Here is an 837,795-nt window from a genome sequence, read left to right as displayed (position 1 = left end):
TCAATCTTTACTCAGCCAGTCTTAGGATCCAACAAGTCGCTTTTCTTTAAGGAGGAACCTCACAATTTAGTAAAAGTGACTTTATAATACACATCACGCGCATTATATAAAAATAAATGCATACTAGGTTTAAGGAATACTGAGTTATCTCTGATACGTTGTAAGGAAGTCCTCAACATCAACATAATATTAGAGAATTGCTGCCAACCCATTTCCTAAAACGTTATGACTAACGCAGTGCCACCCAATCCCTTTGGGAGATGAAAAGGCATCAGAGGATTTGTTTTTAATTTCCGACTTCAATTAAAAATGGAAGCAGTTATATTCCAGGCTGTGAATTCTCATCAGTCGATGCCTTTGTTCTTCTGTGATAGACATTTTTAAGGACAGCTGGTTATCCTACCATATTTTCCTTGTTGAACTCCTTATAGCAAGCCCAGGTGTTCTGTATCGTAATCGCTACCCTAAAACCTTTTCGACTCTCGCGTGTGTGTGTGTGTGTGTGTGTGTGTGTGTGTGTGTGTGTGTGTGTGTGTGTGTGTGTGTGTGTGTGTGTGTGTGTGTGTGTGTGTAAATATTAATGTCCACTGAAATGTCTTTCATATTCTGTATGAATATGAAACGTTTTAAGTGGCCGTTTAGTCAAAATGTTTTTGCATCATTTTGACCCTTTACGAATCTCGTGTATGTGTGTTCTACAACCCTTATTTTCATTTCCACAGGTTTTATGTTTAAGTGCAAAATTAAAATTAAATTAAATATTTTATTTAAGTTAAGGGATATTACATCCCACATTATTTCTCAGCCGAATAAGAAACTCCGAGTTTCATGCCGAATATAGAAACTATATAAAGTTCGGCGATTCCAAGCGTAAGCAAATACCTGGATAGTGCAACACCTGACCCATTTGGTAGTGCAAGCTGAGGCAACTCATAGCAAGGGTGGAGCAAGATCCGATCACTATTCTTGGTATTTACCCACAATGTGAACTTAGCTCCTAGGAGCTGTATTACTGTTCTACATTATGAGAGAAGGTCACTACCCAGACCGGTTTCAACCTTTATTGAGGTCTCATCAGTGAGTAGGTAGACCTAGTTAATACCAAGTTTGTAGCGAACAGAACTTGCATACCCTACTATAAGAATTGCCAAGAAGCTATGATTGCTAGAGTTGCACTACCAAATGGGTCGGGTGTTGCCCTATCCAGGTATTTGCTTACGCTTGGAATCGCCGAACTTTATATAGTTTCTATATTCGGCATGAAACTCTTTGAGTTTCTTATTCGGCTAAGAAACAATATGGGATGCAATATCCCTTAACTTAAATAAGTTCATGTCGCCGAATTGAAGCCTTTGGCTCTTCATTATAATTAGTAATATTTTATTTATTTATTTTATGTCGTTCCACCCGCGAAAGGTTATTTGCAAACCATAGTACATTTTGTACTTGGGTGGACTAAGGATTTTTTTTAATGAGGTATATATATCTGATGTATATATAACACCTTATGGTAACTTGTTCTGGTAAAATACTTATAAGCTCTGTATTACTAAAATCTTGGTATTTCTAGCCTGGCTCCCACTGATGAGACCTCAATAAAGGTCGAAACCGGTCTGGGTAGTGGCCCCTTGCCTTTAATACAAAGCATCATACACCTCCTCCAGGAGATGTGCTTTGCATTAGAGGTAAATATTAAGAATAGTGATCAGAGCTTATCCGCCTTTTACCATGAGTTGCCTTGGTCTTGCACTACGTGCAGGGTCAGCTAGATATATATATATATATATATATATATATATATATATATATATATTAATCAAGCAGCATACCTTAAACTACAAACAAGTATAATTTTATTTTTATATGCTGTTTTTTTTTTTTTTTTTAATTTCTTTCATTTCGGATACTGATTTTATTGATACTAGCTATGAAAAGAAAATAGATGGAGGTCTGCCCCACCGGCTACATGTATATGTTAGATAATTCTAATGTGTCGACTAACAAGAGTGAAGTATTGTATATATAAAATATATATGAATGTATTTTATATATATGAATATATATAAAATACATACAGTATATATGATTTTCTTATAAGGACTGGCTTGAAGGGGTGAAGCAAGAATGCTTTTTATCTTCCCCGTTATCTGTAGAGGACAGTGTAGGGATAAGGTGTGATTGAGCTATTAAAGCTCTGATCATGGCAGGAGGGTAACAGCAATAGCCGAGCCTCAGTTAGGACTTCATTGGCTACAGCATTGCCATCCATTACCCTCCAAGGGTATTAATCACCGACTACTTAAGTAAAGGTGAAATCTCAAAAAATCGGACGATCTCTAGGCCACTCCATAGTGGGCGAAAGACCGTCCATATCTCAGCGTTGGTTCCACTCAGTGACGGGCCCTCCCACCACCGAGCAGAACCGCTCAAATTCCGAAGAAAATAATTCACCGACAAAGCCCCTCAGCGGGCCGTGCCGGAGAACACTTTCCCCGGAGACTCAAATTGCTCCCTTAAGGCAAAAACCCTAAGAGAGCGAACTTAAAAACTCTCGAAACTCATCGCCCAAGGGGGGTAACACAACAGCCGAACCTCAGATAAACTTCATTGGTACAGCATTGCCATCCATTACCCTCCAAGGGTATAAAATCAATCATCACCGACTATGTAAGTAAAGGTGAAATCTCAAAAATACGGACGATCTCTAGGCCACTCCATAGTGGGCGAAAGACCGTCCTAATCTCAGCGTTGGTTCCACTCAGTGGCGGGCACCCCGGCCACTGAGCAGAACCGCTCAAATTCCGAGGAAAATAATTCACCGACAAAGCCCCTCAGCGGGCCGTGCCGGAGAACACTTTCCCAGGAGACTCAAAATGCTCCCTTAAGGCAAAAACCTTAAGAGAGCGAACTCAAAAACTCATCGCCCAAGGGGGTAACAGCAACAGCCGAACCTCAGTTAAACTTCATTGGTACAGCATTTGCATTGTTGCCATCCGTTACCCCCAAGGGCATTAATGAACCAATCAACCGCATCTCACGGTCGATTGATTCCCTCCTTTTCTCACGGTCAATTAACACCTCACACCTATGATATGATTTTCTTCAACTGAATGTTCCCTTTTCTGTAAAGTTATACTAAATAATTTTGGGTGTGCTTCATCGAGAATTGTTAATTAAAATATAAATTTCAATACAAACAAAAAATAAAATTGTTATTATAAACATGGAATGTTATTAATTAAAACGATGAAAAATATTTCTTAGAAATATTTGAAAATAATTAAAAAAAACTGAATTCATTTCGAACAGGACTGAAATGAAATTCAGTCCACAGGTTCGTGTTTACTATTGCAATGATATAAATAATGTTTTAAACAAAAGGAACTAGATAGGGACCTGAAACAGCGTATAAAAATCGAAATTCTCAGGAATATTTCCTGTAACAGCTGGAAAGGGAACATTTTGTGGTTCTCAACAGCCCATAAATTTTAAGTGTCTGCTCGTCAACTTTATGAAGCAGTAGTAATAAAAATGGTTAGTACAACTGAACTCGGCACGAAGGTTTCAGATTTCACTCTCCTGAATACTCTTAAGGTTTTAGACCCCCCCCCCCCCACACACACACTTACACAGTATTCAGCTAATTACTTCTTTTGATCATATCCAATACACTTTATAAGTCCAGACGCATTCAAATTATCTGACAGACAGCCGGTGGGGCAGACCTCCATCGATCTTCTTTTTAGAGCTAGTGACCAATGAAATCCGAAATAAAAGAAATTTAAAAAAAATTCATATAAAAATGAAATTAGGTTCGCTTGTAGTTTAGGGGATGCTGTTGATTAAACATTTTTTCCGATACACATTTGAAAAACTAGGATCCCCTAGAAAAACAAGTAGCGACAGAATAAGATCATTTCAGTTCATATCCTGATAATGCAGTCTAAAATACTTTTTAAAGTGTTAGTAAAAGTTTTTTTTTTTGCAATAAAAAAAGAAACCCTTGTTACACCATTTTTAACGATATTAATCGCAAACAACCTATAAAAACGCAATAAATTATGCAATTTAGAAAGCAGCTGATGTTTGGCAAAATTCCAATCAACATTTTGCCATACACTGAAGTATTTGTCACATTAGAAAAAAGCACTTTCAAATATTTAACTGATTAGTGAAGTACTTCGCTGTCGATGGATTTAGAGTCCGTATCAGCAGTACTTCTCACCCAATCTAAACAAGAACGACACACAAATTTACACAAAATTTGTTCCAAGGCCACTTTCAACCCACCAAACAAACATGTACAAAAATATCCAACCCTATCTCTTTAATTCTCTCTTTTAAATCTACAATTTAAATTGTTTTCAATACTTCATTGTATTGACTTGTGTTCGGTGATAAGTACTTCAGTACTCTGGGTTTGAATCCAATGAAATATCACAGCTTCATAATATTTAGAATTTATTTTGTTCTTAAATGGTGCTGCGAGTTAATAGTGTATAAAAATGGTGTGATGAATAATTGTCAACACCTACGTTTCGCTACACGACTAAAATGATACTCGAACACAAGAAGGTTGCTTTGTAATTGAAAAAAAAAGTTTAATGATCTTTATGAATCAACATTAGCTCTCTCTATATAAGGGTACTCTCATAATAGATTAAACGTTTATAATAAGTAATAAATGTATGCGATAAATTATCTACTCCTTAAACTAGTTGGCAGTTCTACGAGGGTCAGTGAGATGGGTGATAAAGACGAGTTCCGAAAACAAAAACTGATCAGCGATAGAGAGTTAGAACATACACACACACACACAAATTTGTGGAAAGGCAAAGATGGGGGGGGGGGGGAACACCTTTCTGGGATGTTACACTTCCTTAGAGTATTCTGAGTACTTTCATCGGACCCGCTAATTCTTCGGTTTCATAGCACGAGAGTTAAAGCCACTGGCACAGTGATTTTTCCATTACTAAGTTTTATGCTCATTTTTGATATCAAAAGGATGTTTTCAGAGTAAGTCATCTTATAACCTATGACATCACTTTCAACGTATTACTTGGCCACGCTCACATTCCACTTTCTGTGCTGCTATACACGAAGGATGTAAATCCCCCTCAGTAAATCCCTATAAGCGTCGCACGTAAAAAATCCTTATTGTTAGCGCACGGGGAATAAATCAACATTGTCATCTCGCGCATCCCTTCCTCATAGGCTTGTTTGAGCGTTGAGATTGCCAACTACAACAAACTTTCTCCAAAGAGCAATCTGGTGGGAGGACAGAGACGGGTTCTATTTTCTCTTCGATCAGCCAATTACTATAAGTTGTTGATTTTTTCCACCAGGGGGCTGAAACGGGGACGAATTCTAACTTCTATCATTAAGAATTATTATAGGATGATGAAGCGAGCATCGGCACAATTTTTCCAAATGACACATTTATGATATGCCGCCCTTTAATCTTCTCCGACCTTCTGTCCACTATCTCCGGCTTACCTCGACCTCGTCCGGCGTCGTCGGGAGAACATGATGAAGTTATTATCTCCCACTCTGGATTTTCCGTTTCCGGAGGTAAGCACGGAACGCTAGGTCCGAAGGTTAACCTCCCACGAGAGAGAGAGAGAGAGAGAGAGAGCAACACAAAGCTCTTTTCTTGATCATACCGGGAGATTTCTGATTATGTTATCACAGCGTTCATATTACGAAGCTGTGATGTCGCCATCCTAACAGACAAGCAGATGTCCATAAATATGGTCGTGCTATTCGACAACCCTCATTTTTTACGACGGCCTCCCCCTTCCCCGACTGACTAAGATTTAAAATTCCGAATGTCTTTGCTAATTAATCTTTCGAAATAAATGTATGTGACAAAAGTGGACTGAAGAATACGAACGCAATCCCGTTTGCAGGAGGGTCTCCCTCCCCCCCTTTCGAATTATGCGGAACAGTTAGTGGAATTCCATCTTAATTCAAAAGTATTCCACAATATTTTTAAACGATAAATTGCGTTATTGTAAAATCTTGGAGATCCGTATATTTTGTCGATGCAGAGAAAGATTTGGGGGGGGGGGGATGACAAGGTCTCTAAAGTTGTAAAGAAATCCATTCATAAGTTTTTTTGAGGGGAGTGATCAGTCACGTCGCTGCTGCTGTAATAACTTTTGGGAGGTGAAGTAGACTACCCTAACTTGGAAAACTTTTTATGTTAAAAGAAAAATGATGTTCTCATTTATTTACTCAAAAAATGGAATAAATAATTTTATTTAATACTAAATTTTTTATTTCGTATTCGAGGTTTCAATGAACTGCATGCACACATCAGGGTCATATAAAGACGAATTTTTATAGCAAAAGAGTGGATTTTAAGTGAAGCAAGTGAACGATGGTTTGAAGATTTGTTTTCCTCCTCAGCCTGCTTCGTGGGACAGTTAGTAGGGTATTCTCCTTTAGTTGCTAAGGTGTAGGTTCGAATCCTTGGACTCAATGAAATGTTATAAGTGCTTTTTCAATTGAAATGAGACAACCGATCTCTTGCGGAGGCGACAGTAATTATTTGAAGTAATTATAAAGAAAAGAGACGTCAATATATGGAAAACGACTCAAGCGGTTTAACAGCGACGGAATGCATATTTCCCCTTTTTACACAGCGGATTAAATTGAACTTGGCTTCTTCGGAATGAACCCTCTTTATCCTTTCCAAAAATCAGTAGAGATTCAGGAACTTTTTTCCAGTTAAAATTAATCTTACCCTCGCTCGCTCTCTATTGACATTCAGTCGTTTTTACCAGTTAAAATTCGGAACCTTCCTTCAGTCCTATTGACGATGCCTTGGGTTGAAAAGACCCAGGTTAGAATCCCGTTTAGGACGTGAGTCTCCTGTATGAGAGCTTTTCAACTGAAAGTAAGTTAGCCGGTCTCATACGGAGGTTTCTCGTCCAGGCAACTCAGGTTTTCCACTCGACTAAAAAGAGAGCCATAACGCAGTGGCCTTAAGTTACTTAGGCGGTGCAGTCCTAAACCAACCAAGTCTATGATTTCGCACTAAATATTTTACTTTTTTTTTTTGACATACCCGTTGCAGTGTTGATGATATCATACAACCAGATCGCTTATCATGACATTTCTCTCTTGAAAAAAAAAAAAAAAAAATAATAATAATAATGTATTCAAAAACACGAGGTCAATGTGCATCGTTTGGAAGTATTTCATTCAGACTTTCAATAATTCCCGAAATTAAGATGAAAAGCCAAACGGCTATTTTTTTTCTGGCAAGGTTGATAAGTAAAGGGGATAAAAATCCCTTATTGTTTTTCAGCCAGTATGCGAAACTCTAAGATCGAAAACTACGATCTAAACGTTTCATGCCGACGAACTGTCGGCAGATCCAAGCGTAAGTGACCACTTGGTAGTGCCACACCAAGGCAACTTTGATATCTTCTAGGTCTACCTACTCACTGATGAGACCTCAAAAAAAGTTGAAACCGGTCTGGGTAGTGACCTCTCCTCATAATGTAAAGCAGTATTACATCTCCTAGGAGCTGTGTGTTTTTACATTATGAGAAAATATCAAGGATGGTGAGGGAGCTTGCTCCACCTTTGCATCGAGTTGCCTTGGTGTGGCACTACCAAGTGTCACTCACGCTTGGATCCGCCGACAGTTCGTCGGCATGAAACGTTTAGATCGTAGTTTTCGATCTTAGTTTCGCATACTGGCTGAAAAACAATAAGGGATTTTTATCCCCTTTACTTAATTCCCGAAATGTTTTGTTATTTATTTCCTGTTGTCATTTCAGGCTATTCATTACCTCAATAAAATCAACGCCATTCCCGACTAGCACCATCAAAACAATTTTAGTTCTGAACGAAATTCCTGCATGTCAGAATACATTTCCAATGGCCGTTCCAGTTCCCATATTATTGGGAGGAGTTGTAGAGAAAAAAAAAATCGAATTAAAAAAAGGTCGTGTGCCCTTTTAAAAGTTTGAAGGAGAAAAAAAAAAAGATTTATACCATCAGTTATCCATTTATTAGACGTTGAATTCTCCCTATGATAATATTTGAGCAGAATATTCATGTCTTTAAAATTTTTTCATAACGAATTATGTGGAAATTCAAGACTGCGTTTTCCTCTGTGATCAATTCATAAGTCGTCTAAATGGTTCTGATGGAAGTTGATGTCCAGCAAAGCGACGCTTGCTAAATATCATTAGAAAATATAAGATTAGTTACGTTCAAAACTCTTTGCCGGAAGACCAAATGAAAATCATCCATTTTTATATCCCAGGAGAAAGCCAGTCAAAATTCCAATTTTCCGACTTTTGACTCATCATAAGTGGGAAAATGTATTCAATGGAGAATTTCTACTGGTCTGAAGATAGCATTCATCTATTATCTTCAGGGAAAGAACACTTCCTTTTTTAACCGTAGTGATTACCTGGAGTTTGCCTTCACTGTGAACAATGCATGAATGCCCAACGTAGTTTTCTTCGAGTTCGGATGCAAATTCTTTCCAAACAAACCAAGCAATATTCATTTCAACTATCATAGATGGATAAGAAAGCTCTTTCTGTGCACTGGTAAACAGAGGACGTGCGTTATTGTTATATGGTGGAATAAAAATAAAATTTTATTTTTATTCCACCACATTCGTCATCGCAAAAGATTTGGGGGAACAGTGGCAAGCAAATCACGTGCAGTTGCTAACCGTTACGATATCTAATTTCCTTTAGTCATTCCTTAATGTCTTCACAAAAGTTGTTGTATGACTCTTGTACGCATGATGGAGACGGAATGCCAGAATGAATCAAAACTTCATGAAAAGGAACCCTTTGACATCACGACAGTGTTGATCTCAATCAATTAATACAGTATTGAAACAGTTTAATTTTTGATTTAATTAATTCTCACTCCCGTATTGAAGTGGGCTTTTTTCATTCCACGCATAAATTGGTTGTAAGAAGTAAAAAACGGTATTTTCAGAGATCGCATTTGAGATGTGGAATGCACAGATATTTTGGCAAAATATGAAAATTGTATTTAGAAATTGATATAATAATCCATAATATTTACAGGCCCAAGACCTAATCAAATTGGTTTTCGTAACCATGAGAACACAGAGATCTTTATTACAGGAAATGATCCAGAAAACGATGAGATTGGCAGGACATGTACTGAGAGGTTCAGCAGGACAGAGGATACTAACAGTTTTAGAAGGAAAAATTATGGGAAAAGGATCAAGAGGCAAAAAACGAAGGACATGGCTTGAAGATCATGGACAGGATCACATGGCTATGCAGAAACAAAAAGGAAAGCCATCAACAGAGGACATGGTGCTGCATCCTCTCACTGAGGAAGCTACATGAAGAAGAACCATAATTTTAGTAAAAGGTGGTTAGTCTGATGATAAATATATATTCTTGTGTGTAATGTGTGTGCATTATTCTAATTGCGGCTGAAAACCCTAGTTTCCTTGGAAGGGGAACCCTCCACCTCCGTATGAGACAGGTTAACTTACCTTCAGTTGAAAAGTGATGATAAAGGTTCTTTGCGTCTTTGATTGGATTCGAACCCAGATCTTCCCAACCAAAGGGCGTGGTCGAAACCGACTGAGCTATTTAGGCTTTAATCGACAGGTAAATACCGAAATAATTCCATTTTATTTTATTAGTATTTTTTTTTTACTCTCAGATTTCTCACAGGGACACTTTCCTTAGTTATCCACTTTTATATCGTTGATCTGTGAACATCGAACTGTCTTGACTCTTTCTAGTTGAGGACACGTTAAGACTACACACACACACACTCGAAGGTTTTCTAACATAAGATCCATCCTCTCATTTAGGTTATTTTTTTGTGTATAATTAAAAATCATCTGTGGTGATATATCTTTGTTTTTGCTGTCTCCAAGACAATAAAAACCTTCGTTGCAAGAGGGTATTTATAAACAATGTCCATTAAACTCCCTAAACACTGGTAGTGAGCTCACTTTTGGGTGACTCGCCTTATTTTGTCAAGTTAATTAATAACACAAATTACCAATCAAGCATGACAGTAGTGGTACGACGATGACAGAACACTTACGGAGGAGGTTATCTCGAGGTCATTTCCTACAATTACCGCTATGTCATCGCGATGTCGCACTATTATCGCTGCGCATCTTTAGGAAGTGTTGATGGTATTGGGTCTTTAATTAACTTGACAATGGCAGGGGAGAATTTCGAAACATGTCTGCGAATGATGGTTTTATGGCGCTTTGTTCGGGGCTGTACTCGCTGGTAGCCCTTCCGATGTCTAAAATAACTGTCATTCAGCTAAAAAGTCAGCATGCGCTATGTAGACACCCAGAGGATAGTAGATTAATACTTCGATGAGGGCCGGTCCTAGTTACTACGAAATTCTGCTCTACGACATTCACCTCAGCATATTACGAAGGATGGATGGGCTGAAACAACTTGTGGCATTTCATTATACTGGATTAATAGGGGGAGAGATAAATAATACATAACGTGGGGGGGGTATGTAAGGCGAGGGAAGTACTGGGTAATTAGGACATTACCCTTAATTTTAAAAGCCGTTACTACAACTTCAGCTAAATAACCGCTTCTAAATTTCAGTCATCTTCGACTTACTTTTTTTTTTTTTTACGTATGAAATGTTTTTAGGATCTATCCCTTTTTTTTTTTTTTAATTACATAAACCACTACGGAAATAGACCAGTTGGACAATTTAGTGGCAAATTTGTTTAGGGTATTTTAATTTTTAACCGTTACTAATAATCTTCCTAGCTTTTGTTTCGATCCGCTTAAGCTTTGGGCCACAAGCAGTATAAGAACAGCTACCGTATATTCCAGATTGTTGAAACGATACGATCCCTAGTATCTGAGGTAAAAAGAAAAATGAACTCGCTTTGACTGTTTTTGTTTTCTTTTTTTTTTTTTCGCTTTCAATGCACGAATTCTTTCATCGAGCTTCAAATTTAGCAACAAGCTATGTGCCATTGCCTATCCGCTGTAGAAGAAAATAGCGGATGGCTAATAATCGAGTTAGAAATGAAGTTACGGTAGGTCGAATTCTGGTTGTAATGATTTGCGCAATAGGACTGGTCAGTGGCTCTCTAACAGTACTTCCCTTAAGAGTCACGTGACTGTCGTGATTCCTTATTCATTAGATGTTCGAGAACAAAGGTTGTCCACGCGCAGCAATAATATGTTATGGATTCTACAAAATCTTTCGTGTGGGATTGAGTTTTATGAAAATTATGAAATTCATTTTGAACGAATTGTGGTTGTTGTTGTTGTCTTTATTAGTGTAAACTCCATACCGCATTGTACGTAGATTAGGAACTAGATTTGAAAAATAGGAATATCCAAAAGAAATTCATGTGGTCATAGATTAACACTCTTTGAATTATAGCTTTTTATTATCTTAAATTCTCTCAGCGGTTTAACAGCTCCGTCCTTTTTTTTTTTTTCCACGTCTACAGTAAAATTAAATTGAAAACGTAGAACACGCTGTAGGTCAGAGTGCAAATTTTTCATTTAACAAATTATTAGAACATTTTGGACATCGAGGCGACTACAAACCGTAGCTCTTATTGAAAATAGGAACCAGTTTAAATAGGAATACTATCAAAAACAGATACTATCTTTGATTATTCCGAGCAGAATATTTACTAAATTCAGCTGAATGAAACGATAAGACAGTAACTCAGAAACTTCAGCTAAAGAAACGCATATCGATAGATGCAGTGTTTGAATTTATAAACTTTATTTATGAATAACAGAAGATACTTGCAACAGATAAGATCCAGTCGATAACAAAGCCAAATTTAAACAATAAAAACAGAGACTGTTTTTTTGTAAGTATAGCAATAATCAGTCGTAGTAGATTGCCAGATGAAAAGTGAAATAGTGAAGTCAGCAGGTGTTACTTTCACAGTTTTGTTAAATAAACTTTTAAAGTAAGTAGAACTCTCTCATTACAAATAATTTTAGAACATAAGCTCTTGTTGTTGATTTTATAAAGAACCGAAAGAACTATCAAATAACGTAGTTCTTTGTATATGCAGCAGAGAAAGTATAAACAAAGAAATTAGAATAAATACAATAAGAATATTATCGATTTGCTTTTTAGGAGCTTTTGTAAATACCGAGTTTTTGATTCTGATTAGATTAATTTAAGTTTGATTTGTTGAGTAACATGAAAACTCACAAAGTACGATTTATCATCAGACACGTAGTTTTTCTTAGGTGGACCTTATTTTTGAGTATTAAATCATTAAGTATTATTGAAAATTCTATACTTCGCCCACATATACTGCAATCTGATTGTAAGAAATTATTCTATTAACTGTTTTGCAGTAATTTTCTAGACAATCTTCTGGAACATATTTTCATCTGGTGTAACTTGAGCACATGCACGACTAATCAGTCCAACGAGTCACGTGCCAAACGAATAAAGATGCAGCTTGCAATTATTCTTGTTTGTCTGCAAACATACACAAACACTGTCGAACACATCGAGGATTTAAAGCCACATTTATCTATCTATTGGTAATTTAAAGGCTATATATATCAGTAATTTAAAGCTTGGTGAGTGTTGTTCGCCATCCATTTTATGTTGGAGTGCATTTTTTATCGGTGCGTATACCCACCAGGTGCAAAGAGATTAAATCCAACTGCTCTTCTCATCCCCGACCAATTACAGGTTGTCTGGGCGTTGGCATTCCCCGCGGTTTAGTTGATTGCTGGTGACCCTCAAGTGACATGGTACACTGTATGATTACGTCATTAGTATGCGTTGATAATTACAATGATTGGCTAATGAATACCTCGGATCTCTTTAGCTGCAAGTACTTTAAACGTTCCTCAATCCCTCAGCCGAGAATGTCGTTGGCGATAGGCCTTCATGGTTGTTATTATTGGAAGCCAAATTGGGCCTACTAATACCTAAAGTTCAATAATTACACCTGGAACGTTCTTGGACAACGCTGGCTTTTATCTCAGTTAGTCTAACGTGTTCCTTGAGGAAAGGCACACACGTATGCATTAGACAAGTAATTCTTGTAATTATCACGTTTTTCCTTTTTTTTTCTTTTTTCTTCTTTTTCTTTCTGAAGCCCCATTCCATTCAAACGTTTAACTTGGCTCGAGACACTTACTTGGAAGTGGGACAATTCTAGTCCTAATCACGCGATTTGCTGACTCTGCGTGGAGGTAATTATATCTTCCTATGACAACAGTGACCGATCTCTGCCAGACGCAGAATTATCGAACATCCCTAACGGATGAAACTAAACTAGATAAGTTCCGTACTTATAACTCTTGAATTGCTTTTGGCTGGTTAGTGTAGAAGGACTAATTTAAATTTAAAACTTATGCCAGAAATATCGTAAGAATTAGTGAATTATCGTTTATTAGTGAATAATTAGTGAAATAATTAACCATTATTTCATGAAATAATTATAATTAGTGAAATAATTAACCATTATAAAGAACCATTACATGGTTCTTTATAATGGTTAATTATTTCAGAAACAGAATAGTCATGTGATAGGAAATAAATAGGAATTATAAGAATAAGGATCGATCTGTACTTCAGCGAATACAATCCTTGGTAAGGGATTGTTTATAAATTAGGTAAAGTTTTGTTCAGATTTGTAATTTTTCTCGTCTGTCATTGCAGTCAATTTATTCATAAATGTTATGATTTTATGCGGCGCGCCTTAGAGCGCTCAAAAATATCTCGAATTTCTTTCTTACTTTCTTCTTGTTATTATTTTCAGTTCAGATGAATTGAAATTTCACTCTGTGTGTGTGTGTTGGGGGAGGATATGTTTCCAACTTTACTTCTCCGGTCACTCGTATAAACTGTTTTATATTCTGCGGTAAGTCGCATCGAACCCCGGGACATTTGAAGTAGTAGCAATCATCTTATCATTGATCAGATGGTACAGTGATTTAACAATGAAAACAGTGTTTGTAGTTGCCATGGGAACATTATGTCATATCCGATATCCTCTTGGTCAACAAAAAAGAGGCTACTTATTATCTGGAAATATGAAAATAATAATATGATAAGGTCCAGGTCTACTGTCGCCCTCTACTGATGATCGCTTGCTTCTGGCAATAAAACTTCATCAAAGTTATTTCTCCAAGCGACAAATGAAAAATGTTTAGATCAGTTGCTTCTTTTTATGCTTTCCATTTTCACAATCGTATTAATAGGACTCAGGAATGTGAAATGTAGTCTTTTTTTTTTTTTTTTGAATGGTAATCTTTTTTTCTTCAACCCTTCCCTCCCTTGGGACAAGCAACGTCCTCTGATTAGAGATCACGGCGTATTAATATAGCCGGCACGCAGTTCCTGATGCATCCCGTAAGGGCACGTATTTAAAAAAAAAAAGAGTTTCCGGAAGGGAAAACCCTCCACCTCCGTATGAGATCAGCTAACTCACCATTAAGTTGAAATGACCAGATAAAGTTCTTCACCTCATAGACAGGATTCGAATCCGGGTCCTTCCAATCAAAGAGCTCGTGTACACCAACTGAGCTACAGACACTCATAGTAGGTAATACTTCATTAAATTGTTTTTTCTTGCGAATCACGTATCCTGTAATTAGAACACAAAACGTTAATTCTTGTATCGTTAATCTTAGCTTGTGTCGTTAAGTAAAGGCTTATGTATGCCAACTGTGTGTCTGTGTTCTCTGTCTGGTTTGTCTGTTTAAGGAAAGGAAAAAAAAATCCCATCGCTATTCCAAACTAGCATAGTTCGGAATAGTCAGAATATGCTTTTCATGATTGCGTCAACTAATCACTGTTCACAATAGGATTAACTTGTTTATTGATCTCAAAAATTATCATTGAAATTTAGTCGAATATCACACGACCCGATGAGAAGGAAAGTTTGAGTAGTTTCCAATAGCGCTAAACTTTATAATAACCTAGAAGTTTAAATAGATTCTTCTGGGGAATATCGATAAGTGGTTAGTGAAACAGTGCCTTTGTATTAAGCCGTACGGTTAATACCCCCACGAACGTACAGTATAGTGACAGGCGGGATTTCAGCAAAACAAGTGGGTAGATGTTACGTTTCTTCTCTCTCCAAGGAGACAGGCCAATTTTGTCAGTCACACTAGTGTTGGCTACTTATTAACCGACACTCCTCACACAGGGATGTCATCCCGCGCACGAGACAGAAGCGTCTGTGATTGATTATATTCGGCGGTGGATCGTGTTGGGAGAGGATGTACGGAAGATCGCCTGCCAGCCAGATGTCATTGCAACTTTACCCTTGAACCTACGGCCATTCTGACGAGGACAGCCAATAAGCTCGCGGCGCTGACAAGGAAATTAAGTAAAAATACCACCTGCCCACCACGGAAATTGTTCCAAATTGAAAGGCCGCCTTTATTGGCGTGGTCCCTAATTGTTAAGCATACCACGAATTATTGAAAGGCCTCTATCACTGTCTCCGCCAGGGGTTAAAAAATGAGGAGATTATGTGAGTTAATAAGGTGGAAGGATTAGTGGAATCGTTAAAAAAAACACAGATTACACATCTATGAATATCATGATGGAGACCGTTAAGAGGGTGGTACCTGCGAGCGCGACACTTGCAATTCTTCACAGGGAGAGAAAAAAAGGATTTTTTTTTATTCCTATAAAATTAGAATCGAGTTTAGCCTTAGATAAATGGGGATAGACCAGCACTGTAGTATATATAAGAAACCACGTTGTGGGAGAGTATTCCCTGAATAAAACAACGATTAAGGGGCAACATTCCTCTTGTTGGGAGGGAATGCTCTTCCTCAATGCATTCCCTAGATTCAATACCGATTGAAGGACATCAAGAAGTTACTTTTGTTCAAATATTTCTTCAACATGAGGGAAAAAGATCGAAGTTTCTGTGCTGTTCAGTTGGCGGTGATCATTAATTCTAGAAAGTTACGCATGAGGTGAATTAGTGCATCTGTTAGTAATAATGGATAATTTTTTTTCTCCGATGGACCAAAGAAATTATCGGAAAAAGCAATACTGAATTATTAGCATTACCGAAAATCCATTCTGCATTTCCAAGTATTTCTGTAGATTCAGAAAAATTCAGTTTTTTGGTGTGAACATTTAGGAAGGATGTAGAACGAGTGAGTCATTTTGATGTCGAGCTGATATAATATTATTAGTCTAAAAAAACAACACGTTTGAAATTTGCAACTATTGGCGTGTTCATCATGAAGCACCAGATGAGATGTGAAGTATGACACTATGACGCATGCGTGACGAAAGATTTGTTTGGGATGGGACTGACATGGATTGTATGAAATTGTTAAGATTTTTTTTTTTAACTTAGAAGATCCAATTGTGTCGAATAACAGTAAACTAGTCTGTTTATATATCATGTGAAGTCGCTGATCAGATCTTTCAGAAAACAGAGAACTCTTTGGTCTTTTCCATTATGATCCGATCAACACGGAAGCTTGAAACTCGACGTGGAGAAAGATCACAGCGGCCACAGAATTCCCATATTTATAAACTGTACGAAACTTCTAGTTTCATTCATCGTTCTACAACCAGAATTAGGTTAGAACCCCACTCTGTCATGAATATTTGTGAAGAAGTTCTTAGGTAGAAGATGATTTTCAACGCCTGGTGTGAAATCTCATCCTACCGATGTGAGGTCTAAAGTGACTTGAATAAGTTCGACGCTCGGGATCTAAATTAGGGCTTCTGAATTACCCACGCATAAGAGTAACTGCATTTGTCGAGAATATTTTTCAGATCTGTTTCTAAGGTAAAGTGATGCTCATTAAATTTCAAACTCACTCTGTCATTTATTTCTAGAGAAGTTTGAGATCGACTGCAACTGATCTTCATCTTGGAATTAGGCAAATTTTTCTGAATACATTAACGAAGGATTACATATATTGTTGACATATAATCACAATTCGTGTGATTAGTTTTCCAACTACTTATAATAATTTTGTTCAAAAGCTCTTAGATTTGAATCCAGATCTTTTCAGCCATGGGATACTGTCGTTCTTCCGAATTTGTTATATAGACGCTGTTTCAGGAACCAACGTTGCAAATGAAACGATTACAAATGAACTTCTGTTTTTTTTTTTTTAAATCAAGAATAACAAAACATTCTGACAACTGGACGGAATATCCAGTGATGTCCCCTGAGAACATTAAGACATTTCGATTGATTCAATGCATGCAAACAGCTATCAATCGTGAATATTTTATCCATGTCTACTTCAGAAAGAAAATCCGAGAAAATTTCTTCGGTTAAATAATCATGCGTGGGCCTGTGAAAAACGTGTCTGGTCGATAGTGTCAAATAATTTAAGGTTCATCGAACCTGGATCTGATTTATTTCTCTTCTGAAACCGACTGCAATGCTATTACATTGCAAAAGTTTTCTCTCTCTATACTTATATTAAAAGGTTTTGTTTGGTATTATGTTTCATGGATATGAAGTCCATTCTGCGTCCGTGAACTATACAAGTCAGTCATGTTGTCAAAAATAAAATAGGCGAAAACATACTTTGATAATATAGTTGAATATTAATGTGTTGTAATCCGCATTGGAGATATTAAAATAAAGGAAAAAAACTTTACCCGTTAAATGTTAAAGATATAAATACTTTACCACTGTTCTTAATTATTATAATAATGAACTTTAAATAGCAGTTAAATCTGATATGACTCTCTCTCTCTCTCTCTCTCTCTCTCTCTCTCTCTCTCTCTCTCTCTCTCTCTCTCTCTCTCTCTCTCTCTCTCTCCATACAAATGTAACCAAACAGCAGCGTGAGAATCAGTTTATTTCTGCGGGTTTTCGACATTACCGCAGATAGGAATCTGGTTTGCCATTTTTTCTGTAATAAAAATCGATGCCAAGCTGATTATTGACAGAGGTCGGAAGAATTTCCACACAGCAAAACTTAACAGAGAGGTGTTTAATATAACGATCTACTCGGAAGTGAACTCGAGTATCTCCGTGCATCAGCTGGCATTTTCGAAAGCGAATGTCAGAATGATGGAATCGATATTCCCTTGAAGGCTTTACCGCATACTTGGAATTAAACAAGAAAAACATCTTTTCCTTTAAAAACATGCCATTCAGAACGGTCAAGAAAAGCATCTGAACTGTAATAATGCAGTTACGGTCCTTTACTGGTATAGGATGGTGTGGAGGTTAAAAGTTCCCTCAGGCAGACTACCAAATAGCGAGCACTGAACAAGCATTTGTATTGGGATATCGTTTACAAGAGATGAATTTAAATCAGGACAAAGAACTTATTGATTTTATAAAACACGCCGACAAGAAAAATCTGTTGATTCGTTTCTAATGTTTAATAATGCATCTGATACTACTTTTTCTTTCTTTCTTTTTTTAAAGTTGATTGTTTTAACATTACAAACGTTAGCGTCATTGAATAAGTAGTGGCATTTCGAAGACCGAACAATCGATGGTAGCGCCCTCTTAATTCGCAGAATGTGACAAAACCACAAAGTAGATATTTATTTAGTTTTCGGGGTTTTGAAGGGCAGTAACTCATCTGAAAAGGAATCTTTACTTTTATAACCAGCAAATGTTATTCAAACGAAATTATCCAAAAACTTTAATGTATCTAGAAATGGGGATAGGATGCTGCTTTTTTTTTTTTTTTTAAATCTATACAGAACCAAATTCTTTGCAATTTTAGTATAGACCTTTTGATTGCGTGCGCACAATCGTGAACAAGAAGGTTGGCGTGCAGTACATGCAGGTCTTGCAAAGAAACTAAATTGCTTATCATTATACAAGGCACTCTTTGCTTCGCTTTTTTAATATAAGCAATTTGTAGTTTCCTTTCCGCCTTTTAAAAAATGAATAGAACATGTGTCATTAGAGCAATAATGATAAAAATACTAAAGTAATGTACAGTTTAAACGATAATTCATACTACACCCCATTATTCAAATACATCCTATTATTTTACACGCTTTGTTATCGGTACAATATTGAAGTTGGCGTGGTTAAGGCATGCTAGAAACAAAAACACTTACCTTTGTACATTCGCCATTGATGGCTATAAAACCTGAAATGCATCAAAATGTGACAGCCAGAGTAATGTTTTTTTTTTTTTTAAAAAAAAAGAAACTTTTTTTTTAAAAAGAAACACACTTTTTTTATTAACATATATAATGAAACTTCATTAATTAAAAAGGTGTATTTTTTGAACTCTTTATTAAAAATTAAAAACATAGAATTCTTGTAAGTTTTAAGCATTTTATTTTAAAATATAATTTGTTCCAGTAGTTTATATACAATATTTACATATTAGTCATTTTGTTAGGGAAACCTTCCGTTTTGCATTGCTGTTAACCTTCAAAACAGTTTCGATGAGGTGGCCCATCCATCCGGTTTTCCAAATGTGGGTTTTTGTCTTCACAAACATTTTGTTTCAACACGTTCCGGATGCTTTCATTGGGATCGAGATCTAGTGATGCATTATCTTAACTAATCCATTAAGATCATGCCTCTGTAACCATTCCTGGATTACCTCACAGTCATGGCATAGCACGGCTTGTTTGACGTCTTCATAACATGCAAAGTAAGTTGACTTAATATTTTCGATTTATCAATCTGTATTTCGAGATGATGCTTTTTAGAAACTAGCAAAAGCATCTCTGAATATAGACACGGATTAAATCTAATCACTGAACAAACGAATTATATTCAGCTGATTACAGTTAGCTGATCTTTGTTGCTGAAAGAAAAAGAAAAAAAGAAAAAACTCTGTTTGCAAGGTTATTTTCCTTCCTGAAGAGAATCTGGTTTTTAACTCTACCACTCAGCAAAAACGATCATAGAACAAACACGAATACACAAATTTAAATACTAGTTAGGATTCGGAACATTGTCTCTTATGTAGCTCCGCAGAAATACACTCAACTTCAGCAATGATGAGAAATGGAGACCGGCTGGCCCAATTTACAAAAAAAAAAAAGGGGGGGGTGAAGCAGTACTGTTTACTCCCTCTTGCGAATGAAATGGGTTATATTTGACTAGGTTGGATGAAATCATAGCCTAAAGAACTAAACACTATGAAGGTAGTATATTATATCACTCAATTACATGTTCTCCGTGTGCCTTTGTCTGTTTTGTGGAATGAAAAAGCATTCGTATGAGAGTAGCTCACTTGCCTTTATTGAAAAAGACCGTCATAAAGTTCCTCGCATCCTAGACAGGATTTGATTTACTTCTTTTCACCTCGAGAAATTAAAAAATGAACTGAAATATATACTTCTCATATAAATCCTTATACATTTCGATTTGTTTTTATTAGAAAAACAACATTTGGGAATCAGAATTCCACATTTCATTGCGACATAATATTTATTTACCTGACAAGTTTTAAACAAATATAAAGCGTTTTCGAATCACTTAATTCACAAGAGAAAAATAAGATTTTTTTTCCCCACTTAAAAACTTTTGGTTTCTAGCAAAGAACAAAAATACAGAAGGTGTAAAAATTTTAGAATATTCAACAGGCCGTTTTATCTGCGACCAGTGAGGTAATACTTATTTATACAACAAACATAATGGTATAGAAGAAATTTAATATTTATTTAACAAACATAATCTAAAAAACTTAAAAATCTTAATTTTTATTCATTTAATTTAATTAAAATTAATTTTAATAATGAATTGTAAGGTGTACATTCTAGTATGCTTTTAATGAGACATTTAAAATAAATTTTTATTTACCCTTTGTTCTTTAATAGATGTCACGTTTCGGATTGAAGCAGAAAAAGATTTATTTCCGTGTCTTGCATTTCTAAATTCATACAAGGAGTTAGTTCACCTCAAAAGCAAGCAGAAACTTGCACCGTTGAGAAAAATCTAGATGTGTAGCTACACGGAAAGCAATATGTAACCTGGCAAAGCAGGGTTTATTACGTATGGGCGGAAGGAGCTGCATTTTGTGTGTAAGTGAGAAAAAGAGATTTCACCTTTAAACTCCTCTTTGCCTGCATTCGCATATTCTCCGTGGCACAATCGCTCACACCTCGTGCATGATCCCAGCTAGTCAACACATTCGGGGGCAATGTTTTCAAAGCCATTGATCTTCCCCCACCGCTATGTATGGCCTGTCAACTCGAGGGATGAGTTCCATTCTTGTTCTTTACTCTACCGTGTAGCGATTAGCCATTTAAAGGGGCCCCGCAAAATAGATAAAAATAAGATTTTCGGCACTTAAAAAATTAGCCCAGGAAAATAAATATATCCAGTAAGGTAGAAAAATTCGCTGCCTTCCCCGTGGAATACTAGCAGAATTAGCATTCCAAATACTCTTGTTAACAGATATGATTTATAATTCTCGACTCGACAGTCGGTATCATCAGACCGCCTCCTCTGTCTCCTTGACGACCGCATCAGGGAAGAAGGGCGATCCCGGCGGAATGGTGTGACTGCAGCAAGGCAAGCGACTCCAGCTGTAAAAACTGCCGCCTCCACTACACCAGCGGAATTCATCAAGCTTTCAAAAAATTTATTGCCCAGTGTCGCGAGCACACTTGGCTCCCTCACTCGTTTCTGCCGAATCCCGAGGACTTGCCGCTAATTAGGAAAGACGACACCACCTTAGAAGAAATGCAGCGGCCATGTTTTCTCATTTGGCTTTGTGTCAGTCTGGGCTTCCGTGACAATCTGGTCCAATTAACTGTTGATCCACAAAGACAGTCTCGTGTTACATGGCCATCCTGTCCTGTCGTGCACGTGGAAAGACAGAAGGAGCAAATTACGCCTGTATGGAAAGAAAAGTTTCTCTTAAAATCTCATGTTTTAAGTTTTTCTTTCTTTTCTTTCATTTTATTTTTCTTTTTTTCTTTCTGTGATATTGTTTACTACATTTGTTAATGTTTCGGTCTTACGTGTATTCCACACACACACACACAACCGCCCTGCTGCTTGTAGAGCATTATGGGTGTTATTAAAGGGCTGTTTTCACAGTGGTTTTCTGCACAGAATCACGCAGGCTGCATGCTGTTTATAAAAAAAAAATCTTATTCTTTATTTAGAAAGCGAAAAAAACAGGGGCTTGTAAAGTGAGCTGCCTTTTAAGCATTACTACTGCTGCTATTAATTTAGTAACCATTCGTTCAAAAAATTCCTTCAGCCGATCTAAGAGATTACAGTTGATCACATTGTAATCTGATCGTGTTGCCGAAGTTAATGATGAAGAAAATGAAACTTATTATTCACCTCAGTTTTAAGTTAAAGTCAGAGTTAAGGCGTTTATCAGATGTCGGATTTAGATTTCAAGTTTCTTCCAGTCACTGGCTAACACCACTCTTTCTGAAAGTTTCGCACTGCTGGTTTCTCTTAAAAGAATTCGGCAATTGGAAAAAGACAACGAAAGTAACGAAGCTGTTGCATTATAAATATAGAGAAAAACCATTGATTACTCATAAGGATTGCAAAGTTACAAAGAATGATATCCACCGTTTCATTATTAAGTTGGACTGAATATTTCAATAATCCATCTGTGAAGTTATTTAACTGAACTTCAGAGGCAAACACCAGCCTTCGTGGAGTTGCGGGTAAAAGCCTCGAGTAGGCTATTCGATCAAACCTACGTTAGCCAAGTTTGTGTGAAACTTTTCTCTGCTTTGCAAGTTGATTGGAGTTGCACTTAAAAAAAAAATTAAAAAAAAAAACTTTCGACAGATAGGACGAGTTCTGGCTCAGGTAATGCGCGGCCCATCCACGATACTGTAATAATTTAGGTTTTCATGGTGTCACAATGGGTGTTATACTGCTTTCGTAACCCAGTCTCTATAGACGAAGCTCTTTGGTTGTAAGGACCTGGGTTCGGATGCCGTCGGACGCCGAGAACCATTATCAGGTGAAAAGTTTTTTTTTTTTTTTTTTTACCAGAAACTCTAATTTTTCATCCGTCACACAGAAAAAACCGGCCAGAACACACACGATTTGAAGACAATGAAGATAGGGTTAAGCTCCCTATCATAAGTGCTACCGTGTTTCTAGAAACGGAGTTACATGGCCGGGACAGGACATCCATTCTAACACGCAAGGGGAAATGGTTGTTGTTATTTAAAGCGAACACCGAAATAACTAAATCCATGAGTATGTATTGTGTTTATCAGCTGCTTATGTGCACCGGTTTGTTCTTATGCTATGATGGAGAAAACTCTCCACCACCGTCTGAGACGGGTCAGCTAAACTTCAGTCGAAAAACTTCAGAATGGGTGGATGCGTAACAAGCTCTGCTCTTTCTCTAAAAGTACTTAATTATGATAGAATACAGTCGCTCTTCCTATCTGGAATTTGAACTCGTAATTTATTTTTCACCGTGTAAAATTAAAAAAACATTATCTTGTGACATCATTGCATTTTCTTGTTCTACCAGATTTATCTGTATTATATCTGTTCTTAGAACTTATGATAATTAAATAAACTATTAATTACGTTTCTCCGGTAAAGGTTTTAGACGAAATATCCTGCAAATTAATCGATTTAACGTGTAACAATCGAGATATATACGTGAACAGCAACGCATAATGCAACGATCGATGGTTAGTATTAAAGTACAGTGTCTGGAATTATCGAAAAAAGTCATGTAAAACATTCATGTATAAAGAAAGTTTGCAAGTGGAATTTTGCGAGGGTTTGCAAGGGTATCCTCCTATTGCAAATTCTCACAAACGGGTATTCATCTTTACAAATCTCCTGCCGAATATTTGCATATCATTCATTAGAATCTCCAAAAGTCACTTCTCTAGACTGCGCTTTTATGATTTTCTTTCATATGAGGGGAGAAAATTGCACTTACTTTTATTGGGAAAGTCTAGAACTTTCCATTCTGCGCTTCATTTCCATAGTTGGTTTGAAAGTAACAGAGAAAACGGGTCAGATGTGGCTTTTTGCCATAGGGTTTCAACATCATTCGCAATGATGAGGATATAAAATGTCGCAGATCATGGCAAATCTGTCTTTATCCATTACACGAGAGATCAAAAGTGTGGATAATATTCCTGAATGAAAATATTTAAGAACGCAACACGTGTGCAAGTTGTAGATCGACCAAATACCGTACTATTGTTCTTTTGTGTGTATATGGGGGGGGGGGGGTTAAAGAAACCAATTGCACATTTTAATAGGCATTCCGCAACCCAACAAATGTTCAGAATAAGAAAAAAAAATATTGAATATATTTAAAAACGTAAATTTATCCGAATTTCATAAACCCACTTGCGCTAACATTCTCACGCGTCTATCAAAAATAACGAAAGAAATCCATCCGCTAATTGGACGACATTGCAATTCTTCCCCGTCAGCTGTTGACACCTTCAAACCTCAAAGGTAAATCAAGATGCTACTAGTGACGCTTGAAGTCTTCTTCGGACTTTTCTTAAACATTATCGTTAGAAAGGGAATCACTTGAGCTTTTCATACGATGGCTTCTCACGGCATCGCTCTGTCAGATGCTTCGCTTACCTTAACGTTCTGTCATAAATTTTATATCATTTCTTTTGTGTGGGTAAAGTCTCCTCTGCTCGCTCCGTGGCAGTTGATCTTTCAGTCCTCTTATTTCATTTTCGTATATTGTTATCTCACTGCCATAATCTCCTTCCATACACACTCGGCGATCTCCTCGCATTGTCTTTATTCCCTGCTCATTATCCTCTTTTCACATTAATCCCCAGTGGCTGCTCCGTCTGCTCGATGTAGACAGCGGGGATAAAACAACAATGTGTGTGCAGTCCGACTCTTCCGTTGCGAACGAAATACATTAAAATACTTTATCAGTGTGTATGGGAGTTAAAAAAAAAAAAAAACCCAGAAAGGTTTCATTCCTACCGTCTTTTGTTACACAGCAATCTGTGTTGGATGTTTGTTCTTATGAAAATACATTACGGTTCTATTAGTGCTAACGTTTACTGTCGTTTCTCTCAAAGTTTAAAATTAATGATTTGGGCATTTAAAACGTGAATGTCGTTGCGTCGAAAAACATTACAACCTTCCATTTGTCGCTTATGATATTAAATTAAGTAACACTGACCGACCACGATGATCTTGAACCACATCAAATGATGAAATGAATATTTTAGCTTGACATCACACGGTGTAAAGTTGTTTGTTGTGGAAGTTTACATGCCGCTTATGGCGGTGTTTACAAAGAAGATTTGGACGTAGAAAGATTACAACATAAACTATAAATAAAGATCAGATAAAACAGAGAACCCACAGCCGCTCAGTCGGTTTCCATGGAGCCCTTTCGTTCGAAAGACTTAACTGAAGATGAGGGAACGAACCTGTCTCATTGAGGAGTTTTTTTTTTTCTTCTTCTCTCAGAAACTGGGGACTTTTCATCCCACAAATCGGCCGCGAGGAGAATACGCAATTTACACCTAAGGATACCTACTTAATCATAAGACTAACCATCTTTCAAAAATTATAGTTACTATGTCAATAACCTGCCAAGTCCGAGATTTAGCAGGTTATAGACCTTACAGATCTGTATGTACTGCAAATTATTATTATTATTATTATTATTATTATTATTAGATAAGAGTTTCCCAAACTCATGAGTCGCAAGTTGCTTAGAAGGGACAGAACCATTTTCTGAAAGGACTTTGTTACTCTCGCACACAAACGGTTGCAGAATCCAGTGCCTTTGGGGAGAGAGAGAGAGAGAGAGAGAGAGAGAGAAAGAGAGAGAGAGAGAAATCTATTCATTCTCTTCTTGAATAGGCTCAAATAGAGTTCGTTTAAGCTAAATATTAATTATTATTATTATTATTATTGCGTAACACCTGCAGGGAGTCCAAAGACTCATCGAGGAGGGCACCTGGTCTTCACCAACCACAACTACTTTCATCGTCTACACCAATGCCATCTACCGCCGATCGCCACCACTAGTATTTTCACAAACAATCACATAATAATGTGTGAAATAGAAGGTACATCATTATGGACATTTTTTGAACAAGAAAAGTAGAATTGCAAATCGAGTCCGAGACAATACGATGAATTATTATGTACTCAGTTTTATAAAAGGTTAGTTATGGTCGATAAAGGACGAACCTCGTTGTGATTCCAAAACCTTCACATACCAAGCTCGGATAATATCAGATCAAACAAAGTGAAATATCATCTTCATAACGCACTTTCTGAAAATAAAGAGACAACGTTTTCAACTTAAACGATCCTTTTGCAAAAAAATATCTTTTCATTAGAACCGCTTCTAGCTTCATATAAAATTATCTATTATAATACTTTTTATATTTTTTTATTTTATAAATAATTAAGATATTGGTTTTAACATTCTGCGAATTCAGGAAATGTCGTCACAGCAACATTCGGAACGTAGTACAGTAGTCAATAAAATGCTTACGGTGACGTCGTCTGTTGAGTGCACAGAATGTACACATGATCCTCGATTAGTGAATCGTTGTAAGAGAGGGATGTACCAGGTAGCATTGTCCTTCCCTGATTAATTTACCTCTTCCTTAAACCAGAGAAATGTTGCATTGGATTTGTGACGATAGAACTTGACGAAGTGCAAGCGTGTATGTTTGACCAGAATCTTCTCTTCGGGTACTTTGTGGATAAAAAGCGATCCATCATAGAATAAAAGTTCCTTGTTCTCATCTTCCAGGGCATGTGTTCAAGGTGCCCTTTTTTGTCAATTTAATATGCGCATTAAAAAAGGGACACTTTTTTTTCGTCGTCCATCGCTTAATTTCAAACTTAGCAGCTTGTTAGAGTCGATGCAAATACTGTAAATGTTCTGCAGCTAATATTGCAGCCTGCCGTGCTATCTGACAGCATACATGAAGGAGTGATTGATGTTGTCGGTGGCTCACTAAGTGATGTTGGGTTTCGATTTCGGGTAGGATTGAAAGGGCTTTAATGGTGTGCTCGAGTAAGTGTGGTTTTATTTGATATGTGTATATTTATTACTGTCTGTGAATAGAAGAAGACGTTACGGGAGTTACAGCTCGCACAAATGAATATCTGATATTCAATTTGCGAAGACTAAGGACAAGACTTCTACGGTTGCACTAAAATTGTCTTCATAAACTTTCTTATAACAGTTCTAACCATGGAAAGTTTGGGTCGGAAATATAGCCGAGGCAACTAAATGCATCTTGGCAATGTATTATGTCGTTAATTATGTGTGTTTTCCGTGAGTCTTGTCTGTTTTGCGGTATCAAAAGTCTTCGCCTCTGTATGAGCCTGTGATACTCACCCTGAATTGAAAAACCTTTATAAATATCCCTCGTGTGTTTAAAGACACTCCTACTCAACTGTTGAAGAGCAAATGTCATTATGCCCTCAATACCGACGAAAAGCTAGGAACAGCACATTCGTGCAGTCGATACTTTAAAGGTAAGATAAAATCTGAACTCTACTCGAGAGATCCAATATGGATTTTATGCACTTCAGGTCTCCCGTATGAGATGTTAATGTCTCCAAGTGACGAAATAATCTATCATGCGAATGAGAGATTACATCTAGATGCATAAAATGCAATTTTTTTTAGATGAATGATGTAATATATATATTTTTTAAATTTGTGCGCTCGATAAAGAGCCAAGAGGCTATTTTCCCGGCGGCGTAAATTAAGTTAAGGGGATAATAAATCCCTCATTATTTCAATGCCGGATACGAAACTCAGAGATCGAAATCTAAGAGTTTCATGCCGAAGAACTATCTGCGAATCCAAGTGTAAGTCAACACCTGGGTGGTACAACACTAGGGCAACTCGTGTCAAAGGTGGAGCAAGCTCCGTCACTATCCTTTATATTTTCTCATAATGTAAAACCCAGCTCCTAGGAGATGTATTACTGTTTTACATTTATGAGGAGAGGTCACTACCCAGGCCGGTTTCGACCTTTTTTGAGGTCTCATCAGTGAGTAGGCAGACCTGGAAAATACCAAGGTTTAAGTGAACAGAACTTACATATACCCAGTGGTGGGCTATAAGGGACTCGCGCGAGCCCATTATTAAATTTTTCTCAAATTTGCGAGGCCCTTGTTCTTCTTGTTTACTTTTTTATTTTTTCAAAAAAAAAAAATTTTTTTTTGAAACATATTAAGCGACAAATTCATACGGTAACCTAGCAAAAATTAGTCTATTCGGCAGTGTATACATAATTTGGAATTATTGTTTCAACTCCTCCATAACGAATGCGCCCAAGTTTGAAAATAAGCGAATGCGCTTTCTTTATCTTGTCCCTTCTGGTAGCCAATCGTATGATAAAATCAGTGGCCAATCAAATGTTTTATAAAAGATTTCATTCTTATTATATTTTGATAGTTAAAAAATGTTTTTCTTATGTAAGATAAATTAACACAATTGATTGTGCAAATGTTTCATGTTTAGATCATGAAATATTTATTTAAAAATGATAGCCGTTAGAGGTTGATTGTCCTCTCATACTTTTTGATTGGAATTTGTACACAAGCTGTATTAAAAAATGTTGTGAAATACGTTTTTTTTTTTTTTTTTTTTTTTTTTTTTTTTTGCTCGACGATGCGACCCCTTTGTTAAAATTTCCATAGCTCACTGCATAATATACTCCTACTAACGAATTGCCAGACCGATGTACCCACATATTATTATTACTACGATAAAGAGCCAAGAGGCTATTTTTCCGGCGGATTCACTTAAACCTTGGTATTTTCCAGGTCTGCCTACTCACTGATGAGACCTCAATAAAGGTCGAAACCGGTCTGGGTAGTGACCTCTCCTCATAATGTAAAACAGTAATGCATCTCCAAGGAGCTGCGTTTTACATCATGAGAAAATTATGAGGATGGTGACGGAGCTTGCGCAACTTTTGCTCCGAGTTGCACTAGTGTTGTATCACCCAGGTGTTGACTTACGCGTGGACTCGCCGATAGTTCTTCGGCATGAAACTCTTAGATTTCGATCTCCGAGTTTCGTATCCGGCTTTAAAATAATGAGGGATTTATTATCCCCTTAACTTAATGTGTGCGCTCGTTTTAGGAGATAGGTTTTTTTCCCTGTAAACTGACCGATAAATGCTAACTTAGTTAACATAACGGATTTTAATACACTTGAATTGTGGGGGTTGGATGGTTTGACGTAACTCTGAAATAGCCCTAAACAACACTCTCAAATACTGAAATATATAGTCGTTTTAAATTGCACAAACGTGTCAAAAACGAATATTTTCCATATTCTATATGCCTGCCTCATTTCCGATTTTTGATCTTCGTGATTGAAGGCCGTTAAACAAAACTTTAATTCTCCCTTCCTTCCTTCAGTCGTGAGTTGTTCTTGCACTGAAAAGTTGAATAGTTACGAGATAAAGCGCTAGTGGGATGTAAGAGAAAATCGGATTGAATATTGGCTTTAATTTTTGGGAGACAAATTATTCGATTTTATTTCTATAAAAGGTCGGTAAGCGACTTCTTAGTAATTTTGAAAAACGAGTTTAAAAATGAAATAAAATGGTAATCGTTGAATGTCTTAAGAAATTTTAAATGCGTTTTAATTGGGGGAAAAGTTTTACAAGCTGTTGAATTTTTGCAAATGCGCTTTGGTCAGTGGATGAATACGTTTATAATTTCACAAGCAGATAGTGCTACTGCCTTGATACACGAAGACACACGAAGGTAAATCTTAATAGGAAAATAAGACGCATTTCTGAAAACGAAACCCAATGAGACATTGCATTTAAATTCTCTTTTACATTTAATTATTTTCGAATTGCTAATGGGAAAGAGAAGCCAGCGTTATGTAGGTTGATTTTCGCGTATTTTATCCGAAGTAATTCTGAATAATATTTTTCATTTAGATGCTAAATACGTTCTGACACTTTCTATCTAAGAACAAGAAAAACGGAAGAAAGGAGGTTTCTTAAAATTTTTCATCTTACTTCTAAACCTCGCAAGAAAGGAGATCGGACGAATCACATGCCACAAATAAGATCGTGCTCGTAGTAAAGTATATCTTCAAATAAATAAACAACTCTCAGTTCAAGGGACAGTTTTAATGGTGGTCAAGACAGTGGATAGCTTCCGAAAGGCTCACATACACCTTGATATTTCTTCGCATCTTTCGTAGTGAGCCTCTAGCAGAAACGAAGAGAGGGTATTCAACAAGTCCCATGAAGAGACATAAACTCTGCCAACCACAAAGTCACGACAGCTGTAATCCCTTAATGCTGTCCTCATGATTCCCAGAAGGCCCCTTTGCCAACTTGAAAACATCCTGCTTTACTGCAGTTGCTCCTCCATCTCGTGGTTTTTAACCCTCCCGAGGACAATAGATGCCAGCGACTGACTGATGAGGGCTTAGGCTGCAACCACCTACTCCAACCAATGGCGATGGATCTTAAGGACACAGCGTAATATTGGTCAGTAACTATGATAACGTGGCCCGGGCTCGCTTCTGGCATTTCTGTCAGTCTGCGTCTTCCTGATTTTATGAACTTATTAAGAAGGTGCTACGGTGATTAATAGCCGAATTATAAGAAGGAAACAGAGAACCACAAGTGAGTTTATTTACTAGATAGAGATGCAATAAATATATTTGAATGAAAAACAAAAAAAAAAACTCATTTCTCTGATGTGTTGCTGATAAACGTTTCGTGGATGGATTAAATGAAGCTCGTTTAAACCAGGAAGTTAAATATGGAATAAATTAAAAACAGTTTTCTTAGCTGCATACGCTGAAAGCTATTTAATGCTATCTGTTGAAAGAAGTCTTACGTAAGTGAGGTTAACAGTTTGTTCTGGAATCCCGTGTTGCATTATTGAAAAAGGATATTCTCAACAGAAAGGCAAATGTCAAAATGAACCTTTATCCATCTTTACGCCACCGTAAAGATGATGTCGTTCATAACCCAAGCAGCAGCCGTTGCTGTTCTTCATCCGTGCTGCTCTTTTTCTAACAGATGCTGCTGCTACTTTGCGCTGCTCTGCCCGCAGTTGATGAGCCTCAGTAGCTCAGTCGGTATGGACGACCTTTGGGTTGGAATCTTGTCTAGGAAGCGAAGAACTTGTCTTTTCAGTTGAAGATAAGTTAGTCGGTCTCATATGAAGGTGGTAGAGGTAGTTTTAAGGTAGTTGAAAGGTAGTTTTTTTTTCATCGAAATGGAGTTAAGAAGAGAACATTTGCGGTCAACAGACATAATACACTAGCCTCACAATCTTAGCTGTTTCGGCTGTAATTCCAAACAACAGATGCTAAGGTTCGTAAGCATTAACTCAAGGGGAGAAAAATGTCATATACATAAAGAATGCTTCTTGGGTATAAGTAGCTCGTTAGCTAAGCTTAATGTAAAATGGAGCCACCACTAAGAGCAACTCTATTTCAGATAATGAAGTAGAAAGACACACACAAAAAAAGAAAAAAAAATCCAAACTGATTTGTATGTTTGTAAGCTTAACGTTCCCTGTCCAAATTCATATCAGAAAATCTTAAATAATAATAATTGCGCTGAATATGTATCTTTGCAAAAGGATTTTGCTTAGTAAACTTATACAGATAAAGTATTGGGCTTGCGGTGAACCACTGAACGCTGGAGAAATACGAAACAGTCCTGAGCATGAACTTGGCTACTGCTGTGTGTCAAGTGAATGAATGCCTTAATTGTTAGTTGCATACATTTCACTGACAACAAGAACGAAATTAACGAAAAGATAAATTGTATATGGGAGGAGGAGAAGGAAGGGGGAATCTTGCTCAAATAATCTTATCGGTCCATGGCCGAGAACAACACCAGAAAAAAAAAAAAAAAAGCACGTGTTCTGTCTGTGCACGCATCACGAATGAAGACAGTGCAAGTTTCGAACTGGTACCAACACACACACGAGTAACGAATCCACGCAAACGTGAGATTTCTTGTGGCTTCTTCTCACAGCAGGATGTGACAGAAAAAAACACCGTGAAGTTGTATTACACGAGCTGTGGAAAGAGGTGAGACTATGTTGTCACATGTAGCCTTGATCCATGTGGCCTCTTGTCAACCGCGAACACGTTTAAGCTGTGGAATTACCAACCAAACGACACCGTGCTTGCAATCTAAACAAGTAACGTATGACGCCACTTATACGAGGTTGAAATCATAAAAAGTCATATTATCGATGTAAAAGCTAAATTGTTTTATTTTCCCGGATTACTTAGTCAAGGTACGCAGAGCTGGAATTTCGTCTCCTCTCAAAGATAGGCCTATGGCTAATTAACTTCCTTATAACGAAATGGAACGAATGGGCCCAGATAATCAGTTAAAAAACGAATTTTAGTTCACAATTAGGTTCATTTAAGTGTCATAAAGAAAACTGTCTGAGAAAAGGCCTTTGTAACACAGATCCCTTTAAAAAGTCCTCTTTCCTTAAGGGGCGTTTTCATGACAGCAGATAATTTCTGCTATCGGTACAAAGAAACAAACACAGTCGAAGGAGTTAGAAAAAAAGAATATTTGAGTCATTGAGCAAGCTTGGAGTGACAGTTAGAATTAACTGTTGTCCACTTTCTTTCCTTACGATGACAAGAGGTCTCTAGGGTGTGTCGCGTTCATTAAGACTTCCCTGAAGCGTCCTGGGAAGTTCCTGTTTTCAATGACCAGCACGTTGGATTGCTCGCACTTCTTTTATCTGCTTTATTCCTTAGAGAGAAAGTGTTACCAACAGTTAGAATCCAGAATATGGAATTAGTTTGTGCCAAAGGCCTACTATGAAATATTCCTGACTTCGAAGAAGGACCAATTAAAAGAAATAGACCTTTCAGTCTATTTGACAATGTTGAACGCAGAAATTATAATGATGAGAAATAAACTTAAAATCTACTTTAGGAACATCCAGTTGACTTGGATGAGTGCTACGTAACTAAAAGAGAACACGTGTGTGGAGGAGTAGGAGACTTGAATCTATCGAGCTTACCCAATATCCTGATGACAACGATGAAGTTTTATAGCTGATAACCGAGAATCTCAAAGTTCAATAGACTCGTTTAGTTTACAGAAAAATAATATAAAATAAAATATTTCAAGAAACTTCATTGAAGATCTTGTTTTTCTTTTATAATAGTCCTTATAAGGACTGGCTTAAAGGGGCGAAGCAAAAATGCTTTTCATCTTTCCCGTTATCTGTAGAAGACAGTGTATGGAAAAGGTGTTATTGAGCTATTAAAGCTCTGATCATGGCAGGAGGGTAACAGCAATAGCAGAGCCGGAGTTAGAACTTCATTGGCTACAGCATTGCCATCCTTTCTTTTCGTAGTTTATTAATCTAAAATATGTGTAATATATCGGCCTCCAAATGGTGTGCAAGACTGAAGATCCGAGTCTTTTCATATTTTTGAAAAGGTTTGTCAAAAATGAATAACCTATTCCTTGTATACTTTGATACCATATTGATAAAAAAATAAAATAAATAAAAACTTTACATTTCACCTTTTATGATAATGTGAATCCACAGATCTTCAGCTTAGAAAAGTCCAACTATAAACCTCCTCCCCAAATATGAGACTCGTACAGATTGACGAAAGTCTATAAAAACAACAAACCGGACAAAATGTAATTGAGAGCAAATTCATCCTTATTGTAAACATTTGAATTTTAACAAAAAATAAGATGGAAGCAAATAAAATAATGATTTTTGCCATGTGCTCGTACTAAAAAAATAAAAAGGGGGGGGAGCCATTGCACCGTTCTCTTTAACAAAGTGAGTTGACCGCGTCGCGTGCGTATTGGATCACCTTAGATATCCTCCGCTCCTCCACCATAAAAAAAAGCTTCGATTGAACTGCGTCCTTACAGTTCAATCAACAAGTGAATAAAGTTGTAATGCTCCCCTGCCATCCTGGTGTGTCCAAATATGTTCACAAATTCACTTCTTAATGGAAAGCAAGTTACTTTCCATTAAGTATATTTACACTGGACACGCCACTCTTTCACGTGTTCTTTCATGATAAGCAAACACTCCCTTACGTGTATAAATGAACTTGATCAAGCTGAATGCTAAACTTCAACTCGTTAAGTTATACTGACCGTGGTGTCTACTAAAATCAGTTCCACTTATATCTGAACTTGCTGCTGTTCAAGAAGTTTCTGATCTTCTCGGTTTGGAAATGTTAATCGCCGACTGCTAATCATTAGCGCTCAAAGTGCAAGATCAAACCTCATTTATTCAATCCACACGCCAATAATTCGCAGCAATGAATATATTCAGTGACTTGTGGAACGTTGGACTTTAAGTGAATGGCTGAGATTTCCACCGCTCCTGAGCTCGATGAATAAACAATTTCCACGAAAGTACAGTATATATCGAAACGTTGGACACATATGAGGGGGAGGGGTGGCGGGAAAGTTCCGATAAACTCCTAGAACAAAAACGATATTAAAGAAACGGATATGACCACGAGAAAGAGCATACGAGTAGCAGAGTTATGAAGATAACTTATGTTCTTATATCCTCGTGTGTTCTTTCTTGTGGTTATATCAGTTGCTTTAATATCATTTTTGTTCTGGGTGTTTATCAGAACTTTCCAACCCCCCCCCCCATATATATATATCAACTATGTATTTTTCAGCCGATTTGTCTTGGTTGGTGTGGGATAAAATCCTGCTTTCCGGCAAAATCACTTACTCATCCGTCTAAGTCAACTTAACTCAATTTCCATTGAAAAGAAATTGAAATGCTCCTCGTGTCCTTGATGCTGAGTCGATCTTATGTCTTTTCGGTGAAAGGGAATGTGTTATTCATCGGAGAGTCTTTTCGTGAAAAGTTACTTCTGAAAAACATTATTCTTAAAAAGTTATTTCTGAAGTTGGAGCGCTTATGCAAGGTGCTCCAACTTCAGAAATAACTTTTCATTATTTTTCAACTCCTTCCATCTACCGTTTACTTAATAAAATTTCTCTTCATCAGCATCCATCAAATATTAAAAACGACATTGCAAATGAGATCTGTTGATATATTTCTTCCTTCTTCCCATTCTTTAACTTACTAGGGTTGTAATGCACTCTTAGTTCAACTTCTTATTATTCAAATCTGCTACAAAGTACCATTCAGGTATAAATAACCTTATCCAAAGTTTATCTGCTTAATAAATAAATCTGATTTATTGCTTTCGGCAAGTACCATCCACAAAGAACTCCGTGGCGTCCTATTTATTCAAATCGATCCATATTTAAAGATGTTTGCTGAAGATGTGCAAGTTTTCGGTTAGGACGATTGCCATGCATCTGTGAGTAGCTTATTTTCACTAAAATTTCAAGTAATGCGTCAGTGTCAGTGCAAAAGAAATCGGCAGGGAATAGTTTGTGGTTCGTGAGGTTTAAATCAGTTGTCCCACTTCAAAGTCATACGACATAATTTTATGTCGTATGACTTTTTGAGGGGGGACGGGGCGGATAAATATTAAAAAAAAGTACATTCAATGGCGATATTGGTGTAGTTGGAACTTCGTTTTCCCACAAATGAAATGAGTGATTTAGAGAGTTTTGTTTGCGTCTGCTAATTAGTAGACGCAATTTCATAATAAATTTAACTCAAGCATTTTTCAGTTTGCAATTATAGTGTTAAATCAAAGTAATAATGATAACTTCTTAAAATTCTGTGTTTCTCAAGTAGAAACGTTCCAGAATAAATGGAGTCACTAACCGACTGCCTAATTTTGGAAACAGAATTCAGCATTAGGCAAATAGCGAAATACAACAAGTACCAATACATTTGCGACGTAAACTAGAGATCCAGATCTGTCTTTTATACTGTAGTTAGACTTTTTGGGGGATGGGGCAGATAAAGATAAAAAAGTACATTCGATGGCGATGTTTGTGTAGTTGGAACTCCGTCTTCCCACAAATGAATGATATTGAAGATGATACAGTTACCTCATCCGCATGTTCCGTGGAGTAAGAAACATTAAATCTATTCCAGGACTCTTTCTCAACGAAGTTAGCTTTAAGTATATTGAACTTATCTTTTGTTGCTTGGCTTATAATTTGGATAAACGGAAAGGAATGATTATACCAGCAGAATGGACTGTAGTGAAGGATAGACTGAGCAGCTGGGGAGGCGGAGAAGAAATAGAAGATCGGTTGGATGTTTAATCCTTTACCCAAGTGTAGGCAAACAAAGTTTGTGCCTGAAGTATCTTCAGGACTGACGCAACTCGTAGTAAAGGTGAACCAAGCTCTCATCACTCCTTGTCTCAGTATCTCCCTTAATGCAAAGCACATCTCCTTGCGGACATGTATACTGCAATGCATTAAGGGAAGGGCTCTACCCAAACCGGTTTCGACCTGTATTGAGGTCTCGTCAGTGAGAGGCAGACCCAGAAGTGGTGATATATTCTTTCGGTCAAATTGAGAATTTCTTAGTAATATTGTAGGTGTTTATTATTTCAACATGGCCTTTCCCTTAATGCATAGCAGTATACATGTCCGCAAAGAAATGTGCTTTGCATTATGGGAGATACTGAGACAAGGAGTGATAAGAGCTTGGTCCACCTTTACTACGAGTTGCCTCAGTCCTGAAGATACTTCAGGCACAAACTTTGTTTGCTTACACTTGGGTAAAGGATTAAACTAAATTTATTATAGTCTAACGAAGTGTAAAATAAACTTCCAACATCGGTTGGATGGTTTCAAGGTAACAAAGGCTTCTTCATCGTGAAGTGAGCACAGTCCAAGAAAGACATGTTGTACATCTAAACGTATGTCGAAGTACTATTAGATCCCTATAAATATGCTATGATAAAATTACGCAGTTCTTTCAACATGGATGGCTTAAAAATAATACATTTAGCATACTATGCTCTCATTTTTAATAAGCGATCTGTTGGTTCTTTTGATGATGTATTGGTTCGCTAGCCATTCAGAAATAACAGCATGAGAAACCCCAATAGATATACTGGATGTCCAGTTTATCCGAAACGTATATCAAGTAGCAGCAGTTTTAACTTTAAACGAACTTTGCATGGCAACTGGAGGCGCTTCGTAAGAACGCACACTCACCTCCCCCTCCTGCAGCTGTCTCGGATCGGAGTATGGTGGAGTCTCTTTCTCGAACGGCTCCTTCCACTTCGTCTGCAGGATGCAATGGAACTTGCATTACTCGGCAACTTGACCGTTTTCTTGTTGTGTGTCCACAGCATCCGTAGTTGACAGGATGAACTCTGTGATTTCGCCTTCTACTACCTAAACTGAGAGCGAGTCCGTGTCTTCAAAATAACAGAAGACCACGTTGTATTGCTATTTGATCAGTTGTGGCTCATCTGTCCGGATTACGCGATGTTTGTAACCTTCCATGGATCTATCACGTCACCAAGCTGTCGCAGGTCACATCACTTCCATTGCTTAGAAGATTTTTTGTTTATTGGCACGCTCCGACTATATTGCATGTAAACTCCTTAGCAGGATGGATGTCGACATTTATTTATTATTATTACTTTTTGAATTACAGCCAAAGCAACTCGTGCTGCGAGGTCTGTATTATGTCTGTCAACTGCTTATCCTTCTGACTGGTTTGCTGTTTTCAGGATGAAAATGTTTCTCTCCTGGAAAACCCCTGTTTTCCAAGAGGGAAAACCTGCCACCTTCGTATGACAAACCGATTAAGTCATCTTCGGTTGAAAAGCCCTTATAAAGGTTCTTCTTGTCCTAAATAGGATTTAAACCGTCTGCAACTAAAGGGCGTTGTCGTTACCGACCGAGCTACGGAGGGCCCAACCAGATAGTACACCTTGTACACGCACTAGTTGCACTGGCGCATCTGTCACTAAGTACATACAATGTTTAAAATCACTTAATTGATTGTAAGTTGCACTGTTAATCCGTTATAGCTTTGAATCACACACACACACACACACACACACGATGTGCTTTAGAATATAATGCCCATCTAACAAACACTGTAACAGTCAACATGCAAGTAGTTTCAAATTTAATTTCCTTAATAACAAATCGGTTGTGTTTCCAAAATTACGTTAGATTTGCAACAAAGACATTAATACTCAATAGCTCGTGACATGAAAATTTCCATAGATTTTACCATTCGTTTTATGTTTCTTTGATTGCAATGGCAAGGAGTATTTCCAAAAAAAGAAAAAAGAAGTCCTAGTTGTAAAATAGGAGACAAACCAAGCGAATGCAGTTAGCGGGGATGGGGGGGGGGGCATTCATTATTTTGCCTACTAAATATGTGTTGTCTGCAGAGAACATCGACTTTGATATGTTTTCTGTAAGAAAACTACCTTGGAACAAAATTAAGACAGTTACATTTGAAAATTACAGCAGGGCTCTCTCGACAACCAAATTCCGACATCTTTTGTGTGTGTGTGTGTGTGTGTGTGTGTGTGCGCGCGCGCTCGCGCGCGTGCATGTAACGCTAGCTTCAAAATTTGTCAATCAATGTCATTTATTTTTATTGATTGGATTCCCTGACTATTTAATAAATATGGCTACAAAGACGGAGATTCGAAATTCGAATATTTCGTACCGAAGGGCGTTGAAAGATTCCCCTCCCCCCTAATGAAACGGACAAATTTGTCAGGGAACATTGACATATAATACTTTTTCTCATCATCTGAGGTGCTGTGCCTTTGTATACATAAAATGTTTACCTGAGACGAAATGGAAGATAGTTGAACACCCCCACACACACCGGAAATCACTGTTTTGAGATTTTAATTTAAAAAAAAAGTTGATGTGTGACTGATAATGTGAATCGGCTTACCCCAAAATCCTATGAACTGAAGGCAGCGTGGGTGCGGGAATATTAACAAAAGATTATTTTAAGTAAAAATGCTAACAGTTCCACCGAAATCATACGTAGTTTAATCAAAGCATACGTAGGTTGAGTGCTACGAACCTTATTTTGACATGATCCGAGAATTACGAATACCACTTCAGCTGAATAAATGACGGCATCGCTATAAGATGACGAGTTCAGAAACGGTGAGTGTATATGCGATGGGGGAGGTCAAAGAATCAGTATGAAAGAAAGAAATCGTCGATCAATCAATCCGACTGCTTTCTCTTGTCTCCAGGAGTTTGAAGGTTTCGTGAGTGAAATTTTCAAACGTGAGAACAGTATTACACAGCTAAGCAGAATCTGGGATTTAAAATGGGTAAGTTAGTTGTTTAAATAAAATTAACATTTGTAAATTCTAATGAATTGTACTCCTGATATGCTTATGAAAGAAATTGTGTGTGTGTGTGTGTGTGTGTGTGTGTGTGTGTGTGTGTGTGTGTGTGTGTGTGTGTGTGTGTGTGTGTGTGTGTGTGTGTTGCGGTGTTTCTAAAAAGCGTACATGTAGAATGCTACCTTCAGCAAAGCAGTCACTGAAAAAAAAAATTGCTTTGGTATACAAAAGGAAAAGCGTTTTCAAATCGGCGAAGGTTTTAGATACTTCGACACTGCCAGAGAAATTGAAGGACGAAATGTTTGCCCATCCTCACGTGTGACGAACGACGACATACCCACTTACCAAATGAATAAGGAAAAATCGTAAGACGGGAGTTCGCTCAGGACTTTGGGTCAGACTCGGTTAAATGCCTCGGAGATGTGGAAAGCAGCAAATAACTTTTGGGTTTCCCTAAACTCTTTTCAGAGACAAAAGTGAAAGAAGAGAGAAGAAAATCTCGCTGTCGAGTGTTGCCAACAGAACTCTTGATTAGACCATTTGGAGATGGCCGTTCATACCAGGGAAGGAATAAATGGGAATCGTAAAGAAAAACTTAAGATTCTACTGAATAATGATCCGCCCTCCAACGTAGAAAGAAAATCCGCCTACAAAACTCACCCACAAAGACTCTCCGGTCAAATGTTTCAAAGATGTTCTTCAAGTTCCATCTTATGGTCTTCGTGAGTGAGTTTTGTAGGCGGATTTTCTTTCTACGTTGGAGGGCGGATCATTATTCAGTAGAATCTTAAGTTTTTCTTTACGATTCCCATTTATTCCTTCCCTGGTATGAACGGCCATCTCCAAATGGTCTAATCAAGAGTTCTGTTGGCAACAACACTCGACAGCGCACTCCTTTCTTCATTTGGATGTCTCGCAATACACAAACCTTCAGTTCCTTCAATGTAAACGTCATTTCATGTCATCTTTTTCACAAAAAGAGCTTTTTTTTTTTTTAGTTTTTCTAACACAAAACAAAGCAATCTGGAATGAATTTCATATCTTTTTTACACTAGCGTTCATTTTCTCGTCATTTAAGAAACGAAGCTTTGTCTTTCATACGAGCTCTGTACTGTTTCCGAGCAATTTATAAATTCTGCACGACTTCAGAACATGGTTCAAGTAGAGATCATCAAATTCATGACTATGAGGTTGGTTATTTACATTACACAAAAACAACTGAGTCTCCGAGGAGAGTTGATTGCTTTCCTATTTGCATGTTATGTGAGATAAAGATGCTCAAACTCCGAGATTCTGGAAGAAAAACAAAAAAAAAAAAAATACGCCACCGCATGAGACTGGCTAACTCAACTTTAGCTCCAAAGCCCATAAATATTTCTCTCGTCCTACCATGCAAATCGAAGCCAGGTTTGTCGAACCTGGCTTCGATTTCAAATTCCGACGTCATTACTAAAGTCAATCAAAACAACACGTGGACATTTTTCAGGGCGTTGTTTTGTTTGGTGGAACTGTTGGAGAAAATCGACAGTAATGTCTATTATAAGGAAACCAACATCTCAATTGTATGGCTGAACGAATATTGTCTGGTGTCGAGATTAATTCCTCTGACGTCAGTGGAGTTTCTATCTCTCTGGAAGCAAATGTTAGCTCTCTCGCAGTGACCAGACGGACGCACCAGTGTTATGCATACCTCAACGCTTGTGACTACGAATAAAATGTCAAAGCACATTCTAGACCCGTGAAATTTCAGACGCGCCTTAAAAATTTACTTTTTTTTTCTTCTTCTCAAGAAAAGCGGCTTAAAGAAACTCGGAGACGTTGCATTTCTTTCCTTTTCTTTTTTTTCATCTGGCGCTATCCGTGTTCAGTTTTGTCTGGTTTCTACCATTTATTTATTTTTATTGTCAAAAGCGCACGCCCACCAAGATAAAACCCGAAGACGTTTCAAATTCAGTTATTGTCTCCGTGTGAGAGGGAACTGCAATCTTCGAGGCACGAGCGAATCTCCATCCCTCTTGCTTACTACAAACCCTGAACATCTCCGCTTCTGCACTGTATCATCAACTGTGAATAATCTGCGTATTGGACCAGATTTCGGCTTTTGTTTCCCCTCTCCATATTCGAAGTCTTATCGAGTATCATCCCTTATTTCAATGCAAAGGAAGTTATCGTCTTTATATAACACCCATTCCTGTTTTTTCCCCACCGCTTCTAGTTTTAGAATAAATAGAACTAAAACCGATTGTTGAGAATATACTATCGTGTGAACAGACGATAGTATATCGAAATACGTCCATTGTTAAGAATTTCTCAACAATCGGTTTTAGTTTACGTAGAAACTTGCATCATTAATCTAAATGATATTTATTTATTCCACTCACGTGCCATTTCGTACAGATTTCCATGTTAACAACTTCTAACCAAACGTAAACCAGAAAATTCTTTCCATATTGACCTAACTTTCAACAGTCAATATCATAAGTGAGATTAGCGTATTACTAAACCATTACTTTATTTCTACTCCTTCGTGATTTTTTTAAACAAAGCTTGTCTATTTGCACTACTAGATGGCGCTTCAATACAACCTTCTGAAGAAATTACAAAAATTGAAAGTTTGTGCTACTTACAAACTTAAAGAGTTCCTTATACTTTGTGTAGTGCGCAGACTCAGTAAGTATCTACTTTACTTTCGAGAAATACGCAAGCCATTATCTCTGATTGGTTTATTTTTATCTTTTTGACCTCTGAACAGGAGCCAAACTGTTAAAATAGTTTTGGGAAGTATACCTTAAGGAATTTTTTAATGAATGTCAAGGTTCAAGACGTCAGTTTCATCGACAAGTTCATTAGCAGACTTAAAACAACATTTCCCAGTTTAATTATATTTCGATTTACTTTTAATATGCTATTTATGTTTCCATTTTTTACGTTTAATCCAAGAATTCAAACTTTCATTTAATAAAATTGTCTGCATTTAATTCTTAATTATTATTATTATTATTATTAGTTACCAAACGCTTGCTTTAACTAATAACAGTTCGGTATGCAACTTATCAAAATTCTTTTAGTCTTTTTCACTATTCTCTCTCTCTCTCTCTCTCGCTTTCTCTCTCCTTTCTTTTAAGTCTGTGTGTACTTTTGTTTAAATTTCGAGTTTTTTTCCGCAGCTTCCGGTGCTCTTTCATATGGACATAATGAGTCTTATTTAACTTCCTGTATGATTAACTTTTGACTTTACACACATAAAAGAAAAAAATATTTTTCTGTTACGTAAATTTTTCTTAACAAGAAAACATAAACATATCTGCTAAGCCTAAGACTTTTTCCATTATATTGTAGAACGGCGTTTACTTAAAATATTAACATGCAGACGACAGTCTCATTTCACACTAGAATTATAAATTGGTGGAACTCGTTCATTGTTGCTTCACGACAATCGTTTGGATTTCTGCAATTCATTGTTGGGTTTCTGCATTGTTGTAATGTGAGCAGTTCTTTCAGTTTCCACGATTGCGTTCGGATTAGTCTGAAATAATGCAAAAACAATAAATTATCACCGATATTGACAACAGCTTGTTTTAGCATCCAGTTCGTATTGAACTATCGCATATAGTACGAAATTCTTTTATCAGTGATTCCTTCTGTTCTTCAAGATTTATTTATTTCTCATTCAGTTCATTTCAAGTAAAACAATGCGGGGAGAAGGAGTTCTAGGCGAAACTTGCATGTACCAGTTCAAAAATGTAGAATTTCTTTATATTAGTGAAAAGGCAACTCAAATTATGATGCCGCTCTGAATTTGGGGGCATTGACTAAAAATAAAAAATAAAAATAAGGAACAAATATGTAGCAACCGTTGCAATCAATTAGACTGCGTGCAGTGTGATAGGACTTCTTAATCGCCCCCTTATAACATGCTCAAGGCACGAAGAATGCATTTGTGATCGAAGTACTCAAACTCGCTTTTTACATGAGATTTGCTTTGAAAATAAACATTCAGAATCTTTTTAAAAATGGCCGGAATAGAAGTAAATATCAAGCAGTTATAAATACTTTCCTATTTTCGCGAACCTAGTCGTAAGACTTGACGTAAGAGATTCCCTTTCGGCAAATCAATGCTTATATGTCACTGTCTTCATTAGTTTCGGACTTTGTTTTCTAATAAGTGTCCTTGCATTCGTATTCTTTTCTAACTGATAAGATTATCGTTAAGGTCAGAAGGTCAAGGCTTCCATTCCCTCCCCCCGTTTTTTTCTTCTATTTATTCACATTGCATAGAATTGTTCGAGAGGCACCCTCTGCGGTTATATTTCTCTCTCTCTCTCTCTCTCTCTCTCCCCTCCCTCTTTCGACATTTGTTAGTGTGGCGATTTCGAGATAATGGCTGTAAATCTAAGAAATCATTTTTAACATCTTCATTGCCTGCAGCACCAGCCGATGTCTTGAAGAATAAACGGACATCAAACAGGCAAACTATCGCTCTTTATTACGGCTGGAAAACGTGATGTATTGCTTCACATTTCCTTCTGCAACCGTCAATAGCTCCGGAGTATGTTTTGCTCAGAAACTCGACTGAAGTGGACTGCATGGCGTGGCCTTGGATGACTGTGACGTCATTTAGAAAAGACTGAAGGACACGCCAGTAAATCGATATCATAGTTTGTTTGCTTATTTAAACAACACGAGCGGATTATTGTCATGATTGCTACGTGGTCCTCGCAAGAAACTCCACGAGTTACATCACACACACGGAAGACCCCATTTCTGGTTTCAATTACCAGATATAATTGGGTCTTGTTCCGTTGGTTCTGAAGATGTAACCACTAAGATATCAGCTCTGCCGATGATGGTAAACCTTCCATAAGGGTGCCCTTGAATTTCTAGCTCATTTATTGGAAATATTCTAAAGTCGCGACAACCATTACAATTCGGATGTGGATAAACACAAACGCAGCATTCTCCATACGTAAAACTCTCGGATCACATCGTAATAAACACCAGAGACTCTACTGTAGGGCGCATGCGTAATTTCTTGACTGATATTCAGGCACTTTAGGTATTTGAAATATTATGTATTGCTTTAAATGGCGAAACCTAATTTAATCTTTCGTTTTTTTAACATTTGACATGTAGTAGACATGCATTATTTTTAAATTTTCACGGAATATTAAAATTAAAAAATATTGGAAAGACAGCGAAATTATTCTAAATTATTTAAACGTATTTTCATTTCCTTTATTTCTTTATTTATTTAAAAATGGAAGTTTATTTTGTTTTTTATTTTACACAAGAGTGCCTCTTAAACGAGTTCGAGCGTGTCTGTGTAATAGATTAAGTTCTTTCGATTGATCTCGTGAAAAGAAGCCGTCAAAGGTTAGAAGCCAAGACTCGAAGCCTCACAATTGTGGCTTTATGCTGACCTATAAACATGCAATGCAACGAGAAATTTGCTGAAGTTGATTCTGTGACCTGCTTATGAAGTAATCCCTTCATTCGGAATAAAAAAAAAAGAAGACAATTCATTTTAATAATAAAAAAAGAATAACATAAAGTTTTATAACTTTAGAGGCTTCTTTCAAAAGTATAACTTCATCATATAACTTTAGCAAGGAGTTAAAAGTTGCAAAGATATAGTGAAACTGTACAGTTGATTGAAAAAACATCGACGACGCGTAATGCGCATGCTTAAAAAGAGACTCCTGCGAACAATAAGAGAATATTGAACAATGACATATTTGTGCAATGAATGCCTCAATTGTTTCCGTACTCATTACATCGATGTGTGGAATCACAGAAAGTGAAAAGAATGTCGAACTTTTATCACCGGATATAATCTTTGGTTTTTAATTGAAAAGAAAGAAAAATCGCATTTTTAACAACATAAAATTCTAGCATATTAGGGATTTAAACAAATGGTAAAATAGGTTGAGGTAAGAAAGAATATTCAGTCGATAAAAGGGAATTTTGTTATTAGCATAAATCGAATTTAAATGCGAAACCGCGTACGAATCAGCTATTCGATTTGTATTAGTTAGAAAAGCATAACCACTGCTATTTCATGCTCTCGAGTCCAAGTCTCTTGCGACTTCATCCAACAAGTTCACCCGAGTTCGCTGCTCAAAATATTTACACAAATCCTGTGTTTTAGCTTCGAATGTAACCTGCGATGTTTTATATTTGTATTTATTTTATTTATTTATATTTTGGCTCTCGACGATATCGAATTTTCTTGCCTTCAATACCGACTTAAACATCAGACACCAATAAAATATAAAAAAATTTAAAAAAATTAAAAAAACGTCACAGAGTGTGAGTAATCTGCAGATGGTAAGAAGAATGGAAAATAATAGATGTATCGTTTCTGACCAGAAATTTCCTTCAGATAAACCAAAATGAGCAGGAGCATTGTCATGGTGAAGAAACAAAGAAACTATTTTATGCTACTTCTTGGAATTTTTCGCTAAACATCTTAAAGACATAACAAACATCTTCTCAGAACACATTCTCAAAGATATTGCATCAGAATAGAAATACTGATTGATAGGTTTCATCCACAGGAGAGGAATTGATAAATTGCAATTCCATGAATGTGAAAAAAAAAAACCAAAAAAACGAACACACATCACTTTAATTTTGAACCTGGAATCCAACCAAATATTTGAGTTCTTTAGATGTGTGCGCTCTTTGAAGTGTGTCATTTTTCTGATGGATTCAAAATCGCAGAGGGAGAAATCAATGGCGAATGGTCAATCAGATTCTATTCTGCGTACCTCTGGCGCGCGCCGAAGTTATTATATTAGCTAAGTAGCATCATCTGCGTTTAGTCTGGAAACCTTTTGATCATTTATTCAAAACTGTGTATTACGGGAGGAAGGGGTTTGGTTTACCCAGATTTTTATTAGCGTTCATTATTGTTTGAGCAGGAGCAGTTTGGACTCGGAAGTTTGAAGTAATTATTGCAGATCTTCCATCTTTTGTAAGTGCTATTGATGGTGAGAGGTCAATTTTCTCCAAAACAGGAGTGTGGTGGAGGAAAAGCGGTCAAAATTCCATTGACGAATGAAAATATCTCTTTAATTATTTATTTGTTTTGTATTATTTTTATATAAGGCAAATACAAAATAAATGAACGCGTTTTTCTTCCCTTATCTTAACTTTAGATTAAGAAACTCAATGTTTTATTACCGTTAATTATATATATATATATATATAATTTTTTATATATATATATATAAAAAAATATATATATATATATATATATATATTTTTTTTTTGCATTGCCTTATAAGTGAAAGAGAAAAATCAATGTAATGACGAGGAAATCAGGTTAAAAAAATCTGGCAATTGACAGTTGAACTTGCGAACTAATGTTTACAATTTTGGCAGCACACTTCTGTCCCAGATCATCTAAAAGCAAAGCAGAAAAGAGATTTTTTTTTTTTTTTACTGTCTATCTCTCTAAGAGACTGATGTAACCTTCATGTTGACACTACAGAAGGCTCTTAAAGTGGCCTCTTTCGATAATGGTTCATTGACCTTACATTAACTGTACCGAACAGAACAACGCCACTGTATAATTAGTCAATTTGCGCTATTATAGCCGCAATGACGACATTGCCAGCAATTCCATTTACTGTCAGTGGCTTGGGGAAAATATCCACAGTAATCTCAGCAATTCCGCTTTGTTTTAACATCTTTATTTAGACTATTTTGACACCACTTCACGCTCGTGTTTTTTTTTGTTTTTTTTTTTATTACTTACAGCGCCCTCTTACAATTCCACTTGATGCACTCGACTAGGAGTTTGTTAAATATAAGAACTAAATCCGACCGTATTTTTCATCCCCGAATATTAATCATTCGAGACTGTGTAGCTGGCCATGATTGCGATAAAATAACTTTACCGCAGTACTAACACTGTCACACCAGCTATGGTCGTCCCCTCTCCTAAACACTGACTAATGAAACTTGGCGTGACCTCTCGCTCTACCCACATTTTTTAAGGGAAAAAAATTAAAATTCGACGTTCATTAGTTAGCTACTGTTCGTCTGGAAGTACACACAACAGACGCTATGTCCAGGCCATGTTTCTCCAGTAGATCACCATGGCAACCAGGTAAAGATGGTCAGCGCCCTCTGTAATTAAGTGGCAGGTAACTGTGCCTTATCAACCTATCAGGTCTAACGAGACTTCAACAGTAGCGCCCCGTGGTGAGTGATTTATGATTTCTTGTCATGGTGGCAAAAATGGGTCCGGTAATGAGCAAAGTTGATAAAATTGAGAATAAGTTTGTGCACGGCAACGTTATGAAGGTTCTGTTGCTTTCGATTCATTGCCACGACGCTTCAGTTCGTTGAAACCGTACGGAACAATCGCTAGGAGACGCAGACGATTTGCAAATGACAGCACAGTTTGGGTTTTTTGCGAGGTTCTAGACAGCCTATTATTTGACAACAATCGGATAATATTTTTTCGGTAATTAGGCCCGAGTTTAAGCGCTGACAGTTGTAGATGATGATTTATCAGGCTGGTGACTCTTCTGACGTAGCCGATGTTGCTTTAATATTAAAACCGTTGCTACACGTCACCCCCCTAATAGTGTGCGAAGTGCCAAGAACCGGATGCCTGTGCCATTATTCTTGCTTGCCTTGTTACAGTGTGCTGTCATATCTACAGGCTTGTAACACATCCGCGGACCGCGTACACAGGTCCTAAATCAAAAGGATAAGCGGGATGACAGCCACAGAAGCAGGTGCTTATCGATTTAACACATTGTCTTCGACAGCTCTTTAACTGATAATTTCTTATTAGCGCACGACCAATACTATGTATACATTGACATCGTTGAAGTGTCTGTTTTATCGAGCAATTACCTGGTATACATCCTGTAATATTTTATTACGTGTACAATTATACACCTAATGAGGCTCTCTGTGTTGACTCCTATCTTGCTCTGTGTCGCGTCGCATACATTATGCCAACGCTATTCATGCTGTATTCCAGGCACACTACCATAAATAACTCACTAACTTACCTATACAGCTGTCTGTAAATACGTACCATAAATATCTCTACGCCAGTAGCGCTAATTCCATTGTTATAGTCACATACACACATTCACAAAAGGATACAGTGTAGCAAAATCAATGTTACCTTAGCTGTTCATCATTAAAATACATGTTAAAATTTTAATATTGTTAACAATTAAATTGTATTTAAAATTATTCATTTAAAAGAATTCTAATATTTTAAAATGTTCTGAAATTTCTTGAATAATAAGCTATTTTTATATACACCTTAAATAGTTAAATATATTGTTTTCATAAGTTTTATATGATGAACTTTAAGCTGAGAAAAAAAAAAATGGCGGCTCGCGTGTTAGTGTTTTGTGTCGTGTGTTATTGATGGTGAATTGTGTATTTGACTGATAAGTTTTCAGAGATTTATGCTTATATTCATTAGTAATATCAGTTATTTGCTTGCCGCAATAAACAGGCATTTTACATTTTATTTCCCATACAAGGTAAGTCAACTGACTTCGCAAAGGCGATACGCTAGGCCTACTGCCATTAGTGTCGTTGTTGTATTTTAACATCTTGTTGCTAGTTGACGCGCCTATGCTTGATATTGCTGGTAGTCCTATGCGGCTGCGGGATATTTTACAAAAACTTCTGCTGGCAGGTCTTTAGACCTGCGGGATATTTTATTAACGCACATACGCAACTAAATCGATATGAGCGTGCCTGACCTGGACGTATTTGCTGATCTGCTCGAAAGAGAGCCAGCTCTTGAACTCATTGATAAACTACAAAAGAAGTTCAAGTTGACATGGCCTACTAGCATGATTGACCCCGACATTATTATTGAGTCACTCGATAAAAAGCTAGCACTCAGTTTTATTAAAAAGCTCCTCAAAAAGTTTGAACGGGATTGGCCCGGCTACTTAAATTTGTATTCCTCACCTGAAGTTGAAGTTGAGGAAAATGAAGACTCCCCACAAGTGGAGGAAAAACGCAATCTAGTTGTCTCTACCTCTAATCCTTCTGATCAAGAAGAAACTCACGCACGTAAGAAGAGAAAAATTCTTGCTGCTGAATCAACAAATGTTGTTGGTATGGAAGAGGATGTTCCCATTTCAGATCCCTCTGTTTCCCACAATGAAAAGGTGCCACCGATTATCCTAAGGGAAAAGCAGAGATGGACAACACTCAGAACCATCATGGCAAATTCACAAATTCATTACACGTCTGCTAAAAATGCAGACGAGGGAATACGAATTCAGCCCACCACGGTGGCTGACTATAGAAACCTTACAAAGGAACTGGATACTAGAGGAACCCAATATCACACATTTTCACTTGCCTCTGAAAAAAATCTGAAAGTAGTCTTACGAGGAGTCTCTGAGGATATTGACACAGATGAAATAGTTACTGACCTTAACCTACAGGAACTACCCCCCATAAAGGTCACTAGAATGTTTAGATCAAATAAGACACCTATGCCTTTAGTCTTAGTAGAAATTCATAACATCTACAAAGACATTTATAATTTAAAATCAATCTGTGGACTCAAAATCACCACAGAACCATTGAGAAAGAAATCATCTTCTGGGCAGTGCCACCGGTGCCAAAAATTTGGCCATGCCCAGAAGCTATGCAAAGCTCAGTTCAGATGCGTAAAATGTGGCGAGAATCACCCCACAAACACCTGCGCCAAGCCAAAAACCACCCCGGCTAAGTGCGCTAATTGTGGGGGTCCCCACCCTGCTAATTATAGAGGGTGTATGCATCATCCCAAAAACAGATGGAATGATCCCAGTCATCAATCTACCTCGTCATCTAATGCGAGAGTTCCTGAAGCTCAGGCTACTCAGTTCTCCAAGAGTGAGAACATGACAACTGGTGCTCGCCCATCATTAACTGAGCCCCTTAAGAAAACGAATCTTCAACATCAAGTAAGAACATATGCTGATGTGGCCCGCTCCAAACAGATAGTACAAACCCAGAACCGGAATACTCCACACTCAAATCTATCAGCTGTTATCACCTCTTCTCTTGCAAACATGCTCCAGGATTTCAGCAACTCAAATCCATCCTTAAGTGTCACAAAAAGATTCCTACAGCAAACCCAATCCATATTATCTGCACTCTCTGATGCATAGGAAAAAAATCGTCCCAAACTCTCTTAGGATTATCGGTTGGAATGCCAACGGTATAAAAAACAAACTATTAGAAATCCAGGAATTTAATAATAGATACAACCCAGATATACTGCTAATTAATGAAACTCACCTGAGGCCTGCTGACACCCTGAAAATCAGAGGGTATCAGATTTACAGAAACGACAGGCTTGGGTATAGAGGTGGAGGTACAGCCACTCTTATCAAAAGCTATATCAATCATCACTCAATAACCAACCCTACTACCACCAACCTCGAAATCACAGGAATCAATGTTCTCACAAACTCAATTGGGAACCTCAAAATTTTTTCTGCTTACAACCCTCCATTAAAGACATTATTGACCTCAGATCTGGATGCCATCCTTGGAGTAAAAGGACCGATCATCATCGCTGGAGACCTCAATGCAAAGCATCCTGCTTGGAACAGTAAATCCACTAACAAAAATGGTCGTATCCTTTCTAGCTACACAGGATTAAACCATGCTGTTGTGGCTGGACCTACCGAACCAACTCATCTCAGTACATCTGGCACTGCTGACATCTTGGATATAGCCATCCTGCAAGACATTAAACTACAGTACAGCCTTACATCACTAAACGAGCTGTCGTCGGATCACAACCCAATTCTACTGCAATTGGGAGAACAAGAATGCCTGTCTCCTCCTCATTCAGGCATATCGTGGGAGAGATTGTCTAAAGCACTTCGGGATCAAATAGGACCCGTCCCACACATATGCACACCAGAAGATGTGGATTCTGCAGTGACTAGCCTCACCCAACAGATTAAGTCCGCTATAATGGTTGCAACCTTCCAGAAACCTGTTCCCAAGCCTGATCGTTTGCCTGAGGACATTATGGACCTGATCAGAGAGAAGAACAGAGCTAGGAAGAGATTTCGTAACACTCGCGCTCCTCAGGATAAGACAGTGCTTAATAGATTGAATGGAGCAGTAAGAGATGCACTTAAAACGCATAGAAACGAAGTTTGGGATAAAAAGTTAGCCTCTATCTCACCTATTGATCACTCTATCTGGGGCCTACTGAGAAACATCAAAAACAAAAACAGATCCCTCCCCCCTATAATCTCAAACCAGGGCCTAATCCACACAGATGCAGATAAGGCAGAAGCCATACTTAAAAATCTTGAGGATCAGTGCAAACCATCTTATAACAACATTGATTTCAATCATCTGTATAAAATCCACAGACAGGTTAGACATGCACTAAACCTCCCGGATACCAGTGCTGATCATATTGCACCCGCATCACCTGTTGAATTATATGATATTATTAAAAAACTTAAGAACAATAAAGCTCCTGGACCAGACAGCATCTCAAACAGGGTGATCAAGCTGCTGCCTCGAAAAGCTATAGTGCATCTGACCAGTATAATAAATGCAATCTTAAGACTTCACTATTTTCCTTCCACCTGGAAACTGGCTGATGTGATTCCTATACATAAGCCAGGCAAAGACCCACACTTACCGCAGAATTATCGTCCAATCAGTCTCATCTCCAACCTGGGTAAGATTGCAGAGAAGGTCATCCTCTCACGACTCCAAACCTCAATAAATGACCTAAACATCCTCCCTAAAGAACAGTTTGGTTTTCGGCAACACCATAGTACTACCCAGCAAATCCATAGAATTGTGGAATATATCATCACCAGCTACAACTGGCACCAGTACACAGGAGCTGTTTTCCTAGACCTATCTAAAGCATTTGATAAAATCTGGCATTTTGGACTCCTGCACAAACTTATCTCAGCCGGCATCTCACTAAAAATGGTTCATCTAATCCGTTCATATCTTCAGAATAGATCAATGCAAGTTAAAATTAACGGTTCTATATCGTCCCAGCGCCATATCTTTGCTGGAGTGCCACAGGGATCTCTACTGGCTCCATTGCTGTTTTCTGTATACATGTCAGACATCCCTCACAATCCGATGACTTCCATTTTAGCGCTGTATGCGGACGATACGGCAATACTAACCAGATCCCTCAGACCCCACTTCGTTACTAGAAAGCTTCAAGAAAACATTCTAAAGCTGGAGGGTTGGTTCTCTAGGTGGAGATTGGAAGTCAACCCCCTGAAAAGCTCAGCGGTTCTTTTCTCAAAAAGGCCAATGTCTCCTGCAGGAGATGTGTTACTATTCAATACTAAAATTCCCTGGCAGACAGAAACAAATTACCTGGGTGTAATTCTCGACAAAAAGCTATCTTTCAACCAACATATCAAGTCTGCATGTGCAAAAGCATCTAAAGCCATAGCTCAGATTTACCCGCTAATTAATAGAAATAGCAAGCTCAGCAACAGAATCAAATTGCAACTTTACCAGATGACGATTCGTCCCATAATCACCTATGCCTCTCCAGCCTGGAGCCACACCTCTAACGCTAACATTATCAAGATTCAGCGTGTGCAGAACAAGTGCTTGAGAATGATTCTGAACGCCCCGTGGTATGTTAGAAACAGCCAGCTCCATAGAGACACAAATATTCCATATATTCTCTCTTATCTACAATCCTTAGCTTCCAAGTTTTTTCTAAAGACGTCCACACACCCCAATGATTTGATTCAACAAGCTGCAGCATATGAGCCAACGGACATATTCAAATATAGAAGACCAAAAACTATATTAGCCTCCTATAACGATGCATAATCTCCATGCCCATTCAGGGCGAGCAAACTGCTCGTAAATTTTACCCTCACTGTAACCACGACAGATAGCGGGGAATATGAAAAGCATCTTGCTTCACCCTTAAAGACATAAATGTCAATTGTCAATTGTCAATTAAGCTGAGAAGTGTCTGTTAGATTTCTCGGTATTTTATTGAAAATAATAAAGTGAAAAAAAAAGTGGTTTGTGTTGTCATTATTCCTATTTGAGTATGAATATAACAATAAAAAGGAAAAGTCTGGCACTGATAGCCTTTTTCAGAAGCCAAGCCGTGTCCCTCACGTATTTTTCGATTATTTTTACTTGAAGTAGATAACACTTTCGCAATGAAATGTTTAACAAGGTCTTAAGGCAAAAAAAGGTCTTCATCGTTGCAAGATGGTATTAAATTGTGCTTAGACATAATTCATGAAATGTCTGTGTTCAGCGATCATGTAAATTATTCTGATTAATTCCAAGACCACATAGTATTTTGAAACTCGAAACTGGCTAATAATTATTTGTATAAAGAAGCTCACAGAAATTATTATAACGAGAGCCATCGAATTACTTTACACACTTGAGTTGTAGTATTGTCCGACCACCGAAAGGCGATTCTGAGATAAGTAACCAATAACTGAACAGATGTTTTCTTTAATAATCAGTTCATATGTCCATTTTAAGGGGAAGATAATCTGAATTACATTTACAGCGCCCTCTTGAATTTCCTGTATTTGTTCAGACCAATGATTGCAACTAATATAAGATTTAAAAAAAAAAAAAAAAAACTTCCCGATTACAGAGAACTCTCTAGGGTATTCTGGAAGTATTTGTAAATGAAAACAGACTTATTAATTACGCTGTGACGTATATTATTATGTTGCCAGCGACTGCATTTCTATAAATGAACCAAACACCAAAAGGCAAAACTAAAATTATAAATTTAACGCTTTTTGTTCTCTCTTTCTTTTTTCATTTATTCATTCGCTGTCGTTAATGCGAGTGTTTCCTTGGTGACTGTCGACAAGTATGTCTCGTGGTCGTGAATGATGCTCGTGTAAGTTATCGTCTGCTAGCTTGCTTTTGGCGGGAAAGCGATGCTTTAGGCTTCAGTGACGAACGAATGCTTCTCGACGTTCATTTCGAGACGCTGCCGCGCGGCGAAAGATTTATTAGGTGCGATATCTCCGGTGTTCGAGTCAGGACACCTTCAAAAGACTGAGGGAGGGAGGGGGGACTGTGCTGAAATTGCCAAACATTTAATTTATCAGCTGTGCCACGATTATCAGTCCCTGGCCGACTGTTGCTATTTGCAAGACTGGTAACGTTTTAAACACAGCGCTCATCCAAAGGAAATTACTCTGCAACTATTTCTCTCAGTCGAGGCTCTGCTGCCTCCAGGCGGCAGCGTTCAATAACACAGGAATACCGGCCATCTAACAGGGAAACCCATTAAACAGCCTATAATTTTTCAGGGCAAAAACTTTTCTATGAACCAAGTCCTTATTGGCTAGCTGCGCTCAGGCATAGAAGACAAACGGTTACGTCTGCGCCTGGGCGCGCGTGCACCCGCGCCGCGAGCACAGCCATAACTCACTCGTCGTACACTGCTGAGGGCAGGCACGAAAAGGCTTTCTTGAGCAATCTGTTAAAGACCCCCTTAACCTCTTACTATTTCTTCTGCACTTCACACACACACATACATAAACATGTTGGCCACTTTTTCAACTTTTGACAACCCCACCGTGAACAGCACCCCTTATCACTCGAGAAGAAGGGGGGAGGGGGAATAAAAAAAATTCTTCATGGTCATGAGAGAGAAACTCGGTGACTAGATAAGTTGGTCCCCCCCCAACCCCGGCAAGGATATATAAATTTACCTGTGTATCCGTTTCATTTGCCTTTCCTCTGATTATTGTAATAATGATTTATCGCCCGCCTTTACGCCATTACTCAGATAAAATTATCCGTAATTTATACGGAACAAACGCAACGAACCATTGTACAAATGAACCGACCTCTTTGCATTCCGTAGAAATTAGAGAAACGCATCAACGTTAAGTTCTATCAAAGGGGAGGGCAAAGAAAGATCTCTAATCAGCCGTAATATGTCTCTTCTGGTAAGGTAAGTGGCTAAAGATGTGGAACGAAATGATGAAAGATAAATTCGGACACTCGTCAAGGTTATCTGCTAAACGGAGGTTCAGTATTCGCTTTGATAAAGTTCGGTAAGAAAATTACTCGTGACACAAATCTTTTCGTCCATTAGTTAGCACTAACTCGACTCTTGAAGGGTCCCTTCTCCTTTCAAGTGTTCTTTCTTAACCATTCCATCTGAAAGACACGCTCTGTATAAAATCGCATTTTTAAGGTCTCTGTTTTTAAGCATTTTTCCGTTGTTATAACATTTGTCAGTGGATACTGTTGTAATTAGTGTGCCCTATATATATAAAAGAAATTAACACTGAGCAGATGCATTTCCAGCAAACTTGATCATAAGCTGAGTATATATATATATATATATATATATATATATATATATATATATATATATATATATATATATTTCAATACTTCACAATCAACTGTGATAATTTTTATATATGTATGCATAAATCATTATGAGCAAGCAAAAATATTTTAACTTAAAAGATTATTTAAAAAAAAGGTTTTGTTATATATTTTATATCGCAGATACAAAAAGGTCTCTTCGAATAAGTTTACTTTTTTCTTTCTATTCTTTAAAAAATCTCAAGAAAGGCAAACTTTATTAGATTTATATTTTTATATGTTTTGATTCTTAAAAATATTATCTTACTCTATAAACATTTAGAGTTAGAAATATTTTCCTACAATATATAGACTTCTTCCAATCACTATCATGTTTTTAATTATTGAAATTGGTCATTTATGTAGTTACAGAAAATGTGTATTTCTTGTGATCTAGTTTTGGATGAAAATTGGTGACTTTATTGTTTATAAGCAGAACGTTTCTTTAGTGTTGCTGTAGAATTCACTTAGAGGAGCAACACAAAATCGATCCACTTTGGGTTAAGGAAAAAGTAAGATAATAATATAAATCAATCACTATGGTGGGAAGGGGGAAAAAAGAAAACAAACAGAGGCAACTCTAGAAAGGGGGAAAAAATGTTTCAATAAGATTTTCTTAATACTTCGGCAGTCCAGCATTTCTTATTAATTCTTTTCTTAGAAATAACACTAAACGGGACTGCTGTAAAAAAGCATTGGTGAGTCCGGGAAGAAAAACTTAAATTAAGACCCAAGCTTAGGTTGTAAAGAAATATTCGCTTTGCATAATTACAACAAGATAAAAACCATTGAAAGTAACGATGAAATTTCTCATAACGATGATTATTCGCAATTCAACAATTCCTTGAAAAAGTTTTAGATTCGACTTGAGTTGACTCCTTTTCAGGAGATAGTTTATAAACACTGTTTCATCTGAAGAGGAGTTTAACAAATTTCATGGCGAAGCGGAAAGGCTTCGAACACGACAGATTGTGGAGATATTATTAATTGCCTTAACTTTGCCAAAATTAGGTTTATAGATGGCAACGTACTTGCCAAAAATAAGTTATTGGGGGCCTAATTCATAAATGAAGATGGGATTTAAAAAAAAAAAAAATCAGCTAACGCCTTTTTATTCCCGTTTACGGGAGTAGGCGAGGCCATTTAGCCCTATAATAATAATAATAATAATAATAATAATAATAATAATAATAATAATAATAAAGCAATTCTAATGTATAAGTGCAGAATTACTTTCTTTCTTGAAATGACTAATTTCACAGGACTGTATTATGCAGAAAATGCGCTGCACACTTCCTTATATTTAAGCTTAGATGCCCATATAAGATAACTGCAGATTTTGTTGCTAATATTGAATTGCTAACAAAGTCATTTATTTATTCTGAGAAATGTCTAACTCTAAAAACCTAGGAATATTCTTAGCATAAATGAACTTTTTTAAATAAACATTTTTCAACTCGATTTGCTAGTTAGTTACCTTTTTTTTTTTTTACTAAATTAATATTTCAATTTACAAAACATAATCCAGATCCTCACAGTTTTTTCATTAACTCGCTGATTCGCCAGCTTTGGAATTTTTAAAGAGATCCTTGATATTCTGCAAATACAGCCGCCTAACGAACGAGTTCTGTTCTCTTTTATTCTGGGTTGAAGCAATGCATCCCCTCCGTAGAAACAACTGTCTATTCGCGCAGTATTAATCCTGAGATCATTAAATTGTGATAGAGTTTTACATGCTCATAAAAAAAAAAGAGTTTGGTTTCTAAACAAAAATTAAGTAAATTCAATCTTTCTCTCAGTGCAACGAGGCATTTGCTTCAAAATTGCAATGATATGTGCTTCACTTTTTCAATCACTCTTGCTTCACATTTTTCCATTAGCCAAAACTGTTTTCCTTGATAACATGGTTCAGCTTAGGTTTATAATATGCGAAATGGTTCTCACAATTTCATGGAGTACAGAAATAGTGACACAAGCGAACTGCGTCTATACACTGTAAACACTTGTATCAGATGGAAACCATCTCATTGCATTATATAGGGTGTTTCATAAAGTTTAACCTGAATCGATTAAAATGCTTGCTATATGTCTCTAATGCTGCTTTAGAAGTAGTAACAAATCAAACGTCATATCATTGAGGGAAGTGTCCTACCTTCGGCCACAAACCAGCGCTACATCTGCAGGTTCGTGTAATGATCAAACTCCTTATAAAGACAACACAGATTTGAAATGTTTTAGGCTGTGGATGATTTTCATAGAGCAGTATGAGACTGGGACCACTACTTAATGGAGGCCTGAAGCAGCTTGAAAAAACTTCCATGTTTGGGTTCTATTGGAAGTTTCGGATTCTCTAATCCTTGACGCATTCAAGGTATTAATACTTGTATAGATTTATAAAATTCTGCTGGTGGAAAAAACAAAGAAAAGAAAAAGACGCGTGTGTGAGAGAGAGCAAGTCTTTGACATTCTTCTAGATTTTTTTTTTCTATTTTCTTCGTTAACGAGGTTAACCCATTGTACACTTTCTTCTGAGCATAATTACAGTATAATTAATAATAATAATAATAATAATAATAATAATAATAATAATGAACTTCTCTTAGTGGTTGTGGTTTTCATGGCGAGTAATCACTCATTTTGATCACTTTATCTGTTTGTCACCTAAGAAATGGAAAGAACAGTGAAGACAGTTTGCTTTACTACGTTTGTTGGTTAGCATTACACATACTGTTTCATTTAATGTTGAAAAATTTAATATTATTAATGTACTATAATAATATTATTATTAATGCCTACAATCCTATATTTAGTTACAAGGATAAATGTTGCAAATGTATATTGTTTATATATATACAGTGTTGAGATATAAGAATGTCCTTTTACGTATATAACGACAAAAACACAAATCAAGCGGTGTAAACTGGAATAAAAATTTAACACGAATTTGTTTTCTTTCCCAGGGCATAAAATATGGTGGTCGATCGCAGTCAGAGATGATTATTACTGGAATCCTCTTGGTGACTCGATGATGTCCTTTATGCTTCGATGACTATCTCAGAAGTCCTTCACTGCGAAATTCGCAAGCAGTTACGTCTCTTAACTAGATTTTCTGAGGAATTGTTTATTCAGAACTTTTCCGAAGTAAACGGGAGTCTAAGTAGTGTTTAAAATAGCATCAGCATCAGTTGTGAATGACCACATGTACTTATTTCGTAATAAATTAATTATGCTTAAGAAAGAGTTTAATTCTTCTTCCTGTGCATGAAAAAAAAAAGCTCGCTAAAGTACAATATTAAAATAGCTAAGTACATATTTTAAGTAAACTAATGGCTCTTTTCATTTAAATAATGTAATGAATTAGTACCTGTGCACTGCCGGAGTGTGAGGCACGTGAGTAAATTCCACTATGAGCGTCGTGGTGTTTCTGAATGAAACATCACGACGTTTTCTCTTTCGCACTTGCTCTCTGGATGATAGTTCTCTTAAAAAGCGACTTCGTTGATGGTAGCCTCCCTAAAGTGGTAGCAACCTGATGAACAAACAGCCTGATGACGGAGGCACAAGTGAAGATGGAGGCTGAGGAAATTCACAGTTGTGGTAATGATAACTAACTCCAGAGAGAGAGAAACTTAACTTTTTTCTCACGTATAACATGTCACTATGGTGTCTAGCATATAAGAAGCTTTCCTAAAGAGAAGTTCTGCCATCATCAATAGAAACTTAACTTAGCTTTTTAGTTAAGGTTAGCTGTTCATAACCTTTGACATATTAAGCTGGAATAAGACAGGTTGTCGATCAGTGAATCTCCTTTCGATCAAAGGAACATTGTTCTGATGAGAGAAGACGTAGTTTTAAACTGAAACTAGCATTTAACTCCCTCTCTCTCTCTCTCTTTAAAAAAATTACCTGAAACGAGTCATTATTCTACATGACACGGATATTGCATCCTTTAAAGAAACCACTGGGTTACACTCGAGTGACAGAAGATGACCTGAAAATATAACTTATTGTAACGAAGATGAAAAGAGAGAAGGAACTAGTTTGTCACACTGCAAAGTCAACATATTTTCATAATCTTACATTTTTCTGATTAGAAACATAACATAACATTTATACACTTTAAAAAATATAAAAACATCTGAATATAAATAAAATCGAACTGTTGATTTATCTTATGATTCTAAAATATGGCCGTCATCATTACCTAAATTATCGAAGTTTCTCAAGATGGAAATCATTTTCGCTGCAAATTTTAAAGTTTTTCCTTTAAAAATTATATAATGCAATATGGCAGAGGGAATGTGTAACAGAAGGGCAAAGAGGGGTTAAATATGTTCCGAAAATAAAGGAAACATCGCTTAAGGTGACCTCTGTAAGTAACTTTGGAATAGCCAGAAAATAGACAAGAACATAACGAATATAAGAAATAACAAGCAAATCATGAAATACAATGTCAATTTAAATTTAAAAAAGAATGCAATAATAATCAAAATACTTATAAATAATAATATAAAAGATAAAATATAGCAGAAATCATTCGCATTTTGAATAGCAGATTGGCCGAAGAGGAGTTTTACATCAAGTTAATATTTCATACTATTTGTGTTCTAAATTCTGGCATTTTTAATTACAATAAGTCGTTTTACATTTGCAACTTTAAATGCTCCTTTCATTTTCAAATCTAATGCCACACGTGTTCGGATAATTAGCATTATATTGTTGTCATGATAAAGAAATACAATTGTATCTGTGACGTCAGTCGAATCATGATAATGCTGAATACGAGTTCGTGTTATTAAGGCAGAAATCACAATATAAACCAACAGACGTTACAGAAATGGATATTTGCCTGTATACAAAACCAAACTAGTGTAAATTAAATAATAATAATAATAAAAAATCCACTGTTCCTGATGTGTCATATTTGTCCATTCATTGCGTTTTCCTTTAACTTTTGCCGTATGCTGAATTTATAATACATGCATAATTCCATTTCATCGCATTACACTTTAATAAAACATTTAGAAAACCATCTAAAGGTGAGTAATTCCTCTCGTATACCCTGTTGTGAACGAGCATTTTTATTTATTTATTTATCTTTATTGTTATCGTCGTCCGAGAGGACCTGATGATCGACACCCTTCCAACATAGACTTTATCACAGGTACAATATGTCCAAATATATTTTGTAGCGGAAAAAGAGGTCCTAAACACTACTTAAAATATTTTCAATGCATAAAACAGCTTTCATTAACGAGTTTATTCAAGATTCTGTAACTTTTGATGGTTGCGGTTTAATACTGAATTTTAAACATCCTTAACTGACCAATCACAGCACTGTGTTCATGAAATCTGATTGGTTAGTGTAATTTACTCTTCATCCCATCAACAAATCAGTTTAATTGTCTACAGAATATTCAAATAGACTTAATTTTGGCAAACTTTCCAATCCTATTTCATAGTCTGAAATGAAAATAATATTTCGTATTCTCATCAAACGAAAACTCATATCAGTCGGTCTAATGAAAACGTCTTCATTAATGTCCGAATCACGTGACCTTTACCGTTCAATCTGCATATCCCGTCCTCTTTCTTCAATGAGTTCTTAAGAAAAACTGAAAACTCCTTCAACGTGACTATTAATCAACTCCCTTCCAGACCACAAAAAAACCGTTTTGCTTCTCCCACCCTACCTTAGCGCGTGGTTGGTTTCTTTCTTTTTTTTTCGTACTCGAGAATGTCCCGAAGCAAACTTGATTAATCAATCAACCAACTGTGACAGAAATCATAAAATGGCGGAGCTGAATGATCTGACAGCGTTCTCCCTCTGATGGATTTATTGGGACGTGTCGCATTTTACAGTTGCCTTTCCAATGAGCAACCAAACATCAGCAGACAATTCGTAAAAGGTAACTCTGGGTCAAAGTGAATGAAACGGCAGCCCTTTCACTACGCACTCCTTTTGGACTTCGACGGACGGTTCTCAGACAAAAGAAAGAAGCCACACACACACACACACACACACACACAGCACATGTTAAGGAAAACACCGATGTTCATACTCTCGAGCTGTATCAGGTTACGTTGCATCACAGGCTTGCATCAATCCCTCATTTCTATTAATACTTTTTTATTTCTTCAACGCGATCGTTCCGTCCGTTTCAGAAGTTTCATCTAAACTTGGATGAAACTTCCGAAAACTCCTGGAACGTCAAAACTAAGTAATTTCGGTGTTTCTGACTTTAATGGTTGTTTTCATGGCGAAGTGATATAAAAATAGAAAGCATTTGCAATTACCATACTTAAAAACGAAAGTTTTTCATCTTGATTTGGGCTAACACTTGTGGCGTGATGGTTTGGCCTTGACATGTGGCCCTTACTTCTCAATTGAGTTGATAAAACTGGCAGAATGATTATTATTTTTTTTTTTAAGTCTAGAAAGAGTTCTCAGGAGAGATCATATCCTCTTGTTTAATGTTCTGGCTAAGAATTTACTTAGTCATAGATCACCTGCTTGCGGGTGTGACATCAGTGTTAGAGATAAGTCGAATCGAGAGCGTCAACGCAGTTTCGTGCAAAAATTTATGAAAATATGAACCGGTTAAAATGTTGAGGTACAAATACAGATTGCTAGAACTACAAATCAATAACAAATTAATATATAACCAATGTAATATATGGTGAAGTACCAGAAAGAATTTTGCGTGAAATAAAGTTGAATATTACCTTAAAGTCATCTTTAGAACGAATATATTTTTATGCAAAAGAAAACGAAAGTTGTTCCCATAATAATTGGTGCTTTAGGCCCATCCCCCAAACACTGCAAAACATCCAGAAGCACTCGAGTTAGATGGAGTAAAAACCGAGCAGTTAAAAAAGTTTGTTCGAGCGTAGATATTAGGTAGCAGGCTCCTAATCCTTTGTGATATATATCTAACTAGAAATGGTGTCATAGGAAAAAAAATATAAAAAAATCTCCTTTCTATTTTTATTAATCATTTCGATATGTATTTTTTAAAAAAATTGAAGTTTTAAACACTTTTTTTTGTCCAAGAAATGAAAATGGGGATGAGACGACTGTAGAAGTGAATTGAGTGTATCAGGGCATCCTCCAGCTAGTTTGTTTTAGTTGGGTGAAAAAGTTCAGTATATATATATATATATATATATATATATATATATATGTATGAGGAAAAAATTGTTCCCTTCTCTTACATCGATGTGAGAAAGAAATCAGCTTTTGTCGAAGCTGATATATTTCGCATCTTTAACTAGATGATGTAGAGAACTAAAAAAAAAAAAAAAGTGAAATTCTTTTAATAAAAAATGGAACTTTACATTAAATTTCAACAAAGAAATTATTATACTTGTGCTTGTGTTTTTTTAATCACTACAATGTACTAAAAGTACGATAAAGCATGACTGATAATTCCTTTATCAATAAACCAATAAGAAATTGACCCCAAAAATATTAAAAATGACAACATTTTTCATACAAAATACAAACCAAAACAAAAGTCCCCAAGGATAAACGCAACAATAGATTTTTCTTAAAAATCACGTTTAGTTATTTTTCAAACAGTAATATGCACTGTCAAAACGAGTGCGAAGTATTTTAATGAGCCCTTTTGCAAGTAATGAAGCACGGTAGAGGAAGTAAGAGAACGGGATGAAGGCAACAACAGAAATGGTCCGTACGGATGATTTAGAGGAATGTGACATTTGCCACCCCATCGCATCCCACCCGTGTACAGATGCACTAAATGCAAATTTGTCTACGGATTCATAACCCCCCTTTGTTGGACATTCGCAGTGGTGACAGATCGCCCTCGTGCACACACGCGAAAGATACAAGGAGCCGGGAAAGTTTGGTGTGATGAGAGATTTGATCACTTGAAGTGCCGCCCGGCCGACTGACTAATGACGACAGAAGGAACGAAGCACTTCCAGCGAATCTTAAAGATGGGAGCGAAGCGACGATAATGGACGATGAAATGAAACTAAGATAAAAGAAGTGTGGTCAATAATCTAAATGCACGTAATGCACTCGCGAAGAATTCGCTTTCCTCGTTGAATTCTTAAATTTTTCCATTTATTACGGAAAGGTAGGAAAAATTAATGGGTCGCCAGTTGTCCACGAGTTGTGGAAAGTTTGTCAGCCTAGCAACAATTCGAGAGGACCTTGGTCACTTATCGAAGTCAGTGAAGACTCTTTGAGGTTACTTTTCTGAATTCTCCTTAGCTATAAATTAATTACTAACTTCCCTTAAGATTAATTTTAAACGTATCCATTTCCAAAGGATTTATTAATTAAAATCATCGATATTTAAAAAAACGTATTGTTAATTTTAATGAAAAAGCTGACGCAGAACTGCTGTATTTCTCATTCAATAATTTTAACTCCATTTAAACTTTGTGACGTTGGTGGTAGAATGGCTGCGACAGCAATCATACCAAGCAGGGTGAGTAATCCCTTCGTTAATTCTACAGTTCTGCATTATTGTTTACACGATTTTTTTTTTTCACTTCTGTTTACATACTATCATTTTCATCATCATCATCATCATGCATATCAAGGATTTAGGCCTAGCGTGGCCTGTTCCGGCCTTAGAAGTCATCGTTGAATCGTTTAAGAGGTTTTCCTTTTCCTAGTGGCTTGTACTTTAAGGCTTGTTTTGGTAATCTTTCTATTTTCCTTCTTTGAACGTGTTCCATTCATTTATGTTTATTTTTTAAATATTTTCTATTACTGATTCTTGGTTTAATTCTTTCATAATTTCTTCGTTTCTTTTGTGACACTTTGCAGTTTTTCTCATAAACTTCATTTCTATCAATTTTGATTAAGGAAACAAATATGTGATACTTGAACAGTAATATTAATATATATATATATGACGATTTACAATTTTGTATCATAACCGGAAAAAAAAGTTTGCTGCTTTGAAGATGATGCCGCTATTTTTTGATGGTACTTATATTTATATATAACAGGGAAGTACTTCGTTTAAAATGTGATCTTCTAAATATCATAATGTGTAGCTTTAAAATTCTAAATTTATGAAATTATGCAGCAGAAATGCTTCGATAAGCACCAAAATATATTAAAATGGAGGCTATCGTGAATTCATACATATTTTGTAGTCCAATATATAGAAAGAAACTTAACTAAGATTTTTGAAATTTACTAGAGAGCTTATGAGAATATAACTTTAGGCATCGGAGTTTCCTTGGTGTTGCATTACTTAAAAGATACGAACTCTGCACAGCAGTAAATATGGTTGCATTTTATCGTGATTAGATTAGATTTCATTGGCCTAACAATAGTTTCGAATTACATGTTATCTCATCTGTGCGCCTACCGAGAATTCAATTACTGTCACTTATGTAATATTAAACCTATTTCTGACATCGGTTTCTGCTTGTTTTCTGATGAGAACCAACTGCTCAAAACAGCTGCAGGCCAGGAAAACCTAATCAATGCACTAATGGAAAGCGAATGTATGAGTTTCGGGACGTGTCTTTTAAGTAATGCAACTGCAAGGGAACGCCAATGCAAAGGTTATATTTTCATAAGCTCTCTGGTGAATTTTGAAACCTTTAAGCTACTTTCTAAAATGGTCAAAATATCTTTTTAACGAGTTTTGCTTTTATACTACATTGTTAAGGGATGTCTTTCTCTTGGGGGCTCCGGGATTGCTATTGCCCTTAAGTGCTACAGCTAGAACAATGTTCTGCATTTGTAATATCCATTGAGTTATTTCTTCGGCAATATTATTCTGACCTTTTCGGCTATCCATTCAGAAGTTCGGCAACCATTTGTTGACCATCAAAGGTGATGGCCTTGAGTCTTCGAGTAGTGTCTATTCACAAGAGAAACGTCTTCGCACACTTTCATCAGTCAAAGTCAACGGAACACTTAGATATCTTTGTAGGCCATCTTCGTTGGTCCACAGCCCCATCCATTGTCATGCGTTTCGACGAAGTTAATTCTCCGTCTTTACCTTCAGCGAGTGTGCATTGAGAAATGGCTCGTGCATCTGAGGATGAAACAGAAAATAAATAGACAACTTCTCCACTGACGAGTCCGATTAATCTCCGAGTCCAATTAATGTCTAAGATTTTGTGCAAGCACGCAACAAGATAATAATCTTATGTAACGATGCCATTGTGTTTCTGCATGCTTCCTCTTCCTGGTCTTCTGTCACTTTCAATCTTTCGAAATCTCTTCACAATTCCATTAAATGCATCGTCGCAATGGATTCACCCAAGAGTGGATTGATTATCGTGTGGTTAAGTTATGGGTCAATTAACCCAACACGTTGGTGACTTTATTACGGACTACCCGATAGTTTGCACACATAACTGTTGACAGCATCTTCAGCATAGGCGAAAATTCTTGTTAGTATACAGTTTCAGATAGATATTGGTCATTTTGGATATGGCTGTACTTAGTTATAGCCACCACTTTATGCGAGAGGATGGATAGACCAAGCGCTAGTTTTAGTAAGAAATGAAGTAACTAGATGGCGCTGTCCAGATAATACGGAATGGTCAACAAGATGGCACCGACTTTTATATGTTTGATGCATTTCATTTCTCTACAATAACTTGTGGTTGAACAAACAGACGAATGTGACGTAATGTTTCCTGACAACAATAGGTTTCGCTTTTATTGGCTGAGTGGCAAGTTGCGCATTATCACCTTCAAATTCTAGAGTCCAACTAATCTAAATAAATAAAAATTAAAATATCTTTTGAAAAATAAATTAACAGATCATAGAGAGCTTCTATGAAATTGTTTATTTATTTATTCTTAGTTTGTGTTTAAAATATTTTGAAAAAAAAAAAAAGTGAGGATTCCAGTTTAGTTTTGCAACTCCAGCTATTCCTCAATCCTGCTGTGATGAGAGCCTTGTTCCTATATCGGAATAAATACCTTGACGAAAGTGGAGTAGTGGTTGACCAATACTCTCTCCCCTTTCCCCCCCAAACGTCTTTTAAAGTAAATAAACATTATCTTATTCTTATAAAGAAGCATAACAAAACTACTAAACCTTCAACCCAGCTTATTTGTATTTTCCTCAATGTGGTCATCGGTTCAACAATCAGACAATAGTCTCGTGCTTTTTTCTTTTTTTTTCCACTCCCACGTGTTAACAATGAATTAATGAAGACGTGCCAGATATGTAAAGTCTTATTCATTAAACAAATACTAGAATCGTAGGTATTTAGGTTGGGGATTCGTAACGATGAAAGAGGAAGTGAATGAGCGGGGAGACGGGATGGATACAAAGAAGGCACGAGGACACTAAAGACAACTCTTTTATTAACGAGTAAAATGGCAGTCCAGCACAATTAAGAAGGTGAATGTGATTTACTCGCATGTCACCTCCTTCAGACGTTAACAGCTATCGCAGTGTCCCAGTTTCTGCGTTACCAGCGACCACAGCTACGAAACGAAGCGTTATGACTGCATCCTTGTATTAAAGCACTTTGGTAGGACATGGTGCATACGTGATGAACGTGGCAGCGGATAAGAATGGACGTTTCATCCACTGCTCTCGGTAAAGGCCATCCACCAGTAGCAACTGTCTGGGCATTAAAAAAAGAAAAGAAAAAAATGTCATAAGTTCACCTTTGCTGCGTTCTTTTCTAGCTCCCTCAATATACAGTGTCGCGTCGTTTGTGCCACTAACTCCCGACCTTATACGGCCTCCGTCGCCTGCAGGGCTCCGATAAAAACGGCACAAGGTTACGGTACAGAGATTTCCGCTTATCTGGCTGCTCGTAGCGGCCCCCGAAATGGAGCTTACAACAAGGAACGAATTCGTGTCCACACATGGCAGCAGCAGATAAAGAGGCGCAGGTATAGCCTCCTCGCACTAGAGCTCGATTTGTTTTACTAGCACTTGTAACAGTAGAGCTCCGTACCAGCGGCGAAAATTCTCATTGCCGCGTGTGCCGTAGCTGCCGCCTATTGAAACCATTTCCAACCACTGATTGCGCCATTAAAACTTTATGAGCCCTAAAGCTTATAGAGCATAAAACCAGTAAACCTTGTAACATATTCTGCGGCTACACTTGCGCTGCAAGAAGAAGTTCTGGGCCCGGTGTCTTTTCGCTGTTCGATGGGTTGCAGCGCGGAAAAGGGAATCTTTTTGTTTAATTTAATGTATGAAAGGGGGAACTGTACGATTGAAAGCGTTAAGTCCTTTCCCCCCTACGGCGGATCTCTCAAAACTATCCGCTCATAAATTTTAAAAGCTCCTAACTCACCGGCCAAACCGACATCACTCAAGTTTATGACACGGTCAAACCGACGCTGACTATCAAGCCCTGTTTGTCAACCCCCTAAAAAGTAACGTTCGTCACAGTGTATGGAATCTTAGGTCACCAACGAGGTCATCGGGTGGAGGAAGGAGATACGAAGTATGTCGCTGACCATAGCGATGACGTTCTGAAGAAACCCAATCATGGTGAAAATCCACCGGTACTGCCAAACACCAAAGGAGATAACAAAACTAGCACGTATTCGACCTTTCCGGTACATCCCCTACGTCCAGAAGTCACAGAGGAGCGATGTTTTACGTGATATACGTGAGAACGAGCGATAATAAAGGAAATGAAGCTCTCCCAAGCGTCTTTGCCTTAATAGAAAATCCACACACAGCCTACGAATGGATTCGTAGTTAGTCAACGTTGGTCTTAATTCTGATTTATTCACAGCGATTCCTTCCGGAGATCAAAAATAGTTAATATTCGACTTTCATTTATAGAAAAATGACGCACGTATTGTTTTTTTTTTTTTTTTTTTTTTAAGTACAAATAAATTTATAATCGCGTTACAATAGGATTAGTGAATCAATCGCACATGAACAATGGCTTTGTGTTGTGTGAGCTCTTGTTAATTGTTAGTTTGTTCATGGAGCCGATTATTAATAACAAAACTGCGCCACTCATCAATTGGCGACTGGTAGCGTTGGCGATCCAGAGAGGATATGAAGATGAAATTAACATAAAATATGTAGTGATTGGACCTTTGTTTTTGAACTCTCCCCCCCCCCCGTCTTGTTGAGTTATATTTCAATAGGTGACTATTGAAATATAACTCAACAAGACGGGGGGAAGAAGGGGGGGGGTGAAGGCAAAGCACGTGCCTAATACATTACGTCACTCACTATCAGTTTTTTTTTTTTTTTTTCATTCAGCATCTTCGGCAAAAGGAAGGTCGAGGTGGTCAATATAAGCAGAGTTCTGCTTCTCACTCGCCATTATTTCTCCTTCCACGTGTGCTCCCTAATGAAAAGAAAGAACCTTTCCCCCCCCCCGGTCTCTCCTTATTCCACTTTCCAAAACTTCCTTATGTTCATTTTACGCCTGGCGTTCTTGTAATTAATACCACGTGAAGAATGGCGGAACACCTGACTCAACTTTCTTCGGAAAAGTTGTTGGACATCATGTTTTCAAAAGCGTGTCGAATCCAATGAAGCACGAGGATTGAACGTGAGCTAATTTGCATTTTATTAGTTAGATCCTTCCGAGTCGATGTATCAAAAGCAGCAGCAAGCTTAAGTGTGTGTGAGGGGGGGGGGGGAGTCATAAATTCTGCCATTAGGTTACATCATTCACGGTCGCAGTGGCCACGTGTTTAAGGGTTTAATAGGCCTTCATCAGACGGGTTCGTATGGCGTTGTGATAAACGGGAGAGACGCGGGCTTTCCTTATTGCTTGATTTATTTACCATCGTTTTCATGGGTAACCATCTTGTTCTTCGAACCTTAACCCCCCCCCCCTCCCTTCATCACTACTTATCTCCTCGTTTTGAGAGCCTTTTAGGAATAAATAGTATTTTTAATTTTATTTTTTTCATTTGTACGTTTTTGGAGGGTATTCTTATCCTAACATGCCATGAAATTAAAATAGTAGAACCGTAAACAGAAGAAGAAAAAAAAAATACCGACTACTGTTTTTAACCTCTTGTCTAGTAAAGGTCAACAGGTGTGCATTTAAAAGTTGATCCACGTTTGACTCTAACAGTATCCACGAGTCCCCTCCCCCCTTCTTACGCGGATAATTGTTTTTCTCCCCTTTTTCTAACATCCCTCAACGAAAGTATATTCTCAACCGTAGCAAAGAGTAGTAACTTACCTCTAATGTTTTCCCTACATTGTGTGTTGTCGCAGTGCATGCTGGGTACAAGTGCTATTGTTATAGACCGGCGCTACTGTTTTTCATTTCTGCGATTGGTTTTGCGAGATGCAAAAGTCGTAGCTGATTCAAAATGCGATGAGAACCCTTTGTTAAACTTAAAAATTAGCTTACTTAGTGTAATTAAAAGGCAGTCGAATTAAACAGTGCCGTAATGAAAGTTTAAAACACCACCAGCGAAATGAACGAATTAAACTTCATAAGGGGAAAGATTGTTGGTTTACAAGGAGGGTTTCCTCGCTTCTGCTGGATAGTCAATAATTTCAAAAGGCGCTCAGGAAGATTTTACGCTCTAGTCCATTAATTTTAGATTACAGAAAGCCTTTCTCTAGTCAAGGGATCGCAATATAGGGTAGTCATCGTTCGCCTAGCGCCTCCACACTTTGGTTGGAAAGAACTGGGTTCGCTTCCCGTCGAGGACGCCAATAACATTTTATAATGGAAATATGAGTTAGCCGGTTTCGTACGGAGATGACAGTGTTTTTCCTCCTAGAAATTCAGTTGTTGTTTTTTTTAATGGTCCCATAAAACAGTAAAAACCGGCTATATGAACACACGCAATTTACAGTCATAATACATCGACCTCAAAGCCTTATTTGCTTCAGTCATAGATTCAAATAACACCTTCGTTTGCAATACTCACAATTCTTTCGCTATGGAATACCCGAGGTTCGTTCTGCACAGTTCGGGATTCATGGCTCTTGGTTCGCTATTATTCATCTGGTTCAGAGATCTTAGAATTCCTAATTCTTCTTTCGCTACATTAATACGTCTTCACCAGTTTGAACGAATGATGAATTAAACTAAATGGTCGCTTGAAATATACGGCCTCATCTCGTTTGCATACAGCAACGAGGAAAAATTCTGAGACATAAAAATCTTCAGAATTCTAGAAAATGATTAAATAGATAACTTTTTCTGGTGAAAAAGCCAACCCCCCCCCGCTCCACAACTGACTCATTGTAACAGAAATACTCTTCAAATGAGATGAACCTCGCCCTAGAACGGGGAGAGGCTCCTTATACTGAGGAGGATCCTCAATTCCAGAGAGAAAGGAAAGGCGGGGGGGGGTCCTCATAAACGAAGTGTTGCACAGCTGAGAAGAAGCCTGTTCACAGAACATATAACGACCACTTTTATTTTTTTTTCCTATTTCGTACAACGCCATCTCAGTCAACTCGATCACATTTTTCTCAATTCTCTAAATACGAGGGTACTTTGTTAATTGGTTGACCTAAAGGGCAACCCGCAGTTTGTACGAACCACGCCCATTAGAGGCCTTGGGCAAAACAGAATACGTACTCACGAGTGAACAACCTCCAACAAGAAGACAACTTTTTTTTGTTATTTTGTTTCTAAATCCAATAAAATCAAACAGACTTGTCACAGACATACAACTTCGGTTTTTCTAACATCGATCCATTAGCGAAAACTCACCGATATGACTAAACTAGATTTATTATGATCGATAGCGTAACTGGATGTGGTTCAAGTACCAAAGTAATTCTGCAATGGGGGTGGGGGAACACAACCGGCATCAATCAGATCAGCAAACGAAGCATTTCATTCGCTCTATCAAACGAATGCTATGACTGCTCCACTCAACTACTCAAAGGTTTCAGAATTCTTACGAATAGCACAAAGTGAAAACTGTACGTGAATGATCCTGGCGGATGAAACAGCGTCGTATGCTGATTCGGAATTATGCAGGCAACATCTTCAAGACGATATAACACAGTGAATATAATTTTGTCACCTTCTGTGACTCTGCACTGTCTCTCCCTCTCTTGTCATTTTTTGACTTTGTGAATCATGTGACAGCGCCATTCGTTGCTATATCAGCAAGTGAAGATTTTTATTTATTATTTTATTTATTTATTTTTGAAGGAAACATTCTTAAATTGAATCCCTTACATGTTGCGCATGGTGATGGTTGGTCGAAGTGAATGACCAAAGAGCGTAAAAGACTTCATTCTGGCCTATTCATTTATGATGAAAAGGCTATTAAATATCTGTTTGTAGCCAGATTTCAATTGATCAGTGAGCTTATGAGAATATAATCTACGATATTGGAGTTATCTTAGCGAATATAAACTTTATATTCACTCAGAATCTGCCTTTCACATACTTTTCTACCTCAACAGATTTTCCTAGTTTGGTGTTATTTAACTTGAACGATAATTCCACCTTCACTTCTGTAAAACATTACGGAAATTTATACAAAGGATAGCCCTAGAGTCGGCATAAAATTTACCCGTTGTCATACAACCAATTTCCTCTCGTAAGTTCTATAATTAATGACCTCGAGATTTACCACGTATATAAAAATTGCGTACACTTCCGTCTATCCACATACTACGAAACAAAGGTAATATGATAAACAGAACCGCGGCGCCTCTTGGTATGCTGCAGTGCAAACTTGTTATGTTTTTCTTTATTTTTTTTTCGTAAGAATGAGAATTTTTTTACTTTTTTGCAACCAATTGATAATGTGTCCAAGGTCAACAGGTTAAGAACCCTTATAGCATTCAAACGAGCAAACATATTTCGAAATCTTTTGCCGATAATAAAAAAAAAAAAAAAAAAAAAAATCTAAATTTGAAAGGTTGGGATTGGCAAGCAGGCAACGAAGAAGCCAATGTCTGTGTTTATTATTATTTGTGGGGGAGGGAGCTCTGGCTCACAGCTCACATTAGCAGTATAGGGAATAGGCTAAATATTTTTGTTCTTTTTTTTATCGTTACTTTTTTTAATTTATTTTTTACGTAATCTGAAAACCTAGAAACTAAACGTTGAATTTTTTTTCAACGCCTCCAATAAAAGGGGAGACGGTCTCCCACCTAAAGACATTCACAGATCATCCATGTCAATGATGGGATTCAAATCCACAGCCTAATTATGTTAGAGTGGATACGTCGTCACTCTGGCAGCCAGACGAGCGTGTATTTTGCGCGTGTATCAAGAAAGGCAGACTTTTTGTCTGCCTTACTTGATGAAAATGCCAAGTTCACTTGAAAATGGACCTTGCTGGTTTCAGAACGAGATTGCAACCCCTTTCTAACCAAAGGCGCCTCCTGTTTTTGATGTGAGTGTCGAAGATAGGAAGATTAGGTTGGACAATGGTGAGAAATCTTTCACTGTGAAGGGTCGCAATAAATTCTGTTCTGGAAATGACTGCAGCAGGTCTTAATGGACCCTGTGGACCACAATTGCTTTAAATATGGATAAAAATATGACGAAGATATTGCTGCGTTTTCGACGATTGTGTGGAACAAAAATATTCAGTTGAATTTATTCAAATAACAGATTCACTAATTTTAATAGTTAAGTTTACTAAATTAATTTTTTTTTAATTTTTAATAGCAGTCCTAAATGTTATCCAGAATCGCAATTCGCGTTCATTCCTGAAATAGACAACACAGCACAATGGATCATTGCAGAATTGGGAAATAATTTCTGTCTTTTAGGATATTAATAGAGTGGGGAAGAATTTTTTTTTTTTTCACTTGAACACGTTTGATTTTTAATTAGTGAAGATAACTCCTGGATAATACTCAAGGGTTTATCTTACATGGCTGACTCAAAAAACAGCTCAGATCATCAACCGAAGTGTGTTAGGAGGTTGCTTGTTAAGATTAGACTAAGGATTATATTAAGCCAATAAAGTTAGTATATTGTGCATGTAAATTGAATGAGTTCTGTTCGATTTACATGTTTTGTGACGTAAAAAATCACAGTTTTACCGAGGGGGAAAAAACCTTCCCACCATAATAAATAATCCTCTCGAACCCAGTTCACTTCGTTTACTTAGCAATGATGCTATCGTTACAGGGGCTTCATTTGCAGGAAAATATTTGACTGGTAGTGTTCACTAAGAAGTGGATTTTTCGTCGCACCTTTCAATGACGTTATTGGGGGTAATATGACAGACATACACGTGGCCTAAGGGAGGGGAAGCAGGGGTTTCCTTCAGGCGTTTCTGTAGATTCCTTGGAACTCTTCACTTAGATACAAAGTATTTCGGGGAAGGAGTTCGAAGTCTTCAACTGCTTTTACTACGAATTTCGCAGGGTAAACCCACCAACTAACCCTAAGTATTTTGGAAGAGGGCAACTCCCTCAGTTAAAAGTACTAACTTAATAGCAGGGCCAAACTCTACCGGAATTCTTATAATCCATGATTAGTTTCTAGCCCAAGACCTTGCATCATCAGGTCTTCTCTCACCTTTTAGAAGGAGGTGACAGAACGCATAGAGATCAAGTCGCCTTAAGATACAGGTAACACTCACGCCATTTCGCCGAAGCTTTACGATTCGTTATTCTTTGGGAAAAAACTCAAACTGACCAAAAGTGGATCGAAGACCAACTGTCTTCGATCCACTTTTGGATCTAACAAGATAAGTTGCACCGAAGCGAAAGACCGAATCGTGTCTGCAGTCTACCATCGTCAACCAATATTCTGGAATAAACAGAAGGACCAAGAATGCAATTATGAACTTAAAATCCCGTTTGACGCCAACACCAAGAGGAAAGTTGTGTACAGGCTGAAGAAGAAACGCAAACTCACAGTGGCGAAAAGTGACAAGAACATTCTGCAGGCGCTTGCTAGGAAACGCAGTAGCCTGCGATAAAACATTCAGAGGAAGATTTCGTCGTCCCGACGGCTTGATTCCGCTCTATCCTTTTATTTTTACTGGTCGATTTGGGCCGAAACGACAGATTTTACTTCCAAGGTGATGAATGGTGTACTCATGCTTACTCTGTCTGTGACACTAGAGGGCGCAACGATTTATGGTTACTTGTGCCATCCGAAGAGCATTACGTTGTTAACACTAGAAATAAAACACGTCCGTGGTGTTATGTACGGAGGGTGTATTATCTCTGACCACTTAACAATAAAAATCCGGCATTTTCCGGCCAAAATGGAGCGGAGATTCTACACGAAAATACGGCAGAAGATATATAGAATAATAAAAATGTCAACCGCTACCTATATTTTTTAATTCTATGAAAAATAAGAAGAAGAAATGGATGTTGGAGTGTTCCAGTAGGTTTCAACAACTGGGAGTTTATTTTTTTTCTTCTTCTTTTATTTCGTTAGCAATTCGGAAAACAGAGTGGAAGAAATATTATCGAAGAATAGCGCTAACAGTGACCGACCCGTTCGACAACTCATCAGGAATGCTGGTAGGGAAATAAAAATCCTCTGACAGCCCTCCATCATCGAGAAACAATGTCGTTACAAAGTAGAGGCGGCTTGGAACAACCAACACATCAAAATCCATCAAACGCAACTGTTGCGAACTACGAAACCCGTAGAACGGTATTGATTTTATTTAATTAATGCGTCACCATTTGACAACGTGGTTCAGGCGTCTGTCGTGATCTCTCTCTCTCTCTCTTGCAGCACACACACACATAAAGAGGGAGTGAGGGAGGGAAGAAGAGAGAGAGAGAGAAAGAGCAGCTGGAGGAATTGATCATCAGGGCCAAGTAATTTATATTTTTGACAACTTAATTTTACACGTGGTTGCCGCGTTAACGAATGGTATAACCCGCCGAAGAAAAAAAAAAAAATTCTCCTTCCCTCCATCCATTCGACATCTTGAACACATTTCCAAGATTTTTTCTTCGGCGTTAGTCTGCCAATCTTGTTGCAGCAACACGGGACAACTGCAATGATTGTAACTGAGTGCTCCACCGCGAAGATTTATGTCCGCGTTGGCCAGAGCCTATTTAGGCCTAACGGACCACAACAGCGCCCGATGGATGGAACCAGTGACAAATGGAGCCCGACTGCAGAATTGTTTTCACCGGATATTTCCCACCGAAAAATTCCCTACGGCCAAATGTGAAAGTTCCATCATTCAGTCATCTGTCTTGTACGATGGCTTCTTCAATTTCTTCTCCCCTCAGTTCCCCACCCACTGCTTCCCCGCCCTTAGGCCACGTGTATGTCCGTCATATTACCCCCAATAACGTCATTTCGTCGTTGATCTTGCTGTCCGTCTTTTTTTTCTTTTTTTAATCATCGCTCACAGGAAGGTGAGCCCACGTCTTATCAGTATCAGACATATTCTCCATTTGTCACGTGACACTGAATGTATTATGGTTGAAATTTAACTTTGCATTATCCTCCCTCTCTTCTTCCGTGTCTGTCCTTTCACCTTCGTGACGGAACAGTCTTCGTTACATCCCCCCCCATCTTTATTTCCCATCATTCCTCTTTCATGCTACGTATTTGTTTAGCATATCTGGGAAACCCATTTCAGTAATTCTTGCCATTATAACACGTTACCCTGAGGATTTTTTTAGGGAAGAAGCTGTTTATTTTTCCTTTTACTTAACTTGGTTCAATTTAACTTTAAATGAAACATTACATAGTCAAATTCATGTAGATATTTTTTGGAAAAAAAAATCACGTGGTTAATGTTAGGTAATTTGAATCCCTTGAGTGACGTAGTTACTTTGTTTCGTTTCTATAATTCCCTATTACAAAATTAGCGAGCATATTTTGTGAATAAAGGGGAATGCTATCAAAGCCTGATTAAAAAACGAAGCAGAAGTTTAGCAGAAATATTTGCTATTGTTTCTACTTCTTACAGAAATTTTAAGAGGGCCACTGGGTTGTTGCTATCGTAACAGTGTTTGCATTCGGATTAAAACTTTCAAATTCAAATAGAAACAAAAATCGTTCATATAATTTAACACTGCTTAAAATGAGTCGTAAACTCTCAGTCGGCACCTTCTTATCAAAGGATATTTGATATACGTGGGTCATAAAAGGCGTCTAATTGACCCAGGAGTAGGAATTTGTGTGAAATATCTTTAATAAGTAGATAATATGAATATTTTGAATAAAAGAACCAGCAATAATTATTGCTATTGAAGCGCGTTCATCTTCCTGGCTTTCCTAACGCAGCGACTTTGTTTGTAGGATGCTACAAAGTTTCTGGAATAAACTGAGTTTATCCAAGCTTTATAAAGAGTCGGTAATGCAGAGTTAAGTTCTTGTGGTAAAGTGAGATAAACAGACGCGACTGAGAGCATTTCCCGACGTAATTCCACTTTAATTAAATTACTCGACATAATCCTTTGGTATTAATTTTAAACCACCTCATAAATGTCATATAATGAGCTCAATCCCGACCATTGTCTTCGTGCTTACCTGCATTTTTATAATCGAAAACAGGTGAACAAAAGAACTTCTTGTTGTTACAGCCCTAGAAAGAAACGATGCAAGAAACTACGCGAAACACACACACACACACACACACACACACACACACACACACACACACACACACACAGAGAGAAAGAGAGAGAGAAAGAGAGCCCCGTATGGCTGTTATTTGAATTTTAAGATACAAAGAATTGTATCCTTGTTGTATCTTAAAATAAATAGGCCGAAAGAAAGTTATCGCAGCCAAAAATAAAGAATTCACACTCCGTTAAGCACTTTTTTTTCACATTTTACTGGATTGTCATTCTGGTACCTCAATGGGTTTGAAGAGTGCAGTCTCTGCGTTTGGAAGTACGGATAAAATCACGCTGTCCTTTCCACCCAGAATGAATATGACGATCGCAAACTTCTATGGCCGCGATGAGATTCGAACCGACTCACATGTGGGTTGGAGAGCGGGTATCGACCAATCAGGCCAGCGGTCATAAAAGTAATTACTACATATCAAATCATATTGAATAATGTCTTTGGAAATTATTGTAATTTTATTATGGTTTTTTTCTCTTGCATTAAAAAATAGCGACAGATTTAGCGAAATTGCATATTAAGAAACAATAATTCCGATTATTCATGTTATAAAGATATATTTAAACAGAAACTGCTTACATTAGAACGAAATATGTGCCTTTTAGTTAGAATGATGAGCCCTCGCATCGTAGAGGATGCGAGGAACATTCACGTGAGAGCTTTTCAGCTGAAAGTGAATTGGCCGATCTCATACGTGGAGAATTCAAAAACTCTTTTGATGTAGGAATTCATTTGATGGAAAAAAACTTTATCAGTGGTTGTTATGTGAAAACTGATTTATTAAAACATTTTAGATAATTCAGAAGAAATTCTGAAAGTGATTGAAAGTTAAACCGCTTGCATAATCTTCGGCATGAGTGGCCTTGGTAATTTATTTTATTTATTATTATTTAATTAATTATCTTAAGTGTTTCAAAATACCTTTTAAAACACTTAATTAAGATATTTTAAGACTTTTAATCAGTGCAAGACCAAGTAACTCACGTTTCAGATCATATAAGCTGTTTAGGCGTAGATCAGTTTCGAAAGTCGTTTAGTTAGAAATTCCTTGCTATTATTCATTCGAATACTCTTAATTAGACTTAAAACCCTTGAGAGTTTTACTCAATAACTTCGATTTTTTCATTAAACTGAAACATTTTTATTTAAAGAGTTTGCAAAATCTGAAAACGCACGTTTTATTGAAGTAAATTCGTTAATAAACTGATGATTGAACAGGATTATCTTCTGCGGGAGTTTTATTTGGATTTGGGGCCGGAGCAACTAAGACTGTGAGACCCATGTATTACGTTGCCATTGTGTGGGTGTATTCTTCTAGCCAGTTGTCTGTTTTGCGGCAAGAACGAATCGGAGTTTCTGGAAGTGATATCACCACCTCCGCAAAATATCCTTTTTTAGGGAACCGAATAGGATTATCCTTACGAATAGTATCGGATCGCTGTCGTGAATTATGTGCACAAAACTTTGAGTTTGTCTTTAGTCGTAGTCCTCACATGGCTCAATGAACAAGTCCATTTAAAAATTTCCCTTCAGTGATTTCACATCACAAACTAACGGAGCGGTTTAATTGAAGATGATCTCACACTTATAAATGAATCCACTATAAGATTATACCAGAAGACAGACCCACTTAATTTCTTCTTAACCGTCTATGAATTTATGGTGAACCCTAGAACTATATAGTTAATCACATTTGAGATAATCCTTATCGACTCGTTGAAGAGAAAGGGATTTTAGAAAGAAGCATCTCAATGCAGGAAAGAAAGATGATACACTTTTTTTAGTTTTGGAACTTTAGGAGGAAGAAAAGAATCCATTCGGATTCAGTGCAAAAGAAATAAGGAAGGCTTTCAATGTGTCCGAATAGCTCTTAATGCTTCTTTTGCCCGACTCAAGAATTTCAGAAGACTGTGAAGGTTTAACCATCACAATTATGACTGCACATTGAAAAATTCTTCGATATCCGATTCCAATAGGAATGGGCTAAGAATAACAACATATAAGGAGTGTTATCGAAGAGATTATTTCAAACAATTCTGCCAAAAACTGTTTCCCCATCTTAGTTTAGGTTAAGCCAAACACTGATATGGGCAAGTAGACGTTGCTTATATAAACTTAATTTTGGCAATCGCAGGGTGATTAATCCACGTGTCCAAAGTCTGCTATGCCCATTATATGATAAAGTCAGTTTGTATGTTTTGAGAGTGAAATCCCAACCGCTCCCTCAGTCGAAAATGACTTCTAGAAGGTTTCTAGATGGGATTCGAATCAAGTTATTTCCTACCCAAGGTATTATCCATGACTCGGAAGCGTAATCCTAGCATTAGCTCTTTAAAATTAAAATTGCGAATGCTCTTAGAGGCAATGAAATCATTGAATGAAAATAATTTGCCCAATCGATAGGAAATCAATTAATTGGTAGAACTTCGGGAAGTGATCACGTGCAATTAGAAAGTCGGAATCGGTCTGAGAAAGAATGTATAGGGAGAAATGATGAAGTCATTCCTGGGGGGGGGGGGGAAGGAATCTGCGAAAGTAACTGAAGAACTCAACGAGGAGAGTAACGTAAAGAAGAATGCTATTCTTAGAGGAATATTATTCGTAAGAGGCGCTACTATTCGTATTTCTTACTAACAAAATGGGATTTTTTCTCCAAGCTGTCTGTCAGTGGTGGGTGATGGAATGTTACGCTGAGACACCATTGCAATTAACGAAGGTGTTTCAGTAGGGGGAACTAGCAGTCACACCGGAAATTGGAAGAAATCGGCTCAATGAAGATAATCTCGAACCCCCAGAACTCAATTTCCAGGCAACTTAAGGATGGAATGATGAACCGATTTTTTGTTTGTTTATTTATGCATTATGTGTTTAGACTCATCGATAACAATCTGTAATGACAAAGCGTAATATGATCGATTTATTGTCATAAAATCAGTCCTACGAAAACATTTTTCTCTGATAAAGACAGAGAACTAACATGCCTGTGTACATTGAATACCGCACAGCTGTTATAATTATATGAGCATAAGTATACAACACATTTAGCGTAATATGTATTGCGGATTTGACATATTTATTGTTCGCCATGAGTTCTGAGTGACAAATAGCTTGAAAGGATAAAAAAGAGGTTACAATAAAAATATGAAATATAATTACGATTTCCTATTCACAATAATTTTTGTGATTCCATCAAGTTAGGCCTAAGGGAATCGTATCGCTATGGGGTCCTCGTTAGAGAATTTCTTCAATCAGTTCACTACACAGAGGATTATGAATTCGACTAATTCAGAGTATATTAACATTGCTTGTAATGTTATTGACGGAAATTGTTAGAGACAACATGTAAATGGCTGATAGCTAATTTGCACACCAATGTCGATGAAATTTCGTGAGTTCATTCCATTTCTTAATACTTAATTTCACATTCTTGAAATTTTCTTCAATAATACCGAACCGTTACTTTTATATTTTCAGATTTGATATTTAGCTAAAATTCTCAAGAAGTACGTGAAGTTTTCATCTTTTTTGCAGTGTTGAGAAGTACCCAAGGAATTTACAGATGCAGTTCAATTTAACTGGATATAAAGATAACAAGCAGATAATTCAGGCTAAGATAAAAACAATCCGATGAAATAAAACTGTGGACCTTCCCCTGACTTTGTTTAGACAGGTGAAAACATGTCCAGACAGATCAGTGTACTTATTACGTCATCGGGAAATGCCATTTAGTGGAGAAACATTTCTGATTGGGCCTCGCATTCTACTATATAAACTTTTGCTTTATCTCAACTGCATTGGCGGTTTTGTGGCATAACTTGCCAACAGAATGCAGTTCACGGTGATAAGCAAATTATTTAAGTATGATTATGTTGTTTGGTCTCCTGAATGAGATCGAATCAAGAGCGACGGATTGCTCAGAATTGTCTCTGAAATGCTGTTTGTAAATAATAATAAAAAAGTGGTGCAAGGTACATTCTTGTTTCTTTTCTTTTTTTTTTAATCCCTAGTTGATAATATCAGGGTTCGGATTTCATCTTCTGAAAAGCCTTTAAAAGGGCTTTTCAATTGGTGGTGAGTTAGCCGGTCTCAAACAAAAGAGGCATACTGTTTACCTATTGAATATTCGGGATTTTCGTTACTCGAGACAGGCAAACCTGCTGGAAGGATACCCAAATAGTTACACAAGCCTCATAGGTTTAGTTGGTGTCTTCGGCTGGGATTTTTTTAAATAAAAAAAATAGTTTTCAATTTTATGGTTGATTCAATATCACACACATTGCATTGATTGAAAGTGAAACACACACACACACACACACACACACACACAACATAATTGAAAGCTGCCTGGAAAAAAGTAGACATACGGCTGTGATTATCTTTGAGGAATTACATCGATGCTGCACTGACGAGCATAGCATCGATGTGACTGCGAGAATCAACCTGCCCTAAAATAAGAGTACACGCAATAGATGGCTATGCATGGGAGCATTTATATAAGTTCACACCAAGGAAAAATAAATTAAATCCCTAATAAATGATATTTTAATTAAAAGAAGGTCAATAACAATCAGCTAACAAAAAGATCTTTCACCTTTTAATGTTTTTATGCATCTCTATAATCCGACATGCTTTCACGTGTTAATAAAATCGTGTAAATAAAATTATTTATTTATTTTTCACAATAACGTTTCAGACTTATTCAGATACATTGCATATTCCATAAAATACGATATGTGACGCTAGGTTTTAGTCTCCCAAGGCGACGAAGAGATAACACTGGTCACCTAAGGCGATAATGTGAGAAAATGGAAAAAAAAAAAAAAAAGGCATGAGATCGGTGGTTTTCAACAGGTGCTAGAAGATGGTTGCCCTTGGGTTTGCAGAGCATTTTCCACTGGGTAATTGAGCGTTCACTTGTGCTTAGCAATATCTTGGTAACTTTCTCCAACATTAAGAAGTACACAAAGTGCAATGTTTAATCAGAGATCTTTAAGGCAGGGTGGGGACGGACTATCTTACGCAAATATTCTTGCATGAATTTCTCTTTTAATCGTAGGAATTGTCTTCGGTGTGTGATTTTTCTCTTTTTACAAAGAGCAGATAAAGTAAAAGAAGCGAAAGTGGACGGAGCATCTATCCCTAAAACGAAAAAAAAAAAAATCCCTATTAAAAAAACCCGTAACGCCATCTGTGAGTCAAGCGCTAAACTATCCTATATTTTCCAAATGAAGTCTTTGAATCAGATAAGGAAACATAAATAAATAAGAATAACTAAATAAGCAAATCAAAACATGATGTCCAGTTACCAGGGGGTTGACATGCGTAAGTGCATGTCAACCCCCTGGTAAAAAGTCCTCTTTTTCCCTTTTCTGCGCCGCCACCTCTCCAACCATACACCACGTCTTTCTTCCTATGTGCATGGCCGATGAGAAGGGGTTCGAGCCCAGAAAAAAAAAAATCAGTCACCCTCAACAAGGGAGACGACGCAAGTAGTCGTCTTTCCAGGTCCAATTCCGACTAGTCGGGTCCAGGTTGATATGTAATCACCTCTCGTAGGCTTTGTCTACGTGCGGGAATTACAAACAAACAAACGCACGGAAAAATAATCCTGCACATCATTATCCAAAACCGGTTAGGTGAGTGTCGGTTGCAAAAGACAACAAAAAAAGTTCTTCCATTCGTAGTGTATACTAATCCTTGTATTTCGATACGAAGGGTGCACGTCCTTCCAACTACGCCACTATGGGAAAGCCTTGAATTAATCGGGAGGTAAGAATAAACTCGCCTTGGAAAAACTAATCTCATTAGGTGAAGTGAATGGCGTAGTGTGTATAGCAATCTTCACTTTGCCAAAGTAAAGCAGCGATTGTAAGAAATCTTCTCCGAATAATGAAAAAAACGTTTCCATCTACAACATAATTCTCTTGAATGTAATCATTACAGAAATGTATCCAATTCGCCAATGCGATTCCTTTTTGGGTTTCGGTGGAAGAGAACTGTTCGTGAACATCGATCTCTCCAGTCAGATCTAATTCAAGTAGCAGAGGTCTGATTGATTGAAACTAAGTATGGAGTTCAATTTATCTGTATTGACTCTTTTTATTTTCTTTATTTTCACGTCGTATTACAGCACATGGAAAGCTATGAAGGACTTCGTTCTTTGAATTTAAGGACGCTTAGATAAATTCGCCAAGAATTCCTTCTAATTAGATTGTGTGGGTGGGGGAGGGGGACTGTTACGCCTACAAGAAAAAAAATTAAAAGAAAATAATATACAAACGTTAAACTGAGCCAGTATGAAAGGGTTAAAAATGGGCTTATTCTGCGGTTCGCATAGGATGGAATCCTAAATTCTAAGCCACATTATTCTGGCTCTCATTAAAGTTTACTTTCGTATTTTGGGGGGAGTAATTCGTTGGAGGGAAGAAAACAAACTCATGAAATTTGATGACAACGCGACCACCGCCAACATGTCTAATTCTTCTGTGAATAAAGATTCTTCCATCCCATCTAAGGAGCTCAGAATACGAAAGATCTTTCTCTAAAATCAGATTAAGAATAAATCACTTTCTGGAATTGAAGGTTTTTTATCGAACGCCGTACGGTCACTCCCATACTTCAGAGTTTTAGGATTGAAGGCTTTGTGGGAAGAAGTGGCACAGGATTAGGACATTCACAATCATCTATGCAGAGTGGGATTCGTTGGGTGGAGAATTTTTACGCTCTCCACTCAGCCCACTAGACTGGCATTGGATTGGATTGACGACTATCAACAAACCGCAGGAAGATGCATATTTTAGTTGAAAGTATAATTTTATGACAGAGAGAAAGAGAGTCATTACACGAAGGAGAATGTAGAAAAACAAAGCAAAGAAAAAGTTTAATTCAAAGAAGGTTTTTGTCGTTCGTTAACCCAAATATTCTTCTTCAAGGCCACGAGCAGATTATTGGATTGGATTGCCGCTGTTTAAAAAAGAAATGTTGAAAAGTGCGAAATCTTAAATAAAATAATAACAATTAAAGATAAGATAATCGAATTTAAATCTATTCTATTCACGGTACTAGAGCAAACAAAAAAAAAAAGGTGCGGATGGAGGGAACTGTAAAAGAATAGCCAATAGCGTGGTTATTCACGCTCACACAAACAAAACAAAGCAGGAAGCTGAGAGAGAGAGAGAGAGAGAGAGAGAGAGAGAGAGAGGTAGCCAGAATGACAGAAAATTACATTTAATACATTGTACGATGTCCATGAATTATTTACATGGCAAAGACAGATGATATAAACAGTTTTATGGACATACAGCGAAGAAGGTCGCCTTTCATGATAAACTGAAAACAGCTTCACGAGCGGCTTGTTCATCAAACAAATCGTTTAAGCTACGTTAGACTGACAATTCGGTGGCATGCAGACATCACCCTTCGCGTTGTAGATTCTAATCTCGCGTTAGTTCCTTGTAAACCACGACATCCTTAAATATCAAATGCGGTGTTGACAACTAAATATGTCCCTCCCTTCGAAAGCGAATCTTCAATCAAAAGAATGCGAGTGCATACCTAACCTCACGTGCAAATCCCTCCCCCCCCCCGTTCTCATTCCCACAAAGCAGTAGTTGCTTCAATGATCATTTAGTCACCAAATTTCTCGGTTGTAGGATTCAAGGATCAATACCATCTATGCGTCTCCTGCGACTGTAATTATTTTCTATGGCCGACACGTGCTTCGTGTATATAGGAGCGCGCGCTACTATTCTTCCCTTTTACTACACACACGCACGATTACGTCACCACAAGAGCGAGATTAAAGGCCCCGGTCTGAAGCCTAGTTGTTTCCTCCCCGTACGGACTATCTTGTCTTCGTTAACAGGTAAATAAATAATAAATCAGGCAGTGTGCCGTTACCCGTATAGCAGCGTCCGCACACACACACACACACACGCAAACACATGCAGTGGAAAGCGTTGTCAACATCGTCATGCTCCCCTGATAACAATAATCTGCAGCAACAATCCCTTGTCGAGATTAACTCCAACATCCACTCGTCTATCACGAAATGGTCAGCAACAAATAGGAAAATGAAATTTTTAGCGGCTATCTTATCAAGATCCGGCCAGACCTCCACGCGTATCGTGTGTACGGTAGTAGCGTACAATGTATTACCTCGTTGTTTGGTCTAAGTACGTGTCTACGGCTCAAATATTCGGCGTTTTCAATGGATAACAGAAGAGGCGAAGTTTCAGTAGAATTTGTGCAACTCTGCTTCGGTATATACACACACACAGTTGCTGGGGGTTTGCCAGGTAAACATCGTGACCACGTGCGTTAGGCGATAAAACTGATGTATTACCCTTTAGTTGCGAACTTAATTCCAGATAATGATGTTTGCAAAACTATAAATTTAGGACTAAACTCTTCTGCTCTCTCTCCCCATCTCATCCTTGAGCGGCATCTGCAAGACAGGCCAAGGAAAATAAAATATTTAAAAGCGGATGGGCGATGACCTTATGAAATATGCTGCTACAAATAAGACTTTTCCACATCCCCATCATATCCTCCCGCCCCCCCCTGTTCTTTTGTCGAGCTTGAATGAAAATATACCCCGAATTCTCGTGGCACGTGCGAGCATGAAGGGCATATGAAATTGATTTTTGTTGCTTTTGTTTTTGATGTTATCAAATATAAAATAGCAATCAGAATAATAAATGCCTAATTCCAGTGTCAACCCTATTTCAAATATTGATCTGCAAGCATTTCCTAGACGTCATTTCCCCAGTTTTGAATTCTGCGCATGCGCAATTTTCGGCTGTTGTGGAGTTCCTGATGATTATTTCTGGGGGTATTTTATCATAAGTTTGGCAAATATTGGGAGCTGGTTGAGGGAGAAAATTGATTCTGAAATACTGGCAGTTCCTTTAATGAATTATTTTACAAACAGAAATGACAAATAAGCTCACACTAAATATATGCAACTGGAATTTACCTGGCGATAAATTTATATACCATCTAAACACATTCACAAACAACCATCCCCAGCGAAGGATTCTAAACTGCAGCCTGCTAGTTGAAGAACAGGTACGCTATCCGTTTGGCCAAGCAATATACATTTTTCTTCCCTACAGGAGGGGAAAAATGCATGCGTGTAACGTCAGGACAACGAGATGGACATGATATTAGTTCTTTTTCATGAAATTCTAAGGGACAGTGGGTGAGAGTTTTTCTGTTCTTCGGCCAGGAAAACGAGTATCCAGAGAGTTCTTGCATATCCTGTGAACTTATGTTTCTCAATTGACGGTCGTTTTAAATTGGTTATCCTGCATCTTAATCCATTTATCATTAGGGCAAACGAGCTTGACACGTTAGTCTAAATTCTTGTTGCCAAAAAATTAATGACTTAAATTTTGTATAACGTAAAGGTCAGCTAGTTGATCGCAAGCGGAAATGGCAGGGTTTTTCATTTGGGTACTCGAGTTTTTCACACACACACACACTGGGTCTTGACTGCTTGGGCTGTAATGCAAAACAGCCCAATTCAGAAAGTGTGTTTTCATAAAGCATACTGAGCTTTTTATTCAAGTGTCGCCACCTTGCTATCTGCTGATTAGAATGCGATGTGCACAAAAGACACATAAAACTCTGAGTAGATGAAAAATATTTGCATTTACAACAGGCATTCTTTTCATTTCATAAAAAAAAATAAAATTTAAAAAAAAATTTCTTTTTTTTTTTTTTTGAAAATTCTGTAGACAGAAATAAGGTCTGATTTTTAAGATGATAGATTTAGATGGATGTGACATAATACTTATTAAATCTACGAAGGGGATGAACTTTTCTCGCATTCTAGATCAACTGACTGACACGAGGGGGTTAAGGGTCACAGAATTCTCTTAACAAAAGTATAATTAGGAACAGGCAAACAGGCGGGAGTGTAGCGTACAAATACCCTAATATAATATAAATAAATCAAAATCAAAAACGAATTAAGAAACAATTGAACAACAAAAAAAGTCTACGGTTTGTGCTGTTTTTGTTGTGATTGTTTGTATTTATGCAAACCGGATTTGTATTTATTTTGTATTTGTATTTATAAAAATATGACAGATGTAGATGAGTTTTCCCGAGGAAAAACCCGTCTATATCTGTATGAGACCGGTCTACTCACCCTCAGATGAATAGCCAATATATAACATGTATGGCATGCTATATATATATATATATATATATATATATATATATATATATATATATATATATATATATATATATATATATATATATCGACTATTCATTTTAGGTGCATGCCTGTGACACGCATGCGCTTAAAAACGAATTATATTAAGGATTCAAGTTTATGCAGGGAGTAAAGCTTCAAAACATACTTTATTTGCTGGAAACGAATTCCCTTTTTTCGTTTCATTTTCGTGTGGTAAACACAAATCCTATTTTCAAACTAGATCTTGTAAGAACATGTACACAGAGATTTTTTACATTTATTTAAGTCATTTTTTGAAGGATGTACTTCTTCAAGAAATGACCAATCAAATGTTCTCAAACTACAGTGTGCAGCTACTGATTCATCTCAAACTTTCTTTCTGTGCATATCATGAGTTTAATTTGTTTTTCCGGGGTTCACCGAACGGATTGCTATAATTAAAAATATACGTGAATAATTCACAATAAAGAAGAGTTAAATTTCAGTTGGATTTACGTTAAGCGAGCAGTCCTTTTTCAGAACAGAATTATCATATGGCAATCAGTTGCTTAGGCGTGATTCACACCGTTACCAACCCTCGCTTAATTTCGAGCATATAATAACCCCAAGGAGTTCGTTATACTCGTAGGTCCGACAGGCACTTCTCGAATTTCGCCCGCCACTCTACCCTCGTTATCAGCAGGTTCTTTTCACGACTCTTTCTCATCCTCACAATTAATAAACGAAAAAATATATTTTTTAATAGTTCCGTATTTTTTAACCACGGGATATATCAATCTGCCAATAACAAAAAAAAATAATAAAATAAAAATAAAAAATAAAAAAAATAATAATTTAAAAAATATAGTGGCCAGGGATAGAGTTAATAAGCAAATTAGAAGTTTGGTGTCTTTCCACCTAAGCTAAAAGGGATTGCTCATTATATTTATTAAATCCTTATATTAATTAGTTTCCTTGACCCTTTAGTCCGATGTATGATCCATTTCCATTCTTCAGAATTCACTACTATACTTCTCATTAAACTTCGACCATCTTTTTCTCCTAATTTTTATATTATATTATGTTTTACTTTTTCATGTGCAGTGCACTTGAATTGCAATATTTTTCTTTATATCTGAAAACACATTTAAGTGACAACACAAAAAAACAGCTGTTTTTAGCAGTGTGAATAAAAATGATCCCAAACATAATTAATTAATTTTACATGATCGCGTACAGTTTCTTTAGAAACCAAAACAAAGTTCAATTTGATACGAATTAATACTTCCCACTTTGGTGTAACAAAAAAAAAAAAAAAAAAAAAAAAAAAAAAAAAAAAAGACACCAAAGTAAAAGATTTTAAAAAAATATCATAAAACTCTGACATACAGTTTCCACACGTAATACACATTTCATAGATTTCGCTAACAATGTAAAGGCAATATTATTAGCGCCACCTGATGTTAAACGAATTATACGTAAATTTAAATTCTTCATATTTGGTCTAAATATATTACAACTAATAACTTTATTTTAATGAGACCATAAGTTTTTTAATAAAGATTATACAAATAGCTAACTAGTTTCGCTAGCTTCTGACTAGCTTTCTCAAGACTGTAACTGTGCTCATACAAATGCAAAAAATTAAATGAATACAGAAACGTTAGTAACTGTCAAGAAGCTCCATTTGATATTTCATGGGGTATAAAAAAAAAAGACATCACTCAGCTGTTTCATCATTGTCTCAAATCCAGTTTCTTCAAAGTTAATGACATAGTATACTAACAATTAGAAGGACTAGCCATGGGCAGCGCCTTATCACCACGATGTGCGGACCTGTTTACGGAAAAATTTGAAAATGATATTTTCTCTAACATTTCTCCCAAACCCTCGATTTGGTGGAGATACGTGGATGACATCTTCATCCTTTGGAAAGATAATATGGAAAAACCTCCTGGTGTTTCTTAATAAAATCAACTCACTACACAATAAGATCAAATTGACTATGGAACACGAAAAGAACAAAGAACTACCCTTTCTGGACATACTGGCTAAGAGACACTCTAACAATTTCCAACTTTCTATCTACAAGAAACCCACAGATACAGGAAGATATCTACATTATTTGTCAAACCATCATAAGGTCACAGAAACAGAGTATAATACACATGCTACGCAACAGAGCCCAGAAGTACAGTTAGAACTGGCTCAAATCGCAAATACTCTATGCCTTAATGGTTACCCTACAAGCATTTTAAAGAAATTTCTGTTTAAAAATAACCTTCAACAACGTGAAACGGTGCCCTAACACGTGTCCACAGCAGTCATATCATATGTGAGTACAGTGTCCAAGAAATTAGCAAGAATGTTAAAGGATCATAACATCAGAGTGGTTTCGAAACCAACTACCACGATCAGACAAATCTTAAGACCATCTAAAGATAAGGTCCCATTTTTTAAATATCCAGGAGTGTATGAAATTCCATGCACGTGTGGCCTTTCTTATATTAGACAGACTTCTAGAAGTCTTGAAATAAGACAGAAAGAACACGCGGGGGATGTCAATCACAACAGAATCATTACATCAGGTTTAGCTCATCATTTTTCAACTTCCAACCACGTTATAGACTGGAAAAACAATTCTATGCCTTACATCGAAGATGAGTATAGGCACCGAACTTTCAAAGAAGCAGCAGTAGTACTACGCACAGACAATAATTTAAATAGAAATCAGGGTATTATCCTTAAAAGATATATGGAAAAACCTCTTCTCTCAGCTCAACAGAACTACAATTAGCGAATAAACATGTGACACGTAGTCATGTACTTGATACTGACTGAAGCATCCGAACGCATGCACGCTACACCCCATGAAATATCAAATGGAGATGCTTGACAGTTACCAACGTTTCTGTATTCATTTAATTTTTTGCATTTGTATTAGCACAGTTACAGCCTTGAGAAAGCTAGTCAGAAGCCAACGAAACTAGTTGGCTATTGTATGATCTTTATTAAAAAACTTATGGTCTCATTAAAATAAAGTTATTAGTTGTAATTATACGTAAAACCAAATATTAATGGTATTATTAGATTTAAAATATATAATAAAATCAAGGTTGAGATGGTTTAGTCATGTGATGAGGAGAAGAATATGTGGGAAGAAAGGTCATGCAGATGGATGTGCAGGGGAAGAGGAAGCGCGGACGGCCAAAGAAGAGATGGTGGAGGAGGACTTGAGGATGAAAAACTTGGATGTGGCTACAGCCCAAGACAGGAGGTTGTGGAGGAGACTCGCCACAAACAGCCACCCTACTTAAGTGGGAAAAGCTGCAGAAGACGAAGAAGAAGAAGAAGATTGGAATTACAAACATTTCATTTGAAAATGTATGTCAGCGTGGCAACGCATTCAAAACAATATTTCAAAGGAATCCTGATTATGATGATGATGCACTTGGATGATTGTGCCATTTATTATAAATTTTATCGATAATGTCATCAACAAATCAATATAAACCAAGTCAGATGATTTTTTTTCGCAAACAAATTCATGATTTTCAATATGCTTATGATGTTTGGTGTGGTGATAATAATTTGGAGTTTTAGGGAAATATTATTATAGATATTGCCTTTCTTTAAATACCCTCAATTCTGCGTGTCGTGTTTTGTCTTTCGTGGCTTTTATCACGATTCTTTTATTATTCTTTATTACTTTCCACAGTTCGTTCAAGTGAACGTGAAGAAAAAAAAATTAAGTTTAAAAGTGACAAAAAACTCAATGAAAAAGTTCAAAAATGGAATTGTTACCTCGTCAAAGGTGGGTAATAACAACAGCGAGTCAATAAAATGACAACATAAATCAGAACAAAAATGAAAACATGAACTCAAACAGAACGACACCATAATTCGATAAAGCGATAAAGACAGGAACATCAAAAAGTAACAAAGTTTTGCCCAAGGATTAGAGCAAGTGACAGAGGAACGAAACGAGATAAAAAAAAAAAACACGATTGATTACAGATGGCAAAAAAAAAAGTATTTGAGAAACCGAAGTACCACAGGTGACTCATCACTGATTCTACAGAAGACAACTAAGAAATTTGAAGTTTTTTTCTTCCTTAAAGATGAGATGGCAATCGTTCAACACACACACACACACACACACACACACACACACACACACACACACACACACACACACACACACACACACACACACACACACACACACACACACACACACACACACACACACCGATTTTGCCGTAAAGACGTCACTTATGCGTAGAATAGACAAATAAAAGTAAAGAGCTAACCACGCCCATTTATTATTACATCGAGCTGCCCTCTCCATCATAAATGATAAGTTCAGTCATAAAATAACAAATTAGTTTTAATTTCCTCGGTGTGTTGCGTTCTCAGCTGGATTCTTTTGTCTCACAGTACGTAACTATCGCACAGGGACTTGGCAGTGAGTAATGTTACCGATCTGTCATCTACTCCTGGACTACCATTCCTGTGACCGAACGGTAGACCTACAATAAGCTACAACATTTATTTAGGGGAAACAGATGGCCCCCGTCACCCGTGGACAGTCGTCTTCTACTCGCTGTTACACGCTGTAGCACGAGTTATCAAAGCATTACTTTAGACTTCAAATACCGTGATTTGTGACGGGGGTTGAGCCACCGAGAAACTACGGGCCTTCATTAAAAATCTTATATTTGTGTGGTTTCAGACGTGCTCATCTTGAAATAAGTTTTATACTTTGGTCGTTCAGCACTGTTTACTTATTTTAAGATGGCAGCCATTAGATTCGTTTTTCAAAGTAATGTTATTACATTAAACGTAATGTTAAAAAAAGAAACAATAAAATGCAGTTCGAATCTTCTAGTGGTAACCCATTTCGAGATGCAGGGGCGTCCTTTTAGTGTGGATCTACATAGTCCGTATCGTAAAGATATTATTTCATAATAATGACTATCCCTTCAGTGGACTAATGTGCATTTATATGGTCAATAATGGCGATAGGCTGTTGCAAAATGATCTGTTCCACTCGCGTATTTTGGTTTTTTAGTTCGTTATTCACGTGTGACATCATTTTGACCCCATATGGTCACTCCCGTACTTTATTGGTTTTTGGGAGTGAGGCCTTCTGCTAGAAGAAGTGTTAGGGTCGTAGATGCTCTTTCCCCAAAGAGTTAGCAGAGCAATCACAAACATCCATGTGCTTAACGGGATTCGAACCCGCAACCTCTTGGCTAGAAAGCGGATCGCTACCCACTCAGCCAACCAGGCCGACTATTTTGACAACATAAATTAGTTTTTTAATGTATTTCCCACCATGAAAGGTTGTAAAACTATAGTACACCATTACCATTGGAAGCTAAGGACTTTTTTCTTAATTTTTATTTATTTTTTACAGAATATGGAAACCCTGCTCTAGAAATTAAAATGGAACGATCTGTCAAGTCCCTTCCAATAACCGGGGTGGTGGAATTCATCTCACTTATATAGCTCTTTCATTTCTACATTTCACGAAAGCATATCTTCGAAACACAAATTAAACTGTTCTGTTTTTTATCCACAGATATTTTCATGCTTAAAGAAGTAGAGATCGGATTTACTTTATGATCTGTTAACTCACCTATAAAACTGATGAATCAGTACTGAAGACTGTAAACGTATGCTCTCTCTCTCTCTCTCTCTCTCTCTCTCTCTCTCTCTCTCTCTCTCTCTCTCTCTCTCTCTCTCTCTCTCTCCTGCTGTAAGACAAAACATAAAGATTCCCTTCAGCTTTGACTATAAATTTAGAGTAGGACAATGACTTGGTATTCTGGGTACAGCGACAAGGGGCCCCATCTAGAAGGTTTGTTTCATTCATCACTTCTACTGATGACTACATCGCTTATTATGAGTGGATGAGTTGAACAGTCTGATGCGTCATTCTTGACCACATTGGGGACAATGTGGTCAAATCAACGTATTTTGCTCATTGAGAAAACAGGAAAATCAACTATTTTTTGTCGAAAACGGTGTCTCGGTTTGTGCACCTAAATATGTTAGACATGTTTTAGGAATTGTATGCAGATCGCCAGTATTAAAAAATAAACAAAGAAAAAAGAGCCAAGCGAGCACATCGTGTCTGTCTGTCTGTCTGTCTCTGAACAGTTGGCTGCATTTTGCTCCATGCGCTACTTCCATGTGAAACCGCCCAACTCCTGTTCATTTGCATTCATCTTAAATGTTCCTTCCGTAATACAAGAGGGTAGCCTCCGTAGCTCATTCGGTATCGACGATACCCTTCGGTTAGAAAGACCAGGGCTCGAATCCCGTTTACAGCATTAAGAAAGGCTTTTTATTGGAAAGTGTGTTAGCTGTCTCTTACGGGGGCGGAAGAGCTTTCTCCGGTGAATTTTGGTAAATTTCATCTTCCAAAACAGACCATAACAGCAAAGCGCGATTAACAGCAGATTACATTGCATTGGTTTCGTAGCCTCAGGTGACTCATCAGTAATTCAAAATGAAAACATTAAGAATTAAACTCCTGTCTTTCCTAATGAGAATTCTTCGGATTGCATTAAGGAAGAATTCATAGCGAAAGGAAATGGGCTTGTTTGGTTGGGTGTAGTAAAAATCAGATGCAACAGTTGCATAAAGGAAAATACGTTTTCAGATACGATGTATTTCAGATATATGCAGTGTGTGTGTGTGTGTGTGTGTGTGTATGTATATATATATCCTATCTTCTCTCATAGTCCTTAATGGACCGTTGGGTCACTCATGGCTGAGCCATGAATGTCTAATGGGCGGTGAATTAAGACAGATGGCACCCACCCATCTCCTCTTCTGTCTTCGTCTTCTATATGTCCTATAGCTGCATCCTGTATGTTCACGGTTCCGGTTCGCCTGTTTGCGGGATGATATATACGCACATATGGCGCTTAGTAAATGAGACATCAAGTGTTATGGAATGAATCGGAACTATTGCTCCGTTGCTATGATACAACAAAGAGAAAAATCTGGGAGTCTTTGAAAATAACATTAAACATCTAAATATTAACCCAGGTATCAGCTTGTTTGAATACATCGTGGCCTTCGTTAGCGCAACACATGCACGTGAATGCGTAAACACGCACAATGTTCTGAACGAGGCATCGTACAATCCGAAATGTTTTAAAATAGCATCAGCTTCTTCTATAACTGGTTGTCAATTTGTTAGTCCTTACTGTTCTGTTGACACCTGAAGAAATCCCGTGCAATTAGGATGACACGTCGTGTTCTTAATTAAATAAACGTTATCATCTTATTCTGGTGATCTGGTCCTCATAAATTCTTAGTCATAATCTACAACAGATAATCTAATTTCTTCATAGCTAGATAAACATATCGGCCGCTGAATTAGAAACTTTTATTTAATATCGTGTTGAACCTCGTTTAGCCTGAATTACAGCAATTATGCGGTTCGGCATGGATTCCACAAGGTGTTGGATTGCATCAACGTCTACACCATACCAGGCCTTCACCAGACAGTGAAGGCCTCGTATGGTGTAGACGTTGTAGACGGCCTCGTGTGATGAACTTCATTGGGAGATATTCCTCGGAGGACACCAGACTTTCAGCAATATCAGGGGACCAGTTCCGCACCAAACAAACATGCTCCACATCATGACACCACCTCCAGAACCTTGAGTTTACAGTTTAGTTTGTGATTACAAAGGTTCACTGCTTCTATGGGGGAGCTCTGCCAAAATCTCTGCCTATTGTCGGTACAGTACAAAGTGTACAGTGACTCATCGGATCACGTGACTTTTTTCTAACGTCCAATCACGGTGTTTATTACATCAGTATAGACGACCTTTCGGTTTTTTGCAGAAATCAGTGGTTTCTTTATAGGCATGCGACTGTCAATATCGATCCTCTTCAATTCCCTACGCATAGTTCGGTGAGATAGGGGGTTAGGGACAGCCTTCATTAAATGCTTCGGTCAATTATGCACACGGGAAGTTCTGTTTGTCCGTACAAGTCTTCTCAGGCGACTGCGATCGCGTTCCTGACAGTGTCTTAAGACCACAGTTATGCTTTTTAGACAAGCAACGTGGATTATTTTCCCACTGATTAAACACCTGGGATATCTCGCCTTTTTGAGAAACCAATCAGCTCTGCTGTTTTCAAAATGGTGGCTCCAGCCAGACGGGCACCCGCAATAAGCCGAACTCCGGAAGATTCTTTGTTTTTCCCATTGTGATCGACACTGTTGACGATTACTGACCAGCAGCATTCCTCGTGGTTTCCTAGAATACTTGGTGTCGCACGTGACCAAGCATTTTTGCACACACGTTGCGTAAATCACGTTTACATATATCTGCATAAAGGTTTCTAATTCAGTGACCGGTGTGCGTGTGTGTGCGTCGAGTTCGAATGACTGTTCATGAAATGTCAGTCCCCTCAGCAATTCGATAAACGAAGTAGCAAAAGAGAGAGAGGGCTACTCTCATAACGAAATCATTTAAGACCCAAACATTTGATCTCCGATCGTAAATTGAATATTACAGAATTGAAATATTTATTCCACCGGATATTCACAAGAGAGCCCCCTTCGCTAAATTCGAAGCACGAAATCCAATTTACGAAAGCGCGGCAGAATTTTAGAAATGGAGAAAACCACACCCAGAGTGGTGATTTCGCTTCTTTTCTTCCTCCCGGAAACTCGGATTTTAAGATCCCCAAACAGGCAAACAGACCACAAGAATACACGCAAGTATCATATACCCCTGTCCAAAAAGAAACCGAACTTTTCGAAAATAGAAGAAACTAGTGGTGCCATTTGTTGTATCTTTTTTTTTGTCGAAAGCGGCAACCTTTCTTAGTGTTGTGTCAACTGTTTATGACATTTGTTTCATTAGAAGCCGAGTGATAGTGCCAAGAGTGACAGCCTGTTTTGACGAACGGTCGGAAAATGAGTTTCAAACAGAAACTGATTGACTTTTGTGTTAAACTTGGTAAAAGTTTTACCGAAACGCATCAAATGCTTCAAAAAGCATACGGTGATGGATGCTTATCCTGTACTCAAGTTTACGAGTGGTTTAAGCGATTTCAAAGTGATCGTGAAACGCTTGAGGACGACGAAAAGCCTGCCGTCCAAAAACTGGACTGAGTGAGTTAACAAAAAGTGCGTGATTTCATCAAAGAAAACCCGAAATCGTCCGTGAGATTGATTGAAGATGAATTGGGGATTCCAAAATCAACTGTGCACAACATTTTGGCCGAGAGTTTGGGCCTTCGTAAATTGAATTCGCGATTTCTTCCCCACAAGTTGACCGACGACCAAAAAATGTATCGAATTGAACACGGCAAGGACCTCATTAAAACCGCTTGTAAGGGGTGCTGAGTGGAGACCACCAGAAGAGGGGCATCCGAAAAAAAGTCGCTTGGAGAAGTCAAAAGTAAAGACAATGCTGATTTGTTTCTACGATTCCAATCCACAAAGATTCGTTTCGCCTGGTCAAACGGTCAATGGTGAGTTTCATCTCGAAGTTTTGAAGCGATTGATAGCGAGAATTCGTCGTGTACGACATGAATATCGTGACCACCGACCGTTCGTCAAAACACACTGTCACTCTTGGCACTATAACTCGGCTTCTAATGAAACAAATGTCATGAACAGTTGACACAACACTAATGGAGTTGCCGCTTTCGACAACAAAAAGATACAACAGGTGGCGCCACTAGTTTCTTCTATTTTCGAAAAGTTCGGTTTCTTTTTGGACATAGGGTGTATATAAAAATGCGTTCTTCTTGCCTCATTCATAGCTTTAGTTAATTCGGAGATAAATCCGAAACACCCACCCAACCAATCACCATCATTCTCCTTTTCCCCTTCCTCCGTATAAATCTCTTCAGATGTAACATCTAAGAGATTGCCACTATTATTCTTCAGCATTTCTGGGTACTTTGCCGCCTTCATTGTTTCTTCATGCAATATTTTTATGACAATTTTAGTATTGCGTCACCGGTGTGTTTAATGAAATGTCAGGTGCGTTCTTCCCGATCGCACTTATCTCACACGTTTCACATACTGTTACTGATCAACATATTTCATAATTGGGAAAATCTCTATTACATGAGACTGTGCTTGCTCTTCCTTATGTTGTATCTTGTTATGTTCTGCTACAGGGAGAAAATCACAAACTTTTTTTTTCCAGACAGGTTTCGCTAGTATAAGTTCAGTTATTTCGTTTACGTCGCGTTACATTAGATCAAATCAGAAGCAGATGCTGAAGCTACAAATCTCAAGTCTTTTAAGTTTTGCTTTTGAAATAGATGTCTGTTTTTTTTCTCTTTTTCACCGCTACTTTCACAGACTTGTCTTAGTTGTATCACAAACAATTAGGATAATGAAAACCTTTTCTCTTCTAAGAACTACTATACATTAAGCAGAAAAGAAAGTAGTTGACACATGAGATAATTTTTTTTTTTTGCGTGTTATTCGAGCTTGTACTATTTAAATGTACAAGTCTTCCTCTGTATGTGTGTGTGTCGCATTCGGATCCAATAAAAACATCGACAAGTAATAATAATGTTCGATTTTTTTTTTTTTAAAAAAAAAAAAAAACCTTTCTTCCCAGGATGAGTGTAATTAAAAATACCTTCGATATTCTCTTTTATTTATATTACTAAAAATAAATCAAACGACTTTAACGAAGAAATAACCAATCAATTACTTCGGGTAATTAAAGCATATTGAGCTGTTAGGAATTTTTTTGCGGTTTTTGAAACAGCAAGCCTGTCCACCTACTGGCAAAATTTAGAACTGCTTAGCGATAAAATCAATCGAGTTGATATGTAAACACCGGATAAATCGATTCATTGATCATTTCTTCCAACGTACTTTATTGCAAGTATGCATATTATGGCACACAACACTCATAATAAAAGGGGGAAAAGCAATTATACATATCGGCGTAGACAGCCATCTTGCCACAATCAGAAAATAATGTACTTAAATTGGATCATGCTCGAATTTATTGGGACATTTAGAAACTATTCAAGGATATCAAATGTAGAAGCGCTTATCGAGTTAAGAGGACAAGCTTGACTTCGATACGATTAAGTATGACGTCAATAAATAAATAAATAAAAAACTAAAAAACTGATAGATAAATAAATAAATGAAATTATACACGAAATTGGAAAAACGGAACTTTTCTCTATCAACGATGGATTCTTCATTCAGTACATCATAGTTTCCCATCCTTTTCGCAAACCTTGTTAAAACACCAAAAGAGAGGTGCGAATTGCTCATGTCATGGTTGTCGAACGATTTGTTTGCACCCAAACACAGTCAGAGCCCTACTTACACTTTTCCCTACGGAGGCGGAGCCCGAGGTGCTAGAGTGCTCCGGGATACCCCTCATTGTTTAGGTCCCTTAAATCGGCCCTGGGTCCCCAACTAGAGCTTCGTGCGCCTGTGCATAAGTACAGTCCTTTCTTGAGAGATGGTCTTTGGAAGCGTTTTCATGTGAAGATTGGCTTTCTCTCCATTAAGAATTACAACAGTGATTTGTCTGCAATAAATCTGGCATCATTCAAGGATATCTCAAATCATAACATGCTAAAGAAGTTCAGTACTTGGTTTCATTGGAATTGCAATGGAAGCAACTAAGTCTGTAAGGTCTGTTAATCGCGCGTTCTTCTTATGGCTAGTCTATCTATTTTTAAAACACCCAGATTTCGAAAGAAAAAAATCTACTGCTGTCTGAGAACGGCTAAGTCACTTTCAATTGAAAAACTCTTATAATATAAAGGTTTTGCGCATCCTAGGGATTAGAACCCAGATCTTTCCAACCAAAGGTGAAATATGATGTTGTCCTTGCGAGGAGTATCAAACGAAAATAAGAGGAGCTTCGTTACACGAATTCATTTGTTTGAGAGTTCGGGGAACGCCTTGGCTGCGTATTGTATATAACTGAATCCTCTAGGATGCACATCATCAAGATGTTAGAGGAGTCTTTGAGTCATCTTTTTTCTGAATCTATTAAAAAGTTGTATTTGGTAGTTTGAGACAGAACTAATGTCATGCACACTTTATTTAAAATATTGATTTTGGAGACTCATCACGGTGAAATTCCTGTCTTTAAGGAATAGCAGTTTTTTTTTTTTTTTCAATGCTCGTTTCAGTTTATTATTGTCGAGATGTATCAGCTGAGGACGTCAGCAAGAGGTGGAATCATCCAAATGACATCTGCAAGTCATTTCATGTTTAATTGAGGTCATCCGAAATCTCCCGGTGTGATCCGATTTGATTTCGCTTCTTCGCAAGTGGATTCCTGGAAACCCTAACATTCTCGCTCGTATTGATTGCACAGAGGGGAGAAATAAAGACCGGTTCGTGGAGAGGAACGTGTCTGTTCCACTGAGGCCGTCTTCCTTCTTGCATGTCTCTTTATTACCACTGCTCACCTCCCCAAGTAGTAGCAGGAACACTTTGATACAAGCTCCAGGGACGGAGAACTCTACTTAAGTAAAACTCTCTCTCTTTCCCCTGTAATGAAGTTGGTGCAACAAGTTCACCGTCAGTATAAAAACAGTTTTAAGTGATTAGTTTAGTGAGAAGAAGAAGCATCTCATCGGCAAATCACTGCCTGCTTTTCTTCCAAATACCTTTCATGAAAGTTGGCAAAATCGCCTCCGAGATCCAAGTGGAACATCACGTTAACACTGCATGCACATTGGCATATTTCGTTAGCCACAGCAAGATCATTTCAGTTTATTTATTTATTTATTTATTTTTGAGTTTCTAATTCATATTTTGGTGACTAAGCCAGAGATACTAGGAGAAAGATGACATACGATATTTATATTGAATGGACATGGGTTTATAGTGCTGACGCTTGCAAATATTCACACACCTACAAAACAGCGTAATTACACAATTCTCGATTCCGACACAGAAGCTAATTTCGTATCGCGCACTGCCTTCATCACAATAAAGAAAGGAAAAAAGTGCGTGGAATGACCTAGTAGCCATCATGACGAAGGTTATAAAGTGACAGAAACGATAAGAGTCTTCTGGTGCATGAAAGACTTAATAAAACTTCAAATGAATGCGTGCAGGTGTCGAGCAGTTTTATATCACACGAAACAAGCGCATCATGCTGGCTGCTCAGTGGGTCAAAGCTAAGTAATTAAAGCAATCTTTGAACTGTGGTTTTGGGGACGTATCACAATGAGGGTGAAACCGCGCGGTTAGCCTAGTGGCTTTGCGCTTCGCAACCATATGCCTGGGGAAGGAGTGTCCCAGGTTCGATTCCCGTTGTAGACGTGAGGAATTTGAGGATCTTCCTCAGACATAGCCAAGTTAGTCGGTCTTGGGCGCGGTCAGTAGGGTTTTTCCGCCAGTTTATCTGGCGTTTTTCATCCCGCAAACAGGCAAACCGGCCCAGTGAACATACGCCTCTACAGTCAAAAATATATCCCCACCAGCGGCAGACCAGGAGACGGGTCGGTTGGGAGTAGTACTAACAAGAAGTCGCATCTAAATGTAACACGCGGACCCTGCATAGGAAGCAGGAATAACGCGTAGAAGAAGAAGATCATAATGAGGGTGAAAAGAATAGCGATGGATCAAGCTTATGAAAATCTTCAAGCAAAATAGATGTAAAAAAAGGGAGGAGGAAGAGATGCTGAGATTGACGATATGAATCTAACTAACTGGACATTACCAGAGATGATTATGTTGAAAAGCAATTCAATGTCCAAAACACGCAAGAGAATTGAAGTTACGAAAAATTGAAGCTCATTCGATGAGTCCATTCAGACTTCATTGAATCCATCCAGCTCTCCCGTCTTGGATGCTCTGTGGGATTTTATGGATTGTAGTTAATGCTACTATAGTTGAAAACAATTAATAAGAAAAAAAGAGACAGTCATGTTGCTCAAACTCTTTTTTTTTTATAAACCATCTAAACTTGATTACTTCGAAAGAATTTAAAAAAAAAAACAGTATCCTGATGAGGTTTCATATGCCGAAACATTTTAATGGTGTTCACATGATTTTAGGTTAACTGCAGTACTACAAACAGGTATTTTGCGCAAAGGGGGAAAAAAAATGTTAATTCTTCATCCAACCGACAAAAGCACGATTCATGCGCCCTCAAGTGAAGAATATTTCCTTATTTGTATTTTTTATTTAGAGATTATTTCTTCAAAAATAGTACATTAATAACCATCATTATGAAATATTAAAAAATATTTATTTATTACTTAATTTTTTACCGTATTTTTTATATAAATTGTACTTTGAACTTGGCTGTGTTCGGGGATGGGTAAATTTTGCCTGTTTATGGAAGAATGAGTAGGCGAAGTCATTGATAGGTTTTATCGTTACATTTCCGAATAATAGTGTTGTAAATACAACTAACTGTGCTAATCGTTTTAGACCTTCCCCCCCGTCCCCCTCAAATTGAACACAATCTTACATTCTGAATTTTTCCGAATACAGAAATAATTTGTCGATTTTGTTTGCTTAGTTGGATGATGTCCGCGCGGTTAGCCGAGTGGGTGTGCGCTTTGCAACCATGTGCCTGGGGAAGGAGTGTCCTAGGTTCGATTGCCGTCGACGACGTGAGGAGCTTAAGGATCTTCCTCAGCCATAGCCAAGTTAGCCGGTCTTGGGCGTGGGCAGCAGAGTTTTTCATCCCGCGAGCAGGCAAACCGGCCCCGTGAACACACAGGCTGCAGTCATAGGACACCTCCAGGAATAAGGAGTAACCAACCTATAGGATTTTGGTTCCGAATGCCCACACGGTGAAAAGTGTAGGTCTACACGTGAGCGTAAATTAGGAGTTGGATGACACTTAACGGGTATTTCTGACAATGACTTCTTATTCTAATGACGCATTCAACGAAAACACAGCAAACGTATGAAGAAGAAAAAGAAACAGAGAAATTAAAGATCATATCGAAAGATTGATCGGTCTTAAGCGTTTTTCTATAAGTGGTAGAATGAAATTCATTTGTTGGAGGGGTGAGAAAAAAAAACTACCATTTCTATGTGGTACCGGTAACTCAGGCTTATTACAATCAATAGCATGGTTTTTGGAATATCATCTCCAATTTGCAAGAAAAAAAAGCGAGATTTCTACCAGTGATAAAATATTTAATAAGAGCCTTTTTGTTGCTATTAACAAATATTAAAAGTTTTAAAAATATCCGATAGGAGGAGCGGGGAAAATAAGTTTTTCTATAGATGACCAAGTCACTATTTTTAAAATTACTGAGACTTATGAAAGAGTTGGAATTTTTACGTCTGTTATAGCAAATTTCAAAACATATCGACTTTCACTGGTATTGCTTAATATAGTTCTCTGTCTTATTTTGCTATCGATCCATTTTGAGCTTCGCATTAACTTTCTGATGCAGGCGATTATTTGAAATTTTGGTAAGTACACATCACTGATTCAAAAAAAAAAATTAAAAGTGTGCATTTTTGTGAATAGCCAAGTAACGTAATCCCAATAAGTGAAGAGTAATCCGACAGTAAGAGGAAGGCCTGGACTCTGTTTAAATCCCATAGACGTTTTTTTTTTTTTTTCAAAAGCATTAAAGAGGAGATAATACTAGAACAAAATAATTATATTCTACGCAAAGTCATGAGTAAGAGTAACTTAGTTGCTAGTTTTTGCTATCGTCTTTTCTTTATCTTAATAATTTTGTCAGTGTTGGCAATAGGGTTCTTTCTAATACGCCTTCTAAACATTTATCACTGCAATTTTATGCAACGATTAGAATTACCTCGGACATTATGAACGTGAACAACAGAACGTGGCATCATCCAGCATTATTTAAACTTAGCACTGATTTGAATCTGCATTCTGATTTTTTAATTTTATAAACAGTCAGATGACTACAACTGTATAGTATGAACTATCGATCTCTCTTTTGTTGTTTTAACTTTCAGTTATCTTTAACCCCTGAAGATGTAAGTCAAGATATAAGACTTACGAAACTTGTCGGATTTTATTTCTTTATTGTGCTTTTAGCTTAATAAAAAAAAAGTGGTCCAATTACCGGAATATGAACTTTTAAACCACAGAAACTTCCACTTACGACGATTAGAATATTTAATATTGTTTTCAGACACTCGGTTCACCATCTGTAGTCATGAAAGGCAACTTATCAAGAGTTAAATACAATTTTATAAAGGTGGAATGCATCTGACCACATCACCAAGAGACGAACAGTGAATCCATTTACATGCGAGATTTTAATTTGTATCAGATCCATTTGTTGGCAACCAAATTCCCCACTTAAATCCTGTTGTTTTGTTCTCCAGCTTCATACAAGTGTGTGCCTCTCTAGTGCACTTGTAACACAGGCTTATACATGCAACATTCGGCACCACACTGGTTAGGGGAAAGTGTGTGTGTGTGGGGGGGTATGCCTTTTTTCCAGTCCCCTGCACACCTGCACGCAGACTTGAGCTCCTCCCCTTCTCTTCTGACCCTTGCCCTGCGCAGGTAAGTTCACAAATGCTCCAGCCTCATAATTACTGCAGGCTTAACCAATCCGAAGCACGCTTGATAAGTGGGGGGCAGAACTGGACCCTCAGTTAGTTAGGTGGCAAATGCACGTCTCTGCGGGGGGCCTCGTGGGCCGGACGGTGTCGTCAACCTGTGGCGGAGACGTACGGAGTCGAAAAGGGCGCAGACGACGACTCCCATAGCAACAGCCTTAGCAACAGAGGCAAACAATGCAGTGGAACTACAAGTGCTTTAAACCAAGGTCAAGACTAACCGACTCCCTCTCGAAAAGTTCATTTTGTACTGTGAGAAGGGAAGACTACAAAGCTCTTGGAAACAGAAAAGCTTGCACGTGACCGCCTGAAGTGAAACGAAGAGCAGAGCCAGATTTTTTTTTTTAAAATAGAATTTCACTCATAGACTGATCCCAAAGCAATAGACTAAGCTAGGTCTGGTGTAAGAGCTGGTAACAGTGAATTCTCACATATTGGTATGAGTTGCTAAACGGATAAAAATACTCTAATGTACCGTATTATGTAAATACCTTTGTACATTCCAGAGATAAACAACAATAGATCAAATCACAAACGAAATTAACGTAAATTACATCTTTCGTTAATTTAAATATTTCGGGATTTTCACGGCGCTTTTAATTATCTGTTTCCTTGCTTGCCACTCTAAATTTTATTTTCACGATGCTTTGGTTGTCTGTTCTTAAAACACCGACAACTATGCCCCACTAGTAAGTAATAATCGGAAATTAAATTTAAAAACTACAATGTTTTAAATATGTAATAACAGTTTATTTAGCTAAATGAATTAAAATCGCAAGAGAGAGATCATAAACCACCCCCCTTTATACGAGACAATATAAATATAAATAATGCAAAAATCACACTCCGATATAGTTTTGAATGAGATCAAATCATCAGAATCCAAGTTATCTTGAGGAGGACACCAAATGCTTTATTTTTTTTTCTCAACCTGTGTTTTATTTATTTTTGAGTGGATTTTTTCGTTTTTCGTTGAGAAAGAAAGTGTGATTGCCTAAGGAATCTAATGTCTACGTTTAGTTTGGTTTAAATATATTTGTTTTACGTTTGTACAGTATTAGTAGCAAATTTTAAAACATTTAATCTACTGAGATCCCCCTCAAGTTCACAATTAAGTGACCGAAAGTCAAATTTTTTGACGGCATTTTTTAATTTTTATTTCTTAGCAACATATAATTGCTAATAAGTCAGCAATCAATTATTAAATGTAAGAGTTACATTACCTTCAGGGAGATCAATATTTTAGCAAAATAGAAGTCAACTCGGAAAAAAAAAGTATACGAAAAAAAGTATACGAATGAATATAATTAGAATATGCCAAAACATCTACGTTGTTTATACTCTTATATAGCAAATCTTATTAAATCCATTCTAACCATTGCAGGTTTTTTTTTACTATTACATCGACTGTTTTTTCAATAAAAATGAAATGATTGAAACTAAATTGAATCGATGGAACAAATGATTATCGTTAAATTTCATCGAACTAGTGCACAGTTAATTCCGAATTTCGTCTTTGCAAATGGATCGGATTAAAAAAAAAAAAAAAGAGAGCAGTTTTGACAAGAATTTGTAGGAATTACAAACACTGAATTTCAGTAAAATCAGTCAAACCGAAGTTGAAGAATAACTTATATATGGCACACGTGTATATATATTATATTTTAAAACAAAGTTGTATAATGATTACTGGGATTTATTTCTGGGTGCTTTTAAACACAAACAGTAGCAGTTCAGGTAGTTCAGTGCTAAATATTGAAGCGATATTGCAAAACAATGCAGCGCAGAATGTTCTGTTGTTATACATAAAAAAACACTGAAGTTAAATGGCTGCGCGTCACTCTATTGTACAAGGAATCATTGAACTGCTCTGCGACGTATCAGCTACTCGTAAACGATACTCGAAGACCAAACCGAAATTATAGGAAACTTTTCTGGTTTTAAAATAATTGAAGTATCCAATCACTTTAGAACTATGTGGATATTCAGTCTCTTGGGACACAAAATAATCGTAACTTTCCTTAGCTTTCTTAAACTTGAATGTTTTCACTACCTACGAAGGAGTCGATTTCAACTTATTTTTTTCCCCAACCAAAAGGTACGGTCGTTCTTCCGACTTAGGTAAGCGAATCATTTGGCTCAAAGTCCTTCGTTGTATGTCTCCAATGGTTGAATAGTTCAATAGTAGAAAATAGTTGAATCTCGCATTGTAGTATCTGTTCACGACAAAATAAATAAAACAAAAGATGAATATATATGTGGCAGACAAAAAACAGAATGACTCACACGGTTGCGATATACGGAAGCAGGATAACACCAACCGTACGAAAACACTCCGTTGGTCAACGTATGGTCATGCATGACTGGATCGGTACCACATATAATGAGTCCTGCAAATTGAAATACTACAGGCCGAAAACATCGTAAATTATTAAGTTGAACAACAGAGGTGCAGTGAGCACAAAAACGACAGCTATGAAGGATGGGAATTTACTCCAGTGAAGCAGATACGAAGAGAATTATATCAAGACTTGGAGTACTCATTATCAGTCTCAGCTTAAGCAGTAAACAAATCGGATGTTGGGCTAGAAACGCTTGCTTGTGTGTGTTTGAGTTTGAAAGATTTGAAGTTATATTCACTAGTGTGTAAAAGATGAAAATGTTTGAACGATAGCGCGAATAATCTCTTGATGTTTAATGGAGCGTGATTACAAACATCCTCTCCCCCCCTTCCCCATTGCTTATTTGTTGTCTGAACTGGCATTCAAAAAAAAAAAAAAAAAAAAAGGGAACTGCAAGGACTTAAATAGCTCACACTCTCACTTAATGCTATATTTTACTTCTATTGCAGAAATTGTTTTCAGAATCTGCTACAGAGGGCGCCTCTATCTCCACAACGCTGTTTAGCAGGAGCATTTCAAATATTGACACCCCAGCAACGAATGGCACTAGATCACCAGGGGATACGGTTCACACAATATCGGAACAACTGACCAATTCGTACGCACTTTTAATGTACCGGAAGTGCATTGGATGAGTGGAACTTCGTTTCCCGTAATGTATCCTTGCCTTTGTGTTTTTCATTGATAGCGAACAGTGTGTTGTAGGTTATCTATGCCACTGATTTTGTGTCGGAAGGGAGGGAGGGAAAGAGGAGGAGCTATCCTGTATATTACAGTATATAGATACTGTAAAATACAAGTTATTTGTAAACTGTTTTTTTTAGAAAAAAAAAAAAAAAAACACTTTTTTTTTTAGATTAAGGACACTGCACTTTGGTTTATGATTCCCATTGGTCTAAACCGAGAAATAGACATGCTTCAGGACTTTTGTAAGGTCACCATAGCAACGCAATGTGTCAATTACATTTCTTTCAGCTCTTTCTGTTGGCAGAGTTCAACTGTACAATGGAATTTATGTTATGGAGTGGGATCGCCATCAGACCATTACAGGAGTGTCTGTAGAAGGGTGGGGCAAAGCAATTTTCTGAGGTAGGAGGGTCAAATAAACAAACAAGCAGCACCAGTGACATCTTGGAAAGTCTATGCTTGCATATTTTTGCCCTCTCCCATGCGGAAGTCGACGTTTGATTATGTATCCTGAAGAGCTGAGTGTTCACGCTTCAATTTATAGGAAGGAGTTTCTGGTGAAAGGAAAAAAAAAAAAATCAACCGTGAGAAAAGTCAACTGCAAGAGAAGAGAAACACGCCGCAGAATAAAGCATATTGGACGGTAGAACCATTTTGAAGTTGATATCAATAACCTGGCTACAGTACTTCTGAACTGTCTGCCTTGAACTTAGCAAATGAATCAATTTTAATTTTCCACATTCCCCATGCGACGAAACTGCATTTTCATTGAACAAAACTCAACCTCATTCACTATTAGATCGTTTCACCTACCGTTCGGATCAGCGCAACCCAAATAAAATCTCAATGGAAATTTAATCTACGAATCAAAAACATTCCACACACAGTTGCTAGACAAAGCTATCGACTCTAAGTGAGGGATCGCTTAGCGATTGATTTTAATCAATACAATTTTACTTTGTATCCTTATGCAGTCCCTCTTCGAGTGGACTGCTCAGATCCTTAGCCAATGGAGCAGTTCGAGAATTCAATAGTGAATTCTTTCTACCCAACTTGCATTTACTCCAACATCCCATTCAACCGAACTCTACTTGTATAGTTGTACGAGAGTATGTCAACCTGAAGACATTCAAGGTTCCTTTACAAAGCTTTACATAGTGAGATGGAATATGAGGTAGTAGGTGGCACGAGCTCCTGGACCATTATAAACCGCATTTATAAAATCCGTATATTAAGTGGGAAAAACAGTGTATGATGGTCATTAAAAAAAATAATTGAAGATCTTTATTTAATGGACCTTTATGTTGTTCGTGTTGCGTGCGCATGCGTCAGAAGCCTACTAAAACATCGTGCCAATAGGCAAAATTGGTTCTTTGTCACGCATTCCTATCACATAACTGTAATATTCGCATATTTCATTAAATTTTTTTTAAAGCTTATTATATTATTAATCTTCCACCATTGCACTGAATCCCCTAAGAGTGGCAATGGCATGACCTGCATGAATCAACCAATTCTCCTTGCCTTTTTTTTTTTTTTAATTACAGCAATTCACACGCTGTACTGCTGAACGCTATTTCAAATGGACATTAAATATAAACGATGCTGTCTGTTTATATAAATATTATTATTCAGTCCTGTCAGTACAATTCGGGACTTTATTTTAGTTGGAGCCCCTAATTGAAGATCGGGAATATATGCTATCAAACAATATTTAAAATTAAATAATTATATTTATTGATTATCCTTTTATAAACAAAAGAAACTAATAATAAAGAATTTTTTTTTTAGAAAAATCTTTCAAAATGGAGTGCACTGTGGAATGATTGCACCCAGTCAATCGAACCCAGTGGGTGCAATCATTCCACAGAAAAACTATTAATTCTTCGGAAGGGTTATTCAATGTTTTTTCTCTTAGATTCAAGCGTAATTTGGTGTTATACAAATGTACAGGTAGAATTGTTTTTACAATAATAACCGGTTTTCATAAAGATTTTGGAATACCGGATTCGAGAGTTCAATGCATTAGAAGCTATTTTATGTAACAGTAGCATCGACGTTGGACGATTATTTTTTTCCCAACGTACGTAAACTTAAATACCTTCGGGCAAATCTTGTGTCGGGTCACACTCCACACAAAATTTTTATTTTCATTTCTATCTTTTTTTCGTGGTTCCGTGTGCTATGATAAAATCTCTTTTGTAAAAGGACTTCCGAAACAACTTTTTAATAATTAATACACAAGATAGCAGACTACCCAAAGGCACTTGAACACCATTAACCCCTAACTTAATATGCAGTTTGAGTACCCCTCGAATCACGATGCCATGCGAGGGGTACATGTTTGGTATGTAGTAGAACTGACGTGTGCCTAACAAAACAACTTAGAAATAATGTGGCTTTTTCTGAAAGAGGATGAGAAGGGGGAGGATGAATGTGTGTGTGCGTGATTTGCTATGTTTTTGTGAACTGACATTTCAACTGATAGCAAAACTCAAACTAATTGCGGTCCTTTTGAAATGATCTGTAAACGTATATTGAAATTAATTATTACTGACGTAAGAATGATTTTTCTCTTCATTTAAAGCCAGTTCATGTCTAGGGGAATCTGCATAAAATAACCCAACGAGGGAAAAAAAAAAAAAAAAAAAAAAAAAAAAATCGCCGATTGAAGTTTTAGTTAATTTTAACAGCACCACGCCCTATTAATATCAATTAGTAAGGGGCTAAATTCTTACAATACACAATGAATTTGATATATTTCTTCAACCATGAACGATGACCGAAGATAAATCATCGGCATTATTGTATGTATCAGATTTTATTTGTCCATTAACTTAGATTCGGCGGTTCTCCCAGGAGACAATTATCTCCTGGAGTTTGTGATTAATGCAGTGATGAAACTTGTTCGGTGTATACGCACGCATTTGGAAATCTTAAAAACGAAGTAAAATAAAATATGAACTTCGCAAAAGAAACGTTTATGTAATCTCACAGTCAATGTTGTCATGGAAACGGGTTAATGAAGAGCGTGGAGTGCTAACTCAAATTCTCTCGGAGCTTGAAATGCAAATGCCAGATGATTCGATGCTTCAGATTGATCGCGATTGACTATTTTTCCGAATGGCTGCATTTAGTCGGCTCGATAGGTTCATTCCAAAAGAATAGAAGTTAATTTACTAAAAGATTGTCTTTAATATGCGCATTAAGATAATTTAGGAAGGATTTAAAAAGGCCTCAAGAACAAGAGCTGAGATGGAATCGAGTTACGCCCATTTATTTCAGTATGAGGTTATTTTAGCAAATCTGCGTATTAAGAAGCCAAGGTCAAGGACTTCATTTCCTTAATGTGTTATGAACATAATCTTATAATTTTTCAAGGAAAAGCTTAATGTAATAAAGACTTATACTGAATCACTTAAAAAACAATCTTCTCAGAAATTCAAGTTAATCCGCTTCACTTTTTGTGAAACCGTTTTCAGAGACCACGGTGACTTCTACGACGTACTTGACAACTTGTTAGAAGCTAAGTAAACAAGTATCACCGGATTTTTGAATGATTCTTATTGGTTATAATAATCTTATAACGTTCGTTGAATCAAAATCACATGGATTTTAATTCCGAGTAGCAAAATGTAATTCTTCTTCTTCTAATAACTTTATCAAGTCATTGAGACATAAAACCGAGTGAACAAACAGGATAAAAGAAACTTTAAAACCCGACCTCTAAGTATTCTTAATTCTTTTTGCACACATAACATATTATGAAATTCAAATGATGGCCTTGTCGATGAAGTGGTGTTCAAATTTACGTCACTGTTACGGTTTACTGATAGCATTAATTGAATCTGGCCATGGTATTTTATAAAATGTGTTCCAATGTTTCAACTTAATGAGGGATCACTGATCAGTGAACCGATTTTAACTTCTGCGATTGGAAAAAAAAACATAAATAAGATGGTCACCTTCGGCAAGCAGAGAACGGAGCAGTTATGAGGAATGCGCTACCATCAGATATCGATTACAGAATTTTTCCCAACGATGCAATGAATACGTATTTGTGAGAAAGTAAAAAAAAAAAATACTTAAATGTATTTCAATGTCTATTTTTAATTTTATGAATGTGCAGTAAATAAATGAACACGAAAAACGCATGAAAAGACAAACTATTTATTGTGCTGCTGGCTCACACAATCCTCCACTACTTCCAGAACCAGAGCTATCGTTGCGACAGCAGCGACATCTAGTCTACAGAGAGTGGCAACAACAGAGAACAAGACACACAAGAAACGGTCTGTACAAAGGCTCCGAGGGTAAGCCCCCCCTGAGAGCAAGAGTACCATCCAGTGACTCCTATCAAACCAGTAATTTACAAATTAAAACCGCTTCTGCAGTGGGCGTTTGTAACAAGACCCGATGGCGAACTCGAATTCTAATCCTAACTTTCTCCAGGTTTTTTTATTTGTACATTTTTTTCAATTATGATTCGCATTTATACACAAGGCATCAAAACCCATCTTAAATCTATATTTATCAGAAGCTCTTCAATAGTAAAACTACCTACATTATCAATAACTTTTACTACAGTGTAAATCCCTGTGTTGTTGTTCCTAAAAACATTAATGTACAAAACGTAATAAAGACATTTGTAAATACATTAATATGAGAACTCAATCCTATAACTTAAACAAATACAAAGAAGTATAAACAACAGCTTTACTGTAAAATTATTTTAATCTTCATTACGTAGTTCACTTTATTAAACGGCTCAAAGTTGTCCGTAGAGAAAGCCCATGTTTAAGTTACTTTGCATATTTACATTTACCTAAAACTACATAAATTGAGAAGTTACTCTTGATTCGTGCCTCTTCAAAGGACATATTTTTGAGGCTAAATATTGAAGGTCAACTTTTTTTTTCTTTCTTTTAAAAAAAAAATAACATTACAAAAAGGTTGGTGATCATTTCGAATTGCATATTGGGAACTCCAAGAGTAACAACCACAAGTACATCCTCGACTCTGGTTCACCAAATGGTCAACATAACAAACGCCATGGTCACTCGCAGAAACTACGCACCATACTACAACAGGTGTACATATATCACAACGCCACCTATTTCACCACCACCCGAGTGCTACCACACGTCATTCACCCAAATTTCATCCATCTGATAAGGTTTCCTGTTGTGTATTCTGTACAAGAGGTGTGTGCTAAAAGAAGTAATTTAAATATGGACTAGGTTTCTTTCTTTTTTTTTTTTTTTTGGAAAAATGAAAGATATAATACACGTTTCGAGTTAACCCATGATCTTTTTAAATGGCAGTAAGCAAAACGGATGTATACGTACTCCATTGGCAGTTTTTTGTTATTTTTATAACGGTGAAAAATATAGCCTCGGGCGAAGAAAAAAAAGTCTAATTTTTAAACCAAGAATGATATTCTTTTTTTTTTTTTCTCCCTAAAAATGAACACTAGTCGTTTCCTCCAATCGTAAATGAAAGTTTACTAGGAGGTTAATACGTACCCGCTCTAGTTTGATTGAATATACTGTCACAAAACGAACTCTGGGTATCGATTAGTTTTTTCCAGATTTTGTATCTACCATTGGTTACAGCGGACTAGGTATGGTGCTCAAAACAAACTCTGGCTATCATCTGTTTCGTATGAATGAACACTGACAAAAATAGTAATAATAAAAATAATAATAATAAACTATTCATTCTCGTTGAGCAATATCTGATAGTGTAGTGCCCTATCCCATCCCACCATCACTCACACATACACACTTTATCCTCGGGTGGTATCATAAACAGGTAGCGCCGTATCTTCCTGCCAGGAAGATAAAAAAAAAAAAAGAAGACCGTTTGCCTGCTTTGTTAATAGAATATCTTTTGAAAGAACCAAGAGCAAATACTTGGTTATAATAACACTATACATAGTCCATGATGGTTTCCTGATGTCCCCGGATGAAGATGCCCGGATGAAAATGTCCCTTTGCTGGAAAAACAAAAAATAAAAAACAAACAAACAAACAAAAAAAAAAACAGAAGAACCATTCGGACGAGAATATGGAGATCTTTTATAAGTGGACACTGGTGTCAAGAGTTTAATTCTTCCATCACAGCAAGGTCTTTGTCTCACCCCTCCCAAAAGGGCGATGTGTGAATACACTGGCCACCACCATGTTCTGGAGAAAGCAAAAAAGTCCGTTGTCGGTTTGCATCCAAGAGGCAGCAAGGGTGCAATGTATATGTGGGAGGAGACTGCTGATTTTTTTTTTTTTTTTTTTTTTTTTTTTGTGGGAGACAGGCGGGATCGGTCTCGTCTTCTAGTCCCACAAGTAATAGGTCAACCGGTATCCGTACCGAGAAGATCGGCTGCAGGCACAACCTGAAAAATGGTAACGACTGGTGACTCTTCCGACTTCTGTCGAAATTAATGGTCTGGGGGGGCCCGATACACGTGGCGCCGCCTGGTAACCACTAAACACTGTAACCCTGATGTTGTGCAAGAACAATGGTGGAAAATGAAATAAAAGTGCTCTTGAAGGTCGGAAAGGTTATGAGTGAAGTTCCATAGTTCAGTCCTGATTGGATGTTGAATCTTTCTCTGAATTCTTCTTACTGGCTGGCTTGTCAGCAATACTAGGGATGGAGTTCTGTAGGCTGTAGAGGAATAATAAAAAGAAAAAAGAACAACGTCAATTCAATTTGAAGTTATAACAATTCATTCGCAAAAACATTTTTAATGAGAATAATAATATTATCCAATAACTGCAAGGTAACAATAAAACACACGATGTATATAAAAAAAAAGAGCTAAATTTAAAGGGAACTGTTTGTTTTATTAAGCAATGAACTATGTCAGATAAAGGATAAAATTAATAAATGGAAAAAAAATACTAAAAGAAAGGATTATAAACAGATATCATTATTTTATGCTATCTAAGGAAAGATGATCAAAGGCTTACTTATATGCTCTTGACACTTTTTGCAGTCTCAAAGGTCAAACATTTTTGTCTATATTTATAATCCTTTCCTTTAATAATTTCAATTCCAAAGTTGTAACTTTTAAGCTCTTTTCTTCATTCATTAAAAAAAAAAAAAAGAAACTGTTCGCGAAGATTACTAATAAACAGTTGAAAACCATTATCATCGCATTGCTATCAGATTTTGAAGTCCATCATCTTCCGAAATGTGTTCGTTTGGATGTAAAGCACAAACCATTCTTAGATAATTTTATAGTTTTCCATCAGAAAACTTATTTTATAGTTAGATGCGATGCTCGCTCTTCTAAGTATGTGTGTCTCTTGCCTGTAGGTGTCTCTGGTGTACATACACTGCGGCCAGTTGGCTGCACGCTCTGTATCACTGTAACAAGAAAAGAGAGATTGATTTACGTTCAGGCGTCAGCATTCCTGTGCTCTCCTTTCATCACTGTAGACGAAAGCCAAACATAATAGGCGACATAAATCGTGACGACTTTAGTTTTCTTTCTACAGAGAACCCGAAGTAATTCTCAATGGCGAAAAATTACTGTAATTACTGACCATTATCGTAAAAGAGTTCAATTAATCCCAAGTAATTTAACAGTATAAATGTTATTTATATTTAGCAAGCCACTGCCTGGGGAAAAATAATACTCTAAAATTAAACTTATATGCATGACTATGGGGACGCATTCGCTGACGAGGCTTGTGTCACAGAAATGAACTGTTTCTCCACAAATACACGTAGCTACCATGGATACTTTATAAGACACTGCTGAAAGAATTTCTACGTATACATGGTCCACCTTTCCCTCTCAGAAACGTGCAACTACTAAGGGGGTGGTGAGGGAGGACATACGCCGAAGACAAGAGGGATATTTCGTACTGCGATCGAGGAGCAGATACGACACTTGTGTTCAATAAATTATACGAGAGAAATGAAGGGAAAGTTAAGAAATGGCAAAGCGTGCAGGGGTCACAGTCCCCGGAAACGGGTTTATTTCAGCGTTTCCCCTTTCGGTTATTTTCAGGGATTCGATAATTCCCCAGGAAATGGTGATTCATTTCGTTCAATGTAAAATAATTTTATACACGTCAATCAATGCGATCAGAAGAAAGCTGGTCTCCTCTCGTTTCCAACTTCTTCCACTAAGCCAGAAATGTTCAACAGCAGCGATATTAACTGCAGCAAGAATACAAAAGTATACTAAGGAATACCTGCAAGTATAATAATGTGTTTGCATTATTTTAACCACCTCCCCTCTCCTGATCCCTTCCTTCATTCGACATTACTTCCTTCTCGTGCGTTAACAGGTGAGAGGCCTGAAAAGCATCTCACGTGATAAGTAAACAGGAAAAATAAGAAATCTTATTCTGGTCAAGGGACAGACTTCAAAGCTCTTGTGAATATGATTGGATTCTTCAAAATGATAACCTATAAATGCCATAAAGTTTTGATTTTTGCCATTTTAAAATAAGAGTGAAAACTGCCCACTTCCGGTTTCACAAAAAAAAAAAAAAGCGACCAATTTTAAAAGATATTAAAGTTCGGAAATTGTACGAAATTACTCCAGGAAATGGCGATTCATTTCAGTTCAATGTAAAATAATTTTATACACATTAATTATTCTATAAACTACTACTGACTGGTTACTGTAAGGTACAAAGTTCGCGTTCAGAATTATATGCTCCTATTTTTGAAAAGAATAAATTTTCAGGACAAGTTTTTCGTTCTATCATTCTCCCATCAGCAAAATAACAAGTTCTTATGCAAATCGGCATAACACCGCTATTTCCGTGATGACTTGTTTACGAACTGTTATGTATAAATCTATCGAACATCAGTCTCCGTAAGTGGGCTAAGGATCGTGCAATTCACAACCCTGTTCCATGAAACCAAAACACGGCTTTATTCAAGCCACATCGAGCGTCAATAAGCAGGGGACCGTCTCAGACTGTGCGATGAAGACCACATTAGCCACAGAATGGGAATGGATGACCGTGCTGCTTAGTTTCGAAAATATCCTACAAGTAGGATGGATTTAGCAAAACATTCCTTCTTCTTGCTTTCACGGGATTTTCTGAACTACGAATACATCTCAGAATACCTTTGGCGTAACAGCATTTTATTCCCGAGCTCCTCCTATTATGTATTCTACACGCTAGGCAGGCATACGCAACTTCTTCAAAGTGGAAAATCAAATAATTAACCTAAAGGTATATTTGGGGATTAGGATAACAACATTTAAAGGAATCTGCACAAACTATTCGTTGCAAATACTAAATAAATTATTGCATATTCCTTAGGGGGGGGGGTTACTAGTATAAAGAATGGTATTAGAAATAGTGGTAGACTTTATATTAATTTTTGAAACGTAATGTTAAGAAGATTTTTTTTTTAATGCTGATCTGTTAACAGTCAACATTTTTGTTACATGGCGTGTATGGGAAGATTAACAATATCGATAATGTCGAAAACAATCGCTGAATCCACAGCAAACAATGATTATTTTTCCAAACTTAGTTGTCATGGTAAAGAAACCGAACAACAACTAGCTGTCCTGCGTACATTGAAGTGTTTTGTGAGAACCTCTCAGAACGTGTTACCATCTATCATTTAGTAGCAACGTATTCGATGAGCAGCAAACACTACAAACACATGGGAATATATTTCTTACCTGGTGCATGGGGTCGTACATCCCCGCTGATGACTGCGGCGGGAGTCCATCAGAATAACCTGCAGTCTGTGCGATGACGTGCCTCAAAGCACTGGCCTACAAGAAAAAAAAAAAAAAAATCAACATCTTAAATGTACGATAAACAGATTATAATCTTAATTAAAATGAAAAATATAATATTTCCAGTTTTTTCAACAGAAAATATATGGCGTAAAATTGGAAACAGGGGAGTACACAACGACTGTCCTGCCAAAAAAGTCTTCTTCACAGTACGACTAAATTATCTCAATTCTTGACTTTATTATTACAAATATCTCATGGATCCACCATCTGCACACTCATGGGATCACCCGGCAATTCTTTCTCATTAACTTGCCGTCTTCATCTACGCTTCACGCACTTACTCATAACCCATATATACAGTTTACAGAGATGGCTTCTTGTTCGAATCTCTTTCCTCCTTCAACCCTTTTGAAAAAATATCCCGGTATCCGCATGTGTAAGCTCCTCTTATCAATTATATGTCTCAATCATATCATTCTCCCTCCCCCCCCCCTACGAGTTTGCGTAGCGACCAAATGTGTCCGCAACAGATGTGATCTAAAGTAATAAAAGATCTAAAGTATATCGCATTGGTGGAACCGTACTCCGGGAGATTGATGAGGCCAGGGATTTGGGAGTGTTGGTGGATAGGGAATTGAAGTTTAGGGGGCACATTGCAAAAGTGACTAAAACAGCTCACCAAATCACTTGGCTTCTGAAAAATACTTGAACATGCAGAGACAAACAAGTTGTTGTTCCTCTGTATCGAGCCTTGATAAGACCCCATCTGGATTACTGTGCCCAGTTATGGGCACCAGGGTTTCTTCGTGATGGGGAGGAAGTGGAGAGGATCCAGAGACGAGTGGCCAAGATGATAGCAGGTCTGTGGAATGAACCTTATGAGAACAGGTTGAAGATTTGTGGGTTGCAGAAATTGGTCGATAGGCGAAGGAGGGGTGATATGATTGAGACATTCAAATTACTGAAGGGTTTCTATAAGATTGATCCAGAAAATATTTTTGAAAATATGACTGGTGGTGGGAGGACTAGGGGCCATGAATGGAAGCTGGGCAAGAGCATGGTTGACAAGGGTGTTAGAGCTAGGTTTTTTACTTGGAGAGTAGTGAATGAGTGGAATAAGCTTCCAGAGTCTGTTGTGGGTGCTACGACCGTGAATGAGTTCAAGGCAAGGTATGATAGATACTGTGTCAATGTCGAATAGTTGTTCTTGACATGATGTTGGGGGCCTCCCTCGATGAGTCTGTCGACTCCTTGGAGTTGCCCGGAACAATAATAATAAAGTCCTATGTGAGTGGAGTAATCACTTATATTTTTAATGTTCTTCTCACTGTTAAGGCGTTCTTTGTACTGCCATGGGCAAGATGTCCATCCCGGAAATTCAACTCCCTATTCAACACGCCAAGATTTCTAGATTTTTTTTTTTGTTTTTTGTTTTCTTCATCATATTTCAACAAAAACACTAATGGAACTGAGGATAATGTCAATTGCAGAAAGCCCTCATGCAATGAACAGAGCCACTCCGGCATTTGTTTTACTCACCATAGAGGCATTATTTTAAACTTCATCTATCACAACTAGTTTGGATTTGGACACATGAGGATATTGTCACATACTAGCAAAGCAAAGAGAAAACGAAGGGGGGAGGCTGAAATGAGAATAACAAGAAAGGAAGTATTTACGAATGTCATCAGAAGAAACTGACATTGGTAGGAGACACGACAAAAGGCATCGATACAGCTTGTTAAAGTCTGGGTCATCGTGTGATGCTACCAATAAACAGTGTTAATCTGGAAAGACTAAGTCTCTAAATGAAGACGACAAAGCTAGTCTCTATCAGCCTCTTTACTTCCGCTAGTTCTCCACCCACGACAAAAAGAGTAAGACAAGTTAGGTCTTGAGCCCTAACAACACTAATTCAATGACCAAACTCACACTGCAAGAAAAACTGGCAATTTTCTGCCCATTCAGCTGGTCAGTTGTGTTCCTAGGAAGGACGATTGGCACTGGCGACACGCTTCGAAAATCGGATTAAGTTCCGCTAATGAGGGCAGAGCCAGCCACTTAAGGTGCAGTAGAGGTGCTTGAACAAAAAAGCCCCGGATAAGGGGGACGCATGCGCACAATGTGTTCAAACAGAAAGAAATCATTTAGTGAGAAAAAAAATGGGGGTAGGAAAGTTCTTTTTTTTTATCATCTTCCCCCACGAAAAATATCACAAATAATTCTACTCAGAATTTGATTAAGAAAGATTAGATTAGATTAAGATTAACGTACTAAATAATAAATTTGGGAATAATCATACAAGTTTTAAACAGAAGGAAGCTTCTTTTAAAAAGTAGCATTTGCCATTCCACAGGAAAGACTCCAATTTCAATTTCATGCGCGGACAGTTTGATCAAGCGCTATCACAACAGAAACTATGGCAAGATAATTAAAGTCATCGCACTTGAAACCCGCAGTGGACGAAATACAAGTGCTCCAAGCTCAATGAAAGCTGTCAAGGATTTCACCGATAGAGTTAATACTAAAGTATTAACTCCATCACTGGTTGAGCACCAAGATTTCAACTCACCAGAGATAAATTGTCCCTGTGGGCGGTATTCAAGCAGTGCCAAACGAAAACTCTTCCTAAATGTCTGAAACCTCACGTGGGAAAGTATTCTGCACGTAAGTGACGTTTAGTATATCTGCATAAAGGTTTCTAATTCGGTATGTGTAATACTTGGTCATGTGCGTCACCACGTGATCTAGGCAACTATTTAAGAACGCTGGTGGTCAGTAATCGCCAATAGCGTTGATCACAATGAGAAAATCAAAGGATCTTTCGGAGTTTGATAAGGGGCTTAATGGTTAATGTAGGTGCCCGTCTGGCTGGAGCCACGATTTTGAAAACAGCAGAGCTCACTGGTTTCTCAAAAGGTGAGATATCCTGGGTGTTTAATCAGTGGATAAATAACCAACATTCCTTCTAAGAGGCGTAACTGTGGTAAAAAAAAAAACTGTGAGGAACGAGATCGCCGTCTCGTGAGAAGGCTTTTACTGACAAAGAGAACTTCCTGTGTGTGTGTGTGTGCAGCAATTGACCGAAGCATTTAATGAGGCAGACCGATATTTGGAACTATGAGCAGGTAATTGAAGAGGGTCGGTGTTGGCAGTAGCACGCCTACACGGAAACCACTGATTTCTGCGAAGTTTCTAATATAGTGGCCAGTATGTGTATATAAGCATACGCACATCTAAAGAAGGCAGGATTTCGCCATGATTTGGATATATCCTATCTGATAATTGCATGCTTCAGGCTGTTCTGTGTTTCGAAGAAGGGAACTCAGTTACTTGGAAGAAAAACCCAAACACGCGCACTTGAATAGCCCTTATGAATATATAAGAAGAAAACCCGATGTCTGGGCTTAATGAGCTTTGTACGTTGATACAAAGTTAACATAATAAATCATTTATTATTCCAACACATCAATGCCAGTAACGTGGTATTAAAAGATGACAATTTTACATATAACGCTCGACCTTCAGAGCCTGGACAATTATTTTTTTAGAATGGTTTAATATTTGTCTCTGTAAAGACCAGAAAGAATACTTTGCAAGATAAAAATTATCCTTCGAAATTCTTCTTATGAATACAGTCTCCAAATGCTGTTGATCTTAAGAATATTAACAATTAGTTACGTTTAAAATATTTTCTACGGAGAAATTGTATTCGATTTATTGTCAATCTTTAAGCATCTATTACTTTAACTGTACGTGGAAAAATATCGAAATAACAATTCAAACGTGTTCATGCGATCTGACTGGTTATTTGCGAGTTGCGGCAACGATAAAATTATCTTTTCGACCATCATAATCGAGCAAATTGTTCGTATAAATCATCAGCCACAGTTGCATTAAATCGTCTAATTAAACGTGTGCGTTTTCCAATAAATACAATAAATAACCAAATTAGAATCAGAGCATTTTCCCATGGAAGGCAGAAGAGCCAGCAATCCTTTAATGAAACAATCATAAAAGAATCATATCCTGCACATCGCAGGTTATAGTGGTAGAAGTGGGTGATCTCCGGCAAGCAACATGTCGGAGACCTCTATATAACGCAGAAGATAGCCATCAACATAAACAAATTAATTCGACACAGAATTTTTTTTTTTTAATTTATACACTTGAATACACGCAGATTTTTTGTTGTTGTTAAGCTTTTAGTGAATCTCACCCACGAAAAGCTGAGGGTGGATAAACCCGAAATTGTGCTCACTCCAGAAGACCCTGGTCAGACAACCAGGCCACAATCCTACTTGAACTGTATGTAAGGAAATACGCTTAACATTACATCAATCTTAGGTTTGTAACTTGTGAATTCAGGAAGGCGCTATGTCTTAGACCTTTAAGAATTAAAAATAAATAAATAAAATAAAATAAAAAAACTAAAGAAGCACTTAAAGAACTATAATAGCTCTGAAGAAGAAGAAAGTACACAAGGAAGCTTTGTTTTTATTTTCTTTTGTAGAATTCGAAGATGCAATACAAAGCCAATATATTAATACAAATTTATCACAATGACAATTTGTAAACGTTTATTTGTTTTGTTTTTTTGTCATAAGTTCTTCAAATTTCAGTTCCTCACTCTCTTGGGATCCCAATTTACAGAGGGCTCTCCCTCTCTTAATATCATTGGTTATTGAGCAGGTAGGGTACTGAAACACATTCTTATTTTATCGGCTAAAGTGTTTCTTAATATATTTTGTACGGTTTATAAAAGCACAAAAATTGAAGTCATAAAAAATATAATTCGTGTAATTTCTCTTCGCTTTATTCCATCATAATCGATGGTGTGGGATTTTCTTTTTAAGCTAATCCACAATGTACTATTTTTAATAAATTTAGTTTAATCCTTTATCCAAGTATAAGCAAACAAAGTTTGCACCTGAAGTATCTTCAGGACTGAGGCAACTCGTGGTAAAGGTGGACCAAGCTCTCATCACTCCTTGTCTTAGTATCTCCCATAATGCAAAGCACATCTCCTTGTGGGCATGTATAATGCTATGCATTAAGGGAAGGGTCATAGTGCATAATGCATAGCATTATACATGTCCACAAGGAGATGTGCTTTGCATCATCGAAGATATTAAGACAAGGAGTGATGAAAGCTTGGTCCACCTTTACCACGAGTTGCCTCAGTCCTGAAGATACTTCAGGTGCAAACTTTGTTTGCTACACTTAGATAAAGGATTAAACTAAATTTATTATAGTCTAACCAAGTGGAAAAAACTTCCAGTACTATTTTTAAGGCATCTTACATTCTTCAATATTCGGGTACATCTTGCTAAGATACGGGGAGGAAAAGAAGGATAATAGAATCCTGAAGGAAATCAGCATGCCTGTCCTTTAAGAGAATAAAGATTTTGTTCTTCACGCTTTAACTAGTTGTCCTGCTTTCTCTTTCTGCCTCTCTTAATGTAGCATTCGTACAATTCAAATTATTCAAACTTAGTACAAGAAACCGATTTGCAAATCAGGACAACTATTGTTCCGATAATTATTATTATTTGCTTTGATTTATAATCAAACCGTGATGAAATCCGACGAACATCTTGTTTCGAGTAATTGTAAATCACCGACGCCTTCACATCAAGCGTCTGAGAGATTTAATAATTACCAAATTACATATGTGCGAGGAAAGGGGGGGGGGGTCCGAAACTTACGCTACACATAATGAACGAGTAGTTTCGTTGGCCCACCGTTGCCTTCTTTCAATTTGACACTTTCCCATGATGGAGAGGAGGTTTGCATGTTTACTCACATCTCCACCTTCCATGTTCTTACTGAGTGCGGTACGTTTTCTCCCCTCCTTGCTTTGCGAATGTACAGAAATATCACGAGACTCGGTATTCGAAACATCTGCGTCTGCCAATCGCTTTAACATTACAGTACTTCAGTAGGTAAAATGCAGGCCCACTTTCCTGCTGTCAATCATCGTCAAGTGCTGCGCTCTGATAAGAATTTCTCCTAATGGCACAGAGAATATTAAATCTATAGGTGTTTATGGAATGGAGACGAAAACCAATTCTTTACCTCAGGGTTAAAAGGCGTCAACCAGGTAGATTAACCGTAGAATTAGATTTACTTTTCACTTCAGATAACGATTTTGAATTTCTCAGAATAAACTTAATATTCGGGATAGTTTATATGCATACGGCAAAACTTTTGAAGCACCGAACTTTGCTTTAAAAATAAAGTCTCATAAAAAAACGTTTTATCTTCAGATATATAAACAGTCGGCAGTTTGAGTGGCTTACATTTCGTAGGAAGCTAATTCTGTTTGCAGACCGCTGCGAGTGTGTAGAAGTTGCTTAAATTAAAAACGGACATTTTGATCCACTCATCCAGGGGTTACAATTCGATGCATGCAGATTCAGAAAAAAAAATTAAATGAACTCTTTATATAATTCATTATTCATGGGTTTTTTTAATTAATTAATTTTTTTTTTTTAGGTGGGGAATAACTACTATAGATCGTCAGATGAATTTGAACTAATCAACTCTTGTCTTGTGTTTCGAAAAAAAAAAAAAGATGCTGGTTGCATCTTTTTTTTTTCCCCTTCACAATTTTTTTCTCTCTAGCCAAACAAATGTGAACTATCAAGTAGTTCACATAAAGTCAAGGGATCCGGTTTGCTTGAATTTTCTTTGTTTCATAAAGTTTATCAATATATATATATATATATATATATATGGCAAGCCAAAGTAAACACAAAATATGAAGGGATAAAATTACCTGCGATTGTACGTTAGCTCCCATCGAAGACACTGGCTGATAGGTGTCGCCACCATTTATGGCCATGCTGTACATGCCATCCTGAGGTGGTGCAGCGCCAGGTGGAGGGGGCGGACTGATCATCTGACCAGGGGGTTGACTCTGTGATGTTGGCACCATGTTGTACGGAGACGACCCCGCAGCTGCTGGAGGTGAATAGCAGTCAGTGACGTAATCTGACGTAATGAAAGAAATAATCAATTAAAGAAAAACGTGCAGTAAAGAAATACAAATATAAGAACTAAAAAAAGGCATTTGCATATTGATTAGAAAGACTACAGGCAGTCAAAAAAAAAGCAGCAAAACAGCAACCTCTTTCTGGATAAATTAAAAAAACAGCAAAGAAAAATAATAAAACACAGAAGCGGGGGTAAGAATGCGAAAAAAGAGGGGTATTAATGTCGCCACGCTAAAAGAAAGTCGGTCACATAAAAATCTAAGAACATCTCATTAAACCAGCTACACAAATGTGTCAAGTGTAATGACAGGCATTTTCTCTTTTCAAAGTCAATAAGCGTCCCCTTAGAAGTCCTCAAATATTAACTTGGCATAATAAAAAGCATTTCAGACAGATTACAGAACAATTTGCAGAGAGCAGCACTTATGTGGGGAGGCGGCCGTGGGTAGCAAACACGTCACTGCAGGTGGTGTACATCTAAACAAACTCACTGCTTAATGACAGGAATTTCTCCTCCGCTTTAAAGGTTGCTTACTCAGTGGAGAAGTGGTCATTTTTTAGTTGTTAGTAAGAAGAGGCCCTAATTGTGAAAAAACCTCGTTTCTTTCAATGACAAGTATTTCAATGACGGGTAATTGACATTAGCAATGTTAATAGGAACTGAATGACAAGTGTGCGCATACCAATGTAACAAACCGCTTCTTACAAGAAACTCATGAAGGGGAAATTATGATAATACGCTCGCAAAGATGAGTGAATTGTTTCTTTTTCAGGGAGTTGACATTTTCCATTAAAATTAGTACAACTCTTTATAAAAATTACAAAAATTTGGGTTATTACGTCATAAAATTAGATAATCTGCTCATTAATACTTCCATTACTGCATATGTCATTTTACGGGGAATTTTATGGCGAGGAGAAGCAAAAATTGCAACTTAATAATTCCGAAACATTGTTTTCGTATGAAGGAATGAAACAGATTCATTGATTTCTTCATTCATTTCTTTTAAGAAATGAACGGTACAAAAAGTACAACTCATAAAGCCAATATTTATGTGCGTTTTTTTAATGCGATTCCTACGCACAAAATGTTTAAAGCTATATAGTACATTAGCGGGTAAGCTAAGGATTCTTTTCCTTGGAATATTTTTACAGAAATCCTACTCTAAAGACCAAGCGAGGCACTTCTTCAAGGTATTTCAGACCTCTAAGAAGTGGCCCCAATGGGGTGATGAAATTCATCTCCCACCTAAAAACAATCACTGTGGGATTCGAACACGTAGCTTGCTGGCTGAAGAGAGGATGCGGTAACCAATTGGACAAAAAGTCATTTCTTATTTTATATTAAAAGTTTGGTTCATACTTCATACGATCATGTTACATCTTCGGGTAGAAATCATTGTCAATGACGCAATTGCATTAGCGAGTACTTTAATTCGGACGCTTCTTTCCGACATGGTTCTCGTTCGAGATATTTTACTTCATAAATTAATTAGATTCAAATCACAGAAGTGAACACTACATCCGGGACTATATTGTCAACAGTATTACTTCAAATCACCTCTAAAAAACAAGTAGAAAGATGTGGAGTATTATTAAAAAATAAGTCTTTTTTTTGTGGACAAAACGCGACCAGGTGGTATCCTTTGAAGAGCATCGTGGTGCCATCTGCATCAGCTATCCCCCAATAATGTGAAAACGATCTTAGGAAACTTTCATAATCGACATAATACAGGGTGTTTCAAAAAGAATGACCCGGTTTCAAAGAATTATATTTATTTATCGTGGGGTCCCGTGCGTCCAATCCACCGCTACGGCAATGTTTCGCTTAGAAACCGACGAACTTGGAGGTTCCAATGTGGCGGTGCTCCGTCTTGCTAAAAAATGTAATCTTCAGATTCTTCACTCAGCTGTGGAAGTGGCCAGTCCTGTAGCATCGGGACATTCTTTTTGACTACAATCACAGTCGTCTTCAGGTTTTACGACAGTGTTTAGGCCTTCAATAAGCAGACTGACTGTCACACCTACGAAATTCACCTCTTCCCTAAAGGCATTCATAAACATTGTGCCCATGGTAGGATTTAAATCCGCAACCTATTGCGAAGAGAAAATTGGATAGCCAAGGTAGCGAATTGTTGATTCTTCTCCTTTTAAAATTTCTAAGAGGACTGGAAAATACAATCATCACTCGTTCCAATATTCAGTTAGCTAAAAGATATTTTGCTTCCATCCTAATGCATATAAATTCCATCCTAAAGTCTTCCTGATTTTCATGCATTTGTTGAATAAAGCATTTCTCTCATTAACGTCACAATCTAGCCACTTATATAAAGGTGCGGTTTGTCCAACTTTAAGTGGGGAATGAAAACAGTAACTTTGTTATCAATGCCTATAGTAAACTGATTTTATGTAAGCGTGAGCATCATAGAAGAGGTTCTCTCCTCCCCACATCTAATCCGAAATCAACCTACTCATACTGCTTCGTACAAAGTAATTATTTGCAATGTCTGGCATTGCAATAATTTGCAATGTCCACAGCAAAACCAACAGCCTGTTTTTGTTCTATCGCTAGTACTGCAACACTTTACTTCCTCGTTTATAAATTCCCAACCGACTCTTAGGATCCCCTCGGAGCGTGTGCAAACACAAATATGTAATAGACGAAATCCTGTCTCAAGGACTTCTCCGTTCGTCCTTGTACATGCTACGCAGCTATACTCACGTGCTATTAGCATGTGTCGTTTCGCAGGACGCTCCTAAAACTTGTCATCAATTATCCCGTGTAATTTCCGAAGCACATTTCGATAGCCATGATGATAATTAAAATTGTGACGGTGATAACAAACCAATACAGCGCACTTCTCCCTTTGTATCCGTAATGTTGGGGTGCCCTTTGAAGACATGAAATAATTGCAACTTTATCATTCATCATCGAATGCGATTAAAGAAAAAAAAAAAAAAACGCATGCACCCCATTCATTCACATTCGGACACGTGTAACGAGTTGTAAACGCACTGTGCCCACCCCCATCCTGCCCCACCTCCTTGCACCTCAAGTTTCCTTAAATTTCACGACTCGTTCTCTCCTTACATATCAGCCCTAAAGAGGAACGAGAGCACAGTTCAGGCATGAGATCAAGGAAGTTGGGGGGGGGGGGGGGAGAGAAGGGTGGAAAAAATAAAACTGAGTAGTCAGAATGGGGCAGAAATCTTCCAAGTTCCCAAAACTTCTTAAGGCAAAGCTTGTTTGAAACCCAAACAAATGTCATTGTCTTTTCAATCACACAGATTGTTCCTCCACTCGTCCACCAATGACGGTACATCCATCACCCCGAACGGAGAAAACAAGGAAGGGATAGAAACGGGGGAAAGAAGGGGGCAAGGACATCTTCGGGCATCTAAGAGAGCTTTGCACCAAATCCAATCATGGAGTAGAGCGGGTTGCTAGCCGACAGGGACAAAAAACAAGAACGAGGGGTCGAGAAGAAAACAGGGGGACATTCAATAAGTAATAGTGATCGCTACAAAGAGACCGGCAAGATAGAGAAACAGTTGAAACACCAATTACGAACTAAAGAAACAGACGACTTAAAAAAAAGAGCAAAAAAGAAAAAAAAATACAGCCGTGCTCAGCATAACAACATGCGAAACGATCAAATTTCCAGCTGCCCTTTGGCTTCTTAGGATAAATTCGTAATTGGAGACGTTCGCAAAAATATTAGTAATCTCCCATGCATGAATTTATTTTTTTGAAGATAACAACAAAATGCGTTTAACTGTTTTGAAAATAAGGATAAGAATCTATAGACTGGGTAATTAAACTGATGAAATAACAAATTCAAAGAATTTGTTATCTCATTAATGCCAACCCTTGTATTAATATGACAGAATAAAGTATCTACTCGGAACGTAATACTAACAGATTAGATTCCCTCTCATTTACTGACGTAGCTCAGATCAAAGCTTCATCCGGGCATTTGGGTTTTCATAGCAACCATTTAAACACACGATTTATTAATACAAGTTGGTCAAAATTGTCAAAATACAATGCTAAGAAAAATAACTCAGAATATGTAACTAAAAAAAACGAAAAAGCAGTTAGGCAAATAAGAATTCGAACAAAAGAAAAAAAAATGAAATGAAGTAAAAAAAAAAACTTTTTTTGAAACGCGAATTAATTTCGAAACATGAAGCACGCTATTCAAATCGAAATCAGATGAAACTATCAACTGTTTCTTGATCAGAGAAAGCAGCTTTATCACTTACTAGCTATAGTAATATGCGTAGGAAATATATTCGCGGAAGACAAATAAAATACATTTGCTAAAGAAACTGCTTAAAAATCGATTACGAAACTCTTTTTGAAATTCGTAACAACTATCGAGTAATTCGGCAGTTGGAAAACTTCAAGGTAACAACCGTTTTTATTTGCAATTTCCATTTGAATGATTTAAAGAAGGGAGAAAGTAGAATAAGAAAATAACGTATTTTGGTCAGTTACTAATTTATTTTCGAATAAAATATCTAAATTTAGTAGCAGTAATATTCCGCGTAAAGTGACAGGGGCAGCTTATGTTCCTCGCAATATATGTGGTAATTTGAATAGTACTTCCTAACTGCTACAGTGTGTTACGTATCACTGGCAATAATGGATCTTCTCTCCTCGAGCCTCATTCGCACGTGGATGTAAAAATGTCATTTCACACTGTCTAAAATTGTAATGCGGCGAATGCTTAATGCACACTTTGACAGAAGAGCAATTTCGCACGAAATAAAATGCTCATAATTCGCGAACAATTTCCGCGCAATCTATCTGTACTTGCGGTTCTGGTTTCTACGAATAAGCATAAAAAATAACGGCAATAGTTACTTAGGTGGAGTAAAACAGAAGATAATGAAAGAATGCAACGAATTCCAGCCGTTGGTATGTGCCATTACGTGTGATTAGAGCAATTAAAGGAGACTAACAAAGAACGTACAGTTAAGAAGAGTCGGGGAGAGAGAGAGAGACGTAGTCAGCGACACCAGCACCAAACACGTCCGTGGAATGCCATATAGAAAGAGAGAAAGTGTTGTAGCTGTTGAAGTGTACAATCTCTTCAGAAGCCAATAAAACGTGGAATGCCACTTCTTGCCCGGGCCTTCGACTGCCACCCACCTAACCAGCTACGAATATTAAATTCCTCGCATGCCACCGCCTGGTCTCAGCTGTACCGCTGTGTTCCCGACGATGTGTGCGTGTGTATGTATGTGCAGCCAATTTTCCGAAGGCAAAAATGGTCCGGTGTCGCGTTAACTCACGAGCCTCGCCGTTGCCATGACAATGGTTGTTATGGTAACAAGAGTATTTCCGGCCCTAACGAAAAGGACAGATGACCTTTGGGCGAATGCGTACGTCCTCGGGTACAGAGGGGAGTGACCACGTCTGACCGTGGCAGGCAGCGCCTTGCTAGGCGTGCACGCGGCGAGCAACTCGACTGAAACAGATTCGAGAAAGCGGAACTTTTCTATAAATGGAAAGATTCAGAGAGGGAAAAACCTATTTTCGTAGCAACTTCTGGAGTAACGGATACGCCTCTTCCCACTGAAGGGCCGTACGCACAGACTAGCTCAAGGACTGCACTCGATATTAATCAGCGGACATTCCTAGAACGATAAAAAGCAGTAATCGAAATAGGAAACACAATCCGCATGAGAAATATCAACAGAAAGTTGAATTGATGCAATGAGTGAATTAAAAGCAATTCATTTGCTCATAATATTTATTGCTTATAAGCAATGTATATATCCCTCCCACCTACAAGAAAATACACGTTTCAAAAATATGTGGATTCGAATTCTGAGCAAGATGTAAGGTTTTCTATGAACAAATCGCTTTGTGAGTTAAAGGAATGTCTTTCAAAGATAAAAATAATAAAATAAAATAAAAAACCGGGAATCTTAAGTCGAATGAAAACGTGTGTGTATGTGTGTGTGTTTCTGAGAGAGAGAGATTCGTAAATCTGTAATACCGCACTCCAAAATCACTCCTTTCGTGTCCCAATTATATACAATCTTTGATTTGCGTTTTAATGTTGCAACTTTTCCAAATACGAAATCCTGTACTCGACTCTAAATACTGGTTTTTAACTGAACTTATTCCGGATTTTATAATTTAAATTCGAATGAGGTTTCTGAAGACATGAATATAGCAAATAATTATAAAAAACTCAGTACAGACTAACTGGGTCAGGTATCTGAAGTGATGCTGCTATCGAGAGAAAGAGAGAGAGAGAATAAATTCCTTTAGACAATCGGTGCTTCAACTGTTAGTATATTAATCGATGACAGGAAAATGTTGCAGGATGATGTTCATAAAGCAATGTGTGCACCAGAAAGAATTGCGTATTAAAAAAACAAAGTACTGATTTTTTTTTTTTTTTTTTTTTTTTAATTTCAGTATTGGATTTTGAATTTTTTTTATTCTAAGAATTTGGAAGCAGCACAAATGAAGTTTCTAAGACCTCTCCTGGGACCCACTAGATTAGATAAAAAAAAAAAAAAGAAAGAAGAGAACGATTAGATACAAAGAACATCGTACAAGAAATAGAAGAATATCAGCAAAATTGGCTACACCACATAGAAAGGATGAAGAACAGTAGAATTCCTCAACTAGCATAAACCTACAGGAAGGAGAGACCGCGGACGTCCAAGACCAAGATGGAAAAACCAACTTCATCTACAGAGCAGAACAGGACATAAAAAGCCTACACCTGAACAGCTCAGACGACGACAAAGAATTCGTTTCTGTTATAACCCTTTATGAATCTTGCCATTTTGTTTTTTAAATGTGAATCCCGCCTCAAGAAAGGTCGTAAATATAAGGTGTGTTTAGTACCGTAAGACCAAACATGGGACTTTTTTCATGCCACTTTAAGACATCAATAAACAGAGATCGTGCATTGAGCAATTTATCTCCCATCTATAAAAGATATTCGAATCCCACGGTGGGATTTGGAACCACAGCCAGCTGACTGGAGAGTGGACAAGGTGAGCACTCAGTCAGCAACTGTTAAATGTACACTCGATTTTATTCTTTGTTGTTTAACGTTGCATTATTCAAAAAATATTATAGATATTCAAAAAATTTCTCGCTCTAGTTAGGAGCTCACGTCATAATTATAAAATTACGATATTGGAAAATGTGGAAAGTTATCCTCTCTGTTTTGAGAACTTTACGAAACATTTTAAACTATTTAAAATGTTGGTTATAAGCAGGTATAAATTATTATCATTACAGAGATATAAACGATGTTGGTAACTCGTACATCACAACCGTCTGTCAAATGAAAATGAGTATTTATCCTTTGCTTAAATACGCAATCAAATTTCTCCGCATAACATCTGAACGGTTGTCTTCATATTAAAATAACAGTAAACCATTTGTATAACCATTATTGTTATCCAGTAATACACACTTTGTCGGTCGCACTAATTATACAATATAATTATTAACATTTCGAACACTGCAATGTTATGATATAGAAATCTGAACTTGTTGGACGTAAGTAGATGAAGAAGGAAGATCATGTCTGACAGCATAAAACAGTAATAGCGGCACGATTTATTGTGTGAATATTGAAAATATGCATCAAAACTAATAACAGAAAAACCAATTTTGTAAAGTAATTACTATTATGCAAACTAAAAGAAAACGATTGATATATGAGACAAAAAAAGCAAGATTATTTAAACAAAAATGCTTCACAATTTCTGTGAATCATTTTTGACTGCTTGTGCAAACCTTCCTAATTCTTGTTACAACAGGATTTTTACTGCACTAGCGAATGGTACTGAATTGGAAAATGGTCTAGCACTCCGATCATTATTAAAAACGAAGTATTGTATTTGTGATATCAGATATTAATAAATACACTGGTGAAGTGAATTTAGGTTTCTGCTTCTATTTTTTGTAAAAACTCTAAAACAGACTCAAAAGGGGTTACTTTTAATGTCTAATGAAAAAGTCATATCAAATGCCAATAATGAAACACTTGGGATTGTAAAAATTTGTTTACTTGGGGGAAAAAAATATGGATGCCCAATTTACAAGAGGATATGGCGGTACATTAAGTTGACAAGAACTTACCGCATTCTTTTATAATATGAGCAGGTTGAATTGCTTGGCAAATGCATGTGAAGCAAGATCGTTCCGAAGAAGCGGAAAAAGGAAGATAAATAAAAACGATGGAACGGTAGTTGGATAAAATACAAATTCTAACAGATTTTGAAGAAAGTAGGAGAATTGCAGATACCAATTCGATGAATAGTCCATAAGGGTATCTAAAGGAAACGCACACAGTCGAACACAGCATGCAGTCTGATAAAGGAAAAATGATAATTAGCGACAAAAGACATTCCTTGGTTAATCAGAGTTGTTCCTACAAAGAAAATACAACACGCTTTATGTTTCCAGTTAAAAACAGTTACAGAAAAGTCTTTAAACAGTTAAAGAAATTAAATGTTTGAATGATTGTACATTTGTGTAAATTTGAAATTTCACAATTCTATAGGAGATTTGTAATTCTGCTTAACTGTTTTTAAAACTGAAAAGAAATGGTCTCTGAAAGGAACTTGCGCCCCTTCAATAACCAAAATTTTGAGCATAATACAATAAATTTTTAGTCTGGAACATTTATAAGCCATCAGCTACGCATCTGATGTATGGTCGAAATAACGTAACACATATAGCAAGAGAATTCAGGTCTATAAAAAAAAAAAAAAGTTTATTTATTTCCTTTACGTCTTTTCTTTTTTTACAATCGATGAAGAAATTTTACCATAAAGAAAAACTACAAACGAGGGAAAGGCATTAAAGGCCACCATGGAGCAACAACAATTTGAAGAAGTAAACATTTTCGAATGAAGTGGAATTACGTTGTTCCTACAACTTACTAATAATCGAGTGGTCTCCTCGTGAAGGACGAAGAAAAAGAAATTGTCTTCTAAAGACAATCTTGTCTACAGCACACATACTTACGGCGAGTTTAATAAGTAAAGATATAGAGCAGTCGTAATTTCACTGTTCAGGGTAGCAATTTTGAGACGAGATTGGGATTGGTACGATGAGGGGATGGCAGAGAGGGGGGAAAGTAAAGGAACAAGCATCATTATTCCCATTCAAAACACATACTGACCGCCAGAGGGAGAGCTATCTTCGAAGTAATAACACGAACTTGAGAGCCAATCACATCGATATGATCTCGTTAGGTACGTAATTTCAAGCGAGAGTACGAAGAAAGAAACGAAGAAGAAAGCAATCACTATCAACTACTTTACGGAGAAGCAATGTCACACCACCCCGGGGGTCTATCATTAAACCCCTCACTACATCCAGATCTACATGAGGGCTACGCCTGCTAGTCAAAGATGGGCTGCTGCAGTCAATCAGTCCCACATAGGAAGGATGGGGGGGGGGGGGAATTCTGTATCGCTGTCACCCTCTCCTATCGAGCCGACCCATTACCATGATGAAGGACTTGGTGCAGGGTGGAGTAGGGAGAGTCAGCAACGGACGATGTCAGCTTGTCATGAATACATTTATTTTCAACGATTAGCTACAGGGAGGCTCTCTTGAAGCACGTGCCGTTATGGCACACTGTGACCATTCCTACAGAACATTTTGATAACGGCATTTACGACACAGAAATTTCGAAATGTTCTTTTCGTTGTGTGTGTGTCCGCAGATTACGAGACACTGCTTGGCTCTCTTTTTTTTTGGTGACATACGCAGCTCGTCAAATGGCACCGAACACAAAGCGAACTTTTTTGAATTGTAATTTACTGCGATTCCCCCCCCCCCCCATTATGTATACAGGAGACACTCCAAGGTAGTTAAGAACACTACGCGGGTGTAGTTATTAGTACGGGCACGAACCCATCTGATGTGCAAGTTCTAATTAAGGATTCAATCGACGTATTCTACTTCGTTTAGAAACGGGTTACGGCAAAAGTGAATGAAAACCTTGACGGGTCTTTTTTTTTTTTTAATCTTTAATTTTTCCTAAACTCATCCCAGTGAACAGCCAGCAAACTGCTAAAAAAAGTATTGCTACACCCACTAATTAGGCAGTTTCTTCCTTCACGCAGTGATGTTTTGCAATAACTCATTCTTAATGTGAACTGTGTGTGTATCAGAGCTAGCATTTTTCAATTCAACTATTAGTTCTAAACAAAAATTTTAAATACTGAGCTAAACTAGGGATGATGGCATTCTTAAAATGGAATTTATTTATGAGGAGTTCCAGGATGATCGCCATTGACTTATCATGGTACGAAGTTGATCCTGTGCACATATCATACCACTTGAGTACAACAATTTAGAAACTATGTTAAAGAATCATAATGAAAAAGCTGCATCTTGGGATACCTTTAACGAAACAAACTCGCATTGTAGATAAATCATCCGAAAGTACCAAGTGATCAGATCTAAGACTGAATTCACAATACTGTCATAGTGGGACGTATAGCAGCGACTCTCACGTTGATTGGCCACCTGCTGGAAGTATGTAATCGCTTTCTTATTATGTGACAATCATCGTGTAACACGCTACTATACGCAACACTATGTAGCATCATGTGAATCCGGCATAATAGACGGTAGCCAAAGCAACCGTCAAAGCGACGGCAATGGAATGCCCTGACGTTCACGTATTTAAATAGCAAATAAAAATGAGACATTTCCTACGTTTATCCCCCACAGAAAATTCGTCACTGGAAACCAAACCACACTCACAAGTGCATGTTAACTTCATCTTTGGGAATAAATATGTGGTATTGATGTGCATAATAAATCCATTGATACTCACGAATTGTCTATTATGCCACCATAACATTCGGTTCGAAGGGGAACGAAAAAACTATTTTGACTCATCATAGTATGAGGTTAATTCTGTGTACTCTATTGTTATCAGATTTTTTTAAAAAAAATCTTAAAAACACGAAGTAGCCACCTAAACGTTAATTCTTCAAGTCAGGCTGGTCATCCATTCCGTTAACGAGCTTTCTGATTTATCGAAAAACAGATGAAATACTTTTGCCATATGAGGAAGACATTTCCTATCTCTGCTCTGCTGTGGTAGCAAATTTGCAGACGTCTCATTTCCAAAGCCATTGCCGCTACGAATTCTGTGTGGTGTATGTGTGTGTGCGCGCGCTTGAAAATTTCAGACAAACAAGAGAGAGAGAGAGAGAGAGAGAGAGAGAGAGAGAGAGAGAATGCATACGCAATAAACCAAAAAAAAGTACGACACAAACTCACCGGCTTTTTTAGCAGCATACAGATTCGCTTCTTCTTGTGCCTTTCCAATGTTTTTCTTGTACCTAATTCTTTTGTTTCCAAACCAATTGGAAACCTATAAAGAGAAATAAACAACATAATGCATTTTCTTCTAATTATTTCATATCAATATGTTAATAACCAAATTAGTTTAATTATGTTATATTGAATATCGTATGATAGAAGGAGCGTTACTGTCATAATACTACCTATCATACCGCCACAATACATGACCAGAGTCACGTGATCCTTTTATGTGATGAAAGCGAACGATAATAGTTCAAATGACAGAGAAAAACTAATATAATATGATTTGTTTCTTGGATTCATTTCCTTCTCTTATTTCTTTAGATCTATTTATATCTTTACGATGAGATAATCAATGACTTCTAGATATAAATCCAATACTTTTAAGGGAAAGTCCCGTTCAATAGATATGACCGCCATTAATTACATCGACAAACATGATAGTAAAAAGAAGGTTGGTAGTTACCTTCAACAGTAACTACAAACAAGATGAGTCCTATCATTGTTGAGGAGGTTCAACTTCATATCTTCGTAGATCTTTGAGAAGATTTATTGGCCAACATGGAATTCGGAGAATAATTCTGTCCTTGAGGAGGATATTTTGTCGTTATGGACTTCGATATCGCACTCCAGGAGGACTGGCCTTGTTAATATTGCATGAAACAACGAACACACCCTCGGCCGTTTCAACCTCGTCTCAAATAAGCAGTCTGATCAGCTGAATGAAACTGAAGTTACATCTTTATATCAAAGGAAAGAATGATAGAGGAATTTAGACGTGCTATAATATATTCAGTTACTTTATTCCACTTTGTTTACTGCGCAGAAACAATTACTATTAAGAAAAGATGTGCGACTGTTTTCGGTACTTTATTCAACAGTTAAAAAAGTATGGAAATAAACGATAAGCTGTATGATTGCTTTAAGGAAATTAGTAATCAGAATTCAATTATCAACCACTGATAATTACAACGATGATAAAGTAAATACACGGAAAACAATTCATACCAATATTAAGCAGATAAAGATCAAGCACAAACTACGTGATTCAACCAGTAAATATGCAACTACATATAAGGAAAAATCGTGTGAAAGAAGAAGTCACTTTCTTTCTGTAATGCAAAGAATTCCCACAATGACAAACGTTACATACGAATGCCAACTTTTGTGTTAAAGTTTGATAAATAACGATGAAATGTTACCAAATGATTAAAACAGCACAAAGAGATGTCACTCCACCAAATATGGTTAGTTGTAACGATGATACTTCTTCAAGAATGAAGAACTAACCAGGAGTGGGACGGACACAGTATACATATAAAGACGAAAGGTCTAAGAAATGCTATCCGATAGAATGTCCTGCACTGTGAACATTGGCAATTCTCTCGAGTATTGGTGATGATTTCTATTTACTGAATAAATATACAATAGAATGGTTAATTCTATCTTCAGCCACTCGACTTTGTCGATCAACCGCAAAGGTTCTCTATCGGCTCTATTTGTTTTACAGGGTTGAATCCCAATTCCTGAAAAAAAAAAAAAAAGAAAGAAAAAAAAACCCTTCCGAATGAAAGACTAAGTCCAATTAAGATGAATTAGCTGTCGCATTCGACATTGAATCCTCTAGGAGATGCCAAAAACCTGTAGGGAAGTTCTTCGCGTCTCCCAGAAGATTCGAAACTGGGTCTTTCCAACTAAATACGAGGGACATGCGATTTACTTGTATCTGGCCAAGTAAGGTTGAACCCTATACCAGGTTCTTACCGTAGGTGGACTCAGGATTAAATAATCCAGAAATCCTACTCTACAAACCACTAAACACGGGGCTATTTTATTTTCAATTCGCTTCAGACCTGAAATAAGCAGGGTGTCAGGCTTGCCAGTTGACATTTCTTAGGACTGGAAAAGCCAGTTCCGAATACTGGTACTTCTGGACAATGTATAATAGTAGCATTCGAATGGAAAGACGCGCTTCAGATTCCAAATTGAAATTTAAAACAGCAGGCAGAAAAGGAGAACAACAGACAGGAACAGAGACAAGTTTTATTGTCTTAATCTGATCTGAAATTAGAAGGCAATTTGATGCGCATTTGGAATCATACGAATAAGACTTCCGATATCTCCCTCTCAAAAATCTACTATAATGAAATTCGATCTTTTAATAAAGGTTGAAGACTCGTGCAGATAAAAGGCCTAAGAAATTTCGCTGAGAAGAAAAAGCGATAAAAAAAAGAAAGAAAAGAAAAAGAAATAGACGCATTCATATGTTCAAATGAAGACCAAAATTATGTACTGATGGTTGACATCAACCAAACACTCTAAGGGAAAGGTCACTTAAACAGAATAGGGGATGAAAAAATGTTACTTGAACAAATCAGTGATCGACAAATCAAAGACCAATTTGGATGAAGAGTGTTCACAGAAAACTGCTCATTAAACATTAAGTTTGATGAACTCTCATATTTGCTAGAACCTTTCTGGGTACACACCAGAAAAATGATGATGGAAAGCATTTGCGATCTGCAGGGTTCAAAATTTTCATAACGGAAGAAATAAGCCATGGAAAATTTAATAATCACATCCCAAGATAAGATACATTTAAAAAAACAAATTTTGCTTTTCGTTTGACTAAATTATCAGAAACAATAATATAAAACCACATAACAGCACACTGCCGTCAACATCAAAGAGGGAGAAAAAAAAAGTTGGCCGACACACCCGCAAATGAACAGCACTCTCTAAGAATAATCAACATTTTCACACAACGCCTCACTTCAGCTGAAAATAACAAATGAAAATCTGCTCAGCTGTACAGACCAGAAGAAAAGGAAGCCAGTGCAAAGTGCAAGTCTTGAAATAATAGTCTCCCTTGGTAAATAATTACCGTAAATCCTTGCGTTGTGGAAGAGCTGCATTGATTAATTGAGGGATTTTAATCCCTTTTTGCAAATGCGAATAATGACGAGAGAAACTGAAAAGAACGAAATGAGCCAGGTGCTGTGGCAAATATTGTAAGCTATTGTTTACTTAACTATAAAAGTCATAATTTACGATTCACTGATTATATTATAATAACGATCGCACTTTCATAGTGCAAAAACCACACTTTTACTCGCAGAAGAAATTTAGGATTATCAGGTTTTAATTAGGGAACAGTTAGTATTTCCATTCGCAAGCTGATTAGGGTGGGCATTAAGCTGATTAAAATATTTTGAATATTTTAAACAGTACAAATATATTTTGATCTGTCAATTCAATTATTCTTTCAAGCACTGCCTTCGTTTTCGGCATGAAAGAAATTAAAATAACAGACGTATGCATCAAATGCGCAATTACCCAAGTAAGTGAGAACTCAGAAAGGATTTGGAATTTTAACTGCTTGTTCTAAGATACTAGTAATTGATAAAGTTATTTTTGTTTTTATTAAGAATTTCCATAACAAGATTTTTTTTTTTAAATGTATATTATTTTATATATGAGAGACTGTAACACCTACAGCACAAAATGGTCAAATACAGAGAAGGGCCTTTACCGATGCTTTTCTTGAACTGTAGATTGTAGTCTTAGGAGAGCGCTAAAGACAGAGGCAGTGAGAGAGGTCTGAAGATGAGCGCTGACCAGCCGCTGCACGTATTTTTATATGTTTGAAGAATAATTGTTGAGGTATAATGGAAGTCAGTTCAATAGAACAACGTCCATAGAAACATTCACAAAGGCTGCAAGGCAGACGCAGAATGTTTTCAAATCAAATAACCAGACAGTTCTCTTCTGGATAACGTCAAGAATTTTTAGAGCAGTTTTTGGTACACCATCATATGAGAAGCATATTGTATGGTTGAGCGTAATTCGGATTTGTATAGAGTTAGAAGGTAAGACGTAATGTGTTTTGAAAGCAATGTATTTGTGTCAGGTAAGGAGGACACCAATATACGCCAGACTAAGAAAAGAAATCCGATTTTGTCTAAAAAAGATGTAAACTTTCTGGGTCAAGTTTACATCTTTAATTATCATCAACGAAATTATAGATAGAATTTCAGTTTTTTTTTTTATTGTTCCCATACACGAGAAATAAAAGTACATATAATACATTAGTTCCCTGTGTGGGATACAGGTGAGGATTGGGAAAGAAGTGTACTGACATGTTTAAGTTAAGGGATATCGTTTCTTATCCGAATAAGAAACTCAAAGAGTTTCATGCCGAATATAGTAGAAACTATATAAAGTTCGGCGATTCCAAGCGTAAGCAAATACCTGGATACTGTAGCAACTGACCCTAAAGGTAGTGCAAGCTGAGGCAACTCGTGTCAAAGGTGGAGCAAGTTCCGATCACTATTCTTGGTATTTACCAATAATGTGAACTTAGCTCCTAGGAGCTGTATTTCTGTTCTACATTATGAGAGAAGGTCACTACCCAGACCGGTTTCAAACTTTATTGAGGTCTCATCAGTGAATAGGTAGACCTAGTTAATATTAAGTTTGTAGCGAACAGAACTTCTCTCATAATGTAGAACAGTAATACAGCTCCTAGGAGCTAAGTTCACATTATGGGTAAATATCAAGAATAGTGATCGGAGCTTGCTCCACCTTAGACATGAGTTGCCTCAGCTTGCACTCCCTAAAGGGTCAGTTGTAACACTATCCAGGTATTTGCTTACGCTTGGAATCGCCGAACTTTCTATAGTTTCTACTATATTCGGCATGAAACTCTTTGAGTTTCTTATTCGGCTAAGAAACGATATGGGATGTAATATCCCTTAACTTAAACATGTCATATGTCGCCGAATAAGTGTATTGAGTGTATTGACTAATAAGTGTATTGACTTTTTTTGAATAGTTGCAGTTTGTAGGTGTTTGAGAATACTTCATGAGGAAAGCTGCATAATTTCCCCCACCATGTGACAAAGACTAAGCCAGTCGTCTAACATGGATGAAAGTGAAATCTCAAGTTTTGTTAGTTTTTCTTTTACTAATAAAGCAATGCATTTACTCAAGCTGGATCATACGAAATATTAATAACACTGCCCACGTGTCAAGTAAGATGCCAACTGAATGTAAGATATATAAGATTTAACCAATTTCTAATCTATTATATCAACCACTGAATTAACAAACTAGAAAAGTGGGATTTGCTTTTAATATTAAAAACAAGAAAAAAAAATTACTGCTTGACTTGGAAGTCACCTACTTGCGATACTGTGATTCCACATTTTCTGGCCAACTCTTCTTTCGCCTCTTCACTGGGATAAGGGTTGGACAGGTGTGAGTAAAAATATTCATTCAGGATTTCGGTCGCCTGTTTACTGAAGTTACGCCTTTTCCTCCTAAGAAACGCAAATCAAAAACTGTTACAAACAAAACATGGCGAGAGGTTACACTGCATACACATAATATATTGTCTTTTGAGAGTAAAAGACAAGAGTAAAAGAGTCTACGTGGCAAGTGTGTGTCGAAGTGGACATCCCCACTATATTTCCATAACTCTACTTTTCATTCTACAGGATATTAATGTCAATCGTTTGTTTGGAAAGTCATGAGATTTAATAAAGATATTAGAAAAAGTTGTAGGATCGTAAATACCAAAATGCGGCTTAATGATAATCCGATTTTGATAATCAGTTGATAAGAGATATAGGACTTTTATCTAAGTTTAAAAGCAATAACTTTTCTTTCTAAGCGAAGAAAAACGAGCCGCCAAAGTTACTGCGCAGATATCTGTAATGATACTTGGAATCTGTTTCTTTCCTTGTTCGTTTCAGCAGCATTCTTTGTCATTAAATCACTTTTTTGATACCTCCAAGTAACAGCTTTATTTCGATGTAGTACTAAGTTGTTTACAGCACTGCTCGTGACCTCAGGTGTGACAATTAACTAGACATAACACCGTGTACTTCGCATTGGTTTTTATGTGTTGTGGTACTAAACAGCCGATATGTACTACCATCGAACATAGGAGATTTTTATGACGTCATAAAATGCAAGTTTGGGATGTGATGTTAGGTGACAGATGGCAATCTAAAGTCAACAGATTGTAACCACGTTATCCATAGAATAGTGATGTGGAGCTGTTCATTTTATTTTATTTTCCACCAAACTTTTCTCAATTGTTATAAGCAAAGGCCAACGACACTAAAAATGAAATAAAATAAATAAAAAAAGGCGAGCATTATTTGACAAATTAAAAGTCCAAAAGTAATATCTATTAATTAGTGTCCATCGTTGAATTTCATTTTTGCTTTCTTAATATCTGCTTAAAAGCCTACTTTTTTGGCTCAAAATGATTACAAATATACAGCGATATGTATTTACAAATCTTCATTTTATAACGGGAAACAAAGATTTGGAGATAAGTTGGAAAAACAAACAGCACAAAGTTCATGAAATAAAATTCCTGTGATCTTGAATTAACTTAATACTAAATGTAACAGAAGGCGAATCTTAAACTAAAAAAATTTGAATTTATTAATGTCTTCAAAAAAGGTGTTTTCGAATTTTCATGAAAAAATAAAATAAAATAAATAGCCTCGTAAATTCTCAACAATTTTATTACTAGACCGAACACTAACCATTCGTTTATACTATCTTAAGTGCAATCTGCGCATCCTAAGATTTTTTATCCATCAAATATTTCCTTAAGCTATGCATCTAACGTTCTCAAGATGATTTAAATGTAAGTCAAATTAATAAGCGTAGCAGAGAAATCGTTCTGGATCGAAGCTAAGTTAGTGGTCCAACAATTAAATATATATCAAATTCACTTAAATTCTCATTTCTAAATCCGAAGTTGCACACATTATATCAGCTGTTAAATGCCTTTACTTTTATTTATATCCATGTTTTCCGAAAACTGAAGAAAAACAGGATAATGGAAGATATTTCAATACCTGAACCAATGGTAACACGGATGGAAGAGTAGATTAGGTGCAGATGTTTAGATGTTTGTGTAAACATTTCTATTTTTTCATCATAACAACTCAACCCGATGCTAACGAAGAGGCGACCCAATCAACTGCTTCACTAGCCTAGTGTATTGGGATAATCAGGAGTTACACGGTGAAAATTATTTCTTCACTCGTAAATTTTGTTAGGACATATCAACGAAGCATTTTGTCTACGTAGGGCTGATTTTGCACATCGCACCGGATCAGTTTCCGATGGATCTAATTGCGAGTTCATGGTGTCTTCATCTACCGTCAAAATAATTCGTTTCGCTTCGGTTTTGTTTTTCCCTACGAGATGGTAACAACTGACATCTTTTTCCAAAGAGAAAAAAGATGTTAAATGGAAATGTTCATCTAATATTCAGACATATCACTGAAGCAGTTTATCGGTGCACCTCTATGTCAACATCTATTTACTTTCACAATTAGAATACACAAATCATTACACATTTCACGTTGCAAATACTATGACAATACCATATCACTAAAAAAAGCACAAGGTGAATCAGGGTACAAGGAGGTTGACAGTTTCGTAATAATAAATTTATGATAGAAAAAAAATCTACAAATGCAAATTTTGAAATCCATATCCTGCGGAGTATAAAATTCAAAACACGACCTTTTTTCAGAAGTCCATACTGTGAAAGAAGACAGAAATATTCTTCATCGCAATCCTTGTTCGTTTAGGCTATAAAACAAAATATCCCGCCCCTCCACCTAATCTGGTCTGAATCTAATTGTCATTTGCATATATCTACGTTAACAAATGAACAAAACCACAAAAAAGTGCTACCATATTCGATGCAAAATAAATGCAGAAATTAACCAGTGAGGTTTATGCCTCGAAACAATTCTTCTGGTATTAATAGACAGAAGATGGCAAAATATAAATACAAGAAAATGCAACTTACGGAGAGCTAAAATCAGAGGACACCCAACACATTTATCCAAGCATTTTTAAAGGGATAAATCTGTACGTTAAACTACAGATTAACGTACTCCACCGAGGTAATTCTATAGAAATATTTCCGTAGTTCCTTGATTATAGCTGTAAGAAGACCAGAAATCCTGCAGAAAATAAAGGCGTTCATTTTTCAAACTTGGCCTCGTGCAATCAATACAACCCAGCAATTACAACAGGAAAATGAAACACTTGTTTTGTGTTAATAAACAATGTGATCAAAAGGCATTTTCTCCTTATAACAAGTCCATTTTTGCACAGTACCAAGAAACGATTATCTAAAGAGATGTAATAGCTAGATCCAAGTATATTGCTTGGTTTTCTAAAGATTTGCCATTGCAATAAAGGTGCAATAGACCAATATGTTTAATATCGAAACAACTGTCATGGATATATTGAATTACTACGATTTTAAAGCGCACATTTAAAGATGCTCAAAGAAAATTGTTTTGAAATGTGTATAAATCTGCCAAATTCCATGAGATTTGCAGTCCTAGTTCAATCTTCAAAATAACTCCAGATGGTAGTCTGACATCCATCTTTAACTGCATATCAGCCAAAATATTTTATCTTCCACCCATGTTTTTTCGTAGTTTTTGCTACTCGATTTCCCCCCCCCCACACACACACTCAGTTGTGATATTATTAGACACTTAGGGAGATATAATCGCTTCCATCCACCGCTGGATGCACAAGGTAATATTTCAGGTAGTGCCAGTAATCAATACAAAGCCCGGCAGCAGAGCAAACCTCCTAGTTCCCTGTCCACCTTAACTATAACAAACAGATGATTCACAGAAAAATACAAAACATTAGAAGCCGTTTTAAAAATGCCCCCAGCTAGCCACAGAAACGGTGCCTTGGAAATAAAGAACATAAAACAATAACATAAATACAGTATATATCACATGATGCGCTCAAGTGCAAATTTTTGTTTAGAAAAAAAGGGGGTTAAAGAATCTGCGGGTCAAACGGCTTCTAATTTCTTCATTATACAGAAAAAATCACGAAGCACTCACTAAAGAGGAGCTCGTACGTGTGTAAACTTATGGCAGTGGATTTCTCTATGACTGAGCTAAATACAAACAAAAGAAATATTTTAGTCATGACATATATTCGTATGATAGACGTTGACAGATGAATGTCGCATGGCTAGTATTTGTAAGCGCAAGCAATGCACAAAAATCACTTCTTATGCTACTGCTATTGGAAGAAGTAAATGTAATGGTTAGGTTATATCAACTTACATCACGATGGAAGACTTTTGCACCTGGTTTTGCACCAGCGTGCATGCTAATCTTGTACCTTACCGTAAACGCACCTGCTTAGTTCATTTCAATAATAGTCGCAGGATAGGTTGAAATTATAGGTGTTGAAAATCTAGTACGTAAATACTGTTGATAAGATCTGCCCAATAAATTAAATTAAGAAAAAAAGTGCGAAATAATATCAAAAATACTTTGCACAAACATCTGTAGTTCCGATTATGTGAATGTTTTTCGCTGCATACATAAAGACATTGTCTATCCCGCTGTATCAATAAGTTTGAAATTATTTTCTATCTGCCACTACGTCACAAGATCAATAAGGTAGAATTTAATATGAGATAAAAAAGCAATCAAATTCAAGAAAAAGATCAAGAAAATTATTTTTTTTTATCAGATTAAAATCGTTCTTGAGAAAAGTTAACAAGTGAATGTTTCATATTTAGCTCAGCCATCAGTCTAAAGTAGATACTGGCAATTTTTCAATTCCAAGGACTTCTTAATTAATTCGGCCAACTACAGAAAAGCTCTGTTTCTTCATCCAAACTGAGGGTCTTGTTAAAACAGCTTCAAGCATGTCGCACAGTACAGGTAACAACAAAGGGCACCAATCAATGTATCTTTTTCCGCCAGATAAACAAACACAAGCAATAACTATGAAACAAATCTATTCGCTCGATGATCGTGTTTTTAAATGCATAATGCACTGTATGATGATAGCAGATGGCAGCCAGCTGCAGAGTATACATATCACTAAAGAACAAACTATAAGTACGCTCAATATGGGCATCTAGTAATGAAGGGGGGGGGGAAATATACCGGTTTTCCCTCTATTCGTTACCCCTTCTTGCGCTGACTATTGTAACTACCTATATGAAGAGTGAGGCCGTTCAGGCGTTGACCAAGTGGTGGGCAAATGTACACGAGCTCAAACACGATGCCCTCATGCACAAATCACGTATATGCAAAAAAAAAAAAAAAAAAAAAGTTTCTGAGTTGGTAATGACATGGAGGAAACACGTTTTATTTAAGAGGAATGTTATGTTGTGCCGAAATCATTAAATATGCATTCGAAACGGTCCATCATGACCCTGCTGGTTAAATTTTCATTCCATTTAAATTATTCTTGCTTACATCACCATGATTTTCTCTATCGCATTTGAACGCTAAAAAATCCTGAATTTAATTAAGATTATTATTTTTTTAATTTAAAATTTTCATTTTTTTTAATTTAAAATTTTAATTTTTTTTAATTTAAAATTTTAATTTTTTTAAATTTAAAAATTTTTAAAATCACGTTCGTAAGTTTTTGTACGCATGAATTTTGCCTGTTTTAAGCTATTATAACATATAATTTTAGCTTTTAGCTTGTTCTGATATATTCAAAGTATATTATACACCAAATAAGACCCAAGAATGTAAACAGCATCAGTTTGAAGCAAACGCCATACGGCATTGTCAGTAAATTCAGATTTATGCAAATTAGACGACCAGAAAAATGACAATGGCCAATCGTTATCTGATTTTTTAAGTATAATCCGACAGAAAAAAAAAATGAAATAAATTATGTCACCATGTCCCTAAAAGGAAATAATAAATGTATACACACGTATATCTTATCTTAGCATGCTGAACTAACTTGCGTTCTGCAGGGCTGCCAGCCGTAATAAAAAAAAATAATAATAAATAAATAAAATAAAATAAAACGATGAAGCCTATTGAAAGTAGCAATTAGTGCTGTGTTATGTAACATATGGTGACCTTCAGTGTGTTACCAGTACTGTATTCTATTAACAGGTAGGGTGGAGATATAACTTCACTCACGAGTCCTCTGTAGTGAGACACTTGATCCATAAGTTTCTGTAAACACAGCGATAAAAGCCATCAGTTGTAGGAAACATTTGTATACAAAAACAGATTTCTAACATGGAATACAGATCATAACATTAACAGATATAAAATTAGCCCGTAAATAACTTAATCAGCATTATTAATCAAAATCAGCATTAAACAATCAAAATTCAGAATTGTAAACGAATAAAGGGAAACTGCTGTTACATAAATACCTTGTGATGAAGGGGTTATTACAATCACGTTCCTCAACATGATTGTAATAACACCTTCATCACAAAAATATGTCAAATATATAACGTTTGTACACAAAAGTAACATTTATTTAAAACACATTTTAAACACATTTTTAAGGAATTCAATCTAAATTCTTATGACTTTAAAAAACAAAATTAGATCCATTCCTGGAAGTGAAGAGATGATCTTTCAGTTATATCGTTCAATTAAGTTGGGAAACTGTAAGAAAGTGTCATTAGAGAGCGAGACAGACGGACAGACAAATATTTCTTGTTCAAAAACGAGAATAATCAAATGTTGCCAATATTCTACAGTCCATGATTACATTTAAGTTGGACGACGCAAGAGCGTTACGAATAGCCCTCGACATTATTAAATATTCGCCTACGCACACTCGAATGACTCCAACAGGCCTTTTCCGCCTGTGACATTCGTCCCCCAGCAATCGCAAAAGTGAATTTCAGATATCTTTATGGATATTTGACGTAAATATGTGCAATAGAAAGAGAAAAAAAGAGGTCATTTCGAAAGAATGCTTTCAAAATAACCGATAGCGAAATATATTATCGGCTATTCAGGAAGTCGAGTTAATTGCTTATTGGATGTTCAAAGTATTAAAAATTCTTTTATAATGTAAAGTGAAGTTCTTTTTTCTTTTCTTTTTTTTTTTTAATTGCTCCTTCTTTGGATGATATTAGCGATTTACGTTTGGCAGAGAACAATCCACGAAACATTCCACAATCGAATCTGACTCTTATGTAGTCATGTGGTGTTTTATTCACCACTTTTTAACTTATCAGACCCTCCGCGCAGGAAATTTAACGTAACGAAGACAAGAAGGGATTCTATCTTCATGGACCATAGAAAAATAATTCATTTTGTTATACTCAAATGATTAATTTGGGAAAAATATCTAAATAATCGTAAATGAGGAGCTGTAACACCGAGATATATCAATCACGAGATGATCAAAAGGAGCAGTGATCGCGTTCCAGTGTGTGTGTGTGTGTGGGGGGGGTAATCCGGAGGTTCACATTCTCTGGTATCTCCCTCTCTGAAGCAACTCCCCCTCGTAAAAACGAGGGGGAGTTGCATAAGTAAAGGGAACGTTTGTATAGTGCATTCCCCAAGAAACGAAACTGGACGGCTGAGCCATTAATTCCAAGATGGCGTATGTAGTGCAATCTTATTTCGGTGTGGTAAGGATACCGCATCGGTAGACATCCATTGTAACTGAACTGCAGATGAAAACCGAGTCACAGAAACAAGTCTGGTTTGATGTTGTGTTGTTTAGAAGTATGATCGAATCAGCTCGAACGACGAGGACGATATGTTGGATTTGTCCATTGTGCGTGTTCTTCTAAATGATTTACCTGTTTTAAAGGATGAAATATGAGTTTCCAGGAAGGAAAACCAGGCCACATCCATATAAGACCAGCTAACTCTGAGCCTGGAGTAATGTTTCTGCTAATAACAAGAAGATTACGGCTGACAAGTATTCCAGTGATTATGGCAATACAGTTGGAAAGTTGTGGACCACCTCCGTACAGTCCTCATCTTGCACTCAGTGATTTCCAATTCTTTGGGTCACTGAAGAAGTACCTAACTGACAGGAGATTTGCAACCGATGGCGATGTGCAGCACACTGTGGTTTTCTGGTTAAAGATATTGAACACAGATTTCCTCCGCGAAAGACATACAAAAATACATAAAAAAGTTGTCGTGAACAAGAAACAGTTCAAGCCAACCGAGTGAGTGTACCTGCGATAGCTGTGTTATCTCAGCATATTCCGAAGATAAGCATTGAGTGACATGATATCTGAAAATTAGAGCGATATGAGAAATCTGTGCCAAAAGTCAATGCTAAGTTCACAGGAGCAGATGGAGCACTTCAGATCTCGAAGAAATGAATCTATGTCTAAATTTCTTCCTACTGTTTTTCACTAAAAACAGTAGGAAGTTCCACAGTAAAAAAAAAGCATGGAACATAACATAATCGTGGTGCAATGCTCTGTTACAAACAGCTGGGTGTTGAAATACGAGGAAAATCACTGAGTCCATGAGAAACAATTTACTGGGCTGAAAGATTAGTAACAACATCGTAAACTTACCTGATATGAAAAAAAAAAAAAAGCGTTTCACTAAAATATCCGAATCGTAAACTGTAACAGTTATATATCTCTTTATTGCATCGAAAGAGAGTTAGCAACTCTGACTTCCACGTGGGCATGGATGTCTGTGGATGCTTACCTGGAAGCCTGAGTGGCTTGAAAAAGTTGGCGCTACCGTACAATATTCAAGCATTTCACACAAATATTATGGTATAACCAAGTATTCACTTGTTACTGAATGAAAGCGATTTGAGACAGCCTCACCAAATGCATTCTATACTTTGCAGAAAACTATATTCACTATGGTTATAAAATATAACAAACGTATGCCAACTGGGCAGTCTCCGGGTTATACAAAGCTCCAGATGTTTCATCGAGAACCACGTGATGCACAGTAGAAATTTGGTTAACAGTAAATTATAGCGAATATTGTTAATGTACCAAGTGTATCAATAGCAAAGAAAGCAAGTTCTAAAAAATGGTGTTCTCCACCCACTGGACCATGAGTTCGAATCTCGCCATGGGCACAGATTTCCTATAAATGTCTTCTCTTTTGGTGGAAGATGAACTTCGTCTCCCGCTATTTATTGGTAGCTGATTTGGCTTGAAAAAAGTTTCATGTTCAGACTCCACATCAGGATTTTCGGATTATATAATCCTTAGTTCAATCATGCTCTAATAACTCTCTCTAACTTTGTTCAACCATGCTATAGACTAAAAGCCATTCGCGGATGGATTAACATAAAAAACAAGGTTATGATGCTAGTATACTCGTATTCCATCCATTCAATTTTCATCCGTCCAAGACGGATTGAATCCCCCAGTATTTTATGCCTGTAGACACTTATCCGGTTTCTGAGAGAAACAATCCTTCGCCACCGTATGAGACCGACTAGGTCACTATTTGATTGACAATACCTGTTGATCAAGTCATGGACCGGATTCGAACTCCGGTCTTTTCAACTATGGGACTCGTCTATACTGACAGCTACGGAGACTCTGTTAATATTTCGTGTCTGTTAAACTGCACGTGTCTCCTCTTAGTTTTTTTTTTTTTTTTTTTTTGTAAAATGAAAAACCAGAGTTTCCGGGAGATCCTGTTATCTCCATATGAGAACAGCTAATTCACCTTTAACTCTTATAAAGGATACTCGCTTCTTGGAAGGATTCCTATCCTGGGTTTCCTGGCGGAACGACAACTCAGCAAGAAGGATGTGTTTTCTTTTTTTCCAGCCAAAGGGGCATCCTTGTTAACGGAATTAAGATCGCCATGTAAATCTGAACAGTATAAAAATCAGCAGAAATATAATATCAAAAACAAAAGCATGTAGGGAGGTCTCCAAAATAATCTTACTCAACTATCTTTTTTAATTTGAAAAGATTTAAGACGCAAAAAGAGAAAATGAAAGTGAATACCACCAATTGAAACTACACCTAAGAGATTAAACATCAAAACAGGAAGAAATGTTAAGAGACTCTGCAAACAAATTAGCGACTCAGAAAACACACTGGTGAAGCTACCTACAAACAGACATAAAGATAAGGAAACATGATTCCCGGAAAACAAATTAGAATGTGCGCTGAAAGAATATCGAGAAAAATATAGAAAAGAAACGGGAAAGATAAGAGTAGATAAATAAAAATCACTTATTTTTACTCTTAAAATGCACGGTCATTTGACCATTTTCAAGAAGAAACCTTCTCTGGCGGTTTCCTCGTGAAAATTTAACGAAAGAAATCAACAGAATCTACGGCTGGAAGGATTGATATAAAAATTTCTGAAGACAAGCATATTCTAGATATTAGGAGTAATAATGTCTGGAAATATAGACTAAATGATGAAAACAAAGATAGTATACAGAAATTTCAGTTAGAATGCTTGCCACACTAGAGGTGGAAAAATCCATCAAAAACTGAACTACGAATCGACTTGTAATGCTTAAATATGGAGGTATAAAATTTTTACGGCTGCGATAAAATTTGGTTCACAAGGTCAAATCGTAGATGTTTAAAGCAGAGGTCTCGTTGTACCAATTCTTAAAAAGGAATAAGGAACAATTACTGAAGAATATTTTCTACTGAGTGCTCTTAAAAAAGATATCTGCAAGTATACGTGAAAAAAGTTTAACAAAAATCCTTAAAGATATTTATAGCCAAGAAAAAACTGGATGTAGGCCGAACAGATCATCAGGATTGAAATTTCATTTTCAGGCAAATAATTGACAGATCATAGGTATCTCATATATCAAAGATATTGATTACAATGTCTTGACTCTGAAAATACGAGAAAAATGATTGGAATGCCGAAATCATAAAGCAACAAACAGAAATCAAATTTCTTATTAGAAGATTCTTTAGCAATTAATGAATATTATTATTATTACATAACACCTCCAGGGAATCCAAAGACTCATCGAGGGAAGACACCCGCTCCCCAACTCTCCGTCTCCATCAATCATAACTACCTTCATCATCAACAGTAGCGCCATCCACCGCCACTATTTTCACAGACAACCACTAACATCCATGCCCATGGCGGGATTCGAACCTGCAGTCTTTTGCCTGGAGAGCGGATACGCTATCCACTCGGCCAGCCAGGCTACCAACATGATCATGATTTATATTCTTTTCATTAAAATGTATGCATCTGGTGTGCTTTATCCTAGAAAGTTAATCTGAATTTTTTTGGAATATGCACATCGCATCAGCTGCAAGTCAAAACCGATAGATATAAGGAAGATAGTTTGATGTTAAATCATGTAAAAAACAGGATTGCACATTGCTTATAACTTAACACTGAAAATGCTAAACAGCAAACTGTATTCAGTTATATTCGCAAAACTTGGGTTGGTTAATCTATCATCCCTGACAGTGTCAGGGATGATAGATTAATGTCAAGCGAAACATCAGAATGGCAGAAACATCTTCGAAGCTGCTCAAAAACTGAAACTTCTGTTTTAAATGTGGAAAATATTATTTGATTTTAGCTAGTTAATGTCGACACAGTTCTTTCCTACAAATACCATTTATATAAACAAGACGGATACGCGGAAGCTGGTAAATAGTAAGAAAATTTCAGTCATTAGCTTAGCATCAGGCGACAGCATTTTCGACTTCTGATCTACAATATTTGCAGCTTCAAAGCAGGTGATGCAGTCCGGTACTTTTGATATCTGCTTACCAGTTGAGCTAATAAGCAGTTATTTAAAATAAATAGTCAATTATTGTAAAAGACGATCCATTTGAAAAATTAACTACTAACAACGATTAATAGTTTAATGATTAAAATTAATAATGATAATTTCAAGACGATTAATAAATAAGTAAAGAAACTTTTGTCCATATACAATTGCATTTTCTGCACGTGTGAATCAGCGGTCGGGAAAGAGATGGGCTCACACCCAGTACAGGAATCGAACTATTCGTTGAGGTAATGCCACAATAGGTAAACTAGTATGCAGTCTGTGCAACGGACTTGATGTGAAAGAGACGATGTAAGGACTCGGCTGGTTGGGGCGACAATTGCAGAAACGTGTCAACTGTCTGGCAGATCTCGACCTCTGGTTTCGATGGCGTATAACGTTTGGAAAGGAAAAACATAAACATCACTGGGATAATGTACCATAGCAAAGCACCTCGCAAAGTAGAGGTTTCGCATCTCAGGGAATTTCCAGCAATGTTCTCTAAACGAAACGAAAATTCCTTCGTGTGTATGTGCACGTAATGCCTTGCCAAAACTGCCATAAATTCTCTATCGATAACGCTGATGTGCACAGGACGGGGATCCCTACTTGTTCAGACCAAAGGGTGAATCACCACTCGATAAATCAATATCTCCGTTTACAGTAGATGGGGTGGGGGAGATCTGAGCATTGGAAGGGATAAGCATTTACTCTAGAATTCGCATTTCAGTTGTCATATGTTCCTTGAAATTTCAGAGTTAATATTAAAAGGAGCGTTGGAAACTGTGTTTATTTGTTAGCGATTAAGCAAGAACCAACTAACTGATCAGATGATTTATGGCTTCCAAAGCTTCGTTTCTGATAATATTCACAGAGAAATGGAAATGGATCATATATGAATCAATGCTTCATATATATATATATATATATATATATATATATATATATATATATATATATATATATATATATATATATAAATCCCACCGGCGCGAAAGATTGTGGTATAATGGTTGCATAATCTGGAAACCCTGCTCTAGGGACCAGATATGGATTTTTTTTTCCCTCAAGTCATGGAAGGTTGAAGAAAAAAGGGATCCCAATAAGCAGGTGATTTCCGAGCAATGAAATTCATTCACCAGCCTAGACATTCAGAACTTTTATGTCCACAGGTTTCCGGAAGTTTGATTTTTCACACAAAATACTGCATAAAATATGCAACCGGCCAGAAGAGGAGGACATGCAAATTAAGGGACATAATACATCGGCTTTATAGCCTTACTTGCTTCGGTGGTAACTGAAAACAACGTTTACAGTGAGATTCGAACCTACTAGCTGCTGGTTGAAGAAAGGAATGGATCCACTCGGCTTACCAGGCCAGTGAATGTATAATAGTTTCGAAACCTGTTGGGATCATAAGAATTGCGAATATTACAAATTATTTTCTTATTTGTAATTATTTTATCTTTCTCTGTCTTATTTTTTTAATTTGATACGAATGTGATGTCATATTTTATACGTCGCATCCGCTGCACATAGCTACTGCCAAAATATCACCACCAGTCGCCTTTAAACACGAACCGCTAAAAGACTTTTAAGTCCTACAATTAATAATTTATTGGTTGTAGTCCAAACAAAATTTAATATTGCGACGTGCTTCGCAGGTCTACTTTTCAATGAGATCATTATGCATTTGGTTAAATTATATAAAAACATTTAATTTTGAAAGACTGTACTGTACTTTATGATAATCAAGATTGATTTTTTTAACTTGTTCACTTGGGTTTAGTAAAGCAATAACTTTAGTTTGAATTACAAATTTGTATGAGCTGTCGACACCACACATATTTAAATAACGAACTGTAGAAAATTCACTGAAATTACTACGAAAAAATATGAAAACGTTCATAATTTTTAAACATGTATAAACTGACGCCAATGAACATAACTCTTTCTTCATTATTACTACACAGCTACATCTTTTTTTTTTTTTTTTTTTGATGGAAAATAAGTGAAGTTATAGAAAAATGGTTTGCTGAATAAAATTCTTGATTAATTTTAAGAAATTTCAGATATAGCTTGCAAATATAATTTGAAAAACAGCTGCCTCAGCAAGTCGTTTAAGCAGGAAGATTTTTTTTTTTTCAACTAATGACACAGGGGTGTAACCCGAAATTCAATAACCGATGCAATTTGAGAAAAAATATAACAAAAAACACGTTGATTTCATTCATAAAAATAAATAAAATATTTTGTTTTAGATAAAAAATGTCCCTCGTTTTTTCGATTTGGGTTCGATTTCCATCTCGAATGCGAAGGTACTTTATAAGAGCAATTCAAATGAAGATGGGTTAGCCGATCTCATAAGGAGTTTTCCCCCCCCTCCTGGTCCTTCCTGCAAATAACTCCCCCCCCCCAGTAAACTCGAAAATAAAAGATAATAAATATTTTATTATGTTTTTATATTTTTACTTTTTATTATATTTTTATTAATAAATAAACGTTGAAGACTAGCAAGTAATCGCAAACCAATCCGGGGGGGGGGGGGAACAGGAAAACTTAATCATAACTTTAGCGAATTCTCAGGGTTGGCGTTAAGTTTTTTTTTTTTTTTTTAACCTCCTGGAGCAAACGTTTTACTGGTAAAATTTCCCATTTCCTGCTCAAGTCGGTTCGAGGTGCGTTTCAATATTGGTTCTCCATCGATACATATATTGATGTCGTCCGTGTATTACAAGTTGAATTTTTAATATTTAAGTAAGCGTTAATTATCTTGATGTTGCGTGCATTCTCGGAATAGGAAAATAAACCAAACCTGGTAGATAAATAAATAAATAGGAAAATTCACAAGACTTTTTTAGAAAAAATATTTTTGAGCCTTTCAATGAGAAAAAATTAAGTACGGCAGCTGTGGAAAAAGTGTAGCATGTCCAGTGATTTTTTTGTGGTGCGGCATATTTTTAAGGCTTTAAAAAGTGCCAATGAAAGGCAAAATACAAATATGTATTTTGATGAGTCGTCGTACGATTCGAGTAGTGTAAAACAGCGCAGTTCCATATGTTTGATGTGTATTTTCCCACATGCTATTATAACGCGGAGTAGTAATAGCGAGCAGCATACCATAAACTACGCACAGCTAGCCCATTTCGATCTTGATGACGTAACTGTCATGAAAACATGGAAGCGTTACGTCGCATCCATTTTAATTGAACAAAATACCAAGCTATGCGGAAAGACACCGGCGTTCTGTCGAGCCCACTATAATTATACTCAACTCCTCCTGAGACACCGTATCAATTGACAATTACGTTAACATTCCCCACAGCCACACTTATTAGAGATACTAAACTTATATACACATAGCTACAATTGATGTAAATTCATTCTGAAAAAAAAAAAAAAAAAAAAAAAAAAAAAAAAAAAACGCGCTCCCCAAGTAACTAATCTCACTCCTTGGATAGTTTAGTTAAACGGAATTTGGTCGTACTCCAGAGGCACATATTATTCTTTAGTTATTAGAAGTCAGTTCATAAAAGTAATTAAACTGAAGGATTACTAACAATCGTACAAAACATCGAAGGTTTAAAACATTTGCTAGTGGAACATTAAACCTACTCGGTGGATGGTGATACTCTTCAGGAGAATAAAGAATTAATAAAATATAGTTCCCCCCTCATTACTCTCGCTCTCTGAAGATTATTGAAGTAGCGAAAATAAATCCAAATATTTACATGCGTTAACTTAGCTATTATTCATATTTTTAGCATACAAGAAAAGAGATATCGCATTTTAGTGCCGTAAAAGTTCTTCGTAATAATAATACTCTCGTATGAAACATAAATCAGACAGCGGCTAATAAATTCGATGCGGAAACCACATCGCAGCCTAATCCATAGGAGTGGTAGAAAACAAAGATGCTGACCAGCGTACAATTTCCATCTGCATCGACAATAAAAGAAAAATTCAAATAAAATTTTCAGAATAAAAACGCTTACAAAAACAAAGCCGGCCAGGTTTTTTAAAACTTAATTCTTATTACAGCGAACATCTGCTGTGAATAAATCCTTAAGAGGATATAAAATTATATTTGATAATATATTTGGTTTTTAAAACATGCAAAATAAGGCTATAAAATCCACTAGAAGACCGTCTTCCCTTCTTCACCCTTTTTTAAAACCATTTTTCACCTGTTTATGTTATAAAAAATTGTTGCACAAAAGAAAAAAATCTGAATACGATGATATGAGGCGAATAAGCGTAATTCTAGAAAAATAAAATTTTCTGATCAACCGTATAAAGCAAGATGGTAATGGTAAAACCACAAAACTGCTCACATATATTCATTCGTAAGCTCCGGAATGAAAAGTACGCCCGAGACAGTAAAAAAAAAAAAAGAAGAGGAAAATCAGGTAGCAGAATTTGTGTACATAGAGAGGAACATCGTGTTCCGTTTATCTGCGCCCCCCCCCCCCTGCCACAAGATTAGAGTGCAAAGAAATACGTATTGCTCCAAAACACCTCTAAAATCACTCAAGTGTGAAACCTTGGGAAGTTTAGAAATGTGCGCAGCGCTGTTTTGTGCGAACCATAGAAATGTCATTTATAGGCTGTACCCTTATAGTGGCTGCAATATTTCCCTCCGGAGATTTCTTCTACAGCTGTACGAATAATTTTCACCACTCTAAGCATTTGTGAAATAGCACTCTTGCGAATGTAAGGCAGCGTAATTACATCGCCCGGTGTTAATACCGCCATAAAAGTTAATGGGATTAGGGTGCACAAATGTCAAAGAGAAATGTGGTCGTGAGAAGTTTTGTTTGCTTAAAGTAGTGGTCGTGAGAGTTCTTCGGCCCCGATTGCTACCCCTCCCCCACTCTATTCGTTCAGTTCGCTCTACATCCGTCGTTAGGAGCGGATTCAGCCCATCAGGTTGCTACAGTTAAAGGAACTTCTACCTGAAGCAATATCCAAGCTCGGGCTATTGAGACAGTGAGGTGTAATTACGGCCAAATGTATCAAGGCTCATTTAACCGGGCCAGCTTAGCAGTAAACCCGTTCTCTGCCTTCGCCCAGATTTGGTCCTTTCTCCTCTCCCCTCCACCAACCCCCCCTTCCTATTTCCCCCATCTCTCTCTCTCTCTCTTGATCAAATGAAAACATCAACAGACGACGAGGACTAAGAGAAGTGCTTGCGGAGGGATGCGAAGACGACGCGTACTCTACGGATCACATCCCTCCGAAGCCATTACTGACGGGCGAACGGAGCTTTAAGGGTAGCCTTAATTCGCTCGCTAGTAATGCACATCAATTAGAGCTATGTGCTCCGGGTTGTGTTTAATACGTTACGTGAATCTCCCCCCGCGTTCTCCGAGATTGCATTGAGGAACCTATGATGTATCATTCGGTAGAAAGAGTCGCGAGAGAGAGAAGGAGAGAGACTGTTTCCGGCTGCTTATTTCTTCTTGACTTCTAACTTCACTATCGGCAATAAGAATATGTGAAAGATATTCTTACTACGACGGAAACTTTCCAGTTACTTTTCTGGAGTTTGGTTTTATTTTGCTGTACCAGAAAGTGTTTCTGAAAACTTTTTAACTAAGATTATGAAATATGTGAGCGCTCTCTCTCTCTCTCTCTCCACACAGAGACGATGGAACATTAGGCTCCAGGACTAACGAATGGAACAACGCAGACAATAACTTCAAGAATTCCTGAACAGCTCAGGGAAAGAGTTGCTCACGAGATATATACAGGCACCGGTAACAGGGGGTGGGGAATAACAGGAGGGAGGGAGACAGAGTGAGAGAGGCGGGCGCGTTATTTAGGAGGAAATAGAGATGACGGCAGAACAGAAATACGAGAACCCTAAGCAACCCCGAGGCTCTTCTGTCGCCACTGTTATTACAGAGAGGCACCAAGTCAGCGGAGTGAGTGAAAGAGAGAGAGAGAGAAAACGGCGAGTGTAGCTCTGGTTGCCTCCCAGCTCTCGAAGATTGGGTGCCGAAGCAATTGCGGACATAACCATAAGTCTGTTATAAAAGGCGGTGAAATTATTTTAGCGCAGAAGATGCGCCTCGTTTGTCTCCGACGTGGCAGCTCGGGTACTGTACACTACGGGAAAGCGACAAGATTTGACGTGATTTATGCACAGCCAACATTTGAGCCACAGAACGGGCAACACTTTCGCCTCAACACCCCACCTCCTCAACTTCTAAACGCGTCTCCCCAATTTCTCACCCCCTTTCTGTCTCTCCTGCCCTCTCAGCTGTCAAAGGAAGCTGACGGAACCTGCAGACGCAATGCAGTTTCTCAAATAACTCCCTCTATTCCGATACTTCGCAAAAATAACGTACCCATAATTCCCTGTAATGAGAGGAGATGACAGTGTTTAAGAGCAATATCTAAGCACAATTCCTCTTCCTCAGTTTGGACTTCCCCTCTAGTGTAAAAACAATAGTAGTTAGCATAACAGACACGCAGACCGCAATCACATAATACTAGTGGACAAGGAATCTTTCAGGACACAAATGCTATTTGAGCTCGTGCACTTGGGCTGTACGTCAGCTATAGATAAACACTGGGGACGCTTTTACATGCTGTAATAAGAAAACCAAGAGTTCCGATAGAAATGCGGTTTACCAGAATATCAGCGCTCTGTGATTTAAATTGATTTGATTCAAGTCTAAAAATAAAAAAAATAAAATGCTCATTCTTATTTCCTTAAGAATTTTCATTTGTGATCTACTGAGAACTGAAAACCAACTATAAACACTTTATGCTCACTGGTGCCAATGTGTAGGCAGATGCATTTCCGACTGAAGTTCGAAAAGACTTCAACTAAGCCAAGAAACCGTCCATATTCCAATTTTTGTTTTTTACCATGTCATTTTCAAATTCTTCGTAAATTGATAGATCGGATTTTATTTTGTTATCAACAGGCAGAAACAAACAAAAAAAAAAAAATTCTAATACAAAATAAAAAAAAAAGGTTCATCAGATCAAAAATCCCTCTAATAGCTATGCTTATTAAGTTTATTTTATTGTAATAACATAAGCTATCACTTATTTATATCTGAATATGTATCCTAAGACCAATATTTTTGTTATTATAATTTTTTTAATACGAAAAATTGAGGAAAACGTCGTCTGCATTATTCGAGTCCAACAAGATTATTGCAAACACCAAAGCAACGACATAAGAATACTCCTAAAATCTATCTGCCACTAAAAATAATATTTAGTAGAGGAAGATAATGATTTTGATACACTTCACTAATCCCCCCCCCCCCCTCAGCCTTTAGTGATGACACCGCCATTTGATTTGGAAGGACTGGGTTTCGATTTCCACTGTAAAGGACATTTAAGACTGTTTTTCTAAAAGTCAGTTAGCCGACTTCATTCAGATGAGACAAGTTAGTTAGCCGACGGAAAACTGAGATTTTCATCTACCAAAGCATATAAAGATGCTGTGGCCATTATGACTATTTGAATCATTGCCATAACAAAAATAGAATCGCCGAAATAACAAAACGTGTTAAACAAGATTTAACAAATACTTCTAGGTTACTATTTTATATTAAAAATGATCATGTGACCTGAAAACTGAAGGTGAAATTTACAAAGAATAAATAATTTACTACTAAAAGGTATATGAGATTTATTCTTCGATACTCTTCTTTGTTTTGTATGTATTCTGTTATTCACAAGCCCAGTTTTCCCACTGCCACAGAATTTCCTTCACCATACGCGGCTCCGGGATGATGAACAAACAGGATTCCGTAGTGCACTTCCCTAAATTACATCAATGAGAAGATCTGCGTTATGTGAATATGCTCGCGGAGATCTCACTTCTAACCAGGATATACAGCTCGTAGATAAGTGCTCCATCTTGTACTACAATCTAAGTAATATATTTTCAAAACATAATCGTACACCGGTGGATCATTTATTTTTCATCTCAACGTAAATTCCTTTGGGTTAAAAAATGCCATTCCAAACTCACACCAATAAGTATGTACCATCCTACACAAAACTTCACAACCATTCAAAACGGATCGATCTTTCTTTAAGTTGAGAGAGAGAATAATTATGGCATTCATATAACAATTGTGATCTAATGTCAGTTTCAAATAGGTTCGAAAGCCATCTAGGCAAGGAACCTTTATAGACTTTTCAAGCGAAGGTGAGTTAGCGAGTCTCATAAGGCGATGGTAGGCTTTCTCTGATGGAAACGCATGAGATGCTTCCAGGGAAAAGTTGAAAACAAACGCACTGAACAGACAATAGTATGGTCTCAGGACCCTCTCAACCACAACTGTGATCAAACCAAACCAAGCCCCAGTTTCCAAATGCCCTAACTAGTACCCTTCTTCCTTACATATTCCGAACATCCCGAGCATTCCCGTCTAGGAGACGCTCAGCGAACTACATGAGATCTTAGACGAATCCGTATGGCTTTAGTCAGCGAAGACAACAGGTCATTTTGGTACAGTAAAGGAATGAAAGCGTTCATGTTATTTGATTACATTTCTTTTTATTCGGAGTGAAAAGCAGGAATGGGTACAACAAATGCGATAGTCTTTTCCCATAACATGCACTGCTATTGGAGTTTCCCACCTATTATCATCCCCATTCAATAAACAATGATTTTGGCAGAGCGATTTCGACTGACAGCATATTCTGCATTATTGCCAATTCTCGTATTTCTATTTCTGAATTCTCGGAAAACCTCTGAATTTCTGTCATAATGTGACTAAGTGAACAAACTCGAATCTATTAGATAGGCTTATTATTTTTTAAATTAAGTTTTTCTTATACTAAGATATATTTATTCAAATATAAGATGTCTTTTCTTTTTCTCTCTCTCTTTTTTTTTATTACAGACAATTCCCTTTATTTCTTTCAGCTGAAAGGAAACCAAGTAATTAATTAAACATAAAAACGACGCACTTGAAAATATTAAGGAAATGTAAAGTAATCGAATACGGAAAAAAAAAAAAGAAAAAAAAACCGGGACGTTTGCTTGGAATTCTTAGATCCAAGATGCGAATCGTAAGAAGAAAAAAAAAAAAAAAACAATATTCAAAATTCAATTCTATCGATCTAAGCCAACCAGAGAAACCAAATTATTGCATAATTCGACAGTTCTCATTTCGCGTAGCTGTGGTAGTACTTTGCATGCTCCTAGTAGCCAATAAAAACGCCCATTTCTGCAGCTCATAAAAGCGAAGTGCTCCTACATAAATGTTAACTAAGCATTTAATAACGTGAGAGGTGACAGCCACTTAAAACCTTTTTTTTTTTTTTTTACTTCCACTGCAACCATTGCGTTTGGGCGATTTGAATAATAATAATATAAAAAAAAACTTTAAAAAATCGCGCCATGTTTAAAACATTTTAGCACCCCGTTTCCCAGTTGTTACTGAAGAGGATAATGAAAAGGGAGAAGGAAGAAAAAAAAGAGTGAAAGAGAAGGGGGTCGGAAAAAAATGCATATCGATTCCATAAAAAGTGAATAATAACTTCATGAATATTTAATGACGCCTGCAAATTGAATCTTATTTTGCGTTTCTGATTCCAGCTAAGGGCCATGTATCATGATGTTTTGTGCGCTCTTCACTTTATCGCTTTTCTTTTTATCTGCGCGTTTTATTGTGGTTTATGATCAGGGATGCCTTCAACAGCGCTGGCGTTATTGAAGCTTAACTTATACATCTTTATGTGAGCCCAATTAGATTTAAAGGGAAATGACAAATCTAGTTAGTACTTGGCGATATCGAGGAAAAATTTCCACCAGAAGAAACGAGAACTTTAATGTCGATTTATTTTATATTTCTTTAATAGCTGATCTAATGTTCGCCGTGTAATGTGCATTCTCTCCCTCAGGAGTTTCTCATTTCATTGACATTCAGCTTATTTAATGAATACACTTTTCTAGGATAATTTAGTCGGTTCGAACATGTAAAGATAAAGCAGTTTCGGCGCAAGTGTTTCTTTAATAATTTTTGTCCTATTAATTAAATCGATGTGGAATGATTTAGAGCAATATTTGTAAAATAAAAATGTGTTCATCTCATTGTATATGAGTGCACATTGTCGGAAATATAATATTAACGTCTTTATCGTGTGTGAGAGACGGCTAAGATTTTGTAATGTATTTCTTTGATTGCTGTCAGGCTCCGGGGAGGTTTATCGGATGCTTAAGGTGGGAAGGAATTCCACTACGATAATTAGATGATCATCAGGTAGCATAAAAAGATTTTATGATAATCTTATGTCATCAGTCTGTTTGACTGATGAGAAAAGATTATCATAAAACGCGTTGAATGAATCGGTGTTTTTCTGAATGGCTCTCAACGATCCAATCAATTAAAGGAAGAAGCAATGATTACGTGATGCAACACATAAAACACTGCTGATGCATTTCAGGAAAATGCAAGACGTTCTTGTACAACAAGAGATTGAAGATTGGTTAATAAGTTTTTTCCTTCTTCTTTGATTTAGAATAAATGCATGCTTTCTGTAGAGAACAGAAGCAACACGTCATGGCACACTATTTTCTGCAACTTTTCCCAATCAGGATAAATATCGATGGAACAGAAATGGTGTTGATTTTTCTGAGCTACAACTATAAGAAGAGTTTGAACTTTCTTAAGAGATAGTTATTTATCCCGAAACTTTTGCTTATCGGTATTTTTCTAGAGTAAAGTAGAGGAGATTGTTTCTTTTGCTGAAAAATACAGATTTTGCTAGTAATCCCCAGTCTTACTTGCATTATCGACTGATAATGCAAGTTTTCAAAAACAACATGGCATCCAATAACTACAGTACAATAACATTATGGAAAATCAAAAAGCCTTTGGAAAAATATTTTCTATAGTTGATATGTTATAATGCTATAAATGTTTCAGAATCTACGAACAGAAGTGTACTACCATTAATTTTTTTTTTCTTCTTTTCTCCCCAAGCAGGCACAGTAATGCACAGGCAAGGTTGGCCTATCAGACATGGCGTCCTTCTTGTTCTTATGACGACAGAGGAACTACAAACATTGGGAGATTTCTGCGCTCCAGGAATGTTATTCCAACGAAATTTATCGCCAAAGGACTCATATAGATGAGGCGCGTTTGTTACGCAGCACATTGATAACCCAAACAGTTCAAACATGGACAGACATACGAGTAATCCAAAATACAGAAAGGTGGCATTCCAACAGGTTACATTTGCGTGCTCCTATCCAAAATAAGCACCCACAATTCTTGAACACTGTGCTCCGCAGGGGGCCCTTGGGCCTCCGCCATAGTTATCTCCGGCTCCGTGAGGCGATTTTAGAATATTCTTTGTTTTTCAAACTATAAAACGGCATCAGTAATTGGGATTGTCATTTCTTCAAATCTGAATAAAGGACATTTGCCAAAGAAGCAGCCAGAATATGTGACATTTTCCGTGTGTTTTATACTTCATAGATGGCGTTAGTGCATGCTAGTTACTATTTTCCGTGTGTTTTATACTTCATAGATGGCGTTAGTGCATGCTAGTTACTAGCATCCAATAACTCTATCTACGGATGGAATTAATATTGCAGAAGACATGCCGATTTGCAAACTTATGCCAACTCACACAACTGGTGAAGAAATATTTCAACTCACTGACCTATTTATGGAAGACATGAAACACAATGTAGCAACTATGGTCAAGTATTTGCACTGGTGGAGCGGTTGGAAAATTTTCAGGCGCTGTGGCACGCATAAAAGAGGAAATATTATTATAGAAAAAAATGCAAGTATTAAGTTCTAAGAGACTTCTAAAATTTAACTGTCGTAGTTGAATGTTCATAATATTACTGTGAAATTTTTATGAGGGCTCCAGCATGTATTTTCTCTGGTGCAAGGGGCTCTTTCGGTCTAAAACGTTCAGGAACCCACACACACACACACCTCCTTCCATGACAACCAGCTACACAATCAATCTGGTTCAAGAACACCTCGACTAGGATGGAAAATGTCTTTATTCGTTCTCTTTACACAGAGACCATCTAAAAATAGATGTCACTATTACACAAATCTGCAGATTGCGCAATTGCTGTTCCCTGACCACGAGTAGGGCAGAGAGGTCATGATGGAATGCTGTAACAGCCAGTTCAGAGTTGCCACCTATCGAAAAGTAAGAAAACTACTGAAAGGATAAATCTTTCATCTACATGCTAAGCAGTTCGTAGCATTAAAATATATCAAATTATATCAGCAAAGGCTTTTCGATTTACCCTAACAGGATTCCAATCAAACGTGGCGACTCGTTAGCCTCTGCCTGCTTACTGGTTATCTATCGTGATCAGGATTTTCAACAAGAAATATTTTTAAAGGCAACAGAGATATTAGAGAAAATTTATGTAATGCCTGACATCATGAGACTGCCCACTCCAAATCAGCTCTTTTCATTTTGACGTTATTATAAAATATGTTATCATAAATGTCTTCATTATTTGTATATAAATAATATTGTATTTTGTCTCTTAAATATTAAACGCGGCCGCATTCCGCTGGCTTAAAATTGAGGTTTTCTCCAGGCAAGCCAAATTGCTGTTTATGTCATGGAAAACGGGAACACGTATATGGAAAGTCGTTCATTTTAAAATCCATTGTGTGTAATAATTGCAGTACTATTTTATAAGTGACTAATTTAATCGACTAACAGGGTTCAAAAGGATACGTGGCCAAAAAAGAGGAATATTATAACAAAGCACGCGGATCTTTCCTTGAGAATCTTTTTCTGGAGGACAGTTGAATAACTAGTTTATCGCTTTCATCAACTGTGAGTGGGATTTTAACGCTTTCCCAATGAACAATAAAAAGAAACTGTGCTATGACAAATTCTCTGTTAATGAGAAGCCACTATTATTTTCCTTTCTAGTATTGTGTCAAGTTAATCAGCTTTGAAATCCAGTTTTAACACAATGTGATGGCGAATCACTCGTGAAAACATGATGTCACCAGACATGCATGAACTTGGTTTACTTAATGCGAAAAAAAAAAAAAAAAAAAAAAAAGCGGCGTTTAAGATTCAAACCGAGGTGCCTTTCCCAGAGACTTTGGTTTAAGCATTCCTAAAACAATCCCTGAAAATCAATGAAAACTGTGCGATACAAATCTGATATTAGAGTCGAGCTGAATGTTAAGCAACAGAGAACTGTATATAATAATAATAATAAAAGTATATTATAGATATGTTTGCTATGAACTTGAAAGGAATCCCAGTACCGTAAAATCTAATACTACTGAAGACAGATTTTCAGATCCATTTCATATCAAAACTTTCTGCATGATTACACAAGGAAAGGACATTCTCTTGCATCTACCAGTACGCACTTGTGCCACCCAGTGCTTATCTAGTAACAATCTAGCATCGACAGTGCATAAAGATTCCACTCGAGATTAACCTTCTTGAGAAAGGCATTAATTATCGAATAGCAATATTTTAAAATAGAAAACTAATTAATTCTTTGACAACACTATAATTGTAGGTTTAGTAGATGAGACAATAATGACAAGGCCTGAAAATATCTGTTATTTAGAGTCGTTTTCACTAACTACGCTATTAAGATTTCAAGCACACTGATTTCTGAATAAATTACATGGTCGTGCCTTGTGTCATAAGACACAGCGTATACAAAGCAGCTAAGGCATGTTGCGCTCATTTCATGTATCAAATAAGGGTTTTTGGAGGTTCTAAAAGTGCTTAGGTAGCTCCAATCTCTCTCTCTCTCATTCTCTCTCTCTCTCTCTTGATCAACAGCAAAAATCAGTAATGCATTAAATAGGTTCTAAATTTTTAATATGCATTAAATAATCTTTAAATCATATCCAGTAATATTTATTTCATCTTTTAATAGTTAATTTAGTTATATGCGAAAAGTGCCTGTGCATTGCATATCATAAAATTGAGCAACTTTTCTCAAACAGCAGATTACCTTAATAAGAAAAAAATAATAATAATAATTTTACTAGCACTGCTGAACCGTGTTCTGTAAATATACAAGTACACAGTATAGTGTATTATTTCGGCCTTACTTTTTAAAAAGAAAAAATAAAATTAACAACATATATATAACAGTGATATTTTTTGTAAGAGAATGCACGTGAAAGCTAACTGTATTTAGTAAGTACACAATCAAAATAAGATACAGTGAAATGTTGCAAATCAATACCCGAGAACCAGGGCTACCACCCACCTGGCGTCCAAAAACCTGGACCGCAGAATCATGACGGCCTCGCACGTGCTCTGCTTTAGCTGGACCTGGATGGAGTTGAACTTCTTGTGGATGATCTGGACCATCCTCTCAATCTCTTTCGGCGTGATGGGCCGCGTCCTACTCTGCTCCCTCAAGAGGTTCATCACGTGCGTCGTGAACTCATTGCACGCCTGCCAAAGAGAAAAAGGTCAAAGATCAAATTCGTGCTTTTCGGTTGGAAGAAAAATTTGTTGTATACATTGAAACAAGTAAGGAAAAGAAGAACAAAAATAACAGAAAGGAGAAGCACAGTACTTATATTCAGGCAAATGGGAACAGCGTATTACTATATTATTCAACGTTCTGCTACTTCTTTCATATAATTAGAGAAAGAAAGGCTTCCAAATACCCGGATCTTGCAAGTAGTCTTCATCACAAGCAATAAACGTGTGAAGCTTTTGACAAAGCACACTTTTTTATGCTGTTTTTAATTATTATTATCGAAAACCGTTGCACCGACGCTATCATTATGCGACAAATTGTAAAACTGGTATTATATTGAAGATAAAAAGAAAAAAAATACAATATATTTAACCTATTTAAGACTGGAAGAACAGGTAAAAAGGGCTTTTGAACTGAAGGTGAGTTAGCTGGTCTTATATGCAGAAGACAGGATTTTTACCTCCCAGAAAAAATCTGCCCAGAAAGTACTTGAATTGGCAAACATATCAGAGTTTATCTGCTCCCCCTCCAGTCATTAGAAAAAGTAGTTTTATAAGTCAAGTTACTGGGCAGTAACAGACCTAGGACAGTGTTTCTTAAACTTTTTCAGAGTGTGGTACCCTTTAAAACAATATTTCTTTTTCGGAACCCCTAAGAATATTTTCATAAAAACACCATTGGAGAGGAATCATGACATTGAGCATCTGCAAGATATTTTAATGAAGAAAACATGTTATACATACTGTAATTACAAACATGACGTCACATAACTGCTCTACTCAATTTAATAAAAATCAATATTTCCCCTCCCCAATTCAATAAATTCCAAATTAAATGAAAACCAAAACAAACAACGTCCGCGCATTGCAGAAAATATTTGTATAAAGCCTGTGTTTTAGAACTGCGATATTATTATTATTTGGAATCATGATAACGCCATAAAATCTTCTTTTTTTTTTTTTTTTTTCACCCGTTCAGTGCCGAGTTTAACTTTGGAAGAAAAAAAAATCGCAAAGTGCTAGATGTAGGACGTACAGCCACAAATTCTTTCATGGAGAAGCAGAATGAGCGGGGAAATCATCTCCAAAACATCAGAATAGAAATGTTGGTTCACAGCTTAACTGTTGGATTCACAACGCAAAATCCCATAAAGGGGAGAAAGTTTGAGGAACCAACATATAAGCACCATTCCCAGTAACGCCACCTACAACTTTGATGAGAGCCACGAATGCTAATGCGGATTCTATTGTATCAGTTAATGGTGAAGCTCATACTAAATGTATGAGTGACTTTTAGAGATCAATCCGAGAATTTCTGATTTTCCCCATATTCGATCCAAGTAATAAATAATAATAATAATAATAAAACAATTCACAATCAACCGATTTCTTCTTATCATATTTCCACTCGTCTTCATATTGGAGAACCTGTGATGACAGAAAAAGAACTACGGAATTTCGTTTAGTTTGGTATTCCCCTCTCCCCTTTATAAAGGTTGGTCCCTTATCTTTAAGCGCACCTGTATCCTGTTACTTTATCACATAACTGCATGCCCATTCTAATCTTATTCTAAACTCTTTAGTTCGTCTTATTCGGTTCATAATAACGCACACGACAGGAAAGCGGTCATAAATCAGAGGCAGCTGTTACGACACAATCAACAATGCACACGACCCTGCCCTCACTAAAACTCTCCACTCCTCCTATCCCCCCCCTCCCACATTCAGCAAGTATCACCTCCATAGGTAAACTAAAATGTGTGGAAGAAAACATAACCATAGACGGTGTGTCACAAGAGCAGAGTAGGCCCAGACATATGTAAGCACTGTCAGTGGGACTATTAAAGCTTCATAAAGGAAGGTTGAAGTCAATTTTATGCCTTTACTGCTCTCTGTAGAACAACACGATGACTGTGTGGGGCCTACTGTTCTATTTGTCAATCTCTCGAGCTTGTCGGCTATAAAAGCATCGGCTGGCAGATTTATGGACATAATGCTCAGCGTTCAGGCTGCAAGCACACAGGACTTAATAGCAAGATTTAAAGACAACCTAAGCCTAATGTTAGGCTTAGGAACACAATAAGTTAACCGCAGTCCTATCAGTTGCTGACGCCACACTTCCTGTTTTTGGGCAACATATTTATTATTCAGTTGGAGCCAGCAGCTACCATTTTCTTTGTTGATAATCTATGCCAGCGATAAACACACACACACATCATAAACGACTCTCTTTCCTCCAAGCTTTCCTCGGGGACTCATATAATCAGCTTATCAGAGCCACAGAACTGTCAACAGGTAACCTCGATTAAGATTCGTACGCGGTAATCTATTTTACCAATTGCAAACAAAGGAACAAAAGAGGAATAGTATGCACTTCAGTCAACAGACGTGTTTTGTCCTTTATATCGAGAATTCGAGGTTGCTAAATCACGGCTAGTTTCTTTCCCCTCTTAGCAAGTACGAAGAATGCCTGACAGTGTAATCTTAGAGCATGAATATTGATTTATGTGATAAAGCAAGCAGAAATATAAGCCACAAGAATTATTATTGTTCTGAGTTTGTTTTTTCAAGGTGTATGCAAGGCGATGAAGCAAATAAGTACTCGTTTTTCCTATAAAGTATTACGTTCAACAGTCTATCACAAGTAAATTAAGTGGGATGCACAAAAACCTAATTAAAATTATAACAAAGCGATTAATTTCCTATTCGTGTAATCTTCTATATCCCAACTGCATATATTTACTGGATAGTTCGTCTGTTTATGGGATGAAAAACCTCCACTCCCGTCTGAGACCGAATAACTCACCTTCAGTTGAAAAGTCCTTAGCGTCCTACACTGAACTGCTGAGTCTTGATGAGCATATATCTACCGATGCAATTACTGAAATGTCTTCAAGACACTTGCTTTAAAATTATTTTATTTCTTCAATAATCAAATTCTTTTGGAAATTCTTTGCTTTGATAAAAGTGTCAAACAAAACTAGATTTTCCCATAAAAAAGGGTAATTTTTTAAAAAGGAATGGCAATTTAGGTAATGATGAGGCAACTAAGATCACTAAACAAGTAGATTGTGTCTAACAAATCGTGTGTGTGTGCGTCCTTGCCGGTTTGTCTGATTCCGAGGGGGGGAGGAACAAACATATAAAAAACGTTTCTGGAATTTCCTTACGTCCAAGATTCCACAGAGCAGTAGCGTTCATCTGATTGCAGTACACTAATTTTTGCATATAACTACACGAAGCTGTTGTAAAATGTCCATATAAATACAATTATATTCATATTTTGAAACTGAAAGCATAAACTAATAATTCTGTTTATATTCAGTAATTTTGCAAAATGTTTTTTAATGATTTTTCTAAATGTATGTTGCTGCTCTGGGAAAAAAAAAAATTCTAGAAAATTTCTTGATGTTTTCTGATGTCACATCGTTCTAGATATATTCCTGATACATATTTCTTTTAAAAGTGTGAATCATTTATAGAGGATTCCTATTAGAAATATCAAGAGGCCATAAACACCGGTTGAAAACTTTTGACAGTTATTCGCTCCGCTACCCTCCGATGGTGATCTCTTTAGGGAGGGAAAACAAAACAACAACAACAAAAAAATAATAATAATAATAATAATAATAAACAAGGTATTAAAAGAGATGGTCGAGTTGCCAGCGCCTTAATTTTCTGTCGACAGGCCACCGGTTTGAATCCCACTCTTACACGAGAGTACTTTTCTGCTTGAAATTATTATACAAAATGTAGCTTGAATAGAGAACGAATTGTTCAGTTTCTAGAGCGACCCTTGTGGCTCTTTGATGACACTTAATAAATAGAGGCTTCCATTCTTTAAGTGAGCAAGGTAGAGATACAACTAAAGATTGTGTATATGTTTTTTTTCACTTATTTTACTTAAAATCAACATTTCCAATTGTTATCCTCATCTTAGAAATGGAGACATTGCATGAGCGACGTGTAAACTTAAATGAATCTCAAGGTCCAATGATTCGTACTTCACATTTGTTCTTCTGTAAAATATCAGCATTTTACGTCAATCTACATTGAACATAACACTAAACGAAGTTTTCAAGTTTATATCAGAGAGAAATAATAAACTGCAGTTCATCACAAGAAAAGTCCGCAAACATAACACTAAACACCCATTCTCTAGAAATGATCTGTGAGGCACATTATCAGTGAATAACGCAAGATCATGAACGCGATTTTTCGTATTTAATAATAAATACAACAGAACTTTCTAATTCTGTTCACTTCAGTTCCATCCCAAACACAAAGGAATTCATATACATTCCCCAACTTCTACTGAGATAATGTTGAGTGCTCAGAAAAAGAATCCTTGCAAATTTAGAGTACTTTACACTCCGGAAAAAAAAAAAGCTATTTTTATTCTTAATTAGTAAACCTTTCATGAGTCTTGAATGGATAAACTTGCTTTATTCAGAGAAAGAGAAGCTCATTCTACTCGACATATCTGATTTTTGCGATGACATCACCGAATGCAATAAAGAAGTGGTTGAGGACAGGCATAGTTCAGTGACTTTTATTTCAGAGTAATAAAAACTTTATTATACAGTAAAAAAAACTGTGGTGTTGTCTTTTACAAGATCATAAAATTTTGTTACATATGCCTAAATTAAAGTTCCAATTGATTTTTAAATCAAAGATGAAAGCCGTTTATCGAGTGACCCATAACTATTGACTACTGGCGGCAGTGGTGTTATTAAAGTGTCACCACCTACTTCCTGCACAAGACTAATTAACCGTTCGTAGTGATTAAAGCTTAGGGAGCTAAAGAATTTTCCTCTTCTACTGTCAGAAATCAATGGCATTTCTTTATTTCTTCTGCACGTGGCGTTCACCAGCCGTCTTCCTTTAACCTACGCTGGCAACATCTTTTCATTTAAAACCAGGTTTTTATTTTTCACCGAAACGAGTTTCTACGAATCCCGAGAGACCCAAAAAAACAAACAAAAAAAAAATATTTCTTACAAATGATATTTAATAGGTTAACCATACCTGTTTTGATTTATGAAATTATTTTAAGATAAAGGCATGATTTAAGAGGATCCTCCCTTCTAATAAGTCGGATCCTCTAAATGTTATTAATTAATAACCCGGTTATTTAATAGCAATTTATTTAAAATTAAACTATCGCTTCTAAATCCAAGTTTACGTAAAAATCAATTGATATTTCCAAAATTTGAGAATCCGGGAAGGGACTGAAGGCGTCGCCTTTATTCAGCCTCCGGCTGGTTCTACGTCTAGCACAAAGGACTACGTAGAAACTGGTTTCAAATGCAAAAGGGCGAGCGATAGACCATCCATGTCAAATGCGATTAAATGCTCTAGAATATCAAGAGCAACCGAGTTTCCAAACTTCTCCACATTATATTGCAATCCTGGGTACTTGACAGCAGTGGAATGATCGTATATGAGGCGAGAGAAACTTTTTCGAGGTAACGTGCAATGCAGTTATTCATAAATTTCTTCATTAGTGCAGGAAGCGTGTAAATAACAGCAATGGACAATCACTGGAAGGCCATATACTAAACTACACAAATCTCCTCTGCACTACAAAAGTAAATCACCAGCGACACTAAACTCAATGAAGATTCTGATTACATGCAGATTAACGTAGAGGCGATCGCACAAGACCTGAAGGTGCTTGATAAGTGAGAATTTTATTCGAGAAGAAATATATACGAGTGTGAAAAAGTCATGTATCCTAAATGAAGGGCAGATAAAGCGCGATCTAAGAGATAATCTGGCACATGAAGTTTCTATTTGGTTCAAAAAAAAAAAAGTTAAAAAAAATTTAAACATTATTTTAAATTAAAAAGCTCGTATAAAATAGTTTTAAATGCCCTTACTTTTAATTATATATTAATGAAAATATATTCGACTCTTCATTTAATAATACAATTAAATTTTAAATAAAATAAATTTTCTCTGTATTTGCAAATTCAGCAGAAAATAGTCATTAATAATGATCATCCGTTTATCCGATCGGATAATCTGTCCGATTATAAAAATAATCTTCTCGAAAAGACTCATTTTTAAAAAATGTCCGAGAGCAAAAAAAGTTTGTGCATATGCTTTATATGATGCTAACCAAAGACAATTTCGATTGACGGATATCATTATAAAATTAATTACATTTCGATTTTTACGAACCTTTTAGAGAGACAAACAGAGAGAAAGATTTACCCAACAGATGTGAACACCGAACTGGTATCGTCGCTTAGAATCTGATTTCTACTGACTTAGTACCATTATTCTAAAATATTTAAGTGATCTTTATATAATAATATTTAATATCCAGCCTTATTTATATTTAAAGTGACAAGCAAGCATCAAGATAGAAAGAGAGAGAAAAACGGAAGACTTTGAATCAGAAGTTTTGAAAAATGACAGCGATGATAAAAAGTGATTTTACAATTAAGATTAGCGAAAAATATCCAGCTGTTCGACCTTTGGTAAATATAATGTAGAGATGATTAAAACTTTGATAGAACGGCTTTTGATATTAAAATTTTATATTCAGAAATTATAGACGGTCATCATAACTGCGACAGCTTCGAGTTTCAGTTCGCGGACCATATGCAAGCCCCAGTGATTTTTTTTTTTTATGTTATATGACCATTCTTCGAGTATATATGAGGCCAAATTCCTGGCGGAATAATCTGATGTAAGTACCTCTTGCCTAGTCCTATTCTGCTTCAGTAGCGTGTGCATTTGCGCATGAGCTGGAGGTTAAGAAGTAAAACGCAAATTTATTTCATCTTTAAATAAATAAAACATCAAACTTTTCCCCTGAAACGTGAAAATATTAGGCAATGGATTATGAAAATGATTTTCTCTGTTTTTATTTCAGATGCAGATGTGCAAATATCTATGTTATACCGTTGCAGCTTGCCTTAACATAGCGGTTTCCAAACGCAATGTAGCGTTCCTCTCTCGGGCTCTAACAAGCTTTGGTAGGACTCTTAAGACCTTTTGCTGCTGTGCATTCAGCTTGCTGAGTATTATGGGATTTCTCAGTACGGTAACTAAAGCAGCTAGTCCCCTTTGTTTCTATTAAGTAATTTTCACTGATAGAATCGGTTTTTTTTTTCCCCTCCTTTCTATAAATTTTATAAATCTATGCATTTTAGGGCTAAGGTTATATTATGATGTACAAAGAAAATAAAATGTTAAAATGGACAATTAAAAGGACGCTGAAAAAGAAAAAGTCAGAAGCTTAGCTTGTATTATATAAATTAATGACATTTCTATTATATTTCCATTTTATTACATAGTTCAGAAATATGTATTGTTAAAAAAACAAAGTAAAATACAGGGGACAGAAAGAAAGTTTTTAAGAACGATTATGGAACGTACAAAATAAAATAAATTAGATTATATAAAACTGAATATATCAAAAGAAAAAAAAAAAAACAGATATGAATTGCAAGATGGAAAGATCAATGAAACCGGAAGAAGCAAATAAATGTTACTTGACGAGAAGAAGAAGAAGAATAAAGGCATTCTAATTATAAGACAAATAACACGGCGAATTTATATCAATTAAATGTACCCTCCGCAGTTTAGCATGTACCGTGTTTTCAAAATAAATGCACGAACACAGCTTCGGTATTTGTATACGTCGCGATGTACTGAACTGCAAAGTGAATCTGTTACTTGAATTTTACTTCGCGCGCTCCTCGAAGCAACATCACACAGTTTGGAAATGAACATCATAAATGGTACGATGGTGTGGAATATTCGTTTATATAAATTTATTTTCGCCTGAGACGTACGTAGGCGAATATGAAAGCCGCGAAACATTCTTCAATTTACACAGAATTGATTTTGTTCAACATAATAGCTACGAGAATTTGTCATTGCGGATAACTACGATACGACAGCATAGAAGATTGACAGTGAATCGACAAACGTCTCAGAAATATATACCATTTGTCACACTGCACACTTAATTCGATACAATATTCATTTACGGGGGAATCATTCTCCCCCAAAATTACTCTCTAAATCCGTAAACGCTACTCTATCACGTTATTGCGGTCCAGCCATGTCAACATTTCACTGAACTCTTCTTTGCGTGGCAGGCATTAACCCGAAGAATATCACACCGAAAATTTGGGGGTGGAGCCGGAGTGCAGCAACGTCAGCGATTAATTTCTCCATAACCACAGGAAACAATTAGAGCATCAAAAGGTGTGATGGGAAGTTATCTTCCAGCTGACCTGTGTCCGAAACCAGTAGGAGTGGACTGAGAGACGGAATGAGAATGACAAGTGCTGCGTCTTGTGTCGGAGGTTCCACGACCAAAGCGATAAGGGTACTCGCCGGTGTCAAAGGAGGAGTGCAAGTTCAAGTGGGGGGTGCGCAAATTATAGCTGTTGGCGTGGCGCTTCGGTTTTATTCCCGATGTCAGTAATTAATGAGTACCGCGAGAGATCGGATGCTCCCCCTCTTAACGAGGCATAGTAGACGGATGGCACGAGCTGACAGCGCCGGGATTCTAATTATTACCTCCAACCTCCGGCGCCGCTACTATCAATCACTCCCGATACAATGACAACCATTGACTTCTGGAACTCTTTCGATGACACCGCCTCCCTCCGTCACATCCAACGGAGTCTGCGAATATGCTCGGGGTGCTCTGATACACTTGTACTGTGTCCACTGGCGATAAATGAGTTTGCATGACAGATACAGGCTTAATGCGATCTGATTATTACACCGAATTATTACTTCGGGCTTGTGGGATCGGCCTTAACTGTCATCCAGAGAACGGGCAAATTAAGAAATGGTACTCGAAGATGACGGTTTAGATGGTACTGATAATCTCGAGCAGTCCGAGAAATGCCTCGAAATGTCAGGGGGAGGGAATGCTTACATATATATTATACGTGTCCGTACATCCTGGATGGAAATTTCAAATTGAGGTTCACGTAGGAAATGGGTGCTGCCAAATTTCTGCACACGTGTCACTTTCGGTTAAATAGAAATACCACTTTGATACTAATAATGTACAATAATCAAAATCAAATCAAGTATATAACAAAATGCAATAATAACATCTATATTTAAAATCACGGGAAATATTTCTTCAAAGCATATTCAGAAAAAAAAATTATCGGCAAGATTTTAAAATTTCTAATTATATTCTTTAATAAATGCGACACAATTAAAAACCTATATCAGTAATATATTAATATTTCCTATTCACCAAAAAGTTATTTGTTCATACGGGACTGATAATTTCATCATAGGGAGACTGTTTTTTTTTTTCATTTCCTGATTGGCTCAGACAGGTGTTTCATGGCGGTCGCTTAGCAAAGCATTCCCCCTGTTTAACTGCAGTGCTTTAAATTTATTTTGTTTCTTTGCTGAAAGAACTCGAGGCACTATTCGTTTCAATTGGCCGCTGTGAATTCTAAAACTACTGTTTAAGTGTATCAGCAGTTAATATCGTCGTTTATGTGATTCTTTACAGAACGAGATAACAAATAACTATCATATGGAAAATGAGAACTGTTAAAAGGCCACTAAAGTTAATTATCGTTCTACTAGCAACACACATAAAAACAGTCATTGCACGCAGTACACTCCTCGCCAACAATTACAGTGGCACGTGAACACTATAACAAGTAACTCGCGGGTTCACGCTCGTGCAGCCTCACGCGCCAAGGTATACAACGAAGCAGAAAGGACCGTCTGCAGTCACAACTGTTTCGTATAGTCATTCTGCGTCTATTAGTTGTTAGATGGCAACTCTGATTGAGGTGATTTGTAGTCCGCTGATAGATTTAAACAACTGGGTTGGAAGCGAGTCTGCCGCAAGGGGGGACCACACAATCGTAATCAACCCACAGTCGCTGCAACCTAGGTAAGATATCTTCCCTTAGATTCCATCAGTGGGGTGGAAAGACACCATTTTTCATTCCGAATTACAAAGGGGGCAAAAACACGCCTTATTTGTTTTTAATGGCACTACACAATGACACCGATCATTTTGTGTGTCAGTTGTGCTGAGTCTGCGCGGCCCGCTGCGGAACACCATTAGCCCCTGGCCTGTAGTGATTAATATGGCAAGACGCAGTGAGCTTTTTGATTTACGATCATCGAATGCGCCCACTTGGCAATGACACAGGTAATCCTCTATCATTTCGCAACTCCAACTAGAGACTCCGGTTCGGCCTTTCCTGCCCCGGCCGTGGCTTCGGGTTACTATTTACACGAAGAGCACCACTTGTAGAGTGGGAAAAATTTCATTAAACACTAAACGGTGGCGAGGAGAGCGCTTGTCCATTTATTGAGCTTATGGTGCATAGTGGAGGCCTCGTTCCCTTTGGCATAACGATGATGATGATGACATTAGGAGTTGAAAACCGTTGTCATTCTGAGAAAATTGAGGCTTTTGTTAGCTCCACTATCGCCGTGGCACCATTAAAAGAGAAGGGAAAGAAAACGGCTGTAGTACGTGGTAGCTATTAAGGCGTTTCGTGAGCTTTTCACGAGGCTTTTAGAAGAGCCAACAATGTACGTTGAAGCCCGCGTGTTTAGTGAGAGAATGAATGAATCCTATGGCCTTTTCATGTTCCTGCTGGCAGTACGGACAAAGGTTCGCCTATCCACTTAAAAAGCCCTAAACAGCCAAACATCACAGGAAAACATTACAATGAAAACCACCAGGGAAATCCAGTTGATATTATACGAAGCCTGTCGCTAATGCATCGAACAAGAACAAGAGCCGTTCTGTAAGAGATTAGAGTGTTGTAAATAAAGATCTGGATTTATCAGGGGAATACGAAGACCTCAGAGGTGTGCCGTTCTTCTGTTTTGTCGAGCGCCCCCTCAATAAACGTGCGAAAGAAATTCTGAATATTTTTTAATCTTATTACCTGGAGTTAGCATTTTGAATTAAGAGCACAACAGATTCTACAAGTACGGAAATTGCTAAGGAAAAAGAAAAGAAAAAAAAAACACGTCGAACTGGACTTCATTCATGCCATCCATTTGAAATGATCAATTAGTTGATTAGTTCAATGAACTAATTAAGTTCACTCAATCAAATGCAAAAGCAGTCATGTATAATGACGTCATTCATCTATCGCAACAATGAGCTGTTCTAACCTGTGTGTATTGTCAGTTTGTAATAGTTGGATCTCTAACATGCTTATAAGTGCGTTACAGATCATAAAACGCCTCATGCTATGATCAAACTAATGACAATTTAGCTTGATAAGAATGCATGGCCATTTTTCTAAGCAAAAGAAAACTGAAGTCGATCCGCTATTGAACCAAACGTTTTATGAACTCACTTGTTGACTTTCCCATTACTTTATTTTTTAGCTTTCCAGTACTTTTATTTCTACGATGTTCTTCTGCCAACTCACCAAATCTAAGATGAATTTACTTCTTGTACAACTTGCTTTAATATCGCACGGAACATGCGCCTGTCAACACAATATAATAAATAACTCAGAAAATGACAAAGAATTCTGAATTATACTCGAATTTCTTCTCTCATAAGTAATGGATTACTTCAGAATCACGCAATAAATACTATACAACGTGGGAAATTGCCATTTCACTATCTGTTTGTCGGATAATCCGTCATTCTCTAACTACAACCATCGCCTTTGGGTATCACTACATAATCATAAGAACTCTGTCCGTTTCTTATTAGCTAATTCTTGATATAACTATTATAATTTTGCATCTACAACAGCTTCATAATGTAACATAACATAGTGCATTTTTGTCCTTGGGACCAAGCAAATACTTGCCGACTTCATCAGCAACGTCAACAAGAAATTTCTCAATTAGTCTTACTAATAAATATCTCCTACGACCCCTAGCGAATGTTTAACTCTGGAATCTTTATTGCGATTTTAAAATTTATATGTCAAAGAAAAAGGGTGGGTGGGAATAAATTTAGGTTTCCACAAAAATGCTACGCTTAGATGAACAGATCTAATTTAAACCAATATCTTAAAGCGCGCATTTTCTCTTTAAAAAATGCTCCATAACGAAAGCAAATTTACATTAAAACACGAGCTGGTCTACTGGAAGGCGTAATGAACTGGACAAAAGAATAGCAACAATCAAAGAGGAATAAATGACAATTTAAAACTTTGTTATCGAATTTGGGAGAACTGAATAAAGATTTCTCTATGAACGTGGAAACAGACAGGCCATTTGGTAACAAGAAGGAACTGCGAAACAGTACAAAAGTAGAGAAATGTTAAGAATGAAATTCGACAACACTCGTATCAGATGAAGGAGGATATATTGCAGCTGCCTGCAACACAGCGGAGAATCCAGGCTAACCTAATGTGATCCCATAGCAACAAAATGAGAACTGAAAGCAGGCGAAAGAGCTAGCAATGCCATTGAGTGACATTTGAAAGGTTTGAATAAGGAGGCTTCGCATCAAATAGCAGTGGTCTGAACAAGTTCGACAGAATTAGCAACGAAGTAGATTTGTTTAGAACATCTACTGAACCGTTGGTAAATGCTAGCGAACAATTACAACAAGACATCCCCGAGACAGGACAGTCTTTAGATCAAATAATTAATCCCATTAAGTTTTATTTGTGAACATCTACATTAAAGAACCATTATGTATTGAACCTGACAAGGGCTGAGCGGGGGGGGGGGTGAGCTGTTAGTGGCACGTAAGTCCTGTTGAATAGTACCAGTTGATTGAATGGTTCTAATTCAGAAGATGAAATTGAAAGCTGAGTGTTTTACATACGACTTGCATTGCGGACAAATATATAGACATTTTATATAATTTTAACGGATCGATGGTTAAAAAACTCTGATCTGGTTCGAATGACCTGTCTTCGAAGTGTCTGCTTAATTCATCGCGCTGATTTTTGAAAAAAGAGCATTACGAAGCGATAAATCTCGAATGTGTGCAAGTAAAACAGACGATATTTTACAGAACTGGAAGAAATTAAATCGATATTTCTCGATTCCGATTAACGCTTCAGTGACAATGACGTAAATGACAAATAATTTGGTCTGAGTATTATGTTTGTTAATCACGTGAAAAATATCATTTATGCAATTTTCAAGATCCAACAAAATGGACCCATCTAACATTATTAAAAACCAAAAGTATATTTACAGGAAAACAGAAAAGTGCAGAGATTTTTATGTGCATTCCACCCACCAATAGCACATTAGTATCGTGAACGGGCTAGCGATTTTTTTAAAATCATTTTCGTATTTTTATTCATTATTTTATAGAGTGCGGAAACACAGCTCTAGAAACCAAACACGGCAACTTTTTTTCAAGCCACTTCGTGCCTCCGATAAGCGGGGTGGTGGTCTCACACTAGACAACAATCATATTCATTCCTCACCTAAAGATACTCACAAACATTCGTGCGGGATTTGAACCCGCACCCAGTTCGTTGTTTGGAGGGCAGGCAACTAGAACCACTCGCCGCAGACATTCCAACATACTTAACTGCAGAGTAAGTTTAATAGCGAACTTAAACATTTGTAACAGATGTTACGGTAGCGATACGATGTGTAGTGTTGATATTTTCAGGATTGAAATTATTTTCATTTCAAAATCCTTTCACCGTATTACAGTAACCCTAGTTCAATAAAGGATACCATTTTGATAAAGAAAGTCTGATTGATCGATGATTTGTCTCCGTTTGAAGATGACTGAGTGTATGTAAAAAGATTGTGTTTTTATAAATCATAAAAGAGTTTTTATAAGAATCCAGCTTGACGTATAACGAGGATGCTAACAATCAACTGCATTTCGAATCCTAGGGAATAAGTACGACGCCTCTGAATTGACAATGAATAGCATGCAGAGGAAGACTATAAAATACATCTGTGAAGATCGTTTTCTCCAGACAAGAAAATTTTGCAGCGCACGCTAGTTACGGTGAACTAATGTAACATTAGTTACAAGACTGAGATGCAATGCTAGAAATTGGCAACTTATTTCATTACTAGATATCCTGATGACAAAAAATCAAAGAGGATACATGTGAAAGGAGAGGTTATTTCTATTTCACGCTCTTTGTTTCTTCTAATTAAAATTATATTTGATAACACGCACAGCTAGTTCTTTTCTATTTCGTGATTAGTACTTTACAATGTGGTAAACACCAGAAACACAATGAAGGGATCTCCTCATCCCATTTCCCTCAGTCTTCTAAGTAACAACTAGTTCTGCCACCTCCCAAGTGTAGCGCAGGAACAAAGAGCGGTGGTGTAGTTTAGAATTTTCCCTCCCCCCTCCTATCGGCGATAACATCGCGGAGGGCTACTTAGTATGCACGAAGAGTGTTCACCATTAGAGTAGCCTGCGTTCTCCATGTTGTAGATTACATGATTATATGGTTGTGATAATGACCGGGCCAAATGGTCGCCCATTGAAGGCACATTTAGAGTACAATTACTAACAACGAATTGTCTGGTCAGAGAAGCCAAAGAAATCTGATTTAAGGGGGATGACGTTCCCCACCTGCTGTCTACTTAAAGGGAAATAATACAAGACAACGGCTGCAGGGAGAGAATGCTTTTTTAAGATGTGAAATAAGTTAGGAAAGATCAAAGATAATTGGAATTCCTTTTAAATCGGCAATTCAATTGTGATCGTCATTAACCTCAACAGAGGAAACTTCTGTACAGCAGTAAAAGGTTTCGAACAGTAAAAAGTTATTATTTATTTATTAATTTTGGTGTTCGTTTTTTTTTCTTTTCACTCAAATACAAAAACCGACTGATTACCGCACAAGACAGGTTTCTTCACCTACTATTATCCAGAAATTTAATTTGTGCCTCTCCGATTAGACTAAGAAGAATAACTATAAGTATTTGCAGCTCCCCAACAGCGGTCCTTGTGTAGCAACTGAGCTCAAAGAGGTTTGGCATTTTCACTGTAAACAGTTCATTTATGCCATGGTCGAGTACATTCTCTGCTCTCAAGAAAGGAAGACATCTTTACTATATATTGTATCAATCGGCCTTTTAAATTCTTACTCTCAGATTCCAGAAGAGACCTGGGATTGGTTTGTGAATCCTACCAAGCAAGTAAGGCCGTGTGGTAAGTATTACCTTTGTTAGTGAGAATGATATTAGAAAAACAGCGAAGTCGTAATCAATTAAGAGCAGAAATGTTGTTCCATTATAAGCCAGTTCAATGTGGAATATTTTGTGGGACAATTTCACGGAAATTGCGAAAATTAAAACAAGTTAAACAGTCATTCCCTATTTTAACTAAAGCGAGCAGAATAGTATTTTACTATTTTGTGAGATACGACAAGTTGACATCCTTCCATCGTTTAATAGGGGTTAATTACTCATTGCAGGGCCCAACACAACCCAATTACTTAATATTATGGCAACGCAGTTTACTCATCATTTTGTGATAATTTTAAGCTCTGAAACAAGTGGAAAAATGATCTTATAAAAGCAACAACTGTCCACAACTATTATTTCTTGCCAGTTTTTAAAACTTAACCATAGAGGTTAGTAATTAAGTAGTACTGAAGAACTAAGAAAGAAGAAAAAAAAACAATTACATATTTAAAATATTTAGGGGATGTAAATGATTATACGTTTCTCTCGCTCTCTCTTTACCCCCCTTTTCATTTGTTAGTTGTAGCAATTTTCCTCGACGTCTATCTGCTTGATGACTGCTGACACTCCCCCAGTGGAAAATTTATGCGCTTCAACCTAATAATTACAGAACTGTGTACAGAAGGCAATTTGACGTTTCAGGGTAACACGTAATGTTTTCGATTACATCTGATTAGTCTGAGCTGTAGATGTTGATTATATATCTGCGGACGGGTGATCATCTTTCACGAGACTTTCTCACAGTTGTGACTTTTTCTTTCATTCCGTGTAATGGCTGAGAGCCAACATTTACAAATGGGCCTCTCGTCGGGTCAACACGGGCTTTTTAATTTCCATTACACCTAATTTATGAGATGTTAAAATAAAACAAAAGGATGAATGACTGCTAACCTCCCCTAAAACGACTGACCCACATTGTCGGCAACTGAGAATCGCTCAGCTGTTCCCTAATGAAGGCTGACATTACACAGATACAAAATTCTTGAGGGTAATCATTTGCCGCTTGTGGGAAAGATAAAACACCGATAGATTAATGTTCGTATTTCCCAAGGGATTGGTCTAATTGCGAATTTCAATAGTTTTTATGGAAGAATTGCTACAAAAATAAACAACGCTCTTCTCTTCCAGTTTTTGCAAGGAAAATCTATTTCTTTGAGTGATGAAAGAACGAAAAATAATCGCATGCATTCGGCTGACAAATTTGCACAACAAAATAAAAATTTCAAATGTTTTTGGTAGTGTAGATTAAATACGTCACAACGGTCAGCTAAGTGGACAGCGTACCCACCATTCAACCGACAAGCTACGGGTTCGAATCCTGTTGTCAGCACGCATGCGATGGAAATTAAAAACCCTTGTTCACTCGAGGAGAAATACCTTTCTGCTTACTAGAAGAGCCCTTAAGTTCCCTGGTAGCCTCTAGAGCAATGGTGTCCGTTGGTTTACGAAGATCTAATCAAACTATCTGTCTATTAAAATTTTAACTCTAACGGATGACATACTTCAGGAGGCTAAAATGAGTGTGACGTTCTCCACACAAACATCGCGATGGATTTATTTTGACTTCTTAAATACTTTTCTGCATTAAATAACTACACTGAAATAAACTTAAATAACTACACTTAACCAATCTTAAATAACAATCCGCATTCAATTCGATAAATCTGATAATAAAACGTAATGTTCTAAAATTAATAAATGACGAATAGGTAGAGGACTGTGTGCTTTTGATTTACAGTCCAACTTCTGATGTATAATTTAATAATTTAATTTTAGTCATAGTTATTATTGGATTATTATTAAATATTCTGACAGGAAATTAAACGGATTTAACTGTATATAGCAGCACAAGTTATGTCAAATCCCAATCTTCCTTAGAAGAGACAGATGCTATTAGCTAAATTCAGCACTTATAAGACATACACACACACACCACACTGTATTATTCCAGCAGTAATAGGAGGCCAGGAATTCTGCCTTTAGCATCAGAAGATATTAATGATTATTCAGACCATCGTTACTATTTCTATACTTCTCTTCCAATCAAAATGCATCTTCAAGCAGACACCAAATTTTTGGAGACTATGAATGTGATGGTTTGTGCCAAGAAAGGTTTGAAAAGCAATTCAGCCCAAGATCTCTTGAATTGAATCTTGTCCAGCGATCTAGGCATTATCCGAGGTGAGAGAACATGAAAGACGATCTTTTTTTGTGAGAATAAGCCCTGTGTTTTAGTAGCTCTGAAGTTAACAAGGTTATTCTCACTCCATTACCAACTGAAATATAAATGCTTAAGGCATGGCTTATAGAAGGTCTTTCAGGTTGAAATATTTGAGCACTCTCGAGTTTATCAAACGAAAAAGAATGGAGTGGGCTGTCATCAGCAAAAACTGTGGATAGGATCTGCGATCAGTGAAGAAGTTCTTTTACATACAGGAAAACGAGTGAAACCGCAAGAACTCTATCGTAAAGCAATACTGATAGCAAATTTTAAGAGAGAGAAAACCATCCGCCATGATACTCTGGGAATAATCAGGAAGGAAGCTGCACAGGATGGAGAAAGGCTATAAGATTGTAGTTCGGAAAGTAGACCTTTATGCCAGATCCTATCAAATGTTCTAGATTACAAAAGTTTCTTTCTCCACACTCTCCCCCGATTTGATTTGTGTCCAAAGGTGCACACGTCGGTTAAGAGATCTCAAGTGAGTCAAGAGTGGTAGAATCCACATTTGTGACCACTGGTTAATTGGTGGACCTCCACACGGTGAAGAAATGGATGTTAATGAGATACTCTATTATTTTCAAGATTGATTCCGTGCCTAAATAATTCTTTTAACAGGCGGTACTTCCTGTCTATCGTTTCGAAATAAAAATCCCATTAATTACTCTAAATTTCTTTAACATACATAATAAAGTGTGTTGTAAAATACCATTCGATTTTAAAATCAGTTTAAGTAACTTTAACTTTTATGTAAGGAAGACCAAATCAAGTCGCATAATTACATTAATTGGACTGACTACTGTGAACTGAGAGTGACCGATTTAAAGTTATTTTAACTTCTTTAACGGTGTAGTAGCGACTATATTAATAATTATTAATCTTAAGAAATATTAATAATTTGAGGTATGCAGATGATACCACCTTGCTAGCAGAATGCAAAGAAGATTTGGAGGAACTTATTATGAAAGTTAAAGAAGAAAGTGCTAAATATGGTCTTAAACTTAACCCCAAAAAGACAAAAGTTATGGCAACATGTGAACTTAATGATTTTAAAGTAGATCGGGAGAAAATGGAAGCAGTTAATAATTTTGTGCTCCTAGGATCCCGAATTGATAAAGATGGTTATTGTACTGAAGGAGTTAGAAGAAGATTATTACTCGGAAAGAAAGCAATGACAAATTTAAGCAAGATCTTTAAAGATAAAGATATTAGCCTCGCAAGAAAAATCAGAATCGTGAAAGCAATGGTATTCCCTGGGGTGCTGTATGGATGTGAAAGTTGGACTCTGAGAAAGAGTGAAAGAAGGAAGATAGATGCATTTGAATTATGAGTTTGGAGACGCTTACTAAGAATACCATGGACTGCAAAGCAAACCAATAAATCAGTGATAGACAGAATTAAAGCCAGATTGCTCCCTCGAAGCTATGATCATCAAGCAAAAATTGTCATACTTCGAACATATCATGCGAGCAAATGACAGTCTGGAGAAGATGATGATGCTTGCTAAAGTTGATGGAAGAAGGAGAAGAGGAAGACCAAGTAACTGGAGTGCGCTTGGAAATTCTGAAAGATATAGCCAGGGACAGATCTGAATGGAGAATGTATGTTCATAGAATCACCAGGAGTCGAAAACGACTCGATGGAAATAACAACAACAAGTGATATATCTTTAACACGTTCATTGCCCATCACGCGATATCGCGTGTTGCGAGTTCTCACCTCGCGGCCGATCACGCGTTATCGCGTAGACGTCGCTAACTAAATAAAAAAATAAAAAAAATTTGGCCACCACACGAAATTCCAATTTTCAGCTTGGCAATGAACGTGTTAATAGTAGTTAGTCTCAGAAAGGTTAATAACGTAGAGTATTAATACCATTAATATAGGAATTCTGTTCTAGAGAAACAAATATTTTTCGTGCCACTCCAGATCACCTATAGCGATGATGTCATAGCGGCGATGAGCATTATACCACCTCAAAACTTCCAGAAGTGCAAGATCTTCAATGGCAAAGCGGTGGTTTTAATGTTGCGCACAAAATGCGTCACTAACCCAATTATTCTTGTTTGCTGTAAGTACTGATGATTTCGGTTGCATGTATATCAGTTAATCATTCACTGCAAAAGGTATCTAAGTCTTGTGAAGACAGAAGTTCCGGAATTAGATTAAATAATGATTTGATCTAACTCCCTATTAATTGAATCTAAAGACCACTGCACTTACAAGCAATATGTGTTATCCTTAAATGGGCCGTCATGCTTTAAAGCCCCCCCCCGGGGGGGGAAGACAACTCTTAAAAAATGTGATACTATGATCGCTGGGAGATTATATAGAAAGGTGTAAATGTCAGAACGCCAGTATCAGATTTTCGGTAGAATTTTCTTAGAAAACTGTTTTTTTTTTTCTCATTTCATATTTGCGACGGGATAAATATGCTTGCTGAGTTATTCCCTTCGTTGAAAGTGTGCAGTTATTACGATTACGAAAATATAAGTGTACTTATCTGAAAATTTTTAAGGCAAAAACTTATTTTTGTAATGTGACACCTTCGTGAAAATGGGGAGAACCTCACAAAAACAGTGACAGTATTTAAATATGAGTGAACCCTTTGTTAACTATTAGAAGCACTTGGTGTTTTTTGTTATATAATAAACATTTGATCTGTCTAATTATATGCATTTTCATTTTACAAAAAAACTCCACACATCCTAATTTTACGAACTACTCAACAAAGTGCAATTTATACGAGAAAGCTCTGAAACTGTCTGTCAAACAGTATTCCAATATTTCATTAATATTATTGGCAGCGTAGCAAGTATGGGCAGTGGACAAACTTGCGTTCTTGCAAAGCAAATATAATGTATACTCAGCTGGAAGGTACAGTGGACATGGTTCCTAACATAACAGAACGTATCTTTTGACTTTTGTACACTAAAACACGTTACAATCAGTACTGTTTGAAAGAGATGGCATAAAATAACACTAAAGTATACAATTTGACTGAAACGCGCTGTTTCATCAGGTGTGTTTATCTTTGGCTTTTCAAGCATATTACACGAGAGGTCGCAGTATATAGTACATCATGTTAATATAGCTGTGAGTACACTCTTTAGTCATTATTTTTCCTTATTTTCGTATATTCAAGTGATATAAGATTTTTTTTTATCGCTCTGATCCCTGATATACTGAAAAGGTGATTACACATGCTTGATGTTTTCTTCTGAACCTACACATGAATGTTTCAAAGAATATTCAAATGCCACAGGGTTACAGAAATTAACATTATACTCGATGATTAATTATAACTATAATAAAGCACCAACTGAGACTAACATTAATCTCCACAACCTCAAGATACTAGCTACAGATGCAAAACAACTCGATCGACTTTAAGAAACAGTTCGTCACACGGTTTATTATTGTGTACATCCACACAATTCCACCGAACAACAGAACACTCTTATTGCTTTAGAAATGTTGGGACATGCAAAATTTCTCTCGTTCCTGCAATAACAGAAAGAATGTCTGGAGTGAGTGCCATACAGAAGGCAAAGTACTGTTTCAAAACCTTCCCCTACCAACGTCTAAGAGCTAAATGAATCACTTGAAAATCAAATGCGAAGGATGCTGTCAGGGATGACCTGGGACCTTTGACGTTTGAGTTATTGTGTCGACAAACGGACAGAGAGATGGGCAGACATACAAGACGTTCCCAACAGCTTCGTGAGACGAGCTAAAAATCCGAGGGAATAGACGACAGACCCAGGATTAAGGAGAAATGTCAAGACCAGCTTTTTTGCTGTATCGCAGAAATTCATCACCGTGCTAAATATTTAACATTTATCATAGGAAGAGTCGAGGGGCATGGGGAAAGAACTACGTGCGACGGCGAAGGCCTAGCGGATGAAAATAAATCCACAGGACTGGAAATCGATTATTTGGGACACACATTAACAGTGCAGTTGTTATAATTGTATACGAACTTCTTGTTTAATCCCCGTGCTCTCTCTTGAAATAAAGGGTATTTTCTAGGAAGTAAATTTATTCCACTGTAACTCCACGCTTAGAAGATGAAATTAGCAGTGGCTCTTGTTTTTCATTTTGATTATAAGCTGCATTTTTTTTTCAATCTCAAGCCTGATCCTCTCTTAATTACAGAGTGTTATTTTGATAATTACCTGTAGCAGCAAGAGAGGGGGATAATTGACATTACTATTTAACGGAAGCGCAAAATTTAGAATCTTTTCTCCAAACATTAAGTCTGAAATCTGCATCCATGTTAATCCCAAAGTAAAATAAACGCATATCTGATTGCCAAAGAATCAGCTCGTGCTTCACCAACACGCTCTTTTAAGGGAAGGAGAAGTAATTATGGTAGCAATGCTGTTTCGAAGTAATTATTAGAAGCAACTGTTTTCTTAGCAAGACCACTCCCAGCAGGACCGGAAGTCACATGGCAATACGGGGAAAACATTTTTAAATCAAGTGCCACTTTATTGAAAGCGAACGATGTGTGTGCGTCTGTGGGGAGAAGAAGAATCGTCAGGTCTTGCTAATGGTATCTGCATTTGGGTTTGCAGTGCCTAAGTGTACGCGGAAGCGAGGAAGGGGATTTGGGGGGGGGGGGATTCTGAACACAAATCACCAACTAGCTCAGAGAGTACGTGTTACAACGGATGGCCGAAACACGTTTCACATGTCACCATGACAAAGCTCGTGTTCCAGTATCTACAGCGTGCGACACCCTTGTCGTTTCATGACGTCCTCCAGCAAGTCCTCTTGTGTCCTCCACCCACTGCAGACATCACACCGTCTTTAAGTGTGACTCAGGAAATTGGCAGGCTTGTAACTGTATAAAGCACGCCTGAAACATTTAGACGAGTGGGGAAGCAAAAAGAAGGGGGGGAAATTGCATAATGGAAAGTCTAATCGCACAGGATCACGACTATTTTAGATAAGTAAAAAAAGAGAAAGTTTGGCTATATGACCTTCTCGATATTATGCCTGTTAATCGTTTGTATCCTCCGACCAGTTTTCCTACAGAAAACCCTGTGTTTTCGGAAGAAAAAAAAAAAATTATGTGAGATTCAATGGTTAGTCCTTCGTGAGACAAAACAAACAGAATTTTAAAATAAACACCGCGATTATTTACTGAGATATTATTAGTGTATATTATATAGTAATAACATAAAATTGTGATCATACTTCAATAATATTGATAACTATTTTTTAACTAAATAAAAATGCATAATTTCATAGAACAAAGATGTTTTTCGAATAGCATTATTTGATTTTTTTTTTTTTTTGAAATCTATGAGAGAGGATTACTAATTTGTTACATATATTAATTTGATGAAGGAAACATAATCTTTTTTAAAAAAAAAAAAAAAAACAGAGGAGGGAACTACAAATCGGGAATCGCAGCGTTATATAATTTATGGATAATCCCTTGATCAGAATGAACAAAAAGGATTAAACTCCAGAAAGATATCTCCAAGACTTGAACGTTTCCTAGGTTAATATCCTGATAGTAAAATATTTCTGAAGTTATGCTTGGATCTTCGAGATCAAAGTCAATGAAATCCTTTTAAATCTCAATCATTTGTTGATAAAATGCTGACACAGTATCGATATCTCTGATACTATGCCTAATTATTATTTTTTGCTCTCGTACTACAATACCAAAGGTTTTGTCGGTGAAAATAAAGTGACTAAAAGATGTTAGTTTAATTTTATAGATCACACAAGTCCCGCGATTAAAATATTGCTAAATATAATGTAACAAATGTATTCTGCAACAACAAAGAATAAGAAAATCACGCAAAAATAAAGCGTTTCTCTAGAATGCTCGGGCCCTAAATGTAGACATTCTTACAGCAGTCTCGGGAAAAGTGAGCTTCTCCCTAAGAGAGTAGATTACACGGGAGTAATTGATTACCACTGCTTACCTTTCGGTCTAATCCCAATGATTCTGGCTTATAAATAGAAGAATTATTGTATGCCAGAGATCATTTCGAAAATACATCCAGGTTCTAACTGGTTGTATTTTCAAAATATGTTTTATATTATTATTTGTTGGAGCCATCGTTATTAGGAAAGTGAGACTTAAATCATTTAATCGTATTACAAATCACGATTTCTTTAGTCAAAGCTTAATTATAACGATGCTAACAAAGCAAAGCTATTTGGCAAGAATTGTGAGCAGCGCTAGAAAGTCTTCAGGGGGCATGTTAAATACTATCATTTATATAATTTATGTAGAGTCACGTGATGAGATTTGTCTAGAACCATTACTCTATAAGGGAGCGGGAATTCAAATTCAAGAAGAGAACCTTATCAACTACCATTAACAGATTTACCTCAATCGATGAAGCAACAATTTTTGTTTTTATACTAATCCTTAACACGGGGGATATGAACTTCTGTGGCGCTGAGTAGCCACAGAAGTACATATCCTCCTATAATATAATAAAGGTTGGTTTAGGTGTTTTCGTTGAGATGGATGTGAGTGAGTTTCCAAGAAATATGCAAGTAAATGACGCAGTGAGCAACGAATGCGAGCATTGTGATACTTTAGCATACTCTAGGGAGGGAAAAACTTTTTTTCCTTACAGAACATCACTGAATATTAAAGTGTTAAAAGGCTTATTACAGAGCAGTTGCAAACTCCCATTAATATAATAAACTAAAAGTGCACAACAGTTTTCAAATCAATTGAGCGATTGCACTAACAGCAATTATTCTCTTAATCCAAGGCATTCTATATTTGCCGTTCGTTCAAATAAGCTGAAGGATTTTAAAAAGAATGTTCCAGTTTATACTGAATTCTTCAACTGCGAATAATATTATGATAAACTAGAAATGTTATCTTTAATAGGTTTAGATGAGCTAGGAAGAAAAAGAAACAAAGTCCAAGACATGAATTTATACCCGGTCTAAAATCGTCAATACTTTCTGCCATATTAGCTTATCACATGATGACCTGAAGACCATAAGATCTCTCTCTCTCTCTCTCTGTATCGAGGATTTTCAAACATGATTAAGTTGATAGAGTTGTAGCAAGAGCAAAATGCAATCTGTAACCATGCCACAATTTGTTATTTAACTAGCTAGAGAGCAGGTGTTCTGAATCTGTTGAGTAATGTGTCGGAATATAGCCATCGATCATCTATACGTTGAATGCTAGCCGACAACAACGGGGCAAAAAAATGATCAAAAGGAACAATCAATGTTTCAGAAGAAGGAATGGGTCACTTCAAGATGACATGGGAATAAAAGATCCATTGTGATACGAGAGAGTGCAAGACGTAACACAATCCAACCATCAAGGACAGAGAAGGAGAAGCAAGTGGTGGAGCGTAAAATAATCTAAAAATATACACGAAAAACAAAGCTAATAATCAATAACGAATCTGTAAATGAATTCCAACTTATGTAACTTTGTTAGATGCAGAACTAATACCGAAAGACCGTTTGTCCTATGACATGCGTTAGCAAGTTTGAAGCCGACACCAAGTTGAAAGAACGTGAAATCTGTGTCGGATATCCATTTACACTTGTTCTAAACGGGCGCACGTTAACATACTTTTTGTAACACGATTTCCAGATAAATTAGCGAGAGGCACCGAAGAAATATGCCTTGTGTGGAAACTGAAGTAGCGATATAAAGATTGACTTCTGAATGCTGCATACTATTCGAGGAGAAGTAAAAGAATAGTGGGACAGCATACTCAAAGTGCAGGAACAATTTAAATCATCATAACTTTAGAAGTAAACACCGTTTTAATGTACTTTATAAAACGCGAAATGTGGATAACAAAAGCGCATTTGTATGAGTTTCTCCAATATTACTAAAAAAGAAAACAACTTTTGCCACGACGAATTTTATCTTAAAATTGAATGTTTCACGGTGAACATAACAGGTAAATGAAGAATGCTCCATTGACTTTCCTCTATTTTCCCATGGAGAATGAGGTATGGAAAATAGTGTGAAATGTTCTTTTACAATTCAGTGTGCAATTAACTGATGTGTGAGCTGTTCGGAAAGGAGCGATCGTGGCAAGAAACCTCTCGGAATCAATTATATCTACCTTTTATAGTTCCCAAAGAACAAAGAAACAGACAAATGGAAAGGGGCTTAGTTTATCACTTTGTTTCCCTGTATACTGCTTTCGAGTAAGACATGACGGGTAAATCACACGTGGGCAGGCAACGGTAATGTCTGTGTGTCTGTATGTGCACGCTCACGGCTTAATGCCGTTTGAATGGTTCCCCAAGTTCAGTGGAGTCTGCTATGAAATATTCAAACCTTTTTCCACTAAGTAGCCGCCTGCGCCTAATGACATTAAGTCAGCTTAAGATTGATGGCATCAAATAGAGAGAAAGTAGTGGAGGGGTATGATTACCTCGGCAACTCCATCTTGACATCATTTTTAATGAATTAGCCAGCCGAAGGCATAGAACGAATGATGATGTTATAAAGATGTAAAACAAGAACATGATTAGGCCTGGCGTCGCAGACTTGCTTGAGAGACGCTAGTTAGGGAAAATTACCTGAAAAGGAGGATATAGAAAGGAAAGGAGTGGGGGGGGGGGGAAAAGAGGGTGGGAAAAGCTAGCCCGAGAAGGGATAAGACAAGAAGGAATCAACTTCAACGAATGGCATTAAAGATAGGTTTGACAGCGATGACTCCCGCACGGTGTTGGAAACTATCAGTCAAGAGAAGTTACGGAGGGGGAAGATACACTAGTGGGGGGAAAAGGGATCACACACGCACGCGCACACAGCGCGACAGCAGAAATATGGGCCTCCGCTGCGGAGATGTCATCAGTTTACAAGGACTAATTGGGCACTGTGCTCGGGCGACCTATCCTTCATCACCATTAAGTCCGGCAGACAGACGTCTTGTGCACCAACTTAATGATACGGTGCCCGGCTGAACGCCTTTGTTACGGAGCGAAGGAGGGTTGAAGCGAGTGTCTGTCCGGCTGTGATATTTAAACCCCGACCTAATGTCATTTCAATAACCACACAGTAACGTTTTGAGGAATACTGTGCTGCAAAAGTTCCATAAAACAGATTTTCACTTCGCATCGTATTGACATATACTGAACGAAGGTTGCTGCAAAGAATTCGTCCAATTGCGAGGAAACCGCATCACAGCAAGAGCATTTGCGCAACAATACATTGCACTATAAATGTTTTTGCTCAAAAACGCACATCGCAATCCCTAACTAGCTGGATTATTTCGCTAACTGTTAAAAATCTGAATCGTGTTTTTTAGTGCGAACGTTTGTGGCAGTGCTCTTTTAATAATATCATCACGTTCAAACACAATCATTACGAAATTCATTCCTTAATGTCCGTTTAATGTGGCCATAGAAATGCATTACTGCTACCTCTAACACATAATAAAAAACAAAAAAAAAGTTTCCGCTTCTTTTTATAAGTACGTACTCAAACCACACCAAAAAGCGCTCTGCTGTCAAGAGGTTTCGTGAAGTCATACACATAAAGTACCTAATTAGATTGGGGCTTTTGTTTCAGAATGCAAGCTAACGCCGCTGTCCAACTCAGTATACGTATATAAAGGTGAAGTCTTATTTAATTACATAAATAAAACCTCCTTGGAATACTCTTATTCCCGCAAACAATCTAGTATGCGCATGTAACATGGACGCGGCTTATTTATTTATTATTTATTTTATTGTGACTCCCAACACATGAAAATAGCACGTTAGTGCCGCGAGTGAGCCAAGAATTTTTTCTATTTTTTTCATTAATTTTTATTTTTTGTTGGTTTTTTATTTATTTCGTACAAAATTCAGAAAAGTTGCTCTGCAGATCAAACAGGGAACTTTTTTTTCCATCCATTTCAGATCTCCGATAAGGAAGGCAAGTTCTCACACCAGACGATGATTCGGCTTATTATCTTTGTATGTTTCCAATCTGTTCTTTAACTATTTATAAAAAAAAAAAACATAACTATCCTGCAAATATTCTCTATGTGGATTAATAACGAAGTATTATTCGAATTACAAGATTAACCATCGAAGTACTAATAAAGACTGTATAATCCCACGAATTCGTTACTCATATGGCAGAAATATTTCGAAGACATTTTTAATTGAAGTTTAAAGAATATAAGCTTAACTACAAAATGCACAAAAGGCGAACCAAAAAGTACCCCCCCCCCGCCCATAGAAAATGGTTATCTTAAAAAAATCATTTACGTGGGAATCAAGCATGCTTTAGCTTCAAATAAACACTTCCTACTGTACAGCTTAAGTATTGTTTTAATTTTATAGGAGCTTCAATCATGAAAAAATTCTGGCCACGTGCCAAAGCTTTTATGACAAGTCATTGTCTTTTGATGCAAGGGGAAAAAAAAAATGAAGGACAAGTGATCACAGAGGAGTAAGAGACAGCCACGGGATTCGGGGGGGGGGGGTCACAAACTCTATCTTTTCAGATAGATTTTTTCCTCCTTTTTTGTGTCTTTGATTTGAGGTCACAGAAACTGCTTGTTATTCCAATTTTAATTGGAATTACGTGAAATAACAGGAAGCATTGAAATGCAACATCAGGAAGTTGTCATTATACAGTGACAACTTCCTGGTATTGTAATATAATCTATGAACTGCAATAACACAGCATTCGAGTCCGTTTTTCTTTTCTTTTTTTTTCATTACAAAAATAGCAATTTAGTATCGCGTAGATTAAAGCTTTGGAAGAAAGAAAAAATCGCATTAAGATTAGATGAAGATTTAATACATTACATAGTAAAACAAAAATTGAAAGAGTTATAAAATTCAAACTAAGTTATGAAAACGTAATGCAATAAATAAAATAACTACATCGTCAATAACTAAACTACCTTTTAATGTTTAAAATTAGTTATAAATTCTGAGGCCCGCACAATCTCATCTACGGCATGTTCTATTGATCTTAAAAATAACAAAATGATATCGTTTTTTTATAGAAAGCGATCTCGATGAAGGGTTGATATATACTGATCGGCATTATATTCGATGAAACGCAGAAAAAACTTGCGGTTTAGGTGAGCTGTGTTGTTGTTGTAAAAGGAATAGAAAACCAGGGGAAACTTGGCAAGAGAGAAACACCACGTTATGGACCGTTTCCAAGTTACCACATAAATACCCGTGTTTTCATGGCCAGCCTTACCAACAGAGGGGCTATGCTGGACGTTAGGAAAGTTTCGACCTGACGACCTAGGACTAATTCGATTAGACGTGGGAATGAGAGAGTTTAGATTGATGATGCAACGCGTGAGATCTGCAGTCGCTCACCTGCTGAAACGAACGAAAATGTAACATGTTTCAGGCCGCATTAGGCATCCAAGACCAGGGAGGTAAGACGTTTATATCTCAGCAGGTGAACACCCCATCCATGAGATATGTCCCGTCTTTCACTTATCATGGATGTCGCTCACGAACATGATTAAACGGCGGTGACAACCCGGGAGATGAAAAACTGCTCCGTATCATTACTTCTCTTTTTGGGCTTTCGTTTCCTCGAATAACATCTGCTGGAAGAGAAAAAATAATTCTATATCTTCATTGTCAGTGATGAGTCAGAGGTGATTTCTCTGTTCCTTCCTCTCTCCCATGACAGGACCACCAATGTCCGTCCGTCCGCTGACTACTGCTGATGGGCTAGCGTGGTAAATGGTCCAAGTGGCCAGCAGGGACGCAGGTTGAAGACGGCAATTCCAAGGCAGTTTGGGCAGCAATGAAAAATTTAAACAGATCAACGTGCCTCGTTTTAAATCTCTGCTGAACCCCCATTTACTTTCCCCCGTCCTCTCCGTATTCTCCACTAGCTACGGAGACACAGCTGGCGACGGTCGAGCGGTAGCGCCATACTAATACCGACCAGAAAATGCCCGGATCACATCCTGACAACTTGTCACACCCATCTTTATCTGCGGACCGCAAACCAGACCTCAAATATATACGGCAGCTCCGTCTCTTTATCCAATACACACTAGGGGTCTAGCGGACGCACGAGAAGAGAGTCTTGTCCGGCCTATTGTGATAAATAGACGCCAAAGCCGGCTAGATTTATTTTCCAAGCTACTGTCATTGTTATTGTTCGTTTTTTTTTTCCCCTCTCTCTCTCTCTCTCTCTCTCTCTAAGAATAGCTTCGGTCGTCTATACATAGACGTTCCTAGCAGACAATGACCAGTGGCACCAGTGTTTTAAGGCGAGCCCTCCTATTGTTCCTCAAAATAAAAGAAATACTTTTCCTTTTCTAGTTATCTTTCAACATCTCTTCTCATTTCAGTTATTTAAAAGATTATGTTAGAGAAACACTCGCATGTGCCGATGAGTAATGGTCTGGAATTAAAGATGTTAGTTCTTCGAAGAGAGGCTTACATATTAAATAATGCTTAAGCCGTAGAACACACTAACAACAGTCCTGCGTCTATCTATTTTGATGTACGCCAAAAAACAAATTATTAGCTACATTCAGAAATAACACATTTAATAACGATTTCGTACCTTGCAGGAAAAAATGGAAAAACACTTTATTAAACGTCAAGCACCAATGTACATCACACTCAGTTCTGAGTGTTTAGACTTTTTATTTGATCACAAGATGTCATAGGAGAGTTGTTATAAAGAAGTCCGAGAATAATGATACAGCGAATGGAACAAAAATGGTTCACGTTCACACATACCACTGTATCACGGACATTTGCAATAATCAGTTACCTCTTTGGAAACAATACAATTCTCTAAACTGGAAACGGATGCATTTGAAATCATAGTTTCAGTTCTGGAGTGCATCGGAGCTCGTGTGTTAATGTGCCACGGTATGCGGTAACACCTACATCATACGCAAAACGTTGCAAAGAATGACTACAGAAATCGAAGTTGAGTAAGACACGAACTTCGACGTTGAACAAGACGGCTGTAGTAGAATTAGGAAGAACAAAATACCAGGTAATACGAATTGGAGGATAAATGTCACAACTGTGACACCAGACAAGCGTCCAGTATCACAATTGTGCAGGTTAAATGAGGGTTTTATTTTATATTTTACGTAATGAATATTACTCCAGATGGTCCGAAAAATCGCTGCAACTGAACTGCATCTAACCGAATACTTGTGGTGAAATAAATTACAAAGATGTATTCATCATCACGTGCTTCTGGTAACATCATTGCAGGATTTGCAAATCATATATACTGAATAGGAAATATTCGTCAAATGTCCACCTTTCATCTTATATTTTTGTCAAGTCGTGCCACATTGAAACTGAAGGTGACCCTTCTTTCAGTAAACTCGAGTTTCGACTACGATCATATGGAATTACGGGAGGAGGATTATGAGTTAACAGGAGAATATTTTCCTTCAGAAGAAGCAAGGTTCTATTTATTTTTATTAATTAAAAAAGCACACACCTGGCGTATTTTCTTAATTCTGTTCATATTTAACAACAATGCAACTTTGTTTTCTTAATGTAAACAAAAATTTGTCTCACGGTAAGAAATACATAAAGGCTTGGTAACAGTCTGCAAACTCTTGCACAAGCTTGGCCTACAGGATGCAGATCCATGACCCAGACGATGCAGATTAAAACAAAACAAAATATTAAAATGTTTTTGTGAAGCGTGGTATTTTATAGACCATGTGACACACACACACCCTGTTGCGGATGCGTGTCCTGTTTACAGTTTCAAAAGAATCGTGTCGTATATATTTTTTGGCATTAACTTTTGATATCTTTATTACAGTTGTCTGTTTGCATGAATTCCCGTACACATGATTTACGTGAAAAATTCCAATTCCTGATACTCAGCATCTTGAACATACAATTGGAGTTTTGAAGGAAAACATCAAAATAAATGTCAATGTTTTCCCGTTCGTAGTGTGTCAAAGGTGGGTTTATTCTTTCGGATAGTTTCGACACGAAGAGGTTTGATGAAATAAGGGAAAAAGGCTGAATCGAACACACAATGAGATGAGTTAAGCATTCATGGAAAAATACGTACAGAAAACAAAAAGAAAAATTTTTGAAGAGATAAATTATCAAAACAGGTATTAATTTTCGTTTCTCAAACCAAAACCAATGCATTGAGACGAAGTCAGTTTGCTCCAGCAGGAAAGTGGGTAGAGCAAACTGACTTCGTCTCAATGCATTGGTTTTGGTTTGAGAAACGAAAATTAATACCTGTTTTGATAATTTATCTCTTCAAAAATTTTTCTTTTTGTTTTCTGTACGTATTTTTCCATGAATGCTTAACTCATCTCATTGTGTGTTCGATTCAGCCTTTTTCCCTTATTTCATAAGAGAACTGTAAGACTACAGGCAGTTATTGGCTGCATGAATTGGAAGGCTATTTTCACATTGATGGAGAACATAAAAATATAATGCACCATATAGCATATGAAAAATTATTGGCTACTACTTATCACACCAATTTTGCGGAAAATCCCTGGCAATTTAATCATAATACAAACGAGCAACTCAATCTGTTTCAGGATATTTCTGTTTTATCCAAAGATAATTTGAAATACATCGCGCAGCAAAAGCACGAGGTCAAATAAGCAGTCTTCAACAAGAGAAAATTATTAAGCTAAACTAAGAGGTAACGGAGAGTCTGGAAACAATATTAATGATCTTAGAATGATGACCCCATTAATAGTACTTAATATACCATCAGCCTAATGCCGAAACCAGACGGTCAACAGGAATCGATCATATGACAAATTCATTTGTTCCGCTTACTTCGGACAATCGTTTACTGACACGATCGGGTCAAACCCATAACCCACTATCAACAGTCTCCAAACAAACTCATCGGTACACGGAGGTCATTCAGAATTACGTAAAAAAAGACAGGCGATCCTTTGGGTTACACGACAAACGGTCGCAATGAACTGAACGTGGTCATGAAAGTCTGTGATGGATGAGTCCACCACGCTGACTGTCCTCAAGCAACGGTAGATCTTATAAAATGGGTGGGGAGCAGCCCAGGAAGAGGAAAGGTACCAGTTCGGATTGCTTACTAAACACTAAAAATTACCATAGAAATTACTTGTCTGCCCGGCTATCCCCTGGCCTAGCGTACCGTGACGAGACAGAAAAAGCTAGACAGGACAAACTGCTAATTAAGCTACGCCTAGTGGTGGTCAGCAACTCTGCTCATTACTTCAGCCGCCAATAACCGCACCGCTTGTCGCCACTGGCCCGTCACAAAGGTACAGCCGCAAGGCAGGCGAAGGAGGTAATATTAGTTCGCTGGGCCTGAAGGGTTAAGAGCTCTTCCACTCGAAGGAACAGACTTGGGTTCGGTTGTAATTGTGATTGATGGGACTCCGATTGCTTCGAGCCAACAATGGGTTTCTAACTGTTGGCGTGATAAGATTGGCGAGTTATGGGTACGACCTGAGCCTTACTATTACCTTCCTGTCCAATGACCTGATTGGTAGGAAGATATGAAAAGTTTTGTACAAGCAGAAATAGCTGCCTTCACCTATTATGCGGATCTCTTGGAAAATGCCAAGCCTGATACGCTTCAGAACGCATAGTATAGTTTAGAACTGTTAGTCTCCTACTCATTAAAACAAAATCTCGCCAAAATTTTGTTTAGCTAGTCCCTGTGTGTGTGTTGTGTGCGCGCGCCGATATATATATGCTGCAATACGGACCGAAACCAAGAATCTCCAAAACCTATTGACATTTCAGAAAGGTCTAAACATCTCACAATGTCCGACTTATCTTTTTTTTTTTTTTAAGTAAACTAGGAAAACCTGAAGTGTTTCTAAATTGTTGTCTACAATGTTTATGCCTTACTTTTAACACTGACCTGTTTATGCCTCACAGAGAATTAGGTCATCAACTCTTCCTATTTAACAATTAAACTCAAATCACGAGCGTCATATAACGACTCTTATTTTATCAGATGTTCTAACCCGACTTACTGTATAAATGAACAGATTAGCCCGCAAGGGTTAAAAGTCAAGGCACTAGTCTCAGGAATGCAGAGAACGGAAAGAAAATGAAATAGTTTACAGTGAAAACGAGAACAGATTTGTATGCTAAGCACTCTATGATACAGTGTAAAACAGATGAGGCAACTTGGACACGTTTAATATAGAAGATCGAAGTAAACTTGAATAAGTTTACAGATTGATTTCAAATGGATTGCTCGAGTAAAGTATTGCAATTTAGTATCATCATATCGATTAAATAAAACATTAGACTTCAACTTTAGTACGTGCGTTGTCACTATTAGGCCCACTCATGTGTTAGTCTGCATAACATTTAGGAACAAAACATTTTAAACGCTCTATTTAAAAGACACCCACATATTTAGAACTATATTAATCACTAAAATGAATTTTTGAAAAGAAGTATTCACATGAGTTCTATTTAAATGCTGATTTGTTTTAACAGTTGAAAGCATGCAGTTGCTCGGACTAAAACCGATAAATCACGTGACAAGCAGCATAACAATAAACCGATACCCTTTTAAATAAAAATTTTTAAATCGGTGTTTTTTCATTTTAATTTTGTGCACGTGTCAAAAGTCATAAAAGTCCCGCAAGCCTGTTAAAAGCAAGCTATCTAAATCCCAAAGTCCATTTATTAAAATGAAAACATCATTAAAAAAAACTCATTCGTTAAAAATGCGCTGCTTACTTTCAAATTCCAAAGTGTAATCAGGTGGTCATGAAAGAAACGAGAAGACACAAGAGAAAAAGGAAACACAAAGAAATGAGAGAAGCATATGATAGATACGACAAGTGGGTTGGAATAAAAGATGAGGCAGAACGCAAACATTGTGCAAAAATATTATCGTAAAGCACACACACACACTGCACAACAAGACAGACTTGCTTAGACAACAAAGTAGCGTCAACATCGCAGTTAAATGTTAATGTGTCATGTAATTAACGCAAGTGTGTAATAGTAATGGACCTAAGGTAAACGGTAAACACGCCAGAGAAGGGTGAGAAACAAGAAAACACCAGGATGTGAGAACTCTCCAGGCAACTAAAGATGTGACATTTCGAGTATCGTGGTTTTTTTTTTCCAAAAAAATTGGAATGAACAAATAAAAACTACTTAAATATTGATCGCAAACAACCACGTATACAAACTAAACAATAAGATAAGACTGCGATGATTAGATTACTGAAATTTGTTCTGGAGTTTTACATTTCTGGAATTAATTTCCGACACTTCAGTAATCTGCTTGTGACATCATGGATTGTTTTTTGTTAACCCAGAATGGTTAAAGTTAACAGTAAGAAAGTACTTCGTAAAAGACAACAAGAATTCTCTGATCAATATCGGAGGTGACAGCGACAGGCTACTTATTCTCCACTCTTTTTTTTTTTTTTTTAAACCTAATTGTACTCTGAGACTGTAGGAGTCCTACTGGTTGGCAGTGCACGCAGTCTAATAGGATCCAAAAAAAAAAAAAAAAAATAGGTGACAATCAACTTCCTGAGATAGAGAATAACAATGCCTATTGTTGGTTTAGTGGATCTTTTCCAAACAAAAAAGTTGCCGTGTTCTAAGCAAGTTAATTTATTTTGTTCTTATGGCCAGAATCCATTGAATCGAAGACGGCTACCAAACTTGCTCAGATTACTAAATGGAACTTCAGTACCTTCTTCCATACCGACTATTAATGAGGGGGGGAGGTATCCGAAGATAATCTCATGGCTGAGCTTGATCAGCATGATATATTGATTACGATATATATTCTATGATCTTTAAAAAATCTTACATGCGGGTATTGAAAAAGAAAAATGTAGTTTCTATTTTCAAGTATAGATCAATACATTTAAATACATTAACGAGTCCATGTGATTTTGTTTTCGAAATAAAATAGTGCAAAAAAAAAATTTTTTTTCACTGCCGATTTCGAATACCTTAGAATTTTTCATGTACTCAGTTTTGTGGAATGCTGGGAAATGTAACTAGTTTATGGACATGGTGCATTATCTCCCATTGCTGTTTTGATGTAAAAAAAAAAAAGAAAAAAAGTTGTTATCCTGAGCCGTTTTAATGCCAAGTAATCCATTCTAGAATGTGTTTAGACAGGATTTAACATATTCAAACACTGCCATACTTAGTTTCATTTCTCATCAGTGTTTCACCACAAAGGATTTCCTACATGTAAATTCGATGTGGAGTAGAATTACACTAAGCCTACGAGACTAGTGTGTTATTTGCGTATGTTCTCATTTCACCAGATGTAACACCATTCCTAAGACTAAGAATTTCGCTTCTTTCAATTCTTATCCGCAAATCAATTTCAGAGATGGGAGTTATCTCATTATACATGTCATCTCTACTGTCCAGTTATACCCGACTAACTCGAAATAATACCACAGTTGGTCCCTAGAACAGCTCTTCTTTTAGAGATCCATATTTCAAATACAAGTCCTTGCTTTAAACTTTGTAAAAGATAATTCTGGCGTCAACGCCCAATAGATTAGATCACGGTTCAAAGAGAAAATAAATCCTACATAGGATTCCTTTACGTCTAGCATGCCACCTGTCATCAGATTTTAAAATGAAAAGGAATAAACAACACTCTAGCGTGCTGTCACCTAAGTAACAACACCTCGGGGTATACCCATTCACAGACTTTATTACTTTAATGGGACTGTTAATGAGAAGGGAATTATTAAACCAATTTTATAGTAGAAAAGGGACAAATTTAACCTTCTCGTGCCTATTCAAAGAAATCGTATGCATATCTAGTTATTATTTTTAGCATCCTTTTCAGTGTCCAACTGCAAAAGGAAGGCAAAAATGGGTAACAAGGAGAAAAGTGCACTAAATCATACTGAAACGCGTACAGTTTTTATGTGGGGTGAAAGAATATCATGAAGTGTGGTTATACGATGGAAACCGCAAAACTAAAAGGATGCATCCGTATATCACACACCATTTGGTTCCCTTAGGAACACTGACTAATTAAGCTACAACTGGAGCTCCTCTCTTTCTATTCTATTGCGAACTCGGGTCTACAGACAACAGTCCGCGTAAACATATCTCGGTTAAATTTTAATAGAACAAGTCACCTGCGTGTGGTTGGAAGATGTAACATCAGTCACGTGTGCCACTTTATAGAGTTAAAACTACCAGATATTCGGACGACTTTTTTAGCTTGTCATAGAATTGTTAATGTAAGTTTAGTTCTGATCGTTATTAGATCGCTTCAAATAATCAAGATGGGCTCCTGAAAAAAGTTTTACAGGAGCCGCCGTGATGCCTGCTGGATGATCTTTTAACCGATTATTGTGTTATATTAAAAGTTTATTTTGAAAATATAACTAATACCGAAAATTTATTTACCGTTTCTTGAAAGTGTACCTATTAATACCAAATATACCATTTGCTGTCTATTGGTTAAATTATTACAAATTTATTTTCCCAGCAAATCATGTATAGCAAGGCTAGAATATTCTTTTTCACTCGCTGATATTGCATACCGGAAAGCTACAGTAAGGTTTGTTTGACTAGTGAGAAAACAAACATTTAAGCACATAATACGCCAAATTTTAAATATTACTAGTTATTACATTTAATTAATCGCATTGCAACTGAATTTAGTGGTAATTCTAATTAATTACTTCATTAACACTTAAGGCGAAACAACTACCTTGTATGCTATTTAAATAATAATAATATGCTCAATCATCGATATGATCTATGTTTTTAACTTAAACAAAGGATTCCAGAAATATTTATAATGAACACGTTTGTACACCGGATAGTATTCGTCTCTACAGCAAACGATTACATCATTTTCCAGATGGCAGCAACTACGTTAGTATACTGAAGGTATGGTAATATCCCACCTGCAGATCCAAACTAAGATAGACATTGCACATTTCCTGCGGAACAAATACCAGCTTTCTACCAATAATATGAACGCTATGGAGATGTCATAACTCAGAACACACAAATGAAAATAAACTTTTTTTTTTGCTGTGAATTTAGTTTACAAGATGATCATGACCTTGTAACTGCGTCATCTGCCTCGTAAAATGAAAATAAACAGGAAACTAGGTGAGTTGAGATATTTTTATACCAAAACTTTCCAGGAAAAGTTTCTCACAAATGAAAATCCCAAAAATTAAAAACAAAATCAACTTTTAAAGTTATTCATTACAAAAACAGTCCACTGTCAGCATTTGCCTGGAATTACTACAAACAAACAAAATCATCACATCGCAACGCCATCTGGCGTCACATCGGCGTCTTACGCTAGACCTTCAATAGGGATGCCTCAGTGATGCAGTCGAAAGAATAACACGTTCCTTCAATTTGATGAAAATTATAGATACCATCCGGAATGCGATCTTTTTTTCCCAGACCTTTTTTAACTGAAGCTAAGTTAACTGGTGTCAAATAGGAGGCAGGAATGATTTTGTTTCCGGTAAAATAAGCAATATCACAAAATAGGCACAATTAACAGACACAACAGGTTTGGCATTAATTTTAGACAGTCCCAATTTCCACTTGGACGTCGCCTATAAGGAAAAAGGCACCAGATATCTAGTGGGGGACTGTAGAGCAACACATCGTCTACTTCCACCACACTTCACAGATTCGATACACGCTTGAAATCATCGAATCCTTTACACCACAACCCAAGTGTGCAGGTACCTGATTTGGCCAGTAAAGATAATCACATATGGCCTGGACAGTTTTTCCTTCACCTGTGGTCACCCTACATCAAAAGACTACTAGCATCTGACCATGCGAAGGTAAGCATACTGAAATTTCCTTTTCATGATACCAGGCCATCTATTTCAAGCATACTAAACAAACTAGAGAGAAGTACCCACTCGAAACAAAGAAGCTTCGTGTGTATCTGCACGATACAAAACCTATCTACGGTAGAATATTAGCCAAACTGAACATGAAGATCAAAACAATGAGCCTCTTCGCAATTAATGAGGAATCCAAATTCGTTATATGAATAATAACAACAACAAAAAATTAAAGTTCTACACCGGTTAATGTAAACAGTTTTCATTGATTTTAAAGATTTAAGTTTGAATTTCTTTCGTTCATCTCACGCAAGCAGACAATAAATAAATAAATTTGATAGCAATCATGATTAGATTATGGTAAAAAAAAAACAATTTCCAGGCATGCATACTAGGGAACACATTCCTAGGAAATTGTATGCAGGAAATCATAGGGTTTTCTCTTTTGGAAATCTAGAATTGTTGAGATAATCATTAAGTAACAGAAGTCTTTCATGAGTAATGAATCAGTCACCTATCACGTAAGTAAACCCGTTGAAATCCCGTCTTTCATGGATTTTTTGGGATTTTGGACAAGGCACGTTATATGGTCCTAGAAGGGTTATTTTTTTCTCTCTTTTCCTCCTCTTTCACAAAAAATTCAAATCACCGTAGGTTGTCCAACGTTTTCAATGTTTTACGGTATCATCTGTCCTTCATAAGTGTTGCAAAACAGAATGAATTAAATATCATCGGAGTACTCGGTAAGAAATACCACTAAGCTAAAACCATGTCAGCAACTAGTGGTTGTCAATTCACCTCAGTTTGGGATTCATTTTATCAAAGTTTCCAATCTAATCTGACGGTCTAGTGTTAGCTGGTTATCTAATTTTATTACACATTAAAACCATCTGTCCAATTCGGGAAGGCGATGTGATTTCTTCGACAATCCAACCCTAGGTTATGACCTGTAGGTGGGGAAAAAACAGCAGCAGTAATGAAGAAAACCGCGCTAAATAAGAAAGAATAGTTGTATCTTGTGTGTGTGTGAAACACGATCGTTGCCAATTCAAAGTGCTCGGCAATTCACGATGACAAGAGGCGGGAAAAGTGATAAATTGACACCAGATGGTGATAAGAACATTTGTGTTCTCATGACAATAAGGCTACTGTTGAAATGAGGAATTAAGATTCAACGATTCACTTATCACAACAAGCCGAAGCCTCTTACTTCTCACTCGACTGAGATGGGCCTCTGCCAGTTCTCTCACACATACTCTTCGTTTTTGACATATCTGGAAGAGAATGTGACACTAGTGTGCCATTTGTATTCCCGATGACAGACATTTCTTGAAAGGTGAAGCCTGATAAGCAAGAGAAGAGTGCATCTTTAAAGCAACACAATGCATTTCATTCAAATATTATTACTTATTTGGATATAAACGGGCATCTCAAATAAGCAGATATTTTTTGCGATGCAAACATAATTCGCGATATTGGGGAGTTTTCAGTAAGTACACAAATTGTGAGATGGACGAAATTATTGTTAATAATTAAACTTCCTTGTTTACATCAGTGGTTAGAAATAATTATGGTAGCATCAAAAATGTAAGATGAAATAGGAACCAAATACGCTGAAACGTAATACCGTCAAAATAGTACGGATTTTTAAAAACCGAGAGTAATCAAGAATGCAACGCAATTTGTCTTTCTACAAATCGTTCCATGTCTTGATATTTCCCGAATGTAAATGTGGATGTCATTTTCCATTTGTAACTTTCTTTTATAAAGTAGTTCGAACAACGAATGTATCAACTCACAACATAAATTTGAAACAGAAACAAAACCTCGAAATGCAGACGATTCCAAATGAATTCTGCAATGAAGAATATTTATAACACTTGCTAAAGGCCACAATGCTTGCGTTGTGGGTTTTAGCAAGCTTTAAAAATTAGTGCGAACGAAATATCAGAGTTCTAGAAGAGGGGTCTCAAAAGATGAACTAAATTTGGATCTCTCGAAGTTGCCTAACATGCACACGCTAAGAGAGGTTCCAGACTAGTGGTTAATTATGTTCTTTACGTTCAAGTGATATGCGCTGGCAGGACCGATCACGCTGCCGATGTCGGCTTCACTACTAAAACAACCCGGATTATATAAATCTTTGTTACCTACGGCATTAAATACTAATTTACAGAAGGTTTAAAAAGTTACAATGAAATTCTGTACATAGTCTAGGCGCAAATATAAACAATTAGAATTCTGTGTGTGTGTGTATGCACGGTTAAGAATGAAATAAAGAAAAAGAAAAAAAAGAAAGATAGAAAGAGACGAACTATATATCCTTCAAAAAAATTAAAAATTAAGTAAATCAAATATAATCACGCAGATTATTTTTTTAAAAGCATTCAAACATCTAAGAAAACATTTTTCTTTCCCTAGAAGAACATTTAGGAGCGCGAGTTGTGGAATTATTTATAATTTTCAAAGTCATGAGTTAAATTTTCCTGACCAGATCGGCTATTATGCGAGAGAAAATAAATAATCATTTTAGTGAAATTCACTCCGTAACATGAGGATCATTCTTTGTTTCTACTCTGCCGTTTTAAGAGGAGTTTATAATAAAGGGCCTGCACATATGAAGCATATTAAGCAGGACTAGTGTATTTATATCGCATTATGTTCAACATCAATGATAAGATAAACGAAGTCCCTTCTATAGACCACCTAAAAATCTTTTTTTTTTTGTCAAACACCAGAACTGCTTAAAAATCACCCCAGGGTGGGCAGGTTGGGTGACTCATTTCCTTATAAACATGAGTCACCGTGTAAATTAGTCGCCTGGAGTCGCTACAGGGGATATCACAGGTTCCTGGCATGCAGTAAACCAGAATATTATAAGAAGCTTGCCAGTCCAGGTCAATTTTGGATGTCTCGTTTTTCTCATACTTAAGATTTCAGTGCTTTTTTATTTTTTACTTGCTCGAGTTTATTTCTGCCCTGTGCGTGTACATGCGTGTCCGGAAAAGCAATGCGGATAGATCTAGATTTACTCAGAAAGAGTAGTTAATTCTAAGATGAGTACACTTTTAATGGGAGCGAAATACGTTTCTCTCTCTCTCTCCCCGTCCCCATCTTTCGTGTTACTTCCTTGCCAAGGAACAGCGTGACCTGCGGCTATGCGGATAAAGGAACCGAGAATGCGCAGGAAACCAGGTAAAGAACGACCTCCCGCTATCTAAATAGGAAGAAAGTAAAAGACCACCTCGTCTGAGTTTACACCAGTTTCTCTTGGGAAACACGCCAACCGTAGCCACACTGCAGCTGGTGAGACAAACGTAATTAACTTGGCTTTATAACCACCGCTGAAACATCATGTGATTGTACAAAGTAAGTGCAAGACCGATAAGGAACTACACCACGACTTAACAGTGGAGTGCATTGGAACAGTGTCTGCAAAGAAGTTTGAGCGGAGTGTCTTACAGTGAGAAGGACACCTCTTTAAAACCGACATGTTATCGAGTCAACAACGGCAATCTATGCAATAATCCTAAGAGTCCAAAACACACACACACGCGCGCGCATACACAGGGAAAGGGGGAAGAGAAAGAAGGAAAATAATGAAAAAAAAAAAAATAGGCGTGACAGGAACTGGCAGGCGCGCGTGTTACCTGACCACACCTGCGGAGCTCTGCAGCTGACACAGCACGAAGGGAAGCGAATAAAAGAGAATGAAATAGAATTTGAATGAGCAAACAGTCATTCTGACAAACTCCAATATACTCCCATCGAACCCAAGCGACCACTACAGGTAGATGTTTTGAGTTCGTAGCTGTTGTTAAGGAAACAGACCTATGACGACAAAGAGAGAAACACGCACAAACGCAGCACGAACCAAAGTTCCACAAAGTTGCCAATGCAGTTCTACCACTCGTTGTGTAGCAAATTACACACGTGATCCAACAGGGCGGGCCTGTGGTAGTGTTTTTCCTGTGCGTGTGACTGAATGGCCGTCTACGATTCTCAGGCCGAACCACGCCCTCCATTTCTTGGTGTCTTAAAAACACTCATTTAGTTAGCAATATAACATACACAGCCACGTAGCAAATGCCTGGCACTGCACCTGAATCGCAAAAATCCACTGTTGCTTTGTATGCAGTTGTTCTTAACATACCTGCTCTTCAAGATAACAGGTATACAGCGTGATGTCTGTCTGTATGCCCAAATTACCAAACGAAATACAAATTAGGTAATTTGTAGACATCCCCCCCCCTCAAGTCTGTTTATGAGCACACGATCCCGGCTACTCAAATAATAATGCATGAATAGCAACTTCTACGAAAATGCCGAACTACGTAATGTTTTACACAGTCTAATGATAGGTTTCAGTAACGCTAATATAAACAATCGTGGCATAGATTATACATCAAAACTTCTGACAGCCTACATCGTGATAGTGTCACATGCCTTGGCCGAATGCTCCCTAACCTGAAGACCGTCTGTTCAAATCTAACTGAGCACAGAAGTCTGTGAATGGCTTAATGGTAAATGATTTTCATCATCCGGTGTGAGACCACCATCCGACTTAGTGGAGGCCTCGAAATGGTGGTAAATAAACCAGTTCTATTTTTGGTCTATAGAGCAGAATTTCCACCAGCCGTATTAATTTTAAGTATTTATCTTTTTTTTTATGTACTGATTGCATATGCAATCAATACATAAAAAAGAGATCAGGAGGGGAAAAAAATCTTGTATTAACCAGCCTGCCTTGAACTTAACAGTGATAAAGAAGGGGTGCAGAGTTAAAATGTTGATTGTCGATATTTCTGCCTGTTTTGCAAGAAGTATCACAGTATCTGTTTGGTTGAGTTGGGGAAGGGTGTTGAAATTACAGTTTAAGAAACTAATGCTTTGAGGCAAGTGCACTGTGTTCAACAGACTGTATCCTCCGGCCAATAACCGTGTTTCGCAGGATGAACAACACCACCGCCTTCCTACAAGACTGGCTAACGTATCTTCGATTTGTATACGATACACAAATATAAGTCAGTAGACAGCTTTATTCATTATCACACGACACTTCAAAGTTCGTAGGCACAAGGATATCTGAGGCCGATGTCACTTTCTGAACTAGAAAGGTGGAGAATATGTTACGGGGTGAAGAGGCAGATCACACTCCTTTTCCTCAGGGTTAGTGGTTTCAAATTAAGGATGGATAAACTCGAACATTTCGAAGAATACTAAGCCTGGAAATCTCTGAGCAATGGGCCAGTATAAGCTCGCAAAGCCACTCGGACCGGTCGGTGCACAAAGTGGATAAGCAATTCAAATTAATCCTGTATTTCCCCTCCCCCCCCCCCGTAATATTCATATTTTTTATGTTAATCAACATTTGGTTGGGAGAATCAAACGGTTTATCTAATAATAATAAAGTTGGGAGATACCTAGTGGAGCTAATATAATCAGAATACTGTCCCGTTATGGAGTAAAAAACTAATAATTTCATATTTGAATCTATTAATTACTTTCTCGGAATAACAACAAAAAATGAAAAAAATAAGTTCCGCAGGTTGTCAAAATAAGCCTTTGTATTAAAAAAAAAAAATAAAAAAAAAAAATAAATCAATTTTTAAGTTTCCGGACTCCAACATTCACATAAGATCAGTAACACGAGTACTTCGCACTGTTTTTTTTTCTTTTTCTCGTAGATGTGGCAATCAAATGAAGCAAACATAAACTTACCTGTTCGTATTTTTCTAACTCTTGATGGTATATTTGCCTGATCTGAGCTAGTTTCGCCCTATAGTCCGAATGTTCAATAGCATTTTCCGGTTGCCCTGGGCCACCGGATGCCGCTGCAGAAGCATTCGCTGCCGAAACTGCACCTCCTCCTTTCTCAGGACCTGCTACCCCCTCTGCTATGAGCATGTTGTCTAACCTCATCAACTGTGGATCTGGCGGTTCTTCTTCTTGGGTATTTCGTAAACTGAGAACTGAAAAGAAACATGATCGATTAGTCAAGCTGTCTTAAAGATCCATCAATCAATTATCTCATCATTCAATAAACTGTTTTTTCGGTCTGCAGAAAGTGTTAATAGACGATAAATCAGCGTTTAGTCTTATAATCAGTCTTAATAAAGTGAATTTTCTTACTGCGACATTTGACCATGCAAATTAAGTCCATCACGATCTGCAGTAGGGTGGATATAGCGATTAAAGTAAATTCGATTTTTGATCCTTACGGATTCATACTTTTTTATTTATTTTTCCATTTCATCCCCAAAAAACGAGCCTAGATCTATGTTTCATTTTAATTACGAAAGGAAAAAATTAATTAAATATATGAATATTATTTTAAACGATTTATTTTGTCACTGATTGCGAAAAAAAAAAAAAATTCAAGGATGAAGTCCAAAGGATTGAAGGAAGCACTGACGGTCGTATGATGAAACCTTACACTTCTTGCAATTTTCTGGCAAAGCTGAAGTATCCATTTCTAAGAGTGGATAAGCTGTCATGCAAGAAACGAACTTTGCACTCATATCTGAACCGCTGTGTACTGGTAAACAAAAGTTAATATTCAACATTTAAACTGAATACCATAAACGAACATTTATATATTTCATTTTTTTTAAGTTAAATTTACACATGAACTATAAGAAATAGAGGTATTATAAATCCGTCATTACATGGATTTATAATACCCCATGGAAATTGCATTTGAAACAAAAATAAAATTGACTAGAGAACTTCTAAGAATGAATCTTGGGCAGAAGTTGCCTTGCGTTGCGTCTATGAAACATAACTTGAAGCCTTCTCGGCTGTTTTCTTCAACTATTTACAATAAACTCTTGATAAGCAAATTTATATACGTGGAGTAAAATCTATACATTTCTTTGAGAAGGCAAGAATAAGAAGAAAAGTTAAATTAATTCATGATTAGGATCAATCCACATGCAATAACAAGAACGAAAGGGAAAAAAGGAACACACACACACACCCTCCTTTAAAAATCGCACAAAATCTAGAGATTACCGAATATTTTTGCGAGGGATTTGTGTATGAACGCAAATGAAAAGAGTTCGTACTAGGAACTCCTATACCGAATTTGAAGCAAACCGTCGATCAAAATGATTCCACGTCCGTGGTCAGTTGCAGAGTAGATACGGCAAACTATTGTTGAGATGGAATTTCTCAGGTTCACCTAAGTTGATATATTTTTATTCCTTTTGTTCAGTAAGTAAACTCTTTATGCATCTTTATGGGTTACCTTCTTTAGTGAAGATTTCTTAGAATTTCGTATAATAGCACATTAATTAATTATATTTTTTGTTACGAATTACGTTTTATTGAAACTGCAGACGATATAAGTGGGTCGTTTGTTTTACATAAAAAAAAAAAAAGAAGTTCCATATAATTTAAATGATCCACTCTTGAAATACTCTTGAACAGAAGTGGAGGAAGAGGAATGTGTTTTGGAAAATTCGAAAAAATTTTAGGCTCATTGGTCACACACTGAAAACTAATTCTATGTAAAATTTATTCTCTTCCTCCTCACACGAAAGTGCATAAACAATGATGACAAGATGTGGCTGAACTAAGTTAGTCAATCAGCCACATCTCATCATCATCAGTGTTCGCAGGTCCAATGCCCGTTGGTATCCGACGCTCTTTTCCCCATTCTTTGCCATTTCTCTCAGTCCATTGCCAGGGGTGACTCAAATCATGTAAATTCTTTCCACACCACTCTTTCACATCATCTACCCGCTCTCGTCTTCGACGTCCCCTTCCGATGATACCGTCCAGTGTACCAAACATCAATGTTTGATATTTCTACTGTTATTCATCCTGCAGGTATATCCAAAAAGCTATAGTTTCCTTCGAATTATTTTCTGCATTAGATTCTTTTGCAGTTCACTTTGCTACACAGTTCTTCAATTGTTACGTTTAGCACCCATTTAGTTTGTAAACTTTCTACAGCATGTTCTTCCGAAAGCCAATATTCGTCTCACAGTCTTTGTCCATTACTCATGTCTCACAGCCATAGAGAGCACTTGGGAATATGCATATGTCCACCCTTATCTCTTCTTCTCTTCAACTTACCTCTCTTCTTTCTAGTTCTTCATCTTCTTCAATAATAACTATCGTCTGCAACAGAAAATTATTGATTTTTTTTTAAACCCCTTGAATTGTACTTCCCCTTATATTCTCCCTTATGATATCCACGGTTCTTTCCAGAAACAAATAAACATGTCAGGGATGCAGGGTCCTCTTGTTTCGTATCTCTGGTTGTCAGGAAACAAAAAAGTTTCTACTTTTACACATTTTAATATTAAAAATATTTTCAACACTTATTTCCGTAAAGTTTTTGTTTGTTTGTTTGTATGTGTGGATGAGGGGAGGGGGTGTATCCACATGCGCGTTTTGCAAAAAAAGAGTATTTAAGTTAGGTTTGTCCGCACAATGTTGCGAGGAACAACGTTTGAAGTGATTTCGAAATTATATAAACCAATTATTCCGTTCAAATCAATGACATCGCTCAACTTAATAAAATCGAGGACTTCGGATGAAAATATCTCCACTCACTTCATATTTAATTTAATCGTTTTTAATGACAAAGGAATTCGAAATGACAGTAAAAGTTCTGTTCTGATTAGATGGAATCTACTAAAATTTTGTAGTTAGAACTGCATTACTAAATTTGTATGGTCACTTGAATTTCAGTTTCAACTGCAAAGAGACGAGTACGCCTGCGTGTGTTCTCCGGTCGGTTTTCCTGTTTTGCAGAAGTTCCTGTCTGTATGAGAGGATTGGAGATTCCTTCAGCCTCTTACCGACACGTAGTAGATGAAATTCAAACTAGGATCTTTCCAACCCAAAGAAGCAGGTTGTTCTTACTATGCTGCGAAGAGTTCGCAGATATGAAAACCACGTAATAAACTCAACCAGATGTGTTTCGTAATCTTCAGAATGTACCTGCATTTTTGTGGGAATATTAATTAAATAGAATATCTTTGAAAATATATCTGACAATATTTGCGATGAGTTTAATAAACGATCAGAAATATCTTTTTTTTTTCTTTTAATTACAATCCACCCACCACCTTTACCTTTGGAAATATAGCGTACACTAGAAACGGGCGAATGTGCTTCACGCTCAAGTAAAACCTTTAAGTCAGGAGATGAACATCATCTACTGACTTAAAGAGTCACAAATATCAATGCCATAGTGAATTCGAGTCGGAACCCAGTAGGCTGGGAAAAGAAGACGTTCTCTGCTCGTGACTGTCTAGTTTTTAGAAAGAGAGAGAGAGAGATAGAAAGAAAATAGAATGATATCGGTACACAAGATTCTGTTAATAAAACCTTTGCGGAAGGAAGCACTGAAAATAAATTAAATGGCAAAGTCTGTCAACAGGTCTATTCTCTGGGGGCATATTCAATAAACATCAGTCAAAAACAAAAACAAGAGAAGAGCACTCGTTTTTATTTTAATAAAAAAAAATGGATCTTCCGTTTTTGGATGGAATATCTTCGTCGGAAACCGAATTTCGGGTTTCATAAAGGGCAGAATTCAAACAAGGCGACCGGAATAAAAAAAAGTGCGCACCACCATATAAATATCAAATGCACACCCGTGCAACAAATGAAAAACAAGTCAAATTATCTTAGAATAATTTTTAAAAAAATCTTAAAAACAAAGATCTTAACATACGAAAGAAAACTGTATATTTTAATGGAAGGTATAAAACGTACGAAAACAGTGTTTAGTAGATTATATTAAAAAAGCAGCCCTGGCCAAGGTGTACCACGAATATTGAACTATATGGTTCGCAAAATGGAAAAACAATACACAAAGAAATCGCTAAATAATTTAAAATAAACGTCGTTTAAAATAACATTTTAAATAACAAATATCTCAATTAAAAGTATATGCAAGTATCATCTCCTGGAGCAATTATTGCAATAATCATTACGACAAACCTCCACTGACTCCAGAGCGCAGAAGTCTAACCAATTTATTTTCTAATAAAATTAACATTTCTGACTGAGACAACATGAAAAAAAAAATAATAAAATAAAATAAAAATAACAGTTAACGTCAACTTCATTAACGATAACTCCAACAGATGTATTCGGGCAGCGCTGATCGAAAAACCTTGCAAAATCTCAACGTAAATGTGTTTTGTAGTTTCAATAAACTTCTACTACGTATAAACTTTATTTTCAAAACTCTGTTTTCTGATTAACACTTACATTAGCAATTTAAGAAACGTACAGGATAAGAAACGCAAAACAAACACGATCCAATTCGGAGAAATTACATACAAAGCATCTGCTGTAAGTAAACAAATCCTAAGAGTTGTGTCTTTTATGCTGACGGCTACAAAACCACTTCACTTGATCGTCTTAGGGTGACCCTTGTGTTGGTTCCCCTCGCTCTGTTTTTCTTTCTTTCTTTTTTTAAGTTCTCTTTCAACCTTGTCCCCCTCTGCAACGCTCTCCAAAAATGTTTTGCGGAACGCAGGAAACAAGAAGTCAAATCGCATGGCAATGGGTGTTCCACCTCGCTGAATGCCATATCGGCAGCTATGTAAAGTGGAAGGTTAGAGGCCAACAATGACTCTTCCATGGTAACGGATGCTGTCTGCTATGGAAACGACGCAAATTTCGAGCGTTTTATGGGCGAGCGCGTGAGCTTAAGATTTCCGAAAGTGACTGCTTCCAGCCAGTGCACGTGCTTGGATCGCGAGGCGGTAACGATAACAATGTTCACGCACACGTGGCTGGGCAACTAAAAGGTCAGTCCGTAAAACAGGCGATCCTTTTACAGCGCAACGTCCAGCGGCGAACGTCTAAAATTACAGTAGACGATGTTGTGAACAGCGTGGAAAGAGTTGGGTAAAGCAAAAGGACACAGTGTTATCGGCGTTATAAAAAGCTGCCGTAAATAATGGCCACAGTAAGAAATGCTCTCGGGAAGCTGAATTTTAAAGCTATAGAAGCACAAAGCAGAAACGGGAGGCATGGAATGCCTCCATTCCTATGCAGTAGAAGACCATGCGATACAAGGGAAAAGAATTTGGTTTCCGTTATTGATTCCATTTTTATATATGTCATCTCATATATATATATAAGTTTCATAAATTTATATGTGCATTTGTCTTTGTTAGCTGTAATACACCCAACAACGTGCGGAGAACAACAACACACAAACTCCCAATCTCGACTAAGGCAAAACTACATTCGATTATTCGTAAACCTCATAGTGAGAAGGATCTCCGACTGCAGTGCCCTCTAGTTGTGTGTAAAAACTACCGAGTTTTATAAAAAAATAATAATAACAATAATAAAACCTTCAGTGCTATTTTCAACAATTTTCTATGGGTTTCTAATACAGCGAACGAAGCCAATCGCATACTTATATTATTCTCTCTCTCCTTGAAATTGTCCCTGTTATTAAGGCAGCTGGAAACGTTTCGGCGATACACAGAATCTATCCACGACGGGGTCAGGGGCCTGCAGTAGGTCCTAAGGTGTCATTTCTAGCTGGAACAGGAACAACCCACTAAGCAAGAACTACCCTTTGGATGACCTACCCTTCAATAATAACATGTGGTTTGCCTAAGTTTGTTGACTCTCTTCCCAAAGGCTGGAGCTTGGGGAAAACACGTGATTCCGGTTATAAATTACTGTCATTTCGGTAGGCTCAGTCTAACTGCGTCTTGGGAGAACGGGAGGTGGGTGAGAATTGCAGTTGGTAGTTCTTCAGCCGTAGGCACTCTGCTGCTCGGAGAACGCGAGCTCCAAAAACACGAACAAACTTTCTTTCTTTCTCTCTTGAAAAACAGATGGAAACAGTATACGGATTTTCTGCATGTAGCCTCGACACAGTTGTTCCTGTGGGTTCTTTTAAACACATAAAGAACGTGATCACAAAAAATAGGTCACGAAGTAGCTTGAAATAGTTTCGGAAATTTAATGTATTTCAACCTTAATTAAATGAACTTTATATTACAAACTTTCGGTTTACATGTATATAAATAATAAAAGTTCAAAGATTTAAAACTTCCAGATCAGGAAAGACGGACTGCCACTTAACCACAATTAATTCGTATTGATAATACTATAATTACTAATACTAATTTACATGATTATCCCATTACTCTTAACTAAATGAATCATTGCATGATACAATTCTTAAGGAGGATGAGCAGATGGTCGGCAATCCATTCTTGACAGCACAGGCGTTGCTCCAGTAAGTACAAGGACAGTTCAATAAACCCCACTGTTCACGTTAGGGTTATTAATTTATAGATACAAGAAAACCTCTTTCTTTCGCTTCTCCTCCGGAGACTTTCTTTTCCCCCCCATTTGCCGAAATCGTTCACCCACAAGGCCTGCAATGTGGGATAATCCTGCAGTAAATCAAACTGTTGCTGGAAGAAAAGTAACACTTGACCACGTCCCGTCGTTAGCAGCGAAAATACTGTATACAAATTTAAATATAGAGGTCCCCTAAAGTATTCGCTTGCAGACCCCCAGAGGGCCTCATTACCAAGAGAACTAAAGATAATATTTAACAATTATTTGGCGGCTCCTCTCACTCGATTTCTCGAATGCTGCGGGAAAAGGGGAGGGGGTGGTGGCGGTGACGTCATTAGCGCGTGCCCAGCGTGCGCGTACATCAAAAGCACGTGAGCTAGCAACGAGATTGAAAACGAGCGAGAGACGATGGGCAGCCATTAAGGTCAAAATTAGCATGTAATACTGAGAAACAGCAGAGATGCTTTGGCGCTCATTTGCATATAGATGCGGCTCCTCATTCTGTCCGCTGCTTGTCTTGTACATACATATTCCATAAGTCATTTTCTTCCTGTTTGCACTCCGGACCATCAGACAAAGACGTCGTGGTAGTTGTTGTCTCTCCACTCGCTTTTACAACCTTGGAAGACCTCCGTAACATAAGGGGTAGTTAATTAATGAATGCCACCATCAACTTGTTGATACGAGAGCCAGGTTTCATTTATCACGAAGCGCCACGTTTTCCCCCCTCAACCTGTGCATTCTATTATGAGTGAGTCGCAAACAAAAATCAACCACTGGTAAAGCTGAGTTTCCTATTATAAAAGTGGCACATAACGCTCATGAATCTACACCATTATCCTTTCAACACGTACAGAAATAGCAGGCTTGTTACAACACTGCTCACGAACAGATAAAGGGAAATTTAAACAGAAAAAAAAGAAAAAGAAAATTAAGAGATCTTTAAAAAATGGTTCCCTCTATATACTGTCAAGGTGTAAAAGATAAAAACTAAAACAATAAATAAACAGTTTCAACTTTTAGTTGGTTAAAATATTCTTCTACTAATATCTACTATTTAATAGTACTATTCTATGTTTTAAATGATAAATCCAAGTTATTCCAAAATCATTTCTTTTAAAATAATATTTAATAAATATACAGAAAATTGTGAATTTAAAATGAGCACGAATGAGAAGGTGGATAGAGATTTGTATAGCGTGTCATCTATCAAAAACAAATATGAGTCAGTGGAATATTTTATAAGACCAGGGATAAGACAGTCATCCACGTCAACTTTCCGATGGGTAATACTATAAATGTAGTAAAAAGGAAGATTTCGCTATGTTATCTGGTTATAATTTTTTTTCTTTTTTTTCCCCGCTTATATTTTTTCATCGGATCTCCCCCCCCCCCCCCCGAGGGAAAAAAATAGAAACGAATGGCCCTCTAATCACCAACGTACAAGTTCACAACTTCGCATCCTCAAGGTTAAACATTTCCAATTCTCGATGGATTCTTCGTCAAGGAGAGATGTTCATATATTTTACGTGGCACTTCTTCTTGGGTATTCTCTCGCCACCTTTCAACAAGGAAAACACACGGATGAATTGTCCTCGTTACCTTGACACTTCAATCAAAAATGTGAGGAGGAGGAGCAAGAAAAGGAACTTCGAAACTCGAAGAATAAATAGCTTCCTCATATGTCCACTTAACATTCTTAATTATCGAGGTGTATCTCACGCTACAATGGTAAAATAAAATAGATGACGTCAGCTGGGAAATATTTTTCGTCTCAATGGATGCGATTTATTGCGTCACAGAGATGTTTCTGCAGAAAGGATGTTCAATTTCGTTACTTTAATCAACTTTGAGATGAGAAATCTACGAAGCAACACTTTGAAGATTGAATTTTTGAAGATCACCCGGAGAAGGTTTTAGAGTATCCATGCCAGCCTGGCTGACCAAGTGGTTAGCGTATCCGCTCTCCAGCCAAAAGGCTGCGGGTTCGAATCCCGCCGTGGGCATAGATGTTTGGGATTATCTGTGGAAATACAAGTGGTCGGTGGTAGATGGCGTTTGTGTAGTTGCGGTCAGTTGGTGGATTGAGCACTGGAGGTGTCTAATAATAATTTCTAAAATATCGTATTATAACTCCACTTCATTCTAGTTTGATTGCTGCTGTTTGTCACTCATCTTTGCTGATTTAAGCGACACAATCTTAAATGCAAAATGCATTCACGCCAGGTTTTTCTGTGTTGTTGGAGGTTTTTCCCTTTCAGTCATTTCCGACAGTAGGTGACTTCGTAGGCATTGCCCACAAAGTGTTTCTGGTGAGATTTTTACAGGATAGTTCACCCCCCCCCTTCCCTACACACACACACACACACACACACACACACACACATAATTTTATCTGGGCTAGGGACTGGATATGACGGACGTATTCATGACTGTAATCCACGTGTGTTCACGGGGCCGGTTTTTCTGTTCTGGGGGACGAAAAACCACGTGGAAGAGGAAAAAAAAAAAAAAAAAACCTAACTCGGTATGAAACCGGCTAACTCACCTTTAGTCGAAAGAGATCAGATAAAGGTTCATTACGTCACTGACAGGAATCGAACGCAGGTCTTTCCGACCAAAGGGTTTCGTCTATACTGACTGAGCTCCGGAGGCTTCAGGATTGAGTACGTTTGTAAAATTTAGAAAAACACATTTCGACTGTAGAATGATTTGCACGTGCTTTACCGTACACGGGATTCCGTGCGAAAAAAAAAAAAAAAAAAAAAAAAAAAAAGGCACAACGTAACCTGTCGCATCGGCAGGTGGTGGAGGGAACCAAAAGTGTTTTGGCACAGCAAGACACTGAAAGTAGCAGGAGTTCTTGTGTAGCAAGCTGGTGATGGAATACATGAAAATTAATAGAACCGTTACATGCTTGAAAGAACGTAAACAGCTTTGTCATCACCAATGGCTGAATACGTCTTTGTTCAAAAAAATATTAGAAAGGGAAAAAGGTGTTGTGTGCACTTCATACTAGGGCCGTTATGTAAATATCTGCAAAATCGTATGCAAGGACGTACGATTTCATTTCTAAGTACGCCACGGAATCAATGGAAATAACACAAACAACTGGCAGGCATTGATCTTCTTTCGCAATGACTGAGAACAACAATTGGCTGTCAAATCGACAAGCAGTGACAAAATTTTATTTTGAGAAATACCCAAACATACGTGAGCTCCAAAATTCTTATGCTACTTCAGTTAAATTAGAACATTTCGTACGGTTTTTTTAAATCCACTTTAATCAACCTTTGAGATTTATCTGTAGTTTCCTTTTTTCGAACACGCGCATATGAGCATACCTACACGCACACACACAGAAAGAGAAAAGAAATCAAAAGACAAGCACAATCTAATTTGTAAGTTCAGGATAGAAAACGACAAGCGGTAGGAGATCTGTAGTAATTCGTTTAAAGCGGAACCAATTTTCAGTAACTGTATTAATACAAGTATTCTTTGTAGTAGTGTCACTCAGTCTTAAGTTAGCAGGCGATGTTCCTTGCCTTTTCCTTCAAGTATCTATCTGCCGTCAAATAAAAAAAAAAAAAGAGGGAAAAAAATCGGAAAACAACAACATAACAAAAAGACATTTAGACTAGAATTAGGGGGACAACAAGATGCACTAGCGGCACCGATCGACAGCATAAAGTTTTCCAAGGAAGCAAAAAACTGCTCCGTCTGTATACATGCAGTTGTTTGTGAGCTGGGCGTCGTTCTCTGTTCGACGACGACTTGCATTAAGTGATTAGTCTCGCTTCGGGAACTGGAAGGGGGATGACACAGGGGAATGAAAAGAACAGAGACCTGTCACACTTGACATCCACGGTTGAAGCTACCAATGCTGGGGAAGTATTTGTTTGATGGCGAGGAAAAGCAGGCTGTTTGTGTATTAGTGGCCGTCAATAATGAGATGAAACCAGGCCTTGCTGTGTGTGTGTTATGCTTAAGAAACGACGTAAGGAATATGTGTTTGCTTTGTTTGTCAACTGTCTGGTGTACTGTAGGATTTTGTGTAGTACTTGCGCAGTGGAGCCGGAGTGCATTTCGCTTTTTTTTTTTTTTTCCCCTCCCTCTAATACCAGCGCCATAACGAAAGCATCCATGATTTGACTTCGAGCATCCTCCTACTCTTCCCCACTTGTGTGCCCGACTTACATAATCATATGAATCATATGTACAAATTGTGTATCTTATTGTGATTACTCGGTAAATATACTGCAGTCATTTTACATAGAATGCATAAAGACATGCAACCCGCAAAGCAGAAATATGAAAAAACAACAAAAAAAAAAACCTGAACTTTCATCCAATAATATTTGGCGACTAAAACAGCGCAATGGCTGTTTGGGAAAGCATATTAAGAAATTCGCTACAAAGAGAAGCGAAATTCAACATATACAACAAAGATCAAAACTCCAACTGGCGACAAGTGGAGTAGCTTATCATTAAGTGTTGGAGGTTCATTTCTTGACGGGGAAAAATTATTATTTTTTTTTTTTAAGAGTGAAATCCAGTTTAAGTGAGAAAGGACGTGCTTCAAACAGTGTTAGAAGATGAGCTGCAACTGCTTCCAATAAATAGTAATAAATTAATAAATAATTGTAAATATATGCAGTAGGGAAGTAAAATAGATTGAATTTAGTTATGTAACAATTTGATAATTAATATCAATCCCTACTTGTAAATGTAGGTTTGAAACCATGACTATTTAAATGAGAGAGTGCTTTAGCTCGCTTTTATAACCAAAGCTAGCGTATTCACTGATCATTGAGAATGGTATGAGAAATGAATAAAACTAAGATGGAAGGGATACAAAATCCTTCTGGTCTGCACGAGAAGGCCTAAGTTGCCTTTATTGAAGCTTCCAGTTGGTATCACTATGAAAGTTAGTCACTCTTGGAAGAAGGTAACGATGTCTTAGCATCATTTTTATTTTTTGAAATTATTCCTAAGAATGAGGGGAGAATATTCCGTCTTGTATCATGATATTTCTTCATTTATATACTTATACTCCTAAATCACTCGAAGTATTTCTTTTTTTTTTAAAGTATTTTAGCCAAATTAATATGAACGCGACCGCAAAGTCTACTGAAACTTTCAAGCACAGATTTTAATCCCCGTCCTTTACTAGTAAATTATCTATAAAACGTTTCAAAATTCTAAAAGTGTGTCTCTCCCTCACACTCACACACGTTCTTACTTTTTTTTTTTTTTGAATTTTCTTGTTTGATAGTATAACAAAAGTTCTCAATGAACAAACTGTAAACTAAAACAAGAAGTCGACAAGCATAAAATAAACAAACATCGAAATCGAATCACAGAGAAATAACAACAAAAAGTGTTTCAGGGAAAAAAGTTTTGAGTAGAACAGCAAAACTGTCTCACTTGACTTTCCAAGAATAAATACCACATATGTTGTATGTATGTATGTGTGTTCGAGGGGGGAATGCATTTATCGCCTCCATGCTCATGCAAGCAAATGGATGAACATATAATCACTGGGATGAAACAAAAATGAATAATAAAACAGAAAAAGAGAATGAGAGAGTACTAATGTACCATCTCACAACGCCTCCTCGGGATTGTGTTTGTACAAGCTACAAGAAGGTACACACAGGAGGGTAAACAACTTACTTCACTCGCCTGGACTTTTCTGTTTATCTACTGTTTCTCACGAAGACCCTTTCCTCACTAAGGTCAACTTCCCTTCCAGTCCCACTCGTGGAGTAATGTTGGGTTTTGTCTGACCAGAGTTGCAACTTGATTGTTTATGAAGGGATTTTTCCCTGTCTGTTATCGTGGGGTCGGAAAGAATGCTAACATTCTCAACATTAGAATCTATTTATTCCTGTATTCTCCAAATGCAGAATGGCGAGCGACAGACTATTGTTTACTTACAGAATTATGTATGGCCTTTATGCCAAAGGTCTAAAGAACGGACCGGAACAACAGCTCAACGAATATGAAGGGTTAAATAAGAGATCTGCGTAAATGTCTACTAATATATCCACCTTATTTAGTATTTATTTCTCGCTAAGGAAACTCTACTTTTTTGATTATGGAATTTATTGACATATACAAGGGATGTTATGGTTGGTTGTCACTTGCCAGGGCGTCCAAGTAAGGAACTTGGACACTGAAACCTCATAGAAGTTGTAAGACGAAAGGAAAATATCTGCCGACCACGGGTAGTGTTATGGAAATGGTTTAGGCATCTCAGTAACGATAATCTGAATGACGTCAACAGTCCTTCCATGACGGTGATTGCATATTAATCGAAAATATTTTTTTTTTTTTACTTATACAGCTTGTATCGCAAATGGAATATGCAAAAAGTCACTTTTCGCGGTTTCTCAAATAATGCAAATCTTGTGAAAGCTAACGGATCTTTTCGTAAGAATTATTTCTCTAAAGAATCGAAAGACAAACTTGCACGTCCAGACAACTGTAGACAGTCTTTTTTTTTTTTTTTTTTTTCACCGAAACCTGTATCTCCAGTGGCGTCCAACTAAATTTTGTTCTCTTGAAAATAAACGCGTCGGAATGTAAGTTTTGTGTGTACTACGTTAGCAAGCAAGGAGACAGAGAGAGATGGGAAACAATGAGCGAACCACTTCTGAAGCTTATGAATGCATGGCGTACTTTTCTTCCGCACGAGCGCTTTCGCGCTACGACAGACCTACAGGACTGCTGCTCGCGGTACACAGAAAAAGTGGCAAAAAGGCACTCAGGCTGAAGCAAGAAACCTGTATTGTTGAGTCAGTTTTGAAAGCTTCGTTACGCAATAACGTACCGCGAGCGAATTTTCACGAGTGAATCATCCGCCAACCTGGGAGGCAGCGTGAAATGTGTAACAAAGCCCTAGTAACGAACTCGTCCGTTTCTTTGTTGGTTCACATGTAGAATGGGTCTACTTCTTCCCAGCACTCAGAACTCACGTTTTTAGCCTAATGAATAACAACTCAGATAAGCTGCTTATTAACAATTTATGGCATGAAAAAAAGATTATGTTCCTAAAATTAAAAATGAACAGATGCACACACACACTTCGATGTCGGCTAAAAATCCAAGCACAGAAGCGCGATATTGATCTCCGGTACTGCATGCTCCATTCTCAAAACATGCTTTGCATCTAAATCACTCACACGCGAAGATCGGACTTTCTTCTAAGACAATAGAGGGGGGGGGTAAGGGGAGGAAAGGAAGTAGCAAATAAGCGGAACTGCCTACAAAGATAATTCTTAGGGAATACAGTTAATAATAATAACAAAACAAAAAAGACATGCCCCCCCCCAATTCCAATATGCATTTTGATGTTACCAAAACTAGTATGTGAGGGAGTGAATGAATGCAAAAAATATAACATACGTAAATAACATATCGATATGAGTTTTATCTTAAAGTATTAGTTTTTATTTCAACCCCTTTGGTTCTGTCAGTCTTCATTTATCCACATTCGTCTCCGTATTTCACCAATGCAGACCGGATCTAGAAACAATGACCTAACGTATTCCCATGCTGCGCACAAGAATAAATGACTAACAGTTCCATTGAAACACGCCAGCGTGAAACAAATGCTATATCTACAACAGCGCGCACAATACTCGCTTCTTGCTTACAATATGCACCGATTAGCTGTTCACATACAGCTAAATTTTTATCACGTTTACATGAAAAATAAGTACGTAAAAACACACACATAACTAATCCTTATTTATTTTTTTCGATGGAATGGCAGTAGAATTATGAAGTATACATAAGTATGAACTCGCGGTATCGGAACATAACGCTAACGAAACCGTGCTACGTCTAATACGTCAGACACTTTGCATTGCTTCGCTGCCACCTCCACATTGTTGTGTCTATTTTCTAGTGGGATTAGGAATTCCATTATGCGCTATTTAAATTATTTGTGGCGTTTTGGCATAGACTAAAGAAGCATTGTGGTTAGGTGGCAAAATGTCACGTGAAGAGCTAATTTATCACGTGCAAGACAAAGACACTAAACTAGCTATGGGAATTCTCTGCGTTCCTACCCATCTCGATCTCCGTCTATTGTCAGTAAACAGGCTTATGTTGCGATGTACTAACACACACCCCACAAATATTATATGAAGAAGGCACTGACCCCTTCTTATAAATCGTTTCAATTAAAAGGGAAAAAAAACGTGGTTAAGCGCATCATTAATAAAAAAATTAAAAAAATGTAAAAATGAAGAAAGCTGCTAACAACTTTTCTATTGGGTGAGCATAATGAAAACAGATGGCCGAACCTTTCTGACCACCAACTTCCAGTAATCATTTCGGAACAAGAATAATTTGTAGCATCGATCATAATAAAAAAAGGAGATGACAAAGGAATAAAAATAAATAAACGTGTAGTTCTGAACATGGAAAAACTAAGTAGAATAATTTTCTAACAGCTAGTAACATGAAGCTGGAAATACTTATTAAACGAATCCAAACAACTAACTCTTACAAGAAACTTCAGCGGTATCGTTTTTAAAAGAAATTCTATAAGATATTTTTGCTATCACAGAATTATAACACATAATCCAATATTTGTGCTCCTGAGGAAAATTTGAACTGCAAATAGGCAAAAAAATATTTAATAAGTAGGTGTGTGTATATATATAATACACATACACACATTTTTTTGAATTCGAATATGTTTGTGCTGCAAGAGTAATAATAGACAACTAATAAACAAGTTTAATTGGATAAAATCTATTTATACAAAACGTTAAGTTATTCTTTTATTGGGAAAATGTTAAAGTAGTTTTATTTATTTTTGTCACGAATTTCTAATGATTTTTGATTGAAGTGAAATCCTTTCGATGTTCCATTCAGGTTGAGAACGTTTAACGTTCAGGAGATGCAATAAGAACCAAGAGAGAGAGAGAGAGAGAGAGAGAGAGAGAGATCAAAGTATACTCTGCTAAGAAAGATATTGATCAGTTCGACCGTCACCTTATATTTCCTTTTATTCGTTGCTACGAAGTGGATAAATATCGAATAGCTGTTTCGAACTATCCTCCGCCCTCTTCTATTTTCTTTTCTGCATTCTTTTTTTTTTAATCTCTATCTCTATTTTTTTTTTATCTTCTCTCTTTCTCTCACTCTCTTTTGGAAAGCATGCCGTGTACAGCGGAGAAGTCAATCTCGAGAATGACGTTAAAGTTCCAGCCAATCCCCGCGGAACCATCAGAGACAGAGCGTCATCAAGGGATGGGCCTGAGGCCTAGGGTAACTAGGCCTAACTGGCTGATGGAAGCGGCCCGGCACACCCTTGTACAATCTCAACTCTAATTACACTTGTGGCCCGAACACTCCTGCAGGCAGCCGGGGAGGGCCAAACGACGCCCTGGGGAATTCTAGAGGTAAATGGGACAGGAGCGTAGCCTTGTTTAGCCCCTGCCGTTATTTGGGGTGGATGAAGTAGCAGCGGCAGCCGCGTCTATCTCTGGTTTGTGGCATTTTATTTAAAAGCTAGTTTTCAACGAAGTGACTTTTCTAACTGCAAAACTCTGTAGTCGAGAGTTTTAATTAGATGCTTAACTATCTTACAGTTTAATTTGAAACTTGTCACGATTTTGTGAACAAACGAATTCGAATGAACACGCGTTATCGAATGGTGTGGCTGCAGCACGACTCGTGCATGTAAACAAGAACGCGATGGGACTGAAGTGGCATAAACACTCGAGATGTAATGCCATCTGTTATTGTTAGAAATGAAAGTCTGTTTGCGCGGCAGATAGCAAGGAAAATTTTCAACCGTAACGGATGACTTTTTTCAAGTGTCATTAGCCTTAACTTTATCGTAACAGACGCAAAGCGTACCACGAATCATCTAACAATACTTGGGAAGAGAGCGCTGACAACCGTGCTGGATAATATGGGTTTTGCTGCAATGATGGTGGGGTCGTGCAGTTCGAGACGTTGCAGATAGAAGGGAGAAATGATTTCTATTCGGAATGTTGAAGGTAAAGTCTTCGAAGGTGACGGTGAATATAGCAAAGGTTGCGTCTGATATAATCCTTTCAAGTGGCATTTTTTGCCGTGTCGAGGTGTGTGTGGCTTGTACACAGGATAAAGAATAATGGATTTATAACGACTGAACATTAATCAATATATTATTCGCTCGAGACTGGATATGAAACTATAGTTTATGCCTACGATCGTGAAACAGAAACCGCCCAAAATCAAGAAACGCATTTAGCGTTTACATTTTAAGATATCACAATGCGATAACACTTAAAAAATAAAACAAGTGGGCTCAAAACGCGTACTCTACTCGCTGATTGCTCTGTCTCTCTCGGTATGTGTGTGTGTGTGTGCACGCGTTCATGTCAGATTGGATTCTAAATGGTATCAACATTTCATTATGGAATAGATAACAAGGTTACAACGAAACCCGCATTTTAATTGAATTATCCTCCTAATATCAGGTTTTGCCAAGCATTAGCGGACAAATTCTTATGATTTATTAGGCAATCTAGAACACGATAAAGATAAATTCTCTGTGGATATATAAACACTTTAGTATGTCAACCGAAACCTGTTCTTAGCAGGAATTAAGCATTCCATTATGAGAAAACAAATCTCTCTCTCTCTCTCTCTCTCTCTCTCTCTCTCTATATATATATATATATATATATATATATATATATATATATATATATATATATCCCCTTCCAAAATGTGACTGTGAGTTTCGATTGTGTTTTACATCGCAATGAAAAATTATTCCATTTCAGGACAAAATGTCCTCCTCATTCATGCCATAATAACAAGACCTAATAGGGTATTTAGGCATGCATGTGTCTATATACAAAATAAACAAAAACGCTTCATATAAATGCTTACTGCTGCGTGGAGAAAATTAGTCAGTGACTCTATTCAAGATGTGATCGTCTTCCGACATTTGCTAAGAATTACTATGGAGGAAGTGAGAAATACTTGAGGGATTCCTCTTTCCAGATCTGTAATCAAAGCTGTTTCAACTAGATGTGACGTCATGGATACTAATTTTATAGTTTTCACGGGGTGTATCAAAGTAATTTGTTTTATTTCTCTAAGTAATGATAAGCAATTTATCGTTCATTAACAATCTATAATTTAATATTTCAAATACTTTACAGTAATAATTTATTGAAATTCTAAAAACTAGCATATATATACCGGCATGGTTGACGAGTGGAACTATGAATTTCATGGGCGTGATCCCACCATCTCAGACTGGAGGACGATATAGCTTAAACACGTATGTTCTCTAGAGTCAAGTTCACGAATTATCTAACCTTTACCCTCTCTACTGATGTGCTATAGCTTTCCGATGTTTTGTGGGTCTGACATAAAATATACATACAATTTCATATCGTGATATTATGATTATATTATGACAATGAGGAAGCCTCAAGTTTTAGTTATGAGCACCGAAAAATGTTTGTATATATATGTGTGCGCGCGCGCGTTTGGGACGACTAATGGACTGGTAATGTCCAAGGTATAGCATCTCACATATAATATTCCCGTTTATGGAAATATGCCATAAAAGGAAGGAATGCAATGATATCTGTAGGTAGTAGATGACTTTCGTCGTCCACTAAAGCATCTTGCTTGTTGCCTCGTTTGATCTCTAAACGCAGGTCCTCCGGTTTCAATCAGTCTTCTTTGTTTATTGCAGTGCTATGATAACTTACAGTGGTATGCCAAACACACCATACGGACAAAAACCACTCCCACTCGAGGAGCAGCACTTAAAGACATTGGGCAAGCTGGCCATTAGATAGCGCATGGGGACAGAATCCGAAGAGTATTCTTAATCAGCTAGCGAATAATTCTGCTGTCACTCTACGACATCATGGCAATGCCAGGTATTGTCGAGGCCATACAATGGCCAAGGGATTGAATACTTTCTGTGCGGTAGATATGTTTTTTTTTTTTTTTTTTTTTTTAAACCCTCGCGATTCATTTTCTCCCTCCAACAAGTGTCCCACGATAGTCTGAGCAAACAAATCGCAACAGCTGCTTAATAAATAAATAAATAAAAATCAGTTTCAAATGGTCAATCTCGAAACTTGCCTCTTGCTCAAATGGCAGTCCTTCCTTTTAGATTCATTGGATGCAACTTTTGCCATACATGTGCGTCCATCTCTCTCTCTCGTATCTACATAATACAAAAGATGTAACATCCTCCCATCACCAAGGTCAGACGGATCTCCTGGCATCGATCTTCTCCTCGGACACTTGCATAGATGACAAGGCATCTCGTATCCCACTCCATGCTCCTCTGGTTTTCTGATCTTGATGATGTCCAATGTTAATTCTCTCTAGAATCAATACCTATCCAACATCGTCTTCACAATCTATCGTACTTATTCGGCATTTATTATAGGCATGGAAACCACACAATGTTCATGCTAAACAATCCGATATGATTGCATATAATCTAAAAAAAAAATTTTTTTGGGGGGGGGGGTTATATCTAGTCATACCGAATATTTATTTAACATGAAAAACAACCCCTAAAGCTTGTTGTTTTAAGACTATACTTATCCCTTTTGGTCCATCATATGCCTTAACTTTCTCTCGAAAATTATCGAGAAGACAATCAATAGCCGTTGCTTCACTACCTGAAGATACACCAATCAATCAGCGACCATCCATATGGATTCCGCCAATCTCGATCCATAGCAGATCTCCTAGCTAACGTCATCCACCTCTGGACACACGCCATGGAAAGAGGTGGAGAAATTAGTGTTGTCAATGGACATCTTCAGGACACTTCGGATCAATCTTCGATGTCTACTCTTACAGGTGCCATCTTATGATCTGCTTTCTATCCTTTCAAGTGGGATCAACAGTTATATTCTTCTTCTCTTCCAGTTGTCTCACTTATGCTACGGCTGTGATAGTATTCGGATATCCAGACGAGTTCAAATTTCTCTTCTTGGACTGTCTTTTACATCTCTATCCTTTCCTAGTTCAAACACGTAACATCCCTGGTCCTCTCAGCTTCCAAAAAAAAATTAGTGTCCTTTTCCTTTAAGACTTAACCCCAAATCGTCCTACTTTAGTTTTTTTTTCTTCCATATCTGGAGTGGAGCACCACAATCTTTTCAAAAATACTTGCTATTTTCCAGATGACAGAAATCCGGCTAACTGATTTGTTAACCGGATTGATGTCATCTAGATGACGTCAGCGAGTGATTTCGTTCATATCAAACCATATAATATCATTAAGTTATTAATAGACTGAAATATAGCAGTAATAAAATGATGCTATATGCAGTATTTAGCATAGTATTAAGAATATTCATTGGATAATCGTTATCAAGGATTAAAAAAAAGAAAAAAGAACTAAACAAGAATTTCAGATGATTTAGAATATTAAAGATTAATTAAATGGATTATTATGTTCTTTCTAATATTTCACTTTGATTTTCGTATCATCGCAATGATGTTCATGTACACAAATGAACATACTCGAATGTTCTGCCGTAGTTTTGTAGGAATACATTCTGCTGCTCTGTTGCTGTAGAACGACGAAATTAAATTAAGTGATGCATTAAAATTTCAATAATGTAATTTACGATACGTTAAAAAAATCTGTAACGATACACATAACACATCTCAGAACTTTACATGGGTATTTTTAACAATTAATGAAACAACAAAAAAAATCCCTATAACTTGAACTATGGTGATCAAACCGAGATCAACTAAACCAAGAACGAATAAAGCTTTGTCCGTCAAGTGATTAAACTAAAATGTTTCTTGTAAATGCAAACTTCTATAGGAACTTTAATGGGTTGTTTTTGTCCATAGGGCCATGTAGAGAAAACTAAAATCAGTTACTCTACTAAAGATTTCATCATCTCCCAACTTTACATGCTACTAGGAGTGTCGGAACTATGGTGGAGAGCATCAGCCAAATTGAACCGTCGCAGACCCTAATCGATACTACCAGATGTCGGAGCATTGACGGTTTAGGAAACGGTTATCTATTAAAGAACATCAGCTGGTCTGATGGAGTTTTCTCATCTCCCTCCCCATATCGTCCCCCAGTTGCTGTCCCTGACTGAGAGACAGACTACTGTGCTTTTTACTGATTGTTTCACTATAACACAATCCTATTAACTGGAACTCGACAAACAAGATACACACAAAGTTGCTTCTACTTTTTTTCTCTTTAAATTTTACTTCTTTTTCTTATTGCGATAAACGACGTGACCCGGATGCTGCCTCATCTCGAAGTTATCAGTTCTGGCAACAGAGCACAACTGTATTCTGATACCTCTTCTTAAGGTGATGAGAACGACCAAAAAGAAAACAAAAGGCGAGTCCTCTACTGTATCGCACGCTTATAACCGCTTTAATTGTTGCAAAAGGGATTAAAATTCATTCATAGCAGGATGAGAAGGAGAAAATATTGTAGACGATAATACAGAAGATTTTCTACTAAAACATTAAAGATGCTTGTTCTTTCAGAATTTAAGGAGTGCCTTAAATTCTGCTGAGAATTACAGGAAACTTCTTTTTCATTAAGGCATTTCCATCAAGTCGCAGGTTACTATGGACAGTGGTCGTTTTTTCGCAAACTGCGACAAAGCAATATGAATTATGGAGAAATATTAATATGATAAGCGAAAAACAACTATATTTCTTTACCAAAATTAAACGAAGAAGCAAATACAGTTTAATCCTTAAACCAACCATTTTTTCGGTTAGGCGTTAACTAGCTCGATTTGTTTTTCGCATAAAAGATATACACTCGTAAGTCTTTTAAAAGAATGCACACATTCCATTATTCTAATATATCACGATTTTATAATTTGTCAGAAATTTAATTAATTTACATAAATTTAACTAAGATCCGTGTTAAAAATTCCACAAAAAATATAAAGCACGAAGGTCATACATTGGAAACTATAAAAACAGCAATGAAAAAAAAAAAAAAAAAAAAAACGCCTGCGAGTTTCCCATCCCTTGACCTAGAGTGTCATTAATGACTCAGCTATCTCAAGCGTGTTCCCATTTTCTATTTCAAACTCTTTCAACATCGCAACATCTTCCTACATCTTGAATGTCGTAAAAACCAGGCAAAGGTAATTCACTACACATCGCATAATTTATTAATACTTGGATGATGTACTGAGATTCTGCTTTTGCAATATTAACTAGATTATTGATCACTAAATATTATGCGGAAACAAGCTGATTTTTTCGCTATAGTTTTATTTAAAATATACAGTTATATGTATGCTTTTTCAATTGTTGGTGATTAAAATATTCTTTATTATATAAACTAAAGCAGTTTAATTGTTATATTTGAGATCTCAAACTGCGTCACTCTTTACACTTAAACAATAATAATAAATGCAAAAGTAGTATCTTCTATAAATCCTATACCACGAGTTTATATGGTTATAAGAAAAACCATCACAAATGATCATATGTTTGCGCCTCCTGCGAAATAAATTGTCCTAAATATCCTCAATGATATACCTCCACTTCATCCAACTACTCTCCCGCCTCTCACAAGACACATCAACGTTAAAACAATCCCCTCTACACGCACACACACACACACCGTCATCAGTGTGCCGGTCGGTAGCAGATCCACAATTTTAAAGAGATTGTTACTACCACGAAGTGGAGTTACTTTCAAAAGACGTTTCTCGGCAAAGACAGCAATTTCACAACAACAACAGCTTAGAATGCAAAAGAAAATTTAGATCGTTCTAACATCATGGAAACAATTTCAACAAACTGTGCTGCTATTTCTCATCGTCTCAAAAGGCGGCTTTTAACCGAGTTCATTTTAAAATACCTCCGCACAATAGGCATAGAAGAAAGCAGCAACAGTAGACGAGTTAACTTTAAATACAGTATTTAGATATTTGTTGACAGAGATCGGCTGAAATGCTCTGCAATATACGAAAAACGGTACTAAATTCATCTGTTGGCGAAAGCATATGAATATAGAATGCAAATATATATATTTTTTTCTTGTGTATGACGGGCTCGCAACTACAAAACTTACTGACGGATTTTCGATAAGTGCAAATTGGAATTCATACCCAAGCCGTATGGCAAAATGGATGACAAAAGAAGTACAAGAGATGTTCCGAATTAAAGAATCCGTAATGTTCGTTGCAGTGCGAGAAAAGGCAGTTAATCTACATTTTGACTTTGTGAAAGCCTCAAATCTGTTCGTTTCTTGCAGCGCACCATTGGGATAAAAATGAAAGTGAAATATATCGTCGCAGCAAAATCTTCGAAGAAATTATTTTAGAGTTTCACTCCGATATTTCTACTTCAGTGAACCCTGAAAAATGTGTGCATATTTTCTGAGCAGTGACGTTGAAAAAAGCCAAAGGTAAATCGCTGTCAAGACCCTGTTTCCACTCTAACAAAGCAAAAGACACTTAGTGACGCACTGTATCACATGTTTTAGCAGCACACGGTGGCGGTTCAGCTGCTTCCTCCATCACGATCGTATCTCAGTTCTCATTTTTCAGCTTCACTGTCAACATTTCCTTCCGTCTTTCTTCAAAATGTTCAGTATCAACGTGTTTATAGGCTTTCCCAGGTTTAAAAAAACGTCGACAGTTTTCTTACAGCATGTTGTACTGTCAAGTGATTATGTACACGTTTAAAAGTGCAGTCTTATAATTCGTATTTTACTACAGAATTATTGGCTTTTTTTGGGGGGGGGGGCAATATGTTCTTGTGCTTGGCTAAACTCATATACCTATAAAGGTCACAGGACATGCACGCAATATAGAATCCATCATTTTTAGCCAACAAATCTCCACTTTCTTTCAGAAATTGGAGATTTGTTGGTTAAAAATGATTGCCCACAAAGTATTCCTGGTGAGATTTTTTTTACAGGGTAGTTCACCATTCCTTTCCCCAACCCCCCAATTTTATCCGGGCTCGGGACCGGCACATGGCTGGGACGTATTCGTGACTGTAGATCCCTGTGTGTTCACGGGGTCGGTATGTCTGTTCTAGGGGACAAAAAAACCAGTGCTTCCCGGTGAAAAAACCCGCTACCTCCGTAGGAGACCAGCTAACTCACCTCTAGTCTAAAGAGACCAGATAAAGGATCTTCACGTCACTGCCGAGGATCGAACCTAGGTCTTTCCGACCAAAGGGCTTCGTCCATACTGACTGAGCTACGGAGGCTCTAGCGCTAAGTTAAACTTCATAAAAACTAAACAGTAGAGTAGTACATGACGATTAAATGTAATCTGTGTTGGGAAAAAAAAGTAATTTTTTTTAAATGTATTCATTACTTTAATATATAGAGCAGGTGAAGGAATTATATGGTTTCATAGAGAGAACACACAAGTGATAGACAATACACTAGCTTCGTGGTCTTAACTGTCTTGTCGTAATCCTAAACTCGGGATTTAATTTTGGGTCTTCTGTAATTTCTTTTCGAAACTGAAAGCTATTTTAAAAATCTAGTAAATGTATTGTTTTAATTGTTAAGTTGGGGGATAGCCCACACCAGTCTTATTTTATTGATTTTAGTACGAGTGAGAAAGTAAAATCGTCAAGATAAAGATCAATCAAAATGTTAGTGTTCCATATCTAGCGATAATACGCCGTTTTAATTTTCATGTGTTTAAATGGTTTACTTTCCTTCTACTGTAGATGTAATAAAAATAAACGCTAGCAATATAAATTAATACACTAAATAGATTGAGGTTAACAAATGAAAAGGCTTGTTGTCAACTGCAAAAAGGCATTCCAATATCTTTTTAATTAGAAACTAAACACCGCGCGCAAAGACGAATCGATAGAGGAATGAATGGCACTTTCCTCGCCATATCTCATGTTAATCCTGTGGGTTAAGTAATTACTTTTAGCATGTGAAAGCTCCTTAAAGGAGCTGAAGAAAAAAAATCTATTATACATTTAATTCCAATAATTGTAATGCACGACGCAGTCCAAGAATTCTCATATTTGCACACCACCAGGTGCTGTTTCTGGAAAAGACAAACTAGATGAAAGAATAAATTTAATTTAGATGATCAAAGGGCAATTATAAAACGTGGATCTAATTTTCTTCAGAAAAGCACCTCGATGAAGATTTTAGTACGTGCATTTCGGGTTGAGAACGAGAGGGGTGTTAATCACTCGCATATCAGTAATTAGTTCACGTACAGGTGGGAAACAAAATGTAATCTTTGCATGGAAATAAAATTGACGTAGTGAAATAAAATATTTGAAGTTTAGTGAATTACAAGAAAAAAAAATAGTTAATTTTAACTAGTTTTTTAACTAGATTACAATTATAACTAGTCGCAGTAAAGAATTTCTAAATTATAAGCGAGCAGGGCACCTTTTTTTTCTTTTTCCATATTTTGTTTCACCGGACGCAATAAACTGCATGCTGTCGTTGCCATGGAAATCAATTGGATCATAAATTGATTTATGGGAAAACGGTATTAATGCTGAATATATAAAGGACCGTCATTCTGTTGACGAGTACCAATGATGATCAAATAGATCCATGTCCAGTTGCCATCCATACTTCATAAAAATAATAATATTTCTGAACTGTTGTCGATTCTGCCATCCCATATAATGCTGCCGCTGCATCTTGTTTCTAGCTTAAAATAACCTAAGTCTATTTTCAAACCTGGTATATAAAATATACAAGTTAAATTAGAAAACAGTCCGAGCAAATAGAGATTCCCATGTGTTCGGTGAATAAACAATTTCCTTCGTCAAAGCGTCTCGATGACAGGAAAAAAATCTGATACTTTACGAAACTGCGGAGCACACTCCAACGTCCACCTAGCACTTCCGCCTCTGTGCTGATCGCGGAGGTCAAAGACGTACATCACAACCCGACAGCGGACGAAGAAACGAACAAGACCATTACGGTAAAACATAGTCCCGTTAATGCGACGTCCAAGCCCGCCGCTATTCATCGCTATACAGCAGAGAGAGGTCAGTGCAGGGCCTGATTTCCTCTTGACAAAAGACGAAAACCCATTCTGGCCGGCTCCGTCTTTTGTACCGCCAATCTGTGGCGGCTATCTCCTCTTTTGTTGTCTTACTCTCTGAACTCCGCCACGGCAGCGGTCAGTGACAGACACAGTGAGATATGTACGGCATGAAGGAGGGAGAAGGGATGGGGAATAGAGGGGGGGGGAACACGCACAGTGCAGGGAATGAGAGAGAGAGAGGAGAGAAGAATGAGATCGAAAATATATTTTTTCGCCTAGGGAAACAATCCTTGACTGATTATTCCCGGCCAAGTGTTTTGACCAAAGTTCAAAGGCTGAAATTGGAAGTTTTATTCGTGGACACTCTTTAACAACACGTGCATGGTTTTCTAAGAGCAAAGAAGTTTAAAATATAAAACCATTCGTACGATTTAATTCCACTCCATTAGCAAAATAATGCAATGATTTTGTGCGTATCCCTCAAAGTTTATATAAACAAAATTACTGAGCTCAAAAACACAGATATAATCTAGCTCTAAAAGAGAATTTTTTCTTTTAAAGAAAAACGCATTTTTCAATAAACGTGCCCTTAAACTCGCATTTAAAAATGTTACACATTCGCATTTAGGGCGCCTCTCCCAGAATATGCTTCTTGAAGGAAAACAAGAAAACTTCCCGTTCATTGGCTGGAGCCAACGTATTATGTTATTGCGTGTGTGTGTGTGTGTGTGTGTGATTATTAAAATTTGGTTTTTCAGTGGTAAAGCTAAGAAAGAGGCGATTTGAGTCGACTTCTTTCCAACCAAAAGCAACGTCGCTACCTCAGAAGTTCAGGAAAAAAATTTTGAAGCCTCATTTGTCCTTAAAATTACCAGAAATCGAATATAAAGAGCGAAACTATTGACGAAATATTTCCATCGGCAAAGGCGGCGAAAAAGACGCAATCAGTTATTTTGTCGATTTGAATAAGTGGGCGACTGATAATAAGCATTTCAGCGGTACAATATAAAAGATTCATATTCCTACTAAATCCTAAAAATATAATTTTCCTACCTAATAAATAATAAAAGTACCATCTTCCCACTCAGTAGTTTTCGCTGCATTTTTCTTTTTGCCGCTTATTTTCATTGACATTATACAGAAAAGCCAGCGAACAAGGAAAGGGAAGTGGGTTCGTTCAAATATTAATGACTGAGGCGTGAAACGGGAAAACATTTCAAAGGATATTGGTAGTAACGCTAAAAAAATTAAATTGCGGATATTGGCAGTTACCTTCACGATTAAATAGATTACATTTACGCTGTAAAATAATGCCCACATTCTTCTGATAGTAGACGTGCATTAAATGATAAATGTTTTACGTTTTCTGATTGGCTAAAGTTAACGCAAAAGGCGAATAAAGGACAGGATAGTAGATCGAAATGAGCAGACAGTACGCCTACAGCAAAATATCAGTTATTACAAAAATCAATGACGTCACAAGAATCACGTGAAATCATTCTTGTAGTAATTATGAATGGTAGATTACAGCAAGTAAAGAATTAACAGTTAACAATGAAGCGCGGTGATTATTAAAACACAGCCAATGATTTTTTTTTTTTTTTTTTTTTTTATGTGCGTCACCAGATTCCTAACCTGTTCTACCACAGTTGTGTTATACAGGATACTAAACAGTTCGTAGCATACTTAGTTTAGTTGAAAGAGTCATAACGTTTGTGCTTGACCTGCTTGGTTCTGAGAACTTTGTCCAAAATTTAAAGTCTTGTTTTCCCAACAAAGAGAAACAGAAAAAAAAAACTCGGATGCCACTAGTATTGTGTATTAAAATGGAGGTGAAATTAGAGGAAAATGCTGCTATTATCGCTAGTTTTCAGATCCGGGTTTTGGGAAGGTACCTCCTGATGTCAGTGCTGGCGTCGGGTTTGGGCTACAGAAATGATTGATCGGGATGGGGGACGGGGGTAAAACTATGCAACACACGTAATTATATACAAGTGGGCAGTAATAACACCACACAAGTTCCATCTCTTGACCCTAATATTAGAGGTATGAGAGCGAGGACGAAGAGAAGGAAAAAAGAAGTGATGAATATCCAAATTACTTTTGTATACTGCAGATAGATATGTCTGGCAGTGCAGTCCAAAGATTTCTTCAGAATATCACGAAGTCGTGGACCATCGCACTTCTCTGGAAAAAATTTAAACACACACAACTCGAATGGTATCAAACTTAACATTTAGCGTCGATTAACTTTATGTTAATACACTTAACAACTTTTTTTTTAAAAAATAATATTCCAGACATCTTTCTATGACCAATTTGTGTTCACGGCATGTGATTGTATCTGAGATAAATTCCAACGTGTTTATTTTCAAGATAAGTGATGCCTGCTAACTCCTTAGGCCAGGTAGTAGAGACCCGAACTTTTGCAGAGTCACAAGACTTTCTTGAAAAGCCATCTGGCTCATCCAGAAGATGTTTCATCTAGAAACCATTCCTCGATATATTGTATATATAAAGCCTCTTATTATATTTGAGAGTTCTATGAAGAAGACAAGGCAATGACAATAAGGATGTATTTAAGTGCTTTCTGTATCTTTTACACTCAACGAAGATAAAAATATCTCCGTGAAAGAGAACGTCTTTTGATTTTAAAAAAAAAACCGGCATGGAATAAGATTATAAAGAAATGGATTAAATTAGAAGTGATTATAACACTCATTGAATGAGTGTATGCATATTATGCAGAAAGAATGATGTGGTGTTTGCGTGCAGTGCCACCTGTTGGAAGTTCTGATAATTCGAAAATCCACTTCCAGGTAAAAGAGAATGCAATTTGTTCTGAAATACTAAGCAAAAAAAAATGAAAGAGCAAGTTGGACTGCAGAAGGAGCCAATATCGATTCTTTATACTAACACCATGTAATAAACTGCAATTTGTCGTAACGGTTCATTTAAGACGCTCGTCTTGTGGCTCCATCAGTTTCAACCGCTTATGACATGAACGAATTTCTCGAACGAGTTCGCTTTTTATCCCCCCCCCCCAACAATCTGCTGTAGCCAAAATGGGCTTGGCATGAACAGCATTTGCCTGTAACCTTACTTAGGCAGGATTTTCAACTTGAAATCCCAAGCAACGATGATATGATTTTAAATCCGTATGAAGTACTCGTTAAAAGAAAATGGATTTCTAAGAAACAGGTTACGATATTAAAACTGTCCACTTGCACGTGCACGTAGGAAGTGCGTGTGGTTAATGAGGGTGTAAACAGCTGAATATAACGTGCATAGTAATCAGATGCACAACACTAAAACAGGTTCCAGTTGGACGAGGCGCGTCTAAGTCAGACTCGAAGATCCCATATATAACAAAGCGACTGTAGTTGTCAGCAAAGACGTGACAACTTAACGGAAGCTGCGGCAGTGCCGTACCACTGCCTCACATACATTTACTTCGTTATCAAGATACTCTCAAAGTGGCACTAATGTCGGTTGACAGGCCGACGCCTCCAACCGCAGTTAGAACAAGCAAAAAGAGTGTCAACTTTACCACTCTTCCCCCACCGAAGTAGGTAATAGCACGTGGGCCACAACAGCATATTATCATTCATCGTCTAGTCACTCAGTGTTCGCTACGTGCATTTAAAAGGCAAAGAAAAATCGGCATCCAGAGCACAACTTGAGTTGTCAACGCACACCCCACCTCCCTACTTATCTTCACTGTTCCATTTCATTTATATCCCCAACCCAACCCTTCACCAGAGTTGGTTATTTATACCTGATCGGTGCTTGAAGCTGCTTCAGACGGTTTTGCCATCTTTAATTTAGAATCACCGTAAAAAGGGAAGATAACAATATTGCTGTTCTGGATATTATGCCAATAAAAGCCAACAGTTTTTAGACCAAAATTTTGTTCATTATTTTCATTATTGTTACCAGCTTTTGATAACAAAGCAGTATAGTAAGGGATTCACTGCACCGATTTTTATTATTATTATTGATAATACACAAGAAGCAATGAGAATTTATGTGAGTAATTCATCAAGACAATATTTTTCCGAGTTGTTACATCCGGGCAATAATTTCTTTGAGGTAGCTTTTTTTTTTTTGCCACATAAAAAAGATTATGTAGTGTAATTTATTCTTTGTTTTTGAGAGACTACAATGAATATGGTTTAATGCATACCAAACCACAAATAAGTAATCAGATAAACAAATAAAACTAAAACTACACCGAACTAAATGTGAGCCTGCATAATATGCAATATTGCTAATATACAGAAAGGATAAATTGATATTAGTGAAACTGCACATATATCGTATGTTTTAAATCCACTATGAGGCAGATTTAAAATATTCTTAAAAATCCCAGTCCGCGCGGTTAGCCTAGTGGCTATGCGCTTCGCAACCCTATGCCTGGGGAAGGAGTGCCCTGGGTTCGATTCCCGTCGCCGACGTGAGGAGCTTAAGGATCTTCCTCAGTCATAGCCAAGTTAGCCGGTCCTGGGCGTGGACAGCAGGTTTTTTCCTCCAATTTATCTGGGGTTTTTCATCCCGCAAGCAGGCAAACCGGTCCCGTGAACAAACGGATCTACAGCCATTAATACTTAACCCCCCCCCATGAGGGGACTCAACTCGCCCCAATAGGGACGGGGTAGAAAAGGGAGGAAACTCCATACGAATAAATAAAATAAATAAAAATCCCACACGATAACATGAGTATAATTTTTTTTTAAAGGTTTTTCTGTATTTTATTACCGATTTGTCCAACATGTTTATTTATTTATTTTATTTAAACTTTGCATATGCAGATTTAAAGAGCACACAATGCTCAATTTTATTTCTAAACTATGCTGGAAAAATATGGCTTGGAGCCATAGTAATATCATATGGTGTTAACTGCTAGTATGGCTTAGCTACATAACTGCGCCTTTACCTGAATGCATAACCTAGTCTATTTTTTTTTTCTTCCTTCTAATGTAAATCCTGTTCACGAAACCAATGTCAACCAATAATACATTAATGTCATCACCGTGGATGAGCCAAGGGTTAGATACTCTGGAAACCTTGCTGTAGAGATCAAACACATAACTTTTTTTTATCAACTTCATGCCTCCAATAAGCAGTTCGGCAGTCTCCAACCAAGCGATAAAATTTATCTCTCAGCTAAAAAAAATTACTGATTGCTTGATAATTATTCATCACTTCATTATAACCAATACTTAATATAAAATTCTTAACAGACCCAGCAATGTGCATATTTTCGGTAAAGATATCGTAGTAGGCCTAAATGGTAGAGGGATTACATTGTCATTCTCCAACTTTAGCTCAACTCCTACTGTGGACGTCGATGTTTGTGGAGGTCCTTTAGGAGCGGGATGAAGTTTTCATTCCTACTGTGAGATCACATCCATCCTGCTTTACTGGAGATCTGAAATGGCTGGAAAAAGTCACATGTTTGATCTCTGAGCAGAGTTTACGGATTAACCTACCCCCAGTACTAAGAGACTACAGACTTGCAAACTTTAGTGATGAAATGGATGCAATATTTATTATTCTATTAGCCGGCCTGGTTGACCGGCTAATTTATTGCATTAAATTAATATTTAATTGCATTAGCCGGCCTGGTTGGCCGAGTGGTTATCGTATCCGCTCTCCAGCCAAACGGCTGCGGGTTCGAATCCCGCCGTGGGCATGGATGTTTGTGGTTGTCTGTGGAAATACTAGTGGTGGTAGGCGATAGATGGCGTTGGTGTAGATGATGCAGTTGCTGGATGAGGTTGATGGAGATGGAGAGTCGTAGAATAGGTGCCCTCCCTCGACGAGTCTTGGACTCCCTGGAGGTGTCCAATAATAATAATACGAGAATATCTCAATCAAGTTCGAGCACAAGGTATATCAGACTAGTATGTAACAGAAAGGAAAATAAGCCAATTTTATTCATGCTAACAACCGATGGACTATTTTACTGAATTCAGGTCTCCTTCCGCCTCTGCTTTCCACAATGAAATCTTATAAATTCTTTGCTAGAATAAACGATTAAACAATACTTTGACATATTTATGAAACATTTAGGTAAATGTAATTATTTAGTTACCTTGCTCTTGAGAGGAATCTTATTTCAGCGAAATAGCCATGTTTAAATTACGAGGGTGTTCATTAGGGATAAAATGATTACCAAGAAGTGTGATCAGGAAAACTAACAGTCTCTCACCATGATAATCTTTATATTGCATTGGAATATTTATGCCATTTAGACCTTCAGCAACTTTCAAAACTAAATCATATTTATAAATAGTTCCGGCTATTCCCATAAATAACTTGGCAACGTTCCCACATATTTTAAAATATATTTAGTTCTCGGTGATTTCCAAGTTTGCATAACTCCCAGTTTCTCTAGTTCTAAAGGTAAGTAAGAATATTTTGCAAGGTTTGTGATAAAGTCACAGTCAACACAGAGTGACAAATGAAGTCCATCAAAATATGTAATACAGAGAAATCTGCCAAAACACACGAGAGAGAGAGAGAGAGAGAGAGGCATTTTATATAGACAGAATAAAGAAAGATAAAAAAATTCAAAGAAAAAACATTAAAGAACAAAAGTAAGAAAAATGAGAAGGAAAAAAAAACAGTCATAAAAATGAAAGAGATAGAGAGAAAAAAGGAAGCCAGTAAACAAAAGGAGAAAAAAAGAAAGCCAAGTTTAAAACCAGTAAAAACTAAGGAAAAACAGAAAGGAGAAAAAGACAAGGAAAAAAAAAACAAGACTCGAGAGAAGGAAGAAAGAGGTGCAACCTCAAACAGAAGGGTGCAGTGAAATATCTGGATATACTATCTTTCCGCTGCAAACAAACTTCCCACATGAGAATCTTTTCATTTTGCAACCGCAGTACGATAAAGTGGCAGTTAATCTATTTCGATGGTAGGCTACAGGGTGAGTGACGGCAGAAAAACAGATAAAATCTACCTCGAACAGAAGCTAAACTACAGTGATTGAAACTCGCTAGAAGTAAAGTACCAGTAGTTACTTCTACGATTATAAAACACAGGCTTCAAGCAGCACTTGCTCCTATAAAATTTAAGCTGATATCAAACTACAAGTGCCTTACTTTTAGGATAACGAATTAGAGGTTTTTAACTTGATAACAAAAATGGAGACGGGGATGGCGGTACATGAAATGTCTCGAATGAAAATGCAAATACTTAAAAAAATTTTTTTGACTCTTATCAGCGAGAGAAGGCGATTGTAAACAGAGAAATAAAAAGATATAAATATAATACTTAAAAGAAATGCATTTATTTATACAATTAAAATAAATATTTAAGTTCCCATTATATAATTCGTAATTTATTATTTAACCTAGCTATATAAATATTAGATCAGTTCGTTATTAAGGTGGCTAGACTAACTGGCTTTTGCGTACACAACAAACGACATTCCAATGCCATTTAGATAGACGTGTACTTTAATTTTTAAAAAATAAAGAAAAAATATGTTCGGTGAAAGACGTGGGATGAAATAGATTAAATAAACGGCGCATTATTTATGTATTGTTTGTTTTATTTTTGACATCTAAGTTAAATTCCAATGTGGAGAAAATGCTGCGAGGTATTGGGCGCTGTTATTTTCAGAGGAGGGGCACCAGAGCTCGAAAACATCTTAGCTATGTCGATGGGTTATCCTACTGACGACATAGCCTGAGGCGGAAGTACGATCAAAAGATCGCGAGGGCCCCAGTAGTTGGGTAAGTCTTTTCACGAACAAAAACTCATCCTTTTCATGACACACACTAGCTGGGAGGTATCGAAGTCAGACTGGCAGGTCGTGCATATATTATCATACATAATACAATGCTGCTCTTCAAAGCACGTGTTGCACATGGCTAATCCGATGGCGTCAGAAAAAAAAAAAAATCATTATATAAACAAAATTCAGATTTACAAGTATTTTTATTTTAAAGAAGCAACAGTTAAACTGGGAATATTCTGCAATGGCATTTATTTCTGTGCGTGTTTCCGAGAACATGATAAAAATAAAGAAAAAAAACGTATAAATAATAATAAATCATGTATAGTTCCAAACTATATTACAGCGCCTCCTAATAGGGGACGCTACAGTTTTTTTCATTTCGCTCCTGTATATTAAGAATATTTTCATTCCCTTCCCTGTTATTATTAAAATATTTTTCAGAAATAACTACAGTTAAAGCATTTCATTTGTCTATATTTTAATAAGTAAAAACCTATATATGCATATATATTAATTATTTAACAATATAAATAATTAAATAAAGGTATTAATTAAATCCATAAATAACTGAATCAATTGTTCTATATGAACTTTGTTTGGCATCCCTCAACATGTCTAACAGTCGAAAATGGCTCATGTTATGCATCATTTACTACAGCTATTTTTAACATATTAATTACTTGTTATTCTACATTTCGACAAATTAAGATATATTACTGTTATATAAAAAAATGATACATCATTAATTATATTATATAAGCGGTGCGCAATACTAGTCAGAACATAAAACGCGATTAGTTTTTCAATAGGTGGATAATTCTGCGTCTAGTTCAAACTATTTCTGCCACGTGTTCAGTATTTTATCCCCCCCCCTCATACTGTAGTGATTTTCTTTAGTTATTTCGGTTAGCAGTCATTTTAAGCAAACGTCAAATCCTATTCTTTGAAAGCGATATAACTGGAAAAGAAAATACCCTCCCCCTTACAATTTCGAAACCGAATTGTAAAATCAAACTAAACACAGCTGAAAATTTATCTGAGTGTTTCATCCCTGTGTCCTTATCCTTGCTTCCAGTGTTCACAGATAATCATCAAATACTTTTGAGGTCACCCATGCATCAACATTTGCCGTACATTTACGGCATTACCCGAGCGTGTTTGGAACTTAGTTATCTCGACTTTACAGAACACCTCTGAGCCGTTCCTGGCCTCTGTAATCCCCATGACAATCGTCACCAGCGATGTGTGTTTTGTCCAGCATTAAATTATAATAACCCAGTTTCAGACGAGTCAAAAATATCGCGCCCTTCATACCCACTGTCAGTAGGAGCTGAGTCAACTCCGAACGGTCAAGTTTCTGGGTTAATGAGTTTTCGCGCCTTTGTAGAAGAGTCCATCGAGTGCTGTGAGTAGGACAGAGCACTCATAGATTTTAAATTCAGGAATCTTCTTGGTGCTTAACCTATATGCAAAGTACACCTCTTCCTCGAATAATTCGAGGATTGCTCCGTTTACATCGATTGGTTAAGCCATAGGCCTGCCAAACCCGCATATTTACTAGTTAGTAACTGAATTTTTTTTTTTCCCCGATTCTCTCTCTCTCTCTCTCTCTCTCTCTCTGTGTGGTTGGGATGCAAAGAATATTAAAGTCAGTGAGAGACAGATTATCGACAAATCGTAGCCAACAATAGTAACAACATTTCCGAAATTAAATATCATATTATTAAATTCGCAAAGGAAACTATTAAACCGACAGGTTACCTTCTTTTAGGGAACTATTTTTGATTTCACAATAACGAAATATTTAAATGCATTCACGGGACCAATTTTTTTTTTTTTTTTTTTTTTTTTTTTTTTTTTACATTTGCCAACGATGTAGAATTCGATGAAAACGAACCAAATATCAGTAAATAAGAATCTTAGTTTTCACACACGTGCCAAAAAAAAAAAAAAAACTGCAATTTCTTCATTTAACAATGATATAACCTCAAGCAAAGAATGCGTTCGCACTACAATAATACAACACGCCAGTTATCCGACTCAATTCTTTCTTCAGGTTTGACAAAAGGAGCGGCGACATTATATGAGCACAAAGGTTAAGTAAAAAAAAAAATCCTTTCATTCCATCCGAAAATGAATAATAAAAGCCATTATTATATTGTTCAAACATTCGACAATTACAAACTGCCTCTGATGCAGTTTATCTTTTCAACTCGAAGACGCACGAGCAATAACGGAACTTTTTCTCCGTACCCAAAACGACCACCGATTGTAATTACCGTCGTAAAATTTTTAAGAAACCGATTTTAAAGCAAAAACCAAAGCAAAAAACCGAGCAATAAATATGAATGTCTCGGCACAATGGTAGCCATTAGAAAAGCATAAACATTGAAGAGGGAGCAGAAACGCGGGGGGGGGGAAAGGAGGGACAAGAATTGGAGTAAGGAACTAAAAACATAATCCCTTCTTTAAGTGAACCAAGAAAGCTTAGGCAGTATGATTAATGCTAAGAGCCTTGATGTCCGATATTTAGTTTGGTGCCAAAGAAAATCGTTAGCGTGTTAATGTGTTCATAACAGTCGCCAGCTGTGAGCTCGCTTATGTAATGGTCCTTCAACGTTCCTGGAGGTACGGAAGCGGGCTGCGGTAAGAGGATGCCAATAGGCCGCATAAGTATAGTAATTAGCCAATGATGTGAAAATCTGAACCCTGACCAAAGAACCCCCACTGCACATTAAAAAAAAGGTTGAATATGAAAACCCTAACACACGCATTTCTAGATGAAATAACTGATAGCGAAGCAGACAATAACAATTGTGCATGCAAAACAATACATTACCCTCTAACAAAGTCCGCTATTATTTTTTGTCCATTTTCAACGTCAAGGTTTTTCGCGACAAGATTATAGCATCGATACAATAGTAATTGGTTACTATCCTGCTTTCACGTGTATTCTACTAACGAATGCTTCCAGATCTATAACACATTCAAACAGATGTCTTGAAGGCCACCATTAAATTGGATAAGGTGGTGGTCTCACACCGGGAGACGAAGTTTATCTACAACCTAAAATTCACAATTATCCGTACCACAGAGGCAACAGCATCCACAGCCTCTTGTCCAGAGAAACTAAGACGCTATTCACTCAACGAACCAAGCTAACATCTGCAATGGTTTAACCATTAGTAAATTTACGCTCCCACTTTTGTATAATTTTCTTTGCGGCTTTTCACTAAATTGGTTTTCAAAAGTATAAAAAAACGTTCAGTTTTCTACTGCAAATTCTTTCCATTATTTGACACCGTATATTTTTGCACTTTTCTTGTATTAGATCACATATATTTACGTTTCTTTTTTTCGTAATTTGCTAATTTATCGTCGCAATTATTAGTTTGGGATTTTTTATGCAACTATTTCTTATTTGCTTCTTTTCGTTTTGAACAACTTAACTTGTTTATGTTACTCTCATTAGCGAATAGCATTTGTTGGTCTTTACCTTCACTCCATCCTACAACATTATATAAACTCGTTAGAGTCTTTGGAACAATTTCAAAATGGGAGTTTTCTAGTGCATGACGTGATTTTTTTTCCTCCTGCAAATTATCCTCTTCCTGCGATAGCAGCAATGTTAAAAACACAGTCGGAACAATTCGCAGTATTTTAAGTATCTTCTGAAATTATACTGCGTACAAAACAAAAACAGTCCGCTGTGAGATTATAAAACAGATTCTTTGTATGGTTCTAACTGAAAAAGTGTTTATGAAGAGTAAATGGCAGATGGACAAAGAAACAGCATCCGTAAACATGCGCTGTTCGTGGACATTAATGAAGAAATCGAAAAACAGAAACAATTTACGTGTGGGGAGGGGGTGGGGAAGAAATTTGCCCAGAATGGATATCTGATGAAAAAATCGCGTGAATTCAACTAGCGGAGTGCATGGAGAAAGACGGTGAAAACACCTTCGGGTAATGTTGTCTGGCAGTGGATCGCTAATAAGTCTTTGCTTTTCTTTGTTCATATTCAACTTATCAATCAAGATCGATATACCTTCTACAAGCTAGCGTGCAAGACATTTTCTTTTCCTTCTAGCACGTCATGTGATACTCAGCCTTCCGGCTACAGCACAGATTCTGATTGGGATCTTTCGTTTACTGCGAAGGTTGCCAGTCAGGACACTGATTGGAAGGAATACCCAGTGTTTCGCGCACTTCCGGTCAAATGTGGGAACTGTAAGTGGAAGTGGCGTGACTGATGCTCCTCAAACGTTTTATTAGGTCATCTTTCAAATATAAGCAGCCGACGGTACTGACAAAGAAGAAAATAAAATACAAAAAAATGCATAAAAATAAAGAAACCTTGGCGTTCTTTTTTGCTGTGTTCTGCACAAAATGTCCTGATTGTAACTATGACTCCTGGAGTAATGCTATTTAAATTCCCCCTAAAAATGAAGTAGTTACAAGCAAATGAATCATTTATTAAATTCTGTTCAATAAAGCAGTATATTTTCAGGTAGTATGTACTACTACCGGTTTGAAGAAATTATAATTATTAGTGCATTTCAAGTACCAAGTGATGAACATTTTTTTCCCTTTTCGGTTTTTAAAATGTCACGCAATAATAAACTTCGGTTACTCGCCACATATTTACAGTCAGCGGTGCATAAATATGTATTGCCGACTTGTCATTATTTCGTGTTTGTATTATAGCATTGCGCAGTTTAATGCGGTTTCTCTTACTACGCATGGCTAAGTTTGTGTTAGAACGCTGAAGGTGAGAATGTAATTGATGATTCATCTAAAATAAGAAACGTGTGCTAGTTAGTGTTACAGACAGGCACAACCTGCATCTCTAAATTTACAAGAATATTTGGGGACGAGGAGGCATAGGAAAAAAATCATCAATTGTTACAACATTCTCACAATTTTTTTTAGGATTACGTCAACAAAAAGCACGTGATATACGCATTTTTTCCTTAATATTTATTATACTTCCAATATTTTGGTACGAAGTTGGTTGTATTTTAACATGATTTTGTTGCTGCTACTAATGTTTCAATGGTATTTATTAACTAGGACTGAGCACACGAAAATATGCGCAGGATAAAAAAAAAATTCTGTTTCAACTGATAAATAATTATGTTTTATATGGTCCACGTGTGCGAATACTGAAAACAGATGCTTAGAAAACAATTCACGCTAGAAAAGACCCCGCTAGCATATTTTTGTATATAAATTGTAAACTGGCCGAAAGAAAAGAATAGTTTTTTTAAAAAAATGGTCCAAAACATATACGAAAGAAAGCAGAGAGGATATTATTCAGCTGCAGCGGTGCATTTGCGTGCATTCGTGTTTCTCGTGCATACGATGGCAGACACAGACGCTGCTAAAATAGAAACAAAAACTCCGCAAATGTGGAATTGATTATGTATCTTTATCATTACGTAGTAATAAGGCATTTTACGAGAACCCGGATGAACTACGAAATCTGCAGCTCCACTACACCATTTGCAAAACATCCCAGCGTCGATTCTCATGAATGGCCTATGTGCCGTATATTAAACATGGTTATTTGTGTAGCGGCCTTAACTTTGCATCCACTATCATCGGAAAGCGAGAAACGTTTAGAGAAATGAATAAATATTTAAGAGGTCTTTATCGCAACCCAGAAGCTGTGCAAAGTGGAAGACGGAGAAACATGCTGATTGAAAACGGTTACATACACACGGAGAGGGGGAGTTGTGCGGGAAAATAACAACAGCGTTCTGGGGAGACCAATCCAACACAGATGTTGGGACGGTTAATATTGAGAACACACATATCCAAATAAATATGCGAAGAAATACAGAGTGCGTTTATGTCTTTATATATATATATATATATATATATATGAAGGAATGGGAGAGAGCATATTCCAGTGGGAGAATATGCCATTTGCTATATAAGAAATAGCAATGATCGCCACTATGCTGTATTCTAATGCTAACTTCTTTTATTCTTTCCTTATATAAGCCTTAATGGAAACAAAATTTCGTACTAACACACACAAAAAGACTTCAATATATAAGAGCCGTTGTTAAAAATACGCATAAATAGACATACACTTTAATAATAATAAAATGGATCTGCATTTTATTATTATTAATAATAAAATGGATCTGCATTTTCACGAACTATAAAGGAGCTGTTGTTTTCCTCAAGAAAGACAAACTGTAGTGTAGTGAGTAAGCAATATTATTCGACTATAATATTCGTTCTAATTATAAGACCACTTACAAAGTCAGTATATTACACATGTATCGTATTTTCAAAGAGTCATAACCCGAAAAAAAAAAAAGTGGCAGGAATCAATGACACAATCTTCATGCATTTCATGAACAAAATAATATTGATTGAATAGGATTCTCTCTTCCATGAGGATTTAGGATAAATCCTCATGGAAGAGAGAAGCATTTTCATAGATAACTATATAAAGAATATGTACGTGCATTAAAAAAAAAACAACTGAAAATGTTAGTAAATACAATATAGTCTTAATGTGAAGTCCAAGACCCCTTAATAAATTGTACAATATGCAAGATAATCATCAGCCCACCCCCATTTTTTTAATTCCTGATTACGAAATTGGTTTTCATTCTGATTTTTAATAGCTCTTCAAACCGATCGTGATTCCATTCGTGTAAAGCCACTCGTTCCGACGAATTTCCGACACTATCTTCCCTCCGACATTATATTTTCGCATTATCATCAATTATTTCGGCCTTCTTTCTGCATCAGAAATTCCGAGGGCAGGGAGGTTCGCTTTAATAACCCTTTTCTCACTACCTGACAAATTCCTGTAAGAATACGACATTTATCCAGCAGTGTTCTCCTAATTCCATTTTGTTCGTCCAACTCCATAACTAAAGGCGTAATTACTAATCCATTTAAAATGGCCATAATCAGAAAGTCTTCCAAGCTTTTAATGCGTGGCAAAGGACTATCGGGATTACCTGTGGAAGTAATTTGCGGGCCAATTAAGTATCACCTGGCACGAATGCCCCACGGCACACCGAAAGAATGGCAGAGAGGGTTTTATGTGTCGTTTCCGGATTCTGTCAATAATAAGCTAAAAAAAGAGAGGTGGGGATCCTTTCGACCGCCCTCCAATATAATTTCCAACATTTTATCAGATATTAGAATCGCTTGCATAATCTACCCTAAGGATACAACCACCAGCTACGATGTCTGTAAATTACATTTTTCCCCATTGATACCGATTTTCTATTGGATACATGCGATCTTTTTCTTTTGTTCGTTGGTTTCTAAATTAATTACTTTGATATACGAACTCTATCGATATTTTGAACATTTACAAAAGAAACATTAAAAAAGTTAATTTAAATGAATTAAATTTAAAACGTTAATATCATCTTCTCTTCGAAAGCGTTTGAAATAAATGTAGTAACAATCTGAGGACTATTTAGGGTGCATTTTTGTAACAGGGATTAAAATAAGAGAACAATTACAATTACTAAGATTCACAAATTTGGTTTACGAATCTTAGAGAAAGACAAATGAGTGCTGATGCCGAAAGCGCATACGCGTCCATCACACACACACACACTGTGAATGAATTTATTGCAGAATGAAACCAAAGGTAGAGCGAACAGAACTCCTCGAGCGAGCACGGTTATTAATGCTCCACACTTCGACTCGAGGAGGTCTAATTCGGTCGTTCTATCCAGCAAATAGGAGAACTCAGATTTTAACCTTACAATATGTTTGAAAGTTCGAAGTTCTCGCTGGTAGAAGACGCACACAGAAAGAAGGAGGAAGAGGAGGATGGAAAGTCTGTTCTACCACCTTCGTCAGTTGTAAAACGGTCGTTTTTACAGTTTTCCGAAAGTGGCGCTCCTCTCAAGTGCTTCCGACCGTCTCTCCGACGGCGACTGAGTCTTCGTGCACAAATACCTCGGCCGTTTCGAATGATTTACTCGCCGCTCAGTGTCGACGAACGGAATAAAAGCTCTCTGTACGATCCAGTTAGGCCTAGCTAAAGAGCGAATAGATGGCGCTATTGATTTTTATTATTCCTCCCGCCACTCGCCTGCTGAATTTGCTTGCCAATAAGCTTTTCGAATTATAGCACTCTTCACCAATCTGTCTCTCGACCGGAATGATAAGCGATCCAGTTTCATACCTCTCTCTCTCTTTTTCCTTCTCTCTCTCCCTCTCTCGCTCTCCCGGCTATTAGAAAAGATTTCTCCATTTCAAACGCATGGAATACTTCCTCCTGTCGTCAGTAGATGGCACTAGGCAATATTTTTATTAACAAAATACAAATCTTCGTCGTTTTCTCGTAAGGAAATTGGTTTCTGCCTTTGAGAATGTCAAGATGAAGTACCTTTGAATACAGCATAAAGATTTATACTTCAAACAGGACAGAATAAAAAATGAAAAAAGGGGACAATAAAAAAAGCAAAGCCAGGACGAACGACTGTGAGGGGACCATGAAAATATCAGGAACGCTCACACATACACACTTCGGCTTTCTGCGAAAATCTCTTAAATTCTTTAATCGCAAATAGAATGGCAGTAAAGCAAATTCTAAGGCAGGTTATTTAATAGTAACCAAGAATGTAAGATCAAAAAGCGGCTCATTACTAAGTTAGCACAAGCGAGCTTAGAAAGAACGACTTTCGTAAAAGCTATTCTGGTCTAAATGACCAAATGTGAAAAGCTAGTGAAATGCAGTTGGAATTCAATTTAAACAAATGCTGATTTAGATGTAGCAGCATCAGTAATGCTTGTTTAAGGCGTTCTAAATTCTACATTAGACCGACCTCAAAATATTAAAAGAATTACTATCGTTAATTTGAACAATCATTCGATTCTACATTACCAGACAATTTTTCGTTACGTGAAGGTTTTGACAGCGGCTTTGAAACAAAAACGAAGCGAATATTGAAGTTCATTCCTTAAAATTATATTTGCACAGTTCTATAGGTGATAAAAAAAGAAAGAAAAGAAAAGAAAGAAGCGAGGAGAAGGACAGAACAATCACTCATACCTCTTTCCCTTCCCCCGGTATCGATTCACGACAGTAAACGCGTGCAGTTAATTCAAACCCTCTTTTTAGCCATGGAGTCAAATGCACCGTTGGATAGGAGGCCGAATAATAGACTAATCGCTATTTTCTGAGCCAAGTTAATAAAATCCAATAAAGCGGAGTTTCATATAAGTTTCTTTAGAAAGTGTTCCTCAAAGCACATTATTTCAGTTTAGAACGAACGAAGGAAGAAAGCTTTAACTGGAAGAATAAAAGAAATCAGAAAAAATGTCCCCCTAATACATCCATAAAATTGAGAAGGAAGATTTTTTTTTTTTTTTTTAGTAGAATGCCTGATAGGAAGAATGCCAATTTAAATTCATATCGTTGATTAAAATGAACACTTCACAGGTCGAAAATGAACTGGGAAACAAAGGCAAACAAGAATTCACACAAAACTTTCACAAATGATCCAAAACAGTTGTTAATTAACTAAAGCCTCAAGAGATGGTAACAACAGCAGATCATTCCTCCAATACAAAGCGTTTAAAACTAATTCCTGACACGTATTCTCAAAGGATGTACCACGAGCTACAAATTACAAGAATTAAAAAAAAAAAACGAATAGTAGACAAAATACAGTATTAGCCTATTATTTACAATAATAATTATAGCGACAAGTATTCTCATTGAACATTCGATTTAGCGATAACTAACCAAGCATTAAATTACGTGTATTTTATTTTTTATAATACTGAAATACAGAATCACTTTCAAAGATTACTTATGAAACAGCATTCGTTATTTCTAAAAAAAAAAAAAAAAAAAAATTAAATCAAATAATTAAAGCAAAAATTCACGGGGGCTTTAATAACACAATAAAGCTTTCTCGTCATGCTTGGTGTTTAACAAATTCTAAAGCTACTGAAGCAATTGATAGAATGATGAAATAAAGATGCTCTACGATTATGAGAATTCGACAAACGAGAGAGGATGCTCATGTACAGGCTCACTGAGGGGGGGGGGGGAGAGAACTATTTTCTACACCACAAAAAAGTTTTATATTAATCATTTTCATGTTTTTATAGATGTTGTTAAAATGGATAAAGAATAAGTGAATGACCAATTTACATAGCAGGTATCGAACTAAGAGGTGAACACGAAATTTTCCTGTGTTCAATGCGACTTTTTTAATCATGATGATATTCATAAATTATTCCCCTTCAGTGTCGACTTGAGTTTTGGAAAAAAGAAAAAAGAAAAAGAAAAAAGGTATCATATATGGGGGAGGGGGGGTGACGAGGATGTGGAACAATATTCTTGCTATTTTTTGCTAGAAACTAATCCTAGTGAGCTACTTCTCGAGTCGTTTTCATCGCATACTTTTGCATCGAATGTCCGTCTATTTTCATGAACAAGTTCTTCGATCCACACGTTTTACTGGACGATGGCTGTTCCCAGAATTTAGAATTATCAAGAAAATTCCACTTTAGAACTTGAAAAAAAAAAAAACAATCAAATGTTTAATATTACTGAGATATGGTCATTTATTCCTCTCCTAAAGGAAGTGTTAACATCTTGAGGACTTGACATAATCGCTTTTCCCAATACATGCTGCACATGCGCAGTCGTTTAAAGTCAGCCATCTTTTTATGAAGTAGAAATTGCACGGGGCACAACATATAGTCCCACTTTATATTCTTTCTCAATCACGAGGAGTAAATAACTCAGTGAATTCCATTCTACGTATACCTAGTAAACGAAGTTTCTTTTATTGTAGAGTGCCATCTGGATTTTCAAGTCACACACACACGACAATTCTCATTCTGTTAAATTAAATCTTCCACTGCAAAAACAATGAAATCTGCCGCCATTTCCTAAAATCTCAATCTTTCTATTATTTTTCAAACGGAAGTTGTTAATTTGATTAATTTTGATAACTGAAAGCGATTAATAAGCCCGCATCGAGTTTCACAGTTATTAAAATTTAATCCTGTCTTATTAAAAGCTATATAATTTTCGGTCGCCTCAGTTCAATAATATTTATCTTTATACAAGATTGGATTTCGCAATGGAATTACATTTCGTGGCATATAATGAACAGCCATTAATTATACATCCAAAGTTATCACAGAATACTTTTCGGGATTATATCCCTATAACATTTCTAAGCATATTAGATTCAGTTCTAAACAGTGATGAGATTACTCATCCAGCAATAATTTGTTTCAATATGCATCGTACAGATGTTTGGTTTCTGCTGCAGAGTTATTTCCATAAACATTGCCTGCTGAATAGAATACTTGCGGCCGACAGCCACCACCCATTTGCGGCTAAACGTAAATAAGAAGGAACTTTCTTTTCTTGAAATCATCTTTTATCTCAATCCTTTCCAGCAATCTACCTAGAGATGTTTTTCCAAAAGGTAGACATCAGAAATTTACATTATCAATATAAAACAATAACCTGTAGGACATTATGTTAGAACATTTAAGAACAACGCATGCTTCTGTACAGACTACATACTAAACAATCAATGCAATATAGAATGGTAAAGCTAATTTTCTCGGAACAAAGAGAGGTCCCCCCCTCCCACTTATCCGGGCTACTGCAATGACAACAAAAATACTTAAGATACAACCAATACACAATCATGTTAAAACACTTGTTCAGTTTCTAATAACCAAAACAGCATATCAGATAACAAGACGGCAGTCAACAAATTACCGCCCATATAACAATCATTATGGAAAGGTCACCTGGAACCTTTAAATATCCAACATGATCAACAAACCGGCATTTGATAAGAGAAACCTTGAGACTAACTACAGAGAAATGAAACGATACTATGCAGGTAACTATAACGACGCGAAAAATTAGAGGGAAATTACTCCAAATAAGCATAAGGACATTCCCTCAAGTACCAACAAAAAGACACAAACACGCCATGCCCAATGCTTCCACCATCCTTCATCTGCCCATAGAAGGAGGTGAAAAGATTGATACGTGCGCATGGGTGTGCATGGTATATATTCATTTTTGCATGCTAAACCATAACACACACACACACACACACACACACACACACACACACACACACACACACACACACACACACACACACACACACACACACACACACACACACAGAGTTCAACTGACATCTCACGTGTTGTAGATAACACTGAATCAAAACCACGAAGCGACCAATTCAGATACTTCTGATTTATTATTCATTAAAATTTTTAATTATAAAATAATACATTTATTCTCTTGTATCTAAAGAGCAATAAGAAACGAAGGTTGCAGAATATCCAAAAGAATACAAATTATTATAAACATTATTTGAAATTACAAAAATATTTTTATTATGTTTTTCTCGCGGATTTTGCTTTATAAGTGCAGAGTTCAAGAACTTCACAGCCGTCAACGACAATAATAACAGTAATAAAACTAATCATTTCTAGTGTTGTTTTCTCTTGCAACTAATGAAAGGAGAGAATTTAACACAACAACAAATTAGCCAGTATTTTATCATAAGTTATTATGTCATAAAATTACAGCCTTCTTGGGAACTTCATTTTGGTTGCATTCTGGGGACCGGATGTTATTTGGTGTATTTCAATCAGTTGAAATACACCAAGAATCAGTAGTTGTTCGCAAAATTAAGCATCCAAATAAAACAGAGAAGACGTGATTTTCCCAAACAGGAAGTTTGAGGTAAAATTGTGTCTAATTGGAGGATGCAGAGCATACAACACGCTAAATAAAGCTGTCAACTAGACAGGTAATTTGGGAGAGTAGAAAAATCGATTTATTTCCTGTATTTGAGCATTGTTATTTGTGCTAATCGATCTTGTCTACAAGGACAAATCCCTATATGAAATATAATGTAAGCATTGTATTGGTTTTCGCCAACCAGATATAAATCCATTTAAAGAAGTCGGTGTTGTGGGATGTCATAAAATGTATCTAAAAAATGTTAACCTAAAAAGAAAAAAAACAGTCTTGAAACTTTTCTAAAGATAATAGTGGACCTCTGCTTTTGATTATTATTACATTTTCTGCCCAAATCGTTCCTTGCGAGTGAAGAAAATCAAATAAAGAGGGCTCTTTAAAGATATACAATTTCAGGAGTTTAACAAGTCCGTCCACCACTTTCTAGTTAAGGTCCAACACCACACACACACACACACACAGCGCGCAGAGAGAGAGAGAGAGAGAGAGAGAGAGAGAGCTACACTGGAATTCCGGCTTATTCTAGATATAGGCTCTCGTTCGTTTCTTCCCTCCTTAAAAAATCTTCAATCATCGCCTTGGCCTGAAAGTTTTTCCTCGGTACAACAACCACGAACAGCGGAGAGCTATAGCCAGGAGACGTGCCGGTAGCAACGACACAATCAGGGTGGCGCTATCGCACGAGCCAGATGGATATGACAGGGTACGACTGAGTTGGGAGTAGCAAAAGGTAGGGGAAAATGCGTGGGGATGGGGGGGGGAGGGGAAGAAATATTTGAGAAGGGAAAAGACGACGAGAACTGAGGGTGTCGGTACAATGAACTGACGGCCGAAAAGAACTTGTCTAATCTTTGCTTAGATACTGTAGTCCACGAACAGAGATAGACCGCGGTTCCACCATTTCTTCTTTCTCATACGAACTGGTAAAGTTAAGAGTATCTGATAAACTTTATATGCGAACGTGAATGTATGTCAGTTAAACGAATTATATAATCTTCTACTTTTTTTTCAAGACTAATTTCTTTCTTGGGTGATTCTGAAAAAAAAAAAAAAAAATTCTTACGATAGTAACCGGATTGGCGCCCTTCTTAATATTCAGCGCAGGCTTCACTCACAAGAAACTTTATGACATGCTTTAAAAATTAAAGTAACCTCCAGCCTTTTAATAATTCTGTTAATTATTAATATCAAGGCACTACTTAATTATTTAAACCCTTACGAATGCTAGCAGTTTCCCAGTTTTTTTCATACTCTAATGATTCAACATTTTTTTTTTTTTTTTGAACTCATTCCCTTGATAGGTCACACCACCGACGATTCCAGAGAGCTGAATTAAAGTTGTTCTTCCATACTTCTGCAACCGAGAAGTACTGAATATAATTGACGGATTATTACAACTGACGAGGTCCTCGAAATCACTAGAAATAGTTTGTGCAAAGCTTTTGCTTTTTTAATGTTCCGTCTTATGATAGTGGTCATATTTAATACGACGCGTCCACAAACAAATTCCACTTCAAAGCTGAAAAAAAAAAAAAGCAAAAAAAACCTGAAATAATAAAATTACGTGGAAAAGGTTGAGCTTTTCTCAACCATATCCAGCATCCAATAAGAGATTCGGCTTTTATTATTATCATTATTATTAGACTGTACAATGAATGGTACTCGTCACACTGGATCAATGTTTTTAAAATAACACTGCATAATGCAAATATAGTCTAATAAAATCCCAACATTGAACTTAAAATGTTCTGGATATTCAAAACATTGGCAACATGGGTGCTCGGTAGAAGGAAGCCCATGCGGATCCATTGATTGTTTTCCCCAGCAAATATATAAAACTCAACTGTTGGAAGAAAGTATGTGCAATGGGCGTTGTCAGAAAATCGAAACCTTAGAGGAGTATGCGAAAACTTCATTGAAGGAAAGCTGGGACGTATTGAAGACATACTAAACGGTTATTCGTTTTGTGAGTAACGATGAAAGTATGAATGTAAATTTAAAACTAATTCTTTTTGGAATTTGCAGTTCGTGAAATATGGTAAAGTTAATAAAAAGACCAGATAACTCGCTTTTTAACCGCAAATTCCACATAAAAAATCCCCATATTTGTTTACCTGATTCCAGCTCTTTCAAAACCAACAAGGCAGTCGTGTTTTTTTTTTTTTTTCCCCGTAAATACAGAGACGCTGGTAATGAGACTACTGTTGACGATCTCAAATCAAATTCACAGGCCTTATTTAATTCTGAAATCGGTTAAAGAAGGAAAAGTTAGAAAAAACTTAAAAACTTAGAAAAGAAGGAAATGCTAGAAATTCTTCTTTACGATATGAATCTTTTCTGCTTTCATTCATAAATTATTGAAATTAAGCTGATATATAAATTGCAGTCAATTAAATGTTCAGCTAATAAATAGTTAAACGTATGGAGAAAGCATTAAAAACGTAACTATTTTGTGTAATCCCGATTTAAAAACTCAAAAGCAGCATTATCATTGGAATCTCATACAATTTTATTTCAGTGACAATGCATCAGTAAATCAACACTATTAGTTTTTAGAAAATTCACTGGAATGAACATAAAGAGACTAAAATACTAACTAATACGAATTTCTTCTCTCAGTTGTTAACATAAGTCAGTATTAGAAAATTCCCGGTTCACAACTAATGTCTCCCATCATGAAGGTTAACTTAACTCTATTGTACACTACGGCATATTAACTGCTCGTGCTTCTAACGTGGTAAACTATTTTGAAATATTTTCACATGAAATCAAATGAGTTCATTAAAAATAAATTTCAATAATTTATTTACGCTTTGTAGGAAGAAAGGGAAGTGACAGTTACAAGATCAGATAAAATGCGTTTACGAGAAAGATGGCGCTGACTAATACTGAATTCAATGAATCTGCTTTTTTAGTAATGAGTTATGAATAGGTAATATCTCGCAAAGAGACACTACAGCATTTGAGTCTTATACTTCAGGAAATTGTTCCGAAAGGTCTGAAGAACGCTTCCATTCCATTTTAACTTTTGCGTCGAAACGTCCCCCTCTTTCCCGCCTCACGCGTGCTACACCGAGCAGCCAGCTCTGGTCGCCAGGTCACGCCTCGCTAACAACCTCTGGGAGCATAGTGCCGTGTATAGGAGTCGCATCTCTTTAGCCTTTGATGCCGCGGTTACTATGGCAACGTTCTAAATGGACCATCCCTGTCGCTATCGCCGACGACAGGAATCACCATGGTTTTCGCTTGGTCATCATGCCATTTCGTCTCGACGTGAGGACACACAAAACCACACACAGACTTAAGGACAAGGGGAAAAATAAAACAAAAAAAAAGCGCACAAACTTGGTGGCAGATTACAGTGACGCTCACAGGGATCTTGAGGTAATTGCAAACATCTGTCGTGTTTGCAATTATCTGAAAATGATTAATATGTAATGAATAGACAATATGGGGAAGTTTTCTATATCAACACATACATGATGGGGAAAAAAAATACAGCATTTATGTACAACTTTGAATAAACAGCTTGTCATATTTATTGCTCAACGTTAGAAAGGGGGAAAAAAAAAAAAACCTTGAGTATTGAAAGCCTAAAATAAATACTCGTTTGGAAGAAAAAGATGTAGCACGAAATATGGAAATAATACATCACAAAGTCAGACAGTTAAAGCCATCCTACTTGAACAAAATGTAGTTCCGCTACACAAAACCCATTTTCATTTAACTGTTTATGAAGAGAAAGAAAATAATCTATTTTATTGTGGGAAACTCAGTCTACAGTGTCTTATCGAATTAACAACTCTCCCTCTTTCTCTCTCTCTCGATCACATTTATTTTTGTTGATCGACTATGCCCGCATGAAACACGAAAAACATGACGGTTACAGCAAAGTTTCCAATATATTAAATCGCATTTCTCTGCTTCATATCTTAAAATAGCTCATTCTACTTTCGTAGTATGCATAACAAGTCAAGTTTCTTGAAACAGTTTTTTTTTTTTTTTTGCACAAATCACCGTAAGTCATTTTGTATATAGAAACCGTGTTTCCAATGGATGTCATATTATTCTGAGCTCAGAAAGAGCAATATCCAATTTAACTTAATATTATATTAAATATTATGTAATTCTCGTTTCGGTAAAAATGCATATTTTTTACCCCTGTCCAAAGAAAATAAACATCAAGATCCAATTCTTATAAAAACGAGATAAAAGTCAGTGGATATACTATCGCAGATAGAGGTATGTAGAGTTAGCAGCGACCCGTAATGAGTCGTAACCCTGAGTCAAAAAAAACGTACAATATAAAATTACAAGAACTTGTGTTTATGGGATGCACAATTGCAATTTTACTGTCATTGGCTTTGCGCTATACATTCAAATAAGAGGTATAATGCAGAGAACGCAACTCTGCAGTCATCTTTTATTAGGCTTATGTTTTCAAACTGTGGATTGCGAGTGAAATCGCTTATTAGGAAAAGCGAGATGTATGAATCATATGAATACACATATATATATCATTATAGCTTTATAAGGTGTTAGTTCTAAAATGTATTCATTTATATATTAATAATATAAATGTAATAAATAAAACAATAAAGGTAGTTATTTTAAAAAAATATTTCGTGAAAATAAATGGGATTGTAATGAAACTGTTTCACCACAATCCCATTACAAATTTCAGTGAAATCATTGACAAAGGAAAAGCTAACAAGAGATTCGCATAAGAAATTGTAAGTGACGGGTTACGGATTAGATATGTGAAAGGCAAAAGTGGAACTTTTGGGAGGGATACAGATGGACATGGATTAATGCCATGGAATCGAACAAAAGAGGGAAAAAATGACGATACTTTGAGAAAGGCCATTTAAAATTTTGTAGAGCTGGGCATTTCTAAGAGAAAGAGAGAGAGAGAGAGAGAAAAAAAAAACAACGTTCGTTACTTCCGTACGGAAAGAGCAAGAAAAAGAGAGAGAGAGAGAGAGCCAAAAAATCTTTCAAATGGAACCAGGTTTCTCAAAGGTTGTATTGACTGCAGAGTCAACAATCACTTGTGATAAAAAAAAAAGTTATGTCCATCTGAAAGAAAGATGGAGAGAGAGAGAAGATCAGTAAGTCTGCGTGATGCGGTCATTGTAGCGTAACGATGGAGAAATGAAGAGAAAGTGGCCGCAGACGGGAGTCTAGCAAAGGTCGACCTTTTCCGTTACCACATCCCTGGTCTACCGCCGCCGCATTAGGCTCGACTTGACTCTCGTGTGCTGGGACTACAGCTGAAGCCTACGTCCAGGGCAAGGCTCATTAGGCACAACTCGCCACTGCCGAGTGACTGGCAGCGGCTTAGCATCAACGGACTCTGTTACTCTTGGCAACCATAGCCATGTGTCGCCATGATCCTAAGGCTGCTGATTCAGCCATGAGTTTCTTTCCACTACTCTCCCCCCCCTCCGGACCCCCATTCTCCCCACTGACTATTGTTTATCTTTGGTAATTCTGTTCTGTAGTAACTGGAGAACGGTGGGAAGGAGGTAGGAGGATTTTTTCGAGGTTAGGCTGTGAGCGTATTTATCGATGTGATCATAATTAACAGTTCTATCTGCTTAAGCAATGCCCAGCGAAATATAAAAATGAAACCGATGGTACATTCTGCTTGTGAAAAAGATGTTTTTCCCCCTATGAGCATCAACAACAGTTTGTTGTTGCTGCAGATGTTTTCACATTCCATTCTGATGTTCGATGTTAGTCCTTCTAAGAGGAATCTGTCTTCATTTTTGTAAAAGATATTAATATTTCATAAGAGGATTAAACCGCTGAAATCAAATTGAATTATAAACGTCAAGTGTTTTCGAAATAGCTGACACAAAAACGTTTTAGTGTCAGCTATTTTTATATTTCAACATAATCATCGCCATTTTCTAAAATGTAGACTCAGAAGGTGTAGAGTGTGTTTCTTTCTACCACTTTTCTTTGATTGTCACATTAATGATTTCCCTGTATTTAGTAAACCTGCAGCTGCATTTTTTTGGGAAGGATAATTTCTTCGTTATTCCACACACATTTCTTTAACAGTTTCGAAAATACCAATCATGTGAAGTCAAAATGTGCAGCGAAGTTGCAGAAATGAATAATTTCGTTACTTAGGCGTTTTATTAATTTGTTATTGTGATCACAATTGACGAATTTTACGTTTTCTTGTCCGATTTCATGTTTGGATATTTTTATATTATTAAATTTATTTTCGTTTGGTATCTGCCTGCCGCAGAAACTATTCAATTTGGTAAAAATTGAATAGTTTTATATAGAGTAAAGAACTGAGTTAAGCAACCCTTATTTTGACATCATTGTAATGCCACTTTCCTTAATAATGTCGCCTATATAGATTATAAAGAAAAGTGAAGCTAATGTGCAATCACCTATCTTATGCATAGACTAATATGGGAATGTAATTACCACATTAGGCATAGCGGAAGAGGGGCTCAGCCCTCCTGACTCAGAAGATCCGGTGCCTATCTTTCTGATAAAAGCTAATAATTCACGGGAGAAACTTACACTCAGCAACATCAACAAAATCTACAGCACTGTAACACAACAGTCGAACCAAAGAACTTTATTGGAAAATCCTCCATCATCCCACCAAACGCTATTTCAATGGGACCTACCATGTCGCACAAAAGCCACCAAACCCGACGCAGATATTCAGTGGAGAATGTGGCACAATGTATTACCCACTCCAACTATATTACGGAAATTTAACTCAGATGTCTCAGATAACTGCCTGTTCTGCTACCGATCAGGAACAGTCTGGCATATCTACTTGGAATGCCCAGTCAACACCCAATTAATCCGTTTGTCTCGGGAAACGGCAGCCTTAACCTGCGGTGGTCTTCATACAGAAGAGGAGTATTTCAATCTCGTCCATGCAGAGTCAAATAATCATTCATTCTGCAACTACCTCTTCATCACTGTGAAAGCGGTAATATACAGCTTCTACCTCAGACAATCAAGACCAGACAGCACAACAGCTTCACAGAGAGAGGCAGCTGACCAATTCCTTGCAGCCTTCAAACAAACGGTGAGAAGTCGGATCCTACACGAGCATCATCACCACAGAACACCTTAGATCTTTTCCAACAAAGACTGGGATCAACTCCTGGCAGAGCAGGGCGACTGCATCATAGTCCACACTTTCCAGCATAGAATTTATATCATTCCCCCCCAAAGAAAGAGGGATTTTTTTTAAATTTTTTTTTTAACAGTGTGAATAATGATCATCTGCTACTCTCATGTAAATAGATAATATTGTCCTACAGCAACTGTTATGTTCTTATCCAGTATCATGTCAGAATAACTGTCAATGGCATGAAAAAATGTAATCACCTTCCAACAACTGATATTCCTATGTAACATATCTCAACAAAGAATGAACATGTGAACTCTCTGTCTGACTGCAAAGAACCAAAAACGGTTAATCCTATACATAAGATTGTTATGTTATGTTATGTTTAAAATTAAAAAAAAAATAAATAATAATAATAATATGGGAATGTAAGATATTGGATATTCCCTCTGGATGATATTGATATCTGCCACAGAATACTGGATTTAAAATTTTTTTCCTGTTGATCATTAACCAATGTGTTTCAAGCAGTATCAATTCAAATCAGAATCCTTGATGTATTCCCACATTTTTTAAGTACTGTCTTTAGTGAAAATTTTTCTGGTAGTTGAAAAATGCTTATCATATTTTTATGTTTATATCATATGTTTAAATACAATTTAGATACCTAAATTGTATCTAAATCTGTATGTAACAGTAGCAACAGATTCAAAATAAACGTAAAATCAAACTCTTGGAGACTATTTCTTAGCACACTGAATAATGGAATCTACAAAGAAATGTGGAGTATGTTTCTGCGTGATGTATCAAACAAATGTAGAAGAGTACATCCACTAAAAATCTCACAAATATTGAGAGAGAGAGAGAGAGATTATCTCTATCGTGTTCAATAGCTTTGGTAACAAACGTTACCATCATTTCAAGGGCAAATCAACTGCACTGTGATGTCAACGTGATACGATGTTTCGGATATATTTATTTTTATGGTTCCGATATTACAATTCACGTTACTATTTCAAAATACAATTTTTATTGTATGCATACATAAATTTAATTAAAAGTTACGTAATGTCAGTTATGAGTCATTACTGCACGGCTCATAACTAATCTCAACTTACACTGGAGCGTTTCTTCCAATTAAGAGCAGACTTTGTTGAACCTGAGGTAAGGGATATGCACAATTGCAAAATATGAGAGTCGAGAAAAAAATTAATTTATTTTCAAATAAGGACAGCTTACATTTCTTCACTGTATCACCGGCAATCTAGCCGGGGATTTCTATCTCCAATGAACGTTTTATGTATTAATGCCTATCCAGGAGAGGTCCTTTCATATTAGCAAATAAGTCAGAACTCCTGTCAGAGAAATAGGGCATATATTCCGAAGTCATCCCGTTCTGTCAGTTTAAAATTCGTTTGACAAGTTCCAGCTTCGGACATTGTCATGTAATATAGCTGAAGGAGTGGACTTCCCCACTCAGAGGTCCGAAGGTCCTTCAAAGTCAGACAACCGGTCTACATCACCTTTACATCGCTTGGTACTCGCAGGAATTTTTCCGACTTCAAAGGCAATTATAATACATCGTGTTGTTTTAAAGAATTTGGTTCAATTTGTAGGTCAAAGTTCATATAACGTGTAATGCGATGTAAAAAAAAAATGAAACTTTTTTGTTTCATTCCACGTTTTTTAAATCTTAAGTAATGAGCAACCCCTCTCTACCTTCATCCAACCGCTCATATTAAAGATAACATTTCAAACACCTGCATGCACAAACAGTTACCCAATAAATTTATAGCGGTTATGGCATTACTTTCTTCTCAACTCTCGAAAACAAAAATCTAAATCTTGCAGTTTCTTCGATAATACTTAAATAATAATACTTAAAAGTAAAATGCTACAACATATTTTCTTACTGACAGCTCGCTCTCATCCATAGTGTACTGTTATGTATTTTATAAATGGTAAAAATTATTAGTTTGTAGTTTAAAATAAATATGGATAGATTATCTGTTGTGTATATTGCCAATTGTAAAATTAAATGATGAGAATGAGCGCGTTTATTCTTTCTCATTTTGTGGCAATTAACTTTAGAAATAAAGCGGTTGCTTTATTTTGCTTGTCCTATGACAAGCAAAATCATATTCCAAAATCTGAGTCCAACCAGAGCGCAAAATAAAGAATAAATATTTCTTATGTTGGAGTTCTGAGTAATTTTTCACATTTTTGTTGACTTAATACGGAAAATGTCTGAAACATACGAGCACTCAAGAATAATGCGCCACACGTGACTAGAGTGGGTTCAAGCAAGCAGTCAGGATCTAAATTGAAGAACTCCAACTTGCCGATATTTCCACGGCATTTTGTTCCCACATTAAAGGAAACTTCACTTTATTAGAGTGAATGTTCGTAGCTCAGTCAGTAATAGCGATGCCTTTTTGATGGAAAGACATGAATTTGAATTGGATCCCATCCAGGAAGCGAAGTGCTTGGAGACGTTCAGCAATTTTGACTGAAAATGAGGTGGTAGAATTCTTCTACCCATATGAAATTTGGTTGTCATCCTACAAAAAAGACAAACTCCCCAGAAGAACACACGCCAGTGTGTCATAGTTAACAGTCATAATACACTGGCCTAGAGCCTTAATTGCTTCAACCGAAATATTAATCATGTAATTGTGGTCGCCAATACCGAGTTATAAACAAAAAAAAAATTATTAAAAACCAATTTCTATAACCAAGAGGGTAAAGTCAACGCTTTGGCAACTACAGACAAAGGATTCAAATCCCACAATAGCATATAATGGTTGTTCATAATAAATAAATAAATAATTTTTTAAAAAAATATAAATAATCAACTGAATAGCAGATGAATTTCTCTGTCGTCATTTTGGATAAGAACATCCAGTGACATAAACATAATGCTCTAGAACAGGGATTTCGACTAACTCTTGATCTTCCTTACTCACAGTGCTGCACTATAAGTGTTTCTTTTGTGGATAGGATTAAAGTTAAAAAATAATAATTAAGGGCGAGAATTTCCCCCAATGGATGAAGTCAATTCAAAGAACATTCGCCTCAGAAGAAGCTAAAATCTGCAATGCTCGAAAGATTTTAAACATCATTTTCAAGGAGCTATTCTATCAATACTAATACTGCTAATTGATCGATACTAAGTCGATGTCGAGATATATTACTGACAATTAAAAATGTAGTAGAAAATAATATATGTGCAATTCAAGTGCTACTACTAGAAAATTGCTAGGTACCAACCTTCAGATCAATGCAGCCTATCCAAAATAACTACGAATAATATTAAATAGCATATTTCATCAAAATAGCTAGAATGAATATAATCCAATTCGTTTAACCATAAGAATATGGCCTATACTAATCTGCCTGACTATCTAAGTTGATTAAATACACACAGAAGTCATCTTCGAAAGGGAAAAATGAACTCCAATTATGATACATTAGTAAATGGCATGCAACTCTACCGTAACGTAGCTCCAGTATGAAGCAGCCCATTGCGTTTGGTTCAAATTTGTTTCAAATCGATTTGGCAAAAGTTCAACTTATACTTTTGCCAACATCTGTCCCAGATTTCCATGTATTTAAGCACATTTTCTTTTAAGGATGATTTGGTTTTGATTCCTCGTGATATAAACATATAAAACTCACAGATAAACGCACATAACTTAAAACTAATTTGTTTAATCATTCTTGTATTCTAATTTATCACGACGATACTTCTTTTATTTTTTTCCCTTTTTCCTCGAAGGAAGTGGATAGTACTTTAACTGCCACATCCGACTATGTCGCTGACCATCTAAAAGAAACCAGCGTCCGTGATTATGATCTACGAGGAGGCATCCAAAACCTGCGCACTTAATGATAGCCTTAGAGGACTCTTACGACCACAAATGTGTAAAATAGCCCATAAAGCTCTCAGAGAGGCATAAACATTACAAGGTACGTATATTAAAAATAAATAAAACTCCAGACATTTACTGGCTTATCATAACCGTATATAACTGTCATTTGAGTTAACCTTGCTATCACTTTTCTCCCTCTAAAGACTGCCATGTCAGTAAGTAGAACAGACTAGCGAATGTACGTACGCACATGAACATACACCGCAACAATATTTGAAATTAATTTTATAAGAATAACCAATAATAACTATCTGATATGCGTATATTGCATTTAGAGATTGTCCCACTCAGGAAAGGTTATAAACACATCCAAAGTTAGCACCGTGCGTGGACTAAGGATTAAATCTCCTCTAGAGATTAACCATTTTTGACTAAGGATTAAATCTCCTCTAGAGATTAGCCATGATATTTTTATTAAAGTTGATCAGTTAACAGTATTACACAGCGGGTTAAATGAATAGTGCATAAAATCCCCAAGGGTTTTATGCATAAACTGAAACTGTTCAGTTTAAGGGACTTCTCCAGAACAATCAGAATGACATAAATCTCTTGGTTAGAAAGAAGCTGGAAACCAATCCAGGCTAGGATTAAATGCAAACCTTCTTCCACTCAGGCCAGAAGGTAGAATATCGTTAGTAACGATAAGATAAGCTGTTTGCAAATCGCCTGAAACAAGAATACCTCGCTGCTATCCTTGCAGTCGGTTTGGTTGCAGATGTATTCTTAGCATCCAGCGCCAATTATACGAAGCTTGTAGTCTGGGAAAACGCGAACCATAATGTGGAACTGGTTTAATTATTCCTCCCTTCCCCCTTTAGTAAGCGAAATTTTACAATAACAAATGCAGCTAACATTAAGTGTTAACAAGCAGTGAGAAAACTATACTGAATTTTTGTTCAGAACAAAAATAAAAAATAAATTAAAATAAAATAAAATTCCAAAAACAAGTTCTTTATTAATAGGAATTCACTTCATTTAGTTTCTCTACAACTTTTTATTTAATTTTTATCTTCTCTTTATTATCTTCACTCGTTCGTTATGTTTTTTAGTGTGTTTTTTATGCAAGAGGCTTTTTTTTAAAGAAAAATGAATGGTTTGGGCAATTTATTTAATTCTTGAAGGTGATAATGTACATCCTACTTTAAAGGCGGCTCGATTCATGTGAACGATTGACAGCATAATCACCGGGCAAGCTGGCAGAAGTTTGGATCGATAACCGATAGGATCAAATTTCATCGCAGATCCTATCGGCTGTTGATCCTTTTTGGTATTTGTAATACCGAGCCTGCAGCCTGAAGCCAAGTACACGGTGATTCTTCATTGGCTTGATATGAGTGAAAAAAAAAAAGTTGGCGAGGGGAGGGAGGAATTCAATGGTTGCTGTTCTATTGATGTTATTGCCTTTTTCTGACAGAGATATGATCGATGCTGTTATTTGATAACCTGAAAGAAGCTTGTTCATTATATAAAAAAAAAATTAAGAGTTATATCTTCTTATACAAACTTCTAATATGTTTTCAATACACAGTTACAAATGTGTTCATTCAAGATCAAAAGTGTTTCTTTAGAAACACTTTTGATCTTGAATGATCTTCTTCTAGAATATCCATAACGTCTAGATATTCTTCTAGACCAAACCATAACTTCTAAGATATGGTTTGGTTTAGTATATGCCGTCTATGAAGCAATTAACAGCAGAGAAATGGCAAGCTGGCTGTATTAAATTGCCTATCCTCCCCCCTACTAATTAGGGGACTCAACCAGGCTAAGGAAGGACGAGAACTAGATGGAATACATTAAATTAATAGATAACAGAAATCTTATAAATGCCTGACGAAGTTGTCGAACCAGAAAAAGGGTACTAACCATCATATACTGTCATAATGATTATAAAATTGCTAATCCGATTATCATTCATTTTTTAACGTGTTATAAGTGAGACACTACATGATATCTATTAAGATTTTTAGTCTAGAAAGCGGTGCTAAGAAAACCTCTTAACATCTATTCAAATACTGATCAGTTATAGGTGTTTGGTATTTTAATTTAGGAGCTAAATATCAAAATCCTGATTTATATAAATATGTGCAGTAAACTGTACAAACAAAAATTTCAGGCGTTTTTCACATAACAGAATATTTATCCTGAGTTAAAAATGTCAATCAGTTGTTTAATATCCTAAATATAAATATTGTGCTCCATGAAATTAGACCAAGGTCACGATTTGCTATTAAAATATTACACTGCCATTGTCGTATGATGGGTTTTACGCTTGTAACAAAATAAATATCTTTGCACAATTATCCAGTTTTTGTTTGCTGTTCAGTACTGACCTGGTTAATGCTAACAATGATCGCAAACTGGTAAACACCTGATTATTAACTGTCCAAGTCACCACTGACTCGAACCAATTAAACATCAGTTTTATATTCTATTCGTGAATAAATCACTGTAGAATTTTTCCTTCATGGTTTATCTATAATAGATAACATAACAAAGAACTAGTAAACCCCCCCCCCCCCAGAAAAAAAGCAAAAGAAACGATCATGATTATCAAAGTGCTAACCGAGTTCATTTTTTGTGATGTAAGAAAGTGAACAGTATCTGAAGAAAAAAAACGAAATAAGAATATGTTGTTGTAAGTACACAACGGGTTCTATAGGCCAAAGTTTTCAAAAATATCTACGGAGTGATTGGTGACTGTGTTGTATAATTGAGGACAATTTAAGTATTGTCGATGTTGCTTTCTTTATCCTCTAAATATGAGTTTCAGATTTTTGGATGAATTATTCAGACGATGCAGCAACCACGAAGGACTATATGGGGATGGGGCAGGGAAAAAAGTATACTTTTAATTTAGACGTGGTGGCACACGATCAAGTTTGCATCTTTTGATGAATGCAAATCTGTATTTTTTAAGATCTAGTAGGTTCCTGTTTATTAATCTTTAGATGGGACTGCTTTTGACAATTTTTTTTATGTTATTAGATCGATCTCTCTCTCTCTCTCTAGGGTTATTATAATAATCCAACTTAATTTTATGATGGTTTACAAATTTTTAAATAAAACCTTCATAAGAATAAAAAATAAAAGACAGATAACGGACTCCTAATATCTCTTATAATTTCCACGTCTCGAGAGCATCCCTTATCAAAGCAGATCACATCACCTTAGACAGACAGCCAGACAAGGTAAATCGCTCATGCAAAGAGGGCGAGAGGGAACCTGATATCAGATTTGGACAAGCATCTGGAATAATCTCACCGAGTCCTGGAGTGCCGTGAAATAAAGACAGACCAACATTCAAGTCATACAAACAATTCTTGGAAGCACTTTAAATCTCTCAGACCTTTAAACGAAGATGATAAAATATGATCTGATATTTGATGGGGGGGGGGGGGGAAATAGTACAGTGAAGGCGCTGAAGGGAAAGAAAATATACCTAATTGTAAATAAATGTTAATCTTTGTTGTTAAATTGTCCTTATACGGATTCGGCGAATGTGTTATATTTGGAACCAAGATAACGCGAATTCAAGCCTCAAAACGATGGTGCGAAACTAAGCTGTTTAGACATTCAATTCATTTTAACATCCTGAACAATCACGTGGATATTTTCTGGATAATCCTTGATATCGCTTCTGAAATATGATACTGAATTGGAATATAACCGAATAAGGACTCCGTTGTCATTACAAAAAGAATTCTTATTTAGTGTCAGAGCTAATACTTCAGTTGATATGAATCAGCACTTGGAAGAGAAGAAAAAGATTTATATATTACCATGTACTTTTATATACTGTGACCGCGCGGAAGGGGTCAGTTGCTCGAATGTAATAAGTTTTATTTAGGCTTATATGCGGGCCATTCTTTAGCTTGCAACAGAAAGCAATGCGAATTATTCTGCTTCGAAGCTTTTTTAAGCAGTAATTTATAAGTTGAACTATCAACTTTTTTTTGTAGAAAAGACAACTGACAAGAGTGAAAAACCATACCAAGCTGAATATAGAATTATTACGTTTACTTTGTTAAAATGAAAACCAAGGAAACATCATTTCTCACTGCATTAAGTTCGTAGTATTAGGATGAAGCGCCTCATAGCTCGCTATGGACGACGACGGCCTTGGATTGGAAAGACCGCAGTTGGAATCTGTTCTAGGAAATGAGGAACACTTCTAAGAATTTTCAAGTGGAAGGTGTCAGTCTGTCTCACATGGATAGTGAAAGGTTTTTACTCCTCCAAACCATTTTTTTTTAACTTCTTGCACAAATCGGCTAAAAATCATACTTCGTTGTTATTTTTCACATCTAATACTTTTTTATGGAAATGAAAACATTCGAGGCCAAAAATTTTGAAATAACGCATATCCTGTTGGAGCCATTTTTAAACTACAGCAAAAGCTTCTCACTAACCAATGTCAAGAACGGAAGACTGGGAAGGAAACAAAAGTAGTTAGTTCTTCTAAGAAGGCGGTGGCGGTAAATTCCCCCCCCCCCTATAGTTATGGCGAAAAAAAAACATGATCGACAAGGCCTATGGTCACTCTTTAGATAATTCTTAGCTGTATCGGTAAAACAATATCCTTTATCAAGTCTTTCAGGACTAATAGAATGGTGTGAAGACAGTAAGCTCTCCAAATACTCGATTTCAAATTCCATTAGAAACACTGCGATGTTTTAAAGCGGTGAATCAAAACCAAATACTGAGGCGAACATTTTCTGTGGATAAACTATTGCTTAGAGGAAGAATATGATTCCTGTTTCAGAGTTAAAAAAAACTTGTTGAGAGGACACCACAGAATTACTGAATACGTAAGGTTTGGGATCGGCGCCATCGGTATTTATTGTTGAATCAGAGTTCGCATCTGTTTTGTTTCTTGGAGAATATGACACGAAGTGAAAAAAGTGTGGAGCGTATCAGAAAATAAGAGAGTAAGAAGCCAATCGAGGCTTGGTACAAAAGATTTCTCTGCACCGTCTACTTTACTCAATAACCAACTGATAGATATGGAGGGCAACGTATGTCAGTTAATTAAAGCAACAGAATATGTTGTGTGAGGGATCCAATGCGGTTCTTTTAACGCTGGCAACACGATGATGCCAATTGCTACTTAGGGGGAAAATTTTCTATGCAGCTCGTTTCCAGATCAGGCGAAATACACTCAGTAGACCACTAAACATAAAACGCAAGTCTAAGGCCCTCGCTGGTAGTATCGAACCTTTTTGACGAACTTAACAAGTCACCGCTGGGAAGGGGACTGAGCGAGCGATCGCCGTTTAAATTTTACACGGCGCTGCTTCCAAATTGCAGCCGGTGCCTAATGATTCCGTTCGTCGTTGTTTCTGAAAATTCCATCATACACTTCATTAATTTCTCATTCCCATGCAAATGAAGACGGGCCTTGTAATGACACTTCCCCAGCAATGAACACACGGACCGACCACACACACACACACACACACACACACACACACACACACACACACACACACACAGAGAGAGAGAGAGAGCTTTCTCGATTTCATACAACAAAATTATGTGAACATTTTCCTTTTGCAATTTCGCAAGGTATATCCATACTATCGCATCAAAAGTACTGAGAAACTTGATTCAGATTAATGAACTGAGTTGTGAAAACCTTGTTTGGCATATGGGCATGATGCTATCACCACTGAAGTTAGAACAATTTAGATGGAACAAGTTGCTTAACTTTTTTTTTTCTTTTTTTTTTTTTAAGAATGGAAATGTCACATTCGTACTTTGTCGCTTACACTATAAAATGTCGCTTACAGTGTATCATGATCTCTGTAATGAATTCATGATTTGTTAAAAGTTGTCCGTAAACAAAATGACAGCTTTATAACCAATGTACAAAACCATCTGTGAAGAGTTAAGGTTCAAAAATTTGACATTAAAACAATTTCGGTCCTATGAAAAACTATTCCACGCGAATTCTTCTTTTGCAGCAGTGCTAAGAATGTAAAGAAGTTCAGATATTTTTAGAGATGCATGCAGGATCCAACATTGATATTTATTTATTTCGTATGATGATACAACAGCCGTGAGCCCCTTTTACGGGGAGGTACGGCACCATCTCAACCCCCCCCCCCTAATTTTATCCGCGCTCGGGACCGGATAGCTGACGAATCAGGCCTATGGCTGGGTCTTGAGTATTCCTTACTGTAATCCGTGTTCACGAATGAAAATCATCCCAGTTTCCGGGTGAAAAAACTCCCCTCCCTCCATATTATTATTACTTGACACCTCCAGGGAGTCCAAGGACTCATCGAGGGAGGGCATCTACTCTACAACTCTATCTCCGCCACCCACAAATTACACCAACGCCATCTACCGCCCACCACTAGTATTTTCAAAGACAATCACAAATATCCAAGCCCACGGCCTTTCGGCTGGAGAGCGGATACGCTAACCACGCGGCCAATCAGGCCGGTTGGCCGAGTGGTTAGTTAGCCGATATGAGATCGGCTAACTCACCTTTCGTCGAAAGAGACCAGATAAAGGTTCCTCATGTCACTGACGGGAATCGAACCCACGTCTTTTCGAACAAAGGGCTTCGCCTATACCGACTGAGCTACGGAGGATCTTCCATTGATAAGAATGTTGTTTTGCTTTTCTCGGAGTGTACAAAAGCCGATTCAATGTCAATCACTACCAGTAAAGAATCCTTTCGAATTTGCTAAAACAGTTTCCGTATTTATCATAATATAACAATGTTTTATCTCCCCCCCCCAAAAAAAACTTTCTAAACAAAGTATTTTTTTTTAAAAAATCTCATCGGCCAAGAACCGTGAAAGGAGATTTTCAGGTAAAACTCCAAGTCCGACATATATCAGACTTTACTTCAGAAAGAAATGAAAAATATTACTGTATCCGTCATTCCCAATTCTAGAAAAAAAAAAAAAAATTAATGAACAAAGTACTTTAATTACAATTATAAATATCATGGGGTTTGCTGATCGTCAAAGCCCAACTTTTTTGTCAACTGTATTGGATAGTAACGGACTGGTTCTCACAAATAGAATGATCGATTTTAACAAAATGAAACGATGAAAAATGAAATAAATACACATAGCTCATACTAATTACGCTAACGCACATCTACATCAGATTATAGTACGAAAATCCAGCCTATCTGTGTTTTCTCTACTCCCATTCTCAAATTGTAATTCTCAACTTCGATAGCCTCCAGCATTTTCTCAGATTCCCTCCGGAATTCTGCGCCAACCCTCCTCAGGCTAAAGTCACATGCTCGATAAGCATTACCGTTCCACATTATCCTACTTGAAGTCAAGTAGGGTAATGTGTGGAGCAATTTTACACCTTAGGAAACCGAAATGAATACGTTCAGGAACTAATCGCATCAATGGATTAAATCAGCTGTTCCACGAGAGAAAGATATTTGCATAACAAAATGTAGGTCGTGGGGACGAAGGAGTGTTTACCCTGATTCGGTAAGCATCGCTCAGTAATAAAATCACCAACTCCAGTGCAGGGTCGAATATTTTCAAATTCTACATAAAATTTCTCGTCCACCAGGAATGTCAGTCTGCATTAAAGAATAGAGTATAGGATGGCCGCTCAACTCGTGCCGTCTGTTACAGTCATTCAACGAGCACGCCGAAACAGATGGACGCTGGCAGAGACAGGCCGATTTTTTAAAAGAGCCATATTCGGACACTAAAGTTGCAATAAAGTGAAGAGGAAACGAATTCTTGTCAATAAAACGCAACTTTAGAAGACATCGAGAGTAGAGTGTCGTGTGCAGAGACATATCAACAGAAACCGTAAACTTCGGGTAGACTGGAAAAGAGTGATTTCTGCTTTATGATTCTGTATCCTTGACACGCCTGCTTTCCCCGAAAAACTGCGTTGCTGATAACAACAAAGAAAGTTTTTTGCCAACACGGTAAAGAAATTGGTTGATAAAGATTACGATTCTGTTACGTACTGGAAGTATTGAGGAGAATGCACCAGATTAAAAGAGGAAGCGCAACCGTTGCTTACTTTAAACTGCAAAAATACTTCGTGCATTAATATAAACGCAACGTTTTGTGTATTTCGCAACTTGAAACGTTCATAAATAGTAAAGCGAGATTATAAAGGCTACAATCTAAAATTAAAAAGTTAAATCTAAAAAGAAATAAAATCCAGTGATATAAAGAATGAGTATATTTGAGTTGAAATAATTTTTTTTATCCTTGTTTTTGACTGTCTATCTGATATTTTATTTAATAATTTCGGCCTGGACTGTATAGGTAGCGCAAGCTGTGGTTCATCTGTGGTAGAAGTTATAGATGGAGAGAGAGATCGAAAGTCGTCTACCTGTTTAAGTGAGTGAAAATCAAAGTAGGATCCCGATGGAAAGGGCCTTGTCTGAATAAGACTAAGTCACGAAAAGCTCGAGTAAAACATTTTCCCTCCGAGCATCGATGAGAGTTTACAACCTAGGGTTAAATGAAATAATTTGTAATTTGTAATAAGTGTTTATCTAAAATATCAGGAACATGTATCGCTCCTGGCTTTTGAGACGTATTTCGGGTACTCCGTTTACTTATAAACCCATTGATATTACACGTGTTAAAAAATGAGTCATGAAAATATTTTAAACGCTGCACGTGTGTAAACAAGCATTGCCGATATCACAACTCAGCCTAAATGTAATGAAAATAAGCTTCAATAATTTTGGAAAGAAATTCCGGTTTTTGAATGAATCTGCTTACAGAACGGGGCAGCTCATCGAATGCAAATCGAGCTGAACTCAGCAAGCACTGCTAGTTGCCAATCAGAAATTTATGAAAGGTGTAACATAGTTAAATATATGAGTATCTAAAACAATATTTATTTCTTTAATTAATTGCAGCTAAGCTCGGGAATAATTCACGGTCTACAAGAATGCCTTTCTAACTTCGCAAAAGATTTTCAACCGTAAGGTTCAAGAAGGTAGGTAGATCCATTGTATTTTTTGGTTCTGATGATCACAAAAAAGTAGATGTTTCGAAATATTGTAGCTCTCCTGGTCTTGTGTCATGTGTATGCTCGTGCCTTTACGATAACTCGTTCTTTGGATCATTCCATTGGGAATCAAAGGGTGTTACAATTTTTGAATGCCACTTCCAAGCGATCATAATAAAATTCGAATTTAATGAAGCAGTAAATAGAAATGATACAGAACTTTTCTGACTTTGTCTGAGTTAATCCAATCTCTGAGAAACGTCTGAAAACCTTGTTGCATAATGATATGTGTAATCGCTGCTAAGACGGAATGAATTTTAAGACCACCATATACACCATAAATAACTTTTAGGATATATTTAAGCTTGCCAAAAAAACAAGAAAAGTTTTAAATACACGAACATGTTGAACTTTATCTTTCTAAAAGAATTAAGTACAATTTTTAATGAATTTTAAATCAACTACAATGAGTTGTAGTTGATTTGAAAAAGCACGAGCTACAACAAGAAATGAAACAAAACACGTTCCAATTCAATGTTTCGTTTGTTATTACTGTAAGCGACAACAGCAACAATAGATGCAACAAACAGAAGTGCTAGCAGCAGCAGTATTCAATAAAATGCATGTCGCAAACTTGCAGCTGATGTACATGCAGAATGTAGACGGTAATAACGAGAATACAGTTTTTGTTTATAAACAGGAAGCTGTCTCTGTAGTTACTTTCTGCTAGAATGCGAAAACCGCCTCACGCAATAACCTCTTTAGAGACGCAGTCATTGCCTAGAACACCCCGTAACATTCTCTGTCTTATCATTATTGTAAAGTGAAAGAAGGAAGGGAAGAGAAGGGGGAGGGGGGGATGAGACGAGCGATTCAAAGGATGCGGGTTATCACCTGACAAATTAGCATGTTGGCGGGAAGCAGCACGCGGGTTACCAAGGTAGCCAGCAACAAGACAGCCAGTGAGGTAGCTGTACTGGTGATTAGCCGCCAAACATAGTACTGCTGTCGCAACTAACGCCTGCCTCCGACAGTGATAGATGCAGTACCACCTGACCTCTGACCTACCGAGTGAAGGGCTTTTTAAGTGTCCAATTTTAACGGCAGTTCTCGGAGCAACGGCGTGGTCCTTTTTTAACGTTTGGCAGCCCTGCCGTAAATGAGTTAACAGACGCGTGAATCTGCGGCTGGGGAAACAGAGCTGCACTTGAAACATTAGGATGTCATAAGTTGGTGCAGAAACAAGTTTGGCACAAACTTTCTGGCAGTCCTGATTACTCAACGTGACGTGTTAATGGTGTCTTCACTCGCTAGCCCCGTGTTGGGGAGGAAAATTTAATAAACATGGACACGTGTAAGGGTTTGTCGTAAACTAAGATTGTCTCCAAGGAAAATCAAAACTACTATGTAAATCGATTAGTCAGCCAGGCGACTAGAGTTGCCACTGCAATTCTTCTAGAGAGAGAGAGTGCTTTACGTATTCTTGTAGGAAAATGCAGCGCATTCATCACACGATTCATGTGAATTGCTACATCTGGATGGAGAGATGGTGTTGTGCAGCTAAAGTGTCTTGAAGTGCAAATTACAGAAAGCCTAAGGGTCTAAATCTGATAAGTATCTCAGTAATTTCATTTTCAAAGAAACGTTACCAATGAGACGAAACGGTGTTAGTGAACTGTTTGGATGGATGGATGGCCTCGGGTCAGCAAAAAGGAACAAAAAAAAAAAAGAGTATAAGAACTAACGGTTTCACTGAAAATTGCAAAGAGAGAGAAAAAACAAAGAGAAATTTGCTAATGTGTATAATAACAGCTGGAACATCGTAACAAAATTTTCGGCACAAAATTAGAACCAGCTTGAACAGGAGCCAAACGAATTCATACATCCAACAGCTACTACTACAATGTAGGAACCATGGCTGACTTACTATCCGAAAATAATCACATACAGAAACCTAAATTGGAAGAGATTAAATGTAAATAATTTGATTGTCCTGTTTCATAATACTCTCTGCAAACAATTCAAAATAAAAAAACTGATCTATTTAATATAATTACAAACCGCTTAGAATTGGCAACAAAAAGCACAACAACAAATCTCAATGTAAAATTATTTGTTTCAGGGGCATCAAAACAAATGAAAGGATTTTTATAACAGACATAAGTAGGACCATTTATTTGAATGCAATTTTATTGGAAGATTTAATCCTCTAATTTTCAAAACAACAATACAAACGAAAGGAGGCATTTGCCTTGATCCAGGAATAATGCGAATCTAGAAATAATCCAGAATGTGTAAAACGTCTCGCGTTAAGAACACACACACACACACACACACACACACACACACACACACACACACACACACACACACACACACACACACACACACACACACACACACACACACACACAAAAAGTTTGTAATACACATTAATGAATTTTAGTATACTCTCGCGTTACCATTTTCGCGGTACATTCACCCGATAAATTAGAGCAATATTCTGACGAACTATTCTCGCGATACGATGTCGGATGAAATAATAATGAATCAATTAGTTTCCCCAAATGAATATTTCTCGCACGTAATCTCCAAAATCGCTATACGGGCATTTACTAATCAAAATGCTGAGGTTGGTAGCGATTTGAATGAGGCTACGAAACTCACGTGCAATATACTGCACATACCAGATGTTCAATGTATGAAAGAAGAGAGAGAGAGAGAAGAATTGTTCTGTACAGATAACAAGCCGGAGAAAATACAAGGCCAAAGAATAAAGATTATCAGTGCTTTACGCTTTTTTTTTTATCGGCTTCATTTAATTTTTACCAAACGGAAAGCTCCGAAAAGTTCCCTCAAATCGCATCATCCAACCATTTTTTTCCTTGTCTGCTTGTTTTCCCCGGAGTTCTCTCTCTCTCTCGTGAAGACAGACAAACGCACACCATGCAACGTTCCTGTATACGGCAGCGTGTTCCTACAGGATAGTTTCCGTTGCCTTAGCAACCAAAAGACTAAACACAGCTCCCGGTTCCCTAGCGACTAAAGTCCGAACGCGGGCAAAAATGAAAGCCCTGTCCTCCGAAGCGTGAAATTGGCAGGCTTCTTGGCCCTCTGCTAATTCCTCCTATTCTTCATTACCGGCCGCACACTGGGAGTGGAATCGTGGTAGTAGCGGTGTTGGCTACACTACAAGAACATTTTGGTCGCTCTCGTTTCTTTGTCTCTGACTCTGTGTGTGTGTCAGTTGATCGTGTACCGTAACTTTCCCCAATAAGGGAAAGTCCTACCATTACCAAAGTCAGAGCCTCGTGTTTTATGTAGTGTTTATTCTTATTTAACCAAGTAATCTCCTTGTGACGAAAACCTCCTGAATGAAAGAAAGAAAAAACCGTAATAAACCACGAGAAATTTATTTGGTAATCGTTACTTATGTTAGTCGAACCCTTGTCTTTGTCTGAACAGAGGCATTTAGTCAGTCGACTAGTGGAAGCAAGATTTATTTCTTTCTTGGTGTTTCGGCATTATCTCTACAAGAAACACATGATGCGAATTATTTGACGTAAGAATTAGCTCTTTCTTTTTTAAACAACCAGAGCCTCAACAATATAAGAGAAATTTATTCTTGTGTTCAACAATTTATTCCTGCGCTGATTTAGAGAACTCGTGCGTGGCAACAGAATGAACGCGAACTTTAATACAAAAACAAATAAACGAAAACGTGGTATGCGCACAGTAATATATGCATTTAAAGCTCAACCAATGTATGTATAATTTAATGCATATAAAACTGATCTGCCGATGTGTACATACACTTAAGTTGGAATACCGGTATTCAAACGGAGATCAGAGATTGTTCAAAAGAAATTAAAAAAAAAACTGATAAAAAAGCGCAATAAATTAGAAAATCATCCATTTTTATCACTCTTTCTACTTATATGTAGAAATATTTGTGCAATATGCTTTAAGACTACATGCATATCTGCATTATCTCCATGTTTTAAAAATCTACTGTCTTACTTTATATGAACAATAAGTTGAAGCCCTCTTGTTTAGGAAATTTACTCAGGATTATATCATAAAAATCGAATGCCATCGTAGTGCTTACCTGAAACGAGAGGAAGGGGAAAAAATACATAAGAATACACGTAGTTTTTATTCGAAAAATTCATTTAAATCAGTATTTATTGACATTTTCTATTACTCAATAGATAAATATCAAAATACACATTGTTATCAGTTCTTATAATTTATATTCTAGATTCCAGTTAAATAAATCCACTGTATTCTGTGCCTTAGAAGATGAATCAAGTTTTGCTAATCGGTTTTTGTTTTAGCAGCAGCATCATCTTCACATATAATAAACAAACTACGAATCAAAATAGCTAAAATAGCTCAAAACTAAATTACAGGCGACGATTCGGTTTGTAGAATTTGCGGATTTTTTGAAGTGCAATATTTAAGATGAAATCATCACGGTTATAAGAAAATTAAATCATCATCGCTCCTGCTTTAGAAGAATTAACGTTCCAGATTACAATTATTCTGAGTCATTCACTTCACGATGAAAACTGACGAAAACAAAAAGAAAAAAATTAATAAAAATATATCGTAACGATGACATCATTTCCACTGATATTTTAACATAATTAATGATAAACTAAATGTAAAGAAAACTTCACACACACACACACACACACACACACACACAGAGAGAGAGAGAGAGAGAGAGAGAGAGAGAGAATCTGTTTTTCCAATTTTAAGATGGTTTTTTAAATACACATTAACCCCTGTATAACGTACTATCCCACAGTACTTCACGATCACGCCGTAAAGCAAACTTTATCCCTTTACAATAGACAATCTTCGGGAGTATAAAAAGTGGGGCGGGAGGGAGCAAAGAAAACACAAATGAATATAACTTACGAATATAATCATGTCTCCGAGGATATTTGCTATATTGTAACGAACAGTTTAAATTAAAACATGAAGTAACAAAGAATTGTGAGTTCTCTATTACACCCTATCCTGTCTCTATAATATACACCACCTACAGTAACAAACAGAAGCAGCTTACTTTTCTTTCACAAAAATGCACTCTGAAATTATTCCAATTATTTCATTGCGAACTTCCAGTTTCGCAATGAAAACATTGGTTTAACTTTATTGGCTAATCAAATGGATCTTTTATACTTCGTTATGTTACTAAGTCATAATGATCAAGATGAAGCCAGTTATGACTCTCTCTTGAAAACAACAAAAGGGACCGGGAAAGAATGAAAAGAAATCAGTTCTCTTCAGAAGAGATTATCAACCCTGCATAATTGTTATATGACAGTCAATTATGAAAGATCGTAAACCATTGGAACAAAACATCGTGGAGGATAAAGTGTGAACTTTCTTTTATAGATAAAATCATGAACAAACTGTAAAAAGATAGTGTGCGTGTGATGAATAATCACTTACGTAAATTTATATTTCTTACAGGTTTTTCGACCAGATCATCGGTGCAAACAACTAGCCACAAATATAACAGCAGAAGCACGATAGAATATTTCCAAATAATCTACAAGAGCTAAAATTTACTTAAGTGATATCCAGTAAATACTATCAATATTTTCTAACTTATGTTTCAAATATGTTCACAAACCCAGATTGTGACATAACGAACAAAATAATGAGAACATTCGGTTAATAGTAATTTTAATATTGAGTTTTCTTAAGTTTCAGAATTGACCACAGTAGCTCTGTAGAAGAGTTACAAGAATAATGTGGAAAAGAGCAGTAATATAAAAATGAAAGACAATGTGTCTGTCAGTGGAGAAGACATTGGTCAATAGGCTCATTTTTTTTTTTTTTTTTTTTTTGTGTATTATACAGGAGTGAGTTTTGGATCTGGCGAAAGAGTGGAAGGAGAAAGAATTGATTTGAACGGTAGTGTTGGCTAAGTCCACTCAGACTTCCATGAACTTTAAGGACAATCAACAAATCAGTACTGGAAGCGATTAACTGGCATGATCGTCAGGGTCAAACTCTCCTATTTCGGTCATGTGATGGAGGTAGATCACTCAGAGAAGGTAATCATGCTATACAAAACTGGAAGGAGGGGATGACAAAAGCAATGAATAGCATAATTAAAGAGACAAAGTGGACTGATCATGCAAAAGTTGTGAGAAAGAGAAATCTCGGAAAACCTTCGTGAATAAAATCGCCAGGAGTCGGCAATGATTCGATGGAATCTAACGAACAGTATCTAGGAAACTTGAGAAGTTTCCTAGGCACAGGTTGGCTCATTTCTAGGAGAGCCTTTTTTTTTTCCCCATTAGCTGTCACCCTTTATATTGCACATGTTTTTTTTTCCCTAAATATCAAACCTGCATAAATAAACATGCATACGGAACATTGCCTTGTTCTATTTTCTTATAAAAGTTGTATTAAAGGTATTTTCAAAATTTCTCCCCTCACCCCCCACACAAATACACAGCATATATAAGCGTATGTGAATACTTTTATAATTATTCAAAATATACAGCTGAAATTTCGTTTTCAGATATTTTTTTACTGCTTAGCCACAAGCAGAAAACTAACAACACGTAATTTTATGTCTGAAGAGAGAATTTATAAACCTTCTTAATCTACAACTATGGAGACCTCATTTCAGAAGTTGTTTAAAACTTCAACACTGAAAGAGCAAGAAAGCTAATATCAGGAACTGCCACAGTTTGGAAAACCAATTTATAACTAAATCGGCTTAATTATTTTACGTTATTATTCCCAAATTAAATGTATCTTCACAATCCTTCTGATTGTTTTCAGAGGCTTCGAAACATTTTAACACTGATTTCAGAATTTAACAAATATTCGAATCAAATAAAATGAAAATTTCCAAAACGCAATTTCTCCAGTGGCGCTTTTCAAATAATTCTAAAACACTCATTTATAAATCTTATAAGCTTTAAAGATATTGACGGATAATATTCCTAAAGGAAGCTAACTGCTTACTTTGCTTTGGCTTTACTGTGCAAAGTTTTGTTTCTTAGTTGTTGCTTTTTTATGCATAAAAAATAACCAACGGACATTTTTCTATTGAGGTTAACAAACAGTATCAGATATATAAGAATGCTTTATTATTAGAAATATTCAAGAGGATGTGGTCCCTCGTTCGTGCCCCAATAATGCGTGATCATCTCATATATACAGCGATGCTTCAGGGTTGTGCTGGACTGTGAGTTTAAAAGTACAACTCCACCCACATAGTCTACCCTTTCTCCTATTAACAGAGCGAGTCTAAAGTACACGTAAGTACTTAAGATTGTGTATTCAGAACTGTATTAGCTTTACACGCGTTGCAGACTGTGGTACTTACACGCCATTCAGAAATGAAGAAAAACATTCGCTTGTACGTTGTTGACTAGCTACAGATGCCAAAGTTTTGCAAAATAAACTCAATAAGATGAACATGCGTTAAACTGCAGCAGTTTTCATTACCTGAAAAAAAAAAAAAAAAAAAAAAAAAAAAAAAACGGCATTCTTAATTCAACAGACTGGAAAATAAATACGTAAATGAACAATACGAAAATAATAAAATTCGAGCTGAGTTGGCGAAATATATTCTAAATAGGCTTCTGAAGATTACGTAAAACATGTTGAGAAAAATAAATCTTTATTGAATGAATAGATTTATGACTATAATGACTATTTCACTCTCTATACACAAACTTTCCCCCCTTAGAATTAAGTAAAATCTACAATAGATATGCCCTATCATAACCAAAAATATATTCACGATCACAGATATGAAAGTTAGGAAATTAAATTTACGTGAAAAATTAAAAAGTAGAAGGTAATTTAACAGAGAACACAACAGTTTCAAGATGCGATATTAACAAAATATTCCCATCTTGGGAAAATGGTGTGTTAGTCTTTGTTAACTTAGTTCATTGTAAATGACCCGAATGTGAAATGAGGATTTATTTATTAGGTCTTTCAATGCCGGCCTGGTTGGCCGAGTGATTAACGTATCCACTCTCCAACCAAGAGGCTGCAGGTCAAATCCCCCCAGCGGCATGGATGTTTGTGATTGTCCTAACTCTTTGTGGAAAGGGCATCTGAGACTCTACCACTTCTTCTAGTAGAAGACCAAAATTCCATGAGGTACGGGAGTGACCACACAGGTTCAAAATGACATCACATGAGAATAACTAACTATATTTCATTTTCATATCTGTGTAGTAATACGTGTTTGTTTGTGTGTGTGTGTGTGTGTGTGTGTGTGTGAGAGAGAGAAAAGGCGTGGGGGGGGGGGAGATTGCATTTTCTGCACGTAAATACACAAGGACCTAGGTGACCATGATGATCGGTCCTTTCTAATAATTTGGCCAATACTTAACATACATCAAAGTGACTTAAAAGGAAGTCAATTAATTATTGTTTACGATGAATAAACGGATAATTTTGAATTTTCTGGTGTTAAACTCAAATGTCATGCACAACACAAGCACTGTCTCTTTAGGTGACATATAAAAACAGACCAACTGTCATCCAGCTGTGTACCAGATGGATGACAGACCTATTATTTGAGACATTAAAGGGACAACTTCCTTTTCAATAGACGAAAATATATGACATGTGCTTTCGCAAATGGCGGGCTAGGTGTTGATTAACAAGACCCGTAAAAAAAATAAAAAAAGTTGTATTAATTAATTCTTTTGCTGCCACCTACCATTTCAAACTTGTCAATTTTACTTGAAAGTTTTACATTACGCTCAGGTCCATTTATATTATTCACATGTTGTGCCTCAAACGAACGAAAGGCAGTTAAAGAAGCAACAAAAAAACCAGTGAGATCTTAACTGCAGAATAATTCCATTATCCGTCCAAAGTACGCATGAGCGGCGCCCCCAACTGCCCCTTCCAAAAAGGGGCAGGGATCAGCGTTTCTGCCTATAGGAGTCTATTTCCTCTGAAGGAAGAGGTAGGCTGGTGCAAGACTATCACTCTCGACACCAGGCCAGCAGGAACAACGCTAGCAGCCACGGCGAAACCCCATAACCTTGACAGGGGGTCTATCAACGCGAGGAGAGAACTTCCGTAGTCCCAGTTTCAGATCGCTCTTATCTCGTGGCGCGTCATGCCGGTAAAGGGGGGGCTAATTAGTAACTAGTCATAAATATGCATCCGACGGAAAATTAATGAGGGAATGATACATGCGCGAGCACGGACCGTTTCCTCGGTACAGGTCCGCAGTCGGCAGGCAGGCAGCAGCAGCAAGCAAGCAACTCTGAAGCTAGAGATACCACGTTTCCGTAACCCTGTTCTACCTCAACTCCCCGGTTGGCATTAATGGTTACTATGGAGAAGAGAGCACCACAGCGATTCCTGCACCTGTAAAGGGACAGGAAGCAAAGAACACAGTTCGTTCTGTTCTAGCACCGATGAATTTCCAACTACGCTCACACATGTACACACAATGGCTGCACAACCACACTCGGGTAATTAGATCCAATATTCTGCTGAATCCCGTGCATTCTGAATAAGCGCATTTATAGACACTGAGCATTCCTAAGTTATCAGACCGCTTGTCAGAGTAATTACCTCGAAAAACAAATTCGATGATTGGATTTTTTAAAAAAAAATTATACTTATTAATTAATTAAATCTTCTAATTTATAGTCTTATCTAAGTGAAATGAGTTGAATAATTTGGTTTAATCCAATCTCCGATTGTTTCAAGAGAGAATGAGACAATATCTCATCCATCTCTCTGATGCATAAAATAACAATCAATAATATGAGAGATCATTCGACGAAATTTAAGACTATAATCTTACACCGCGATACCTATTAATGTAAAAGGAACGTCTATGTAAAAGTGTGGGTAAAGTTCTACAGACTCTTCTGGAAAGGTAGAAGTATGCAGTTAACAAGACCCTGAAGGAATTAAATTACACTCAAGGAAGCAAAGTTCGATAGTGAAAGAATAAAAACGAATATAGGAAAATTAGGGAATATAATTCCTCACGCAACTTATCGATAACTCTATCTGCAGTGCGGTAAAAGAATTAATAAAACAAGAATGACTATCGATGTTTCTAAATTAAGTTATAGTCAAGTTGGGTGTTCAAATAAAGTAAGTGAACCTACTGGTGTCAGAATTAAGAAGCAAGGTGTGGGTATTGCATTCGTTTATTACGGTGTCTAATTTTGCACGATGAAAAAGGCCGAATTTTCAAGGAAGAAATAACCTGCCACTTCCCTTACGAGATCGGTTAGCTCAACTTGAAAAGCCTTTTACAAGTTCTTCGCGTTATAGACATAATTGAACTAAACACTTTCCATAATAAAATGACGAAAAAGGTGGACGAGACAGTATCTCAAATCCACTTTTAGAAAGATCAGTGTCCGAATACAGAAAACAGGCTTAATCATGGGATGAGGACAATAAAGAACCATGTGATGCAATGCTTAGATGCAATATTTCCCATATTAATCCTTCAAATGATTTTAAATCACTTGCGCATTAAATATATTACAAAATTTTCCTTTCGAGACTGCAAAATTTCTCTGGGTGTGTGTGTGTTTTAATCACTCACATATTCTCTAAAGATCGTACACCAATTCTTTCCGGTGAATTTCTAAGAACCATCGTATGATTATCCGTGACATATGGTGCTCCACTGCAGTTAGAAGAACATCCTTTGATGATAAAAACTAGGTTTGAATTCCATCTACGATAGGAGGAACATACAGAGGCATAACTATTTTCTTTCTAGAAACTCGGGTTTTTAACCTCGAAAAACAGTATTAATATACTCACTCCATAGTATTCGCCTCAACATAATCCTAAACAATAACAACAGCAACCTGTGTTTGTTAGAGAACAGGCTATCGGGAAGGAAAACGACTAAGACTCGTTAACTAAGCCCGAAAAGCCTTCCCATCGCAGACTATGTTTCTACGAGGGGGTCTTTTACTGACGAAACGCTCAGAGTATTCGATTTGAAAATAAAATCTGAAGCCATGTAGTTTGTTTGTTCTGATAGTTATATTTAGTGCAAATTTTAATTAAGTAGTAACTTTTATGTAATCGAATTATTCGTAGTAATCAACATCAACATTGTCTACAAAGAGTTGAATACTTTGGTATCCATCACTTTCTTCCAACTGCATACGAACATCCACAGAATCATAATTAATACTGTATTAATAATTAATATGATATACAAAAAATGTTGTAATAAATATTATCCTCTATAAGAGGAGGGTGTCAAAATCATATTATTTATTTAATATATTTAATACAAGTGGGGAAAATAACAATTATAGGTTTATTAAGCATTTTTGAAATATTATAAAATTTTGTAATAGCGAGCAGAAAGATAAAAAAATAAGTACACCTTTTGGTACCTATCTCAAAAAAAAATCGCTGAGATATACATCTTTTTCAGAATAGCCATGTTCTGAAACATTTTGAAAGAACATGTCCATGTATGAGCTTCCTGTAAATTCCAATCATAAATACTCCAAAATCAAATCATAAACATTGTTCAATAATCCTTAAAGAAGGGTTTAGTAACTTTCTCCGCTCTCCAGTGCGAAGTACGGTATTTAGAATAGCTTGAAACCCATGGAAACAACAGAATGCGCCTCGCGAAGTTTCACGCACACAGAAAAACAAAAGACAAAATGGGATAGAACAGCGGCATCCTCTAAGAGGAATACGATAAAAAATATTCCCGCGATTAAATACACAGAGACATGATGTTACAATACAAATTAAAAAATCTCTTTTTTTTCATATTTTTCTTAAATATTTTTAGATATAATGATTATTGAGATAAAAAGCTAAAATTATTTTTTTGAATTTTTTAAATTGTAATTTAAAGAATATAAAATAAAATTAATCTTTTAGTTGGCCTTTGACACAGAGATCTATGTGAAAGAAATATCATGTTAGAAAACCACGAAACCCCATTAGCTATGCTGGTGTGTGATTGAATAAAAGGTATAAAATGATCATTTCTCTTTACGTAATTTATTTACGACAGAGCTATTTACCAATGACGTGCAGGTGATTTAAGTGCATACAAAGGCCAGCAATGTTGAAATCATGCTCAATGACACGCTCAGAGCAGTGTTATACAATTTCTACAAAATAGAAATTTTATAAGCGCATTTTTTAAAATTTTTTTTTGATTTAATTAACGACGTCCACGCGATAACGCGTGATCGGCCGTTTGGTGAGAGCTCTCATCGCGCGATTGGCAATGAACATGTTAAAGCACATCGGTATTTCTTGTTACGTTACAGTTTATGTTCCAAATGCATTACTTAAAGAAATTTAAAACACGTCCGTCTGTGCGGTGGATACACTTCGTATACTGCATTCTCTTTTTGAATCTTACATCCAATCGCGCTTCCCTGTCCATCACTTACAGTGATTTTGTTTCATCAGAAGCCAACTGTAAAATTCAATTACATCCATCTTTAAAACAAAGCTAATTTAGTCCTATAAACAAATACAAAAAAAGAAAAAATTCTTCGACCTTTAGAATTCCAAATGGAATAAGTGAACCATTGCAAAGAAAAATGAAAACTTCCGTCTTTTTGAACGAATTTTGATTTCATCAAAGCATTTGACGGCTTCCATTTAAGAACCTGCTAACTAAAAGGTGTCGAATGGATGGTGTTGATTATCTAGTGGGATGATTGGGAAATTGTTTCGCAGGGGAACTGCAGGAAGTGGTGTTTCGAACGGGAGTCTTCTAAGAGTCAGGGGGTTAAAAGGATAGTCCACAGCTCGATGCCGGGATTCTTGTTAATACCTCCATAAATTACTTAGGTTCGAATATTAAGAGTGTAAAAAAACAAAAGCTTTGATTTACACGCGAGAGATTTGTATTGACACTTACTAGAATCAGGTGGCTGGAAAGAACTTATCTAACAGACGAGAAGAAGTTGAAGTTTATAAATTAGGTTAGGAAGTATACGCAGTAGGATTTTGCTACTTTCTTGAATACGACTCTAACGACACAATAAAAGGTTACTGAAGAAAAGACTAAGATAAATTATATTAAGTTCATTTTTTTTAAATACTGCTATAGCACAAAAGATGTGAAATGACCCTCAGCAAAACCACAGATATGCAAAAAATTATACAGATGCTAAGACTCAGGAAAGTTTAAAATTTGATGTATAACGGTTACCTAATTTGGCACGTGATTACTCAGGATTGGTTTTTTTTTTTTTCTTCTTCTTCTTCCAGTGCTGGGTTAGCCATTTCGAATTGTGAATGTGGAACTGAAATCGGGAACTATGGTTTTCATCTCACAAACATAAATACAAGCATGTTCGATAATAATGGTTCACGTCGTATAAGTTACGTGTAAAGAAGAATTGGAAGAATTTATGGCGTTCATGTCATTGCCGTCCTAAATGAATTAATCTTGAGGGGGGGGAGGATAACGATACTTCTACTAGTAATAATAATAATAATTATGATTATTATTATAAATACATCTTTTAGGAACCAGCAATTAAGTCTCGTATGATATATATAATCTCATAAACCTCTCTCTCTTTTTCTTTTTTATATTCATAAAAGTAATTCTGAAACACAGAATATTACCAAATATAGCATTGTTTCCTCTACTTCTAATTCTGCCGATAATGGACAGACTGCATAGAATTTCGCTTGGAACACTGCGTCCTCTACGGCGTGCAGCAAAGACCAACTTCAAAACTAAAAAGATTTTTATGACTCATTTCTTCGAAGTCAAGGAAAAAAAAAATCAAAAGAAATTTTTGACACTCCTAGATGTGCAAAACAAAGACGAACAAAGACGAAGAAGCTCAACACTTGGGCATAGTTATGTTTTTAATTATCCTTTCCAAAAGCATGGAAGAACACATACAATTAAAAATACTCATTGATAAAAAAGTCCTTGTCGACAGGATTCAGACTGTCGCGCCCACAACTTCTTTTTTCGTATAATACATATCAGTAGAAATATAAATCAAGTGCAATATTCCTTAATACAGAAGCTCAATGAGGCCAGTATTTTATTTATTTATTATTTTTTGTAGAATCCGCACAAATAACTTTATAATAAAACTCGTGATTGATGTCCAGTGATACAGAATTAATGTTTTTCGAGAGTAGTGAGTGACCTTCGTTTTTTTACAAATGTATCACTACTCAATGGGATTCTTTGAATAACGTAAATATGTCGTACTGAACTGTTTTAATGGTAAAACGATCCCAAAATGATAACAATAATTCCTCACTACCTAAATGAAATTTAATAGTTGCTATTTATGAACAACATTAATACTTGTTTATTTATATAATCGAATTAGACTATTGGCGGAACCACGGGACAAAAGAAAGACGGCCATTTAGAGGCATCCACTATTTTTTCAAATGATCATCCGGTGTAGATGAGTAGGCTAATCAAAATTATAACGAAAGTCCAGCATATTTTTTTTAAAGTGCGTAGTCTAAAACCGAGTCTCTTATAAATCTTATGAATGGTAATTGGGCCACATGGCAATCACCAAATTGTAAACTTCATTTGAGGATGATAAAACAAAACAAAATTCTTTAAAAAAGTTATGACGGAAAAACCCATCATAAAATTGTATGAAAAATTAATTACAGATTAATAAAACTATCCGAAATGCCAATTAATTAAAAAACGGGGAAAAAAGAAAAACATTTCTTACCAAATTACAAGGTATGTTGATAGAAAGGAGGCACATAACCAGAAAGCAGTGAAAAGAGTCGGAAACAGCAAGCAACTTTCACCTCTTCTCAACGTCCAGAGTCTCATGATTTATGGACTACGCAGCCGAGTCAGTAGCTGCCGCTATCATGTAGTAACCTCGCCTATTATCACTCGCTTGCATGTAGACTCCCAATCTGCTCGCATGCCTGCCACTCAAACAGTAGCTTCGGAGAAGAAAGGATGCGAGGGAGGAAAGATGTGGAAGGTACAGTGGTCGTGTACAGGGGGAGAGGGGGGGGCGTTGATATCTTTAAAGAAAAACAAAAGATGCGAGACAGTAATGACGCTTCAGTGAAAGGAAAGAACTCTTCCGGACTTCCTAATTTAATTTCCTCAAAATTTTGCTTTTTTTTTCTTGCATTTTATAAACGAAAAAAATTACCGCAGCCACCGCCTTTATAATGAAGTTAAAGTGATGCAGCTTTGTTCCGTCTTGGTCTACTCTTGACCTTCCTATTCAATCATGACATTCGGAATCACAATTTACTGAAATTAGGAAAAAATAAAACACCTAGATAAATTTCTAGTTGAGGTTGCAAGACGGATCGAGAATAATCCGTAACAGATTTCCTCTGAGTCATCGTCTTCTTCTTATACGCAAATAAAAGGATCGTTAACCTTCCCAAATGGTTGCTGTTTTATCATACAAGAGAATTTTGCTTCCTCACCACTTCTCTAACGTTAGCATTAAACCTGAAGATCTTCAATAAACACTATTCTGGCCGTCCATCCAGTAAGTCTAACGTTGTTCAAGATATCGATGCCAAAGGCATTTTGTTTATTAATCATCTTGAAAAGGGTAAAACAATAACTGGGAAATATTATTCCGATCTTTTAACCAGACTAGATGAAAAAAATTCACGAGAAAAGACCCAGTTTGCAGACGGAAAAAATCACCTTTCATCGGGATAATGCACCTGCCCACACAAGTGTTTTGGCAATGGGAAAATTAAGGGATCTGCACCATGGACTCGACCTTTTACAAAAAAAAAAAAAACTTAACACTAAACTGAACTATGCAAGCTAAACGCTATTTTGTTGCGGTATGTTTAAACAAATACTATAAAAATATTGATACTAGGTAAAGAGAATTACTGCATGGCACAGTGCGGTCAGTGTATTATGTATATACGTGACCGCGTATATTCTTCTGGCCGGATTCACTGTTTTGCGGAATCAAAAATCCTACCATCTCCGTTCTGAATGATTTTTAATACCACAAATCGTCTTCTAACGATTGCAATTTAGTCATATTGTTCCCTTCAAGTGCAACATGACCTTTTACATACACGATAAATCTCGCTTTGTTAAAGGCTTTAATTTTTGTGATTGGCAGCCCGAACATTGTAAATAAATCCAAGTTAAGAGTTTCTAATGACAAAGTTTCCTGAAAGAACTGCACATTCGTATCCATAATGCTATGGGATGTGCGGTTTCCAAAACGCATATAGAATACTGTTGGAGGGTCTGATATGCACTGGTTAGAAAGAAATATAAGTCCACCTAATATTCTTCTAGTTTTTGAATTACAAAGAAAACTATCAACATTTCAGTTACACAATAGGAACCTAGCGAATGATATACCCCCAAAGTTTATCGTGAAACACAGATAAACAATATTGCTGATTTTGATTATATATTTGAAAATTGCCGCCTGGTTGGCCGAGTAGTTAGCGTATCCACTCTCCACTCAAAAGGCTGCGGGTTCGAATCCCGTCGTGGGCATGGATGTTTGTGATTGTATGTGAAAGTACTAGTGGTGGTAGTGCGGTAGATGGCGTTAGTGTTAGGTGATGAAGGTTGGTGGAGTAGTGAGACGCAGAGTTGTGGAGTGGATGCCCTCCCTCGATGAGTCTTTGGACTCCCTGGAGGTGTGATGTAATAATAATAATAATATTTCAAAACCGTTATTCTTCCTGTATTTTAATATGAACACTAGATTCATAAATTCATAAAATCTCAGAATTTTGGCCCATTTCTCAGTGTATACATGAGAGGCATTAAGTACATTTGATAGACAACAAATAAGTATTTGTATCTGCAATTTTCCATTTAGGATATTTCCTTTATTACATTTATATTCGTCACGCCAAAATAATTATAGGCATGCTCACGATTTCTTAAGAGCTACCTTGATAGCTGCCCAAGATACTAATCAGACTATGAGTTAGCGAAAGAGGAATTTGTCATTTCCTATTTTGTGTATGTGTGTGTGTGTGCGCGCGCGACAGAGAGGAGATTTATAGTTAAGGGGAAAAAAAAAAGCTAATAACGTGGATACGCTAATATTCCGTCCTATACCATATCCACACATCATTTTGGTCCTTTCCATTTCTGGTAAGTATTTTTGTAGCTCGGCTAAGCACTATAATTTCTCAATCCCACTAAAATGAAGACCACTTGAGACGTTGCAGAGATCACTCCTTTTTGAGTTAAACTAGAACACGAAGCTATCTCGCTATCCGATAGGGACTGGGGAGGGGAGAAATCCAGCACCTACAACAGCATGTAAAGCAGTTTGTAATATAACCCCACGGCTACACGTCGTTAATGACAACGATAGCGAGCCGTTTGAAAACATGAAGACGTAAAACTGGCAATCATTAGACAAGAATGCAAGGTGATTATGTTGTACCTCACGTCTGGAAACCTTAACACCACGTCAAGGACAAGCGATAAACGGTCCACCTGTTCTATAGCTACACTTTTAAGAAATATATACGACATATAAGAAACGAAAGAGATTCACTGAATATTCCGAAAAAAACAGCTCGCTTTAGTATATTCAAATAATGCTTTACTACTAGATCAATTATTAAAACTAGATGGTCATCGTCTTAACCAGATACTAAGAAATGCTTGCAGTTCTGCAGACAGTCACTTTTTCGTACAGTCAAAATGAAAGTCAACCTATAATTTAAACCAAACTGTGCTGATGGAGCTTCTTATTTCCATTGAGAAATACAGACTGGCATTCCTGCGAACGTATACCATTGTCCTCAGTTTGGTATTGTGTGTGTGTGTGTGTCTGGTAAATGAACCCCTACAACCTGTCACTGAGTCCGCATTTAAAAAGAGTAAACAGCCCATGTCACAGCCGATAATTTAAATATGATTGATGGCTTCCTCAGCAATCATCGTTTAATCAAAGGACTTAATTAACTCAAAGACGATGAAATGTAACATGGACAGATGACGAGAAGGAAGGTTAAACAATACAGCAAAACCATCATCTCCGTGTCGCACTGCAGGCATACAGAATATCTTATTGTGCTAGTACAAATAGCATTTATCTACCATTTACTTGTTAATGGCCCTATCATTTAAACAACCGATATTACGAACGCTATGGGAAGCCAAGCTTTAGGAAACATTAAGGTGAAAAAAGATAGTCGGCAAACTTATGGCCTACTAACTGTGGCTAAACTACGGGATCTGCAAAGTAAAACAAAAGAAATCGAACTTTTCTTACCTAATCAGATAGCAAGCCATTCTAATTTATTTGTTGATTTGTTTTTTAAATTAAACTGTGTTTAATCATTCTGGGAAAAATAAAAGAAACGTTGTGAAGGAAACTTCTTTTTCACGTAATAGTAATGGTAATTATAATCAAACTGGAACTTATTTTGAATGTATGTTCGAAGCTATTTCTTTTTGGTTTCATGGTGTGGCTTGTAAATAGTACAATTCATCAAGGTTTGATAACGTTACTAGAACAAAAGGCAACAGACAGTACAAGATACAAAAGTTCGAGTTGCAAAGATGAAAGAGCGATCTGCATCTTATATTGTAACACGACCCGACCTTGAATCTGGAGTACTTTGTAATACTTAAATATATCAGTGATACTGCTAATGAAAATTGTGGTATAACACAGCACATTTGCTTGTGCTCAAACAAAGGTGCACAGTATTTATATCAACCCTGATGCAAAGTTTATTCCATACTGGGCGTCAGACTGCAAACGGAACAAATCAAGAGCTGCAAGTTCTCGATGAGTACTTACGACCGTTAAATAGTGCACTAAAATAAACGGAAAGGCCGTGATGTATAATAAATATTGCATATATATTGGCGAACGATTAAAACGGTTATTAAAAATATAATGGTTACAATAAGTGTAATAAATATATGGAAGAACTCCTGCGTATTTATATCAATTCCACAAACAAGCGGTTGCAAAACGTATGAGTGCTGCGTATAGGCAGGTAGTTAAGAGAAAGATGGAAACAGCGGTTGTTGAACAAATGAAAGTTGTAGTCATCGGAGAAAAACAGTATGAGGAAGGCTGTTCCAACAGATAAAAGGAATGAAAGAGGATGAGCCTAATATGACTTTGAAGGTAAACTATGTACGGGTGTTGAAACACAGCTGCTCGCGCTTTTACGTTTAGAGGAAAGTTCGGAATTATTGTGCCACTTCAGTGGAACAGCACCACCCATGAAAATACCCAACTGAAGAGGCATAAACGAGAAACAGGATGTCTATGAGAAAGATTTGGAGTGAGTCTTTAAGAGAAAGGTCGTCTACAGTGGACTGCGGTCGTCTGGAAAGCATCAAATATTTTGATGATTTCTGATACATCAACCGATATGTGAGCAGCAAGTTTTTTGTTTTTTTTTTCGTGCTCGCGTAACTGAACTATTATAAATAATCGAAACCTTTTATACCATTTAAACGCATTCAATTAACCAGCTCATGAGTTCTCGGTGGCAGAATCCAAGAATGGCTTTTATCAATTAAGTGAATCTGGCAGATCACATGATTCTAACCGAGGCTGGTAGTGATTCCACAGAGAAATGTCCCACTGTTTCGGAATAACGACTGTCTAACGCAATTTGGGATGATGTACAAAGGATGGGTACACATACCACTCCCAGATACTAAAATTAAGTTCGGGATGAAGTGCTTAAACAGAAACGTCAGAGGATTCCAGAGATCGTAAAACAAAACACATTGTGTGCTTATAAAACGATAGCATCAATAAGCTTTGAAAGATGGATGACATGAAACAATAAACAGACAACTGCGATATGCGATCTTTGTATTCAATATTCTGAAGAGAAAGTTAAAAGCGACATTAATAAGTCTGCTTATAAATCTGCACTCCACCGCAATCCTGTTCTGCAGGTAATGAAAGATTTCCTTCATTCTAGCGTAAAGTCAACATGGGTTCTGCCAAAACTCAAGCATGTTTCTGAAGGAATAAGATTTTCAGTAACCGACTTTATAAATTATCTACGCATCTTCCAGAAGTTCCTCAGCTAGACACGAAAAAGGACTCACCTACTCATCTAGGAAAGGAAAAACTGCAACTAGAACCACCAAAAGGATTGATCAGTATTTCGTCTCTTGTAATCAGGTTTTGTGCAGTCATGGTTCACTTGAGAAAAGCGACACTCGAAAAATCTTGACCACTTTCTAATCGATAATCAGCAAAAATGGGTCTCTGACGATCCTATCACTAAAAAGATCAGTGCAGTAGTATCACAAAACATCTTAAAGGTAAATTGCAAGGAAAGTGGCCGTTATCAACGAATGGTGACGCGAAGGGCATATCGCGCAATGAAGAGACGACAAGAAGTAGTACAAATGGTCATTCATTTCCATCCAATAGACTGATTCTCTGCCCATCACGAGTTACCATAATACATCCGATTCTGCATGTAAAGCCTGCGGAGTTACCAGTAACATGCAAACAGAATACAACCGGAAGGTGATACTCGAACTACTTGCTGAGTACACGGGTATTGTACTTTTTTCTCTCTTTCTTTCTGGTTTTTTTTTTGGTTGCCCCATCTTCACCGTTAACAACACATTACCTAAATATCTCCGATAGGAGTTCCTAGATAAAAGGTCTGTACTTAAGAGTAGGAAGCCGTTATTACCCAATCATCTTAACGACTGCGGTCCACGCACTACTTCTCCCTCCCCCATACGCCCTACCCTAGTGGATTCTCAGCAACAGAGGCCTTTTTCTTCTGTTTGTCGCGCGTGGCTTTGCGGCCACACCAGTCTCTTCCCTCTATAATGTGAAATCCATTAAGGCAGCTTGTTCCTGGCAGCTCCCGTCTCCTCGTGCCACTCCGGTGACTTGAAGATGTTTTAAGTAGCGAGGCTCCGATACCTCAACCAACAAAGAGGTCATCAGGGATGATGGAGACGCCAGCCTCCGTAAGCAGACGGCCGCATCGCTTAGCCATCTCTCTCTCTCTGCTACTACTCAATGTGTGTGTGTGTGTGTGTGTGCGTGAGAGAGAGAGAGAGAGAGATGAAAAAAATACGCAGACTGATAACTTTCTAATGTTTGATCATAAAAAAATATTTGATAAATGTAATTTCGAAAAAGATCGTAATCGAATTGTCCATTTCCGTATAATTGAGCGCTTCATAATTCGACAACTGTGTTCTTACCATGAATTTCCTTCTTTTGGGGCTAATTGGTGCTGCCCTCTAGTGGTACAAAATGAATGTATTATCTATCAAGTGCAAATTGATTTAATTGGTTATACAATTATTGCTGCACCTTTAAGATTATTTTAAGGATTATTAGAATCATCTGTTAGTGTGCTCACACCACAAATACAGTTTTAATAGAACACTGCAGTTCCGTACAACTTACAAAAATCAGGAATGCGCTGTCCATAAACCTCTGTTAATGTTATATACATTACTAATTATGATTACATTCATATGTAACACAAGGAAGTGAAAGATGGAAAATAAGATGGTAAAGAATGATGGAATGATTTCTGTCAGTCTTTAATGATAAAAATGCACTGAAAGGATTATAAAATATCGAAAATTAAAAGAAAAATCGAAATGTCAGTTTTATAACTATATCTGACAATGAGTATTTTTTTTTTTTAAATTATCATTGAGTTAACCATGGCGGTGACTTAAATCTTTAATAAGTAGCTATCAATTAGTAACATAGAAAAAACTGCAGATTTTCAAACCACTGATTACTTGCAACTGATGGTACGAGTATACCAACCATCAAGCAGCAATACAAAACATATGGAAATACGTAATGCAGCGTTTCCCAAATTTTTCCTACGACGGAACCCTTCACAAATCCTGAAATTTCAACGAAACTTCCACCTTGGTTAGAGTCGAGTATCATCGGTCTCATATTCAATGTAAAGCTAAGCGCACAACTTTCGCCGAAGCAGGCTGTATAGCATCGCAAATATGCGATAGCGCACACTACAGGCATGCAACGCCTCGCATTGACCTTGCTTGTGACCGCACGCTTCCTCCGCGCTCGGAGGTGTCGACAACCGCGGGCGGCTGAGTCAAGACCAGCGCGCACTGGCCTTAATAGCACAATCCAGATGCAAAGTGAGGAGCGCCTAATTTTCAAACATGTTTGAACTTGTCGCAGCATCATATAAAACCATTCCAGGCTCATATTAATTTTGATAATTTTTCACGGAACACAGTTTGGGAAACCCTGAATTGTAATGAATGAAGTTCACAGATTTGGTATTTGATCATCGATATTTTGTCTATTAGCCAAAGGTATTCCTCCAGGTTTTTTCCACTGGAAGAAATATGTTTGTCCATTTCAGTAAAAACTAGCATTCTTACCAAGCCTTCTTAAAATGCATTTAGAATGGATCGTATACAATTTGATCAGATTGCGGCTAATGCCTATAATCAATAACATAGGACGTGAGAGGATAATTATAAGAAGATAGGTGTGAATTATTTATTAAGTTAGCAGTGGCTGTGATTTCGAAACTCCTTAGCTGTGAGGAACAAGACGAAAGCACTCCGTATCATATTACAAATTCCTTTGTCATAAGTCTACAAATTTATCAGAGAAAATGGAGCGTAATCTGCTTCTAGTGTGGACGACTTTAGAGAATGTTATCTGATTGACCCCGAAACAATTTTTCAAGCAAATAAGATCTGAACAAATTGCGTTCCGGGTCCAGGTTTTAATCCTTAAAAAACGATAACGTACTATATTTTTTTAAAAGTACAAATGACGCTATAGTCCTTTCTAATCCGATGAACTGTTAAAGGTGGCGCTTCCTTCCGTTAAGACCAGAAAAATTCTACACGTGATTAGAGAAGTTTTCCAAGAGCTCCACCATCAGATCTTGAGCGAGGTGATAAGACGCCGCCCTTCGCCCGACACTCCGAAGATCGCTACTCCGATGACCTCTCTTCTAACGATACTAATCTCTTAAGCCCCTTCCTTCACTCCTTATCGCTCCCTCGTTCTTTCTCTCTGCAGTTTGTTTATCGTAGTTGACGTCACAAGTCCAACGAACAAAATATACGGCAACAGTGACCAGAAATAATTTTTTTGGATATGCCACACCGCGGACAGTATGAGCCATATTCCCGCAGCAACATAAAAGCTAAATCCATTCTTTAGGTAATTAGCACTTTCTCGTTGAGTTTGCGAATATATATAACTATCGCATCGTTTACAACTTACGATAGCAACCAGACTATCACCATTATCAACATGCGATAGTATGGCTATCGTAACCTGATGTAAGATGCGTTGGGATATTGAATGAACTATTTATAAGCTAACTTGAAATGGTTTGTGCTTACGCAAAAATATACTGTGCAATTCTAGAATCTTGTGGTTTGACCTTGCTGGTTTAACAGCGCTGTATTTTATTTTTTGAATTATACGTAAACTTCATAAACCCATCGTTTGCGACCTTCCGATAGCAAACCCTGTGAAATAACACCATCATAAAGGTACTTGAACTTATTAGTGCAATAAACGATAGAACTTTTACTTGCACGGTGATGAAAAGCAGACTTCTGACCCTTCGATTGAGGAAGTCATAACTGACAATTTAAAGTCCATTATTTTTTTTATTTTAAATTAAGATGCCACAAAGAACCTTCTGCCACATGAACAGAATAGGATGAACCACTGAACTATCGCATCGCATCACGCAGGGACCGATTAGAATGATGGCACAAGCAATTAACAAGAGCGGTACATCCCATCTGCCAGTAAACACCCTACTACTCGTGTATGCGACTAGCTCACTTACCTTCAGCTATCCCAAGCTAAGTAAAAGGTGGTATATCGAAAGTAGGCACCCTTCTTTTATAAACTGGTACCATAACTTTTAAAAAAATAGGATATGACATGTGGACATTTTTTAATTACTGAAAACCTTTTAGCATTCAACCAAGAGGTCCTTCTTTTGAGATGGTCATCTATGTCATCATAAAAACATTATATTTGTGAAACTAAACTCGAGTATGAAAAATTCCATCCCTTATTTTGTATGAATCCAAGGATGACACGAAAACATCACGTGCTCTAAGAACAATATAATTTTGAATGCCGTTTTCTCTTTCAGAACCTGTAATATTTAAAAGTTCGTAAAACTAGGATAGCAAAAATTTTGATTTCTATTTCCCAAACATTTTCCCTAAGTTGCGATCATCAGTTTACTTAAAACACAGCAAGGAACTCATTAAAAGCTCTTGATTTTTTACGTTATATCTGTGTTACTAACATTATAACATTAGTACACTGAATAATATAAGTAGGATATCTGCCATTTTCTAAATCGCTTTCATATACAAATAACATACTTCTTTTTACAACAAATACATATTATAATTCACTATGATACAGATTACTAATCAAAAACCCAAACTCTAGTGAAAAGTAGGTGTCAGTAAGAGTTAGACTAAGATCGAGAATAAAGACTGCATGTGAAACACACGGAAGGAACAACCCAACATGTGTTTCTGCTGACTGACTGTGTACGCAGGGATTTTAAAGGATGTAGCGATGGTATGAGCCGAAGACGTATGAAGCGACATAACGTCACTAGATCCGATGTAGGGAGTAGAGGTGTTGGGGGAGGGGGGGGGGGGGAAGAGAGTCGACTGCACTTGTTAGTCTCTTGACATCAGACAGATGTGGCCCATTTCAAGGTGGCGTTCCGACATGACATGTGACAAATGACGCAGCTCTGACACCAAGACAGGATTACTAATCGAAAGGGGCACAACGGAGATCAGTGTGAACGGACCAATTGTAGACACCTCCTGGTTGTTAAGCCTACCGGTTCAGCTAGGTCAGGAGTGGCAGAAGGACTAAAGAATTACGTCACTCAGACTAAAGTCCCCTAACAAGCGGTACAGTATCTGTCACTCACGAGCTCTTCGAACATCTTCGGACCATTGGATAAATTGTGGCTCAGAAACAGGAGTTTTCTAAGACTGCCATAATAGAAATGCGTCTCAATGCAGAGTCGCAAGCGAGCTTCCTATCTTTTCCACAGCAGAAATTAATTGTAATAAACGATGAATTTCCCGCATCTGAAATTACAACAACCGCTCCCCATTCCTCACTATCTCTTCGTGAAAGGGCTCCCATGTTAGCGAGAGTATTGCGGATTTAAACCTGTGGTCCGCTAAGGAAGGAAGATATTTTGACGCTAAGTATCCATGCAGGGAGGGCGGCGGGAAAGGAGCCTTTCACAGATACGTATTGTAATGAAACTAATAGGTATGTATGGTGAATTTTTCATAATGACTCTTGCTGTCACAAAAGCAAATAAAAACATCTGTAGCAAAGTTTGTTAAGATACAGTGAAATAACACCATCAGATAAATGCAGATACCGAAATATTATGGTTATTTAAGATTCTAATATGTTAAGAGTTTAAATTAAAAATTACTTCAAAGAGAGCAATCTGAAAAGGAAAAAAAAAGTTGTTCAAAGGTCTTGTGTAAAAAAATGATTCATTCAGAAAGAGAATGAATCCACGCGGGTTGCAAAAGTCACCGGAAATATAGGGAGGGGGGGGGGGGGAGTATTTCACTAAATTCTCCTCATGAGAATCAAACTAAAGAAGAAGAAGAAGGGGTTGGAGTCTTGAACCATTCCTTCGGAAATGATACCAGAGGACAGATAAGCGTTGAGTAAACAAAGTTGTAGTCACCGTTAGATGCTTTCATAGACCTCAACAAGCAGACGTTTGAAGAACCATTTGGGTTTTCTAAATATAACTATACTACAGTGGCTCGGCAAAAGGGGGGACATATGACGGTGACTGTCACGCTCGTCTCGAGCAGACAGACAGCCTTCATATTTCATCCCTGCCACACGTCACTTGGAAACAAAACCACAGTTGTGAGTGGAATAATTAAATCCACGCTTAATTTCTGTCTTCTGGCCCAGTCATTAAAAGCTGATCTTATCATGTGATCCTTATCTGTGCGAGTGCCTTCAGTGGGTGCAATCATCCCGATCCCCTTATGTTTCCCCCTACGTCGTCTCTCCCCCCCCGTCAACACAAGAGTTCACTAACATGTCGCTGTTGTCATGGAGTCTGTAAGGAGGCGTTCTTCCTTTGCCGCTCCAAGCACGTGCCAGTAATACATCCGGGGCTGTATTTTTAGCTTTCCCAGAGATAGATGGAGCGTCTTGTCTCGGCGACATGCCAAGTCTTACGGTGTTGCTGTCACAGGTCACGCCAGTGATACGAATAACGTGCTGGGGTCAACCGGCAGCCATGTCGAAGGTTATATACGCAAGAGAGCAAAGAGGTGAAGAGCGTGCAATTCCTAGAAAGCCATGGAAAACTGAAGGAGCAAAATTACGTTCTTTGCATTTTACATTAGCACCGCCTTTTTGAACTCGATGACTAAACTGTGAAGCTCGACATGCTTGCCCATCGCTCAAAGCAGAGAAAAATCGAACGCATTGGCACACATCCCATTTTTTCGAGCCTGGTCACCGAATATACACGACGAAGAACAAGAGGTGTTACCCATGAGTTAATATATTGTATGTACAGCGAACTCGTGACCACGTCTTAAGAGTAGGATCACGGAGATCCAAACTCTCCCTAACTTTTTTTTTCCCACTTCAACATTTCTACTACTGCAGAGTTTGAGCTCACCATTTACTGTTCTTGCCGGCTTTCTTAATGCATTTGAGTAGATATGGGACTGGATCAGCGCTATACTGAAAGCGTAAATTAGAAGCAAATGCGTAGTTCTCATGCTGCACGACCAGTCGCGACTGCCAGAGATGCAACTCTCGTATAATACTCTGCACACACAGAGCGCATTCTAAACACTGACCCCGAAATGTTAATACGGAGCAACACGCAGAAATCTAAGCGGGTCAGAAGCTGGAAATAAACAGTGGCAAAATCTTAAAGCTAGGTCTTATTGAGTTGATAACAATGCGATCAGGTCAATGTTCGTAAACACTTCTACATACACCTCGCAGGAAAAAAACGAATATTCAGTTCTAAAAAACACGATTTTTTCAAAGCCCATGTGAGTACTCAAAAAAAAAAAAAAAAAAAAAAAACGTACAAGTTGATTTCGTCATAATTCGTTGACCGAATAATTAGGGTTTCTTAACGAATCTATGTAGATTAGCAGCAGGAGATGGTGCTGATAATATTCCTTTGACACCATCACCATAAGAATGAACGACTGAAATAATTACTGAAGTAAGCGTGCAAATTAATTAATTTTGCATCAGTAGTATTTAAATTAAGCATTGATTAATTTTTAGATTTTAGGTATATTTTTCAAACATCAAAAATAACAAGCTTCAATTACCACTCGAGTTAATACACTAATGAACAGCATATAAAACGGCGCATTAAATAACACGTCTGTTATCATCTAATATAAGATAATAAAGATGAAATATTATAAGATAAAATAAGATGCATAATAAATAAATGTTGCATATTTTAAAGCAACGTAGTCAATCATAATGTCTCCGAGCAGTATAAGATATGCAAATAGCCTATAAAATCCGTAGATGATTTCAGCGCAGAATACGTAAACAAGTCCCACGAAAAAATTAGGTTTTATGGTATTATAAAATCATTAATAATTCTAGTTTATAGGTGTGAGCACGGATGATAAAGAACTGGATGTGTTTCAAGGACATTACATCAATGCAGGAAATAATTTTTAAGACCACGAAATTCAGAGAGAGAGAGGACTCGAAGAGAACATAATTATGTAGGGAGGAGAGGAGAAGCTGCATGAATAAATAGGGTGTGATGGCACGTGTTTAATGTGAGAATGTGGTACTTGAGAAAGTAAAACACAAGAAGCGAATTGACGTAGAATAAAACTATATCCCAGTTGCTAAAGTAGAACATAAAATACCTAGAAAAAGAGAACACTCGAAAACAATATATTCATATTTTAAATCATAATCGCAGAGGATGGAACTGTATTTAAAGAAGAATGTGTTACATTCTTCTGTAAGGAATCCTTAAATTAAGGATTCATTACAGAAGAATGGTGATGAAAATACTAAGAAGAACTATTCCTTTAATGAATGGTAGGAAACCGCAAAATATTTACCGAAGGATGAAATTTAGCTTGAAGATGAGTGAAAAAAGATTTGTGCTCGGTCTTGGTTTGAATGGTCAGTGTGGACTCTTACACGAATGGGAGGAACGCGAATCTTAAACACAATAAAGCAGAAATGGTCGTTTCATTTATTATTATAACAAATATTTTCACTAGCCTGCGATTGCCTACAGAGTTCGAGTTCTGTCCGGGACCGAGAACACTTAAAAAAAAAAAAAAAAATTGCAAACAGACAAAGCAAGAACAGATATCTCGAGAACACAAGAAATTTAACTAAGCGTAAATACTGGGCTTGCACCCTCTATCGTCTTACCCATAATTCCAACCAATAGTTTATTGTGGAAAAAGATCCCAATGGCGTTGGACCACAGGTTTCCCAAGATCTTAAAAATGGCTCTATGAACGCAGCTTCCGAAGAATTCTGAGAATAAACCATGGCAGAAAGAAGTGGAAGTTAATGCTTGGGTTCAGCGGACCTATCGATTTGGTTTATCTGTGATAGCGTCTAAAAGGAAAGGCAGACGAAGATGAGCCAAAATAACTCAATCGAATTAGAAGTATTGGCATAAAGAATAAAACTTTTCGCCTTCGGTATAAATGGGCAGCCTGATATAACGAATGAAGTGTGCGTGTTAATTTTCTATCTAGTATTAACAAAAAAAAGCGCAGAAATAATATATTATTTTCATATCGTTACGTACATGTAATTTATGCTAGCTTTTCTTTCCATAGAATCAGTAACATATTATTAAAGGATTTCAGTGCTAAGGAAGATGTTATCCTGGAGTTTATTACAATAATTTATTTACAAAGAAACAGTAGTTTGAAAAAAAAAAAATCTGGTAATTTGTGTATATCTTTTTTTCATGCTTTAAAAAGATTGAAACATGGAAAAAGAAAAAGAAACTTGTTGTTTAAAGGATCACATCTAATGAGGGTCGCTGCTTTCTAGTGGCACTTTAACACACCCACAGGTAAAAATAAACTATTTTCAAATTAGGAACGTAGTTTAGAAATATATAGCTGAAGAAACTATTATTTTAAACGCATTAAAATAAAGGTTAAACACTTCTTAATTACACCAAACAGCCATGCAAAATAAGCATGACTGTGAATTATGCTAGCGAGTTATACGCAAGCATTATGTTAGATGTTACCAAAAATCGCAGAACTTTGTAAAAGGTGGTGGTGGCTAGATCGTGCGAGAACAATGCAAACATAAGCATGCTAAACAATGCAGGAAAGACTACTGAACGCAGGGCGGAAAAGGGGGCAGGAAGCACCCTAAAGTGGTATTCTAGTAAAGTCCATATCGCCGCGTCTACGTAGTCCTGCATTAAAACTCGAAGTTAAAAATGCCACCGCTCCAAGACTGTCAGCGGTGCTTCCTCTGTGAGAACGAGCACGTGTCTGCATGCAGCTTACGCTACCCATAAAATTCTGCTCATCGGTTACTGCTTAGATTCTATTTGGTTTTTAAATCGCGGCTATTTAATCTACTGTGGAAGTGGTTTAGGGAGAAGACAAGCCCGCCATTTCCGAGTAATGGTTTTTAAATGTGATCCAAAAGGCTGGGGAGTTAGATTTGTTTCTGGCAGCCGCGCGTGCGCGCTCCACGAACGCAAGAACACAGTAGCAATGTTTCTACTAAAATTTAAATACCCATAATGTATAAAGTAATATCAGAAAATGGCTACAAATTTGTCACATACGCATACATTTGCATAGTTCGAAACATAAAGTTTAACAGAAGAGTCGAAAAGCTGTTGTATATTACTTTAAAACAACCACACGCTGTTTCCCTCTTTCATGAATCACCAGGCAGAGAAACAACAGTTCGCAGCGAAACCCACACTCAACGAAAAGCGTCTGCAATGTACGGATATGAAAGCCTACGTTTGCTTCAGCAAACAAAGGCGTTTTCATATGCCAGCTTGTGCAATTTAGTTCAAATAAACGTAACAATAACGTTTTGTTAGGTAAATTAATTGTTAGAAACACTGTTTTACTATCTAACTAAACGAACCAGTTATACGCAACTGAGACAAAAGTGTTATAAGCAGAATTTTATAAGAATGCAGACACTAGTGCTGGGTTCTAAAATTATTTAAAAAAATACGGAATGTATGGAAAAATTAGTGACTATTAATAAAAAAACGCACACAGAAAATAATGCCGAGTAAGTTACTCTAAAGTAGATAATGTTTAATCATAATTCAGCTCTCAAATGGTCCTAATGACATCCAAGTTGTAATTCACTCATTTTCGTGTACTTCATGCTGTTTTAGTCCACCAGAAATGAGAAAAGAAAGAAACTTGATATTCCAAGAGATCAGATTACGTTGAATTTTAAACAGAAAATTTATCACTCCTTGAAATTTTTTTTTTTTTCATTTTCTTGAACAAATGAACTGAATTTAATAGGAAATAATTCGGTAGCTAAATGTACTAGTAGGAAATAATGTAGCATTTAATTTATAATTAAATGCTACATTATTTCCTACTAAAAAATTGACATGACTCTGAATTGACTGCAGCTGAAGTTCGTGACATATCAGATAAATAAAAAATAAAAGAATGAATAGTAGAAAATAAACATGTAATTTACCGAGTTTGGTTGAAGAAGCGGCATAGGAGCACACTCACGGACAAACATAGTAAATAGAAAATCGCAGAAATGACAACCCATGTTGACACACATAACTTTACGCGATTAAAATAGAATTAAAGAGAATTAAAAAAGGTCCCGATATTATATCTAAGTGAAACAAGAATACTAATTAAAATTTCCTACGCTCTTTGGCGCCCATCATCAGAAAGGAAATGTAAATTTGAAAAAAAAAAAAAAAAAAAAAAACTAGTATTAACAGATTCATACCTGCAATGCCATATACAGAACATCGTGTGTCGAGATATCAAACACTGACTCATAGTTGAGGTATGCTATGCAATGTCTATCATACCCTCGTTCACAGATTTTTTCAGCTTTTTAATGCTGAGCCAAGTTGGCTTTAAAGAGAACCTCGCATTTTGTTACACACTATTGGGCAACAATATATCAAAGATAATGGTCTTGTTACTGCCATAAAATCGTATTCTTCTTCTTCTTGTATTTAACATTATTATGTTGACATCGCGCACGCACACATACTCACAAAAGGGGAGAGCGTAAAATAGGGACTTCTTGTCATATCCAATACTCATTAACTGGACTGATCGTTGCCATCGCAACGAACATGCAATATACATACACAAATATACAGCTGAAATTATACCTCAGGTGTGTGTATGTACACCCCAACACTAACGTTAATATCTTTCGTATTACTACTTTTATGAATATGGTTTAATTTTTTTTCAAATTCTTTACTGACAGTTTCATTTCTTATTCATTTTACACACAACAAATGGAGAATTCAATATTTAACGTGAGTCAACTTATCGACTATGATGTGAAAATCGAAACCGAAACATAATGTAAATTCGAAGAGTGTAACTCGAGAATCCAGTTCGAATTTAAAATTTTAAAATGGCACTTTCCATCATCAATATTGCAAGCATTTGAATTACCGATGGAGGAAATGAGTAGCGTTTTACACTTTCATCTTAGTATCTCGGTAAGCTATTCCCAAGATAAACCTCGTCCAATGCAAAGAAGCTAAGCTTGTGACCAAGGATAAAGTGCCAGAACCTTGATTAAAACAGCTTGCAGACCCAGCGAGAGAAAACTCCTTAATGAGTCGAGCTGATAAAAGGGATACGAAAAAAAGTTACAATTGAGAATCAGCGGTTTTGGATAAAGTAGAGAGTAATTGAAGTAGCGCCCCCTGGGAGCTATTAGCTCTCAGTCTCCACTGAAGTACTATGAAAGGCAGCGATCTAAGTAAAACGTTATAAATAAAAACCTAGATCTCTCGGGGGTTGTTAATTTGGCAAATTTACCCGCGAAACAAAGCCTGACTACTGCAAGTTTTACCTCGTTTTTTTATTTTTTTTCCTGGAAATATTTTATCGCTAGAGCAAACATAATGCACAAGATCATCAGAGACTGAATAAAATAGGGGCGGGGGGGGGAGAAGCATTCACTTTTTTTTTTTGCTGTTGTTAAATGAGTACTGATAACAGTAAAAGTAGATAAGCTCAGTCCGCACCAGGCCTAGATTAACACAAGTTTTGGTCACACAAAATGCTCTATTCTACCTACAGTGTAAATGGCACGAAAACAACATTCAACATCTTCATATAAAAACACCAGAACATCTCACATTGGGAGTGTTAACCATGATTTTCGTTCGTCAGTAGCAGATTTTGTTTTTCCACGAAACAACGTAGTCCCCTGTTTCCACCCTCCTTTATTTTAGCACATAAATGTCTTAAGATTGTCTTAGATCACAGGTATCAATCTACATTCGCTAACGATTTTAATCCATGCCCGAAGCACATACAGAGAAAGCAGTTTTAAAAACATCAATTCGAATAAAGTTAAACCTTCAAAGACATGAACGTGCAGGCATTCAACCACTCACAGCCATGCACTGAATGTTTAACATTTAAACAAATAAGAAAAACTATCGTATGAAATGGAATAAAAATGTAAAAGCAAATATCACCTTCACTATTTATTGCGAAATGACACATCGTCTTTGGAATCCCATTATAGACTGCGGTGAGTAGTTAGTCTTTTAATAAAATATTTTAAGGACCCAAAGAAAAGGCTGGATTTTTTGTATTTAAGTATACACTTTGGATGACCCCCCCCCACACACACACAATTTTAGATACCGATGACACGGAGTGTCTGGGAAATTATATTATTATACTATTATTTCTGGGAAAACTCAAATTAAATCTCCCACGTTGCCTCCCCCCCCTCTCCTTTCAACACCATATAACAGCAGAAGTGTCCACACTGCAGAAAGAAGACAGGCAACAGCATCCAAGAAAAGGTAGGTGCGAATTTTCTTCTATTATGCTACATATATTTGTTCCAGACGATGACCCACACAGTCGAAACGGCTCACACCCCGTCAACCCTCTCCCCGATCCCCTTTTCTCATAAACCCCTTCCTCTAAAAAACAGTTGCTATTTTCAGCCCCCTTTTTCATCTTTTTCCCACCCTACAAAAAAGCGCTCCTTTAAAAATAATATATGTATATATTATACAAAAAAAAAAAAAAACCGGGGTTTTTCAAATTAATTCTCCCACATTGCCTAACCCCCACTCCCCTTTCAAAACCATAACAGCAGAAGTATGCACACCGCAGAAAGAAGACAGGCAACAACATCGAAGAAAAGGTATGTGCGAATTTTCTTCTATTATGCTACATATATTTGTCTCTAAAACTACATCTGCAATGCCCTAAGAATTCTTGAGTAAAAAGCCAGTGAGATTTAAACAAATCTCACTGGCAAAAAGCAGGCAAAATAACCGTAAAAATAATAGATAACTCATAATATTAAATTTGAATGGATAGAATACAAATATGTGAATTACGTTCGAAAGCAATCAATATGTAATATTTTTCGTATATTTATTATTACCACCGATCTTATAAAACAGTAACTTTTTTTTTCTTTTATTATTGCTTACACTGATTTTGTAAAATGCAAACAGCGAGATCTTCATCCGTAAAAAGTGACTTTAGCAGCAACTGTTATTTAATTATATAATTTGTCTTTCTTAATAATGGTTATCTTTATTTCGCATCAACTTTGCATCTTATCCGTATCTTTCATATTCCATATTTATTATAATTTACTTATCCCTACTACATAAGCCTTATCTAACAACATCGTCAAATTATTATGGCGACACAATTCAATTAAATCTCCTTATATTGTCTTTTCTTTCTGAAATTTCCTCTACATTCCTAGGGGTAAAAATTAAAAACCTGAAAAACGCAACAAAAAACCCTAAAACAATCGCCGTGCTAACACGAAAAGGAATTCGACGAACGTAATTGGAAGAATATTACGAGATTATCGCAATACAAACTCGAACGAGCTCAAGAGGTCTTAAGCATCAGTTTCTCGACATCAACCCTTTATCTCCTGAAGGACACACACGAAAGAAAGTCAGAAGCAAACTGTGACGTTAACGATCGATTTTGCAACCGAGGAGGTCACAGAGAACAACGGCAGTGGTGGAGATAGTTCTGTTGGTGGTAGCGGTTTCGGCGTACTTCTTGTGGCAGCAGCGTCAAGATTCTTACTGTTAGTATTATTACAGACTCGAGGTTTTCTTCCGCGTGACGCGTGGGCGAGAGAGAAAATAGAACATCTCCATCTTCTCCTTATCCACCCTTCTGATCCACAGAGATCTCCGGATCTCTAATGCAGCGTGATGCCTTCTCTCAGAAGATCTGGGAAGGCTTCGCTTCCCACCATCCCGCATAGAATTCCCTACAGGCTAACCTGTCCAGTGAGATCACCTGCGTGTGGAAAACTGTGGTAACGAGAATAGACTCTACTCTTGTCCCCCGAAATAGAGTAATCAGCCAGTGACAAATGGTTCGCCCGGCAAAGCAGACGCGGAAAATAAATGATGCGGACCACCGTGTGGCGAGTCTCTGCTGCTAGGAGGTGATGAAGAATAGGATGGGGCTACAGCAGGTGATGAAAGGTGATGAATAAAATATGAAGGCGGCGGCGATGTTCGGAGGCTGCTGGACCAGTAATGAATGATGCTAATACGTGGTCATGCTGCTCTGAGTGTTCCCTTAGCCCGGACTGTCCGCCATATTTCAGCTTTGACAAATGATTCGCGTACGATAGGGCTAGTGTCAGGGGCTTCTCGACATCACACTGGTCACACGGGGCGTGCCGGAGGGCAGATGCTGCTCCATGTGCACCCTAATCGTTGACTGCTAGGTAGACTTGGCGATTTTCTTCGTTCTCCGACTGCTCACCATATATATTAGAGAGGAGAAAGAGGCTTGCATTTTTCTTCACAAATCACTTTCGCTGCAAGTAGCGCCACAGGCAAAAAGCTGCTAAGATTTCGCAATAAATTTTCACGTGTGATTATTTACTGGTGAATGGTAAGGAAATTAAGAAAGTTATGTTGATATATAAGAACAAATTAGGAAAACAGAGATTATTCAGCTGAAAATAAAAATGCATTTTACAAAGTATTTATGCAGTTTTAGTAGACAAGCTTCACAACTTCAGGAGTGTGCATCAAGCTACTCCAGGGAAAGATTTTTTTTTTTTTAAAAAAGCCTTGCCTTAGAGGATTCGAATCTGCAACCTTTGCGATAGAAAGCAAAGCTATCGAAGCAGGATTTTTTTATTTACTTATAACACGCTTTGAATTCAACGCGGTTTCTGGAACCCCATGAATAAACCGAAATGAGAAATGCAGAGATAAAAGTGGTTGAAACCAGTAACGCAAAGTGGCTCACGTGAAGTTGATGGTTCGGTTATTCCATCATCAACTTAATTTTAGTTCTTGCAGTCTGTCATTAACGAAATTTGATACCACCTCACAAATACTAGTTTGAAGGTATTCGTTATCACCCAGTATGACACCACGTTCGTGCAAGAAAGTGAACTAATCTAGTTCATGACCAAGATCATTTTACATATTTTACAGAAACTGGATTTATATATAAAGGAAGTGAACACCTTTTTAATCGACAATATTAATATTTTTCCTAATAATAACACCAATTTTTTAGTGAAAAATATTTCTTATGAACCTGTAGTTGTTTTTCAGATGTCCTGATTTCTGAGATACCAAGATATAACTTAGATATCAGTTTAGTCTGCTTGTCCACCTTATTCTATCCAGTTGTTCAGGGAAGCAGTATTATACACAGTTCAAAACCAAAGTTAACTTTCATTATGAGCAGTATATAAATTACATAAAGAGCAATCAGTAAACAAAGAACAAAAAGCAGTAAAAGACATTCGATATGAACTTTCGCTGTAAAATATCTCTACAATACCTCATTTCTTAAAGAGGTATTTCGTTGTAAAAACCTCTTTAAGAAATGCCCAGTCCTTTATGTTAAAAATAATACTTCATGATTATGTATGCGACATAATTTGAAACAACACTGAGGTAAAACAAAAACTTTTATAACAAAATACCTGTGTAATAAATAAACATTTTGTATTTTGCAAAATAAATTTACAGCATTCTAAGACACTGTATGCAATACCTGAAAGCAGAATATAAAAGAAAAGAAATGCGAAGGCGTCTTTAATACAAACCACATAACAAACCTAAAGCTAAACATACCACCCGCCGACAAAACGCTTTAGCAACGCCTACGCCAATATGAGAAACAAGATCATTCTTTCCCACTTAGCTGCTCATGAATACGAGGACAGCCATCTCTAAATAGAGGTATCCTCCTAAACAAATGAAAGATGCCTAATCTCTTTCATCCGCCTGTATCCCGGGCTTCCTTCGTCACCATGGTAACCGTTAACAGAATAGCTCGCTCCTCTCCTTCCTTCAAATACGAGAGTTGCGTATATTGTAAGCAACGACGTTGGGCCGTGGCTGGGACAGATTGGATAAAGTAGAGATGTGTGTGCGTTTGGACAGAGATGAGTGCATCACTATCAGTTTAAGCAATATTTGGCGTTTCAGTAAGTCGCCCACTTTTTATGAATAAAAAAAAATGAAAAATAAAATCCGAAATACAATGCATATTTGTTGCTTCTTCTTCTTCATTATCGAAAGGGATATTCTTTTAGCGCTCCGGAAACAAAAGGAATGAAGGATATAAATATTCTATCAGTCATCGCTTGGATCAAATACTAAATATTTCTTCATATTTATATAAACCTTCATATATATTCTAGTTAGATAAAACATCTACACGTATTTAGGTAATCTCCAAAGGCAAATAAGGCTGAAATTAGCTGCTTTAAATATATTTTCAGAGTGAGGGAGTCGCTAATTCACTTATAACCAGCAACGCAATTTTTTCATTTATTTCATGGGATAGGCTATGGAATTTTTTTTTTTTTTTTTCATTTGTGACCTTCAACAAAAGATCGTTCCAATGTTAAGCAGTGGAATAATAATCTTTTGTTGAAGAATATTCCACTCAAATAAACCGAAGTCACAATTCTCCACATCTTTGTCTTGCTTGTTCTTCAAAAGGTTCCTCTTGATTCTCGATATGAGGAATGAACATTTATGGCATGAATCATCTTGAATGCACGACAGTACTAGTATACTAAAGGTGTGTGTGTGTGTGTGAGAGAGAGAGAGAGAGAGAGAGAGAGAGGAATGCAGCATTTCATAAGTCAGTATCAGACATGTCAGAAGGAACTGCCAAAACTGTGTCCTTATATTAATTAAAGAGGATATTTATATTTACATCAATGTAAAATAAAACTATCCTCTGTAAGGGTTGCGCAGCCCTGCAACTTCCAATAAATGCTAAGTTAACAGAGGAACGATCGTTAAGGTTCAATTTTAAGTCACCGAATGAAGAAAATTTTTCTAGACTTTTTTTTTTAAGCCGATCCTAGAGTTTGTATTTATTTTATTTACAAATCCTTTAACACCTTATCATTTTCCCCAACTGGTGTATGTAAGTAAAATGCGCTCTTTTAGCATCATTTTTATTTATTTTATTTTTGAAAGGCAACCATTCTCGGCTTTTCGTCGTAGCAACGGATGCATTTCCGCGGTAGGCTCTACGAAAAGTGATGCTCCTAATGCTAACTAGTATTTAGAATGTGTTTGTACTCTGTGCATGCATGGTAACCCCCGACTGTGCTAAGTTGCAGAGCTAAAAATTCGAATTATTTAAATTCTTCCCCGAGAAAAACTCCTATTTGTCTGCGCCGAAGGTTAACTGTATTGGAAAATCAGATTAAAAAAAAAAAAAAAACTAGAAAAAATTATTCTAGGATCGAACTTTATGGCCTTCTCCTATGGAGTTGGAATTATCCTGAAGCTCAGTAAGAACCTCATTTTTATTGTTTTTATTCATTTGATTTTAACAGTTACATATACTTCCACTGATAAGTTTACCTATCAAGATTCACATATTTCTTTCAATTGGTAACCACTCTAATAATTTTTAATAAAGTAGCAGACAAGCTCCGCATTCAAACGTCATTTAAAAGAATATTTAACATGACGTTTTTGCTTCTGAATCTTTTTAAACTCATGACTATGAGTTTAAGAAGATTCAGTTATGGAGGATTTCCAATTATTCTGGGACTCAAAACTTTTTTTATAAGTTAAGCCTTAATGAAGGAACTCTGAATTACAAACGGTTTGGTTTTTTCCGTTTCCTTGTGTATCAATTTAGAACTATTTGCTCGCTTTGAGACATCCAAGAAGACCAAAATGCTTTAATACAAAGCTCTTTGCAAATGGTTTGTACACAAGTTTTAAGCACTGCATCAATATTTTGCCGCTTTGATTTCGTAAATTGTACTAAATTTAATTACTTTACCATCCTAATTAACTTCCATTATGTATGAATATCTAATAGTAATCGGAAACTATTTTAACAGCAATGGTAAAGTATAATAATCGTTTTATTGGTAATTTATATTTCGAATTTCTGAAATACTGGCAACTCAGTCTTTAGAGGCACTTTGGATAATATAGAATATCATTTTACACGCAAAATGATATCCGTATTATCCGAAGTTCCGCTGTAGTTTCTTCAAAACCTCAAGTTAGGTAATATAGTCCAGACCTTTCAGATCGCGTCATCAATCCACTGGTTAAAACAACTATTAAACGCGCTCATTAGCATTACTTCTGATTCTATCCTATGATAACAATCGAAACCAAAGGACTAAGTAGAGTCCAACCATTTTTGACGTCGTTAAAATGACATAACGCAATTCGAAATACTGCAGGATATTACAAAGTAACGTCGAAATTATCAAATGACATCGGTAATTAAAGTTATCCAAAAAGAAGAAGATGAAACAGCAATGCAAGGTCAATTAGAGGCGTTTAGATAGAAAATTGATAGGAAGAAAAATTCTTGTAGTCACGGAATGGGGGGGGGGAGGGCACATCGTTTAAAGTGTAAAAAAAAAAAAAAATTCCAGTGTGTGGAGTGTAATTAACTATCTCCCTTTGAAGGGAATCGTACACCACATTAAAGTACCATTTGGTGACAAATGCCCACACTTATACGCATGCACACACACGCACACACATGCAAAAAGATTTCATCTGCGGAACTGGCAGCTAACTCGAAGTTGCCAAGCCAGAAAATGTAGCTTAGCGGAGAATATGCCGTGTTTTTCCAGGAAGTCTCATCAGATAAGGGTGACAAGAGATAAGAAATGATGTCAAAACGTTTGATTCTCAAGACTGATAAAGTATCCCGAGCATCAGACGCGTCGGGCGGCTCTAGATCTAAAATGGATACGAAGATAAACACAGGTGACACAGGAGAAGAGGAATTTAAGCGTAACTTCCTGGATCATGTGGCCTATACTGGGAATCAGTCCCATGGAAAGAAGGGAGCGGCAGAAGTCACATCCACACGCACACAAAAAGTGAAAATAAAAATAAAGGCACTTCCAACTTTAAGTGTGGTAATTTAAATAACTATCGCAAGAGGTATAAAAAAAAAGATAAAGAAAAAATCCTAGAGAGCAGATGAAAAACACGCTGTAATCACTTATCGCAGAAGTGCATTCGCACAATAAAACTGTTGTACCGTAATCGAATTTTCTGTATAACGTCAACGATATAAGACTGATTTCTAACTGAATCAAGTAACCAAATAAAAAACAATTATGCTAATTGACTAGCCAAAATATTATGAGAATCATATGCAACATCCCAAAGATAAATTTACGATTAAGATGGTTTTCTCTCAACGACAATTTGAGAATAAGTTGAGAACCAGCTTTTGACCGCCTAGGCTATCCCTTTGTCCTTTATGCAGTTTTTGGGTTATATCCCGAATAATGTTTGACTTATTGTCATTCAATTTTGCATGCCACTCCAGTCGACTATGGGAAGGCTATGTTTGGACCCCAAAAAATTCGCTCCCTTGAGGTGGTGTATTCTTTTTCGATCGATAAAGAATACGGAAATGTCACTTGCTATAATATATCTTTTGTGGGTTTCAAATATATATATTTTTTTTTTTTTGTTAAAGCATACTTAATATTTTAACCAAATGTAAAATGCATACTGAAATGGGCAGCTGTACGGAATTTTTAATATAAAACTCTTTTAAGATGCGTTGTTTGATACTTGAGAAATGACACGTGAAATGGAGAAATGGACTGGAATCCACAGTCTTCGATGGAAAAGTAGAGGCATTATCCACTTGGCCAGCCAGCTTATTTCAGCTCCAAATTTGGGGCTGCAACATCACCCCAAAAACATGCCCCAAGTTTTCTGCTGGTAAGCGCATTACAAGGGTGATTAGTTAAGTTGCTAGCCTGGTTGGCCAAATGGATAGCGTTACCGCTCTCCAACATCAACAGGCAGTGCATTCGAACCCCACCGAGCATGGACGGTTGTAAAAGTCTAGAGATGGCAGCTGATTTTCACTGGCGGCGTTCTACTTTCATCTCCCTTATTGGAGGATTGAAGCAGCTTGAAAAAGTTGAATGCTCGCTCTCCAAGAGTGGAGTTTCCAAAATTATTTAATCCGTAGCTTGCACGCGGCACTAAATCCAATGTAGGTTTATAACCTCTCAAGGGTGAGTGGGATTGACATAACAAAAGTAGTTTAATCGCTTCGCGGTGGCTGCCAATAATTGCTTACTTCCCTTCTGGTTGCGAATTAACATTGCAAAACGTGATTATTTCTGGGTTTTCTGACCCAGTCGTTTAGCTCACTGTACATTATAATCTGCCGTACCGATATAATCCATTACAACCATTAAGCTTTTTCGCTTACTTTTCGTTGAGCAGCAGAAAAAAAAAAAAAAAAAAAAACCGTTGAGCACAACAAAATCATATTCCTAAATTTTCGACAGTGTCGAAGATAAAAATAGTAAATCGAAAAATAAGTGTAATATCTTTCGAACAAGAGTTCGAAAAGAATTAAAACTAGTAATTTCTGTTATGTTGTTTCGTTGCTGATGTTGGTAATTGGAATTACGGCCAAAGAATAATATATTGCCCACATAGCAAATAATATAGCAATATATTATGCTTGTTGATCGAGTGTGTCGGTCTAAACGATTTGTCTGTTTTATGGAATGCAAAATCCAAGTTTCCTGTAGGAAAAACTGAGATCAGTTAAGTTTACCTACGCATGAAAAGCCCTTAGAAAGGCGTTTTGCGTTCTAGACGGAGTTCAAATCCAGTTGTTTCGCCATACATAGGTATACTTCTGGTTTATCTATTGAGGATGCACGCATGAAAATTACGATGAAGTGCTGAATCAGCGGCAATTGAAGAATAATGTAATAAGGAAGATTGCAATGCAGAGACTTAACACAGAATTCAAATACAGTCTAATTGTATTTAAATTCTTTGAGGTTCTATTTGTAAGAAGTCAACTAATAAGTAGTAGATAAAATGTCTCCGACAAAAAGTGTACAATTACTGAAATTATACGAAATAAATGAATTTAGTCCCCTTTGTCATGAGCTGCTTTTTATGCACTACTGTCTGGTTGGTATATATATTGAGGTAATACCTAACAAAGATGATTCATACTCCTACTGAAAATGTTAGTTTTTCTTTGCTCGAGTACAAATGATGAATATTTCACTCTCTCAACAGAAAACTAACGTATGCTCTAACAAATATTAGCTTTAAAGTTATAGCATTATGCTAATACACATGGAGCTTGTTCTAACATTCGCCTTAAGCGAAATCGATACGGTGCTGTTTAAAAAAATTGAATTTTTGCCATTTACTAGTGTGTGTGTGTGTGTGTGTGTGTGTGTGTGTGTGTGTGTGTGTGTGTGTGTGTGTGTGTGTGTGTGTGTGTGTTTCTCTCGTAGCTCAGTCATTCGCGACAATGCTCTTTGAATGAAACTATCTGGGTTCGAATCCCGATATCCAGACGAGAGAGCTTTTATAAGCTCTCTCGTCTAGATATCGGGATTCAAACCCAGATAAGAGAGGTTTTCGAACCCAGATAAGAGAGGTTTTCGAACCCAGATAAGCGAGCTTATAAAAGCTCTCTCGTCTAGTGATATCACACATAGACAGGATTAACCTGTCTATGTGTGTGATATCATATCATATCGCACACACACACACACAAGCAACAACCAAAATCATCATTAAAGATTTCTAGTGGAGCCAAAGTTATATAACTGTAACTCTAAACGACAATAATAATATTCCATTACATTACAACAGGTAACACTTTCTAGCATACTTTTTTATTACACCTATCACACGGATAAAAGGCCAAAGTTCATTCATTTTCACTCTATTCATTATTCAAACCTGACTCTGATGGCCTGAATTACTTAGTTTTCCTAATGGGCACTCAATGTTGATCAGTTTTAGATTTACCTAACAGCTAAAACCAGAGAGCATCAATGCTCTCCATGATCTGTTTTCTTGGAAGGAAAAAAATGAAATTCACTTTTCTGAAAAAAAAAAGAAGTAGAAAATTCTTCCCGTCGCAGACAGAATTTGAACTTTTTCTCAGAGAAGTAATTATTATTAATAATACTTATTATATAATAATTTAATTATATAAGTATTATAATAATAAATACGTATTATTAATAATAAGTAAGTATTAATAATAATAATAAGTAAAATACGGATGTTCAGCAAGAGGGGAAGTAGTTTTTCAATAATTAATCTCAAATTCGACCCAATGGATTTGTATAAATAATCAATTAAGACGTCAAAGCTTCAGTCTCTATCATGTAAGGGGAGTTGCTACCCGGTTTTGTATAGTGTTGAGTATATGTATTTTACATGACGTTATTGGATTGGGAATGAGTCCTGAACACCCGGAAATAAAACAAGATCTGCTTATAAGGAAAAAAAAAAACATGTTAACAAATACTCAACAAATGGACAAAAAAGGCTTAAGTAAATAAACATAGCGGAGGTAATGTATTATGCCACTAAAAAAACGAAACATCTGGTGCATTAGCGCAAACGTAATAGCATTTATATTGACGTCAGGTTTTTTTAAAGATAAAACTATTAAAATGACGATGGCACTAAACAAGTATACAAAATGGCTTAGCTTTCAAGTTGAATAATTAATGAATAAAAGCCTAACTGTCAGAGATATTTTTTGTCCCACATACTGCTAGAAATTGACATGAAGAAAGACTAAGAAACAGAGACAGCAAAAGAATTCGCAACTTCACTTACACGAGTCACTATTACAGGACCGAGAAATTCCAACATGCAAGATAATTCGGGGTGTTTTAGCTTTCATTCATCTGTTTCAGCATAGTTCGCCTATCTACAAAGCTCTATTCATTAATAAAACATTTCGAACAACGGACACCGGATAAAAAAGAAAACATTAGTGACGTATGAAAACCAAATGAAAGTAAATATTCTAGCTATCTCTTTTCCAGTACAACGAACCCTAAGTCATCTTGACTCTCCCCATTTCTTCCCCACTACACTTTCCCACCCACGTAAGTGCAGAAACAGACTGGAAGACACTGCAACCCGACCTTCTTCCCTTCTATTTTTAACTAACCCCCCCTCCCAACCTTACCAGCGGGTTACGATTACACCATTTGGGAAATTTCTTGGGCACCCATCCATCACCGCCGTGTAAATATTTTGATGGGCCTTTATGCTAGTCCTGAGTTTGGCGAGAATCCAGCAGCTTATAAACCCGGCCAGGCAGACTGGAGGAAGTTGTGTTGCCGAGCGATGCGTACTTTTCAGCTCTGGCCAAGAAAGTGGATGGTGAGGTTGCTAGGCGCGTAGGTTGTGCCAGTTTTGGAGAAAGAAAAATAAACACACTAATTAGAGACTAGGGGGTGAGGAGCAATGACGGGAATGTCCTGATAAATAAGTAGGCAATGACTAATGAACCTCTTATTCGACTTGCCTTCACATCGTCTTCCCGAGAAACTAAAACATTATAAGAAACAGCCAGAATTGCGATTATGCAATTGCACTAAGAACTCATTAAAACCAATTTATCTATTAGAGCAAAGTGCTCTCTGAAGTAACTTAGAAACGTTTGCACTTATTTGAAGAAGAAAACATTTATCATCGTTGTAACCATGCTGGACAAAGCCTGTCATAACAGCTGTATTACGATGCAGCCATACATTTCTATTGGAATGAATCGTAAATATGGAACACATCTCTAACTTCGCTGAAATCGATTTTTTTATAAACTGCAACATGTTCTGTTCACTAATAATTTAAGATCTTATTAGAACAATACCAAAATGATCATGCTTTTATTTAAAAAATATCTTACAGCATCATGTCGTTAAATATTTGGTATATTTTAAGATGCATGGTTCAGTGAATGCATAAGGGTTGGGATATGAATGCATACGAAAAAGGGGAATATTCTTTGTCTTGTTTGAATAATTTCCACCATGCAAGTTATAATATATTGGGTGTGATTCTGACTGCATATCATTTCTAAACAATTATATAAAAAAAAAATAATAATAATAAACAAATAATATCGAACAGAGTTTAACAATACAAACTTTGAAAAAACTGAAGTTATACCGTAGCTACTAAGAAAATGTAGGCACACCAGGATTTTTTATGTGACTTCTACCCATGAAAGATTACAAATCTATAATACATCAGTATCGTAGATGGAGATAAGGATTTTTTTGTTTTTATTAATTTTATATTTTTTGTATTTTTATTTGTTTTTTACACAATCCGAAAGTCCTGTTCTGAAGACCAAACAAGAAACTTTTCCAAACTATTCATCCAATAAGCGGGCGGCAGTCTCACACGAGGCAATGAAATTCGCCTTTCATCTCAAGACAACCGTGAACATCGGCGGGATTCGAACCCGCAGCATGTTGGCTGGAGAACGGATACGCTAACCACATGGCCAATCAAGTTGGCCAAGATTACACAGAGTCCTGAGCAAGGATGTCGGAAAATTAAATTATGGAACTCAAGCACCATACACATAAGCCTTCGAGATTTAAGTAATACATAGTTAATACACAATACAGTTCGATCAGTACGAAAATGGTGTAGTTTTGCAGCTATGCATGATATTTTATACTTCACTACGAAACAATATGAGATCTCACGTGATTAAATTACATTTGTCTCACGTGAGGTAAATAATATTCAAAACATCATATGGACAACCAAACCACTAAAATTTTTACTTTTAATTAATATCATCCAAGGTTTAAAAAAAAAAAAAAAAAAAGAATCCCCGGCAGAAAAAATAAAACTGCCTTGCTAACCAAAACGCGAAAAAGAAAAAAAAAACCTTCGTTTCTAAAAGGTTTACGTAATAATCCGAAGGGCACATCATTTGAACCATTAAAAACCATAAAATGTTATTTCACGAAAACCACAGCTTCCAGAAGTATTACGTGAAAGGCGAAGAACTGCTATTACATATATATTCAGTGCGGCAACAGTGCAAGCAGCGATGACCGGGTGGTGTCTCATCATTATGCTAATTTATGTCGTCTCGCTCTATAAAATTTCATTGAAACAATAGTAAGAACGGAGGGAGTTGCCCTCCCAAGTAAAAGCTTGCTTGATGACTACAATTACTCCCAGGGCAGGTCGAGCCCACCCTACCCCCACCCATTTCACACCGTAGATAGGAACAATTACCGATCTCTCGGCGTCGATGACGTCACAGGTTAGTACGGCCACAAAACGACAGATAATGTCTCTTTGTTTCCGTTCGGTTCATTCAAAAAAAATCTCAATTTTTAATCCATGAAATACTGTATGTGCCAAAGACTTTTTTTTTTTTTTTGAGTCACTATAAATATTTAATTTGACGGATTCAGTGTGTAAACAGCACGTTATCTAAAACTTTTATTATAAAATGAAACACCTGCGAGTATTACACATAAATAAGCACAAGTAAACTTACGCATTTATTTATTTCGTGTTTTACAAAAGAGGCAAAAATACCTAGGAAGAGTTCACGTTGGATATATGGTGAAAATTACTGATATCTTTTATCAATATTTTTATTAATTAAATTACGTAACTCTTAAAATATAAATTATTCTGACAGATAATATCAACGAGTGCTTCGCAGAAAAAAAAAAACAACTAACAAAATGAATTAAATAAAAACTAGAAGATAGCTGCATTTTGTAGCATATTTGTTCAACTCCACGTTGCATACCTGACCATCATTCTATGCACAATTAACCCTTAATCAGAATAGATGAGTGATATCAAGTAGTTGATGTACAAACTGCATAATGTTTTAGGAGGATAAGGGAACGATTATGATTCAAAAGGCAACAAGAGAAGATGGTTAAATATTTCCAAAATATACATTTATCAAGAATGAAATTAACTTTAAAAAGTAAACTTAGAAACAACTGTGTAATTAAAAGAATTTCAGTTTATTTACTGAAGGATTTGAAATTTCGAATTACGTCAGAGATAAACTGAAGTATTTTGTAAACATAAACTAATGTTTATCATGGCTACAACGAATATTAATTTTGGAGGTACGTAAAGAAACTATTATCAAATTTCAAATTCTGATTATTACCAGAATTACAGGTTTAATCCCCCCCCCCGCCAGTGGCAGCGATCCTATTCTGGAGAACGTCATGAAATTTGCGCAACTGCCTTCAGTCAGAAATGAATTTGCAATTTCCATATTTGCCACCAGCTAAGTTAACCTATTTCTGTTCGGTTACAAAGTTACTGAGTGACAACCCATCTGGGTAGATGGAATAATAAACAAAGCATTAAAAAATGTTGATGGCTTACGAAATATCTTACGAGTCTAGAAAAGTGAATTAAAACTGACCTCTCCGATTCTTGATATCAGCAACAACAACGAGGCCTTGCAAGCAATAAAAAATAGCAGTAAAATAATAACAGCGAATAAAATCAAAGCAAGAGATTATCTTTCGTCGATGTGTTTGTCATTGAAGCGAAATGACAAACACGTCATTATCACACACGTCACCAATACAACATTTTGTTCCATGAAAATGGAACTCAAAGATCAATGAATAGCAGTGGGTGGTACGCAGCACATCTTAAACATTTTAGGAAAATAGCATTCTAAACTATAACATGCATTTTACAAAAAACTCAATGTTCTCGAGGACAGTTGAAGTGCACAATCCTAAATTAAACAACCAACGTAATAATCACTGACACAGAATATTATAAACTTGTCGTTTTTATATGAAATTGTAAATTATTTATAAAAATTGAACTGAATAAATTGCTGTACTTTCCAGAATATAATGCATTCTTTCTACATCATCATCCTACTAGCGGAAGAGCATTTTGTCAATTGCTTGTGTTCGAAGGTTGGTTTATGATGGGTTTTTCCAGAATTACTGGGAGAAAAATCCTTCCACCTAGTTTCAGACATCTTTTTCCGAAAAAGTAAGTAGAAAAGATCAGCCCCCACAGACTGAATGTGAATTAGGTTTCTCGTCCAGGGAAATGATGACGGGCGAAGCCTTAAGATGGTTAAAAGCCATGTATAGTCGACAGACATGATTATTAGCATACCCTCTCTTGAGTTCGAGGGTACAGTTATAAAACGGTTATGTAGAAACAAAATAAGAAAACGGATCGAATCCCTGATATAGTTTCAGTAAGTAGAATTTATGGTATTCTAACTGTAAAGTTCCAAACAGATATAACAGCAAAATTTGCATTTTTAAAGGTTTTTGGTATTCGTGGCCTAATTTTCTTCCAAAATCTAGAGCGTAAGTTGATGCGAAATTAAAGCAAAATTCGCATGCTGTCTCGCATTTAGTTAGTATTTTTGGATATTTTGTCCCAAAATCCTAATCTAGTTCATGTCAATTAGTTCAAATATTTGGTGTATTTCGTATGGATCCGAAAGAGTAAAAGAGACTTCCACCGCCATTTGATTTGTCTGTTGAAGAAAGGTTTTAAATATATATATATATATATTTACTGAGTTACAGCCTTCTTATTTTACACTTCAAACATCCTGGGAAAATTTTTATGGTTCATAAACACTTCAAACTCGGAATACTATTTCTCTGGCAGCCGATTTGCCTTTTGAAGAAAGGCTAAGGTTACTTTAGTTACAGGTCAATGTCTTGTTCTACACTTTCAAGTATTGTCGAGTGCAGCGTCAAACCTAAACGATAGTCGTTTCACTCAAGGTAAGTGCTACAAAATTTTTAAACATTAGTCATGCTCAGCAAACAAGAAGAAACTACAGAATGAACAGTATTATAAAATGCCGAAATCATTGAAGCACAAAATGCTAATATCTCCATGTCCATATTTGGAAGAAGAAAACGTACTGCTGCCAAGTCGTATAAAAAATTATTCAAAATTTTTGAGATTGGTTACTGGCATTTGCTTAAGTAAAGTTTTTGTTGTTTTGAACTTGGCGTTCTTTTTACTCGGAGTGGGGAGATAAACTAGATAGTACACCACAACATCAATTGTGGTGTACTATCTAGTTTATTCAAGTAATAGTACCTGGGGGGGATGAAAACACACACACACATGAACTCTCCCAATTTCGTAACATAAGAAGTTCCAATTTTAACCTCAATTAAGTACACTAAAATCTTCACTCTTTTTTGCAGAATCTTATTGTCAGTTATCTCACAACTGACAGTTGAGTGTTTATGCATTTGAGAGTTTAGAATCACGGCCAAAGCAATTAAGGCTATGCGGGTAACGCATTTTGTACGTTATCTGTGTTCGTCTAGCCGATTACCTGTTTTGTGGGATGAAAAATCCAAGTTACCAGCAAGAAAAGTCCTGAAAACGCCTCATTCTGTAAGTCTTATAAAGATTCTTCATATCCACTTGCACATTGGTGCTTACATGAGTTCGAATACCGCACTGTCATAGATAGCATACTTAAAAATATATGTGTTTTTTGCCATCTTCACCTCAAATTTTTTTGTTTTATCCTGTTCAGTTCACTGTCGATTCATATTGATTCCTTGAGTGACCACAGCAGGGAATTTTTTATTCCTTTCTTCAAATCAATTTTCTGCAATCTTCCATTTCATGACTAATGTTTGAAACAACCTCCTTTTAACCAAGGTGACCAAGTGGGTGGCGATGCTAAAGCACAGACTCCCCACATCTAAATGTTGCAGGTTCAGTCCTTTTTTTGGATGCTAGTGAATTGCTAAATAAGATATACAATAGTCACAATCTCTCTCTCTCTCTCTCTCTACTGGATTATCACTTTCTGTGCTCTAACCACAGAACATGACCTAAACATATTAGTCACATTATTCTCAAGAGAATGTCCCTTACCTATTCCACTGTATAACTACATACCCTTAAATTAACCCCTGTACCTCTCTGCAGTATCACTTAAAGACAAAGTCTGATCTCCTAATTCAAACTACTGCGCCCACAATAAAGAAAAATCTTCCCTTACTATAACAACGCCAGCCATTATACTCAATGTCTTCCCTGATATTGTTCCAGAGAGAGAGATGAGAAAACTCAGAAAAATAACGCGACTAAAAACCCAGAACTACTACTGTATTATGAGCTTTCGTTTTACATCCTCCTATACCTCAGGCATTTATTTAATAGCTTCCATCTTCTCTATGGTAATTGGAGAAGTTTATCAATAAGTCATCAGTGTCCCCAGAGCGCTGTCACTAGGATGTCGCAGCATTTGTCCTTCGGTTGGGAAGATCTGGATTCGAATCATGTCTAATACGACGAACTTTTATAAGGGATTTTTAACGGATAGTTAGTTAGTCTGTCTCACGCAGAGGTAGTAGTGTTTTACTTTTGTAAAATTCGTTTTTTACCCCTCCTACGAAACAGGCAAAGTGGCCGGGGAACACACATAATTAATAGAAAACTCTGACTAGTTGCTTCAGCCGTTATTCGAAACAACCTAATTCAACAGCGATAACATAATTTTATGATAAGCAGAATTATATATAATGTATATAAAATCAGAGGGCTAATTATGCAGAAGTCAAAATTCAAATTTAATGCAAGTTACGTTTTAGATAGTCGTTTTTCTAATTTGCACTTGAGTACAATGAGTTTCTTGTTTAACATACAGCAGCACGGTACACTTGAAACGAGAAAAATTTCACTTTGCTTTAAAAAAAAAAAAAATCCACAAAACAGCTCCAAGTCTTCTTTCTTAAATGAAATAATATAATAACCCGGTATATAAATTACAGATCAATATTAAATATTAGTGCATTTATCCTAAATACGTTAACATTATATTTCATGTGTTAAATCAACTACAGTAAACAGCTCCAAAAATAAATCTGTAAATATCGGTGAAGTCCATTAGACTAACATCATTAAAAAAACAAACAAACAAACAAAAAAAAAACAGTCAATTTAAAACAAGGTCTCAAAATTCTATCACATTAAATTACTTTCTTGGAATGAATAATTACAATAATTCCGTGTGATTCTGGCCAGTGTACAGTGACAACGACAGTGTCCTAACAGAACATGAATGCATCGTATCAAAAGCAGACCAATATATAAAGATAACTTGATCTTTCTCGCCAAAGGAAGGTTTTTCACACCACAACTACTCCATCACCTAATCTCCAGATTGCATGTCATCTAAGGCCGATCACGCACACATTCCATTCAAAGGCTATTCATGCATCCTTTAAAAATGTAACACTTCTTTAAGTGAAATACACGAGAGAGACACAGAGCCCCCTTATTAACCATCTACGGAGCCCGAATATCAATTCGCCGAAAGATATTCGCATTACGGACGTAATTGTAAAGTGGTTGAATAAAAGAAGGGAGCGTTCAGATCACGAAATCATTGCAGATCGCCGCTCGTGGCTGACTAGTAAGTACAAGAATTAACGAAGACTTCCATCGATTTTTGAAAGAAGTATTCCATACGAGTATGGATTTTTTCCTCTACGGTAAATGAAAAATATTTAATGCAACATATATAATATGAAAATCTCTTTTTTTTAATCTGCGTTATCCGAGGAATATAATGAAGCAAATGTGAAGCATCGTATTAAGTGAACAAGGCAAAGATAAAATATTATCCAGCAAAAAATAAATAAAAAAATTCTTTCATGTATTCCTGCTCAAGTTTTTGCAACATGAAAAACCAAATAAGATTCTTTAATTATTCAAGACATGATACATCCAACTCGAATTCTAATATTGTTTGCTGAGTAATATCAGAATTCGAGACTACTGCTAATATCCGATGGAAATTTTTACGAATTTTGCTGTTTTTGGTAATAAATTAGTCTGTCCTGGCTCTTGATAATGAGAATTTCTCTTGAGATTTTCCAATTTTTCTCTTCACGAAGATAAGCCGGCCAGCGGTGTGTAACATTAAAACATTCTCGCTTTGCATTAGCAAAAACAATCATACTATTAATCCTTGCTAATCTCTCATTTTCTCTCACGTTAGAGCGAGCCCTTCCAAAATTTCTTATAATTTTAAATGACTGATGACTCATGTGAAAGCTTCTAAGCTGTGCGTGTGTATGTATATATATATATATATAAAACTTTATGTATTCATATACTTTAGATGTAATTCTATTGCGTTACTCATTGGAACCAAAAGCACTAATTATTAAAATAAAATAAAAAAAATCACTAAAAGCATTGCTTCCAATAGGAATCACAGCAGCACATTAAGCCTCAATGCAGTTACTGGCACCGATATCGAATGATAAAATGCCGGCCGATTTCTTATGAACCATCCCAAAGTAATCGGGATATTGAAACGGCATTTTTATCGGATCGGCGACTGTGCGAAAGACATCAGTTACATGTGAAATTTTAGTGTACCGGATACTGACACCCACCAACACCGATAATATCGGATCATGTGAAAACGATATCAGTGGTCCCAGAACGCCATCTAATTAAGTCAATAACAACCCCCTCCCTCCCCACGCCAGAAAGAGAAAGAGAGAGAGAGCGAGCGAGAGAGATGAAAAAAAAAAACAAAAAAAAAACGATGGCCTTCGGATTTATGCGAGTCTGAAATTCAATTTTAGCCATTTCGTGAAAGAAAAATTAAACAAATAAAATGAAGCTGCAACAGAAAAATCTTATTTTAGTTCATTTTTAAAATATTTGAATATATGACAAATCATTTTATAAGGCATTAGGGAGAAGCGGCTGTACAGTAATCTGAAGCAGCTTGTTTCAAAATTTAAAATTGGTCCAAACACGTAATCATTATCAGTCGATACAATTATAGTTGTGTAACAGAGCAACGCTTCCCAAACTGTGGGCCGCGGTCCCCTTCGGGGCTGCAAGTTTTGTTGAGGGGGCCGTGAAATAATGAAAACAAATTTAAAATGTTTTAAGACTAAGTAGTTCTTTTTTTATCTTAAAAGAAACGTATTCAATTTCTATTTATTTCTTTTTTGTTATTTTTTTATATTTTAATGGAAAAAAATCACACATTGGTGTTGGTTCACAAATTTTGCTTCCTGCGTATTTCGGCGCTTCATGAATATTAGTAAATATTGCTTATTCATATAAGTTTCATTTCAAGGGTATTGATAAGGAGCACAATGGGAGGCGTGCGTGAAATATTTTAATTTTTCCAAGGGGGGTCCTTTGGTTTGGGAAGTTTGGGAAGCACTGTCCTAGAGCTGTGCTTCCCAAACTTGAGGATGTCAGGGCCCCCTTTGGAAAAATTAAAATATTTCACGGCCCCCTCGAAAAAAATCGTAATATATAGACATATATTATTATATATATTTATTGTATTTATATTCAATACTAAACATACACAGCGAATATCGCAAAAATCAAATTCAAATATTACATTTTTAGCATCTTACATACGCATTTGACATGGCACATTTTCTCATATTTTTATATAGATAGATAGATTGCTATTGTACATTTGCAGTACAAGCACATGAAACGTAAAACGATTAGTAATAAATAAAGAATTAAAAACATAAAAGAAGTTTAATAACAATTTAATGTGATGGATGTGTTTCAATACTTGCTACACCAATATCAGGTGAAATATTTGAAACTGCAATTCTTAGATTTCTGCTTTGAAATGAAACTTATATGAATAAGCATATATTTACTAATATTCATTAAGTGCCGAAATACGCGGAATCAAAGCTTGTGAAACCGGCACCATTGTGTGATTTTTTTTCATTAAAATATAAAAAATAACAAAAAAGAAATAATAAACAATAAAAATTAAATACGTTTCTTTTAAGATAAAAAAATCTACTTAGTCTTAAAAGATTTTAAATTTGTTTTCATTATTTCACGGCCCCCCCTCAACAAAACCTACGGCCCACAGTTTGGTAAGAGCTGCTCTAGGAGACCAAACATCAAACTTTTTTTCAAGCATTGACCTTCGATGTAATGAATAATCGGATTCAAATTTAATCGAAGTGTTGGAAAAATCTTTTTTATTGGCAGTTCATGTTTAGTATTTATTATGTGTGATAAATAAAAGCATTTATTTATGATGTACTTAAGGCTAATTAAATGACTACGTTTACTTAATATATACAACCGACTATTTGAAAACAGTTACAAGTTTATTCTCCAGAATTTAAGAAAACGCTAGATACACACTTCACTTGTAAGCCGTTGTTTAGGCCTTACGATGCATATTGTGTTATCTGAATTAACCGACTATTTGAAAGTTAAAACATTAATAGAAGCAGCCTGAAAAGGATGAAAATGAATTTCACTAAAGATCTACTGAAATGAATTTACAGCAGCTAAAAAATAAAGTAAAATAAAAATAAGAAGTTGAAAAGTACTTAATGACCTTGGAGAAAATTACTATGTATTAATTGTCAAATAAATAGCACGAACTCTCTAAGTAATATTCGGGATCGTAATTGCTGGAAGATTGGCTAATGTTTTATGATTAAGGAAAAATCCACATGGAAGTGCATCGGGAGTAAAACTAAATGCGTATGTGAATCAAACTGCGTCTTTACTCTGACAGTAACGACCAGCAGTTATTAGCCAAGTATATAATAAAAACCCACGCAAAGCATTCATATTTTCCCACATGCAATCCGAATCCATCGCCTGCAGCATTTTTCCTGAAAAATCTTCCTGAACTGTACATCTCTACAATGAAAGGGGAAAAAAAGAAACCTTTAAATTAGGAAAACGTTTTTTCTCCACTGTAGATCCAATATTTATATTGACCATTACTACATCCCTCTGTGTCTTCCAGCCAACTCGGAGCCATGAACCGTCTATCCAATGAAGGAGAAATAAAGGAACGCTCCGTAGGGAAATGGAAATGGTACGGTTGGTTAACATCCGGGAACTTCTTCCGCGTTCCGCTGAGGGTCTTGTCGTTTACCATAACTATCGGCGGCGCCTAGCACCGGAATCAATGGTGACATATGCACAGCACTGCCCCGAAAAGCTGGGGGAGGAATATGGAAACCATGTAGCAAGCAAGCAATCATCTCTCGTTCTCTCTGAAAACAGTGATGTAGGTGTATTTTCATTAAGCAGACGGATTTTAAGTTGGTCAAACAGAAAGCTGCCAGCAGCCTTCTGATTAGCACAAGGCAATAGGATTTATTTCCTTCTAATGTTTGTGATTTCGTTGTTCAAATGACTTAAACTCGGATCAGTTTCGAAACGAGCTCAGAATATTTTAAAATATATATAGCGAGGAATGATGGTGTGTAAAATAAAGTGAAACGGATATCAGGTTGTACAAAAAATAGTGAAGAGCCGCATGCGGAGTTGATGCCTCTAGCAATTATTTAATATTTATCTATTGGTTTCACAACTTGATATAATTTACTGGCAAAGAGCACTCGTTGCACAAAACAAATCTATACTGTTGGACAATTTCATCGATTCTTTTTAAGAATACTGCTACGGATTTATATTACACCAAGCGTATTATTTACATACTTAAATCCGAATTTGAGTAACGTATCTGCATTTGTATTGAATGCTATGGGGAAAAAAGGACTGCATATTCCAAAATGGCAGAAGTGCAAAAGAGGAGAGAGAGAGAGAGAGCAAAGTAAAATATAGCTGATTACGCAACAGTGACGAGATAGAAAAGTGACGCAGATGGCGCTGCCTGTCTCCCAAGGGTTACTTTGCCCGTCAAAGAGGGAGAGACGTGACCAGATATAGGCGATCAATGATAATTATCGGTAATCGGAGCCTGCAGTGGGTCGTAATTTGATTCTTGCCGGAGCACATCTGGTGGTTCGTAATAAAGGGCAAAGACGATCTTCGCTCTATGAAGACAGAGGGTGAATTTGCGGCATCACAAATGTGCAGCGGCCCAAGAATTCCTACATATATTTACAATGTATGAATACGCTGGGATAGCATATAAACACCATCGAAGGAGAAAATTTTAGCATAAAGCTGCCACTGAAGCGAACACGTTCGCTATTCATTTAGCGGATGTCAAAAGGGCAATGGAGAATATGTTAAAGATGGTTTCATGTTATTTTATTTATTTTTCACGTAGTTATAATATGTGGCAAACATAATTCACTCGAATTAGCCACAGTTTTCTTGGGCATTAAACAGTTACAACTTAGAGAAATGAGGACAAAAAGGAAAAAAAAACACGCAAGAGAAATAGTGAGTCAGACTTCATCGCAATGCCCGACAACAGTAAAATCGCGACAGTAGAATGAACCAATATATTTTATGAACTTAAACATTCAAAAACTAAGATTGTGAATCTGATCTACCTAAGGAATTCAGCTAAAAAGAAATGAAATATTTTTTTTTTTTTTGCTGATATGTCCAACGAAAATAACTTAAGCCATTTCAAGAAGGTGATGTTCATAGTTTGAAAAGACAGTCCTAAATACATCGCGAAATACGGTGTACCTTTTATAGTCAAACACTATGTGGATACATCGATGCATGTCTCGCATTATATTCTTGAGATGAAGCAATAGGAGAGTAAAGACAACATTGAGAATACTTATCGAAAACTTGAACTATATTAATTGCAGAATTCAATCCGTCTGAGCCGAAGAACAATTAGAATTGAACTATATCTATGACGATGAAAGCAACGTAGGTCTTAAGCCAATCTCTTAGCGGCAAGTGTAATTTATAATACGTAACCACACCCATAATCCACTCTTAGAAAAGAGGTTTTAATTCTTGCATTTTCTGTACTCGGAGAAACAAGATCCATTGTATGATAATAATAATAATAATAGCTTCGTGAAAACCTGTACAAAATAAGCAATCGGATGTTTGTTGACAAACAGATCCAGTAGAGTTGTAATTCCTTCAACAAACGAAAGAAAGTAGCAGCCAATTCTCCAAAACTTTCCCTTTGCGCGGGATTTTCAGACAACATTCCTGATGAAAAATGGCAGCCTTCAGTCTGACGGATAGCTAGTGATCAGCGGTGGCAGTGTTCAGCACCGTCGCAACGCGTTCCTAACGGGCTTCCTTGTCTCGGGGCTCGTCTGTTGGCAGTCCTGCACATTTGGTTTGCTGGTCTGAGGCCCCACAAAAACCTCGGTTGACTCAGTCTTGGGGCATGCACGCGTAAAGTTTGCCTTCCGAGTCGGCTTGGTATGCGCAACGACCACGCATCTATTGGTGGCTGGAAAAAAAAAAAAAAAAAAAGAGTATTTTGTGGCAGAGACAGAGCTGGCAGCTCGACAGCCATGTCTCAGTGACAGGACGAGGCTCGCGGTCGTTAACGGACGCAGCGTTGGAAGACCAGTAAAGCAAAGGAAAGACAACAGTCGTTTTGTCTCGAAAACTTGTCCGTTACAGAGCTACGAAAATTAGAAGTTATCGGAGAACAGTTGACCTTAAAAGTAGGGTCATCAAGACTATGATTTCTCTCTCTCTCTCCAAATCACGCCCCATTAACCTCGTTTTTTTTTTTATTTGTTTATTTCAGTCTTCCTTCTCTTAGCGGTAATCTTCTACACTGTCCGCTGAACATCTGAGTTTCCTTCTGCTGCCAGTAACAGACTTAGGTAAGCTTTAATGCCAGTTAAATGTAATCATTTTGAACCGAACTCTAATTGGACACTAATTAGCCACATCAGTGTGACCTTAATGAAAACAGACGTGGAAAATGGGAAGCTACATTCAGATTTCTTTGTGCTGTGGAATGATCCAGAGGAAAAAGAGTGATTTCTAAAATTTATAGCCAGTACTACTCAGCAAAGAAAAAAAAAATAAATAAAACACAGCATCAAATATAAATGAAGAAGAAAAGAGCAATATGGCGACGATGTTGCGTTCTGTAATTAACTCGCATCAATTAATGAACATCACGTTCTTTTTGTTATTATTAGAAAAAAAAATCATGACCAGGAATTATTTTAAAAAGTAATATTTGAACAAGAGCATATAGAGTAGAAGAAAATAATTTAACAATTAGCGGACGAGTTTTAATTGAGTCAATTTATTAATTATACGAAGTTTAATGGCTGGCATCATTTAACGACTTCTGTAAAAGATTTATTTTCCGATTTTCCAAGCTGTTGTATTTTATTATAACTAAACTTTAAGGATCCTACGCAGTCCAATGCCGATGCACATTAGTTTGAATCCTGTCTAGGAGGAGAAGAACTTTATAAGGGTTTTCCAAATGAAATAATCTTATAACATACGAAGATGTGAAGATTTTTTTCTCCTGGAAAACAAATTACTATTTCTACTTCGGACTTAAAATTTTTAATCAAATATTTTCGGCAACTTTTCTTCTTCTTTTTTTTTTTTTTTTTTTGTAATATCAACTGCAATCAGAACTCCAAAACGCAATTCCCATTTTAATAAGTTCTCAATTTAATTCAGTTTAATAAAATATTTGGGTAATTGCATCTCTCTCTCGATAATAGAAAGAAGCAGCATCGAAGTCTAAATCAACAAGACGAGTGGAGGTCACACACGCGCGTAGACGAAAAGGAGTTCTCGAGGCTTGATATGTTAATTCGTGTGTTAGTACGTGGAAAGGGTAACACCTTTAAATACACAAACACCAAATAAATCTACGGAAAGTTTAGGAACCAAACAAACGAAAACGTTAAACCAAACACAGGAATCGAGGAGCAGAGGTTGGAAAGCGTACAGAGCAAACACCAGAAGCCAGATTCCATCTACATGATGTAGACACATTCTCCTCTCTCAACTTCGCTGAACGCTCGGAGACTGATGACGCACTGGTGCGAGATTACGGGGGAGATTACTGTTTTGTGCAGTGCCCCGGAGCGTGTGTAAACTGCTCGCGCAAGGTCTAACCAAGTCCGCGATCTCACGACCTTCTATCTCAGCTGTGCTCGAACATCCGGAGGGTGGGAAAGGATAAGGACAGGGGACGAAGGAGGGTAGTGGACAAGGACTAAACCGAATCGGATCTCTCGTTATCGGGCAACAGCACTTCACGGTCTCCGCGTTCCGAGTGCAACGCCGAGTGAGGGAAGGGTTGAACCCTCTCTCTCTTTCTCCTGACAACGTTTCTCTGCTGTAATTATCGAGAAGAACGGTTGGACGATTTCTGCCGATTCCGTCAACCATGGATGTGACTCGCACTGGGCTGGATGATGAATGGGTACGAGATAAAGGTACAGTTGGCAAGGGGAGGAAAGTGGGGGGTTAATCAACGCACAAGCTCTGTAACAGTGACCAGACAATTCAATTAACTTGTAAAAAAAAAGAGTCGCTACTTTAATATCTAAAAATGGATTGCTTAATGCATTTTATACACTATTCGTCTTCTGACTTCATTTTAACAGATGTACGCAAATAAAACACTCTTGCAGATCACCATGAAAAATTAGCGCCTACAAACTCGCTTGGTGTTTGCAATGTCAGGCGTGTAAATGCGGCATTTTAAGCAGTGAATTGCGCGGGATTTTCTTCTTATGATATTTTCATAAATTATTTTTTGTTTGTTTTAAAACTAAAATGTTCTTGATACGCATTAAACATAATCTAAATAAGCATTCTATGATCATACGTGCAACTATCGAATTCTGCAGAATTATTATCATATAATAAGGGGAAAAAAAGTTATTGCTGATTACGAAGGATGTAGGATAAGCCGTTTTAAAATTCACAGAAGACAACGATGAAAAATTAAATCTAAGGATATTTTTAATCCACTGCCACACGGTAATAATGACAACTCATTTCATTTTCATTCCTTGCCGGTAAATACAATAAAAGTGACCCCGTTTTTTCTCAATCTATTTAAGAATTTTGCATTGCCACAAAGTTAATTATCTTTGAAGAGTGTTTAAGTGATAGCTGTGGGACCAATCTTTTCTGTAAGTATAAATAATCTCAGCACTACTAACTATATTTATCCACCCACTTAGTTGGTCGAGGTGATTACTGTATCTACTCTCCAACCAACAGGCTGCAGGTTCGAATACCGCCAACAGCACAGATATTTGTAATTGTCTTTAGGTAGGAGGTGAATTTCAACACCTGGTGTGAGATCACAGTCTCGCTTATTGGAGACCAGAAATGACTTGATTATGTAAAATAATATAAAATTAATAAAAGTAGAAAAAAAAATCCTTAGTACATTCACATTACTAATTGTACTCAACTTAACCTTCGGAAAAGTCAGGTTTTTCCACTCAAAAAATAAGCAGACTTGAGATATATGAAAAAGGAATCTAGGAAATAGGAAAAGACCATCAAAATTCCTTAAAAAAAAAAGTAATGAGGTGGGTCTGCACGTTAAAGGTGATGTTATGAACACTCTGAACATTCATTTGGAAATCAAAATGTATCATGAAAAAAAAAACAATCTTGAAAAATGACCTTCGAAAATACATAACACACTTAATTAGAATCTCCACTGAAGTAATAAAATTCTTTGACATAAAAGCCAGGGTTACAGTTGTTACTCACCCAAATCCCGCAATTATAGGTCCTTATGGACAGATGGCACCGTGATAAAAATCAACCAGCATGCCAACATATATTTATAGACCTGCAGAGATCGTTTAAAGAAGAGCAAGGAAAATTAATAAATAATAAGACCAAAAAATAGCCAATAAAATACGTTTGATCCATTCTTCAGTAATGATAACCACTAAGATATACTAAATGAGACATTTAATGAAGTAGCCAGGATTTATTCTCTCATGAGAAAATAATATTTCTTAAACTTTTAAGATATATTAAAGTATATCTGAGTATTAAGCACGCTACTGAGTTACATGTTATTTATGTTTACATCACTGGAAGCACAATTTTACGTGTTTAGGAGATAATTTCAAATGAATTGTAATCTTTTCAAAAAACACCCTGCAATGAAACTGAATCTCTGTTTATTATGCTGTAATAATTACACGATCTTCGGAATAAAAATGTTCAGACAAAAACTGAAATAACGACTGCTTACTATGGTTCGCATGTGAACGCAGCAAATCTCCAGATTAAATGCGATCTTCTCCTAGGGAATTTCTAAAGCTTGCAGTGAAAATAAAAGAAGAACGTGGGAGTTGAAAACCACTTAATGATCAGCACCACTAGGGTGACCACCTTCTTGGAAGTGTTGATGAAGGCGCCAGACGCCCCACTAAGAACACGAAGCTTAAACTTCTCTAGCAACTCTACAGACTTCCTCTTCTCCGTTCTCTTCGCCCTTACCGAAATAACATTAGGGTTGCAGTAATGGACGCTGAACCCGTTATCACGTGCGCAATGGTCAGATTCAGTTCGCATAGAAGTGACCATTGCAGAGAACCAGCTGGAAATCCACCATTAATATCTCCCCTGCCAGGTCGTCCGTGTGCACGTAATCGCCTAAATCTCTGTCTCACACACAAGCTTGCATCTGTACCCCCACCCCCAAGAGATTAAATTTCCCATTACTTCCGTTTAATATTTAACTCGCTAATAACACCTGAAGGAGAAAAAAAAATCAGTTTAGACTACACCGAAAATACGTTTTTAATAATATCCTTAACTATAAAGTGCATTTAATTTCTAGCTCGCACTACCTTTTTACAATTAATCAGTAATTCGAAATGCTTAGTCAGTTATATGCGCATCATTCCCCTAGAATTTATAAATGGAGCGGTTCAATCTTAGACAACCATCAAAACTAGTTTTCCAATTATGAGAGCCAATCGTGGTATTGCGAGTCAAATTACTGAAACCAAATTACAGACTAGTTTATCATACTGATAATGTGCAAGAGGCGTAAATACAAAATGAGAGTTGTGTGTGGTGAGTGAGTAGGCGAGTGTGGGTATGTTTTATGAGAATCATCCGATTTCTGAGCTAGAATTTTTGTGTCTCAACATGTTTACATTTTAAAATGGTAGATGCCATCACAAAAATAAATGGCAGATGCTATATTCTTTTCGTTTTGAATAATAAAATATGATTTATTTATATTTATTTTTCATTGGTGGTTATATTTTCGATGAACCACCAGGAAAAGGAATATCTAAATAAATTATTTTTCTACAGAGTTAGCTTTACAAAGAATGGTCCCTTGCCTTTAATGCATAGCATCATAAATCTCCTCAAGGAGTGTGCTTTGCATTAAGGGTAAATACTAAGAATAGTGATCAGAGCTTATTCCACCTTTACCACGAGTTGCCTAAGACTAGCACTACGTACGGAGTCGCCCAGACTTGCACTACTTGCAGGCGCAAACTTGACTTACTTGTCTGTTTGCTTACTTGGGAAATGGAGTAAAACCAAGTTTATATTTATATACATTTTATACTTTAAAGATACAAAGCTATTTTATCTTTAAAGCTTTACAAAGATGTTTTAAGTGGAGATTTATAGCCTAATGTTGTAGTTAACAGAAGAGTTTGTTATAGAACATAAAATCGACAGGAAAATTAAAGCAGTGATCGAATAAAAACCCTGGAAATAAGAACAAAAAATTTAGCTCTTCTAAAATATTACTAAACAACAAAGTGAATTGAATATTACTTGAGTTCTTTAGTTAAATGAGGATCAATAAACAATATTCTGACAGAAATCATTGAGGAATTTAAATTAATTCATGGAAAGCAATACTCAAAATGCGTTTCAATCTGTAACCATTCGGATGAATCGATAATATTTTCTCCAAAACTAATTATCAGTACACGGTTAAATCTTTATAGATACTGGAGCACACGCATGTACAACCAGTTGAGAAGGAGGAATGATAAAAAAAAAATTAAACTGTACTAATTCACAGAAATAAGTCTCTCGCCTATTACACAAACGAAAACCACGCCCTCAACAATTCCAAAGAGAACGTAAAAGCAAAAAACGAGTCACGAGGCATATAAAGTATTTATACGCCAACGCCTTGTTAAAAATGTTGAAACAAAAACGATTATGAAGTTCCTTCATTTTCCCTTCCTCCAGCCGCCGTCACTGACATCGCTTCTAAACATCACCAACGCAGCACCGTCAGAACGGTCCCCAGTTGCCGACAATACTCACTATTAAAGTAGGGCGTTCCTCGCGCGTTGGGGCCATTATCACATGAAAGCCTTGCCAATTCCAATGCATACAAATGTATGCAGATGACGAGCAACTGTGATATCGTCCCGCGTGCAGGCACACCAACGCCGAAACCCAGGCAACGCTGGATGATAGAGCGCACTCCACCTCTGTCGAATCATTTCCAGGCGGCAAGAGCCCGCGTGCGATAAGAACATCCAATGTCTTTAGGCCCTCGATGCCAATTCAAAAGCGCGAGACTCGACGTCATTCCTGTCCCCGCAGATAGCAGCGAGTCTTTTTATCTCCTCCGACACACGGCCTCGCAGAACAACACGTCCAGAATGCACCGACTGACCTTTTCTTTTTTTTTTCTTTTTTTTCTTCTCTTCTTTTGACTGCTAGCGCCTGACGCTCGAGCAAGGAAACAATCCCAAAGAGATCGTATGTCTAGACCAAGGAAATGTAATCAACTCTCCAGACTTAATGAAAGGAGAAAGTGACGTTATCCTAGATAAAAGGGCCGATTATCATTCAAAACGTCTGGGTGAAAAACGCTGTGCATTTATTAGCCATTCAGTCATAAAAGTGCACATAAACCGTCCCCACACATACAATCAGCGAAATGATAAAGAACCTATTTAACAAAACAGGAAATAATAATACATTGAGGAGAAAGACATAATTTAGCGAGCAACAGAAGTGGTGGTAAGAAGAAGAGGAGGAGAGAGAAAAAAAATAACACTATTAGAAAAATTAACGAATTAATAATAGCAGGGAGAGAGAGAAGAACAAAACCACCACAGCTCTAATTATGGAAGGGAAGTATGCAACCTAATGAACATTTATTGAAAAACGAGGAAGCGCCAGAGAAGATGATAAAGAACATTTCCACAGAGAATGATAAACGAAAAACGAGAAAGAGAAGCAAAGAAAAAAAAAAAAAAACGGAAGATATAATGGCAAAATAAACTTTATAGAAATGATGAAAAGCCAGGTTGATTTTCACAGAGACGTCATATTATCGTAGTGACCTTGAATAAAATCACGATGGATTTCACTTCGACTAAATAAAAATATAATATCAGACTTCACTATAGTTTAAATTTAAAAGAATAACAATAAAACGGTCGCTATGTCATCAGCCTTATTTGAAGTTATGAAAGAAAAGATCGACTGCTTTAATTCTGAACTCACTTCAATAAATCAATCTCATCGTGTTCCATGTCCATCCTCGTCCAGCTAATTCTACAAGTAGTTTTGATGGCGACAATCACGCAAATGGCTAACAAATGAGAATAATTCATCAGTCTGAAGATAATTAATCAAAGAATAGCATCTATTTGTCGTTAGGATAATATCGATGTTCGACTTAGGAAAATACGTCAGATAATAAAATGTTACTTAAGAAAGGAAAAAAAATTATTTATTCAACGACATAAAAAAAAAAAAAAAAAAAAAAGTAAACCCCTTCCCCAGCTTCTCAATTTCAGAAGTGAAATGCTTCGTTGAATCACTTTGGTGGCTTGTTCAGTTCTTTTGAAGAACGTATATGTAATGCCTTTACAGCAGAGTTAATTATGCCACTATTTCTAGCGTTAGCTATCCATGCAATTACACTAAAGAAAGGAATGGTAATGTAATAAGTGACGTATTCAGACCCATTCTAAAATCATCGGGGGGAAAAACTGTCCTGCCGAAGTTAAAATATTTGGACTTGTTAAATCCTGTTATCTCAAATCAGCAGATATACTCTAGGTATCATTCAAAATGATTCAAGTCCATTTCAGCAAAAAAAAAAAAAAAGTACGTTCTTGGGGAGGGGATGATATAAAGGAGAATCCTTTCGACAATGCAAACCATGTGTATCTCATCTTATGTTTCAAAATGGTACTGAAAAGGAAGTTCACCAGCTGCTTCTGCTGTAACGTGACAAAATATAATTTTTAGTTGATTGTGAGTACACCACCTGGTCAGAAAATGAACAATTTCATATTTTTTGCATCAAAGTACTCCAGGAAAAAATTATGCAAATTAGAAATTACATGAAATAGTCACATATTACCTGTTTGTGATTGCATATATGCATAAGCAAAAAAGAAACACTCCACTTCGAGATAGGAAAATTATCATTGCTGTTGAGTGATTAAAACTATGGATGTGTCAGTTAATAAAGGCATCACAAATATATAAAAATGGATAAACGAGATATCCACTTCCAGCAGAAGTAACTGCAGTCGAAACAAAATGCCATACAATCATAAAGTTTTAAAGAAACTTCTGAAATTGGTTCGACTTTAATTACCTGAACTCAATTTAGACTACGATCAATCCAAATCGCTTAAAACCCTTCCCTACCTTCAAAGAGAAGCAAACAAAAAGTCCAATGTCAACAGCCACCTACTTAAATAAGAGTGGTAACATCAGTCCAGAGGTTTACACACTTTTGCACATAAAGTTGCTAGAACATCAGTAGAACAGTCCATACTTCCTCGTGTGGTTGTTTAACCACATGAGGAAGTGGACCGCTTTATATTTCACTTCCAATGCTACAGGAGATGAAAGATGTGCGTGAGGATGGTTTATAGAGCATGGACTAGATCCACTGATACATTCGAAAGATAAAATGCCACGATCTCTTTACATAATATTATTTCAGTTCATAGACATCCAGCATGTTACAGCTCTAACCTAAACACGATGGATGGATTTGGAGAAAATAATTCACATCGATCACAACATATGCCTGTTGTTGTTACTATTTTAATAACAGCTGAGACAGTGAAAGCAAGGCTAAAACATATTACGACTGTTCGGTGCACGTGTGTGTTCTCTAGTTAGACTGTTTCGTAGGCTCACCAATATAGATCAACTAGCTCCTCTTCGGCTGAAAAGTACTTCGAATTCAGGCCTTTCTAACCAAAGGCATTATTGTTTTTCCGAATGTTCTATAAATGCATCCAAAGGATCTGTCTGTTAGTGGGTTGCAAAGCGGGACAATAAATAAGTCTCCTTACTGGCTACCCCAATCGCTAGATCCTAAGTCACTGAGCTTTGGCAGGATATGTGTAGCTACCAAAGTGGATTAAATTATCCATTAGCGATAGGACTACTAGCATTGTCGCTCTAAGCAATGACTTCGAATTATCTAGATTCTTTACAGATAGTAGTTGAACTATGCCATGAGAAATTCGTATTATTAAAGCATGGAAAGATCGAGCTGCGTGACCAATTTTCTGGTTAGGCTGTGTTGACAATATGACCAATGTAGAAAATAACAGATATCAAGTATTATCTGGGTTATGTACATTTATCTAGTTTTAGATTTACCATGAAAATAATTGGAGAAAATACACAGCATACAGACAACATGACATTCTCTTTTGTGAATGGAAAAGAAGTGAGCTTCTGTTTCCTTCAAAACTTTTATTTCTACCATCTAGCAAAGGAGGCAATCAACTTATGAACACAATCAATTAGCAGACAAGAATGCATTTAGTGGTGGACAGAGTGATGGCCTGTGATGAGTTCTAGGATTTCATGGCAGTGCCAGGGAATAATAATAATAAACACCTAAAAAAAACACACGTTCTCAGTTGTTAGCTCAATAATGCTAACAGCTGTTGCTTTACAAAATCTAAGAAGAATTTTGATTCATCACTTCATCAAAAAAAAAAAAAAGGATGAGAGTGATGGTTCAGCTTATAGTACTTCCACCCATCAAAATCATGTAGGTGCAGGCCATCTTTATCGCCAAAGTGCAAATTGCAAATATACTGAAATGAAAGCTGATTTAAAAAAAAAAATAAATAAATAAATAAATAAAAACAAACAACTTGTTGAAGAAGTTTTATATATTTTCTCTTTCCTTAGATGAAACAAGAGGGAATAAAAAGGAATTCTCTCATAGGAAGAATAAAACTTCTTGACTCGGAAGAAAAAAACCTTGACCGTTTTACCACATTTCCTACAATTATGTTTACAAAATAAAGGAAATACAAAGAATAGCATTCCTACTCTACAAGATCAATCCATAAAAATAAACAGACGAGTACTTAGACATGTTTTATTTAAAGAATGGTTTGCTGCGAATTTTGCAAAACAGACAGCATTTGTCATTGTCGAATTAAGTTCCACTGGGGGGATCACGGAACACTAGAATATCCATACCTCTGCTCCTTCATACAAATTCGCCTTCTTGTGTTTCTTAAAACGTCCAAACATCACAGAGCCCTTTCAAAACACGCAAACCGTTTGGAACGAATTTATACCTTTAAAAGCCTACGCCTTTCTCAGAGATTTTTCCTGCTGTGGTGAAGGAGTATGTCTAATTCGGTACGACAACTTCCTCTTGGCTCTACTACCACTGCAATTTCCGTGTGGCAATATGGCTTTAAGGATAAGCACAAGGCCTAAGATTTATGGTAATTCTAACAAGATTTTGTGTTTCAAAATCAGTATTTACCAGCTATAATGACCAAGGCATATCAACCTCCAAAAACCAAAACTAGTTAAGTAACACATAAAGATAAAAGGCGCGTTAAATGACGAAACTACTTAGAGAGAAGAAAATAGCAGAAACGATGCAATCATACACATATGGTCCTAAAATTACACACATCTTTCACGCTTGGATTTTAATTTATTTTTCTTCATAAGTCATCCATCTGCAACTAAAATTGGACAAATCGGGAAAAATCTGCTAAGGCCACAGAATATTACCGGAGTTAATAACTATCTTTCATGCAGACCTTTTTAACTGCTTAATAATGAATTTTTTTCCAGGAATTATTTCATAAATTCTTGGCAATAAAATATGATAAATTTTATTACCAAGAGATATGGCAATAAAATAAGAAACTCTGAACTATCTTATGAAAGAAATGAAGAAAGACATCCCTTGACGAATACAGCATTTCTTACAGTATACTAAGTTGGTTTTCTAATTTTAAAACAATCCGAACTGCCATACAAATTCTACCAATAAATTAGCGTGGATGGCAACTCTTGAGAAAGTCCGTTTTGTATATTTTTATTATGATTTTTGAAATCCTTTCGTGTGACTACAGAGTCCGTTACAACTGTTCTAGGATAAGTTGGTCATTATACCTATCAGCGGAATTCAAGTTCAGGTTATTCTATCTGCTGATACCACTCCCCTCTTTCTCCATTTCAAACTATGTAAAATGCCATGTGTGGCTTTTTACATTTTAGCGACTGTAGTGGGCCGAGAAACGCCAACGTAACTTGACCCCTGCCGGCCGCACGTGAGCAGAAACACTCTTCAAGATGTTAAGAAGTGCGACATCTCCTGGCAGGATGATTAATGACTACGGAACCAGGTCAGATCAGGAAACGCAGAGTAGACACGACAAAGAATGAATGGAGAAAAACGCAAAAGACAGACAGAATTATCACATTCCCAACGATAATTTTAACCTTCCGAATTCCGGTATAAAAAAAGTTTAAAGGGCAGTAGCGATGCTGCGCGACGTTTCTCTTTTTTCGATTTACCAGTAGTGTCTTCAATATTCAAACGCCGTACAGAGAAGAAGACAGAAAGACTAAATACAATGAATTCCTCTTGGATTCTGAGACGCTCTGAATGGCTTTTACTAAAATCAACTATGTTTTCCTTTTTGTTTATTTATTTTTAATTTTATGATAACCCTAGCCGAGGTAAACTTACGGCACATTAGTACAATGGGTAGGCTAAAGGCTAGATAATCCAGAAATCCTTCTATTGAAACCAAACCCGGAACTTTTTCAAGTCAATTAGGCTTTCAACAAGCAGCATATATAAAGCTATATATATGCGTTATATAGCGTATATACTGTTAGTAATTGTTATATAATCTCATATATAACAATTACTAACAGTATATGCGCTATATAACGCTACAGGAAGAAATTCCTTTAGCCGATTTTTGCTAGCAGTTTTAACTTCAGCAATACAAACAACCATAAGAAGCAGTATATTAATGATGTTAAAGATCAGAAGATGTTTCTTAGGAATTTTAAGACCTTCAAGGCGAGCGACAAGTTCACAAAAGAGAAATACGTAAAACACAAAAATACGACGGGATGGTCTAGACAACAGTTGCATTAAATCCATTCCCCGTGCTTCTGTTGTATGAAAGATATTCGAGTTTTTCATTTTATATAATTCCATCAACATTTAGAAAATTGGTGTATTGCATACATACCACCTCTACTGATTCTATAAATCGCATCAAGTCTTAGAAATGACAGCCGACAACTCGTTATCCATTCAGCGCAATGATAGCATAAAATCTGTTTAGCCATGAGAGCTAGCACTACTGGTGATCACACAATTGGCCCATTTCAGAGATACACTCCAAACACCAATTACGGGACTAAAAACCCGCCAAGATCTTCCATATTGGATTTTGGTGCTGTTAGGTAGAAATGTGGCCATATGGATGATGGGAAAAAAGTTTGGAAGATACTAGAGAAGCAACGGACTCATCTCGTGTCAACTAGATAGATCCCTACAAGGATTGATACAGTTTTGAGTACATTCTATTAGTGCGAACTTTCATCTGTTGTTGTGATGACATCACTACAAACCATGACAACCTGAAAACAATGAAACACGAAAAAAATGAACAACCTGAAACCATGAACACAATAGATGAATTTCAAATAAATAACACTCTAAAACGACAAATTTCATTAATTAAAAAAAAAAAAAAGAGTGAGAGAGAGAGATTACTGAAACCGAATATCTGTCGAGGTATATCAACTAATGGTATATTTCCCTGAAGCTGTTCTTCTTAAGACTCAAGGTCATGTCACGTCCCGCCAATATTGACCTCCAGAAAACACATAGGTGGATTTTTTTTTTGAAGTTTTAGACGTTTATGTGGATATATATATATATATATATATATATATATATATATATATATATATATATATATATATATATATATATATATATATAGTCTTCAATTCATTTCAATAATTCAATGTTCCTAACCTATAACTCAATATACAAAGTGAATAGAGAAAACGAAATATGAAAGACGATGAATTAAAATCAGCGTCTACTGAAAATCTTTAAAAAAATTGTAGTCTTCAATGAGATTTTCTAGCTAGAAAATGTGTTGCTGAACACTACACGTACTCTGCATATATAGTTGAATTATAGAAGTAAATCATGTTTTCTATCAGTCTTAATCTCCGCGGAAAGCCAGAATTAATGTATTTGCTTTCTCTTTCTATCTTCTATAAATACACATACGAGAGAGAGAGAGAGAGATGCCACCATCACCGACAAAGAATAAGTTAATGCAGTCGTGCATGCCCAAAGATTGGCAAAGACAAACTGTCTGTTTTCCCGGAGCATTAGGCAAAATGTACCTCTCGGAGTTTGCATAATCGGAAAACGGGACATAGAAGAGTGTTTCGATGCGCTGCATCAGAAGAGAGGAGACTCCAGTCAGAGTTATCTGGCAGCATGACAGAGAGAGAGAGAGAGAGAGAATAAGAAAGAATAAGGAGTGCAGAGAAAATGTCCGTACGGAAACATGTCGAGACCGACGGCTGGGTTGGGCGGAAATTTCGGCTCAGTGTCGGCGATAAAAGCTCCGCAAACGATTTTAAAGGCGAATGAGAGTGGAGTGGGCGCATTATCAGTTGGAACATTAATGTCTCCAGAATGACAATATACATGCATACCATTCTGTGGCCGATCAATATAGGCAGGCTGCAGCGTTGCACCAACGACATGCTTTCATCAGATCGCCTCCAAGTGATTATGTTCGCCACTGAAGATTTTTTTGTTGTTTCTTTTTTTCAGTTCCGGAAGGCCTCCTTCGTTTAATGGCATATTGATGACGGGACCGTTAGCTGCCTTCTGCTCTGGAATATTTGCGGCATTTTTATGGCTCTTGATTGAGCGATGGTAGGATACTTAAACGGGCTTGCTCTATCAGCGGAACCCTGTCCTGGCGGATCTGTTGCCTCTCGCAAGGTTATACGGGATAAGTGGGACTTTTTAAGAAATGTGAGGTTTACAAATTAAATGGTTGACGTCGGATCATTTATTACCCCGGGGAATGATAGTTTTTGGGCAATGATTTCTTTGCGCTAACAAGAGCGGAGCACAGTCGAGGTTCTCTTCCTCCCCCACCATCCTTTTGTATTTATTTCTTCTGAAAGTTTTTATTGCTTTTTATCTCCAAAAACACACACATAGACATTGAACCCCAAACAACGCACACACGCGCATGCACGCACAGTACAATACAAACCAACAAAAACTCTAAGCAATATCTTGTTTTTAAATTTTTCCCCTTCAGCTATTCTCGTTTTATATGCATAGGGCCGACGCAAACGAAAAGAAACGTTCACCAATAAATATACTTTTTCATTGAAAAAAAAGGCCAAAGAAATTCCTTTCAAAGAATTTCCAAGTCGTTTTAGAGAGAGAGAGAGAGAGAGAGATGTGAAAACACACAATGTTTTCATGAAAGATGATAACTGATATTAAACTTATAATAATTAATAAAATTCCGGGGACACCATTTATAAGCGTTTTCACTGACATTCTTTAAAAGTTATAAACCTGATAATAGCTAATCCGTTCCATTAATATTATTTCTATAACTTACATTGTCTAATCCGCTTGTTTTCGTAATGAAATTTAGCTTAAACTGGGTTATCCAACTGCTACACAACGAAACTGCACAGGGTATCACTACCAAATTCATTGGAAAAACTGGTGCATCTCTCTAGTCATTAGACAACGGACATAAATACTGCATTAATTCTAAAAAAAAAAGAAACAGGAATACCACATGAGCATGTATGATGATTGGATAGACGAGAAAGCGACAAGAGCCGCAAGTTTCATGCAACAACCAACGAATTATCAATGTTCAGAAGCATGCTTTGCAGGCAGCCATACATATATGCGGTATATTCGTTAATACAATAATGCATTTCGCGTGATGCTCTCTCGCCTTAGTGTTTTTTTTTTGTTTGTTTTTTTCCCAAAAAGAGAATTGAAACGCTAGAATAGGATCTAAATCCTTCACAGTTTTCAAATTTCGATAGCATGATGTTTCAGTAATAAAAATCAAAATGTTATTTTTCTGGATTTACTGCCAGCAATCTGTTTTGTTATTGTTAATTCGATTTGCTTTAAATTATAGCTAAAAACGATGCTTCCTCCAACTTTGCAGTTGCGTACTAATCAGTGGTTATTCGTGTGATTCCGCTTTTCTTTTTTCTGGGTACTTAATAATACAAAGCTGCTTAGAAAGAATTCATTCCTGAAATGTTATTTCAGCACTCCTTTCCCTTCAATCTAAACCTGAAGGGAAGGAGATTTCATGCAAGTCACATTTGCCGAGTTCACGTCCGCAAATGTTATCAACAACAGAAATAGTGGACTTGATGTATTCATTTGCAAGGGCATTAATGCGAAACAAACGGCAAAGAAAAACAGCAAATGCCATTAATTTAAAACCAGACATTTTTAAAATCATTCCTCGATGAATTTAGTAGAAGCACATCGTAACATTTTCCATAGAAGATGCTACATCTTGAAGACAAGTTAATCTGTTACTACTGACTACAGAAGCAACACTGCATTTATTATAAACAGGACTTCAGATTAAATATCCCATGTTGTGACCAGCTAGGAACGTAGCAAATAAAAAACATATATATCCTTGAAAAAAAAGACCGTCTTCGATTCGGTTTACAGTCACTGGCTCTGAACTCCATCAAATGGTTTGGTCAATATGTTGAAAAGACGCGAGTAAAATAGCAGCATTTTTCCTATCATATCTCATCGAAGTCCTGCGGGAGAAGTGGACGTCACATTACCAATGTGAAAAGTCGTCCAAGAGCTGCATAAGTATTGCAGGTGAATATACTTTATGGTTCCCAGTATATAACATGATATCTTCGTGCCATTCAGATGTTTACCCCCCTGACTATATTAAGCAATGCTTCTTGCTCTACTTTTCAACGATAGTTTTTTATTTTTTTCTGAAATTTCATGGTACCTATAAGAGTCATATCGGATATTTTGGGATGCCACCCAAACCTCATCTTGAAGCAAATTCATATTCGCATTGCACAGCGAATCATTTATTTATTAAGTGAAAATACTTCATATTAGTTAACTATTCCTGTCAATTAACTTCTTCCTGAATTATCGTACGATTCAGAAAAGAACACTGCAGTAAAGAATTTAACTAAGTCTATTTCACGTTTGCCGAAAAATCAATTAACCAATCGATAAATAAATATAATAAAATAAACAGAAAAAAAAGAGATAATCTAAGTAACGAGAAATAAATCAATGATAACAGCGTTTAAAACGTTCGATTAAAAAACTTAGTTTTTTTTTTTCTTTTCCGAAACTAAACCCAACTAACAAAGAAGTCATTACCAGAAACCAAAGGGAGTTCTGAATCGCATACAATATGGAACAGCGCATATATTTTGTACTAGTATGTATTCTATGCATATCCGGGTCACTATAAACCCGAGTTCGTCAGCAAGTTATACTAGGATATGCATATAAAAAGTGAACTGATTCATCTCTCTCTCTCTCTCTACTGAAGAAAGCCATCATCATCTCAAAAAAGCAAGAGAGAGAGAGAGAGAGAAGAACTACATCTTATCACATAGAAGGCACTCGAGCCATACGCCAACAAACTGCTGTTCATCTGATGAAAAAATCATGAGCTCTCCATTGAAGTTATACTGGATTAATCTGATTTAAATCTACCAGAGTGCTTTACTACTGTTTTATTCTGATCTTATGTCTACAGAAACTGAGAAAATCCATAAAGGATGAAGGAAGGAAATATAACTCATTGGAATGAAAGGATATCCATACGTTTCAGATAAGAAAAGACATCTCAGCTCTGAATATCTGAATTTCTTTGTATATAAAAGTCAATCGATTAGTTTTATATCTGATGAGAAATAATTCACTTTCTTCTCATTGTTCCAATAATGTGTTTCCAGAAATTATTTAAAATTTCGGTACGTTTTTACTTAATATTTTTCGTTTTTTGTTGACGAATTATTTTATGCGAGTGATGTCAAGAGATCTACTTCTGTACACGTAGCCAAACTGGCACATAAAAACTCGAGTTTATCGTAACATAAGGTTAATCCAGGTTGATGTATTTGTTCATGTTCTTGTATAATCCAAGGATCGGTTGCACGCAGCATGCATGCGCACACACACACGACGAGCGGTTTCTTCCACCCCGAAATACCTCTCAATGAAATTATTACATGATTTTGCATGCTGCATCTTTTTGTATAAATTATTTTATAATTTATGAAAACATTTTGAATGATTCTTTTATAGAGACAACACACACACACACACACACACACACACACACACACACACACACACACACACACACACACACACACACACTTTGATTATGAAGGTAAAATTCTGTTTTTATGAAAATAAAGATATGAGAAGGGAGAACTGTCCAAACGTTTTTTCTTTCAAGAGTTCCTTAAAGAAATTGCAAACTCAGAAACACTTTCTACTCTTCATTTATTTATTTATTTTTGCATTAGAAAGCTATAAACACTGGTTGAAATTTCAAAGTGTATTAAATAACATATAAGAAAAAGAAATTCACAAAGTGATACGTGGATGTTTACCATTGAAACTTCCTTGTTTACAAGTTTACTTAAATGTTTACACGTAACAACTTCTATGTTTACAAGTTTACTTAGATGTTTACACGTAACAACTTCTATGTTTACAAGTTTACTTAGATGTTTACACGTAACAACTTCTATGTTTACAAGTTTACTTAGATGTTTACACGTAACATGCCATTCAGATGTTTACAAGTTTACTTAGATGTTTACACGTAACATGCCATTCAGATGTTTACATGTTACAAACAATGCTTTTGAACGTAATGCTATTTATATAGAAAACCGATGTTAAATGAAGCACAACACTTCTTACCCGTAGGATTTACGAAATTATGTGTTTACACTATCATAATCGTTGAACTAATAGTGAAAGGAAACAAAAAAATTACAAAAACACGCCAAAAGAAAGAGGAGAAAAGAAAATCTCAATTTTTCACACTAACAACCTTAAACACTTCAGTTAATGCATATAAATGAATAAAGACATATCAGTAGTTAAAAGTTTTCAAGTGCATGGAAAGCAAGCGATAAACGGCATCACAAAAACACTGGTTACGAGAGTAAATTTTAAATCAAGAACGTGTTTCCATTGTGCTGGTATTTAGATTTGGAACAACAAGTATTTTTCACACTAGACACTTCGTATTGCTATACTAGAATTGCATGAACTCTGGCTGACGCTTACGAAAATTACCCAACCCCTCTCGGCAATGCAACCCTGCTCGCTACAAACATCTCACACCGTCGAAAAAAAAAAAGCAAAGAAAAAATAAAAAAATAAAAAAGCACGGTTCTCTAACCATTTCCTCCAACTTTACCCCATGAAAGCCAATAACTACGACCATGCATGCAAATGGCAGTGCATCCCTTTTCCCGGTTAATTCTTGCGTGAGGCCAGGCGATCGAGTTTGGAGCCAAGTATTCCAATAAAAGATTGTTCCTTGCTTGGCTGGCGTGAGCGCGCGCGCCTCAATATTCCCAGCATGCACCACACGAGACCAGTGACTCGTGTATTCAAGTACAAGCGACGGCAGCGGCTGCACGAGCAGCAAGCCAGGCAGCCAAAGACGCGGGGATCCCGCGCGTGGCCGTCAAATGGTTGATTTCATTATGACGTTTGGGCACGCGCGATATACACTGTATATGAATGCCAAGAAACAGCGTCGGAATACGCCAGAGCGTTGGTATCTGATACCACAACGCTATATAGAAGACTAACCAATTCGATATTCTAAAGGTTTATGCGGTGGCTGTGACATGACGATCTCAAGGCTTCCGCATGTTCTGTCTTTTACATAAATTCTCTCCCAGGAGAATTTATTACTACTTGCTAGGCAAATGCACAGAGCGGTGTAAGAGAGGGAAAATTCTCGTATGCTTACTAACACAGGTGTCAAAGTTGTGCATAAGCGGAAATTAGAATCTTTGTTCTCAACAATTAGATTTTGTTGATTAATTACAATAAACACAATTAATCTCAAACTGTGAGCGTCAATTAATTTCATAACTCTTTCCCCAATAATATCAAACGAAAAATGCAAACTGGTGTGTATGAGTTTCAACTGCCACTAATTGTTATGGTTAGTGGGTCTTTTACATTTTCAAAATCATACGTAACTTTATACATGTTATATATTTCATATGCAAACACACGCCTATTACTGTCTTAAATACAACAGACTGGAACACAAGTCAATCAAGTTATAGCCTTTCCCAGCATTTTAGTTACTTTTGTGCAGTCAGTGAGCAAAAGATCTCAAATGGGGCCATTTAGTTGTTCTGATCTGAGCTCTTCTTATCGCCCATAAGATACTTCGATTTATATAATTTTTATACCATCAAGAAATAACTTTCTAATAGTTTAATGCGCAATTACAGAGACCTCTAAACCATTCAAAATGAATCGGAACCTGGTTTAATGAGTTGTATGCAGAGTGACTCCAATTTTTCTCACCTAAGTTCAGAAAAATTCCTTCCTTCCAAGACAGAACACGCGACACTCTCAATCCCTTTCATGGATCTGCTCTGGCCATCAAGTTTCCATCTTTTAATGAAGTCCAACAACAGTCAATCTCTAATGCGCCAAATGTGCGCAATTGCACGAAATGCACGAGCGTGATGAATGTGGCAGCCTATGAAAATACCTTGCCGAAGTCGATTCTAAACTGCTTTCCATTTCCGGTATCGTATATATAACAAACGTCATTTGTCGTGCGTCCATGCCTTTATCCATCACTGTACTACCATGTGATTGTCACTCGTACGCGGTATTCGACAAAGCAGAAGTGTGCGAATAATTTTTGCATCGTACTGCATGCGTTTTGTAATATTTATGCAAACGCATTTCTAGTTTTTCAAGTGTTCTAATATTCCATCAGTAGCGATTTTGTATACGTTTGTATATATAAAGCTTTCTTCTAAGAAGTGCTTTACATTCATTTTCAATATTTAAGGGTTCAAAGAGGGTTAATGTAGGTAGAAGATTACTACTACTTGCAGTTATCTGGAGAGCTCCCAAATATTTAGTTGCTACATGATGAACAGAAATAAGATATGCAGATAAACAGAGAGAGCGAGAGAATTTCGTATTCTTCATATTTGTCCTTACCATACTGCGTTCTTTGGGAAGAGGGACGTTCATTTAAATCTTTTTTTTCTTCTTTAAAGTTATCAGCCCCGTTCCAAAAAAAAAAACAAGCATAAGTCAAACAAACACCTATGAAGAATCTACACGCTCCCCCCCCCCTCCCACCATCAATCAACAACAAAAATTTCTAATTGTGAGAGCATAAATATTCAGGTTGTCTTTCAAAGCAACTTCGAACTTCTGAGTAATATACAGATGGTATTAATGTATGTAATTTATAGATGTATCTATTGTGTGCTCACTGAAGGTGAATTACCTGTTCCATACAGATTTTACCTTTCATGATCTCAGTTCCCTCTAGCAAAACAGACTGCAGAAGACAACTCAGTTGAAGTGACTGATAACTCGCTTGGGATTAGATGCTGTTGCATATACCGAGGGAAAAAAAAAAAAAAAAAAAAAAAGTTTTTTTTTTCCCTTTTCCTTCCAAGACCAATCATTAATTTTTCTTAAAGATGTCACTAAAAACCGATACGGGAGATTATTTACTATAAAGATAATATATATATATATATATATATATATATATATATATATATATATATATATATATATATATATATATATATATATATATGTTAAGAATACCAAGCAATTTTTACACCTGGTTTTACTCCATTTCCCAAGTAAGCAAACAGACAAATAAGTCAAGTTTGCGCCTGCAAGTGATGCAAGTCTAGCTGATCCTACACTTGCAGGCGCAAACTTGACTTATTTGTCTGTTTGCTTACTTGGGAAATGGAGTAAAACCAGGTTTAAAAATTGCTTGGTATTCTTAACTACCCAAGGTAAAATACTTTCTACATTTATATATATATATATAACACTATGCACGATTTATTCCACGAACAGAATATCCGGCTGATTATAAAAATAAAAAAAAAAATAAAAATGTACACTCATGCAATGAAAGGAAAAGTTGAGAATTTGCTATGACCCCTCTATTAGGCAATGACTATTTCCAAACTCAAATATTCTCGTGATTTCATGTAAATCGTAACTGAACGAAAGGTAAATTCTCTACTTCTGAATCCGTTGCTAGATTTACGACACGCGGTTTAATATTAAAACCGCAATAAAGGAGGTTCAAGCACTGTGTGGTTAATTCATCCAATCTCAGTCTAGTTAGTATGTTTTAGCATAAAGAACAAACAAACGGGAATATCAACGTAATCTCTGCAATGGATGACGATGTCAATAAAGACCACATTTCGTCCTATATTTACTCCACGTGGTAGTTTTACGTTTAAATTTGGTCATCATCCATACTAGGAAATAGGGGGGAAAAAACAGCCAGGTTTTTACGTTTTTCATTATTTAAGAAAAGAAAATGATATATTTTAATATTTTCCAAGGAAACCCACTAAAGATCCCCCCCCTCCCCTCCTCTCTCTTGCTCTCCAAACATTTAAATACATCCGGGCCAGTGAATTGCTCTTTAACCGATCAAACGCTTGCAACGTGAGGCAGAGGAAATAATTAATAAACGAGTAGATCTGGAGACTAAAAGTTTCTGAAACTCGTTCCGAAAAGAGCAAAATGTTTTCGAAACCACCCATTAACTGCAACTACTTCCTCTCTTTACATTTCGAAACGTTTTAATTGAACCTCCCTCGGTCCTTAAAATGGGTTTATAGAGTGGCGTGGCTCCAATGGGGCTTTTATCTTGGAACCAGCTGGCTAGCTCCCACAGATATAGGGGACTTGTTAATGTGAGAAAGATATACATGAAAAAGAGCGTTGTGTGCACTTTACGTAAGCACCACTTTAAATGTCGGGGGAAAATTCAATTAGTCTTCCTGGAATCGGAGAGAAAGAGAGAGGAAAGAAGGGAAAGAGAGAAGTTGGAATTCTGTTGCCTCTCTTTTGTTCTTTAAACCGTCCTGAAACAATGGTTGGAATGGTAATGTTTATTCAAGAGGAGGCTTTTATTCAAGAAGAGAAAGCAAATTTAAACTTTCTCGCAACATTGGAGAATAACAGAGAGGGAAAAGAGCGCGCTATGCTCAAGATTTTTTCCAGAATAATCACTTGCGAGAAAGGAAGAGCATAAGACAATCTACAAAGCGGAGGAAAACAGCGGCGTTGTGCATTTGTTATGTACATTTTATTTTCGATTCGTTTATCTAATTTAAATAACATGACGATATAAAGGCGTGCTGGTTCCGCATCCTGCCGAGAGAATCCTGTGTACATCCTTCGCAGTAACGAAAATCTTTCTACAACTACGCATGCCTGATAAATTGTATTAGAGAAAATATTAGATTGTTTGCAATTTTACTTTTCAAACGCAACGTTTTTTTTTTTATTTTATTTTCAACTTCGCGAAATTCTATTACGTCTCGTCGGAGATTCCAAATCTAGAATTTCAAAAGCAAAAAAGAAAACTTAGTGGTGTCGGTATTAATTTTGTGCAGTGATGAGAAAGTCGCGGTTTAAAAAAAAAAAAAAAACGGGAGAAAAAGCCCATCCGAGTTTGTAAATTATTCATATCAACTTTATTACCATTCACAGCGACGCAAAATGAATACGAAATTACTTGAACGGAAGCTGCCTTAATCTAATGTTTATAAGCAGTTTCACTTCAGTAAAAAAAAAGGAAAAAAAAAAGTGGGAACCTTTTCACTCCTGCAACTCTTTACCAACATCGAAAGACACCGCTCAAGTTATTAAGATTTCGTGAATCCTAATTAATCAGCACTTATTCTAGACCTTCTAAACCTTAGTTACAGAGAAAAATTATGTCCATGTTGCTAAGAAACGTACGTTGAAAATAATCACGGTTAAAACCAAGGCCTTTCGTTAAAACAAAAGGAAAACAGTTAATTGAAATGTAACCATCAGTGAATTAAATGAGATGATTCCATTATTATACGCAGGATCCACAAATCGTTATATGCGTTTAAATTTTAATCGTGGCACATTCCTCATTTAAAATGCCATCAAACTCTTGCAATCAAGGTGTGCCTAGAAAGCAATGAATTTTACTCGAATATGATAAGGGAAATGGTCTTACACCATCCAGGATCATTTCACATATCATATACGAAATGATCAACGAAGAAGGGCATTGCTTACTCCATGCAAAAGTGTTCCCGTTTAATCCTATAAGTCAGTAAACAACAAACTAGTCAAATAACATCTTGCCAACAAACGCTGCGATATCCTTGAATCCTTTTTAAAATGGTAAAAGTCTTTGAACAGAACCGAAGGTTATAAGTCATGAGAGCATCACCAAAGGGACTAAACAGTATTCTATGGAGTGGAGATAAACGCAGCCTGAAGAAAAAGAAAATATTCACTTTATCCGATGATGCTGAGGAAGATGCCGATGTAACGTGTTTATGCCAAGAAAGGCGTTATTTCAAATACAGAAATATGATCATGTTCTCGAAATCTGGAATTATCCAAATGAAGGTGCAAAATTATGCCATACGAAGACTTCAGAAATCAACCAGTTTTATCAGATGTGAGCTGTCGTAGACATTAATTCTTTCAGAAGTCGTCGGTTTTCAATTTCAATCGATAAGTCAAACAACGATATTCTAACAGGACGATATCTTTTCTGATAATATGTAGACATTTGTTAAGCTGAAACACTAAATCTATTAAAGTCATTTTGACTGTGCTATGGTCATTCATTTCAGATGTTATAATCATGCCGTAGTAACCGTTTATCAATGTCAGTTCCGCACAAGGTCACTGACATTTTAATCAACTCTCTCTCCTCTCTAGCTTTAGTTCTAATATTTATGGCGTGACATGCGTAGGGAATCCTAATAAAATCATAATATATATATATAATATCTTGGGAACAAAACTTTTGTTCCCAAGATATTAATTTTAAGGTTTTTATTTTTGGGGGAAAAAACCTCTTTCTTACAAAGAAGGAATAAGTAAATCTACATTACTGAATTTGGATTATTTTAAATGAACGTACGCGCTAAAGCTATTACTTGCATATCTGTAAACTGAGCGCATTACGGGGGTGGGGGGGGGGGTATTTTGTTGAGGAAGGAAAAAAGTAATGTTTCTTATTACCTCATCGTACAATATCATAGAAATGGTCCCTATACTCACCAAGTGTTACCGATCTAGATGGAATAAAAACCGGTACCAGCACTAGTGAATAAACATTTAAAATTTTGATGAGGGAAAAAACTATTCCAAGAAAAATAATGTGAGAAAAATAGAGTATTATTATTGAAAATAGATAATGGTGAAAATATCCAATTATCACCATACAAAAGGATTCGAACCTAAACTACAGTATACGATAATTTTATGACTTTGCGCAGTTCAATTGCCAACAGGATGTGTGCATGATGAGTGACAAAATCGCTGGGTTATTTGGATTCTTTGCAGTTAACGCGGGAACAGATTTTCCGGAGTTTTTGAAAACTGGAAATCAGTTTTCTAGTTAGACGACTTTGCAGAACAACTGTTGTCAAGCTATCGCTGCATAGTTTTTCTAGAAGGGAAAACGACGATTTTTAAGACAAAAAAAAAAAAAAAAAGAAAATGCTGTACGTGTGCTTACACAGCAAACCACAAAATATTCTCACATGTAATACGAATAATATCGTGGTTCACAGTACTTGTGCGCGCGCTATGTACACACACATACATCACAGAAGACAAAAAATGTTCTGTGTCACATATCACTAGTGAGTGTGGCAGCAGGCGGGCCACGGGTGTCTCCAACACATGCTGAATATGATTCACTTGGTGGAGACCAGTGCGAATGATAACGACTTGGAAATAAAGACAACGCAGCCACTCGTTCAAAAACCAACAGAGTTCGTACGCATGCAGAAGGCAAACGGTATTCCGAGGCTCGATTAATAAAGCTGATGGAAGAAGTCAAATGTCTGCTGTCAATCTTTAATAACAACCACGCCCTGTCTTCAGGGGAAGACGCCAGCGGAAGCCCTGGACTCTTCCTGGAACCACGCCTCGGGACGGCTAAAGACATGCAAATCGAACGCCTCATCACCTGGCAACTAGAGAGAAAGAAAGGACCGAATAGTCCAGGTAATTACAGAAAGACTAATCATTTTAGAGACGAAGATGGGAAGGAATGGCAGATGAGAAAAGAGCAATATTCAAGCAGCGGAGCGTTTTTCGCACCACTGCCTCGGAATGATAGAGTTTAAAACTTATTAGATTCACGACTTTAACCTTAGACAAATAATCGAACTTTTAAAAAAATGTCATTTGAAGATCTTTAAGTACTTAAAAAAACTTCTTTTTTTAATCATTTGGATACTGGAGAAAAAGAAATAAAAAAAAAGCAGAAAGGAAAAGGAATCAAACAAGTTGAACTATTTCAGTGTTAATTTCAAGGAATGAAAAGTACAAGAAAATGGAGACACATCCAGAAAATAAATTTCAAAGATAAACCGAATAGTTTGAAGTGTAATATTGGGAATGTATTATGCGTGCGTAGAAATAGCAGTAAATATTTTTCACAAGGAAATCCACATAACTGCCACCGACTTTTAATTGACAATTTTCTCGTCTTCCGATTAACAGCCGGGTAACTTTGGCTCTACAGAAACCGAATTAATCCTATGATAGGACAATTAATCCCATCCGCGTAGTCTGCTATGTCTATAAATTGCACATGTTCTTCTGGCGTTTACCTAATTTGTGGATTGAAAAACCCAAGTTTCTAGGCGTTAAAACCCTTCCATCTCCACATGAGATAGGCCAACTCACCTTTATGGAAAAACCCTTAGAAAAGCTCTCCACGTTGTAGAAGATTCGAAGCCAGGTCGTTCCAACCAAAGGACATCGTCGTTACCGACTGAGCTACAGAGACTTTGGTTAAAATGTTCACCTACCGAGTAAGTTACATTACTGAAGGTACCTAGCAATATAGGACATGTGACCCATCAGTGCAATCAGAATCAATAATTAGCAGCAGTACTAGGAAGTCCAATAGACCATGCATATTCATCACACAACAGCAATAATAATCAGGATGTAGGAGCAACACTGCGTGACATTCTGATTATTTCCAAGAAGAGTCAACTATAGCAGGGGTAAGATAGAAAGACAAGCAACAATATTTGGCTCTGCAGCCAAATGCTACAATTAAAACCAATACTGAAACATTTGATAAATTTCATCGATTTCAAGAACCATTAAACTCATATAACCATACATTCGAACTCATATTCCTACAGAGGGAAGAGCGTCCAAGTGTTTTGCGAAATATGCCTAAAAACCAGGGTGTTACAGCGATCCAAATACTGTAGCATCCTGGGAAAGAAAGAGAACCAGGCACAACGGCACGATTGTGGAGGCGCTCAAGATGATGCAACAGCTACATGTTTTTGTTAACAGTGCTTGTAAGTGAATACACTAAAGCAATAACGCAAACTTCGGTAGAAGAGTGACATCAACTATTCTGAATTCCATTCAGTATTAGCTGTAGCAATAGCAGAAGCCCAAACTGCCTCCAATATTTTTGCCACTGAGCAGAAGTACTAGAAGTAGTGGAGATGGATAGAAGAAGGAATAGATGTGGATGAAAACAGAAGGAATGAAGCACGTGAGAGCTGAGCAGGCTTCCTGTCATCGGCACGCGGGAGGAGAGTGATGGATTACGGGCGATCTAAGAGACGGACGGCAGCAGGAGACAGCGGCCCTGTTTAAACGCTTTAAGAGCTTCCTGGCGAACTGGTGCACTTGATATCTTTCTCCATCCTTGGTAGCCAGACGTGCCTCTGTTCGTGGTGAGAGTGGAAGCGGCCTTCTTTGTGAACTAATCTTTGCTTCCCCACCCCAGCCCACACCCCAACACACAGACACACACCACACACCGCTCTTCTTTGAATGGAAATGGAAACGTGTGAAGAGGCTATTTCTGGTGACGTTTTCATTTGAAAGCCATCATCGATCAGTCATTCAATCATCAATCAATCAAATTGAACACAAAGCATCACAACCGTCTAACGGATGCAGATTGTGTCATCAATAAGATGGCCACCACTATTTCCACACCATACCTATTTCTACAAATGGGGTCTCCATAAATGGATATTCTCTTTTAGAATCTTAAGACAAATATGGCCTCAAGACCAACGACGTACTCTCATTACTGATCGTCAAACAAATAAATCATTAATGCACTTACATATACTCAGACGAGGCCAAAAGGAGTTCAGTGATGATTACTAAAAGAAAATTATTTCACATCACAATCATTTTCAAGAATTTAAATTTTTAAAAATTTAATCTTTCAGTGATCATAGCATAATACAAATCATGATCCCGAAGTCGCATATTGACATCTCATTAAAAATGAACGCAATATATGACGAAAACTGAAGAAATCGTATGAATGGAAGAGTCATGAACAGCTATTATGGTTCACTTTGCTTAAGTAAGAAATCCACGTGAAACCAATGAACAAAGACAATTTTTTTTGTCGAACTACTCGGGAAAAAATGGGCTCGTAAGATGATGATCTGCGTAATCAAACGTATGATGAGTTTTCACTACGAAATTTGCAATAATCTTAACTTTCAATGACCTCAATTTCACAGTCGCTTTCTTATATCAAAACATAAGGAGGTACAATACTCTTTTTGAAATTGCTCAATCAAATAAGACAACCCCTAAATCCTGTTCTTGCTTCATAAATCCCAACAGGAGACCTGCTGGGTAAACACATCTATATTTTGCAATGCCACCATTCATGGAATCCGTAAGTAATGATAAAGAAACTCGGAATAAAATTGCTCGTGTTCGTATTTCTTTGTAATACTTGCTTTGACATATCTAAATGGAAACAAACAAACAAACAAATATATTTCGTTCATTCGCTAAACACAGGAACGAGAACCATCATCTACTGAAACATTATACTATTTCGTTAAATGAAAATATTTAAAAGGATCTTCTATATTATAACATTTAATCCGTCGTTATGGTTTGTTGAAGGAGAAAATTTACTCATCCGTAATTCCAACATGATAAAATTTAAAATTATCGGCGACTCTTTCGTTTCTCTCATACATTTGCAGTCTTCTCTATGGAACTCGCACAAGCACCACAAATTGATTTGGTAAATACGTCTTCCCTCACAAGAGTGCCACAATGTAACCAGTATTAATAGGACGACCGATGACGAGTAGCGCAGTAATAATTTGTAACTGGCTTTTGTCAAAAGTAATATGACCACTTTGTGTCAGTCTGGAGGCCCATATGTAGACAATGGAGTCACACTGACGGCTGGTTTGACTACACTTAGACTTCATAAACAATGACAAAAGTTTACGCTTAGTAAATTAGCTGCATTTCTCCAAAACAATACATTTAAATAAACGCTCACAAATTCACGCAATCAAAATTATTATTTGCAATGCTAAATCAAATAATGCTCGTATATTGCCACATAATACTACTGAGGAAAAAGTTCGCGTGACCATTTTAATCTTTGTGAGGAAGTCACACAAGGGATATTTTTTTTTACAGAAATATGTTTTTCAACACGCAACATTTAAAAGAAAATAATGATTTCTTTTAGCAAAGATTCGACTTTTGGGAACTTAGAAAATAAAGGTGGAAACCAGATACCAAACTATTCAAGAAGAGAATTAATCAGTTAAGGTATTAACAATAATAAAGTTACCATCGTGTTGTATATTTACAACGATACAATTATGAAATGCTTACAAATAAATGTAAATTAAAATAAGTAGATGATCACTCTAGAGTCCTTTGAACATTTTATATACTGTTAAAAATGAAGATTCAGCATGTGAGCGAGTTTAAGTCCCGTTAATATGTAGGAATTCATATTACACTTATTTTCTTACAGTCACTCTAAACAGCCAATATTAAACGGTATTCGACATCCCCCTTTGGTGGTAGAAATTGAATAGTCGTAGATGGGATGGGGGAGATGACTTAAGTAAATCTGGATGAAGAATGGATGATACAGAGCAGTACCGATGAATTTAAATTCTTCATTCTGAAGTACATAAAGGAAAAGTTACTGTTTAAAACAAAAAAAAAAAAAAAAAAAAAAAAGACATTTACAAAGCTGATGTTCCAAAGATAATGGATTCAGTCAATAAGATACCGATCTGACCATCTCTTCTTATTTCTGTTTCTGGATTTCATTATTTTACCAAAAGATTTCCTTCTAATGTATCTGAAGACTGTTGGTGCCTCTTGCCCTTAAACATAACCTTACAACACATTCTCTAAACCCTTGCTAGGATTTCCCTAGACACAATTAAGGTAGAGAATCCTACAGGACGTAGTGGGTAGCAGCTGTGGCCGACAGGCTTGCAGGTAATGGAGTCGATGCAATAAGAGAAGTAATAAAAAAATAAAAAAAAACATCCTGTTCTTTCTGGGAGCTAAGTTAGCTTAAAGAAAGAGCACTGCAATACATGCAACACTTTCTCTCAATAGCTAAGCCTAGTTCTGTAAACAACAGTGATTGTTTCTTTTATCTGTTTCAGTAAGCCGCCTAATTTAGTCCAATTATTTAACAATTTCAAATTCCGAAACTTTTAAAGCATGGTATATTTTAGTGACTCGAGCCATTTAAAACATGCATGTGTAAATAATTGTCTCAACATAAGGTTTTTACTGCTAATGAGGAATTTCTTGTGCAGAAAACTAGCTGCAGTCTATAAAAATAATGGAAAATACGAGTTAAGTAAACTGTCCCTACCAAATAAAAAGACGCCCCTCTGGAAATGGCAGAATAATAAGTCATTGACTCCTCGCTTAATCCAATAACTGGACTCGGTTTTATTGGTGCTTCATGGAGAACGCTAAATTACCAGTCTTCTGCCCGTGAAAAGGGGGAAAACAATTACATTATTAGCGGTAAGAAGCAATTACGAATTCTGTCCCATTCCACCAACACAGCACTCGCGACGTATATCAAATTTCTAAGCACAGAGCGCCACCAGTGAGGACGCCACACGGTGTTGCAAATGAGCACAGACAGCAGCTGTCAACGTCAGGGTGGTATGTGGTCTAGGAACATATATCAAACTAATAACACCTGTTGAAACGCCAAAATGACAGCCATCTTTCTCATTTTGGATGACCACACCATTCAGTGTAAGAACAAGAATATGACTTGTAGACACGACCAATCTTCAATTCAAAAAGAGACCGACCATCAATATAAGACGAGTTTAACAGACACGTGACTTTTTCCTAACGTCCAAATGTTAGGGATAATAATACTACAACAAAGTACCTGTCTATTGACATGCACTTTCTTATAGAAAGAAAGATAGATGACAAAGCTCTCGCGGCGACTTGCTAACTTAATTAATGAGTGCATGATGGAAAGAAAGAAAGACCTACTATACGTCACAAGGTTGGAAACACCAATGCCAGTAACAGGTATATTATTAAGCACATTATCCTGGAAGCACCGAGTGAATCAGAGTACTCAACACTTTCATTTTATCTCCAGGAAAATTCAACAACCGACGTATACATTAACGATAAGGTTTCAGTCGAATTGTTTTGCCTATAAACAAAACAATCAGAGTTCAATCTCGAACTAAAATTCTCATCCTTCTCGCTTCTCTAAGACTACCTCTGGGCATGAGCGATAGTGTTTGAATATCACATATTTGAATCGAAATAAAACTGGAGTGGATGGTTAATCTTAAACTACAAATAGTAGATTCCCCTACTAGAAACAATTTCAAAGACTTATGATTTTTTAAATTTAATAAAACAAATTAAAAATGAATAAATCATCTAGCATCATTGGTCGAAAAGAATGCTGTCTACTTCCTTTGCGGCATTTCTGCGGCGTGCTAACAGAAGGAAAAGGGATTTTTCTGATTTGAACAAGCATTTATTTGTGTGCAAACATTTCCTCTGGTCCGTAAGGAAAATTGAACTTATAACCATCTTCCTTCTGCAGATTTAGCATCATGGAGGTTACCATGATGTTAAGTAGGCATCGTATTATTTATAACTGCATATTTCAAAATTTCTGTGATACAGAAGTTATAGGATAAAGAAATCATACCGACAAATCCAAAATCACTTTTTTTTTTAATCCAACAGTCAAATCTAAAAGAATCGTCATTTTTAAAGTAATGTTAACAAGTCAGGAATGTTTTTTTTGGGGGGAGGGGGTAGCGAACGGAGGTATCAGCTGGTTTCTAATTTGATTAACAAAGAAAAAGTTTAGAAGAAGCCACTGAATCTGTTTGACCAAAGATAAAAGGCACATTTCGAATGCGATTCTTTTATCTAATACAGCAGAGTTGGGAGGTTTTATTTTCCACGCAACGCACTTCTTGGTCTGTCCCGAGTGGAAACAAAGGATCGATGTCTTCTAAAGCTTGATTGAAAAGGAACCTTTTAATAAGTCCATTCTCCAAATCTAGAGTCCCAAATCAGCGCAGCTACTCTATCGGATTCCACATTTCCATGTAAAAGCAGAGGACTTTGGCAAACTCCCGATAGCCTAGGCAATCTTCTTAAATGTATTCTTCGACTCAGAACGAAGATAGGAAGAACCAATGATAAGGAAGGAGAAGTGGACCTATAATAATCACTGATAAACAACGAGGACTTTTCAGAGTTCGAAGAGAAAAGAAGAGCGTTCGAATCAAAATAACCTCGAACGCGAAACGTTTAGCGAAGGGAGAGTACGGGAAGCGGAAGGGGAGGCAACGGCCTATCTACATTGAAACAATGATGAACCTCATACATATGCTCGGCGTGGTACGGCTTCTATTAACTGTTGGACTTTTATCTGCTATTTGCATTTTATCGGGTGTGGAACCGCGCACAAGAGAAGCACGTCGTCAAGGAAACACTCACAGAGGAACGATGAAAAGAGAAGGAAAAAGAGGAAGAACGATGCTACGAAAAAAAAAAAAAAATATATATATATATATATATATATATATATAACTAGACCACACCGTAGAATGCATGCATACGAAAAGATAAGAGAGAGAGAGAGAGAGAGAGAGAGAGAGAGTTATTACAGTACTTTAGTAATCTCGGAAAACAAAACGGTAACTATGCTGAAAGCAACGCGAACACGATTTTCTTCTGAGAAGCAGGTTCGGTCTTTGATCAACTTCTCTAATACAGCGTTGAAGAGACCAATATTAAGTGAAATGGTCAGCAGGTGCTACTTTCGAGGACTGCTATAAATAAAACGTCTAAAGACAGTCTTTATAATCAGAAACAACGTTAGAAAATTGTATTCTTCTTAAGTATAAAGAGCTATTAAGCTTCATTTCGGCAATGAAAACATTACTCTAACAAGAAACTCTCTGATTCCAATCTTTGAGTTTCTTATTCGGTTTTAAAACTATGTGGGATTTAATATCCCCTTAATTTAAGTATTGTATTCTTCTTGATTATATAGAGAATTAAAAGAATAATTAAATACCATGGTTCACGCAATACTTCACGTAATCATTTCGTTTACTGATAAAAGCAAAAGGGAAGGTTCGAGTAATAAGTTAGTGTAGCCCAACTTTAACGCAGATTTTCAAAAAAAAAAGACTGCTTTTTTACGGCCTGTCATGTATACATGCATGTAGTGTGTTGCATAATAAATAGGTTTTTAAATATCAGAAAAAAAAACATTTTTACTGGTATGTGATATCGTTAGGCAACGCACTACGTGTGTGTACGAATATATGAGTAAGTTCTTCAATTTTAATAAAAAAAAAAAGTTACATATTTCTGTTGTATCGTTCATAGTTTGATTTAGTCTGTCGACAACTCGGCTGTCATATTTAAAGTTTCATTCTGAAGACTGGTTATTTTATTTATTTTTTCAAGAATCGATACCGGACGGCGGATCATAGTTTAGGAAACGCTGAGTTAGACAGATTACTTAAAACAAACACGCACGAATTAAAAGAATCAAATTGAACTTCTTATTGGTATTTGTAGAATGCGAATCTGTTGTCATACAACTAGCTCCCGAAAAAGTGACTTATCACATTCAAAGTAATAATATCGCATCAACATCCAAAGTGTTCGATATCTAAGATGTCCCTTGCGCTTGTGATTATTAATATATTGCATATCTTTAAGTTATTTGTCTCATACCATGAAACTCCCTCACATTCTTTATTAACTCTGCAGATGGTAAATTCTTCTTCTTCTGAGGTGAACCTCAACAGCCGAAAGCACATCACATATTCATGTAATATTTCGCTAAATGTTTTTGAAAAGGAAAAGCCAATCAAAACAATTCCGTTTTGCACATCCTTCAATTCCTTTGCACTGCAACAAATGTTAATTTACTGAATTTTTCACATTTCAAAATTTGATTTAAAAAAAAAAAAACGTGAGTTAACTCAACGTATTACTCTTCTTTTCACTTTTGAACAGAAATTTTCTCAAGGAGGTTGGAAGATGTAAAATTAACTTGATTATAGATATGCTTTTCAATTATTTTACTTGAATCCCAGTTTCGAAAAACTGTAGTTAAGGATTCAATAATCCTTACTCCTGAAACGAAATACGAAACCTTCGCGAACTATTTCTAGCCTCCAACAAGCAGGATGGTGGTCTCCCATCAAGTGATCCAATTCATCTACCACCTAAACAAGCGGTTATCCACTCGGCCAATATTTTGTATAAACTTAAGAATACTTAATTTTCTCTGTGTATCCAGCTGGGTTCTTCATATCCTGTTCTCTGATAATTTTTCCTAACGTTTTCTTAATTTTCTCCGAAATATCACGCAAGAAACTTAACAAAAATGTTAAGTGTCTTGATTAACCATTTGTTAAGCGCAGGTATATTAGATATCCAAACAGGATGCTAATATAGCGTCCTGTATGAATATGTAAATATTAAACAAAAGCAGTTTAACGGCAAATGTAAAGTAGAAGCTGAAATCGCCATATTTTGTAAAACATCGCTGAAAGTGTACCTATGTGAATATCTTCTGGAGGCAGTGGGACAGCTAAATGCACCTTGTTCAATAAATCTTTGTTATTCTTGTTTGTTTGTTTTTTTTCGTTCATTTTTAACGCTTAACTTTCAGAACTAAACGAAGTGGAAGTGAGTGATAAAATTCGGTAAGAGACCTTTCCTACTAAGTGAACAAATTCTGTTCACGGATGATTGAAGCCTTTAATTTTGCAAATGCCTTTTATAGGAGTCTGCAACTGCACATATTTAGCAGACTTTAACAACTGGTAATAAATGTAACTTCCCGAAAGCGAAAGATCAGCGAGAGATCGAGAAGGAAAGGGGGATGAAACACCCTGCCGTTTCTGGTCCGCCTAATTTCCCATTCCTCTGGTTCCATTCCAAGGCACTAAGCTACGATGGTCTGACTCCTATGCTCGTCCACAGATAACGTGATTAATGTGCATTAAGGTGCAGTTTTAAAGAGCGATCTATTATCACGCAGAGTAAACAACTTCCCATCAACACTCTTTCAACAGACTGCATTCCACTACTAAATCTGCGGAAAGGAGAACACACACAACACTTTTCATACGCACACCGCACCGTTCGCAAAGCTAAAAGAAACAGAAACTAATCTGCGCATGAGTAAGCGACAAAGAGGTAAACGACACAGCGCTAAGGATGAGACTGAAATATCTGAAAATCATTGCATGGCGTTTGCTTAAAGTCAAATGCTTAAGATTTTTCCATTCAGTGGATTCCTTTAATAATGAAGTTTGATTTCAAATAAGCTTTTGCACGTGTTGCTGCTTTCAGGATGCATCTTGTTAGTTTTCAACTGTTTAGTCATCAGGAAGATGGAACAAGGATTCACTTGTGAATTAACGAATTCTGATGAGCGCACTTTCATTAAAATTGAAAGCCGCCGTTGATTTTAAAGTCGCACATTGCATTTAGAACGGCCGTGTTACTCGAAGATAGTTATTTTTTTTTTTATTATTTTATATGATATTGTACTTTTAATACAAACTTTATAAGTCAGCCACTACTTTAATCAAGTACGAGTCAATTCTGTTTGTTTACATTCTACAGACAGACAGACATATGCGGTCAGTAGGCTGCTTTCTAACTTGTTTTGGAACTAATAGATATGCTGAACACAACAAATACCAGTCGGTCGGTCTCAACCAGATGATGAGTACTTGGTTAATTTGGCATTTTTTAAGAAATGAATATTTACTCTCAGCAATTTTTATAATGGATATCGATAATTGAATAAAATGTTAGGGCCAAACTGACTTAAATTATTACTTATTTGAGCATTAAACTTAAAATTCTTTTGCTATAAGAAAATGTATGGGTTTGACCTGTGACTTTGGTAACAGTTATTACACAGCACGTGCATTTCGACTTATTTCACAGTATTTCAAAGTATTTCAAAGTATTTCACATTTTTCATCTTCTTTTTTTTTTAAATGTGTTACATTAACAAGTATCTAAATGCATTACTGATGTTAAATACAGGCGGAGATTTTCAAAAAAAAAAAAAAATAAATATTGCATTTTGATGAAATGTCTCTTCATATTTCAAAGCCCGTAGGTGACAACCCTTTCACCCCTAACTTTCTGGAAATCAGTAAGCAGCCAGCTACACTTATGGATAGCGAGTGGAAAATGCGTTTCCACCTGAGGGTCCTTCCTCCATCCCTCTTTATTCGTGGACTAGTGCGGAGCTAGGTGATTATTACTTATCCCCCGAGAATGTTTAAGAATCTTTTAATCCTAATGTATTTATTTGTATAAACTCGATTTTATGAGTTGTGGGACTTAAAATCCGAGAGCAAAGACTTAACTTGCATTCTCCCAAGTTCGACTTAACTCTTGAATCGGCTGAAAAACAGGTTTAGATAAAGTTGTTCTTCCTTCATCGGCGACTGCAATTGACTGCAAGTGTTTCTTTGTAGATCCAGCGTTTTGAAAGTCATAGAAGGTTATTCAGATCCCCTAGAAATTTTATATTAGCATTCTGAACCTCCACAATCAGTTATTTCTTCCATTATGAGGTTTACGTAAATGTAAATGAAAATTTGAATATGGTTTTGATTGTGATTATGTTAATTCTTCCTCTTCATTATTTTGTTTAGATTAATGTGAATTAGTTTGGATTCATTAAATCTTGGGTGCGACTTCTTCAAATCAGTTTCCGATTATTTCAGGTCACAAGTTTCATTCGATCATATTACCAACGTTACACCATCATTTTAATTTTACTTCCGGTCAGATTTTAATTTGAATAGTTTATATTAATATATTACAGAGTGGTGTCTTTTGAACTTTCGTATGCAGAAAGTGCAGCATAAAATCCCAGGCGAATCAAGAGCTTCTGCTGCAGAAAAATTTTACTCCAATACCCTCCCTTTTTCCCAAATAAAATATATCGTATATCCTCAGGGTATTTCCTCCCATCTCACTTTATTCGTGGACTAGTGCGGAGCTGGGTGATTATTACTTATCCCCTGAGGAGCAGATACCACTACACCCTCTCACTTCCTTTTTCACTCCGATGCTTAATAATCTAATCAATGAGAAATAATCTAAACGTATATCCACCAGCTACTAGTTAAAAAAAAAAATGTATACACGATAATAAGTAAAGGATAACATTTACCAGAGGATTGAATCAAAATCTAAAATTTTAATTTTAATAATTGTGCTCAATACGTCAGCATTACAAATGCAAAATATAAAACTCTATTTTAAGAACAATCTTTGACTCGAAGATTGTTAATTGAAAGAAATTTAAGTGCTAAAATTATGTTAATAAATAAATATTAATATCGAACAACATATTTCTCGTGTATAGAAATATACAAACTGCACATTTTTATTAACTGCAAGACTGAACTCAGATTACCTCCCTTTGTCCCACTTCTCAATTCATTCTTTTTTATATTTTACTTCCTACTCGAAGAGATCTTCCTCACATCCATTGACCTTTTTCTTTTTCTCTCAAGAAATGTTCTGTTAATTTTCCTTCATGACTTTTCGTTTTCCCAAACTGCTTTAGTATATACTCGTTTTTAATGTATCAATGCATATTTGGATATTCCTCCTAATAATTTTTATCTTCATCCTCTTCCTTGGTGTATGTCACTTCTCCCATGTAATCAATTCATAGGGAGAGGAATCTTATTTGAACAATGAAAAACGCTAATAAGAACTTGTATTAAGCAGCGTACTACACGCATATATGAATGATTTTTGCTTTAATCAAACATTTACAATCATGAATTTATAAAATTCGTTTCATTTTTGTCTTCTTTAGGCAAAAGGTGTGCTCGCCACGAACATGAGAGAGAGAGAGAGGGGGAATTTTAATGAACGTATGTCTCCCTTTCATTCTGTCACGAGGTATGAAGTGGCGACAAAGGAAATTGACAAACCCGGACGAGGAATTTCTTTTAATTAGTGCCTAAAACAAAGCTTATTGGTGACGGTAATTAGACAAGTCTATGGTACACGCTAATGCAACGAAGAAGCAAACAATGAGCGTAAAATTTGTCATCATCATATTTTAACCAACATCGTACAGACGCTGAAAAGGGACTTTCTTGTGTGCGTTCAGTTAGCGGACTTCCGCCACATCTTTATTTAAGAGAGGCTGTCGTCTAATTGGCGGAATCTACACGATTAATTTAAGCACGAAGCGAGGGCAAGGAGGCTGTTTCTACGAGAGAGAGAGAGATGTAGTGAAACTTTAAATCCTTCAGTCCCTTTTCCATTTTTGCGCAGCATTCAACTCGGACCCAACTATGACAATATTTCATCTTTCGCGTCGCTTGTTCTTTTCTTAACTTCTTCATACAAGTGTTTCCGGTGGGAAAGAAAGCGGGCGCGTGCGCTTTTATCAACTCTTCAGTCTCCGCAGTGTGGCCAGTCCATGAATAACTGCCCGCCTAAAGTTTGTGACAGTTGACGTTAGACTAATTGTCGGACCGAGCCTGCTGCAAGCAACCGTAAATGCAATTAACAAACAAACAAAGAAAAGTGACGCCCGTGCCGCCAGTGAGACGCAAGCCACTCGTCGACCGTAATGAGCAATGTGTACACATTCGGAAACAGAAAACCGTGGCGGCAGGAGAAACACGGTATTGTCTTTATCTAGCGCCGCTGCTTCATTAAACAATAAAACATTTTACCAGCTGCAACGGCGGACAAGAAACAAAAAAAAAAAAGTTCAGTGGAAGGGAAGAGGAGCAGTGTGACAAGGCACTGTTGCTGGAATTGCAGGGAGAAAGTCTTGTTCTATACTAATGAAATAAACAAGGGGGTGGCTATCTGGAGGTGTTGTTTGACTGCAACAGTTTACGAGGCCGCTTTAAAAGCCAATTCAATACCAGTTTTGCGTTATCAGGTGGCAGAAGTTACCTGCGTGGTGTCACACCAGACGAACTGGCAGTGATCCAAAGGTATCTTCGAGAGCAAAACTGAAAAATTTTAATATTTTCTGCTTTTCCTGCTCCGAAAGATTCGATCTCTTTTTTTTTTTTTTTTTTTGGACAAAATGTTTGAAATGAATGATATATGGCAAAAATAAGTAATTTTCAAAAAATTCCCTCCTGTACTTTTTTTTATCGTATTTTCCGCTGTCAAGTTTAGAGGAGAAAAAAAAATTGATGTTTTTCTGTTTCCTATTTCTGACTTGAAATCAAATTTAATTTTAGAGCTTAGCATATGCAAATATGCGCAGTTTATCTGATATGCGGGGAAATGTTTTTGCCATTGTGGACCCGTTAAAAACAGCAAATCCAAATTAGAAAAGGAGAAAAAAATCTAAATTATAAACAACATCGCTTTAAAATATATTTAATAACTAGTTATTAAATAAGTAATTATATATGCAGAGATTTTTCACAATCCCATGGAGAAACTTTTAACGTCACAAAACATCTATCGCCTTTCGTAAACAATCCTGTTACAGGCAAGATTTGACTGCTTTTGTGAAAATGCAGAACTTTTATCTACTCGGTGACCAAAGATGGTCGTAATTATAATACATCTAACGTCCTTTCTCATCCAATACGTACTATTTGTTTCAAGATGTTTCGGTAACTGAAAAAAAGAATGATTATCTTTAACGTATCCTTATAAATAACAACAGTGTATCGGAAATACGACCCGTTCGTTAGTTGTTCTACTGAATTATGATGTAACTGGCTCATTTTAGACACGAACTTAAAGCTGATGGAAGTATTCTGATGTTTCAAAAAAAAAAAAAAAAATTAAACTACCAATGTGGGGATGAAGAAGCATTTAAACGAATTGCAACAATTCAAACTTCGCTTGTCTGTGTAAATCTGTTTGGCAGTAAAAGTTGCTCGTGCTACCCACTCTTCTTACCAGCAGATCGGACTTAAATAGCCGAGGAAATGCGACAAGTTGAATCCATTGTAGCATTTCCTCTAGTTATTGCACATTAGACGTCCACTTTCTCCATACTCGACATTCATTTTTCAAATATCTTAATAAATAAATTAATCTGTTTTATTGAACGCGAATCCCCACCAATGAAAGGCTGTTTATTACCGTGCGTGAGCTAAGGGTTAGAAAATCCAAATATTCTGTTTAAAAATGGCTTTAAAAAAAGGTCATTTCAGGCCTTCGGTCAGTGCGCAAGTGGTCTGCTGACGTGCAAAAATAAATCCTGGCATAACAATGGGATGGCTTGATAGATGAATAAAAGCAGGCTGATAATGTTGTGGTTAATATACAAAGGCGCCAGTAATAGCTGTAATTGTAAATGTAATTACGTAGGTGATTACAATTACAACGTGCTTGTTAATTATTTTCATCAATGATATATACAGTTCACTGCTATGAGTCTAAAAATTTCTAAGAAAACTCCATCTGCCTACTTCCTTTAGTGTTGAGTTAGTAAGTTTCAGTTCAAGTTTCCTTCTCTCTCCCCACCCCAATACAAAGCAGAGAACACAAGGGCAAAGTCGCCCTTCTATCCTTTGAGGTGCCGATTGATAAGAACGGCAGGCGCGTGTGTATTCATTCCAGGAATTGGAACCGGTCTATACAGACATCGACAAACCCCTACTTTGTTCCCCCTCCCCTCCGTATTCGCCAGTTTCACGTTGGTTAGAAAAGAAGGCAGTGGATCGGTAGATTCGTGTGTACTCAAGAAAGCATGGAAAATGCCCAAGCACAAGAAAGAAACAATATCAAATGCAGTATTTGCTTTCTCGCGAGCCTCTCGCCGCACTTTGCAGTTTTACTTCCTTGTGTTAGAATACCATGTGTGAAGAACAATTCTAAACACTGCAGGAAACCATTCAAAAAACTGTCTAATCTTAATGAATTAAATACACATGTAGTCGTATTTATTTTCATGAGTGGGAATAACGTAATGTGATCGAAAAATTCCAAACACCAATGCAGTCAAGTAAATAATATTAGTTTCTTCGGTGTATTTCGAACTTATATTAAATCTGCAATATGCTAACTAAATTCGCTTATTTACTCATATTAACTAATGAGAAAAAATACAACTTCAAATATGTGATATGAGTCGGCGAGTTTTCTCTCATTAAGATGTAATTAACAAACTGAGAACGATATTCCGACAGTTTCATTGACGTAGGATCAAACCATGCAGCATTCGGACTAGTATCATTACGAGAATATTACACCATTCTCAAACGGCTTCCGTGAATTAAAGAGTAACCTCACACCCAATGCTGGCAGTCTAGCAGGTAATCGTTGCCGTACGTTTATTACAAACATAAAGATCTGCAAAGTAAGAGCGACTCCTAGACAATACGAACGCCGGAGGGAAGCTAGAAACATGAATTAAAATAAGGAAAGCCATTACAAGACGTGAGAGTGTGAAAGGAAAGGGTATCTCGACCGTTTCGGTCGCGTCTCATTAAGGGCAAGAGAGACACAGCAAGCGTTCCTAACACTGATTTCAACACCTGCAATGTTTCCTCCACGCCACTTACCTGTTCCACCCACAGGCTGCAACATTAACTCGCCCTCTTGTGGGCGTCCCACTGTGCCAAAATACTGTAGCGTTGCCATTCGCTACCAGCAATGACGTCATCAGTGACAGTGAAGAAAACATAGCCTTCCCAAGTGAACATGAAGGGGATATCAAAGGGGAGTGGGAATAGTGGGTTAACCTTCTATACCCTATCCTTCTTCCCCCTCGACGTTACTCCTTCACCTTGGGAAATGGTGGTTAGTGGTACGACCTTCACAATGTGAGCAAAAAAAACAACAAAATCGTCATATACGAAATAGATTCTTACCAGCATTCGTTAAAGAATCCTCGTAAGACTAACATGAATACAGTTTACCTCTTTTCGATTCATAAAGTACTACATCATGCGACTAATGTAACAGTTACTGTAACTGCACATGATAAACTTCCTCAGCCTTTATCAGTAATATTTTGAAGGTTGTTACTGTTCAGCTCGGGACAAACACTGGTATTAATCATACAAAAATGGCAAATATTAAAAATTAAGTAATTTATGTGCGAAAGAAATTCTCCATAAAGAAACAAGATTTATTCGTGAGTTCACAAATTGCAGTTGCTCGTGGATCAATCTGGCCTATTTGCAAAATGTATTCCAGCTCGCAAGGCCTTTAAAAAAATAAATAAAAATACTAAAAAAAATTCTTAAAATTCTCAAACCAGGAAAATATGTGTTAAATGTATATCGCTATTAATGTATAGTTTCAAAAATTTAAAAACGTAAATTTTAAATTCTCCAAATTCACAATATCTCTTAGGACTACTTTGTGTTCCAGTAATCCCAGGAATATCCTGCAATTTCTGGAACAACACTCACTGACTGACCAGTAAAAATAAATTTCCCTTTCACTCGAGTGAAAAGCTTATGGATTAAGTAGAACTAAAAAACTAGCTCTAAAATGAAATTAATAGTTTCACTGGGGTTCAGATTGTTGGGGGGGGGGGGGAACACATTTTATTCTAGATATTTTTCCAGCCATTATTAAAATCACACATTCTTGGGTCATTTAACTCAGTTTTAATTGCATAAAACAATGAAAAATAATTCATTTTTATTTATTCTTTTTGATATATAGCAGCAAGAAGGATGTAAGATTGCTAAACGATTTCCTCATAGTTCATCATCGTTATATCTTCGTTCAAGTCGGCAGGCGGAGGACAGTATGATCACTTTGAATCAAATTTATAAATTTCTGAGGAATCTTCAACCCTTGGAAATAGTAAGAGGCGGTTTCATGCTTGCAAGAGTTCCTGAGGACCGAATATAAATTTTAACATAGTGCTGTCAACGGCAATTACGTCACAACAAACTCGTGAAGAAATTTTAGTGATTGAATAGAGAATAGGCTCGAAGAACGCTGTCACTGTTCTGCCTGTTTGTCCTAATTATCTCCACGAAGTGTATTCTCAAGCTTATCAGTGTTGAGCGCTGTCGCTAAAGAGACTTCATATTCGAAAATGATCTCCAAGTTGGATGGTTTCCCCTTCTTACAGCTGCTGAGCGGTGTGCAACAGACATTGGAACAAACTGAGACAGACACCATTACAAGTATGAACTACGATGATAATAACACTTTTGGCGATGATAATCACATCAATTTTTTCAACCGCTGCATCAATAAAATTTTGATATTTTAGATTGCAGTAGTCGTAATTCGGAAATCCTAAATTTTGTTGCGAAATATCCTGGAAAGCTTTAAATAAATTTTCACTGGTTAGCGATTTCAGTAACTATTTATTTTATTGAGTAAACTGAGATAAAAAAAATAGCTAAATTAATATTTCTTAATGAGTAGTGGGCTCCTCTTATGTGGACCACACCAGTCTTTTGCCAATTTGTATGCGTGAATAGCTTACACACACACATACACACACACACACACACACACACACACACACACACACACACACACACACACACACACACACACACACACGCATTTTAAAGGAATTTGGAACATTGGGCATAAAGAAACAACATGAAAATATGGGTTCCAGTGATGATGCACAGGAGGTTCTGGTAGTGTACGGATAAATGTGACTGGACGATGCCTATTTACCTAAACGCTAAGTGGCAGAGCTCGTCGAGTTCGAACGTTGGATAAATAGATGGTTATGGAAGATCTCAGTGTTCCACAAATTCTGCAAACTCAACTTCCTATAGACGGAATATCACGTGCAAGTGACTGCAAAAAGAACAAAACACCATACTAATTTGAATCAACAACACACACACACACACACACACACACACACACACACACACACACACACACACACACACACACACACACACACACACACACACACACACAGTTCCATGAAAAAACAAACGCATCCAGAAGGTACAGGATGCATTAGAAGAAATTTCATGAATGAGTTGCGATCCAAAATCCACGAGATTATAAATGTTAAAACCTAGAAAAGGTCACGTTGGTAACTGTGAGCACAATTTGACTTTCCTCGATTTTTGGTGAAGCTGCAATGAGTGGAGCCTCAGGCTGTAATAAGATGGCTCTAGCGATGATTCTCCGGGGATTTGGTATGAAGATGGTAACATCATATCGATGGAATTTCAGGCTCGGAGACCAGTTTTAAATCCAAAACTGGACGCTTATTAACTACATAATGAAAGAAATTTTAATCAGACATTTGAGAAATAATTGATCTGCTGTTTAACCTGACCACGAAGCCAATCTTCACTGGCTCTATTAATTCAGGATCTCTGTAAGAAATAGAGAAATATTTCAAATGGTCTATTTTCATGGTCTACTTTCCACCAGTTGGTGGAAAGTAGACCATGTTATACTATATTGCGAGTCCAAGGTGGACTTACACAATTTTAAAAATATGCGTGTTGCAATTTGTATACATTTCTAACAGTTTTAGAAACGGCTTTCTAAATACACTTCCTCGCGCGCGCACGCACACACACACACACACACACACCTGTATTGTCTCTTTTTCAACTCGAAGCTAACCAAGATGTGTTTCATTACTTCACTGGGAGAAATCTATAACAAACTTGCTAAAACGATGGCGTAGCAGAAAGATATCCGTGATAAGAAAGATGAACGTTATGAAAAATGTCATCGTAGAAAAAAAAAAAAAAAGACGTAGATAAAAAAAGACATAATGTATATAAGTAAGTATCAGGGAAGGTTGATGATGTGCTTAGATAAGGAAGCAAGATTTCTTCAAAAAAAATATGGAGGAGCGTTCAACAATTATTATTTGCATGAAGTGTGTAAAATTGTAGCCCAAACAATTTTTGGTTTAAACAAACTGACGGAGGTCAAAACTTTTACAATTTTAAGGAATTGTTTACTGACAAAGAATTCTTCAGTTGTGGTCAAATCGATTGATAAGAGAATTTAATAATGATTTAATTATTAATAATACTTTAACCGTTCACTTGGACAAGTGATGAGTGATGTTCATGATACAGATTGTACGAGAAGCAAAATCGTCCCAAAGTGACTGCTTTAAAAAAAAAAAAAAAAAAAAAAAAAAAAAAACTCATTCCTTCATGTTTGAAGCAAGATGTACTTCTCGGAAATTCTCCAATAATCATTATATATGCGATCATATATTCGAACATTTTTATTAAATAAAACTGCACTTCCGGTAATATGAGGTGATGAATTTCAAGTTGAAACGAAATGGAAAAAAAAAAAAAAAAATTACGGGGTTTAACGGATGGAATACGCTAAAAGATCAGCGCATGCATGATAGAAATCAATAGAAAAAACACAAATATAATGATCATGATGAAACCAAAAAATCGAATGGTATTGAATTATAGCATCCTTTTAATTAATTTTTTTAATATATTTATTTCAAATGGCTAGTCATTTGATCTAATCAAAATCAATCGAACACATCGTTACAAGGGAGGACGGTCGACTTATACTACATAAACAAGCAGAGTACATACAGTATTCAGACTACGCGATTTACATTGAAGTATGAGGTTTCAAATACTGCTGGAGTTTTCTTATTAATTACAAGCAAAAATGAGATCACTCACAAAACTCTACTTTAGGAGTATTGAAATGTGATTTTTCAGTGCAGGTGAAAGCATCGCTGAGTAAGAAAAAGAAAGCAAATCTAAAAGCAGAAATGATGGAATCTGCATGCTTAAAAAAGGAAGACGAAAGAAGGCACAGAAGGGAAAAAAGGCAGCACCGAGTCCTAACGATCTTTTTTTTTTATTCCGTTAAGAGGGGCTCAATAACCGTAGAGACATTTTGTAGGAGAAAAGAAAGATGCTTGTCGTTGAGAGACAGAGCAATTCTTCAGTCTCGAGGGACTTTTGTTTCTCCAACTGGGGTTAATTTTCCATGCAAAGTTTGGTCGGAATGACTGTATTTGCGATTCTACGCCACACTGCGGCCCACAACCAGTAAGTGGAGCGACTTCTTCAGCGTATTCATATCTGAGGACACTTATGGGAGGGGGACAGAGAAAGACGGAGTGAGCGAGGATGGAGAAAGAGAGATTGCAGTGCGCTTGTTCATCCATCAGAAGTTTGACATAAGCAGCATTCCGGCGACATTTCTGAAAAGCCGAAGCATGTCATCACAGGCGAAAGCCTCAATTTGTTTCAATTCTCCAAAAGTCATCTGTTTTCGTCGTTGACACAGATCTCCATGTTTCCAGTGACATTAGCACGAGCTTTGATGTATGTACATCGCAACACACAAACCCTGGAGATGACGCTGACGTTTTGCGCGGCCATTGTTAGCGCGTGAGAACTCCCGCCACTACAATAAGGTCCCGGTCAACAATGGTGGAAGCCACGTGGTCGGTGCTGGTGTGAAATGTACAACAACGTAAGACGTGCAGCTCCGCCTAGTGGCCGCCTGCCCCCGCGTGCCGATACGGAAGACAATTAATCATAATGCCAGAGAACATGATGGACCCCGCTTGCTCGCTTGCATATGTTGATGTCAGTCGTCTTTTGGTGCCTCGATCACAGAATCGTCTCAAGACGGCGGAAATGAAGCTTTAAGAACATTTGAAGGAAGAGAGTAGAAAAGGATGGGGGGAAGAAAAGGGGCTTAGGGGAATGAAGCCATCAGCAGATCCAGACACTGCGTAGAACTATGACCTCAATTTGGTGCCCGCCGCCATGTGTAAAATCTGCATGTTTATCATTGCGTCCAAAGTTCAGTGCATTTACCCTTCCTTCATCCACGAGGAGAGACAGCGAGCACGGAGGACAGACCTAAATATCTTATATGCAAGTGAACGACAGTTGCAAAAACTAAAATAATTTTGCCATGGGGTGAAAGCCATAAAACAACCAAGATTTGCAATCTACACGACGGCAGTGATATGAAAAGCAGGGTTATAATCTTATAACACATTTTGTAAAAATTCTAATATTTAAGCCTTCACAACTGGAGCGTCTACCTGTACATCAACACGTATCTCGAATTCCATTTTTGGATTAGCTTTCACACGACGCTTCAAAATGTACGCAGCTCTTTGAAGCCTGGACGATGAGGCAACAGTAAAATCCCGTCCAATTTTTATCAAAATATCTTCACCCGAACATGTCCTTTCTCATTCAGAGATCAACACAGTACACGTGACATATCGTTGAAAATTTATCGAAAATAAAGAATAATTCTCCATCTATTTTCGTGAAAACGCTTTAATAATAATTAAAAAAAAAGCATAATATTCATTTCACACGACTGAGAAATACTAGTTTTGATATCATCATAATAATCATCATCTGCGTAATGTTTCTCTGGAACACGTGATGCAGAATATCATAGGACAATGTTGTTAATAGCAGCCCCATACACAAACGTTAAATGAAATATCCAGTCTATTGCAATAGAAGTTTTCATGAAACAGTCTAAATTTGTAAGGAACAATTTGTATTACATATGAATGAGTTATTTATACAAAACAAGTAACGAACCTCGTATCGAGTTTAAAAGATGGATATGGATGTTCATAAAAATCTCATAGAAGTCTATTTTATTTATAATGAAATAAAAAAGGAATGAAATCTATTTCTATTTCTTTATTCGTGTCCTTTCCCCCGCCCCTGATTTTTGGTCTTAATAACCACTACTTTTGCAATGCTTTCGGACATACCAAGCAAAGAATGGCCTATAAAGGATTTCATATAAAACTATTTTCCAATCCATTGTTTTCAATTTGCATCGCCATTAGAACAATCCACCCTACGGAAAATCATAAATAATCGCAAAAATAAACACGTTCAACGATATAATATAAAGACTTAATTGAAACAAATAAATGTAAATATACAGAAACTTTAAACTGATATACATTGACAGAGTAAAGATATTTTTAAATGTTTCTATACAGTGGCAGAGAAGTTGCCATGGCTACCTGTTAATTCCATCGGCAGGATCTATTGAACAACTTCCTGCGGCATTCCGTATTGACCTTCTAGTGGCAAATAATCCCAAGACTTACGCGCGATATTTCAGACAGTGCAGCGTTCAGAAGTGCTCACAATAATTAACCGGTAACGAGTCTGGGTTTGTCTCAGATGTCTGATCTACGACACCTAGTGGAAGTCTCTTCCAAACTTGTTTTAGTACGGTCATCATTAGGACTAACTTCAAATGCTTAAAGAATACTTAATCAGGAAAGTATTTTTTTTTTAAAAAAACTTTTGAGAAAATGAAACCCTTCATTTCAACCGACGTCAGCGTTCGAATGCATTACGAGTGTGTGTACTGTCGACTCGACATATCAGATGAGCGGCGCTATCATCAATCCTTCCATCACAAGTAAAGCAGGGGAATCTGTACTCGATTCCTTTAGTATCACTGACACTACCTTTCGCAGTGACTGTTAATTAATCTCCGAGAAGAGGGTGACGCGGCCCAGAGCGGTTCATGTAGACGGTCATTATATTCTCATCAATAACCACGTGCTACTAGTGTCATGTAAGTCATATTATTGTACCGCATTACGAGTTCACCACGCACTCACAGTTTCTTTTTCCTTCCGCCAGCTGTTTTTCTGATGATGGGAGAACGTGCACGCCCGCACGCACACACACATATGCATGTCCACATAAACACATGTGCTAATCCACGCACTAAGAAGAGGGTTGCTGTCCTAAAGAACGGACCAAGAATAGGAGGCCCTAATAAGGAGGACACAAAGAAGCAGAGTTAGAATTCCATTACTCTTATTAGAATTCGGTGGATATTCAAACGAAGTGTATGATTTCGAAACAAAATAATTTCTTCCAAAAATTCCAAGGTCATGACCTTAACAAAGACACAAATGGCTTGAAATGTACTACGCAAAATTCTCCTTTTCTGTTCCTCTTCCCCAACAGGCAGGTTTCTACGAATCACACGAAGGAATAAAAACTTCAGTTTCAGTCACGATTAAGCAGATGCCGAGGAAGAAGAATAGTTCCTGAAAGATGATATGCCAACCGCTTCTTATCGATAGTGAACAGACAGGTTTTCGCCGTTCGGAACAACGCTGTCTGAACGAGAGGCAGCGATGATTAAACAGCAATTACGAAATCGCAAATCCCGCTCGTTCTATTCAGTACTAAACAATCCTTCATAAAAGTATTTATATTAAATACTTTCCAGCAAAGTAGGCAGCTATGGCGTTGTCTCTAAAACAAGATTTCCGATACAAAAAAAGCGTACAATAACATGTTCTTGTTATAAATGCTTATGTTTAAGGAAGTATGCTGTTTGCAACATTGTTTCAGCTATCATTAAATACCAAACAAACGGAAAATGTTACACGTATTACGCGGTATTATTGTACTGTAATTTTTGGATTACTAGTTCAAGCCAAATGCAAAATTAAAAAATGCTCGACAAGGATTATCCAAAACTATTTCCAGAAATCGATAGAGATCAGTTTCTTCTAACGTAATCACAGCTTCTGATTTCTTACGTTAATTATTTCACTGTGTGGATTATTTCTGTCGGATTTAGGTGTATAATATATGCTGGTTGGATAGTGATTTTGAGTGTTAAAGCAAGATGGCGACAGCTCACCATCTTGCAAACCAACAATTCCAACAACTCGAAGATTTATATGCGAATCATATAACTTTCAGGTGTCTGTCGTCAACATAAATATAAAAATCGGTCAATATGCTGAACAACCAGTTTCTTACCAATAGCATTTCCTTAGTCCATTATAAAACATTATACAGCCTGCTATTTCAAAGTTTTTTACTCATCACTCCCCTCCTCAAACACACAAACATTTGTAGTTTTATAATTATTAATACTATTCTATTCAGTCCTAGTAATTCTTAAGATGGACATCAATAATTAGTATTCCAATTAGTGCCTCCAGGAATTTTATTTAGCGCCGACTTAACTGCTAATCAAATGCACAGCATCCATATTTTTATTAATCGAAATCATAAATTCGATTAATAAAATTCATAAATTCCCGATTCAGAAAGGTTATTCATATTAAACTATTGCTTTGTGCACAGAGAACCAACACATTTCAAATCGTATTGATTTTTTATGGCACAGTAATCTACATAACGTTTGCTCATTTTCCTCCAAAATAATTTCAACAGTAGAATCCTGTTCTTTTTTTCGAGGGAATGGGGAGGGGGTTCCCGTAATTTCTAGGAAAACTATGATAGTCTATCCTTACAGAGATACAATCATCCCCAAATCATTATTCCTATAATAAACATGCACTCGCTGTACGTCACCTGAACCTTCTCAGTAAGATCCAACCATCCAACATCCAACCAACAGTAAGAACCATCTCAGTAAGAAGAAAATAATGCATCGCCAAGCAATAACCCGAAGGAATTGAAAGGAAACTTAGGAGGGGGGTAAACTTGCATTAGTTAAACAGGCACAGTTGCATCGATAGATACTTTCAAACGGTCAGCTAAGAGCTCACTGTGCGAATAGTTTGCAACAATTATGCAGTGTGTGATACTCCTTCCCCCCCCCCTTCCCTTCAAACCGCCACACCCCTATAGCAGAGTAGCCTGACCACAAAACAGGTAACGCTACAGTTAAAACAACAAAGAAACCTGCTACAGTTCCTTCTACTCCATTCAGTCGCCTAAGTTGCGTTTTTGGCACACAGGTGGGGCACGTGGCCGTCACCACCTAGCGAGAGTTACGTGAATTATGTATGACTTCGATTCCCAGTTAGCTCCTCGTCAAAGTGCCATGACAAGAAAATGGACGCTTTCACGAGGTCCTCCCACACTATGACACTTGATGTTGTCATAGCAACGTACAGGCCCACGCCCAATCCGACCCTCGGGAGGAGAAAGAGAAAGAGGAGGTAAAAGGATTAGAAGAGGCATTAGATGTTTTTAAACATCTTCAGTAATATTGGGTATTTAATAATTTTCTTATTTTAATTTGCATCTTCGCCAACCAAAAGGACTATTAGAATTTAGTTCTGATTGTGCACTCCACACAGCTAATAATCATCGAGGAGCTACAAGTCTGATCAGAAATCGTTTATAATAGGCGATGGATGTATTCAGTGAAGATGTTAAAGATTGGTAAAAAATTTAAGACATCAAATATCCCGAATCGTATACTAGATTTTGTGACCACCTGCTGCACGATTGTCCAGGAAATCCGCAACAGTAATCCGGATTACTGTACAAGATCATAAGAGTACTCAATACTCGGAAGAAAACTAAATGTATTTGAAATTCTATTCCATGAATACTGTTCAATATTAAAGGATGAAGCGCAACTTTTAAATACTGTCTTACGATTTTACATATAGCTACTTGGTCTAAAACAAGACTGATTATTTTATCCATTTTTCAAAATGCTTTTAATATAAAACAAAGCAACAGAAAATTAATCCTTCACAATAAATAATCATTTGTTAAATAACTGGTTTTCAGCTTTATAAGAAGTACGAGCTAGTTATTATTCTATTTATTTTGCTCTCCAAGTTCCTAATGAGAAGGCAAATGTTGTCAAAATGATTAAAATATGCATTTAACTTTCTCAACTATTTTCTTAGACAAATACATTTGAATTTGGCAGGAAAAAGTGGCATACTGTGACCAGAACACGGTGACGTCTACGATATATGAATCTTCTTCCCTTAAACACACCTTTTTTATTATAAAAAAGGGTATACAAAGAAAGATAAACACACCTAGATGACAATTTATGGATTTATTACTAAGTTAAAGGTAAACTGTATCGACATACTTCGGTAAGCCACACAAACACGATTTTAAAAATGTATAATTTAATTCAAGTACACTAAAAGAAAAAAAAACGATTGAAGTAAAAATGATCGTGCACTCCTCTGCAAAACCCAGAATTCCACTTTAGGCGTACTCCAACTTACGAACATAATACGTTTCTTGAAATGTGTTCGTAAGTTGAATTTTTTTTTTTTTTCCATAAGATATATTGTTAAACTTATTAATACATTGGTGAACTTCGGGCATCGTAAAACGTTCGTAAGCGAGAGGAATCTGTATTTGTTAAATGAATTGGGGTCACAATTTATTAGCCCGTGCTATGTTCGTGAGTATAAATTGTTCGTATCTCGAAAGTTCGTAAGTAGAGGATCGCCTGCATGTAATAGTAAATCCCACAAGTGAAAACACCAATGCCGTATGTTTACAAGAAGAACGAATGAACTTATTTCCTTTATCATTAAAGGCAACTAACGAATCGTTACTATACAATATAATTAATTTTTAAAATCTTATTTTATTAAAAGCTATCATGATTCCAAGAGAAATACGGATAAATATTTCCAATAAAATTACAACGTGGCCATTTTAATGGAACTGCAGGCAAATGTGCATATTGCAACATGCAACAAATTGTTATTAATATAGAAAATATAAGTAAATTGAACACTGTTTGGTTTTCCGGTAACTGAAAATAAATCTAGCGTATCAGGTGCTCTGATTGTCATTTCAGTGTGTGTGTGTGTGTGTGTGTGTATATACTGCTACTGAAATCACACGAACAGCTGGAATTTGCAATTTTGGGGAAAACAGAGTGAATGTGTGATGAATAGTCTGTTCCAGATGAAAGACAGATAGAATGAAAGAGGAGAAGAAGAAGTTGGTTCAGTGTACTTGTGAATGGGGGATAACCAGCAGCTGCTCGTATTTTGACGGGAAGGTGGAGGAATGACGAAAGTCAGTTCAGAGAAACAACACCGTAACCTATAGGGAAAAAAAAGTCAAAAGACAAAAACAGAAATTTATGAAATGGAACTAAGTCTGTGCGTGCATAAGTGAGTGAGAGAGAGAGAGAGAGAGAGAGGATCATCTATTAAATAAAACTGATGTAATCTGATTCTAATCGAGATCTAATGATTGAAAGATTGTACTAAAATATGCTAGCAGTTAACAGCATATTGTTATCATAGAGTGTGTATCATATAATGTTTACTTCTCTGAAGTAAGGAAAGGGTCACATTTCTTAAAAAAGAGAGAGAGGGGGAAAAATTGGACCTGAATGAACACTTGCATCTTACGTAAATACTACGTACGTCACTGATATTCTACTGGCGATCGCCTCTCTCCCCTTTTTATTTCGACGGATTATATTCCGATAATATAATTCGAGAAAGTTGACTAAGGATGAGCGATGAGTTAATATATATATATCAAACTCACAAAGCATAACTAAATAGTGCGAAAGAAACAGTTTCCATTAACTGATGGTATAAAATGACTTCCACTTGTTGAACAGATCTGGTGCGCTTAAAACTGTCTTCTGCAGTATCGTAGCTTACGAAACAGTAGACGACATTCGTTAAAATAAGTAGACTGTTGATGTCACTTGGATGCAGTATAACGCAATTCATACAAGAACAGACAGAATATTTCTTATTAACGAAATTATTTCAATTACCGTTGGTCCAGCATAACTAAGGCTTTAGTAACTTATCAATAAAGATTTAGAATAATATATGCATCCCCACATACAGAAAATTAACACAGTAACATTTTCAAGTTAATGTTATCAGGTGATGCATTGATTATAATATCACGAGAATTTATATTGCATGTCCTAAAATGCATTGGTTATTTAGGTAATTTTGCGTGTGCATGTACACCACACACACAATAATAAATCGTTACGATATATATATATGACGAGAACGGATATATAGATGGTAGTGCTATTCCAAGCGGACAAATATTGTGACGACTACTGCCAAAACCTACCATCGATTAACCCCTCCTGGCTATAGAAACGGATTGGACAAAATAAAAACAACAATAAAGCAGGTTCCACCTTGGGACAGTGGTTTGCACGCAAGCATTACATTAGACCCCACTACCAGCCCTTGTTCCTTTCTTCGCTTCAATGCACCTTACTCCTATAGGCTTCATTGCAATCACGTGACTGGGAGGCTCTTACTTCCTTGCCACTGGTTATTATTGTTCCGTGCCTATTGTTCTCGACTAGCTGGAAGAGATAAAAAAAAAAAAAAAAAAAAAGGAATGGAGAAATGGGCCAATGGACGATCAAACGGAGGCTACACAGTGCTGGCGGCAACCACGCCATACCTCACCCCCCCCCCCCCCTGCAAGTAGCCAAGTCAACTTCAGCTTGGTCGGCAAATGGCGAAACCTAACAGAGTCAAAGTATGGTTCAGCGCATTCAGAAAATGAAAAACCTTACAATTAACATGTACGAAGCAATTACGAAAATTCCATACTTTTGTATCAATATTAGAAGTCGTTACTGTTCGTATTCATCATTACGATATTTGTATAATTAATTTTACTGGAAAATAAACCCAGTGAATTAGGTATTCTGATTTTTTTTTTTTTTTGTCATAAGTGGCCGACGTGAAGATACATGGTATATGACCTCTTAGGGGGAGAAAAAAGTGTAATTATTAAACATCACACACACACTACCGATTTTACACTCCCCCCCCCCCCCCGAAGAGTTCTGATCCTAACTGAAATTACGAGATTAAGAATGATTTCTAATTTTTTTTTTTTTTTAATCGGAAGGGAAGACGAGAGTGCGTCAGGGTCTCGCGACCGTAAATCCGGTTAGGTCACAACAGTGCCCCATTACACAACAGTTGTCAAAAGGTCTGGTTCAAGTGCTTTCTTAACAGGCACGGAACATCCTGTGATAGAATACCTGAAGGCATACGAGAAAGTGTTTTGTCTTCACATTTTCCAAAAAAGATTTTAGGTTTTATATTTATCTGCTTATCACGAAACGATTTCCATACTAATATAGAAATATTACAAGCATTAGAATAATTAAAAAAAAAATGTTAAAGATATTTTCATAGGCACTACTCAATCGTACTGACATTGTCGTGCTCTTCTACACGCAACCAGAGTGGCTGTAATAAGCGAGTATCATAACGGATTATAAACATTATTTTCATTTTGGGGAAAAAGAAAAAAAAAAGAAAATCCCAGACCCTCTAATCTATATTAGTCCAATCACTTTTAAGATTTATGGATCCATTCCACTGTAATATCATCAAGGGTGAAATTTTTGTGACCAATCTCATGGGGATAAAAAGACACCAGAGGGCATGGTTCTGTAACCCATTCTGCACTTATAAGTTTTAAGAGTTGAAATCGTCCGCGCGGTTAGCCTCGTGGCTGTGCGCTTCGCAACCATATGCATGGGGAAGGAGTATCCCAGGTTCGATTCTCGTCGGAGACGTGAGGAGCTGAAGGATCTTCCTCAGCCATGGCCAAGTTAGCCGGTCTTGAGCGTGGACAGCAGGATTTTTCCTCCAGTTTATGCTGGGGTTTTTCATCCCGCAAAGCAGGCAAACCGGCCTTGAGAACTCAACACTACGGACATAGGATACCCGGGGCATAGGGCTGACCACCTTATCCTGTGAACGGTTTGAGGTCCGTTGATAATAAACCCTCGACACCGAAAAGTAAAGAGGGTAAAAGGAAGATGAGAAGAGTTGAATCAGAAATCCCAAAATGTATAATTTTATTATACGTTGGAAGATATTTTTCAGTAGCAAGAAACTACTACCGTCAATAAAATACACAACGGGAATTCCATAAAGTAGCAGTCCAACCTCTCTTCCTTTTCTTTCTATCCTCACCAAAACCAACAACCTTCAGCCTTCAAAGAAACACATCAACAGACTCCTTTTTTCCTCCTTAACTTCTTGCACACACAAGGAACTAATGTGCTGTAGGTTTTGCAACCATTCGGGCGTGGGTTTGATATTAAAACGAAAAGTTGCTTATCACATACATTAGGTGTCAACGACAAAACATAATTGGTAATGCAGCATACTTAAAAATTCATACTAATAACTGTCGGCATAGTAGGCTGAGTGAATAGCGTGTGCATTCGCCATCAAAAGGGTTATGGATTTGCACCTCACCATGGGTAGATACAAAGGTCTGTGAATATCTTTAGGTTGTAGATGAATTTCACCGTCCGGTGTGTGACCACCAGAGGCCTGAGCTCGCTTGAGAAAGTTTAATCTTTAGAGTTAAGTTTCCGAATAATCTTTTTTTTTAGTCCACCTATGGTGAAAATTTGTTATAAATTTACAACCTTTAGCGGCTGAAATTCACATTGTTTGTTGTCCGTGTTCAGTGATAGCAAATAGAATTCAGCTAGCATAGAGACCTAGAGAACTGCACTTCCTAAAATCCTTTATTTATACTTTTAATAATTAAAATAAATACTTCAGAAACATATAATGTTATTTTATGTTGGGCGATTCTTTTCAGAGCAAATAGGGTCATAACGATACCAGAGGGCATGAGTTTGTTTGTAGCCGTTGTTTTTCAATAGAGACCGACTGCAGTACGGGAAGTCACTGGGACAGATTCGTATGCGACAGGAGGAATTAATTATAATCATGTTTATTTGTTACTCATGTTCTTTTGCATGTTTCATAGCGTATTCAAGAGAATAAATAGTCAGCACGCAGAGATTCTTACAATTTACAAAGCGAAACTAGTTTGTATTGAAAGAAAGCGACCATCGTCTACTTGTTAAAAAACACTCGTCAAAAATCATGGAAAACAGTCGTTTTATAAATCTAGATTTTAAAATTGTCGTTGAAAAACAATTTAATATTTCTAAATTTTAGTAAAATATTTAATGTAAATTAATAAGAAAATTGTATTTAGAGTAATACAGAAATGCACGGACAGTAAACTATGATCAGATAACCGTACATATTTGCGGAACAATGAAGAACAGTTATAAATAAATATTACAATGTCTGATTAAAAGTTAAGGTCACCAGACCTCATCCCCATTATTATTATTATGAGCTATTTAATTATCGAATTTTTAACTACGTACTACTGAATTATATCGTCTTGTATTTGATAAAATTTTACACAAGAATTATTATAGTGAGAAATAACAGAGATGATAAGCGTTTAAAAGTTTACCAATTTCACATCAGTTTAAACGACATGGTGGATGTGTCGTTTGAATTTATTTTTATTTAAAAACAAAATTTAAAAAAAATTGAAACATTTAAAAAATGTAAAAAAGTTTTCTTTGAATACTACAGGACGGAGCAAGAGTCAGAACAGTCAGGATTACTTGGAAAATCAAATAACTAAATAAACGTGAAAATAGTAACCTTTATGAAACAAAAGTTTATACGAAAAGTGAACCTTGAACTACACTTCATTTCTCCGATTAGAAATCGAAAACAACATTCTGTTATTCAGAGCTTATAGAAAATCGTGGTGCTTAACAACATCATAATCTTTCACAAACTGCGAGCGCACGTAATAAGTAACTGCTACTCAATTACTAAGTAACAGTTACTTATTAAGCAACTGTTACTTATTGAGTCGGGTTGTAGTTTCAGATCTTTCTGCTCTCTCTCTCTCTCTCTCTCTCTCTCTCTCTCTATGTTCACTGGGCATCTACAGATGCCGTATGGCCACTCCGATGCTTGGTGATGTTCCACACCAGGCCTCGCCATGTAGTTCTGTTGTGTGCTTTTCTGGAGGCTTCAACTCTCTGAAGATCAGTCACTCCACACACGCCATCCATCCATCTCATTGATGGTCTACCTCTGCCTCTTTTTCCAGATACTTTACCTTCTATTACTGTTCTGAGAAGTCATCCTTTCTATGTGTCCAAAATATTTAACTTTCTTCTGTCAATATCATTAAGAAGCCTTAAAGTTCTACTAATCTTTTCTAACACCTATTCATTTGTACGCCTTCCAGTATATAATATCATCAACAGCCTTCTGTAACACCACATCTCAAAAGCAGATATCCGTTTCTTATCTCACTTCTTTAGGTCCCAAGTCTCGCATCCATAAGTCGCTGTTGGAAAAACAACTGCATCTAAAATCCTCAACTTTGTTCCCATGGAGATAGATCCATCCTTCCATATTTTAGACAGGCCATTCCTAACCTTTTTCTGATCTTCTGAACAGCAATTCTTCACATTAATAATGGATCTCGGGTACTCAAACTTGCTGACTTCCTCAATTCTTTCTCCATTAAGGTACACTTGTTTCTCAAGAGCTTCTCTGTTTGTTTTTCCTTTGAGAACCATAATCTTTGTTTTGCTAGAATTGAGTTGAAGTCCTCTGTTATTACTGATCTTGTTAACTTTGTTAAGAATTAGTCCTAGTTCTTCCATGTCATTACAAAGGAGTACTGTATCATCAGCATACCTCAGATTACTGATCAATCTACCTCCTATCCTAATTCCTGTCCTGAGCTCATCCAATGCTTCACATATGATGTCCTCTGCATATATAAACAAGTGAGGAGAAAGTAAACATCCTTGTCTAACTCCTTTTCCAACTTGAAGCCAGTCAGTCAATCCAACACCTGTCCTTGGCTTCTTGCTCTTTATACAAGTTAGCTATCAACCTGATAGTGTGTTGAGGAAAACTCATTCTTTTCATTACTTCCCACAGTTTCACATGCTCAATACAGTCAAAAGCTTTAGAGTAGTCTAAGAAACACATTACCAGAGGGAGTCTGAATTCTTTATATTTTTCTATGATCTGTCTAAGGCAAAGGATCTGATCTCTGGTGCCCCTACCTTTCCTAAAACCTGCCTGTTCCTCGGGCATCTCTGCCTCAATCCTATTTAGCATGATCTTTAATAAAATTTTGCTTGCATGAGATATCAAACTAATAGTTCTATAATTCTTGCATGCCTTCATATCACCTTTCTTGTGTAGTGGTATGAAAACTGACTTCTTCCAGTCTCTAGGCCACGATCCTGTCTCCCATATCCTTGTAATCAATCTATGAAACACTCTTATCCCTTTCTTTCTGCAGAAAATACAATTATTAACAACATAATCTCCACAAGCTCTGGCTTGCAAAAATATTCATATAATTTTCAGAGTCTCACTAACGAAAGGCAGAGAGTGAATCAGCAATGCAAAACATTAAGCCAAACTAACATTAAATGTAAAATCAGGAATATTTCGTTTACTGGGAGAAGTGCATTCAGTTAGGATTTAACTTATTTCTAATCTAAACGAGTACTGCTTCTTTCCCAGTTGTTTAACTGGGAAAGAAGCAGTACTCGTTTGCAGGAAGTAGTAGAAGAGATAAAAAAAAGAGAAAGAAAGAATAAAAAAAAGAAAAGAAAGGTGGCAGAAATTGTAAGATGTAACCTTCGAGAGCTTTAACAGCTACCAGAACTGAATCCGACAACAAGCAGTAAATGCATCTCCGAAACAAAAATACCACGAAACTCGTTGGCAAACTCTAGCCGAAAGTAAACACTACACAAGGAAAACTACTTGCACAATAAGAGCGGCGGTTAGGCGAAGCTCAGGGAGGGTAAAAGGCAACTGGAAACAAAAATTAAGATGTTTCTAAGAACGCTTTCGAAATAAAGTGGAGTGCATGTCAAGAGAAAAGCCAATTCCAGAGCCCTCACTTGCCGCCGAAGACGACAGTTTAATGTCGGTTGATGAAAATAGGCTCTGAAAGAAATAAAAGAAAGCAAGATGTACTGAGAAAAGTCGATTATGTACGCTTCGTCATGTCATCAATATTTCTACGATCACTGCATTATTCCATAAATGCGGCATTCCCACTTATGTCGCCGAGTTTCACAACACAGAAACATTCTGAATGTCTTTATTTGGTAAAGTACTTTGTTATAAATGTTTAATGCCCAGCCGACACAGAGTTGAATTCTTGCCGAGACAGAATAGGAGAGAAAAACAGACTAAATCCAGAGCTGTCACTAGAATGGTGTCACTGTTTAAATAAGAAAAACTATGACGTTGCATCTGAGGTGAGGGTTTGCATTTAAATTGTCTACAACTTATTGTCAACGGCGTCGAAAAGCTGAGACTAAATTATCATCGGCAATTTTTTATTGATTTTTATTTTAAAGCTCGAAATTTATATATATTAGACTTTTATTAAGGCAAGTGAAAAGAAAAGACAGAAATAAACCAAAATCTGACATTCGCTTCTTTATTACTTCTCACTGACTGCTTTGAATACGCTGGAGGTTTTAGTCATTTAGAAAATTACCTTCCAGAATGTGACAAATAAACCGAATCACGGCATGTCATATTGTTTAATTTTTTCCCCAAAATGCACTCTGTCAAGTTCTTTCAATTCCCATCCTTACAGTAGTAAATGCTATTAAGTTTTACGTATTAAGTCTATATGTCAAGCTATAAAAATTTGCACCACTGTACCTAAGCTCCCTAAATTTGGAAGTCATCCTACTCGACTATAGAAAGATCCCAAGCCATGTTTAGACCAAAATGTTGACATTCCTCTACAACAGTCATCACCCTCATTCTCCGTATTATGCGATTTTTGGCATATATCTCAAGAAGTGCTGTATTCTTACTAACTTCAAGTTTTACATGCCATCCTATGTCACTAGAGAAAGACCAGAGACCAAAGTTTTGATCGTTTGGGGGTAATTCACTCCCTGTTCATGTTGTTTCTGGTTTATATCATGAGAAACTACTAGATTTATCACCATAAAATACAGCACGCACTTCCTATTTCACTGAGCGATGATGGTGGTGCGCTATATTTCAGCCAAAAATTGTGTTTCTTTTGGTGAGTGAGCAACTTCGTTTGATCCTGTTTTTGGCTTATATCAGCAATTCCCATTAAAGAAGGGAAAGCTTACACAACATCGAATAACATGAGAGCTGCAGTTTGAGAAATACGATGAAAAAAAAAAAAATTTCAGAACTATCATTGAAATCTAAGTATTCGTTAAAATAAATATGTAAAACACCTAACTGAATTCGACAACGCTGGGTCAGTTGGTAGTTGTTTAATACAGTGCAAGGGTTAAAAATTCATTGATGACGTGGAACTGAGTCGATCTCCGATATCCAAGAAGCATCTAAAACGGTTTCATAAACACCATCGAATATATGCGGAATCCTCACCAAAACAAAGTATAAAATTTTAGGCAAGAAAAAGAAAAGTAAACACTTCTTTACTGGGTGTGCTTTAGCGTGCGAGTTAAATGAAGTGGGATATAAATCGCGCCAACGATCAATATGAAATCGATGATCCTTTCTCATGCAGATTCCCGAATTCAAGAATATGCACAGATATTTATTGTATAAGGAGAAACAAAACTGAAGAAGAAAATCATCAATGTATAGTATACTGAGCGTTTTTACGTCGGTTAGTATTTTTTCTTCTTTGTCAAGAATTACACTGACCAAAAGAAAGTCTCGAGAACGCAGGTAGATAATTGTCACCATGATATTTTCTTATGACTTAGACTGATGAAAGACAGAAAGACACAGATCTGCACGAATGTCTGATCCTTGAACAAACCATTCTTCCTATCATTTTTTTTTTAATAAATGCAAGCCTTAAAGAGCTCTACATTCTACATAAGAATTTTTACAAACATCCAAGTAGGATTCGAAATCACATCCTTTATTATTATTATCTTATAAATAATGGATTTTATCAAGTGAGGCAGGCAACTCGAATAAAAGACGAGAAATTATTCTGAATCCACAATATCATGGATTCCGACTAATCTGGGAATCAAACCAACAAGCTTTGTCGGCTCTATTAATATGTGGATACATATCTGTATATATCCAGAATTTTTAGGTTATGTATAGTTGAATTACTTTATATAAATCTTATTTTCATGTGAATAACAAAAAAAGAAATATTCTTATCGTGTCCAAATATCTGCAGCTTTTGAAACAATCTTTTCCTAATTCTTATAATACCGTTTTCATAATTAAATTAGCCATCTGGGCAGCATATTAAAACATCGTCTATATAGTTCTATATTTTTAATTATATTTTTTTCTTTCTCCAACTCAAGAGGGTACTGTTCGGCGCAAGTTCTGCTCGAACACAGATGTGGAAGTAGCAACGCATATTTTACCACTGAAATACTAAAAGTGGAATCTATTGTTACCATGGAAACATTACGTCACAGTCGCCGGAGACATCAAATGAAACTTTTTTTATTATAGAGAGGACGAAATAACAACAAAGGAATTTTTATGTGGGCTTCTAAAATCTAACTGATTATGGTGTGATTTTTCCTCCTTATCACATGATAAAAATTATGTGACAAGAGTCTGTTTCGCAGAAGAGTAGATCTTCCTCTCTCCCGTTTCGCAAAACATGCATCCGGAGGAGAAGTACGTCTTTATCTAAAATATCTAGGTCTAGCTAACTAAGTAAAAAAAAAGTTAATAAAATATCTTCCGTCACACAGAAGATTTGAACTCTGGTCAGCGATGCGTCGCGAAACCACTAGACCACAGAGATGTGAATAAAAATATACAGCCATTTTCAAAAATCGCTATTTTTTCGGAAACGTCCTAGACGTTAGAAAACAGATAAAAAGCTTCAGATATTTCAAATTTAAACCGATAAATTAAATGTTTCAAATATACATATATTATAATTCAACCGATAAAAGGTACACCTTCATTCTCTAATACATTAACACAATGAGTGGGCTAAGAGTTTGATAATCCAGAAATTGCTCTACAGACCAAACATTAAAAAAATAAAAATAAATAAAAACGCTATATATACACACACACACACAATAAATTATATAATAATAAGATATATATACACACGTATATATATCTTTTCAAAAATATGGGGACGAAAAACCCAAGTTTCCGGGCGGAGAAAAACCCTACTTCCGATGAGTTCCTCACATCTTGGACGGGAATCGAACCCAGGTCTTTCCGACCAAAGAGCTTCGTCTGTACTGATTGAGCTAAGGAGGCTCATATATATATAGTCTTAATGTCTTAATGAAAGTCCGATTGTGCTATAGTTTTTTTTTTCTTTTTCAGATAAACATACTATCAGCACTATAGACGGACTTTCAGTTTTTGATGCTGTAAACAATTGATGGTTAAGTTGGTTTTCGTTTTTTTTAAATCCATTTGGCCGCGAAATGAACGCAACAACAACAACAACTTCTTGCTGACATGAAAAACAAATTCCACACGTCTTGAAAGGTGAAAACTGAATGGAAAATATAGGTTTTCTCTTATAAATGCGTGCTAGCACGCATTTATAAGAGAAAACGAGGCCCACCAATAATCTCATTTGACACCGACATAGAGGATGCATTGAGAAATAACTGAGGAAAAACCCGGAAATTGGATTCGAAAGGTAGTCTCCATAATCATAAACTTTATTATTAACCTAAAATAGAGGAAGAAACGAGAACACAGAAATGAAACGTATATCCCAAAACTAATACAGAGTACGCAATGTAAAATGCAGCCTTAAAAATTAATATATAAAAAAAAAAAAAAAAAAAAACACGAAGCCAAGTCTGAGAGTGGTAAGTTAGTTCTCTTTCCGAATTAAACAACCTCTCTCCCCTAGTTCGTGAGTGTATTCCCCTAGCCCACTGCCAAGAAGCTAAAGGGAATAGACTCGGCGGTAAATTATAAATGACATTCCCTTTAATTTTTAATTAATTTCTTTACCCCTTAACGAACGTGTTCCACTTGCAGACTAACATTAACTGTTCGCAGGCTCTAAACTTATATGGCACGTGAAATACAGTACAAGACAGAGAGGAACAAAGACAAAAAAAAAAAAAAAAAGTGTGTGTGTGTGTGGGGGGGTGCAGTCGTGTCGATTTCGCGTTCTTCCCGACATGCACAAATCATGTCGCTTGTCCTAGTGGCGTTAGAGAACAGGACACTCACTTTCCCCCACCATACTGAGAGCACCAGCACGTCGAACTGCTTACTCCAAACACCAGGCCTGTACCATTTGGTGCGGCATTGATTAAATTAGGAAGGTTCACCTCGTCTCTCTCTTCCTCACTCTACCTCCCCCCCTCTTCCCCTTCTCTCTCTCTCTCTCTTTCTCTCTCTCTCTCTGTGTGTGTGTGTGTGTGTTAGAGAGAGAGAGAGAGAGGTGCATTTCAAAGGCCACAGATCGTGTTCGGTCCATTTTATCGATGAAAGGAGGAGGTTGGAAATGCTGTGGATTGCAGTGGGAAAATAAATCAGACTTCATTCATTCAATTAGAAATCTCAACGTATGATGACGAACGCCACAAAAAGGTAGATATTCAAGTGGGGTGAATTTTTTAATGCACACAGAGATTGAGGAAAAAAAAACATTACATGCTCCATTTGTTATCTGCATAAAATACCAATTCAAACAGAAACTACGAAGTAATAGAGATATAAAAAACTTATTAATCTGTATGAAGAAAAATAAAGTAATAAATGGGAACGAATCAAGTTAAAAGTTTTACCATTAACAACAGATGGGATTCTAGAAATTTTCAGCCCGTAGAAGCCGAAGCTAAAAATAAGTTATATATATATATATATTTTTTTTTCTTTCTATTTTGGTATCTCTTGACTTCTATTCATTAAATTTATTTAATCGTGTCATATAGCTGCGTAAATCAATTGCATCGAGTAAATATAAATATAAATATATATCACTCCCTCACGGGGGACCCGCAAGGCCTATAGCATCTATTGATGTCCCGCACTGTCTTCTATTGACGTCGTGTGTGCGATAAATTTATATTTTTAATATGCAAAAAAATTTTTAAAATACAAATTAAAATATATATTAATAAAAACGATTTTTAATTTACCCTACGTACTATAAAACATCTTTACTGTAAAAGAATTCTTTAGATGTTAAGGAAGCGTTTATAATTCACTAACAAACACACGGAAAATGTCCTTAAGGTTTATTCATCGTGATATTAACATCTAACTCCACAACACATTTCAAAGCGTAAGCACGAGGACGTCAGAATTTTATAATTATTATAATATGTGCCACACTCAATGTTATGCTGCAAGGGTATGCAGGGTTGCTGGTAGAAATTTTTTAAAAAAATTCATTTTCATATATTTTCCCAAACATTTGTGCATAAATAAATAAAAACTATGTGTGTGTGTGTGTGTGTGTGTGTGTGTGTAGTTTAAAATTTGTTTTAACGTGAATCCCGTGGATGAGTTAACAATCATAAATCCAGAAGTCCTGCTTCAGAGATAAACATGCAACATCTTCAATCCACTTCAGACCTCCAATAATCAGAATAATCTCACACCTGGCGATGAAATTCATCTCCCATCTAAAAACATTCGCAGCCCTGCCTGCAACGGATTTTAAAAGACGATCTTTTGGTCGAAGAGGAGACTCTATCCATTCCGGCACCAAGGCCGACAAAGGCCATTCGATGTGCAAGCAACATTCTCTATATTAACGTTAATAAATTGACTGTAATATATGGCATGCTTCTACACTATAGTTAATTACTAATATTACCGTGAAAACGATTCGGTGCCATAACGAGCAGGTGTGGAAGTAGTCAGGTTTTGCATGCTCAAAAGAATTTTAGCTCATCAACAAGCAGCTCTTAAAACAGACCACTGCCGTTAACAACACGTAGATTGCTCTTACAAGAATGAATGAATAATAATATTAAATACTGCAGTTAGATGTCAATCTACAATTACTTAAGAACGTCTCTGAGAGTGGAAAAAATGTTAACACCACAGTGAATATTACATGTATAATGAAAACTTCAACCATGGTACTTTATCGTAGTTCAGTAAAGAACAAAATGACATCAGAAGTAAATAATGTTTACGAGAAAAGTATTTAAGAACAGCAAAATTTCTGTTTCTTATTCCAAGATGCTTTTCGTAGCGTGTCTATATCCATCCCATCCCATCCATCCTCGACTTTCATTTCCGTGAAGTTCAACCAACCCATTTCCCCCACGAGGTGTCGAACTCCCATCCGTGACAATAACACGAAGAGACAAAGAAATATATGCAAAGTAGACCGTCACAGGTTCTTCGATCAGCTAGGCGGTGTTCAGGGAGATGACGTCTTTACACTTCTAAGTATGCGAGACGTCTACACCAATTTGCAAGACACAGAAAGCCTACAGGTAAATAGCTTTCAAGAAGACGGCCATTCCCTTAACATAATAGCAACCATGCAGTTCGATGGTGGTGGTAGGCAATTATAAAAAGAGATATACAGGATGTCATTCTAAAAGTCCGTGTGATACAAAACTCGCTCGTGCTCTGCTGTCACTTTTGTCTCCTCTTCCAGCTATTTCTTGCTTCTTTCGAATGATGATAATAGAAGACGACAAGAGATGACTTGATGCGCTTAGATTTAGCCAGATAAATATGGAACTGCATTGAAGGGATATTTCTAGTAGAAGAACATAAATCTACTGTGGTTATTTCAGGAATAGAGATTATCGGATCGAAGCTGATTTCGAAATATCTATCAAAATAATTCGTATTCTTATATTTCAAGAACGTCACTTGGATAAAATTGTTAAGTTTCAAATATGATCAACGTTTTTCATATTTGTCTCTTTACAAAGCGAAAACAATAGGAAAAATCACAGCTGTTTATAAAGGCGCTGAAATGTTTTAGTTTATTTAAAAAGAAAAGTGATCAAATTTCTGAGTTGGAATGCTTTGACGGCTGAAGAGGAAAAGTGTATTGTTGAATTTAAAAAAAAAAAAAACCCATCGACATTGGACAGTAATTAACACTAAGACACAGTACTGAAATACAACAAATTAACCATTCACATGGGTGCACCAGTAAGGTGAACAACGAAGACGAAGATAAATTCCTCCGATGCTTTTCTCGGCTTCCGTCCGGAAAAGAGAGATACTGATACAACTTTTACCTTCCCAGAAAAAAGAAGAGTAGAAAGTAAAAACGGAAACGTTACTCGGGCGGATTGCCCTAGCGATTCCACACCTCTCCTAGTTTTTTCCCTTTCCTTTCCTTTTTTTTTTTCTTTTTTCTTTTTTTTTTTTTTAGTGTTTCTTCTGTCGCCCAAGTTCTCCAGATAAGAAGGTCTTGCGGCCAGCCCAGTCAGAAAGCTGGCTAGGACGGAGAGCGGGGGGGGGGGGGGGAAGGAAAGAAAGTCGCCCTTATCCTTTTCACTCGGTCCCTGATAAAGCCGCGCACAAATCTGCGAGACGCCACGACTTCGGCGTATCTCACCGCGGGGAAGATGAGGTTGCTATGGCAACAAGAGGTATCCAACTCTTGCTGGCAAGCCGGCTAACAAGATAACGGGGCCGCCACAGTAAACAAATCCGCTCATCGTCTGTATAGGTGAAGGGGGCAAGGGGATGGGGAACGAGGGCAAGATGGAAAAATTGGAAATAAAATCTTTCTCCTTCGTACTGTTCATTACACAGATTTATGTACTTTCAGCAATACGTAGCCATTTTTGTGTATTTTAATCTAAACATTACGAGTTTACTTTCAAAACTACGGATGTTAAAATTGTACGCCAGGGCCAATGTTTTGAATTAATACTGTTTAGCAAAAGAATGAATAAAAAACTTAATGCCACAAAAAAATAGTAACGAAATTACAGATACAACATCACCGACCTACAATATATTTTTTTTGTCACGTCAAATATTGATGACTTCGAAATGCATCAATACGAAACGAAAATTTCCTTAAATGCAAATGAAAACAAATTTAGATTCCGAAAAAATTCATTTAAAATATTAGAATGCCTTTGATTTGAGATTCGTATAGAAATGTGAAACAGTTCTGTTGTTTCTTCAAGATATATCTTAAGATATGTTTAAAGATATGAATACAGACTGAGTTCGTGTTTAAACACGAACTCCTCGTGTTTTCTAAACGTTCACTAAATTATACTGAGAGTAGTTTAAAATTCTTTCTTCACATTCAGCATGTTCAGAATTGATTGGGGATATTTTAAGGTTAGGACTGAAATTATCTAAATGTCAAGTTACTATAACTAGGTATTTGTTTATAACGTCGATGTTGCTTCCATTACCACGTCTTTTGCGCAGATGTTTTAGTTTCTTTTAAATTCATTTTCATCAAGAAATTCTGTGTTACAACATGAGGCAATATTTGGAATTCGTTTTCGAATACATCACACCCGACTATCATAAAATTCAAGTACAATTATGAACAAGTCCTAATTTGGAATTTCAACACAGACTTGTGACGGGAACTTTTCGTTATTCCTGTATAGATTCACTAGCGACAACGTAATAAAAATGCAAAATGCAGGAAACAGATTGGATGAAATAAGCAGCTGTGAGTTAAAGTCATAAGAAACATTTATTCTGTATAATAACTAAAGTCACCGATATATTATTAATCCCTATACGTATCACTGACCTGTGACACCAGGAAGCAGTGGTTTGCTGAGGGCACGATTACGAGGAGCTACCAACTCATATTTCAGCTACATACTATTTTTCTGGGTCAGAGGTTATTTGTTTGCAAGGAAAAACGAACAGGAAATTAACAAAATAAAAAAGTTATATGATCCAAGACGATTTATATAAACTTGAAACGCTTCATTTTAAAACAATCTTACACAAGTTTACACAAAAGAGTTACATTCGGGATGGACAGAGAGTGGGTGAAACAGCTTTGTTTTTGAACAAAAACAAAGAAGAAGAAGAAGAACATGTCTAGAAAAGAAGAGGAAGTTCTGACGTGCTCATATCCTTCAGAAGGTCCGGGTGGAGGTTGAGTGAGAAGGGGTAACGTTGTTAACCTTAACCTACGACCCTGTACCGGGTGCGTCTGACAAACAGATGGCAGCCAGATGAAAGCGTCGGAGATGACGAAATGATTGGCAGTTAGAGACAGTAAAAAAAAATATCCTTCAGGGCCGTTGTAAGCTTGGTGAATGTGTGTGTGTATACGTAATTAGTGATTCTGCCCGTCAAGGAGTGCTGTAGCTGAATCGGTGCCAGAATTCAGTTACTTCAATCTCATATTGTTGCAACGCCGTTTTCACAGTGTGGTGGGTAAGAAGCGAAGATTTATAGCTGAACACTGCAGGAATGTACAGAACAAAATGTAGTGTACACATACTGTATATTGCTACACTGTCAGACAGCATGTCGTGTGCTTAACCAGTTTCATTATGCAATCTTTTGCTATAAAGTTTCCAATATTTAATCAACATCTACATTTTCAGCACTCTGTCTTCGGAAGCTAACTTTCTAAACCTTGCAGAATTTAGAAGTACAACAGTGGTTACTGCAGCGCTGTAAAAATTAATTCGAACGAGCAAAATAACGTCCAGTTTTCGAGTGCTTGATGAAACATATCTTAAAATGAGTATTAAATATTGGAAACATTTTGTCCATTGTAACAATGGCATTCCCTATATAGGACTGCTCTATGATGGAAATACAGATGCAAACTATGCATCTGTATTTCCGCATCATAGAGCAGTCCTATTTCTTGTTAAAAAGCTTCTCTCGGTTAGAGAAGTTTTTTTTTTTTAAATTATTATTTTTTAAAAATACTAGAACTCTGTTTTCTCCCGCTTCAAGAAGATAAACCGAACAGTGATGGCTTTGGTAGAGCTCGCTGGCTTAACTTCCTCGATGATAAATCTAAGCAACGAATCAAAAGTACATAATGATGTCTCCTACAAGGTTAGATGCATGCACGTGGCCTACAGATTAGCCTTCAGTTATTAGAAAATACGTAGTTTTTCAGGCTAAATAACTGCTGAGTGAGAATTATCTCATCTACATCTATGAGATAAAATCTAACCTGGTTAACAAATTCATTATTATACATTTTTTTTTTTTTTTTGGACGAATAAGTTTCATTTTATGCAAAAACAACCATCTTCTTGGATACATGTAATCAATTATGTTTTACGGAACTAAAGTAAAGTGAAATATTCTATTTCAATTTATATTTTCACTCAATCGATGGCTGTTTGGTGCGCCAGTTGCTCTTACAACTTTCCCTTCCATCACAGTCGTCTTGGGCGTAATGATACACCTTAGGGGCACCATTACCTCCAAACCTACTTTATGTTAACATACATTTGAATACTATTAAGTAAACAGAACTTTTCGCAAACTTTCTTCACGGCTGTTACTTGCAGAATTTTCTTCCAAATACACTTCTGGGCTATGAATTTTCCAAACTATTTCTCTATAATCTAAACTCATATAGTAGGAATACGAGAGTATACGTGCTCAACTACAATGCTTTCAACTTTTTACACGAGAATAAAGTAGTTCTGGTAGTTTTACTTAGAACGCATATTTCTTGATGGTTAAGATATATCAAAAGTTAAAAAAAAACATTAAATACAAATAAATAGAAATAAGAAAACAGCGAGTAACTATCTCTTTCGAGTCTTTCGATTAGAGCATTTTGCACCTCTTTCTCTCTCTCTCTCTCTAAAAGATGAATTTCGCACGAAAAACAACAGACACTTTCTTCGACATTTGTAATCAATTTCTCGACTTTCCCCCACTTCTTTTTTAATGAAAACTACAGTTAAAGCAAAACCGGCTGTGAGGAGTATCAAACAGTGGAGAACTCATCTTCTGATGATCACATACCACCCCAGCGCCCCAGGATGTCTCCATGATGGCCGATAAATTGGTGGCGGATATCGCGACACGGCAGCTGTCGCAAGGATTCATTATGTCGGCAACGAAAGCGATATTACGAAACTGTCAGTCTCACGTGACATCGATGACTACATCACTGGTTGTCTAAGTTAGCACTAGGGTTCGCTGCCGTCTACACCTGGGACAGGTCAGCTGCTCACTCTGCATCTTGAGCGACACAGTGGTTTTTCACTTATTATTAGCTGGTCAAGTGCGGCTCTGCACTTTGACAAAGGAAAATTTTTCCAACGTATTCCCTCTTTTGAAGGACAGCTTGGATGTATGTGCCGACACCATATGTTCCGCCCTGTCAGCTGCCGTTAGATGAAATTTCAAAAAAAGAAAAAAAAAGAAAAAAATCGAGACAGACAGAAAGAGCGAGTGGACAAACATACATCTGTAGTTTTTACTACCACTTATACAAATCCAATTTATCATCTTACGATAACCGAAATAAGATAGTGAACAGATTTCCTTCAAAATATACTAATTCTAAATCACTTAGTATTATTCTACTGCATCATTTTGAATAGTTTAAATAAAACGAATAAAACGAAAAATTCTTAAAAATCAGTTGAGGGTGTTCAGTGACCTTAATCTTAAAACGACTTGAGCAAATTGTGTTTGTTTTAATCTATGGAAAAACACAAACAGTAATTGCACACAGTGTCAGTCATTTAGTCGTGTGCATTGACTCATGCATAAAACAATAGGGTATCAAACTAGTCGGTCATGCATTATGATTTCTTTTTCTTTTCCCATATTTGACCATTCCGATACACGGCAGCGCTCATTCATTCCCACAAGAATGTGCAACGATGCTCAATGGCAAAATCAGCAATAAACTAGGCTCTATTTTGAAGCTATTATTACAAATAGATTCATCATACTAGCCAGATCACTAAAGCAATGACCCCATCCATGAATATACATATTCGCATCACTAGACCAGACCTTCCTTACATCAAATGATTACCTTAAAGCACCAGTCGTAACTTCAGAAAAATATATAAATAAAAGAAAAGAAAAAGGGAAATGCTTCGTTGTATGGACATAACCGAATGTCAAAAAATACCATTGAAACATTCACGTTATCGGTATTAATTAAATGAAATTAAATATAAATTCCCACGAAATGTCGAACGTGTCATTGAGACAGTCGAATTTTGTAGACACCAACTGATATCTCTGTCATGCGTAACATTAAAAGGGTTTATCGCATCCTTAGAAAATCATCCTATTTTTGATGCCGTTTATTTCGGAAGTTCCATTCCAAAGGATCCTTATATCCTTTTGCTTGCCCTTTTTGGAACGATCTGCTACTCCATTTTAATAAGGAACGCATAAACAGTTTTCTTCAGTCACGCGCGCCATGCAGATATATGTTTTCTACTTTCTCGGTTGTGTGTGTGTGTGTGTTACATTTAAACTGCTACCATGTTGCACAAGGCTGTCCAATTTCATCTGCGAATTTAAGAGAGAACATTCAAAACGGCTTTTGTATTCATTGTAAAAGCCTCCGCCTGCCCTCTTTCTAAACTTAAACATTAATCATTCATTCTCGTTTTAATGCACCTTTAGCAGCCGTAGATCGCTGGAGGCTTCTGCTGTCAGCCATTAGGTAAGAAAACAACAGCTTCGGAGGCGAAGTGGACAATCTCATCGTTACATCTTACCGATGTGAATTCATACCGCCAGGTGGCGCATTACCCCTTTCTGCTTCGGTATAAATTAATAATAATACGACCTGCACATCGACCTGAGCGGAGCAGGAACATCAACAAGTTAACGATAAGACTAAGCCATTCGACAGGAAATTGAAGAGGGTAACCGCGTGGATATCGCAGGGGAGGAAAAACCAGCGAAGCCAAATGAACAAACCAGTTCTTACAATAGCTCGAAGTTGAACGGAAAAGTGTGGAGTTCTTTATCACACTATCGGTACCGTGAAACATACAAGCGAAACCGTGCAGTTTCGAGATATGCAGGAACGCGAAGCAGGTTTGTTATTAACTCGCGAGAAAAGCCAGAAGGAAAAAGACAGGAAAAAGACTAAACTGGGAAATCTCACTTTAGTAGGGCTAAGGAATCGAATATCCTAATGCAATAAATATAAAGGAAACAAATGCGAAAAAAACTCATCACCTGTCAGACAAGGAGAAAAGTGAATTCTTTGTAAGTTCACAAATAATAATAATTTAATTTTTTTTTTAGATTTGTATAAGCCATTTCTAATTTCTTTTTATACAAACGAAAGTTATAAATTTCCAATCGTTCTTAAAACATCTGCTGTAATAAGCACGTTAGATCAAATATCCTTTTCCTCTTAAGTGCAAAAAATGGGTTTTGTGTGCGTTATCCAATTTCCAGGGAAGCTTTCACTGAAAAAAAAAAAAAAAAAACTTGCTAAAAACGTGACCTTTCCGTCACTGATCACATGTAACTCGTCACGTGAAAGTAAACGTCATGTGTACAAAACCTGTCCATCCAAAAAGGACTTGGTTGCATTTTTCTTAGTTGAAAGATGTACTTTAAGACCAGCGCTGTGGTCTGGTGGATAAAAAAAAAAAAAAAAAGGAAAGAAACTTAGGAAAAAAAAAACTGACAGCAGCTGCATGGTCGCCTTGTCGAGACTAAGAGTAGGCAAAAATGTTATACAAGACAAGACGATCAAGTTTCTACACATAAGCTTTCTTTCTTTTTTTGCCCTTAGGATGTGGGCCAGTACATCCCCCCCCCCCCGAATGTAAGTTTTATTCTTTCCAATGGTAGACCAATGTTTAAAGTTGCTTTCTTTCTTTTTTTTTTTTTTAAATATGTTCTCCATTTGAAATACACAACAACAAGTGAAATAAAGCAATTAAAGTAATAAATCGATTCTGGGAGATCTTCTTTAATCTTGCTCTACTTTTCTTTAAATACAGATAATTTTTCACTTTGCAGCCACCTCCTCTTTCCCAGCAGACTTATCCGTATGATGCTGAGTAAAGCAAAGCAAATCTAACAACAACAAAAGCAAAAAAAAAAAAAAAAACGAACCTTTACACTGCTCATGCGTTATATTGCAAAATGGACAGACAATAACGGTGAAAATTCAGACGTATATCAACTTTGCTAAGCAAAAAGGGGCGTCACCGCACAGACACAATAGAGTTTTCGATACAGAGCACACACTAGAAATAGTCGACTGTGCATAAAAGCAGTGGATTGAAGAATGGTAACGCCAAGTATGGAGCCACTATTCTGTATCAACTAGACAATGGACTTTCTGATGAGCTATCCCCTGAAGATCGAGGTGTACCACGTGATTAATGTGATAGCTCATCAGAAAGTCCATTGTTTAAAGATAACAACCGATCGCTACGTTCATAAATACATTCATATTATTCATATAACATAGCTGGTTATTGTTCATTTCTCCATAACATCAACGAACATATAAGGGAGCTTGTAATTATATCGATGATCCTAACACCGTTTCCTCTCGAAAATTAAAACCAATATAATGTGCGATTGGTTGAGCATTAAATAAAATATTGGCCACAGGTGATGAGAAGAGAACGAGCTAGAACGGTAGCCGCAGCAGGAGCTAACGAAACTCTTGCCTCTTACGTAACGATCCGTGCTCACCTCGAGACTACACTAGCAACGAGCGATCAATGCCGGAAGTTGGATAAAAGTTCTCCTTCCGGCTCGTAGCTCTTTTGTTGTTCAACGCCAATGCACGTGTCCATACAAGAGCCGCTGTGTCTCAGTAGACGCAGTTGTGTCGCTGGTGGCGGGGAAGGTAGAACGAGGAAAAGGGACAACTTCCTAGATCACAGAGAAAAGAGAGAGAGAGAGAGAGAGAGAGAAAGAAGGGGAGAAGAAGAGGGGAAAAGAAACAGTTTGGCAACTTTCGTCTATTGGCTTTGAAGTGCGTGGAGTGTTTATATATATTTTGATTTGGTTGGCCCAGTTCCAACACTGTGGCCCTGGAACACCACCAAGATAAAGGTGGCCACTGTGAATAAAAACTGTCCTTGTGTTTAAGAGCAGACTGCGTTTATTAGCACAGCTACACTCTCGTCTCGAAATTTAAATTTTTTTTCCCTTTACCAGGAAGTCATGCTGTAGAATATAAAAGGCTTCGCAGCTGAAGTTCACAAGACTGCTGCCGTATCCATCCGTGGCGTCCCATCTCTGATTAGAATACAAATACCGTTTTACTGCATACTTATTTCATGAGTTGACTCGGGATTTCTCTCCTTCCGTCATACCCGTAGGCTGCTGTCACAATACGATCATATAAGAGGAAGCAAGCTTTCTCTCGGATAAATAACGTATTTTTGTTAATTCGATGAATACAAAAATCTCGAGCTTTTCAGAAGTTAAACAGCACTTCCCAAGAAATTTGACAAAACATTATTACCGCATTCATCCATGACGTAACCAGAATATTATCCGGTAGTCGTACTTATATGACGTGATATCAAAAAAATCGACTAAGACAGGGATACTTGAGAGAGAGAGAGGGGGAGGGGTTCCATGTTCAATTATTATCTGATTTGACGTCATCTCTTCTATCCATAAAAAGCGACAAACAAGTCTCAGTTTCGTGTCTAAAATTATATCCCTACACAGAAGTTACATAAGACAAAAAGACCTGACAAACCTCTTGGCTAAGATCCTATATGAAGGATGAAGTTGACAGAGTGAAAGAGTAGCGTAAGCAATTCATTTGTTATTTGCAAAGAAGCATTTCGCGCATGCATACTGTGTATGTGTGTGCGCGCGCCTGGGGATCAGCTAGACTCGGTACGAATTTCTGTTGTTAATGCATACCAATAAAGAAATTCTTTTACAATTAAGAATTTAATATCCCCTAATGTTTCAATCTGATTGACATACTCGGCCAAATGCACTTCTCTTCGAATGAGATACTTCAAAAAACTTCCCAATCCCAAGGAAAGCACTGTAATTAAAATCCAACATACTAATCTGAAGCACTTAATATTGTTTGACCACAAAAAAAAATTATTTTTTTTAATCGTTGATATGCAGAATTTATTTTTTATCTTGTGGTTTTATTTTGTGCAGGAAAATAATACGAACAGAAAAGAACTATGCTTATAATTTATAATTAAATTATAAACATATATGCTTATAATTTAGTGGGGTTTCATATGGGGGAATATATCTGAAGCTATCGTTTTCCGGCCTGGTTGGCCGAGTGGTTAGTGTAACCGCTCTCCAACTAACTTGCATTTCTCATTCACTTGAACGAGAAGATGAATCAATGGAAGTTCAGATATGAACTCACTTGTTCGCTATAATTATGATGTACCGTAGTATTTTATTATTAGTTAATGTTTGTAGTTTATTATGAAATAAAGCATACACAATAATAATGAATAAGATGCATTATTGATTACAGAGAATGGGAATTCGATTCGATCATCCCTTACGTGTTAGGCTCGATTAACGGTTAATCCTTGTATTATGGTGTCAATTGCGTTTTTTTTTTTTTTTTTTTTGGCCGGTTTGCCTTTTCGCAATATGGAAAACTGGGAAGAAAAGTTCGGCAACAATTGTTACAAAATTGTTCGGAACAACATCTAAGGGCAATTACTGTCTATTTCCTAGATCATAGACCCTCATATATTTTCATACAAATATGAAACAGAAAAAATAAAATATGTAACGATAAAAGGAGAAGGAAAACTATCAAAGAAAAAAATAAAATGAAACTGGGGACAGCAAAAGTCATATTTTAACAGCAATGCTTGAAACGGTTTGAGTAGTTAACATAATTATTAATGCTGTTAATATTACCAGAGTTAGAAAAAATCTCATATGATAACATTCTAGTTCCCGTATTTTTTCAAGCTAAGTTTAGATACATCCTGGTTCCGATTCAATGAAAATTCAGCCCATTAAATTCTTGTGATTATACATACTTCATGCAATGCATCTCCACTTAGTTGAGATCGGATCAATGTGCTGAGGTCAAAAGTACAATTGTAATAAGACAGAGTAACAAGCGGCAATGGCGTATGATGCACTACTGTGATAATTGAAAGGAACAAGTCGGACATTCGAATTCTGACTTCATTAAAGTCTGAAGCTATTTGGGCTAAAATAAATGGAACAAGAAAAATAGGCATTTCCTTATACTAGATTAAAGAAAAATATTTTCTCGGAATTCATTAGGCGTGACAATATTTACAGGTGTGAAAAAATACGTAATCTAGTGAAGAAGATAATTCCAACAGTAGCTGTTTATTTCATTTGCATATCAATAATAGTATCAAGAAGAAATGTCTATAATATTTTTAAACAGAATGAGGAAAAACAGTGAATCCTACTTAGAGTTCATTAATATATTCCAATCCAATAAGAAACAACTGGTATATTGCTGAAGCGCAAAACAGAGATAGAATCAAAAGAATAACTCTTTGCTATGTGACATTATTATTATCTCGTGAATAGTCCTTTAAATTAAAATTTTCGTTTCAATCTAAAGCTCTTTTGAAAATGAATTCTTGTTCTGCTAACTTACATAAAAATTTTCAAGATTACAGTAAATAAAGCATGAAAAACATTACACAGAATGCTGAAGTTGGATATTTTCTCGGCGTGAAACATATTGATAGATGACTATGTGCTTGGAATTATTGGCGATAACAGCATAGAAAATATTTATCGATCAATTTCCCATCGATGAAACTTCTCAACGCGTACATTCGCTGCACAGATTTTCACATATTCCCCTCAATAAACAAAGAATAATAATGTATAATAATAAAATGCATTACTTCCATTCTATTTGCATTTATTTACATTTATACGTACGCGAGTGTGCCCATACAAGCCTCCCTGTGGCAATAAACATTCGTTTAAAAATGCAGTTAATTTTTTTTAAAACATTTTACGAATCATGTGACAATCAAACGCTCGTGGAAAGTAATCTTCATTGTAAAGAGGCACCAAACACTGGAATAAAACGGACCGTACAGAAATGTGCGAGAAGGGGAGGTGAAAAGAAAAAAAGAATTTCTAGAAACCACAGATAACGCGCTAGTAGCGAGCAAGAACGCAGCCCAACCCTTTGCATTTCTTAAGAGCTACATCTTTATGGAGAGCCCGACATCAGCGCCTGGTTTTCGTTACATCGACTGTGTGCTTAGTAAGCGCGAGAGATATTCCGGCATGATCCGCAGGGTCTTCGGTGATCCCGGAGGCTTTTGCTTCATCTCTAGGATGCAGATCATGCTCCTCGCATCTTTGGAAGGCTTTAGGTGATGGAGCTGCCACAACCGTCATCAATTGGATAACGCACGCCGAATATGACTAGCCTCCCCATAATAAGTTTCTGACAGCTCGAAGCGATTTAAAACGCTTGCATGACAAGGAGATTGAGAGAATGAATGTATAAACCCTTTAGATTTAGCCAGCTAAGTGATTTCCATTTTTTTTTCCTCCCTCGTCTTTTCCACTTTTCCTTTTGTTATCGTGCGGTGCTATCTCCGTAATTTCATTTTAACGAACACACGGGAAAAGAAAATGGGGAACGAAAGAGTCCGCTTTTTCCTTTAAAACCACCTCATCCAAAGAGTACAGAACTACAAATAAAGACCAAATGGGCTGTTAGGATTGCAATTGTGAGTGAATTCTTGTAGAGAGGAAGACCTCCTAAATCTCTCCGGAACGCCTATCGAAGGACAGGGTAAAAATTTTATGCTCCGTAAAGACTTTATGGAAGCAAAGCCATCCGGTACTTAGGCAGTGCGCTGGTTGCTATTGTGCTGTCAACAATCAAATAAAGCGACTGCTTTATGAATGGCGGGCGTGAGATAAAGGGGATCGAAGAGAAACAAATCAAATGGTACGGAAAAGCACGTAGCAATTGACTCGTGCGTTCCTTATCTGCAGCTTACCCTTGCAGTAAATACTCTCGCCACCGAAGGCTGTTGGGTGGGCCAATCGATGGAGATCAATGATGTGAGATAAAACCATTTTATGAAACGTTTCAGACTCCTTTCAAAAGCATATGCATGTTGCTAGAGCTGATAGCCTCTTGGAATTCCGATGGGGAGAACGACTAGGGGCAGAACGACGAGCAGGCGATAAGCCCACGTTTAGCACTCACTAAGCCTGGCGCGGTATAAGTAACTGGGAGAATTGAAAACCAATAGATCTAATGTCTTGGAAGAGAATCAGACAAAAGGGATGAATTAATTTGGACGGCAAGCAGCTAGAGACAGAAGGAACGAAAGAAAAGACAGGATGAAGACAATTGGCCGCAAGGATGATAAAGGAAGCCACATAAATATCAACTTGCTACAACTTTGGGGAGGGAGGACAGATTGTAGCAGCAACCGTTGATACAGGCCCACTTTTTGTGCCCACAAAGACATCCCGGAGCCATTATACCATTTCGGCTCGCCATTACAGCCAATTAATCATACATCCTTGCTCGCTCATGAATGCCCGCGCGTGATGCAACCTGAATTGTTGCTGCAATGAATAACAACAATCGAACAGCTACTCACTTTTAAATAATTTCCGAATTTTGGTGCGAGTGTTAATACATCATACAGATAGATCACATGGCATTTATTTGGCCGTCCTTTTTCGCAGACAGCTACCAGTTGTGTTCTTCTGGTGCGAAATGAAATCGCTTCATTCCACGTCAATTTTTATTTCTTCGCATTTGAAACATCTCCAAAGTTTAGTTAGGTTACAATAAATACTGCATCGGATCGCAAAAATAACGTATATTAAAAAAAACATAACAACCATCCATATAATAGACCATAACATATTAATATATAACTCGCTTTGTAAACAACCAAAATAACAAAATATTAAACGAATATCAATGACATCAATTAATAAAATGAATTGTTACAGTGGCTTCATTTATGTAAAGTTATATGCATTAGTAAAGATCTGCAATATATTGTAAACACATAGCTATCTACAGATTCGAGTCAACTATTAACTGAACATTAGCCGCCACGAAGTCTCAAGGTAAAAAATAAATAAAAATAATGTCAAAAGTAGAAAGTATTTTCAGCTGCTAGAAGTGGTCCCGGTTAAGTTTGGCGCGATTGATTTTCGGTATCTAAAAGGGATCAATATAGTTCAAGCCTTCAAAGAATGGCAGATATTTTTTTTTTTATTTTTTTACATTACCCTGAGTAACATTGGAAACCGTTTCTGCCTGGTATCCATAGTGGCAGCTTGAATAAAGGCCCTTTCATAGTTGAGAAACTTACCTAAGAGAAAGAAGAAAATTTTAAATTAGTACTGATAACATAAAAACACACGTATTTACACTTGCAGAATAAAAAATGTATATTTAAATAAATAAAAATAAATGCACCATTTTCTAAGAAAAAAAAACACACTGACAAATCGATAAAAGGTTAAAGAAAAAAGATATACAAAAAAAGATTTCGAAGTATCTTGTTGCATTCGTATTCTTGGGTTTTGTATTCTCGTCGTAAAGAAATTCATAATACATGTATATAGAGGGCATAATATTAAGCCATATTAATAACTGAGAATTAATGTTTGATTTTGCCATTTCAGTTGTGTTCAAGCAATTCAACTTATCTTACTATGGGAGGATACATCTCGATATAAGGGGGGGGGTGCAATGAGAAACATCATAATGTGGGATTTTTTCTTACTTTTTTTTTTCTAATGAATAGAATTAAGGGTGAGATTAAAAATCCTTCAACGATAGATTCAGTCAGTTAAACTCTTAAAAGGGAAGCATACACGAAGGTAGAATTTTTGTGCCTATTGTTCTTTCAGAAACTTGAAAAAACAAAATCCTTAATACTGTACAACTGAAGTCGTATTTAAAAGTCATACTTCCAGATCAATAAATAAATTGATAAAAACTAAATATAAAAGTTCAGAATCGGTTACAAAGAAAACAGTGATTTTTTAAAGAAGCAGATATTAGTCAATGGATATCTATTTTTTTTTTAATTTCTATCCGAAATTCCCAATATCGAACAATAATCATACACTAGTCATGCAGATACTTTGTTTTCTTTCAATCAAAAAAGTTGAAAAGAACATGAAGATTGTTATTACGATATGTCTCACGTACCGTAAATTTTGATACTGTGAAATACACTTTTATACTTAAATGATTCCTGTGGGCACTTCACAGTTGGCGCATGTTCATTTGATATTTTGTTCAAGTGGAATTCTTATCATCAGTTTCCTGTTGTATCCCATGCTATCTACAGAAGGAAAAAAAGGAAAAAAAAAAAAATCCGCAAGACAGATCAACAAGAGTTATTGTCATGTATCCATCATATAGTTTTAGAAGTATGCCAGCTGCTGGAGAGAATAACTGGACAAACAGCTAAGCCAATGACTAAATGGCTACCAAATGAGAATGACACACGTGTTTCGTCGGTAGCAAGAATGCTAGCTAACCATATCACCAAACACTTCGTGACCAATACGAAGTCGGTCTTGTCTAAGGATGAAATGCCAAAAGAATCAGCATCAGCAGGAGACAACCTCACGCCAATAGCAATATGTTAGTTCGTTATCAGTTTAAAAAGGAATAATGCTAGAAAATTAATTTAAATTAATAATCATTTCAATCATTTTTATACTTCTAAAGAATATAAATAAGCAGAAATAAAAACTCGCCAGTGAATAGCGCTCCGCGACTGATCTGATAAAAAAAAAAGCAACATTTTTCAAGAAAAAAAAATCTACTTTTGATGAGTTGCCACAAAAGTAGGTCCCCCCCCCCCTCTCTACTATGGGAGGATAAATCTCGATATAGGGGGGGGGGGGAGTGCAAAGTTCTCGATGCCGCAATGCTGTAAATCAAATGTGCAGCTCTATAGCGTTCAATATGGCTGGCCAATATACGTGATCACGTGGTAAGGTGGCAAACGCGCCTCCCAAAACAGGCAAACACTTGTTGTGGCGGAAATATGAGGGCCATTCGACTGCTCGCGGAGAGAATATGGAGTGCTAAAGGGACTAGGCATTCGTCGTAAAGTTGCGGCTGGAGAGGGGGAGCCCCAGTCACGTCCATGGACACGGCGGACAACGCGCGCGCGAGTAAAGTACATGAAAGAGCTCTTAAACAATAATGGGCGCTCTAGTCCCAACTGCCAAAACATTACCAGGTGGGATTGCAGCGATCTTAGCAATGTGGTGGTTACTATAGGTAATCGGGAAAGTTTCGCTTATTCTCCCCCACCTCTCTCTCTCTCTCTCTCGCTCACTCTAAGCTGAAGACCATGTATAGCACGCTAGATGGCTTGCACAAGAGAGACTGTTGGCTCAGCGCCGAGAGTGAAGATATTAACCTCCATTAGATGGCGGCCTGTTGGTTAGGGAGCTATGGCCACTGTTCCCCTGAGGGTAGGAACCAGGCAGGAGAAGCACAAGTTTTAGTCGTCGATTGTCTCTTCTCTTCTTAATGATTTGATTACATCTTCGAATTAGTTTCTTCTCTTTCTTTTCACCTTTCTTTAGAGCGAAGCAGTGTTAAACTTTTACTACAGGTTTAGATGGTCATCAAATATCTACCAAACTGCAACGAATGACGAAACAGTGAACAGGAGAGAACGAATAGACATTCAAAAGTACTTCGGAGTCAATGATAGCAAAGTATGCCGATCAGTAAAGTTTTCAAAAAAATAAAAATAAAAATAAAATAAAATAAAATGGTACAATTTCGCTGTCCAACTTGATGTAAAATAATTCTGAAAATTTAACTTAAAATATTCGCTTAATAATTCCAATAAATGAAAGAGAAAGTTATGTCTATTGATTAATATTTTAACAGGAGAAGAGTCAATCTATTAACCACATGCAAGGCATACTTGGCACTCACTGCGATGTATTTGTGCAACCACTTAAAATTTCCTACTGTGAAAAAGTTCTCAGGATGCCGAAATAATAATAATAATAAAAAAAAATTATATCATCGAATATAAAGTGTGCGGTGCCACCACCACTGAATGAGATACCATCTGACATAGTGTTATTTTGTTAACGCTTTCACCTCTGTTTTTTCTTTCCCTCACTTCGAATACCTTCTATTTCGAAATGTATTTACATCTCTGATATCTTAACGTGGAAACTATGCTATTATAGCGATCATTCTGGGTCCATCTTTTTTTTTTTTTTTTTTGGTGGAAGTCGCATTGCATACATTATAACATATGTTATCTAGATATGTGTATCTGGAATATTATACTGATAGAAATAAGTCCTTGTAATTGATGAAAGAAAGGTAAGAAGATATATTATTATATAGTAATTACTATTTAATAATATGAATAAAATACAATAATCCGATTTAAAAACCAAATGTAAACTGATAAGTAATCGTAAAGAACGTTTTTATTACATTAAATATCACATTAGAAATACTATAATAGTTTCACTAAGTATACAATTAAATCGTGAAAATAATTTATTGGCAATTTAAGATGAAAAATATGACATCAATTGCCATCTAAATTGAAAAACTGATGTCGTGATCTATAACAATGAGTAGTTTGTTTATCTTTTCAATTACTCTCAATATATTTCGGTAGTTAATGCTAACTAAATTGAATTAGCTGTCACATTCGTGTGCTACAAAAAAAAAAGTATTACAAGGATAATACACGTATGCCTAAAGCAGCTTTTTTTTCCCAACAAGGATTCTAAAATAAGTTTTTAAATAGGCGAAAAAAATGTATTAAAATATGCGGAAGTGCATTTTCCAATTACCACTGAAAAAATTAAAACGCCTCAATGAAATGGTTCTGTTAACAAGTTGGCGACATTGTTACCTTGATAAGATTAAAGTTAGGATAATCTATTTGACTCATTTGAAATTCATTCAAAAACAAATGATTATATGAAAATCGTATTAACACGTGCTCGATCAAAGATATTAGTTTTAGAAATATAAAAACACAGGCTCTCACAAAATATTTATAGATTTTTACGAAATAAGCAGATAAAATACACAAGCCATGAATACTAAGATATCGAATAAGATTTTAGACAACCAAAAAAAAAATTTATGGTCCCATTGATCCACTCTATTGAAATCCCGTTTCTATTCATAAAGATCAAAGAATGCTCTCCTTCACCCCGCTGGCTTCAGACAGACAACACTGGGTAGTTTTCTAAATTTTCTGAAATGTCTTTCATTTCATTTTTACACGTAGTGCAAACAAATTACTTTCCTATATTACAAATCCAGAATGTTTATCTAATTTACAAAAAAAAAAAAAAAAGAAAAAAAAAGAAAAAAGAAAAAAAAATCCCAAACGTAAAAAATAATAAAAGATGAGAAAAATCAAAATACGCCAACCTCCTGGTCATATACGAAACTATCTGTGTATAAAAAAAGACTAAATTTGTCGGTGAAGGAAGAAGGAGAAGAGAAGAAAAGTGTAATAGTGTTCTTAGAACTGAAGTACACGCTCAGAAGAAGCTACAAAATCCATAATGTGTTAGTATGCTGGAAGTTCTATTGCCGAGTTGATCCGATGCTAACTCCATGATAAACAGATAGGAAGTTTGGAATGCCATTTTTTTTTTAACCTTAACACTATTGTCTTCGTGGATCATAGAGAAGCGCATAAAATATCCATCCTTACTATATACACTAAAATACATGTGCTAGCATGCGCATTTATCGTATTTGACATTGGAAGAAACCGAGCTGTAATTTGTTGACTGGCCGCTGCTTTATTTAAGTGACTTCACACATGGCCGTTGATATATTGCGTAGATAGAAAACGTCATCGAACCCAGAAGTGGATTACTCTGCTACATAAGCAGGGATTCACACCATGCGAGAAAATCATCTACAACCTGGTTGTAGTTGTATTTTATTTTACTTTTATTTTTTAAAAAAATAGTTACACTGACATATTTATATACGTTAATGTAACTGACATATACGATATGTCAGTTACATATACGATATATTTCTATAATTTAGCAATCCAAATACATCACATGCATGATAAAATGAATCACGTGCACATTTCCGGGATTATAATTCGAGTTTAAATTGTTAGTTGATGCGAAAGGACCATACCAAGGTTTTTGGCACTTCTCATAGCAGTTGCATACGTGTATAATCATAGACAGAAGCAAACCAAAAAGAAAGCGGATATTCGCTTTTATCCTTACAACAATTTACGCAAAAGATCACACGCATGACTAAAAGAGACGTGAAATGTGCGTGATAAACCCATTCTCTATGTAGCTGTTTTCACATTTGACTTAACTGTTCAAAATTCACTAGCACAATACCATATCGTAGTTTGGTCACGTCAGCAAGTTGGGATACTATCTTTGAAGTCGAACTTGTTTCGTAGATAACTATGCTAACCACGTACTCGTTACGTTACAATGTTACAGATGCCGCTATTAGCCAACAAAGAGGTAGGGAACAACTTTTTAAAAATTTGACTTTTCTTTATCAACCAGATTTTTAACGACGATTTTTTAAACGCTCATTGCTTAAAATGCGATTTGGATTCGGAACAGGAAATTTGGAAATAGCTCATTTAAAACTTGAGTGTACTGAAAGGGAGTAAAAGCATATGAAATAAACATGTCGTAAAACAAGAGGTGGGAGGAACGTCATAAAACTTGGTTTACGCTTTCGTAAGACCTAAAAGCAAAATAAGAAAAATGGTTTTTTGAACTCGTCATGACCACGAAATACCTAAAAGAAAACTTGAAGATCATGAAAGAGTCCAACAACCAAAATCCTTAAAAGTTTCGATTTCAAGAAATTCCGAGATTCCCAGTGGTATAAGATTCCCTCCCCAGCATGTGTGGTGGGAGCGGGGGGTGGGGGGTGGAGAGGAAGAGAATTCGGTATCAGAGTTGCTGCTGTTAATGGGGTTTAATCCTTTCAGGAAGCAGTAACCTTGTAGTTCTGTGATCGTCACGTGCATGTTAGCCAAATGGGAACGCGACACGCTTCATCCCTTCTCCCCCCCCCCTCCTTGTGCAACCCTCCACCACCAACAGTAATGAAGAAACAGATCTAGTAAGCAACATTAACTGATCCTCGTCCATCGTCGCTTCACTGTTCCGTTTCTCTGAGGAGAGTTTCCCTTACACCGACGAGAGGCACATCTCCGATTCCACACATCGAATAGTCTACAACCATTCCCTATCCTCAGTCTATCGGCGGAGAAAGGGCATTAAACGTAATGGTAACGCCTGGATACAATTGCAATTGCCGCTGCTATGATTTACTCCCCTGGGAGACATCAACACCTCGTAGGGACTGGCCGTCGAATACGTGACGTAAACGCTAGAGATGCCACAACGGCTTGCACAAGTTTCACACCATCTTGCACACAACGTCCAACTTCCGCCCAGATCACAGAGGTTTATCCGGCTTTGTGAAACATTATCTCTCCGACAGTTTGGCTGAATCTGCATACCTGTAACTGAACTTGAACATTTCATGGACAGTCTAGCGCAGCAGCTAATGGTAAACATAAGCGGAGAGATGTCCATTTGGCAAGATGCTGCACATATAATATCGAATAAATATCGCTAACATGATGTCACAGCACTATACAACCAGCTATTTCGAAAATATCACAAACTATTTTTCATTGTATCAGAAAAAGAAAAAAAATTATAAAAAAGAAAATAAAAGAAAAAAAAAACTATGCCATTAGATTGAGTTAATCAGCTATAACCCCTGTCTAAGACCGTCATGTAAAACGGATTTCAGCCATAAAACAGCAGATAAAACCGCACCATTGCACACTTCATTAATCACAACTTATCACAAAACGTAGTCGTACACCGACCCTTTCGAAATTTGCTACGTTGGAGTGGAGAGATTTTCCTAACTCTACGATGTTCTCCATCAGCCTACGGTTCCGCACCATAAAGTTTGCTCATATTAAAAAAATAATAATAATAAAATAAAAAAGAGGGAGTTTTGTTTCACTATTCGAATGTAGTGGAGATCTAAAATGAAATATAGTAACAGTAGAGTTATCAATATATATATATATATATATATATATATATATATATAGATAATTCTACTGCTTTTTTGATAATATCAGTACAGATATAATCACATTATTATACAAGAGGAAAATTAATAAAGTATGTCAATGTCGTCACGTGTGAAAGTCAATAGGAAAATATTTTTTTCTAATGCAGCTATTCGTCTGGAGCAATATAGGAACCGCATGACGAAACACTGTGAATGGCATCCATTTTTAAAAATTAACATGCAAAATCCTAGGCAATAATTCGATAGATTCTGAAATAAGGCGATAATCTTAACAAGGACCAATACTCATACGTTTTATTTATCTTTGATAAAATATAACGTGGCAATCATACGAAACCTTTTATAGCGTCCTCTATGTCACCCTTTCAGATATTTTATTATTATAATTTTTTTAATCCGTATACCGAATTTTAATGAATCTGAGTCTCGCTTGGAAATGGTATAAAAAACCGTCATGGTATTCAAAGATTCATAAATAGCAGTATATGGGGCTAACATAGTCATCCTTGAATTATGTAATACTTTAGTGCTTTTTTATTTAATACTTTAAGAATAATTTCGAAGACTGTCACAAATTCCAAATGTTTCTAAGAAAAATGTTCTCAATCTTCGAAATTATTTCCAGTGGATCATAAAGGGAGGAAATATGAATACTTTTTTAAGAATAACTATTGCAAAAAAATAGTAGGCACACTTTATAAGTATGAACTTGATTTATAAACCTTATTCACTTAACGTAACTACATTTTAATAGGAAAATAAACGAGCAGGCCAATTACAATTACTGAGTTTTACTTTTAATAATTTTGTCAGTGGACTGAGGATTTGTTTTCCTATAACAATTACGATAGACGCAGCTTAATTTTTTTGTTAATTATGGTTATTTTTAAAACATAGGAATAGTTTAGGACTTTTCCAAACTGAAGTCTATTTCTTGAGGGTTCTCAAACCTACAAGGTTTTCAAAGAAAATTATAATGAAAAGTCATCCAAAGGTTGCTTTAGTAAGATTACGTAAATGATAAAAAATCACTACTAAGCTATTATAAGTAAATAGTACAAAAGTTACATTAATAACAGAAGTTATAAAGCGTTTTATTATTACTGCAATAATACTGAAATAACAACAACAAAAAAAAAGTTAAAAGGATAGAATTAAGTCAACCAACTGCTTCTTTAACATCCGATCCCTTTAGAAAATCGGTGGTGGTGGTGGTGGTGGTGGTGTGTGTGTGGGGGGGGGGGAGTTACTTGAAGTGAGACGACACTTTCCTTCGGATTAGTATCCTGTTTATTTTTCATTAATCTTCATTATTTTTTTCCTATTTACATTTTTTTTTTGCGTTTACACTTCTGTTAATAGTTTTACAAGGTGCTATCCCTTGCTGGTCTAGTTGGTTGAGTGGTGAACGTCCCGGCTCTCCAACCAAGAGGCTGTAATTCGAATCCTCTTGGCCACGGATGGTTGTAAATGTTCTCAGGTGGGAGATGAATTTCTTAGTACGACCGATGTAAGATCATCGTCCTGCTTTTACTCTTGCTGTCTTGAAAAAGTACTATGTTTAGTCTTTAGAGCAGGATTTCAGGATTAGGTAAAATATTTAAATATAAAATATATATAAAAATAATAAAAAAACGTGGACGATACTAATAGGTTTACAACCTTTCATGAGTGAGAGTAACAAAAAACAATCTCTAGTCAAAGATCTCATAAAAATAAGAGGACGGACAAAGCTGTCGAATTTCATTCCACACATCCTGTTTCCTGATTTTTCTCAACGAAAATGACCAGAAAATGATGTCAGTGGGTTTTAAACATTACGACCTATACAATTTCGTCTGTATTACGATTATTACCGTTATGTCCGCGCGGTTAGCCTAGTGGCTTTGCATATGCCTGGGGAAGGAGTGTCCCAGGTTCGATTCCCGTCAACGACGTGAGGAGCTGAAGGATCTGTCATAGCCAAGTTAGCCGGTCTTGGGCGTGGACAGCAGGGTTTTTTCCGCCATTTTATCTGGTATTTTTCATCCCACAAGCAGGCAAACCGGTCTGAGGACACACGGATTACAGTCAGAAATACTGACCCCAGCCATAGGTCTGATTTGTCAGCCTATGCCGGTTCCGGAGCTCGGATAAAATGGGGGGGGGGACTAGATGGTACCGTGAACTTCGTTATAAAGGGGGGAACGCAGTATCATCACACGGAATTTATTTATTTATTACCGTTATTAAATTGTATTTCACAACGATAAATAAACAGCTCTTAGGAATTATTTTATACGTTTATCTGCTGAATGAATTTTTGAGAATTCATATTTAACTTTTATCAAATTTGTCCACTGGCCATTTCTATTTTTGTTTCAGTCAAACAAATTCTCAATACTTAAATTATGAGATGTCTGTGTGAGACATTAAGATACACTATCATTAATATTACTGAAAAACATCCTCACTATGTTGAATTTTTTCTTGACAATTATTCACATAAAATTATATAAAAAAAGTGTAATAGTCTACATTCTCACTATTTTGTAGATTTTACATTGATGATTTAGGATTCCAGTTAGCTATGCACTTTTTCATGTTCTGTCTAATGATTTCCATACGTTTATACTATTATAAGGCAAAAATAACGTATGCCAGTTCTTGTTGCTAGTATTGCAATCTGTGCACTGGAAGATTTGTCGCATCATAGTTAAAATTATTAAGAAAAGTAAGAAAGTATATAATACTGCTTTACTTCGTTATTATCATAGCGGTCTTATTGCACCGCTTGAATAATAATATCCAGAGTAATAAAAACATAACAGAGAGGTTTACATAACCATATATTAAACAGATGCATGTTCAAATGTATCGGAATAGTAATTTTAATCATTACATAATTAGGACAGGCACTGCAGTGACCACAAGCAGCATTGTGTGCCGTGTCCGCAAGAGTTCACCAGCAGCTACAGGGACCAAAAGGGGAACAATTTCAAAAATAGACAGTTAAACATTTTCAAAGTGAGCCGGTAAAATGTGCGAATCTTGGAGACGTGCTAAATGACCATATTCCAAGTATATACGTTTAGAAAAATAATTAGCTAAAATTTCTCATCGTGATTTCATGTGGCCAAAATATATGTAAAGTACAACTTTTCATTACATTAATTTAGCTTTTCAATTAAAAAAAAAATAATAGTTAAATTTGGACACAGTTTTTTTGCTTCAAAATTGCAAAAGCAAAAGTAAGACGATGTTTGTCTTCTCACGCCCGATCATCTATATATGATGTCCAATATTGCATTTGCAAATGAGAACTCTGTGATTAAAACGTTGCAGACCAGTACACATAACGAAGGATAAAACTAGTCTATCAATAGAAGTCCTAGGTAGCGTCTTATATAAGTTTAGAGGTATGCAAGAGAAAGTACATTCAAGTTTCAACATAATCACCTGCTTTACACAGCACACATACAGATGTCACTGCAGTGCCTGCAAACTTATCCTCAGATGAACTGCTTATATTGCTATTAAATTACACGTTTATAGAGACTTCCCAAAAGTAGCTGGATGCCAGATCAAATACTCCTTTACAACACCTATCCTGTAAGATTCCCCCCCCCCCTCTCTGAAGAATAAACAAATAATTTTCTTTTAATGGACAAAATCTTGGCTTGGTGCATTTTGTGAAGGATAACTTCGCGAACTTCGGCAAAAGCAAACCTCGCTGGCCATCCCTCAGCAAGATAAATAAATAAAAAAATAAATGCTTTATATTGGACGGAAGGGCATAACTTTTGATCAGGAGTCGTGGTAATTTCAACTGATGTGATTCGTTTTGCGGTTGAACTAAATGACTCCGTTCATATGAAAATGATGGCTGAATTTTTGCCGTAATCCACATTCATTCATTCTGCATTTTCAGTGTAGTTTTTTTTTTTTTTAACGCATCTCGCCAAATTCTCAGAAAACGCAACTTTTTTGGTGAAGAACTGAGACTAGGACTCTTCAAATCTGGAGTGTTCTTTTTGTTTTTTTTTTGCAAGTTCTGTTTGTAGGAAACTTAAAGATCTACTTGCAAGCCATGCATGCGTGAGAGGGCTGAGTCACCACACACACCGCACGTTCGGTGATTGCTTTTTTTTTTACCACGTGCTGACAGAAATATGATAGCAGCTCTTTGTACTCCATCGTGGACTCCGTTACTCACGAACTAAAGTAAAAATTCTATGTTTATGAAACCAGTACTACAATCTTCATCCCTTTGTCGACACGTTACATATTTGAGCAACTATTGCTAGAGTACTTTGGTGGCTGCAATTCTATATTCTGACATAAAATAATTTATATGCTACATGCTATATATATATATATCATGAGATAGAGATCCCATGCTAGAGATATTCAACAGGATAGAGATTCGGTGCGTGAGTAGGCCATCATCTGCTCATGAATGGAAACCAGAAGAAAATAAATGCTTTGAGCAGTAACGTCTGCTCATGACCATTCAACAATCTGTGCTTTGTGACACACGGGCATCTATCCTACTGGAGGTAACTGTTACCAGATGAATTAATTGTGAACATGAAATGATGCACATGGTGACCAATAACATTCAAGCAAGCTGTGGCATTTAGATATCGTTTCACCGCTACCAGAAAATCTGATGTGCGCTAAGAAACTTTCCCAATACTATCAGTAGCCCACAATTGCCACCTAGCACAGTTACTCTATCGATTCATACTGCTGTCACCAGACCCTACTATCAGCATGCAACAACGATAGCAGGGATGCATTCAGACCAGGCCATTTTTCAATCTTCAAGTATCCAATGTCGATGTTCCTGTGTCCACTATACCAGCTGCTAATAAACTTTCACTACATTTAAATGCAAACAGAAACAATGCAGAAAATTACAACGATTTTCGAAGCGTGTTCTTTAAGGTTTATGTAATTCTTAGAAACACCTAGACAAATATATTAAATCGAGAGTGTCAATATCTGCTTGAATACTAAGCAGCGTTTCTCATGTAATATATATGAGACAGATCTGATTGATATACTTTTACAGTTATTTTTAACTTGTTGATTTTTGAAGTCATTCATATTTATACAGCATTCACACGCAAATAGAGAAAGAGATAAACCATTTTCATAAATGAAGGAATGAAAACAACGTAAGTTGAAACCTAGACATGCATTCTGCATTCTCTCTCTTTTCCTCTGAAAAGCAAGGATGTAGTAAAACCCGTATGCAAGAATGGATAACTAGCACTTACTGGTAGTATTATTATTATGCAAACGGTTTCCCAAAGGAAATCGTATCGTTCACTGATATGCAAAATAAACAGAGGTGCATGCGGGTAGCTGAAAGTGTTGGTATAATCTTGACGGCGCAGAGAAAATGCTAAATAGCAAGCGATTTTCTTAAAAAGGATGTAATAGCTACGCGTGAAATAAATAAGATGGAGTAGAAATAATGTCCTGCAGTAGAAAAGCATCGGTGATTCCGTGGTATCTATGAAAATCTGATACGTATAATGAAATGCATGAAAATTCCTCGTGAAGAACAACACAACAGTTACTTCTTCAGAAAAGTGCATCGTTAAGAAAGATAAGCATACTCATTTATCTCGCACTATACCTACACAATTACACAAACGTTCGTTGTTTTTTTTAGAAAAAAAAAGGAATTATATTCTGAAGTTTTTATTAAATTTACAAATTTCGCGCATCAAATTTTTAGGTTTCATATAACCACTCATTCATTTGTTACAACAGGTGTTTGGAAAAACAAGAATAAAAACGAAGAGCTTGAGGGATATCATTTTGCTTAAATATTCACGTCTTGCGAGATTTATAGAAAGTATAATACAAATTAGCTTTACAATAAAAAAAAAGTGCCGCATTCCTTTAAAAAAAAAAGAAAGGTCATCACAAAACCTTGTTTTGGATGACTTATTCTACACAGACCCCCCCCCTTCCCCCCCACACACAAACCAAAAAAAGTGGATCCAACGTGTCAAAATTGAACGATATTGTCTGAAAAAGTGCTTATGCAGTTAACGTTTCGAAAAATAAAATATTCATACTAAAAAACCCTAAGATATTTGTAAAGAAATAAAAAGAGTTATCAGAAAAATGTATCATCAATACCTAATATTTATTTCAAAGGTTATATAGAATACTATGACAATATCCCATTAACTTTGCACTATTACTAGAGTCCTATCAACAATGTTTTCTTCCATATTAATCTGTTATTCGATACATTGCTAACATTACTAGATCTTATATTTCGGTCTTTACGGCATTTCTGCATCAGTCCACTTAGATCTTGGTCATCGTCTGAGGTTTTTTTTTTTTTTGCCATTCTGGCATCAAACACCTGTGTTTGCTAACCTTCCTGCAGCATTCTTTCTGTTTAAGTAACCATACTACCTTACACTAGCTCTGGTCACATATAATTTACACAAATGGTGTTTTTTTTTTTTTTTAGAATTCTCATATCTGTAATCTCTGGTCTTTCATTAACTTGGTGTGTGCTTGGAGGGGGTCACAAAACACCACTAATTTTACAGATAGGCAGAAAAATTTAAAACCAGTCTGTGTTTATTTTCTATAATCACATATGAGTTTTTTTTTTCGAAATCTCAACGTTGGAAGATCATGTTAATAAAAATGCGATTCTATCCGAGAACTTTCATTCAAATAAAAAAAAAAAAGGTTCTTTTAATAAGCAGAATGATAAATAATCGTAAACGTTTAATCAAACCTACGATGCATTCCCTTTTCTCACTTGATTATTGAACATTTTAATCTTTTTAATGTTTCGCTATCTCATAATATTAAACCTCATGCTAATTACAAGAAGTCATGTGATCAACAAATTAAACTAAATCTTCATTTGGATACATAAATCGAGTTATATGAAAGTAATAAAATTAGTCTAAAAGTATTACTCGGAGAAAAATGCGATATCGTCTTGAAATCCATGAAATCACAAAGATGAAGGATAAATTAAGAGATTTTTAAATAAAGCAGTCACTAGAAGAAAATCACACTTCTCTAGTTATTGAACGCATCGCTCATATTAAAAAAGAATTAAGGAAGCTGCAAAATCACGAGAATAGCGAAAAATGCAAATATCTTCAAAACATAATGTAAACAACGACGATAGGAATTGAATTCGCTTCCATTTCTAGAATTGCTGCGCGCATTTCCCTTGTTTCGATATATGAACTGCGAAGCAACAGTGGAACTGCAGATGCCCCCCCGCCGGCGTTACTCATCAGGTACTAACTATTATATCAAACAGCAAAGCGACCTCCGTATTTCAGTATCCGAATCCCATTGCAAGATTATTACACCTTCACATTTATCAGAAGAAAGTATTCTAAATATATAGAAAACTTCTAACAGAATCTGTTTTTTTCTTTTTTCCCCCTCATCAGGTGTGTGAATCAAATAAACCTACAATCCGCATTTCAATAAAAAAAAAAAAAAAAAAAAGCCTCTGCTGTGAAACAAGCAGTGGTGACAGCATCAATGGAAGAACATCTTTAAAGCAAAAATGAATTCAAAACGTATCAAAAGTATTACGACGCTAAGTTATCCACACACTCTCGCAATCTCATCAGATCGTGATTAGCACATCTTCACTAACTTACTTCTGTTCAATTTACGAAACAAGAACGGAGCAAAATCTCCCTCGTACGAGGGGAGAAAAACATGAAAACACAGCCCAGACAAGCAAATATTCATCTTTAAAGGCACTATAAATAAAACCCTTCATACGTCTATTCTTTAATCTTTAAAAGTCTGATTAAGAAGCATTTTTCAGGTATTTTTTGTTCGGGAAATGCTGAAATGACACGATATGTGAGAAAGAGAAACACAGAAAACCACTCAAGGCTTGTGGAGTAAGGGAGAATTATCGTAATGAAGCTTGATGTGGAAAGCACAGTCTGGAGAGAGTAAAGTACAGTGTCAGCATGTTCTCTACAAAGTGGCAGAGGTGTTGGCTCGGCACCATCCTCCATCGCTCAGTGTCAAGAGGGATTCTCTCATGTTCCTCCCCCACCGCTTGTCAGAAGGATGGAAGCTGTACCCGAGAGGTTGATACAGCTCCCCAAGGAGAGTCAGTCACAGTTGTGGGTAGAGAGGAGAAGAGATGAAGAGAAACGGTGACAGCGATGATTTAACCTTTCGTATTTCACTTAATAAAGGTCACTTTGGCTCTACTTCCATTCTCATCCCTACTCATTCTTCCCGCATTTGCTCCAACTATATACAAGTATAACTCTCACGAGAACTTTCCACACTTATTTAACATAAGAAATATCAGAAGTTATTGTACAAACTCCTGCTTATCATCAATGAATTATTTTTCACGTTTTACAACTGCGAAAGTTGAAAACAAAACAAGTAAATTAGTGGATGCTAATAAAGTTCCGAAAAGTTCATTTTTTTCGACAATGAAACCTGGTCATTTTTATTTATAAAAATCATCACCTAAAGAGTATGAAGAAATGCATATCCAGTAATAGAAAGATCTCATCTAGAAGGCAATATATTTAGAAAATGACGTTATAACAAAACTGAAAAGAGTAGAAGTGTCCCATCACTATAGTTCCAACGTCCTAAGAAAATAATGATAATAATAAACCCACCAGATTACTGTAATACATCGCTATTTCCTACTATTACAAACAGCAGCCATTTTTTTTAGAAACACCATAATACTGTGTATTCTTCTCTCCTAAAGCTAAGGAGAGAATCACAACGCTTCCGTCCTGTTTGCATCTCTCTCTCTCTCTCTCTCTCTCTCAAGTGCTAAAAAGTGGAAGCATGTGTCAATGCACGGATTGTTCTTTTACGCCATTCCACAAAAATGATCAAATGGAATTTGAGACGTCACCCTCAAGTAACTGGAACTACTTCCGCACAACGTGAGCCTTATTGTAGTGCGCGTTATCTTGCTAGAAATACAGAAATTATAAGACAAACAGTCAGCATAAAAGGATAATAATAACATTTACATAGAATATTTAGGTATGCACTGGTCGACTGCCACGGGGTATACCAAGTTTGTTCCAGAAAATATCTCGAATACTGGATATCCCTTGTCTACACACTCGTCTAGTATACAAGGCAAATTCATTGGATTCGAATCATACTGCAGCCTAGTATATTATGCAGATATATTATCGTTTTTTTTTGTTTTTTTTTAACGGTCTTTATGTGGTCTTTACCTTCTCGATGTTTGTACTACTAAGATAATCACATATCAATCAACATCACGGAACAGCAATAAAGATCGATGTAGGAATCTTCCTTCCTAATAAAGTAGCAACATTTTTATTGCATCCTTATACAGTACCGTTCATGGCATTGTTTTGTTTTCTTTTTTTGTAATTTCTTTGCACTTTATAACAAAGAGCGGATATATTTAAGCTATTGCCTAAGATAGCGCTTAAAAGCGCATAATTTAGTCTAACGAGTATTAGGATTGAAGAAAAAGAAATGTGTGTAATGAATGCAGATAAGTTCAACACAAACAACGTTATATTTTATATATTCATATACAATAACGGACTGGAGACAATTTCTACCAACAGTATCATTGTAAAACTATTTACAGTATTTAAATTTTTACCGAACAACAGCTTTGTGTAAGAGGAATGGAGCTTACAGTGCATAGCAAAAGTACCAACATAAGGAAGCGTCCTCACTCTGAACAATAATAGTTAGTTCGGAGCTTCCAAGTTTTTGTCAGCAACGTCATACTGTGATTAAAATAATTCTGTAATAGTTATATAAATATACTTTTCACGGTCTTATTATTTAAAATCGCCAAGAATGGATCGCTATAAAGATAGAAAACTTAAACTGTGAGCTTTTAAAAAATATCTAAATATAAAAAGTTTTGAACCATTACAACACAACTTTCAGTCTTCAAGGATCTCGAAGAGGAAAAAGGACAGCGGGGAGAAAATATATTCTAGCAATAATATCAGCGAAAAATATTCAAACGAAATACTTTTTTGCATGCAAAGGTTTTCAAGCACAGAATAAATTACATTAGTAATTAACCTTTCTTTGTGTTTATCGTGACAGTTGTAATCAAAGATCATAGTTATATAATATTTGTATGCAGTTTTACGAATAAGATGGATTCATTTTCTACAGAGCACTCATTCCATATTCTTATAGGTTATTACAGAAAATTAAAATGGCGCAATCATCGCAAATTGGTTCGAATATTGAAGACGAATAAGAAATCATACAGTTATAAGCTTTTTAACCATTAAAATATATGCAGATGTAATCTGTATGAGAATTTCGTTAAAAATAAATTAAGCTAAGCCTGAACTTCAATCAAGTTTTAGCGATTTCACTTATTGACTTCGTGGAAAAAGAAAAAAACGCATAAAAGACCGTTTCACAATTTTTACGAGTGCATAGCAAATACACCACCCAAATGTTCAAAATAAGAGCCAGAAATTCAAAATGAAGTGAAGATGGGGAGAAACTGAACTATTTTTCTCTTAATTTTATTCTTAAGAAATGCTACAAACAACTTAAGTGATTGGAAAATTTTGAAATGATGATACAATAGAAAAAAAAAAAAACTAAGGCCTTTTCAGTTACTTTAAATTAGCGATAAAAATAAGAGAAACGTTTTTGAACCCTACTGAATAGGACTTCACGGAAAAATAAGAGGTGCAATATTATGTTACTTAATGATAATCCTGTTTTTCATTACCATTTCATTGCTATACTCCTTAGAACGTTTCAAGTCTTTGCTAATCTCGCAACAAATGCAACTGACAATCTTGAGGTTTCAAACAGCAGAGCCATAAACGTTCTAAAACTTACGCCCGCACACACACACACACACACACACACGCGCACACACACACACACACACACACACACACACACACACACACACACACACACACACACACACACACAGATTAATAAATGTTGTGAATGAAAGATGAAAAGTGATTAAATTCATTTTGTAGCAACAAATCTACTTAAACAGTTACGCTTCTCGAATTTCTTTAACGTATAAAATAGGATTTATTGAAGAAGACGAAAGACATTGACAGTATAATGGATTCAACTGGGACGTAGTTAGGATAATGAACTTCGAACACAATCCAAATGGTCCGGCAAACCTTAGCACATTGGTTGCAGCTGTGCATAAGGAGTGGAAAATAACTTCAGTGAAGATGTTATGCCTCCAATTCTGCATCCAATGAAATTTATAAATAGCAAATCTGATGCCTTTACATTTCTATGAATTTTAAAGGATTTTTTATTTGTTTTATCATTACGATGCATATGGGTGTTAAATATGCATCATAAAAATACATATAAAAACAGAACACGGTGTACAGTACGAAAATAATAATCATTATACCTCATAACTCATATGCAAAGCTATCTATATACAGAAGAAACTAACGTTAGCATTGCATGTCGAAAATATATAAATGTAATCAGAAAATAATGGATAATAGATAGAAGGTTGTCTCTATAATATTTATCTAAATGCAAATAAACAAAACATTTGATAAGAGATAACAAATAGTTTTTTTTTTTTTTTTTTTACATTACAGCTTTTCTATTACTCATTCTCATATAAAGGAATTGTAAAACATAAAAGCACTTCAATCAAAATATAATAATCGAATTTCACAGTTTTCTTATGTATTGGCCTAGGTAGGTTAGGCTTATCTTTTCATTACTCTAGATGGAGCTATAATCGATTGTGAAGAGAGAGGGGGGGATAAAAAAACAATAAAAACGTAGTCCACTTCATATTTAGGAATGATATATTTCATGTGATATATGAAAAGTATTTTTCATATTCCACATTTGTTTATTCATATATATATATATATATATATATTTGTATTGCATCTGCTGGAAAAATGAAATATAGTGTTTTATGCCTTAGAATGGTCGCAGATGAAAAGAAACTAAGAATGAACGCCGAGAGAGAGACAGAGAGAAATAGAGAGAAAATAATAATTGGAATGTAACTCCAATTAAATGTGCACAGTAAGCACGCTCTAAGAGAATACCCGTATACTATGTTTTTAAACCTCACCAGCAAAATGCAGTACTAGTTATATACGATACGGTAAGCTGGTATCTAACAACAGAATATGACGCTTCTCAACTACATTAAAAATAAATCAATAAATAAATTCATGCACACGACTTTTCTCCTCCTCCTACTCTCTCTCTCCTTCTTTTTTGTGGGTGTAAGGTAATAATAATCTCTGGTCGTTTCTCCCTTGGGCTAAATGCCTGTCATAACGAAGTAATTCGGCTTTCTTAGAAACTAAATTAATGCTCTGATAGAGAAGTTAACCCTAAATACAGAGTCTACTATGCCTGTCAATTGTGTGCATTCTCTGGCCAATTTCGTCTATCTGGCGAGATAAATAAATAAATAAAAGCTCATATAAAGATTCTACTCGTCCTAGAAAGGATTTGAACTGTCTTTTCAGCCAAAGGGCATCGTCAATACCGACTGAATTACAAACAACCCGATAATAATAATAAACAATGTTCCGTGGTTTATGACAACCAACAGTAATTGCAAAATTAAACAAAAAAGGAAATCGAAAACATACTGAGAATGTGCGATTATCAAAGTACAGTTATGAAGTTTCAGGTAGAGTTAATGCATTGCTAATTTGCTCCCCGACTAATAAAATACCCAAACATCGGACATCTCCTCCCCTCCGTCCCATGTGAAGCCGTATGTTTGCAAATCACTTTTCAACCACGCCATTCTGGGGGTGCTCTCCACAGGTATCATGGCGCAATGAAGCATTGCGACTATTAAGAATTCTGAAGAGATCTTATTCAGAAATTCTGAAGTAACTTTGATTTCTTTTAATATTTGCTACATATTTTACCTCAATTTCTGCATGATGGTCTTTTTGTGGGTTAGCCTGGCCTCAATAACAGAACATGCTTTAATTATTTCATTTATTCTTTTCCTTTCTCATTCAGATTCTGTCATGTTGTCATCCACAACGACAACAGTCTTTACAATTTTTAATTCTATCACGAAATCAGAAAAAAAAAAAAAAAGAATCAAAGTAACCGGTACTAATTCATGGATGACTAAAGCTCATTAAAGACACTTGCAGACATCGGCGTTATAAGAAATAGTTTTTTAAACTTTATCTTAACCTCACTTTTTTTTAATAAAGTTCCTTTTTTTCCAGCAAAGAAAAGACATTTGTTCAGTGATGCGCCAAATCGAGTAAGAAATAAAGACAGTCGTTTTATTTTCACGAAATCAGAAATTTACTGATCGTATTTATATTTACGGCATTCATTATCCTTAACAAGAGACATGGCATGGAGATGCCAACACTTTTCCCTTCATAGAGACCCTAGAAAACCAATAACTGAATAAAAATTAAAAATGGAATTAGGTCTTTTTTTTTGCGGGAGTTCTATCGTTGAAACAGAAAATGTTCCTACAGTATATGCCGTTCCTGAAATTTAGCATAAATAACAAAAGAATTAAATAACAATATACACGTTTTAGTCATTCGCTGATGTTGAAAGACACACGAAAAATATCAATATCAACACCAAAACTCCCTGAAGGGAATTTACACGGCGCATGGCATAAAATTAGCACGTTCATTTTAATGTCACTAACCTTGCTCACGGCCGACTAACTCATCTTCAACTGGAAATCCCTGATTAAGGGTCATCGCATCCTAGACGGGAATCGAACCTAGGTTTTTCCAACCAAACGGTTTCGTCAAAACTGACTGACTGACATACAGAACCTCCTAGTGACATTCTACTAGTTTAATCAACATTAATTGCATCACAGAAATGAAAACAAAAGATCACGCAGAAGATAAACATTCATGCACTGTGTATGTTCTCAAATCTACACACCCCCTATTACTTCTGCTCAGCATAATCAAAGAAATGAAAACATTTTTCTATGATTTTTACTACTTCTTTCCTTCTTAGCAGTTGAAATACGCCACTGTTACTGGGAAATCAGGTAAAGGTATCTAAACGAAGCATTTCTTTTTTTTTTTTTTTTTTTTTGTTAACAACCTACGGACCCATCCGCCTACAGGAGGTTGGCTGGACATCTATATGATAAACAAGAAAACAATCCTTGAATACATTAGAACTAAGTGCATTTGCGTAACATTAGGAATATATATTAAGCTCCATATATTACCCTTATCTTCTTTGTCCCCTTATCTAAGTACTTGAATTAGTTTGGTCCAGAATTATAGTTCTTGGGAGATAACTGAATTTCTACTGTAAAAACTGAAAAGAACTCGTGGCAATTTGAACTTATGCAGTACGTCACAACGGGAATGCGAAACAAAATACACACCTGAAGATTCAAAATTATTATTATCGAACAGTGTTAGCTTTTCTGCATGACTCCTGCGCGAGACAGGCAGGCAAACAGACTACACTGCACATTTTGAAGAACAAGTTCGCTTTATCTCCATCCAATTTCTGAACACTAAAACCTTGGGGAAAAAAAAAAAAAAACAGTAAGTGACATCAATAGTATTCGAAGAAGAAGTGCGGACAAAGAATCCTTTCAAGTATGTCAGCTAAAAATAGCTCCCGCGGCCAAGGGATGGCTTCACGTGCATAAAATGGCGGACCAAGCAATGGATTAAAGAGACGGCCACAGGGCTTGAACAAGTACACAGCATAAAAACGAGGTCATCTGATACAAGGTTGAAATGGTAATAGTTTCTTCCCACCTGTTCTGTTCGGAATCGGTCCCTTTCTGTTTCTGTTGTCGGGTAAAAGGTAACATCATAAGTAATTACATACGCTCCTAAATAGGACCAAAAAAAAAGTAAGATTGCCGTTCAAAAATGGAAACGTTAAAACAAAGTATGGAGCAATTAATGTTAATTAGAAATAATAATAAATAAAAAAATGGAAAACTACAATTGTCTACTAAAATGACAGCATGATCTATGTAATTTACTTAACATTATAAAGTATGGAATAACCAAAATGGATAAGCAATATACATATTTATAATGATCACACAAAACATATTCATAACGAATAACATAAGCTTAATAAAAACGGGCTTAAAGACATACGCAGTTCTCGTGATAAGCTTTCTTCCGCACAACGAAAACAAACCCAACAAAATGGATTTATGGGGGCGCCACCCTAGCAAGAAAAAGTCGATGACAGTGCCTTCCTTCATAAGAGTGCAAGTACCTTTTTTAAAGTCAACCATTACAAGCCACAATAGCGCATATACCGTGCACTTATTAATAAAAGAACTTTTTCGCTTACAGCAGCTCCCACAAGTTCCAATTAACGAGTGAGCGTGTGCACGTGTTGACAACCGAATTTATTGTTTGCACTGCACTACAACCTCTAGCTATAGGAGAATTAAATTACACTGTACAGTTACCAAGAAAAAAAATATATATATACCAAAATCGTCAACGTTAACCACAGAGAAATAATGAATTCCCAATCTGCTATTATTAGAAACGTGAAAAGAAGAAGAAGAAAAAAAGTAATTTAACTCCTAAAAGGCGACGCCACTATTAGCAAATGTATAAAAAAGATGTGACAATGTCTAAGGCAAAAACTAACTGCGCAACAAACGTCTCACTCCGCTGTTATTAATAACTTGCTATCATATGTTAATAGCCCTTATTTTTATCCTGAAAGGAATATTCGTGTTAGCTGCACTTCAAGCTGACGTCATACATACCACGTGACATATACGGCTCATTAACTTCGGACTTTTTTTTTCTCTCCTCTTTTTCATTTGAGCTTTAAAGAAGGGTGGGAAAAAAAAAGCCGCGCTCATTATTAGATGCCTTTCATTCACCTTTACGGTAAAATTTAGACCGCGCTCTTAGATCTGTGATTACAACTAGGATAAACCAAGATCACTCAGCAGCTGTGCTGATTATACAGTAGTATTGCTATCTCACACGGAAAGCGCATAAATTGCCTCTACAGTTTCAGCAGAATTATTTATGAAGCAAGTGGTTGATTGACGAGAAGTGATTTTCCTTATAGCCGGGCATATAGCAAACAATATATTAATCAAACAGGTCCACGTTTAATTAATGAATTATCTTTGAGAGTCTTAACTCAGCGCTCTCGCGTGAAACTTTGTTCTGAATTTATGGAAATCGCTCTTATATCAGCATCGGTGAGTGATATAAGCTCATTTTTTTAAATAGTAGCCGTCTTTTATCAGATAAGTTCCCAAAGTATATCAATAACGCACATCCCCTCCCCCTTCTTCACAGCTTGTTATCCAATGCATGTACTAATACGTGAGCTGTAATGTTTGTACTGTATGCTGCATTGTAAGGTGTCCTAACATTCAGAATAAAAAAAAAGTGATATAATATGCAAACTTATCCATTTTCTAATTCTCAAACACAAGGTTAGGCTATTATAAGGCTCAATTGTCTTATCAGCTATTAAGCAATCGCTTTGAAAACGAAAGACATTGAACAACGCAAGTGAAGACTTTGGTCAGCGATGAGGCAGCTCTTTATGCAGCAAACCTGTCATACGAAAATGTCACATTACAACATCCAAAATCCTTTCGTGATGTCGGCAGTGTTGAAACGAAACAAAAATGAATGAACCGTGTTAATCTTTATGCTCTATTAACTACAATTTGCATGTCTCGTACTCATCGGCATGGACCAATTCGCTACATCGAGTACTGCCTTCATCGATACAACGAAGCCTGCTGAGTCCTGGAGAGGGTGCTTAATACTGCGCATTAGAACGATATAAAAACTCGATATATTAAGGAGTAAAGAGAATTATGAACTACCTGAATAGTTACGAGAAATTTAACTACATATATATGAGACTTAGATTTCTTGAGTCACGTGACTCAAAAAGCTGTGCTCCCGTTGTGCTAATGCAAAAGTGCATCAATTATAATTAGATATTGGAACGAACTTGAACTTTAAATGTAATCGCTCAGAAGTAGACAGATAAGCTAATAAAACGAATTAAATTTGACCTGTGAAATTCGAAGCCTATTTGAAAATTCAGAATGATGTTATTAGAATCAAGACCGAAATCAATAATGAAAATATCCCTAGGAAAATTTCGATGATGAATGTCGAGAGTATAATAAATTAATGTTTAGAATTAAGTTATTATACTGCCTTCTGACACCTGATAACATGACTTGACGAATTTTGCGTAGAACAGAAAAATTGGGACAATTCCATTATGCATAACATATCTCAGAACATATTCATAAACTCTTTAGAGTTTTAAAATCCAGAAGTTTTTCACATTTCTCGGGAATTAAACAAGACTGCAACCGTAACGCTAAATGCGAATATATAACAAACTTTTGGCGAAAAAGTATAAATACGGAAAAGACCTGCAGGACAAGAACTGTTATCTCTCTGACTGCATATTCTTGTTGCGTATGACACTTAATAAAATACCTAAAGTATTTAAAAAAAAAAAGAGTAATCCCTTATGTAGTCTGAGGATATTTACTAAATAATATGCGCGCGCAATCAACAACGTCTCATAATTTTTCAATAGGAAGGAAACGTTCCAAAAACATGCCATATCTTCGTAGGTCAAAAGTCACAGCAAAGAACCACTCTTAAGTGAATAGGAGCCAAAAACGGAAGCAAAGAAAATAAAGCAAAACAATGACAGTGGGTAAGGAAACCGTGAAGCTAAAATCTTCAGCTAAACACATAAATGACGTGCAGAGCGTTTTTCCCCACATTCACGGCTGAAGAGGATCCTTGTTAGAAAAGTGGGGAAGTGCGATTAAATATAGAAAACAGTTCTCCGTCGTTCAGAGAAAAACGTCATCGTACAAGAATAACTTTGTCACTTGGAAGTCCGTCCCGGTCCGACACCGTTTCGCAAATTTGTTATGGCTGTGCGTCACATCTCTGGCCACCCTCCATGTATCTTCTCAACGAAGCTGGTATTTTCACAAAAGTTGAATGTGCAGATCGCATACAGGGGATAAGTGTGTTTTTGTTCCTCCGTCTTCACCACGCACTTGATGAAGGGAAATACGCTTACGATCTCATGACCTGACATGGCGACAACGTTAAACTTCTCTCCGATTATAAGTTCAGTCTGACTTTCGTTTTCTTCAATTTTTTTCCTTCCAGAAGTGCATTTTGCCCTTTTCTTATTCCAAAGAAATATATAAATCATAATGGAGAGGATTTTATTCTTTCGGCAAATTTAAAGAATCAATAATGGTCTTGGAAGCAAGAACAGACACAGCCCCTCAGTCTCATGAGGGTGATTTCTCATCTCTTAGGAACTCTCCGGTTTCTCGTTTACAATCATACAAAATTCCTAAGGGAACAAACTTAAATTAGGCTTGTCGCTAATCGATGCTTGCGGAAGCTCAGAATCTAGAATACTTATGAAAGTACTCGCTGGTTACATCACAAGAAGCAATGGAGAGAGGAAAAGGATGCCTTGGTAAAATATTAAAGCTCTCACAATTGAACCGTTCTTGATGAACACAGCAAAAGTCTCTTGTGCATGTATGTGTGTGTGTAGTAGGAGGTAGCTAGTGTTTTATACAATTAAATATATACCGAACAGAGAAGGAAAAAAAATAATAATAAAATTTTACATTTTTCGAATGTTCTATTTGCAGGCATTGTCAAATTAGTACATTCATTTGCTAAAGAATTTAAATTCACTTATACGCAACACAAAAGTATTCGTAGACTCCCATATGGAGAGTACTTTAAATTAGATTTTAAATGTTCTGTAACCTTAAATTAGTTACATTGGTGTGATTTTTTATTGTTAAAGCTATACCATAGTATCGATTCATTTCTGCTACGCTTACTAAGTTTAATAATTCAGTGGTATTAAGATCCGTTTCCAGAGTACATATTAGGACGTTTTATCTGTCTGTCTATCTAAAAGAGTATTTAAATACCCATTCCAGCTAAGAAGACTGATGGGATTGCATTCAAGACATTTACGCAATTTATCGACAGGCATCCATTTAGGCATGAAATTCACTTTTTCTGTTTATTTTTCCAGAAATAGTTTCAGAATTGTTTAAAATTGTAACAAGAATCATTACTATAGCTTATATTTGTGTATTTCTTAGCACATAATACTAATTTAGACCAGAATTATAAGATACAGTAATGATTTACACGAATTGCAGGTATAAAGACGATGAAGGGTGCACTTTCCGAACAAGACCGGTAAGGACTGAAGTAGAAGTACCAACACTGGAATTCCAAGATATAGTAACCGGAAGTTGCCTTCTCACACGGAAGTGTACCGAACAATTACAACTCCGCGGGGTATAAAACAGTACGAGCAGGTCAGGACGGACACCAGAAGGTGAACAGTCCCTTCTTGTAAAGACAAGAGGGGAAAAAAAAATCACGGGAACATTACAGAGGGAACACTTCCAATGGTTGATTCGAACAGGAACCAGCAATGAAGCGTGCCGAGTCCGGACTAAAGCTGTAATTACCATCATACTACAACAGGGATGTTACCGACAGCTGGGAGTTGGTTGTCATTCGAATTTTTCGTGAACTAGTGATCTGAGAGGAAGATGAGATCTCGTCGACAATAGTCGACACGAAAGGGGGTTATTTGGGTGCATCAAGGTTCACCTGCCGATAAGGAGAAAAAAAATAAAGTAATTACGCAACGCATCATGAAGCGGAGAATATTTGAATGACAGACAGAAGAGAGTGCGGGAACAGACTTGGTCACATCCTTCAGAGGTCAAAGACGTAAGGAGCAGGGACAGATTCGGTAAGAACCAAGAAAACAGTGCCTGGGAAGGAGAGGTTGAATATATGCGGCAATAGGAATTACAAAAAAAAGTATTAATTATAATGAAGGGCCAAAGGCTTCAATTCGGCGACATGAACTTATTTAAGTTAAGGGATATTATATCCCATATTGTTTCTTAGCCGAATAAGAAACTCAAAGAGTTTCATGCCGAACATAGAAACTATATAAAGTTCGGCGATTCCAAGCGTAAGCAAATACCTGGATAATGCAGCACCTGACCCTTGAAGGTAGTGCAAGCTGAGTCAACTCATGTAAAAGGTGGAGCAAGCTCCGATCACTATTCTTGATATTTACCCATAATGTGAACTTAACTCCTAGGAGCTGTATTATTGTTCAACATTATCAGAGAATGTCACTACCCAGACCGGTTTCGACCTTTTTTGAGGTCTCATCAGTGAGTAGGTAGCGAACAGAACTTACATCCCTTTAATCATTAAAGGGATGTAAGTTCTGTTCGCTACAAACTTGGTATTAACATGGTCTACCTACTCACTGATGAGACCTCAAAAAAGGTCGAAACCGGTCTGGTAGTGACCTTCTCTCATAATGTTGAACAATAATACAGCTCCTAGGAGCTAAGTTCACATTATGGGTAAATATCAAGAATAGTGATCGGAGCTTGCTCCACCCTTTCTATGAGTTGCCTCAGCTTGCACTACCTTCAAGGGTCAGATGCTGCATTAGCGAGGTATTTGCTTACGCTTGAAATCCCCGAACTTTATATAGTTTCTATATTCTGCATGAAACTCTTTGAGTTTCTTATTCGGCTAAGAAACAATATGGGATGTAATATCCCTTAACTTAAACAAAAAAAAAAGTATTATGAAAAAAAAATTACTTTCACTATTTAAGTGACTTGTGAAAATAGATCGAACGTGTCTGTCTTATATATTTAAAAGCATCGAACTTTTTCATTGTCCATCTACACGTGCAATTAACTAGGCGAAACATTTTTAAGAGAGAACCTACAAAAAATATGCGAGAGAATGAGGAAATTCATGATGTCGGATATTAGTCGATCTGGCTGGAGTGAATAACGCTTGGAATCTGTAATCAATAGATCGTGGGTTCGAATCCTATCACGGAATGAACATTTCGGATCGTCTTCAGGGTAAATGAACACCTGGTGTGAGATCACCACTCTGGTTACTGGATGCCTAAAGTGGCATGGAGAAATTTAGTCTCTAGAGCAGGGTTCAGGGATTATCGAACCCTTGGTTAACCATGGTATTAAGGCAATATAGGTTTGCAACCTTTCATGGGTAGAGACAGCTTTATGACTGGCACTGTCATTATAAATATCATCTCTCGGCACTTACCACATTAAGCTCTTACTAGTTTAAGAAATTTAATTTACTAGTGTTTTTAATATTAGCACTGAGGCAAACAACGCATGGACGTCGATGTCTTCATTTATCAACTGTATGCTCTGGAGGGAGAAGGATACAGAAATAAAACTCTGTTTACCTCCAAAGCGTAGAATATCTAATATTAGTTTGGAGAGAGATGAACTGTTCATTCTTGAAAGAGCAGGTAATAATGTAGCCATGGTAAAACCTCTTACAAAGAAAGCGTAAAACCAACAATATTAAGAACGGAACACATGAGCATAATTATAAGGCAACTGTGACAAATAAGGTCCACCGAAGGGCATGGCAATTGTTGCGTTTTATAAAGGTACATATGCATGAGCATACTGATTAAAAGCATACTAACCTATAAGCATAGACACCAAATATCGAACGCTAAGTACTAACGTAGAAAAATTGGCCTTATTATCAGTGTCAAATAAGAACCACTAACTAGGTTTCCAGTTTAAGGTACTCAAAAAATTAAGTACAATCAAAACTTTTACTTTTGATTGAAGGAAATTACTACACACTCAAATCCTAAGTCTCCATGTATCCTATTGCATATTTTGCGCTATTTTATATTTCACAACATTCGATTATTAATATCGCATACCTTAGAACGTTCGTGTCGATAAACAAATCTCCAAATCCTTGTCTGTTGAACAAAAGTAAAGGAACAATGACTATACACACACAGAAACCTCATTACTTTTACTTTCCATTCCTTGGAATTCTGCATTGCAAGAATTTTACTCAAATCTGGCCTTATTTGTATCGAAAAGTGGAATCAGGGCCAACCTGAAGGGAGGTTTGAATCGGGGCGAAAAACATTTTGCTCCCCCCCCCCCAGTAAAGGTGGACGTACTACTAATAATGATACTATTGAGAAAGACAAAAACATGTGCAACATGGTCGGATCCCGGTAATTTGTACTAACTTTCCCTCCCCTCTCATAGCTCTGAGTTGGATGTCTTTCAGAGTACAGAATATGAAAAAAAAAAGAAAGAAAGAAAGAAAGAAAAAAAAAAGCATTGCTTGTTTCTGAATAATATCTGAAATAAGCAATTCTATTTTTGTCCTGACTCAAAATATAATATTTTTTAATAAATAATTAAAATATATAAATGCTTTCAATTCGAAAAGCAATTAAGAGTTTTTTCATTTTTCTTACGATTCCGAAGTATCAGACGAATGTCAGATACTTCAGATGTTGAAATTGAGAAAGATACGTATATATCGAAGATTCTACTCGCATCTTTTAAATCAGAGAAAGCGAATTTGCCATTTCTACTGAGTTGCCCAAGTGTTGAAATTTATCTGCTGTTCTAGAAGATAGTATCTTAAGTTGTACTCTCTCTTTCTCATCTCTTCAATAACGATCCACTGTGCTCTCTCTCTGTAGAAAATGGCTTATATTGATTTTTGCGATGATGCTAACTTTTTTCTGCAGTTTTGCCACCTGGACAAGCGCAATGTTGCAACATCATTGAACAGGGATCAGGCAATGATATCTTCATGGGCAAAGTAGCGGAACTTTATTTCCAATCTTGACTGAAAACATCGTTTCTCTTTTTAACTTAGGTAAATACCAGAGAGCGTTGCTTGATGTTTCATTTGCCTAGGTTGTACACTTTGAGACTTTCGGGTTACGTTCATATGAGTGAAGGATTCCTAACGGACAGGGTCCACACCGAATTCGACAAATCCTACCCCTTCCTCTCCTGCTATCTCTCGAATTTTCTTAGCAGTTTTAGTTCTCATTCGTTTTTTTTTTTTTTTTTAAAAAAACAAGTTAGTTTCAAATATGTGTTACATAATAATTAAAATGATAGAATATTTTATTTCAATGACAGAGTTTCCTGTCATTAATTTTGCTATGAACAAATCCTTGATACTCTGTAGAAACATCATATGAAATGCCGTTTCGAATAAAAAAAAAAAAGTAACCCTTTTTGGAAAAGTTATTTCCAAGCATTTTAAACTCACAGTCAGAGTTTGATGATATTCTACATTTAATAAGAAACTTGTCTAATTCATTAGATTGCCTCTAATGGTTTCTCCTCAATTAACAAGTCTAGCACCTTTTATCGTCAGTTTCAAAACGAGAATATCATATAACCCATTAGAAATATAAATAAAATATACGTTTTGTCCTTGTTTATACATATAATATTCGTATAGAAACCAAAAGGATCCAATAATAGTCCAGTAGAATTTTAAATATAATCAACGCTGATAGTGTGCACAGCTCCGAAGCATAGAACGCTACCATAAAAAATGGTATCGTTGTCTGTTCTGAATCATGGTAGTTACACACAAATCAAAAAGAGCGGTCTAATTAGCGATCCAATTTGAATACAAGAGCCACATCTTAAGCTCTCGAGGGGAACCGCTAATAGGTTCTCGTTTGGGATCGAATAAATGAATATCTCAATGATATAAGAAATCGTCTTCAGTATAGGTGAAATACAGCATTTCGGTATTAAGAACTAAATCTATCCCAAAATACATAACAGTAATCAGGGAGGATAGAATAAAAGTATAACAGAAAATAGAACGTATAGAATATAAAGCGTACCGAAGGCTGCTATTAAAACTATTTGTAGCTGAATAGTTTCCGAGTCCTTCGAACTACATAGAAGGCAGTTGTAAATCATAAAAATAAAACTTGATATCGCTGTATCTGCGTTTAGTATCGGTTTACAATGTACAGGAGAATTTTTATTGTTGCCAGGTGTTTTCATTCAGAATTAAAAACATCCTTAAATCAAGTGTGAAAAAGTTGATTAACTACACCATGTGCTCAGCAGGGCACCGTTTTAGCGGGAATAGTATTACAACTAAGTTGTATCATTGTTTCACGACGCAACGTTTGGCTTCGTAGCGTAAGGTAGCGTAGCAAATAGTAGATGCAGTTCTTAGTCTCAACGTAAGTGAAAATGAATGTGGTTCAGCTAATTATTCCTGGGAAAGAAACGTATGCTGTCATGTCTTACAAGGCGAAGTACAATAAGTTAGAATGGAGGACACTAACGAGTTTTGGCGCTCATGAGAGAAAGAGAAGGTGGGGGGGGGGAGAAAGGGTGGAACAGAATCAAGAAATGGAACAAGGAAGTGCGTAGCAAAGAGGTGTTTGTCCGCATACAACCGTAACGAACGCATCCCGTGGAAAGGATGGACTGTGAATAATTGTTATCCCTGCAGATGGACAATGGTTATTAGATGTAATAAAGTCGTTCCTTGCAGGGGAAACAATTTCGTAACGACAAGACAACACCATAAAGTCTTTACTCCCTCTATTTCTCATGCATTCTTTCATTTGCGATGAAAGGAATGAGGGGAGGGGGGAGAGGGTGTGCGTATACTCTGACAACCAGTGTAGAAATATTTTAAACTCCAATACATACTGATTCTAATATGAAATATTAGCAAAACAATCACTAAAATAATCGCAATTAATATGCGTGTGTTGATAAAAATCGAAAGGAAAAAAAGTCACATAATAGCAAACTTGGCCCATGTAAAAAGCATTTAAAGTAGTAGTTTCTCTAACAGTTCCAACCATTGTTTCATCCATTCAAGTAATTGATTCATTGTTCCAGTCATTCAATCCATTCAACTAAACCATTTATTTAGGATATTTTTCTTATACGACTTCTTATTTAATTATCCATACAATTACATAAAACACAGGCAAAGAACTAACTTGAGATAGAAAGTGAGATATTTGGAGCTAATCCTACAACTTATAACCGGGCGTACAACTATATATATAATTCCGGTATCGATAACCTTCGTGGTAACTTGGCACCATCTTTATATCTCAACAACGTGAAGTTTAATGTGTGTAGTACTCTCCCGATTATGATTGGGAAACAGAATGTGGACAATCAAGAAACACATGTATACTCAAATTAAAGATTTAATATGTAGTATATGCGGAATACAAAATGGAGTGTATTTAAACATCTGCTTCTGAAAAATCACCTGAATCGAAGTACAAGATATCTTGTTATCTTGCGCGACTGGACATAACTCTAGTGTCTATTTCAGTTTTCTAAATTATGGAAATTATTTTCTGTTTGGGTTGCATTTTTCTGGATATATATTCTAGAAACTGCAAAGCTGGATCTCTATTATTATTATTTTTCTCTTTTATGAGAACAGAAAAGAATCGAACGAAGTCAGATTTGTTGAATATGCGTGTTCTAGGATTGTGATTTTCTTTTTCTCAAAAAAAAAAAAAAAAAAAGCATTTTCTACTTTTTCTCTTTGGTGGTGTGAGCTATTAGATTTAAGTTACTTTGATATCATTTTAACAGTTAACACTTTTTTTTTTTAATAATTTTCACGAGATGTCAGATGTCTTGTTATCATTAGGATCACTATTTTGGGAGAGGAAAAAACTTCATTCCGTTCAAAACAAGGATGTGCGTCACAGTATTACTATAAGAATAATTTAGAATTGCAGTCATAATTTTTCCAACCTTCACTAAAAATCTTCCAACGATTCTTTGTTTTTATATATCTGTCAGCCATTTCTAAGACGAACACATCAAATACCTCAAGCAATAACGTTCCTCAACGTCATTAATATATATAACAGCGTAAGTTTGAAAAACTGGACTCGTAGGATTTTTACAAAAGTGTCCCCATTCTGTCGAGCTCTTTGAACACCAAAAAGTTATTGCAGATATCACAGCAGTTGACCAAAAACAACGGAACTACTAACAATTGAAAATTCAACTCTGAACAACTTCAAACTGATATGTAAAGAACGATAAAAGCCTGATAATGCGATACACATTTCGTTGTATATTGCAGTACAATATTTTCTGTCTTGAGTTGAAGATGGACAATTTTCTCTTTTTCGTTATAAGTGAGCAGGAAAAAGAAATAATTCCTTTCTGACTAGATGGTATTTAAGGAAATATTATTTTTGTTCATCAACCCAAACGTACACCACATCAATGCCGTGTGCAGAAGTGGTGTGGTTGAGAAGAAAGAAGAAACCTGGTTGGTAGGGTTTCCAAGCAGACAGAGGTTGTATTTCTTGTAAGTAAAACAGTGTGGAGAAGAATGACCCAAAGAACTGAGTCAGCGGAATGAACAGAGACAAAGAGTTGGTTGAAGCTGGATGAACATCCGTTGACCAACAGTTGCTCGTGTGCTCACAGGCTTAAGGAAAATAGAGAAATGGCGGCAGCCAGTTCAGTAGAACATCGCTCTTGAAAACACCTGCAGAGAAGTGTTAGGTGGAACAAAACGGGTTTGGGAAAGTAAGAGAGAAGTCATCAATTAACACCAGACTGTCTTATTCTGGATAGCATTAAGCACTTTTTTTTTTAGATAGGTTTTCATTGCACCACCCGAAATGTGAAAAATAAGGTTCGAAGGCAGGAAGGATTTCGGATTTCAATTTGCGTTTCAACTGGATCATTTTGAAGGCAAAATTATCTTTACAGTACAATTATTGCGATACTGAACAGTGACAATAAAAGACGCAATTACAAAACACGCCATTTAATGATTGTGTAAGATCATTTTCTTTTATTTGGAATATAGGACTGATTCTGTTATTGGAACTCTTTTATCTTGGAACTCCACAGAATAGAGATGAGTTCACCTAAACAAGAACACGCCGATGGATATTTTGCAAAATGGACCAATGAAAGTTATAACAACGTATTGCCTTTTGGGCGAAATCGGTGTGATGTATGAGTATTAGCATGGATGTTCCTAGATTACGAAGTAAGAATTTCTTGATCAAGTATAAAATGTGTCTGCAGGCAAGAAATAAAATTTCCTCAAACTCGTTCAACAACTTTCTTTTTAACTCTTGAGGAAAACTGTTTCCTCAAGAGAAAATAGTTACGAACACGCAGTGTTCATAACATTAATAACTTTAAGACTATCATGAATAACCTTAGCATTCAATAATAAAATATCTAATCACTAACGTTTCTTTTTAATCTCGATTATAACTGAAATTCTGACTAAGTACCAAGGACAGTCATCTTCTTCTTTTTACAGTATTAGGCCTAGTGGCCTCTTCGGATCTTAATACCATCTCTTTAGGGATTTCCTCTTTTTTTACCTTTTGGTTTATAAAGGCTGTTTTTTTTTTGGGGGGGTGAAGAAGAGAATCTGTCTATTCATATAATGAATCCATTTGTGTCTATAATTATATATTGTTTGTAAAGTTGGTTTGTGTTGTGACAGTTCTGGTGAAATTTCTGTTTTTTTTCCTTACCTAGATTAGTCCAACTTACTGTCCTTCAAAATTTCATTTTTGCTGCTGTTATTCTTTGTTAGTCTGCATTTTTTTAATGTCCACATTTCTTTTTCATATATATATATATAATTGAAATAATCTACCTGTATTTGGTAAATTTACGAAATCTCACGTGAGGGAGAACGGTTCAATAGAAGCATAATAATATACATCGAATTTTTTTCTTTATTCATTCTCAAAAGAAATTATATTTTTTGTAACACACAAAAAAATTATCTTCGGAACGGATGTGTCTACGAAAAGTAAATAAATACCAGTTACCGTGAAGATAACAAAAATGCGTTATTTTTGTCAGAAATCTTGTTTGTAAATTCTTATTTTAAACCGAAAAAGTGAGTTAGCTTCTTTCCCTTAAAATACTCATTTCCATATTCTAGTTCCTATCAAAATGAATAAAAATCTCGGGTCGAGTTTGGTTCACAATCAATTTTCAAGTTCAAAGGATGTCGTCAATTTCATGCATAAAATACCCCAAACTGCAATATCATCATGTCATTTCAAGTTTCCTTGGGATTCCGTAGACCTTAAGTTCAGAATGATTTGAGTAATGTTTCGAATAACACAGACACTTCATGCATTATAACGTATTTGGAATCACTAATGAAGTCTTATATTTTTTAAGAAAATGAGGAAAGCATACGGAAGATAACTAGTTATCATTTTAATGAAATATGTGTTACGACAGAAGAGTACTGACACTGATTATCAGATCACCGTCAAACATTTATTGGCTATTCTTTTCTACACATAAAAATCTAAGGCATCGTAAATTCTGTATTATCTAGTTAAAAAAAAAAAAAACTGCATGTATATCGAATCATTAAAGTCACACAACATGTATGGTGCGACAATGAGATAAAAAAAAAAAAAACCTTTTAACATTGTACATGCCGAGAGAGAGAGAGAGAGAGAGAGAGAGAGAGAGAGTCAATAAACATTAATGGCTACATTCTCTGATCATTTGATTCTCTAAAATCATTCTCGAAAATGTCATATGACTATGTTCATTATGAATTAATGATTCATTAAAAGAAATGCCATTTAAATCAATTATCGTATACAAGAGGAGAAAACCAACATTCACGATCCAACGTGAATTAACAAATATTGCGACAGAAATATTTCGACTACCAAGCTCTAATTAGAACTGACCGAATGCTGATAGTTGATAAGGGGAAGTTTGACTACCGATTGTACATAAAACTTCCGAAAAAGAACGGAACTAAGAAAGAAGCATTACCAATACTGAATATGGTTAGTATGCGAATTATAAACTAACATATCGACACTGATCATCATCGTATTTCCTGTCGAATAGTCAGTATGGACAGGAGAAAAAAAAAAAAAAAAAAAATCTTTTCTGTTTACAGCGACCGTAATATCTTTTAAACGGCCATTACAGAAAACGGTCCACTTTTTCTTTCGTTAATTCCATAATTAAGCAAGCTTAACTGACGTAGCAGCTAGAAAACAAGGCGTTAGGAAAGTGATAAAAGAAGCAGAAAACCTCCTTTTGTTATCTCACGAGGGGTGGCCAAATGAGCCAGACGGAAAAATTATTACGCACCGGACCTGCTCAGAACACGTCTACTATGTGGGGCAAAGTAACTCTACAGACTTATCATTACGCAATGAGATGACGTCACAGGTCACGTATCGTTAAGAAAAGTACGAATAAAACGAGAGACGCAGAGAAAAAGGGAAGAAACGACTCTTACCCTCCTGTTGTATTAAACACAATTATCTCGACTGCTTATAGGGATAATTAAGTGACATTAACCTCGTTTAACGAAAAATACAAAGAAAAGCGTAACACCCTTGCGTTTTCCGTTGTCTTCATTAGGTTAAAACTCGCTGACAGCCGTAGAATCAAAGTTATTTTCAGTGAAAGTAGAGCAAGGGCGGGCCACAGATAGCAGTGCAAGAAATTTGTTAACATTACTCACTTTCGCAGTCTGTCAAGAAAGTTATGTACACTGGCACAAAAACGCCATTCTTCATCAAAGATAGCGTTAACTGTATGATCCTTGAAAAAAAAATAATCGGGAACATTCTTGCTCCTACCCCATGCTAAGAAAGATTTGAAATTTCGTACTTAAATTAACAAATGTATGTATTCATAAGCACAAACCGCATTCGAAACATACTACTATAGTCAGTTATTCACATGAGACGTCATTTCAAGTTGTATGGTCACTCCCGTACCTCTTTTTTTTTTTTTTTTTGGAGTGAAACTATCTGCCAGAAGAAGTGGTAGAGTTGTAGATGACCTTTCCACAAAGAATCAGTAGGACAATCACAAACATCCATGCCCCTGGCGGGATTTGAACCAGTAGAGAGCCGGCCTGGTTGGCCAAGTGGTAAGCGTACCCGCTCTTCAACCAACAGGTCGCGGGTTCGAATCCCGCTACGGACATGGATGTGGTGTAGTCTTTGCGCCATTAAAACCATAAATCATCACCTTGGCAGGAGAGCGGATACGCTAACCAAGCGGCCAATCAGGCCGGTTTTGAAACATATCACAATGTAATCCTCCTTCTATCGCTCTCTCATCTATTTTCAGATAAAATTTATTACAAAACATACAACTATACGGACAAATACACTAATGAAAATCTAGCTCAAATCTAATACTGCTCTGCAAATATCTCAAATGTTAAAAACCACAAATAATTATTTAGAAATAGGTAAGAGAAATATTTCTGAATAACACTGCAGCTTTTGCGTTTTTCTTTTTTGCAAGAGCCGCGGTGATTGTGTAGATGGCGTCTGGTCTCCGCTTCAGGGTAGCAGTGGGGGAAATAAAAATAAAAATAATAAAAAACGTACTGACTGATTTCAGCCCAAGCTACTTGAGATTTACAAAACATTAATTCTACTTGGAATGAAACTGATAATTATTAAAACATATAACAAAATCTGCTAAAAAGTGTCAACTTCCCAAGTGACGGTTGGTGAATCTACTGGATGGATTTCTAATCACAGCACATCGATTATATAAGGCAAAGTAACTACAGATTTTCTTCATAAACCTCTCTTAGTTCTGCATAAACTTCTGCACGGCTGTTCGCACAAGAAAGCGTCTATAAAAAACTAATTCTAAAATTGGTCAATGAGAAGCATACAGAGCAATGATTTACTAATCAATTTAGTTTCTGAAATTATACAATTGAAACGTTATTCATATACCCATTCACTTGACATGAATTTATTCTGCGTATGTAATAATGTTTCTTACGAATACGTGTAGACTCGATGAAGCAGCTAAGTTGGGTTTGCATAATTTACATAAAAATAATTTGAAATTTCGCAGAGAGCAAGACTAACTTGAGCAGCATGTATTATTTTGCATAAAATCATGATAAACAAGTAATCTATTACAAACATTTGAATATATTTTCTTACGGATGATGAATACTTAAAAGGAGGCTACTGTTTTCAATATCCTGATCTCTATTACTAAAAATTCATTTTCAGTTTAGTAGTGGTTGACATAAAATTTAATCATCATCTATATTAGTAATCTGTACCCTCATCGGATGCGATGCATACTATGACTGTACTAAATAATTATGTTTAAATAATACTATGACGTCAACAATTTTTTTCTAAATTAATTTGCAATTTAATAGATAATATATTTCGATCTTGGCACTACTAATTGCATCAGTCCACCTGTATCTTGGTCTTTTTACGGCTATCAAACACCTGTTTTGCTAAGCTTTCTTCTCCCATTTTAATTGAATGCTAATAATGTCAAATTCCTTTCTGATATCTCAATTTTATGTTCTCTGCCACTAATTCCATCCGTTTATTAGTTTTTGATCAAATTTTATTCATAACTCTGCTTTCCGATCTGTAAGTTAAAAATGGTTTGATTATTATTTCGTGGCTAATTTCTCTCTTACTCCATATTTATTCACCTTGTTTCCCACTATACCAGCTTTTCTTATTCTATTATACATTTCCATATTTAATTTGCTATCTTCACTAAAAACCGTACCTAAATAGTTGAAACGATTTATGAGCATACGACTGATGTATGTTTCCCATATTTCTGCCTAATTTTCGCAGTTTTTGTAATTTTATTGATAATTTTCATGCCGAAATTGTTACAGAAGTTATCAATTTAATTAAAGAGTCCCAAACACATGCATTGGATTTATTTACGAGTATGATATCATCTGCATAAACTAAAGAACTGAGTTGAATATCTCTGATTTTGATATCAGATTTAATGCAACTATGATTCATAATATGACTCATGTAAACGATGATTTAAGTGAAAATAGTGTACACATTTGTCTTCACCTGATTTTACCGCAAAACGTACAACTTAAGTCTATATATTGCCCTGCATAATGCTTTTGAACAGCTTCTCTCTCTTAGTATCTTATTATATGCAAGATCCTTGCTGCATTCTCATAATTTCTTGACCATTTTTATTAAAGTATATATATATATATATATATATATATATATATATATATATATATATATATATATATATCCTGTAACCTTTATTTAGCTTGAATAGCTTATTCTTCACCAAGTTTTGCTTCCTCAATTTTTTCTTAGCCCTTTCTCCAAGTATGCATGCATGCATAAATCTTACTTGGAACAACAGCAGTAACTCACTGAAATTCTTACATTTTATTCCTCTTTTTTATCGATGAGCAATATTAGACCTCTATTCAACCATCCAGAATTCGAAACTTCTGACGAGGCATTTGAATAATGCTGCAGTATACCCAGTATAAGAGTTTTATAGCTTCAAATTTGAATATTCCTGGTCGAATATTATAGTAAAGTGCCATTCTACCTTCGCAGAAGAATGAAATAGAAACAACTCGGGATAATTCTAATTATGGCTATATCTATGATGTTAAAGTATACAGAATGCAGTGAAATTGCAAATCATACTTAGATTCTCCATGAACGAACCGCCTAGCTTTATAATCTGAGTGTATCAAGAGCGCTTTTGTAAACAATTATTACCAGATGGTAATCATATTACAAGAAGGCAATATATTTTCATCAGTCATCTCAACATGCCATAAAAGACTATGAGAGCTAAATTATATATGAATGAGGAGATAATATATTCCCGAATGATTTCTTCCATGATATTATATAGTGTGTTTTGGATAGAATGGAATCCAGTTGCGTACGTATATCCAGTACTAGTTTAGGATAATAATACAAATATCGATTTTGTAATTATAACACATTAAAGGTATATTTTAAAACTTTATAAACGCAAACTTTCACTATGAATTCTTTCTGATTCAACTGTTCTAATCGGATTCTGATATACAGATCCAAAATATATGCTTTTCGCTTAAAACTTATTTAGCTACTAATTATCTTCGATAGCAACTCCCTGTGTAAACATTCATTTATGCAAATCCTACATGAACACACCAATGAAGTTTTAGTCATTTCACGTGATCGATGAAACAATGTATTTCTTATTTACAATTTGGACATTTAATCTTCCAAATGATCGTGCTGTTGTGTCACAAGTTCCTGTTAGTTAAGTTTCCATAGTAGTGAAAAACTAAGCTACTGTTATTAGCAGGAACAAACGAGCATCTTGGTATGCTGTAGAAAACAGTTCAATTACCGTTTTCTCAAGGGATACGCAAGCGAATAAATTTTGTTCTCTTTGCTGTCAGAAGCAAAACCAACTCTGCCAATGATCAGAAAGCTTCATATCAGTAGCAACTTGTCGCAATGCCGCCATTACTAGTGTTCATTAACTCTCTAACGACAACGTCGAAGATTCAACAAACTTTCCCAACTGCAGGCCCAACACACAGAGCTAGCATTAATTCTCCGCTAAATACGTTAACTGACTGCACATGGCAAGTGGGGAAGAAGGAAGAGGGATCTAAAAAGTAACTATCACCCTAAACTTTATGGTTCGAGGTTAATACAGTGCTCTCTGAATAACAAGAGGCGCAACGCTGTTTATCTCACGAACTGCTTTGCAAGAGGTTACACCGATGGCCATGACAACGAACTACCGTTAACATCCTCCCAACCTTTTCCTAACCTGACGAAGATCAGAAGTCCCTGTGCGCCTAATTTCACATGCAGAGAGTCGAAGTGACGGGCGAACTCCTGACAAATGACACAGGGCGGCAGTGCGTGGTGCCAGCCAACGATACCGTGGGGTCTCATCTGGATCGGGGGCGTTATTTATTATGAATGTGCTCTTTTTCGCCCCAAAGAGCCCTCTAGAGGGGAATAATTTTGTCACCTACCAAAGAGCTACAGCGAGGTGAAAGTAGCGAAGGGCCACGTTTGCGCCTCCTACTAAATGACTCCTTCCAATTCTTCAGCCAGCCCAGTGATATCGTTTTATGAAGTGCAAGTAGACTGTTGGTTTCACAGCATCTGACTTTCCACCTGCAAAACGCCTTTTTATGTATGTAATTTTTTTCCGATTTTTTTTTCTCTTCTGCTCGTCTTTCTTTTTGATGCTGGCAAGGGGTTTCAAGGCTGACTGTGTTTTGAAGGAAGAATAACCAGTCAGACTGCGTAGTGTAAAAGAGATTTTAAAGGGAAAAAAATGCAGTTTTTGGGTAAGTGAAAATGCAATTCAGTAGAACGATATAAAGTATTCATGGTTGGCATTAAGAAGCATCACGGTTTGCATTTACTCAAATAAAGGAGTTCAAGTCACCAATTTACCAACACTGCAAATCTAGTGTTGTTGGAAAGAAAGATAAAACGGTCTGGAGGCTGTTAGAAAATAAGAGCCATATGGAATGGTACGAAGACTGCAAAGATAAACAATCTGGACTGCCGAAGGTGTAAATTTCAAAAGCGGTATGTTGAATCATGACAGTAATTATGTTATAATCTTTATTCAGCTTCCTTGAACAAATCCAATGACATCGAATACTGTAAAAGATGGAAGACGTAGACCACCATTTTATTCATATATTAGTTGTTTCGGTAACACAACATGATTCAGTCCTCTGATCGTTATCAACCAGACCGGATGTGGAAGGTTTTCTTGAATGTAAAGAAGTCTAAAAGAATTAATATAAAAAGGAAAAAAAAATTGTGGGTATAGTTGCCACAATATAATTTCGCTGTTTCCACCTAAGTTATTCTTGCTAATTAGTTACACAAGCTATATCATGCAATCAAATGAAGCCATAATTTTAATCACCGAAATAAAATATACTTTGTTCTCTAGATATTAAAGGTGTGTGTGTGTGTGTGTGTGTGTGTGTGTGTGTGTGTGTGTGTGTGTGTGTGTGTGTGTGTGTGTGTGTGTGTGTGTGTGTGTGTGTGTAAGAGAGAGAGAGAGAGCAGTAACTCCCTTTGCACACAACATAAAAATAGAAACGGCGAAACTCATAAACAAGGCTAAAAATGTTTATGTGGGCGGCTCCATAAGGCAACTCTTCCGGTTAATTATTACATCCTTTGGTACTTGTTACTGTTCTATTCTAGCCATTCAGAATTCAACAAAGTCCATGATCGAAAGTCACTTCTCGATATTTAGTGCCGGTGCTTTAAAACCGATATGTAAGAAATGGACGGTAAACCGCATAGGCTGTGAGGCACTTGTCCACCGAGACAGCTGTTTCAATAAGGTTGCTATAGCAACTCCTGACTAGAGCAACAGATGAGTCTTCATTCTTTTTCATAAAAGTTTCAGCAACAAAGGTAGTACACCTGTTCTCGATGTAAAGCTCCAGTCAGGAAACTGGAGAGGAAGAAAAACTAAAACTCATCCCTATTATTTCCTTCTTACAGCTGCTATGATTACAAGTAATGCATCGTGTGCGTACATAATATTCTTTTACTCCACAAAATATTGTTACATATCCAACGTTTAAGTAACAGGAAAGAAAATGTCTGCAAGGTAGATCAAGTGAATCTGTGATACCGCAGTGGATTTTTTTTTCTTGCATATTTTATATTAGACCGCAATGCACGTTTGGAATACGAGATCTTCAGTAAACTCGTATTCATGAATCCAAACAAGTTTTATAGTATATGCTGTAATATTTAAGGACTTTGTTTTTTAAAATTAAATAAGCAATATGATGGAACAAATGCTCGTCATGATCGAAGAGAAAATACAGTTTTATTTGAACGCAAACCAAATGTTAATTGACGAATTAAAAAACACTATGCATCGATTGAGTATAAATATAAATGGTATATAGTATAACTATAATACAGTATAACTTGATCAAAAGAGAGAAAGCGAATCAGCTTTCTTTCATTTATAAATACTAATCCACCGAACACAAGTTCTCATCTAAATATTACTCATTCTCTATCCTTTAATTTGGCGAAAACAAAATTTTATGTGGTCCGATACAATTAAATTTTAGCCAAATTAACTGTAAATGATGAAAGCAGGAAAAACTAGTTGCATGTTATTTAGCGCACCCAATACCACTTTTACGAATTTTTGCTTGAGAATGCTCAAAATAGATTATGGTGACTCTCGGTAAATCCCAATCCATTTGCATACTGTTACATAGTGCAAGACAATATTCAAACTGCTGTATAGGCAGAAAGTTTATGCCCGTTATATACGTATTATGTGGCTCCAACCTACGTAAGGTTTTTGTAACCTTATTATAGTATATGTACCGTGGGTGGGATAAGGATTTTCCTTTTTTATTAAGTTAATACATGCTTCTATATTTTTATTATATTTTTTTACCAAGTCTCGAAACCCTGCCCTATAGACCAAACATGTAATTTTTCAAACCACTTTGTCTCCAATAAGCGGGGATGTGGTCTCACACCGGGAAATGAAAATCGTTTTCCACCTAAAGACAATCTTATACCCACCGCTGGAGTCGAACCAAAAGTTTGCTGGTTGGAGAGCGGATGCGCTAACCAGTCGGTCAACCAGACCGACAACAGAAAAGTAACGGAAAAACTAAGCAACATAAAAGCTAATAATATTTGAAATAAGCATGTTGTTCCCAAATATTACCAATATGTATGTGAAAGTCCACGATTAGCTGTTTTTAAAAACAAGTTCAACTAAAAGACGTAAAACTGATCAAAATGGTTGACAATGCAGTAATCATGATGTATCACCAGCTTGGATTCATACATCTCCTCCCAAAATTGAAGTACTGTAATGTATCATCACTTTTGCGGTACTAGGTACGGACAACACTCTCTACTTTAAACTACATCGTGAAGAGTAGTTCTGATTTGGTGCAAGTAGAAAATGTTAAAAACACATGTGCAAAGACAATTATATGGCCAGGATTAAACATTTTTGGATCGGAGCTAACACATTTTTTTAAAATCAAATACTTGCATACACCTGCGAACAGCATCCAGGTTTTCATTCGTATGCAGTCTTAAAGATTTGTACCTAACACTAGAATTTTATTGAACTTCACGTCCAACCTCGCTTAAACCCATCTTACTCTCATATCTGCTGAGAAATGCTATTTTAGGATGAACCTTCACTACCCACAATAACTGATACATCCTCTTTGAATTCTCAATCAACTTTAATTATCCCAAATAAACAGTAACGGTGCAGCCTCTGTTTAGAATGAACCGAGAAGCAGCTGTAAATCCAAAAAGAGGAATATAATGTCTTTTCCCATAGGCCGATTGGTTCTGTTTTTGAGATTTTATTCATGCATCCCAATTAGCACTGAACTGATCTCGCTGCATTCATTATGCGGAGTGCAAGATGTGTAGGTTTCTTCAGTCCATCCTGATTAGTTGCGAATTAAATTCTTTCACTGGTCATCTAAACGGCATTTTTTCATAGTCTCGAGGATCAGGAATCCTCCTTTGAGCAGCATTTCTAAATCCATGAGATGGTCTAGTCAATGAAGAAGTCAAAAGCTACAGAGACTCGTGTTAAGGCATAGCATGAAAGCTTTTTTAGTTTCATCCACACAGATTTCTTTGTATTTTCGTGCACGGCCAAATAGCACAAGGCGCTAAAATTCAACAAATGTCCCCTTTTGTGAAAGTTTATGGCAGGCGGTGAAGAGAAAGCAGATAACACTGTACCAACTGTCGCACTCAGCGAAAACCGTACAGAAAAGGAATATCCTTATATTATAAGCAACCAGGTACCACCTTCACCACTGCTAGGCTAATTCAGGAATGTAGCTTTTTTTTGTTTGTTTTTTCTGTCGCAGAAAGCCTAGATTCTTCTTCGTTTTTCAGTTCTGGTTCGAAAAATCGAGTTCCTGTTTAATCCAATGCAATAATAGTAATGCATCATCTATTCTGAAACATCTGAGTAAATTCTGTGAATATCATAGCACAAATGATGTTTGCGAACCAAGCCAATGTTGATATCTACGCAACACGTGCAGCTGTCACCTATTTTTATCTTCATATTTCATCAACAGCAATAAAATGAATAAAGCTGATCGCTATTTGACATAATGGCATCCTTCAAACTATATTTGCAATATCAGTATGCCTCTATTTACAACTACATCGTAATATGCGACTTTCTTATTTTCAGAGAGCGTCTATGGAATTTCTGATAAATGTATGCATGTACATCGCTGAAACACGTATGGATGTAAATGAAAGGCCTGAAAGAATCGAAAATTTCGAAACAAATGCTCCGGCAAAGCATTATAAAGATGAGGATGGCAACTAAAAAACGACTCCCCAAAACTGCTTTAAAATTGCTTACTGCAATTATTTTGTTTCTCTTCAAAGGAAAATACATGACCAAATATCCACCAAGAGAAATCACTAATAATTCAGTTAATAATAACAATGTATGTCCCATAAATATAGCTGGGGGGGGGGGGTCAATCCCATCTATGAAACGTTGGAAACATATAACCCATTAGTGTACTGATTTCGCTTCGAATTAGATAATCCTGCCATCCAACTCTGGACGAACATGGAACTTAAGATGAAATCGTCTCCCACTTAACTTTGTCATTCATTTGGCGGTGTTCCTTATTCAAGGAACACCGCCAAAATTAGGCTTGCAAAACGAAAGCTCACTTGAATAAAAACTAAAAAATAACGACACATATGCGAGTATAAAACAGACTTTGTATTACTGACTATTACAATTATGCTCGGAAACATTTTTAGTTTAGAGTAAGCAAAAGAAGACAGCTAATTAAATTACCCCACGTTCCATGGATTCAATATACAGAATGAGTGAATGAAAAAAGACGCACTGTATAAGCCAATCTCAGGAACCCTCACAGCATTAAGACTTCTTAGTAAATTCTTTATTATATATATATTTGTATTAGCATTTAAGCAAGTACTTCACCAGACTCCCTGTTTTATATAACATATGGATTAGTGTAGTTTTGCGTTTAATACTTTTAATCTACCGGGAAGTTGGTTTCTTTCCAAAGCGTTTTGGGATAAGTTTTCTCAACTGAGTCAGGGAAATTACCATACAAATTGTTGGTGCGATAATCACTATTTTTATAATATACAACAACATAACAAAAACGGCCTTCCGATTACATATTTAAGACTATTTATTGCCCCATACGCATCATTAGAAGTTTAAATAGTGTTATTTCACGACAATTATATATTTAGAAAAATTTTAAGTGCTTGTTTATGAATAAATTACTATATATTTTTATCTTCACTGCCACCACTCATTAGCGGGATACGTTATTACCCCTCCCCCCACCTAACTTCCTGTTAGTAGAATAGTAAGTAAGACATATATAGCATCTCTTCATAAATCCGAGAACCCTCTACAGAGCAGCGGAAAGAATGAGATGTATTCTTCTGTTGGAAAACGTTGATAAGGACAATTTTAAATTAAATGAATTCAATGATTTCGCATTTCCACCAGGAAACTTAGGTTTCCCTCAAAACAAACAAACAAACAAACACTGCCCGAAGAACATACGCACACAGTCAACTGATATCCCTCGGGGTCTTAGTTGCCTCTATGTAATCCTAAGCTGAAACAACAAAACACACACACACACACACACACACACACACACACACACATTGTCACATGAATAATCCTCCGGTACGCAGTTTATGTCCGTGAATGTAAACACTTTACCATTCTGATATAAGCCTTAGATAAGAGAGATTAAATTAATAAAATGTATATGTTGAATTTAAATTATATTATTTGTTCTCTATGAAAAATCACAGCGAGAGCCAACTAAAACATGAATCAAGAGATAAATTTTTTTTAAAAAATCCACATCGTACACACTTAAATTAGCACAGTTAAAATCTTAAAGTAGGGCACAGAAAAATTTCAAGAGACGGACTTGTAATCAGTGTACACTTGAGGAGTTTCAAATAGCAATACCTGTGAATGGACGTTAACGAAAGTATGCGAGTAACTAGGAGAACATCTGATAGTTACTTCAACTACTCTTTACCACAAGACAAAATTGCTTTCTTTACCTTCCAGCATTTCCGAAATTTCTGAGCGATAAATAAAAAATAACATCTTCCGGTTTCTAACTTCAGGAACTTCTGCAAAAGGAAGTCGTTTCTTAAACTTCCCAGAACCACCCAACAACATTATTCAATCAGACTGCAATCATTTTCCTTTCTCCTCTGCAGCAGATTATAGAGCTCGAGATATGGGGCTGCTCTCTATCGATTGCCTCCACTTATCGCTAAGTTCTCTATAAAATCAATGGCAGTTTTTCAGATGGTTGTTTTATGAGGCCACTATAGGGTCACCTGTGTGTGGCATGGCACAAGCCGTCGATCATAATCGAGAACGTGAACCTTCTAAAATCTCGCTCTCTTTCTCTCGGTCTGCTTGATGATTGGAAAAAGGGAAAGTGGCAAGGTACACAAACAGAGAAAAAAAAAAAAAAGAAAGAAAGAAAAAATGAAAGAGAACTCTATACATGAAGATGTCTATTACCAAACGGCCAAATACAAAAGTATTCCTCGTTTTTTTATCTGAGAAATATAAAAAGAAATAGAAACTGTTAGGTCACCAAAAAAATATTATTATAATATTGGTACGAGTAACAATGGCAATAATAATGCATAAGATATCACGAATCTAAGATGAAGAGCTATTGGCAATTAATTTCATAGAATTAGAACTAAAGTTAGTGAATATGATAAAATCAATACTTTTAAGTCAATTGATCTCTAAGATTAGAAATTCTTTAGTGGAGACCAAACACTCCCTTTAAGTAATGTTAAAATAAAATATTAACATTTCTCTAGCCGTCATGTCTGATTATCAATTCTTTCAATTTTCTAATTCGGCCTAGCCACATAGAATTCTTTATGATAAAAATGGAACTTTTTAATTATCTTCTACGATTCGATCATAAATAACAAACAACAGCGTGCTAAAAGTGATACTTCCAGTTCTGATTAACGTAATCTACGAGGGTGATGGATGAACTGTGGAATTCTGACTAAAGACAAGTCCCAGGGTTTCTTGATTATGTACCAAAATTAACTTATCTGCCTATTACCGAAATAATCTAGCTATCGACGCGCTTTTGCATAATTTCAAAACGTCATTAATGGTCCTGAAATTATTTTACACCATTTATTTGGTTTGCACCCAATAAATTAAATCAAGCGAATTAATTGATTTCAACATGAGTCACTAAGGAAACAAACGAGTGTTTCATAATTTTCCCCACTTTAGGAACAATTCCTTATTTAGAAAGATTATTAAGATTGTTCTTGTACATCTGCACGAAGTGAATAAATGAATCGTATTTGCTGAAATTACGTGGTTTCGTTTTCGTTTTATTATTATTCATCATTAGATTTTGTTCTTGGGAAAAAAAATATATTTGGCATATCACCAGGTTTAGGAAATAACAAAAGAAACAGAAATAAAAAAAAATGAAAAAAGAAAAAGAAAATAGTATGACTAGTTTCTATTTTTATAAATTATTAGCATGGTAGATTATCCAGTTGTTCAGCTAGCCATGATCTCAAGCTTCGCACAAGTTCGAGCCTTCTCTATATTATAACGTGCGCGTTGCAAGTGATTGAATAGCGATAAACTTGGCGACTCGGACTACAAATGTTTAATCTGATAGTCAGCTGCCACCGACCGGCTGCCTATCTTCTGGTCAGTGATTCCAAATTAAGAATGGTTAAGAACACTTGAAACATATGATTTATACATTTAACCGTTTGTAAAACATCTATCGTGGTTATGCAGTTTTGAAATGCATAACCATAATAACTACTGTAACCATAGTAACTACAATGCTCATCTTTGTCGCCATTATGGAAGAAACTGCTACTGTTTCTTCCGTGCTAACTGATCTTAGGAGTCGTATGTTATCCTTCAGCATATGAAAGTTATCCAATAGCTTGTTTATTGTTGGTTGGAAGGACTGAAAGTTTGGAAGGTTTAGAAGGTCGGTGTATTGTCTGTTTAGAGCATCATTCAGCTAAAAGTAACTCAGTGTTAAGCTGATGATATTGAGAATACACAGAACCTGTGAACAGGACAATGAAGAGGATGGGGATAATTAACAAAAAAGAGAAATTCTTTGTATAGCGAATTTGAAATTTCATTAAAAAATAAAATAAGATGGCAGAATTAGATATTATGGAGGTACTACGCATAATGAACATGACTATTATTTATTTTTGGAATAAATAATAGTCATGTTCATTATATATTTTGGAATAAATAATAGTCATAGATTTTAAGAGACCATAAAGAGGACACGGAAAATTATCATGCAAATACTTTTTTTATGAACCTCCTAAACACAAATGCTTTAAGAGCTCACTTTAATACTGAGAATGAACTGAAGAAAGAAAAAAAGATTATTAACATTAGATCTGAATTTCTGAGGATCGCAATTTTCAGTGAAGGACATGATATAAAGAAATAATAATAATAATAATAATAGCATGTACTAGAAGAAAAGAATGATAGCTGACTGACGAATGTTTTCTCTCTCTCTCTCTCTCTCTCTAGATATTTCAAGAAAACGCGTGTAAAAATGTTCATCCGTGTGAAGCAAATGGCAAAGATGGGTAGTAATTCTAACAGAGAGAGAGAGGATTGCGAAGAGTTTCCGATATTCGAGAAAAAACATTTCAAATAGGAGTGAATTTGAAATTAATTGAGCAGAGGGAAAATATACTTAAGAAAGCGTGAAATACAAAGCTGTGATGTAAAGGAAGTAATAGCTGCAATAAGCATAACTAATTAACAATAAACATCACTAATATAAGTGAAAATATGAGCAGAGAAATAAAAATAATAATAAATAAAATAAAAATAAAATCAGAGAACAGTACAGAGAGAGAGAGAGAGAGCATTTAAGAACTTTTTGTGACTCTCTTTGTGATGTTTTAAACCATAAAAAGTTTAAATATGAAGTGAAGTAGCGTAAGGATATATTAAAGCTGTAGAGGGGAGAAATATCGTAATTACCATTCTCACAGATCTAGTCCTCCAATAAAAAGGATTTTTATACTTAAAAAAAATATTAAAACTTTGGATTTTGAATTCTAATCGATAAACACTAAAATTCTATTGTTTAATATATGTTTGTCAAATCCAGAGAGATTGAGAAGCTACTAGCATATTTCACAATAGCAACATTAGGATTCAGAAACAATACTTTGTTTTAAAGAATAAAGTATTGTTTCTGAATTCAAACACGGCATCTTCAAGTCATTTCAAGTTCATTTGTGGACTTGAAAGTAATAAGAGTGTCGAACTCATGTCAGGCAATGAAATTCATCTGCTCTTCAAATAGTCACCAGAATGCATCTCCATGGTGGGATTCGAATCTACAGTCTGTTACTTGGAGAACGGACACAAGTGGATAGCATTCTAAAGAAATTCATGTCCCTTCTGCACAGGATGGATTTTAGTAATTATTTCTAATAACATTTGAATTGCTACTCTAATACTACACTGACTCGCACTGACCCATAATCGATGAAAATGTGCAATTCTGAGAGGTTTCAGCATAGGTTAAAAAAAAAAATGAAATTAAGTTATTCAACTTAGCAAGAGAGAAAAAAATATCAAAGCCATTTCGTTTCCTCGGCAATAAGTTAATTATTAATCCAAAATAACTTCGACTTCCGTATCAATTATGTAATGTCGACAACAACGCAAACTATCATCAAACAACGAACCTTGAACTCCTTGATTTGTCCATCTTCGCATTTGAAATTTTGGGGTATTCTTTTCATTATTCATAATACGTTTTTGCAATAACGACAGCAAGCTATCCGAATCTAGAGTATAATGAGGCAAGCGATGGGCAGAGTGGTGTTTTGTGGACCTGTGAGGTTGTTTATATTTTTTTATATGGGATCCCTACCAAGATAGTTTGCAAACATATGATACGTTTATATAAAAATCGGGCTAAGGGTCTAATTCGGTTCCGATTTCCTTGCGCTAGACATTAAACATGATCCTGTTTCAAGCTACATCATACCTCTACCACCTAAAGGCATTTATAAATATCATACCATAATGGGATTTGAATCCAAAGCTTACTGGTATGATGTGGAAGACGCTATCTACTACCACGCCAGCTGGAATTAGGGTCAAAGCAAATTGCATGTTTATTAATTGTTTGTTTTTGTTGGTCTGGCTGATTTTCATGATGACAAACGAATTTCCATAGACAAAAACTCTCATGCGTCCGTACGAGATCTACTAACTAGCCTTCAGATGAAAAGCTCTTATAAAGGTTCCTTCATAACGGGATTCGAAATTCGAATCTACATCTTTCTTGTTAGTCGAAGCGCAAATGTTGTGATGTCCTCTCGACTACTCAGCAAACAGCAAGATTACAGTTAAAAATATAAAATAATAATAATAATAATGGCATTTAAAGATGAAAAATAAAAATAAAAAGGGTATCCTTTTGTATTCTTTTAGCTCCGGCAACTTATGCACAAGCTTCATCAGAAGACGAATTAATTTCTGTCTGAGAAATATTCGAAGTATAAATCGCCATAAATCTAAAAATATCTTCTTTATATATGATAATTAATTCGACTAATGCTTATTATATACATATATTGTTTATTTGAGGAACAACAGACAAAAAATCTTCCTGTTTAGTTAGCAGTGATAAATATTCAATCAGATCGGAATACAAAATCCGTCTACCTCTCTTTTGTTCCATTAACAAACAAAACAAATATTTAGTCAATAACATCTATTTTTATAGCCTGCGAAACATTCGTACTACCTGACACTTGGACGATTTTTTTTTCTCCACAAAAGGCTGTAAACCTACAGTACGTTAGTATCGTGGACGGGCTATGGATTTATTTTTTCTGTTTTCAATATATATATATATATATATATATATATATATATATATATATATATATATATATATATATTGTATTTTATAACACTCAGAATCGCTGCTCTGTATTTTTTTACCAATTGGAAAGTATGCCTGTGCCGGGATTCGAACCTGCGGCCTTTTGGCTCAATAGATAACTAACCACCCGATCAACAAGGTCGGCAACAACTCGTCCTATTCGCTGTATGCTCAAAACATCCGTCCTTTTATCAGAAGAATATTTTGAAGAATATATATATATATATATATATATTGTATTTTATAACACTCAGAATCGCTGCTCTGTATTTTTTTACCAATTGGAAAGTATGCCTGTGCCGGGATTCGAACCTGCGGCCTTTTGGCTCAATAGATAACTAACCACCCGATCAACAAGGTCGGCAACAACTCGTCCTATTCGCTGTATGCTCAAAACATCCGTCCTTTTATCAGAAGAATATTTTGCCTTTGCTTTATATATTTTAAAGGTTTACTGAGTTTACTGATTCCTTTCGAAGATTATTATCCTCTCATTGTAAACCAAATAAAACTCGGACGGAAGACAGAATAGCTCACTGTTTAGGAATAGGAGGTGTGTATGTGTGTGTGACCAATCAGAAATGAAAATAAGAAGGGGGGGGCTTCATAACATCCTAGCGGATATATGTTCAAATCTATAAGAAAGTGTGGTTCCAGTAACAAAACCTTTGATCTGTCTTCTTATCGTTCTTTCAAAATGTGAACATGTATCCGAATCGACTAGAGATACAGCAACAGATTCCATTTCTCGTTTATAGTAATTTACAATACGCTGTATATAGTAAATTGCATTTTGCAATTTACTATATACTAAATGCAAAATTACTGTTTTAGGCGTTAGCTACACGGCAAAATCTTTCCCGTGAGTCAGCCAGCCACAATAATGCAGGTGAAAAGTTCTACATAACACAAGTTCGAGCCAGCACTATATAACAAATAGACATGTGTCTACATATCTGTCTACTTATTAAATATTCAGTCTACAATACTCGACAGACGCCACTCACAGACATCGACGATCCATGATATAAACGTGTTGATCATTCATTGATCAAGATTCTCGAAAGCAGATCTATCTATTGCTCTTTAATTAAACTAAAGGTAAATAAATCAGTTTTCATTTTACCAAGTTTTGCTTCTTTTCAAGCAAAACACAATATTAAATCCGCGCTACAAAACAATGAACTCATGTACGAAGATATCCTGCGCTTAAATAACCAGTGTTTAATTAAATGTCATATTTTGTATTTTTCAAAGAAAACCGTTTAAGTCATTTTATTTTGTTTAGACACTAACCAACAAGCAGAGACTGGGAGCGTGGCAAGCGCTGACACCTCCTTCAACAGGTATTCTAAGATTTTAAAGATTTTTTTTTTTTAGAATGATAATATCTTTCATTAGAATATCGATTCATTTCAACATTTCAATTCATTTATCACTGACTGTTAACCTTGTGAGATGCAATCAGCGATGACCGCTGTCCCCATCAGCACATCCACATTCAGTAACCAATGGTTTGGGGGGAAATGTGAAGGTGGGCTAATGCTCGAATTTACTGCTATCTGAGAAGACCGTAACAGACAAAAATCGGTATTTTTAGCACAAACTTATCCGTAGCCTCGGGGCAGCACAGAAGGTGACGTTCGCTTTCTCAGAACCAAAGATCTTAAAAATATGTCCTTCTTTCCCTGCGACTTATAAAAGGTTTTTTTGATCTGCTACAGAATTCGAACCCTTGGGGAATTCTTTGAAAAATTTGTGGTCGTGGTAGCAGTGAGACTGCCGCCGCTGCTGATGCCGCCACTGCTAGACGCTGAATCGGATTGCAGTCCACCTACGAAACTTCATTCAAGGCACGCGAGGCGCATTTTGGATAAAAACCGAAGAGAGCTTTTTCGGCGTCTTCGGTTGCTTTTTTTTTTTCCTTTTTTTCCCTTCCCCCCCCCCCTCTCTCTCTCTCTCTGACCCATAATCTGCGGTTCCGCTTTTCGCTTTTGTTAGTTGTATAAAAGAGAGCGCGAAAAGATCGCATTCCGCGTGCGGCTTGCGACCACGGAAAACGTGCAGAAAGCGAGAAAGAGCTTTTAACGTGAAGGTTTGCCAGCAAGTTCGTGGCACGCTCGCCCATCTGGCGAACAGGGCTGGATGGAGCATTTAGGACAGCCACTTTCTAGCAGAAGGTGGGGGGGGGAGGAAAGAGATGAGCCGGGACTCGATATAAGGTGTGAAGGAATCAATTGGCCACCATTCGTGCATTCTATTGATCTGGTGCACGGCCCCAGGAATCCATAAGACGTTATTTTCTTTCACGCGCTAAAAGGGCCTCCTTTGCCAAGCGACGGACGAGATCCAATTGATAAGAGTGTGTTTATACGTAGCAGCAATAGAGTGCCTAATGTTGTTTTAGGAGGGAGAGAGAGAGAGAGAGAGAGAGAGAGAGAGAGAGAGAAAGAGAGGGAGGAAATTCCTTCATTTCTTTAATGTTATCGGTCTCGTGGTGAGGACGTGCCTGGCGATAACTAAAACTACTGTCCCCTGTGCCTTTGGTTTTAAGGTGACTACTAAAGTGAAGATAATGAGTTTAAAAAAAGTCGTTGTTATGAACTGAAACGGATATAAAACTAATTCACTTAATACAAAATAAAAGGCGTTACTGCCTTCAGCTGCATTTAGAATGCGTTTGCTGTTGCAACTGTTACGCAGTTATCTATTAAACTTGGAAGAGCTGCAGAATGAATGAATGAGTAATAATAATAATAAATCATTAATCAACCTTTGTGCAGTTTGAATTTTTAAAAAATACTATTCACTTGAACACACACACACACGGAATTATGTCTGTTCATATCGCTACTCAGTACTGCATCGTAACAAAGTGAAAGGAGACAGTTAAAAAAAAAACCTGGTCCCAGAGAAACAAAATACTTCTGCCTGAATAAAAAAAAAAAAAAAAGCTGTAAAAAAAAAGTTACAGAAGTCAGAAATCATCACTGAATTGGAAAAACAGAAACAGCGAAAACAGTGGCTTTTGTAACTGACATTCAAAAGAAGTGGGACACATTTAATTACGAAATCTAAAATGAGATTTTGTGAAGTGTTAGTCATTTGTAAGCATAAGACGTTTTCAGGAGAGAGAGAGAGAGAGAGAGAGAGAGAGAGAGAGAGAGAGAGAGAGAGAGAGAGAGAGAGAGAGAGAGAGAAATTAAAACTCACGGATATGTTTGAAACCGAACTGAACAATTCATTTTTCAGTGGACGAAATATCCGGTGAAAGAAAATCTGTGTAGAAAAACTTATAGTAAAAAAAAGAAAGAAAGAAAGAAAAGAAAAAAAAAAGAAAGAAAGAAAAGAAAAAAAAAAGAAAGAAAGAAAAGAAAAAAAAGAAAAAAAAGAAAGAAAGAAAAGAAAAGAAAAAGAAAGAAAGAAAGAAAAGAAAAAAAAAGAAAGAAAGAAAAGAAAAAAAAAGAAAGAAAGAAAGAAAAAAAAAGAAATTCAAAATAAGACTTGATAAAAGAATTCAAATCAAGAATAAGAGAAAAATAATTTAAAGTAATTCTTACTAAAAACTTGACAACCTGCAGCGACTTTTAATAAATGAAATCTGTTCATGTAAATTATAATATTTTTTTCCCTAAAAAGTTGTAAATATTTCATATAAAATACAGATAATTATCGAGACGGTCTGTACTTCAGAAGGAAAAAAAAATCAATATTTGATTTATTTATATTAACAGCAAGAAATTAAAAAGAATAAACTGGGGAAATACTTCGATTAGTCTTCTAATTTTGAAAGAAATGATGGAAATCTTTACGTAGGATTTTTTATTATTCGAGTTCATATTAAGAAATTTTGTCATTTTCTAGATTGGCCTTGAAAAGGGCTGCCGAAGAAAGAATCGCACCGAGGCAATAATAACAAAAAAGTGCTGTCTGGAATTAGAATCTTTTTATATTAAATCCTAAACAAGTGCCAACCAAGTATGATGCCATGATTGACGTTCAAAATTTCTACGCATAATCGTAAAACGAAACGATAAATAAATAAAAATTCATAAGGATTTCTGATGTGCATTGCGCAAGGAAGTTATTTATCTTAGCTTGCATTTTTTTTCTTTTTTACTTAAGGATATTATGTATCACCTAACTTTTTATATAATTGTCATAAATTTTTCTAAACATTTCTTACATAAAGTTCCTGATCCTCCCTAATACTTCCCAAAGAAAAAACTTTTGAAATGTTTATTTACAGTGTAAGTGATTATTATGTAATTCAAACTTATTTTTAGGAAGAACCTTATACACTTTAACTTTGATTTCTACAAATTAAACTGCACAGTTAAAGCGTATAACTAATTTCAACAGAAAATAAGTATCTGAAGAATATAGTAAGAAAATCTTATTATTTGCTTCATGGTTGCCAAAATAATAATAATAACAATAATAATGCGAAACGTGCTTGTTTAATGAAATCTTGTCACGGCAACAAGAACAAGGTAATTTTTTTAAAGGTTTTTTTTAAATATATTTTTGGTTTATAATGCTACTACTTCAGTTGAAAAGGAGCCTACAAAATACTAGAATTATTTTTTATCAAAAAAGTGAAATAATTTTTCCAGCTTTTTTTTTTTTTTTTACTGTATTAACGATGCTACATTCATGACGCCTTCCATTAATTCGTCTTGTTTTTGAGATTTGGCAATCTAATAAGCCTATCAACATAATACATGGGTGGGAATAGACAACTAATTAAGATTTTAGAGGTTCAAAGTCTTAAATTTGCAGAAGCATAAACAGCAGAAAGAATGGCATGCAACAAGTTGAGAGTTCTGATCCATTTTCAACATGGGTAGCAATAGATTCACTTTGTCCATTTGCACTCGTGTAAAAACTAGTTCTGGATGGACCGATATTGAAGAAATTTGGCAATTCGCAACTTTTGCAAAACAATTGTCGATCCGCTTCACTGCTTGTTCAAGACTGGACAGTTTTAAGTGACAAAAACAAAAATAAACCGAGTCTGTGTTTTCATCTCGCTTCCATCCAACCTACGAACTGTACTTTTTTCTCCAAAATTTTTACAGATCATTTCTGCAAATGTTTCAGTTCTAAATGCATTTTACTACTGATTTATACAATCATAAATTTCTTCTATAAATCTTTTTATAAGTTTCTAAAAGCACAGAATTTAAAATTAAATTTTAAACTGTCTTGGCAGTCGTGTTGTTCAATGATCAAGACAATAATACCATCAATTATAATGAATTCGAGTAAATTAATGTCTATGACAATCTCACTGCATGCACTGAAACATGAGAAGGAGTAATTTATTTATTTATTTCGTATGAGGATTTCCCCCTTCCCCCCCCCCCCCGTCCCTTAGGACGGGCTGAGCCCTCCTAATGAGGGATTAAGTATGTATTTTATGACTGGAGATGCGTGAGTGTTCACGGGCCGGTCTGCCGGTTCTGAGGGACGAAAAAACCTAAGTTTTCGGGTTAAAAAACCCTCCAACCCCGTATGAGACCGAACAACTCACCTTTAGTCGAAAGAGACCAGATAAAGGCTCCTCCCGTCTCAAACGGGAATCGAACCCAGGTCCTTTCCGAACAAAGGGCTTCGTCTATACGGACTGAGCTTTGGAGGCTCTAGAAAGAGTAATAAGCAAGTATATAAGACATGTTTCAACCCTTTCGTAGGCAGGATTCATAATGAGCAGATTTGTGGGCCTGGTTGGCCAAGTGGTTAACATAACTGCTCTCCAAACATTCCAAGTCGTAACAATCCAGCGATGGGCGTAGACGTTAGTGATTATCTTTCGGTGTGAGATCACCGTCCCCCCCCCCTCGTTTATTTAAAATCTGAAGTAGCTTGAAAACTGATATACTATAGGTTTACAAACTTTCGTAGGTGGGAGACATTAAAAAATTATACAACCTATTGAATGCTATCCCCATCACGCAAACACAAAACAGTGCAAGCAGCTATATTCTAGGAAAATGGTCTCAGTTTTTTTCGAGGTCAGTGTTAAGGGGGGGGGGGGGAGGTGTAACTTGTTGAGGTCCATAAACCTCAACAGCAGAAAATAAAAGGTCAAATTAATATTATATTTCAAAAGAATATTTCAATTTAGAATAGGGTTATATATTTGAAAAATATATAACCCTATTCTAAATTAAAGCATTGACTAATTGAGAAAAACGGTATATTTTCTAGAAATACTTTTTTTTTTTCCCTCGAAAATATGGGAGAAAATTATTACTTGGCATTTGTGGGGTCCAAGATCGACGCGCAAACATGAGAACAGGAGATCGATATATATTTCATGTGCCAAAATCGTAGAACTTTATAGAATGCAAAATTAAAATAATTACTTTATGTGCGAATGATTGCATTAAATGCAAATCATTCGTGGTCCATCAAAAATTCGTTAGTAGTTCAGACGACAGTCCGCTATTTTGTGATCCTTTCCAAGGATAAATGGGTCATCAATCCTGACAGGATATCGACTTAAAAACAGCAACACAATCTTCAATCGAAATTCGGATCTCTCCCTCTCTCCTCTCTCTCTCACCGTGAATCGTACGAAACGTTTTTTTTTTTTTTTTTTTGGTTACCACCGACGAAAGGTTACTAAATCTATAGTATATTTGTACCGTGGGTGAGATAAGGATTTCTTTTTTTCAATTTATATATACTTTTTGTATTTATTTTTACATAGTCCGGAAACCCTGGTCTAGTGACCAAAAATGGAACATTTTCAAGCCACTTCAGGCCTCCACTTAGCGAGTCATGGTCTCACACCGGACGATAAAATTCATCTTCCACCTAAAGTCGATCACAAACATCCATGCCCACGGAGGGATTCGAACCCGCGACTTGTTGGTTGGAGAGCGGATACGCTAACAGAAGCCGATTGTTACATATTTACTTACTCATTTCATCATCCAACATTCCCTGATTGGTATTATTTAACCTTCATTTCGTCATTTCCGTTTTTCTTTTCCCCTGAAGTTTTCTCCTCTCCTCGAAATACTTGCTCAAATTCTTTTAAGAAATATTATTTACAAAGCAAGTCATCATGAATTAAACTGACCAAACAGAAGAAAATAAAGAACCGCAAAAGGCAGATAATATTACTAAGGATAAAGGATTTATGCATATACATAAGAAATATAATTACTCACATCATCACATCGATAATAATCCCGATATTTTAATATTTACTCCACGGAGTATTTTAGCAGTTTACAACAAACTAGCTTGATAAGCTGATCCTGAGTTGAGGTGGTTAAAATTAGAAACGGGGCAAGTAAGGCTATACTCTCCTGAGTATATTATGTCTGTCGATTGCGTGTGTTCTGCAGTCGATTTAACTATTTTGCGAGATAAAAAAACACAGCTACATCTGTACAAGATCGGCTCATTCAGAAATGAAAAGAAGGGATTAGCGCTGAACGTGAATGCTTTCATGTTATACTTTAGTTTATAATTGTAGAACAAGAACAAAAGTCATTTCAATCAGTTTAGGGTTGAAATGACAAAAGGTCTTCCATAAGTGGACCTGATTGGCTAGCGTACTCACTCCCCGACTTTTGGGTGCAGACCGGTGTGAGAATACCACCTGCATCTTGGAGGCCTGAATGGCTTAGAAAAGTTCCATGGTTGAGCTCTAAAGTGGGGTTTCTGGATTATCTAACCCTCGTCTACTTAAGGTGGATGAGTACAGAAACCTAAGTTAGAATTATTAATATTCAAATCACAAGGAAAATTAGATTTTTAAAGAAGGATTAATGGAAGAATGTCCAGAAAGCAGTGATTTATAGAAAAAGTGCAACAAAAGAATCTGCAAGAACGATTTGAACAGATTTTAAGTTCCAGAGCAGCTTGATATTTCGGATCAATGAATGAAATATACTGAATTGCAATAAGGGCTGAAATCAAAAATACTGATTAAATGAAGTTTTCGGAGAGTTTGAATTTTTCTGTAAGTTTGTTAGCTTTGCTCAATACGAGTCTTTAAAACAAAACAGAAGAATATGAAGTAGGAAGCGATAAACTTTTGCTGAAATATGCTATACACACACCTAGAAAATAAAGCAAACTCCTCGACAGAGATCACTTACATTCTACTTTTGTGATTATCTCTCTTTCCAGGGCATGCTTTGCCAGAGTAGAAGCACAAAGATTATTTGCTAGCTAATCTGAAAGTCTCCAAAAACATTATCATTAGGTCTGACTCATTCTACTAACTAGTGTGCAGAGGTTTTTAACCTTCTCTGTACCTTTCCACCGAACCTCCATGCAAGAACCACATTCCCACATTTCCTGTTTTGTTGTCCTCCCAGGTGGAAGGCTTATGATATTTTTTTTTTTTTCACTGCTGATCGCCTCGCATTCTCCCTTTTCTTCCCAAGGGGAGGGTGTGCAGAAACCTCTGAACTAGCAACTAGTCTGATGATCTAATAGGAAAACGCATTGTATAAGGGATACCGGAAGATCTGCAAGTTTCAAGTTCGTTCCTTACCACGGCCGATATAATAATATCCCCCCCCCCGTGTTTGTGTAACGCACATTAATATCTTATAACGTATAAAATTAGACAAAATATCTCTTAACTTCGGGTTTCCTAACAGCGTGACTCTGTAATGGGTTGTAAGCATATTAAATAATATGCACCTTGTTATTAAAAGTAATGAGAGTAATATTTATGTATTCAGTTTTTTTACAAGATACTGAAGAAAAAAAAAAAAACGATGTTCTGCTCCAGGTTATGACTAACTACTCTCGTATTCACTGAACTACTAATCTAAAATTTTATACAAAAAACATAATCATTAACTTAAAATAGTAGTAAAAATTTGGGTACTCAAGTTTATTAGTGATTTAAAAACTAAAAATTGTGGGCTATTTTCTGGAAGTTGTACAAAACTTCAGTGTGTATGAAACTTCTACACGCTTTTCATTCCCATTCGAAATGGAGGAAATTCATGAATGATACTCCGCAAGGTTATGATTAATAATGTTATCGAAGAATACCATATCACTGGCCTTTCAGTTTGTGATACTGATTGCAGGAGCCACATTAGCGGAGGGGAAGTACTATCTCGGTAAAGTACAGGAAGATCCAATAGAAAAGACACAAAGGGACAAAAAGATATTCGAAAGGGTGCAAAGGAAATCTTGGTAGTCCAATGTAGAACTGACCAACCATGAGTTCAATTTAGTAGTAGTAGTAGTAGTAGTAGGACATTGACACTACATAAAGAGCTGCACAGTCTCAGTTTCTAAAGAAGGTAACACATACGCCAAATTCAACCATGGCAGATCAGCAACAATTACACTGGTGTAAAGAACATCGTGACTAGTTTGCAGAGTGCTGAAATACAGTCTGGAAAAATGTTTGGTTTCCATTTAAATCGTTTTTGAGAGCAACATACATGTTTATCTAAAATAATGAAAGCGTTAAATCCCAAATAAAATGAACTCACAAACCGAAGGAAACAAAGCCATAGAGCTACACACAATGTGGATAATTCAAAATATTTTTCATATATAAACTCAAACTGAAAAAAAATTCCTACTCTGCGAAAACCGTAATTTTCCTGTAGTCAGTATCTCACAGAACAGAGTTTACGTCGAATCGAAATTTCTTTAAAGATATGTTGAACAAATGACTAAAAGCACGATATACCAATCAAGGTGTATACTTGAAATCATCTGCTGAAGATCGTCTCAGAAAAAAAAAAAAAGTTTTTTAAGTTACGAACTGCTAATTATATTTCTAGTTATCAAACAAACATTGAGATATTCAGCCTTAATTTGGATGGTTACGTGGCCATTTTTAAGGATCCATATTGATATTCTGCCTTGTAATTTCGAGTAAATGGCATATTTCAGTATTATTTGTCTGGAAGACAATTTTATGCGGATATTTAAAATAATCGAGCATTTGAAGATAAAATTATTACAATTATGTAAGAAACCCAAATGAATTTTATGTGCAGAAATTGACATTTATTGAATAATATTAAACTTACAAAAAGGATTAAAAATCCAAAATGTGCATTTAATTTTTTTTTTTTTTTTTTTACAAAAATTACTGCATAATTAATTGTGCAGTACAAACGAAAGAAATACTTTTCTAAAAAAAAGTATTTAAGAATTTCAGTTGGTCTGAGTGTAACTGCTTTTCAACCAACGGGCTGCGGTTCAAATCCCACCCTGCTTGAAAAATACCAAGTTTCCGATTATGTTAATCCTAAGCCCATCCACAGTTGTATTATCAATGTACCCTATAGGTTTACTGCTGTTCGTTAATGGGATTAGCATAGGGGTGTAAACCTACCGTACATTAGCACAGTAGGTGTGAACAGGATGGGATAATTTCGGAATCAATATGTTCTAGAGACCACACAGACCTTTTACAAGCACTTCACCTCTTTAATTAGCAAGATGGAAATCTCACACCACACAATGAGAGGAAAGAGTAGAATTCTGCTGTTAGAAATAAACTTTATAAAATTAGTTTTTGATTTATTAGTTCACTGTATGCAACTTGAACTTTTAATAAACACGAATTTTTAAATGTTAGTCCGGCCCATGAAAGGTTATAAACCAATGTATATTAGTCCCATAGGTGGGATAAAGTTACATTATCCTGAAGTAGCCTGAAAATTTTCCATTTGAGAACAAACATGGAATCTTTTTAAGCCACTTCATGTTTACAACAAGCAGGGTGTAGTCCCAGGCTAAGTTTTCATACCGCAAAACAGACAAACAGGCCAGAAGAACACACGCAACGAACTTGCTTAGTTCAGTTGGCCTGGTTGTCTGAGTGGATACTGTAACTGCTTTTCAACCAACTATACCAACCACACACACACATATGTATGTGTGTGTGTGTGTGTGTGTGTGGTGGGTATAGTCCACCACAGTTCAAGACCGTATTTATGCATAGGCACACGAGGCTGTAGCTGGGGTTGGCCCCGAAAACTTAGGGCCTAAACAATGAGGGAGGGGACCCGAACCACTCTAGCGCCTCGGAAAAAGTGTAAATACGGTTACCTAATATATCATAGCCACGTGTTTATTTCTGGATGTGGTTAATTTATAACCTTTCTTTAACGCTACGACTAATTTTTAACTCTGTATAACTACCAGTGTTCAAGTAAATATGTTAGCCACCTATGTTTTAGCTTCTGACACTCATGTACACTTATAATATGAATTGTTTTTATGGGGAGGGGAGGCAAACAATTTCAAGTAAAAGTTGAAAACTTTCGCTATCATGAAACTCTCAATAATATAGAACCCTTTCTTCTTCACATAATAACTACATTAATACATTTCCGAACTCTGATTGGCTCCGAAACACTGTGGGATGGACAGGGCCAGTGATGTCATATAACACGATGGCAACTCAGGAAACAATGAAAAAAGTATTTAAGTCTGAATCAATATAATGAAATATTTTGGGAAAATAATAACTTCTTTCTCAACTTTCCAAGTTTTAATATCCACTATTAACGGTCAGATTCTGCATATTCCATCACTGAATAAGAAATAAGCTAATTACTGCGTATCTGTTTTAGCCTGCCGTGTAGCGATTAATCGGCTACATTGCAGTATGATTGCGTGCTCTACAAGATAAATGATGCGTGCGTACCCTATCATCTGACTGTCGTATTCCATCCCGACCAAATCAGAGACATCGACAAAACAGGTATTTGCAATGACGAGTATTCCCCAATAGATGTCATAAGTAACATGAACATTAAAATAAATAAATAAATAAATAAAAATTTTTTAAAAAAAACCAACATGAAACAGAATCTGTGTATATATATGTGTGTGTGTGTGTGTGTGTGTGCATTTCCCCCCCCCCCCCGCCTATCCATAATTCCATTTTTCCTTCAAAGCAGATGTACTGTTCTGAAAACATACTTATATTTGGATATAAATGACATTATACTTTCCTCGAAGCGTATTTAATTCGCCATATCGTGTGCATTGTATAATTGGGAACTGAACGCTCATCAGACCAACGTATTCACTGCCTGTATGTTACAGCTGAAAACATCACCAATTTGCATTTCTAATGATTTCAAATGCGGTTGAAATGAGTTCTTGTTCAATAGTAATTCCTTTATCACTGAGCATTTTTCAGCTGCAGTGACCTCGCTCTCTTACCCATCACATTAGTTCCACACACGTGGTGATTAACTGTCGGTATCAAAGGTGTTGTCCTTCAGCTTAGTGGAAAATTGCATGGCTTTTCCCCCTGATTTCTTAATCATAATCATACGAATTTACCAACATGAAAGAAAGAAAAAGAATTCAGTCGCTAACTAGATTGCATTTTTCTGATTTCTTCAATGAGTGGAATCTCAAAAATAACATCCGTCAGCAAATTCTTTCATAACAACTGACTGACTGGATCAAAATTCATGCAATTTCACTATTCCTGACGTTCTGTTCTTCATAAGTGACTAAATCGATTTCTATAGTGCAGGGTAGGATGACCAGAAATAGCAGTCCCCTTTCGGTAGATCTTTCTACACAAAGGGACTGCTTGATTCGAGTCCCATCTCAGGAACCTCTGTGAATTCTTTTAGCTGAAGGAGATTTAGCCAGTGTTAAACAGAAGTAGAATGCTTTTTCCAGACTCCCTCACCGAAAAAACATCGAACTAGCAGGAGAACATTTAGACACGCGATATACTTTATTCATGGCCTTAGATGTCATGATCATAATTCCCACCAATCATCGCAAGTTAGAAAGGTCATCTAGTACTGCCCAAAGCCTGTTTACACATCCCAAAAGAATCAAGGGAAGCCAAAACGTTTTTTAGCATCTTTCTGTAAACATCTTTTCACCGGAATTGTTCTAAGTTTGGGATTTGTGTTAGTCTGCTTTCACAAACGATCTTAAATGTTTACAATTAAAGACAGAACAATTTTGAAGATGATGTCGAAATCTTAATATCATGTTTCTTCCTGTTTCTATTTTTATCCCTTCCGGAAAAAGTCTAATGCTTCGCATTTTTTTTCAAAGCAACTTCTATAATTCCATTGTACTTTGAAAAAAATGCGAAGCATTAGACTTTTTCCGGAAGGGACAAAAATATCGTCAAAGAAAGTTATTCATTCTTTCGAAGTAGTTTTGGAAAAGGAAGCATTTTTCAGTATTTTTAGAATCATATGTTGTATAATTTTTACTGCAAGACCGATAAAAGATTCTTCTAAAATAAGGGTGTGGCATTTTTATAATACTATTTAGTACATGCCGTCAATCGGAATCAACTATCTCTGTGAGAGCATTATCAAAATCATATTAATTTGCATGTTTAGAATGTGCATTTGTCCTAAAAGGACAACCAGCGGTACAAAGGAAGAATTCCAGTCTTTTAAGTCTTCCAGTATTTTTAGTATCTCTCTCTCTTTTTATGTAACTCCTACCCACAAAAGGTTGTAAGCCCACAGTGCATTGATACTGTAGCTACTTCCTTAGTTGTGCAAAGACAGAATGTGATTTTTTTCAAGAATTTCTGGACTCCTAACAAATAATTTGCAGTCTCAGTGAAACTGAAATTCGAGGTTTTGTACTGCAAAGTGTGCAAACCCCAACTTCCCATATCTATGAAAAGCAAATGGGTCATTTTGTAGGTCGCGTATTACGAATTTATTTAGTATCACACTCCTGAAAGTTATGCTAGAGTATAGTTTTTGATACTAAAGTATTCTACGCTCTTTTTGAGGGAAAATACATTTTAAACACACACACACACATACATGCACGCACACAATATTTGTTTTTTCTCCGGTTTTTCCCGTTAACCAATATTTGCTGACGTCCTATCTTTCCCTTAAGGTCAGTTAATTACAACTCGAATTGTACTAATTTATAATTAGTGCAATACAGTTAACAGCAGTTCAAGCAGCTTTCAATGGACAATCTTGCCTTACAACGCGGAACACATTCAGGACTGGAGCTTGTGCCAAGTAATTGGATCGGTTGTCCCAAGGGAGAGAAAACAATAATATTAATAATTGTTGTTTCGAATGCAAGCTTAGCACTAGTCCGAATATGTTGCAATGCAACAAATATAAATCAATCATTTCTGCACACGATGAAATTTCTCATTCATGCGCTTACGTTACTAGAAAGAGTATGAGTGCGAAATAGTATCGAATAAATAAAATTCGTTAACAAAAAAAAAAAAAAAATCAACACACACACTTCAAGGAACCATAAAGAAAATAAACTAAAGGCACTACGAGCCTAACAAACTCCATACAGAAATAAAACACGAAATGCTATCCTTTTATTCACATTTTGAATTCAAAATAATCGTTATTTTACGATGCCATGGGCAAAGATGGTACTTCTACTTTCACTTGTAAAAACAAGGCTATATTTGCTATTAGAAGTACAACTGGAAAACATTAATCCACAACCTGTTAGCTTCCCAGTCGACAAACAGATCTCACAGTTGAAAGTTGTTCTATGCAAAAGTGCTGCTGATCACTTATATATGCATTAAATCAGAACAAATTAATTAAGCAAGCATATAGTTAATGCAATATTCCATTTTATGTGCTGCAGAGTTACTGATATTTGAAGTAATATATGTATGTCCTAAAACTGTGTTTTTCCGTATATATTCTAGAATCCAGCAACAAATATAACCTTCGTAGTAAACAGTTCCTCCATATCGCGGCCCGAATCCGCACTAGTCACGCATATAGTTCTCGTGTCTGTTATATGTCAGTTTCACTCGTCCATCTACAAAGCGCCTCTTTGATAGGCAGGTGCCATTGACTGGAAGTCTCCTTTGGACTGTAGTTCCAAATTAACAGTGGCGAAGTCTGAAGACTGGGGATCTATAAAACCACATTATGTAATCCATTGGTAGCATACAGTATCTTTCGGATATAAACAATCAATTTTTACAAGGATACAATGCAATACGGCATACTGAATTAACAATATCAAAATTCAGTCCCACAACTGCATGCTGTTAAAAGTAACAGAAAAATGACTTATAACAGAGAGAGAGAGCACGCTAGGACATAAAACTCAACATGAAAGACAGAGAACGCTTTTCTTGGGTGTGTGCGAGATTTTGTTAACAGTTAGGAAACAATATTAGACTATTTAGTTCCCGAGTTCGAAGAAAGAACTACTAGGGTTTCGACAGAAACAAACACTCATCCCCGCACCCCTGTCGCGACCAACACCCCATAGGGGATGACCTGAGAAAACAGACCGGAGGGAGAGGAAACGGGGGGGAACTAACATATAGAATACAAGTTGGGAGCAGCCAAATGGCGCAATACAAGGCTCGGAGCTACATACAATACGGAAACACGACCCGTCTCTCTGGCTATACACCACTAGTTTTGCTACAGGTCACAGGACCACGCTGAAACGTCGAGAAGTTAGGAAACGAGGCTTATGGAAAAGAAATGGTGAAGTCTTCTGCCCTCACGACTAGAATTAATGTCATGGCAATCATGACACATACAGGAAATAAATACTTGAAAACTTATAAATTCAACATCCGGTCATGATCTTATAATTAAATGACTACTAAAAAACCCAAAACATAAATTCTGATCAAGATGAAGGTAACGGTATTCGAAACCAACCGACAGTGTTTAAATTTAGTAAAAATAGAATTGCATAATTTCCAGAGACCATAAAACATCAAACTCAGTTTGATGAGTTTGATGTTTTATGGTCTCGCAGCCTATTCTGAAATCATCAACTGTGTTCTAGTTATTATTATAAGTATCTTAATCCCATATTCAAACTAAGTTGGAATAGTATTCAGACAACCTGTTTGAGAATGAAATAACTACATCATATAAGACAAATATTCATTCATGATACGGCTCCAAATCTTTATAATCTTCGCCACCAAACTTCATAGGTGAATGAGTCCCGATCATTTCAATATAGTGTACATAATACACGAGCTAAAAAAAAAAAAATTACCCAAAGTGATAAACACAAAATATCATGGAATTAATTTCGGATGCAGATAAATTGAAACGCCTAAGTTGATTGTCTGCAAAAAAAAATGCCATATATAAAACAACGAACTAACATTAAAATAAAAGTTCTGCGCCATCACACGAACCTTTCTCAACATTTCGCTCTCCAAATAAGCAAAGCGTGAGTGTCTTGTAGGGAGCAATGGCAATCATACACTACGTAAAGTGGAGTAGTTCCTAATTCAAGATGTTTTGCGTTTATACTTCTCCCTCTCTTTCTCTCATCAGTCTAAGTAATTTAGTTGTCCAGAGAGTAATTATTTTCCCCCACTTCTAGCACCTCTATAGTATACGTCTATAGGTCATCATATGAAATAATCTTACCAAAGATTTACCTGGGCTTTTCAACTAAATCAAGCCTCATACAAAGAATTAAGAGGAAATTCGAATTTCCCTTTTAACTCGTAGAAACCAGACAATTGAAGAAAAATGCAGTTGATCGACATAACCTTGTCTCGTCATAATTCATACATACTCGCAAATTTTATGATGCAGAGTAACAAAAAGATCTGTATTAACTACAATTTTAAACAGATTAACATGAAATCTGATAAATTATCTTCAGGGGATCAAAGAAAAGACTTGCCTAAATAAATACCACAATGACAGAATCTGAATATCAACACTAAAACAACCGTCCATAAAGAATTAGGCTAAAATATTAAATTAATAAAATCATTCAATTTTACTAAATGAAATCAATACATTATACAATCAGTCAAACAATTAACGTTCGACCTTTCGAGAACAGAAATCTTATATCTTGCAGAGAAGTGTTTCTCCTATTTCCACTGAGTACAAAACTATTATTCGAACAGAGCCGCATCATCCAAAGAAAGCTTCACTTTCAGTTACATTTCGAACTAAAATACACATTTTCTCTAAAAAATGACAGCTGTGTGGTACTTTAAGTTTACCTATTTAATGATATTCATTGAGTAGTGGGGCCATTAAATTTGCTTGAGTTCGCAGGATTGCTGTCTGTCCATTTTGAGAAAGAAAAAATTCGAGATTCTTATGGGAAGAAACACCCCACCTGCTGCATATGTGACAGGAACATGGGTCCTTTAGTTAGAAAGTTTCGATTCTCGTTGGTAAAGTGAGGAATAATTATTCGGAATAACAGATATATTTTTTCAGCTGTGTCTCATACGGAAGCGACAAAGTTATGTTTTCTTCCAGTTAACTGAAGTTTTTCATCCCCAAAACAGACCGTCCAGCCTGAGAATGCTAGAGCGTATAATGGGCACGCAACACAATTGCCCGAACAAGCAATGTTTGCTAGGAATAGCCGCCATCAAACATTCTTTCGGATTCCTTGAAGCAGACGACATTTTCCTACTTTCAGGAGTCCAGTATCAGTGCTCCTATCACCACTGTATCCATAGATACCTCATCCTTGAGCGATATACGATATGCTCCTTTATAGACCATTGTTGTGTTACAGGGTTACAAGAAATCGTGCGGTGAATGTGCATCATTTGTGCAAATATCAAAAAAAATAGATTTATAGACATAATACGGTTCTGCACTTAACTCTGTGCTGAAAATAATAAATGAGTAAACGGAAACACGATGCTTGCGTCAGAAAGACAAATGAATAACACAAGAAAAATATATGGAGTTAGCGCAAGTGGGAGGATCAAAAATATTTTATTCAATAATAGTCAATTATCCGTGGTAACTGGGAGACACCAGAGCCCGGATAATTGAAAAATACGTTTAATGCGTTAAATACATAAAAATCTATAAAAATATAAGATAAACATTCTTGTAGTATGTAAATACAAAACTGAACATTTTTAAATAGAAAATTTGATTTTTGTTTGCTTTCTTTGTAGCATTATTGTTTGTTTTATTTTTACATGTCTACGAATGATACAACGTCATTTAAAATACGCAGTGCTGCCTTCTGTTATTTTAGCAATCCATTTTCCTACTTTCAGGAGTCCAGTATCAGTACTCCTGATATTAAATAAAGAATTTATTTAAAAAACAATGAAATGCGTATGCACAGAGGACCACGGTTAATCCGACCCCACAGATAACCGAATAATCGGTGTTTTACTGTACTTAAAAAGAAGCAGACAAACTTTCTTCTTTATATATTATATGCAACATCATCTTTAAAACACTTTGTAGCTCTGGTTCTTAGATAAGCATCCCCCCCCCCCAGCAACTCGCGTTTGCACAGGCTTGAATTTGGTCCTAGAATTAACTCCATTCCGTGATCTGGCAGCCTCGTCATAGGCTATTCGATTAGGAAAAAGATCCAGGTTCAAATCCAATTCGGAATAAGAATAATTTATAGTTTTTTTTTTTCAATCGAGACCAAAATGATCATCAATAGAGAGAGAGAGAGAAGAATTTTTCTTTCACATAACAGGCAATAGGACACTAGACTTCATTTAAGGACAGGATCAGGCTTCATTTTACCGAATATCTTTATCTTTCGAATCAGAATCGAGCCAGTAATATAGAAATGAATAAGAAAAGTACTCATAACAGCATTTTTTTTGCGAAATAAATAAGGACTTTATATCTAACAAATACCTTTTTTTTTACATTTCCACTAAAAAAAATATATTTCACAATAAAAAAAAAAATTGTATTTCACAATAAAAACAGATTGTGAAATACTCTTTAAGCCAGAGTAGAAAACCACGCCTTTAGCAACCTGTTATATGGCCTATTTCTAACTCATTGCGACGGCTGTAGTAATGACCTGCGAAGTGCTTTTATTTCTCTGCACAAAATCGAGATATAACAGTATGCTTATTTCGAAATAAGCTACTTAACTTCAGTGGGTTATCATGCTGCGTGTGAAAATTTCGCACAGTTTAAAAATATCTAAATTATAAACAATGCACAGCAACAACATAGAAAATAATTAATATTTTAACTCAATAAAGTTTTCAACTAGTCCCTTACAATACAAATCGATTGAATTTCGTCATTCCAAGATTTTTATCTGCTTGCAATTTTTAATGAAAATACTTTCAATTATTAACTACAATTAATACTTTCATTAACTTCATTCCATAATTTTTCTCTGATATATACTTTTGAATGGGGAAAGAAATCTCTCCCTCTCTCTCTGAAATCTAAAGATGTTTGTTACAATTGCAATTTACAGACGTCTTTATTATTATTATTATTATTATTATTATTATTATTATATTCTTTAGCACGCTTTTATTCTAAAAAATAGGTATTTTTAAGTTCGTTAAAAATTCATTTCGTTTTTGTAAAGGATTTTCAATCTTTCATAACCAATTTCTTTAAAAAAAATTACGAAAACTGAAAATAAATTTACTAAAATTAATCAGTGAAAATGGTTTGCTAGAATTATTATTGTGACACTGTTTCCCTTTTACAGCTCCCTGAAAAGTTCCCTTTGCGAACCCCACCCGGCTATTCTCCTTTAACACTAGTGACAGCTGTATTTTAGTTCAGAAGGCGAACAGTACCCTAAAAAAGAGCAGGAGGCAAGCAGACGCTGCCGTAGCGTTAATGTGTGCCACCCAGACGCGTTAGAATATGAACTAATGGCAAAGACTGGGGAAGTCTTCGGTTAAAAAAAAATATTAAAAAAAAACGAGGGGAAAGAAAGGGGGAACAGTAAGAAAAAACATTGAGGGTGAAGGACTGATAAGCCAGGGGAGAATATGGGATAAGGGGGTCATCGGAAGATGAACTTGTTGAAAAGTTCAAAGCTGAAGTAACATAAGTCATCATGATGTGTCGGAGTGGAGGGTTCCCAGCTCTCCCGAATAAGAATTACCTCAGAGATAAAGGCTTCATTGGTCCGGACAAGTGTGGTGATGATAAGCACGATAGCCTAATGACGGAAGTGAAGAAGAATATAATTACCAATGACATGCGCCATGAGTCAAGGGGAAAGAAAAACAAGTCGGTTATTGATAGAGTAACTTATTAAGTGAGAAAAACGGACAGATTATTCCCGTTCGCATTTACTATACGAAGTCACATAAAAGCAAATTCAGAACAAAAGGTTATTAAAGCAGCACAAATAAGGGTTGGAAATTTTCTTAGCTAAATAAGGATTTAACAGGAAATTGTCAGCACAAGGCAAAGGCACATAACACGAAACCTCATGCGTGAATGAAAGTAAACCAAGCGATGTACAAGACCAAACTACCAGTTGGATCAAATTTCTCAAGTATGTACTTTATAAAGCATGATAAATGCTTTATAGATGCCATTTTGTCTGAATTTGCGCAAGTAAATAGATATGAACAGGTTAAAAAAAAATACACAAAAATTACGTAGTTAAAAAAAAAAAAAGAGAGAGATAGAAAAAATAAATAAAAGTGGAAGATTCCAAGGACAACTTTTTCAGAATAAAATGCTCAAAGATACAATTGTAAAAATATGGAAACAATAAAAATTAAAATCGGAACAAAAACAACGATAGCCAAATTGTTTGCGTGTGTTCAAGTAAAAAAAAGTTTTTTCTTTTCTGTTTAAAATAATAAATGAAAGCAAAATTTTCTTTTCGCTTCACATGATGCCATGCAATTATCTCCTAGTCTATGCAGCATTAAATAATTACCGTATTGCAAGTAAGTTATATATGTTTTATTACATTAACACAGCAAATCTTTCTGCTTAATCCGATAAAATACAGATCTGTACATTTTATATGATTCTTTACAAAAACTGCCGTAACTGCTTCGGCAGTTAAGACTATAAAAAGCCAGAATATAATGTCTGTTAATTGCGTGTGCTGTCCTGCCGTTCTGCGGATTAAAAAATCCTAGTTCCCCCCCCCCCCCCCTTCTAACGTTGAGTGGCCAATTTATTAGACATATCATCCTAATAGCATGGATCACCTGAGCCTTCAGAATACCTTGATTATACAGGGACGTCATTTTATCAGATTTCGGAAATATTCCATGGGTATCCTGCGGTCTGATGAGTTCCTGTAGTTCCACCAGGTTTGTTGGAGATGGCCTCTATCACAACAACCCGTTTCATTATACCCCAAGGATACTCAATGGAATTGAGTCCGGGGAAATCAATATACATTATAGCTGACAAACAAAGACGTTCAGGTAGGCAACACCATTCACGTTTTCCTACCACTTCTTTAGTCCGAACAGCAAGAGTTCCACCACCTTGAATGTTTGAATAAGCACTGTAGACCCAACAACAAAAACATTTACAAATCTGTTGGTGTCCAATGCAGATATTTCTTCGTTTACATTAGCCATAGCTGCCTATTGATCTTGTAGCGGCATAATACTCCAGATGACCGCCTATGCATTCCATTCGCGATATAGCAGCAACACATGGAGCATTTCCTGCTTGTATATTGCTACATATCTGACCGCCCAGTCAGTGTCCCCTGTTTTCAGCCACATGTCCGCGGTTCGCTTGACTCTTTTTTTTTTTTTTCATCCACTTCATTCGAGTGACATACACTCAATGGCCAAAATATTAGCTGATATTTTGGCCATTGAGTGTTGGTGGTGGTTATAGCCTTTCGGCTGTTTAGGGGAAGCTATATACACGCCACCGTCTAGAGAAATTACTATGAGTAAGGTGGTTTCCCGTTGCCTTCCTTGCGTACTATATCCTATGACTGTACCCTGTGTGTTCAAGGGGCCGGTTTGCCTGCTTGTGGGATGACAAACCCGAGATAAACTGGTGGAAAAAACCCTGCTGTGCACGCCCAAGACCGGCTAACTTGGCTATAGGTGAGGAAGATCCTTAAGCTCCTCATGTCATCGACGAGAATCGAATCTAGGACACTCCTTCCCCAGGCATATGGTTGCGAAGCCCACACGACAATTTAACGGAATGAAAACAAAAAACTGAACCACCATAAGTGGGGTTTATATAAGGAAGCAATGAGGGAGATGCAATTTAAATAAAGGAGATGGCGAAACAACATAAAAGAACATCAAACAGCTGAGTAAAACTGTTCTGGAAATAATATTTAAAAGTGTACGCTATCAAAACTAAACTCTCTGTATTCCTTTTTCAACATGGAGAACAGCATTTAGCACACATCAAGATGGAAACTCTTCTCATGTATTATGACATCATCCGCATGGAGTTTGATTAGATAAACCTCGTTACTATGTTCAAGTGATGGATGTGGCTACTGGATGAGTGCCAACAAACCTTCAATTCCGTGACGATATTGTGCTCATTAAGATTGAAATGTGATGGCTCAGATAGCGATCTGCATCCAGTTATACTAGTCAGTAACGGAATGTTCGTAGTGAAAAACTATCACATGTTAAAAAAAAAAAAATTAATATCACATGTTAATTCAGAAGTTCGAGAGATCAAACAACAAAAGCAAAGCACTCAGCCGATCACAAAAAAAAAAAAAGTTTAAAAGTAATGAAATAATATCGTTCAAGTACAAGAAGCCTCTAACCAAAACCAAGCAATCGTTCGTTTTTTTCCAGATGTGTATTATTATTATTATTATTAGTGATCACAAAATGGGTTTAATGCAGACATTTTTTTTTCTTTGAATATGGGAATAATCCTAATATGAAGCGAAACTGTGGACTTTCCATAACCTGAGCAATAAAGAAACACGTGCCGCAATGATTTCAGTATCTCCAAGCAACGTTAGTGTAACAGCTAAGAGAACAATGGGAAATTCAAATGCAGCAATAATTATAAATGTGCAAGGGCTATTTTTCAAGTGCAAGCGTATTCTTACACCACACAAGAAATCTTATCTCATGCAATTATAAATTACAATTTCCCACATTTCAGGAATTGAAAGTCTATCGCTACTGATGCAAATTCAAAGAAAGGCTTCGATACTTCGGAGCAATTTAAATGTGTTATGATAAAGGGCATTTTGTCTGGAAGAATAAATTCTGTAGATAAGTTGAAGGAACAACTCAATAAGTATGTCGATGACATTTTGGCTACTGGAAAACATAATGATCAAGATCTAAAAATATTTCTCAACTGAACCAACCTTCATTCCAAGATTAAGTTTACTTGAAAAAGACTCATAAGGAGTCTTCCTTGATGTTCGTATCTAACATGAAACTGGTGGCTTTCTATCCACTCCCGTGTAGTCTAAACATTATCCTTCCCAATAACATGGAGTGATTAAGACTGCTGACAAGAGCCCACAACATCTCCGAAGTATTCTGCAGCAAAATGTCCTTAAAGTGTCAAAAAAGAAAACAGAAAATTGCTTCTTCCCTCACCCGCCAGATCAAGATGAAACAAAATCACTATTCGTAATGTTGGGAAAGATGTCTCCGGATATGTTGCCAGAATTCTTAAAAGTTCTAACTTTATCGCCACTTTCAAAACTATTAACATTCAATTACTATTGCCATTTACAAATAAGCTTTCTTCGTTGTTTCTACTTGATAGCATCAAGTAGAAACAAGCGAAACAAGGTAAACAGCGGATTTCCAAACATCGAACGTATATTATTCGGCTTATAAAGCCACATAAATTCGGCTTGGACCAGCACTGGAATGATATTAGCTATATGAACTTAAGGAATAATCCCAAATTACTACATTAAAGCACTTTAAGTGATATGTATTCAACGAAAACTCTCTGAAGTCTTATTCCTATTGAAAGATTAGAATGCAATTAAAAAAACTGCAATTTCTATTTCCATCAAATTAGAATGCTTGGATGATTGGTCAAGTAGACAACACCTCTAACCAACAGGCGGTAGGTTCGAATCCCACTGTGGCATGGATGATTTTCATCTCCTGGTGCGAAACTCCACCTTTCTTAACAAATGCCTAAAGCGTGAAAAAGTGCCATGTGTGGTCTCCAGAGCAGGGTTCCTAAAGCCTCTAACCATAAACTCGCCCACCGTACTTAATGCACAATAGGTTTACAACCTTTCTTTGGGTGGTGTTTGCATTAGCGTTCCAACCTAAAAGGTAACCATAAGAAATTGCATTTGAATGTCTCATTGCTCTCGCATGAAACATCTGTGCTTAACAATTTTTCAGTTGTTTAAATGTTCATTTTTCACTGTGGATTGTTTTGCTCTTTCTTAGCATAGTTTAATGGACTGATTTATATTCATTAATGAATAGTTAAGGAAAGAGACTTGTTAATTAAATTATTGTCTGCGTTGACAAACATTACTTAAATACTTAAGACGAAAAATTAACTGGATTCAAATAATGTGACTTAAACATGGACTAATCTCAAACAAAAAAAAAAATGTACCAAACAGATTCACAGAGAGAAATTGTCAAAACCCCTGGCAATCAATCGAGACGAAAATAATAAAATTTAAACACAGCGTTTCATTGTGGAGGTTCATATTACAGGATTGTGTCCTCCCTCCGTCAGACTCTCTATAAACTTCTCAATACGAAGGAAGAAATATCAAAAGCTATGCCTTTGAGGGTCCACAGGTTCGGCTTTATAGGAGAGGACATGCTATACGTTTCGTGGGTTTCGATGGTGGAATTCACCGGGGAGGCCACTTGAATTTGCGTCGTGCTTGGTGCTATAAATAAGTACAAAAACATCTCGAAGTGTCATTAATAGCCAAAATTTAGTCAACGAGTACAAAGTTGCACCTTTTGCATTCATCATTATGTCACATGCTGCGGACCACCTGCGATGCTAAGTCTACCCATATGGAAGGTCAATTGATATACTGAAATACATCCTGCAGTCACGAAATTGTATGTTTTTATTTGTTATGAAATTCCTTAGTTCCATGAGAGTTCAATAAAATAAATATGAACTATATTTTAGTGGTCAAAATCCATAATAATGCGAAATTTTACATGGTGTACTATTGTAAGCCTTATACAAAGAACATCTAATGCAAGACGATAGCTGTGGCTAGAATAAACACGGGATTTCAAGGCATTCTGTTAACAGCCAACGTATGGAAGCAAATATTTCTGAAAGGTACACTGACACGATATTTTTAAAAACAGAAACTGAACAGACAAACAGCAATTGAAATTCACGACAGATCGACAATAAGAAAGCTATTTCAAAGTCTTGTCGTGTGTGCGAGAATACAGCTGTCGAGAAGATGACAGCAGAGTCTCTCCAAAATCCCCAGTAGATTTATATGCCGCCGTACACAAGCCTCCCCTCCCGTGTCGTTACGACTACATTCATTCTCAACATCGAGTGACTTCCGACTGAATTCCAGGACCATCACAAAAGTGCGCACAGTATTATATACGTAAATGCGATAATCGCTTACTTCAGAGGTGCTGTTTTGTTTTGCACACATTTATGGCTGAATCTCATTTTAAATCGGAATGCCATTCTCACCAAGACAAAAAAACGCACGTTTTTAAAGGGGGACTTTTAAAAACGCAAAAGGGAAGAAAAGCAAAGTCAGCAGGGAAGTTTCATTACATAGTCTGCGGACGCACGCTTACTGCGTTAGTTAAATTCTCTCGGGGTAGGCGTTACGTACCTGTTCAACGGCGACATTCTTAACCTGCCAAACAAGATTCAAGGACACAAGAACTACAGAGGTCACCAGGATGATAACCATCACTCCAATATTTCCCCTCCTCTCTCTCCCTCCTGCCCAGTAGGAGAATTCAAGTTAAACCATCTTCCTCCCCTCTTTTCCCCTTTCCCTCTTCGTGGTATGCATAACTACTTAGCCGAAAAAGTAACAGAAACCTGTGAGTGATGCCAATAAATACAATGAAATCAAAGTTCTAACAATTCACATTATAAGAAATTAATTTCATTATACGTAGGGACAGAATAGGCACTGGACGCTGCACTATTAGAGAAACGTGTCTGACTGCATCTCTATGTTGCACACCACTAGTCAACTTCGAATCCATAGCTAATATCAGAATCAATTTTGCTTTCCTTTGCCTATGTTTATAAACTTTAAACAATCAAAAGTTATATGTCAAAGCTCTTCATCTATGCTTTTATCGCAGACGTTGTGAATTTAGTTTCATCACAAAAACTGCTCTGGTAATGCAAGCCTGTTTTGAAGGAAGATGAGGACTTTGTAATTCAATTCTGTCATAAAGATGTATTTTCCGAATTTGGCTAACTTTTAATAATGGCCAAATTTCTTGACAAATTCACTGATCTCTACTTGGCATGACTCAACAGCTTCCCTTTCTTGGCACAAGTATATTTCTGGCTTCTGCACCATTGTTTTTTTTTTTGTTTTTTTTTTTTAAGGATAGACTTTTAGATTTATTTATTTTTGTATTCAGCGTTACTGTTTAGTATAACTACATAACCTAAGTCGTACGACATCTCAGCAAAACGAAAATTACGTCTTATTACTAGTAATCACATAGCTAAGTTGCCAAATTGTAGATGTATATTATGTGAATTCCAACCATGAAAGGTTGTAACCTAGAGTACATTAGTATCTGCATCGTAGGTAGGCTAAAATTACATAATCAGGAAGCCCTGCTTGAGATCAAACATAAAACTTTTAGGAGCCACTTAGGCCTCCAATATGGTGGTAGTCACACTGGCGATGAAATTCAACAACTACATAAAGAAATTCACAAACATCCATGTCGAAAGTGGGATTCAAACTCTGTTGATCGCAGAGCGGGTAGCTATTCACTCAGCGAACGGTCAGCAACACATAGGTAGCAAATGTTATTATTATCTGTAGATAATTCAGATTTCATCCAAAAATCATCGATGAATGAGTGAGGCATTCATTACGCTTCTCATAGGACCATACCGATTCATTCGTTATAACAGTTACAAATTGTAAATATGGAAATTATCAGGCCGTTCATTATTTATTTTCTGGGGTGGTTTATTTCATCTCTGCCGCTGCAGATATGGTAAGATATCCAGAATTACAAAATTCTTGCGCTGGTAGGACGAAGAGAGTATTACAAGAGCAGAATACCGAACTGACATCCAGTATTACCATCAGGGAAATCGAGATCTAGTTTTCTATGCAATAAATAACTATCACAGTGAACGCTTCCGTCCAACTCCATTACTCGAGACGGTTTTACTTTAATCAGGAAACAGCTAGTAATCACTAACAGGAGCACTGGTCATATAATGAAAGACATCTTCAGAACAAATGCCACCAGCGCAGTGAGCATGTAATAACGATGGACTTGCATAATCATCGTAGCGTACACCAGTGTTTTTCAAACTGTAAGGAGGGTGGGATCTCTGAAAGGATGCACAGTTGTTGTTGTTTTCATGCTGAGATAGCCTAAACACATGTTCTGAAAAAGAAAAAAAAAAATTCCTTAAAACACAAAATAGGTCTGACAGTTTAAGTTGCGGATATTGGGAAGCAAAATAAACTGAAATGGCACCTGGAACACTGGAACTGAAAATTGGTCAAGCGGAAAGATCGGTAAAAAAAACAAAAAAAAAAAACGTATTTTAGAACCAGAACCACATCCAGATTATTAAGCCTGATAAATCTGGTTTAGGTCAATATAGATTGACAACATTAGCCACGGGATTCAATGGGATAATACCAAACTTTTGCGTAACTGTACGTTTAAATCTGAACATTTATTCAAGTAAAGTGCTGAATCATTACTCCACTGTCCTAATTTAAATAGTAATGACTGCCTTTATCTATCAAACGTTTCAGAAATGTTATTCTCGATTGCATTAAATATATATTTTTTTATATACACATTTTCCAATAGTTTTATCCTGGAGTAACGTGAGTACATGCTCAGAAATATTCCGCAGTAACGCACGCACGTTTTACGATGCGTAAACATTGTAACTGAATATATTGCTCAGAGAAGTGCGCTTTCTGAGGGAAAAAAAAAACTTTTACAAACAACTGACATCGAAACCAACAAATCGCTTGGAAGGACAATATCATGAATACTTGGATTTCCAAAAGATTAATAGTATAGCTGATGTTTCTAATGAAATCGGGTATATAAGGCTCTGTGAAACGTAGAATATTATTAATTTTTTTTGTCAAAGGTATGTCTGTCACAGGTTCGCATGTAATGCGTACAGCCATGCATCATTTGAACATGCGACTTTCATTCACGATTCTAATCAAAGTGATTGAATTAACTTTTCCTTCGTATTCTCTACGTCAATTCTCTGGACATCAGGACAATGCAAAGAGAAGAATGCTGAATGTGAAGCACTTGGAATAGGACGATAAAGTTTGCTTATAAAATGGTTGCGGGGAGGTTACCCAACACCAACCATACATGCAAGTCCCACGATATCATTACATTCACGATTATAAATTCACTTTTATAAATACTCCAGTTCAGTGCCAAAACGATTTTCTTTCTCCCAGACCTTACACCCACACTATTACATTATAGGCATAATAAATAGTGTTCAGGATTTCTATAAACACCTACGGTGGAAATGGTAATTTTCTTTTCTTTTATCGGAAGCAATAAAATAATAAACGGCAATTGAAATGATATGTAAAGAAGTATTACCAGAAGCCAAGCCAAGATTTTTTAAATCACTTATCTAATTCTGTATGATATATAATCACAAGGATTAATTAATCTCTTTGTTTGGAGATTAGTAGAAGTTAATGTAAGTCATTTTGCTTGCGAACTATACGCTGCTCAAAACCCATCTTCTCTAAGATACTCAAAGTTTAAACGATTTTACAATCCTACTCAATATTTTATTGCAGGTAATAATTCTTAGTATTGGTTGAATGATTTTTTTTTTAATAAGCTGTTTGCTCTATCAATCATCATTAATTTACTTTGTGAAGTATTTCATGGTGTTCTAAGATGTCATTTTTAACCGAAATTTTGAAAGATTTGGAAGAAATAAACTGGAATTAAACACTGCTCTTATTTCCTGCTTTTTCGAATAATCAAAATAACTCAATTTAAAGATATTTTCTTTTGTGAAAACGACATTTGAAAAACCATAAAATATTATGGTTTCTCATGTAACACTCTCACTAAAAATGAAAAAAAATATATATATATTTTTGCAAGAGTAAATAATGCTGTAGATTCGGTGTTTAAGACAGTTTAAAAATTCCTTTAAAAAAAAAGAATATTTAACTTGAAATTGGAAATTGGTTAATCGCTTTCCATCGAAACGGCTGTAAGTTCGAATCTCACCGTGGTCATGAATATCTTTAGATAGAAAATTAATTTCACTACTCAGAAGAACGGCCGCAATTAAAAGGATTCGTTCGTACTTCCAAACAGTCCTTGGTGTGAGACCACCACCCTGCTTGTTAGAGACCTGAAGTGGCTTGAAAATTCTCGTGCATGCCTCGTCTCTCGTAGAGAATGCCCGAATAATCTAATCCTTGACAGCAGAAGGTGATAATGTACTATTTGCGGGCCTGGTCGACCGAATGTGTGTATACTCTAGATTTGCAAAATCTTTCGTGGGTAGGTGCAACATAAAAAAAAAAAAAGCCTTTCGTGGGTGAATTAACGTTGTGTATATATAAAATTCTACATCTTCTACCAAAATCATAATCTCATACCAGTCCAATGGATAAGATATTCATACTGAGAAGGATATGAGTATGTATTAAGCAGTATATAAAAAAAAAAATAAAAAAAAATAAAAAAATCAGTATACTAACCCAGGGACTCTTCCTCTTGCTAAAGCGCATCGCTGACTTGCACTTCGAAGTTGCAAATTTCAAAATACTTGAATGTGGAACAAACCTTACATGAACTATTCAGTATTAATTGGCACCAGCCCCCCCCCCCCCTCTCTCTCTCTCTCTCTCTCTCTCTCACACACACAAGCACATACATGAACTTTAAAAAGTTAGGAACAGTAAATGTTATGCACTCTATGCCACGAATGTAGGTTCCTGCCTTTCGCCAAGAAATCGCGGCAGTGTTCATGGTTGTTCACCCATGGAGCTTCTCATTATTCCAGCAATTCGTCTTTTCATTGTTTTACCCGAGTAAGAATGTGGGGCTCGTTACTTCATTACCTAAGCCATGGGTTCGAAGGATGTAAAATAGCGCGTTTTGTGAAATCCTAGCGGCGTGTATGAAAGTGGTGCCATTCTCCACTTTTCCAGCGTTGGCGAAGCTTTTTTGCACTGAAAAAGAAGACGGCGTCCTTTGTATAATCCAGTAGGCAAGCCAATGACGGCGACGATGTGGCCCGGAGCACTAAGCCTATTAACAACCTCGGCCATAGGATTTACCCAACTCTGATGAGTTCGGTATTGTTTTCGGACCACTGTTTATACGCCAAGACTGCTTCTTTAAAAACCAGCCCTTGTTCTCATCTCCGCTCAGTAACAAAAGATCCATCTAGCTCGCGCAGCTATAGCATACGTAGCCGTCAGTCATTGAAAGAAGACAATTAGGAGCTATTTGGGGAACGTCCATGTTGCTGAAGCATTGCTTCGGTGCAGAAGGTAATCAGATTGACTTCACGCAGCGAGATTTTTAAAATCCCCAGAGGCTAGTCAGCTCACTACACCGCGAAAATGCAGTAAAAGAGAAAATTTATGTGCTTTCACAGAAACGCGGTTTTCTCAACTTTAGAGTTTAGAATTAAGTGTAGCTTACGTCAAAAGACCAGAATGCCATGTAAGAACATAAAGAGAGAGAGAGAAAGTGCGGGTGCATGTGTGTGTGAGAGAGAGAAAGAGAGAGAGAGAGAGACCCTGCAAATATTTTAATATAAAGAAAACAAAAGTGGACCACGCATCGGGAGATAAGAGCTATGTGCAGGCGAACTTTTCGATGCCAGTGAAGTTGTGGGTTAGCTTGAATTAAAAAAAAAAAAAATACGGTATCCACTGACTCTCAAGATGCGATACTCAATACCATTTCATAATTAAACCTATTAGCATGCTATATAGCACACTAATTCTGTAATAATAGTGCAATCTGATTATAATTATAGTACACGGGAAAGACGATATTAGAAAGATAAATAATTTTAAAAAAAAGTCCTAAAATATCATGACTAATAAAATAGTAAGGATAACAAGAGCTGTGAAATGCAAGTATATATAGCGAACATAACGTGGTTGAAAGAAATGCAAATATAAGAATGTATGCCTATATTTCTCCTTATAGCACAAACGGACAGTAGGATTAATTCAAAAATCATCGCGTATTCAAAACATGATAAATAAAATACATTCAAATTTTTGTTCCTGAAGAAACCTTTGCTGTTAGTTCGTGAATTATGATGAAAAAAAAAAAAAAAAAAAGCACGGTAGAAATAACATATCCAAAGAATAATTCAATTAAAAGTGCGACTGGCTTAAATTAGAGCAACTAAATCTGGAATGATAAAAAGGTCACATCCACATTCCTCTACTGAAGAATACAGACATAATAAAGTTCGGATAAGCAGGATATTATCCAAAATACTGACCAATAGTCATTTTAAGCAAGTACAGAATGGCTGTTGTTTAGATTCACGTCAAAGCAAATAAGGATAAAAGAGGGGTATATTCTCTCTGTATTATCTGGGCGACGTGTCTGTTTTCGCGGAAAGAAAATCCTGAGGGGTTTCCAGAAGAAAACCTCTTTTTCCACCTCCATATGAGACCTGTGAACTCGCTTTCTGTTGAAAAGTTCTTGTTAATCTTCTTTGAATCTTAGACATTATTCAAATCAAGGTCTTCCTAATGAGTTTCTGAGGCATCCCACAGAATGAGAAGTGTATCAATGGAAAGAAACTTAAATTATGATGAGCATGCTTGTTTGATAATTATTCAGCAAGGAATCTTGATGCAAAAAAAGTTATGAGGTAATTTCCCTGACCAAGATTAGAATTCGACTCTTTCTAATTATTGTTAGAAAACTAATGACGTACAAATGAATGGGAAATCTAAATTATCAAAATCGAGCCTGTTTGATACTTATTAACTATGAACATCATTGAAAGACCCAAGGAGCTAAACAGCATGAAAATTATGGAACTGGCCTAAGAAGCAGCCTTAAATGATTCTTTCAAGCCAGTTCCATAATTTTCGCGCAAATCTCGCAAAATGAGATATTTAGATTGTTCCTTTTTATCGAGATGCGAATTTTTACTTATTTGATCATTTGAAAAATCTTTCACTGGGACATTTCATGCCAAGCTTGCGTAAAATAAAATCTATTTTCAGATTCAGAATTATATTTAAATTAAAATCTTTAATACATATAAAATATACAAGATTTCTTTTTAAAAAAAGTAATATAAAAACTTCAGTTGTCTCTTATGGCACAAAATTTGAGTTAGCGATTCGTATACAAAGAGAATTTATACGAATCAAACTAGTAATCGTCCTGATGATGCAGTTATGGGATACTGTTCAGGTTTGGCTTCTAGAGAAAGATCTCCGAATTATCTAACCCTTGCCTTCGGACATCAAATTAACAAAAAAAAAAAAAAAAGGCGATGGTACATTAGTTTAAAGAAATTTGGCAATGTTGAGAAACATAATTCCATAATTCTAAAGAATGGTCGAGAATTCTTCAATCAAACATTGAGTGCATGCGTGGGCTGCGTACCTATTTCTCCCCCCTCCTGATCTTATATCACTTTTATTTTCCTTTTTCTGTGTGATTACGTAATAGATAAAGCGTGAATATCAGAAGTGATTTCGCAGTAGAAATTTACGCACAAAATGAGAAACGTGAACTATGGTTAGTCCGGTATTTGATCTGATTTAGAGATTTGAGGCATGTCGAGTTACACATGGAGCTTATATTGAACCTCTTCGCTCCAAATTAAATAAATAATTAAAAACCAAAAAAACTTTACTCACATCTTTCATAATTATTGTTCGCTGTTGCATCTTAACTTTTTTTTAAAATAAATATTTGTATTTTAAATATCAACATTCTTTTGTGGAAACCATGTAATTGTATATTTATGCCTCTTCTCGGCAGCGATGATAACATTTGATTGGAAAGACCAGGTTTCGAATTACCATGACCCGAGCAATATCTATAAAGTCTTTACCACAGATGTGAGTTAGCATGTCTCAACAGGATTTCCCTTCTCGGAAGCTTGGATATTTCTTCCTATAGAACGGACAAATAGTCCCAAACACACAGACATTGGTCCAACAGATTGAGAAGATACAACAACCGTCTTACTGATATTGTCTTATAAGTTTCTAATCAGGCTTTTAGCCCAGCCCGCCTACCTGTTCGCAAAAGGTCATTGATATAAGTAATTTTAAACTCTAAATGAAAGAGCGAAATATAGAAAGTAGCTACAATCAGAACATATCATTTATGGAATAAGTGATATTTTCTGACAACAAAATTTTGTTTCCTCGTGCCACATACAGAATTCGGTATCCTCATATGGTAGAAGAATGGTCATTTCACAAATATAATTTTAATTTGGATGTATGGCATATATTATAATTATGTAACATCAGCAATTTTGCACATTGCTGGAACGAAGTTGAAATAGTCTTCTGAAATCGACTTGTAATGTCTATTAGTACACACCCACAAATCAGTTATCTAATTTGGTCATTGCATGAATATTATTTGTGGACAAAGACAGTGTTTGATGAGTGGTAGTCTTATCAACATGAAATCTAGGTTTCGGCGATAAGTAGTGACATAATCACTAATGAGTACAATCGTAAGGAGTAGACAATTGTTTCCATGAAAATAAATGGAGTTTATACTAAAAACAAGAGTTCAAAGTTCAAGGATCACTAGTTACATCCAGTGATCCTGTTTTGGGAGTACTGAATGCAAATTGCATTGTGAGTGATAACTATAAAAATAAAATGGCCCAAATTTTATTCATTTGAGAAAGGTGATCCAGGATCACCTGGATCACCTTTTTTTCTCAAATTTTTTGACCAACTACATCAAAAATTTCGGAAATATCCCAGAAAATATCCATTTTGGAAATTCGTCACCAGTTTCAGAATTGATGACGAATTTAAGTATAGTTACTGGATGTATATTTTACGATTTCTCAAATATTATCTGCAATTAATCATTTTATATTCCTAATATAGGGTTATTATGTAGCGTAAACAGGAAACATCTTTAATCAATGCAGATAAATGTGTATTAACATTACTCTGCAGCATTTTTTAAATAGTAAATAATTAAATTATTTACATCAATTCAAAAGAAGCTCCCAGAATATGTTGATATAATTGAGAAAAAAAAAAAACACAAAAATTCAAATTGCGACTATCATTTAAATGAATACTTGATTATTTTAGCGATTAAAATTGAGAAAAATACGGTATGGTTACGAACTGAGGGCTTGGTAGCCAAACAGCATTTCAATGTGATTTTCTCTCTTTGCTTTATTTTGAATCTCACAAAAAAAAAAAAGTTAACTTCTTTTGCAGTTAAAAGGCTGCTAAAATTTAAAGAAAAAAAGCCAATTTCACCTGATAATAGTGATTAAGGAGTCGCACACACATACACACATGATGGGAAACTTTTTCCAATGGACTGTGGTATGCCGTGTGCTAACTTTTTCCCTCCTCTTCCTATTTGTGATCAACACAACGGCTGTCATAAACACAATATTAATGAAGCTATAAATATTGATAGAGAGGTTCTTCATGTAGCAGCGATGTAGCCAAGATACCAGTACCTCCTATCTTCTCCAAAGATAGCTGACAAACGTTTAGATGTCGCTGAGTGGTGAACTAAACAGGGAAAAGCGTCGCTATTCATTCAGTGCAAAAACGCACGAGTAAACGAAATGTGTATCGAGTAATATTTTTATCACAAGAGTGTTTGGAAAAGAATTATGCAAGAAATTTCTGACGGGTAAAATGAAAAGTATTTTCTTTTGTATCCTTCCTTCGTCACCCCCCCCCCGTTTTTGTTTTCTTTTTCACCTTCACAGGGGAAAAAAAAAAAAGCGATTCATAGTCGATGTACCAAGTTTAATAATAAAATAATAATTGCCATCAAATGCACGTCAAACAGCTATAATGATGTTTTTGTTTTTATTTATTTATTTTTTTTTTATCACGGCTAAAGTTAGACCAAGAATCAAATGCTTTATTTTTAAAGAATGAGAAAACAATAGTTAACATCACGTCTTTTACATCATACAGTCTGAGTAGATGAAAACAACGTATTCAAAAATAATTAAAAGGCGGTTATATATTTTTATATCTAAGAAACACCCGAGTGAACTTTTAGAATGTAATTTCCAAACATACGTTTACAGTGCTATGCTAAAGAAAAACAAATGTCAGAAACTCCTCAAATTTTCTAAATCGTTTCTCGTTAATTTTTAAACGTAGACGATACTTATCTAATTAGTATGACCAAGCAAGTTTTCTCCTTCAGTTAATTTTGACGTCTGTTAAGTGCAGCGATGGCAACTTCGATTATGCGAATCAAGCTACATTCCCTTCACACACTGCCGATCAGACCAAGTTGCATACTAATAAAGGACTTTGTATTGGATGTCACCAAGAATGTTATTGTTGTAGTGCACTGATAATGATTTAGTATTAAGTCTCACAATATTTCTATCTTACTGTTCTGAATAACAAAGGAAAACTAGATATTCCACATTCATTATTTACAAGTATATATCAATATAAGATTTGAATAATAATATTTAAATAAAAGAATGTACACACACTTCAACCAAAGTATTTTTAGTCTACATAATTACATGATTATTTATCATGATTACACGATAAAAAATGATTAATATATTGATTTAATGAGTTGTAAAAAAAACCACTTAACAATATTTCTTCATGTGCAAGGTGAAAATAAGATTTTAGACGCTGATGGCAAGAAATGGCCATCTTCTTACGTGCAAATAAGTGGCATGTACAGCTCTTTAAAGTAATTAAGATGCTACTGAAGTAGTTATATAGGTGCTGTCTCATTCCAAATAAGACTGAGCACAGTTTTGTAATATTACAATAGAACAGAACCAATATTATAGAAAAATAATAAATAAAACTTAATTTATTTGTAAATCACAGTTTCTGAAAGAATTTGCTGTACTTGATTTTAAAATATAATGAAATTTCCTTAATCTTTTTAAAATTTACGACTGGGTTTCATTGGTTTTGTATTCATGACTGCTCTGAGCCAACTATAGGATATCATTTTAGTAGAATTAAAAGGCCTGTACAATTATAAAACTTATAACTGCAACAAGTAATAATATCAATATCTAGGTGCATAGCAATTACTAAGTTTGGTTCCTTTGTTGACGTACTCCGTAAGCAGTCAATACAATTGGCAATCAAGGTATAGTTTAAAACTGGAGGTAATTGTTTAAATGTTCTATTACAATATTTTGTATCAACACACACACACACACACACACACACACACACACACACACACACACACACACACACACACACACGTATTGAAAAAAAAAGTTTACAACATTTCTTGTTCGTTTCGTTTAGCAGACTTTAAGAAGAAATTAAGTTGGTAAATATAATTTTACCTTCTTTAACTGTTTTTTTTTTATTATTATTTTAGCAGTATACACATAAAGGTTCAGTTACAGGATTAGCAATGTCACTATAGTGATCTGCATTCCCATATGACTATTCCATACAAAAATTGTCCACCCATTTACCAATACTTAATTTCAACTAAAATTATGTGCAGAAGGTGCATCTTCACACAATTTAGCTCAGGTGCATTCTAGCTAAATCCATTACAAACAATGAACGTGTCTGTCTCAAAGCTCTGCTACTGATTCACGAGCTTTAAGTGTCATTTAATCCCCTTTACTTAAAGACCTTTTAAAATTTTATTGACCATTAATAACTAAAGCATGCCGTCAGTAGTTTTACCATCCACCACCAGATGTCATATACGAGAGTATTCGACCATGTTATCTTCAACAACATTCGCGAACACTGCCCTTCAAGTGTCGAGTTTTATTAGTTATATAATATTTCGGATATTTCAAACTGGTGGTATTTTAGAATTTGTGCTTCAATGCTACTTCGAGCAACAACAAATGCGTATAAACAAAACGTTCAAATATCTCGCCAAAAAAAAAAAAAAAGCAACAAGTTACTTGGGAACCACTTCTTTATTCTTCGAGATACAACGGGATCTAACTGCCGATGCCAAGCAGAGAATTTCTCTTTCACTTTATCTCTTCAGATGAGCCTTGTCACTAGCAACGAAATAAGATAATCAGAGCATCAATTTAGGGATGAACGGTTTCACCAAAAATGCTGCCTCTTCCATATTCCGGACTGCTCTTCTTTGATAGGCTATAATGGCTACACAAGGTATGGCAATTTTAAATATAAAAGCCTCAGGTGACTGCAAGTATAATGGGGTCATATTGTGAGCAGCATTGCGATAATATCTGGATCAGGAATACTGTTATAGAAAATGTACATTACTTACATACTATAATAACTACAACAATTCCCCACAATGTAAGCTCTCTTTCTGAAATAACACGAGCTCATTAGTTTAGAATGACGTTTCATTGTTGGCGAAAGATTGATGCGCAGTGTATCAAAATATCATAAGTAGTAAGTGGCCAATTAAATAACATGAAACTGACAGTATGTGCGTGCGTGAATGCATGTAGTAGTTTGCTAATAAAAGAGATTAAAGGGTCCTACGAAGTTCAACAATGAAGAAAATTACTATAAAACTATGGAGAAAGAAGGGCCGAAGCATAAGCAGCTGGAAGAAAAATCATTCACAAAGAAAAATCAGGAACAAAGGAAAAAGTGACAAATGAAAAGTTACGAGAATTAAAAATAAAGGAAAATTTAAAAACCGCCCACTTCACAGTTCGAGGATTCTATTTAGATGAATCTAAAGGCGCCTTTTCTCCCGAACAAAACCCGACCTCTGAAGAGCCCACCTAAATAAACTTAATTCAATTTCCCCGCTATAGCACGTGAAACAATGTGCCCCCCAGTCACGGAAGAAAGAAGGAGAAAAGAAACTTGATTTATGGGCCCCCAAAGACAACCCCGTACATCCTCGAAAACAAAGTAACCAAACACCGTTTAAATAAAGAACCACATTGAACTTAAATATAAAATGCTATTTTAATACTAAAGTAAATTCTAAAATTCATTTCTGGTGTCTACTAGAATGAGGCTGTATTGACACGCACCCCACTAAAAGAGAAGCAAAGGGGGAGATACGAGGTGAAGTCATTTATAACTTCCTAATACCTACTTCAAATTAAACCAATGATTCAACAAGTAGCTATCACACCAAAACATCGATCAATTGATCTACACGAGAAATGTCAGAACACTAATTTTATTTCGTACGCTTTCATGTAAGCCGTGCCTTTCAGCTGCGGTCGTCCACTTACTTGCGAGACCAGACAAACCTGAATTTTATAAGGAAACGAAATGACTGCTACCAGCAATAAAAATTATTTCCTTTTTTTTTTTTTTTTACTTTTTCCTGATTCACATACTTTGCATTTGAATCCACTCCTTCGACAAGATTAAACAAAGCTCACATGAGAGAGAGAAAGAAATATTTATCCAATCCTACCCTACCGAAATCGAGAAGTATAAAGTATTTATAAATTAGTGTAAGCTTATTATCCTGAAAGAAATGACAGGGAATTATCGCTAAAAATTTACATTCAGATCCATGAAAAAAAAAAAAACATGTGAATGTTTCCTTATCGGCAAAATCGGATTACATATATTATGTTTCCTTTATCTCAGGCTACGCTCAGAATGCCATAAGAATGTTTTTGTTGTTGTTTAAATAATAAAACGTAAGCTACTTAATTGCCTTTTATTTCAATTTATAGTTTGTTAGGTTCACAGAAGAAAAGAATCCAGTTTTTCATCTCTTTATTTTGATTAGAGTACATGTTTATCATACGCGAAATGCATGCTTGTATTTTGGTATCTTTAAGCTTCAAGTTAATCTTCCTTAACCAACTTATTTGCATGCACCATTAAAAACGACTCTTCCACTATTACAGGAGTTGGAAAGCAGGTGAAAAATTTTGGACGAATAAGACTTTCATTTTTGTTTTTTTACTTCGATGCGTAGCATTTATCTGTCGCGTTCTATCGTCATTGACACGCGCCACTCACAGCAAGTTATAGGAGGATTAGATAGTTTTGAATTCGAGAAGCAAATGCGAATTTTCTGGTTTCACTGTAGCCAAAAAGTCACGTGCAACGACAAAGCTATCATCTTTAGAAAAGAGGGGAGGGGGATAGCTCATGAGGAGCAAAAGTGACAGCTGACGTGGTTGAGCCGACTGACAGCATGAGTAGTAAGAGGGGAGGGAGACTAAAAGGGGAACTCCGTATCAGAACAGGACGTCGCGAACTAATAAGAATACTGATGACTTCAATACAGGACATGTGTGCCATTGTTCAACTACAAGGAAGGGCCCTGGGTGGCCAGCGAGGGGAAGAGGGGGTGAGGCCAGTCATAGGACGTCCTTGGATTGCAGCAGGAGGGCCGGGTTAGAACAATGAAAGCCGCTAGCTCCCGCAAGGGGTGCGTCGTGGACTCGTCCCAGAAGCTGGTCGTCATCGGAAAACGAGGAGGGGAGATTAAGGGAAGAGGTAGGATATGGGACGCTCACTGTAAAAGGAACTTACGGTCAGAGTACGACTGCTATAAAAGTGCGAAGAACGACGCCTTCATACAAGAAAGTACGGTGCATGATTTAAAAAAAAAAAAAAATGCTTTAAACAACATAACGTGAAACTGACAGAAAATATCAACATGTGATGAAGAAACATCAGATGTGTCACGAATTATCATTTTAGTTCCCATATTTAAAAATATAAAATAATCCAATAATATTGAGCAAATTAAAGCTTTAAAATTAATAACAGAACATCAAAATGATTTTATTAGGCATTTTAATTTAATGCGATTCAGGATAACATAAATTATCAAAATTTAATTTCTTATACAGTCAAAGCGAATTGATTTTATATGCCCAATTAATCATAGCACAATCAATAATTTCGAAGGCTCGAGACTGTGTAATATATGCTATAAAACAACCAAACGTTCGACATAAATAACATATACGGCAAATTAATCAACTTTTTTCACAAGTACAGAAGGATATTTAAATGCTTGCGAATTACATTAAGAGTTTCATTCCCAAACTATATGGAGATACTTTAACGAAATGACACCCCATAGCCAGAGGGCCATAAAGTAAGGATACGTCAGTCTCTCGTGTATGGATGGCCGTAGGCGAATATCAGTGGTAATCCACTTCGCAGTCCGAATCAGATGGAAGGCAAGCAGAAATCAATTGCAGTTACGACGACTGTTACCCCTACCTCTCACTTTTCATTCCACTATTCCTTTAGGCTAAGCTGTCTCACAAGCGTTCCACATCTTGACATGAATGGCTCCGGATTTCGGCAACGATCAGATTGCCTACAACATCGCCAAACATTCCCGTCGGCAAAAAGAATAGTGCAAGTGAAGGAGGGGGGGGGGGATGATTTCAATAGATATTATGTATTAGTGTTCTCAAATGTGTAGCACAGGTTTATAAGGGAGGAGGAGGATCAGCCTCCACCTTGCTGAACCTATTTGCGATTACATGCAACTGATCAAAAAAAAAGCGTCACCGCAGATTCTAAATAAAGAAAATCAAAACCTTTTTTTTGTCGGCCTGTTTTCTTTATGTAATTCCTATCCACGAAAGGTTGTAAAGCTGTAGTATATTAGTATTCGGGCGGGCTAAGGATTTTTTTTTTATCATTATTTCTAATTTCATATATCTTTTGTATTTTTACATAATCCAGAAACCTTATTCTGGAGAACAAACATGGACTCTTCCAAGAAACTTCAGGCCTCCAGTAAAGTGGTCTCAGATAAACCATGAAATTCATCTACCACTTAAGAACAATCAAAACACTTGTGCTCAAGGAAGGATTCGAACCCGCTACTGGATAGAAAGAAGTAAGTTAACCATTCGGCCAAGCAGGCTAGCGGCCTGTCAAATGGACATAAGTAATGCACCACACCCTATAAGTAATCCAACTTATAGGGCGTAGTGTATCTAATTCCATGACATGAATGATTGTGAATATCTGAAGGTGGTAGTGCATTCTCACCTCCCAATGTAAGATCGCTACTGGCTTCCTTACTGGACGCATGAAGTGGATTGGAAAAAGTTCCATATTTTGTCTCTAGAGTAGGTTGCAAGATTATGTAACTTCATTCCACCCACAATAGTAACCGATCACAGGTTCGTAAGCTTCAGTGAGCGGGAAAGTCATAAAAATAAGTAACAGCAACCAACTTTCTCAGCACAGATTCGCTGAGAAACAAATATATCAAAGTGTAACTTTAGAACTTGGATGATATGTTAAAGGTGGTTCCAACTGAACAGATGGGAATTCAGAATACACTTTCTAAGAAGCAACCTACTAAAAAATTGTCAAAATACTTTTAATAACAGTCTGTTAGTTGCTGTTGGTGAAGCAGGCAATTCAACGATAGTGTAGAACTATATGATTATGAAGTCATTTATTAGTTTTAATCGGTATGGAAGAACGCATCATTAAAAATCTGAGTATTTTTGTACACCAAAAATTTAGATTCGTCTGAATTCCCTTAGTAGACTTCAGAGACTAATCTTCGAAGCTTTTTTTTCTTCTTTTTTCATTATGGGATCAATATCAGAAAATATTCTAATCTGTTGTATTTCAGTTACTGTTAAAACGATGAACGGAATGAAATTTCAAGATAACATCCCCTCGTATTTTGTCCAAAGAGTTGTCATTCCCAACATTTGTTTCAGCTTTCCAGATTCAGAATAAATAACTGTTGAAAAGAAAATGCACACATAAAAAAAAAGAAATTTAATTTTTAAATCACGTTTTCTATATTGTAAGGAAATGGTTTAAAAGGAAGTTAACGGGATTTTATATACATATATATATTAACTGCCGCTAAATGTTTCCAATTTTATATTCTGACTTTCCTATTCAGTGATTTTATCGCTAGTTGAACATTAATAGCAAAGCTACTTCAGTACAAACTTGCTATATGTCTACATATCAAACAAATAAATAAACACTTCCCTAACAAATGATGAGATATTATCATTTTAATTTTTTCAGAAAATCAATTTTTGTGAAAAAATAATAATAATTTTATTTTATGAACCTTAATTAAAAATCAACATTTTACTGCAACATTTTCGTTATAGCATTTATATAGTTTTTCTTGATAACTTAATAAATACAAATCATAAATTCTGAGCATTAACTTGACTTTTTTTTTATTCCGTAAACGAGTGTCTTCATTATTCCTAACTATTAGTATAGAAACACGTTTTGCTGTCACTATTAAATGCATTAAAACATGATCTGTAGAGACGATTCGGTCCAAAACAAAACTTCAATAGACGTTGATATGCAATTATACAAAACAACATGACAATAACAACTGAAGTTGTTGAAATGCAGTGTCTTTTCTTAGGCAGAACGACACGTACTTGATACAAGTATAAATACCACGCCCATAAAACATTAAAAAAAAAAAAAAAAACGGAGGGAAGATTCTCAGTCTGTAGGACAAACTCTGTAATACAAAAAGAGTGAGGAATGGGCCACGAAAGGATTTAGTTAAAGAAAAAAAAAAATCGGTTGAATGCTTATACGAAATTGAAAAAAAAATAATAAACATAATAAATATGAGATTGACTCTTTTTTTAAATGCTGGTTATGGATACCTGTCCAAGGTACTAAATGCACAACCAACCTTCAGTGAGCAGAAGAGACATTAAAAAAAATAATGCAAATCCATGCAAAATTATGTAGAAGGAAACTATTCAGTTTATATCGTATTTTATCAGATGTGATATATATAATATGTATATTATGCATATTATATATATGCATAATATACATATTATATTATATCACGCGTTTCGTCAATAAGGCAGGAAGATGACTGGAAAGAAATCAAGAAATTTCGATTTCCATTTATTATTATTTTAAAAGCAAGTAGTGTATGTATTTCGAAATAATTTTGATTTCGTGTCTTTTCATACACGTCGTATAATTCAACTAACTTACCAGATTCTTTTCAGCATATACGGAACATCTAATATGCATTACAAAGTTTAATACTTTATATCTATCACAGTTTCCAAAATGACAACTATAAATGTCGTGAAATATATCTATGATAGTTTCATATTACATTATTACGAAAATCTAAATTTTGCCGCTATTAATCATTCTGCATAAGTTTTGCAAATAATCTCGCTACAGTTATCTCTAGTTCCCCACGAGAAGGGGAATCTGGCGCTCAAATCCATTGCGCTTAGTTGCATAGTTCTATGCATCGGTGAGTTGCTCCTTGGCACCATGTATGTCATCTTTCTCAATTCCGCTAGGTTTTTGCGATACATGGAGATGATGGTACAAATCTAAATACCCCAACAGCTGAGGTCATCGTCACCTAAGTGAGAGAGACCAAAAATGAAAACCTGCCTGTGTGACAAGAGATATTTCCTAGCCTGGGGCTGTTTCATACGAGGCTTAGCTAGTCAGTATTTAGATGGGAGCAGCAAGATTTTCAAAGCAATTGAGGGATGTAATTAAGCAAGAGTACCTGAAAAGCAAGGCTGAGATTTTAGATCTCTAATTTAAAACATTTCGGACTGTAACTCAATCAGAGAATGAAGTTTATGTGTGAGAAACATGGGGGAGGGGGAAATAATACACGCGTAAGTGCTGATGGATGATCGAATTTTTGGTGTCCACCCAAACATGAATTAGCTAAAATCAAATATTACATATAAAGATATTAATAGAAAAACTGAAAATTTTAATTCGTACTTTTTTTAAAAAAAAATCAGATGCTAATATTATTAGTATTTCTCGGTGGTGAATAAAACATATGGTTATTCGCTGATAACCAAAGTGCTACTTAACACAGTGAAACGCAAGGAAAAATTTATAGTCTACCATTGCATTCAGAAATCAGGAAATGCTAAAACTTTATTCCTAATACGAATTTCCCGAACGAACTAGAAAGTTTAATTTCAAATAACTTCATCGCTGTAAGTAGCGCGTAATATTGGACTCTGAGATGATATAGGAATCTACGTCTGACTTCCCACTGATCTCTAGAATATTACCACTTACCATGTGCTTCTCTATCGAAAGTCTATCAAAGTGTCGCGAGCGACATGTAATTAGACATGTCATGATGTAATTACGTCCAATGCTAATACTCCTCTAATTAAGGTTACCATTTGGAGCAGTGGTAATGCCGCTAGCAACTCAGGACTTAGAGGCAACAGACGGACAATCACTTAACACGTTGGATTAATCTCGAGAAGCAGGAATGTCTACGACGGAAACTAGCGGCATTCATTACGGCTCTCCTTTTTGATTATTTTGCCTACTAACTGCAAATATTATACCGTCATAACGTTATCATGTTATTCACGTTTCTTTTTTTTTTAATTCTCGAACAGTGGAGTGAGATCTGCAACCTGTAGAAAGCAAGCACCAATTTTATAGAAGAGGCAATATCACCCAACTGCAGTTGAAGGAAAGATTTGTTCGGTGTACGAAGGAAATATTTTATTCGATACGGTATAAACGATTAACTGAAATGGAAACATTCTCCCCCACCCGTCCTGCACAACACAAAAACATCAATTTAGATTTACAATTTTTATTTGATCCGGTAAGGACAAATAGTAGGAGGGAGGGGAATATTCGAATTTTTTTTATCCCATCTCATGAGATTAATGCATTGGACAAAAGCCACAAGTAAGTTCACTATTTCATTATAATCTCATTTATATGTTTCGCGAGTGGCATGCGAAGTTGTATATTACATTTTTTAAATTATAATGAATAACTTTTGATAATTTGTCTATGGGTAATTCTTGGTACCTAAGTCCAAAAAACTAATTTTGATGCTTTTTTTATTAACTAATTCAGCAGAGAACTTTTTCACTTACATTTTCCAAACACATTTCCACATGCATAAATAGTATGAATTACAATCGCAAATAAGCATTTCGTATGATAATGTTTGAATTTGTGTAATGGAAAACTTAATCCTAAACCAATTTTATTTTCAAACGAGCTGTTTTTTCCCCTTGATAATCCCGCCCAAGAAAAGAGTTTTAAACCTGCATGTTAAAGGTACAAAACCCAAAAAATCTGTCAGATTTTCTACATTTCCAAGCGCTTCTAATTTCTAGGACGAAATCTGATACTTCCTTCCAAGCCATTAACAAACATCAACACCACAACAGTATTCAAAACCACACGTTGGCTGGGTAGCAGCGACGCACTCAGTTCTTCCCTTATCTTCTTTCGCAGAATGAAAATATATAAATATACAATTTAAGTTATAGAAGGTTTTGTCCCCCCCCCTCTCTCTCTCTCTGTCTGTCTGTCTTTCCTCAGTACCACTACATCTCGGGCACCACAGGTCCTTTCGCTATTCTACTGATCTGTTAGTGAAAAAGGGTTGGGGGGGGGGAAGAATCTACTATATTCAGCGTGCAAAGATGTGACTTATTTAAACCAGAAAAAAACTATACGAAAATTACAAAGAACTAATCTATATATATATATATATCAAAATATTTCTTCATTCAGCGATATTTTTCAACAACGAAATGAATTTACATTTATGAAAATAATATAACAGATTATTCCGAAAGGCATAAAGCAGTTACAAGAACTACTCATTAAATCGAATGCTGCTAGCGCAACATAGACAATATTGTATCACAATGGGATCCTTTTTCTAGAGATCAAACATGGAACTTTCTCTCGAGCCACTTCACATCTCCAAGCAGAGAACACAGGACAATAAAATTCATCTCCCACCTAAAGACATTCACAAATCCCCATTCCCAATGCGAGATTCGAACCTGTAGCTGGTTGGAAAGTGAGTATGCATCCACTCAGCCAACCAGGAAGGCAATACATTAACTTGATATATGAACGAAGTAAAACGTTGTTTGTTATGGTATTTAAATATTTATGGCTACTAGTTTATAACAGCACATCATATTTACCTTAAGTTACAAGGCTACATGATCAGGAATTTTATCTTACCTCTCATAAATTAAGAAATAATGCAATGAAGGTGTAAAAAAATATTCAAATTCTGTTCAGTTCATTTAATTTAATTAACTATACAGAAGTACAAAAGAAAAAAAGAAGAAACCAACACCGAATTAATCAGTACACTGATTTCATTACTATCATAACTTTGTTAAATCAGCTTTAGCGTTTTAAAATGAAGAGCTTAATTAATCTAAGAATCAAACAACTCATTAAAACTGCAGTCAAAGAATCCTTCACATTTATTGAAGGTACAGAACTTTTTTTTTTCTTTATTCAAGTATAGGTTAGAAAATTATTCATACGTTATCTCTAAAAACAGTAGCACGTGCCCATCTTCAAATTAAGCTTTTTAATAGAAATACATTAATCACTCGAATGAAAAGAAACAAATTCCAATTTTGCAAAAAAAAAAAAAAAAAAAAAAAAACATTTAAAAATTACGACTGCAAACTGAATGCCTAATCTGTCGCAGCTTGCTAAAATAGCTATTAACAGCTAAAAAGGGAAGAAAATCATAAATTAAAATAATAACAAAAAAAATCCACTTCTTCCCGTGATCCCTCCTCACTTTCCTTCACGGGGCTGATCGGTCAGTACGTGGTCCGCCTGGCGCTTGAACGTCAGATTTCCCACATGAAGCCAGCGGCTGCTCACCTGCCCTGAACACGCTGGAGACTAGGAAGATTTAGGGTTGGGCCGCCGTGCCCCGCAGCGTCGGCCACCTGCCTAATCTGATATGGTGATCGGCTGGAGGATTTGAGCCACAGGTCTTGTGAAGTTTACGTACTAGCCTCCCATGAGAAGAACACTGACGACGACGGTGGTGGAAGAGCGACGGGAGAGGAAAACAGGCGCGCCGCATGACTCCCCGTGAAGTTAGCTCAGCCGTTTCGAAATTAGCTGGAGAGGCGATGTTAATAAAGAGAAAGCGTATTATTACGAAATGAGATAACAACAAATCCCATATTCAATCTGGGACATATTTATGCTTTAATTTAAAATCTAATCGTGTTGTGGAAGTTCTAGAAAGCATACAGGGATAAAAAAGGGAGGTCGACTAAATTTCCGTAAAACTAAAAAAAAAAAAAAAAAAAAAAAAGGAAAATAGAAAACTACTGTTCGATTTTATAAACAACACAAGTCTCGCATCCTGCATGCGGCACAATTTATAATTTTAAAAGACAACACCAATGCAAGAAACGAAGTGTGCTTCTATCTGCCGCTAAAAGAAATAGTAGGAAACGGAGAACTCTGGTATATATCAAATTACTTGACCGATTTAAAATCGTTCTTGCGCTACTAATGCAATAATATTTCGTTGGAATGTTCATATAACTGAAATCACGCAAAACTGTGGTCAGCTTTTTTAACACTAAAAGATCCTCTTGCGTCTATGCCATCGCCTCTATCTAATCCAACTGATAATATTTACTAGCACTCTCCAAGAAACATCCGGAAGCGGAAGTATGTCAATTCCCGAGTCACATTCTGCGGTTTAGACGTACATATCATCCCAACATGTCAAGTATACAGAGGAGAAAAAAAAAACCTGTCACTTTTTTTTCCCGCTGTGTCATGAAGTATGGATCTTGGCAAGTAGTGCAGTGTCTACAATATTGCCAATAAAAGATTAAATAACATTATTATAATGAGTGACGTTTTCTTTCTGAATAATATCTAACAAAATCTTAGCGTAGTGTCTGTGTACGACACTAATTTTTTTTTAACAATTTTAAAATTCTCCAGAATACAGTGCTCGTTGAGAATTGTCAAAAAACTTGAGAATACTCGACTTTTTTTTTTTTTTAAATATTGTCTTGCTGAGAATTGTAAGAAGTTCTAAATGAAACAATAAATGCTAATTGCAAGCACAAGCACATCATCCACAAATTTAATAAATTAAATATGTTATATTATTGTATTTTCTTTTATATTTCATTAATAATGAAATTATTAATGAAATATATTAATACTGTACTCAATAAAAAAAGTACTTTTTCATCACAGTGATGTCACCGCGCAGAACTGCAGGTGTCTCGAAAAAATATTTAAATTAGGAGGGTGGGAAAGAAAGAAAAAGAGAAAGGAAGGAAGAGAAAATTCACTAGAAGATAAACATGTGATAAGTCATGCCGTGAAAAAACACCATAACTAGTTCTTAAAACTGTGAGCGCAAAAAGACTGTCAAAGTGTGAGACAGCGATGCAAAACTAAAAACAATAACGAGCAGCCCAGTAATGTTTGGATAATCACAACTCTGCATGTCATCATTCAATGACTGTGCCAAGGACATGGTTGAGAAGATTAGCAAGATCCTTCGTGAACTCAACGAATACTTTTGACATCAGAATTGTACAATTGTATTACACGAAATTACTTGGCAATGCTGAAAAAATCATCCTTTCGTTGTACGAAGCTAAAGCAAGTTTGGTGTAAGAAGTAAAAGTAATAACCACTGACATTACCTGATGAAATGGAATGATAATGAATGGGATATGAGGAAACATATTTCGGCACTAAACTTGATCCTTGATACAGAATACGTTTGAATAAAAAAAAAAAAAAAAAGGCATCGGCAAAGAAGACTACTTCGCAAGTCGGATCTATTGTTTGATCATCTACAACACAAGAATAACTCATTGATGCAAGTTTAATTGCCTGTGAAAATCTGAACTATTTCTTGCAATCCGAAAAAAAAAAAAATGGCCCTTAATAACAAATCTTTATGTTATTAAGAGTAAAGACAAAATCTGTGTTACATTAGCACTAAAGGTATGACAATGGCTAGAGAAAAAATTCTTGACGTTTCTCTCAAATAACAGCAGATGGTAGTTGCTGGAAAAACCTATCGGTACTCAAATAGTCGTTGCTATACACCGCTCCTATTCTAATTGATTATTATTTTGATTTCGAACGTTCTCATTTAGCTAATTCCCAAAGCCCAAAACAGCAGGGACAAGAGACGTATCATGTCAGTGACGCATTTCTTCAAAATGCACAAGTTTCAATAAATGTATGCTGGCTGCTACTTAGTCAGTAGGGAATGTAGTTTAATGATCTTTTCGCCATCGTTTTAACACGAAAAGGAAATTGTTTTTACGCCAAATTTTACTATTATATTTTTATTTATTTTAAGATTGCTATTTGTGTTGAAAACCTTCTCCGCTTTTTTCTTTATAAATAAATAAAAAAAAAATATATATATACATATTTTTTTTTTTAGAAAATAGAACTTACTGTTTATGCTCCCATAATTGCAAAAAAAAAAAAAAAAAGGGGGAATAAAATAAATTGTTCAGCATGATTTACATAAAATTTCATTTCAGAATCATGGTAGAATTACACTAAGGAATTATTGGAGTGGCGAGGGAGGATAATTTCCTCATTCGAAATCGTAGAAACAGTTTTTATAATTGTTTAAGTAGAATATTTAAACTGCTCCGTCCAGAAGAATGAAAGAGGGATCAGTTGTAATGCTACTCTACATTAAACCACAATACTTCCATCTTGAATAAATAACAGGGAAAATGAATCATTTATATAACAATATCAACATCTGATAGATGTCTGCCTGGAATGGATGACTGTATAGGCTCAGCTTTGGAACAATGTCTGCGAATATATTCAGGCAGTAAATGATTTTCATCGTGTGGTGTGAGACTCATCCTGCTTAATGGAGAGCTGAAGTAGGTTAAAAGTGCATGCTCTTCAGAGTAAGGTTCTCGGTGCCATTACGGAAAAAAAAAAAAAAAAAAACAGTCCATTCCATTTCTGTAATCTGAGGTTCACATGGCATTCTGTTGCAATTTTCAGTTGACTCAGCGTGCGTTTTAAATATTCACAAATTTTCATTTCTTCACTGTAACATAGTTAAATTTAAAGGGAGAAAAAAGATGCAACTTTTTAAAACATATCAAGATTTTGCTGTTCTTTCGTAACAACAAAATGATATATTATTACCAAATGAACTACACTTGTGCTCTGCTGAATTAGCCACTATCATTCCTCCACTTTCCTCCAAAATCACCAGAACAAGAGTCACTACTGACAACAGCCTTTAACAGTCCATCTTGAAACTCACCGAACCAACTTCACTGCCTCCTCTTTCATTCCATCTACTTCTATTCTTTGGAACGGTCTCTCCTACTCTGCTTTCCCCAAAGAATATAACCTTCAGTTGTTCAAACAAAGTGTGAACAGATTCCTTCTTTCCCTCTTGCTCACACACGATACTCACGTGCTATAGATCTTGTGATCTTTCGTGTGTGGATGAGATAAAAATTTTATATATATATATATATATATATAAACAAACTTGATTCAGGTGTAAATATCAAGCGTGCTGCATTCATAATCGCAAAGCTAAATGAAGAAATCATTTTGGTTGCTTCTGTATGAAGCTCTACTTCATACAAAACAATGTAAAATTCATCTGAACTGGAATTCTAAAGTAACCAAATCAGGATGATTCAGAAGAAATAATAACTAAATATTTGCGCGCTTGGATTCAATGTCAGTTATTTAAAAAAAAAAAAAAATCGAGCTGTTTGAATCTTTTGTCTTTTATTTGTGCATAATTTCGCCAATTAAGGTCAATTTTTTCTACTAAACAGCCTACAATTCGTCCAAATTACGTACAGGTACGAAATGAAAACGCACATTTTTTCCCCTGTGACGAATAGTCAACATGAATTTATTGTATAGCTTAAAATTACTTTGGGGGGGGGAAGAGAAAAGAAAGAGTTGCATTATAGTCACGCCAGTTGCGTGTATAGAAATGTCTTAGTGTATAAACTGAACACAACTTAATCTCTGTGCGGTTGGGAAGTCATGTACAAAAGAATGGCACATCTGATCCTGTCTTTCAGCATCAGTACATAACACAATTATGTTCGCACATCATCTTATGTCAGTGTTCGCATTAATTTCCTTAGATTTGGAAATCACTTGCTGTATCACTTAGTGGTTAAACGGATTTAATCCTGAAAATACATGAATGACTGAGCGCTTCTGTAATGGATCAATGATATATATACATATATATCACTGATCTTTTACAAATATATACATATATATTCTACGTTAAACAGATTTCTTGTACAGATACAAGAAATACGGAAAAGGAAATAAAACTCCAGTAATGATGAATTTATTTACTTTTAATCGATCATACATATATGTCCAAAAAGCCGAGCAGTAAGGTCATAAGTGTTCGCTCTGTCATTTGCAGTCGTAAAGATCGTCTCTCCGTAGAACTGTGACAGCGATGATGCACCTTAAATGGAATGACCTGGGTTCGTATCCCGTCTAAGATACGAGTAACCGTATATGTTTAAATATATATATAAAATATTCAAATACAACCATAACATAGTGAAGGAAAAAATTATCATCCTATTATTACTAAGAATAGGTTTATAAAAAGTTAAATGACTGGTACTTAGCCTAAGCATAAATATGAGAAAGAAATTAGGATTAGGGGAAAAAAGGAGGATTTCTGTTCGATTATTTATTATGTCATTGTATTGTACGATTAAGGAGCTTGATTTGATTTTCTCAAAATTAACTTTTTTTTCCCTTTCTGCTTAATGATACACGTACTCTTTCAATTCCGTTCCCTTCCCAGAGAAGGTTTAGCAACTATGTGGGAATGTTTCACGGCTTTTAACGGTTTACCTCGTCTCATTTTAGACGAAGAAATTTAGCGACTTCAGACTAAATGGGTGTGAACCGCGCAACACACAGGAAGCAAGTGGAGAGGTAAAGCAGTTAAAGAAAGGTCCGCTATTAGTCGCTTCACTGCTGGCATACACTATAATCAGGCCAGGAGGTGGGAGTGAATGCCGTTCTGTGCATGGGTTGTCCCATCCAGCTCTTCGCACTACTCAAAGAGACTAGGCAAAGAGATGCCATAAATCATCTCCTAACTCTGGCTTCCAAACTAACTGAAGCCTCCAGGTGGCACTACTTGTAGAGGACGAATAGGTAAGGCGACTTGCCTTTTGGACACTCATTGGCTTCTTAAGCGAAATATAACCGCGGGCAGTGCCGCTTCTTTAATCACCTGTGTTCAGTCGCGGTGGTAGGAAAGCCAAGACCGCAAAGAAAATACAATTTTAAAACATTTTTCTTTATTACACTGTGAACAAGTATCCACACTAATAATTAGTAACTAGCACTACTTGATCGGATACGTTTTGCCGCTAAGACGAATAGGCCATTAATTACACCAAATGTGTCTGGAGAAAAACCGCACGAAAAACTGCAGTGCATCAGAAGAGTATAGTGACCAGTTTCTAACCGTAACTGCTTTCTTTTTACGTAGCTTTCTGCAAGCCTCATTTTACGACTTGAATACGAGGAGGATCGTTTCACATGATGTTGAATATTGCTGATAAAATTTCCGAGGCCACTGACAATGTGCAACGCACAGTAAAGCATACTATCATCGCCATTAATAATTCAAAACATCATAGTGATTCTATTACTCCGAAATGAGATCGCATCAAAGATACATGGCGTATACACAAACATGGTATTCACATAGCAGCAAACACAAAGTCAGCTGGTTGCAGTTATTCTTAACAAATTGAATGCCACATCTTTTCAATTTAAGATGTGCGATGAATATTAATAACAATTTCCCTGTCAAAGAAAACAGACTCGGAGTTGTCTATTTGGTTGTTAAGAAGGGTGGTAAAAGAAGACTAGAACTCAAAAATGTTTGAAATCAAATTATTGAGATATCAAATTACCGTACATGGGCATTTTTAAAGCACATTCTTATATTTTGCTATTTAAACAAACTACTGCTTATGTAATTATAAGTCATCTCCCACTAGTTTCTTACATCAACAATGCAGTACTTGAATCCCACCCTGCATTATATATTAGACACCTGCATCACATATCTCACAATGCTAAATAAAACTAAAATAAGCACAGTAGGAAGTAGAGAGAGAGAGAGAGAGAGAGAGAGAGAGAGATTTGGTACAATAATATAAATCTGAGAGAATGCAAAAGTGACGTCTTCACTTATAACCTTTACATCCTTTAATTATTTACTTTTGGTGATTCAGTTACATAAATCCAGGAGGAAAAAAGCACTGGACGTGAACTTGAACTTGATATATATACCAAGTTCGAACTACCCAGGTGTAAAACAGTTATGCTACACATATTAGTTAAAAATAAGAATAACCTGAAGTTAAAATGGCATTTCACAAAAGTGATCGCGTAAGTAGTCAGGTAAGTTTACACATTTGAAGTGAAGATGCAACGAAATAGCACTTGCTGTTTCCAGAGATCGACCTGTCTGGATTTAAGATAGCTGTGATATATGAATGCGTATAGTTGAAATGTGTGTTCAAACTCAGCTGCACATTAAAACACATCATATTTCCTAATAGAACCTAAAGTTCTAGTAGGAGCAGCAACAGGTGTGACTGTCAAAATCCATCCACTGGCGATAGACGAGGAGCAGTTTTTTTTAAACGTTACACTGAAGCTTCGGCACACGATAGCAACGGATGTGGGGAGGGATGCAATCAATCAATCGGCTCGATTCGAAGACGGTGTACCGAGGCAATTACCGGAGGGAAATCAAAAATCGGAAAATCAGGTCCGTAGACCTACGTTGCAAAGCTTAAAGTAATCACGTAGCGGAAAATTCCTTCAACCCACTTTAACATCTCTATAGATATAAGCGGCAGAGGAATTCGGCGATTATTTTTTCCACGCCAAGGACACCAACAGTAGTTACAATCAATGAGGGATACAACTGTCTTGCACTTTAATTGCCTCCTAAAACACTGCGACTAAATGAACTGGTCTCGAAGTTTAAAAAACAAAATCGTTCAATACTAATGTCTATGCATAAGTACTCCAAACACTCCACTAGAGTAGGTTAATAAATAAAGGAAAACAATTTCAGCAAAACAGTTAAAAATTTAATACATTCGATTCTCATCGTATGTAGATATTTCAAAATATACAGTGATCCTTAAAGAATAAATCATAAAAATAAAACAAAAATAAAATAAAATAAAAAGTTCTTTGCTGTTGAATGATGGCCAGTAGGTCATAGCTAAATGAGAACAACAGAGTGAAGTGAGAGATGTAACTTGAAATAACTACCAATAAAAACATACCGAAGTAATTCTCAATGGAAAGGTGAAAATATCACAATACAGCTTATTTCTCATACATAATAAATTAATTAAATAATAGTAATAAATCGCTGTTTCGCATATCATCTAACTCATCAACCCTTATAATAATAACTGTGATCAACTTTACGAGTTGATCACATAAAAAAAAAAAAAATCTCATGTGTGATTGTGATCTTCCGGAAATCTCTATATTTGTTTTCTAAATACCGTATATAGCTGAATTTTAAAGTAATAGGTAGTATCCCAAAACTATTTACAGACTTACTCTGCCTGAAATACCCAAGAGGTCTGATCAAAAAGTACTGAGAATGATTTTGTTATTTCAGTAAACCACGAGAGCCCGATACACGAAGCGATGTATCTGGACAAGTTCTGTTTGAATGGACAAGGTCACATCTAATTATATTACATTCATTCGTTTGCGAGTTGTTTAAGAGCAGTATGTTATTAGCATACATTAACATTTATTAATGCCTGAGAATCTAGATAAAAACGATATGACAAAGGATATACGTGTATTAATACACAGAGCATTCCGATATGAGCCATGCAAGTTTCTGAGTGGTTCCACAAACAATGACAAAATGTCAAGTATGCAACGTAACGATTGCTTTCTCCAATCACTGATATGTTGGGCATTTCGAGTATGATACGCCGTTCTTATTACCATAAGAACGGCCACAAACAAACACCAACGACATGCTTACTCAAAGTGCACCGTATTTACTAATCATCGTCTACTGCACACTCACTGATACGATTCCACGTGACTTTTTCTTTTATTTTTTCCATAGCTCAAGCGAATCTTGAAAACCAAAATATATTTGTGATGATGGTCGCAATTAAACGAAATGCAACAAGGGGAAAATACTTTCAGCATTAGTAACAGACGGATGATTTTCTGGAAAAGTGAATAAACGCAGAAAGAACCTATTATGAAGGAGATTAATCTCCGGATTCTAGAGCAGTGAATATGAGATACTAAAGATGACCTCGACAAATAGCATGTACCTCCACCAAGTGTCACTAAACAACAAGCGAAAATAGTGAACGGAATTGTAGCACCTATTAAAAAAAAATTCTTTATATGTGCAATAAAGAAATTGATGTTGCAATACAGAAATGAACCGTTTTTAAATGAGATTTTTTTTCTCTGTGATTTACTGATATTGTTATTTTGAATGACTTCGCTGATCTCTGCTCTACCAGATGTTTCGCTTCAAATCAATCAAGTAAATTCGGTTTTTACACCTTCATTCTTAATGTATTTTTTTTTTATCAGACCTCATATTATACTTTTGATAATCAAGCGATTATAAAAAGGCTACTTAAGTAAGGGGATAAGTAAAAACACTGTATTTAAATGATACACTCACCGTTAAAATATTAGAACAATTCCATCTCCTTTTAAGCGTTATTAGCGTAATATTCAAATGGCGTAGGATATTCTTCTTTTCCATTATTATAAAAATGGCCCCCTGGAAGGATGGTCACCATTTTTAGACATTGAAATAATAGCTGTGCCTTCGAAAATATATGTACTGTATATATATACGCCATACAGCAATCAGCAAATCACAAAATCAAATGAACAAAAAATATGAAAAAGTCAAAATGAACAATATGATTCTGTGTGAGTGGCTCCAATCTTATACTCTAAAATAAACTGAAAATTAATCACTGAAATGAGTTGCGAATCATTTTGTGACGGAAAGAATTACTAGAAACAAAAAAAGAGGGGGGGGGGAATGCAAAATCCCTCACCTGTAAACTCCGCCTAAGCTGGTACTTCGCCTATGTCAGGTATACCAACAGCCCGGTAGGCATAAGCGAAAGAATGCTATTGGTTAGGGAAGAGACCTGCGATGATATATTGACGATTTAATCCCCTCCTCTAGCTGACAAGTAAGTCGTGATCCAGTCATCCCTCCCCTACTATCCTCGGGGTTTAAAAAAAAAAAAAAATAGTGCGAGAGAAAGAGAGAGAGAGAGAGAGGAAAGGAAGTGCGAGGTAGAATGAATAGTTTTTGAAAAGGGGGAGTTATTATCAATAGCAAACTTCCCGTAATATCGCTTACTTTTTTAATTAATATACCTGGTATGATTGAAAGCAATTTTGCCCCCGTTATCTTCAGACTATCAGATTCCAACATCTGAAATATTATACTAAGCCTGGTAAAACACAGTGTCAAAGTGAACAGATTTACCGACGTGACATCTATAACTGGTAAATTTATTGAACAAACGAGTAACTACGTGCAACAACCATTGCATTTCCTTTCCCAATCAGTAATACCAGCATTAAAATCTACTCGTCATCTCGACCAATAATGTTTACCGACTACAACGATCATTAAAAAAGATTCACCTGGGGTGAAATATTTTTGCAACTAGCACTGCGCAGTTCGACTTATCTTTAAAGTAGAATTTTTTAACATAATTTCAGCTACATTCAATGCAGGTCGAATAACTTAAAAAAAAAAAAAACTAGTACAAATTAAGATCTTCAGATATATAACGTTTATATAATGTGTGTGTGTGTGTGTGTGTCACAAAATTCGGGCAATGAAAAAAATGAACTCAACTTGAACACAGCGCATTTATTTACAGAATATTTTATCACCAAACAGATGCAAAGATGTTAACACACACACACACACACAATGAATAATATCTCGAAACTCGGTCACTACTCTTATCATTTTCGCACTGCAAAGCTAATTGGACAACTAGATACCATTATGTAAGCGGCCTCTCTCTCTCTCTCTCACACACACACATACGGGTTCATAACTCCCTCAAGGTTTTTACCACTTATTATGTGACTAACCGGATTATGCAGTTATTGGCATTAATCACTCTTTACCCTGATGTGACGCAGCAGTAATTTCATTTCTGTTGTTGGCAAGTATAATCTAAACTGCCTGGCTCGCATCACGCTGTCAGAATAGTACATCACAAACTCAGTACCACAGTAAAAATACCACAGCAATAGTACGAATATCGTAATTAATCTCTTCATAAAGAACACGTTAATCTTTTAACTAAAACAATGAACTAGCTGCCATGCATATTGCACCATGTGATACCAACGCCTACGTAATGCATGACAGTAGTGAGGGATGATATTAGGAAGTTGAGAGAACTTTACCTCCTGGCAGGGTCCTGGTATCTCCCTGCAAAAGTGATCACAGAAGTCAGTTTTTATTATTTATTTAGCACACGGACTATTTATCACAATATAAAAACAACACACTGACATATACATAGGAACATTATTATAACGCAAGAGTGATTTTAGGATTTGGTATCTATAAATCTGGCAGATAGAGATCACATGGAAAGCATCTGAGGGAAATATTTGCAAATATTAATGTGTATTTAATTCATTATTTTATGACAATCTTGGCCATAAATTGGGTTTAAACCGGTGTTTCGGGTGTTTACTCAAGCGACTAAACATGATTATGCTCGTTCCATTTCAGGATTCACATAAACACGATGCTTTATAAATATACTATCTCACGTTGAGCGAAAAGAAAAAAAAAAAAAAAAAAAAAAAAAAAGCAAAATTCAATTTTTTTTTCCTAAATAGAATAATTAATTATCCTTCAAGCAATTTTCAAATATCGTAGCATTACCTACAAAATCCAACTGTTAATTAATTCATATATACACAGCTGAGAATATACGATTGCTGTGTAGTTGCTACAGTTCTGTAATATCAGTTTCTATTCCCGACGTCTAGTGCATATATTTTTTTATAGTGACCTGGAGCTCATGAGAGGTCATAAGACCTATAAAAACAGTGTCTTGTTTAGGGGTGGTTAAGGAGAAAGACTGTATTTGTTAATAAGTTTCTTCAAATAATTAATATACGTTAATTGTATTGTATTTTAATTGTACGTTAATTGAATGAAAACAGAAAGATTACCAAAACAAGCCTCCTTAAATTACAAACACTTGGAAAAAGAAAACCAGGACGTCTTCTTAAGAGATTCAACGATGACTTCTCTGAGGCCGGAACAGCCACTCTAGGCCTAAATCCTTGACAAGCATGATATAAAGAATGGTTCCCTTTTCTTGTCAAGCTTAATGGATTTAACTATCTTCCTGCAATACAATTTGTGCAATTACTCAACCTACCATCCTCACGGATCATGCCTTCGACCATTTTCACAAATATTTAATATTATAAAATTCCTGTGACGTTTTCAAAATCTTCTTTATGCCTTTCCTCCCCTAAAACCGTTTACCTAAGAAGATTTTCTTCCTTTATTCTCTCTTTATCATTCAGATGAGTCAGTTCCCCCCCCTCTCTCTCTAATATTCAGCTGTTCTTTAAATGCATAAAAACGAACAACTTCTATAACGGCTAATTATATTATCTGAGAAGTTTTATGAAAGAAAACAAAGCGATGTTGAAAAACAAGTAGTACTAGAAAATAGGATTCCTCTTGACAACTCAGAACAGTAATTCAGCAAGGTTCTGGCCATGAGAAACTGCCAATCATTAACTTCGGGTAGTCATTCCTTAAAGAACAGCAACATATAATAACAACAGCAATCAACTAGTCGAACCAGTTCAGTTCATATGGGAGAAACTGGCTTGTCATAGCAAATAACTGCTGCAATATAAAAATAGCAAAGATATTTAGAGATGGGAAGATAATTTAGTTATTCTGAATGTAATTTCAAAATAACTGAGCATAATCACGTATTACACTTCACAACGACTTCTAGCGTACAATATAAATTGCACAGAGTTAACATTCATTGAAAAAACGCAGCACGTGATTTCTCTAACAAAATTAAACATAACTGACAAAATATGATGAATGAAATTATTCCGAAATTAATTTACCGTCCACTTCACTGGAAGACCAAATCCTTCATTTAAATACCATGTACAAACTTTTGTTGATAATTGTAAGACCATACCCACCAGTAGCGGTGCAAGAATAATAAAAATAAAGAATTCACTCACTGCATGCCTCTCATATAAACACATATTCCGCATTCAGTAAAAACTACTGCATCAACAGCAGTGGGTACTTAGCAAGATTACAACAAAAATTTTCTATTTGTTAAACATCTATGATGCATATTAGCAGGTAACTAATCTAGGGATGGCAATTTGCATAACACGAAGGCAGTTTTTGTTAATATGCATAATATGTACATGCATGCTGCCGGTCTGGTTGGCCGAGTGAATAAAATACCGGCTCTCCAACCCACGGATCGTGGGTTTAAATCTCCCCGTGGGCATGGATGTTTTGTAAAAATCTGCTCTGGATAAGCATAAGCTTGTATACCTTCTTGAGTTTATGAGGCTTGTCTTCAAAAAAAAAAAAAAAAAAATGTACGACGTGAATTGCAGAACGTAAAGACAATATTTATAATCGAACTTACAGCACCAGTTCAGTAAATATAATTTGAAGTGTTTTTAACAGGATATGTAACAAAAACAGATCTTTAAAGAAATAAACTGCCTGTTTGTTTGGTTTTATTTATTTATCGAAATCAAGGGCTACGTAAGAAGTTCGCGAGTTGGTGGAGTGTTCCAGCTAAAATGAGACTAGGCCTAACGCATTGTTGTTTTTTCACTCGCTACTGTTCGTGTGTGTGTGATTATTCATAACAAGTAACTTCAGACTTAATATTTAACATAACGTACGCTTATCGTGTAATTAACACAAGAGAAGGAAATAAAAACTCGAAAGAAAAACATGGCAAGTAAAATTACAAATTTAACATTTCAGACATAGAAAACTGCCAATAAAATCTATTTATTCTCATCAACGCCGCCCACTTAGTATATGATTTTAACGATCCAGAATACAGACCAGCATCTCCAAAGGACTTTGTGGCAAAACATACAAAACACAAGTGTAAGCTACTGCAGCTAAAGCATATAGCCGATTTTTCCGTATACACGAAGCCTCAACGGAACAAGTGCCAGGGTAAGACATGCTCCACATCCCGTTATCAGACAAGCACCGTCGGCCAGTAGCTAAAGCATCTAACGCAGTGCGTGCACCTTCTACTAGCTGTCATCTTGCTCTAAGGAAAGATAAATATTTCTCAGCTAAGGGCCTGGCGCGGTGGTTCTGGCCAATTCAACGACACTGTGACGTAGTGGCTTTGTCATAACTATCAACCCAACACACTCTTTACCTCGGGTCAAAGCGCGAAGCCACGTGTTTGGGAATATTCTGTCATCATGTTTAATCTAAGATATTCTTTGTAGAGGTCGACAAATCTTCTATGAACAATGAGTTTAAAATATGATTCCGAAGTGATCATAAAATCACGAACAAATAATAAAATAATTTCATATTGTAATACGATCCGCACATTATTTTGAAGCAGTATGCTGAGGTGAACTGCAGTCATAGCGTAAACATAAATTCTATAGAAAAATAAATAAATAATAAATTCTAAACAAAAGTGATTCACATTTGCAGACCGCACAAGATTACAAGATATATTTCTTTAAAAAAAAAATAAAAAAAAATCTTCGGTTTGTAATTTCTATATTTCGTATGAATTTTTTTCACAATATAACACAGTGACATTTTGTCCTTGATTTTTTTTTTTTTTTTTGCTAATCACGAAACAGTGCTTACAACTGCCTTCTTATAGATCACCTACACATTACGGACGTGAGGTATCCATGCTGAAATAATTCATAGAATTACTAATGAACAAATGATATCCTATTGAGTACAAGACACTCGATACCACCTGGACACACAAGTTTGTTTAGTTTTCTGAGGAAGCTCTTTTCCTTTTACCGTCCTTGATCTTGAAACTCGGGTATAATAGAGAACAAAGTTTTCTATCTGAATCCAAACTCCAGAAAGAGCGGGCAAGTTTAACAATACATCATGATGTTGAAAAGACGTTAATAATTTTCATTATCTTGGGAAACAAAAATATCTTATCACCATGAGAAAGCATGCATGCATGTTCATCTATCTCCCTAACATTCATGTTGCAACTTGGACTGTCATCGTGGTGAACGAATGGGCCATGACTCAGAAATCAATGCACATGGCACGCACAGCTGTCAAGTCTTTTGCCGACACGCTAAACAAGTCTTACTCAAAACAGCTCTTTTCGCACTTGATACGTAGTAATCAATAGGCTCTTTTACACCATGTTTTCTGTTATTTGTTCCCTGGTAAATCACCCAAGTTCGACTGGAGTATTATTATTCATCCCGAAAAAATCAGGCTCGCAATAAAATTTTATAGTCTTAATAAATGAACTTTCGTGGAAATCCTTCTGAGAGAAGACCAGCTTGAATGGATTTGCCAGTGGCAATGCGGTTCGCATTGCCAATGGCAAAGCCACATCCGAAGAACATGATTCACTATATAATAGCTCATACGAGTGCCACTGGACATTTTTTGTACATCATATGTATCCATAGAAATGTTTCTAAATTAAAATCAATTCATCTGAGAAAACACTACGAAGAATAATAAAAAGAAAGCTTCTCATGTGAAAGTAATTCCCCATTTAAAATGGGAATTTTTCCCTTTTTTAAGAAGTACGATTATTATTTAATTATGCGACAAAGTCTAGCACTGCTATACAAATATGATGGCAATCATATAGGACACTTACAATAGAAATCTCTTCTTCGATTTTTTTTTTAATACTGTTAATCGTAGATTTTCGACAAGTCCAGTAGGTACACATCTCCCTGTGTTTTCCCCTCACCTTCTATATTCATTACATAAAGTAATTTTCGTTTCCACCCTCCCGCCTCTATATCTACTTTACCAAGTGCAATGTCCCTTAAAGATTTAATACGTGAACTGTCAGCTACTAAAAGTACTACTACTATGGTAAATAAAGCTCACCTAAAGAAAGTGCATATTGACGGATTTACAAAAAAAAAAAAAAGAAAAAAAAAAAAGAAGCAGCACTTTTATAACCTAAATGATGAACACACCTAACACTGTACCAAAAGTAGCAAAACGGGCCTTATCTTTATATAAATGCACAGTATCTATGCATTTGTACAAAACATCTGCGATCCATCTTGAAAATTAATCTTGCTGTGCACCAAACAATGAGTCAGATTCTGTAATGTGTTTTGATATCACTCAGCAGAAATATAAAATACTTAATATCAAAATATCATTATCTATAGAATGGAATATTTATTATTAGCAAAACGTTATGGTTATCTTTCCAGAAATAACAATGCTTATTAATGTTATCATGGATTTAAAGTGGAATTTTCAGTGGCCCAGATGTATGCTCTCCAGCTCGAATTAACTGATTTACTGAGTTGACAAATTAGATAGTAGATGAATTTCATCGTCCGATGTAAGGCTACCCTCTCCCTGTTAGAGAAGTCTGAAATAGTTTAAAAGGGGGGGGGGGGGAAGTATCATCGTTAGTCTACAGAGCAAGGTTTTCGGATTGTCTAACACTTGCCTCCTACAGTACTAATATAACATAGGTTCATAACCTTAAAGGAGTGGTATTCGCATTCTTCTTCTTGGCTTCCATATTAGACAATTGTTTGCCTATAACGTTTTCAAGGGTTTAAAAAGTCCTCTGCCCATCTCTTCCTCTTGATCGGTGTCCCTTTGGTTTATATTTCCAGGCAATATTGGCCATCTGTCCTCATTCATTCTTTCTATGTGGTTTTTCCAGTTCTTTCTATAGTTTGTGATGTCACCTGTTATGTTAATTATGGATAACTGTTTTTTTTTTTTTTTATTTCTTCGTTTCTTATCTTGTCTATTCTTTCATAGCCTGCGAGCGGTCTTAGGAACTTCATTTCTGCAGCTTCCACTTGTCTTTTATTTCGTTATCCCAAGTCCATGTTTCACTGCCATATTTCAGAATTGGTTTGGCTATTATTTTATATAGTTTTCTTTGGGTTGTTCTGGACATCTGTTTATTGAAGGGTCTGTTCAAAGTTCCAATAACTCTAGGAATTTTTGCTTTTTATATGCAATGTTGATTTCTCCATTGGGGGTCATGTAATTTCCTACATATTTAAATTTGTTCACTTGTTCTATTACTTTGTTGTGGATGACTAGTTTGCATCTTTTAATTTCTTTACCTTGAAATGCTATTGATTTCGTTTTATTTATTGAGATCTTCATGTCACACTGTTCTATTCAATACGTGTAGATTTTTCTGTAATTGGTCTTCATTTTCATCAAAAATAAGTTGATCGTCAGCATACAATAGTTGGTTAATTCTTTATTTCCTATTTTAATCCCTATGATTTTGTTTTTCCTCCATTCTCTTGAAATGGTTTACATATATATATTGAAGAGTATTGGTGATAATCCACTTCCTTGAATGAGACCTCTATTGGTTTTAACTTTTTCGGTTGTTTCATTATTAATTTTAATATAGCTTTTTCCCATTATATTTGCTATTGCTTATGTGGTTTGAGGTGGAGCTTTCAATTCATACAGTATATTGACTAATTTTGTTCTGCTGATTTGATCATATGCTTTCTCATAATCTAGGAAGGCCATATATGTTGGCAGGTTAAATTCTATTCTTTTTTTTCTATAATTTGTTTGAGTGTAAATGTGGGATCTGTGCAAGATCTTCCTTTCCCAAAGCCGCAGTTCTTCTCCAATAATTCCCAAAAATAAATAAATAAAAACTTGGAATGTATCAGCTCAATAAATGAAATGAAATGTTTTAGCGAATTATGTTATAGTATATAATTGCTATTTTGATCTATATATTTATGAAAAAAAAAAAAAAAACGTTTTATATCTAAGATATTTTGTGAAGGGGTGCTTCATGACTTCAGAACTCTACTCTCAAGCTAACGACTGACTTCGTCAAACTTTTGCCATAAGCATCACTGATATAATCGAAGTATCAATACTGCGAACTATGGCAATCCTAGGTTACAAGTAAGAGTGTTTTAACTTATTTTTGCTAGTTTTAATCAAACCGATAGCGTAAGGCAATGCTTCCCAAACGTCTAGATGTCAGGGCCCCCTTTGGAAAAATTAAAATATTTCACGCCCCCCCCCCCTCGAAAAAATCGTAATATAGACATTATTATAATATTTATTGTATTTATATTCAATACGAAACACACACACTAATACTGCAAAAATCAAATGCCAATATTACATTTTTAGCATCTTACATACGCATTTGACATGGCACATTATCTCATATTTTTATATAGATAGATATATTGTTATTGTACATTTGCAGTACAAGCACATGAAACGTAAAACGATTAGTAATAAAGAAAGAATTAAAAGAAGTTTAATAACAATTTATTGTGATGGATGTGTTTCAATACTTGCTGCACCAATATCAGGTGAAATATTTGAAACTGCAATTCTTAGATTTCTGCTTTGAAATGAAACTTATATGAATAAGCATATATTTACTAATATTCATTAAGTGCTGAAATACGCAGGAAGCAAAGCTTGTGAACCCGCACCAATGTGTGCTTTTTTTCCATTAAAATATAAAAAGAAATAATAAATAATAAAAATTGAATACGTTTCTTTTAAGATAAAAAATCTACTTTGTCTTAAAAGATTTTAAATTTGTTTTCATTATTTCACGGCCCCCCTCAACAAAACCTACGGCCCACAGTTTGGGAAGCGCTGGCCTAAGGGCCCTTATACCTTGCGTTTCGCAATGCAAGGTTTTCACGTTCAGTCGTTTCCGACCGTAAGTGACTTTGTAGGCATTGCCCACAAGGTGTTCCTGGTGATATTTTTAGGTAGTTCACCGTTGCGTTCCCCCCAAACCCCCCAATTTTATCCGGGCTCGGGACCGGCATATGGCTGAGACGTATTCATGACTGTAATCCATGTGTGTTCACGGGGCCGGTTTGCCTGTTCTGGGGGAAAAAAGCCCGAGTTTCTGGGTTCACCCGGAAACTCGGGCTTTTTTATAAGATTGCTTGAAATTTTATAAGATTGCTTGAAAAAAAGTCATATACAAAAGTAGATGACTTTTGTATATACTGTTGTTGATTCATTATTTTTAAAAAATAATAATAATTTGGTTTGGTAGAATTGGCTGGATTTTTGGTGAAACGACAGAATGCTGTAGGATCACATAGCTGTATGAATTCATTTCATTTCACCTGTCGCGTTTATGTACCTCAAAAATACAAGTAGTAGATCGTGCAATTTATTTTATATGAGAAATGCTTGATTCGTAACGTTCAACGTGGGCAGATCTGAAACTGACTTCAGTAGCTTTCCTGATACAAAGTGGATTCCTGTAATCCTCAATTCGTGAAAGCTGATTTCAACATCTCAAGAACTGGGATTAAAGGATTCTCATTTCAGACTGATGTTGCTAGCAAGTTTCAAACAGGATTATTTTGAAGCACACCTACCGTTTCAAGCAATCTTATAAAAATAGTCGAAAGGAATGAAGTATTTCGAATATGGTGAAAATTGCTGGTTGTAAATAACGGGAGATCGTGCTGCTCACACAGTCTCCGAACAAGTTGAATGCTCTGGATTAGCTCCAATGAAAAGATAATTAAGCATCAGTACGACAATTATCAATAACTAATGTGTATCCGTCAATTCCCCGTGTTCTCAGATTGGTTAGTCTATTTTGCAGGGATTGGAATTTCCAAAGAAAAGTTTCCGTCCGAGATTAGCTACTGGTTTATAAAGATCTAGAAAAAAAAAGTTCCTCGTGTCCGTGATGAGATTCGAACGCAGATCTTTCCCTGATAACTGCGCATCATCCTATTGAATTTGCCACACTGGTTGGCCGAGTAATGCATAATCCCTCTCCAGCCAACAGGCTGCGGGTTCGAATCCTCTATGGGGATAGATGTTTTGTGAACTTCTTCAGTTACGAGATTAATTTCATCGTCTAGTGTCACAACCACCTTGCTTAGGAGGCCTAAAATAGCTTGAATTCCATGTTTTATGTAAAAAATCATTTAAAATTATTTAAAAATATTCTTAGCCTACTTACAGTATTAATATATTAATATACTATACTTTGACAGTCTTTGGTGGATAAAACCTTTAGCTTTACACCAATTTTCAGAGAAAAAGATGTCACTGCATTATCACAGTTCGATTCAGGAAATTCTACTCTTCTAATGGATGTTACAAACGTTACTACTTCTGCAGCATAACACTCCATTATCATAGCAGACGCATGCAAGACTTGCAGCGAACTCGATCACAGATCTATCAAGCAACTTAGTCATCAGTAATATTGGGACTGCACACAAAAGCTATTGCATAATAGAATGAAGATTTATCAATTCAAATGGTATTTGAAGCATTCGAGATTAAGAATGGACTATGTCAATAAATTGCATCTCAATTACAGCGGAACATCGGAATAACACTGAAGGGTACCCCCCTCCCTCCTTTTTTTTTTTTTTTCCCTGTAAGGAGCATGTTTTCAGTTTGTAATTCCTCTGCATCCAGTCTCATTAACAAATTTCCAATGAAATGTTCGATAATTGCGGCCAGTACTTTTTTAGTTTGCTTTCCATTTAGTCAAACTCAGCACAATAAAACTAAATAATTAAATAACGAGTCTTGTGTTCTGTAAATAAATGAGGTGTTTATTTACTGATCCTGTAAATAAACGCCTCAATGTATATGTTATTTCTACAACTTAAACACAATTAAATTATGGATGTAATACTCTTAATATGGCTTGTGGAGTTATATCCATCAAACTACGTTAAACTGATGCTGTTTTACATTATTTCGGAGACAACCAACGTCAAGAGCATCGATGAATCATGTCAACCACAAATTCTCAAGACAATCTTTGTCTTTTCAGGAGTAAAAAACGAAGTCGCGAGGAAAAAAAAAAAAATTCCACCATCATCTGAGATGGGATAAGTTATTTCATCTTAGACGCAGGTGACGCAGCGGAGAAAACATTTTCCCTCACAGACGGGATTTCAACCCAGATCTCTTGTCCCGAGAAGTGGCGTGTAGCGAAGACCTTCAGCTAGGAGGGGCTGTGCTATAAGCGTAGATGACTGAAATTTGTGTACACAAGGGTTACTTTTCTGTTTGCGAAGCGAAACCCCGAGGTAAATTATCCATCCACTACAATCTCGGGTAAACATGGAAAAGACGACTAGTTTACGCAGGGCATAAGAACACAAATGTGGAGGAGGGGTATCGTTATTTTAATCGCTTTTACGTATGAAGAGAAAAATTATATTTTTTCTTCTTTTCGAAGAATCGCATTCGCACATTTGCGTAAGAAATCCGAAAATCAAAGTAATACTTCTGAATCAGATAATTAATGAAGTGTTTAAAGAAAAACGTTTTCTCAAAGCAGGAAACAACAACAGTAACACCACTTAACATGTGTGTGTGTGTGTGTGAGAGAGAGAGAGAGAGAGAGAGAGAGATTACACTTGTACTCTCTCTGTAAATGATATCTTTTTTTAAATCCTCTAATATCCCCATTATCAAATGAAAAGACAAACTTTATCAGGGGAAAAGCGATGCGGGGAGGAGAGAAGTATCTCTATTTTTTTGTTTGTTTGTTTTTAAATCAGAAGAGGATTACATTAGTAGGCTTTATTAAACTGCCATTAATAAAAGAATCCCGGACAATGAAAGTTGATTGAAATGGAAATATTACAATAATTCCTTGTGCAATACGTAAGGAATTCTCCGCCGTGTGCTAAATTATTCAAATACCAAAAGAAACATTGGAAAAAGCAACCTAAACGTGCTATCTACAAACTGAGAATTCCAGAAGAACACGGGTTTGCTCTCTCTTTCTCTTTTTCCGTAGCTAAAAAGAAACAAACTGTGTGCCTTTATATATAGGTTCCTAAAACGATTCCGAATATCCAGATTCATACTCGTCACTTAACATTATACATATTTTAAACTATAAAAACATCTAAATCTTTAAATGATACTAGATGTAATTAACGAATGAAAAATTATATAAATTTGTTCAGTAAAGACTATCTTTCTTTCTGAGACACGCGCGCGCACAGTCGAGGAATTTCCACATCAGCACCAACATTGCAATTTGAGCACATGAAAGCTTTCAGGAACAAGCCACCTTAAAACCTGTTCATTATTTTTAGCTTCGGAAAGTAGTTGACGTCATAGTTGCTCGATAGTAACTAAGGGTAACCACCTCGCGCCTCTAGTGTTACCAATTCACGTGTTCCTAAGCAGAGGTGACGAAAGATCTCAAAACATATACTATATCTAGTTTTTGCCGCTTTACGGACAAAGTCATGTTTTGGGTTTTATCAGCGACAACACAAGTTGAGAACAAATACCAAAACCCCCCGCCTACTGGACCTCGACCCTGGTGGGTAGACTACTGTCCCAATCACATCCGTGCCGATAGCAAAAATCTATAGTCGATAAGTGCAGCAAGTGTATGATCTAATCAGCGAGCTGTTAATAGGTAAAGTGTTGTGCGAACACCGCTAGATTTCATTCCCCTCCTCTCGCTCTGTCATCTACTATCTTTTCTTATTCTACTATTCTCTATATGTGAGCATGTGTCCCCCCTTCTACTTCCCTACCCTACCCCCTACACTTATCGCCTGTCGAAAGACTAAATGTCACACTGATACCATCGAGGAGTGTGAACTAGCTTGTTTATCACTAACGGGCCATAACTTGCACTAATGCAATTCAAAAGAAATTAATTTTCTGTAAACCACAGAATTCCTTATTCGGACGGAGAATGATAAGAATCAGTTCTTCTTCCAAATTAGTTACTAAACAACGTACTTTGCAACTTTGGAGAGAGTACTTACAAAAAAAAAAAAAAAAAAAAGACGTTTTTATCGAATAAATGCTACTTAAATATGTTGCTTCCATAATTCTTAAAAATACCTATCTATATACTATATATATTGTACGTAAAAAAGAGTATTATTTTACTTCCTAGGAATACCAACCAATATAAAGTCTAAATTAAAGTGGTGATACATATACAAGTGTGTGTATGTGTGTGTGTGTGTGTTAAATTCAGAAGAACTATTTATTCCTTCGATTTCTCGTTCTCTTGTGTTAGGTAAGGCTTGTTAACCAAACTTTCCCTTAGTTCTCCTTTTTTTTTTTTCCGCTAGTGGATTAGAATAGGGTGGTTAAAACAAAAAACGTATTGTGTAAGGCGTTATATCTTTTCCTTTAAATCTGGAATTTAAAATTTTCTAAAAGATATTCATTAGCCGGTTTGTTAATGCCTAGTATCTATAATACATTCACTCTTTATTATTTTAATTTATGGCTAATTATTCATAACAATAACTATGAACATCTAACATTGCGAAGATAGTTTATATCAAAAGCTGCAACTTTGTAAGAAGAACAGTAAACAGTAATTAACCAAGCTTCAATTCCTGAGTTTACAAAATAAGAATAGCATAACAATGAAAAAAAAATGTGCGCTTTTTAACACTCTTTAGTTTTTTTTTTTTTTTTTTTTTTGAATAGGTTGTTCATTTGTAACTGCAAGAAACACATTCGGTGTTTTCATCGACTGTTATTTCTTTAATTTTTGAGGGGAAAGAATGGATGCTAAAGATTAAGAAGTAAATCCTCCAAATGCAATCACCTCCCACTCCGATTGAAAGGTAACTACATTTTGACGATGTGGCTCATACGGACATTTTGTATGTGGTTCATACTAGAAATGATATTTTTATAATTGGAATTCTGTTTTCCGCAATGGCCGATAACTTTCACCTTAGTTGTGTATAGATGAAAAGAACAGTATCTGAAAAAGTGCAGAACTGTTGCAATGAAATAGTATTTCATCCATAAATGTTTTGCGAGTTGTATGTGTATAAAACTTTGATTTCCATTCACAAATAGCTTCATTTTTCTCTTTAGACCAAACGTGCAACTTCAGGTGTGATGGCAGCGACTAGGTTTTTCTATAACCCAAGAGACGTTTCCGAAGTATCGACTCCGGCCTTCCGCTACTCACAAATTTATAAATTTATTTGTAATCAAAGAAAAAATGAAGCTACCTGTAACCTAATAAAATTCAGATATTCAGATATGAGCAGCTTACACTCCACAACTAGCAGAAGATAGGTATTTGCTGCCGTGTTATGCATTTATAGAGCAGCAAATATTTACGAAAACCGATGCTGTTAAATTACAGGGTTTTTTTTTTTTTTTTCGTTTAAATGAACTCAATCAAAACAATGAAAATATAACTGATTATATATATATATATATATATATCGTCATCCATAACTTTCATTCTAGAAATGAATGTGCTAAATATGTAAAATGCCTGTAATCATATATTTGTATTGCACATTTATTTGATTTCATTAATTTTTATACTGATGTAATTATATTTATATTAGTATAAATATGATCATATAAATCTATATAGCTTTTATTGTGTTCTGACCTAATGACTGCATAATTTAGAAAAAAATAAAAAATCTCGCGCACAAAATGTTGCAGAATTATAGTATGTTCATTTATAAAAAATAAGTGAGTATCATGGGTGGGATCAGGGATTCAGAGGAGGGGTAGAGAGAAGAGGAAGAAATTATTGACATTTCGCTTAGGTAAAGGAAGAGTATTCCTACCCGAGCGTAGGTTGGGAGAAATGGAAGGAGGAAATAAGGCAGATTTGTTCACGTTGAACTGTAAATGGATGGTGAAAGTTTTTGCTGGTGATTTTTTCAAATGAACAAATTTGAAAATTTAATTCCTACTTTAATCCCCCCCCCAAAAAAAAAAACTTGTTCTAAGAGAATTTGTTAAAGAATACGTAGAAGATGCTCATTTTGTATGTGGCTCATAGCAAAGAAAAGTTATTGAAAACCTACAGTACACTAGTACCGTAAGCGGGCTCTTTTTTTTTTTTTTTTTTCCATTTTTATTAATTCTGTTTTTGCTATTTTTATTCATTTTCTACAAAGTCCCGAAATCCTGTCTAGAGACCAAACATGCATCTTTTTTCAGGCCATTTTAGGCTTCCAATAAACGGGGGGGGGGGGAGCTGATGATTTCGCACCGGGAGATAAAGTTCATTTCTCGCCTCAAGATAATCAGATGCATCAATACCCATTGAGGGATTCGAATCCGCAGCCTGTTGGTTGGAGAGCGGATACACTAACCACTCGGCCAATGAGGCCGCCAGTCCCAACCATTTTTATTGAATATGCTGAATTTGAAGCATTTTTAGTTCCATACAAGAGCAAAACCATCATCGATACTGAAATACGGCCTTTTTATTTTATTTTTGTACGTAAAGTGGATGATAGATTTAATAGTAATGAAGAAATGCTTGCTTTAAAAAAATTGATAAATCCCAATTTAATTTGATTTATACAGGAATATAAGATTCCCGTATTATTGCTTTTTCTCTACTTTTTTTTTGACTCAATAAAGCGATTCATTTTGCTTTAGTTTTTGGCAAGACTCGCAGGAGAGATATTTTATATTTATCTAGTCATGTCTTCATTTCTAAAACCAATGGGAGAGGGGGGGGGGATAAGGTACAATTAATTATTAACGGCCACAGCATAATCGCCTGATTCATTTCGCATCGATTTAAGTTAGGGAGGTTCCATTTATTAAGAGATACAAAACTATTAACTTAAAATCTATAAGTGAAAAATATCAATATAACGAATAGAAATATTCGTTATATTGCTCACCCATTCATGCACTTATGCGCTTTTAAGTAACAAACAAGAAAGAAGTATTAATTAGCTGGGTCCGGAAGAACTCAAGGGAAACCCGAGTCTAGTCCCAGTCTCAAAGCACGGGTGCGCATAAGCGAAAAGAATTGCTGTTTCAGGATCTGAACTCTCTCGCTGCAGTTATTTAAGCCTGTGAACTGTAACGAAGTTGACATTTTGGGAAGTAAGCACAGCATATTAAAAAAAATAAAAATAAAAATAAAAAATTGCAGGTAATAAGTGCAGAATGGCTTTTCTTTCTCCACTAACATTAGTTATTTGAGGATCACATGCAGGCCATGCATTAGTAGTAGTAATGGTAATATGTATAGCAAGCTGCTAGTTAGAACAAGGAGGCGAAAATTTTTCGAATCCAGTTCCCTTTTGATTTCTGCTATTCCAGCGCCTCCCCATTCCTTTTTTTTTTTTTTTTTTTTTTTTTTACATTTCCTTTTCACCCACATTAGTCAAGTTTCATCAGAAGTTAAGTGCTCACTCAGAATTAGCATATAAAATAACACAAGTGAAATGTGGGAGCTCCACACCAAATTAAATATAGGTTTTTCATTTCGGAGCTTTTAATAGAATGGTTATTCTGCATTGTAGTTGTCAGTACAATCATCCACTATACAATTTATTTCAAAAAATTCTGACTGCAGTCTAATCGATTAAATCTATACAAAGTCCTTTTCTCTGTTTAGGATAGAATAAATATTAATTTCGGTGTGTGTGTGTGTGAGTGTGGAGTTGGGGGGGGGGTTCCATTCTTCAGTATTCTTCATTTTTTTCTGACGTACAATCTATGAAGTCTAGCTGCTTAATAATAAACTAAATACGCATTTGTTGCCCTATACCATTTGGGTGAACATTTATAAAAACCTGAAACATTACCATTCATGATTATCAAAATCTGGGGAAAGAAAGAGAGATGCACATTCATTAAGTAAAGCCGCAATGAAGAATGTCAAAATACCTTGTTTTCGTAACGTAAGGGATCGTGTCAACGTGAATTCTACTTTTCTCTCAACTGTATATTTATTGAACAGGTGCTGGATGTTAGACAGAAATTCAAGTCATTTGAGTCCAATTTCAGCAATCGATAAGGAAAAACTTTCATCAGTAAACGCCGTTTTTTGTTAAGCAGCAAGATTAATTAGACAATCTCTTTATAAGAGAAATTCAAAACCAATTTTGCATACACAATTTCTACCAGCACAGAAAGGTTCAAAAATGCATTTTCCCCCAATTTTTTTTCTCTCTCATTTGAATGAATTCTTTTTTTGCAACTTTAAGGCCGAAAGCAAGATGTCATGTGCGCTGCTAACATTTTCTCTATTCATTTTTAAAAGATCACCATTCACTTTCTGTTTTTAATGTACAAACATCAAGAAATGACCCTCGAGTTTCAGTCCTGCAATATAATCAAAATTTATTTATGCAGGGCATCTTTCTCTTCGTAGTATTCCCTCGAACCCCGTTAGAATAAGAAAAGGGGGAAAAAAGCAGATGATAGTTCGTAGTGTCACAGCCAAGAGGCGAGACAGCTGACGACTGCTTTATTGCAGAAAGAATGCGCTAACTTCTCTTTGATTTCTAAAGATTTAGTGCACAAAAAGACGGATCACGTGTACTGTCTCCCTCCCCCCATAAGAGAGGTAACAGTCCCTGTTTTTAAATACTTTTACATTTTCTGCGTGAAATTTTAGATTCCTGGAAGAGATGCGTTCTCAATGTAGAACACATTCTACAGATCCCTCTGTTTGTTTAGTTTTTGTGCAGGCATTTAATGTTTATTTCATACTTTAACGGTCACCTCGCTCAAGGATAGTCGAGAAGCAAGAAAAGGGAATATGTCGAAAAGAAAGCTGCGCTTATGTCGAAATAGCTTTTGTTTTGATAATCTTTCTTCAGACTAGAAGATTCATTCGATCCGAATCCTACATTAAATCAAGCCCTATTACGATAAAATATGTATGCACATCTAACGACATAGCAACAAGAAAGAAAGAAAAAATGCAGAATATTTATATATACGAAAGACTGTTCGTGAGTTCTTAGTATCGCTATAGCAGTAACAATTGGCGAATTGAAAATTTTATTTCTCTTCCATGACATAATCAAGAAAACAGCATTTCCTAAACCAGTAGCTCAAAGGCTACTTAGTTATTCTTTGATTAATGCATAGCGAAGTCGAATTCACCGACCCATGACAAGCTACCACGAATCACTGTTACCGTGGGCTGCGCCTTTTACACGTAATCGTCAAAAGTCAAGCAGACCACGAGAACGTCCAATGGATACACGGAATCCAACCATGTGTGATGGCCAGAACAGGATTTTGTCAACCACGCTTGTAGTAAGTTCAGCAAAGCGTCCAACAAGTAGAAGAAAAGTTATCAAAGTGACGACCTTACACAGCACACAATACTGAACAAGTGTACCTCTGTTCACCTCTCACGCGACATGCTTAGATTTTCCTTGTCGCAGCTCCCTAATTGGAAGGATTACTAACCGTATCTTTATTTATGTTACAGATCTCTTTTGTCTTTATTAGATGTGCTCATTTCACAGCTGTTTATGAATAAATTTAGTGATATTCACCTCCAGCTATCAGGAACTGAAAGAGATTTTTCATTTTCCTCACTCGAATGGAATTCTAATCAGCATTTAAGCCTGTTCGAGGGTGCACACAGATAAGAAGGGTTAAATAACACATTTAGTTTCGTAAGTCAATTTGACTTGTCCAAAAACGTTTTTCACAATGTTGCAATCACATCTTATTACACAATTAGATGATGTTTAAAGAACGAAAAATAATTACGTTCGGTTCTTTTTAAAATCCACTCAAGTTGAGGATGGGGGGGGGGGGACATACAATGAAAAAGAAAAATGTAATACCCAATAAAATAAATCTAAAAGACGCTTAATATAATTATACCTTCAAATGTTCTTATTTGTTAAAATCTATAAAAGTGCTGTAATGTACTTCGTTGCTAAATATCGAATGTTTTTTATATCAAGAAAATATTTGCTGTTAATGGATTATTAATGAATTTGAAATCGAACGCATTTCAAAAGAAGTTACAAACATATTTATTAACGTCGAAATTCAAAAAATATCGTGAAACATTGCATACAGTTCTTACTTCATTTTCTGTGTAAATGCAGTTGCATTAAAAAAATAAATAAAAAAAACATCCCTGTGATGTAGATAACTCAATACTTCAAATGACAGTTATTACATACCGACAATATGTGTAACTACAGACAGATCCAACCAAAGCAGTCCCACTAATAGCATCGAATCAATAAGGTCAATAAAAAAAATCGTAAATGATGGAAACAATTTTTTCTCCAAGCCAAGGATAATATTAACAAATAATTTACACTTTCAAAAATATCATTATAGCATAACTTATGAAATTCCAATAATTCAAGTAATTTATTGAAAATCCAATCAGCTTGCATGTTGCAAACACGTACAGTATTGAAAAGAGATTGATGGCAATTCTTTATTGAGAAAAAAAAAGTACTGTTTTTATTTAAACTATGAGTTCTGCTTCTAATATACACACGCACACAATAATCTAAAAGGATAGCGCAACAGAAAAATACTCGTAAATAAGTTTGACATTATCAGGAATTAATAATAATATCGTGGATGTATCACACTGTACGCATTTTCTGAGTTAGAATTAAATATTCAGTATTTCTCCACCATTATATGTCCCACCTAAAAAATTCGTGAATGTCTCAGCGATGGTTACCTCATATGCTCATTCGACTTATTCAAATGCAACATTGCCACACTTATTTATACCTAAACTTAGGATGTGTTATTTTCTAAGATATCTTCCTGTTTTGTATACAAATATATGCCAGTCATATTTATATAGAAGACAATGCTAATTTTAAACATTTATCAAAATATACGCAAATATTTACTTTAATACGTCCCACACTTTTTCTCTTGCTTAAAAGCGACAGAAACACAAACATGTCTAGAACGGAATGACAAAGTTGTTGTGGTAAACTGTTATGTTCTCTAGACACAACAGGAAAAAGATGAGACAAGATGCATCTTCTTAGTAAGTACTAAAAATTATTGCACTGTTTAGTTAATCTGTTGTTTACCACTATTCAAAACAAGTATACTTTGGTAATTTATTATAAGGTCTCGTAAACTAGTCTTGACTCATATTCTTTGAAACATCCCTTATCAAATAAAAACAGCCACAAGTAAAAATCCAAAACATCGCCCCGCACTTCAAATAAATGTAAATAATCATCACAGTCCCTTATTTCCTAACATTACTCTTTCCAAGCGATTATTCTGCTTACTTATTGACAGCATCTTGAGACCAGCATCCGGATTAAACCACGTTATAAAAACTCGAAGCACACATGTTTGCGCGCGCGCAAACACACACACGCGGATTAAATCCAAATCTTGTTATAAGTATACACATATAACCTATTTGATACAATTAACGCAAAGATTATCCGTAAAATTATAAATCACTAGAAGTTATAATTAATACAGTGTATAGTATGGCAGAATGTTGAGATGCGCGTGTGTGCGATGTCAGAAGATAACCAACCCCACTAACAAGCAGTGATTTATCTTTATATTTTTTTACAGAATGTGATAAATTATTTTTACGCATTAAATATTCCCTAAATAACAAGACATTTTAAAAGTATTATATATATATATATAAAGCAAAAAATGAAAAGACTGCCTAGAGCAGTGCTTCCCAAACTTATGGATGTAAAGGCCCCTTTGGAAAAATTAAAATATTACAAGGCCCCATCGAGAAAAAAAATCGTAATACAGACATATATTATTATAATATTTATTGTATTTATATTCAATACAAAACATACACAGCGAATATTGCAAAAATCAAATGCAAACATTACATTTTTTAGCATCTTACATATACATTTAACATGGTCTTAAAACATTTGACTTAGTCTTAAAACATTTTAAAATTGTTTTCATTATTTCCCGGCCCTCCTCAACAAAGCTTCCCAAACTATGGGCCGCGGCTCGAAAGGTCGAAAACCTGTTACATTTCGAAAAGATCGAAATGTAACAGCTGACTGGATTGCAGACCTAACAACATATACGTTAATTTGGAAGAAAACCGTTGAAAGGAATCTACCAATAATTAAATCTTAATTGTGTTTAGCTAACAGATTTTCTGCACATTTTATTAAAGGGTCACCTTATGATATATATATACAAAATAATTATAAATTGTCAAGACTGCCTTAATTAAATATGAAATTATTTATGGATTTATTTAACAGCATAACTAAAATATGAACAGCCTCACGTTTCCCATTTTAATTCATTCCGATATTAATTTGTAATCATCAAATCTGTATATCCTCCAGTTCTAACAGTTAACTTACAACTTAAAGCATAAGCTATAAATTGCTATAATGTCACGTGGACATCATTTTAGCCTTTTGAGCAGCTTTTCCCTTGATGCCTCATCATATGCCATTTCCAAATCACTCTGATATCATATCATCTCATCTTCCCCTTAATGTATTAACTCAATTGGCTTGTCGCAGTCTAGTAAGTTTGCTTTATATAAACCTAATCAATGGTATGGTAGGGCGATTAATCCTATCTACATACTATCTTACGTATGTGCGTTGTTGGGTGTTCTCTACGAGGTTAAATGTTTTGCAGGAGGAAAAATCCGTCCCCCAACACACATACACGCTAACTCATCTCGAATTAATCCAGACAATGCCTTTTACAATAGTGCAGCCACCGTGAGCATATCTCCATATGTCAGACTTACAGTCGAATATCATCTGCTGCAGCTGCCATTCCATATTGTAAATGTCTAAGAGCCTTTTCTATCCCCAATACTGAAATGCTCACGACTACCATCTGAATATTTTCTAGCAGTATTCTGCTGCCGGTTAATAACCATTTAATTATATTTCAAAGTAATTAATTTGGATATTTAGAATATCATTCCGTTCAGTTTTCATGTTACCATTATCGCCTCTGGTTTTCTGAAAGTACCTTTTCATGCAATTCTAAACTTTTTTGATGGTCTCCGATCAGCTCCATGATAGTTTTGTTCAATGCGAGGCCCATGCAAACTCAGTCGCATCCTATAGTCGTTTCATACTGAAATTGCAGAAAATCCCAATGGCAAAGGCTCGCTTTCTATTTCATTCCATATATGCTTAATTGGACTGAGATGCAGTGAACCACTAGTATTTCAGGCAAATGAAGCATGAAAAGGCCATCCTTATATTTCTGGAATCATTCTCGATCATTGAACGATCTCCGCCTTATCGCATGGCACATTATCCTGCTAGAAGTAAAGCTGGTCAGATAGAAAAACTGTGAGCATAAAGGGATGCATCTGCTTGGCAAGAATGTTCAAGTAGGCTCTACTGGACCATGGGCTATCAACCATGCACTGGTCTGGACATCAGGGTGTAAGAATGAGAACCTGAATTCTATGAATCAAGCGATCTTTTTTTTTTTTTTTAATTTATTCCTTAAGTGTCCATTATTGGTGTCCCTCTGTCTACTCTTCACTGGTAACTGTTTAAGATGAATGGGTTGGGTTGTTTGGAGTTATGGGCAAAGCAACTAAGACTGAGACTAGTGTATTTGTTACTTAGTTGTTAATGGCGTATGTTCTGTGACACTGACTATTATAATGCGCGCAAACTCAATTAGATCGCGCTTTTCACCGATTATCACGTTGAACTACACACACGTAGTCTGTAATAGTCAAATATATCACGACATATCGGAAAGGGGGAAAAAATAGAGTTATGTGAATGACAGCACACGTTTAAGAGAGAGAGGGAAGGCAAAGATCACTAACTAGAGTAATCCCACAAGAAAAGTCTCTAAAGCAGTCAGATCGACTAAGTGTTGAGAAATGCTCCTATTACTGAGTAAGCTATGGATGCCAACCAATGCGAGATATATACATTGTATGAGCTTTATTTAAATATCGAATGTGAATTTGATTTCAAAATGTTAGTCCGATGTTCATAGGAAATGCTCATATATTTTGAATATCAAAACAACATTTCATAGCATACCCCTGCAAATCTTACGAAAGATCGATTAATAAAAAAAAATCATTGATAATTAAGAAGAATTATCTTCTTAATTATCAATAATTATCTTCAAACTTACGCTTGGATTCGCCGATAGTTCGTCGGCATGAAACGCTTAGATCGTAGTTTTCGATCTTAAGAGTTTCGCATACTGGCTGAAAAACAATAAGGGATTTTTATCCCCTTAATTTAAAAAATCATTGAATTATTCCATTTGTTTCAACAATAGCAGTAAGTGTTATTGTCTTTACTTCCTTAAAATAAAAGTGATGCATTTTTGAAAATTACGAACTTGCGAAAACGACAAATATATGGACACAGAAAATGGCGTTGGGCTCAGGTCTTTAGTGTAAGGAGATTTAGTTCGAAAATATCCAAGTATGCACGTGCTGAAAGCTCTAAGCAAAGAAGAAAAAAGTAATGGTCAGTGCAACACATACTATCATACATTTTTTTAATAAGGGAACTCAAAAAAAGAACATATAAATCTTCTACCCAAGTAAAATCAAAGATAAAGAAAAAATCAACCTTAAGATGAACAAAAAAAAAAAAAAAAAACGCGGGCAAATGAAAAGAAGAACGATGTAGCGTGGAAGAAGCGAAATTAAGCCATTTAATTATTTAACTTACACAAACTAGTGCTTAATTATGCATTTGATTATTTAAAGCAATCCTTCCAGCTATATGAGCAGACGAAGCATCAAGGAGCAGTAGCAACCAAAATGCATTTCAGTAATGTGTTTTTAAGATAATAAAAATCGGTCACACGTGGCTTTTATGGTAAGATGCTCTGTTTTTTTTTTTTTTTTTTTTTTTGTCTAATATTAATATAATGGCGCAAATCTGTCGAACTGAAGAATTACAAAAAGAAATGTCTGTTGTTTAATAGCAATTACACACTGATATAGCGGACACATACACTCAGCACCAACATGCAAATAAATAAATAAATCTCGGGAACAATAATACTGAGCAATGCGATGTTTCTTTTCTTATTTATTTTTATATATAGTGAGGTCTAAATTTGGAAGCAAGGAATTAATGACATATATCAGTACCGAATGATCCATATACGAATGAAAACACTCCATGTGAGAACATTACAAGTAAAGAACGTCAGTCAGTACTGAATAACAGTGCGCGTTTAATTTCCAATCCAGCAGTCATTCTGGCATGGCGAAAGGGCTTCCATCAGGGAATATAACAATCATCTCTACAGCCGGACTATAGAAAAGGGGATCGTGCCTAAGGGACAATGCGTTTATGTTTGAGGAAGGGTACTCCATGTTAAAATTTAGTGTGGAGAAATATGTGCGATTACCGTATACCTCTGCCGGCAGTTCCTAATAATGCACCACATTGGATGAAACAGTAATATCCATGATCCACGTGAAATGTCAGAAATCCACCCACTGACAAGCGGGGAATCCATTTGAGAGACAGAAAGTGGAGATTAGATTCTTTCTTACGGACGTTTCGTTTATCTAAGCAAATAAAATTATATGTAAACAGTGAAAATAACAAAACAAAAAAAAATAAATAAATAAACTACATTTTCAAAAAAAAAAAAGTCCTTTCACTGTTAAAAATAGTACAACCCACTGAAAACCTGGAACACTTCAGTGTAACAGATCCCTAGTTCGAAATACGTTCTGCACAGTACGGCACTGCCACGGCAGCTCTACGCGCACAAGGATGTGCGGTATGCTCAACAAAAATGAGCCTAACGCGCGGAGACAAGCCTGCTTAGCATGCTAACCTCAAAACAAACGATCCCTTAAAATCCCATCACACTTGTGGCAAGGCAGTTCCTTCTATAGAGGCAGGTTTCCTCGATAGGGGGCTATATTTCACATGAAATAGGCCTATAAACGAAGGCCGGACAGCAAACTGAGAAAACAGTCACAGTGGAGAAATCTCGTGAACCATAAAACTATAAATTAAACTAGATTGAGAGCTCCTAAAGCTGGCCGACTACCGAGGGTGCAGATCGTCAGCGGGTGATACGCGCGGGGTTACAAACTGTCAAGTCAATTAATAGGCGATTATTTTTTTTTCCCCTCTCCATTTCATAAGGGGTTTTTCTTTGTTATTTAAAATGGTATATGCTTATTATTATTTTTTTTTCAGATAATGAAAGAAAACATCAATTACAGCGTTTCTGTAATATTTCATCGCAATGAATCGCCAAACACGCCTTTCTGTCTATTATTAACGAAGTACTATTTTAATTTGTATTAATCGACAATTAAGCCGAAATATCTAATGCGGCATTAAACATGGGAAATATCTTACTGAAAGATGATAAAAGACATACGCTTATATCAGATATAAAATTATTTCTTATGGAAATAAATACTCCCTACGCACAGTAACAATTATCTCCGTAACTCAAGTAAAATACAAATACATAGTAGCGATCTACTCAAAAGGGAAAGACTAGGGACTTGACCTCTCCCGTTAAAATGGAATATACCTTTTTCTTTAACTACGAGTTTTGCTACTAATAACATGTCAATCAACTAATACAGAATTTTTAAATAAGGCGCAATAGTTATAAAGTACTAACTACAATACCTAATTATCATAATAGAAGTTGTTTGAATGATAGTAGGAAAATCATTTCAATAGGGTTTAAAGTTTCTGGGGTTTTTTTGGTTTTTTTTAAGCAGGGGATCAATATATATATATATATATATATATATATATATATATATATATATATATATATATATATATATATAATAATGCTACCAGTTCATCTGGTTCTAAAACGAATATAATATGATGATGGTTTTTTTTTTTTTTTTAATTTCATTTTTGTTGACGTTAGTACTAATATAAAGATTTTTCGATACTTTTTGTTACCTGGTTTGCACAATGTTGTTTGGAGCCTACAAAAATAAAAGCTTTATAAGCAAATTAAGAGATTGTATTAGAAACTAAAAGGAATACAAATTTGAAGATAACCAGGCCTGTATCTGTTTACAAAATGAAATACACGAGAAATTATATATTGAAACTTATAGAAAATTTACTAGAACTAAACAGGAAAAAGAAATTGTGATAAATTTCAAATTTCTTAATAATATTTAAATGTGCGTCAAATTGAATGTCACTAAAAGTTTATGTAGAACTTAAGTAACGAAGAAAAAAACAACTCAAATATTCTTTTTTTTTTCCATAAGAAAGAAAACCAATACATAATATTAATATAATTATAATGTACAAATTTAATCAACAGACTTCAGTATGCCATTCAATTCGTTTGGCATTATTTCGTTTAAAATGGCCATTTGAAAGACCTTTGCTCTATTAACGGAGAAATCTGAACATTTGATATATAAATAATTGACATTGATAACAATTATTTATTAAAAGAAACACGGTAAGGTCAATAAAAAAAATTCTATAGAAGACTAGCCCTGCCCTTTGAGGAGAACATGGCACTGAAAAAAAAAAATCATCTCTCTAATAATAGTTTAAAGAAAGCTGAAAGTATTCTGTCTTAACACAATCAAAGAATTTGCACACTGTATACAAATGTCTTCTTAAAGAATGTCCAAATAATAATAACGCTCATAAAATTCTTAATGATTTTATTTCGACAATATTATTCAGCATACACACAAAGAAGGGAAAAAAGAAGAGATTACATCTGATTTTTTTCTTTCATTACCAAACAATCTTCAAACAACACCTGCTACCATTATATACTCCATATACAATGAGTCTAAAGCAGTGTGGGGTGGAGGGGGAGGGAGAAACACACACACACACAAGAGGGGAAAAAAACTTATCTGGAAACTTTGTCAAGGTTTTTACCGCATTAATTACTACTTCTCATCTAAGAGCAAAACCCCATGACACCAAAGTGGAAGCGGAAAAGTAGAAAAATGACTCGTTTTGCATTAAACACAGATTTTTTTTTCTCTTTGCCGTCCAACTCATAACGCAGTGATAATTGCTAAACCTTGGTCTTGCACATTTAAAACACCACGCATCTTTAAAGAAAGAAAGAAAGGGGAAAAAAATCTTAAAGTGAATATATGGCTGAGAAAGCTTTTATCGACTTTTAACCTCCCATCGCATTTTTCCACATATAATGTAAAAATAAACTAAGCCACTCAAGTACCAGCTCTTTAATGCGTATAATTGATGAAGGCCCTTATTAGACTTCCTTGACAGAACAAATTTTTTTGCACTTCAAATAACAATGAGAAGCAAATGATACATGTGTTTGTTAAGATTCTTATACCAGGCATCGGTACTGATCCAGTACTTTAATTGATTCATTATTTGTTATAACGTCGAAATAAGTAACTCGAATAAAAAATACTTCATCGTATTCTGTTTCGCTAAAGGGTATAAATAAGCATTTCTCAACAAACTATGAAAGATCTGAGTCTAATATATTCCAAGAAAAAGAATAACAACGGAAAAAAATATACTTCATGCGTAACTTAAAGTGAAATTCGCCACACAGTAAAGATCTGTGCATCGTAAAAATTAAATACTCAAACAAAATTTAAATTTTGTTTATTTAAAATGTTTGTATTAAAATTAACTTTTAAGTCATCATTTTTATGGTAGCTAAATGGATCGTTTTTATATAAATAACATTTAATAATAAATCATGCTTTAAAGGTATAGTTCTAAGAATATACTTTATTAAATTAATTTAACAGTTTGTAAACGAATCCTGGGTTACTATTACGACTTACAAAAATAAATAAATAAATTCTTCCTACTGGACTTTCATCACTATGGTAGTAATATGTAAGTTTTTTTTTGGTCTTTTTTGATAGAAAACTATTCTCAAGAACTGCACTTGCTATAGTTATTCTTTAAAATGACTACGATAGCTTTCACAAAAGTAACAAAGATAATTATGCATCTATGTTGCTCTAAAAGGTTGATTTGTCAGTTTTGATGAGAAGAGAGTGGATTCTCTTGGTAATTACTTCCTTCACCTGCCACTAATTATGGTCTTACCAGGAGAAATATCCCAAAACTGAATCTCTGGTATTGGAAACGATTCCATTCCACTGGTTATCCTCCATGGTCAGTAAAAATTAAATAAATAAATGATTGGCGTAACGTTTTAACAAATTATGCAAATCCGTCGCTCCATCATCTTCCCCACTGTGATTTTTTAAAAGATCTTTTGGAAACTTTTTATATAATATGCTATAAAAGATTTTATTGTACTTTCATTCTTAATAAATGAACTTGGCAATAAATAATACCTCAGCATATAAGAATATATAGGCGATAAGAAATATAATATACGAAACCTTAGCAAAGATTATCTTTATCTTCAACTTAATGCCGCATGCTTTTAACAGGATGAAAAATATAAGGACATATAAGAAAAATAAGAATATTTAAGTGGACCATTATTTATTTAAACCTGATATACCATTTTTTTTAAAGGAAGGGGAAAAGTATTAGCATTCTTTAGTCCATAAAATAATCTGCAAAGAGCTTCCATTGACTATGTTGATATTAAAAATAATATGATTACGATAATTGCAGAAAGAAACAGACACATCTTCTTTTTAACTCCTCCCATCATGCGAAAGATTAATTAAATGGCATTACCAAATGACAGTTATCAGGTATCGGACTTGCTTTTCACTTCATTTGCTGGCGATGACTGCAGCCGGAAGGAAAACTATTTGGAAGTCAAATGTGATACGAAAACAGTTAACACAAACCATCAGCAATAAATATTACGCTTAAAGGAACGTAAAATCAAAACATAAAAATCGAGCGCATCTGTCCAAAAGGCTGTTAATTTCCCCTTCAACCTTAACAAATACATTTTAGCACCTTTTTAACACTACTGCATTGCTAAGCAATCAAAGGCAGATGAATTGTCGGAATACGCACTTTACATATAACAACCATTCCCCTAACACTTACGGCCAACTTAATATCGTAAGAAGAGAGGACCGTATTTGTTCCCTCATAATGATGGGCGAGAGGTTGGGACTGCATGCAAGTACGTAATTACACGGCCTAGGGCAGAAAACATTACATCGGCTACTGTCCAGCATCAATACAAATCTACAGAACTAAACTACTTCATGTACTTATACAGCAGGTAACTTGTATATGCGTAATAAGTATGCTGTGGAAGCGAATCGCCCGTGTAATTATTGGATCTGTGATTTGTATTGTTGTCAGTTAAAAATTAATCAAACGAACGAAGAATGAATTAATTGTTTAACTTGGGATAAGTTATTCATGATATATTGTAATTAAATTTTAACATTAGCTCAATGAGAATAATTACCGATCATATATATGCTCTATAAAATAAACGTTATTTAATAATTTAAATAGAAAAACACATAAGGGAAATACATCGACATAGTCTAGATCTATGAGAATGATTTTATTGCATGCAGCATTATTACTTTAATATTATTTTGTTTCTCGTCTCTTTTTGAAGTATATATCTTTATGAACTATCCAATAAGAATGATTCATATATCTAAAGATGTTTCAACTTCCCTTTATTAAACCTAAAAATTTTATATCAATTATAACTTTATGTCTCAATTCTGATTACTATGAGTATTGAGGCTGCTTGTTTGTCACAAGTTTTATTTGGATACGAGGGGGCTTGAAGTAGCTTGAAAAGTTCGATAATTGGTCTCTAGAGCAGGACTGCCAGATTATTCCCACCCACAGTACGATAGGTTTTACTTTTCATGGATGGGATAACCATTAAAAATAATAACAACTGCTAATATTTCATGCATTTAGTGTAACGACTAAGTCATTTATTTCCGTGTATTAAAAACAACGAATCAAATTGCTTGTGAGAATTTTAAAAAGCGACGCATTGAATTTTTTTAAAAAATTCCAGAATATATTCATTATTTTTTTAAGAAATTTACGCATTTACTATTGTTGTCTGGATGTATGAAAGACTTGCGAAGTCAATTTTAAAATTAGACAATAACATGTTCTTTGTCAAATGGCTATCTTACATGTGCCAAGTGTATTAATCATGTGACTAATGCAGGTTTAAGGGATCGAGACTGAAGTGCTTCAGCTTGAGCAGTGAAATTCACGTGTCAATAAGCATCGCGCTATCCACTCTCCTGCATTTAAGTACCCAAAGAGCGTTTCAGTCGCCTTCGCCAGCAGCAACAGAAGCAGCTCAGTTTATACCTTAGTTATAGCCATGCTTGCTTCGCTGGTCTCGACAGACCTGCCCTGTCTGCATGTGATTAGCCAGAAAACTGTGGAAGGCATATAAACTGCACAATTTCCCTGAAGACCACAATTTATGGGCGACAGCTGGTGATGAATATCAATAAGTTCCATTGAGGAAATACCTTCTTGTCTCCTTATCAGTACCTACATTCACATTTAACTGCAAGGCAGCAAAGGTGGGTCAGTTTTTTATTTTTTTTATTTTTAAAAGCAATTACCTCGTCCTAGGACACTAACCCAATTCTGTGTCTCTGAATGCTGCCATTAAAACCCTCAGCAAAATGGATCACGGGATCGGTTACTATATATAATAATTTCTGTGTATTTCTTCAATGGATATTAGTAAAATAATTAAACAGTATCTTCTGACACTCCGGTGGTGGTGGTCAATAATTACTAGGATGAATGTGAGGAGATTTACTACTGATAAAATAAAGAGAAAGAAATCAGGAATAGATTTACATATAAGTTTATTTCTAACCACACACACACAGCGACTGAAATACATGCAAGGTATAATAGAACTCTCCTGTACTTTGTTTGCATGAAAGTTTTGTTTTTATTTGAATGATCAAAAATTTTTTATCCCAGACAGAAACAAATAAGTCGTAACATTATATCACTAGATGAAATTAGAACTTTAAGATTTAAAACTTGTCGTAGCATTTCCCTCAACGCTGATATGGATTATTATTACTATTACCTAAAATGTTTCTGATATTTTACATGATGATTATTCAATGTTTTTTTTTTAATTTTAAGGGTAATAAGAATTGCTCATGTAATTAAATTTTTATATTAAAATAGAACTAATTTATCTATCGAAGTAATTTTCGAAACACTTTATCTCATTTTGGGGTGAAAAAAATTCCAAGTTTTTTTTTGTTTTATTTAAATCAGTTTATCGTCAGACCGAGGTATGCACTTTTTACTGCTCACTGTTATTTTTTCTTGTTTGTTTAATTTTGTCACTTATTTATAATTTCGGACAATTTTGTGTACTGAATGATTTTTGTGTAACAAGTTACTAAAGTTTGGCTAGTGCAACCCAGAATGTTAGACCCTAGTTTAAGGACGAAAATTGGGATTGCATTCATTACAGAACGATGAAGGAAACAATTAGATTACGTGAAAAATTTTATTATGAATATTATTCTACCATATTTTCAAATCTCCTCGCATTTTAGTATTACTTCTGTTTGGTAACTTGCTTAATCAGATGTGGCTTGATGATTCACAATGCCCGTAAAAGAGACTGTATCATACTAGAAAAGTCTCATTATTTACGATTTCTTATGTTTAGGATACTTATTCTAACTTAAGAATGATACTTCTTGGATGTTGCAAATAGATATACGATTGAAGCTCATAATAAGGGGAATGCAGAACTGATACTAAGTAGGCCAGGCATCAGCTTCACATCCACCCTAGGTAACGTATCCTGAACCTGATCCTCTACATTGTCTTTATAAAAGATATTCATGACATCTCAGAAAACACTTTTCTATACGGAAGCCAATGGAACACTGTATCCAACTTATATTCTAACTCTACAAAAATAATTCCTTAATAGGTCAATTATCCAAGTTATGAAATGTAATAATTATTAATTATAATAAGATCACTGCGTGATCTAATGACTAATTACACTTGTGTGTAATCGTAAAAGTAATCATAAAATTAAATTTTACAAATTCAGGTCAAATGCAAAAAAGTGCAACCACATTCATATTTCTACTTTTGACCTTCGTGATTCCATAATAAACTTACAAATGAAAGTTCTATAGATAGTTTAACGATTTTTCTCCAACCAGCAGAATTAATTTAATGTAAGTATAAAAGACGATCGTTTGTAATTCCCTTAATTCCCCAAGAGATTCAATCAAATTTCCCATAAGAATTAGTAAAGCGTTTACTTAATCCCAAATAGCAATTGCTTCAACTAACCTGCATTTCATTCAGTGTAAGGTACAAAATTCATTGATGATAATGCTATTTCGCCAAATTGATCAGGCAATTGACAGAGAAATAGACGCCTTATCATTGTTGCCAGATTGCGTATACAGCATCATGCAGAGAGCTAATTAATTGGCACTGATCTAGCTTAAAAAAATGCCCACAGGTCAACTGCATTTGATCTTACCTAATGCCAGGGAGAAGGGTACAAACTCTGGGAGTAGAGCCAGTGGGTTGGGGGGGAGGGGAAGTAAATGGTCAAAATAAGACAAGTTCCGGGTTCGAAATATTATCGTAAGCAATGCATACATTATGAGCCAAATCGTCCATTACTATTTCGCTACATAAGACACGGTACTAGTTCAGAATCAGCTGGATAACAAGTATTCTATCCAAATATCTCGCATACTTTCTAGAACCTTGTCAGACATCTACCATAGGTTGTTGTTGTGGGAAACGAACACAGGAAATACCATCCCAAACTGACGAACTTTCAAATATACACCCGAATGGCTACTTTCATGACAAGCCGTATTAATTAGTTTCCTAAAATTAATTACTGGGGAATGCTACGCAGAAAGAGAAGCTCCATCGATCCGCAAATCTTTGCACGGGCCAAGAAGACTGGCAAACAAACTGCATTAGTTTATTCCTAAGTTTAGAAAATGCTGCTTTTACTTTGCAAGAAAAGCAACTCGACAGTTTTCAATAAAACAAGTATTATTCTAGTAGTAAAGTTTAACAAATATAAACAGTATTTCTTGCAGTAAATCAAAGAGAGATTTTTAAAATCATTTTCATCACGCCTAGTGTAATGAAATTTAAAACTTGACCTCTTTATCCTCGAAATCTGCTAAAACACAGCGTAAGAAATTTCGAAAGCACGAGGTCAAATGTGAAAGAATGAAACTACGACTATCGATTAACCGTAGGCGATTATCCGGTTTAAAGATTAAGTGTACCGCGATCACGAGCCCACAAGGTATTCTATTTCAGCGTAACTTTAAACTTCTTTTGCCGTTTTTTCATTTTCCTTCTTTCAGTTCTTCATTTTTTACCTTCTGTTTGCAGTTTATAGTTTTTAAACAGTAATGCTCTTAGTGATAACTGGAGAATGCAACATCAAAATATATAAAGGAACTTGATTTAACAAATACTGAAACGGATCACAGTCCACTGAAACCGCATTCGCCATAAAGAAGGAAACCAACGCGATTTAAAAAAAACAGTGCTCGTTAGTAATGCTAATTATATGAGTTTATTTCGAAGCAAAACTTCTATGAAGAATAACAGGAGTGGAGGAAACGTAGAAACATCTGTGGGTAGGCGGGGCATTGTGCCGCTTCTTATCCCTGATAAAATAAAATAATTCAAATGGAAAATGCAATTGAGTTTTTGCATTTCGAAAATATAACACATATATAATGATGATTTTAATATACGATGATAGATTACATAATGCTTGCAAATTACTCCAAGATAGTGAGAAGTCGTGTGTTTGCGATACTGCCAGATACACTAAAGTAACATTTACACAGGTATCGATTTATTAGCTCCGGGGATGTCAACTGTCAAAGTTATTTTGAATATAAGGAAAGAAGGAGGAGGAGAATAAAGAAAGAAGAAGAGAGAGAGAAAAAAAAATTACGAGGGGGTCTAAAACTGTGCCTCGACAATCTTGCTTGCTAATATTAACATGTCATTTGCTTCGTTTGAATTTATATTATAAAATTTGAAAGTAGTGTTGACAGTACATTAAAAATTGCAATCAAGCTAAGAGGGTTTTGTTTCACAGACCATTTTAAATGGATAATACCACCTATAATTAAATAAAACGTGAATGTATCATCATTTTTTCCTGATTTTGAAGCAGGATCTTAAAAATCTCTGGTGACACCACTGAAATTCGACAAGCATCAAATAATGATTTTAAAATAATTATTTTAAATGGGAAAAACATGCAAGTAATTTGAAACTATATGCCTTACGCTTCGTTCTGTTTCACACCAACTGCATTTTAGGCTTTTGAGAAATGTAAGGGGCAAAAAAAAAAAAAAAAAAAAGCTAACTTTTTCACACCGTATTTTATTCATAGAATAAATTCAATTCCTTTTACAGAATAAAAGGAACTTAATTGATTTCAATTTATACTGGACGAAAGAAAGTTGAAGACAACTCAAAGACAATCCGAAACCTTTGAATATTCGGTTGTTAATTTTTCAGTAAAAATCAAAACATATTTCAAAATTACTTAAAATCTATATTGCCTGATTTCTGAAGAACGAAAAGTACCACGAATATGCTCAACACGAAATTCATCAACGAATGATAAAAAATAAATAAAAATTCCAAAAAAATAGGTCTTGCCCGTTAATCCAGATCTTTATGGAATATCAAAAGACAACTGTAAGCAATGACATTTTGCACAGCAGCATAATAGAAAAACTTTAAACAGATAACGTTTTTAAACAGGGAATGCTCTTAGTTTTTAAAATTACGCGAATAATTTCATAGAGCAGGCTACAAATTTTCCTTCCAGGCCATTTTTTGTTTCATAATCATTCCAGTTTTCATTTTCATAATTTAGTCATCAATTATTTATTTGCAAAGTATATTGTGAGAGTATTCTTAGTAAAGATGATCTCGTTATTTTATAGCTGTTTTAGCCCAAACCAATTGGAAAAACCTGGGTGTGCATCCCATCGATGTCATGAGGAAGTTTCATCAGGGCTTTTCAATTGAAGAGGAGTAATCTGAGCATCTCATACATAGACAGGAGGGACCCTTTCCCGGAAACCAGGGTTTTTCAGAATAGCCAACTTTACATGCTACAGGACCCAACAGAGAAGACTAGGCATTCGTATCCCGAACGACGACAGATGTATCAGCATGAAATGAGGATACAATAATAATCCGTTATTTTCATAGCTATCATACAACAGTTATGTACCAACTATACTATATCTTCAGTACCCCAGAGACACTGTATTATCATTCTTCCAATGTATATGTCTAGAAATTTCCTTATCATAGTTAGCAGAACCCGAGATTTGATAGTTGGGTGTTCTTGATCCGAACTACAAAAATGTCCTTTTAGATTTCTATACATTATGACTAAAACGAATAAAGATTCACGGAAAAATTTAATAGTTATAGTGAATCTAGAGCATGGAAATCGAGTAGAAATTATCTGGAAGACTCCATTTCTATTAAACAAAATCTCATCTGCATTCTGTTTCTAAATAAAAAGTTATAATAGTGGAATCCAGTAGTAGAACTAGTCTTTATCTCCAATTGTATTCCGTACATTCACGGATGACGACGTTGTAAATAGAAGTATTACATTCATACCACTTATTCAAACTTTCTCCAACTGGAAGTCGTCACATTAGCCATTTTGCTTTGGATAAATAATGAATTTCGATGTTTCCCTCTAGTTACAAAATTTTTTAACACCGCAGTCGCTGTATTCTTACTTGTCCCTCGAAACCTATCGTCATTTTCTATAGAACCAGATGGTAAATGGGTGCTAAAACACTATCAAGAGCCCAAAGACAAGATTGTGTTTTGGTAGCACTGAAGGTGACATGGTTACCCTCACTCCGCTGGAGAACAATGTCATGTTTAAGATTTTGCTCGTGGAAAAGCTTGAAGCTCGGGATGTTTGAGCTCTACAAGGTTTGTCAAATAAGGAAATAGAATGGAGTGTATTGTCATCAGCAAAACTATGGACAGTACTTCAGACCAATGGTTGTGCTTGTTTGGGATTACGACCGAAGTGGATATGGTTGAGGCCAATGTATTGTATCTGTAAATCGCCTGTTCTTCACAGCATATCGTAAAATCTCCTGACGACCTCTGTTGAGATCACATGGGAGATTACGCTGAAACAAGACCAACAGCTGGACAAAATATCATCTCAATGATATTTCATAAGATGGGATAGTGTGGCTGGGGAGCTGAGCACAAGCTCAGACTTGTCCTCAGCTCCATACAACAATTATGACATCAAAAGTGAAAGCAATGATTCTTGCAGTAGAGGAAAAGGATACGGTGAAGGAATGATAGTCGGGATATTAGGAAATACGTTCTCATTCTTCTCATCCGTAAATCTTCTGCAAGCATATACCTACAAAAGGTATCTGAAAATAATGTATTATGTGCTCACAGTGAATTTGGGATGAAATCCTATGGTACGAAGAAGTTTGACTTGGAGGGACAATTAATACATTTTAGAGAATTCCATTTTATCTGCGTTAATAATTATTTTTAAAACAAGGCCCTATTATTAGTCCTAGAACATTGTCCCCCGATTTAAAAACAGTGGGTCTGAAAACAATATGGAAAATTTTCTTAATGTGTCCAATATTTCGATTTCAAGCGCATCTAACATATCTGGGATATATGGCAAATCAAAGCCATGTAGAGATAACCATGTCCAGTTAGTGAACTAATTACTGTTTTCAGGAAGGAATAACATTAAGTTATTGCGGATAGAAAAAAAAAAAAAAACTACATAAAACAAATTGTTGGGAACATTTGTGCACTATAGTAGATGGGAAGAATGACACCTGCCATTTCCTTGGAAAGACTTCACTCCGAATCCTGTTAACGATATGAGAAATATCCAGGCCTTTTCAAACGATGCCACGCTACTGGTCTCAAACAAATTTTTTTTTTTTTTTTTTAATTTAAGAAATCGGAAGTTATCATCTCACAAAATAGATAAATTGGTCTACGAATACAAGCAATTGAGAGACATGTTCATCTCATGACCTCAGAACTTTGATGTTAATTTTAAACAGCTGAAACTCATCTTATAGTCATTTCAGTGTCTTATTGGGGTTGAGAGTTGGAAAATAATTAGTGCAACGAAATATATACAATCACTAACAAAGTACATTTAATATAACATTTATCTCTGTGTCCAATTGTGCAAATGACTGAAACAAAAATTATTACAGATCTCTTTGCCTCTAAAGCACATTTTATTTGTGTAAAACACATATATTCGTAATAATCTGCTGCGATGTTTTACACAAGGCTTGGTACTCACTTTTGAGGAGAGACTATAATGGGCCTTTTTTAAATGAATATTATAATTCTTCCTCGAAAGATGTATGTGTGTGTACGAGATGTGTATTTAAAGAGCTAACCAAAATACCATAAAAATGTACTTCGACTATACTGCTTCCTATCGCTTAAGTTGGGCAAAGCAATAAAAAGGTATTTAATGTACCAACTGCTTCCAAAAATACTTCCAAGTACTTTTTTTTTTGCCAGGTCCTAGCATCGTTGTAACAGTAAGAGTATTACAATAAGAAATTCATCTTTAAGTGGTTTTCTGTAGAACTCTTAATTTTTTTCCACTGGTTTTATTTTTGTTTCATAAAGATGAGATTTCTAAATTTCTCATCGATGCGAACCTATGTTAAGCTTGTATTAAACTGGCCAACTCATTTCTGACGTTTTTTGACTAATTTCTCATATGCACATAAACAAACATTTTCGCAAGTGTATTTTATCATAATATTAATAACAATTCTCTATGTTAACTGTATTAATATTACAATGTATAAGTCTAGCCAGATTATTATTATTTTGAAAAATGCACGATTACTATGGTGAAATCTAAAAACTACACGTGCCTTTTGATTGCAAAGACCTCAGTTCAGATCTTGTTAACAACGGCAAAAATATTTTCTAGGGCCTTTGCAGTCAAAGTTGAGTTCGTCAGTCTGAAACATCTGTCAAAGTCCTTTCTCTTCCTTTCCCACTCCATCCCCTGAAAGAAAAGAGAGAAAAAAAAAATCTACATGGTTGACGGACACATAAGCTAACACCGTTCTAGCACTTCGGCGAACTCCAAATAATCAAGTCTAAAATTACTGTTTTGAAATAATCGGCTTAGCATCTTGAAAGCAAACGCTAAGAAGCACATGAAAGTTTCCGTGCATTATATATGCACACATAGTTACCATAGAATATTTAGCTGATAACAACTGAATGACATTTTACTGTAAGCATCAATGTTTATTGAAATATAAATAAAACTTTTTTTTTTTTTTTTTTTTGACGTTAGAACAAGGTTCAGCCAAATGTTAAAGTACGCCTTAGACTACTTTAGTAGTAGCTGGATATCAGGTAATCTGTACGGCTTTTTGTAAGAATTACTTTGCTCCCATTGTAATCCATAGATGATTTTATTAAAATCAAAGCGCACTTCACATCTCACGAAATATTATTAAAAAGTTGGTCAGAAGTGAAAACATAAGTATAGCAGAGCTTTCTTCTTAAATTTATTGGAGACGTTGACGTGCATATACAAATCAGTGTGGTTGGTGGTTTATTTGAATGGCACACTATGCTATACTGTACAAACCACTGTAATTTTAATATCACTGACGATGAGAATTTTCCCATCAGCGGCAGTGCTGCTTATTATGTAGACAACTCTTCTTAGACGGAATACTCTTTCTCATATTCCATAAACTATAAATTTGAGCATTAATAATCATTGGCAGTCAAGGCGATAGTTTGCAAAAAATTTTGTCCATTCATAATTATTACATTAAATATATTAAATTAAAACAACAAAGAAACTTTTAAAAAAAAAAAAAAAGTACAGGCGGTAATAAACAGATATAATTTTTGCTTCATTTCAACTCCCACCCCCCCCTCCAATAAAAGCACGTTTTCAGAACACGGTGATGTTGATATCGAAAATCTTTAACACCCAATAAACAACAAAAGAAAAAAGGAGAAGAAAAGAAGCTCCCGAAATATGAGTAAATGAGATATCAAAAGTAACCGAGGTAATAGTTTTAATCATTACAGTAACCTGGACTTAGCCAACCCCGTGGCTCACAACATTTTCGATGACCCATGACACTTTGCATGCTGTCCGAGCTCAATTTAAAAAATAAACAAAAGTAATTATATATGCTAGAATATTGAACAATCGATACTTGTTTTCTGCTTTTCATTTGTCCACCCTAAAAAAACGACTGATCATCCCTACATCAGTCATCAAGTTTTCGCGATTTTCAAATTCGTGAGATATAAACAGACCGACTGTACGTCACATAAATGATGAGATATTGAGTCCAACGGGAGTTTAAAATTTTCGAATCTAACGAAGTGAAACTTCGATCTACATATAAAAAAAAAAATACTCTATTTATTTATGTTAGTTCTATTACGAGATGCATAATATGAAAGAAAGTAATCGAATGCACACATTCGAAGCAAAATACAGAAAGAAAAGGAATTGATGAGGAGGAAGATATTCTAATAATAATAATACTTTAATAATTAAGAAAACTTTCCTAATAATAATGCATTAATAACTATAAATATCGACACCTAAACTTGATGTTGGCATTCAAATATCAAAGCTGCAAATAACTGAATTTTACGAAAGAATGACATGTTCTTTATTATTTTAAAAGCATGTTTCATTATAATCAATGTTTTCCGTAAAGAATTTCTTTTATGCGATTATTTCTTTTTAAATAAAATCGCCTATTTCAGGAATCGTCATCTCTTAATCCACAATATATAATTTACTACAAGTAAGACCAACGCTTAAAATGATCCATATAAAATAAAATATAAAAGCAAGAAGTTTTTTTTTTCCATAACAGTTCATACATTTTTAGCAACAAATGAAAATAAGTTTAAAGAAACTTAATATACTCGTTTGTCTCAGAAAGAGATATTTCTACTTCTGCATCAAATTGATAATAGCAAAGTATAGATACTGAAAAACTAAATTTCATTAAATAAACCATGATTAGCTACATATAAAATTCTAAGAAGTTTGTTTAGGTCTCTATACCTACTAGATAAATACGATAGACTGAGGCACACATCTATACAATGCCACTATTAGCAAAGTTAATTTTTTCTGTGTACACAAAAGGAAATCATATCGCTTTTTAAATTCTAAATTAAAATTCTTCTTCCGGTCATCACTATCTCATCATCACCACTGGCTACTTAAATAAAATCAAACTATACCTCTCTTTTCAAAGAGAAGAAAGGCATTGTCGAAATATGATCTGCAACTTCTGCAATTTAAATAATTAATCATTCTGACAGCATTGGTAGTACAATCTAGTAGCACAAGATTTTTTACAGTGATACCATATCTGTATAATAATATTATCTTATTTTAAATCATCAACTCAAATATTATTTATGTTTCTGCATAGTAGTATCATGCTTCTCATAATAAACAAAGAAAATGCTACACGAAAACTGTAGCACGCGCATGGCAACCTTCTGATTACCAGTACAGAATGACAGACAAGTTAATGTATAGTTATAATGTATTCGTTGCTCGCTATATTCTTAGCTATACTTAGAATCTAAATCTGCAAAAATCCGTGAATTATATTAAAATTTAAATCACTTATTCAATTTTTTAAATTATTCTCAAATCATTCCTAAAGATCAATTAAAACAAACAGTTTAAGTGATACCAATAATAATAAAATCATTAATACTAATTCAGAATAAACGGTGTTTAACTTAAAATAATCTAATTAGAATTTATTTGAAGCTATTCAAAGTATATCATTATTATGACTATTCGGGTAGTGAGAACATTATGGCTGTGTTTCAATTCTTAAAATGCAACTTGCTATAACTGTTAAATAATACCTGAACTGCATAAAAAAAAAAAAACTATATTTTTATTTTCAAATTAAAAAAACGTAAGATTGAGGGGTTAATCTTTTCTTGGACTTTGAATTTTATATACCTCAAAAAAAAAAAAAAAATTGAACTTGATCATATTAATCCGTCTAATTTATACATACTTTCCAACTCGAACTTCGATATGATCTGAGTTTGGAAATTGTATCTTGAATAGGTAGATGCAAAGGATCCTGTGAAGAATCCAGACATGCGAAACATTAGCTACACCGCCTTAAGACAACAATTTAAGTAACTACATTACAAAATTTTGAAAATAAATGAATAACTAATAAAAACTGAAACATGCGGATAAGCATATTTATAAGCGAAACACGGCATGAAGACATTCTTAATCACTGTTATTTGACTGCACATTAAACATAGCTGCAATGTAAAATTGCGTATAAAATGAAAAAATTAAATGAATTTTCAGCATTAGATATGGAAGTTTCACATATACATTTTTAATAAATAATATTACGATATATATAACATCGCAAAGAACACTGCTGTATTTTCAGAGATATTTGAAATTTACTTCAGAATAATATAACTTCTCAATACTAATTGCACAGTTATAAAACTATGATAAGCTGTTTTGTACGCCCATACTTATAGACTCATATGACAGAAACTTTTCAACTTAAAAATTCTAAAAAGCAGGAGGGGAAAACGATCTCACAACTTGGAAGTTAATGAACAATCCAGCATAAATGAGACAATCTATACAGTAATTTAAGAGGCCACATTATTTTAGCTGTTCTTAATAAAAATATAATGAAATATAAGAATAATAAGCAAGTGGTTAGTCAAATGATTTCTAGGGAATGTAGATGAGATAAGAATATGATGCTGACAATATACATTTTCGGGGAACGATGCGTGCATTCAAGTACGTTATTTCGAATAGTACTGAGCCGGCATAATGAAAATCGAAAGCGGTTTTTTTTTTACTTTGGTTAAAGATAGCGGTATCTTAAATTCTAAGTACATCTTACATCTCATTTTTTTTAATCCATTGGCTAATCGATTTTATTCGATTAGGCGATGGATTAGACATATTTTTGCATATTTAATACATCGGTTTCATCAATAATGAAGAACATCATTATCATTGACTAAAGTTTATTAAATATGATGGAATCGCATGCAGTTTACTTCGCGCAGCCTAAATGAAGCTTGTAGCTCACTTAGAGCTGCAATCTTCGTTTAGGCTGTGCGAAATTATATAGCAGTATATCCAAAATGTGAACTACTGTCCTCTTTAGTTCGCAGTTAGTGTAGATCACAGTTTTTTTGTACAATGATCTTCGACTCCAGGAGATATTTTAAATAATAATAAGTGAATACCTTCCACGTTTCTTGGGAGGTAACCATGACAAAATAACTTACTTTGAATAAAGAGCATGACCGAACTGCGTTAATGCCCAGAGCAGATTGAAAATTCTGTGCTCTACGCCAAGAATTTATTGAACTTTTGAAAATACTGAAATATGATAGCGAATAACTCTGGTCTCTGCAATGGTCCGGAAGAGTCATGCTTAGAAAAGAAAGGGAAACAAAATTTATAAACGCAAGAAATGGAAAAACCTTTCTGTAATCCTTCAAATCCACGCACGGTTTATAAACTTAGGAAGGCTAGTCTACATCAGAAATTTAACACTTTTTTAAAGAGACGTCCTTCTCTTGACGAATACCATTTTCCTTTATTATAATAACTTCTACATTTCTACGCATAGAATTTATATTTAATCGTAAACGCTGGAAATGTACATAACCTTTTGTTATGTTTATTCATATTTAATCGAGTTATATTTAAACATAATAACTACTTATTATGTATATTCACACTTAATCGAGAGCGGGAATAAACATAACTACAAGTAGTTATTTCAAACAATAGATTAAATATGTAGTAAATGCTTGTAATTAGGTTTATTTTGATATTTAAATGTAATATATCGATATACTGTATGTTTTCCAAAAAGGCTCAATCTTATTAGATATCACGTACTCTTTAAAACAAAAAGCGGTTTTTAATTAAATAAGAAACTTACTCGTCTTTGTCCTGCACAACAATTTAAGAACCACTTAGAGTTCTTCGCTCAATTTTATGATGCGGTTTGTCAAGCCACAAGAAAGTTTCAGTCGCCTACTTATATACGCCATTTGTTCCCTAAGCAACTAAGAGAACAAAAGAGTATTGCAAATTTTTAAGCATTGGAAAAATGCAAAATAATCCAATTTATATATACATAAATGCTCTATAGGCTCATCATAGATATCTTGCCGTTCAACTTCTAGATAGTTATGCCAAAATCATTTTTCTGATAAATTTATGACAACCAATGATGAAAAGTAAGTATATTTATTATACGTAAAGATAAGTTCTAGGCTGAATTCGTTTTTGTGCTGCTTTAAAAAAGAAAAAATATATTAATTGCGTATGGCAAAAATTTCAAGTATTTGTAATCCAAGGTTTCATTAATGAATTCATATTCTTAAAACTGATCTTCCGGAGCTTGATGTCTAAATTTACGGCCATCGGTGACATGATAAAAAAAAGTCGAGCAGTCTGAAAAGCAAACTTTCGTCAATTTTTAACTGGAGATGTGCAAAAATCAAAACATACCTGCATTTTCATGCAAAGTTCTCTCCTCTGTTTCACCAACTTTGTTCATGATATTCCTATTGACAATATTCATTCATATTTATTTTTGAATTACTCTATACATATTTCTAACAGTGAACAGAAAACATATGCAAGCATCTCTTGTAATATAAAACATGTCTACATAGCAAATATACATTCTGACTTTTCGTATCGGACTCGAATAAACTCGAACTATTCTTCTCAAGATCGCCTTTTGCACGCGGCCCAGGCTGGGCTGTTAGCTAACCACAGAGAGAGCGCCAGCAGTGTCTAGGTCGAAACAGCATAGCTGTCGCTTTTTGGCGGCCATAATGTGATCAAATACTAGCACACCAAACTTGTACGTCATTGCAGTAGGTGAGGACTATGATGGATGGTAGGTCAATGGTCCGAGGCCGATGGGAGGTCCCGAACAATGAACAAGAATAAAACAACTCTGATGTGCTTCAACCTCACTTATTACGGGCTTCCAGCGTTTCAAATCGTCACTAGTGAAAGCAGAAGGCGCGATTCAACCGCATGTACATTCTTTGACCGTTTCTCTGAAAGTGACTATAATAGTGAAGCTCATGCTAAAATTAATATTATGTGTATGCTTTCAAGTTATGGACTCTATTTTTAATTTTTTTTTTTTTCAGGTTAAAACTTGGCATGCTCCGCCAAAGTGGCAAATAGTACCCAGTTTTTAATTTATGATTCATTTTCAAACAACAAAGCCCTAAATTTGAAAGAGAGGGGATGGTTTCAGTGATTTTGCCAGTTATTACAACAAACAGTTGTTCTACCAATGTTATTAATGCGCATGTCAAAGTATCAAGTATTAAAGCTTTGTAATATGAAGATGATTATTATTTTGTTATAATTATTATTATTCAGGACTGCCATGGAATTACTGAGAATCATCACAGGAGGTCTTTTAATTACAGAAATCAAATTTCAATCGTATCAGATTAACATTATTTGAATATCATAAATTACTCGTTTTAATATTAGAGTTTAATTTATACGTAAATTGTAGATTACCAACAAAACTGTATAAAGTCATACTTTGTGAATCTTTATACACACACACATACATTTTTTTTAAAAAAAGCTACTTATATAGTTTAATGGAGAAGAATAACGAATTTGCGATTATTTATCCCATATAGAAGAAAACAAATATACTAAACTTATTGTTTAGTTAGGCGCTATCTTGATAGAGAAAGAATGGAACTTTAGAACCTCACTTCAGCTAAAATATTTTATAAATTAAACATCGAAATGCATTAATTGGAGGAAGCAGGACAGAATAAGCGATGTACAGATGAATATTTATTTCGTCATTTACAAAAGCAAATCAAATAAATGTTAATAATAATAATAAGCAGAAATTAAACTATTTCTAAATAATCTACTACGAATCCGCAGATATTTGTGACATCTGTTGTAAAAATCGAGCCAAACAACTAAATTAAAATTCCAAAATCACTGATAATTTACAAACGAACATCTTTTAATATTTATTTCATAAGTTTCCATTGAGTAATAATGTATACATAGAGGTCGCTCCTGAATGAACTGTTTCTTTATTGATCAATAACTTAAAACGCTAAAATATTAAGGAAAAATTTTAAATAAGTACGTTGGATGCGAAACCGAACTAGAATGAAAGTTGGTTTCGCTCCGCAGTTTCAACTGCTAAATTATAAATTATTATTAAAACTGTTAATGCATACCAATTAATCATATCTGTCAGTTACTAAATAGGATATTTAATGGAATGAAGTATATTTTAAAATTATCTTTAAATCAGCGTATTTATTAAATGGGATTTCACAACACAAATTTCAGAACTGTTAAAACGAAAACATCGCTATTGGGTTCAATGATCCAAAATACTTTAGGAAGATAGTAAATACTTATATTATACAACCAATTGTCTTCAATTATCATCTCTTATAAGAGATCAAGGTGGGTAACATTTCAACTGTACTCTTAACGATCACGCTGAATCACTCTTAACGATACTATTAATTTTATCGTGAATTTTAACATTTCAACCTATTTGACTTTTACAAAATATATAGCTCAAACTTAATACATATTAAAAACAGCATTTTGTTTTAAAACAGAAGAAATTATATTCAAAAAAAAAATAATTAACATATCCCGAATATTTTTTGTTCCTCCAAAATTTAACCGATGCATATTTTTCAATATCCTAGCAATATTAAGGCGGAAAGGTTCACAAACTCTACTTTCTCTAATTTACTTTAGTGAACAGAGGAATCTCTAAAAATTGTCAGTTAAGGTGACAAGGAGAACGCCTCAAGCAAGGATAACTATTTACGAAGTTGAAAAAGTCCGCGTATTCTTCAAGGGCTAGATGTTGCATTACCCAGAAATAAGCCTAATTCTGTTATGTGCCTTGTGCTAATGATTTGAGATCAACAAAGGACCCTCGGAGAAGAGTCAACAACGCTAACAAGCACGTCTAACGGCTTTGTACAGACAGAGCAAACATAGACTCAATGAAGAATGCAATAAATTTTTGAAAGATGTTTCAAGTTTTACTAGTATACCCTGTCTACAAAGCTACAAAAGCAAATTCTAAAAATAAAAAAAATAAAAAAATCCTCAGAAACAGGAAAAAAAAAACAATAACTTGATTTAATTTTAGGGGGGATTATAGTATAACCCCCCTAAAATTACTAATTAGGTAAATAAAAATTATAAACTACTGACAGTAGTTTAAAAGTGCTGAATTTGAGAACATTAAGCTTGACATTTATTACAAGTTCTCCATATTATAACATATTAACGTTATTCATGTACGTTATTCATATACGAAAAATGCTATTCGTTAATATGTCTGATCGTTAACATTATCAATATATTCTTCTGAAAACTATTTTCATTTTTCATTTCAAAATAATTTTTAAAGCAAAATACTATTTCTGAAAACTAAACTAACATTTATTATAAGAATTATAAAACTTTTTTAAGCGTGAAACCCAACGCACCGTTAGTATATACTGCAACTAGAAACTTTGTTAGACCAACTTTTAAAATAATAATAATAATAAATAAAAACTGTACACTTATTTTGTATGTGTATGGATGATATACTGGTTTCATTTTTAAGCCATGCTTTCTTGGATTCCATATATATATTCATTACATTCTGCTGTGTATTCGATATAATATTGCAAAGTCATATACAATTTTTAATCGCAAATGGAATTGGTGTCAGTTTCTAACGAACGTTTTCACTTATTTTTTTTTTAGACAAGTATTTTGCAAATTATTTATGTGAAACACAATTCCTACTATTTGTATTTCTTCCCACTTTCATTGCTTAAGTTTACATTATACAATAGTACCAACATCTAAATATGCGAAATCCCATTATGACATGGTGTACGCACTCAAAAATGTGCAAACTGACAAATAAGATGTGTTTCACTAAATAAAAAAAAGAAAAATACTCTTTTTTCCCCTTTTTTTTTTAAAGAACAGCTCCAAACTGAGGGAAAAAAAAAAAAAAAACTACTCAAGCAATGAGCGTAAAAGTGAAAAATGAAAGCGCTGCTCATGCAGCAGTCAACAAAATCTCCTGAAGCTTATTTCAATACTGCTATTTTTGTGGCGGCCCCTTAAACCAATACTGTATGAAACAGCACTTGAAAGGCGCCTTTGAGAATTTTTAAAATTATCGCTGTTATGAAATTTTAAATGAAGTGATTCCGTTGTCAGTCTCCTAAACTATAGTATCTTCAATGTCATCGTGCTAAATCTGGTTACGAATCAACGTTTATTTATGGTGAGGATCAAGGTAACTAGTTCCTTTATATGAAACACCATCAAGCACCGCGACATCTGCACCTCTTCTCTATGATATGCTTTATTGTTTCTAGGAGATCCGTTGAGTTGAAAAATGAATAAATCCAAAAAAATAAATTATTTGAATTTCAGTTACACACGATAATCGGAATTTTGCCAAGATGTTCAAAGTAAACTAACTGATGGTACCACGACGAAGTGCCAAATATCTGACAACACCACAGGAAACCGACAATGTTGCACGAGGGCATTCGCAGGCTTGCTCTTGTCGGCTGCCAAAGAGTCGTCCCACAGGCTTCCCGATCGCGCGAAATGTCACTTTGAGTACGTCACTAGACCTTTCATTTATCTTGGCCTCACAGCGCGCCCTGTCAAGCTTTCACCACGAGGTCGCGGGAGAGTTCTAGCATTTCGTTCATAAATTTTTGTACAACAGGAAAAAATAAATAAATGTATAAATGCTGTTTTACAAATCCCCACAATTTGTAAGTCCCGCTGCTAGGCATAAGTTTTAAAATTGATTACGGCCAAAGCAACAAAGAGTGAAAAAAAAATCGTTATAAATAAAACTAACCTGTTTTTTCCTTGATTTCACAAAGTACGCTGAACAGTGCCGGCTTCATACGATGGCAATTCAGTGTGTGTTTCCTGGGAAAATACAAACAAGTTGAGATCAGGAGATGCACAACTGAATGTTTAAAGTTTCGTCATTTGCAACATAAGTTCTCGTTAGGGTTAGCAAGCCTACAGTTACACCTCATTCTAGCCGCTTACCTCGCTTGAGCTTCGTCCAGGCTTTGGTCGGTGATGTTCATAATCTGTTGAAGAATCTCCGAGATATCATGTTTCCGTGTCTCTTGGTCCGGTGGTGGTTGTGGATTATTAGGGTCCACGCCATGTGGCTGCTGCGGCAGGCCATACCCGTGCTGGGGCACAACATGACCCGCCATGCTGACGGAGGGATGTTGAGAAACGGGGTGCATCATTCTTTGTTGATCGTCCATGCTCCACACCACCCTCGCCTAACAGGCACAAAGGCGTGCGTCTTCGGCTAGCGAGGGCTGGATTGCTAGCCTACACTCTGTAGCCAGCCGCAACCGTCTCAGCACAGCACACCAACACAACCATCCATAAACCTGCACGTACTACACATGCTATAGTAAACCAACTGTAATTGAGTGTTTTGATTGGAATACTTTTGACGGACAGCAAGCGGCTCCAGGGTGGGTTGAACGATAATGCCAGTCAAGCCACTTCGCCATAAAAGATGAGCGTATGCCGCGACGACGACTACGTCAGGCATAAGTTCAGCCAATCAGATGCTGCCATCCGGGTCACATTTCAGTCGTGGATAGCTGTCAATCATGTCTCAAACCCAAAGAAACCAACGAGTAAAGCTCCGCCTTTCAAATGATTGATTACAACCGGATTTTCCGGTACAACTTTTGGCGCATGCTCCTCTGAAGACAAAGCGGTCTGCAAATTTCTGTAATGGCTGACAGTAGCTGTATGAGAGTAGACAAACAGCTTGTGATGAGAGCCGTGAAAGTGTATTACGTGTGTGTGTAACTGTGCACCTGAATGTTTGGTGCCTGTTGTAACCAATGTCCGGTTGTGCCGAAAGTAGTGGAAATGTCTTTAACTCCCTTCATTTGCTCTTTTTCTCAGGAAAAAAAGGGAGATGAATTTTGGACCGCATGTGCAAGTATTCTTTTATTTTCATTTGAATTTCAAAACATTTTTTTGTACTACATTTTGAAGTATTTATATTAATAAAAAAACATTTTTAGAGTTCTAGTGTAGTTTTTCACGAAGAAAGGTATTTTTGTGTTAATACTAAACAGTGTTAAATAGCCGCTTAATTCCTTCAAGGTTACTTTTTTCACCCTTCACATTCCCATTCCTTCCATCCTATCTCATGTAGTCAAAACCGAAATGCATAATCTACTTAGCAACAACTAATTGTGCGTCTAGTTTACCAACGCAACCTTCCTAGGAAGATCACCCGAGTATTTGCGTTTTGAACTGTGAATTGAAGCTCACAGTTCACATCAAGGGCATTACTATCGTTTAATGCCCTTGCACGTCTTGAGAATACTTGAAACCATACTCGCATGGATTGTGGTGTTTATTTACCTTCCATCCTTTCCATCGAATCCTTAATACTCAGTGTTATAATGGAAATCGTATCTTTCCTTCTCCTAATAAACAAATATGATTTGCAGGAATGTTGGACTCCTTGGACGTCCTCGGGTAATTCAGTCATATCCGCTCCCATTGCAATTTTTTAGGCCACTGCCTCAATAACATTGGCAACTAAGATGGCAACAATGCAATGAGATGCTAAACTTGCTATACTGTGATGGATTACTAAAATTGATTCCTGACTTCTGTAAAGCAATCAAGAATTATTCACTGATACCCAAAGAATGCATTTGAATAGTAAAACGATGCTGACAAGCAGGGAAAATGGAGTTAATAAAAAAAAAAAAAATCCTTACTTTTTTTAAAAAATTCCTCTAAGGGAGTAAGTAGCCCCAACCTTTCAAAATTGGTTAGCAATTTGTTTTCACCTTTGTCATCAACAGAAGATTAGTGCAGCCTCTAGCCAGTATATATAGCCAAAAGTGGCACAAGAATATGGCAGACCACTGCTGCCATCTTGTGTTCCTAATCCTAGCTAATATTACTGTATGTGAATGTCATGTGGGTTCGACTATTGATTTTTCTGTAGTTCCAGTTTTAAAAACTCTACTTACTTGCACCAAAGACCGACTGACTCAAGAACTGGCTTAAAGAAGTTTCTTTAGGCCAGTTCTTTAGTCAGCAGGGCCAGATTTGTGCATAAAGCTAGACAGGTTATAGCCTATGGTCTCATTACAAGGGGCGTCCCCACCTTAGTATAGATAACTTAAAATTTACTTGGCAGAAGTCCTCTAAAGTTATGGCTTAGGAGCCACAAAAACCTGAAATCTGGTCCCACTAATCAGTAATGAGATAAGTTATAAACTCTTCTACTAGTCTGGTGTCATGGTAGTACCACAAGGCTCTATAGGCACTAAATGTTATTATGTTATGTTAAATGTTATTATGAGACCTTGGCCCTCCAAAAGGGCCAAGGTCTCATTGTGGAAGGGCACACAAGCCGCCATTTTCACTACTAAATATTTACATTTTTATCATCAAATTCAACAAGTATATCACTACATGATTAAGCTTACATTGTTACTAACTTCCTGTCAATAATTTTCCTCCAGATTGTCTTATTTTGTCAGAATTTCAATGTTGTCAGATCTTATATTTCACTATTCTAACTGCATCACTCCACCTAGCAATTGGTCTTCCTTCAGGTCTTTTTTCCTACCATTCTGTTATTAATTACTTGTTTTGCCAACTTTTCCTCTCCCCTTCTGTTTAAGTGACCACCTCAGATCAATTATGTTCACATGTTCTTGAATGTTGATAATATCGATACCTTTCTAATATCTTTGTTTTTAATATGATGCTGTCATTGGTGCTATCTGTTCACTTAACTAATTTTCTCAAAACTTGCATATCTCTTGTGTCTAGTCCTTGAATAACTGTTTTATTCTAAACCCAACTGGGGCACTCTCTTTTAGTAGCTGCAAGTGTAATATTTTGGTAAATCTTTATGAAATATAAATTTATTCAGCTGGCACTCAATTGCTATTCTGTTGTCTATTTCCACAGTTAATTTGCCATCTATATTAAAATTATGCCAAAATTTCTGAAATATTTTACATATTCTATTGATTCTCCATTGAGAATGTAGTGATGCTTCCTAAGCAGCTAATTATTGTCACAATTTGTCTTTTTATTGTTGATCTTCATTCCAGACTTATTACAGCAGTTATTAAGTTTAGTTAGAATCCTGAAGACTCATAGTGGATTTATTCAGGAGTCATCTCATCATATCATCTGCCTGAAGTAAAGAACTGTGTTGAATACCTTTTAGTTTTGATATCAGATTTAATGCTACTTTTCTTCATAATGTAATCCATATTGATAATGAATAAGAGTGGAGATAGTGTGCACCACTCCTTTTTTATATAAAATAATAGGTCTGGTATGCATTCTATTGGTAGTAGAAAAAGTTGATTAAAATGACACCATAATCGTATGTCACGTGTCACTGTTAATAATGGTGCTGGCAAGCCATACCACTGTATACCGTCCATCCCCCCCCAAAAAAAAACACAACCGTGCACTCTTGTATCTCCACCTTTATATCAGTGTTCATCCACCTCCTCATTCTAACTGCTAGCTTAAAATGAATTATATATTTATACCAAAAAAAATAGTTCTAAAAAACAAACTATATACAGACGTGTAGCTAGGGTGGGGCAGTCCACCCTGAGCGGCACTTTGAACCTTTTTGAACTTCTGCAGTTAATTCTAAAATACAGTCTCAAGAACTCATTTCCAAATATTGTAATATTACTGCGAATTTTCCTCACAATTGCTGTAAGTGTTTCTAGTTGTGAGAGGAGTTTTTCTAAATAAAATTAAGAATTACCTACATTACTATGAAATAGACTTTGCCAATGTCATCAACGATTTTGCTAACAGAAAAGCAAGAAAAATAACAGTTTAGAATGCTGAAATTAAAGTTTTACTTATAAAATAAACATAATGTTTTAGTTTATTTATTTCCCTATATGTCGTCTTGACTTTTTGTAGTATTTTTGGTATGTATTGAGAGGTGCGGTAAAAGTTCTAGCTACACTACTGACTATATATATATATATATTGCTCTCTGTAATGTTCTGTTTACTCCATATAATTTTACTGTTCTGAAAACTTTTTTTTTGGCATCTTGTTATGATTTTCCAAATCAACAAGATTTAATTATAGATCTGTGTTATATCCTCCATAATTTCCCAACTATTTGTCTTAAAGTGAACACCTGATCTTATAATTACTCTTTGTCCTGATCCTAGTTGTTGTTCTTACCTGAATTTCTCTTCCAGAATTTTCTAAGGCTCTACTCAAGTACGTTTCAGTAACATTTACTTGGAACACTCATTAGGGAAATTCTTCTTTAATACGCACATTGTTTTATTTCCCTCTTTTTCAGAGATGAGTACTTTGTCAGTTTAGTGGACATCTACTGTCATATGGAATTCAGTCTTCTAACCAGGCTTGCTGCATTATGTAGTGTAGCCACTAAGTTTTATACCTCCATATTTCAACATTTCTGGTCACATATCAAATATTTCAACTGTCTTTCCACATTTCAGGTTTCGGATTTTTTTACTGCCTCAGGTATTGATATATGTATTTTCTACCACTGTTCTGTCACTATGTATCTCATTTATCATGATGTAATTACTCGACATATCCAAATATCTTAATTTTTCAGTTTTTATATCATCGTTATTACTATGATTCCCCTTACACTACTCTTTCCTCCATTTTTAAGCTTTTATTATCATTATTATTATTAGCTTCTAGAACATTTTTTTTAAAGGCTTCCCGTGACTGTGGTGCAACCACTTTTACATGTAGCTTGTTTACATTTCCCCCTGTATTCTCTCACGGCATCTGACTTGCTTCCTCGATATTTCCAGTATGCTTGCTTCTTTTCAGGGCTGCCTCTCTAACTTTTTGAATCCACTATAAAATTTAGATATTTTAATATCCAAATTCAACTTCACAACATGCCTTCCTGGCTGAATCAGTCATGTTTTCTTCATAGTTTGTTAGTGAGTCTTTAAGTTAGGTTTTACTTAACATTCTTTCATTTTTTTTTTTTTTTCATGAATAATATTTCTATATTTATGTGTACAGTTTGCCTCTGAAAGCTGATCAACATTTTTTCTTCATTATTTATTCATATTCTATTTATTATATTCATATTCTACTCTAGCAAATACAAACTTGAAAGACTCTTTTTAGAGTCAGTAGCAAGCCTAATCATAATAAATATGGTTGTATTAGACTTCCCAAAATAAACTTTAATTCTTAGGCATCCTGCCCAACATCTAAGGCTAGTTAACAGTATCCATGGAGGGTGCCCGTCATTGAACTTTAGTCTTAATTTATTCTAATCTAATTTCTTCCACCTATTGTTTCTTGTATGTTATTACAATTTTAGCATTGTATTCCTGAAGATGTCTCTGTGACTGAGAAGAAATTGAAATGAATAAATATTAAACTTTGTTTGCTTACAATTGGATAAAGGATTAACCCAAGAATATAATTTCATGGCATCTTTAATTTGTAGTATAACTAAGTGGAAAAACGTTCAACATCTTGTCTTTAATCCACAGTATTTTATTAAAAAGTTGTGACACCTTTTAGCTACTTGTATATTTCAACCTTGGTATCACTTCTGGATCTGACTCACTGATGAGACCTCAATAAAGGTCGAAACTGGTTGGGTAGTGACCCTTCCCATAATGCATAAGGATTAAGCCAAGAACATAATTTCACGGCATCTTTAATTTATAGTATAACCAAGGGGGAAAACTTTTGGCATCTATCTCTAATGAAATTTAAATTTTGCATTTTTTTTTGTTTCATTGATAAGATTAAAAACACAAAAAACTTCAAATTGGAAATCTGAAGAAATAATTAGTATCATTTTGACTTTCATTCCTCAAATCTAGATTTCCTTCAGTTCAGTTACCCTAATGGTGAAGTCTTTTTTAGGTGAGTGTCATGCGCACAACTCTGATTCATCCTCTTTACTGATTCAGCTTGGAAAGATGCAAAGAATTTGCTGTTAGCAAAGTATATATCCAAATGGAGTGCATATCCACCAGAATTCCTGTGAATGTTTTTTTATTCTCTCAACATACTTGATCATGATTAAAGACCTGGATTTGAGTTTATCTAGGATGTGAACAGTTATTAGGGATTTTCAGTTTATGTGAATTTGTCATTCTTGTATGGAGGTGGCAGGGTTTTAGCTCTTAAACTCAGGTTTTTTTATCCTAGGGAAACTAGTGCAACATGGTCTTAGTTGCATCTGACTAATACAATACATATTATCCTAACTTTGATGTTTTCCTCGATAATGAGTCTTCCAGCTATATTTGTAAATGCCACATAATTCTGGTCATGAATTGGTATGCAGTTATTTTCCTATGTGACACATTGTCAACAGCCACTCTCAGCTTTGGTACTAAAAACATTTTCTATGGGTGATTATGAAATTTCTACTCTCTTTGCTTTGGTGTAGGTATCAGATATTCCTTTCAGTTTTCAACTCATAGCATTTACTCTGTGGGAGAGGGGAAAAAAAAGAAAAAAAAAGTGTTCTTTCTGGCATGAGTGTGTAATTCTTTCTCCCACCTGAAGTTCATCTTGAATTGCTTTATATGCAAATCCCGGTTCTCCAAAGAGTATACCGAGTCAATTCACAGTAAAAGCAAATGGCAGAGAACAAACGATACTAAGTGTTGTGTGATCAACTTTGTGGAATTCAGATGAGATTCCTGTGCCAGAATCTCTCGACTCTATAAACTCAATCACATCACCCTCCATTCAGCCTCTTCTGCCTCCTATCTACCAAAACCTCTGTGGATTACATTTTCTCAATCACCCACCGCTACCTGATATTATCTTTTTTGTTATCTAGCTTTGTACCATTTTTAAAGTTTCCTCATCCTTTTGAATTCCAGGTGATCAGATTTTTATGCAACAGTCCAGATCAAGGCTTTTCTCACCATTGCAGTAATCTGATGGGTAGTCCTCACCATCTTTACAACATGTCTTTTGGATTAAAACTCCCTGTAGACCATTACACTAAGATCTCTTGCCTCCTCGACTCCAGCAGTCTTACCAATAAGAATACATTTTTTTTTTTCATCTCTGAATCCTTAAAGCTTAAACTTTATGCTTAGTTACATTAAGCTGGCATCCTCATTAATTCACACTTTCTTACTTATTGAAATCCTCTTGAAGAGCTACCACATCAACATTATTTCTAATAACTCCCCCCCCCCCCAAGCTTTGCATTATCTTCAGACAGCTCTATTTCTCCTCACTCCACAGTATCTTAGCACATGGTCCCTTCCATGATACTCTGTTCCCATGCACTTCTAATTGATATGTCAGACTGCCAATCCACTCCACCAGCCAGTTTTCTAAACCCATTCATTGTGATGTAAATATCAATTTGTCATATAGCAGTCTGTCAGATGTACCATATTTGGATCAGTGATGTGCAGTATACAACCACTCCCTATCAAGTCCATCCTGCCTTCTCAAGATGCATCTTGTTTAAAACAGAGAGATTGGTACTATTACTGAGCATCCCTACTGTCAAAAAGAACCTCATGGTAACATTTTAGGAGGCTTTGTAATCATCTGGGGGTGCTTAAGGGTCAGGGGATGCTTAAGGGTCAAAGCTGTATAACTGAGAAGAGACCTCCACATAGCCTTTAAAGGAATGCGGAGAACCGACCAGGGCTTCTGACCTAATGTCCAATCCTCACCTTCTCGTGGTGCACCCTGTTGGGTATCTACTTTGATACTGAACGAACGAGGATGGGCTGGCAATTTGGGATTTAGCCGACCAAATTGTATTCTTATTGGTTAAATCAAAATAAAAAATGATGGTACAACATGACAAAATTTCATGCCGGCTGGGGTGTCGCCCGGTTAAACAAGGCCCCCGTTGTTTTCGCCAGGGAACCAGGGCGAACAGCGAAAAGTCAGCTACTGGAACAAATCTGAAAATAAACCCCAACTCAACATCACCAGAGTTAAAGATCGGTACTATCAACGTAAGAAGCCTGAATGGCAAAGAAATGGAGCTAGCTGAGGAATTAGATAAGTACCAGATCGACATAATAGGGGTGACTGAAACAAAAAAGACCAAAACTGGTGAGGTCTTTCTGAGCAATAAATACAAAATGTTATATTCAGGCAATGACAATCAAGGAAAAGAAGGAGTAGCCATAGTATTCAACACAAAATACGAGGCTAATCTTCTTGAATGGCAGTCAGTCTCAAGTAGAGTAATGTGGGCAAATATGAGAATGGGGAACTGGACAATGAGACTTATTTGTGCCTATGGTCCCACAGAAGGTTCTACTAAGGTAGAAGTAGAGGAATTTTTTGAGGCTTTAGAAAAAGCAACTGACACAATGAAAAAGGAAAAGTTGGTCCTTGTTGGGGATCTAAATAGTAGAGTAGGAAATGATTGTGAGACATACAAAAATATTTTGGGAAAATTTGGAGAAAAGAGCAAAGCTAATAATAATGGCAAATATCTGTTGGATTTCTGCTCAGGACATGGACTGGTTATTACTAACACCATGTTCCAACATAAAAATGTGCACAAATTCACATGGAGAGAAGAGGCTAGGAATAAGAAAAGTCTCATTGACTATGTTATTGTTGATAGTGATGTTTTCTCCCTGGTGCAGGACACCAGATTGTACAGAGGATTTGAAATTGGAAGTGATCACTATTTAGTCTTGAGCAGGATAAAATTGAATTTCATATTGAAAAGAATAACATGTAAGAAAGTTTTAAAGCGAATAAAAGTTGAGCAGCTCTCTGATGTGAACTGTAGACTAAAATACAGAAATATTATTGAAAAGAAAATGAAAGAGTTTGAGAACAGGAATCAAACCTTGGAGATTCAGTGGCAAACTCTGAAGGAAACATTGATTGATTCTGCCAGAGAGGCATGTGGTGAGGTTGTGTGCAAGGATAAAAAAATCAGAACTCCCTGGTGGACACAGGAAGTTAAAGAGGCAGTGAAGGAAAAGAAGAAAGCATATCAAAAGTTCCTGGCAAATAAGTCAGCTTTTACTCTTACAGAATACAGAGACAAATGTAAGAAAGCTAAACAGTGTGTAAAACTGGCTAAACAAAAGTCATGGGAGGACTTTGGCAAGAATATAGAAAATAAATATCAAGAAGGTGGCAAAATATTCTGGAGGTTGTTGAAGAAGCTTAGGAATGGAGGAAAGTGTGCTGTAAAAGGAATTAGAGATGATAAAGGTGAAATGAAAACAGGAGAAAAAGATATCCTTGAAGTATGGAGTAATTACTTTGAAAAACTGCTAAATGAAACAAGCAGTGATGACAGCACAGTGGTAAAAAACACTGACCAGGCATGCAGTCAGGAATACATATCCATACTTGAAGTAGAAAAAGCCATCAAAGGCTTGAAATGTGGAAAGGCAGCAGGAGTAGATGATATTCGACCAGAAATGCTGAAGTATGGTGGTATAAGAGTCTTACAGTGGCTGCACTGCATAGTTCAGAAAGCCTGGACAGAGGGACGAATTCCCGATGATTGGAGTAAAGCTCTCATAGTACCCATATATAAAAAGGGAAATAAGACTGAATGTGAGAATTACAGAGGTATTTCCCTACTGAGTGTTCCTGGCAAGATCTATGCAAGTATACTTGAGAAACGGTTGAGAAGAATTGTGGAAGAAAAGCTTGGTGAAGAACAAGCTGGATTCAGGCCAAATAGAGGCTGTCAAGATCAGATCTTCACTTTACGACAAATAGTCGAGAAAGCATGGGAATATAACAAAGATCTGTATTTAAGTTTTGTCGATTTGGAAAAGGCATATAACAAGGTGCCAAGAGAGAAGCTATTCAATACGCTGCAGTTATATGGTGTCAATGGGGCATTATATCAAGCAATACTTAGTCTTTATTTGAGTTGTGAGTCAGCAGTTAGAATTGAAGGAAGTTCAGGAAGATGGTTTAATGTTAAATCTGGTGTGAGACAAGGATGTACATTATCCCCTCTGTTATTCATTATCTATATGGATCACATTATGAAGGAATGTGGTATTAAACCTGATATCAAAATTGGAGATGTTAATGTCAGCTCTTTGCTTTATGTGGATGATGTTATACTTCTAAATAAATCCGCTACAAGTCTGCAAGATTCTCTGACTAAATTGAATAGCTGTTGTAATAGATATGGTATGAAGGTCAGCAATAAAAAGACAAAGACAATGAAAATAGGCAGAATCATTGAAAATGTCAACTGTGTTGTGAATGGAGAACCTGTGGAACAAGTAAAACATTTCAGCTACTTAGGCACAATTTTTACTGAAGATGGTAAACTAAATATAGAAATAGACAACAGAATCAGCAAAGCTGGTATCGTGGGAAGTCAATTGAATAAATTCATATGGAATAAGAGAGAAATTAGTCAGAACACTAAATTAGCTGTATACAAGACTGTGTTCAAACCAATTTTAACTTATGGATCTGAGAGCTGGGTCAGAAGTAAAACACTTGACCAAAGACTAGAGACCGCAGATATGAGAGTCCTGAGAAAGATTAGAGGCGTGAACAGATGGCATCAATGGCAATATCATATTAAAAATGAGGATATTAGGAAAGAACTTGACATTGTCAGCATCCAGGAATGCATTAGCAGAGCTAATCTCAGATGGTATGGTCACTTAAATAGAATGGGAGAGGAAAGATTAGCAAAACAAGTGTTCTCTGCCAGGTTGGCAGGAAAACGACCCAGAGGAAGACCAAGATATAGGTGGATTGATACGGTACAAAGTGCCTTAGATGATAGAAATATAAGATCTGATAATGTTGGAGTCTTGACAAGTAACAGACTGATTTGGAGGAAAATTGTAGATAGGAAGTTAGTAATGATGTAATTTTTTCATGTAGTACTGTCATATCCTGTACACCCCTTGAGGGTACATGGCAGGAATTTGATGATGATGATGATGATGATTGTAATCATCTGGATCCTGTTTGAAGGAAGGCCAGACATTGTTGAGGCCACATTATGATATGGAGGCTGAATATGCTCTGTATAGACAATGTGTCTGAGAGTGTCTCCTCCCACTGCATGTTCCCTTGCTCTTTTTCCTCTTGCAGGAAAAAGAGCGAGGGTTGTTTTCTAAAATAGAAAACAACCTCCTTCAAAAAAATAAAATAAAATAAAAAACCTCAAATTAAAGAAAATAATAAAAACCTTGAAAAAAAAAATTTTCCACATTCACTTTACTTCACCAACATTTGTGGCATAAACAAATGATGTCAGGCATCACCTACAGACATCCAAATGCTCTCCTATTTTTGACTGAACCCCAAATTACTGCCTCCCAAAAAAACCACTATACTTTAATTGTCCATATTACATTCTGTATGGTACCTCTGCTTTTGTGTGGTCTGATATTCCTTTAAGATGCCTAAACGTGAATGTCTTCTGTGACTTAAGATTTCCTTTTGTCATTATGTATTATTCATCTGCTGTCTTTACTGCCAGGACCATTGTTATGGTATATGCCACCCACAAACAATCTTTATTTTTGCCACCTTCCAAACTTGCCGCTCCTAGGCATCGCCTTAATTGCTAAGAGGGTTACTGCTTTCCCCTCCCCCCATTCTGAAGATCATTGCCATTTCCTGCAGTCCAACTACCCTAATAGTGAAGTTCTCCTTGGTGACTTTTGACAACTCCAATTTGCTCTCTTTTCTAATTCCAGTGACCAAGCTGAAAGAGAAGTTGAATTATTTGAGCAGTGACTTAAATCAAATTGTTGGTCTACTAGTCATAATACCTGACTTTCACCTCTGTCTCACCCAACACTGGATATTTTCTTAACCAGTTCTCCTTCCAGGTGCACTCTTAAGTGACTTGTCCTCTTCATGATATAGATCATACAGAGATGGTAGGGGTTCCCTTCCCAGAAACTTGGATTATTCATCTTAGGAAAACCAGACAGAAGAACCTGCAGTTTACAAATATAATACACACTGTCTTTGGTAACTCTGGCTGTAATTCTAGACAACAAATCTTGCAAGGAATCAAGTATAACTTATGCTCATCTGCACTTCCACATCTCCTCTTACCAAGATGACTCTTGTGATGATACCTAAAGATAAAGCCGACTTCCTAGCATCATTCTTCTCAAGCATGACAAACAACCTCCCATCATACTAGAAGCAATTCACATGCCTCTCTGGTCTTGCATGTTAGAGAGACATCAGAGGAGTTTTTCTACATAATCCAGACACCAAAGAATGTTATTCCTAGTATCACTTACAGTTGTACTCAAAATTTTCCTCTAGAATTTATCTTGATACATGCAATAAGCTTATATCTCTCATCCCCCCCCCCCAAAAAAAGGGAGATAAAAGTCAGCTATAAAACTCTATCATTCTGTTGCCATTACTTATAATGGAAAAGGTCATCAACATCCTACTCTTTTACTACCTGGAGGCCAATCATTTAATCAGTGACAACCAGTACGTATTCTGCCACTCTAGAACCTTGGCAGATCTCCAAGCCTACACCATTGACCTCTGGATACATGCCATGGAAAGGTTTTGCAGAAATCTGTGCAGAAATCACTTGTGTTCCACTTGGCGTTTCCAGAGCATTTGATTAAATCTATGATCAAAGTGTGCTCTGCAAATTACCATGCTTTAGTCTACCTTCCACTCTGTGTTACTGAGCAGCCAGTATTTCTTTCTTTTTGATTCATTGTGCATCATGGTGGATGGCTTCCTCTCTTTGGATTTTTCTAATAGTGCAGGATTATCCAGGCTCTTTTCTATTATCTACCCTCTTCTTCCTGTTTATCAATGCTCTATGATCAATAATCCTATCCGTAGCTTTGCTCAATGAGAATACACTCCATTTGTCCTCCTCATTTGACAAACCTTGCAGTCCACAGACATCTAAAACTTAAAAGATCTTTTACAGCCAGTGCCTTTAAACACAGACCTTCATACCAGTCTTCATTACAGTGATGATAACCTAGTCACCTTCAATACTACCAAAATATAGTACTGCATTTTTCTCACAAAAAAAAAAAAAAAAGGATCTGAATTCCCTGTTCCTTGCCATTGATAATACGCAGATCACCAGACAGAATCAGGTCTCTCTCTTCTAATTTGGCTAACTTTTACTTCTGCTACTTTTTTGGCACAAACACACCACATCAGTAGTGTGTGTTTTTCAAGCTGAGTTTCCTCAGCTTGAAAAACTTGGTCCTTTTCTCTCAAAGCACTACATTTCATCTGTTCAACTAATTAACCCTGCACAAATCACCAACATCAGAATTCTACTGAAAGCCTACTGAGAAATAAACATAGAAAGGGAAAACTATATAATCAACAGTATTATGAGAACTCAAATATTATGGGGACAGGAACTCCTGCTGATATCAAATGATGCTTTGTATATAAAGAAGGATCGTCAAGGTTAAACAATTACTAAGGAGATCTGAGTGCCAGTATGAGCTTTGAAAAGTTTCAGCAGCATGCATATTTGAGACTGGCAAGAGTCATTTTTTGATAACTGAAGTACGCAACTATAGGAAGAGTCACTACACAAGCAGTTTATTGAAACACAAGTTTATTGAAGTCTCATCACTGTGACCTAGACCCATGAGATGCTAAAATCTTAATCAATGCAGAATTTATATATTTTCTATACACAAGAAACAAAATGGTGTTCACAATATTATTGAAATACTCTGGACAAGAGAGAACTTGCAGGCCTGATTGGCCAAGTGGTTAGCTTATCCACTCTCCAGCAAAAAGACTGCAGGTTTGAATCCCGCCATGGGCATGGATGTTGTGATTGTCTGTGAAAATACTAGTGGTGGTGGGAAGTAGATGGCATTAGTGTAGATGATTCTGTAGGTAGTGGAGACGAAGAGTTGTAGAGTCGGTACCCCTTCCTCAATGAATCTTTGGACTCCTTGGAGGTGTCACGTAATAATAATAAAATTATTTTCTTGGATAGAAAGTACATTATACTATATGAGAAATTACATTCTTGTTTTAGGACATCTGCACTGGGCCATGTTTCACTTGTGTTGTGCATCTGGCACAAGAGTGTTTAACTTTCTAAAACATCCCTTCTGCTTTAGGAAGACAGTTTCACACATTCTGCAAGGTGTACAACATACACAAATTTCATGGTTTGGTTTTTTGATAGAATTTACATGTAACACTAATATTTGTGAACTGTCTTCATGGTATACCTATACTTTTAAAATTTAACAACACACACAATTACAGAATTCCTCTTAATTATCAGTGAATTATACAACCAGAAAGCAAAAGCTCTTTTAACATAACTTTGGTTTCTCTTGCAATCACACAGGGCACAAAACAAATTGTCTTGTGCCCAGTATGAATGTGTTAATCCTTTATCTAACTATATGTAATCAAAAGTTTGCATGTGAAATCAGCAACTCTCTATACACATGTAGCCTGGGTAAAGGATTAAAAGAAGATTGTAGCAAGTTTTTTCAATTGGTTATAAATTAAATTCAACATGCCGAAAAATTATATTCTTGTTTAATCCTTTATCCAAGTGTAAGCAAACAAAATTTGCATGTGAAGTATTTTCATGACTACACTTCTTGTATATATGACTTCACATTAATTGCCTTAGTATCCCATAATACAAAGCACACATCCTTTTGGGTGTGTATCATACTATGCATTCTTAGAAGGGCCACTAACTGGATCAGTTTCAACCTTTATTGAGGTGCTGTCAAAGTGCGGGGGGGGGTGTACCTCTCCAAAAACTGTGTGTATCTACAGGATCACTATAGAACGCGTCACTCCAGGACAGGAAACTCAGCAGTAGTTCTACCACAGGACAGTCAGAAAAACCACCACCAATTAGAACCAGAAGAGATAGCAAGGTGGAAGTAATGCAGAAGCCATTTTTTCCCATATAGAAGGAGTGAAAAGGTGTCATACCTTATTATTAAAATACTCTGGATTAGAACTAGTTGTTGAAAGTTTTTTCACTTGGTTATAAATTAAATGAAAGATGCCAAGAAATTATATTCTTGAAATTATATCCTTTATCCAAATAAGCAAACAAAGTTTGCATGTGAAATGTCTTCACAACTTGGTTGCTTGTAGTATAGAGGTAAAGAGTTCGATTTATAACCTAGTGAAAAAATTTTCAACAACTATCTCTAATCCAGAGTATTTGAATGATAAGATGCTACCACCTTTTCATACTTGTGTATATAGGATTGTATATTTCGCTACTTGTATGATAGTGTGTTGATTGAGGGGAATCCAACTAACAGAGTCTTGTGAATGTAAGAAGAAGAAGAAGGGATATGGCTGAAGCATGTAAGCTGGTGCTGAGTTGTTACCAGATTAATGTGGAGGAGGTTTTTTATAGAGTAGACAAAGGCAAGGGTGGAGCTAGAGACCATCTTTGGAAGCAGTATCAGAAGGCTGTGAGGAGGAGAGCGATTGGTGAGTGGAGTGTATTGCCTGAAAGTGTGGTGAGTGTAAACTCTGAGAAAGATCCTTTTTTTCACGAGAGTGTATGGATCTCCAGTGATGAGTTTTTTGACTCCATGGAGATTAGATGTTAGTAGTAGTAGTAATAATAATATGACTTCTACATTACTTCAACCTTGGTATGTCTTCAGGGGTCTGGGTATGGCCCTTTCCATAATGCATACATGATACATACTTGAAAGGATGTGTGTTTTTCATTATGAGATGCTAAGGTAATTAATGTGTAGTCATTAGCCTTGATATACATGTAACCTACTTGTAAAGATACCTCACATGCAAACTTTGTTTTCTTACACTTGGATAAAGGATTAAATGTAAATATCATTTCTCATCATCAAATTCCTGATATATACCCTCAAGGGGTGTACAGGATATGATAGTGCTACATGAAAATTTACATCATTACTAACTTCCTATCTACAATTTTCCTCCAAATCAATCTGTTACCTGTCAAGACTCCATCCAACATTATCAGATCTTATATTTCTATCTTCTAAGGTAGAGGTCGGCAATGCAGTACCTTCACTGTGGGTACCATGGCGTCCACAGTGAATTTTTTGTGTGCCCTCAGAGAAGTTATTGTAAACTGCTTTGGAGCTCGCAGAGGTAATTTTGCAGCGTAGATTGCAGTATATCTGAGAGATGCATTCATTACTAGTATGTGCTAAAATGCAAGAAAACATAAAGAAAAACCACTGCAAATATAATACATGATGGTACAAATTAAGTGAATATTGAATCCAACATTATTTCATAGCCGAATATAGAAACTACAAGAGTTTCATGCCGAATATATAAAAACTAAAAGTTTCAGCGGATGCAAACATAAGTAGTGCCTTATGGGCAACTCGTAATAAAGGTGGAGCAAGCTCCAGACCTCTTTCCTTGGTATTTTCCATAATGTAAAGTACATTTTGCAGAGGTCAGCAACCTTTTTAATATGAAGAGCGCAATATAAAATTTGAAAATTACGGAAAGCTCATGACACAGGCATTTTTTCTCTCATTTTAGGCTTAGAAATTCTATGATTAGTTGTTTTTAAGAAAAATGAGATTTCAAATTTTAACATTATTTTATTTACCTTGCTTTTACAACATATTTTTATCACATATGAATGAATATAAAATACCATAAAAAATAAAAAATGAATACAAAAAGAATATTGATGTTAACAATTAGCATGTATCTGTCAGATCAGATGCGAGCACCTTCCTTTATCAATCATAATGGCAAATGTATTTGTTTATTATGCAATCATAGTGTGGCTATTTCTAAAAAAGTAATATAGAAAGACATTTTAAAACCATTCATGCCAATTGTAATTTTAAGTTTAATTATTTAAATCAGGTCAGCAACACAGCGCCCGCAGTATTGCACCCTTCATATTAAAAAGGTTGCCGAGCACTGTTCTAAGGCATTTTTTACTGTATCAATCCACCTATATCTTGATCTTTCTCTCGGTCTTTTCTCTGCCAACCTAGCAGAGAACACTAGTTTTGCTAATCTTTCCTCTCCCATTCTGTTTAAGTGACCATACCACCTGAGATTAGCTCTGCTAACACGTTCCTGGATGCTGACAATGTCAGGTTCTTTCCTAATATCGTCGTTTTTAATATGATATTGCCATTGATGCCATCTGTTCATGCCCCTAATCTTTCTCAGGACTCTCATATCTGTGGTCTCTAGTCTTTGGTCAAGTGTTTTACTTCTGACCCAGCTCTCAGATCCATAAGTTAAAATTGGCTTGAATACTGTCTTGTATACAGCTAATTTAGTGTTTTGGCTAATTTCTCTCTTATTCCATATAAATTTATATGGAATAAGAGAGACCAGCTTTGTTGATTCTGTTGTCTATTTCCATATTTAATTTACCATCTTCACTAAAAATCGTGCCTAAGTAGCTGAAATGTTTTACTTGTTCTATAAGTTCTCCATTCACAATGCAGTTGATATTATCAACATTTCTACCTATTTTCATTGTCATTGTCTTTTTAATGCTGACCTTTATACCATATCTATTACAACAGTTATTGACTTTAGTCAGGAAATCTTGCCGACTTGTAGTGGATTTATTTAAAAGTATAACATCATCTGCATAAAGCAAAGAGCTGATATTAACATCTCCATTTTTAATATCGGGTTTATTACCACTTTCCTTCATGATGATACATATAGATAATGAATAACAGAGGGGATAATGTACATCCTTGTGTGACACCGGATTTAACATTATACCACCTTCCTGTACTTCCTTCAATTCTAACTGCTGACTTACAACTCAAATAAAGACTAAGTATTGCTTGATATAATGCCCCATTGACACCATATAACTGTATCATTTCAAATAACTTCTCTCTTGGGACTTTGTCGTATGCCTTTCCAGATCTACAAAACTTAAATACTAAAATACAGATCTTTGTTATAATCCCATGATTTCTCAACTGTCTGTGAAATCTGATCCTGACAGCCTCTATTTGGCCTGAATCCAGCTTGTTCTTCACCAAGCTTCTCTTCCACAATTCTTCTCAATCGTTTCTCAAGTATACTTGCATATATCTTACCAGTAACACTCAGTAGAGAAATACCTCTGTAATTCTCACATTGAGTTTTATTTTCCTTTTTATATATGGGTACTATGAGAGCTGTACTGCAATCATCTGGAATTTGTCCCTGTGTCCAGGCCCTCTGAACCATGCAGTGCAAGACTTTTATACCTCCATACTTGAGCATTTCTGGTCAAATATCTACTCCTGCTGCCTTTCCACATTTCAAGCTTTTGATGGCCTTCTCTACCTTCAAGTATGGATATGTATTCCTGACTGCATGCCTGGTCAGTGTTTTTTATCACTGTGCTGTCATTACTGCTTGTTTCATTTAGCAATTTTTCGACGTAATTACTCCATACTTCAAGAATATCTTCTTCTCCTGTTTTCATTTCACCTTTATCATATCTAATTCCTTTTACAGCATTCTTTCCTCCATGGAGGAAAGAATGCTGTAAAATGAGCTTCTTCAACAACCTCCAGAATATATTGCCACCTTCTTGATATTTATTTTCTAGGTTCTTACGAAAGTCTTCCCATTACTTTTGATTAACTAGTTTTACACAGTGTTTGGCTTTCTTACATTTGTGTCTGTATTCTCTAAGATTTCAAGCTGACTTATTTTCTGATTTTTTCTATCCTTACGAACAACCTCACCTGCCTCACTGGCTGAATTAGTCAGTGCTTTCTTCAGGGCTTGCCACTGAATCTCCAACGTTTGGTTCCTGTTCTCAAACTCTTTCATTTTTTATTCAATCATGTTTCTGTATTTTAGTCTACAGTTCACATCTAAGAGCTGCTCAACTATTATTTGCTTTAAAATTTTCTTACATGTTCTTCTTTTCAATATGAAATTCAATTTTATCCTGCTCAAGACTAAATGGTGATCACTTCCAATTTCAAATCCTCTGTACATTCTGGTGTCCTGCACCAGGGAGAAAACATCACTATCAACAATAACATAGTCAATGAGATTTTTCTTATTCCTTGCCTCTTCTCTCCATGTGAATTTGTGCACATTTTTATGCTGGAACGTTATATTAGCAATAACCAGTCCATGTCCTGAGCAGAAATCCAACAAGTATTTGCCATTATTATTAGCTTTACTCTTTTCTCCAAATTTTCCCAATATATTTGTGTATGTGTGACAATCATTTCCTATACTTCTATTTAGATCCCCAACAAGGACCAACTTTTCCGTTTTCATCGTGTCAACTGCTTTTCCTAAAGCATCAAAAAATTCCTCCACTTCTACCTTAGTAGAACCTTCTGTGGGACCATAGGCACAAACAAGTCTCATTGTCCAGTTCCCCATTCTCATATTTGCCCACATCACTCTACTTGAGACCGCCTGCCATTCAAGATTAGCCTCGTATTTAGTGTTGAATACTATGGCTATTCCTTCTTTTCCTTGATTGTCATTTCCCGAATATAACATTTTGTATTTATTATTCATAAAGATCTCACCAGTTTTTGCCTTTTTTTGTTTCAGTCACCCCTATTATGTCGATCTGGTACTTATCCAATTCCTCTGCTAGCTCCATTTGTTTTGCCATTTATGCTTCTTATGTTGATAGTACTGATCTTGAACTCTGGTGATGTTGATTTGGGGTGGGTTTTAGGATTTGTTCCAGTAGCTGACTGTTTGCTGTTTGTCCTGGTTCCCTGGCGAAAACAACCCCCATTGTTTTTGCCAGTCCTCTCAGTTATATAGCTTTGACCCTTAAGCACCAAAATATCATTTCTTGGCATCTCTAATTGATAAAAGAAGAAGAATATAATTTATTTTCTAGTATAATGTAATTTCTAACTAAACAAAGAAACAAAATTTCTGACTATCAACATTTCTAATAGTGTTAGGGAAAGCGTATAGTAACTGTTCCTCTTTTGTTTTGATACATCACTTGAATTGGAGTACACTTTCAGTTAAGGACTTAATAGATTTCATTATTGTTCATTATGAAATACCAATAGACAAAATGTATTTGTTTTTCTTTTTTTTTTTTTCCTCCTGTAGCAAAACCTTGCAGAAGGCTTGGGAAGCTGTGTTGCATTAATGCTGTTGGTGAATTAGAGGTAAGCTAGCAACAACTGAGCTCTGGAGACCAAACATTTTTTATCTATTTTTTTATTGCTTTTTTTAAGTTCCTAAACTTAATATTGAAATTATTTCTGGGAAAATTCCCATGTTACTCCTCTAAGTAAATATTATTTTTGTTTACAGGTACCCCTTTAGGAGGGGTACTCCTAAACAAAAATAGGCTACATAGCCATAAAAATAATAATCCTGAACTTACGTTTAGAGGCATTAAAAATTGTTAAGTTTCAAGATACTTTCTGCCTTCAAAATATACTGCAGCATCCATACCAATCATTAGTTGCAAAGGTGTATCAGTTACTGTATATGTGATCAGAAATGTTGTTTAATTTGTTACACAGAGAAAACTTGGGAAGCTGTGTTGCATTAATGCTGTTGGTGAATTAGAGGTAAGCTAGCAACAACTGAGCTCTGGAGACCAAACATTTTTTATCTATTTTTTTATTGCTTTTTTCTCCTAAACTTAATATTGATATTATTTCTGGGAAAATTCCCATGTTACTCCTCTAAGTAAATATCATTTTTGTTTACAGGTACCCCTTTAGGAGGGGTACTCCTAAACAAAAATAGGCTACATAGCCATAAAAATAATAATCCTGAACTTACGTTTAGAGGCATTAAAAATTGTTAAGTTTCAAGATACTTTCTGCCTTCAAAATATACTGCAGCATCAATACCAATCATTAGTTGCAAAGGTGTATCAGTTACTGTATATGTGATCAGAAATGTTGTTTAATTTGTTACACAGAGAAAACACACATTTTTGCTTAGTTGCCTTGGATTAGTTAAAAAAAAAAAAAAAATGCAACCTTGAATCACCTGTATTGTCTTATTTTCCTGATTTTCTATTCATAACAGTATTCAGAATCCATGTTATATCTAACTTAGCAAGTTAAAGAATCATGTTTATATTAAACAGTTTGCAAGCATGTTGATATTTGAAATTTCGATTTGTTGTCACATTTTTCTCCTCAAAGTTTTGATTCAAATATAGCTTATGATGTTCATGTTAGTCAGGTGATATAAAATTTTGGGATGGTATATCAGTCATCACCATTTCCTGATATGCATTTTCAGGAGGTGTCCAGCAGCAGGTAGTAGGTCCAGTAATGGCACATTCTTAAAAAGAATCCATCAAACATATCTTCTCCTTTAACATAAGTTAATTTGCAAGGTGAAACGACTACTTAATTTCTAAAATGTATTGTAGCTAAATATTAAAAAATTCTTTAGTAATCCATGTTTATATAAGTTAAGGGGATAAAATCCATGTTTATCTTAGCAACACTTGTTTCACTCATGATTTTATCTGAAATTGCTGCCTAAAAATACCTACTCTCTCTCTCTCTCTCTCTCTCTCTCTCCCTGCAGTAATTTCATTTATTTATTTTTTGCTGGCCTATGGTAAGTCTAGTGGGTAGCATACTCACTTTCAAACTAACAAGCCATGAGCTTTAATCTCACCATATATATACGGATGTTCATGAATGTCTTGAATTGATAGATGAATTTCATCTCCAGGTGTGAGACCACTACCCATTTTAGTACTTGAACAATTTTCATGATTAGCATTGAGACTAGGATTTCTGAATTACCTAACTCTTAGTCCACCTATGGTACTAAATGTAAGATAGATTCTCATCCCTTCATGGTGAAATTCAAAGTAAAAGAATATATTTACATGCACACACGCACGCGCACACACACACACACACGCACGCACACACACACACACAGCTTTGAAAGAAGTCAACAGAGACACCATAATATGAGAAACAAACCTACAGTAGTCCTACAGGGAATACTTTCCACAAGTGTCCTATAGCAACAGTGAGTAATGAGGTCCTGGACTGTTGTGGGGTGGATGATGTCTCTTAAATAATATATTTACACACATATTCGATCGATTCTCCTGTTCATCTCACAGATGTTCAGTAGAGTTGAGATCAGGGTTCTGTGGAGATCGGTGAAGTCTGGTGACATTCATGACCACAAACCACACAGTTACTGTAGCAGCCTTATGACACAGGATATTGTCTTGCTGAAGGAGACAATGGTCAGTTCCATAGAAAATGGCACAAAATAGGAAGCATTGCATTGTTCAGAATGTTCACAGATTCCTCTCGAAGTTCAATGTTTGTGACCACAAACACAGAAGTCCAAATCCAAACTAAGAAAAACAGGACCATTGCGTTGCCACATCCAAATTTCATAGTTGGGGTTACACACTCTGGTAAGAGATGTTCACCAGGCATCTGCCACACCCACACCTGTTCATCAGCTCAGTAGAGGATGTAGGTGATTTGTCACTCCATAACAGCTTTTGAAGCTTCCACACTCTTTTACTACTGAAGACGATGTTTTATGTTGGTTCGGGTAATATGGGGCTTGCATATTGTGGTCCTACCATGGAAATCCATGTTGTGAGTCTCGATTATGAATGTTTTTATGCAGATTCATGTTCCAGTCGATCTGGAACTCCACATTCGACGTATTATCCTTCGTAGCACCCTATGATCATGTTCGGTGAGTGTAATCGGTCATCCGCTGCTGGTAGCACTTGCAGTTTACTCCCTGCACTTCCATCTCAGTATGGTAAACTGATGAATTTCATCACTTTACCATACATCAGTTTTTGACCTGGGATCCTTTGTCCTTTCTCTGACGGTTACAGAAGTTACTGTATACATGTATAAATTTTTACTCTACTACAAATATTATGAATTTTTTTTATGCGAATCCTATTCATTAAAGGTTGTAAACCTATCATACATTTACTACAATAGGCGACAGTGACTTAGTGCAGCACTTCTTCAACTTTTTCCACTCATGACACCTTTTCATCCAAGAAATTTTTACGTGACCCCGGGTATATAAAATATTTATACAAATCAAACATTTACTGATAGTAAATCATAAAGAAATTTATTTTAAAACAATTCTTTGGTATACATATAATTTTACCATTTACATAAAGAATTACAAACAATAGCTTTGAATCTGAATTAATTCTTGGTCGTTGTGCATTCAGAAACCTTTTACTGTCTAATTTTTCGCAACCCCACGTTCGGTTACGTGACCCCATTTGGGGTCGCGACCCACAGTTTAAGAAGCTCTGGCTTAGTGTATAATTTGAAAATCTTGCTGTACATGCCTAACATTTTTCTTAATCTACTTCAGGTCTATGATAAGCAGGCTGGTGGGTTCACATCTAAACTATCAAAATCATCTCCCATCTTTTTTTCAAACATCATAGAGGGATTTGAACCCACAGCTTCATAGTTAAAGAGCAGGCAGGCTATTATCTTGGTAAACCAGGCCAGCAGTTCTCGTTTTCTTTTATTGTATTCTCATCCACAAGAGACTGCTCACCCTATAATACATTAGTACTGTAGATAGTAGCAGAAAGGTGAAGAAACCTGTTATCATTAGACTAGAAGAGTTGTAGATTGTACTCTCCAAGAAATGCAAAAGAAGGAAGACTATTTCAAAAGACGGCATTAGAAGGAATTATTATTATTATTTCGGGCGACTCCAGGGAGTCCTTAGACTCATCGAGGGAGGCCCTAAACATCATGTCCACACAACTATCACAGTATCTATCATACCTTGCCTTGAACTCGCTCACTGTCATAGCACCCACAACAGATCTGGCAGCTTATTCCACTCATTTACCACTCTAAAAGTAAAGAACCCATCTCTAACACCCCTGCTAACCACACTCTTGCCCAGCTTCCATAGGTGTCCCCTAGTTCTCCCACCACCAGTCCTGATCTCAAAAATATCCTCTGAATTAATCCTATAGAATCCCTTTAGCAATTTTAATGTCTCAATCATATCTCCCCTTTTCCGTCTAACAACTAGTTTCTGCAACCCGCAAGTCTTCAACCTGTTCTCATATGGTTCATTCCATAGACCTGCTATCATCTTAGTCACTCGCCTCTGGATCCTCTCCACCTCCTCCCCATCGAGAAGGAACCGATGTGACCAAATCTGGGCACAGTGGTCGAGATGAGGTCTTATCAAGGCTCGGTACAGAGGTACAATAACTTGCTTATCTCTGCTCGTCAAGGTATTTATCAAACCAAGTGAGTTGATGAGCTGATTTAGCTACTTTTGCAATGTGCCCCCTAAACTTCATCTCCCTATCCACCAATGCTCCCAAGTCCCTGGCCTCATCAATCTCCTGGAGTACAGTTCCACCAATGTGGTATACTGCTGCTAATCTTTTCACCCCAAAATGCATAACCTTACATTTTGTCACATTAAATTGACATCCATTCTCCTTAGCCCAGAACTCCAATCTATCCAAGTCATCCTGCAAGATTTTGCCATCTTCTGCATTCACTATCGTCCTACCCAACTTTGCATCATCATCATCAGCGAACAAATGAACTGTTCCACTTAGATCCTTCCCTATATCGTTAATGAACAGATTAAACAGCAGTGGTCCGAGAACAGAACCCTGCGGCACACCACTAGTCACAGGCCGTCTTTTGGACTCTACTCCTGAATAAACTATCTTTGATATCTCTCCATCAACCACCCACCTATCCATCTCACCAACCCTATATCCATTCCCATATGTTGTAGTTTACGGATTAGAATTCCAAGTGGTATCCTGTCAAATGCCTTTGCCAGGTCCAGCAGTATCACTGTAAACCCATTTCCCTTATCCAGTTCAGCCGTCACCTTGTTATAAAACTTGAGCAAGTTACTGAGGCATGATCTGCCCTTCACAAAGCCATGCTGTCCCCTGTACAGTATCTCATTTTCATCAATCCATTCCTGTATTTTCCCTTGACTACTTTCTCCAAGACCTTGACAACGACTCCTGATATGCTGATCGGTCGGTAATTTGCAACCGTAGTCTTGGATCTTCCTTTATGCAGTGAAACTATTTAACCCTCTTTCCACACCTTCGGGACTAAACCAGACCCGAGACTCAGATTAAACAGCATGGTCAAGGGCACTGATAATTTCTTAGCCGCTTTACGCAAGACCTGTGCCTGTATACCATCCAATCCCACAGATGTATTCACATTAAGGTTCTGTAATAGACTATTCACCTCCACTTCATTCATCACAATTCCCGTATAAACTAATGGTTCCTTCATTTTTTCAATGTCACCACCTGGATGTTATACTTTTGCAAAGTGCACACTCAGTAACTCCACTATATCGACTGATTCAGTGACCTCCTTACCATCGTCATTCCTTAAAATCATTTTGCCGTGTACAGTTTTTTCTTGCTGCAGCATATTGAAAGAACTGTTTGGGATTCTCTTTTGCTTGCATAGCTAGTTTCCTTTCATAATCCACTTTTGCTTTTTTTTACCACACTCGTTACCCTTCTGGCCTGCACTTTATACCGTTCGTGTGCCTGCAGGTCACCCCTTTCTTTAAATTCCCTCCACAGTTGTTTCTTTTTTTGCATCTCAAGCTTAATGGTGTTATTCATCCATTTAACCCCTACTTGTTTTACTATTTGGACCCTAGGTATACAATCAGCCATAACCTCCTGTAAATGCTCCTTGACCACTTCCCATGACCTATCGACATCCAGCCCTTGCAGTTGTACATGCCAGGCCACTGATCCAAGCAATCTCCAAGCTTGTCATACTTGCCAGCATGGTAATTCCACATATACCCTGTCTATAATATATATTCCACACCTTTAGCCACCTCCCAGGTCAAGACTTTATGATTACTCTCACCATTAGGTGGCAACATGGTCATATTCATTAAAGTCAAATTCTGAGATACTATTACCAGGTCAAGCACTCTTGCACCCCTAGTATTTTCAATTACATGCTGTCTCAGATAGTTATCCCTTAATAATTGAATAAAATCCATTACCTTCCTCACATGTGTCCTCTCCTCCTTCCAATCAATGTTACCATAGTTGAAATCCCCCATAATAATTACCCTCCTTCCACTCACTTCATCAATTTGTTTATTCATACTATCTCCACCATCTATTCCATCACCTGGTCTATAGCAGCACCCAACCGTATATTTTATTCTGCCAGTCTCAATCTCACACCAAATAGCCTCAAATGAGCTCCTTTTACTATCCTGCGATACAACTTCAATTCTCCTTGGCTGCAGTTCATCAGCTATCATCAATAACACCCCTCCCCCATTTTATTCTCTCTGTCCCTCCTAAACACACTATAACCTACACATTCTATCCCACTAACTATATTATCTTTCGTCAGCCATGTTTCACTAATGCCAATAACCTGTGGCCAGGAAGAGCCAATCAAGGCCAAAAATTCTTCCTTCTTGTTCCTAATACTCCTGGCATTAGTATACATGAGATGCAGTGATCCCTTTGTCCCACACCTATCTTAATGCATTATTCTAAATGTCCCATTCCCATTTTTTGTCCTTAGTGCTGGCTCGGGTACATTATATACATTCTTACACTCAACTGGCTCACTGATGTCCGCATATCCACTCACCCCCCCCTCCTTGGTATTCTAGTTTCCCTGGTTCTGCACATCCATTTTCACTTCATTCAGCAACACTTTTTCCGGTCTCTGCACACCAAATCCATTCAAATAAATGAATGATGAGGAAGAAACATTTTTTCTTAGAGTTTGGAGTTGAACTATGAAGTAAGCTGAATAACTGCTATGTATGTTTTAAAAGATTTAGAAAATAGCTGGAGAATTTTCAATTCTAATTCTTATAAATAATGTTTACAGAAGTATTTGTATAAAATGAAAGCAGAAGCAATTGAACATCCGTGTAAAAGAAGATGGAATGAACTGGTGAGAGATAGGTCATTAATTCACATAATCTCTATCTTCTGCAATGAGTATTTTAATGAGAAGTATTTTCAAGGAGCTCTGAGGAGTACCACCCCGAATGCAAGAACCATTTTCAGTTGTTAGATAGATTTGTGATTTGTATAGATTTAATAGTGTTTAGAGGCAAAGTACACTGTTAAATGAGAAAAGAAAACTTGATTTGATGGATAATGTGTGGGCAGTATTTATAATATGTTTATGCCAGGAGATTGGAGTGTTCCGATGAAGTGAAATCTTATCTTTTCTGGAGATTTGGATGTTGTTAAAAGTAAGCCTGGAAGAAAAGTACTCTTTTTGTGAGAAATAAAAAGGATTCGAGTATTATTATCATTTGTTTCTTTCAATGATAATTATACTCAAATTCTTTTTATTTCTCACAAAAAGAGTACTTTTCTTCCAGGCTTACTTTTAACAACATCCAAATCTCCAGAAAAGATAAGATTTCACTTCATCGGAACACTCCAATCTCCTGGCATAAATATATTATAAATACTGCCCACACATTATCAACACTCATTGAAGACGGGTTCAGAGATTCAGAATGTAGGGTTGCAGAAGATGATATTTTAGAAGTTTTGGTAATATGTGGAGTGCCAGGTTTGTCAAATGAGAAACAAAGTACAATGTACTATCATCAGTAGAATGTGTATTGGCTTTGCAGACAAGTGGAAAAAGTCACTGATATAAAGAAAAAAAAAGTAGGTGAAAGAATGGAATCTTATGTAACACCAGCAGCGTATTTCATAGTTCAACTCCAAACTCTAAGAAAAAATGTTTCTTCCTCATCATTCATTCATTCATTCCCTCTAATGCTGTCTTTTGAAACAGCCTTCCTTCTTTTGCATTAGTTGCAGAATCTGAGTATAAAGATCTGCCCTCCATCACACATAATGCGCAAAACCTGACAACCAAATCGCAGGGTTTTCATGGTGATGAGGATATGATACAAGGATTCCAGAGAAGATTCACAAAGGTGGGCAGTGGTCTTTGGGATGTGGAGTACGAGAACAGATTGAGAGCATGTAAGTTGCAAAGCCGCGTGAATAGGAGGAAGAGGGGAGATATGACAGGGACATATAAGCTGTCAGGCTTGTTATCAGGTTGACATGGAAGAGATTTTTCATAGAATGGGAGAGGGAGGGGTAGAACAATAGGTTCTACCTATTGTTCTACCCTGGATACTCGTTGGATACTATAAGGAGGGTGTGAGCAGAGTAAGGAGAAGGGTCTTTGCATGGAGTGTGGTTGATGAGTGAAATGCACTGCCTGAATGTGTTTTGAATGTAAACACATTAAATCAGTTTTAAGTCATGGTCGGACGAGCATTGTGTGCGATAGTGTGTACCTCCCACGATGAATCTCTGACTCCATGGAGGTCATATGTTAATAATAATAATAATTGCATGGTTTAGATGTGTTAGCTTGAAATTTGGTGAAATATCAGCAGCTTAGTAAATTATTCTATTTATTTTTAGTGTGGCATTCGGTCTAGCATAAAAGTTGACTTGGGATAGCCATAAGGTATCAATTGTTGGTAGATTTAAAATAGGTGGTTCCCAAATTTTCTCTCTTCATAAATGTGTGTGGGGGAAATAAAACTAGTTTTATTGCAATCTTATCATTGTTGATAACGATGGTAATAAATTAAAAATATATTGATAATTATTATTATTATTATTATTATGGGCAACTCCAAGGAGTCGACAGACTCATCGAGGGAGGCTCTAACATCATGTCAAGAACAACTATTCGTCTTTCACACAGTATCTATCATACCTCGCCTTAAACTCATTCACGGTCATAGCACCCACAGCAGACTCTGGTAGCTTATTCCACTCATTTACCACTCTCCAAGTAAAGAACCTCGCTCTAACACTCCTTTTAACCACATTTTTGCCCAGCTTCCATGTATGGCCCCTAGTCCTCCCACCACCAGCCCTATTCTCAAAAATATCTTCTGGATTAATCTTATAGAAACCCTTCAGTAATTTTAATGTCTCAATCATATCACCCCTTTTCTGCCTATCAACCAATTTTTGCAGCCCACAAATCTTCAATCTGTTCTCATAAAGTTCATTCCACAGACCTGCCACCATCTTGGTCACTCGTCTCTGGATCCTCTCCACCTCCTCCCCATGAAGAAGAAACCCTGGAGCCCATATCTGGGCACAGTAGTCCAGATGGGGTCTTATCAGGGCTCAATATAGAGGAACAATAACTTGTTTGTCTCTGCTCGTTAAAGTATTTTTCAGTAACCAAGTGATTTGATGAGCTGTTTTAGCCACTTTTGCAATGTGCCCCCTAAACTTCAACTCCCTATCCACCAAAACTCCCAAATCCCTGGCCTCATCAATCTCCTGGAGTATAGTTCCACCAATGTGATATACTGCTGCTAATCTTTTCACTCCAAAATGCATAACCTTACACTTTGCCACATTAAATTGACATCTATTTTCCTTAACCCAGTCCTTCAAACTATCCAAATCATCCTGCAAAATTTTGACATCCTGTGCACTCACAATTGCTCTACCCAACTTTGCATCATCAGCAAACAAGTGAACACTTCCTCTCAGATCCTTTCCTATATCGTTAATGAACAAATTGAAAAGTAGTGGTTCAAGAACAGAACCCTGCGACACACCACTAGTCACAAGCCGTCTTTTGGACTCCACTCCTGAATAAACTACTCTCTGGTATCTCTCCATCGACCACCCACCTATCCATCTCACCAACACTATATCCATCCCCATCTGCTCCAGTTTACTTATTAGAGTTCCATGTGGTATCCTATCAAAGGCCTTGGCAAGGTCCAGTAGAATCACTGAAAACCCATTACCCTTATCCAGTTTGGTCGTTACTGTGTTATAAAACGTGAGCAAATTATTTAGGCATGATCTATCCTTCACAAAACCATGTTGTCCCCCATACAGTATCCCATTTTCATCTATCCAGTCATGTATTCTTCTCTTGACTAGTTTCTCCAAGACTTTGACAATGATTCCTGATATGCTAATCGGTCGGTAATTTACAACAGCAGTCTTGGAACCTCCTTTATGCAGTGGAACTATTTTCCCCTCTTTCCACCCCCTCAGGACTAACTCAGATCCGAGACTCAGATTAAACAGAATGGTCAAGGGTACTGACAATTCTTTAGCTGCTTCACGTACGACACGAGCTGGTATACCATCCAATCCCACAGATGTGTTGACATTGAGGTTTTGTAATAGACTACTCCTCCACCTCATTCACCACAATTCCCATATAAACTTTTGGTGCATTCATTTCTGCAATGTCACCACCTGGATGATATATTCTTGCAAAGTGCTCACTCAGTAACTCAACTTTCTCAACTGATTCAGTTACCTCCCTACCATCGGCATTCTTTAAAATCATTCTGCCATGCACATTTTTCCTTTTACTTGCTACATATCTAGAAAACTGTTTAGGATTCTCTTTAGCCTGCATGGCCAATGTTCTTTCGTAATCCTTTTTTGCTTTTCTTTCCACACTCGTCACCCTTCTGGCCTGCGCTTTATACGGTTCATGAGCCTGCCGGTCACCTTTCTCCTTAAATTCCCTCCATAGTTGTTTCTTTTTTTGCAGCTCAAGCTTAATGGTGTTATTCATCCATTTAACCCCTACTTGATTTATTATTCGGACTCTAGGTATACAGTCAGCCATTGCTTCATGCAAACACTTCTTAACTGCCTCCCATGCACTGTCAAATTCTAGCCCTTGCAGTTTTACATGCCTTGGCACTGTACCAATCAATCTCCTAAGCTTGTCATACTTACCAGCCCGATAATTCCACATGTACCCTGTCTTAATTGTAAATTTCACACCTTTAGCCACCTCCCAAGCCAAGACCTTATGATCGCTCTCACCAATTGGTGGCAACGTGGTCATATTCATTACAGCCAAATTCTCAGATGCAATTACTAGGTCAAGCACTCTCTGACCCCTAGTATTTTCCATTACATGCTGCCGCAGATAGTTATCCCTTAATAACTGCATAAAATCGAATTCCTTCCTCCCATGTGCCCTCTCCTCCTTCCAATCAATGTTACCATAGTTGAAATCTCCCATAATAATTACCCTCCTTCCATTTCTTCTATTTGCTTATGCATACTATCTCCACCATCTATTCCATTACCTGGTCTACATCAGCACCCAACTGTATAATTTGTTCTGCTAGTTTCATTCTCACACCAAATAGGCTCAAATGTGCTCTTATCTCTATCCTGCGGTTCCACTTCTATTCTCCTTGGCTGTAGCTCATCTGCTATCATCAATAACACACCTCCCCCCATTTTATTCTCCCTGTCTCTCCTGAACACACCATACCCCTCACATTCAATCCCACTAGCTTTGTCATCTTCTATCAGCCATGTTTCACTAATGCCAATAACCTGTGGTCTGGAAGTGCCAACCAAGCCCAAAAATTCTTCTTTCTTGTTCCTAATACTTCTGACATTTGTATACATGAACTGAAGAAGCCGATTTGTCCCATCCCTATTTTGATGCCTTATACTAACTATCCCATTCTGATTTGTGGTCTTTCCTACTCGCTTGGGCATATTACACACATTCACACACTCAACTGTCTCCCTAAAATCTGCATATCTACTCCCCCCTTAATAACTCTAGTTTCCCTGGTTCTGTACATTTACTTCGACCACATTCGACAACATCTTTTCAAGTCTCCGCACACCAAATCCATTCAAATGTAATCCATCCATTTTATATAAATTCTTTTGCCCATCGAACTCATTCCACACATCAAACATAATTCATGCATAAAGTCATTAGCAATTATGGCCCTCCTTCTATACTCTTTATAACCCTCCTTCTATACTGTCATGCCATGGTAACAGACTCACCATCCTAACTCTCTCACTCTTTTCTTTTGCTACCTCAAGCAATTTCTTCACATCCTCACTCATAGCCTTTTTGTTTCCTTTCAAATCTTTTGTACCTGCTACCACTATCAGTTCCTTCACCTGCTGTTTTTGCCTTCTGATTGACTCACTTACATTCTTTACGGTGCGACCGTAAAGAATGTAAGTGAGTCAATTAGCAGTGAGTCAATTACCAACACGCACCGGGATGGTACGATTTTGTTAAACTCTCAACTAACACATCTCTTACTAGGAAATCTCCATACGACACACGCTCTTTCATTTTGTTTACACTCACTATCATACCCTTATTTTTTCTATCATACTTTTGCCGATTATTAGTCGGTACGCGTGTTAAAGATTTTTGCCAACGTTCCAGTTGCTGGTTTACTCCATGTATTGCTCCATGTAATAGAGCTATCTCACTCATTGCGTCAGTGTCATCATTTTTATTTTCCGATGATTCATTCAATCATTCTGTATGCTTAACTTCATTCTCTCTTACCACGCTACTCTCATAGCTATCAGGTACTACCTCGCAAATATCCTCATTCATACCTCGAATATCGATGTTATCTAGATTCTCACTTTCGACAATGTTATCACTCACACGATCTGAAACATACAATGATTAATCAGTGTCAGTGGAGTTAGGTTAATAATAATAATAATTGCATGGTTTGGATGTGTTAGCTTGAAATTTGGTGAAATATCAGTAGCTTAGTAAATTATTTTATTTATTTTTTTAGTGTGGCATTAAGTTTAGCATAAAAGTTGACTTAGGATAGCCATAAGGTATCAATTGTTGGTAGATTTAAAATAGCTGGTTCCCAAATTTTCTCTCTTTATAGATGTGTGTGTGTGGGGGGGGGGGGGGGGGAAATAAAACTAGTTTTATTGCAATCTTATCATTGTTCATAACGATGGTGATAAATTAAAAATATATTGATAATGCAATGATTAATCAGTGTCAGTATTATCTTGCCATTCTTACTTTGTTTGGCATATTTACAATATCATGAACATTTCAAAATATACAAATGTAAGATGTGCTTTTCATAATGTGGCAAAACACAGCACTATTTATTAAGACATTCCAAATGTGGCATCTTTCCAGATGTTTCATGCTTTTTATGGCAACAGAGTGTTATACCATATGTCATCTCTTGTAACAATGAATGTCATTTTTAGTGACCACTGTATTCAGAAGAAATGTTTTTCCTTTTTCCAGGACAATAAATGGGTGATATATGTAGAACACACACGGATGGACCAGTGCCATTTAAGGCAAGTATGGTTGGCCATGTTTGTACTACTCATATCATCCATTTATTGTCATGTCGACAGACATTTCTTTCAAATACTGTTGTGACTAAAAATGATATTAATATCTCCACACACACTATGCTACTCTGGTATGGATGCTTAGACATTTATTATTATTAACTTTGATGTTTAGAGGAGAAAACACATTTAGAGATAATAATCAACTAACTAAATGCATTTTGCTAATTAAATTATCTCACCAATGTTTCACCTTGATCACCAAGGTATCTTCATGGGCACAAAGAAGTACACTGAGCACGTGCATGGAGGCATACCAATAGAAAGGCAAATGCATATCGAGAGTGAAAAATGGGATCCTATGGTCCTAACTGGCACCCTCTATGGATGCCGTGATGGAATCTTGCTGGAGGTCTCAATATGATGGTCTCCCAGATTTTTGATAAAATAAAGCAGCCAAATTCATTAAGATATGTTAGAGAATGTTGAAGTACCATGGTGAATTTAGAAATAGTCTCTCAGATTTATCTGCTTTTGTATAAAAGGAAGCCCCTCCCCCCATTGGATCTGGTGTATGGATGGCATGGTCTCCTACTCTAGAATGGCTGTAATGTAGATGATGAGCATAGTTTCTATCCATTGTCAGCAGATAACAGTGGAGTAAGATATGACTAGCCCACCATTTCCAGTTCAAGTTTGAATGTTTATTTAAAGGGAGTGCTGAAGCCTTGCTCCATCATCCTGACTTGAAATGTAATGACCCAGTCCTTACCAGAAATCTGGTAAAGTCCAATTTTCATCAGTCATCAAAAGTTTTTTTTATTTACAACATCTCTTCCGCATCATTGTTCCTTATGATATCATGTGGCTCGTATGCTTTAAATAATCCATTATTAGCACCCTAACAGTCTGCCATGTATTTGCTAACCTCACAGCAACTGATGATGATGATGACCTGTAATATTCAGGTTGAACTGTTTGGAAATCAATAATTTTACTTTAATCCTTGTGTGTACATGTAGTATTGTCTCATTGTTTCTGTGTTCCAAATGAATTTTAACTGTACTTCCAGTTTGTCTAAGTAAGTTAGTTTGTGGATACTATTGACACCAGGATGATCTTGATGATCAAGAGGATCTTTAAATGAATAGATAAGGATAGTTAATTTTTGGCCTGAAGGGTGTGTATGTTGTATCTTTTAAGAATCCAATTTTTGAAGTGTCTTGGATGTAGGAAATGGCAAATTTTTGTGTTCTGGGTTTTGATAGAGGTAGAGTAGAGAGTTGATTTTTGTGAAGGGTAAAAGTCATTGATCAAAAAATTGTCCCTGATGATTCTAGCTCAGCTAAAGTTTTGATAGCACTATATTGCTGGTAGGGGATGATAAATGATGAATGTAAATTCCAGTGTAAATAAGTTTTCTGTAGCCAGAAAAGGATAAGGATCCATTGAGAGTCAAGTGCAGGAGTGTCAAGAAAGGGGAGACTGGTATTGTTTTCCTTTTCAGCAGTGATGAACAGGTCCTGTATTGTTGGCTGTTGAGGTGTAAACAATGTAACACTTCTATATTATGGCATTGCCTAAACTACACCCTTCCTCTCAAACTAACAATATGGCTACACTGCCGATGATGGTATGTTATCCATTTTGCCACATGGCTGGGATATGTTGGTAACATTTTTAGCATACCTCAACAGCCAGCACCAGTGGATCAATTTCATTGTTACAGAGAACTGTCTGCCCTTCCTTGATAATCTTGTCATGACTATCCAATGAATCTTTATACTTTTCTTTGTACAGTAAACTTGCCCATATTGGAAGATACATCCATCATCTCACATCACTAACCCTTCTAGCAGTATGGTGTTATCAGAAACCTTAGATAGTTGAGATAGAGCCATCTGCCCTGACCACACTATCCTCTCCAATGAAATCGATCACATTAGGAATGCTTTTTTAGCTAATGGCTTTCCCCTTCACAAAATCAGTATCCCTCTCCACACTCTTTCTCCTCTCCAAAAAGAAAAGAAAAGAAAAACAATCTAGAACACACAAATTCACACAAGATATCTTCTTGTGAAAAATTCATGTGAAAAATCTTTTAAGAATGTGTATTTTTCAGGAAAAATACACATTCTTAAAAGATGTAACATACAGAACTTCAAACTATACCAAAAATTAGTTGCCCTTATCTCTCAAAAATCTGAGAGACCATCATCGTAGGACCTTCAACAAGATTACCACACTGATTACAGGACTACGTCCCTCCCTTGGTCTCTGTTTGCCCTCCTGCTAGTATGCTTTAGTGGCAATGAATATATCTTGGTGACTAAGGCAAAATATTGGCATAATAATTTAATTACCCAAATAAATTTCGTTAATTATCTCCAGACGTGTTTTCTCTAAACATCAACACAAATGTTGTGTTGATGTTCACAACAGTCATTCAAAGCAAGAGACTTGTGAAAATTCAAGGATATTGGTAAACTTCATATTTCATATGTAATATAAAGTTTATCAGCACATTTACAATATATCCATAATTTCTTGGATTACAAGAAGGTGTGAATGTCAAAAAAATCTCACTAACGACTAAACAGTTATGTGTGTTGTATTTCAATAGAATGAAACATCTGTAGCTCAATCCACATAGTTAGAATGGATTAAAAGTTCCCCAAAAGATGAATTCTTGGCTTACTAGTAAACCATGAGAAGAAAATGCAGAGTATGTATGTATTCATTTAGATAAGCTAGATAACTGGGAGGTGCCTTCCACATGGCCTTTTATGGAAAGTAAAGAACTGATAGTCTTCTGATCTAATGTTCACTCCCCATCTTCTCATAATTCACCCCCATTACAGCATATTATTCTGGAGGATACTGAACAAATGTGGATAGGCTAACTAAACTGTATTTTATATTGGCTTAACCAAAATACAATAATAGTACAGTATGATTAAATGTCATACCAGTCAGGGAACAAGGGCAAATGGTGAAAAGTCAGCTGCTGGAACAAATTGAAACTCAGCATCAGCAAAACTCAAGGTAGGAATCATCACATAAGAAGTATTACTGGAAAAGAAATGGAACTGACAGAAGATTTAAAGGTGTATGACATCGATATAATTAGTGTTGCCAAAACAAAGAAGACAAAAACATCTAAATGTTGACTACAAAATGGTGTATTCAGGCATTATTAATCAGAAAAAGGAGGGGGGTAGCTATAGTATTTAATACTAAACTCAAAAATAATCTTGAATGGCAGACAATTTGAAGTAGTGTGATACTTATTTGCAAGCACAGTGAGACTTATTTTTGCCTCTACTCCCATGGAAGATTTTTTCATCTGACCAACACAAACAGTTGCAAGACCTATATCAATACCAGTGGTGTTGTTGGCAGGTTCTACTAAGGGAGAGTGGTGGAGGAATTTTGTGAATAATTAGAGAAGGCAGCTGACAAAGTTATTCTTGTAGGAAACCTAAACAGGAGTGTGGGAAGTGAATTCCTAGACACAGAAATATTTGGGAAAAATTTGGAGAAAGATGAAAGCTAATAAAAATGGATAATTACTTGCATGATTTTTGTTCAGGACATAGACTAGTAATTATTAATGCTGTATTTCAACATAAAGATGTTTCCAAATTCAATTGGAGAAAACGTGAATAATAAGTCTTATGCACTTCCCACTGACAAAAGGTTGTAAACCTAAGTACATTAAAGTATTTTGGTGGTTTTTTTATGTTTTTGTTTTTTATTTCTTTTTTACGCAGTCCAGAAACTTTGCTATAATATAATAGAGACCAAGAACAGAACTTGTTCAGGCTATGTCAAGTCTTGAATAAGCAGGGTGATAGTCTCACAATGGGTGATGAAGTTCATCCTCTACCTAAAGATTCACAAACATTCATGTGTTTGTGAATCTTCGTGTTAACCCACTCAACCAACAATAACACGGTTGGTTGACCTTGTTTTCACACTAATTTTGAATATCTCAAAAGAAGGAATCAATAGATCAGCGAATCAGAACTCAAAGGAATCAGTTGAAGGCAAGAAGGGAAGAACCAGAGGCCATCCCTGGAAGTTATGTAAGAATGTGGTGAAGATGGGTGTGAGGAGTCTATTTTTTTACATGGAGAAATATCAGTGAATGGAATGCATTACCATTACATTGCAAGGAGTGTTAATGATTTTAAGAATCAGTATGATAAATATGTTTATCATATCATATCATAGTCAGCTGAATGAACCTCCCATGATGAGTCTGTTAACTTCATGGAGTGTGTAATAATAATAGATTCTTTTTTATTTTCTTTATCCTTAATCTTTTGCCTATATATGACAATGATGTGCTATGGGATTTTGTGCAAACCCATAACACATAGTGTGTGTTTCTTGTATAAAAATAACTTACTATTATCATAATTGTTAAGATTACAAATGGTGTAACTACAAGAATGCCATTACAAAAAAAAAGCATCTCTTTTGTGGTTGACTGCAATCATTTCCTCACTTTTTTTTTTTTCTAAAATTTATTGTTTACCTCAGTAGTAAAAGAAACAATATCTACCATAGATATGGGGCTCAATATCAAAAAAAGCATAGGCCTAAATATATTCCCTCTAATTAAAGGAAGTGGTTACAGCTCCTTTTTGGGATCAGTATTTTTTAATCCATCAAGTATTCGTAGGTCTTATCCAGAGTTTCAAGTTTTTTTTTACTTCTACAACAAAACCTCCCACTGAATTTTACTGTGAGAAGGAAAGTGACTTGGAATATCAACTGAGTAAATATTTTTTTTAAAAAAATTCTTTGAGAAAGCACATGAGGCAATGGAAAAGAGATCTGATTTCAAGTTTTGGGCACTTCTTCTTCTTCTTGGATTTGTGTATTAGGCAATTGTTTGCCTGTAATGTTTTCAAGGGTTTTAAAAGTCTTCTGGGTCTTCCTCTTGATCAGTGTCCCTTTGGTTTATATTTCCAGTCAATATTTGGCCATCTGTCCTTATTCATTCTTTCTATATGGTTTTTCCAGTTCTTTCTATAGTTTATGTCCTCTGTTATGTTAATTATGGATAATTGTTTTCTTATTTGAATGATAAATGCACGTAAACACAAGAAAGATATTTAGTTAACCAGATATTTCGGTCTGGAAATAGCAGACCATCCTCAGTGGTATTACAAGAACAGTTATAAAAAATGCAAGCTAGAATATTAACAATAGATCATTTAAAATAGAACAAGCCGCATGATGTTATATCACTAAGTATGAAACAGAATATTTTGAAGTAGAGACATGATTAAAAAAAAAAAATTAATGAATAATCTTGATTAGACTTTCCCAGATTTTTGATATAGATATACAGTCATTACGATTCAGGTTGGGATGATGGAGCAAGGCCTCCATGCTTTCATTGAAGAAACGTTCAAACCTATAACGGGATCTATGTAAGAGGCGAGTCCTGGACCAAAGGATGTTGTGGTCATTTTCAATCCCATCCTGAGCCAATCCAGACTTTTCAGGTTTGTTGTGAAGAATGGAAGATTGATGTTCTTGGATTCTTTTTTCAAGAGAATGTCCAGTCTGTCCACAATAGGATAGATCACAGTTGCAGAATTTGATAAACTCCAGGAAGAGATAAAGTTGAGCGTTTGTCTTTAGGAGAAGGAAAATGAGAAGACAATTTGTTAATAGGTGAATAAGTAGCTGTTAAATCATATTTCTTTAAAATTCTTGTGATAGGTTCTGAAATACCTGAGATATTAGGAATTGGCACTCGATGTATTGAAACTTTGTTGTTTTGTGGAGGATTATAAGAATTGAGAAGATGTTGAGTACTTTTTTCAGAAAAGCCATTGAGTTTCATGAGTTGTTGGATAGTAAAAATTTCTTTCTGTAGATAATCAAAGGTAGAACAATTAGTTTTTGCTCTTCTGATGAGGCATTTTATAATTCCTGTTTTTTGACATGGATGATGGACTGATTCTTTAAGAATATAACAACCTGTGAACGTTGGTTTCACAACAAATAGCCAAACCAATTCTGAAATATTGCAGTGAAACATGGACTTGGGGAGAATGAGATAAAAGAAAAGTGGAAGCTGCAGAAATGAAGTTCCTGCAGTTTCCAATGAAAGACCACTCGCAAGCTGTAAAAAAATAGACAAGATAAGAAATGAAGAAATAAGAAAACATTTGTTTTATTTTTTCTTCATTTCTTCACAACAAACCTGAAAAGTCTGGATTGGCTCAGCATGGGATTGAAACTGACCACAACATCCGTTATAGGTTTGGTTCAAGGAAAGCTTGGAGGCCTTGCTCCATCATCCCAACTTGAATCGTAATGACTATATATTATATCTATATCAAAAATCTGGGAAAGTCTAATCAAGATTACTTATTACTTTTTTTTTTTTAATCATGTCTCTACTTCAAAATATTATGTTTCATACTTAGTGATATAACATCACGTGGCTTGTTCTATTTTAAATGATCTATTGTTAATATTCTAGCTTGTATTTTTTATAACTGTTCTTATAATACCACTGAGGATGGTCTGCTATTTCCATACCGAAATATCTGGTTAATTAAATATCTTTCTTGTGTTTACGTGCATTTATCATTCAGTCTTATGTCACAAGTATCCTTAAAACAGCAAATGTTTTCTTATTTCTTCATTTCTTATCTTGTCTATTCTTTTGCAGCTTCCGCTTGTCTTTTATCTCATTCTCCCGAAGTCCATGTTTCACTGCAATATTTCAGAATTGGTTTGGCTATTATTTAATATAGTTTTATTTGGGTTGCTCTGGACATCTGTCAAGTCTTGAATAAGCATGGTGGTAATGGGTGATGAAGTTCATCCTCTGCCTAAAGATTCACAAACCTTTATGTTCCACAATGGGAATTGGAACTTGCACCTAGTTGGTTGGATTTCAAGGGAAGTTTTGGACACTACAACTCAGAAAATTCATTAGAGCATTTTAATGGAATTATATATGAACCATATGTACTTCAATAAGAAGATACCATTTTCAAAAATGTTACAGAAAACTGCTTTTGTCTCTGTAGTAGTTCAGTTATACTCTGGTTTTTGGAATGAAATCTGGTATTCATTATCTACTTATCAAGAATTTGAATTAGCTGAATTTTATGTGCATATTTTAGGACATTTGGTGATTATAACATTCTCAAAAATACTAATTAACATGAAGTTGTGTTAACTACATATATAAAAAGTGCAATTTCGCTCTGCTGTTTTAACTGTATTATTGTATTACAGTATTGTTTTTTTTTTATTTAATTAATGGTGCATTTCATTATGTTATTGTTTTCATTAATTGTGTATTGTGGTATTGTATTTAACTACTCAATTAATTTGCTGCTGAGTTTTAAATCAAAACCAAGGTTTGTGAATTTTTTAATATAATTGTATATGTTATTTATGAAATAAAACACTTATGAAACTAATACATAATTTTTTCCATTGTTATAAATTAGTACTGTCAGATATCAGATCCAAAATTAACTATAATACTATATAAGTATTATAGTTTATTTTGGATCCAAGGTTCTATTTCATCTGCTTACTTCCTCTGTGTTCAGCACTTCAAGAACATTTGCAGTCACTCTTAAGGACTGATTTCTGTGCCATCCTCTAGTATGATGCTTAGACAGACTAATCATCTTCATTACAACAAAAATGAAGTCCCATTGTGTGTCTTTGTAGAAGAAAAATTCTCTTTACCTTCCTGAGATAATATTTTCTTGAACAGGCCAGCCTTTCCTGATTCAAACACATCACTTCTCTATTTGCTACTGCTTTCAAATCCTGGCTAGAATGCAAAGGACCTTTATAAAGACTTTTCATCTTAAGGTCGATCAGCCTGTACGATATTGGGGTGGCAGAGTTTTTCTTTCTAGAATGTTGGATTTTTTATCCCTTTAAACAGGTAAACCTGTTTACCTGTCTCTGTAGCCTGAGTTATTTTAGCCCTAATTCCAAAACAATAACAGTTTCCTCTTCTTCCCTCAAAAAAAAAGTGTGCTTGCTTCTCACTTAAAATTTCTCCTTTTGTGCAAATCCTAAAATTTGTGAGATAGTGTCCTCAGATTTGACAAATAATCAAATACCTCCAAAAACTCATTAATTCTTTCCAGAGGAAGATAGTTTGTCTAATTAGTATTTTTAGTATTCCCCTTCCCTTAATGCTGATGCACTTCAGTCCCCATCACAGATGATTTATTTTTTACTTTATTTTATTAGTATCTCTGTGGGCATTTTATCTGGACTGATTTGCATGATCCCCCAACATCCTCCAAGCATAAAATCACGAACTGCAACTCTTCAGCATATTTAGAGTTGCAGCCACATTCTAGTCTTTTGAACTTATATTTGTTTGTGTAAAATACAGAGAGATTTTTTTTTTTCATCATTAAATCCTATATACATGTAAGCCAGCTTGCAAGAATTCAACTCCATCAACGGATGGAGTTGAATCTTTAGGAGAGCAGATAAGCAATGCCAGTTTACTTTGTACTTACTGTATTATTATTTCACTCTTTCATCAGAATGCATTAGTCCATCTAGCATGGCAACAGATGTGATCTCCATGAATTACGTTATTCTTTCCTTCATGGTTACATGGTGATCAGCATTCATTATTAAAAATTATGGAAACAACTACTGTGTTATAGTAAACCTTCAGTTTAAACTTCAGTATTCAATTTATTTTAGTTTATATTAAGCTGAAGTTTTACTATAGCATGGTACAGTGGTACCTCGACATACAAACTTTTTTCAAATCCCATTTTGACCTCTAGATACAAACCTAGACTCGAGATATGAACTGTGATGCTTTTCTTTTCAAATGAACTAAAGCCTGTTTTACATTATACTTTTTTTTAACTTTTTATGCATGTTTAGCTGAGTGCACGCTGAACAGTCTCTAGTGTAACGATTGTTGTTACTACGTCGTATTTATCTGAAATACGACGAATGCTGCATGTATTTGCTTATTTGTGTAAACAAACAATACACTTCATGAAGATTTTTTAGGTTTGTATTTATTATGTGTACTGTATGTATTTCTTTTTATTAGTGATGTGTTTTATTGTAGCTTCACGTTTATTTTCTGAATAATCTACCAGATAAGCGTCATTTCACTGATCAGCGTTATTATTTTCAAAATGGGAGTCAAAGAAAACTAAGAAAGAAGAGAAGAAGAAAATCACAATAGAAATTAAGAAAGAGATTGTGGAAAAATATGAGAAAGGAGTCTTGCAAAGTGATCTGTGCAAGCAGTATGACTTGTCCAAATCCATCATAGCTACAATTGTGAAGAAAGCAGATTTTTATAAGGAACTGGATGTAGCCAAAGGAGTATCTATCATGTCATCTCGAAGAAATAAAGTTATGGAAGAAATAGAAACTTTACTACTCGTCTGGATTAATGACATGCAACTGAAAGGAGATAGTGTATCTCAAAACATGATCTGTTTACAAGCTCAAACTATTTACAAAGATCTTTGCAGAACTTGCCATCCACTAGCAGTAGCAAAGACATCAGCAAAGAGTTTAAAGCTAGCAAAGGACTGTTTGAGAAATTCAAGAATAGAACCGATATCCATTATGTTGTTAGACATGGAGAAGGTGCTAGTGCTGACAAAGAAGCCGCTGAAAGGTTCGTGAAGGAATTTCAGAAACTGATGGAGTCGGGGGTTGTTACAGACCAGAACAAGTTTTTAGCTGTGATGAAACTGGGCTTTTCTAGAAGAAAATGCCTAAGAGAACGGTCATCACTAAGGAGGAAATGGACATTGCCAGGACACAAGCCAATGAAAAACAGACTAACTTTGCTTTTTTGTGCCAACTGGTGACCTGAAGATAAAACCTCTGTTGGTTTCAGTGGCGGCCGGTGAAAATTTAAAGTGGGGGATGCTGCATATACAAAATTTTAAAAAAAATTTTTTTTTCCTAATCAGTAACCAATTTATTAATAAATAAATTTACATATTAAAAAATTGCTTTATTACAAATATTTCACCCTCACCACGAACAAACACCAATAATAAAAGTTTCGTACCTCACAGAAATAACGTGCGCATGCATACAATTTATCTGTAAGCGACACTGCCCAAAACGAGCAGTGTCGGAATCACTTGTAACGTGCAATGACAAGCATAAATGAATATTGGCAAGTCCAGCTGCAATTGGTGCAATAATTCTGACACTGCGTTAGATTGCAGTGCATTTGTTTCATGTAACGATAATTGAAAAAATATAATTATTTTCATATTTTCAACAGTGACACTCATCATAATTCAGCCTTGTATCTATAATAAATAAATAATTATATGTTATTTTAACAAAATAAAATAAGATTTACAAAAAATAGTTCACCCTCACCACGAACACGCACCAATAATAAAAGTTTCGTATCTTATAGAAATAATGCATGCAAGTATATGATACACTGCCCAAATGAACAGTGTCGGAATCACGTGTAATGTGCAATGAGAAGGTCGCAAATGAATATCGGTGAGTCTAACTGCATTTGTTTCGTGTAATGATAATTGAAAAAATATAATTCTTTTCATATTTTCAAAAGTAACACTTTTCATAATTCAGCCTTGTATCTATAATAAATAAATATATGTGATTTTAACAAAATAAAATAAGATTTACAAAAAATAGTTCACCGTCACCACGAACACGCACCAATAATAAAAGTTTCGTATCTCACAGAAATAATGCGCGCAAGCATACGATACACTGCCCAAATGAGCAGTGTCAGAATCACTTGTAACGTGCAATGAGAAGTGCAAACAGATATTGGCAAGTCTAGCTGCAATTGGCCGAATATGATGATTCCGACACTGCGTTAGATCGCAGTGCATTTGTGTCGTAATCTAAAGCGTTAATCGAACAATTTCAATTATTAACTATTCAATCAATGTCAAAACATAAGCTTTAACATGTTGTATTGCATTTATATAATGTTGTAAGCATTGTTATTATTTATAAACACAAACAAATTTTAATTTTTTTCTTGGGGTGCTGCAGTGTCGTAGCATTTATGTACGAGCCACCACTGGTTGGTTTACCACTCTGAAAATCCTAGAGTCTTTAAAAAGCAGAAAGTTGACAGGCACAACTCAGCGTTATGTGGAGAGGTAACAGCAGAGCCAGGTTAACCAGGCAATTCTTCTGTGAGTGGATGACAGAGGTCTTTGCTCCCACAGTGAAACAGTATCTACAAGAAAAGGATCTGCCTGAAAAAGTTCTTCTTATAATGGACAATGCTCCAGCACATCCATCACAATTGGAAGAAGATTTGGATGAAGAGTTTAATTTCATCAAAATTTTGCCTCCTAATACCACACTACTCCTACAACCAATGGATAAATATGTTATTTCCAACTTCAAAAAGCTTTATACCAAAGCTCTTTTCCAAAGATGTTTCGAAGTTATCACCGACACATAATTAACCTACAGGGAATTCTGGAAAAATCACTTCAATATTCTTCATTGTTTGCATCTTATTAGTCAGGCATGGGAAGATATTTCTGTGAGAACTCTAAAATCAGCCTGGAAAAAGTTATGGCCCGACTGTGTCCAAGGAACTGCATTGGAAGGACCTGAAAGCGAAATTGACATTGTAGAGGAGCACAACGTTGAGCTGACCACTGAAGAGCTACAGGAGTTAAGAAGAGAGAGAGCAGGAAAAAGAAAGGGATGAGGAGAAAAAGCAAATGTTTTTAGAGGACGAAGAAGACAGCAACAAAAAGGAAGCAATTCCAACAAGTGACATAAAAAACATCTTGCAGCACTGGGGCGAATTGCAAGAATTGGTTAACAAGTGGCATCCAAATCAAGGTGTTGTTTCTAGAGCCACCAATATCTTCAATGACTGTCATTAATCACTTTAGAAGGGTGGTGTTAAGGAAATGACAGATTCAGTCAACATTGGATAGGTTTTTTAAACCTCCCTCACCTAAGAGATAAAAAGAAGCAACTGATGACAACAAATTGAAAACTCCTGAACCACAAAACCAGCCACAAGAAAATTGATTTTTTTTTTTTACAATTTAATGGAAGATGATTTTCATACTAATCATGTAAAACCAAAGATTTCATAAATAAAAATTAATATGTAATGGTTTACAAAATGCATATTTATAGTGTACAAATGCACCTCCTCTCTCCTCCATTTTTTTGCATTTTCTTCATTTAGTTGAGAATATTTTTTTATTTTTTGAATCTGAGAACGGATTAATTGATTTCCCATAAGATATAACGGAAAATTGGGTTTCGAGATACGAACCACAGTCAGGAACAAATTAAGTTCGTAAGTCAGGGTACCACTGTAGTTGTTTCCATAATTTTTAATAATGAATTACATTATTCCTTCTGTGTACTGTGTGATATTAATACTCCAAAATTATTTTTAAAACATGTATTATGTTTTTAAAGGGAAAACTGAAGCACCTAAAAGGAAACCAACCAACCTCAAGACTACAACCTGACACCATCTCATTAATAACAATTAAAAAAAAAAAAATTAGTAATAGGCAAGCTATATACACAGCTGTATATCATCGTGGTCCAGTGATATCTGTATGATATTTCCCCCTTGCTTACCTTTTATAGGTTGATTTGTTCTTATCCACTTTCAAACTGTTCTCTTTCTTCCTTTCACTTACATTCTTTTTTATTTATTTATATTTTTTCTATTATTAATATTTTTAGATATGCACAAAAATAATATCAAAATATTTAGGAATACTACTGCCTGTTAGTTATCTAGCTGTTCTTGTAATAATCACTATATTGATATTAAATGTTAGTAATTAGTGAGACTCTTCTTGGTGTTAGCTTTACAGATTAGATCATTTCCTTCCTGTCCATTCTCAAAACTATTTAATTCTCTCCACAGTAATTCCTGCTCATCCTTGACTTCTGTATCTTCTTGGTTTGTATTCCATTCATTATTAAAAATTATGGAAACAACTACTGTGTTATAGTAAAACTTCAGTTAATTTCTTCAGTAATTTATTTTGACTATAGCTGATGATTTCTAACATTCCTTTTTTTTATGGATTCATTTATATCTGAACGCTGTTCTGAGAAATTTCATTTATGGTGCTTTGATTCTGGTTTTAAGCCTATGTATCACTATGAAAATTGAGTTTGTCTCTTCATTCATCTACCAAAATGATGGTATAGGTTTCTGTTTAATCTTAATGTTTCTGGATTTTATTTTCTAGAGCTTTTGTCAAATGACTGACCCTTGAATCAGTTAGTGTGACATTTGGCTTCTGATATAGCACTTGTTATACAGTATTTGTTGTCTCAGTTATTTAATCCTTTGGTTATCTGACTGGCCAATTGCCCTTCCGCTATGGTTGGATATCTGTTGGGGTTGCTGTATTTTTATATAAGTTTTATTCAGAGTATTTTTGACTATTTTTATGATTTGTATTGGTATTTTGAATTCCAGAAGAGTATGGAATTCAAAATACCAAAAGCAGTTTGGGAAAAGAAATTGTTATGGATGAGATATAAGATAGTCAGTAGTGATCGGCTGTATAAGGAATATTAATTATAGTTAGAAAAGTGATAAACGTAGTATAGAAAGAAAGAAGTGCAATATGAGAGAGAATTCTTCAGATATTGTGAAAGCAAGAAGAAGAAGAATTACAGACGAATGACAGTAATAGAAATAGGTAAATGACTGCAGCAAATGGTGTAGTGGAATTACTTAATGAGTATTTTGTCAGCATGCAAGAGTTTGAAAAGTTTGGTAAACTTCCAGGCGGCAATACAATTCGTTCATTCATACCAGTGTCGGCATGTGTCATCTTTTTCACGGCCCCTGGCAAAATTTTAGCCACGTGTGATGTGTGGTTCTCATTTGGCAAACATTTAAAATGACCGTGTTTGCATTTTTCATAAAAATGGAGAAAAATGAGTTTCGTGCAGTGATAAAATGCTTTTATTTGAAGAAGTGGACAGCTGTGCAAATCAAAGCTGAGTTAGATGCAATTCATGGGGACTCTTTACCAGCATTAAAGACTATTTATTTTTGGATAAATGAGTTTAAACATGGTCGTAAGTCCATCGAAGATGAAGCATGCTCCGGACTCCCGACTGAAGTCAATACGAAGGAAATAATTGACAAAATTCATGGTATCATTATGGAAGACCACTGAGTGAAAGTGTGTGAGATCGCTGAGATTGTAGGCATCTCAACTGAACGGGTGTATAATATCCTGCACGAAAAATTGCACATGAAAACCCATTGCACCACAAACAATCATGGCACCCATTGTGCACACATAAATGTGTGCACAATGGGTGCCATGATTGTTAACTCTCGAACAAAAACGCAAGCGAAAAGACATTTCAACGCAGCGGTCTTCCATCGCAATTCGCAGGATTTTTTGCATCGATTTTTGACTGTAGCCGAAACTTAGATCCACCACTACACACCTGAGTCCAAGCAGCAGTCAAAATAGTGGACAGTGCCTGGTGAAAGAGCACCGAAGAAAGCAAAGACCGCTTTGTCAGCTAGGCAGATGATGGCCACTGTTTTTTGGGATTCTCAAGGAATTATCATGATTGACTATTTGGAAAAGGGTAAGACAATAACAGGAGTCTTATGCATCATTGTTGGACCATTTAAAAGAAGAACTGAAGAAAAAACGGCCAAGATTGGTACACAAAAAAAAGTACTTTTTCATCAAGACAATGTACCGTGCCACACATCGGCCATCACAATTGCATGAATTGAGATTAGAATTGGTTCACATCCATTGTATTTTCCAGACTTGGCCATGCGTAACTTCTTGTTCCCAAACTTAAAAATTTTGCTTGGTTGGAAAAAATTTTCTTCGAACAAGGATGTCATCAAGGCTGTCAATAACTTTTGCACAATTTGACAAATCCTACTTTTTAGATGGGATGAAAAATTTGGAAATTCGCTGGACCAAATGTGAAACCACGATGGACTATGTTGAGAAATAAAGGTGATTTTTTTCCAAAAAAAATGCGTTTAACTTTATTTACCAAACTTTTCAAACAACCCTCGTATATCATACTGATGTAAATGATGTTTGGCAACACGTAAAAGGTAGCTAATGCTGGAATACTAGAGGTGAAAGAACCAGACATAGATATATAGTATTGAGAGAGTCAGATATTAATAAAGCTGCAGAAAATGTATTTTAGGATAGTTTATTATTTATTTGTTTTTTTAAATTTCAATCCACACAAACAACTGTAGCCTTGGGAGAAATGGGATGGTAAAGGCTCATGTGAAGAACAGAAGTAGACAGAATGAAACAGAAGGATGAGAATTTGGTGTAATAAGTTTGAAGTTGACCTGTGTTATGGATGTTGACTAACATATCATGTCTTTGCATGAGAAACTGTCAATGGAGTAGCATCAATGAAAATACCTAGAGACAAGACATAAGTCAGACCTATAAGAAAGTGATGGGAGACAGGATATCTGTTAAGTGGATTGCCATTTTCTGTTAATATCAAGCATTTTGATCCCAAATATAGGAACAGTATTTTCAAAATTGGAAAGATTTGGGATTTATATAAAATTAGAAATTGTACAGGTATACATAGTGTCTTGATCAGAAGAGGACACTAAGTTTTTTGGAAGGTGAGTAGGCTACAGATGTGATGCATTCGTGTCAGAAAAAAATTCATTCCAAAAATGTTGCATTGCTCTTGTTTCTTCACTATAGGGCCCTCCACCAATAATGCAAAGCATTACAGATGTAGTAAAGAATTTCATAACATTCAGACACTGTAGTGTAATTTTGAAGAGGCATCTGAAGTTCCGAAATGTGAGGAAAGTGCAGAGATAATGGAAACTAAATTTTCATTTGAACTTTCATCACAAGTAACTCTTTTAAGAATCTGTGATAAATTTACATGGCTCTCTGCAAGATACGTGTATCCTTTGATAAGAAAGATCTTTCTCTTTAACATGTGAAGAAAATTCTTCTATGCTGTTATTATTTCACACAGCAATCACTGAAGTGTTATGTTCATGAGACTTGAATCAGCAAGCCAAGCATATATTGCATTCTCAATACAGCTGAATGGAAAGCTCATGTGCTGAAGCTGGTACATGAAATGTTTAAAGATAATTGTGATTACAAAGGTGAATGCATGATCGTTTGGCCAGATGAGACAGCATTTAAGGTCCTGGTCAGGACTAACATAACTGGGTGAATTGGTCCCCTGAAAATACAAACATTCACATGATAACATGGTGAACTTGCCAGGACCTAGTCTGGTGTGTCATTTTTTTGAAAGGACAGTTACTGATTGATGCTGCCTGTCTCCGCATGCCACAAGGTATCCATTCTACTGTTCATTGGCTATATGAAAACAAGAAAGTGTACTATCAATAAGACAGGACATCACATTGATACTATGATATCAAGGACATCTGTGAGATGTATAGCATACAATAGAAAATCAGCAAGGCTGGTTTTCTATTGTATGCCTCTGTGATTTGCCTGCTTGCCATTGCTAATTATACCTAAAAGCAGAAAGTAGTTTGAACTGTTAATTAATACACATATATAGAATGCCTGTCATAAACTAATCCACCATGTGCCACAAACCATTGCTTCTGTACACATCAAATACCTTATCTGAGGTTTATAATGAGTTGTTTTTCTTTCAGCCAAACTACCTTATTAACAGAGGCAAATGCCTCTGCAAATTTTTTTGGAGCACTCAACTTCCTCTTCTTGTTCTGTTTTTTTTCTCTCTCTTCTTCAACTTTCTATGCTTCTAACTCTATAATGTCTTTGTTTGAGAGCTCCTCTTCTACCACTTTGAACTAATGCTTTAAACTCTAATTCTTTAACTAACAGCACTGTCTTTTTTACTTTTTTTACTATCTCTTGTTTTGTTGAATGTCAATATATGAATAGATATTTTCAGCATATTCTTCCAAACACCATTCATACACTGCTGTCATGCTCCATGCTGCATCTGCAAGGTATTATATTCTTTCCAAAAGTCTCTGGTTTACTCACCTCAGTAGCAGCAGAAGTAGTTCTTATATAATGTTGCATAACATTCAGATCCTGGTCCATAGGTTCAGGAGTGAAGTGGTATTCAGTGAATGTGTTAATAGATGGCAGTGTCAAAGACTGATTCCTTTTTCCTATTTTTTTATACATTATACTCAGTTCTGATTTTTTTGGATCTCTTATCTGTTTTGGACAGCAGTTTTAAACTTTTCTGTTGTAATAGTTCATCTTTACACATTTTCTCATTTCCTTTAATTTTGTGTTAGTTGTCTGCATCTTCTATCCGACACCTTCATCTTTGTGGCAACTAGTTGGCGATCAGAATATATTTCACATCCATATAGATTCTTATATTGATTTCTTTTGCAGATTTTTCTGTACCCATATGTAATCAATAATTAGTTTATTTTCTCTTGCTTCCAGTATGTAGTGTGCATATCTTTGCATTTGTAAGAAACTCCTGATTATCCCGAAGTTATTAGAAGTAGCAAAATATCCTAATTCTGTGTCATTATTATCAGCGAGATCTTGAAATCATCTGTTTACAATTCTGGCATGAAAATCACCTCTCTGTGGTGTATCTAATTTTGCAGAATTTATTTTGTCTCATTCTCCCCCTCCCCCACACACACACATACTGACACTCCTTGATCTCTTCTGGGGCACTCCTGCCATTATAGAAATGGACATTTAATTCTTGAAGTCAGTATTTGCTTAGAAACTCATGTATATGAATCATTTCTTTTTTTCCAGTTGTACCAATCACAGGGGCAACACCTTCTGCTGTTGCTCTTTTCTACCATTTTATGAATCCACTGTACACTAGGATGTATTCTCCTAGATCTTAGTTTTCTCATATTTTCTTCTTAGTTTCAGATCTGGCTGTGATTTTGATATTATTAATTGCCTCAGTTGTTTTTTATGGTCTTCCTTTTTATTATTTATATCTCTTATATTTACAGCTCCAATTTATATCCAATTCATTGTATTTTATTCCATCCATTATTCAATTTGTCCTGTTATTAACCATAACTTTATTTTTTCACACTGAGGGCACTAACCTATTTCAGCAACTGTCAACTTGGAGGATAGTATCTCTCTCTCTCTCTTTTTCAGTTGTCTGTCTGCTGCCACTAGCATAACTTCAGGATCTCTTAGGAATGCAAGTCCCGCTATTACAACAAAATGTACCTTCAATGGAGATAATCAACAATACAATTAATAATAATTAACAAGAGTATTGGTGCCATTAAACTTAACCAATAACAACAATATAGTGAGAAATATTTTTATATATTTATTATTTTTTGTATGTTAATCCTGCATAATACAAAAGAGGTGTTTAAACACAGGAATGAGATATCATACGCATTGTGGTCATCAGTACCACAAGCGAGTGGACTGAAGATTCAGAAACCCAGCACTTAGAGATCAAACATGGAACATTTTCAAGCCACTTCAGGCCTCCTTTAAATAAGGGTGATAGTTCTCACATCAAGCAATGAAAGTCTACCTCCTAAAAGTTATTAATATCAACTTTAAAATTTACAGCAATCTATAATATACTACAATAAATAAATATACTACAATACTAATTACTTATATTAACCATCCTTATTTACTATATTAATGCATTAATGAATATACAAAATCTTTCATTATTAATATATATATTCTTCATTTTTACCATAAAAAATGAACCCTACATGACCACTAATTTTTTTCTCTACTCGATTTTTGTTACCCCCTTTAGTAGGGCTTGGCTCATTCAAGTGCAATAGAACCTGAATGTCTTCATTATATAATCTCTGAATGAGCTTGTTAGTTTGACTAAATATTTAAGTGTTGGTTATTAAACATCATGTTGATTGAACCACAATACTATTGGATCTTATATTTTTGTCTTCTAAGGCACTTCTTATTGTATCAATCCATGTAGCTTTGGGTGTTACTTTTTCCTGTTATCCTACAAAGAACACTTTCCTCTCCCATTCTGCTGAAAGCTAACAATACCTAGTTTATTATATATAATATTAAAAATGGGGATATTTCCTAATATCCCCATTTTTAATATTATATTGCCATTGATGCCATCTGTTCACACCCCTAATCTTTCTCAGAATTCTCATTTCTGTGGCTTCTAGTCTTTGGTCAAGTGTTTTATTTCTAACCCAGCTCTCAGATCCTTAAGTTAAAATTGGTTTGAACACTGTCTTGTATACAGCTAATTTAGTGTTTTGACTAATTTCTCTCTTATTCCATATAAATTTATTCAGTTGACTTCTACCATAGTAGCTTTGCTGATTCTGATGTTTATTTCCATATTTACTTTGCCATCTTCCCTAAAAATTGTGCTGAAATAGATGAAATGTTTTACTTCTTCTATAGGTTCACCATTTGGGATACACTTGAGGTCTTCAGTGTTTCTGCCAATTTTCATTGTAATAAATTTAGTTTAATCCTTTATCCAAGTGTGAGCAAACAAAGTTTGCACCTGAAAGTATCTTCAGGACTGGGGTAAGGTGCGGGCAACTCGTTGCAAAGGTGGAGCAAGCTAACATCACTAAACTAAATTTATTATAGTCTAACCAAGTGAAAAATAAACTTTCAATTTCAATATTTTCATTGTCTTTGTCTTTTTTATTGCTGATTTTCATACCAAATTTATTACAGCAGTTATTCAATTTAGTCAGGAAATCTTGCAGATTTTACTGGATTTATTTAGAAGTATAACATCATCAGCATAAAGTAAACAGCTGAGATTATTATTATATGGAATCTCCATGGAGTTTGGAGGCTCATTGTGAGAGACCCAAACTAACTATTATACACACAAAATCTTTCATACTTTTCCTTGAACTTATTCACTGTCAGGGAACTCACAACAAATTCTGGCACTCCATTCCACTCATTCACCACTGCCATGCAAAAATTCTATTCTTGCACACCTTTACTAACCACACTCTTGCACAGGTTCCACGGATGCCCACTAGTTCTGACTATTTTTCATATATTGAAAATTTTCGTTTCTATTATGTCCCCTCTTTTCTGCCTATCAAAACTCAACTTTGCTCTCTACACACCTTCAGTCTATCCTCCTAGCGAGCATTCCACAGACCTGTCACCAGCTTAGTCACTCATCTCTGAATCTTCTTTACCACTCCTGTTACCTAAGAAAACGCAGGTGACCAAATCTTTGCACAGTAGTCAAGATGCGGCCAAATTATAGCCTTGTAAAGAGAGATAATAACTTTCCTTTCTTACTTGCTACTATGTTTTTCAACATCCCAGTAATCCTTTGAGCTATTTTGCCAACTTTTGCAGTATGCCCTCTGATCTTCAACTCTCTGTCAACTATCATTCCCAAGCCCCTAGCTTGATCATTTTCCTGCAATCCAGTACCATAATAATAATAATATTCATATGGGAGTTCCCCCTCCCCTTTCTCTCCATCCTTTTGTGGGGGTGGATTGAGCCCTCCTAATGAGGGATTAAGTATATATATATATATATATATATATATATATATATATGTAGAAAGTTTTTTACCTTGAATATATACTATGTTAAAGATACCAAGCAATTTTATAAGCTAGGTTTTAATCCTTTTTTCCCAAGTAAGCAAACAGACAAATAAATCAAGTTTGCGCCTGAACATAGTTCAAGTCTGAGGCAACTCGTGGTAAAGGTGGAGTAAGATCCGATCACTTTCCTTAGTATTTTCCCCTAATCCAAAGCACATCCCCTTGCGGAGATGTATGATGCTATGCATTAAAGGCAAGGGTCACTACCCAGACCAGTTTCAACCTTTATTGAGGTCTCGTCAGTGGGAGCCAGACCCAGAAATGCCAATGTTGAAGTAATGCAGAGCTTATAAATTTTACCTAAACAAGTTGCCTCAAGGTGCTTTGACCTTATTAAATAAAAATCTCAGGATGAGAGTAAGATGTAGTGTTTAGTGTTTTCCAGGTGGAAAAACCCTCTACCCCCATATGAGACTGACTAACTCACCTTTAATCAAAAGAGACCAGATAAGGGTTTCCTCATGTCATTAGAAGGGAATCGAACCCAGGTTGTTCTAATCAAAGGGCTTTTTTATATCGAATGAGCTATGGAGGCTCATTCAATACATGAATATGATACACTGTATGCAACCTTTTCAACCTGAAATGCATAACCTTCCATTTTGCAACATTAATTGACAATTATTATCCTTTGCCCACAGTGCCAATTTATTTAAATCACCCTGCAGGTTATATACATCACCTTTATCAACTATTGCTTTCCCATACCCAGTTTTGCATTATCAGCAAACAAATTAATATCCCTTTAAATCTTTCCTCATTGATATACAAATTAAAGAGTAGTGTCCTTAGTACAGAAACCTGAGGTACTCCCATAGTCACCCTTATTCTCTTAGATTCCACTCCACCATATACTACTCTCGGGTGTCTGTCTGTCATCCCCTTCCATCCATGCTACTAGCTTCATATCCATTCCCATTTGCTCCAACTTTTGTAATTATTTTATTATAAAATGTGAATAAATTAATAAGACCGATCTACCCTTTACAAAGCCATACTGTCCACTATAGTATATCGCAATTCTATCCACCCACCGTTGGATTTTACCTTTAACCAACTTTTCCAATACTTAAACAACCACTCCTGATATTTTAATTGATCTGTAGTTCTCTACCTCTGTCTTGGAGCCACCTTTATGCACTGAAACTATCTTATCTTCTTTCCACTTTCCTGGAAACCTGCTAGAACTGAAACTTAGATAGAACAACTTCATTAGAGGCAATGCCAGTTCTCTCATACTTTCACATAGTACACGAGCTGACATGCCATCCAATCCTGCTGCTGTGTTCACATTGATATTTTTCAATATGCTGAACACCTCCTGTTCCTCTACCTCAATTTTTATATAAATCTCTGTCACATCAGCAACTGCAAAATCTCCACCTGGATGATACACCTTTGCAAAATCCCTTAGTAACTCAACTATTTCTTTTGCATCTGTCATCTTCTTACCGTGGGCATTGTTTAAAGTCATCCTACCATAGTCATTTTCCCTCTTACTTGCTACTACAACAACAAAAAAAAAAAATTGTGGTTTACTTTGAGGAGAGATAAGAGTTTTAAACACTGGTTGTAGAAGATATTGAAACTTCAATCATTTGAATACTACAGGGTTACTTGAATGAAGATGAGGAATGAAGAGTACTGTCCTTATTATGAGTAGAGAGAGAAGAAAAAGTCATTAATATACAGGAAGAATATGGGTGAGAGCACAGGACCCTGGAGAACTCCAGCATTGATAAAGAAATTGGATGAGAGGAAACCCATCTACCATGACATGCAATAAATGACCAGAGAAAATGCTGACATTCCAATCACATCTGAAGAGATGGAGACCAGTGGTAGCTTAGTAAGACGATCTTGATGTCAGACACAATCAGATGCCTTAGAAACATTAGTAGCAATCATGTGAGTCTCTCCAAATCTTTCCATGGTCTATGTTGAAAGGTGGGTAAGATTAGTGAGAAGGTCTGCTGTAGAACTGGAATGATGAATCTCCAGGCAGTGAAGTAGCTGATTGTTGATGACCTCCTCCTCCATCACTTTCAAGAGAATTGAGATGATGACAGCAGAGTGATAGTTTCAAAGTTGACTTTTATTTCCATTTTTAGGGACAAGTAGATAAAGGCTTATTGGGTAGATTCCAGATAAGTATGTCAGCTTGTATAGGTGATATAAGGAGAAAGGGGGTTAATTCTATTATTACTATTACTATTATTACAGGCAACTCCAGGGAGTCATTAGACTCATCGAGGGAGGCTCCAAATCATATTCATCACAACTATTCAACATTCATACAGTATCTATCATACCTCGCCTTAAACTCATTCACTGTCACAGCATCCACCACACACTCAGGGAGCGAATTCCACTCATTCACTACTCTAAAAGTAAAGAACCCAGCTCTAACACCTTTACTAACCACACTTTTGCCCAGTTTCCATGGATGTCACAATCAGCCCTGTTCTCAAAAATATCTTCTGAATTAATTTTATAGAAACCCTTTAGTAATTTGAATGTCTCAATCATATCTCCCCTCCTCCGCCTATCAACCAATTTTTGCAACCCACAAATCCTCAACCTGTTCTCATAAGGTTCATTCCACAGACCTGCTATCATCTTGGTCACTCGCCTCTGGATCCACTCCACCTCCTCCCCATCAAGAAGAAACCTAGGTGAGCAAATCTGGTCACGGTAGTCGAGGTGGGGTCTTATCAAGGCTCGATACAGAGGAACAATAACATGCTTGTCTCTGCTCGTCAACGTATTCTTCAGCAACCAAGTGATTTGATGAGCTGATTTGGCCACTTTTGCAATGTGTCCCTTAAACTTCAATTTCTTATCCACCAACACTCCTAAATCTCGTGCCTCATCAATTTCCTGGAGCACAGTTCCACCAATGCAGTAGACTGCCGCCAATGTTTTCACCCCAAAATGCATAACCTTACATTTTACCACATTAAATTGACATCCATTCTCCTTACCCAGACCTCCAATCTATCCAAATCATCCTGCAAAATTTTGACGTCATCTGCATTCACTATTGAACTACCCAACTTCGCATCATCTGCAAACAAATGAACTGTTCCTCTCAGATCCTTTCCTATATCATTAATGAACAAATTAAACAGCAGTGGTCCAAGAACAGATCCTTGTGGCACACCACTAGTCACAGGCCGTCTTGTGGACTCTACTCCTGAGTAAACCACTTTCTGATATCTCTCCGTCAACCACCCTCCTATCCATCTCACCAACCCTATGTCCATCCCCATATGCTGCAATTTACTGATTAGAATTCCATGTGGTATCCTATCAAAGGCCTTAGCAAGGTCCAGTAGAATCACTGTAAACCCATTATTATTATTATTATTATTGTTCCAGGAAACACCAAGGAGTCGACAGACTCATCGAGGGAGGCCCTAACATCATGTCAAGAACAACTATTCAGCATTCACACAGTATCTATCATACCTTGCCTTGAACTCATTCACGGTCGTAGCACCCACAACAGACTCTGGAAGCTTATTCCACTCATTCACCACTCTCCAAGTAAAAAACCTAGCTCTAACACCCTTGTCAACCACGCTCTTGCCCAGCTTCCATGCATGGCCCCTAGTCCTCCCATCACCAGTCATATTTTCAAAAATATCTTCTGGATCAATCTTATAAAAACCCTTCAGTAATTTGAATGTCTCAATCATATCACCCCTCCTTCACCTATCGTCCAATTTCTGCAACCCACAAATCTTCAACCTATTCTCATAAGGTTCATTCCACAGACCTGCTATCATCTTGGTCACTCGTCTCTGGACCCTCTCCACTTCCTCCCCATCACGAAGAAACCCTGGTGCCCATAACTGGGCACAGAAGTCAAGATGGGGTCTTATCAAGGCTCGATACAGAGGAACAACAACTTGTTTGTCTCTGCATGTTAAAGTATTTTTCAGAAGCCAAGTGATTTGGTGAGCTGTTTTAGTCACTTTTGCAATGTGCCCCCTAAACTTCAACTCCTCCCTATCCACCAACACTTCCGAATTCCTGGCCTCATCAATATCCTGGAGTATGGTTCCACCGATGCGATATACTGCTGCTATTCTTTTCACCCCAAAGTGCATAACCTTACACTTTGCCACATTAAATTGACATCCATTTTTCCTAGCCCAATCCTCCAAACTATCCAAATCATCCTGTAAAATTTTGACATCCTGTGCACTCACAATTGCTCTACCCAACTTTGCATCATCATCAGCAAACAAGTGAACACTTCTTCTCAAATCCTTTCCAATATCATTGATGAACAAATTGAAAAGCAGTGGTCCAAGAACAGAGCCCTGCGGCACTCCACTAGTCACAAGACGTCTTTCAGACTCCACTCCTGAATAAACCACTCTCTGGTAGCTCTCCTTCAACGACCCTCCTATCCATCTCACCAACCCTATATCTATCCCCATCTGCTCCAGTTTACTGATTAGGGTTCCATGTGGTATCCTATCAAAGGCCTTGGCAAGGTCCAGTAGTATCACTGTAAACCCATTACCCCTATCCAGTTCAGCCGTCACTGTGTTATAAAACGTGAGCAAGTTACTGAGGCATGATCTACCCTTCACAAAACCATGTTGTCCCCCATACAATATCCCATTTTCATCTATCCAATCTTGTATTCTTTTCTTGACTAATTTCTCTAAGGCCTTGACAATGATTCCTGATATGCTAATCGGTCGGTAATTTACAACAGCAGTCTTGGAACTTCCTTTATGCAGTGGAACTATTTTCCCCTCTTTCCACCCCCTCAGGACTAACTCAGATCCGAGACTCAGATTAAACAAAATGGTCAAGGGTACTGACAATTCTTTAGCTGCTTCTCGTACAACACGAGCTGGTATACCATCCAATCCCACAGATGTATTGACATTGAGGTTATGCAATAGACTACTCACCTCCACTTCATTCACCACAATTCCCGTATAATCTACTGGTTTATTCGTTTCTGCAATGTCACCACCTGGATGATATATTCTTGCAAAGTGCTCACTCAGTAACTCAACTTTCTCAACTGATTCAGTTACCTCCCTACCATCGGCATTCTTTAAAATCATTCTGCCATGCACATTTTTCCTTTTACTTGCTACATATCTAGAAAACTGTTTAGGATTCTCTTTAGCCTGCATGGCCAATGTTCTTTCGTAATCCTTTTTTGCTTTTCTTACCACACTCGTCACCCTTCTGGCCTGCGCTTTATACGGTTCATGAGCCTGCCGGTCACCTTTCTCCTTAAATTCCCTTCATAGTTGTTTCTTTTTTTGCAGCTCAAGCTTAATGGTGTTATTCATCCATTTAACCCCTACTTGATTTATTATTCGGACTCTAGGTATACAGTCAGCCATTGCTTCATGCAAGCACTTCTTAACTACCTCCCATGCACTATCAACTTCTAGTCCTTGCAGTTGTACATGTCATGGCACTGAACCAATCAAACTCCTAAGCTTGTCATACTTTCCAGCCCGATAATTCCACATGTACTCTGTCTTAATTGAAAATTCTACACCTTTAGCCACTTCCCAAGTCAAGACCCTCATGATCACTCTCACCAATTGGTGGCAATGTGGTCATATTTGTTACAGCCAAATCCTCAGATGTAATTACTAGGTCAAGCACTCTCTGACCCCTAGTATTTTCCATTACATGCTGTCGCAGATAGTTATTCCTTAATAACCGCATAAAATCCAATTCCTTCCTCCCATATGTCCTCTCCTCACTCCAATCAATGCGACCATAGTTGAAATCTCCCATAATAATCACCCTCCTTCCACTCATTTTTTCTATTTGCTTGTGCATACTGTCACCACCATCTTTTCAATCACCTGGTCTATAACAGCACCCAATTGTATATTTAGTTCTGCTAGCCACAATCTCACACCAAATGGCCTCAAATGTGCTCTTTTCTCTATCCTGCAATTCAACTTCTATTCTCCTTGGCTGTAGCTCATCAGCTATCATCAACAATACTCCTCCCCCCATTTTATTCTCTCTGTCATTCCTGAACACACTATACCCATCACATTTAATCCCACTAGCTATATCATCTACAGTCAGCCATGTTTCACTAATGCCAATAACCTGTGGTCTGGAAGTGCCAACCATGGCCAAAAACTCTTCCTTCTTGTTCCTAATACTCCTAGTATTAGTGTACATGAATTTAAGACCCCCATTAGCCCCAACCCTACCTTGATGCCTTATATTAACTATCCCACTCTGATTTGTTGTCCTTATTTGCTCTGGCATATTATATTTATTCTTACATTCAACTGCATTCCTCAGGACTGTATATCTACTCACCCCCCTTAACAAATCTAGTTTCCCTGAATTTGCACATCCACTACATTCAGCAACACTTTCTCAAGTCTTCTTACACCGTAACCATTCAAATGCAAGCCATCCATCTTATATAGATCCTTTCGCCCATCAAACTCACTCCACACGTACACAAATTCCACACCATTACCTTATCCAGTTCAGCCGTCACTGTGTTATAATACGTGAGCAAGTTACTGAGGCTTGACCAACCCTTCACAAAACCATGCTGTCCCCGATACAGTATCCCATTTTCTTCTATCCAATCTTGTATTTTCTCTAAGACCTTGATAATGATTCCTGTTATGCTGATTGGCCGGTAATTTTCAACAGCAGCTTTGGAACCACCTTTGTGCAGCGGAACTATTTTCCCCTCTTTCCACCCCCTTGGGACTGACCCAGACCCGAGGCTCAAATTAAACAAAATGGTCAAGGGCACTGACAGTTCTTTAGCCGCTTCATGTACGACACGAGCTGGTATACCATCCAATCCCACAGATGTATTGACATTGAGGTTCTGTAATAGACTAGTTACCTCTACTTCATTCATCACAATTCCAGTATAAGCTGTTGGTTCTTCCATTCCTGCAAAGTCACCACCTGGATGATATACTCTTGCAAAGTGCTCGCTCAATAATTCCACACTATCAACTGATTCGGTTACCTCCCTACCCTCAGCATTTTTTAAGATCATTCTACCATGAGCATTTTTCCTTTTACTTGCAACATATTGAAAAAACTGTTTGGGATTCTCTTTAGCCTGCATGGCCAATTTTCTTTTGTAGTCTGCTTTTGCTTTTCTTACCACCCTTGTTGCCATCTTGGCCTGAGCTTTATACTGTTCCTGCTCCTGATGGTCACCTTTCTCCTTAAATTCCCACTACAATTGTTTCTTTTTTTGCAGCTCAAGCTCATCATCATCATCATCAAATTCCTGCCATGTACCCTCAAGGGGTGTACAGGATATGACAGTACTGCATGAAAAAATTACATCATTACTAACTTCCTATCTACAATTTTCCTCCAAATCAGTCTGTTACTTGTCAAGACTCCAACATTATCAGATCTTATATTTCTATCGTCTAAGGCACTTTGTACCGTATCAATCCACCTATATCTTGGTCTTCCTCTGGGTCGTTTTCCTGCCAACCTGGCAGAGAACACTTGTTTTGCTAATCTTTCCTCTCCCATTCTATTTAAGTGACCATACCATCTGAGATTAGCTCTGCTAACGCATTCCTGGATACTGACAATGTCAAGTTCTTTCCTAATATCCTCATTTTTAATATGATATTGCCATTGATGCCATCTGTTCACGCCTCTAATCTTTCTCAGGACTCTCATATCTGCGGTCTCTAGTCTTTGGTCAAGTGTTTTACTTCTGACCCAGCTCTCAGATCCATAAGTTAAAATTGGTTTGAACACAGTCTTGTATACAGCTAATTTAGTGTTCCGACTAATTTCTTTCTTATTCCATATGAATTTATTCAATTGACTTCCCACGATACCAGCTTTGCTGATTCTGTTGTCTATTTCTATATTTAGTTTACCATCTTCAGTAAAAATTGTGCCTAAGTAGCTGAAATGTTTTACTTGTTCCACAGGTTCTCCATTCACAACACAGTTGACATTTTCAATGATTCTGCCTATTTTCATTGTCTTTGTCTTTTTATTGCTGACTTTCATACCATATCTATTACAACAGCTATTCAATTTAGTCAGAGAATCTTGCAGACTTGTAGCGGATTTATTTAGAAGTATAACATCATCCGCATAAAGCAAAGAGCTGACATTAACATCTCCAATTTTGATATCAGGTTTAATACCACATTCCTTCATAATGTGATCCATATAGATAATGAATAACAGAGGGGATAATGTACATCCTTGTCTCACACCAGATTTAACATTAAACCATCTTCCTGTACTTCCTTCAATTCTAACTGCTGACTCACAACTCAAATAAAGACTAAGTATTGCTTGATATAATGCCCCATTGACACCATATAACTGCAGCGTATTGAATAGCTTCTCTCTTGGCACCTTGTCATATGCCTTTTCCAAATCGACAAAACTTAAATACAGATCTTTGTTATATTCCCATGCTTTCTCGACTATTTGTCGTAAAGTGAAGATCTGATCCTGACAGCCTCTATTTGGCCTGAATCCAGCTTGTTCTTCACCAAGCTTTTCTTCCACAATTCTTCTCAACCGTTTCTCAAGTATACTTGCATAGATCTTGCCAGGAACACTCAGTAGGGAAATACCTCTGTAATTCTCACATTCAGTTTTATTTCCCTTTTTATATATGGGTACTATGAGAGCTCTACTCCAATCATCGGGAATTCGTCCCTCTGTCCAGGCTTTCTGAACTATGCAGTGCAGCCACTGTAAGACTCTTATACCACCATACTTCAGCATTTCTGGCCGAATATCATCTACTCCTGCTGCCTTTCCACATTTCAAGCCTTTGATGGCTTTTTCTACTTCAAGTATGGATATGTATTCCTGACTGCATGCCTGGTCAGTGTTTTTTATCACTGTGCTGTCATCACTGCTTGTTTCATTTAGCAGTTTTTCAAAGTAATTACTCCATACTTCAAGGATATCTTTTTCTCCTGTTTTCATTTCACCTTTATCATCTCTAATTCCTTTTACAGCACTCTTTCCTCCATTCCTAAGCTTCTTCAACAACCTCTAGAATATTTTGCCACCTTCTTGATATTTATTCAAGAAGGTGGCAAAATATACTAAACAAAAGTCCTCCCATGACTTTTGTTTAGCTAGTTTTACACACTGTTTAGCTTTCTTACATTTGTCTCTGTATTCTGTAAGAGTAAAAGCTGACTTATTTGCCAGGAACTTTTGATATGCTTTCTTCTTTTCTTTCACTGCCTCTTTAACTTCCTGTGTCCACCAGGGAGTTCTGATTTTTTTATCTTTGCACACAACCTCACCACATGCCTCTCTGGCAGAATCAATCAATGTTTCCTTCAGAGTTTGCCACTGAATCTCCAAGGCTTGATTCCTGTTCTCAAACTCTTTCATTTTCTTTTCAATAATATTTCTGTATTTTAGTCTACAGTTTACTTCTGAGAGCTGCTCAACTTTTATTCGCTTTAAAACTTTCTTACATGTTATTCTTTTCAATATGAAATTCAATTTTATCCTGCTCAAGACTAAATAGTGATCACTTCCAATTTCAAATCCTCTGTACACTCTGGTGTCCTGCACCAGGGAGAAAACATCACTATCAACAATAACATAGTCAATGAGACTTTTCTTATTCCTAGCCTCTTCTCTCCATGTGAATTTGTGCACATTTTTATGTTGGAACATGGTGTTAGTAATAACCAGTCCATGTCCTGAGCAGAAATCCAACAGATATTTGCCATTATTATTAGCTTTGCTCTTTTCTCCAAATTTTCCCAAAATATTTTTGTATGTCTCACAATCATTTCCTACTTTGCTATTTAGATCCCCAACAAGGACCAACTTTTCCTTTTTCATTGTGTCAGTTGCTTTTTCTAAAGCCTCAAAGCAGCGTTATTCATCCATTTAACCCCTACTTGATTTATTATTCAGACTCTTGGTATACAGTCAACCATTGCCTCCTGCAAACAGTTCTTAACCACCTCCCATGCACTATCAACATCCAGCCCTTGCAGTTTTACATGCCATGGCACTGAGCCAAGCATACACCTAAGCTTGTCATACTTTCCAGCCCGGTAATTCCACATGTACTCTGTCTTAATTGTAAATTCCACTCCTTTAGCCACCTCCCAAGTCATGACCTTATGATCACTCTCACCAACTGGTGGCAACATGGTAATGTTCGTTACACCCACATTCTCAGTTGCAATTACTAGGTCCAGCACTCTCTGCCCCCTGGTATTTTCCACTACATGTTGCCGCACATAGTTGTCCCTTAATAACCGCATAAAATCCAATTCCTTCCTCCCATGTGCCCTCTCCTCTTTCCAGTCAATGTTACCATAATTGAAATCACCCATAATAATTACCCTCCTTCCACTCATTTCTTCTATTTGCTTATGCATACTATCCCCACCATCTATTCCATCACCTGGCCTATAGCAGCACCCAATTGCATATTTTGTTCTGCTAGATTCTATCTCACACCAAACAGCCTCAAATGTGCTCTTTTCTCTATCCTGCAGTTCAACTTTTATACTCCTTGGCTGCAGCTCATCAGCTATCATCAATAACACTTCTCCCCCCCTTTTTATTCACCCTGTCACTCCTGAACACGCTATACCCGTCGCATTCAATCCCACTAGCTTTATCATCTTCTGTCAGCCATGTTTCACTAATACCAACAACCCGTGGCCTGGAAGTGCCAACCAAGGCCAAAAACTCTTCCTTCTTGTTCCTAATACTCCTGGCATTAGTGTACATGAATTGCAGAAGCCCATTTGTCCCATCCCTACTTTGATGCCTTATGCTAACTATCCCATTCTGATTTGTTGTCCTTCGTACTCGCTCGGGCATAATATACTCATTCATACACTCAACTGCCTCCCTAAAGTCTGCATATCTACTCCCCCCCCTCTTAATAAATTTAGTTTCCCTGAGTCTGTACATCCACTTCCACATCATTCATCAACACTTTTTCAAGCCTCCGTACACCAACTCCATTCAAATGTAACCCATCCATCTTATATAGGTCCTTTCGCCCATCGAACTCATTCCACACCACTCTCCATGCATAACCCACACATAAAGTCATTGGCAATTATGGCCCTCCTTCTAAACACTTCGCTGTCATACCGCGGTAAGATACTCACCATCCTAACTCTCTCACTCTTCTCTTTTGCTACCTCAAGTAATTCCCTCACATCCTCTATCATTTCCATTTTGTCCTCTTTCAAATCATTTGTTCCTGCCACGATTATCATCTCTTTCACCCTCTGTTTTTGCATTTGAATAGATTCGCTGACGTTCTTTATGTTCGCACCCGGCTGGTACGATTTCGTTAAACTCTGAACTATCACACCTCTTAATAGCGAATCCCCATACAGCACTCACTCCTTCATTTTATTGATGTTTATGAACATTCTATTATTTGCCGTCACAGACTTTCGCCGGTTATTTGTCAGTACGTTCAACACACATTCTTCCATACGCTCCAGTTGCCTTTTAGCTCTGCGTAACGCACCGTTCAAATGGGCAATTTCATTACTTGCATTTATCTCACCGTTTTCATTATCAATCAAATCAACCATTCGTTCTGTATTTCTATCAAGTTCTGTTATTTCTATAATTCTGTAGCACAAGTTTTGAGCACAGCTGGAAGGATATCATCTGGATCAGGAGACTTATTGCTATAAAGACTAATGAGGATTTTACTACTGTCCTTCTGGCTAAAGATCACAGGAGACATCTGTGTGCAATTTATGGTATTGTGGGAGATGATTTGGATTGATTATCATCTGTACTAGAGCTGGAGTTAAACACTAATGCCAAAAGATGCATTAATGTTCTTCTTCCTTATTTTTGTTCGATGTTATCATAGTATACTCAGAATATGAGAGAGCTGAAAACAAGGAAAGGTAGAAGTTATGCCCAGCAGTCTTAGTGAGGGGCCAAGAGGCTTATCTATCAGTTGATCTGGAGGTAAACTTCATACATTTGGCTCTTACAAAGTCTGTTTCTGACTTGATAATGTTTTTTTTTTTTTTTTAAATGTAATTGTTACAAGCTATGGTGTAAGATGAATGAGAAGTTGGACTTTCTAACTTGAGCCACTGAATGTAAGCTGCATTTTTATTGAGTACTACAAAAGCACATTTTTTCGAGAATCAGGGCTTGGATAGATGTCTGACTTACACCACTGGAGTGGGAAATGAAAGCCATCATTCCACTAAAGATTATCTCAGCTGTTTGGACAGAGCAGGTGTTTAAATTGAAAGAGTGAATAAAACAGTAATCAGATCATGGAAAAGAAGCATAAAAATATTGTAGGTCATCCCACCTGGTGCCATTGTAATGCCATAGGGAAGGAGGTGGAGATTGGCTGGAAGGAAATCGATCTGTAGAAAGTGAATGTGGGTTTAAAAAAGATTCAGAGTATTTAGAAAAATGATGAGGATTATTTGGTATCCTGGTTGGCAAGTTAACAATTTGGCTTAAATCAAGACCAGTAGCAAATGATTTGATTTTCCTTCTGGCTTTTTGTATGAAGTTAGAGAATGAGAGCCAGTTAATGTTATGAACATAAAAGTCTCCTAGGAAGATAATCTCATACTCTGGATAATTCGACTGCATAAATGAACTAGTAAAAGAGGTAAATGGTTATCTCTTTTCATAACACATAACTGGCTAATTTTGTTGGTTACGAATCAAACCTTGGAAAATAAATTTCCAAGGTTTGATTCGTGTTTTCAAACTCTTTCATTGTGTCTTGAATAATGTTTGTGTATTTTAGTCTACAGTTCACATCTGAAATCCACTCAAATTTGATTAACTTTAAAATTTCCAGCACAGTCTTCTTTTCAGTATGAAACTCAATTTTATTCTCCTCAATACTAAATGGTAATCAATTCCAATTTCATTTTACATATGTATACCTAGCTTTGTCTGAATCAAGAGCTAGTACACACATGCTACATTAATCTTGCTTTGTGATTCATGTTTGGAATGATTTAAACTGATCCTCTGTTCTCACTCTGATGTCATTGTAATGAGGAAGAAATATATTGGAGTTAATAAATTATATTTTTCTGTGTGTCAGCACTTATTAAAAAATAGAATATGTCTGTTATACATATTCCTTGAAAACATTAGTTAAAATTATCTTTATCATCATCATCATCAAATTCCTGCCATGTACCCTCAAGGGGTATACATGTAGTATACATGAAAAATTTACATCATTACTAACTTCCTATCTACAATTTTCCTCCAAATCAGTCTATTACTTGTCAAGACTCTAACATTATCAGATCTTATATTTCTGTTGTCTAAGCCACTTTGTACCGTATCAATCCACGTATATCTTGGTCTTCCTCTGGGTCGTTTTCCTGCCAACCTGGCAAAGATTAGCAAAACTTGTTTTGCTAATCTTTACTCACCCATTCTGTTTAAGTGACCATACCACCTGAAATTAGCTCTGCTAACACATTCCTGGATGCTGACAATGTCAAGTTCTTTCCTAATATCCTCGTTTTTAATATGATATTGCCATTGATGCCATCTGTTCACGCCTCTAATCTTTCTCAGGACTCTCATATCTGCGGTCTCTAGTCTTTGGTCAAGTGTTTAACTTCTGACCCGCTCTCAGATCCATAAGTTAAAACTGGTTTGAACACTGTCTTGTATACAGCTAATTTAGTGTTCTGACTAATTTCTCTCTTATTACATATGAATTTATTCAGTTGACTTCCTACAATACCAGCTTTATTGATTCTGTTGTCTATTTCCATATTTAATTTACCATCTTCACTAAAAATCGTACCTAAGTAGGTGAAATGTTTCACTTGTTCCACAGGTTCTCCACTCATGACACAATTGACCTTTTCAATGATTCTGCCTATTTTCATTGTCTTTTTATTGCTGACCTTCATACCATATCTATTACAACAGTTATTCAATTTAGTCAGGGAATCATGCAGACTTGTAGTGGATTTATTGATAAGTATAACATCGTTCGCATAAAGCAAAGAGCTGAGATTAACATCTCCAATTTTGATATCATGTTTAATAACACTTTCCTTCATAATGTGATCCATATAGATATGAATAACAGAGGGGATAATGTACATCCTTCTCTCACACCAGATTTGATGTTAAACCATCTTCCTTTACTTCAATTCTAACTGCTGACTTACAACTCAAATAAAGACTAGTATTGCGTGATATAATGCCCCATTGACACCATATAACTGTGGCGTATTGAATAGCTTCTCTCTTATCACCTTGTCATATGCCTTTTCCAGATCGACAAAACTTAAATACAGATCTTTGTTATATTCCCATGCTTTCTCAACTATTTGTCGTAAAGTGAAGATCTGATCCTGACAGCCTCTATTAGGCCTGAATCCAGCTTGTTCTTCACCAAGCTTTTCTTCTACAATTCTTCTCAACCGTTTCTCAAGTATACTTGCATAGATCTTGCCAGGAACACTCATTAGGGAAATACCTCTGTAATTCTCACATTCAGTTTTATTTCCCTTTTTATATATGGGCACTGTTAGAGCTCTACTCCAATCATCAGAAATTCATCCCTCTGTCCAGACCTTCTGAACTGCAGTGCAGCCACTGCAAGACTTTTATACCACCGTACTTCAGCATTTCTCCTCGAATATCATCTACTATTGCTCTCTTTCCACATTTCAAGCCTTTGATGGCTTTATCTACTTCAAGTATGGATATGTATTCCTGACTGTGTGCCTGTTCATGTTTTTTACCACTTTGCTATCACTGCTTGTTTCATTTAGCAATTTCTCGAAGTAATTACTCCATACTTCAAGGATATCTTTTTCACCCATTTCATGTCACCTTTTTCATATCTGACTCCTTTTACAGCACTCTTTCTTCCATTCTAAGCTTCTTCAACAACCTCCAGAATATCTTGGCACCTTCTTGATATTTATTTTCTATGTTCATGCTTAAGTCCTCCTATGACTTTTGTTTAGCCAGTTTTACTCAGTGTTTAGCTTTCTTACATTTGTCTCTGTATTCTCTAAGAGCACAAGTTGACTTATTTGGCAGGAACTTTTGATATGCTTTTTCCTTTTCCTTCACTGCCTCTTTGACTTCCTTTGTCCACCATGGAGGTATGATTTTTCTATCCTTGCAGACAACCTCACCACAAAACCCTGATTGATTCTTGCTGAATCAATCAGGGTTTTCTTCAAGGCTTGCCACTGAATCTTCAAGGTTTGGTTCCTGTTCTCAAACTCTTTCATTTTGTTTTCAATAATCTTTGTGAACTGTAGACCCCAGCCATCATGTAATTTTTGCTTTAAAACTTTCTTACATGTTATTCTTTTCAATATGAAATTCAATTTTATCCTGCTCAAGACTAAACAGTGATCACTTCCAATTTCAAATCCTCTGTACACTCTGGTGTCCTGCACCAGGGAGAAAACATCACTATCAACAATAACATAGTCAATAAGACTTTTCTTAATTCTTGCCTCTTCTCTCCAAGTGAATTTGTGCACATTTTTATGTTGGAACATGGTGTTAGTAATAACCAGTCCATGTCCTGAGCAGAAATCCAACAAGTATTTGCCATTGTCATTAGCTTTGCTCTTTTTCTCCAAATTTTCCCAATATATTTTTGTATGTGTGACAATCATTTCCTACACTTCATTGAGATCCCCAACAAGGACCAACTTTTCCTTTTTCATTGTGTCAGCTGCTTTCTCTGAATCCTCAAAAAATTCTTCCACTTCTACCTTAGTAGAACCTTCTGTGGGATCATAGGCACAAATAAGTCTCATTGTCCACTTTCCCATTTCTCATATTTGCCCACATCACTCTTCTTGAGACTGCCTGCCATTCAGGAAGATTAGCCTCATATTTAGTGTTGAATACTATGGCTACTCCTTCTTTTCCTTGATTGTCATTTCCTGAATATAGCATTTTGTATTTATTGCTCAGACAGATCTCACCAGTTTTTGTCTTTTTTGTTTCAGTCACCCCCTATTATGTCTATCTGTTACTTATCTAATTCCTCAGCTAGCTCCATTTCTTTGCCATTCAGGCTTATTATGTTGATAATACTGATCTTTAACTCTGGTGATGTTGAGTTGGGGTGTTTTTTCAGATTTGTTTCAGATGCTGACTTTTCGCTGTTCACCCTGGTTCCCCGGTGAAAATAACGGGGGCCTTGTTTAACTGGGCGACACCCCAGCCGTCATGGAAATTTTTCATGTTCTACCATCATTTTGTATTATCTTTATCATTTGGACCTTTACATCAAGCCTATCTTCAGGTGCTACATAGAAACACGTATACATACAAACAGTGTCACAAAAGTTACTACATATTTTGGTGAAGTAGGGTAAATTTCAAATCGATGTTTTAATTAAATAATTATATATTTTTATACAAAATATAAGTTTTGAATTGTGAATAAATTTAAAAGAACTGGGATCTATGTATGAGAAAGAGTGCTCTGGATGCCCAGTGTCAACACAAGAAAATATTTAATCTCTTTGCCAAGTCTTCAGTCAGTGAGGATCAGAAATATCATTCTGCAGATTGATATTGTCCAAAACAACAGTTCACACAATCTTGTGTTCATCTTTGAAGAAAATGCTTTACCAAACTCAGTTGCTGCATAACTTGCATGAAGAAGATGATCGAGACAAACAGCACTCTGTGTGCAAGACGCTATGAATTGTTTTGGGTATGTTCAGTCTACAAGCTGCATCCTCTCTGAAGACTTGGCAAACTTAGAAATGTAGTGCTTGTTGCCTTATAACATCCAAAATGTTATAAGGCAACAAGCCTTATAACACTTTATAAGGCAACAAAATGTTCTAAGGTAACAAAAATGTTAAAAGGCAACAAAAAATTCAGGACTTGGTGTCCTGAATTTTTTACTGCAAAATATTTGGCACTTTGTTTCTATAAAACACATCTGAAATTTGGATTTTTTATTTATTTATTTTTTTTTTTTGTTGTTGTTGTTGTAGGGTTATAAGTGAGAAGTAAAAGATGTCTGCATGCAGCATTGAAGTTTATCATTAAGTTCTTAATCACATCAGGATAAGGAAATCGTTGAAAATTCATCAAAAACTATTCAGTATGTATTGTGCAGAAACTGTTCAATAATAGCAATGTCAGAAGATGCCAACAAAAATAGGAAAATGTATACTTTTCTGCTATACTTTTTTGTCTGGTACACAGGCTTACTATCAGACATAGAAACTAATGAAAATCAGAGAAAAGTAGATGAATTGATTTGTCAATACTGGCATGTGACTACTGAGGAACTTTCTGTTCTTAAAGTGTAAGTGTTCTAAATATAGTGTTCAAGTGATGATAGTAATCTGCGATGTCTGAAAATTTGTTGCAAATAAAATGGAATGCCACAGCCACTTATGAAGAAGAGATATGAAAAATTTTAAGAGATTTGCTCAGATCTTTTATAGGCCTGCCACTGACAGTCCTCCTCATTTTCCAAGGTGTTATAGCTGGTAATGAGACTTCAGTCTGTATCCCTGGGAGTTACAGTAATTATTATCTCCTACTTCAAACAAACAAATCTTTCCAGATCATAGGAGCATAACTCTTACCACCTTTCTTTTGGAATGTAGTGCAGGCAGCATTTCAGTGTGTGTGTATATATATATATATATATATATATATATATATACACATGTATGTTTTTTTAAAAATCTGGATGAGGCTGTCAACAAGCATTACAAGACTTTAAATATTATTATTATGAAACACCTCCAGGGAGTCCAAAGACTCATCGAGGGAGGACACCTACTCTACAACTCTCCATCTCCACCACTTCACCAACCGCAACTACCTTCATCATCTACACCAATGCCATCTACTACTGACCACCACCCACTTGTATTTTCACAGACAATTACAAACATCCATGCCCACGCAGGATTCGAACCCACAGCCTTTTGGCTGGAGAGCAGATATGCTAACCAATTGGCCAACCAGGCCAGCAAAAATATTATTATTACATGACACCTCCATGGACTTAAAGTTGGAGGACACTACTCTACTGCACTACACACAGATTTTAAATATACTGAAACATACAAAGAAGGAGACTTAACCTGATAGGATTAAAAATTATTTGATATTAGAAAAGAATTTAACATTAATAATGTTCAAAAACAGCTTTTGAAGATTGATACACGTAGGACCAGATCAAATTATTATTATTATTATTATTACGGACAACTGCAGGGAGTTCTTAGACTCATCGAGGGAGGCCCCAAATCATGTTCATCACAACTATTCGACATTTACACAGTATCTATCATACCTCACCTTAAACTCATTCACTGTCACAGCACCCACCACAGACTCTGGCAGTCCATTCCACTCATTCACCACTCTAAAAGTAAAGAACCCAGCTCTAACACCCTTACTAACCACACTCTTGCCCAGCCTCAATGGATGTTCCCTAGTCCTGCCACAACCAGCCCTGTTCTCAAAAATATCTTCTGAATTAATTTTATAGAAACCCTTTAGTAATTTGAATGTCTCAATCATATCTCTCCTCCTCCGCCTATCAACCAAATTATGCAACCCACAAATCCTCAACCTGTTCTCATAAGGTTCATTCCACAGACCTGCTATCATCTTGGTCACTCGCCTCTGGATCCTCTCCACCTCCTCCCCATCAAGAAGAAACCTAGGTGATAAATCTGGGCACGGTAGTCGAGGTGGGGTCTTATCAAGGCTCGATACAGAGGAACAATAACATGCTTGTCTCTGCTCGTCAACGTATTCTTCAGCAACCAAGTGATTTGATGAGCTGATTTGGCCACTTTTGCAATGTGTCCCTTAAACTTCAATTTCTTATCCACCAACACTCCTAAATCTCTTGCCTCATCAATTTCCTGGAGTACAGTTCCACCACTGTAGTAAACTGCTGCTAATCTTTTCATCCCAAAATGTATATTATAGCTGTAATCAATAATAGATTAATTAGAAAGAAAATTGTTGACAGTAATCTTAATTGTGTCAGACTGTCATTATCTAGTGGATACTTTGAGTATCCAGGATATCCTCAATTGTGTCTTATTTTCAGACAGAGCAACATTCCACATGTTAGGGAATCCAAGCGAGACACATTTGTGGTTTGAGATTATAGTTTACTTACTGAATATTTAGACTCTGAAATAAATCCCCCCCTTCCCCCAAAAAAATGAATGCACAGAAGCAGCAGGTCAATTTTAATTTGCAGAGAAAACAATAAAAACAGTGTTGCTTTTTGGATATTTTAGAAAATTACCATCTTTCAGAGACTGAGCGACATCCCGATATTATTTTCAACTAGATAGGGCATTCCTGCATTTTGGAAACATTTTGTATCAATACTTTGGATTTCCATTTCCTAAATAAGCAGTTGGGTGGAACAGAACCAGTTTCCTACTGACCTCATGGTTCCAACCTCTCACATTTAGATTTCCTTCTGCAGACTTATATAAATGATAAAGTGTACACATCAAAAGTGACTTTGTGATGAGTCAAAAGATAAACTTAGAAATACTATAGCAATAGTTACTCTGGAAATATCAGAATACATATGGATAGAGTTGAATTAGAAGCTGGATTTATGCTGTGAGATATACATGAAGCTCAGATTGCATTTTTGCCCTATATAATAAAACTTGACACCCCCCCATCATATACAGTTATTTCTTCTGTATCTTAATTTTTTTAGTAAATATTTGCATTTTAAATATGAACATTCTTTTGTGGGAAAAAAAATTTACTTTTTTCCAAAAAAAAGCTCATGAACTAAAACATGTCATACTGCTAAAATTTATTAATTACATCTCAAAAGATAGTCAGAAACTAATTTTGGTGCATGAAGGAATTTCATCCCATTTCTACAGAAAAAAGTAGCATAAGTTCTTAAAACATAACATTCAAACCTTATAAAAATTTCCAACCGAAAAAAAAAATTGAGGGTTGGAAATTTTTCATAAATCTGATATCCTCTCCCATGTTCTGTAATTAATAGTATACACAGTTCAGCTTACAAACATGCCAACCAGTAAAGTCACTTTCTTCCCTCACATCATCATCATCATCAAATTCCTGCCATGTACCCTCAAGGGGTGTACAGGATATGACAGTACTACATGAAAAAATTACATCATTACTAACTTCCTATCTACAATTTTCCTCCAAATCAGTCTATTACTTGTCAAGACTCCAACATTATCAGATCTTATATTTCTATCGTCTAAGGCACTTTGTACCGTATCAATCCACCTATATCTTGGTCTTCCTCTGGGTCGTTTTCCTGCCAACCTGGCAGAGAACACTTGTTTTGCTAATCTTTCCTCTCCCATTCTATTTAGGTGACCATACCATCTGAGATTAGCTCTGCTAACACATTCCTGGATACTGACAATGTCAAGTTCTTTCCTAATATCCTCATTTTTAATATGATATTGCCATTGATGCCATCTGTTCACACCTCTAATCTTTCTCAGGACTCTCATATCTGCGGTCTCTAGTCTTTGGTCAAGTGTTTTACTTCTGACCCAGCTCTCAGATCCATAAGTTAAAATTGGTTTGAACACAGTCTTGTATACAGCTAATTTAGTGTTCCGACTAATTTCTTTCTTCTTCCATATGAACTTATTCAATTGACTTCCCACGATACCAGCTTTGCTGATTCTGTTGTCTATTTCTATATTTAGTTTACCATCTTCAGTAAAAATTGTGCCTAAGTAGCTGAAATGTTTTACTTGTTCCACAGGTTCTCCATTCACAACACAGTTGACATTTTCAATGATTCTGCCTATTTTCATTGTCTTTGTCTTTTTATTGCTGACCTTCATACCATATCTATTACAACAGCTATTCAATTTAGTCAGAGAATCTTGCAGACTTGTAGCGGATTTATTTAGAAGTATAACATCATCCGCATAAAGCAAAGAGCTGACATTAACATCTCCAATTTTGATATCAGGTTTAATACCACATTCCTTCATAATGTGATCCATATAGATAATGAATAACAGAGGGGATAATGTACATCCTTGTCTCACACCAGATTTAACATTAAACCATCTTCCTGTACTTCCTTCAATTCTAACTGCTGACTCACAACTCAAATAAAGACTAAGTATTGCTTGATATAATGCCCCATTGACACCATATAACTGCAGCGTATTGAATAGCTTCTCTCTTGGCACCTTGTCATATGCCTTTTCCAAATCGACAAAACTTAAATACAGATCTTTGTTATATTCCCATGCTTTCTCGACTATTTGTCGTAAAGTGAAGATCTGATCCTGACAGCCTCTATTTGGCCTGAATCCAGCTTGTTCTTCACCAAGCTTTTCTTCCACAATTTTTCTCAACCGTTTCTCAAGTATACTTGCATAGATCTTGCCAGGAACACTCAGTAGGGAAATACCTCTGTAATTCTCACATTCAGTTTTATTTCCCTTTTTATATATGGGTACTATGAGAGCTCTACTCCAATCATCGGGAATTCGTCCCTCTGTCCAGGCTTTCTGAACTATGCAGTGCAGCCACTGTAAGACTCTTATACCACCATACTTCAGCATTTCTGGTCGAATATCATCTACTCCTGCTGCCTTTCCACATTTCAAGCCTTTGATGGCTTTTTCTACTTCAAGTATGGATATGTATTCCTGACTGCATTCCTGGTCAGTGTTTTTTATCACTGTGCTGTCATCACTGCTTGTTTCATTTAGCAGTTTTTCAAAGTAATTACTCCATACTTCAAGAATATCTTTTTCTCCTGTTTTCATGTCACCTTTATCATCTCTAATTTCTTTTACAGCACTCTTTCCTCCATTCCTAAGCTTCTTCAACAACCTCCAGAATATTTTGCCACCTTCTTGATATTTATTTTCTATATTCTTGCCAAAGTCCTCCCATGACTTTTGTTTAGCTAGTTTTACACACTGTTTAGCTTTCTTACATTTGTCTCTGTATTCTGTAAGAGTAAAAGCTGACTTATTTGCCAGGAACTTTTGATATGCTTTCTTCTTTTCCTTCACTGCCTCTTTAACTTCCTGTGTCCACCAGGGAGTTCTGATTTTTTTATCTTTGCACACAACCTCACCACATGCCTCTCTGGCAGAATCAATCAATGTTTCCTTCAGAGTTTGCCACTGAATCTCCAAGGTTTGATTCCTGTTCTCAAACTCTTTCATTTTCTTTTCAATAATATTTCTGTATTTTAGTCTACAGTTTACATCTGAGAGCTGCTCAACTTTTATTCGCTTTAAAACTTTCTTACATGTTATTCTTTTCAATATGAAATTCAATTTTATCCTGCTCAAGACTAAATAGTGATCACTTCCAATTTCAAATCCTCTGTACACTCTGGTGTCCTGCACCAGGGAGAAAACATCACTATCAACAATAACATAGTCAATGAGACTTTTCTTATTCCTAGCCTCTTCTCTCCATGTGAATTTGTGCACATTTTTATGTTGGAACATGGTGTTAGTAATAACCAGTCCATGTCCTGAGCAGAAATCCAACAGATATTTGCCATTATTATTAGCTTTGCTCTTTTCTCCAAATTTTCCCAAAATATTTTTGTATGTCTCACAATCATTTCCTACTCTACTATTTAGATCCCCAACAAGGACCAACTTTTCCTTTTTCATTGTGTCAGTTGCTTTTTCTAAAGCCTCAAAAAATTCCTCCACTTCTACCTTAGTAGAACCTTCTGTGGGACCATAGGCACAAATAAGTCTCATTGTCCAGTTCCCCATTCTCATATTTGCCCACATTACTCTACTTGAGACTGACTGCCATTCAAGAAGATTAGCCTCGTATTTTGTGTTGAATACTATGGCTACTCCTTCTTTTCCTTGATTGTTATTGCCTGAATATAACATTTTGTATTTATTGCTCAGAAAGATCTCACCAGTTTTGGTCTTTTTTGTTTCAGTCACCCCTATTATGTCGATCTGGTACTTATCTAATTCCTCAGCTAGCTCCATTTCTTTGCCATTCAGGCTTCTTACGTTGATAGTACCGATCTTTAACTCTGGTGATGTTGAGTTGGGGTTTGTTTTCTGATTTGTTCCAGTAGCTGACTTTTCGCTGTTCGCCCTAGTTCCCTGGCGAAAACAACGGGGGCCTTGTTTAACCTTGTTTAACGACGCCCCAGCCGGCATGAAATTTTGTCATGTTGTACCATCATTTTTTATTTTGGTTTAACCAATAAGAATACAATTTGGTCGGCTAAATCCCAAATTGCCAGCCCATCCTCGTTCGTTCAGTATCCAAGTAGATACCCAACAGGGTGCACCACGAGAAGGTGAGGATTTGGACATTAGGTCAGAAGCCCTGGTCGGTTCTCCGCATTCCTTTAAAGGCTATGTGGAGGTCTCCTCTCAGTTATACAGCTTTGACCCTTAAGCACCCCTTCCCTCACATGTAACTATAAAAAACTCACTTTACTTCAAATCTATAATAAAAAGATTGCATTTCTGAAAATTCCGATCCCACAGCCAGTTTTGGCATCACTTCTCTCTCTACTAATATACCACTAACAGAGACCCTTCATTTAACAATCTCACTTTCTCCTCATACATATTTGAATTATTCAGATTTACAGTATATGCAGAGGCTGCTTTACTGCAAGGAAAACTTTGCAAACAAATAGATGGAATTGCAATGGTTCCCCTCCCTCCACTGGCTAATTTCTATATGGCACAGTTAGAGGACAAATCACTCATAGCATACTGTTCGACCACAGATGCAAGACCCCTCGACACTTCTGTGCATGGCAGAAGAAGAAGACGAATCCATTCTGATAATAGGGTAATCAATGACGAGTGTTTATTATATGTCAAAAAATTAGCTTTTCTTTTATGAAAATTCTTGTTCTTAAAGTGGTAACTATTTTGCTTGTACAACAGCTGGAAAATTTTACATATAAAGTAAGTGACTTCGCGTGTTGGTGACGATTTTGTACATCTTATTCCTTTCTGCCCTTCAACGTGAATTGACTCTTCTTAGCATTGTGCCAGCCAGGGTTCTCGCATGTGTGGTTGGACAGTAGCCACTCTTAGACCAGTAATCTGGCTGCACTATGTAGGTGATGTGTGATTTCTATTTCCCCTTGGGCCAGATACATTAGATTTTTTTTTAATTCATCTAATTAGCTAACACTCTAAATGCACTTCACATTAGAGAAGAGTTAGAATGCCTGTTCTTTTTGACATGTTAGTTACACTGTTGCAAATGGTTCACTATCTTTTTATAGAAAGTCAACACACTCTGGAAAATACTTACATAATTTGCACCATCATCCATTCCAACAATGTAGTATTCGTAAAAGACTAACTCATGCAACTTTGGTCACAGAACTCAACTTCCTTTGCTGCACTTTTTTATTTAATGGTTACAAATCCCCTATAAACTAGGTAAGGTGCTTCATCTGCCTCCCCTTCCCAATCCAAAGCACTGCTATTCCTGAGTGCGTCTGAAAAGATAGCTAAAGTACTAAATAATTATAAACTTCACACCTCATTCAAACTGGATGCCAAACTAGCAACTCTTATCTGCTCACCAAAGGACAAATTCCATCCTCTGGCACCTCCTGTGACTGTTGCTTGACAAACTATGAACAGACAGGATGGTCTGTTTACATTTGCTGTCATATGGCAAACCAGGACGGGAAGACCTCACTTTAAATATCCTTATTTAAATCCTTACATGAAAAAATAAAATTAACTAATTTAATATATGGACGTTATTGCAAGTTGGAGAAGCTGCATTCTTATTGCATACATACAAGTTTGGCTACATTGATTTACATAAAATATGGTAGTGAGTAGATATATGCTCAATTTGAGGGCCACAAAGCACTCCTGTCATCATACTTGCCCTGTTATGGCTAGTAACCAAATCAGATAAACCCTGGATCAAAAAAAAGATAGGATACCTAGAGAAATAGCACTTAAATGTGCTATTCCTCTAACTTTTAAGAATCGGAGAAAACACTAAAGCAGTGTGATATAAAAAAAAGCTTCCATAACAGAAACATAAAGGGATTAAAGAACTAAATGATTATATTCAAATATACAATAGAGTAAAGAAATCTGAAGGAACAAAAGTAGGAACCATACTAATAATATCTAAAGATTGGAAAATAAAATAATTAGCTATAAATACTGGAATGAAAGAATAATAGAAGAAAGATTAAAAATACAATGAGGAGACATTAAAATATTCAATCTTTATGTCCCTAAAGAAAATAAAAAAAGAAGAATCATATTCTTTGATATATCATATTCTATGATATTCTTTGCTATCCTCTTTTAATCATCTCAGTCTCTTGCTCTTGATGTCAATTGAGAAAGGGAGGAATTTGTCCATTTTTTGATGTTGTCAGTCCATATTAATTGAGGTCAGCCCCTAACCCTTGATCCTGGATCAATTCCTTCTAGTGTTTGCTTTGGAATGCCATTAGTCCTCTACACGTCCGAACCATTTCATCTGTCTTCTTCTGATGACTGTCAGAATATTTTTCCATTTTTTCCCGTCTGTTAAATTAATCAGTTTCCGAACATTTTCATTGGTTTCGTGAGCAGTATAGGGAATTCTCAAGAGCCTTCTGTAAGTTTTCATTTCAAAAGAAATCTTCCCTCAATAAAGTCCAAACATAAAGAAGTATGCAAATACATATCAGAAGAAGAAGAAGTCTTAAATCTATAATTGATTACATAATTAGAGAATAAAAAAAAAACCTAGTAATAGATATTTACACAGCTTAAATTTAGATACAGATCATTATACAGTTATTGGAAGCATCATGCCAAAATGGCTGAAGATGAAAAGAAATAAAAAAACCAATAGAAAGTGTATTTAAAATTAATTTTTAAAGGAAGAAAATATTAAAAAAACTGTACCAAAGGAAATTAGAAGATAATTTACTAGAGATGTAAATGAAAAATTGAAAAGCGTGGAAGAAGATATGCAGTATAACACAGTAAGTAGCCAGTGACAGCCTAGTAAAAAAGAAAAAATTGCATGGGAAAGGGGGCATCGGAAATTTGGAATGAACATATAGAAAAAATAATAAGAGAATGATTACTCTTACAGAAAATGGTAAATTTCTGTATACAGTTGAAAATAAATTAATTATAAAAGAAATAATGCCATAGTTAAAAGAGAAATTACAACCTTATATTTAGAAAACTGGAATAACTATGTAAAAGAACTAGAACCAGAGTTAAATAGAACATAGCCATCAACACAGAATCTTGAAGTACGTGAACAACAAAATGGAAGAACAGAGTGATATAGATATAATTTAAAATGAATGAAATAATTATTATGAAAACCTACAGAAGAATAATGATTTCATCCTAACATAAGTAATAGTAACAAGTTAGATATCATAACATTAGACGAATTAACTGAAATTCTAAAGATTTTGAGGGGGTGGGGGGAAAACACCAGGAAATGATGGAATAAATGTGGAATTATTTACATATTCTTTCTTGGAACTGCATAAGAGATTATTAAATCTATTAAACAAAATTTTACAATCAGGAACAGTGACTTGTGAGTCTGAGACTTGGAACCTGAAGATGTCTAACAGGAAAAGATTAGCTGCTTTTGAGATGTGGTGTTACATAAGACTGTTGGGGGATATCATATACTGAAAGATGGACTAGAAAGGATCAGTAGAACTTTAAGACCCCTTAAGAATATTGGCAGAAGAAAGTTAAATGCACATTGAAAGAGTGGAAGGAGGAATTCTCAAACTGTAACAGAAGGTAAAGTTCCTGGAAAAAGAGGAAGGGATAGAGTATCAATGAGATGGATGATGTGTCTGGAGTGACTGATCTTCAGAGAGTTGAAGTCTCCAGCAAAGCATACAACAGGACCACCTGGCAAAGACTGGTGTGGCACATCAAGTATCTGAGTGACCATATGGTATCTGATGATCCTCAGGTGACTGGAAGAAATCCATTATATTGCCTATTTTCAAAAAAAAAAAGGGGGGGGGAGGAGGACATAAATCAAAATGTTCAAATTATGGAGGAATAAGTCTATTGGATTACAGTTATGATATATGTACAGCAGTATTGAAAAAGAAAATAAACAACTATAATTAAAAATATTTAACAGTTTATTATTCACATTATATTGCCTATTTTCAAAAAAAAGGGGGGGTCATAAATCAAAATGTTCAAATTATGGAGGAATAAGTCTGTTGGATTACAGATACGAAATATGTACAGCAGTATTGAAAAAGAAAATAAACAACTATATCGAAAAATATTTAACAGTTTATTATTATTCACATCATGTATACAAGATATATACATTATACTATTCAACTTGTATAATTCAATTTACAATATTTCACAATACAATTCAATGTACAGTACAATATTATGGAATAAAATTCAAGTATTACTATCATATTCTGTTGGTACTAACACTTATTTTAGCTATTATTTTATTATAGTTAATAAAAAAAGTTTTCTCATATATGCAAGTAGAGTATAATATATTTCGAATGGTTTCATAGTTTATGATAAGTTTCTGGTTTTAGAATAATGTAAGTTAGTTAATGTATTTATGTGTAACCAAGGGCTGTAGCCATACTTGTTACTAGAAAAGTAATTAGCTCAAAACAGTCACTGAGAGTCCAGGGACCTCATCTATAAGGACTACCTTACCAGTTATAATGATGTACATGTTAATATATTAATACCTAATTGAATGAACCAGTTTGTAAATCAATACCTTAATTGGTTATGATATATATGTTATAATGATCTCTTATACTATACGTTTAAAGTAACTCTCAACGTTGTTTAATCCCATGAGGTAGTCTCTCAATTTTTTTCTGAATATATATTCTGAAGTTATAGATTTAATTTCATTTGGAAGTTTATTATAGCTGCTTTTTGCTATGTACTTGAAGGATTTATGAAACATTTCTTTCTTAGCCTTGGGTACTATCAGCATGTTTCGACCACAGCACAATCCATACTCTACATTATATATTAAGAAACTTTCAGTGTTTCTTTTTACATATAACAGACAACCATAGAGATATAGTTTCTGAAGTGGTAGAATATTATGAAACGATATACAGATCATTGGTTGAATGTGTGAGTCGGTAGTAGTTATGGCTCTAATTATTCTGTTTTGTATTCTTATTAAAGGAAGCAAATTGTTATAATAGTCTCCACCCCAACAGGTAATGCCATATTGCAGTAAGGAATTCACACAGGAATGGCATAAACATCTTAAGAATGCTGCACATTTACAAATTTTTTAACATAAAATATTCTGTTAATTATGAACCTGAACTTATTTGTTAAGAAAGTGGTGTGGGAGGGAGTTCCACTTCAAATTACTATCGATATGGAGGCCCAAGTACCTGACGGATTTTGTTTTTTTGATTAAGTTATTTTGATTTTGATTTCCTTTCATGCCATTTTATGGTTATACTGGGTTTAATTTGTCTGTTAATGTAAAGTACATATATCTTGTTTTTATCAGTATTAATGTTAAGTCCATTGTTGCTAAACCATATACTTAGTTTTAACATATCAATCCGATATGTTAATACCAAAAAGTTTGTATTTACATAGATCATTAACATATATTATAAATAGGATGGGTCCTAGTACCGACCCTTGCGGGACTCCGTATTTTATTATGTTTGTTGCGCTTTTAAATGTATCATAACTGGTATATTGTTTTCTATTATTCAGATAGGATCTGAACCAGTCATTAGTAATTCCTCTAATGCCATATTTGGACATTTTCAGTAGCAATAGATCATGATGAACACAGTCGAATGCCTTAGATATATCAAGAAAAATGGATGCTGTTTGCATTCCTTCATTTATTCCACTATAGACCGTTTTATGAAACTCCAATAGTGCTTTTTCAGTATTGCATCCGGATCTAAACCCATGTTGATTAATGAAATTGGTTGCGTAAAAGGATATTGTATTTAAATAGCTATTTAAGTGTTTTTTTATCAGGATTTCAATAACCTTTGAGATTGTGGATAGTATAGATATTGGTCTGTAATTTTTGATTTCATTTCTGTTTCCTCCTTTAAATAGCAATACAACTGAAGCAGTCCTTAAGTGTTCTATAAATTTACCATGTTCAAAGGATTTATTAATGATACTTGTGAAGAATTGTAATTTATGTTTAATGATAATGCTTAGTTTTTTAACATTTATGTTGTCACATCTCACTTTTTCCCCTTTTTTTAATCTGATTACTACACTCTTTACTTCATCTTCATTTACTACTTGTAGATATATATAATTCTTAATCCACGGAAGGTAACTCATATACTTTGCCCTTTCTGCAGGGTCAAAAACACAACTGCCATAGTTGGTAAAGTGGTTGTTCATTTTGTTAAGTATATCAGTGATGTCATTGCCCTCTGAAAATTCTCACAATTTCTGCTTTGTGTTACCTATTAACATATTAACCAACCTCCATTCTTTACTTTTATCATTATAACAAGAAAGAAATTTCGATAGCAGATAATGTTCTTTTGCCTGTTTTATTTTTTCCTTTAGATGTTTAGCGAAATAAATCAAAAAAATTAATTGTATGGATTTTTTCTATGCTTATCTTCTAGAGCTTCTCTTTTGTCCTTGTCATATTTTTTAGTTCATCTGTTATCCAGTGTGTGCAAACGTCCTTTTTTTTGTAGTAACTATTTTATGATATTGCGATTTACTGTCTACATATTTAATCATTTTGATAAATTCATAATATAACTGATTTGTGTCTAATATCGGTTTGTGGCAGTTGATAATGTTTTATGTAGCTCTCAAATTTATTATAATTGGTGCCAATTTTAAATTTTTTATGACTACCTGTACAGCTCATGTCAATGCTATTAGGTATGGATAGTTTCAAAAGTATCGAATGGCGATCTGTTATTTTACTAATGTAGATTGCAGTGGATACCTCATAGGCCATTCTGTTTCTTATGAATATGTGATCAATGCAACTTGTTGAGTTGCATGCTTCTCTCACATTGCCATTGATGTAAGCAAGAAACCCATGATTAGATAATATATTTTTATATTCTTCAGTTTTATTATAACTCTTATAAAGGTCCAAATTTATATCCCCCACTAGTATGACATTGTCATGTTTTAAGGTTTTTAAGACATTATTTAGCTCTGATAGAAAGATATCTACTGGGCCATCGCACGCAAGGTATATAGCAAATATAAGTATATTCATTGCTGTGTCGTAAATCATTACAGTTTCAGCACTTTGCATTTTTGATTCCAGTCTGTGAAATTTATAAATATTTTTTCAAGCATATAGAATTAATCCACCTGAACGATTTAGCAGAAGAACAAAACGGATTTAGAAAAGGTTGCTCATGTGTTGATTCAATATTCAAGAATTCAACCTGAATACTCATCCTATTCATAGATTATGAAAATGGTGTGGTTCTAGTAAAAAGAAACTTTTTTTTTTGAAATATTGAAGTATTAGTTAAAATTGAATTATCTCCACAATTAATAAACACAGTTGACAATATATATACAAAATGTAATGTTTTAATAGTAAAAACTAATGATATATCTATAGAATGGATAAAAATAGAGAAGCAAGACATAGATGTAGCTTGTCTCCAATCCTTTTTAGTGTGTGTGTGTGTGTGTGTGTGTGTGAGCAAGCGAGCAAGCGAGTGAGAGAGAGAGAGATTAAATAAATTTAATGATTAGAAGCCAAGAGATACCAAAATAGAAAAAATACTGTTTATTATTTGAGTGCACTACAGATATACATTATAAGAGAAACAGCTATATATATACACACACACATACCTGACAGTAACATACACAGGGTGACCAAAATTAAAGTACAGTCATACCCCGATTTACACGAATCCGGAGTTACACGGTTTCTTATATGTACCTATTCCCGTCCCGCTTCGCGCCTCACCACTAGTCGTATCTTTCAGGCGTCTTCTGCATTCGCCAGTGTGGCACATGCTGTGAACAAGCACTGACGTGTTTCATGCAGTCTCCATTCATACACAATTTTTATAGTCTACAAACCTTGCGATTGTTTAATGTTATGTTCTTGATAAAAATTTTATCACATAAAAAATAATAATGTCATCCAAAAGAAGCAAGTCCGATTCTTCTACAGCTAGCAAGAAAAAAAAAAAAAAACATTGACTTTGGAAACAACACTCAACATTATTAAGGATTTGGAAGGCGGAATGAAAATTTGTGAGCTAGCAAAGAAGTTCGATCTACAGGAATCCACAGTAAGAACAATCATAAAAGAATGGTTTACAGATTTTGGAGGACATAGATTCTAATGAGGGACGAATTGTAGCCACAAGGGCAGGAATAAAAAAATCATTAGCTTGCTATGAAGAAATTTTGCATGACAAGAAAAAGACATTATGCTGTCAGACGAATCTATTCGATTTTATGAAACCGTCGACATCAAAATAACTTTCTTTTTTTTATGTACGAAAAACTACAATTATGATTATATTTAAAAATAATCATAATAAAAAAATATAGGTGTTTTTGTAAACCTTTGGTCCCAATTGTATGTTTGTATATATAAATTACATGCAAAATTATACCCCCAGTTACGCGAATTCGACTTACGCGTTTTTTGTTGGTCCCACCTACTGCGTAACTTCGGGGTTTTACTGTATTCCTGTTTAAGGCCTTTTGAAGTGTCACCCTGTGATCCAAATCCTGCAAAACTTCACAGGAATACATTGTGTGGAAACAATATCTGAGGGAAAAAAGTAGTTCCAAAATTCACCACCATGAGTGCTGTATGGTGTATCAAATGTAGATGTAATTTTTCTTTGTATGTAAGAAGGGGAAAAGCAACATAAGCATAAATAAAACATTTTTTATTCATGGGCTGTACTGTTCAGTGTGCAACGCTTCCCACTATGCCACAAACTGCATCCTTTGCACAATGTGTTCAACAGCAGAACACATCTGGTTAGGACTTATGTTGTCTTTTGGGACTGACAAGTTATCAGGATGATACCAATAAACCCTGACTTTGAGAAATCCCCAGAGCCAGAAGTCACAGGGAGTCGGATCAGGTGAATGAGATAGCACGCAATGGGAAATGCACGGCTGACCACTCTACTCTGACTTCCATGAAATGTTCTCAAAGAACTTCCTGTATGGAAGGGGCCCCATTCTGCATGAAAAGGACTGAATCCATGCACAGGTGTTACTGTAACTGAGTAGGTCACAAGGACCCAACTGGCGAATGTCCTCAAAGAAGAATAGTCATGATAAATCAAGCTGTAAGCCCATACCAGACTAACTTTGAGTGACTGCAAAAAAATTTGTTGGATTGCATGTGCAGGTTTTACCCATACCTGGAAATTGTGGGTGTTCACAGCTCCATTTAATTGAACCTCATCTCTCTCTACAAAATTTTCCATGGCCATGCAGCACCCAATTCTACCCGAGCAAGGAATGTTAAAGCATTTTAAAGTTCTGCAGGTGCAACTCTTATGTAAGTTATCCTGAATGAGTAGAAATGCCGAATCTTCCATAGAATTTTCCATACAATTTGGGTGGGACAATCCGTATGGCTTATTCATGGCTTGTTCCACAATGGCAGTAGCAACTTCATTCGCTTGTTGTGAAATGATTGGTTTTTGACCTCTGCCAGGTCTAACTTCCAATGATCCCATTTCTTCAAAATGGCTAATCATTTATTGCAGAGCACATGGAGATAGTGGACTTTGTCGACATTGTTTAGGTAGTGCAGCTTCATGAGCAAAGCCTAACCCTCCTGGCACCTGCCGAGTCGCACAATATGCAAAATCCATGCATCTGGCGTTTACACCCTTGGTACCAATTTTGGAACTTTTTTTTCTCTCATATATCGCCTCCACATGACTCACAATGTATTCTAGCATTTTGTAGCATTTGGATCACTGGATGTGTCCCACAAGGCCTTAAACAGGGATACTTTAATTTTGATCACCCTGTATATATATCTATTAATGAGATACTAAAAGAATAGCAATGCGTAAATAACACAGGAATTCAATCAGAAACGCCTCTGCTATTAATGGCTAACGCAAAAAGTTAAGCAAGTTTGAGCGTGGTTAGTAGTTGGAAGGAGATCAATCATTCGATGCTGTTGGCACACTCTCCCTCGATGAGTCTTTGGACTCCCTGGAGGTGTCACATAATAATAATAATAAAAAACAAATGCCTGGCTAAATACATCATTATATGCAAATGAACAAATCTTAATTTCTAATACAGAAAATGGGTTCTAAGGGATGGTTGATTGCATAATATTATGAAGTCCTGTACCTCATGATATATAACATATAGCCTCTCCAACTCAAATACTACTCTCACCTTCTCATGGTAGAATGTGTTATCACAAATGAGGCTCTGGTGACCCAATGGCAGTATAACCAAAACATCAACACAAGAGTAAATGCTTATGTATAAAATGCATGTCTGGATGCTGAGGTAGCAGACCCTATCATCAGAATAGGAACTCTGTGGGCTAACAACTTGCAAGTCTCCGAAAATTTAAATGTTGTTTTCAAGTTAGGTAAATGCAGAAATCAGACACTCCTCAGTATCGACTAAAGCTTGGAAAATTAGGACATGAATTGGCCAATGGAATGTTAAAATACTATCAAACAGGAAAACTAGCCCAACTAAGAAAGGAGATGGAAAAATATAAAATTGAATTATTTGGGGTTAACGAAGTAAGATGGAATGGTACTGGTAAAATAAATTTTCCCAGTGGGAATGTGTTTCTTTATTCAGGGATGCCTAATATAACTGATATATATACATCAATATGGAGTTGGAATCCTGATGAGCAAAAGATTTAGTCAAGCAATGATTGGATGGAAACCAATTTCAGAACAAATAATAATAAAAGTTAATCTTAAAACTAAATTTGGAAGATTAAGAGTTATTCAGTGCTATACCCCAACTGAGAATGCATTCTTTGAAGAAAAAGAAAAGTTTTGCAGTCTGCTTGATAAAACCTCAATGATGACATGGTAACGAAAGCATACTTCTCGTGGGTTACTTCAATGCTAAAGTTGGTACAAATAATGAGGGGCTGGAAAATGTAATGGGCAAGCGTGGTTTAGAAGAGAGAGAAATGTAAATGGTGGACTGTTGGTTGAACTGTGTGGCAAATATAACTTAGTAATAGGTGACAAAATCTTCCAGCATAAGAGAATACATAAAGAACCTGAGTGTCACCAGATGGCAAAACACTGCATTAAATAGATGATATTGCCATCAGTCAAAGGTGCAGGAAAATGTCATTAGATGTCCAAAATAAATTCTGATATTGGCTCAGATCATCACCTAATAATAGGATCTATGCAGTTATAAATATTCAAAAAGTCATCAGGGGAAAACATTTAATGAATTAATAGAGAAACCATGCAAAAGAATGTCCCAGTTAAAGATCTCAATGGAAAAATTCTAGTGTCAACAGAAGAACAATTGGGAAGGTTGAGATAACATTTTAGTCAAATCTTGAACAATAGCAGTGATAGAATACAAACAGAAATAAAAAAAGGAGTAGATGAATTAAAAATTGATACCAGCCCACTTTCTAAATTGGAAATAAAAAATAGCTATTAAAGAAATGAAAAATGGGAAAGCAGAAGGATATGATGGTATCCCAGCAGTCTCTAAAATCTGATCTGACATGACAACAGTCACAGATATGTTCCAAGATGTCTGGGAAAAAGAGACATTCCCTAAGGATTGGAATACAGGAATAATAGTAAAAGTATCAAAGAAAGGAGATTTAGGAAACTGTAATAATTGGAGGGGCATAAACCTGCTATGTGTCATTAGTCAAAATTATTCTTACAAGAATATTCAGTATTTTAGATGAGGGCATGAGAAGAGAGCAGTCTAGTTTTTGGTCAAATGGATCATGTAGAGACCACATTAACCACCTTAAGAATAATAATCGAACAGTCAGGTGAATTTAACTCTTCTTTATATTTGCTGTTTGTGGATTATGAAAAAGCCTTCAATTCCATTGCCAGACATTGTGTGTGGAATGCACTTCAAAACAAAGGAATGTCACAGAAGATAATAAACCTCATACAGGAAAGATATAACAAATTCCAGGTACTGCATGATGGATATTTGTCACAACCCTTTCAAACTGTATCTGGAATGCAACAAGGATGTCTGCTGTCTCCCTCATTATTTATATTGGTGCTAAAAAAATTCTAGAACAAACAGCAATGAAACATGCCAAAGAAATATCAAGAAAAATAAATAAAACTTTGGGTGACTCAGACTATGAATCTTGTAATAATAATGTTACTCTTGAAGATATCCTTCATTTGATGTCACATGCCTTCCCTTCTAATCCACTCCTCCGGTTACTTTATTTGACAAAAATAAACTATAAACAGATCTCAAGTACTTCAATGGGAAGCTCACTTTCTCCTGCATTTATCTGAATATTTAGAGGAAATCCTTTTCTCTTCCATACAGCCTCAGCCATCATTTTGGAAATGCTGCTAACAAACTGGACATCCTGGGACACCAATCAGATATCACTAATAATTAATCTAAGAAATCTGGTCTAACACAGCATGGGACTGACACTGACCACAGAATTTTCTGGTTAAGAACATGTCTACTCTCCTTATGGCTCTTGAAATTGAAATATTTATTCAAAGAGAGTGCTGAAGCCATACTACATTGTTCTCATTTAAATCAGAATGATTCTCTCTCCTTTTCCCAAATCTAGGAAGGCTTATTGTTATCAGCCATCAATAGTTTTGTTTTCCTATATATCAGTTTACTATATCTTGCCCACATCTCACTGTTCGTTATACCATCATAAGGCTACTGTTGTTTTTTAAAAAATCCATGGTTAACTTTCTCCCATGTTCATACTAGCCTGCCACTGATTATACCTGTTAGTCTCAGGTTGAAACATTTTGCAAATAAAGTTTTATTTGTTTTAGTTAATATATTCTTATGTCTGTGTACACAGCTGTGTTCATAATAGTTTTTAATCCTTCTCCTGTACTCATTACAGCATAAAATCTGTAAGTGATTAAATATTTTGTTTTTCATTTATATTACATATACAGGTACCCCTCGTATAACGCGGATGTTAGATTGTTCCATAGAAATGGTGCTTTATATAAATAGCATTATGCGAGACTTGCATCACATAGAAAAAGTAGGGTTAGGTTCCAAAATCTTTTTTTTTTTTTTTTTAATTATATAAACAATGACATATCCAACAGAAACAATATTTTTATTTAATTCAGGTAATTCATGTAAGTTAAGAAAACATAAACTATGAGACAAATACGTACTATAAAATTATAAAAATTACAAATTGCACATAAATTTCATTGCACATAATGCATAAATGTATTAGACACAATAAAATAAAGCGCATACTTTAAACATCAACGCTGTCTTCAGAAATAACATTTCGTAGATGTTCTTTAAGTGGCCAGAGGATGTCACCACTTGAAATCTCTTGGACATCATTTGTATAATTCTCATTGCATACTTCGGCTGGTTTAGTCATCAAGAAGTCAGTAATAAGATTTGCTTTTCACTATGCTGCAATTTTTTATTAAGTTCATAATATGGCGCAAAACAAATATCCAATTTTCTCGTGAATTTTCCCAAGCGCTCCATTGAGGGATCATTATCGTAAAATAACTTCCTAACTTTCTTTCCAAGTCCAATTCTTCTGCTATTTCTTTAAACTGAATTCTTTAATGGATACATCACAATCAGAATCTTCGACAGAACTTTTCCCATCATTTGGTTCGACGCCATCTATTAATTGTACCAGTTCCTCCTCATTTAAATCTGCTTCAATTAATAGCTCGGCATCCACTGGAGGTGCGAAATTTTGTTCCAGAAGGGCTTCAGGCCATATTTTTTTCCAGCAAGTTCAGCGTAGAGGGTTGTAATTCCTTAATGGACAGAGAAATCATTTTCACACAATTCAATATTGAAAACTCTTTCTACGCTTGAGGCAGTGTCATGTTTGGATTAGATTCCATTTTTTCCAAAATTAATTGGAATGTTCGATGAATATAATGTTCACCAGCAAAAAAATTATTTTAATATTTGGATGGCTTAAATTTGTTGGGTGGCCAGGTGTGTTATCTAAGATTAGTAGAATTTTGAAGTCCATATTCTTTTTCTTTGTGTAACTTTCTATACAGGTACAAAACACTTGAAAAACCAATTTTCAAACATGTTAGCTGTAACCCATGCCTTTTTGTTGGCCCGCCAATAAACAGGTAGGGTGGACTTGTCGAGTCCTTTCATCACACGAGGATTTGTGGATCGGTTAATAAACATTGGTTTTGTCATATAATCACCTGATGCATTACTACAAAACAGTAGTGTAATTCTATCTTTGGAAACTTTGAACCCAGTAGCTGATCTTTCATTTTTCGAAATATAGGTGCTTTTTGGCATTTTTCCCAATATAACCCAGATTCATCCACATTGAACACCTGGTATACACTATAACCACCTTCTTTAATGATTTTTAAAAGTTCTGCTGGATATTTCCAGGTAGCTTCAACGTCTGCTGATGCTCATTCTCCCTGGATTTTAAGATTATACAAAGAAAACCGCTTTTTTAAAGTTTTTTAACCAACCCTTACTGGCACAAAATCCATGTTGAGAGATTTCTTCTGAAGAATCTTAATCAAGTTTTTTTAAATGTTTATAAACTTTGAGAGCTTTTCACTTAATAAGATATCCAAAGGAATTTTTTTTTTAGTGCAATCTTCTATCCATATCATTAGAGATGTCTCCATTTTTTCTATTAGAATATCGCGAACACGGGCCAATGCGCTTTGCACTTACCACTGACCCAGCAATAACACTTTCTCGGATTTATGTTCATTTTGTTTGATTGTTTGAATTGTTGATTCATTTAAATTCAGACTGCTTGCAACAACTCCTGGTTTTTCTCCAATTTTCAACCGATCCAAGATTTTAATTTTTTCTTCGAGAGAAATTAATTTTCTCTTCAATGTTGGTTTTTTCCCCTTTCGTTGCAGTTTTAGTGGCCATTTCAATAAAAATAAACTTTTACATAAAAAAAGCATTACATATGTATGTAACTCACCAGAAAATAAACTGCTCAGCTTGAGAATAACACACTTATGATTTTTAATACGCTTTCTGGCAGAAAACAAAGACAATTTTCAACAATAAACACTTTATACAGTAAACCCTAGATGGCGAACCTGTGGAACTCATGCCAGAGGTGGCACGTCAACGATTTACAGGTGATATCCTTTTATACACTTATAAATTATTCAACTTTTTTTTTAATTATTACAATATGTACAAGCTGAATTTTGTTTTACACAAGAAAGCAGCTATAAAGACGTGCATATGATTGGTGCGGTATTAACAAAAGATCACATGACCCAAAGACAAAGGCAACCGACAAGTGTTGAATCGAAATGCTAATTCTCTTCAATCAAATTCCATAACATCTGAAACTGTCATAACAACATTCACTATTAGTGTTAACACATTCACAGCAGTGTGTCATTTATCGTTCCGACAGAACTTCTCATTACTGACTGGCTCAACTCACACAAACGTTTCAACCCTTCGTTGAATTTTATGGCTTCTTGTTTGCGTTTGAGGTGGCAGGCGAACTCACACATTCATTATATGGCATGTTTCAATTCTTGGTAGAATTTTATTTTAAGTTAGCCTTTGTGATCTGTCATAGCCGGCAAAGGTTGGTCGATTGGTAGAGCCTCTGCTACTAATGGCTCAGTTAAGTAAGTTTGAGCGGGGTTGGTAGTTGGAAGGGGACCAATCGTTCGATGCTGTTGGCACACTCTCCCTCGATGAATCTCTGGACTTCCTGGAGGTGTCAAATAATAATAATAATAATGACATCGAGAATTTCAAATGCAATAAAACAAACACATCATCATCATCATCATCAAATTCCTACCATGTACCCTCAAGGGGTGTACAGGATATGACAGTACTACATGAAAAAATTACATCATTACTAACTTCCTATCTACAATTTTCCTCCAAATCAGTCTGTTACTTGTCAAGACTCCAACATTATCAGATCTTATATTTCTATCGTCTAAGGCACTTTGTACCGTATCAATCCACCTATATCTTGTTCTTCCTCTGGGTCGTTTTCCTGCCAACCTGGCAGAGAACACTTGTTTTGCTAATCTTTCCTCTCCCATTCTATTTAAGTGACCATACCATCTGAGATTAGCTCTGCTAACGCATTCCTGGATGCTGACAATGTCAAGTTCTTTCCTAATGTCCTCATTTTTAATATGATATTGCCATTGATGCCATCTGTTCACGCCTCTAATCTTTCTCAGGACTCTCATATCTGCGGTCTCTAGTCTTTGGTCAAGTGTTTTACTTCCGACCCAGCTCTCAGATCCATAAGTTAAAATTGGTTTGAACACAGTCTTGTATACAGCTAATTTAGTGTTCCGACTAATTTCTTTCTTATTCCATATGAATTTATTCAATTGACTTCCCACGATACCAGCTTTGCTGATTCTGTTGTCTATTTCTATATTTAGTTTACCATCTTCAGTAAAAATTGTGCCTAAGTAGCTGAAATGTTTTACTTGTTCCACAGGTTCTCCATTCACAACACAGTTGACATTTTCAATGATTCTGCCTATTTTCATTGTCTTTGTCTTTTTATTGCTGACCTTCATACCATATCTATTACAACAGCTATTCAATTTAGTCAGAGAATCTTGCAGACTTGTAGCGGATTTATTTAGAAGTATAACATCATCTGGGAGAAAACATCACTATCAACAATAACATAGTCAATGAGACTTTTCTTATTCCTAGCCTCTTCTCTCCATGTGAATTTGTGCACATTTTTATGTTGGAACATGGTGTTAGTAATAACCAGTCCATGTCCTGAGCAGAAATCCAACAGATATTTGCCATTATTATTAGCTTTGCTCTTTTCTCCAAATTTTCCCAAAATATTTTTGTATGTCTCACAATCATTTCCTACTCTACTATTTAGATCCCCAACAAGGACCAAGTTTTCCTTTTTCATTGTGTCAGTTGCTTTTTCTAAAGCCTCAAAAAATTCCTCCACTTCTACCTTAGTAGAACCTTCTGTGGGACCATAGGCACAAATAAGTCTCATTGTCCAGTTCCCCATTCTCATATTTGCCCACATTACTCTACTTGAGACTGACTGCCATTCAAGAAGATTAGCCTCGTATTTTGTGTTGAAAACTATGGCTACTCCTTCTTTTCCTTGATTGTTATTGCCTGAATATAACATTTTGTATTTATTGCTCAGAAAGATCTCACCAGTTTTGGTCTTTTTTGTTTCAGTCACCCCTATTATGTCGATCTGGTACTTATCTAATTCCTCAGCTAGCTCCATTTCTTTGCCATTCAGGCTTTTTACGTTGATAGTACCGATCTTTAACTCTGGTGATGTTGAGTTGGGGTTTGTTTTCAGATTTGTTCCAGTAGCTGACTTTTCGCTGTTCGCCCTGGTTCCCTGGCGAAAACAACGGGGGGCCTTGTTTAACCGGGCGACGCCCCAGCCGGCATGAAATTTTGTCATGTTGTACCATCATTTTTTATTTTGGTTTAACCAATAAGAATACAATTTGGTCGGCTAAATCCCAAATTGCCAGCCCATCCTCGTTCGTTCAGTATCAAAGTAGATACCCAACAGGGTGCACCACGAGAAGGTGAGGATTGGACATTAGGTCAGAAGCCCTGGTCGGTTCTCCGCATTCCTTTAAAGGCTATGTGGAGGTCTCCTCTCAGTTATACAGCTTTGACCCTTAAAACAAACACTTATTTCATAATTGAAAAATTGGACAATAGTTTTTAGTTAGATACTGTGTTTCAGTGCAACATATGATTTTGCTTAAATCTATAGAGCATAGTTTCTGTGAGAGGGGACGTGATTTATTAGTTAGCGCTGTTTTTATTTCATCTGTCGCTAATTGCACTATTTGTTGAGAATGACACAGACTGCAAAAGCCTCTGTACAGTACCTTATTCAGTGATACAATAAAACTAAGTTCGATACTTATAACTGCTTGTGCGATACGGGCAGAGACACAAATTTAATGAAGATGAAATTTGATTTTTAAGTCCCGCAGTGAAAAATATATGAAAAAAAATAAAGGGTTACTAGAAATTGTAGACCATGTTACATCGAAACTGCGTTGAACAAGGGATACTACAATATATAGACCGCGTTGTATAAGTGCCGTGTTATACGAGGGTTACCTATACTGAATATTATGTAACATTTTTATTACTCTATATTAAGTGTAAAATATTTGTCATAAAATTTTTAAATATTTCCCTTAGAATTACTGTGATGTTTATTAATAAGCAAATTTGTTTATTTGCAGCCTGCCAAAACCTTTTCAGTTTGAGAGCAGAATTGTGTAAGTTATATACCCCTACCTTATGCCAAATGACATGTCTGTCACTAGTTCTAGACATGCTAAAGTTGCAGCTCTATTTCTCCAATGTCATTTTCAGGTAAAAATAACTAGGATTGTATAGTATTATCATAATAAATAATCTTAGATTTAATGAAGCAAAAATTTCTGTGCAGGTGCTGCTACAGTAGAATAAAACAGAACGGGATATTTCTTGCAAATATCCCATTCTGCAATTGCAGTACAAAGAGAATTTAGAAACACCATTACAACAAAGATACACACAAAGGAATTCCACAACTAACTGGATGAAGAAGTTTAAAGAAACAGGTTCATCAACGATAAACCACAATCTTGGAAGGCCAAGTGTATGAGGAAAGTGTGGATTGATCTCTTGATCACCACATTCACAAGATTTTAGTCCAATGGAAATTTTTTTAAAATTTTTATAGGAACATGTTAAGACTATTGATTATTCATCAAAACCTCATTTTTTAGATGATCTGCAGACTAGAATAACTAATGTGATTCAAGATATTACTGAAACTCGACTGCAAAATGTATTTGTAGAACTTCAGAATTGTATCTCGGTTTGTATGCATAATGATGGTGGATATATTGAGAATTAACATTCCCAAGAATAAATGTATGTAAAATTATAATAAATTCTTTTACTTACCCTTTTTTTCAGATTGATTTCAGGGCAGGGTCTGTCAAGTTTTCTTTTGTGATGATTACAGCAGCTTTCTCTGAAGTTCTGAAGTGTTTTGTGATTCTGTCGAGGACTAAATTTAAAAATTATTTATTATTATTCATTTCAGTCCTCCACAGGCAGTAACATTTCACCTAGTTCAGCATGCAAAATTTCCATTTAGATGCTTTTTTTCTCATGTATATGTTTTTTTTCTGAATCTTGCCCACAAAAGGCTGTCAGCTTATAGTACATTTGTATTAGTACTAGGTGAGACAAGGGTTAAATAATCTGGAAATCCTGCTGTAGAGATCAGACTGGAACTTTTTCAGGCCACCAGTACATAAACAGGGTTGTGGTCTCACAAAAGGTAGATGAAATTCATCTACTATCTAAATAAGTTTGGTTGGCATTACTCAGTGATTATGTAAAATATCATTGGATAATGCAAAAAACTTATACCCACTATGCCTCATAGCCTTGACTAACCTGTGTGGTCATTTAGTTCTTTACGTTGTGAGTCGATTATGAACATGTTCTTATGTTTAATTGACACTTGAATGACATTTCACCATGTTACACCCTGAACTGGTTAATGTAATAGTTATCACCTTCCTTTCTGGAATATACTCTGAAATTGAAGCTCACTTTTTTTGGTGAATTATTATTTTCATGTTATAGAATAGAAGCAAAGCACAGTATGGAGTAATTATGTTTTTTTTTTTTTTTTTTATTATTATTATTATATAACATCTCCAAGGAATCCATGAACTTTGCATTGGGGGTGGGACACACTATCCTAATGACATACTACATATCCACCATCCACATTACATCATCTATTGTCCACTAAACACTACATAATCCATGTCATCTACCAAACACACCATCTGTCACTCACTAATAGTATTTTTGTCTGTTCATTCTGTGTGTTCTCTGGCCAGTTTAGTTTGTCAGTATGTAGGATGAAAATGCTGAGTTTCTAGGAGAAAAATATGCTTTCCTCCAGCCAACTCACTTTAAGTTGAAAAAAACCAGATAAAGATTCCCCATTATGATAAGAATTAGAGATGTTATAGAGATGTTCCAACTGCACTACAGAGGCATTAAAGTAAGCAGCAGTTTAACTCTTGAAATATTATGTCTCTGTAACAGAGGCACTACTGGGAGGTACAAATATTCTTTTAAGAATATTTGTACCCCTAATAGTGTGTCTATTTATCCACAATGGGATCTGTTCTGCAAGATAGATATACCATTGTGGACAAATCATTATCATCACAAATTTTCATAATGCTTCTCATACGAGGGTGGTCTGAAAAGTTTTTGGCCTAACAATGAAAAACCGAATTTATAATTTCAAAATTATTTTTATTTTTCAACATAATCTCTTTTAAGACTAATACATTTATTCCAGCGATGCTCCAGTGCCATTATCCTGTCCCTGTAGTGGTTCTCAGTAAGATCTGCAAAATACCCCTCTACAGCTGCAATCATCTTTTGATTCGAAGAAAAACACTGACTAGCGAGGAAGAGTTTTAGTTTTGGGAAGAGATAGAAGTCAGAGGGAGCCAAATCTGGGGAATATGGTGGATGTTCCAACAATTTATAGTGCAGATTCCTTAATTTTCCCATTGCCAAAACGCTTTTGTGGGCAGGTGCATTGTTCTGATGAAAGATGACTGAAGAAAGGACTAACGGGTCTTTTCTCATGATTTTTTTTTTTTTTTTTGTCTAGTCTGGTCAAAAGATCAGAATAATATTCCCCGGTTATTGTTTTACCCATTTCAAGATAATTAATAACAAAAAAAAAATGCCTGTAGCATTCCAAAACACTAATGCCATGACCTTTCCTGCTGATGAAACCGACTTTGTCTTCTTTGACGCTGAACAACTGACTTCTGTTCACTGTTTTGACTGCTGTTTGGATTCTGGTGTGCAATGTCGAATTCAAGTCTCATCCATAGTAATAAATTGATGCACAAAATCGGTTTTATTCTTGTTAAAATGCTGCAAGCACTGTTCAGAGATTTTCATGAGAGTGCGTTTTTGATCTGCTGTGAGCAAGCGTGGCACTCAACTTGCATTAAGCTTTTTCATTTGCAATTCTTCATGCAAAATAGATCCTAAATGTTCTTTTGAAATTCCTATAGTCTCAGCAATTTCATGCACTTTGACTCGCCGGTCATCCAATACCATATCATGTACTTGATCAATGATTTCTGTCGTTGTTACACTTTTTGGACATCTTTCACGTGGATCATCAGCTGGTACCACTTTTAAACTCGGCAGCCCATTTCTTAATTATAGAAAACAAAGGAGAAGAGTGCGCATAAACTTTTATAAACTTTGAATGAATTTCTTTTGACATTAAATCTTCTTTTACAAAGAATTTTATAACCACATGATACTCAATTTTATCCATTTCAAGGGATACAGACAGCACTTTTGCTTCAGATAGCTGTATAAACAAAACTACTGTTATTTCACATGGATGCTTACGACAGATGTACCAACTTAGAAAAAAAAAATTTTGCCGATAGTGTTGCCATCTATGTTCGAGGCCGAGAACTTTCCAGACCAACCTCGTATACCTTACCCTTGAATGCTAATGATATCATTTTCCCTGCTTTTATCTTTAATATTATTCCTGTTGATGCCATCTGTTTTAGTCCTCTAATTTTCTTAAAACTCTCATATCTATAGTCTCTAATTTTTGACTGTTTTATTTCTTAATCAACTTACATATCCATAAGTTAAAATTGATTTAAATTCTGTTTTATTTTTTTATATATATATCAATCATCCACACACAAGAATCAGGAAGAAAGATGTAATCAATTGATGTGTCTCACAAACAGCTAAAATTTGAAGTCCTTGGAGAAAATAGTATATGGAAGGCTGTTCCAAAGAACAGATGTGGATGGAATAAAAGACAACGATGACAAGTTGGAGCAATATCTTCAAAGTTGAACTGCGTATTATACTTCACAAATTATCTGATCTTAATTATTTGCCTAAGCATAAGCACACACTTTTGCTTGTGAAGTATCTTCACAACTAGTCTACTTGTATATAGAGGCTGCTAACTTCACATCACTTGCCTTAGTATTCCATAATGCAAAAACATTATGGGAGGGACCACTATCAAAACCAGTTTTGACCTACTATTAAAATGCAGGAGGATCACTCAGAACTCAGTTATCCCAGGACACTCAGTGGTGGCTCCACCTGGTAACAGGTAAAAACCTACCACCAAGCAGAACTGCTCTAACTCAAGAAGTTCAAAGATGGCTGTTATTGAAATGTCATCAATGAAAGCGGGTCTGTGAGTGGAGATATCAAGGTTAAATGCAGAAGTCATATATTTTCCATTAAAAAAAAAAAAATAGTAATCAACTAATGCCTTTTATTCCCTTAAGGGAGTAGTCAAGGCTGTTTAACTCTATCTAACTTTTGCAGACTGAGTCAGCAGTTCAATTTCTACCGACAGCCAATCAGAGATAGCCAGCCCAAGACTATCACTAATTGTAAGTGGCAACTGATGTAGAGACTGGCAAACAAGCACTACCATCTCGTAGTCACTATCTCTAACAGGATATTATTGTCTAAAATAGTGTGAGTTCTACAGTCAATTTTCTTGAGTTTACAGGATGAAAACCCAAGTTTCTGGAAGAAAAAACCTGCTTGCCCATGCTACAGATTGACTACCTCAGGAACCAGCGTAAGAAAGGCCTAGAAAATGTTCTTCTAGTTGGTGACTAGACTCGAACTTAAGTCTCTCTTTGAATGGCCTAGCACAGAAGATGCAAATGCCACTTGTACTGAACCAAAGGATATTTTCTTTATATAAGTAATAGAATGGAGTATCACTATATTATTAAATACTCCAGATCAGAGATGTTAGAGTGTTTTACCAGTGGGTTTCAAAGTATATTATACTTGACAAGTAATTATATTCTTTTTGTAATACTTTACCTAAGTGTAAGCAATCAAAGTTTACACATGAATTGACATGCAACCGAAATGCTAGTGAAAATGGCCCGTAATTCTCAAATTGTTTTATTTTCTTTTTAAAAAGAAATGGTTACTATGAGACATCTGCTCCTGAATTTAACCTATTGACTAAGCCTTCTAAATTCTGCAGTGCAGCAGTTGTAAAACCATCTCACTGCAGAATAATAGCATTTTTGGACAAATATCATCATCTCTTGCTACCTCACATTCCTGATTTCTGATGGCTTTTTTGTATCTCAAGTATTAATGTGTATATACTCTTATTAATTTCATTTCTGTTGACTTTTTTTCTGTCATTACTTATTTCAATTAGCAGTCTTTCAGATTAATGCAGTGTGGTTGGCCATGTGCATGTGTACCTATTCTTCACCCAACAGGCTGTGAGTTTGAATGTCACTGTATTTGGATGTTTGTGTGAGTTTTAGCCCTTAGTCCACCTGCAACACTAATAGCCTACATAGATATAGGCTTATCTAGCCTTACGGATAGATAAGCCTATATCTATATTCAGTTAATAAAATGAATAATTGCCAACAAAATGGCAATTATTCATTGAACAACAAAATATTCTATCTTTAGGTGTTATGTAATTTTTATCATTTAATTCCTTTTGTATACAGTACATTTTGTCACCTTTATAATGTTTACCTTCTAAATTCATCCCAGTGTCTTTTCATAACTTTATTTTGTTGCTTCTACATATAGCTTTCTTATATTTTTCTTTGCACTTTCTAAAGGAACATACCAACTAAGGTGCTTTCTGTACATTTTCTTCTTTTCCAGAAATGGATCTTTAACTTCTTCAGTATACTGTGATATTCTGATATTTCTCTCTATGTAGACAACATGAACACATGCTTTTCTGGGGGGGGGGGGGATTACAAGGGTTGTTTGAAAGGTTTAGTTAAATTTCCAATAGATGGCAACACAATTCATTCATTCATACCCAGTGTCGGCAAGTATCATATTTTTCGTGATCTCTGACAAAATTTTAGCCAGGTGTGACACATAGTTCTCATTTGGCAACCATTTAAAATGACCATGTTCACATTTTTCATAAAAATGGAGAAAAACGAGTTTCGTGCAGTGGTAGAACACTTTTATTTGAAGAAGTGGACAGCTGTGCAGAACAAAGCTGAGTGAGATGCAGTTCATGAGGACTCTGCACCAGAATTAAAGACTATTGATTTTTGGATAAATGAGTTTAAATGTGGTCTCAAGTCCGTCAAAGATGAAGTGCGCTCCAGATGGCCGACTGAGGTCACTACGAAGGAAATGATTGACAAAATCCATGGTATCGTTATGGAAGACCACTGAGTGAAAGTGTGTGAAATTGCTGAGATTATAGGCATCTCGACTGAATGGGTGTATAATATCCTGCACAAAAAATTGTGCATGAAAAAGCTGCGTGCGCAATGATGCCACGATTATTGACTGCGAATCAAAAACGCATGCGAAAAGACATTTCAGCGCAGTGTTTGGTGATGTTTAATCACAATTTGCAGGGTTTTTTGCATCGATTCGTGACTAGACAAAACTTATATCCACCACTACACACCTGAGTCCAAGCAGCAGTCAAAACAGTGGACAATGCCTGGTAAAAGAGCACTGAAAAAAGCGAAGACCGTTTTGTCAGCTGGGAAGGTGATGGCCACTGTTTTTTGTGATTCCCAAGGAATTAGCATGATAAATTATTTGGGAAAGGGTAAAACAATAACAGGAGTCTATTATGCATCATTGTTGGACCATGGACCATTTAAAAGAAGGACTGAAGGAAAAAAAGGGCCAAGATTGGCGCACAAAAAAGTACTCTTCCATCAAGACAGTGTACCATCGCAATGGCAAAATTGCACGAATTAAGATTCAAATTGGTTCCACATCCACTGTATTCTCTGGACTTGGCCCCATGTGAATTCTTCTTGTTCCCAAGCTTAAAAATTTGGCTCGGTGGGAAAAAATTTTCTTCAAATCAGGATGTCATCAAGGCTCTCGATGACTATTTTGCACAATTTCACAAATCCTATATTTTAGATGGGATGAAAAAATTGGAAACTCGCTGGACCAAATGTGTAGACCTCAATGGAGACTGTTGAGAAATAAAGGTGATTTTTTCCAAAAAAAAGTGTTTAACTTATTTTTTTATCAAACATTTCAAACAATCCTCATGTGTTATCTTCAATCTATATGGTTTGATTTTTTTTTTTTTATTTTTTTTTTTATAATATTCATATATTTCAGTTTACAGTTCATTTCTGAAAGCGGCTCATCTTTTTTGGTACTTGTTTTTTGATAGATATTACTTACATAAATTTTTTTTTTACAATGTGCTAAACATTTTTATAAATCACATGCATACTCTTGTATCCTGAACCAGTTTGGAGGTTAGATGAGAGGCATGATTAGAGTTCCAGTGGCATATTATATTAGCGGAGTTATGCTACAAGAAACTGAAGAGGCAAGGGACCTTGGTGTATTGATGGATAAGAATTTAAAGTTCAAAGGCCACATAGCAAAAGTTGCAAATACAACTCAGAGGATAATTGGTATGTTGAAGCGAACCTTGACATATAAGGATAAAGAAGTAATTTTGCCTCTTTATAAGGCTTTGATAAGACCACACTTGGATTACTGTGCACAGATTTGGTCTCCCGGATTCCAAGGGATAAAGAAGCTGTGGAAAGGGTGTAAAGAAGAGTTACAAAGATTATATCCGGATTATGGGATTTAGATTATGAGGATAGATTGCGAGTATGTGGATTACAGACTCTGGTTAACAGGAGAAAGAGGGGTGATATGATAGAGGTCTATAAACTTTTAAATGGGTGCTATAGCATTTCAACTGATGAAATTTTTCGTTATATGGAAGGCGGGGAGAGAACATGGGGGCATCCATGGAAGTTAAGGTTGTTCTCAGTCAAGAAAGGGTTAAGAGCTAGGTTTTTCTCCCAGAGAGTAGTGAGTGAGTGGAATAATTTGCCCTTACGGGTAGTGAGTGCATCTAGTGTGAATGAATTCAAGGGTAGGTATGATAGCTGGGTTGGATTATAATTTATATTATATAAATTATTATCCAATTTTTACAGCCTTCCTCGATGAGTCCTTGACTCCCTGGAGGTCTTAGATAATAATAATAATAATATATTGTGCTAGATTTTGTATAGATTTTGTAGCCTTTCATGTGTGATTTGATAATGTATATATATCAAAATGGTATTTCTATACTTCATTTTTATCCCCCCCCCAAAAAAAAAAAATTCTTTCCTTATTACCTCACATATTATTGGTGCCTGTCTTTAATTTTCTTTGAGTTGAAGGTTGGTTAGCTAACTTCAGTGTTTCCCATGGTTCCTTGGCAAGGAACCATGGGAAAGTGATACCCTAGAGAGCATGTTACTTGATTATGTTGTACTATCACATTTAATGGGGGTTTAAAGCTTGTTGACCCATTCCTATGTCAGAAGTTCAGCTCTCTTTGCCATATTCCTTGTAAGCTTTGAAGGTCTTTTCCTAGTTATCTAATTTTGTCTGTTAAGTAACCTTCCCTTTTCCTTAAATAAGACAATGTTAGTTATTATTTTCAGTCTTTTTAAAAAAACATTTTAAAATAATTTTAAAATTGATTTAAATCTCACATGAGCTGTGCACTTTCTTTCTGTGTACATTATAAAAAGCATGTTCATGTTATTTTTGATATGAACATTATACGTTTTTGTTATTACTTTGATAGAATAAACTATGAATTTTTTTTAAACGTGCTGAGTTGGATTCAAACCAACATCCTATTGAGTATCTTCTGGAGATCATCGACTGTCACTTTTATTTGATAGAGATATTCAACAGAACACAACATGCTGCCACATCAGTAAATTCAGTTAAATAAAGTACTAGAACAGTTTGAAAATAATAATAAATACCACCCCCAAAATGAAGCTTTTATCTTTCTTTCTACTCCCCCATAAGCATCTCTCCAGGCTGCATCATTCAGCCACTTTCAGTAAAATTTGTAATATACTTCTTTCTTGCACTGTTGAAGGCCTAACATTACTGGAAAATTTAAATCTGATCTAACTAAAATGGAGAATTGATTGTTAAGGAAAGAAGAAAGTAAATTGTGTCTGCACAGTTTACTCATTATTCAACCATTTTCACCCAGTTATTCCTTAACTGTTTTACCTAGATGTGTAAATTAAAGAATTAAATAATATATATTATATATATTAGCCAAGTATTCTGAATACAGGAAGCAAGAGATTGGCTAAACTTTAGAAGCAATTATTATTACTTTAATTGTTGAAAATGTAAATTATTATTATACTTTTAACTACAAGCACCTAAAGAGTGTTATACTCTCATTCTTTTCTTAGCTCTTCCATTTTTCCTTGCTTTCTCTCTAGTTCTTGATGTTTTTTTTTATTATTATTTTTATTTCCTTGTTTTGTATTCTGTTCAATATTATACATCCTTTAACTGTTATATTCCACTTTTTTTTTTTTAATATATTTCATCTTTTTTCTTCTTTACATCCAGTTATCTGAACCATAATATGTTAGTACTACTATGAACATAATATATTGTGTCTTTCCTTTCTTTTGTTTTTTCTTCATCTTATAGTGTAGTGTTCAGTTACCTTTTTTTTCTTTTTTTTTTTTGAGTTTGTATGTGATATATACCAGAATGCATTGGTTTATTTTCTTTAATGAAATTTCTAAGTTATATGCAGCACTTAGTTGATGTAATTGATAAACCAATCTCTCAAAGTCTTCTGATTTGCACACTGTAGGTCAGATGTGTCCTTATTAAAGCCATGAAACCTCCCTATTCCTGCTTGTCAGGGATAAGGACTGCTGTGGAATGTTTGTGCACCTTTACAATAGGTTCTCTAAACAACTTCCTGTCCACAATTAATCCCAAATTCCTTGCTTCATCAATTTCATTTCTATCAGTGTAGTACACCACTTGTGATCTCTTCATTCCGTAGTGCACAATCTTATGCTTAGCCATGTTAAACCGATAGCCACTACTCTATGCTCATGACCTCTAGTCTATTTAAGTCCTACTGCAGAATCTCTACATCATCTTTATTGACTGTTGCTATTCCTACTTTTGTATCATTGGCAAACAACTGAATTTTCCCTAAATCGTTTCCTACATTATTGATGTACAAATTGACTATAGAACCCACATTGTTTCTGACAGTAATATATTGTGTTAGGAACCATGAAATGGCAGTAAGTGTTTCCCATACTTTCTTTACTGGATGTCATTTAATATCATTGGTAGTTTGGGCCAGGTATCTCTGATAAGCTAAGGATGAAGATTGACTGCTCCTCTGTCTCCAAAAGTTAGATGGGCTAAAATAGCCTCTTCCTTGAAGGAATAAAAAAAAACATTAGCCAGTGTGTTTATTTAATTAAACAGCAACAGACCAAGTACTGAGCTCTATAGCACACCACTAGTCATCTGCCTTCTCTAGGAATCACTTCTCACTTATACTACTTACTCTTTGATATCTGGCTATCAGTCACCCTCTTATCTGACTCACCAGCTTTATATCGATCCCTGTTTGATTCAATTTAGGCAAGAATTCCATGTGGTATCCTGTCAGATGTCTTTACAAAGTACAGCATTATCACTGTAGCCATTTCCTTTATCCAACTCAGTTGTCACCTCATCATAAAAAGTAAGCACATTACTAAGACAACACCTACTCTTCACAACACCATGTTTCCCCTTATATGCTGTCCATCCAGTCCTGAATATGTATTTTTACCAACTTCTCCAATACTTTAACCACTACTCCTAAGATATTAATTGGCATATAATTTGCTACCCTTTGTCTTAGAGATTCCTTTATTCAGTGAACTGGTTTGCCCTCTTTCCACTTCCCAGATACTATCCCAGAACAGAGGCTTAAATTAATTTACTAGAAGAATTACCAATTTCCTTGCAAATTCTTGCAAATACACAGACTGATGTACCATCCAATCCCATGACAATGTTCACATTAAAGTTCTGCCATATCAGAAGCACCTCTATATCATCCACATCTGTCCTTCCATCAGCCATTGTCATATCTGGCACTGGAATATGTGCAAATCCCTTTCTATTTGCCAGCCTCACCTCATTATAAAAAGTAAGCACATTGCTAGGACAAGACCTACCCTTCACAAAACCATGTTCCCCTCCCCCATAAAGTATCATATTCCTGTTCACCCAGTCCTGAATTCTATTTTTTACCAACTTCTTCATTACCTTAACCACTCATGTGATAATAATTGACCTATAATTTGCTACCCCTGTTTTAAAGTTTTAAAATCTGTGGATTTTTCTATTAAGAAGGGGTATGTACGGAACTACAGGTTAGGCAATTATAACAAGCTTCGGAGTGAGCTTGCAGCCATCCCATGGCAGAACATGTTGCAAGGGAAAGATGTTAGCAGTGCTTGGGATAAAATCAGCGGGTATCTGAGGAAAGCAATATCAGATTGTGTCCCCATGGTTAGGAGGTCAAACAAGGCAGGCATCAGATGGATGAGCAGTAGTATCAAGTTTGAACTGCAAAAAAAGAAAATGTTATGGAGAATTTACAAGGAGAAAGGCGATCAGGACACCCATGAGCAGCAGTACAAGGCTCAAGCTAGGAAGGTTACCAGCATAGTAAGAAAAGCTAAATCAGATTATGAGAAGACCTTAGCCAAAGAGATCAAGGGTAATCCCAAAGAGTTCTTCCGCTATGTGGCAAGTAAGAGGAAGAATGACTTCAGAAGGATAACCTTAGTGGGTGCTGATGGTATTGAGGTGACAAAATCAGATGTAATAGTCGAGTTACTGAGTGATCACTTTTCAAAAGTCTATCACCCAAGTGAGGATATCTCTATACCTACAGCAATACCTAATGTGAGAATTGAAGCTAAAGAATCAGAGGTATTAAATATATTGCAAAACTTAAATGCAAACACTGCGGTAGGCTTAGATGGAATATCAGCTCGGGTGTTGCGTGAATGTGCAAATGAATTGTCAACCCCTCTCACCTGGATATTTAACTTAAGTTTGAACTCTGGTATGGTCCCTAGGGAGTGGAAGTTAGGCAAAGTGGTTCCTTTGCATAAGGGTGGCTCTAAAACTGCGGTATTGAATTACAGACCAATCACCATCTCAGGAGTAGTGGTAAAAGTATTGGAAAAGTTGATTAAAGACAAAATTCAAGAATGGGTGGATCAGGATATGATACTCTATAGAGACCAACATGGTTTTGTTAAAGGTAGATCCTGCCTTAGCAATCTATTAACTATTCATAATAGAATAACATCTGAGTTGGACAAAGGAACTGGCTACACAGTGGTACTTCTGGATTTTGCTAAGGCTTTTGACAGGATACCCCATAGAACACTGTTACGCAAATTGGAGCAGATGGGAATGGATATTAAATTGGTGATATGGATAGGAGAATGGCTCAGGGAGAGATACCATAAGGTGGTGTATGGAGGAGCCGAGTCCAGAATGAGGCAGGTGACCAGTGGTGTGCCTCAGGGCTCTGGGCTTGGGCCAATGTTGTTTAATTTGTATATAAATGATATAGGAAACGGCTTAAAGGGAGATATTCAGTTGTTTGCTGATGATGCAAAGTTGTGTAGTGCAATAAAAAATCAAGCTGATGTTGAAAGTTTGCAGGAGGATTTAAATAAGCTGGTAAAATGGGCAAGAGAAAATGGATGTCAGTTCAATGTGGAAAAGTGTAAAGTCATGCATTTTGGGATTAAAAGATTACCAGCTGTGTACTACATCGATGGAAAGGTACTCCAAGAGATTGATGAGGCTAGGGACTTAGGGGTATTGGTAGATAGGGAGATGAAGTTTAGAGGACACATTGCTAAGGTGTCCAAGATTGCACATAGGATTACTTGGTTGTTGAGGAACACACTGACATCCAGAGATAAAGAGGTTATTATTCCCCTTTATAAAGCATTGATACTTCCACATTTGGATTACTGTGCTCAGGTCTGGTCACCTGGATTCCTTGGAGATGAGGAGGCTGTGGAGAGGGTTCAGAGAAGAGTGACCAAGTTGGTGAGTGATATAAAAAATGCTCCCTACATTGATAGATTGAGAGCTTGTGGATTGCAGAGATTGGTTGATAGGCGAAGAAGAGGGGATATGATCGAAACATTCAAATTACTAAAAGGTTTTTATAGGATTGATGCAGGGGAAATGTTTCAGCTGTGTGATAGTGATGGAAGAACAAGAGGTCATCTCTGGAAATTAAAGAAGAGTGTGGTTAACAAAGGTGTCAGAACAAGGTTTTTTGCCTGGAGGGTGGTGAATGAGTGGAATTCATTGCCTGACTTAGTTGTGAGCTCTTCGTCTGTAAATGAATTCAAGAAGAGATATGACAGATGTTGTTTTGCTAGTTTGGGTCTCCCACGATGAGTCTACTGACTCCACGGAGATACCCGTAATAATAATAATAACAATAATAATAATAATTATTATTATTATTAATAAGAAGAAGGTGCTGTGTAGGCATACGAACTGGCTCACGGTGATATCGCGCCCCCCCTCCCATTTTTTTATAGTTTTAAAGTGATTCCAACTCCTGTTTTTAATCTGGGAATTTAAATTCACCGAAATCGGCTAAGAAGAAACCAAATTTTGAAGTGTTGAGAAATGAACAGAGAGGACTGTGTCAACAATGAGCGAAGAACAAAGGACGATGCCATCTTTACAATCACGCCACAATTGCTCAAGTGAAGAAAGGTGAGTCATGAATTGTATCAAATGCCTGATTTCCATCAGACGATAAATCCTGAAGGATTTATCGTCTGATGGAAATCAAATAACCTATACGAAATGCAGTAGGATTCTGCACTTAAAATGTGCCGGCTTTTCAGAAACAACCTGGCAACTTAAAGCCAATGCAACACGCAAGGAATGGAAGTGTGTAATCTGCAGTAGGAACAAAGAAATGCACCCAAGGCAGCCACCTACTATGCAGCGATTATACCGGAGGCAAAATCAGATGACGAACTGAACAGACAAAAAAATGCAGGTGAGTCCTATAATTTCAACTCTTTAAATATACTAATAGAAAACGGTCTAGAGACTATAAAAGCCAGCTTAGTAGATATTGTGCAAGAACTCTTCGACAAACAGAACGAACAAATAACAAAAAAACTAGCAAATATGAAGATTTGGTCAAACATAATAATTTAGCAGTGATAGAAGTGTTGCAAACGGTAAAAGACATCAAAATCAGCATTAACGCACTAAATGACAGGCAACACAATTTGATGAAAGAAACATCCAAACTCCATCAAGAACATCATCATAATCATCATCATCATCAAATTCCTGCCATGTACCCTCAAAGGATGTACAGAATATGATAGTACTCCATGAAAAAAATTACATCATTACTAACTTCCTATCTACAATTTTCCTCCAAATCAGTCTGTTACTTGTCAAGACTCCAACATTATCAGATCTTATATTTCTATCGTCTAAGGAACTTTGTATTGCATCAATCCACCTATATCTTGGTCTTCCTCTGGGTCGTTTTGCTGCCAACCTCGCAGAGAACACTTGTTTTACTAATCTCTCTTTGCCCATTCTGTTTAAGTGACCATACCACCTGAGATTAGCTCTGCTAACGCATTCCTAGATGCTGACAATGTCAAGTTCTTTCCTAATATCGTTTTTAATATGATATTGCCATTGATGCCATCTGTTCACACCTATAATCTTTCTCAGGACTCTCATATCTATGGTCTCTAGTCTTTCGTCAAGTGTTTTACTTCTGACTCAGCTCTCAGATTCATAAATTAAAACTGGTTTGAACACTGTCTTGTATACAGCTAATTTAGTGTTTGTTCCGATTAATTTCTCTCTTATTCCATATGAATTTATTCAGTTGACTTCCCACCATACCAGCTTTGCTGATTCTGTTGTCTATTTCTATATTTAATTTATCATCTTCACTAAAAATCGTGACTAAGTAGCTGAAATGTTTTGCTTGTTCCACAGGTTCTCCGTTCACAACACAGTTGACATTTTCAACAATTCTACCTATTTTCATTGTCTATGTCTTTTTATTGCTGACCTTCATACAATATATATTACAACAGTTATTTAATTTAGTCAGAGAATCTTGCAGACTTGTAGCAGATTTAGTTAGAAGTATAACATCATCTGCATAAAGCAAAGAGCTGACATTAACATCTCCAATTTTGATATCATGTTTAATACCACTTTCCTTCATAATGTGATCCATATAGATAATGAATAACAGAGGGGATAATGTACATCCTTGTCTCACACCAGATTTAACATTAAACCATCTTCCTGTACTTCCTTCAATTCTAACTGCTGACTTACAACTCAAATAAAGACTAAGTATTGCTTGATATAATGCCCCATTGACACCATATAACTGTAGTCTATTGAATAGCTTCTCTCTTGATACCTTGTCATATGTCTTTTCCAAATCGACAAAACTTAAATACAGATCTTTGTTATATTCCCATGCTTTCTTGGCTATTTGTCGTAAAGTGAAGATCTGATCCTGACAGCCTCTATTTGGCCTGAATCCAGCTTGTTCTTCACCAAGATTTTCTTCCACAATTCTTCTCAACCATTTCTCAAGTATACTTGCATAAATCTTGCCAGGAACACTCATTAGGGAAATACCTCTGTAATTCTCACAATCAGTTTTATTTCCCTTTTTATATATGGGTACTATGAGAGCTTTACTCCAATCATTGAATTCGTCCCTCTTTCCAGGCTTTCTGAACTATGCACTGCAGCCACTGTAAGACTCTTATACCACCATACTTCAGCATTTCTGGTCGAATATCATCTACTCCTATTGCCTTTCCACATTTCAAGCCTTTGATGGCTTTTTCTACTTCAAGTATGGATATGTATTCCTGACATAGTCAGTGTTTTTTACCACTGTGCTGTCATCACTGCTTGTTTCATTTAGCAGTTTTTCAAAGTAATTACTCTATAATTCAAGGATATATTTTTCTCCCATTTTCATGTCACCTTTATCATCTCTAGCTCCTTTTACAGCACTCTTTCCTCCATTCCTAAGCTTCTTCAACAACCTCCAGAATATTTTGCCACCTTCTTGATATTTATTTTCTATATTCTTGCCAAAGTCCTCCCATTACTTTTGTTTACCTAGTTTTACACAGTGTTTAGCATTCTTGCACTTTTCTCTGTATTTTCTAAGTGCACAAGCTGACTTATTTGCCAGGAACTTTTGATATGCTTTCTTCTTTTCCTTCACTGCCCCTTTAACTTCCTGTGTCCACCATGGAGTTCTTATTTTGCTATCTTTGCAGACAACTTCACCACATGCCTCTCTAGCTGAATCAGTCAGGGCTTTCTTCAAGGCTTGCCACTGAATCTCCAAGGTTTGATTCCTGTTCTCAAACTCTTTCATTTTTTCTTCAATAATCTTTGAAATATACTACAAAGATTACACAGTCTACAGTTCACATCTGAGAGCTGCTCAACTTTTATTTGCTTTTAAAACTTTCTTACATGTTATTCTTTTCAATATGAAATTCAATTTTATGCTGCTCAAGACTAAATAGTGATCACTTCCAATTTCAAATCCTCTGTACACTCTGGTGTCCTGCACCAGGGAGAAAACATCCCTATCAACAATAACATAGTTAATGAGACTTTTCTTATTCCTTGCCTCTTCTCTCCAAGTGAATTTTTGCACATTTTTATGCTGGAACATGGTGTTATTAATAACCAATCCATATCCTGAGCAGAAATCCAACAGATATTTGCCATTATTATTAGCTTTGCTCTTTTCTCCAAATTTTCCCAATATATTTTTGTATGTGTGACAATCATTTACTACACTTCTATTGAGATCCCCAACAAGGACCAACTTTTCCTTTTTCATTGTGTCAGCTGCTTTCTCTGAATCCTCAAAAAATTCCTCCACTTAGGCATAAATAAGTCTCATTGTCCAGTTCCCATTCTCATATTTGTCCACATTACTCTACTTGAGACTGACTGCCATTCAAGAAGATTAGCCTCGTATTTTGTGTTGAAAACTATGGCTACTCCTTCTTTTCCTTGATTGTCATTGCCTGAATATAACATTTTGTATTTATTACTCAGAAAAATCTCACCAGTTTTTGTCTTTTTTGTTTCAGTCACCCGTATTATGTCTATCTGTTACTTATCTAATTCCTCAGCTAGCTCCATTTCTTTGCCATTCAGGCTTCTTATGTTGATGTTACCGATCTTTAACTCTGGTGATGTTGAGTTGGGCTGTTTTTTCAGATTTGTTCCAGTAGCTGACTTTTCGCTGTTCGCCCTGGTTTCCTGGCGAACACAACGGGGGCCTTGTTTAACCAGGCGACGCCCCAGCCGGCATGAAATTTTGTCATGTTGTACCATCATTTTTTATTTTGGTTTAACCAATAAGAATACAATTTGATCGGCTAAATCCCAAATTGCCAGCCCATCCTCGTTCGTTCAGTATCCAAGTAGATACCCAACAGGGTGTACCACGAGAAGGTGAGGATTGGACATTAGGTCAGAAGCCCTGGTCGGTTCTCCACATTCCTTTAAAGGCTATCTGGAGGTTTCCTCTCAGTTATACAGCTTTGACCCTTAAGCACGCCACTTTGTGAATGTGAATTCTTCTGCTCATCATCCATCTCAGAAAGCTGGCATTATAAAATCACTAGTTTCCAGAGTACACAAATTCTGCTTCTCTGAAGAATCTCTAAACCAGGAATTAGAAGTAATCAAAAATACAGCCATCCTAAATGGAGATAATCCGAAAACAACTCAAAAAATCATCAGTCACTTCTCCACTCATCAAACCAGACAGGAAGAAGTCCATAGGATTCCCATACCTTATGTCAAAGGCATCTCCGAACGTCTTTCTAAAATTATGAAGAAATACAATTTTGCCACTACTTACAAACCTATCAACCAAATTTACAACTTGTTACCTTCTAGGGACAAACTCTCACCTTTGAGGTTGCCTGGCGTTTATGAGATTCCATGCTCATGCAAATTGTCTTACTTTGGACAGACAGGTAGGTCGGTTCCGATATGCATCTCGGAACATCAAGACCACATTCGTCTTTTTAAACCGCAAAAATCTGGCCTCTCTCGACACGGAATTGAAAATCCAAACCATAGGATCCATTGGGAAAAGTCTAAACTTTTACATAGATCTTTATATAAACATGAACGTTTATATATAGAAAGTTCTGAAGCCCTACTACACAGACCAAATTTAAACCGCAACAACATTACTATTCCTAAAGTATGGGAAATTGTCATACAAAATTGTGTAAAATAATTATTAGTTTTTTTTTTTTTTTACTTTTTCTTTTTCTCTTTTAAACACGTTACGCATGTTTAATGAGATTCTATTATAATCATGCGCCCTAACTGTATGTTATTCCTATTATTGTTTAAACTACTGTACTGTTGTAGAAAGTATTTTTAACTTGGGTATAATTATGTTAAAGATACCAAGCAATTTTAAACCTGGTTTTACTCCATTTTGCTCCACCTTTACCACGAGTTGCCTTGGTCTTGCACTACCTGTGGGATCAACTAGTCTTGCATCAATTGCAGGCGCAAACTTGACATTTTGTCTGTTTGCTCACTTGGGAAAAATGGAGTAAAACCAGGTTTAAAATTGCTTGGTATCTTTAACATACTGTACTGTTGATGTCCTAAGATACTTAGGATGAAATATTTACAATGAAATAATTTTCACTGTGGTTAATACGTGTGTTCTTTTAATTATGCTGTATATTTATTAGTCCTATAATATTTATTAGGTTTTACAAAACATTGCACTAGCATAAGAAGAGGTTACATAAAATCATATGAATTTGGTTTAGAAAACCATTTTATCCACAGTTTGTGTGCAATTGCAGTAAGAACAAAGTTTTAAAAAAGTGATTAAAAATAGTGAAGCTTGCTGAACAACTAAAAGTAAAAGTTGATGTATTGAAGAATTTATTGACTCAAGTGGTAATGAATTATCAAATTGAAGGAGTCATTTCTTCATTTGAAAAAGTATTTCAGAATTATTTATAATCATACAAATATCATGCTGGTTAAATAAGGTCCTAAATATTTTTGCCAGAGAACCAGCATAAGCAGTAAAAGGTCAGCTACAGGAACAAAATCAAACTCAAGACTGTATATGCTAAGTTCCAGCCTTAGCAAATACAGAGTTCAGGGATCATTTTATTGGTGCCTTTAATTTAAGATAACTAGCTATTGGAAATATATGCTGTTAAACAGCATTAAAAATTAAACATTTTTATTGATTACAATTTTACAAAACAAGAAATATATATATATATAAAGAAATTGTTCTTGCTTTTTTGTTTGGCAAAATTTTCCAAATGTTTATCAATTTATTTTATGTTTTTATTTTTTATATTTTTTTTTTGTCACAGTGTAGTCCCACAAGTGAGCTAAATCTGCTCAAAGTGAGTAGTAGTAACTGAATTAAAAATAGGCACCATCAACATGAGCAGTATCAATGGAAAACAGGTGGAGTTAATAGAAGAATTAGAAAAGTACAATATCAACATAATTACTGTTATTGAGAAAAAGACTAAAGCATATCAGATACTATAAAATGTTGTATTCAAGCAATAGTGCTCAGTGAAAAGAAAGCATAACTATAGTATTCAACACTTTGGTATGCAGTCTTAAGTAGAGTGATACAAGTAAGTTTCAAAATGGGGAATTGGACACTGAGATTAATTTGTGTCTCTGGTCTCACAGGAGATTCTATTAAAAAAGAAGTAGATGAATTTTTCAACCTGTTAGAGAAGGCAAGTTACATAAAGAAAAAGTTTTTTCCTTGTTAGAGATCTGAACAGCAGAGTAATAAATGAATATCAGACAGAGAAATATCAGGAAAATTTGGAGAAATGAGAATGTTAACAATAATGGTAATAAATAAATAATAATCTGCAATACTTACAGGCATTTAAGTTCCATGACCTTCTCATATTGGCTTTCAGGAAGCCAATATGAGATTCCATAATTTTAGAATGCACAAAAATATATATTTAGTCTTATGCATAAATATATTTTTATGTGTAATTTGCATGTATTGTCCTGGTCAGTTTGTCTGGTTGCAGGATGAAAAACATGAGTTTCTGGGAAGTAAAACACTGTCAGCTCTTTTAGATGATAGGAGTAAAGCACTCATTGCACCTATCCATTAAAGTGCGGAGAAGGGAAAAAACTCCTAGTAAGGATTACAGAGATATTCCACTGAGTGTTCCAGGTTAAATTTATGCAGTTATGCTTTAGAATATATATTAAGAAAAATTGTACAAGAGAAACTTGGGAAAAACGAATTTTTGAAGGACCAAATTTTTATTTATTGAGAAATCATTAGAGAGGATATTTATGTACATTTTCTATATCTCAAAAAAAAGACATATGATGACGTGCCTAGAGAAACGCTGTTCAAAACACTATATTGCATAAATGCATAGCAGTACTTTAAGTTGTCATTTAGCAGTTAGAACTGAAACAGGTGCAGGAAGGTTTGAGATAAAATCAGATGTAAAGCAATTGTGCATTTCACCTTCCCTCTTATCTATCAACTATAAGGATATCATATGAACAAAAGTAGCATTAATAAATGTGATAGGACGGGTAGTAAGTATGTTGCCTGGGTATGACAGTGGTGAGATGAGGTTGAGAGCAAGGATTATGAATGATATGTTAGTTGAAATGTGGGAGACAGGAGTACAGTTTGTTAATGTGTGGAATGAGTTTGAAGTGAACTATATAAGAGAGACGGACTGCATTTGAGTGGTTATGGTGTGAGTCGCTTGGAGAGACTGCTGCTGGAAGGTAGAGAAGTGAGTAGAGAGAATGAATCAGATCAAGTGGGAAGTGATGTGGAAGACTGACTAAGGTAGTTTCTAACCTCTGGAATGTTGAATATAAGGAAAGGAAAGACTGAGAAGATGCAATTTGCAGAGTCTGTCGGACAGGAGGAAGAAGGGAGATATGATAGAGACCTACAAGTTAGTAAGGGGTTGTTATAGGATCAATGTTGGAGAGGCGCTACAGAAAACAGTGGGAGATCAGTTGAGAACCAGAGGTTATCCCTGAAAACTGTATAAAGAGGGTGTGAGTAGGGGAGTGAAAAGCAGGTTTTTTCATGCAGAGTTGCAAATGATTGAAATGACTTGCCTGAGAGTGGAGTCTGCAGAAAATTTGAGTGTGTTTAAAGCACGGCACGATGAGCTGTGTGTATGATAAAAGGTCTTCCCAGATAAGTCTTTGACTCCATGGGGTCTTGGGTAATAATAATAATAATAATTACTAACTGCCGAGTAGGCCTGTGTAGTTCAATGGAAGTGACGCTTGCAACCTCTGCACTTGGCTGCATGAAAATAGACTTATAGTTCAAGACTAGTCGCTGACTGGAAGAACCTTTTCTAAGCCTTTCTTCAACTGGTTCCCGAGTTAGTCGATCTCTGGCAAGTGGGTTTTTCTTCTAAAAACTCAGGTATTTTCCCATTAACTCAAGAAAATGAAACATAGAACCCACATTATTTTAGACACTAACATATCCTGTTAGGTACCAAGGGATGACAGCACTTGTTTGCTTGTCTCTTCATTGGTACACCTATAATTAGTGATACACATGGGACAGCTATCTCTGATTGGCTACCGGTGGAGATTGAACTGTCCACTCAGTCTCCAAAGTTAGATAGGATTTAAAGGCCTCACCTTTAAATCCTATCTAAATATATATATATATATGTGTGTGTGTGTGTATTCCTGAGCTTCTACTCAGTTGTAATGGTACATTTTAAAGAATAAATATTTAACATGTTCATTGCCAATCATGCGCTATCTCACCAAACGGCCGATCACGCGTTAGCGCGTGGACGTCGCTAGCTAAATAAAAAATAAATTTAAAAAAAAAAATTGGCCACCACACGAAATTCCAATTTTCAGCTTGGCATTGAACGATACGCGTGATGCGAGTTCTCACCAAACGGCCGATCACGCGTTATCGCGTGGATGTCGGTAACTAAATAAGAAAATTTAAAAAATTTGCCCACCACACGAAATTCCAATTTTCAGCTTGGCAATGAAAGTGTTAATGAATTCTAAACCGAGATGATAAAATATGAAGTTTTAATGAAAATGATACAACTAGTTTTAGCCTTTTATAGCCTTCTTCAGGTATCCACTAAAGGTAGAACACAGTAATAAAAATTGAAGTTACAAAAAACTGAGAATTACAGGCAAAAAATGCAATACGTAATTGACACAAAAACGTTGTATTTTTCAAGTTGTTCTATCTAATGCGCTATTGTTTGTTGCATGCGAGCTTGCAAGTTCTCGTGAACACCAGTATTGAACAACTGCAGCATGGCTATCAGGGATGTTGTAACTCAAATTGTTGTTCAAATGTTCAGGATTAAGGAGGATTTCCCTAGACTCCACGATTTTCCTTTCAAACTCATCACTGCAGCGAAAAATGTTTTCGGATTTATCCCTGCAAACTCAGTGACTCTATAGATCATCATGAGGATTGTTTGAGAACATGACTGGATAGGGCAGATGCATGTGATCTTTTATAGGTCTTCCTCTGAGTTTCCTGCCAACCTCTCAAAGAACACTTGTTTTGCTAATCTTTCCTCTCCCATTCTACGTGGGGTGGTCTGAAAAGTTCTCGGCCTTGACCATAAATGGCACAATTCTATCGGCACAATTTTTTTTTTTCTAAGTTGGTACATCTGTCATAAGCATCCATGTGAAATTGCAAGTCATTCTATCAAGTAGTTTTTTTTATACAGCTGTCGGAACCAAAGTGTTGTCTGTATGGATAAAATTGAGTATCATGTGGTTATAAAATTCTTTGTAAAAGAAATTCATTTTAAAGTCATAAAAGTTTATGGGCACTCTTTTCCTTCATTTTCAACAACTAAGAAATGGGCTTCCGAATTTAAATGAGGCCATACCAGTATTGAAGATGATCCACGTGAAGGACCTCCAAAAAGTGTAACAGCACCGGAAATCATTAATCAGTGCACGATATGGTATTGGATGACCAGCAAGTCATGCATGAAATTGCTGAGCCTATGAGAATTTCAAAAGAACATGTAGGATATATTTTGCATGAAGAATTGCAAATGAAAAAGCTTTGCTCGAGATGGGTGCTGTGCAGATCAAAAACGCACTCACATGAAAATCTCTGAATAGTGCTTGGAGCGTTTTAAGAAGAATGAAACTGATTTTGTGTGTCAATTTATTACTACATAAGAGACTTGGATTCACCAGTATGCACCAGAATCCAAACAGAAGCCAGTTGTTCAGTGCCAAAGAAGATAAGGTCATGGCATTGGTGTTTTGGGATGCTAAAGGCATTTTGTTTATCAATTAATTTGAAAAGGATAAAAGAATATTATTTCAATCTTTAACCAGACTAGATGAAAAAAATTCATGATTTTTTTTTTCTGGTTGCAGAAGAAAAAAAATCATCTTTCATCAGGACAAGGTACCTGCCCACAAAGATGTTTTGGCAATGGGAAAATTAAGGAATCTGCACTATGAATTGTTGGATCATCCACCCTGTTCCGCAGATTTGGCTCTCTCTGACTTCTATCTCTTACCAAAACTAAAACTCTTCCTTGCTGGTGTTTTACTTCAAATCAAGAGGTGATTGCAGCTGTTAATGGGTATTTTGCAGATCTTACTGAGAACCACTACAGGGACAGGATAATGGTGCTGTAGCATCGCTGGAATAAATGTATTAGTCTTAAGGGAGATTATGTTGAAAAATAAAAATAATTTTGAAATTCTAAATTCGTTTTTTCATTGTTAGGCCAAAAACTTTTCATACCACCTTTTTAATATTATATTAGATCTACTAACACATTTCTGAATGCTAACAGTGCAAGTTCTTTCTTAATAATAATAAAATATTAATATCCTCATTTTTAATGTGATACTGCCATTGATGCCATTTGTTCACTAGCCTATCTTTATCAGAACTCTCATATTTGTGGTCTCCAGTTTTTGATTGTCGTTGTGTGGTCCTTCAGTCCATGGACTGGTTGGCTGTAGCACACCATTCCCAAGATTTATTCTCTTTTCAGAGATTCTCTTCATTTCTTCATGTCATCAGCTTCCCAAATCTTCACATAGCTATTTGATGAAATTCATTCTTGGTCACCCCTCATTCTTTTACTCAGGATTTTCCCTTCTATTACTGTTTTGAGGAAATTCGAGAACAAGTTGTGGCTTGGTAGGTGTCCTATTCATTTGAGTCACCTCTTCTTTATGGTATCTAATATATACTTCATTCTTCCCCAACTTCTTTGAGAACTTTGTCATTGCTTTTCTTTTCTTTCCCACCCACGTTCGTTAATTGCCTCCAGCATCATATCTCGAAGAGCTCTAGGTATTTTTGATCTTGCTTAAGGAATGTCCAGATTTTCAATGCATGTAATGCAACTGACCAGACAAAGGTCTTTACTAGTCTCTTTCTTAGTTTGATGTCAATTTGCAGTTTTTGATGAATTGTTTAAGTTCTAACAAGCTCTCAGATCCTTAAGTTAAAACTGGTTTGAATACAGTCTTGTATTCAGTATCATAATATAACACTAAACTATGTATCATAGTATAGTGTTTTGACTAATTGCTCTCTTATTCCATATAAATTTATTCATTTGACTTCTACCATAGTATCTTTGCTAATTCTGTCTATTTTCATATTTAATTTGCCATCTTCACTAAAATTTGTGCCTAAATAGCTGAAATGTTTTATTTGTTCTATAGGTTCACCATTCAGGATACACTTGAGGTTTTCAGTGTTTCTGCCTTTTTTTCATTGTCTTTGTCTTTTTATTCCTGATTTTCATACCAAATTTATTACAACAATTACCATATTTTTCGGACCATAAGATGCACCTTTTTATGTAGAGAAATCAACTTGGAATTGGGGTGTCTTATGGTCTGAAGGTAGGTGATATCGAGAAGTCTTGGATTCCCACGTTTTCAATGCGAGCCAAATATGTGTCTCGCTGCATATGTGGGAATCCCCGAAAATTTACTGCCATCAATAGTAGTAAGCGTATGCAGTTTTGAATGGATGAGACAATTATTGAATCTTTTAAAAAATGTGGTACTTAACATGATGGATGGTACTGAAGATGACTTAGTTTTTGAAGAGAGTGATAACAATAGCTTTGTTATCACTCTGTAATAACGAATTGTTATTACAAAGAGTTTATCACTCTTCGTAATAATGAAAAGTGACAGTAACGAGATGAGTGATAATGCTGAGACGACTGAAGACAAGCTGAATGCTGCTGGTACAAATTATAGTAATAATAAATCAAATTTAAGGTTTGTGAATATTTTTATATAATAATTTTTTTTTTCTGAAAATTGTCTCATAAATTTGGGGTGCATGTTATTGTCCGAAAAATACAGTATTCAATTAATCAGAGAATCTTGCACACTTTTGCTTAATTTATTCAGAAATATAACATCATCTGCATGAAGTAAAGAGCTAAGATTAACATCACCAGTTTTGATACCACTTTCCTTCTTAATTATTATTACCTCCAGGGAGTCTAAGGACTCCCTGGAGTCGCCCGTAATAATAATTAAGAAGTTTTAATGAAAATGATACAATAGTATGATAGATACGGTGAGAATGTCATATAGTAGTGTCGCCCTAAACATCATGTCCACACTACTATATGACATTCTCACCGTATCTATCATACCTTGCCTTGAACTCACTCACCATTGTAGCACCCACAACAGACTCTGGCAGCTTATTCCACTCATTTACTACTCTAAAAGTAAAGAACCCAGCTCTAACACCCCTGCTAACCACACTCTTGCCCAGCTTCCATATGTGTCCCCTAGTTCTCCCATCACCAGTCCTGATCTCAAAAATATCCTCTGAATTAATCCTATAGAAACCCTTTAACAATTTGAATGTCTCAATCATATCTCCCCCTTTTCCACCTATCAACTAATTTCTGCAACCCAGAAATCTTCAACCTGTTCTCATATGGTTCATTCCATAGACCTGCTATCATCTTAGTTACTCGCCTCTGGATCCTCTCCACCTCCTCCCCATCAAGAAGGAACCTAGGTGACCAAATCTGGGCACAGTAGTTGAGATGAGGTCTTATCAAGGCTCGGTACAGAGGTACAATAACTTGCTTGTCTCTGCTCGTCAAGGTATTTATCAACAACCAAGTGAGTTGATGAACTGATTTAGCTACTTTTGCAATGTGCCCCCTAAACTTCATCTCAAGAACAGCATTAATAAGGCCTGGTCTACTGCACACAGAACCTGGATTCCATGGTGACGAGGATCCAGAGGTGAGTGACAAAGATTGTGGCAGGGCTATGGAATATTCTACATAATAATAGACTGAAGGTCTGTGGGAAGCAGTAATCTCCCTATTTCTGCTAGTCAATGTGTTCTTCAACAACCATGTAATTCGATGAGCTGTTTTGGCCTCCTTTGCAATATACCCTCTGTACTTCAACTGCCTGTTGACAATCACCCCTTAGTCCCTGACCTCATCAACTTCCTGCAGTTCAGTTCCATCAATATAGTACACAGTATGTGATTTCTTCCTCCCAGAGTACATTACCTTTAACTATTGTGTCATCCTGTAGGATCTCTATGTCACCTTCATTGACTATTACTCTTCCCAATTTTGCATTATCAGCAAACAACTGGATATTTCTTGTCAAATCGTTTCCTATATCATGTACAAATTAAACAAAAAAAAAGGATGAAGTACTGAGCCCAGAGGTACACTACTTGTCACCTGACTTCTCCTGAACTCAAATCCTTCATAAACCACTCTTTGATATCTGCCAATCAGCAACTCTATAATACAAATCATCATATTCATTTCCAATCGCTCCAGTTTATGCAGTGGAGTATCATGAGGAATCCTACCAAATGCCTTCGCAAAGTCCATCAGTATCACTGACTAGGCATTTACTTTATCCAATTCCATTATTACTTTATTATAAAAAGTAAGACCCACCCTTCACAAAACCATATTGCCTCTTATAAAGTATCACATTCTTGTCCACTTCATCCTCAATTCTGTCTTTTATCAACTTCTCCAATCCCTTAACCACCACTCCTGATATATTGATTAGCCCATAATTTTCTGTTTTTTATCTTGGAGCCTCCTTTATTCAGTGGATTCTGCCTTCCTTTCACATCATTGGAACCTTCCCAGAACAGGCTTAAATTAAACAGCTTGGTCAGAGGAAGTGTTAATTCTCTAGTACATACTCATAATGCATGGACCAATATGCCATCTAACCTGGCAGTGCAGTATCACACCAACATGGTACACTGTTTCGAAATCATAACTTAGTAATAACTCAACTATTTGATATATGTCCTCCACACTTTCTGCATCATGATGTTAGAGGATAGCTCTTTCATAACATCTGAACGATTAATCATGGTAAATGCTAGCAATATCAGTATTGCTCATTGTTTCATTGTAAAAGAAATAGTAGTAGCCTTGGAATACATTTTTGAAGTCTAATTGCAGTGCACTCTTAAAAAGGTAGCGGTCAGATCCTATCTGTGTGTTTATCTCAGCAGAACTTATCCATTTATTATTAATCCTGGTGTTTAGGCTTATTCATTGATTCTCCGGCATCTTGTTGTTTAAGAAAATTAATAACATAGACTAGATAATAACTAAAAATATTTAATTATTACTTCCTATATTTTGCCGAAGTTAAATCGGCATCTTCAGGGCTTAATACATTGGTATTAAACACGTGCACACTGGCACACTTCAGTAGCAAAGATGGGATAGGAGAGATATGGGATGATCTAAAGTCCTATAATTACACCACAGTACCACAATAGGACTTGGTTGGGTGTTATTGGCTGTTGGGCTGACTGGCTGCTGCTGAGGGTTTCCTATATGAGAGGCAGTTAGATACAACCATGTTTGTTTAGGTTCAGATAGTTGGAAAGAGCTGTAGCAGATTAAAGGAAAAGCCTCTCAGATTTAAATTTGTCTTGGTGAAGTAAGGTGGCTTTTTTCCAATGGATCCTCTGCTGTGTATCCAGGACATGGTCTGCTAATCCTGAGCAGCCATAGTGGTAGAAACAGATGTAATCCTAGTGCTCTGATATACGGCCATTGGCTGTCCTACTTGTTTATCCATAGTATGAACAGTTGGAGCTGGTCTGTCTTTGGGGGGAGCAGATAAGGGTTGCTATCTTTTTGGGCAGTTTATAAGTGGTCGCAGGATTATGCTTTTTTAAGATCTTGCCACCTTTCCTGAGATGTCACAAATAAAGAGGATGGTGATGGATTTGCTGCAATCTATGTTTGGAAGTTGGGGGTGGAGGTACATAATGTTAAAATACCTTTTATTTCATGGGAGATGTAAGCATAGCTAAAAAAGGTATTTTTATGTTGGTGAGTTCTGTATTGAGTGCAATATTATCTGAGCAAAATTAATTTTGCCTAGAAGACTAAGGTTTTTATAGTTCCAAATTGTTGGGTAGGGAATGATGTGACTGTTGATGAATTATTTACCTGTGTGTGTGGGGGGGGGGGGGGCTGTGAAAGTCAGAGATCCATTTGATTGTATTGTCACAATGTGCCCTTCCTAGGGTATCTAGGAAGGGCACGTTGTTGTTACTTTCTATTTTTGTTGTGAATTGGATCGTCGGATGTTGACTGTTCAAATGGGATAGGAAAGTGTGTAAGGTGTCTCGGCCATGTGGTCAAATTGTGAACACATTGTCCACATAGCTTAGAAAATAGTGGGTTTAGAGGGAGGGAATGGTTAGGCTGCATCTGCAGTTGTACATACTATAGGACAACAGGTAAGACAGCCAACATCTGTATATCAGAGCACCAGGATTACATCTGTTTCCACCGCTATTGCCCCTCACATTTTCTGTAGACTGTGAAGGTCAGAGAACTCTTCTCTGACCTACACACTAGTTACAAAACCAAACTCTTTGGTTTTGTAACTTGGGCATATAGGAAGGGCAGATCATTGTAATTTTCTATTTATGTTGTGAATTGGATTCTTAGATGTTGGCTGTTCAAATGGGATAGGAAAGTGTGTAAGGTTTCCAGGCCATACAGCCAAATTACATACACATTCCTCACATAGCATAGCCAAATAGTGGGTTTAAGGGGGGGGGGGGGGGTATCCTGCAACTGCAGCCACTCATACTATGGACAAAGGTAGGACAGCCAGTCCGTATATCAGAGCACCAGGATTACATCTGTTTCAAATGCCCTGGATAGAATCTGTTGGAAAAAAGCCACCTTACTGCACCGAAGCAAATTTAATTCGAGAAACTCTTCCTCAAATCTGTTGCAGCTCGTACCAACTATTCCAACCTACACAAATATGGTTGCATCAAATTGCCTCTCATATGGGAAAATCCTCATCAGCAGACAGTCAGCCCAACAGTCAATGACACCCAACCAAAGCCAATAGGTGGCATAATTATAGGACTTTAGGTCATTCCATATTTCTCCTGTTCCATCTTTGTTATTGAAGTGTGCCTGCGTGCACGTGTTTAATACCAGTGTATTAATCCCTGAAGATGCTGATTTAACTTCGGTGAAATACAGGAAGTAATAATTAAATATTTTTAATTATTATCTAGTCTACGTTTTAATTTCCTTAAACAACACGATGCTGGAGAATCAACATATAACCCTAAACACCAGGATGAGGCTTAACTTACTACAACAAGTTTGGTAAATTAAAATAGAAACTAGCAAGGGAACTCAACCAGTTAGCCTTCCTTAAACAGTGTAGGGATAACAAAGTCATTCCCAATTGTGTAAAATTAAAATACCTGCTTCATTCAAACAAGGTACTCTGCATTTACAAGCACACTAGCTTTGCCATACTGCAGGAGCAAATTGGTGCAATGCACTCTGTGCTTGCTGAACCAACAAAGCTACAAGAGGAGATCTCTGCTATGCTGAATGCTAACCTTTCAACGATCCTCTTAGTTGTCTTGAATGCATCGGCAGCCAAGGAATTCACAAAAGTAAAAAGCCAGCACATCAAAAGTTTGGAAACCTAACAAAAAATTTACTAGTGCCTCCAAGACTGCCCAAAAACAACATGGTTTATCTATCCACCACTATCCTCAAAGCAGATACCACCAGCAAACTCAGTTGCAGCTAAAACTTTGCCATCGTACCCCGACACGTACTGACCAAAGATTTTATGATCCGGATCAAGCATGGAATCTACAGCCTTCTTGCAGTGAGGCCAACAATATTAGATTTGACATAGCCGACGTATTATCACAGGCAAAACTCCTGCAAGCAACCTGCCCATCATAGAATATAAAGCCCTTCTACATCTCGGAAATCCCCCCCCCTCCAGATTTATGGACTTCCAAAAATCCATAAAGAATGTACCTTTGCATCGAATTGTAGGTGGTATAGACTCGCCTGTCTGCAGACTAGCTGAACATTTAGCCAAAGTGCTTTCTTATACTACTAGCGATACCGTGTCACAAATCAAAAACTCATTTTGTTTTAAGTTCAGTATACAAGACCTCTTGTGTACTAGACTTGTACACTCCACACTGACTTAATGGTCAGTTTTGATGTCTCCTTCTTATTCACAAATGCCCCCTTAAGGACACCTTGGCTCTTATCCAAGCAGAATGTCCTCCTGATATCTCAGCCCTCTTTCAGTTCACTATGAACTTAGGTTATTTTGTTTGGCAAGGAAAATCCTACAAACAAATAATGGGTCCAGTCATGACCTCCCCTCTTTCTCCCCTCTTGGTTAGATTTTTCATGAACACATTTGAAAATAATGCTCTAAATTCTTCCCTCCTTTAACCCGCTTATTTGGTTACACTATGTAGTTAATTTGTTCATAATTTGGCTGCATGGCCAGGATATCTTGCACACTTTCCTATCCCATTTGAACAACCAACATCCAAGGATCCAATTCACAACATAAATAGAAAGTAACAACAATCTGTCCTTCCTAGATAGCTTAGTAACAAGACAACCAAATGGATCGCTGACCTTCACAATCCCCCTATATTCATGGCATCTCAGAAAAGGTGGCCAAGATCTTAAAAAAGTACAATCTTATGAATAATGCTGCCACAAAGACCAGCTACAACCTCTGAATTTAGCTGGAATGTACCAGGTACCCTGCAGCTGCAACCATTCATACTATGGACAAGTAGGACAACCAACATCTATATACCAGGTAAAGACAATGCTATTTATTATTATTATTATTCGTGACACCTCTAAGGAGTCCGAAGACTCATCGCAGGAGGATACCCATTGTACAACTCTTCGTCTCTACCACTACACCGAACCTCTACCACCAATCATCAACATCAGCACCGTCTACTGGCCACTACCACAGCTAGCGGTAGTGGTATTAATTAGAACATAATCAATCATGTTCTTGTGGATATGTCATGCAACATCCAAGTGTACTTGTAAATATCCTTATGCTTGAAACAGGTATTCTCAATCCATTTAGCATAAATGGAAGTGTTCCTAACCATTGTCACTTCAGTTACCAATGTCAAATGGTCCATTTACTCTTGCTCAGTAATTGGAATCAATATCAACCTTGGCATTAAAATCCCCTAAAATAACTATTATATCACATTTCTTAACACTGTTGTGTAACTAGTTAAAGGTGCACTCTCTTTCTCTCCATCTTTTGAACCCTCAGTAGGAGCATAGAAATTAACCACATTCAGAACTTTAATCCCAGTTTTAAATTTAGCAGTTAGGAATCACTATGGATCTAAGAGACTATTTTAGAATCAGCATCAGCCATAAAATACTTCCCTGACCTCAAATAGGTATGGCTGCAGTTAAAATTGTTGAGGAATTTATTGAGGTTTCCACCTGATATTAAGGGGATAAACAGGTTCATTGCCAGATTAGATCACACCCTGAGGTAAACAATTAAATATCACCCCTGATGGATTATAAGACAAAAATATAAAAAAATCTCCAATTGCTATTTTGTTTTTATTGCAAGAGAAACATTAATGCAAACGATTACATAAAAATATTAATTAAATGTTTGTTCTACAGGGATATCACACAATAAAACTGTTTATAACTTTTCTAAATTTAAATTATACGCTATGTGCATCTCTATCGATATAGTTGCTAGACCAACCAATCTTTCTTGGGTCATTGCTGTTCACAAATAACTTTTAAGTTTAGTTTAAGCTTGGAAAAACTTTTTTCTGCACTTGCTATGCTAACAGGAATTGTTAGCGTAGCGACACCACCTGCCGTAATATGGCTGAACGAGTGCCCTTGTTAAGCTGCGCCATGAGACAGGCTGCCTCTATGCTACACCCTGTCGATGGTACTGAGGATAAAGCAATCAAATTTGCATTTGTCATTTTACCTGTTTTTTCAGAAAAATCCTATGGTCTGTGAACTATCATTGCCTTGTCTGAAAAAAGTGTAATGAAATTTTACTACTGTTTAGAATTTGAACTTGAATTTCCAAACCAAAATTCTCAGCTGCCTTGTTTTTGATTTATAGAAAAAGGTCCAGCAACTAATTAAATTATTATGCTTGAAATTAAAATGACTAAGATAATCTAATTCTAGCAAGTAGTTGTTTAGGAATTTAGAGAATGATTTGCTTTCAAGGGAAATTGCCCAAAACAAATTGCAAAAGGTAGAGAATGTGTATATTCCTGTTCTATGTAATGACGTTGTTATGTTAGAAATGCATTTTAATACAATATTTTTTTAATTTATAAGTTTTATATTTATTCCTGATGATGTGTACTACGGAGCATAGGAAATTGGTTGGATAAACAGTTTTTTTATTGTGTTATTCTTTATGGTGCATACTGGCTACGTTATAATGGATAATTCACCCCACGTATTTTTTTTAATAGCAGATGGAGAGATAAAAAAAAACGTACACTTGCTTCAGGATAACAGTAAGGTTTGCATTCCTAAGTTCGAAGGAAAAAAAATGCTTTTTTTCTTCGAACAAAAAAAAGCAATAAATAATAAAATAATGACACATCTTGCCAATTTATGCACAAGAAATTACCAAAGAAAGGTTAGCTAATGGTAGCAATTGTAGTACAACCTGTAGAGTTATTGAGAATTAATCTCCTTGCTGCCACAAGACATGCTAATATATCGTCATCATAGTTTATTGAAGTATGAACTGGGAAACACACACAAATATGAGTATAATAACACAACAACTCATGAAAATAAAGTCTAGTAAAAGAAGGTTGACCAAATTGTTCTCTCTTATTGCCCCCCCCCCCCAATATTTCCATTTATTGGATTGTACTGAAAAGTTGGTAGTATCCTAATTACCACACTTGGCTTTTCTGAACTGTTTCTAGTAAAGGCCTTTTGGGGTTTTTCTTCAAGAATGGCAATATTGGGGATATTTTCTTGCCATGTAAATCATAATAATGATCAAAGGCACATTGCATCAAAGCTGTTCATGATGTTATTTTTTTTTACATATAACTCCCACAACATAAAAAGTTGTAAACCTACAGTACATTAGTACCATGGGTGGGTAGGTGAATGGATTAAGGGAGCTTTGTTTATTTTTAAATATTTTTTGTTTATTGTTTACATAATCCAGAAACATTGCTGTAGAGACCAAACATGGAACTTTTTAAACTACTTCAGTTCTTCAGTAACTTAGGAAGTGGTCTTACACCAGGCTCTGAAATTCATCTCCTTCCTGCTGATGGTGTTCACAAACATCTGTGCCAACAGGGATTGTACCAACAGCTTGTGGATTGGGGAGCATGTACATCATCCACTAAGTCAGGCTTGCTATTCCACATTGAGTAGTATTCCATGTCTGGGGACCTTATGTAAATATGACTTGACTAGTTAAATTTGTAAAAAAATTTTTTGGTATGAGTTTGGATTTCCAGATATTAGTTAGACTATTATGAAATTTAAGAGCATTCTTTCTTTTTGCTATGTCAGAGTGTCAATATACGAAACAAACCACTAAAAATCTACTTCAAGAGTGGATATTTAGTGTAAATTTCCTTCTATCTTTATATTTTAGGATTTGTTTTATTGCTGTTCACTGATCATTTAATTAACTGTATGTTTATGCAGATTATATAGGTGGTTTAGGTATTTTCAATGTTGGAGTTAATTAACACATTACCTGAAACACATCATCTTCAAGAGTTTTCGGTACCCTTTTTTCCGTTAGTTTGAAAATGTTGTCAAGGGTAATAATAAAGAGATATAATGCCACCTAGTCAGAGGAATGCCAGCAGAAATATGAAACTCAGTGATTTCTCATTAACCATTACTCTTACATAGTAGATCTGATCATGACATACCTTGCAAATAATCAGAGATTATTTGCAAGTGGTGGTAAAAGTAATGAAAAAATGTGTCAAAAAGAGAATTCGAGAATGGATGGATAGGAATATGATACCCTAGGGGCAACATGGTTTTTTGAAGGGTCAATCATGCATTAATACTTTACTAACTTTTTATAATGGAGCAACAGCTGAGTTGGATAAGGGAATGGCTACACAATGATTCTGCAAAGGCATTTGACCAAATACCACATGGAACTCTGTTACGCAAATTATAACAAATAGCGATGGATATAATACTGTTTATGTAGATAAGAGAGTTACTGCTGCTGGACATATCAAAAAGTGGTATACAGAGGAGCAGAATCCAGGTGAAAGCTAGTGATCAGTGCCGCAAGGACCACTACCATTTAATTTGTACATAAGTGATATAGGAAATAACCTGAAAGGAAATATTCAGTTCATTGCTGATTATGCAAAATTAGGTAGAGTAATCGAGTACAGTGGTATCATACTAATCCGAACTAATAAAAGCCCGTTCGGATTAACGAATTTTCCCCCAAGAGACAACAATAACTAGCGTTTAAGACAAAATTAATCAGATTCTAATGGTACATCAATTTAATTCTGTAAATAAATGAAGTAACTGATAGAAAAATAAGCTACTGTACCGTAATGTAAAACAAAAAATAATACAGTACACAAGTTTATTTTAGTAAAAAATTTAATTTGTATATACCTGTATTATTGAGGATTCTGATTTAATAAAACTGCATAGTTCAGAACGTAAAAAATATCACTTTTTTTTGTACACAACACAAAAAAAGTTTATTTCTTTGTAAAAAAAATCACTGATTTTCTTTTGCTTCTTGGAAGCTAAACTTTTTTCGAATGCTTCTTCTCGGAGCTGCATTAGCAATAAAATTTTGTGGAATGGCGTATCATTCTGCTTAGAACACTCTATACACATATTAAAACTCAGCTGCCTCTTCATGTTTTACTTTTTTTTCTTGGAGTTCTTCATCGTCATCAACGTCTTCTAATTCATTCTGTAGCGTTATATTTATAATTTCAGCATCTGATTCGATTTCGAATTCACTTTCGGTTCTACCTGTAATCCATTCCGTAACAACTGTTTGTGAAATTTCAACATATGGATTTATATTTTTAATCAAATTATGCACGTTTTGAATTTCCTCTTTTTGTGTATATTTGTGATTCAAAACGTGCATAATTTGATTAAAAATATAAATCCATATGTTGAAATTTCCTCTTTTTGTGTATATTTGTGATTCATGCCGACAATTCAGTACGTACTGTGAAGCACAATACATCAAAATAGGCCTCCAGTATAATCGTGCAATCGACAGTATGAAAAAAATATTGTACTACTAATAATAAAATAAATAATATTTTATTTATAATAAATATTTAAATAATAATTATTAAATAAAAATAATAGTACACAAAATAATAATACGTAATAAATAAAACTTTTTTCTTCGAACCGCAGTTCGGATTACTGGAGGTTCGGATTAACAAGATACCGCTGTCTTTAGGCCTAGGTGCTGGTTTATATTCATGTTGCACTTTAATGGAATAATTTACAGCACAAAGAGAAATAAATAACAGTTTTAATTGATTTCAATATTTTGTCTCAGTCACAGAGACATCATCAGGAAAACAATGTTAAAATTGTAATATCACACTAATAAGTGGTTTTTTTTTTTTTTTAAATAACGAAACCTGTGGTGAGATCATAATTAAAAGAAACGCGTATTAACCATAGTGAAAATTATTTACTTGTAAATATTTTATCCTAAGTATCTTAGGACATCATCAGTACAGTAGTTTAAACAATAATAGGAATAACATACAGTTAGGGCGCATGATTACAATAGAATCTCATTAAACGTGCGTAACGTGTTACAGAAGTAAAAAAAAAAAAAACTAATAATTATTTTACACAATTTTGTATGACAATTTCCCATACTTTAGGAATAGTAACGTCGTTGCGGTTTAAATTTGGTCTGTGTAGTAGGGCTTCAGAACTTTCTTTATATAAACGTTCATGTTTATATAAAGATCTATGTAAAAGTTTACTTTTCCCAATGGATCCTGTGGCTTAGATTTTCAATTCCGTGTTGAGAGAGGCCAGATTTCTGCGGTTTAAAAAGACGAATGTGGTCTTGATGTTCCGAGATGCTTATCGGAACAGACCTACCTGTCTGTCCAAAGTAAGACAATTTGCATGAGCATGGAATCTCATAAACGCCAGGCAACCTCAAAGGTGAGAGTTTGTCCCTAGAAGGTAACAAGTTGTAAATTTGGTTGATAGGTTTGTAAGTAGTGGCAAAATTGTATTTCTTCATAATTTTAGAAAGACGTTCGGAGATGCCTTTGACGTAAGGTATGGGAATCCTATGGACTTCTTCCTGTCTGGTTTGATGAGTGGAGAAGTGACTGATGATTTTTTGAGTTGTTTTATGATTATCCATTTAGGATGGCTTTATTTTTGATTACTTAAAATTATCCTTCATCATCGCATCAACTTTACGTTAGAAAAAAATCTCCACAGGGTATCTCCTTTTTGGATTTTTACATTCAAAGAAAAGAGGACGGTTCCATCGCTACGTCTGTCTTTCGCAAGCCTACATTCTCAGGTCGCTACATTCACAATTCTTCCGCTCATCATCTATCTCAGAAATCTGGCATTATTAAATCACTAGTTTCCAGCGCACACAAATTCTGCTCCTCAAGAATCTCTAAACCAAGAATTTGAAGTAATCAAAAATACAACCATCCTAAATGAATATAATCATAAAAACAACTCAAAAAATCATCAGTCACTTTCCCACACATCAAACCAGACAAGAAGTCCATAGGATTTCCATACCTTACATCAAAGGCATCTCCGAACGTCTTTCTAAAATTATTAAGAAATACAATTTTGCCACTACTTACAAACCTATCAACCAAATTTACAACTTGTTACCTTCTAGGGACAAACTCTCACCTTTGAGGTTGCCTGGCGTTTATGAGATTCCATGCTCATGCAAATTGTCTTACTTTGGACAGATAGGTAGGTCTGTTCCGATATGCATCTCGGAACATCAAGACCACATTCGTCTTTTTAAACCGCAGAAATCTGGCCTCTCTCAACACGGAATTGAAAATCCAAACCATAGGATCCATTGGGAAAAGTAAACTTTTACATAGATCTTTATGTAAACATGAACGTTTATATAAAGAAAGTTCTGAAGCCCTACTACACAGACCAAATTTAAACCGCAACGACGTTCTTACTATTCCTAAAGTATGGGAAATTGTGTAAAATAATTATTAGGTTTTTTTTTTTTTTTTAAACTTCTGTAACACGTTACGCACGTTTAATGAGATTCTATTGTAATTATGCGCCCTAACTGTATGTTATTCCTATTATTGTTTAAATTACTGTACTGATGATGTCCTAAGATACTTAAGGATGAAATATTTACAAGTAAATAATTTTCACTGCGGTTAATACGTGTGTGTTTCTTTTAATTATAACAAGAAGTAGTAGAAATGAGATAGAATAAATAGTACTGTGAGGAGTTGGCTAGCCTTAGATGTTAGGCAGGAAGCCTAAGAATTAAAGTTTTCAGTGTTGGAAAGTTTATGGGCTGTTTTTTTTTTTAAGTCTGCTAGATTCTAAAAAGAATCTTTCAAGTTTATATTTGCTGTGAAGCATAGTGGGTTTTCTTCCATCTGATTCTGTGTAAGGTATCCAAGGCATGGTCTGCTAGACTTGATTGGCCATAGTCGTGGTGGTATATGTATTTTTTGTGTTCTTCTAGGTGGATGTTAGCAAATCTCCCAGTCTGACCATAATATGATAATTTGCAAGAAGAAAGAATCTTGTAAACACCTGGAATAGTGAGGCAGGAAGCAGATCCTTAGGAGAGCAAGAAGGGAAGTTAGCTTCAAATGGGATTTGAAAGCAGTGCAGAGATTATATTTCTTCAAAGTTCTGGCTTGGCTATTTTTTTCAGAAGTGCTCCAGATACAGGGAATAGTAATGGCGTTGCTATAGTCTTCATGTTCAGAGGGAATGTGAGAAGGTGGAAGAGAACGTTGGACAGTTTGCCAAATAAAGACAAGTTCCACTGTAAAGGAAGCTTGTGTGGAACAGGTGGTGGAGGCTCCCCCTTAACAAGGGTTTTGATGACTACATATTGTTGAGAAGGAGGATGGTGGGAAAGTTTATGTATGTATCTACCTGCGTGGGTGAGTTTTCTATAAACTGAAAAAGAAAGGGTACCATTGGGTAGACGTGTAATTAGAGTATCTAAAAAAAAAAAAAAGGCAAGCTGTTGTTTTTTTTTTTCCAATAGTGAACTGGATTCTGGAGTGTTGAGGTGGAGGAGAAAAGAGTCTGTGTCAAATAGAAGTGTTGAAACTGGTAGTACCAAGAGCATTTTTTTCCCCAAAATGCTCCATATAGAAATTGGCCAGAAGGGGCAAGAGGGGACAGCCCATGGAGATACCTTCTATCTGGTTAAATAAGGTTCCCTAGTAACCATTATGAATAGCAAAATTAAAAAGATCAATGTTAGTGGGAGTGAGCATTTTGAAGTAAATTTAGTGTCAGAAAGGAGTAATATTTGTAATAAGGAGGCAACATCAAAGCTCATCATGATATTATTGCTTAAAACTAAATTCTGGATTAAAGATTTGAAATGAGTGAAATTTTTTATATAAGAAGTGTGGTCAGTAAGTGGATTTAAAGATTTGGAGTAAATTTAAAGGACGGAGAGTCGGAAACGTTAGTCAGTGGCGTCAGCTTTTGAATTATACAGAAATCTAAATATAATTAAGAAAGGATTTCCATGTACACAAAACATGCAAAACGTCTAATTAGGTCTGCAATTTCAACTGATCAAAGACAAAAATTGCATAGAAAAACCTTTGTTTGCACTTGGATAAAGATGAAACCAAGAATATAATTTCTTGGCATCTCTAACTGGATTGAGAACATTTTTACATATGTTTAATAAGAACGGTGTTTATTTTATTTATTTTTTTTTTTGGATTAAAAAAAAACAGACTGAATTAGCATTATAATATTACGTTATAGGAAACAAAAGAAAAACATCAAATTAACAGTTTAACAAGATCATTATCTCGTTAAAGGGATATTCAGAAGCCATCTGGACAGTATTAGCAGGTCCAAATTACACACAGAAAAGTTCATTGTTGTTTCATACAGTAAAATGAAAAGAAATGCATAATACTGTTAAATTCTTCATAAATAATAAGCACTGGACTATATGGACTTGAAGTGAAATATACAGAAAAACATTGGAACCAGTGGTTAAATTCAGCCGGGGCCCAGCCCAGGAACTTTTTTATTCACCAGGCACAGACCCTGAACATTTTTCTGTTTAGTGATTTTTCTCTCTTTACGGTAATTATGCCTACATTAGTGTGTTATTATTTTTTGAGTTTACAGTTTTGAATGTGTATATAAAGTCAATAGCAACAGTCGCCTAATTACGAACGATTACGATTAATACATTTTATAATATAAATATTTATAAATATTTTTAATAAATTTAAAATAAATTATATATTATAAATAAAATTATAAATAAAATATATTTAAAATAAATTAATTAAATAATTTATTTATAAATATAAATTATAAATATAATATTTATAATATTAACATGATTACGATTACCATTTAATTTTGTATTAGTATCTGCATTTGGATTTAATGTTTCTGGTGGTGTGGAAGAGAAGGCCTGATGGCTTTAACTCCACAAGAATAAATAAAAAAAATTTAAAGAAATGTTTTCGACAATCTAGTAATAGCCTCACATTTTTGATCCTTACTTTAAGGGCCCCGGAACTTATTCGTTTAGAACTTAACCACTGGTTGGAACTGTTTGCTTTCGCATTATAAAAATTATATAATTGTCTTTTTCTTTTCTTTTTTTTTTCTTTTTTTTTTTTTTCTTTTCATAACATAAAAGTATGGTCGTCTATAGGAATGCTATTTACTTTCATAGCATTAGATTGCCTGTAGAAAGATTATTATAGAATACTATTGGCGAGGCAACAGGAAACCGCCTTGTTCAATAATAACAAATTCCATAGTAAAGTAGCATTGCTCCTTTAAAGTAGCGAGAGGAAACTGCATTTACTAGTATACTCAGTGGCGTAGCTGGGGGGAAGCGAAGGGGGAGGTCTGCCCCGGGCTACACTTTGAACTTTTGCAGTTAATTCTAAAATACAGTCTCGAGAACTCAGTTCCAAATATTGTATTGTAATACTACTGCGAATTTTCCTCACAAGGTAAGTGTTGCTAGTTGTAAGAGGAGTTTTTCTAAATAAAATTGATTAAGAATTACCTATATTACTATGAGATAGACTTCGCCAATGTCATCGACGATTTTGCTAACAGAAAACAAGAAAAATAACATTTTATTATAGAATAAAATGTTTATTCTATTAGGAAAAAAATAACATAGGGTAATTTATTTCCCTATGTGTCGTTTTGACTTTTTGTAGTATTTTTGATGTGTATTAAGAGGGCGGCAAAATCAGGGATCGCCCCAGGTGGCAAAAGCTCTAGCTACACCACTGAGTATACTTGTATAAAATAGTTTCATTGTTTAATTAAATGTTTTGTTATCTGTATAATACTTTGTGCAGATTTTAAACTCCTCTCCCTCCACTACACATATTTATCCATCTGCATGTTACACAGGATTGCCGAGCATATAATGCCACTGCCAAACACAAATGCCAAGTCCTGAGTATTTATGAGAACAAAAAAATTGACCTTTCTTTTTACAAACGAAAATAAATATTCTACTAGAAAATAAAATTCTTTGGTGCATATAATCCAAATCCACTTATAAACAGATCAGTTGGAGTGGAATATAATATTTTATTCTAGTCACACATGAAATCGCTAGAACGCCAGAAGATTGACCATTATAGAGGAACTTTTTTTTGCAAGTGCAAACAGTGTTTTTCCTATTAGTGTATCGTGTTTGTAACTCCATAACAATGTGCCCTCTAAGCTGTATGCATGTACACATGCACAAGATTTTTACTTTCAAATTTTCTAATTTATGGTCAGTTATTGGATTCATTACAGTGCTTTCCATTAAAAAAAATAATAAAAAAATCAGCTAATGCCTTTTTGTTCCCGTATAGAGCGTAGGCGAGGCCGTTTTAGCCCTATCTAACTTTTGGAGACCTTGGGCAGTTCAGTCTCCACTGGTAGCCAATCCGAGATAGTTGGCCCAAGGCTATCACTAATTAAGCAGCCCACAGTGAAGATAAATAAGATATGCAAGAGATCGACTAACTCGGGAACCTGTCGAAAAAAGGCTTAGTAAAAGTTCCTCTAGTCAGCTACTAGACTTGAATTCAAAGTCTATCTTCGGGTGGTTTAGCGTGGTAGAGTGCAAATGACACTTCTATTGAGCTACATAGGCTTTCCATAAATTAAAGAACAAAGCGAAAAATTATGGTAACTCTTGGGGGAAAGAGTTAAAAATAAACATTTAAAAGTCAGGAACATTACATAAAAATTGACACTGAGTCTGGTCTGTAAGTAGTGTATGTTAATGAGCCACTTCATAAATGCGAACATTTTGGAATGGCTTTCCATTTGATGTCTATAGTGAGAACCGGACATTTTGTGGAAGAAAATTTAATCAATGAATTCAGGTTGCAAGCCACCATAAGACTAGAGGCTGGCCAAAAACAGAAGTACTGTATACCCACAGGTGTAGACCCTTCGACACTCCTGCGCATGTCAGAAGAAGGAGAATCCATTTTGATAATAGGGTAATCAATCCATCTTGTGGGATGAATTTATTGCTCGTAAAATTAACTTTTCTTTTATGAACATTGTAGTTTTTAAAGTGGTAACTATTTTGCTTGTATAACAGTGGAAAATGGTCAGTAATTGGATGCATTACAGTGCATATCAATTTGCGTATAAAGCACATGATTTTATTTCTTTCCCCCTTCAGCGTGAATTGACTGTTCTTTACAATCTGCAGGCCGGGTTCTATGAACTGTGGGCATACAGTAGCCACATTGTTGCATGTGAGTCATTCTGTGGTTCACATGGGATCAATTTCAACAGATACAATGAAGGAAAGCCACAGCTACAACCACAGTGGGTGACTGATATCTGATTATCTGCTTGCTGAAAAAAGAGTGCTTCCTTAAATCAGCTATAATCTGAACTCGTGTTGGCTACAAGGACATTAGTATGTATCTGCGTTCACTGAGCACCAAGTTCATGAAGGTAGTCTGTGTGCTATGTGACCAGTAGTTTGTGTGTCACTCCCACATGCCACACACATTTGAAATGGGAGAGGCTGCATCAACTGGTCTGCAGAACAATGGGGTCGGTATTGTTTACAGACAAGTCCTGATTTGCTCTATAAACTAAAGCTAGGCATGCTCTGATCTGGAGATAACCTGTAACACGTTATCATCCTAAAGATCTATGAAAGGGACACTTATAGTGGAGGTAATGTGACGGTTTGGGGAGGCATCTCGTTGGATAGATGCACTGAACTGTATGGAACCATGAACGTTGCAACTGATAGAGATGAGGTCCTGGACCTTAATGTGTGGTGCGATAGGGAAAACATTTATCCTACAAAGATAGCAATACTCGTCATCAAGCAAAGCTCATAGACCAATATCTTCAAGAAGTAACTGTCGAATGCATGTCTGAGATGTTCTGTGTAGATGCGTTTCTTCCCCCAATCCTTCTCTCCCCAAAACCTTGAGGGACCTGTGAGAGTTGTATAGTAACAATTGTGATTATTACCAACAGCTCCTGGACGCCATTATATAAATATGTCAGGCTCTGTATTGCTGTGAGGGATGACCACCTTCCTTACAATGAAAACCCACGCCTAACAATGAAAAAACGAATTTGTAATTTCAAATTATTTTTATTTTTCAACATTTAGTCGATCTCTGGCACGGGCAAGTGGGTTTTTTCTCCCAGAAACTCGGGTTTTTCGTCCCGTAAACTCAAGAAAATCGACCTTAGAACCCACATTATTTCAGACATTAAATATCAGTGTTAGGGTTAGGGACCACGAAATGGCGGCACTTGTTGAGCCACCTATCTCTGATTGGTACCACTGGAGATTGAACTGGCCACTTAATCTCCAAAAGTTAGATAGGATATAAAGACCTCGCCTACTCCCTATACGGGAACAAAAAGGCGTTAGCTGATTTTTTTTTTTTTTTTTTTTTTTTGAACATTTGAATTCACCTACGATGTAGATGTTTGTAAATGCCTTTAGGTGGCAGATTAATTTCATTGCCCAATGCTTACTGGACGCCTCGAACGGCTTTATAGAGTTCTGTTTCTCTCTTTTTTTTTTTTTTTTTTTTTTTTTTTTTTTTTTTTTTTTTTTTTTAGGGCAGTATATCTGGATTAACTAATTCTTAGCCTAAAATGTTCTATACATTTTCCTTTCGTTAATGGAATTGGCATAAAAATGTCAATAGGTTTCCCAGATATGCAAGAGCAAAATAATCGTTGATATCTCAGTGCACCTTATTTAAACTCTTTTCCAGGTAATATTGCTGTGCTTAATTCATTAAAACAAAGTAAGAGATACATAAAATACTCTTTATTATATACTCTTCTACCATTGGGATAGACTGCCAGGGTGAGTAAAGGATAATGGTTACCAGGCTTCCAAAATGTAAGCTTATTCATTGGATTGTGGAGGTCACACCTAGTGGTATACATAATGTATTATCCTCAATTCCATGAAGGAAAAAAAACGCGATATCTGAGAATGGTGATGGCAGACACCAAGTTGAATTTAAGGTGACGTTCTGAAAGTGGACAAAACACTGGACGCTGAAAAACGAGTAAAAAATGAGGTTAGGAATCCGGGGAAGATAGTGGGCAGAAAGTTGAATTCAAGTAAAATTTTAATAGTGGACAAACGCATTGGATGCTGAAATATTGACTAGTTGCAGTGAGAACTTCCCCCGTTTATATATCAGCAAAACTTGAGTACTCGGCTAAGATTTGGTCGCAGAACGTTTGTATGAGAAATGAGGAATTAAGATCGTAATATCCAGGCGTTGATTATCTTATCAGCATAAATTAAATGTTTGGATGACGTAAAATTTAGTCAAAAGCTGAAATGTATACAGCCGAAGCTATGTTACGAAGATGATTTTATACTTCACAAAGTGGAATGAATGTAGAGCCTGTGTAGCTCAGTGGATGTGGCGTTTGCCAACCACGGCGCTTGGCCGCACGAAGGAAGACTTGGTTTAGAGTCTAGTCGGCGACTAGAGGAAATTTTTCTAAGCCTTTTTTCGACCGGTTCCCGAGTTAGTCGATCTCTGGCACGGGCAAGCAGGTTTTTCCTCCCGGAAACTCGGGTTTTTCGTCCTGTAAACTCAAGAAAATCGACCGTAGAACCCACATTATTTCAGACATTAAATATATTGTGTTAGGGTTAGGGACCACGAGATGGCGGCACATTTGAGCCGTCTCTCTTCACTGAGTACCGCTTAATTAGTGATAGCCTTGGGCCATCTATCTCTGATTGGTACCAGTGGAGATTGAACTGCCCACTCAGTCTCCAAAAGTTAGATAGGGCTAAATGGCCTCGCCTACTTCCCCGTATACGGGAATAAAAAGGCGTTAGCTGAAGTGGAATGAATTTTTCACTATAGCAGCAAGGTAGCAGATATCCAGATGGAAATTGAGTAAGAATGAGCATTCTTACTCAATGAGATGCAAATGAGAAAGATGTGAATATTACATATTTTACGGCGAGAGTGAGAATGAGTTTAAGAAAAAGTATATCAGCATGGATGCTAAAAAAGTATTCAGTTGATGTCTGCTTCGTTGACCAGGCTATATAATTTGAGTCTCAGAACAGGAACGATTCCACGAAATTGGAAAGGATGTATGGTAATCCCATTGCACAAGAATGGTGGAAAGACTGATGGATCCAATTTTCGACCTATCACTGTCTCTGGAATGGTAGGGAGATTTTGGAAAAGTTGCTTGACAGACTGATTTTCCCTTTCAGTCATTTTCGACCGTAGGTGAACTGTAGGCATTTTCCACAAAGTATTCTGGTGAGATTTTTTTTTCATGGTAGTTCACCATTGCTTTCCTTACCCCCCCCCCCCCAGTTTTATCGGGATTCAGGACTGGCATATGACAGGGACGTGTTCATGACTGTAATCCGTATGTGTTCTGGGGGACGAAAAACCCGATTTTCCAGGAGAAAAAACACCCTACTTTCGTATGAGACCGGCTAACTCACCTTTAGTCGAAAGAGACTAGATAAAAGTTCCTCACGTCACTGACGGGAATCGAACCGAGGTCTTTCCGACTAAAGGGCTTCATCTATACTGACAGCTACGGATGCTCCAAAAGTTGGTCACCGCTCGCATACAGAAATGAATTGGCAGAGAATCTATACCTTGTGATGAAAAGAAAAAACAGGTTTGAGCAACTTACTCATATTCTTTAATAGTGTTGCAGTGAGAGAATGGATACACTACAATAGTTTTGGATTTTGCTAACGCTTATAACAATACAACATTGGAAGATTGTTGGATAAATTGGAAACTATGAGATTGGATTATAAAATAATACTGTGGATATAAGGTCGCTGACTGACAGATATCAAAATATGATATATGGTGGATGTGAGTCTGCACGATTTAAGGTAAGCACTGGTGTACCACAAGGATCAGTCCTTGGTCCATTGTTATCCAATCTATATATTAATGACATCTAAAAGGATTTGGCAACAGATTTTCAGCTAGTTGCTCATGTTACAAAAGATGGCCCAGATAATCAGGAATATGGGTGATATGTTGCAGAATGATCTGAATAGGCTGGAATTAGGCATGTGAAACTGGCTGTCAATGTTAGTAAATGTGAAGTAATGCACTTTGGTGTGATTAGATATCCAATATCATATAATGTTGGGGGATTATGCGGAAAGAAACTGATCAGGCTAGGAATCTTGAAGTTTTAGTAGATAGGAAGTTGGAGTTCGAAGGCTATATAGCAAAGATTGGCAATACAACTCAGAGCATAATTGCAATGCTGAAACGAACCTTAACATGTAAAGATAATGAAGTCATTTATTCCTTACAAGGCCTTGATGAGATTTTATTTGGATTATTGTGTGAAGGTCTGGTCTCATGATTTCTCTGGTGATTCTTATAAATTGGAGAGTGTTAAAAATGTCAGGATTTTGGACTGCAAACAGGGGATTTTTTTTCACATTTAACGTATAGTTTTGGCAATGATGTCTTCTGCTAGAATAAGTGGTAGGATCGCAGATTCCCTTTCTGTTTTCGTCTATTTCAGAAGTTTGTAAGTCAACCTGCAGCCTCTGGCTGGAGAGCGGACACGCTAACTACCCGACCAACCAGGCCGGCTGACAGGAGAAAGGGAGATAATATGGTTGACTTACAAACTTCTGAAATAGACGAAAACAGAAATCTTTCTAGAGATACAGAGTGGCATGATTGTTAAGTTGTCTTATTTCAGTAACTTGGTTATGTTTTGTAATAGGGTGAATACTATATTTTACAGGGATGCTTATACAATATTTTTTCTCGATTTTTCAAAGGCGTTTTATAGAATATATGGTAAACTACTGTTGAAACTGCTTGCTGAGGATGGATGGTCAGTTGGGTACCGCCTGGTTGCATGGGTGGTGGATTGAGGTTAATCGGCAAGTTGTGTATAGAAGTGTAATGTCCAAAAAGGGAAAGATGACAGATAGGATGTTCCTAAGGTGCTGTTTTTTGAGTTTATAATTTAGATGGAGAGGAGAGAGAATATTTGTTTCTTTTTTTATAGTAAATGGAGAAGTGCAATTAAAAGAAAATGTGTGGTGCTTGTTACAAGAGAAAATGAATTAGTTTATACTTTGGATAAATGAATGAGAATATCATTTTAACGTTTCTAAATATAACGCACTTTGGTCCAAAAAAAGACGGAGTGAGATGTGCTGTACTGTAGGAATTTTATGGAGAATGAGAGATCTGGAAGGAGTGCTGTAGAGGTATTTGTCGTACATGCACACGGGACAGATTAAAAAATTGGGAAAGTTGCCCATAATGGAAACACAAGTATGAAAAAAAGGAAGCAATAGTTCCACTGTATAAGACAGTATTTAGGTCACATCTGGATCTTTGTGCACTTATCTGCTCACGTAGATATTTACTCGATAAGAAAATGTTAAAGCATATGCTTGTGATAAGGACAGCAAAGACAATGTGCTTTACAGAGCTTGACAGATAGGTGTTATGATTAAGAGTTGGTACATACAAGTTGGTCAGAGGAGCCTGTCACGTAGATATTGGAAATTATTGCATAAGATAATGGGGATGGTTGAAAGAGAGCTCATGCAAAGAAAGTGTGCGAACTTCATGTAACTGAAGAAGCCGAACGACTTTTTGAATGAAGAGTAGTGAATGATTAGAATATGTTACTAGAATGAATGATAATTCCTCCATCAGCAAATGTTTTCAACGCTACATAAGGTGTTATTGTGGTTTGTGAGTGTTTGACCTCATGTGGTGAGTCCGAGAAATAGTACCAATACTAATACTAATATTATTAAGTTACACTTAACAGTTCATTGTTCAGCGCAGTTCTGAAGTAGCTGTTGTAAAAGCTCAATCTCTGGTCTCTAGAACAGGGTTCATGGCTTAGCTGACCCATATCTTCACACCATGCTAGTGTATTATTTCCACCGTTTCAAAAGTATTTTAAAAAAATAAATGGATTTTAACAATGCAGAGTAAGCATTGTCAAAAGGTTTGCTGTGCATTAATTTGCAATGTGCGATCTTAGCTTACATCAAAAATAAAATGAGTTATCTTATGCTTTTTATTTCCAAAGGGAGTAGGCAGAGCTCATTTAGAATGATAATTCATCTTAATTAACTTTTTGAAGACAAGTTAACAGTCATTTACTATCCTCGTTTACTGACATTTAGCCCAGGCTATGGATAAATCAAAGCTTTTCGGGGGAGGGGAATTAAAGTTGGCAATTGACTCTGCCTCCTATCTCTAAACCCTGAAATTCCTATTTGTCTGTAATAGTGTGAGCTCCACATTCAATATATATATATATATATAGAAAGCTTTTTTAGAATTTATTGATTTCTTACAACCAATAGCGAATCCCTTCTGCTATAAAGATCACGTGTATTTTTTTTTTCCGATGCAAACTATTCAAACAAGGTATGGAATGATATGGCGATGAACATTAAGAGGATTATTATACGCTCCCGAGGCGTTTTAAACTTCATGATAACCCAACAGAAGAAAGGAATCAAGTTCTTTCCACTTTTTTTTTTTTTTTGCATGAGAACAACTTTCAAGGTTCGTCCTGTTGTCGTATTACATTTCGTTCGCTGAATATGCAAAGGTCATTTCAAAAAGCACAATAATACTATGTTAAAGATACCAAGCAATTTTATAAGCTGGGTTTTAATCCTTTTTCCGAAGTAAGCAAACAAACAAGTAAGTCAAGTCTGCACCTGAATATAGTTCAAGTCTGAGCAACTCGTGGTAAAGGTGGAGTAAGCTCCGATCACTTTCCTTAGAATTTTCCCCTTAATGTATGATGCTATGCAATAAAGGCAATGGCCACTACCCAGACTAGTTTCAACCTTTATTGAGGTCTCGTCAGTGGGAGCCAGACCCAGAAATGCCAAAGTTGAAGTAATGCAGAGCTTATAAATTTCACTTAAACAAGTTGCCACAAGGTGCTTTTACTTGATTAAATAAAAGTCTCTGGATGAGAGTCAGATGTAGAAAGTTTTTAACTTTGGGTATATACTATGTTAAAGATTCAAAGCAATTGTATAATCTAGGTTTTAATCATTTTTCCCAAGTAAGCAAACAGACAGGTAAGTGAAGTTTGCACCTGACCATCGTTCAAGGCTGAGGCAACTCGTGGTAAAGGTGGAGTAATCCGATTACTTTCCTTAGTAATACTAATGAAAGTAATCGGAGCTTACCACACTTTTACCACGAGTTGCCTCAGACTTGAACTGTGTTCAGACGCAAACTTGACTTACTTGTCTGTTTGCTTACATAGGAAAAAGGACTAAAACCTAGCGTATAAAATTACTGGTATCTTTAACATAATATATATATATATATATATATATACACACACAAGATATCCCTGAATTCATGGCCCAAATGTGAGGGGATGGTAGTACTCACCGAAACCAGCAATATTCGTCATAGAATAATATGCGGCCGCAAACGCAGTGAGGAGTCGGAAATGAAGTGTTTCCAGAGTCACATTTATTGGAAATAATTACAACAAATGATCAAAGTCCGCCCACCAACGTTGATAAACGCGGAATAACGGCGGAATAGTGATTGGTGTACCTGCTCGTAAATATCGGGCTTGTCGCGCACATCGCCGGCTGCGACGGACAGTCAGGCATCTGCTCCCCCTACCCGCACCGGGCTGCGTTTGCAGCCGCATATTCTATGACGATTATTGGTGGTTTCGGTGTGTACTACCATCTCCTCACGTTTGGGCCATGAATTCAGGGGCACCCTATATATATGTGTGTGTGTGTGTGTGTGTAAATAAGTTGTTTTTTTTACCTTGGAATAATATATATTAGTGTTACCAAGTAATTTTATAAACTTGGTTATTTTACTCCTAATCCCAAGTAACAAACAGTTAAGTTTGCTCCTGAACGTAGTTCAAGTCTAAAGGTGGTGCAACACTAGGACAACTCATTGTAAAAGTGAATAAAGCTCTGATCACTATTCTTAGTATTTTCCATAATGTAAAGCACGTCTCACTAAGAGATGTATACTGCAATACATTATGGGTGGGGTCACTACCCAGACCGGTTTCAACCTTTTTTGAGGTCTCCTCAGTGAGTAGCTAGACCCTAAATACCAAGGTTTTAGTAATACAGAGCATTATCAACTTTACCTATACAAGTTGCTACAAGGTGTTTTTATCTTTAATAAGAATCTCTGGAGGAGATATAGATGTGAATAATTTTTTTTTACCTTGTGAATAATGTATATTAGGATTACCAAGTAATTTTATAAACTTGGTTATTTTACTCCTAATCCCAAGTAAGCAAACAGTTAGGTTTGCACCTGAACGTATTTATTTATTTATTTATTTGGTGATGCGTGGCTAAAACCTAGAATTTCCGGATAAAAAATTAGACTTGCACTTTGCAAAGATCCACTGTTTCGATAACCAGTCAAAGAAAGGCTTAGAAAATTTCCTTCAGTGCGAGATTAGAATTAGAATCTATCTTATGACAGTCCTTCTGGTGATCTGTAGGTACGATGCGAACGTAATTTCCATAGGACTACACCGATGCCTAGCTTATACCACTATTAATTTAAAAAAAAAATTAAGTGAGATTATTCGTTAATAGTGTCACGAGACTTTTTTTAGTGTATACTTTGAGGAAGTGGTGACGAGTTTCTCACTGGTGGTGTGAAAGGCACTCCTGGAATGTGGAGTGGTAGCCTTCCACTTCACTCCAGTACCAGTTGGCATGATTGTCAGTCTATCACCTTAATGAAAATACTAAGAAAAGCTAATTATTATTATTATTATTTCGGGCGACTCCAGGGAGTCCTTAGACTCATCGAGGGAGGCCCTAACATCATGTCAAGAACAACTATTCGACATTCACACGGTATCTATCATACCTCGCCTTGAACTCATTCACGGTCGTAGCACCCACAACAGATTCTGGCAGCTTATTCTACTCACTCACCACTCTCCAAATAAAAAACCTAGCTCTAACACCCCTGCTAACCACATTCTTGCCCAGCTTCCATGTATGGCCCCTAGTCCTCCCACCACCAGTCCTATTCTCAAAAATATCTTCTGGATTAATCTTATAGAAACCCTTCAGTAATTTGAATGTCTCAATCATATCACACCTTTTCCGCCTATCAACCAATTTTTGCAACCCACAAATATTCAACCTGTTCTCATAAGGTTCATTCCATAGACCTGCTATCATCTTGGTCACTCGTCTCTGGATCCTCTCCACCTCCTCCCCATAAGAAACCCTGCCCATATCTGGGCACAGTAGTCTAGATAGGGTCTTATCAAGGCTCGATACAGAGGAACGATAACTTGTTTGTCTTTGCTTTTTAAAGTATTCTTCAGAAGCCAAGTGATTTGATGAGCTGATTTAGCCACTTTTGCAATGTGCCCCTAAATTTCAATTCCCTATCCACCACTCCCAAATCCCTAGCCTCATCAATCTCCTGGAGTATGGTTCCACCAATGTGATATACTGCTGCTAATCTTTTCACTCCAAAATGCATAACCTTACACTTTGCCACATTAAATTGACATCCATTTTCCCTAGTCCAGTCCTCCAAACTATCCAAATCATCCTATAAAATTTTGACATCCTGTGCACTCACAATTGCTCTACCCAACTTTGCATCATCAGCAAACAAGTGAACGCTTCCTCTCAGATCCTTTCCTATATCATTGATGAACAAATTGAAAAGTAGTGGTCCAAGAACCGAGCCCTGCAGCACACCACTAGTCACAAGCCGTCTTTTGGACTCAACTCCTGAATAAACCACTCTCTAGTATTTCTCCATCGACCACCCTCCTATCCATCTCACCAACCCTATATCCATCCCCATCTGCTCCAATTTACTGATTAGAGTTCCATGTGGTATCCTATCAAAAGCCTTGGCAAGGGCCAGTAGAATCACTGAAAACCCATTACCCTTATCCAGTTCAGCCGTCACTGTGTTATAAGACGTGAGCAAGTTACTGAGGCATGATCTACCCTTCACAAAACCATGTTGTTCCCCATACAATATGCCATTTTCATCTATCCAATCCTGTATTCTTTTCTTGACTAACTTTTCCAAGACCTTGACAACAATTCCTGATATGCTAATCGGTCGGTAATTTACAACAGCAGTCTTGGAACCTCCTTTATTCAATGGAACTATTTTCCCCTCTTTCCACCCGCTCGGGACTAAACCAGACCCGAGACTCAAAATAAACAAAATGGTCAAGGGTACTAACAATTCTTTAGCCGCTTCACGTACGACACGAGCTGGTATACCATCCAATCCCACAGATGTAATAACATTGAGGTTATGCAATAGACTACTCACCTCCACTTCATTCACCACAATTCCCGTATAATCTATTGGTTCATTCATTTCTGCAATGTCACCACCTGGATGATATACTCTTGCAAAGTGCTCACTAAGTAACTCAACTATATCAGCTGATTCAGTTACCTCCCTACCATCAACATTCTTTAAAATCATTCTGCCATATACATTTTTTCTTTTATTTGCAACATATCGAAAAAACTGTTTAGGATTCTCTTTAGTCTGCATGGCCAATGTTCTTTCGTAATTTTTTTTTCTTTTCTTACCACACTCGTTACCCTTCTTGCCTGTGCTTTATACCGTTCATGTGCCTGCTGGTCACCTCTCTCCTTAAATTCCCTCCATAGTTGTTTCTTTTTTTGCAGCTCAAGCTTAATGGTGTTATTCATCCATTTAAACCCTACTTGATTTATTATTCGGACTCTAGGTATACAGTCAGCCATTGCTTCATGCAAACACTTCTTAACTTCCTCCCATGCACCATCAACTTCTAGCTCTTGCAGTTGTACATGCCATGGCACTGAACTAATAAAACTCCTAAGCTTGTTATATTTACCAACCCGATAGTTCCACATGTACCCTGTCTTAATTGTAAATTCCACACCTTTAGCCACCTCCCAAGTCAAGATCCTATGATCACTCTCACCAATTGGTGGCAATGTGGTCATATTTGTTACAGCCAAATTCTCAGATGCTATTACCAGGTCAAGCACTCTCTGACCCCCTAGTATTTTCCATTACATGCTGTCGCAGATAGTTATCCCTTTATAACCACATAAAATCCAATTCCTTCCTTCCTCCCGTGTGTCCTCTCCTCACTCCAATGAATGCGACCATAGTTGAAATCTTCCATAATAATTACCCTCCTTCTACTCATTTCTTTTATTTGCTTGTGCATACTATCTCCACCTTCTTTTCCATCACCTGGTCTATAGCAGCACCCAATTGTATATTATGTTCTGCTAGCCACAATCTCACTCCAAATGGCCTCTTTTCTCTATCCTGCAATTCAACTTCTATTCTCCTTGGCTGTAGCTCATCAGCTATCATCAATACTCCTCCCCCCATTTTATTCTCCCTCTCATTCCTGAACACACTGTACCCATCACATTCAGTGCCACTAGCTATATCATCTACAGTCAGCCATGTTTCACTAATGCCAATAACCTGTGGTCTGGAAGTGCCAATCATGGCCAAAAATCCTTCCTTCTTGTTCCTAATACTCCTAGCATTAGTGTACATGAATTTCAGACCCTCATTAGCCCCATCCTACCGTGATACCTTATACTAACTATCCCATTCTGATTTGTTGTCCTTATTCGCTCGGGCATGTTATACTCATTCATATACTCAACTCCTCCCTAAGGTCTGCATTTACTACTCCTCCCCCCCCCTTAATAAATCTAGTTTCCCTGATTCTGTACATCCACTTCATTCAACAACACTTTTTCAAGTCTCTTTTCTGATATTCTAACTCCTCTGCAGAATTAGTTGCCTTTTAAGTACTGTAATAGCAAGTATTGTAATATTCATACCGAAAGTTGTATTCTCACTAGATTAGATTATTTTCAAAAGTTCAAAAGCAAATGTTATTTACCGACTAAATAATTGTCTCCAGAGGGAATGGGTTTGCAACTAATTTGTCATAATAAAGTAATATTTTTAAAACTAGATGGCGTGTTTCCTTTTGAATGATTGCTTACTTTAAGTGTTATCTGAATCTTTATTCTTATTTTGGTAAGATTCTTTCTCAAGAATTAGCAATTTAAGGAATATGTGTGTGTGTGTCTATGTCTTCCCCATCTTGGCTTCTTATTAAGTGGTCATTATGCTTAACACTCATTATTATGCGTATGATGCAACAAATGTTAAAACCGCTCGCTTTATCCGTGACTGTAACACGAACGTTCATAATGTTGAGGTTTAAATTGTGTTGCGTACTCTTGGAAATGCGCGTGCCCACGATAATGTTATGTGATATATATATATATTGCCGTTCGTGGATGATGCTAAATTTCGCGGAGTAAGGATAGGCATATGATGTTACCGAGTATGAATAATCTCTTGCTCGGACTGATGAGGGGAGAATGCTGTCAAGCACGTAGTTATAATCACTTTGACCAGAGAAGATGAATGATTTTTGTTGGAACTATGCAATAAAAGGTAGAGGAAATAAATATCGGGGGAATGATATTGGATGAAGATTTGAACGTTACCAGAAACATCGGGAAAGTCACATAGAGAATTGCTGCCATAAGGAATTAATACTCTGCTCAGGTATACTCCCTAGATATCTGGGAATAAGGAAATGATAGTGAAGATTTAGAGGAGAGTTACTGGCATTGTCATGAGACTTGCATGTTGGCTTGGAAGGTCAATTTAAAAACTGTTGTTTTCAGAGTTGGCAAATAGGAGGTAGAGAGATGACATGATCGAGATATAAGATGGTAAGAGAAGCCTGTCACTATGATATAGAGAGATACTGTATGAAGGCATAGGGATGGGAAAACAAGTTGAACACTGGTAGCTGTATCTGTGTTGCTGTTACACGTCTGTCCTGAAAATGTCTGTGAAAAAAACATAGGTGAACATTTTTACAATTAAATATCAAGATTTTTCGTGTGTTTCGTATTTTATTGTTATTATGCCACTCATGGTATGCCAATTTTGAAAGTGATAAGGATTTGCAGAGTTGATTAATGAATGTGCTAATGTAAATGTCTTCAAAGCAAGATATTTAAGCTGTTAGATGTAAGAACATCTCCTGATAAATCATACAAAAATAATATTATCATAGTTTGTAGAATATAAGGACCTCTTGTGATAAGTATTGGGTTCTTTGGTAGTCTTGAATAACATATCAGAGCCTGATAGCCATGCCAAGTGTGTCAGTTTGAGAATATTTTCTCGATCCTGACAAATTTTGAATGCCCTCATTTTGAATAAATTAGTTTTACTAGAAAGTTACGACTTTTATTATTATTTTGTTATTTTCATTTATATAGAAGTATGAATTTTATTTTTAATAATATTTTGTATTGTTGATTTTAAAAGCAATGAGTTTTCTCAGTGCTTTTTATTTTTATTTTCTTTTTTTTTTTATATGATAATCCCACCCACCCAGATTATTTATTGTATAGTATATCAGTACCATGGATGAGCAGAAGGTGCATGAAAAAGAAGAAATTTGTTAACATTGGATTTGAAGACTTGTAGATTGTGCTATTTAGGAAACATAAGTGGAAAGAACCAAAATATAGCAGTAGATGGAATGAATGAAGAGAAAAAAAATGTCTTGTAGGTTTGGTGTTGAACTATATATATATATATATATATATGGATATTGAATAGCTACTGCATATGTTTTAATAGATATAGAAGGAAACAGGGAATTACTAATGCAAATGTTGAAGAACACTGATCATGGAAATGTTTGTGGAAGCAAGCAGCAGAAATGAATGTCTACATGGAGCAGTGCAAAGAAATCAGAACTCCTTTGATCTCTTCTTGCAAGAAGGAGGGCATTTATCAAGATCATCCATGCAAGAATTAGAGTAAGAACCAAGTGGAAAAACTTCCAACAACTTTCTCTAATCCAGAGCAGTGCCGCACTCAGGATTTAATCTTCGAGTGGGCCGAGCACTCAAGATTTATTCTTGGGGGGGGAGTTGAGTAGACGATTTTGAGAATACACACTACACATCGCATACGAGCTATGACTGAGCATCTGCAGTGATCACAATACATAATACCCGTGATCTCCTCTGGCCCGGCGCAGGTGAGCGGAGTAGTGCCAAAGCATTACTTCATTCGCTTTGCGTTCATAGCGGCCAGGATTTCCGAGTGCTATAGGAGATTCCCGCCTTATGTGATTGCTAATTCATAAGTAGCCTAGAAATAGAAGACACAACATAAAGTCTGCAAGATTCTCTGACTAAATTGAATAGCTGTTGTAATAGATATGGTATGAAGGTCAGCAATAAAAAGACAAAGACAATGAAAATAGGCAGAATCATTGAAAATGTCAACTGTGTTGTGAATGGAGAACCTGTGGAACAAGTAAAACATTTCAGCTACTTAGGCACAATTTTTACTGAAGATGGTAAACTAAATATAGAAATAGACAACAGAATCAGCAAAGCTGGTATCGTGGGAAGTCAATTGAATAAGTTCATATGGAAGAAGAAAGAAATTAGTCGGAACACTAAATTAGCTGTATACAAGACTGTGTTCAAACCAATTTTAACTTATGGATCTGAGAGCTGGGTCAGAAGTAAAACACTTGACCAAAGACTAGAGACCGCAGATATGAGAGTCCTGAGAAAGATTAGAGGCGTGAACAGATGGCATCAATGGCAATATCATATTAAAAATGAGGATATTAGGAAAGAACTTGACATTGTCAGCATCCAGGAATGCGTTAGCAGAGCTAATCTCAGATGGTATGGTCACTTAAATAGAATGGGAGAGGAAAGATTAGCAAAACAAGTGTTCTCTGCCAGGTTGGCAGGAAAACGACCCAGAGGAAGACCAAGATATAGGTGGATTGATACGGTACAAAGTGCCTTAGACGATAGAAATATAAGATCTGATAATGTTGCAGTCTTGACAAGTAACAGACTGATTTGGAGGAAAATTGTAGATAGGAAGTTAGTAATGATGTAATTTTTTCATGTAGTACTGTCATATCCTGTACACCCCTTGAGGGTACATGGCAGGAATTTGATGATGATGATAATAATAATTTTAATTAGGAAAATATTTTTGGAAAATTTTCTAGTGTTTTTTTCCTTTTTTTTTTGTGGGGGAGGGGCCACTTGGCCTCCTCCCTGGGTGCACCAATGATCCAGAGTATTTTAATAATAAGGTCTGACACCTTTTGGCTACTCGTATATGAAATATGACTTCTGCATTACTTCAACCTTAGTATCACCTCTGAGTCTGGCTTCCACTTTTGAGACATCAATAAAGGTTGACACCAATCTGGGTAGCGATCCTTCCCATAATGCATAGCATTATACATGTCCATAAGGATGTGCGCTTTGCATTATGGGATACTAAGGTAAGCGATGTGAAGTCATTAGTTTCTCTGTATGAGTTGCCCAAGTCCTGAAAATACTTTAGGCACAAACTTTGTTTGCTTACACTTGGATAAAGGATTAAACCAAGTATATAATTTCTTGGTATCTTTAATTTATACTTTAACCAAGTGGAAAAACTTCCAAAACTAGTAGTTTGACAGGCCTATTTCAATCCCACTCTCATGGACGTTCAGTTTCTGCCTTGTGTCTCTTCTACAGATACTTTCATGGACAGTACTCTGCTGAATTGGCCACTTTTATTCCTCCGCTCCCCCTCCAAAAGTCACTGGTAGTGTGCCCCAGAGCTCTGTTTTTGGGGCCATTGTTATTTAATCATCATCATAACACTGCATACAGGTATAGACCACATCTGTTCCGGTCTCATTATCCATCCAATAACCCTTTTTGAGGTCTACCCTGCCTTCTCTTTCCAATTGGCTTATATTTTAGTATTTGTTTAGGGTGTTGGCCATTCGGTTTACATGTTCAATCCATTTTTGTTTATAATTGTTTACATTTTCTTCTATTGATTTTGTTTTTAGTTCTTTTAAAATGTCTTCATTCATTTTTTGATCTAATAATGTGTATTTTGCAGTTCTGCTCATAAATCTCATTTCACTTGTTTTTATTCTTTGCTTATCTTGTTTGTTTATTGCCCAAATTTCTGTCATATAATAATGTGGGTACTGCTCAAGTATTGTATATTTTCAAGCGCGTTTCTTTTTGTACTATATTTGTTATTTAATGGTGTGTGTGTGTAAATGACATTGGAAAGGACTTAAATGGTGATATACAGTTATTTGCGATGATGCAAAGTTGAGGAGAGTTATAAGAAGTAGAGCAGATGTTGTAGCTATACAAGATGACCTAAATAGACTGTCTGAATGGGCCAGTGTGTGGGGATGTCAATTTAATTATTATTATTATTATTACCCCAAGGCCTCATGGAGTCAAAAACTCATCTGGGAGGTCCTTTTATCACACACATCTCATCATACCATGTCTTAAACACACTCAAACTCCTTGCAGACACCACACTCTCAGGCAAGGCATTCCAATCATTCACAACTCTGCACAAAAAACACCTGCCTCTCACTCCCTTACTCATACCCTCTTTATACAGTTTCCAGGGATGACCTCTGGTTCTCCCACTGTTCTCTGTAGAACTTCTCCACCATTGATCCTATAACAACCCCTTACCAACTTGTAGGTCTCTATCATATCTCCCCCTCTTCTTCCTGTCCACTAGCTCTGCAAATTGCATCTTCTCAATCTTTCCTCATTCTCGACATTCCACAGGTCAGAAACTACCTTAGTCAGTCCCCCTTTGGACCCTTTCCAATATCTCTTCATCCTTCTGAAAATCCGGTGACCAAATCTGGGCACAGTAGTCCATGTGTGGCCTAATCAAAGCCTTATACAATGGAACAAGAATCTCCCTACTTCTACACGTCAGTGTCCTCTGCATCATTCCCAGAAGCCTTAGTGTTGTCTTCACAATTTTGGCGATGTGTCCCCTAAATTTTAGATCCTTATCTACTATCACCCCCAGATCTCTTATTTCCTCTACCTCCAACAATATATTCTCACCAAGCATAAATTCTGCATCCCATCTTTGTTTTCCAAATTTTAAAACTTTATATTTTGCGACATTGAACTCGCATCCCCATGTCCTTTCCCCAATCACTCAATTTATTCAAGTCTTCTTGTAAGGCCACAACAGCTTCACTACTCTTTATGGTTCGTCCCAACTGTGCATCATCTACAAACAACTGAATATCTCCATCCAAATCTTCTCCAATATCATTAATATACAAGTTAAACAGTAATGGCCCTAAAACAGACCCCCTAAGGCACTCCACTAGTGACTTTCCTTTTCCTGGATATCGCACCCCCATACACAACTTGTTGATGTATGGGGGTGCATGGAGACTGGTACCTATCAGATAGATAGTCTCCAATCCAGTGCACTAATCTAATATCCAACCCCATCTGCTCTAGTTTGCCTGTCAATTTATCTTGAGATACTGTATCAAAAGCCTTTGCAAAATCTAAGTATATTACTGTGTATCCTTCTCCTCTGTCCAAGGAAGCAGTCACATTATTGTAATAAGTAAGTAGATTACTAAAACATGACCTCCCTTTAGCAAATCCATGCTGTCCATCGAAGATAATAACATTGTTGTCAACCCAACTCTGGATCCTAGTTCTCACAAACTTCTCCAACAACTTAACCACAACACCTGACACACAGATAGGCCTATAGTTTGATGCTTGAGTTCGATCACCTCCTTTATGAAGTGGCACAATCTTGCCCTCCTTCCACTCCTTAGGAACCTGACCAAGTGCAAGACTCGTATTAAAAAAATATGTCAAGGCAGGTGTCAACTCCCTGCCACATTCCTTCAGAATATGCGGTGATATATTATCAAGTCCCACAGCCTTATTTACATCTAGTTTACTCAACTCCCCAAACACCTCTTGCTCACTTACAGTTAGTCTCTCCTCCCCATCATCAACTGCTCTCAATCTCTCCATGAAGTCACATTCACAAGATTGAAAGATCTTTATGAACTGCTCATTAAGTATCTCTACCACACATTCTGCAACAGCTGTCTTTATACCATTTTCTTTATACCAATCAGTGTCATCCTTCCATAATCATTCTTTCTTTTGCTGGCTACATATGGAAAGAACTCCCTAGGATTCTTTTTGGCTTCATTAGCTAACTGCTGTTCATACCTCTCTTTAGCTACTCTCACCAACCAAGTCACCCTCCTTGCCTAGTCTTTGTAGACCTCATGAAATTGGTTACTTCCACTTCTCTTATGCTGCCTCCACAATGCCCTTTTTCTCTGTATCGCATGCTTAATCTCTTTATTCATCCATCTCACACCTAGCTTATTTAACCTTCTCACCCTTGGAATACATTTAGACATTGCATCTACTAGATAGTTTTTGAAAATCCCCCAAGTTGCATTGATCTCTTTTCCAGCTAACTCCTCATTCCACGCTACACCCGCAAGCTGTCTCCTGAGCATTGTAATGCTACAAAATGTAAGGTTTTAAAATTTTGAAAGCAAAGGTGGGATGCAGGGTTTTGGATAGGTTTGGAGGAGGTGATGAAGGATTTGGGGAATGTGGTGGACAGAGACTTGAAATTTCATGTGAGGACATTTTTCTTAAAATTGTAAGGACGACACAGTGGATTATGGGAATGATGCAGAAAACACTGGTGTGAAGAAGTAAGGATGTTTCGATTCTATTGTACAAAACACTTTATATGGATTATAAAGTCTGGCCGTATATGGATTACTGTGCGCAGATTTGGTTGCCATGTTTTCAAAAGGATGATGAGATGTTGGAGAGGGTCCAGAGATGATCGATTAAGATGTTTTCCGATCTCTGGAATGTGAGGACAGATTGAGAGACTGCAAATTACAAAGCCTAGTGGATAGAAGGAAGAGGGGAGACATGATTGAGATGTATAAGTTGGTGAGGGATAATTATCAGATTAACATAGTTGAGATTTTCCATAGGATATCTAGGGACAGGGAGAGAACTAGAAGTTGTACCTGTAAGCTGTATAAGGTGGGTGTGAACAAGGGGATGAGGAGTAGATTTTTTCATGGAGAGTGGTGGGTAGTTGGATTTCATTCCCTGAGAGTGTGGTGAGTGTAGGGACATGAATGCATTTAAGTCGCAGTACGATGAGTTGTGCACATGTGTGTGTGGGATCTCCCACAATGAGTCTCTTGACTCCATGGAGGTCTGTTAATAATAATATTAAAGCCATGCAAGGGAAAGATGTTAGTGGTGCATGGGAGATAGTTAAGGGACATCTAGAGGAAGCAATATTAAATTGTATACCTAAGGTAAGGGTTAATCAGGTAGCTTATGAGTTAGATGGATGAGTAATATCATTAGGCATGAGCTGCAGAAGATGAAGAAAATGCTGTGGAGGGTATATATATATATATATATATATATATATATATAAGGAGAAAGGTGACACTAAACTCATGAACAGTACAAGGCTCAGCAAGAAACGTAACCAGCTTGGTAAGGAAGGCAAAATCAGATTACAGGAAGAATCTAGCTGAGCAGACAAAAAAAATCACAGTGATTCCTTCATTATGTGGCAAGTAATAGGAAGAATGACTGTCGAAGATTAACCTTAATCAGTGCTCATGGCCACAAGGAGACAGAAGCAGATAAAATAGTTCAGTTACTGACTGACCACTTTGCAAGGGTATATCATCCAAGGGACATCTACTGTAACATACTGCTGTAACATGCAACAGATGCTTATGTGGGAATAAAGATGGATGAAATGGAGGTTCTTAGGGTATTACAGCATCTCAATGTAAATACAGCTTTGGGATTAGATGGGATATCAGCTCAGGTTTTGTGAGAATGTACAAGGGAGCTGGAAATGCCTCTGACTAGGCTCTTTAATTTAAGTCTCAGCTCTGGTAGAGTTCCAAGATAGTGAAACAGGGCATAATAATTCCCTTGCATTAGGGAGGTTCTAAGATTGCAGTAGCAAACTATAGACCAATTAGTATTTCAGGTGTGGTAGTAAAAGTACTGAAAAAATTGGTCAAAAAGAGAATTCACAACGCTATGTTGGCCCTCATAAGAATATGATACTGTATGAGGGCTAACATGGCTTTGCGAAGGGTCGGTCATGCCTTAGTAATTTATTAACTTTTTATAAGAGAGTAACAGCTGAGTTAGGTAAAGGAAATGGCTACACAATGAGTCTGCTGGATTTTGCAAAGGCGTTTAATAGAATACCTCATGGAGCTTTTATGGATATTAGAACAAATGGGGATGGATATTACACTGGTTATGTGGATAAGAGGGTGGCTGCTGGACAGATATCAAAAAATGGTATATGGAGGGGCAGAATTGAGGCAAAAAAAAAGTGACTAGTGGTGTGTTATTGTTTAATTTGTACATAAATGATATAGGAAATAACCTGAAAGGAAAGATTCAGTTGTTTGGTGATGATGTGAAATTAAGTAGTAATAGTTAATCAAGGCAATGTGGAGAGGATTGTGGAGAGAATTGCAGGATGATTAATTAAATAGGCTGTCAGTATTAGTGTCAATTTAATGTGGAGAAATGTAAAGTTGTGCATTTTGGGATAAATATATTACAAGCTATGACCACATTGATGGAACTGTACTCCAGGAAATATATGAAGCTAGAGATTTAGTGATGTTGGTAGACAAAGAGTTAAAGTTTAGAGGATATATTGCTAAGTTGCTAATAAGATTACTTGGCTATTGAAGAACACGCTAACAAGTAGAGATAAAGAAGTTATTCCACTTTATAAGGCCTTGATACAGCCACATCTGGATTACTGCACTCAAGTCTGGTCACCTGGATTGCTTGGAGAAGGTTCAGAGCTGAATGACCAAAATGGCAAGTTGGAAGATGTTCACTATGAGGATAACATTGAGGGTGTGTGAATTGCAGAAGTTGGTTGATAGGAGAAAAATATGGGATATGATAGAAACATTTTAGCTGCTTCAAAGGCTTTATAGGATTGGTGCAGGGGAAATGTTTTAGTACTTGGCTGGAGGAGCCAACCAAGAGGTCATCCCTGGAAGTTGAATAAAGATGTAGTTAGTAGAGGTGTGAGGACTAGATTTTTTGCTTGGAAAATTGTGAATGAGTGGAATGGGTTGCCAGAGTTAGTTCTGAATGCTTTGTCTGTTAACCCTGTGGAGGTCACGGCTGATCTGACAGATACAAACCAATTGTTTGATATAAATATTCTTACACATATCCAGTGTATAGCATGGAGGTCATGAGTAGCTGGGCATGCATATGTTATGAGTGATATTCCTCACTCTTCATGCAGTCAGTTTTGGTTTAACACCTGTTATGTAAAGGTGTGTGATAGTTCATAGTAAATTGTATCCGAGAGAAACCGTGATCTCCGATGTCAATATAGTATTGGTTTAGTTGTTTTTTATTATTATTTATTAGTTGAAAATGGCTGGAAAAATATATCAATTGGATAATCCATCAGATGTTGAAGAGATTCAGCGATTTTGTTACTCAAGTTCGATGATGAGAATGATAGAGTATCTGAGAGATACCGTGAACTCCGATGTCAGTATAGTATTGGTTTAGTTGTTTTTTTTCTTTATTTCTTTGTTCAATAATTTCCAGATTGTAACTGAAAATATATAAACCATCGTACTATATTTGCAGTTTTTTTTTTTTTTTTTTTAAGTTTTATCGCATTTTAGCACATACTAGTAATGAATGTACCTCAGATACACGTGACCTATTCTGCAATTTTTTTGACCGCAACCTCTGCAGGATTAATGGTTCAAGGAGATAGATTGCGTGGATAATTTGGGTCTCCTGTGATGAGTCTCCGGACTCCATGGAGATGCCATAAATAATTATATTATTATTATTGTATGCAGACACCTCCATGGTGTCCGAAGACTCATCGTGGGAGACTCAAATCAACCATCATACACACAAATCCTATCAAACCTCTCCTTGAATCTATTCACCGTCAGGGAACTTGCAACTAATTCTGGCAATCCATTCCACTCGCTCACTCACCACTCTTCAAGCACAAATCTGATCTGCACACCCCCACTAACCACACTCTTACACAACTTCCACGGATGGCTCTCTAGTTCTCTATTTGTCATATATTAAAAAATATCACTTGCATCAATAATAAAACTCCTTTAATATCTTAAAAGTTTCTATCATGTCCCCTCTTTTCCGCCTAGCAACTAAACTTTGACCCAAAAACCTTCAACCTATCCACGTAGGTAATATTCCACAGAACAGAACTGTCACCATCTTGGTCACTCGTCTCTGAATCTTTTTGACCACCTCTTGGTGCCCAAGAAACCAGGTGACCTAATCTGGGTGTGTGTGTAGTCAAGATGTGGCTGAATCATAGCCTTTTAAAGAGGGATAATAATTTCCTTATCTTTACTTGTTAGCATGTTTTTCAAATCCAAATAATTCGATGACTATTTTATCAACTTTTGCAATATGCCCTCTGAACTTTAACTCTTTGTCCACCATTATCCCGAAGTCCCTAGCCCCATCAATTTCCTGCAAACCAGTACCATTAGTGTGATACACCATGTGCAACCTTTTCAACTCGAAGTGCATAACCAACATTAAATGGACACACATTATCCTTTGCCCACAGTGCCAATTTATTTAAATCATCCTGCAGGATATCTACATCACCTTTATCAACTATTGCTCTCCCCAGTTTTGCATCATCAGCAAACAACTGAATATCCCCCTATTAAATCTTTTCCTATGTCATTGATGTACAAATTAAAGAGTGGTGGCCTTCTGCCGAACCCTGAAGTACTTCCCAGTCACCATCATTCTCCTAGACTCAACTCCACCATATACTACTCTCTGGTGTGTTTGTGTGTCCTCAGCCATTCTCCTGTCCATGCTACTAGCCTCCTATCCATTCCCATCCTCCCCAGTTTTTGTAATAGCTTTCCATGTGGTATTCTGTCAAATGCCTTGGCAAAGTTGAATAGTATCATGGTGTAGCCATTACTTTTATTCAATTCTACTGTCACTGTTATAAAATATGACTGACAGATTCATTGAAGTTTCAAAATCTTGACCATTGTGTTCTATACAGTATGTATACAGCTAAGCTAGATAGAGAAAGCAACATTAATCTGAAGATGGCATGTTATATGCACTTTATCCTGCCCTATGGGTGCAGGGGGGGGTTCAATTTTTTTATATTTTGCAAAAAAAAAACTATTAATTACCTGATGGATAAGTGACTTTGTTTTGTTTGTATATCATTAAAAAAAAAAGTGAAAATGCAGGTTAAAATTAATGATGTACAAGATGACTTAATGCTGTTAAATAAGTGAAACAGTTTTTCATCTGTATTATATAAGTGCTTCAACTCTCATCATAAAACTTATAAAATAGAACGATTTACTCTAGCAAGTATTTCCTGGTAATGGATCAACCAACCTTTGCTGGCAAAGGTTGATCGATTGGTAGAGCCTCTGCTACTAATGGCTCGCAAAAAGTTAAGCAAGTTTGAGCACAGTTAGTAGTTGGAAGGGATTCAGTCGTTCAATGCTGTTGGCACATTCTCCCTCGATGAGTCTTTGGACTCCCTGGAGGTGTCACATAATAATAATAATAATGGATGAGAATCATGTTTTCACTTAATTTGAATAAATAATTCACTACATATGAAGTAACCACACTTTGGTTACACTTGTGTATACTATTTTGTCTGGGTTTCTTGGTATGTGCAGCATATGCTTATGGAAATACATAGCAGTTCTCATTCAACCCGTTGTAGTTAGCTCATGCCAAGAACAAGGTTACCAACCTGATTTGTATTTGTACATGTTTATATATAAAAAATAAATATCATGCTGTCTTTTTAAATTGTTCTTTCATATTTTGCAGCCCTTACATTTATCCTGAACATTTTTCTTTGTGATACAGTATGTAATTTTAATCCATAGATTGCATAGACTTTTTTCTTTTTTTTTTTTTTTCTTTATAGGAAATGTGCCTTCTCTCCCAGTTATGTAGCAAATTAATGGCCTAATTCCTGTTTTTTTGGTGGATTTTTGCTGGTGGATAGTTAAATTTGAAATGGGATGCTTGTTCTCAAAAAAGAAACACGAAATTTGCAGTAGCTAAAATTAGATTATCTGTTCATAACAAGCAAGACATTTATTTTACAGTATGTATATTCATTTGCTTTCTCTGTTATTGACATTCATTTTTGCAGATTCTTTTGATGAGCTATGAAATGACCTAATCAGGAAACTGGTAGTGGGAGAACCCAGGATTGGCACACAAAACAAGCAAGGGTGGAATCTCTATAGTGTGTCATTTTCTCTCTCTCTCTCATGTACAGTAATCTACCATTTATCCAGCCTTCAGGACATTGGTTCTTCAGTTAACTGATCCGACCCATGTATGTCACCTGACTTATAGTGGAGCACCATGTAATTGTATTTCACTTACCGTACGCTTCCATTCTCAGAACTGTAAGTTGCCTTCCCACTGAGGTTGGATAAACCGTAGATTGCTATATATATGTCATTTGCTATTTTTTTGCTGAAAGAACATCTACTGTTCATTCAGCAGAAGATGATTGTTTATTTAAATAAGTAGGATAATATCTTATTTAGTAACTGTAGAAATTCTATTCCCGTCTTGCCATGTGCCCTTCCATCCCTCCAGTCTGTGTCCCCACAATAATTGCTGCACTCCTCTGCTGATTTGCCAATGCATGCCATCCACATCTTTGTGTTCTTCCTCCACTCCTCCTCCTTAGGACTGTAGCAGCAATCAGCAGTATCTTTTGTGCTGACTTCTGCCTCTAATGAGCTGTCTCCCTCAATTCTGAAATCCTCCTTAACTTTTAAAGTTGGTTGTATTTCTTCAGCTGTCATCAGTAATATATCCTTCCCTTCTTGTTGCCTCTCTCTCTCTCTACTCCCTGAAAATACAATGCCCCTTACATTCTCTCCCTGTAAAGATATCAAGTTAAACTTGCCAGGAAATTATATTGTTTAATTCTTTAACCAGGTATAAGTGAACAGTTTGTGCATGAAGTATCTTCACAACTGGGCTACTTGTATGTGGAGGCTAATGACTTCACATCAGTTGCCTTAGTATCCCACAATGCAAAGCACCCACCCATGGACATATTTTAATACTACCTTGGTAAAGGGCGAAACCAGTCTGTGTAGTGGCTCTTCCCATAATGCATAGCATTAGATGTCCACAAGGGGAACGTGTTTTGCATCATAGGATACTAAGGCAATTGGTGTAACGTTATTAGTCTCTATATACACAAGTAGCCCAGTCGTGAATATACTTCATGCATAAACTTTGCATAAAGAATATAATTTCTTGGCAATTTTAATTTAAATTATAACCAAGTGAAAAAAACTTTCTATAAAAATATCAAATAAGACTTCTGTCAACCAAGTCTTTCTGTTGCCAATAATTTTGCTATGTCAAGCTACCCAATGCCAGAAATGTCTCCTCTTTATTTCTGATGTTTCTAGCATTCTTTTAGATGCATTTCAACCTCCCCTTGGGTCCACAATTACCCTTGTGTGATGTAATTATCAATCCATTCAGCAAATTTTGGAACTAAACTACACTCGGCCTTGCATAGTCATTCTGTGCTGCCCATTTTCCCCAGGAGTGGCTGGATACAGTCTTGACTACGTTCCCCTTAACACTTCTATTTGTTTTTTGATTTTGCACTTTCAACTTGTTACTGTGTAACACTTTCTAAAAATCTAACTCCAAATCAGTGCTATCCATCAGGCATATACAAGTCCTTTCATCCATCAAATTCACTCAAGATCTCTATAAACTACATACCCTTCCTCCTGCACAATCTTCTCATTGACTCATTTGCAATCCTAGCCTTTCTTCTCAATTAATTCCTATCATACTGTGATAGTAGACTCATCTTTACTTAACCACTCTTCTTTTTCATTTCTTTTATATCCTTTCTCATTGCATATTTCTTGCCTGCTTTTGGAAAGCAAGAATGATTCGAATACTCTCTGCATACTGACAGCTTTGCTAACATCCTTGATCTTTGCACCTGGGAAACATGCTTTTGCTACTTTCTTATCAAGTACATTTCTTATTGTGGAATCTCCATAAAATTCTCCCCCCCCCCCATTTTCAGTTTCTCACTCTTGCATGTACTCATTTTTCCTTTCATTCTCCTTCCTGCTGCAGCAAATGCTTTTCAAGTTGCTTGAGTTTACATTTTTTCCTGTGAAGGATTCTGCATAAACATGCTCTTTCTCTCCTCTCTGTCATCTCATTTTTCACATTACCTTCAACTACTTTCATTCTTATTTCATTCATTATTGTTTGCTCCTTCATCTATGCTCTCTATGAACACTCAATATGATCATTAGCATTTCTCACTTCAGTTTCTTGCTTCTGACATGTCTTGCACTTGCTCACTAAACATTTCCATACTTCACTCTTGCTTTCATACCACAAGCAGGTTACTTATTACCTTGTAATGAGTAACCTTAAACACACTATGCTGAGCTACTCATTACCAAGTTACCAATTTGTAACTTGGTAATGAGCACCAGTGTGTTCCAGACAATAACTCGTGCTTAATTATTGTCTGGAACACATTTCAATTTTGAGTTACAGAAATAACTATCAGCAAATGAACATTTTTAAAGACATTCTTCCTTACTCCATAGTTGGTTTAATAATTTATTTCATTCATTGTAACAATAATATTCATTTTCCTACAACAAAGGGTGTGTTGGTATCATCTGCCAACTAACTTTTACTAGCTAGATTTTTCACTGCCACAATAGTAATGGCTGTTATATCGAAATTTATTAATAACACTTGCATGGCTCAGATTAGAATGGAAATTGAAAACATTAATTTTTAATGTCTAAGACAGGGGTGAAGTTGGGCCAGGGCGATGCTCTGGTAATTTTTTGAAACTATCAAAATTTTTTCTTCTTCTTCTTCTTCCTCCTAACATGGAATATAGGCCATGTGGCCTGTTCCGGTCTCATGCCATCTCTTTCTTGGTCTTCCGATTCTTCTTTTTCCACTTATTTTGTATCTGTATAATATTTTTGGTAGTCTGCTGTTGTCCATTCGATTTAAATGTTCTAGCCATTTTTGTTTATACTGTCTTATGTAGTAATTAATTGGTTTGATTTTTAGGGATTGTAAGATTTCTTCATTTGTTTTGTGGTCCCACTTGGTATATCCAGCTGTTTTTCTGAGGAACTTCATTTCTGCTGTTTGAATTCGTTTTTCATCTTTCCTTTTCATGGTCCATGTTTCGCTTCCGTATAGTAGAGTTGGTTTTGACAAGACATTATATAGTCTGATTCTAGTGTGTTTTTGTACCATTGATGGCTTAAATATACTGTTTATTATGCCATTTACTTTGACAAAGTTTGATATTTTAGTGTCTGTCTTTTTCTTCTTCGTATGATAGATCACATCCCAAGTATCTGAAAGTGTTTACTTGTTCTAGTATTTTATTATCTATCACTATTTTACTTCTTATTGGGTTTTCTCCTTTGAATGCCATTGTTTTTGTTTTTTCTTTGGATATTGTCATATTATATTGCTTTGAGATATCATTTAATGATTTTAATGATCTTTGTAAGTCATCTTCTGATGTAGCTAATACTATTTGATCATCTGCAAATAGTAGTGTATCTATCTTCATTTGCGGGGTCATTTGTATACCAAATGGGTTATGCTGTTTCCAGATTGTTAATATTTCATTTATATATATATATATTGAAAAGCAGAGGTGAGAGGGTACATCCTTGTCGTACTCCTCTTGATATATCTTTCCATTCTGAGGTGTGTTCTAATTTAACTGCTATTTTATTTCCTGTATATATTTCTTGAATAGATTGTAAAAGTTGGTTTGGTATGTTTAAATTGGTTAATATTTTAAACAATTTTTGTCGACTAATTTTGTCAAAAGCTTTTTCATAATCAATAAACGCCACATATGTTTCTTTTTGAAATTCTCTTCTCTTTTCTATTAATAATTTTAAAGTAAAAATTGGCCTGTGTAGCTCAGTGGATGTGGCGTTTACACACCACCGCGCTTGGCCGCACGAAGGAAGTCTTGGTTTCGAGTCTAGTCGGCGACTAGAGGAAATTTTTCTAAGCCTTTTTTCGACCGGTTCCCGAGTTAGTCGATCTCTGGCACGGGCAAGCAGGTTTTTCCTCCCGGAAACTCGGGTTTTTCGTCCTGTAAACTCAAGAAAATCGACCGTAGAACCCACATTATTTCAGACATTAAATATATTGTGTTAGGGTTAGGGACCACAAGATGACGGCACATTTGAGCCGTCTCTCTTCACTGCGTACCGCTTAATTAGTGATAGCCTTGGGCCATCTGTCTCTGATTGGGTACCAGTGGAGATTGAACTGCCTACTCAGTCTCCAAAAGTTAGATAGGGCTAAATGGCCTCGCCTACTCCCGTATACGGGAATAAAAAGGCGTTAGCTGATTTTTGAAGTAAAAATTGGATCTATGCAGGATCAGCCTTTTCGGAAGCCATTTTGTTCTTCTAGTAATTTGTTTTCTACAATGCTGCTTAGTTTCTCTTTTAATATTCCTGCATATATTTTATATCCTGTATTTACCAGGCTAATTCCCCTATAATTATTGCAATTGTCTTTATTTCCTTTTTTATAGATTGGGATGACCAGTGCTTTTTTCCAAGAGTTAGGGGTTTTTCCGGACATCCAAACCATATTAAAAAATTTCAAAAGTCTTTCATTAAATTTTTCACCTGCATTTTTGTAGAGTTCTATATTTATATTGTCTTCTCCTGGCGTTTTCCTATTTTTCATCTTCTTTATTATATTTTTCAGTTCTAACATTGTGATATTTTCTATTAAGTCATTCTTTGTCTTATAAAAAAATTTTAATTCATTGTTCTTATCTGTCCAGAGATTTCGGAAATAGGTCACCCATTTTTCTACATCTATTGTTGGGATTTTTATCTTTTCTTTTATTTCTTTATTCATGTATTTTATTACTTTATAGGTTTTGGGTTGTGGTTTAAATAAATCCTTTTCTAGTTCTGTTACGAAATTGTTCCATCTTTCTCTATGTTTTTTCCTTACTTCTCGTTTTGCAATTGCACTATTTCTTTTATACTCTATTTCTGCTTCTATTGTTTTGGAATTTAGCCATTTCTGGTAACTGTCCTTTTTGGTTTTTATTATATTTTCTATTTCTTTGTTCCAGTCTCGTAGTCCTCTTTTTCTAATCCATTTGTGCTTTATTCCTAAGGTTTCTGTTGCTGCTTTTGTGAGAATTTGTTTCAAATTTTCCCATTCATCTTCTATGTCCCTTGATTCATGTGTGGTTTCTGTTTTTAAGTTTGTGCATTTTTGATATTGTAGTCTAACTTAAGGATCCTGTAATGAAGAAATTTTGTAGCTTGGCTGGTAAGAATTTTCAATTCTGTGTGTTTTTAGCCACTTTGGTTTAAAACGAATTTTTGCTGATACCAATAATGATCAGAGTTTAATTCAAAGCCTCGATATGCTCTTATGTCTAAAATTAACTCCGCTAATTTAAAATTTGTGATAACGTAGTCGATTACTGATTTGTATCCTCTGGCTGACCAAGTATATTTATGTATTTCCTTGTGTTTAAACTTGTGTATCAAAATATTTCCTTGTGTATCAAAATTTTTAAATTCATTATAATAAATTATAAGAATGAGACTTATAATGCATTTCCAGCTTTCGGTCAAAAAATAGCAGCTTGCCGCTTTTGTCATTTTCGTTTCAGAAAACAAGGCAATCTCTGCCATATGGGCGTCGCAATAATAATAATAATGCCGTGCTTCGTGCTCTGGATTTTTATTTCCAAGGTAGAGCCCTGGCACTATTTCTTTTAGGACTACACCCCTGGTCTGAGACCGAATTGTAGTATTTGTTTTAAAAAATTAAAAATTGGGTTTCATAGTGTACTCATTCATTTTCTTTATTCATATCTTTTGATTATTTTATTGAAGAATCCATAACATTTAAATATTATGGATTCTTTGGGATCATGAAAGGTCAATGATGACCTAAAAATTTCAAAATTTTGTGAAATGGTGACTTTGAACTCTCACTGATAATCTGTTATTCACAATATGTATATGCAATTCTTACACAAATGTCTTTTAATGCTTATATATCAGTGGCGTTGGGTGTACTGTCGTGTGGCTTATGCACCCCGTGCTACAAAATTCAAGTCATTTTGACTGTATGATTGCATTTTTATCGATGTATAAAAGTTTTAAGAGTGCATAGCACATCTGCACTCATTTTAATTAGTCCAATGCAATTAATTGTATTTGAATGCTTTATCAATTAATTGTAACCAAATCTGTCTAGAGTGGGGGATAGTGTGTTTATTTAAGATATATTAGAAAACAATAATAAAGGAGAATGCTATATTTGGTTGGTATATTTTTGATTTACTCAAAAATATACCAACTATACTCAAGTATATACCAATATACTTTACTAGTCAATTTACTATAAATATAATAGTAAATTTGGAAGAGGAGGATGAGGCTTACCTCCTTTGACTACAATCATACAATATGAAAAAGCTCTGGATAACGCTGTTTCTCATTGTAAATATGGGCAAAAAAGTTATAAATTATTTATAGAAAATTATATATTATATAATTTTTTATGTCTATATTGGTGTCCTAAACACATCAGTTCACACTTCACATCCAAAACAGACGACACTCAGAAAACAAAATCGGCAACTCATGACAAATGACAATGTTTAGTTGGACTGGTTGACAAAATAACCAATCAAGTCCACTGATTTCTGGGTGCTATTGTCTGTGCACACCCTGCCTTGCCTTCTGGGTGGTTTAAAACCACTGGAACACTAAGAATTTAACCTGCTGTGCCATCTGTACGTCTGTTCAAAGGGCTCAAAGGTGTCTGTATTTGTGACCGCACACCCAGGCTATTAACACAAATGTGATGCAGTGTTTATCTCCATTGAAAAGTGTCCTCTTCATGAAGCATTAGTATATCATGTTTAATATTAGGAATCACGTGAAACCAGGAAACAATTAGGGGAGTCTTTAACAAAAATAAATGCAAAAATATAATATTGATGATATTGCTATTCTGTGGACTTAGCACACCCAGAATATACGTTCCTTTTTTTTTTTTTTTGTGTGTCTGTGTGTTGTTCATAGGTTTAATTATTTCATAATGTTTTATGGTATAAACAACTTAAAACAGTAGAGCAATAAGACAAATAAATATAATTTATTAAACTCATGAATATTTTGCTGTTTTTCTAACCAGCATCATCAAGCACAATTATAACTGTAATAGGAACACAGCACTAAATTACCCTAGGTAATTGAGGAAAACAATTTAAATTGTGACCACAACAGAACTAGGGTCCTTACATGGAACTAACATTCCAGGATCCTTACATGGATCCTGGAATGTTGGTGTTGGTTGTTTAGATGTGTTAAAAAAATTATTGAGAGTATCAAAGCCATTTGGCCAAATGGAGAACTCTCATCTTCTTAGTGCAACCATACAGTAGATCTGTATGGTTACACTAAGAATGGAATTTAGAGCTTTCTCTTCAAGTCTCCATAAAGTAGTTAGCTAAGGATGGGGGAAGAAAGCATAGAACCCATGGCTGTCCCTCTTCATTTGTAGAATTTTCTTTGACATGCAAAATTCAGCTTCAGATTATATTCATAATTATGAGTTATGATAGAAGTTAAAACAGCAATCCTTTCTTTTAGTGTTGCACGGTGATCAGCATTCATTTTAGAAATTATGGACTTTACAACCATATTATAAATAACTCTTTTAATTTCCCGACGTTTCGATCTTCATATTAAGATCATCATCTGGAGCCATATACGCATATACAGGACAAGCTGGGTTACATTACATACAGTAAGCTAGAGAAACGATGATTTGATCACAGGTTATTCTACTGGCATGACCTCTAGTGGGGAAAAAAAATTAGAAATTAATTATTTAGAAACTACATCAAGCTAAATTATATTTATGATAACATGAGCATTCTTTTTTATAGATAGTTTTCTTTTGCTAACAATGATGTCTTATTTTTATCATTACAATTGTTATTTTTGATTTAGGATCCTGGATTATCTACATCTACAGTCCTGTTTATTGTTACTCTTAAAGAGGAAGGTTCCGTGGGTCGAATATGTGCCTTCCATATGTTTGGGATTTTTAGACCATCATTATTGCTCAGATTGGAGTGGTTGATAATAATCTCACAGGCTTCCTTAAGTTTGCATTCATTCCATGTTTTGATGTGATATAAACAGCTAGTGCTTTATTCAAAGTTTATTTTTCACTTGGTTAGAGTAAAATAAATTTAGTTTAATCCTTTATCCAAGTGTGAGCAAACAAAGTTTGCACCTGAAAGTATCTTCAGGACTGGAGTAAGGTGGTACAACACCAGGGCAACTCGTTGCAAAGGTGGAGCAAGCTACCAACTGGATAGCCGGTGCTTTACTAGTCAATTCTATGTAAGGTGTCCAGGGCATGATCAGAAAGGCCAGCTTCACCATAGTTATTATATTTAATGTGTCGTTTATGTTCTTTTTGTCTGATAGGAATTGTGCATCCTGTTTCCCCTATATGTGGTATGTTACAGGTGCAATAAATACAATATACTCCGGGGTGGGCCAGCAGAGGGAGTGGGTCTTTGGATGAGTTGAGTAAGCTTTTTAATTTTGCAGGAGGTTTAAAGGCTGGCTTTCAGGTTATATTTTTATAGTATTCTGTTTATTTTATCTGATGTCCCTTTAATGTTAGGAATGGCTATAGTTTTATTGTAGTCTGGTTTACCTTTGTTTTTTGAGGTCTTGTAGAGAATTTTGTTAATAGTGTTTTGGCTGTAACAATTTTTTAGAAAAGTATTGCTGATAACTTTACATTCGTCTTTCAGTGCATGTTCATTGGAGCAGATCTTTTTTTTTTTTTTTTTTCATTAGAGGTCAGGCGAGTAGAATAACCTGTGATCAAATCATTGTTTCTCTAGCTTACTGTATGTAACGTAACTCAGCTTGTCCTGTATATGCTCCAGATGATGATCTTAATATGAAGGTCGAAACGTTGGGAAATTAAAAGAGTTATTTATAACATGGTTGTAAAGTCCATAATTTTTAAAATGAATTAAAAGAACAATCTTTATTTATCTTGTGTGAGGTATTCCTTAAGAAACACACCTAATCCTGATATATATATATATATATATATCATCATCAAATTCCTGCATTTACCATCAAGGGGTGTACAGGATATGATAGTACTACATGAAAAAATTACATCATTACTAACTTTCTATCTACAATTTTTCTCCATATCAGTCTGTTACTTGCCAAGACTCCAACATTATCAGATCTTATATTTCTATCGTCTAAGGCACTTTGTACCGTATCAATCCACCTATACAGGGTGTTCGGGATAAATTTGACAGTTTCGTAAGGAAAAAGAAAATCTTCTTTGTATCTATTAAATTTAATGAATTGACAAAAAAACATTACAGGCAGAGTTAATTACAATACTATCAACAAGATTTACTCAAAATAACCACCATTAGCATCGATCACAGCTTCAATTCTGCTTCGGAACCTCGAACAAGCTGATGCTACAGTCTCCCTGGGAAGGGCTGCAAAAACTGTTTTAATTTTATCCATTAACTGGGCTTTTGTATTACTGGAAGTGCGATTGGTGTCTTTTTCAACTGCGCCCCATACAAAATAATCCATGGGGTTAAGGTCTGGGGAGTTTGGAGGCCAAACATTTGGACTGGTGAAGTCGTAGAAATTTTCAGACAACCATTTTTGACTTTTCCCAGAGGTGTGGCAAGGGGCCGAATCCTGCTGCCATACATACGGCCTACCATTGGCTACCCTTGTTATCCAGGGCTTGACTACAGTTAGCAACTCCACGAACAAAGCCCGAATTCCAATGCCAGGGTTCTTCAACACCTGTTCCTGCAGATTTGCGAGGAATTCTGCTGTACGAACGCAATCAGATCGTCTGCTAGGGATCTTTCTTCTTGCTACATCCTTGTAGTCACCATTGCAAGTCTCTAGTTCATGCCTGATTGTTTTTACTGTATTCAGGGAGCATTGGGCAGCAGTCGTAATATCCTTATTTTGATGGCGGGCACGAATCATCATGATACAAGTTATTCTCTTCCATGATTCAGGTGGGTTCCAGCTATCCATCCTTTCTGACATCTTGTATATGAATGAAGAAGGGTCCAAACTTTTAAATGAAGAGAAGTGTGTGTTAATACATGTAACTTACGGAAAAATATAATTAATTATAAATATGTCAAATTTATCCCGAACACCCTGTATCTTGGTCTTCCTCTGAGTCGTTTTCCTGCCAACCTAGCAGAGAACACTTGTTTTGCTAATCTTTCTTCACCCATTCTGTGTAAGTGACCATACCACCTGAGATTAGCTCTGCTAATGCATTCCTAGATGCTGACAATGTCAAGTTCTTTTCTAATATCATCGTTTTTAATATGATATTGCCATTGATGCCATCTGTTCATGCTTCTAATCTTTCTCAGGACTCTCATATCTGCAGTCTCTAGTCTTTGGTCAAGTGTTTTACTTCTGACCCAGCTCTCAGATCCATAAATTAAAACTGGTTTCAACACTGTCTTGTATATAGCTAATTTAGTGTTCCAACAAATTTCTCTCTCATTCCATATGAATTAATTCAATTGACTTCCCACCATACCAGCTTTGCTGATTCTGTTGTCTATTTCTATATTGAATTTACCATCTGTCTTCACTAAAAATCGTGCCTAAGTAGCTGAAATGTTTTACTTGTTCCACAGGCTCTCCATTCACAACACAGTTGACATTTTCAATGATTCTGCCTATTTTCATTGTCTTTGTCTTTTTATTGCTGACCTTCATACCATATCTATTACAACAGTTATTCAATTTAGTCAACGAATCTTGCAAACTTGTAGCGGATTTATTTAGCAGTATAACATCATCCGCAAAAAGCTGACATTAACATCTCCAATTTTGATATCATGTTTAATACCACTTTCCTTCATAATGTGATCGATGTAGATTATGAATAAGAGAGGGGATAATGTACATCCTTGTCTCACACCATCTTCCTGTATTTCCTTCAATTCTAACTGCTGACTTACAACTCAAATAAAGACTAAGTATTGCTTGATATAATGCCCCATTCACACCATATAACTGTAGTGTATTGAATAGCTTCTCTCTTGCACCTGTCTTGTGTCTTTTCCAGATCGACAAAACTTAAATACAGATCTTTGTTATATTCCCATGCTTTCTCAACTATTTGTCGTAAAGTGAAGATCTGATCCTGACAGCCTCTATTTGGCCAGCTTGTTCTTCACCAAGCTTTTCTTCCACAATTCTTCTCAACCGTTTCTCAAGTATACTTGCATAGATCTTGCCAGGAACACTGAGTAGGGAAATACCTCTGTAATTCTCACATTCAGTTTTATTTCCCTTTTTATATATGGGTACTATGAGAGCTCTACTCCAATCATCGGGGATTCATCCCTCTGTCCAGGCTTTCTGAACTATGCAGTGCTGCCACTGTAAGACTCTTATACCACCATACTTTAGCATTTCTGGTCGAATATCATCTACTCCTGCTGCCTTTCCACATTTCAAGCCTTTGATGGCTTTTTTCTACTTCAAGTATGGATATGTATTCCTGATTGCATGTCTGGTCAGTGTTTTTTACCACTGTGCTGTCATCACTGCTTGTTTCATTTAGCAGTTTTTCAAAGTATTTACTCCATACTTCAAGGATATCTTTCTTTTCTCCCGTTTTCATGTCACCTTTATCATCTCTAACTCCTTTTACAGCACTCTTTCCTCCATTCCTAAGCTTCTTCAACAACCTCCAGAATATTTTGTCACCTTCTTGGTATTTATTTTCTATATTCTTGCCAAAGTCCTCCCATTACTTTTGTTTAGCTAGTTTTACACAGTGTTTAGCATTCTTGCATTTGTCTCTGTATTCTCTAATAGCACAAGCTGACTTATTTGACAGGAATGTTTGATATGCTTTTTTCTTTTCCTTCACTACCTCTTTAACTTCCTGTGTCCACCAGGGAGTTCTGATTTTTTTTATCCTTGCAGACAACCTTACCACATGCCTCTCTGCAGAATCAATCAATGTTTTTTTCAGAGTTTGTCACTGAATCCCCAAGGTTTGATACCCGTTCTCAAACTCTTTCATTTTTTTCTTCAATAATCATTGTGTATTTTAGTCTACAGTTCACATATGAGAGCTGCTCAACTTTTATTCGCTTTAAAACTTTCTTACATCTTATTCTTTTCAATATGAAATTCTATTTTATCCTCCTCAAAACTAAATAGTGATCACTTCCAATTTCAAATCCTCTGTCCACTCTGGTGTCTTGCACCAGGGAGAAAACATCCCTATCAACAATAACATAGTCAATGAGATTTTTCTGATTCCTTGCCTCTTCTCTCCATGTGAATTTGTGCACATTTTTATGTTGGAACATGGTGTTAGTAATAACCAATCCATATCCTGAGCAGAAATCTAACAGATATTTGCTATTATTATTAGCTTTGCTCTTTTCTCCAAATTTTTGCAAAATATTTTTGTATGTCTCAATCATTTCCTACTCTGCTATTTAAATCCCCAACAAGGAACAACTTTTTCTTTTTCATTGTGTCAGTTGCTTTTTCTAAAGCCTCAAAAAATTTTACCACTTCTACCTTAGTAGAACCTTCTGTGGGACCATAGGCACAAATTAGTCTCATTGTCCAGTTCCCCATTCTCATATTTGCCCACATTACTCTACTTGAGACTGACTACCATTCAAGAAGATTAGCCTCGTATTTAGTGTTGAATACTATGGCTACTCTTTCTTTTCCTTGATTGTTATTGCCTGAATATAACATTTTGTATTTATTGCTCAGAAAGATCTCACCAGTTTTGGTCTTTTTTGTTTCAGTCACCCCTATTATGTCGATCTGGTTCTTATCTAATTCCTCAGCTAACACCATTTCTTTGCCATTCAAGCTTCTTATGTTGATAGTACCGATCTTTAACTCTGGTGATGTTGAGTTGGGGTTTGTTTTCAGCTGACTTTTCACTGTTCGCCCTGGTTCCCTGGCGAAAACAACGGGGGCCTTGTTTAACCGGGCGACGCCTCAGCCTGCATGAAATTTTGTCATGTTGTACCATCATTTTTTATTTTGGTTTAACCAATAAGAATACAATTTGGTCGGCTAAATTCCAAATTGCCATAATATATATATATATATATCGGTCGTCGCGTGGGTTACCAAGCACCGCACTGGATGTTAGGCTTCCTGGACATCCAGTAACAAGTGGGCTACAGGAGTAAAATCCACAGAACTCAAAAGTAATTACTAGGAAAAAGTGGAGCATGGCTCAACAAGTCATGCAGTGCTTCTACAGTTCAAGCCCCTCAGTTAGGGAATTTCAGAAACGAATGTTCCAACTTTGGCTTGAAGAACACCCAAATTCGGAAATTTCATTCAAAAAGCTGATGCTGCAACGCAGCTTCATTATCAAATGCAAGATATTTAGTGAAATTGAGCTGGAAACACTGAAATCTCATACTGTAAAAGGAGACTGTACTGACCCTGAAGTGACCAAGAATATGAATGGAGCAGAACCAGATTCCAACGTGTAGAATGCTGAAAATCTTGAAAATATACAAATAGTTGAAAGGAAGCTATCAGAGAAGGAACAAGAACTCGCAAGAAAAATTATCGAGCAAATGAACAGCAACCTGGAACAAGTTAAGCTTCCAGTATTGAGACAAGTACTTCAACAAAAACTGAAGGAACTCCTACAAGAGGCCAATAAAGCTGCAAGGGCTATTCCTACTGGAACTATTGGACAAACGAATCAACTTAAGTACTCAATAGCCTATGTCATACCATCTGAATTAGGATATAAGATTTGTTAACCCAAAAGCAGTAAGGCTCAGGAACCAAAATGGAAGCATCGACTGGAGAATAAAATTCTTAAACCCAGAGCAGATGTGAGCAATTTGAAAAACCTTAAGGAAAAGAAGCTGAAAAACCTGAAAATCTGATAAAGAGAGATAATACTGGAACACGGTCTATTGATGAAGTATTAGAGGAAGTGAAGCAAAAAAAATAGTTGCAGTTTGCAGCAAAAATAAGAAGATACAGTGCATGCATTGAACATTACAAGCAAAATTCGATGTTTCGAACAAATCAGCACCAATTTTATAAGAAAATTGATTACTGCAGGAATGATAATCTTAAAGAAAATATAAATACCAGAGACAAAGAAAATACGCTTATATTTTGGAAAAACCTATGGGACAACCCTAAGAGGCACAATAGCAAGGCAAAGTGGATTGAGCAAATTACAAACGAATCTCGAGAACAAAAAATGGGCCAATTGAAAATAACAACTGAAATGGTTCAAAAGCAAGCTAATAAGATAAAAAATTGATTAACACCCTGGAAGGATGAATTACATGGCTACTAGTTGAAATATCTAACAGGCTTACATGAAAGACTTGCTAACCAATTTTATGATGTTTTAGAAAAACAAAGCAAAGAAGAGTGGCTCACAGCAGTGAAAACGTTTTTGATCATAAAGGATAAAGAAAAAGGTTCAAATCCAGAAAAACTTCAGAAATAACCTGCCTGCCAACAACTTTTAAGATACTCACAGGCATACTAGCTGATAAAATATACAGCTATCTTAAAGCAAATTCTCTTTTCCCAATCGAACAAAAAGGTAACAGCAAAAATTCAAGAGGCACAAAAGACCAAATGCTGATTGATAAAATGATTCTGAAAACTTGCAAACGTAGAAAAGACCAACCTTTATATGGCTTGGATAGATTATAAAAAAGCATTTGATTCAGTGCCTCATAGTTGGATTTTAAAATGCACAGAACTATTCAGTATTAGCAAAAACGTACAAAAATTTCTGCAATCCAGCATGAAAAACTGGAAAACAATGTTGGTTCTGAATAGAGAAGAAATTGGAGAGGTAAACATAAAAAGAAGTATCTTTCAAGGAGACTCGTTATCTCCTCTATTGTTTATCTTGTCATTGATCCCCTTAATTAGAATTTTAAACAAAACTGCCCATGGTTATCAAACTGCGCAAAAAAGTGCAAAGATATCTCACCTTTTATTATACATGGACGATCTGAAGTTGTACGCAAAAACAGAGAATGAACTTGGATCATTGCTTAATATTATGCACATTTTCAGTCAGGATATATTAATGGATTTTGGCTTAGACAAATGTGCAATTGCTGTAATAACAAGAGGAAAGTTTGAAGATCTGAACGAAATCGAGCTGCTCAATGGTGAAATAATCAAGGCAATAAAATTCGAAGATAGCTACAAATATTTGGGAATTTTAGAAGCATCAGAAATTCTGCACAATAAGATCAAAGAAAGAACTAGAGCAGAATACATAAGACGACTAAGAAAACTCCTTAAGTCAATGCTTAATGCTGGAAATTTGATAAAAGCAATTAATACCTGGGCCATACCTGTTCTGAGATATTCATCAGGTATTGTTGAATGGACCTAGCTAGAGCTGGAAGATTTAGACCAAAAAATTCAAACATTAATGACAATGCACCATGCCCTCAATCCTCGCAGTGACATTGATAGGCTCTATCTATCATGCAAAAAAGGAGGTAGAGGATTATTACAAGTAAAGCAAGTTATTGAAGAAAAAAAAACAAAATTTGAATGATTATCTGCAGAAAACAACGAAAAAATTTCTAATTGAGGTAAGGAAAGAGGATTTATTTAAACCCATGGAGACAAAATTGGAATACAAAACCAACCAAGTAAAAGTGAGAACTGAAAGATGGAAAATTAAGGCATTGCATGGAAAATACCTTCACGGCATAGAGGAGAGCGCTGACAGCAACTTGACCTGGTAGTGGTTGAGAAATCGAGCACTAAAGAAAGAGACAAAATCTGTAATTTTTGCAGCACAAGAACAGGCCATTAAAACCAACGTTATGAAGGCAAAAATACAAAAAAATTCAAGAAGACAGTAAATTTAGATTGTGCAAAGAAAAGGAAGAAACGGTAGACCACGTTATAAGTGGGTGCAGCAAAATCGCACAAATTGAGTACCATAAAAGGCATGATAATGTAGCTAAGATAATCCACTGGCATTTATGTAAGAAGTATGGGTTTCAAGTATCTAAAGACTATTGGAAGCATAAAGTTTGCCAGAAAGTGGTTGAGAATGAAAAAGATAAAATACTCTGGGATTTCAAAATCCAGACTGACAAAAGCTTGGAATGTAATACACCCGATATAACAGTGGTTGAAAAAAGTGAAAACGAGGATGTTAAGTTTATTGAAATATCAGTACCAGGAGATAGTCGGATTGACGACAAAGAAAATCAGAAAATTACAAAGTATTGCGATTTGCAAGTCGAAGTTGAAAACGAATCTGGCAAAAGAAAACGAAAGTTGTTCCCATAATAATAGATGCTTTAGGCACCATCCCTAAAACATTGAAAAAACATCTAGAAGCACTCGAGTTAGATAGATTAAAAATTGGGCAGATGCCACTGCTTTGTTCGGCACAGCTTTCATATTCAGAAAGTATTTTCACAACTCATAGGCCCTTGGGTAGGGCTCGAATTAGTGGAATATAAGCAGCCTTTTACTTAAGACTGAGGAATCAAATCAAGCTTTGATGAATATTATATATCATCAAATTCCTGCCATTTACCCTAAAGGCGGTGTACAGGATATGATAGTACTACATGAAAAAATTACATCATTACTAACTTCCTATCTACAATTTTTCTCCAAATCAGTCTGTTACTTGTCAAGACTCCAACATTATCAGATCTTATATTTCTATCGTCTAAGGCACTTTGTACCATATCAATCCACCTATATCTTGGTCTTCCTCTGGGTTGTTTTCCTGCCAACCTGGCAGAGAACACTTGTTTTGCTAATCTTTCTTCACCCATTCTGTTTAAGTGACCATACCACCTGAGATTAGCTCTGCTAACGCATTCCTGGATGCTGACAATGTCAAGTTCTTTTCAAATATCCTCGTTTTTAATATGATATTGCCATCTGTTCATGCCTCTAATCTTTCTCAGGACTCTCATATCTGCGGTCTCTAGTCTTTGGTCAAGTGTTTTACTTCTGACCCAGCTCTCAGATCCATAAGTTAAAACTGGTTTCAACACTGTCTTGTATATAGCTAATTTAGTGTTCCGACTAATTTCTCTCTTATTCCATATGAATTTTTGCATTTGACTTCCCACCATACCAGCTTTGCTGATTCTGTTGTCTATTTCTATATTGAATTTACCATCTATCTTCACTAAAAATCGTGCCTAAGTAGCTGAAATGTTTTACGTGTTCCACAGGTTCTCCATTCACAACACGTTGACATTTTCAATGATTCTGCCTATTTTCATTGTCTTTGTCTTTTTATTGCTGACCTCCATACCATATCTATTACAACAGTTATTCAATTTAGTCAGAGAATCTTGGAGACTTGTAGCGGATTTATTTAGAAGTATAACATCATCCGCAAAAAGCAAAGAGCTGACATTAACATCTCCAATTTTGATATCATGTTTAATACCACTTTCCTTCATAATGTGATCGATATAGATTATGAATAACAGAGGGGATAATGTACATCCTTGTCTCACATCAGATTTAACATTAAACCATCTTCCTGTACTTCCTTCAATTCTAACTGCTGACTTACAACTCAAATAAAGACTAAGTATTGCTTGATATAATGCCCCATTGATACCATATAACCGTAGCATATTGAATAGCTTCTCTCTTGGCACCTTGTCATATGCCTTTTCCAAATCGACAAAACTTAAATACAGATCTTTGTTATATTCCCATGCTTTCTCAACTATTTGTCGTAAAGTGAAGATTTGATCCTGACAGCCTCTATTTGGCCTGAATGTAGCTGGTTCTTCACCCAGCTTTTCTTCCACAATTCTTCTCAATCGTTTCTCAAGTATACTTGCATAGATCTTGCCAGGAACACTCAGTAGGGAAATACCTCTGTAATTCTCACATTGTTTTATTTCCCTTTTTATATATGGGTACTATGAGAGCTCTACTCCAATCATCGGGAATTCGTCCCTCTGTCCAGGCTTTCTGAACTATGCAGTGCTGCCACTGTAAGACTTTTATACCACCATACTTCAGCATTTGTGGTCGAATATCATGTACTCCTGCTGCCTTTCCACATTTTAAGCCTTTGATGGTTTTTTCTACTTCATGTATGAATATGTATTCCTGACTGCATGTGCCTGGTCAGTGTTTTTTATCACTGTGCTGTGATCACTGCTTGTTTCATTTAGCAGTTTTTCAAAGTATTTACTCCATACTTCAAGGATATCTTTTTCTCCCATTTTCATGTAACCTTTATCATCTCTAGCTCCTTTTACAGCACTCTTTCCTCCATTCCTAAGCTTCTTCAACAACCTCCAGAATATTTTGCCACCTTCTTGATATTTATTTTCTATATTCTTGCCAAAATCCTCCCATGAGTTTTGTTTAGCTAGTTTTACACAGTGTTTAGCATTCTTGCATTTGTCTCTGTATTCTTTAATAGCACAAGCTGACTTATTTGCCAGGAACTTTTGATATGCTTTCTTCTTTTCCTTCACTGCCTGTTTAACTTCCTGTGTCTACCACGGAGTTCTAATTTTTCTATCCTTGCAGACCGCTTCACCACATGCCTCTTTCTAGCTGAATCAATCAGGGATTTCTTCAAGGCTTGCCACTAAATCTCCAAGGTTTGATTCCTGTTCTCAGACTCTTTCATTTTTTCTTCAATAATCTTTGTGTATTTTAGTCTACAGTTCACATCTGAGAGCTGCTCAACTTTTATTCACTTTAAAACTTTCTTACATGTTATTCTTTTCAATATGAAATTCAATTTTATCCTCCTCAAAACTAAATAGTGATCACTTCCAATTTCAAATCCTCTGTCCACTCTGGTGTCCTGCACCAGGGAGGAAACATCACTATCAACAATAACATAGTCAATGAGATTTTTCTTATTCCTTGCCTCTTCTCTCCATGTGAATTTGTGCACATTTTTATGTTGGAACATGGTGTTAGTAATGACCAGTCCATATCCTGAGCAGAATTTCAACAGATATTTGCCATTATTATTAGCTTTTTTCTTTTCTCCAAATTTTCCCAAAATATTTTTGTATGTCTCACAGTCATTTCCTACTCTGCTATTTAGATCCTCAACAAGGACCAACTTTTCCTTTTTCACTGTGTCAATTGCTTTTTCTAAAGCATCATAAAAATTCCTCCACTTCTACTTTAGTAGAACCTTCTGTGGGACCATTGCACAAATAAGTCTCATTGTTCTCCATTCTCATATTTGCCCACATTACTCTACTTGAGACTGCCTGCCATTCAAGAAGATTAGCCTTGTATTTTGTGTTGAAACTATGGCTATTCCTTCTTTTCCTTGATTGTCATTTCCTGAATATAACATTTTGTATTTATTGCTCAGAAAGATCTCGCCAGTTTTTGTCTTTTTTATTTCAGTCACCCCTATTATGTCGATCTGGTACTTATCTAATTCTTCAGCTAGCTCCATTTCTTTGCCATTGAGGCTTCTTATGTTGATAGTATCGATCTTTTACTCTGGTGATGTTGAAGTGGGGCGTGTTTTCAGATTTGTTCCAGTAGCTGACTTTTCGCTGTTCGTCCTGGTTCCCTGGCAAAAACAATGGGGGCCTTGTTTAACCAGGTGACGCTCCAGCCGGCATGAAATTTTGTCATGTTGTACCATCATTTTTTATTTTGGTTTAACCAATAAGAATACAATTTGGTCGGCTAAATCCCAAATTGCCAGCCCATCCTCGTTCGTTCAGTATCCAAGTAGATACCCAACAGGGTGCACCACGAGAAGGTGAGGATTGGACATGAGGTCAGAAGCCCTGGTCGGTTCTCCACATTCCTTTAAAGGCTATGTGGAGGTCTCTTCTCAGTTATATAGCTTTGACCCTTAAGCACCCCATATATATATATATATATATATATATATATATATATATATATATATATATATATATATATATATATATATTTATTTATTGAAGAAAATACATTGTTTGAAAAAATATTTTTGACAAACATTGTCCAAAAATTGTTTTTACAAAAAAAAAAAAAAAAAAAATCACTTTAGTCTACATTGCTTTACTTGTTCAGGGTTTCTTCCTGACTGCATTTGTCCAGGATTACTAACACTCGTCAACATGAATGTGTAAGAAATTATTAAACATTTATGCTGAAGTCCTTCTGCATTTCTTTAAATGTTTTTGAGTTTCTCACTTTCCACTTATGGAAAATTTGTAAAGAATTTTAGATAATTACATTAAGTCTAGGAAGTGAATCTCTGACAATCGATACTTATGCTTGTTTCTTTCTTTCTTTCCCAAGGTTTTTTTGAGAAGGGAGGGAGTTATAGAAAGGATTGACTGGAAATGTATAATTGGAACTAAATTTTGAGACTTTTGTTTCCCTACCCTAACAAATAATATAATGAAATACTAATCCATTAGGAAATGAATAAGTAGGGTGTGTGCTTTAATGGTGAAAGCCAGATAACGAGAAAGTCTCCACATAGCCTTTTAAGGAATGTGGAGAACTGACACCAGGGCTATTCACCTAATGTCCAATCTTGATCTTCTCATTGTACAGCCTTGTTAGTAAGTATCTACTAATAGGATGTACCATGTTAGTAGATATTGAGGTTAGAGTTAACGAACATGGAGGGCTGACATTTTGGGATTTAGCCAATCAAACTATATTTGTATTGGCTTAAACCAAAATAAAATGATGATACAGCATGATGGAATTTCATGCCAGCTAGAGAGCATTATCCAGTTAAACAAGGTCCCCTGCTTGTTTTGTCAGGAACAAACCAGCGTGAACAGTAAAAAGACATCCACTGGAAAAAACTCAACATCAAGAGAATTCAAGATTGGCACTAATGACAATAAGAAGCATCGATGAAAAAGAAAGTGAAACTAGCAGAAAATCTGGAGAAAATATATCATAAGTGTTACCAAAACAAAGAAGACAAAATTAGGTGATATACTCCTAAATAATAAACACCGGGTGTTCTCTTCAGGAGGCAATTTTGAGGCAATAATGATCAGTGAAAAGAAGGAGAAGTGGCAGTGTTCAATACTAATTATGTAGATAAACTTGAATAGCAAGCAATGCCACAGCAGAACAATGTAGGTAAACATCAGAATGGGAAATTGAATAATGAACCTGATTTGTGCCTGTGGTCTGGTTCTACTAAGGAAGAAGTGGAGGAATTTTTTGAGGCATTAGTGAATGCAAGGGATACAAATGAAAAAAGAAAATGTTCACAAATTCACATGGAGAGAAGATGCAAGGAATAAGAAAAGACTCGTTGACTATGTTATGGTTCTTAGCGATGTCTACATGCTGGATCAGGACACATGAGCATACAGAAGATTTAAAATAGGAAGCAATCACCATTTAGTTTGAGCAGGATAAAACTGAATATAGTATTCTCTGTGTTAAGGCTTAAGTGCTGGGAGAAACTCATGTTAGAGGCTTAATGGAATGAAACAACACTATGAAAGGATTAAAAATGTGTTTTTAATGTTTTTCACTTAGTTTTGTGTTGCCTGCGCGTGTGTGTGCGTGTTACAGGTCTCATATTGCAATCCCTGATGTCTTCATCTCACTGAGATGAAGTTTTGGAAGAATTAAATAACATTTTTAATCCTTTCTTAGTGCTGTTTCACTCCATTAAGCTTTTAATATTAGAATATAACATTGAAAAGTGTGTAAGAAAGTTAAAAAGATTCAGTCAAGCTGCTCTCAGATGTGAACTGTAGATTCTAATACATGAATATTATTCAAGAATGAAAAAAGACTGAAAATGAGAACTTAAACCTTAGAGATTCATTGGCAGATCCTGAAGGAGACATTGATTGATTCAGCCAGAGAAGCATGTGGTGAGATTGTCTGGAAGGATAGAAACATCAGAATCCTGGTGGACTCGGGAAGTTAAAGAAGCGCTCCAGGAAAAGAAAGTGTATCAAAAGTTCCTGCCAAGTAAGTCCGGATGTACTCTGAAAGAAAAATGTAAGAAAGTGAAGCAGTGTGTAAAACTCAAGGGAAGATTTTAGTGATAACATAGAAGATAAATATCAGGAAGGTAGTATAATGTTCTGGAGCTGTTGAAAAGGCTTAGAAATAGAGGAAATAATACTGCAAAACAAATTCTGGTGATATGAAACTGAAGATATTCTAGATGTTTGGAGTAATTACTTTTAAAGGTTGCTAGATGAAATGAGCTGTGATAGCAGAGTAGTAGAAAACATTCAACAGGAATGCAATCAGGGGTTTTATATATATTAATACCAGTGGTAGAAAGAGTCATCAAAAACCAAAGATTAGTTGGAACTCTCATAAGACTCATTTATAAGAAGGTAAATAAAACTGAATATGGGAATTACAGAAGGATTTCCCTACTGAGTGTTCCAGGTAATATTTGTGCAAGCATAATGTAAGAAAAATTGTGGAAAGAAAACTTGGAGAAGAACATGGCTGGGTTCAAGCCAAAATAGAGGTTATCAAGATCTTATTTTCACTCTAAGACAAATAGTTGAGAAATCGTGGGAAAATATAACAAGGATCTGTATTTAAGTTTTGTATATTTTCCAAACCAGGTGCCAAGAGAAAATCTGTTAATGATAGAAGTATATTGTGTAAATTGGACGTTATATCAAGAAATACATAGTTTATATTTGATTTGTAGATCAGCAAATTAGAATTGAAGGAGGTACAGAAAAATAGTTTGGCGTTAAATTTGGAGTAAGACAGAGACACACATTACCTGCACTGTTATTCATCATCCATATGAATCACATTAAGCATGATATCAGAATTGGAGAAATTTAACTGAGCTCTTTATGCAGATGATGTAAACTGTCAAATAAATCCAGCACAATTCTCCAGAATTTCTTAACTAAATTGAACTGCTGTGATCAGGGGCATCGCCAGATTAGATCGCACCCTGAGGCAAACAATTAAATATCGCCCCTGATGGATTATAAGACAAAAATAAAGGAAATCTCAAATTGCTATTTTGATTTTATTACAAGAGAAATATTAATGCAAAACAATTACAAAATGATATTAAAGTTTGCTCTACGGGGATATCGCACAATAAAAATGTTTTTGAGGTCTTCTAAATTTAAATTATAAGCTATGTCCATCTCTATCAATATAGTTGCTAGACCAACCAATCTTCCTTGGGCCACTGCTGTTCTCAAATAATTTTTAATCAGTTTAAGCTTGAAAAAATTTCTTTCCACACTTGCTACACTAACAGGAATTGTTAACAATATCCTTAGGGCGGTGGTTATGTTGGGATAAATTTCTACAAGATTTTGATTTTATATATATATATATATGAAAAAATTTGTTGAGGACCACTTTTCTCTTGTATTATTTTTGAGAGAATTTTTAATTCTTCAAATAAATCTATTGCATCTCCATCTTCTTCTTCGGCACTACAGCCCCCATGTAGGGCCTTGGTCTCCTATTTTTGGGATTCATAACTCGCTACGAGGTGGGATCGTTACCTCCATGCTCAACCATGTATAATTGTCTGTGAAGCGTTGTGTTCTTAAGACCGGTTTACCTGCTTTACGGGAGGAAAAACTCCAGATAAACTAGGATGAAAAACCCTGCAGTCCACACCCAAGACCAGCTAACTTGGCTATGTTTGAGAAAGAACTTTAGCTCCTCACATCAGCGACGAGAATCGAATGCAGGACACTTCTTTCCCAGGCATGTGGTTGCGGAGTGCATAACCACTCAGCTAACTGCACGGACTTGTGTCTACATCAGATGTTGTAAAATATCTTGTTGCTGTAATACGGCGCCTACTGCAATATGGCTGAACGAGTGCCCTTATTAACCGGTGGCACCATGAGGCAGGCTGCCTCTATGCTACACCCTGTCGGGTGTAGCATAGAGGCATACTAAATTTATCATAGCCAGTACCACCTGTCGGTGGTACTGGCTATGATAAATTTAGTATGAACATCAGCAATAAAAAGATAAAGACTATGAAAATAGGCTGGAGAATTGAGAACAGCAACTGCATCCTAATCAAAAAACCTACAGAACAAACAAAACCTTGCAGCTATTTATGCATGATTTTTAGTGAGGATGGCAAATTGAATATGGCAATATACAGAATCAGAAAATCTGGTTTGATTGAAAGTCAGCCAATGAGTGAATTTATGTGGAATATGTTCAAAGCAATTTTAACTTATGGATCTGAGAGCTGGGTTAATAAAACTTGATCGAAGACTGTAGACCAAGATGTGAGAGTTATGAAAAAGATTAGGGAGTGAATGGATGTCAGAATCATATTTAAAATGAGGGTAGTAAAAAGGAACTTGACATTTTTAGCATTCAGGGATATATGATGAGAGCTAATCTTGAGTAATTGGTCACTTGAACAGAATGGTAGATGAAAAGGAAAACAGGTATTTGATTGCAGGAAAAAGACAAAGATCAAGGTAGACTGATATAATAAGAAGTGCCTTAGCCAACTGAAATATCATATTGGAGGCTTAATGGATTGTATACAGCACTCAGAAAGGATTAAAACAGAATTTAATACTTCCTATATATTTCATCTCAGTAAATGAGACATCTTCAGGGATTACAAAAAAAACTAATGTAACATAAAAACAAATAGCAAACAATACTACGCCCAACCACGTGGGTGACACTAAAGTCCTATCTAGGTGGAGCGCTCTCTAAGGGCATTTGTAGGTGGCCTGGAATGTAAAGTGGGACCTCTGGTGATAAGCGTTTCCCAAATCTTAGGAAGCTTAGCTTAATGCAACCATATTTGTTGAGATTTGGTTGATTTGTGAGAGCTGCTGCTGATTCTAAGAATAGTCTCTCTTTTTTGAATTTCCTGTGGTGGAGTATGGTGGTTTTTTTTTTTCCATTGAGATCCTATGGGTTGTATTCAAGACTATGGTCAGCCAGGCCTGAATGACCATAGTCATGTTTGCAGATGTATGACTTATGTTCCTCCAGGCAGATAGTGGCTGATCTGCCTGTCTGTCCAAAGTACACCAGTTTACAGGAACAGGGTACTTTATAGACTCCAGGCACTGAGAGAGGAGGGAGCTGATCTTTTGTAGAGCAGATAAGGGTAGCAAGTTTGCAGTGGGGCTTAAATGCTGTGTGTAGGTTGTACTTTTATTAAATCTTGGCTATTTTTTCGGATGTAGGGTATGGTGATGGCATTTCTGTTTCTTCCTTAACGTTTTTCCTTCTGACATCTTAGATCTCTTTTCCTTTGCCATCAATTCTGGTTATTTTTCTTGGAAGAAAAATATAGCAGATAGAGGGAACTGCCATGGGATCCCTCTCTCACCCCCTCTTGCCAATTTTTATATGAAAGAATTTGAAAAACAAGCCACAGACTCAGCCCCTCTCAAACCTTCTATCTGGCTAAGATATGTAGATGATGTGTTCTCTATTTGGCCTCGTGGCCCAGACACATTCGACTCTTTCCTCAGTCACCTCAACAGCCTACATCCAAGAATCCAGTTTACAATGGAAAAGGAAAAGAACAATTGTTTACCCTTCGTAGACACCTTAGTTACACGCCTTCCCAATGATACACTTTCCTTCACTGTATATAGAAAACCCACGCACAAAGGCAAATACATTCACAAACTCTCCCACCACCACCCCTGCTCAACAATATGGCACTATCAAAACTCTTACCAAGAGAGCCCACAATCTTTGTTCCAGTGGAACCACCCTTTCAACTGAGCTTGACCACATACACAACACTTTCCTCTCCAATGGCTACAGCGATCACAGTATTAAAAAAATAATCAGGTCCTCCCCTTTCCTCGGTCTTCTCTTCAGAAAGAGTTTAGAAATGCCATCACCATACTCTACGTGGCACATCCGAAAAAATAGCCAAGATTTTAAAAAAGTACAACCTACACACAGCATTTAAGTCACACTGTAAACTTGCTACCCTTATCTGCTCTACAAAAGATCAGCTCACTTCTCTCTCTTGATGCCTGGAGTCTAAAAAGTACCCTGTTCCTGTAAACTGGCATGCTTTGGATAGACAGGCAGATCAGCCACTATCCACCTGGAGGAACATAAGTCATACATCTGCAAACATGACTATGGTCAGTCAGGCCTGGCTGACCATGTCTTGGATACAACCCATAGGATCTCATGGGAAAAAAACCACCATGCTCCACCACAGGAAATTCAAAAAAGAGAGACTATTCTTAGAATCAGCAGCAGCTCTCAGGAATCAACCAAATCTCAACAAATATGGTTGCATTAAGCTTCCTAAGATTTGGGAAACACTTATCACCAGAGGTCCCACTTTACATTCCAGGCCACCTACAACCGCCCTTAGAGGGAGTTCCACCTAGATAGGACTTTAGTGTCACCCACGTGGGTGGGCTTAGTATTGTTTGTTATTTGTTTTTATGTTACATTAGTTTTTTTGTAATCCTTGAAGATGTCTCATTTACTGAGACGAAATATATAGGGAGTATTAAATTCTGTTTTAATCCTTTCTGAGTGCTGTATACATTCATTAAGCCTCCAATATGATGTCCTCACAGCACTTAAGCCTCTACACATGGATACCAACTGAAATATGTTTTCTGACAATAATTGGGGTCAGACAAATAACAGATTAATTTAGAGGAAAATTCTTGATAGGAAGTTTGTAATAATATAAAGTTTTAGTGTAGTATTATCATAACATCCGTGCATACATATCAGGAATTTGATCATGATGATAACAGAAAATAAAGTAATAAAAAAAAATGTCCTTTTCAAAATATTCAAAGAAGTCAAATACAGTGACATGTACATTGCATTTATTTGTACAGATGACAGTGTTGTTTGTGTTAAATGAAAACTTCTACTTGATATAAATTATTCAGTGAAATGATACCAAACGGTTTTTAAATAAACAAAAGCAGTTTTTAATGGAGTACATTTTCTGTTTTAATTAAAAATTGGCAATATCTTAAGTATTAGAAGCTATAAAACATTATACATTCTTTGTCTGATTGGATTTATTTGAATTTGCTATTTGGGTTCTTTACTTAGTCAATTTCAAACCCTTTCAGTTTTGGTTTAAATGGGATCATTCTTCAGTAATATAAAAATATATGTTACAAATGGTAATAAATACTGTCTGCATAAGTCAAAAACAAATCTGGGTTCACTTTGTGATAAAAATATTGTGATACAAGAATGCTATTGCAAAGTGCATCTTTTATTGTGATTGACCAGGAAAAAAAATTAACTTTAAAATGTTTGGCCAGCATGATAATCATTATTGCACAACCTCAAACAGTAAAGTAACTTGAATGGTCACATGAATTTTAGAGTAATTTTATAGACTTCTACCTCCATGTTCATTATTAAATTAAAAATATTTTCATTTTAATTGAGCTTTAGTAATAAAAAAATCAGAATTGTATAATAAAATCTATAAAATATTATTATTATTGTAACCTGTTTAAATCTGTGAGACATGGTGTGTGTGTGTGTGTACAAATACTGATTTTCCGCTTAATTTATCAATACTATATCCTTTCTCTCTTTGCAGATTCCATTTGAAACATTCATTAAACTGTGACTGTTGGTGGTCTTGGAGAGTCAACCATATTTATCTTATCAATTTAATGGAAGTATTTTTCTCCTTAATTACTTCATCCTCAATGAAATATACATAGCCATCTTAAAGATTTTATAATAATCACTAAATTTTTCGTATGTAAATTACATTTTACCTGCATCCTAAAGTATCTTGTGTCTTAAGGATCTTTTTCTAATGAGTAATTCTGAAGACCGTATTTCTTCACTTGGAGAATTAAGAGAGCTACTGACAAAATTTTTAAGGAATGAATTAATCAATGAAATTCCATTACTACCATACATCAATATTCCATCTGATATACCTTTGAGGTTGCGAAAGAAAGAAATAGTTGATGTTCTGTTATCAGAATTGTCAAACAGGAATATAGCATTCATTAATTTAAAGTTGGGAATTTACTTTGTTAAAAAGCATCCTTTAGTATGGAAGACTCTAGAAATAAGTGGGATGTTAAAAGTAAGCAGTGACTGTAGTGATCTCAATACACTAGTGAAACAGTTTAAGTATTACTTGAATTTGAGTCAGTATACATGTCAAGTTAGTGGAGACTTATATGATGGTGGTTACTGTTTTGGGTTATCCTTCTCGACATTAAAGACAGAAAAGAGAATCAAAAAAAAGAAAACACTGACATATGTATACCTTGTTTATTTCCCTCATACAAGGCATATATTTTACAATAAATTGTCAGCTTGCCATCGAAATACTCTCTACACAGCACTTTTAATTATTTTTGGGGCCAGTGAAATAAAGAATGTGCCATTAAGTGGTAAAAATATTGGTGTTCTTCTAAATATTTTATACAAGAGAAATGATTGTGACGTCTTATCCTCCAAGAAATTTATGGTTCCTTCTGTTTCAAAAAGTCTTAAAAGGAAAGCAATAGAGAGTAAAGAATCCCAAGACACTCATCAGAAAAAGAAATCGCATGTAGACAATAGGCAGAAATTAGTAAATAAACATCCAGAAAATGTGCAGCCAGATCTCAAAGAAATTTTATATAGGACAAAGACGGCATTCTATGGATTTGAATCTGATGGTCCACGAGATTTCAAATGCTCAGTGAAGTTAAAGGGCAAATCTGTAATGGCAGGAATTAAGGACATCTTTTCTTCTGGATATGGCAAGTCACCAGCACCAGATTATATTATGAAGATAGATTCCATGAAATGCAATAAAATGCTTATTGTTGATTCTGTTTAAATTTCTATGTAGCCCTGTATTTTAATGTGAAGAAAATGTTTGTATTAAGGTTCATTAAAAGTATTTAATTTTGTATTTTTATTCCTTCTCATATTTTATTATTGTCTTTTTTTTATATATATATATATATATATATATATATATATATATATATAGAAATATTAGTATGAAAAGTATAGACACAAATTAGTGTATCTTCCTTCCATCTTTTTATTTCTAAATAATAGAGATTTTTTGTAACTTAGCCTTGCATCATTGTCATTCACGTTGGTAAATATCTAGTGTTTATTTCATGATAATTTCATATACATTCATATACACTTTCTGCCTTTGTTATTGTTTTTGTTCTGCCCTAAAACCCTGTTTATTAAGAAGTAATTTTAACCATGTTTCATTTTCATTTAGATGTCACTGACTTTTTGATAAGTTTTTCATCTTTACTCCTGTCTGAATTTTTCATTTTTTTGAATATTTTGTTTCAGTTATTGAAATCTGTGATGTTATTGTCTCTGTGATTAGTCATAATTTGTTTTGAGTTCTATATGTAGTTTCATTTGCTAAAATCCAATATCTTTGTTTCTTTAATCATTTAGATCTTATTTATATCTATTAAAATTGGTCCTCTTTTGCAAATTAGCCAGTCACATATAGAGGAGACAGGATTTTTCATCCCGGAAACTCGAGTTTTTCATCTTACAAAACAATCGAACCGGTCAGAGAATTGTAGCCTTTATTCAGTATAAATCCTTGTGTTATCCTTCTAAAATATTACATTTTAATTGTTTTTTTTTTTTAAAGAAAATTATAAATGTCATTTCTATTTTTACATTTATTACTAAAGGCATTGGATTGGTTGCATATTTAACATATCATTTACTAATAACCATTATTGCTTAATGATATTAATGGTTCTTTGTATATATATCTTTAAATATTCAAAAATTTGGTGTGCTGATTTACATAATCAGAATGCTATAGTAACTAAATAACTATCAATCTTGTGCCATGCTGGTGTTTTGCAGCTGGGCTTCCTTCTGTGTGACTAATAAAATTAATACGTAGTTCTTATTGTACATGTTTCTTAGATTTTGAATCTGTACAGTATTTTATTTATTTTAGCTGTTAGTCTGGTATGACAATATTCATGAACAAAAATCTTTATTATTATTATTTTTTTGTAATAATTGCAGTATTTTTTTTTATTATCATTTTGTGCAAATATGAAAATAGAGAAAATGTGCACTCAAATTGCAGTAAAAAAAAAAAAAAAAAAAAAAAAAAAAAAAAAAAAAAAAAAACCTTTAATAGGTATATCAGTTTTTGTCTGCTGATGAACTGTATTCTTTTGGAACATTAAAATCAGAAATTAAAAGCTTTTTTAAGGATTCATAAATTACAATCTTTTAGTATTAATAAATATCTAAGACTCCTTTCTGTTTATCAAAAAAGTCTCAAATTATGATCAATAATTTTCATTAATTATTATTTTCTATAACTGGCCAAAATTTGAAATAGTGCTTAAAATTTTAAGCAAATTATAGAAACTTTTTCTCTTTTTTTTTTTCTTTTTTTATCATAACTGAAACAGTTATGATGAAATTATGAGAAACAATAAAACTGCGTCAAAACAATGTTTGCACATTGTTTTGATGAGTAGCAGGAAAGAATGTATGTTTTACTACATGAACATGTCCCAGTAATACTGTAATGGAAAACAGAATTCATTAATTTATTTTCAGAAGACAGTTATATAAAATTAATTTTATTTTAGCATACTGCTGATGGGTATTGTCATTCTATATAGGATGACATGTGTCATAGAATTTTGTGTCCCTAAATTTGTAAATATGAATGCTGATCATCGTGTAATTTTAAAAGAAAGAGTCGTTCTATATAGAATTTCATAAGAAGGTATTTATTGCTATTTCAAATGTCAGATAACTCACGAATGTGCAGAAGAAATATGTGCCAAAGGAAGTCTGAGCTAAATGATATTTCTCCCATAAATAAATAAAAAAAAATGTAAATTTTCTGTTGATTAGTCAGTCTTGTTTTATAATTATGAAACATACATGCCAAACTGCATGTTATTTTTCATTGTCTATAAAAATGACTGAGGTGTCTTTTATAAAGACTTCTCCATGCAGTGTCATATCTGTCTAGTGATATTCATAATTAACGATTATTAACTTTTATATCATAACGAATATATACCTCTTACAGATTCATCCAGAAATTTTAGCAGCTTACTTTGTTGTGCTTCTAAATTGATTTAATTTCTGTCACTATAAAAATATTGCTGAGAATGAACTTTTTGTTTGTTACCATCATTCATCCAACTGCAATTAATGGAAGATCGTAGCAGTGAACTTTGTATCCATCTCTTATTATTTCTTATTTTATTTTTTTAAAATGCAAATTCCCCCTAGCAAAGGCTGTAAACCTATTGCATGTTTTAGTGTTAGAACTTTGGACATGCTAAGGATAAGATAGTCTGGAAACCCTGCTCTAGACAAAACATGGAACTTTTTTTTGCAGTCTCCAGTAAGCGAGGCTGCAGTCAGACCCTAAGCAGTGAAAGTAATGTTACCATCTACAGACTCGCAAACATTAGTGCTGATGGTGGAATTTGGAGAAAGTGATATGTGCCATTGACTCAGCCAAACAGGCCAGCAAAATAATTAGTTGCATGAAATCATTTGAAACTGTTTTTTTTTTTTTTTTTTTTCTTATTATCCATTTTTTGCCTTTTATGTTTCAGGAGGTGCCTGTTTAGCCCAGTGAAAAGGTACTTGCTTCCTTAGTCCTAGAGAATTTTTTCAATATTTTCTTTAATTTTTTTTTTTTTTTTCAACCAAAGTTTAAGTCATTGTTTGGTAGAAGAGGCAAGTAAGGTTTTTTTTTTTTCTCCCTGGATTTCAAGAAAATCAACTATCAAACGCACTGTTTCGTGCAATATATATATAGTGTTAGGAACTACAAGATGGCTGCAGTTTGGTTTACTCTCCTTCCCAGATGCCTATGAAATCATTAATAGGCTTGAAGTTGTCAGTCTTGGTAGAGAGAGAGAGATTGTTGCCCACCAGTCTCCAAAAAGTTAGGGCTAAAACGGCCTTGCGTAGTTCTTGGGGAACAAAGGCTCTTGAGGATTTATTTTACTTATCTAACATACAGTACAAGACTATAACAAAAAATATTACAAGACTGCAATTAAAAAAAAACTTATCTTCGGTTGCTATTAATCAAGACGATCACAATTTACTTCAAAAGTAATGACTTCATGCATTTCCGGACTCCTATTATTCTTATTTACTCCTTTTTCCTGAAACATTTTTCTACTTTATCTTAACTCCCTGGTCGATTCTCTAATACAGCATTTCCCAAACTGTGTTCCATGAAAAATTATCAAAATTAATTAGCCTGGAATGGTTTTTAAAGCTCTGACAAGTTCAAACATGTTTGAAAATCAGGTGCTCTCACTTTGCATTTGGATTGTGCTATTAAGGCTAGCACGTGCACTGCCTTGACTCATCTGCCTGCAGTTATCAACAGACAAACCATAGAACTTTTTTTGAAGTCTCCAATGAGTGAGGCTGCAGTCAGCTACTAAGCAGTGAAAGTAATGCTTAGTGTCTGACTCACAAACGTTAGTGCTGATGTTACCACATTCTAACACCTATTATTCTTCAAAGGGAACTGGCAAGGCTGTGTTAGCTGTTTTCTAATATTTGAGGGGTGTTCAGTCTAAGGTGTTAGAGGTTGTGGAGGACTAGGATTCAGAAATGTTGATAATAGCAGTATCCATTATGATGATCAGCACAGGTTTGTTAGGTATAGGTCATGCTTTAGCAGTCTATTTACATATTATAACAAGGTAACAAATTCATTGGATAAGGGAGATGCATATAACGTGGTATAGCTAAATTTTTCCAAAACCTTTGATAGACTGCCACATAACAAGCTGGTAGCTAAATTGAAAGAGTTGTTAGATAACAGGCTAATTAGTTTAATTTCCTGATTGGCTGTCAGGTATCGGGAAATCAGGTATCAGGTGTCAGGTTGTATATAGAGGAAGAGTATCCCAAAAGAGGAAAGCCACCTGTGGAGTGCCAGATATGTTTTGAGTATATACTATTGTTTAACTTGTATATAAATGATATTGGGAGTAGCTTAGCTGAAGATGTGTAGCTGTTTGCCAATGGAGTAAAAAAAGTTGGGAACACTTATGAGAAGTAGAGCAGATATGGCCTTGCAGGATGACCTTAATAGTCTCTGCAAGTGGAACTGTTTGATGTTGCAAAATGCAAAGTCTTGAATTTTGGTAGGCAAGGTTGGGATGCTGAGTGTATAATTAATATACTCAGCCTCATCAACTGATGGCAGAGAGAGACTTGAAGTTTAGGGGTCACATTGCTAAAATTGTAAGACCATCACAATGGATTATGGAACAATAATGAGAACATTGACAAGCAGAGGCAAAGAATTTATGGTTCCCTCATATAAGGCTTTGGTCAGATCACTCATGGACTATTGTGTGCATATCTGGTCACCTGGTTTTTCAAGGGGATAATGTGGTATAGAGAAGGTTCACTAAGTATCAGGTCTATGGAATGTCATGCGAGGAGAGATTGAAGGAAAGAAATTTGCAGAGCCCTGTGATAGAAGGAGAGGGGATATGATTGAAACTTATAAGTTAGTGAGGGCTTGTTACCAGATTAATGTGAAGATTTTTCATAGAGTAGAGGAGATAAGGGTAGAACGAGGCTGTATAAAGAGGTGTGAGCTGGGTCATTGCACGGAGAGTGATTGGTGAGTGGAATGCATAGCTTGAAAATGTGGTTAATGCAGAAATTGTGAATTGGTTTAAAGCACGATTCGGTTATCTTTTTGGATGATGGAGTATGGACCTCCTGCAAAGAGTCCTTTTCTCTCCACGGAGGTCAAATGTTAATAATATTCTCCGCCTTTAGCTAAGCAGATATAGCTGGCTTTTTTTTAAAATAATAATAATCATAATCTTTATTTTGCTAAAATTCTCCTCGCTTCATTCTGTCAACTTCATTTTTTTTTTTGTTCTCTGTCACATCTTTACTTTTATACACCATTCTAACTAGCATTCTTTTTCTAACCACATCCGATGAGCAAGTAAGGATGGTTAGATATGTTATCATCAAAATTTCGCACCAATGATCTTTGGGAAATTTAGATTACAACTTAGTGTTGTTATTATTTTATTTTCCTCCTTAGTAGAACACAGCTATTTTCATCCGTGTTACTGGCATTATAAGAACATTATCCACTGGGATGATTTTTGTGATTTCTATTATATTTGCTTTGGTGGAGTACCGTTCTTCTGATCCCAACACTTGCGCTGATCATATCACTCAAACATTGCATACAGAAATAGAAACATTCATTCCATTGTAAATTCATGTTTCTTATTTATGCCTTGGTATACCATCCAAGAGGAGATTTAGGATTATTGCAACATATTTTCATCAAAAAACTCCATCTTCATTTTCTACTTATACTATACATCAAAATAGCTGGATGCCAATTGTGTATGTATGATGTGTCTATGCATATTTTTTTATTTTAATTTTATTATTAAGAGACCTTTATAGTTCAGTGGAGTGGAGTTTGCATTCACAGCACAAAGCTGCCAGAAGAAAGACCCAAGTTCAATTCTAGTTGCTGACTAGAATATTTTCTAAGCATTTCTTCGACAAGTTCCCGAGTTAGTTGATCTCTAACACGTTTTTTTTTTTTTTAAATTCCAAAAACTTGGGTTTTTCATCCTGTAAACTTAAGAAAATCAACCCCAAAACCCACACTATTTCAGACAACATTGTCTGAAAGATTTGTCCCTAGCCCTAATACAAAATAACATTGTTAGGGACAATGGGAAGGCAGCACTTGTTTCTTGTCTCTTCACTGGATGCTGCTTAAAATTAGTGATTCATGGGCAAGCTATCTCTGATTGGCTACCAGTGGAGATTGAACTTTCCCTTGGTCTCCAAAAATTAGATGGGGCTAATACAGCTTTGCTTACTTCATATAAGCTAATAAAAAGCGTTAACAGATTTTCTTCGTATTTATTTGTCAAAGCTATTCCACCCCTTTTCTGCTTAATTCTGTTGCATCGTTTCCCTTTATTCACAAGAAATATCAAGACTTGGATTCCTAACACTTCAAATCATGATCTTAGTAACTGTCTTTCTATCTTTCAAAACTCACAATATTCAATGCCCTTGTTTTTTTTTCACAGAAATAAATGTCTTCTCTCTCTCTCTTACATAGACACACACACAGCAATATCTCATACAAATATACTGATATCTCTTTTGATCTTGTCTTTCAGTGATGAGTGAGGGTGAAGACTGCCATTCTCTCTAATTTTAAAAAGGCTGAAAGCATTTCATATCTCTTAGGACAACAAAAGGCATCAGAGGATTTATTTCTTTGTTTTAATGGATGCACCGTTAATGTACCATTCAGAAGAAAAATTTACATATAGACTTGAGGAAATGAAAGTACACACGATATTACCATCTGTCAGCACACTCCTTCCAAAACTAGTGAGGTCTATTATAGACATTTGAATAATACTTAGGCATAAATGGTATCCTGTGTAATTATAATTATTTGACGTCACCTTGGGTAGATAAACATGTCTAGGAAAGAGTGAAACAACTAGAAGGATATTGAATACTCACAACACGCAAAACACTAAAAAGACTGGCATCATGAAATTGAACAGCATCAAAAAAGAAGATATGAGAGTCGTTTTATGCCGCTGTTCAGTTTATAACAAAAAAAAACGTTACAGTGAATTCGTTGTTAATTGAAAATAAGTGACATTGTTTTGAAAGGAAAAGGGAGATATATTAGTGGATAAGGAATCGTGTCGTGATTGGTGGGACACTTCTGACAAGATCAAGATAAGATAAGGAATCGTGACGTGAATGTGTGTTATTATAGAGTTTGGAATGTTTAGAATTTCGTTGGGGCCCTCGTCTGTCAGGGACATCACATGGTGTGTTTGGTTCACTTACTGCATTGTGGGTTATTTTAGAAATAACAATCGTGACGTCATGTGTTTGGAAATTTCTGGGGAACATGTCTCTCTGATATCACATGGTGGTTTGGTTTGACTATGGAATTGTGGGCGATGTTTTTGAGATAAGATATCTTGGAATTTTCCCAGGGTGACACACATCCGTCATTATCAGCATGTTTTGTGTTTGGTTGTCTATAGATGGCTGTACTAATTTTCCAATACATTTTGGGGTATTTCTTTCTTGTTAAAAGACTATGGAATTCTTAGAGTAGAGTCTAAAATATGCTAATTATATGCTAATATAGCATATATAATCTATTATATGCTAATGTCACTCAAACACACACACACACATTAGACATGAAAAGTCGCTAATGTATCCAAGTTGATACTCTAATATCTACCCTATGATTATTCTTATAAAAATACACACACACACACACATATATATATATATATATTCAGTATTAGAATTACGCTTACCAAAACATACAAGCAATGATTATTAAAATTACAATTATCAATTCTTATGTTTAAGTTTAAAAAAAAAAATTCCAATACATTTTGGGGTATTTCTTTTCTGTTAAATGGTGGGAATTCATAGTGTAGATTCCTGATGGTGGTTATGTTTAGGCTTTTCTGAATAATTTAATTATATGCTGGTGTCCCTCAAACATATACTCTTTTTTTTTTCTTGCTCCGGTGTTATCACTATCAGTTGGAGGTGACATCACTAAAAGATTATTGGCAAATGACAACCTCTTTTTGAATTTACGTTATCTTGTTTACAAATGTTTGGGTATTGGTGTTTTTTTTTCAGTTTATCGTGAAGAGAAAAACCAAACAGCATTTTAAAAAAATAAATTAAAAATAAATGAGACTTAAAGGGTTACAATAACTTTTTTGTATGTAGTCTAGAAATTCTAATTGTATTTTAAATTTACTTACAGACTTTCCAGAATGATTCTTCTTAATGCAAATAGATATTCCAAAATAGTTGAATTTTTATCCACACCACAACACACAAAAACACAATCTTGAACGAACGAAATTTCTCTAATAACCTGAAAAACTATTTGACTTTTGTTCCTTAGATTTTCTGTCTTGGTACACAGTTAATTCCATAGCATTGGGTCATACTATGTTTTTATTCCCAAGGTGGTGGAGTGTAAACTCAAACAGTCTAATGCTGACTAATATATCTGCCAGCAATCGGTAATTGTTGTGTCTACTTGTGAACTTTTCTGACTGGGAGGGATTGAATTTCTCCTGGTCTTACTTGAGGGTTTGATAATACTTTCCACACGACAATCCGAACATCACCTTTTTTCATGACTCATATTCTGACTTTGATGTTTTGCATGGTATTATCAGTTCGGGGAAGTACGACTGTTTTTCTAGTGTAAAACTCTTATGACACATCCTAAAATTATTCATTCCTGATTAACGATTTTATACATTTATTGTTTTCAAGTAGATGGCTTGTTTGTTTATTTACATTTTGTGTAGCTAGGTAACTGGAATTTATTTCAAATGAATATTAGCTCAGTAATATATATATATACTTTGTTAATTTCTATGCTACCTTTTATTTGAGTGTAATATTATTAATAAATTGTATTTATTGAATCTAACATACAGAAATTAAATAAAGTGAAAACACAATATTTTTGTTTTTTCTTATTCTTCTTTTTCTTATTCACATTTATGCTTATGTTCATAGTGTGTGATTTCCCACTGGTGCTTACATATAATTCACATGATTTTTCTCCATGTGACATTTCAAAACAAGTTGAACTATGGTTTTTACATAGTTCAATTATGTAAAACTCATTTCCGTTAGTACCAATTGACTGTTGTCCTCTCAGCCCGACATTTATTCAGAGTAGGGATATTTATATATATATTTTAACACAATTATTATATTAGATATTCTTTCCAATGCAAATAAATAATTATTTATTCTTATTTCAAATGAAAATTAACTCAGAAAGAAAGAAAGTGTTTACCCTCAAATAAATATTTATGATCACAGCAAACAAGAAATTCATCAATCTTTCAAAGTTTTGAAATTCCTACCCATATTGTTTTTCTCATTTGGTATCATTTAAATGAAGAACAGCTCTGGCTATTAAGTTCGTTAATGTTTTTTTTTTTCACTTCCAATGGTGAGTAATTTTTGATATTTGCAGGTTGATTCACTTATTATCTGCATGCTATGATACCTTTTTATTTTTTTGTCACTTTTCAGGTGAAATATTCTTTCCAATACAAATAAATAATTATTTATTTGTATTGGAAAATACACATTCTGCACTGAAATTCTGTGCATTAATTAAATACCCATTTCCTTTTGCTTCCAAGAGTTGACACAGTTTCATTGAGTGGATTTTCAAAAAAAAAAAAAAAAAAAGTCTGGTTAGTTTGTGGCATGAAATTTTACAAGGAGAAAAAAAGTTATGCTCTTACTTAAATTTGTATAACACATCAACAACACACCCAATTTGTTCATTTAAATTTACACATTTTATTTGAATGAAATGTTATTTACAAATTCTATTTACTGAATCTAACATACAGAAAATAAATAAAGTGAAAAATACAATTATTTTTTTTGGTTCCTTAATCTTCTTATTGTTAAATTTGCACTGTTGTTCAAAGGTTCTTCCCGTGCTTGTGGAATTGCCATCATGTGGTGTTTGACAATGTGACTCAAATCTGAAAGTTAATTTTCATTTGGTGATCGTCGGGAATTTATTACTGTAGTAAAATTAAGGGTTGCATATTTATTTTTTTGAAACCAATACATATACTTCTGAGAATTATTAAAATCACAGAATCTTTCGTTATGTTTCCAAAAGCATTTAAAAGTAGATGTTATGTTTTCACGTTTTGGGCATCCAATTTCATTTAAATCAAGAACAGGCCTCCCTATTAACCTTGTTAATGTTTTTGATTTTTCTCTTCCTTTGGCAAGTAATATTTGATATTTGCGTGTTGATTCTATCATCCAATTTCTTAGTTTGTCCAGAGATAGTGAACTAATTTCCCACTTCAGCTGTTGATTATATTTTATTAACCAAGAATTCTGTTTTTTTAACTCATTCGGGGTAATTCATTCCAACTACAAGGTGATTTTGTCAATGCATATCTTATAATAATTCCATCAGAAATACAAATTTCTTTAGGAAATAAATTTGAAGTCTTATTCAAAAGAAATTGACAATCAATTTGATAAGTGAATATTCGTATTTTTCACGCACTGTCGATTTTTCATATTCGTTTTCCTTCATTCTTCTTAGATTACTTCATATGGCACCATAAATAAATAGTTATTTATTATTATTATTTCACTGATTATTAGCTCTGATCTTATATTTTATGTTACTTTCTGTTACAAAATTCTAAACAATTAGAACTTTTTGCAAAGAAACTCAAAAATTTTGTGGCTCACCCATTATTTTTACATTATCAAACACAAAACAACAGCTGCAGTGGATGAACGATTACTTAAGTCCAAAGTCACTTGACTCTATGGTTTGTTCTTATAGTACTGGTCAGGGTATATAGCATATAACCCTTACTATATGCCTACCCTGACCATTCCTTCAAAAATGAACCTTTTGCGCAGATGACTGAACAACATGTTTTTGCATACTGTTGGATATACTATTGGTGTATTTTTATCTTACTTTGTGTGGAGAAAGGTAAAATTTGTATGTGTTATCTGGAGAGTACAAACATTTTTTCCATACCAAACTTTAACAATAGGTAGCATCAGACAATTTCTAAAATAATCACTACATGGATATCAGTTTTCAACACTTTTTTCCCCATTCCTGGCATTAATTTCACAATAGTGATTTTTTTTAAATAATTAAACAGAATTGCATTAAGGTATAAAGTTGTGGATTTAAATAACAAATTCTAATCAGAATAACTGAGTAAAAAATTCGCTGTGAAAAAATACAACAAAAGCACACTTCTTTGTTCATTTAAGTTTACAAATGCATATTTTATTTTTCTGAATTACTATTTACAAGTACATTCACTGAGAAAAATTCGAAACATGTAATTACCTAAAAATATTTCACAATATTTAGTTTAGAACTCTTACATTTTCCAAAGAGTTCAATGAATAAATTTTTGTTACTCACTGTTTCTTGGTTACATTACATCAAAATGGCTGGTCACACAAAAGAATTTTTAAATCAGATACCATGGTAAGCACACTTCCATACATTTGATATTGTGTCAGTCTGGAAATGACACCATGCCTGCCTAAACATTCTGTGTATTCTCTTGTCACGAAATATACACAAACAGTTTTCACAAAATGTTCGTCTATGATCTCTTATGCTTTTAAGCATCTAGATTTTGCCAAAGAGATTTCCAAACTTTACCTCCAAGGTTTGTTGTTTTGCGTCTTTCCAGTTAATTCCCTTCTTTTCCAATTTTTCTTTAATTTCCTTTAGCCAACCTTTCCTGGGTCTTCCTATGTTTTGTTTTCCTATTTTCTGGCTTTCGTATACAGTTTTTGCTATTCTTCCTTCTTCCATTCGATTGAGATATCCAAACCATCTCATTTGGGCTTGTGTTATGAATTGATTCAGATAAAATGTTCGTAATGTCCCAAAATAAAGAATCTTTATCGAATTGGATAAAATCTTGAAAGTCTAATTCTACCATTGATAAATTTAAATGATTAGCGATAATTTTCCTCGTGATATGAATAGCTGGTAATTCAATTTCCAAAAATAGTAAATGATTATCAGTGTCGTACATTTTTGGTGAAAATCTCTCAGATTCTTCACAACCAAAACTTTGCTTCCATCAGCTCCTATATCATCAAGTATTAGTTCCCCATCTTGGCATTTCAGAATATAACACTCACTGAGGTCCATTACGTAGTCAACTCTTCTTTGCAAGTAGCTGAGGATATCAGACCACTTCCTGTGTAACTTTTCTCAAGTGGTCCTGGATAAATACATCACAATGTTAGTGTCTTCTAAAATAATAATCGGTTTCCATCCTTTTAGAGCTATGTGAAGAGTTTTGTCGCGTGCTATTTTCCTGAAGAAAGAAAATTTCAATGACTTTTGTGGCTCACCCATTATTTTACTTTACTTTCCTGGATACAAAACACCACAACACAATAGATAGCTGCACTGGATGAACAAATTGCCATAAAACTGCAAAGATATGTGACTCGTTTGTTTTTCCTTATAGTACTGTTTACCTGATCCTTAACCCTGCCCATTCCTTCCAAAATGAAACTTCCACGCAGATGATTCACGGACATGTTTCTACATGTTGGATATGATGTTGATGTGAGATTCTCTTACTTTGAGACATCATAGGACAAATCTTATCTTTGTGGCTCAAAGTATTCTATATTATTTGTCCTTATTATGTGAAGTATTTTATCCTCAAAAAGTATTTTTGAAACACTTTTTGAGGATAAAAAAGGAATTATTGTAAGATATGTATTGACAAAATCACCTTGTAGTTGGAATGAATTACCTGAAAGAGTTAAAAAACCCGAATTCTTGGTTAATAAAATATAACCATCAGCTGAAGTGGAAAATTGGTTCACTATCTCTGGATAAACTAAGAAATTGGATGATAGAATCAACATGCAAATATCAAATATTACTCACCAAAGAAAGAGAAAAATCAAAAATATTAACGAGGTTAATAGGGAGGCCTGTTCTTGATTTAAATGAAATTGTATGTCCAAAACGTGAAAACATAACGTGTACTTTTAAATGCTTTTGGAAACAACGAAAGATTCTGTGATTTTAATAATTCTCAGAAGTATATGTATTGGTTTCAAAATTGGTTTGAAAAAAAAAATCGCGGCGGCATTGTCATTCCATGATTTTAATATAGATTTCAGTCGTTTCGTTAAGTGTGAGGTCTGTTATATGTATTCCTTCGATTACATAAATGATTTGCGGATGTTTAGCATGGATTGAAGAAGGGTGTGTGCAAAGTGTGACCTGAATGAGAAACTGACCCTGGTCTTACTTAAGTGCATGTTTGTACTCAAGTAAGACCAGGAGAATTCCAATCCCTCCTGATCAGAAAAGTTCACAAGTAGACACAACAATTACCAACCACTGGTGGATATATTAGTCAGCATAAGACAGTTTGAGGTTACACTCCACCACTTGAGAATAAAAACATAGTATGACCCAATGCTAAGGAATTAACTGTGTACCAAATAGGCAGAAAATCTAAGGAGCAAAAGTCAAATAGTTTTTCAGGTTATTAGAGAAATTTCGTTCGTTCAAGATTGTGTTTTTGTGTGTTGTGGTGTGGATAAAAATTCAACTATTTTGGAATATCTATTTGCATTAAGAAGAATCATTCTGGAAAGTCTGTAAGTAAAATTAAAATATAATTAGAATTTCTAGACTACATACAAAAATATTATTGTAACCCTTTAATTCTCATTTATTCTTTTAAAATGCCGTTTGGTTTTTCTTTTCACGATAAAGTAAAAAAAAAAAACACCAATACCCAAACATTTGTAAACAAGATAACGTAAATTTGAAAAAGAGTTTGTCATTTGCCAATAACCTTTTAGTGATGTCACCTCCAACTGATAGTGACAACACCGGCAAAAAAAAAAAGTGTATGCTTGAGGCACACCAGCATATAATTAAATTATTTGGAAAAGCCTAAACAGAGCCACCATGAGGAAACTACTCTAAGAATTCCCACCCTTTAACAGGAAAGAAATACCCCAAAATGTATTGGAAAATTAGTACAGCCATCTGTAGACAACCAAACACAAAACATGCTGACAATGATGAATGTGTGTCACCCTGGGAAAATTCCAAGATATCTTATCTCAAAAACATCGCCCACAATTCCATAGTCAAACCAAACCACCATGTGATATTACAGAGAGACATATGTTCCCCAGAAATTTCCAAACACATGACGTCACGATTGTTATTTCTAAATACAACCACAATTCAGTAAGCAAACCAAACACAGCACGTGATGTCCCTGACAGACGAGGGCCCCAGCAAAATTCCAAACATTTCAAACTATAATTAAACACATCCAGTCACGATTCCTTATCTTATCTTGATCTTGGTCTTGTCAGAAGTGTCCCACCAATCACAACACAATTCCTTATCCACTAATATCTCTCCCTTTTCCTTTCAAAAGAATAACGTCACTTATTTACAACTAACAAATGATGTCACTTATCTTCATCTGATAACAACAAACATTCACGTCACAATTCCTTATCTTATCTTGATCTTGTCCGAAGTGTCCCACCAATCACAACACGAATCTTTATCTCTGCCATCACCCATAATTCCATATGGGAACCAAAACACAAGAACTGACGTCACTGACACATATGCCACCAGGGAAATTTCAAACATTTCAAACTCATGACGTCACACATAATGACGTCATCAAAACAGCCAATCACGTCACGATTCCTTTTCTTATTTTGATCTTGTCAGAAGTTTATCCCCTACTACTTCTGCCTGCTCGTTAACTGGCTCACTTTTTTTTACTCCTATGAGATTTTCTGTATGAGTTATCACTTAAAATTTTAGATGATACAAATGAAAAAAAAAAAAGTCCAAGAATAACTGATCAGTGTTGATTGAATGATGCAGTAGCACACTCAGGATTTAAGCTTGGTATTGGGGGGGGGGGAGTTTAGTAGACGATTTGAGAATACACACTACGCATCGCATACGACCTATGACTGAGCATCTGCAGTGATTACTAATTCATAACTAGTATAGAAATAGAAGACACGACACAACATAAATAAAAATAAAATAAAAAAGAATTTTAATTAGGAAAAGATTTTTGGAAAATTTTCTAGTGTTTTTTTCCTTTTTCCTTAGGGGAAAGGGTCCCTTCCCCCCCCCCCCTCTGAATACGCCACTGGAATCATGAAATACTCCAGCAGCATCTGTAGCATTTTACTTTCTTCTCTCATCTTTATATTGCCCTCCATTTTGTTTCAGTAGAGAAATTATCAGGACACTTGAAACAACTTAAGAAAAAAACTGCATTCCAAATTTAATGGAAGATGTCCGCGCAGGAACCTTACACTCATTCCTCTATTTCATTCCGATTCAGGTGAATTTTTCAAAATTCGACCTTTAGCGCCATAATAAACAACTACACTCCAAATTTTTGATGTAATTATTGCTCACAATCGCAACACTTCACAGACTGGGACCAATTTGGAATATAGTTATTTCTTACGCATATTTAGAGGAATCCTTCGTAGAAACCTCTTTCCCCTATATGCTCCTCATCGAGTTGCGTATGGCGAGATTCTTACATTTACAACTGTTCGCTTTTGTTCGAATGGGCTGAAATTCTCAGCCCATGCTCAGTAACTGCTGTGACTCTTGATGTTTTACGCGTCATGCTGAGGTCCAAGTTCTTATTATCCGACACCTTGATACTCGCGAAAGAGACTTTGGCAAGTATGAAGATACTTGCCAAATGCATTTTTGTCTGTTAACCATCTTTCACCAAATGTATTTTTATCCGGCTCAGTTAACCAGTTTAGCAGGAGTAAAAACCTAAGTTTCCTAAACGCAAGTATCATGCATTCCAAGACCTATTTCCCTTCTGAATGTACCATACAAGCGCTTGTTTATTCCTTAACTGATATGTCTTTTAAAATTGTGCTTTCAATGTGACTTCATACTTTATTTCGCTCTTTCTCTCAAATTTAATTTAATGGATCCTATCTGCTCATTTTCTGTTCGCTATGATGACAAATTTCTTATTTCTGGATGCCAGCACGATCAGAATAATCAATTCGCTGTAATGCCTCGTGAGTTACTAACAAGAATAAATGGCACACTTTATACTTGACATTGCCTGTTAAACGGTTTGTTAGCCATAGCTTGTTATAAGTTATAGAATTTTTCGTTAGTTATATTCATGGTTCACGGGTAGCTGTTTTCTGATTGATATTCACTACAAGGATATCATTTATTTTTATTAGTGATTTCATTGTGAGTAGTATTATAAACCAAAGCGTCTATTAGGATCATAACGTCAAAAAGAGTCCCCCTATGGCATTCGGTTTTCAGTTCGACAATAATTATTTGGCAATCGGTTTTATTAACTTGTTTTGATAGATGTAAATAACAGATTTTAAAACGTGGAGCCAACTGACTAAGTGTAGAAATTGGAATTCGAAAAATGCCACGTTCGTTTTGTGAGAGAAAAACTAATTTTATTTTCAGAACATTAAAATTTACTGTTGTAATCCTAAAATAAAAATTTTAAAAACACGAAATGCATGCCACATGACTTTTTTCACAATTTAGACCAAGAAAATAAAAACATTTGTACCCATTTCTTACACACGCAAGGCGTGAGTTAAGTCGACTAATTATTCGTTATGGTGTTCAGCATGTTTTTCAGAGCTGAGTCTAATCATTCCGTTACAATGCAAGGTTAACGAAGAGTTATGCTTTCTAGTCCTGATCGAGGTTATGTTGTTGCAGAAAATATGACTAATTCGTTGTTTACACTTATACTTGTTGCGTGAATGAGAACAAAAAAGGAGCGGGGTGATGTGTGCATATTTTCATATTAAACCAAACCCTGTGGACCTACTTTAAAATTAAATAAAATAAAAATTCATTTGTAAATTCCTTCTTCGCCGTTTCTATAAGATAACCGGAACACATTTTTTGAGAATTATCAGATATTTCTATGCATGTGAGCTTGATGGAACTTATTTACCCAACGGCTGACACTCTTCTGCTATCTCTCTCCCTTTCTTTGTGTGTGTGCGTGTGTGTGGCATTTTCCTGATTCTTGTAAACAAATAGCCAATAATATTGTTGAATCTATTTTAAAATAAATATTATTTTGCAGAACATGGGTATTCAGCCCAAGTTGCTAGATAATCGCTTGATAATCTGTTACCTACTTTTCGCACTGCTTCAAAATTATGTAAAAATTATTTACTAAAGAGAAAAAAAAAAAAGACTTAATGAAGCGAAACCATCATCCTGCACAAAAGAGAAGAGCAAGATGCAGCTTCTCGTAGACAACACGTTAGGAGAGCAAGTGCCTGTGGGACATTTTTTTATTATTAATTCTAAAAAAAATGAACGATTATTTCTTACTTGGTATACATTCCAACAAATGACTGGGAGCGAATTTTTCTTTTAGCCCCTGGCACATAACAGGCTCGCTTCGCTGACGTGGTACGAGGATGCTCCATGGACCATCCTAGTATCACGTTAAAAGACACGGCAGTGACTCTCTCTCTCTCTCTCTGTCAAGTACTGCAGCGAGTCACTGATAACACTTATTATTAGTGACAAAATTCGACCGTCTGTAATAACTAGTCCACCAATTTATTCGACAGAATTCAATTGGACATAGAAATTCAAAGTGCTAAATGCAATTTAAAAAATAAAAAATAAAATGTTTAAGCGATTTCTTATCAAATTTGTTATTTAGGTGTTTCGTAGGAAACAACTTTAAGGAACACGAAATTTAGTTAATCAGACAAAAATGAACTGATTACAAAGGCGTTGAGTCCTTTGAGTGTATATTAAAATACTCCAAAATGTTTATTAATTAATTTATATTTATTTATTTAATGTTAAAGCTGCTATGCACATTTAACATAACTGTTAAATACAGAAACATTTTTTAGATTTAATGAGAATTCCGTGTCCCCGTAACACGTACTTTTTTTTTTATCACATTCCACAATTTCATAAACGTACGTCTGTCAATAGTTGCTGTTCAATTAATTATATTCGCAGGTTGAATCTCTGATTTCTCTTCTCTCATTCGATAAAATTATCTCTGGAAACACGACAATCATTACTGCTGTTCCACTGACAACACCACGATAGTTGTATATGACTGAACAAAACTACAAATGAAAGTGATGCTGGTTTTATCCACTTACACGGTGATAAGAGCTATGCAGAAGTGAAGATAAAGCTGCAGTCTGTCTACCTTTTCCATTTAATGCAAATTGCAACACGGATTACTCATTTACAATTAACGTTTAAAACAAATACTTTCACTCCAGCGCTTTCATCCGTTTATCATTTGTTAGTTTAGCGCTATCGAATCTTCAAATTAATGTTCGATAGTCATTCACATAAATGCAATTGATTTTCAATTCTCTTACTAATGGGGAATAAAAAAATTAAGCATTTTTTTAAATCGTGAATATTCGTTATTAGTTTTTATTTATTTATTTATTTAATCTTGTGCGCTCTCTCTCTCTCTCTCTCTAAATTGATAAAATTGTAGTGCGGTGGACAAGATACTGTAGTGAATTATATGAAGAAAAACTAGATTCACATAGCGTTGGGAAACTGACTGAAGAATTGAAGCAGATATCACCACCGGGTAATGAGTATGATATGGACATTTTAAGAGGAGAGGTAGAAAAAGCAATAGGACAGCTAAAACACAACAAGAGCCTTGGTAATGATAACATCGCTGGAGAAATGATTAAATATGAGGCGAAAGTATGGTTACAGAAATGCACCAACTATGTAATATGGAAAGAAGGAAAAATGCCAGAGGAGTGGGTGAAATCGATATTAGTCACATTATACAAGAAACGAAATAAGCTAGAATGTAAAAATTATAGAACAATTTCCTTGACAAGTCATCTTGGTAAAGTGATGATGATGATATTGACAGAAAGATTGAGAACACAATTGGAAGCATCTCTTGCAGACGAGCAAGCAGGATTTAGGAAAGATAAAACTACAATTCAACAGATTTTGAGACGATTAATTGCAGAGAAAGCTAGGAGATAAAACAAAAACATATATACTTGCTTTGTTGATTTTCAGAAGGCATTCGACATTGTTGACCAGAAAATGACATTAGCAGTGCTAGAATCCTATGGAATTGGTAGAAAACTAATACGTATATTACAAGATGTTTATCAGAATGCAGTTAGAACAGGTGATGATTTGGGGAAATGGTTTAGATTACAGCGTTTTTCAACCTTTCTAAGCCCAAGGACCAGTGAAATGCCTAAAACAATTCTACGGACCACTAAGTTACACAAGCGTAGCTGGGGGGGGGAGGGGGAGGCGTCCTCCCCGGGCAGCACTTTTTTAGCGTTTAAGAAATCTTGTCATACTGTCTATGGCAATAAAACTATATTGTTGTTCGCTTCACCCCTCTTTTATTATTCGTCATTTTTCCCGCTACAAATTATCGGCAGAATGACAAATAATAAAAGAGAGGTGAAGTGAACAACAATATAGTTTTATTGCTTCTACCTTTGATCATTCTAACGCTATTTGTTGGTTTTTGTCTCCATTTGATTTCAATAACTTTTACTTACTTATTCAATTTTAATTTGTTTTGTTTGGATAATTAAAAATATATATTTATTTAATTAAGTCTGCCTGCAGACCACCTGTTCCATCGTAGCGGACCACAGGTTGAGAAACGCTGGTTTAGAACAAGCAGAGGTACTAGACAGGGGGAACCCAATATCACCAAGCATTTTATCGCACGTTTAGAAAGAGCAATGGATAAAATGAAGGAAGGTGCAAAAGGAAAATGCCATGGGTACCATCTGGAAAAGTAAGGTGATCAGCCTGCAAACAAAACGAAGAGTGCTTAGTTTTGTTTGCAGGTTTTTTGGTTAGTTTTCTTAGTACAGAAAGTCACAAATGAAGAGCTCTATCGGAAGATACAACTAAAGGAGAATCTAATGCGGAGGAAGATTATAAAATGCAAGCTGCAATTATTTGGACACATCTGCAGAATGAGTGAGGACCGGAAGATAAAGACATTCATGTTTGGTATTATGGATGGTGTAAACAGAAGAGGTAGACCATACAGAGAATGGATAGACGACATAAAGGACTGGTGTGGAATGGGTTTACAGAAACTGCGACACTGTGCACTGGACAAAGAAAGGTGGAAGAAGATAATGAAGGAGGCATCGGACACCAACGGGCTGTGAGCCCATTGTTCGTGATGATGATGATGTTCTCTCTCTCTCTCTCTCTCTCTCTTTCCTAGAAAAAAATAAGAAAAAAACCTACGCGGTTAACTCAGCAACTGTCAACCGCGTAGGTTTTTTTCTTATCAAATCATACCATTTCTTTCTTTAAGGCTACAACGTCTATCTGGAGCATCCGGAGGACAGTCGAAATCAACGATACCCTTTGGTTAGAAAAACCTGGGTTTCAATCCCATCTAGCATGCTAAGAACTTTTCTAAAGATTTTTTCAATGAAGATGAGTTAGTCTTGCTTGGTGGTACAGGATGTTTCCGCCAGGAACTTGGGCTCATCCCTTAAAACATGAAAACAGGTCACAAGAACACACGTATTCTCCAAACTCCAAATAAGAACAGCAAAATCAACAGCACATTCTATCTAGACTAGAACATTCATCAAACAATTTGTTCCTTGCATTATCTTCACATTTGCGTCCATTCATTAAGTTGCATCCAGGAGAAGCTGGTTGTTCAAGATTATGCCAAGAAACGAGCCTCCGTAGCGCATTCGGTATACATGAAAACCTTTGGTCCGAAAAACCTGAGTTCGATTCCCGTATATGAAGGAACCTTTATCTGGTCTTTTTCGACTAAAGGTGAGTTAGCCGGTCTCATACGGATGTAAAGAGTTTTCACCCTGAAGCTCGGGTTTTTCCATCCCTCCGAAAAGGCAAACCAGGTCGGTATGCCTGTTATAAATTTATATATATATATATATACCTAATCCCTCATTAGGAGGGCTCAACCCTTCTTCCAAATGGACGGGAGAGAAACCCCCCATACGAATAAATAAATAAATACTATGGAAACTAAGTGCATCGGACATCCTCAGTTTGAGTTTTCCATTTCGCCAGGGAGAAAAACTAGAGTGGAACTTGATAAGAGAAAATTCAACCTGAATTAATCAGCCTCCCAGAAAAATTTAGCTTCCTTGATAAGATTTAAATGTGGATTTTGCAAAGAAAGAATGTAATGGTCAGGATATAAATCCAAATTCAGAGAGAAGTACTTCGTTATCTTTATGTTACTTTTAAATATCCCAGGGCATTACTATTTATTTTATATTAATACTAGGAAAAGCACAGATCATCCAGTTAAAATTGATACTGTTATTGGCGAAAGCGTTAAAACAAAAAAAAAAAAAACATTTCGAAAAAAAAAAAAAAAAAAACCGTTTAGCAATCATGAGTTGTAAGTGTCGCATTATGGGCGTTCTATCGACAAAAATAAATTAACTGCCTGGACAATGCAGCCCAAAAAAAAAAAAAAAACTTCTTAAGTATAAAATGTGACGATATTGTATTTTGTCATAACAAAAAATGTACATAAAAACAGCTGTTAATTACCGTATATTCCGGCGTATAAGTCGACTTTTCAGCATTGAAAAAAAAGTACTAAATTTTTTAGGTCGACTTATACGCCGGGTCAAAAATTGATTGCTTTCCAAGAAAAAACTAGTTCTTATCATACTCTGTTAAATTTATTAGAAATATACAAAAAGGGTAAATAAGTAAAAATATTTCAACTTATATCAAACTTATTTACAGAAAAAATTATTTACATGTTATATAATTATTTATTTACAAAAGAAAACAGGTTAATTACATAATTGAAATTAAATTTTCACTGTCTGAATGTATGAAAAGTTCATTGTATTCTGCTTCTGTAATTTCTTCCGGTATATCGTCATTTAAATTGTATTCGTTTTCTCCATCAGATTTAGCATCAATTTCGTCATCATTGTAAACAAAATCATCTTCCGAGCCATCTAATTTGTTATATATAGCACATTTTTTAAAAGATTGTATTACTGTATCTGGTTTTATTTCAACCCATGCTTTCGCTACCCATTCACACATAGTTACCAGAGACGCATGTCGCATTTGTCCTCCTTTTGTGTAACTTTTCTCTCCTTCTTGCATTCCACTGTTTTCGTAAACTGTCTTTAAATGGCTTGTTTATACAAACATCCAACGGTTGCCTAGTGAAGTTAACCCACTTGGAATCACTGCCATATTGGTATTATTCTCTCTTAATAAAGATTTTGTGCTCTCCGTTAAATGGGATTTGAACAAGTCCCACACTAAAAGACTGTTTGGAAATTTTAATGCACCCAGAATAGGCCACTTACAAATTCCTTTCCGTAATGCGCACTTATTTTTTGGCATTTTCATTATTCATGTTTCATTTTTTCTCCAATCGCGAACTAGTTTTTCGTTTACTCCGAACTGACGTGCAGCAACACAGTCAGTATTTTCTTTCGCAAATTTCATCACTTTGCACTTAAAACTCGCGTCCTATTTCATTCTTTTAAAAGGAGCCATTGCACTTTACTTCACTATTGGTCAACTGGTCAATACGAAATAAAATTTCTTTTGTCAACTAGGTATTTTATATCTTTTGCGAAAACAAAGAATGGAAGGACTAAAAAGGCAGTTATGATCCTAGTGGTTGACGCCTGTATAAAAATTTCTTAAAAAGTGTCATAATTTTTATTTTTAAAGAAATTTTTCGAGTCGACTTATACGACGAGTATACTATAAAAACTCAAAAAATTCCAATATCGACTTATACGCCAGGTCGACTTGCACGCCGGAATATACGGTATTTCCAATGGATTTTCAATTGCTGGCCTAGTTGGCCGAGTCTCGCTCTCCAATCAACAGGCTCCAGGTTCGAATTCCGCTGTGCATGGCTGTTTGTGATTGTCTTTAGATGGGAGATGAATTTCACCGCTCCGTGTGAGACCACTTCCCCGCTTACTGAAGGCCTGAAATGGCTTGAATAAGTTCCATGTTTAGCGTAAAAAATAACTTAAAAACACAAAAAATATATAAAATTAATTAAAATGGAAAAAAAATCCTTACCCCTCACGGTACAAGATATACTGTAGGTTTATACTATAGGCTTTCAAACAACCTTTCGTGGGTGGGAGCTATATTGAAAAAAAAAAAAATGATCGTTGAGAAGTTCTTATGAATAAACTGAGAACATTTCACCCGCCTTGAAATCTTCCACCGTCGAAACATATTTCAGCAATGCAACCCGTATCGGTAGCAATGAAACATGTTAGCGGTGCGCCCTGCTTCTTCCTTCTATTCCCACCGATGAATCACTAACAACTTTTGAAACGGTCCGTGTAGGAGAATTTTGCTAGAACAGTTAAGTGGTCCAGAAGAAGCAGTTATCTGTCCAAGTCAAAACTGAAATCCTAAATCTGGGAAGTGATCCATTGATGACGAGAATATAATCTTCACCGTGAATTACCAATACCGACCCTGGTGATGAACACCTTAAAAATAGTGTATTACCAAGGCCAGTAAATATCATCATCCTTAAAATGACAAATAAATAAACAAAACACGAAAAACACATCTCTCGAATACAAGACAAAAGGCAAGAGGCTATTCGGAGTTCTGTCTGGTTTCTGAACCAATAGCTATAAATTCAGCAACACGCTTAATCAAAAGTCAAATATTCGGACAGGTTCGTGGGTAGATTAATTATCTTTTAAGTGGTTCGATAGTTTCAAAAGGCAAGCCTATTTACTTTTGACATATATATATATATATATGTATATATATGATATATACATATATATATATATATGTCAAAAGTAAATAGGCTTGCCTTTTGAAACTATCGAACCACTTAAAAGATAATTAATCTATATGATTAATCTGTATATATATGATATATACACATATATATATATATATATATATATATATATACATTAAACTGTTCCGATGTTTCTGTGTCACGGGCATAAGGACGTCGCGACATTTGCCGTTTAGCTGAAAAGAAATAGATTTGAATCCCATTTAGGACGTGAGAAACCTTTATAAAGACTTTTTTCAACTGAAGGTAAGTTCAATTGAAAAAGTCGTTTTGGAACTCGGGTATTTCATTCCCCAAACCGACCGGAACACACACACAGTTAACAGACAATACATTCATAGCCTCAGTTCCATCGGCCGAATTCAAAACAACTCAACCCAACTGAATATTTCTAGCAAAAGAAACTTCATTCCCCCCCCCTCCCCATGTTGGCTAAATAATCTATTGATCCCACTTGCAAGCACTGCAGATCGTCTGAATGAAAACTGAAATCTCTGATATGAGTTTCACTTTCCCGAAGTATATGTAAGCAATATGCAATAGTTAAAACAGTTAAAATAATTTAATGTTAAGCGCTTACGTAGCATAGATGGAAGAACAATGGAATATTGGGCCCTTCGATTGGAAAAAGACCGGGAGTTTGATCTTACCATGATGAGAGTAATCTTTATATGGGCTCTTTCAATTGCAGGTGAATTAGTCGAGCTTATACGTGAGTAGCAGAGGTTTTCTTCCGAAAACTCGTTTTTTTCCCACTCCCTCATACAGGCAAATAGGCCTAAGAACACACGAAATTAACAGAGAAAAATTAATTTTAGTGAGCGAAAGTTAGCACCCGCAAATAGTATTTAACAAGAATGGGACTCATTTTAAAAGTACTGATTTTTCTCTCACAAATATCTTTAATGCAGTAGTGTGTAGATGGAAGACGTATACGGAGGGATAGAATGCCCCTAGGATGTGTCTTTAGAAGTGTCACGTAAATAAATAACCCTATAAATAGCAATAGTATAAAATGAGGTATTACACATTTACAATATTGAAGCTTGAAGGCTAGAATATCTATTAAACCCTAAAATGTCTTTTAAACTATCTATTCATTAGGTGTACTGAAATAATTAAGAAGAATAAGACCCATTTTAAAAAATACTGAATTTTTCTCCTCCAAATATCTTTAACTGAATGTCGTGTCTCCATCAAACCACGAACTTTTCATAATCCTGCACTTTACACCAGAAAAACAAAGTCTTTCTTTTCCATTGAATTTTCAAAACAATGATGAAAATTAAATATTTATTCCACACTGGGCACTTAAAGAAAAGTGTTTTAAGTGTTTTTATTTTCTGAACAGTTTCATCCGTTTGCCCAGATCGCTTCAATAACCTGCACTTTCTAGTTCATACGGTCTTAACATAAAGCAAAAGAAAAGAAAGCGGGCCACAAAAGGTCCATGAAATATTTACGAAATTATAACGATGAGTGAGGGGAAACCTCTCATTTCCCTTTCGTAATGTTTCTTGCTCCCCCTTATTCTCTCTCCCCTCCTTTTCCCCCTCGTTCCCTGGTGAAGAATACACGGTTAATGTAGCATCTCATCTCTTCTCGGTATCAGTGGGCTCCTCGTTTTTCGACGCCGACGGAGATGTGGTGACAGTTTTTCTGCATCCGTTAAAGAGCCCTTGCTACCTTATTAGGGCTTACTTAACACAGGGACATTAATAAAAATTAAGCTTGTTTGCTGTCTCCCGGAGAGTAGAGACGGGAAGGCAAAAAATATAAATAATGAAGAAAAAATCAATATTTCTTCCTTGTGGATTAAGAGAAGATGACAGGTCGGACTGTGTTAAGGAAGTTTCATTTTTAAATAGAGACAGTGAGAAAATATTAATTCAGTCTGGGAATTGCCAGCGATATAATTAAAGAAGAAAAAAAGCAAGAGAAGTGCGTTTACATAAATAATGGACTCTTGGCGTTATGATTGGGATACATTACATTAGGAACATACCTTGCACTGATGGGCTTAGTGAAAAGCAAGTTGCGTAATTTCTTATATATGTATATTACTATTGATTTTTGAGGATTAAGCTTATGAAAATATAGAAGTGCTACGAAACTAGCGCCATCTACTGAAGTTAAAATATTTAAGTGAACTATATTAATTTAATCTATTAATAAAATAATGAATAAGAATAATAAATGAAATTATTAATTATTAGATTAATATTAATTAATTAATTAATACATTATTAATTGAGGTACATATTTCTACTTAACGATGAATTGTTTAATTATGCTGTTGTATAATTAATGACGTTATAACACGTCATGAATGGAATAAAATCGCTGATAACTGATGAGGTGATAAATCCAAGCTTTTACTATTCAATACTTCATGCATGGTTTAGGTTGTGTACTCCAAAACGTTTGTGTACACAAGTCTTTCGGAAGTACTGAGACTTGGTATATAAATAAGCTAGACAGTTAAAAAAAAAAAAAAAATTAAATGGTATCGAAATGTCGGAAGGCTGTCAGCAAAAGCATCGTAATTTTCTGCAAGCCTAGAGGAACATTTAGAGAGAGAGAGAGAGAGAGAGAAGCTCAAAAAGCATCATTCCTACTCCCCTTCTATAGAAATTCTAGCAAAAACAAAAGTTAAATAGTTTTGGTATTTATCTCTTTTATTTATTTATTTATTTTGATTTTTTAATTATAAAACAAATTAAAACGTTGAACTAGTTTAAAAAATCCTGTAATGCTAAAGGGATTAGACTGTATTCTTAGTCGTAAATTTCTTGGAAATTAGTTAGCAGCCGGAATCCGCCCTTCGTCATCACTTCTAGCCAGCGGATTAATAGAGACAACTGCTATATACCATCGCTTATTCCTAAGTAGCAAATCATTTGGCCTGTGAAGAATGTGTGCATTCTACGCTACATTCTGTTGAGTCTTTTCAATGAGGAAAACTTCAATCTACCTTTGCCAAAGACCGACTAACTGGACCGAGCTTTAAAAAATAAATGAGAGAGGAAAAAAAAAAAAAAAATTGATTTCCCAAACTTTGATTTCCAAATGATAGAAAAGCCAAAATAATTTTCGGCTTTTCTATCATTTGGCCCTCCATGGTACAAATGCTTTAGATTCTTAACTTTTCATACAAATTAACAACAACAACAAAAAAAGTCTTTTAATTGTATGCTTTATCCCCTCGATTTTACACCATTCTTCCAGTCCATTCATTACTCTCTACAATTTCTGTTCTTTAGTATTGTCACCATTTCGAAGTAGTTTACAATCTGGATCAAAAGTTTCATTGTCTTAACCCCACTATATAGCACATCAGTAATATTCTAGGAGAGTAATGAGTTGAGATTTTGGAAGTTTTGAAGCAGAAATATAATAAAAGATTTTTTTAAAATGTTTTGGGACGTATTTAATGTTTTCTATACATCTCTTATTATTAGCATTTTCTTCTTTAATTGTTTATAACTACCTATATTCTTATATCTCCCATTTTTAATATAGTACTTTATTCTCTCTCTCTCTCTCTCTCTCTCTCATGTGCACGCACACAGGCTTGATTGCGTGTTACTAATATCGTTCAGTTAGAGGTCCGACAACGTTTCTGGTTTGGGATTGACATTTTTAAAAAAAAGTTGGCAAGCAATAAGATTACAAAGCAGAATTTGATGCAAGTAAGGGGTCTGTAGTGCAGCCAGTACAGCCTCTGTTATAAGAACGTTTTGTGGTCATATCTGAAAAACCACTAAGGCCATGTTGTCTGCGTATATATTTTTTTCTGGTAAGTGCGAGTACTTTGGGACCAATTTATCTATTTTGTTGAGGACAAGCATGTGTTCTTGAATAAAAAATATCTGCTAACTAACGTGAAATCGACTATTCTAACTTCAGCTGAAAAAAATAGAAAAAATTCTTCCACTCCGCGAGATTCGAACCTGGGCACTCTTTCACCCAGCAATCTACATGCTTTCTGTTGATCACGGAAGCGGCATTTCAACCAAATCATCTCAACCCTCAACAAGTGTTTTTATTGTACTGTTTGTTTCTTAATATTACATAATTAATATTGATTTACTAAATAAATAAATAATATATATTTAATTTGAATCTGATCAATCCTGAATTGTTCAAATTTGTTCAGCTAAAGAAACAAATGCAATATAATACAGTACAATAAATAAAAATAAAATAAACAAGTAAATAGTTAAATGAATATTATACAATTTTCATAGAAGAGGAATAATTAAGTAAAATCATATGAGTTTCTATTAAAAAGATGAGTTATATTAAAAAAAAACTGAGAAGAGTTGAAATGGGATAAAGGGTTTAATTATGCTTTGACAAAGAAGAAAGTGCATTGAATTAAACTAAGAACCCACTGACCTCAGTTAATTAGCTCAGTCGCCATCGAAGCTCTTTGGTTGGAAAGACCTAAGTTCAAACCAGTTCTAGGACGCGAAGAATGTGTGAGGACTTTCCAACTAAAGGTGCGTTAGCCAGTTTCATACTGGGGTGAAAGGTTTTCATCCCACAGGCAAATCAGGCAGACTGGAAAAAACACATAATTAGCAGACTGGTCATCATATCCTTAGTTCCGTCTGTCCTAATTAAAAAAAAACAATCAATCCAACCCAACTCTAATCAAAGTATAAATAAATAAACACTCGAACCCTCTTTTGTTAGCAATCAGTAGGCAGCCGAGATTCATCTCTTATCATCATTTCAGCAAATGAATGCATTTCGACTGCGTGCTGGATAAGAAGTGATGTTTCCTAATCCAGACAAGTATTTATTTGTTGGTACTTTGGTTGAATAAAGTTGCTCTAGAACTGTTGCCAAATGAAAATGACTAAAAACAGCTAAATCTTAAATTTAAAAAAGAGCTAGAAAGGAGTTAAAAATAAAACTTTGAAGCTACAATTTTAGAAGTTGTAGCTGATATTTTTCATTTATTTACTTTATTCAAGTTGAAGTGATATCTACATATAAGGCTAAAGATATATTCCAAGTGCGTGTTCTGCGCTTAATTCACTCACGTTTTCACTTAGATTTTGAGCTTTATTATATGTGGCCATCGTTCTAATAATAATCAGTGTAGATGCTGGTAAATGATAGTCTGTACAGCACTTGTTACGCCTGAGGCCATACTTGACTGACAAAATAGCTCTCAAATAGGAACCAAAAATTCGTTTAATTTCCGCATTAGAATTTGGCAGTATTAATAAATTTATTGCACACTGAGCAATTTCTGTAAATGGATTTATTTCAGATGCATTTTGTATTCTCGTACTTCAGTCCAGAATAGCTCAGTGTTTTCTATATTTGTCCATTTATTTAAGTGGATAGTATTGTACTGGTATTCACCAGCAGCAACATCTTTTTCTGTTTTCAGCATTATTTCTAAGATGGGAGTAACAAGTTCTTCTATATGTTTTAGGGTATTGTCAACAGAAAAAGAAGAGATCATTCTTAAAATATTCAAGTTTTCAAGCAACATTTGCTTAAGCTATTTGAAGATATCAAGAAGAACTGTCTTCCTCTATTTCTAAGATTTTACTTATCATTTTGTATTATTTTCTTTTGTATCATCAACTCTGAAATTTTAATTTCAAATTTGTAACAAAGATTTGGTTTAGGATCCAAATAGTCATCAATCGAAGACTAAAGAACTATCAATCTCTGACTCTAGTGGGGTCGACTGTGGATGATGGTAGCACTAACATATTAGCAATATAGCGAATCAAACGACAAAGATCTTCAAATAATTCTCGTCTTATCCTCCCTGTTAGATTCGAAAATTCTTGCTGAACTTGAAAGATACAAAAATAAAATGGTACAATAGATTCCTTTCATCTTTGTGCATCTCCCACAAAATTTGAGCTTTGTAACATTTCTCAGTCACACTCATGACTTCGAAGTGAGTTTTTAATTCCAACCACTGGTTGAGAATTCTGTCTACTGCAGGTTCAATGGAGAGCCACCTTGTTGCATAGTTGCTTACAATTTTCAGATGAGCATCATTTTCGTTTATAGTTTGATACCGTTCTTTGTCTGTTGCTTGTCTTGAAGAAGAATGTGAAACCACGTATACGTTTTGGCAACTAAAAATTCTAATTCTATTGGGAGAAATTCTGCACTAGTGTGATACATTGCCATAGTGGTGTAGTTAGAACTTTTGCCGCCCGGGACGATCTCTGAGTTTGCCGTCCCTCTCAGTACACACCAAAAATACTACAAAAAGTCAAAACGACGTACAGGGAAATAAATTAAAACACTATGTTTATTTTTGAAGTAAAACTTTAATTTCAACATTCTAAAATGTTATTTTTCTTGCTTTTCTGTTAGCAAAATCGTCGATGACATGGCGAAGTCTATTTCATAATAATGTAGGTAATTCTTAATCTATTTTATTTAGAAAAACTCCTTTCACAACTATACAGCAATTGTGAGGAAAATTCGCAGTAGTACAATATTTGAAAATGAGTTCTTGAGACTGCATTTTAGAATTAACTGCGAAAGTTCAAAAAGGTTCAAAGTGTCGCCCGGGGAGGACCGCCCCCCCCCCTAGCTACGCCTGTGCATTGCCAGTTGTAATGAATTTCATACACATCTAATTAAAATTTAGGAGGGAATATATGCGTTCAGTTGTTCATAAACGCCATTATTGACACCAAACATAACACTGGCGTTGTCTGTACCAATTGCAATGAGATTTTTAATGTCCAGTTTCTTGGTCAAGAGCTCCTTTTTCAGTGCAGCCACAATACCACTAGTATCAAATTTTTCTAGAAACACTATGCTCAGGAATGTATGCATAATTTTGCTGAATTTCTTGCTATAATAAATGATGGCCGTTCCTAAAATCTTATTCACTGTGCTATTATTCGATTCATCTGTTATCAAGATGAAATTTTCATCTCCAATGTCCGCAATTAGGTGTTCTTCAAAATGCTCACTTAGAATATTCTTTACAGTTGCACAGCACTTGGTTCGGTGCACTTTTGCCTGTGGCATAATAGTCAAATTATGCCAAAGGTAAAAGTCTGGGATGATATTTTGCAAAGATCTACTAGATGATCGCAACTGTTGAATGATGAGTGACAAAGAAATAATGCTAAGCTGCCTTCAAAGTTCGCTGTCTCATCGGACTTCTTCACAAGCATATTTGTAATAGGAACAGCCTTATATGGATCTGCAGCAAGATGTTTTTTCTTAGTTTCGCTATGCTTTACAAGCTGACAATATTTAGCAGCTATATCACATCTGCAAAACTTACAGTGGCCTTTTGTAGTGTCACCAGGAACTTCACACAATCATTTACTAAACATTCCATTTGCAACCACTCCCTCCTAAAATATTGCTTGTAAGCTTTATTTGTTCTTTGCTCATTTTTGAGGAAGGGTATACAACTCTTTACGGCAACAAATTACGATCAGTCTTTGAGAACTTTCCCACTCGCTATCGTAACTACCAACAGAACACTGCGCAACAGAATAATTTGTAGCACTGCTGTCCACTTCAAGGCGACCACTAGGCCAACCAATCCAACAAAAGCCAGCCTGGTTGGCCGAGTGGTTAGCGTATCCGCTCTCCAGCCAAAAGGCTGCGGGTTCGAATCTCGTAGTGGGCATGGATGTTTGTGATTGTCTGTAAAAGTCCTAGTCGTGGTAGGCGGTGGTAGATGGCGTTGGTGTTAGGTGATGAAGGTTGGTGGAGTAGAGACAAAGAGTTGTAGAGTAGATGCCCTACCTCGATAAGTCTTTGGACTCCCTGGAAGTGTGATGTAATAATAATAATAATAATAATAATAAAAATGTTAGACTGTGGTGCCACGTGACTGACTGACGTCATCGCGCGTTTGAAACGTGTATGATACTCGCACCACAATACAATTCTTTATCCAATGCAAACATCTGGAAAACTTTTAAAACAATTTCTTTAAGAGCAGGTTATAAAAACAACTAAAAAGAGCTGAAACAAGTTCTGAACGAGCTAGATTTGGAGCTAAGTGCTAGATTAAAATTTTTGGAGCTAGGGAATTAAAAAAAGGACCTAAATCTAGCTCCAAAACAGCTAAATTGGTAGCATTATGCTCTAGTCCAGTGTTTCTCAAAGTGTGGTACGTGTTACCCCTGGGGGTATTTGAAAGGGCTTCAGGGGGTACGTGGCAATTTTCGGCTATGCATCATTAAAGCATGGAATCATTATTAAGAAAAAAGTAATTGTTTTAAACATATATATAGTATATATATTTCTCAATAAATTATATATTATGTACGAATTCTCCTACTCAAATTGTGATAACTGCTTCATAGTTTGCAAAAATTTGCGGGCGATCACTCGTGAACCTTCGTTCAGCTTCGTATACGAAGCTGAACGAAAATCGTAAGATAGCGATTGATACAAAAGTAATGACATGAATCAATTTTGTTCTATTAAAAATAAAGCATATTTTTTTGTTTACATGTACGTCTAAATTCAAATAAGATAGACATTTACAACGAAATATACTTATTTTATTTTATTTATTTATTTATTTATTGGCAATAGTGAAAATTTAGGAAGGGGTACACGGATATCTGAAGTTTGAGAAACACTGCTCTAGTCGGTGAGTGACAATAATCATACTTATAATGGTTTTTCTTTTACACTCACCGAGACCTTGAACGTTACCACAAGGCTAGAGATCCCTAATTATTTAGAATTTTAACTTAGGTTATCACTAACACAAAATGCAAATAAATAAACGAAATAATAAAATAATAAAACAAAAACGAAATAATAAAAGTAAAAATGAAATGATAAAAAATGAAAAAATAAAAAATGAAATGTAAAATAAAAAAAAGAAAAACTATAACTGTATTTAAAATCAGTTTTAAATTAATAAAAAGCATTTATTTAAATAACCGCGATTTATGCTAGGCATTCTCCGAGCACGTGTTGCAGCAGAAAAAATTACAGCGTATAAAATTAGTAATCCAGCTCTTCTAATAACTTTATTAAACGTTGTCTGCGTTTATTACTTCTGAACGCAGACCATTCAGCACATCTCGCGAGTTCACTTTTAAAAAAATTCGACTTTTCTATTTTGAGATTACGAAATGCGCAGTTGTTAAAAATATACATCGACAGTTTGAATGTACTTGGAAGGATCATTTTTCATTTTTATTACAAGGGCTTTTATTGGTGGTCAGCGAAGCAATACGAGGTGAACGAAGGTCATTTCGAAATCATGCGTTGAGTTGGATGTCCTCTCACGTTATGAAACTAACAAATTCCAATAGACCGCAAAATGAACTGTGGTTATCGAATGCTGTTGGGCGAAATAATAGGTTGTCCGTAGCGGTTGACTTGCTTCCCGCAAAATTATAGACCCCGAGTTGATCTCCATAGCTACATCGCTAATTCAGGTGGAGGGAGAGAGAGAGAGAGAGAGAGGTTTGGCTTTCTTCCACTCCTCCTCGTAGCAACTTGATACACAAGGACTCCTCCCACGTCCTTCTTCCGTGTCTATAACACGCCCTAGTAGTAAATGCAAAACAAGTTCCAACCCTCTCATTGGATAGGTAAACTTTGTACAAAACAGGTAAATTTTAGTGAAGGTAGCGCCATCTTTTGAATGAAATATGCTAATATAGAATGAACGAGAACGTTGGAAACCAAAAGTAAAAACATATAGGGGGAAATAATAACACCACGTTTAAAGAACTTAGGAGAAGAGTTCCGAAATTAATACTCAATAAATGCATTGATACTGGATCTACACTAGGCAATGATCCAAATAAGGTATTGCGAAAGCGGATAAATGAAAACGGGAACCGGATGTTAATTTTGAATATAAGTAGAAAGTAGTGAAAATGTGAGTTTATTATCATTGACAATAATTTTATTTTGTTATATTTTTGCTGATGCTGTTAAAAGGTAGGGGAAAACTAAAGATTTAAATAAAGATAAAACTAAAGATTAAAAAATGTTATTTGTAATTTATTTAAAAAAAATCTCAAACATTCCCAATATTCGCAGTGATTGATACTTTTCATCATTTATGCCTTCATAAAATAAAAGCATGGTTTACAATTCACTTCAAGTCATAGAACCAGTCTACCAGTATAAATCCGAAAAATGCTGTATTATTCCTATAATAAGCCATTTTATGTTCGTAATCGGATTAAAAGATCTCCTGTGTAGCACAGATTGGATGGATTCCAGTAAGCTTGGTAAGTACATTCCTTTTTCGTCACATAAACATAGCGTGTATTCAGTGGCGTAGCTAGAGCTGTTGTCGCCCAGGGCGATCCCTGAGTTTTCCGTCCCCTCTCAATACACATCAAAAATACTACATAAAGTCAAAACGACGTATAGGGAAATAAATTAAAGCACTATGTTTATTTTTGAAGTAAAACTTTAATTCTAACATTCTAAAATGTTATTTTTCTTGCTTTTCTGTTAGCAAAATCGGCGAAGTCTATTTCATAGTAACGTAGGTAATTCTTAATCAAATTTTATTTAGAAAAACTCCTCTCACAACTAGAAACACTTACTGCACTTCTGAGGAAAATTCGCAGCAGTATTACAATACAGTATTTGGAGCTGAGTTCTCGAGACTGCGTTTTAGAATTAACTGCAAAAGTTCAAAAAGGTTCAAAGTGCCGCCCGGGGCGGACTGCTCCCTCTTCCCCCCCCCCCCTAGCTACGTCATTGCGTGTATTAGCTGCTGTTCACAAGAGTTGAATCAAAATAACACGTCATTTAAAGATCTTCAAAACAAAGGATCTATGTATGTGGTGGTGGGGGGGGGGGTAAATTCAGAGGTTACTATGAATTGCTTGTTATAATTTGATTTTCTGTAACGATAAAGTTCACAACACTTTTCGCTAATGTTGAACGGCGTTTAAATTTGAAACAACCATAAGTTAAACATTGCTGTTCCAAACTTCACTTTCTATAAAAACATAGAAAAAATTTAAAAAAACTGAAATTTCAATATACATCAAGTACGATCGTATTGCATTTTCTGGTCATATTTAATTTCAGAAGAATCAATAAGTAATAACATAAGTGGCTCCGTCTGTCTTAATATCCAGAACTATTTCTGCTTTCTCTTTGTTAAAAGATACCGCACTATTAATTGGTGGGGACTGATATCATTCTTATTACGTGTAATACCAGCAAGGTCTTATCGTGGAAGGGGGGGGGGGGATTCTGCTCCACTATAGACATCTCACCCTTCCGCCCTCCCACTTAATATTCTAACTCAGTCTTCCCTACTTAATCCAGAATAATAACCATCAACACACGACGCCATCGCCTACTACCATGCTATATATACTTTAAAATAAAGACATAACTACAATGCCTCAAAATTCTGAAATGTGGTGTTCCTGAGAGCACGAGTGGAGCCTTTAATGTTACCTCCACATATGCACACACACACACAAGTAAAGAAATTGTCTGACAAGAGTCACGAAGCTTTCCTAATAGAATTCACATATTGATCATATGCCTAGGATAAGAGTACAATATGTTCATCTCCCTGCACATTATCCACTCTCACATCTTGCAAGCACGACTATTTGTTATTATAGTATATGTCTTCCATTATCTTTCTTGATGATTTTTTGTAATTAAAGACTTCTGTTAAAATTTGATGTTTTGTTTTAACATCTATACAGTAAGACTAGATTTTTTCCCTATAACTGGAGGCACTTTGACTGAGACTTGTTTTAATTTTTTTTTTCTTTTTTGCAAAAAATTCGTAAGCACATATCAGATTCATTTTGTGAATCCGTAGGCATACAAATCATTCCAGCTGGAGAGATAATGGGAAAGTTTGATATTTCTGAATCCTTACACCTGTGTGTCGCACCATTCCAATTTTCGTTTCAAGCTGTCACGAGTACAAATAGGAAAAACATGCTGAAATTACATAATTTCAATAACTCATACGTGCTAGATGGAATTCAATGATATTTGGGATTAAGATAAAATTCAGTTTGGGTTCCCATCGGACCATTTGCGGTCACAAAAATAAGCAAGAGAAAATTATACGCGTAGAGTAGATAAGTGTAAAACGGGTCAAAATATCATACATGCTTTTAATTTTTTGATCAACGCATCGGATTTTTTCAAAAGTACAATAGCTTACATAATTATCTTCATCATTACATACTTTTACATTACATACGAGTATCTTATCAACATTATACGTGTATTACATGCATATCATTACATACTTTATCATTTTCTTTCTTACATACAATGTAAGAAAGGCTATGATAAATGCTATTCTAGTCGCTGATTACAGGAGCTTTTTCTAAGTCTTTCTCGGCCTCTCCCTTTCTCTACCAGGAGCTAGTTTTTTTTTTGCCGATCTTCGGGTTTTAAACCATGTATCACAAAAACGACGGTAGAACGCACTACGTTAGAGACAATAGTCCGAGAATTACAGCTCAGAGCCACGAAATGGCTGCACTTGTCTGCCATAATCTCTCTCACACTCTCTCTTTCTTTCTGAAACCTTCAGCGATCATTGATGATAGTGAGCTTGAACTCACTATCATCAATGATCGCTGAAGGGGTGGAGACTAGCTGCCCATCAATCTTCACGGTTAGTTCGAAATAAACAATAACTCTTATTCCCTTTGTGAATAAAAAGCGCAAAGAGGATTTTTTGTTTTATTTAAAACAGAATTATGAAGAAAAATGAATCTTCAGGCAAACAATCTTGAACTTAGGACTATTTTAACAACAAAAACTGGACTCCAGAACTGTTGAAGATTAGTTCTTCAGTACATTATATTTAACATCGTGACGAATTGAAGTTATGCAGAATTTTCGATTGTCAATATTTTCACTGTTTTCAGCAGAAGGCTCATTAATATCAACTCTATCAAATTGTGGCGTTTTCATAAAAGTTCCTTGAATGTATCAAAAGTTATATCTCTTAAAAAAAAAATTAGCTATTGCCCAGCATTTGGCTATTTTTTCTTCTTCAAATGGTTCTATTGAAATAAAATCAATTGACAAACTTTAATAGATATTCTAAATGCTAAATTTTTTAAAAATTTCACCTTTGTCAGAATTTAATTTTTATTAAATTTAACCCAGCCAGAGGAAAATGATTGTAATATTATTCCGATTGAAATAAACTAGAAATTACTTGACACATTTTTGCACCGATCCTAAAAATTTGAATAAATCTTTCCAGTTACTCGTACATCCATAATAACTTGGATATGGAGATTGAACGAATAAACAACTTTAGGATAAATTGTTATAAAGGATGGTGTCATCACACAAGAATGATTTTACTGAAATCTAGTATTTGGAATCCTTAAAAATAAATAAATAAAAAATTGACGAAGTCATTCCCAAATTTAATTTTAATTGCCTCATCTTTACTAGCAGAATAGTTTGACGTGTTACTAATAATTTGGCGTTAGTTAGATATAATTTATTTAAATATCTTTATTAAACTTTGTCGAATGTTTCAGTTTTGTTTTTAAATAAAATTTATGATTTGAAAGATTAGTCTAATCATTCAAGCTATTTCTTACATTTCTTGGAAGCCACTTCTTCTTTTTTAAAAGTCGAGTTTTTTTTTTTTTTTTGAAGGATCGGTCTTCCAAGCCATCTCAGCATGAAAAATCTAACTCTTCCGTGTGTCAGTGAAATGTGACAAACGCATTATGTTAATCGTCCTCGTCGCCAATCATTTTATTAATCGTGCCTGGTGAACTTAATCTTTAATAGAACAATCATTAGTTGATCTTATTTAAATACACTTTTGGGATATTATTATTTTTATTTTATATCAAACCTACACACGAGAGGTTGCAAAGCTTATAAAACAGCAATGCCACGTGGAAATGAGAGGACAGAAAGAATCTTTTAATATGTTTCTTGAAGATAAAAGATGAAATGTGTCAAGAAAACATATACAAATAATAGAGATTGATTAAATGAAAGAAGAGGTAAAGAAATTGACTCGGAAAGATTAAGCTGAACTATGTATGAGTGTTGAAAAGAAGCTGCTGGTATTCTTACATTTTTAAAAAAAAGTGAAGGAATGCTGACGGATAATTAGGTAGCAGAGCCCATGAAAATATCTGAGGGAAAGGCCGAAAGAGAATGATTATTTGAATCTTTGAGAGAGAGATGGGGAGGAATCAATTAGCGGGATGCTCTCTTTTAGTTTAAATCAAGCAATTTTAGGGAGGTTTTTATGCACCACTTCAATGTGGGAACACTATACTAAGATTGGGCCAACTGCGGATCCATGCAGTGTTCACAGTTGTGCGGATAAGAATGGTGTCTTAATGTAAGAGGAGTTTCTTGAGAAGGCTATGGATGTATTATGCTTGTACCAACAAAGACTACCTGTAAGTAAACACAAGAAAACAAATGTAATATTGACTGGAGATATGAGTTTCCTCAAAGGTAAGAGGAGGTGAAGCGAGATATTTCTTACAAGAAATAAGACAAAAGTGTGTTCTGCAGCAAGGATATTTAGTAGGTTGTCTTAAACACTGATACAAAGATGATCAGTGTTTAAGACAGTCGGAAAGATCATGAAACTTAGATCATTTCTTCTAGCGAAGGTTTGTCACGTGAAGAAGAGGAAGAGTGTGTGCTGTCTTCAGCAAAACTAGGATTCAAGGTTAATCATAGGTCATTAATATATATATATATATATAAGGAAGAGTATGGGGTAAAGCACAGGGCTCAGAGTCCCCTGCGTCGACAACGAAATCTGAAGAGTGAAAACCCTTCACCATGGCAAGCAGTAAATGGCCACACAAGAAGCTGGCGACTCATTCTCAAAGAACAGGAGGGAGACTATAAGATGGTAGTTCGGTAAGAAGGACTATATGGCAGAATTGTTCAAATGCTTGGAAACCTGAGTTTCTAATCCTTTTCAAAGTTTGTGTCCAGAGGTGGTACAATTAGTAGGATCTCATTTGGAACGAGGGTAGTGGAATCAGTATTGGTGATAGTTTACTAATTAATTGGTATGTCTACAAGTAGCTAAGTTAGCTTTTTTCTCTTCTTTATTTTTATTAAGAAAATTTATTAAGTTGCTAAATAATATATCTAAATATTGTGAACGAGCCTGCAATGCTATGTTGCGTGTATACATTTTCTAACTTGTTTAAATCACAAATTTGTAAACAATATTAGCACTAGCATCATTCCGTCGTCAGCCATTATTCCCCAATGTCTTGTTAAATAAATTTATTTAGCATTACACTCTTTATTTTCTTTGGGTTTATAAACTTTTTTTTACCTAAGTGTGAACTACAAAATTTTCCTTCGTTTGCCATTAATAATTTCCATAATTCCTTTGTGTGTTTGTATTCCCTGTTCCCTTAAAGAATGGAACAATCTTTAAAGCGGACATGTTCATAATCTTTGTTCAATCTGCAGTTAAATTAACAATAGTAATGTCATACGAAAATAGTTATCACAAATATTGAAACAGAATCGTAATAATATTTGATAATTATGAAAGTTTGAAACGCCCTCTATATCCACCCAGTGAAAATTTTGCATTTAAAAAAAATTTGCATTTAAAAAAATTTTAAAATTTCATTCAGTTGACCATTTTAAACATATTTACATTTCAAGCCCCGGAATTATAAGGAATAACTGTAATTGTGTAAAATATTATGTGTGACTACAATACGGTTAGAGTATAGAGAAATAACTGCAGATAATAGTATTTAAAAAAAAATTGAAAACTTCAGAGTGAATTTCAAAAAAAAAAAAAAAAAAAAAAACCGACTCAGTTGGAGAAGACAAGGAGAGCAGAATGCTCAAAAGGATCGGACGTTCCGCTCGTCAGTTCAATCTCAACCAGGAGATTCAGCTAACTTCTAGAGCTCTTCGAGAGCTCTAGAAGTTAGCTATAGAACGCTAATCTTCATGGGCTAGGCTACATTTCTCGAGTGTTACTTGCTTGCTACTGAAATAGCCAGAATCGGGCAATAGAATCTTGGAAAAGTGTGCTATGGAGTGACCAATTGCAGTATGTATATTATTCAAATTAGATGAGTATGGCGGCTGAGAGGAACACTACTCTATGGCGGTGGTATTATTGTGTGAAGATGCTTTTACTGGCTTTGAAAAAATAAACTAATGTAATAATGACATTCTAAAAATTTGTATATGCTTATAAGCTTAAATGCTTATATGCCATGGCTGTTCTATGTAAATTCTATAGGACACTTTTGAGAAAGGTTAGTAGGTTTAACAACCGACAGACTGACTTTGATGCATGTGCTGACATCCATTTTGGTGGAGGAATAGACCATGTCCTGTATCCGTTTATTAACTTGAAAGTCTGTCAGGAGAGTGGCATCTACAATCGCGGTTAAAGATGTACTGAGGTTTTGTGAAAATAAAGGAAACTTAAATATCTTTATCATTTTTGCAAATATCAGTCGCATTTTATCATTATTTAACGCATAGGCCTCAACGGGCTAATGTGAACAAGAAACTCGACTTCTTAAAACCTAATTAATGCTACCATAGTAGAATAAATTAACATCTGTAGGTACTGCTGTATTTGTCCATTGTGTGTTATCTGGTGGATTGGTGAGAAAACTCTGAATTGGAAATTACACGATGGGAAAACCCTAAATTGCGGGCAGGAAAGTCCCTGTCATCTCCATGTAAATCTGGATAACTTATTGAGAAGCTCTTGTAAGTAATTACTAAAATAATGCTGGATCTAATATCCACTTTGCTGTATAATAACTGTTATAAGTGTTCCTTGCTTCCAGAAGAGATTCGAAATGAGTGTTTTTCACACTGAGAATGTTCTCATTACCGATTATGCCATAACAACATTATGTGTAGTTGGCAAAAGTGACATGAAAAACCGCATTTCACGTCATCATGTAGCACATCGTCCATCCGATGACCTCTAACACATTGGCGCCGTATGTGAGAAAGTGGCCAGAAAAATAAGGAACTTATTGACGTTTTACTGAACAGCTGAAGATTGTAGTCATTACGTGTGTTGGGGGGGGGGAACGCTATAAAAAAAAAAATAATAAAAAACTGTTCTGGAGAGCAGAAACAGACAGAATGAAAAACGAGGACGAGAAATTGGCAAAAGTTGGCCAAAACTTTTCTGGCGGACAGTTGTCCTAAGAAAAAAAAACAAAGAAAAAAAAAAGTTATTTTTATTTTGATTGTTATTTGTTGATCATTTTTTTCTTTGTTTATACACTAGACCATAGGAATATAATACATCATTTCCATAATAAAAGCGTAAACTGTAAACATATTAGAATACGTATTTCAACGGAGGAGTGTGTGTGTGGGGGGGTAAGAATGTCGCTTTTCGTGCACAGTTGATACCTGTGCACGCAAAGCGACATTCTTACCCCCATTCTTACCTTTCTTACCCCCCATTCTTACCTTTCTTACCCCCCATTCTAACGACATTCTTACCCCCCCCCCTGCAACAAATTCGCCAATATGCATCCGTTTTTCGTAGGTGAAGATTGACAATAAAGAAAACAACATGAATTCGTGTTTATACGAGTGTCTGCAAATATCAGTTTTAACAGGATCATTTCGTTTTGTCCTTAGGGAATTTTGGATATATGAATAAACTCTATGAAGATGGGCCCTCCCTGATTCCGTATTAGCTGATAATCTTTAAGCTATCTTTGTATTACATTCATTTTAAAGAACATATTTTTTATAGAATTCTACTATATCTGTATTATCTGTTTAATCAGTGGAAAAATAGCTTGTCTTAAATGCGTAAATGTGGTCCGAAGACGATTTGACAGGAACGAGATCGCCGTCGTCTGAGAAGGCTTCTACGGAAAAACAGAGGTGTGCAGCAATTGACTGAAGATTTAATGAGGGTTGTTCCTGACCCATCTCAACGAACTATGTGCAGGGAATTGAAGAGGACTGATATTGGCAGTCGCTAAAGGAGGTCCAACACGCTATCAAATACAAGTTTCTAATTCAGTGGGTGGTATGTGCACTTTTAAGAGTAAATATAATTTACATTTGCATTTAAAAAGCTGTAAACCTCTACTCTAGAGACCAAATATAGAATTTTTATTTAGCTACTTACCATCCCTAATAAGAACATTTTCCTTAAAATGTCCACCAAGTGGTGGACATATTAAGGAAAAAATTATGTTCCAGAATACCTGACTTATCACAAAGGGGTAGAGAGTATACCAAGAAGGACAGAAAGTGTGGTCTGGACCAAAGGAGAGCCTACACACCATTGAGGGGTTGTAATTCCCTGAGATATATATTACATCATATCCTCCCAAGAAAGGTCGCCAGATCTATAGCACAAGTGCCACATTGTGGTTAAAACATATATCACTCCCAAAAAAGAGAAGTTGCAGAATCTGCAGCAGATGCATGTGGGCAATATGCTCCCAATACGTATTTCAGTACAGCGATTCTTTCATTACTTGATTATTTACCTTCTCTCTCTCTCTCTCTCTCTCTCCTATTTTCTGGGATCGCTAACGAAACTTTGTGATCCTAACTGCGTAGGAGGAACCTTCGCAGCTCAGTTGTTTTCGACGGAGCTCTTTGGTTGGAAAGACCTGGGTTCGAATTCTGTCTGTGATGCGAGGAACTTTTATCAGGGCTTTTCAGTCAAGAATGAGTTACCGTTTTCATACGAACATGGATATTTTGCTCCCGACGGTTCGGGTTTTTTGTCCTTTAAACCAGGCAAACTGGCCACCTGAACACACAGATCTACAGACAGAGAATATACTACTGAACAAAGAAGGCAACAGGAAACTGCGTTGTTCGATAATAATTCCCTAATAAAGTATCATTGCTACCCCACCAATCATTAGGGTGAGAGAAAACTCATAACTGTGCGGGAGGAATGACTGATATGGTGAAATATTATTAATGTTAATTGACTATATTAATTAATACCATAAAGTTTAATATTATTAGTGCTATTTAAACAAAATGTACATCAATATTTGTTTATTTATTTATTTTTAATCAGAAGGCTTTATTACCCCACTAACTAATCAGAAAAATCTCAGAATGAGATTAATAAAGCTCCTATATTCGAAAGGGAAAATGGAGGCTCTTCCTCATGCAACTAGTTTGCTGAATTTTAAAATGTTTCCAACGTTTAGTTGCATCATGTGTAAGTTTTCATAGACTTCGCAATAAACAGCCTTCATGACTCAGTCGATATCGATGATTCCCTTTAGTTAAAAGGTCGTGTTACGGTTCAAATCCCGTACAGAATCTTTGTAACCGCCTTATGACTGACCGAAGGTGAGTTAGCCGATCTCATGCGGAGGGCAGCCGATTTTTCTTCCCGGAAACAGCAAAACTGGTTGAACAAAACTTAGGTTATGAGCATAACACATCCGCCTTCAGAGGTTGCAACAGATGAAACAAGCTGGCTGCCTTAAAGATGCTCATAAGCCCCTAACTAGAGGACTCAAACCATTCATGGATGGAGATATATATATATATATATATATATATATATATATATATATATATATATAGAGAGAGAGAGAGAGAGAGAGAGAGAGAGAGAGAGAGAGAGAGTTTTCACTATAGTTGTACATTGTTATGGAATCTTCAAAGATAGAAAGTCATATCCATCCTTGAAAAAAGCAGGAAATACTACGTAAATTTAAGTTTGTGCACAGATATTAGAATAATAAAAATAAAAATTACATGCACTAATTTTTTTCAGTATTAAACCCAGACTCTGGAAGAAAGAAATGAAGGGCAGTAACTTTTGAAAACTAAACCTCGATGTCATAAAGGAAACAAAACAAAACAAAAAACTTATTAGTGTTAAAGTGTAAATGTCGATGGTACCAAACACATTAAACTTACTTGGAAGTCTGAACAATGTGTTTGATCTGGAATGATTGTCCAACCAGACCTGGAAATTCCGTACATACTGACGTGATGATCAGAATAAGTTTGCAGATCACAATACTAAACAATCCATCTTTTGATAACATTGCTGATATCAATATTATATACATCCAACAGTTTTGATGAACATAGACTCTTCTTCAAAATATTTGATGTAGAACTCGATGACAATTTTCTGCCGCATGTAGACATCAGCTGGACTTGACTCTATTAAAAATCAGCAACATTTACTATAACGAAAATTTAATTTGAAACAAAATATATCAGAACGCTCACGAAATTATTGGAATAACTGTGGAGTGACTCTAGACATGACGTTTAAGATTTTATAAGATAATAAAACATTACTTTTCAGCTGTTATACTTATTTTATACTTATATAAAATATACAGGTGTGTATATGCGTGTGTTGCTCAGTAGAGAAGAAGTAACTCTGTGTAGAATTAAGTTTTCTGGAGGGCTCAGAAGACAGCAGCTGCATTTCGAACATCGATAAGTCGCCTCTAAAATTAAGAGAAAAAAAATATTAAAAATAATATTTCGTCACATTCAATTATGGCAACATTATTTCCGACAGCCATTTGTTAGAACACTACATATTAAACCAAGATACTCTCTCTCTCTCTCTCTCTCTCTCTCTCTCTCTCTCTCTCTCTCTCTCTCTCGTACTAGGCTGATCATCACCGGTTTTGGCGAGAGCATTTAACCCAATTTCCCGAAAGGGTTAAATTTGTACACTTTACCTGACGATTTCATCGTGAGGCAAAGTGCAGAAATACGAATGCTGCAAATACTTCTGAAAATGTTGATGAATGCCGGAAATTTAAAGATATAATAGGTTTGTTTTATGACTTTGATTGCGTTTAATTCCAAACAACTCTGCTCATCTGACTATATAATAGAGACAAAAGCCTGTTCGTGGAAAACGGTATGGCAAAACACCTTGCGCGCAAGGGAAAAAATTCACATATACAAGGGTGTGCTGAAAAATTGCGATAATCACTATGAAGGAATTGAGGTAAACCCATGTAACTTACACATTATTCTACTGTACATATTCCCCACGAAGTGTTACAATCATCAGAGGATTGCATAATTTGCAATCCTCTGAGAAAAAATCTTTTCTTTGTTGCACAAACCAGTCCTCAGCTACATATATGACTTCATCATCTGTGGTAAATTTTATTCATTTCAAGTGTTTCTTTAAATTTGGGAATAGAAAATAGTCGGATGGGGACCAGGTCTGGCGAATACGGTGGGTGAGGCAGACAGTGAAAGCCCAAGTTGTGTATTGTCTGTTGGGCTTCATGAGCAGTGCGAGCAGGTGCGTTGTCCTGCAAAAGCAACACCCCTCTGCTCAGTTTCCAGTGGCGTTTTTTTTTCAGTACCTCCTTCAGTTCCTTCAGAGCTGTTGAATAAACAGCTGCTGTAACAGTTTCACCTTTTTTTTTTTTTTTTTTTTTTTTGAGGTACGTGATAAGGATTACACCATCCATATCCCAAAAGACAATGATAAGAACCTTCCCTGCTGACTTTTGGGTTCGGAACTTCTTTGGCAGTGGAGAACCTTGGTATCTCCACTCCATTGACTGTTGTTTGGTCTCTGGGTCATAGCGATGAAGCCATGTTTCATCAACAGTTACAATACAAGCCAAAACATTTGCACCTGATTTCTCAAAACGACCCCAAATCCTTTGAGATGACAGCGCACATTCTCTATTTTGGTCGGCATTCAAAGATTTTGGGACCCACTTCTCTGAGAGCTTCTGCATATCCAGGTGTTGGTGGTTAATGACCCCAACTCGTTCCTTGGATATTTCCGGAGTCTTTGCAATGTTTTTGACTGCTATTCGTCTGTCATCAAGAATCATGGCATGCACTGCATCGATGTTTTCGGGTGTGATCGCTGTGCAAGATCTTCCTGACCTGGCCGCATCTGTTGTCTCAGGATGCCCAGTTTTAATCTTGGCCACCCATCTGACAACTGTTGGATATGCTGGGACACAGTCCCCTAAAGTCTCACACATAATTTGGTGAATCTCAATTGTGAACGTTTCTTGTTGCACAAAAAATTTAATGACGGCCCTCACCTCACCTCAAAGGGTTTTAAAGGGTTATTAGGTATGTTCTTTCCTGTGGTTATATCAGTTGCTTTAATATCATTTTTGTTCTAGGTGTTTATCAGAACTTTTCAGTCCCCCCTGTATATGTATATAAGCTTTCCGTGGAAATTTTGAGAGCTTTAAATGGCTCCCCATTTGCAATTTTCCTAAGACATCTCCTCATGTGCTTTTAAGCTATTAAGCTTTCACTCCTCAATCCTCTGCACATCGAAACAGTAGAATTTCTCATAGAAACTACACCACTGAACCGCATCGAAGTAACTTCTTCAAATAGAGCCTCCGTAGCTCATTCAGTATAAATGAAGTCCTTTGGTCGGAAAGACCTGGGTTCGATTCGATCAGTGACGTGAGGAACCTTTATCTTGTCTCTTTCGAAGAAAAGTGAGTTAGCTGGTCTCATACGGAGGTAGAGCCCGGCTCCATTCCACCTTTTCTCGAAGAAACTCCGGTTTTTCCTCCCTTATAACAGGCAAACCGACCCTGTGAACACACGTAATTTACAGACAAAAATATTTAGGAGCATAGGAGTAACCACCTTATCCTTAAGATAAGGTGGTTACTCCTTATCTTAAGGGTATTTCACGGATATTTCATATTATCCAACGATATTTCATATTATCCAACGATATTTCATGGGCGCTTAAGTGCCCGTTAAAAGCCACTGATGATGATGATTGATGATGAAAACTCTCAAATTTAAACTACATCTTAAACAGTAGTCACTTGAACAGTTTAAGATAGCTAATAAACTCACTTAGTACATTATAAGTATAATAACGTTATTTTAAAAAATCGAACTTCAAAACATACTGGGAATCTTACAATTGTCAATAAACCTAACATTGTGATATCTTATGTGGAACAAATCTTATTGCCCTTATTCCATAGAGTTCCGGAACTCAGTACGAAAATCCATTCCACTGGTTAAATACATGTTTTCAAATTAATCTACTACGGAAATGTACTAAAGAACCCCCCCCCCCCACACACACACAGCCGAATCCAGTTCTTTTCAACAGAGGGGCTCATGTCCCATTGTTCATCTAAGTGCACTATGATGACGGCAAAATCATTAGATATCTTTTTAATGCAATTAAAATAAATGTTTTATTTATTTATTATTTAATTTTAACACATATCAGTTTTATTTTCTTGATTCTGATTTCAAACAGTTTCCGATTCACTTTCTTTTATGTAGCTACAAGACTAGCGTACACTGCATTTGATCTTCATTTATTTAACTATCAGAAAAGCAGTAGAAGGTAATTATTTCCAATAAGTGTCAAGAAGGGGAGGCGAAAAATCGCGTTACTGTTCTCTTGTTTAAAATTGCCATCATTTCTATCTGTTGCTACGCTGGTTAAAGACCCACCATGTTTTCGCAGTCGTGCGCAAGACAAATGAACTTTGATTCATAGGCGTTAAAAGTTTTTTTTTGTTGCCTTCCGATGAATGACTGTATTATGTTCCCCTTAATTCCTCCAACTTATCGATATGGAGGAGTAGTGTAAAAATCATTGGCTGCGCCCATCAGAACTAATAACCCTCTGTCTTCGTTCAGTTATCTGTCCGATTGCCGGCATAAGGGAGGTTTCAATTTATCAGTCCTTTGTTGTCTTAATGAGTCTCATAATTTATGACGGTATGAGGCCTTCGCCGCTACATTAATCACTCGTCCTTCTAATCGACCCTTTAATGTTCAAAAGGCATTCGCCGATTAGCTGCATTTTTTTTCTTTTTGTAACAAACACTTCAATAGCGAAACCTATCATATTCTGAATTCTCCCCCTCCCCGTGGTCCCCCTTCTTTCGTCTTCACTACCGTCACAAAATGTCTTTTCTTTTTTTTTCCCAACTTGTCTCGCCAGTGACGGCATTTGAAGCAATAAATAAAACATAGCGCTAATGAAACAGAAAATTCCTGCTATGCTTCGATGACGGTGACTAGGAATGAACCGCATCGTCACCACCTCTACCCAACCAACCCCTAGTCTTGGTGTCTGAAGAAGCAGCAGCAGCAGTAGCAGCTAGCTCGCGAGCTACTAAATTATCATTTCTGCATTAAGTGCTAATGACACGCGACATCCGCAACATCAACGAGCGTTCCTTTAATGGCAGACGTTTTTCTATTCCTTATAGAATTAGAAAGTTTGATGTCTAAATCATGAGTTGTGGCAATTTTCGCAGTTATTTGTGGTCGAGCGAGAAAGATGAAAATTGATGGCGTTGGGTTTTTTTGGCGTCGACGAAATCTTAATTCTATTATTTTCAATCTAAGTTGTTGTCGCTGGTGAAGCTTAAGAAAGAGAGACATTAGCACAAACCAGCGGGCTGCTGGCAGCGTATTAATTTTGAATGATTCTACGTATTAAAATTGAAGAATAATGCTTTTTATGCCTTCCGCGACACAATCTAATGTAATTTTGAACCGTTTGCCCAAAGTAGCTGCCGAGTTTGTTAATGACATTTTGCGCTCAGCTTTGTCATCTCACCACAGTCCGGCCCCATCAAGTGAGACACGACTTCAGCTCCACTTGCTGCTGTAATTTAAAACATACTAATTGGCTTCGCGAGAAGAACTGCTTTTTCTCTTTCACCACTAACAACCCCAAACATTTATCTTGCCATTTAAATTAAATTACCGCTCTCGACTTACGAAAAACACACTAAAAGTGGGAGGGTGGGGTGGGGGTGGGGAGAAAAGAAAAGACATACGGAAGAAAACAAAAGAAAGAGAACTGTACCTGGGAGATCCTAAGAAGAAAAATAAGCAATAGTTGCCTTATTAGGTAAAAATCTTATGCCCGACTCGCTTCATTTTCGAAGTATCTTGTAATGCAAAGTCGAACTAAGTATGGTGATCCGATCCTATTTTTTGCTGTTTCATTATCAATGGATTTGGCACCATTTCCCTTAGAGGAAATAAATGAACGAGAAGGCTTATAGGATTTCGGTCTCTATGCTGGTTGTACTGGCTTGTAAAAAATGAAAAGCAGGAAGGCGAAATTGTGAGCGCTTTTTTTCTGTAAAATGGAATGTCAAACTCATAATAATTATAGCAGGTAACTAACGTTTAGGGATATATCTACACTTTAATTATCATAATGTTAAGTCACTTTTAAAATATATTTGTCTTCAGTGGCGCACTCAGGATTTAATCTTGGATGGGGCCGAGCACTCAAGATTTAATCTTCGGGGGGGGGGGGGGAGTTGAGTAGACGACTTGACACTACGCATACGAGCTATGACTGAGCATCTGCAGTGATCGCCAATACATGATACCCGTGAGCTCCGGTGGCCCGGCTCGGGCAAACGAAGTAGCGCCCGAGCACCACTTCATTCGTTTTGCGTTCACAGAGGCCAGGATTCCCTAGTTCTATAGGGTATTCCCATCTTATGTGATCGCTAATTCATCAGTAGCATAGAAATAGAAGACCTTTTCCCCCTCCCTGGGTGCGCCAATGCTTGTCTTGTCTTAAGCTTTTCACGAACCTTTGATGTTCTTTAGCTGCGGACTTCACAACCGCGACCGTTTCGAGGATAAGGTGGTTGGCTCCATGCCTCCCGGTGTGTCCTGTCTGTAGTTGCATGGGGCAGGTTTGCCTGTTCTGGGGAGAAGAAAAATTCGAGTTTCCTGGTGAAAAAAAGAAATCCTACTTCGTATGAGACCGGTTAACTCACCTTAGGCGAAAGAGACCAGATAAAAGTTTCTCACGTCTTGGACAGGAATCGAACCCAGGTCTTTTCAACCCAACAGCTTCGTCTATACCGACTGAGTTACGGAGGCTATTTTAAAATATACTGTTTCTCAAAAGTTAATTTTGAAGCTGTTTGATAAATATATAAAATTTTGTAAACATCTTAAATTTTTTTTGATTACTTCAAGAAACAAATCTTGAGTGTTAAAAAAACAAGCATATTTCATGATTGGTATTAGTGTATTAGTCAGCTGGTAAAAGTTTTTGTTGTTGATGCACGTCGAACGCAACGTGCATCGTTTCTAGCTACGAATGTGGGTTTGAATCTCACGTAAGGCATGAATTTAGTAACTCTCTCCAATAAAAGCGAGTGGCTTTTGGAATTTACTGGGACTATCTCTAAAAAAAAATAAGGAATAATTTTCATGAATTACTTTTGTTGATTTGGGCTATTCTGCGAATGTTAGAGAAACGGTATATGATGATATCGTAGCTCAAAAACCTCCCTAAAGAAATTCTTGAAGATATTGGCCAGTTCATCCTCTGCGGAAAACAGTTAGGGTAATAAAACATTCACACACGCGACATTTTTACCAAAAAAAAAAAAATATATATATATATATATATACACCCTTTTGTTCGTTTACATTTCAATTGCATAGGAAGCTACAGTGTGTGTGTGTGTGTGTGTGTGTGTGTGTGTCCTAAGAGAAATTTTCCTTAATTTTAATAAATAATATATTTTCAAGATATGACTTTTTTTATTTAACTGACTTTATTAGTATTATTTTGTTAATTATTAATAACTATTTCATTTTTCTTTGGGACAGTGTTCCTCTTCTCAAGTTTGGCCAGAAACGAATACCTCTCCCCATGTAGAAAAGCCCCGCTCACATCCTTAAGGACATTTCGTACTTAGGGTATCCTCACTAAGTAACATGTGCCGTTTTTCCCCAGTATGCCATGAAACCTAATCGGAAGTGTAAAGAATGGATGGTTGTAGACACCCTTCCTAACCTAACATAGCTTCTTTAGTTAATGAATTATAGTTAGGGGAGGGACGAGAAAGTAAATGAGTGAAGTCCGATCTATTTGCCGTTTGTTTTATTTAGTACGTTCTGGTTTAGCATGGTGTTTATTTGAATAAGTATAATAATGTTGCTGAATAAATTTAATAACTTTACCTTTAACGATGAGATTTTTGCTAGGACTACTCGCCTTAGTAACAATTTTCTAAAGAGTCAGAAAGAAAGATTATTCAGTTAAAGTTATTTAAATTAAGTATTTAAATATAACGTGCATCACCTTCCTCTCCTTTCTCCTTCTTTTATAGAAAATACTCCACACCGAAATGAGATCGACTGAATGCTGCGATCGATGATTGAAAACATTCGGTTCACTCCAGAGATTAAAATCAACATTCATTGATCTCTTCTCCTTAAATGCTACTAATCACGCTTCCCTAATAAGATTCGGTTGTTTCAAATATTCAACAGTCATAAAAATGTAGTTTGATCAAAACAAGTACTGCAATCACACTTGTTTTTACTTAAATTACTTAAATAAAAGAGCCAATCGGCTTCACTTCGGCGATGTACCATTATTTAAATCAACATGTAACATGTGCCGTTTTGTTTTTTGAGAAAAACACTTGTTTTTCTCACTTTCTGCATTATAAAATATTTCCATAAATTTTTTCGAAAATTTTCCACCTGAGAACTTAAAGAGAAAAAACAAATCTTATTTTAAAAACCTTCAATCTTCTTCTTCTTCTTTCACTCTGCCTTATCCCATGTTAAACGGGGTCGGCGCACTAATCTTTAACCTTCCTCTTCCAAGTTCTCCGGTCCAGAGCATCCTTCGGACTCCATCCTTTCTCCCTAAGATCCTCTGTCATCTTATCCCTCCACCTGAGCTTGGGCCTGCCTCTTTTCCTCCTTCCCTCCAACTCCATATACTCCACTCGTTTACCAACATACTCCTCACCCTTCCTCTCAAAATGTCCAAACCACCTCGGCCTACTTTCTTGTATCCTCTTGCCAATTGGTCCCACCTTAACCGTCCCTCTGTTGTAGTCATTCCTTATCCTGTCCTTCTTTGTCACACCACTCATCCATCTCAACATCCGCATCTCTGCTACCTCCATCTTCCTCTCCTGTGCCTTGGTTATAGGCCATGTCTCCGCGCCATGGAGCATCGCGGGCCTCACCACCATCTTATAGAGCTTTCCTTTCCTCTTACAACTCACTCTCTTGTCGCACAGGACCCCGCTCATCTTCCTCCAATTCATCCAACCGCATGTTATTCGGTGCTGTATTTCCTCATCCAGGTCACCATTCCTCTCGACAACCGACCCAAGGTACTTAAATTTCTTCCCTGAAATTAGCCTTTCACCCTGGAGTCGTATGACGATATCCTCGTCACTCCCCGTTGACATATATTCAGTCTTCACCCGGTTAATTCTCATGCAGCTCTCCTCCAATGCCTTTCTCCACTCTTCCAGGGTATTTTCAAGCTTCTCTCGGGATGATTCGCATAGAACAATGTCATCGGCAAACAGCATGCTCCATGGTGCCTCCTTCTTGACATCCTCCACTAGTACATCCTTGACCAGGTCAAAGAGGTAGGGGCTCAGAGCTGACCCTTGGTGTAGCCCTACGACAATAGGGAACCCTTCTGTCATGCCGACACTAGACCTGACCTGAGTTTCTGTTCCCTCATACATTTCCTTCACCAACCTCACGTACTTCTCCGACACCCCCCTTCTTCCTCATACACCTCCATACCTCCTGCCTGGCCACTCTGTCGTATGCCTTTTCGAGATCTATAAACACCATGTGCAGATCCACTTGCATCTCTCTATATTTCTCCATCAAGCGTCTTAGCGCAAATATTGCATCCGTTGTCCCTCTTCCTGGCATAAATCCAAACTGCTCCTCACCAATTTTCGTTTTCTGCCGTAACCTTGCTTCAATTACTCTTTCCCATATTTTTAATGTGTGTGACATCAGCTTGATTCCTCTATAGTTGCCACAGTCCTGAACATCTCCTCTTCCTTTGTAGATTGGGACGAGAAAACTTTTCTTCCATTCCTCTGGTATCTTTTCCTGTTGGGCTATTTTACACATCAGATCCCATAACATATCCACGCCCTCACTGCCTGAACTTTTCCACACTTCCCCAGGTATCTGATCTGCTCCCACAGCCTTTCCATTCTTCATTTTTTTCAGTACCCAAACAACTTCCTCTCTACTTATGTCTTGCATCGGTATCTCATTTACCTCTCCATCCTCGCACCTCTCTCTTGGATTCTCCTCATTTAGTAGTTTTCGGAAATATTCTTTCCATCTTCCTCTGATTTTGTCCTCGTCTTGTAATACTACTCCTGAGGCATCCTTTATCTGCTTGACTGATGTTATGTCTTTCGAGGCCTTATCTCTGGCTTTCGCTATTCTCAACAACTGAGCTTCGCCACCGTTTCTCTCCAGTTCTTCATAAACCTCATCAACTGCCCTCGCTTTCGCCCTTGCCACAGCTCTCTTTGCATTTTTCTTTGCTAATCGATATGCCTCCTTGTCGGCTCTAGTTCCAGTCATGTCCCATTTTTTCTTTGCCTCTTTCTTTTCCTTGATCTCCAACTGCACCTCCTCATTCCACCACCATGCCTCCTTATCCTCAGGTGGTCCCTTTCCTGATGTTATACCAATCACCTCTTCTCCAATTTTTCTAATATTCCGACTATTAACGTCCCACCATTCTTCCACATCCTCTGGTAACTTCATTTCTTTCAATACCTCTTCTTTAAACTTATTCCTTGGTCCTTCCTCTTCCAATTTCCACCACTTTATTCTCCTCTGTACCCACCACTTCCGTCTATTCTTCTTTTCTCCTTTTATATCACAGTCTACCACAACCAACCTGTGCTGTGTTGCTACACTTTCTCCATTAATCACTTTACAGTTTTTCACCTCCTTCAGATGTTTCCTACGGCACTATTATATAGTCAATCTGACTCATTCTATCCCCGCTCTTATAGGTTATCAGATGCCCAACTCTCTTCTTGAACCACGTGTTAGCTATAGCCAGATCGAAGGCCACGGCATATTCTATGATTTATTTTACCTTCTTCATTTCTTTCACCACTACTCCAACCTCCATGTACGCTTTCTTCACCACTTCGTCGCCTTCCTACATGCCCGTTCAGATCTGCTCCGACGATCACTCTCTCACCATCAGGGATTCCCATTACTACTTGGTCAAGTTCTCTCCAGAATGTCTCTTTCTCCTCCTCATCATCACAACCTACTTGCGGGGCGTAGCCACACACTGTAGTAGCCACACTTCCTCCCATCTCAAGCTTAACGCTCATAATCCGATCATTCTTCCGGCACACCTCGTAGACTCCACTCTTTAGCTCCTTATCGATGATAATTCCAACTCCGTTTCTTCCCTTCTCATTCACACCGCTATAAAACAGTTTATATCCCTCCGCCAGCTCCTTTGCTTTATTGCCTTTCCACCTTGTCTCCTTTCCATTTAAAAACCTTCAATGAGGGAACTGAATTAGTGAACGTACATCCCACCGAGATTATTTTTCGCAGTTCCTTTAATCAAATGACAAATTCGAAGGATGTCTTTATAGTAGCAACGTTAGCCGGTCTCATAACAGAAACTCAGGTTTTTCGTCCCACAACTAGGCAAACCGGCCAGGAGAACACACGCAGTTTACGGACAAAAATACATTGTTAATCATAGCTTTTGACTAAGTTTGGCACAAAATCCTATCAGGGGAAAACTCCAATCATTCGGTCTGTCCCCTAGATTCCGCAATTGAGTAGCCAGCTTTCTGGCCGGACGCTCACTTCGAGTGATGGTGGATGCTCCTTATCTATTCTATCTATACAACTAATGCTGGGATCCCACAAGGCTCCATTCTGTCGCCCAATCTTTCCTTTCTATACATAAACGATCTACTACAGATAACTTCTAGTCCAGTACACAATTAGCTAATGACAGCACATTGCACTCGTCTTTTTCGTTTGACAAACCCAGTAAAGCGAAAATCCTTCACAGTCTCCAAAAATCTAATCTCTACTACCTTAAATTCCGGTCTTCAAAGCTTTCATCAATGGGGTTTGGATAATCTTGTTAACTTCAATGCTATCTAAACACAGACCTGCATTATTTCTCATTAAAAAAAGAATCCTGTCATTTCATTCCTACCCTTGACAATACTCAAATCTCTATTCTAGATGAGATTCACCTTCTCGCAATAACTCGAACCTCTGGTCTTTCTTGGCACAAACACATCACAACCATTGCCTCTTCTACATCCAAAAAATTTGGCTTTCTCTTTCGTTCGAGGCGTTACTTTAACTCCAAACCCCGATACAAATTTCAAATCCGTCCGACCATTAAATACTGCTCTCACATCTGGGGTGGTGCCCCTAAGAGCTCCCTGAAAATACTGGATTCTATAGAGAAAAGAGCAGTTTGATTGATTGACGACCCCTCTCTCACTGATACGCTCCACTGACTTTTGGACAGGCGTTCAGTTTCCGCAGCCTGCATCTTCTATGAATACTTCTATGGCTGCAGTTCATCAGAAATCAATAATCCCCCCCCCCATCCTCTTGCAAATCTGTCCAAACGCGTGCAGCAGCTAACCACCACCCTCTCACAATTCAACCAAAAATCTACGGAATGAATTTCTCCTCTTTTTCATTTATCCTTTCCACTGCTGTCCGCTGGACTTCCACTACGTGTGTTTCCCAAGGAACACAACCAACAGCTTTTCAAATCAAATGCGAATAAGTTCCTTATCGCGTACCATAGGTTGACCAATCTCTCGTGGATGGGCTCTCCATAAATAATAATAATAATAATAATAATAATAATAATAATAATAATAATAATAATAATAATAATAATAAGTTTATATTGCTTTCGTAAGATAGTGCCGTATCTTCCCATATGGGCCTCACGGCCGGTGATCATCACACGCTAAACTAATACCATTTTTTTTTTAAATAAATAAATAAAAAGAAACAGTTTATGATCATAGCTACCTGAGCGGAATCCTAAAGTAGCCCGAGAGAGTTCCATCTCTAGAGCAGTTTCCGAGCTATGCAAAAATAAATAAAAATTAAAAAAAAAAAAATACAAAAAAAAAAAAGAATAATAATAGAAAAAAAAAACGTAGCCCAATCACGGTACGAATGTACTATAGGTTTACAAATAAACATTTTGTAAATGGGAACCACAAAAAAAAAAAAAAAAAAAGCAAATATGGAACAAATCTATTGCATTATTGTTTTAAGTAATAGCGCACCGATGTGAAATGTAGGCAAGAAGATGAATATTTCTCATAAGATGCTGAATGCAAAGACGTTCTAGCATCTTATAAAAATGCGTAGTTGAAGGAAATTACTTGTCTTCCATGCTACGAAGTAATTTGTCGTTTAGTTTCGTGATTTTTTTAAAAAATTATCTGTGCATTAGGACAAAACAAGAACGATGACATGCTCTGATTTTTGGGAAAAATTATTATTTTATACTGTCAATATTTTCAAAATTTTCAATATTTTCAGAATGTTAGCATTAACTCATATTCTATTTAAATGATGTAATATTTAGCGATATTCCTATTACCCAGTAACAGGAACAAAATCCACTCCACATCATCACACAAATTGCACGTTGCAAAATTTCGAGTGCATGGTTTAGAGCACTGCTGGAAATTGAATTCATGATCCTCTAATTCCAGCTTATATTTCTCCAGTGTCCTTTGTTTGAAACTTAATACCATAATACGGATGAGACTTTTTTCGATCATTCCGGCAATAGACATTAGTACGCTACTTGACAAGGACGAGGACCTGCTCACTATTCTCTCTCTCTCTCTCTGTGTGTGTGTGTGTGTGTGTGTTTCCTCTGTCACACACACACACACACACACACACACACACACACACACACACACACACACACACACACACACACACACACACACACACACACACACACACTTCAAACTCCTGATTTCTTGGTTGGAGTGTGAATACGCTAACCACTCGGCCAGTTTATTTAAATAAATAAATATCGGCCAAGCATTATTTATTTATTTGTTCGTTTAGATGAATCTCTACCTCAAAAAGGTCGTAAACATATCGTACTTCAGCACTACCGTGAGTGGACTAGGGTTTAGATAATCTAAAACCCTAGTCCACTCGTGGTACAAAACGTACCTTGCTCTAAAGACAAACATAGTCCTTTATTTTTATTTATTTTTTTCCAAGTTTACACACACACACACACGCGCGCGCGCGCGCGCGCGCACATTTTTATTAGATTCACTTCATCATGAGAGATGGCGTCAGGTCCTATCCAGACTAGGAATAATTCCAATTCAATGCTATCTTCTTCTTCTCTTCCGTCTAAGACGGGTTGAGTCTTCTCTTGAGCAGGATCTTCCAGTCTTCTCTATTCCTTGCTGTTCGAAAAAGTTCCTTATATGTTCTGCATCCCGAGATGTTCTTTATTAATTTCAGCCAGGTAATTCTTGGTCTTCCAGGTCTGGTCTTCTTTTTTCAGTTGGAAAAGTATTGATTAGGACGTTAGGAAGTCTGTCTGCATCCATGCGTACAGTGTGTCCAAACCATCTCAGTTGTTGTTTTCTAATTTTTTTCTATTATTGTCTTTTTATACAATAGTTCTTGTCTGACTGTGATGTTTGTTTTCTTTTCTATCCAACTTGTTCTATTTATTTTTCTTAAGCATTTCATTTCAAATGCCAGCAGTTTTTTCTCCTCTCTTTTTTTAACTGTCCACGCTTCTGCTCCATAGATGACTGTTGGTATAATTATTGCTTCATATAATTTGATTTTGGCTTGTTTAGATATCTTGTTTGTTTTCCAGATTTTCTGTAATTTTCCCATGGTGGTCCATCCTATCGCTATTCTGTGTTTGATTGTTTTGAGTTCATCTATTGTTTCTGTTAGTTTTGATCCAAGGTATATGAAGTTGTCTACTTGTTCTATTTGTTCTCCGTTTAGGGTGGCTGAGATGGTAGTTCTGTTCCTCCCTATTTTCATCACTTTTGTCTTTTGTATATTTATTGTCATGTCATATGTTTTACAGGTTTCATTTAACTTGTTGATCAACTTTTGTAGTTCATTTGGGGGTTCTTGCAAGAAGGACGAGATCATCTGCATATTTGATATTATTTATGTTTAAACCGTTGACATTGATTCCAGACTCATTGTCTATTGCTTTCTTTACAACTTCTTCTAGATATATGTTGAACAGGCATGGGGATAATGGGCATCCTTGCATTACTCCGTTTTGGATCTCTATGGGTTCTGTTGTGAGTGTGTCCTTTTTAATTATTGCATTTGTCTTAGAGTAATATTTTATCAGAAACTGTATTATATATTTGTCTATTGCTTTTTCTAGTAGAATTTTGAGAAGGATTTCTCTGTTGATGTTATCGAAAGCTTGTTTAAAGTCCACAAAACAACAATATAGTTCTTTATGGTCTTCCCAGCTGAGTTCTGCTAGTTGGTGTAATGTGAAAATTTGGTCTATTGTTGAATAGTTTCCTCGGAAACCAGCTTGTTCTATGCCTATCATTTCTTCGTAGGTGTTTTTTAATCTATTGTGTATAATTCTTATGAATATGTTATAGGTGTGAGGGAGTAAATTGATTGGTCTGTAATTTCTGCAGTCTCTTTTGTCTCCTTTCCTGTATATTGGGATGATCTTTCCAGTTCTCCAGTCATCTGGGATCTCTCCTGTTTGTAGTATTTTATTGAATAGGGTTGTTAAATATTGAATAGGGTTGTTAAATATTCTATTGATATGCTGCCTCCATATGACCACAGTTCAGTAGGGATAGTATCAATGCCTGGTGCTTTATTGTTTTTCATCTGTTTTATTGCGTATCTAACTTCTTGTAAAAATTTTGGGTGATCATTATTTTCTTCTATTGTTGGCATTGTAGTTTTGTTTCCTTGGTGGAAGATAGTCTTAAAATGAGTCAATGCTATAATGGGCCAATAAAAAACAATAAAATCATCCACGGTACAAAATGTACCCATTACAATCTTTCTTGGATCAGATTCACATAAAAAATAATAAATAACGCAATCTAAGTGGCTTGATCTCATTCAAATGCAAACCTAAGTGAGCTCACGCTGTAGCGATAATCGTTGTTAGACATTCTAGTGAAAGTGGCCTGGAAAATGCCCTCCTGCCGAGTGTTTGCCTAACGAGTGTATTCAGAAAATTCATAAAACCAGAACAGCAGCCCAGTAGTCCGAGATAGCTTATTGATGTAAAATGCCGATGGAAGATGAAACGAATCGCGCAGTTCTAACGCAAAACCCTACATTCGTTCAAACCCTACATTTATTGCAGCGGACTATGATAGTTATCTGAAAAGGAGCATACACTCGAACTCACCATGCATCCAGTACTGTCATGTGCTCCATCACATTCATGGATGAGTTGCTGTTTTTGTTTTTTGAGTTTCGTCTGTTTTGCGTGCATGAAGTGTGAACTGAATTGTTTAGGACACCGATATGGACAAGTATTTTAATATATAATTTTCTTTAAATAATTTTTAACTTTTTTCCCCATATTTACAACAGGAAATAGTGTTGACGATCTACTGAATGTGCTAAATCTACTAAATGGCCCTTTTACTGCCAGAGGTTTTACGGATTGTATGATTATAGTCGAATGAGGTTGGAACCTATGCATAATAAGTAAGTAAAACAAGTCATTTCAGCCTTTCTTTAATTCACTCCAGAAAAATAATAATTTCCCAAGTGAATAGGAAATTTGTTTTTCCTATTGCTATATTAAAGAATTTCGTAGTGAAATTTTTTGAGTAGATAAAGAACTAACAGCTCCCTTGACTTGGCTATTTGATGAAAGCCTTGCAACTAGGAAACTCCCTGAGGTCAAGTTATACACCAGTTCTGTTGTATTTAAGGTATTAGAAAAATTGGTCACTGGGTATGTTGTGAATGCTGAATGTGAATGAGTTTAAACTTCGGTATGATAGATTTGGACTTTTGTAAAATATGTATACTTATTCGCATTGTAATGCAGTATAATGTAAGTAAATGTTAATGGTCTAGATCTCTCTCTCTCTCTCTCTCTTTCTTTCTCCTCCTCGATGAGTCTGATTCCAGTAGAGTTGATGTAATAATAATAATAATTAAATAATGTAGTCAATACTTAGCATATTGAAATGCTTTTATTTATTTATTTTTTAAAATAAGTTAAGCACAAAAATGTAATAAATAATTTAAAATTACGGATCTTATTCTGAAAGATGTTAAAATCCTGAAGATACTTTCAGGCGCAAACTTTGTTTGCTCACACTTGGATAAAGGATTAAACTACATTTATTAGGAGCTTATTCTCTTAGATTTCTTTAAAATCTTCCTCCGCTCCGTTTGTGAGTCAGAAATATTAAAAATCCCCAATGGCACCGCTTTCCTTGAGAGAAAGAATAGGGTGAGTGCGTGTAAACATCCAAGGTCTTCTCTTCTCTTCTCTTGAAAGTAATACATAAAATAAAAAATTCTTCTCCAGGAATTGAGATGATCAAGGTGGCAATTAATAAATCACTATAATTATTATGATCTTTCTTCTTTTTGAAGATAAAACATGACCCATCCGGGAAATGCAAGCAAAAGAGCACCAACATTTGTGGTCATACGCAAGTATATAGCGCCAATTACTGGGTTGTAAACATAAAAGATGACAAAGTGACAATGGAAAACAGTGAGTCATAAACGTGGGTGATAAACTAGCTTAGCAAATAAAGACAGCCATAAAATAAAATTATTACAGATATCGGTAAGCCATGGCTTTTACGATAGCTGCATCTATGTGGAACTTCTGCCATCTAGTGTGAAGCTTTAGAACTATTTAAGAAACCTTTTAGTCTTAGAGAAAAAAAAAATTACGAAAATTTCAAGCAATAATATTTCTCTAGAAACAAAGTTAAAACATTAGTGCAACTTTAAATAGCAAGCACACTTGTGTATGTACAATTATTAGTAGATTAATATATAAGCTCCTACGGAGCGCTATTAGAAGAACAACCAAACATTGCGGAAGACCTGGTTCGATTCTTATCACAAAGAGGAATCTTTATATGGGCTTCTTTCAAGTGAAGGTGAGTTAGCTGATCTCATACGGAGGAAGAAATGTTGTTTTTTTTTTTTTTTGGAAACTCGGGTTTTTCATCCCTCGTACAGACAAATCTGCCGTGAGAAAACCTACAATTTAGAGAGAAGAAATACTGATGTTGTTGGTGGTGATTGGCTATAGATGGCGTTTATGAAAGCAGTTTTCTTTGAGAATTAAGAAGCAAGAGAAACGGTGAGATGTGTAGTGGAGTACAGTAGTTCCCTCCAGCGATGAATCCTTCGACTCCTTGGAGGTGTCACGTGGTAATAAAGTTTCAAAAACTCGTTTCGGTTCAAATGTAAATTTTTTATAGATCGAAAAAGCGGCATTTGAAATCACATCCTTACTTCATTGTCTGATGTATCTTTTGAAGGAAGTTAATAAATAAATAAATAAATAAATAAATAAATAAATAAAAAATATATATATATATAACCCGAAACACTTCTTTAGATAATATTCTGTTAGTTAGACAGGAGTGAAATATGGAATACGGCCTCGAAGAGTCATGTACAGTGTGATTTGACTTTGAAGATACTGCACTTTTAAAAAATATCATCACTAGATAAATAATATCATCATCAATAATGTCATCATTAGCTTTTAGCTAATGATGACAGCCCAAATTTTAAGTTTTTCCGTCAAATAACTAAAGAACTTTCTATCAGTCGCAACTTTGGACTTCCACCTCTTTTTTAAAAAATCTTACTATACGAATTTAAACGACAATCAGCAGTAAGGGCTTCAAAAATTTTCATCAAAGTGGAGAGTCCAGTTGTACAACTTGGCAGAAATGATTATTAAATAAATGAAGAGATTAAAAAAAAAAAAATTACTGTCAAGCAGTACAACTCAACTCTGCACACTAATGAAACATTTTTTTTTTTTTTTTTTTGAAGCTCTGGCTTTTAAATTCATATCTCAGATTTTTTTTTTTTTTTTTTTTTTGTACTTGTTAACAAAATCTATTAGGATTTGCTTAACAAAAATTCTTTATGTATATACAGAGAACACTGAGAATTTTTCTGAAGAAAAATTCTCAGTGTTTTGTCTATTTCAAGAGCAGTCGGTACATTTCGGCAGTTGGGAAAAAATCTAAAAAATTTGATAGTTGTGCAAGCGGGGCATTTATTTCGTGAGCCAAATTATCCCATTCCAAGATGAATGAATTAATTAATAAAATAATTATGAAAGGGCACCTATCATCATCATCATCATGAGAGCATCAGGGTGGTTCAAAATTCCGCGTACAAACTTTGAGGGGAAGTAGAGGACATCAAAATCAACCATATTCACATAGGAAAGCATGACCGGAAACGCCACTCGAAAGTGATAGGTGGCGCTGTTCGCCAGCGCTCAAGGTGAGCAATTGGGGTTTCCTCATTCAAGCTTTCGACGTCGTAGGAAGAACATGCGTCGTTTTACGAATGCTGAGATGGCAGACATGCACAATGAGACCATATTATATATCCAACTACTAAAAAAAAAAAAATCAGCTAACGCCTTTTTATTCCCGTATATACGGGAGTAGGCGAGGCCATTTAGCCCTATCTAACTTTTGGAGACTGAGTGGGCAGTTCAATCTCCACTGGTACCAATCAGAGACAGATGGCCCAAGGCTATCACTAATTAAGCGGTACGCAGTGAAGAGAGACGGCTCAAATGTGCCGCCATCTCGTGGTCTCTAACCCTAACACAATATATTTAATGTCTGAAATAATGTGGGTTCTACGGTCGATTTTTCTTGAGTTCACAGGACGAAAAACCCGAGTTTCCGGGAGGAAAAACCTGCTTGCCCGTGCCAGAGATCGACTAACTCCGGAACCGGTCGAAAAAAGGCTTAGAAAAATTTCCTCTAGTCGCCGACTAGACTCGAAACCAAGACTTCCTTCGTGCGGCCTAGCGCGATGGGGTGCAAACGCCACATCCACTGAGCTACACAGTTAAGTTACGCCTAATAAAGTTTTTTTACGCTACTTACTGCCTTGTGTTATTTATGTATCTTTGTGTCCCTGTTAGTACCTTCCGGTGGCGTTTCCGGTCATTTTAATGTTCTCCACCTCCCCTCAAAATTTGTACGGGTAATTTTGAACCACCCTGTATATCCCATCAACCCTACACCCAACCATCAACTTACAAGTACCACTCTCGCAACTCATTCCGTACATATCTGTACGGAATGAGTTGCGAGAGTGGTACTTGGGTTGGAAAGATCTGGTTTTTGCTTCACCTTGTATATATATATATATATATATATATATATATATATATATCAGTGGCGGCCGGTGAAAATTTTAAGTGGGGGTGTGCTGCAGATATATATATATATACATTTTTTTTTCCTAATCAGTAATGAATTTATTAATAAGTAAATTTACATATTAAAAATTGCTTTATTAAAAATATTTCATCCTCACCACGAACAAACATCAATAATAAAAGTTTCGTATCAATAGCAATGACAAGTGCAAACGAATATCAGCGTCGTTAGATCGCAGTGTATTTGTTTCGTGTAACGATAATTGAAAAAATATAATTCTTTTCATATTTTCAACAATGACACTCGTCATAATTCAGCCTTGTATCAACAATAAATAAATAATTATATGTTATTTTAACAAAATAAAATAAGATTTACAAAAAAATAGCTCACCACGAACACGCGCCAATAATAAACGTTTCATATTTCACACAGAAATAACAAGCGCAGGCATAAGATACACTGCCCAGCGACATTGTATCTAATGACGTAACGTGCAACGACAGCAAACGAATATCGGCGTTAGATCGCAGTGCATTTGTTTCGTGTAACGATAATTGAAAAAATATTATTCTTTTCATATTTACAACAGTGACACTCATCAAAATTCAGCCTTGTATCTATAATAAATAAATAATTATATGTTATTTTAACAAAATAAAATAAGATTTACAAAATAAACGTTTCATATCTCACAGAAATAAGGCAAGTAAGGATACAAAAAATACACTGCCGTTTGAGCTAAGGCTTAATTAGAGCCTTAGTTTGAGCAGTTACAGTTGGGATTGACGTAACGTGCTATGACAAGTGCAAACGAATATCGGCGTTAGATCGCAGTGCATTTGTTCGTAATCTAAAGCGTTAATCGAACAATTCCAATTATTAACTATTCAATCAATGGCAAAATATAAGCTGTAACCTTTAATATGTTGTACTGCATTTATTTATATAATGTTGTAAGCATTGTTATTATTTATAAACACAAACAAAATTTAATTTTTTCATTTTTTCCTTGGGGGTGCTGCAGTGTCGCAATGCTTATGTACGGATCACCACTGATATATATATATATATATATATATATATATATATATATATCAAAACATTATCAAAACATGCAACATACTGATTTGTCTTGATTTTTGTCATTTGCTGTAAACCGGTATGCTAGGACAGAGTTTTTCAAACTGTGCTCCGGGGAGCCCTTGGGATCCACCATAGTTATCTCAGGCTCCATGAGACAATTTTAGAATATTCTTTATTTGTTTTTCCAACTATAAAATAGCATCAGTTATTAGGATTGCCAATTGTTTCAAATCTGAATAAAGGACATTTGCCAAAGACGCAGTCAGAACATGAGATGTTTTCTGTTTGTTTTATACTTCATAGATGGAGTTAATGCATGATAGTAACAAGCATGCAATAACGCCATCTATGGGCTCCGCCGAGCACAGTTTGAAAAACTCACTAGTAGATACGGCAACAGCGCATGCGTCATGCTGTAGCAAGATCGCCTATGAAGTTACTAATTTCATTAGTGATAACGGTTAGGCGTGTTTTTTAAAGACGTGGCATAATTGCTTAGAAAATGAATGAAAGTATTTTCATCCATCTTCGCGAAGTATTTTCTCTTTTAAGATATTTATTTCTATGTACTTTATCTGTGAATTTGATCATTCAAGCTTCTAGAAATATTATTATCTAATTTGCCATCATTCTTATAAATAGAAAGAATTAATTTAATTTTTTAAACACAAAAATATCCAATAATAGTACTTATTAAATGCTTTACATATTACAGTATGTAATTGGTTTGTTCGTTTATCCGTTATTTTATTCGCACAAAAACAACTCCGCTTTATTGGAACTGATTTCAATGAATTTTGATAATTAGAATCGTTAGTATAATTTCTCAATATAGTACATCTCAATTCTTTTACATTTAAATCGGAGTTTTTTTGGGAGGACGTTGAAATCTGGAACTGAGATGATTTAAAGGTGACTACAGCAAAAAAATCGGTGTTATTATTTTTGTTAATTATTTTAAAAAAATACTTCCACTGTCTCTGGATTCAACTCGAAATATCTACCTTATACGATACATATCCCTTTAAATTCATATACCTTCAGTGAATTCAGTTCATCGTTTCCCAATGTAACATTAATATAACTTTAATTTGAAGTATAATTAATAAATATTGCGGAAAATATACCTTTAAGAAAGAAAGAAACAGAGACTATAGTATGAATATTGATATTTTAAGCGTTATAAGAAAAGAGACCATCTGACAAAACTTCTCACTTTGATTAAAACCGAAAAATACATAAAAATAAAAATATAAATATGACAGAACATTCAGCTTATTAGCAGCACCATGCTATATAAATATTTACAAAAACTGAACAAGGAAGTACATATATCTAACCTAGATGGATCCAACGAGAAGCCGGAGTTTCTTCCAAGGCTTTCTTCCGATAATTAATCCCTTCAAATTAAAAATATGGGTTTAATTTGGTAGGAATATTCCCACTTGTTTATCTGAAATCGTCAGTCTATTTTTCATCAGTCTATCCGTTTCCGAATGAGACGAAATAAGGTTTAGAGAGAAGCGATCTGAAGCACCAAAAATAAGTTATTTTAATGCGTTTTTAAAGTTAGTTTTAAATGTTATATTACTAGAATCGTGATCTTAAGCTCTCTCAAGCAATTAAGATATTTCTTACCTTACGTGAAACTCTAAAACATTATTAGCCAGGTTTTCAAAAAATTCTTTTGTTTCTGCAAAGGAATGCATTTAGGTCTAAGAGAGTTCAATCATCGCCAGCAACAGCCGCAAGCCCTGGCTCAGCAGGAGAAGGTCAAAGGTTTAATGAAACATAGGAACCTCGGAAAAGACACCAGTCCCAGTCTTGCCGAAAGCAATGGACAAAGGTTAGTACTTTCTCGCTTTCTCTCCTATGCCAATGTGGTGGTTAATACCTCCGCTCGAATTCCTACTACTGGGTCTATCGGGCGTACAAATGCACAACTTTGCATTGGTCTGCCCTACAGTTTTCTTTGTAGGCTCCACTTTAGGCTTTTCCTGGATTTAGTGAGTGATGGGTGATCATTGTTTCTTGTGTGATTTTGGTGGAAATTGTAAATGATAGTTTTTGTAGCGATGAAATGGTAGTTACATATTCTGTGTCTGTTGCTCTGTGTGGAGTAGATACAGTATTTAAAGCATATCTTATCGTAGCTGCATATATTAGGATAGGTGAGGTATGCGCGTTCTAGTTTTTTTTTTCTTCTTTTCTTCAGTAAGTGCAGAAACCTGAGTTGATGAGTTTAAATTTGTGCAGCTTGTTTGGCAGAATGTTGTACCACAGCCTTCACTAGATTTCTGCAACGGCTTTGAAGTTTGAATGTGCACACCGTTGCAGAGATGTGGATTCATGTGGGGTGGCTGAATCCGGTGACATCAGTGAGCAGCAGTGATGTAGCTAGAGCTTTTGCCGCCCGGGGAGGTCCCTGTTTGCCGCCCCTCGCAATACATACACACCAAAAACACTACAAAAAGTCAAAACGACGTATAGGAAAATAAATTAAAACACTATGTTTATTTTTGAAGTAAAACTTCAAATGACATTGGCGAAGTCTATTTCCTAATAATGTAGATAATTCTTAATCAGTTTTATTTAGAAAACTCCTCTCACAACTAGCAACACTTACAGCAATTGTGAGGAAAATTCGCAGTATTATTACAATATTTGGAAATGAGTTCTGAGAATTAACTGCAAAAGTTCAAAAAGGTTCAAAGTGTCGCCCGGGGCTGACCTCTCCCCCCCCCCCTAAGCTCTGGTGAGCAGTAGATTTTCCTGTAGTTGGTGGATAGGAAAGCGAGATGCCTGGTGATGTGACTTGGAAAGTAGGTTTAGTTATTTGTAAATTGCTGGGGGATTTGGAGGCCTACAATGCTAATGTATATTCTTTTTTATCTTTTATTAAACAGTAAAAATATAAATTTGATGAACCGAAAACGACAAGAACAAACTCATTACACTTTACAGAAGGATAGAGATTAATTTTAAAATCCATAAAAAATATATATATATATATTAAAAAAAAAGGAAAAAAAGAAGAAAGGAATGGGGAGGCTCCTTCTTGAAGTGTATGACACACAGTAGTTTTCTGGGTGTCTTCTTGTGTAGGAAAATTCCTATTATCTTCTGCAATCCAGAAAAGAACTAGTTCCACTCTGCATGTAATTAGGTTATGGTGTCTTGTTCTTCGTGGGGTGGTATTCAAGCAGCAGTAGATTATATAGCTTCCTACATAAGTTTGGCCGAGATATTGCTCTGAATCGTTAATCGATGCTGGTTTTCTTTTGAGCTTCTAAGTAAAATTTGTGGATGACAGCCTTAGCAGTAATTCTCCACACAGACATCTTTTTGAAGTTGGTGTTATGACAAAATCTCTACTGCATGTCAGCATCTCGTCTGGCACATCCTATCTTGTAGGGGAATATCACATTACAAGTTGGGTGGCCTAGGTGAATTAAGATGTGAGTTCATATGCAATGCTAAAGTTGGTTGTGATAATGTGAAGAAATGTATTTTCTTCAGATATTATTATTAGTAGTAGTAGTAGTATTGGCAGAGAAGATTCACATGGCACCAGCCAAAATGATGATTAATGTGTGTTTTCTGTGGTAATTTCAATTCCCTGATGTGAGGTGATGCCTGGAAGAGCTTTAATATTTGCTGCCTGCACCTCTTTGTATTGCATTTTTGCTTTTCATCTGGAGGCTGCTGAATGTTTTCCATTTCAGATTATGAGTTAGGAGGTCTCCTATGGTAATGATTCCTGCCCAGTTCCATTTAAGAAAGAATTGCTTGTTTTTAGATAGCATGTTTCTTTTTTGAAAGCTATTTGAAATAATCCAGTCACTGTGGGATGTGCTACTGCCCTTTTCCAACGTTGCAGAGCATCTTTGTAGAATGAAGTTAATTTGGAAGGTAATGGAGAGCATGCATGCAGAGAACTGTGGAAAGTGGGTGCCCTCTGGTGGATTTATTCAGGATATGTGTGACAGTTGTTATATAGGACTGGTTGGTCTGAACTGTCTTCTGGAGAAATGTAATCCTAAGAGATATGATTTTGTTTTCAAGGAAGACTAAGTCCTGCCATCCCTTATTGAGTGACTTGCAGAGTGCAGCAAAAGTTGTCCAGCTAGTCTGATTCCAGACAAAACATGGGATTGCCTTTTGGACAGGGATAGAGAAAGTCTTTTATGAGGATCAATACGTTGAAGGTGTGCACATACACACACACAAACACATCTGCAGGCATCTGTTTGATTATGATAACGTACCCCCTGAGTGAAGAGTTTGCTCGTATGTTGTTCCATTTTCCTAGTCGAAGCGGATGTGTGGCCTATCATCCGTTGAGGTTGTTATGGATGCCGAGATAGATGCAAAAGTACTTTTGTTCTTTGCTTGACCAGTAGTATGGGAGCCACTAATAACCAGATCAAGATCAAGATAAGATAAGGAATCGTGACATGATTGGTTGTTCATATGATGACGTCATTGTGCGTGACGGCATGAGTTTGGAATGATTGGAATTTCCCTGGGGGAATATGTGTCAGTGACGTCAGTTCTTGTGTTTTTTGTGTTTGGGTGATGGTGGAGATAAGGATTCGTGTCGTGATTGGTGGAGTACTTCTGACCAGATCAAGAATAAGATAAGATAAGGAATCGTGTTGTGGATGTGTGTTATTATAGAGTTTGGAATATTTGGAATTTCGCTGCCCCCCCCCTTCATGTCAGGAACATCTTGACTTGACTTGACTCGTTTCTTTTTCCTTATAGTATTGTTTACCTGACCCTTAACCCTGACTATTCCTTCCAAAATGAAACTTGGGATGAAAAAAAAAATAGCATTAGGTGGTGGAAGTGAAAGGGTAGTCAAGAGGGTGACAGGATCTTCCCTGCAATGCTCCCCCACCCCACCCCTAACTCCCCCTCTCCTCTAGAAGATGTTTGCTCAGGGTAGTGGAGATGAGCGAGCTCATCATTTGCAGTTATCTTTTAGTGATGTCGCCTCCAACTGATACTGATAACTTTGGAGGAAAAAAAAAACTTTATTGAACATTAAGATCTTAATTTTAGACAAATCAAAATATTCGGATGAATTATGAATAAAATACGTATGAGCTATGGGGAAAAAAAAGAAAAAAAAGTGTGTGTTTGAGGGACACCAGCATATAATTAAATTATTCAGAAAAGCCTGAACACTGCCGCCACTAGACTCTGCTATACTCTAAGAATTCCCATAGTCTTTAGAATATGAATATAATTCACAAAATATTCATAGAATATGAATATAAATCATAAAATATGTATGAACTATGAAAAAAAAAGTGTGTATTTGAGGGACACCAGCATATAATTATATTATTCAGAAAAGCCTAAACGCTGCCGCCACTAGACTCTAAGAATTCCCATAGTCTTTAGAATATGAATATAGAATAATATGTATGCGCTATAGAAACAAAAAAGTGTGTGTTTGAGGGACACCAGCATATAATTATAATATTCATAAAAGCCTAAACGCTGCCGCCACTAGACTCTATTATACTCTAAGAATTCCCATAATCTTTTAACAGGAAAGAAATAGCCCAAACTGTATTGGAAAATTAGTACTGCCATCTATAGACAACCAAACACAAAACTTGATGACAATAACGGATGTGCGTCACCCTGGGAAAATTCCAAGATATCTTATCTCAAAAACATCGCTCACAATTCCATAGCCAAACCAAAACACTACGTGATTTCACAGAGACATGTGTTCCCCAGAAATTACCAAACACATAACGTCACGATTCCTTATATTGAAAACACCACCTACAATGCTATACGCGAACCCAACACACCACGTGATGTCCCTGACAGATAGGGGGGGAAGACCTAGTGAAATTCCAAACTCTATAATAACATACATCCACGCCACGTCATTGATCTTGATCTGGTTAAAAGTATCCCACCAATCACGACACGAATCCTTGTCCACTAATATATCTTCCTTTTCCTTTCAAAACAATAGCGTCACTTATTTATAACTAACAAATTATGTCACTTATTTACAACAACAAATGATGTCACTTATTTACATCTGATAACAACACACATCCATGACACGATTCCTTATCTTATCTTGATCTGGTCAGAAGTACCCCACCAATCACGACATGAAGCCTTATCTCCACCATCACCCATAATTCCATACGCGAACCAAAACACAAGAAATGACGTCACTGACACATTTCACGCAGGGAAATTCCAAATTCCTAACCTAATCATTCCAAACTCATGACGTCACGCACACAATGATGTCATCATATGAACAACCAATCACGTCACGATTTCTTATCTTATCTTGATCTGGTTATTAGTGGCGCCCATACTACTTTGACCAATTGCATTCGACGACTCAGTTCTGTGCAGCCATTTGGCTGCACAGCATACAGGTATATAGCCTGTATGCTGTGTAGATTATTGGCATTTCCTCTTCATTGCAAATGACTATTGTGACGGCATCACCATATGCTGATCGGTTAATCTTCAAATATAAGTCTTGTATGTGGGTTCGTTTCGAGAGCATGGAGTTATGCAATTTCTTCAAGAATGGTTCGATGGCTAATGTAATGTTCGGAGAGTGGGTTTCTTTGCTTTATCCATGAGGACAAGTAATGTTATTTTTAGACAGAAAGTTCTCCCCTATATAGTACTTAAACTGTTTGGAGGGTGAAAGCTAGATGATGTTGCAACATTACAAGACATCTAAGTTTGCAACTTTATTCCTTCACGAGAAAAGCTTCCTTCAAACACAATTCGCTTAGTCCAGCCTTTTGTCTTTTATTCTTTTGAGTGCTACCAAGTGACCCCTTTGTGCGCGATTCGAAAATTTGAATGTGTACCTCTTTCTACTCAAAATCGTCAGAATATATATATATATATATATATTCTGAGGTGGGAGGATTTGGGATTTATATAAAGTTAGTAGCTGGAGGGGTGTAAAATAGCTTCTTGAGCATAAAAGAATGCCTAGATTTTAGAAGCTGAAGAAGCCATTGATGTGATACGTTTGTGCCAAAAGAGGCTGGAGATAGACGTCAATCTAAGTGGAGATAGTTCATCCTGTCTGGAGATGTGTGTATTAATGAGGATAAGGATAGGTGAGCTAAGACTCCTTTTGCAAGAGAAAAGGCAGGACTGTGTTTTAGCATCATCGAAGGTGATTAGATTATCCTACCCCAATGAAGGATGGTATGGAGATCACTGTTTAAGGCTCTGGTTGCAGATGATCTTAACATAAGGGATGTCTGAAAAGTACATGGTTTGTCAAAGGAGTAGGATGAATGGAAAGTGTATCGTCTGCAAAGCTATGGATAGGATTTGTAGTAACTGAGAGTAGGTCATTTATGTATTTTGATGCTTGAAGACCCTGCATTACTTTCGCTACTATCACTTCAAGTATTCTTACTCCTGAAAAATAACATCCCTCTTCTGTATATTCTCTCTATCCTCATTATAATTGTTCAGTATATCGATATCCTGCTCGAGCTCTATAAGGATCTTTTCTTGTCGTACTAATTGACAGACTTCAAGAGAGCAACCATACCTCACTAGATGTTTTCTTTTACTACACTTTCTTACTCACACTTCCTTTTTAGACTTAACCACCAACTGAAGGCGCATCGCAGGGTATTGTTATAAGATTCTTTAAGCTGGAACTCCGAAGTCGTTCTGTTCTTAGATTTTATTATATTCATTATACTAAATCCCCTTCCACAGGATGTTGTGGAGATAGAAAGGATTGCTATTGTTGATATTAATTTGGAGAAAAACGAAAATCTCTCCTCGTGCGACTCAGCCGATTTAAGAAGCTTCAGATGCTTATGTACCCTAACTTCCTACCATTCATATAAAATTACTTCCGTAACATGCGAAAGTGAATCCTTAAGAGATGAAAATGGCTAGTGTAAGCAAACAAAGTTTGCGCCTGAAGTATCTTCAGGACTGGAGCAACTCGCGGTAAAGGTGGTATGACTTCACATCACTGGCCTTAGTATCCCAGGCCTGAAGATACTTCTGGCGCAAACTTTGTTTGCTTACACTTGGATAAAGGATTAAACCAAGCTTATAATTTCTTGGTATCTTTAATTTATAGCATAACAAAGTGAAAAACTTTCAACGAACATTATCAAACATAGAGCAGGCAGCAGACAATTTGCTGTTATGGTTATGCAAAAATCTATTATTTAAAGCTTTTATACCTGCTTTGGTTAATTTAATTCTGTCTTGCTGATATTCCAGATAAGTAAAATTATTTTTAGCAATTTATAATATAATATGCAAATTGAAAACAATGGTCATTTGTTGAAACATTGTCTCAGAGATTTTTTTTTTTTTTCTGGAATCGACCGAACACCTAAACTTTCGACCCATTTAATGTGTTGAGCAGATTTGCAAGAAATTTAAGCTTCAATTTTTAATGCAATAAAACTTTTTTTTATTATTTCATAAAAAACTTTTAGTCGAAACGAAGAAACTCTAAACAAAAACTCTACGATGCAACGTCCATATTTTAACCATGCAAATTCTTTGAGCCAACTGGCTTTGGAAATTTCTTTTATGAATTAAATTCACGCCAGTTTTCACTTCCATTGGACAAGAATCGTAAGGACTATTATAAATTATGTATTTTGGGCATTTTTGTCTTTTCATTATTATTCTTATTCTTATTCTTATTCTTATTCTTATTATTATTATTATTATTATTATTATTATTATTATCGCCGAAAAAAACAGATGGATGTTTGACTTTTTTCTTGTTATTAATTGACAATTCAAATAAATAATGCAAACTATGGCATTTTCTATTCAATCGAAACACTAGCTCATATCCAGTATTAAACAAAAATACATCAATAAATAAATTGATCACATCACACTGTTGAATGCGCGACAAACAGCCGGCGATGATGTGCTGCATACGAATGCCTAGATAAGCATCGATCACGTTAACTCTTCCGGACGTTCATGCTACGATACCTACGACCCAAGAGAGGTACAAAATACAGCAGTGTCTTTCAACTTCTTACCAACCAAAGGGAATCAAATACACATAACTACCTTGTGAATTTTCAAGGATGTAAACATCGGGGGGGGGGCGCTTTTTTCCTTTTAGAATTACTTTATCGTTTAATCTCTTACTGTTAGAACTATTAACGGATGAACTGTGACGAATTTTGCCCCCTTGAGACTACTTGATTTAAGGTCAAGTGGTCTCTACTTGGAATTTCCTGTACAATTTTCTCTCAGTAGTTTGAGGTTTTACTTTACATTTTTATTTAGTTTGTTTGTGACAGATATAAAAATGAAGTTCATGTCTGCGAAATCAAGATAAATTACATCTATTCTGAAATGTGACCTGACAAACATTTGCAATATTTTATTCTTCAAAAATGCAGTGGACCGTAATTTTATTCTCCATTTCTATGAAAATATTGCCGAAGTTATTTTCACCCTATTTCGTGATTGAGCAATCTTTTTTTATTCCTTCTGAAATTCTAAATGTGATTACGTCATTCTCATTATGCTTACAGGTTTATATACATTATTGTTTCGCTTTTATGAATAGCAAATGATGTTAAATGGTATTATTTGCTTTCCGAAAACACAACGGAAGATTTTTTTAAAAATCTTATTTAGAATTCTCTTTTCAGTCATAGTATCCAATTCTTAACTGCTATAAATATGTGCGGTGAAATCGTCTGAAGCACACCGTATTCATATTAATTGAATATAAATTGAAGAACTACTTTATAAACTTCAGAGACTACTTTATAAAGAACTACTTTATATTGTCTCTGAACTTATAGTTCATATTGCTCCTTTAGTAATCTTTGATATAAAGCGATAAACCAAGCTTATATTATGGAGCACCCTTATATTAAAGCTTCTTTTGACAGCAACTCTATTTGTTTAATTAAAAACTACAATAAAAACTTTTTGAGAAAATTAAAAATCTGTGCCTTCCCCCCCTTCCCCACAGTAATATTCCCACATTGTTCGATCCACTTCGTTACATACGTACATCGTCTACAACAGTGGCTGCCGGTGAAAATTTTAAGTGGGGGCGCTGCATATACAAAATAAAAAATAAATAAAAAATAAATTATTTTTTCCTAATCGGTACCCAATTTATTAATAAATAAATTTACATATTAAAAAATTGCTTTATTAAAAATATTTCACCCTCACCACGAACAAACACCAATAATAAAAGTTTCGTATCTCACAAAAATAACGCGCAAGTATACGATACACTGCCAAAACGAGCAGTGTCTGAATGACATAACATGCAATCGCAAGCGCAAACGAATATCGGCGAGTCTTGCTGCAACTGGTCGAACGTGATAATATCGACACTGCGGTTAGATCGCAGTGTATTTGTTTCGTAATCTAAAGCGTTAATCGAACAATTCCAATTATTAACTGGTCAATCATTGTCGAAACATAAGCTGTAACCTTTAACATGTTCTATTGCATTTATATAATTATAAAATGATTTAAACCTTTCTTCGTATGTAAAACCAATCCCATCTGATATCCCAGATTTAATAAAACTAATAGTCTCAACAAATTACTTTACATTCCCGAAAGAATTTCTACACAGAAAATTTCGGACTCCCAATGAGCCAAAATATTAGAAGCCAGCTCGATGACTATTTTAGGCCCACATGGAATCCAACTTACTGCTCCCAACACATTTCGTTTTACGTACGCCATGTTTACGATGTGTTGTGTATTGGGGAAAAAGAAACATTTTAAATTTACTTGCAAACATCCTTCAATAACTTAAGCAATAGTTTGCTTCACTATAGAATATGAAGAAAAACTCAATAAATTTCCTAAAAATTTTATTTTACAAAAATTTATTTTGTAAAATTTTACCAAAAAAAAAGTAAATCCACAATGTAGGAAACGACTTACACTTTGATTCCTGCCACTCTTGCACTGTTAAAAATTCAGTGGCACTCTCTCAATTTATCAAAGCTTATAAATATACAACGGTTCACGAAGATTTAAAGGAAATTACCTATCTGAAGCAGATTTTCTTTACATGGATTAGAAGACAAAGATAAAAATTGATAAATTCACGCTTAAAAAAAAAAAAAAACTCTTGCCACGAACAAAACATGTCACATTTTGCGGTTATCCCCAACAGTTAATCAACTATGTAATTCGACAGCCAAAATAAGTGCCGCCTATCCTCGAAAGAAAGTAAATATTTCCTATAATAAAATTTTAAAATTTCTTTATATACAGAACATACATAAAGTTATAAGACACATATTCAAACATTCTGATGATAAAACTGCTTTCACTAGTGATTCTAAATTATTAAATCAACTAAAAATAACAGAAAAGAAAACAATCCATGACATTCTTTCAGTGTTGCAACGTTGCTTATCGCTTGCCAACCCAACTGCAATGCCATCTATATTGGGTTTACCATAAAATCCCTTCATTCCCGCCTCTATGAGAATTATCTGGACTGTCTTATACCTATACTCGAATGATTTCAAAAGAAACCCAAAAAAACAAACTAAACAAACTACAAAACCCCAACTACAGAAATAGCAGCACATGCAACAGTGTACAGCCACATACTGTTCGACCACAGATGCGAGAACCCTGGCTGACAGATTGCCAAGAAGTGGCAATATATGCTGAAGGGGAGAAAGGAATAAGGCGATGTACGAATTTGCCACCAACATGAGAAATCACGTGCTTTATACGTAAAATTTTCCAACTACTCTACAAGCACTTTTTAAAGTTACCTATTAAAAACTAGAATTTTCATAAAAGAAAAGCTAATTTTCTTTTATGAAAATTAGTGAGATGAGTGTTTATTATAATAATAATAAACACTCATCCCACGAAACGAATTGATTACCCTATTATCTGAATGGATTCTCCTTCTTCTGCCATGTGCAGAAGTGTCGAAGGATTTCGCATCTGTGGTCAGACGGTACCTTCCTTCCTGATCTACGCTAACTTGTAGACCCACACTTGAGAGTGCAGGTATTATACCACAAATAGAAAAAGTAACCATGCTTAGTTTACTAAAAAAAAAAAAAAAAAAATTAAACCAAGTTAAGAATACCAGAAGCCATAATAAAAACACACTGCGACACTGTCAATGTCCACTGTCCCAAAATTTATATCTGAAGTTTGGTAGGGTAGCACTCCAACAACCCAAAATTTTCAATCAAACAAAATACTACAACGACATGGACACAGCCTACATAATATATACATTAGGCAATTTTATTCATTTATTCTGATGACGGTTGTACCGAAATTATCCTTTACAATTTTTTACTTCCTAGTTTTTAAACTTTTAATACGGAGAGACATCAAAGAATAGTATATGGTGGAGTGAAATCTAGGGGAATGATGGTGACTAGTGGAGGACCCCAGGATTCGGTACTAGGGCTACTACTCTTTAATTTGTATATCAGTAACATAGGGAAAGATTTAAGAGAAGACATTCATTTTTTTGATGATGATGTTAAACTGGTGAGAGCAATAGTTCATAAAGCTGATGTAGATATCCTGCAGAATGATTTAAATAAATTGCATTATGGACAAAGGATAATGGTTGTCAATTTAATGCTGCAAAATGTAAGGTTATGCACTTCGGATTGAAAAGTTGCATATGGCATATCATATTGATGCTACTGAATTGCAGGAAATTGATGAGGCTAGGGACTGAGGGGACAATTGTGGACAAAGAGTTGAAATTCAGAGGGCGTATTGCAAAAGTTTGTAAAATATCTCAACAAATTACTTACATGTTGAAAAACACGCTAACAAGTAAGGTTATATAAGGCTACGATTTGGTCACCTAGGTTTCCTGGGGAACAGGAGCTTTGCTCTATTGTGTGCTCTGTTCAACTTTTCTCTGTCGCTTTATTCGTTTGATAAATTTTTATCTTTAACAGGTGTTGTTCATATAAGAAAAAAAAAAAAAATCAGCTAACGCCTATGTTGTTCCAGTATAGGGAGTAGGCAGGGATGATGAGTCTTAAATTTCAGGTACAAAAATCTTCTTATCAGTTTTCTTATGCAGTTGGTCAAGTCTGAAGAGATTACTATCTGTCTCCCAAAATTTATTATTATCTTTAATTTTCAAATGCGAACTTTGCAGTTTTAAATTAAAAAAGATTTTAAGACTTTTAATACATGATTGTTACTGTATTCGAATTTTAGATTGCTGACGGTTAGACTGCCAAATATTATGAGCTAACTGCAATATATTTTGCTGCATAGTCCTCTGCTTCCCACAAGATGAAGTGAACATTAAAGTCAGGGTCTAAATCTCTAAATTTAAAATAGGTGCATTAGGACCGCGGATGAGCGAAGTGTTGGATAATCGCAGACACCATGCTGTAGAAACCGAACATGGATGCATGTTAAGCGACTGCAAGATAGTGGTCTCATACTGCCAAAATATTCATCTATCACTTAGTCATGAAACGTCCATGCCATCTGCTCAACTACACTTCCACAGGCTGATGATTGAAGAACTAATAGGCTCACCACTCGGCGAACCTGATCGACAATAGAAATTTCGGAGATCTTTTCTTCAGGTTTTAATAAATTTATTTTTCTTGAATATATCGTATTTTGCCTCAGGGGCTTATTTAGTGATTACGGGCGTGGCAAACATGGTCCAGTACCTGATGCTGGACAATGCCTTACTTTATGTACTATACATCTGTTATATTATCTGTAGATTGGTCCCTCCTCTTCCTCCCTTGCTTCTTTCTTTCTTCTCTTCTTGCTCCTTCCCCTGAATGCTATTAGAGTATTCGAGGGGAATACTCTAATTAGAATACTCTATTTTGCTGTGTCATTTAGTCTTGTGCTAACAGGACATTATCAAACACTGTAACATGATCAGGCCATCAAAAAATGTTCATACCGCATCGTCCGTCGCGCGGGTTACCAAGAAACGCGTTCGGGTTTTAGGCAGAGGGACCCGTTCAAAAAATATGTTACAGTCTCCCTTAGACACCACTCCTCAGCATTCTGCTAGAGGAAACTCAATCAATGGGCCCGTACCCATTTGGGAAGATGTTTAGTGGCAGCGCAAAGAAATGGATCTGCAAAAGGACGGAAATGACAATGGCACCAGACTATGGATTTTGGCAACTGGAACATCTCTCTGACAGGGAAGGAGTTGGGACTGGTCAAGGAAGCCAAGCGCTACCGGCTGCACTTAGTCGGGCTTTCTTCGACCAAGAGGAGAGGCTCTGGAACTGTCGACCTGGATAAGGGGTGGAAGCTCTACTACTCTGGTGTGAGCACAACAATGTCTGCTCAGGCGGGTGTGGTAGGGATACTCACAAGCTCCCAGCTGCAGACTGTGTGTTAAGGCTTCAGATGAAAAACCATGATTTGGCTGTGGTGCAAGCCTATGCACCTAATCTGGAGTCAGAATACTCTGTCTTCCTAGAGGAAGTGGATGCTGCTTTTGACAAGATGGCAGACATGGGATCAGTCCTGCTAATGGGTGACTTCAATGAACATGTTGGAACAGATGATCAGACATGGAGGAGTGTGATTGGGAGGAACGGCGCCCCTGACCTTAACGCAAATGGGTTGAAATTATTGGACTTCTGCTCTACTAACAGCTTGTCCATAAAGAATACCTTCTTCCAGCACCGAGAAGTCCATAAGTATTCCTGGTACAGGGATACACTAGAACAAAGGTCTCTGATTGACTACTTTATAGTCTCAGCAGACCTATTTTCCTCAGTGTTGGACGTTCGTATGAGAAGAGGGGCAGAACTGTCAACTGACCACCAGCTTGTTGTGTGCACTCTACAGCTTCAGAAACCAGATGCTACCATCAACGCTGGTAGGCCTAAGCAGCTATACCACGTGAAATGGGATGCATGGAAAAATGAGGCTGTGAGGAAGAATTTTACAGATGACATTTCCTCCAGGTTCAAAGAGATTCCCGAGCATACTGCAGATGTTGAGGAGGAGTGGAAGCTGTTCAGAACAGCTGTCACTGCCTCTGCACTCTCATGCTGTAGCAGAAAGCGGCTCGGCATGGCAATGGACAGTAAGAAAAGGTCACCTTCGTGGAACCAAGAAGTCCAAGAACTGTCTGGGAAAAAAGGAGTCCTACCTAACATGGCTTAGAGTCAGGTCAACTGAGATGCGTTCGCGGTATGCTGAGGCTCGAAAAGCTGCTGCTGAGGCAGTAAAGACAGCAATGCAGAAGGCTTGGGAATCCTTTGGAGAAAGATTAGACTCATCCTATGCAAATGCAAACAAAGTATTCTGGCAGACCATCGCCGCCTTCGAGGGAGGAAATCGTGCACAGCAAGGGCAATTAAGGCCTCTGATGGTGCACTTTTAACAACCGAGAAGGATATCCTCCCAGATGGAGGGAATATTTTGAGAGCCTTCTTAACCCGGGTGGCCCAGCAGTTGTGGATATCCAAGAGGTGTAGATCGGAGCAATGACGAGTTTCACAGCAGAAAAGGTCCATTTAGCAACAAAATCGCTAAAATTGGGCAAGGCTGCTGACGATGATGAAATTCGGCCCGAAA

General features: G+C 36.1%; 2 protein-coding genes across 16 annotated transcripts; one reads left to right on the top strand and one right to left on the bottom strand.

Moving 5' to 3' along the window:
* Window positions 1–111,016: 111,016 nt before the first annotated feature.
* LOC150108742 (pre-B-cell leukemia transcription factor 1-like) lies at window positions 111,017–568,230 on the bottom strand. Of its 2 annotated transcripts, XM_090416205.1 has the most exons (10): window positions 567,810–568,230; window positions 567,610–567,683; window positions 209,786–210,036; window positions 165,705–165,895; window positions 145,921–145,956; window positions 140,118–140,253; window positions 134,888–134,981; window positions 123,372–123,586; window positions 116,528–116,623; window positions 111,017–113,526 (listed from the first exon to the last, which is right to left on the bottom strand). In XM_090416205.1, the coding sequence occupies exons 1-10, from the start codon at window positions 568,037–568,039 to the stop codon at window positions 113,506–113,508; spliced, it is 1,344 nt and encodes a 447-aa protein (XP_090272331.1). In that variant the 5' UTR covers window positions 568,040–568,230; the 3' UTR covers window positions 111,017–113,505. The 2 variants fall into 2 exon arrangements, with proteins under 2 accessions (XP_090272331.1, XP_090272332.1); XM_090416206.1 differs by lacking the exon at window positions 145,921–145,956.
* Window positions 568,231–568,535: 305 nt separating this feature from the next.
* Window positions 568,536–758,241, top strand: LOC150108741 (uncharacterized). Of its 14 annotated transcripts, none has more exons than XM_090416192.1 (6): window positions 568,536–568,736; window positions 587,868–587,926; window positions 638,617–638,726; window positions 663,099–663,231; window positions 729,113–729,295; window positions 756,916–758,241. In XM_090416192.1, the coding sequence occupies exon 6, from the start codon at window positions 757,141–757,143 to the stop codon at window positions 758,164–758,166; it is 1,026 nt and encodes a 341-aa protein (XP_090272318.1). In that variant the 5' UTR covers window positions 568,536–568,736; window positions 587,868–587,926; window positions 638,617–638,726; window positions 663,099–663,231; window positions 729,113–729,295; window positions 756,916–757,140; the 3' UTR covers window positions 758,167–758,241. The 14 variants fall into 14 exon arrangements, with proteins under 14 accessions (XP_090272318.1, XP_090272317.1, XP_090272316.1 ...); XM_090416191.1 differs by having other exon boundaries at window positions 638,617–638,933; XM_090416196.1 differs by lacking the exons at window positions 568,536–568,736; window positions 587,868–587,926 and adding exons at window positions 588,309–588,337; window positions 611,393–611,484 and having other exon boundaries at window positions 638,617–638,933.
* The last annotated feature ends 79,554 nt before the right edge of the window (window positions 758,242–837,795 follow it).

This window comes from Typopeltis vanoorti, chromosome 3 (genome assembly GCF_054136105.1).
Source record: "Typopeltis vanoorti isolate ZY-2024b chromosome 3, IOZ_Tvanoo_1.0, whole genome shotgun sequence".
In the NCBI taxonomy this organism is placed as follows: Eukaryota; Metazoa; Arthropoda; class Arachnida; order Uropygi; family Thelyphonidae; genus Typopeltis; species Typopeltis vanoorti.
The sequence above is the reverse complement of the archived record's forward strand: the minus strand, read 5'-3'. Positions and strand labels throughout refer to the sequence as shown.

Coding starts and splice junctions, on each gene's coding strand:
- LOC150108742 (XM_090416205.1), bottom strand. CDS start 568,039: ATGGACGATCAACAAAGAATGATGCACCCCGTTTCTCAACATCCCTCC. Junction 140,254..145,920: donor TGTCTCACTACAGAGGACTC/GTGAGTGAAGTT, acceptor TGCGTTTCTTAG/GAGGAAAAGGCGTAACTTCA. Junction 116,624..123,371: donor GAGCTAACGTACAATCGCAG/GTAATTTTATCC, acceptor TTTTTCTTGTAG/GCCAGTGCTTTGAGGCACGT.
- LOC150108741 (XM_090416198.1), top strand. CDS start 757,141: ATGAGTAATTCTGAAGACCGTATTTCTTCACTTGGAGAATTAAGAGAG.